The sequence below is a fragment of the Camelus bactrianus genome, chromosome 2 (assembly GCF_048773025.1).
Source record: "Camelus bactrianus isolate YW-2024 breed Bactrian camel chromosome 2, ASM4877302v1, whole genome shotgun sequence".
In the NCBI taxonomy this organism is placed as follows: Eukaryota; Metazoa; Chordata; class Mammalia; order Artiodactyla; family Camelidae; genus Camelus; species Camelus bactrianus.
In genome coordinates, this window is record NC_133540.1 from 96,158,898 (window position 1) to 97,269,727 (window position 1,110,830).

Consider the following 1,110,830-nt stretch of genomic DNA (forward strand, 5'->3'; position numbering starts at 1 on the left):
AAAACTGCTGTAAAAGTATCCAAAGGAAATGAGGTCAGTGTCTCGAAGAGACATCTGCACTCCCATGTTCATTGCAGCATTATTCACAACAGCCAGGATATGGAGATAACGTAGGTCCATCAACAGATGAATAGATAAATAAAGTGAGGCATATATATGCAATAGAATATTATTCAGCCATTAAAAAAAAAAAGCAATCCTACTGTTTGCAACAACATGGGTGAATGGAGAGGACATTATGCTAAGTGAAATAAGCCAGGCACAGAAAGACAAATACTGCATGATCTCACCTGTATGTGGAATCTAAAAACTTCAAACTCACAGAACTAGAGAGTAGAACAGTCATTGCCAGGGCTGGGGTGTGGCTGAAATGGGGAGATGTTGGTCAAGGGTACAAACTTTCAGTAATAAGGTGAGTAAGTTCTGGAAATCTAATGTACAGCATTGGGATTATGGTTAATAATACTGTATTTACTTGAAGTTTGCTAAGAGAGTAGACCTTAAGTGTTCTCACCATGACACACACACATAAAAGGTAACTATGTGAGGTGATGGATATGCTAATTAACTAGATTATGTAGTCATTTTATTATATATGTATATTAAATCACCAAATTGTACAACTTTTAAAAAAATCACATCATACAACTTAATTATATACAATTTTTATTTGTAAACCATACCACAATAAAGCTGGGAAAAAAACAAATGTAAATAGATGAAGCCCCTCTGTTCAAAGACAGATTCATATAATGGTAATAATAATAATAATAATAATAATAATAATAATAATAATAATAATAATAATAATAATAATAATAATAAAAAATCCTATATCATTTTTGTGTCTTTTTTTGTGTTTCCCTTATAAACAGAGTAAAGTTTTTATAGAGCTGCAACATTATTGTCAAAAAATTAAAAAGCAAGTGCAAACACTACTCAGCCATAAAAAATAATAAAATTATGCCATTTGCAGCAACAGGGATAGATCTGGATATTGTCATTCTAAGTGAAGTAAGCCAGAAAGAGAAAGAAAAACACCATATGATATCACTTATATGTGGAATCTTAAAAAGGACAAATGAACTTATTTGCAAAACAGAAACAGACTCACAGACATAGAAAACAAACTTATGGTTACCAGGTGGGGAAGGGAATGGGAAGGGATAAACTATGAGATTGAGATTTGCAGATACTAACGACTAAAAAGATAAACAAGTTTCTACTGTATAGCACAAGGAACTATATTCAGTATCTTGTATTAACCTGCAATGAAAAAGATGGGAAAATGAAAAAAAGAAAAAAAAGCACGTAGCATGCAATGCAACTATGGGTTTATTCTGTATTGTTAAAGATCCAATAAAGATATAACTATTATGAACCATTACACACCAAATAACAGGACAACAAATGTTACATAGCAAAAACTATTACAACCACAGTAAATAATTGATGAAAACATAATCATAGGAAAATCTAGATGACCTTGGATGACTTTTTAGATAAAATACCAAAGGCATGGTCCATGAAAGGAAGACTTTTAAGCTGGACTTCAATAAAGTTTAAAAGTTCTGTCTGCACACAAAATTATAAAGCAACTATACTTCAATTTTTAAAAAAAGTTCTGCTCTGCAGATGACAATGTCAAAAGAATGAGAGGATAAGCAAAAAACTGGGAGAAAATATTTTAAAAAGACACATTTGCTAAAGGACTGTTATCCAAAATATACAAAGAACTCTTAAAATTCAACAGTAAGAAAATAAACACAGTTTAAAAATGGATCAAAGACCTTAACAGACACCTTACCAAATAAGCATACAAAAACACTCCACATCATATGTCATGAGGGAAATGCAAATTAAAACAATGAGATATCACTACACACCTATCAGAACAGCCAAAATCTGGAGCACGGACAGCATCACATGCTGGCAAGGATCACTGCCAGTGGGAATGCAAAATGATACAGCCATCTGGAAGACCGTTTAGTAGTTTCTTACAAAACTAAACGTACTCTTATCACAGAATACAGTAATCACACTCCTTGATAGTTACACAAAGAAGCTGAAAACATATCCACACAAAAACTTGCATATGGATGTTTATAGCAACATTACACATGATTGCCAAAATTTGGAAGCAACCAGGATGTCCTTCAGAAGGTGAATGGATAAACTGTAGTATATCCAGACAACAGAATTTTATTCAGCACTGAAAAGGAATAAGCTATCAAGCCATGAAAAGACATGGGGAAAACTTAAATGTATACTTAAAGTGAAATAAGCCAATCTGAAAAGGCTACATACTGTTTGATTCCAACTAGATGACATTCTGGAAAAGCCAAAACTATGGAGACAGTAGAAAGATTAGTGGTTGCTAGGGGATGGGGAGAGGGAGGGATGAATAGACAGAGCTCAGAGAATTTTTAGGGCAGAGAAACTATTCCGTATGCACTATAATAATGGATATACGTCATTATACATTTGTCCAAACCCATAGAAAACTACAGATTTTAATGTTTTTGTAGCACGTCAGTGCAGGTTCAGCAACTGTAATAAATGAACCACTCTGATCGCAATGATGGTAATAAGAGAAGCTATGCGTATATGGGGGCATAGGTTCTATGGGAACTCTTTTTATTTTCTCCTCAACTTTGTCGTGAACCTAAAACTGATCTAAAACATAAAGACTTTAAATACATAGGAAAGAGCATAAGGGTTGTGAAAATTTTTAACAAATCACTTAGAATCACTTAGATTCACTTATGAAATAGGTAACATACTCAACAGGCTATTTTGACTAGGAGTTACACAGAACAGATCAGCTTTTTTATTCTAGTCTAATTCAGCCCCACTACTGAGGCACTACCTTTCTGGGTATTCTACTCAACACCTCATGTATTACAAGGTTTCTTTACTTTGGATGTTTAAGAACTTTAAAAATTCCCCACACTGTGAAAACATCAAGAATCTTTCCACCTGCTCCTTCCTGGTAATTCTTCCTCCTGCCTCAGGCAGATTCTTCAAATGCTTTGAAGACTCAAGAGCAACACCCTGGAGCTCTCTGGAGCTCTTTCTCTGGGCAGCTCTCTCCTCTCTGGTACTCTGTCTGTGAATTCTATCCACTGTGGCTTCCCCAGATTCTCAGCTTACTCTTTCTGACCTGAGGCAGTCGGCACTGCAGCCTGGAATCGCTCCCTAGGAAGTTCCTGGGGAAACCATAGGACTCACATCAATTGTTTGCCTTCTTCCAAGGACTGCTATTCCTCACTGCCTGTGGTTCAATGCTTGAAATCATTGTTTATAAATTTTGATTGGTTTTCTTATTTCTTTCAAGTGAGTGGGTAAATATGTTTCTGTTGCTCCATCAGGGACAGGAGCAGAAATCCTTTCAAAACAACTTTAACTTAAAAAAAAAATGAAAAAAAGCCAATAACATATATGACTATGCAGAAGTGAAAGGTGAGCTGGCATAATTCAAGGGAGGAATTAAGGATTTAAAATAAATAATTAGAGAAATAAAAACCACATTTGAAACTACAAAAACATGAGAGGTACAGTAACATGGGGGCTGGAATTTGTAAAAATCCTATTAAAAACAAAACTAGAAAATGACAAAAAGACAAATCATTAGAAAGACAATAATATAGAAATTAAGCAATAGCTCCAATCTATGCATAATTGGTCTTCCTGGATTGAGAGAACAAAACAAATGAAAGGGAATATCTCAAAAATATGAAAGTAGAAAAATTTCTAAAATAAATAAAAAATTTAATTTGCTGATTAAATCTGTAAATATTTCCCCCAAAAAACAAAAAAACACACAATTATGCAGAATGATCAACCCAAAGATGTTTCCCTGGAGCAGGATGATTAAAAAAAAAAACAACTCACTAAGCAGGTAACTTTTGGACAGAAAAATCAAGTCATCTGCTAGGGTTGAGAGAAAAAATGTGGGTTTAATCGAACCTCCTACTTCTCCATAGCAACATTTAATGACAGAGGAAGGTGGAGGAATGTTTCCAGAATCCTAAAAACAAGAAAAAAAAAAAAAAAGATTGAGCCAAAAATATTGTGCCCAGCCCATTTGTTTTATGTTTATGGCAACAGAAAGGCATTCTCAATTTTGTACAGATTCTGGGAACAATGAAGCATTAATGAGTTCTTCTTTTTAAAAACAACAAGGAAAAAAACATCAAAACACTGCTTAATAAAAAAAATCTATTCTGAAAGGATTAAAGCAAGAGAAAAAACTCAGGGAAAGGAAATTCATATTTAAAAAGCTGCTGGTAGGGGAGGGTGTACCTCAACGGTAGAGTGCATGCCTAGCATGCACAAGGTCCTGGGTTCAATCCCCAGTACTTCCATTAAAATAAACAAATAAACCTAATTACCTGCCACCAACAAAATTAAAGAATAAATAAAAAATAAATAAAAAGCTACTGGTAATGAGTACTGAATACATCTAAATATATAAAGTCAATGTTATATTTATTATCATGGGAAAAAATGAAAGCTTGTAGACTTTGGCTACATAAAAGTTATTATTAATTTAAAAAGTGTTTATTGGTGGAGAGTATACATTGACTAATCTTTATCTTTCAGAAGAAGAGTCAAAGGCTACTGAAAAAAAATTGATGACTTAACAAAATAATTGCTTGCTTCATTTTAAAAATTGGCAATTGATATTAAAATTTACATTTGTAAATACTTTTGAAGTATCATTCAGACAGAAACCCACCATAGCTCACAGATGCTCTATGACAAGCTGATGAGTAGCCCTTTATGGGTCAGACCAAAGCAGGGAATGGGACCAGAAAGAGTCACAAAATAAAATTAAACCAATATATTTACAAATTTAAAATATCTTACATGAGGAAAAGTTTGGGGAAGCTACTGTAACCAAAGCAGGAAGGGATTAGTTAAGCACATAATCCAAAGGAACAGAACAGATCATCTAGAAATAAACTCACATACACCAGAAGTTGACACAATATTGTAAACTGATTGTACTTCAGTAAAAATATATTAAAAGAAACTCACACATGTACGGTCAATTGATTTTCAACAATGGTGCAAAGATGATGCAATACAGAAAGGATAGTCTTTCCAACTAACAGTGCTGGAACAACTGGATATCCATGGGCAAAAAAGAAATAAAACCCCTCTATCCACACCTCACACCACATACAGAAATTATCTCAAAATGGATTATACACTGAAGTGTAAAACCAGATATTATAAAACTTCTAGAAGAAAATATAGGAGAAAATGTTCATGGCCTTGAGTAAAACAAAGATTTCTTAAATATGATACCAAATGCACAATCCGTAGAAAAAATTCATAAATTGGACTTTATCAAAATTATGAACTTCTGCTGTGAAAGAAATACTGTGAGGATGAAGAGACATTTTTAAAAGAACTTTTAGAATATTATTTATAGCAAAGATTTCAAAGTTGTGATTTAATGATTTAAGAAAGAAAAGTAGGGTTCAGCATCCCCTCAAATCTCTAATCACCTAACCCTTGCCAAGTGGGAAGCCAAGCCAGCCTCTACGCCATTTTTAGCCCACTTAGCTCAGACAAGGGGGCCCAGTCATGTGTTCACATAGCATTTTATGCATATCATTAACACAGCTCTTACCAGACTGTATGATCCACTTCTATTCAAATCTATTGGTTAGTACTATTTCAATTGCGAGGAACAGAAACCCTAACCTAAAATAGATTAATCAAAAGAGAAATTCTTGGTTATTGAAGTCTAGGGGTAGATCTAACTTCAGTTAGTGTTGATTTCCAGGGCTCAAATGATGTCATCAGAACTTGGTCATTCTCCAACTCTTAGGACCCACCTAACACACAATGAATCTGAATCCCTAGGAGTTAGACTCTAGATTCTTAAACAACAACAAAAACAACAACAGTAATAAAACCTTCCCAGATGTGTGCCACACAGCACTCACTGAGTAATTGTTTTATCTGTGTATAGTTTGTCTTTGCAAGCTAATTTACAAGCATCTTGCAGGTAAGGACTACTTCTGCAACTTAATCATATTCAATATGTACTGGAAAGATATAAAGCAGGTATTCTGTAAAGTCTGATAGAGCAGGGAAAACTGTAAGCATCGTCCGTGTTGGTATCAAAAGGCTTTGGAAAAACTTCTGATAACCTTTTGGAAGTCTGAGCTAGTGAAGTAGAATTTTATTCAAAGTGTTTGCATAACTACACCCAATGGTAATAGTGAATAACTTTGAGTTGGTGAAGAGAAAAGCTTCACACAATATCCCAAAGAATTCTATTCTTGGCCCTATATTATTCAAAATTCTTTCGAATGTGGGTAAAGACATATAACTGCATCTGACAAAACCAGAATATGGCAAATTATAAAAATATATCTCACAAAGTTCTTGAATAGCATGGCCACCCAAACATTACCACTAGTTCAATTACAGTATTCTTCCAGTCTTTACATTATGCATATTTTATGTATATATATTGTTGGCTCCATTTTTCCCCTAGCATAAACATTTTGGCTGCCAGTTCGTCTAGACTTACATCCTTACAACTCCAAATCTAGTAGGAAGAAAAGCTTTTCTTTTCCAACAACTGGAAAAAAAAAAAATCTGTCCTGATTTCCAATGGACAGAACCAGCTTCCATTCCTGTTCTTAAATACCATTCACAAATGCCAAGGGAACATGATACTCCAGTCAGCCAAACCTGAGATCCACGCCTTCCACATGGGGGTTCAGAGGTGGTGTCGGCCACATCTCAGGCACTCATGGACTCGGCACAGGAGAGGGTGGTTCCTCAAGAAAATTTGATTTCTATTACAATAAGAAAGGGAAATGGCGACTGGGCTGCTAAACTACAAACGAAATGAGATGGGGTCTCTGCTCTCCAGGAGCTTACAGTCCTACTCAAGAAGATTATACTATGTTAACAGATAGTTTCAATATAAGGGGGTAAATGTTGCAATAAAGGTTTGCAGGGTAGAGGGACAAGTAAATTCAAGGAAGGGAGCTGGGATTTTGGCTAAGGAAGTTTCCAGCAGGAGAGAATGCCTGAGTCTAGAAAGATTCATAAGTCTTTACAAAGTGTAGCAGAGGGCTTGGGGGTGACATAAAGATGTTCCCAGGCATCCTTCTTTGTTTGTTTTGTTTGTGGGGTTTCTTTTTGAGGTATAGTTGATTTAAAACATTTTATTAGTTTTAGGTATAAGTGGCATCCTTGACTCATAAGACTTGATCCCCTTAAAGCTAGGAACCATGTCTTACCTTTGCCTCCCCAGAATTCAACATGGCGCCTGGCATCTAGTGGATACTCCATAAATGGTCAATGAATTTATTAATAGTCTCTCATTATGGCTTCAAAAAAGTTCTGCTGGAATTTGTAAGGCTGGTATTTAACCTCATTATTCAGAGAAGGAAACTGAGAGAGAGAGAGAGAGAGATTAGGTCATCAAAATCACAGTGCCAACTAACAGTAGTGCCAAGATAACTCCCACAGAGGCAGGGACATATCCAAACCAAACTCCAGACATGAAGAAGAATACCACAAATCCTAGCCTTGCGTCATCAGAGCAGCAAAGTGAGAAATAAAGTAAACGTTTTAGTATGGTTAGTTGTTCTTATAAAGCCCTAAACACCAAATTTTCTTCTAACGGTTTCAGATGTCAAATGATAAAATTTACTTTACAATGTTCTTGAATAAATAAGGACTGAGAAAAAAAACTGAGAGGGAAATATGTTTGTTTGGGTGGGTTGCTAAGCAACACCACACATGCCAGAGACTCCTTTTGGATTTCCTTTTGAAGGTGGAATCTGTGGGAACAACGAGTACTTCAGCTTGTGTCTGTTTCATCGGCTCACACTGGAAAATAAAAGCAAGACGGGAAACAAACAGGCAATTCTAATAATACAGAAGTCAGAGGTGTGGCGACTGTGAAGGATTAAATTAGACTAGACTGTTTTTAAAGTGGCCTTTTAAATGGCACTGTCACTCAGAGGTAAGGTTTTACAGCATGTCCCCAGAAGAACCTACCGTACACAGATGACATAAAACCAGATAGTGTCCGGGCTATGCTATCTACCCCACACCGTATTTCAGGCCCTATAGATTCCTGAAATCTGTCATATGGCAATAGGATGTAGCAACCAGATGAAGGAAAATATGAGTTTGTGTATCTCACTTATTTGATAAGAGAATGTCTTATGAGAAATAGGGTTTTAAGATGGGTACTGAAGGAAGGAATTTTGTGGGTAGGGAGTGAAATTTACAGCCTCAGGGTTTCCTTGAGCAAAAGCCAGGAGCTCTAGAGGGGAAAACCATGTCAGGCTGAAAGCAGCAAAGAGAACACTGATAAGCCAGAAAGAATGAATAAGTATTTCAGCAGGAAACATTGGATGGCTGGTAGAGGTTTATGAAGACTAAGTCTGAAATTAGTAGTGAAATGCCTGGAATGTAAGATTTAAAGATACTATGGATCAAATGCTATCCAAGTTACATTACACTAATATTGATGTGCCTTTTGAAAAATCACATTTCTTTCAATGATTTGTGACTAAACTTTCAGGTAAGCACACATCTAATTCTGACTTATGTATGTGTGGACACATTTTCTGTCAACCTGTATTCTTTGAGGGGACAAGTTAGAAAGAATATTTCAGATTTTGTTTTAAATAATTGACACTGTAAACAAAAAAAAGAGGTACATATTGTAATTACTAATTACAGAATGCAGTCTATTCCGTGCATCTGAGGCTTTCCATGATCTGGGTTGTCTACCTTCCCCTTCCATGCCAGCCTGGATAGTCACTCCTCTCAACCCATCCCATGTTGAAAGATTTCACTACTGACTTGATACTAAATTATATTCTCCCACCTATGGTTATTTAGACTCAAGGTATGTATTTCTCCAAGAAGATTATAACTCCCTGAAGGATCTGTCCAAACAGTATTTTGTTTTGTATATTCCGACCAAAATAATAACATTACTTACAATGCACAGCAAATGCACAGAAATTCAACCCAACACTTAGATAACAATGGAATTAGTTTATGTTATTATTTCTTAATATTGTTTTTCCATTCACTGTTCTCCTCTTTAGGTCTCTGGATTCTAGGCCTACTAGCAGAAAATAGTAAGAACAAACAAGAAATGAATAAGCAAACATCTACTGTCTTCTTCTAAACCTTGAACTCTGGAAAAATCAAAACATCCTTGGGGAACAAATATTTCAAAAGGGAAAACAACATTTTGAGCAGTGACTATAATAGAGTCATGTCAGCATAAGCTATTCCAAAGGCCCAAAGATCCCAGAGTAGAAGTGGTGGTGTGCAAAAGTTAAAAAGAGCACTACACGAAGAATTAGGACCCCCACACCCCATCGTCAATGGTCTAGCTGTGTGCCTTAAAATGACTGCTCCTGACTAGATTCATTCATTCCCCCAACAAACCTACGGGGAATGCAAGCTCTTTAAGGGCGAGGCATTTCACCTGTCTGCTTGCACTCTCTCCTGGCGTTGTGCCTGGCACATAGTAGGTGCTCAATAAGTATTTGTTATGTGATCCCCTGTCCTGCATGGAGAGTTCGTCCTCAAGAAGCACATAGTCTGGTTAGGACAAAGATTTCCAAATATGCAATTATAATAGATGAAAATGTTTATCAACGGTAAGAATATGAGCTAATAATGCTAACACTTGGGCATTTACCACGTGCCAGGCAGTGTTATGCATGCCTTACATGTACTAATTCACCTAATCTTCACAACAACCCTATGAGGTAGACACTATTTTTTCCACTTTTCCAGGAGGTCAAGCCACTTGCCGGAGGTCACACAGCTAGGAAGTGGTAGAGTAGGAACTGAATTCGAGATTCAGAATTAGCACTGGGCAGGCACAAGACAGAGTCAGTCTGACTCAAGGACCACTGAAGTTTCTTCTTGGCCTGGGTTTGATGATGGCACCACTGGTGATAATGAAGCAGCAGGGAAATGGGGGAAATGTTTCATGAAACCCCATCCATTTAGAACATCTTGGTGTTTCTCAAACTTAGGATGCTCCAGAATCCTCAGAGAAGATTCAGAATTTCAGGCCTGAAATCTTGGAGATTCTGAATCAATAAGGTTGAAGTGGGGACGTGGAATCTGTATCTTGAACAAGTGCCACATCAAGTGTGATGTTGATCGTCACATTTTGAAAATACCACACTAGACCTGTTGACACTTTGGCTGAGATTCTGCACTCTTTCTTCAGGTCTGGCTTTCCTCTGGCCATGTATCTGTTGGGTATCCTTTGACTGTGCAATCTGGTAGTGTTCTGTCTGGGGCATTGGCATCTTTAGAGGATACTCAGAGGACAGACATCACAACCTAAGACAGTTATTTCTGGTTTATTTGTCTGTCTCCTCTTGCGGTCAGGGGCTGTGTCATCCTCTGCTCTACACGCCCAGCTCCTAATTCAGTGCACAGGAAATGTCTTCAGAAGGAATTGAAAGATGGCATGAACCTGGCCTGTGCTCCAGACCCACCAGCCCTGCCCTTGAGAAGCTCAGTTAAGTTAAGGACACAGATACCTGAATAGACAAACTGCAGGATCCGGTGATAGGTGGCCATGATCACCTAAGTACAAACATCGTGTTATAAGTGCATAGGGGACCAGCAAAGGGTGCTGCAGGTGGACGTACAGGGTGGGAAACCACACTAGAAAAGTAGACTAGGAGCTGTTACGGGCTGACTTGTGTCTGCCTCAAAAATTCATACGTTGAGGTGAAGTCCAACCACCACCTCCCGCCCCCTTCTGCCACCTAGCACCAGAATGTGCTAGTACCTCAGAGTGTGACTATATTTGGAGACAGTGTCTTTTAAAAAAAATTTTTTTAAAGGTTATAGTCCATTTACAGTTATTATAAAATATTGGCTATATTTCCCATGTTGCAAATATATCCTTATGGCCTATCTTACACCCAGAAGTTTGTACCTCCCACTCCCCCACCTCTATATTGCCCCTCCCTACTGGTAACCACTAGTTTGTTCTCTATTAAGAGATTGGGTCTTTTAAAAGGTAAATTAAGTTAACATGAAATCATTAGAGTGAGCCCTAGTCCAATCTGACTGGTGTCCTCATAAGAAAATGAAATTGGGACACAGACAACACACAGAGGGAAGACCAGTGAAGACACAGGGAGAAGATGGCCACTTACAAGCCAAAGAGAGAGACCTCAGAAGAAACCAGTCCTACCAACACCTTGATCTTAGACTTCCAGCCTCTAGAATTGTGAGAAAATAAATGTCTGTCATTTGAGACACCCAGTCTGTGGTAGTTTGTCATGACAGCCCTAGCAAAAAAAAAAAAAAAAAAAAGTGTGTGTATATATATATATATATATATGAAAATTTACGAAACCAAACTACAGAAATAAAATTTTATCCTTTAAGCTGTCAAAAGCCTCCACAGGTGTCTAGCGTCAATGTGACATGTGCAGGTTTGGTTCTGTAATATAATTTAGAAACAGTGGGGACCCTGAGGTGGAGAATGAAGGTGGAATTGACAGATCCATCGTTCCAGTGCAGAATAAAACAGCCATGGGGCCCTGGCCTAAACCACTGACAAAGGGAATGAGTAACAGGGGGCCCATCAGAGAGGCCTTTGTGGGGCAGAAGTAACACAATTTGGGGAAAATGAAGTATGGCAGAAGAGTAGACAGATGAGGCTATCATGATGAAGTGTAGCTTGGGGAGTGAGGATGTCTTACATCTCAGCTGAGGATTCAAGAGGTGAAGCAGGCTTAAATAAACAAAGGAGAAGAAGAAGGGAGAAGACAACAAATTTAGTTCGAGATGGGTGAAGTTTTGGACAATTCCAGAGCATGAGCAGTATGTGCTCCGTAGAGCGGGAATAAAGTTCCGGACCTGGGGCGTGATGTAGGATTCCGTTACTCACAGGTCAGTCCTGGCTCCGGCAGATGAGGGGTGCTGGGAAAGGAGCAGCTGAGCTCATGTGGAGCCCCAGCGATTTGAGAGCCCCACGTTCGAATCCTTGGGGTCTTCACAATGTGTGGAGAGGGGAGCCAAAGACTGAAGAAACCATTAGAAAAGCAGCAGAATCAGGGCCAAGAAGGCCACCAAAGGCCAGGTAAGTCAGGGTTAGTAGTTTTGTTGGTAGTTTTCAAATGAAGGGAAGATTTCTTTGCCCCTGCTGTGGACCAGCTCAGCCTGGATTTCTCCTGTTCACATCATCCCTGCACTTTGGTAAATCGTGGCAGTAGTGGCTGGCGGTTAACGGGGACCCAAGCGTGATTTCAGGGTCGCGGAGGCAGTGACAGCTCCAGAAGCTCATTCCCCGAGGGCAGGTCAGCGACTCCCTCCCCGCCCGAGCCCTTCCACCCGAATGGAATGTGGGTGCCCGCCCCCGGACTCCGGCCACACTTGGAACGCGGGCCTGGGCGCAGCTCGCCGAGCGCGCGGGCCGCGGGGGCGGTTTCCTCGCGCCTACCCCTGCAGCGCGCGGCAGCGCTGGGCGAGGCCAGGCCACCGGGAGGCGGGCCGAGGGGGCGGGCGAGGGACGCGGGGCTGGGGGGAAGGTCGGGGGCGGGGAGCAGGAGGCGGCGGGCCCCGGGAAGAAAAGAACATGGCTCCTGCGGCGGGCAGCGCCGAGCGCGGCACCGGGCGAGGGCGCGCCGGTCGCCAGTGACCGCGATGGTGAACTCGAGCCGGGTGCAGCCGCAGCAGCCCGGGGACACGAAGCGGCCGCCAGCGCCCCGAGCCGCGGGCCCGGGCCGGCTGATGGCTGGCGGCGGGGCCGCGGGCGCCGGCCTCGCCGCTCCGGGCGGCCTCCGCGAGCACAGGGGCCTGGAGATCGAGATGGAGCGCATCCGGCAGGCGGCCGCGCGGGACCCCCCTGCCGGAGCCTCAGCCTCCCCGTCCCCTCCGCTCTCGTCGTGCTCGCGGCAAGCGTGGAGCCGCGACAACCCAGGCTTCGAGGCCGAGGAGGAGGAGGAGGAAGAGGAGGTGGAGGGAGAAGAAGGGGGAATGGTGGTGGAGATGGACGTGGAGTGGCGCCCGGGCAGCAGGAGGTCGGCCGCCTCCTCGGCCGTGAGCTCGGCGGGCGCCCGGGGCCGAGGGCTGGGGGGCTACCACGGCGCCGGCCATCCGAGCGGGCGGCGGCGCCGCCAAGAGGACCAGGGCCCGCCGAGCCCCAGCCCGGCGGGCGGCGGGGACCCGCTGCATCACCACCTCCCCCTGGACGGGCAGCCGCCCCGAGTGGCCTGGGCCGAGAGGCTGGTTCGCGGGCTGCGAGGTAAGAGCGTGACCCGTGGCAGCTGATGCATAAACCAGAACTGCGGGCAGCGCCGGAGCCATCGCCCGCTGAGGGCAGCTTTCCCGGGCTCCACCTCGCATCCCCTTTGCGTCTCCGCGTCCCTTGGAAGCGCCCTTCCTCACCTCTGCTAATTCTGCTCTATTTCCGGTACCCATTGCGGAATTCCACTGCGCCCTTGTTGGTGCAAATGTATTGAATACCCTCTATTTCTAAAAAAAAAGATATGTCATCTTATTTTTAACTTTGAAATTAGTGAAAGCCGTATTAGAGTGAAGGGGTACATCTGGAGATTTTTTTTCTTGTAGGATAAAAAGAGAATACTCTAATTACAACTGATGGTGGTTGCAGCTGCATAGTTGCTACTTCACTGAATAAAAACGAAAATTCTGTGCTGGTACCCATGGTCTTCCAATGGCCTGAATGCCCTATTGCCCTTATCCCGTTCTAAAGGGCAGTACAGTTTCCTAGTAGGAGTGTCATTGGGTACTCATTGCCGTTGTTTTGGTTGATGTGTGTGGTTGTTTGGGGGAGAGGGAGGTGTCCCGAACACCACGAATAGAATAAAGTAATGGCTAGGAAAACAGTTGTTTGGCCTTTTCTAATTCTAGGCATTTTTCTAAAACAGTTGCAAAGAGAATGTTATATTGTTTTAAAAACTTGGAAGTATGTTTTAAAATAACTAATTTAATGTTCTTTGAAATTGCAATGAAACAGTGATGTCATCAGATACCAGCTGTGTGTAAATGTGTCAGAGTTCAGTGCACCCAACTCTCTAAAAGGCAGGAAAGGAATTTGCAAATTTACCAGTGCCTGTTAAGAAGACACAGATTTTCCAAGAGCAGACAGAATCCTGTTTTTGCAAAGTTTTGTCAAAGGCATCCTTGGAAAAGAGTTGCATTTGCTCTTACCGTCCAAATTACTTTAATCTCCACTTTTAAGAATTTTCCATTCTCAGTTCTTTTGAAATTTTCCCTTCCCTTGTCTTCCTGTCAGTTTTGAAAATCTTGCACAAAAAACTATCCAGGTGTTTTTATAGCAATGTAATTAACACCAAGTCAGGCCTATATCCAAATCCCAGTTCTGTAACATGTTGGCTGTGTGACCTTGAGCAAACTGCTTAACCTCTCTGATCCCCAATTTTTTAAAATTGTATTTATAAAGAGATAATCATAATACTTAGTTCTTGACTTGTGAGAATTAAATGAGATGAGACATAAAATGAGTAGCAGGTCTCTGCCATGTTGTGAGTGCTTCATGAATATAAATTATATCATAGATTCTAAAAGAGTATATTTTGGTACACTTTTACACAAGTGCTTATGCTAGTTAATTTGGCTCAGAGCATGGTGGGGAACAAAAGATCCTCTGAATAACCAGTGTGAATAAATTAGTAAAAAAAGAAACTAATCTTTTAAAGCTCAAAACTATATTCAAATAAATGATATATTATTGTACATTGTTTTAATTGTGCTTTTTAAAATAGTCACTCAAGCAAGAAAGAAGTTTCTTTTAAGTTAATAAATAATAGTAAGTCGTGATCCGTTTAACTCAGTTTAAATATTTGATAACACATTTAATGTTCTTTGAATAAACTCAATAATGGAATATAATGAAATGAAATATATGAGTGTATAAATACATTTATTTCTTTTAAGGAAAAATTTCAGAAAATGTACAATGAATAAGCTAGTAGTAAAACTAGTCTGACCTTATCAATGGTCTAATTACTAGGAGAACTGATGCATGAAAATCTTTTTTATAGAAAATTTTAGAATACATTTCATTTTATGAAGAAATATAATTGATATTCTTGTCATTTAATAAATAAGCAACATTTGTTAAATAGCTAGCACGTACTGTGAAAATAGACTGTGCTAGGTGCTGCCAAAACAAAAACAAAAACAAAAACAAAACTAAAATAGCACATCATCATTTCCCTATGGACAGAAAACCCAGAAAGTAAAATGAATAATTGAGGATGAATTGTGATTTTTTTTCCCTCTTGGGATACCAATGATAAAAATCTTATATGCCTTATGTAAGTAGTGCCCAGGATCAGAAGAGAGAGTGACATGGAATTTCTAAAGGTGGGAGAGATTACTCAAGTTTGGAGTGGTCAAGAGCTTCCCTGGAGGTCTTCCAACCTTGTGACTGTATTTAACTCCCTCAAACCTCCTGGCCTCTGTTCCCCAATTACAAAACGGAAGAGTTGAGCCTACTCTTCAAGGTCCCTTCTAGCTTCAGCATACTCTGTTGTTGTGTAATGACATGAATCCAAGTTGGACAATAAATGATTATTTTTCTCCTTGGACACTAAATAGATCTATCTTCTTAGGAGAGTAAGATAACAAAGAAGAAATGTTTGAGGCCTGGTTATGGGAAGCATTGTGTCTAACCAGGGAATTAAGAATTTATCCCTTAGTATTAGGAAGCAGTTGAAAGTTCTCGAGCAGGAGCAGAATATACTGAAAGGGAATATGAGTCGGGCAGTGTGCTATGCAGAAGAGCTTGCAGAGGGAGACGAGGAGACAGGAGGACCAGGTAGGAGGCAGCCAGTGAAGGGGTGATGAAAGCGTGGACCACAGGCAGCAAAGGATGGCTGGAAGACTGAAAGACTGCTCCAAACTTAAAGGTATCCCCAACCCAACAATTTTGTTTACTTTTCTTTAACAAACTCTTTTTAGTGCAGAGGTAAAATTAGACACTCTACATGAGTTATCAAATTTTCTGAATTTCCAAAGTTAAATGTGTTTTATGGATGTATCAATTTGTTAAAGTCATTTTCTGTTTGTTATTTCAGACATATATGCTTGATTGTTTGTGTTTGTTTTCCTGGAGAAATCATAAACTGCTAGTTGTATTGGTCAGAGTGGGCTAAGCTGCTGTAAAAAATAGATACCTCCTTTCCCATTCACCATGTTGTATCATCACTGTCCGTGTCCAGAACTTTTTCATCATTTCAAATAGAAACTCTAACCATTGAATAATAACTCCCCATGTCCCCTCCACTCCCTCCCACAACCTCTATTCTGCTTGTGTTTCTATGAATTTTCCTATTCTAGGTACTTCACGTTAGTGGAATCACACATTATTTGTCCTTTCATGTCTGGCTTATTTCACTTAGCATAATATTTCCAAGGTTTATCTGTGTTGTAGCGTGTAGCCGAACTTCATTCCTTTTGATAACTGAATAGTATTCCATTGTATGTATATACCACATTTTGTTTATCCATTCATCAGTTGATGAACACTTGGGTTGTTTCTACCTTTTGGCTATTATGACTTTCGTTTTTTGTTTTGTTTTGTTTTTTTGAGGGGGGCAGGTAATTAGGTTTTTAAAAAAAATTTTTTTTAATGAAGGTACTAGGGATTGAACCTAAGACCTCGTGCATGCTAAGCACACAGTACCCCTGAGCTATACCCTCCGCCATTGACTTTCCCTTTATTTTTAATCCAAACCTCACTCCATCATTTCTTCTTTTCCCTTTTTATTTGCACTACAATTTTGAACAAATGAGATTTTGTATTTTCATTGCTGTGGGGATTTTTTTGAGGGAGGGTTGCTGCTCTAGGGGGATATGATAAGGCTATGCTAGCAACAGAATTTGTGCAGTCAACAAACACTTATTGAGCATCTCCCTTATGGTAGCTACTAGGGATACAGAGATGACTAATACAAGATCCCAACTCCCAAGGAGCTCAGAGTTGATTTGGGGAATCAGAGGTGTAGGAGGTGTAATTGCAATGCCAGGTCCCAGGTATGGAAGGGACTCAAAGGAGAGAGGGCCAGCTTTACCAGGGTAGATTAGAGGAAGTGAAGCTTGAGTTATATTTTGAAGGATGGAGTGGGGTGGGACTTGAGGAGGGAAAAATAGCAGGAGTAAGACCAAGCAAGCCTGTAGCTCACTGGCACTTTTTCCTGTAGACAGAATCGGTGAGGGCTTCAAGCATGGAGTTGTTCTGATCACATGTCAATCTGATGATTCTAGCAAGAATGTAGAGAATGGGGTGAGGTGAGGTGGGTAGAGCTGGTTGCTGGGAGAATAAGTTAGGAGAAGGCTGACCAAGAGGGGGAGGGTGACGAAGGCTGCAAAGAAGGCATGTAAGCTGGAGTGGAAGAAAGCTGGATTAAAGAGAAAAACCACCAACACTGTGGACCGACTCCATGGGAAGGTTACTAAAAGGGCCTGTTCTAGGATGAAACTCGTATTTCTGGCTTGGTACCATTAACTCAAACAGGCAAGTAGGTTTCCAGAGAAAGAAAGGAAAAGAATCTCAGTTTGGGGCACGTGAGTGTGAGTTGTCTGTGGAATACGCTCGTGGAACTGACCATTAGCTGTAGGACATACTTGTCTGCCGTCCCGGAGAGGGCTGCCTAAGACTTCGAGATTCAAGAGTCAATGTCGTATATGAGGTAGCAGCTGACTGTTCTATGGGAAATGGACCAATAGTAGGAGGAAGTCACTCCCCTTTCTGAGGGTGTCCCTGAAACTCAAATACTAGGAAGGATTGTATTCTTCTTCCTAAACAATGCCCACATGTGTCTGAGCACAACAGGATTCTTCTGTGAAATGAATGTAGTGAGAATTTGGTCAGCCTATTCACAATGACTTCAAAGCCTGTATGGATTTGGGTCTCTACGCCGTTCTGAAATCAGGACCAACTAGGCTTCAGAAGTAGGACATTTCTCAAATTTGGACCTGTTTCTGAAGCTATAAATGGGCCTCTTCCAGCCACTCAGCATGCTGTATATATATATTATTTCAAACTCTCAGAGCAGCCCCACAAAGAAGCACTCTTACCCCATTTCCCAGTGGGGAAGCGGAGGCTTACGGCGTTGGTAAAGTCTCCCAGCTCCTAAGTGCCTGAGCCTTTATCTGAACACAGCTCTGACTCCAGATCCCCACGCTGCACTTTGTCATGATCAGTGAGTCAGAGGGGGTCAGTGTGTTTCCGGTGGGACAGGGTGAATATGAGGCAAAACTTCCACACTGAATCTTTTCTACTATGCAACCCAGATGTTGACAGATGAGATGATATGATTGCTGGGATTAGTTTCAAAATAACTGGGGAGGTATAACACAGGGAACTATGTTCAATATCTTGTAGTAACTTCTGGTGAAAAAGAATATGAAAACAAATACATATATGTTCATGTATGACTGAATCATTATGCTGCACACCAGAAATTGACACCTTGTAAACTGACTATACTTCAGTTAAAAAACATATACAAATGCAAAAAATTGGGGAGGAATGGGTGAGGGTTTCAATAAATCAGTTGGTGTTGAGTTGATAATTGTCGAAGCTAGGTGAGCAATACATGGGAGTTCATTATATCATTCTCTCTTTCTGATATTTCTTATATATTGCAAAATAAAAAGGTTTTGGAAGCATTTGGATAAAATAGTTGCAACATGGCATTTTTTCTAAGTCAGTTACTTATGTTTGAGACATCTTTGGTGTCTTGGGTTACCCATCTGAGGGTTCCCCTGTATTCATATGAATAACACTGTTGAGGTGATGTGGTCTGAATTTAGGCTCTGGCATTAGCTAAGCACCCTCTTATACAGGAAGGAAGTTGGATATTGTCTGGTGTCCCCCATATCACAGTCTCCTAACAGATGGACACGTCCTGTACTGGATGTGAGTGCCTGGAGTGCTGGGAAGGGACCCCCTCCTCAGCTGAGACAGTTGAGAGAAAAGATAACAGTTCCTTTTGAAGAAAGCTGTCATTTTGGACATGAACTCTGCCCTTAAGCATTCTTATTCTATCATCCCTGCTAAACGTGGGAAGGAGTTGGGTATAGAATAGGTATTTCTTCCATTTGTGGATGCAGCTGTTTCTCACCCATCAGAATGTGAAGGGGTCCCTGTGTCCTCCATCCACGTCTAGTGAAGAAACTGGATGACATTTTTAAAGCAATAAATGTTTGAGGAGGTAGCTAGAGCAATTTAGAAAAAGTAAATGTATAGAAGTGTATAAAATATGAATAAGAGGACTTGTTTCTTTTTATTTGAAATGTTTCATTCAAGGGCTAGCGTTAAATTGCCATAGACCGTCGCAAATTTAGCTTGAATAAAATTTGACACGAGTTTGCTTTTTCTATTTATAGGTCAAGCAAATAATATTTATAAATATTAAGAACCATGATTATTCCTTAGTGCATAATTGTTTATAAACCATGAGAAAGAGTGAAATCACTGACCAAGTGAGGCAAGGCAGTAGTCCCTCCTGATGGTAGAAAGATGAGCAATTTCCACTTCTGTGTATATTTTAGGCCTGGCCTCCAAAAGAAAGATACCCAGAGAAATGGTGTGGTTGTGTCCAGGGCTACTGAGCCTAATATTTGGCTGCCTCTCTGTTATTCTGAGTTGTAATTTTCCATGTCATCTAAATTTGTAATAATTCTTTAATATGATAGAGTTTCAGTGAACAAACATTCTGCTTGCTGCATTTCTTCGGAGTGAGTAATTCCCTGACAACTACCAGATCTTGGCAGGAGCAAACCTGGTCATAAGTTAAGCTCCACTTTCAGCGTGGAGAAGCCTAGGATGCGTAACACAGTGTCTTTGAGTGCGGATGCTGGGGAGAAAAAAGAAAACGAAACGAAATACCCCAATTTAGGAGAACTAATGTATTATTATAAGACTCAGAAAGTACGTAAACACTGGTGATGAAGTCATTTCTTCCAAGGGAAAGACCATGTACCATTTTCCCCCTGTTCTCTGTGTGGCTTGATTGTGGCCTAAGTGAAGTTTCCGTGATCGAAGAGGTTAAAGTCTGAGGCAGTTTGCCATTAACAGCCGACCGACCCAATCTCACTGAAAGGATTGAGAGGTTTGTCTTTTTTGGAAAACGTTAAGGCTCTTCCAAGTAACCAGCAATGCGACTTGACCACACCGTCACTGGTGGGGGCTTGGACGGCCACCGTGTCTGTCTGCCGGCCGCGTCCAAAACTGCGGGAACTCTGTCCGGCCAGCTCACCGAGGGTTATGTCATCTTCGCTCAGCCAGCCCAGCACTTTTTCCATCTGCAAAAATACGGAACACGGTTGCTGATTTTACTCTTTCCCCAAAGAGAGAGAGAAGTTGGCTGAGTTGTTGCTTTTAATTTAAAAGACACATGTTAATTGGCACTTTAAAAATCTCTTTAGTGTAGTCAGGCAGCATTGAATTTCTTAAAGGGCAAAAATGGGTACAGAGTAGATTTTACACTCGTGTGTTAGAAGCTTGATAGATGTTTCCATAATGAAATGGTGCTCCAACCAGGACTTCTTTTCATCAAGGGTGACCTAAAAGGTATCATTTGCAATGTAGTTACATCATGTACCAACAAGGATAATTGATTTAGTAATAACGGTAATTCCTCCCACATAGGGAAGAGCACAAGTACTTAACCTGCTCCTGTGGGCTGCCCAGGTTTCCTCTCCTCTTTCTACATTTTTACTAAGGTATTTTCTAATGAGATTGGGAGTTTACACAATGATCAGATCGTTGCCTTGGGACAAGAGAGGCTCATGTATTCCCAAATTAAAAATATTCCTGCTAAAACAATTTCTCAGTTGCATTCAGAGCTTGCTAAGAACAAACAAACAAACCAACAAACAAACAGGAGAATTTCCCTTAAAGATATACTATTTTTAAATGTATTTTCTCTTTGCCATTCATGAGATTTTTCTAAACAAAATGACCTCTTTAATTATTACTTTCAAGGTCTCTGGGGAACAAGACTCATGGAGGAAAGCAGCACTAACCGAGAGAAATACCTTAAAAGTGTCCTACGAGAACTGGCCACGTACCTCCTTTTTCTCATCGTCTTGTGCGTCTGTAAGTAGAACGTCTCCCTCCACTAGAGGAAAAGTTTTGAAAATTTCTCGCTTGTCTAAATCATGATTCAAAGGAATTGTAGATGTACCAGGAGGGGTAATTCAGAAGTTCTCTTCTCTGATATCAATTCTAATTTAGAACTTGGTAAAGCTCTCTTCTCTCCTCTGGTGAACACTGACCAAAATTCAGCATTGTCTGATTGGCCAGTTCGTTGTTGGCTGTGACCATCTGCCCTGTGAGGAGCATGGGGCAACCTGCCAGACCCCAAGAAACCAAGTGAAAGGGTTTTGTATGAGGTTTCTTAACAATACTTACACGGTCACAGTTATCACATCAGTTGATGTAAAGTCTGCACAAGAAGTATTTCCAGTAAAATGGCTTACAAAGTTAACTCTTAGAAAATACAGCTAATGGCACCTGACACTGCTTTTATGGCTGTATATATTGAAAAGCCCCCTCTTTTTGAATTTGGATGTGTTGTGCGATGCCTTCATTCTAATTCATCATTTCTTCCAAATCTTCAATAACTTTGGATTTTCGCTGTACAGGAAACTTAACTACAGAGTCATCTCTTTCTTTTTTCTTTCTTCTTTCACTACGTCCCTGTGTCCTCTGGGAGGGGGGGAAGCCTTAGACAGAAACAAATCTTAGAAACCATTTGCCTCAAAGTCCAGAAAGTCATAGGCAATGCGTTTTTCCCTCGAATCAAAGGGTGTTAGATGATGGAGTTCTGTTGTGTCCAAAGCCCCTTAAGAGAGCAGACAGGAAGCAGATTTATGGCCACCAGGACCCCTAACATATTCCTCGGGGAAAGGAGTTTGTTGTTAACAGCCTTCACTTAGAAACGCTTGCAAATTAGCACCAACCTTGGGAAGAGTCCACTTCTTTGAAAATGGAGGGCATCATGATTTAACCAATACTTTAATAATGCCATTCTTATTATGTTAAAATTGACCACCATGAATTTAATTGACTTAAGTGCTAAATGCTTCCTTTTAAAAAATGGTTTTTTATTTACTAGATTTATAAAAAGAACAAGGAGATGTGAAAGATGAAGGAAACATTTAAGTTTTGGTATTTATAATTTTAAGAAATTGAATATTGATGTATTTAATATCCCCACACTGACTTTTACTAATACAAGTAAGCTCTTAGTGAACTTTAACCGGGCATGACTTCTTTTCACATTTTCTGAGACTTTGCCTAACCAAGTGGGAACTTTAAAAAAAAAAAAAGTTACTTAAGCTAAAAAGTATATATATGTGAGCAACATCCATTTTCTTATTTTTTCCCCTAATTTCCTGTTATTTGTTTAGAAAGGAATCTCATTACTTTAAAAAACATGTTATCTAAGAAATACTGAAAAGCTGGAAATGATCTATTCAGTATGTTAAAAGTTATAAAGAAAGAGATGTGACGTTTTTAACTTTTATGTTTTAAGATGTTAGAGCTTACAATAAATACTGAAGTCAGGTTTGCTCCCAGAATAGAAGTGGTGCTTAAATATTAAACTGCAGTGGCCTGAAATATTAACAGGCAGATTAGAATCATTATTAAGTTTTTTAAGCATGACACATACATTCATACATACATTTTATGCAAAATATAAGTACTCCTATAAGAAGTCTAGAATTCCAGTGTTCTCGAAAGCTGCCTGAACCAGAATCACAAAGAGAATTTTTTTTTTATAATCGCAGTTTGCCCAGATCTACTAAATCAAAGGCTTCCAGACGTGACCAGAGAAGTGAGTTTTCAGGTGCACTGACAAGGTTTGGGAACTAAGCCAGATAAATAAACTGAATAGCTAGAATTTTAGGAAACAAGCTTAAGTGATATAACTAATTCATGTTTTCTTATTTATTTTAGAATTTTTATGCTCTTTGTTCTTTTTCACACATCATGTTTTTTTTCTAACATCAACTACACTTTCTGCATAGGCCAAGTTTTATTTTCAGAATGTTGTAAAATCTCTGAGTAAGAATCTTGGTAGTGATTGATCAAACCTCCACTTTATGCTAAAATCCCCCCTTCAACATTCTTCCCAAATAGTCAGTCATCCTGCCTCTGCTTGAGCAGGAGTTCCAGATTAAGGGACTGACTCTTTTGAAATAGTTCATTTTACTTTTCTATGGCTGTGTTAGAAAGTTCTTCCTTGAGGGGAGGGTATACCTCAGTGGTAGAGTATGTGCTTAACATGCACGAGGTCCTGGGTTCAATCCCCAGTACCTTCACTAAAAAATAAATAAATAAATAAATAAATAAATACATACATACATACATACATACATACATACATACATACGTATGTATAAATGAATCACTATGCTGTACACCAGAAATTAATGCAACATTGTACATTGATTATATGTCAATAAATAAATAAACCTGATTACCCACTCAAAAAAGAATTTTTAAAAATTGAAAAAAAAAAAAGAAAGTTCTTATATGAAGCCAAAGTCTGCCCTCATCTACCTTCCCCTCTTGGTTCGACTCTCCAAGCCCACCTAATACCAAGTACCTTTTCCATGTCTCTCCTCCACTTTCGCCCATCAGAAGCTTAGTGACAGACATTCAGTCTCCCCTACGTCTTCTCTAGGTTAAACCTTTCCATTTCCCTTAACTGTTGCTCGTGTGATGGGAGACACATGAGTAACCCACATGATTGAAACTACAGGTTCTGTTTATCAGAGGTCCTCTGAAAGCCCAGTAGGAGCCTTGCCTTAACAGAGGGGCGAAGTGGGGCCATGAACGTCCTCATTCAGATCCTGCACTGAGGTCCATGCATCCTGCCATCGCCTGGCTCTTCATGTACATGATTCCTGAGTCTCTTTCACCAAAATCTATAAGCCACCGTGTCCCCCAGCTAGTCTTTGAGTACTTTTTTCCTGGAACACAGAGGAGACCTTCCCTTTCAGCTCTGTTAAATTTCAACTCATGAGGATCTGCTCATCATTCCAGTCTGTTGAAACCACCTTGCATCTAGATTCATCCATCTCATATATCAGCTTTCCTTCCCAGCTTTATAGCATCAGCAGAGTTGATATCATCCAAGTCCTTATCCTGGTAAATTAATAAATCAGAAAAGTTTGGTCCAACATCAGCCCATTAGTCAAAGCTCTTTGGGTGGAGTGCACTGAATTATATTATCATCTAGCTCAGACTGTTCATGAAATAGGATAAGAAAGATTTTTGCAAGTGCCTGTCTGAATAACTCCACTGTTCCTCTGATGTAGCAGCTAATCTATCAGCTGTTGACCAAATTAAAAAGGAAGTGAAGATAAGCAAGCATGATTTACTCCTAGCAAAGCCTTACTGGCTCCTAGTGATTGAGTCCTTTCCCTATTGTTCAAAACCATCTTTTTAACTACCAGTTTTAAATCTTACCAGCAATATCAATATCAAATGACTGATAATATCAAACTTATAACTGTAGGTAAGTGAGATAACTGTGCCTTGCATGTTGGAAACTCTTTATATGAAGTAGATGGGGTTCTGGAAGGCAGCCTGACATGGTAGGAAAAGTACAGTTTTTTTTTAGCCTCACAGAGATCTGGGTTCAAATCCCAGCTCCACCACTTACACACTAGGTAAGCTTGAGTGACTTATTTAACCTTTCTGACCCTTTGTTTTCTCATCTGTAGAATACTTATTTTGAAAGATTCTGTGGAGATTAGGAATAATATGTGAAAAGATCCTAGGATGTTCTCTGTCATATAATAGTAATAAGAGCAAAATTTGTCCCGAAGATTGTTGACAGTGGCTGAATTCTTTCATCAGTAGGTTCTAAGACCTGTAGGTCCGATTATTTGGACAGTCATTTGGAGCAGCTGTGTGCCCATCTGGAGCTTATTTCCCATCTTGTCAGTGTTGGTGCTCATCCCTCTGTCTTCAGAATCAGTCTGCTTAACCATGAGGACAGGAATGCCATGGAAACTAAATAATCCCGCTTTCCTGGTGATTAGCATTTATTCTTACTTGAAACTTAAGGTTGCTATGAATTTATCATCAAAGTACTTATATATGAGTTACTGTTATAAATAGTAATGATATTTCTTTGTGTGAGTTAGATGCTGAAGTTAAGGAAAGGAATAAATAGTACTATAGAAGGTCTTTGAAAAAGGCCAAGGAAAGTCTTTGGTGAGTCTATGATAAAAATACACTTGCAACTTCTTGTTTCCTACTCTCTCTATTAATTTTATGCAGTTGTTCAAATCTCCTATATTTAAACATAATAATAGAAATCACACAAAAAAAGTTGAGTCAACATCATAGAAGTGTTATATTTCTATATGTCAAAGAAATGGACAAAATTAAAAGGCAGAAGACACCTGTAAAGAATAGTTATAAGAAATATAACAAAGGATTAAGATTTTAACACATCTATAACCCACAAGTCACTGAGTAAAACGCTAAGACTTTAGTAAATATTTTACAGGGTAGAAAATATAACGTATTTCACACAGTAGAAAATATTATCGATTAGTGTAGGAAAGTCTTTAACCTCAAACTCACTGGTATCCAAAGAAATAATGAAAGTAGAGAAATAAACAACATAATCATAATACAGCATGATATGTCCTAGGACAGGAAGAGCCTTTTTAAGAAGAAGTCTATGAATCTCCATTTTTTTTATTTCTGGAAAAAGGAGACTGCCTGGTATTCTAAAAAGGAAACATGGATAGTATCAAATCAACACATTATATACCTTAAACTTACACCATGTTGTATGTCAATTATCTGTCAATTAAAAAAGAAACGAGTATTTTATTTTACTTGTAAAAATCTCTCAAGGATGATAGCATAGAGATAGTTTTCTTAATTTGTAAGAGAATCCTTGCAGATTAATTGTTGATAACCAGGTCAGTGAAGTCGAAGTGAGTAGGTTAATCATCACACTAGAGGAAGCTGAATCAGTTTCTGGCGACAAACGTTCCATCTTCCCACATAGCTTCCCACACCCAACACGTGCAGTCTTCAGTTCGCAGGCTGCAGTCCGTGGGAAGTAACTACTGAAGACCGACGACGGCTGGAAAGCACTTTGTCCTCTTTGATGAACTGAACAAAAGCTACAGTAACAAGAAATGTGTGTTCATAGATAAATACTACTTTTAACGTGGCCTTTCCTCCAAGTGATAGCTTTCTTTTCTTTATTTCTTTGTGGTAACTTAGTAAATATTGCATCTCCTTTTCTCTTGTTTTAAGAAAAAAAGAAATACTACTTCATAGAGGTGTTCACAAAAGCAGTTACGTTGACAGCCTCTTTCCCTCAAAGATTTCTGTCACAACTTGTCACTTACAGTTTCCTTTGAATTTTAACCCAAACTGGATTAAAATACTTGGGGGTTTTAATAACTTTAATTCATCTCTTCAGTTTATTCTGCAGTCCCCTTTGCCTCCTAGAAAGCCCTCACCAAGGTCACTAGAGACCTCTTAATTGCCAAATTTCATGGACTCTTTTCAGCCTTTCTCTGGCATTTGGTCCCAATGCATTCGGCTTTCTAGAAACTTCCCTCTTTGGTGTCTGTGACTCCCTTTCTTCCTGTGTTCTTCCTTGCTCTGTTCATTTCTTAATTTTTTTCTTTCTGAAACGTGTTTGAACAATATTCTCTGTGGCTGGGTGACTGGCCTTCCCTGTAAGTGACCTTTCCCACAGTTTCAGCTGCTCCTGTGCGCTGGGGACTCGCGAGGCCCTCTAGACCTCTCTCGTGAGCTGCACGCCTCATGCCAGCTTTCACTGGACATCCCCACCGGTGCATCTCACGGGCATGGGCATCTCAGCCTTAACATCCTTCAGCCTCAGCTCATCATCCCGCTCGTCCAGAATGCTTTGCTCATGTTCTCTGTCTGGGCAATGTCAGCATCACCCCTGTGAACCGCTCACCCCAAACCTGGGCGTCGTCCTCAGTGCCTTCCCTCACTCTTCTCATGGGATCGTTCCGTCTGATTCTTCCTCTGTAGCGCCTCTCACATCCGTCTTCTTCATGTGTGGCTGTTGTCGCTATTTCTAACCTTTATCATTTCTATTTTGGATTATTCCTTTATTGATTCAAATGACTGTTCAGGAACTTAATTAAAACATATATAGGCCCTGCCCTTAGACATGGTAAGTGATAAGAAAGAAGACAGTTGGGAAGGAGGGAGCCCTACGGGGAGGGTCTCTCTGAGGCCTGCCGCAAGAGTGGGAGCCGGTCAGATGAAGAAGGAACTGCACGAGTGAAGGTTCTGAGGCAGGAAAGAGCTCGGAACCTTCCGGAAGCTGAGTGCAGATGGTGCCTGGAGAGAGAGCCATCAGATGAGGATGGAAAGGTGGTCAGGGCCCAGACCCTGCAGGTCTGGTAGGCTTTGGTGAGGGGAAGCCAGGGTTTTAAGTAGGGTGGGTGGGGGAGGTGATGAGATGTATTTAAATATTAAGAATTTGGCTCTGAATACCATTGGGATCCAGTGTCTGGACTGTAGGACCCCCAGGCACTGGCTCCAGACTGCTGTCTCTGAAACCAGATTAAACCAGTCAAGGTACGAGCAGGGCCAGCTCCCTCTGAAGCCTGGAGGGGATCCTTCCCTGCCTCTCCGGGCTCTGGTATCCTTGGTATCCTTGGCGTGTACTGCCTCAGGCCTCCACTTCCACAGGGCGTTCCTGTGTCCCTCTCTTCACGTGGCCACCTCTTTATTTTTTATTTATTTATTTTTTCACCACTGGTCCCTGTTTTTTTTAACACCTTTATTGTGGTACGGTTCCTGTACAGTAGGCTGCACATATTTCAGATGAACACTGATGAATTCCGATAGACGTCTACACCAGTGAAACCACTACTGCAGTCAAGATAGCTAACATTTCCATCACTCCCCAGGAGGTGCAATTGTCCAGTCCCCAGTGTACCCCTTCCTGCTCCCTTTAACGCCTGATAATTCACATGGCCATCTCTATAAGGACACCTGCCTGGCTGATTCTTAACTTTAGGGACGTGTGTTGTCTTTGTGGCCTTGAATATTACTAATTCTTAAATATTCCAGGGATATTTGAAAAAGAGTATGAGTGATCTCTGTTGGTGCAGTATTAAGTTTGATGTTTATACATTGTTACATATTCTATTAAAACCCTTAACATCCCTAGATCATTTTTGTCTCCTTTCTCTGATAAAGATTGAGAAACATACATTTAAGTTTCCAACTACAATTGTGGTTTTGGTAAGTCTCCTTATATTACTAGAAGGCATTGCTTTATATATCTTAATACTGTTATTCAATACATAGTAGTTTACTCTAGGTAAATCATTGTGTAAAGTATCATTTCTCAACATAAGATAACCTTTTTCTTTAACTCAGTACTCACTGTATAATCACCTTTGTCAGAGGATTATACCACCACTCAACACCTCTTAAAGAATATTTTATCCTGAATGTATGTCTAATACGTATTTTCTCATTCCTTTATTTTTAGCTTCATTTTGAATGGGTCTCATAAAAACTCTAAAGATGCATTTTTAATTTTTTAACCAATATTTAAGACTTTGCCATATAGTGAGTTTAAACTCTTCACAGTTCATGCCTTTGTCAAATTTCTGCCATCTTATTTTTTCCTCTCTTTTTATGCTTTCCCATTACTTTTCATTTTCCTTTTTCTTTTTGTTATATTGGACATCTCTCCTTTGCTTTTAGTTTCTAGTACTTGAGCCTATAGTTTTTCAACTACATTAAGAATAAAATGGTGTCCATAGTTTATTTTGAAATGAGACCATGTTTATAAGACGGCTTTGGTTAGTTTACATGCTGATTAGTTGGCGATGCTGTGATTTTTTTTTCTTCTGGCTTATTTTATGGAAAACTGAATTTAGGAGTTAAGACAAGGGCTAAATAGCAGAAAAAATATATGCACATAGGATATACGTGTGTCCTTTACCTTATATTTTTAAAAAATATTTCCTCTCCTTCCTGATTGTCATTTGTTTCATGCTGTAGCTTTTTTTCTTTACAATTAAGTTCATTTAAAGGGTGAATATTACCTTTCAAATGGGGTTTTCCCATTAAGGACTGAAAGGAGAACTCATGTAACAGTCTTATATTTCTATTGCATTTAACAGTATGCAAAATACGTGTTTACATACATTTCTCCAGGTGAACTACACAAAAGTCTGAAATGTTATTATCTCCATTTTCTACATAATGAAACTCAAGGTCAAAAAAGTTAAATAGTTGTCCAAGATCCCAAGACACCGAGACCCACAATTATGAACACAGAGGCTGACTTAAGGATGAAGCAAAGCTGAAACTCAAACCCAAATCGTTCTGACTCCAAATCCCAGGGGTCCTTTAGCTACAGCCTAGATGGACTCATGGTGCAGCTGACTCCTGGAGCGTGTGGAGCTGTTATTTGAAGATGTCCCATGGACCAGCCCACTGCCTGGCACAAGGGAGGGACTGAGTTAATGTCTGCTGATTGAATGAATGTGTTAGAATCCACATCCCTTCAATGCCAGATGGCATTGCTTCTCTGGATGTCCAGCAGGTGGCGCTGCATAACCAAGAGGCTGTATCATTTCCCTTTAAGTGAAGCCATTAAATTCCATACAGGTCCTGAGAATTTCAGAAGCAATCAGTATTAAAAATAGAGGACAGTAAAGGAGATATATTTTTAAATCAGTGGCTAAAATACATATATGTATGTGTATATATGTGTATATACATTGCACATTTATAAATCAAAAAATTTAGCTTATCATAATTTTTTAACAAAAAAACCCACAGGTAAAAAATTCGAGAGTATTCTATATTAATCAGTCAATCTAAAGCTAACTCTAGTTTCACTAATGAAAAAAAATCTATTTAGTAATTGTTTAGTCTAGTTTAGGAAGCCTTCAATACTACTCTTTAGCATGGTATTAGCTTTGGATCCGAAGAAGGCTGTTGTGGAGTACATAGTACATGTCCATCCCTCGGTGGGAGCTGGCAGGGAGCACTCCCCCTGGGGATACTATGAGCCCGTCTTCTGGAGGACAGAGATCACATCTTGCTCATCTTCACATCTAGCACCTTGTCCCATAAATGTGACTGGATTAAAAGTCCAAATCCTTAACTCTGGTCCGATACAGTTTTAAAAGGAGGCAAGTCATGTAACACTGGAAGAGTATTCTTGTCCCAGTGAGTGGGTCATAGGGACAGGTGAGGGAGCCTGCCTGAGGGGACTGGAAGACGTCCCTTCCCCTCTAGATGGGGAGCACGAGCCGTGTGGTTGTGTGCATTTATTGCTCCATTGACTGTTCGAGATGAACTCTGAGACACACTAGTGTTTGGATCACTAGTATCCACTCCTCTCTTTTCATCCTAATTCTCTATGATGCCTGGGTGGGGAGGGGACTAGGTGAGGGAAATACTTTGCTAAATAGCATTTAATCCCTGAAGCACTGAATAGGAGGCTTTAAAAATGCATGTTATGATGCCTGCGGATTATTACAGAATCAACTAAATATTAATTGCTTGCTGGGTATTGAGAACTATGGTCAAAAGAAGTATAAAACTTCTGTGGTCAAAGGAAGTGTTAAAGGGAAATGTTTCTTTCCTCTTGAAGCTTTTTGTCAGCTAATAGTAGGAATTATAGTATATTGTTCCTGCAATTATTAGAGTTCAGAGTGAGACAGCACTCTTTAAAATGCTGAAATTTTTAATAGATTTGTTATAGCAATCTGGTTAAGGAGGAAGAATCACCATTACGGGACATTTAACTGTCAGCCACTGTATTGGATAAGTTTTAATTATTTTTATTTAAGCACCCCAAAAAATCCGATAAGGTAGCTAATTATCCCCATCTCATAGAAGAGGAAACTGAAGCTTGGAAAGTTTGGTCAACTTGCCCAGGTCACATAGCAAGTAAGAGGCATGACCCAGACTCAAACCCTGATCTCCTGTGACGTAGTAGGCCTGCAGATTATCTCCCCACTTTTCTCCAGGACCGTTCCTAATGGGCTGGTATGATCAGCAAGTCTCCATGGCCCAGATGTGGCTTGAGTATGGAGCGTGCCATACAAGATTTGATAGGTAGATGGGAGGCAGATGTGTCTGTGTTAGTCCACATCCCAGAAAGAAAGAGATGGGAGACTCAAGGTGGTAATTAAAGGAAGTTTAACGAAGGGACTGTTTAGGGAAGTGTGGCACTGTTACAAGAGCCAACAGGGGACATGGGGCACTGGGGAACGGTTCCCACCTGCAGGTCTGGAGGGACAAAAGGTGGGAATGGCGTGGCATGAACCTGGTATCGGTGGGGTAGAAGAGACTCCCCCAGCAGCCGCATCCAGGAAGTTAGGGGATGGGAGGTTGGGGAACAAATTCACCTCTCCCTTCTTGCGCCCCTAGATCTCCTGTTTGGCCTCCTATTGGCTGAATTCACTGGAAACCAGAAGGCAGGGGAGCCCGATGGTACTGTCTGTGGAAGTCAGCCTCAGGGCACGGAGCAGGGCCAAGAAGAATGGAGAATTGATCTGGGAACGAACCAAGAATGGGTGCCCGAGCTCTTGTAGGGAGAGTGAGCAACAGGGGCACAGCCGAAGGATGAGGAGCTCGGCGTGGCCTCTGGGGGGGGGGGGGGCTTCAGGCTCACTGGCGTGGAGGGTCTGTCCAGGGAGATGGTGGGAGGTGACACTGAAGGGCATGTTGGAAGTCCCAGGTGTCAAGTAGAGGTGTGTGATGGCTTCATTTGATGTTCAGGAATAAGCCAGTCTCGTTTCACATAAGCCAACGTTAATTTATTTCTTTTAAAAGCCAGAGAGCCAGGGAGGTGTCCTGGCAGAAAGGGAAAGGGAAAGAAGGACATTACGCGCGTCCACCAGGAGTGTGTGCGTGAGGCTGCAGCGTCTTGCGGAGTTCACGTGGCTCTGTCTGTCTTCCAGTGACCTACGGGATGATAAGCTCCAGCGTGTACTACTACACCCGGACAATGTCGCAGCTCTTCCTAGACACCCCAGTGTCCAAAACGGAGAAAACTAACTTTAAAACTCTTTCTTCAATGGAAGACTTCTGGAAGGTATTTACAAATGACCTCTTTATCACTAGAAATTGTTCAATGGGCTTCATAATATTCAGGTCAGCGGTATCTACAGGTCCTGCCATGTGCTTAACACTGGGTTGAGATGTTCAAAGTTACGGTGAGTTGTTAGCAATTCCACTGAGACCACGAGGATAGGTGCCTTGCACCGTGCTGAGTGTATCATGTCTTACCTTACTGAACCTCCTTAGTAACCTAATAAGTACCAGTATTATGTGCCAAGTTGTAAATGAAGAAACTAAGATACAGAGTGCTTACACAAGGCTAAAGTGTAAGAAAAATTGGCATTTTTTTCTTGCCTGACAGACTTCCTTGCCCTAGTTGATAATATGCCCTAGTCATTCATAATTCCGTAAATAATCTTCTGAGTATCTCGTAGGATGTAAGCGCCATAAGAGCAGAATTTAATTCTTTTGTCTTGCTTTGTTTTTCGTTTTTGTTTCTTTGTCGATGGTACTGTGTACCCTAGAACAGTGCCTGATACAAGGCAGGCCCAATCTTTCAAAAATCTCTAACATAAAATGCAACCCAGCCCCTCCCCAAATTGTCACAGATTCTAACACAGTGATAGAGGACGAGATATACTATAGGAAAAATATTAAACTGATCTGGAAGACATGCTCAGAATCTAAGAAAACTAGGAAGAAAATTGGAAAGGAAATGATTGCTTCTTCCTGGGGAGATACTTTCTAAAATTCTTATTAAACCCTGGGGTCAGAGCTGTTGATTTTAAAAGTAGAGGAAGTGGATCACAAGAACTAAATACACTAAATAATGCCTAAAAATACTTGGCGTCCAAAACCACCCCTGTGTAATGTGAATCTTTCCCACCTCAGTGGGGTAGGTCATTCCATCTCTATTGGTCGTCTGATAAGGATAAGACACTGAGAAACGACTGGGTCTGTCTTCCCAAGGAGCAAACTAATGAGACACTTCTCACGCTTACACAGTTCCATGATAAGGAAAGCCAGACTCTGAAAATGGAAGGGAGGAAGGAGAGGTGAGGGGTTAGAGAGCTGACCATGTGACAAAATAGGCCAGACAGTTAAAAGGTTGCCTAGAGAGCAGACTGTAATCAGAACTACAGTCTTCTCCTCTCCAGTGGCTATGAACCATGGTTATGTGGGGTGCTGTTTTAATCAGAGAAAATGACAGTGATCGTGGTTGTGCATTTATGCAAGCTCCACCCTCTCCCCAGCCTTCAGTCCTAAAGTAGAAATCAGAGTTGCCATTTACAAAGCATCCACTCTGTGCCAGGTGTGGCCACCAGACAGAAGATAGATATTACAGATGCTCAAGGCCTCACAGCCAGCAAGTAAATGACAGAGCAAGATCCAACCAAATCTGTTCAACGGCAGAACCCACCCTTGTCACTCTCCCGTGTTCGCAGAGTTGCCAGTCTTTTGGTCGTGCAAGCATTCCAGGAAGGAGCAAGGCAGCTGCTGAGCTTGGAGCTTTTCAAAACTGTTGCCTCTGCTTTCAGTTCACAGAAGGCGCCTTACTGGATGGGCTGTACTGGAAGGCGCAGCCCAGCAACAGAACCGAAGCCGACAACCGGAGCTTCATCTACTGCGAGAACCTCCTGTTGGGGGTCCCGCGGATACGGCAGCTCAGAGTCAGAAACGGGTCCTGTTCCATTCCCCAGGACTTGAGAGACGAGATTACCGAGTGCTACGACGTCTACTCTGTCAGCAGTGAAGACAGGGCTCCATTCGGCCCAAGAAATGGAACCGCGTGAGTGTCTGTGGCTCATTCATTCAGTCTCTAACCCCTTCACCAAGGAGAAGATGCCTTCAATGCTTATACTTAAGGCTATGGCCAAACTTCGGTTTCTCAAGTTTTCTCTGCTTTTTACGCCCTTGTAGCTTCTGCATACATGTTTTTCCAAAGACTAAATGGTTGACCATATGACCCATAGGAAAGAAGCTACTTGGACCTTCGGAGGTTTTTCTAAAATACCTGGATCCTGTTTTTATAGATCCAGTAACACGGTTCATTCAGTTGTTACTAGGACATTTTCTGGTACAGAAAATCTTTTTTATTAACTCTTAGGAATAAGTTTTTGTTCAGAGTACAATTAAAGTGTATAGTAAGCTTACACTTGCAGTTTTTCTGTCTGGTTTAAAGCCTCTCCTCAAATGTCTGTTTATGATTTTGAGTACGTATCTCTGTTGTGCATATTTGCAGGGATTTTTAGTGCTCTTTGGTAACAATACTCAAAACATCTTGTGTATTAGGGGAGGACAGTCATTATTTCTAGAATTACTGTGGTTATTATAAAAAATGAGAGGAGCTCACGGACTTTCCCATGGTGGACCTCTTGGGGCACTGGCCATGGGTGAGTCACTGTGATTAGAACTGTCTTTTAAGTTTGATTAAGCTAATTCTGCCAGTTCATCTGGATCCCTTTCTTGGGAAATGAGATACCAGAATCCAGATTAGTTTACACACGATGGAGGCAAACCCCTTTTTCATAACCAGATTCCTTGTCTATCACCCAGCACACACCCTCTTTAGAACTAGGACCCATAACAAACAGTCAGCATCAGATTTAGACTGAATCCCAAAAGACACTTTTTCCAGACTGTCATAGTGTTTGCTCTCTGGTGCTCATTTTTCTGGTTCCTGCAATGCAAAAGCATACAGTTAAACTCTGGTGCCTTGTCTCATATTTTACTTTAACACATGTCATTGATAAGAGAGATTTAAGCAGCCTCTACTTCATGCTAGTTAAGAAGTGAATCCATACATTATCTCATCTGCTTTTCACAGGACCACTCTGAAACAGGTATCATCTTCATTTCATAGAAGGAAAAATGGAGGCTTACTTACCCAAAGATCACCACTAGTAAATGGAACCAAGCTGGGATTTAACCAGCCTGACTCCAAAACCCATGTTCATTCTATGACACCACATTGCTTCTTCCATATTAATGAAGGTGTTAAGGTACCATCTTGCTGTCCTCATCTCCCCATCAGTGCTCAAGCTTCTTGAAGGCAGGGACTCTGTTTTGTTCACTGCTGTATTTCCAAAGCCTTGAGCAGTGCCTGGAAGATACAGATGTCCAGAAAACATTGGTTGGATGCGTGATGAATAAGTGATTTCCACTACAGAGTGGGCTTCTGAAGGGGTCCTTCTTCTGTGTGTCAAAACCGTCCTGGTCCTGCAGAGTCTGAGTTACTCCCATTTCTCCTTCCCTTCAATTCCAAACTTATTAAAAGAATAGTCTTCTCTTTTCCATACCATTGATTCACCCCTTAAAACTTAAGCCCTTGCTTTGGACACCTCTCTTGGAAGCCACCAGTGGGTCTGTCCACTTGGCCAATTCACTGGTTGCCGTCTTCCTCAGCCTCTCTGCAGGATGCAGCTGTGTTGATTGCTTGTTCTTTTGACTTTGGTGAGTGACACTAAACTTTGGTTTCTCCTATTTCTGCATCCCCCTTCTCTCTCATGCCAAGGTTCCATAGTCAGATCTCTCTCTTTTCTTTCTTTATACTCTTTACCTTGATGTTCAGATGGCTTACACTCTCGTCTCTATTTGACGATTCATCATTTCTTCAACAAATACACTGCGCGTTAGCATGTGGGCATGTTCCCAGTAAGGTCTCCCTTTTCTAGAAATGGTGCTGGCCGGAGTGACAACACAGCAGTAAACAAAACAGGTGCAAACCCTCTGTCTTAGCAGAGCTTACGTTCTAGTGATAGAAGACAGGTCTGTCTGCTGCCCATCTGTCCCACCAGCTCCCATAATTCAATATGCCCCAAACCCTCAGTTTTTGCAGGGACAGCTAACCAGCTATATCAGGGGCCCCAGGACCACCCCTAGGTTCAGTAATTTGCTAGAAGGGCTCACATATATATATTTGCTAGAAGGATTCAGCATATATTCATAGCTAAGTTTTATTGCAGAGAAAGGATATGTGCAAGAAGCTACAGAGGGACAGGCACGTGGGGCAAAGCCTGCAGAAAACCAAGTGCCAGCTTCCTAAAGTCTTCTCCCAGCGAGCCACACAGGACGGGCTTCATCCCCCCCAAAACAAGTTGTGACAACATGTAGAAAATGTCCGAGAAGCTCATCAGAGACCAGAGTGTCTACTAGGTGCTGGTCACACAGGCAGCTTCTGCCTAGCACGTCCCCAGATCTCAAACTCCCGGGGGGAAGCAGGCATTTGGCTTAGGCCACTTGGTTTGTACCGACAGCATCTGCACAGTGAGCCGCTCTTTCTACGTACAGGAAGTTTGATATCAGTGTAGGGAGTCATTCATCACTCAAGTTCCAGACGTCAGCCAAGATCCAACCTTGCGAGCAGGCCTTGTGAAGGAAGGGGGGTCTCACACCCGCTGTGTTAACTCTTGCCCGCCCGGGAGCCCGCTGTTTCTTACCACCCCAGCCACCAGAGTAACCCAGTTCTGTGCCTGCCAGAGACCTCCTCTGCCCCTCACCATCTGACCACAGTCTGCCTTTCAGCCTTCTTTTCCTCATCATTTGGGAGCCAACCCAAACCACTGCCGGCTGCCCTGTCCTTCTCTGGCCCTGCCTGGCTCAGGCCTGCAAACACCCTCCCCAGCCACCTGTGTAAGTCTGAATCCTGCTTGCCTTTCACAGCCCGGGTCTAGCACGGCTTCTTCCCAGGCCTTCTCTGCATCACCTGTCCCGTGGCTGGACCTGCAAGGAAGGTCAGCTTTCCTCTGATGGGCCTGAGCAATTTCTCTGTGCATCTCTGTTGGTTCTTGTATCATCTACCTTAAGGTTTATTTTCATCATTTAATTACAACTTTTCTCTCCCTGCTTATCATTTTGGGAGAGAAAAAATCTTGGTTCATCTTTATATCCTCATTAATGCCCGAGAAGCATCTGGTTCCTGAGAGCCTCTGTAGATATTGGTGGATTACGTTCCCAGATGCTGTATGGAGTCGTACTTAGTTCAGTTGCTGACAGTGACTTGATGAACTTGTACCTTTTTTGGCTGCAATTTTTTGGGTGCCTAGAATCATCATAATTCCTAAGTCACCCCAGGAAGGCAAACATCAACTGAGGGCTGAGAGCTCAGGCCTCTGGAGACAGACAGTTCTGGTGTGGGTTCCTGACTCTCCCTTCAAAAGATTTGAGATTGAGTTGACCTAAGCCTCAGGGCCCTTATTCCTAAAGTGGGGATAATAAGTGTGAAAATTATGGAAGAAAGCACTTGCAAAGCATCACGGCAAGCACATTACCCTGCTTGATGAGACTTATATTTATTTATTACACACTGTATCTTACCAGGAACCAACTGTCTTTGTAAGTGCCCCAAATATTCCACTGATTTACCTGTTTGTTTTGTTTTTTGATTAGTTGGATCTACACAAGTGAAAAAGACTTGAATGGGAGCAGCCACTGGGGAATGATTGCAACATATAGTGGAGCTGGCTACTACCTGGATTTGTCAAGGACAAGAGAAGAAACAGCTGCTCAGGTTGCTAACCTCAAGAAAAATGGCTGGCTGGACCGAGGAACCAGGGCAACTTTTATTGATTTTTCAGTGTACAACGCCAACATTAACCTGTTCTGTGTGATCAGGTGTGTACAAGGGGCACTCATCCCCCAACTCCTGTGTGTTTGTATGTACATCCTAGTCTGGAGAAAGGCCAGAAAACCATTGCCTGCAGTTGGCTAAAAGAGAATGTCAAGGATCAGAGCCAATAGCAACAAGGGGTGAAAACCAAAAGCTTATTGGCAGAGGGATATCTTGTGGGAAAGAAGCTGGGATCCTTGAATGTTGAGTTGGGAAGAATCTTAAGTCTGGTTTATCCCAAAGCTGGAACCTTCCCACTGTGTTTCGCTAACCTCTATCCTTTCCCATTATGAGGCTGACCAGTGCTCCATGCTCCATTCCCAAGCCCCTCGGCCATCAAATCTTGACTCATTTCCCTGAATTTCCTACTCTCAGATGATGCCCACGCTATTAGGACACAGGCACAGTAGTCAGGGGCTATGCCTGGGTAAGTAAGATACCCGGTACCTGCTCACGTTCAGGATTTACCAAAGGTGCCTAAAGTTCCTTCTACAGATTCTGTGATGTTACCATTATGACCACTCGTGATAGTGAGGAAACTGACAAAGATCCCACCAGCTTGTCTGGGGCCTTTTGTTCATTCATTCAGGAAACATTTATTGGACACTTAATACATTCCAGGCACTGTTCAAGGCTCCTGGGACACATCAGTGAATAGAATAAAGGTCCCCACCCTTGCAGAGCTTGCGTTCAACCAGGAGGAAATCATAGATGATAAACAATAAATAAAAGAAACAAATTAGTTAAATAGCATGATAGAAGGTGATATGCACTATTAATAAAGTAGAACAAGGCAAGGTGGATCCAGAGTTCACCTGCTTTCTTCCTCCTGGTGAACATGGTGACAACACCCAAACGTTGCCAACATGAATTATTGCACATATATTTACTCACCAAATAAGAAGGATACATTCTTGTAATATCCTTATTTTGTGATTATTTTTGAGGCTAAGCTCAACTCTGCATTACATAGCCCACTGGATTGTCCCAGTTCCTATTTCTAACGACTTTTGCAGAAAATAATATCACATTAAATCAAGTAGTAGTTATTACTAGAAATGAATGAAAATCTATTGCGATTATTAGTGAACTTTTCCTAATGATTCCAGCGAGAACAGGAAGAGATTAAAAGCAGGCTGGCAACTCTGATTGACATTTAAGGAAATACCTGTTTATAGAAAATATAGATGAGTGTGTCTTGCACTTCCTCCCCATACTTTAAGAGTGAATTCTGTCAAGGCAGTTACTTCATTTCTATGTGTTGTCTCAGTCTCTGGAGGGGATGACGATGCAGAACCAGGATGGGTGGAGAGAAATGACTCAGCACAGAAGCCACTTCCTGCCCTCGTGAGTTCACACGGAGGCTGTCACGAGGCTCAGTATTGCTCTTCTGAGTTTGTGGCTCTTGCCCCTACTCTCCAACACATCCAATAGGAAGAAAACAGAAGATTGATAGTGCAGAGGAAGGAAAATGTGTCACGCCTCTTTGCCCAGTACTCATTTGCTGTAGTCCCTGCCTGTACTTGACTATGGCTCATGCTTGAGCCCGAGACACTCAGGTTCTAGGAGTCACTACACATCCTGTGTTGGGAGAGGCAGTTAAGCCTAATCGCTGACTGCAGGTCTTTTAAAAGTCTTGAAATTAAGGATCTAGAGATTAAATTTCTAGTGTGATAGCGAAGTTGTACCTTAAGTGAATCATTTAACTTTCTCAGCATGACAGCTCCAAGTGGGAATTTGGCAAGAAGCAGCTTCACTTCTATTACGGTAAAGTACTAAAGATCAGTGCCAAAAGTATGAATGTTAAAACATACATTTTATTGTTTCAGACAATCAGACATTTACTGAGCACCGATCCACTATAAGGTTCTGGGAAGGGTAGCAATAAGTATCCGCTCGGCAAATTATTTGAAGCTGGTTAAGGGTTATCAAAAACATGAATGAAAAACTCAGTCCCTATCTTTATACGTGTATGAAATAGACATGCTACTTCTCAACCAGACCGTGCATGTTTTGAATGATGACATATCTGTCTGTGTCCTTCATTGCCCATCTAAATGACTTGCATTTAATAGAAGTCCTAGAAAGGCTTATTTGTTGCTTAACTTCTATTTAAAAAAAAAAGTATACAACATTTTGAACTGTATACATACCAGAAAGTTAAACTGGAGACTGAGGAGAAATAATCTCTGGTCTGAGAGGCCTTGGGAAGCATCCTTCCTTTTGTGGCACAAAATTCTACACATATGGAGTCGCTGACTGTGATAAAACAACATTTGCCACTCGTTTGGGGTGATTTGTGGTCCCAGTTGTACTTCCTTTGAGGACAGGGACGGAACAGTCGCTGTCCTTGCCTGGCTGCATCCATGTGTTGTTGTTGTTGTTGTTACTGTTTTCATTGTTCTTATTGCAACACAGGTTATTGGTCGAATTCCCGGCAACAGGCGGTGTGATTCCATCTTGGCAGTTTCAGCCTGTAAAGCTGATCCGATATGTCACGACTTTTGATTTCTTCCTGGCAGCCTGTGAGATCATCTTTTGCTTCTTTATCCTTTACTATGTGGTGGAAGAGATACTGGAAATTCGGATTCACAGGCTACACTATTTCAGGAGTTTCTGGAATTGTCTGGATGTGGTGATCATTGTGGTAGGTTCGAGAACAACACCAAATTCCCTACTCTGTTATTAAAACATGTTAGTTAGTCTTTGCTCTCCTCGGTGTTGTGGGTCTTGATAGTCCTGAAGGGGAATCTGAAGGTTCTCCTTTATGATATCAACTTCAGTGTTACTAATTATTTTCTCATTTTGCATGAATAACTCTTCTGAATATAGAAGTGGGGGGTGGCATTCACAGTAAGCTCTCACTTAGCCACACTAATAACAAGAATAACTTAGGAAATCACGTTTGGCTTGGGCATGCCATTTGAGAAGTGAGGGAGACAACAATGTTCTGTTTATTCTGTTCTTTGCTAATGATACTTTTCTTCAACTGCTAACAAAAATCAGTTTATGTTTTTCTGCACATGTGTAAAGTTATGGCCAAAAAAAAAAAATCCAGAAAATATTGGAGGTGGCAGCTCCCTGCAGTTTAAAATAGAACTATTTGCAGGAAATTTTAAACTGCAGGGAGGTTTCTATATGAGGTACAAGAAACTCATAAAGCAGAGTTATGATCGAGTTAAGACTATGACACCTCGCTGCCTGCCCGTGACTCTATGATAACTTCCAACACCTGTTCAAGACAGTTTCTCTTCAGCATCATCTTAATCATTTCCTCCCAGAGGTCTCAGTGTAAAAATGTGTTTTTGCAAGCTTTTCTACCTTTGGCAATAACACAGAATCTTTTGCATTTAAGCGTATAAGCATATTAGGGGGGGAGGGTGTAGCTCAAGTGGTAGAGCGTGTGCTTAGCATGCATGAGGTCCTGGGTTCAATCCCCAGTACCTCCTCTAAAAATAAATAAACTTAATTACCTTCCCCCACCAAAAAAAATTATGAAGTTGGATAAATTGTAATAGCTTTGTATCCTAAGAGACCATTAATTAGCATGAGTTAATCATTTAAAAAATTAAGCATATAAGCTTATAATGACATGCTTAATTGTTACAGCTTAAAAGTCCACCATCCTTTCCACTGTCCAATGACAGAGCTGCCCCTCTGAAATCTTAGTAAGTGGGGCATTACTCTTTGGGCACTCTGTCTTCTATTATCCTCCTTCTTGACCAATATTCTTTTCCCCCAACCAAAAATTCATTTGGCTTTGTGAAGCACTGACATCAAATCATTATCAAATCATCACTAGAATTGGTTGGTAAAATGTAGAAAACATGTTATTTAATTTGTTTTATATGTTATTAAACATAGAAAATATGTTACTCATAGGTAAGTAAAAGAATAAGAACATAAAAACTATATACATGTATATTGCATGGCAGTAACAATATTAATAGGAGCAGTAATAATAATAATAATGATAGCTAACAATTTAGAAACAATCTTGCTAAGCACAGTTCCAAGTACTTTTCTTATACAGAAGTTCACTGAATCCTCACAATAGCCCTCTTAACTACACTGCCCCTCTAGCCACATCCATGTGTACTTTAGAAATAACTTTTACACAAACGAGCATTCCTATAGAGTACAAGCGGGGACCCCTTCTGGCCCTGGTGCAGTTAGAAGTGCATCCTTCCCTTCACGGTGGCCGTGTAACATCACACAGTTCCTGTAGCTAAACTCTTGATACCCAAATTCTCAATGTGCTAACAGTAGACAGCGTTAAGAAGAATTTCAGTATTTAAGGAGACACTAGAAATCATTTTTCATAATATTTCTGTACTTCATGATGGCAGAATGCAGTCCATATACATTGAAAATTATCCTAGGAAACAATTATTGTTTGGAGCCCTAAGGAAACAAACCCTGCTTTTTTAGTTTACATGGATTTATTTATATGTTGGTCACTGAGAATAGTGGTAAAAAGGTGAGGGTGATATTATGCTAATTAGTAAGTTTTCCCCTTTCTTAAGCAAATACCTTCAGTGTCAACAAAAGACTAGTCAGTGGCATTCAGCTTCTTTGATTACGTACACACATCAGTGAAAACTTTTATGACGCACCCTAATGTATTTTTATTTATAAAGAGTGTGTGTGTGTGTGTGTGTAGTGGTGTAATAGGTACATTTATGAAAACATATCCAACATAGAATTTGAAATATTGGGATAAAAATAAATACAAATAGAATTCTAACAGTTTCTTATCACCTGCCTAGAAGTTTTAATATTTTCTTCCCACACCTCAGTGAATTGCCTTGTACCCACTTTGAAGATCGCTGGAAAAATAGCTGATGGTGTGGAAATTGAGGAAGTTTCTTAGCCCAGCAGCCACAGAATTTTGCAAGTATTTCTTTGAAAACTTGCTTCACTCTGCTACTTTTCTTATTTTTTTTTAACTCTTAGTGCTGCCAAGACAACAATTCAGACAGTCTGCTGTCATCAGAACAAGGAACGGCTACAGGAGTCCCACTTCTCCTCTGAAACCTTCTCTGACCCTGTAGAAATAGGACGTGCTTTCTGCGCATCCCCCCAAATAACCCCAACACTCCACTAGACCTTCAGCCCTGTGAAAAGAACTGAGGCTGAAGTACACCTGAAACTTGAAAAGAAAGTATACCCTAAATATAAATATAACATCTCAGAATCACTTTGCAATTATGGGCTTACTTCACATCAACCATTTGTCCCAAGCAATAGTCTTTCAAAACTAGCAGAGTTATTGAAAAAAGAAGACTGTGAGGAAATCTAAATTCAAATAATTTTGTTGGTTGGTAGATTTCACAGGGTGAAAATGAGTAATTCATTTACCTAACAAATCTTTTCTGAGCACCTACTATGTGCCTGGCATTGTTATAGGCACTGGGGATATAGGGATGAACAAAACAACCAAATCCCTGCCTTCATGAAGCTTATGTCAAGGAAAGAAAGTTCTTTTGTAGATAGGGATGCAAAACCCAAAGGAAACTCAGAGAAGTAACAACCCAAATGCTCAAAAAAATCTCTTTTTTCCTCTCTTCTCTCTCATTCTCTATTTTGAAGGAAAATCCTCGAGGAAAATTTAGTATATTAATATGGTATTGATATTGTATAAATTGACCGTATATTCCATATTTTTATAAACATTTGCCCTGTGCAAAGCAAAAACAAGGGTACCTAATGAGAGTTGGGTAAAGGGTTATTGTTGGATTCAGTCCATCAGCCCTTTTCTCTCAGTGAAGTCCATTAGAAAAACATTTTCAGTATATTCCAGAGAGCTCAAAGGGAATATTCCCACCCCCAGCACAAAAATACAAGGTTAGGTCTGGGAATCCTACACAAAGAAGAAAAGGGAAGTGGTGAGGTTGGCTTTTTCAGCTGTGGTTGGCAGCCAGGCAGGTCTCTGCTCTGACAGTCACCAGGATAGCTATCTCAAGAAGGGCTAATGAAGTGGCCTCTGACCTTCTTCCCTGAGAAGAGAGAGAGGATGGACAGCAAAGGTCACAGCACCTCCCACAGCCCACCTGCTGTGGATTCAGATCCCACATGAGGGCAAGGTGGCTACAGTTAAGCCCTAGCACGTTCCACACATACCTGCTAATCCAGTGGTGACGGATGCAAGTAGCGCCCACGTTCCCCTTGGATCTGGTTTTATAGCCCAGAACCAAAGCAGATGTGAAAGTTATATGGTCATGAATTAAGGGACAGAAGCAAGCAAGAGGGAAAGCCTGGGCTCACATGTTCCCACCGCAAGTCTTCTCGAGCCCTCTGTGCCCAGCGTTCCCACCAGCCTTTCAGACCAAGCTCATCCTTCCCTCTTAGGAGCACTCCTTTTAATACATCTTGTTGCACCCTGCACCTGTGTTGTGCGCTGCCAACTCCTTAGAAGGTTTTTGTATTATTTGTCTTTCTGTGTGTTTATCTGCTCTTGAACCACAGCATAAGTTTTCCGAGGACAAGGTTTGGAGTTTTTACTTCTGTTTTTTCCTCTTGATGTCTAGCACAGTATTGTGTATTTATTGAATAAAGGAAAGAATAGATGGCTAGAAAGTGGGAAAAAAACAAAAACAGAAAGCAAAATGAAGGCTGAGAAAAGCAGAAGGGTGGAAAGTGATTTAAATGAGGGTAGCATTAAAAACAAGGCATTCCTGATTGAGTTTTATTTTGTAACATAGTGACGTCTCTTGAATGTGTGCACACGCACATGTGTACACACGTGCACTCACTGAATATCTGTCTATTCCTAACTCAGGAAGTGCAAGCAATATATTTACAGCAGTGCTCAATGCTTTCCTTCCGTGTAAGTGACTGTTATAAATGCCATTGGTTGAGTAGAATGGTGAGCCCTAGAATGAATACATTGGTGAAGAAAAATAAACTAGTTGTTTTAAGGTAAGTTATATATTTCTAAAATGCTGTAATAATATGTAAACCTTTTGTTTTCCAGCTATCCGTGATAGCTATAGGAATTAACATATATAGAGTATCAAATGTGGAGGTGCTACTGCAGTTTCTAGAAGATCAAAATACTTTCCCCAACTTTGAGAATCTGGCGTACTGGCAAATACAGTTCAACAACATAGCAGCTGTCATAGTATTCTTTGTCTGGATTAAGGTAATTTATGAATCTCATGTTCAGATTTTTTTAATATCTTTTTCGTCTTTTATTAACCTGAGTCACACAAAAGGCTGAAGGACTTGAATTTATTTTTGTGGCCAAATTTAAGGAGCCAGCACAAGCTGCTCCAGGTTTTATAAGTAAAGTAAACCAGCAGGACTCATGTGACTGTTCATCTCACTGAGAATGGGACTCCCTGCTGCCTGCATTCTTGCTAGACCTGTCTTTGCAGGTTTCCTTCAACAGATGCATGAAGAGATCTTTTCAGGGTGTCAGCTGGGCCTGGGGCCCCTGGCTACACTGACACAGAGACAGGTTCGAGTTTCACTGGACATGGGGTGACCAGGTGACGGAAGTGGAACTAAGAGACAGAAGGGAAAGAGAGAGACACTGCACTGGAAACCTTGTCTGGAAGGATTGCCTCTTTTCCAGGTGGAAGCCATAGGGAGGCTTTACCTGGAATTGACATTGGGACAAACAGCTCTTCTGAGCAGTACCTTAATGACTCATTTCCTTCTTTTCCCAAGACGTCATGTGCATTTCCATGTATGTGAAAGCTTAGGTCATTTCATACACAATGAGCCTCAATTCTGGCGATGCAGGAAATTTCAGTAATTCTGAGGCAGCTACCAGCCTGTCCCAAGTTAAGCTCTATGACTGTACCATCCAGATAGTAGCCACGAGCCACAAGTGGCTATTTAGATTTTAATTTGAATGCATTAAAATTACATGCAGTGAAACATTCAGTTCCTCAGCCACTCTGGCCACATTTTAAGTACTCAGTGCCTTACGTGGCCAGTGGCTACTCTATTAGACAGTGGAAATACAGAGCATTTCCATCATCACAGAAAGTTCTGTTGAACAGCACCAGTCTAGAAGGTCCTTTCCGACAGTTATTTATTTTTTGATGTAGTATTCACAGTGGGAAAGCCTGGGATTTATCAGAGGGCATAGACCTCATTCTGTATCTCTCGTGCTGTTTATTCAGTCACACGTTTCTTCAGGAGAAACCATCACTAATGTGCCAAACCTTTATCACAAAACAGTCGTAATAATCAAGATCTTACAGAAATATTGCTAGGAATGGTATTAAGTAATGCGATTACAACAACTGTCAAACACAATTTGTTGTGGGCAGAAACAGTTTAGAAGAGGTCTTTAAGTAAAATTCTGGAGATTTCCTTTCAATGTGTGCCCCAGGCTGGGTGTCTTATTTAGTGCTTCCCTTATAAATATCTTGCCCCCCAAACATCAGGAACCATTAAGTTCTCTTAAGGCAGGGAGGGGAACTCAGCTTATAACACACCTCCCCACGTGCTTCCACCAAGGCTTCTTGCTAGAGCTGTGCAGGTTACGTGCCCTCCGGGCTGGAACTGCAAACCTGGGCAGCCGTCCTCCGTGCCTTGTCTATGGAAGTGCACTCTGTGGCTTTGCAGTCAGACAGAGCGGGGTTCAAATCCCCGCTCCGAGCCCTAGGCTGACTCCTGCAATAGAATACCAGTATTTCAGTCATCACAGTGTACATCAGCCTGGTACATGGTCAAAGCACAATAAATGACAATAATCAGTAATTAATTAATAATATGTAATAAGTATTTTCCTGGAGTTATTTTAAACTAGTTTTCATTTGTGGGGTTTTTTTTCCTCTCTCTTTTATTTTAATCTTTCTTGGGGAAAAATATCTCTAGTCATTTTAATTATAACCAGATCTGTTTTCACTGTATTTTAACTCATCATGTAAAATATAAGTGACAGGAGCAGAAGCTTTGCTCTGTTCCCTGCTGTATTCCCAGCTCCAAGAACAGTGCCTGGTACATGATAGTCCCTCAGCAAATACTTTGTGAATGAGAAAATAGAAGCTGCTGGAGTTGGAAAAAAAAAAGAGATATTTTCCTTTTTTCCTTTTCTGTGTATCCCTTCCCTCTCTTTTACAGCTCTTCAAATTCATCAGCTTTAATAGGACCATGAGTCAGCTCTCCACAACCATGTCTCCACGTGCCAAGTCATTTTTCTCCTCTTTCATTTTCTTTTTGTTGTGAAATATACTTAATAAAATTTGCCATTGTAACCACTTTTAAGTGTATGATTCAGTGGCTTTAAGTCCCTTCACAGTGTTGTGCAACCATCCCCGACTGTGCATTTCCAGAACTTTTTCATCATCCAGCTGCAACCTTTTTATCCATTAAACACTAACTCCCCATTTACCCCTCCCCACAACCCCTGGTAACCTCTGTTCTCCCTTCTGTCTCTGAATTAACCCACGCTGGGTACCTCATATAAGTGGAATCGTGCAATATTTGTCTTTTTGTGTCTGGCTTCTTTAACTTAGCAGTGTGTTCAGGGTTCATTCGTGCTGTAGCATGAGTGAGAATTTCATTCCTTTATAGGCCTGAGTAATGAATGTTTCACCGTGTGTATTTACCACCCTTCATGTGCCCATTCATCTGTGTATCCCTTCCCTCTCTTTCAGCTCTTCAAATTCATCAACTTTAACAGGACCATGAGTCAGCTCTCCACAACCATGTCTCGGTGCGCCAAAGATCTCTTTGGCTTTGCGATCATGTTCTTCATTATTTTCTTAGCGTATGCTCAGTTGGCATACCTTGTCTTTGGCACTCAGGTTGATGACTTCAGTACCTTCCAAGAGTGTATGTAAGTAAACATGAAATTAAGAAGAAAAATTTATCAGATATCACTGCCTTCTAAAGGATAAAGAAATCTTCATAGTTGCTACTTAACTACCAACTGTTTAAAAGTAGTTTTTATAAATGATAATTTTTTTAAACAAGAATTAATTCTCTTTCCCAGAAACATTGACCCACCAATGCAAAGATGACCGTGCATTCTGAAATGCTAATGGTTAAGATACAGCCCTAAAGTAGTAAGATATAGAAGAACAGCTATCATAAACCAACTCTGTTCCAAAGACTGAGGTCTTCTGAGCACCAAATGCAGAGCATTTCAGAGACCATTTGCCTACATTTTTATTCCTATTAAATATTATCACCATATATGTCAAACTTCAGCTTATTTTCTAAGGGGAGAAGAAAAGGTTTCTAATAGTCTGGGAGAAGCTCAAACCAACACAGGAATTTTCAGTCTTTTTCCAGAGTCCTCAAATATGATGTTAAAAACAGGTAAAGTAGTCAGTATCAGACTTCCATGCCCTTCAGAAAGGAGTTAGGAAAGAATCTGATCATCGTAACAGAAATTAATGGGGCTTTGTACACGAGGATCCCTAATTACTGTTGTTGTTTGATTAAAGTCAGGAATGGAAATAATTTTACTGATTAAGACCCAGTTTGGCAACATATAGCATCTCTTGAGCCCACTCTAAGTGCATTGAGAATATTGGTTCTTCACACACATATAGTTTTGGCTGTCCTTAAAAAAAATTTTTTTTGAAGGGGGCAGGTAATTTGGTTTACTTAGTTATTCTTTTTACTGGCGGTACCAGGGATTGAACCCAAGGACCTTGTGCACACTAAGCACACGCTCTACCACTGAGCTATACCCTCCTCCCACCAAAAACTTTTTTAAAGAGGTTTTAAATTCAGACCCAGGATAACCGTTGTGACAGTTTAGAGTTATCATATTTTACCCAGATGATGTATTAAATTTTTATAGCCTATTGCTTTATTAGTCATATAATGATAATAATGTTTTCTTTTTAACCAAATGGAAATAACACATTTAGCATGAAAGCGTATTATTTTTAATTGCTCATATGAGTAGCATAAGTTTTCCAGAGGGATTGACAATTTTCTATTATTTGGCAGCTTTCTACATTGATTAAAAAAGGGTCCAAAAGTATGAAATCATCTTTTAAGAAATGTTATGTCAAAAGAATGCTGGCCATTCTTTGTTTTTGTATTGTAGTGTTGTGTCTTGTTTTGTTTTTATAGCTTCACTCAGTTCCGTATCATTTTGGGTGATATCAACTTCGCAGAGATTGAGGAAGCTAACCGAGTTTTGGGACCAATTTATTTCACTACATTTGTGTTCTTTATGTTCTTCATTCTTTTGGTATGTACACTTTTGTTTACAGTGAGGTGATTTAAACTTGATAAGTCACCGTCATAAGTCATCACCTTTTCTTTTCTCTCTCACTCTGTTCCCTATCATTTTTTTAAAAGACCCAGGAAGTGAAAAATGTAGATAGTAGAAAACATATTTTACTTTTCATTCATTCACAGTTTTAAGTCTTCACCAAGTATCTTTTCTGTGTTCTTTCATTTATATATATGTATTCAATGCAAAAAAAATAATAGATCAAGTGCAGATTTGCAGTTAACCTAAAATAGTGCTTTGCCTGAAAAGTAGAATATGCTCATGTGCTTTTTTTAACACAGACGTCAGCATTTTCGTGGTCATTTGCTTGCATGACTTTACATTTCTCTCCTTCTTCTTTTCTTTTTAAAAAACAGAAACTGACAAAGCAAGCCAGATGCAGGGTGTCAGGTGTAACATTTGAGTGAATTATTGCTTGTCAAAAACAAGATAGTTTGTTTTAACTTACTCATATTTACTGCATCTGGAGACTGCCTACAAAGAATATTCACATTTTAATTTAAATCTAACAATGAATGGAAATTGCTTTAAAGATTATTTTCAAAAATAATTCTTTTATTCTTTGGATTTGGTACAAATGAACATCTTCAATAACATTTTGGCCTTAAAATAATTAAGATTTTTAAAAAGACATTTTGTTCTTTGTCTTAACATTTACACATTTATTTGTCCACTCCACTAAGAAAGCATTAAGTTAGCTTAACCTAGGTGGTGGGTATTTGTCATGTAAACACTAACACTTAAGATTTTCCTTATATTAACCATCATCTTAAAAAGAGAAAACAACATTGTTTCCATTTTTAATAGATTTTATAAAGATCCTTTGTCTAAAGTTAAGTAACTCAGTTGTAAGAGCTCCAGAGTTGGTCCAGGTATTTAGTGGTTAAGTACATGGTACTCACTGACTGAGAATTAGATGTACGTTAATTAGACTGAAGGAGTCAGGAAAGCACATGCAAAAGTCCCTTTATATCCTGCTCTGTGCATGTGTCATGATGGTTTTAAACCTAAGCCTCTTAAAAGTTTCTGGTTCCTGTCATATATTTAAAAATTAGGGAGAAGAGTAAGCCTTTGTTACTCTCCAGCATTGGTAGTACTATGAATGCTGGAGCATCTGAATCCCTGAATCTCTACTAAGAGAACAAAAGCCAGCAACTGAGAGTTCAGTGGACTTCAGGCCACCTGAGTTTCCTTGATTGTCAGTCTGCCAAGTGAGGGACGTGGTCGTGGCAGTTGGAGATGCTCAAATGTGGACTCATTTGAATGTTGTCCCCTAGTAGACAGCACCTCCTAAATTATGCGTCATTTTATCAGATCAATCACTAGAACGTGAAAGCTTTTCGTGTTTGTATACTGAAATATTTTCTTGCTCCACTGCGCAAAAAGGCATTGTTCTCCCTGCATCCTCCAGAGAGAGGGGAGGCTGCTGTCAATATAAATCTTTCTTTTTTTTTCCATAAATGGCAAGCCAAGTGCAGGGTTGGTGACCATTCTGAGATAACTGCCAGGTGTTCATTTATTGCCCCCTTAAGAAGTCACAGTGGTGGTTCAGCTGAGCCAGGAAGCAAAAGCTTGGTCATCAGCAGGGAAGGACACCCATTATGGAGTCCACCCCACAGCTAAGGGAACCTTCCTCTCCCCACGCCTTCAAGAGCTGTTCTCAGCCACTTCCTATTTTCTGAAATCCTTTCAGAGGACACACACTTTAATCCACCTCGGCTAAGACATTTGCAGGCATTAGCTAGCAGTCTTTGGAAACAAATAAAACATGAGATGCCTGCACTGGAAAAAAGGTGGGAGAGGTTCCTTCAACTACAACTCTCTGACCATGGAATCAAGCATTAAGCCAGGAACTGACCTGTATTTTGTATTCTATTCTCATTTCTGCTACAGAATCTTAAACAGTATGTTTCCTTATTTCATAGAGATTTAGTAGCTCATTAAAATAATACAGCTCACTGTAAGTCAATAGTGCTTCAATAAAAGTAAAATAAAATGCACCTCCTAAAATGGTGCTCAAAAGTTTACAGACATCAAATGGCCAGCAAAAGAGAGTGCCAGAGTAAGGCGTTGTAACAGTTTTAAAATTTTGTACAGTATTAAACAATCTATGTAATAGAAAAGTATGAAGAAATTCTGTGGAAGTTAAACAGTTGCCTGAGCAGGGCTTATATATATCTTCATAGTCTGGTTTAAAAATATGGGCCTAACATGGAACAAGAGATAATGGAAGAAATGAAACAGGGATATATTTAGTGTTCAGAAATGTATTATTTAAACCTACAAGAAGCAAAATATCTGTTTCTCAAGTGATTCAAATATGTTATTGTCCGAGTCTTATTTGCCTCCCATAATAAAAATATTTTGTAGTCTTTGAGCTAGAAACTCAAGTCAGAGGGCACTGAACTAAACAAGAGAATGAGATTAGGCTTGGATAACTGAAGAAAAATGTTTTTGGCTGTAATCTCATGTCACCCTTTGAAGCTGGATAAACTCCTGCCCTCTGGAATCTCTGGATAATCTTCATATTAGGATGGACTTTGGTGAAAACTTTAATTTCTCATATGCTTTAAATAAGGAACATCACCAAAGTCTTCAATGGTCTCTAATAAGAAAAACCACTGAGGAAATTTACTGACCTCTTCAATTTATACTTTCCTTCTTAAAGTTAATTGTTTAATAAGTTTAATTATTATCACAAAGTTAAAATATTTATTAATAACTGAAGCTGTGTTTCAATTGAAACAGTTTTACCTTTATGTGAGGAAATAAAGCTCAGTTAATCAAGTTGTAGATTAACAATCTAAAAGTAATCATAATAATTAATAATAATAATAATAGAGCTGTCATTTGTTCATTCATCAATCATTCAGTAAATACTTACTGAGCCACTATATTCCAGGCAGTGTGCTGGGTGCTTGGGATGCAAGTGGTAAGGAAAATAGAAGCCAGCCCTCTCCTCGTGAAGATTCCGGGGACTTACAGGGAAAACAGACATAACCAAATACACAGCTGTATGGTCACAAAACACGTACTCAAAAGGAAACACAAAGGAAGAGCATGTAAAGAAAGGCCTGATCAGTTGGGTGCGGTGCTTCAAGAAAAGCTGTTGGAAACTGGTCTTGGAAATACAAACCATGATAGTGGGGAAGGGAAAAGTCAGGAAAATGAACTAACCATTACTGAATAATAAATAATAATAACTATAAATTATGTAGCACCTGCCATGCATTAGGCCCTGTCCTAAGCATTAAACGTAGACGATCTCATTAATTCTTACGACGGATCTGTAGGGGAGGTACTATTATTTTTCCCATTTCGTAAATGCTAAAACAAACAAATTTTAAAATGAAGAGAAGAGTTACACAATTTAGTCTTGGCATTGCCAAGGCAGGAACTCAAGTTTGCTTGACTCCAAAGTTTGCCTTTTCCACTAAGCTTTTCCTGACTGCCTATTGTGTTTCTGTTTGCAGAGGTCTTTTTAACCCCTTAGAATGTATTCTGTAAATCGCAACTATTATTATGTAACAATATTTGGAATAGGCGTAGAATTCCGCTTGTCTGTGTTAACTATTGAAATCTGAGGAGCTATTTAGAGTTCTGTGACCCTAATAATTTATGTCAGATGAAAAAAATGTAGAGAACATAGATAAGAAAATAATAATCTCACCATTCATAAGTAAATACATTAATATTTTGTTGTATTTCATCTGTTTCTTTTTTTGCAAAATATATCACAATATATGGTTTTGTGAGGAAGAATATACATTGCATTTTCCTTTGCCATGACAGTGGAAAAACTAACTTTCCCAAAGAATATGGTAGCAAAACTATTAAGTGATGACTTCTTAAAATATTCAGATTGTTTAAAAAAAAAAAAGGTACATGTTGAATTTTGGATTGGTGCTTACAAAATACATATTTAGGTTTCTTCTTTAATCTCTACCTTCTTTTGATTTACAAATAGAATATGTTTTTGGCCATCATCAATGATACTTACTCTGAAGTTAAATCTGATTTGGCCCAGCAGAAAGCCGAAATGGAACTCTCAGATCTTATCAGAAAGGTATGACAAACCCTAATTCTCAGAATTGTTTTATTTTCTGCATAAAATGAGCATTGTTTCAGTCAGATTTGCAAATCAACATTGGTCCATTGACGCTGTTTAAAATAAAGAATCGATTGCTGTGTTCCAGGAATAATGTAACTGTTGTCTGCCTTGGAGCTAAGGATGGCTAATACTGCTAGCCTGAACTTAAATTCTGGGAATCCCTTAATGCCCGGGCATGAAATTCTCAATAATCTCTTTTGCCTCTTAAGAGCTGAGCTGCTGGTTTCATCCCCTTTATTTATTTTGACACCTCCTCTAGCTGACTTTCACTTCCAGATCCAGAGTTCAGAATAAACGGGAAGGGAAGATTATATATAAAGACATTTCTACTTCCTCTATCTCAATTACAATTTAAAAAAAGAAAAGAAAAGAAGCTTTAGAGACAAATATTTTGTAGTTTGCTCGTTATCCCTGACCTTCCAGGGGAGTTTTTAAAATAGTCAGAGGAAAGAGTCCCTGAAGCAAGGCCACAGCCGAAGGGCCTGAGAACTTTCACTGAAGCACCTTCTCAGGAAGTGTTTAATTGTTAAGTGGGAGGGCTGGACAGGAAGGTTGGGCAACTTTGTTCTTCTGGAAGTGACTTCTTTATTTGCTTTAAAGCAAAAACTTAAGCAACAACAAATAACTACATCTAAGTAAACAGTTTCTTCCCTAACATGATTCTGCTAAGATACAGTGGCTCCTTGGCCATAATATTTTTCTGTTTGGTTCAAACCATAAGACAGTGTTCTCCGTGTGTCACGTCCTAACAGAGAATGTCCACTTTGTAAAACAAAATCTCTTGAATGATACCTAACCTTAGTGTTGTCCTGAATTTTGCATAACAGTTGATTCCATTCTAGCAAATCCCCATGGTGTATACAAGCAGTCCTCACTTTGCACTTTGGTTCCGATATGCACAAATTTCAATTATTGCCGTTAAGTAAAACCAGCCTCTCAACAGAGTTCAGGTTTCAATGATCACAGTATACTGACGGTAATGGCATAAAGTACAAACTTCACTTTCAGTTACCACAGTGCACTTCAGTTGTTACAGTGTATTAACTGTGAGTAACAGCACGAAGGACAAACTTCACTACTAGCCCTACAGATCATTACATAAATAACAGACGTGCATCAGAATCAGTGACTAACAATGTCACTTTCCAAGTCAAGGTGCGGTCACCAAGCATCTGCTGTTCAGTTTACCCACAAAACGTGTAGTTGTGTTGCCTCCTTATCTCCCAGTGATAAACCCATGTGACTGTTTTACAAGTATGCATAATCGAAAGAGAGAGAGGCCCAGCCAGCGAAGAAGAAAAGAAAGTGTAGCCAAAAAAAAAAAAAAACAAAGAATGAGGGGGAGGGTCTAGCTCAGTGGTAGAGTGCGTGCTTAGCATGCACAAGGTCCTGGGTTCAATCCCCAGTACCTCCACGAATAATAATGATGATGATGATGGTAGAAGTGAGATTCAAAACAGACGTAATGGATTTATAGAAGAAATACGTAGCTGGCCGTGGGAATATTGACATTGCCACCATTAGAGAGCTAGAGAGCAATCAGAGGGACTCAGTGGAGGCAGATTGATCAGCATAAATGAGCAAAGTGACTGTGACAAATAGGATCAAGATGTCTCAGAGGAGATGGCACTGGCCACAAACTTCACACTAAAGGAACTCTTGGAGATATTTCCCCACTTTAAAAGGGCAAAGGATAAAGTGTTTGAAGCTGATCCATATTAAGAAAGGATTATGGTAACTCAGCACGACAGAGAAAAGATACACACTCCGCATCATCAGTCACACAAGAAGACAAGCACTGTTCAAACGTCTCTGGATACGTTTTTTCATGAAGAAATAAAACTTAATCTTCAATGTTTCTACTGTTTAAAATTTCAGTGGACTACATGAACATTCATTTTACTCTTTTAAAAATTTCCCTATAAATTTATAACCAACACCAAGGGAGTTTTCGGTGTTTTGATAAGCAGTTTTAAAGGTCACAGAACAATCAAAATCTTTCTGATTGATTATTAACATCACTCCACACAGTTCGAATTTGCACAGCCCTGCACTGCTGTGCGTAGTGAGCTTTGCCTGCAGTGTATTAGTGAGAAATCTTCATCTCTACGTCACTGAAACTTTTTCACACATGTAAGAAAATTGCTGACTATGAGGTAATATAGAAAATAATAAATCTGTGACTCAGGTTTCTCAGTTTCTTAAGAAGTGTTGCACATTCCTACATATTCAGAGGAGACAGCTGTGAAACATGTGGTGATCTGCATTCCTGTCACCTCAACTTGAATACAGTTATAACCAAAAGGCCCCTAGTTCTTGATTTACTGAAAGACCCTGACTTCCAGTATAACTCTCCCACAAGAGATTCACAGAAAATTTGGGATGTGTTCGTCATTCATTCATTCTTGTTGAGTGGCCCCCTGTGTCAGGCACTGTTCTGGTCACTGGGTTTACAGAAGTTACTACTGTCATTGGAAGGTAAAGCAAGTGCTAAAGGAGGCTAAACTCAGTCAAGTCTTTTCTTTCCAACAGGGCTACCATAAAGCCTTGGTCAAACTAAAGCTGAAGAAAAATAGTGTCGATGACATTTCAGAGAGTCTGCGGCAAGGAGGAGGCAAGTTAAATTTTGATGAACTTCGACAAGATCTCAAAGGGTAAGAATCACACTTTCTGCAGGCCTGGGAAATTCCGTACGTAAAGAAGTTTTTGGTGATCAGCCAAGTACTGGTAGCGACACTTCTTTTTCAGAGGTGGGTGTCTGTCTGGAATGTCCTGTAAGAGGAGGATGGGCCCTGACTCAGCAGTTTCTCCTTTCCTCCTGCACGTTGATGTCTCTGTGTTGGGGCTGGACCATGTGCATGAATGAGTTCATCTGTAACCTCTCAATACTTTCAGGAAGGGCCATACTGATGCAGAAATTGAGGCAATATTCACAAAATATGACCAGGATGGAGACCAAGAACTGACTGAGCATGAGCATCAGCAGATGAGAGACGACTTGGAAAAAGAGAGGGTGGGTCTAGTTTAGGAGAACAAGATGGATTCAGCACCTACGATGTTTCAAATGCCACGCTAAGTAGTGGGCTTCTGAGTCTTTCTCTCTCTCTCTCTCAATTTACATATTAGTACCCTGCTTACTCCAAAAGGATATAAAACACAGCAGTATATTAAAATGCAATATGTTAGCATAAATGTACAAAAACAATAAAGAATGGAGCAAAACAAAAATGAAATATAAAGCTGCACTGTGAATGAAACTAAAAACTGCATTCCACAAAAATGCATATTCTTAATAAGACTGGGCAGCAAATTCGGCCCTAAGCTTTCTGGTAACTTGCTGGAGGAGAAACCTGGGTAGTTACAAACTTAACAGTGTCCGTGACAGTGGGGAAAAAAAGATTTCCTAGAAGATATAAAATTTTAATAAATAATTTTAGTTGCTCTTAAAATTAACATTTATAATAAAATAAAACTAACAGCTGCCTTCCATTTGAATACTTAGTATGAAACTATTAAAAGTAAACTGGAATGGAATTTTATAATCAGAAAAAATAATTTAAAATTTAACATTAACTTAAAAAAAATTGTTAAACCAAAAAATAATGTAAAATTTAACATTAACTTAAAAAAATTGTTAAACTTAAAAAAAAATTGTTAAACAAAAAAATTGTTAAATTAACCAATAATTTAAAATTTAACATTAACTTAAAAAAATTGTTAAACCTAAAAAAACAGTCCATGGTAATTGAGGTACGGAGAATATAAATGAATGTTATACACGTAAGTCAGTTTCCAAAGAGGAGGTAGTATAGAACAGTGGTTTCTAAATGCTGCTCCACAAAACAGTGCCAATAGGTAAAAAAAAACTCCCACCAGTCATAATGAAATATGGACAAGAAGACAATGAGTTTAATCAAAATTCTTATTCTTCCACTCTTACAAGAATTTTGATTAAACATCTTATAAGGGATTATATCTTTCCTACTTTGCAACTGTTAAATGTGTTAACTTTTATGGAAAGATGATAATATATTTCTTCACTTACTGTTTTCTTTGCTTTGATGTGGTTTCAATGCTCTTTCTTGTCCAAAAAAAAGTTAGAAAACTAAGTGCTGGTCATTAAAAATCTGTTTTGAAAACTTGCCAATCCATGAAATTGAAAAGTGTGAGAATCACAGGCTGGTGTTGACCTCACAGAAACCCTAGGTAAATGGCACTCACCTGTTTCCCATTTGCCTGAGCCCTCAGTGAAGCGTCATTGGGGTCTAAGTGTTCCTGCTCGTCACTCAGTGATCCCATGTTCCTCAGGAGGACCTGGACTTGGATCACAGCTCCTTACCACGTCCCATGAGCAGCCGGAGTTTTCCCCGAAGTCTGGATGACTCTGAGGAGGATGATGATGAAGACAGTGGGCACAGCTCCAGAAGGAGGGGAAGCATCTCCAGTGGGGTTTCTTATGAAGAGTTTCAAGTGTAAGTATAAAGGGATTGGCAGAATTTGAGTTGACAGAAGGCCAGCTGAGACCAAGTCGTTTCTCCCACTTCTCTCAATTCAGTCTTTTCCATTACTAATCATCAGTTCTTTTTTTATATAACTTTTACTGGTGTTTTTTCTCTTTATGAAAGTAATATGTTTATTATAGGAAAATTAGCAGATAAAGAAAAACAAAAGAAAACCTTAATTTCTCATATTCCCACAAAACAAAAATGTCAGTTAACATTTTGGTGTTTGTGTCTGCATTACATGTGTTTTTTTTATGTTTTTATGGCCTAACATGTTTGTCACATTTAGGAAGTTGTCAATCATCCTGTCTTCAAATATTTTCCTGCTCCTTTCTCTGCTTTCCTTCTGAGATTCCCATCATGTGTAATTTGGGGCCCTCAGTGGTATCTCGCATTTCTCCTAGGCTCTGTTCGTTATTCTTCATTCTTTTTTCTCTTTTCTCCAGATTGCATAGTTTCTGTCCATCTTCAAGTTTGCTTATTCTTTCTTTTGCTGCTTCGTATCTACTCTTGAGACCCTCTAGTGAATTTTTCATTACATTTATTATTCTTTTCAACTCCAGAATTTCTATCTGGTTCTTTTAAACAATCTATATCTCTTTATTCATATTCTCTATTTGATGAGGCAGTGTCATCATACTGTCCTTTATCTTTATGCATGACTTGACTTGTTTCTTTGAATATACTTATAATAGCTACTTTGACCTCTTTATGAAATCTATCTGGGCCCTCTCAAAGGTGATTTCTGTTGCCTGCTTTTTTCCTGTATATGGGTGACATTTTCCTATTTCTTTGTGTATCTCATAATTTTTTTTAAAAAAACCCTGGAGATGTTAAATAATTTATTGTAGCTATATGTGTGTGTGTGCATATATATATATATATATATATATATATATATATATATATATATATATATATTCCCCTTCGCACCAGAACTTGTTTTTGTTGTCCATCTGTGTGTTTGTTTTTCAGTGAAGTTTATTTCCCCCACATCGTGAAACCTCTGATGTCACTTCTCAGAGGTCACAGCCTTAACCATACACACAGTCATCCTGGGAAGACAGAGGTTTCAGCAAGGTTCTCATTGTCTTCCCCTGATCTCTCTGTTAAGCTTTCTGACTCTGTGGGTATTGCCTCCACCTCTTCAGTTTCACTAATTGTTAGCTGATTGGTCTGTTGTTTTCAGTACTGCCTTAGGATTGAATTAAATTGCCCCACAGTCTGACCCAGGGAAATTCAGGCCCCTTTGCGGGGGTCGTTTCTGAGGCCAGTCTTTAGTTGTCTTCTTGGCTGTTGCTGTCCCTGGTTCTCTCTGGTAAACTAGCTGGCAAACAGTTTAACTTGTTGATCTCATGAGCCACCAGTCTCCTCTTAACTGCTTATCACCCTAGTCTCCATTGTTTTCGAGAGCAGTCTTGGGCTTGAATTTCCCCACACTTTGTTCCAAATAAAGCTAGTACACCTGGGGGAAGCTTTGAGGCTTTCTGTCCTATGTCCTGACTCTCCCCCTGGGCAAAACCTCTGTGCCACTGCTCCAGCGCTAGTGTGGCCCATCTCTCTTACAGGGATGCCCCTGCTTCATGAGTAAGGCACTGGGCTGGGATGGCAGCCTTTAGTGTCTCAGCGTGCCTCTCCTGGCGTGGAGAATCCACCCTACAATTGGAGATGGAGTGGAAGAAGAGAGCGTCATATCTCTCAGCCACTCTTACCTGGATTAGAGCCTCTGCAACGTGGATTTGGAGGGGGAGGCATAGGGATGAGAAATGCTGTCAGCCTGCCCCTCTGTGGAGCTAGCCTCACCCTCCCCTGAGAGCTGGTGGGAGAGGGAGCCCTGTGTTCTCTGCTGCATTCAACCCTCGGGGAGCTCTGTCACCCTGAGCTGCGGGTGGGAGAGAGGGAACAGATGGTAGCTCAGATACCACACACTCTCATTCTTCTTACTGAAATTTAGTGGATTTTCTTAAATAAAATTCTTCATTGGCTGTATGCCCTGAAGAAAACTTCCAGAAATTTAAAAAAATTAATAATATTCAAAAATTATGGTTGTTTCAGTGGGGGGAGGGCCTCCAGAGCCTTTATGCCACCATTCCAGACATTGTCTCCTATTAAATGTTTTTAAAGTATTTATATAACATTTTGTTTATTCAAAAGAATGGGATCATAAGTGAACATAACTTTTCTAACTGCTTTATTTACTTCATCAGTAATATCATTGTATTTCATCATTAGAATGTGAACATCATTCTATTTCATTCTATCACAATATAACTTCTGGTATCTTAGAATTTTATTGTATAGATGAATAATAATATATTTTAAAATCTTCTACTAATTTTTGATGTAACCATTTTCAGTGACCCACTATTAATGGTCAGAACCTTAGTGAATATCCTTATAGCCAAAAATTACACATATACTTATTTCCTTCAGGAATTTTCAAGAAATGGAACCACTGAATGAAAGGATAGGCATACCTTTTTAAGATACAATGTTGGCTTGCAAAAATGTTTTGCCAGGTAGCATTCCCATCAGCAGGGTATGAGAGCTTATGTCTATAGTCTGAGACTGTTAAGAAAGTGTTTTTAGATTATAATATTGTTTCAGAAAAAAAATCTTAGTATTTCCATTTGACAGCCCAACTGGGCTGAAAAGCCAGCAACACAAGGTGGCCTTGCCCCCTTCTCTGTGGTTTCCTGCAGCCTCGTGAGACGGGTGGACCGGATGGAGCACTCCATCGGCAGCATCGTGTCCAAGATTGATGCTGTGATAGTGAAGCTGGAGATCATGGAGCGGGCCAAACTGAAGAGAAGGGAGGTGCTGGGAAGGCTGCTGGATGGAGTGGCTGAGGTCAGTGGTCGTCTGAAGCAGAAACACCCCGATTGTATAAAACATCAGGGTAGTCATAGTTTGTAACCCTTAACCTGAGAGGTTTTTTGCCTCCATACTTGCAGATCAGTGCAGATAATATGGTAATCCGGAGGTGTTCCTTTCTTAATACTCTTCATCCTAATGATCCTGCCTTCACTGGATGACTGATAGAATTAAATAAAATATATATATATATATATTACTCCAGTGATTCTGAGAAGTTGCTGTTAAGAGCTGTAAATCTCCAGCCTTGCCTAATTAAAGTTATTGGGTCCCCAAATTTCCTAAGGCAATTTTTGAGTGCAAGAGTATCCATCACTGTCTCAACATCTTGGTTTCTTTTTCCTTTGTTAGGATGAAAGACTGGGTCGTGACAGTGAAATCCACAGGGAGCAGATGGAACGGCTAGTGCGGGAAGAGTTGGAACGCTGGGAATCCGATGATGCAGCTTCCCAAATAAGTCATGGTTTAGGCACACCCGTGGGACTCAATGGTCAGCCTCGTCCCAGAAGCTCCCGCCCTTCTTCCTCCCAGTCTACAGAAGGAATGGAAGGCGGAGGTGGAAACGGGAGTTCTAATATGCACGTGTAGGACATGTGTTAGTGTGTGTGTCCTTAGTAGGTGAGAAGGTGGCTGTCCCGAATTGCCATAACAAATACACTATTTATATGCCCTGACCACCGTATGATGCTGGTCTTTGTGACCAATCGTTAATTCTTCTGCACTTTAATTTATTTTAGCTAAAACTTTGCCCATGGATCAAAGATTTTTTTTCTTTTTCTCATATAAGAAATCTAGATGTAAATATTGAGTACAGGAAACAAAAAACTTTGTAAAATATATTGAGTGGTATGCCCCCTTCTACGGTGACTGTCTCCTCAGCTGACAATGAAGTAGCCTTTTAAAGCTAGCAAAGAACCGTCAAAAGGCTTCTGAGTTTTATTTCCAATCATAAAAATCAGTATTGTTCTTTTTGCCGAGTGTGAGAAGGGAAAATAGGGGCACTCCTTTCCACTCAGGCTGAGCTTGTGGGCTTAATACATAGCTTTCTTTTAAGAAAGGAGCCTTTTATTTCAACTACCTTCCTGGGGTACATTTTCCTAAAAGATGAGCTGGAAAAGAACCCCAAACCATAGAATGGGTATGTAGTCATTATGCTAGAATTTGTATGAATGGTTACGATAAATGTTGAACAAACAGTATGCTTTTTTGTTATTTTATCATATCTGATGCCTGTGAGTCTAACCATTTCACTTAATTTTTACACAATTTTCACTCTCATTTGACATAAGCTCTATGAAACCACCAAAGATCAATTATGGGTTAAAGTGGCATCTCTGACCAGAACATAGGAGAATTGGAAGGCGCCAAATCACTAAATTTGATTTTTTCTAATAATTAGTTTAGTATAAAGATTTACCCATATATTCTTTTTCCCATGTGGCTCAACTTACTTGCAACTAAATTTAATGTTGTAACTAATCTAGGAAGACCAACTTACTAACATTTTTAGTATGCACTGAAAGTTTTAACTCAGCAAATATGTTCATTTTAAGTAAAATTTTAAGGAAGTTTTGAAATTCATATAAAATATTATAAAACTAAAATTTGAGTTTTAGACTGTTTTAAGAATACAGAATTCAAACTCTTGAGCCTGCATTTCAAAACTAGAAATTATGACCTAAATGGAGCTCCATTTAATGAAAAGGAGTTTTGGGTATTGAAAGTTCAACCATTATCAGAAGGTATCAACCAAAGTTTGAGTTTGCATCAGTTTTGGTTTTGTTTTGTTTTCTTTTTTTTTTTTGGTTTTTTTTTTTGGTTAGGAGAGGGGTTTACCAAATTTATGGGGAACATAATTTTATTTCTCAACAAAAAAATAAAAATCTTATTTCTCAAAACTGTTGAGTAACCTGACCTTTTGAGAGCTAATGGGACAAGCAAGAGAGAAAGCAGTGCGGGTGAATAACTTCCACTTGGAGAACAAGAGAAGAGAGGCCTGTTTCTAATCCTATAGTTTAAACTCTCACAGTTGTTCGTGTAATTGATTAGAACGTCAGTCAAATCTTCAGTGAAAACGTGAGCAAACAAACCCTTCCAAGCTGGCTTCTGCAGAAGTGATATGCATGGGTTTCTGTAACCATTACTGCCCCTGGCTTCATCTCCATCTTTACTTTCTTTTGAATATGCTACATAGAGTTCTTTACTACTCGGTACTGACGTTTGCATTCCAGGGATATTGAGTATACATATTTATGTCTGTGTACCGTGTTGTTACATGTAAACAAACTTCAATTTGAAGTGCAGCCATTATGTGGTATCCATGTGTATTGACCAAGTGCCATATATCAATTATGGTCACTAGAAAGTCTTTTGATGATACTTATACTGTTTTTCATTTCACCTGTAAAATTTTGCCAAATTCTTTCTTTTTACCTGTATGTTACATATTTCTTTTCCTCCGTAGTCATGGAGCATTCCCTCCTCACCCCTCCCCTGTCATCTCCCCCTCTATACTCGTAAAGAGTATCGTCACATATGCAAGTCTCTCAACAATCGAGAACTTCATTAATGTGTAATACTGAGCACTTTACTTCTTAATAAAGACTTGATATAATAACAGATGTAAGAGTTGTCTATTTCTTAAGTAGAAGCAGGTGGGTCATTTGTCTTGTATCATGAGACTAGTAGTAAAGGCTGAGACTTTGAAAAAGGCATCTTCTCTTCATGTTCAAAAACAACGATCGACACATGACTTCTTTTGTGGTATGTACCTCTAGTAAGTTACTCTGATGATTCCATATTATTTCCAAGAGTACAGCCACCACATTGCACTCATACATTCCTGTAGTAAATAGTTGGCGCTAATATTTCTGCTATTTCAAAATCTTTTACATAATTCCCTTGTTGGCTTTTCATGAGTTCCTCAGTGGGTATATAACAAGAGCTGGAGTGCTGAGTCCCAGGTATATATTTAATTTTACCCAGAACTGTCAGGTTGCCCTCCTGAGTAACAGCACCAGTCTATAATTCACCAGTCTATAATTCCACTACATGCAGGAAAGTACTGGTTTTACCCCGACACTCATCAGCATTGGTACATTCTAGCTTCCCAATCTTTCTAATGGGATAGTTTTGAAGTGAGGTCTCATTTTATTTTGCATTTCTCTGATTCCTAATAAGGTTGAACATCATCTCATATAGTTGTTCAACATCTGAGTTTCCCTTTTTGTAAATTGCCTATTCAAATCTTTAAAGTATTACACTGTGATCTAATGGGGGAAACGTATTGCCTATTTTTCCACTAGCTCAAGGTCTTTTTTGTTGATTTGCAGAAGTTCTTTGTATGGCTTAAGTATTAATCCCTTATCCATTTTGGACTCTATTAATGTCTCTCATCCAACTGATAATTTTGTCAATGTTTCCTTAGTCTTCATATAGTAATGGCCATCAATTTTTTTGGCTTTATTGTGTTTGGATGTTTAAAAGAGACCTTTGTAAGGTCACAAACTTTTGTTTATTAAACTTACAGTTTTACTTTCACATTTAATACATCCCAAGAGTAACTTTACATAAGGTCCATAGATATTTTTCTCCGTATAATTAAGCTGGTTTTGTCAACACTGTCTATTAAATAAGTCATTTTTTCCTTACTAGTTATTAGTGTCACTGGTATAGTTCAGGTTCATGTATATTTGTGTCTATTTTTGAACTTTTTGGCCTCTTACACTGATCCATGAGTGTTCCTACACAACAGTTTTTATTATGACTTTGTAGTATGTCTTCCTGTGTGCTAAGGTCTTCGTATAAGTTCTCCTCTTTGGCTTTTTTTTTTTTTTTTTCCCAAAATCGACTAGGCTATTTTTGTGAACCATTATTTCTCCATATAAATGTTAGAACAAGTTTGATGGGTTCCTGGGTGTGAGGGTTGAGGGGCAGAGGAGGGGGAAAAGTCCTGCTGAAATTTAATTGGAATTGCATTGAATTTACTGATTGGTCTGGGCAGAACTGACATCTCTACAACACCAGAAACATAACTGTTTCATTTGTTCAGAGCTGCCTTAATGTCCTTAAGCGTTTCACTAAATTTCCTAAAGATTTTGTCGTTCTTTAATATGGTTTTATTGTTACTATGAATAGTATCTCCCATTATATCTTCTAGTTCATTATGGCTGAGATAAAGGAAAATTACTAATTTTTATAAGTGAATCTTACATATATCACACTTGTTGAACTCCTTTTCTAGCTCTAACAGTTTCTGCATTGATTCTTTGGGTTTTCTATGTGGAAAACCAGATTATTTGTAAATAAGAACAGCACTGTGTTAAGAGACCAGCAGTAATAGTAGACACGCTTGTCTTGTTTCTGGCCTTAATGGGAATATGTTTTAGCTTGTGTTCCTCTAAAAGAAAAGCCAAGGGCTTGAGTTCAGCTGGTTTACTTGGGAGGTGATACTAGGAAACGGGCATAGGAAAGAGTGAGCCAGGGAAGGAGGACATTCCAGGGGACAGGTGTTAGCGCAGGTGCCTCCTGGCAGCAGCAGCTCAGCTCCACCCCCGAGAACACTACGGAATGCCTCCACGATTCCCAGCCTGAAGAACATAAGCCTGGGGGCATTCCCCCCCGCCAGCCTGGATCCCTACTAGGTGAGGGGCGCCCTTGGGGTGTTAACACCCCCTGCACTTTCAGGCTACACTTACACTCAGGCTGAGCCGATTCCTTCAGCTCTGGAGAAGGCCCTACAGCAGAAAAGTGAAGAGGTTTGTGGTGCAGGCTTGAGATGGATGCTGTCAAGATGATCTGAGCACCTGCGGAACTGTCCACCACAGCCAGTGGAACAGAGGTGCAGAGAAGCCAGGACTCAGAGCCCAACAGCATCTACTTTTCCACACCCTGCACCACTCTGATCCACTCATGCCCACGTTGTGTGCACTCTTGACTTTGAGGGAGGCCAGCTGTAATCTCCAGATACAGGAGGGCAGTGGAACTAGCTAGTCCCCGTCGCTGCTGCTGCTCACATCCCCATAATGCCTCTCACCTCTCTCTTCTATCACCCTTTCTAGAGTTCTCGTTCTTGGCCAGAACTTCAGCTGTACCAGGTTGCTTGCCTGGCACAATGATCCACACCTACAGTGCTGAGGGCACAAAGCCCTTGGTTCCCTGGTCCTTTATCAGGCTTCCCATTTTTTATGACCACTAAGCACGGAAACACCAAGCTACCTCCGTGAATTCCCTGCCCCTTATGCAGCTGTCAAATCTTGCCTCTCCTAACAGAGATGACAATGTAATAACTGCTTTTCTTGCCTGCTGTTCCACCACGTGCGGAACTGGAAGTGACTAGTGGCAGACACAGGTTCATGTTCAGTGGACCGTTTGCTGTATTCCCAGGTGAAAATGTACCCCCACTCTTGAGGATCCAGGAACTCTCATTCAGCAGGACCTAAAGCTGCAGAGGCAGGAAGCACGTTCAGCAAATGGGTTAATGGGAATGACATTGAGGCCACCCTTACTTGGCACGTGGACCTGTGTATTCTAACTCGGGAACAGGCACTCTTGGTTTAATGCAGGGGTCTGCAAACTTTCCATAAAGGGCCAGAGAGTGAATATTTTAGGCTTTATGGGCCATAACGGTCTCTTTCGCCCTGATTTTGCCAACATAATGCAGAAGCAGCCACAGACAGTACAAACTTGAATGAGCCTAGCTATGTTCCAATAAAGTTTTATTTATAAAAGGAACAGGCAGTGGGCTGAATCTGGCCTGCAAACCATAGTTTACCCGTCCCTGGTTTAATGTATAAAACACATTCTGGAGGATGGCACTCCAGTCCCTGCTGAGGATGTCACGCATGAACTGGCGCTGGCATGATGCTAATAACCACTGAGATGCCTGAGGGATGTAACAGGAAGCGCTAAAACGTAGTGAGTGCATCCTATGAGCCAGGTACTTTCAGCCACTTTACATGCATTACCTTATTGAGTCTTCATTATCTCCACCAAGGTAGAGGCCAGGAGGATCCCTGTTTTATGGACCAGAAAGATACAAACTAAGCTAAGTTAATCAAGTCCGTGGACCTGGTAAACGAAGGATGACAAAGGAGGAAGAGGGGAAATATTTGCCTGAGTAACTAACTGTAGGGATACAAAGGCCCCGTATTCACCTCCAGGTTCCTAAAACCCTTTTAGGTACAACTCTCTAGCTTCTGTTGAAGCCACTGTCCCTATCCTGGCTTTCTGCACATGTTTCAGAAATGAACCCCACCCAACCCAGACTGGGTACTCGTTCTACAATAGCATGTTCCAGCTCTCAGCAAGGAAACAATGTGTGTGGCCTTTGGCTGGTCACAGTCTCTGAATCTCAAGTTTCCTCACCTGCAAAATGAGACAGAATAGCTTGAGATTTTCCAAGGCAGAAGACTGCCAAGTACTTAATAATTGAGACGATGCGTCAGGTTTACTGCTTGGCAAAGAAAAAAGGCCAAACTGAGAGGCCACATCCTCACTTGGGTCAGAGCAGCACCACGTTCAACTGTCATGATCGGAGACCCATACATGCTGTTCTGTGGGGTTGCCAGGTAAAAGAATGATTCTGAAAGTTTAAAAAGGTTTGAAGATCTGGTGCGCGATGTTAACGAGCTCACTTAGTTCTAAATATAATGATTCTGTATTATGAATAACTGTATGGAACCAAACTGGATAACCTAGAGGAGATGGACAAGTTTCTGGACACATACAGTCCACCAAGACTGAATCAAGAAGAAACTGACCACTTGAACAAACCTATCACTAGAAATGAAATCGAATTAGCAATAAAAAACCTCCCCACAAATAAAAGTCCAGGACCGGATGGCTTCACCGGAGAATTCTACCAAACATACAAAGAAGAACTCATACCAGTCCTCCTCAAACTATTCCAGAAGATTGAAAAAGAGGCAGTACTCCCAAACTCATTCTATGAAGCTACCATCACCCTGATACCAAAACCAGGCAAAGACACCACCAAAAAAGAGAATTACAGACCAATATCACTGATGAACATAGATGCAAAAATCCTTATCAAAACGCTAGCAAATAGAATCCAACAGCACATAAAAAAGATTATACATCGTGATCAAGTGGGGTTCATCCCAGGGACACAAGGATGGTTCAACATACGCAAATCAATCAATGTAATACACCACATCAACAAGAGAAGGGACAAAAACCACATGATCATCTCAATAGATGCAGAAAAAGCTTTTGATAAAATTCAATACCCATTTATGATAAAAAACTCACCAAAGTGGGTATAGAGGCAACATATCTCAACATAATAAAAGCTATATATGACAAACCTACAGCCAGCATAGTACTCAACGGTGAAAAACTCAAAAGCTTCCCACTAAAATCTGGGACAAGACAAGGCTGCCCACTATCACCACTCCTATTCAACATAGTCTTGGAAGTCCTAGCCACAGCAATCAGGCAAGAGAGAGAAATAAAGGGATCCAGATTGGAAAAGAAGAGGTAAAAGTGTCAGTATAAGCAGATGACATGATACTATATACAGAAAACCCTAAAGAGTCCACACAAAAACTACTAGAGCTGATCGAAGAATTCAGCAAGGTAGCAGGTTGCAAGATTAACGTTCAAAAATCAGTTGCATTTCTTTACACTAACGACGAATCAACAGAAAAAGAAAGTAAAGAAACAATCCCCTTTAAAATAGCACCCAAAGTAATAAAATACCTAGGAGTAAATCTAACCAAGGAGGTGAAAGACTTATACATGGAAAACAATAAAACACTGATGAAGAAAATTAAAGAAGACTTTAAAAAATGGAAAGACATCCCATGCTTCTGGATTGGAAGAATCAATATTGTTAAAATGGTCATACTGCCCAAGGCAATCTACAGATTTAATGCAATCCCTATCAAATTACCTAGGACATATTTCACAGAACTAGAACAAATCATAATAAAATTTATATGGAACCACGAAAGACCTGGAATTGCCAAAGCATTACTGAAGAAAAAGAAAGAGGCTGGAGGAATAACTCCCCCAGACTTCAGACAATACTATAGAGCTACAGTAATCAAGACAGCATGGTATTGGTACAAAAACAGACATATAGACCAATGGAACAGAATAGAGAGCCCAGAAATGAACCCACAAACTTTTGGTCAACTAATCTTCGACAAAGGAGGCAAGAATATACAATGGAATAAAGACAGTCTCTTCAGCAAACGGTGTTGGGAAAACTAGACAGCAGCATGTAAATCAATGAAGCTAGAACACTCCCTTACACCATACATAAAAATAAACTCAAAATGTATCAAAGACTTAAACATAAGACAAGATACAATAAACCTCCTAGAAGAAAATATAGGCAAAACATCTAACAATACATCTCAAAAATGTTCTCCTAGAACAGTCTACCCAAGCAATAGAAATAAAAGCAAGAATAAACAAATGGGACCTAATGAAAATTACAAGCTTCTGCACAGCAAAGGAAACCATAAGTAAAACAAAACGACAACCTACGGAATGGGAGAAAATTTTTGCAAATGAAACTGACAAAGGTTTGATCTCCAGAATATAAGCAGCTCACACGATTTAATAAGAAAAAAACAAACAACCCAATCCAAAAATGGACAGAAGACCTAAACAAGCAGTTCTCCAAGGAAGAAATACAAATGATCAATAGGCACATGAAAAAATGCTCAATATCACTAATAATCAGAGAAATGCAAATCAAAACTACAATGAGGTATCACCTCACACCAGTCAGAATGGCCATCATTCAAAAGTCCACAAATGACAAATGCTGGAGAGGCTGTGGAGAAAGGAGAACCCTCCTACACTGCTGGTGGGAATGCAGTTTGGTGCAGCCACTGTGGAAAACAGTATGGAGATTCCTCAAAAGACTAGGAATAGACTTACCATATGACCCAGGAATTCCACTCCTGGGTATATATCCAGAAGGGACCCTACTTCAGGATGACACCTGCACCCCAATGTTCATAGCAGCACTATTTACAATAGCCAAGACATGGAAACAGCCTAAATGTCCATCAACGGATGACTAGATAAGGAAGATGTGGTATATGGAATACTATTCAGCCATAAAAACTGACAACATAATGCCACTTGCAGCAACATGGATGTTCCTGGAGAATGTCATTCTAAGTGAAGTAAGCCAGAAAGAGAAAGAAAAATACCATATGAGATCGCTCATATGTGGAATCTAAAAACAAAAAACAAAAATACAAAACAGAAACAGACTCATACACATAGAATACAAACTTGTGGTTGCCAGGGGGATAGGGGGTGGGAAGGGACTGGGATTTCAAAATGTAGAACAGATAAACAAGATTGTACTGTGCAGCACAGGGACATATATACAGGATCTTGTGGTGGCTCACAGCGAAAGAGAATGTGACAATTAATGTATGTATATTCATGTATAACTGAAAAATTGTGCTCTACACTGGAATTTGACACAACATTGTAAAATGACTATAACTCAATAAAAAAATGTTTATATAAAATAAATAAATAAAAAATTGGTAATAAATAAATAAATAAAATGATTCTGGTACTTATGTGGATACAAAATAGATGCTGAGCATGCACAAGGTGCTTGGTTCAATTCACAGTACCTTCATGTGAAAAAAAAAGAGGGAGAGAGAAGGAAAAAAAAGAAAAAGCAAAAGAAACCAAAATAGATGGCTTTGAACACAACTGTTAAACAGTGGCTGGATCAAGGTCGAATCATAATGAATGTACGTTAAATGGTCTTAACTGTTTATTCCAACCCTCAATCAGTATTTGCCAAAGGATCACCTGGAATTTCCAGGTCTATTCCTCAGAGATTCTAAGTCAACAGGGGACAAAAAACAATAGGTTTCCTTCCTCTTTTCCTCTCTTACATAAGCATCCCAGATGATCTTGATTCCTATCAGGCAAGCTTGGGAAACCCCACCCTAGGTAACATCAAAAAATGTGGAAGTTCACAGTCTAGAAAGTGAGTCTGATTTCGAATGTAAGTATTTTATGTTCATACTGCTTAGAGGGGACAAAAACATTACAAGTCAACATGTGAGTCGACCACTTTTTTTTTTTAATGTGTGTATAAAGAGACAGAAGGCCAGGAGGTATACCAAGACGGTAGCTTTGTTTGGTGGGGTTCCAGGTTTTCTTTTTGGGGGGATCTTCATTCCACTGAGGATAAACAGAAAGCTTTGAGAGTGAGGTGGGGACACTGATTGTCTCCTGCACTGTCTTGGTGAAGATGAGCTATTGCAACTATTCAGGTTAGCTTGACAAATTCCTATGGATGTAGCAGACATCGTTTGAATTAGTCTTTAATCGTCAGGAACAGGTGAATGTTAGCTACTATTTATACTCCTTCAGTTGCTCTTGTGGGGCTTTCAAAGAAGAGTGCGAGAAGACTGTCGCTATGAAGGGCTCCGTGGCGAGGTGGATGAGGCTGAGGGATGGAGGGAGGAAGGAAGGAAGGAAGGAAAAGAAAGGAGGCTATTCATGGGCCCAACAGCTTGGCTTCTTTTATCTTAAACCAAAGTAATTTATTTATCTTCTCCATCATTAATTAGTTCTTCTGACATCCAAGAAGATGACAGCAAAATTCAAAAGAATACAGATCTATTTTGAAGTAAATTTCTATAAACTAAAATTCTCCTTTCTACTTTATAGGACTTACAAGTTTACTTACACTTTTTAAAGTGTTCCTAAACTTAAAAATGGTTAAGATGGTAAATTTTATGTTACTTATTTCTTACCATGATAATTTTAAAAAGAATTATGTATAAAAACAATTGAAATACAAAGGGAGGATAAGTGTGATAAGATATATTTAAATTCTTATATTCTTATTCATTTTAAAAGTAAGTGTTAAGGCTTTATTGTTTCTTAAGTATATTTTGTGTATAAAGGATAAATATATATTCCTCTCTGCATATACACAGAGAACTGTGTAATATATTTCTTTGTGTGTAAGGAAGAGTACATACAGAGAACTATGAGTAAGCCAGGGTTATGTAAAAAGAAGGAACTGTACCAAGAACAGGAAAAACTCATGAACCCTGATGGTCACGAAGTAATCAGGTAGAAAGAGGGTGTGATAATTTGTTACAAGATGAAGCATTAGTCAAATATCATCAAACAAAGGAAGAAGTTCCTTAAAGTCCAAAGATGAAAACAGAACACTATGTCCTTGGATTGATGTTGCAACAAGGCAGGGCACCCACTGACCCTAAATGACATTCCAAGATGACCAGTCACAGCGGGTCTACATTCTGGTTCCTCAGTTCACTCAATTCCTATAATACTGAAAAGTATTTACTTTCAAAAAAGGAATAAATGAAATGGGATCTCCTAAACCATATTCTAGAACAATAAAAGAGCATTAGTGGAAAAGTGAAACCTAAATAAAGTGTACAGTTTAACAGTAATGTAGCCACGTTAATTTCTTAGTTTTGACATGTACCGTGGTACATAAAATACTAACATTGAAGGAAGCTGGGCAAAGGCTATACTTTCCACATGATTTTTGCAACTTTTCTATACATCTAAAATTATTCCAAAATGCATAGTTTATTAAAGGGGGTGGGGAGCTTCATTCAGGATGTACCTACACACATAGGAACACAAAACTGAGCTGTAGGGATGTTCTGACAATAGCAACAGAGGGGAGTATACAAGAGTCATTGCAAACATAACCCAGAGAGAAGGGAGGAAGAAGTGACTGGAAGAGGAGCTGGGGGTGGCGTGCTGGGCGGGCATTCGGGAGGGCAGCACTCATAATGTCCTATTTTTTTTGACCTGGATTGGTGGCTGCACAGGTGTGTCCCTTTTATAATTCACTGGACTGTACTTTTTCCCTACATTACCCTTCAGTAAAAAAGAAGTTTAAATACACTTCACTATTACTGGTAAAGGTTAGAATGAAGAGAAGCTGTGTAAATAAATGAGATGCATATGGAGGGAAGAAAAAACCTGTAAAGGGCCAGTTATAACAATAACTATATAATACGTGTGAGATGTGCAGAGCTGGGAAGGATCTCGGAAATTATCAAATCCTGCCGTGGACAGTTCTTCATGCAGGTAGCCCTGGAGATCCTGATGCTGAGAGGCTCATGGGGCCCAGACGCCTGTATCTGAGCAAAATTCCTCAGGAGATTATGATGCACACCCAGATTACCAGTCCCGGCCCTCTAGACCTGTAGTCCACAGCCCAGCTGAGGCCCCTGTGATACTCTCATTCCCCCAGAGGGAAACCGCAGTGAGGTCGAATAACCTTAAAAGGCTTATCAAAGCTTTTTCTAGCATAATGGCTTTTTAACTCCATAAATAACACTGGGTTTTCCCAACATGGTTTGGATTTCATGCTTTCACAAAAACATCAATACATTTATTAGTATTTATTAAATAATGGCAGATCATTGATTCATATAATATTGAAGCCGGAAGACAACTAACCCACCTATTCTTTTTAAAGGTGAGGAAATCAATGCCAGAGACATGAATAACTTGTCACAAGTTTCTAGAACTCAATTCTTTTTCAGGGCAATAAGTTAAACTAGATTTCTTCCCCATGGTTACTCTCTGACTGGATGAACTAACACTACATAATAGCACTAGTTTATGACCTGGGTTCTTTCGTGTAGAATTTAGTTCATTGTGATTTCTATAAATGTTTCTGTTAAAACTAATTCTTGTTGAACAATAGCATGATGGCAAGTGAAAAGAAGACAACCAACAAAACTTCACTGAATACTGAAGTCAAGGTGCTCCCTTTTTAATGTGGGGTAAATTGTGTAAATCAAAGAGGAATTTAAGAAAATTTTTTTAGAAGTAACAATTTTAGGTAGGCAATTGTAAGGAAGATAACAATCATGCAAGCCAAGGCTACGTGATTCTTCCACAGGCCCCAAGGTGAGAGATCGATGCCCTGGTTTGCCAAAAATTCTTCGCCAGTACATCTGAAATTCAATAGGAAAAGAATATGACTTCATTCTTAGCATCTGTCAAATTTTACTTAATATAGTCACTGTTCCTTAAAGAAGCATATAGGTTACCAAGTCTTAAATAAATATCCCTTTATTTATAATAGGAAACAGTCATTGATACTTACAATTCTGCTAGACACCATGAAGCAACCTGCATATAACAGTTGAGTTAATCCTGAAAATAACCCTATGGGGTGGACATTATACACATTTAAAAGATGAGGAGACTAAGGTTTCCGGAACTTGGCCAAGTTCACAGACTCACACTTTGAACCAAGCTACCAGCCTCTCCAAATTCACTTGTTTTCAAGTCTGCGGTGCTGCTCACGTCAAAGAGCAGAAACATGTATTGAGTAATTTTCACTCAAAATGACAGGGAAAACTGCAGCTTTAGCAAATGAGATCCAAGGCCCTGATAAAGATGATCGGCACTCTTTGTAGAGCTCATTACACACATCAGCCACACAAAAGCACTCAGGCTGAGAATTCGGAAACGAGGCGAAAAGGTGAGTATGGGCTTCCTGCCAGAGCTGCCCTGTCAGCTCTCCCACCAAGCCTGGCATGAGCATCGCAGACACTGGGCCACAGGACGTCACCAGGAGGCCCAGTTGCCAGTTAAGTGTTCGCGGGAGCAGGAGAAGGGCAAGACGGAGCAGCCTCGCCACAGGCCAGAAAAGCAGCTGGTACTAAAAATAAAACCACATTTTATTGCCTGGTATCATTTTTGTGTGACTCTTGGAATTTAGCAGTTCCAAAAAAAAAGGTTGTACCCAGATCAAAAGAAAGGCAGTGGGTGGGATAAAGGAAGCTTCTCTTCACAGAGGTTTTTCTGGCAATACTTCAAAATAGCCATTTGTCCTGTTATATTAAGAATATTCTACTTGAATATTCATGAGATTTAGGATAGTAGCATTTTCTTTTCTCTCATTAATTAATGTATTAAAAATCGCACCATGAACAACAATCACCAAAAAGGAAAATGTTGATTTTAAAACAACACCTCTAATTTTATTATAATCTACATTTTTGTTTTATGGATATTATACCAAAAAAAAAAAAAGGATTTCCTTTTCAGCTTACTGAAATATGTATTTCTCTCTTTAGAGGATACACCCTTTGCTGGGTCAGTTTTGAAAAAAAAAACAACTGTGCAGACTTTGATTTCATGTTTCCTAAATGCAAGAGGAAGAGGCAAGTACCAGGACTGTGGCAGGAAAATGCTCACTCCCTTTCTGTTCCTCTGCCCTTTCAGCTCTTCCTGTGGGCCACGGGTTGGGCTTGCAGGAATCCCTAAGTTCATGGATCCACACCCTTCAAATAATCCATACAGTTCCAATACTGCTAAGGCCTTGCTATGATGTCAAAGCAGCTCATTTCAAACTCAGATGTTCTGAAAAAACAGAAACTCAAACCCACAATCTTAGCAGCAAGAGGATCTTTTAAAAAGGCCCCAAACAAACAAGTAACACAAAAGAAACATTTCTCCAACTAAAATATGATGTTGACCGTAATAGAATACCTCGGAGTTGTAGGACACTTTCATGTGCACAACTCACTTTAGAGATGAGAAAATTTAGGCTCAGAGAAGTCAGTGTCCCTGAAAGGACTCCCCAGCTCTAAGCCTGGTGGGGTTTCTGCATCACATCTCAACAGTAAGCAAACCCACTACGACGATGAACGCAAGAACGCAAACTTACATCGCAAAGCTACAGCTACTGTTTGCTGTTACATTGAGTCCTGGGCAGAAGTTTTGTCCCAGAAATTCATTGTGCTGCAAAGCCTGTAACACAAGGAGGAGCAGGGCAGGGAAAATAGTTTTACATTTCAAAAAGTTTCCAAAGAAGTATCACAACCCCATCCTCTGAATTTAATCTTCATTGTTATTTCTCAAAAATAAAAACCAAGCTTCATGTTCACTGTCTTTGTCACACCAAAGCAGCTAAAATTATTTTCCCTGGCAATCAAGAGGCCCAGGGTTAAGATTTTGGCTTCTAATACAAAGGGAGTTAAGTATTTGGCCAAGAGGGGAGACCTCTGGTTCTGTTCCCCATAGTCCTTTCCTTTTTCTCTCCCCAGTGTGATGACCCCAGAAACACTGTAATTAAAATGATACAGTGGTACTCAATGACAATTGGTAATTTATAGTAAGAATCTTTTGTATTGCTCTTGTTTATTCTCATCAAACCCAGTTCTCACAACATTGTAAAATGATTATAAATCAATAAAAAATGTTAAAAAAAAAAAAAAACCCAGTTCTAATTCTTGGGAGTTAGAGACATTTATACTACATTAAGGCATGGTTTTCTCTGGAGTTGATTAGCTGTCTAAAGCCAATAGTGGCTATGAGAATTACATGGTCTTCGTTTTTCTTCTAATTTTCCTTTCGATTTAAAATACGTATTCTAGGCTCCCATCCTCTCATTAATTTCCTTACTGAACTGAAACACTGTTATTTTTTCACATCAATTAGTCGCTCTTTCTCCTTCACCATGAGTTATCTCCCCACCCATTACCTTCCTCCAATAACCGGGTGACTGGGGAGATGCCCAGTGATTCCCAAGGTGACCCAAGGCTTAATAACATGAAACTCTACTTCATTCTCGGAAAACCTGCACAGCTCGTGGCTGGGGACGTGAGGTGGTTAGTCGTTATTTTGGCCGTTCCCAACACGGGAACAATGAACTGGTCACAGTGACAAGAAGAACGTACCGTATAGCCATATCGAGGAATGCTGAAGTACTGAAGCCACGAGAGCCAAGGTGCAATGGTTCTGAGATTCACCAACAGCCCTGAAAATATCTACAAAAAGCAAATTCCAAGAATCAGAACTGGTGAAGTGATTTCATGAAGAATTCTAGCAAGCACCCTCCTTAAGTCCCCACAGCCTTGTAACCACTTCTGCCAAGGCCAACTCTTTCTTGAAATTCTGTCCACTACCCTGGAGATGTAGCATACCCTCTTGGTATGTGTATACCTCTCGAGAGCTGGGGCTGTTTAAGATTCTAAAGGAGTGACAATATATCTATAATATAAATTTCATTTAATTGGGAGATCTTTAATTGCTGAGGCTTTCACTTTCTCTGTAACTGCACACAATGGAAGGTCAGTATGTACTGACTGTTCCAGTGATACAACCACTGTATGTTCCCACCAGTAAACATACCAGAACATACCCTGAGCATCTCATGCCCCTATTTCCATAACACAGTAATATTTATTTACAAGGGTTTGCACTCTATCTCTGCATGGTGTTAGGAATAATTTGGGGTTCAGAATGCATGCTTAAAATAACCCAAAGCCTGGAACTGATACATAGCATAATGTGGTAAAGCAAAGCATAAAACATGATCAGTATCTTCATTTAAAGCTACAAAAAAGCAGTATTGCGATGGAGATGAAGGATCACTCCAGCAAGAGAAGGCTACATAAGAAGAGGTTCACATAAAACTTTTCCTAACTGGCACAAGGCATGCTGGCATGGGCGTAACAATGACAATATTCCTGGTGTGACTACAGATTTTTAAGCTTGACCCAACCTAGTGCTTAATACATAATGCACAGCATTGCTGAGTAAAGTACAGTCTTATAACTGATTTTTAAAGTTCTACATACAAACCCTTAAATAACAATAAATCAAAGCATCTAATAATATCAAACAAAACATTTTTATATTTGAACAACATCTTATTTATTGAATGACATTATAGAAAATACACATGAAGCTTATCATTTTCTCAATAATGTTTAGATTCGTAGCTTTCAAACTCAGAAATGGAAGAATTAAACTTTGGTAAGAGTCTGTGCTAATTACCTATCAGTTAAATATATGTGATCTTACCCTAGCAGAAAAGGTATGTGTATTAAGTAAATAGGCTACACATTCCTGTTTGCTCAGTGTTGGTGGGAAATGTGGTAGCTGGTTCCCTTCACTTGCAGATTCACTTCTGTGTTCACAAAACTTAGGACCATGTGAGGTTAGGATTAAGTAAATGTTTAAAAAAGGTAAGCAGAAATATATTGATATAAGGGAATGTCAGGAACCCAGAAAGGAGGGGTCCTAGTACTGGAATTTTTCAGTATTTTTTTAAACACTCCTTTTCAAAATACAAGAGAGACCCAAGACAGACCCATGCCATATACTGCTCTATTCTCATGCAGTTTAGCTTCTCCCTTGGAGAGCAGCAGATTCAACCCAACCAGCTGCTGGCGAAACAAGCCAGCAGTCCTCTCACATCAGCACAAAACTCAGACAATGAACCTGTCATTTTAAAACCTGTTTACAATTTGAAAAAGCAAAATTTTTCTGGTTTTTAAAGTTCCAATTTATCAAGCTTTCACGATATGTCACTGAGAGGTATATTTTAAAAGCTCATCTGTAATGACACATTGACTAAGATTATAATAACCATGTTAGAACAGTAGCAAAAAAGGCTGGATAAGATCAAGAAAGAGCTGGTACGTTCCCTAATAATATAAGCTATACTTCAGTATAGGGCTTCCTGACAGCAGGAAACCTCAAAGCAGATTTTACATGACAGGTGAATCTGCAGAAAGGAATGAGGAAAAATAATTACATCTCAGGGAAGCACAGTTCCTACTCACCATCATAAACACAAAACAGATGGTCATGAGAAGTGTTGCTACGGAGACCACGCTCTGACCTGCTGCTATGGCCAGTGCCATAGAACTGGCCGCATACGCCACCATCATCAGGGTAAACATCATGATAAAGAAGGCCTCCACCACTGGTTTCAGTCCTTAGTCAGGAAGAAAAGAGGGGGTTAATCCAACAGCCTAGGTCACTGTCTATCAGGGATTGTTTATTATGTAAATAACACCATAATATTTTGAGAAACCAGTATCAGAATGAAATAAAATTTCATCCTCTATCCAACCAACCTGTGTCACCAATTTCACTGTTTTCCCCGATATAACTGTACCAAGTTATACGGTTTTCTTTTTCACACTCACTGCATAAGCATGGAAGGCTCTGGCTTCTTTGTTTGTAATTAACAACTTCTGAGTGCCTGAGATGGAGAGCTGCAGGCAACACAACTGGACACAATTCTTCTGCCTCCTCTTCTCACGAGGAAACTTGCCAAGAGCACACTCATTTTCCCCAGACATCACCCCATTACTCACTGTTTGCTGTAACTGCGTTACTGAAGATACCGGGAAGGTCAGGACTACCTGACCTCCCAGTGGTTTTAACGTCTGGGGGAGTGTATCCATAATTCAAGTCTCCCAAGACAAATCACCCTACAACTCTGAGATTGAGGATGGGGTTAAATTAAGCTTCATAAAACTGCTTTATAAACTAAAATGGGCTAACATTATGGGTCATACAAAAATTTGCAGATTTTGCAAGAGCCATAAGAATACTATAGAGTAGATAGGAATTTGAGGACCTAGGTTCTATGCCTAATTCTTTATGACACATCTCTTATTTGTAAAATGGAAGTTTAAACTCAATCAGTAATGCTTTGTCAAAAAAACTATATTTTGGGGGGAGTGTGTGTGTGACATATATGGAAATTCTGATGTAATGAGCCTGGGGTATAGCCTCAACATAATGCATAAATCAATCTGTCTACATCTATCAAACAAATACTTTTATTAAACCAGTAAGCTCCAGAAGTCACCATCTTTCACTGTCTTTGTACACATACACAAATAAAAAAGAAATAGATAAGTAATAAATACCCCAGCTCCAGCCTCCTCCAACACAGGGTCAAATAGTTTTATGAATAATTTCCATGTTGTATATGACACACAGTATCCCTATAAAATACAGTTTTATAAACAGTTTTAAAAGCTACTTTGGGAAAAGTCTTGACAAAAATCCCCTCCGAGAACAGTTATTTGAGAGCATACATAATGACTGGATGCTTCCTTTCTCATGGCTTTCTTTACCGTTTTGAGAACCAAAGCCCGCTTGCAAAAAGTCCCCTCATCTCCAAGACTAAAGACACATACCTTCTGTCCCGTGGCTTACCTAACATGAAGTACGTTATACAAGTAAATATGATGCTTGGCAACATCCTCATAGGTAGAAAATCAGACAACAGTTTTCCAAAGAAATAAGATGACACTCTGTAGTATCCACTGATATATTCATGTCTAAAAGCAAAAATTCATATCACACACCCTCCATTAGTTTAAGAAGGCACAGACCAGAAGATTAAACCACCTGCTATACAGACTTCTGCTGCCCCCAGGGGTCTAACAACTACAGCTTCCACATCCACGAGGCCCACCCACCACCCTTCATCCCTGTCGGCATCTTTTTCTTTTTTAATTGAAGTACAGTCAGTTACAGTGTGTCAATTTCTGGTGTACAGCACAATGTCCCAGTCATGCATATACAAACATATATTTGTTTTCATATTCTTTTTCGTTAAAAGTTATTACAAGACATTGAACATAGTTCCCTGTGCTCTACAGCAGAAAGTTTTTTAAAAATCTATTTTTATACATAGTGGCTAACACTTGTAAATCTCAAACTCCCAAATTTATCCCTTCCCATCCCCTTCTTGTCAGCATCTTAAGTGTGCGCCTCCTCTGAGCCCCACAAAGCTCTGGGCAGTGACTCCTCGTCTCACTATCGAACTCCCTCCCGATGCGCCCAGTCTGCATCCTGAACACCCGCTCCAGGTGGGCAGGCTCTGCATCTCCTCCCTGTCCCAGCACCAGCTCTCCTTGAAGGCCAACACTTCTCTAGCTGAGCTTGGTGGGCGGAGGGGCTTTTCTCTCCCTACTTCTAATCATGAAGAAGGTGGCGTTGCTCTTCCCTGAGCCTCAAGTGCAGCTCTGGACCACTGACCTCGTTTTACTTCTCCCACTCTCATGATAAAAAAAAGGAAAATGGCGCTTCTTTCCGTGATCATGACTGCCAACCACGCACCCATCAGCTACCAAATCCTACTCTCTCCCCTCTGAAGTTCTAGATCCCTCCTCTTCCTGAGGGCTTCCTCCTGTAATTTCAAATTATTCCATCAATATCTTCATTCTTTCTCTAAGGATTCCTTTCCTCAACATGTAAATATGTAAGTCTCTTTCAACTTTGAAAAACACAAACAAAACAGCCCATCTTTATTTTAAGGCTGCCTTCTGGCTTCTTCCATTCGCCCTTCCGTCGTGGGCTAACCTTCTTGCTCAACTTTACCTCCTCCTTTGAATTTACTGTTCAATCCGCTCCCTTCTCTCTACCAAGCCCCTTGTGAAGGTCATCATGGCTTCTTATTTGCTAAAAACAAAAGATCCCTTGCAGCCTCTTTACTGCTTGCTTTCTTTGCAGCACTTGGATTTGCAGGCTCTGCTCTAATCTTGAAACTCCTTTTTCCCTTGGTATCAGGCCCCACATGCTCAAGATTTTCCTCCCTGGCTCTGGTTGCTCTTTTTCAATCAACATGGATAATCCCCAGGAACCCAGGCACAGCCTAATTCAGGATGTGACCAGCTTGACCAACAGTGCCCTTCCTGAAACAGAGACCCACTCACATGAAGAGCTTCTTCTCGACCACCAGGAGCTCCACGGCCGACACACTGCTGAAACACTGGTTGGTTGTCAAGAAGAAGAGCACCCCGGCTCTGTGATGAGAGAAGGGGAACAAAGGCATTGCCATCGATTAAACAGTCTTAAATCATCTCTCTACCTGCAAAACTCTTCCCTCAAATGATATCTTAACATATGACACACACAAAAAAATACATGTTCTGGTTAAAATGGAGGGAAATATGAACCCCATTAGGTCTCCCCCAACCCCTGCATCTCCAGAGTAGTACCCTTGGGGCTCCATATATCACAGCTTGAAATTCACAGTCCTGGGTTGCTATGGATTGAACTGGATTCTCTCAAAACTCCTGTGCGGAAGCCCTAACCTTCAATGCAGTGATACTTAGAGATGGTGTCTTTGGGAGGTTGTTAGGTTTAGACGAGGTCACGAGGGTGGGGCCCCACAATGAATTAGTGCCCTTAGAATAGAAGGGAGAGTCACCAGAGCTCTTGCTCTGCCGTCCAAGGACTCAGCAAGGAGGAGCAAATTAGAAGAGGGCCCTCTTCAGAACCCAACCTTGTTGGCAACCTGACCTCCAGAACTGCAGAAGTATATTTCTGTGCTTTAAGCCGCCCAGTCTGTGATTCTCTGGCACAGTCTGTGGACCAAGCTGATGATTAAACAGACCATAAAAATACTATCACCTTGGATTTTAACTAACAAACCTCTAAGTACTGTGCCTAATGTATGAACAGAGAAACAGTGAGCCAAATAAAGCTTGCCAAGGTTAAAAACCTCTGTTAGCCACTTTTTTAAAAGTTGAATAAAGAAGAAACAAAGACAGAAGGAGGCAAGAGAAAGACAGTGGAGGGAAACCTCAACTGACACCTCACTGTACAGATCCACCTCACAACCATCAGAACAGCCTTGGTGTTCTCCTTGAAAACTCATTGCCAACAGGGTTTCTTCCCAGTGGGCTCAAAAAAGAAAACAAAGGAATGCTCATAAAGGAAAAATTAATCTGTGCACCTGTAAGAAAAGGAAGATTATTAATGCTTCTCTCTCAGTAAAATAACTGAAGTTCGAAAAGGAAAAGTACTCAGTTAATCTACACTTTGAGAGAAAAATGATTTCTATGAATGCACGCCAACATTCCTGAAACAGTGTCGGGCTTTCCTTCCTAACCAAACAGTTCAATTGACATTGAGGATGTGAGTTGGAACTGAAAGAGATAAAGTGGCATGTCACTTAAATGACACACATGTAAGAGAATTTAAAAAATGTAAACCCAAAGTGTGTAAATGTCCAAAAGAAGAGTCCATAGATACTTGGTAATTGTATTTAACACTCCCCCAAGTAAAGGAGTTAGGGAACAGGCTGTTTTAAAAGTGAATGTTTATGCAATAATGAATAAATGGAAAACACCCAGGCCTACACACAAGCACCAATGCTACTTTCTGCACACAAATAAGCCTAATATCAATGTGAAAGCTAATTTCAGAAATGTGGGGCAATTCGGCTCAACATGTTAAGTCTTACATCTAACAGTACAATAATGTTCCTAATGATTTTAAACCTGGAGATAGTGAAATTCCCTCTAAATCATAAGATAATTTATTTTATAGTAAAGAGTTTTTATTGATAAAGAATTTGATGTATTCTAGTACTTTCCAAGGTGGTAATTCATGTCGGTAGTGTCTACTTATGGATCATAAAAATTCTTTAAATACCTTTTCTTTTAATAGACGTTAATCTGTTTAACTCTCATCTCCTCAGTTTTATAAGGTGTCGTTAGGTCAAAGAAGCTGTCATTCTACCCATGATTATACAGGTTAGGGAAAGAGCAAAGAAAGCATCTCTCTGGAATAATTCATTCTTCAAAAAGAGAACCAAACCACACTGGCCTCCAGAGCAATTTCAAATGATTTAAAAAAAAAAAATTGGTGGCAAGCTTACGTCAAAAATAAAAATGAAAATAACTCCAATGCTCTATTTCTCCAGAAAACATGTGAAGAAACAGCTCACACTCTTCTTTATTTCTCTGGAGTCTTCTACCAAGAGCTTGGATGAACAGATCTCCAGTTCCTCTCTAAAATTCCAGTTGAGGGCAGGTTTCCCAATAGCTTTTCCCAAATGCTTCCCTCAGCACAGAATACCCACAGCTCTAGATCCTGTGGTACATACTCTGTGATTCAAGAAAATATGGCATCTACAAAGGGTACAATCGGGCAATTCCTAGCAAGTTTGGAATTAAGCCAGAGAGCAACTCTGCCCTCGGGGAAGGTGAAAAGAAAAAGCAATGACATAACTCCGGGGGAAAAAGCCCCAGTAACTGTCTCACCATATGATCCCACACAGGAGATACCTTACTCCACCTGAATGAGAACTGACTTCTATGTTTCCTCTTTCTTTCACAAACAATCCCCCTTTCCAGACAAAATAGATTCAACTTAAGGTGCCACAACTCCACCGAGCAGTGAGATGGGGGGCTAACACCACCCCTACTCTGGCGGGGAGGGTAACCTGAGACCCCAGGTGTACAGCGTGGGGGACACTGCCAGGCCCAGGGCAGTTCTCAATACACAAAGCCAAGGAGAAGTCAGCAGCTCCCACATTGCTCAGCACCTCCGTTCAGAGCATGCTACAGCCATTACAAAGTCTCATCAGGAAACAAGTTTTATGGGCATGGTATGACTGAAACCAGGTAAGGAAAATTAACTTAAGTACTAACCATACAACAGTTAGAAAAAACTGACTCCCAACCACCTCCCCATGTCAAACAAATCAAAAATTAAAAAGGAAATTGACTCACAGGCAACAAAAGAAAAATATAGATAAAATGAGCTATGTCAAATTAAAAATAGATAAACTGGGCTATGTCAAACTTCAAAACTTTTGTGCATCAAAGGACGTTACCAACAGAGTGAAAAAACAATCCACAGAATGGCAGAAAATATTTGCAAATTTATATCTGATAAGGGGTTAATACCTAGAATATATAAAGAAGTTTCACAGCTCAACAATTTTTTTAATCCAATTGGGAAATGAGTAAAGAATTTCAATAGATATTCTTCCAAAGAAGATACACAAATGAACAATATGTACATGAAAAGATGCTCAATGATAATCATTAGGGAAATACAAATCAAAACCACAATGAGATACCACTTCACTCCAATTAGGGTGGCTATTACATACATACATATATATATGTATATATATGAAACAAAAACAGGAAAAACCAGAAAATAATAAGTGTGGCAAGGTTCAGGAGAAACTGAAACCCTGTGCACTTGTGGCAGAAATGCAAAATGGTGCAGCTGCTGTAAAAGATAGGATGGCAGTTCCTCAAAGAATCAACAGAATTACTAAATGATCCAAAAATCCCACTTCTGGGTATATACTCAAAAGAACTGAAAGCAAGGATTCAAACAGGTATTATTTGTGTACTCATGTTCCTAGCAGCATTATTCACAACAGCCAAAAGGTAGAAACAAGTGTCCATAGACAGATAAACTTATGGACAACATGTGGCCTATCCATACAGTGAAATAGTATTCAGCCTTGAAAAATAAAAATTTCTGACACATGCTCCAACATGGATGAACCTTGAAGATACTACGCTAAGGAAAACAAGCCAGTCACCAAAGGACAAATACTCTATGAGTCCACTTATATGAGGTACCTAGAATAGTTAAAACCAGAGACAAAGTATAATGGTGGTTTCCAGGGGCTGGGGAAAGGAGGAATGGGGTGTTGGTGTCCAATGGGTACAGAGATTCAGTTTGGGAAGATGGAAAAAGTTCCAGGGCTGGATGGTGGGGATGGTTGCACAATAATGTGAATGTGATTAATGCCACTGAATTATACACTTAAAGTTGGTTTACAGGGTAAATTTTATGTTCTGTGTATTTTAACCATTGTATATATACACATGAATATGAAAACTAACTCCTCCATTTGGCTTTCAATTCATTTACTTATCCTACTGCTCAATTTACCCTGTGCTTGTCTCAAATTCATATTTTTAATGGATTTTCAAAAGCTTAGAAAAAAAAGTAATAGCACTTTCTCAAAATCAGGACCCAAATTTACTCACCTGTTCTGGATTCCTGTAGGATCATGTTTCAGGTCATAGAAAATGGCACCTATAACCAGTCCCAGGATGGCTGTTACAATGATCTTTTCCAAAAAAAAAAAAAAAAAAGAGAGAGTTTCAATTAAAGGTAAAAACTTAACAAACCATTTAGTATTCAAATGTATCTGGCTCCACAATCAAATCCCTCCACTGATGTAGATATTTTAAATGGCCTTGCCAGAGTCTTTGTGAAAACAGAAAGCAATGCATGTTATTTAGACTGCTTTTTAAATTAAAATAAAACAATTCATCTGTGTGCTGGGAAGACTGACAAGAGAACAAAAGAGAAAAGCCAAGATTCCTCCCAGTGCTTGACCAGGCACCGCCAGTTCATGGTCCAGTTCAGGCTATGGGGACTGGAAAGGCCATATAGTGTCGCAGAACAACACAAGTACCTAGCAAAGTAGTCTGGGGTATAAAATAAAGTCCAAATGGCTCAGAGCTCTGGCCTGAACTCTTAACCTTTGTGCCAGTGAACATGCACAGTTTGATATTTCAAGAGGTTCCAGTAAAAACAGGATATCTTTACTCTTAACATGAAAAATAAATAAAAATTTAAAAAAATTTAAAGCACGCATGAAAAAATTCTAACAATGGAATTTTGCACAATAAGGAAGTAGGGGTAAGCTGGGGCCCACCCATCTGACCTGGGGACAGTCTATGCCTGTGCTGGAAAAGTGCATTGTCACTGTCACCAAAGCATTCAGCCAGCTGTCTCTGAGGACACCCAAGTGCTTCAATTACCAATGCTCCTGTCACTGCCTTTCCAGCAACCTCAGTCCATAGGGCCTACAGTCAACAGCAGAACTTAGCTGCCCATTCTCTGCTACTCTCACCAACCTTCACTCACTCAGTCTCTTTGATGACTCCTAAGAAGACTAGATGAACATCACTTCTGTTTTTAAGACTGATAAAATGTCTCTTAAGAACACTTCTATAAGCGAAGGGTTAAGGGTTATATTATACTTTATTCAAGGAAATTCTACTTATTGTACTTTTAAATTAAATTTTATTAAATATATTAAATATAAATATATAAGAAATGATAATCTTAAAAAAATACAATATCCCACCATGTATCTTGGAATCTCCAAAGTTAAAAAAACAAAACAAAACAAAACAAAACAACAACTCATTACTACAACTGTTCAATAGTATTAAAACTTGTAAAATAACTTATAAAGATACTTTTGGCTGAAGCAAACAAAACTGGAAAACAGGATCATGATCTGTGAAGACTAGTTTGTGAAGATCAGAGTCTGGAAAAAGTATGATTAGAGATGTCCTTAAAAAAATGCCTAAAAAGACAGTCAGATATTTGAAAAAAATCTATTACCCTGGCATATATTAATTAGCTTAAAAATATAAATAATAATGACTCCATCAGCACGCGTGCCTGCACACGTGTACAAGCCCATGCTTTCACACCGTATAACTCTAAGAATATTCAGACTTTTAAAACTGGACACTCCACATGCTTTGTTTCTTTTGCATTCAAACTTGGTAACTTACATTAACAGACTGTCAGGACTATTATTAAGATGCTTCCTAAGGGTTTCAAAGTTCTAAAAGTATCTTCAAAGAAAAATTTTAAACACATTGACAAAATGATCAATCTCACAATTTTGTCATGCTTTTATAAAGTGTGCCTATTTATACCTTCTTGCATTAAGGCAAAGAAAATAAACAGGAAAACTAAACATTGCTCACTGGAGCAAAGACATCCTATCTACAAGTTCTGTGCACTTGGCTTCTTCTGAACAAAAGGGAGAGAAAAAAGAAATTCCCTAAATATGTCATTCTGTCTTTGTTCAAATGTGTTTACCAACATTTTCTCAAGGTGAATTCTGAAGGATGTTTATGGCCATCACTGAAAAAATTAATCCACAGTCAAATGTTAAACGTGCTAATAGAAACAATGAATCTCCAAGAACTATGATAAGGTTTTCCAAATTGATTGTACAGTCAGAAAAACTTTGGCACACTAAATGGACATTAAATCTTCCTATACAGATAATCCATTCATTCCAAGACCTTCCAAAGATAACCTCTGGTTAAATGCATTTTCAGAGGCAAAGTCTGACTTACGTAAATGACTAGTTCAAACCTAATTATGGCTATAAGACTAGCTGTACAAGGCTTGTCAACAGGAAGCCATAAAACATTTTAATAGCTCCACATTTAAACACTTAGAGCAGTAAAAGACACATTCACAAGATTAAAAAACCCTAAATTAAAAGTCACCAAGCTATGGCCCCCAGGCCAAACAGGGCCTCTCCCCTATTTCTGGTCAGCCCATGAGCTAAGAACACTTTTTACCATTTTTTTAATGGTTGGGAAAAAAGCAACAAGAATAATATTTCTTGCCCCATGAAATTTATATACAATTTAAATTTCAGTGTCCATGAATAAAGTTTTATTGGAACACAGCATGTTCCCTTCTTTTAATGTATTATTTTTGGCTGCTTTCTTGCTAAAATGGCAGAAATGACTACCTGAGACAAAGACCACTGACCTACAGAGCCTTGAGTATTTACTCTCTGACCTTTTACAGAAAAGGTTGCCTACCCCTGTCTTAAGCTAACATTCTAGTATTGACATATCTGAAAAAGAGTTTCCCCGCTACAGGCAGATACCCAGGGAGACGTAAGGCTCTGTCCTTGTCCTGTGAGATTGCCACTGCCCTGAACATAGCTGGGATTCCTCTTGAGCTCACTGAGGAGGCAAGTAAGCTGAACACGCAACCTGGAGGCACGAGGCCTGTTTGCATCTGTGAAGGAAGGCTAGCACCGAAAGATGCAGAAAGCTGGTGTCCTGTTAGAAACAGCTCCACATTCTAATCACCCCTGCCTAGAACTACCACATAGACTCGTCCCTTCGTATCCGCAGGTCACTGGTTCCAGGATCCCCACCGATATCGAAATCCACAGATGCTCAAGACCCTTCTATGAACCAAGATGTACAGTCAGTCCTACACATGCATGAGCTCCGCCAACCTCAGTGTGTAAGGAATACACAGATACCGAGGGGGCTGGCTGTACATGACTTGGACAAGACACATCTAAACCATTTTTAGAGGCAAGAGAAATTTATTTTCCAAATAAAAAAAATATAATGCATAACTCACACTAAAGAATCAACTGCATTGTATCATCTCACTGTTGAATGATGGGTACCCATGTTGACCTTTGTTACAGCACTTGTTCCACAATGACATCAAATCTACTCTAAAAGAATAAAACCTTACCTTTGAGTGATGGGACACAAAAGTGCTCATGTTCTGATGGATACACCAAATAACAAGTACAAAACTGGAGCAACTAGCAGTACATCTCAAAGAGGAATATAAGGTCTCGGCATGAAAACTTAGAAGGCAACAGCAGTGAAGTATGAAAACTATGGCACGTGTGGTAAGAAGTCAGTAATATTCCATTAGATCCAACAACATGCCATCTTTTAGTACTCAACAGAAATGCAATAATGCAATAAATGATAATAAAATCAACCACCCACCAAATAACTGGTTAAACTGACTTTCTTAAAAAGGATGGACCAATGAACTGGGAATATGAGGGTTTGGGGTGACAGAGGGCTTAAGAATAACAGAAAAATCATAAAGGAGTCATCATCAACTCCTATCAACCAAAAGAGAAAAAGAACACTAGATCATCTTCATTAAGAGAAAGTTAGTCTGATAGTGAATAGCCTTACCGAACAGAATTCAAGTTGGCTTACTACCTTTGTGTTAATTGCAAACTGTTTTAGGTATCTAGTTCCCTCCTAAGATGAGAACACCTAAATGAAGAAGGCCAGTTATAAGAAACAGCAATTGCACACAGGCTCTTCCTGCAGACAGCAGTTGGCCCTACTGTCTTCAGGGACATTCAGTGACATCCAGCTGAAGGCTTCCCCGGCCACCAGATGCAAAATGCAGACCTACCCCTTTCCTTCCTCTCCCTCCTCCTCCATCTCCTCTCCTTCTCTCTGTCTCTCCTCCTTTCTCCATTTCTCTGCCTAAACCCTTTTCACAGTCTCTTTTACCATCTGGCATGCTATACATTTTACATCTATATGAATTTATCATCTGTCTCTCCTCACAAGAAAGTAAGCTCCATGAAAACAGGGATTTTATTTTTGCCCACTTCGTTCACTGCTGTCCACAAGCTCCAAACTGCAGCATGTGATCAGTGAGAACTTGCTGGATGCATCAGGAAGTGAATGTACACAGCCACCAGAAAACCCCAAATGTGGCCAAACATTTCCTTCACTTCACAATTTTTGAAAAAAAATTTTTTTTCTGCAAAGATTATCCATCACAGCTTGTCTAAATCAACAAAAATCCTGAATTAGGCAGTCCAAAAAAAAAAAAACCCACTGAAAAAAAAAGTCTTCTATAAGCAGAAACTCGATTGTGTTTACTTGTTTCTATATCCCAGATGGAATGGGGATCAATAAATGACAGGGTGTGTTGAAGATAACATAATCCTAAAACAGATTCTATCAGAACCCCCTGTCCCCACGTATTTCACAGCACAATCAGAAGACTCTGCCAGGTTACCTGAGCTATAGAAGCCTGAGGATTACCCAGTAAGTTTTTGAAAGAACGCCTGGAAATCCACTTGAGCTGATGACAAAAGGAGGTAGCATAGGTGATCTCCTTGTAGGCAAGACTCTTCTTCTTTTTCGGACCTACTGAGAACTGATCTAACTCAACTTTGGTTTCTCTGAAGAAGGAGGAGTTGACATAAAACTCAGCTAATTTATCTATGAGTGGGGTATCTTTCTTGGCAGGCGCTTCAGTCTCCTTGGCTTTGGAAGAAAAGTGGATAAAGAAGGGAAACATTATTAACACTTTTTTGAAACCTCTTTCTTAGATTCTTCCCTAGCACCTTAATTCTAAAGCTTGAGTATAAAAAATTATGAGATCTGTCATTGCTTTACAAATGAGAAGAATACAGTAAACTGGCCTACTTCTATAAACTTATGGATACCACTGACCTTTTCTTAACTATAATGTTCGGATCCTAATTCTTTTAAAATAGACTTCTCACCACACAGAGTTATAATTCCTAATAAAAAAAAAAAAACCTGGTTCTTGCTTTTTTCCAATGTGCAAATGCATAAATTGCCAAGTTTCTTATTTCAAAACAGTACACAGTTGGCCCTCTGTATCCACAGATGTGGAACCCAGGGATAGGGAGGGCCTCCTGTAAGGGACTCGAGCACTGTAGTATCTGCAGGGGGTCCTGGAATCAACTCCCCATGGATACCATGTGTAAACAATGGGCTTTTTTTTTAAATGGGAACTCCCCTTAGAGCTGACACTACCATACAAATGCTCATTTATAAATTAAGTCAAAAACACAGCACTCAGAGACAATAAAATCTGTGTTAACTGATGCTATTAGAGATTGAATGTCTGTGTGCCTCCAAAATTCATATGCTGAAACCCAGTTCCCAATGTGATGGTATCTGAAGGCAAGGCCTTTGAGAGATGATTAGGTCATGAGGGTGGAGCCTTCATGAGTGGGATTAGCACCCTTATCAAAGAGACCCCAGAGAGCTCCCCTACAACTTCCACCATGTAAGGAGGCAATGGGAAATGAGATGGTCGCCCATCTATGAACCAGGAAGCAGGGCCTCAACAGAGACCAAATCTGCTGGCATCTTGATCTTGGACTTCCAGCCTCCAAAACTATGAGAAATAAAGGTTTGTTGTTTAAGCCACCTAGTCTACAGTATTTTTGTTACAGCAGCCAAACAAGCTAGGACAACTTGTATCAGAGGATGGCATTAATAGAAATTCACACAGCCACGTTTTAATGAGCTACCACATTGCTAAACTTCAGCCAACTCAATTAGGCAATAATCTGCGACTCTTAACAGATTTGCATACCTTCACCATCTCTGTCCTCTCTGTTTAGCACCACAGCAGAGGAGTCTCCATTAATGACATCCAGGAAGAAGTCTGCAGGGTTATTATAGGGCTCACAATGGTAACCTGCAAAAGAAAGTAACTCAGATACACAAACCTGATAGTCTTAGGAAATAAAGACTTTCAAGGGATGAGGGAGGGACGCCTGGGGAGACAGAATCTAACAATTTCTCCCTCACCTTCCTTCTCTCTTCTCCTCTCATTAATTTACCTTTTCCTTTTATATATTCAATCACACTATATTTCAACAATTCTCTATCCTGGCAAAATAACACACTCCCAACCACTTGGATTCTCAGAAATCTTCTGTTGGTGCTTGGTGCTTACCCATCCTAATTCACGAGACCTGAAACAGCTATCAATATGATCTGGTGCTTATCAGAACTTCTTCAAAAACTTAAATCTAGGTGCAAGGAAAAAAAATAAGTTGAAAAAAAAAAAGCAGTAGCAGAACGAATGCTCTTTATAGCAAGGCAACAAGCAAAGCCAACTAAGGCACAGCAGGACTGTGTTTGGGAGAGGCCTGGGGGTATGTTCTGTTTCCCAGCTCACTTGGGGACTGCCAAAACGCCAGTACCCACCTAGCAATGAATGCTTCTGCCTCTACTAAATTCAGGTACAAGTGGTCACCCGCCATAATTCCAATATAGAGAACCAATCACCAGAGCAGCATTCTCAGAAGAATGTGGCTGGGACAGCACAGCTCACCACTTATCTCAACTTCTTGTAGCATGACCATCTGAACTCAGCCTAGCCTGGAGACTGACTCTTGGGTTCATCTCCTCTAAACTCCCTACACCTATGTGTGCTTCTTAAGTTTAAATGATAAAGTAAACAAAAACATTTTAAAAGATGGCCAACAAATATTTAAAACTACATTTGAAGTCATGGAGCACCATCCAAGTACCTCTAAAGTGAAGAAGATTGCATAAGTCATAAAAAATTAAATATTTCCATTTAAAATAGAACCACACATGTAGAATAGATAAACAAGATTATACTGCATAGCACAGGGAAATATATACAAGATCTTCTGGTAGCTTACGGAGAAAAAAAATATGACAATGAATATATATGTATGTTCATGTATAACTGAAAAATTGTGCTCTACACTGTAATTTGACACAACATTGTAAAATGACTATAACTCATTAAAAAATGTTCTAAAAAAATAAAATAAAATAGAACCAGGCAGTCCAGAACCATCAGAAATGTTGGCACATTGAAGTCAGGCTTAAAACTAACCATTATACTGACAGGTAAGTCACACACATCCTAAATCTGCAACCTAATATTACCAGAAAATTAAGCATCATCTCCGTGAACCCCCACCAACATAGCTCAACATCCCACGCAAGAGGAAAAAATGATGAGCCCTGCTCTGTATTATGGTCAAGAAGACAAACAATCTGGGGACATCAGGCCTTTCCAAAAGTATTCACCAGACAGATAACTGGCTATGAGGCCAATATATTCACTGAACTGTTAGAAAAGGTCACCAGAACTGGGAAGGAGAACAGATACAGACCCAGTAGAAAAACTCATGCACACACACATGTACACACACTCAAACAGGACAGAAAAAGCGAACTAAATAACAAGCTGGTGCTTCAAAGTGAAGAAAAATTCCAGCACCAAACTAACTACAGCTGTTTTGGAGTGGTGGAACCCACGGTACATCTACTCAAAGATCACAGCACTCCCATCAACCCCTTTGACCTCTTATAGGATTCTATTAAGGAAGGATCTTACTGCATGAAAAAGTCAACCATACCGATGGATTCAAAGTACCCCAAGGCCTCCTGAGCAGGCCCGTGGAACATGAGTCTTCCTGAGGCCAACAAGGTGAGGCTGTCAAACAGCTTGAAGATGGAGTAGCGAGGCTGATGAATGGAGAAGATGATTGTCCGTCCTTGCTTAGACATCCTAAGTTAGAAGTGAGAAGATAACGAGTCATTAAACATTGGAAACTTGCATTCCTTGGCAAAATACTTTATTATTCCTACCTTTAGTTCATTTGTTCACTGTTCAACTTGATTTTCTCTTACTAAATTCTCATCTCTCTTTTTTTTTTAATCTATCTGATAGGGAACCAGAGCTGGAATGTTAGTGGACAACAAGGAGCCAGTAAAGGACTGGCAGCAGAGACGTGGACTGGTGTGAGAACTTTGTACATCAGGTGTGGTCTGAGGACCACTGAGCATCAGTATCAGTATTTCCTAATAGCAGTGGAAAATCTTGAACATCACCTCAGAGCCATAGAAATAGAACCTGCATTTTAACAAGACCCAAAATGAACAGTGTACACAGTGGAGCTTGATATGCACTAGGCTTGATATGCACTAGGAGCTGTCCAGCATGTGGAAAGATGCTGTGTGCTAATTAGTCCAAAACATAACATAGTCCAGTATTCTGTATCAATTCATCATTCTCTAATGAACACTGTTAACATGGTGACAGATAATAAAAATACCATCGATGTTCAGTTAGAGAAACTGAACCTGAACCCCAGACCCAATACTTGACATCTTCACTTATATGTGCCATAGACATCTCAAACTTAAAATGTCTAAAATCTTAGACATCTTCCCATTTTCCCCTTTCTTCTTATCCTAGCATAGAGCCTTGCTTACAAGGTCATGGACGTCAGAGGAAGCAAGGTAGTCATAAGGAGGGATGTCATATGATGGTGGTGTGTCTGACAGCTTTTAAAAACTGGACGGAGTGGTGGCTGTCTTAGAGGCAATGGCCAGAGTGACTGGGATATTGGTTACATTCAACAATTACGTTAGGTGACTGAGCAAGTAAGTAAACACACTGAGATGATGGGAGCCGAGTTTCTCACTGTCTGAAATGTCACTTACAAACAGGGAAAGGGCAAAGACTAAAAAGAACATTCAAGTGTTAGATTACAATTGGAAATATTATGAACTCATGGTTTTGCTAATTTTATACGTAATAACAGAGCAATAGTTAGAAATATATTTACATGTATCATTCTATTTGAACTATATATACACACAAAACATATTTATAATAAATACATATTCCCAAATAAAATATAGATATGTATTTCTATGTTATATATACACACATACACATACACATGTATTCCCTAGGTCTATCTGCTAATTGAGTCTAGAAGCATTGACAGTCCTGTAGCAGTGAGCACACTTAAGTATCTGGATCTCGGTTTCTAAATCATAACTACACCAGAAGGAACCAGGGCTCCTTGGAGAAATAAGATGAACCTGGAATATCTTGCTGATGATACAGTGAAAAAAATGCTTGAAAAATGATTAGGGACATGTCAAAAGGACACAAAATCCAGACTGAAGAGGCTTCTACTAGCCAAATCAGGGTGAATTCGGTCATAAAAATGAAAAAGTATAATAGATTATAACCCACTGAATAAAAGAATGTGAGTAAATATAAATGAACAAAGAAGGAAGAAAACATCCTTATAGTAGAAGGTCAACATAGGTAGAAAGAATGATGTAAATAGAAAGTCACCACTGGGCAACCATCACACTAGAAGCTGATACAGGCAGGAGTTGTGGTTCTTTGCTAAAACCGGTGGGTGGAGATTTGATGAGGAACAGGATATTGGCCTAATATATGATTATCTCCCTTGATAAAATACTAATCAATTACAAAGGAAAAAAAATAGTTATTTCATAGCAGATAAACCCAGTAGAAACCAACATGACCACCTGATGAAGGTCAACATCGCCCGTGGTCAGAGAAGTCAAAACCATGCAGCCCCTGACGTTCTGCACCAAGAACACAGTATCATCTCTGTAGTATCCCTGCCAAGGATTCATGGTCTGAGTCTGGTCATGAAGAAACACTGGATGGACCCAGGTTGAGGGCCACCCTGTGAAATGTACTCCCTAATACGTGTGAGGACGTGAGAGGCCAGGAAAGAGCAAAGAACTGCTCAGGGTTATAAAAGATTACCCAAAAAAGAGTGTTTCTGGAGAGAATCCTGAGCCAGAAAGGAAAAAGAGACACTTCTGGGGCAGCTGTTGACGTCTGACTGCAGTCCACAGACTGGATGGTGGCCATGACATCACCACTGACTTCCTGGCTGGGAGGTGTGTGAGGTGGTGACGCAGGAGCCTTGTCCCTGTTTTTTAGTTATAGTCCAGAGTACGTAGGGGTGATGGTACATGGTGGCAGAAAAAGTACAAGGAAGGAGGGATGGAGAAAGAGCAAATGCAGTTAAAAGAATCGTTAGGGAATCGAGGTAAGAAGACATGGAATTTTTTGGTACCACTCTTCAATCTTCTGTAAGATTGAAACTTTTAAAAAATTGATTTTAAAAAAGATGTCCAAAACTCAACTTTTGAAAATTTTCCTATAAACATGTTTCTCCCACCGTCTTCTTTCTTCATAAAAGTAAATGACAGTTTTTATTCCATTCTTTCATTTTTCAGGCCCCAGATCTCAGAAGTCAATAAGCATGTCCCACATCCAATTCATGAGCTAATCCTGTTGGTTCTATCTTCAAAACAGAGAGGATCCACCCCCTTCTTACCAGTGTCTTTGTAAGAAGAGGAGGTTAGGACACAGACACATGGGGGAAAGATGAAGTGAGAACAGAGAGAAGGCAGCTACTACAAGCCAAGGAGAGAGACCTCAGAACAAACAATCCTACCGACTCCCTGATCTCGAACTTCAAGCCTCCAAGAATGTGAAAGACTAAATTTCTGCTATTTAAGCCACCCAATCTGTGGCACTATGTCATGGCAGCCCGAGCAAAGTAATCAATAAGCAGCCCCCATTCCTGATTTAGGGCACCAGGGTCCAGGTCCTCTTTCGTGTTCCAAACACATCGGGCTCACTCTGCCTTAGGGTACCTGGCTGTTCCCTCCAACTAGAAGTCTCTTCTCCCACTCATCCAGGTCTTGCTCACTTGCTCCCAGCTCAAATGTCACCTCACTGAAGTCTTCCCTGACCACCCTGTACATAATACAGCACCTCTACCCACCAGAGCCATCTTTTGCTACTCTCTTAGCCTGCCTCATTTTTCGTGAAACACTTATATTTGCTAATTGACTGTTTCCCTCCAGCAAAGAAGGGAGAAACTTTTATCCGTGTGCTCCTGAATCCCCAGCACCAAGAATAATACCTGGTATATAGCAGGTGTTCAGATATTGGATGAATGAATGAATAACATTCCCATAGCGTTTACCTCTTCAGGAGCAAAAGGACAGCATTTGCTGTGCTTGAGTCTAAGCCAGTCGTGGGCTCATCCAGGAACAAGATGGCTGGATCAGTAATAAGCTCCATGGCAATACTAGTCCTTTTTCTTTCTCCTCCAGACACACCACGGATAAACTGAGTTCCAACCTAAAACACAAATAGTATTGTTATTACCAATCACAACCACAGCCACTATTGTTTGTTGAGCTCCTAATACGTGCCAACCTTACAAGGGGCACTTGGTCTCTTTATCCTCATTTACTGTGAACAAGCAAATAAATGACTACGCAGGAGAAGAGGTAGGTTTCTCTTTAACTCAAAGAATAAACTGAGGCTCAGTTCAGAGCTGGTAAGTGGCTAAGCCTGATACGAAACCCATTAACAGGTCTATATATTTCTTATCAAGTCAAATATTTAGTCTTAAGACAGTTAAGTTAGAACACTAAAAGATATGGCTCTGACATAGTGAAAGCACAGACCAAAAAGGGAGATGAAGATGGGAGAGGAAAACCTAAAGCAACTACAATTTATTAGTCTTCTTACACCCTCCCAATCCCCATTCCCCCATCCCCAAAAAAGTCCTCACTGTGGCTTGGCAGCTAGAAAAATTCACTTTCTACCGCACCACATTAGCACCTCTTAAATCACCATAAGGCTTCCCAAATTGACCCCTCCTATACCTTAACTCACCACAGAACTTCTGACGTCTTCTTTCAGACAAATTCAGAAGGTCAACTATTCTACAAGGCAACTGCTTGAGTCTTTTCAACCAGTCAGTGTCACTGTGCAGGGTGGGAGCAGGAAGGTTTTGAGGGAGGCAGTAGGCAGGAAACAGTTTTTATGTAAAGAGTCTTCAAAGAGATAATAAGCAAGTGCTGCTCATGCCCTTGACTGAATCTTGTAACAACTGAGCTATAACGGACACTTTGGAGATAACTGGGGAAATGTGAATGAATATGGGCAACATGGCTGATATTAAGACACAATTTTATTAGTTGAAAATGGTATTGTGGTAATGTAGGCAAATATCCTTTTTTAAGATGCATAATCAGTATTCAGGAGTGAACTATCATGATATTTATAACTTCCTTTAAAATACTTCAAAAAAAAGTTGAAGCAGTTATGGGGAACTAAGGTAAGTGTTATTAGTAATCATACCATTACATTAATGATAGTACAATCATATCATCACTATGTAACAGAGAAGAACAGACCTGACTCCATACTGAATCTACTTCAGTTCTAACCTTTGTGCTCTGTTTCCTGTGCTTAGTCATACTGGCTCTGCACTTCTTGGAAAGAATGTTGTCTACAGCCTGAAATACACAGGGTAGCCCATTCTCAGTCTCTGACCTTTGAAGGTATAACACTTTTCCATTCATATAGAGATAAAAAGTTGCAGAACAGAGAATAACATTTGTCTTGTTGGAGGTTTATAGGAACATTGTGACCAGATCCACCTGGACAGCTGCAAGAACACAGGAGTCTGGCACCAAGAAGCTTGTAATAACCAATCACACCTCCACCCCTTTTAGTATGAAAGAAGCCTAAATTCTTACTTGGGGATATTGTTTCTTTGGGACACTAATCCATCACCTTCTCTGTCTGCTGGCTTTCCCAATAAAGTCATTATTCTTCGCCCCAACAACTCGTGTCTTGATTTACTAGCTGTACAAGCTTGGACTTGGTAACAACTAAGTAATCAGACTATTCTCTCTACATTTCTGTTATGCTTAAAATTCCATAAAAAGTAAAAAAATTTAAATGTATTAATTAGATAATTAGATAATTAATTAGATAAATTCTAAGTCAACAACTTCATTCAATTTATTTTCCCTAGAAATGCATGCAAGGAACTTAGGGCAATGACTGCCTACTGGTAGAGGGCCTTCACCTAAAGGTAAAGAATGGTAAATACCTTATTGGAAAGATAAAAATCAAATAAACAGAGCCAATGCAAAGGAAACTCAATCACTCATAAAATGAATTTAGTGGGAAATGCTGCCATCTCAGAGCTATTTTTCCAAACAAAATACACTTTACATTAAAGAATGTCAGAAAGTATCATATGAAGTGGCAGTCAGCAGAATACCCCCTCTAACAAAGGTTACAAAGAATGGATAAAGGAGATTCACAGTAAAGGATATCACAGGGGGGTTAAACCATAGCCATCACAGTCTAAAAGCTCATCTTCACCCAAAGCTTCAGATGTCTTCCCAGCAAATTGTTCATACCTGGTCATCGACTGTAAAGTTCACTCATTCATCTCATTTCTTCTTTCTGATCCTGTATAACCCACAAAAGGAGTTACTTTTCCCTCTCCTCCCCACAACCGTTATCTCTAAAAATGAAAAGAGCCCAGTACACAACAAACAGTCTGTAAGTAAACACTGGTAAGAGAAAAAGGGGAGAAGAAGTGGGGAGGAGAGGGGGGGTTGGGAGCCAAAAGTACCAAAAGAAAGGCTCTGGAAAAACAACTTGGATGCTATACAAATTAGATATAAACCCTAATCTGACTGAATATAATTTTGGAAGCCAAATTACAGCAAAGTGAAACATACAGAGCAAGAGCCCTTGGATTTTCAACGTGTATGAATTCCAGAAATATACCTCTGAAAAGCAACGGAACAAAGTCCCCTGGAGGAAGGGAAGAACAGCTAAACAGGGAGAAGAAAACAGGAAGAAGCAAAGTTAGTGTGAAGACACTGAATTGAGACGTGACACACAATCGGGGTGGGAGAGGATCAAGAGCTGTAGTCGCGTGGCAAGGGCCACTGGTTCTCTGCAAGACACTTTCACTTACTAGACCACATTGCCACATTCATTTCCAAGATTCAATCATTCTAGGGTTTTTTCTTTCCCACCTGATTAATTACCATCTTCATATTAGGTAACTAGTCACTTTCCTCATAGTTGCAGAAAGCAGCCACTCTTGACCATACACATGACAGAAAGCTAATAACTGTAAGTTATTATCATCATATAATTTATATAGTTATATAATTATAGTTAGATGTTACATAACTATAAGTGATACTACCCACACAGGTGAGGTCCTATTTGCTGGCAATGATACTATCAGTTTTTTCCACATTACCTTAGAATCTGCCACTTTATCCAGACCTAACTCTTGAATGACCATGTTAATCCGTGCATTTTTTTCCCGGTTTGTCATAGTTGTTGGAAGCCGAAGAGCTGCTGAGAACTGTAAGTTTTCTCTCACTGTCAGAGTTCCCATCACGACATCATCCTTAAAGCAAAAGGGCATTTTAACAAGACGTATCAGGTCTTCTCCAATACCATCACCCTTAGTGTATATAACTTATCCACAAAAACAACACACCCAAGTAAAGTTCTAGCCAGTAATGAACTTGTAATTATACAAGTTACAGTAACTCCATATGTAGATAGCTGCAAACCTAGATGGAATGTTCCATTCCCTATCTGTACACCCAAAGAGAACACAGACTGCTTTACACAAGGAGTTGCCGAGACATGGTTCTAAGCTAGGGGAAGGAGAGAGGTGGAGGTAAGGCAAAAAAGTGAAATAGTAGTGTCTTTTAGAAACAATATGATAACAAGAATTGATATCACTGCCCTTCCGAGGGTCCTATTCTAGATTCTCCCTGCCTTTTCATTTCATACTACTCTGAATCTTATGGGAGATTATGAAAATCTGATGTAAAGTGACGTTGTTTCTATGAGTCTATCATGTAGTCAGTTGGAAGCACACTCAACTATCAGCCAAGGCACTTGCCCACAAAGAAACAGAAGAAATCTAACATGCAAATCCACAAATACTTACTTGTACCACATAACCTGAGTTACATTTAAAATTGGCAGGTCGAGGTGCTCCGTTGATTAAAACATCTCCAGATAATCCATGTGGATCTTTCCTTGCAGCTAAGACATCTAACAACCTATGAAAAGACATATGTTGTTGTTTTTAATTCTTCCAAATTAGGCTTTACCTTTTGATTAATTTGAATCCAAATCCTGCTCAAGTTAGCAAACTAACTTATTAAGAAATTACATAGTTTAACTAAAATTATGTATATATTTTAAATGTCACTTTCCTTTTCTTTTTACTATATGCTACAGTAAAGCCCAAAAACATGAAAGAAAAGCACTGTTGGCTGATCCAGCACAGACCACCCAAACTGCCCTCCAGGCTGTCTCACCTTGGGGGGCCCCAAGGCAGGCAATGTGCTCTTTCGTCTAAGACATAAGCTTTTATTTATGCCTTTGGCTCCAACTCCCCACTTTCAATTTTATCCCCCTCCTTTTCCTCTCCATAGCTCAAATCATAGCTGACAGCTGTGTGCCAGTCACCTTACCACATTCTATTAGTAAAGCTGACCTAGTAAGATTTCCTTGTCCTCAGGACAGAACCACAAGCTAGCACAACTGCACATTATCCACAGCACCTAGAACCAGACTAGATATGCAGAAAATATTCAACAAATACCCACTCACATAAAAGTAATCTTTAAAAAGCACATTAAAACTGAGGGTGGTGAATAGGCAAAGGAGATTAAGAGGTAAAAACCTCCAGGTATAAAATAAATAAGTCACGGGGATGTAATGTACAGCAGGAGGAATATGGTCAATCCTATTGTAATTAACTTGGTATGGGGACAGATGGTTACTAGACTTATCATGGCGATCATTTCATAGTGAATGTAAGTGTCAAATCATTATGTAGCACACCTGAAACTAACATAATATTGTATGTCAACTATAACTCAATTTTAAAAGACCACACATTAAAACTGTAAAGAAAAAGTTTGCTTATACTGTTATACTCACGAAGATTTGCCTCCCCCTGTGGGTCCCAGAATGGCGTTGAGGCCAGGTTTCATGATCCCACTGTAAATGCAGAAATATACCGAGTTATTGGCCCAATATAAAACCAGTTCTCTTAATTTAGGATTTGCATTTAATACCCTCAATGAAGGTTGATGAACTTACAGTGAGGGTGGGGGGGGAAAAAGTACTAATCAACTCTTAAAGGAAAAAGAAACCGAATTGTCAATTAACAGAAATCGAGCATACAAAAAAATGTCAGGACTTACAAGAAGAACAACTCGGGTTCCTCTCAATTCCTTCCACTTATTCTCTAAACCATTTAAATTTTTTGGAACAGGACACAAGAGCTCTCAAGGTTCCTTGATGTAACATGCTCTGGCGAAGCATCTCTGCTCCACGCACTCCTCTTTCACGGGGTAAGGTACGGACCAGGTCTTGAGTAACGAGTGATAACACTTATCCTCATGTCACCTCATCTGCTGCCTAGTCAAGTCCTACACAGTCAGTGAGTCAGTGGACTTTTAGAATCACCAGTAGTAGTGTCCTCACTGCTCAAATCTAGTTCAGACCAAGAAACAATACATCTGAAACAGAAATTCAATGGCTGGAATAAAAGCACCTCAGGGGTTCAAAAGCAAACATCCCCAATTCTTAACCCTCACAAAATTCTTAATCAAATTAGAAAAGTAAAACCTAACACCATCAAGATATATCATTTTCTTCCTTGTAAATTATGAGAGAAGTGGACTGGAAAATTCTCAGTTCAGAAGCGGTGGGCGTCACTTTCTACAAGGGACAACTTTAAAGATACATAGACATCGGTGTACACGCAGCACATTCCAAACAGACTAAACAGATGTTTGAGGGCAGTGACTATTCAGACAGAGAGCAGGAAGGCAGAAAAAAATTAAGGCAGTGTTGACTGTGCTGAGACTCAAGAAGAAGGCAAATATTTTGGATTGTATCCTGTAGGTTGCCAGCAGAAGGGTGAAGGAGGATGGACTGGAGAAAGGAGGATTAAGGGCAGGGCCTCTGCATTCTCCGGGCATGATTCAATGGAGGACTGCGAAGCCATTTCAGAACCCTGGGGACTAAGTCCAATCTTTCTTTGTAACTTGTGGGTAAGATAAAATTTATTCCACAGACAAAACAGTATCTAATCCAAACATAGTAAGTCCAAAGACAAAGGCTATTTCATTCCCAAATATTGTTTTTCACAAAAGCCAATTCTGTGATAACAGAACTGTCGTGAGTGACAAACTTTAAAATGGACTCCAGTGCCTCCTCCCAGGAGGACCTCAGCATCAACTGACCACTGTGCCTGCACCCACCGTCCCAACTGTGAAGTGGCTGGTGCTAGGGTGAAATGCACCTTTCACTCTGCTCGTGAGCTGAGGTGCCTCTCACTGAAACACCAGACAGATAAGTGAGTTAGGTACACCAGCAGCAAGCTGTAAAACACAATAATCTCTTACTCTTTTCGGTGATCTTTCCCCATGGTTGTAAAAAAGACATGCTAATAATTGGGCGCACTTTCAATATGCATTTACCGATAGCTCTTTTTTTTCTTTTTTACTGAAGTATAGTCAGTTTACAATGTCATGTCATCGATAGCTCGTGATGTACCTTCTTTATTAATAGCTACCTAGTAACAGCTTCTAAGATAACGAGAAATAAGCTTGTTACTCACTAAGACTTTGTTGTCAGAAACCCTTTCCAGGTTTTAAAAATATCTCCTCAAATCAAGACCAAGCAATCCAAAATGCTTAATCCAAAACTGAATGTAAATGTTCTAAGTCAAAGAATTTTATAGGTCGCTGAGTTGGGCTTACCTTGGCACTAAGCCCTAGCATTACAGAAAGCAGCAATAAGGTACAATCACAGTTCCAGTTTGGAGCAGTGGCTAATTCTCCTTCCATTCATTCAACACAGTTATCCAGTGTCTATTATGTATAAGAAGGCACCCTTCTAAGACATGGCACAGAACTGAGACTAAAACAAAGTCCTAGCCCTCCTGGAATTGACATTCTAGTCCAGGGATCAGCAAACTACAGCTGCTCACCTGTTTTCTGTTTTGATAAACAGAGTGTTACTGGAACAGAGCTATACTCATTGGTGTAGATGTTGTCTATGGCTGGTTCGTGCTACAATGACAGAGATGAGCAGCTGCAATACAGATGGAAGACCCATGAAGCTGAAGATATTTGCTATCAGGCCCTTTACAGAAAAAGACTGCTGACTCCTGTTCTAGTCTATGGTCTACAATTCTCTTGTTTCCCCATCCTACCCTCTGCCCTCCTAGCACCCCTCAAAACCACTTCCCCACCCTTATTTACTGCTTTACAGCATGTACACGCAGGAACATCTCCCCCACTATACTGTAAAACCTTGCCAACAAGAACTATGTCATCGTGTCTTCCCCCCACCTCACCCCAACAGCATGGAGCACAGTGGTCTACAATGGGTATGAAATACATGAAATGAAACCTAGGTAAAGGATTCACACACCACATGTATTACATTTTAGTGGCTAATCCTTCGGTCTCAGTTTATGAAAGAGTAGTCAATGCCATTACCCCTGCTTGGAGTGTGGCTCCCCCAACCAAACCCTAACTTGCCCTACACATGCACACATGCACATGTGTATGCACACACATAATCTTCACTTTCTCTGCACACTCCTGAACCTCTGGTTTAGGGTTAGGAACATCCATAATGTCTCCTAATCCCTCTATGTGTAGAATGACACAGTGAGGTGTTCTAGCCGCCTGACTCCTCCATTAAAATAGAAAGTGTCTGAGGACAGAGGACATATCCTTGTCACTAGCACCTCACACAATGTCACACAACCTAGTAGACATTCAAAACTTGTTGAATAAATGCGTCTCAACATTTCTATAAAGGACAGTTACTTACAGGAAAATAATGAGAGGATATGCCAAAAGAACAAGTCAAAGAACAAAACAAAACACAGAATCTACCTTGAAAGCCTCGCGCTGACCCCACCAGGAACAATTAGGAGTATCACAATGAACAATGACCATAATGCACTACTATTGAACACGGCTGAATAAAACACAAACCCACGGAACTATACTGACATAACTAAAGGAATGAAGACATGATGAAGCTTTTTCCTTTTATTAGAATGCAAACTAATAATATAGAAGAGATGGATAAAAAAAAGAAAATCACCTTTGGGTAAATATCAAATAACTGACTATCAGATCAGATTGTTACTGCTGATCCAGGTGGGAGTCATCAATGGGAGCTAGAGCTGGTGGGTTAAAAGTTTAATGAGAAATAGGATTTTGGAATAATGTCAGCATATCGCTCCTCACAAAATTTAACAGTTACAAAGGGGAAAATGCTGACACGGTAAAGAAGCCTGGGAGACACCAACATGACCAGGTGATCAAGATTAAGGGGTGGGACAGAAAAATACCAGCTTGGATGAGACTGATGATGTGGTGGTCAGTCAACCACAGGAAGGACAGCCCTGTAGGACCCACCACTGCATTCTTTATGCGGCTACACTTCCCCTGGGCTGCTCCCAGACAGTAACTGAGTGCTTATATAAGAAAAGACCCCTGTATCTTGAAAATATACACTGGAGGAGTTAGTGATAACAGAGCATCAAAGGGACAGCTTGTTCTCAAATGGTTCAGAAAAATATTAATGACAATGGGTACATAAAGAACGCAAAGTGACAAGCAAATGCATTGAAATGCTGACAGGCAGAGAATCTGAGTGAAAGGGTTGTGTTCCCGCAAGGTTTACCTTTGAAATGATCTCAAAATAAATCATTAATTAAAAAAAATCCCCAAACAGTATAATGCATTTCTCTGAAGATTATAAGGCACTCACACATCTACTAGAATGGATCATTCTTTCTATAAATCTTCAGCTTTGGTGAGCAAAAGCTCAAATGTTGGGTCTGGAGACAAACTGAGGTACTAACAGGGAGTATTTTTTTTATAAGGGAGCAGAATCTCACCTTTTTGACTTCTCATAGCCAGATTTGTTTTCGCTTCCTCCCTCACAGATGGAAATGAGATTCTACATTCATTCTACAAATGACATTACAAAATGTCCAAAGGAAAGACAAAAAATCAAGGTACTCATCAGCTTTCTTGGAATAGAGGTACGATTTTGAATGGTGATGGTGCTATCAAACATGAATCGAAAATAAAATAAATGAAAAAAAATAATAAGATAAATGAGAGCACCCTTTCCCCCATCACAGAAACTCTACTTAGTTGAAGCCAGCAGATAGGAGAAAGATAGGAAACATTACTGCCTAAACCAGAAATGTGAGTGAGCAAGAAAAACAACCCCTGGTATCCTTTCAGTTGTAAAATTTGAAAAGGATTACAAGATCTGACTGAGTTTTTATGAACCTAGGAATGCATGTAAGCATGAACCCATCTGTTGCTGAAATGTATACCACTGAACCATAAAAATATGATGAAGCCTTGAGCAGATGACATTTTTAGTGTATCAAGTTACTGATCTACTAGCTTTAAAACATAAGTAAGATAAATGTACCCTCAAGCAGTATATATTTTACATTTATTCAGTCTGCACATATTCAAACCATTTTTTATCAGCACAAAATCTGAAGTGATCCACATTTTTCTTGATTATTATGCTTCAGAAAAAACTCATCAGCTTTTCAGAAAGATCAGTTGATTCTAGTTTAGGCACGTAGCAAAAGATGAAAGCTTTTAATCCACCATACCTCTCCTTATCCTCATATTCAGGATTTCTTAACTACCATGAGAAAGCTTCAGGGAAGTAGGCATGACAGTCTGTACTACTGTGTGGAGAGAGTTCTAGCTAATCCGACATAGTACCTGGCCTCATGGCACCCCAATCAGTCTCGGATCCCCATCCTTTCTTCCCCACCCACCTCCAAAAACTTTCTCCATTTGTCATTTCCTAGACCTCTGGAAGCACTTGGCTGCTAGTAACAGAAAAGACCACAGTCCCATATAACCCACCTAGAAAACACAAGAAACATCCGATTCCATATAGGTTTGTGGAAATATCTGGCCAGAGGGCTCTTATAAAACCTCACTCCTCCGGTCCTGGAAAGCCAGAAAAGTTGCCTGCTTTTGTCTAGGGATAATTACTTCCCCTATCACACACACACAAAATTAACAAAACACATAGGCCTATGCTGTCTAAGCAAACCTAGATTCACTCACCACTCCACAGACAGGAAGAATAAAGCTCAATTCTCTAGAAATCAGAAAAACATTAAAACCCTAAAGGTTATATAATATATGAAACACAGATACCTAGGACCGAGTAAATCCAATATGACTGTTCATTTCTCCCTCCACTCTACTGCCCACTCTACCACCATGTGATAAATTCATTGCTCAATACAGAGAATTCAGAGTAGAAATTAGAGTTTTGCATTAACTCGGATTCTAAAATATAATTACATGTATTAATTTGCAGCGTAAATTCTCTTATCACTTTGGACTTCAACTGCAAAACTTATGCTAAGCTATAGCCATCTTATATTTACATGTATCTAACATGTGATCCAACCACCTCACTGCTAGCTTAGCCAAAGAAATGAAAGCATGTATCTGTACATCTGAACAGACTTGCACACTTTTATTTCCAATAAGTAAAACCTGCAAAGTTCACTGCACGTCAATGAATCTATTTAAATAAAAGTTCATGCACGTACTTGATATTCGTTAGTATTTCTTTCTCAACAGTTTTCCGACAACATAGAAAGCCACTCTTCAGTTTTACGCGATAGCAGATGTTATGAAAACTTAACACAGCTCCTCCAGTAAACGTCTTCAGGTCATTGGAGGTGGTCCCCGGGAGGCCATTGGTGTTTATTTTTGACATTGGGATAGAAACTTGGTATCTACCGGAAGACATCTGGAGCGTTTCTGCCTTTCTGTAGAGGGAAAAGCAACAGCAAGTTGACAGTCCAGGTAAATGAGATTGTAAATAGTAGTTAATGGCACGTAAAACAAGTCTGTTCTGGAACAAACTTCCAGTTGTAAAATAAATAAGTCCTGGGGATTTAATGTACACATGGCGACTACAGCTAATAATATTGTATTGTGTATCTGAAAGTTGCTAACAGATCTTAAAAGTCCTCACCATAAGAAGAAAAAACTTGTGACTTCTGTGTATAATGTGAGTTATGAAGTTAACTAGACTCACTGTGGTGATCATTTCACAATATATACAAATACTAAATCATTATGTTGTACAGTTGGAACTAACATAGTTTTAACATGTCAATTATATTTCAGTTTTTAAAAAATTTTAAATAGACATCAAAAACTTTAATGTAAAATCCCTCATTAGTTATTTTCATATTGATTACATGTTTAAGCAAAAATATTTTGGATACAAATGGATTCAATAAAATATATTAAAAACTTAAAAACAAGTCTATTTTAAACTGCAGTGCAATAAACAGCTCCATTTTCAATGAACAGGCCATATCACGACAATAAGAACAACCTTGGAACCTACGTAAGGGAGACAGACACAACTCAGAATACATAAACGCCAATTAGATGTCAATTAAACATATAAGTAAATAGAGTATGAAAATTACTCAAAACTCGTGAAGCAGGAAAAAGACAAGTAGGTGTTAGATCTGCCTGACTTGAAAAGTTTATCATGATACGACTCAAGATCGGGGAAAGACTGCATGATCATCATTACCCCGTTTTTGTTTGAGTCTATGACAGTTATTACAAAAAGGGAGTTGGGCAGGCGGTCGGTCACAGACAAGGGAAATTTCTTTGAATTTAAAGCTCCAGACTTTACATCCCTGGTTGTTATGCTCCTTCAAGCAGCTAGGAAGTTAAACTCCAAAACTGTTCGGAATGACAAAAATCATTTCCTTAGTGGGCAAACGTATTTAAATTCTAGGAAGGTTTAGAATTATGTATTAAAATGATTAAGAAAATCAAACCAGTGGTTAAGCAGTTAAAGAATTTAAAAACAAAAGGTGAGTATTAATTTGTAAAGAAAGTTTAAACTATTTCATTAAACAAGTTACAAAAGGTTCCTTTAAAGGATTTAGAGTAAGACTTTAAGGTGAACTTAACAGCTTGTGAAATAGGTTTGAAACATGAACCTTCCATGAACCTAGTTTTAGTTTTTTGAAAATCAAAGTAATCCCTGAAGAACCTTTTCTCTGGCTATGGTCCAAAACAATCATCCTCCTAAGAACAATTAACTCTAGAAGAAGATAAAATATAAGATGCAACTCTTTGAAGAGTGCTCTCTGATGAAAGCAACCAAAGCAGCCAGGACTTGAGCAGCCAAAATCCTGGAAAAGAGGGAAGATGTAGGTAAACCCAGCATTTGTGCCCAAGATTCTTCTCAAGGCAAATTGCACAATGGGGCAAAATGCAGAAAAACCAGGCAGAAAGAAACTGCTAGAGGCTAAAAAACAGAGGAAATATCTAATCAGCCGACCACGACCAGGGAGACAAAATTTGGAGCTGCGAGCCCAGTTGGAAACCTCAAGCTTTTGAGATCCCAGAAGGACTATGCCCCAGCAATATGGGCAAACCAAAACAGACTTGGCTCTACTCCAAAGTGATCCATTCATACTTTGCTAGAAGAAACTTAAATCCACTCTGAAAGTTATCATCATGCAAATTTTCAATAAAAAATTACTAAGCACGCCAGAAAATAAGACCTAATGTTCCAAAACAAGAAAACAGAAATAGACCCACAGATAATGCAGACTAGTCATCAGATACTGACTTTAAAATTAACTGAGTAATATGTCTTAAAAAGTAAATGAAAATACAGACTATCACCAAAGAACCAGAATCTACATTTTTTTTTTAAATTAACAGATGGGTTTAACAGCAGTTCAGATACAGAATAGGTAAGAGAATTAGTGAACTGGCAGACTGTATGTAAAAAACATCCAGATTGAAAAGGGTATGAAAATAATCACATGGAAAAGACACAAAAACAAAACAACTCCAGACTGAAAAAATGAAAAAGTAGGCTTTTCTACTACATGAAAGACCTAAGAAACAAATAAGATGTGATGAAAAAGGTCTAGCATACATGGAACTGGAGAGCTGGGAGAGAGAAAAAAATGGAGCAGAATCAGTATCTGAAGAAATACTGGCCGAGCATTTTCCAAAACTGACAAACACAGATTGAAGAAGCCCTAAGTATACCAAAGCAGGATAGGATACACACAAGAAAACCACACCTGAGCGTATCATAGTAGAACCGCCAGAAACCAAAATAATCTGTGAGTAAGTGTTTCTATTCCCCCAAATGGCTCTACTATTATCACACTCAAAACGCTATTCAATTCTGAAAACTGCAAAAGTAGGAAACCACTTAAAAGTAGGCAGCCACTTAGGACTGGCACCCAAGAAATTAAAAGTAAATAGCTTGGTTTTAATCTGTGACCACAACGAACAGTAACAATTAGCTAAAATTCTACTCTCTTACAGCAGTGAAAGAGAAGGCTCAAGGAACGAGTAATCTGTAACCTTACATCTTGACTTCATAAACATCTTAAACCATCTCCATGTCTTCAAAAGCCAAACTATGCCAGTTCTGACACCAGCGACCACTTCTGTCACCATCACCATTTGACGTTCAGGCACTTAGGACACTTTCTAACCCTCTCCCAAGACTCATCAAGAGAATCAAATAACATACCACTTGAATTTACATAGGTCATTAGCTCAAGATAGACATTTGTACAAGATTTTTGTGAGATTTGCTGCCGATAAAAGGCACCCACTGGAACTAAAGCATCCAAGAAAGATCATCTCTGCCCATCCAACCATCCAAGACAGAGAGCTAAAACTTATCAATGCAATCACAGTTTCAAAAGAGTGTGGATACTGAGTTTGCCTTCACTGTGATAGGGTTAAGTTTATAATTCATATTGCCTAGGGAGTGCTTGGTTCCTCACTAGATTCTGATAATCTTCCTCAGGGAGTCAGCAGAGCTTCAGTAATTCATATGTCACAAATCAAAACATGAGACAGGCATAACTGAGGTACAGCATTCAACGGAAGCACCTCACACCAAAAAAAATTATTTCTAACACCAATACGGAACAATATGTTACTCTATGATGAAACAGAAAACATACAGTAATGATTACAAAATAAAGAAAATACAATATCTCAGCACTATATTTACCTCAAAGTATGCAATCTCCAGTTAATACAGTATCCTGGTTTAGATGAGTCACTAAAAGTAACTGCCTCCAAGTAAACATTAATCTCCCCCTATGGTCAAAACGTTCTGAGCAGATGTGTTGCTCCTATTGGATTAGTATTATCTTCTTTCTATATTGAAAAATAACTAAACTATACCTAGATTTCCCAAAAGCCAACTTCCCACCTTGTTGCTGCTTCCTTGCTTCCAGAGCACCTGCTGGGTCACTTTCTGTGTCCTGGACCCACGGAAAGACTCTGAGTCCCTAGATAAAAGAAGCATCCAGATGGTTCCACAACTTACCTGAACCCAGCCTACTCTGTTAACTGGCCTGATTATCTTCTCGCCATGTGGAATAGTCCATCCAAACGTGACTGAGGGGCTTTGAAGATTCTTTCCCCCCTTTCCAGCTATCCCTTTGCTGGTGGTCTCCCATGCCACCTTTCCTTCCTGTTGCCTCCTAACTAGTGAGGCCACATTTTCACTTTTCTGAAAAGTCTGAACAACTGCCTTCCATAGATGCTGGTATATCTATTACAAAAATGATAATTTGCATTGAAATTACCACTCTTCTCTATTTTACCCTTTACCATACTCTTAATCGTATAGTCTACTACAAACAGCGCATAATATAATGGAAACAGCACGTAGGTAATAAAGTACAAAGGTCAGTTCTGAAGTCCCCAGCCAGACACCTGCCCACAGCTGTAAGTACTGCACCAGCTGGCAGAAGCCAGAGCCTGAAGTCAAGAGTTGAGGCCTTCCTCTTATGTTTTTTCCCCCTATGGATAATAATAGCAAACAGAGAATGCACTCTGCCTCGTAGCCATGAGGAGATGCTGTGTAAGCACATGTCCTTCAGCTACTTACTGCAATGCCAAGATCCTGACGAGGAGTTCAGGTTCCCAGGGCACCGTCAGGTGACTGCCACAACTTGTGAACAAACAGAAACAGAAGCAGGAAAGTTTTGAATATTGTTAGAAAAGAGACTCAAAATCTGAATTTTAACTTCTATAAGTTATCCCTGGCATTTAAAAACTCCTGTCGATCAACAGGTTTTCACATCGTCTCTGCTTTGACAGATCACTCTGAAGCATCTGGTGTTAACACTATATTCAGGTCCACAGGCTGCTCAGGACTCTACAGCTGGGGTCAGATGGCTGAAGTCTTCAGGCCAAGGGAACAATCCGAGTCTGGCACTCTAGGTCCCCACCACATCGCAGCAGAGAGATCTGGGGCATGTGGCACGAAGGACAGGTCGGCCAGACACAGAGGAAGAAGCCCCATCGCGGAAGGTCTGTACAGTCAGCAAGAAGCCACTGAGACCTTTTAAGGAGGAAAGGCTCATGATCTTAATTCTGTTTTTGAAAAACCACTCCGGCTGCTGTGTGGTAAGTGTGAAAGCAGAGGCCAGTTAGGAGGTCACTGCAGAAAGCCAGGTGAGACGTGCTTGGACAAAGGGACAGGCTTGGGTAATGACAGATAGGACATCAAAAGTTCAAGGGCTCAGTTCTGACAGGGTAAGTTTTGGGTGCCTGTGAGACATACAAGGGGTACAGAGGAGAGGGTGAGCTTTGGTTAAAAACTGAGACCCATGAACAAAGAGTCTCATGGTTGACAAACCACATCTCCCTCTTGGGGTCTTCATTAGGCAATAATGTAATGCGCTGTGATTTTTAAAAAATGCTACAGACCCACATTCGATTAAGCATCCAACTGTGAACTGCTTTCCAAGAGGCATCAATGGATTTACACTGTCATACACAGTTGTAAAGTTTAGGATTTGGGCAGCTACAGTGAACTTCAAAATCCTAATTGAAGACCTTTGTCCTTGGTTTCCAGCCCCTTGGACTTCTCTCCTGTAAAGACCTTACCCTCCCTACTATCTCAGCCAAGCATGCTCCCAACCTTGGCATTGTGAATAAAGACACAATCTTCTCAGCCACCTAACTTTTCCATCTTTTATCCATCTATCTTTCCAGCCCACTCCCTCTGCTCATCAGAGGCCAACTCCCCTAGGACTTCTTCTGTTCCTACCAAAGTTAACCTTCTACTTACACTCTGCTTTTTATTCCCTCTTGCTTACTCAAGGATACCAACCCAGTATTTTCTACCACCCCTCACTTTTTCTCCCCTGCATCAATTTTTCCTTCTCTACTAAATATAAAATTCTGTAATTCTTCTCCCTTCTCCCCCTCCCCTACTATTAAGATGGTATATAAGCCCGAAATTCTAACAGCCCCTTGGAGTCATATTTTTTCCTAAAAAAAAAAAAAAACAAAAAACAAACCCACAGCGCCTGTCCACTGCCCTCTCCCCACTATTCCCTCTTAAAACCGCTCCAGTCAGGTTCATCCCACCTTGCCCTTACACCAAAACTATTCTTGAGAATATTAGGTAACTGCCAAAGTGACGTAGCCAATGACTTTTCTGATTAAAATATAATTCACTGACCATAAAATCCACCCTTTTAAAGTAGGGCCAATTAAGTGATTCATAGTATATTAATGATTAATTCTTAGTTGTCCCCTTATGCAAACCACCAGCAATACTGAGAGCTGAATAATCTCTCCTAGAAACTCTGATTTCAGGACAAGATCAGGAAGCTCGGTTTAGGACATGTGCCTTTTAGACATTCAAGCAGAGATAAAGCAGATAGTGGGATGCTCACAGGAGAGGTTCTAGAGACACCCACAGGTGGTGTGAAGGCCCTGAAAAGGGGAGTGACTGTTGAATACACAACCGCAGCATAAAAGTTACTTTGAGCTGAATCCATCTGTGTTCCTGATATCCCTTATCTGCCTAAAAGCAGAGCCCCACCACCACCAAATTAATTGTCATAAATCCTATCCCTGGAAGCAACCAGGGAAAACCGACTCACTACTTAAGACAAAGAGAAATCTGCACCTAAACAGACCTGTCAAAAAACTGTCATATTTCCCATCTATTCTCCTAAAGGCCCAGTTATTTTTCCTAAAAGTCATTTGTGTGTTTCCCTAAGTGCCCTTTTCCCTCTCCCCTTCTATTAAGATAGTATTTAAGCCTCATATTCTAACCACCCTTTTGAGTCACATTTTTCTGTGAACTCCCTTTCCACATGATTAAATGTTAACTGATCTTTTCTCTTGTTAATTTATATTTTGGTTTAATTTGCAGGCCCTCCCCCACCAAGAACTGAACCTAAGAGAGCAGAGGAAAAGTTTTTCCTCCCCTCTTCTGCAACTAAGAGGAAATTCAAGCACTGAGTCCTGAGGATATGTTTAAAACAGTGACGATCAGGAAGCACCAGCCAAGAAATACGCAATTTGACAAAGTTAAAAATTACCAACTCCCTTCATTCCTACAAATTACACAACAAATCACTTATTTTATAGATGGTAATCTGGTTCGTGATGTGTAAAAAGGATGTAAATAAGGCCCAAAGAAGTGATTCTCTCATATACTGCAGTTCAAGATAACTGGAGGTCAGATGGAAAAGTACTGATGCTTCTTTCCACATTCTTTAGTAACAAGCAGAGGGAAAATAAAACAGTGCTGGCCACGACCTAGCACTTCAAATGTAGCTGGTGAATCTTCTGTTATTTAATTTATTCACTTAATTTTAAATAGCCACATGTGGCTGATAGTTACCATATTGGACAACATATGTCTAGACTGTTTACTTTTTCAAAATATAGTTAGTCATTCCTGGGTTACTTTATAAATAACCAATTTTATAACCTCATAAAAGATATATATACTTGAACATTTCGAGGCCACCCCAATCACTCCCATATCCATCCCGCATCAAAAAAAAAAAAGATACATATACTTGGTACATGCTGTTATCAAATTCATTTCTGAGTTTTAAAACAGCACAAAACTATATTATATTTACTTCAAAAACATGATAGTGTTATTTATTTCAGGTTGAGAATAACAAATCTATAAAATGATCAGTATACAATGGCTGAAAAAGGCAATGATCAGTTTTTTTAGAACTGTCTTCCGAACAACTGTTTAATTGAATTAGATTACTTTCCTCAAACAAATGAGGTGAATCTCTAAAGAACTGAATCTGATCCCCAAACAGACTTCACATTTTACCAAAACATTTTTGACCATAACACAATATTTCATAACATTTTCATAGTGAATTTCATACTCCTTTATTCAGAATGTCAAATACCAAAGGTGAGCCAATGAAAGAAAAATAATCAATTTAAATAAACTATAACCCTCCCAGCCACACTCCAAGGCTTTCTTATAGCAGTCACAAAGATCTCTCTAACAATGTATGACCAGTATTTAGATCACAGCACACCAAACAAATTAGTATTAACATTTTTTTCTAGCTCCAGCTTTAGTGCAGGAAATTTCTCTCCTACCCTTTTGGCCTTCAGCCATCTCCCAAATTATAAGTAAAAGAATGATATTTAAAGGTAACTCCTTTAGACTTTATTGCAAATCTGCCACTGTCTAAAGCTATATTTGCATCTGAAGACAAAATCTGCCTAGAGGCTATTGTAAAAGCAGGGACTTAACGTCCATTATTTTTGTATCCTTTGGAGCTCATCATATTCTGCTCAGTTATTTCCACTGAATGAAAGACCAAATCACACAGCCCTATATTGAGCAAAGTAGCTTCTTAAAGATATTATAAGCACAAACAAGAGGAAGTCACTAAGCATCATGTTTAGAGAGGTCATCTGGAGAAGTTAAATTCTGGTAGGATCAGTAAACTACATATACAAATTAGGGCATAAATACACACCACAGAAGGTTTCACTTGGGATCTGTGAAAGGCAAGGACAAGTCTTAAGGAATACTACCTAAGAACTCAATATATTAACACAGCTGGAGTTCAGAGAATATATTATTATCCCATTTCAAAGCAGGACATTCTTCCAGCCAGGAATGTCCTTCCCCACCTCTTTGCCTACAACCTCAAATTCACTTGAGAACTGAAAGATTAAAAGACAGTTTCATCCCTCAGAGAGAACATGACCTAGAGGTGGGAGGTGGGGGGTCAAAAGTGGCCTCCTACAGACATTTAAACAAGAAGGTCCTACTGCATAGCACGGGGAACTATATTCAATATCTTATAATAGCCTATAATGAAAAAGAATATGAAAAAGAACATGTATGTATGAGGTGGGAAGCCCCATAAAAAAGACCGGCAGGACCCCCAGGCAGGGCCACTACTCTCCTGCCAGCACCATCCGGTTCCCTGGCCCAGCGGCTCTATCTTACTTTTTGCCTCTGAAATGGCTTACTTCTAGGAAAGTGGACCTTACCCCTAAAATTCTATTGGTTCCCTAAGCCAACTCCTGATTGGTCCATTTGTAGTACTTCATTTGCATGGAGCTCACTCCTGATTGGTTATTTCTCTCCCTCCTGATTGGTTCATTTCTACAAAACTTGTTCCTAATTAATCAACTTTTGTTATACTTTATTTGCATATGATGTTGCAAAGTGTAAACTGGCAGCCTATAAAAGCCTGTGTAAACCTACAGACGGGGTCCAGAGCTTGGAGTGTTAACTCCTCTGGGCCCGCTGGCATAATAAACCTGAGTTCTCCAACTCTCCGAGTGCTGCTTGGTCTCTTGCCCAGATCCAGGTTGCTGTTACAACTGAGCTGTAACACTGAGCTATAACACATTTTTCTGCAACATGTACATATATGACTGAATCGCTCTGCTGTACAACAGAAACTAACACACTGTAAATCAACTGTACTTCGATTAAAAAAAAAAAAGAAGTGGCTTCCTAGAGGAGACTAACCAGATGATGTGAAGAGGGGAAAAGAGAAAGTTGGTCTAGTAAAGGAAAGCAAAAGTCTTAAACTGAAAGAGACTGTTGGGAAACACATGCAGTTTAAAATACTATAGTTTATGTTTCGGGAAGGAGTGAAGTGGGAGGAAAGGGGCAGGGCACAATCACTGAAGGAATGACACAGCCATCAAAGACAGGACAAGCTGGTTAGAACCTAGATGGTGGAAGATTCTACTGCCAGCAGACCTCGAGAGTCATGGCGCACCCACAGGCACCGTGACAGTTCCTAGGCTGCCTTTAAGAGGTCAAAAGTGGGCAGGGAGGATGTTTCCTGGAAATCCTTGCCCCTTCCCCAAAGCAGTTGGAATAATCCTCCCACTTGTTAGCATATGAAATTGCCGAGCCCATAAACCCTAACAACTCCGCACCTTGTGGCCGCTCTCACTCGCTCTGCCACCCTCGCTCTGTTGTGCTCACCTTCTGAGTTGGTCCGCACTCTGTCCACGGAGTATGTATTGACTTTTACTTTAAACACCCCACACCTCTCGGCTTCTCTCCCTCTCACCTTTCTGAGATGGTCTACATTCTGCATATGAAGTGTGTATCGCCTAAGCCATTTTCCCTTCTGAGGGAGACAGACTGCACTCTGTCTATAGAGTATGTATCTCTCTAAATAAAGTTATTTTCACTTTACCATGCCTTGCTCTTGAATTCTTTCCTGCACGAGGCAAGAACCTATTCTGCCCCTCAACAGGGGCAGTAAGAAATTGAGGCTGGAGAGGTAAGCAAAAGCCATCAAAGGGTGACTGTAGGGAGCTAAGACGTGACTCTGGAAGCTCGGCAGGTCCCCTCTCAGCCCTCTCCTCACCTGTCCTAAACATCCTCATCCTTCCAGCTGAGGAGATACTGGCAAGGCCAGCTAGGGATCTATGGGGAAATCAATGACTTGTGGAAAAAAGGTATAGATGACTCCCCAAAAAGGGGAATATTTTGGTAGGTATAACATTCCTTCTAATATACTGCCAACTCTACTCATGAATCAGCCTAATCTTTGTTTCTTGTCATGTTTATTGAAAACATGCCAACCAAAAACAGTGTTGTAAACAGTAAAACGCATCCTCTTTAAGTATAGTTTTTGAACTTTTGAAAATGTAGTCATACAACCACCAAAATCAAGACAGACCATTTCCATCACCCCAAAGAAATCCCCTCCTCCCACCCCAGCCCCTGACAACCATGGATCTGTTTCCTGTCCCTTTAATTTTTCAATTTAGTCTCAATCTTTTTAAATAGATGGAAGTGCACATAAAGTAAATACAGTTGACCCTTTGAAACTGAGCAGGATCCTGTGGGGCCCTCCTGGGTACCAAAGACTTTCTGTGTCCCCCTCTCTGCCCCCTACATACACCTATTTCTTGTTTGTAGGAAAAGGCTTCAGCCTCCTAAACCTTCCCTGAATTCCAAAGGACAGAGTCAAACAGTTACTCTTCAGAGTGAAGGAACGCAAAACAAGGGAAAGGCAGTCAGGAAACAATAGTGCAGCAATGGGGAAGGGTCCTGATTCCTCCTCAAGGGATTTGCGTAGCAATCTGATACATATCCCCGAGTTCTACTGAAGGAACTAAGGCCCCCACCCAGGTGGAGGTTGGTAACTTCAGGCTGAGCACAAGATTCCTGGAACACCGCCCTGGTACCTCACCACCAACCAATCAGAAGAAAGTCATACACCCTGCAGCCCTCACCCAAGATTTTGACTATAGAAACCTCCCAGAAAACCAACAGGGAGTTCAGGTCTTTTGAGCACGAGCCATCTGTTCTTGCTTGGCCCTGCAGTAAACCTTTCTCTGCTCCAAAATCCGACTTTTCCGTTTGCTTGCCTCACCGTGCGTCCTACACATGAACTTGCATTTGGCATCACCTTGAACAACACAGGTCTGAGCTGTGCAGGTCCACTTATATGCAGAGTTCCTTTCAATAAATATATTGGAAAATTATTTTTGAGATTTGCAACAATCTGAAAAAACTTGCAAACTACATAGCCTAGAAATATAAAAAAAATTAAAGTAAGCTATGGCATGAGTGCAGAGAATATATGTAGATGTATATATAACATATACAGTATTGTTGAGGGACACTTGGTGGAGCCTGTGACTCCGGTTGGTAAGAAGAATTTACCAAAGGCAAAGAAAGTTCAAGAACAAAGGAAGGTTTAATAGGTTTGCTGCTACAGGCAACAGTGGGCCACACAGGCAAGAGGTGCCTGTGTGTCCACCAGGTGTGAACGTGAAGGGTCTTTTATTAGGGAAGGGGCTGTGAACACAAAGGGATAGGGTAACAGATTTCTGATTGGCTGTAAGTGAGGTAAGGGGCTTTGGTATAAGGCGGGTAGTAGATTTATGACTCCAGTGAGATGGAGACATGGGCTGACACAGGCAAGGTAGTGGAATTTATGATTCCGATAATGAGGAGAACAAGTCGGCCTGAGCCTCGGTGAGGCTAGTCATTTCCCAGGGCTGTTAATTCTGCTACGGCAAACACGTTAGGAAAGGGTGTACTTTGTTTTTTTCAGGGATTGCAGGTGGACATCTGACAGCCTGGGAATGGGGGTCTCAGGGCCTCGGCAGGCACCAGTCGGCACTGCACACACCATAGGCCACGGCAAGAACTTTGGCTTTGGCTTCAAATGAGACTGGAAGGCACCAAAAAGTTCTGGGTAGAGGAAAGATAAGATCTAACAATGTTTAAAAAGATGACTCTGACTTGGGGGGGGGGGCACTGAGGGAGGAGCAGAGAATAGGGAGACCATGTAGAGGCTACTGTAATCATCCAACAGCCAAGATGGGGACACTGGCCTGCACACCCCTCCCAGCCTACTGTCACAAGTCCCTGGGACACGCCCTGCCAAGTGAGGGTCCTTGGCTTCACACAGGAAAGAATTCAAGAGTGAGCCATAGTTGAGTAAAAGTGGATTTATTTAGAGAGATGGAAACGGGGAGGGGGGCGGGGGAAGTTGTTAAAATAAGGTAGATACACACTCCACAGACAGAGTGCAGGCCCTCTCAAAAGCAAGAGAGAGAGCTCAAGCCCTTGAGGTGCGGTGTTGCTTGTTTTTATATGCTAACAAGTGAGAGGATTATTCCAACTACCTTGGGGAAAGGTCAGGGATTCCCAGGAGCTGGGCCACTGCTCACTCTTTTGATCTTTCATGGTTGTCTTTGGAATTGTCATGGCACCTGTGGGTGTGTCATTCACCATGCTAGTACCTTACAATGAGTATAATGAAGCTTAAGGTCCACTGGAGGTTGAATGTCCCGCCATCTTTGGCCTCCAGATCTACTGGGAGTTGAATCTTCCACCATCTTGGTGCCAACCGCTATGTCATTCCTTTAATGGCTGTGTCCTGCCCACTTCCTTCCTGCCTCACTATGACAGCTGGGTATGCTTTGCCCTAAATACAATACTAGACACAAGACAAGCACTCAGAAACTGTAAGTAGAAACAGTACCTAGATTCTTAGGAAGAGTGGATTCAGATACATACTTTAGGATGCCAGTAGTACACCCTGTCTGCAGCCCTCTTCTTTATCCACAAGAAGGTAAGGCTGGGAGGGCGGGGAGGGCCCAGGACTCCAGCAGGCAGGAGGAGGCGCCTTATTCCCAGAGCAAGGTCACAGCCAATGGAGATTTCATAATGATTCTCTGCTGTCTGACCCATTCCAAAACAACCCCATTTCCCCACCTCCCCCAACTCTGCCCAGTAAGGGAAACACAAGGGCAAGTATAACAACAGTCCAGCTTCAGGATGAAGGGAACTTATTTACATTTACATTTTACATTTACACTCATTTTACACTTACATTCACACTCATTTACATTTAAGAAGGATCTGATAGATGTGGACAGGGAATGTAGCCTGTCATTCCGGTAAACAGGGATCAAGCCATCAGCCACTGCAGTCACACCCCCCCCCAACCCCCTCACCCCATGGCACATGCTGAGGGGAAATCAGGATAGAGAAAAAGCAGCAGCATTATGTGCTTTGGGTGCTGGCCCAAGATAGTTAAAATGCATATCTAACAAACAATTTCAATGAGCCCAGATTCTTGCATCTTCCCATACCTAGAAAAGCACCGAAGTCTTAACTTGAGATGTCTGTTTCTTGTGACTAACAGTAATCTCTGATGTTTGACTAGATTTTTTTTTTTAAGCAAAAAATTCCTATGTATCTTGGCCTCTCCTTTACCTCTTTGGAGCAGTTCCTCAGAGCTACCTGAGAGGCTGCCTCCCGGCTACAGTCCTCAGTAAGATCTTCAAATAAGACTTAACTTGAAACTTTCAGGTTGTGCGTTTTTCTTCAGTTGACCATTCTGGCGAACAGTAAAGGGACCCAGAGCAGACTTCTCCCCTTTGCCTGGGCTCTACGAGGACCTGGAGCCTTGGTACCAGCAGAGGCCTCTTAAGCCTGTCTGCCCTCTCAGACAGACCAGGCAAACTTGGGTGAGTCTCTCCTGGTTCTTGGATCTCCCCTTATTGGCTGATGATCCTAAGTTTTATTTGGTGGTGGATAAACTCCTCTCTGGAAGAGTAGGTTTTCCTTGAACTTAGTTTCAAGAAGAGTTACCTGGGTTACTCAAGATGAAATTACCCAAGATGAAAGATCCTGGGAAGATTTTGCTCAATTGAAAGACACTGAGTGGGCTACCCCAGTTGAGAGACACTAGGAAGATTTTATTATGCATGTACAGAATTTATTCCTACAAGAACTTGCTTACCTGAGAATTAAAGGACATCTCACCCTAAAAATGACCGAATTGGGGTTCTTTTGATATTCCAAAGTTAATTTGTGTGTGTGTATGTGTGTGCATCTAGAAAAAGCCAGCTTGAGAAACCATCTTTTCAGAATTCTGACCTTAAAGGAACAAAGGCCCTTCTAGGAGAAACTTGCATTTCTCGCTGTGTGTCTTTGAGATGTAAATATTCTACCTGATCTTCTTAGGCGCCCCCCCCCCGCCCCCCCCCCCCCCGTGTCTTGAGAGCTTGGTTCTTGGAATCCAGGAAGTACGCATATGATGTATATCTGTCAGCCAGCCAATAATCTGGGATTCTGAGCAGTCTTTGTCTGGTTGTGCCAACTCTTGGAGAATTTTATCATAAGGGGTCCCAGCCCATAAGGGGCTCCTGTCATCTCAATCTTTGTTGCATTTGTCTATACAATGAAGGCCTTCACTTTCTTAGTATTTTAGGGAGTAAACTTTCTAGATCTTGTGAAGGCTGCATCCTCTGCATTCTGTTGTGGGGACACCTTTCTCATCTTACTGGGTTGAGTAGTCTTTAAGATGCTATTCTTCAGTGGCCAGACGATAGATCCTTTAAACTGGAGAAACTCCTGAATTGGTAAATTTTTAAAGAGCTCTCAATATAAACAGCTATTTTATCGGTACCTATGAAAAGACCAAAGTAGAAGGTAGATACAAAAAAATGAAAAAGGCTAACCTTAAGAAATCCCTTAGTTTAAAACAAACAACAGGAAAACATAGGTAGAACACTCGTTGACATAAATCACAGCAATATTTTTTTTGAACGAGCTCCTAGAGTAATGGAAACGAAAGCAAAAATAAACAAATGGGGTCTCATTAAATTTAAGTTTTTGCACAGCTAAGGATACTATCAACAAAATGAAAACACAACCTACAGAATGAGAGAAAATATTTGCAAATGATGTGACTGACAAGGGACTAATTTCCAAAATATACAAACAACTCATACAGCTTAATATCAAAAAAATAAGCAACCCAATCAAAAAATGGGCAGAAGAGCTAAATAGACACCTCTCTAAAGAAGACAGACAGATAGACAACAAGCACATCACTAATTGCTAGAGAAATGCAAATCAAAACTACAATGAGATATCACCTCACAACAGTCAGAATGGCCATTATTAAAAAGTCCATGTATGGTAAATGCTGGAGAGGGTGAGGGGAAAAGGGAACCCTCCTACACTGCTGGTGGGAATGTAAACTGGTTCAGCCACTATGGAGGACAGTACGGAGGTTCCTTAAAAAACTAAAAATAAACTTACCATTTGATCCAGCAATCCTACTCTTGGACATATGTCTGGAGGAAAATATAATTGAAAAAGATACATGCACCCCAGTGTTCACAGCAGCACTATTTCCAATAGCTAAGACATGGAAACAACCCAAATGTCCATCAACAGATGACTGGATAAAGAACATATGGTATATGTACACAATGGAATACTACTAAGCCATAAAAAGAATAAAATAATGCCATTTGCAGCAACATGGATGGACCTGGAGGCTGTCATTCTAAGTGAAGAAAGCCATGAAGAGAAAGAAAAATACCATATGATATCATTTATATGTGGAATCTAAAAAAAGAAAAAAAAAAGACACGAATGAACTTGTTTACAAAACAAAAACAGACTCACAGACGTAAAGAACAAACTTATGGTTACCAGGGGGTAAAGGAGATGGGAAGGGATAAACTGGGAATTCGAAATTTGTACCTCCTGGGGAGTGATGGAAATGTTAGCTCTCTTGATTGTGGTGATGGTTTCCACTGGTGTATACACCTATCAAAATTCATCAAGTTGTACATCTGAAATATGTGTATTTCACTGTACAGGAATCACACCACACTACAGGTGTTAAAAAAAAGGATAAAGATGATAAATAAATAAATAAATAAAAATAAATTTTAAAAACAACAACAAAAATCAGTTTGGGAAGCTGCATTTGTAGTCTGTTTCCCTTCAGTGAAACTTACAGATGCTAATAAAAACAGTAGATTAACTGTTAGTTAGGTGGATTAACAGGGGAACTAGAAAAAACTGATGGGAAAGTCTAGAGACTTCTTCCCAACAAATTTTAAAGGATAAAAATCTTTAGATGGTTAAGAAATGAAATAAATAAAACATGTTAATGGGATTAAAACAAAGGTTTTGGATACAACACTACCTAAGTTTGGAGGGCCAAAGGGACCTCCTTTTGGTCCCTGTGACTGAAAAATACTGCAAGCCGTATCAGTAAACAAAGAATGCTGAAGCCATCAAGTCATCAGCTGCTACCGCCACCCTCCAGTGAAGACAAGCCTGCAGCCCAGCCTCTGCAGCCACTCACAATGGTGCACTCTGAGGGGACTGAGAATAAGAAAGGACAGGATATTGGCCCTAGATAGCTAGATGCTTGTCAAAGGAATGAATTCAATGAGCCCAAATGTTTGCTCCCCCCCATACATAGGAAAGCACTAAATTCTTTAACTTGACACATCCAGTATTCTTCATTTAACAAGTAATCTTTTAATGTTCCGACTACCTGGTCTTTGTTGTAAAATTCCTATATGTCCTAGCTCCTCTCCTACCTCTTCGGAGCAGTTTCTCAGAGTGATCTGAGAAGCTGTTATCCTGGCTTGAGTCCTCTGGCCGATTAAAACATAACTCACAACTTTTAGGCTGTGCATTAACTTCAGTTGACAGTTTTGGTGACCACTAAGAAGGGAGGGACCCAGAGCAGACTTCTCTCCTTCGCCTGAACTCTATGAGGAACTGGAGCCTTGGTACCAGCAGTGGCCCTTTGTGCCCATCTGCCTCCTTGGGGAGTCCAGACAAATTTGGGTGAGTCTCTCCAGGTTCTCAGATCTCCCATATTGGTTGATGATACTGAATTTTATTTGGTGGTGTATCCAGGTACCTGGACCCCCAGTTGAAAGATACTGGGGGGAAATACCCGCCCAGTGGAGACGTGCTGGTGGGGACTGGTTGAAAGATACCAGGGACATACCCACCCTAAGGAGACGTCCCAGGTGGGGTCTAGTTGAAAGATACCAAGGTCTGGACGGAGTGGTTGGGTAAGAGGCTGGTCTAACACTTTCCTCAATTTGGCTACCTCCACTAAATTTGTCGGGATAAAAGTAAAATCTTATGAGAAGCCTTTCAACTCCAAAGATGGGACTCTCTTCCTGGCTGACAATGGCTTGTGCTTTCTCAGGTGACTAAGAAACTTGCAGGAGTGGTGGAGGCAAATATCTCATGCCATGTAGCTGTCCCTGCAGGGAAACCCACTAGCAATTTTATTCTGACAACCCAACCTTAGAATGGGGACTAGAACTTTCAAGACAAAAGAAAAAGAAATGACAGACTGCCAACCTCTAACTAATACCCCGGCCAAGTTCATGTACGTACAAAATTTACTTCAGCTGAGAATTAAAGAAAATCTTACCTTGAAAATAACTAGGTCAGGGCTCTTCCATTGCTTACGCAGTTAAGTTAAAAAAAAAAAGTCGGCCTGATAAAAATATTTTTCTCCGGAATTCTTACCTTACAAAAACAAAAGCCCTTTTAAGAGGAACTTGGATTTTTCTTCCTGTGTCCTTGAAATGTAAAGGTTTTCTTTCTCTGGGCGTTTTGTGTGTATGTATGTATGTATGTGTTTTTTTTTTTTAACAAAAACTTGGACTCTGTCATCTAGAAGGTATAAATATGATGTACATATGGTGGCCAAGCAAATAAATTGGGATTCTGAACAATCCTTTGATTGTACCAATTCTCAGACATTTTGCCACCTTAACCTTTTGTTGCATCAGCCTGGACCGCAAAGGCCTTTTTACATTTTGGGGGAGTAAACTTTTGAATCTTATTTAGGCAGCAACCCACCCCTCCTACTTTCTTGTGGGAAAGCCTATTTGTCTTATCGTTTTAAAATCACTACTAATATATACGTATTTCACTGATGGCCAGATGACAGATCCTTTAAATTGGAAAAACTTCTAAACTGGTAAAACTTTAGAGAGCTCTCATTATAAACCTATAGTTTATAGGTTTTATTGGTACCTATAAAAATCAATCAAGTTTAAAGGTGGAAAAATATATATCTAATGGTTAACCTAAGAACTTAATTTAAAAAAAAAACGGATTTGAAAAGCTGTATTTATGTTTCCCTTTTCCCCTCAATGGGTTTTAGAGATGCTATAAAAACATTAGAATAATTAATGTTAATTAGGTTGAGTACTGGAAAAAGGAATGTAGAAAATGTCTAAAGATTTTTTTTTCTTAACAAGGGAAAAATAAGGGACTTATCCCAAATGGATAAATATTGTTCAGATGGTTATTTAAAATGGGATAAATAAAAGGGATATTTATGGCTTAAGATAGACAAGGTTTTGATACTACACTACGTAAGGTTAAAAAGGCCAAAGGGATCACCTACTGGTCCCCAGCATTAAAGTTCAAACAAGTCTGCTCTATTTACCCTGGTTTAAAATGTATATATTTATAGGGCTGGGGAAAAAATATACACTGAGATACTTGATCAACAACTGGAGCAACAGTTAGACCAATTAATCAAATTTTAAAATCGACAAGGGCCTAAGTCCTTTGGCTCAAACTAAGGATCCCAGAGACTTTTATATAAAATTAGATAAAATGGACAAAAGATTAAAAAAAAAAAAAGGCTTCTAGGACTCCTTCTGGTTTTCTTCAGATAACAAGTGATCTTTTAATGTTCCAACTACCTGGTCTTTGTTGTAAAACTCCAATACATCCTAGCTTCTCCCTTACCCTCTTTGGAGCAGTTTCTCAGAGCCATCTGAGAGGCTGTCATCCCGGTTTGAGTCCTTCCGTTGAATAAAACTCTCAACTTTTAGGCTGTGCATTTATTTCAGTTGACAGTCCTCAACACTGAAGAGCCCTAAACAAGTGCACTCTGTTTATTCCAGTTTAAAATACATATATTTAAAAGGCTGCTAAAAAATTACACTGAGATACCTGACCAGCGATTGCTTGGGGCAACAGTTAGGCCAATTAATTAAGTTCAAAGATTGACGAAAGATCCTGAGTCCCTTGGCTCAATTCCTCACTGGACACCCCAAAGCCATTTATACAAAAATAGATAAAATGGTCAGGGGATAAAAAGAAAGGTTTCTGGGACTCCTTGTAAGATCAAGACTGGCTGATGGGGTCCTAATGGAGGATAAAGTTAAAGGTTAAGAGTTGATAGAATTGAAATGAATGTTTATAAAAATTGATATATTTGAACTGGCTTTCTATAAGGTGGTTACATCTCTTTTGCCTAATCATACTATGCGACAAACAACAGGTCTCACTGGGGAACACTTCCCCCTGCCTGGTATAAGACAGGGCATATAAATATGTTCCTCAGGCAATACTGATTAAACATACTAAAAAAATCCATAGGGTTATCTGCGTCCATACACAATATGAAATAAAACTCAGTGCTAGTATTCAGGGGCTAATATAAAAGCAATAATGGAGAATTTTTGCCCCTAGGGTAAATTGCTCTGGGTTTAATTTGTACACTCTGAAAGAGGGCCTTTATTGAATACCTTGAGCAAACTTTTGAAGGCGTGATAAATTGAACCCTTAAGTTTTAGAACATAGAACTCTTGATTTTCCATGTAGTTGGAAGTCTACTTACTGATAAAAAAAAATCGAATTAAAGAAAATGTAGCTGGGAAAATCAATCTTTTATTATCACTTAGGCAGCAGACCAGTTCTCTGGGGAATTTAAAAGCAACTGTCTTTGTCTTGCAAATCTCTACAAATCAGATATGTAAATACAACCCACAAGGACCTGAGACTGAGCTGAATTAGCTCAATCAGGTAGAACCTGAAGACCCCCACCTCCACCCCCCAAAAAAGGGAAAAGAGCCTTTTTAAACTCAAACAGCTAGAAAGACTCCCTCAACAAATCTAATTCACAGCTTCCTTAAGGATTTATCAAGAACAAATACAAATCTTAAAAGTCTTTTCCACAAATAGAGAAAAGCTTTCGTCATCTGAGCAAATAAATTTAACTTGTTCCAGTTGTTATTTATGAACTAGTAAGTTTATAATGTAATAACCGATTGATGACTAAGTTTTGAAATGAAGCTATGAGATCTGTAGCTATGTTTGTTTTTATGTCTTTCATGGATAATCTAAACATAATTGCAATTTAATAGATATAAATGAGGTAAGAGCTTTTAGGTAAATTATTTAAGAATAATTATGTTTTATGCTGTGTCTACTTAAAAATGGTTTCTCCAGATTTTTGGTGACTTAAAACGTTAGAGTTTTGCTAAGTTAAGTGAAATGATGAAAATTTATTCAATGTATAGATCACTCCCAAATAAAATGAGATACTGAAACAGTTATTACTCAAGAAAGGCTTCCTTTTACAGAGAAACTTTTTAGGTGTATTAACAAAAATGTTTGATGTCGCAATAAAAAATTTTCTATAAAAAAGTCTGTGTTTTAGAAATAAACAGTATTTGTGATTTTGCCAATCTACAGAATAATACTGTGAAAGTTTATAATAATTGCTGACTTCTTAGTTTTCACTAGAAATTAAGGGTTTCAAAAGAATTTTGATTAATACATGTATTTGAGACAACTAAAACTCGTAAGGAAAATATCTTTCTATGAAAGGAAAAAGGGTATAAGAAATGGAAATACATTTCATTAAGGGAAATGAAAGTAATTTTGTCCTGGAGACAAAGAAAGAAAGGAAAAGCATAGGACAAAATCTGAAAATAAGAAGAAAGTTACAGAAGGTCTGTGGAAATGAAACCCTGAGGAAAGCGTTCTGTATATCATCAGGGCTGGCTAAGATTAAAATAAAGTTTAACTGAGTAAATACACCTCAATATTAAAAGTAAGCTAGCATGACTAACATAAATGCAAATCTGAAATTTAACTGAATCTTTTTATCACTGTGAACTCAATCAACAGGCACTAAAATTATAACTAAAATAGAGGGGAAATGTCCAAATTTTCTGGATATTCAGGAGTCCTCTTAGCACACAAAAAAACAAGAGAAATGAAGATCTTGCCTAAAACCCTTTCTTTCAGAATGAGAAAGATTTGCCCCAGGATGGGGTGGATGGAGGTGGGGAGTAGGGGGCTGGGACCTCATAATTTGTACATCTGAAAGATATGACCCACACATAGCTCCCCTTCAACCATCAGTCAGGACATAGTTTAAATAAAATAAGCTAAAAAAAATTCCTACTTTCTTATCAGAGCCTGAATAAATAAAAATTAATGTATTCATTCTGTTTCTTATGTAAGCACTTACAGATCATCATTTGAGAAAAACTGGGAACTTTTAAAATTCTAAACCCTGTCAATTTCATTTCTTTCCCATAAGAGACTGAACCTAAATTGGCAACTACAACTGGGGCCTCTAGAGTGTTTGAAATTAAAGGCATTACTGATCTTTGTAGAGATGCATTTACTAGGTCACAAATCTATTGAACTTAAAAAGCTCAAAGAAACTCCAGCAACATACCTAGTACCCAGATCTTGGTTTCTTGTAACAGTCTCCAAAAAAGGGAACCAAAGTGTCTTGAAGAAATGGCTGATTCCATGGCTGGGGCATGAAAAATATAAAAATGAGCCTGGAGCTTTTGTGATGCCAGAAAGTAAGGAAATGCCTTTTTTAAAAAATGGAGTAGGGAGGTGGTCTGTCAAAAGGGCACAGGAGCCAAGCTGAAAGAAGAGCTCCTAGTGGCCAAAGGTGGGACAATTTGAGCAGCAAACTAAATGATGATGTATTGGATTACAATGCATATAATAAAATAAATATTGATGAGTGTGTACTGATAAAAATAGTTGAATAAATAAATGGTGAAAGAACATCTGTTCCTTACAGAAGCATTCTCATTAATAAACATAGAAGAAATGAGAAAACCAATTTTAAAATCATGATTAGAACAACAGTTTCATGTACATCCAGTTCTACCAATGGATGCTAAAACTAGTGATTAAAAATTTAAGGAAAAACAGGGTATTTACATAGTCCAAGTTTCTCTCCCAAGATATCTACTAAATACAAAGGGAAAAATAGTAACTTTACAAGGGGGACCTGGCAAACAGCACTTCACGAAGGTTTACATCAGTAATAAGACATCATGGACCCCTGATATGATGCACTGGAATTACTTATAGTATCTCTTCCCAAAATACATAACTTCAATCTAAGCATGAGAAAACACTGAGTACTAATTGCAGGACATTCTACAAAATAACTGACCAGCACTCTTCACAAGTGTCCAGGTCAGAAAAAACAACAGAAGGTTGAGGAGCTGCCACAGATTGGAAGAAATTAAGGATATACAACAATCAAATGCAGTTTGCGCTCCTAGGCTGCATTCTGAACAAAAAGAATAGTGAAAAGCTGAGGAAATCCAAATAGTCTATAGTTAATAGCATTTACCAATGTTAATCCATTAGTTTCAACAATTAGTTACATAAGATGTCAGAGGAACTCTCTGAACCATTTTTTTGCAACATTTCAGTCTAAAATTATTTCAAAATAAAAAATTAAAATAATGAAATAACCTCAGTATTTCCCAATGCTTCTAATGCAAGTGTAATATTAGACTTAAAATATCATCTTTATTCTTTAAAACTTCAAGACCTATACCACCTAGCCACAGCTAAATGTATTTTGAAATACATTGACACTTCAAAGGTATCTTTTCCTTGTTTCTCTAACATATTTTAAATTAGCTGAAATTCAAATGATAGGAGAGCTGTGATATCTAAAAACCAAGTGTAGGGGCTATCTTTATCACACTGACAGGGAAGAAAGCAGGAAGTTTACATTTTGTAAACTGCTCTCCAGGAGCAATTTGCACCTCTTCCTTGTTTAGGTGGCAATTACGAAGGGAGAGGAGAATAGCAATTTGATTTCTGTTGAAAAATTAAAACCTCTTGAATTTTTCTCCAGATTGGGTGGCATTCTAGGAGGCAAGATAGAACACACCCATCTAACTGGGAGAGAGTGAAGGTATATACCTAAGCATGAAATCAGAACACAGTGAGTGGTTTGTAGCTCCAGGAAAGAGCAAAGTAGAAAGGATGGATCTATACTGGAGCAACTGGAATGAGTCAACTGGCCATAGGTTGCTAGTTACATCTGGGAGTAAATCTCACTGCATATGTCAAATGGACTCTACTCATACCTTAGATTCCAGATAGAAGCAGTGAACAGTTTAGTATGATAATACTATTACTATTAAGATTTAGGTATGGCTGAAATGATACCCTTTGATTTTTAACTAAAATTAGCTTACTACTTCATGGTTTCTGAAGCACACGTTTTATTTGAGGTAACCATCATATGAGGTATCCTGGGAAGACATCTAACAGTATCCCCATGTTATGAAACAGGAGAAATGGATCAGAAAGATTATGAATCAAAGTAGATGGCAAGTTTGCAGAAACCTTCACTGATGGATCAGGTAAGAATATGAAGTGTTCTCAGCATACCTGACACTCTGTACTACTGTTCTGGCACTTTCAACTAGCCCAGATTCCACTTCTGGACTCAAATACAATCAGACCCCACCCATTCAAACTCATACATTCTCTGGTCCTGTGAAGAAACTGTAGTCCAGAGAGATGAGGAGACTTCATCAAAAGTAGAAAATGAAGAAATGGCACAGTTTATAGAAGCACGTTAGGTCTGGGCCTCCCTCTCCCTGTCAACTCACACACTCTTTCCATGGCCCTGTGAGCTGCTTTGTGAACATGTAAGGAAAATGTGAAACAAATGACCAGGCTAGATCCAAAAAAGAAAAGAAAAGAAAAGAAAAGCAAGGATTGGTGAACTCCAATTAAAGTTCAATATGGTTTTTTTGTTCCAGCTATAAATGACCCTGAGACCTCTCAGCCTCCTCCTCTATAAATACCAAACTCCTAAACCTCCCTGGAAGGTTTAGTGCGAGCATAAACTGAGAACAGATGTAAAAACCACCTGCACACAGCAAGCACTCACCAGTTAATGGCTACCTCCTTTATTACTCTGAGGACCGGATGATCTTGTATTAACACATTCCAAACTAACACGGGATGATTGAGGAAAAGGGGTAAAATGAAACGCTTCCTTCTCCCTTTCTAACTTTTCTGTTGTCCCTCTAACTTTTCTACCCATCCTGTTCCCTAGGGTCCGGTCAGGGTGGAGCCAGGGTCAGGCTGTGCAGAATAGGAAGAGAAGAGGCAGAACTCCTATGTAAAAGTATCTGATGAAGTTTGGATACCGTTCCAGCAGTCTTTCCTCTTTCCTTGTAAGACACTCAGCTCAAGCGTCTTCAGGGGGCAATCACAGGGGTTCTTGTTTTCTGGAGACTTCCATTTTTACACTTCTGGGAAAAACTCAATGCCTATGAAATGACACAGAAATACCTAATGCTACCTGGGCCTATGCACTAATTTCCAGCCAACTCCTCTTCCAAAGACTAACGGGTCTTTTCAGTTGCCAGTCCAAAGGGACTGAGCTAGGGATCAGCATTTTCAACAAGGTTTCTGACCTTGCCAAGATTTCATTCCACTCCTCCTGCTGAAAACAAAACTTCTTATTTGAAATCAGGATGGGGGCAGCATTTTTGCTTAACCCACACCCACCCACCTCAGTTTAAACTACAGTACACTAATTTTCAATGCAATGATTCTCTGAATATTTTCTTTATTTCTATAAACAAGCTAACTCTGTGGGTCAAAAATTAGATATCCACTTTCTTAACAGTCTCCTAGTGAGGTAGAATATCAGCTTCCAAAAAACCAGAGGGGGTGGGGGGGACTATGCTGAGAAGGGGGAGTGAGTGTTAATAGGTTTTTAGGGGAGAGGATGATGAAAACATGATGACTGCACAAACTGTACACTTTAAATAGGTGTGAACTGTATGACATGTGAATTATATTTCACAAAGCTGTTGTTGGGGAAAAAAAATGAGGCCAAAATCTAGACAATTTATCATTATTGGTTCACATCGTGGAGTGAAGTGGGAACTGATTTTTTAAAGGATAAACTTGTACTTCCTGTAGACCCATATATCCTACATCCTATATCCTATAGAGAGGATGGCCACTCAGATTCTTTAAATTGCACTAAAAGATCACAACCCTAACCTATAATCCCAGTAATAAACCTTCCCACTTGAAATAGACTTCAACAGCTGCCAAACTTCTATCAAAAACGCTTGAGAGAAATACAGAGTATCTGAAGGACAACAGGTCTACCTATCCCTCTAAAAAAATCTAGATTCCCAAACAAGCCCTAAGTAGTCAAACAGCAGCATGTGTGACCATAGGGGCTTAGCATCCAACAGGTGTTTCTTATAACACTTACCGTAAGGAAAATCACAACTAGTGCATGTAGTCCTAGAAAACACAGTGGTGCATGTACTATGGGATGAGCCCAAAGGATGCTCTCCCACTGCCATTTTTCAGTCTCCTTTGCATCCTTCTGTGACACAAAACATCTCCCTCAGAAGTAGATGCCGGGAAAAAATCTTCTCCAAGGAGGTCGTATATTTCCTGCCTTTATCCTCATTGAATTGTATGACTGATCAGTCCCTTTTTGTTTTAGCCTCCAGGTTGTAACTTTAATTTCCTGTCCACAACTATTCTAATCTGCTCCCCTAAACTGCTCCCCTATTCTTGGTGTATTTTATTTTCCATTTGTAATACTTATGTTTGCCTCAAATGCTTTATGAGTGCTTAATAAAAATAAATGCAGAAATCCATTTTGGCTGTAAGTGTATTTTAATATCATTTTGATGCAAAAGAATGTGTTTTCTAAGGAAGCTCTTGCTGAGTGCCAGGGTCTGGAATAAAGATGACTAATAAACATTTGTTACTATGAAGTTTTTTTTTTTTTTCTTTTCTGAAATATGGAATGAGCTTTTATATTTCTATTAGGCAAGAAAAATAAAACGTAAGCAATAATACAGGTTTTTTAAAACTGCCAGATTTGCAATATAGTTTTTTCAGTCATGTATTTTCCTGTATTGTTCTAACGTCTTCAGAATTATTTTTATTAAGTATTGTAATAAGCTGGTTAAATTTTTCAAGTTATTAAAAGTCAACTATCCACAGAAAAATTACAAAAGACAGCTCAACAACTCTTTAGCAAACCATCTAAAGTTGTGGACAAACTTTACGTCCTGGGGGAAGAAAAAGACATAGAATATGTTGGTTAATCCCTTTAAAGTAACAAATTTCTCTCTCATCTTGTAGTAACTTCCATACTCAATAAGGTTTTATCCATCCCATACCAACTCTAGTTTCATACATTTGGAGAAAGGTAAAAGTTTTACCAGTGGGCTCTTAACACACACTACCAGACACGGAATTGGTTGCACCAAGACATTGTTTTCTGGAAAAAAAAGTCTAAATTTTCAGTCTATTTCATACTTTCAAATGAAAAGTATGGAGACTGGGAAGAAATAATTAAAACCTAAACATCTCATTTGTACAATTTCTGTTTTCTACCAAATGTTCACGCAATACCCACGAACCTTTCGTGCCACACACATCTCAAACGGCTTTCACAGTTTACTCACTCAGCTTAGTAGCGGTTCAGTTTAACCAGGGGCTTCAATCTCAGGAGCTGCTACGCTCAGAGGCGAAGTACGAACAATCATTTATATATAAACTCTGAGATGAGTCAGCGGGACCTTCCAAACATACCCTACGGAAGCAGCTCCTACTTAACAAAGACATCAAGCATCTGCACTGTGCTTTCTAAATAGTGGAGAGCTTTTCCAAAAACTCCCTGCTTCCTTTCCAGGCTGCCCCCTTCCAGCGTCTCCCCAGACTCTGTCGCACGGCCGAGGACTCCCTCTTCCGTCTCGCGCGCTCTGGACTCAGTCTGGAACGGCGCAGGGCTCAGGACACAGCCCGCGCCGGCAGCAAAACCCGGCCGGGGTCGGCCTTCCGCTACAGATGCTCACAGCCCGGCAGGCAGCCCACCCACCGCGCCCGCGCGCTCCCGGCGAGCCCCAACTCACAGGCGCAGCGGCGGGTCTGGGAAGGCGCTGGCCCCGAGTTATCTTCACGGCCACGGGCGGCGGGCGGCCAGCCAAGCGGTCCGGGCAGCGAGCGGCGAGCGCCAAAAACACCGACGCCGGCTTCACCTTGCACGCTTCGGGCTCCGGGAGTGGAGGGCGCAGGGCGGCGGCCCCTCCCCCGCGCCGCGGCTCCCTCGGGGTCGGTGCCCGCGCGCCAGCGGAAGGCGTGGCGCCGCCTGCCCGGCGGCGATAAGCGAGCGGACCCAGCCAGACGCTGGACCTGTCACCCGCCCGCGGGGCCCGAGTCACGACGATGACTATCCTGGAGCATGCAAGGACAAAGCAGAAAACTCCTGTCTCTAGGGTTTGTAGGAGACGGACAGTGGCGATTAGTCCAGGGAACCGCTAAGCTGATAAATACCCGCGCTGACCTAGATGGATTTGGTCAAAACCGGTGTCCCACACCCCTAAGCACCAGAGGACATTGACACCGATTTTTTTTTTCTGTCATGCACGTTGTCCACCCCAGAGCAAGTAGGCGGTCTCTACTGAATGAGCTTCTGAGAGATCTGGTGCGAGCGGCCCAGGGCCAATAAAATCAGGAACCGAATCTAAGGGTGGGGGGAAGGGGAAACCAAAACATTTTGAATGAAAATATTACAATAAACAGTTTAAATGTGTTCTTTACACTCCTGTAATAAATACTTATGTTCAGTACACTAATCGTGTGGAAAAGCTAGAAAGTGATTGTGCAGATTCAGGAAAAGGGTTCCAAATCTCATCCTAATACTTTCATTGCCATCAAATTCTGTTTGAAAAATTCAGATTAAAGTAGGCATTTCATAAATGTATTGCATTGTAAAGAAATGAGTTATTTCAACGTATAAGGTAGCATTTTATTTTGGGCCAATTATTTTCAAATGTCCTGCTCCCTCTTTTATTGTTTGGTTATTTGAGGTAGTAATAGAATATTAGGGAGGGAGAGGACCTTACTAATTTTACAGTTGAGTCACCTAGTTCAAAGGAGACCATTTAGCACAAGGACAAAACTTAGTAGGATAAGCGGGTGACTCAGTTTCTCAGACCCCACCCTCTGCTCTCCACCTCATCACCTCTCTGAACTGCCCAGTATTTATAGAGCTGGGTTATTGGGACTCCACTGAATGTGTTTTTTGTTTTTTTGTTTTTGCCTTTAACCCTTTATTTTACTTTACTTTGTTGTTTTTTCCCTGAATGTGTTCTTAATCTGGCACTTTTACTTTTTCAATTAACTAAACTTTTTTTATCTCTCTCTCATTACATACCAAGCAAGAAAAAAATTAAAATTGCCTGTAACCCATCAGCCACATACCATCTGCTTTTAGTCTTTTTCTATGCACACATATTTCCTCAAAAAACAAAAATGGGCTTACATACAAAGTACAAGGATGAAAGTCATCATCTCTGGAGTCAGATAGCCTATGTTTGAATCCTGGTTCTCCCCAACCCTGGAGACTTGAACTTGAACTAGTTAGTTTGTCTTTAGGTGGTTATTGGTAATCAGGGGAAACAATCTCTCAGGGTAGAAAAGATGAAATAAGATAATGTGTGTTAAGTACTGAAATGTGTGTAAAGAAGTCATTATCACTGGTTAGCAGTCAATAGATTGGTAGCTATTATTATTTTCTAAAACCGCTATATTGCAAACATGGCTCCCTATGATTCAGTATCTTTTTACAATTTTATATTTAATGGCTGCATGGTATTCAGTCGTTTGTTATGTGCCGTAATTTAACCAATCTTTCTATTATTCACAAAACACCCTTGGAGCTGTTATTGCACATACCCAAATAAATTCCAGACCAGGAATCCTGAGGCAAAAGGTATGCTCATTTTAAAAACTTTAATACACATAACTAATTTCCCACAAAAACTTTCTGCCAAATTCAACCTCCTAACAATTTAAAAGATTGCCTGTTCCCCTAAATTCTGACAAATATTGGATAAGATAATAATTTTAATTTTTTTAATTTGATAGGGAACAAATGGCACATCAGTGTTTTAGTTTATAGTTCTCTGACTTAGCAAGAGTGAGCTTTTTTTAATGTTTCATGATCATTTGTGGTTTAATTGTAAATTTTCCATGTAAGGCTTTTCCCCAACTCTTTCTATTAATTTCTTAGATGGCAGAATAATAAACAGAGTGTGGATCTCTGATGATATCACTGATCTGCTGGACTATCTCCAGGCTGGTTGAAGTCACTGTCATGTTTTATGTGCCTTGCAATCAATTATCAAAATTAGGATTTCTTTAGGATCTTAAACAAAAGCCTTAGGGCCATCTAGGGTCCACACCCTTGATACACACACTAGAGATCTTAAATGGGCACTGGAAGGGGTGAGGTGTCACCATGTGCTTTTGTAGGCAGTGCACATGGACATAACTAGACAAATCAAAAAGATGCCTTCAGGTAAAGGGAGCCAACAGACTCACTCATGAAATCACTTGAGCCTCATTTTTGAAAACTCCAAAAATAACTAGGAGACTTTGGGGGTGGGGGGTGGGAGATGTAATTCTCCTTTCCCAGAACCATACTAGTGAGGGGCTTGCTTGTATGGTTTTCACAGGGGTATCAGTCCTTGATGAAATGTCAGCAACAGATGGTTACAAATTTGTTTAGTGTTAATAAAGGATATGATTTATTATACAGAATGGCAACCAAAGCAAAATCAAAAACAATCTTCTTATTAAAGGAACAAACTTCCTGAGCCTGTAACTCCAACAATCAGGCAACCTACTATCAAAGCTCTCCTATGGACCTAAGAGAAACTCTCTTCATCCTTCTCATAGGATTTTTGATATCCTCCAAGCCTCTCCCAGATGCCCTGAGTTCTCTATTTGCCTGCCTGGCCACCAAGTGCCAGGTAAGGACCGGTAAGGACCCAGTCTGTTCCCTGGCCAATTTCCCCCTGGCAAGTCCAGGTTTCAGGGCAGGGTTTATTATAGGCCTGGAGGCATTTGGGTTATGTATGTAATATCTATATTGGATCCCAGTATACTTATTTTCACTACCACTCCAAGTTGAAGCAAATAAAAAGCAGTGCAAGAGACTGTATGCACCATGATCTCCCACAGCTCTGCTTACAGCTACCAGGGGCCTTTGATCAGCGCAGTGAGAGACTGGTCAGTGGTAATGGCCTGAGCCATTACGAGCACTGACGAGTAAATGAAGGAATGGAAACATAGTACAGACAATTCTTACCAAAGGTCTCCAGGAAGGAGTATACCTAAAGGCTATCTTGGGGTTCAGAGAAAATATTTCTTATTTGGTTTAAATTAGACAGGCCAGAATATGTGTGCATGCCAAGAGGACAAGCCATAAGAAAGGAAAGTGGTTACCTGGTATAATTGAGACAGAAGTGAAGGGAGCAGGGCACAGTTATTCAAGGAATGACAGCAATTAACACCAAAATGGTAGAAGATTCAACTCCCACTAGGCCTTGAAGATTGAGATGGCTGGAGGTTTGACTTCTAGTAGACCTTGAGCTTCATTATATACTCATCTTAACATATTAGCATGATAAATACCATGCCTACAGGCACCATGACAGTCACAAGGCTAGCCACGAAAGGTCAAAGAGTGGGCCGTGGCCCAGTTCCTGGGAATCCCTGCCCCTTTCCCAAGGGTAGTTGGAATAGTCTTCCCATTTGTAGGCATGTGAAGCTACTGAGCCCATAAAAACTGGCAACACCACGCCTCGTGGCCGCCTCATCTCTTTGGAGATGGCCCGCACTCTGTCTATGGAGTGTGTACCTACTTTTACTTTAACCTGAGCACCCAACCCCCACACCTCATGGCCTTTCTCTTGCCTTACACTCTATGTGGTATGTATCTCTCTAAATAAATCTACCTTTACTCAACTGTGGCTCGCTCTTGAATCCTTTCCTGTGCGAAGCCAAGGACCCATATCTGGCAGGGCACATCCCAGGGGCTTCACTGAGACCTGGGACACAGCCCTCATTATGCCCCACATCTGTTTTTCCTGCACCTAAATTGGTAGAGGAAAAGCTTTTCCTCTAACTCTAATAAGGGACCTAGAGAGAAAGACATTGCATGGCAACACCAAGGACCCCTAAGATTGGATTCTATAAATGTGATGGCATCAAAGCCACAAATGGGCATGGTTTTCCCAAACACAAAGAAGTGACGATAGAGAAGGTTAGAAGGATGAATAAATTCTAGGATGTGGTTTTGCTGGGTAGGTAAAGCAATAGAAAAATGGAGCAAGAGATAAGTAGGTGAAGTGATTCATCACAGGAAAGTGAAGCCAGGAAGAGACAGGTAGAAGGGGGGGTTTAGAGGGGTCAGTCACTTGGAGGCTGAAAAGCTGAAACAGGAGCATGAAGTTACTGAACAAGAAACTGGCATTTAATATTGGCATTCCAGGTTTTGACAAGGTCCCATGGTTTGAATGTGACAGTAGGATCATGGAAATGGAAAGAAGGTATATTTGTCTTCTATTGCTGAGTGAAAACTTTCCATCAATTTAGCATCTTAAAACAATACTGATTTCTTTTTTTTTTTTTCTATTTAAGTATAGTCAGTTTACAATGTTGTATCAAACTCATTTCTTATTTCACAATTCTGGAGGTCAGGAATCTAGGTGGGCTAGGCTCTGCTCTGGGTATCACGGCGCCAAATCAAAGTATCAGCCAGTTGGGCTCTTATCTTAAGGCTCTTATCTGAAGAATCTGTTTCCAAGGACACGTTGTTAGCAGAATCCAGTTCCTTGCAGTTTTAGGACTGAGGTCTTTGCAGTTTAGGACTGAGGCTGATGGCCAACCAGCTCCTGAAGGCTGCCCACATTCCTTCTCTGGGATTCCTTCAAAGCAGGTCCTTCTCAAACTTCAAATCTCTCCGACTTCCCCTTCCTCTGTTCAAAGTGTGATTACATCAGGTTCATCTCAATAATCTCACTATTTTGGAGTGAACTCATTTGGGACTTTCATTACAACTGTAAAGTTCCTCAAAGCAGTACCTAGACTAGTGTTTGGTTAAATAATCAGTGGATGAACTGAAATCTTGGGCTCTGAGGAACAAGGGGATGTTTAGAATCTGAATGTTAAGTTGAGAAGATCAAAGAACACAGAAGGATAGGGTGATGGGTTGATCATCTACATAAACACAGACTCTGCCAAGGCAGTGACCACCTTGGAGAGAAGAGAGATACTGAAAACCAGCTGTCAGAGTCTTTTATAGATACAGAGAAAAGAAGAGAAGCTGGCATTAATACAGAGAGAGACAGATAATGTGTGTATGTGTGTGCGTGTGTCTGTGGCAGGGGTGGTGGAGGTGGTTGAGGCCAGATGTGGAGCCAGACCACCTTGATTCATATAATTTTCTTTCTATAGCAGGCAAGACACCAAATAAAGAATTCGTTTGGTTATAAAGTTCACAGAGGCAGTCAAGCTCTAAAAAACGACATAGCAGGGGAAGAATGTATATAATTAGGTACTGATAATTATTCTGCAGACTCATTAAGTGGGGCAGAGGATGTAACATTTGTCCCTGCAAAACAGACTGCAAAGTTAAATGTTGAGTCTACCAAACTAAATGTCACACATCCATAAAGTCTTTTGTTTGAGTAAACTTTTTAATTGAGGTATAATACATACACAGAAGAAGTACAGAAAATCTAAGTAAACTGCCTGATGTATATTTACAAAATAAACACATTTGTATATCTGTCACCCAGATCAAATATATATATAAATATATGTGTGTGTATGTATGTGTGTTTGTTCTATGTCAACTATATCTCAATAAAAACAAACAAGACAGAAAAAAAACCAGACAAAACTCATGTATAGTGATAGAAGTCAGAAGAGTAGTGACCTTTGGAAGGGACAATGACAGGGGTGGAGCATAAGGGAGACTTCTGGGATACTGACAATAAACAAATATATGTAGGTCTGGGTGGCAGATATACGGGTGTGTTCACTTTGTAAATATCCATCAAATTGTTTACTTAGATTTTCTTTACTTTTTCCATATGTATGTTATACTGCAATCTATAAGTTTACTTAAACAAAGGACTTTATGGACATGTGTTACATGGAAAAGAAAGATGGGAAGATACTAGATTAAAACAAGTTGATTAAGTAGGTTTCATCATTGCAAAACATGTATACAACATTTGTTCATGGACCCTCTCCACCAAGAAGCAGCTCAAAGCCTGTATTCTTGATAACATACTAACAGAAATGTGAGAAAACCTTCTAGGGTCAAATTGTGGAGGACTCAAAGGCCAAATCAAGGTGTTTAGACATACCCTGAGAGTGAGAAATCACTGAAAGGTTAGTGTTGGGATGACATTATCAAAGTTGTGTTTTAGAGAGATTAATTTGTTCACGTAAAGAATGGATGGGGGGATGTAGGAAATCTCAAAATGAAAATAATGAAGACTGAACTAGAGCAATGGTGGAAAAAATTTGTGAGGGAAGGGACATGAAGGAAACATGGTAAAGGAAGAATTTACAGTCTTGGTAATGGATAGAACATTGAACGTGAGAGACAAAGAAGCCAGAGCGGACTTTAAGATCTGAAAACTGAGAAGCTGAACACCTTGTGGTGTCATTAATGGGAATTATGTTGCTAGAAAGTATGTCTTTTACCTCCCGTGTATTTCCTTAATGTTGCCTCGCTCAGGGCCTTGAACACAACAGACTCTCGATAAATATTTATCGACCAAGTAATAAAAGTGAGTTTACCTTATTTAATTCCGGGGCTTATCCACCCTTACATGAATCTGCTATGTAAAAATGGAAGAGGGCTTCACCTCTTTCATAAGATACATTACTGACTACTATTAACATTTTATTGCCTGTAGAGATAAGAGTTCATTTGTGGGGTCAGCTGAAGCTAAAGTGTAATGAGCATTAAATGACACATGATTCTTTATATAATGCCTTAGAATTTTTTCTCATCTGGCTGTCACGCTCTATATTATAATAGATGATGTCAACAAAGCCAAAAACTTATAGCTACACCCTCAGTTACATTTTAGTCTTCCCTATGTCATTGCTCATATCAGACCAAGAAACACACATTAATTATTCTATGTGTAACAAAGCTGTAAGCCAATGTAGATGTACCCAACATTCCTCTCACCTCTATAGTTTTTGTTATTTGACCCTTTGGTGCCTCAATTTCCTACCTCAAATTAAGGGTGATAATATCTATGTCACAAGGTTGAATAAAGATAAAAATTAATTACTGTATATTTGGAAAACATAATTTTTATCCAAAGCTAATAATAACGGCGAATATTTCTTGAGTATTTGCTACTTGCCAGGCAGTGTTCTAAGTGCCTTTATGTCCCTTCCCTCACACTCTACTACTGGAAGTCCAATCTCCTGCCATCCTGGGTCTCAAGGCCTACTGGGAGTTGAATTTTCTGCCACTTTGGTGTTAATTGCTGTGTCATCCCTTTAATTATGTCCTGCCCCTTTCCTTCCTGCCTCAAAGGGAGCTCAAACTACATGAAGCTGGGGACTGGAGCCAGACTCTCTGAAATCCAGGGCAGGGATGGGGCTGCCCCCTTATAAAAGGGTGGAGGTAGTGGGAGACAGTGCTGCCCCACTCTGCGTAGGGATGTGTGGCTGTGTGGTGTGGATGGCCATGCTGAGGCAGAGACACAGCACATGGGCCGTGAAGCTCCTCCAGCCCATTGTGCCTCCCTGGTGCCCCTAGAGGCTTCTGGGCTTCCTTGAAGGTGGGCAGTGGACGAGAGCCCCTGGAGTGGACCTCTGGCTGTGAAGTACCTGGTCTCACCTGCTGCCTCTGGAACAGTCTCTAACATTGCTGGATAACCCTGCATTTCCACTGCTCTCTGCTCAGTAACACGGCTTCCCAAATTAGATTGTTTCTAACAAAAGTGTGACATTCAAGCTACAATCCTGGGCATGCCCAACTTCAGCCATTTGTAAGACTGATAATGAAATAAACCATGTTAATTGTAAAATTTTTTTAATTAAAAAAATAAAAGTGCTGCTAAGTTTTGGTGAGGGATGCAGCCAACGGGCTGCTCCATTTGTAGGAAACAGGAAGACACACATACAGTTTGACAGGCCTTCTTCCTGCTCCACCATGCCTCTTAACCCTCCTTACATATTCCCACAGCTTTACCTCCCTATGGCTAGACCTTGGATAGTTTCCTCAGATACATACATCTTCTGGGTCACTCATTCTCTACACAATTATATTAATCTTTCATTTAACCTTCTATCCATTTGAATTCTTAATTTCAGTAAGTTTTTTTTTATTTGTAAAAGTAGTATTTTGTTCTTCAAATTGGCCTCATCATGAGAGTCTCTTATTCTCACTCCTGTTTTCAATGCCCATTTTTACATCTGAAAATATTTCAAGTAGAATTATTTTTTAAATTTTGATAATTAGTTATAAAACCTAAGCTCTCTGTGGTTCTGATTCTGTTATCTCTGACTTGCTTGATTTCTGTTTTATAACTTTTTACTGTAAGTTTCTTGTTGGTTGTCTCTGCGAATTCTTTAAGGCCTGGCTGAGGGTATGCTCCCCTGGGAAAGTCTGTTTTTGCTTCTCCTAGATACCTGGGAATATTACCTATCCTGATACCCTTTAAATTATAGGCTTGTGTTTTTGGATCATGCAAAGAATGTGGACTGGGTCCCAAACTACATGAGATCTGGCCAGTGGCTACAAGTTCTCAGGGGAGGCTTTTTCTTAACTCCTTTTTTTAAATGTCCATTCATAGCCCAGCCCAAGACAGAAATGTGTTCTTATGGTCCACCTTGGCAGGGTGGGTTTCCTTTCAAGTTCACCCTTCCTGAGGGTGCTTCTCTCCTGGGTCCAGGCATTACGCTTCCATTTTATGTGACTTCAGGCTTTGTCCCTGTCCCCTTTGTGCAATGCAGTTCAGAGTCTCAATAAAGATGACTGTAGGCCTCAGGGTTTCCGGCTTTAAAACTTAAGTTTTCCTGCCTAGCCTCTACTCCATTCGGATCTTAGTGGACTCATCAATCATTTAAGAGTGGTTTTAATATTTTATCAAGCATATTTAGATATTATGTAGCTGGGTAGTTTCAGGGTCTCTAATGTTGCAATACTGATGAAAACAGAAGTCCTCAAATACGCCTGTCATTTTCTTCACTTTCTCTTGTTATTATGGGAATTTCCAAACATAAGCAGAAAGAACAGTATGAAGAACACCTCTGTGCTGATCAGTGAGTGGCCAATCTTTGTTTCACTGATACTCCCCCTTTATCCCCCTTGCCCACAGATCATTTTGAAACAAATTTCAGAGAGCAAATAATTTTACTCACAAATATTTTTATATGTATTTCATAAATATTTTCTATGTCCAAAGATATAGATTCTATCTTGATAATTAATTTTCATATTTATCTCATATGTCATCTTTCACAAACTATCAATTTAAGCTGTTTACTTCCTTTTTATGGGACACTTATAATAAGTAAATCAAAGAGTACTCTACAAAGTTTAAACTAAATTTAATTTTAAATGTCACACCTTCCCTAATAATGAAATATACTTATCCTATACCTAATTTCCTTGGAGTCACAGTATTTCTCTATGGGCCTCATCATCAGTGCCAAGTAACGGCAAATATCCTTGACCATGAAAGAAATCAGAACAGATAACCTCTATGAACACTAGGTAGAAAAAAAAACCACTTAACAATAAACTCCAGCTAATTAACAGAGAGAAAAATAAAGAACTGTAGGAAGAAGTAAGTAAAAAGATTGGCAATATGCATTAATACATTTATATAGAAAATAATACTGTGGAAATTATGTTTATAAACATAATGTAAATATTATAAACATAAAAAATTACAAATAATAAAAACTAAGGCGGGTGTTGAAAGGAGGTAGAAAGAAATGTGAGTCATTCTCATCTTTCATAGCAGGAAACCAATTGACACCTTTTAAATGGAAACTAACACCCATGTGGGCAACCTCCACATATTTATTATGGCCTCAAATTAAATCAGAGAGGTTTATTTTTGCCAAACATGAAGCACAAATGTGAATTATTATTATTATCCACTTTTTAAGAATTTCTGCACAGTCTCAATCATTTGAAATGAGAAGTATTATTCTTATGGGAAAAAAAAAGAGAGAAATTTTAAGTAAGTGACATTCCCAAAGTGTTAATTAGCCAATTTAACTTTCTATGTTAAGGATAGTGGTCAGAAAAGATACCCTACTAGATGATGTTTTTGTCTCCCATCTCTGAAAATATGCTGTAAACATCACACAAAAACTTTTTTTCAATTTCGTAGTGGTTTCAAGTAAGGGCAATACATGCCTCCCCAAAGAGGATGTTTGAAAATGTCTGAGGGTTGCTGTTGGCACGCAGTGGTCATAGCGAAGGAGGGGAAGCACACCGTAAAAGAAGCAACAGTGCCGTATCAAAGAAATCATTGCAAATCCATTGTCATACTGCTTTCTCCCTACATTTCTTTCTAAGACTTTCATAATTTTACCTCTCAGGTTTAGGCCTTTTATCCATTTTGAGTTAGTTTTCTGTCTATGGTGTAAATAAAGGTTTCTAAAATCATTCTTTTACATGTAAGTATACAGTTTTCCCAACACCAACATGTTTTTTATGTTTTAAAAAATTTTATTTCTTTAAATTTAAATATAGTTGATATACAACATTATGTTAGTTTCAGGTGTACTACATAGTGATTTGACATTTGCATACATTATGAAATGATCACCACTATAAGCCTAGTAACCATCTGTCCCCATACAAAGTAACTACAATATTATTGACCATACTCCTTATGTGTATACTACATCCCTGTGGCTTATTTATTTTGTAACTGGAGGTTTGTAACCTCTTAATCCCCTTCACCTATTTCTACCCCTGCCTCTGCCAACCACTCCTTTGTTCTCTATGAGTACTTTTTCATTGTTTTGTTTGTTTTTTTTTTTAGATTCCACATGTAAGAGAGATATACAGTATTTGTCTATCTCTGTCTGATTTATTTCATTTAGCCTAATACCCTCTCAATTCATTGATGTTGTTGCAAATGACAAGATTTCTTTTTTTGTGGCTGAGTAATAGTTCCCTGTATATATATATTCCACATCTTCTTTATCTAATCATCTATCGATGAACACTTAGGTTGCTTCCATATCTTCGCTACTGTAAATAATGCCGCTGTGAACATTGGTGTGCATACATCTTTTCAGATTAGTGTTTTTATTTTCTTCAGGTAAATACCTATAAGTGGAATTACTGAATCCTCTGGTAATTCTATTTTTAATTTTTGAGGAACTTCCATATTGTTTTCCATAGCGCCCACATTAATTTACATTGACACTAACAGTGCACAAGGGTTCCCTTTCCTCCACAGCCTCGTCAATACTTATTACTTGTCTTTTTGATGATAGCCATTCTGACAGATAGTATCTCATTGTGATTTTGATTTACATTCCTCATCTGTTGGCCATTTGTACGTCTTTTTTTTTTTTTAAAGTCTATTCGGTTCTCTGCCCATTTTTAATCAGGGTTTTCATTTTGTTGAGATTTTGTTATGCAAAAGCTTTTTAGTTTGATGTGGTCTCATTTGTTTATTTTTACTTTTGTCTCCCAAGCCTGAGGAGACAGATCCAAAAAAATATCGTTAAGACTGATGTCAAAGGGTATATCGTCTATTTTCTTCTAGGAGTTTTATAGTTTCAGGTCTTAAATTTAAACTCTTTAATCTATTTTGAGTTTATTTTTGTATGTGGGATGAGTAAGGAGTCCAGATTAATTCTTTTGCATGTAGCTGTCCAGTTTTCCCAACACCAGTTATTGAAGAGACTGTCTTTTCTTCATTGTATATTCTTGACCCCTTTAATATAGATTAAAAGTGACTATATTTATTTCTGGGTTTATTTCTGGGCTCTCTATTCTTTTCCACTAATCCATGTGTTTGTTTTCTAGCCAGTACCATGCTGATTTGATTATTATAGCTTTACAGTATAGTTTGAAAGCAGGGACCCAATATCATTTCTTGAAAAGACTGTCCTTTTCCCATTGAATGATCTTGGTACTTTTTCTGAAAATCAATTGACCATATATACAAGTGTTTATTCCTGGGATCTGTAGTCCATTTCCATTGGTCTATATGTTGATTCTTATGCTAGTACTGCAATATTTTGGGTTTTTTTTAATTATAAAATGATTTATTTTATTTGGTCCTTTTAGACATTAAGGAAGTAATAGTACATAGATAGTTCCTATATATTTTTAAAAACATTTTTCTTGAAGTATAGTCAACTTACAATATTATATTAGTTTCAGATGTTTGACATGGTAATTTGATATTTTTAGAGATTATGCTCCATACAAAGTTATTATAAAATACTGATGATATTCCCTGTGCTGTACATTACATCCTTGTACTTTATTTATTTTATACCCAGTAGTTTGCACCTCTTAGTCACTTTCACCTATTTGCCCCTCCCTCCACTCCTCTCCCTATGATTGATCATTATATAATGTCCATCTTTGTCTCCTGTTACTATTTTTGGCTTGAAGTCTATTTTGACTGATGTGAGAATGACTACATCTGCTTTCTTTTGGCCGCCATTTGCTTGTAGGGTCATCTTCCAACATTTCACTCTGAGCCTATGTTTGTCTTTAGAGCTGAGATGAGTCTCATAGAGGCAGCATATATTTGGGTCTCATTCTTTCATCCATCTAGCCACTCTATGTCTTTTGATTGGTGAATTCATTCCATTTATATTTAGGGTGATTATTGATATATGCGCACTTATTACTGCCATTTTATCTTTTGTTTTCTGCTTGCTCTATATCTCCATTGTTTCTTTTTCCTTGTTTTTGTCTGCCATTTTACTTTGGTGGCCTTCAGTGATATTTTTCTCAGTTTCCTATTTTTTTTAATGTTTTGTGTCTCTGCTCCAGATTTTTGTTTTGTAGTTACCATGAGTTTTGTATAAAATGTCTCATAGATAAAAGGATCCTTTTCAGCTGATAGCATCTTACCTTCATTTGCCTATACAGATTCCATCTTTTTCTTCTTCCCCTTTTATGTTTTTGTTATCACAAATTATCCTTTTTTATGTTGTGAGTTCATCACCAAATTAAGTAGCTATAGTTATTTTTAATGCTTTTTTCCCCCTTAACCTTTACACTATAGTAAGTGTTAACAACCTACTCTGATACAGAGTTACAATTTTCTGATTTTGTCTATTTATCACCTTACCCAAAGTTTCATGTACCTTTGCCTTTTCAGGTAGAAGTGCTCCTTTTAACATTTGTTGTAAGGCAGGTCTAGTGGTGATAAACTTAGCTTTTGGCTTCATGGTATTATTTTTATATTAAACCATATAACTACTTACAAAATATGTTAGAGTACTTAGCCCTTAATTTTATACCTGCTTACTTATATCATAATGAGATACCAGTTTACACCACTAGAATGGCTATAATCAAAAAGACACAATAACAAGTGTTGGTACGAGAATTTGAAGAAACTGTAGTCCTCACACATTGCTGGTGGGAATGTAAAGTGGTGCAATTACTTTGGAAAACTAGTGTGGCAGTTTCTTTAAAAGTTAAACATAAATCAACCATACCTTAATATAAATAAAGAATGAATGAATGAATAAATAAATAAAAGTTAAACATAAATTTACCATATGACTCAAGAAATTCAGTCCCAGGAATCTAAGAGAAATAATAACAGATATCCACACAAAGGCCTGTACGCAAATGTGGTATTATCCATAATAACGAAAACTTAGCAACAGCATGAATGTGCATCAACTGGGTGAGTAGATAAACAAAGATGGGTATATCCATACAGCTCAACAATACTGTTCAGCAATAAATACTAATAATTCATGCTATATGATGGGCAAACTTCAAAAATATGCTAAGCAAAGGAAGCAGGACAGAAAGACTGTAAGATTCAACTTAATGATGTGCCCAGAGAAAGCAAAGCTACAGAGTCAGAAAGTAGTTTAGTGCTTGAGGTAGGAAAGAGGAATGAATGCAAATAGGCAAGAAGAATTTTTTCTTAACACAACTCTTCCTATAGTGATTCAGCAGTTATCAGTTACAATATTTTGTGTAATTGGCTCAAAAGAGCCCAGCTGTATACTTGAATCAGTCCATAGTCCAATTAGAGATTTGTTTCCACACCCAACATAAATTTTTGACTATGCCAGTGGGGAGGAGGTTCCAGGAACCATGTTGACTTGTGCTCCACTGTCCCTAAGGACTGACAGGTTTGACAACTTTAAGTGCAATCAAGTTCCCAACACACTTCGACCAGTGCATAAATCCTCCAGTTCCAGTTAGAAAAGGAGGAGCCTTAACCCTTGTCCTAGGCTGGCTTCTCCTTGAAAGGAGAAAGGCTAGGTAGGAGATGATGCTGAATGTATTAGGTAAACAACAGTCCAAACTGCACAGATCTCAGCAAGGGGACTTTGGTTCTCTTGGTCCTTCTCCTGTTTCAGCAAAAGGGGCAGCCATGGGGAACTGTGTGATCGCTCCTAGCTCTCCTGCACAACTAGCAGGGCGACCTCATTTGCTAGTCAAGGAAGAAGCCTCTCTAGTCTCATTGGACTTTTGCCCAAACCCATCCTTTGTATCACTTCCCTCCAACTTATGTAGAAACAGTACATTTCACTGTAATTGACTGTCCCTTGTCATCACTTTATCAGTGAGGTCTGCTCCTCTTCCCTAGGGTCTGTTCCATACCTGCTTAGTCCACCAGAGAAGTCTCACCTGTATTTTTTCAAAAGAACATCGTCACCTTATCAGATCCAGAAAAAAAAAAGGGCATTTTAAACCCCATGGAGTCAATCTGTCAAAAGCAGGTGGGGAAAAGTCCTGTGTAGTGTTCACAGCAGTTTTGTGGGAGCTGCAAATGTTCTCTCAGAAACAAAGAAAGTGTGTGAAAGACAGCAGCTCTTTGACTATATACTGTGTAGTGAACCCACTTACATAATTTCAAGTATTGTATCCAGCAAGTGTGCCCTCAATTTTGTTGGGAATTTTATGTCTCCCTTCTGGTAGGCATCCAAGGCCACAGAAAAAGTCATCTGCAACTTGCCAATCAACAAGATATCATTATACAGTGAAAACTCTAGACAGCAGAAGAATTGTCCTCTGACACCCTACGAACATTCCAATTCAAAACATAACACACTTCAATACCAATTATGTACTATGATATCGTACATAAAATGAGTCAGCTCACAGGCCCCTCAAGGACAAAATCACTTAATTTTTATCATTCATTACAAGTTCTACAGCTATATTCAGAGACTCTACAGAAACAGAGATCTCAGGTATTTTTACAAAGGCATTAACACACCAGCCTCCTGACCATCTACTCTTCTCAGCTGGAAGGCCAGGAAATAAGAGGGAGGAGGTGCAGGTGTTCCAATCCACCCACTAAGCATAGGTCTGCTGTGAGCTTTTTGAGGTGATAGAAAGGTTCTAAAATTGGATCAGTAATGCTTACACTGCTCTATAAATTTTCTAAAATTCACTGAATTGTACACTTAAAATGTATGGTATCTAAATGTCAATAAAGCAGTTTTTAAAAATTACAATAGTTCATTTTAAATATATATATGTATTTATTTATTTATTTAAAACATTAAAGAAATTGTATAAAAACATACTTACTACTGTGCCCTCTCATGTACTATCTACCAAATTGAAAGCCTATGTGTTGACTTGTGTCATTTGTATACGTATCTCAGAGTAAATCTTCTCCTGTCATCTGTTTAATAAGAGAAAATCATAAAATTGTAAGATGAACAAAGCAATACAAAAACCTGAAATCATCTCCAATTACTAGTCTGTTAATCAGATTTTTCTCAATACAGTACAACCAAATGCAGAAATTAAATTCATTCCAGAGGGTTTTTGCAACTGTAATAAACCCTTTCCACAACACTTTTCTGTTCTTCAAAAATAGTAGTTTTATTGATTCACTTCCTAACAATTAAATGTATAAATTTTAACATATAAATAATAAATATATTTTTAATACATTGGATTTGTTATTTACTTTTAATTTTAAAAAATGTTTCTGTTTTAAAACAGGAAAAAAAAAAACAACTCTCTTGGGCCACAGGTGGTACAAAAAGATCAAGCTTAACTATATTTTTACAGTTTTTCAGTTTAAAAGAATTTATTTAGTTTATTATTGCTCTCAAGGCTCCCACAAAGGTAGATGAGATTTTATTTAGACAGCAAAGGTTTAACTTTGTAAAACATTTTTAAAAATCAGGTGTTCCATTTCCTCCTTTACCCCACATTTCATAGAAACATAGAGTGCTCTTTCCCACTTCCTTTTTCCCTGTTGGCTGGAAATCCAAGTGTGACTGGCATTCCTGTGGCTATCTTGGACAGCGAGATGACTGGGAATAGAAGCCATGTATGACAAAGCAACAACATAGAAAGAATGAGAGTTCTTGAAACCATGGAATTGTTATACTACCTCTGCAATGCCTACCTCTGGATTTCCTGAACATGAGAGATAAACATCTACATTGTTTTATATCACTATCTTACCACTGAACGTAATTCTAATGAGTATACTGAGATCAGAGTAATGGTACAGAGGGAGCCGTAGACCCAAAGCTCTGAGATTGGAAGTGCTTGGAATCTTCAAGGCACAGCAAGGTAAATTGGCTAAGGTATCAGTAACGGGAGGGAGAATGGAAGGAGATGGGGTGAGCACTAATGGGGAGGCAGATGGTGTAGGGCCTGGTGGCTCATTGATTGGTACTTTGAGCTTTTATTTAGACGTAGAAAGCCAATGGAGGTTTTGAGAAGAAAACTGACTTGACTTGATTTATATTTGAAAAGAATTTCTTTGTAGAGAACAGACTGATGCTAATGTCTAAAAATCCTCACAGTGGGTACATAATTATTTATTACAATATTCTCTATATTTATTTTATATGTTTAAAACACTCTAGTGTTGACCTTAGAAATAAGTCAGTTATTTCATTGGCAAAAATGGGTTTATCTGGGGAATAGCAGAGAATTACAATTCAGGACAAGCAAGCCATGGCAAAAACCATAGGCAAGTCCAACGAGCAAAGCAGAGGAACATTATTTTATACAGAAAACAGGAGTAGTCAGGAGAGGTTCTTTTGAATGAGTCCTTTGGAGAAAAGTCAGAGTTTGGGGTGATGGTGGTTTCTCATTGGCTGAGTTGCTAGGGTAGTGGATTTCTTATAGGCCATGCAATGTATACCTTTTCCTGCTGGAGCCTGTAACTGATGATTCTTTTCTGTTGATGATTCTTCTTTTGGGCTCTGTAACTGACAGTTCTTCCTGTAGTAGATGTGGGGTTGTACTGCACCAGGGCTCCCCACTCTGGCCTCCCAACTTCATTTAGTGAGGTTTCACTTTATTAATTTTTACAATAGGTTATAAAATTTCATGGGTAAATTTTCACAATTACTTTTATTAACTGGCCAAAGCTAAAGCTGAATCATCTGTAACTAGCTTACAGTAACCTATCAGAAAAACGAATATGTTAACACAAAGGATTTGGTCCAGATAAAAACTAAAGAACAGTCCAAGAATTGTTGAGAGTCCATTTGGTGGATGGTGGGCTCAGAGAAGACTGCACTTGAATCCTGCATCTGGGTTTTACTAACTGTGTGATGATCTTGACTAAATCATTTAACCTTCCTAATCTACCAAAGTGTAGTCATCTTTGTCTCTGAAGATTCTGTGAGGATTAAGGGCTTAGCACAGTTCCTGGCACAGAAGAATCACCCCATAAATGGTGTCTTTATTATTACCAGTCACAATTATGAGAGTTTGAGGATATTAACTACACTTTTAACACTGGATCTGGGCAACATGAAACTTCCCGTCCCTAAAGAGTTTTTTCTCTGTTCTGGGTTGAAACAGCTCACACAAGCATTTTCCATTACTTGGATGAAAATGCTCTCAAATATATACTCTGATACCTGGAAGTGCCTGTTTAGGTGACTTGAGTAACTCAGTCATGAAAAGGAATGTCCTGTAACAAAATCAATTAATTATCATTCTGATTCATATCTCAGTTTCTTGACTTCAATTATCATGAATCACCAACTAGAAGCCCAACAGCACAAGTACACTGAAAAGACCAAGTGATCAGGCCCACAAAAGCGAGGCCAGCCTCTTAACACTGTTGATCTTGCCTCATGACTGTTTACTGTGGGGGCCCCAGGGTAAGCTACCCCAAAATATGCCTCAATGGCAAAGTGATTATTTTGAATTAAAGTTATCTGGAAGACAGCTTGTAGGAAAAAAATGATATTGACTTCTTATTACAGAAGACTAAAGGTGACCGTGCTACACTGAAAAATTTCCCTTTGAGAAAATGTATGTTTCTAAAAATTATGAAATTTGCTAATCTAAAGAATGTTAATGTAACAGACAGTTCATAATGGATTACTTCTTAGTTTTCACTAGAAATCAAGGTTTCTAAGGGCTAAAAATTCTAATTAACATATGCAATTAAAGCTACTAAAATAACAGGGAAAACATCTTTGTATACATGGAAAAATTAGATACGTGTTTTGGGGTGAAAGGCTTGAGGTATGGAAATACATTTTGAAAGAAATTAAAGTGATTTTATTCTAAAACAAAGCTGATTATTTCTAAATGGGAAAGAAAACAGGGGCAAACTAAAATGGACATAGGTTTGTAAAAAAAGGAATCTTTGGAATTTTTTGCATGGTTAGGACTAAGACTGGAATGAATTTAATTAAGTAAATAAATTTTAATACCAAAAGTCAGCTGGTACAAAATTAAAATTTGGGTTTTTTCTGTTAAAAAGGACAACTTTTTTTTAAATCATTGGTCTGATTTTAATGAGAAATTATAAACAAAGATTTTCTCTACCTTTAATGTAGTCTGTCTAGAAAAACAAAGATCCTATATTTTGTCTTAATCATCTCTCTGATTACTTAGCAAAAAAAGAAAAGGGAAAGAAAACAAAACAAAAACCTGAGTCTTTTCAGTATTAAAAGAGCTAAGTCCTTTTATAATTATTTAACTTTCTGTATTTGCCTGCAAAATCTTTGTCATGGATAACTAAGTATTATTTCACAGTGATCTATGATCCTACTTGACCAAGTGTTTTAAAACCCTTTTGATATTTTTGACAAACTTACCAAATATCATAATTCTAAATGAAGTCTCTTCTCATAAAAGAGAGATTTAAACTAATTAGGTTTATTTGGTATGTTAAATTATATGGGAAGCACTGTCAAATGATGATATAACCTTCCTAGGTTATACTGTATGGGTAAAAGTTATTAATATAAATGCTCTAAAAATTAAATGGAATTCCTAAAGTTTGGACATATCCCAATGTCATGTTATCAGTCACAATTCTAGTTATCATCTTAAAATGTGTGTCACAAAGATAACCAAATTTCCTTGTCAATTCCACCATACTGAATGAGGTCTTTAATAACGAACATTTTTATCATTTACCAACAGTTATTGTTTTACTCAGATGCTTTTACAAAAGCTTCCTGCAAATGTGTTTCATCTTCAGAGAAATTCATAGAAAGGAAGCTAACAAGTACTCTAGAATACAAGTTTCTGGGGACTTTCAAGTCATACCACTGAATTAGATAAGAATTTACAGAATGGAGAAACTGATAACTTCATAAAATTTCTAACAAAAGATCAAGCAAAATAAGAATTACATAAGACTAAATGAAATGAGGAAGATGGTTATAATTTTTTATGACTTTAAGATTAGAACCAACAATGGATTTTTTAATGTTTGGTGTCTCCAAATTTCAGGAAAAGTTTTTCTCTTTTCTCTCAAGCTAATTCTGATTAAGAACAATTTGGTAAATTATACCTTTATAAGGAGAATTGAAACACTTATCTTTTCCTCCCTGCCTCATCCCTCCAGAATTCAGAAACTCTCAGTGAATATTCTTCTTTTCTTGGCAATATAGTTATTTGCATATGTTCAATAAGAATTTGTTCTCCTTATAAGAGGACACAATTGGAAGCACTGATTGTATTACTAAAGTTTTGACTAGAGTAACATATTTGAGAGAGAGCATACATAGATATGACCAGACAGCTTTGACTTTATGGACCAATAAAGCCCCTTGGAAAACCAGCCTGGTACCTTGCTTACCCAGTTCCCAGTGCCTTACCAAGTGAGTAAGGAAGGTCACTTCCTAGCAAGCCCAGCAACCTCAGAATATTTTAGGGACCTCAAGAAGAGAGGAATTCACTCAAATCTATAGGTGTCGCAGGCCAATTTTGATGACAAATGTTTGACTTGGCTCCTCAGCCTCAAGAGGCTATTAAAAGTTCAATCTGGAAATTCATTATAAAAAGTTCCAGCGAAGTAGATTTAAAAGAGCCTGTGCGGCCAAGAGCTATTCTTGCTGTACTTATGTAAATAACCAGGCCAAGTTGATTGAATCTAGACTCATTCTGCCAACAAATTAGTCTTAATTTGGCTACCTTTGGTAAAAATGAGGGTGATTTTAGACAAAAATCTGTTTCAGTAGAAACTATAATACACACTTGTGGATATTAGATTCTAGGGCTATTAATTTTCTTTGAGGTTTTGTATTTTCTGAAAACTGGACTGGATGCTGAATTTTTCTAGTTTCCTCCAATATTTGACTACAACCCTCCAAGCTAACATTTCTAATTTTCTCCCACTCATTTATCTTGCAATCATTGAGAACTAAAACTGCCCTTTTTCCTGAAGTCCTACATATTGAAGCTGGATGTCTTAATATAAACTTTGGAAAAACACCACATAGCTCATGTTTAGACAATCTTCCTCATGCCTCTTGCTATATGGGCCACTCAGAATGTTTACCTGAACATCTGATGACAACATCAAAGACGTTCAAACCACAAAAGATGCTCCAGCTGTGAAATTTAGAAATTTCAGCTGACCAGCCTCAGAACTCAAAAACTGATCTATAATTTGCCCTAATTATTAACTATTGCTTTTCTGTTGTCTCCATAGAAATGCCTCTTATTAAATACCTGTCTGCACCAGAGGCCTAACTTTGAGAGCCCAACTGCATCACCACCTCCTGAAATGAGTCTACCTGAATTGATGTATCATCAAGATTAAGAGACTTGTTCATTGAAATGGAACAGCTCAATTTTTAATATGCGAAATTTCAAGGGAAGTTTCAGGGGAGGGAACTTTTGGGACCCAGGACAGGCCACTCCAAAATATGCTTCAATGGAATTTCGGTTATTTTAAATTAAAGTTACTTGAGAAAAAGCTGGTGAAAAAAAATTTTTTTTAATCGCTCTGAGTCTCTCTTTCCCTATGAGAGTGGGAAATAAATCCCCCATGTGCAGGTACCCTCCCTACACCAGGAGGGTAGAAAGCATCCTTAACAACAAAGTTAGGGAATTCAAGGCTAAGAAAACTGTATAAATAGAACTTTACCTTCTTTAGTCTGCTACCCCAAACACAGCTCCTTTGTTTTGTTAAATCTTCACAAATAACTGTTTCTTTGTTTAAAAATGATATATAAACAGCCTGCTTTGGTTGCTTCAGGGGTCCCATTGCTATGAGACCTCTGTGCATGCAAATTAAATTTTTTCCTGTTAACCTTTCTTGTATCAATTCAATTATTAGACCAATCAAAAGAACTCAAGAGGGATAAGGGGAAACTTTCCCTTCCCCAACCCTACCAAGTATCAATTATTGCTGCTTGAGCATCAATTAGTCATTTCACAACCAATTCAGCCATAGAAACAAACAAAAAAATGTGTTTGCCATCACTGTTACAGGACAGAAATTGGCATTTAAAACCACTCAGGCAGACTCCCTAATTTCAATCAGACACGTAAGGACCTTGGAAGCCGCCACTCTTTCCTAACAACAAATAAAACAGCTGAATACATTGAAAATCAATAGCTTTTCTTAGATCTGTCAGAGAATTAATGACATGTGGTAAACTGCTTCTCCTAAAATTGGACAGATACAGAAATCACAACTTGATGGAGAAGAAACCCACAAACAAAAACCTCTGTGGGAGCCAGGGCCAGGGTAGGAGAATCTGAACAGGAACTGACGAATTGCCAGAGGCTCAGAGCAGACAAGTTTGTGAATTAATTCCAAAGGGGCTCCTCTCTTTTGTGAGTTTTACCTCCTGGAATTCTGCCATGTTCTCACAGGACAGATCAGACAAAAATCCCCTTGGGCTTCCTGCAGGAAAAGTAACCATTTTGAAACACATCAGAACATTTTGTTCTTAAGAAAGCCCTCAAGAGAAACTCTTTCACCAGAGCCTAAATGACAGAAAAAGGAACTACCCAACTCCAGCCCGCTCCAGGAATCCTGTCTTATCTAAGTAAGGTTTAGGGCACAGGATTGGGGGTGGAGAGAAACTGAGACGCACTTGCAAAGTTCACAGCCCAGAGCACAGGCTCACTTTTAAGGAATGAGACGTAATCATAAGACTATATAGAATGCTTCCCCTCTCCTCACACCTTACCGCTTCTTCACTAATGGCCTATTTATCAGAGTTCTTTTTACCTAGGACATAATGTCTGGCTTTCAGCAAAAAATTACGAGGCATTCAAATAGACAAAAATAAAAAAAAACAGTTTGAAGAGACAGAGCAAGAATCAGAACCAGCCTCAGATATGGCAGGGATTTTGGAATTATCAGATCATGAATTAAAACAACTATGATTAATATGCTGAGGGCTGTAATGGAAAGGGTAGACAATATTCAAGAACAGATGGGCAATGTAAGCAGAGATGGAAATTCTAAGAATCAATAAGACATGCTAGAGAACAAAAACACTAGAATAGAAATAAAGAAAGTCTTTCATAGGCTTATTAGTAGATTGAACACAACTGAGGAAGAATCTCTGAGCCTGAGGATACGTCAATAGAAACTGAAAGTAGAGAGAAAAGACTGGGAAAAAAGGGAACAGAATATCAAAGAACTGTGGTACAACTACAAAAGGTGTAACATACACATAATGGGAGGATCAAAAGAGGGAAAGAAACAAAAGCAATATTTGAAGCAATAATGACTGAGAACTTCCTCCATATTAAGATAAGACAGCATACTACATTCCTTAGTAAGCCTGGGCTGCTGTAACACACTATTATAGACTGGATGACTTAAACAATAAATATTTATTTTTCAGAGTTCTGAAGGCAGAGGCTGAGAAGTACAAGATCAAGGTGCCAGCACATTCAGTTCCAGGGAGGACCTGTGTCTTGGTTTGTAGATGGACATCTTCTTGCTGTATCTTCCCGTGGCAGACAGCAAAGAGAAAGAGAGTAAGTTCTCATGGCTCTTTTTATAAGAACACTAATCCCACTCATGAAGGTTGCACCCTCATGAGTTAATTACTTCTCAAAGACCCTACCTCTTAATACCATCACACATGGGTTAGGACTTCAACATCTGAATTTGGGGGGGACACAAACATTTGGTCCATAACATCACAAAACACAGGAAGCTCAGAGAACACCAAGCAGGATAAATGCCAAATAAACTACACCTAGGCATATCACATTCAAACTGCAGAAAATCAAAGGTAAAGAACAATTCTTGAAAGAAGTCATAGGAAAAAAAGTATCTTACCTATAGAGGAGCAAAAAGTTACATCCCACTGCTCCTCAGAAACTATGCAAGCAAGAAGAAAGTAGAAATATTTAAAATGTTGAGAGGAAAAAACCCACCAACCTATAATTCTGTACCCTCCAAAGAATTATCCTTCAAAAGTGAAGAAGAAATAAAGACTTTCTCAGATGTACACTAAGGGAATTTGTTGCCAGTATATCAGCCTTGCAAGAAATGTTCAAAGAAGTTCTTTAGAGAGAAGGAAATTGATATAGGTCAGAAACTTGGATGTATATAAATTAAAAAAAAGAACATTAAAGAAGGAATAAATAAAAGTAAATAAAACTTTCATCTTTCTTACTCTTAATTAATCTAACAAAGAACAATTTGTTCAAAATAATAATAACAATAATGTATTCAATTTGGTAATGTGGATATATATGCTTATGGATATTTATATGTAAGTGACTGAATGACAACAATGATACAAAGGAAGTTGGGGGCTGGAAATCAGGAATATTTTGTTATTATGAGGTACTTACACAACCCAAGAAATGATATGGTGTTATTTGAAAGTGAACTTGGGTTACCTGTATATTCAATGTATACTGCAAAGGTATGTTACAAATTTGAGGAAAATCACTAAAAAAAGTTTTCAAAAAGTTAAAAAATTGATATGCTAAGAAATGAGAGAAAATTGAATCATGTAAATGCTCATTTAAGACCACAAATGGCAGAAGAAGAATGGGAGACAAAAACAGGAACAAAGAATAAGGGTAATGAATAGAAAACAATAACAAACATGGTAGATATTAATCAAAATATATTAATAATCACTTTAAACATCAATGATATAAATACAACTAAAAGAAATAATCAAAGTGGATCAAAAAACAAGATTCAACTACCTGTTATCGTAAGAACCCTCTTTAACTATAAAGACACATATATATTAAAAAGAAAGAAAGAAAGATATACCATTCTAACATTAGTCAAAAGAAAATAGGAGTACCTATGTTAATTTCAGACAGAGTTGACTTCAAAGCAAGGAAAATTATCAGGGATAAAAAGGTGCATCCCATAATGATAAAGGAGTCAATTCTCCAAGAAGATAAAACAATTTTTAACATGTATATACCCAACAACAGAGCATCAAAACATGTGAGGCAAAGCTGATAGAACTGCAAGGAGAAATAGATAAATCCACAGTAATAGTTCAAGACTTTAACACCCTTCTGTCAGAAATAAACATATCCAGCAGGTAAAAATTAAGTAAAATCATAGCTAAGCTCAACAGCACCATCAATCAACTGGATATAATTGGCATCTATAGACTACTTCCTCCAGTAACAGCAGATCATACATTCTTCTCAAGCTCACATGGAACATTCACCAAGACAGATCACATTCTAAGTCATAAAACATACTTTAAAAAATTTAAAAGAATATAAATCACACAATGTCTCTGCTCAGACCACAATGGATTTAAAAGAAAATCAATAACTGGAAAGACAGCTGGAAAAATCCCCAAATATTTAAAATTTAAACAACACTCTTTTATTTTATCTTATTTATTTTAATTAAAATATAGCTGACATACAATATTATGTTAGTTTCAGGTGTACTACTTAGTGATTTGATATTTGCATACATTATGAAATGATCACCATGATTTAAGTCTAGTAACCATCTGTCCCCACACAGTTATTACAATATTATCGACCATATTTCTTATGTTGTATATTATATCCCTATGGTTTGTTTATTTTATAATTGGAAGTATGTACCTCTTAATCCACTTCACATATTTCTTACCCCTCAGTACCCTCTCTTCTGACAACCATCCATCTGTTCTCTGTATCTATGAGTCTGTTTTTCTTCTGTTTTCTTTTAACAATACACTTAACATATGGGTAAGGGAGAAATCTAAAGAGAAATTAAACAGATGAACTAAATGAAAAAGAAAATACAACTTATCAAAATTTGTGTGATGCAGCAAAAGCAGTGCTTAGAGGAGAATTTATAGCAGTAAATGAATATATTAGCAAGGAATTAAGATCTAAAATCAATCATCTGCCCTTCAACCTTAGGAAACTAGAAAAAGAAAATAAAATTAAATACAAAGTAAGCAGAGGAAAAGAAATAATAACATTCGAGGAGAAATAATAAAATTGAAAACAAAATATCAATAGAGAAAGACAATGAAGGACCAAGCCACATACTGGAAGAAAATATCTACAAAAGACATATCGGATACATGACTGTTATCCAAAATATCCAAAGAACTCTTAAAACTCAACACTAAGAGGACAAATAGCCCAATTAAAAATTGGGCCAAAGACCTGAACAGATACCTTACCAAAGAAGATATACAGATGACAGATAAGCATATGAAAAGATACTCCACATTACATGTCATTATGGAATTGCACATTTAAACAACAATGAGATACCACTACACACCTATTAGAAAGCCCAAACTCTAAAACACTGACAATATCAAATGTTGTCCAGGAATGTTCATTTTTTGCTGGTGGGAATTCAAGTTGTTTCAGCCGCTTTGGAAGACAGTTTCACAATTTCTTACAAAACTAAACATACGCGTCCCATGAGATCTAGTGATCATGTTCCTCTGTATTTACCCAGTGAGTTGAAAACTTAAGTCCTCACCGAAACCTGAACACAGATGTTTATAGCAGATGAATATAACTATATATTCATAGTTGCCAAAGCTTGGAAGCAACCAAGGTGTCTTTCAGTAAGTGAATGGATAAATAAACAATTCCCCCATTCTAGACAATGGAATATTATTCAGTGCTAAAAAGAAATGAGCTATCAAGCCATGAAAAGACTTGGAGGAACCTTAAATGCATCTTCCTAAGTGCAAGAAGCCAGTCTGGAAAGACTGCATATTGTATGATTCCAACTACATGACATGCAGACAGTAAGAAGTCAATGGCTGCCAGGTGGAATGGGAAAGGGAGGTATGTGGAGCCAAGGAGATGTTTACAGCAGGGAAAGTCTTCTCTACAATACTGCAGTGCTGGATACATTTGTCAAAATCCAGAGATCCATAGAATGTATAACACCAAAAATAAACCCTAATGTAAACTGTGGACTTGGGGTGATAATGACGTGCCAATGTAAGTTCATCGATTATAAGAAATGTTCTACTCTGGAGCACTATGTTGATAGCAGGGGAGGCTGTGCTTATAGAGGAGAGAGGGTATGTGGGAACGCTGTGCTCTGTTCAATTTTCTGTGAATCTAAAACTGCTCCAAAAAATATAGTCTATTTAAAAGAAAAAAGAAAACATATGAGCATTTAATGGAGATACGTGTACATGTAAACAATAACACCTAAACCTGTGTGACAGAAATTATTCACCTAGAATGTCAGGCTTTTTAAAAATCTCAGTTCTACTACATAGAACAAACTACATAGTTTGTCACCTTGGCCAAGTTCCTGTTTCCTCATCTGTCACAAAAGGGATCCCTATCTCCTAGATGCTGGGAGACAAGATGAATTAAACCACGTGAAGTGTTTAGAAAAGTGTCTGGCAGTTATTAAGTACACACTATATGTTAGCTATTATTAATATTACAAGAGAAAAATGAACACATTTTGTAAAATGTATCATGCCAGGAGATGGCATGGCTGTCCGTACTGTTCAGTTCATTTTAGGTTATGGATTAGTTGGCCCCATTTGGCAGAGCAAGAGAGCTCCATTTTACTTTATTTGTTCTGTTGCCTACAAATAAAGGGTGTAGTTGAAAGTGTTTTGAAGGAATAAAGGATTTTGGTTGCTTCTGGTGAAAGGAGATTGGTTATTCTCTCCATCAGAGAATGATTTATTGCATTGTTTTGGAGGCACTGGCTGTGGGGATTAGGATGCTAAGAGGAGTATTTGATTTCATAATTTTAGGAGTAGTGAGTTCTGCGTGGAAACAGACTTTAAATCCAGGTCTTAAGCTGCTACAATATTTGTCAGTTAAGTACAAAATATGTTTGCGATCCCATAGAACAGGAAGGCCAGGCTGGCCTGAACAATGCTACCTAGTTTCTTAAGAGTACTGCCAATTCTTTCTTTTGGCTTTGCTTTCTTAAAGCTGCTTCCTCTTTGGCCAAAAGCTCTTCATCCTTTCCTGAAGCACGTCTACCAGTAGGGACACTGGTAGGAAATGGCCAAAAAATCCCTTTAGTTTTATTTTCTTCAATTTCCACTGGCAGAAAACTTGACAGCCTGTCTTTTTTCCTGAAACACAATCACCAAAGCTATTTGTGTCTTGGGCTCTTCTCTACAGAATGTTTGCAAAGTCTTCCAAAGACCCCAGCAGATTGCAATATACCAGCTCATCACTGTGCACATTATCCTGCTACATATGGGGTGCTTGACTCTCTCTTGGTTTATTTGGTAAAACTAAGATTCTAACCTTAAAATACATAAGCATTAAATCCCTTGGGTATGTGTTTCAATTACATTTTGAGTTGCAAAAATTCTTTTCTCTTGGAAAAGTAGGGGTCTAAATTTTCGTTTAACACTACCTAATTTACACACCGATTCTCACTTGATGTAAAGAAGAAAATGAAAACATAAATAACTTCGTGCTAAAAAAGTACTCTCCTCCTTCACTTTCACAAAGGTACTCTTAGCTTTCCTTTGGTTGTGGTGACCAGTCCAACCACATATTCTTTTAAAATGTTTAAGAGATGCATGTCTTTCTATAACCTCTGACCTTATGTTAAATTCAGCCCCTTACTGCTTTATGTCTGGGCTGTCTTCTAACTACTGTATTCTCTACCAACAACGCTCACTTCTTTAATCCAATCTAAACCATCCTACACCTTGTTGTGGGATAATCTTTATTCTAGAACCACCAAACTCTTTCATCGTATTATTGCCTATTGAAAAATCATTCTTTCCCCTCTCAAGAGAGTCAAGTCCAAATCCTGAGCCAGAGAAACACGACCATCACAACCTGGGTGCTAAGAGGTCTGTCCCCACTCTTGTTTTGTAAACAGCTAGGCTGCAGTGCTAGAGGGTCAACGTGCATCTCACAGTCACTTCTCCTATTTTCTCACTTCCATCCCTTTGTGTGCACTCTTGCTTCTCAGGCCTTTCCCTACTCTTCATTTTCAAATCTAATACAGTTTTCAAGGCCAGGACTTTTTAAGCCCAGCTTCTCCATGAAACCTTCTCCTCTGTAGCCCACAGTGGCCTTCCACTCGGAGCTCTTAACACTTACTCTCCCTTCCATTCACTTGGCAGCTTACCACCTACTACCTCTTACATGCCTTCAAAACCACTGCCTCCTATTGTCATTTAACTTTGGGATGTTTACATCTTATTCCCTCACCTAAATCATTAGCTCTTCCATTCATTCATTAGTGTTTACTGGGTTTACTAAGTGCTGGGTACTATGATAGCTATGGGGAGAAAGCCCCTGTTTTCTCCTTATACCACAGTTCTAAAAGCAGAAATTTTTTAATGCGTGACAGGTAGGTTTCAGGCATAATGCTCTAGCAGAAGCTCCTGCCACATTCTTCATCATCCAGTGGGGAAATCTGTCAAGGGCATTATAGAATATCAAAAGGATAATTTTTATTAACTTTTCCTGGATCTTTAACACTATAGAGTTAACAGTTATCACCTGTTTAGTTGGACTCCCTACCTACTGATGCTTTTACAAAAAACGTATTTTAGTATCACCATTAGAAGCAGATTCTATGAGATGGTGTAATGTGGTTAATTATCAAGTGATATAAACAGGGGTGGATCCTAGGTTACTTCCTTTTATCTGAAATCTTAGTGATGCGGGACTGTAGTTGATTTGAACAAATACCCTTCTTTCACTGAGACTAGGAGGACAAGCAATCTGTCACGGGCTGATGAGATATACTAAATTTGACCTTTATTGATCCTCTCAAGGGACTTTTCAGGGGGTGAAAAGCCTATTTAAAAGTTTACTTGGGTTTTAGAAATTAGTATTTGGTGATCAAAGTTATAAATTCAAGACTCTAGTCTTTTTTAAGTCTATAATTCAGTTTACCAATGCTATTGCCCTATTTATATGTCTAGTAAATTTTATGATTCAATTCTAAGAGATCTTTCAATAGTGTTTGGTTTAATCTATAAACTTAGTGAATTTAACACTCCCAAACACTTAAAACTGTATGTAGAAGAAAACTTCAATTTCTTTAGTGTGTTGGGAACCCCCAGACTATGCCCATTTTCAGAGATTCACTGGAAGAATTTACAGTACTCAATGTATAGGTCTAGTCAGAGCTAAGATTTATTATAGCAACATAGCAAGGATACACAGGTAGATCATAAGGGAAAGACAAAGGGAGAGTCTAGAGGACTCTATCTGCAAGCTGCCTTATGCTCTCTTCTTCTCACAAGGGGTCACACAGAACACGCTCTTCCCCCAGCAATGAAAACTCCACATGTGTGCAATATTTTGGCCCAGGGAGACCACTAAAGGCTTAGAGCCCAAGGTTTTTACTGGGAGCTGGGTATGTAGGCATGCTCTGCTGAGCATGTACCAAAATTCCAGACTCTCAGAAGGTGAGCAGGCATTCAGCATAAACTGTTTGCACAGTCTAGACAAAGTGAACCACCCTTAACAGTTAACTGTTGAGTGGGAACACTCTGTGACTCAATCTCCCAGATGCCAACTAAGGGCCAATCTTGAGAGCAGGCCTTTCTAAGGACAGAAGCCTCAGGCCTCCTGTGTTCACTCTTTTCTGCATACTTAAGTACTCCTATTTTCTAATTTAACAAACTAAGCCTCCCCAATTGCTCAAATAACCCATATGAAGGAAATGATTGAAATTATAAATACGGTCAACCCTAATTCTTTAAATGTCCTGTTATTTTTCTACAGACTTAGTAAGATTTCAACTTTAAATCAAAAGCCTAAATCACTTATTTAATTGCACATCTGAAACTGGACTGAAAAAATTTCTGTGATTAATCCCAATTCTTCCTAGAATGAAAGATGCTTTAACACTAAGGAAACTATGCCACGCCTAGCACTGTTGGCAGTTATCTTAGCTGGTGACGAGGTAGCATGACCTAGAACTGGAGACTTCTGCAGAGGCTGATTTCTTGCCCTGACCTTGAATTGTGGTTAACTGGGTAACTTCAAAATGAGTTATTGTGATATCTCTGCATTTAGGTTATATATTAGCTAATTCATCTGATTGCTGACTGAAGTCTGCAGTTCACCCTAGGTGAACCCACTGATAGGATGCTTTTTGTTTTTGTTTTTCTTTAATTGCAGGAGAGGGACCTTAATGTAATTGTCATTTTGGTCTAAATTTAAAGCTTTTGAACTTAATGAAATTCTTCACTCTTTCATATCCGTGCCATCTTTTAGGCTCACACTTTTTTAAGAATATTTATTAGAATAATGGATATGCATTTATAGTTTTACTTTTATGGTCGCAGTTTTCAATGTAATTTTTCCCCTTGTTTTTTTTAAATAAATTTTTAAAGAGCAATTTTAGGTTCACAGCAAAATTGAGGGGAAGGCAGAGATTTTCCATACATCCTCTGCTCACTACCCCAGACAAATTCTTCTCCATTATCAGTACACCTGACCAGAGTGGTGCACTTGTTATAATCAGTGAACTTACATTAACACATCATGATCACCCCAAGTCCACAGTTTACATTAGGGTTTATTCTTGGTGTTGTACATTCTATGGATCTCTGGATTTTGACAAATGTATTCAGCACTGCAGTATCATAGAGAAGACTTTCTCTGCCCTAAACATCTCCTGTGTTCCACATTCCTCCGTTTCCCATTCCACCTGCTACCCATTGACTTCTGTCGGCATGGTTTTGCCTTTTCCTCAACATCCTGTAGTTGGAATTATACAATATGCAGTCTTTCCAGACTGGCTTCTTGCACTTAGGAAGATGCATTTAAGGTTCCTCCAAGTCTTTTCATGGCTTGATAGCTCATTTCTTTTTAGCACTGAATAATATTCCATTGTCTAGAATGGGGGAATTGTTTATTTATCCATTCACTTACTGAAAGACACCTTGGTTGCTTCCAAGCTTTGGCAACTATGAATATATAGTTATATTCATCTGCTATAAACATCTGTGTTCAGGTTTCGGTGAGGACTTAAGTTTTCAACTCACTGGGTAAATACAGAGGAACATGATCACTAGATCTCATGGGACGCGTATGTTTAGTTTTGTAAGAAATTGTGAAACTGTCTTCCAAAGCGGCTGAAACAACTTGAATTCCCACCAGCAAAAAATGAACATTCCTGGACAACATTTGATATTGTCAGTGTTTTAGAGTTTGGGCTTTCTAATAGGTGTGTAGTGGTATCTCATTGTTGTTTAAATGTGCAATTCCATAATGACATGTAATGTGGAGTATCTTTTCATATGCTTATCTGTCATCTGTATATCTTCTTTGGTAAGGTATCTGTTCAGGTCTTTGGCCCAATTTTTAATTGGGCTATTTGTTCTCTTAGTGTTGAGTTTTCAGAGTTCTTTGCATCCTCTGGGTAACAGTCACGTATCAGATACGTCTTTTGTAGATATTTTCTCCCAGTATGTGGCTTGTCTCCTTATTCCGTTGACATTGTCTTTCACAGACTAGAATTTTTCAATTTTAATCAAGTCTAGCTTATAATGATTTCTTTCATGGATCCTCCCTTTGGTTTTGTAGCTAAAAAGTTATCGCCATGTCCAAGATCACCTAGACTTCCTCCTACATTATCTTGGAGTTTTACAGTTTTGTACTTTCCATTTAGGTCTATGACCCACTTCGAATTAATTTTGTGAAGGGAGTTCAGATTTGTGCTTAGATTCTCTCTCTCTTTTTTTTTTTTTTTTGCATGTAGCTGTCCATTTGTTCCAGCACCATTTGTTGAAAACTATCTTTATTCCACTGTATTGCCTTTGCTCCCATGTCAAAGATTAGTGGACTATATTTATGTGGGTCTTTTTCCAAGCTCTCTATTCTGTTCCATGTTCTATTTGCCTGTTCTTTCACCAATCTCATACTGTCTTGAGTACTGTAGCTTTTAGGAAGTCTTGAAGTCAGGTTATCTCAGTCCTCCAACTCTGTACCTCTCCTTCAATAATATGTTGGCTCTACAAGGTCTCTTGCCTCTCCATATAAACTTTAGATTAGTTGGTCAATATCCATAAAATAACTTCCTGGATTTTTTTTTTAATAAGGATTGCATTGAATCTATAGATCAAGCTGGGAAGAACTGACATCTTGACAACATTGAATCTTCTTATTCATGAACATGAAGTATCTCTGCATTTATTTACTCTTAGATTTCTTTCATCAGAGTCTTATAGCTTTCATCATATAGATCTTGTTCATATTTTGTTAGATTTATACCTAAGTATTTCACTTTCGGGGATGTAATGTAAATGGTATTGTGTTTTTAATTTCAAGTTCCACTTGTTCATTGCTAGTATACAGGAAGAGGTTGACTTTTGAATATTACCCTTGTACCCTGCAAACCTGATATATCATTTAATTAGTTCCAGGAGTTTTTGTTGTTGTTATTGCTGTTGTTGCTTGACTTCCTACATAGACAATCATGTCATCTGCAACCAAAAACAGTTTTATTTCTTTTTTCCCAAGTTGCATAATTTTTATATCTTTTTCTTGCCTTACTGCATTGCTAAAAGTTTCAGTGTGATATTGAAAAGTAGTGTTGAGATAGAGTATCCTTGCCTTGTTCCTAATCTTAATGGGAAAGCGTCCAGTCTCTCACTATTAAGTATGATATTGGCCGTAGGCTTTTTGTAGATGATCTTTATCAAGAGGAGGGAGTTCTCCTCTGTTCCTGGTTTGATGAGAGTTTTTATCATGAATGGGTATTGTATTTTATCAAATGCTTTCTAGCATCTATTGATACAATCGTGTGATTTTTCTTCTTTATTCTGTGGATGTGATGGATTACAATAATTTATTTCAAATGTTGAACCAGCCTTGCATACCTGAAATATATGCCATGTTGTGTACAATTTTTGGTGTATAATCTCACATAGTAAATAATTCTTTTCATACACTGTTGGATTCAATTTGCTAATTTTTTTTTGAGGATTTTGTATCTATGTCACAAGAGATATTGGTCTGTAGTTTGTTCCCTTTCCTTGTAATGTCTTTATCCAGTTTTGGTGTTAGGATAATGCTCACAAAGTGAGTTAGGAAATATTCCCTTGACTTCTACCTTCTGAAAGACACTGTAGAGAATTGGTAGAAATTTTCCTTAAATGTTTGGTGGAATTTCCCAGTGAACTCATCTGGGTTTGGTGTTTCTGTCTGGGAAGGTTATTAATTATTGATTCAAACACTTTAAGATATAGGTCTATTCAAATTGTCTATTAGATTTTTTTTTAAAGAAGACACTTTTATTTCTTTGAGTAGTATGAATATGTAGTCTTGCTATCTACTTGCTATCAGGAGGAAATCTTAATATCAATTATACTAAAATTAAAATTGTTATCTAGATATCTAAAAATCTAATTAATTAATTTGTGCCTAGTGACTGAATAATACAGATGTAGTGACTAATTATGGTTAATATGTAGACATTTTAATTTTAAATGTATTCATATGTATTCATTTTGCTGTTCCTTCAGTTTTAAGTTCACTAGGAAGCTACAATGTTTTAAACTATAAGTTAAAATAGAGCTGTTTTAACTCTCTGATTTTAAAGAGCTATTTCCATGGTCCTAGCAGTTAACACAGCCGGCTTCGGAAAAAAAATTGCCAGGTTAAAAATCTCCTAGGATGTGCTCTTTGGCTTTTTTGGTAGGTCTTGAATATAGCCACAGGCACACTAACTAATCTCAAGCTGATGCAACTAGTTACAAAACCATGACAGCTGGCTTAGAATACATCCGAAACATGTTGATGTTTTTCAGAAATACTCTTAAGAAACACAGACAGACACAAACAAGATTCTGATTCAGTAGATAAGAAGCCAGGAATCTAAACTCCAAACAAACATTACAAGGTGGTCCTGACTCTGATGCAAGTAGACTGCACCACACTCAGAAACAATGCGTTTGAGGTTAGACAAGGTAGATTTGATCAATTTGTTTTCCCCCTCTTTTAATATGCTAAAATGGACCCAAAACTTATCCATAAGGAGATACCTGGCTTTGCCTTGTAAAGCCTGGTTACCTTAACATCCATAAAAGGACTTCAACATTAAATGGTGAAGATCTATGGCCTACATAGAGAGAACTTAAATTTCCTCCTTTTTTTAAATTTAATTCTTTTTTAGTGAAGTACAGTCAGTTGTAATGTGTCACTTTCTGGTGTACAGCACAATGTCCCAGTCATGCATATACATACATATATTCATTTTCATTACAGGTTATTACAAGATATTGAACATAGTTCCCTTTGCTATACAGTAGAAAAATTTTTTTTCAGATCTGCTTTTATATATAGTGGCTAACATTTGTAAATCTCAAACTCCCAAATTTATCCCTTCCCACTCCCTTTCCCTGGAAACCATAAGATTATTTACTATGTCTGCAAGTCTGTTTCTGTTTTGTAGATGAGTTCATCACGTCCTTTTTTTTCTTTCTTTTTTTTTTTTTTTTTTAAGATTCCACCTATGAGTGATATAGTATGGTATTTTTCTTTCTCTTTCTGGCTTACTTCATTTAGAATGATGATCTCTAGGTCCATCCACTTTGCTGCAAATGGCATTATTTTATTCTTTTTTATGGCTGAGTAGTATTCCATTGTATAAATATACCACAACTTCTTTATTCAGTCATCTGTCAATGGACATTTAGGTTGCTTCCATGTCTTGTCTATTGTTTAAATTTCCTCTTAACTGGAATGAGTGAAGAGGAAAAAAATCTGTCGATCAGCAAAAAGTAGAAGTGGGAAGGAGAAATAATGCAGCAGGTCATGCTTTAATTTGTACAGAAACGCCAACTGTTATGGTGCTGTAAATGAGTCAGATTCATTTAAGCTTAGTTACCGTGCCTATGGCCAGATCAAAAGACCCAGGTGCAATTTCCCAAAGCATTCACCAGTGTGAAATGAAAATGCATCTGTTGGGACCAGCAATTCTTAAAGTCGAGCCTTTCCAAAGGCATCCTCTAGAGTAGAAACCATTAATGAATGATTGTATTTGATGACTGATGCCAGGTGTTTTGCAGTGATTTTACATAAATTCTAACTATCTTAAGAGGGAAGAAATGCCCCCAAAACATTTTATTTCATTTCCATTATAACTCACTGTTAACTGGGTTGTCTTCTTGATATTCTATGGAAATTATACTCCAGATTAAAGACTGTCTTAATTTAACAAGGTGAAGCCACTGTTCTGAAAAGGAGTACAACTGGTTCTTACAGTCCTTGCCCTAGTCCTCATTTATTCTTTGTGCCCATATGCCCACATACCACTGAACAGTAATCCATTTCAGAATTCTGAGAAGCCAACCTCACCACTTACGTTTCTTGGGCCATGTACCTTTGGCTATTGGTGTAACTCTGAAATTTCTCTAAGAAGCATCCCCTTTGGGGTACAAATGAAGATACAGGAATGGTGATTATTTTAACTTCACTGATTGGTGCCTCTACCTCCATGACACAGAACCTCCAGCTTCCAGATGTTTTCTGGGATCACATTCTGACACAAATCTACAATCATTCTACTGTGGCCCCTTCAACCTCTGATGTCCAGGAAGCACTTGATGATAGTGCCACCTTACTGCAGCTGACTTACACAAAAACATTGACATTCCCTGGTAGAGGTGCTGGTCTTCCACAGCTCCACAATGTGAACGCAATTCAAAGCTGTCTGAAGGAGGCTCCATGCTCTTTAGTTTCTCCTGTGCCAGAATGTTCTCTGTGGCCCAGAGAGTGGAGAGAGAGATCACACCTTGCTTGTTACCCCAACCGAACTGTTTTTATTTACAACCCTTCTGACAGCAAATATGTGGGAATTTTTCCTCACAACAATCAATTCTCCACCTGACTCAGGTCCCAACACCAAATGAGGGTCCTACAACTCAGTTCAATTCTGACACTAACTACTCAGAAGATATGCAGAAAACAACTGTGGGGATTTAGAAAACAGTTTAGACTACTTTCAAATGACCAATATACTTTGGGGAATAGAGCATTTCTCTCACTAGAAGATACAGTCAAACTAGGATTGCACTGAAGGGAAAAATAAGACAGGCAATAAATATAATTAGGGAAGTGGGGTGGGGGGGAAAGTCTTTCTTGATCTTCTCGTCAAGATAAAGGCAAGTTGAGTCATTTTTCTCTTTCTAATCTGTTTGTGTGTCCCAAGTATTTGTAGTGATTTTGGGGAATGAGAGCCTTCAGTGTAGAGCTGGCTCATAATTAAACTGGCTGCGCTCATATTGTGCAGGGCAGGGTGTGAGCCATGTCCCAGTTTGCATACGAAAGTCCCAGTTTACATGTATTGCTCCAAGTAACTATTCATTGTGCCCCCTCTGGCTCTCAAAAGTAAACATGGTTGCCCTAGCTTTAGATGAAAAATAAAAATAATTCCTTGTTAGGCTTCAGTGCCCCTTGTAATTAAAGCATGAAAAGTCATTACAGAAACAAAAGAGTTTTCCTTGAGGTTACAACAGGAAATTTCACATGCTGGTATTGCTTATTCTGAGAGGAGAAACCACTGCAAAGTGTGAATACCCCAAAGTGGATCATCTACTAACTTCCCCCCAAATCTCAACTGCTATCTTTGGACTCCAGGACCCTCTTCCCCTATTTATCAGTACCTGGTACACTGTCACTCTCTCTAACACTACTCCTGTCTTATGTCTTGGTTAATTCAGTATACACATAGGTGATTTTCCCAGCATGCTGGCCTCTGCCTACCTTGAACTGCTCTCCTCCAATGTTTGTGTTCTCCACCCTGCCTCAGCTATGCACTCCCAGGTCACGCCACAGACACTGTCATAAGCAATCTCATTTTATCTGCCTTGCTCTTTGACCACCATATCCCATGTCCCACCTGGCTTCTTCTAGTAACCTAACTCCAACAAAACTCTGACCCCCACAAGGACCTGCAATCATTAACTTTACTAATATATCACTGTGTCTCATTCCATACTGGTCTCTTTAATCTTTATAAGCGCCTGAAATTCCATGATCATTCACTACGATAATATCCTCGCAAAGGCCCTGAACTCTATTGTTCCTCTTTTGCATTTTTGCTTGCTTGGCAAAACCAGAATCTCTAGTTAAATTCAAATCTCTCCCACTCTGTGCCTATATCCCTGCAGCTAAATGTGGGTGGAGAAAAACACCTAAGAATAATGATTTATCTGGCTTTAAATTTATGATCATGAATCTTAACGCTGGGACTCTGAATGGTACCCAGCAACTCAAACTATATTTCCCTAGCCCATTCACCTTTCCATTTTCCTGTTTCAACATGTCGTGATTTCTTTTCTCTTCTGTACCCTCTCCCATAGTCATTCTCAGCTGATAACCCTATTTCCTACCTTACTAAGAAAACTTAAGCAGGAGTGACATGAGAAACATGGCAGAGGGAAAAACTACCTTTGTCTCTCCCCTTTCAATATACAATCAGTAAAATATCCACAACTCAAAGGTGCCTCTGCCCAACACAACAGGACACCAGAGAATTCCACGTGTCTGCACATCTAAGGGTGAATGGACGGAACACACAGAGGAAGCAGAACTGAGGCAACAGCAGTCTGTGTCTGCAATCCCTGTCATCTGACAGTGGCAGCATAGCCCATAGCTTCAGAGGACCTGGTAGTAGGATAGGAAGGGACACACGTGACTCTGGCCTCCCAGTCAAACCAGCGCCCACAGCCACAGGTAGCTAGGCAGCAGCGGGAGTGGGGCCTGGGACCCTGTTCCTCCAGCTGCTGACATGCCCAAGACCCCACCCTTACCCCCCATCTGCAGTAGCAGAGCCCCCAAACCTTACAATACCAGACATGGTAGAGGTGCCTGCATGACCCCAGCTCCCCCTGCACTGTTTCCCTCCCCACACTACAAAGCCTGTGTCTCAGAGGATCCTGGATGCAAGGAAAGAGCCCACCATCCCAGTGACAACAGCAACTCTGGCAGAAGCAAGGCAGCAACCACCCTAGAGAAACAAGAAGTGGCAGTGAAGGCACGGAGGCACACCTCATGTAGATGGGGTGGAGGTTAGAAAGTGTAGAGCCTCAAATATAACCAGAGGCAGCTCAAGTGAGAGTAACCACAAACTTGTGTGATACCACCACCTACTGGAAGACAAAAGAAAGGAACCTAACAGCTAACCTGTCGTTTAATTTCAAATGCAGCAGCAGAGGGATAACTCATCAAGCAACATGAAGAACTGCAGTAACACTGTACCACAAAAAGAAAGTGACAATTCTCCAGAAATCAAACTTAAAATTACAGAATATTGTGATCTAACTGACAGAGAATTCAAAATCACTATCATGAAGAAACTCAGAGAGATACAAGAAAACTCAGAAAGGCAGTTTAATGAGCTTGAAAACAAAATTAATGAACAGGAGTACTTTACCAAAGTAACGGACATCCTTAAAAAGAACCAAACAAATTCTGAAGAACACCATAAACGAGAGGAAGAATGTATTGGAAAGCACTAGAAATAGAGCAGACCACGTGGAAGAGATTTAGTGAGCACAAAGATAGAAATCTGGAAACAACACAAGCAGAAGAGGGAAGAGAAATAAGATGTAAAAATATAAGGAAGTCCTATGAGAGAGATTTGACTCTTTTAGGAAAGGCAGCATTAGGATGAAGGAGGGAAAAGGGAGCAGAGAGATTAAAGAAAGTCCACAAAGTCCAAAAGCTAAGAGAACACCTAATTAGCCCAACTGAAAAGGCCTTCTCCAAGACACATTATATGAAAACTGCCAAAAGGCAATGACAAAAAAAGAATTTAAAAGGTAACCAGGGAAAAAAGGACAGTAAATTACAAAGGAACCCCCAATTAGGCTATCAGCAGATTCCTCAGCCTAAACCCTACGGGCCAGGAGGGAGTGCAGTGACATTCTCAGACACTGAAAGATAAAAACTGTCAGTCAAGAATAGTTCATCCAGCAGTTATCCTTCAGATATGAAGGAGAAATAATTTCCCAGACAAACAAAAGCTGAGGGAGTTCATCACCACTGGACCTGCCTTACAAGAAATGAAAGGAGCTTTTCTACCAGAAACAAAATGGTCAAAATACACAAAACTTTAAGCAAGGTGATAAATAGACAGAACCAGAAAACTGTAATTCTTTATCAGAATAGGTTTTTAAACACTTTATTACAGTATAAAAATTAAAGATCTAAAAAAAGAAAGCAGAAAAATAACTACAGTTATCTCAGTATGGTAACAAACACAATACAAAAAAGATAATTTGAGACAACAAAAACACAAAAGTAAGTGAAGACAAAATGTTATCAGCAAAAAAAAGGAATCTAACAGGAATCTCTTTATCAATGAGATGTTTTATACAAATCCCAGGGTAACCACAAAACATAAACACAGAGCAGAGACACAAAACATAAAAAAAGGAAACTGAGAAAAATACCATTAAAAAACCACCAAACAAAAGTAGCATGCAGAAACACAAGGAAAAAGAAACAATGGAGATACAGAGTGGCCAGATAACAAAAGATTAAATGACAATACTAAGTTCCCATCTATCAATAATCACCCTAAATGTAAATGGACTGAATTCACCAATCAAAAGACACAGAATGCTGGATGGATTAAAAAACAAGCCTCAAGTATATGCTGCCTCCAGGAGACACACCTCAGGTCTAAAGACAGGCTAAAGGTGAAGGGATGGAAGATGATACTCCAAGCAAAAAGCAGCCCAAAGAAAACAGGCATAACCACACTCATCTCAAACAAACTAGACTTCAAGCCAAAAAAGTTAACAAGAGACAATATAAAGGAGACAATTAATCAAGAAGTCATAATAGTGATCATTATATACGTACCTAACATAGGAGCACAAAAATATATTAAATAATTATTAACAGACCTAAAGGGAGAAACCGACAACAACATGATTAAAAGTAGGGGACTTTAACACCCCACTTACATCAGTGGACAGGTCATCCAAACAGCAAGTCAACAAGGAAACAGCAGCCTTAAATGAAAATTTAGGCCAGATGTATTTGACAGACTTGTACAGAATATTCCATCAAAATGTAGTGGAATACACATTCATCCCAAGTGCACATGGACTGTTCTCAAAAACAGCACACACTGGGACACAAAATAAGTCTCAATAAATTCAAGAATATTAAAATTATATCAAGTATCTTTTCTGATCCCAGTGGAATGAAACTAGAAATCAACTACAAGAAGAAAGCTGGAAAAATCACAAATATTTGGTGACTGAGCAACATACTACTGAACAATTACTGGCTCAACAAAGGAATCAAAGGAGAAATAAAAAATTACCTAAAGACAAATAAAAATGAAAATATGACATACCAAAATCTATGGGATATGGCAAAAGTGGTGCTAAGAGGGAAGTTTACAGCAGGACAGATCTACCTCAAGAAACAAGAAAAATTTCAAACAAACCATCTAAACTCACAGGTAAAGAAACTAGAAAATGAAGAACAAATGAAGTCCAAAGTAGCAGAAAAAAGGAAATAATAAAGCTCAGAGCAGACATAAATGAACTAGATACTAAAAAGACAATTAAAAAATCAATGAAACTAAGAGCTGATTCTTTGAAAAGATAAACAAAATTGACAAACCATTATCTGGACTCACTAAGAAAAAAAGAGAGAAGGTTCTGATAAATAAAATCAAAAGTAAAAAAGGGAGAAATGACAACACCACCAGAGAAATACAAAGAGTTATAAAAGAATATTATGAATAGCCACACACCAACGTATTGAACACCCTAGAAGCGGAAATGGAACAAATTCTTAGAATCATATTACTTTCCCAGACTGAATCAGGAAGAAATAGAAAATCTGAGCAGACCGATCACTAGTACAGAGATTGAAACAATGATCAAAAACCTCCCCAAAATGGAAGTCCAGGACCAGGTGGCTTCATGGGTGAATTTTACTAAACATTCAAAGAGATTTAATACCTATCTTTCTCAAACTATTCCTAAAAATTGAAGAGAAGGGAACACTGTTTATGAGGCCATCACCTCGATACCAAAACCAAAGACAACAGAAAAAAGAAAATTAAAAGCTAGTATCTCTGATAAACATAGATGCAACAATCTTCAACAAAACATCAGTAAACCAAATTCAACACTATATCAAAAGGATCATACACCATGAGCAAGTGGGATTTATTCCAGGGACTCAAAGATGGTTCAGCATTTGCAAGTAAATCAGTGTGATATACCACATTAACAAAATGAAGGGTAAAAACCAAATGACTATCTCAAAGATGCTGAAAAAGCTTTTGACAGCTTTTGACAGCTTTTGACAAGATTCAGTATCTATTTATGATTTTAAAAACTCTCAATAAAATTGATATAGAAGGGACATACCTCAACATAATAAAGACCATATGTGACAAACCCATAGCTAACATCATATTCAATGGTGAAAACTTGAAAGTTATCCTTCTAATACCAGAAACAAGATATGAATGCCCACTCCCACTACTTTTACTCAACATAGTATTGGAAGCCACAGCCAGAGCAATTAGGCAAGAAAAAGAAATAAAAGGCATTCAGTTTGGAAAGGAAGAAGTATAACTGTGACTATTTGCAGATAACATAATTATTTTATATATATAAGACCCTAAAAACACAAAAAACTATTAGAAATAATAAATGCAATAAAGTTACAGGATACAAAATCAATATACAGAAATCTGTTGCACTTCTACACACTAACAAGCTAACAGAAAGAGAAATTAAGAAAACAATCCCATTTACAATTGCAACAAAAAGAATAAAATACTTTGGAATAAACTTAACCAAGGAGGTAAAAGACCTATACACTGAAAACTCTAAGACACTTTTGAAAGAAATTGAAGAAGACTCAAATAAATGGAAAGATATTCTGTGATCATTAATTGGAAGGATTAACACAGTCAAAATATCCTTATTACCTAAAGCAAACTACAGAGTCAATGCAATCCCTATCAAAATCCAAAGGACATTTTTCACAGAAATAGAATTTAAAAATTATAAAATGTATATGGAACCACAAAAAAAACCCTAAACAGCCAAAGCAATCCTGAGAAAAAAGAACAAAGCTAGATGTATCACACTCCCTGAGCTCAAACTATACTACAAAGCCATAGTAATCAAAACAGCATGATATTGGGAAAAAAACAGATACACATATCAAAAGAACAGAATTAGGAGCCCAGAAATAAACACATATATGGACAATTAATTTATGACAAACGATTAAAGAAAATACAATGGAGAAAAGATAATCTCTTCAATAAACGGTGTTCTGAAAACTGGACAGCCACATGCAAAAAAATGAAACTAGACTACTGTCTCACACCATACATAAAAATTAACTCAAAATGGATTGAAGACTTGAATGTAAGACCTGAAACCATAAAACGTCTAGAAGAAAGCATAGACAGTATGCTCTTTGACATTAGTCTTAGCAATATTTTTCTAGATTTATCTCCTCAGGCAAGGGAAACAAAAGCAAAAATAAACAAATGGGATTATATGGTAGTTTTATAAAAAAAGCTTCCACAGAGCAAAGGAAACTTTTAATAAAATGAAAAGATAACCTACAAATGGGAGAAGATATTTACAAATGATATATATCCTAAAGGATTAATATCAAAATTATATTAAGAATTCATATAATTCAACAACAACAAAACTTGATTAAAAATGGGCAAAGGAGCTGAACAGACATTTTTCCAAAGAAGACATACACATGGCCAACAGGCAAATGAAAAGATGTTTAAAGTCACTAATTATTAGGGAAATGCAAATCAAACACAATGAGCTATCACCTCACACCTATCAAAATGGCTATTACTAAAAAGACAACAAATAACAAGTTTTAGTAAGGATATGGAGAAAAGGGAACCCTTATACACCGTAGGTGGGAATGTAAACTGGTGCAGTCACTATGGAATACAATATGGAGATTCCTCAAAAAATTAAGAATAGTACTACGATAGGATCCAGCTATCCCATTTCTGTGTATTTATGCAAAGAATATGAAAACAGTAACCTGAAAAGATATCTGCACCCCCAGTCATAGCAGCATTATTTACAATAGCCAAGATATGGAAACAACTAAAGTGCCCGTTAACAGACAAACAGATAAAGAAGATACAGTGTATATCTATCTATCTATCTATCTATCTATCTATCTATCTATCTATCTATCCATCAATCAATATGCAATGGAATACTACTGGGCCATAAAAAAGATGGATCTTGCCATCTGCAACAACATGTATGTACCTAGAGAGTCTTATGCTCAGTAAAATAAGTCAGATGGAGAAAGACAAACACCATATGATTTCCCTCACATGTGGAAGATAAAAAAACTAATATACAAAAACAAGATCAATGAACAAACAAACCAAAACAAACCCATAGATACAGAGAACAGAGCAGTGGTTACCAGAGGGGAAAGGGTGGGAGTGGAGGGTCAAGTGGGTAAACGGGATGAACTGTATGGTGATGGATAGAAACTGGATTTTTGGTGGTGAGCTCATTGCAGTGTATACAGAAGAAGAAATATGATATTGTAGGGGGAAGGTAATAGCTCGGTGGTAGAGCGCATGCTTAGCATGCATGAGGTCCTGGGTTCAATCCCCAGTATCTCCATTAATAAAATTTAAAAAAAAAAAGACAGAGAAATATAATGTTGTACACATGAAACTTATGTTATAAATCAATGTAAACTAAATTTTAAAAAGAAAACTGAAACAATCAAAAGAGACTTCTTGATTCCCTCCACCATATCTGCCCACCCACCAGCATACTCTGCCTTTCCTCCTATTACCCTGGCCTAGATGAACTTTTCACGTTCCTGTCTAAGGCCTAAGGCATCATCTCCACTTTGCAGTAAATACCACCCTCTCTTTCCTAATTCAACAGCTTTTTGGACATTTCCAGAATTTTTTTCTAAATATTTTCAATCTGACATTGGCCGAATCTGACATTGTGCAGAACCACAGATACAGAGGGCTGAGGCTGACTGTATGTTTCTGTTCACGTCCCAGGGCCATGTCCTCTCCCCTGCCAACAAAATACAATTGGGAGGAACCCTGATCATCTTGCTATCCCAGAGGACATCGTGCTGACCTTGCATATTAATGCCATTATGCCAACTGGATCTATTAAGCAGAAAGAAACAAGCAAACAAAAATACCTTACTTACATATATGGTTGCCAAGGTGTGGGACCCAAATTCTATAAAATTTAATAGGTTTACTGTATCAGTGATATTTGCAGAGGCTCTATCATCTGGGGCCTGTTAGGATACCCCTTCTAAAATGAGATACAAGTTGCTGTACCATGTGCTTCCCCTCATAAAGGAAAAAGAACTCCACCTTACTCTGTGGGCCTCTTTCAAATTTGGAGGCAATGTGAGCAATATTTGAGCATGCTGCTCCAACCCATTCATTTGATAGCTTGTAAAGCTACCATTTTTGAAAGCCCTCCAGGCTTCAAAGTAAGTTGCCCTGACACTTGGACCCAAGGACCTAGCAGACCAAATAGTATTAGAAGGATCTGTTGTAGAGAGAGATTCTGTATACAGTTTGAGGCAAATTCCAGTAGGATCATCACAGCACAGACATCTAGGGGCTTGGTAAGGCCATACCTTCCTCTGATGGCAAATATTCTCCCCTTGAAAAGTGGCTATTGGTTTCCTACTGGTCCTAGTGTTTGAGACTGAACACATGACTACATGGCACCAAGTGACTATGCAACCTGAACGTCCCAACAGGAACCAAGATACTGGATGCACACAGCAAGATTTCCATTGTAATATGGAAGCAGTACAAAGGAGACTGGGCCCCAGCAGGTCCAGAAGGCACAAGTATTACGTACGGTCAGTTGGCTCCAACTTCCAAAGAACCTATTCCTACCACTTCTATGCCTTTTCCTCAACCTATACGAGTGTCCTCTTGCAGAATTCCCAATGAGCAGTTCACAGAAGAGAAGAAAGCACAAGTCTAGTTCTCATATGGATCTGCCAATGATGTTACACTGACAAAAGTGGGTGTCCACTGTACTGCAACCCACTCAGGCATGACCACAGAGGACCATGATGAAGGAAACTCTCCAAGTGGACAGAACTTTGAGGGGTATATCTGGCTTTTCATTTCACAGCCTGAGGTACAAAGATTTATAATAACTTATGAGCAGTGGCTACTGGATTGGTTGGCTGGTTGGGGACTTGGAAAGAACTAATTGGAAAATTGGTGACAAGATAGACTATGCATGGACCTCTGGGAGTGGGTACAAAATTGTTAGAATATTTGTGTATCATGTATATATCCAGTGGAGGGTATCCATGATGGTGGAGGCTGTCAAAAGCCAGATGTTCATGAAGATCTATTTTGTGAATGTCAGGAAGCCTCTTTCTCCAGGCATCCCAGTGCTTGCTTAGCGGGTCCATATACAAAGTGGCCGTGGCAGCATAAAAGAAAATGTGAGCTAATAACATGGTTTTCACTTCCCCAAGGCTGGTCTGGCTCTAACTAATGCTAAGTGTCCAATTTGCCAAGAGCAGAAGTCAATACTAAGCCGCTGATATGGCACCACTGTCCAGGATGACAGGTGGCTACTTAGTAACAGAAGATTATGGTGGACTCCTTCCATCATAAGGGAACAGCTCTTTATACTTTCAGGGATGGCTACACACTGTGTAAAAGTGTATTTTTCCTGCTTGTAGAGTTTCTGCCAACACTGCTATCATGAAGTTACAGAATGTCTCATCCATTGCCATGGTACTGACATAACACTGTCTCTGACTACAGGCATATTTATGGTCAAAGAGGTTTGGAAATGGGCGCATGCTCTATAAATTCACTACATATCCCCATCATACAGAAGCAGCTGGCTTGATAGAAAAATTAACTGGCATTTTGAAGGCTTAATTATAGTGCCAGCTGGGACACCATGCAAGGCTGGGATGCATCCTACAGCACGGAGTACATGCCTTAAACCAGCAACCAATATTGCACAGAGCCAGAATGGACAGATGTGGGGACCATGGAGAGGAACAGTGTCTCTGTGCACACTGGCCTCCTAGGTGCTTCTCTAACATGCTAGACATACTCCTGCCCCCGTTTCCTCTACCTAAGTGCTTTCCTCTGCTCTATTTAAAATTGCAAAATCTCCCTTTACCTTCCTGATGACCCTTTCCCTTACCATGCTTTTGTTTCTAGCTCCTCTCACCCTCTAACATACTACACCATACAGATTTAGTTATTGTTTATTATCTATCTTCTCCCACTAGACAGTGAACTTTACAAGGGTAGGATTTTATTTCATTCACTATTCTATCCTCAGTGCCTAAGACAGTGTCTGAAATACAGTAGGTATATTTGAGGTCCCCAGCCCCTACCTTTTCTCCTTCTCTCAGACGGTGTATAAGCCTCGATTGCCTAACTTGTCCTTGGGCCTCATATTCTTATGGAGGCCCTATATGTACATAACTGAATTCGGTTTTTCTCCTGTTGATCTGTCTCATGTCAGTTTAATTCTTAGACCAGCCAGAAGAACAGTAGAGGGAAATTTTTTCACTCCCTAATAGTTGAATAAACTAATGAGAACACCTTAGTGAGAAAAAAAAGAAAAGGCTCCACCTGGAGTTTGTATTAGTAAATGTATTCTGTGGGAGTTTGAAATGTACAATGTTCCAAAGTCAAAGTCAAACTGAAAATTTAACATCTAGAGTATTAGCTGTGATGATGGAGTGACAGGAATTAAGATAAAATCAATCAAACATATTTGTGTAAAATACTTCCCTTCACCGACTTTCCACATGAACTTCCTTCTCAGTCTCCCAATTCCCAGGACTTCAACAGTTCCCTTTTTCCTCTCCGTGTTTCACCCATCATTTACCTGCTCTCCAAGGCTGCTTTCATGCTATGATGCCAGAGTGGAGTAGCTGCCCACAGCCTAAAATATTTCTTATCTAGCCTTTCACAGAAAGAGCTTGCCAACCAGTCTCTTATGTAGATAAAGATACCATAAAACTTACTATTTTTAAGAGTAGAGTTTTGTGACATTAAGTACATTCACATTTTTTTGCAATCATGAGCACCAACACAACTCCAGAACGTTTTTCATTTTCCCAAACTGAAGCTCTATCCCCATTAAAGAATAACTCCTCACCCCTCTCCTCCCCTGGTGGCAACCACCATCCTACTTTCTGTTTCTATGAACTTGACTACTGTAGGTACCTCATACAAGTGGAATCACACAGTATTTGTCCTTTGATGACTGGCATATTTCACTTAACATAATCTCATCAAGGTTCATCCATTTTGTAGCATGTGTCAGAATTTTTAAGGCAGAATACTGTTCTGTTGTATGCATGTACCACACTCTGTGGTATTCCTCTGTTGTGGACACTTGGTTTGCTTCTGCCTTTTGGCTGTTGTGAATAATGCTGCTATGAATACGGGTGTACATATATCTGTCTGAGTGCCCGCTTTCAATTCTTTTGGTATATACCCAGAAGTGGAATTGCTGAATCATATGGGAACTCTGGGTTTAATTTTTTGAGGAACTGCCAAACTCTTTTCCATAGCAGCTACACCATTTTACTTTCCTACTAGCAAAGCACGAAGGTTCCAGTTTCTCCACATCTATGTCAACGCGTGTTATGTTCCTTTTTTTTTTTTAATTAGGGCCATCCTAGTGGGAATGAAGTAATATCTCAGTAATGAAGTAATATCTCAGATTTTGACTTACATTTCTCTAATGATTAGTGATGTTGAACATCTTTCCAAATGTGCTTATTGGCCATTTGTATGTCTTCTTTAGAAAAATGTCTACTCAAGTCCTTTGCCCTTTTTAAATTGGGTTGCTTGGCTTTTGCTGTTGTTGAGCTGCAAGACTTCTTTATATATTCTATATATTAACCCCTTATCATGTAAATGATATGCAAATAGTTTCTACTATCCTGTAGGTTGTCTTTTTACTCTCGTAATAATGTCTTTCGAGGTATAAAATTTTAATTTTAATGAAGTCCAATTTATCTAGTTTTTCTTTTGTTGCCTATGCTTTTGGTTTCATATTCAATAAATGACTGATTCAATGTCATGAGCTTTTCCTCCATGTTTTCACATTTTTAGTTCTTATGTTTAGGTCTTTGATCCATTTTAACTTAATTTTTGTATATGGTGTAAGATAAGGGTCTAACTTAATTCTTTTGTGTGTGGATATCCAGTTTTCCCAGTACCATTATTGAAAAGACTACCTTTTCCCTACTGAATGGTCTTGGTGCCCTTGCAGAAAATCATTCGACCATATACGTGAGAGTTTATTTCTGGGCTCTCTATTCTATTCCATTGGTCTGTATGTATGCCTTTCTTTATGCCAATACCACGGTTCTGATTACTGTAGCTTTGTTGAGGGTAGAGTTTTACAGCAGAGGTCACAACAATTCCACAGAACTAGAGCAGGGAATCAGCAACCATTTTCTGTAAAAAGCCAGACAGTAACTAGTTGGGGCTTCAAAGACCTGTGGTCTCATCACAATTACTCTACTCTGCTACTGGAGCACTAAAGTAACCAAAGAAAATACTTAATCAGATGGGTGTGGTTGTGTTCTAATAAAACTTTATCTATAAAAATAGGTGGCAAGACAAATTTGCTCCAAGAGCAGTACTTTGACATTCCTTGGACTAGATAGAGGTCACAGTTGGGCATTTTCAAAGGTCTTCAGGAAGGCCAGTGTGGTAAGAACAGACGAGAGAGAAGGGAGATAAAGCTGGAGAGACAGGGACCAGATCACACAGACACTTGCAGACCTCAAGGAGGATTCGATTTATTCTCCCTCACCCATTCACTCACCAGACATCCATCAAAGACCTACAAGGAGTTAGGGGCTGGAGTTACACAGGAGTTAGGCTCAGTCCTCAGCCTCCTGGAGCTTTGATGGGGAGAAAAGGAATAAGCTAAGGAGTTTTAATACAGTATCACGTTTCCTTTCTGCATCATGGCATAAGCTCCATTCCATCTCCTGAGCCATGGGATTCCTGCTCTGAGCTTTTACTCTACTGCCTTACTTAGTCTGAGAAGTAGTTTGACTTTATTAATTCTCCCCAGGATGATTGCAACAGTCTATTCAAACAGCTCTCTGCCTCTAGTCTCACCTTCTTCCAAATTTGGCCTCCACAGTGCAGTGGGAGATATTTCTAAAATGCAATTCTGATTGCACTCTCCAGCTTCAAACTATGTTGAAGGCTTTCATCACTGTCAGAGTTAAGTCCAAGCTCTTAAGCTGCTATGTAAAGCCCTGCGTGATCAGGCCCTTGCCAACTTCTCAGCATCATCTGCTCTCTCTCCCCTTGGTGGGAAATGTTAGCTGACAGCCCAGGACATCGACTTATACACACAAAACAACACTTTTAACTCATGATTAAGCCCTGGGGTAACATTTACATCAAAGAAGATTATTTGTTATCTGTGTGAATTCTTTTTGTTAGTGTTTCTATTATAAGAACCATTATGAATTGAGCAAGACTTAGTAATAACAAGAGCAAACACATATAGAGACAATCTGTGCCTGGCACTGTTAAGTCATTTAATCCTCGCAACCATCATATGAGGTAAGTGGTATCACTGTCCCCATTTTACAGATTAGGAAACTGAGGCCTGGATGGGTTAACATCCTCAAGATCACACAGCTTATGTGTGTGCTGGTATCAATATTCAAACCTAGGAATTCTGACTCTATAACCTGTGTTACTAAGCACACAAAGCCTCCTCACTAAACCATAAATATGTTATTTAAAAATACTGACTGAAGCTGTGCCTATAGTCTAAAAGCATGGTCTCTGGATGGTAGCATGCAAATTCTGGGCCCTGACCTACTGAATTAGGTGTCTGGAGTTGGGCCCAGGAATCTGAATTTTTGCAAGCGCCCCAGGTGATTTTTAGTCACAATAGAGTTTGAGAAGCACTACTCTAAAACATTTATTCCTAACGAGTAAAGGCTTTAATGGTTACAAAGCGTATGACAAACACGTGAATAATTTTGACAAAAAAAGTAGAAATAGGATTTTTTGTAATGCACAAAGGTTTCAGATTATGACATAAAAAGAAAACAAACCCTAGTATGGAACAATGTAGTTTGTCATGGGCCTTGAGAGGATGAAGAAAAGTACAGGATAAACCTGAACTTGGAGCCGAAAGGTGAGATCAAACCCAGCACACCCACTAACCAGCTGCATGACTTATCGCCAGTTGCTTAACCAGAGCCTCCGTTTCTTCACTGACAGGTTAAAATAACAATCCCCTTGACCTGTTACCGAGATGGTTGTTTAAAATCTGGCAGAATGATATATGTGACGATGCTTTATGTGGAAGCACAGCTTGGTGATCAAGTTTCATTTTCTGCTGTAACTCTTTACAAAAGAACATATGCATTCTCCCTTCTACTCAAGACATGGATAGGATTTTGCAGTGTCTTAAGAGAACGCTACTTTCCTCAGTGAAGACTGCAGGAGGTACACAGCTGGAATGAGGGGTTGGCTCCAGGCTTGAAAAGACAGGTTAGTGGCTTCATCTAAGAGAATGGGGCCAAAGAGCTGACAGATAGTGGTAGCAATATGATTACATGTCTCTGAACGCATCTGCTGCCTTACAATTTCTCCCCCCGGAAGAGTGAATGAAAATAGGCTGAAGGGAACCCTCCTACACTGTTGGTGGGAATGCAGTTTGGTGCAGCCATTGCGGAAAACAGTATGGAGATTCCTCAAAAGACTAAAAATACACTTACCATATGACCCAGTAATCCCACTCCTAGGTATATATCCAGAAAGAACCCTAATTCAAAAAGACACCTGCACCCCAATGTTCATAGCAGCACTATTTACAATAGCCAAGACATGGAAACAACCTAAATGTCCATTGATAGATGACTGGATAAAGAAGTTGTGATATATTTATACAATGGAATACTATTCAGCCATAAAAATGACAACAAAATGCCATTTGCAGCAACATGGATGCATGCCCCTGGAGAATGTCATTCTAAGTGAAATAACCCAGAAAGAGAAAGAAAAATACCATATGATATCACTCATATGTGAAATCCAAAAAAAAAAAAGAAGAAGAAGAAGAAGAAAAACAAACTTAAATATAAAACAGAAACAGACACACAGACATAGAATACAGACTTGTGGTTGCCGGAGGAAGGGGTGGGGAGGAACAGACTAGGAGTTTGAGATTTGTAGATGCTGACTGGTATATACAGAATAGATAAACAAGTTTATACTGTATAGCACAGGGAAATATATTCAAGATCTTGTAATAGCTCACAGTGAAAAAGAATGTGAAAATGAATATATGTATATTCATGTATGACTGAAAAATTGTGCTGTACATCAGAAAATGACACAACATTATAAACTGCTTATAACTCAATAAAAAAAAGAAAGAAAGAAAAAAAAAACAAAAAAAAGAAAAGAAAATAGGCTGATATTCAGCCCCATGCACTTCTTACTGCCTGTCAGTGGTTTGCTGTCTACAGTAGCTTCTGTTCTGATTGGTCACTGTTTGTGCCACATAGGTTGTTAAATTTTTAAGTAACACCTCTGTTATATTCCATAATAGCAAGGAATGTTATTTAAAGCTTATTTTAAGCAGAAGCAACTCCCCTCTGCCTGGGATGATATAATGGGTTCATACTGGACCTGTCCACATCTCTGACCTTTCATTCTACTAATTGTTCTTAATGCCAAATAGTTTCAGTATGTTCATTAAAACAACATAATTTTAAATTTTCCTATTCTGTCTCGAGCATATTTCTCTAGCTGAGGAAGACACAAACTACTACACTAGAAAAACTCCGACAAATGTGGGGGAAAGAATTCTACTTTCAGGGTGGGGTTTCTTTCATTCATTGTGCAAAGCTGTGACTTCCCTGGTCCCCACTCTCCCTTCTTTCCTCTTTTCTCTCTTGGTTATCGCTTTTGGATTAAAAGTGACTTTCAGATAAACAGGTATCATTTAGGACAGGGAGCTACTCAGCTTAAAGAGGAACATTCTGAGGCCTCTCACAAGGAGATAAAAACGTATTAATTATGTTCTTTACTCGAACTGACTTTAAATCATGTCATAGATTCATAAGCCTTATAATCTTCACCTCCAAATGGTAGGAGGAAGACATCAGTTATTTTTCTAGATGCATAATTTTCATTTGAAGCAGAAATGTTCAAGTGACCACTAGCTACTCCAGCTGAGGCATGATATGGACACTGAATCCCCCAAATTACAAAAATATTTCTGGCTCTGCTCAAAGAAGCCCATGCAATCCAAGGAGTGGCCCAGCATCCCCTCTCGTTTGGGGTGATGTGGTTTACCACATCCAGGAACTACTTAACACAAGCCCCGAAATTTTGCGATAGTCCATCAAAGAGGTAAAACCAGGGCACAGATGGTGTCAAATTTTCCTCGCAGGCTGCTCTACATAAAACATGTGCTCAGCCAGATACTGTCATTCTGCCACCATCTCCCAACCCCTTCCCCTGCCAAAGCCAAAAACCTAGAGGGTTTTTGCCCTTGTTACTCAAGTCATGGTTCATGGACCAGCAGCGCTGAGGTCACCTGGGAATGTGTCAATGCAGAATCTCAGGCCCACTCCAGACCTACTGAATTCTGCTGCTTTTTAACAAGATCTCCAGGCGATTCATATTTAAAGTATGAGTCTGGGTTACTTGTTACAGCACATACCAGTAAAGAATCAAGATTTTCTACTCAGTATGAACACTTTGAAAATAACAAAAACAAGCAACTCACCTCAATTATGATCTGTGAAGTTGGAAAGAAAGCAGCCCAAACCCTGGTGGAGAGGCAGTGGTGACAAGGAGATTTCGATAGCTGTAGGCTTTGTCATAGAGACTTCAACCAAGATCCATGTCTATTAAAGTCCAGGAGCTTCCCTTCCGGCCAGCACTCCAGGTGCAAGAGAAGGATCAGAGAGGAAACTTAGCCCTAGGCCAGGTCCTGCAACTATCAGAACAAGCTAGCCTTGGGGAAAGGTCCAGTTCTCGTTTATTTCCTCGAGTTCCTTTTCCCTCCACCATTAGCGGGTTAATATCCACATTTCCTTCTCGATCACTGGGATTCAAACTGACAGCCTAACGCCTCCAATCAGCCTGGGATCCTTTTCCAGCGTTCCTGGCAAGGGGATGGGAAAAGGAAGAAATTCACGTGTGAGAGAGATATTTTTATATCTTTCTCTTTGTGCAACAGAATCCTGATGGCAGCATCTCCGACACTAACGACAACTTTCGTAAGGATCAAAACCAATTCTAGCAAATAGTTTTGCTCTGTGTAAACTTCCTGTCTTGCTCGATCTGATATAACAGGGGTCTCCTTTCACAAGCTCTGCCTTCTAGCAAAAAAGTACAAGCAGGAAGATAACACAGATTTGGAAAGGAAGTGAAAGAAACCAAGCACAGACAGTGTCAGGTTTCAGTGCAAAAGCCCACAAGAGACAGGAAGAGGAGAGGACTATATTTGGAACATGCTATCCTTCTAATGTTCTCCTTTCTAAACCAAAGTATAACAGGAAGTTAAGGCTGTATTAAATAGCCATTTCATATTCTGAAAACATGAAGGATGTCAAGTGGCAAAACATGACATTTACTAAGAGCTTCTGGCTCCACGCTTTACCAGCCTTGACAAGTTTTTCATCCAAGCCTCCCAACATAAAGTGGTGGTAACAATAATGCCTTCCTTACAGAGCTGGCATGGTAATATCATGAGATACGTGAAACGCCGATGACTGAACCTGCCTTGCTTTATAGTCAAGCCACTGTCCTGATTTCTTCCTCTCTACTGTGCATACCTACGCACAGATCAGGCATTCAATAAATATATATTGAAATGAAAGTTTAAAAAATTTTGACACTGTTAAGAAATTCCATCCATTTATTTTTACCATTTTTTTTATTGCGGTAAAATACATATAACATAAAATTTGCCTTTTTAGCCGTTTTTAAGTGTCTGATTCAATGGCATTAATTACATTCACAATGTTACAAAACCATCACCAGTATCCATTTCCAAAAATTTTTCGTCACCCCGAACAGAAACTCTAATCATTAAGAAAGAACTCCCAGGGTTTTTTTTTAATGTGAAGATCACTTTTTAATTTGGATGGGATTCCTCCTCCCTCATGGTAGTGGGTGTACTTTAAGTCTCCTGAAGAGAAAATATATAATAACAAGATAACAGGTAGCTCTTTTAAATAAATTTGCATTTTAATCATACAACACAACAAATCTTCGCACATTTGAAGTATGTGTGAGATTACTCTTCATTCCAGCTGGCAAAAAGGTTTAGAAGAAACCTTGAAATAAAATGTCTGCCATCTCTGTGGATATATATGAACTTCTTTAACTGTGTTCTCCTTTTTAAATTCATACGACTAATTGTTTCCTTTTGAAGGGAGAGAAGAGGAATGAGCATTGATTGACACCCACTGGGTACCAGCGAGGATTCAAATCTCATCTCATTCTTCATCATGAATAAGTGTGAAGTTATTTACATGATACTACTGTGATCCTGTGTGATAATTTTCTAGTTACTGTACAGTTGACCATTTTGCTGTGACGTAAGCCTGGGCAAAGCAGAGGTATCCGTGTCCTGCCTGGTATCTAACCGAGCAAGGCCTGTGTGTACTATGCTAGCAGTGCAGTTGTCTGTATATAAACACGAGCTGGAGCTAAAAAACAGACGAGTGCAAAATGCCAAACTTAAAAGAAGTGCCGATATATCCACAGAGATGGCTGAAATTTTATCCCAAGGTTTCTTCTAAACCAAATAAAACATACTCGGTAAATATAATTTTAAGGATAATTAAAACATATATTAAAAATAAATAACCATGATTCTAGGGATCAGCTAGACACCTAGGGGAGTAAAAGGAATATAAGACACAGTCCCTGTCCTCCAGGGGCTGACATCAAGGCTGGGTGGACAAGATTGACACACACAAGCTAAGCACAGAGCCGGCTGAATGCCGTGTTGGTGTGGGCTGAGGTAGGTGGAGAAGAGAGAGCCCAGCACAGAAGGAGTGGACTGTGGAGTGGACCTCACTTTCTAAAGATGGTCAACTTGCCTAAGGATTTAGTGAACTCTGAGCTTTGCGAAGGGCTCACTAACTGGGCTCAAGCTCTCAGGATTCAATTTGTCCCAGAACAATAAACATTAGATAAGTCCTTGCTTAACAAGTAACTGAAGCCCCTTTTCCACTGAGGCAAATCCAAGTGAATCCAATTTAGGAAACATACTGCTTTTTTTGACAGAAGGTAACACAAATTTTAATTTTCAAATCTCTTCCTATGTTTCATGTTTCATGTGACATGTAATTTTATGTTACTAAAAGCAATAAGACAATTGTACTTTAATGTAGAAAGGAAAAAAGGAAAGAAAAGGAAGGAAGGGAGGAAGGGAGAGAGGGATGGAGGAAGGAAGGAAGGAATGAAGGAAATTAGAACCTAAATATTTACCAATAGCGTATGATTAAATAAAATGTAGCATATGGATACAATGGAATATCATGCAATAGTTAAAAAGAATGAGATAGAAATATACATACTGTCTTGACAACGAAAGATCTCCAAGACATATTAATTATAAAAAGCAAGTTGCTTATTAACACAGGGCATTTAAGTTCATTTATGTTTAAATGCATAGACAGACACACACACACCCTCACAAAACTATGCATTTTTATACGTACACATCTATGTATGTAATCACATACAAAAATCTTTGGAAAGATATGACCCAAAATGACAACAATGTCTAGGAAGTGTGGGATTAGGAGGTGGGGATACTTTGTGAAAAATACTCATCTCTGTTGTTTAAAGACGTCCCAGCACATACCAATCTCTTTTCCTGCTTCTCTCAGAGTAAAAGCCAAACCTTTACAATCTATACCCCCCCCCCCATCTACTTCTCTGGTCTCATTTTCCCCTTACCAACTGTAATGCAGCCAGACCTATCTCCTCGTTACACCTCAAACAGACACACATTGACCCACCTCACAGCCTATGCCCTAAATGCTCCTTTTGCCTAGAAAGTTCTTCCTCTATTTTTTTTTTTTTAATCTATTTGACTCATTCTTTCACTTCCTTCAAGTTTTCTGGTGAGGCCTACCCTGACTTCCCAACTTAAAATTGCAGTTCCTCCTACTAGTATTCGTGATCTGCCACATCTTACCTTTGTTGACAGCACTTATCACCTTCTAACGTATTATGCAATTTCCTTATTTACTATGCCTGTTTTTCTCTTTCTACTAGAATATAAGCTCTATGAGGGCATGAATTTTTTATTTGCTTTTTTCATTGCTATAGCCTTAGCACCTGTAACTGTGCCTGGTGTACCAGTAGGTACTTGATAAAGTGTATTAATCAATTCACAAATTTTCACAAGAATATATTCATGTATTTTTTGCATATTTTTAAAATCAAAGATATCCACCAATCTCACAAACAAAAAGTCAGAATAAAATGTGTGAGGACCTCTCAGGTTCTATGAAACAAGGTTTTAAAACCTCTGGTTCAAAGCTAGTAAATTAGATAAAACTTATGGGAAGGAAGGTTTTAAATGAAAGCTCTTCTACTGACTTAGGTACACTATCTAACAATGCAGATTATCCTACCCTGGAATTTTTTTTTTTTAAACAACTAGGAATAAACCAACCATTCCCAGGAACTTCTGTGAAATCCCCAGCTTCGTCTTTAAAAAGAGAAAGAACCAGTGAAGATCCCTTATTTCTTATAAGGGAAGCTCTGTGCCAAAGTGAAGAGTTGTAGCATGTCTATTAATTCTTGGGGACCTCCTTTATCTTTCTTATATCCCTAAGAATGTAGATGGAATTTAATCCCCAGTCCTGTTTGAGCAGATATTAAACTCATTGGAACAGGGAAGCGAGAAAGGTTTCAAACAGCCAGCTTCATCCCCTACTTCAAAGAGCAGTGAAGTCTGTTAGCCAAAGAAGACTTTTATCAGAATCGGCAGCATGGAAGTGGGGAGGAAGCCAACCCAAATTAACAAGGCTGGGAGGTTGGGAAGGTGGTCCCCAGGCAAATATTTTGCCACCTGTTCTTCCCCTGGCTTTCACCATCCCTCAGTGCTCTGAGAGGCACTAACAGAGAGCACTTCTTAGCTTAGCCATTTGAAAACGATTGAAGGGCCTTTGATATTATCCCAAACTTGTTTTGTTTTCCATCCTGTGATGATTTATAAGGAAATCTTCAGAATTCTCTACAATGAATCCATGAAAATTTATGATAATCTATTCCTATGTTCCAAGTTATGGAAAAGTTGCTCCAAATTTTCTTTTAGGTTTAGAAGCCAACTGAAGGCTTAGCGATCGTTTACAAAGATCAAAAGTCTATGTTCCATATCTTAGTACCAAGACTCACAACGATTATTTATAAATCCCTCAGCATTCGTAGTTTGGATTTATCACTTTGCCAGTTGTATTATAAATGTCTCAGAGTGAAGGGCCACATCTTAGGCTTTTGCAGTCCCATAGTTTGGTGCTGTTCACATGGTAATCATTCAACCAAGGTTTATAATCAGCACTATAAACCAAATGATACTATAAACTGAGCCTATGAACATTACTTAGAATAAAATCACACTTGTGGTGGAATATGAAATTCCAAATCTGCTTCCATGGCTGTTTTTGAATTTTAAAAGCCAAACACCACAACAGTGACAGATTTTCCTTGTGAACTCTTCATACTTGTTATGTACTGAACTAGTGACACAGGAAGCTCTAGGAGTGGGAACCCCAAATTAAAGCAACCATTTTTACTGGGAAGACCAGCCCCATCTTTCTTTATTGCCTCGCACATTTGTATGGCTATTAATAAATGTTTAGACTTCAAGAAATCCAGGTACAATCGTTTGTGACTGGTGCCTTGGTCAGCTCCATAGAAAAGAGAGACTCTCAGGAGGACAGCAATGCCTGGTTTTCCATTTTTTTTCCATAAGGCTGAAGATCCTGACAACAAATGCAGCAAATTGTATATATTTACATAATTATGCATTTGTATGTTTGTATAGCTTATGTAACAGGGAAGGCAAGGGAAAGTGTCATAAAGCAAGGAGATACTTAAAAGTATTAAAAATCAGACACAACCAAAGTGCCCCACAAAAGGGGAATGTGACAAATGGTGGTATGTGATACCATAGTCATAAAAATTAATAAGTGTGTGGGCTACATTGACACATGGCATATGAACTGTCTGGGGAGGAAAAAATTTTTGTTCTACCCTCTGAGGTTGAGTTAATGTGGACCTGTGAATTTAACTGACAAAAGACAAATTAACAGGAGAAAAAAGCCTTATTCATAAGGAGGTAGCTAGTAGCTAACTAGTTAAAGTTAGAGGCTTATCTACCTAATTTATAGCTTTTGTTTTTTAATCTACCTAATTTAGTAGGGGAAAAAAGGGAGATGGAGAAAAGCCTTATCTGGAAAGAAGAAGAAAGTTTCTCTAGGAAAGATAAATGGATTTTTAGGAGAACAAATGAGATAAGAAAGATTGTGATAATACTTGTTTCTGAGTGTACAAGTGGTCTTTCCCATCTTCTTCACGGCCATGAAACTCCCAGAGGCAGGATTATCATACGTTTACTTTTGACCCCTCTCCTAGGAGTAAACCCATCCTGAAGAGGAAATTTATGACAGCCTTATTTCTCAGAAGTTTCTGCTCTTAGTCAGATAAGGGAAGCACTGAGATGGCTTCTTTCTGCATCTGTTGATTTGCAGTTGCCTACAGTTCAAAATCATCCTTATGTCAAAGGGGGATATTTGGGGCAGGGAGAGGGGTATATTCTGACCCCCTTCAGTATAAAGTTATATTAGGTGAATAAAATCAGAACTAAAACAACAGAATGCATTCACTGATTTTTAAATATAAGAAAGTATGCATGAACATGGCAGAGATCAGAAATTAGCTTGGAGAAAAGAAATTAGGGTTTTAATAATTATTATTAAGTTTCTTATGCTATAAATTTACTAATATTCATAGACATCAGTCATTGTTTAAGTGAGTGAGGGAGAAATATGAGAAGAAGAAGAAATGCAGTCAGGCAGGGAGAGAGATAGTAAAAAGAAGAAAAACAGTAGAAAGGTAGTGGGAGGGGAAAAAAGAGAGAGAAAACATTTACTGAAAAGAAAAATGACACCTAGAGAGACAGGAATTAGTGGCAGGAAAAAGAATATACTACTTTGTACAGTTTGTAAGTTGTGTATTAGCTATTTATGTCTCTCAACAATCCTAAGTGGTATTATCACCCCCATTTTACAAACGATGAAACTGAGTCATTTGTTAAATAACTGGGTGGAATAACTTGCTCAGTGGTTCAGGTAAGGAGGGCAGGATTCAGGCAACTCCACCTTCCACACGCCGAGCACTCTGCCCCGACGCCTCTTAGGCAGACATGTCAACATTTCAGAAGGTTAAGTTTTCATCATCCTCTGAAACAGTGACAAATGATTCAGCAACTTAACATAGATCTTTCTGACATCTAAAACATTTTTTTGCCTTTATTTTGATAAAGTATATTTTTGAAGTAATTATTTCCCCAAGAAATTCTAAAGCTTTCCATCTTTGGAGAAAAGGCAGTGCCCTTCCCTCTCATCTACACCATCCTCAGCACATTCACTCCTCCCTTCGTTTATCCGACAAGCTCAGTGCCCTGTGGCAGGATTGTGACAGGTGCTGTGTGCATGTGTGCATGCGTGCATGCATGCGTGTATGCATGCGGGTGTGTAAAACCACCTGGGCTTCTGTCCTCAAAAACTGCACAGTGGCCTATGGGGTACAGCTTGGGACAATTCCTGCTTTGACATCTAACAAACTGCGTGATCTTGAAAACAAGAGCTTTTACTGTTAGTAAACCTGATGCTACTCTTCTCTGACTTTACGAATTGGAACTTTGGGTCAGGGATTCTCTCTGATGAACCTGGCTTTAGGCTTTGGCTGTAGACAAGCCTCTCACTTCTCTTTGATCCTTAAAAGTAACGTTTAGCATCAGAGAAATAGCACAAAGTAAAGATGTTCTTGGCAGGACCTATGAAGATCATTAGACTTGGATCTTACAACATTATCCATTGTTTCTTATCTCAAGCACCACTGTCATACTTTCTCAGCTGTATGAGCCTAACTTGCTAGAACCAACTGAACAGGATCTTACAGGTGCTGGGTCCACCTAGCCACTTTGTAATTGAAGAAATCTGAGAGTTTCAATTCCTTTAGTAACACTGCGATTTTAACTCTTTCCATGATTCATCATTTTGGAAGGCTGTACTGTCAAGTGTTAAGATAAGACTCGGGAATGCGATAATAACTTCTCTATTTTAAGGATGTCATTCATGCATTCCAAACTTTACTGAACGCCCACTGTGCTGTTAGGATTATCTATCAAAAAGACCTAGTCCCTGCCCTCGAGGAATTCACAGTCTAAAGATGAAGAAGTGGGGGAAACAAACAATTATGCTGTAGGGTAGTAAGTGTTAGTATAAAAGTAAGTATTGAATGACTTAGGAATAAAAGGGAGACTTTTAGACTGGAGGAGCATCAGAATAAACATTCCATGGAAAATAACATCTGAGCTTTGAAGTTCGCCTGGAAAGAAGTGGGGCAGTGTGCTACAGGGAGAGAGGAAAACATACATCAACTGGGATAAAGCTTAAGAAGAAAGATCAGAAGTAGAAAAAATTACACTGGAGTTGTGGTAGGGAATGGACCAAGGTTCTCTTGTGCAATGCTAAAGTTTTACTTTATCTAGGAGGTGAGACTGAAAGAACGCATACATGAGTGTGTGGTGATCACCATGTGGAGAATGGACGAGGGGTGACCCTGAAGGCAGGGAAATGAGTTGGGAAACCATCGTGTTCATTGGATCTAGGGAAACACCAGTGAGGATAGAGCAGAGGAGAAAATTAAAGCTGCGAAGGAGGAAAGGGGTCTGTCTGAGTGGGAGACACTGCCTTTCAACAAGATGGGCAGACTAGAAGGACTGGTTTGGGTGGGAATTCCATTTTGGATATGTTGACTTGTTGCCTACAGGAACTCTGAACAGACATTTCCAGTCCATGTCTGGAGAGTTGAGTGTGGCGCTCAGGAGAGAAATCTGGGCTGGGAGTACAGTTGTTATTAGCATGCAGGTGATGGGTGGAGTCACGAGAATGTATGGGCTCGCACAAGGAGAGTACACAGTGAGAAGAGGGTTGATGGTATACCTGGGAACACCACCAATCAAAGGGCAGGAGACTAAGAAGCAGTTGCTGGATATTTAGACGGAAAAACAGAAAAGTGGTGGCAGGAAACCCTTAAAAGAGGAGACTATTTCAATGGGAGAGAATTAGCCAGGAATGCTGAGTGTAGAAGAGATGTCAAATAAGATAAAAACTAAAAAGAATAACTATACTTATCCAATAGGAGGCCACTATGGGCCTCTGGGAGAGATGTTTCACTGATGTGGTGGAGTCAAGCAGTGGAATGCAATAAATGAGACATGGGCAAGCAGGAGCCTCAAATACAGCCAAGAATGTGGTCTGAGTTTAGTTACCTTTTGTCTTGGTCGTGGTCTTAGTCTTGCTATGCCTTTACTATGTCCTCTCCTTCTTCCCTGACACATTTTTAAATTATTCAGTTCTTCCTGGTTTCTAATGAACAGCTGCAGCGTTCTCAGGGTCCTTCTGGAATTTTTTTCCACCTAATTATTAATGTATAAGTACTTACTAACCTTACCTGACTTTTGCACTGGAAAATAATTAACTTTGGGATGAAGTAGGGCTGGATTTGAATCCCCAGCCAGCACCCTCATGAAGCTGCTTTTTGTACTTTGTTACTTGCTAGAGTTTGGGTCTGTAAAGAAATCCTCTTAAACTAGCCATGGATTTGAATTGAGACTGCTGGGACGAAGGCAGTTCTTCCCTCTACTTCTCCCTGGAGAAATGTCTCCTCCCTGCAAAGTCAACAGTGTGCACCTTATCCAGAAATGGTCACTCCAGTTGACACCATCTCTCAAACCTAGCTCTTCCCATCATAGAGCTATAGAGCCCAGCCATTTCTTATTAATATAGATTTTTAAAGAGAGAATCTGATTGGTTGTGGACTAAGGATTGACTCTTATTCAGGATCCTGTCGTCCAAATAGCAAAAGTGTCCCGTGAGACACATGTGGCCACCAAGGCCGCACATTTTAGCAACAGATACTAACAGGCCATTCCTGGGATTGAGGGTTTGAGCTGGACGGAAACGCCTATAGGATCTCAGACAAATCCCTCCATTTTTTCAGTCTTATCTGCGAAATGGAGTTGATACTTAAGTGGATACTGTGTAGTGCTGCCCAGAACCTACCTCCCAGGACCGAAGGAACCACAGTATCCCTTTGGCTGCGGGGACCCTGCTAGGGGACAGCTCTCATCTGCTCTCCTCTCCAGGAATCTCCCCAGGCAGAAGAGCGCCTCCTGGCCGCCAACGGTCACGTTCGCTTCCCAAAGACAGTCGGCCTCCAAAAACTTGTGGACGTTGGGATGTAAAGGCCAGTTCCGCCAAGCCCAACTGGGCGCGCAGAAGAAGGAAAGGCCGGGAGGAGGCGGGGCGGGCGGGCGAACGGCTCGGCGGGCGCTTCTCTCGCTTTGGTGTCTGAGGCGAGTTTCTGCCCCGGTCCGGCCCGGCCGCCGTGGGGGAAAAGGAAGGGACGAAGGAAGGAATGAGAAAAGAAAATAAACGAGAAAGGGGGACGGGAAGGGCAACTAGCTTTTCGGACCTGTTTTCAGGCGCAGCGAGGGTCTCCGCCAGGCCCTCCAGAGGCGCAGCCGCCAGACCAGTGGAGCCGGGTCGCGGTCCCAGGGCGCGCGGCGGGGGTGGGGCAGGGGATGAGCAGGGCGGGCGATGCGGGGGCGGGGAGGTGCGCGGGGCGGGGAGATGCGCGTGGCGTGGGATCCTGGGACTCAGCTCTGTACCCCTCCCCCACCCCCAGAGCGAGGGGAGCGCCGCCCACCACTTTCCCCATCTCTGCCTGTGGAGCTCTGGCACCAGGCTGCTGGAGGTGTACCTTGTCGGGGAGATAGAAACCCGGAACACCGGGGAGCAGCTGTATTTGCCGCCTGGGGCCAAGCATCACGGTCCGTGGTGTTCAGTGGGAGTGTCCGCGCACTGGTGACAGGACTTAGAAGCACAGTGAAAGTGCTCCCTTCTTTTTTCTGTGCTCTGCATTAACTCTGATAAGAGTATTTTCCCTCTGGTTCTGGGTGCACGACCAGCACAGCGGCACAGGACCCAGCTCTTTGAGGGGCCCTTACTTGGTTTGGTGCTCTGGAGTTGCTGTCTTGAATAAGGGCCTGGCTTTTTCCTTTGGCACAAAATATGTAACTGGCTCTCCTTTTGGCCACCTGCCACCTAAGACATAGATCTCTTGGTCCTTGAAAGAACCTACCCTTGACATGTGACCAAAGGCTTAGGGACCTCAGGGGTTAGATATCTCTTGGCGCCAAACATCTTTGCTTCACCTGTCCACATGAACATGAGATGGGAAGCCCCATGAAAAAGAAGGCAAGGCAGGGCCACTACCCTCCTGCCAGCACCATTCGGTTCTCTGGCCCTACTGCATTATCTCACTTTTTAAACTCTGAAAGGGCTTACTTCTAGGAAAGCAGAACGTATCCCTAAGAATCTATTGGTTCCCTGAGCTAACTCCTGATTGGTCCATTTCCCTCAGTCCTGATTGGTCCATTTCTCTCACTCCTGATTGGTCCATTTCTACAAAGCTTGTTCCAAATTAGTCACCTTTGTTATACCTTATTTGCATATGATGTTACAAATGTTGCAAAGTCTAGACTGGTAGCCTATAAAAGCCTGTGTAAACCTACAGATGGGGTCCAGAGCTTGGAGTGTTAATTCCTCTGGGCCCACTGGTATAATAAACCTGAGTTCTCTAATCCTCCAAGTGCTGTTTGGTCTCCCACCTGGATCCAGGTTGCTATCACAACTGACCTATAACACTGAGCTGTAACACACTTCGCTGCAACATTTCTGGAGGCCCCAGTGAGATTCCAACCACGCAGGCCCCTTGAGCTGCCAGGGAGGCGGAGCAACTGCCTGGAGGTCAGGAACTCCGAAAGCAAACAAGGAGGCGTGCCACCCGACAGTATTCCAGGTCCTCCTTCACGGAGGTGATTCAGTCCTCTGGGTGGCTGTGCCCCAACTGGACTCAGTGGAGGGACGGACCAACTCACCAAGCAACACGGCCGAACAAGATAGGAGCCCCGGGAAGCGTCTATATTTATGTTAGGGTATTCAGGTTCTGTCCAAGTGGACAGAAGGGGAGACTGATCACCTCCTCCAGGCTCCCCGTCTGATGGTATTCTGGATGGGGAGATCAGGTCAGGCTTCCCGTCCAACGGTATTTTGGACAGGAAGATCAGGTTAGATTAGGGACGCCCCGGTGATAGGGAGAGGAATGTGCAAATAATCTCTGTGTTTGTGTGAGTGTGTGTGCGGCCTGAAAAGCATGTGATCAGGTTTGAGTTTGTAGCTCCATGGCATTCTGCTACGGAGTTCGAGTGAGTCCCAACCTGCGGTTCCATGATGATCTCATACAGCTCATGGCAGTATCGGCCCCTAGGGGTATTGATTGGAGTCAGCGGCTTATACTGACCTGCTAAAGCTAAGAGGCACCTTTGTCCCCGTTAGGGGAGCAGCCAGGCAGATGCAGCGAAAACCCGCCCTTTGTCTCATTTGCGACAACGGCACAGGGTGGCTACACAGGGAGGGAAAGGGACATAGAACAGCCTATAAGTAAATGACCCCTGTGCCCTTGGGGACTAAAACGAGACTACTTTAAACAGCTTCAGACACGACCTTGTCACTAGTCCCCTAGAATATCCTGTCAAGATTAATAAACCAGCCTAAATACTACCCCTCTGTCTAAAATTAAAACCAAAAGACCTGAGCCAGAGGGAGCCACCCCAGGACTGGCTGGAGCCCTCTTTTAAGGTCTCCTTTTGCTCCATTTATTCTGCCACTGGCTGGCCATCCCGGCCTCATATTTTGTCAATTCAGGCTATAAAAAGACTCTACACAGGGACCCTTAGACCTTGTCCAGGCCTGGAAGAGCAACAGGGACAGCTGCCTAACATAAAACTATAACTCATTGGCAGCCCTTGCAGCCAAACAGATAGATATAAGGCCCAGTGAAGCAGCAGGCTTTTTGAAAACTCCACTGTTTTTGAGAAGTGGAAAAACAGATACTGGGGTCATAGTCCACAGTGCCAGAAGCAGACCCACGCCTATAGGCCATAAAAATCTGTCAACTGATAATAATGGGAGCCTCAAAATCAAAGCTGACAGTTCTGGACTGCATGATTAAAAATTTCAAAAAGGGTTTCTCAGGAGACTATGGGATTAAATTGTCACCAGGAAAACTGCGCAAGTTGTGCGAGTTAGGATGGCCATCTTTGGAGTGGGATGGCCCTCAGAACGCATACTCGACCTGCCAACTATCCGGGCCGTGTACCTAATAATTACTGGGGCCCCAGGGCACCCCAACCAATTCCCACATATTGACTCTTGGCTAACAATCACCCAAACCTTGCCCCCATTGGTCCAGTTCTGCACAAATGGTCAGGGACAGTGTAGGATCCTCGTGGCCCAGACAGTAAAACTAAAAAAGGAAGGTGCAACGAAGCCAATCCTTCAGGGGGACCCTGAAAAAGAACCAGCAATGCCCCTGCCATATATTCCTCCTTCTTCTATGGCTCCACCACAGCTGCCTCCACCTGCTAGCCCACCTCCATCTGTGTCCCCACTGCCACAACCCCAGGCTCCACGCCACAAACCCATAGGGAGGAGAGTTCGTTCATCTCAACAAGCCAACCAACCAGCGACCGCCCTCCAGATGCCTCTCCGGGAGGCCCAAAGGCCCCAACATTTTAACGATGATAGCTCTGTACAGCCCGGCCACTCCATCCTGTACTACCAGCCTTTCAGTACAACGGACTTCCTGAACTGGTGACACCACACTCCACCGTATTCACAAGAACTCCAGGCCATGATTGACTTCCAAGAGTCCATCTTCCAGATCCACCAGCTGACTTGGGATGACATCCATCAGCTGCTCCTGACACTCTTCAATACTGAAGAAAGAAAGTGTATCATGACAGAAATTTTAAAAATGGCCACAAGAGCAGGCCCCAGAGAGAACCACGGATGCAGAAGGGTGGGCCCTAAATGCAGCCCCAGAAATGAGACCAAACCGGGACTTTAAACCCAAGATGGACGAGAGGCTCTGTGGACATATCAGAGAGCCCTCCTGCATGGGTTGTGAGCCGGGGCGAAGAAACCAACCAACATGTCTAAGACTATTACAGTGGTCCAAAAGCCCAATGAGTCTTCCGTGGACTTCTATGAGAGGCTATGTGAAGCTCTTTGGATCTACACCCCGTTTGACCCTGAAGCCCCTGAAAACCAGCGGATGTTCAATGCTGCTTTCATAACCCAATCTTTCGCTGACATCCGCCAAAAACTTCAAAAACTGGAAAGTTTTGCTGGAATGAATTTCACTCAACTGCTGGAGGTGGCCAACAAAGTCTTCATAAACCGAGATCGCGAAGCCCAACAAGAAGCCGACAGACGGACAAAACAGAAAGCATCCCTGCTGGCAGCGGCACTAGGGAACTCTTACCCAAACCAGCATCCCACCCCATTGCGAAAAGGAGGCCCTGTGCGAGGCACCCCCCGAGACAAGACCAATGTGCATACGGTAAGAAGGTTGGTCACTGGAAAAATGAGTATCCTTATTGCAGAGAAGCAAAAAATCTACCAAACAGAAAACCTCATGTGAGCAAAGAAAAGTACCGACCTGAGCCTCCTCTGAGGAACCGCATCGGATTGGCAGGGTTGGACTCAGATTAGGGGAGACCGGGCTCTCTGCTCCTGGGCCCCCGGGAACCCACGGTCAAGATGTTGGTAGGGGGCCAACTGATGACATTTATGGTGGACACGGGTGCAGAACAATCAGTGGTAACCAAACCTATGGCCCCCTTGACTGAGAAAAAGGCAATTATCACAGGAGCCATGGGGGACCAAGCCACTCACCCGTTTTGCCATCCATGATCATGCCAACTGGGAGGACATTTAGTCACTCATGAGTTTCTCTACCTACTGGAATGTCCCATCCCCCTCTTGGGAGGAGACTTACTTCCTAAACTGGAGGCCCAGATAACATTCTCTCCTGGGAAGCAAACACATCTAACTCTGAGGGGGAAGGAAGCTTTGCTCATGATGGTGACCGTGCTCTGAAAAGAAAAATGACGCCTATACCAAACAGAAAGCGCTCAGACAAATCCTGACTCTCTGTGAGAAGAATTCCCCTCCATCTGGGCAGAAGGGGGACCCCCACCCCGACTGGCCTGAAATCATGCACCATTGGTAATAGACCTACAAGCGGGTGCAACCTCATCCAGGCTGCGACAGTACCCCGTACCCAGAGAATCCCATCTGGGAATTCAGAAGCATATCCAGTGTTTGTGGGATGAGGGAATTCTCATAGAGTGCCAATCTCCGTGGAACACGCCCCTCCTGCCCGTCAAAAAGGCAGACTGCAAGATCTACAAGTAGTTACCAATGCTGTGACCACAATACACCCAGTGGTACCGAATCCTTACACTCTTCTTAGCCTCCTACCAGCCCAAGCCAAATGGTTCACCTGCCTAGACCTCAAAGATGCTTTCTTCTGCCTCAGGCTGGCACCAGTCAGTCAACCAATATTTGCCTTCGAATGGGCAGGAAAACTCAGTTAACCTGGACTCGCTTACCACTGTATTTTAAAAACTCACCCACCCTGTTTGGGGATGCACCGGCCATGGACTTAATTGCTTTCCTGGGAGAAGCTCTAAACTGCACCCTGCTACGGTATGTAGATGACCTGTTATCGGCCAGCCCCAATCAAGGGACTGTTGGAAGGGAACCCAGGCCCTTTTAGCTCCGCTATCGGATGCTGGCTATAAGGTTTCTCAGAAAAAGGCACAAATTTGTAAAAAGACAGTTAAGTATCTCGGGTTCATTGTCTCAGAAGGACACTGAGCTTTGGGCCCAGAGCGAAAACAAGCCATTTGTGCAATACCACGACCAGGCACCAAGAGAGAGATCTGAGAATTCCTGGGGACAGCAGGGTTCTGCCGAATCTGGATCCCTGGTTTCTCAAACATAGCCAAGCCCCTATATGAAGCCACCGCTGGATCTGGCAAAGAACCCTCAGACGGGGACCCAAGCAGGAAGAAGCATTCAACGAGATCAAAAGACTACTTACCAGGGCCCCAGCCCTGGAACTACCATACGTGACAAGAGAATTCATCTTGTTTGTCCATGAGAAGAATCATACAGCCCTAGGGGTTCTCACCCAAGCAATGGGGCCATGGCAGTGGCCCGTGGCCTGTTTGTCAAAGCGTCTGGACCCAGTAGCTTCAGGGTGGCCACCATGCCTATGAGCATTGGCTGCTATAGTAACCCTGGTCAAGGCAGCAGACAAGCTCACCCTTGGACAGACTGTCAATGTGAAGGTTCCACAAGCAGTCACCACCCTGATGAACAGCCAGGGGCATCGATGGCTAACCAAAACTAGAATGACACATTATCAAGGGCTCTTTGGGAAAATCCCAGAATCTGCCTGGAGACGGTGTGAACCTTGAACCCAGCCACCTTCCTGCCCGAGGGAGAGGGCCCACCTGACCACGACTGTCGAGGAAGTCTACTCAAGCAGGCCTGATCTGTCTGAACCCTGAACTTGAACTTTTTACAGACGGAAGTAGCTACATGCAGTATGGACAACGTAAGGCAGGATATGCGGTGACCACAGCACACGAGGTAATAAAGGCCGAACCTCTACCACAGGGCTGCTCAGCACAGAGGGCAGAAATATGGGCACTCATCCAGGCATTACAAGAGGTAAAAGGAAAGCGGGTCAGCATTTACATGGACTCTAAGTATGCCTTTGCTATCCTGCATATACATGGTGCCATATATCAAGAAAGGGGTCTATTAACAGCTGGAGGAAAGGAGATCAAAAATAAAGATGAGACACTACAACTGTTAGAGGCAATTTGGGAGCCTGCAGAGGTGTCAGTCATCCACTGCAAGGGACGCCAAAAGGGAGATGACGCTGTAAGCAGAGGAAACCGACTGGCAGACCAGGCTGCGCAAGAAGCAGCAAGTCAATCGGGCCACACCAGAGATTCTGGGACCATTGCGAATGTTCTGCTAGCACTCGAACTGCCAACACCTCTGGACTACAGCCGAGAGGAAAACTTATGGGCCAAAACTGAAGGGGGACCCAAAGAAAAGGAAGGATGGCGGGTGATGCCTGACAAACGAATATACATACTTGAACAATTAGCCTACAAAGTAGTCCTTCAGCAGCATGAACTCACCCACTTGGGAAAAACTGCCTTAGAGATCCTACTGGATAGATATTATCTGATCGCTTGACTTCCATCCCTCTGTGCCTCAGTCCCACAAGGCTGCCTTGTATGTGCCCAGAACAATGCAAAAGAAGGGCCAACTGGACCAAAGGGAATCCAGCGCTGTGGCCAGGCTCCTTTTGAAGATACGGAAGTAGATTTCACAGAAATAGGGCCTAGCCGAGGATACAAGTACTTACTGGTTTTTGTCTGCACTTTTTCAGGATGGGTGGAAGCATACCCAACACGGACTGAGAGGGCAAAAGAAGTAACAAAGGCCTTACTCAGAGACATTATTCCCGGATTCAGGATGCCATTGACCATAGGGTCAGACAACAGACCTGCATTTGCGGCAGAAATAATACAACAAGTGTTAAAAGCACTAAACATCCACTGGAATCTACATGCGGCCTACAGGCCCCAGAGCTCAGGGAAAGTAGAGCTCATGAACCAAAACCTAAAGCAGGTTATGGCAAAACTCAGTCAGGAAACTCAACTACCTTGGACTGGCACTTTGCCCCTGGCTCTTCTGCGGGTACACTGTGCCCCTCGGTCCAAGACAGGATTCTCCTCTTTTGAAATCCTGTATGGGAGACCCCCTCCTTTAATTAGACTAGGGGAAAATATTAAGGAAGTGGGAAGCTTTAAACTTTATAAGCAAATACAGAGCCTCAGAAAGACTGTGAGAAATCCATAGGTGGGTAACTGACAGAATCCCAGTTTCACTGCGAACAATGTTACACCCATATAAACCTGGGGAACAAGTCTGGGTAAAAGATTGGAAAAGGGAGCCCCTCAAGCCCACTTGGAAGGGCCCCTACCTAGTTATATTAACTACCCCAACAGCTCTTAAAGTTGTAGGTATCACCCTGTGGATTCATCATACCAGAGTAAAGAGAGCAATGCTACCGCGAGATGAGGACATCTGGAGAGTCGACCAGGTCCCTGGAGAGCCACTTGAAATCAGGATCCAGAAACGCCCACCTCACCTGCCAGAGAGCACTGAGCCTTGCTCAAGCCACACCCGGAAGCTGGCTAGTCAATGCAAAGCGGAAGCCTAAGGAACCACCGATCGGGACATAAATGAACTTTCTCTACCACCCCTACTTTTTAAATTAATCAGTATTGTTGCTATATTGCGAGCTGCAGAACTGACAGCCACTGCACCTCAGGATTGGAACATAGGCCAGAGACTAATACTAGCCGTACTCTGTCTCTCTATAATGGAAAGCCTAATGGTCAGTCAGTGTCTACTATAGGAACCATACCTCCCAGTTAAAAAAAAATGAAACCCCAAACCCTTCTGCTACTTGTAAAAACAGTTGCTAACATATCTCTTTCAATGATGGGGGTTCCAATGGGACCCATTAACCAAATTGCATTTGGCAGGGTCCTTCTCCCCAGAAAAAATCCTTGGCCCACATGCTCAGGGCCCTTCTATAGACCGGGTAAGGACTGGGAAAAGAAAAATAGACCAACGCCCATGCCTTATAACCAGGACCCCCAATTAAGTATCTTATTAAGCAAGGTTTATCATCTTCTTAATGCTACTAACCCACAACTAGCAAGTGACTGCTGGCTCTGCCTGGGCCCCAGCCCCCTTCAGCATGTAGCCAGCCCATTAGGTCTCGCAGATCTAACTGAGTTTAATGGCCACTCTGGGTGGTCCCCAGACTCCGCAGATGTAAGCCCCAAGTCAGTTAACGTACAGTTGGCCCATACAGCTTCTGACTGCGTCTAAAACCCGGGGGCAAGACATTCTGTAGGAAATCTGGCCACTGCCCAGTGTGCCCAAACCCGTAACTACACAACTGTTTATGGTTGTATGCCTGTCAAATCTTGGTGCACACCAAGCCCAGGAACCTCTTTAATATGCGGGACACACGCCTACTGGTGCCTGCCAGCCAATTGGACAGGTACTTGCACATTGGCCTTCCTTACCCCTCAGATGGACATACCTAATAACCAGAGCCTTCCCATACTCGATCAAAAAGGGCCATCCAGTTAATACCACTACTCATTGGGCTGGGAATAGCCACTGGTGTGGGAACAGAATAGGAGGAATAGCCTCATCATCCTACTATTACCAGCAGTTATCTGCTGAGATCACTGAAGATTTAAAACAAGTGGCTGAGTCCTTAATGACTCTACAAAACGAGTTGGACTCCCTAGCAGCGCTAGTCCTACAGAACAGGAGGGGTTTAGACTTGCTCACTGCTGAAAAGGGGGGACTCTGTCTCTTCCTATATGAGGAATACTGTTTCTATGTAAATCAATCAGTAATTGTCAGAAATATGGTCCAACAACTACGAGATCAAGCTGAATGCAGAAACCAGGAATTAGCAAATTCCTGGGCACAATGGGATAACCTCTGGAGTTGGGCCTCCTGGCTCCTCCCCCTAGCAGGCCCCCTCCTTATGATCCTTCTAGCACTGCTGTTTGGCTCCTGCATCCTTAATCTCATTACCCATTTTATCAGCTCACTAATAGAGTCACTAAGGCTACAGCTACTGGTTACTCAGTACAGGCCCCTGGACTAGGTAGAGTCCGATGGTAAATAAGGGGCACCACTCTTAAAGTTGATGCTCACTTCAGTTGTTAAAGAGAGCATCAAAAGCAGGGAATGAGGTGGGAAGCCCCATGAAAAAGACAGCAGGACCCCCAGGCAGAGCCACTACCCTCCTGCCAGCACCATTTGATTCCCTGGCCCTGTGGCATTATCTTGCTTTTTAAACTCTGAAACAGCTTACTTCTAGGAAAGCGGAACTTATCCTTAAGAATCTATTGGTTCCCTGAGCTAACTCCTGATTGGTCCATTTCTCTCACTCCTGATTGGTCCATTTCTACAAAGTTTGCAAATTAGTCAACTTTGTTATACCTTATTTGCATATGATGTTACAAAATGTTGCAAAGTCTAGACTGGTAGCCTATAAAAGCCTGTGTAAACCTACAGATGGGGTCCAGAGCTTGGAGTGTTAACTCCTCTGGGCCCACTGGTGTAATAAACCTGAGTTCTCCAATCCTCCAAGTGCTGCTTGGTCTCTTGCCCGGACCCAGGTTGCTGTCACAACTGAGCTGTAACACACTTTGCTACAACAAACACATATTTTTTGTGTGTAATTTACTTTCTCACTTCTCAGTCTCCTAACAAAGTTCTAGGGAGATAATCACCACTAGCCCCAAGCCCTGCTAGACCCACACTAGTGTCATTTACTGACATAAGCAATAGATTCTCAATAAATGCTTATTGTTGGTCAACTGACTTACTGGACTTCCATAAGTGATCCTCTTAACACTATACTGCTTAAGATATTATTTTGTTCACTCATTCACACTTATTCCCCAGTTATTACTCTTTTTGATTGGACATAATTTAGTTCTCTACCCTAGTTTTATGTGACAAATGCTCAGTTACTATCTCTTAGTATGCTCATTCATCCACTAAGTTAGTTTCTTTATCATGTCTCTGTAACTCTTTCATGTCCACCAGAGAGCCTTCTGCAGATGGATGTTAACAGATGATGTTAGATAACAATGAATTGGTTTTGCTTTTGCTAATATATAAAGGAGGTATGGTGAGATAAAAGGAACATAAACTTTGAATTCAAAGGGGTCTGAATTGGAATCTGCCATTACTAGCTACTCAGAGGCTCCAGTTCCTCATCTGTAAAAATGATAATTAGAAAGGCTTCCCTGTTCTGAACCGTATTATACTAACTTATACTTTACAAGGCATAATTGATCATTGTCTAAAGAAACACCAAAAGAGGTGAAATAGTATTCCTTCACCATTAAATACTGTTTGGCTAATATTTTAGATATTTAATGCCCATTTCCCCACTAACATAAAATTAATAAAAGTGTAATTCAGTGCATTAACTCACTCATTCAACAAACATTCATGATTCAACAAACATTTTCTCCTCATTGATAAACATATCAAAAGTGCTAGGTTCGGAGTTTGAACAAAATGAAATAGATCTCTTCTGCCAAGGAGTTTACCAAGTTACCGTTAAGAGCTACTCCAGAAGAGATCTTTGTGACAATAGTTTGAAACTGTGACCTTTTTATTCAATAAATGACAGGACATTAAAAATTGCTTATGTTAAATACATAATGCTGAGTTCTACAGTATCCCTGCCAAACACTTGTTTCTAATTTTTAGCACATGGAGATGCTGCAGTGAAATCTATCACAGGCAAAATACTGTAGAAATCATCACAACTATTTTCTTCTGATGTGCCAACAAATATTTTAGAAGAGGGAAATGAAAGAAACAAATTTTGTTTTATATCAAATCAAAAAGATTTGGAGTTAAGTGTATACACTTTTTTCAAAGATTCTTCACATTAATTTTGCAAACAGCCAGAATTTGGTGCTAAAAAATTCCAACCATTCATTGACTCCTTTTTATCAGTCTTCACAGGGTCATATAATAAATGTTGGAATGTCTGGATGCCAAATAAACACGGTTGGATTTTAAAAAGTGTTTAATGGATGTACTTTATTAAAATGGTGTTTTGAATGCAGAGATATGTGATTTTAGTATGCTTACAGTTACTCTAATACATACACTTAAAACAATGGTCCAAGCAGCAATGACATCAACTCTCTACAGAAGTGCTATGCATTCAATTAGTACTTTGGTAAATTGTAAAACAAATGTACATGAGAGCACTTTGGCAGAAATTAATGTGGGACACAGCAAACTGCAAGATTCTGTACAAGAATTCAGTGGAAGATGAGTCATTCTTGGAGCTGGAACAACACCATGATTTCACAGCCTGCAAGGCTCGATATGACCATCAATGGACTGTCTCAACCAACTAACAGCCAAAGAGAGCTGCCAGAGAGTCAAGCGGTCTCATTCCAAATGCCAGAACCAATAGGCAGATTATCACAGTCTGGCTTGTAAATACATGACTTATTATTTCTGCTGAAGTCATCTAGATAACTGAATCTAATAAACATAATAAAATGTAACCCAACCAAAATTTTATGTCACTTTCCATAGACATGAGTATGTGAACAACTGAGCAACTAAAAGAAAATACAAAGATATGTTTGTGATTAATGGTTCGATGCTGATGCTAAACTTTAACCATCCCTTCCCCTCACCCGCTTTGAAGCATTTTCTTATTACCATTAAATTAACTTCTTGTCCATTCTTAGAAAGGAAACGAAATGTCACGCCTGATACTGAAGAGTTAGCATAGATGAAGAGAGCACTCATTCTCTGCCAAGATTCATAAAAAAACTAAATTCCACTTTGAAAACATAATTAATATTTAAATTACATGCTAATAGTTCTTCAAAGTAAGTTTTTAAATGTTGCAACTTGAGAAATGTCCCCATCATAGAGTACAGAAATTCAAAACTGATTCCTCCAAAACTTTTTTTTTCCAGAAAAAAATGCATAAAACTTTGAAGCACTTAACACAAGGGTCTGTAACAGTTGATGGAAAGCAAGACTGTATTTATATTTGGATACATAAGGTACTTAAGAATTTATACTTGTGAAAAATCACAATGATTTTAAGATTATCTTGCCAAATAAATGTTGGCAAATAAAGTGTGGCAACACATTTCAGAAAGATGATTTATATACTACACATAAATGAAAGGCAAATATAAATACAACTGATTTAAGCTTAATTACATTAATGTAATTTACAGCATACCAATACCCACATGGTGATAACCACATGGCAAATTCACAGTTGTAACTAAAAATTTATATTCAGAAGAGTCCTTTTTTCCCCACTACTATTTGCATAATTCCCAGCAATAGACTTAGAAGCCTAATACAAGTATGCTTCTTTTATGGACTACAATAATCTGTAACTTATACTTCAACATTGTGGCTTGAAAAACAAACACCAGTTAGTCAAGGCTGACTAGTTTCGGGCTTTAAAAACTTTCAGGTGGAGCAGAGGAAAGTCCACCCCTGATCAATGCCTACGTGCCCCACAAATGCCTCTGTCACACCTGGCAATGTTTACAATGCATCAGTGACTCTTAGACCTTTGAACTCAACATTGTTCCACTCTTAGTTTTTAAAGTCACCGAGAGGAATAGCAATGTGAAGAATTCGAAGTAAAAATAAAATCCACAGCTTTAATTAATTATTTTTTGATGGAGGTACCGGGGGTTGAACCCAGAACCTTGTGCATACTAGGCACACGCTCTACCCCTGAGCTATATCCTCCCCCTAAAACCCACAGCTTTAGAAGGCCATTTTGTGCTTTAGTTTCCATTTGCTTGTTAGTTTGGAAATTCTCCATACTCCTAAGTGTAGCTTCCATATTTATGTCCCAAGACCTGACTCAGAAACAGCAAGAAAATTTTCCAGCTTTCTTAGTCTACCTTTGGTTCCTCACTTCCCAGGCAATGAATTGGAGACCATATTCTTTCTTGAAACGTTTTTCTTTCTTTCACTAAACTTTCTTGAAAAAAAAAAAAGCAATTTTTTTTTAACCACTTTTTTCCAAAGGACAGTTCCTGACTAATATAGGCAAGAAAACTCAGGATCTATTTTCTTCCATTCCCAAACAGGTGAGGAGAAAATGGGACTATTTATATTGTGCTCTCTTCTTTCTAATAAAGAAATGAAAATTAAAAAAAGAAAAAAAAAAGCCAACTCTGAAAACTAAGAGTTGAAGGTACATCAATGTTATCTTTCTGTTTTTTCTTTTGTTTCTACAACAAAACTCCATGTCATTCTTAACCCTTGGTATTTTTCTCACATCCTATTATTTTATATGCAGACACTACATAGCAATGTAGCTTCAACATGCTGGTCCTGTTCCTAGGTTTTCCACATAAGTTACCCACCACAGAATATCTCCTACAGCCGTTTTTAATCCATTTCCTCATCTGCCAGTAACCATTGGTTCTCCACAATAAAACTTCCCTCAGTTTATGAAGAGTCCTTAGAGATAAACATATGAATAATTTAAAGCTAACTGGTGAAAGAGCTACATAGGATTGTTCCCTTTAATTTTCTGTTAGTCAAAAATATACATATGTACATACACCTACACATATAACAAATTTACACTGTCTGCAGAAATAAACTGCAGATACAATTCCATACACACATTTAGAGATTCACATTTTAACAGCAAACTTATGCACAGATATAAGGAAATATGGTTTTACATTCCTCAGTTACATAGCAAGCTAAAAAAGAAGTTTTTTTGTTTTTTTTTTAAGATTTAGTCTTTCTTATGAGTCTAGAAAAAGGAGACATAAACCTCAAGATATGTCTGTAGCAATTATCAGTCAATGTAGGGGATTATTTTTACCGACAAATTATCCAACTTGCTTACTCTATAAAAAGCGATATAAACATACTATACACAGAACATAAAACATAGAATTGGAGATAACAAATGGCAACTTTATACAAAATGCTTGATACTAGCAGTATTTGACTTTGTGTAGCTTTGAGCAATGAACTCTCGGCCTGGGCATTCTTTTCTCATATAAAGGAACAGTCATATCTATGTAACATTCTTAGCTACAGAAAAATAGGAATGAATTGAGTAGGGGCAGTGGAGACAGGGCGACACAGCTAAAATACGTAAGTGCACTGTTGTACATATGTATACAGTTTAGCAGTGTCATGTTATCTGAATTGATTTCTTTTGCATTGTTACATTTACCAGTAAGTGATCCAGAATACAAAATATAGTAACAGAGAACTCAGTTTTCGTAATTACTCCTTGGTACAGTTATTTAAAATAAACACTTGCAGATAACACGTTGAGTATTTGTCAGAATATTAACTAGTTTTAAAGAACTTGAAGGCAAGAACCTGGTCAAACGAAAAAAGATCAGACATGATCAAAAGAAACTCATAGCTGCCTTAGAGTTTTAAAAATGAGAATTAGAATGTAATGGGGGCAATGATTAGTGTTTTAGATCAGGGGTTTTAAAAATTAGAACTTTCACACTCAGCAAGTGTATCAAAACCATTTTTCATTTGCTCACTCAACTCAGAGACTCACTCACAATAGCTGAATTACACATATGCTTAAACTGAGTATGTGCAGTTAGTTGAACATAAATATGGTGGGTATTTATGAAAAACTACTATGTAAGTGGTTACTAAGTTCACACTGATTTGTGTACTGGTCTAGTTAGTCCTAGGGCTACCTCGGTATGGTTGACTTTTTAATCTAATCAGTTTCTTGACACACTCAGTGAAAAACTGTTGCACAGAAACTCCAAGTCCCAGTCAGCGATCAGGCCCATCGTCCACTGGTGGCAAAACTTCTGCTGAACGAGAAACTGACTTCAGAGTTCTTGTATTTTCCCCAAGCACCAAAAGGCACTACTACTGCAGTGGTGTTATCTTCAGTACCATACTGTATTGCCTGCAAGGGATGGTAGAAAGGAAGAGAAACACAATGGAAATAAGAGTCTGTACAAAAAGAAATCAAACTTCCTCTGGAAGGCCAAACCAGTTTAACACCTAGTTACTAACACAATTATTTCACAGTGGTTTGTGCTTCTTTCACCGGGTATCGATGCCCACATTTTTCTACATTGCAGATAGAATCACTGATGACCCAAAATAACCATATTATCTGTATGCCACTGTAGCATTTTTGGCAATAGATATACCAGTGGACTAAGGTTCAAGATACGCAGCTCCTGCAGAAGAAAATACACGTAAAGCATTTAGCATAGGGACTAATACAGGATTCATTCGTAAGTGTTAGCTCTGACTTAGCAATTCTGCTTCTAGACATTCAGAATTTATTATGGAGCCAAGTGTAAAATTCATTGTAATACTAAAACTAAAACACAAGATTTCAGAGAAATCTCCAGCCAGTGGTGGCCCCTCCAGGCTGCACGGAGACCTGCACCTGGCTTTGTCCTCCTCTCTTCCTCCTATCTGAGACTTTTTAAGCAGTCTGCTGTGTCACCTGTTCAGTTACTGCATGGGCCGCTTCATTGGGATCATGGCACTGGTTGATGAAGTCACAAATCTCTTGACTGTTCACCATGAAGTTAATTCCATCTGTAGTGAGGACCAGGAAGCTGTCATCAGCATGATGTAGCTGCAATCAGAACCAAAGGCACAGGATTATAAACCAGACTCAGCCTTAGAATAATCTTCATAATTCAAAGATTTTCTCTGTTTGCTGAGTGGTCATCTGTGCTTCTGAGCTTGCAGGCAAACAGTGTAAAAATGGAAGACCTGTATTTAGGGCAAAAATAGCAACACTGAGCATCAACTGCGGAGGACAAACCTAACATTTACTTAGTAATGCCACAGAGGAAGAAACCAGATAGCCAAATGCTGACAGGCAGCATGAGGTAATGACTGTGAGCACTGTTTCTGGAGCCAGGCTTCCTGGGTGTGAAACCTGCCTCTATTTTTCAGCTGGGCAAAAGTAGGTAAGTTGAAATCTACATGCCCTGGATTGGTTTTCTCTGTAAAATGGGGGTAGGAGTAGCTATTTTGACCAGAACACATAGTCACATAGTCACATAGTCAATCCCTGTATAAGTATCTGTTAGACGAAATGAATATTAAGTGGGACATCTGTAAGACAAAATTGTTCAATTAATTAACAATCATTTGCTGCCATTACTTGGAGCCTACACTACAACATGCCAGGTACTCGAGCAGGCTGGGGGTTGTAGAGGGGAAGGATGAGCTCACCCTGGGTGGACACTGGGGGAAGTATAGCATAATGGGGGCTATGATTAGCAGCAGGCAAAAGACGTCACAGAAATACACGTGGGGTGGTTATTTAGCTTGGTGGACAAGGGAAGTCAGGATCGGCTTCCAAGGAAAGGCAACGCTCACGATCATGTGCAGGTCAGGAAACACTGGAGCACCATGCTTCCAGGCAAATTCCACAGCTGGGTGCAAAAAAAAACTGGTCATGTACATTAGGCCAGAAAGGAGTATCTTCTTTTATCTGAAAAGTTTATCTATCCTTCCATAAACCGCTTCTTTATAAAGTCATTTTGGCTTCCGTTGAGGCTTCAAAGTAAGCCCGCAGTTGGAGACAATCCTGCACTCATTTCGTGCCTGAGTATCAAGTGTTTGCAAGTCCCCTCCTACCTTAATCCTCTTTGTTTCAGGTTCTGCTATCACACCACTGGTTTTAAGATCCAAATCTCCAAGACTTCTTGTCATTGCAAGCCTGCCGTTCACGTGAGGCTGTCCCAAACTATTCCAAGCTACAAAACCCCCACATTTCTTGATCCTGGTCAAGAAAAAGTGAAAAGACTATGATGTAACACTCAAAACCAAGGGACGGCTAAACTTCAGCATGAAATCAGTCTAAAACACAAGGTTTCATTTCTATCTTGAACTATATAAATATCATCCTCATAGAAAGATTGATCAGTGGAGGTGGTTGGTACCTTTCTTTTTCATCTTTTCTTTCTGGAGTATGGTCAATGGTCAGCTTCATGGGTTTTCCTTTTCTACACAAAATTGCTCGGCTATCCCCAACACTGGCCACAACCAGTTCAATACCATCTCTCAACAGGGCTACTGTTGCAGTAGTCCCAGAGGTCAGAAGGGTTGCTGCAAACATTATGAAAAAGAATGTAAGTCTGTGATAGTCAAATGACTGGATATGGAATTTTTGTTACAAACGAAAACACAGGTGTGTTAAACTAATGCAAAATGTATCTTTCTAATATAACTAGAGCTATGCAAATAAAATGCAAATGAACTATGTAAGTAATGGCATGCAGAGAAAGAAGTATTTAATTCAGTAACAAGGCTCCATGCAAACAGAAAAAGTTGCTAACAATTTGGTAAAAAAAAAAAAAATGCATCACTGTCTCCAAATGGCTTTTATTTATATAAACTAGAGCTCACCTGAATTTATCATTATGACACCTTTGTGTGTACATCAGTTGTCAAGATTAAAAATATGACATTTTAATTAGATTGGCTAATCTAGGTCTACAGAGCCCATTCAGGCAAGCAGACTTTTCTATAATCTATGCACTTAGGTTCTCTCTTCCATTTCTTTATCCTATCCTGTGAAAGTATGATCAGTTAATAGGCTAAAATATGCCAAGTGCATACCATTTACTCTTCAAGTTCTATATTTTATATTCTTTCCTTCTACAACTGTTTTAATTCTACATATGCTCACCAAAAAAAAAAAAAAATCCTAAAATGGTTAAAGGTTCACATTCTTTTCTTGTTTATCTTATTTCTCTCTAGACATGAAATAAAGTTACAGCCATCATTATATTGGGACAAAGTCTAGAAGGCCAGGAATGAAATTCATTCCAGTTTCCCATAAGCTTGGTGTAGTTCACATTTTTGATTCCAGCAAGATCTAGTACAATTAGTCTGTACCCAAATGCAGGACAGCACTGCCAAGTGCTCCTGCTGTGGTCATGCCCTGGGCCCAGAGCATTCCAAGAATATTCATTTCCTCTGACTAATAACAAAATTACACGTTACTTGGCTTGAGGTCGCCACTGTTTCCCCATCCAACCCAAAGTGCATTTTTCATTTATTTATCCCAAAAATGTCTGTCCTAAGTTCCTTAATATTTGTTAAAAATTTTGAAGGTGCATTGAGCCTTGTCAAAAGTGAAAGAATGCTATGAAATTATGGGCTAAAAAGTAAAGCAAGTTGGAAGAAATTGAAAAAGATAACTTATTTTAAAGCAGGTATTATCTTCAGTAACATGGTTAATTCTTTAAAGCATCTAAGTGAAATATTCAGGTGATCAATTAAAGATGATTCTGACTTCAAAGGTGGATTTAGTAAAAATGAATTGCTGCTGATTTGACCATCTTTCCAATATTTTTAAAGACAATTTAAACAACATCAGCAATGCATTTTGGAAAGATATATATGCATATATTTTCCAATCAGATCATTAAAATGCCTGCTTTAATCAGAAAAATAACGTGGAAAAAATATGAATAAACCCTGTTTAATCTTTTATATCCATGCTGAATTTACTTTATTGAGAAGTAACATTTATAGTTGCACTATCTTCCCATTTATCTCTTGATTTTGGAACTGTTGTGCCAAAGTAGTAATATCTTGGCAATGCTAAAATATATTATATATTGTCATCGTACAACACAAATATTTTAGTGTAAGTATCAGTGATGTTTAAATTACAAATGCCAACTCTTGAGTTTCCTAAAACACTTTGCAAGGGAATCTTCACAGTTTAACCACTGTAATCTTTTTGAATGATTGGAAGAGCCAGGGAAGAAAACACAGGAATTTTACTCAGATGCTACCTGTCTAGGGAGTTTGGTATTCCTCTCATTTGTTTAAACTGTCAACAGTAGCTTTGGTTTTAAAGTAGTTTTTAATTGGCTACATCAAAAAGAGTTAAAATTTCATAAATGAAAACTTCAAGTTTAGCCATTTCGGATTATAATTCATGGCTTTGCTGCCTAGGAATTTAAAAGAGCTTGAGTTTTCACTAACCCAATTTCACAGTTCCAAAATGCCAGGATTAATGGGAAAGTTTTTAAAACTATTGATCCTGGTTTGCTAAGCATCTAAGGATATAAATATTAAATCAGCATTTATTGTCGTTTAACATTGAACATGGAAGTAAAAATTCTCACTTTTTTCCCTAACAACAAAACTATAAAACTAAGACATCTTTCAATAAGTTCTTAACACTCACTGGACATTTTCTACTGCAAGTCATCTCAACTAATGGGACAAAGAGGATGTGGGAACCTTCCCGTAGTCCAGGCTAGGAACCGCTGGACTCCATCACCTGGGACAAAATTAAGCAGATCTCTCTTTCCACTGAAGCCCAGCAAATAGTGTCCACGGGCTCCAGGTCTAGAGCTGCTGACCAGGCACAGTTCTCTGCCACAAATAACACGCACAGAGGCAAATAGGAAATTCACCCAGGAAGTGTGCTCAAACATTACAAACCTGCAACACAGGGGAGGATAGAAAAAGAGCTGCAAAATAAGGGGAAGGGGTTTTATATTGGTGAAAATTTCACTAGCAAATTACATAACATTCCAGGAGATGCCAAATCAACGATTCCAAAACTCAATTTGCCCAAGTTGATGGTATTTTGTAGCTGAGTCTCTTTTTTTCATCACAGAGTAATACTTACTAGTTTTGTGGCTTCTCCAGGTAGGAAAAACTACATACAAATGCATGTGTACCAAGACACATATGTGGTGACACAGACATACATCTACATACTCACACACACACCCATGTTCACATGCACATGACACTCACACTCAGTCTTGAAGAGTAAATCAGTACCTTTACTGAGTTGAAAACAATGCACTGTAAATGTTTGTTTTCAGTATCAGAATTGTCCCAGTAACAAAAGGGAAAATTCATGGGTATAGCAGTGAATAATTCATATCTGACAAGCATATTAGAGAAGACATAAACTACAGTATACCACCAAATTACTGGGATTTAAGTATATATCAGGATGGAATCAAAACACCTCCTATACTGGATACAAGAAGTATCATATTTGTTAATGGTACTTAATGCAGTGATTTAGTATCTAGAAGGCATCTTTTGAGTAGAACAATTAATTTGTTTAAATAAAGGCTAGTAAGGCTCTTGAGCTCTAATGCATGTTTACAATTTTTTATAATTTATAAAACAGATGTTTCTGCAGCTCTTTGTTTCCCCCAGTGTTGCAGGTCGATACATCAAAAGAAAAATGATCAAGATTTTGAATAGCAACATAAAGAGTAAAAGCTGTACTTTTCAAGGTATAATCCCCCCCCAGTAATTATTCAACTGTGTAAACAATAATATGTATGAACCAATACAGTTTCAATACTTATGAAAAATGGGTGTTCTAGACATGTATGAATCATAAACAGTAAATCGAAGTACCGAGTTGAAGCAGTAACAGCACAATAAGAATACCCGCGGTCCCTATTTTTTTACTTTTGGCTGCCTCCAGCCTAAGAAGGGTAATCAAAAACATTGCATTTCTAACACTGGTTATTTTGTAGTTTATTTAATTCTTCCATTAAGAGATCAAGTAATATGAAGAGCATGGAAGTTTCCAATGAGACTCACAATGCTGCCACCAACGTCTCCCACTCTGAACGTCAGAGCAAGTCTTCTCTTTTTGATCCATTTGTCTCTTGGGGAGCTTTGTTGCTTTCAAATCTTAAGCAATCTAGAAACACTTTGAAGAGTTTATAGGATATAATCTAAATTTTCTACCATCTGCTTTGTTTTAAGTGACAATTTGTTCATAAACAATAGACTAATGGGATATCATTTGAACTTACTGGCTGGTTTCATTAACTGTAAAAACACATATGACTGGCATAAAATGAATATAAAATATTCAAAGATGATGATGAAATTAGCTATTTGTACATAAGGATAAACTCAAAATTCATCAACAACAAATCAATTAAAAATAGCCAGCAATTTCTTAAAGGCTGTTTCTTGAAAAGTGGCATTCTGATTTTATTCTCCTCAGACTACCCCCATTTTAAACTGAAATTGTAAATATTTCAAATGCTAATGAGAAATAATTTGAAGTATTTTATGCAGATATAACAGCTTTGGACCAACATCTTGAAAAGATGAGCATGTTTGATTATTTTCACTCTGTTAAGAAAGCTAATACCATATGATGCGAGGCGTTCTTCCCTACCTGAAATTCCACCATTAGTGATTCATTCCTGTGATTTAACCAACCTCTTTTCAGGTTTCCCCAACTGAAAATTCAAATCCTTCCATAAGTGATAACTCATTAACATCTATAAATTATATTAATAATTTGGTTAAGTCAGCTATAGGATGATCAAGGAATAAGCCATAATAACTTTGGTGAGAAAGAGCAGGCAATGGAGATCAGTACAGTGCAAATAATTACTGAATGAGAACCTTCCAGAGTCTCTGCAGGGTGCTGTACTCTGGACAGTCATAAATGAGTAAGCCATGGTCCCTACCCTCAGGCTGTTCACGGGAAGGGTTCAAGGAGGGCAAAGGAGCTGATGCCAAGAGAAGATGAAAGAGATTGGAGAGGGCAAACTACTTACTTCAGTTTTATTTAACTAGCACTGGTCCTATTTATAGCTATGCCAGAAAGAATATTATCCACTCTTACAACACTGATACCACTTCAGTTCTTACTAAAACCTAAAAAAAAGTTTTTAATTTAAATAACTTTGAAATCTTAAGTGGTATACTTTTTTTTTAATCCACCAATTGAAAAGTTAAACAACATATAGCATTCTCTCTTTCGTGACTTTAATATATTTGATAAAATAAGCCCCAAATATCAAGACAATTTTTGCCATCTTTGAAAGCCATGGCAACTTATTAAGAATAAATTTTAAAGCTGTTCTTAAAGTACTCATTTTAAAAAACCACACAGACTAACTGGTCTATAAGAATACATACAAAATAAGACTTAAGAATAACAATGTCATAACAGACCCTTTCCTTTTCTTTTAGTAACATCATCCTGTCGCCTTCCATGATACTTGCAAGCAATTGGCCATTGAATAAAAATTTCTGAATGTCTTATGAAAGTTCTCAGATTATTAACTCAAACTCTATGACAGAACTAAGTTAAATACATCTTCATTTCATTATTAAAAATGAAGTACATTTCTATGATTAATTTCTTTGCACAACTGACTATGTGAGAAAGGTATCTTTAGAAAGTTTCTTTTAAGGTAGGCAAGTTAAGTAAATTCCTTCCCTAAGTTCAAAATTCCCTTTAACTGTAATTTATTACTAAATAAATGAAATAAGTCCTCTCACATTTTATAAGAAATCTATCATTGTTTTAAGCATCTTCGTCAATTAGATCCTTTACAAAAGGGTTGACTGCAACTATGAAGGGGTTAACTTTTTTTTATTATTGGCCACGTTCCTATGATAAACTTGAACATTCTCGTCTGAAAACCTTGCCCAGTAAGCTCTACCTTTTACAGAACAACTGGGGCACACCACCTGCACTACAGCCCATAAACGTTGCGGTGTGAGATACAGCCGACCTGGTTATGGATGAAATAAGAGCATTACCAATATTCAGAGTTATAAAAATAAACCTATAAGAGAGTTTGAATGTCCTCTTTGCCTTCATATGTTTTACCCATTAGGAACAAGAACAGAATCCTATGCTAAACTTTACCCTCTCTCAACCCTTATTTTCGTAAGGTGAGGGGCCAGCCAGAAGGGGAAAAAAATATCCAAAGGCATGAAGAAGAGAAAATGGGCCTGAATAATCTATAAACATGAAAATAAATCCCTGAACAAAGAGAGTGGACTCACTCAAACACTCTTCTGAGAAGTATGATGATGATAAGGTTCTCGAAAAGGGGGAGGAAATACCTCTTAAGATGGCAAATAGAGTCATCTCCCCTCATCATTAAATATGCTCGTGAGAGAGGCCACAGTGGGTGCCAGGAACGTCCTAGCCCTAACTCTGCAACTGACCTTTTACCTCTCTCTGAGTTTCAGTTCTTTATCTGTGAAATGGGGAGAATTTCCATCCCTATGCAATAAGACTGTAAATTATAAAAAAAAAAAAAAAAACATTGCTGTGAGGACACTTTGACCTCCTTTAACAAAAGGATGAACCAAACACAGACTAATTGTATTGCATGATTCATTTTCAAATTAGTTACGAGGTCTATATGCATACATTTAAATGGTGCTGCAGCAGCTTTCAAGATTAAAAGCAATAAATTTGGGGGCCTGCCGACTAGAAAACATGAGCTACATTTTCGTGAAATACTTTTGATAAATTTAGTCAAAATCAGAAACATTTTACTTTCAAAGTTTAAGGACATACAGTACACAAATTCTAAAATTCAGCCCTTGTGTTTAACAAATAAAAACAAAAATATCACTAGTTACCACAGGGAAGCTGCAAGATCAAGCTTTTTTTTAAGAAGTGGAAGAAAAAAATACCTTCCTTCTAATTATACAAAGTAGTACACATTAGCCATTGTCCTTTCCTACTTAGGACCAATTATTGCAATTTTCTTCTTGTCTGGACAATGACCCCTTGGCTAGATGAGATTACCCTGTAGTGTATTTCAGTACTTGCTCATCAGATTCATCTAAAAAAACAAAAGCAATAAACTCTCTCATTGTATAGACCTCTTGTCCATAAAATGAGCAAACAGATTTTTAATTTTTTTTTTACCTTTTTAAAATTGAAATTCAATATCAGAATCATTTTGGAGCTTCGATTTCTAAAAAAGAAAATCTTCAACATATTTCATTTAAAAGTGAGATACTACCATTAGTATTGATTCCAAACAGCATTTAAAGTGATTATTAAAAAAATCATTTTCAATATAAGCGTCCTTACAATAAGCTTATTTTAAAATTCCCACCCCTAAAGGGCTTAATTAAATTGTTTCCTTTTTAACCAAAATTCCCCAGGACCCTAAGGAATGAGATTGTTTTACTTACCATCAGCAGACAGGTGGGCGTGCCTTGCAAAGGCTTTATCTATTTCTAGAAAAGCCAAGGTCAACACAGTTTCCAAATTCTCCTCCTTAGGAAGCAAATCCCTTTGTGGAGAGGAAAAAAGAGCCCCAAACAATTATTTTTACAATAGATTTCTCCCCTTCCTCTTGGTCCCTCCAGCTAGCAAAGTCATTCCATACAATGGACATAGGTGGCCTGCCTTTCAGATGCTTAAAATCCACATATTAATGAACCAAACTGAGAAAGAATCAGGCACAAATATGTCTTTAAAAACAATAAAAAGAAGTCTGAAGGGAGGTGGGGGTATAGCTCAGTGGTAGAATGCATGCTTAGCATGCACAAGGTCATGAGTTCAATCCCCAGTACCTCCAATGAAATAAATATAAATTACCTCCCCCCTAAAAATAAAAATAAATAAATAAATAATTGCCCTTGAACATTCTTTGTTCTTTATTAAAAAAAAAAAAAAAGAAGAAGAAGTCTGAGTGTCCCTCCATCCTTAAAAAATTAATCCTCACTACCACAACCCTGAGAGGTCAAGACTTCCTTCATATTAATTAAGCCACTGAGTTCCCTTGTGGAATAAGGCAAAATATACATAAAGCAACTGATGAACAATATGAATAACTATGCTTGAGAAGAAGAAATAGTCACATGGTCATAACTTACATGTTCTCCCAGTTTTTTTCAAATTTTTGGGCTAGAGGTAATCAGGATTATTTTTTAATGGAGGCATTAAATGCTAGGCATGCACTCTACCACTGAGCTGTTTACCCTCCCCTCCTTGTCCTCTCCATCTTTTAATTCTAGCAGTGTGATCCTCAATAACACATTAATAATAATAATAATTGCGGTAAACAAACTTTTTAAAGAGTGCCAAAACCCCTTCATTAAATGCATTCTTCATATTCTAAAATGAATCATGTAAAGCTATTTTCAACAAGTATTCAAAGATATTCATACCACCTGAAATTACTATTTATTGAAGCACTATATGCCATGCATTGATAGGAGTAAACACTTCTCATAGATTTTCACAGCATATGAGATCGGGTACTTTATTACGTTAATTCACTTGAAATGATCACGAGTCAAGTGCCGTTGATTTTAGTCAATGCTCTCACCAAGGGAGTTGTTAAAACATACATATTTCTGAAATGGTAATAATCATCAGTAATAGACCCCGGGCCTGAGCTACTAAAACAACAGAATCAAAGCACTTAAATAAGTACGTTAAGAGTGAACATCTCAGCCAACATGAAAAGTTTAAACAGAAAGCACAAGGCAAGATGCATAGAGTGAAAGCCATTGTACGTACAGTATGCACTTCTCCATATGGGTGTGACAGAAATCAGCAGCCGCAGGTCCGCCGTGGCCATCGTACACCGCAAAGTACAGGACCTCATCTGTTAGCTGAGCAAAGTCAAACCGGTCTTCATTCTCTTTTCGTTTGCCAGTCTGCGAGGCGCAGCCTACGTTTGCCAAGCTGATTTTGGGAATTGGCTTGCCATACTTGATGCTGGGTGGCAGTAGAATTGGTTCGTCAATGCGGTTATCCCAGATGCCAAAATTATCCCACGTGGATGGTCGCCCGCTACCATCAGGATCAAACCGAGAGCACCTGGGCTCTGAAGTGGAGCTGTGGCACGTAGGCGTCAACCACCTGCCCTCCTGCAGCAGGCGGGAGCAGAGCAGTGCTCTCTTTCTCACCTGGTTCCCACCGCTTCTAACCAAAGTGATTAAGGTAGCTGTTGACATAACTCAACTCCAGGGGACTCGGTAATGAGGGAGAGGTCAATAGCGCAATAATGGACGGTCTTCCAGAAAAATGATGCAACTGAGTAGAAAGAGAGACAGAGAGACTCCATCGGTAATTTCAAATATCATTAGCTATTATCAAAAATGAAGGCTGTAAAGAATGTGGCACCTAACAGCCTACTGCTAAGAATAGTAGATCAAATTCACCTACCCTATTCACGAGTGTTTAAATTCTATAAAAAAAAATTGACAATGTGCACATGTCATATAGAACAAGTGCTTCTCCAACTTTAACCTACAGTCACCTGAAGATTTTGTTAAAACGTAGACTCTGATTCAGTCTGTCTGGGGTCAGGGCTGAGATGCTGTATTTCAAACCAGCTCCCTGGTGATGCCAAACTGCTGGTCTGGCAGGCCCACACTTTGAGTAGCAAGAATTAGAAAACAGATGTAAATAAATACTCTTCCCTTCATTAACTCCATTGCTCTGAAGAAAAGGTAGGGATAGATATTAACAATAACAAAACTTCTTACAAGAGTTAGAAATAAGAAAAAATAACTGGTTGTTAGATATTTATGATCGTTCTGTACTCAAACAGTGCTCAAGTTTAGCAAAGATACAATCTAGGATTGAAGTTCTGTTTGTCTTAAGATTTCCCCACTTATTAACTTTACATACTTTATTACTATGTTGATGTAAACTGGTTCACGCAAACACTCCCAGAGACATAAGGATAAGCCAGTTCTGATGTGTGTGATCTCAGAGATTGGGTGGAACTGCATTTGTGACAAGCAGCACTCATTTATGAGCAACTGGTCTATATATTTACATTAAAAGCTGTAATTCATCAGAAAGCCTCCCCTGGGTGTTAGCAGGGGAAATTCCTACACCCCGGCAGGCTGTGTTTCTGGTAGTTTGCCATACAAATAAAGTTCTAAGCAGAAATTCATTTGCATAATACTTTGTTCTGTTATGAATTAAAAGCTAACTTGAAAAGACAGCACAATGTTAGATTTAATAATCCTGGTGGAGGATATATAGATGTTACATTATTCTCCACTGTGTTTTTTTTATTTCGTATTTTTATTTATCTCAACAAAAGACGAACTTGATAAAAATGTATCCTCTCAAAAAGCATACACACACACACAAAGCCCAGCTTGAGTGCATCTATAAGAAAATACACCTCAGATTCATTTTCAAACAAATTGTCACAAATCAGTCCAGCTGTGTGTAGAAAGGGCAATTCTTTCAGTAAGTAAAGCAGGAGGAAAGGATGAGGTTCTAGAGGAGGCCCTTAGGTATCTAAGCAGCAAAAGGCATCAGAGCCCTGTCTTCACAGCATTTAGAATGAAGATGACTTCTGGAACAATTAATGGATCACGAAAGACTTAGGAGGCCATCCCTTCTTGGCCTTTTAGCTAATATCATGTATTAAAGACTGAAACTCACTTCTTTTGTGACAATATTGGAGGCAGGGAGACATACTCTGGTTATCAAGTATCAAAGGGAAGCAACGCATTCCAGTACAAAAAAAGAAGTGTTTATTCCTCTGCTTCTGTTTGAAAGTTATATTTTGTTCATCAACAAAAATTGTGTCAAGTAGAAGTGAACTTGTGGAGAACTTTCAAACTATAATACAATCTAGCAAGTAAGAGAGCTAAGTGCTAATTACTGATTCGCAAAGCAGCTTTATACCATATTGAAAAGAAAAAAGTTAAATATGTTTATTAGAAAACATTCACATCTGAAGGGTGCACCAGAAATTAGCAAAGTGCTATTCTTTCGGCTTCAATCTCAAAGCATGTATACCATAACTAGCCTTGGGCCATTTTTGCCGTCACACACCTACTTTAAACAAGAGTTCTAGAATTACAAACAAATAAATGTTGAGTAAAGTTTTTCTGCAGCTCTTCTAGGATACGCTTGTCTTTTTTCTCTCTCTCCCTAGCTTCCAAAAGTAAAATAAATAAAACAAAACAGAGCTGCATTCATATCAGGGAATATACAGCCCCTGGAAATATTATTTAAGAGCTAAAAAAATGCAGTTGTGCAGTTTCTCTAAGCCTGCATAAACTAAAATCAGTCTTCAACCTGGCCTCCTTCCTCACTTGTTATCTGCATGATCACCTCAGAAAGTAAGCAGAATAGTCACAGGAAAACATTTACTTTAAGGCATACCATTGACATGGATGAAATTTAACCCAGAGATACAGCTAGTTTACAAAACCAGGTCAGCACCACTTATGCAAGCAGGGGAGTGTCTAAAGAAGTGGTTCCATCCAGCCAACTCTCCAGATGCCCATGGAAATGACTAGGCACTGGTTAGCAGGTAGAATTTATAATGTGGGGGGAAAAAAAGCCTTCAAAAATATCAGTGTTCTTTCTAACAAAGAATAGAGAACAAACTGACAAACAACTAAGAAATATTTTTATCATGTGTCAGTTCAGCAATTAAAAATTAGCATGCGTTTATCATTCTGCAAACCAAAAAAAACGGTTATTCAGGAACTCTTTATGTCAATCTCTCAATCGGAAATCAAGGCTAGCTTATTTTTGTTTTAACGTTTGTATTCAATCTTTGAAAGTCAAAGTAATCCAAAAGAGTCCAAGGGCAGAATTCTGCTTGAAAGCTATTTGAGGACACAAAAATGTCAGAGCAAAAGTTAAATAAAAAAAGAGTGGGAACACATTATGCCTCACATCATATTCTTTTAGCAAAAATAAAATTTAAAAACTATGCTAAGCAAGAAAATAAAGATAAGCAACTTGATTGGAATTTTAGCTACACAGCAGATTATTTATATAAGCAACCTAACTATACTGATAATCACATACCACTAAGGAAAAGAATGGATAATCTTCAACCTCAGCCAAACTGTTTTCCAAATTCCTTTTTATTCCCCAATCAAAACAAAATACATGGATCACAATTAACTTTAATCCCATGAATAGTTTAAAATGTGTGAGTGCAAGCATGTATATATTCTACACACACTGTCAATAAATAAACCCTGAAAACACTTTCCTTATTTTTTGGGGGGGCGGGTAACATTTTAACATTAATCTGTGTGACCAGGCCCCCCCCTCCCTCCTCCTCCTCAGTGCTTTGGTTAATCTGATACTTTATAAAGTTCTGACACAGAACTCTGACTGTTGAACAAAGTTGACTCCTGATTTCAATACTGACTAGCAGAGAGGGAAGTGGGGCAGGATTCCAAGAGGGTTAAATGCTGAGTCCACAGAAGTAGGCATAGATTCCACATGGGAGCTCTAGTGAGAAGCCACATCCTGAGAGTAGGAAATCTCAGGTGAAAAGCATCACAGGAAGGGGGAAAAATGCATTTGATTTGTAGTAAATTTTTGAAGTATATACATGATTTTAAAAAAAAGGAGGGGGATGGTGAGGAAAAGTCACAGGTACACCTACAAGACTGCTATGCCAAGTTTACATTTTCATCTTATTCCAACTTTATAATCCTACAAAGGTTTAAACACCTCAGAGCTGTCCAAATATATTTTTGGAAAAGGGAGGCACTCATGGGTCTCTGGCAGAAGGGTGCACTTGGGATTTGAGTTAAACTGCTCTTCACTGTTGAAAGCAGGTCAGGAGAGCAGTTTATTGCTGTCATGTTAAGCACATGCCAAAATCATTCAGGAGTTTTAAGGATCAGTACTACTGAAACCTGTTTAGATTTATCCCTCCAGCAAAACTATTTAAGTTTCATATAACTATCCGTATCTGTCCTTTATAAATTGGCATTCAGGTATCTTTACATCAGCAACTCCCACAATGGAAACACAGGTAATTTTAATATTCTTAAAATATTTCTTTAATGACTCTACAAAAAACAACCAATGCATCCCAATAAATTCAAACGTGACAGAACCTCCAGGATGTATTTCAGGAAATTTGGACTCCAATATCCTCTTTATTCGTACCCTGCTAGGAGAAAGGGAAAGAAAATGTACTAGTCTACATGAGGGAAAACACAAAAACAACAACAAAGACCTCAAATGACTTCCCTTAGATTTGATGTGAACATATGTTTTAATGTGTGAATAGAGAAAACATGGGAGTAATAAAAAATATTCATTATTCTAATTCCATAAATATCTTTTAAAACATTTCAGTTAATGTGGATACAACTCACAGGCCATATTCCCAATCTTCATTTAAGAAGAATTTTCCCTTACAGTCTATACTACATCACCCGCACTTCTCCCCTCTTCTTTCCTCTTCTCTAAGATTCCTGTCAAGGGAGGTGCCTGTGTCGGTGGTCAATAGAAAGTGACTTAAGGTTGCAAGAAAAAAATCATCAGCGAGAACTCACTTCTGAAAAATTACAACTGAGATATTTTATGACACAGTGGTGCACTCATTTTTTCCCCCTAGAATTCTATGACACCATTTCTGTTTTTCAAGGCCATTATAATTTGTCATTTTAGCTGCTCTTTCTGAAACTGCCGACAACCTCGTTCGTTCCTCCGCCCTGGAGGAGGGTGCAAGGGACTGAAGAGGCCTTGCTGCACATTTCCAGTCTGAAGTTCAGAAAGGCCAGTGGAGCTTTAGAGACTCCAAATTCCCGGGCTATTTCTACCCGGAGTCTCGTTTTTGTCACCTCCTATGAAATCGCTAATCTACAGAAAGCGGTTGCTAAAAAGACAACAGCCAGAGGCCTTGAGATTACGATTGTTCTGGCAAAGCAAAACCCACGTCCTCAGATCGACACCAGCCAGGTCTCTGCATCCTTCTCTATTCCGATCCCCTGAAAAGCTCACCGTTGGACAGTTTGGGATCCTGGGCTGGGTTCGCTAGAGGTGACAGATGAGTGGCCAGTGTGGACCTCGGCAGGAAGCACACCCTCCCGTCCGCACAGAGCGCGGCACTGCAGATGGCTGGGTTCTCCGCAGCACCTTCCGCCGCGCGGTCTCCGCCTCCCAACCACCCTCTCCTCGTAGATTCCGGGTGTCGCCACGTCTCCCTCGGCCCGGGTGCAGCTGCAGCGGCACGAGCCGCTGACCCGCAGCATCCTCGGGTCCGGGGATTGGGGCTTCACTAACGGGAAACGAGAGCGGGCAGCCCCTGCCTCCCGTCCACCGTCCCTTCCATGTTCCCTTCCCTCCTTCCAACCAGGCCCACAGCACTTGCTCGGCACTCGCCTCAAGCCTGCCGTCAAATTCAGGCCGAGCGGAGTCTCCGCTGGAAATGCTCGCAGCCCGTGCTCAGGCAGTGTGGGCCCCGCCCCGCCCTGCTGCTCCAGACCTCAAAAGGGAAGAAAGCGGCGCACAGCGAACTCAGACACTGACCGCCGGGCTAAGACTGGAGGGGCTGGGGAAATTAAACCCACATGTCCCCTCCCCTCCCTGGGGAGGCCTCCTCCGTTCACTCTCCATCCCGCGGACCAGGACTGATGGGATGCGACCGCTCCTGTAAATAATACTATAAACGGTCACCAAATAAATGAAGTGCACTCTCCATGTTCTTACCTCGTGATGGTAATGTCCCTGAAAAAAAAATTAATTAGCTAACGGAGGGCGGGAAAGGGGCTTTCTGTAAATAAGATTGTCTTCTCCTATGTTTCCAGTCTCTGGAACAAGCAGTTAAAACAGCCACTGGCTCGTCTCGGAAATTCTGGAGAATTTTTCGTCTCCAGATAGAAAGGGGAAGTCTGTTCCCGCTGACTGACGGCAGCTCCGGCCATTCTGCGCCTGAGGAGGCGGCGGGCCCGCCGCCCGGACCCTCGATCACAGCCAATCACAGGTTCCGATAGGACCGAGCCTCCCCGCGAGGGCTGTTTGACTTGGCTGACTTTCAGCCGCGCACCGTAGAGCGACGTCGACTTGCACCAGTAGCGGCTCCTGGAGATATCCGCCCTCCCGAAGGCCTTGGCGCGCTGGCCAATGAGAGAGCCCCTCGGCGGTGGACGAGGACTGGAAATTTGGTACCTCGCCAGCCCCTCGAGGAGACGGGGGGTGTGTCGCTCGGGCAATTGGGTGGTAGTTGTGACAACTAGGAAAGCAAGAACGGAATGCCAACACTTTGCCTGGGCAAAGGGATTGAAAGGTATATGGTTTCATTGTTATTCTTTGAAAAACTCGCAGTGCGACGTTCTTCGTGACTGAACAGGCATCTCGTGATCCCTTGAGAATGTTGATTCATTCAGTCAACAGGTATTTCTGTACTTACGGAGGACCTTTTGTATTCCAGGCACTGTGCTAGGCGTTCGAGATACAATCTTGACATAAACAGACTTGATAGCTGCCTCATAAAGCTTCTGTCTAATGAGGAGGAAGAGGAAGAAAACAGGTAAATAAGCAAATAAATATGTACACACACACACACACACACACACACACACACACATACAGAAAAGTGCACATATCCCAAGTGTATACACATCTCAATGAATTTTCACAATCTGAACATGCCTGTGTATCCACCACCCAGATCAAGAAACAAAACATATTAACACCCAGGGATCCCATTATACTGCCGTTCAGTCATTGCCTATCCTGACTTTCAACAACAGAGATTACTTTGGCCTGTCTTTAGACTTGATATATATAGAATCATAAAGTATGCATTCTTTTGTGTTTGGCTTCCTTATTCAACCTTGTATGTGTGAGAGCCTTCCATATTGTTGCATATAGTTGTAGATTATTCATTTTATTTCATTCTTTGAATATACCACAGTTTTAAATTGGACGTCCTTCTGATGGCATTAGGGTAGTTTTCAGTTTGGTGCATTACAGATAGTGCTGCTATGAACATTGTAGTACATGTCTTTTGACAATGGCCTTTTCTTTTGGTGGAACATTTTGGTGGCCGAGTTTTAAATACAATTAAGTTATTTTTAATCTGTTCAATAATGTAGTACCATGTATTGCGATATCTCAAACATTTGGACCAGATAATGAAGGGTTTTGCGCTCACAAATGTGAAAACTTTGGGCAACAAGGAACTGTTGACATGAGAAATTTTAAGTTTGGAAACATTTTGATTATGTTTGGCATTTTGACCTTCTTTTTAAGCAGTTGCAAAAGTGCATGTCCAGGATTTGAGAACATTATGACTTTGCTACATCCTTTTACTATAATAAGACTGTAGTCCACAGTCATATGATAAAGCCAGGTCAGATAGGTTGTCCTGAAGAATATGCATATGTTTGGTGCTAATACAGTCCTTGGACATATATTTGAAAACCATACCGTTCTACATCCTACCACGTTGATGAGGAATAAAACCAGCAGTTTACTTCTTTTGAATTATATACTGCTCTTTGAATCTCTGAAGCATGGCTAAATGTAGTACAAATGTACACATACTCAGCATAAGGGATCACTGCATAATGCCCAAAAGAATCATGTGAATGCAACACTCTATACCTTCATTAAGTTGAGCTCATTTTTCCCCACACTTTATAGTTTAAAGAATTGAACTATTTGATAATAGTGACTATCAAAAAATTATACCTAAGACAGGTCATAAGGCTGTAGGTGGGTAGATGGCAGGGGGCCTTATAAAATACAAAGTGAGGACATAAGCTATTTGAGATTTAGGCTAATGAGCCACTAGAATGGAATGTTACGAGATAAATTGAGGCACATTAAATATTTTCAGAGTTTGAGCAAAAATTGATTGACAGTGGTCAGCACCAAACCAGAGTGGTTAGGAGTGCAGCTGGAGGCAAGATTTTACACAGAAGATGTGAAAACCAAGCAAGAAAATTATTTGATTGGCTACAGCTTAAACAATTACCTTGTTTGGGAAAGTTTATTTGGCTTTGTGGTTGGTTGTCCTTAGGTTTCCATTTCTTAACGTAGGGCACTACAGGCTCAAGTTTAGGTTTGCTTAAGAGAGCTTCTAAGGCATTAAACCATCTAAGTCTAATGGCCTTCTTGTTTAACTGATTTAACACTACGTGTTTTCCTAACGAGTTACTAATGCTCCTGGGAGCCAAATACTGTGTAATAATGAACTGATGATTTTATTAACATTCGCTAATGAATAATCAATTTTTTTCTTGTTAAAACATTAGAGATGGAAATTTTTGTATACTCAGTGAAGTGTACCACAATATGCGACCCCCAAAATACACCTCTTTGGAGTATTTTGAACTAAAGGCAACCGAGAAGCAGGAGGTGCAGGAGGGTACTCCCCCTGCATAAAAATAGAGTATAAATTTCCCCTTTAGTAAAGGAAATTTACATTCACAAAGGAAATTTCCATCTCTAATAGCGGCTCCAGGAAGAGAACTACTCCCAGAGACAACTTTTATCACCTGAGAGAAAACCCTTATTTACTATACATTTCCTCCCTCACATCCCTGCCTCCCCTACTCAGAAGCCCCAAATCCCTTTCCCTTTGTTTAGCCTAATACAGTATATAAACCTCAATCATCTGGTCTCTGAGAGTCTCATTTCTTTGTAAAATTTCCATGCGTACTTATACAGTTAAAACTGTTTTTTTCTCTCTTTAATTTGTCTTTTGTCAATTTAATTTCCAGGGCCCCAGCCAGAGGACCTAGGAGGGTAGAGGGCAACATTTTTTCTTTTCCTGCATCAGATTCAGCAATTTTCCAGGTCAGAACCTGTATGCTACTTTTGACCTTATGCCTAAAACATGGGATATTAGGGTGTATTTTTCCAGTTTAGGCTGTTCTATCCAGAATTTCTAGTCCAGATGTCCGTTCTCTGTGTCACCAGAACAATTGCCAAAACGTTCACACAAAGAATTTTTAAATCTTGTCTTTGGACCCTATAAAATCTTGTAGCATGATTTTACTTTAGAATATAATTTTATATATATATATAAAATAATTATGACTTTCCCCCCACAAATATCCAGTACCACTGTTCTAGAGGTTTAAATTATTTTTCCTTTTCCACCTCTGACTTTCCTATTTGACTTTATTCATATATTTAATTTCATTATGCATCATTCTCATTTGGGCTGTTCTAGGGAAAACTGTATTTTATAAGTGTATATTGCAGGAAAGGTTATCAACAAAACTGTATCTTGTTACTTAAATTGCAGAAGCTCAAAATCAAGGAAATGAAATATGATAGTCATTAGCACCTTTTGCCAAATATTTCCTGCTCACCACTCCTAAGGCAGCTTCTGACCTCCTTGTGGATGATGCTGTGGGAAGGCAAATGCCTGTGACTCATTTAGGTCAATGAATTGTGAATGGAGGTGACAGCATTTCTAAGTTGGAACATTTAATGTTCCTCTGCAACACCCTTCAAAGCTTATTTCCCTCTGCCATTGCAACCAACAAAGTTCCAGATCATGGCTGCTCCTTCAGTCTGAGTTCCTGAATCCTACTGCCAACCCATCATGGCCAGATAGCATAAGGGAAAACAAAACAAAACAAACAAACAAAAAAAACACTGAGTTTGTTTGTTACTGCATCTTAAGCTAACTTAACCTTTCCTATTCCAACCAAAACAGGTAGTAGCTCAAACTTAAGATCATTTGGTTGAGATTTTCTTGGGGCAATTTTAGTCAAAAAGAAATTTTCATTCATTTTTTAATAACTTTTCATGAGATTCCTACTGGGTTTATAGCAATGAACTTCCAATATAAACATCTCTGTTCTCATGAAAATTGAGAGGGGGTAAAGGAGACAGTAGGCATATATCTAAGTATGATGAACGCTATAATTGGAAAAGTATGGCATTCTCTAATATTATCCTAGGAGTCTTGTGGCTCATCTTCCCCTTTCTGGCTGTCTCTCTTTTAAGTTAAGAATTGTTCAGTTGCTGAATATTATGCAAGGCTACCTAGAAAGAGTGAGAAAGAAAAAACAAGTTTCTAACTCTTGAGAAGTTTCTTGGAATCATAGAAAACCTAGCTTGCTTGAGTCTGGAGCCTGAATTTCAACATTGCTTTTGACCAATGTGCAGCCTCGTACAAGTAGCTAGCTTTGCTGTGCCCTTGTTTTATCAGATGTAAAATAGCACTAAATATAACCTGCCCTGGCTGATTCTCATTATTGCTGCAAGAATTAAATTAAACAGAGAATAAAATGTCCCATAAAAATAAACAGTGTCATTATTCTTTGAAGATTCTACTTGAAGTGCATTGGAGGAGCCTATAAATAGCCAGTTTAAAAAAAAAAAAAAGTTTGGTCCACCTATAAAGCAACATATAAACAAATTAAAATTAAAATTGTACCTTTCCAGCTGTACCCTTCCATACAGAATGATACAGACAAAATTACACCTTCAAGAATCTAAAACTCAGTGTGTATTGCCAAGTAGTATCTGCTGATGGACTGCTATTAGGATATAGCTGAAACAGGCCAAAAATTGCCTTGTAATCTTCATAAGAAATATTTAATACTTTCTTGGTCAGTAAAATGAAATGAATGTACGCATAACTAGTTTTATACAAGTAAATAAACAACAGAAGAATTCATGCAGCATTAAGAAAACTGCCATTGTCTTTGAAATCTGTAATTTCCTAAGTGTTTATACTTCTAACCTCTTGGAAATATCTAATTTTCTAAACTCATTCCTCTTTTCTGAGTCTTGTTTAGATTAGAGTTCAGAATCTCAAGGTAACATTGTAAGCAATGATGAAAGGCACATTTGTCAATGTTTGTCAGGCAACCCAAAGCCTCAGTTATTGGCATGGTACAAGGCACCTTATTTTGTACGAAGAGTGGGCGTAGGTGCTGAACTGCTTTTCTATTGGTCAGTTTCCCTTCCAATGGCAGAAGAGGAAGTATATTTTTCCCTAGCTAATTAGCACACTCTGGGAAAGTACCCAAGTATGTTTCTTTCTCTGGCAGTGTTAAATATAGACTTGGAAACCAGCCTTAGCATTTACCATTTATAAATTAGTTTGGCTTTGGGTGATCTAGATTTTATATACAAAAATACTCCAGAAAAAGTTTTGAAAATTCAAAGAAACCAATAGCACATAATGATTATGCTATGAGACGTTAGCAAGAGAGAGATTGGTTTCCTTGAAAATACTTTCATGTAAGAATATAAGAAAATAAGAATCGATGTTCATATTCCCAGACTGAAACCAGGAAAGATATCCCCAGGCCAAAAGGACAACAGAAATGGTGTTCCCTCCCCCAACCCTACCTTAACCTAGACCATAGGGAAGGAACAGGAAGCTGAGACCTGGGAAGAGGGAAGAGTTACAGCAAAGGAAAAAAAGGAAGGAGATAAAGAGAGGGACATCAGCCTGCCTACACAAGGGACGTCAGATGGCTTGAAATATGACCCAATGAAAACAGTATGGAAACAGGTGCTTAGTATTCTTTGAACTGTATGTAACTGCATAATGCAAGGTTATGTAATATCTGCTACATCCTCTGGTTTCTCCCTCCTCCTAACTCCTCCTACACCCACTGTTTTTCATCTTACAGCACTGTTTCACAAGCTTCAGTAGCTCCCCATTACCAATAGGGTAAAAAAAAAAAATCCTAAGCTTCTCAGGCTGGTATTCACATTTTTTCACGGGTTTCTCCTGCCCTTCACCGACCTTCTGACCCACTGCTTCCCTAAACAAACATTCATTCCACCCAAATTCATCATTTCCTACGACTGTCGCCAGGCTTCTTGCCCCCTTGCCCCCTTGCTCTGTTCAAGACAAACCTTAATTTTCTCCTCTCAGTTTTCTTAAATCCTCAGAATCACGAGGATTAAGTGAAACTTTGCCACATGATTATTGATTGCTTGTGGTCTTATAGAAGAACTGGAATAGAGTATCACTTTGTGCTGCAAACAAAAGTAGTAATTGCTAACTGTTTTAGGATTCTCCAGAGAAATAAGAATAGTATATGTGTATGTATGTTGTGTGGAGAGAAAGAGAGAGACAGAGGGAGAAAAAGAAACTGAGACTTAAGCAGTTGGCTCATGTGATGTGGTGGCTGCCAAGTCCAAATCTGAAGGTAGAGAACAGACCATGCATACACTTGGAGAAAAAGTATTCCAGGCAAAGGAAAGGGCAGGCACAAAGGCCCTGCAGCAGAGTGGCAGACTGGAGACCCAGGGAAGAGATAATGCTGTAGCTCAAGTCCCCAGGCAGTCTGGAGGCAGAATCCCTTCTTCTTTAAGGCCTTTAATGCCTGGATGAGGCTCACCCACATTATGGGAGTAATCTGCTTTACTCAACCTACTGATTTAAATGTTAATCCAATCTGAAAATACCTTCACAGAGACATCTAGATTTATGTTTGATCAAACATCTGGGTACCATGGCCTAATCAAACTGACACATAAAATTAACCATCACACTAACCCATACAAATTCTTATTCTGTCCAAGCACGGTACTGAATTCTTTACATGTATCAGCTCATTTAATCTTAACAACCCTATCAGATAGGGTTATTATTATCTTCCCGATTCTAAAGATGAGGCACAGATAGACTAAGTGATTTGCCTGAGGTTGTGTGGCTTGTAAATACTGGCTTGCTGGGACTTGAATCTTTGCAGCCTGGCTTCAGAATTTATGTTCTGAACTCCTATGCTATTTACTTCTCAAGAAAAAGAAAGTGAAACTGAACTCGTTGATACCTTATGTGTTCTTCCCCCTGCCCCCATAAACAGCTTTGCCTGCCATTGACATCTGTTAGGAGTCACCTTTTACAGGAACCTTACACATGTCCACACAGTAGCCCTTTGATGTAGCTAGTGTTATCCCTGTTTTACAGATGAGGAAAATTTGAGGCACAGAGAGTTTAATGATTTGCTCTAGCCACACAGTAATGCGTGGAATAGCAGGAATTTGAACCCAGGACCCTCAGTCTCCAAAGCATATCCCCTTACCACACTGTCTCTCTGTACATAGTTCATCAATGTTAAAGATATTCCTACTCATCTCTATTTTGAAGACTTTAAATGACTTTAACCGGAGTTGGCTTTGCGAATTACTTTAAGAAAAATTGGCTTTCTGTTTTGATGTATTCCACAAGTGAAATAAACTGTACATATGAGCGTAAGTTTCTGACTACTTCATGCACCAGGAAAGAGCATAGATTGTAGCTAAAGTAAATGGAAAGAAGGAAAAAGAGCATTTCCTGTTTTACCAGGTAGGGAGTAGATAGTATCATCTACTGGGGACCTGCTGAGTTTAGAGACAGTGAAAAGGGTGAACACATCACGCTGAAGCCCTGAGAAAATGAGCAGATAGAGTAGAATATAAATTGAAACTGAAGGGTGAAGTTGCCTAAGACTAGTCTGCTTGCAAGAGCTGCATTTGAAAGAAAAACATACAACAGAAATCGCCCATTTTGCTGTGTTGGCTCGCCACACTGGAATTAGGGGAATGTACTTTCAGTCTGTTTTTAAGTGACTGATACAGAAAGTGTTATTCCAGAAGGAGATTTCCACTGGGGCCCCACGAGAAGGGAGAGCGTCCTGTTTACTGTCGATAAGGATCATAATGGAGTCATGTTTGCCACCAGGGACCTTTCACCTTTGTCTTCTTAATTCCCTGACTGCATTTACAGCTTGGGAGAGGTAAGGCCTGTCCAGAAGTCAATATGATCAAAGAATTTTAGAGCTGGGAGGCATCTTTGAACTCGTTTCCTCCTCTTCCTCTCCCCTTCATTTTCCTGAAAATTAAATGCAGATTCTGAGAGGTGACTCTAGACAACCTAGTAAATGTTAGGAATTTTTATGATTCCCTGTCATTGCCTAGAACACCCTCCCTGGTTCTGAGCTTGCTCGTCTCTGACCCTGTCTCTTGCTCACAAAAATGTCTCTCTTCTTTCTCCTCTCCTCTATTAAAACTCTTATTTGTTCAGTAAATGATTGTTCACTCATTCAAATCATATTTATTTCATGCATCCTTCGAGGTACCAGAAACTATTCTAGGAGCTGGGGATACAACGGTGAACTAAACAGACAGAATTTCTGTCCTTGTGGAACATACACTCTAGAGAAAGGAACAGAAGTCAAAACAGATAAAGATACTCTTTGATATCTAGGGCAATGAATGGCCTGTAGAAAAATGATGAATAATGGGATAGAGAGAAGGCAATATATGCTATTTGGGGCGGGGGTGGGGAGCCAGGGAAAGCCTGGCACTTGGGGCCAGGAACCATAATGAAGCGAGGAAACAGACCTGCATATATTTGGAGGAAAAATGTTCCAGGTAGAGAACAGGGCAAGCACAAAGGCCCTGCAGCAGACTGACAAGGAAGGCAGCAGGACTGGAACATAATTTGGGTGAAATGAAGCAGAAATGAGGTCAAAGAGAAGCCAGAGTCTGTAAGACATTATAGACCAAGATAAGAGAAAAGGAAAGGACAGATAAGAAAAGGAATTTGGACTTTAAGACTGGGGTAGAGAGAGTGAGTGAGGGTGGTGGACTGATTGTGATCAAAAAGGATCACTCATGTTGCTGTGCAGAGAATGAACCCTAGGGAGGCAAGAGAAGCAACTTGGACACTAGGTGGAAAGTTGTTAAAATCCTCCAGGTGGAGGTGGAAGAGGATAAAGAGTTTCATCTTGGGGATGTTAAGTTGGTGGTGCCTAGTAAACGTGTCATGAAGCTTTCGTGTAGGCACTTAGATATATTTATCTGTTGTTCCAGGGAGGAGTCAAGGTGAGAGGCACAGATTCAGCAGTCATTAGTGTGTGGATAGAATTTAAAGCCATAAGGATGAGATCATCTAGGGAGTGAGATGGGTGGAGAAGAGAGGAGGCTAGAGGTCAGAGCCCTCATATTTTGCAGAATTTAGAAGTTGGAAAAAAGAAGAGTTTCAGGCGAAGGAGACTAAGAAGGATTAGCAATGAGGTAGGAGGAAAACCTAAAATAAAAAGGGAGAGAAAGGCAATAAAAAGATTTCCAGAAGGAGAGTATAAGTAGTAGTTAGAGATTAAGTAAGATGAGGCCTAAGAATTGATGATTAGACTTGGCCACGTAGAGGTCATTGAAGGCCCAGACAAGAGCAGTGTCAGTGCGAATGGGGGCACATAACCTGACTGGCATGAGTTCAAGAGAGACTGAGGAGTAAGGAAGTAAACAATCTGAAAGCACTTGAGGGGTTTTGTTTTAAGGTGGGACATAGGAATGAGGAAGTAATAAAGGAGCATCTTTTTTTAATGGGAAATACTATAGAATGTATGCATGCTGATGAGGATAATTTATGAAGGGAATGAAAAACTGACTTGCAAAAAAAGGAAAGAAAGGAAGAAGAAAAGGACCAAATCAGTATGTAGTATGGGGGAGGAATTGGAGGACTCAGGTGAGACAGCAGGATGGTTGGACAGCTCTGAGGACGCACTCGAGCTTAGGTTTATGAACTTGGTGTGAGACCAGTTAGCCTGCATTGTCTTTCTCCAGCCATAGTCAGCTCCTAGGGTGCGCATGCAGATCACATGAAGAGTTAGACTTGACCAGGTTAAGATTTCGTTACAAGGGTCATAATAAAGCAGGAGAGGGGCAAGAGAGGTGAGAAACTATAGCAATGGACCCTGGAATCCAAATGCGATAAACAGAGAAGAGACAGCCTGAGTGGTGCCATGGAAATTAAAAAGCTGTCAGGGTCAATGGATTGGGGATACTGGCCATTGTACGAAATCCAAGACAGTGTCTTCTTTCCCAAAACACTCTAAAATGTGAATGACTGATGAACAGCATATAAAGGTAACCCTCCATGCATTTAATGAGAACATAGCTGCTGCTTAACACAAATAAGTTGGAGAATTCTAATGGGAGAATTTCTATTGGGAGAATTCCAGAGGTCTTTGACAGAGTAATGGGGGAATATTGACCAAAGAGTCTCAATAATATTGTTTAAGGACTTTTCCACTTGACTTACATGTAAGGCTGACAGTGCTTCATGGGGTTCAGAATACATGGTGACCCACTGCTTTCTTGGTACCAGAAGAGAGTTATTCATCCACCAGAGGTCTAACAAGATGAAGTGGATATCCACTTGACCTTGAAAGATCAAGACATGTTCCATAAATAATACAGGACTGGAATTTATATTAGGAACTTCTTTATTAATGTATTTTCCAGAAGAAGGATTGTGAGGCAAGGTGGACTGTCTTAAAAATTGACTTCAGTCACCATTTAGCAGCCACAGTGAGTTCTGTGGATAGATATAGATAGGTATTAATATATATAGAAATGTTCTCTGTCTTCGAGGAATTTATAAATCCTAGCTGTGTAGGCAGTGAACATGAATGAACATGAAAAATCATGATATTGATATCTATATAGATATAAATATATAGATATATATAAGTAAAATAAGAAATACCAAAAACGTTAACAAAAGTGCTGACAATAGGAATGGATAGATTAGGATTGAAAAGTCCTGTTAGATAGAAAAGTACATTTACTAGTATAGTCATTACTGAGAAACTAAATACAGTTGCTCCCAGGAGGTAAGATCCATTATGTATTGTGGCAGAGACAGCTAGATGCCCAATTAAATACCCATTCTACCCTTCCTCCTTAGTAATAGACAATGGATTTTTATTTGGGCATACTGATGGCGAAAGTTAAAGATTATTTCCTAGCCTCCCTTATAATTAGTGTGGTTTTGCTGCTAAATTCATGCCATAAGATGTAATTGGAAACATGTGGGGAGGCATGCCCTTCTATTGTTCTCCTTTCCTGGACTATGGACATGATGGCTGGAACTTAAGAATCATCTTGGATCGTGACATGACATGGTACAGATGGCAGAGCAGTAAGATAGGAGGTTGGATCTTTGGTGAACAAGGAGCAACCGTAACAGCCTTGGAATGCCCACCTCTCGACTTCTTTTGTATGAGAGAGAAACCTTAATAGCCTTTCAGTTGCTGTAACTTGGGGTCTTTCTGTTATGAGCTGCCAAATTTTATTCTATTTTTTTTAGGAAGTAATTTTTATTTTGTTTTGGTCTGTTTGGTCTGATTTCGATTTTTAAAATTTATTTTGAATTGAAGTGTAGTCAGTTCACAATGTTGTGTCGGTTTCTGGAGTACAGCATAATGTTTCAGTCATACATGTACATACATATATTCCTTTTCATTATAGGTTACTATAAGATACTGAATATGAGCTATACAGTAGAAACTTGTTGTTTATCTATTTTATTTATAGTAGTTGTATCTGCAGATTTTGAACTCCCAATTTATCCCTTCCCACCCCCTTTTTCCACTGGTAGCCATAAGTTTGTTTTTATGTCTGTGAGTTTGTTTCTGTTTTGTAAATAAGTTCATTTGTGTCATTTTTTTAGATTCCACGTATTGATATGGTATTTTTCTTTCTCTTTCTGGCTTACTTCACTTAGAATGACAATCTCTAGGTCCATCCATGTTGCTGCAAATGGCATTATTTTATAATTTTTTATGGCTGAGTAGTATTCCACTATATATATACCACAAGATCTTTATCTGTCATCTATTGATGGACATTTAGGTTGTTTCCATGTCTTGGCTATTGTAAATAATGCTGCTATGAACATTGGATTGCGTGTATCTTTTCGAATTAGATGGGCTGCCAAATCTGATCATAACAAACACGTATTTATCACTGTAGATACTATGTTCACTGGCATAGTATTTTACGCATATTAGTCACTCAGTAAATATTTGATGAATAAATACTCTCATTTTTGATGATGGTTTTGTTTCTGAAAGTGCTGCTTTTAGTGGAAACTCTAATGATACTTCCCAAAATGTACCCGTTTTTTTTCTACTGCCTTTAACTAAAGGAGCCTCTCAAAGTCACACACACACACACACACACACACACACAGGCATATACAGCTAGAAGCAAATATAAGACATGATATAGATTTTATTCACAAACATTTGCAAATATTTGCTCTTAAAAATTGCCCAATATATCAGTGATTGCTGCATGGCAAGTCACCCTAATACTCATTGGCTTAAAAACCACCATCTTATGTCCTTGCTTCTCCAGGGTGGCTCGGGTTCAGCTGACCTAAGTTTGGCTCAGCTGGGCAGCTTGGCCTCTCACTGCAGGATGGCAGGTTGGCTGGATCAGCTCTGGTCTGAGTGTCTCTCATTCTTGGGCAAGAGGGTACCCAAGGCTTGTTCTTTTCTTGATGATGGCAGAAGCACAAGAAGATGAAACACTCAAGGATTCTTCAGGCTAAGGCTTGGAACTGGCACATGGTCACTGTGGGTTCCATGCCATTGGCCCAAACAGTCATATGGTATAGTAGATTCAACCCAACTATATATTATTTTTACCTCCTCCCATCAAGAGGCAGAGTTTATTTCCCACACATAATCTTTACCTCTTGAAGATGGGCTTGTGACTTGCTTGACTGAGAAAATGTGGTAGAAGTGAAGTTCTATGACTTGTGAGCCTTGGTCTAAAGTGTGCTCACCCTCTTGGAGGGCTGCGGCCAGCACGTTGGGAGGAGGAAGCCCAGCTCAGCTGAGCCTCGTTGTGCATGAAAGCCCATGTGGGGAGAGGCCCTGCCATCCCAGCTGCCCTAGCTCAGCCCCCAGGCTGTCTATCCAACTGAATGTAAGTCCATGAGTAAAGCCAGGTAAGGGCAGCGTAAGAACCCCCTATCCAACCCACAGAGTTGTTACAAAGCTATTTTAGGCCACTAAGTTTGGAAGTAGCTTAGTATGCAACAGTAGATAAATAATACATGTATCTAAGCCCAGAGTCAAAGGTCAGAGAAATATACTCTGCATCAGATAAGTATGTGGAGAACTGAGACCAACAAATCAATCCACTACAGTGTATAATATCTGAATTTTAATTATTTAAAGTAATATAGATTGATCTTTGGTTGTTAGTGGCTTCTGACATTTTAAATCTGTTTTCTGGCTCCCCAACCCATTCTGTCTTTATGATAGTTTATCTCCAATTCTTCCTCTCCTGGACCCACTTGCTATTGCTCTGTCATGAAGTAGCATCTATTTCTGCACACCCTTGAATGTGGGCTGGCCCAGGACTGCTCTGACCAATAAAATACAGGGAAGAACCATGGTGTCAACTCCTAACCTTTTAGAGGGCTGGCAGCTTCCAGGTCCTGCCTCTTGGACGCCTGCCACCTTGTAAGAAGTACAACTACTGAGACGACTCTGCTGTGAGAAATCAAGTTTTTGACATTTGTTGCAGACAAATGATCACTTACACATTTTGTAAGGTTCTATTTTACAATTTCAAGTTTTTAAGATGATAGATACCAGTTTGTTTATTCCCTCGTCAGGTGATAGACAGTTAGGTTGTTTCCACTTTGGGACAATTATGAATAATGCTGCTATGGACATTCATGTGCAAGTTTTTGTGTGCAAGTTTTGTGCAGACACATTATTTTTGGCTTATGTCTATGAGTGGAATTGCTAAGCCATATGGTAGCTGCTACACACCCCTGAATCTTTTTCTAGAAAAATACATATAAAAAAATCTCAGTCTGTGACATAAAATTTAAAGGGCCAGACTTCCTTTGGAAAATGCAAGTCATCTCTTTAAAATACAGCATGTTGGAGGAATTACAAACAGGGTATAACATGATTGGAAAGCTCAAGCTGGTCATATGAAGCATGAAATAAAACAGGAAGCCAGGAATACAAAATGTGTGTGTTCATATAAATGATGTCATCTATGTATTCCTGGCTCCCGGTCTGACCCCATCTTCCCCTCTCCCCAGGGTAGCTATGCTCTGCCACCCTGGCGTCCACGGGAGACAGTCTGAGGGACTACTCTCTCCCTTCATCAGCTCTCTGATCACTCAGCAGAGTATTAGAGGGGCCTTCCCTGATCACCCACCTAAAATAGCTGTCCCTCACCATCTGTCACCCTGCCCAGCCCCATCTTCAGAGCATTTATCAACTCCTCAGATGTTTACTTATTCATCCATTCGTTTCTGTCTGTCATTCCCCAGACTGTTAGCTCTGTGTGAGGTGGATTTTTGTTTAAATTGTAATATCCCTAGCACTGAGAACAGAGCCAGTTACTCCAAATATATTTGTTAAGTGAATGCATGAATGAATGAATAAATCCTTCCTTTCCTTGTAAAGCCTCTGTTGCATTGAGGACTGCTCTGTGGGAACCCGCATCAAGCAAATACCATGTGAAGTTGGCCACTATCAGAAAATTCTAAGGGACATTAGTGAGTTCCTCTCTGAGTCAGGGAAGCAGAAAAGACAATAGAACTTAAAATTAACCTGAATACTTCTGTTCTCACTTCATGACATGGTTTCTGTTCCTTTTCTCTTCAGCAATTTCGGCCAGTTATAACCTTCAGTGTTTGCTGTTCTTTACTTCACACTTTGTGTGGCACAGAACAGTAAGGCTGATAAAAACCCTGAGATCCACTGAAGCCTTAATTGTTGGTGCCAAAAGAGCTCAGCCTGATTATCTCTGCAAGAGTCCTTTTAAAAATTCTAAATCCCTGAGAGCAAATATCTAACTGGTTTTCCCCTCCATGTGTCTTCATCTGACCACTGGTGTCCTTGATCTGTGTTTAAAGTCCTTCTTTCATCTCTCTTCATTTCTTTCACATTTGCCACCCCCCTACCCCTTTTTCTATCTTCTGCCTCTATCTAAACTCAAGGACTGGTGCGGACAGCTGGAGCAGGAGAGATGCCTGTACTTTTGTGTCACTTTATGTTTTCTGCCCTGTCTTTTAGTTACTTCCTTATCTCAGTTTAGTTATATTGAATAAATGTTTGTGGAATAGCTACTGTGCCAGACACTTGCTAGGCTTCAGAGACACCGAAATTGTATCAAACATTTCTCGCTTCTGGTATTTTGCAGTCTTAGCAGTCTCTATCCCACTCATTTGTGTTAGGGTTGTAAGCTTCTTGAAGTTTCTCTATGGGCTTAGAATAGCGTTCAGATAGGTAGTGTTTATTAGTGTGGGAAATGAATTAAATGGAATTGATAACCAACCTAGAATTTGTTTTCTTTCTTCTACTCCTCTTTAATCCATTCTACGACTACCTGTGATACCATAAGAAATACATACTTGGTCTTTGTCCCCAGTTCCTGACACAGAGCTCCTAAATCCCTTGGAATTTCCTGAGCAATAGGAATATCTTCTATCCTAATGAGGTGACTCTTGCCGGGCCCCTAGATTGCTTCAGGAGAGGGGCTGGTTGTCAGAAAGACCAAGATTTGATTATAGGTTTAGAACTTTCGGTCCTATTTCCAACCTCCAGGAATTGAGCTCATCACAAATGACCATGATTTAATCGGTCACGCCTACGTAACAAAACCTCCATGAACACCCCTACACGACGGGGTTCCGGGAGTGTCTGAGTTGGTGAACACATGGAGGTGCTGGGAGGGTGGCACATCCCAGAGGGCACATGGAGGCTCTGCACCCCTTCCCCACTGCCCTACTCTGTGCATCTCTTTCTTCTGTTTGACCATTTCTCCATTCCTGAGTTGTATCCTTATAATAAATCAATAGCAGTAACTAAATTTTTCCTGGGTTCCATGAGTCATTCTAGCAAACTACCAAACCTGGGAGGGTAGGTCAAAGGGACCTCGATTTGTAACTGGTTGATCAGAAGTACAGGTGACAACCTGAGGTGGGGACAGGCTTATGGGACTGTGCTAACTCCAGGTAATTAGTGTCAGAATTGAACTGAGAGGAGGAGGGTATAGCTCAGTGGTGGAGTGTGTGAGTAGCATGCACGAAGTCCTGGGTTCACTTCCCAGTACTTCTGTTAAATAAATAAATAAACCTAAAAAAAAAAAAAAGAAATTGAATTGAATTGTAGGACACCTATTCGGTGTTCAGAGAGTTGAGGAACTGGTTGGTGTGGGGAAAAAAAAAATCCTTACATTTGGTGTTAGGAGTGTTGTGAGAAAAAACTCTCAGGTGTATACCTTGGAGCTGCTGGATCATTTGCATTCAGAATATATAAAGAACTCTTACAACTCAGTAATAAAAGACAACCCAATTTAAGCATGGGCAAAAGGTCCAAATAGATATTTCTCCAAAGAAGATATACTAATAATCTACAAGCACAGGAAAAGATGCCCAACACCATTAGTCATTAGGGAAATGCTAATCAATACCACGATAAGATGCCACTTCCCACCCACTAGGATGGCTATAATAACAAAGATGGACAATAACAAGTGTAGACAAGGATGTAGAAAAATTTGAACCTTCATGCATTGCTGGTGAGAATATAAAATTGTGCAGCCACTATGGAATTTTTTGGCAATTGCTAAAAATATTAAACATAGAGTTACCATTTGACCCAGCAGTTCCTAGATACATACACAAAAGAAATTAAAACACATCCACACAGAACATGTATGTGCATGTACGTAGCAGCATCCTTCATAATAGCCAAAAAGTGGAAATAACCCAAATGTCCATCAACTGATGAGTAGATAAAGAAAATGTGGGACAGCCATACAATGGGGTGTTATTCAGCAGTAAAAAGAAATAGAGCACTGATACATGATATGACATGGATGAACCTCAAAAACATTATGCTAAGTAAAAGAGGCCAGTCTCCAAAGACCATGTGTTGTGTGATTCTATTTATAAGAAATGTCCGGAATAGTCAGATCTATATAGACAGAAAATAGCTTCATGGTTGCTGAAAACTGAGTGGTTTGAGAGTTTGGGGGAACAATCGAGAATGAATGCTAATGGATACAGGGTTTCTTTGGGGATGCTGATAAAAGTGTTCTGAAAGTGATGGCGGTGATGGTTGCACAACTCTGTGAATATATTAAAAAACCACTGAATTGTGCATTTTAAAAGAGTGAATTATATGGTATTGAATTATATCTCAATCAGGCTGCTTAAAAAATGGTATGAGGGAAGGGCAGAGCTCAGTGGTAGAGTGTGTGCTCAGCATGCACAAGGTCCTAGGTTTAATCCCAGGACCTCCTTTAAAAATAAATAAGTAAATAAATAAACCTAATTATCCCCCCCTGCCCAAGAAAAGAATGCTGTGTTAAAAAAAAAAAAAGAATTAAAAAAAAAATGGTACTGGCCTACCCAGGGAACAGGACAAGGTGTGTGAGAGGCACCAGAAGCAGCAGGATCAATCTGACCCTTCTCATTGGTTCATCAACTTTACTAGGAGTTAGTCACTCAATATAAACATGAATCGCTAGTAATCAGAGAAATGCAAACCAAAACATTCATAAGGATATCACTTCACATCTTTCAAGCTGACCAAAAGAAATCAGAAATTTGGATCCTGCCAAGAGAAAAGAGGAATGTGCTCTCCTCCACTGCTGGCGGGCAGCTAACCTGGTGCCGCCGTTCTGGAGAGGACTCTGTCATAATCTAGTCCAGTGAAGAAGACTTATATTCTACGATCCAGCAATCCTCCTCCTGGTATATATATTCCAAAGGAATTTTCACATGGGTCTGTGTGGTTATAGGTGCAAAGATGTTCCTGGCATCACAGCCCAGGGTGAAAGAGAGTTGGAGTCTCTCTGGATGCTCATCCCTGGGCCAGTAGACAGGTAACATGTGATCCATATGATGGAGTCTAATGGCTCTGTGAGGAGCATCAGGTTAGATAGACGTGGGTAAAGCTGCATGGCTGACTCATTTAAATACCAAGTGCTCAGTGAAAAAACATAAACACCCGAAGGAGATATATAATACTGTTTCCATAAATTTAAAATGTACACACATAAAATAATATATTTTGCAATAATACATTCAAATAGTTTTATACCAGGAATGGCCTCTGAATTGTATCAGGTGCTTATTTAGTATCTGTTAATATGATATTTCTTTTTCTTTTTAGCTTGTTGATGCAATGAATTAGGTTGATAAATTTTCTGCTACTGAAATATCCTTGCATTCTGAAATAAAAGCTATTTGATTACAAAAAATAATAGTTATACATTCAGATAAAAAGATAGCCCACTCCAAAAAGATTGGCAGTTATCCCTATGCCTGCAGGCTCCTCCTCCTATGAGTCATTAAAGGTCAGAATTTACAGAGCTAGTAAAGATGAAAAAAATTCACCCATAAGTCTGTAGTAGAGATTTTTGCCTTGAATGGGAGATTGTATCAGATTGTCTAGAGCTAGATAAGCCAAACCTTATCAATAGGATAATGGAGGTTGCAAGATTATTGCCAAATCCTGAGATGAGCTAATTTCTTGACTGTTTCAAGGGTCAGTAGCCAAGGGTGGTTTCCCAAGAACAGGATTTAAATCTTGGCTCCCTGAAATGAAAAATGGTTGGTCTTGCTGTAAACTGAAGTTGAACCATTGATTCCATAATGGCTCTTGGTGGGCGCGCCACCCCCCCAACCCCTGCTTTTCTACTATCCCAGCTGTGTACATGGTCTCCTTAAAGTAAATCTACCCACAACCCCAGCTTTTGCCCCATTCTGCCAGTGGCTCCTGGCATTCCCTTACAGACTGTCCTGCCTAATGTTAAAGTGGACTAAGCCAGGTTCCAGGCCAGATGGACTTGCTTTTCTTTCTTGACTTCACCATTTACAGCTGATTGTTCTTGGTTAAGTCATTTAACTTCTCAGAGCTTCTGTTTTCCCACATAAAATAGAGATAATAATAAAATGTGTCAGCTGTTCTTTCTAATTATTTTCTATGCAACTAAAAATATACCTACTAAAGCTCAAATTTTGTCTTATTATCTATATTCTTCTGTTAACTTTGTTTTTACTATTATATATCTAAGTGCACACACACATATAATGAATTGCTTTCCATGTCAATATTGATAGATTAATAGATAATAGTTGTTATGCATATGGTGGGGCAGGGGGTAAAGGGAAATCTCTGTACCTTCCACTCCATTTTGTGATGCACCAAAATCTGCTATTAATAATAGTCTATTTTTTTAATTTAAAGTTGATTCAACAATATGATTGAGTAATTAAATACATTTGCAAAATACTATTTTCATATTTAGTCTATTCAATGAGAGAAATTATCTTAATATGAATATTTAATACATAATTTTAGATAGTAGCTGTCCATATCAATATATACTTAAAAAAATAGACTACTTTTCAGAGCAGTTTCAGGTTCTTAGCAAAACTGAGTGGGAAATAAGAGTTCTCACCATCTCAGGCTCCCTCACACACCCACAGCCTCCTCTACTATCAACAGCCCCCACTAGAGTGTTACATTTGTTACAATCAGTGAGCCTTTACTGATACATCATTGTCACCAAAGTCCATAGTTTACATTAGGGTTCACGCTTGGTGGTGTACATTCTGTGGGCTTTGATAAATATATACTTGTTAATGGCTTCATGGAGTACCATGGTATGATTTGCCATGAATAGTTTAAACAATTATTTGAGAATAAAGTTCATTTGGAAATTTTTTCTATTATATATAATACAGATGATGCGATGTGTGTTAAAAATCCTTGCTATTTTAACTTATCAATCAACATAAGATCGATGCATAGAAAAATCAACAGAGAGCATGAATAGGCATTTTGTAAAAGAAGAAATATACATGTCCCGTACAAAATGAAAAGTTGCTCAATCTCATTAACAATCAAAGAAATGAGATTTAGAAGAAGGCATCATTTTCAAGGACATAGATTGGTGGAGATGCAAAAGATTGTTTTGTTTTGTTTTTAATTTTTTTATTGAAATACAGTCAGTTAAAATGTGTCAATTTCTGGTGTACAGCTCAATGTCCCAGTCATGCATATACATACATATATGTGCTTTCATATTCTGAAAGAATTGTTAATATCAGGGCTGGCTCTGCTGTAAACGGGGTGAAAAGGTAAATTGTTGCATCCTTCTAAGAGGGAACATTAGCAGTATGTGACAACAGTTACAATGCGCAGATCTTTTGGATTATTTTTAACTTTTTTTAACCTGTGGTAATAGTATTGTTGTTACGTTAAATAGTTCTTATCTTTCAGAGACCAATATTGAAATGTTATGAATGAGATTTTATAATGTAGATTGCTTCAAGATAGTCTGATGAGGGGTGAGGGGAAAGTGGATGAAGGTATAGATGAAGCAAGACTAGCCACGAGTTCTCATATGTTGAAGCTGGTATGACAAATATACACTTGGTCCTTGTACTCGGTTCCCAGTACACAGCTCCTAAGCCCCTTGAGTGATAGGAGCACCTTTTGTTCTAATGAGGCCACTCTTGGTGGCTTCAGGCTGGGGACTGATCACCATAAAGACTAAGGCTTGGTTAGAGGATTGAAACTTTCAGGCCCACACCCTGACCTCATTCCGTCCTTCAGTGGTTTACAGAAGAGAAAGACTCTGGTCAGAACCTAAGATGGTGATAGTGAAAGGGGAGCAGGCAAGTCCTGTTGGAACCTACAGAAAAAAAGAAAGGTCGTAAAAACTCTAGACTGAGAGCTGTACTGGGAGTTATACCATCAGAGTCCCAGACCCCACAGCACCTCATCCTGGAACCGAACACTGTCTGCTCGCTGCTCCTTCTTTCCCTTCAACTGTGGCCTGCTGCGGGCCCACACACAGAGCACCTGGCATTGCTGTGAGGAATTCCTGACATCTCTTCCCAGCAACAGAGACCTTAGGGGAGAAAAAGTTCCCAGGGTAGGGGTTGGTGGGTGGGGTTAAGAGGATGTAATTGTGGAGGCAGGAGAGATGTGGCCCTGGTTCTCTGTTTCGAATAGATGAATGTATTTCTCATAAAAACATTCCTGCCCATGACTCTCTTGGTGCGTTGCAGGGTGGAAAGTTTAGTGGGCTGACCAGAAAACTGATCACCATAACTTCTAATGTTACTTTAAAGCAAAATGCATTCTGAGTTATAAATAACCGACTAACAAAGGCTTTCTTAGAACATAACCATTCGTTCCTTTGACAACTATTCATCAAGAGCCTGTTAGTTTCAAGCACTGTTCTAGGTGCTGGTAACACAGCAGTGAAGAAAATAGAATAAAACCCCATTATTTAAACCTCGGAAATAAAGCAAAAATGTGGGTGGCATATCTTTTCAGTGTCATGGGAGAGTGTTGTTTATCAGGCAGAGCCAAAGAATATTTAATAATCTAGGGGGAATGTACCTTGTTCAAATCACTGTTTACTCTTAAGTAAAGGTCCCAATCTAGTGAAGTGACACGGTTTTTTTTCCCACAAAGATGTAAGTAATTTCTTTTTAAGAGAAAAGATAACCCCAAAGGTTACAATTAATTCCCTGAAAAACATTAACCAGTTTTATATCTAACTTAGCAATCTTATTCTAACATTCTTTCATTAAATAGGAACCAGTCTTACCATCTTGCTAGCTCCCTATTAATTAGTTGAATATAATCTTTGATTTGTGTTCATTACATATTTTTATGAGAATGGTATTTTTAACTTCTTAAAACTTACACTTTGACAATCTCCTCATAAAGTTTATAATCTGGTTACACCTTCTCTCTTTGCTTTCTTTTTCTAGTTTGGGGTTCAGACTAATGAATCAAGGTAGAATAATTCATCCTATTCATTTTTCTCCTTTTCTTGGCCTTTTTGGATAATAAATGAAGGAGACCAGAATATGTCACCCCAAAATATGCCTCTTTGACATAAAAATTATTTTTTGCTTAAGGCAATTAAGTAGTGAACATAGGAAAGCCTCTCCCTACCTGCTCCCCTTTCTGTCTACAGGCAGGTTATAAATTCTTTTTTTCTGGAGATAAACTCTTATGAACCCAGAAATGGCAGCAGAGGAATCTGCAAACAAACCTAACTTCATTAGTTTCCTCCCATATATTTACCTTCCCCCAGTTTGCTGTACTCAAAAGCCTAAAATTACTTTCCTTTGTCCTGTGACTTTTCTACAAATGTATTGTTCTTTGTTGAACATGCTATATAAGCCGGAGTTCTAAGCCACCACTATGAGTTACTCTTCATTTTAAGTTTTCCCCCCACATGATGTGCACTGTATGCATTAATAAATGGTTTTTCTGTTATTAATCTGTCTTTCTGTTAAAGAGCTAGAAACCTAAGATGGGGAGAGATGAAATTTTGCCCCTCCTCCCCACACATAAAGGAACAAATCACTTGCAATGGACTGAATGTTTGTATCCTCCACCCCTACTCTATCCCCTAGACTCATAAGTTGAAACCCTAATCACAATGTGATAGTATTTGGAGGTGGGAAGTAATTATGTCATAAGGGTGGAGCCCTTATAATGAGATTAGTGCCTTTATAAGAAGAGGCCAGAGAGCTGGCTCCCTTCCTGCCATGTGAAGATAGAATGAGAAGTCAACGGTCTGTAACCCAGTAGAGGGTTCTCGCCAGAACCTAACTGTGCTAGCCTGATTGCAGATTTCCAGCCTCCAGAACTGTGAGAAATAAATTTCTGTTGTCGATAATCCACCCAGTCTATGGTAATTTGATGTAGCAGTGTAAACTGACTAAGACCTCACCCTTACTTGTCTCATTTTGACATTGTCCTTGCAATGCAGATCACAAATGATTGTTGAAGTCGGGATCATATAGTCTGGTTGCAGCTGGGCATGCAAGCACTTAGAGTTTGATTTTTATAGATCAAGCCACCGACCAGAAGAGGTGGCTTTAGCAGGTCATGAGTTTTGGGGCTGTAGAAGGAAACACAGGCTTTCCTGGCTCTTAACTTATCATTAAACCATTCCCTGTATGCAGCATCCCTTTCCCCTCACTGTCTTTAAAAAGAACACTCTGACTGAGGTAGGCAGAGTCAAAGTTCCCATGAGGGTTAAATGAAGGATTCAGCAACTCCAAGTACACCTTGTCACCCAGCCACCCAGCCCAGTGGTGAGGACCTGAGGCAACTTAGCAGCATCTTTGTACTTTGTGCCAAATGCATTCCCATTTACTTTTTTGGGATTCTCTTTTTAAATTATTTTGAAATTCATTCAAAAATCTTTATTGAGTGTCTATTCTATATGAAGCACTGTAGCAGATGCCAGGAATTAAATGGGAAGTCAGAACATCGCCTCTCTCATGGAGTTTACAGTGATTTTTTCTCCATAAACAACCACCACCAAAACAACAACAAATACACAGAGAGTGCTTACATTATGCCAGGCAATTTTCTAAGCACTTTACATTTATTAATGAATTCAATCATCATACAACCATAAAGGTTTATTGTTGCCATTTTGTAGAAGAGGAAACTGAGGCATGGAGAATAAGAAATTTGCCCAAAGTCACAAGGCTACAGTGGTGGACCCTGTATCCTATTTGCTACTTTTTTTCTGTATTTACTCTCCTACTGATGTCAATGTCACCTGGGGTATTATCCTGATCCATTCATTTATTCATTCATCCACTCATCACATTGTTTTTAAACATTTTGACGTGCCAGGCATGTGGGCATGGTTCTGACAAGCAAAGAATTAGTTACAGTCTCTGTCACTGAGTAGATCACAGTCTATTGAGAAAAACAGACCCATAAACACATAATTCCAGCACAGTGTGTTAAGTGCAAAGGCAGGGCTATGTACCAAGTGGATGGAAACAGAGAGGAAGCAATGATGAACTTTGCCTATGGTTGCTGAGAAAGACTTCCAAGAAGGGAAAAAAAAAATTTATTAGTGTCTTTAAGGTAAATAGCAACTCATTAGTTAAAGAATAATAGGAAGATCAATCCAGAGAAAGGAGAGGATGCATGGAAAGGCCTGGAGTCATCCCAGTACAAAATGTTTACTGACAGTGATGACATAGGTGGGTAGAAAATAGCAGGATTAAGGATCAGAGGTTGAGCTAAAAGCAAAGAGTGACTACTGACACACTCAAAGGGGTTTAAGCTGGGGAGTAATGCATACAGATCTATATTCTAGAGAATTTCTAGCACCAGTTTGAAGGACATCAAAGCTAAAAGGTCCTGAGGAAAAGAAGAAGTTGGTAGCTATTGCAGCCACCTAAGCAAGAGTCAGTGATTCAGTTAAGGCATCAGAGAGGAAAAAATGGATTTGAGAGACATTTTAAAAGATGGAAAAAAATAAAAGATGGAGCAACAGAACTTGGTGACTGCTTAAGTCTGCGTGACTGGATAGACAGTGGTCACCCAGTTTGGAATAACAGCTCAGATTCTACAGGATTACTTTTGAGCCAGTCTGCTCAGGATACATTAAAAACAGCCTCAATTGGACTATGAAAGCCCAGAAAAACAGTAGCTAATTCATGTATAGCTGTGTAGGTCTTACAGTGGAGTCACCCATTGTTTCAGTTATGGAACAGGATTAATTCAGTTGATCCTGACAACAGCCCCTATATAGTAGGTGCCACCATATCCCCATTTTTACAGATGAGGCCATCAATAAACAGAGATGTACTCTGATTTGCCCAGGGTCATACAGCTAGTAAATGGAGGACTTGGGTTTTTCAGAGGCTTTGGGAATAGAGGTGGAATGCTGGACTGGGCTGGGGCTGAGGGATGCAGCACATTATAAGGCAGACATTCTTACAAATCCTCTTTTTTTTTTTTAACATTTTTTTTTATTGAGTTATAGTCAGTTTACAATGTTGTATCAATTTCCAGTGTAGAGCACAATTTTTCAGTTATACATGAACATACATATATTTATTGTCACATTCTTTTTCACTGTGAGCTGCCACAAGATCTTGTATGTATTTCCCTGTGCTACACAGTATAATCTTGTTTATCTATTCTATGTATACCTGTCAGTATCTACAAATTTCAAACTCTCAGTCTGCCCCTTCCCACCCCTCTTCCCCCTGGAAACCACAAGTTTGTATTTTATGTCTGTAAGTCTGCTTCTGTTTTGTATTTATGTTCTTTTTTTTTTTTTTTTTAAGATTCCACATATGAGCGATCTCATATGGTATTTTTCTTTCTCTTTGTGGCTTACTTCACTTAGAATGACATTCTCCAGGGACATCCATGTTGCTGCAAATAGCATTATGTTGTCATTTTTATGGCTGAATAGTATTCCATTGCTACAGATCCTCTTTAAACATCCTCCCAAAGTTTACACTCACTCCAGCTGCTAATCTCTCTCTCCTCTGTTCCACAGGGCTATTTGTGCCACACCGCTATTCTTGAGAGCTTCCTCCTTCTCCTGCCTGGCGCTGATGCTCCACTTAGCTCTGAGAATGACCCTCTTGGTCTAGTGCCTTCCTAGGGGAAGTAAAATTCCCCCCAGATCTGACTTATTTCTAGAGAGAATCAAGCCCTGTTTTAATTCCAGGGCAAGGTGGGAGGAAGAGGATTCTGGGAATGGGAAGAAGCTAGGAGGCTGGAGTTGCTTTGGGGCTTGTTTTGTATGTGGTGTCTCAAGGATATCTGAAGGGAGATGAGAAAAGAAACCACAGGGAGAGAAAATCAGAGGTTTGAAGTTCTTCTTTTGAAGATTCTTGTCAAATGTTTGGTTTCAGACACATCACCAGAATATTCAAACAGCATCTCCATGGGCATTACTTTCAGAATTTTGGAAAGCAGCCTTTGTACACAGCTAAATATTTTTTTCTAAATAACCTCAAAAAGGAAACGAAACCAATTATGCATCAATGGTCAAGGCCTTGAGGCCTATTTTTTTAATGTAGGATTTTTCTGAAGCTCGTTTATGATCCATATTCTGAAATTTGTCATTTACTCAAGTGTAAAAGCCCACATAGGAACATGTATCATGATATATGTACAAACAATCTGATAAATACATGTATGTATAGGTTGTAATTTTAATTTTTAAAATTTTGCTAATTATGAAAAAAATGCATGTTGACCATAGAAAACATAAAATAAAGAAGTGAAAAAATTCATTTCACTATCATACATAATAAGCACCATGACCATCTTGAAGGTATTCTCTAGCAAACTTCCTTCCCTCTTTTTCTTTTTGATTACTTCACTTTTTTCATTTTGTAGTTACAATTGTTGCTTGTGTTCCATTTCAGACATAGCTATCTCTTTCACATGGTGTGTAAACTGCTAATGAAAAAAAACTTTGTTTAAAAAACTATAAAAATAATACATTCTCATTGTAAAAAATAAAAATAAAGTCATGCAATACAAAAGTACATAGAATCAAACATATAAATTTCCTCTCCTTTCCCTGGACTCATTCCCAGAAGTACTTCAAGCAACAGTTTGATGATATTCACAGGTTCTTCTAAAAGTAAAGCAAATGTTATGGTTAATTTTTTCCTTCATATCTGTAATCTAAATCAATGTAAACATATTTTCTCTTAAGTGTTTTAGTGGGCTTTTTTTCCTAATTGTTTTTCAGACTGCTTTTTTTGTGTAATATTTTTAACAATTATGTATTGTGGAATGTTGCTGAAACATCAGAATGCGGGTTCGCTTTGCTTTGAATGACCAGAAAGAAGATTTTATGCCGAGGGTGTTATTGGTATCATTGGAATGAATTCTTTGAATAGAGTCTAATTATGGACTTCATTCTGTTCCTTCTTGATCTTTCTTAAAAATAAACTTCTTATCTTGGAATAATTTTAGATTTACAGAAAAGTTGCAAAGATAGTGCAGAGAGTTCCTATGTACTCTGTACATTTCACCTGGCTTCCCCTAACATTAGTATCTTAACTAACACACTGTTTGTCAAAGCTAAGAAATTAACGTTGGCACAATACTGTTAACCACAGACCCTATTTGGATTTTACTGGTTTTTCCACTAATATCCTTTTTCTGTTCCAGGACCCAATTCAGGATACCTGATTGCATCTAGTTACTTCACCTTTTTAATTCCATTGTTTCATTTTCTAAGAGAGATTGTGGGCGGGGAAGGGATTTGAGACAGAACACATACTGACACATTCGAGATCATGTTAACAAAATGAGGTTGCAGTCATGGCAGTTTTGGGATTCTTGGTGAAAGTTATTTTACTTAGTCATCCTGCCTCCTTCAAGCAAAGATATTTGAGGAGTGGCTGTACCAAATGTCATCTGTGAGTAGGAATCCTCATAGTGTGCTCTGAGAGACGAGTGATGTCACACATGACTCTGTTCTCAAAAATAGCTCCTACTCAATCAACCACTCTCCTGGAAATTACGGCAACATTCTGGACAGCAGATGCCTCCACATGGTTTCATTAGAAGCACAAATCATCATCTTGATTTATCAGGTCTGTTTCTTCGGTGGGTTGTCAGGCAAGTTGATGTAAGGGAAAAGCTTGGGTAGGTGTGTAAGGGAGGTGCTGAAGGACTGATCTGGGGACAGAGAGCAGAACCTGGAACACATTCAGGTTGTGGTGTTGAGGTGTACTCACAGGAACTGGGTGCCTAGGGGTGTGTGTATGGGGATCATTGGCAGGTAGGAAGCTTGCAGAGGAGGAAAAGTGAAAGTGTAGAGGAGGCGATATAGTTCTGTAAGACATGCTAAGAAAAGACAAATCCAGCCTTCTTTGTAAGCTTTCCTGCAGCAAAGTGGGTGCTGGAAATAGAACTCAAAACACCCAGGAATGTTGTTGATGTTCAGCCAGTTTACATTGGTATTGTCAGACCAGTTCTGAAAATATTGAAACACTTCCATTTTGGTCGGTAAAGCAGTTGCTCCCCCGAACCTCCAAGTGTCCTTTCACTGCCCTAGATGCCCCACCCATTCCCCCAGGACCTGTGTGAGAAGGTTTACAGCTGGCACAGCAGGAGCCTCCAGCAGAATCCGACCCCTGTGCCAGCCGCACCTTCCCATCCTTTTTGATGACTGTGCCCAAGCAGGGAGCAAATATTTGCATAACATTCCTGCTGCTAAAGACCATGTCCCTGATCACTTGCCATGTTTTAAGTGCTGGGAGGATTCCAGCTGTCAAGGATCCCAGACCACAGACCAAATTTCTGGATAGAATCCCTCCACCAATAGGTCTTAAATGACTCTAAAAAAATAAAAGTTTAAATATACAAAACAAAATTTACCATTTAACCATTTTTAAGTGTACAAATTCAGGGGCATTAAGTTATTTTTATAGCCTTATTGCCAAGAGTGCAATTTTTATCCTATTCAGACCATGCTCTAGAAAGGATTCCTGGGTGTCCGAGGGGGTCTGTGCTGTGGCTCACGCTTTTTCCTTCAGTTAGACTGCTTTGCTCTTTCATCTGCCTTTTAAAAGCTGGAATATATCTCTTCATGGCCACCAAATCTTCATCAATCTCTCACGGCTGAGACATTAATCTCACAGCTTGCTTCACTCTTGGCACACACAATTTGAAACTCTTGAATATTTCCACTTCTCCCTTGCATCATTTCGTGTGTGTGTTTATGTGTTAACATCTTCTACACACGTGTTTCTCAAAGTATTGTTCAGAGAGCTCCTGCATTAGAATCACCTGCTTTAAAACATTTAAGATTCTCAGACCCCAGGGCCAAAAATGTATTTAATAAGTCTGGAAGAGGGCCCGGAACCTGCCTTTTAAACAAGTTCCGTAAGGAAACTTAGTCACATTAAACTTAGAAAGCAAAGTTTTTGACAATTTTTCCTAAAGGGTAGGCACTTTGTCTTGCTTATCTTTGCATCATTTGTAGCACCTAGTGTTCAGTACTCAATAAACCTTGAGTTGTTTATACAGCCTGGCTGACCTTTTATCAAAAACATGAATGTGTTTCCTCTTAATCGTTGTAAATTCAACAGCTAGTTTTTGTGTGATCAGTGCTTAGTCTTCCTATTGCTGCAGCACCTCATTTTCCTTGTTTGCTCAGGAGAACTACTCCCTTCAAGTATTACATTGTGTAGTTCAGACGGAGTTAAATCGACTCACTGGTTCCAGCAGTGGAATCGTTAGCCACGCCAGCCTTGCAAGAGTAACAGTTTCCCCTGGGCACAAAGATTTGTTCTGAGGTGTGCATGCAACCCTGATGGGGGGGTCAGTCCTAGCACCTGATTGTGGTAAGCTCTTTTCTCAAGCTGAAAAGGCAAGGAAACTGATTCTCCCCTAGAGCCTCCTGAAAGAAATGCAACTCTGCTTGCAAAAAATTTTTTTTAAATAATAAAATTGAAAAACAAAAAGAAATCAGGGATCACACACAAAAAAATGGTAATTAAGTGAAGGTATGGAAGTGTTAATCAACCTTATTGTGAAAATCATTTTGCAACTTATACAGGTATCAAATCATCATGTTGTATACATTAAACTTACATTATATGTCAATAATATCTCAATAAAACCGGGGGGAAAAATAGAAATTGGGGAAAATTGGGCACTTGACCTATTTAGAGTCTTCAAACAATATTATTACTTAATCTTTTCAAACATCTTGTGTGATAATCATGAAGAATGAGAAACATGAGAAAATAACTGACTTGCTTTACAAGCTCACAGTGAAAAAGTCTTATGCACACTCTGGAAACCAAGTGAAAGGTACAGTGGAAAGTTACAGGATACTGCTCATTTTATGCTGACACATTGCATCTCCAAATGGGCGTTGTTTCAGGTCATAGAGAGTAAATTAAGCTGTGCATGGAAAACAGTTCCTGAAATTTACATTTTGTTTGAATTAGGATATCCCTGTTTGTCAGGAAACTTCTGTAGTCAGGGGGCTTTGGGGAGAGATTGCTACCTGTAATCTGAGATATTAGACATACTCTTACCAGTAATGACTAAAAAATTTACATTTAAATGGACATCAACTATAATAAAAAGACAGTTTACATTGAGAAGACTAAAATTCTTGAGGCCTGGCCTTTTAAAGAAGCACAGAATAGCTAGCACATCTGAATCTCAGGACTGTGTTTCAAAAACTCTCATGTTCTAGCTCTGGCTCTGATTGCTAATCTTACTGCATCTCCATTTCCTGTGAATCAAATGATGGCCTCACGTTCATTGCTGTCTGTGTCCTACGGTTCTCACTGTGAAGAATTTCTGAATAAAAAGTACTATGAAAATGACAAACGGTAACATGAATAGAGACCATTTTTCTCGTGTTTTCAAATAATAATTTGCCCCCTGTCTCAGTCTATGTTTTCTCTTTACTTCAATTGCTATTACTAGAAATCTTACAGGGTGAAGGCTTATTTACCATCTTATTATCACTGACTCCAAGTTGTCGATCAAAATTGCTTAGCACTGTACTCAGAGACAAGGATCTTCCAGTAGAACAGGCATTAATGGATAGGAATACTGTAAAAATTTTTTGTCTTTGAGTGTAAAAATCAGGAATATAATATTGTGCTGTGTTGATAAGATGCAGATGGTAAATATAGAAAGAATTACACTAAGCCTCATTTATCTGGTATGTTTAAGATAATGTGTTGTGGATTATAATTTTAAAACTCTTTTACTGAGGTATAACATATATACATCTACATATGTAAGTATGCATAGCTTGTGTTAATCATAAATATGTAGATCAATGTATTTTTATTATGAATACACCCAGGTAAACCTCCATCCGGATCAAGATGTAGAAAAAATTTCAGTCCTCCATAAGGTACAACTTTTATTGCATTTTAAAATAATATATTTAAATTGTAATTAAAGTAAATGAAACATTTACGTATTTGACATAAAAAATACATACATAAATTTTTAAATAACATGTGATCATTCATTACAGAAAACTCGAGGAATAAGGAGAAGGAAATAGTCATCCATTGTTTTACCACCTTAATAAAACTATTTTAATTTTTGATAATTTCCTTCAAGGCTTTTTTCATATATATATTTTTAAAATTGCAAACATATTATAAAATTTCAAATCCTGCTTTTTTTTTTTACCTAACATTATATCCATTTCCATGTTCTTTCTTGATTCCTTGTATTTATAGTTATTTGATCCTGCATAATATTGTATTGACAAACATACTATAATTTTCTTAACAGTTTCCCAACTGGTAGAAGTGAAGCTTGGTCCAGCATTTTGCTCTTTGCTGTGATGAATATTTTTGTGTATAGGGATTTTCCAGTTTGGTAATGGGTTTTCAAATATCTGTTTTACTGAAAACAAAGAAAACCCACATCTTTCTTTTAGTACCTTTGCCGTGACACTGACTTTACTTGACTTTCTATTCAGCAAATACAGGATCATAGTCCACAAGTCTGAAAGGGACCTTAGAAGTAATTTGGCTCTGCCTAATTTCTATAAAATTCCCAAGAGCTAGTCATCCACCTCTAGTTTGATCACTTCCACTGGTTTTAGAATTGCTACTATGCCATATGATTATGGACACATGAAACTAATGTGTAACTTTTTGAACCAGCCTCTTCTGCTTCCTTATATGAAACCATTGCTACCACCCCACCCCCACCCCAGTAACTTCTATCCAGTCTTTCTCTTAATGCTGCTGTCTTCTGTTCCTCTCCACCCTTCCCCTCCCTGCTTTCTGACCCAAGAGGCTGACCTGAATGGTCTGATTCAGCTCTTGGTTGAAGGGGCCCCCAGCAAGGAGGAAGAGCACAAGGTGAGGATATTTAAGCTTCTGGTTGCCCCCCTGCTGGATCGCTTAAAGCTGGCTGTGTCTCTGTCAGAGACTCCAGCTCCTCTCAAGGTGACCTTCTCCGCAAAACTTTTTTGTGTTCCTCTTTCTGGGTTTTGTTAAGCGTTCTCTCACACATCCCTTCAGGCCCCAGGACAATGCTACCCTTGACCCTTTCCTCTATCTTGTCCACACTTTTATGGAGTCTCTTTAATCGACCTATTTGGACTGCCCTCATTTGAGCAAGCCATCTGTTTCCTGTTTCCTGCTGGGATATGTCTGACTCACTCTGCATACACTCTTCAGAGATGTAACCAGATTTTCACAACACCGCAGTTCTCACAGTTTGCTCTGCGGATACTGATGGTGAACAGTCCAGAAATACTGGCATGGCTCCCCCGACTCACCTCTCTCATCACTGCAATGTTCAGTGACTTTGAAACTCCCCATAAGAATGAGAAAGAAATGTCACCGATGAACTTAGATGGAAACATTCAACCTCAGCGGCTTATGAACTGAAGTTTATTTTGGTTTTTTTTTAAGTTCAGATTTTTATCTCCTGAAAATTCTCATGTTAGAGAAGTATCTGTGCTAGAGCCCTTTCAATAATAGCATGAATACATGACGTAAGGCTTAGATGTGTATTTTTCCTTGGTGTTCAATGCCCAGCAATCTATGGATGAAATAATAGCTCTGGTAGATACAAGTTTAAAGTAAAAAAGAGTCAACCTCTCTGAGTGCTCAAGTTATTCCATATCTATAACACAAGCTCCTGTAGATACTGAAGTAATTTTCCCAAGTTTTGAGAGCATTATTTGGCAGGTTACTTTCTGGCTCTTTTAAAATCTGGGTTTCCATTTTATTAAAAAAATGCTTTTTGAGTATTGAAATACTAAAGGGGTTAAGGCATAATAGAATTGCTAGGTTAACTATTTCCTTTCAGAAGGAATGCTTCAAGCTGGGTAAAAGAAAGCAAGTATGAAAGTGTTCCAAGTGGTAATCCAATATGTCATTTTCTTGTAGTGTTTCTCCTGATTACCAGTTGAACTTATTTTGGTCTTATAGAAGATGAGTTGGGGATCAGTAAGTGAAAAAAATTTTGAAGGGCTGAATCAAGGCCAAGGGAAACTTGGGTTTCCTCACTGCAGTTGGACAATCTCCTCACTCCTCACTTTCCTTACATGATCTCATCCACTTCCATGTCTCCAGTGACCACTTATCACAGATGACTCTCAAATGCGAATCTCTGGCACAGACTTCTCTGAACTCCAACCCACAAATACGACGTTTACTTGACATCACTGAGTAGAGATGTTTCAAAATTCCTCAAATTCATGACCTTTCCTCCACCCAGGTTTTTTTTTTTTTTTAACATTTTTTATTGATTTATAATCATTTTACAATGTTGTGTCAAATTCCAGTGTTCAGCACAATTTTTCAGTTATTCATGGACATATACACACTCATTGTCACGTTTTTTTCTCTGTAAGTTATCATAACATTTTGTGTATATTTCCCTGTGCTATACAGTGTAGTCTATTCTACAATTTTGAAATCCCAGTCTATCCCTTCCCACCCTCCACCCCCCTGGTAACCACAAGTCTGTATTCTCTGTCTGTGAGTCTATTTCTGTCCTTTATTTACGCTTTGTTTTTGTTTGTTTGTTTGTTTTTGTTTTTGTTTTTTAGATTCCACATATGAGCGATCTCATATGGTATTTTTCTTTCTCTTTCTGGCTTACTTCACTTAGAATGACATTCTCCAGGAGCATCCATGTTGCTGCAAATGGCATTATGTTGTCGGTTTTTATGGCTGAATAGTATTCCATTGTATAAATATACCACCTCTTCTTTATCCAGTCACCTGTTGATGGACATTTAGGCTGTTTCCATGTTTTGGCTATTGTAAATAGTGCTGCTATGAACATTGGGGTGCAGGTGTCATCCTGAAGTAGATTTCCTTCTGGATACAAGCCCAGGAGTGGGATTCCTGGGTCATATGGTAAGTCTATTCCTAGTCTTTTGAGGAATCTCCACACTGTTTTCCATAGTGGCTGCACCAAACTGCATTCCCACCAGCAGTGTAGGAGGGTTCCCCTTTCTCCACAGCCTCTCCAGCATTTGTCATTTGTGGATTTTTGAATGACGGCCATTCTGACTGGTGTGAGGTGATACCTTATTGTAGTTTTGATTTGCATTTCTCTGATAATTAGTTATATTGAGCATTTTTTCATGTGCTTTTTGATCATTTGTATTTCTTCTTTGGAGAATTGCTTGTTTAGGTCTTCTGCCCATTTTTGGACTGGGTTGTTTATTTTTTTCTTATTGAGTCATATGAGCTGCTTATATATTTTGGAGATCAAGCCTTTGTCGGTTACACTTGCAAAAATTTTCTCCCATTCCGTAGGTTTTCTTCTTGTTTTATTTCTGGTTTCCTTTGCTGTGCAGAAGCTTGTAAGTTTCATTAGGTCCCATTTGTTTATTCTTGCTTTTATTTCTTCTAGGAGAAAATTTTTTAAATGTATGTCAGATAATGTTTTGCCTATGTTTTCCTCTAGGAGGTTTATTGTATCTTGTCTTATGTTTAAGTCTTTAATCCATTTTGAGTTGATTTTTGTATATGGTGTAAGGGAGTGTTCTAGCTTCATTGTTTTACATGCTGCTGTCCAGTTTTCCCAACACCATTTGCTGAAGAGACTGTCTTTATTCCAATGTATATTCTTGCCTCCTTTGTCAAAGATGAGTTGACCAAAAGTTTGTGGGTTCATTTCTGGGCTCTCTATTCTGTTCCATTGGTCTGTATGTCTGTTTTGGTACCAATACCATGCTGTCTTGATGACTGTAGCTCTATAGTATTGTCTGAAGTCTGGGAGAGTTATTCCTCCAGCCTCTTTCTTTCTCTTCAGTAATGTTTTGGCAATTCTAGGTCTTTGATGGTTCCATATGAATTTTATTATGATTTTTTCTAGTTCTGTGAAATATGTCCTGGGTAATTGGATAGGGATTGCATTAAATCTGTAGATTGCCTTGGGCAGTGTGACCATTTTAACAATATTGATTCTTCCAATCCAAGAGCATGGAATATCTTTCCATTTTTTAAAGTCTTCTTTAATTTCCTTCATCAATGGTTTATAGTTTTCTGTGTATAATTCTTTCACCTCCTTGGTTAGATTTATTCCCAGATATTTTATTACTTTGGGTGCTATTTTAAAGGGGATTGTTTCTTTACTTTCTTCTTCTGTTGATTTATCGTTAGTGTAAAGAAATGCAACTGATTTTTGAACGTTAATTTTGTAACCTGCTACCTTGCTGAATTCTTCAATCAGCTCTAGTAGCTTTTGTGTGGACCTTTTAGGGTTTTCTATATATAGTAGCATGTCATCAGCATATAATGACACTTTTACCTCTTCTTTTCCAATTTGGATCCCTTTTATTTCTTTCTCTTGCCTGACTGCTGTGGCTAGGACTTCCAGGACTATGTTGAATAGGAGTGGTGATCGTGGGCATCCTTGTCTTGTCCCAGATTTTAGTGGGAAGCTTTTCAGTTTTTCACCGTTGAGTACTATGCTGGCTGTAGGTTTGTCATATATAGCTTTTATTATGTTGAGATATGTTCCCTTTATACCCACTTTGGCGAGAGTTTTTATCATAAATGGGTGTTGAATTTTATCAAATGCTTTTTCTGCATCGATTGAGATGATCATGTGGTTTTTGTCCTTTCTCTTGTTGATGTGATGTATTACACTGATTGATTTGCGTATGTTGAACCAGCCTTGTGTCCCTGGGATGAACCCCACTTGGTCATGATGTATAATCTTTTTTATGTGTTGTTGGATTCTATTTGCTAAAATTTTGGTGAGGATTTTGGCGTCTATGTTCATCAGTGATATTGGCCTATAATTCTCTTTTTTTGTAGTGTCTTTGCCTGGTTTTGGTATCAGGGTGATGGTGGCTTCATAGAATGAGTTTGGGAGTATTCCCTCCTTTTCAATCGTCTGGAAGAGTTTGAGAAGGACTGGTATGAGTTCTTCTTTGTATGTTTGGTAGAATTCCCCGGTGAAGCCGTTCGGTCCTGGACTTTTATTTGTAGGGAAGTTTTTAATTGCTATTTCTATTTCCTTTCTAGTGATCGGATTGTTCAAGTGTTCAGATTCTTCTTGATTCAGTTTTGGTGGACAGTATGTTTCCACAAACTTGTCCATCTCCTCTAGGTTATCCAGTTTGGTTCCATATAGTTTTTCATAATATTCTCGTATGATATTCTGTATTTCTATTTTGTTTGTTGTAATTTCTCCATTTTCCTTTCTTATTTTGCTAATTTGTGCTCTCTCTTTTTTCTTCTTTGTGAGTTTGACCAGAGGTTTGTCGATTTTATTTACTTTTTCAAAAAACCAGCTTTTGGTTTGGTTGATTTTTTCTATGGTCTTGTTAATCTCTATTGTATTTAATTCCTCTCTGATCTTTATTATTTCCTTCCTTCTGCTGCTTTTTGGGGCTTTTTGTTCTTCTTTTTCTAATTCATTCAGGTGGTGGGTTAAATTGTTTATTTGAGATTGTTCTTCTTTTTTGAGGAAGGCCTGTATCGCTATAAACTTCCCTCTTAGCACTGCCTTTGCTGTGTCCCATAGGTTTTGAGTGGTTGTGCTTTCATTATCATTTGTCTCAAGGTATTTTTTAATTTCAGCTTTGATTTCCTCATTGATCCATTGTTTTTTCAATAACATATTGTTTAATCTCCATGCTTTCCTTTTTTTCTCTTTTGTTTCTCTGTTGTTGATTTCCAGTTTCATGGCATTGTGGTCAGTAAAGATGCTTGAGATAATTTCTATCTTCTTAAAATTGTTGAGGTTTCTTTTGTGCCCAAGTACATGATTGATCCTGGAAAATGTTCCATGTGCACTTGAAAAGAATGTATATCCTATTTTTGGGGGGTGTAATGTTCTGAAAATATCCACCAAATCTAGTTTTTCTATTGTAGTATTTAATTTCTCTGTTGCCTTGTTTATTTTCTGTCTGGAAGATCTGTCTAGTGATGTTAATGCAGTGTTAAAATCTCCAACTATGATTGTATTCCCATCAATATCCCCCTTTATCTCTGTTAGTAATTCTTGTATGTACTTAGGTGCTCCTATATTGGGGGCATATATATTAACGAGTGTAATATCCTCATCTTGTATCACTCCTTTAATCATTATAAAATGTCCTTCTTTATCTTTCTTTATGGCCTTTGTTTTAAAGTCTATTTTGTCTGAAATCAGTACTGCAACATCTGCTTTTTTGGCTTTTCCATTTGCATGGAATATCCTTTTCCATCCTTTCACTCTCAATCTATATGTGTCCTTCTCCCTAAAGTGGGTTTCTTGTATGCAGCATATTGAAGGTTCTTGCTTTATTATCCAGTCTGCCACTCTGTGTCTTTTGACTGGAGCATTTAGTCCATTAACATTTACAGTAATTAATGATAGATGTGTGTTTATTGCCATTTTGAACTTATCTTTGCAGTTGAATTGGTATATCCTCTTTGTTCCTTTCTTCTTCCTTTTGTGGTTTGGTAATTTTCCTTTGTATTATCATGGATTTTATTTAATTTTTGTGACTCATTTGTAAATTTTTGGCTTGTAGTTACCCTTTTTTGTAAATCTATCAACCCATTACTATAACTGTTTTTATTAAACTGATAGTAACATAATCTCAAACCCATCCTACTGTTAAAAAAATTTAAAAAAGAAAGAAAAAAATATTCTATATTTCCCTGCCTCCCTCTCCCACTCTCAGTAATTTGTATGTCTTCTTTTATAATTTCATGTTTACTTTATTTGTAATTCATGAGTTATCACCTTTCCAGTTGTGTGTTTCTCATTTCTGTAGCATCCTGCTGCTTTTCTATTTAGAATAGCCCTTTCAATATTTCTTTTAGAATGGGTTTAGTGTTGCTAAACTCCTGCAGCTTTTTTTTGTCTGTGAAACTCTTTATTTCTCCTTCTATCCTCAAGGATAGCCTTGCTGGATAAAGGATCCTAGGCTGCATCTTTTTTTCATTCAGGGCTTTGAATATATCTTGCCACTCCCTTCTGGCCTGTAGTGTTTGTGTAGAGAAATCAGCTGAGAGCCTTATGGGGGTTCCCTTGTAACTTACTCTTTGCTTTTCTCTTGCTGCCTTTAGAATCATTTCGTTATCCTTGACTCCGGCCATCTTGATTATGATATGTCTTGGTGTGGGTCTATTTGGGTTCTTCCTGTTTGGGACCCTCTGAGCTTCCTGTACTTGGATATCTGATTCCTTCTTTAAGTTTGGGAAGTTTTCAGTCATGATTTCTTCAAAAACCTTTTCAATCCCCTTTGATCTTTCTTCTCCTTCTGGGACCCCTATTATGCGAAGATTGGGACGCTTTATATTATCCCATAGGTCCCTTATGCTATTTTCATTATTTTTTATTTGCTTCTCTTGTAGTTCTTCTGAATGGGTGCTTTCCACTGCCCTGTCTTCTAGATCACTAATTCGTTCCTCTGCATTATCTAGTCGGCTTTGCACAGCTATTAGATCATTCCTCATCTCTGTCAATGAGTTTACCCATTCTACTTGGCTCTTCTTTATAGCTTCAATTTCATTTTTGACATATTTTATATCTCTAAACACTATCTCTTTCAATTCCTTCAGCAATTCGATCACTCCTTTTTTGAAATCTTGATCTAGTAGGCTATCGATGTCTATTTCGTTGATCTTTCTTTCAGGGGATTTCTCTTGTTCTTTTAATTGGGAAAGGTTTTTCTGCTTCTTCATCTTGCTCATACCTATTTGGCACTGTTGTTTATGGAGTATCAGTTGTTTATTTTGGTCCTTAAGGATTTTATCTATCTGATGCCTATTTAGGAATAGAACTTAGGAAAAAAAGAAAAAAAAATAAGAGAGAGAGAAAGAATTTTAAAAGAAGGGAGAAAGAGGGTTTGAAAACAGTGTATAATGAATAATAGAAGAGTGAGTTGAAGCAGAGTATTAATCGGGTTGAGACGTTCTTTTAAAACCTTTACAAAAAAGGGGGGGGGGAGATGAATAGATGTATTTGAAACCTGTGTCTAATCAATAGCAGGACATCAAAACCCAAGAGAAATAGAAATGAATTAAGAAGTAAAGATTAAGAGAGTAATAGAATATAGAACAGGTAAAAACAGATTTAAAAAAAAAAGGGGGGGGTTGTCAGTGTTCTCCTGGAGTCTGTGTGCTTTTAATGTGAAGTCTTTCTGTCTTCGTCCTGTTTTGGAAGCTCAGCTTGCTGTTTTCAGAGGCCCTCCGTTGGCGCCCTCTTCTGTGCTGCTCCCAGCACCTGTCGGCAAGCAGATCGCGCCTCCTCCTAACACTGGGTCAGGTGCAGCTCTCTGCTGTGGGCGGGCGGGTCGCTGCCCCTCCGGATGCCGCAGTCAGATGTTGCAGACTGGCCAGGTAGGAGGGCGGGTCGTGCCCCCTCCCAGCACCTCTGTCAAGGACTGTGTTCCTGCCCGAAAGGCGGTGTGCCGCTCTCCCTCTACCTGCGCCGCCGTAGCTCCGCTCTCTGTGCGGCTGCGCGCTCCGCCCTGGTCGGCGCTCCTCCGGTGGGCTGGGGGAAGACCGAGGGACAGCCCTGTCCCTGCTCCGAGCCAAAACCCAGCTCCTTGTTTGTCTCTGTGGAGCAAGTTCTCTGAGGGACCAGGATGGAAGGATCCTATCTGTCCCGGGCTGCAGGCCAGTCTCAGTCTGGCCTTTGAGGCTGCTAAGCCCTTCGGTGCGGATGCAGGTTTCGCCCCCGCCCCCGCCTGGGTGCTCAGCGCTGGGGGATATGGCGGCTGTGCCTGAGCCCCACCTCTCTTCCCCTGAAAACTTTCCGCGGGTGTTCAGAGATGGGGGTGTGCACCCTTCCCCCGAGAGCACATCAACCTTGCTGTTTTATGGAGGGCCCAGGTTGTTCTGCCCTGTGCACCCACAGCCACGGCGCGCAGCCCCTTGCGTTCCCCCGGGGCTGCCTCCGTGCAGCCACTTCCATCCTCCGCCCGGCTTGTGCAGCCTGGCCCTGCCCGCCGCTGCCGGCCCGCGTCTCAGGCTGGGTGTCGGGGGGACGCTCTGTGCCCGTTTAACTTAGTTCTGTTAGTCAAGGGGTGCTCTGTACAGATCCGAGCCTCGGAAGCTCCCCCTCCATCCCGCTGGCCTCTCAGTTGGAGAGGGGAGACCCAGCGAGCGAGCGCCAGTCCTCCTTTGCCGCTCCCTCCCCGCGGGACCCGTCCCGCGCTGCTTTGCCTTTTGTTCTTTCTTTTTTCCTTTTCTCCTACCAGATTTTTGGCGTCTTTATCTTTTGAAGAGGGCGATGTTCTGTCGGAGTTCCGCAGATGCTCTGGTTGGCTGAGTGGGTCTGTAGATGTGGGTCTTGGTGTATTTGTGGGAGAGGGTGACCTGCAAGCGTCCTTCTACTCCGCCATCTTCTCCGTCTCTCCTCCACCCAGGTTTGCTCCTCTTCCTGTGTTCTCTGTATCAGAGGATGAAACTATCATCTACCCAGTTACACAAGCCAGTCACCTAGGGATCATCCTTGACACATCATTCTTCTCATGTCCTCATCACTCCTCATCCACTTTCTCTCCAAAATGTATCTCAAACACATGCACTCTGTCCTTCTCCAGAGCCAGCTCCCTAGTCTTGCTACCATCACCTCTTGCTTTTGCCTGGACAATAGCCACTCCTTTCTAACTGGTTTCTCAGTATCCACTCTTCCCATCCTTTCAGCTCATGCTCCAGTTCAAGCGATTGTTTTGAAAGGCAAAGATGTTCATGTTAAAACACACACACACACACACACACACACATACACACACGCACACACACACACACAAAACAGCACTTTCCTCCATTAACAGCTCAGTAACTTCCTTTTTCTCTTACAAAAATAAAAATTTAACAAAGCCTATGAACTACTGCATGTTCTGGTCCTATCCTACCTCTCCAAACTCATCTTATTTCCACTCTACCACTTACTGACTCTAACCTCGGATAGGTTACTTCTCTGTGCCTTAGTTTTTCCATCTGTGAAATGGGAATAATAATAGCATCTTCCACTTAGGATTGTTGTGAGGATCAGTGTAAAGTACTTAATCTTACTAGTAGTACACAACATTGTAAATCAACTAAACTTCAGCAAAAAAGAAAGAAGATAGAAAAAAACCTTACTAGTAGTTACTGTACAGTTAGCTCTCATTAGTGTGTCTTAGCTCTTTCAATTGCTCTGATGTTTTTTTCTCAAAGGTGTCATAGTTCCTTCCATCATAGGACCTCTGTATGGCCTGCAAAGCCTAAAATACTTACTCTCTGGCCCTATACTTGGCCCTTCAGTGTACAGAAGTTTACTGACACCTGACCTAGGCAATTGATTTACTTTTCTTATTACTATTAAGTGAATAGGTAACTATTAGAAAATACATATATTTTAGGGTTGGAGTGGGAAAAAAATCAATACCTAAGAAATTTGATAATTTAAGGCCATACTGGAAAAGTACATGTATTGACTATTCTCTCAGTATAAAAATAACTTTGATGTTCAGATTTTAATCATTATCAGCATAGGGATAATGTGTAGGGTGGTGAGAGGACACGTTCCGTGGACAGGCTGCAGTTAGGAAAAAAGACCTCTGTTTCTTTAACCATAAGACTAAGGACGGAAACCTTAGAGTCAAGTTCAGCTTACTCCTTCCTTCTTCATGTCTACCCTGCCCACGGTGTCTTTAGCTGCCAGAGGACGGCCAGGCAACCAGCTGCTACTTTGCACACTAGGCTAAAATAAGCAGGGACTTAATGTGAGAAGGAGGGTTAAAAAGTGTCAGTGAGCAAACTGACTGACTTATGACTAATACTTGGCAGAATCAGCAAGAGGATACTGGACTGCGGATGGATTACCTCAGCCCTGAACAGAAAGGCATGCATGATAATGGAGCCAGGCAAAATGTCAAAGAAAAAAAAATATTTTTTAACAGCTAAACAACAAAGAAATAAGGAATTTTCCCTAGTGTCTCTAGAGTTGGACATTGTGATTAAAGTTGCCCTTCACCAAAGAAAGCAAATAACTTAGGATTTTGCAGGAAGTTAAGAATTTCAAGAGGAAGGAAAACTGTACAGGAAGACTAGCCAACAGGTCAAGGAAGGCAGCTGTGAGAATTTTCACATTTTGGACACTGCTATTTTTGTTTAAGCGAGAAGAGAAACTTCTTTGCTCACTGTTAGTAACAGTGAAGCCCTAGACCCGAAAAGAGAACAATCCTCTTTCCCTGTGCACCATGCATTCTGCTGGATCTGTTCAGTCAGCGGTCAGGTAGGGATGGGGTGCCGGTTCTCACCGAGGCACTGGGCATCCTCTGTAGCAAAGTAGACAGAAATCCTGCCTTCATGGAGCATGCAGTTGGGCAGGAGAAGAGGACATCATAAACCCTGGAAATCAGTATATTCTGTAATACTCAGAGGCTGAGAGATGCGATGGAAAAAACAGAGCAGAGAGGGAGTGGTGGTGAAGGGGTGAGTCTAACCTTAAATCATGTGGTCAGGAGAGGCCACTCGGAGAACGTGGCACATGAAGAAAGACTTGAAGGAGGTGAGACTTAAGCCCCGTGCATGTCAGGGATGAGGACTCCAGGCAGAGGGACCGAGAGCGCAAAGGTTCTGAGATGATGGGTGCCTGGCATTCTGAAGAGACTGTAAGGAGTCCCGGTGGGTCCAGGAGAACAAGCAAGGAAGCATTTAGGAATGAGATTGGAGCGTCGAGGGGCTGCTGCCTAGATTGTAGAGCCTCATAGGCTTTGGCTTTTACTTTGGGTGAAATGGGTAAAATCCTCTTCTTTAAAGTGGAGATTTGAGATCTAAGCTCTGAAATCCACTCTGAAGCCTCCACATCTTCTGCCACTCTGTTTTGCCCCTGATCATCCCCACCTCCTCCGGAATATCACTGTAACACCAGGGCCAAGATTAGGGTTGAGAGAAGCTTGTGCCTCCCCTGTGAAATTTAAGAGGCGCCCAAACTCTTAGCAGTTACTGATTTTCCTTTTGCCTCAGTCTCTGATGTGGTACAGAGCACCACTGTTACTGATCCCATCTTTATGTAAATTTTGCTATTTCGTGCATCATGGGTTTGGGGCATTAATTTTGATTTCTAAAGATACTGCATTAAAATATGATTTGATTGGCTGAGTGTTTTGGGCACCCCTTCCCCTTAAATGTTGTGCCCAAGGCGAGTGCCCCACTTACCTCATCCTAATCCCCACCCTGACGCTTTCTCTTCTCCCAGTCTCCCCGGCATCGGTCTGCAGTGGCCGGACAGTAAAGACTGCAGCCTTTTCAGGCAGTAGCCTCTGTCGCACTCTGTCCCTGGGATACAAAAGCAGCCATAGACAGCAAACAAGTGAGACTGACGATGTTGCAGCAAATCTTTATTAATAGACACTGAAGTTTGAATTTCATATAATTTCCATGTGTCATGAAATATTATTCTTCCTTAGATTTTTCTTTCCCCCAATCATTTGAAAATGTACAATGATTCTCTCAGCTCACAGGCTATACAAACACGGGGCAGACCAGGTGGGAAGCCTTGATCAGAAGGGTCGATGGCCTGAGGACACTCTTTCAGAAGTACTGTTCTCTCACCCCTTGTGGTTGCTAAGATGGCTCCAGGTTACTACATCCCAGACAAATGTTCAGGGCCTCTCTGTTTGGCCCATGTTTTCTATTGAATCTTCCTCTCCTCCCCCAATACACACTCTGTGTGGGACCAGACTCACTGTTCTCTAAACACACTGGGTTCATTGTTTGCTACCGGCTTTTGACTGTTGCTTTTTGTGTCTCAGATCAGCCCTCCCTTCTCTCTCCAGCATCCCTGCAAGGTCACATTTCTTTTCTGACTCCAGCAACCAGGAGTGGCATCCTTTCTTCCTCTGAACTCTGTCCACAGTTGTCGTATGTGTGCGTATTGTGTTCCAGATGAAATTCCTCATTCTCTGTAAATCCTTCGGAGTGCCTAGTCCGGAGCTGAGAATATGGTGGAGGCTTGGTACTCAGGAACTTATCTCCTCTTAAAATCAACCTTCAAATAGTCAATGGGACTGCTGACATTCTTAGGACGTGCCCTCTGAATCTGAGGGGGAGGGTAATCATTTTGATGCAAAGATAATGATCTATGCTCTCTTGCTCCTTTGCCTTGTGATTTGCGGCATTTGGGGGTCATGCGATTTCTAAGATTATTATCCAAGTGCCTTTGAATGTACTTCCATCATACCTCCTACTTTTTCCTGATTCACCAATTTACTGAATGAAACCCTCGGGGTAAATGGAGACCTGTTTGACTGCTTTCAGTTAATAGAAGAGGAGAAACGTACAGTCATTTATTAAACACCTACTTAAATTGTAAGTGGTCTGCTAGGGATTCTGCATAAGGCAGGAATGTTCTTCCCGATTTTCAGATGAGGAGGTGGAGGTTCAGAAAAGTTCAGTAACTCATATGAGTCCAAGTGGTGGGAATAAAATGAAACACTCAGGAGGTAACTGTGAAGGAATTTATAGAAGTTTAACCTCACTGGTTAGACTGAGGCATCACCTGTCTTTCTGTACTTGCCTCATCTCTGTATCGCAGCCTTTCACCCTCGCTCCTACCAAACTCTCTAATATTCACGATGCATTTGTGAGATAACGTGTAAAGCTCATGGCAGAGTCTACACATGACACTCACTCCAAAGGTGTTCTGTTTTCTTCCTCTCTAAACCCCTTCCACTTCTATCCCCCAACCTCTACAGACCTCTTTAAAATTGAATGGCTATTTAAATTGTAATTTGTACTATGATTTACCAAATTACGTTAAGGTGGAAAATCAGAAGCATAAACATTTAAATGTATGAGCTCCAAAGCATGTAACCTAGGACCCAATATTTGTGGTAGATGTTCTGCAAATTCTTGTTGAGCTAAACTGGCATGGGAGAAGCTTCTTTAGATGTATATATAAGATAATCAGGTCCCACATTTGACTGAAATTCTGGTGCTCCTGTGTTTCATTCTTTTCAGTGGTTCCCCATCGCTTAATAGAATTCATTTTGAGGGGCCTGGCCTCCTAAACCTACCATGGCCTCCTATCTTCCCATCTGGTTATCTTTTCTTCCATATCCATTCCAGGCCCCAAGCAGATTGGCCTAGTCAACCTCCTCTGACAGAAAGGTTTAAAGATCTTTTGCATTTTGTCTTTAAAACATGAATATTATTTACAAAACCACGTTGTGCATCTCACATTACCTGTGCTTCTTTGCTCATGCCAATTCTCCATCTCAGATTCCTTTGCATCCCTTTCTGTAAGCTGAAATTCCCCACATTCTTTATGGTACTCTGCAGTGGCAACATCCTCCGTGAAACTCACCCTGCTCTCCTTGGCCAAAATGATTCTTTCTCTGAGTGCCTGTAACACTTTGTGTCCTCCCAACCTTGAGACTCTTCACAGGTAGCCTTTACGGTAACTGCTAGTGTATGTATCTCATCTGATCCGTGAGATTTAATCATCTTGAGGCAGAAATTCCATGCAGTTTCTCAAGTGGTGCCTTGTATAAGTGTGGTACTCAGTAAATGAAAATTAAGTGAATGAATGGAAAGTGAACACAAAAAGTGTAGGGAGTCACTTTCCCCTTTTAGGGAAAGGATTTTGAACTACTCTATCAACTATTTATAGGAATACTTCCTTAAATAGAGAGTGGGTTTTTTTTTTTTCCCCTCATTCTCCAGGAAACAATTTCTTTTTGATAGAGTGTGAAATTTGGAAGGAAATATTTTAAAATTCTACTTGGGAGATGAGAAAATGAGAAAAAGTGTCAACATGTTCATTACTGGAAGTGTTAGGATAAAGCAAAGTTACACTATTGTATTGTCAGCTCACCTACCACAAGAATATTTTAGTTAGTAACATGACACCTAGAAGAGAAGAAAGTGATGAGTAAGTAATAATGAGGCCCCTGCTTCAAACGTGTGAGTCTTAGAAGAAATAATTCTCAGCTTCTAATATAACAACCTAGGGAGGCACAAATCTACTTCTTTTTTCTTTTTTCTTTTTTCTTTTTTCTTTTTTCTTTTTTCTTTTTCTACAAACCTAAAAATTTAAAGTAAACTGAACTCTGATCACAAGATGGGCAGCAGTGGGTTTATATATATATATATATTTTTTTTAATTTACTTATTTATTTTTTTCCAGTTTTATGGAGATACAGTTGACATATAGCACTGCATAAATTGAACATATATTGCATAATGATTTGACTTATATACATCATGAGGTGATTATCAGAATAAGTTAAGGTTAGTGAGCATCCATCATTGCATATAGACAAAAAATTAAAGAAATTTAATTTTAGATTATATACAAAATTTGGAAATTTAATTTTGGCCTCCCCTAAATTTTTTTTCTTGTGCTTAAGCTCTTAGGATTTATTCCATTAAGAGTTTTCAAATATAACATACTGCACTGTTAATTATATTTAACACATTGTACATGTTGTAAATAAGTACATATCTAGTACTTATTTATCTGATAACTGGAAGTTTGTACCCTTTGACTGCCTTCCTCCAGTTCTCCCTTGCCCACTCACTGCCTCTGATAACTACAAATCTGACCTCTTTTTTTCATGAGTTTGTCTATTTGTTTGTTTTTGAAGTACAACTGACCTACACCACTGTTAGTTCCTGTTATACAACATAGTGACTCAATGTTTCTATACATTTCAAACTGATCACCACAATAAGACTAGTTAGAATATGTCACCATATAAAGATATTACATAGTTTTTGACTATAGTCCCCACACTGCACATTTCATACCAGTGACTCATTTATTTTGCAACTGAAAGTTTGTACCTCTTCATCTCTGTCATCTATTTCTTTCCTCCTCATCCTTCACCTCTGGTAACCATCTGTTTGTTCTCTGTATCTATAACTCTATTTCTGTTTTATGTTTGTCCATTTGTTTTGTTTTTTTAGACTTCACATGTAAGTGAAACCATACGGTATTTTTCTTTATCTCTCTGATTTATTTCATGTAGTGTAATACCCTCTAGGTCCATCTGTATAGTCATAAATGGCAAGATTTCATTCTTTTTTATGGTTGAGTAAATATTCCATTGTATTCCAATATACCACATCTTCTTTATCCACTCATCTACTGATGAGTACTTTGGTTGCCTCCACATGTTGGCTATTGCAAATCATGCTGCAGTGAACAGAGAAGTGCATATATCTTTTTAAATTAGTAATTTTGTTTTCTTCAGAAAAATACCCAGGAGTGGATTGGTTGGATCACTTGGTAGTTCTAGTTTTCATTCTTTGCGATACCACCATACTGTTTTCCATAGTGGCTGTGCCAATTTACATTCCCGCCAACAGTGCACAGGGGTTCCCTTCTTTCCACATTCTTACTAGCACTTGCTATTTGTTGTCTTTTGGATAATAACCATTCTGATAGGCGTGAGGTGATATCTCATTGTGGTTTAGTTTGCATTTTCCTGATAATTAGTGACATTGAGCATCTTTTCATGTGCCTATAAGTCATCTGTATGTCTTCCTTGGGAAATGTCTATTCAGATCCTCTGCCCATTTTTTAATTGGGTTGTTTGGTTCTTTTTTTGATGTTGAGTTGCATGTGTATATTTTGGATATTAACCCTGTATCAGATATATTATTTGCAAATATCTTCTCCCATTCACTAGGTTGTCTTTTTGTTTTGTAGATGTGCAAGCTTTAGGGTTTAATTAGGTCCCACTTGCTTATTTTTGCTTTTGTTTCCTTTGCCTTAGGGGATGGATTCAAAAAAATATTGCTACAATTTATGTCAAAGAATATTCTGCCTATGTTTTTCTCTAAGAGTTTTACACTTACGCAGTCTCACATCGAGATCTTTAATCAACTTTGAATCTATTTTTGCATATGGTGTTAGAGAATGTTCTAATTTCATTCTTTCACAAGTAGCTGTCCAGTTTCCCCAGCACCATTTATTGAAGAGACTGTCTTTCCTCCATCATACATTCTTGCCTCCTTTGTCATAGATTAATTGACTATAAATGTGTGGGTTTATTTCTGGGCTCTCTATCCAGCTCTATTGACCTATGTGTCTGTTTTTGTGCCAATATCACACTGTTTGGATTACTATAGCTTTATAGTATAGTCTGAAGTCGGGGAGTGTGATTCCCTCAGCTCTGTTCTTTCTCACAATTGTTTTGCCTATTCAGGGTCTGTGTTTCCATACAAATTTTAAAATTATTTGTTCTAGTTTGTGAAAAATACCATTAACATTTTGATAGAGATTGCATTGAATCTGTAGATTGCTTTGGGTAGTATGGTCATTTTAGCAATATTAACTCTTCCAGTTCATGAACACAGTGTATCTTTTCATCTGTTTGTGTTGTCTTCAGTTTCTTTCATCAGTATCTTATAGTTTTCCGAGTACAGGTCTTCTACCACCTTAGTTAGATTTATTCTTAGATATTTTATTCTTTTTGATGCACTGGTAAATGGGATTGTTTTCTTAATTCCTCTTTCTGATAGTTCATTATTAGTGTATAGAAATGCAACTAATTTCTGTATATTAATTTTGCATCCTGCAACTTTACCAGATTGCTTGATGAACTCTAGTAGTTTTTTGGTGGTGGTGTTAGGGTTTTCTATTTATAGAATCATGCCATCTGCAAGCAGTGATAGTTTTTTTCTTCCTTTTCATTGTGGATGCCTTTTATTTCTTTTTCTTTTTTTGATTGCTGTGGCTTGGACTTCCAAAGCTATGTTGAATAAAAGTGGCCAGAGTGGGCATCCTTGTCTTGTTCCTGATCTTGGAGGAAATGCTTTCAGCTTTTCACTATTAAATATGTTGTTCACTGTGGGCTTGTCATGTATGGCCTTTATTATAATGAGGTGTGTTCCCTCTATACCCACTTTGTTGAAAGTTTTTTTTATCATATATGGATGTTGAATTTTGTCAAAAGGTTTTTCTGCATCTATTGAGATGATGATATGATTTTTATTTTTCAATGTGTTAATGTGTTATATCACATTGATTAATTTGCAGATACTGCACCGTCCTTAAATAGGTTAAATTCCACTTGATCAAGGTGTATAATCCCTTTAATGTATTGTTTTTGTTAAGGACCTTTGCTTCTATGTTCATCAGTGTTATTGGCCTGTAATTTTCTTTTCTTTCTTTCTTTCTTTTTTTTCTTTTTTCTTTTTTTTTTTTTTTTTTTTTGGTGGTATCTTTGTCTGGTTTTAGTATCAGGGTGATGCTGGCCTCATAAAATGAGTTTGGAAGTATTCCTTCTTCTGCAATTTTTGAAATAGTTTGAAAAAGTTTGTTAACACTTCTAAAAATGTTTGATAGAATTCAGCATGAAGCCATCTGGTCCTGGACTTTTGTTTGTTGGGAGTATATTAAATTATGGACCAGTTGCATTGCTGGTAATTGGTCTTTTTATATTTTCTATTTCTTCCTGGTTCAGTCTTTAAAGACTGTACATTTCTAGCAATTTGTCCATTTCTTCCAGGTTATCCATTTTATTGGCATATAATTGGTCATAATAATTTATTATGATCCTTTGTATTTCTATGATGTTAGTTCTAACTCCTCTTTTTCATTTCTGATTTTATTGATTTGGGTCCTCTCTCTTTTTTTCTTGATGATTCTAGCTAAATGTTTATCAGTTTTGTTTATCTTTTCAAAGAACCAGTTCTTAGTTTCATTGGTTTTTCCTATTTTTTAAAAATCTCCATTTCATTTATGATCTTTATGTTTTCTTTCCTTCTACTGTCTTTGGGTTTTGTGTGTTCTTTTTCTAGTCTTTAGGTGTAAGGTTAGGTTGTTATTTGAGATTTTTCTTGTTTCCTGAGGTACACCTATGTCACTACAAACTTCCCTCTTAGGACTGCTTTTGCTGCATCCCATGGAATAAACATGTATCCTTTCCATTTGTCTCCAGGCATTTTGATTTCTTCTTTGATTTTGTCAGTGACCCATTGGTTGTTTCATAGCTTATTGCTTAGTCTCCACATGTTTGTGTTCTTTCAAGTTTTTTTCTTGTAGGTGATTTCTAGTCTCATATCCTTGTGGTCAAAAAAGATGCTTGATAATATTTCAGTTTCCTTAAATTTACTGAGGCTTGTTTTGTGGCCTAGCATGTGATCTGTCCTGGAAAACGTTCCCTGTGTACTTGAAAAGAATATGTATTCTGTTTTTGGATGGAATGTCTTATATGTCAATGAAGTCCATTTGGTCTAATGTATCATGTAAGGCCAGTGTTTCCTTATTGATTTTCTGTCTGGATGGTCTGTCCATTGATGAAAGTGGGATATTAAAATTCTCTACTGTTATTATGTTACAGTCAATTTCTCCCTCTATGTCTGTTAACATTTGCTTTATGAATTTAGGTGCTCCTATGTTAGGTGCTTGTGTATTTATAATTGTTGTATTTCTTCTTGGATTGTTCCCTTGATCGTTACGTAATGTTCTTATTTGTCTCTTATAACACCCTTTGTTTTAAAGTCTTTCTTGTCTGATATAAATATTGCTACCCTGATTTTCTTTTGATTTCCGTTTGCATGGAATACATTTTTCTTCACTTTCAGTCCCTGTGTGTCTTTAGATCTGAAGTGAGTCTCTTGTAGGCAGCATATTTGTGGGTCTTGTTTTTGTATCCATTCAGCCACTCTGTGTCTTTTGACTGGAGTGTTTAGTCCATTTACACTTAAGGTAATTGATATGTATGTACTTACTGACATTTTGTTAATTATTTTTGTAGTTCTTTTTTGTTCCTATCTTCTTCTTTTGTTCTCTTATCTTGTGATTTGATATTTATCTTTAGTGTTATGTTTGGATTCCTCTCTTTGTGTGTGTCTGTGTGTGTATCTATTATAGATTTTTGTTTTGTGGTTACCCTGAGGTTTATATATAGCAGTCTATATTTATATGTGATTATTTTAAGTTGCTGATTTCTTAATTTCTAACTCATTTTCACAACCCTGCATTTTTACTCTCCTCCCCTCATGATTACTGTTCTTGACACCATATTTTACTGAATTTCTATATTCTGATTTGACTTTTCCTTCCTATTATAAACTAGTGATGGTTAAGAACACAAGAATGAAAAAAATTCTTATAAAACTTCATGACACAGTGATGAACTCTCCTGGTGAACTCTATAATGGGAACAGCCTTCTATTTTGACTTGAATACCTTGCTTTGTCCTTCTCCTCCAACTTTTCATTGTAGTTCCCATATTGGCACAGGGCTATGGAGAGTGGCAAGGAAGAAAATGTCTGAGAAATGGAGTATTCACCAGAAAAGCAACAGTTGAAAGGAGAGATGGAGATGGTTAAATGATAAACTTAAGATCTCTGCTCACTCACTAGCACAGAGGCTAGAGAATAAGTTTAGATAAGTTCTAGAAAATAAATGTTTTTGCATAGTCTGAGTTATTAAAGCCTGCCATCAGTGCCAGCATCATAATTTGGTGGGCCCAGTGCAAAATGAAAATTCAGAGCCACTTGTTTGAAAAGTATAAAAAAGAGTAGTTAAAGGTACTAAAATATAAAGCTTTTCTTTTCTTCCACATTCCCTTCCCCCCCATCTTTTCTTTTCAAGGGAAAAAAAAATTTTTGAGGAACTTCATACTGCACATTTTCAGAGAGAATCACATAAGAAAGTAAAATATTATTCTCCCTTCATCCTGAAAATAAATAAGAAAGGCATACATTTTTTTAAAAAATCATGACACTCAGAAGTTTACCACCAGCATCCAAAATGAACAAAAGAGCAAAAAAAAAAAAAAAAAAAAAAAAAGCGTTTACTATGTAGTTTAGATTTCTTTGGCTGAGGAGGGGTCTCCCCATATGGTATTAATATTTCTTCTTTCAATTCATATTACCAAAACAGTAAAAACCAGGAAAAAATATAAACCTAGTGGTTGCTGTAACTGGGGAGGTTGCTCTCTTGTTCTGTGCAGGCACTCCTGGGATGTCAGCTTGCTGGGAAAAATTTGCTGACATTTTCTTTTTGTAGTTGTTTGTTTTGTAAAGAATAATAGTAAACATTCTAATGTTCACATGCTGGTAATTAGCCTTCTAATTTATTGCTTAGATGCTTGTTTGGTGTGAGTAAGGTCATCTTCCACCATCTCTTTTTCAATTTGTAATGGTGTTTTTATTTGCTATTTAATGTTGTTTTAAGTAAAAAATAGAATTTTAAATTACTAGCATGAATTTTACCATTCATCTTTACATTGTGCAATACTGGTATTAAATACAAATAGAAGCATTTAATTTGTGTGCAGAAATCATCTGAATTACACAATTTCTATTTTGTAGCTCTTATATGCCTGTGTATTTCATCCTTATCAGAACAGTGGAAACACTGCCAGAACTAACTCAACTGTTTTATTCCACTTCTTGATTCCTGCATGTTCTACCAACATTCTAATTTTGGTGTAATTACAAGGAAAGACTGAAAGGAAAAGGAATTATGGGTTGCCCTATCTTTCTTTTTCTTTCTATATGGTCATGCTCAGCGTAAGTGGTTGCCTAACACTCAGAACTAACGGGAGTAAGAAATGATATGGTAGGGTTTCTTGCTCCTTTGTGTTTCTTAGAATGCCACTGCCTTCTTTCTGTGCTGGAAGCCAACTTCTGGTTCAGACAGGAAGTATGGCCTCTAGGGGCTGTCAGTGTCCTGCTTACTCAGTTGTAGAGGTAACCTGCATACCTTATACTAGCTTTGAGGCTCATTGAAGTCCCACACATCATGGATCCAATGGGATTTTGTACTCATGGGGCACCTTGAACAGGTTGGCAAGAAATAGACATATGGCATGTATCTCCCCTGTTCACACCCATACTGCAGTGTTAACGTCAGACTTCACTTACAAAACACAAGATAAAGTTAAGAATTTTAAGACAGAACATTAAACGAGATGTAGGGCCTTCTGAGAACAGGACACTGTGCAACCGACTACACTGGTCACACACCCACGAAGCTGCCCTGCTTGCCATGTATGTTGGGACCAGACATCTTAAATTCTTTGCTGGTTGTGGAGAGACTGCTCGTTGCCACTTAATAATCCCCCCTCCACACTGCTTCCTTGGTAATAGAATGCAAATTTTATTTGGAGTTAGGAAGGTGCTCAGCTAAAAACTACATTTTCTAGCATCTTATGCAGCTGCCTATAAACAGATTTTAGTTAATCAGATGTATGCAGAAGTGTTGAATGGGATTTAAGGGATAGCAGCTTCATTCCTCCTTTTTAGCTGCTTGGAATAGAGTTGTCATAGCTAGAACTCCAGCAGTCATCTTGGATCATGAGGTGACCTTGAAGATGGAAGTCAGGTTCTCAAATGAAACACAGAGAAGGTGACTGAGTCCCTGAAAAACCATGGAGCTGCCACACGAGCCCTTGGCAGCTTATCTCAGGACTTTTTCTGTGTGACAGAAATAAACTTGTATCTTGTTAAATCATTATTATTTGGCAGTTTTATTATATGCAGGCAAAACTAATCCTAACTTACAGGGAAAGCTTCATTAGTTCAGATAGGTTAACAAATTAAGTTAAGCAGTGTTTTTTTTTTATATTAAAAATTATTTTAATTCTTCGGTTTTTATGTTCACTTTAACTTACACTTTTTTGTTCTGGTCCATATGTGTTCTTTTTTTTTTTTAAGTATAGTCAGTTTATAATGTTTTAATTTCTGGCATACAGCATAGTGATTCAGCTATACATATATTTTCCTTTTCATTATAGGCTATTGCAAGGTATTGAATATAGTTCTCTGTGCTATATAGTAAGACCTTGTCATTTGTCTATTTTATATATAAAGTCAAGCAGTGTTTAAATACAAACCTTGGGCAGTCCTCAGTTTGTTGCTGGATAACATGTTTAGAAGCCCTTGCTTTGAGTGGCAACCATTTCTAAGATTCAGAAGCACTTTTCCTCTTTCTTCCCAGTTGAGGACCATGTTCTGGAGCTCTGAGAGTGCAGGTAAACTCCAGATAAATGCAGTGTTATCATGTAATGTGTTATGACAGTGGTACAGCAATATTATAATGTCAGTGTATCATTTTGTAATTTTCCTAAGTAATTTAAATACCAATATGAGCATGGGAAAAAAATCATAAACGTCCATGTGGATAATTATAAGATTACCTATAGAAAAGAGATGTCAACCATTAATCAGTCGTCCATAGAAAACAGATCAAGTTGTTGCTGAAAAGTAGCGAGATCAGGTTGGCTAATACTGCCATCTAGAGTTAAAATTCCAAACTACCACTTCTTGTCTCCAAGGAGCCTGAAGGTGGAGGTGTGAGCAGGTGGCTGCTCCTCCCACTGACTTGTACTGGCCACCCTAACTGTCTTGTCCATTTATGAAGAGTCACTAGATGACATCTGCCAGGGATCCTCCTGGAGGCATCAGGGATGGAAGCTGTGGTGTAATCATAAACCAAGCTAATACAGGGAGTGTGGTCCCTTTTCCATTTGTCGGATCTAAGGGCTGCCCTGGCTGGCTAAGTAGCACGGAGATGGGTTTGAACTCAGAAGCATGGAGGTTAAGCAGAAGCAGGTCTAGGAAGAGGATGGCAGAGGAAAGCAATGGAAATGCAAACGCCCCCCCTTCTCAGATGTCTTTCCCGTTGATCCTCAAGGATTGACCTCAGACCCGTTTCCTCTCCTCCTAACTGGTTTATTCTGCTTTGCTCAGCCCCATGTGCTCCATGACGACCTTTGTAAGCTCATCCTCTCTCTCTCACCCCCTTTCTAACATCCGATCTCGCCTCGCTTGGAGTCAGTGCTGTTTGGTGGAAAGAAGGTAGAGAAGGAGGCACAGTTTGAATCCAGTCTCCCGTTTATCTTATTGTTTATCTTGAGCAAGTCACTACGATTTGAGACTTCAGTTATTCATATCTCTATGGGATACATAATATGGACCTTACAGGGTAGCTGCCAAGCTTAAATGGGGAAATGTATTGTGAAAGAAACTGGCGTGTGGTAGGTAGTTAGGAAATTTTATTTTCTTTGCCTTTTGTCATTCCCACGTCCTCCATAAAGCACTGTTAGGGAAAGTTAGTTAAAAAAAAAAAAAAAGAAAGAAAGAAAAATAGGCTATTAGTATGAGATATAAGGTATAAATAATTTTCAAAGTTTGATTTTTAAAGATACAGTGACAATCAATGTCTATTGCTTTTGTTTTGTAACCTGTATGTTCTTTGAGAAAGGGAAGTGCATCAGATATGGCTGTATCGGTGGAAAGAAAAACCATGGGCTCTTCTACTTACTGATCTGTAATTCAAGACCAGTCACTGTCACCTCTCTGAGCCTAAATTCTTCCCCCGTGGGACAGGGACAGTGTTCCTCTCCCGCCTCCTTACTCTGTGCTTACGAGGACACGGCAGGTAAAACAGCTGGAAGGATTTTGTAAAGTCAAAGGAAATACTAATGTAAATAATAATTATTACATTTCGTTGGCTCCTTGTTATACCCATAGTGGACATTCAGTAAATATTTTAAAAAGAATTAACCATGAATTTTCCCTAATTAATTCACGTTATAGTCATGGAGGGCCTGTTAAGTGTCAGCCGCTGTATTTAGCATGTATTGTGTGACAGACACTTTGCTAGGATTTGGTGAGACTGCAAAGATGATTAAGGTTCCTCCTGGAACTGGTTGGTCAAAGATGAAATAATGTAGCAACACAGAGTAAAATGTGTTCCCTGTTGGGGAGTGTCTGTGTACTAAGGGCATCATTTGTTGTAGGAACCCAGGAAAGAGTAACACCGTGGAGTCCAAGAAGCACTTCACGGAGATGAGGCGCTTGAGGCATACGTATTTTTGTAAATAGAAATAGAAATGGAGAAAAAGAAATTCCTCTTCTCAGAATGACACAGAATGAACCAAGGTATGGATTTGGGGGAAAAAAATAGGAAAAAGTTGTTTTTATGACAGACTGTGTGTGTGTGTGTGTGTGTGTGTGTAAGAGAAGGAGAGAGATGCTTGTAATTGTTGGTGAGATGCAGCTGGAAACATCAGTTACAAGCAGATCATAGAGGGCCTTAAATTATACACAAATGATTTTGTGTTTATATTTTCTGTAGCAATAGGCCTACAACCATTAAAAAAGCAAGTGATGTAACCAGAACTGTGTTTTGTGCAGTTTACTCTTAGGAGAGCATAAAAGATTGATTAGAGATGCCAGACATTAGAGATATAGACATAAGAGATGTTATTGCAAAAGAACTGAACTAGGTTAGGAGTGGCAAAGATATAAAGTGGATAGCAAATGAGATGTTGCTGATATGAGCTTACATCCTTCAGCAACTAATTGATTAGGGGAGAATTTTGCAATGGGGGCGGAATATACGATGAATTGGAATTTTCTAGATGGAAGGGTTGTGAGGATGTGCCCATAGAGGGCACAAGAGCAGAGATCAGGGACTAAAAAGTGTGTAAAAAATTAATAAACAGAAACAATGGAGTTGGAAGACCAGAAGGGGGAGCTCTCAGAGCCCAATAGGAAGGGGAAAAGACTCCTTTCCTGGCAAGATCTTAGCCAATGAAAAGCCCTGGACTCTGTTTACTGTAGTCCTCCCAAACCCCTTTCCCTCTCTACAGAAATGTTCTCCTTCCCTTGCAGTGGGAGAACTTGCAAGTGGCTCACCGTGGTTGCAGACCCCGAACTGCTATTCTTCACTGATCCCAAGCAAAACCATCTTTGCTGAAGAAATATCTGGCAGTCTATTTGTTTCAGGTCAACAAGTATGTTATCGTAGAAACTGAATAGATTTTCTAGTCAAATTGGCCAGTGTTACGATCCTGCCACTGACATGCATGTAACTCTAAGCAAGTTAACCAAAACTCCCTGAGACTTGATTTCTTACCTACAAAACGGGAATAATAATAATACTTATTTTACATGATGGATGTACAGGATCCTTGGTACTTAGCTCTTTAGCATCCATCCCCCATTTCCTCCAGCAACATGCCCAGCTTTCATTTTGGAATCTGCCTATTCCTCACTCTTAGGACACATCCTTGGGTAAGATTCTTGGAGGCAGATCTGATTGGCCCAGGGGTGGACATGTGACCCATATCGGACCATTGAGAGCGTCATGGCTAAACACCAGGGTTACTGTTTGTGAGCAGATTCTCCACAGGCTGTGAAGCTGAGAGCTGGGTATAAAGTTTAGAGCTGCTGCTGTACCCTCTTGCCACCTCAGAGGAGAGTCTGGAACTGTGGAGTACACTGCTTGGAGCAAGAGGCACAGTGACAAGATACAGAGAAATAGAGTCACTAGGACATTAGTCCTTGTAGGACATTAGCACGTCCTGAAATCAGCCATGCTGATGGACTTTTATGTGACTGTCAGAAGAGGCTAAGTTATGCTATCTGTGCAATAACAAATACCTCCCCAAAGCTCAGGAGTTTGCAACAACAAAGATTCATTTCTCATTTATGCTACATAGATTAGCTGCAACTTTGCTAGACTGTTGTTTTGATCTGAGACCCAGGCCACACAGCAATCTCTATTTGGAAAATCACCAGTGGTTGTAACAGAGGAAAAAGAGAGTAGGGAAAATAAGTACTGGCTCTTAAACCACCTGCCTGCTTGCATGTCATTGGCCAGAACAAATTCACACGCTCAAGCTTGACGCCATAGGGTGGAGAGGGGCAGCCAATATTTTTGAATAATATTAATGCAATCTACCAGTAGATTCCCTTTCTGCTTAAAGCAAGCTTAGGTTGTATTTTCTGGCACTGGCAACCAAAAGAACCTTAGCTGAGAAAAGCTAATGAAAGAATTAAATTAGTTTCTATAAAATAGTCAACATCTGGAAACATTCATAAATGGGGGCTACTATTTCCAAGCGTGTGAACACAGATGAATTGAGAATTATATCTTTGTCAATTTTTCTCAATTTAATTTATCCACTATCTCACAAACAGTTATTGAGTTCTTTTTATGTGGCACACTCTGTGGTGGGGACACAAGAGTAGTACAATACATTTAGTTTACTTCTCCAGTAGATTTTTTTTTAAAGAAATAACTTAATATAAGGGCTTGGTGTCTTATGCTGATAGTGTCAACGGGGCTCACCGCCGCCTGCGGGCAGTCCTGTCGGTTTCGTTTCCTGGACGCGCCTCGGGTTTGTTTCCAGGAGTTTTATCTTTAGAAGGAAACTGAAAGCCGAACTAAACTGGACCGCGTACCTCTGTACAGAGGTGCCTTTCATGACCAGTCCTTAACTATAAGAATCTATCTGGAACAGGGTGACCTTCCAAACGTGGTTTGTGGTTTGGTCACCTGTAACTCCCTCAGAAATACCCTTGGGCGTCTTTTTCCTTAAAGTTAAAAAAAAAAAAAAAAATATATATATATATATATATATATATATATATATATATATATATATATATATATATAATTTTTTAACATTTTTCCTATTACTGATTATTGTAGAAACACAGGGAAAGAAATCGCCTATTATTCTAACACCGAAAGACAACTAATATTTTGATGCATTTCTTTTTTGCCTTTTTTCTATTATATAGTTAACCTTGATAAAATCATGTCATTATACAGTTTGTATATGCAGAATTTACACAACTCTGTAAACTGAGTTTTCACCAAACATAGTATCATGAATATATTGCCCCTTTATTATATATTTTTTGAAAATAAATTTTAAATTGTGTAATGTTCTAGGCTCTGAGAATACAATTTAATTTTCCTTTTGTGGAATTAAGTTTTTTTCTCATTAGGGGCTTTTATAAATAATACTATGATTGACATATTGTAAGTAAATATTTGACCAAATTTCTGATTACTTATTTAGAATAAATTCCAAGAGTTGTGTCTGGGAGGAAAAACTTTTCCTCTACCCTCTTAGTTCTTGTCATGAGGGCCTGTGAACTAAACTGACAAAGACAGATTAACAAGAAAAAAACTTACAATTTTATTAATATTTTATGTGCACAGGAATTCACAGAAAAGAAGTGAAACTCAAGAAGTGGTTAGACTTAGGAGCTTATCTGCTATTTTAACAAAAAACAGGGGATTTGGATTTTGAGGGATGATCAATTGTGGGGAAGTGGCTTTGAAATAAACGGGGGAAACTAATGGACGATAAGGGGTTATTTTGCTAAGAGCTGTTTATGCAGACTCATCTCAGTGACATCTCTGGTGATAATGGTGATAAGAGTCACTCTTCTCTTCCTGGTATGGAAGGGGGAAGGTCTTTACAAGTGGAATTTATGCCACCTTCACAAATCTATGCTTTTAAATTGGCAAGAGGAAGGCAGAGAACTCTTCCTGCATCTGTTGATTCTCAGTTGCCTTCAGTTCAAAATAATCCTTATGCCAAAGTGGCATGTGTGGGGTGGCATATCCTTCTCTTCCTCAGGTGGAAATGACGGACAACATGGTTCTTAATGCCAAATTGTTCTCCAGGAAGAAGGTACCAGTTTCTACCTCCATGAGTGTATGAATCTTTGGGAATTTTTTTCTTGTTACATAGTTTGAGGAGTAAATCATTGAAAAGGATAAGATCGCAAGATTAAAAAATAAAAAGAAACTTAAGTACTAACAAAAACTTTACTGGTAATGATGCACTTAACTCCAAACCTCTAATAATTCAGAGACAAACACGTTGGGAGAACAGTTTATATTGTCTTGTAGGAAAATGTGATCAGGTTTTAATTTGTGGACATACTTGACCCATCCTCAGGCGTATTACTGCACTCTTCATTGTAAGAGGGTCTGGCATTTGCCTCTCACACACAGGCAGGCTCCCTGCCTGTTTCTTCCTGAGCAAAGGATTCACTGTTCTCACTGGTCAGGGCTGGGAGTTGAGAGGAGTGGAGGAGAGGTGATCCCATCTTCTCCCTGGCTCCCTTTATCTGCCTGCATTTTGCCTCCACTGTCATAGAGAAATGTTAGGCCAAGTATCAAGGCCTTGCAGGTTCCCCTCCTACACGTGCCCACCCTTTTGAATAGCAGCTTTGTTTTCATAAAGACAGTGTCACACACTGAGCCTATTTCTTTCACACCTTTGGGGTAAACTTTAGGCCTTGATTTAAGAGTCATTGGAATCTTAAAAAAAAAAAAAAAGACACAATTTCTATTTACAAACCAAAAACAGACTCATGGACATAGGAAACAAACTGTGGTCACCAAAGGGGAAAGGTCGGGGAGGGATAAATTAGGGGCTGGGGACTGACAGACACACATTACTATGTATAAAGTAGGTAAACAAGAACCTACTGTATAGCACAGGGAACTGTATTCAGTTTCTTGTAATAACTAACAGATAATGGAAAAGAATCTGAAAAGAAAAAAAATGTGTATATATATATAACTGAATCGCTTTACTGTACACCTGAAACTAACATTGTAGATCAACTATACTTCAATAATTTTTTTTAAAAAAGTCATTGCAAGGGATGAGAAATCCCAGTGACCCTTCTCTTTGAAGAAAAGTACTTTCTTGAACTTGGTATTAAATTAACAATCTTGGGGGGGGGGCGGTTATTTTGTTTTCTTTCCTAAAGAACCAATTCCAGCGTTGGAAACTCTTCATGTTGCTCTTGTGAGCTGTGGAAAGGAGCACTCCCTGGCTGTCTGTCGTAAAGGAAGGGTCTTCGCATGGGGAGCTGGTTCTGATGGACAGCTGGGAACTGGAGAATTTAAGGAAATAAATTTCATCCCTAAGTAAGTATCTTAATTCATTTAGTGTTTTTGAGTTTCTGTGCCAGGCACCATACAAGATGCCAGGGGACAAAAATGACTATGACAGACACAGTCCCTAACCTCAAGGGTTACAGTGTAGTGAGAGAAGGAGGCTGGAAAAAACATGTAACACTAATTATTAGTTAATTGGAGTCCTGTGAAGGAGAAGGACAGGTTGAAGTGAGAACTTGTGACCCTTTGATCTTACTCTTATGTACTGGAAATAACCGTGGGCCCACTTGGTGGTGTAAAGATTATTTTAAAGTGAAAATATTTGAGTTTCAGAAGATGCACCGAGACCTCTTATCTGACCAAAACAGAGTCTCCTGAAAATACACCTGCTGTTAATCCTCTTTGGAGGGAGTTTCCTCTGAATTCAGCTGTTGTGAAGACAGGCTGCCCAATCAGCATCAAAAAAGCCCAATAGAGGTGGGAAGGGACAGACTGGGAGTTTAAAATTTGTAGATACTGACAGGCATATGCAGAACAAATAAACAAGATAATACTGTATAGCACAGGGAAATATATACAAGTTCTTGTGGTAGCTCACAGCGAAAAAAAATGTGACAATGAATATGTGTATGTTCATGTATAACTGAAAAATTGTAGGCTACACTGGAATTTGATACAACATTGTAAAATGACTATAACTCAATAAAAAAAGTTAAAAAAAAAAAAAAAACGCCAATAGAGCCTTCCATACGCTTCCATTGAAACCCTAAATCCCCACTCCTTTTCCTCAGTTGATATATATAAACCTTTACTCAGGCTATGACACAAATTTTCCATTCCTTGGAGTGCCCATCCGTACGTATAAATAAACTTTTGTCTTTTTTCCTGTTAGTCTATTGTCAGTTAATTTGCAGGTCCCCAGTCATTGGGCACAAGTTGGAAGAGGAAAGGTTTTCCTCCCAACATAACCTTTTGCCTTGTCATAAGCTGCTGGATCCTAATACTTTACTTAGTAAAATCCGGGGGAAAATCATATCCTCACACACAGCTTCTTAGGCCAAATTATATAACAGGCAGTCTGAATTGTGTGTTCATGGATTATGTACATTGGGAATTTTCAAAAGCATGTTTTTTTAATAGTAGGAAGTTATCTCTCGTTAATTTCTCTGGCCATTAAATTGTATAAGAGATCACTGTGGCTTGGAGGAAAGAGCATTGAACTTGGGATGAAAAGACTAAGATTTAAGTCTAGTTCTACAGCCTGATACCAATTGACCCCTTTGAGTTCTCCTAGGTTCAACCATATGAAATTGCTGATAGTTATGTTTTTGATGCACAAATATGGCAATTTAATAGGAATCAACCTAATGGTTTCTTTAATGGTTTCTTTATCTCACAGGGCTCAGGTTAGGTGATGCAGGTGACAGTGCTCTATAAATTCTAAAGCCCTGTGCTGTATGTGTATGAAGAAATTTCTCTTTTTTTAGGCTGATAAGGATAGGATAAAAGTTAGTACATTATAGAATGCATTACAAGTCTAATAAAAATCACTTTTGCATTATATATTGCTTTGGGTTCTGCCCTGTACCTTTGTACATGTTGATGTCATGTTAAAAACAGTTTGAGGGCTTTGGAATAATTGTATTGTAGAAATACAAGAAAATAAAAAATTTCCCCTATACACGTGGGATAGTTTTGACATATTGGTGACCAACTGTAAAGAAGGATTAATAGAGTTTGTATCATTTTTATTATAGGAAGATAAAAACTCTGACTGGTATAAAAATTATACAAGTTTCCTGTGGACACTACCACTCCCTGGCATTATCAGAAGGTAAAAATGGCTTCTTGGATCTCCTAAGTGTCATTAGGAAGTGATTTTTTGAGTACTAATGGTACATGTTGATTTTTAATGCTTTGGGGTTCATTTTGATGCATTTAGAGTTAAAAAGAAAACTTAGGTATAATAACATAAAAGTCTGAGATGTGCTGGCATTTCTCTGGGTAAATAATTAAGCATTAGAGGGGGAAGGAGGGTATAGCTTAGTGGTAGAGTGCATGCCTAGCATGCATGAGGTCCTGGGTTCAATCCCCAGGACTGCCATTAAAAAATAAATAAATAAATAAACCTGATTACTTTCTCCCCCTTAAAAAAAATAATTAATCATTAGATGAGCCTGATTTTTGACCTCATGTAAATTATCCATCTCTGGTCAAATTCAACGTAAAGTATTGTTGGTTTTTTCCCTCCCCAGAGTATTTATTGAATGCTTACAATGTTTCCAGCAAAGAGGAGATAGCAGTGAATAAACCCAGGACCCTACTTTCATGGAGCTTATATTCTGGGGGGATGTAGGGGAAGTGTGCCTTAAACACACAGCCAAGTATCTGTGAGGAATAACAGGTAAGGGCATGGAGAGAAGTGAGGAACAAAGAGGCGATGTGAATAGAGACCGAAAAGAAAGGAGAGAGAGAGAGAGACATGATGCTGAGCCCGTGGTCCAGCGAAGAATGATCCAGATGCATGGCCATGCCCAGCGGGATGCTCAGGAGCAGCAGAGGGACCTGGAGAAGGAGCCAGGGGAGATAAGGTCTGAGGAGTGGTTGTGGGGATACTGGTGACGTGAGGCTTCTGACCTGTTGTGAGAAGAGGCCTTTTATTGGGAATGCAAGCTCCTAAGGGTTCCATCTGACTTATATTTTTCAAAGAGCACTCTGGCTGCTCTTTGGAGAAGAAAGAGCTTTGCTGGGAGCAAAGATGGAATCTGGGAGCCCAGTGAGATGCTGTTAAAATTTTCCAGGAGAGAAGTGATGGCAACCAGGGAACTAAGGTGGGAACAGTAGGGAGGTGAGAAGTGGTTGGATCCCAGATAGATTTTGAAGAGAGAGGCTCTAGTATTTGCTGGGTTGAAGGGTGTAAAAGAAAGAGAAGAGTCAACGCTGGCTCCAAGATTTTTGGCCTGTGCAGCTGAAAGGTCATGGTGACCCTTAGCTGAGAGGGAGAAGAAGGGTGGAGAAGAAGGGACTTTTAAAGGTAACCTTGACCATCCTCTTGCCTTTAGTGAGAATATTTTAACTTCCTTTATCACTGTTTTATTCTTTAAAGACTTTTAGAATTAGGGTGGTAGTTTCTCCTTGAATTTGGCATTCCAGTGTGTTTGCTATTCTGAATTTGTCTTCCTTATTTTTTGTAGATGGTCAGGTGTTTTCATGGGGAAAGAACATCGATGGGCAGCTGGGCCTGGGATCGGAGTTCCCCTCCCAAGCCAGCCCGCAGAGGGTGAGGTCCCTGGAGGGGATCCCGCTGACGCAGGTGGCTGCAGGAGGGGCCCACAGCTTTGCCCTGTCTCTCTCTGGGACTTCATTTGGCTGGGGAAGCAACAGTGCAGGGCAGCTCGCCCTCCGCAGGAGTAAAGTCCCAGGTAACGAGATAGTCTTGAATTTGTAGTCAGTCATGCTTTCTTTCTAGTTGGAAGACCAGCTCAGCAAAGGGTACTCTCAAAGGTTTAAACAGTGGTTCTCAAACTTTGTGACACATTAGAATCACCTTGGGAGCTATATCAACTTTGATTCCTGCTGTAGCAAATGACCACAAACTTAGTGGTTTAAAACAACGTAAATTTATTATCTCCTAGTTCTGATGGTGAAAAGTCTAATGTAGGTCTCACTGGGTTAAAGATCAAAGTGTCTGCAGGGCTGCATTCCTTTCTGGAGGCTGGAGGGGGATGGACTATTTTCTTGCCTTTGCCAGCTTCTAGAAGCACCCTCATTCTTGACTCATAGCTCCCTTTCTTCTCTAAAGCGAGCAGTGGCTGGTTAAGTCTTCTTCAAGTCACATTACTCTGACGTTGACTCTTCTGCCTCCCTTTTCCTCAGTTAAAGGACCCTTGTGACTACCTTGGGCCCACCTGGATAATCCAGGCTGAAGTCAACTGATTAGCAACCTTAATTCTATCTGCTTCCTTATCGCCCCTTTGCCACATAACCTAACATGTTCACGGGCTCTGGGAAAAGAACATGGGCATCTTTGGAACGCCATTATTCTGTCTACTTTAAGAATGTTTAAAAATCCCAATGCCCAGGTTGGACCCCAGACCAATTAAATCAGAATGTCTGGGGATGCAGGCATCAGTCACCACTAAAGGCCCCACAGGGGATTCCAATGTACAGCCAAGTTGGGGAACCACTATTTTAGAAGACTGCTAGCAGGAGGGGAAACAACCAGTTTCTCTGGCAACCTTTCAACAAAACTCCCCGTGAAGTCTTCCCCATGAATGCCTCTGTTAATTTCTTCACATTTGGCTCACATGTATTTAGTGCCTGCTATGTGCCAGTACCAGGCTGAACTCTTACATCTCATTGCATTTAACATTATCAATGTACTGTATAGCACAGGGGAAAATATACAAGATCTTGTGGTAGCTCATAGAGAAAAAAAAATGTGACAGTGAATATATATATGTTCATGTATGACAGAAAAATTGTGCTCTACACTAGAATTTGACACAATATTGTAAAATAACTATTACTCAATTTAAAAATCTAAAAAAAAGTGTATATATAACATTATCAATGTAAATAAGTCCTCTTAATTTTTCCATTATTTTTGCATATTTGCAGAACATTTATTATGTGATAGAAATGAATACAACATAATGGAAATATGATTGGGAAGGAAGGTCTTAAAGCTTAGCTTTCTAGGCCAATAGCCTTAGTCATTTCAGAAGGTTAAACAGCTTTCAGAAATAAATGCTGAAGGACTGCTTTTCTTTTCTTTTCTTTTCTTATCTTTTCTTTTCTTTTCTTTTCTTTCTTTTCTTTTCTTTTCTTTTCTTTTCTTTTCTTTTCTTTTCTTTTCTTTTCTTTTCTTTTCTTTTCTTTTCTTTTCCAAAAGCAGGGCTTTCCCTCTGTTTTATAATACTTCTGATTGTTCACTTTTTAACTTATGTTAATGAATTATAGGATGATAAATATCTTAAAAGATAGAAAACCACGAAATTTGAGTCTGTTTCTTACATGCTAGAGATTTTGCTTTCTTTCAACAGCACAAAGCTACAGGCCTCGTTCAGTGGGAGCACTGAAGAGTCTTGGTGTGACTTATATCAGCTGCGGTTATGAGCACACTGCAGTGCTTACCCAGGTAATCCACAATGTCTTGGTATTTTTTTAAATCCCAGAGCAATGTTACCACAAGGTGCACGTACTGATTATTGTGGAAAGCAGTATGTGTATTGATATCTCAACATATCCATTCAGTACACAGATCTCTGAAGAGAAGTTAACCAAATATAAACCATGAAGATGTTAAGATCCTATATAGCAAAAGCTAATTGCAGTTTTAGAAAATACCTTTAGATACTTACTAAATTAGAAATATAGGAGCTAATCCTTTTAGCAGTTATTCATTTGTAATGTAGTTCTACACATGAAAAATATTATAAAAGCAACCAAGCAATCTTTACAGGTTTCAGTGGCCCACACTGCAGACTGGAACATTCTTTGTTCCACTTCTTGCTTAGCGCAGTTATGAGTCAGCTCCTGAATGTTTTTCCCTCTCCTTGCGCTGGCCATATGATACATCCCAATGGGATGGATTCCCTCCATAACTGTAACAAGTAGACTTGAAGTCTGTGTGGTTGAAATGTTTATTTAAAAACTAAATATCTAAAATAATTTGTGTTATTTGCTTTAAAAGCATGTTTGGATTATACTATTCTTAGTTGGCAGGAGAGATCTAGAATTGTTTTCATCTAGAATCATCTTTTGAAAAGAGATTTATTTTCAGAAAAATGCTCAAATAAATAAAGCAACCCTATACTTAAATGTTAGTGTTACCCTTGAACCAGTTAATTTGTCCATCCATTCATTCTACAGACACGTATTAAGTGCCTAGTTCTTAAGGGAATGCCAGTGAGTTTTTTCAAGTTTGATGTGTTAACTTTTCGTTCACTATTAGAAATAATAAATGTAGGACCCGTTCTCTTTGTATAGAGCTTTTATTTCCCACAGTGCTCTCATGTAACTCTCGTATGATGCTTAATCTTTTGGGTTTTAGTTACTTTTTTTTTTAACCAGAAATGAGTCTGATCCCTCCTTTTTTCAACAGGATGGGAAAGTGTTCACGTTTGGGGACAACAGCTATGGACAGCTGGGACACAGCCCCACTGCCGAGAAGCGAGGGCCGCAACTGGTGGAAAGAATTGAAGGCCTAGTTTCACAGATAGAATGTGGAAGGTAAACGGTTTGGCTCTTTTTTTAAGCATGAGTAGAAAAGTGTCATATTTTATTGCTTAGAAATGACTCATGTGGAGTGTTATCAAATCTTAAGACCCTAAAATACGTGATTTTTCTTTTTATACATCATTTTCCTTTCCTTCTTACAAATATAGTTTAACTTTTCTATTTGTTCTTCTTTATCCTAGACATTTCATTATTTAATAAGAATTTATTGGAAATCTACTGTGTATGGGCCACTTTACTAGGTGCTGGGGGGCAGGGGAGTTGGTTTATAAGAAAAACAGTGGTGCTTGCATACTTGTGTTGATCAGACAAAATTAGAGTGATCTCATGCGAGTAGAAGATGATGCATATTTGCATGTGTTTTCAGAGTTCTGCGTAACCTAAGTTATGAGGGCACTTTAAATGTTACCTACCCAATTCAAACAAAAAAACTTACATTTAAAACACAAATGAGGGGGAGAGTATAGCTCAGTGGTAGAGCGCACGCTTAGCATGCAAGAGGTCCTGGGTTCAATCCCTAGTACCTCAAATAAAACCTAATTATCCACCCCACCCCCGCCAAAAAAAAAAAAAAAAAAGAAAAAGAAAAAACAAACAAATAAAGCTAAAACACAAATGGTAGAAACCATTGTAAAGACCCATCAATAGTATTTTGCCTTTAAGTTTAGTAATAAGTTAATATTCACCTACCATTTGTTTAGCCACATGATTTAGTATCCTCCCACCCTGACATTGTGATGCAGGACCTGGTTACTTAATATAAGATAAATTTGTCATTTTCTGTTGAGACATCATCTTTCTCAGAAAACCTGACTCATATTGAGTCTTCATTATAATATACTCTCTCTTCCACAGTTATCACACCCTTGCGTATGTCTACACCACTGGCCAGGTGGTGTCTTTTGGTCGTGGACCAAGTTGCACAAGCCACTCGCCTCATCCAGGGACTCCGGCAGAGAACTTTGACATTAGCTGCCTGATTTCTGCTGATGGTATGAATGGTCCCACCAATTCGTGATTTTGTGTTAATCCATGCCACTAGAGGAGAAATATTATTCAGTTTCCTTTCAAAGGAGCACATAGAACTGTGGTTCTCTTAGTACTGTTATTTTCCATTTGTATTATATGCATTTTTTTCTTATGCAGTGCTTCCTGGAGTATTTGGTAATCTTTTCTAAAGATTAAGGCATTACAAAAGAAGACCCCAAACCAGTTACTTAAGCATCAGAACAGTATATTTTAAAATATTTAGTCAAACCTATTGTAAAGCATGACAGCCTGGTTTCATTATGCAAGTGCATGAAAAATTAAATGTTAAGCTGAGTGAATATACAAGTAATCAGATAAAAATTAATCTTTTATGCTGTTTGTAGTCAAAATCCATTGCCAATAAATAAGTAAATTTAGCTTGGTAATACATTAGATTTTTTAAAAGACTACTTTTTAGAGCAGTTTTAGATTTACAATAAAAAATTTATTTTTTTTAAATAAGCATGGATTTATGACTTTCTTCTAGACCTTGTGGATGTTCAAGTCAAACACATTTTTGCTGGAACATATGCCGACTTTGTGACAACTTACCAGGTATCTATCACACTCTCTGTTTCTTTTAAAAATTATTTTTTCAGCAATATTTGAAACATTGTATCACTTGTACATATTCAAAAGATCCTCTTTTTGAATATTTCTTAAAAAATATGATGTAATTCTCACTTCTTCATTTGGCTTCCTACCAGATACTAACCACGATAGTACCCATGAGTCAGCGATCAAAGTACTCCAAGTGGGTCAACCCATTTAGTCCTCATGTCAGCTCCAGTTGGCATTATTCCCCGCATTTTACACATGGAAACAACTGAGAGGTGGACTTATTCAGTTACACTGCCGAGAAGTGGCAGAGCTGGGCTCAAACTCAAGCAGCTCAGCTCCAAAGCTTACACTGTTACCCACCGTGCCGTGGTGCCCTCCTACTTGTCAACGGAGAGGATTTTATTCTTCTTCTTCCGAGCGAGTTCTGAAATGTTTGGAGACAAAAGTATATGTAGTTATTTTCATAATTTGTACTTTTTTCTATTATTGAGAATGTTTAAAACTTGACGTCCATATAGACTCTTACTGTATACCTTGGGACAGAAAATGGTCAGGGGTAAAGGTTTCTGTGCTGCTGGGGATGGTCAGGAGATTGAGCGTAGTTGCTCTATTACAGCCACCCGGTCCGCCAGTCGACAAAGGCCTCGTGCCTGAGGCTCTGTTCTGGGGGCTTGGGGTAAAGTGAATAATACAAACAGGGTTGTCCCTTTGGATTCCACAGGGAAGGACAGACAAGAAACACTTAAATGCAAAGTAAATACAGTTGTGTTAGAGAGTGAAAAGTCCTCTAAAGAAAATAAGACCTTTGAGACTGGTGGGGTGGGCTCCTTTAGAAATGTCAGCTAGCGAAGGCCTTGCAGAGCCTGTGACATGTGAGCAGAGATCGTAGCCAAACTTAGATCCAGAGAGCGTTCCAGGTTGAGGGTATTGCTCACAGAAAGGCCCTGGGGCAAGAAGTGTAGCATGTGCGAGGGGCAGAAAGGAAGCCCGGCAGGCAGAGCACAACAGGAGAGGATGAAAAGCTGTGTGAGGTGGGGTCCGGTGTGTGAGATGGGTCAGTTCGAAATGTCCTTGGAGAGGAGACCCAGAGCCTTGGTTGGATGTCCAAATCTGGGTCTCAGGGAGGATGCTAGCGCTGGAATATAAACATGAGAGTTATTAAACTCTAGATGGTATTTAAAGTCGTGGCCTGGATAAAAGCTCACATGGAGAGTAGAAATGAGAAGAGAAGGAGTCCAGACCTGAGGGACTTCTCCATTTAGAGGTCAGGCAGTGAGGAGGACCTGGAAGAACTGAGCAGGACCAGTTTCTGAGGCAGAGGAAAACCAGGAAAGGGTGGCCCATCTAGACAAGAGAAGAAAGTATTTCGAGAAGGAGGAAGTGCCAAACCTGTGACATACTGCTGAGAGGTCAAGGAAGATGAACACAGAATTTGTTTTTGCTTTGTCAAGACTCAGTCGTCCCAGGAACAGAGGATGAAAGCGGACTGAGTGGGATGGGCAGAGAATAGATGGGGATAAGTGGAAACAAAGACTGTGATGGTTCTGAGAAGTTTTGTTGCGAAAGGGAGTAGAGGGCAGTGGGAGGGTTTCATTGTTGTTTAGAGAAGTGATAGTAAGGTCTGTTTGTTGGCCAGGGAGAATGATCCAGTTCCGTAGGAGAAAGTGTCGAAGCGTGAGAAAGACTGAGTAATTGCAAAGGTCACGTCCCAGAATAGGATGGAGGAAGCAGGGTCCAGTGCAGAATGTAGGGCTTTGGGCAGTTTTTATGCCATTCTGAGGAGGAACAGCGGAGATGAGGGTAGGTTGCTGGTGGGAAGGTGATTAGTTCCTGCCCAGTTGCTTCAGTTTTCTCAGTGTTGCACAAAGCACGGTCCTCATCTGAGACTTAATGAAGTGGAGGACCGCTACAGGTTTAGGAATAAAAGGAAGGTGTGCAGGAGTGTCTCAGAGTGAGAAAGCGCCCATCGTGGGAGGTTACTAGACAGTGTAGAGTGCCCACGTGAAATCTGTGGTAGTAGATTTAAGGTGAAATCACTCAGCACGGTTGTTTGTTTTTCTCCATTGATGTTGAGTTGCTTGGATTCCTTTGGATAATCCAGAGTTGAGGTTAACTACAGATGGACTTTTTCTAGGTAAGTACAACAGAAAAGGGACAGAAGACTTGGAGGTATTTGCAAAGGACGATTAAAGTGCTAACCATAGAATCTGAGCTGGGTAAGAAAAACGTGAGAAGGGTGATGGATAATGAACAAACCGTAGGGTCAGTGGATTGGAGAGCCCAGTGGCCTCAAATAATGTTAAAGTGGGCTCCACTCTAAAGTAAGTGCCTTAGTCTGCTCAGGCTGCTGTAACAAAACACCATTGATTGGGTGGTTTATAAACAGAAATCTATTTCTCACAGTTTTGGAGGCTGGGAAGTCCAGGATTAAGATTCTGGCACTTTTGATGTCTGATGAGGGTCTGCTTTCTGGTTTATGGCTGGCTCTCTTCTCAGTGGATCCTCAAGTGGCAGAAAGAGTTCTCCGTGATCTGTTATAAGGGCTCTAGTCCCATTCATGAGGGCTCCACCCTCATGACCCAGTTGCCTCCCAAAGACGCCACCTCCTAAGGCCATCACATTGGAGCTTAGGATTCCAATGTATGAATTTCCGGCGGGGCAGAAACACTCAGTCCACAACATTCTTTCACTGCCTCCCCCAATTCATGTCCTTCTTGCATGCAAAATATATCCCATCCCAATAGCCCCAAAGTCTTAATTCATTCCAGCATCATAGAAGTTAGACTGGAGTCCCACTCTGAAGTAAGTGAATTAGGATAGTGTATGACGATCAGAGAGGAGAATGTTTCCAATACAGAAGATGGAACAGTTATTGATGACTATAAAGTACAGAATGTCACCTGTGTCTGGGGCAGTACTTTTCAACTAGGAGTGATTTTGCCCCTCAGGAAACATTTGGCACTGTCTGAGGTCATTTTAGGTTGTCGTAACTGAGGAGGGGGCATGTGTGTTAGGGTGACTGCTACTGCCATCTAGTGTCTAGGAATGCTGCTAACGTCCCACAATGCACAAGACAGCCAGCCCCTCACCGCAAAGAATTACCTGACACAAAATGTCAATTGCATCAGTTTAGAAACCCTGATCCGGGATATGGGTGACTGAGGTGGATCAGGGAAAAGAGAGGAGACAAGATCAAGAATTGAGAGATCAAGGTGGGAAATAGATCGTGTTTACTAACTTTGAATTTGCCAAGAATGACGGGAAGAATGGTGACAGGCATGGTTGTGCTGAGGAAGACAGTCAGCAAGGTGCTGACGTTTTCAACAACTGAAGCGCAGTGACTACGTCTTTGGGAAGCGGTTATAGAAGAAGGGGAGGAAGACGATATAGTCTGATGTCATGCACTTCAGAGGAGACGGGATTCTGAAGAAGAAAGTAGAAGAAATGGCATGGAAATGCCAACAGGGAGCGCTCATTGTCCTGAGGTTCCTGGGATGTCGGAGGGAAAACAGCTTCCTCCTGATTGAACTCCAGGGGACACCCAGGACTCAGATCAAGAAGGTGAAGGGAACTTAGGGAGTCATGGTTACACATCTTTTTCAAGAGGTCTTTATTTAAGCATTAAACAAAAGTGATGCAGAATTTCCTGATTCATTACAAGTTCATCGGAGGCAGAGGTATAATACGGAGCAGAGCACTGATGTCTTTGGAAGACTATATCAGAGACAAACTTTTCTTTCCAGACATTGATTTTTGACACCTCTGGCTGTCTTATTTATTACTTAGTGTATGTATGTTTTCCTGATTATTCTTTTTTTTTAAATTGAAGTATAGTTGATTAACAATGTGTTAGTTTCTGGTGTACAGCATAGTGATTCAATTATACACATATATATATGTATTCTTTTTCATTATAGGCTATTACAAGGTATTGAATACAGTTCCCTGTACTGTACAGTAGGACCTGATTGTTTATCTGTTCTGTATATAGTAGTTCTTAGTAGAAGTAAGCTGAATAGTAGTCAGTATCTGCTAATCCCAAACTCCTAGTTTATCCCTCCCCCTTTCCCCTTTGGTAATCATAAGTTTGTTTTCTATGTCTGTGAGTCTGTTTCTGTTTTATAAATAAGTTCATTGTGTTATTTTTTAGATTCCACATATAAGTGATATATGATACTTGTCTTCCTTTGACTTACTTCGCTTAGTATGATAATCTTTAGGTCCATCCATGTTGCTGCAAATGGCATTATTTTATTCTTTTTGTATGGCTGAGTAGTATTCCATTGTACGTGTGTGTGTGTGTGTGTGTGTGTGTGTGTGTGTGTGTGTGTGTGTATACAGATATACCACATCTTTATTCAGTCCTCTGTCGATAGACACTTCCAGGTCTTGGCTATTGTAAATAATGCTGCTATGAACATTGGAGTGCATGTATCTTTTTTTTTTTCTTTAAACATCTTTATTGTGGTATGATTCCTGCACAGTAAACTACACATATTTCAGATATACAATTTGATGAATTTTGATAGATGTATACACCCATGAAATCACCACCACAATCAAGATAGATAACATTTCTATCACTCCCCAAGGGGTGCAATTTTTGAATTCCCAGTTTATCCCTTCCCACCCCCTTTACCTGCTACACTGACCTGTTTTTTTTTCTTTCTTCCTAGAAGGATACTAGTTCCACCAGTGTTTCCAGGAAAATCCTGCCAGAAATAAGCCGAATTAACCAGTCCCTGATAGAAAAATGGAAGGCAGTGGCAAGACGAAGTACAGAATATGAAGTGGCTGAGAGGTGGCTCTGTCTGATAAATTAGAAACCATTTTTATTTGATTCTGGAAGGCTTGGTATTTTATCCTAGACATAAGAAAGAGGGTTTGGTTTTATTATGAAGGCATTTGCATTTTAACCATGATTCTCTTCTACCATCTCTTAGTTTGAAGAAGTCATTGATGTATTCATTCATTCATCATTTATTTATTTAACAGAGATTTATTGAGGATGTACAGTATCCCAGGCACTTTGATAGGTGAGGGAGAGGCAGGAGTGAATCAAAAATGCTTTGTCCTACACAGCCTTCACTAAGGTGACTGTTATTATAGCTTCATAGTTTATTCTCTGGAGCTCCAGAAGTTTCTGTTTTCAGAAGGATGGGTTTTACTTAAATCCAGATGTCTTGATCAAACCAACTGTGAAGAGTTTTGGTGAGAGTGAGCAGTAACATGCACAAGGTATACCCAGAATTTGGAAGACTCTTAAGGGAGTAGTTATTTTCATTAATTAGGACTCTGCATCACCCGTTATATATTCAGTAAGCTAAAAGGGACAAGCTTTTAGTATGCTGTGACTTACCCCTATCTTATTACTTTTGCAGTGAAATTAGAGTGATATTTTCATCTCCTGCTTGTCTGACTGCAAGTTTCTTAAAGAAAAGGTAATATTTACATGAGATTTTACATTTATTTAAAATGCTGGTGAGTACTTGAAATGTTTCAACTTAGTCATTTTAATTTGAGAATTTTGTTGTCTCTGAACAAAAAATCCGTCATAAACAACTCCATAGGTTGTTACAGAATTTTTCTATTTTGTAAAGTAATTTCCACTTGGTTTTGTGGAAGGCATTTGGATTTTAACCATGATTCTCTTCTACCATCTCTTAGTTTGAAGAAGTCATTGATGTATTCATTCATTCATCATTTATTTATTTAACAGAGATTTATTGAGTACTTGGACCACTGCAAGTTGTAATTTCTAATTTACATTCTTTGCTTCCTTTGCCCTGCCTTCCTCTGTTATCTGATTGGCAGGAATGGTGTGTTTTCAGGATCTTTGTATCTCAGAGTAATCAGTTCATTCTAACATTGCTTTAGTACTTCAAGGCCAAGGCTGTACTTTGCAGTTCTTAGGATGAAATCAGTAAGGAAAGCAAATCCTATTTATTTTATCTTTAACTAGCCTGACTACCACAGAGGAAAACCTTAACTGCTCTCCTATTTGGTTTGACCCTTGGTCTGATCCAGTAGTTTAAACAGTTCCTCTGTGAAATGCTCAATGTTTGGTCTTGTTCCTTCCCCTCCCTATTTGCTCTCCCATTACTGTGCCTGGGAACTGTGAAAAGATAAAGTGAGGCATATTAAAAATTTTAGGAGTTTATCTGAGTGAACATCCATTGGAATCATGTAGCATCAAGTTCGAAGTGGTTGAATGTTCCACTGGCAGGAGCTCCGGAGAGACATATAGAAAAGGTGCAGAAAAAAAGAAAGGAAATTATTTGATTGGCTGTAGCTTAAAGACTCATTGGCTGTTTGTGGTTGGTCACCCTTAGGTTTTTTGGGGTTTAAAAAAATTTTTTTTGGTTTATTTATTTACTTTAATTCCAGTGCTGAGGATTGAACCCAGGACCTCGTGCACTCTACCACTGAGCTATACCCTTCCCCAGTTGCCCTTAGGTTTTGATTTCGTAACTTTGAGGCAAGTACTAGCTTGGATTTTGGTTTGCTTGCGTAGGCCACCATGGCATTAGAGTGTTATGGCCTCCTTGCTTAATTAATTTAGTAGTATTTAAGGGAGGCGAGGGGGGATAGCAGCATAAAGAGGCCCTTAGGTTGCCCTCTGTCTTCTCTGGAGGCTGGTGCCCTGCAGGTCTGACTGCAGCTGGTGTAAATCATCCCAGTTCAACTTTGCTAGTTCGGGTCCTGTCCCTCCCTTGTTGACTTGGCTTCCGGTTGGCTCGCTGGTTTAGAAGATAGCTGTACACATCTTGTACCCCATCCTGGCCACTAGGTGGTACTCGCTTAACCCCTGTTGCAGGTATTTCTTTCCCGTATGGAATCCCTTGGGTTCTTAAGCCAGCTGCATCTTCAGTCACTTCTTAGGAAGACTCAAGGAACTGTTGGGTCCAAAAGCCGCCCCTGGGAACCAGAGACGCTCAGGGAGGCTGAATGTTATGTCTTCCTCCTGGCAGCTCATCAGGCAGTTATCTTTCTCAAGTCCAAAAAGGCACCCCTGTTCATCTCTGCATATCCTGGCCAAGGGCAGAAGAAAAACCAAGACACTGCTTACCTCCGCCTTGATTTCTCTCCCATTTGTCTTTCTCTTCTTGACGTCCTCCTAGACTGGAAAGAGGGGAGTCTACCATTCAATGTATCCTCTTTCTTCCCCACTGTAGCCACAAACTAATTCTCATTACGTAGGAGAATCATTTCTACACTAAAAATATTATCTTTCTAAAGTGTCAAAGTGTCCTTGCCCCCTTCCCAGGAGTGATAAACCTCAAGATTTGATCTTAGGATGCCAAAGGATGCAAGGAGAATTTATTTCAAAGGGAAATTTACAATACTTTTAGTACCTGCATAAATGTTTTAGCCCTAGTATTGCAATTGTTTGGTTAATCCAGTAAGCATGAAATATTTCTTAATAGTACATTATGAAAAAAATTGCTTGACAGAAGGCGGGCTCTTCAAATATTACCAACACAACCCAGTGAAACACCACACCTAGGCAAAGCCTTGGTATTTCTGAGAGGAATGGCCAGGTCTGAATTTTTTTAAATGGGTTTAGATTAAGGCAGGTGCTTCAGTGTGGGAAGGGGAGGTTGGGAGCTTGATTAGGATTGGGGAAGGATTCCACAATTCAAGACACAGGAAAACAGCAAGGCAAGGATTTTGAGGCAAGAAATTCAAAGAATTTAAGGGCATAAACTGTTGATTGCTTTCCTTGGAAGAGTTAATGGATCTTTTCAGGAAGCTCCTATAATGAACAATCAAGACATTTGCCTGGGCAAGAGTGCCTTGGAATAGTAAAGTCATGCTAATGAAACAGTGGAATCCCTAAGTCATGTAAATATAGATGGTAAATTGTGTGGGGGTTAGGGAGTTTCAGCTCTCAGTGTGCAGGCTGAGTGTGAGGGTAAATGGTTTCAGTTCTCAGATACAGCATGTAAACTTTTGCTAAAGCTGCAGCCCAAACTTGAGATAATAAATTGTTACCTACTCTCTTTTCGGAGAATATAAATTTTATAATTTTTTGTGCCAATTGATTATTTCAAAAGGAGGCAAGCTTTAAGGAAAAAGATTATATCTGATGTGTAGTAAAATAAAATGATGCATAATGATATATGAAGTTAGAAATATTCCTTTCCATCTGCTTATGTGTGTGTGTGTTTTTTTTTTTGTTTGTTTGTTGTTTTTTTTTTTTTTTTGCATTTCTTGCATCCAAAGAGAATCTAGGGAAACGATTTCCGGTGATGTGGACTTACAAATGGCAAGAGATGCCTTCGAGAAATTAACAACAGAGGAATGGATTTCTTCTTTGGTAATAACCAATATGTACTTGAGAAATAGAGCAATAGAATTTCCTTACAAGAACCAATATGAATGCAGTTCCATTGTACTGGGAGGGAGTGAAATGGAATTGTGATGGGGAGGGGACTAGTGTTTATTATGAGGTTACTGTGTACCAGCTACTATATTAGATACTGGCATTTATATTCTTACTGAACTCTTGAACATATAGTAGGTACAGTATTTTTTTCAATGTGAGAAAGCCAATGCTTGAGAAGTATAACTTATGAAAAGAACACTAGTTTGGGAAGCAGGGTACCCTTATCTGGACTGGGAGGCTGAAAAGCCCGTTTTCTGTTTTGAGATGAATCTCAAATCTAGTTGAGATGAATCTGCTACTGATTCATCCCTTATTCTCCTTGGGCCATGTTTTTTTTAACCTATAAATTGAGTTTACCTTTAAGGTCCATTTTAATTTCATGTTCTGTGATTCTGGGTTGTGTTGGGAGGAGAACTTCCCCTCTACCAGTTTAGGTTCATATATTTGAGGACCTATCAGCTAACAATAGACAGATTAACAGGGTAAAAGTTACTCATGCAGAGTAGCTAGGGATGAGGGTTAATATACCAACTTTAGGGAAGGAGGAGGAAGGGCTTCTGTGGGAAAACAAATGGACTTTTCAGGGAGACAGATGGGCTTTTAGGGGGACAAATGGAAGCTAGGATAGCTTGTGATAGTTCGTTGATGTCATTTCTCATCCAAGTGCAGATGTATGGTCTTCCTGGCCGAGAAGCTTGCTTGCCCGCCCACTCGGGAGGGAATTTATAGCTGCTTCACACTCTGCCTTCAGTCAAATGAGGAGAGCTCGGTAGGCTCCTTTGTGCATCAGGTGTATCTCAAATGTCTCCAGTTTAAAGTCCCCTTCATACCGTTTAGGTCCCTACATTTGGAAGGGAAAGGGGGAAGAGGGTTCCTTAATATGCGATAGAAACTGTTTTTATGTTCAACATAAAAAAGTAAGAATAGTAAGTGTTATCAACTATATTTGGAGCAGGTATAGCTCAGTGGTAGAGTGCGTGCTTAGCATGCAGGAGGTCCTGGGTTCAATCCCCAGTACCACCATTAAAAAACCCCCAAAACTAATTACCTCCACCTCCCCCCAAAAAATCCCCACAAACAAACAAACAAACAAAATTAAGGATATTTTAAAAATAACTATTTAGGGGGTGTGGGAGATGACTTCAGGTGCTCTTCCCAGTGTGAGTCCTAAGAAACATTAGTGTCACAGAATGCTCCATGAAAAAGGGTTAGCAGCTTTGGGAACATTATGGAGTCGTGATGCATAAAAGTAAATCAAAGATTCTATGATGTCACACACCAAAAGAAATTAGCTTTTTTGACACTATTTTTTTCAAAGTTATCTGACTCTGTGACACTATTTTCTCATTTACGCCTACTAGCGTTCCACAGATGTCGACATATGAAAAAACAAATTGTAAGAACTTTAATGTAATAATAGTCATATCCAGTACTCCCGGTTGATTGTTGCATGTATCATCTTACTTAACCTTTACGACATGTTGAGGTAGATACTCACAGTTAAGAGTACCCAAGATCTGTTAGAAAGAATTAATATGCCATTGGTTCAAAAACTGGCCCTCTTGATGAAATATTGGCCCCCGTCCCTGACGAGCCAAATAACTCAGAGACAAGGTCTTAGGGCTTAGAAGAAAAGAGGCAGCTTTATTGCTTTGCCGGGCAAAGGGGACTCACAGCAGGCTAGTGCCTTCAAAACTATGAACCGTCTTGGGGTTGGGGCTTAGTAATTATATAGATGAACAGGTTGAGGCATGAAAGGTGATAACAGCAGGTGGGAGCATAAAAGGAGGTAATCAACAAGGGTCACTGATGAAACTTCCTCCTAAGTCTTGATGAGTCTGTCTGATTTCATGGGACTTCCCGGTGATCTGGAAGGTCATCAACCCATGACCTTCTATATCTGGTCAGACTCATCCGGTGCTACGGAGGAACTCTGGGGGGTCTGGTCATTCTCCTGCGGTGATCGTCCTGTGGCTCCCTTCCTGGGGAATGACTCAAACACCAAACATGATTGTAATTATCAGAGTAAGGTAAAATCGAACAGTAGTATCAACAACTTTTGCTTTATCGGTGGGCCTGGGGCTGGGCAGTCAGGTTTGTTGATTGTTCTAAAAGCAAGCAGTAAGCATAAAGCCACGAATTTGTTAGCCTAAGTGTGGCCATTTTATTATTTCTCCTTCAGTCCCTGTGCTCAGAGGACAAGCGAAGATTGAAGAAAGAGGCAGGCCACTCCAGATTAGAAGGTGGCAGTTTTAATAAGCAAGGGAGCTTACTTACGAGGCTTGTCTTGGGTGGCCACAAGATGAGTAGATCTCTGCGCCCAGCCACCAGAATCTTGAAGTTTATATAGTGGCATTAACTGCTGGGTTCAGTCACGTATACTGTCCAGATGGTCTCAGCAACAGCTTACTCTCTCAAGGCTGCATCCTTGGAACAGCTCCCACGGTGGGAACAGTGGACAGACGGTACATTCCAAACACAGGGGAGTGGGTGAGGAGCCTTTGATCGCCCAGGTCCAGCGTGAGGGTTAGTGGGCAATCACATCCTCTTGATTACCTCCTCCAACGTAAGCTGTTATAACTAACAACATCCAAATCTCCATGGCTTATTAACCCAATGAAGATTTTTTTCTCGCACCATAGTCCAATGAGGGTTGAGATAGGAGGCACTTGTAGGGAAGGAAAAAAAATATTTTTCCTCTCATCTTAGTTTCATTGGCTGAGGCCCTGAAAAAACACAGAGAAAAGGCAGCTTCACAAGAGAAAAACAAACAAGTTTATTAATAGGTGCATCCCACAAATACACAGAAGTGCTCAGTGGTGAGTACCTTAAAGGAGTGGCTAGAATTTGGGCTTCTATAACATCTCAGCGAAGAACAATAATTTTGTAGAGAAGTGAGAGGCCAAAGGAAAAGGATTTTGAGCTTTTGGGTGGCAAACTATGGGAAGAAAGTAACGGTGGAGAAGGGCTAATTAGGCAGGTTTGTCATGTAGAGTCTTACTCAGTGCCAGCTCATTTCAGCTTATAAGGGTGTCGCTATGCCCTTCCAGGTACAGGAAGTTGGGGACAGGAGGGCACCTTCACAAGGGGAATTTATGTTCTGCTTTTAGGTGGATGAGGGAGGCCAGAGAGCTTGTTCTATGTCGGCCTTTTTCTCACTTGCCTTCAGCTCAAAATAATCTGGGTGTCAGAGCAGCATATTTTGGGGGTGGCAGATTCCACTACCCTTCCCACTATTGCCCAGATTCATCCAGGGGTGACTCATGCTCCTTCTCTCTGGAGTTCTAGGCCCCAAGGCCATGAAATTCTCCACAAGATCTTTTGTGTTTGGCTGGCAGATGAGGAAAGAGGATATGGAAGGGGCATCCATCACCTTTACTCACATTCCATAGCTAGAAACACCATCTTCCTGTGAGCCCAGAAGGAGGATTGACAGCATTGGTGAGGTGAACAGGTGGCATTTTCTCTGCCACGGTGGATTTTAGGTCAGATAGAGCTGGGTATGGATGCCTTCTAATCGAGCAGCCTTCACGATTTTATTCAGTATGTCCATGCATCTGATTTCACTTTTTTTCCCTTCATTCACCCCAATATAAAATAAGGACGATAGTTCTCACTTATGGCTTCAGGGGCATTTGAGATACAAGGAATGATGGAGTTTGAACAGCAGGTGTCGGGAAAACTAAATGATTATTTCATTTGGAACATGGTGGAATGAAACCTCTGGTCCAATAGCTTGTTTCTTACATTACTCTGGGTCTTTCCCTGATACTGTTTCAACCACAGATAACTACATATCTCAAGGATAATCTGCTCAGAGCTCTTCCATCTCGTTCTCCACACGAAGAAGCATTATCAGTTTTCCTTCTGCTCCCAGAGTGTCCTGTGATGCATGATCCGAGGAACTGGATGACTCTGGTGGTTCCATTTGCAGAGACTGTTTATATCATGATGGGCCAGCCTTTACAAGTCCTGAGTAAGTTTGATCGTTTTTGTGTCACGTTTTCTGCACTCTCAATAGAGAGTCACTGTCTGAAGCAGAATCTGTAGCAAATTTTAGATAGAAGATTTCAAAATACCACACAGATGTTTGAGTATGTGGTATGTGCATTATTGAAAATATTAACCTAAAATTGTCAAATCCAAGTTTGTGTGCCTGACACACAGCGAGGCCAAACAAACCAAAACATCAGAGTTTGAGGCAGAGAAATGTTTATTGCAAGGGCCAAGCAAGGAGAATGGGTGGTTTATGCTCAAAAGACCCGAACTCCCTGATGGATTTCAGGGAAGAGTTTTTAAAGGCAAATTTGTATTTGCCTTTAACAGGGTGGTATTCCAGGAATCTCAATCATCAGCTTTCTGGTTGTGACCAGTCTGGGGTCCAAGTGCTTGTGCTCAGCCCAAAGTTACCATCCTCCACCTGCATGGGGGTCTTAGTTCCTGTAGAAGAACTCTGAGACTTGTGTCAGATTGTTACGTAAATCCCTTGAGGAGGAACCAGGACCCTGCGCCATTGCTGCGCTATTTTTTCTTGACTGCCTTTCCTTTGTTCCTGCATTTTCTCACTTCCCTAATTAGTAACTGTTTGAGTCTGCCCTTTGGAATGCAGGGAAGGTCTAGAGGCTGAAGCCTTTTCCCTGCAAATAAGAATTGGGGGACAGGGAAAGGCTTTGGTACCCAGAGGGCCCCACAGGGTCCTGCTTGGTTTCAAAGCTGTTACAATCATATTCTTATCATTACAAAGCATATGTAATTCTTGACTTGGACATGGCTTTGACATCAGAGCTTAATAACCAAAGAGTATCCAGTCAAGATAAATCCATACTTTAAAACTTTTTGTTTATATTGTTTTAAAACTTAAGACATTTTGACCAGAGGTGAGGGGGAAATGTTTAACTTTGCCTTCTTGTTTTTTATTTTATTCAATACTATGGGATGTCCTTCTATAACTTTGAGCTAATGTTGAAGGTCCAAAGCTTTAAAAGGTACAAAGGTGAAATATACAGTGAAATTTAAGCCACCCAGTTCCCCTCCCAGAAAGCAGTTACAGAATAGAGTTTCTTGTGTAACCTTTGAAAGACATTCTCTCTATATAAAAACATATAGAAATGTATTCTTTTTTTAAATGATAGCATACCATTCACATTCTTTGGCAACTTGCTTTTTTTCACTAAACACTTATATCATGGAGATCGTTATGTTACAGAATCTGTAGAACTGCCTTCTTCTGTTTAATGGCTGAATAGTATTCCTTTGGGAGAATATACATGAATAGTTGTTTCTAAATTTTTGCTATTATAACAGTTCTAACATTCATTTCTTCCTGTATATATATAAATTTACACAGGCAGGGAAGTTTCCAGAAAGCACAATTACTGGGTCAAATTGTAATTGCATTTTAAATTTTGAAAGATTTTGCCAAATGACAGAAGTCAGGGCCACCATGTTGCCCAACTTTAAGTAGTCACCATTTGCATTGTCATCCATGGCAGCCCTGACAAAAGATGTACCAGTTTACACTTCATCAACAAATATGAGAGGCATCGACCCACACACTTTTCCATAGTGTTAACCAAGGTTTGGTCTTTTACCATTTCAAAAAGAAGACTCTCTTAGTCTGAATTTCAGTTTTCTCATTATGAGTGAAGTTGTGCTGTTTTTCCTATGTCTCAGTCCATTTTTCCATTTGTTGTTGGTATTTTTCTTTTTTATTTAGGAACTTCGAATCTACTAAGACAATTAGTTCTTTATCAATAATATGAGTTGCAATTTCTTTCCTTTAGGTTATTAAAATTTTTTTTACTTTGTGGTACTATTGCCATGCATAATTATTTATAAACATTCTTAGGCAGCCTTCTATATTAGCATTTTCTTTTATGATTTCTAAGTTTGGGTCATACCTCAGAAAGTTTTCCTCATGCTGAAATTTAAAAATTTCCCATGCTCCTACTAAAACTTTTATCATTTTGTTTTTATGTTTAAGTCTTTGATCTCTATGGAGTTTATCCTGATTAAACTTCATTTTTCCTTGGATCAGTTTCCAACTGTCACACATTTATTAAATAATCTATTTCACTATCCACTAATATACAATGCCACCTTCATCATATACTAGAGTCATGTGTATTTGGGTCCATTTATGAAGCCTCTTATATGTTAATCTACTTTTCATGCATCTGAGTCATACTATTTTAATTATATTGGCTTGAAAATATATTTTAACATCTGATATGTTTGTTTCCTGAGAATTGTCTTTTAAAGGACAAAAACTCAGTTTGTAATCTCAGTGATATTAAAATATTGTTATTGAGCTAATTAAAAATATGTCCATTTATACCAGGTATTCATAAAGTCTGAAAACATATATAATATTATTTTGCTTTTTACAGATTGAAAATATCCTTGATGCCATTATATGTCTTGTATGTATGCGTACATTCACTCAATGTATGTTTTCAGACCTTATAGATACCCTATGGAATTTTCAGTTTGAAAATCATGAAATTAATCAAGTAATCAAACACAAATATGGATGATCAACAAGTTCCTTCAGAAACCTCAATTTGAGCTTTTAATTCCAATGATACTTAATCAGGAAAAACACTTCTTTTTTCCATACCTGTGAGTAGTCAATGTTGCCCAGGATGTTATCTTTAGAAAAAATATTTTATGGGTTATGCCATCAGAACTGGGAAATATGATCTCTTTCTTACATTAAAGAACTTAGTAAAAGCTGAGGGAGTGTTTTGGGAGGTGCATATTTATCATGGCTGATTTTACCCCCCTCAGAGCAGTGTTGGGCATCTTTGCAAGAATCCTCTCTCAACACACTGGTCCAGATGCTTAAAACTGCCGTTGTCTCTCAAATGTATCATTGGACTGAAACCATTCAGAGTCACAACAATGTTAAAGTTCTTCTAGAAATGATGAAAGAAGTGTATAAGGTAAGGGTTTATCTAAAGGAATGTATATACCATTTTACTAAATCAAGATCCCTTAGTTCTTAGCCAGATGGAGCCTTATTTTGCTTTATTTTCCACAATAGAATGATAATATTTTATTTAGCCCTTAATAATTCAGGATTTTGCTTGTTTTGCTAAATGGATAGACTCTGGAGGATATATAATATATTAGAGGCACAAATACTCAGATGTGAGAATGATTCAGCATTTTCATTAGCGTACGTAACACAATCCAGAAGTAACCTAAAATTAGGCTACTAATAAATCTAATGATTATTTGGGGGTAGGGAAGAGACAAAGCATTTAAAATAAAATAACAGAATTAAACTGATACTGTTCGAGGGAAAGACAATTAGCTAAAATAAGATGCTTTTATAATATAAATTGTTAAATTGACAATCAAAGCAAATTTCATCATAAAATATCAATTTCAATAGGAGAAAATATTATGTATAAAAGTTAGTGCTTTTCAGAAGTAATAATGCACTGATATTTCTAAAGTAGTATATATCTTCCCCTCATCTTTATTGAGATTATAATTGACATAGAACATTGTGTAAGTTTAAGGTGTACAGTGTGTTGATTTGATACACTTACATATTACAAAACACTTATTTATTATAAAATGATTACCACCATAGCTCTAGCTGATACCTCCATCACATCCCATAATTTCCATTTCTTTATTGTGAGAACACTTCATATCTACTCTCTTAGCAACCCTCAACTGTGTAGTATAGTGTTGTTAATTATAATCACCATGCTAAACATTAGACTCCCCAGAACTTATTCATCTTATAACTAGAAGTTTGACCAATATCTATTTCCCCCACCCCCCAGCTTCAGGAAACTACCATTCTACTCTGTTCTATAAGTTTGTCTTTTTTAGATTCCACATATAAGTGGTATCATACTATATTTGTCTTTCTCTGTCTGACTTATTTCACTTAGCATAATGTCCTCATGGTCTGTCCATGTTGTCATAAATGGCGGAATTTCTATGTTTCTCATGGCTGAATAATATTCCATTATATATATACACTACATCTTCTTTATCCATTCATCTGTCCATGAACATTTAGGTTGTTTCTCTGTCTTGGCTGTTCTGAAATAATGCTGCAATGAACATGGGACTGCAGATACCTCTTCGAGAGAGTTATTTCATATCATGGGTATATACCTAGAAGTGGGATTACTGGATCATATGGTGGTTCTATTTTTAATCTTTTAGGAATCTCCATACTGTTTTCCATGGTAGCTACACCAATTTACATTCTCACTAACAGTGCATAAAGGTTCCTTTTTTTCCACATCCTTGCCAACATTATTTGTGTTCTTTTTGATGACAGCCATTCTAACAGGTATGAAGCGATACTGCATTGTGGTGTTGATTTGCATTTCCTTGATCATTAGTGATGTTGAGCAACTTTTCATGTACCTGTTGGCCATCTGTATGACTTCTTTGGAACAGTGTCCAGTTCCTCTGCCCATTTTTAAATGGGATTGTTTGACTTTTTTCTTTTTTTGCTCCATTATGTGACATCTGTATATATTTTGGATATTAATTCCTTATCAGATATATGGTTTGCAAATATTTTCTCTCATTCCATAGATCGCCGTTTCATTTTGTTGGTTATTTCTTGCTATGCAGAAGCTTTTCAGTTTGATGTAGTTTCATTTATTTATTATTACTTTTGTTGCTTGTGCTTTTGGTGTCATACCCCAAAAAAATCATTGCCAAGACCAATGTCAAGGAGCTTTTCCCTGATGTTTTCTTCTAAGAGTTTTACGATTTAGGTCTTCTGTTTAATTCATTAATCCATTTCAAGTTAATTTTTTTGAGTGGTGTAAAATTGGGGTTCAGTTTCATTCTTCTGCATGTGGTTATTCAGTTGTCCCAACTGCATTTATTGAAGAGATTATTCTTTCCCCAATGATTATTCTTGGCTCCACTGTCAAATATAAATTGACCAAATATGTGAGGGTTTCTTTCTGGGCTCTTGTTTCTGTTCCATTAGTCTATGTGTCTGTTTTTATGCCAGTACCATATACTGTTTTGATTACTATAGCTTTGTAGTATAGTTGTAAATCAGGACGTGTGATACTTCCAATTTTTTTCTTCTTTTCAGAATTGATTTGACTATTCAAGGCCTTTTGTTGTTCCATACAAATTTTAGAATTGTTTTTTCTATTTCATGAAAAGTGTCATTGGAATTTTAAGAGGGATTACATTGAGTCTACAGACAACTTTAGGTAGTATGAACATTTAACAATATTTTTCCAGTCTATGAACATGGGATATCTTTTCATTTCTTTGTGTTTTCTTTAATTTCTTTCATCATGATCTTTCAAAGTATAGATCTTTCATCTTCCTGGCTAAAAGTTTTTCCTAAGTATTTTATTGTTTTTGGTGTTATTGTGCATGGCCCGAGTTTTAAGAACACAAATAAGAATCATGAGGAGTCAAATATTTTTCAAAGTAATCTATAAAAGGGAAATGTTTGACATAAAATAATTGGGGATTTAAAAAATAAGAAAATGTATGAGGGCTTAAAAAGATGTTGGGTAATAGACTCCTTTCATTAGGAAAAAGTATGCATCACAATCTGTAGTTTCATCACATTTTTCATTCCTGATATTGGTTATTTACCTTTTTTCCTAGATTAGTCTTACAAGGAAGTTGTGGGGTCTTTTTCCATAAGATGCAACCTTTTAATTTGTTGATCTTCTATCCTGTATGTCTGCTTTTTATTTCCTTAATTTAAGTTCTTAGATTTCTTTTTTCCTGGTTTCTAACTCTTGGATTAATTTAGATTAATTGGATGTGATGGAGGCTTACTTAGATCATTGCTTTTCCAGCATTGCTTCTTCTGGGAAGCCTTCTTTTGAACCCTGTTAAGTCCTTCTACAATCAAAACTGTATCCTGTGTGCCTAATTACTTGCTGTTTTTACCTACTAGACCATGGGTTGGCAATCTGTGCCCATGGACAGCCTCTTGTTTTTACAAATAAAGTTTTATTGGGACACATCCACACTCACTTATTTACATACTGTCTATGGTTGTTTTGTGCTACAGCCATGAAAGGGTTGAATAGTTGCACTAGAAACTATATAGTCCCAAGCTCAAAATATTTACCACCTGGATTTAAGAAAGAGTTTGTTGACTGCTCTACTAGACAGTAACCTATGTGTAAGCCAGGACAGTTTTCAGCTTATGCTATGTCTCATGCCTGACAAATAGTGTGTGCTAAATTAATATTCACTAATTCACAGAGAAAGGCTTGAATTTGTCGAAAGTACATTGGATTTTTTTTGTTTTTGCTGCTTTTATTCTCAAGATCTAGAAACTGTTTCCAGTGAAACTGTGCCCTAAGAATTGGTTTACTAATGTCTGCTGTAAACATTTTATACCTTTTACAATATGTATGAAAATTGGAGACATTACAGATCAAAAAATGGAAGTTTTATAGAACTCTACTTCATCGTTGACAAATGCATGGGGTTTATAGAGGTTTATTCTAATTATCTATATACTAGCCATATATAAAATAGATTAAATCATTTATTGATAGAAAATAAAATTCACAGGTCCTATTATCTTTAAGGTAAACAAAGCTAACCGTCGACTATCAGAAAATGCTTTCAACATAAGTGAACTCTCCACTTGTTTGAACTTTTATCAAGAGAGAACAAGAGTGATCTTTAGGAATAACAACCTGGTAAGAATAACATTTCTACTTTCTGAAATTTTTCATACTTTCAAGGGAGACAAATTAGTAGCTATGTAGGTGTCTCATTGATAAATTAAGATTTGAAAATTTTCTCACTGCAATGCTTAATTTGCTAAAGCAGAAAACTGAAACATCTTTCAGTCGCAAAACAAATGGATTTTCTTAGGAATTTGTTTCTGGGTAACTTGTATTCTTAAAAGCAGATTCTGAAAACTATGGAGGGAAATAATTTAAGGTGATGAGATAAAGGAATGAAGTATTTTTTTCTTTTGATTATCAAAACTGTTACCTCTTTTTAATTTTTAGATGTTTGAAGAAAACCTCAGTCCCACTATTTTCAGTGATTATCCATTTATCTTTAATTTGCTCTCCAAAATTAGATTATTACAAGCTGATTCCCATATAAAAATGCTGGTATGTATGTCTTACTTTTTATTATGCAAAATTTTCATACATATACAAAATAGAGATAATGGTATATTGAACCCCAGCACAAAGCGTTATAAGTCATTGACGTTTTGCCATACTTTCTTCATCTGTCATTTTTGTTGTTTTTGTATTTGTTGTTATTTTTGTTAAAGTACGTAAAGCAAATCCCAGGCCCAACTTCTTTTCACCTCTCCATACTCAGTGCATTATTTCTGGTTGTTTCACATTTGTTCATGCTGAGATCATCACTGGGTTCAGGTGGTGACCACTTGGTTCTTCCATGGTAATGCTTCCCATCAAACTCTTTTTTTTTTAAATTGAAGTATAGTCACTGTACAATATTATGTAGATTACAGATGTATAATATAGTGATTCACAATTTTTTTATTTTATACTTCATTTATAGTTGTTATAAAATATTGGCTATATCCCCATGTTGTAAAATATATCCTTTTAGCTTATTTTATACCTAATAATTTGTACCTCTTACTTTCCTACCCCTGTATTGCCCCTCCCTTCTTCCCTCTCCCCACTGGTAACCACTAGTTTGTTCTCTATATCTGTGAGTTTGCTGCTTTTTTGTTTTATTCACTAGTGTGTTATATTTTAGATTCCATATATTAGTGATATCATACAGTATTTGTCTTTCTCTGTCTCACATAACTGCATTTAGCATGAAGCCCTCCAAATCCATCCATGTTGCTGCAAATGGCAAAATTTTCTTTTTTATGGCTGAGTAGTATTGCATTGTATGGATATACTATATCTTCTTTTCCATTCATCTGCTGATGGACACTTAGGTTGCTTCCATATCCATAGGTAGAATGATGCTTAATGTTTTTTCTTTAATAATTAAATGTTGCCAAATTACTGTACATAGAGGTTGCATCAATTTATGTTAATTCTAGCAATGTATGAAATGCCTCTTTCATACACTCTCACCAATGTAGTGTTAACTAAGCTTTGTGATCTTTTCCAATTTGATGTGTTAATCGTGACATTTAAGTTTAAGTTTAATTGTGTTTCTTATTATTATATAATGTCTGAGTCCTCATACTCTTTAGATAATATTCATTGTTCTATTATCAGCAATACTGAAATTATCTAGTAATTGTTCTTTCTCTCCTTCTTCCTTCTCTTCCTCAATCCAGTTTTAGTTACTATTATGTTCTTAGTGGTAGTCTTTAGATTTTCATATTTGCTAAAGAGTCTTGGAGCTTGATTTATAAGCCACAGCTGATAGCTTTTATTACCAGATTATGCCTATGAGTCATTCACTGAGTTTATTCTGCTTTCTACCTAGCCTCCCTTCTGCTTCTTTTCTAGTAGTTGCATTATTCCCACACAACATTTATGTGCTATTTTGTCTCTGTTACCACCATCAGACTTAGTATTTATAATGCTCACCGTACCCCTCACCCCCAGACATTATGCTAAAGATTTTCCAAACATTCTCTGATTGCTGAGATTTGTTTTGTAGGCCATTTCTCAGGAAAGGTTTGTATCTGTTTATCTGTGATATTTATATTTTAAAGACTCGCAAGAATCAGAAATCATGCCTATTACTTTCATTAATAATTCAAAGGATCTAGGCCATCTAGGTGAAACATGGAGAAGCCTAGGACATCATATGCAGAAAAGGAGCCTTTTCAGTTATCAAATATTTCCTTTATAAACTCTATTGATTATAAAGTTTACATGGCATTTTCCAGTGAGCCATGGCCTCATAAATTTATACATCCACAGTTTATTTGTAATAAGCAACCTAGATGGATAAGGTACATTCTGCTAAAAGCATTCTGTAGATAAGGACTCTTCCTCTAGTTCCTATTGTTAGTATCTGTTGTCTGCATATTTACAAGAAAATTTGACTGAATCATCTCTTCTTTTGTTTCCCAACTACTCCTTAAAAATTTTTTCCCTAACATCCCTGGTTACAGGAGAAAATAAATTAAATCCTTCCCTGTATGGTATTTTCTTCAACAGCAGTGCTCTGTCTAACCTGTCTACTCTGTTAGTGAGGGTTGAGTGGACAGTGGACCCAGGCAGGTTGCATACCATGAAGCACTAGGAGAGGTTTGAGGACAAGAAAGCTCTAGTTGTAGTTGTCAAGGGTGAAGTCAGAAAGCAGCCTGCAGAATCCTGTTCTCCAAAGGAGAGATGATGAACATAGTCAAAACTGTAAGCTCCAAACTGCATTACTGATACAAATACATCCATGCAGGAAGGGGAAACCAATCCACGGAGAAGGGGAGTAGAGACACTGGGAAATAAGATAAGCTGTAGGTTTCTAGTCCAATTCTCGGTTAGGTGAGAGAAGGGTTGGCCCACAATAGGCCACATACACTTCTTGCGACAATCAGTGGAGGACACTGCTGGCCAGTCCTTGTCACTCAGAGCCACGGGACATGTTGCCCAGCAGTCGGTCTCGCTGAAGCGTCCCAGAGCTGCAGACTCCAGGGCCACAGGAAGAGATGACCCACCACCAGGAAGGACCAGACATGGCACTTGTTCTATTTCTCTACAAATCTGGAATTTCTTTACAATAAACATCTTAAGGAAAAAGCAGAAGAATCTAGTGGCATCACATATAAACTTCCTAGGACTTAGTGCGGCAGAAATCTGGGACAGGGCTTTCCCAAGCCTGCAGCCACATGCACACTTCTCTGAGATGCTTGTAAAGAGCTTAACTGGACAACCACATTCAGCCTGGGAACCTGAAGTAGGATAGCTAGTGTCCACTGTCACTGTTGCAGGACAGGCCCCAAGAGAGTTGTATACACAACTCCTAGGTTTCTCAGTTTCACAGCTCCTATGATCTCTTTATCTTCCATAGTGTATATACAGTGCTCTTTTCCTTAAATAATTACAATATGAGTACATATAGCAATGGTAGGCATAAATGAATGCTTTATAAAATATGTTCATTTGAAATATTAAACAATTCCTAGTATCCCTATGAGAATTCCTAAAATATTTCTTTTTCTAGGAATCAGAAGGAAAAAAATTTTGGCAAATGATTCTTTCAGGAGAAGCTGAATTCCCTCCACCACTTCCATTTACACTTAGAGTCAGACGAAGTCACCTAGTTGAAGATGCTCTGCGTCAGTTAAGCCAAGCTGAAACCACTGACCTCCGGAAAGTATTAGTGGTACAGTAAAAAGTCTCATTGGACATTTTTACTAATATGGGAGGAAAACACTGATATAATATAGCAGAGAAGAGCCTGCATTTGCAACTACAGTTTGCAAGCCTAACGGGTGCCAGGATTCCTTGCTTACCCTTCAGAGAAAAGCTATGGGATGTTTAATTGAACATTGGGGTTATGAGTTAACTATTAGTTACTGATGGCTACAGAAATGCTGCGTAATGAACCATCCCAAAGCGTAATGACTTAAAATAGCAATAATTTTACAAACCTGCAGTTTGGCTGAGGGTCTGGTTGATGTAGGTTGAATTCATCTGGGTGGCTTTGCAGATTTCATCTGTACTTGTTCACCTGGTTGGGAGTTGTTTAGGGATTAGCTGATCTAGCCTAGCCTGGCTGGGGCAGTCTGGCCCTGCTTCCTATGTTTTCCATCTTCTTCCTGAGACCCTCAAGCATGTTCTTCTTACAGCAGTGTCAGAGGTACAAGACAGCAAGCCCAGTCACTCGACAAACGATGCTGTAATCAAAGCAAGTCACATACCTGAGCCCAAACTGAGGACTGGCAAAATACTCTCAGCCTCTTTAATGGGAGGAACTGCAAAGTCACATGCAAAAGACACGGATCAGCGAGGGGTAAAGAACTGGGGCTTTGAAGGCAAACAACAAGCAGCAGGTGGAACAGATACTTTTCCTACATTGTGTCTCTAGTTTTAGTCATAGACTTTCTACTATATTGGTTCCAATTCTAGCCATCCTTCACTTCATCTTTTGTGGACACCTGTAGGGTTTTACTGTGTGGTACCTCAGATGGCTTGCCCACAGAATAATGAGTAACTTTGTAGATTAGAGCTGGAGTCTGCCCAGAAGGGAGTGGCTTTTCTCCGTATCGGTCATGAGGGAAGAGTCAGTCTCTCAGAGAAGAAGTGAGAACCGAAGGTTAGGGCTCAGAGAGGAGAGGTATGTTTCCCAGCCTGCAGCTCTAATGGGTAACAAGGCAACTACTTTATGAGCCAGACTTGCTAGTTGTTGTCTCCTTCTGTACCTATTTTGCTTTAAGTCTTGATTATGAGGAAATCCATAGAAGATGATTCCTCCTACAGGAGATGACAAAGAGGTAAGAAGTAAACTTCAAGACAGATCCAATCAAAATACAGACTCTGAACAAGGTAAGGTTGTCAAGGCCCTTTCTGAGCAGGTCCTGACCATGGTGAAGGCAGACTTGCTAGTGTAAATGAGCAGAAATAAGAAAATCGGAAGTAAGTTTAATTTATTGGGATATCCAGATGGAATGTGAGGCAGGCCCTTGGAAATGATGGACTGTGGCCAAGGAGTCAGTTGATCAAAGTGGCAGTAAATAAGGTCTTCTAGGCAAAGAGAAGAGAAAGAGAACTTGTAGTGAAGCTTAGGGATACGATATTAGAAAGATACAAAGAAATAGGCAGGAGAAGTATAGAAGCGTTAGTCAGAGAGGTAGGAGGAAGCCAGGCTAGCACTCAACTACAAAGTCCAAAGGTAGACTTCAGAAAAGAGGGACTGGTTCTTAATGATTCCCACACGAGGGCTCTGGGCAGTCAGATCTGAAGGTTCCTACAAAGGTGCCGGGCCCAGTCTGACTGAGAGATGTGTTTGTCAGCAGTCCTGATGAGGGGAGAGGCAGGAGAAACCAAGTAAGTATTGACTGGAGCCCAAGTTGTAAAGCCTAAATGATGAGATAAAGAGAGGTCAGATAGAAGAACTGAGGAATTTAGTGGCCCAGGGGTTTGAGGCACATTAAAATTTAGTTCAGGACGCTGGTCAATGTAACTGGCGAATGCTAAGTCTTGCTGGAATCCCACCTCACTTGGTTCTTGTGGCCGTGTGGGGACCCAGGCACTCTCTATACTGTAATCTGACAGTAAACAGGTTCATGGCATCTGCTTCTTAGAAAGCAAACTGAGGGAGAACAGAGTGCAGTGAGGTCAGGAGAGTGGACTCTGGGAACTCTGGTGCCTGCAGGAGGTTTGAAACTTTTCCTTAAAAGTAAAGGCATTATGTTTTGAAACTGGACCTAGGAGTGTGTTTTCTTTTCTCAGGTTGAATTTATTAAAGAAATTCGTTCTGTGGGGGAAGGGGTGAAGTCCGAATTCTTCCACTGTATATTTGAAGAGATGACCAAGAAAGAATATGGAATGTTCATATATCCTGAAGAGGGTTCCTGCATGTGGTTTCCTACCAATGTGAGTCTTTTATTTATTTTCTTATGGTTTATCAGAACAGAAAATGTATACCGTGTCCTATAACATGAAAACCATGCTAATGTAAAATTGGGTCATGTCGAGCCTTGCTACTCAAAATACGGTCCATGGAGCAGAAGCTCCAGCGTTAGAAGAGCAGAACCTTGGGCCCAGGTCAGAATGTGTATTTTATAAGATTCCCCAGGTGATTCGTATGCTCATCAAAGTTTTAAACAGTTTGAATAAAGTATACTTGAGATATAATAAATGGCACATAAAGTGTCTAATTTGATAAACTTTTATATACATCTATACCTGTGGAACTATCACCACAATCAAGATAATGAACATACCCATTCCCCAGGGTTTCCTACATCCCTTTTTTTTTTTTTTTAATTCTTTTTTTTTAATGGAGGTACTGGGGATTGAACTCAGGACCTTGTGCATGCTAAGCATGTGCTCTACCACTAAGCTGTTACCCTCCTCGACATACCCCTTTCTGATCCTACTCCTCCCTGCTCCTACTCCTTGCTGCAGGCCCAGGCAACCACTGATCTGACTTCTATCACTATAGGTTAGTCTGAATTTCCTGGAATTTTACATAAATGGAATTACAAGTAGCCTTTGTGTCTATCTTTCACTCAGCATAATGACATTGAGACTCAGGCATGTTGTTATATGTATCCATAGTTCATTCCCTTTGATTGCTGAGTAATATTCCATTGTTTAGATGTACTGCACTTCATTTATGTAGTCGCCTACTGATGGATATTTGGGTGGTTTCCTACATTTTAAGAGGCAGTAATCTAGTGTTTCAAATTAGAGGAGAAATTGTTAGTAGAATCCTAGAGATAATTGCTAATTCTAACAAGGTAATTCATTTCTGCAAGGATTATATTTTTACAAAGATCCTCAAAATGTAAACATTTTCTTGAAGTAACACCAAAAAAAGTGTCTTCATTTCTGTGTTAGTAACACAGAGCAAATAATTCTAAAGAGAATCACATGTCGAACTTCCTATTTATCCATTCCCTTACCCATAAACTTCCAAATGTTCTTCCAAATGATGTGGTAGAATTTGGAGTCCAGGAAAAGACAGGGGGCAGGAGAAGACAAAGTACTGAAAAAGTACTGAAAGGTGTTCTGTATCTTTTTGAGAAGGAATGAACCCCTAAAAGTGGTCAAGGAGTGCCAGTGTTCAGAGTTTTTACCAATCAACAAGTTTTTATTGACTGTTTCTTGAAGTTCCCACATTGTATTAAATATTATAGAAGATTCAGATTAGTATACAACACAATCTCTTTCCTCTCAAAACTTTTTGTATATGTAGATGGAGCCAAAAGACTGAAATACCAGCAACTTTAGCAATTTTTTGAAATTATGGACTGCCAACTTCAAGTGTTATAACAGTCGCTGGGAACATGGTGGGGGAGGTGGGGTGGGAAGGGAGCTCTCATGTGGGATTAAAAGCGCAGACTTACAGTCTTGAGTGATGTTGAGTGTGTCATTTAGCCCCTCTGAGTTTCCAGTTTCCTCACCTAAAAAATGGCTGCTGTAATTTCTGTTCTGCCTGCTTTGTGGAGCTGTTGTGAGAATAAAACAAGATAAAGAACGTCAAAGTGTGACAGTACCATGAAAACTTCAGGGCACTGTACAAATATAAGAGATTCTTTATTAGGAGGAAAAGAAATCGGGGGGACTGAAGTGATTGGAAAAACTGTCTTAGAAAAATGGAGACCTGAGGTTGATATTGAAGGATAAGGACTAAACATATCAAAGAGATGCAGGTGGGGAATGGAGAAGAGGAAAATAAACCTTATGTCAACCCTCAGATGGAGGTGGTTTGTCCCCATTTTACAGATGAAGAAACTGAGTCTCAGAGAGATTAAATAAACTGTCCAAGGACATTCAGCTTGCAAGTGACCAAGCTAAGAGATGAATTCAGGGCTTAAAGCCTTATACTATAGTGCTGGATAAAAAACACAGAGACAAAAGTCTGATTTGTGTATGGCTCAGTGAAGAGGCACAATCAACTAGACCAGGGGACACCTTACAAATACAGGAAATAAGACTGATTAGGTTAGAGGAGGTCACCTTTGGCGAGTACTCATATTGAACTTTTTAAAACTCGTTTTCAAAATTCAGATGCATTTTTAACATAGGGCAAGTAGACTGAGGCACAGACTAGTATGTGGGTGGCCTAAAATCATGCACCTGCTAATGGCAAGGCTGACACTGGAACTGGAATCTCAGAATTTTTAAGCTAGTGATCTCTTGGTTGGGCTGCAGCGATGGCTTGGCCAGACGTGGCCAGTGTCTTCCCTCATCTGGGACTACAAAGGGCAGAGAGGAGAATGAAGCCAGTTTCATCAGGACTCTTTCCTTCCTCCTTCCACCGACCCTCACGGTCAGCAGCACCAGTCACCTTTCCTGGCCCGTATGCTTGTCCATAAGCATACCTGGGTCCAGGGCTGCATTGTTGAAGGGGACGGCACTCCTCTGCACTACACCTGACATGCCTGGTGCCCACTACAAGTGTAGATAAAGTGTACCCTTCCTTCCCTAGTGTCGTTTTTCTACACAAACTTGAAGGCAGACTGTAAAATTAAACAGTGAAAACCTTGGTTTATAAAGCTATCTGAGCATATTTTTTCGTAGTCCAGATGTGCTGTTAGGAACAAAAAGCAAATTCATTTATTTAACATTTGTATTTTGACCAATGGAAGAAATTTAAATTGCATTATAGTTTGTGTAAGAATCTCAAATTTTGATTTTCCTGAAGCCCATTTTGTTTCTAATTTGTGACTTTTAGAAAAGGGAACCAAACCACTTTTTTTAAACTAATATACTTATCCCTTTGGACTATTGATTATTTATAATACATTAAGGATTTTTTTCTTCTCCTTTTCCAGCCTAAATTTGAGAAGAAGAGATATTTCCTCTTTGGGATGCTGTGTGGACTCTCCCTTTACAACTTAAATGTTGCTAACCTTCCTTTCCCACTGGCTCTGTTTAAGAAACTTCTGGACCAAAAGCCATCACTGGAAGATTTAAAAGAACTCAATCCTGTTTTGGGGAAGTAAGTAACCATAATGGCTTTTCCAGGACCGTGTATCTAGTCAGTCTCAGTTAGTCAGGCAAAAATAATGTTACACACACAGATATGCAGACACATAGAGACACACACAGACACACAGACTTCAGTTTCAATAAATGCATATGTTCTTTAGATGAATTTGAATTTTAGCATGACTTATAATCCAGTAAATGTTCAAAAATGGAGAAAAGCCAAATGCTTCTCTAGTTATCAGCCAGTACAATAAACAGTACAACAAATTGGTCTCTTGAATTTATCCAGATGGAAACAGTTGTTTGGGACAGTATGATATTCTTAATGAGAATCATGCAGGCTATGTTTATTTTAATAAATCATATTTAATTTATTTTAATAAATCAGCATGTTATCAACTTTATTTTTTAAGGATTGAGAAATACATGTTCTAAGTTAAAAGGCAAACTATAGCCTGTGAGGAAAATACTGGCAACACATGATAGACAAAGCATTAATATTTCTGATGCATAAATATATATGGCTATATATGTGTATATATAATCAAAAAAATGAAGATATGCTCAACCTTACTAGTGATCAAGAAAGTGCAGACAAAAATGAGATACCATTTTTCTGCTTACAGATTGATGACTATTTAAAGGTTTTCATAAAATATAGAGTTGGCAACAGATGGGGGAAAAGGATTCTGACAGTCCAGAGCAGGGTTTCTCAACCTTGGCAATCCTGACATTTTGGGCTGTGGAAGGCTGACCTGGACGTTGTAGGCATGTTTAGCAGCACTTGGGGTTGCTATCTGCTAGATGCCGGTAGCAGCTCTCCCTTTAATTGTGACAACCAAAGATGTCTCCAGATTTTGCCAGATGTCTTCTAGGGGGCAAAAATCACCCCTGTTTGAGAATCACTGGTCTGGAGGAAGGGGCTTCTTTTTATAATTCCACCAAGACACAGCAGTGTCTATGTGTTAGCAGTGGTTCGACCAATCAAACTGTAAATAGGGGTTAAGTCTAGGAAGAAGGAGTGGGAAGGTGGAGAAGAAATTTACACAGCATTTTATACATTTCTATATTTTCCACTGAACATTTATTTCTTTTGAAATTTTACAAGATCAATAAATATAACTTTTAAATCAAAATTTTCATTAGGAATTTGCAAGAAGTTCTAAACGATGAAGCCGATGACATTAAAGAAGTACTTGGCATATGTTTTTCTGTGAGTACTAGTGAAAGCCGGATTATAGTTGAATGTTTTTTAAAAATATTTTTCATCATGTCTTAAATATGCGATTCCTTTTTTGAAAGGTATTTCACTTCTGTACTGTAAGACTTTTCCTCCACTTGCTCCTCATTTGATACCTTGTATCTATATACTCTCAAATAAAGTGAAAAGACAGCAATTATTCCATCAGTGTGAACAGTGTAAACAACTAAATGGGATGATATATGCTTAAAAGCAATATGCAATATATACTAGGATATGTTTTTATTTTTATATATATTTAAAAGGCTGAACTACATAAGCATTTAATTCCTAGTTATTTAAAATTATATAGGGAAGAATGTACTAGCAGTCCTAGTATTATGGCTGATTATTCAATCTTTCTTTCATGTTTCGTACCTGAAATATATTTTGGCTACAGATACACTGGGACCAAAACAATGCTGATTTAATTCCAGATGGGAGCTCTATATTTGTAGACCAAAGCAACAAGTAAGTACTGAGACCTAGTATATCTGCTTTGAATACACATGTTTACATCACTATGCTTTATAAATGTATTTTGTCTTCTCAGATGATCATCTTAGCTCCTGATCTTTTAAGAAAGATAAAAGTTTACAGGGAAGAGACGGGGAGAAAGGAATCAGGATTAAATATTTCCTTGGCAGCACTTTTCACTACTCGTTTAACAATTATTTTTGAGCCTCTACTCTATACCAGACCCTATTCCAGGTGCCAGAGATACAGCAGTGCAACAGACAGACAAAATCTGGAGCTTAAATTCCAGTGAGGCAGAAAGTCGGTACACAAATAAATTATTATCTGACAAGATGTCAGATAAGGATGAGCTCTCTGAAGAAAATTAAAACCAATTAAAGAACTAGAGAGTGACAGGTAGTGGTATGCTGGAGCTTGTGAGAGCTGATTGTAAAAGTTTCAAAAATGTTGAGGGTTTACTATTAAAAGTGTTAATAGCTTAAAATGAGCTGTGGTGGGAAGTTACACAACAGAAGTTGGCAAATGCTGCAAATGAGGGTTCCCTCTTTTTCTCTCTCCGTTTACGAGAGCTGGTTGTAGACCACTTAATAGCACACGGCTGCTTACCGGGGAGCGCAGAGGGGGTTTATTTCTATGGGATAGTCCACAAAGGATGCTCAAAGGGTAGGAGACTGGCATGTTTCTGGTGGCTCTCTGGTGGAAAACCTCTCTGGTAGCAAACCTGCCATCAGGAAATTCATTCCGTAGTGGAGAAGATGGCCTTTGCAGAATTAAGTTTCACACAGTGATGTGTTGTGAGAGGAGAGAGAGAGGAATAGAGGACCAACCAGAGAAAGCCCTGTTCGTGTTGAATTCTGATGAGTGATGGAAGCTGCCAGGTGAAGAGGAAACCCTGCCTGCTGGGGCCTGACCGTAAGAGAGACAGTGAGGCCAGAAATGCCCATCCAAGTGGGAGGAGGCTGCTGAGTCGGGCAAGGGTCAGAGCACCGAGGCCTTTTTGATCCCGCTAGAGAGGTTGGAATTTACCCTAAAGGCAATGAGAAGCCTTTGAAAGATTTTAAGTGGGAGAATGACATTTTCAGATTAGTGTATTTGAAATATCCGTCTGCCCCTAGGGAAATGGGAGCAAAACAAAGTCTTCATCTGCTGTATTCTCTCAGTTTCCTCCATCTAGCTGACCAGATGTTCTCATATCCCTGAGTCGTGTAGGGTGGTGTGCAATGCAGAAGTAATTTACTTTTCTTTTTCAATAGAAGTGGTAAAAAGGGCAAAGTAGAGAATATTTTAGTCACGGGTAAAATATGTTATTGGCCTTTTTTTCCTTCCCCCAAGGAAAGACTATGTTTCTAAGTACGTTGATTACATTTTCAACACCTCTGTTATGGCAGTTTATGAGGAATTTCAGAGAGGATTTCATAAAGTCTGTGACAAGGAGATACTTAAATATTTCCAGCCTGAAGAACTAATGACAGCGATGGTTGGAAATACTGATTATGACTGGGAACAGTTTGAACAGGTAGGCGATAACCAAAGTGCCCCCAATCCTTCCACACAACTTCTATGTATTCCCCCCTGAAAACCATTTTTCTCCTTTTTTCCCCAAGAATTCAAGCTATATTCCAGGATACCATAAATCACATCATACTATACTGATGTTTTGGAAAGCTTTCCACAAATTAACTTTGGATGAAAAGATAAAATTCCTCTGTAAGTATTACAGTAATAGATGGATCTATAATTATATATCTTTTAAAGAATCTTACTTGAGATAAAGTCATTATTAATGATGCATCACAAATGTTAATGGCAAAGCAAGGGTTAGAACCCAGTTTCCCACCTTCTAGACCAGTGTTCTTCCTCTTACACGAGCCTGTTTCTCATTTTAAGAAAATGATAGTAATAAAGATACTGCTATTTTACTATCTTGTCTATACTGACTCTAATTCTACCTCCAATGTCAGTTTGTGTCCTCTTTCTTCACTCTAGTGAAGAAAGTTGGCTCCTAATGGAGCCTTTTATATCACATTCCTTCCATTATTTAATTATGTAAAGTCCTATGGAATTAGGACAATGGAAGCTGTCTCAAAAATTATTTTAGAAATAATAATAGTAGCAATGACCACTGATGATGATGATAATAACAACAACTGCGTTTTTATTGTGTGCTTATTCTATGCCAGGCATTGTACTGATCACTGTATATCTGTTACCTCCCTTTATCCTCATAGCAGTCTTGTGAAGCAGGTACTTTTATTTTTCCCCATTTCAGATATGAGGAAAAAGAGGCTTGAGGCATTCAGCAGCTTTCCTATGTTCAGATAGCTGGTGAGTCTCAGAACGAGAGTTTGAGCCCAGCAGTCTAGTTCAAAGCCCAGGCTCTGGACCACTAAGCTCTGTGGCCTTGTGGTGTAAGCATTACTTTTCTTGGTGGAAACCCTAGGGTTTCCCTAGGACAGACTTAATGACTTACTGTCTTACCTTCTCATCTCATTTCTCAGTTCTTCCTGAGATACACATCTTTCTTCTTGCTGTTTTTGTTGTTCCTGAGGATTTCTGAGGACAATTCCAACTTCTCCATAAACCTAACCTACTTCTCCGCAAGCCCAAGCTACCTTACCAATCTTCTCTCTTAACGGGAGACTTTTGCTTCAGCCTAGAGGACCCACTGTCTGTACCTTCAGTGAGTTCACTTACATCTTCCTACCTCTGGCTTTTTCTTGGGCTTTTTTCTGCTGCCTTGAAAGGTCACCCAGCTCCTCTCCTTGAGAACTGACCAGCCAGATGTGACCTCTAAAGTTGCCCTAGCACCTCTGACCCTGCCTTGAGTCTCAGCTTCACCTCACACCTCCTAGTTTAGCTACTCAACTTCCTTGTATCTTGGTAGTCTCTTTTCCTGTATGTAATTTCCCCACAACTAGATCATGAACTCACTGAGGATAAAGACCAAATGTCATTATTTTTCTTCACTCCACATGGTCCCATGTAGTTCTCTTTGCACAAGAGGACCCAATAACTATTTATCGAATGAAGTGATTAATTTCTTCCTTTTCATTATACGTTTTGCTCTTTCTATGAAATATCTTAACCAAATTTTATTCCTTTTTAGTTTTTCTTACAGGAAATGACAGACTGCATGTAAGAGGCATACAGAAAATGGGTATTGTATTTCGCTGTCCCGAAACTTTCAGTGAAAGAAATTTCCCAAGATCACTGACCTGTCATAATATTCTGGACCTCCCTAAATATTCTACAATGGAAAGAATGGAAGAAGCACTTCAAATAGCCATCAACAGCAACAAAGGATTTGTCTCACCCATGGTCACAGGGTGATGGTGACCCCTGGGAGTCTCAGATCTCAGGTCCTCTCACCCTTCCATCCTTTTCTTCTTTAGGTCTACTTAGTGCAAAGCATTGATGGATTTTAGTTAGAATTAGCTGACAAAGGTTGGGATAAACAATAAAGTAGTGAGTCAAGGATAACATTTTTAGTGAATCAACATTTCCTGATCCCTAAACTTGCTTTTAGAATGATTGCTTCTTTACTGAATTATTTCCTGAGCAGTAATTATTTTTAAATATACTGAATATGAAAAGCTAACAGATATTGTAAAAATCTTATACATCTAATAAACACTGTCTGAAAATATAAAAGACATGCTGAAGTTTGAATAAAAACTATAAATTAATTCAACATGTTTTTGAGGCTTGTAGGTATATATTTTCATATTCTCCAAAGTTTTGATTTTAGCCAGACAATCTATTTGAAAAATCAGAATGTTAAGGGATTCATTAACTTATTGAATAATGACTTAAGCTCAATGCTATATTCCAAGAATCATTCTAAATGCAGATATCATTATTTTGGTAAAGTGTTGAGCCCAGCCAGGAACTCCTGTCTAATTATAATTGGGAAAAATGAAGAACGTGAAACATATTTCAGCATCATGGCTATAGAAGGAATTAAAGGAGAGACATAAGTATGTCGGAAATGAATTTTGTGGATCAATTCCATCTCATATTAAATTTTTTTTCTAATTCTCGTATTTTGAGGCTTTTTCTTTTATTTTGTGCTAGTTGTATTCTCTTATAATAAAACAGCAAGTCACTGAATTTTTTTTTTAAGTTGAAGTATAGTTGATTTACAATGTTGGGTTTGTTTCAGGTGTACAGCAAAGAGATTCAGTTATGCACATAAACATATATATGTATTCTTTTTCAGGTTCTTTTTCAATTATAGGTTATTATAGGATATTAAATATTCATATTGGTGTAGTTCCCTGTGTTATACAGTAAGCCCTTGTTAGTTATCTGTTTTATATATGTTAATCTCAAACTCCTAATTTATCCACCCTCTCTTTTCTCTTTGGTAACTGTAAGTTGGTTTTCTATGTCTGTGAGTCTATTTCTGTTCTGTAAATAAGTTCATTTGTATCGTTTTTTTTCCCCCACATGTAAGTGACATCATGTGATATTTGTTTTTCCTCTGACTTCACTTAGTGTGATGTGATAATCTCTAGGTCCGTCCATGTTGCTGCAAATGGCATTATTACATTCCTTTTTATGGCTGAATCTCATAATAAATTTTAAACTCTAAGCTATTTTATAAATGCCTGTTGTCATCCCAAACCATACACAGAAGCCTTGTGTCCGGGGTACTCTGGGCAAGGAGACTATGAAGCCCACACTGGGGTGCTGATAGGGAGAGAGTGCAGGCATCTGAGGATGGACAGAACAGACACAGAGAATTCACCAAGGACACTAGAATGTGAAGTGGTCAGCAGAAACATAAGCCCCCAGTGAATCCTCATAGTTATTTGGGACATACCTGATTTCTACAGTAAATGGAATAAAGGCCCAGATATATTCTATTTGAATTTTGAGGGAAAAGGTTTTTACCTGTAAATCCTGGGGATCCTTAGGCACCTGACTTCTGGGTTGTGTTTTTCAGGTCTTTCAATGCCAAAATTACTTTTTCTATGCAAATGGGTGAACTGTACTAAACATTTTAAGAAGAGATAGTACCAATTCTTTACAGACTTTCAGAAAATACGGAAGAGGGAACACTGCCAGCACTGTCCTAATATCAAAACCAAATAAAGACATTACAGGAGAAGAAAACTACATATATCTCTCATGAACACAGACACAAAACTCTTCTACAAAATTTTAACATATCAAACATCCAACAAAATATAAAAAGGATAATACCTTGTGACCAACTGGGATATAGTCCAGAAACGCATTTGAAAATCCATTATACTTCACTATAGTAGACCCAAAAAATCATGTAATTACCTCAATAGAGGTAGAAGAAAAATGGACAAAATTCAATAGCCGCTCATCAATACTCTTAGTAAACTAGGAACATCCTCAAGCTGATAGAGTCTACACACAGCTGACATACTTAATGCTGAAAGACCGAAAACTTTCCGTCTAAAACTGGGAACAAGGCAAAGATGTCTCTCATCTGTTCTATTCAACATTTTACTAGAGGTACCCCTTACAATTGGGCAAACTGAAAAAAGAAGATATAATGATTACAAAGGAAAGAGTGAAACTATCTTATTTACAGACTACATGGTTATCTGTAGGAGATTCAAAGGGACCTCTGAAAAACTACTAGAACTATTAAGTAAATACAGAAAGGTGTCAGGATTCAAGGTCAAGCTATAAAAATTAATTGTATTTATATATACTCACAACAATCACACACTGAAATTTTTTGAAGTACCATTTGCAATATCATCAAAAAAGTAATAGTTAAGGATAAATTTTTAAAAATACGTTTGTTCACTGAAAACTAAAAAATACTGCTGGAAGAGATTAAAGAAGCTTTAAATTAATGGACAGAGATATGCTCATGGACAGAAGAATCAATATTATCAGCATATTAGTTCTTCACAAATTGATCTAATTTAGTGCAGTTTCAAAATCCTTGCAGTCTGTCTTGTAGAAATTGATAAACTAATCCTAAAATATATATGGAAATGCAAAGGACCTAAAATAGCCCACTGAAGAAGGACACTGAAGAAGGACAATTTTGAGACATAGTTAGAATCCACAGTAATCGAGGTAGTGTGGTTCTGGAATAAAAAATGAACATACCGATCAGTGGAACACAATAAAAAGTCCAGAAATAAATCCAATCACATGTAGCCAACAGAGTTTTGATGAAGACACCAAAACATTTCAATGAGTAAAGGCAAACTGAAACAGCTGGAAATCCATAAGAAAAAAAATGGGCCTCTTCCCTTACCTCACAGCAGAAAGAATAATTCATCTGAAACATAACAAAGCCCTAAAGCTATAAAACTTCTGGAAGATAACATATAAGAAAATCTTTACTTTGGGTTAAGCAAACATTTCTTAAGTAAGACAAAAAAAGGCATAAACTATGTAAAAGGAAAAAAATGGATAAAGAAAAAACAATTGCATCAAAATTTAAACTTTAGCCTTCAAATGACATTTTTAATAAAAGGCAAGCAAGTCACAGACTGGTAGAAAACATTTCAAAACTTATCTAATAAAGGACTTGCTATATAACAAAGAACTCTAAAATATATTAAAAAAACTTTAATTAATTAATAAATGGGCAAAAGATGTGAACACTTCGCCAAAGAAGAGAGAGAGATCAGCACTAATAAGCACCTGAAAAAATGCTTAACATCATTAACATTAGGGAAATGGAAATTAAAACAGCAATAAGATAGTGGACATTGCAATTATTTAAATTAAAAAGACTGACAACACCAAATGCTGGCAAGGATACAGAGGGACTGGAACTCCCATAAATTGCTGGAGGGAATGCAAAGTAGTTTAGTATTTTGGAAAAGTGTGGCAGTTTCTTATAATGATATTCCTATACTTAGCATTTGATACAGCAACTCCGTTTTTAGGTATTTACGCCAAAGAAATGAAAACATTTATTCACTGGAAGACTTGTTCACAAATATTCATAGCACCTCTATTCATTGTAGCCCCAAACTGGAAAGGAATGAAATACCCTCCTATTGGTAAATGGATACAGAAATTGTGGTTATTTCCATATAATGGAATATGATTCAACAACAAGAAAGAGGGAACTACTGATGAAACCATCAGGACGAATCTCTAAAGCCTTATGCTAAGTGAAAAAAGGCAGACACACAAGACTGCAGACGTTTGATTCTACTTGTAAGAAATCCTAGAAAAGGGAAAAATAATACATTGACCCAAAGCAGATCACTGGTCTCAGGCACCTCAGTGTGGGCTGTGGGACTAACTGCTAGTTCTCTTCGTCACTTTCATCGCGATCCTGTGGCAGAGTCTGGAACAGAATGCTCAACAAACTTTAGCTTTCCTTGCCACGATAGTTTCTGGAAATTCTGCAAGTCCGTCTGTGTCAGGGCTCCTCCTAGCGGAATTGTAGTGTTTCCTCGAAAGCCATTTGGTTCAGGAATTCAGGTGGCCACTGCCTGCCCGGGACACTTTCTTAGCCCTGTCCACTCACCTCTTAATCTGCCAGCATCCTGTTTACTTTGGCAGCCTTCCAGCCCAGTCTTGAATCGATCGAGTTTCCCTTTCTCTTTCCTTTTCAATGCCGTCCCCTTAAAAAAAAAAAAATCAGTTTCATTTCTCCCTGAACGGCCGGCTCCGCCCCCAAACAGCACGTTGGAAGCCCGGCGTCTGGGCAGGGGCGGGGTAGGGAGGCTGCGGTTCCCCGACGCCGCAGAGCGCTCCGCCAGCTCGGGCTCAGCACCGCGACGTCCGGGGTCGGTGGACGCTCTCAGGCCTTGGCCGTCTCCCTCTCTCCTCTTGCCTCGGGTCAGGTTGGCCCTTGGTCTCCTCCGAAGGTCCGGAGAGAGGAGGCGCGGCCGTGGAGCCCGGGAAAGCGGCGATGGAGCAGAGGTCACAGAAGAGTTCGCGGGGCGGCGCGGGTTCGACGCCCGGGCGGGTCCCCGCGTCTAGGCCCCCCGCATCCTGGACGCTCGCGTCCCGTCCCGCACAGCCGCGGGGCTCGAGGCTCTGGCTCTTCCCCAGTGCCGCCGGACTCCGCAGCGCGCTGTCCCGGAGGACCGAGGCGACACGCCAGATGTGCTGCACGCACGGGCGTCTGGCGGTGCTGGAGCGTGGCGGGGCCGGCATCGAGGTCCACCAGCTGCTGGCGGAGAGCGACGGCGCCAGGAAGCCGAGTGAGTGCGGCCGGGCAGCGTCGGCTCGGCCCTTCCGCCTCGGGCTTGGGGGTGTGAGTGAGGTGGGCGGCCGGGGTCCGCGCCTGCGGGTCGGGGTCGCGGCCGACGCGGACGCTTCTCTCCCGAGTGGCCTGACTTGTGGGTGTACGGTCCTTCTGCAAACGGCAAGGGAGACTCAAAAGGGGACACGACGCCGCAGGAGTCCGCGGGGACGTCAGAAAGGCGACCGGCCCAGGTGTTTTTCGTGTTTGGCGCGTGCAGCATCCCTGAGCTCCCCTAGTCCTGCTCCCAGTGGACTTGGAGTTGGGCAGGGTGCTGGCGAGAAGTCCGCCGTACGGAGGGAGGGAGTCTCATCTTAGCCAGGCAGCATCTCATTTTAGCCAGGCTGCCTCTTTCATTGGTTTCTGTTCAGCGTGTTTTTCACTTCTTTTTAGAACACACCCGCTCCGATTTTGGGAGAACCTTGTTTACGTTATCTTGTTCTCAGTGATTATGCTATTTGCAAACGATTTAAAGAGCGCTTTCAGTTGCGCTTCTCTGTGGTAATCTCTGTACAGATTAGGTCAGATACTGTGGCTTCGATTTTACGGAGGTGGAGCAGATCGCCACACTCTTAATCTTGGAAAATTTGCCCGTCTGAGAGAAGAAAATATTTTACTTTTTGTTCGTTTTGCTTTCAACTTGAGCGAAGTCGAGGATCTTTTTTCTGTTGGTCATTTGCATTTTTGACGGGGTGAACTGTCTCATTAATATTTTTGCCTTGCTTTAAAAAAATTGAGTTGTTAATCTTTTAAGTATTTTTTGGAAGAGTTTTTGAATGTTGAGTATGAGTAACTATATGTCGGTCATATATGTTGTAAAATTTTTCCCAGCCTGCCTTTAATGTTATTTTTTGGCCTACGTCAGTTTTTTATTTTAAGGAGGCTTATGGATTTTGTGTCATGTTAGAAAGCTGTTCACAGTCCAAGTTTTTTTTTTTTAATTTTCTTTTTTTTTTTTAATGGAGATACTGGGAATTGAATCTAGGACCTCGTACATCCTAAGCGTGCGCTCTACCACTAGGCAATTTCCCTCCCTTCAAGGTTTTTTTTTTTTTTTTTTTTTTTAATGTTCTCATCTTTATAGTAATTTTAAGCTTTTACTTTTAAACTTAAAATTTTTGATGGACTTGGAAATTATTTTAATATGAGTAGTGACGTAGGGGGATCTAGATTAATTTGTTTCTCCAAAATGGCTAACCCAGTGTCCCAATACCCCTTCTTTTTTTTTTTTTTTGTAACTGGTTTGAAATGCTGCGTCTCTAAACGACTTTAATCTGTTGGGCCATTTTTCTTTATTGCCAACCTGTTTCGGTTCTTTTAGCATTTGTATTATGAAGTGGTTTGTGCTTTGCTATTTTTACATGAATAGATTTTATTTCGTTGGAACTGAAAAGTGAGAAAATGGTCCCAAACCTTTCCTACTTTTTTTGGCGAACAAGTAAGAGTACGTGGTAACTAGTGGACGGTTTTAAATCTTTAACTTTTAGAAAGTGCTAAATAGACTCTAATGCCAATAAAAATTCTTTTAACAACATCCTTTTAAAGTATAATTTCCCAAAGACAATTCTTCCTTTTAAGACTATAGGTCTTGGCTTCTATATGGAGCTGTCAGGAGGGGCTATTGTTATTTGCTTTGTTTTTTTTGGAAAGAGGGTATCTCAGAATGCACAATATATTTACTCCTAAAATGAGCTATGTTGTTATATTTTTTGCAGACTTCTTCATTTCTGTCCCTTCAAATTTAATTTCTCTCTCTCAACTTATTAAACAGAAATCTAAAAGCAAATATTTAATTAGCTATTTTAAAGGTATATTTATTCAATTTAAAACAAAGTATGAATCAATGCTTTCCCAAATTAAAAAATCCGTTGTCAAGGCACCAGTTATTGCTCATTTGTCTGCTTTCCATTCTTGAATTTTCTTTAATGAGAAGTTCATGTTAAGTCAAGAGTTGTCTAGGTGAAATTTTTTTCCAGGTGTTTTAAGTGTATTGTAATGAAATTAATAATAATAGTGGGCAACAGTCAGAGTGATGATAGTTCCTGGTTGGATTTGCTCTGCAGAGTGCATTAAGTTAGGAAAAAAGATGAAGATACATTCCATGGACCAAGGAGTGGAGCACATGCTGATTCTGTCCTCAGACGGAAAACCATTTGAGTACAACTATAGCATGGAACACGCAAGGTAGGAAAAATTTTTTTCTTTCATTGAAAGTTATTTAAACTTTACTCAAAGGCAATCATAATTTTTGTAGGAAAATTATGATTTTTGTCCCCTGCTTTATATAGTGGCATCTTAAGTCATCAGTGAATTCTGAACTAATCTGTGAATTCTATCAGTAAACTGTAAATCAACTTATGTCTCCTAGCGCACATACCATGTGTTACTTTGGCATTTAACGGAAATGATTGATTAGTCCATGTAGCCCCAGATTGGACTTTCAAATTCATTAACTCAATCAACCCTCACACTAATGCCACGTTAGATTGACAGAAATAGTTTTCAGACTAGTAAAAAATGTATTATCACGGAATGATTTGTGAGACTTTTTCCTGGTAGATTATGTGAATTAGACCTTACATCTTGTATTATTCCTGTATCATAAAATTATTGTTTGTGAGTCTTAGAATCCTCATACTATAGTTTTATAACGCATGTTATTTGCCTTTTAAACTAATTAAAATGTATATTATTTTTATAATGAATTTAGATGGCTGAATGTGAAGCAGTAAATTTGACATTTTTCTTGAGCTTCAATCCTAATTAAATATAGTTAGTAATTCTTACATCAATGTTGTGACTTTCATTATGTGATCGACATAAAATATATTTTCTTTGATCAGGTTTCAGTGCATTTTACAAGAAAAAAGTATAATTCAGATCACATGTGGAGACTATCATTCTCTTGCACTCGCAAAAGGTACTTTTCTGAAATATGAATTGTTTTTTAGAGCAAAGAAATGTGTGTGCATAGAAAACTAGTAGAATGTATGCGTTTCACTTTGTAACAACAGAAATACGGTTTTGAATTTGATATGATCCAGAGCACTTCTAAAAGAGACACAAAATTAGAGATATTTCTCGGACCTAGAAAACCTTCAGGTCTCCATAATTCCTATGCCTACATTTTGTTCTGTCTAATGACAAAATGAAAACAATTCAGTACTTTATTTAAGGGAGAGCGACCCATGGCTTGAGAGTGTACTATGCTCACAAGCAGTGGAGGATTCTTCCTGAGGGGTTTTGGGCGAGGGTGAGTTTCACAGAGTATTAGAAGCTTCATCAGCAGGGCATGATCGGCTGAGGTGGCATATCTGACCTTATTTAGAAAGATCAAGGAATGAAGAAGTAGAGCCCAGGGTGGCCTTGGTGTTCGGGTCTTGCAGACTGGGTCTGTGCTGCGTTTTGGTCAGCGGGAGCATCAGAGGGCGGTTTGCTGACATGGCCGGGACGGCTCCACCTTGAGCCTGGAGATTTATTTCGACAGTTCCATGTGTTTTATTTTTCAAACAGGAAACAATGAAAATATTCAGAATAATCAAAATCATCCTCTGTGGAGTCAGGACCAGAAGGGTCCTTTTCCACACTTCTTTCCCTTTTCCTAGTGCTCTTCCGGCTCCATGGTGGAGCTCACAGTCCCTCGGGTCTGCTTTTATGGCCAGTTCGCTTGCCCCTGACGTGCTTTAACATTACTTTTTGCATTCGGGGATTCTCCCCAGCCCTTTGTTACTTCTTATGTCTTATCAGACACTGTAATGGTGGAAAAGGGAAGTGGTGAATGTGGATTATTTCCTGAAGAAACTTGACCATGGAGGACTAAGACAGGAAGGTGCTAGAAGGGAATTCAGGGTCCAGGAATTTTTTTTTAAAATATATAGCACAGATATAAACATAAACTGAATGGAAGCTGGGGTTCAAGTGAAGTAAATCATCAAGTATTTGACCTGTATTGAAGGCCCTGTTAAGGTCTGAGTGTGTAAACTTGGAAAAAACTGGTTGTTTGCCTTCACCCATTTGTGAACAGATATTTCATTTTGAGTATCTCCCATGCCCAGGTTGTGAAGGTGAAATAGACACACTCTGCCTTCAAGAAGCCCAGGATCTAGTGATGTGGGGGGAAGGGGTTGTTCAGGGTTTATTATCAGTAAATCACAGTCTAGGGAGAATGAAAGTTGGGAAAGCAAGAAAGGGAACTGATCCTGCTCATCATTAAATTCTTGGTGGCTGGTAGGCACGAGATAATTATGTTTGAAGGAAAATCTCTGCCTCCCACCAGGTCCTGCACAGAATCTTGCAAAGCGGTGCTCAGTAATTGTTAATTTTCTGATAGGCTTTTTCAGACTCCAGTAGATACTACCCTCTCTGTTAGATAACATCTGAGAACTTTTCTTATGTTTCATATATTCAATTAAATGGAAGATGATGCTGACTTTTTCAAGATACTGTGCTGTCGTTTCAATTTTTTTTTTTTTTTTTGGCAGGGGGAGGGTTTTTTTGGGGGGTAATTAGGTTTATTTATTTTTTTGATGGAGGTACTGGGGATTGAACCTAGGATCTCATGTGTGCTAAGTATGCGTTCTACCATGTGCTATACTCATCCCCCTGTTTCAAGTGTATTTTTAAATTGTTTATTTAGCATCTTCAGGCACTTGGCAGGGGAGAAAAAGAAAACAGTAGTTTTAGGTCTTATTTTCCCAAATGTAGAATGTTACTGTCTTTCATAGGCCCATCCTGTGGATTTTTAAAAATAAGTATTTCTTGAATTTTATTATAATATGTTCAGATAGCTTTTTTCTATCTGTCTTTGTTCATTTGGCTGCTGGAACAAAAATAGACTGTGTGGCTTAAACAGCAGACATTTATTTCTCACAGTTCTGAAAGTGGAATTCCAGTTCAGGGTTCCAGCAGATTCAGTGTCTAGTGAGGGCCAGTCTTACAGATGGAGAAGTCCAGCGAGAGCTCTCTGGGGTCCCTTTTATAAGAGCATTAATCCCATTCACGAAGGCTCCACCCTCCTGACCCCATCTAATCCTCGTCACCTCCCAAAGGCCCCACCTCCTAATATCATCACACTGAGGGTTAGGAGTTCAACATAGGAGTTTTGGGGGGACACACATTCAGTTCATAGCACTACCCTTTGAGTAGGCGGTAAGGAAGTGTAACTGTTACTGCTAAAGGGAAGGTTCTCCTAGTTTTTCTGACTGAGACACAGGAGATCTGAGAAGTCCTGTCAGTTTGAATGGAAGAGATTGTGATGGTATAGCATGGATAGCATATATAATGTCCTAGGGTGACGTCTGCTGCATTTTAAACTTACTAAGACAGCATTTTCTTTGTTTATGTCAAGGTGGTGAGCTTTATGCTTGGGGCCAGAACTTACACGGCCAGCTAGGAGTTGGAAGTGAATGTACCTCAACCCCCACACCGCAGATTGTGGAGCACCTGTCGGGAGTCCCCTTGGTTCAGATTTCTGCGGGAGAAGCCCACAGCCTGGCCTTATCCATGTCCGGAAACGTTTACTCATGGGGAAGAAATGATTTTGGACAGCTGGGCCTGGGCCACACCGACAGTATGGAAACATTTTCAAATTTATATTATCAACACATGTATTTGTTAGATAAGAGATGGATTTAACCCAGACCTCCCTATCAAAAATGGTTCAGATCCCCAGTCTCATTTGCACTGTTCTTCCTGGTTATCCCTCTATTTTCAGGGCAGAATTGGTCTCAAAGACATGCACGATGTGGGGGTCATGGCTGTAATTGAGACACGTGTCAGGGCCGAGTGGGAGAAAGGAGAGAGCGTTGGACTGGGGGTCGGAATGCCTGGGGTCTGATTCCCACTCCAAAGTTAACTAACTGCAGGGCCTACCCGAGTCACTGCACTTTTCTCTAGGTCTTACTTTCTTTTTTTGTGATGAGTTTGGATGAAATGACCGTCAAGGTACCTGTGCACTTAAATGTCTGTTAATAAAATTATGTCATGACAAAAGGATACTAAAAGTCTATTTAAAAACTCATCTATTCTAACTTTATTCTATAAGGCATGACTTATATCTGTACACACACACGAAAAAACAAGTAATTCGCATTATTGAGCTACCTCCACAAAGCAGGTGGCAATGTTTCTGATGCTCCCACTTTATTAATAGAGTTTTCAGGTGTGGTGATGTACACATTACCTCCTGGGTTTCTGATCAAACTCTGCGTTTCTGCCTGACATGGCCCAATGCTAGTTACGTGGCCCAATGCTAGTTACTCAGGAGAACCTGTAAGTCAGTGTTAGAACAGTATTCGAAGGAGGAAAATGACTAAAAGACACTTGAACTTATTTTTGCTGAATCTCTTAAGTGCTTGGACAAGAAAATAATCATGAAAGAAAAAAAGGTAGTGTGAGTCAAGGACCCTGTAGTTGAGAATTTGAAAGAAACAAAGAATCTTTATGTTCACGAAAAGGGTGATTCTCTGTGGGAACTGGAAATAACCAGAAATACTGCAGGGAAAGCTAATTAAGTCAGGTTAAAAAGAGAAGAATGGGCTCTGGGAAGTGGCTTGACACTTTTATTGGTGAGGCCCCAGTGTGGCTCTACCTCCACTTGGAGACTTAAACATAACGGACAGGGTAGAGCCTTCCTTGTCAGAGTGTGCTGGGGGCTGCGGTGCTGGGCTGAGAGGAGGTCGCCCAGGTACTTATCAGTGGCAGGACTCCGGTGTGAAGTTCGGCATTTCCTTTGGTCACGTGAACTCTCCTTCCCTTGCACAGATAAAGATTATCCTGCCCTCATTGAAGCACTGGACAATCAGACAATTGAATTTCTCGCTTGTGGCGGCTCTCACAGTGCCCTGCTCACGAAGGTGCGTGTACCCTTGTCCCATTGACTGTAATTCCGGAAGGATGCCTTGTGGTGGGGAAAGCACTGGAACATGGAGATGTGGGCAGTTAGTGTTTCCTAGGGAGGAAGGGTTGCCACTTCCTACATGCAGCACTGGCCTCCTGGTAATTGGAGGTCTTTGCTTTTGACGGTGCTTTTATTAATTATTCACAGATACCTTTGCATTGGTGAATGTTACTTCTGTGTCCTGTTTCTCTAGAATCTGATATGAAGTTCCCTTTCTTTAGGATGGGCTGGTGTTCACTTTCGGTGCTGGAAAATATGGGCAACTCGGTCACAATTCAACACAGAATGAGTTAAAACCCTGTTTGGTGACTGGGCTCGTTGGGAATAGAGTGACCCAGATAGCATGTGGAAGGTAAGTTGCAAACTGTCAGTGAAAATTGATGAAATATATACAATAAATTTAGATAGGTAGTTTAATAAAATTTCGATCAGTTTCTTTGATTGAGATAAAAGTATCGAACATTTTTAGATAGGTAAAGATGCTTAATTTACATTATTAGATAATCATAATAAATCTTTATTTTAGTATATATATTTGTTTTCATTGATTTTTTTTTTATGAGCAGATATGTTTACTTTCTTTTGCTCCTTTAGTGAAATACCTTTGTAACAGTTCAGATGCATTTTGTCTTTAAGAAAAATAAGTTATCACTTATTGGGGAAAAAATAGACAGACGTATTAGAAAGGATTGTTCAGTGATGTAATCACTCTTTCTCACACACCCCTCCAGGGCCAACATTCCATGATTCTTTCAGAGTGGTCACAGTATAAGACAAAGTCAGTGGTGGTTTGAATAGAATGTTTTTTAAAGTTTGATTTTCACAGGTCTTGTTTTTAAAACAAAAGTAAAAAAATTCACTCAAACACTTTGATTTACTTAACAGTTTTCTTCTTTGAACATCAGCCCACTTCTCACCAGTGGGATGATGGGTCTGGGTGTGGTTAAGAAATAGTCACACAGATAAATTTATTCCTCTTTTGGGTAATTTTCTCCTGACTGAACACAAGCAAATTCATACTGTATCTGAATGTTGGGTTCATTTGTTTGTTTACAAACCTTTACAATAAAAAACTGGTGTATGTACTTTCAGTCTATAGGCATATTCTCTTAAGATCTTGGAGTAAAATTATATAAATAGATATTCTTAAGGTAGACTAGCTTATTGGGATGGTATGATTCCCTGCATTCAGTATCTCTGCATTAATCAAAGGAACATTGTCACCACTTTGGATTTATCATAACACACATTCCTCTGAGTTGCATGTGTTACAGGAGGAGCCATCACTTTAGGGATGTCTTAATGCAAACCAGGGCAGTACCCCTGCTAAGAGAGGAGCATTCACTGGAAAGACACAAAACTCACTGGAAGCTATTATACTGATGGTCATTTTTATTGTAAGAAGAGGACATAAAGTAGAACCATTCAAAGGAAAAGATGCATTGGACAGAGACTAGAAGGAGTCCATATGAGGAGATTCTGGTGTCCTCTCCTGTTCAACCCATGGACATTGTCACCTCCTCCCAGCCTGATACATGGCTGTGAAGAGTACTGCCAAACAGGGAAGCTCACCCAAGTCCAGGATCGTTACTGGGGTTTCATTGCTTCCTTGTGATTGATTGAGTCATTGCCCATATGGTTGAACTCAGTCTCCAGCCTCATCTGCCCAGAGGTTGGGCTTATGTACAGCTGGAGGGGCCTTCCATGACCCCCTGGGTAAACTATTAGGTGTGGCCTTATTGGCCTACAGTGAATAACAAAGACACTTCTGTCCCTTGGGAAATTCTAAGAGTTTAGACATTACCTCCCAGGAACTGAGGACAAAGTTTGCCAGACCTCTGAGTGAGGCCAAATTCTTCACTTACACATCTGTGTAGTGGGAGCAGCCATCAGGCAAATCAGTAAGATAAACGTCTTTGGGAAATAGAGTGTGGGTTCAGAGAGGATCACCTAATTCCATCTTCTAGGATGGGGAGAGGATGGACTCAGAGATGGCTTGTAGGAGGTGGTGACTCAAGCCAAGGCTTAAAAAAGGAGTCGAAGACAAGAGGAGGTGTTTGTTCTGACAAAGGGAACATCATTTGCCAAGGTGCAGCATGGTGGTCTTGAGAGGACTTAAGGGTTCCCAAATCGTCTCAGCCACACATAGTGATTTCTTAGTTTCCAGGTGGCTAATTTCACCCACTGGGAGTTGGTGAATTAGTTTTACTCACTGGGTCTCCTAATTTCTGCCGTTACCTATGTAGCTGCGTGCTCTCATCACTGTGGATCATTGAGAATTGACTGTATGTGCTTTTATTTAACAGGCGGCACACACTTGCCTTTGTTTCTGATTTGGGGAAGGTCTTTTCTTTTGGTTCTGGAAAAGAAGGACAACTGGGAAACGGTGGGACACACAATCAGCTGATACCACTTCCCATGAAATTGTCATCAAATGAAGAGCTCAAATTTGGTAAATCCTGTAGGAGCACAGGATTTGGCATAAATACCTTTGTTGAGAAACTGATTTTTCCAAGTGTGTAATGTGCAAGAAAAAAGATGTATGACTACGGAGGGAGTTTTTCTAGGCATTGGCTCATTTTTGTACTTGTAAACAACTTGAAAATATTCAATCTGATTCCTTAAGTCAAAATGACCATTCGTTTTCTCTTAGCCCTTCAGAGTAAGATTAATGTGGACTTAAAATGATACAATATAAAACAGACTGTGTGGGTCCAGGGGCCCTTGCAGCCTCTGGTTCCAGCGTGCGAGGGACCCTGTTAATCCCACGGCGATACAGACCCCTCCGCGTGCCGAGCAGCTGCCGTACGCCGGGCACTGGAACTGTACTGCGTACTTGCGTGTGTTGTCTCACCTGTCCTTAAACAGTTCTGGGAAGTGTGTGCTCTCAGTCCTGTTTTACTGGAGGGTACAGAGACCTGGAGAGTTCGGGATTAGCCCCTGCCTGGTGCTTTGGCTCGATTTGAACTGTGCCCTGTGTAACTTGAGCTCTTGGCTGTGAAACATTCCACTATTCAAGTGCCTCTGAGCACTGTGATTGCTTGTTTCTGAAAGCTTAGTGGTAACCCGGAGTATCAAACTCTCAGTTCTTTTGGAGAAATGAATAGTAGGGTTATTTCCTTAAGCAGTTCATATATTATATTTGGTTTCTTATAACCACTTACATGGACTTTTGAAGTACTTACATTCTTCACAGCCAATAGTCATTGATTAAATCTTGAGTTGTAGAATAGGGTTTTTAGTAACAGGAGCTGAATTAAACCAGGGAAGAGTTAACTAGTCAAATACTTGTTTGACTGTGTTTTATATAGATAAGCATTTATATTAATTATGTGTATTAAACTGATACCACATGTCAACCTTACAAATCACCTGTTTACCAACTAGACTTCACCCTAAAGTAGATACATATTTCTGCTTTATGGATGTGAACTGAGTCTTTGTCAGAAAGATAAAAGGACTAAATTTAAGAAGCATCTGAAATTATTTAGATTGGGTGTATATATTTGTGCCAAATGAGTTTCTAAACTCTTATTTTTTGTAAATCCCTTTCAGAAAGCCGCACCTCAGAAAAGGAGTTAATAATGATTGCTGGAGGGAATCAAAGCATTTTGCTTTGGATGGAAAAAGAGGTAAAAATAGATCTTTAGAAATTTCATAATGTATTTTAAGCAAAACAGAAGGTTCCAGAATCTAGATTTGGTGAACTTCAAAATCATCAGGTTACTAGGCTGACTTCTGGGGGATGGCTAGACATTCTTGACCCTTTGTTGTCTAAACTACATACATAACTACTCATGAAAGTCAGCAGATTTGCCCTCAGTGTGTGTCAGATAAGTGTGATTTCCTTAGACTCTGCTTACCTTTTGGGAGGCTCCTTGCCAATGGCATTTTGGTCAGGGTTCTAGTGAGCCAGTAGGTTGGCATTCTGAAGTGACTTTGCAGCTAGTACTAAAAACAGACGCAAGATTCATAGGCTTTTGAATAAACAGTACATAACCTCCTCATCCTACTTCACCAAGGCAAACTGAATTCCTCCTACTTCTGTACCCAGTCCTTTTAGAATCTTCCCACTCAAAGCTGTCTCATGTTCGGTTTAATCTGATTATACCTGTATAAAGTGAGTATTGGGGCATTCAGAGAAATTTACTTTGAATCTAAGCCTCCTTGGGCAAGAAATTGGCAACCAGGCAAATGATTGATTGCACCTTGGTAGAATCTTCCTTCATGATTTTCCAGAGCTATATTATCCAACTTGTGAGTATCACTCTCCTTAGAAGGTGCCTGAAAGTTGGATACCTATTTCTGTTGTGTCTAAATTACTATATTTTACTTTTTTGTTTAGAATTCCTATGTTAATCTGAGGAGGAAAATTCCTACCTTGAATGAAGGCACTGTGAAGAGATGGATTGCTGATGTGGGGACTAAACGGTGGCAAAATACAAAAAGGTACACTCCATGTGTCTGACGGTCTGCTCATATAGCTCTCTAGAGCATTGTTTCCCTAGCTGGTTCTGCACACTGCAGAGATGCAAGATTTTAGTGGTCCATTAGTTAGAGATCTCCAGAGAAACAGAATCAGTTGTGTGTGTGTGTGTGTGTGTGTGTGTGTGTGTGTGTGTGTAGAGAGAGAGAGAATGAGATTTTAAGGAATTGCTCATGCAGTGGTAGGGGCTGGCAGTGAGTACAAAATCTGTAAGGCAGGACAGCAGGCTGGAGACCCAGAGAAGAGTTGATATTGCAGCTTGAGTCCCAAGGCAGTCTGGAGGCAGAATTCCCTCTTTCTCTGGAGACCTTAGACTTTTTCTCTTAAGGCCTTCAACTGATTGGATGAGGCTCACCCACGTTATGGAGAATAATCTGCTTTGCTCAGAGTCTACTGATTTAAATGTTAATCTCATCTAAAAAACACCTTCACAGCAACATCTAGATTGATGGTTGATCAAATCTCTAGGTACCACGGACTGGCCAAGTTGACACATACAATTAACCGTCACAACTAGCATGTAAGCTCCATGAGGGCAGCTTTCTTTACTGCAGGACTTCTCTGGGCCTTTGATGTGTTTGCGTAATTGTGACTTTGAGCAGGAAATAGAGCCTACAGTTTTCCAGCCCTGTTTGATTTTGGAACTTCTTGTTTGTTGAGCTAATATTTACAGGTGGACAGCTTGGGCAACCTTGCTCTAAATGAGAGAATTCCTACCACCTGTAAAGGTTATTCTCATTTTTACAGGTCTTTCCTTTTAGAGACATTTTTAGGTATCACTTTCTATTTCTGGAATGTGGTTATAAGAAATGCCTGCATCATAACTTGCAGAGCACAAATGATAGAGAACTATTGATGCAGGTACTTCTAAGGTGGCCCTGAGTGTACCTCCCTCCGTTTTGTTTCTGATAATTTTTTTTATTTCCACCTAAGTGGAATAGAAATAAATAGGGCTTGGAAAGCCAGGTGGGTTGGGAATGTTTTATTTGTCCAAGAAAACACTGACCCTCGGTCAAGCCTTCTTTCTTTTCTTTCCCTGTGGTTTCTCTGAGTACATATCTTTTTATTCCCCATGTTTGCCTCTGAAATTTTGATATTTAGCAAATGAAATAGACTTTCAGATGCCCATGGCAATATGCAAATAAATCAGAGATAGAGGAAGAATTTTGAATGACAATTATAAGATGTTTTATTATCCTGTTTCCTGCTGTAAGGAGTCATACTCTGATTTGTTTTAACCACCATTTTATTCCTGATCTAGGGAAATCAGAGAGATATTTTCATCTACTGCGTGTCTGACTGGAAGTTTTTTAAGGGAAAGGTAATATATATAGTAAAGTTAAAATTCTGTTAAAAACACTATGTATAGATAGCATGGTGACAGTGGTTAATAATACTATATTGTATATTTGAAAGTTGCTAAGAGAATAGATCTTAAAAGTTCTCATCACAAGGAAAAAAAACTTATAACTGTGTGGCGATCATTTCACAATATATACTATGCATACATCAATGCGTTATGTTGTACACACCTGAAACTAGATTATGTTATATGTCAGTTATATCCCAATTTTTAAAAAAATGTTTAAAAAAAAAGGTTTGATGGTAAAATAATTATCTATGTCTTTATCTGTTTTTAAAAATTACTTTTTTTTAACAAAAGCACACATATGCTTGCTGTAGAAAATATCAAAAATACAGATATGAAACAAAAAGAAAATGAAAATCAGCCAGAATTCACCACTTAAGTGTAATAGCTAGCATGTATATATATGTATATTTTTCTATGCAAATGTGTTCTTTTACAAAAATGGGGTTATATTGTTTTATACATGGCTTTACACTTAATATATTTGCCCATTTTCCATTTTATTCAATTTCCATATTGTTCAGTATTTTCCTGTAACATTATTTTAATGGCTGCGTGGTATTCCATGGGAAGGATGTACCTTAATTTGATTATTTCCTTATTGTAAGATACTAAGGTTTCTTTGAATTTTTAACTATTATGAAAGAATGGTTTTGTACTTCTTTTCCTAAATATTGGTATAATATTTATTTAAAAGAATTTTTCTACTTCTAGACACTGAATATATGTATTATTTTACGAATAATGTGTCTATTTTTAGACAGTATATTCAGTATAGTATAGATATGATTCTTGGCTTAAGATACTTAGATATTTCATTAGTAATTTTTTTATTGGAATACTAAGAATTTACTGCTCTGAAACCCCTTTTTTGGTCCCCGCTTATATAGTTCGTGTAACTGGGAGAAATGATCATTTTTTTCAGAAGCGAGAAAAACTTACCTTTTTTTCATTGGAAAATAAATATTTATTGATTACTCATTTAAGTTAAGACAACATGTGAGTTAAAGTCAGATAGCAAACATATTGTTAATGAAGCCTTGATATTTTTTGACATTTTAGAAATAATCATATGTTGTCAGCTACATTTTCAATTGTTTTCATATTCAGCCAAATTTTTTTAGTTATTGTAAAGCTGAGAAAAATAATTTTTTAAGATGAAGTAAGCTTTAGAAAAAACTTTTCATCTGGATAGATAATCTAATAAAATATTTAATTTTGAAGTATCCTTTTTCATTTACTTATTCATCTCGTTTTCATTTATCTTCCTTCCACAGAATAGCTGGAGAAATGGTGTCTATTCATTTGGACTTAAATATAGCAAGAAACATCTTTAAGAAGTTAACCCAAAAGGACTGGATTACTAACACGGTGGTATTCCCTGGATTGTTATTTAGAAAAGGAAAATACATTGAAACATTTTTATAAGAACTCAAAATTTCAGAAGAAATACTGTGTTTTGAGAGATTCTCTGAGACCCTGTGGCGTATCCAGGTTCAGTTAAGCTCCGATAGCATTCAGGGCTTGCCCACTTAGGGTGGAGTAGTTGATATGGTTGGCACGTGGGCTACAAGCAGTCTACAGAGCTCATCTGTACACGCACACGCATACACGTGTGTGCACGCTCCTGGAAGGAGTGTTTCCAACTCGGCTTTAGGAAGGTGATGAAAACATTTGTTGAGACTGGTCCACTAGGATAAGAACATTTTATTTGCAATTATTTTAATATAAGTGTAGAAATGAGAACACTTTTTCTGATGTGAATGTCCCCCTCACCAAGGGCTGCCGGATTCTTCCCTGTGATTTGCTGCATCGCACTCCTTTTCTGTGGCTTCCAGAACGATCTTCATTCTGGGATTGTTGCTTCTTTGTTTCAGCACTGTTACTACCGTCTTTGGGCTTCCCACTTGGAGATGCCTCAGACATGCTTCCTTTGTTAATGCAGCCCTTTCTGATGCAGCCTTTATTAATTTATTTTCCTGTTCTACTGTACTGATTGGTCTGGGGGATGATACTTTCCATGTTATCCTCTCAGTCTGTTTCTAGGTCTTGCTCTGGTTCTTTTTTTCTCTCTCCTTCACTTCTCTTCCCTCCCCTGCCCCCTCTCCCCCTCCCTCATCATTTGGTCTTCCCTTCTGCTTCTGGGTCTCCCTCTCTCTCCCTCTCCTCTCACGCTGGCTCTCTCCCTGCTCTCGGCGCCCTCACCTGCCCCCACTGCCCTCTTACTCTGTCTGTCACAGGCAGCATCTGTATCTCAGCTGCAACTTCTCTCTCTTACACACACTCTTTTCTCTCAAGGGAAGTTGGAAAGTTTAGTTATGTTAACTTTGGCAGAACCACTGCCCAATTAGGAGTCAGAGGTAAAGTGGATCCCTAATTATACACCTTTATCAGGGCTCTGCAGCACTCAGTGGAAAGATCACCAAAAACAGGCCATTTCTGCATCCGTGAAGGAAGAGGTTGGACCAGTTCATCAGTAGGGCTGATTGTACCTTGGTGGTGCTGGAGCAGTGTCATATAAGGTGCAAGTGACATAATTGTAGAGCAGTCCCCCGTTGTTTCAGACGGGGTAGTTGGATCAGAAGACCTGTAATGTTTCTTTCTATTTTGAGATGTCTGTGATATGGATTCACGGACTTCGGGCATTCCTTCATTTATTCAGCAAGCGTCCGAATCCTTGCTGTGTGTAGGGCCCCGAGATGAGACTCCTGATGAAGCAGGAGAGAGGCAGGCTCCCGTTCCTTAGAGGCTCATGGTTTGGTAAGGGAGGCAGGTACCTCCGTGCGGGTGTCAGCGTGAAGACTGGGTGTGTTTCACACTCCGCTGTCTCCCCTAGAGCCTAGCTTAGAACCTAGTGGGTCAAAATAAATTTTTGGGGGGTGAATAAATGTAGTCATTACTAGGGTAGGGAGTGGTCAGCTCCACTTAAGAGTACTCAAAACAAGGTGCCCAGGGCAAGTGGGAGTTTACCAGGTGCCTCCAGGGAAGGACATTCCAGGCAGTAATGGAGGTGTGCACCAGGGCCCAGGGTGTGACGCAGGGTAACTGGCTGGAGAGAACTGCAGTGGTTCTGAAGGGTGGGGAGGTGCGGGGATGTGGATGAAGAAGAGCAAAGAGGAAGGAGGGGTGTCTGCCATTGGGATGGGTTCTGGTGGAGTTGTCAGGTATGCATAACTCTGAAGACTGAGCCTTGTAGTGGCAGCCCAACATAATGTTCTGATATAAAAACAAATAACAAGAATTTTAACTAGTATCTCATAATTTAGTGATTGAGTTTGAGCTTTGGAGTCAGAAAGACCCAGGAGAGAGTCTCACTCAGCTCTATGACCCTGAGTTCATTAATTTCTCTGACGTGCAGAGTTCTCATTTATAAATTTGGGTTAACAATACCATCTCTGTTAAGGATAAGTGACCTAATATATGTGACTTACTTAGCACAGTGTCTGACAAATAAGATGTGCTGTGTAAACACTAGTTTATCTCAGTGGGCTTTTAGGCAAATTATTAGTTATCTGAGCCCACGTAACAAATACAAATTCAGAATTCCATTTGAATTTTTTTTCGTGAACACTTGCATTTTGAATTGGGGAAACTATAAGGAGAGTGGAAGGGCTGGAAACTAGGGTTTGGTGGAGAGAGTCTGTGACGAGACAGCTGATTCTGTGAGAAGATAATAGGAGACCATGTTAGTTTTCATTGTTGCTTTTTGTTTGGTTTTGGTTTTTATATTGTGCTTTTTTGGGTTCTGACACATTTTTCCTCTTTAAAAATTGGGGTGTGAAAGTGGAATTGGAGGGTAGAATGTGTAATATTATTGGGAGGTCTGCTTTTAGTTCTGAATCTGTTGTTCATCCAACAGAATCTTGCACATGTGATTTCTTGATTTCCTTCATGGACCCCAATAATTAGATGGGAAAATACTTGTCACATACCTACACCTTAGGTATTTGGGAGGCTGGGTAGGATGGGCTGTAAACATGGGTTTTAGAAAAACTATAAATGGCTGTTCCAGTTTCATGGGTGGAATGAAAGTCCAGGTTCTACGCTTCATTTTATTACAGTAAGTTGCACCCAGTTCCTGCTGTGTTTTGAGTGTCTTTTCCCTGATCCTTTTTGACCACAGATAACCACGTGTCTCAGGGAAAATCTGATCAAAAGTCTTCCATTTCATTCTCCACACCAAGAAGCTTTAGCAGTTTTCTTCCTTCTCCCAGAATGTCCCGTGATGCATGATTATAACAACTGGGAGAGCCTGGTGGTTCCGTTTGCTGAGGCTGTTTGTAAAATGAGTGGTCAGTCATCAAGGGTTCTGGGTAAGACTGATGATTTACATTTGAATATACATGAATGTCCTCAATGGAAACGCAGGCCAAATAAAGTTATGGCAAAACTTAGGTAGATAATTGCAAACACATTCATGCTTTGTAGTTCATATTCTAGCATATTCTGAACATGCTGTAATGGTTACTGTGGTCATCCAAGGTAGACTGTGCTAGTACCTCTTTAGTGTTCTTGAAATGATACATGTGGGGCTTGGTCATGAGGTCCTTTGTCCCCTGCTTTTCATTAGGAAAAACTTCATGTACAGACGTTGAAAGACAAGTACAGTGGATCTCAGACATTCTCTGCCTGAGAGTCAGCAGCAGTTAACATTGCTGTTACGTGTGTGTACTTCCTCTCTCTGTACAGATTACAGATAGTACAGGTTTTATTTTGGCTGAATTATTTGAAAGTGAGTTGGAGACATCATGACATTTCACCCATAATAATTCTGCATGCATTCCATTGACGTTATCACATCTAATGAAATTAGCCATAATTCAGAAATATTACCTATTATCTAGGTCATATTCAAATTTCTGCACTTGTCTTCAAAAGTATATTACAACCTTCTTTAAAAAAAAAAAAAAAAGAGCCCAGGTCAGTTGTCCTGTACAGTGTCCCACATCTAGATTTGTCTGTCTGTTTCCCCTTTTCCAGGTATTTCCAACACTGGAAGATGGGTCTAGAGGCTTGATTAGATTTTAATGAGAGTTTTTTTTTTTTTTTTACACAAATAGCATATTCAGCCCAAGGAAGTCCATTCTTTCTTACGTTTTATTAAGTTTAGATAACAGTGTTAAGTGATAAAAAGCCAGTTTAAAGTAGTTTTTGTTATTTAACAATGCTGAAATAAGGTTTATAAATTTTTTTTCTTTTTGTTTTTCTGATGGAGATACCGGGGGTTGAACCCAGGACCTCGTGTATGCTGAACATGTGCTCTACCACTGAGCTATACCCTCCCTCAGAAATACAGTTTTTAAGAGTTGAAAATACGGTTTTTAAGAGTTAGAAACTCATGGTGGGAGTGCAGAAAAAGAGTCATGTAATCACAAGTAGTTCTTAATCTGGCTTTTAATACTGTATGCTATTTCATCCAGGCAAAGAAAGTGACTAATTTTGTCTGTTTTCCCCTCCACGAATTAATTAGACCAAGTTTGTGGTTCTATTACTGTTAAGGAATTTTTTCAAGGACATTAAATTCTAAACTTTTAATTGCAGTTGTATTCACTGAAATTTTTATTATAAATATGCCTTTTTAACTGTGATATATATGAAAATATTCTATCAGTTTTAGAAAATATTGACCACTTTTTACGTTTAAGAATCCAAGAGACATTACATGCTAACAATTGTTTACCTTTGTATCCCTCAGAGGAATATTGGGCTTCTCTGCAAGAATCTACTTTCATCACACTGGTCCAGATGTTTAAAAACGCCATCGTTGCTCAACTGCATTATTGGAATGAAAGTGCTGAGAATAACTGTCACATTAAAGCTCTGCTAGAAATGTTAAAAAAGCTGCACAGGGTAAGGGTTCTTTTAGAAACCCATATATTTTTATTTTCCTTGATTTCACCTGGCTTGAATCTTAAGCAGACGCTTATAAAACATTAAGTTTATATCACTATTTTTAAAATTGTGGTTTTTGTGAAGTAAGTCATGCATATAAAGGATTGTGTATAGTAGCTATGTATGGCTTAAAGAAAAGTGGTAAAACAAGTATCAGTGTAATTAGCACCCACGTTAAAAAGAAAACGTCCTCTCACAGATTGTGTCCCCTCACCTTGAGGAGGTTGCTGGGTCCTGGATTTTGGATGAATCATTTCCTTGCTCTTCTCTATTATTTTATGACTTTATATGTCTCTAGGTACTATGCTGTTTAATTTTGCTGTTTTCAAAATATAATATGAATGGAATACATGCTGCTTACACAACATTTTGTTGTTATAGATTCATCCAGATTAATACTTATGCCTGTGTTTATTTTGTTTTCACGTTTGTGTCCTAGTCCACAGTGTGAATCTACCACAGTTATCCATTCCAGTACTGATGGATGTACAGTATGTGCTGTTTGCGATTCTTTTTTAGGGGAGGCTTCCTCTATGAGAAAACATGCTGCTGTCAGCATTTTTGTACATACCTCTTGGTGTTCACATGTCAAGAGTTAGTTTTCAATTCCCACACCTAATTTTAGGACTGATGGGTTGGAGGATGTGCCTGTGTTGTTCTTTATTGGTAGTGACTAACTGTCTTCCAAAGTGGTTGGACCAGTTGAAATCCTCTCCAGGAGATGATAAGAATTCTACTGCTCCATCTCTGACTTTAAAATTTGGAAAATATTTTTGGTACCATATTGAAATGGTGCCAAATTATGATTTTATTTGTATTTCCCTGGTTCTAATGCATTAGAGCATATTTTCATGTTTGTAATTGTAGTGTTTATTTCCTCTTCTGTAAAATGCCTGTCCTTTTGCCCATTTTAAATGTATTCAGCTTTTTTTTAATCAATTATAGGAGTTCTTTTTATTTTGAATACTAGTCCTTTGTCAGTTGTATGTGTTGCAAATATCAAGTCCCAGTCTGTAGCTTGTCTTGGTATTTTTTGATGAACTCACGTTCTTAATTTTAATATGAATTTGTCAGTCCATTCCTTTATAATCTTTACTCCATGTGTTTTGTTTTAAACCTTTTTTTCCCTTTAAGGTTTTAAATTACCACCCTAAATCAGGGATCAGCAGGGCTTCTTTTTGGAAAGGACCAGATGGTAAATATTTTAGGCTTTGTGAGGCACATGGTTTCTGCCACCAAGTGCAGCTGTTGCACTCGGGGTAGTACATGAAAATGAATGGGCGTGGCTGTGTCCAGTAAGACTTTACAAATAAGCAGAGGGCCTGATTTGGCCCCAGAAGCTGCCCTAGATAGTCTTCTAACAGATGATAGCCAGGACCAGAGGAAGAGTACAAACAGAGGCCCATAAACTGCATGTCTAAAGGTTAGAAATCTAGCTGACAGCCTGTTGAATGAAATGAAATATGCTATCCTTCCACCTTGACAAATAAACCTTCCTAATGACAAGGGAGGCCAGGTTTGAATTTAGAAATCTTGAGTCTTTACAGAGTCCTGCACTGAATGCTGAGGCTCAGCTGCACTGCCCTTCTTTTCCTGCCTTGGTTTTATCCTACACCAGGGGCGTCACGTGCTCAGTTGTGGGCACCTCAGTCCATGTGTCTTTTTTCTGTCCCCACCTCCTGCAACAGCCGCCCCTTAGCCAATCTTGGAGCCTTGGGGTGCGCTCACCTATGACACGGCCGCTCCCCAGAGAGCCAGTGGCCGGAGAGGCCTGTGCAGGTCCTGGAGCTGACTTGGAGACATCTGGGTAGGGATTTCCAGGTTTTGGGTTCTGGAGCTCAGTCTCGAAGGGGATGTGTGGGCTGCATGTAGACAGGTCTCCTTGACCCTGCAGACCCCTTTTGGGAAGGGGGTTGGCTGGAGGAAGGCCAGAGCAAGGACCTTTACATCATAGACACAGGGCAGGAAGGCTTTGCTGGTCCGTTTTTGCTGTCTTGTTTCTGCTGACTCTTGCTCACTGCTCCTTCATTATCATATGTTTTGTGACTCTGCATGTGCGTGCGTGTGTGTGTGAGTGCTTGTGTGCTGCTCATTTTCCTTGGAACTTATATCTTTTGGAATTCTTTCAGGGCTGGGTCTCTTTAGGGAGAATTGCTTCTGCCAGGCTCCTGGGAGACATCACCAGTTTGGTACTATTAAATTAGTCTTTAATTTAAAGATTAGCATTTAATTGAAAGATTAAAACTTTGGCTTGAAGCTTTTTAGATCTCCAGGTGGTATGAATCTGGAGTGTGAATTTTCCGGAGAGCACTTTTGTAATTATCCTGTAGGCGACATTTTTTTCCCAACTCAGCACCATTGTAAGTACAGTTTGCCTCAGGGTCTTGGAGTCAAGGTGGAGACAGGTTGATGCAGGAGTGAAGGAAACAGCTTGTTCATTTCTAGTTTTGCTCTGATGGTTTAGTTTTGACGAGGTGAGGTTCCCTTACTTGAGCAGAAACTGAGCTTTGTCTCCTTTCCTGAAAGCCCCAGCTATTGGAAACGGAAGTTCAAGTTCACCAGGTTTGGCAAATACTCTCAAGGCCACTTTTACTTAGTTTTTAACTATTTAACTTTTAACTTAGTTATTAAATATCTACTTACAAAATCAGTATTGCACCAAAAAATGTTGGTTTACAGTGTATCCCATGTTTATGGTTGTTTTCAGTAAATCAAAGTGCCTGATCCATCATACTTCTTAAAAAAAAAGTCTGACCTACTGCTAAAAAGTGACGCCTGCTCTTGGCTATCTTTAAACGTTTTGTACAAAAATGACAGATTAATCAAAAAATAATTCAGGTATTGAAAAATTGAGAAATTTACTGAAGAACTCAGGGAAAGTGTATTGTAATGAGCTTGCCACTTATGAAGAGAATTCCTAGAAATACTGAACCAGCGACAGAAGAAATCTTGAAGGGGTCCTGTTTTGTCCTTTGACTCTAATAGGCGAAGTTAGAATATTTGTCAAGGCCCCCCCCATTTCAAGAAGAATACATGAAGATGAAGTGCCCTCTTTCTTAATGACTCTGGGGATACTGAGTTTGTTTGCAGTTCAGGGCTGAGATCAGCAGGGTCCAGAGGACCATAGTCAGAGGAGTGAAACAGCTTCCCCATGCAGTCCTATGAGGCCTGGATCATTGGGGTCTGGGCCAGAGTCAGAAAGAATATTCCAGATGAATGGTCTTACACAGCCAAGAGGGGTCTTCAGAAGACCTCCAGAGAATGAGTCATTTAGGCCAGAACTGTGCCCACCAGGCCAGATACTGATGGTTACTCATGTCCAGAGCATCCAGTATCTTTATCAGTGTCTTCACTGACCGATGATTAGCATGGTGCCAGGGTGTTCATTCCATGCATGTCATAAAAGCCCTGCTCATCCTGGGGATGGAAGGCTGGGAAATTCCCCCACAGTTTAGCGGGGGAATGTTCCAAATGTGCCTTGCTGGGGAAACATCTATAAATGGTACATTGTTAAGCTCTGAAGAACACGGCATGAAATACCGGGCCCCAGAGTAGTTTGGATTCATAGTACACTGTTAATTTTCTTTGGACTTAAGTTTCTTTAAAACTTCTCTAGGAATTAAAAGTAACTAGAAGTTTATCATCATACCATCAATTTCTACTATTAAATCTTAGGTATTCTCTATGTTTCTGAAAGTTTGGGGCTTTGGTGGTGGAGAAATTGGATAGAACTTATTAATTCTGGTCATTAAAAGTGTATTTAATTTGCTATTTATTCTGATAGTCTTATAGCCATTAAGCAAAATTGTCTTTATATATAGAACTTTCTCACAGGTCCTATTTTATTTAAGGTAAACCAGACTAAATATCAATTGCCTGAAAATATCTTCAAAGTAAATGAACTCACGCACTGGCTTGATTTTTATGCAGACGCATGTAAAAGGTCATCTTGGAAAATGAACTCAGTAAGTATGATTTATCTAAAGGGGGTATTGACCATCAGCAAGTTAACACAGCATTTATGACATTGTAAATCAACTATACTTCAGTTTAAAAAAAAGAAAAAATACAGGCATTTGTGCTATAACTTTGCACGAGAGTTCCTCCCAATTTTTGCAGTCTGCAGAATTGCCCAATAGAAATAGCAGGGCTTATGAGAAAAGCAGGAGAGACCCCTCAAAACCTGTGCAGTTTTGTAGCCAGAGCATTGAGAGAAAAGTGGTTGCCACTGGGAGGGATAGCTTGGACCAACCAGGCAAGCAGCCCGTGGAGAGTGCCACGAGGAGATGAAAAACGCACAAAAACCGAAGGGTAGCCATCTGTCCGAGCTCTAAGCAGTGATGGGTGATCCTGAGAAATACAGCTGGGAGTGGAGCTCCGCTTTACAGGTGGGCATAGGAGGCAGGGTGACTCACCAGGAGCCAGCAGTATAAGGGAGGCTGTAGCTTTGGGGAGGGTTGCCTGGATGTAAGTACTTTTATTTTCTTAAAATAAAGCTAAAGGGCTGTTGATGCCAGTTCAGCAGCTAACCTGAGATTTTAAAATTTCTTTTCTCTGAAGGTTGTAATTCTCCTCCTAGCACATCAACGTTTGCCTGACAAAAATCACATATGAGCTAACCAGCTATCTACTAATGATTCCATTCCCTGTTGACCAAATGCATCTGAACTAACTCACATTTCACAAGTGCAGGTGGCAACAGAGCAGGCTCTTTGGGAATGTGTCCAGAGTTTATAATTAATGGCTGAATTAAATGAGCACTGAACATACTGTTTATATACCATTCATTGATACACAGAAAACATTTTCTTAGAATTTTATGTGTATCAGTACTGCTGACCAGCATTTTGGGTTGCCTTGGCTATAGGTACTAAGACCTTAAACCATCAGGGATTTGAGGCTAAGAGTTAAGGCGTTAAGATTTCTCTGTCCTTTCATTTATCAGAACTGTTGTCATTTCCATTTTTAGGACACTTCAGTAGACATCCAGTCTCCTGTCATATTCAGTCATTTTCCATTTATCTTTAACATTCTGTCGAAAATTAAACTACTGTATGCAGACTCGCTTTTAAAAATACAGGTATGCATGCTCTATTTTGTCTTCATTAGCAAGTCAAATGACAAGGACCTTTTTCAGGGTATAGTATTTGGCGGGTATTAAGGGAGCCACCCACTGGTGAAACCAATGGTCATAACCTTCATGGAACTCGTACTCTAATGAAGAAGGTAAGAGCGACTGTCATAATTTGGGTTGGCCTTGAGGCGTACTTGGGCTTCAGTAGCAAAGGGCAGAGCTTGGGCAGCTGGCCTGGTTGTAGGGCTTTTCCCTTGAGGTTGGTGCCTGTAGTCTTGTGAATGGTGCTCAGAGAGGAACAGCAGACCTGGGCTTGTTGGAATTAGCACCAGTATTTAAGGAGGTCCAATCTAGTGGGAAAACATAGTAGTGGGAATAGAGGTGACAGAAGATTCTTGAAACTCAGACCCAAATAAATGGCTGGTACTCTGTGATGGTGCCACAATAAATGTTCGTAAAAAGTGTTTCCTTTTGGGTGTGCTTACTGTCAGCATCTGAGTTAGTTCTGTTTGTCAGCTTATCCTGCAAAGTGGTTTTGAACTTAAGGTTGTACAGTTAAAAATGCCTCAGGAAATGGACCTCAACACATTGTTGTAAGGATTAAATTTGTTACATAAGTAAAGCACTTGGAACAGTGCCTCATACAAAGTAAGTGCCCAACAGTGTTAGCTCTTGTTATCACTTCACTCTCTTTTCATGTAGATATGCACGGATAATATTCAAATAGATGTAATAAAAGTAGACATTTTCACATAGTGCAGTTACCATAATAAAACAAAATAGGAAATTGATGATTTCTAAGTATGACCATTAATGAAATATTTAACAAAGGACAATGGAAGGAAAAAAGATAGAAGAACTCTATCTTGCTTCAACTCTTGTAACTATTCTCTCCTGATTTTAAACAAGCTTCCAGTAATTATTTTGCAGAATTTGATTGCTCCTTATTTTGCTAAGAGATACAAATGATCCCAAATTGCCATTTGTTTTCAGATGGACAGTTTGCGTGTGTCTCTCTCTTATATTAACTTCCTAGATTATCTGTCCCCTGAAATCTCTTGTCTGGGTTTTCCTCCTAGCAAAGAATATCTTTAGAGAGGCCTCTCCTTCTGCACTTCCCTGCACTCGGCTGCTTTTCTAAACTTCTCGGCTTCTCTTCCTGATGAGCGTGTTAGTGTCAGGCTCTGCTTCATTGTTCACTAATAGTCTCAAGGCCACTGATGAGCATAGTGATTGATGATGACTGAAGTGGTTGTAGTTGTGTCTACGGGATAAAGTGGTCCAGTGGGGTCTGCAGTTGGTCACCATCCTGCTCACCCAAGTTGGCTCCACAGAGCTTTTCATTCCCCAGGTCCCGTGTTTCCTCTGTTTGCTGGGAGGTGGCGGGGTGGGGGATATTGAATATATAGCGTATCTCCAGTGGTGTATATAGGGCCCTTTGCATAAATGTTTGTGACGTGTGCTTAAAATAAACTGAACCAGTTTTTCCACTTTGTAAATTTCTACTTAGAGCAAATGGTGAAATGAAGTGAAATGTTTCTCTTTTCCCAGGAGAAGAAATTACGCATGTGTATGAGGTTGGCTGGCATTATGGGACGAGAAGGGTCCCCACTGGCCTTGCTGCCCACCTTTAACCTAACAGTCAGAAGGAATCACTTGATTGAGGATGCTTTGAATCAGCTAAATCAGTTCGAGAATGAAGATCTGAGGAGGGAGTTACTGGTAAAGTACAATTCCCACTTAACATTTTGGCTGCTGGGAGAAGGAAGACGTAAAAGAATGTAACAGTGGGCCTTACAGAGGGGAATTGGCTCCGTTTTCTGCTGGGGTGTCCATGTTGGAGATCCCCTAATTCCCCAGGTGCCTGTGAATTCCAGGTGAGAGCTGGAGGCACTCGGTACACGCTGACTAAGGAGGAGCAGGTGAAACGGTTGTGTTCCCCCAGCCTGGTCAGGTAGCTCGCCCACCACTAGCCCTGAGGTCCAGTCCCTCCTGAGGCCTGGCTGATCACTACCTTTTAAGGGTTCCAGTGACATGTGGATGACACAGAGGAGAACTGAGGGTTTGTTTCTGCTCTCGTGCCGGAACCCAGATTGCTTTGTCGAAGAAAGAACTTACTGACTATGTAGTGTTTTGAGGGTATAATTGTAGATAATCCCCATGTCCTGAACATTCATTAATGGTCTTTGGTTTAATTACTGTCTAAGCTGTCTTACTAATGGATATTTGACACAGAATAACAGTACTGACTGGAGGACCTAATGAATGCCTTCCTTGCGCCAGGAACTGTAGTAAATGTTTTACACCTACTTGTATAACTCTTTCAACCACACTGTAGAAGGTTCTGTTTTTACCTCTTTTTACAGATGGGGAAACTGAGGTACAGAACTGTTAGGTTTCTTATCCCAGGGTGACACAACTGATAAGTATCAGAGCCCAGCTCTCAGGCTCTAGACTTTGCACTTAATCAAGACCAGTAAAGATTTTCCTGATAATATTTATTAGAGTGTGTTATGGGAAGCATTAGTTTATCACTTGTCCTGTTCAGATTAAAGAATGATTGACTTGACTAAAGCTAAAAGTATGTTGCACTGAGGTTTACAGTTAGAGTTGGCGTTTCCACATATTTTTGCACATACATAATTTAAAAATCTTACGAACTCATTAAGTGATTCTAACCTTTGTCAGCCAGCCAGTCCACTCAGTTATTTTAGTTCCACTTTTATATTTCATTCATTCATTTAAAAAATGTAGGTAACATTTGATAAGCAGTTACCATTTTCTAGACTATGTGAAGCATTTTACCTGTGTTATCCCATTTAATCTTTCTGATGATCTTGTGGGAAAACTGAGGCTTTGTGAGATTAAAGAGCTTGCCCAAATGAAGGGGCAGGGTAAGGGTTTGACGCTTGGTCTTATGATAAAGATTTTAAATAACTCACTGAGGTTTGAAACTTGCATCTCTGCAAAGTAGAAGAGGCTTTCAATCCAAATAACCCAGTAAAAAGAGCTTTCGGGAGTGCTGTCGGAATATTCCAGATGGAAATGCTGAGCAGACCTTTGGAATGAGCGTGTGTCAGTCAGGAGAGAAGACAGAATGGATAGGAGGGTTAAACCTGTGCACGTGATGAATGAAATTTAAAGAAAAAATGAGCATTCGTGGAGAGAGCAGAGAGAGGACAGCAGTGCGGGCACAGAGCTGCAGGGATTTCTGTTACTAAAGCAGCACGAGAAAGAAGAGAGAAACAAAAACCTCAACAGTGCTTCATGAGAGAAGGCAGGGGGAGGAGAGTGAGGAAAGAGGAGGTGACCAGCAGTGGAAAATGAGTTGGTGAAATCAAGGAGATGGGGCATGAGAAAAAGTCCCTGGAAGTGGGGAGTCCAAGGCTCCTGGTCCCCATGGAGAGAAGCATTTATAAGTAGAGAAAAGGGTTTGGAAGTTGGTGTTAGAGGAGAGGAAGCCAGTATTGTCTGTATTGGAAACAATAGTGTTGAGATTTTTTTTTTTCTTGTAAGAATAAGGGAGGGCTTATTAACACATTTGTAAACTGATGTGAAGGATTCCAGGAAGGAAGGCAGGAAGGAAGAGAGCGAGTAATTAAAGGAGCAGAGATGGGTTATGAGAGAATTATCTTGAGGAGGGATTGGTGTCAACAGGTGGGAGGCTGCCTTCTCATGGAATCAGCAGCCAAGCCAGTAAGTGCTTTATGTGTGCTTTGGTTTTTCTGTTTTTTGAAAATCTTAACATTTATGATTTCTTTATGTTTATTTCCATTATGCTTAATATAGCTTATGACTATAAAAATGATGCCAGTTGAGGTCAAGTTAATGTAAAGACATCAGACTCTTGGGTTTGGCAGACAGAGGATTAAGTCTTAGCAGCTGTGTAACCTTGGGAAAGTTGGTCAAGTTCTTGAAGCCTCTCCACCCTCATAGGATTAATAGGAAAATTAAATATAACATGAGTAACTTGCTTACCACAGTGCCTACCAAACACTTGGGTCCACAAATAATTATTAAATGAGATTGAATACAGCAATACAGAGTTCTGCAAGTGATGCATCATTTACTCTGTTTCCTTAGGTTTCATTTAGTGGAGAAATTGGATATGACTTTGGAGGTGTCAGGGCAGAGTTTTTCCACTGTCTGTTTAAAGAAATGACCCGACCAGAGTACGGCTTGTTCACATATCCTGAAGAGGCTTCCTGCATGTGGTTTCCTGTCAAGGTAAGTCCTCTTTTTCTTTGCTTATGCTATTTCCTGATAGAAAAGGCATATCATGCACCATAGAAAATTAGGTTCTGTAGACTGTTCTATATAAATAGGAGAGGAATTAGTGATATAATTATGGAGATAAATTTTAATTCTAAAAATGTGTTATTTTCTCTAACATGCAGACCTCTCCCTGAGTTTCCATGTCCACATGGAGAACTTAAGCCATATATATACATATGTGTGTGTGTTTTTGACCATTTATACAATGTGTAGATTAAAATGAACCCTTCCTTTCTCAGGCATTCATTCTTTTAGTTCTGTTTTGCCCCAATGAATTTAAAGACAAAGGCTATGAAAAGAAATTATGAAACCTTTAGTTTATAAGGACTACGAGCCTCATGTGTTTGTATTCCTGTTAATACTTTTATTTTTTATTGAAATATATTTGACTTATAAGATTATGTAAATTTAAGTTGTATAACATGTTGATTTGATACATTTATATTATAATATGGTTGCCATTTTAGTGATAATTAACACCACTGTCACATCACTTGTTTCTTTTTAGTGGTTGGAATGATTAAGGTCTGGTATCTCAGCAAGTTTGATGACTGTGATAGGGTATTGTTGTCCCTCTTCACTCTACTGTGCATTTGATTTCTAGGACTAATTTGCTACTCATTGCAGTTTTTTCCCACTCAGCAGCAGCTCTCCTATACCCTCACCCCATCCTGTTAACGCATTTAGTAACCAAAACTGTGGCAAGGATTTAAATTGACTTACTGATTGAATATAAACTCTAAATATTCTTACCTCAAATTTTTTGGTTTTAATTTGTGATTTGATTTTGTGAAAAGGTTTACTTAATATAAATACTCCATTGTACTGCTAAAAATTCATCGTATATTAAGTTTTTTTTTCTTTTTAGCCTCTATTTGAGAAGAAGAGTTACTTCTTCTTTGGGGTTCTGTGTGGACTTTGTCTGTTCAATTGCAATGTTGCCAACATCCCTTTCCCACTGGCTCTGTTTAAGAAACTTTTGGACCAAACACCATCATTAGAAGACTTGAAAGAACTCAGTCCTGTTTTGGGAAAGTAAGTTAACATAACTGTTTTTTTCAGAACTCTGTATAACATATATTTAGATAAATATTTAAACACACACACACCCCTGTAGTGTTTTCACATTCAACAGTAGCATTCTAGATACTTTAAACCAGTTTTAACTTTGGCAAGAATTGTTAGATAAGAATTTGACTTTCTAAAATTAAGAAAAGTTGGTTTTTTGTATTAGTCCTCACTGCTTGCATTAACCTTTGGACTTTATTTGTGTAGAGACAGTCGTGACAGAGCACAAGTTACACTTCAGTGCACAGCCTGCAAGTGACGTTTATTTTAAAAGTTGTTTCACATCATCACCTTTAAAATGAAAACTTACTTCTAAGTTAAAAGACAAGCCACCACCTTGAAAATATATTGGTAACACATAATAGAAAGGGTTAATATCCCTACTCTGTAAAGCGTTCCTGTAAGAAACGTTGTCAGAGTATACAAGAAGGCAACTCACAGAAGAAGCAATAGAAATGGCTCATAAAATAAAAGACGGTCAATCTCACTAGTGATCGTGGAATGCATACTAAAATAAGAGGCTAATATGCATTTCAAGTTGACAGTGGTTGGAAATGCTGGTGATGGTCGTGTCAGCAAGGGTGTGGGAACCCTCTAATTTGAGGAATTGTGAGTGGAAGTGTAAACTGGTAACTTGTTTTCAGCACACAGGGTGGCTATATAGCGGTACCCCCTTACCTGTGGGAGATGTGTTCCAGCACCCCCAGTGGATGCCTGAGACCATGGGTAGTGTTGAACCCTGTATCTACCATGTTTTCCTCTAGACATGACATAACTATGATAAAACTTAGTGTATACAGTCAGCACAGTATGAGATTAATAATGACTAACAATGAAGTAGAACAATTATAACAATACAGTGTAATAAAAGTTATGTGAATGTGGTCTCTCTCTCTCTCCAAATACCTTACTGTACAAACCTAATGCCTTTTCCATCCTAACTGAGCACTTGTCATGCACCTTGCCTGTAACTTTTACAGTTGAGGCGCAACAGCATGAGTTTCTTTTTCTTTCTTCAGTTTCACAGATGGAAGATTCTTTTCTTACTGGAGGTCCTAGCAATCTCAGCGTATGATTTTTTTTCTTTTCTTTCCTTATTAACTCAAGAACTTCTGCCTTTTCACTTAAAGGATACTCTTCATGCTTCCCTCTGGCACATCTGAATTGCCAGCATCACTGCTCTTGCGCTTTGGGCCCAATATTAAGTAAAATAAGGGTCACTAGAACACAAGCACTTCGATGCTGCAGGGGTCACAAGACAGCTTCTAGGTGACTAGGGATCTGCTGGAGAAAGGGATGACTCATGTACCGGACAGACAGAGTGGGAGGGCCTGAGATTTCATCCTGCTTCATGGAACGGCATAAAGCAAAACCGTGGATAAGGGGGGACTACTGTACTTAGCATCAAAACACGTTTGCTCCTTTGACCTTTAGACATTTCCCACTCAGAAACACACAGTCACGCAAAGATCTGTGTAACACTGATGCGCATGTCTAGTTCCTCAGTAAGGGAATTAGTATTTTTGGTATATTTACACAGTGGAATACTGTGGAGATTTTTAAAAGAATGAGAACAGGAGTATGATCCTATTATTCCTATTTTACAGATTAGGAAACTGAAACGCACACAAGTGAGGTAGCTTGCCCCAGACCCCACAGTGACAGAACCATGATTTGAATATAGGCAGTCTGGCTCCAGAATCCCATTATTAACCAATATACTAACTATACTTATAAGGAAAAAAATATTGAGAGGTTTAGAAAGCAGGAGATAATTTTTTTTAACTGAAAACATTGAAAGCTTATGCATAAGAAGACTTAATAAACCAAATATACATAAACTCAGTAAAGGTAAAGATCATTAAATATGTATTAGCATTACTCAAACTTTTATGTCTTAAGACTCTCTTAAAAATTAAGAGAGGACCCCGGAGAGCTTTTATGTATATCTTACATTGTTTACATTTGTTGGTATTTACAGTATTGGAAGTTAAAAGTGATACATATTTTAAATACAGAAATACACACTCATCTGTTAGCTTTCATATAGCCCCTAGAAAATTCTGCCTTGTACTCAGAACAGAATGTGAAGGAGGTAACATCTTAGTATTAAGAAAACAGTTTTGACTTTGTGGACCCCTATAAAGGCCTTAGGGATTCCCACAAGTTGTTGGTCTGGGTCACACTTGGAGAATCACTGATCTCTATATTCATTGCGACTCCTATTTTAATCCTAGCAGGTTTAAAAAAGAAAAAAAAACAAAAACTTGACATGCTGATTTAAAATTTATATAGATGAACAAAGGGCCAGGAATAGCCAGAAATAATTTGTAAGGTGAATAAGGATGGGGAACCTAGCCAACCAGGTATCAAGGGTCATTAGAAAGCTGCATTAGTTAGGGCAGTATGGTATTGATGCAGGCTTTCTAGTGGGACAGGAGAGCACAGAAACTGACCCTACACACATGGCACTTTGTTAGAGGTAGTAGATTAAATCAGTGGGAATAGAAGTACTAGTCAGTTAATGCATCCAGGGAAAAAATGAGGGCAGGCACCTTAGGGCATACAAAAAAAATCAACTCTGTATGGATAAAGGACTTAAATATTGAATGCAAAAATGATGAAAATATGGACACATACCTTTCTCACCGTTGGGACTTCTCAAGCAAGACATAAAAAGTTAATGTTGGTACATTAAAGGAAGGATTGATAAATTTAATTGCAGTAAGATGAAGGAAGTTCCCTGTTCATCAAGAGATACTTTGATGAAAAGATCCTCTTCAAATCGTAAATATTTGTGTAACATTTAGGGGGTGGTAGAAAAATAAGATAAGGGAGGTACCCCTGATAGGTAGGTATAAGATGTTGGCAATGTTTTAGTTCTTGTTTGGGGATGCAGGTTCACAGATGTTCTTCATAAACACACCCATAAATAAGCAAATAAACTGTAGATGGACATATAATGACAGAGTATCATGAACCAAGTATTACGATGAATCCAAATTTGTCAGCCAAGTTCCCATTACTCTCCCTCACCCCCCAAAAAACACAATGAATAAAATACAGTCTATTTTTATCCTGATCCCATAATAAAAGACCCAGCATCTTATCACAGTATGGTAATAAAAAAAATCCATCAAGGGAGAAAGTCAACTTGGATTCCACCTTCTCCCAGAGGCCTTCCCCAGTGACATAAATCCCTTCAGAAAGAGTTAAGCACGCTCTCCCAAATTGTACCTTTATATTGTTTTTGGCTGCACATACCTGATAGCACTGTAGGTAAGACTTTCATCAACCCTACTATTCTCAGGGCTTATTGATAATAATTTATGTCTCAACTTTATATCCCTTATGCCTGCCATATCAAGTACTTAGTGTTTGTTGAATGAATAAATGAGTGAAGGACCACATACTATAATAAGCGATGTATTACTTTAAAAGAAATTTTATAAAGTACCATTAGAACAACAGAAGATGGAAATATAAAAAGACTGACCTCCATGCTGATATAACCTCTGTTCTCACAGATGCCTTGAGACAATTAAGGCAGTGAAATTTCTTGTCTGTCTTAAGCTTGAGGATATTGGGACAGGAGATAGAGAGAAGGTCTTTTGACCCACCTATTCCTCAAAAATTTTAAGAGATAACTTGATAATTAAAAGGACATCTATTATTCTGTAAGTAAAATTTAAAAGCTCAAGGAAAGGTGACACCAGTTTGAGTTTCTGTATCAGTGAGTGTGTTAGCGATCCTTTTCAGAACAGATGCCTACAGTCACGGGGTAAAAGAAGTTGGGGTGGAGGGAAGAGAGCTGGGAATTAGGTGGAGAGCCTACAGAATTGCAAATAAACCTCCATTCTCACACCTTGGGTGAGGTCTGGCCCTAGTTAGACTCTTAATACACAGAAACAGGTGCTGTGAACTGACCCTGACCCCCCACCTTGAGAACAGGCATGCTCTTGACGTTTATTTTAGTGTAGCTGTCGTGATTATTGATTTCTTAAACACAAAATCATTTGTTCCTTAGGAGTTTGCAAACACTTCTGGATGATGAAGGCAATGACTTTGGGGAAGTATTTCACGTCTGTTTTAATGTGAGTAACAATAATGAAATTGCAGATCATATTTAAACTGATTAACCTTTGTATACGTACCTTTAGTAAAAAACCAAACTGAACCAAGCTAGTACAAAAGGTGCTTTTGTTTTGTTTTGTTTTCATTTTTCATGAGCAGGGTGTATCAGTTAGCTTTTACTATTTAGCAGCCAACATCTAAACTTAGTGGCTTAAAGCAAGAAACGTGATTCTATGGGTTTCCGGACAGGGCTGACTTGGCCGGGCTGCACGGTCCACAGTGGCCTTGCTCACATACCTGGTCATTGGCAGGCTGGTCAGTTTATGGGGTGTCCTCTGGAACAGCTGTCTCTGTGCTAGTGGTCTCTTGTCCTCCAGGCTCTGAGGCGTCTTCACAGAGTGGTCTCAGGGTTACACAGAGTGGAAAGAGATGGCAGGCCCCAACACCTCAGCTTCTTTTCAAGGTTTTGCTCCTGCCATACCCTGTTGGCCAGAGTACTTCACATGGCCTCACCCAGATACACGGGCCAAAGAAATAGACTCCCCCCTTGATGGGAGGTGGGTCACATTGCAGAGGGGCAAGAATACCGGGATGGGAGGAACTGGTGGCCTTTTTTTTTTTTTTTTTTGCTAATCTACCACACTGGGTCTGTACTGTATAAAGTGAATACTGAGGTGGCAATTTTCCAATTAATTTTTTTAGTATGATCAGCTGAAATAGATAATTCAAGTTTTTGTAAAAAATTCATTTTCCATTCTGCATGATAAAGGTGGTAATTTTTTATTTATACATTTCTCGCTCATTTTTATGACAAAAAAGTACATTTCTACAAATTTTTGAGGAAAAGAGGTGTGCTCCAAAGTGTTTTTGTTGATAGTAGATGTTTATGATTACTTGGGAGATACTATATGAGTTCATTTGTGGTTACAGGTGCACTGGGACAAAAATGATGTAGACTTAATTCCTGATGGAAGTCACGTAATTGTCAGCCAGACTAACAAGTAGGTACAAAGAAATGAAATGTTTGGGTTTTTTATACACTATATTTATTTCACTGGACTCTGAAAATTCCTTGTAATTATCATTTTCCTGTCTTAAGTAATCACTTTTCAATAAGGCAGAGAGTTGGTGCATATTGTGTATATGAGTGTGTCTCCTGGACTTTGTATTCTGGCTGAGAAGGAAATGGCTTTCTTGGGGAGGCCTTCCTTTATCTTCTTGTCTAGAATGATACCACTGACTTCTCTCTTTATCCCCTTGCCCTGCTTTACTTTTTCTTTTCATGTCACACATTACCTACCTTTTGGATTTTTTGCTTCTTTACTTATCAGTGTTTCCCCCAGCTCTAAGGAGCTGCGTGATGGCAGGGACTTGGTCTGCGTTGCTCACCACTGTACTATATCCAGTACCTAGAGTGGTCCACAGCGGTGCCCGGTCCCTAGCAGGCACTTAGTTTTGTTAATATTATTAGAGGTTGCTGTGGTATCTTGATTTCCTGGTACCTAATGGGATGCCATTTAAAGCCATAGAGTTTGGGATCATAGAATGAATGTTCCCTTGATAACTGGGCAGAGTAGCAAAGAGATGTCTAGTGAGCCTGCTAGCCTAAGCCAAATGTTTTTCTTTGATTTTTTTTAAATCTTTATTTTAAAAACCTTTGTATTGTAGCATAACATACAGAAAAGTATACAAATTATAAGTTTGCAGATCAAGAAACAGAACACTTCTAGCTCTTGGGTACATTTTATGGATAAGCCCCAATTTATCCATAGTATGACTGACTGCCTCTGGCCCCTTTCCGTAAAAGAATTAGCAAACGTGCCCAAAGGAAGAAACTGCAAGTCGAGTGCTGGGCTCACCTCAGAGAGTTCCCTTCTCTCTTAGTCCAGAGGCTTCTTGAGTCTTGACTCAGATTCGGAAGCCTGGAGCTAGATGTGCTTTGGTGTGTTACCCGGCTCTTTCCAGTTCTTCCGGCCGGGAACATTTGCTGCCAGCTGCTCATCATAGCTAGATGCATAAATCCCCTTTTTGTTTGTGTCTAACCACAAATAATATTACTCACTTTGACAAATTCATACAGTACAGAAGAGTGTAAGATAAAATATGAAAAGTTTCCTCCATCTCCCCAGCCCATTCCCCAGAGCTGATCACCGATAACAGGTCAGGTTTTATTCTTCCAAACTTCCTCTTTTCTAATCTGACAATTCTCCTAACTGCGTGACCTTGAGCATCATGTACCTTCACTGTGGCTCAGTTTCCTCTTCACCAAAATGCCCCAAGAACCTGCCTCAGAGAATTTTATGAAGATTAAATTAGATAATATGTGAAACACAGCTCTAAGTTCATGGCACCGGTTGTTAGGTGTTCTAGCTCTTTATTTTTATCATTCTTTTCACCCCCTCCCCTACTTTTGTTCAGGATATTACAATAAGCTGAAATCATTTTTTGTTTCGTTAAAGGAGAGACTATGTTTCTAAGTATGTCAATTACATCTTCAACATCTCTGTAAAGGCAGTTTATGAAGAGTTTCAAAGAGGATTTTATAAAGTGTGTGACAAGGAGATTATTGAATTTTTCCATCCTGAAGAACTCAAGGATGTGATTATTGGAAATACAGATTACGACTGGGAAACATTTGAAAAGGTACTTCATACAGGCCAAGAAGTTTAAATTAAAATTTTGTTTGTTTGATTCTTGAATTTTTTTTTTTTTTGCATTTTTCTGTAGAATGCACATTATGCACAAGGATACGACAATTCACATCCCACCATAGTGATGTTTTGGAAGGCTTTACACAAATTGACTTTGGAGGAAAAGAAAAAATTCCTTGGTAAGTATTACATCAGGAGTAGTTCTATAGAATCATGGCTTTTTGTGAGATAAGGAAGTCTTGTTTGTCAGAGGCACCATTTACAATGAGTCACAGTGTAAGAGCCACTCCTAGTCCAGTTGATGTCCTCTATGCCAGGCTGTCCCAACATCAAAAACCAAATGTTAATATAGGTCTTTTTCCTTTGATTTTCAACTCTGCCTGTTCTTTTCTTTGAGCTAAATATTGAGCCTTCTTTCTGTCACTGTGTCATCATTCAGTCACCCAGGCTCTGTGGGATTAACCAAGCTGTATAGTCACTTGTCTCCAGTTTTCTGCCTCACCTTTAGATTTTGATCTCAGTTTTATGCCGACTTGGTGGTTTTCCTGAGACTTGTTTAATGACTTTCTCTCTCATTTTCTTACTCAGTTTCTGTACTTATTTTTGAGAAACATTTGTCTTCTTATTCTTATTTTTATGGATAACATGTATGTTGGAAGATACTCAGACTTCTTCAGAAGCCCAACCTAACTTTCCAATCTCAACTCTTAGAGGAAATCTTTGTTCTGGCCAAGTAGTTCTCTTGTCCGTACAAGGGACAAGGTGTCCAGAGCTCACCCTGTGCCTCCCACCTCCAGCTTTCTCAGAAGATCCATCCCTGCCTTGACCCTTCACCTCCCTCCTTGTTGCCCCTCTAAACCTTTCCCTCTTTAAAGGTTCAACTTAATTCCCAACTGTCAGAAGTCTCCCTGGTCATCCCAGCCTGATTCTCCCTGCTCTGAAGTACAGCATTTACACTCAGGAGGGACTTAGATCCATGGCACCTTGCTGGGCTGCCTTACACCCTTCTTTTTTTCTCTTGCTGTTTGTCTTTTCCTATACAATCTAATATTCCCAGCCAGACTGTAAGCTGCTTGAGAGTAGTGGCTCTGTGTCAGACTTTGTCCTAATAATGGTCTCCAGCGCAGCTCAGTGTAGGACTCTGCACGTGTGTGTTGAATAAACACATTTTCTCCCTATAAATTTTGGTCTCAGTGAAACAGATCACTCATTTTTATTCTTCCTTTTAGTATTTCTTACAGGAACCGACAGAATTCAAGTAAAAGGTTTACAGAACATGAAAATAACATTTTGCTGTCCTGAAAATTTGAATGAGAGAGATCCCATAAGAGCACAGACATGTTTTAGTGTCCTCTACCTCCCTAAATACTCTACAATGGAAAGGGTGGAAGAAGCACTTCAGGTAGCCATCAACAACAACAGGGGCTTCGGCTGACCCTGCCCCGCACTCCTTACCCCTTTGGGGAAATGCTTTCAAAAATAAAATTAACTCAAAAATTAACATTGAAGTCTTGCTGACTGTTCAGTGTGTTTATCTGCCTTTTGAGAACTGCTCTTTTTACACGTAAGATGTATTAATAATGATATAGATTAGGCTGTTAAAACAAGGTGATCCTGAAACATGAAACGAGATAGAAGTTTTTCTTTTCCCTCATAAACGTCTGGGTAGTTTGTCCAGGGCTGAAATGGTTCTTCTCCCTCTCAAACTGCTCTAATAAAAGTCATAGGTGACTTTCTGTTTGTAAATTTCAGTAGAAAATTGCCCATTTCCATCTCAAATATATGTATGGCCTTGGAAACCTCTGACTACTTTCTCCTCCAAGCTCTCAGGAACTGCACGGCTTGCCTTCTCTTGGCTACCTTCCCATGTCCTTTGCCTCCTTTTCTGCCTGCTTCTCTCACTCCCTGGACCTAACGTGGTGTAGTTGTCTTTCTCACTTTGCACTCCTTCTCAATGCCACGACGTCAGCTGTTCCTTCTGTGCTGCTGATACCTAGCTCTCTCTCTCTGACCCACAGGAACTGATCTACTCCAGCATCACAGCCATTTTTTCTGAGTAGTCCATGTCTCTACCTGCATGCCAGAAATCTAGATCTGCAAGGCAGAGTGAGCTGGACCCCTGCTGCAGATAAAGTTTAGTTTTTGGAGTGAGAAAACTTTCATGGGTAGTAGTGGGAGAAAAAGGGAGTCTAGGGCTGTGCTGTCCAATATGTGGCTATTTAATTAAAATTAAATGAAATGTAAAATTCAGGTCCTGTCACACTAGCCACATTTCAAATGCTCAGTATCTATATGTGACTGGTGGCTAATATATTAGTACAAATATAAGGACTTGCCACCAAAGGGGTCCATGACACACAAAACCCCTGCAATTTTGCATGTGCTTTTTCCCTCCTTTTTTGTGAAGGAGAGCCAGTGTTTATCAGCTGCATATACCAAAACAATTTTAAAGCGATAAAGTCCATTTGCTGCATTAACGCTGTTATTACAGCTCCCGAATCCTTCCTGATGTGCCCCCTGCCCAGCTCCAGCCTGGTCTCCCACCACTGCCCTGCACACATGGTGTGCCACATTCTAGTCAGCTGTAACCACCTCCGTTTCCTGAACGGGCCACAGTCTCTTTCCTGCGTTTTCACACAGTCTGTCTTTTGCCTGGAACCCTCTTCTCACCCACCCCTACCCTTCCTGCTTCCTCACCTTATGTCTTCAGTTCCACCTCCCCCATCCAGGTTGTTTCTCAGGATTCCCTGTGGAGATCATGGCTATCTAGTGGATGCCATGAGAATGAATTAGTGTTTGTGGAATACGGCTACCTAGCTCTGCATTTCCCATGTGTAGTCTCTGGTTCCTCCTGCTTGCTTAGCTACCAGGGGTCCCGTAAGTTAGCCAGAAGTGCCACCTAGTGGCATGTGTGGAAGACAGCAGTCACCTCCAAATGGACTGTTTCACTAAGAGAGACAGAACTTAGAAAAGGGGACAGGCCTTTCCCTCCTCGACTATGTGCACTAGTGAGAATTTACTGTGGCTCTTGGCTGTAGCAGGTAACTTCATATTTCCTACCTCACTTAAAATGCCCACCAGCTCTGGAAGTAGGTATCATCATTTCCATGTTACTGATGCAGAGTCTGAAGTTCAAAGAGACTTCGTTAAAAGCCCCTCTGCAAGAATGGAAGAAAATGCAGAGGGAGAGTAGGTCATAGCAAGGCCTTTTTTATATCCTCAGAGTGAAAAATTCCCACTTAAAAAGCTGGTGGGAAGGCTCTCATTAACAAGGTGGTTAAATACGATCCCTGTCAGTGATGCGGATGAGGACACTAGGGAAGATAATCTTAAGAGGCTCTGAGGGGGCAAGAGGTCCCATGCCACTGTGTCAGTTGATGGTTGAGGAGGAAGAGTCCCAATTAGTGATAGAATCAGTGGGTTTACAGTGCACTGGGAGGTGGTGCGGTCAATGTGATGGTGCGTGTGGCATGAGTTCTGAAATGGGAAGCTAGTGAAGGAGTCCCCATAAAGGACAGGCTGTGCTGTGAGGAACTTAGGAAAGGAACCCACTAGAAAACCGATGGAGAATTCCCAAGAAAGGGTGTCACATCTGAGACGGTTACTAGAAGTAGCAGAATGTAGTGGACAAAATATAGAAGGCTTAAGACTTGATTGGTTGATGTTGAGGTAACGGGGCTGTCAACACTATTAATCCCTAGGCACCAGAAAGTCTGGGGACTACGTGGGCACAATCATCAAGTAGTTAATTTCTTCCCTTTGGTGGTGGTATTTGGCATCTGCAAAACTCAGGAAATATACATGAAATACTGTTAACTGGGTACTCAGAGAGGAGCTGCAGCAGAGGATCTGGGGGAGGGGTCTGCCCATGGGAGACCCTACAGGGTCCTGCTCGGTTACATGACCATAGTGAGATTTAGGGTAAATTAAAAAGAATAATGCCATCTCAGGAAATGATGGGAACCTCTATAGTCTTCTGGGTTATTTGCATATTGCCATAGGGTAATTTTAAAAACAACTTGTACTACAGTATACACATTGAATTAATGCAATAGAAAATACATCTTACCTCATGTTTTAATTTTCTTTTGAAGGGGAAGAATCACTGTCTACAGCTTCTGTTAAACTAAGATTCTATTAAAAATCAATTAAGTTTATATTCAGTTCTTAGGTTTCTTTAGCGTAACTACTGAAACATTTATGTTATACCTCTGAGACAGTTACTGTACTGATCAGTCTTGTTAAAATTCAGGAAAATCAGTAACTTTTAATGTGTCAAATGCTCATTCCCTCAGTAGTGCTAAATAGGTCTTCTATGGCAGGAAATGTGGCTCAAAACATAGCCCTAAATCAATAGGACATAATCAGCTATTTGCAAGTCTTTCAACCCCACCTCTAACCCCCAGAGGCATATACTTTCCTGGGAAATCACTCTAGTTTGGCTATTAAGTGCCTCTCTAAACACAGCTTACAGTTTAAAATTTAGAATATTTTGTATTTTCTCTTCCTTAGAATCACAGTCTTGTGACCAAAAGAAAAAAAAAAAAAGCCTGCAAATTGTTTTATGGAAAATTTCAATGTCTTATTTTATTATTGTTAATATAAGCATCTGATGCTAAAAAGACAAAGGTAATTTTACAAACTCAGAATTTTTGCAAGTTCGTGAAATTTCCATTTTATTTTAGTTTTATATGACATTAGTTCAAATGCATTTCTCTACAGGGAAATCCTCTGGAATTATTTTAGTCATTCTTAACATGTGATTTTACCAAAGACTCTGAATCTAAAACAAACATAAAACTTCAAATTAGTAACTTTTAGATGAATGGGATAAGAAATAAAGTCAGCAGATGATGGCTGGGGCTATTAATTTCCAACAAGACACTTTGTTGAAATGTTTCTTCTGAAACACCAGGTATAATTCACCTTCAAAAAACAAGTGCAGAACCCAAGTACAATAAAGAAACCTCTGCAGCTTAAGCCTCCCATAGTCCTAAACCTCTGAGGAGCTAGGCAAAACCTCTTTCTCGCAAATTAAGTGGGTTTCCAGTATTTCCACGTGGTTGAGCTTTCAGAGACAAACATTCAGGCATATCATTAGTATAGACCACCTTGGCTCCAGCTGCATCAGTTATGCCTGAAGAGTTTAATACCCATCCAAGTCCAAAGGTGGAAGAACACATAAACGGGGATGGTGATCGGCAAGAGCAGACTGTAAAAGCACAGGCTGGCTGTGCTCGTGCAGCCCTGTGGGAAGTTTTCTTCCACAGAGGCTGAGTATAACAGTCCTGCTAATGACACCAAGGGAATAAGGACAGTCAGTGTAGGGAGAGACAAAAACATTCTTCTCCCCGACTTATTTCCCACCACCCTGTTTTTTTGTTTTTTTTTTTTAAGTAGGTGGTATTTCAGAAAATTTAGTTCTGTGTTGTTTCTAAGGATGATCTAATGCCGCTCCGTTTCTTCTTGCTTCTTATTCTGATGTGTCATCCTAGCTGCCTGTGGTATCATATTAGGAATCCCATCAATAACTGGATAGGCTATTCCTAACTCTTCATTAATCAATTCATTTGTCGATGCTTCATATCTGAGGGGAAAGCAAAACAAAATGAATCATGGAAAACAAAATGCTTGGAAGACCTTGATGTTCAGTGAACAGTAACATGTGTCCAATTCTTGACATTGAGTCAATCCCTATTTATCCGAAAGATTCTAGGTTAAAGGTTAAGAAGGCCTTTACAAAAATCGGCTAGTCCAGAACCAAAAGCCAAAGGGCAGCACACGTAGCTTACATGCTTAGAATCGTACATGGCATTTTCACAAGAATGCGGAAGCTACTACAATATTGTCCATCATCTTGGCTTAAAAATCGTAATGCCTTGGACTAGTCCTGAATCCCAAGAGTTCATAAACCTGGCTGTACAAAAGTATTACTTAGGGTCCTTTTAAGAAAATATCTAATCGCTCAGGGCCTCACTCAGACCTACAGACTTGGCCCGCCTGGGGTGGTGCCTGGAAATCTGCATTTTTAAAAAAGGTCCCCTGGCGATTCTAATGCGCAGCCAGTGGCGAACCTATCTATAGAAACTCTTCGATCCAAGCCTACGAGTCGGCGCTTTGACTCGGAGGTTTAGAGCTCGGGTCCCTTCCGGCCTCCTCTCGCCCTTCCTGCGAGCTGGCGGGCCCGGGTCCAAACAATGGCAGCGAAGAATACCCGGAGTGACCTAAAAAGCTCCCCAGTGGCTGTAAACGGCCATGCGGCCCACTTGTCCCCTCCCCGCGACCGGAGGCCACCCGCAGCGGGAGAATCTCACCTGAGCGGCTTCTTGGAGAGCGGGCACACCAGGAACTCCAGCAGCGCCGGGTCGAAGGCCTGGGGCGGCTTCCTCGTCCTCTCGCTTTTCTCGGCGGACGACAGCGACCCTGACGCGTGCAGGCACCTCCGGGCGACGGCGGATGGCGGCGCGAGTGTCCCCCGCAGCGCTGAGGCGAGCCGGCCGCACGCTCCGCTCAGCATGGTCCGGCAGCCCGGGACTGACAGCCCGGGTCCAGGCCTCTCCAGCCGAAAGTTCTCAGTCCAACTCCGTCGGCCAGGCCCCGCCCCCCGGTGCTCTGGAAAGGCCGCCCCCGACAGGTGGCGGCTAGCTCTTTGGTTCCGGATGCGCTCCGGACCCGACTGCTTTTCCCGATGCACCGCTCGGAGATTGAGCGCTCAGCCTGCCGCCGGGACCTCTTACGGCTGTTCCAGCGCGTTTACACATTGCAAACAAAATGAGCGCTTAAGTGAGAAATGTCTTGAGTTTTCAGCAGGGCCTATCGCAAGGGTGCCAGGAAGCCAGTGGCCGGACCTCACAGTCACACAGTGGTACGCTGGGACCTACGTGGTTATCACCAAAATGAGGTTTCAAACCCACTGTCATATTGGGTATGTGAAAAGCATTACTTTGTTTTATGTCTTTACCACAGTTCCTGTCACGTCGTTTGGCTTTTTTTTTTTTTATTCTTTAATTTAAAAGAATTTAAGACCCTGAAAAGAACGGCTTAGTCTTCTTAACCTCTAAGATGTCCAGATTCTTACCCTGCGGAACTCATCGTGAATTCAATCGCATAATAATAGCACAACTAATTTGTTTCTGTAAGTGAGCTTGGAAACAGCAAGGAGTCTAAGTAGCTGTGTCCTTAAGCTAAATGGGTGATCTATTCAGTGGGCTTTTCGCCCCACGTTTGCCTCTGACTCTCCAAGGAAATGATGCTGGTTTGATCTATTTCTTATTAGTGTACTGGATAAGTATTTGGGCTCTGGGGCCTGACAGCTTGGTTCCAGGTAAATAGTTTACTAGTTGTAGGACTCCAGCAAATGACCTAACTACTCAGTTTCCTTATCTGTATAATGAGATTAATAGTTGTTCCTACCTCATGAAATTCCCTCCTGGGGATTAAAATATGGTACTTTATGCAAAGAGCATTCGGAAGAGTCCCTGGGACAAATTAATGCTCAATTCATGTTATCTATTTTTATTTTAATTTTCTCCATTCTTTCCAGTTCATTATACTAGAAGATTCTTTGTTAGTGGTCAATTTTTTCCCTTTGTTTTGCTAAGTATTGACTTGAACCTTTTGCATCTTTGGGCTTTATCATTTTACACTTTGAGCTCCTGGGAAGTAGGGTTGGGAGTGAGGGATATATAGATGCAAATACAAGATTATATGTTCAGATTTCTCTTCCATTCAGCAGTGTAAAAGTAGAGAAACTTTTATATTGTTTGTTTGCTCAGAAAAAAAAAAACCTACTACGTTATTTGATGGTCTTTGTTCACTAATGCTCAGAAGATTTCAGCATAGGGCAGTTGTCAGGGATGTACCCTTAAGAGGGCCTATTGTAAAGTTCCAGTGTTACCTTCACATTATTTCCTACTAGGGCAGTGGTAGGAATTAATTTTTCAGGTACAGTTAGTTGATACTTTGGGCCCTAGGGAAAGAGTGAACTATGGGAAAGATACATTTCAGCGAGGTATGGGGATGTAGAGCTTGACTTCTGTCAGCACAGAGAGGGCCCTGGGCAGGCCAGAACCTTGGCCCCTGTAGGTTTGGGGCACGCACCCATGCTTAAGACCAGCTTCATTAGCCTCATCTCACCTCCCCGGGCTGAGAGATCCCTATCAACTGGGTTTTCTAACCAGTTATAAATAAATTAGTTTCAGTTTGCGTCCACATAGAAGGTTTGAAGCAGATCAATTTAATTTAAATTAGTATTGAGGAAATGGAGAGTAACAGCAGAATATTGAAAATATTTTCAAATTTATAGCACCCCAAATCAACATCTAATATTTAAGAAACATCTGAGTGTGTGAAGCATTGGTCTAAACCATGTAAATATTTAGTTGCAAAATGTCCCTAAACAGCCCTCACTAATTAAGGAATCTAACTCATTTCTGCATGTAGTACACTAAACTGAATGTAGGTGACAGCATAGAATTATAAAATCATTAGTCCTTTTTTTTTTTTTTTTTTTTTTTTTTTTTTACTATTGGCATGACTCTGATCTTTCCCATCACAGAGCTCTGGGCTCAGGGACCATATTAGCTGTGTGATCTTGGGAAAGTTTCTTAAACTCTCTACGTCAATCTTCTCATCTGTAAAAATAGTATAATAGTACTACCTACCTTATTAGAGTTGTTGAGGGGATTAAACAAAATGATACTAATAAAGCAGTTAGCATAGGGGCTGGTCCAGCCTACACATTTAATGAATGTTATCAGAGCAGCAAAATTCCTTATTGCGGTGAAGCTGGAGAAAATTCTGATGAAAAAGGAAAGCACAATGTACCAATGGGAACCTGACGTGAAATTTTTATGGTTTTCAATGTGGATAATATTGAAACACAACTCTTGGGTTATCATACACATTAAATGAGATAGAAACCTCCAGGTAGAGAAGAGGCTAGGATATATATTTTAATAAAGTTCCATAAATACCAAATTTGGGACATTGAAATTTGGGAATCTCTGGTTCAGAGAGAGAAGTTAAAATTACTTTTCCACTAGATGGCGTCATCCAGTATTTGAACTCACATTTATTCCTGCTTGTACTTTTCTTTCTGTGATTATAAAGATTTGATTTTATTTTGCCAATTGTTTCCTTAATTTGATGACATCTATTTTAGGAACAAAAGTCACAAAAAATTTGTTAATAAATTACAATTATAACGGGTTCATTAAAATCAAGGATCCAACAGATAAATGCACAAAAAGTATGAAAAAAATCACAAAAGAGAAAAATACAGTTGATCAATAAATGCATAAAAATATTCATCCTCAACAATAGAGTAATGCAAGTTTCAAACATCAAAGAACTTTCCATTTCTCACCTATAAAAATTATAAATATTTTAGAAGTGTAATTCTTAATTCTTTATATTTGCCATTCACTTATTAATTTACTGATTGCCTGCTATGTGGCAGGTACTGTCTAGATTTATCAGAGTTCTCCAGGGAAACAGAATTAATTGTGTGTGTGTGTGTGTGTGTGTATGTGTGTGTGTGTGTATGTATGGAAGGGTTTATTATGAGGAATTGGCTCACATGATTATAGAAGCTGAGAAGTCCTAAGATCTTTCTGAAAGCAGGAGACCTAGGAAAGCCAGTGGTGTAAATCCAATATGGATCTGAAGGCCTGAGAGCCAGAGAAGTAGGTGGTATAAATCCTAGTCCAAGGGCAAGAGACGACAGATGTCGCAGCTCAGGCAGCCAGGTAGGAAGCAAAAGGCATGAATTCCTTCTTCCTCCACCTTTTTGTTCATTCTGACCTATGATGGATTGGATTATGCCCAACCACTTTGCAGTGGGCTGTCTATTTTACTGAGTCCACTGATTCAAATGCTAATCTCATCTGTCCCTCACAGACACACCCAGAAATAATATTTAATCTGGGCACCCCTTGGCACGGGCAAGTTGACACAAAAAGTTAACATCACACTGTCCTAGAAGCTGGAGCTGTCCTCTGGATATACCATTATACAGTGTTAAAAACTCATCACAACAATACCAAAATGCTTATTAAATATAATAAGTGAAAAAAAGCAGGACACAAATTTTATGCACAAGTACAATTATTTTTTAAATCAAGAACTTAGGAATAGAAAAAAAAATGAATAAAAACCAAATGTTGGTTGTGTTTAGGTGGTTAGAATATTAGTGAATTGTTCTTTAACTGTTTCTCCCTCTTAAATTTTTCTTTAATTAAGTAGTTTAAAAATGTAAATATTACCAGTTAATATTTGAGGTTAATAATTGATAAATGTGTATTTTATTTCAAAACCATTGATTCAGTTAAATGAATATTTATTGAGAACTTCCTGTATTCTCAGTATTATAACAGGAGGTAAAAAGAACGGGTATAAAAGTGTGAAAGATACGATCTCAATTTTCAAGAAGTTCATAGTGGAGTAAACAGCATAGGATAAAGTTAACTAAAAATCCTAGTTTATATATGATGCATTTCTTTGTGTATTTATTCAACACTTGTTGAGTTTACATTGTACATCAGATACACAAAGGAGGGAGGGAAACCTGTACCTGTACCACAAAGGGTTGGGGAAGTGTCAGTAAAGAATGGGTCAGCTAGCACTATCAGATTATTTACTTAAGTCTCAGGCATCACCCATTTTATCCCCTTTTATAAGCTCTTTTAATCCATGAAAACAAATTTGAATTTTGCAATGGGGACATAGACACTTGCTAGCAGAGATGAGTATGATGAACCATCCAGACTATATAGCAGCTCAGATAAGAGTAAATAATGCAGGTTTGAGTGGATATTGAAGGGCTGCATGTTAATACACATTTTAAATGGCTTCTGTATATAAGTGTCAGATTTCAAAACTGATCACAAAAATGGCCAGGTTTGATCTTCAGCTTAAAAGTTCAACATAATTAGATTGTGAACATGTGAAAAGAGGAATGGTATTTCTTAAAAAGCCTCATTACCACTATTTTGTTCTTTAAAATAGCCTTTTCATATGTATTTTGAAATACTTCAAAAATAAGAAAAGAGGTCACTAAAACTATAAGTGTATCAAAGAGGAAGTATCTGAATAAGCAACTCCCCATTTAGAATAAAGGAAATCAAGGAAAAATGGCAGGAAGTTCTTTGCAACTTGGCTTGGAATAGGAATAGTAATAGTACCCATCTGTACCGGCTGGTTTGGCCCTCTCAGCCTCCATCTCACCCTCCTCCTATCTGCAGAAGTTGGAAAGCTAAAAGTACATGTTCCAGACTCTCCTGCAGCTAGGGATGTGAATGTGCAGTAAGTTCGCACTCATGAGATGTGAAAGGGAGACAGAGTCCAGCATCCCGCAGCAGGAGAGCTGACAGGCAGGCTCTGACAGACACGAGGTTTGTGTGGCTTGGATCTGTGTGGCCCTCTGGACACATCTGCTCTGACATGAGGCAGCTGTGGCAGCAACAGCAGTGGTCACAGCAGTAGCTGCCTGCCCTCTGGATGAACTTAGAGCCCAAACTCCAGAGCAAGCCCACTATTTCTGCTCTTCCAGTGAATTTATAAGCATATACTTTGTCTATTAAATTCTTTTATACTGGAAATACCTAGAATAATTTATGTTTTCCTATCCTGAACCTTGAGTGATAAACTACCCCAGTGTGTTGATGTGAGATTAAAATGTAATAATATATGTAAATCACTTAGAATAGTACCTGACACTTTGTACTCAATACATGCTACTTATTTAAATTTTTGTTAGAGAGATGAGTTCAAGCTGAAAAGAATGAACTAGGCCTTAGGTTGAAAACGATGGCTTGAAGGCCAGATGGAGCCCACCACCTGTTTTATAAATAAAGTTTTATTGGAACACAGCCACTACCATTTGTTTACACACTGTCTGTGGCTGCTTTCATTCTTGAAGGTTACAGTTGCAACAGAAACAGAACAGACTACCAAGCCTAAAATATTTACTATCTGGCCCTTTAACAGAAATAAATTTGCCTACCCCGATCTGAACTATCAAAAAGGAGGAGAAGCCTGAGGATTGGGAAGCATTCCTGAAAACAATCATCCTCTTGACAGAGTTGTCATATTTAGGAAAAATAGTTTGGGAAGTTTTCTTTCTGCAAGAATTCAAAGTAGAGCATTGAGGAGGGGAAGATACTACACAGGCAAAATTATTTTTTTTTATTCAAATATAATCAGTTTACAATGTATCAATTTCTGGTGTACATATACATACATATATTTGTTTCATATTCTTTGCAAAATTCTGATATAAGTAAAATTGGAGGGATAAAAGGAGGTAGAACTGACATCACCTGAGGCCTCAGCAAGTAATTTGCCATTCCCCAAGGTTTTTGTCTGGATCATGCAGCCCAGCTTGGAAAGTGACCATGTAGGAAGCAACCTACCCAGTCTGTGCTACCTGTTTCACAGCCAGCTAGTTGCCAGTTCTTACAATCTCCTTCTTCATAAATCCCCTGGCGTTCACCCACTTTGATCTTCATAGTCACTGTTCTAGTCTATGCCTTAGTAATTTAAACCTGTGGTTAACTGAGTATACTCCTAAGTTCCCTGTCTTTACATTTTTTTCTCCTTTAAAATTCCACTTTAAAAAGTTTCTCCTTTTCTTTCTCATTGGCAACTTTGTAAAAAATTTCACAGAAAGAAAAATTATTTGTGCTTGATTTATGGTTTATTATTTTTCAAAAGAGTCATTAACACATTATAATCACCCTTAGGGTTCATTCTTGGTGTTGGACAGTCTCTGGGTTTGGACAAATGTATAATGGCATGTATCTACCAGTATGGTATCATACAGAGTATTTCCACTGCCCTAAAATCTTCTATGCTCCACCTACTTTTATGTTTGATTTTACAGTTCTATATGTGTTTTCAATTTTGACTAAGTTTCTTAGCTTTTATCTCTTTTTTTGTTCACTCCCTTTTCTTTTTGCACACCCTGCCTCCCCCTTCTTCCCCACTTCCTTCCTGCTGCTGGATAAATATGATCTGCATAATCTGACAGTGCTTTTCAAACTTGAATGTGCATATGAGTCACCTGAGAATCTTGTTAAAATGCAAATTTTGATTGAGTATGACTGAGATCACAGTGAATAGCTGGCTTGTACGCCTCATTTCTTAAAAGCTTCCAGGTGATGCTGCTGAGTTTCGGACCATACTTTCAGTAGCAAGACTAGAACAGTGATTCTCAGACTGGGATGATTTTGGCCTCAGGGGACACTTGACAACGTTGTGGAGACATTTTTGATTGTTACAGTTGGGGTGGTGCTATTGGGTAGAGGCCAGGAATGCTGCTAAACATCTTATTGTGCACAGGACAGCCCCTCACAACAAAAAATTATCTTAAATATTATAAGTACCTGGTGTGTATCTTCTATGACTCTAACAGGATTTGGTTATTGTTGTTTTAGTAGGAAAAAGCTTTCCAGGTTGCTCCCAGTGAGGCCTGGGAAGTTCCCTCTTCTTAACCATTTCCTGTGACTGAAAGGGTTTCTTACATGATACTAGGAAGAACTTTTTTTTCTTCAAAATGTCTATACTAGCCCTCAAGCCATATCCTCTTCCAATTTACTAGGTGAAAATTATGAATGGAATTTTTCATGGTGTTAATATGATTTTAAAAGCCTCATAATCCTAGAAAAGGTTAAATAATTAAGGCAGCAAGTTTGTAGGCTTGAAATGTGTGATCTTAATGACTGTTGTATTAATTATCCATATTTAGGCCAGTGCTTTATGAGGTCTTAGAAAACAACTGAAGCAATTCTCAAAATGATAATCAATAGATGTTTTACTCTGTGTACGTTTCCAGTGAATCTTGAGATTGTATCAAGCAGTCCATAGTGTAAGAGTTAATGAACTTTGAAAGAAGGCTTTCCCTGTATTCAGGTGAGGAAGACAGGGACAATCTCTAAGGGTTCTTCACTCTCACTGTAGGAAGCTGTGTGTTCCATGTTGAAGAGATTCAGGATTTTGATAATTCTAACTTGATTTGACTTTTCAGTGATGTAGCCTGCACCAAAGAATTGTTGCCAATGACAAATATGATGACTACCAAAATCATGATTAAGTGAAAGTAAAAATAAAAGTATATTTATTTAAACTACGGTTGCAATTCCAGGGTTTTGAGAGCCTGCTTTTCCTAATTTTCACAGCCTGTCGGGCATCTGTGGCTGACTCAGAGTCCAGCACTGACTTCCTGGCCTGCCAGGCACTGACTGCCAGGCCTGCCAGCACCTGGGGCAGAGCCCTGGGATTCATTCTGCCCTGGTTTCTTCTTGATTTCCTTCCAAAGGGAAATAATAACCAATTTCAAAACAGTGTTTGGTCTTGTCACTGAGGCTGTTTTCTTTTAATGTGATGATCTCATTGAAACATAATTTATTCACCAACTTATAGCACTCATAAACTGAACAATGTTATATAAGGTGATCAAATCAGACAGAATGACCCTCTTAAACTTATTAGCTCATCCCCCCCACCCCCGCCAACTCTCCCTCCTCTTTACTAAACCATCCACCGAATGATACCGCCATCCACTGAGTCACCTGGGCCCCAGAACTGAAGTCATCCTGTACTGCTCCCCTCCTCTCACTTCCCACACGCAGTCAGTCATCAGGTCCTGCCATATCCATCCCTTAATCTAGGTCCTATTTTTCATCAATAGGCTTTTAACAGGTCATGCCTCCAGTCTTTTTCCACTTCATCCCCCACACTGTTGCCAAAATATTCTTTTAATGTAAAAATTAATCACAAAACTTACTGAGTAAAAACCTTTGCTTAAAATGTAATTGCTGGCAGGGGTAGGATATAGCTCAAGCACTAGAGCACATGCTTAGCATGCACAAGGTCCTGGGTTCAATCCCCAGCACCTCCTTTAAAAATAAATAAATAAACCTAATTACCTCCCCCCTTTAAATAAATAAATAAATAAATAAATAAATAAATAAATAAATAAATAAATAAATAAATAAATAAAATGAGTTAGTAATACGTGTACCAAAAATGAATAAAGCTTGGAAAAAACCTAGTGGTAAGTAATTTTAAAAAAAGTTAACATTGTAAACTGACTATACTTCAATTAAAAAAATATATGTATATATATAATTGCTGAACTCCTGAATGTGATTGCTCTAGGGGAATTTCTGGCTTTCGTCCTCCTGATGGCCTCTGAATTTTTATATATTTTATATGTAAATTGTATATGAATATCTGTATTTAATAAGTAGACTTAACTTTTAGAGCTATTTTAGGTTCACAACAAAATTGAGTGGTAGGTACAGAGAGTTCCTACATATTCCCTCCCCCACAAACACACACAGCCTCCCCCACTGTCAACATCCCCCATCAGAGTAGCACATTTTTTAGAGTTAGTGAACCTACATTGACACATCATCATCACCCCAAATCTGTAGTTTCCATTAGGATTCACTTTTGGTGTTGTACATTCCATAGGTGTGCACAAGGGTATAACGACAAGCATCCACCATTATAGTATCATACAGAGTATTTTCACTGCCCTAAAAATTCCCTGTGCTCCATTTGCTCATCCCTACCCCAAACACCCTGGCAAACACTGATTTTTTTTAATGTCTCCATAGTTTTGTCTTTTTCTGAATGCCATATATTTGGAATCACACCGTGTGTAGCCTTTTCAGATTGACTTCTTTCACTTAGCAATATGCATTGAAGGTTTTATTTTCATGATTGACAGCTCATTTCTTTTCACTGTTGAGTAATATTTCGTTGTTTGGATGCATCATAATTTGTTGATCCATTCATCTATTGGAGGTTATCTTGGTGGTTTCCAAGTTCTGGCAATTACGAATAAAGCTGCTATAAACATTCTTGTGCAAGTTTTCGTGTGGACATAAGTTTTTAACTCATTTGGGTAAATACCAAGGAATGTGATTGCTGAATCATATGGTAAGAATATATTTAGTTTTCTAAGAAACTGCCAAACTTCTTCCAAAGTGGGTGTATCACTTTGCATTCCTACCAGCAATGAATGAGATTCCCATTATTCTACATCCCTGTCAGCATCTGGTGTTGTCCATGTGTTTTAATTTTTGCCATTCTGATTGGTATGTAGTTATATCTCATTATTTTAATTTGCAATTCCCTCATGATGTATGAAGTTGAGCATCTTCTCATATGCTTTTTTTCCATCTGTATATCACCTTTGGTGAGGTGTTTATTCAGATCTTTTGCCCATTTTTAAAATTGGGTTGTTCATTTTCTTGTTGTTGAGCTTTAAGCGTTCTTTGAACATTTTAGGTAACAGTCTCTTATCACATATGTCTTTTGTAAATATTTCCTCCCAGTCTGTGGCCCATCTTCTCATTCTTTTTGTATGTATTTTTTCATATGGGAATAAATAAAAATTCAGAATCATGAGACAGATATAAATTAGAAATATTTTTTCATTAAAGACCTTTTACTTTTACTCAAAATAATCTTCCGTATCCAATGTCTATTTCCTGCCCTCATTCCTCAGTTTTCTGATTGCAGCGTTTCTCTTCTTCACTGCTAAACTCTTTCAAAGATGTGAGCAGGGATTTTTGACCCCTTGTCACTCTGATTTATGAGAAGCAAAAAACAAAGACGTGCACCCAAGGTCAAGCAGTGTTGCCTTGACTGAGCCACTATTTCTCTGTCAAAATAATTGACATTGATGACATTTGATTATAACTTGAATTTTCTCATTTGGCACATTGAGAGTGAATCCTCACCGGTCTCTTATAATGATAGAGCGAAGGAGAAAGAATGGAGATCTTTCTCTTGTCATGGAGTAAGATATAAAAAAAAATCACAGAACATCCCATTCTCAGTTCCATTCCCTTATTATGATGAACACAAATCATCTCCTGGGCATGCAGTGACCTACTTCAAGGTACCTTGCTTTCTTTGCCTCTGATCGTTTAACAAGTTAGTTATTCACAGATGCAGACAAATGCCAAGAACTCCCAACTCCACTTCCATAGGACTGTGCAGAGTTTCCTAGCACAGTGGCATATGAGCCCTCAAGGAACTGGCCTCTGCCTCTCTCTAGCATCTCTTACTGTGGCCACTCCCCATCTTGGAATCAGCCATTCTGAATTATTTTCTGCCTGACAAATACTCTAGGCTGTTTCATACTTCATTATCCTTCGCTCATGCCATTCCTCCTGCCCCAAATACCCTTCCCTCTGTTTGTCCATCTAAACCCCTATTTGTCTTTTCAGACCCAGTTTTAACACAGTGTCTTTCAGGAAGATTGTTCTAACTCTCTCCTTTTCCCGGATCCCTGGGAACTGGCCAGTCTATCCTTTGTGTACAATGATTGATTACACACACACTCACACACACCCCTCACCTATACACCTATACTGCTTCACTGCATTCATTCACTTATATGTCTGTCTCCCCTGCTAATCTGTAAGATCTTTTGGGTCACATGCCATGTATGTTTTTTTCTTTGTCCCTGCAGCTAGCACAGTGACTAACACATAGCAGGTTTTAAATAAATGCTTGTAAAATGAATGTAACATGTCCAGTACCAAATGTTTGGTTGTTCCTCTTAACTTGCCCAAGGAAAAAATTACTATGCAGTTATAGAACATGCCAGGAACATAGCTACTGGCAAAAAAGGAACAGCACAATTAACTTTTGTCTTTCAATTTAGAGAAATTCTAAACATGTAAATTCTTTTCCAGTCCAGCTATAATTTTGAGCAACATAAGTTAGGGTGGCAGTACTGGAAGGAGTACTGTATTAGATCTGTCTTCTGAATTCTTTTTTGTTTGAGGTTATATATATATTTTAAATTTATATAAAAGTTATAAAAATAGAACAAAGAATTCTTATATACTCTCAGTAAAGTAAATAGCTTTCCATAGCTAGATTAAAAAAAAAAAACTGAGAGTAACATGCAGACCTGAGGTATAAACACTTCAAAACAAAAACAAAACAAGATTTGCATTTCTCTGATAATTAGTGATATTGAGCATTTTTTCATGTGCTTTTTAATCATTTGTATGTCTTCCTTGGAGAATTGCTTGTTTAGGTCTTCTGCCCATTTTTGGACTGGGTTGTTTATTTTTTTCTTATTGAGTCGTATGAGCTGCTTATATATTCTGGAGATCAAGCCTTTGTCGGTTTCACTTGCAAAAATTTTCTCCCATTCCGTAGGTTTTCTTCTTGTTTTATTTCTGGTTTCCTTTGCTGTGCAGAAGCTTGTAAGTTTCATTAGGTCCCATTTGTTTATTCTTGCCACACCAGTCAGAATGGCCGTCATTCAAAAATCCACAAATGACAAATGCTGGAGAGGCTGTGGAGAAAGGGGAACCCTCCTACACTACTGGTGGGAATGCAGTTTGGTGCAGCCACTATGGAAAACAGTGTGGAGATTCCTCAAAAGACTAGGAATAGACTTACCATATGACCCAGGAATCCCACTCCTGGGCTTGTATCCAGAAGGAAATCTACTTCAGGATGACACCTGCACCCCAATGTTCATAGCAGCACTATTTACAATAGCCAAAACATGGAAACAGCCTAAATGTCCATCAACAGGTGACTGGATAAAGAAGAGGTGGTATATTTATACAATGGAATACTACTCAGCCATAAAAACCAACAACATAATGCCATTTGCAGCAACATGGATGCTCCTGGAGAATGTCATTCTAAGTGAAGTAAGCCAGAAAGAGAAAGAAAAATACCATATGAGATCGCTCATATGTGGAATCTAAAAAACAAAAACAAAAACAAACAAACAAACAAAAACAAAGCGTAAATAAAGGACAGAAATAGACTCACAGACAGAGAATACAGACTTGTGGTTACCAGGGGGGTGGAGGGTGGGAAGGGATAGACTGGGATTTCAAAATTGTAGAATAGACTACACTGTATAGCACAGGGAAATATACACAAAATGTTATGATAACTCACAGAGAAAAAAACGTGACAATGAGTGTGTATATGTCCATGAATAACTGAAAAATTGTGCTGAACACTGGAATTTGACACAACATTGTAAAATGATTATAAATCAATAAATCAACATTAGCTTAAAAAAAAAAAGAAAACAAGAGATATTATATTATCAGAGTATAATTACCAAAATCAGGACATTGATATTGATACAGTGTTATTGTATAACGGTCAGATTTCAGTTTGATCAGTCATCCCATTAATGTTCTTTTATAGCAGAAGAAAAAACATTTCTGGTTCAGGATCTAACCTCGGATCAAACATTGCATTTAGATATCATGTCTCATTTGTCTGTTTTAATATGAAATAGTTCCTTCATTTTTTTTTTTTTTTTGTCTTTCATGATCTTGCCATTTTGAAGCATTCAAGCCAGTTACTTTACAGCAAGTTCATTCCTTGATTTGATTTTGTTTTTTAAATTGAAGTGTAGTCAGTTACAATGTGTCAGTTTCTGGTATACAGCATGATATTCCAGTCATGCATATATATATACATATATTCACTTCATTAAAAGTTATTACAAGATATTGAATATAATTCCCTGTGACATACAGAAGAAATTTGTTTTTTTAAACCTATTTATATATATATTGGTTAACATTTACAAATCTCAAACTCCCAAATTTATCCCTTCACATCCCCTTTCCCTCGGTAACCATAAGATTGTTTACTATGTCTGCTAGTCTGTTTCTGTTTTGTAAATGAGTTCATTAGTGTCCTCTTTTTTCCTTTTTCTTTTTTGGATTCCACATAAGAGTGATATCGTATGATATTTTTCTTTCTCTTTTTGGCTTACTTCACTTAGAATGACGATCTCCAGGTCCATCCATGTTGCTGCAAGTGGCATTATTTTATTCTTTTTTATGGCCGAGTAGTATTCCATTGTATAAATATACCACAGCTTCTTTATCCAGTCATCTTTCACTGGACATTTAGGTTGTTTCCATGTCTTGGCTATTGTATATAGTGCTGCTGTGAACATTGGGGTGCATGTATCTTTTTGAATTAGAGTTCCTTCCAGACATATGTCCAGGAGTGGGGTTACTGGCTTGATTTGAGAGTCAGGTTATACATTTTGCCAGGAATACCACAGAATGATGCTGTGTCCTTCTCAGTGCATCAGTCAACCAAGTAGCATTACCAGTGATACTAACTCTAAACATTTTATTAAGGTGGTGCCTGCAAGTTATCTCTGCTGTAAATCACTATTTTTCTCTATGTAGTTAATAAGTATCTTATGCGGATGAGGTTATATTTAAAGCTAAATAAAAAGGAGAGAGTGTAAGTTTTCCTAAGAGATCTAATGGGAAATTGTTTAGCTCTGTTATTTGACCTTCCTCAAGATTACATATTTAAACTAGAAGACTGTTTGAAAATGACAATCTTCTCATATTTTGAGTGCTTCAGCCACAAAATTATTTATGGAAGCAAGATGTACCTTGGAATTCTGTAGAGCTAAATATTAAAGCCTTAAGTAAATGGGAGTCCTGCATTCAGCAGCTCCTCAAGCGGATGAAGCTATTGTTTCTACAATGCTCTATGCATTTGGCTCACTGTTGGCTCACTTTTGAAGAACTTCTGACAGGAAGATAATGTCCTATGCTATTAGTCATACTTTACAATCAAAAGAACAGGTTTATGTTGGTATTAAAGCAATGAGTCTAACTTTCAGTCTCTTTGTTCAACCCACATATTCTTTGAGAACTGTGCTGAAATTGTACAGGTGATTTGATCCATGTTTACTTGTTTTCCAGAGTTATAAATCTAGCACAATAAATAGAATGCTTTTAAACTTCTCTTTCCAATGGTTCTGTCATGGTAAAGGAATCGTGGGTATTTTTATGCTTGTTAATTTTTTGAGGTATGATTGACAAAAAATTGCATGTATTTAAGGTGTCAATGTGATGATATTCTGATATACATATACACTGAAATGATTATCATGATTAAGCTAATTAACTTATCTATTACCTCACATAGTTGGGTATGTAGTGAGAACATTTATGGTTTACTTTCTTACTATCAAAATATATAGGGCATTTTTCACAGAAGTAGAACAAAAAATTTTTAAATTTGTATGGAAAAATAAAAGACCCCAGATAGCCAAAACAATCTTGAGATTGAAGTAGAATGGAGCTGGGAGGCATCACTTTCCCTGACTTAGACTTTACCACAGAGCTACAATAATGAAAACAGTATGGGACTCGCACAAAACAGACACATAGATCAATGGAACAGGATAGAGAGTCTAGAAATAAATCGATGCATTTATGGTCAAGTAATCTATGACAAAGGAGGCAAGAATATACAATGGAGAAAAGATAGTCTTTTCAATTAGTGATGCTTGGAAAACTGGACAGCTACATGTAAAAGAATGAAATTAGAACATTCTCTAATACCATATACAAAAAAGCTCAAAATGGATTAAAGGCCTAAATATAAGACTGTAAACCATAAAACTAGAGGAAAGCATAGAACACTCTTTGACATAAATCATAGCAATATTTTTTTGGATCTGTCTCCTAAAGCAAAAAAAAAAAAAAATCACAAAAGCAAAAAATAAACAAATAGGACCTAATTAATCTTAAAAGCTTTTGCATAGCAAAGGATTCCCTCAACAAACAAAAAGACAACCTACAAAATGGGAGATGATAAGGAGTTAATATTCAAAATATATAAATAGCTCAAATAACTCAACATCAAAAACAAGCAACCAATTAGAAAAATCGGCTTTTTAAAATTTGCATTTTTTAAATTGAAGTATAGTCAGGTTACAATGTTATGCCAATTTCTGGTGTACAGCATAATGTTTCAGTCTTACATATACATAATATATTCATTTTCATATTCTTTTTCATTATGGAGTACCACAAGATACTGAATACATTACTTTGTACAAGGGTTCCCTTTTCTCCACATCCTCACCAACATTTGTTATTTGTGCTCTTTTTGATGATAGCCATTCTGACAGGTGTGAGGTGATACCACATTGTGTGTTTAATTTGCATTTCTCTGATGATTAAGTATATTGAACATCTTCTCATGTGCGTTTAGTAGTTTTAATTGTTCATTTTTTTTTACTAGATTCCTTAGGATTTTCTATATATAAGGTTATAATATCTGCATATAGAGATAGTTTTGCTTCTTCATTTACACTCTAGATGCCTTTTATTTTATTTTATTGTCTAATTGCTCTTCTAGAACCTCCATCATGATGTTGAATAGAAATGGCAAGAGCAGACATCTTTGCCTTATTCCTGATCTTAGGAGGAAAACATTGTCTTTCACTATTAAGTATTATGTTGACTATGGGCTTTTTGTAGGTGGTGTAATGATCTTTGAAAGAATTTATAATGGTTACATTTCTCTCTGACACAGTTGCATTACCTAAATACAATAGCATGATAGAATTTGACAAAATTGGGATTAATATGAAGCAAGGAATAGGGTTATATCTTGTTGTTTTATCTGTAACTACCAGCCACCTTCATCTTTGTGCTTGCCCTGCCCATAACCTCCACCAAAGGAACTGATCCACCATTGGACCCTGCTGCCTTAGGAGCCATACGTGGTACTGTGATGGTATCTTCCTTCTTCCCCATCCTTCAACTCCATTTATTGGACTGGATTAACTATCTGACCCAAGAATCCTCAGGCGAGACAGTAATCTTCACCCTGTAAGGCCAGATTCAAAAAGATTAATTTGACTAAATGAATTCTCTTTCTCATGAATTGGACCTAAGGAATAAAGCAAAAAATTATCAGTTACTGGTGGAAGCTTTCACCAAAAATTTATGAGACGGAATCAGGACTTGGGAGGCCATAATGGACCATCTATGAGCTAAAATTTTGGGGAAGTGGAAATTAAAAATAAGCAGAAGCAGTTATTAAAGCAAGATAGAAAGAATTAGATTCATAGAATAGAACTGAGTAACACTAACTGCAGAGTAGTAGAGGAACGATTCTTGAATTTCTGCATCTAAGGTATCTAGAATGAGCTTGAATCCAAAACAGATTTCCAGCTTTAGTTCTTGGATTTCCATGAAATCCTAGGTTCCTTATTCCTCCACATGAGTTAACTTAAAAGGGTCTTTTTGCTTTTAAATAAATGAAATAACTAAAAACATTCAGAATGAACTTGTCATATTTGACAATAACTTTTTTTCTCAAGTGTCTTGAACTCTAAAGAGAAAGACATGGGAAAAGAGTATGGAAATTATTTTGGGGGTAGTAAAGGATACAACCTATGTTGCTTAATGTTGTTATTAGTTGTTATAAATATGATCAGTGTTGACTAAATAATTCCTATTGAGGAGAGATGTTTGGTAAGGTTCTAATAATAATATTGTTAAAATGACAATATTGTGCATGATAAATTCTTCAAGGATAAGGCATTTGGGAAGAAACCTTGTCAATGGGGAACATCCCCTAAGGATTTAAAATGGTTTGATGGTGGCACCAGTTATAGATAATACAAATGGCAAGAGGCTCTGTCTTGGCAGCTGGCACATGATTTCAGATGAAGAGTAAATTGTGAAGATGAGGTAAGTAAAATGATTGAGATTAGTTAGAGTTGGGCTTTATACAATAATGGCTGCTATTTAGTGAGGTGTAGAGTACAATTTTTCCCATCTGACTTTGATTAAGGCTGCTCAGCTGCCAACAAGGACTTTGTTAATGGAAGACAGAAAGAACTAATGATGGGAAGAGTTAGCATGTAATTGAGATTCACTGCAATTTTTGACATGTTAGAAGAGCACATGAGAAGCTAGTGGGATACCTTGACATTTAACTGGGAGAGATAAGGACTCCTCGGGTAGTCAGAATTGTGGTAACTGAGTTTACTACATTCATTAATTGGTTAGTAATCATGCTTTGTTAATTATAGCAAATATAGTAAAATGTGATGCTGCTTTTGTTGATTTTTGGATAATAAATTTGGGTAGGGTGTTAATTTCCAGGCTTAATCAAGCTAATGTTCATGGAGAGCCAAACATAAGATCTAGAATTAAAATAAATAAAACAATTATCACCCTGGTGAACTTTAGTATAGAAATGATATGGTATAAGCCAACATTTTGAGTGTGGATTCAACAATTTAATTAATTGACTTCACCTAAACGTAGTGGAGTGTAAGCATGAAAGTTTTGCATTCTCTTATACAGGTGTGAGTCCTAAAATTTATTCCTTCAAAGTAACTCTTACTCATTTTTATGATTGCGTATTAATCAGGATTTTCCAGAGAAACAAAGCCAGTGGCGTATATATATATATATATATATATATATATATATATATATATATAGATGTATAAGAGGAGATTTGTTGTAGAAATTGGCTCAGGTGAACATGGAGGCCAGGAAGTTCCATGCTCTGCCATCTGTAAGCTGGAGAACCAGGAAGGGCTGGTGGTATAATTCCGTCTAAGTCTGAATGCCTGAGAACCTGGAGCACAGATGTCCCAGCACAAGTAGAGAGCATGTAATCCCTTCCTCCACCTTTATATTTTATTTAGTTCCTCAGTGGATTGGATGACTCCCACCCACATTGCTGACGGGGATCTTCTTCACTCCTGATTTACTACCTATTCAAGTGCTAATCTCTTCTTGAAACACCCTTACAGACGCACCCAGAAATAATGCTATACCAGCTTTCTGGGCATCTCTTAGCCTAGTCAAGTTGGCAGATAAAATTCACTGTCACACATATGCATGTTATTGTGAGGCAGCTTGAGATATGTTTAAAACACATGGTTGTTTAAGGTGGAGAGAATTTGTTCACAAGAGACTATGGGGTATACCAGAAGTAGAGATTTAATTAAACTCATCGAGTTATGGTATATGTTTTTATATGGCTAATTTTTGGTAATTGTGATAGACTTTGATATAAAATCCTCTTGAAAAAAATGGTATTTAGCATATTTATTGAAAATTACATTGCCATGTTCTACTAATAAAACCTTTCCAGTGGGTGTGAAGAATTTTTATATCACCTGAAATAAATTTAAATTTACTTATAGTTCTGGTATGATTATGGTTGCTTAAATAAGGATGTGGATAAATCCTACGATTATCAGAGATTGAGCAGGAATATTATATTCCTTAGTTAAATTTGACATCATGATGGTAACAAAAAATAATTAATAGTCTAAGAAAAAAATGGAAATTTTATTTGAGACAACCTGAGGATTATAACTCAGGAGACTGTCACTCAGAGAGCTCTGTGAACTGTTCTGAAGAGATAAAGGGGGAGGCCAGTATATATGTGATTTTGGCCAAGGGGGTACGTGCCATCAAGCACACATCTCAGTAGAAGGTGGCTGCTAGTCATGAGGAACAGACATCTTAGTTAATGGTTTTAGAGTTTTTCTAAGTGTGGGAAGATGGAAGAATCCGGGCTCATAAAAATTTTCTCCTGAAAATATCTAACTATTGGAGGGTCAGGGTCAGTTCTGTCAGTTTTCCCAGAGCACAAAATGTCTCATCCTGATCTTCACCCTGAATTCCTTTCAGGGTGTATTGTAGGTCAGTGACTGCAGTGGCTAATGACTTGATTCTTGTAGAACTGGGTGCAACCTTCTTTACAGTCCCTCAGGGAATGAACATTCAATTTCAATAAAGTGTGGGAAGTGCTAAAAATGGGGAAGTTAAGAATGCGATAGGAGCACATAGCAGGGCTCTTAAATTATTCTGGGGTAAAACAAAGAAAGTTTTCATGATGAAGTGACATTTATGTCAAGACTGTAAAGATGAGGAATTAAGCATTGGGAGGGGGAGGAGGAGAAAAGTGTTTCAAGCAAAATCTACAGTCACATGAAGGTCTGAGGGTCAGAGAGAACATATTAATGATGATTCTTGTAAAGAGCATAGCAAGTTATTTCATATTATATATATCTTACTTATTCAATTAGAGTATAACTAATGTCATGAACACAGCTATATACATATAGAATGCTTTCTTTTCAGTGAATTTAATTGTGAATCATCATGTGCTCCTTTCACTTTTCACACCTTTCTTTTTCTGTCATCTCAGTGAAACTTCTCAGTGACAGCCAGTGGTTCAAGGTCCCTCAGTTCAGGGTTGATTGTATTAAAACTTTATTTCCTGAGCACAATGCACTCTGCCTATGTTATCTCATATAATTCTCCCAACAACCTTGCCAGCAAGTATTAGTATCTCCAACTTATACACGGGGAAACTGAGCCTCACATAAATAATATGTCCAAGGTCACAGATGGTGAGGATGCCAACTCCTGTCTGTCTGCCTCCCTAGTCCATTCTTTTTGCACTTGGTTTTACTGCCTGTAAATTACAGAGTGGATTGTGAGAGGCCATGTTTCAGAAAATGAATTAAGCTTTTTGACATTGAAAGCCTGTCATGATACTCTTTTCTATTCACCCCTCATTCTAAAAATTCTTCACTCTGAAAATAAATAACAAAGGAAAAAAAAAACAACTTTACTCCATTCTCCCATCCACACTACTGCCTTTGAAAAACTCATCTGTACTAAACGAAACTAGAGATTCCTTAAGTTCCAAATTCCTTGGTTTACCTGCTTTAATATTTGAAAATGTGTTCATCAGGAACACATTCCTGTTCATCAGGAAATGTGCTCCTTTATAGAAATTCATTCCTTTATGCTTCGGTTTAAACCAAACGTCTCACTGATGTACTCCACGGCAGGGAGAGGACGGAGAGGAAAGGGAAGCAATATTCAGAGGCCCGATGCCAGGACCTGTGCTAGACCCTCGAAAGACATTAGCTTATTTCATCCTCAGCATGGACTGTAGCGTGGAGCTTATAATTCTCCTTTGACAAGGAAGGAAACATGGACACAGCTACCTGAGCTGCAGAGCTGGGATTTGAACTCTTGCTGGTAAGTATTCAAAGTCCACGGTTTCTCTACTACCCTGTGCTGACTATTCGTTTATTTCTTCCAAATTTTTCATTGAGAGAATCTGCGTGATATCATTGAGAATATTAAGATGATAATTTAGCTCAGTTATTTAACAAGACCCTTGTTTTCTAATTGGCTCTGTATTGCTGTTGGGCCTGGTGTGTAATAAAATTCTGAATATTTAATACATTACATGCTCATTTAAGTTTTCACCCCAGAATCTGGCTGCTTGTCACCATGTATATATGCAGTTTCTATCGTTTAACTTTTCTTCCTAAGTATACTGCTTTGAATTCATTCTTATTGTTTATTTTCCCGCATTGCGTCCGATGCACTGTCATATATCCGTGTACCTATGGAAGTCACTGTGTATGCCCTGAACCTTGATGTTTTGCTCTCCAGGCCGCGCACATCTATTCTCCCAGCTCTGTGGGTTTGGCCAGAAGGACCTTGAAATTTGTGGGCCTGGCCTCAATCCCCAGCATCCCGGTTGCCCGCCTTTGGAGAATGGACAGCTCCTGGTATGTAGGGCTGCGCATGCGTCTAGGACTGAGGCCCCTTGAAGCGGGAAGTAGCGAGGAACTGGAGAATTCAGCTCCTCTCTGATTCCTCTGTCAGTTATAATGCTTCTCCCCTAATTTAATTCTGTGTCCAGTATAGTGCCCACTTCTCCCTATTTTGTTATTTAAACAGTTACCTCGCCACATCACACCTTGCTAGAGTGGTGTGGAGAGGCAGGGGAACGGAGGCAAAGACGAAGTCTGAACAGGTGGTTGAGAACACTGAGGGCTTCTTTCTTTTTCCGTGGAGCTACTGGCATTCTTAAAGGGTTTCACTCCATGCATGGTGCGGGGCGTAGATGTAGAAATAGCCAGTTTAAAAATTTCAAATTATTTAAAGCGGGATACTATACAGAGTTATTGTTGTTTTTAAGAACAACAACAACAGAAAGAAAGGAAAGAAAGAAAGGAAAGAGAAAGAAAGGAAGAAAGGAAGGAAGGAAGGAAGGAAAGAAAGAAAGAAAGAAAGAAAGAAAGAAAGAAAGAAAGAAAGAAAGAAAGAAAGAAAGAAAGAAAGAAAAAAGAAAAGAAAGCAGACAGACATAAATTCTGAGAAACAGCCCTGACAAGTATGGATTTAAGGGAAGTATTTCATGAACTCGTGAAATAAAAAATATTTTTTTAAGTAAAGGAGCAGTCCCTTAAAGTCACAGGTCTACTATCTTGTAGACATTCTTTAAAAATGCACTAACAAATTTCTTACATTGAAAAAACTTAATTTATGTAGAGAGTGATCACTTCTCCCTCCTACCTCCTCTTGTTTTTGTTTGGATGATCCCCAAATCAGATCCAGGTTAATTCTTTCATCCATTGACTACCTTGCCTCTTGTCTCCCAGGAACTGGGTACATAGTCATTAGTGGTCCAGCTATGGTTCCTGTCCTCATGGAGGCTAACGATGTTGGCTAATATTTATTACATGTTTACTTTGTGCCAGACATTTAATACCATCATCTTATTTTATTCTCACATCAACCCTCTGAGGTCGGTACTGTTGTTATCTCTATGTTAGAGATGAGGCTAAGGAGGCTTAGGGAAATGAAGTATCACAGCTGGTAAGCAAGTCATCTGTGGGAATTAACAGATAATAAACAAATTAGTGGTGGGAACGTCCCTAAAGGTAAGTGGGATCATCCATACTTTAGAGCAATGGTAGCCTCTGTGGACTTTGAATGATCATGGCTCGCAACTAAGTAGGAAAATACAATTATCTTGGTTTGAAAATATTTTCCAAAATTTCTTCTGAGTTCTCCTTAACTCTTGTTTTTTTTCCAGGTCTTAGAAGGATGAACTTGGTGTGCAGACTGGAGGGCTCAGGTACAAAGTCTCAAGTATATCTAACCAAAGCTTGTACTCATGCAAGTGTTTGATTTCCATTATACTTGGACTCTATTATTCCTGATAGGCCTTTGATATCCTCAGACTTGTGAGATTTGTTGGTCTAAAAATCTTCTGTCTTTAGTAATAACATTTAGGAGTCTCTAAACAACTTATGCTTGTGCTGTAATGTGACTCCAGTTTAAATATAATTTATATAGAATTTTTCTGTATAGGAATGGTTATCTGGTACTACTTTATTCCACCTAAGCCAAGTGAAAAACAAGGGAAGTCTGTGAGTTGGTGTTGTTAAAATTAAATACTAAGTGGAGACTGGGCTTGAAAACTCCCTGGGAGACAAAACCATTTAAGCCACATAAGCAAAACTAAATCTAACTTATTTCATGAACATAAGTAAAAATTAGGTTATTTCTTGTAAATGCCGCTGATAATCGTAAAGGAAACTTATCTTCCTAAAAATGGTATAAGACAATCACTTTTAACCAACCCCCTACTGTCTGGAAACCCCCACTGAAATAACCAATCACTGTAAAGGTTAAACAACTTCCTCATTTTCACTTTATAAGCCATCCTGTAAGATCACATCCTTGAGCTTCATATCAGTTTTAAATTTGAAAGCTCTCAGTTCTCGACCTGTTCTTATATGCACATAAACTCTTACTAAGTTCAGTGTATTGATCTAGTGGTTTTAGTTTTGCTATTTTTTGGATTTTTGACAGTGTTCTGGTCTGCATTGTGTCCCTCCAAAATTCATATGTTGAAGCCCTAACCCCTAGTACCTCAGAATGTGACTATATTAGGATCTTTAAGGAGGCAAGCTAGTTAAAATAAGGTCATTAGAGTGGGTCCTAATCCAGTCTGACTGGTGTCCCTATAAGAATAGGAAACTAGGACAGAGATGCATATGTAGGGAGACCATGTGAAAATACGGGAAGAGGATGGCCACCTACAAGCTGAGAAGAGAGGCCTCAGAAGAAACCAGTGCTGCCAACACTTTGAGCTCAGGCTTCTAACCTCCAGAACTGTAAGAAAACACATTTTCGTTGTTTAAGCCGCTCAGTCTGCAGTGCTTTGTATGGCAACCCTAGCAAGCTAATACAATTGGCTTCTAAGTATGTGCTGAAAGGTTGTGAATTTCCAGTTAGACACATTCAATTTAGATAATACAGTACAGCATCAAAGAAGAAATCCTCCAAAATAAGTGATTTTTAACAATGTAGTTTTCCTGATAATATCAGTTATACTCTACTAAGGAATGAACACTCAGAAATTCAGGGTTATGGCCCATGTCCAATTGGTGGTGGTTCATGAAGTGTATGTGCTCTTAAGCCATTTTCTAACCAAAAATTCATTTATCAATGTGTAAAATTACAGTCTTTTCCTTCATGAAATCTATAATTAAAGTTACGTCAATGGGGAAATTTTAATCATAAACTCTGTAATCAAAATAAAGTCTGTAATTTGATACGGTTTTGTGAAAAAGTATATTTTGGCAATACTTCTTCCTGGGTATCAGATGCAAAAAGTATGGGGCAAGACCAAGGAGAAAAAGAACAGGAAAAGCATTCACCTGGTTTTAATGGGAACATTGCTTGTTGAGTATTGCACTTGACAAGAGTGAAAGATATGTCTGTATTATAAAAACTAATTTAAGACTGCTTTTTGCTCACAAAGAGAAACAGCTGGATTTTAGCATTTGTGTGTATTCAAGATCAGTGTTCACTGAGAAAAAGAAAATCTATAGCCATTTGGAGAAGAAAATGAAAATTTAGCTTACTCATCAGTCATTAGAAAACATTCTTTATGTGCACATGGAACATAAAGCTCGTCAGATTTATAATCCAGCCGCTTTCAGTTCTTAGAAAGCTTAATCTCTTGATTAGATGCATTTTTAGTTGAATATTTTAAACTGGAAATTAGAAATTTATACAGTATGACCATTTATTCACACTGCTACCAGGCACTATCACTAAAGACCCGTGAACCATGGACTATGCACTTACTCTGACTTCTGGAATTCTAGGAAATTCTGGGATAGGAGGATAGAATGGTGACCCAAAGAGTGCAGAGCTTCCCTTCATCCCTGCATCTTTGCAATGATTTAAAATCAAATTCTAACAACTGTGAGTACCTGAAAAAAGGGAAGTCCTCATTACAGATTTATTGATCACCCCCAAGGAGATTCTTGTGCCTTAATCTACCCTTTTTAAAACAAATCAGCAGGAGTAAAGAGAAAGTAATGATTTTAAAGGACACCTGACTTGCAGCCCTGACAGCCTTTGCCAGCTGTCAGTGAAAACACCTGTGATGGTCCAGAAACAATGAAAACCTCAGACTCCTGTCAGCCCGGAGAGGCTGGAGAGGGATTTGAGGAGGTGAGCTGCCCAACTAGAAGAAGGCGCGAGGAGCCGACATGGAGCAAAACAGCACTTTACTGCAGTACAGGCAGGTGGCGCCCGCTCAGGTGTATGCACTTGTCCTTTTATAATGCCCGCGCATATGTATTGTTCATAATGCGGACTCATGCTATGGGCGCATGCCTGTTGTTCATAATGCGGACTCATGCTATGGGCGCATGCCTGTTGTTCATAATGCGGACTCATGCTATGGGCGCATGCCTGTTGTTCATAATGCGGACTCATGCTATGGGCGCATGCCTGTTGTTCATAATGCGGACTCATGCCACTAGTGCATGTGTACATTTACTTCTTACCTCATACACATGCAAGTTATTATGAACCTTGACCTGGGTCCCACGACCTGCTCACTTAAGACTGCCGACACTCCCCCTGCAAAAATGGTAGGATTTCTGTCTACCCATCATCCACCATAAAGGATTTTCGCCATCCATGAAGCAGCAAAACAGAATGGAAGATTGAAAATAATTGACAGGCCACCTACATTATGCTGCCAGAACAGGAATGATCCTTCCTAATTGAAAGTAGATATAAAGACACTTGTCTTCCTTCTTACCATGCCTGGAATGTGCAGGCACTATCTTCTGAGGCAGCTAGATTGCAGGCTCCCCACTCCTACCCACTTCCACCCCCTAAATTAGTCAATATCCACCTAAGAATTGCAGCTCCCTGAAAGCAACAGGGGAGGATTTGGGAAGGAATCAAAAGTAGCCCATTGCATTCTGGGATGTATGAATCCCACCACACCCCCAGCTCCAGAGACTACAAGAAGGGAAAGAATAAGAAGCTTTGTGGCCACTGGGGTTGCAGCTTTGTATACATTCCATCTTTTCAGAGTATTAGGGCTCTGGAAGGTGAAGGAAAGCGAATATACCATCTTTTTCCTTCAGAGTTGCATTCAGTGAAATTTTGCTGGTTACTAGAAATGAGTCTAGGTCAGGATTCTCAACCTGTTCGCTATTGATACTTGGGGCCAGGTAATTCTTTGTTGTGGGGTGCTGGCACGTGTATGTTTAGCAGCATCCCTGGATCTCTGAGATCTCAGGATTTTTTGCAGTGCCTCCAACCTCTACTTATTAGAAGCCAGTACCTCTCACCCCAAAATAACAACCAACAGTGTCTCCAGACAATGCCAAATGTCCCTCAGGGCAGAATCACTATTGGTTGAGAACCATTGGAAGAAGACAACCAAAGACATAACTGAAGAATAGATTGTTGAGTACAAAAAAAAGACCTAGGTATGTAGATCAATGCAGATCACTGAGCTCTAGGCAAAAATCTATAGTTACTGTTATTTATTGGGGGCACATTTTATGCCAGGTGCTGCTCTAAGTGCTTTACCACATTATCTCACTTAACCACAGCATACGCTATGAGGTGGTCACGATTATCATCTCCATTTTACAACCAAAGAAATGGAGACACAGAAAGGTACGGCAGGAGTCTGCCTTTAAGTCAAATTGAACGAAATCGGATTCAATCCCAGGCAACCTGATTCCAGAGGCAGCTTCTTATCACTAAGGTATAAACAGGTATACCTGGATAGCCCTTTGTAAATTGCAGGGCATTTTCCCAGTTCAGTCCTGCCTCTTTCCCTAATTTACCTACATTCCATGATGGTTTCTTCTTATGGGTTTAACGTCAGACAGGTGAAGAGTCTATTTGGACTAAGGCAGCAGTATAGTTGCAGCACCAGACCTATTGGCTGGGGGCCTGGCATTCATTTTAACGCTTTTAGGCTTCCTCTCCTTCCCTTCACTTTGGCCTCTACCCCTGGCTTCTGCCTCATTTTCTTCAGTATTTTGGATAACCTGAATCCAATCTACTTGGCTGAGCCCTCGGGCAATCAGGAAACACCTGCCCCAGTGGTTGTTTTCTATTCCCAGGCCCCCAGTGATATCTGAGGGTGTACTCTTGAGGTATTGTTTCCCTTGTGGGACTTACCCACTGTAGACAGGACACTGACCTACACCAAGCCTGAAATTGTTATGCCCTTTGGTCCACAGTGTCTGGGGTTAATACTGCTTTCCCTTCAGGGTCAAGCCCTGTACTACAGCCAGTTCCTCTGGATCTGGTCCCTTCCAGTCCGGGCTTCCACCCACCTCCCCCAGCACTTCCTCTAAAAGTCCATGCTTGACTTCTCACCAGTCAAGGTAGGAAGGCCATTAGCCTTTTATTTTGGTTCTTGTTGTTTGTTTGTTTGTTTGTGTTAAAATGTTATTTTGATCTTCCAAACAACATATGTAGCAAGGAGGTGGAAAACAACTTACGTAGCAAGCAGGGTATATATGTAAATCCCATTTGAGCAAAGCAGAGCGGTGACTTTACTTCATGCCACAGTGCTACTTAAGTGGCACGGCCAGAGCTTACACCCAGGTCATGAAACCATAGGTGTTTAGGGCTCGAAAGGCCTTTAAAAGTCATCTGATCCAACCAAGTAAACGAAACTTGGCTCTCCTGCATACCATCTCTGCCAACTAGTTAACTAGCCTGTGTTTGAACGCCTTCCCTCACAGGACAGCTCAGTTTCATCTTCAGTTCTGACAGTCATTTGTTTAATCCTTCTCACACTCTTTAATTCATTAAATAAGTATTTCAGGGCCTAACATGTGCACCACCAGGTGCTATGTGGCTATTGAGGTAATTTCTGGAAGTCACTTTACTTAACAATAGAAAGTAGAAAGTTTTACAGCACTTATTATTTATTCTACTGATAAAGTGCAGTGGAAACAAACCACTGGCAAGTTCGTCTTTCTACTGATCCAAAAACTTTTTGTGTAGCTTCCAGAATTTGGTCTTAATTTAGCCTCTTCTTCCCAGACATGAAGAAATGCATTACCTCTTTTTGTTACAGCTAGTGTGTCATCCTTCAGTTGCTTCTCATAAAGGGTTTCTCAGAACCTTTTTCTCTCCTGAGTACTTCTTCCTGGACCCATTTCAGTTTGTCTGTGTTTCTCTGAAAGGGTTTCCCTAGAGCTGCATAGAACGTGATGTGGACTGGTCCAAAGAGAAGAGAAGTGAACTACTATTTTCTCATTCTAGATAAAATAATTCTGTAGGGCATTAACATTATTTGGTGACCAAACTCATCCATTATTATTTCAAACTGATCTTACCATTAACTAAGACCCATGGTGCCAGGTGTTCAAAAGATAATACTGTGACTAGGCTCCCACTCTTAAATGTCTTATCCTGCCAGAGTATTATACTGTTGCTCATATGGCAGACCACTTAACGAGTTAAAGTTCATTAATTAATATTATTTTTAATTGTGGCAAAATACACATAAAATAAAATTTATCATTTTAACATGTACAGTTTAGTAGTGTTAAATATATTCACTTTATTGTACAACCATCACCACCATCCATCTCCAGAACTTTTTCATCTTCCCAATTGAAATTGTTCCTATTAAACTAACTCCCCATTTCCGCCTGCCCCAGCCTCTAGCAGTGATCATTCTACTTTCTGTCTCCATGAATTTGACTACCATAAGTACCTCATATACATGGATCATAAAATAGTTGATTTTTTTGTGTGTGACTGGCTTATTTCACCTACCTTAATGTATTCAGAATTCATCTGTGTTGTAGTATGTGTCAGAATTTCCTTCATTTTCAATGCTGTGTAATACTCCATTGTTCATATATACCACATTTTGTTTATTCATTCATCCGTTGATGGATACTTGGGTTACTGCTAGATTTCAGCTATTGAAAATAGTGCTGCTGTGAACATGAGTGTACAAATATCTTTTTTATGATTTTTTTATTGAAGTATAGTCAGTTACAATGTGTCAGTGTCTGGTGTACAGCACAATGTCCCAGTCATGCATATACATATATATATTCATTTTCATTAAAGGTTATTATAAGATATTGAATATACTTCTCTGTGCTATACAGAATAAAAAATTTTTTTAGTACAAATATCTTTTTGAGACCTTGCTTTCAGTTCTTCTGGGTATATACCCAGAAGTGAAATTACTAGATTGTAAGGAATAAATAATTATTTTTAATCCTTTCAGAATATTTTTAAAAAGGTATTGCTTGGCTATCCTGGAGCATTTTTTGTTTTTTTACTTATTTGTTTTTGTTTTAGCTCTCACTTAGACAAGGTCTGGATTAATTTAACCGAGTTTGAAATCTTCCTTATCAAATCTGATATTCAGTGATAGCTAGTGCCAATTTTTGAAAAGCCTTAGAATAGTAAGGACACTAGAAGCCAATTACCTATTGAAAAGTATTAAAGATACTAGATACCTTTTGATGGAACACCAGTGAAGATACGCTTTTGTATCCTTTTGTATAGGATTTCTCCTTTTCACGCAATGAATAGTCCATATTCTAGTAGAGTTGGGACATGCAAATAGCATGTCAAGGTGATTATGCTAAACACCATGTTGCCCTCAGAGTTTAAAAGCTGAATACTGATTTGGTCTCAATGTCATTTGAGGGCTCCTCTTTAGCCTGTCAGATCTGACAAGCATCAACAGCTGTCACGAAGGTGATGTCACTTGCCCTCTTGTTTGCTAGTAGTACAAGGCTGCAGTGCCATTAATAGTCAATTTTCTAAAACAACAGAATTTAAGAGCTTCAAGTAAAATAAAAAGCCCTCATCTATAATGAAGTTCTTAGGACTTTTTCCTTCCTGAAGTATGTTTATAGCATCAGGCTTACTTTACATCAGACATTCTGTAAACAAAAATGTCCCTTACTTTACAAAAGACTCATATATGTAGAAGACATCACCACTATCACTTCATACATAAATTTGAAATGTGAATCTTCTAACTGTATCCCGTGTCTGTTTAATAGTTCATTTAAATGTACTGAATCCCCTTTCATAAGCAGTGAATCATCAGAATGTTACAGGCTTGTCATCCAACCCAGTTTAGTTAGTACTCGCTGCGTCAGGCAGTGTGCTAGGTGCTAGTATATACTGGAAAGCAAAGTTTAAACACAGATGCTCCCTCAAGGATCTTATACCTTTAGAGGGACACTCTTCATTGACATTCTAAAACCTGGTCGTCTCTCAATCTTCTTCACCTTAGTAAAGGGCATTACTGCTGTCTAACCAGCTGCTGAAGCCAGAAATCTAGGACTTTTCTTTGTTTTTTTCTCTTCCAACCCTCCAGCTCCCTTCTTTTCTACCTCCAAAATAGATCTTGCCTACATCTACTTCTTTTCATCTCTACTGCTATTGTCTGAACCCAAGCCACTGCTATCTCTAGTCCGGATTACTGTAATCACCTCAATCACCTCCTAACGGGTCTGTCTAATTCTTCTGTTGTGCCCCTTCCATCCCTTGCCATTCATTCAGGAACCAGCGATCTGTTCAGAACCTCCCAGTGGCTTCTCATTGCACTTATAATAAAATCAAAACCCCTAGAAAGCTCTGCATGATATGTCCCTGCCTCTTTCTCTGAAGTCATCACATGCCACTCCCTTCTCCACTCACTCTGTCCCAGCCACACGGGCAACCTGGCAGTCCTTTCAGTGCCTTAACAGTCGCAAGCTCTTCTCAGCCTCAAAACTTTCACACATGCTGTTCCCCCTGCCACAGGTGCTCTTACCCTGCCTGGCATTTCCTTACATTCATAAGACTTAACTTTACAGGTTTTCTGTTCAGGAAGGAATGCCCAGAAAATGCTAGATAGGTCTCTCCGTTAATATGTGTCTGTGTATGGGGGGTGGGCTGGGGTGGAGTAGGGAGACGATGTAGAGATCAGTTTGTCAAGAGTGAACAATGCTGGGCCACAGTATGCTGGGGTCAGGGTCTTGGAATGAATGTGGAGAATAGGATGAAGAACCAAGATTTGATGACTATTTATTTTGAGTTACTACTAAATCTTAAGTGAGTAATTACTTCTATGAGTATATGCACCATTTTTGTGGTGACAACGTGTTAAGTTTCATCAGGTTCTGAAAAGGATAGAAGATCAAAAAAGAAAGTTAGGAATCATGCTCTAATGGTAGCAAGAGGAAGCAAAAAGGGCAAGACACGGAAACTCCACACTCATTCTTTTGCTGAAGCTCAGTACTGCTAATTCCTGATTCTCTCTTTTTGGGGGGAGGGGCAGGGGAGGTAATTAGGTTTATTTATTTGTTTAATGGAGGTACTGGGGATTGAACCCCAGGACGCTGTGTACGCTAGGCATGCACTCTATGGCTGAGCTGCACCCTCCTCCCTAATTTCTGACTCTCTTTTCCCTTACTAGACTCATTTCAGGGCTTCTTGTGTTTCTAGAACTAGCTTGCAAAGAGGCTGCAGAGTTCTTTTGTTCTGTTGTGAGTTATTTTATTTGCTGACAATATGTTCTTTAAAAGATTCTGTTTTGGTGTTTTACAGAATATTTTGTCTATGTTTCTTAGGTGAGTTTTCTAAATATTACAAATACAGTATCTCCATAAAGTGGATATTAAAATAACTCAATAAATATTTATCATTGGCAATCTATTTTTAAATTATAGATGAGACATAGAAAGCTTAGGTAGCTTTTAATTAGCCGGAACTATTTTTTTCCAGTGAAATAAATAATCAAGTATTGCCTAGTTGATTCTCTAAGGAAAATATTTCTGTAGTTAACTCTCAAATATAGCCTATATTTCACATAGCCAAGTCCATTGAATGTTTAGGGGCTGACCTGGGGTCAGAATCTCTTTCCTAAGCAATTTATTTAGGTAACTGGTTTTCCTTCTCCATACAGACCAAAATAAAGTTTCCATTTTGTTTTGCAATATAATGTTGACTTAAAAAAATAAAGATTATTAATGCCCAGATTTCCTCTTAATAATATAAAGTTGTGGACTAGGTTTGTACTTGATGGAGTTTCTTATAGTTAAGATTGATTTTCCTGAGTCCTCTCCATAGACGTGAAGTTTCACTTTAACATTTATAGTCTTGCTTTACGGTATAAATATTAATTCAGTAAAAGAGTAAAATAAATTTAATTATTTTTTGTTCCTACTATTATAGTCAAATCATATTGCTCTGCTGCAGTATCAAGGAAAACATAATGATTTGTCTTTGAAATGACTGGAATTTCATCAAAGTCAAGGCTTATATAAGTTCAATTTTCTACAATTTACATGCTTTCTGAATGAAACTGATATGGAGTTGTGATTTGACTGATATTATAACAAAATATCAGGTGGAGAGAGGCACTCTTTAAAACAGATTCGGCTAACATGCATTTGCTTGCAAGGGGATGTCAATGCTTGTTGGAAAGATCTAGCCGGGGAGTTCAGCTCCCCGTATATCCTGACTAAGAATAGACTTTGTCAGTTTGGAAATGTCATTCTTTTTGATTGAGTTGACACTTTGGGAAGAACACACATGGAACTCTCAGAGGAAGGGAACTCTGGACTAAGATGCCAGATCACTCAGTCAATCCTGGCAGTCAGCCTGGTGACAGATGCCACAGCTAGACTGCATTAAAAGCCTATTTAATATAGATGCTTTTTGTAGCAACCTGCTTACCTCTGTACCACAAACTGGGTGGCTTAAAACAACAGAAATGTATTATCTCACAATTCTAGAGGCTAAAGTTAGAAATCAAGGTGTTGGCAGTTGGTTCCTCCTGGAAGCTCTGGGGGAGAATCTATTCTCAAGGCCTTTCCCCTCACTTCTGATGGTTGGTTGGCATTCCTTGGCTTGTAGACATGTCGCTCCAGTCTCTGTCTCCACCTTCACATGGTGTTTTCCCTGCGTGTCTCTTTGTGTTCAAAGGGCCTTCTTATGAGGACACCAGGTGTTGGATTTCAGGCCCTCCTAATCTGACATGACCATATCTTAATGAAATTGTTTATATCTGTAATGACCTGATTCCAAATAAATTCACATTCTGAAGTTCCAGGTAGACATGAATTTTGTAGAGAAACTATTTAATCCACTACATTCTCCAAACCATTTATCCTCAGAAACATCAGTACAATTCATCAGAACATAATGCTAATAAGGCCCAGGGTACATGTTTCATTCTAGGTACTGGGCAGGTCATTTTAACTGGTTCTAGGCTGACATTTATATACGTACTTTAAAATTTTAGCCAGTTAATTAAGAAGGGAACCGGGCAAGAACTTGGATGGAATAGTACAAATCCACCCCTAAAGGCCACAGAAGAACTCAAAGTACGTGCCCACCTAATGGTTGGTCAGTAAGGACATTTTCTTCAGCAATGCCTGGGACTTACTGGTACCCAAAACAAGGTGATTCATGGCAAAGGTGATTGGACCACAATGGATGTTATAAATCATTATGCTGTTTTCTTTTCAAGAAATGGACAATAAAATGCCTTCTCTGGCTACCATTCTGCTCCTGGATGACACAAATTCCGACACCTAGTCTATTTTTTAGTTTGCTGTGAGACTTGATAAACCATCAGCTCACTGTTATTGGCTTGTGTATGTGTACTGAAGATGAAAATGATTAACAACAGTTTGAGTTTGTACAGAACTTCCTTTCTGGAATCTTTTATTTTTGGCAGGTGTGTGGGAGGACTGGGGGAAATCACATGATATCAAATAGAATTTCAGCAAAGGACATACAACCCCAGTCATACATTTTTATGCACGTAGGTAATTTTTGATATGAATATTTAGAAACATCTTGGCTAAGCTAATTTTTAGATGTGCACCACATGGCTTTTTATTTTACTAGAAGATTTTTTGTTTTATTTATTTATGTCCCACATGCTCTAGTTGAGGCTTAAGGTGGTTTACAAAATTAGCACACACACAAAAAAGCTAAAATGAAAACCAGGACAAAACAACCTCACTTGCCAGCAAGGGGATTGGACAAAGGCCACTTAGACATTGTGTGTGTATTTAGTTGGTGTCATCATTTGTTAGGGAAAATTGGCAATACACTACACAGCCTTAAAGAGTCTGCATTCTGCCTAACCCAGCAATTCCACTTTTAGGAATTTATCTTAAGGAAATAATCAAGAGTGAGAGCAAATGTTTAGCAGTGTTTACTATGTGTAACTATGTCACTCTATTGTCTATGATGGCAATGGATTAAAAATAATTTAAACGTGCAACAAGTGGGAAATTGGTTAATTTATATACATGCATGGGGAAATGACAAAATATTAGAACTAAAAATGGGTGGTGAAATACCAGATCATTTTTCTTTTCTTTTTTCTTACATGTATTTTACACATCTTATATAGTGATATTTAATGCATTTACCGTGGAGAGAAAAACAGGTTTTTTTTTTTTTTTTTAAGTAGGCAAGAAAATGCATACAATGGGACAATGACAGAGCAAAGTTAAAATGAACCTTGAAATGAAGTTACTTCTCAAAATGCATGCAATAAGATTCTGTACAGATGGGACATACATTTTGCTTTAGGCTTCAAAAGCCATTGGAAAAAGGGAAACAGAATCAGCTGTAGGTATCTACAAGGTAAGATACTATAGTATCTTAAGTATAAAGTAAGAACAGTTTGTTGGTCAACAACTTAAAAATAAATATAATGGCTGATTTCACTGGGCTTTTACCTACACATAGGATGAAAACAAAATGCCAAAGGCCAACAGAATGTTAAATACCAGTTATAACTTCCCTTTTATACATAAAAGGTAGCCATAAAGTTTGGAAACACAAACAATGCTATTTTTTTTTACAGATTTATAATAAATAAATTATAGTATATATCAATTTTACAGATACAACTCCTTTGATTATTTACTTCTTCTGGAGTATGCTAAAAGTATAGGTTTATTTAGTGAAAATGAGAGGGAGGAATCGACCTAGGCAATGCACTGCAGACGCCTCTGCTAGGAATAAGGAAAAAGCTGTGTTAGGGCACCACACTCTTTGTAACATGAACTATGCATTGCTACAAAGCTCTGCTGCGTACAATCTTCAGGGACAAATCAAAGCTCACCCTAAAGGCTTTCTTAGGAAATGCTCAGTGATCCAATCTTGTTAATGTTAATTAATTTCAACCCACATGACACTGGTGAGTTTCTTATATTTAAGGTAAGGTGCTTGTGTCTCATCCAAATGCCTTGATAAGAAAAAAAAAAGCAAACTTAAACTATGAATAGTTTCAAGAAAACAAAGGAATAGTCATAAGGGCTGTAAGATCTTTGTAGTCAGGAATGATACTTCTTGCACAGCAACACTACAGATAGAAAACATTCAATAAATACTTAATAATTATTTGATTGATGGCAATATTGATTTACCATATCTTTCTTACAAGTTATTTTTTCACATTAATAAATTAATGCTGTATATTATAGGACAGTTTTCAATAAGCTTAGATAATTTAGTCTGGGAATATTTAGGCCTCTTGGATAAGCTATTAAACAACCAAAAACAGTGAAAAAAATGTGAAAAATGTTTCACAACCAATTTTTCCCTTGAGTATTGACTTGACTGACAAAATAAGTATTTTGCTGGGGGTTTGGGGGAACCAAGAAACACTGTTGTGATTGTGTAGCTTTACAGGGTACCCACTTGTCAATAATCAGTGCTTTCCCTTCCTAGAGATGAAGACACTTCTTCAGAAGTACACCTGTGAGACAGAATGTTGTAGCTGACCTGGTTTTTCCCCCACATGTTTAATCTGAGATACCAGGAGTCTGTTTCTTTCCAAGTTTACCAAGTGAATGTTTGTCTGCAGAGTAAGTAAGTAAACACATTGAACAATCATTATTAAACAGTATTCCTAATGTAATGAAAATTGAAAGAAATCCAAACTAGGCATATGCATTTCAAGAAGTGAGTTGTGCCGAACGGATCAAATCGACATCTGTTCAGGAGGAGGTGCAGCAGCCCTGGGAATCATCAGCCCCTGTCACTGGGGATTCCTCATCTGCTCAGCGCTGGAACTGGACGACACAGTTAGAATTTATTACGCTATTTGTTTATTTACGGTTTTCTAACATTTTTTAATGTGAACTTTTCAAACACACAGAAAAGTTGGAAATAATGTATAGTGAACAAGCCATCTACCCACCACATAGAATCTACAATTAACATTTTGTTATACTGGGTTTATCACAGATCTATCCATCTATCCATGTTTGTCCATCCTTCAATCCAGCTTTTAAAATACACATTTCAAAATAAGTTGCTGACATCAGACACTTCTTCCTAAATACTTCAGCATACATAGCATTTAACTGGATCTCAGTGTTGTTTAGTTCTTGTTGGGGTTAAATCTTTTATAATATGAATGTTTTTCTTTAATAAAATTTATCCTGCTCAGCAACTATATAGTCCTTTGTATGGATATTTGGTTAATGCTTGCCTCCCCATCCATTGTAACAGGGACTGTGCCATTTTGCTCACCAGCGTATCCACAGGGTCTGGTATTACAGCAGATGCTCAATACACAGTATATTTGTTAGGGAACATGTGGGAAGTTGGAAAGAAAGGGATGGAGGACTGAGCTTTAGAAATGGAAGGAAGAAGTAAACCATGGCCTCTTCAAGTCAGTTTAAATACCTCCTATTATGACTACTGTTGTGGCTAGGGCCTTTTAAAGCCATTTTGGTAAATGGAGTAGGACATGTTTGCTGAGGAAACTGCCATTTTATGTTGGTTCAATTAAGAAAATAAAATGAAGTACTGTGGGTACCTTCATTGATTGTTCTACATCTGAGTGGGTCCCCAGGGTTCTGGTTGTTGTTTTATTTGGTAAGGAAGCCTATAGTACCTCAGTCTGTAATTTAGACATCACTCCTATCTCAACTCCAGACTTGAATCTTTGATGACCAACTTTTCCTCAAGATAAAATTTCATATGAAAAACATTTGTGCCATGGACTAGAGATACTGACCTAAATGCTGATTGATTACAAACCTCATATTTGACACATGAAAACAAAACCTCACTCTCTCCTTCTCAAGCATAGGGAACCCTCCTTCCCACCAGGTCTCCTCTTTGGCCATTCCTTCAGTCTCTGAACTGGGATTATGTCTCTGTGAGACGCCTGGACTTTTGTGAAACTGCCACACCTCTGGAGCATAAGGGAATTGTGTTAATCTGGTCCCCAGTGTTTCTAAAGTGTGTCCAGTGTGATTCAGACTTCAAAGGTTGGAATTATTTTCTTAGATGATGTTAGCTACCTGGTAACTGAGATTTTGCTTTCTTATCTTGTCTCTGGACAAGATTTGACAACTTGTCTTATGTCACTGAGAATACATATGCCAGCCAACAGTGCCCTGTCCCCAGGATATATATATACTGCATACTCTCCCAGACTTCTTTTCAGCTTGGTCAATCTGGTAAATTCTTAGAGAAGGTAATTGCAGACCCGACCTGATTTGAACGTCCTTGGGAAGAATCTGGCCTCAAAGGATCTTCCCAGTTCAAATGGCAGGTTACAGAAATTCTTCCACTAGTAAAGTCATTCCTTTGGATTAATGTAGTACTTTCCCCGTGTTCTGCTTCTGTGTTGCAAATTTATGGGGGGAGAGGAGGGCGGTGGACTCTTGAAGTCACCTTTGTGAGAATGTTTTCTTTAAAACATCATCTATGGATCAGACAGGGACTAGGGGAACTCGGTAAGCTCTGTGACCTTGGGGAGGTAGGGGAAAGCTGTGATATTCAGTGCCAGGGAAAGCAGGGGACAAACTTCTTTATACATTACTGGGTTTTATGCCACATGGTCTCTCCAAGACGAGAAGATTTAAGATCTCCCGTTCAGTGACTTGTTTCCATGCTCTCCCAGCCACCACCCTCCAATCTTCCCCAAGCCCCCCTTGCGTCTGCAGCACCGCTCTCCTCTTCCACCCCCAACTCTCTACGAGGTTCCTGGGCGAGCGCCGACCTCCTTCCCGCCTCTCCCGTCGCGCAGCCCAGCTTTCGGCTCGGCGCCTTCTCCAGTCCTCCAAAGGCGAGTGACACAAGACTCCTCCACCGTGGATGGAATAAGACGCTAAATAAATCACCTTCAGTTGTCACCCTCTAGCTTTTCCCCCTGTGCCCAAGGCTTTTGGTCACCTCTGCACAAATAAGATTCGGAGCCCAGAACCTGAAAAACCAACCGCTGTTCAGTTCTTTTCGCTTCACCGCCAGTGAAAAGCAATCCTATTTTAGCGCTAACGCTCTGTGTCTTGCAGCCGGATCTTGGCCGACACACACTCGCGCCGCTGTCCCCTCGCCGGGCCCGCAGGTCCTGTCACCTCCGGCCGCCCCCGCCTCCCTCCCGGGCCTGGGCCTCTCCCCGCCTCCCGCCGCCGGACCTCGCCGCTCCGCCTCCCGCCCGCTGGGGCCGACTTTGGTGTGGGCCCGCCCCAGAAGGGCGCCCATTGGCCGGGTGGGCCGTCCTTCACCCGGCGCATTCCGCCGCCCTCAGGCTTGCGGGGAAACTTCCTTATTATTGTGACGCCGAAATCGGAGAAACCCCGCGCCAGACCAGTGGAGCTGTCACAGTCGGAATCCCAAGCAGCGGTTCGGTGGCCGCCACGGTGCGCGGGGCGGGGGCCTGGGTTCTAGGAAGGAGGGTATCGCGGAGCTGCAGACGCACAGCCGCCGCGTTCCGCGGCGCACGGCTGTCAGCGCGCGGCTCCGGGAGGGGCGGCTGCGGCTGCGGCTACCGAGCGCTTCCCGCGACGACCTGGGGCCGGGCGCGCGGGGAGGTCGGGGCGCGGCGCCTGCAGTGGCTGCCGGGCGCGGGCGGCGGGGCCGCGCCGGGGCCAGGCGCGCGGGGTGCCTGTCGGCCTTTCGTGCGCCTCCCTGGCGCTCTTGGGGCTCTCCCTCTAACCTAAAGAACCTCGCGCCCAGAGAGGCCGGAAGCCGCTTTAAAAACGGGAGCGCCCTCCACCCCAACTCGGCTGCCAGCCGACCGGGAGGAATTGCGACGCAGAAAGTCAAAAGGAGGATCCTCCCCTTCCTCCTCGCCGACCCCTATTTAAATTCCGGGGCTCCGGTGACACCGTTGCGGTGAGGGGCGCGGACGCTTCCTCGCGAAATGCGAGCCGGCGAGGCCTCCACGTTTTGGGGAACCCTGGCGGCGGCCGGGAGTTTGCGCTGAGGACTGAGGGCTCGGCGGCCGCGGTGACAGTGCCGGTGGGGCCGCGGTTCTGGGCACTACCCACCTCGCGGAGGCCGTGCCCGGCTGGCCTCGTCGGAGTCCGCCTCCTGGGCGGAGCCGGGGCGAGGGTGTGTGTGGACACGTGTGTGTGCCGACACGTAAGTGCGCGGACGGGCGCGGAGGTGTCAGGAACTGGGACGTTCGGAGGTAGGTGGCACTTTGAGTCATTTGTGAATGTGTGGATTTGGCAAACCCGGACAACTGAAACAGACGAGCGCGGAGCGCGGTAGAGACCGCACCTGAAGCAACTATGCCTTGATTCTGGGTATGCGCTGTGGGCTCCGGGAAATGTGTATTTGAAATTTGCTTTTGGTGTGCCGGTGTTTTTATTTGTTTTGTGATTCCGTTTTACTTTAGCTTTTCAATCAGGCCCCATTAGGAAGTACCTTAAATTCAGAGCTAAGCCTTCCAGGATTTTGCTTGCATTCGTTACGCACGGAATGCTTTAGGAAAGACGATTCAAGAGCTGTCTTTCATTTTTTGTGTCTCCTGGCTCTTTCCACAAATAGGAAGCTATTTCTAGAACCTTTCATCTGATGATTTGATAACATCAAGTGAGCTGCTTTTTTAACTGCAGACTGAGGAGAAAGAAAAGTGAAATAAAATGAGGATTAACATCCTTTTTAAATGCAGTGACTCTGGAGAGAGATGCCTTCTGGTTTTAGTTGCAGATTACTGTGAAGCTCTCCGTACTTTACGCTGGGGGCAGGTGGATGGAATTATAAATCACAAAAAGAGAGTAATATATTTCACCTGTTTTAAAGCAAAATAGATGAATTACACATCATTGACCACATCGAGGCTAGGAACCTTCTGGAGAAAGGATGCAGGAATCAAGGAGGAAGATTTGAAATCTCTTTGGCAGAACTCCTCCTTTGGCATGAAAAGAAGAAACACAGTTGGTTAAGCAGGCAGTTTTACTTTTTCAGTAAGTAGTTGGGTTTTTATTTTTGAAAAAGGAAACAGAGATTCCAAAATGTTCCAAATGGTGTGGTTGGAGCCATTGGTTATAGCATTTCATTCTAAGTAACAAATCTAAATTTCTTAAGGTTTGCATAATAATTTATAAAAACTTTTTTTATATGTTAGAGTTGCACCCGGACTGGAGATACAAGATAGTTTTGCTTCAGTTTCAGAAATAAAAATATTCTCCAAATTGAATGGAAGTTTCTTACATTACATAGAAATAAAGTTATGATGAAAATATCTTAAAATCATGCAGGACTTGTTCTTTTAAGAGACCTAAAGTGCCTCTCAGATAGTACCATCTTGTTTTGCATGAAAGAGGATGTGGTGTTGAGAAAGAAGGAAAGATAGAAGAAAGACTTCAAAACAGGTGTGGTAAAATAAGCTATAATGTGTGCGGTACATGGAAAAAAGGAAGGAGAAAATTGAATTATTTTTCAAAAATTTATTTTTTTAACCTAAATGGGGAATTTAAAAATAATTTTATTTTTACTTTTACATCTACTACAAATGCCAGGAATTTTTGAAGGTGCTCTTTACATCTCTAAGTTCACTTTTAGAAGTGACAGCTTCGTAGTTGATTAGCAGTTATCTTATTGGTATTTTAACCAGATTTTTGAGATACAATGTTTGGGGAATATTCAAGCTTGCGTGATTTAAAGATATTTTATTTTCAGAAGTTTACTTTCCCTTTTGTTTTCAATAACATGAAAGTACTTTGTAGAGTTCTATACAAATATTAATTATTATTTAACTTGCAGATCTGCCAGGTGAGGTGGAACCATTCTGGCTTGTGGTACAGATGCCAAGTGTGTGACCTGTGGTGAGTTACTTAATTTCTCTGAACCTCGGTTTCCTCATCTTGTACGTGGGGATAATATGTAACTCACAGAATTGATAAGAAGATTAAATGGGAGAATCTACGTAAAGGACTCAAGATAGCTGCCTAGAGAGAGATCTTAACAAATCCTTACTGACTTCCTTCTGCTGTGATGTAGTGAGAACAAGGTGAGCCCAGGAAGTAGGAGACCTAGTTTCTAGTCTCCACTTCAATTAGTTACTTCTCAGAGGACCAAAGTTAGCTTCAGCTGCTATTAAATGAGGTTAGAACTGGAACTCTCTGTCTTAGAGGTTGGATCAAATGGACTTGTAAGGTCTCTCTAATAAGATGATCCCTTTGATGATATAACTCTGCCTCTTTACACATTTACTACATTTAGAAACAGGACTTGCAGGTGTCGGGGGCATGTGTTTCTATGTGTGAATCAGTAAGTGAACTAGTTTTATTGTTAAGTCAGGGTGGATGTGGAGGAAAGTCTGGCTAACTGTTGAGATTGCCTCACCCATCCCTCCTGTCTCTGGCTAACGTAGGTTCCAGTTGCCTGTAAACATGGCCAGTGATTCAGCTAATATGAGCTCACTACTGCAACATCTTTTAACATTTGTTTTCAGAGTTGGAGTAGGAATGTAGCTTGGCTTTGTTTTATTTCAGTGATAGTGTAGCATCCTGTTTAAGAGCATGGACTTTGGAGTCAGGTAAGATTTGAGTCCTGCCTTTGCCACTTAAACTAAGTTTCTACCACAGCTGGTACTTACTTACACATTCTTGGGCAAATGACTTCACCTTGCTCAGTCTTGAGGTTATTGTAAAGGGCAAATTAAATGATCTAAGTAAAGTTTTCAGCACAGACTCAGACACACTGTAGGCTTGCAGTAATAGTAACTATTTCTTTGTCTTTATTCAACAACTATTTATTGAGTCCCTACTTTGTGCCAGACACTATTCTAGTCTCTGGGGGTAGAGACATGAACGAAAGAGGCTCAGTTCTTCACAGAGCTTCACACAGCTTCCATTCCCCTACTCTAGCACTGAGAAACACCAAGTGGATGACAGCTTGGGTTGTAAAAGGTGTTCTACTTTCAGAGCTGCTAAAATGTGGTGAGAGGAGAGTCCATTTTGGAATGGAGGAAATACATTGTTGTTGTTGGGTTTTTGTTATTGTTGTTATTGCATTGGGATGTTTACCTCACATTACCTGGCAAGCAGAACTGTTAACAAATTTAGATTGTGGGAGTTCTGGTTTTCTCAGATTTAGATTCAGTCCTCTAGGCACTTAGGAAGCATCTCTGAGCTCCTGCCTGTATTGTGCTGGGAAGGGGAAATAGAGAGATGATGAAAACCTGGTTCTCATCGTGGAGAAGCGCTCAGTCCGCACATGGGCGGGGAATTGGTGGGTAAGATGCAGGAAGCAGTGATCCTACCTCAATAGTACTTCTCATTTTTTCTTTATTGTGAAGTATCTGTGAGTGTGAAGCAATATGTGTGGTAGATATGCTGAGAAACAGCAGTAAAAGGGCCGGTCAGCTGAGCTACTGAAGCTCCCATTGTGCTCCTTGTGGGTTGTACCCTCCAGCTCTACACATACAAAGATCTCTCTTAATCTTTGTATTGATCTCTTTTTTGCTTTTCTTCATGGCTTTACCACCACTAATATTTTTATCTCTAAATACCTGTTATACTTGTGTTTGGACTTTGCAAAAATGCCTCACACTCTGCATTCTTCTGTGACTCCCCCCGACCCAACACTGTTTTTAAGATTTAGCTACACTGTTGTTTGTAGATGGAATTCATTTATTTTTCACTGCTGTTCAGTGTTCTGTTTTATCATGTGCTGTAGTTTATCCATTTTCTTACAGATGGACATTTGGGTCGTTTTTGTTCTGTGTATTTCAAACAATCCTGAAATGAAGATTCTTGCGCATATATCTTGGGGTACAGATTCATGAATTTCTTGCTGTATTGTACAGTAAGATAGCCACTGCCATATGTGACTACTTGAATTAAAATAATTAAAATTAAATAACATTAAAATTCAGTTCTTCAGTCACATTAGCCACATTTCAGGTACTCAGTAGCCACATGTGGCTAGTGGCTACCATGTTGGACAGTACAGATGTGTAACATTTCCATCATCACAGGAAGATCTCAGTTGCCAGATTTTACCCATCTGTGTATCTCCAGCTCTCAGCGTAGTGAAGGAGCATCACGGATACCGGGTAGTTTGGACAGTGCTGGTCATATACCTAGGAATGAAATGACTGCTGTGGGGTGGTTACATCTTCACCTTCACTAGGTGATGCCCACTTATTTTCCACAGTGATTCTGCCAGTTTACACTCCCATCAGCTGTGGGTAAGTGTCCTGGTTGCTCTATATCGTTGACTTAACACTGTCAGACTTTTTAATTCTTGCCAGTCTGGTCAAGTGTCTTTTGAAGGCAGCCCGAAGCTTATGCAGGCAATGGAGTGCTCATTCTCATAGTTTTACAAAGCGCAGCACCGGGCAGTAAAGAAGGCCCCACCTGTGCAGGGCTCATCAGGGAGGGGTAGGAATGTTTCCTGTGTTGGTAAAAGGGCCTGAGGACCAAAGTCCAGCTGAAGTGAAGGCGAGGGAGGAAACAGCAAGGAGTGGGTTCACGTTGTTGAAAACTTCTCTCTGCCTTCGGTGCCATTTCTGCCTATGGTAGTAAACTTTTTGACAATGAAACATGTCATTAGAATAAATCTTTTTGTTACTGGAGTTAATTCTGCATTTGAGTTTGGGCTACAAATTTCTTTAAAGCTTGGGTTTGGGGAGTGTCTGCAGAGCCCTGAAGCCTTGGACATTCCCTTTTCCTGCTGTTGAAGGAAACCCTCCCTTCCCATACACCAGTCAGGCGATGGCTTCTGAGCTTATTTGAAAGGAAGCTTATCCCTGTTAACACATGAGATGAGAAGTCCTGCCTGAGTGTTATTTAGGTGTCAGTGACATTCAAACAAAGAAAATAAGAATCAGTTGTTAGGCTGATGTTTGCATAGTCTGATTAACAAGACAAAGTTTAGGAATCCCAGCTTGTCTTTTAGCATTCAGCTCACTAAGATGATAAAAGATTTATCTCCCCTCCCCCTACCACCCCTTTGTCCTCCCCAGAGTGTAAAAGAAAATGCGTTGAAAAAACTTTGTCCTAGCAACCTCGGATGTCCTTTGTGAGCGTTATGACTGATGGAGGTAGTGCTGCTTTGCCATCGTGCAAATTTGGTGGAACAGCAGATGCCAACCACAGGGGAAAGGAGTCACTCCCCTAGCCTGTTTTGGGGCTCCCCTGTTTGCTGAGGTCCCAGAAAGAGCACCGGGAGTGGGAGTAGCAGTGTCTACAGCAGCTGACTTCATTGACCACTTACACTGTATGCCCTCTTTACGGACATTCTGTCGTTAGTCCTCATGACAACCCTGTCACTCTCCTTGCCACTTTGGCAACAGGAAACAGGCTTAGAGTGTTTAAATATCTTTCCCAAGTCTTCGCAGCTAGCATGTGGTTAATTCTGGGGCTTGAACTTTAGTCCTTTGGACCCTTAAGCCCTACTAAGATTATCCTGAATCTTTTACCAAAAATAGATGAGGAGAAGGACTGGGAAAAGTACCAGGTGTGACATGCAGGGGATGGACCGCCCAACTTTCTTCCTTTTCTTTTGTGTTGGGGAGATAAGAGGCAGGAAAGGGGTGGGCTGGATTGAAGCACCTGGGACAGCTGAGGTGGTGTAGATGCTGAGTGCTGTCCTGTGTTCTTCTGTCGCACCTTTTGTAACTGTGTGTCTTGAAGGGAAATAAAAGATTCTACTTCAGTAGAAGCAAGGGAGAGATGGTGAGTGAGGAAAAATGGGTGGGAGGACACAGGAGATCAGAATGCCAACTGATAAAAACATCGCTGGAGCTAGACCTTTGAATTCGCGGACACCAGTAGCTACGAGGTTCGGGATTCCACCAGAGTGTGCTCTCTTAATGGCTGGCTTCTCTTCCATGAACTGAACCTCTCTCTTGAGAGCTAGATGATTTTAGCGCCTGCTGCTCTAGTTTTGGCAGAGCATTGTGATGAGCCAGACTGTATTTGCAATTAGGGTTAATAATCCATTCATAGAAATTACATCTTCTCTGTGGTTGCAGTTTAGTTACCTCCAATTAGTTTTCATTTGACTGCTTGAAGATTGCATTGCTCAGGTGGGAAGGGTTTTAACAATAGTTCTATTTATATTTCTTTACAAATAATTTCTATTAGTTAATCAGGGATAAGGCCATACTTCAGGCTGCTTATCCAGGCTTGTAGTTGGCCAAAGTACTCAGAGTTCAGCTGACGCTTAAGGACTGACTCATCCTAAACAAACTTACAAGATGCTGATAGATGCAGGATGCCAAATTAATGGTGAGAAGTAGAAATGCCAAGAAGGCTGAGATGCTTTGGTCACTGGGTCACGGTATGCTTTGCCAGTAGTGGGATCTACCTTGGAAACCAAGTTATTTAAGGTTGCTTATTAATCATGAACTCTCAGCAGGGCAAGTAGCTGGGTGAGTTTAGTGACTAATGTTATGGAGTCTAATCTGCCCATCTGTACTCTTGGGCAATAATTACTTAGCAGATGAAATAGTCGGGGTGACTGGTTATGATACCCTTTCTCTCTGGATGGTGCTGGAGGTATTGACAAGTCCTGACTATTTGGCTGTCCATTTCCTAGACTCCTTACACAGCAAACTAGTCAAGCGTACATATTCTGGGCTTAAATCCTATCTCTGCCACTACCCAGTTGTGCAGCTTAGCTAAGTACTTCAACACTTTCTGTCTCATTTTATTTTCTTTTTCTTCATTTTTTTAAAATTTTACTTTCTTCATCTGCGAATTAGAGATGATAATAGCCGTACTTACCTCATGGAAGAATAAATGATTTAAAATCTGTAAATCATGTAGAAAAGTGCCAGATGCAGTGTAAGCTCAGATGTAGTCTTACCTGCTATTATTGTTAAAAAGTCATCTTATCAGCCAGGAGTTTTTAATTTCAAGTGACAGAGATCCAGTTCAAACAGTCTTAAACAGACAAGGGAACTATCAGGCTGTATAGAGTTGATTCTTATCATTCGTGGTAAGTAAGTTCTATGAAGTTGCTGTGAACCCAAATTAGTAAAGACTGAGCCATTGCTCCCAGGGAACCACGGGGTTAGTTAGCTTCCTGTCAAAAGCCTCCATCAACAGATCAATACATAACCTTGTTTTGTGTGTGCTTAAGTGTGTTGCTGTTTAGATGCCTTATTTGATATTTATTTCTTACAAATGATTAATTCTGTACAATATTTCTTTGTAATAAAACACTAGTCAGGAAGCATTTTTAGCATTTTCCTGACCCTGGCTAATGTGATGGTAAATTTCTTTGGCTTTCAGCCTTACAACGTGCTGTCCACTCCGTGCTGTAATCAGTCATCAGTCCCGAATCCACAGATTCAGTTGCTCTTCCGTCTTTTCTGTAGCTTCATTATGAGCTCACTGTAGCTGTTACTTTGGCACTTTCCAGTGGCCCCATGTACAGATCAGTGAATTTCCTCTTTTTTCGTTAGCATTGATCTCACAGCCAACAGCGCTGGAACTTAGGCATGAATGAAGCTCATTAATCACATGTGTTTTCTTTGCAAGGCACATCACGGCCTTCTTGTACTTAGGAACACTAGACAGTACTTCAGCGTTATGCTTGGGGGCCATTTTAAACAGTGAAATCACCACCAAAAAACGTGAAAGAATGAAAAATATGGTCATAAGCAGATGAAAAAAGAGCACTTGCTTTCAGTATGCGAGTTGAAACAAGAAGGTAGAACATTGTCTTGTTTGACTCCAGCTGGGACATGCACACAGGGTGGCTCAAATTTTTCACCTCTTTTCACACTCTTGCACATTCTTCTGGGAATGACTGCAGAAATACTCTGAGCATTGATTTTGAGGTTACAAATCAATTTCAGTGAGTAGGCAAACTCACTAGGATGGGATAATGAAACTCAAGTATACTCAGGAAGGTGGTGGTGCTGGCTCCAGGTAAGAGAAGATCCAAGGCTCAATCAGTGTCCCTGAGACCCTTGCTGTCTCTTGTCTTTGAACCTCTCTGGCTGGTAGCTTCATAATGTGTTACAGGTATCCTCTGTGGCAGGGGAGGTAGCTTCCAGCAGCTTTAGTTACCCTTTAGAGGCAAAAGGCAGGCTTCTATCAGTGCTGAATGGAACTTAATGGGGAAGAACTCTGGCCACGTGGGTGCGTGAACCTATCCCTGCACCAATCACAATGGCTTAGGGGTGGCCTTTGATTGGCTTGGCCAGGGGTAGAGTTTGTTCCCAGATAAAGAGGGACTTGGGGAGAGAGATTAGAAGACAAAAAAAACAGGCAATAACACCCTTGAGGAAGTTATTTTAAACTAACCTTCATTCTTCAGAAAGGATGCACCACATTAGTTACGGCTTTCTTTTACATTAAGTGCGTTTCAGTCATGGCCTCTCTCCCCGCTCCACCCCCATTTTAATGGATGAATAGTGTTCCATTGTTTTTTTATTGATGAGTACTATCCAGGTTGATGGACATTTGGGTTGTTGCCATTTTTATTTAGTATAATAAAACTACTGTGAGCATTGTTTATAGAGCTTTGTGTATGTAGGTGTGCAATTATAGCTTTTTTTTTTTTTATTAAAGTGTAGTCAGTTTACAGTATTGTCTCAGTTCTGGTGTACAGCATAATGTTTCTGTCATACATACATATATTCATTTTCCTATTGTTTTTCATTATAGGCTACCAAAAGGTATTGAATATAGTTTCCTGTACTGTACAGTAGAAACTTGTTGTTTATCTATTTTATATATAGTAGTTAGTATCTGCAAATCTTGAACTCCCAATTTATCCTTTCCCAACCTCGGTAACCATAAGTTTGTTCGTTTTTTATGTCTGTGAGTCTGTTTCTGTTTTGTAGGTAAGTTCACTTGTCTTTTTTTTTTTTTTTATATTCCACACATGAGTGATATCATATGGAATTTTTCTTTCTCTTTCTGGCTTACTTCACTTAGAATGACGATCCCCAGGTCCATCCATGTTGCTGCAAATGACATTATTTTATTCTTTTTTATGGCTGAGTAGTATTCCATTGCATAAATATACCACAACTTCTTTATCCATTCATCTGTCGATGGACATTTAGGTTATTTCCTTGTCTTGACTATTGTATATAGTGTTGCTATGAACATTGAGGTGCATGTATCTTTTCTAATTAGAGTTCCCTCTGGATATCAATCATAGCTTCTTGATACCATATTTCTAAACACACTGTACTTGGCTGGTTAAGGGGATGGCTTAATGGTACAGCTGCCTAATCTCATTCATTATCTCTTAATTCTGACTACTTTCACTCTCAGGGGCAGCTTTATTTTCAAGTTTCTAAGATATCCAGTGTTGTGTGCTGACTACAGTTTAGTCATTCTACATGTTTTTGTGTGTGTTCTTGCTCCTGTAGGTGACATGGAAATCTGTGGGTGGCAGTGTAGCCCAGCGGGGAGTGTGGACGTTGGCAGCAGGCCTGGATTCATAGCCAGGTGCTGTTCCTTCCAGCTTTGTGACCTTGGGCATGCTTCTTAATCTCTCTGAGCCTTGCTTTATCTGAAAATGATGCCAAAAATAGTACTGAGGGCACAGGGTTGTTGTGAAGATGAAATGAGATAATGATATAACATGCTTATTAGCACAGTGACTGTGGCACGATAAGCGCTGTGATACTGTTCATAGCATTATTGATAGGAGAGATAAGACAAACAGCAGTTGAGCAAATTGAGAAAATTAAATTGACTAGATTATGTGATCTTGCTGCTCTTTTTAAATGTCTATCCTCCCTCCCCCTGCCCGCCCCACACCCAGTTTGCATTTTCTCTCCTTCCCTCCTTCCAGTCATTGCATTTAACTCAAAGAATAACATTTAAGCTGAATATTTTATTTTAGTTTTAGAATCTACCTTGGAATAAAAACCACAAGCAGAACTTTCTGATTAAGACAGTAAATTGACATTCAGCTTTATATTTTACTTTGGGCCTTCTTATGCCTTTCCTGAAAGATTCCAGAGTTCAAAGAGTTGATCAGATAGTATTTATCATAGGTAGTCAAGTAGCATTCCATTGTTTGGAAACACCACACTTTATTTCCTCAATTGATGGGCATTTGAGTTATTTCTGCTTTTTGGTATTATAAACAATGCTGCTGTGAACATTCATGTATGTTTTTTGTGGACATATGTTTATAATTCTCTTGGGTATACTATACACATAGGCGTGAAACTGCTGGATCCCAAGGTAACTGTGTTTAGCCTTTTGAGGAACTGTCAGTCTGTTTTCCTTTTTCATTCCCACCAGCAGTGTAAGCTCCAATTTCTCCACATCCTCCCCAGCACTTGTTATTATCTGTTTTTTCTGACTGTAACCATCCTAGTGGGTGTGAACTGGTAGAGCGAGATGAACTTTTGTTTTAGTATGAAAGAGAAGGATGAAATTTTAAACGATAGTGAAACTTTGGTCTAGAGTCAGCCATAATCAATCAGCCAAAAGTCTATTGAGCACCTGCTAAATCAAAGAGGTATAGGTTGTGCTGTGGTCTCCGTCTAAGGCAATTAAAATCTGGCTAAGGAGTTAAGTTATAAGAGACAGAGAAAGTTTCCGGTAAAGGCAATATAGTAGATGTGTCAGATGGATTCAGGCTGACTGTGGCTGGAATGGTCCCCAGAGGCTCTCAGGTAGAAAGTGAAGCTTGACTCAGGTCCCAAAGGATGTGTAAGAGGAAATGGCAGAGAAGATAACATTTTCTTTCCATTCCTCTGTTTTGAGTGGTGAATTACTACTATGCATGCTAACAATAGGCTACCTAGAGAAGTTAATTAGTTCAAGAATTTTTAAAAAATTGGGCATAAAATTAAAAGGAAAGGTGCAAGGAGAAAGGACAAGGTGAAATCATGAGAATAATTTCAAAACAGTGATCACCATAATGGTCTGCAAAGATTGTTTCAACAAGTCTCCCATTCTTAGAATTCTTCATCAATGATCTGAAAACCACATTCTGCGTTCACTGTTCCTTTAGACAAACAAAATTTGTTTAGAAATGATTTTTAAATTCCTACTAAAGCACAAAACAGCATTATTATTGCAACTACTTTCAGCAATATCAGTATGTTTTATTTTGAGATACAAGGTATCTGAGGAATATTAAGGAGAAAGTTATTTTCTGAATTCATTACATTTACTCCTTAAAGTGATTTTTTTCTGATTTTTCCCCCCACCCTTTTTTACCAAGCTCTCTCTAGGCTACATGACTCCCTGAAGGACCAGAACAATGTTATGTTGGGGATATTGGTCTCTGGGCCAACCTGGGATCAGCACCAACCTGCAGGGGATTGTGGCCGAGCCACAGGTGTGTGGCTTCATATCCGACAGAAGCGTCAAGGAGGTGGCCTGTGGAGGAAACCACTCCGTGTTCCTCCTGGAGGATGGGGAAGTTTACACGTGTGGTTTGAACACCAAGGGGCAGCTGGGCCACGAGAGGGAAGGAAACAAGCCAGGTGAGTGCACCTTGTCGGCCTTGATGAGACGTGAGACAGGCTGAGGACCAGGAGGGCTGGTCCAAGGTTTCCTCACCAACTGGTGATCTTTCAGGGAGGCTCTCCTTTTGGTGAGAAGTGACGAGGTTGGGTCTGCAATTGTGACCGTGTAGATTTTGTTACACTAGCGTGGACATGTGCTGCTTTCTTTGTTACTGTCTTTTTTAGTTCAATCTGAATCAAATTAAGATATAGGACCTTCATTAAAGAAGAGCCTTGCTGTTTCTTTTTTTTCTGGATGATTTTACTCTATTATATTCACTTAGGAAACTCAATTTGGTACCAGGATGAGTATTTTTCCCCCCTGTGACTGCCTGCCTCTTTTCTCATATTTGTTCCCTCGCATAACATGTGGCTGTATTCCATAGTTCCCCTGCCCAAACGGCAGTATTAATTTTGTATATTTAATTATTAATTTTTATATTGACCCTTGGATAAAGGGCTGCCTGGCTGGTCTTGAGGATAAATTGTGAAGTATTATTTGTGGGCTGTTTCCCCATTCTTTGCCTCCAGGTTTCCTCATTGGAGCCTCTCTAAGATACCCCATCAGGCCTGCCTACCTGGAGCAATACCCAGTATTCTAGCCAGGGGCTCCTAATCTGTGGGCCCTGGACTTTGGGGATTTCAAGGAAGGGCTTTGTAGCGTGGGCTGTACGTATGTGCAACTTTAAATGTACAGTGCACCTGATACCACCTGTTTTCAAATGTAAGTAGATCCTAAAATAAAAATTCAATTAACAGTGCCACCAGTTTATAAACTGAGTTAGTAAATCCTAATCATCATGCGTTTAACCAATTAATATACACAAGTATAGTAGTTATGGGGGTGGCAGGAAGGTTTTTGGCTTTTAAAAATGATTTTCATGTTGGAAACAAGGTCTTCTTTCTCCTCCTCCTATTAAAACTCACGTGTGTCTTACGTGAAGCTCCCACGCTTGCTGTGCTTCCCCAGGTGAGTCCCGGTATCTAACACCTGCTGCCTGCAGGGGGGTTGCTGGCAGGTTCCAGCCCATCAGTGTGCTCCTTCCTGGGGGAATGTCTACATTTAAGATCCACTTTAAGAGACACTTAAGGCCCACATTTCACCTGACCCTTGGAGGACTTGTACCCACCCTGGCCAGCCTTTGAAGGGAGTGTTTTGGGGACGAGGAGGAGATCTGTCTGGTACTCCTGCAGAGACAACATGGCAGGGTGAGCTCTGGAGTCAGACAAACCTAGTGGAGGTGTTACCTGTCTCTGACTCTGTATTTCTGGGCCTCCGTTCCTTTCCTGTAAAAGAAGCCTTCTTGCTGACCTGTAGCTCTTGATGAAGTAGATTCAAATGGTAAAGAGGTCTCCACAAAGTTACCTATAGCTGCAAAGGCCGCCATCCTCCACCCCCCAACCCCGGTCCTGTCTTCTCTGTGACTCCGCCTTCTGTCGGACAGCCTCCTGCCATGTCCCACTGCGCACCTTCGTCCTGGACCCTGGGGTGAGAGGATTCCACCTGGGGTGGACAGGTGAAAAAGGAAATAAAACCTCACAGGCCAGCGACAGCGAGGATCTGTGGATGGCACCACGGTGAATGCATCTGAGTGTAATCTGACATTCTCCCAGGGAGCCTCCTGCCACAGCCCTGGGGGGGTGCTGGTGGTGGGCGGTTCCTGGGCCCCTGGGAGTGAGTGAGCAGTGGCGAAGCAGTCAGTCGGCTTCTGCCCGCACACGGCCAGCCTGCAGCCGCTCCCTGTAGGCAGAGCTGCGTGATTGCAAGAGACTGGCGCTAGAGGTGTGCCAAGAGGCTTTCAGATTCAACCACGGAATCCAGCCCATGCTTGTAATCTATATTTGGAATAAGCAAGACTCTAGTGTAAATTACAATGGATTCCAGAAATTTCTGTTGCTGGTTAAGTTCGTCTGTTAATTATAAACTCCATAGCAGCTGTGAAATAGTGCCTCTTTGAATGAAAAGATTATGTGGGTGGGTGCCTCCCTCTCTTTAATTTTTTCATTGGTAGATGTGTTCTAAGTCTGGGTACCATTGGATTTATTTTTAATCAGTGGGAAAAAGAGAATGAGCTTGTGTTGTGTGTGTGTTTATTGAGAACTGTGACCTGGAGTGCTGCTAGGCACAGAGGGGAAGCCAGTGACAGAGGGACCCTGTGTTGGGCGGTCTGTGCTGCCCTGGCCCCCAGGAACGCCATCCCCAGGGAACCCCTGCGGTCTTGGGGGAGGGAGCTCGCTAGAAGGCCGCCTCCCCAGGGAGCCTGCTCTGGGGGCAGTGGGTAGGTCTTTGATTCCAGGTCAACATCATTGCCCAGGCCAAAGGATTTCACGGGAGGGAGGATTAAAAAAAAGTGAGGGGTAGGAAAGGTGGGAGAAGGTGGTGACGTTGGGGATGTGCCAGGACTAAACTCTTCAGTTTGAACTTGTGCCTTGAGTCTGGCCAGCTGGCTGTGAAATGTCAGTTTCTATACTTTGTCTCTAACAGCTGCAAGGTACTTGAATTCTTTTTTTTTTTTTTTTTTTTTTTCGGGAGGACTCCTGTACTTGCCACAGAGCAGTGGTATAAAGCCCTTCACAGTGATTTAAAGGGTTTATTTTTTTCCTCCTTGAGATCACCTAATAGTTTCCTGTTGCTTTTGCGGCTTCTGAGGCTGCTGTGCCTTCCTTGGACTCTGACTTCTTTGCTTCTCCACGCTGCCCTTATGTGACCAATGTTGTGCCTGTCTCTGTGTGGCTCGAGGAGGGTGTTTTGAGGGCATAGCAGGTACTGAAACTCCTGGTTGTGCTGGCCCTGATGTTTTCCCAGTGTGTCAGGCAGCTTAGGGTTCTAGCTTAGGTGTGTCCATGACTCATTCATTTGGGCTTCAGCCAAAGGCAAAGAGGCCTGTGATTCCCAGAAGCATTTTTAGTGGGCAGAATATCAGAGCCCTTTCTAAACTCAATGTCTAGCTTTTTTTAAAAAAAGTGTTGGATTATTACTGTTGTGCATACTCCTTTCCCAGAGGACTTTTTTCTCCTTCATTTTCACCCTCAGTTGTGGTATCAACCTTGTCTCCTCCCCTAGATCAGGGATAGTTTCAGTGCTTAGGACAATCTAGGATCATTACTAATTTCCTCATGTCTTGGCCCATGAAGTCATCTCACAATTTCCCAAGACGTACGGTTACAGAGCTGCATTACAGGAAGATGGGTGTGCCTCCTTTTTTTTTTTAAATAAAGCCAGCAAACAGCAAGTTTTCTTCTAAATGATGCTTTTTAAAAAACAACTGATAAATCTATAACTGAACGTTAATCAAATCTTGAAATATTTTATTAAATTAAAATAGAAACTGGTCACCCATAGAAAAACATTCAATAATTTTACCTCAGTTTACCATGCTTTGCTTACTCCTGCCCATCCTCAGTGTCAACACTACTCTTCAGCTGTACGGACCGCTCTCCTTTTCCCATACATACTCTGACTCCCTATATTGGGATTTTAGCATCAGCTAATCCTTGTGTTATCAGGGATGTCTGAATTTATGTAAACCTCCTCTAACCTTTCTTCCTGTCTTGAGTAGGCGAGAACTGTGGTAGGTGCAATTACTTAATCTCATTTGACTATGTTAAATTTTAAAAATTCTGCATGGACATCCCAGGAAACCTTTCCATAGCAAACCCCACGGGTAACCATTTATAAACAGACTTTTAACATTTCTGTGCCACGCTGTTTGATTCATATCTGTGGTTGGTTCCTTTTACCTCCTCCTGAGTTAGTTTCTCTCTTTTTTGCAGGTAATTTAACCCAATTCACATTCACACTTTGTATTCAATCTAGGCATTTCCATAATGCCCATCACCATATGTAACAGCTCTCCCGCCGCTTGATAAATGAGGTTTATAAAGCGGAACACCTCAAAAGCCTCAATTCCCAGGGCTGTGGATGCTGCTAACCCTGGTAGAAGAAACACTCTTAACTAGCTTATCAGGTTGTTCTCGGGCATCTGAAGGACGCAGTAACTCTGCCATGTTAATCAGCTTTTGCCGAAAAGCAAACTAGCTGAGCTGAAGGAAAGGGAAGAAACGCTATAATGACTTCCTCACTTTGAGGTGCATGTTTCCATGGCCGTAACTCTGATATAAGAGGCAGAAGGTGCCAAAGCAAATGCTCAGATGTCAACATCGCACTTGTTAGGGGCCCATCCCTTCCTCATTAGGGAGGCTGCACGGCTTTTTTTTTTTTTTTTTTTTTTTTTTTTTTTAGGGAGAGGGAGATAATTAGGTTTATTTATTAGTTTTTTTTTTTTTAAATCAAGGTACTGGGGATTGAACCCAGGACCTTGTGCATGCTAAGTACGCACTCCGCCACTGAGCTATGGCCTCCCCTCCAGCACAGCCCTTTCTGATGACGATGATGACAGTAGTAATCAGACCCCATGGGGTGTGTTGTTGCTTTGATAGCTCAGTGGACAGCCTTCTGGTCCAGAGGCCTAGGGATCCGGAGCAAATGCCATTTAATAATTTTATTTTCTGGTATGGCTAATTGAAAGTTACTTTTTTCAGCCTATAGTACTCAGCCTACTTTCTTTAAAGACATTTGAATGTTTTAGAAAATATATCCTTGTTAGTGAGCATGTTCTTCACTGAGATGTTTTTGTTTTAAAAATTTGCAGTTTACTTGTAAGTAATTAACACAGTGGTTTGCATTGTGATACAAGGGTCTCAGTTGATTTGTTAATTGTAAAAGTGGTTAACTATATATATTACAAGCTCTTTTCATCTCGATGTGCTTAGCATTTTTAAGCTGATTAATCCTCATGATAGTCCTGTTAAAGTAGGTCAGAATTATTATCCCACATATATGTAAAGGAGAAGAGGAAAGAAAGTTGAGTTTGAGTCTTGGGTACTGACAGACAGTTTGGTTTTAAGAATCCTAGAATTTTGTCCACGGACATCTTTTTAACTTCAGGCTGGTTGGAAAAGCTCAATAGAGTTTTATTTTCAAGCTGTTTTTTTGTTTACATTTAATTTCCACTCAGTCCTTATAAAAGAAACAAAAAAGATGTAAACTTGGCCTCCAAGTAGCTTGTATTCTTTAATTTACCTGTTAAAGACTACATATGATCGAAGTGCTTTGATTAAAAGTACAGAGAGACAATCTCTTTCCTCTTTAAAATCATTAGATGACTGTTTGTCAGCCTGTTCTTTTATGCTCCTTAGAGTGCCGGATAATCTGGGGAGAAAGAACACATGATAATTCACATCTCGGGAGGATACGTTTTGCCTCGCAATTTACTCTTGTTGTTCCTTTATTTCCTTGAATTATTTGCGTCTTATTCAGTGATTGATTCAGCAGATATTTACGAAGTGATTAGACTACTGGATTCCTCATTTGTTCTAGATGCTGTCAGAACACCACATGTTTAGCACAGAGCTACCCTCTGGGAGTTTATAGGGAATAAGGCATATTCCTGTGAAGATTACATAATGCCGTTCGCCATGTGCCCAGCAAGAGATAAAGGTCCTAAGTGTGTCAGAATGAGGATTATAATGAAGAGTTAGGTCTATGTCAGCTCACCAACAGTGCTGACTTTTGATTTCTCAGAATGTCATCTTTTCCACCCACATACATATAAAGTTCAAGTTTATCTTAAGTTTGTGAGCTTGCAGGAGGAGTGAACTCTAGAAATTCAGAGAAGGGGCAGCTTTGGTGATGATGTCAGTGCTGCAGGGATGTTCCATGATTTTAGTAAGTCCACCCTTGAATTTTTGTGTTGCAGTCTGAATTTCATAGTTTGGTGGCTTTGATGAACTCTTGTCTAGCTTGGTGATCTGTGATCTTGACAGGTCTAGGATAAGTAAAGTGTTTCTAAATTTATCAGTCTGAATGGGGTATGTGTAGTCAGCTGCTACTTCATAGTGATTCAGGAGCTACGGAAATGTTTGTCTTTCTGAGTACACGCCCTTTGACAGCATGTAATGTTGAAATATGGGGTAACTCTCCGCAACAGATACGGTCTCATATCCTTTCAGGCTTCAAATCATTTTTTTCTCTCACTATTCAGACATGTTTTGCAGTTTCTATTTTATGTAGTTATTAAATAACTCATAGCAACTGGAATCGTTATTGTAAATGATTTTAATTTAGAGTGTTAACTAATTATGTAGGCAGTGCAATGAATAAGAGCATGGACTCTGGAGCCAGACTTAATAGTTTGGAATCCTGGCTCTGCCACTCACTGGCTGTGTGACTCTGGGAAAGTTGCTTAACCTCTCTGTATGTCAGTTCTCTTAATTGTAAAATGTGGATAATGTTAATATCTACCTATTAGGGTTGTTAGAGGATTTAGAAAGTTGTATGTCAGGTGTTTGGAATAATGCCTGGCCCAAAGTAAGCACTAAATTAGTGCTAGCTATTATTACTAGTAGTGGTAGTAGTAATTTGTCTTAACACCTTCCATTACAACTTTTTATTCTACTATTCCAGCATATTAACAAATAGATAAATTCATTACATATATATTGTATTTATACATAGATAAATAATTGAGTTAATCATCTTTATAGGTTCCCTTAACGCTGCAGGATCTGATGAGTGGTATATACCTCCAGGGGAGGAAGATGATGTAAGCTAGGGTCGTTAAGAGAGACTTCACACATTATGCTTATTTTTGTATTTTGAATTTTAGAGGACCGTCTGTTTTCTATTTTTTGGTCCTTTATCTTATTGGTCCCAAGAAAAGTACCTTGCATATATTGGGAACTCTGTAAAAATGGATTATCCATATATGGACATGCATACATTTATCTTATCTCAACACCGTGGTTAACACTGCCTCAGCATTCTGGTCCAAAATTGCAAAGATAAGGGAAGCAAATGAGGCCGCTGGGGATGTTATGGCACACAAAGGGCTATTTTGTGATGCTCCTAGAAGATTTGGCAACACTTGGCCAGGTGACTTGATCTCGCCACAGGTTCGAAATTAGACTGCAATCCATTGATGCTTGAGCCCCACTGAGCTCTGTGGGCAGTTACTTTAGGCTTCCGTTTAGCTTTGATAGGGGTGGATCTTTGGACAGGGATATACATGACCTGAAAGAAGGTAAGTGGTCTCCTTCCTGCATTCTGCACTTGCCTAAGAAGAGATCATTTTGGAATCTGAACCTGTCTGATCCTTTTTTTTTTTTTTTAAATGGGCCTGTATAAGTCAGGATGCTTTCAGCTGCAAGTAACAGAATACTAAACTAAATGTGGCATGAACAACAAGTAAAATATCTGATCTCACATTGAAAGTCCATAGAGAGATGTTTCTAGGATTGGTTAAGTCAAGGGCATACTGACACCGTCAAGTACCTGGGTGCTTCCCATCTTTCTATTCTGCCATCTTCAGTTTGTTGACTTTCTTCCTTGGGCTTGTCCCCTCATGGTCACCAGGTGCCTGTCGCAGCTCCAGGCATCACATCTTCACTGTGTTCAAAGGCAAACAAGAAGGGGAGTTACTTGCATCACCTTTCAAAATGGGGCAGATCTTTCCCAGGAACTCCTAACATCTTCTTTACTCTCATTGGCCAGGCCTGGGTTACATGCTTACCCTAGACCAGTCACTGGCATGCCTGATTAGTGAAATAAGAATCATCTGATTGGCATAGTCAGGACTCATCTCCTGGGCCTCAGGAGGGGCCCAGCGGCCCTGAGGGTTCTGGTGCAAGGAAGCAGTGGGTGATAGCTGACCGGCAAGCAAAGCATGGTGTCTGATTTCATACTGTGTGCAAACTTGTGTCTTTGACACCCTAAAGTGAAACCACGAGTCTATATTTTGCTCCATATTATGATCAGTGGTTCCTTTTACGAAGTCAACACCTTCGCGTCTGCTTTTAGAACAAAACTAATGGTTGTCGTCATGAGGCAATGCTTTCTCTGTAGTGTTTATTATATGATATATGATGTGGAATAGTGTATTTCTTAAGAGTTACTCTCTTACCTTTATATCTTAGAGATAAGCATAATGTGGTAGGCACATAGTGTAGGAAATGTGTTAAATGAAATGTCTTGTGGGTTTTATTATTTTGTTAATTTGCCATGTTCTATATGAGCCCTGGGAAATTGCTGCGGGCTCAGCCAACAAAGATTAGAGTGATCTGTGTTTAAAGAAAATCGTTGGATTTTAAGGATGAAGGATAAAAGAGTGACTTGACTGGTAAAGATTTCCATTTATTAGGCTTCACAGAACTAAAAGTGGATTTGGTGCCACACAGCAGAACAACTCCAAAGGGAGCTGTAGTAGACTTAGCCACTTCAGCTCAGTAAACCTTACCAATTTTACCCATTTTTAGAAAGATGGCAAAGATTTTGAAAGTGGTCTGAGAACATTTTCTTTAACAAGTAGTATCACCTGGTCCACGAAGCAGGCATTCATATATTAGTGATCCCTCCTCATTTAATTGTCAAACTAATTAAAATCACGAAATGAAACAGACTTTAAAGTACACACTTTAGGATGCCTCCCATCCCCACTACCACACCTTTCTCGGCAATAAGTAAATTTCCGGGGGAGTATGAATGTCTGTTGATATGACTGATACACGTCTTCCAGTGATGAGATGATTTATTTGTTTGGCAGAATGTACGGGTATGAGTTTAGGTATGAATCAGTGATGGATGGATGGGAGTGGAGTTTCGTAGTAATGCGAAGATTCATCCTTCCTGCCCAATCTCCAGCCCGCTGATGTGGTTGTAAGATTTGCTGGGCCCCGTTTAATGCCTGCATTTGTCCCTCAAGTGCTTTACCAACAAGGGTCAGCTCTGCCACTCTGTGGTGCTTTTTTTTGGACGTGAGAATTGTCCCATTATATTTAAAGTGTTATTTTCTCCCTCGTGATATTTTTCTCCTTTGCTGCTGTCAGCTGTTAAAATGGAAACATGTGCAGTGGACTCAGATACTCTCAAAAGGAATATGATTTACCTCATTAAAAATCTGTGTCTGAGAACTTTCTGTGCGGTCTAGTCACAATAGCGTCTCATCTCAGCCTGTTAACTTTTTTTGGGGAGTTGTTCTTTCTGTGAAGAAGAGTGTTATAAGGCTCTTTCCCTTGTTTCAAGGTCATTAGCTTGAGGAGAGTCCCTGCCAATTGAAAAAAACCTGTTTCCCACTTCAGATAGAGTTGTGTACTTTATCATGTGAAAGCAATCTTTTATTTATTGGTTTGGAATTGGCCTCTTGCTGTACGGAGAGTACTGATCCTGGGAAAATAGATTGTGCTGACTGAGATAGTGAGTTCGACATTCTGCCCGTGGTCCGAGGCTGTTTGGGTACCAGGTCAAAATAGGGCCTGTATGGGGGTGGGGCCCTTATGCCCTTAGGCAGCAAGTCGTCTGGCTTCCTTCTTGGAAGTGGAGGCAGGTGGTCTAGACCCAGCTGAAAGCAAGAATGTTGGTAACAAGGAGGAGAGAAGGGCAAGTTGGAAGAATGAAGAACGGCACTCACTCTGAGCTCACTGGCAGGCACAAGTTGAACACTGTCCCCTTTGCTTGAGGGAAAGAAGGCTTAAGTAATGCGGAGTGTTTTTATTTACTGTGAGGGGGCATGTGACAGGGAGCCCTCAAACCAGCTAGTCATGAATGAGGAGTTGGAAGTTTCTGTGATATCCTTATGATGTGAGCCCATGTTTTACCCATCCTTCTGTTTTTCATTCTTCACTGAAAGCAGCGTTCAAGGTAGAAATGCTTTGCCTTTAGTCTCTACAGTGTAGAGATGCTAGTGATGAACAGTATATAATCATTCTAACTATTTCGTGCTCTCCCACTGGTCACTGAGGGTATAATTCAGATTACCTGGATACCTGTCGCCTTTTTTTTTTTTTTACTATTCTCATTCATCAGAAGGTATCTCAAAGGGTGGGGAATTCATCTTTAGGTTTTATACAGGTTTTGTAAATAGCTGCTTTTTATATATCTAAACTGACAAAATGTGATTAGGAGTGGGAAGGGGAGCGGTATTTCTCTCTCCCCACCCCTTTTCTCCATTTGCCTCTCTCCCTCTCTCTCTCTCTCTCTCTCTCTCTCTCTCTCTCTCTCTCTCTCTCTCTCTCTCTCTCTCTCTCTCTCTCTCATACACACATCACCAGACATAGGCTGAGTTGGGGGAGAGGACCAGTACCTTTTATCCAGGGTTAGGCAGGACCCCCTGACTTACAGAATTTCTTTTCCTTATCATTTTATGAGCTTGAGAAAAATCGAATTCTTATTCCATCTCCTTAAAGCCATCCCTTTGTTAAATCACTTTATGAATACCATTTTACTACCTTGACTTAGATATTTTGGGCACTAACACCATTTCAAGTTTGTCCACAGTTTAAATGAACCTTTAATTTTGGCAGTGAGGAGAAGACACATCTCTTGTGGCCAAAGCTGTCTAGAGACCTTCTTAGGACTGGCCGGGGGAGCCTCAGGCTTTAGTGCATGTGGATGGAACCAACCAGTTGGTTTGTGACGGGAGAGACTGGGGAGGGAACCCAAGACTTTTCTTAAGGATTTAGTTTAAGTACCTTTACTCTGTCTCTAGCTCTGAATGGTGAGACCAGAGCCACAAGTCAAGAAGAAGCCATGCTTCTTTCACTTGTACTGTTGTTCCTCTTCCCTCAGTGCATTCTTGACTCTCAATTTTATATGTCACTGCTCAGTGTAATTTCCATATTTATATAAAGTACTTGGGCACTTTGACTTTCCTTAGGCTTTTATGCAGAATTTTTTTCTGGTCAAGGTTGCATGGCTGCACAGGTAAGTCAGGCATATGATAACAGGCACTTACTACACGGAAAGAATGGTTTACTTAATAAATGCCATTGATATAATTGACTGTTCACCTCCAAACGCACCTAGACTCCCTAGCTCACTCCATATTCAAAAGTAACTTCCAAATAAACACACAAATGTACAAAGTAAAACTACAGAAAAAAGGGGCATGTGTTTAAAACCTTGGGGCTTCTAACGTGAGACAGGTGGTCCAGAAGCCATAAAGTAAATGATTGGCAAATTTGCACAAACAGAATTTTTTCTGTGATACAAGACATGCATAAATGAAGCCAATAATGAGTCATAGACTGGGAGAAATAATTGCTGCAAACTACCAGGTAGAGGTTTCATATTTCTAATGTATCAGAGCAGCTTCAAATTGATAAGAAAAAGATAAGCAACTCTGTAATAAAATGGACATTCTACAGAGGAGTGCTTGCCACTGGCCAATGAATAAATGCAAATATGCTCAGGGAATTTTTAATTAAAACAAGATACCATTTTTTCATCCATTTAATTGGAAAAAAATTTTAGAGTACTATCCTCTTCTCACTGGTATTGGAAAATGGGTACTGTCATGTCTTGATTGAGGAGGTGTGCACTGCTGTGGTCTTTGTAAATCAGCTGGCTGTTTTTAGTAAAATTTAAAATGGTCAAACTTTTGAATCAGCAGTTCCATTTTTAGGAAGCTCCCTTACTCAAATGAAAATGGTACCATATAGCATAAGGAAGTATTTCTGTGGATGCTTATTGCAGCAGTGTTTTTAATGGCAAAGTAACAAACTGCTTACTCATCCTCTGGGGGATAGGTTGAATAAATATAACAGAGAAAGCTTTAAGTACCATCTTTATAATGTTTATTCACACAGTATTTCCAGCCTCAACTTCACTGAATTCCAGGCTTGATTTCCACTTGAAATCTCCACTTGGATGTGTAATTGGCATCTTAAATTTAACGTATCCAAAGTCAAACTGATTCTCTCCCTTAAGCCTTTTCCTCACTCTGTTCTTCCATTTTTGTAAAAGGCAGTTCCGTTCTTCAGGTCAAACGCTTTAAAGTCATCTTGGATTCCCTGCTTCTTCCCACTCCTTTCCTTTTGTTGCAGGAAAACGTGTTACAGCTCGCTGTTGTGACAGCAACCTGGATCCGAGCGAGAGACCAAGCAGCACCCGGAGAGTTGGAGAACTCAGGTTTATTATGCCAGTGGGCCCATAGGAGTTAACACTCCAATCTCTGGACCCCCGTCTGTAGGTTTACACAGGCTTTTATAGGCTGCCAGTTTACACTTTGCAACATCATATGCAAATAAAGTATAACAAAAGTTGACTAATTAGGAACAGGCTTTGTAGAAATGGACCAATTGCGTGGGGGAGAAATAACCAATCAGGAGTGAGGGAAATGGACCAATCAGGAGGGAGAGAAATAACCAATCAGGAGTGAGGGAAATGGACCAATCAGGAGTGAGCCCACTTTCCTGGAAGTTAGCTGGTTCAGAGGCAAAAAGAGAGATAAAGCCGTTGGGCCAGGGAACCAGATGGTGCTGGTAGGAGAGTAGTGGCCCTGCCTGGGGGTCCTGCCGGTCTTTTTTATGGGATTTCCCACCTCACTTTTACTACCCTGTGAATTTCGTACCCTCTGCCCAGCACCTCTTTATTTCTAGTCCCTGCTTTGTTTTTCTTCATAGTTTATCCCTATCTGATGCCCTACATGCACCTTCATTCATATCTCCTCTTCCTCCCTCTCTCATATTTATTTATGCTCCATGAAGATCGGGGCTTTGTTTTATATCCTCAGTACCTAGAATGGTATATTGCACGTAGCAGTGCCACCTTCAGTAATTATTTTTGAATAAATGATACTGTGAAAAGAGACAAAAAAGTTTCTAACTAAGGACTATAGAATCCCCTTTTTTGTACAAATAAAACCAAGTCAAAACTTTGTTTTAATAAACTACATTCCTTTCATTTTTCCTCCCCGTGGTTGCTCTGTGGAGTTCATTTCTAGACAGGCTCGCACAGCTTCAAGTGTCAGGCATTTGCCTGGTGGCTGTAATGCTCTGCATGTGTACAGGTGTGAAACTGCTGACACAGGAGGGGCAACCATAGAAATCCTGTCTGCTGTCCTGTATTAGGTTTGCCTGATTTGCTTGTGGGGGTCTGAAGTATTTGTGAGTCAGCTGCAAATATATTGTTGGTGCTAGGGACCTAAATATATGGAGCATGGACATCCTACAGTGTGTGATTTCCATGACCCAAATATGTATGAAGTTCTTTTTTAATCCTAAAACTAAGTATTCCAGAGTGGGAAGCCGTGTGATTACATCTGCAGTAAATAATGGCAGGCGTGTTGCTATGGCAGCTGACAACCTGCTGCCTAAAGTTTGGACCCATCCTTCACCCTGAGATGTATTTGCTTTTTCATAATAGCTTTATTGAGGTATAATTCACATATTGTACAATTTACCCACTTAAGGTGTACAGTTCAGTGGTTTTTTTGTTATATTCACCCCATACCCATTAGCAGGAACACAGCTCTTTCCCCTAGCTCTAGGCCGTTTGTTTTCTGTCTCTGTAGATTTGCCTCTTCTGCTTTTTCATGTAAACAGAATCATATAACATGTGGTCTTTTGTGATTGGCTTCTTTTAACTTAGCATAATGTTATCTTAGCATAAAGTTCATCAGTGTTGTAGCATGTATCAGGGCTTCATTCCTTTTTATTGCCAAACAATATTCTATTGTATAAATATACCACATTTTGTTTATACGTTCATCAGTTGGTTGATACTGTGGACATTGGTGGACAAGTTTTAGTGTTGATACATGTCTTCCTTTCTCTTAGATATTTATCTAGGAGTGGAATTGTTGAGTTACAGGATAACTCTAAGTTTAACCTTTTAAGGAGCTGCCAACTCTTTTTCCAAAAGTAGTTGCACCATTTCCATTCTTGCTAGTAGGGTCTGAGGGTGTGAGAGTTTTTTTTAATGCACCTCTGTTCACAAGAGTGCCTACTTCATAGGGTTGTTGTGGGGATTAAATGAGGTAAAACATAAAGCTCTTAAAACAGTTCCTGACACATGGGAAGCAGTCAGTAAGTGCTGGCTATTTTACTATTATTGATGAAGTGGGTAGTCCATGTGTATAGCCAGTTCAGAATCAATGTAGTGTTTCCTTTTTATTATTGTGGTAAAGCATATGTAACAGAAAGTTTACCATCTTAGCCATTTTTAAGTGTACAGTTCAGTAGTAGTAAATGTTGTGTTACCATCACCACCGTCTATTTCTAAATCTCTTTTCATCTTGTAAAACTGAAACAATAGCTCCCCGTTTCCTTTTCTCCCAGTCCCTAGCAGCCAGCACTCTGCTTCCTGTCTCTATGAATTTGACTACTTTAGCTACACACTTAGTATAATCCATGTTGTAGCATGTGTCAGAAGTCCTTTTTTAAGGCTGAATAATAGTCCATTCTGTGATATACTGCATTTTCTTTATCCATTCATTTGTCAGTGGACATTTGGGTTGCTTCCTCTTTTTAGCTACGGTGAGTAATACCTCCAAGAGCAGGTGTAAACAAATATCTCTTTGAGACCCTGCTTTCATTTCTCTTGGGTATATACCCAGAAGTGAAGCTGGCAGATTTTTAATTTTTTGAGGTGTCTCCTACTGTTTTCCATAGGGGCTGTACCATGTTACATTCTCACCAACTGTGTGCAAGGATTTCAGTTGCTCCACACCCTCACCAACACTTGTTATGTTCTGGTTTTTTTCATAGCAGCCATCCTGATGGATGTGAAGTGCTATCTCATTGTAGTTTTGGTTTGCATTTCCCTAATAATTAGTGACGTTGAGAGTCTTTTCATGTGCTTATTGGACATTTATATATGTTCTTTGAAGAAATTTCTATGTCCTTTGCCCTTTTTTGAATTGGGTTGTTTGCTTTTTGTTGAGTTTTAGGAGTTTATATATACTGGATATTATTCCCTTATCAGATATGTGAGTTGAAAATATTTTCTCCCATTCTGTGGGGTGCCTTTTTACTCTGTTGGTAGTATCTTTTGATGCTGAAAATGTTTAAATTTTCATGAAGTCCAGTTTGTCTCTTTTTTCGCCTGTGCCTTTGGTGTCCTATCCAAGAAATCATTACCAAATCCAGTGCTGTGAAGCTTTTCAAGGCAGTTTCTTAATATTCAGAATCACCTGGGCAACTTTTAAAAAAGTACAGATGTCTGCAATGAGAAATTATTAATCAAACATAGGAGTGAAAGAAACAACAGAGGGGAGCTCAGGAGTCAGGAATGAGAAAAAGTTATAGATATCTGGTCTTCCCTAAATGTTCTGATTCTGGAGGCTGGGATGGACCCAGGTATATGTGTTTAGAGAAAGTTTCCTTAGGGCTTCTGCTGCTTATTTTCTGTCGTGAGTCACTGCTTTAGAGACTCCTCTCTGCGTACTCCTAGGAAGCTTCCCGCAGGCCTCCTCAGGCTGGTTTTATTTCTCATCCTTTGTCCTCTCATAATGTGCTGTACACATTTTTGTCATTGGATTTACTTCATTATAATGTAATTTTTAAAAATTGAAATACAGTCAACTACAATGTGTCTTTCTCTGGTGTACAGCACAATAATGCAGTCATGCATGTGCATACATATATTCATTTTCATTTTTTTCCATTAAAATTTATTATAAGATACTGAACATAGTTCCCTGTGCTATACAAAAGAAACTTTAAAAAAAATCTATTTTTATATATAGTGGCTAATATTTGTAAATCTCAAACTTCCAAATTTATCCCCTGCATCCCCTTTCCCTGGTAACCATAAGATTGTTTACTATGTCTGTGAGTCTCTTTCTGTTTTGAAGATGAGTTCAAGTGTCTCCCCTACCCCTTTTTTTCTTCAGATACCACAAATGTGTGATATCATATGGTATTTTTCTTTCTCCTTCTGGCTTACTTCACGTAGAATGATGATCTCTAGGTCCATCCATATTGCTGCAAATGGCATTATTTATTCTTTTTTATGGCAGAGTAGTATTCCATTGTATAAATATACTACAACTTCTTTATCCACTCATCTGTCGATGGACCTTTAAGTTGTTGCCATGTTTTGGCTATTGTATATAGTGCTGCTGTGAACATTGGGGTGCATGTATCTTTTTGTCATTATAATGTAATCTTTAAATCTGCTGTTAAAGACTTTGGGTCACTTTTTTTTTTTTTCCTTTTGAATGGGGGTTGGGGAGGTAATTAGATTTATTTATTTATTTTTTAGTGGAAGTGATGGGGATTAAACCTAGGAACTCCTGCATGCTAGGCATGCACTGTACCACTGAGCTATACCCTTGCTGATTTTGGATGGATGGATGAATGAATGTGGGAATAATTAGCTCTTTATCACTCAGGACGCAGGTTGGTTGTTGCCTCTTCCAAGGAGCCTTTCCTGACTCTGTCTCCCCTCCACCGCAGGCTGGATTAGATGCCTCTCAAGTAGGCTGTCTTCAGCAGTAGCATGTGTCTCTGCCATAATGCTGTGCTATAACGTCAGCTCATCTGCCTTGCTTGCCTGGTCAGTCAGAGTGAGCTTGAGTGGAGAACCAATCTTATTTATCTTTTGACTGAAATATCTATAAAAAATTTTGTATATGATAAACTTGTACTTTGTCTGATGTGTGTACTATATTTTAATATCTCTATTGAGATATAATTTATATACAATAGGATTTATCAATTTTAAGTGTGCAACATAGTGAGTTTTGACAGTTGTAGGCAGTCAGGTAACTACCACTGCAGTCACAATAGAGGACATTTCTTTTATTCCTCCAGACTTTTATGCCCTTTGTAGTCTATTCCATCTCCATACCAACTGCTTTTACCCTGTATCTACTTTTTGTCACCATAGTTTTGACTCCTAGAATTTTATATAAATGGAATCGTGTTAAGTAGTCTTTTTGTCTGGCTTCTTGGAATAATGCTTTTGAGATTGTTTTTACAGTTGCATCAGTAGTTTCTTTTTGTTTGCTGAGTTTTTGTCCATCTTATGGATTTATCACATTGTTTATCCATTAACCAATTGATGGGGAATTGGGTTTTTTTCCCCGATTTGGGTTATTTTGAGTAAAATTGCTATGAATATTTGAGTACAAGTATTGTGTAGACATATGTTTTCATTTTTCTTGAGTAAATTCCTGGAGCTGGGATTGCTGGTTCATATGGTAAGTGTGTGTTTATAAGAAACTGCCAGATTTCTAGTGACTGTTTCATTTTACATTTATACCAGCAGTTTATAAGAGTTTTAGTTGCTCCCCATTCTCACCATAACTTGGTATTGTCAGTTTTTTTTTTTAACTTTAGCCATTCAAATTGATATATAATGGAATCTCATTGTGGTTTTTATATGTATTTCATCAATGACTAATGATCATGAGCAACTTTTCATGTGCTTATTTTTAGCTATTTGTATATCTTATTTTTGGCAAATATATGTTCAAATATTTTGCCTATTAAAAATCAAATTGGAGGGGGAGGATATAGCTTAGTGGTAGAGTGCATGCTTAGTATGCATGAGATCCTGGGTTCGATCCCCAGTATCTCCATTAAATAAATAAACAAAAATAAACCTAATTGTCTCCCCCCAAAACCAAACAAACAAATAAAAAAAGCAAAAAAAAATTAGAAAATCAAATTGGTTGTCTTATTTTTGAGATGTAATAGTTCTTTATATATTCAGTACACAAATCTTTTATCAGTGATACATTTTGCAGATATTTTCTTTCGATCAGTGATTTTCCTTTTCATTTTCTTAACTGTCTTTTGAAGAGCAAAACTTTTTATTTTGATGAAATCTAATTATCAGTTTTAATTTTTATGATTCATGCTTTCTGTGTCCTAAGAATTTTACCTAACTCAAGATTATAGTCATTTTTCTCCTGACTTTTCTTCTTCGAATTTTATAGTTTAGCTCTTTCATTTACGCCTAGGATTCATTCCAAGTTAATGATTTATGTGTGTGTGAGATAATGGTCAGAGTTCATTTTTTGCGTATGGATGTTCAGTTTTTAGTTCCATTGTTGAAAAGACTATCCCCCACTGCATTACCTTGGCGCATTTGAAAATTAATTGGCTGTGTGTGTGCTGGTTTATCTCTAGGCATTCTATTCTGTTAATCTGCGTGTTCATCCTTAGTTCTACACTATGTTGATTACTGTAGCTTTATAGTGAATCTTCAAAAAGTATGTAGTACAAATAGTGTAAATTCTCTAACTTTGTTCTTTTTCAGAATTGTTTTGGCTGTTCTAGCTCGTTGGCTTTTGCATATAAATTTGAGAATCAGCTTTTCAGTTTTTATCAAAAAACCTGCTGGGATTTTCATTAAGATTGCATTGGATCTATAGAGCAATCTGGGGAGAATAGATATCTTAACAATATTGAGTCTTATGATTTGTGAACATGGTGTATGTCTCTATTTTGGGGGTCGTCTTTAATTTTTCTTTGCAATGTTTTGTACTTAGTGTACAGGTCTTGCACATGTTTTGTTCCTAAATTTTTAATATTTTTGATGTTATTACATACGGTATTTTAAAATAATTTCTATTTTTAATAGTTTATAGAAATAAGGTTAATTTTTTGTGTATTGATCTTGAATAACCTTGCTAAATTCTCTTAATAGTTCTCGTTATGTTTTTTTGTAGACTCCTTAGGAATTTCTCCATAAATGGTAGTGTCTATAAATCAATTCAGTTTTATTTCTTCCTTCCCAGTCTGTATGTCTTTTATTTTATTTTCTTGCCTTATTTTACCAAATGAACTCTAGTGCAGTGATGAATAGAGGTAGTAAAAAAGGACATCCTTTCTGTGTTCCTGATTTTAGAGGGAAGGAATTAGTTTTCACCGTTAAGTGTGATGTTAGCAGTGTTTTTTTTCTTGGATGTGTTTTATCAAGTTGAGGAAGTTCTCTGGTATTTACTGATTTTTAAAAAAGTCATGAGTGATGAATTTTGTTAAATGTTATTCTGAACCTATTCAAGAGATTGCATTGTGTCTCATTTTTAGTGTTAAGGTGATGAATTATATTGATTATTTTTGAATATTAAGCCAATCTTGCACTCAGAATAAATCTAAGTAATTTTTATATATTGCTGCTTTTGATTTCTAAAAATTTGACAAGGATTTGTACATTTATGTTCATAAGGATGATTGGTTTCCTTTTCTTGTAGTGCCTTTGGTTTTGTTATGTGGGTAATGCTGGACTCATAAAATGAGTTTGGAAGTATTTCCTCTTCTGTTTTCTGGAAGAGTTTGTCTATATTAATATAGATTTATTATAGGTTATTATTTTTTACTTAAATGGTTGGTAGAATCACCAGTAAAGCCATCTGAGCCTACGGGTTTTTTTGTGGGGATTTTTTTAGTTATAATTTCAATTTTTAAAGAAGATATAGGATTAGATTATCTGTTTTATATTAGGTGCGTTTTCGTAGTTTGTGTCTTTCAAGGAATTTGTCTACTTCACCTAAGTTGTCAAATTTATTGGCGGAAATAGTTCATAATATTCCCTTATTATCCTTTTCATGTCTGTAAGATCTTTTTTTCTGATGTAGGTAATTTGTGTCCTCTGTTTTCCAATTAGATTGGCTAGAGGTTAATCTATTTTACCAATATTTTCAAAGAAAAAATTTTGATTTCAATGATTTTTAAAAAATCTTTTTTAGTTTTCTTTGTTTGACTGATTTGTACTCTTATGTTTATTGCTTCCTTTTGTTTATTTTGTACTTAATTTACTATATTTTTTTCTAGTTTCTTAATGTAGAAATTTAAATCACTGATTTACTCCTATTTTAGTAAGCATTTCAGGCTAAAATTTTCATTAAGGCATCACTTTAGCTATATTCCACAGGTTTTAGTTGGATGTATTTTTACTTTTATTCAGTTAAAAATATCTTGTAATAATTTCCCTTGTGATTTCTTCTTTGACCCATGCGTTATTTAGAAGTGTGTAGTTTTTTATGCAAGTATATAGGGATTTTACTGAGATTTTTCAGTTAATGATTCTAGTTTAATACTCTGTTTTCAGAGTACATTTTTTGTATGATTTTGGGCCTCTTACATTTATTCAGATTTGTTTTATGGCCCAGAATATGATCTGTCTTGGTGAGTAATCTGTGTACAATTGAAAGAGTGATGTATTTTGCTGTTGATGGATAGAATATTTTAAAAGTACCAATTAAATCAAGTTGGGTGATAGTGTTGTTCAGATCTTTTATATATTTATTGATTTTGCTTTTACTTGTTAAATTAGTTGCTGAGAGAATAGTGTTGAAATCTTTCACTATCATTGCTGATTTGCTTATTTCTTCTGGCTCTTTTAAGTATTGCTCTATGTATTTTAAAGCTCTGTTATTAGGTATGTACACATTTTAGATTGTTAGGTCTTCTTGATGAGTTGTTCCTTTTAACATCATTAAATGTCTTTCTTTATCCCTGATAATATTCATTGTTTTGAAATCTACCTTGCCTGATATGAATATAGCAATTGTAGCTTTCTTTTGATTAGTGTTAGCATGGTATATCTCTTTCTTTCCATTTATTTTTTATTTTCCTGTGTGTTTGCATTTAAATATTATATATTTTTAAAGACTACATATAGTTGGGTCCTGCACATCAATCCAAGCAGATTATCTTTGTATTCTGATTGGAGTTTTTATATACACGTTTCTAAGAGAAAATGGATAGATGACTACAATTCCATAGTAGTAAGTAGATAAAGTAAGTGGATCTCAATACAGGGATGTTTTGCCTGCAATGGTAAAATTTTACCCAAATGTATAAAAATCAAGTAGGATTAACTATTTTTAGGAAACCCTTCTGGAAGCATCTCATCTTGCATTATTATTGTGCAGTGGTACTGTTTATTAGGTAGCATATAGTCTAAAATAGTCATAAACAATCTGCTATCTTAGAACTAATTTCCTGTTACATTGCATTGAATGAAAAAGATTTGAGTTGTTGAAAAAAGTTGTGGGTAGGAGAGGGAAGTGGTAAGAAATCTTTTTTAAAAAGCTTAAAAAATGTCCATAGTACAAAAGTAAAACATGTGTATTGCTCACAGGTTAAATACCCATAAACAAAAAGAAGCAAATAAAAGTTTTACTTTTTAGTTTTACCATCTTGAACAAAAGACATTGTTATTAGTTTGAAATACATCCTTCCATTATTTTTTAAATATCAGTGTAATTTTTAAGTGGAGTCACATCATACTTCTTTATAACTTTCTTTTCCATTTACTATCTAATGAATGTTTTTCTGTGATGATGTTCATAATGATCTATATCAGTCTTTTTAATGACTGCATATTTCAATTTATAGTGTATAATTCCAATTTCTAATTTTTTATGTTAATAGCAATGCAGTTTATAGCATTTCTTTAGCATATATTTGTAGAAATTTGACTGTTGGATCAATGAACATGCAAAATTCTAAAGCTACTGGAATATTGTCAAAATGCCTGCCTTAAAGTTTGTGCTAATGGGTGGTATAATAACATAAGGTGTCTACTGTTTACTTTTTTCAGAGATATAGATTGGATTTGTGTCAAAACTTCAATTTTTGTGTCCTTCATTTTCTTCTAAAAAACTAATCAGCTTATTATCTCTAATTTTTGATTTAGGTATTTTTAAAATTGAAGTACAGTTGATTTAGAATATTGTGTTAGTTTCTGGTGTACAGCAAAGTGATTCAGTTATACACATTTATATTCTTTTTCATATTTCCCATTAAGCTTATTACAAGATATTGAGTATGGTTCCCTGTGCTTATACAGTAGATCCTTGTTTATTTTATATAATCAAAGATAATTTTTACTTTACCACAGTTTAAATGGTAAGTAAAAAATAGAGACTTTTAACACAACTTCTTTGAAGATAAGCGGAGAGGTAAGTATTTTGTGATTGCACAGTTACAACACGTCAGCTACTCGGTATATTTTGTGACTTAAAGAGGGCTTTTTATTCTCTTTTGGGTCAGTCCATGGGTTTTGGCTGCCTTCTAGGGAGGCCAAAGTTGACATATTTGAGCAGTGAGGAAGTAGAATTGTTCTAGTGTTAAGTGTAGGATGTGGTGGAAATTGGAAGGGGTAGGTTTTTACTTTGGGTGACAATAAATGTTGATGAGAAAATAGGGGATATATGTATATTGGTCTCTTCCTTCTCTTCTCCCCTAATCTGGTTCCTACACACAGAGCTCCTAAAACCTTTATAAATTCTTAAGTGATAAGGGTACCAGGAGCATCTTTTGTTTTAATGAAGTGACTCTGGGTGGGCTCCTGGTTGGGAGCTGGTCATCAAAGACCCAGCCATGATTAGAAGCTTGGAAATTTTCAGCCTCCCTCCCCTTCTCCAAAGAAGGGAGAAGGGCTGGAAATGGAGGTCATAACTGACCAGCCCTATGTGAAGAAGCCTCATGTAAAGAGATATACTGGTGGGGGAAAATTGAATTTTCGTAATAATGTTCTATTTATATTAGTGGATCTTGCACAGATTAATTTATTTTCTAAATGGATCTGTTTTGGTTCTGTCACTTCTCTGATTCATGTATCTTTTGAAAATGTTTTAGTTTCTTGATTCCCCCTGAAGGGTGAGGATCCTTTGAAATACCCCTGAACTCTCCCAGTGATTTTGAAATAACCAGTTCGTTTTCCCCTCCTTTAATAGGAATTACAGTGCCATAATTTGTCTGTAATTTTTTTGGCAGCCATTTGAGACATCTTAAAGCCTGACCTTTGCATTTTGATGTTAAAAACTGCATGTATTGAACAGGTGTTCACTAGCATTTCTTCAATGTGAGGCAGTCTTCCTGGAGCTTACACTAGTTCATGCAGGTACCCAAGCAGGTGCACTGGTGCTGGTGCTGTCATGGTACAGAAAACAAAAGCTTTGTGAAGGAGAAAGCATCCATGGTAACCTGTGAGCTGAACTTCGAGGGACTTAGTATTTTGTGCCAAGGATTAAGATTTCCGTCTTTTTGAATTATCAACTGGAGGATTTAGGCATTTAATGATACAAAGTTACATACACGACTGTATCACCACAGCAGTGGTTCCTTTTGCTTTTAAGATTCCCTCTACCAGATCTGTCAGGTAGTTTTCTCATTTACAATCTTTCTCTATTAAAATCCTTTAAAAAATGTTAGATTATGCCATGGTTGGCAATTCTGAGCTCCTGAACGTAACTGAGTCACTGCAGCTGGTCTTATTCTGAGCAGTGAACTGCTAATGACTCAGAAGCACAAAGTCTCCCCTCCCGTTCCCTGTGACAGACCTCCAAGTGTTTTTATTGACTTAGTCAGTGAATTTGGCTTATTGCATCTGAAACCATACATGGTAAATTTATACTTATGGCTTTAAAAAGAAAATATTCTTAAACATTTTTCATAGTGTTTGTTTTTGGGCTTTGTATGTGAACATTAAAACCCAATATTAAAGTCACCTGGCCGTGAACTGAGACCTACTACTCTGAACTCTATCATAGCTAGTCTTTCTTTCTGATTCTTTAATTGAAAATATTTGGTTTAATGATTGTTTAAACTTGGGAAGTCGTACATACGATTAGGCAGATAGGTATTTGATACTCAGATAAGTTAAATGAAGCATCAGCTGCTCAGAGATACTGCCGCCTCCAGGAATCCAGCCCTTCACTGTATAGGAAGGTTAAATACAGTTGTAGTTAGAGCATTTGTAGGAGAGCTGTACCTTTGTTTTATTTTTGTTTTTGTTTTTGTAAATTTAGCCAAGTGGAACAAAGACAGTTTGTGGACTTTTTCCAGTTAAAATAAACAAACGTAGCAGAAAACAATGTTATTTTAAAAGTCAGACTCTGGGTTTCCAGTTCCAGGGGGGGACAGAGTAAGCACATTCCTTCCCGTCTCTCTTACTGAATGCAGTTATAAAACCTGGACAGAATGTGTGGAGCAGCTGTTTGAAGACTCTGAAAAGCAAATAATGGCAGGTGGATTGGGAAGAAAGACCACAATTCAGAGTACCACTGAACTGGCAATGAGTTTACCATTTTCCCGCCCTGGTCCTCTTACCATTTGGCCCAGAGGCATGTGCAGCTGTGGAAGTACAGTATGTAGGCTGGAGAGCTAAAAAGGGAGCCCCATGAAACCTGAAAGTATCTGAGAGATCTCAGAGAATAAGGAACATGGGAGAGCAACTCCATATAGTTACCTATCAACTCTTGGACTCACCCCTGAGCTGTGTATGTGTGGATCAAATTCTTCTTAGCATATAAATGACTTTGAAAACTTAACTAACAAATAGACCACCACTCAGGTCCAGAGTGGCCACTATGTGGTGCGTGGAGGACACAAATCCAAATAGCACTGCAAAGGCTTTGAAAACTAAAACAAAATTGTTAACATTCTCCAGAAGATTTAATAAGACCCAGAATCTTATAATATTCAAAGTGTTCACGATACACTTTGAATTACTCAGCATATGGAAACCCAGGAAAATGTCTACTAGCAGGAGGAGAGACAACAGATGCCAGTGCTGGAATGACATAGATATTGGGATTATCTGATGAAGACTTTAAAGCAGCTATTACACAAATGTTCCAATAAGCTGGCTCAAACTGTTGTGAAGCAAATGGAAAAATGAAATTCTTTGCAAAGAAATAGATGGTATAAAGAAGAACTAACACAGAAATTAAAATGAGAAACTCACTGGATAATTTCAGTAGCAGATGGAAATGACAGAGGAAAGACTCTGAAATTGAAAATAGATTAATAGAAATTATGCAGTCTGAATAACAGAGATTAAAAAAAGACTGAGAAAAAATTAACAGGATTTCAGGGGCTCGTGGGACAAGAACAAAAGGCCTAACGTTCATGTCATTGGAGTCGTAGTAGGAGAGGAGAAAGAATGTGGTGCTGAAAATGATAATGGCTGAAAAACTTCCAAATTTGGCAAAAGACATAAATACACAGATTCAAGAAGTCCAGTGGATCAAGTGAGATAAATCCAAAGAAATCCACACCGAGACAGATCATAATCAAACTTCTGAAAACTAAAGACAAAGAGAATGCGTGAAAGCTACCAAAGAAAAACAACATATTACCTACAGGGGAATAATGATGCAAATGACTGTGGATTTCAGCCCAGAAAGTAAGGAGGCCATAAGTGGCACAGTGTTTTTAAAGTGCTGAAAGAAAAGAAGTCAATCCAGAATTCTGTATTAAGCAAAAAAATAGCCTTCATAAATGAAGATGAAACAAAGTCATTTTCAGATGGAGGAAAAGGCAGAAAATTCATGGCTAGCAGACCTGTATTGATCAATAATTAAAGGAAGTTCTTTGGACGGAGGGGAAATGATACCAGAAGGAATATTGGAACTGAAGGAAGAGCAACAGAAACAGTAGATATCTGGATGAATATAATAGACTATTCTCTTCTTAAGTTCTTTACAATATTTTCATGATTGAAAGCAAAAATTACAATATTGTGATAGAATTTTCAATGTATGTAGATGTAATATTTAAGTTACTGTAACCTAAAGAGAAAGGGGTAAAGGGGACCTTTTTGGTGGTACAGTTTCTGCATTCCACTTGAAATGGTAAAGCACTGATTCTAAGTATGCTTTGAAAGCTAAATATTTATATTGTAATCCCCAGAGCAGTCACTCAAGTAACTATACAAAGAGAGTAAAAAACACAATAAATTAAAATGGAACACTAGTGCAAAAGAAGGCAGGAATGAAGAAAAAGAGCAATGAAAAACACAGGGAAGAAACAGAAAACAAATAATAAAAAAAGTAGGCCATCCATCCAAACATATTAATAATTATATTCAATATAAATAGTCTAAATAAAACTATAAATGCAGAGATGATTATATTAGATTTTTACAAATAACTCACCTGTATAGGAAGATTACATTACTCATTCCTGGGTATTTACTCCAGAGAAATGAAAACTTATACTCACACAATAACCCGTACATGAATGTTTATACATCTCTATTTATAATCACTGAAAACTGGAAACATTGCTTTGTGGTACATCCAAAATACCATGGAATACTACTCACTAATAGAAAGGAACAAACTATTGATACAGGTGACAATTTGGATGAGTCTCAGAGGCATTATATTGGGTGAAAGAATCCAGTTTCAAAAGGTTAGATACTATATGATTCCATTTATATGACGGTATTGAAAATACAAAACTGTGGTGATAGGAGCAGATCAGTAGTCACTAGGGCTGAGGAGAGTGTGACTGAGGGTAACACACGGGACTTTTTTGGGGGTGATGGAACTGTTCTGTGTCTTGATTGTGGGACTGGTTACTTGTACTTAAATTAATAGAATTGTACACTAAAGGGTCAGTTCTACTGTATGAGAATTAAAAAAAAATTTTTTTTAAAGCTGACCCTGGTTCCAGTGCTTTGGGTCAGGAACAAGGTAGAATTCTTTCAATGGACGTAACTCTCGGGAGGGGGCGGTCACTTTAAAGTCAGTTGTGTTAAAGGGTTGAGATACCACCAAGCATAGTCCAGATCCCCCGGAATGTTTAGATGAAGATAAGAAAGTAGTTGGAATATGGCTTAGGAATAGGACCTTTCAGACACAGAAGCAAAGAAAATGAGGGAGATTTTCACCATGTGGTGGGAGGCCAGGTAATCCCAGAAGGAAAGTTGGGTGCTAGGAAATTCTCTTTGTTGGGATCTGCAGGGAAACTTGGGTTATATTCTGTTTTCAGTGGTTTGCTGAGCTCAAGTTTATTTCCATCACCTCAAACCTTTAGTAAAAGTCTGCTGTACCCCTCAGACTAGATTGATAGTACTTTAGAGAAAACCTGCCTGGGGAGAGCAGAGTGTAACAGTAGGAGGTGACATGTAAACTAGGGTGGGATTCAATGGGAAATGAAAGTCAGGGTTGATATGAACGTGAGGATGTGGAATCCACAGAATGGCAGCGCAAAGCGCTGAATTTCCTGCAGTATGGCTCTGTCTTTTGTTTTCTACTATTAAAAATAAAAGAGTAATCTTAGAGTAGACAATTTGGGGAAGCTCAGAAAGGAGTCATCTGAGTGATGAAAGTTTAATCTTTTGTCATACTAACCACTGACATTTCATTTGCTTTATTTTAGTCTTATTAAGAATTTAGTACCAAATATTGATCACTAACTTTGTTTATTTGGTGTATTTTCCACCCAGCTGCTCTTGTTGTTAACTGCAAACTATTGGGTATGTTTCTCATCTGAACAGACAGTAAGAGGAAAGAGTCCATTTCCATTATCCGTAACTAAACTCCTCACTTGGTGGTTCTTTTTACCAGTTTAAGATCTGCCTAGTCCTTTTCCACGAGGGGAGATGACACAGCCTTGTGTGTATAATGGGCTTTGAAGTCAGAAATACCTAGGCTTCAGTCCTAGCTCCACTGCTCACTAGTGGTGAGCCTTGGCCAAATTACATACTTTTTCTCTGCTGGGGCTTATTCTAGAGCTGTTACCTTATAGGGTTGTTGCGAGGATTAGGTTCATATCGGCCACATCCATCTTCCCTCCTGTCTCATCCTTCTCTGCTACCACCCTGGGGTGGTTTAATGCCCAGCTCACTATTAACTTGAAAATACATAAAAAAAATTATGATGGGCTTAAAAGCCACATAGCAGTGACCCTAATAATGTAAGTGCAATTGAACTGCTGACTTGCTCTAAGCAGCATTCCACATTTGCCACTGTTCTGCCCTATTACCTTGGCTCATTCAAAGTTGATAATGAGCTTTGAATTATCAAGACTAAGACTTCTAAAGATCTTAAAGTGTTGCTGTGAGAGACTCAGAGAGAAATTATACTTTTATCCTCAAAAAAACCCCCAAATATTTCCCCAGTGTTTAATTATTTTAATGCGTGGGTTGAGGTTCTGTCATAATCTGCAAAATACAGTGTGTAGTCTTGACAGAATGAATCAGCAGAGACTGCCTGTGAAAATGTACACTGCAGCCTGAATGTTCCCAGCTGGGCAGGGGTGTGTTCAGGGAGAGGTGTCAATGAAGCATTCCTTAGCTCATTGGCCCTCCCTCAGGGAGTAGATTCTTGAAGGGGGATTAAAATTTCCCTGTAACAGATCCCTAGTTGAATCAGATGAGCTCAGTTTTCTGGCTGGAAGAAATGAGATTAAGTTGGACTTGGGACAACCGTTGGTTTAATTTTCCACAAATCTCATCATTACTGAAAAGTACCTCTGCCTTCCGGGCTGCGAGTTGTGATGTGGTGGTGATGGTGGTTCCATGTCTATTCTGGTGGCTGGTATGTGATGGGACAGGAATTGGTTTGCCTAGGTCTTGACCATACTGGGGGTAGATGGTAACTGGGGATCTAGACATGCCCTTTTGACACCACTTAGCTGTGGTAAACGAGGTCAAGAGGGAAGCTATTGACAGATTTTGAGGTAAGGATCAGATAGTGTCCTATGAAACCGCGGAGGAACTTACTAGTGTCACGTGAGGCTGTACACTGACATCGAGGCAGGAAAGGCTTATGGTTGGCATAGGAGGTCAGGTATTGGGGGGCAGGTCTCAGTCCTGGCTGAGGTCTCGGGCTAGGCACCAGGCCCAGGAGAACATAGAAGCTGCCCAAGTCCGAGAATGACGGTACAAGGTGGAAATTTGATCAGAGGAGTAAAAGTCGGTTTTACCTGAGCACCTTTGGCAGGTGTTCCTTAGTTTTTCCATAAGGACAGGACTGTTCTTAGAGTGTGGGGCAAAGCTGAGTTGGGAGTCCGGCTCTAATGGCGAGTAGAGGTTAAAGGAGCCCTTTAACATGGGGACGGCAGGAGTTACAGCATCATCTAGGAGATTTCTCTGACATGAGCATATTTTCAGCTGCTTACGTTTTAAAAAGTTTTTTTTCCTTTTTAGTGATAGTTATCAAACTGTTTAAATCAAATAGCAATTCCCTGCCTCACCTGGCCCCATTCTTGAGTCTCACCTGCAGAGGCCATCACTTTGAATTCTTTAGTTCTTTCTTTTGGTGTTTACCTTTGTATTTCTACATGACAAGCTTATAATGCTATTTCTTGATTTTTTTCAATATTGAACATAACCTGGAGACTTCACACCGGGGAAGACGAGCATGCTGTTACATTCTCCACCCACATTTTGCTCTTCCTCCCCTCCAGATGCTCAGTTTTCTCCAAGTAGTTTCTTTATAAATCAATTAACAATTAAGTTTTAACCATGTAAATTATATTTACTTGGGTATTATGACTTTATATACCATGACTGCTCTTATTTCCTACAAAACATTTAGTGTTTCCTGAAGTTAATTGCTTCACTTTTTTCACTTGCATAGTAATCCCTATTCTCTGGCAGAACTGTGAAACTCATAATAATGTAAACTCATCAGACTGTATTCCATTTTTCACTTTGGAGACATCCCTCCAATTTGCTTCATAAGGCTGCTCCACAGCTGCCTTGGAAATATTCTTCACCTCTTCCTGTGTAAGATTCCTGTTTCCTGGATCCTGATCTTCCTTTGTTTTGGAGGCATGAGCTTAAGTGACTGACTGAGAAAGACAGCATGGGAGGTAAAATATTTTGAGAGCCTTATATCCCTGAAAATTGTTCTTTTTCCCCCCTCTCCTCTCGTTTGATTCATGGTTGGCTTGATATGGAATTCTTGGTTGGATGTCACTGTCCTTCAAAATTGTGAAGGCACTGGTCCATTGTCTTCTAGTTTGCAGTGCTGCTTCTGAGAAATATGATGCCATTCTGATCTCTGTTCTGTTGTATATAAACTGATTTTTCCTTTCTAGAAACTATTAGAATCTTTTTTGATGCTCTGAAATTTCAAGCTGAGGTGCTCTGAAGTAGGTTTTTAATCTGTCATTATTCTAAGCTTTTAATAGTTCCTTTCAATGTGAAACTCTTGTCCTTTAGTTATGAGAAATGTTCTTGTTTTTCTTGTTTGAAATTTTCTACTTTGTGTGTTTTCCCTTCTCTTTTTGGAGTTACTATTTTTTTCATTGTTAGGCCTCTTGGAATAATTCCCTCATTACTTTCTCTTTTTTCTCCTCTGTTTTGCTCTTTGCCTTTTTTTGTTCTGTTTCTTAGAAAATTGTAATTCTTATTTCCTCTATGCTTTTGAATGTTTTTCCTTTAAATTTATGCTGTCATGTTTTCATTTTCCAAGATAATTTTGTTCATTTTCTGAATGTTTGTTTCTTGTCTTATTTTATTCCCCTAATAACTTAAATTCTTTTTTTTTCTGTTTCCTGCATGATCGTTTCCTTCAGAGATCCTTTTCTTCCATTTGTTTTGCTCTTTTATGTTAAAGTTTCCTCACATATCTGATGACCCTTGGCCAGCCTTCTATATTTAAGAGCGAAGCACTGAAATGTGAGTGGAGCTGTGTGTGGGCAAGTCTTGTTAATTAGCGGGAAGCTGGACATTCATTGGGGGACCCACAAATGTTAGCAGCTATGAGTCTTTTCTTTTGGGCCAGTTTTCTCAGAGCTGTGTCCTGAGTCTGAGGGGAGAATGGCATTTTTCTGGATTGGGGAGGGAGGACTTTGGAAGGCAGAATTTCACTCAGTCCCACTGCTTTAGTAATACACCTCACTCCCACTCCCACTCCCATTTGGGCCTCTCTGGTTCCACATCTCCAAATAGTGAACCTTCAGGCTTCTCTTGGGAGAGAAGCACCAGGCACGCGAGGAACGTCGGGTTGTGTGCGCTGCTGCAGGTGTCTTTGCTACCCGGTGCAGCTGGCATCTAAACTGGTAACTTTTAGAAACATATAAAATTTATAATCTCTATAAATATACATTTATAGTGGTTTGCTTTGGAAAAACTAAACTGCCTAGGAAGCTAATTCTGTGTATGTCTTGTTTCTGGGCTTTCATTTTCCTCCTTTTTTTTTTTTCCTTCCCAGAGCAAATTGGAGCTTTGGCAGATCAACACATCGTGCATGTGGCGTGTGGCGAGTCCCACAACCTGGCCCTCAGTGACCGGGGCCAGCTGTTTTCTTGGGGTGCGGGGAGTGACGGCCAACTAGGGCTCATGACCACCGAGGACTCTGTAGCAGTGCCCAGGTGAGAGTGTCAGTTACTGTAATTGTTATTTCCTGCTAGTTTCTTCGCCAGACTCCTTGTTTTGGGTTCTGCTCTCTTATTTAATTGCTGTTGCCATCGTGTCCCTGCCCTGCCTTCTGCTGTTATAACACTTGTCACAAAAATTTTAATTATTTATAGAAGTGTCTTTCTCCAGTTAAAAACTATGCGTAGTTCAGGAACTGCACTTTATTTATTCAAGCCACCTAGTTTCTAATAGAGTGCTTGGAACTCAGTAAATGTTAGAATAAAAAAATATTCTTTCACATGCGGGACTTGTTAACCTATAACCTAAAATCGTAAGCCTAAATCAGTTACTCGTTAAGAACTTTAAACTAGGATCACAAGGCTGACCTGTTATAGGCCAAATTATCTTAAACAATAGTACCAACAGCTAAAATACTCAATATACATAAGTTCTTTAACACAAAAGGACTAATACAATGATTTTTAATCTCTTAATTAATTCCAAATCTTAGATGATTTGGCTAAATATCAAACAGATATTTACTGTTACTAAATATCTATACAGAGATGTAGTAGATGGTTAGCTTCATCACTAAGAAAATGTCTAAAATATGGAAGTTACTTTTAAGTGGATTTTTTGGGATGACATCTCTGTTTGTTGAGGGCCCTTAATGATCAAAGAGGCCACTGGCTTACTTCCTTCATTTAGTTCCTGTTCCTTTTTACTACAAATGTACAGCATTTCCCTATTGCAGTACTTGTCACATTCTTTGTAATTGTTTATTGAATAAATATCTTTGGTACAAAGCTGGGAGCTCCTGATGCCAGGAGACCTGGATTACTCATCTTAGCATCACCATTGCTAAGAGTGTCCCAGCACATGCACTGCTCAGTACCAGTCTGCTGAATAAATGGCCTCTCCTCCCCCACCCAATTCTTGTCCCTTTCAAAGGACAGTACTTTCTTTTTCCTCTTCATTTCTGTCCTTCTTAGATTTTTGTCTCTTTAATCAAACGTTGTTTTAAGGAAAAGAGGAACATGGAGGTAAGAGTGATTTGGTTCATTTCCTGGTTTAGAACAGGTAATGTCTTGGATTCATTACTTCCAAAAGTTAATTTAATTTTGGGGAAGAGGGAGAGCGGAAATTAAAAGGAAGAAGGGAGATGCTGTATATTAATGAAATTGTGTGTAATATTAAGGAAAAGATTTATAACATTAATGACAAAAGCATTTCATTTGTTGATGACCGAAGACTCAAGTAAAGCTTTTTAGTAGCATTTCATTTCTAAAAATGAAGTAATCTGTGTTAGAGTAGCAGTTTATAATTATTTTCATTAGTCATGTCTAAATTATGGGTGACTTCTGAGGTTTTAGTTTGTATATAATTTTATATTATAATTTAATTGAAATAAATTCAGTAATTCATACCTTAATACTGTGGAAAGTAACATAGCTTTGAAGTCATGCAGCCTCAGATTCCAATACTATTACTTAGTAGATGAGTGACCTTGGGCAAATTGTTTAACTTATCTAAACCTTGGTTTCCTAACTTAAAAATGGAGTTATGTAGTACTATGAACCTTTACAGAGTTTTTGGGAGGATGGATGGGTAGGTAAAACACAGTATATGCTTGTGCTGTATATATATGTATCTCCCCTTTTCTCCACCTCAAGGGTTTAATTTCTTATTATTTATCTTGTCCTTTTGACCTGCTTCCTTTTTATAACTGTGATGGTGAAGGTTGTGACAAGAGTAGTAGTGACCCATGAAGGGAGAATTGTGGGGAATTTGAGTGGAATCTGGCCAGGAAAAAGGACATTCGTCCAAATTGCTGCATCAAGGTTCTGAAACATTGGTCCCTAAGGCAGTATTACATGTTCCAATTAAAAAAAATAGTGGGTTCTATTAGCTATTGATACATGCAGCAGTTTGGACGAATGTCCAGGGAATTATTCTGAGTGAAAAAGAAGCCAATCCTAAACAATTACCTCCTATATCATTCCATTTATATAACATTCTTGAAATGACAAAATTTTGGAAATGGAGGATAGGTTAGTGGTTGCCAGGGGCTATGAATGGGGGTGGGGAGGAGTGGTTGTAAAAGTACAGCATGAGGAATCCTTGTGCTGTTGGAACCATAGAGTGTCTTGACTGTGGTGGTGGCTACATGAACCTATACACGTGATAAAAAACAATACATACACAGAAATGAGTACAAATAAAACTGAGGAAATATGAATAATATTGGTAGGTTGTACTAATGTCATATCCTTGTTATAATATTATACTATAGTTTTGCAAATGTCATCATTGGGGGAAACTGGACAAAGTATACAAGAGATCTCTGTTATTTTTCCTTAACTGCGTTTGAATCTACAATTATCTAAAAAAATTAGTTGGGCTCTATTTGGTACTAAATGCACATGTGAACTCTATTTTATAAACATTTTATATCTGAGAAAATAAACCATAACAAAAGCAACATCTGCCTATCACTCTAAATAACCCTTCTTCCCCTCTTGGACGTCTGTTTTCTAAAATGCCCCTCTCCCTGGAGCCGGCCTATCTGACCCTTTGATCTCATGGCATACACTTAATGAAGAGGAACACGGCAGCTTGTGAATTGTTAAAACAGGGAGCAGGAGATATTCGCAGGCTGTCCAGCTCTGCTGGGCTGCGCCAAGCGTGGATTTTTTTCATTTTATTCTCACCACAACCCTATGAATAGGTACTGGTCTTATCTCTGTCTTTCACATGAACAAGCAGAGCAGCAGGATTTGAAAAGTTATAATCTGATCGTCCTCTTTACCATCCTAGGGAATCAGAGGTTTGGAGGCATTGCCGTTAATAATTTTTTAAAATGTTGGTAAAATACTCATAGCATTTACCATCTAAACCATTTTTAAGTGTACTGTTCAGTAATGTTAAGTATACTCTCACTGTTGTGTAACCAATCTCCAGAAGCTTTTTATCTTGCAGAAATTTAACTCTGAACTCATTTAAGGACAACTGCCCATTTCTCCTCTCAATGTGGGTGTACACATATCTCTTTGGGACCCTGCTTGCAGTTCTTTTGGATTTATACCCAGAAGTGGGGTTACTGGATCGTGGCATTGCCCTCATTTGAAAGCCATTTAGACACCGGCTATGTTCTTAGTCGTCTCTTTTCTGTAGCTCACTCCTTTTGTCCTAGAATTGGAGATGGTAAGGTGGTAATTAACAGAGGGTTGTGGCAATGCTGATGGTTTTAAGTGCAGAATAAGTTGTTTATTATTTAGTTTGAAAAAACAGTAACTACCTAAGAAGCAGGAGGTCATTGAAAGACCTAATAGAATTATATCATGCAAGATTATATATTTGATTTTCAAAAGTCTTTTGTGAAAGATGTGCTTTATTACAACTGTGTTATTTGGTTGGGAATATTTCTGATCATTGTTTGTGAATGCCCTTCTTAAGAGGAAAGCCTTTTCTGTTTTAGGTTAATACAAAAGCTGAACCAGCAGACAATATTACAAGTTTCCTGTGGCAACTGGCATTGCTTGGCTCTTGCAGCTGGTAATGTAATGTTAAAACATATGTTAATGTTATGTTAATTTGGAAATCATTTCTCTTTGCATTTTTGTGTGATGTTATCTAACTGGATACCTTTGACTAACTAGTTAGGGTCTGTGCATTGCTGTTAGGCAGCGGCAGTTCTCAGACAGTCTTTATGTAGCTCATACTTTCCTCAGGGTGTGGATGGTGATGGAGGTGGTCATTATTGCTGCTCCACCTTTCTGTTGGGGGGATGAGCGGAGGCAGGACTGTAGTTCAATGTTCTTGAGCAGAAAATTGGTTTTTGTTAGCTACAGCTCACTATCGAGTTATATTCCACCATGAAGCTCCCAAATAAAAAAAGGAGGAGTAAGAAAAACCTAAGACAGCAGATAATGCTGTATTCTGGCAGATTGTATCTGAGAGAAAGTCAGCACAAACGTGTCCTGCTTGATTCTCTGTGGGGTGGTCCAGGTCATGGCTGGATCCCATCAAGTCCTGGGGCTCTCGTGGTCTTGGTGTGGTCAGAACTAGTTCACCTTGCTCAGTGGATATCTAAGCCTGGTAATTGGCGTATTCAAAACTGAACTGACTTTAGCATTTAATTTTTTATTTACATAAATGTTCACAGCCTTTGAAGGGTGATAAACCGCAGCTTGTCTCTCTGTCGTCCTGACAGTGGGACTTCTAGTTGTGGGAGTCTTCCAGCGTGACGTGTGTCTGCTCCCTTGCTTTGGGTGGTGGGTGTATGTGTGTTGGGGGCTGAGCAACTAGCGGATGTGCCTGCTGAGTGACTCTAAAATAACAAGGTTATTCTTGTGGGTGGAAAATGTATGTTTTTGGTAATACCAGTTATCCTGTTCTCATTTCAGATGGTCAGTTCTTCACATGGGGGAAGAACAGCCATGGGCAGCTGGGCCTGGGAAAGGAGTTCCCCTCCCAGGCCAGCCCGCAGAGGGTGAGGTCCCTGGAGGGGATCCCGCTGGCGCAGGTGGCTGCAGGAGGGGCCCACAGCTTTGCCCTGTCTCTCTCAGGAGCTGTTTTTGGCTGGGGGATGAATAATGCAGGACAGCTAGGGCTCAGTGATGAGGAAGGTAGGTAAACTCTTCATGTGTACTAATTTTTCTTTAAAAATTTATTGTTGGGAGGGAGGTAGTTAGGTTTATATATTTATTTTATTTTAGTATTTTTTTTAATGGAGGTACTGGGTCTGAACCCCAGACCTAGCTCATGCTAAGCATGGGCTCTACTGCTGAGCTATGCCCAGTCCCTTCTATATTTATTTATTTTTTAAATGGAAGTACTAGGGATTGAACCCAGGACCTTGTGCATGCTAAGCATGCACTCTACCACTGAACTATACCCTCCCTCAAGTGTACCTCTTAACTTCATTTGTTTAATATACGTGCTTCTTGAAGATCTTTTATGTGCTGGCCCCGTGTTGGCACTAAGGGTGCAGAAAGGACCAAAACAGATAATACCCTTGGCTTAGTGAAGATTGCATGCTAGCAAGCAGAAGCAAACAGGAAGCCAGTAAGTATACAGTATGTCGGGGGCTTGAGAGGAAAGTTTCCTGTTTTACTTAAGGTGGCCACGGAGAAGAAGTTTGAGCAGAACCCTGTAGGAAGTCAGATCGGAGAGGAGATTTCTATGTTGATAGAAATATGGGTGAAGAATGTTCTAGTCAAAGGGAACAGGGTGTGCAAAGGCTCTGATGCAGTAGGATATGGGATGTGGGATGAACAGGAGAAAAGCAGCAGAGCTGGAGGTCAGAGAGGTTGGGAGGCCCAGTTACGTGGGACCATGAAGGGCAGAGTGAGATGTCAGCTTCTCTCGGTGAAGGAGCAAGACCTGAAGGTTTGTGGAGAAGAGTGATCTAATTTGGCTTTGCCTAAAGTGGGTTCAGGGGGAAGCTGGAAGACTAGTTTGGAGGCAATGGCAATAAAGATGGATTTCAAATATATTTTGATGGTGGGGCCAGTTGATTTTGCTCATTGTTGAATGTGTAGATTGAAATAAAGAGAGGAAAAGCTGAGAGGATAAAGTTGCATTTATGAAATGAGGGAAACTTTGTATGTATCTGGGTTTGGGGGCGGGGGGTGAGTGGACAGAGTTGGGGAGTATGGGGAATCCATGAGTTAGGTTTTAAATATATTAAAAATGAGATGTCTATTAGACATCCAAGTGGAGGTTCAGTCACGAAGCTGAATATGTGAGTCAGGAATCCCAGGGGGACCTAAAATTTAGGCTCTGATAGCTGTGTATGTTTCATCTCGAAGGCAAATGGTACTGACATGCTAGTATTTCTCTTATTCTAGATCGAGAGTCTCCTTGCCATGTGAAGCTTCTACGAACACAAAAAGTTGTCTATATTAGTTGTGGAGAAGAGCATACAGCAGTTCTCACAAAGGTAAGGGACTCAGAGTGTTCTGGTTTGTTCTGTGGCACTTTGGTGCTGGGTATGATGTGGGTGATTATTGCTTGATTATTTTTGATAGTGTCTTTTAGAGAGAGTAGTGATAGTGTTTAAAAATAGTTCAAAATCTATAACCTTAAAAATATAGTATATATAGCAATATTCTGTGTTCCTTTAAAACAAGCCATTTAAATATATAAAAGAAAGAGCAATATAATGTTTTAAAATTATCAACCTATTTATTTGCTATCCATAGAGAATGAAAATGTATTTTCATGTCAAAAATACTATTATAGATTCACTTTAATAAAATACGTTAGCATTTGTTCAATTTCAGCTGCTAAAAAAATCTTACCAAGGAGTCTGGAGCATTTAGTTTCTTTCTTTTTTTTTTTTTTTTAACATTTTTTATTGATTTATAATCATTTTACAATGTTGTGTCAAATTCCAGTGTAGAGCACAATTTTTCAATTATACATGAACATATATATATTCATTGTCACATTCCTTTCTCTGTGAGCTACCATAAGATCTTTTTTCTTTTATTTTTTCTTTTTATTTTTTTAAACTTTTTTATTGATTTATAATCATTTTACAATGTTGTGTCAAATTCCAGTGTTCAGCACAATTTTTCAGTATACATGGACATATACACACACTCATTGTCACATTTTTTTCTTTGTGAGCTACCATAACATTTTGTGTATATTTCCCTGTGCTATACAGTATAATCTTGTTTATCTATTCTACAATTTTGAAATCCCAGTCTTATCTCTTCCCACCCCCCACCCCCTTGGCAACCACAAGTCTGTATTCTATGTCTATGAGTCTATTTCTGTTATGTATTTATGCTTTTTTTTAAAATTTAGTTTCCTATGTATGAATGATCATGAAAAATTAATCTCATTTCACCTATCTTTTTCTCCTTTTTTTGTGTTACTTCTTAACACATCACTGTGTTTTTAAATAATTTTCTGCATTTATAGATGGCATACATCCCCTTGACCTATCTTTGTTCCATAAAGATGTAGCCTTAAGTTCTTTTCTGTTATTTTTTTATTTAACAAACATTCCAAAGAAGTGATTTGGCTAAGTATCAGGTGAGTGTAGTGTGATATAAATTTTGTATATGGAGGGTTTCGGAGGAGTGTACCCAAACTCAGAGGTACAGTGCAGTCATGTGATATTTGTTCTTTGTTAGAGTGGAGGTGTGTTTACCTTTGGTGCTGGTTCCTGCGGGCAGCTTGGACACGACTCCATGAATGATGAGGTTAATCCGAGAAGAGTTCTGGAGCTGATGGGCAGTGAAGTAACGCAGATTGCTTGTGGCAGGTGAGTGCTCCTAAGAGCTTCCTCATATCTACCGAGACCCAGAAAGGGGTCTTTGCAGTAACGGAGAATGCGGTTAGACGCAACCACCATCATTTTAAGACATCCCAATTGCATGCGCACCTTCGGCGACGGTTTGGAGAGTCAGATCTGAGCAGGGTGTGGCAAGGAAGGGTTTTAGAGAAGCAGAGTAACATGGGGCTGGTACGCCTGTTTGGGGATAAAGAGTAGCATGATGTTGGGGAGACATGCAAAGGAAAGTGACAGCGCCTCAAAGCACTTCTTGGAAATTTTACTGGTCCACCCTGCTTCTTCCCACACACCCCAAATGCAGCAGGCCCTTCAGCTCTTTCCCAGTCTCGCCATCCTACCGGTGAACTAGGGTGTCAGAGAAAGATGGGGTTCTACTGCAGAAATAGCCAGGGTGTATATTCGTTCATGTCAGTAGAAATGATGCTGATGAGTTAACTAACTTACATAATTTTTCCCCAGACAACATACCCTAGCCTTCGTGCCTTCTTCTGGACTCATCTATGCATTTGGTTGTGGAGCGAGAGGTCAATTAGGAACTGGACACACTTGTAATGTCAAGTGCCCATCTCCCGTGAAAGGTTACTGGGCTGCCCATAGTGGCCAGCTTTCAGCCAGGGCTGGTAAGAGTGATTTTCATTGGAATTTAATGGTATTTTAAGTGCTACAAACAATTGTTTATAGAACATGTATTTTTTACCTTGAGGTCTTTTGGAGGGAATGAGTGAGATATTTTCTTTTAACATCAATAAAAAAGTATGGGAGTACTTACTCTGCATGAGACTCTATAGTTGAGATCCTAGAGAACAAAGCAAAAAATGTAATTTTGGCCCTAACGACCTCGATAGTGGTGTATGCATTTTATTTATTATTATTATTGCTGATAATGAGAGTCAATGTTTATTCAATGCTTAACTAAGTTCCAATATTATGCTAAGCACTGAGAACAACCTTAAGAACTAATGGTTATTATCTCTATTTTGGAGATGAGGAAATTGAGTCTTAAGGAGGTTAACTTGCCCAAGATGATATAGATTCTGGGGCCAGGATTTAAACCCAGGTCTGCCTCATTTTAAAACTTATGCTCTTTTTTTTAAAAAATTAAAACTATTTAATATAATTTTTAAAGGTCACACTCCATTTACAGTTATTACAAAGTATTAGTTATATTCTCCATTGTTGTAAATACATCTTTGTAGCCTACCTTACCCCAGGAGTTTGTATCTCACGGTAACCACTGGTTTGTTCTCTGTATCCGTGAGTCTCAAGCCTGTGCTCTTAATGCTTGCACATTGCTGTTTTGGTCACAACATGACATGATTTCTTTTCATGCTGCTTTTTTTTCTCTTAAAAAAAAAAACAGTTAAATAGCACAGTGTTCATTTCATTGGAAATCAAAATAAGGCAGTCATTCAGTAAGAGTAACTTGACATAATAAATCCAGAGGCTAAAATGGAGCGGTAGAGGCATTAAAAAGAAGTGTGATTTAATAATTAATTTTGATTTTGAAGACCATAGAGTGACATACTTACAGCTTGATCAGAATTTTGTTTTAACAATAACAATCATCCATATCTCTGGATTATAAACTTAAGTAAAGGGATTGAGTCTTTTTCTCTTTATAAACCTGGCATATAGCACAGGACCAGACACAAACTTCTCACTCAATAAATATTTATAATGAACAAATAAGCATCTAAAATGTAGTGGAACTTGAAATATAAAATAAACAAGATTTTGTTTTGCTGATGTTCCACAAAATGAAAGAATGGCTTGGTGTTCTCTTGTCTATTTGTAAATTTCTTTTTCTCCAAGGCATTGTACTCATGTTAGGAATGTGTATAATTAAGAAGTACACCAATTTAAAAAGCTCAAGTATTTTATAGCTTAATTTGAAACTACAAATTTTTGAAGTTTAATTACAGCATAACTGATGTGATCATAGATTTGTGCTTTGATGTTTGTCAATGTGATTTTATACCTTAAGTAGGTAAATTTCAATTTATTATGTAAATACTGTGGTTTTAGGAACCTTCTTGGTAATGTGGGAGCACAGAGGAAGGCATCAAGGAGTATTCCGTTTAGACGAAGTTTGAGCTGTGTCTTAAAGGATGATTTGGAGTTAGCCAGGTAGAGGACTATGAGGGAGTGGGCAGTGGTGAGTACCATAGAATTGCTCAGTTCCAGGAGCACCTTCCCAGTTATGCTCTAGGAGGCGCCATTCTCAGAGAATACAGTGTGCACTGGGGTTGGTGGATGGAAAAGGCTTGGACATAGGGATGGTGTGGTGTATTAGAAATGAAAGCGGTGTGAGAGTGTCACCACAGACATGGTGTGATGGAGACGGACAGGGAGTGTGACATGGAGGTCCTTCTGTGGCAGGCTTCATCCTGAAGGGGCTAAGGACCACCACACTCAGATGCTGGATGATTTCTTAGCGTATGTTCTGGTTTATAGTAGTGACTGTTTTAAATTCCAGGTCAGTGGAATGGCATGGTAGAGTTAGAATGAAAAATAGGAACAAGGTCAGGACTAGCTGGCAGTCGGGGGGAGGGAGGGAGAGAGGGTTGGAGTGGAAGGTACCATGTTATATATTTAGTTTTAATTGAAGTAGAAACAGTCCTGGGAGGAGAGCCAGGAAAGAAGGTTTCTGACTTCTCTGAAATAATTAAATGGATAGGAAACCACTCTGAAGTATATTTTGGAATATTAAGAAAGGGGATCAAGGAAAAACTTTAATTGTTGAAAAATATGCTCTTGAAAATTTTTTTGACAGATCGCTTTAAATATCACATTGTTAAGCAGATTTTCTCTGGAGGAGACCAAACTTTTGTACTTTGCTCCAAATATGAGGTAAAATTTTCTTTTGACTATTATTTTGGGGGTGGAATAATGGTGAACCAATATTTACTTTAATTTATTTAATTACATGAGAGCAATGTTACGCTTTGTTTCCACCAATTTTATCTTATTAAAATAAGCCAATTAAACCTTGAGTTTCTCTCCATTTTATTCCCTTGAAGTGCCAATAATTTTCTTGGTATTTTAATCACAGGGTTCTAATTTATAATTTTAAATGACTTATTTATATCTGTATTTGTCCCAAAAGAGACTTAAGGAGGCATTACTTACTTAGTTTGGGATTATTTGACTTGCCATTCTTTCCTTTCCCGTTAAGTAGCAATAAATGCTAGGTATTTAAGAACTTGCTGGGCTCGTTTGATGTAACTGAGTATATCCTAAATATGAGATGCCGTGCTATTCAGATATCCTTTATTATTTATCATCTGCTCATAGCAGCATGCTGAAATTTCCCTCAGATTGTCTCCTGCACCACTGTGATGGGTAAATCAGGAATGATGTTCCGGTGTCTTTCAGGGTTGAAGGTGGAAGAGAATGTGGGCCAGGTATCTGTGACAGAGCTTTAATTTATTCCTCCCTTCCTGGACAAGAGGAATCAGTCTGAAATTAGCACCACAGATTTGTCTTCTGCCTCCCCGTCTGCCACCCAGTCCCCTGCTCTTGTGTTTCCTCTCATCCCCCTCTCCCCAACTTTTATTCAACAAGCACTTAGGGAGGACCAGCCATATGTAGTGCATTCATCCTCATCCTCCCCTGGAGGAGCAGGCAAGGGGCATTGGTGATGACAGAAGAATCAGAATAGGTTGGGAAGAAAATGAGGGTCTGTGGACACAAGGGGCCCTTTCAGTGCTGGAAACTCTCCCATTACTCTGATACTTTGTCTTCTTTAAATATTACAGTGTTCTTGCCTTCTAGTCAGTATCATTCTATGATTTTGGTAGAAAAGGTTGTGGTGGAGCCCGAGGCTGCAGGTTGGACAGCTGAAACTGACAGTGAGATATCTTCCAGGTCAGGAACCAGGAGAAGGTTCTGTTTAGTGCAACCATCTGGGGTGACTTGGAACTGTTGCTTTACACCTATTTTAGGCCCAGCCTCAGTGCTTCACAGAGAAACCTTGGGAAAAGCTGAGACTATTCTTTGTTTCTTCAAGATGCCAGTAAAGCGAAATATAAAAAGCACCGAATCTCTGCAGAGTAATAACTTTGTGTCCACAAGTAGTAGAGTTTGAAGTATTCATTTCCCTAAGAAACTGGCTTGATGAACCAACTATAAATTTCCTGTGAAATTCAACATAAAATTTAGTTTCATTCCTTTTGTAAATATGGTATCTGATACATGTAGTTGGATTTTAAATTTATTGTAATTAACACTGTCGGGACTGGTGAACAAAACTGATGAAAAGGAAGTTAAGTGACATGTTGTTGAAGAAACAGGGCAGGTTCAAGTTTAAACAACTGGTAAGAGTGACTTGCATTAAAATGTAAGATACAAAGAAGAAAGAATATGACTTAGGAAAGTATTGCTCTATGTTTTAAAAGCTGAAACCTCTATACTTAAGCTATTAAGTATTTGTGTTTAGATACAGAGCTGGATCAAGATATTTGTTTAATCTGTTACCATGACACTTGAAGAATCTCTTAAAGACCCAAGAAAAAGCATCTGTGTGTGACAGGCTCGATTTTTGTAAAACTCAGATTCATTCATTCATGCCAGGCCGGAGGTGGAAGAAGAGGGGAGGCACGCTATTTGGATACTCCTTCGCTGCGTTTGATTCTAGGTCTTTACAATTTATTGAGTGCAAACCATAGCCTCTCCTCTTCCTTTCCTCTTGTTCCCTGGTTAGGATTGAAGGAGTGTGGTTGAGATTGTGTGTATGTGTGTGTGGTGTGTCTGCCTGCCTGCCAACTTGCCTGACTCAAAACCTGCTAAAGTGACATTATCCTCTTTTCCTGGAACAGTTATCCTCAACCTTGGTGGCCCATTGAAATCACCTATGGGCTTTATTTTATTTCCTTCCAGTTTTATTGAAATGTAATTGACATACAGCACTATATAGTGTAATGCTTTGACTTAAATACATCATGAAATGGTCGCCACCATAAGTTTAGTGGACATTCATTATCTCATATGGATACCAAATTAAAGAAATAGAATAAGTGTTTTTTCCTTGTGATGAGAGTTCTTAGGATATACTCTTTTAACAACTTTCATAACACATACAGCAGTGTTGTATTTATCAGGTTGTACGTTATGTCTTTAGTACTTATTTAAAACTCAAAATCTGTAGCTTTGACTACCTTCCTCCAATTCCCCCTTCCCCTTATCCACTGCCTCTGGTAACCACAAATATGATCTCTTTTTCTATGAGTGAGTTTGTTTTTGAAGTATAGTTAACCTCCAACATTATATTAGTTCCTGGTACACAACATAATGATTCAATATTTCTATAATTTCAAAATGAGCACTACAATAGGTCCAGTTACTGTTTGTCACCATACAAAGATATTATGTAATTATTGACTGTATTCCCCACACTTATGACTTGTTTATTTTGTAATTGGAAATTTGTACCTCTTAATCTCCCTCATCTGTTTCTCTCCATCCCCACCAACCACCAGCAATCCTCTGTTTATTGTCTGTATCTATGACTCTCTTTGTTTTTTAATATTTGTTATTTGTTTTGCTTTTTAGATTCCACATATAAATGAGGTCTTACAGTATTTGTCTTTCTCAGTCTGACTTATTTTACTTAGCATAATACCTTTTAGGCTCATCCATATTGTTGCAAATGGCAAGATTTCATTCTTTATTATGGCTGAGTAATATTCCATTATATATACATATATACCACATCTTCTTTATCCATCCGTTGGTGGACATTTAGGTTGCTTCCATATCTTGGCTATTGTACATAATGCTACTATGAACATAGGAGTGCATGTATATCTTCAAAATAGTGTTTTTGTTTTCTTCAGGTTAATTCCTGGATCATATAGTGGTTCTATTTTTAGTGTTTTGAGTGTCTCTATACTGTTTTTCATAGTGGCTGCACCAATTTACATTCCCACCAACAGTGCACAAGTGTTCTGCATCTTCCACATTCTCGGCAACACTTGTTACTGTCTTTCTGATAATAGATATTCTGACAGGTATGAGGTCATATCTCATTGTGATTTTTATTTGCATTTCTCTGATGATTAGTGACGCTGAGCATCTTTTCATCTGCCTGTTGGCCATCTGTATGTCTTTGGAAAGATGTCTTTTCAGTTCCTCTGCCCAATTTTAAGTCAGATATTTTTTCTTTCTGTTGAGTTTTATGAGTTCTTTGTATATTTTGGATATTAACACCTTATTAGATATATCATTTGCAAATATCTTCTCCCATTCAATAGGTGGCTCCTTTGCTGTACAGAAGCTTTTTAGTTTGATGTAGTTCCATTTGTCTATTTGTTCTTTTGTTTCTCTGCCTGAGGAGACATACCAAAAAATATTACCAAGACCAGCATCAAAGATAGTACTGCCTATGTTTTCTTCCAGAAGTTTTATGGTTTCAAGTCTCATATTTAAGTCTTTAATCCATTTTGAATTTATTTTTGTGCATGGTGTGAGAGAGTAGTCCAGTTTGATTCTTTTACATGTAGCTGTCTAGTTTTCCCAACATCATTTATTGAAGAGGCTGTCTTTTCCCCATTGTATATTCTTGCCTCCTTATCATAGATTAATTGCCCATATAAATATGGGTTCATTTCTGGGCTCTCTATTCTACACTATTAATCCTGTCTTTATTTTTTTTTTAATGACAGCTTCATACTGTTTGGAAGACTGTAGCTTTGTAGTATAGTTTGAAATCAAAGCACATGATACCTCTGGCTTTGTTCTTCTTTCTCAAGATTATTTCGACTATTTGGGGTCTTTTGTGTTTGCATACAAATTTTAGAATTATTTGTTCAAATTCTGTGAAATGTGCCTTTAGTATTTTGATTGCATTTGCATTAAATCTGTAGATTGCCTTGGGTAGTATGGTCATTTTAACAATATTAATTCTTCCAATCCATGACACTGTATATCTTCCCATTTGTGTCACCTTTAATTTCTTTAATCAATGTCTTATTGTTTTCCTAGTATAGATCTTTTACCTCCTTAGTTAGATTTATTCCTAGGTATTTTATTCTTTTTGATATGGTAAATGGGATTATTTTCTTAATTTCTCTTTCTAATAGTTTGTTGTTAGTATGTAGAAATGCAACAGATTTCTGTTAATTTTGTATCCTGCAGCTTTACGGAGTTCACTGATGAGTTCAGGTAGTTTTTAGTGGCATCTTTAGGATTTTCTATGTATAGTATCATGTCATCTGCAAACAATGACATTTTACTTTTCATTTCCAATTTGGATTCCTTTTATTTCTTTTTCTTGTTTGATTGCTGTGGCTAGGACTTCTAATACTATGTTAAATAAAAGTGGTGAGAGTGGGCATCCTTGTCTTGCTCCTGATCTTAGAGGAAATGCTTTCATCTTTTCACTGTTGAGTATAATATTAGCTATGGGCTTGTCATATATGGCCTTTATTATATTGAGGTATGTTCCCTCTATACCCACTTTATGGAGAGTTTTTATCATAGATGGATGTTGAATTTGGTCAAAAGTTTTTTCTGCATCTATTGAGATGATCATATGGTTTTTATTCTTCAATTTGATAATGTGATGCATCACACTGATTGATTTGCAGATACTGAAAAACCCTTGCATCCTGGGATAAGTCTTACTTGATCATGATGTATGATCCTTTTAATGTATTGTTGAATTTGGCTTGCTAATATTTTGTCAAAGGTTTTTGCATCTGTGTTCATCAGTGATATTGGCCTTTAATTTGTGTGTGTGTGTGTATGTGTATGGTAGCTCTGGTTTTGGTGTCTGAGCTATACCCATCCCTCTATTTCTGATTTTATTGTTTTGGCCTCTGTTTCTTTTTGATTAGTCTGGCTTAAAGTTTATCGGTTTAGTTTATCTTTTCAAAGAACCAGCTCTTAGTTTCAGTGATCTTTTCCTAATGTTTTTTTTAGTCTCTGTTTCATTTATTTCTGCTCTGATCTTTGATTTTTTTTCTTTCTACTGAATTTGGACTTTGTTCTAGTTCCTTTTGGTGTAGGGTTAGGTTGACCTAGGGTTTTTTTAAAACCAAAAAAACACTGCAGCTGCTATAGAGTGTGACTTGGCCGTTGGGGTTTTGAAAGCTCTGAAATCCAGAGTGCGGCTAGGGTTGAGAGACACTGGCCTAGACCAGTTTTTTCTTTTGGGATATATGTAATTCGAAGGCGTGGAAAATTTGATGCTTTTTCTTGGGTCTTTATGTGATTCTGAGATTGTACTTCATCTAAGTCATCTGTGGTTTATTGGACTTGCAATGAAGAATGAGAAAAAAGTCCCATGTTTATATTTTATCATAAGTATGTGTTAGTGTCTGTGTTCCACTACACCTTTGAATGAGGAAAGTAATTAAAATTTACATAACAACAGTGGTTTTAAGACCACAGTGGAGAGGTGATCTTGTTTGTATGTTCTCAAGTGTCCAGTTTGTCTTATGGTTTTTCTCTATGTGATTCAAGATGACTTTTGTCCTCTCAGTAGTTATCTGTGGCCATTTTAGTAAAATAATTATCAAGAACCAGATGTTAATAAACTTTGGCATCTCTGATTTGTTACTTGTCCTCCTCCTTTTCCCTTATAATGATATCCTAACTCATAACTCTGAGAAAATAACCAAGAAAATTTACTTTGAAAGTTGTATTTTTGTGCACAGATACAAAGGAGAAAAAAATTATCATCTGGCTAATGCTTTAATATCACTTTTTTCCTCATTTCTAGTGACAAGTACAGGAGGCATAAGGCACTTTCAGCTTCTTCTTAGTTCTAGGTCAAGAACAGGATTTGGGGAAATAAGTTGAAAAAGCAATTTTAGGAAATAAAAGTGTTTTATTTTTAACAACCTCACTAAATGAAGGATGTACAGTACAGGGTGGGCAGCAGTGAGGATTTTCAAGGCCATTATTGACGTGTCCTTTTTGTTACCTTTCTTACAAATTTGCAGCTCTATACCTTGAGCAAGAAATTAAGAGGCATTAAATTTTCATCGATTATTTGCAATGTAGATGATAACTGAACTCCGACTTTTTATAATATATTTTCCTGAGGTTTGGCGAACAGCTATGGCAATTGGTTAGTCATCTAAAACCCTTGATGTTACGGTGATTCAAGCAGAGGGGAAAGAAATCTGAAAAAGTCATATTGGTTTGGTTTCTCTGGGAAACAGACTCTGAGCCTGAGAATTGGGGCAGGGGGTGTGTGTGCTCTAGAACAACACTTCCTGAGAGATGAAGGAGGTAGGATTGGACAGGAGGGGAAGCTGAACTTCAGGTCAGTGTGGCAGGGGCCTTGGCTGGTCCCACGGGGGCTCTGAAGCTGGGATGGTCCTTCAGCCAGTCCTGAGTGGAGGCAAGGGGACTGGGCCCAGTGCCACAGCTCCACCTGCTGCCAGATGGGAAAGGAGTGAAGCGGTAGCGCCGGCAGTTCCCGGAGGGCAGCCCTGCTGGGAGCTGTCAGGAGCCTACACTGCCAGCCTGGGGGCACTGAGTGCCTCCCTCTGAAGGAGGGCCCTGTCCATAAGTGAAACACAAAATGGGGACCACATGAGGAGAGGGAGAGGAGAAAAGATCCATGCTATCACATAATTTCTCTTTTTTACTCTTATATTTGATCCTTCAGAATTCTTCTCCTGCTGTTGACTTCAGGACGATGAACCAAGCACATTACACCAGTTTAATAAATGATGAAACCATAGCAGTTTGGAGACAAAAACTCTCAGAACACAACAATGCAAATACCATCAAGTACGTGTTGCTTGTATTTGTATTTGAAAGTATTGGAACTTTCTAGCTTAGGGACTTTCCCTACTATTAAGTTTGTGAATTTAAATGGAGTTTTACATTTTAGGAACTTTTTTTTTTTTTTTTTTTTTTTTTTGCACACATTGTTCAGGGTTTGGTGCCCTTAGCCCTAAAGAACATGATAGATTGTTCTCCCATTTTTATATAGAGCGTATTCCTCAACCTCCCTTGTTCGGATCTTAAAAATCCTGACTGATGAAGGCCTGATCTGGCCTTTCTGCTTTGAAAGCTCAGTGTTACTGTTGTTTAACCCTGAGAGTTTCTTCGATGCCTATTCCAAAGCATCCCAAGTCCAGGACAGCTGTTGTTTTACCTAATCTGAATACTTCTAGCATTTTCACATTCAAAATGATAAGCTGAGATAGTAATTCAGTGTCAAGTAGAAAAAAAAAAGTACAATTAAAGGATTGAGACCGTTCAGCAAGTTTATTTTATTCTTAAAAGAGAATTTTTTTTTTAACTTTGTTACACATTTTATTGGCTTTCCTCAGCTTTTCCATTTTTCTGCAGCGTCTAATTCTTGGGAATGAATGAATCATGCTGTGTTTCCTAGATGGTGGTCATGCCCAGAAAAGTGTAAAAAAACATCTTGCCTTATGATGTAAATTGTAGTGGGGCAAAGCCCAGGGCCTTAAACTTTGGGCACACCAGGTAGCAACTTTTGAAGCAGGTGATCATTTGGAATGCCTTAGAGCACCTCCACGGCAGTCCTCAGAATCCCCGTAACCCCTGAGAGGCTCTGCCAGGGAGTTAAAGCTGGAAGGTGGCAGGGAAGGGGATGAGGGGCTAGACTCACCGTGGGCCCGGTGGGGGGACTGCAGACTCCCTTTGCTGGGACCTTGGCACTTTTAATTCTCAGTTTTCTTATTTACAAAATAAAGGGATGCAAGAAATGATCTCCTAAGATCTTTCCTGACTCAGATTCTTTGATCAACAGCAGTTACTGTGATCTTCTCCTCAACCATATATATTTTTTATTCCTCCCCTTTTCCTTACACTAAAGAAGAGGGTCCGGGGTTCCTGACCTGTGGTTTCACTCTGGTTCCTCAGAAACTAGCTATTTTCCCAGAAGCTGTGTAATCTCAGTAATAGGAATAAACACTTGTTTCACTTATTTTTAGTTTTTCTCAGATGGGCAACAAAATAAAAGTGTTCAGTTATGAATTTGCAAAGATACTTTCTGTGTTTGGTAAATAACAGCTCAGCCTCTCTTTTTTGGGTTTATTTTGTGTTCATGTTTGGAGGTGAGATGTGGATAGTGTCTTAGATCGTTGGTAGGAGAGGAATGTTCAAGGTCATTATTAGGCCCAAGAATTTTCTTTTGGTAGCTTTGATACTTTTTAAAAATTTTAACATGACTTATGTAAAACTTAAGTTCTTGTCCATTTTGAGATGTGACACAATGTTTCTCTAAAGCAAATGTACATCTTCCAAAGCTTCACCTGGGTAAGAAAGAGCAGCTATTAATGAAACCCTGGAATAGGTGATTAACCTGTTGCTGACACTTAAATAACCATTTATTTGTAATTATTAAAGGCTTCCCTCCCTTTTTCTTTCTGAGCAGTGGTGTTGTTCAGATATTGTCTTCTGCAGCCTGTTGGAATGGAAGTTTTCTTGAAAAAAAGTAAGTGACTTAGAGTCTTAAAAAATACCCACGTGTGATCAAATGCTTACTCAGCATAGGCCGCCAAAGACTTCTGTTCTCTTTGATGGTGGTTGGCCTTAATTCAGTGGATAAGCTGATGATTTGTGCAAAAATCAGCATACCTAATGACGATGAATGAGAGGACATCAGGAAGGGCAGTGCTGACTCTCGCCTGGTTGGCAGAGAGGCAGAGGACCAAAGAGAGAGACGGCATCTCAGAAAGGGTTGGTGTAATCAAAAGTAAGATTTTTCAGGGTGTTCCAAGATGTTACTCCCACCATGTGTACAGTATTTGTTCTTAAATTCTTAGTTCTTTAAATAATCTCTTTGGTTTCTTTGGTTTGCTTTCCCATAGTTGTTTCTTTCCTCAAAAAGAGTAAATTTAGGGAAATTTCCAAGGGGACTTCAGGATTCCTTGGACTCAGGTCCAGCCCAGCTCACCAGGAAATTATGTTTGGCCTGAACTCTCCGATAGTAAATGTTTCTTTGCTTGGCCTTAATCCCTTCTGCAAATAACCCCCTCAGGAACTTACTACAGCGGGACGGTCCTGTCATGGGTTTTGATCTTTGGTAATCCCAAGTCCTGAGCATCTCTCCATTCTTTTCCTTCCAGAGATAAGGCTAATGAAATCCCAGGAAGACTTTTGTTCTGTGTGTGAACCCTACTCCTCCCTGCCCTCCTCTCCCTTACAAATTCTGTCCCTAGCTGGGTTGCAAGAGGTTGCTTCAGAAACTCCATTCAGTTATAGTAAAAGATTGCAAAGTCGTTTATTTGTATCATTAGGGCAACTGAAATGAGCTCATCCAATTCATTTTGGAGTCAATTCTTAGCCTTTTCTTCCAGGGAAAAATATTCTTTATTATGCTAATGTTGGTCTGTTAGAACAGTGATTCTCAACCAGGCTGATTTTGCTTCTCAGGGGACATTCAGCAATGACTGGTGACATTTTTGGTTGTACAGTGGGGGAGTGTATACTCCTGGCATCTAGAAAGCAAAGGCCAAGTATCTCACAATCCCTACAAAGAATTGTCTGACCCCAAAAGTCAAAAGTACTAAGGCTGAGAAACCTTGCTCTAAAAGGACAACTTGTATGAAAGTTGGGAATGGCTCTTGGCCAGGTTTGTAAGGTTATCTGTTCTTAGTATCATGGATTCTGTAGATGTGTGGGTCAAGCCTTTTGTTCTCTTTTAATGGACTTCTGTGCTATTTCAGGAGTTCTGTCCCCCCAGCTTTATGCATCATAGGAAACCAGTGAAAATGAAGACCAGTTTAATGAAGCATAAATACATGTAGATAAAGTATTTTCTTAAAAGGCTTCTTAAGAGCATAGCAGAAGGTACTTGTAAGCATGTGGAAGGTTACATATGGGACATCAGAATTAATTTCTGTGTTTTGGGCAGATTTATATTTAGACTGACAGCAACAGAAGACCCCACAAACAAAGCCCAAACAGCTTCTCTTGATTTGACCAGTTAGGTTCCAGTACATATAATTATGATTTTTTTTCAAATGTTAGAAGTTCTACTTATGTTTTTATAAATTATAGCATTGCTGTCAGGTGGTTTTAAAACTATCTGAATGTGTCTGTTATGCATAAACAGAGGCCTGTTTTGCAAATAGATAGTTCTTTTGTAATTAATAGATGTGGTATGTTCAAGAGTGGGAATTTAAAAGAGACATTCTCTTAAGTCTCTAAAATGCTAAGACTTTATTTAAGGGTAGAAAATAATTAGTTGCTAGGAAGTTAAAAACAGTAGCTGTGAAATTAGTCCTTGAGTGAATATAATTGTATCCTTTCCGTTAACTAAGAAAGACGTTAACTTTGCATTTGTTGTAGATCTGATTAAAAAAAAAATACTTGCTTTAAGCTTGCCGTTAGCTGCTGAGTGGGCCAGTTTGCACTAGGGGTGGTTTTTTTTGTTTGTTTGTTTGTTTCTTTGTTTTTGCATTTAGGCACAGCCTCTATGTCTGGTTTAATGTACCACAATTACAGAAAGAGGCAAAAACACAAGAGTAAATCCGGGAGATAATACTCTGCATATAAACAGCCTCAAACTGAAATGATGATCCTTGTCCTTTAACTTGAGAGAAAAAAGACTTGACAATTTTAAGATCATCTTGAAAAAGGGATTCTAGAGAGATTTATTCCGTCGGGTTTCCCCAAAGTATAATGTTTCCGTGCATCTTGTCTGCGAGGTCAAATTTAAGTCTGATTAGTTACATACAAGCTTTTTCATTTACCTGTTTATAATTTTTATCAGAGTGTTTACTTTTCTTCTGTTACACTTTTTTTTGTTTGTTTGTTTAGAATTGATGAGCATTTTAAAACAAGTCCCAAAATCCCTGGGATTGACCTGAACTCAACTAGAGTGTTATTTGAGAAGTTAATGAGCTCTCAGCACTCCATGATTCTAGAGCAGGTAGGTTTTTTACATTTACAGAATGCATGCTTAAAAATGCATTTTTACATTGAAATAAGACAACTTTCAAGAGAAAAACAGTTAAGTTGAAAAGGTAAAAAAGTCTTGTGTAAATCTTAACTCTGTAATCCCTTTGGGAATTTGATCTCCCTTTAGCTTTCTATTTGGCTCAAGTTTTCTAAGGAAGTGCCCCTCCGGAGTGTAAGGTCTGCATGGGCAGGGATCTTTGGCTCTTCTTTTCACTGATGTTTCCTGGGTGCCCAGACCGGTGCCTGGACCATAGTGGGTCCTGGGTACATACTGAATGAATGAGAGTTGAGAGTCTCTCAAATAGTTTGTGAGTTGGACTAGATCTCAGGTGTGTTTGAATTTCTCAGTGCTCTTCTCTCTCCTACAGATCCTGAATAGCTTTGAAAGTTGCCTGATTCCTCAGTTGTCGAGTTCACCACCAGATGTTGAAGCAATGAGAATCTACTTAATACTACCTGAGTTTCCCCTGCTTCAGGATTCCAAGTACTACATAACGTTGACTATCCCCCTGGCGATGGCCATTCTGCGGCTGGATACAAACCCCAGCAAAGTCTTAGGTGAATTTGCTACATTTTGTGTAGGTTTTTGTGCTTTTTATTTTATTGGTGTGACCATTGGCTCTCGGTGGATTGAGATCCAAGAATCAGTTTGTTGCCATTTAATATCCTTAACATTTAAACTTTTCTTTCTTTGATATTAATTTCTAATTAGCCATATTTGTAAATTAACCATTATTTAGAAACGGAACCATTATTTAAGGTTATTTGAAATGATTCTCGCCAGACTAATCTTGATTTTTAAATATTCACAATGTTAGATAATTCAACTGTATTTTTTTCTCCTCCTACACTTACTAGTTGTTAATAGTGCTTCAAAAATGAGTGTCCATCTGTTGTTCTTTCTCCTATACCTAACTTAGGGGGTGGGAGTGAAATGAACAGTTTTGGTGTGATACACAGGTCTCCAGAAAAGGAGAGGAAGAAAATGACCTGGTGGAGACTTACCAAATGTTTGTTTTGTTTTTCTTTTTTAGGACAGTTGAGTCCACACTGATTTTTGCAGGCTACGGACACTTTGCTGAGATAAGAACCTTCCGTTCCTCAGTGAATTGGAGAGTGTCTCTCATGGGAGTAGCACCTGAGATGTTTTTATTAATCAAATGCAGAAAGTCTGTCACCTGGCTTTTCCCTTTTTTTTTTTTTTTTTTGCCTTGGTAAATTTTTTTTTAGGTATTCACTGCAGCTCAGTAACTTCTGCGTTCCATATGGACTAGGATGTTACTTGAGTGTGATTTCCCCATGAATAAAGAGACCTGTATTGCTGAGGATGGAATACTGGCTTTTCCATATTGCTTCCACCTTTGAAGAAGATATACAAACAGAAATAATCAGGAAAGCACTAGTACTATATTAGTCCTTAATGTTTTTTAGGATTAAAAGCCCTTGGGGCGTATTTTCCCAGGTGTTCTAATAGACTGTGAGATAGAGATGGCAATCTCTGAATATTTTACCTGTATTACCTGACTTTTAAGTTTGGGGGTTTTTAATTTTACTTTCTCCAGGTAGGATTATAAAGAGATCAAAATTGTTCAGTTTTACACTTAATTCGTTTTTAACTTCTAATTATAGAAATTTAAATTAAAAGAATCCCCCAAAGTAGAACACTGCAGATAGCCATCACACAAATTCCTGATAATCAGTATTTTGCCCCTTTTCCCCCTCCGTTCTCCCTACCACCGCCTTTTTATTTTTTCTGGAATGTATTTTAAAAATCTCAGACATTGTATCATTTCATCCTATAAATATGTTAGTATGACCGAGTTTGTTTCTGACAAAGTAGAAACCAATGGTATAGTCTTCTTGTCTGGTTATCAGAAAGCATTGTTTACTAAGAAACAGAAATAGTAGTTTTTCAAACTAATGTTGCTTCTTGAAAGGAGTGACCAGTTGCCGTATGGGTGCTGCTTCTGAGGCGTGTGGTCCTCGGCATCCGTGGTGCTGGACTTAGGTGGTGGCTGAGCAGAGGGCTGAGAGGACTGGGATATGTGAATGCTCCGGCCCCAGATCTGTGCCTTAGCATCTTGTTCATGTGTACCCTTGGGACTGAACTTCTGGATCAGCCTTTTGAAGGAGTCCTCAAGGGAGGAGAAAAATCAGATCCAGCTTTATGAAAAAGCTCTGGGGTTCTTGTACAGCTGCTGCTTTCTCCAGAAATGCTTTAATGGACTCTTTTTTAACTCAGTTTTGGGAAGCATGTGTTTTAGACTAATGTTTATTTTCTAGCTGCAGCAGTTTTTAGCTAGTAGGCAGAAGACATTAATACTTGATCAAGATTACAGGTTGAAATGTGTTTTTCCTTTCTTTCTAAAGATAACTGGTGGTCTCAGGTATGCCCGAAATATTTCATGAAGCTGGTAAACCTCTATAAAGGTGCAGTCGTTTATCTCCTGAGAGGAAGAAAGACATTCTTAATTCCCGTACTGTTTAACAATTATGTTACAGCAGCTCTGAAGCTCTTGGAGAAGTTATACAAGGTGAGCACAGAAAAGAGCCAGTGGGGAGAGGGGTGAGGAGACAGTAGGGTAAAATGATCTAATGAGATGTTCTATGGGGACCACTTTCCAGTTGCCTGGGTTTTAATTGTCCTTGTTTTGTTCTTCATCAGGTAAATCTTAAAGTGAAGCATGTGGAATATGATACATTTTACATTCCTGAGATTTCCAATCTCGTGGACATTCAGGAAGACTACCTCATGTGGTTCTTGCATCAAGCAGGCATGGTAAGAATTCATGGCAAGTATATCTTAAAGCTTTCATCTTTTCTCAGAGTACAAATAAGGGCAAAAAAAGCACATCTGGGGTCTAAAATTTGTCCTTCACTTTGATGTTAGCACCATACCTGTGTTTTACCGGCTGACTTGCGCATTCTTGAAATATTGAAGTGCTTTGAGTGGCCATAAATGGTCAGAAGCAGTCCTAAATGGGTGGTCACCCACAATGTTATAAATTTTAATTAGTTGCCAACATTAAAAAAAAAAATCAAGTTATGTGAAGTAGTCAAATTCAAAGAAACAAAAAGTAGAATGGTGGTTGCCCAGGTCTGGGGAGAGATGGGGAGTTGTTTAATGGGTATAGAGTTTCAGTTTTGCAGGATAAAAAAGTTCTGGAGATCCATTGCACAATAATATGAATATAGTTAACACTAATGACCTAACTATACACTTAAAAATGGTAAATTGGTGCACTTTATGTGTCTTTTGCCACAGTTTAAAACAGTCAAGCAAGACATGTAAAATGAATTTTTGGCTTTTCTTGAAACTTGGAAGGTCTGGCAACATGACCTGTCTTCCCAGATGGTGCCAGTTGGCTAGGGTTCAATGGGGGCTCTTTGAACGAGGCTTATATGTGCCCAAGTCACCACTGTAGCTTGATTTTGACATTGAGGAAAGGATCACTTGCTAATTATCATCTAACTGCCAGCCTGTGTTAGTCGTCTTATGTCAGCTGCCTGAACCCTACGGGCCACCTCTGATTCAGGATTACGTGTGTGAAAATGTCACCCATCCCTGGCCTTGTTCTCCCTGTGTATTAGAACGGCGGGCTCTTGCCTGCCACCTTTGCCTTTTCTCCTCAGTTTGATTGCAGACTGGCTTGGGGTATATGCATGGCTTTTTAGGATCCCCCATCTGTGGATTATGTGTAAATTTGAGTGATGTCAGAAAACCGAGTGTTAATTTGGTTATTGTGTCTAGTGAAGCCATGCACAGCAGATACATTGGAGGTGAGTCCTTGCCAGTTTAACAGATTAATCACTGACATTTAGGTGATATTTCCCTGCAGGGCTTTTGTAGGGCTTTTGGAGGTCAGCAGTGATTTCTAAAAGCAAGGTGTATTTAAATAAGTTTATTTAACTCAGCAAGATTGTCACATAATAGATAATCAATGCTAGACACATACTGGGTTTTTAATAAGGTTTTTAATTACCTCGAAAAAACAAAATATTTTTCAAAAAAATGGATGAGTCTTCTAAACATTAGGTTTATATGCCAAGTTTAAAATGGTGGCTAACAATGAACTCTGTTTTCACCTGATTTAGAAATTCTAAAAAGATAGACTTTTCTGTTTTATCAGTTTGTGAATAATTATTCACTGAATTATAAAATGTTAAGAGCTGAAGTAAGCCTTATGAGTTATTTAGCCAACTGCTTTGTTTCTAGGTGAGAAAACAGAGGCCTGGAGAAGTTACACAATTTTTCCACCAATTCCATTAGCTATAAAAGCCAGTTTTTCTGACTTCTATCCTTTCTGTGATTTGCTGCTGAATAAAATGATTCTAAAGAGCCCTAATTCTTTTTGACTCTGAAAAAGAAGTTGCTGGTGTTAAAATATATGTTATCATGACTGTGGTCTCTGAATGGAGGTGCTTAAGTGAGCAACTTTCTATAACTTTTTTATAGTTCCTTCCTCTTAATATTTGATAAGCAAATATGATACCATCTTGAATACCAGATGCTCATCTCCTCTTCAGTAGTTAAGGGAGTTATTATAGAAAATTAGGTGAAATTACTGTGTGACCTTTTATGACTTCTGTGGAAGTTTTTCTGTTTTATACAATACTAGTAGAAATAAAAGTTCAAATTTTTTGATCTCTTGGATTTTAACCTAAAATGCTAAAACTATTTCATACACTAATTTGTTTTTCTGACTACTTTTTTTAGATATAATTGACACGTATAACATATTAGTTTCCAGTGTATAACATAGTGACTTGATATTCACATACCCTGTGAAATGATCACCATAGTAAGTCTAGTTACTTTCTGTTACCATACATAGTTAAAAATTTTTTTTTCTTGTAATGAGAACTTTTAAGATTTACTCTCTTTGCAACTTTAGCAGCTAAAATATGCGATACAGTTTTATTAACTGTAGTTACCATGTTGTGTGTTATATCACTGTGACTCATTTATTTCATAACTGGAAGTTTGTACCTTTGACCCATTTCGCCCACCTGCCATCCCCTCTCCCCTGTGGCAGCCACTAAACTGTCTCTTACCTGGGAGCTTGTTGTGTTGTTTTGATTTGATTTATTTGTTTAGATTCCAAATATAAGTGAGATCAGACAGTATTTGTCTTTCTCTTTCTGACTTATTTCACTTAGCATGATGCCCGCAAGGTCCATTCATGTTGTCAAAAATGGCAAGATTCCATTCTTTTTTATGTCTGAGTGTTACCTAACCAAACTTGGGTCCTCTCACCTGCCTGCAGTAAAGCCAATCTACTAACACTGGGTTGGGTGAAAAAAAAAAAGTGCAGCATTTATTGCGGGGCACAAGGTAAAGAGTTGAGGGCAGCTAGTACTCAAAAGACTCCCCGATGGGTTTCAGGAAAACGTTTTTAAAGGCCAGGTGAGGGAAGGGAGTTGCAGGGTTTTGTGATCAGCTTGTGCACAGTTCTCTGACTGGTTGCTGGTGAAGTAACAGTGCACCGTCACATTATCAGTCCTCAGGCTCCAGGAGGTCTGGGTGCTACATGCTCATGGTCATAAAGTAGTTAGTTTCTTCCATTTGGTGGAGGTTTTCACATCTGCAAAACAACTCAGGAAGTGTGCATCAGATACTGCTATCCAGGGACTTCAGAGAGGAGCTGAAGCAGAGGCTATAGGGGAGTGGTCTGTCCCAGGAAGGCCCCATTAGGGTCCCGCTTGGTTACAAGAGTATTATTCCATTGTGTGCATGTACACCTCATCTTCTTTATCCATTCATCCATCTGTGGCCACTTAGGTTGTTTCCATATCTTGGCTACTGTAAATAAGGCTGCAATGGGGGTACATATATCTTTTTAAATTAGTGTTTTTGTATTCTTTGGATAAATACCCAGAAGTGGAATGGCTGGATCATATGGTAGTTCTATTTTTAATTTTTTGAGGTGTCTCCATACTGTTTTCCATAGTGGCTGCACCAATTTACATTCCCACCAACAGTGCATGAGGGTTCCCTTTTCTCTATGTCCTTGCCCACAGTTGTTATTTTTTTGTCTTTTTGATGATAGCCATTCTGACAGGTGTGAGGTGGTATCTCATAGTGGTTTTAATTTGCATTTCCCTGATGATTAGTGATGTTGAGCATCTTTCATGCGCCTGTTGCCATCTGTGTGTCGTTTTTGGAGAAATGTCTGTTCAGGTTCTCTGCCCAGTTTTTAGTAGGGTTGTTTGTTTTCTTTCTATTGAGTTTTGTAAGTTCTTTGTATATTTTAGTTGTTAACCACTTATCAGATCTTAGTTTGATGTAGTTCCATTTGTTTATTTTTGCTTTTGTTGCCTTTGATTTTGAAGTCAGATCCAAAAAATCATTGCCAAGAATGATGGCAAGTTGCTTACTACCTGTGTTTTCTTCTAGGAGTTTTATGGTTTCAGATCTTACATTCAAGTCTTCAATCCATTTTGAGTTAATTTTTATGTATGATAAGTAACATGATGATCCAATTTCATTCCTTTGTGTGCCTGTCCAGTTTTCCCAGCACCATTTATTGAAAAGACCATCCTTTTCCCATTGTATGATCTTGCCTCCTTTATCATAACTTAATTGGCCATATGTGCATGGGTTTATTTCTACACTTAACCACTTTTCAATGATAGTAATAAACAATAGGTGAATTTTTTCCCCAGCTTTATTGAGGGATAATCAACAAATTCTGTATATTTAAATGTACAGCGTGATGATTTAATATGCATGTACATTGTGAAATGACTACAGAGACCAAGTTAATGAACACATCCATCACCTGACATAGTTAACTTTTCTGTGTGTGTCTTGAGAATGCTTAAGATGTGCTCTCAGCAAATTTCCAGTATATGATACTGTGTTATTAATTTTAGTCACCATGCTGTAAATTAGCTCCTTAGGACTTATAACTGAAAGGATCATACCCTACATCTCTCCGTCTCCTCCCCTCTTCCCACCAACCCCTATCCCAATCCCTGGCAACTACCATTCTTCTGTTCCTATGACATCGGCTTTCTTTCTTTTTCTTTTTTCTTTTTGCGGATTCCACATATAAGTGATATCATACATTATTTGTCTTTGTCTAGCTTATTTCACTTAGCATAATGCCCTTCAATTTCACCTATGTTGTTGCAGGTGGCAGGACTTCCTTTTTATGGCTGAATAGTATTCCATTGTGTGTGTATCTTACAATAAATGGGCTTTTATGTGTTAAATTCTTTAGCTTGGTAGTAGTGAAGTCAGTATAGCATACGGATTAGAGAATGTGCTTTAGTCAAAAGGAACTGGGTTCAGGCCTCACCTCTGGCCTACTACCCATGTAACCTTAGGCAAGTGTCCTCATTTATAAATAAGAGAAAGCATGGAAAGGCCTTCCTTGCCAGAGTACCTAGTGCCTGGCATATAATAAGTTCTCAGTATATAATTATTATTATACAATAAATATAATAATATTTTTTGGTAAGCAGTCTTGGGCACCTAATGACTGTCACATGCCTGCTAGTCCCTAGGGATGGAGGCAAGTACAGGACGTGGTGGCTTCTTCTGGGGGTGTTCTGTGCAGTGAAAAAGGAATGACAAGGGGACGTAACACATGTATGCAAAGGGCTATGGAGCACAAAAGGAAAATTCTAAAGTGGCTGATTTTTGCTTATTTTAAAGAAGAGGTGGTAGTGGCTTATTTATTTCAGTTAATAAGCTGCCAGTTGAAAACCAGAGCAGGTAGAATGAGTGGCTTTGGGCTCTCATAGAAGGCAGCACAAGTGAGAAAGTCAGTGATGCAAAGGAAATGCTTCAGAAATAAAGACTAGAGTCAACGTGACACCGTGATGTCGACTGTGTGTGTCATACAGGGCAGTGTTTTGGTTCCAGGAACCAGAATTGTGCCTGGGTGAGGTGTGCAGCTGTGTTTGCCTCAGCATTTGGTGTTGCTGGGAGCCAGAGTTGCCCACTGAGGGGACAGGAACACATGGTGGCAGGCTGGCCTTAAGGCAAAGGCTCCTGTGTTTCCTTCCTGGCACCCCAGGTGTTTGTGCGATGCCTCTTGTCCCCGGACGCCGCCATATTTAGGAAACATTGATTTGAAATTAAAAAAAAAAAAAAAGAAAAAGATACTCTCAATTCTCTAGTTTTGTACCATGTACTTACTCATTGCTTCTATTTCATACATTTCAAAAAAAAATGAACTAAGGTTATAGCCCCATTTTAAGCAGGAAAACTTGAAATGTGGTCCACCAGTAGTACAAAGTTAGTTTTAGGTTTGTAAGTCTCACTTGTGGAATGGATGGCCCAGGACAAGCTGTGTCTCAGCTGGGGAATCTCATATCTTATCAGTGCATGCACGTCCTTCCAGCTTGGGGAGAGCAGCCAGGAAGCAGAATCATAATACGGCTATTTCAGGGTTTATTTCATGTAACGTGGATATACCAGTCCTAATACCATTTCTGAAATATTTGGCATCTACAGACTAAAAATCAGTGAAATTAAATTATTTTATTTCAAATACAAAAACTCATAGACTTATAAAAAGTTTGTAGACATGTCAATAGACCTTCATATAGGTCTGTTGCTCCTTTTAACGGAGTACCCTTCCCTCCTTCACATTCCTGAGAGCTGACAGCTCGGGGGTCGGAGGCTGGGGAAGGTCTCCTGGACCACCAGCTCTCTGGCCTTGGCTCTGGTTCCCAACTCAGCAGTTTTGGATTTCTTTCCAACTAACCTACCCACTGAGAGCACGGTGACCCTGCCCTCAGCTTGACTCCTCCTTCTCCAGAAGACAGATCAGCCAGCCCCAAACTGGGCTCCTTTGGGGGGTGGGTAGGGATCAGGCAAGGGGCTATGGGACAGACTGGGAGCTGCAGAAGATGGGCATTAAAGGGGTCTGGGAGGGCTTGTGGTGGGGGTGGCAGGGTGAGGGTGGCAGGAGAGTTGAACTGGAGTGGGACTGGAGAGAACCAAGAAATACAGGCAGAGCTGCTGACTGATGTCTGAAATAACAGTATCACACCAACAAAAATGCCAGTGTTTGAAACTACTAGTACACTTGTCCCTCAGTATCGTATAGGGGGTTGGTTCCAGGAGCCTCAGCCCCATACCCAGATTCTCCATGCTCAGGCCCCTTGTATAGATACACGGTATATTATTTGCATATAACCTAAGCACATCCTCCCATATACTTTAAATTTTCTCTTGATTACTTTAATACCTAATATGGTGTAAATGCTCTATAAATGTAAATAGAATGTAAATGCTATGTAAAAAGTTGCTGGTGCACGGCAAATGCAAGTTTTGCTTTCTGGAACCTTCTGGAATTGTCTTTTTCCCCCCCAAGTATTTCAATGTGAGGTTGAGCGAGTCTGTAGTCGTGGAACGCGTGGAGGAGGGCCGACTGTACACTGGGAGGCGGAAGTGCCAACAGCTGTTTCTGTAGTCACTGTTATCGTTTCTCCCATTGACACGTTCACAGTTGAAGTGCTCAGAACTTTATCTAGCTTTATAGACCAACACACGTATAAAATTTTTCTTTTCCCTGGGGATAGGCAAATAATGCTTAGAATAAACTCTCTTCTGAGGAAGATTAGAAAATCCTGAATGTTGGCACCAATTTTAAACACACTCCCTCAGGATACTGTACCTTTTGTAGGTACCTACGGTAGAAGGTAACTTGGTAGAATGCTGCTTTTTTGGCGTGCATGTGTTTATTTCAGTGATTTAAATTCCGAAGTTCGCAGCAATCAGATAAATTGGAATGAGAAAGAGTCTAGTCACTCTGGGTTCTTCGTGCAGGATTCCACACCTTGTCTCCCTGGACTGGAATCCTCTCTCCCATTAGTGTTTTCAATCTAGGGAAATGTTCCAAGGTCCCTGAAGAAACCTGCTTCTAAAGGATAAACGGTGAATTTTAATCAAAATCGCCTTTAAATAATCTCATTGAGAAATGCACAAAGACTAAAGGAGGTAGGTATACACTCCTTATTCCTATAGCGTTTGAACATTAGGAAACCAGGCTAAATGTACAATAACTAACAAAAGTCTAAAATCAGTAAAGCACAGATTAGCCTCACTGCTTTATATGTGATGAGCAAGAATGCCTTACTGCAAGCAAACCCCGCTTGCACTGTGACGAGGACGTTCTGCGGCCTGGCCTGGCCACCCTGGGGTGACTCAGCTCTCTTTTGTCCTTTCACCTGCTGTTGAACCTTCATGCATGCAGTGCAGTGGGCCAGGACTGCCCTGGCCTTTTCCTGGGCACGAAAGCATCACTTACAAAGGAAGACTGCTTTTCTTCTTTCCCTACTACCCTGGACTGTTTAGTATAACATGGTACCAGTGCAGGCATTAGAATGAATGCACATTATATGGTAACACACCATTATAAGGAGGTCATTCATAATGTGCTTTTATTTTGTTTAGGACATCATTTTTTAAAAACACCACAAAATCAAAAAATTTCATAGAGTTATCTCATCTCTGAGAAGAAATCCATGGTTTTCTGTCTGAGAAATATTGCTGCCTGTCAACATGGTCTATACCATTGATTTTTTGTTTCTACTAGGTTATGTAGCAAACATTATTCATTAACTTAACAAAAACTTTCAGAAGAGATTTCCTTTTTTCTCCTGATAAATGAAACTAACACACCTCTTGGATATCTGTTTGCAACACACCTCTTAGATATGTTTGTGGTGGTTTTTATTTATAGGCATATCTCGGAGTTATTATATTGTGGGTTTGGTTCCAGACCACCACAGTAAATTAAGTCACACAAATTTTTTGTTTCCCAGTTATGTTTACACTATACTGTAGTCTGTTAAGTGTGCAATAGCATTATATTAAAAAATGTACAAACCTTGATTAAAAATACTTTATTGCTAAAAAGTGCTACCATCATCTTAGCCTTCAGCAAGTCATAATCTTTTTGCAGTAGTAACATCAAAGATCACTGATCACAGGTCACCATATATACAAGGGTAGTAATACTGAAAAAACTTGAAATATTGCGAGAGTTCCCAAAATGTAACATAGAGACAAAAAGTGAGCAAATGGTGTTGGAAAAATGGAGCTGATGGTCTTGCAAGACATAGGTTTGTCACAAAACTTCAATTTGTCTTAAAAAAAAAAAAAAGACTATAAGCACATATAAGAATGAAGCACAATAATGTGAAACGCAGTAAAGCAAGATGTGCCTGTGCTGTTATTCCTTCCTCAAAAGTTTAATCAGACTTCATTCACATATTGATAGAGTGTCTTCGGTAGGACAAGCATTAGTGTAAGTGCCAAGTCAGGGACAGCTTTCTAAATATTTTCTCCCAAGAGTAACAGCGCATGTGTGTGGGTGTGTGTAAAAGGAAACTTAACCTGCTGACACATAAATGACATTTGCATTATCCACTTTACCCAACAAAATTAGTCTCTGAAGTCATGGTTGTAAAGCTCCTGTTTTAGAATTAGATTTCTTATAAACGAGAATTAATGCTGTGAATTGTGGAGTTGTTGAAATGGCTTGAAAAGGTCCTCTTTAAAATTAAAAAAAAAATTGTTCTTAGTGTTTTTCTCAGCCTGTGTCCTTCAAAACATCTGGTGTATTCTATCAAAATTCAGGTCAGCCATTCAAATGGTGTTAATTCTGTGGCCAAATGGTCAGATTATGTGTTTTGTTTTTTGTGGGGGGTAAAAAGTTCACATTTTGCAATCCAACTAAAAGACTTTTTATTTTTCTTTACACAGAAGGCTAGACCATCTATAATACAGGTAAATGATCCTTTAAATCTTTATTTAATGTATTTTTCTAGCAGTATTCTCTGTGAAATGCTATAATGTTGCCACTAATGTGTTTTATTCCAGGATGCTGTTACACTTTGTTCCTACCCTTTTATCTTTGATGCCCAAGCCAAGACCAAAATGCTGCAGACTGATGCTGAATTGCAGATGCAGGTAACCTATTTTAAAAGTCATTTCCTCTTCTTACTGGGTTTCTTTCATCTTATACATCCAGTTGTAATTTTTCCTAATAGAAAGTTTATTTGGGATGATGTTCCATGATAACCTTTAGAACTATTAGAAATATTTTCAGCAATATTATATTGAATATAACACATACACATGAATGCACATTTACATAAACTGGGGGTCGGCAAGTGTTTTCATAAAGGGTCACATAGTAAATATTTGTCTTTGTGCACCATACAGTCTATCTCAACATTTCACCTCTGTCATAGCAGGAGATTTGAATTTTGTATAATTTTTGCATGAAATATTCTTCTTTTTATTTTTTTTCAACTATTTAAAAAGGTAAAACCATTGTTGGCTAAATAGCTGTACAAAAACATGGAGCAGGCTGGATTTGGCTGTGGGCTGTTGTCTGCCAGCCCCTGATCGATAATTAAATAGAGCTGGTGATTCCTTATTGAACAGAAATACAAGTTATGGAGATTTGTTTAACTTATTTTAAATATGCATTTTTGTTGTAAAATATAATTGGTTTTGACAGCCCTACAAAGATATTTGTGAATTAGCAATTGAAATCTCCCAGTTTCTACTGTTGGTGGATACATAACTTCATTCATCTTCCTCTCCCTGTCTTTCTGTGTCTCTGTAGCTCCTATCTCTCTCTCTCTCTATATATATATACATATATATATGTTTTCACAGTGATATATCCATGACAATGACAACTTCAAAGTTCTCCAGAGGAAATGGACATTTTTCAAAGAATAAAAACCACTTAGCAAATGGTTGCAAGGTTTCTTTGCCTGCCGCTTTGAAAGTGCTGGCTTTTACCCACTCTCCATCCTCACTTTCTTCCACAGCACTGTTATTCCACTCTTAATCAGCTTAGTCTAAATCATTTTCCTGGAACGAGTTATGGATCATATGGTTTATAAAGTGCTTCAGTTAATCTCTTTGGGTTCAGATTAGAAAGATTTGTATGTTTTGTAATCATGAGTAACTTACAAAATCTACTGGAAAAGTTAGGAGGGAAACAAAGAACAAAATGGAGATGCAGTCAGCTCGCCCCCACCCCCCCACCCCACCCCCGCCCGGGTCCAGAGGCACGGCTGCTGCTGTCCTTGCTCCCAGGTGCACTCAGAATGGTAATTGTGTTCTTGGATGTGCTGTTCCAGGTGGCGGTCAATGGAGCCAACCTGCAGAATGTCTTTATGCTTCTCACCTTGGAGCCTCTGCTGGCCAGAAGCCCCTTCCTGGTCCTTCACGTTCGCAGGAACAACCTTGTCGGAGATGCCCTAAGAGAGCTGAGCATTCATTCTGATATTGATTTGAAAAAGCCTCTCAAAGTGAGCCCTTCCATATATTCCTCTAAGTGCCTTCCTAGGTTTGTTTTTGTGTTTTTTTTTGTGTGCGTGTGAGATAATTAGCGTTTGTATCTGTCTGTCTGTCTGTCTGTCTATCTATCTGTCTATCTATCTATCTATCTAATGGAGTTTCTGGGGATTGAACCCAGGACCTCGCATGCTAATCGCTAATCGCATGCACTACCACTGAGCTGTACCCTCCCCCTTCCTAGGTCTTCTTTAAACAGTGTTGATGAAGCAGCGAAGATCTTATTTACATCGTGGAGTGCAGCCATTCATTATTTTTTAAATTCATTTTACAAGAATTTAATTACCTCCTTCTGTCAAATCACCAAACAGAACATCTCAACATAACAGCAAATAAAAATGCCAGTGGATTACTTGAGGGATGATAGGGTCTTTGCTGTCTTCAGTGTACCTGCTCCAGCTCTACCAAAAACAAGCAAACAACAGCACAACTAAAACTCCAACTAGGTAAAACTGTCAAGCCAGCATCTAGGACGTCTTTGGATGTCAAAGATTTAAGAGAAAGAAGGTTCAAAAAAAAAAAGAGAACATAAAGGTAGTGAAATCGTCTGGGTAGCCGGTGGCCTGTGACGATAGGCACTCTTAGTACTCTGAAATTGCTGAATTAAGAAATTGTCTTTCCTCATAGTGCATGTTTGTGTATTCCTGGGGCTCAGCACAATGCTTGGAACACAGTAAATGTTCAATATAGTGAATTATTTGAAGTTTTAAGTCATTTACCTTTCCCTTCAGAAGGCTTTCGTTACTCTATTTCCAATTCTGTTGTAAACTCCAGTTTCTGAAACATAATAGGCGAGAAACTGATGTTCTCTGTGATATTGTCGCCCTTTGCAAGATGTCCGGTAGTTCTCATCCATCCCATCAATCTGCCTGAGAGTTCTCCCTAGAACTTCTGGGTTAGACTTTCGATATTACAAAAAGAGGGGCTCTCTCTGCCCCTGTTTTCAATCACTAAATCAGCGGAGGCAGTTCTTGCTTTGTGCCTGTCTGAGTAAAGCCATCCGCTTGCCTTTTTATCAGATGCTTCCTCTCGTCCTGCTCTAGGCAACCTTGAACAGAGCCACCAGGATAAGCTTTCTCAAATGCTGTTTTTAGCTCTGGGTCTGAGCCCTTCCCTGTAAAATGGGGGTAATGATAGTAATCCCTATGCACAAGATCGTTCTGAGGATTAGGGTAATAGTTGGTGCTGGCTGGCGTGGAGTAAATGCTCAGTGAGTCTCGTCTGTTGGTTTGCTGTAGTCGTCACCGTGATGACTGTTACGGGTCCAGAGTACCTGGTGTGGGTCTGCTGAGGGGTCTGTGTATATCCTCTCCTGGGGCCCCATCAGTGCCTGCTGAGAATGCTCTCCTCCCTTTCAGTTAGTTCAGTGACCCACTGAGAGAGATTTCTTCTTTTACTCTGGTTAATCACAGTGTTTCTCTGTGTGCCAGAATCTTTATGTCTCAGTGTATCTGACTCCTTGAAGATAAAATGTATTCTTGAATTGGTTCTTGTATGTTTGCCTTCCTGCCCTAAATAGATGGTAAACTTTCTGGGGACATATGGTAAACTTACGACTTTCTTTGTATGCCTTGAAGTGCCTAGTAAAAATGTTGTACCTTTGCAAGTGCCTTGTTAATAATCAGTAGCCACACCTTGTAGTTTTCATTGCATCATTGTATTCTCTGTTATATTTTCCTTTCTTAGTCCTGACTTTGGAAACAATTTGCTTAAAAAAAATGCCAGCGATTTCCCTGAAATATTAATTCTAAGTTCGTTATTTTAAGGTCATTTTTGATGGTGAAGAAGCAGTGGATGCTGGTGGTGTCACAAAAGAGTTCTTTCTTTTACTGTTAAAAGAACTGTTGAATCCCATCTATGGAATGTTTACCTACTATCCAGATTCAAATCTCTTGTGGTTTTCAGATACGGTAAGTTACTGGTGTCACCATTAAACAGAAGGATTGAATTAAACTTCCTTTTTTGTTTTCAGACCAATCCCTAGACTTCTGAATTTTACAGAGGGGAACATAACAAAGATAATAATTTAAAATGTCCATATAATATATCCAGTCTTCATATTTCACCTGTGGCTCATAGTGCATCTTGTCCCCCATCAGCCCCTTTTCCATTCCTAGTAGGTAAGCTCCAAGTTTTGGAATCCTTGAAGGGTAGAAAGAACATGGTAGGATAAAGAAATTAGTTTTATGACATGTAAAATGTAATAGTCAAATATGCCTTATTTTGATAACAGTGATAGTATGTGTATGAATACTCATACAGATATACACAAGTTCATACTTTATTTTTGAAAATTCAGTAATAGAGGAAAAATTTTTTTTGCCCTGTCCCTCCACAGGGGAGCTGAGTTTTAAAAGGCAATTATAATGTTAAGCAGACTATAGTTTAGTTCTTTTTCTACCAGAGTTTGCTCCTTAGATCTGCACTGTCCTGAAAGACGGCCACTCACATCATGTGGCTTTTGAAATTTGAATTCTATTTAATTAAAGTTAAATCATACTGGAGTCATTTCTTCAGTAGTACCAGCCAACATTCACAGGACCCATGTAGCTGGTGGCTGCCACCTGGGATGGTGCAGAATAGAATGTTTCCATCACTATAGACAGTTCTGTTGGACAGCATTGTTCTCAGTGAGGATACGCTGGTCTGTGTATCACAGAAGAGCTAGAAATGCTTACTTTTGTCTACATTGTGTCTTTTGGGGATAATCAAACTTTTGTCAAGGGTGTTTCTCTGCTTCAGAAGGTAACTCAGTGAGATCCTCATTCTTTCATACAGAAAATATTTTAAGGTAAATGGCTGATGGTTTTGAGGGCCACCAACACTGCATTTCTTTTTCATATGTTTGCACACATGCTGACAGTGTTTTGTAGAGCACAACTGGTTTCACTTGATTGGCATAACCTGTGGCCTCGCCATCTACAACTCCACCGTGGTCGACCTGCACTTCCCGCTGGCGCTTTATAAGAAGCTGCTGAACGTGAAGCCTGGCCTGGAAGACTTGAAGGAGCTGTCACCCACGGAAGGAAGGTACAACGCGGGAGACGGGGCACTGGCATGGGAAATGGCTCTGGCTGCCTCTGCCCTGGGATTAAAGGTCGAAACGCTGCATGTATGAGTTAGAGTTCATCGTTAGACTGCGTGTTGTGTGCCTCGTCGTAAGACATAGCTCCGCAGCTGCTTGGTTGAAGCTCTGCCTGCGTCATCTGGGGGCAGGCAGGTTCATGTCGTGGTCCGTACATACAGGGGAGAAAGTACTGAAGCGGGAACCTGTGTTAAAAAACCCTGCAGGTCTCCCCGTCTTTCTGTGTTTCTCCTCTCTGTGTCTCCTTGACTTTCACACTACGACCACACTCATAGCACTTCTGGTCACTGGCTGTGTGGGAGGCTTTCCTCCACACCACCAAGTAATTTTCCATGATGCCAGCTGGGTGGCCTACAAATTTAGCTCAATTATGACACATCTACCCGGAGATAGATCTCACGGGTTAAGGGCTCCATCCCACAAGACTGCTCCCACCCTACCTCAGATGCCAGCCGCAGATTGTAGGTCCCCAGGTTCCCCACAACTTCTGTCCCATGGGCTACAAATCAGAGGTTCCCACGACCCCTTCCTCAGGTTTCACTAAGTTCCTAGAGCAGCTCACAGAATTCGGGGAAACAGTTAGGTCCACCAGTTTATTAAAGGATACGATAAAGGATATAGATGAACGGCCAGATGAAGAGGTACGTAGGGTGAGGTCTGGAGGGGTCCTGAGCGCAGGAGCAGCTCCTGACCTCGTGGAGTTGGGGTGTGGCGCCCTCCGGGTGTGGATGTGCTCACCAACCTGGAAGCTCCGGAGCCCCCTACTGTGGGGATTTGATAGAGGCTTCCTCACAATGGCGTGATCAGTTATGACCTCCATTTCCAGCCCCTCGCCCGTCTCTGGAGAATGGGCTGAAAATTCTAAGTTTCTAATCATGGCTGGGTCTTTCTGATCCCCAGCCCCCAGCCAGGACCCACCCAGAGTCACTGCATTAGAACAAAAGACACTCCTAGTACCCTTCTCACTTAGGGATTTACAGGGGTTTGGGGAGCTCTGTACCAAGGAACTGGGGGCAGAGAAGAATATATGTATGTTCTGTTCTCTTACAGAGCTTTTTTTAGAAACTAGTTTAATTGAGATGTAATTCACATACCACACAGTTCACCCACTCAAAGTATGTAATTCAGTGTCTTATAGTACATTCATGGAGTCGTTCAGCTTTGCCACAGTCAATTTTAGAATATTTTCATCACCCGAAAAAGAAGCCTGGTGCTCCTTAGTCAACACCCCCAGTTTCCTCGTCCCGAAGCCCTCAGCAGCCACCAGTCTACTTTCTTGTCTCTATAGACTGGTTTATTCTGGATTTTCACATAAATGGAGTTATACAACATGTGCTTTCTTGTGTTTGGCTTCTTTCACACAGCATGCTTTCAGGGTTCCACTAAGTTGTGGCTTGTATCAGCATTTCATTCCTTTTATTGCCAATAACATTTCATCGTATGGTTATGCCACATTATGTTTGTCCCCTCGTCAGTTGGTGGACGTTTGACTGGTTTCTACCTTCTGGTTATTATGGACTCGTGCCTCTGTGGGTGTTCTTGCATCCTTTTTGTGTAGGCATGAGTTTTCATTTCTCTTGGATGAGTACTCAGGAGTGGGATTGCTTGGTCAGATGGTAGCTCTATGTTTAGCCTTTTGAGGAACCTGTAGACTGTTTTCCGAAGTAGTAGAGCCATGTTTTTAGGTTATTTTCTTTCTGGCTCTTAAAAGCTCCTTTATCCTGAGTTTATCTGTATTGATTTTAGGTAGCGTATGATGAAGTACATAAAAAGACACCATATTCTTTTGACTTTAACAGGCAGGAACATACCTTTTTATGGAGAAAGAATACCAATTTTCAGATGGCAATAGAGGAGGAGTGGTCTCTAAGGTGCCCTCTGGAAATGAGACTGTCACACCACCAGTATCGGACACCAATAGGGAGAAATTGTAAAGGCTGGGCGGAGTGGGGGCCCAGAGAGAGGAAAAGAAAATTTAGAAAGAGTATAAAAAAATGGCAGAGGAGACCCAGGCAAAGGTTCCTTTTTTGGTAACTGAGACAGAAATGTGTGCTGTTTTCTTTGCCAACCTGGCTGGGAATGATGTATTTCAAGTAATGATCTTGGCTGGTTAACTGGAAGCAGATTTAAATTCCACACTAAGAATTTTCCTCCTAGGCAACTCTTTATGGAACCACCAGACTCGGAGCTCACTCAGGAAGAAAGTGAGAATGAGGTCTGGTTACAGGAATGTGTTCTCGTGAGGGCCACAACATGACCTTCACTGGCGTAAACGTGTTTCAGTGTTCTTTAGTATGGCTGATTAAATAGAGTGCTTTACCATAGAGTCCCTTGCATTAACAAGTAAGCCATTAAGATTCCTAAGTGGATGGAGTGACTTTGTAGCTTTTTTGATGACGAAAGGGCTATTCTGCTAGTGCATGTGGATAAAGCCAGACTAGAGGACCATTGCAGTACCATCTCCTCATACATCTGCTTCCAAGGAATACCAGGGTTCACACAAGTGGATCAGGGGGAAACCCATCTGAATTCTTTCATAAATGCAGTAAGATTTGTCAGTAGGAACAGAGAGCCATGAATGAATGTCTTATAAGTCAACTGCCATATTTTTTCAAGATATAGTTAACATCATTTTCTGTCAGTCTGGGTTTATATTTGTTCTAGAATCTTCTTTTACAGCTTTTCATTGTAAACAGTCTGGACGTGTGACGGAGATTCAGACACTGTTGCCATGTCTGATTTGCCTCTTTTCCTTTCTCTGTCGTTCTGTGATTAGGAGTCTTCAAGAACTTTTAGATTACCCTGGGGAAGATATTGAGGAGACTTTCTGCCTCAACTTTACGGTAAGGATTTCCACAGTTTACTTATGATCGTAGCTGTCTCTTTCATCATGTTTACAAGTCATAATTAACACTAATTTTTCTCCAAATCAAAGAATAAACTCATGATTGAGAGGGGAAAAATGTTTTAAGTTCGGGTGGCCCTTTGAGGCAGTGAGGAAGAAAATCTTCCTGGGTTCTGGGAGCATTTCAATCCTGATTACATCCCCTTGATACTCAGTAAATAATAAAAGCAAAAATAAAATAGTTCAAAATCCAAACAAAAACAAAAAACAAACAAAAGAATAAATTCAGACTTCCCTAAGCGAACTTACTTTAGTCACAGTGTCTTTTCTTAAATTGAAGTATAATTGCTGTACAATATATGTTACAGGTGTACAAAATAATGATTCACAATTATTAAAGGCTATACTCTATTTATGGTTATTATAAAATATTTGCTATATTCTCTGTGTTGTACAATATATCTTTGTAGCTTATGTTATACATAATAATTTGTACCTCTTAATTCCTTACCCCTATTTGCCCTTTCTTCCCTCTCCCCACTGCTAACCACTAGTTTGTTCTCTAGATCTCTGAGTCTGCTCCTTTTTTTAATATTCACTAGTCTGTTGTGTTTTTTAGATTCCACAGGTAAGTGATATCATTACAATATTTGGCTTTCTCTGACTTATTTCACTTAGCATAATGCCCTCCAAGTCTATCCATGTTGCTGCAAATGGCAAAGTTTCATTCTTTTTTATGGCTGAGTAGTATTCCACTGTATATATACACACCAAATCTTCTTTATCTATTCATCTCTTGATGGGCACTTAGGTTGCTTCTGTATCTTGGTGATTGTAAACAACGCTGCTATGAACACTGGGGTACGTGTATCATTTTGAATTAGTGTTTTTGTTTTTTTCAGATGTATATCCAGGAGTGGAATTGGTGGGTCATAGGGTAGTCATAGTGTCTTGAATATTACGGGAGTTCAGTAAATGTGTTGAATAAGTGAATGAATGATTAATCTATGCACTTAAGAAAATTACTAAAGCATGAATCCTCTTTACTCCTATACATAAAATTTCTTTTCTAGAGCTCATGTCATTTTCCCTTTGATTGCACTTATTGGCAACTCCATGTCTTAAAACAGAAGATGTCTTTCAGGGTGCCAGTGTTTTCTCATTCAGTTTCTCTTTCTCCTCCCGAGGATGTTCTGTGGTAATCAGTCGTCATTAAGCTACATTTGTTCTCAAGGCTTCTGTCAGTCATGTGGGGTCTAGAAAGATAAGTTGTAAACAAACTGAAAGTTTTTTTCTTCCTTCTCAAATATAGATTTGTCGAGAAAGCTATGGAGTGATTGAACAGAAGCAGCTGATACCTGGGGGAGACAAGGTGACCGTGTGCAAGGATAACAGGTTAGTCCTCACCCTGGACTGCAGACCTCTCTACTTCATTTCTCTGCACTTTTACTTTTAAGACCAAGACTGAAGTTGAATTTTAATCCCTTCTTCAGCGGAAATAAGGGTGGTAGAGCCAGAACTTGCAGGCCTAATAGGAGAAGAAGCACCAGACCTGGATTGAGGAGAGAACTGTTTTAGTTTTAGATCTCCATCTTCCTGGCTTTGACCCTGAGCAAACCAGGTAGACTGTCTGCTCTCAGTTTCTCATCTGTAAAATGGGGGTTATGGCAACTGTCCTGCCTACCTCATGGGATGGTTGTGACACTAAAGTGAGATAATTGATAGGAAAACATTCTGGAATGAATGAACGCCCAGCGTCTAGCACAAGATTTCCCGCATCCAGCAGAGTGCCTGGCACAAAGATACTCAAAAAAAATATGTGTTGAGTAAGTGAATGTTATAAAGATGCTTTCTATTATTGTGGTTTTATTGCTGAAGAGTTTGTAATATAAGTTTTTAATTAAATTCTTTCTGCCTCATGAAAATTAATTCAAGTATATCTGATTTTTTTCAGGATAATTTTCTCTGTGTTCTCTCTTTGGAGGAGCAAGAAAATTCTGTTTTGTTTACTTTGTATTATAAGTGTGCTTGTTGGCCATCTGCATATTAATTAATTTAGTTTACAAACCCTGAGTGTCTGCTATATGTCAGGCATGTTGCTGGGTGTAGGAAATGAGTAACTTTTATCCTCAAGACTACCTGGGGAGAGTCATTGTAATAAATGATTGCAGTGGATTATGGCATGTGTGATAGGAAAGTGACAGGCCAGGTGCCACCCAATCAGGATGTGAGGCCACAACACTTTTACCAGACATTGAAGAGTGCGAGTGGGAGAAACATGTAGACAGAGGGAATAATGTGAGTCGGATTCTCAAACTTAACACATGGTAGAGACTGATGAGTACTTGTGCGGTGGAGCTTGTCAAGGCCTTAAATGGGTTTGGATGGGACGTGGTTGATCTCTGTTTTAGAAAGTTAACTGGTGGCCATGTAGAAGTCGGCCACATGCGAGGAGACCCATTAGGAGGCTGTTGAGGTAGCTCAGGTAGCAGGTGGTGAGGGCTGAGACGAAGGTAGCAGGGATGCGAAGTTGGCTGCGTGTTGGTTATGCAGTCGGCAGGAGCTGGTGTCTGATTATATGTGGATGGTCCTAGAGAGACATGTATTAATAACAGCCCTGAGGTTTCTAACTTGGACAGCTGATCAACAGCAAACAGGATCTGTAGAGCAGCGTAGAAGGGGAAAAGAGTTTCATTTCATGGATATTGATTTTGACATGTCTGTGTGATACCCAGGTGATTATGTTTAGAGCTGGAAATTTTTATATATCTCAAAGGAAAGGTGTCTTTTTTAAAAAATAAATTCATATTTTTAATAGGATTTTTTTGCATGTAAATTTTTTGTACAGGTTTAAAAAGTTACTTTGCATTTGCAGTTATTACAAAATATTGGCTATATTCCCCGTGTTGTACAATATATCCTTGAGCCTGTTACGCTCAGTAGGTTGTATATCTCTGTATTGCCCCTCCTCCCCCCAACTGGTAACCACTAGTTTGTTCTGTCTGTGAGTCTGCTTCTTTTCTGTTGTATTCACTAGTTTGTTGTATTAGGAGAGACGCCTTATATCAGTAGTTTGTTTAGTTACTTATGCCAACTTTAATCACCAGTGAACTTGAGGTCGCCTACAATGAGTACCAGGAAGAAAAAAGTTGTGAAATAAATAAAAAACAAAGACAGCAAAAATGTACATTCTTGGAGGAGCTTTAGATTATTAGAATAGAAGGTAGACTCTTGAGCTGAGGATTTAGGGACCACTAGCACACTGGCCAGAGACAAAGCTTCTTGGCTTAAAGAAATGGTAAGGGTAGGGAAAGGTGAATGGCAGTCTCTGCCTGGGAGGGTCATGAGGAGGGAAGCCTTCACAGAGGAAAGCAGGGGTTCAGTTAGAACTGTGGGAAAGTTACAGATGTAGGGAGGTTGAATGCTGTTTTAAGAATATGGGGAAATTGAAGCCAATTCACTCTGCCTTTAGTTGACTTCTTTCTGTAAATCGTTGCAAAGATGTGAACAGAGATCCTATGAAATTCACTGTATCCAAGTGATCCACCTTGGCTTCCTCCCATAAATCTTCCCTTTTAAAACTAGGAATGATAGAAAAACTAACAAGTCTCTTCTTTTATTCGTCTACATTTTTAAAGATCTCTAGAGACCAATATTGTCTAATTTAACATTGGGTAATCTTTTCTTTTTGATGTAAACCTTTCAGACTATCCAGGAAGCCTCAGCTTTGGGGAAGGTGTGAGCTATAATATCAGAGTTTAGTGAAATGATGCAGAAGTTGCCACATACCCAACAAAAATGGCTTCAGATGATGAAATTATCTTGACTCTGGAAACCTAATATAGTGGCTAGTCTGGTCTCAAGTAGGTGTTTCAATCAAAACTCTTACTTGATAAGAATCTCTTGGAGCTGAAAGCAATGTCCTTTATCTATATAATGTTGGTACTTTCACTAACAGCAAATGATTTCTTTAATAAGAACAGTCATATTATTCCATGGAGTCTGATAATGTTTTTAGATTGGGAAAATGATAGCAGCTCATAAAGTGGATTTGTTGGCCCAGGTGACTTCTCTTCCCTCCTGATTTTGATGACCGCTTTATAACATATGTATGTGTGTCTGTGCATCTAGTGCGTCTATCGCCTTCAGTCTTTCAAAGGGCGTCTGAGCTTTTGCATCAGGTTTCAGACAAGGTAATGTGTGCATTGTGTTAGGAGCTAACTGTGGGCTAGGTACACAGCCTGAGGAAGGACACACAAAGAATCTCTTCAAATTCTGGTGAGTCATCCTAATGCGCTATATGTTGAATCCACTGGGTGGGGAAAGAGTGATCTCGCGCAGACGTAGGCAGTTTGTGACGTAGTCTGCAGATGAGGCAGATGTGGGGACTTAAGCCTCCTTTTCATATCTTTATAAAAGTATTTCTCTTCAAGTACTTTTTGTCTCTGCCCTGTTGCTCTCTGTCTCTTTCTGGGTCTGAGTTTTTCTCTTTCTGTCTCTCCGCTTCTCTCTCCCTGTCACTCTCACTGTCTCTCCTTATTCAGTAGACATTTCTTTGAATCATCAGTTGAATCGACTTAATAGTTGAGAGGCAGTCTGTGCAGGAATACTGAAATACAACACAGTTTGTTTAGGGTGATACACAGTTCTCATATGCAACCCTAAATGAAATATGAAGACAAAATTGAGTAATTGAATTTGAAGGAGTTCAGAGAAATCCATAGGATGGATGCATCTGGGAGGACAGATACAAGATAGGGCTGAGCTGGGAAGCCCACTAAGATTTGGGTACTAGAAAGCAGAGGCAAGGACATAATCAGAAGTGCAAGTTGCGCTGTCAAGTGACGGCTAAACCCTGGTGGCTATTTCAGGCCGAAAATAGCGCGTGAGTAGGTCTGAGTGCTGGATGGGGCCATTGCTGCGGGAAGCTTCATTTGGATGATCCCACACCAGCTAGCTGGGGGATTAGATTGTAGAAATCTTTGAAAATTTGAGATATTTAGAGTTCATTCAACAGGTGATACAAAGCCATTTTTGGTTTGTGAGCAAACGAGTTGTATGATAGAGGTGGGTCCGTGGCACACTTTCTTTCTTCATCTGCCTTTTTTCTTTCTCCACCATTTAAATAAGTTGCTGACTGTTGGGCTGCACCCCACAGGCCTACAAGTCCTGTACTTGCCCAGCCTCAAGACCAAAGGAAGAGCCTATAGTCAGCAACAGAGACATCAGTGGTTTAACGCATAGGGGGATCTCACATGTCTGGAGTGACCCTCCACCGTGTGCGGCAGACAGCGGGCAGGACATGGGGGCAGTCTTTGCTACAGAGGGGGTTGACTTCAGGTTGACTCATCAGTTACCAGGGAAACCAGCAGAGGGGCATGCCCTTCATCACCCCTATGAAAAGCTAACACAGAGATCTAAAGTTAGAGCAATCATTAGCCAGGACCTGGGGCAAGTATGTAGGAAGGTCAGTCATGTGAGTAGGGTGTAGGTGAAGCAGGCACAGGTCAGGCAGGGCATGTCCAGAGAGCAAAGAACAGCCACCTTGAGTGGCCTGGCCACACACTGACACATGCACACTCCTGGACATTGCTGATCCCATGGGTGGTCCTCAGAGTCAGTGTGGTCAGAGAGCATGCCTTTGTTGAAACACATGAGGGTTCCTTTTCTCTTTCTTTGCAGTTATTTGCTCCTAATTGACTTAAGGGCTGCTTCTAGAAAACATTTTCCATAAGGATGTTCTGATGACATAGAGGTTCCTTAGAAGAAAGACAGTATATAAATTAAGGGAGTGATTAAGGAACTTACATTGTTCTTTTACTTGTACTATAGAACTCCATCATTCTGTTACCGTGACTTTCTAAAAAATAGCTTCAAAAGTTTACAAATTTTTGTGCATAAGAAGTGCTGTGGTTTTAAGTATTGCCAGGCAGAAGGGAGGATTCCTGTTTTTATGGCAGGACACTGTGTTTGCCATTAAAATATGGAAAAGCTTCTATGTTAGGGAGAAGTGTGGGGTTTGGCTTCTCTGGGTCACGGGCACTCACTGAGTACACAGTGCTCTCAGCCACACTGTTTTGTCTGTGAGTCTGTACTTGGCGACGGGGGCAGACCCCCTGCTGTCACAGTTACCTGGTGGGCAGGCTTCTGAAAACCTCATGTGGTTACTGCCACATTACTTAGTATTGCTGTCATAGTTAGGGACAGCCGGAAAAAGACAGGTGAAATTTTTTTCCTTTTTCTTTTATATTGCAAAAAGCAGGAACCTTATCAGCAAAGCTTGTTGAGCTCCTGGTAAGAAAGGTTATATATGACGGTAAAAGATTAATCATTGCAGCTGTTATTCCCCTTTGACTGTTACACGCCGTCATCTCATCACTGGGGCTCCTTTCTGGGTATTTCTTAGATCAGTCTAAGAAAAGTAAATGAGAGAACTAAAAGAATAATACCTGCTGGATTTTTAACTTGGGCTTTTGTGAATACAGATACTGCTAGCATTGAAGGTGCTTTGTTGAGTTAACAGTAAGATATTTGCTGTCACTGCTGCCCTGGAGGAAAATGTCAGAAGGGTACCAATTCTGTATCCATAATTTATTACACTCCATTTGGTCTTAAAATTGCTTTCTCTCCTTGGACAAGAGCTGCAGACAGACAAATGATTTATAAGCATCCAGGTAAAAGAACATCCGTGGGTGACTGCTGTTGGCCATATCTTAGCTAAATCTTGCCACAGCTGGTAGTCACATCTGGATAATATCGTATTACGTGAGTATTCATGGTTAAGTATTTCTCACACTCTGTAGCGTGGTGTTATTACATTAATGAAAAACCCACATATCATTCTAGATTACCCCCAATTTACCTCAGTTTAATCAAATCGAATGCAATCTATATTCTTTCACCATTTCTTCCATATTAAAAAAAGGGTGAGGAGAGGGAATACACAGTGAGAAATACCACGCTTAAGGTAAGTGCTCCAAAGGGCACTTATATTCTATAGAGAGAACCTGAAAATAAAACCCATACATGACAAATACTTCTAGCTCCTTAAGATCTATTGAAGTTAGGGCTGCTGACTCCAGGTGATCTCTTGACATTGTCTGTGAGAGGTATAATCTTTAAGATCTGCCTTGGACTTGCACTGGGCTGTTCCAGGAACAGCAGATAGTTAAGTATTCAGTAACAATTCTTGAGTGCTTACCATGTCAGACATTATTCTAAGTCCTTCACATTTAATCCTCCCCACTTTACAGCTAAAAGAAATGAGGCAGAGAGAGGCATAGGTCACTTGGTCAAGATTACACAGCCAGAAGTCCAGGTTTCAAAACCAGACCCCGGATTCAAAGCCATTTTGTTTGAGTGAGAGCCTGTGCTCCATGAATGGTCAGCACCCTGCCTCTTAGAGGACAAGACCAGGGCTCCAGAGTCCTGTGTCCCCCTGCCCCCTGGAGATGAATGACTTTGAAGAATTTGCTGTTTTCCTTTCAGACTATGCAATTAAAAAAAAAGACAGATTTAGCATAGTTAAAAATGTACTATATAATATAAACTTCTATGTCCGAATTTTTAAACTTGAAATAGTGCTTGTATCTATCTATAATGTTACTACAAAGCCCTCATGGACACCTTAGTAATGGCTGCACAGTGTATTTTCTGTTGTTTTGCTTTGGGGTATTTGACTTGTTTCTGTGTTTTATTTCCCCTTTTCCGTTTCTCTTCCCTCTCCATTTTTAAAGACTGTATCAAACGTCTTATGTATAAAGCTTTGTTTATCTTTAAAATTGCTTTTTATTGAAAAGGTTCCAAGGCTGAAATTGAATTAGTATATATCATTTTGAATCTTTTGATATTCTTGCTAAATTTATTTTAAAAATGAATTATACCAGCTTATACATTATCATCAGTATATGAGAGTACCCATTTCACCTAATCCTTACAAATACTGAGTATTCTTCTTTAAAAAAACTGATCTCATGAGAAATTTGATCTCACCTGTAGAATTTTGTATTTCCTCCGTACATAGGCTACTTTGCATATTCTACACAGCATTGATCCATTTTACTGATGTTTACCTCTAAAATATTTTTGTTAAAAAGAATTGAATTAGATACAAATGATCCTTGCACACTACTGTTAGTGTATTAAATGCCATGGAATTGTTCATTTAAAATGGCTACTTATGTTTTGTGAAATTCACCTCAATAAAAAAAATGTGTTCGTGTATGTGTGCGCACTGGCAATGTGTCTGTGTGCTTGGATGTGAACTCTCAGGCAGAGGAGCCGCTGTGTGTGCCTTGCTCGGGCAGTGAGCTTTGGCAGGCTGTAGCCTTCTGTGTGATGCTCTTAGAGAACTGACTTGAATGCGTAATGCATGTTGCCTTTCTTTCTGCCGGTTATGTTGTGTCTTGCTTACTAATTTGGGCCTATAATGGACTAAGAATGGCTTACGAACTAGAATGTTTGACCTGCCTTGAAGGGAGGGTATCCTGCTAGATGTTAACAGGCAAGTTTTATGGCTGCCTGAGGAACTATCAAATAAGCAGTGCAGGAAGCAGAGGGGAAAGATCAACCCAGTGAGGAAATGGTGGAAATTGTTGACATTATGAAGTGCATCATTTATGTGCCTGTATCCTGAGAAAAGTGGCCAACAGTGGTGTGACTGGTAGCTAGAAAACCCCACAGCTAAAGTCTCACTGGAAGTGAAGGAAAGATTGTTGGCCAGAGCACCCAGCTGGGACATGTGTGTTCCAGACCTTGCTGAAGGCCTGGTCCACTTCGTGCTGCCCTCTCAGGGTGGGTCTTTGTCCAAAACAGGCCTGCAGTATTTCCCCTTTTTAAAGTAGTCTGCTGATATCCTTTACATATTTTCTTATTAAGACTAAGTGATTTTTAGTCTTGAACTAAATAAAAGCTTGAACCTCTATCAAACTTAAGAGTCTACTGATTCTTAAGCTTGAAGGTATCATCAACCTAGTTTGACAGCAGCTTGCTACTTGTTTTTTGTAGATACTATGTCTTTTGACTGAACCATACTTTAAAAATTTTTTTTAAATAGAACTGGTATATCTAAGTCACTGATACTAAGACATATGGAAGTCAGTGTAAATACTTTTTATTATATTTAGCGTTTTTTTCCCTCAGAGATCCAAAGGTACTTTTACATATATAACTAAAATATGTTTGTATATACATGTAGGTATTATAGACAGTAAAAAGAATAACCAAAATAATGAAGACAGTACTGTATTAAATATAATTTAGAGGTAGAAATATCAGTGTTGGTTTCCAAGCACAGACTGTACCACAAAGTAAGAATCAGCAAATTTTGAAAAATTTTTAAAATTATTTTTTTAAATATACCATAAGCATTTGTATTTTAAGTTTATAAGCATAATAAATTCTAGGAACCCATAAAAAAAGACTAAATGATTTTCATATGATTTGTATGAACTCTTTATTATATTAAAACTACCAACCCTTTGCCACCTGTATTTACTGCAGATTTTATTCCCAGTTTGCTGTTTACTTTTAAGAATGTGGAGTGTGTTTAAATCTTTATAATTTCATTTTTGTGTTCTCATGTCTGTTGATTATTTCTTTTGGTCTTAAATCATTCTAAACTTAAGCCTTTCCTGTCCAGTAATTGATAAATACTCAATAATGTATTTTCTTCAGTCAAAAAAATTTTTTGAGTCTGTAGTCTAAGGTAAAAATCTTGTTTCCATATTCTTAGAGGTGAAGATTAAGGTCATTATATGGTTCCAGGTCCAGTTTGGGTTTTGATTTGAAGTTAGATAAATTAAAAGTTAATTTGGGAAGAATTGACACTTTTGTGATACTCAGTATTACCATCCAAAGGCCTCTAGTACATTTCTTTGTGATAATGTTTTTTCTTTTCATAGGTTATACACAATTTTTAGTAGAGGTTTTTATAAATATTTTGATTTATTTCTGCTGTAAAGAAATTTTGTATACATCTTTATCATTATTAGTGTCTAGAAATAGTTATTGGTTTTTAATATATTTATCTGGTAACTGGTCAATTCCTCAAACTTATTGAATGTGATAGCTTTCAGTTCATTCTCTTGGGTTTTCCATATATAATCACATGCCAGCAAAAAGATGTTTCCCTACTAATTATACACCTTTTTTGTTTCATTCATTTTTGCCTTTTTGCTGGACCTAGAAAAATATTAAATGAGTCTCTTATTCCTAGAGGTAAGAAATTAATACTCAATTTTATTACTTTTTTTTTTTTTTTACTCCTATTTAGGATAAACATATAATTAAGGTAATCACTGTCGTCTTATGTAGTACATTATTTTGACTTTCTCTTTTTGTTGGCCTGGCCTTAAGGAAGATTAATACTACCTTAAGGTTTTACTCAACTATTGCCATTAGCAACAGGTCAGAGCTTCCTTCCATTCCCTAAGGTAAAACAGTCTCATTTTGCTTCTAAGTAATTTTAACCCTCAAGGGAAATGGAGGAAAACACATCTGTGTTTAAAAAAATTTTGGAGTCTTTAATTTTATACTTCATTTAGAATGCCCAAATGTAAAGTTGAACTAACCTTTTTTATATATTCAGAATGTCACACTAAAGTCTTATCCTTTCTGGGAGGAAATGAACCCCTGATTTTTATACTGAGGAAACCAAAACAAGACAGTTTATTGAATTTCGTGTGTTTATGAATTAAAGGCCATATTCTTTTCTAACAATAAAAATTATAAACTTAAGAATATAATGATGTGCATTTTCTCCCCTTTTGTAACTTAGGAGGATTGAACTTCAAATTGTCTTTATCTTTCATGTAATAATAATAATAGCTAAAATTTCTTGAGCACTTAGTGTCAAGACACTGTTCTGTGGGCTTTGTGTAAATGAAATTTGTTCTCCCTAATAATCTGTGAGGAAGGGGCTGTTACTATCTCCTTTTATAGGTAAAGAGAAACTGAGCAGATTAACTAAATTGCCCCAAGTTCACTGTTAAAAGGAGGCAGAGCTGGGATTTGATTCCAGGTAGGCAGAGTACTGAGTCCTTTTGTTTTTTGAAAATACTATTTTATTAACACCACAGTGGTAAACAACTTTATGCTTATATTTCTTTATAGATCACTGAGTCACACAATTCAAAACCCACAAAGAAGCAAAGAGTCTTTACGTTAAATGTGTCCTCCTGAAAATTCTTTTTCTGTAGGCCATTCTGTTCTCAAGCAGTAAAATCTGATTATGCACCATTTTATATTTAATATGTCACATTTACATAGCAAAATAATGAAGGCACAGCTAACACAAGCAAACTTAAATCCTTTCTACTTCTGAACTGGGGGTGGGGACACACAGTTGGATTGGTTCTTCAAGTATATATTTTTTCCAAACATTAGCTTCAGTGAAGAGTTCTGATGATTTTCACAGCTACATTCTAAAAGCTACAAGACAGAAAGACGTCACAAGGATCAAAGTACATAACATTGGATACACATGCTTTACAGAATTTACTAGATTCTACATCTTTTCATGTAAATTAATATTTCTAAAATACTAGGTAAAGGGATTTAAACTTAAACATTTGGGTTTTTTTTATACCTTTGTAGACACTACCAAGAAAACACAGAAGCACGAGACTGTAAATAATGAACACATATGGTGACAATATTGTACAGGTTATACACCCTCCTTCTCAGAACCATGCTGTTTCTCTAAATTCAAATAGTCAGAACAGTCTTTATAATTTGAAGTGGCAGTTTTCTGGACCTCATTAACAGTACTGTCATGATCTCCAGCACCGGCTCCCTCCATTCCATCACTCTTCTCTGAAGTGTAAAGCTGATGTCTGGGTTACAAAAGCAAAGTCTTAAAGATGAGATTTGAGATTTGTCATGGGTTCACCTTCTTCTGCGCTGAAAACTGCATGATTAAAGAAATTGAAGAATCAAGCATTGAGAAAATGTTCGGTCCTGGCTTAGGTGTTCCGTGCGTAGTGTAATGATAATGTGATGAAAGGGTTTCAAAGTGACGTTCTTTACTTCACATCTACTTGACACCCTTAGTAAGTCTCATCTCCAGTCCTCGCAGAAGAGATCATGAAAAAATCATTTTAAATTTAACTCGTTTTCAACACCTTTTTGATACATTTACTGTGTTCAAATTGCAAATCAAATTTGAAACGGGCTCGCCAAAATCAGATTGCTTCGATTTTATTATTATTTTAGGAATGTCAGAATTGATTCACGTTGTTATTTTGGTCCAAAACCTGAGCCTTTTCAAGTCCACCAGTATTAAAAAAGAAAAAGAAAGAGGGGGGCGTTATCTGCGTCGTCATTCTCCTCTGCAATCTCTGCCCCCGCTTACTTGGCGTCATCAGGCGCTGCGGAGTGGGGACCCTCATCTTTGGCGGCAGCTGCCGCCTCCGCCGCAGCCTCTGCCGCAGGCTCTTCCTCCTCTTCCTCCTCCTCCTCACCCTCCTCCTCATCCTCATACTCTTCATCATCGTCTTCATCCTCCTCGCCCTCTAAGGTCCATGCACACCCCTCCATCTCACCGGTGAGCTCCTGGATCTTGGCAAGTAAGGGCTTATAGATGTCGTTATACTTTTTCTCCAGAGCCTGAAATTCCTTATCAAATTTGGCTTCTATCTTATCGCATCGCTTCTGCAGCTTTTTGAGGGCCAGGACTCGGCATTTCACCGAGTTAGGCAGGCTCTCGATAAAGTCATTCCTAGGCTTTGGTGCATTCTCTGCAGGGGTCTGGGGCTCCTCCGCCGTCTGACCGGCCGCGCCGTCGGAGTCGCCGGCCGCGCTGTCAGAATCGCCCCCCTGCGCACCGCCTTCCGCCATTACCTCCTCTGCCGCCGCGGCCGCCTCCGCTGCTGCCGCCGCCGCCTGGCTTGGCTCCGCAGGGCCCTGGTTCTCCGAGTCGGCCATGTTCGAGAAGCGCGGAGGTCTAGGCTGGCTCCTGCAGAGACCTGCACCCGACTGCACCACAGCGGTCCTGCGGCTGCGGCAAGCGGCAAGCGGCGCTGACGTCGGCCGCGGCAGTGACGTGGGCGCGGCCCCGCCCTTTCGCCCGCGGGCCCTTGACTGGCTCCCCAGCATCAGCTGATGGTCGGGCCCTCGAACGGCGCCAGCCTCCTCCTGTTGCTACCCGGCCGGCTCCCCCGCACTGCGGGCGACGTCAGTCCCCGTCTCTTAGATACCCTCCCCCGTCCGCCCACGCACCCCTCCCCCCCGAAAGCGGGGGTGGGGAATGGCAGCGGGGGTCCGCGGCAGTTTTCCGGAAGCTGCGTGGACGGTCTCAGCCTGTTCGCTCCTCAAGCCCACGCAGGTGCTTACATCTGGCAGTGCATCTGGCTTGGCGTTTGTCGCCATCTCCCCGTAGCTGGCATTTGGTAGGCCTTGGTAGGGAGTCTCTCTGGCTTACTCGGCTTTGATCACCTCAGATTCCACTGAATTTTTTCCCAGAAAGTAGAGGTGCGGAAGAGCTGACTCCATTCCACCCACTTTGGGACCTGTGTGCGTGGTGGGGGCGCAGGGGATAATGTAGCTTGCATGCCCTTCCCCCCACCCTCGCCCCCCCTTCTTGGCCCTTTATCAGCCTAGCGGCATGAATACCGGTGGCAGGGTCTCTTCCCAGCAGGATGGACCCTGAAACGTTTGGATCGGGAATCTCAGGAACCCGGGTATCATGGAATGTTCTAGAAGGTTCTTAAGAATCTGTATCCTGTGAGGAGGAATAAAGCTGGAGGAGGGCCAAAGAAAGCAATACTATCTGACACCTGTGGCCCAGGGGACGGCCCCCGCCCCCATCTTATCCGGTTTGAAGCATGTGTTTAGTACTGCTGTTAATGGGGACACACACGCACCCCCACACAAACACACACACGTTTACCCACAGACATTGTTTCCAAGTCACGCCGCAGTTAAGCCTCTGTTCTGTGCGTCTTGCTGGTGATTTGTATCTGAGAACACAAATAAAGGTGTTAAATACCGAACTCTTGTTTTCTAATAGTCAGATGAGTAGACATTTTAATTCTTTATTAAGCCAAAAAACGATAGCTTCTTGAAGGATGAGGGCGCATATTTTAGGTGTGGAAGACAAACGATCCTTCAGGAGTGTTTTCTAACTCAGCATTACTGATATAAATGCTTTTCTTATGTTGGAACTTGCTGAAGTTTTTCCATGAAACGTATGAATGTTAAGAATATTACTTCCCAAAGTACATTTTGTGCTTTTTGTTCTTGGGAGTATTAAATTAGTTAATATGTTTAGCTTTTATTGCTGACGCTTAGCAAGCATTTGATAAGTGTTTTGTTTACAAAATAATTAAATTGCATGTATTAAAATGCAGAGATAAAGTGCAATAATATTCTCTTTTAGAAAAGGACATCTTTGTGCCCTTCCCCAAATAAAGTAACTATTTACAAAAGGCCCAATATATTGCCATTAGCCAATATCCTAGGTTTTTTGGTACTTGTGAATCCTGTTATTTATTTTACTTTCTTAATTCTGTTCCATATAATTTACTTTCAGTTTCCTTATTGCCATTTGTAATGACCGAGTTTTGTTAAAGTTGAAATTTTAATCTTAACCCTAACTGAATTTGCTAAAATAATATATCTATATTTAGTTAACTGATACTACACATGTTCTATATGTCACTCACATGTTCCATGTATCACCTCTTGAGGTTTGGAATGCTTTTTCTCATTTTTTAAAATAAGGAACTTAGAAGCAGAAAAATAAAGTGAAATAAATATTCTCTTACTTTATATATCACCTGATGGGCAGAATCAGGGGCAGAAACCAGGCCTTCTAACTCCTATAGTATAGAAGCTGTGACACAGTTTAAAAACACCAAACAAAACTCAAAACTTTAATCAAATCCATTTAACTTAACTTGCTTGAGACAGACAAGGTGTGCCCATCTTTTAGAATTTTTATTTTTCCCTCTTTAAAAAATCTTTAAACTTAGTGATAAGCTAGGCTACTCTTTTTTTAGAGTCTGTATTGAGATATAAATTATGTACTATAAATTTTAGGCTCTTCAGGATAATGTGACAAAAACACTACGGTAATCAAATTGTTGAACAATAACCTTATTCCCCCGTCCAAATTCCCTCATAGTCCTTTCCTTACTGCCAGCCCTGGCAGCCGCTGATCTGTTATCTGTCACTGTAATTGTTTTGTTTTGTTTTCCATGGAATGTCATATAAATGGAATCATATGCGTGTAGCCTTTTGAGCCTGGTCTTTTTCATTCAGCATAATACATTTGAGATTCATCGGTGGTGTTGCATATAGTAGTGTTTGTTCCTCTTTATTAATGAGTAATATTCCCATTTGAGGTTTTTTTTGGTGTGATTATGAATAATGCTGCTTAGAATGTTCATCGGCAGATTTCTGTGTAAACAAAGGTTTTCATTTCTCTTGGGTAAATACCTAGAAGTGGAATTGCTGGGTCAGATGGTAAACGTCGGTTTAGCTTTATAAGAAACTTCCACATTGTTTTTCAAAGTGGCTGTACCATTTTGCTTTCATACTAGCAATGTATGAGAGCTGTAGTTGCTCCACATCTTCCTGAGCATTTAGTATTACTTGGTTTTTTTGTCCCTTAGTCTAAGGGCTGTGTCTGGTGTCCATAATAACTAATGATACTATCTTCCAATGTGCTTATGTGTCATTCATATATCTCTTTTGTTAAAATGTCTGTTAAGATCTTTTCCTCATTTTCTAAACTGTATTTTTTACTCTCATTAACTGTTTTAATGTTTTTATATATTCTGGGTACAGGTCCTGTGTGTGATATGTGTTTTGTAAATATGTTCTTCCAGCCTGTGGCTTGCCTTTCATTTTTGTAATAGTGTCTTCAAAAAGCAGACATTTTAAATTTTGATAAATCCATTTTATTAATTTTTTCTTTATAGATTATGCTTTTGGTGTCATAGTTAAGAAATCTTTGCCAAATTCAAAGCCATAAAGATTTGGTCTTACATTTCCTTCTAGAAGTTTTATAATTTAAAGTTTCACATTTAGACTCTGATCCATATTGAGTTAGCTATCTTTCATAAAGGCATGAGGTATAGGAATATATACCTTTTGCATATGGATAGTCTGTTGATACAGTACCATTTATTGAAAACACTGTCCTTTCTCCACTGAATTGCTCATTTAAATTTGTTGAAAACTAATTGACTGTATACATGTGGATCCATTTCTGGACTTTCTGTTCTGTTGCACTGATTTGTGTGTCTGTCCCTTTCACCAATACCACACTTGATAACCGAAGCTTTATAATAGTAAGTCATGAAGTTAGGTAATGAGAGTCCTCTTAGTTCTTTTCCAAAATTGTATTGCTCCTCTAGTTCTTCCACCTTTTTTTCTTTTGTGTGTGTGTGTGTTTGTTTATTTATTGAAGTATAGTCAGTTTACAGTGTTGTGTCAATTTCTGGTTTGTTTTCTATGTGAGTCTGTTCTTGTTCTATAAGTAAGTTTGTCTTTTTAAAATTTTTATTTATTTTTTATTGAAGTATAGTCAGTTTACAATGTTATGTCAGTTTCTGGTGTACAGCACAATGCTTCAGTCATACATGAATATACATATATTCGTTTTCATATTGTTTTTCACTGTAAGCTATTACAAGATACCAAATATAGTTCCCTGTGCTATGCAGTATAAACTTGTTTATCTATTTTATATATACCAGTCAGTATATGCAAATCTCATGCATCTAATTTGTCCCTTCCCGTTTCCTTTCCCCCTGGTAACCATAGATTTGTCTTCTATGACTGTGAGTCTGTTTCTGTTTTGTAAATAAATTTGTCTTTTTTTTTTTTTTTTAGATTCCACATATGAGTGATATCATATGATAGTTTTCTTTCTCTTTCTAGCTTACTTCACTTAGAATAACAGTCTCCAAGACCATCCATGTTGCTGCAAATGCATTATTTTATTATTTTTTATGGCTGAGTAATATTACATTATATAAATATACCACAACTTCTTTATCCAGTCTTCTGTTGATGGACATTTAGGTTACCACCATGTCTTGGCTATTGTAAATAGTGCTGCTATGAACATTAGGGTGCATGCATCTTTTTGAATTAAGGTTCCCTTTGTATGTATGCCCAGGAGTGGGATTGCTGGATCATATGATAAATCTATTTTCAGTCTTTTGAGGAATCTCCATATTGTCCTCTGTAGTGGCCACACCAAACTACATTTCCACCAACAGTGTAGGGAGGGTTCCCTTTTCAAAACACCCTCTCCAGCATTTATCGTTTGCAGACTTTTTTGAATGATGGCCATTCTGACTTGTGTGAGGTGATACCTCGTTGTAGTTATGATTTACATGTCTCTGATAATTAGCGATATTGAGCAGAGATTAACATTTGATTCAGGAAACTGAGTAAAGCAGATTGCCCTTCTGGTGTGCATGGGTCTCATCTAATCAACTGAAGGCCTGAATAGAACAAAAAGGCTGAATAAGAGGTAATCCTTCTGCCTGACTGCCTTTGGGCTGGGGCAGCCATTTTCTCCTGCCTTCGGACTCTAATGGAAGCATCAGCCCTTCCAGGGTCTTGAGCCTGCCTGCTTTTGGGCTAGAACTACATCATTGGCTCTCTGGGTCTCCAGCTTACTGACTAGAGATCTTGGGACTTGTGAGCCTTCATTATTGCATGAACTAATTCTTTATAATCTCCCTGTATATATATATGTATATGTATGTGTGTATGTGTGTGTATATATACACATATACACACACACACACACCGGTGCACATGCACAATCACTCCCTATTTGTTCTGTTTCTCTGGATAATCCGGGCTAATATATCATGTAAATATCATTAAAATCAGGTATGGGTGAGACTTGAGGTTTGATTCACACTGAGGCAAAATTCTTCTATAGCCTGTGAACCTGTGAAACTAGACAAATTTTTTGCTTCCAGTTACAATGGTGGGATAGGCATTGGAAAGACATTCCCATTCTAAAAGGGTGACATCAGGAAGGGGAAGGGGGTCACAGGCCCCAAGCAAATCATAAACCTAGCAGGGCAAATTTCATTAGATTTTAAGGCTTGGAGATTAATCCTCTTCAGTTCCGTGCTCTGTCCTCTGGCCCCCTGGGGTGTTAGTCCTGCCTTATAAGGTTGTGGAGGTCTGGTCCTGGTTCCTGGACCTACGCCCATGTTGGCAGTGATAGTCCCACTGGACTCTGATCTGCCTTTGGGATCATTCTTCCTCTTTCTTGAAAGATAACACCTGTTTGCAGCCAGTTAGCTCCACTGGCTCATTTCACACCTGTGGAATCCCGACAGCCTTCTTTCATTTTGTCCCATCTCTACCCCTCAATACAAGCTGGCAGTGTTTCTGCCAGTATAAAATTCTCATAAACCCTGTTGGCCTCCCAGGCATTTCATGGTGGTCCAAGTCATCAGACAAGAGGGTCCTCCACAGATCTTTCCTGGATAGCCAGCCACATCTCTGTTCCTGGCCTCTGCTGTGATGGTTGATTGGATCCATGAGTCACATGCCTGATCTCTTTAGTAAATCAGTGTTCAGCCACACCCTTGGCATTGCTTCCAGAGCATGCTATCTGGATAGGTTAAGAATTTTCCTAACCTTGAAGTTCTAGTCCTTTTTGCTTAACAATTCCCTCTTCAATTTATCTCTTTCCTCTTGCATTTTACTATAAGCAGCAAGAAACCAGACCACACCTTCAATACTTTGCTCAGAAATCTCCTCCACAAAATAACCAAGTTTATCAAGTTTTACTTTCTGCAAGACACTAGAACGTAATTCAGCCAAGTTCTCTGCCACTTTATAACAAGATTGCCTTTCTCCAATTTTCAAAAAATAACGTGTTCTTCATTTCCATCTGAGATTTCACCAGAGTATTTTAACATTCATAATTGTAGCAATATGCTGTTTATGATTTATATTTATTTTCCACACAGCAGCTTTCTCTACAGTTTTCTTCTTTCTGAGCTCTCACCAGAATCTCTTTTAATGTGTATATTTCTATCAACAGTCTCTTCAAGGCAGTCTAGGCTTTCTCTATCACTGCCATAAAACCCTTCCAGCCTCTACCTATACCCAGTTTCAAAGGCACTTTTACATTTTAGATATTTGCTATTATAGTACCCTACTTCCTGTTACCCAAGTCTGTCTTAGGGTTCTCCAAACAGAACCAGTAATACACACACACACACACACACACACACACACACACACACACACACACACACACACACACACACACACACACAGACACACAGACACACAGACACATAAAAAGAGAGACTGACTTTAAGAAATCTGCTCATGTGATTTTTGGGACTGGCAAGTCAGAAATCTTTGGAGCAGGATGGCAAGCTGCAAATTCTGGCAGGAGCTGATGTTGCAGTCTTGAGTCAGAAGGCAGTCTGAAGGCCAAATTCCTTCTTTGGAAGACCTTAGTTTTTTAAAGCCTTTAACTGATTGGGTGAGGCCCACCACATTATGAAGACTAATCTGCTTTACTCAAAGTCTACTGATTTAAATGTTAATCACATCTAAAAAATTCCTTCACAGCATCATCTTGAGTGATGTTTGACTAAACAGCTGGGCACCATAGCCTAGCCAGATTGATACATAAAATTAACCATCACAGTCCATAATAAAAAATCATGCTGATGGTGCTTCTCTTAGGCAGTTGTACCAAAAAGTGTTACTGGCTGTTGACGGAATTAAAAAATGCACAACATGAGAGCTGTGAGTTTCAGTTTTATTCAGGGAATTTACTGAGGACTATAGCTCTGTCTCAGATAGCTCTGAGGAATTGCTCTATAGAAGAAGGGGATGGAGCAATATATATGAACTTTTTGGCTGGGAAATACATTTAGTCAAGCATACATCTTGATAAAAGTTTACTGCTAATCTCAAAAAAAGTTAAAAGGTTTCAGTGCTTGTCAGTATATGGGAAGATGTAAGAATCCGGGATCATTGAAATTCCTCCTTAGATACGTATCTTAACTATCGAGGGGCCCACATATCTAAAACACAGAATTCTTCATTTTGTTTTTTGTCCCGAATTCCTTTCAGGGTGGACTATAGGTCAGTGATTGCAGAAGCTAATGACTTGATCCTTGTAGAACTGAATGGCGGCCAACATTCTTTGTTTTACAGCTCCCTCCCTTTTGATCATAAATTCAACTAAGATTTGGGAATTATTTCGTGACCAGTTTGTCCCACGGTGCTAAGAAGACTTATTCCTAGGGCAGGATCTTGTTAATAGGCCACTCAAAGTGCTACTTCTGTATTAGGCCCTGTTAATAACTTAAAAATTCTCTGGATCATCTGTCTTACTAGTCTATTATGATCGAGGAAATATTTTTCCCTGTTCCTTTTGCCATATCTAGAGTTGTCCTCTTACAGTTGATCTTTGGGGCTATAAATGTGATCAAGGGCCTCAAAATATTGAGCCGTCATTAATTTTGTCAGAGACCTGTTTACACATTGAGTAATGCAAGAAACAACAGTCTTAGACAGGATGCAAGTAATACAGCTAGTAAAATTAATAAGGTCATAAGTAGAGATTTAAGCATAAGCTTCCAGAACCAAATCAGCTCCTTAAAGGATGACCAAGACTAGAAAGTGTATCACTTAAGGCAGAAATCAGATTTTTCATATGTGTCATTAAATGTGTTCTATCAGAGGATTCATCTGGTATGAGAATGCAGCATTCAGTTTGAATTACGGCATAGGTGCCTGTCTCCTTCAGATGCTATAAAGATACTGAAGGCCGTATGTTTTGTAATACTGCTTTTTCTCATCACAGACACCTCAGAATTCAGTAGGCTAATACCCTGATTATTACCGTTTCAGGCCTGTTGGGTGAATTTTGTCAAGGCTTCAGTGTGGGCAGTTACAACGTCCAATCCTGCTGAAGGCACAAAAATGGTTGCAAAATGGTTCTACCAGTGAAATGCAGATCTCTTGATCCATCAGGCTTGTCTTAATGGTAAATTTATTGGAGTCATCTCTAAATTGGCACACTAGTGGCCTTGAGCCCAAGGGAATCCTAGGGTACATTTTCCTATCCATGCTGGCAGAAGCCAGGGCCACAAATTGGTGCCACAAAGACATTGAGTTCCATTAGGTGCAACTCAGTATATTCCTGGTCACCTGACCCAGTTTGCTCCATCAATTGCTATCTTTAAGGGAAATGAAATGTTGGCATTTTCCCTAAGGCTGAATTTTCTAGTGTTATTTGGCTGATTATCTTTAGTATGATTTGATTGTTCCCAACATAGGAGGGCCTTTAAACTTAAATGACCATAGCCTAGTGTTAGCCATATAAATCAATCCCATAACTGAGGGAGGGTTCCTTCTAATAATTGGGAAATTATGTTCTTTGACTGAAATTTAGCTTGTTCCTCTGATTGAGCTTGAGTAATTTTAAAAGAGAATTCATGTTTATGGTCGGTCAGAGAAAGTATGATTGATTGGCTGAGTGAGGGATTCCCATCTAGTAATAACCAGTAGTGGACCTACAGCTTCTTTCTTCTAAAATAAATTTTCAAAGGCCCATTCAGTTAGAGTCTTGGAGATAAGAAATCCACCAGGGTAAACCAGAAGTACTAGATGTACATAATTGGATTGATTTCTGAAATCTATATAGGATTGTGCTCATGATAGAAGAACATTTGATTCATATGCAGAAGTCCAAGGAATCAGGAAAACACTACAAATAATCATACAGGTCAGGTCTGGAGTCTTAGTATAGCTGTCTACTTCTGATATGTTCTCATCCTGGTGTGGGTGTAGTTTCTCCTCTGAGTGTTGTTTCAAGGTGATTTTGAGGTCAGCAGTCCTCTCTATAGAACAGTATGGTGCAGGGGCCCTTCGTAAGGGGGAAATGGGAGCCCAAGAATGATTTCCTTTTAGTCTCCTGTGCATGAACTAGTTATGAGCACTTGGTAAGTGCCCTCCATCTAGGAGTCTTTAAACGATGCCTTTCCAGTATACATAATCTCCTGGTTGCAGGTAATGGGGCATATGATCTCCATTCAAAGACAGATTACTGTGATAAGCTTTAGAGACAAATTTAGAATGTCCTTTTAATAATTCAGTTAAATCTTGCAACAATGCAACATTGTAAGAAGAAGCCATCTAGGAAGTGAGTCTTCAGTAGTAAATACAAACCACAAAGACAGTTAACAACACTAGAACTTAATATTCACTGAAACAATTTTTTTCTCTCTAAAATCACCTTCATTTCTACCAAATACAGCCAAATTAAAGTCACATAGGCTCTTTGAAATTGGCTTTGCTGAAATTTTTCATAAGGAATCTCAGATTGAACTTTTAAAAGGCCTCTCAAGGCCAGAAAAGCCATGCCCAAGACTTCCTCAAATCAAAGAGGAAGTTCTCTCTCTGTTAAGAGGATAAAGTTTCTTGGAATATTAATCTGATTTTGATAACAGATTGTGAAGTTTCTTTACTTTTTAAGTAATCTGTTGTAACCTTCCATATTTGCCTTTGAAATCTTTTATTGTCACTTTGGTTAAGTAAATAAGTATTGTTTCACAGTGACCTATGTTCCTGTTTGACCAAGTGTTTTAAAACCTCTTGATATCTTTGACCAACAAACTTTAACTAACTTTGGTACTATTTCATGGGAACCTGAAATTCATCTGGGTTAGTTTCTTTTATATTTCTGAGACTTTATGTAAGTGCTTAATTTCCTTAAAGCTAATTATAATAGAGCTCATTTACAAATTAATTTGGCAATACCATTCGGAAGTAGATATATATATATATATATCTAATTATATATATATATATATAATGAACACACAGACGTAGATATAATCAGAGATCTCATAGCTTCATTTTAAAACTTAGTCATAAATCAGGTATTGCAATGTAAAATTCACTGGTTTATAAATAACAGTTGGAATAAGTTAAGTTTACTTGCTTGAGTTTGAAAGGCCTCTTTTCCCCTTTTTTGCCTCAGTCCCAGGAATTAGAGATGGTCTAGATAAGATACAGATAAGGATTCCTGAGAGCCCTGGTGGAACATTATTATCTCAAAGATGCAGGGAGGAAAATGCAGGCTCCTCTTAGGAGGCCTTTGTCCCCTTAGGGTCAGAATTTTGAAAAGATGTTTTATCAAGCGGGCTTTCTCTGACTGCTTATGCAGAACCAGTTTTGGATCTGGTTTTGTCTAACTGCTTATGCACAGACCAGTTTTGGAATGTCAAAAAGAGCCCCATCTGGGCCATTTCAGGGAGGATTTCCTTAGTTCCTAATTAAGTAAGTGCTTGCAAGTGTAAGTTCTGTACATATATAAACCCATCTGGATTATTGGGGTTATCTGGCACCCCCTTTTTCTTCTGTTTGGGAGACTATTTCTCATTTTAAAATTGGCTTGTCATAACAGAATCACTGTTGAAAACAGTAGGGGCCGGTGGGCTGTTTGTGAGTTTAGTTCTTCCAGGTGTTGCCCTGGAGTGGTTTCAGCTCTTTTGCGCATCTTGTTTTCTCCTACCAGTAGTCTAAAACTGCCATGGGTGCTCTGAGCAGTGGGTGGCCAATTCTTTTAATGAGTTTTTCAATTAATGGGTGAGTTTCCCTATGGGACTGCTGCACAGTATGAGGACTCACCTCCACAATTTCCATAAATTTCTTGGTTGCCTGAGAAAGCCATAACCAGCCAACAGGAGCCATGTCCCTTATCTTTGGAGCTGAAAGCTCCCATGTGGTATCTTTGAGGCAGGAAAACGGATGTGGGCCGTGAGGAGGGCCGAGTCCCAGGTCTCAGTTGAGCCCCTAGGACGTGTCCTGCCAAGTGTGGGTCCTTGGCTTCGCACAGCAAAGAATTCAAGTGTGAGCCACCGTTGAGTAAAGGTAGATTTATTTAGAGAGATACATACTGCATAGAATGTAAGGCAAGAGAAAGGTAAGGAAAGAGGTGTGGGAATTGGGTGCTCAGGTTAAAGTAAAAGTAGGTACACACTCCACAGACAGAGTGTGGGCCGTCTCCAAAGGGGAGAGAGAGCGCAAAGGGCCACTAGGTGTGGTGGTGTCACTTTTTATGGTCTCAGTAGCTTCACATGCCCACAGGTGGGATCAATCCAACTGCCCTGGGGAAGGGGCTGGCATTCCCAAGAATTGGGCCACCACCCATTCTTTGGCCTTTTGTGGTTAGCCTCAGGGCTATCATGGCGCCTGCGGGCATGTTATTTGATCATGCTGTTACAGTGAGCATATAATGAAGCTCAAGGTCTACTGGAAGTCAAACCTCTTAATCCTCAAGGCCAACTAGGAGGGGACTCTTCCACAATTATGGTTGCTGTCATTCCTTGAGTGGCTGTGCCCTGCCCCCTTCCCTCCTGTCTCATCTTCACTTATAGTTCAACCAATTCTGTTGATCTAGATGATTTGGGGCAAGATGTCAGGTCAGCTTCCTACCTAATCATGTAGTCTGAAGCTTCCCAGTGTCTTTCAGCTGAACAAAATCTTCCCATCCTCTTGCATTTGGGCACTTTCTCAGAACCTTACAACTGAACACTTTCTCAGTATCTTAAAAATGAGAAGTCAGGTACCTTTTTTATCCACCACTGAATAAAACTCAGGATTGTTAGCCAAGACAGGAGATCTGAGACCAGGAAAGACTCAGCCAAATTCATCTGGGCCCTTGCTGTTACCAAGGTCCAGATCCTTGGAGGGTTCATGTGAAGAAGAGAAGTTGGCTCTGGGTCCCTTCATGGTTGCCAGAACTGTCAGCTGAAATAAAAAGCACACATGAGAGCTGTGATTTTTGGGTTTATTCAGGGGCCTTACTGATGACTATACAGCCTGGGAGACAGCCTCTCAGGTAGCTCTGAGGAACTGCGCCAAAGATGCAGGGGAAGAGCCAATCTATATTAATTTTTTTTTTTTGGCCTGGGAAATACATGTAGTCAAGCATATATCTTGATAAAAGATAACTGCTAATCACACACACAAAAAAACAGATATCTCAAGTTAATGATTTTAGTGCTTATTTGTGTATGGGAGGATGCAAGGATCTGAGGTCATTGAAATTCCTCCTTAGATATATGCATCCTAGATAGTTATGTAGGGGCCCACATATCCAAAACACAGAACGCTTCATCCTGTTTTTCATCCCAAATTCCTTTCAGGGTGGACTATAGGTCAGTGACTGCAGTGGCTAATGACTTACAGAACTGCATGGCGGGCAACATTCTTTGTTTTACAGGCTTTGTCTCATGGGTAAAGCAGTACATTATCTGCAGTGTGAGAAACTTTTAGCATCTATGGTTAAGATGTACAATCATCTTTTTACATTAGTAGCTTTTATTTAAAAAACCTGAACATTTACCCCATTTTAAAGATGAGAAAAGAGAGGCTTAGTCATTAGCATACAGGACATGGCAGAGCCTGGATCTGAGGCTCTACCCCACTTATCCACTGTTATTACATTGCCTGTTGTTTAGTGTTTTGTGCTGGTCTCAACCTATCAATAACCAGTGTTGTGGTTCTGATTAGGATTGCAAGATGCCCTTCAGCAATAACCATCAGGATACTTTGAAAAAAATTAAGGTTTATTATTTACAAGACCTGGAAATTACATGGCACACTGGGGGAACACAGTGAGGTTGGTGGGGTTAGGGGTGGAGCAGAGAGAGTAAGGGAGTTGAGAGTGAGCTTCTGGGGTTCTGTTTTTATTGGGGTTGAGGGGGTGGGCCTAGGATGTTATGGGCTCATTCTTAATTGGTAAACTTAAAACATAAGAGCAGCAATTCAATGCATGGGAAGAGGGGAAAAAAAAAAACAAGTGGCCCAAATGGTCAGTTATCAGAGTCAACCAAGATCTCTCAAACAAGGGAGCTTCAGCCTGGCTCTTCATGTGGTCTAACCGTCTGGCTGGCCGTCTGTTTATTCCTGATGGCTGTCTTTGAAGTGGATGCCTCCTCAATCAAAGCTTAAGTCAGGACTTGTATGGCAAAAAAAGGAGAACAAAACTGTCAGGGCTCACACTAGTTAGTTATTGGTATACCTTGGTAAGTTATTGGTGACGGTGTCTGCTTAGAGGAAATGGAAGATATTCAAACTGTAGAAGTGCAGTATATTACAGAGAAGCATAAGTGGAAAGCATTTTCATAATGTCAGATTTTTTTTAATTTTTAGAAAAAAATTAAATACAGAAAAGCAAAAAACTACTATGACCAACAGCTTTGTATCTATGATCCAGAATAAACAGATAGTGTTTGCTTTAGATATTTTAATGAAAGAATTACTGATACCAGTGAAATTCTTTCATCCCTTTAATTCTGTTCCTCTCTTCTCACCCTCCTTTCCTACACAGATAGAACTCTTATGAATGTTATGCATATTCTTTCATGTTTTTATTTTTATATTAAGACAAAGATCTTCTTACATTAATGTTTTTATTAAATAAGCATTTCATAGATACATCATATACATAATTTCACACTCATAAACCAATCCTGTAGCCATAAGCAGTATAATAATAATCACTAACACCTACAAGGCAGCCTTGGTTCTAAGAACTTTACATCTGTTAACGCATTTAATTTTTATAATAGTCCTGTAAGTTATGTATTCTCATTCTCCCCATTTTATAGATGAACAGATTGAGGCACAGAGAGATTAAATAACTTGCCCAAGGGTCATAAGCCATAAGTGGCAGAGCCACTGCCTCTTATAGATGGCACTGTTTTAAGTGTGAAAAAACAACTTACATAAATGCTATCATATTGTACTTAAGATTCAAAAACTTGGCTTTTACTCAGCATTGTTCTTGAGATTCTATTCCTTTGGATAAATGTAGATCTAGTTAGTTCCATTAAAGCGCTGGGCTTTTTGTTCTTCATCATGTGACTTTACTGTCTTCTTGTACGTTCATGTGAGTCCCTCTGGGTCACCACCTGGTAGGAGAGCGGCTGGGTCAAAGGGTATTTTCATTTTCAGCTTTTCTAGATATTGGCAACTTTTTCTCCGAGGTGTTCGTATCTCAGTTCACATTCCCACTAGTGAGTCTCAAATATGCATACAGACAATGGCCAGACCCCATGTGAAAAGAGAACACTGACCTGCAGCCTGCAGAAACCTGCCCAGGAAGCCAGCTTGCTAGAAGTCTGGCTTGCAGGAAACTGTTGTCTTAATTAGCACTTGACTGATCATTGGTGAAGTGGAACCATTGTATAAGACACTTCTTTCCAGAGGTGATTAAGAGATTTATAGAAAGGAATTAGGAAATTATACTTTTTCAAATAGATGAGGATACAAATATCAGCTGGCTTCAGTTTTTTTCATTTCTGAAGAAAAAGGAAGTAGCCTCAAACCATTATCTTAGACTTTTTCTTTTAAGCAGAAAAAGTATTTTCTTCTGAACTAAATTAAGTCGGACCATAAACAAGATGAAAACTGGAATGCCTCAGGGGAAATAAAGTCAGTAGTACGGCTTTGCCTATCTGGCCCCCTCCCCTTCTTTCTTGCATCTCTGCCTCCAGATCACCTGAGACTCCTTGGTGGAATCCTGGGGCTGGAACCTACAAGATTCCATAGGATGCCTTCTGGTGTGAGAATTTGATGAGATTTTTTTCTTTCTCTCTCAACTTCAGTGTAGAAGGGGAACTTGAGAAATTCTACAAGACTTTGGGCTAACTGTGTTCTATTTCTTTGGTCTCCTGGCAGGCAGGAATTTGTGGAAGCTTATGTGAATTATGTCTTCCAAATCTCAGTTCACGAATGGTACACAGCCTTCTCCAGCGGCTTCCTAAAGGTGTGTGGTGGCAAAGTGCTTGAGCTCTTCCAGCCTTCAGAACTGAGGGCCATGATGGTGGGGAACAGCAACTACAACTGGGAGGAACTGGAAGAGGTAAGCCTGAAAGACATGGTCTTTTAACTCTGAGGGAGGAGCAGTGGCCTGGGTGGGAATGCCCAGAGCCTGGCCTCTTTCCAAATGTTGTGTGACTGAGTAGGATCTGGAGGTCTGCTGTATCTCAGCGGTTACATCTTTTTTTTTTTTTTAAATTGAAGTATAGTTGATTTACAATGTTAGTTTCAGGTGTACAGCAAAATGATTCAGTTATACATACATATATATATATTCCTTTTCAGATTCTTTTCCATTGTAGGTTATTATAAGATACTGAATATGGTTCCCTGTGCTATAAAGTAGATTTTGTAGGTTTTTTTTTTTAGTGGAAGTACTGGGGATTGAACCCAGGACCTCATGCATGCTAAGCATGCGCTCTACCGCTAAGCTATTACCCTCCCCCAACACAGCAGTTATTTCCTCTCCAGTGCATATGTCCACTGTAATATTTTTCTTAAGATGATTTTTTTTCTTTTTTGGGCAGACTGCCATCTACAGGGGTGATTACTCAGCCGCACATCCCACTGTGAGACTATTTTGGGAAACATTTCATGAGTTCCCACTGGAAAAGAAGAAGAAGTTTCTCTGTAAGTATTAGTAATGTCAGTATGGTATATGTCCACATTTCAGTTTTGCATATGGTATAGGATGGCATACTCTATGGGTAAAGTTCAACTCTTAAATGGTAAAGAGTAAGTAAGGAAATATATTTACACTGTTGTCTTATGATATCAGGCACAGAGGGTGTTATTCCTTAGTTGCTGCCTAATAGAATGGACTGCATGAAAGGAAGAAAAAAGCATTTCACTGATTTTTTAATTGCTCTAAAAATACTAGTTTTATATGTGACTCCTTTAAGTATTACATTAATGAAATCAAACTGTTTGGATTAACCTCCCTTATCTCTCTAGCCTTTTGAAAATATTAGTGTTCATGGCAGATTTAACTGGGGAGATGTGATTTATAATAGCTTTGTTGAGATTTAATTCACATGCACATACTAGACAACTCAGCCATTTAAAATGTACATTTCATTGGTTTTCAGTATACTCCACAGTGTGCGGCTGTCAACTTCAGAACATGTTCATCACCTTAAGCAGCAGCCCTGTGCCCATTAGCAGTCTTTCCCTGTTTTCTCCCAACCTCCTATCCCTTTACCAGTCTGCTTTCTCTCTGGCGTCGCCTGTTGTGGACATTTCATATAAATGGAGTCATACAATAAGTGGTCCTTTGTGACTGGCTGGATGACATTTGAGAACGGTAATTAATACATTTGGAAAGGAGAATGAAGTCTAGTTTACATGAACAAACTGAGCCTTTTAAAAAAATAGTAGGAATCTTTGTGTCATTGTATAATCACGTTGATAATTTATCTGTATAAAATTTTTTTAAAAACTAGGATTTGAGAGGCAGTCTCTTTTGCTTTATAAGAAAGAGCATATGTTAGTATTAATGCAAGATTTATCCCTGGATTCTACTGCTCATGTGCAAGAATGAGAGGCAGCAGAGAGCTTACAGAAGAATTCCTAAAGAGAGCCCTGTTTCTCCTCTGCCCCGTTACACGGGCTCTTGAGAAGCCGTGGCATGTGAGTCAAGTGATGGGGTGAGGTTTGCCAGCAGAGCTTGTAAAGCAGTGACATCAGGCGGAGCCTGCTCCTGGTCCAGGGATTATCCTTAAAAGAAGACATTTTTCTGTTCAGAGATTTACGTAAGTTTTATTAACTCTACAGACTTTGATAAGAATGTGTATCTATTTCAGCCTCAGGTAGTGGCCCGTTATTTGAAAGTGCTCCTTAACTAAGGATTTCACTGTAGTAATTTTTCCAGCAATTGAACAAAGAAGGTTCTCGAGTGCTAGAAAACAGGAAAAGACAGCTGGGTTGGTCTCTCCTTTTTCCCCCAAGTCCCAGTGTGTCACAAGAGTGAAACGTCTCATGTAATGTCAGCGTCAGCTCTTCTGGTTTAAGAAAAATGGAGAGACAGGCAAAGGCAAGCAAACATCCCAAATGGAAATTCACCAGCCGGGGGTATAAGCACAGACATCTGAGGGGAGAGGAGGCCTCTAGTCAGACTCAGGTCATCTTCCTGCTTTCCCCGAGGTCAGCAGTTCCCTTCAATGAAAAGTATAGACTTTTTATCCACATAAAACCAACAACCAGGATTTGAAAGGCAATCTCTCTCGCTCTGTAAGAGTGAGCTTATATTAGTATTAATGCAGTATGTATGTATCGTAATGACACATGAAAGTGGTTGCACTTCTCATAGGAGCCACAGGGTGTCATCCTTTCCCTTCTGTTCCTCCCAGGCCGCCAACACCAGTCCCCCCCTATTTGTGTAGTTGGTAATTCCCATTCCCTCTCTCCACAGTGTTCCTGACGGGTAGTGATCGGATTCCCATCTACGGCATGGCCAGCCTGCAGATCGTCATCCAGTCCACAGCCAGCGGGGAGGAGTACTTGCCTGTGGCCCACACTTGCTACAACCTTCTTGACCTCCCCAAATACAGCAGCAAAGAGGTCCTGAGTGCACGGCTGACCCAGGCCCTGGACAACTACGAGGGGTTCAGCTTGGCCTGAGGCTCCCCAGCTTGCCCCAGATTTCCCTTCCTTCCTCAGCGTCCACCTTGAGGCCCATATAGAAAATCATGGGCGTGAGTTCTATTTTTCTATTGCATAAGTGGGTTGGGACTTGTGACTCCTGAACCTGGTTGATGGTTTTCTGGGGTGGTAAGCAGGAACCTTTTTGAAAAATCAGGGGCTGGGGATGGGGTGAAAAATTGGCTCTTGTGTGGGAGGGGTTTTTGTTTTTAAACCAAATTAGCCCGTATTCCTTGCACTTGTGGCTGTGTTGCACTCTGCTGGATAAAATGGCAGTGGATTTTTAAACTCACATTTCCCCAGTGTCTCTCTCAGCCCTGATCTTTCCTCACGATGCTTCCTTGTCCTTCGTCTAACTTCTCATTCCTCTGCAAGAATGATTTGATTATCCGTCCTTTCTCACCTGCACATGCAGAATGTCTCCTTTCTCTGCAGCCTTGGAAATGCTCCTGGCTTGTTGCAGCCCTGCCCTAAGGACAAAGGAAAGAAAGGACTACTTCAGAAATTGTTAAGTCCAACAAGCTGAATCTGGGTCCATTACTTTGGTGGAACTCTGGAGAACTGATGGGAGCCCTCTGATAAACACGCCTTGCTTAAAAAAAAACTTCTCGAGGGACAAGCCATCTCCCTATGGCTCTGCCTATTCCTGGCCCTCCTTAAAGGTGTGCAGAGCTTCGCAGCTGAGCTGAATTTTGTTTGGTTGCTCCGCCAAGTCCTTCTGACGATAAGATGAGGTGGCAGGCCCCCAACCCTTCCATTATTTTGCTTTGAAGCAAGTTGCATTAATTTTTTAAGGAATATTTTCTCCCAGAAAAGTAGAAATAATACATTTCTTGTCCCCTTTCCCTATCACTTTATGTCTCTACTACTTCGTCTCCCCACTGCCCTCTTCACTCCGTCCCCATCTTTGTGACCTGACTTCATGCTCCCCTCCTCTCCATCTAGTGGATGCATGTGGTCTGTTTTTTTATTTCTATTTAAACTGCAAAGTTTCTACTCAGATTTTTTTTTCCCCTTTTCCCTAACTGCTAAGACTTAAGGACATTCTTCATTATGGAACTTTTGTTTATTGCATTTGAAATGTTTGTTTACAATGGGATTTCAGGGGGTTGTGTTTAAAGCAAATATGTGTATCTCCGAAATCATGACATGCTCAACCTTCATCCGGGGTAAGGAAATTCTACATGAGCAAAGAATCCATGTCAGCCTAATTTTAAATTCCTAGTCACTAGAGAAAAAAACTTATTTATATAAAATGAAGTATTTATGAACCGTGAGTCAGCATCAAATCTCAATGAAGGACTGTAGATTTTTGCTTTTTCTTTTGGTTTTTAAAATTTATTCCAATTGCTAAATTGGTAGTTTTTCAGTCTTTATAATACAAGATTAAAAAAGATATACAGTTATATGAAATGTTTATTTTCTATGTGTGTGCATATAGTTCAATATTATGCAATAAATTTGGTGTTTTAATGTAACCAGAACTGTTTCTTCTTGTACCTGCTAAATAGGTAGTTTGCTTTCAGTAGAAGAATTACATCATCTACCCAAGTAAACTAATAGAAGATCAAATTTCGTTCCTGCCACGAGAAAGGAGAACTGCCGGGGAAATGAAGAGGAAAGCAGGGTAGAGGAGCAGGTGGCATTAAGAATGGATAGGATTCCAGAAGCTTGTGACAGGTGACAAGGCATTTCCCGTGGAGGGGCAGGCCTTAGCAAGGGCTTGAAGTGGGAGCGTATTTAGAGAAAGGCCAGGAACAATTTGAAGGGAGCATCAGAGGAAACAGAATAATGGTAAGTATGACTGGGGCGAAAGAAGGCAGGTTTGGGGCTGAGGAACCAGGCTAAGGCCTTGAAACGTCCAAATGTTCAGAACCTCGGGGTAGAGGAAGGAGGCAGTGATATGACTTGAGCCTGGTTTTAAGACGGAAACGTGGATGGGGGATACATGTGGAGGAATTGGAATGAGGAGGACAGAGCAGAAAGACAGCAACTGAGAGCAGTGTAAACAGATGTGTGGACAGGAGAAAGGGGAGGGGGCGACGAGAGCCTTAAGGGAAAAGGAGAAATTAAAGTTGAATCCAAGACTTACTAATCTAACAGCTGATGCTTACCTCACTTGTTCACAGCAAAAAACTTTTTTTCAAAAAAATTTAAAAATAATTACTATATACTGTACTGTAATGTACTGTTAGTAATGGAAAGCTACTGTTCTCTTTACCACCTTTAAACCATTAAGTTCCGTTCAACAAACACTTAATAGCATATATATGTGCTAAAAGTTTGAGGGACAAAAAAGCCTGTTCCATTTAAATTTCTAGGCCTCCAGAATCCTCATCCATGAAATAAGGAGTTTGGACCAGATAATTTCTAAGGTCCCTTTGAGCTCTGAAATTCTAAAATCTCATCACCAAAAGCAGTGCCTGCACATAGATATGCTCAATAAATTCTTCCAGATATTTGTTGCATGAGTGAAGTTTTCTAAAAATGATTTTTTTCTGGCATATTTTCCTCTTTTCCCTTCATCACTTAGTTTTGGAAGATTCTAGATAGGCATTTCTAGATTTACTTACCTTCCTCGCCTGCAGACGTTTGGAAGTTTCTCCACTGTATTCATAAATGTACCAGTTTAATGAAAAAATAATTTCATTAAAATAAGGCAGTAGGTGGGATTCAATGAAAGTGTAACCAGGCAATGTAGCCAATTCTGATAGCTCCATTTCCATGTGAAAGCTTTTTGATGACTAGACTAGTTCTGTATTAATACCCTTGGAGAGCTGGGGTTGGCAAACTATAGCCCATGAGCTAAAATAGGTTTTATATTTTTAAAATATAAAAAAAGAAAAAAGAGATACATGACAGCAGTTGTCTGGCCTACACAGCCTAACATATTAATACGTGGCCCTTAATGGAGAAAGATTTGCCCCAACTCTTTGAGATCAGACTTGCAGGAATCATAACAATAGAGCTGGTAACTTACTGAAGTCTTAGGAGGAACGTGGTCATAGCTGACACTGAACCAGAGAGAACAAATGTGTGGGCCTTTCTGCCACAGGGGTGAGAAGAATCAAGCTGTGTCTAAGATTAAAGCACAGAAATAGGCACCAAGGTTTTAACTGTCATAATCACCACCAGGTACTGACTGTGCGCTGGACCCTGCGCTGAGCATTATCTATGCACTAATCAGTTTAACTGCCACCTCTGCCCTCCTGGCTCGACCACTTACCAGCTGTGTGGCCTTGGGCAGGTTACTTAACCTCTTGCACCTCATTTTCTTCCTATTGAAAATGGGAATAGAAATAGTGCCTACCTCATGGAGTTGTTAATGAGAATTAAGTTAATTAATTAAGGGAAAGCATGTGGGACAGTGCCTAGCATGTAACAAACTCTCAGTAACTAAAATTACTATTCTTACCCTAATTTTTCACATGAAAAAATGAATGTTTAGAGAAAATTTGTTCACTGTCAGAGTGGTGGGACATGGACCATTAATCTGTACTGTGCCAAGCTGCTAGAGGTGGGCAGCAAATTTGACTAGAAATGGGTCACTAGAGATGAGGTTGCCTAGTGGCCAAATGAAAGAGACATCATGATGTAGCAGGTCACTTCCTTGACCACCCATCTGCAGAGACGCTGCAGGGAGCTTTGTTTTCCTGCCACTGTACAGTTCAGTAAGGCAGTTCTATGACTGTGGGACTAAAATACGGATCAGGTGTGCTGTTCCTGTAGCATCCGCAGTAGGTCTCATTGGAGCTGTTGTCATTGAGTACGGGGTCTCTGTTGGCATTCAGTGGTCAGCTAAGTATCTGTTAACTTCTCCCAGACCATAGTTTGGAAGTGATGGCCTAACAGTAGCTTCCAGGTTGGAGAATGTGTGGAGGTACTGGGAGCGTGGTGTGCCTGAAGAGGGCATCACAGCTCCATGCCCTTTCCCGCATACCTTCCATCTGGCTGCTCCTGAGTTGCAGGACTGGAGGTGACATCATCAAAATGGCAACGTAGGATACCCAGCCTCCATCACCCTACAAAGATCGACAATTAGACAGCTATATATAAACAGAGCACCGGAGTGCACTTAAGAAACTTCAGCACTGCAGTGGAACCAAAAATCCCTGAGACTAACCATACAAAAAGGGGAAGGCAGCTTCATTCTGCCTGCATCATCCTGTCCCCAAAACTAGCATTGCTCAGCACCAAGAGGGAGCTCCCAGCTAGATAGAGGACCCTTCACTAGGAAAGGGGGAGTGGGGTGAGTGACTAGCTTCCCCAGCCTTTTGGGGCACCACATGAAGGTGCCACTTCAGATTTACCCCACCCAGAGACTGGCAAAGCTGAGACACACAGAGATGGAACAAGGAAGAAAAGTGGGAGCTACCAGAAGCAGGCACACAGCAGAAGCTACTATGGTTTCTAGACACCTGCTCTAAGACATATCCAGCAGCTTTCACCACTGAAGAAAACGAGAGACAGCACAGCCATCATGGACTCCCTGCAGATTTCACCAGCTTTCACCCACAGTTATTTGCATTCGCTGGCATCAGCCACCTGAGTCCTGCCTACTTTCTCCCTGCCCTGATCTGGCCCCTGCTAGAGCCCAGGTATTGCACCAACAGCCAGCCCAGGCCTCTTTGTGAATATAAGACATGAACCTAGATGCCCCATCGCCATGTGTGCATTTGGGGCAAGCCCCTTCAGCTGTGCACTTGCACACTGCCAGCCTGACACCTGTCACTGGCTCCCACTGCTGTGTGCACACCTAGGGGGAGACCGCAGCCACAGGAGAGCATGCAGATAGCTAGGGGCTCTTGTAGCTGCCAGGGTGCCTGCAGCTGGCCCTGGCCTTTGCTGCCTGCCCTGGCACCCACCACTAGGTGCATGCCTGCAACTGGCCCCAGCCACTACATAGGTACGTATAGCTGACCCCTGTAGCTGAGTTGTGTACACACCACAGGCATCGGCCACCACCACTGCCTGTTCCAGTCACTGGATCTAGAGGTGCTGCTCAGAACCCCAACAGCCACTGTAGCCTTTGCAGACTCCCTGCAGCATTCATCAAGGACCACACAGTTGATGCTGTAGACCCCAGCAACCTGAGCCAAAGAGAGACCATGCCTCTTGGACCCCTTGCTGCCACATGCCCCCACACTTGGTACCCTGCACCACTAGACCTGGGTCACAGCATGTTGCAGTGTGCCCACTCCCTCTCCAACCCTTGTAGGTGTGAAAGTCTTTACTTACCAAAGTCAGTCCATAATGTCTGTAAGAGATGACTGCTTCTTGAAATGCAGACACTCATGCAAGGCTACAGGGATCATGAAGAATCAGGGAGACCTCTCCATCAAAGGAATACAGTCAACCTCCAGTAACTGGCCCTAAAGAAACAGAGATCCAGGATTGCCTGATAGTTTAAGAAAATTGTCTAAAGATGCTCTGAGAACTACAAGAGAACAAACAATTTAATCATATCTGGAAAATAGGACAAGAACAAATAAGACGTACATCAAAGAGACAGAAAATCTAAAAAAGAAATTTTGGAGCTGAAGAATACAATGACTGAATTGAAAAATTCAGTAGAGAGCTTCAACATCAGACTTGAAGATGAAGAAGAAAGATTCAGTGAGTCAGATCAACTGAAATTATCCAGAGGAGCAAAAAGAATGAAAAGGACTGAAGAACACCTATAGGACTTAGGAGACCCTGTTAAGAGAAACAATGTACATATTATTGGAGTTACAAAAGGAGAAGAGACAGAGAAAGAGGTAGAAAGCTTATTTAAAGAAATAATGGCTGAGAATTTCTCAAACCTGGGAGAAATATGGACTTCCAAGTTCATGAAATTAATAGCTTACTCCAAAATTTCATTCTAAAATGATCTTTTCTCATAAGGCTATCAGCAGATTTCCCAGTAGAGACCTTGCATCCAGGAGAGAATGGAGTGATATATTCAAGTACTGAAAGAAAGAAAAAAAACCTGCCAACCAAGAACCCAGCAAAGCTGTCCTTCAGAAATGAAGGTGAGATAAAAGACTTTCCCTAACAAACAAAAACTGAGAGCGTTCATTACTAGACTTTATATAAAAATGCTGAAAGGAGTTCTTCAAGCTGAAGGGAAAGGACACCAATTAGTAACGTGAAAACATATGAAAATACACAACACACTGGTTAAGGTAAGTATACAGTTAGATTCCTAATACTCTACTACTGTAATATGGTGGTGTGTTAATCACTTAACTTTAGTATAAAGGTTAAAGGACAAAAGTATTTTTAAAAAAGCTTTAGCTACAATAATTTGCTAGTGAATACATAATATAAAAATGTATTTTGTGTATGTATGTAAATTGTGACATTAAAAACATAAGAGGGAAAGCAAAAGAGTAGAATTTTTATATACAATCAAAGTTAAATTATCAGCCTAAAATATACTATTATATCTATAAGATGTTTTATGTAAGTCTCCTAGTAATAAAGCAAAAACAGTAGATTCGCAGAAGATAAAGACAAGGAAATTAAGACGTATCACTATGGAAAATCATCAACTCATAAATGTGGGCAGCAAGAGAGGAAGACAGCAACAAAGGGACTACAAAATAGCCAGAAAACAGTAAGATGGCATTAGTAAGTCTTTATCATTAGTTACTTTAAATTTAAATGAACTGAATTCTCAAATAAAAGACAAAGAGTGGCTAAATTGATTAAAAAACCCAAAACTCAACTATATATTGCCTGCAAGAGACTCACTTCAGCTTTAAGGACACACATAAGCTCAAAGTGAAGGTGTAGAAAAAGATATTCATGCAAATGAAAGCCACAAGAAAGCAGGGATAGCTATACTTATATCAGACATAATAAACTTTAAGCCAAAAGTGGTAACAAGAGAAAAAGAAGGTCATATAATGACAAAGGGGTCAATTTATCAAGAAGTTATAACAGTTGTAAATATATATATGCACCTAGCATTGGAGCTAAATATAGTAACCTAAATATATTAAGAAAATACTAACAGATCTGAAGGAATAAACACACAACAATATAATAGAGACTTTAATATTCCACTTTTAACAATGGATAGATCCTTCAGACAGAAAATCAACAAAGAAACATTGGACTTGAACCATACTTGAGACCAAATGAGTCAAACAGATATATACAGAACATTCCCTCCAACAATACACATTCTTCTCAAATGTACATGGAATGGTATCCATGATAGGTTATCTAATAGGTCACAAAACAAGTCTTAACAAATTTAAGAAGACTGAAATCATACCAAGTATCTTTTCAAACCCCAATGGTATGAAATCAGAAGTCATTAACAAGAAGAAAGCTAAAAAATTCACCAATATGTGTAAATTAAACAACACACTTCTGAACAAACAATGTGTCAAAGAAGAAATCAAAAGGAAAATTTTAAAAATCTTGAATCCAACAAAAATGGAAACTCAACATACAAAAACCTATGGGATGCAGGAAAAGCAGTTTTAAGAGAATTTTCTATCAATAACTGTCCAATCAAGAAAAAAAAAAGATCTCAAACAACCTAATTTTACCCCTCAAACAACTAGAAAAGAAAGAACTAAGCCTAAAATTAGCAAAAGCAACGAGATAATAAAGATGAGAACATAAATAAATGAAATAGAGACCTGAAAAACTATAGAAAAGATCAATGAAATTAAGAGCTGGTTTTTTGAAAGATAAACATAATTGGCAAACTTTTAGCTAAATTAAGAAAAAAAAAGACTCAAATAAATAACATTATAAATGAAAGAGGAGACATTATAGTGGATACAGAATACAAAGGATCGTAAGAGATTATCATGAACAACAAATTGGGAAACCTAGCAGAAACTGATAAATCCTTAGAAACAAACAACCTACCGAGACTGAATCATGACACAACTAAAACTCCAAACCAATAATGAGGAAGGAGATGGAAACAATAATCAAAAACGCTCCCAATAAGAAAAGCCCTAGACCAGATGGTTTCACTGGTGGATTCTACCAAACATTTAAAGAAGAATTAATGCCAACCTTTTTAAAACTCTTTCAAAAAATGAAAGTGGAGGGAACACTCCCAAACTCATTTTATGAGGCCAGGATAACCCTGGTACCAAAGCCAGATAAGGATACTACAAGGATAGAAAACTACAGACCAATATCTCTGATGAATACTGATGCAAAAATTCACAACAAAATAGTAGCAAACTGAATTCAAAGGCACATTAAAACAATCGTATATCATGGTTAAGCAGCATTTATCCCTGGAATACAAGAATGGGTCAATGAATGCAAATCAGTAAATGTGATATACCACATTAATAGAATGAAAAATAAATCATATCCTTTCAACAGAAGCAGAAAAACATTTGACAAAAGAACATCCTTTCATGATAAAAACTCAACAAGTTGGGAAGAGGGAACATACTTCAACATAATATATGGTAAGTTCACAGCTAACATTATACTCAGTGGTCCAAAGTTGAAAACTTTTCCTCTAAGATCAGAAACAGGTCAAGGGTGATGACTCTTACCCCTCTTATTCAACATAGTACTGGAAATCCTAAACAAAGAAATCAGACAAGAAAAAGAAAGACATCTAAGTCAGAAAGGAAGAAGTAAAATTGTCTTTATTTGCAGATGATATGATTTTACATATAAACATTCCTAATGACTCCAACAAGAAAAGCTAAAGCTAATCAATAAATTCAGTAATATTATAGGATAGAAAATTAATGTACAGAGATCAGTTGTATTTCTGTATACTGACAAGTATCTGAAAAAGAAAAAAAATCCCCTTCATAATAACATGAAAACAATATTTAGATTCTACATATAAATGATACCATACAGTATTTGTCTTCATCTGATTTACTTCACTTATTATGGTATCACTTACATGTGGAATCTAAAATATACAAATGGACTTATTTACAAAACAGAAACAGACTCACAGATACAGAAAACAAACTTACCACTACCAAAGGGGAAGTGGGGGGAGGATAAATTAGGCTATTTGAGATAAGCAGATACAAACTACTACATATAAAATAGATAAACAACAAAGGGCCTACAAGGAACTTTATTCAGTATCTTGTAATAACCTATAGTGGAAAAGAATATGAAAAAGAATATATATACACATATACACACACACTTGAATGTATATATGTAACTGAATCACTTTGAGGTACACCATAAACTAACACAACATTGTAAATTAATTATACTTCAATAAAAAAAAATTTAGGAATAAACTTAACCAAGGAGGTGAAAGATCTTTACACTATAAACTACAAGACTTTGATTTGAAAAATTGAAGACACAAAGAAATGGAAAGACATCCTATGTTCATGAATTGGAAAAGTTAATATTGTTAAAATGTCCATACCAACCAAAGCCATCTGTAGATTCAGTGTGATCCCTATCAGAATCCCAATGGCATTTTTCACAGAAATAGAAAAAATAATCCTAAAATTTGTATGGAAACACAAAAGATCCCAAATAGTCAAAGCAATCCTGAGAAAATGAATACATTGGAGGCATCATACTTCCTGTTTCATACTATACTACAAAGCTACAGTAATTAACATAGTATGGTGCTGACATAGAAATAGACAAATAGACTAGTGCAATGGAATCAAGCGCCTAGAAATAAACAGTTGGATATATGGGTAAGTAATATTTGACAGGGAGCCAAGAATACGCATTGGGGAAAGAATAATCTCTTTAATAAATGGTGTTGGTAAAACTGGATAACCAAATGCAGAATAATAAATTTGGACCCCTATCTTATACTACTCAAAAAAATTAACTCAAGATAGATGAAAGACTTGAACACAAGACCTGAAACTAAAAGTCTTAGAAGAAAACACAGGGAAAAGACTTCTTGACATTGGCCTTTGCAATGATTTTTTGGATATGACACCAAAAGCTCTAGCAACAAAACAAAAACTGGTTAAGTGGGATAACATCAAACTAAAAAGCTTCTGCACAGCAAAAGAAACAATCAACAGATAAAAATGCAACCTATGGAATGGGAGAAAATATCTGCAAATCATATATCTGATAAGGAGTTAAAATCCAAAATACATAAAGAACTCATAAAACTCAATAACAAAAATAACTAAACAATCTGATTTAAAATGGGCAGAGGACTCAATAGATACTTTTTCAAATAAGATACACAGTCAACAGGTACATGAAGAGGTACTTGACATCACTGAACATCAGGGAAATGCAAATCAAAACCACAAGGAGATGATCATCTCACACCTGTTAGAAAGGTTATTATCAAAAAGACAAGAGGTAAGTATTGGTGAGGATGTGGAGAAAGCAGAACCCTCATGAGCTGTTGATGGGAATGTAAATTAATGCAGCCACTATGGAAAACATGAAGTTTCCTCAAAAAATTAAAAACAGAACTGATTCAGCAACCCTACTTCTGGGTATATATCTGAAGGAAATAAAAATAGGATCTTGAAGAGAACATACACTCCCATCTTCACTGCAGCATTATTTACAATAGCCAAGATGGAAACAACGGGTCTGTCAATGGATGAATGGATAAAGAAATTGTGGTGTGTATGTATGTTATGTATGTGCGACACAATGGAATATTAGTCATAAGAAGGAAATCCTGCTGTTTGAGACAACATAGATGGACTCTGAAAGTAACATGCTAAGTGAACTAAGTCAGACAGTGAAAGACAAATACTATATGATTTCACTTATTATATGGAATCTAAAAAGCCTACCTCATAGCGACAGAGTAGAATGGTAGTTGCCAGGGGCTGGGGAGTGGTGGAAGTGCGGAGATGTGGGTCAAAGGATACAAACTTCCAGTTATAAGATGAATATATTCTATGGATCTAATGAACAGCATGGTAATTACAGTTAATATATTACAAATTTAAATGTTGCTGAGAGTAGTTCTTAAATGTTCTAACTACAGAAAAGAAATGATAATTATGTGATGTGACGGAGGTGTTAGCTGATGCTATGATGGGACTCGCATTACATTATATTATATTAGTAGATCAAACCAACATGTTGCACATCTTAAATGTACAGTGTTACATGTCAACCATATCTCTGTAAAACTGGAAAAGGAAAATACAGCCAAATCACAGTTCATTGGATGATGGAGATAAAGGTGGAATGAAGGAGGGCATACAGCAGGAACCAGTACAGATCTGAGGTGTAACTCAGAATATTTTGTGTTAGGGTCAAGCATGGAAGAGAAAGTCAATAAAATCAAGGCTAATCTGCAGAATTTTATCATTTCCTTTTTAAAAAGAAATGTAAATATTGGTTGTCTCCAGTTTTCCTTGGCTCCTAGAAATGGAGGCAAGCAGATTTTAAACCAAGAACATGGTTTGTTAAGTCTCTAGAATATCCAAGAACATGGTGCCTGTCTTGCCTTTGTACTACTTTGTTAGTAGTCAAGGTTGCTTCAGTTATGAGTCTTCTGGTTTGTGAATGTCTTGATTTTTAAGGAACACTTTTGGGGAGCATTGATAGGTGCCATTGGCAGGCTCCATCTGCAGACTTACCTGCAGGAACAGTATCTCACAAAGCTGAGGAGGGGCTTGTGACAAGGAAGAGAGTAGGTCCTCTTGGCTTCAGAAATTCTCCTGTGGATTAGATCGAGGGAATTCTCCAGTCAGATGTGACACAGAAACTACCACCATGCCTTTCCAACCCAGGTAAAAGAGGGATTAGCTCACCTGAGAGCAGAGCCCTGCGAAGAGTGTGGCAGATGTCAGTCTCTGACTACAGCTCTTTTCTTTGGGATGCTAACCCAGATGGACTCAAACACAGGCAGGGCTGCTCGCCCACACCGAATCAGGTGTGGGTTTGGGCGTCCATCTGAAACAACTTTCACTTGTGTAGTGAGAAACTGGGACAGGCAACAGAACAGGTGCTGGAGGAGGGGCCCACCGCACTGTGGGCAGACTCTTTGCATCTGTATTAATAGCGGCCTCTCCCACAGATTAGCTAATCCAGGCTTTGGTGCTTTATTTCCTTCTAAAACTAATGGCATGTGTCCTCCTGAGCTGTGTGTGGCATGGAGAAAATTAGTTCAGATGTCAGCTTTTCTTTTTTGTTTTTCTTGCAAGAATGGCAGGATGCTTGGCAGGAGGCACAATCACATGGTCTTCATATCTTTTGAAAGCAGATTTTCTGGGGCCTAATCCCAGGGGAGTTGGATACAATCTCTGGTAATTATTGATTCAGCTCCCATTGGTGTTGAACTTCCTGAGGAATTAAATAAGAACACACACACACTCCTCAGATGAAGGAAAATGTTAAACCAGAAGTCTTTCCCAGTCACTGTTTCGTTAGGATTAGGAGAAAAAGAAAGCCAAAGAGCAGATTCAGAAATGACACCCCATTCCCCACGGTGTCATAAGAAGCTGGAGCTCTTGAGGGCCAAGGTCAACAGCAAGTGCCAACTAGGTACTGGCTTGTGGTCCCAGCAGGACCAGCCTGCCACTGCCAGAGGCTTCTTGTTAAAAATGGGTCTCCTGACCTTTCCTGCCTGGGCGCTCCCAGGAGCTCGGATGTTTGTGTAGTAGACTCAAGGACTCTCAAGTTCAAGTCACTGGCAGATTGTATGGAGATGAGACCTGGAGTTTCTGTTGCCGAGGTGATGGGGGGCAGCACCTCACTCAATGCTAGCGTCAGATCATCTGAACCCAAAACTTGCCCTGTTGCCGGCTGAGCAGTGGCACGTCCACTTTGCCCCTCTGGGGCTGATGAGGGCCTGGGGGAGGACCCCAGACCCCACCCAGTCTCTGCCTTGCCCACAGGCTTGATGAAATGTAGCACACTAATTAGGAGCTTCCAAAATCAGCAAGTCTCCTCCCTAGGGTACGCCTAGTTTTTAGGGGTTTAAAAATACACCCTGAGACAGAGATTTCAAGACACCAAACGACCTAGAAATCAGTTCAAAGGTTATTCTGTTCCTTCCCTCCACAGAACTTGGCATTCCCATGTTGGTTTCAGCTGCCATCTCAGTTAATTCTTCTTACGTGTCTGAGCAGATATGGACCTCCCAAAATGTTTCAGGGAGTAGACTTAAGAGGAGTCTTTCCTGCTCTGTGAGGGAGGGAATTTAGCCAGCAAAGATCTTTTGGAGAAAGCTGCACACAGGTTTTGATGCAAATTGCTTTGAGAATAGTCAGAATTTTACTTTTCAGACCAAGAGAATGGGTCAGTGTTTCCATAAAATCATGCTTACCAGTTAGTACTGATTTGTAAAGGGCTGGAGATGCCCGCTGTTTCTGACTTATACAAACAAGGGATCACAGGGTGAGGGGAGTTGTGGTGAGGGAAATACAATTCCTTTTCTGTAGCAATACAAAATGTCTTGTTGGATTTCCACGTAAGAGCGTATCTTTGTCTCAATGCTGATGATAATAGCCCACCACCATTATTGACTGAAGATTTAGAGTGTGATCCCTTTATGTTCATCCAGGTAAGTTCCCATACTAACCTTGGTGAGGCAGCTACGACAATTATTCCCATTTTTCAGATGGAGAAACGGAGACAGGGAGGGTAAGGAGTGTGTCTGGTCACAGAGCTAAGCCATCTGTCTATAGTCTGGATCTTAAGCATCAAGCAGCATTTGGCCTCCACTGGTGTTGGCAAGTATGCCGATCGCTGTCAATTTTGGATTTTGAATTGACTGAAGCTGCTTATTTCCACAAACACCCAGGATGCAGTCTGCACCCTCTACTTAAACGAGGGACTTGGGATCAGCAGCATCAAAGCCCCTGGAAGCTTATCAGAAACACAGGTTGTTAGGCACCCATGGGACAACTGTACTATTCGACCCCTAGCCAGTATTCCAGCTCAAGAAACCCTGCTCTCTGATATCAGAGAGAAACAGATTCTTCACTGTCTCCCTCCCTGCCTTCCCTCCTCTTTGTCTAATCTTGTCCTGTCATTTTAAGTTCTTCAAAATTAACAGAAAGTTACAGACAAAACACAAAATATCTTACCAGGAAGCACTGAAAGCCGTAGAACCAAAAGCATGACAGGATTTCTTAGCATCTTTGAATTGCTTTTGAAAGAAACTCACATGTAAAAGACTGTGAGTTTCAAATCACAGTAACAGACATGGAAAACAGGCTTGTGGTTACCAGCGGGGAAGGGAATGGGAAGGGAAAAACTGAGAGTTCGAGATTTGTAGATGCTGACTAGCACATATAAAATAGATAACAAGTTTATACTGCATAGCACAGGGAACTGTATACAATATCTTACAGTAGCTTATGGTGAAAAAGAATATGAAAACAAATATATGTATATTCATGTATGACTGAAGCATTGTGCTGTACACCAGAAATTGACACAACATTGTAAACTCACCATACCTCATTAAAAAAAAAAGTCACAGTAACAGAATTCATACACACAGAGAACCAGCTGAGACATGGAGGTTCTTAGTCCATTTTGCATTGGGGTGCATTCCCTGGGGCAGATGCTGCACAACTCAGAGCCCCTCTCTGGTATAAGCCTTGTTGATGGAGAAGAAAACTAAGAAGCTGTCAACAAGCCAGTTCCTGCCAAATCCCATTTGTTGGCCTGCCAACCAGCATTCTAAAAATGCACTTGGGAATTTTGACTTTTGGCTTTTACTGAATATGAAATTCAACGGTGTATTTATAGCCTTGATAAGCTGACCCAGCTCAGGGAGAACTCTGATACATTTTGTCTTACAAGATTCAGAATCCACTTCTAGAGGAGGTAGTAAGGAGACCATCGAAAGATTAAAGTGGGGAGGGTATAGCTCAAGTGGTAGAGCGCATGCTTAGCATGCACAAGGCCCTGGGTTCAATCCCCAGTACCTCCTCTAAAGATAAATAAGCCTAATTAACCCCCCCAAAATAAAAAACAATAATACAATAATAAATAAATACTTTAAAAAATTAAAAAAAAAAAAGATGGAGTTTAAAAAAAAAGATTGAAAAGGACCTCTCCCTCAACCTCCTGCAGTCTGTCTGAAATTCCCCTTCAGGCTGTCCACTTCCCAGGGGGCAAGGGTGGGGCTTGGGGCTTGGAGGACCCTCGGTCTTTGCACCAGGCTATAGAAGCCGGTGTACTAGGGCCAGCATCACTGTCTGGTCCCGCATCACTGTCTAGTCCCCCTAGTCGCCCGTAGGGGCAACAACGAAATAGGATTTAAGAAAACGGAGGATCAATACCTACTGCCTATTACTTTGGACCCAGTATTTCAAAAATCAAACTATTCAGGGAGAGCTTCAGTTTTGGCAGAAAGCATGCAATTGTGCTGTTAGCAGTGCTGTACCTTCGTGCTCCCGAGTCAGCCATATCTCGGGTTGAATCCTGGTGTCAGGACTGGGACAAGGTCTTTACTCCAATCCTTCATTTTTTAAAAAAATTTCATGTTTACTATATTTTGAATGTCTATTTGAGTCACTTAGAGAACACCTGCAGACCTGACCTCCCCCCAGGGGCGAGGCACTCACCTCACACAACTGAAATGCGCCATCACAGTTTTCTGGTGGCTTCATTAGCTTCAAAGTAGAGAATGGTTCGCGTGTTTACCTATGATGGCCTCCTAGACTTTGGAAATGTACTTAAACAATTGTTTTTCTTAATGTTTTTCTTTCTGCATCCCTCCAGCCTCTTCCATGAATTGTTTCAAAGGCAGCTGAGCACAGAGCACCAGCCTGTTCTTCAACCCAGCATCACAGGCACATCCAGCTTGCGCCCAGTTAGTTTCACCTTCGGGTGCCCTCCCTGGAGACAGAACAACAAATCTTAATCCTCATGAGGCTTCTGAGGAGCTCGGGGAGCAGCGTGATTCCTTACCGAAGGGAAGGGTCAGAGGCCACAGGGTGGTTCCATCACACATTCTGGAGGCTGTCAAAAATTTCAGAACGTTCACAGTTAAAAATATTTTATTGAAGTTTATACAAAATACAGTCATGTACAAAAATGTACATAACAGTTTTTTAAAATTCGGTTTACATTTATAAAAGGAACAACCGTCATTTCAAATAACGTTCTGCTTCCGTGTCATGTAAACATTGCTCTGGGCCCATGTTATTTTACTAAAATTGTATCCACCCTTGGAGATGTCATGATCGTGTGGATGCCTTCAGATTGAGAATTCGATCTGACACACGGATTTCTCGAGCTGCGCATGTGACCACAACTGGCTGGATTCCAGGCAAAATGAGATCCCCTAGAGACATAAGTGCAGTTTCATAGCAGTACGGACTTGCAGCTGTGCGGGTTTCATGCGGCTGCACACCTGCGTAGACCTGTAAGCCTCAGCCTGTCTACACACACCTATTATGAAGGACTGTGGTGGGAGAGCGCAAATACCCACGAGGACGCAGTCCCTACCCGGAAAAGTAGCCAGCGCCACAGTGCGCGCACGTCACCCGGCTCTGGAGCCTGCGGGGGCGGCCACGCTGAGACGTCAGCATACACAATTTCAGTACACACAGATCTGAAAATACGCTTAGCCTATCTTTTGACAAAATGTCGTTTACAGTAGATTTTGAAGGTCGTGTGGGGAAAAAATAAAAAGCAAGGGGATTAATGAAAGGAGAGCACATTCTGGCTTCTGCTAAACCCACGGGCTTCCAAGGAAACACTGCTTCAACGTTTTAGTCCAGTTTTACCCTCCCTGTTGGTTTAACCAAACGGATACTATGAAGAATATCACAAAGGTGTGGGTTTTGGCGCAGAAACCGCCTCTCCTAACCCAGGGAGAAACCCCCTCAGGAAGCAGTGTGTCAGGAAGCCCCACCTTGAAAGCAAAACTGATTTAGACTACAACCAGATTTGCACAAAGCAAAGAGTTATGGCATTCAACTATAAATGTACCAATGGTAGAAAATGATATACCTTTAAGAAAAATTGCATCTTTGTGATCAGATTAAGAATCTCTTAAAAAACTAATAAACTAAATTTTGATTTTCCTTGCAGATCTGTGATCAGTTCTGGATACACGACCCAATTCTGTTTACTGAGAACTAGGCAGCCCCAGAAAGAACCAACTTACCTGGTACCATGGCTGCCCCTTGATTCTGATAATAAACCTTAATATTCACCTTATGAGGAATTCTAAGCTCAACCACATCCATGAAGGCCCATCCCTCAGGACATCTCAGTGCTATACTTATGACACAAGCACAGCCCTGAGGCATTTGTCCTGGGCTAGACATGCCACACCTGGGAACAGGCGCATCCTGTTAACAGCTCTTCCACCACCATGCAACTGTTGCATCAGAATGAGACAAAGCAAAAATCACACTGATACTACAAACAGAGGCACTGCTGATCCTTCCGTTGGCAATGAATAATAATCTTTTGACTTCCAACTGGCAACCAAAAGGAAGAAATCTAATTATTAGCTCCTAATGAATTAGGTAGCAATTAAAAGAAAATTGGTCCTCCAGTTTGAAATATGATTTGGTCTTTCATGGAAATTTCCCCTGAACTGGAGATCACTGACACTGTGTGAGCTTTCTCCTACCAGCACAAGACACAATTTCAGCTGTCTTGAAAAACTTCTCAGCAGGCCCTTGGCCTAAACCTTGCACATACATGTCTAAAAAGTGAACTCCAAATGCAGTGCTTCAAAGATAAAACAATAATGCTACCGTACTTAATATAAACAGCTCTTGCAAGGTTTACTCCAGACAAAAACACAATAAAAGCAAACGCCTGGGAAAGTGACAAGCCCCTGCTATCTCTGATTCTTACAATCATACACTCAAGTTTATTACGCTTTACTTTTACTTATCATTGTTATTAAATAACCCTTGACATTTATTTTGTTGGCATGTCCTAATACACACACACACACACACACACACACTCTCCCCCCCCCCCCCCCCAAGAGAGCAAAGGACAAACCGCAGTCCTGAGTGTTCTGTGTGAAGCCAATTAAGACACTGCTTCTAGGGCTCTGAGACTCAGGGCTGCAGAAATGGTTGCTGTGGAAATAAATTTGCCTCCGCATTTCTGGCGGAGCCGGAACCCACCGACTAACATGTCTTCAGATAGAATCCAGCATAAACAGGGCTCCTCCCCTTCATTTGTTCTTCATTTATTCTAGGAAATATATTGATGATTAGAAACTACAAAAGAAAACACGACATTCCATACACTATTTATTTTACTATAACTTGGTGTCTTCTTTTATTCAATCATACAAATTTGAGTGGGGGGGTTTCCTGAATAAATCTTTTACTTAATTTACCTTTGGCAGAGACAATAGATTTCAAAACATTTAGTAGCTTCTCATTTATATAGATTTTCCTCTTTTCAAGTTCTGTAGCATATCAGTATTTTCAAAACAATACTCAAACAAATGTGCTTTGAAAGTCAACTGGTAATGATTTGATTTATATTATAGCTTATTTAAGAGAATAACTACTCAGAAAGGACAAACTAGACATGTATTTGTTTTAAAAAATACAATTTTTGGTCATGTGAATGATTCATGTTCCGATTTCAAAAATAGAAAACGTCCTAAAGTGCATCATTTTATTTATAATATAACTCCTTGAAATTATAGCAATCTGCAATGTAAACAGCAGAGCCAAGAATACCAAACTATATATATATATATATATATAGTAGGATTACGTACCATCTTTAGATGTGTAGATTAAACCAGGGCACTTCCAACACATAGCTCATGCTTTTATATAATTTTCTTTAAGAGCAAACTTAAAGGTATTCTTTTCCCCCTACTCCTGATGGAAAGGATTTTCATCTGATAGACAGCTGCTACCTCATTTCAACTATGGAAAATGCTGCTATGAATCCAATCTGACCGGACGGTTTCTCAAGAACCCACTTCGGAAACTGGTAACTGGTCAGAAAGAGTTTTCTCATTATTATTATTAAACAAAACAAAATGGTACCCCTTTGTCGTCCTGTTCATTCTGCACCATTATCTGCCAAAGGCAGAGCCCACCAAAACACTTTCTCTGGGCAGCCTGAGGCTGGTGTGCAGAACCCTGTGCTCAACCTCACAAAGCACAAAGGGGCTGGGCTGGACAGGCAGAGCCAGAACCCACTTTCCTCAGTGTAGACACAGAAGGTCAGAAGGTAACAACAAGTCAAAAGATGGCGTCAGCACACTGAAGAGATGAATGATTTGGTGTCTTCAACTCCCTGGTCCCTCCAAAATGTCTAATGTAGACAGCTTTGTGACACAGTCCTTGAAGAAAGTATAATCATAACTGGCTACACAACATTATTTTTTCTCTTTACATGTGATCTTGAAAATAGTGTGATTTAGATTCTGCCTTAGGCTGAGCTCTGAGGGCTACACTTACCCCTCAGTTAGAAGATTTTTAGTGCAGGTTTACTTTAAAAGAAAAAAATTAAACGCTGGTTAAGTACTCAGGAGGCTGAGAATACAAGCTCTTTCTCTCTCATGATCCTCTACCCTTGAGCTAAGAATGAAGCAAGACCCTTCTGTTTGGCTAGAGCCAAAACGAAACCAAAACCCAAACAGGCTTCCATGGCATGATGGCCTTGCTTAGCATTTGATGTTAAGATTTGAGGCTGACAAGTGCAGTCAGCGTTTGGGAGAGAATTCCCCAGCTCTTCACTCCTGCCTAACTGAACAATCTGCATGGACATAGCTACTGCTATATCCCCCCACCCCCCGTCCTCTGCAGGTGGTCCAGCCCCACCCAGTCAGGGAACACAGGTCTCTGTTGCTGAGGACGTCGTGAAGAAACAAGGTCAGACAGAGGACCGCCCTGCCGCAGGGGGCAGACGTGGCTCCCGTCTACCCGAGAGCTGAGCAGGGAGAGGCGCAGCTCTGGGGAAAGGTCGCGATAATGGCCAAGGCAGCAAACAGGGCTCCAGTGCATCTTCCCACTTTGCTGGGTCCGAAGAGGACACAGAGGTGCCTAGCCAGCTCGCTCTTCGGAGTCAAGTCCTGAGCTGGTCTTTGTCACAGTTAGACAGAGAATGGTCTGTTTCTCAGTTATCCAGGGAAGGGCAGGGGACATTCTCTGCAGATAAGTGTGTCTCAATGTAGTGATTCATCGCTGCAGTGTCAGCGTCTGCGTGTGTCTGTGTGCACCGGGGTGCGTGGCGACTGTGACTTTCCCTTACAGAAGCCCTGCGTGAGGCGGGCTGCCTCCTTCCATCTAGGTGGCTTCTGAGGCAGCCAATGGAAACTGGAGTTGACCCCAGTGGCCTTGAGGCAGCAGGGCTACATGCCTTGTAGGTCCAGCTCTGAGGCTGACTTCAGTTTCTGCGGAGCTGCTATTCGCCAAGGGAGGCGGGGTGGGGGGGAAGGCCTCTGCCCCCCTGCACCCCAGCCCCCTCTGCTCAGATGGGGCTGCCTCCTCACATGGACTTGGAGTCAGTGTCTCTCTTGCTGATGAGCACCTCCAAGAGCCTTAGTTTTGCCTTAATGTGCTTATACTCATTGTATTCTTCAGCCATAGGAGTGCGGTCTTCCTTCTGCACGTTTCTAATGGAAACAAAGGGAAAAGGGGCGGATGATCATTTGCTGTCTCTCCTAGAGGATACTGTTCATCAGGTGAATTATCATCATGTGGAAATTTGCAGTTTATCACCCTGTAGAATCAGCGTTGCCAGGTGTCACTTGCTATCAAGACTGGAGCTGGCTTTAGGGTAAGCGGTGAAAGACAGCGTTCCCCAGAAGGCACCATGCAACTGGGCTGTTAGAGTTAACCTGGCATCTTGCAGAATGATGTGAAGGACTAAGACATGCAGACACTTTCTCTCTCTGCTGCTGCTATGTATGCATTCACATTCAGGGTCTCCATACACTGCAAGTCTTTATTTACCCTGAATGCTTACTCACTTTTACATATTTCATCTGATGGACCATTAAATTTCTAATTAGCAACTGGTATAACCATAATTTACAGGGTTTTTTTCAAAAACAGAGTTAATACTCCTACTTCTTACGAAAATTAGTCTCAGAATTCAGCAACTGGATCACAGAATACTAATGAGCCTGTACAGTTAACTGAGTAATTTTATATGCATACTTTTCATATGCACAAGTATTAATTGAGAGCTGATTATAGGGCAAGCACTGTGCTAAGTACTTGAGATCTGAGATACAACACTACCCTCAGGAGAGCTGGATGAAGCGGTGCCGTTACTCACATTCTCCCCCATCATGCAGTGTGGTCCTGCTTCACATTTTGCTTAGAAATGCACACATCAAACATGCAAACACCAGGCTTCCTTTTCTTCTTATTAATAAGCAAACATGGGAAAGGGGATAGCTTGGGGCTTATTTAACTGTGTGCAACGAACTGATTTTATCCCTGCTCTGCCTGTTCAAGGAAAGGATCCTGGATGGCTCCTAGCAGAGGGCAGCAAGGAGAAGAGGGCATCTGACCCCAGCCCCGGCCGGGTCCCGTGAGGGGCTTCACTCGCCTCAGATGCGAAGTGATGGACCTGGATTCTGTGATAGTTGAAGTCCCTCACAGTCCTTAACTTGTATGGTGATTACTGATTTCCATCAATTGTATTTTCTTAAAACTTGTGAAGGTTATAGAATTATAGGATATCTGCGCATAATGTGAATATAAACATATGGGGAAAATGAACAGATAAAGCAAAAATATGCTTGGGAAGAAGACCACAATGAAACACATCAAAACATTAATCCTGGTTTGTCTTTGAGTATTATGATTAGTGTTATTTGGGGTATTATTTTCTTTAACCGTTTATCATATTTTCTAAACATCCTACAATTCACAGAGAAAGAAAAGCAAATACTTAAATATAAAAATTAATAAATCTTGAGAAAATCATAATAGGACAGATCCAAATCAGAGATCCTAAAAATAAATGTATACAGTCACTGAAATAAACTGGAATACAGCACATTTTAAAGGCCAAAGTTAATTGTTACGATACTTTTATTCCCCAATACTTTTGAGAAGTATGAAAGAGGACTCAGAGAAACTGTACTTATGTTGTTTAAATAATTTGGATTAAAATAAAATCACTTCGTAATGATAAAACTTAATCCAACATAAGAGATAGAAATCTATCTCGTTCTATGCTTGTCTCATGCTGTGATTTAAGACACCCTGTGTGCAGTCACTTGTAAACACGGAAGGCTCTTCCTCAGCATAATGCTACACGATGATGATTACATCACGCCTTAAGACGCATTAGTGAAGGGTACCCTGTCAGTCACAAGCGCTCGCTGCTTTTGTGTATTGTGCATTCGACTTGACAACTATCATCTTCGCTTTTAAAATGAGCTTAAAAACCAGTAAGATTTAGAGTGCCACTTTCCTTATTTCTCCTTAAAGTTTATTAAGATGAAAAAACAAAACCAAAAATCAAAACCAGTGCTGTCAGCTAGAAACTTAGCTTTAAGCTGCTCATTTTAGATTAGAATTTGATGTGACAGATTAGTTTTACAAACATTAGCTGACTCTGCATCAGTCTTGGATACGCTCCAAGGAGCATTTCTTCTTGAAGGACCACACAAACCTCACCATCTCACAGGAAACCTCGAAGGGGTCCTGGGCACAGACCCAAGGTTACAGGAAGGAGGCGGGGCAGTTTCCACATGGGAGGCAATGCACAGATCTGACAGAGAAAAGAGACAGATGGGGTGGGGGAGGAAAACACACGCACTTACCTTCCATTTTGTCTGAAAAAATTGTCTTCAAAGTCACGAAGTTTCTTTCGAATCCTTTTCTTTTCTTCTCTCATTTCCTGAAGGTGTTCCAAGAGTTCTGGTCTAAGGGGGGCAGAGGAATTTCAAGCAAACTGAGTTAAATCTGAATTGTTATAAATGTTATGAATGTGCAGCTTGACAGGGTTGTGGAGAAAGCGGAAAGCACATGAATACAGGAACTGTCAGGGAGTTCAGGGTCAGCAGGAAGGGATGTTTCCTACCCGCTGGAAGCCAGAGCATGCTGACAATAGACACGGTTTCCGGGGCTCCTGCAAGGCTCCTGTTACTAATGAGTTCTTTGGGCTTGTGAAATCCCATGGCGCTTTGTCGAATTTTGCTTTGAAGGAAAGAGATGACACCTATCTGTGCTCAGTGTGTGTTAAATGGTGAGCTGTGGAGACCAGAACCACACAATGCCATCACAGAGACCTTCTGACTGTTTACGCAAGATCTCAGATGCTCCCTCAAATAACAGGGGATGAAGCTTATAAAAACACTGAGCCAGAAGTTTAAAAACAAACACACACTGTTTTATCTGCATGGATGCACCCCAGGTAAGTCACTCATGTTTTGTCAGCCAATTTAGTTAAGTACAAAGGCTAAAATAATATTTTAGAAAGTTATTTTCACCAAAACATTCCAATACTACCCCCCAAATAACATACATTGAAGCAGCATGGAGATTTGAAAGCCCGGTGTCCTGGCTGCATTTTGATGGTATTTTCTCATCCATTGGGGAAATAAATCCGTCAGCATCATCTTCAAATTGGTCCAGAAAGCAACGGGCACTGAATTCGGTTTTCAGGGTGACTGTGAAGTCTGGCTTTGTGTTATCATCCTCCGAACCCTCCTCTTCTTCCTGGAGATACAGAGCAACCACAATAAAAATCTGGTTACTTTTTCTGGCCCTCTTGCATTACGAGAATCACTTAACGGTCATTTAATTACCCAGACACCATATAGTTTCTTCTTTAAATCTATGTTTAGCAACACATGTGCACATGATGTATATGTTACTGAATATCTGTATGTTCACAGTAAATAAGACAAACACTGAACACAGCTACTCAACAGGGAAAAAAATTATAAAAAAATTTCATATACAGCACAATTAACAGCTGTCAAGGCCGAGGGCAGATCTTCAATCTCCTTGCTTGGTCTATGGAAGCAAATGCTTCATTATTAATTTTTTAAAAATTAAACTCCCTTTAAAATTTACAGAGTAAAAGTGGCTTTTCAGTTAATAGTTTAAAGTTTCTCTTTTGTGTCAGAGGAAGTAGCAAGTCCCATCCATGCAGTTTTTATAAGAAGTGAGATAACGCATGTCAAGTACCTGATCAGGTACCCCTGGGGCACAGGCAGCTCAGCTCAGCCGCTCAGCCTTGCCCCAATCCCCTCCCTTCCCTCCCCCGCAAGGAGGAAGAGCAGGTGGAATCACCTGCTGTGAACTCCATGGAGGGAGAGATTGGGCCTCTCTGTTCACTGCTGCCCCCACAGATCAGCCCATGTCTGCCTACATTTGGTGCTCAATAAATGTCTTGTTAGTCAAGTAATTCAGTTTTAAAAGAGAAATCCAAATTACTATTAAGAGCATATTAAAGCCCGAGACAGTTAAGAAATGAAGCCAGCGGTCTCAGCCTCATCAATTATACCCCGAGCTCCTGACAGAACTTAAAAATGTGAGATCGTGTCTTGTAGATATTGATAACTCAGTGTTTTTTTTACAATGAAGCTAAGCAAAACTGTTCTCAGTAAGCTGTGAAAATCACAGGAAAAAGAAACAGCACAGCAGATCTTCAGATTATAAGACCATCAGGTTGCTGTGGATACTGAGTAGATTCTAGACGGAATCAATATATAGATAACATAGGAGTAATTAGAAACAATCAGTCAACAGTGACTAGCACTGGCTCCTTGAAAACAAATCACAAAAACTAACCATTCTTCCTTTTGTCATAGGAATAGCAAAATATCTGGATTTCAATAAAGAATGAGGTGTGTTGATCTGTGGCAGGAGAGCTGGCTGTGAAGGCTTACGCAGGGGGCTGCTGCACTGCTGCTGTGGACGCGGAGGGAGGGCTCTGGCAGGCTCTTTACCTGACCGACATTCACCAACATTCACCAGTCACTTGGATAAGGCGCCAGAGGGATATTCACAAAACGTGCAGATAATACAGTGGGTAGGGATATCTGGTGTGTTGGAATACAAAATCTAGATTTAGTCTATGTCGTAAGGCTGGAATAGAAGTATAAAAAGTTAACCAACCCGAAAAACTCAAGGTCCTATAATTAGATGAGAAAAAGACACATGGACACTAAGCAGCCCTTGGAAAAGGAAGCTGGGGTTGGTATAAATCAGAAGCGAGGTGAGGCCACAAGACCTGGTTCTCATCTGAGGGCAGGTATGCCTCCAGGGGACGTCTGGCAATGTCTGGAGGCACTTTTAGTTGTCACACTGGGGCGGGGGTGGTTGGAGTGCACTGCTCGCACCCAGTGGGTGGAGGCCAGCCCCCCACAACAGAGTTATCTGGCTCCAAATGTCTGCAGACTGAGGTCGAGGCATCCTGCCCCAGAAAGACTCAGATGAACTCAAAGTTCACTGACAGTCACGCAGGCATAGACTTGTAGAACTGACTCCGGATCAAGGTCAGGACTAGTCCTTGGTCCACTGTCCTTCTGCTTAAATCGTATCTAGAATAATGTTCAGTTCTGGGTGTCAGTACTTAAGAGGGATACAGAGAGACTGGTGTGGGCGTACAGAGCCGAGCCACTAGTCTGCTGGAAGGTCTGGAGCCCGTATCATGCGAGAAACAGTGAGAAGAACCTGGAGGAAAAACAGTTCACAGGGGTGGGGAGGCGTAGGCAGAGCCGGTGACTGTAAACAGACGCAGTGCCCTCAGGGAAGCAGCAGGATCCAATTCCAGGTTGTACCACAGGCAAAACTAAGCCTATTATGTAGGAAGTCATCCAATACAAATAGTAGTAACTCCAAATATTATGATTTAATTCTTTTCATTAATTGTAATATTTTATAGTTATTAAACCTATCCATTCTGAAATTACATATTATATAATGACTATATTGTAGTCAATAATTTTTAAAATGATAATCATAAAACTAATAATTAACTAATAACACTGATGCTAAGCCCAAGTAATGAGTGACCTTACTCTCTTCATCACTGCAAACTTTTCAAGCGTGAGGATGGAAGCACTTCTCAGGGACAATGTCTCTATTCTGCCAGAGAAGTTTCAGAGAGAATTCTTAGCTGCATAGAACTGACTAGCTGATCTGCAGGATTTGGGGGTTGGAGGACCTAGAGCTTCAGAACTTGAGCTGACTCTCTCCAACAGCTGGGGCCTTCCCACAAGCATTTATAGCCAGGGACGGTTTTCAAAGAAACCATTTAGATGCAATCTTTTCATCTGCACACACACACACACCAAATTCTAAATTGTATCACAATTGCTGAGAAGTAATACAATCCAATTACATGCTGATAAGCTTGGCCAACTGGAACAAAATGAACTAAAAGGCAACACTGTTTACAAAAGCAAAGTAATCATTGTAAAATTATCTGAAATTTTGACCACCATGAGGACCAGGAGAAGAACCATGGCCAAAATATACTTGTGAAAAAAATAAACTAAGCTAAAAGATAAGATTGGGAAGAACATCCTCTTTTCAAAAGAGCATCATTCATGTAGCTTCATTTGTTTCATGAGGCAATTAGTAAGTGTCATATGTGGGATGTGTTCAAGAACACATTTTTATCCAGGAACAGTTTTATCGCATACTTCTAAGAGAAATATGCTAATTTTCATTCACACAATTGCCCAAATTTCTTCAATTACAGTGATTTAATTCTGGTGTAAAATTACCAGCAAGACAATATTTGTCTTCTTTTATCAACATCAAGTCTTATTGCAAAAAAAAAGTAGCTCTAATTTTTAAGATACAATGTAAGATATTTGCCTAAATTTCACAGAGCATTTTTTATAAAACAAGTTCTAGTTAAGTTAATATGAAGAGTGAACACAATCACTGCCTGACACTTGAATGTGAGGTCTATGAAGTAGTTGAGACCCTTGAGAGGTAAGAAAAGGAACAGAGTTAACAGAAGAGGGGACCTTGCAGCCTCTGCTTCCTTACCTCAGTTACGAGGAGACTCAGGCAAGAAAATGGAGCAGTTCTCAACTGGTGTCCCCCCGTGCAAATGGGGCCCCCATATTTTGAAATAATCATTCCTAACTACACTAAATAAATGCCACCCCAGACTTGGGATTGCCACAGAAATATGACAAGTGAAACTCTTAAAACTCACTTCTGTTTGGGGTTTTTGTCCCCCTTCCGACTTAACTGCTGGAAAAAACAATCACTGATTTTAAAAAATGATTGACTTTGACGTTTCATCTCTGGAGCCCTGTGTAAGGCAGTCAGCGTGTTCAGCTGTCTAGAAACAAAAACATGAAAGAGGCTGATCTTAGTCCAGGCCAATTAGGTCTGTACAGAGCCGTGGACACAGTCTGTCCCCTCTACGCTAGCAAAAGCAGCCACTGAGGACAAGGATTATCTGTATACACTCCAGTATTACCACTGGGGGAAAACCAGAGTGTGTGTCCCAGTGACTGCTGGTCAGAGCACAGAGGACTAAATGTGCCAGGGGGAAGGCCACAGGAAGGGAGGGTGGGTGAGACTGAAAATCTGTCAAAGACAACTAAGAGATTTGTCTATAAAATAATTTTTTTTTTTACTGTGTGCTATATATATTGCCTTTGTTGATTTTGGTTTTTCTATAAACTCAGCAAATGAGATCTTTTTAAAAAAAGTTACGCGATGAGCTAATTTAACAAAATTTTAGAGTACAGAAAATCCATTCCCCAAATAGAGGGAAAAAAATACCCAAAACAAAAAACATCGTGAAAACAAAACAAAAATCCCAGCAAGCAAAATAAAAACCAAACAATAACAAACAAAACAAAATGAAAAGCGGGGGAATCAAATGAAACTAAGGAGATCAGCTGGTCTATAACGTAAATCAAAGAGGATTGTTTAAAGTTGGTCAGAAGCAGCTACGGATTTTTAGGGAACGCTGCAGGAAGCTGTCAACAAAGGACCCGATCACAGCCCCTTTCTATCCACTGGAGAGAGGGAGGCGCGGGGTCAGGGAGGGAGGGCACCGAGGACGGGATGGTCGTGGGTGTAGCAGGCGGTAAGCAGCAGGAGGTCTTCACCTTTATCTCCTTGAAGAAGGAAGCAGTTTCGCCCTCGATAATTGGCTGCAGCAAAGGGCTTCTTCGCTTGCTGGAAGGGGAACCCTGCGACAGGCGTTAAGAGGCAGGTTACATGGCGAACCCTGTTCCCTTCCCCTCTGACTCACCACTATTTATTTCTGCCTTTTAACTCCAGACCCTGACCCCTCCCCACCAAGGACTCCCAGGAAATCCAGGAAGAAACAGCCCAAGTTCTTGCCCAAGTTGCTGCTTCACTTCAGAGCCCCTCACCCCCACAACCACGGGGGTCACAGGAGAGCAAGGACAGCACAAGAGAGTCAACCAAGCATGCAGAACCACCTGAGGAGAAGCCCCTGCCTCCCCACTTCCCTCCCAATCACAGTAACTTCAAGAACAACTGTAATAGCACAAGCTCTTGCGATGCAAAGGTCATCGAGGACAGCGAGGCTGTCCATTCACGTATTTAGGGACACCAAGGACTTCCGACTGGAGAATGAAAATGGTTCCTTAGCTTTAATCCTTTTGTTGGTTAGTTTACTGATTTATTCTGCAGGACATTTCTAGAAAAGTAAACATAAACACACCTGCCTGAGGTCTCTGGACCCTGCCCCGTTCATAGGAACAAATACACTGTTTAAAAGACAGGCAGAGACCACATCTTGGGCCTAGAAATAAACGGGGAGATTTGAAGCAAGACTCAATCGGAGAGCAGCAGCTAAGGAGAATGCACACGCCAGCACCAACATAAAAGCGAGGCTGTGTCTGCTCATTGCAGAGCCCAAAAGCCACCAGGGGAAGCCCCGGGGTCCCCTGGGAGGAGAGCGCTGAAATGGAGGCACAGGACGCAGGAGATGGACGGGGTGGGGACACTGCCCTTGTGGCTGGGCTGGCCAAGCCCAGGCTGAGATTGGGGAGGGGAGCCAGCTGGCCGGGGCCTGGAAGGCCTTCCCAGAGCTCAGGGCCAGTCACTGTTTCCTACTCTTGACAAAATCCAAATTGAGGGGCCGAAAGCAGCCAAGTCCAAGGATGGCCGCCACTGAGCACGGTTCACAGTTGTCAGCTGCCCCTCCCGTCCTTCCACCTCACACTTCCTACGTCCTCCAAAAAGAGGGAGGCTCCCTCACTGGAGCTCCTCAGAGGACTTCTCCCTTGGTATGATTCCAGAGGGGCTGACCCTAATCCTGGAGGTGGAGAGAAGATCATGAACAGAGGACCCTTAAGACCAGAGAGGCACCCTCTAGAGTGGGGGCCCTGGAGACAGCACGGCCCTGTCCCCTCAGTGCTCTGTCTCTGAGGAAAGGGTTGGGGAGCTGGCCCAGCACATGTCAGATGGGTGTATTCAGTCAAAGCATCTCCCCCAGAGGGAAAAACATTCAGTCAGCTTCAGATCTGCTCATTTTTGACAAACGTAGCCTCAGAAGTCTTTGATAAATTCTTCATCCCTCAAGCTTAGCGGCCACTGATACTAAGGGCAGGTTCAACTATGAAAGACTGTTCTTTCATCAGCAGGCAAGTTAGGGCCCTATTAATACAGCAGGGCCCGCTCAGCCGGGACACTGACTGGAGTGCGGGGCGTACTCACGATGCTGGGGATGGAGCTGGCTCGGGACAGGATCTGTTTGACCAGGCGGTACCTGTCGTACAGTGGCTTCATGACCTGGCGTTCATTCTTGCTCACCTGAAATGCAAGAACAGCAGAGCTGAGGAGCTGGCTCCTGGTGGCTGGGAGACTTGCATACTCGGGGCAGAGAGAAAGCACAGGTGAGTCAGCGGATGTCCCACCATTCTTGCAAAATTTATTTCAACTGATAATATTAGTCAGTGGCCATGTAAAATATCTACTTTAGCGGCAGATCATTGGAAGTCACTCCATCAGCCATACTGCTTTTCCTCAATCAAAACTATGATCATTATTAGTCATTAGTTCCCTATTTAAAACCCCTGGGGGTTCAGAGTTTCCAGATGATTTACTATTTTCCAGGTCCAGGGAAGAAGAAGGCATGTATTTCTGTTACGCTGCTTACCAGGCAGTTCTGTAATCATTAAAAAAAAAAAAAAAGTCTCTCTTCCCTATGGAATTGTTGTGTTTTTAAGGACAAATTCTGGCAAACAGTAGGTATTCAAGGAACATATGCTGATAGGATACATGGGCTGATTCATCTCTGTATCCCTAAAATCAGGCACAGGGCTCAAAATGTTTGAAGTCCTGACTCCACAGGCAGAGGGGAGAAATCAAGCCCAGCCCCCTGGTGCACCACCTGCCGCTTCTCCTCCTCCCACCGACTCCAGCGCCAGAGAGCAACGAGGTTATGTCATACCTCCTCGTCTGTCTCCCTCTGTCCTGGAATGGCCTCCTCTCTGCTCCTTGGTTTGAGAAAGTCCAGACCAAGAGTCCCCGCCCTCCCCCGTGCAGCCGTCTGCTGACCTCCCCCTCTCTGGAAGACCTGCTCATTCTCTCCTGGTGTCACCTACTGCAACCTGTGTGCACCTTGTAACTCACCTATGCTCTTCTATAGACAGAATGTTCGGGTCCCCCTCCTGTACCAAATTCATATGTTGAAAACGAATCCCCAGTGTGATGGCATTTGGAGGCGGGGCCTTGGGGAGGCGATTAGGTCACGAGGGTGGAGCCCTCATGAGTGGGATTAGTGCCCCCTGTAAAAGAGACCCCAGGGAGCTCCCTATGTGAGGACAGCAAAAAGACAGCTGTTTATGAAGCGGAAGGTGGGCCCTCACCAGACCCTGGCACTTTGATCTTGGACTTCCCAGCCTCCAGAACTGTGAGAGGTAAATTTCAACTGTTTATAAACCACCTGGTCTACAGTATTTTGTCATAGCCACCCCAAAGGCTGACACATTTATATTCTGCAGTAACTATTTGTTGACACGTCTGTCTTCTCTTTGGACTGTAAGCCCCTCGAGAGCAGGAGTTTGTGCTTCTGTATCCCTGGCAACTATTTCAGTGCCTGACATGAAAACTATATTCCACAAATATCTGCAAAAGAGGAGAATGGACATTTCAAATGTAAACAGGTATGCCACATTCACATGTATACGTTTGCTTACTTAAACGGAGCAAGAGATGAAGTAACTGTGCTTCAAGTTTGCTGTTGGTCGTCTGCATTTTCTTTCTATCATACACATAAGGCAAGAGTGACAGAGGCGAGGAAGGGCAAATAGTATCAGCTTTGATCATTTCTCTTACAGGCCTTCAACTTTGAAGGCGACTCTGGATTAGGCATGAATGGATTATACTTTGTTGCCTTTTTTATTTGCCTTTCTCAAAGTGGTCAACAATAAGCGAACTCTGGCTAAACTTCACAAGCTAGACATTATGCAAAAACATCCTGATTTATTTTCTATCACCAGCAGTAATAATAATAACCATTTCTTTCTGTCTCTTCCTGTTACCACAATTCAAGAGGCAGGCGGTATTTTTTTCTGGCTTTTACCATCTACCACATCAAAAGGAGTTTTTAAATTGGTATTTCATGAAAGATGACTGTCAAAACTGGAAGGGAACACACAAATTAATTTCTACAAAAAGAGTGAGGATTGACCCACAGGTGTTAGTAACTACATACCTACCACAACGGCTAAAACAAAGTACAGTGTCAAGTGTCAGAAAGAATGCTGAGCAGCTGGGACTCTCTCACTGCTGCAGGGGTGGGACGTGTTGGGAACCTGTTTGGCAGTATCTCCTAAAGCTAAACATATGACTCATCAATTCCATTCTTAAGTACACACCAAACAAACGTGGCCATAAGACATATAAATGTCACCAAAAGACATATATTATAAGAATGTTCATAGAAGCACTTTTATAACAACCCCAAACTGGAAACCATCCAGATGCCCAACAGCAGTAGAATAAATAAGGTGGGTTTCCAAAATTGAATACATGCCATGAGAATGAATGAGTCACAGCTATAAGCAACATCACTGCATCACGGATCAGTCTCACAAAAATAAAGCCAAGGAAAACAAGCTAGACACCTAAGAATGTATACTGTAAGATTAAGTTTAAAAATAAGCAAGTCAAATCTATAGTGTTCTAAGTCAGGATTATTGTTTTTGTTGCTGGGTGGAAGGTGATAGTATTGACTGGAAGGGGACAGGATAAGGGCTTCCAGAGAAGGTTGGCAACATTTTATTTCTTGACCTGGATGTTGGTTACCTGGACTTGTCTACTTTATGAAAATTTATCAATATTCATATTTATAATTTGGGCTCTTTTCTGTATTTAATAGCCACAAAGAAATGTAAGGAATAGAAATGAGTGACTTGTACCATCTCACATGTAAAATGACAAAATTTAGGAACACATGGAATACTTTTTTTTAACATAAGATGTATCCATTAAATGTGTTTGCAGATGAGATTAAGGCACATCCTAACTGTCAACACATGACTTGTGGTGAAAAATTATTGTGAAAGATAAACAACAGATGGTTTAGTGACCAAAAGACATACAGAAAATAAAAATAATAAGGAGCCAGCATTCCCCACTGCAGACTAGCATCCTGCTACTACATCTGACCCTTGAACAACGTGGGTTTGAAATGCACAGGTCCACTTATATGTGGACTTTTGTCAATGGTAAATACTACATTACTACACGGTCTGCGGTTGGTTGAATTCATGGATTCTGAACCTTGGATGTGGAGGGACTGTGGATACAGAGAGCTGGCTCTAAGCTATAGTCAGATTTTCAATTATGCTGAGAGTTGAACAAGGCCTAACCTCTGCCATCGGTCAATGGTCAACTGTGGTTGCTTGGCAGAAACATCTTTGGATTGTAAAAGGATACACTGGATTTTGGAAGGAGACTTAGTGGTAAAATTACCAGATATGGCAAATTTGAAAGAAACCAATTTCCTTTCTAATTCTTTGTTTGAAAACCAGATATTCTAGTTAGAGTAGATCAAGAGGATAGCTGGCTTATATTTGGCTTATGACACTGATATTTAGATTTTCTATGAATTGTTCATTTATAAAATTAATGACCCTTAGAATTAATCACCTGTGAGTGATCTGATAAAATCCAGTTTTTGACTAGGGAGAGTCAAAACTCCTCATCATTCCACCAAAGTTAACACTGACATTTGCTAGAAGTATTGAAACATGGAAAGTATCAGTGATCTTTAAGTCTGAGGTGGTGGAAAGAATCCTACTTGATTTACACAAGAATTATTTCCATGATATATGTCTGAAGCCAAAGGCTTGGTGATACCAATAGTCAATATGACTTTCCCCCATCATAAAGCCACTTCTCATGCAGTTATCAGTGCTGGATTTGCGAGCAGAGCCAAAATCTAACCAAGAGTAAAGAAACAAAGCAGCACCTTGTGAACTATTAAAAAGGGGCTGCTGATATTAAATAGACTGTGGGAAAACTGGAAGCTGACAATCTTATTCTCAGGTCATAAGCTGCTCAGGGACTCCACCACTAACCACGAATGGGCCTGTGAACGAGCCAGTGACGTTCTCAGAGCCTCTGCAGAATTCAGATTAGAAAATCTTTATGATCCATAATTATTTGAAAGTGACTTTAGGCTAAGCATCTATTGTCTTTTCAACATACTTTCACTCCTTTTGCTTCAAACCTTTAGTTTTCATTTAAGTGGCAGCACTGAGTGGCTTTCAATGTGTAGGAATAGGGTTAAGATGAAGATGTATTTTTGCACACAGAGCAAGACAACACGTAAATCTAGATATGAAGATCTGATGGGTGAAGGTAGCGCCTTCCACTCCATCTTTGTTTTTGATGAAAAGAAATCTTCATCAACTGGTCTCTTTCTACCTAAATCTCAGAGAATATGTCAAAGTACAGAGGGAACACCAGCCAGTATTGTCCACATTTAAGCAGAGGCAAGTCTCAAACGGCAGTCACAAAGGCCTGATTAGAGGAAAGCATTTGTTTTTTGTGATGGTGTTTGTCTTAGCCTCAAATAAAGCTTCTCTACAGAAACATCAACTTGGTTGTTGTTATCTGGACAGTGCAGCAAAGGTGAAAGAGACAATGACTGATGTTTTTAACTTGAAAAAAAGAGATGACACTGGAACCATGGGATGTTAAAGCTAGAAGAGCCTTGTTTTTTAATGTGGTAAAGCTGAGCACCCAAGAGGAACTGATCTGCCCAAGGCAACAGAGCCGAGTCCAGAACCCAGGTGCACTAACTCCCTGTCCAGTTTTCTTTCCGTCTACAAATAAGCAAGACATGAAGTGAAGCAGGATCTTAACACAGGGACCTAAAGACGTATTAAAAATGTCACAAGATAGCATTTTCCTCTGATAGGGTTTGACCAAGTTATCATCTTAATGTAAAGAATTCCACCTCCAAGCTGAAAGTTCTGCCTGTATTGAGTTCACAAAGATTTCTAGTTCTGAACAGTAGCAAAGAGGCCCCACTTTGGGAGAGATTATGCCCCAGACAGATGACAAGAAATGACACTGCCCCCAAATCTCATCAGTACAACAAAAAGTGGTCTGAATTTGTGTGGGGAGGGGTACCTCTGAATTAAAGGACTGCTAGTGAGAGAAGACAAATGAGATGGATTCTTATAATTGCTGATTTAGAAAATGACTCTCTTTTCTGTTTTATTGGGTAAAAACAAGTAGGCTGACAGTGCAAAGATCAGATAATCCCAAACAGCAGGTAACTAAACGATAGTATTTATATAAATCTGCTTTAGAATTTGTATTTAAATTTGAACATGGTATGTTTAGTGTCATGTTAGTTCCTGGGCTTTAAAACCCAAGACTAAAATACATCAGTGAGGACCCAGAAGCTCTGAGCAAGCCACCCAGTCTCCCATTTACACCAACATCGAGGTCTGAAAAGGTTATGTGGTGAGCTGCACTGGTTCTGTGATGCGGTGTTCTGATGAGACCCTAAAATGTTGAAAAGGACACCCTTTAATAATAATTCCTAGGGCAGGTATGTAAATGAGCATGTCAGTTTTCCATACATGTCCCTGTCTGTAGGATATCCTGTTAAAGCAAACAGCCTTGTTAAAAAAGTGTACAGAAGTAGCAGATAATTGTTTTGGCCTGTGATTAGGACTGTTAGTGTCCTTTTAAACCAGAATCTGCAGACTCAGGAAAAACCATCAGGCTCTAAGCATCTGCTTTTCTAGAAAAACTTGGGGTTTGGAATGACACTTTATCTCTGGAAGTTTATGTACTTTTCTTTTAAGAGGAGTGTTGCCCAAATGGTATTTACAAGTCCAGGGTCCATGGTGACACCACAGATCTAAGAATGGAAATTCCACTCCTTGATTTTCAGACTGGCCAGATATCAAGTGAACTCTGCTTTTCCTGAGGAGGCTGGAGTATCATGTTTCAGAGAGAGGCAGAGAGTCTGAGCTGGGCCCAGGAATAAATGACACTCAGACTTTGTAGCGCACTGGTCCCCTGCCCTAAGAGATGCTAAACTCCAGAGCCCAAAAGTGTTCTTCCTTCATCTGAAAGAATGATGAAAGAAAGGGCTGAGAATTAATATTTCATATTTCTAATGATAAGAGTGCTAAAAAATGCACACTTCTCCTGATTCAATCATTTAATAAGTAGGCAGCAGAGGGCAGAACATAGAATTGTAACAGAAGCGAAACCTGTCATTCACTGAGGAATCCCCTAAAGCCACTCTGCCCTACTTTCTCAGTGCCAGACAGCCTACAGGTAAATGTGTGTGTGTGTGTAATGTCATCTAGTCTCCATGACAACCTACAGCAGACATCTATCACACAGACAAAGCACTGACGCTCGGACAGTTACCTAAGCAGCCCAAAGTCACAGAGCTAGTCTTAGCAGGGCTGAGGTTTGAGTCCAGGTTGGGCTCTCCCAGGGCCTGCACACTGCCACACCCCAGGCAGAACGAGAGCCTCTGTGCCCTCCTCAGAGCAACAAATACCCCGCCACACAAACCCCTGAACTGGCAGTAAGGTGAAGACTAGAATGCAGTTGAGGGATCCCAGGGGCCACAGGCCAGCGAGTCTTTCAAGGATTCATAACCTGAATCCACACAGTGAAAAGAAGGAAGACACATAAGTCCCTCCTCCGTCACCGAGGCCGGCCTGGTGTCAGTGAGGAGATCTACACTTACAGGCTCAGCCTGCCGTGGGGAAGGGGTTCCCTCTGCTAGAAGAGTTCAGTTCTATCGCTCCAAGTTCTGAATACCCCAGAAGAGAAGGACAAAGTTTCACAATACGTGTGAGCTCCAGTGCAGTTCCTGTTTGGTCCAATGCCTTTAAAAAGAAATCCAAACAAAACTTGGATTGAAATATGACCATTATCCCAGAGTGCCAGTGTTTTTCCACTGCAGGGATGGGCCAGCAAAATCAATCAGCAAAGCTCTAGCTGTTTATTTTTAAATTTAAACCTCACACATTCAGAACCAAAATACCATGGAGGATTAATGGACAGAGAGTTTACTGGGCACATACTATGTGTCGGGTCTTGGGCTAGACACTGAGGGTCAGGTTTATCATCATGTAAACAAAACCCAGAATCCCTGCCATCACAGTCGAGTGCATTATTCTGGAAGCTTCCTTACTTAAAAGAGCATATTTTTGATGAAAAGACTATCTCGATTATACAGCTATGGCTGAGACTGGAAAAGAGACCTAGGCATTTTGGCGATATGAAAAACCCACCTGTGAACATAAATTCATGGTTCTTTATACCTGCTCTTAAGAACGTGTGTTCCTAACAGAGGTTACTAAGAGTCACTGACAAGGCTCTCTGATTACACGTTCCCTGAGGACTGGAGCACAAGCCTGTTCTACTACTGCCTCCCCCAGGACTGACAACAAGCACTCAATAAACGCACTTGCTGAAAAACAAACTGTTTCAAATGTTCCCTGCTGTTATAAAAAGGCAAAGCCGTATTTTGGATTCCTCACACTTTTTGGTTCTCGACGGCAGCTGGAATATCTCTATAGACAGACACTGGCTGCAAACTGCACTACAAGGAAACTGAATGTGAGGGCAAATCATTTTAGTTTAGCACCTTCTTTTTATGGATCAGAACGCCTAGAGCCAGTGACAATTTACAGGGGTAGACTGAGGGACAAGCAAGTGTCCTCACTCTAAGGCTCTATGGACCAATTCACACCCCCCTCCACCATTTTCCCCTTAAAGCAGAACACTAGTGACTACATTTTATTTGCCAGCTAATTTTCCTTTGGAGTGTAATTAAATTCAGCACCTGTGAGATAGGCGGAACTCTTATCATAGGTTTAGCCTTCAGAAAGCTGAGTTCTGGTGAATGTATACAGTAATTTAAACATCAGGGAACTTCATCTGCAAAATATTGAACATAGAAGATCCATTTCTAAAGCCAGGTAATTGACCCCCACAGAAAATTCAGCGCACTCACATACCGGCCGTCCATGAATGCTTTCGTAATACAGCAGAGCTTTCTGCAGGGCTACTTTCTCATTAGCAATCTGGTCTTTGGTCATATCCTGTATGAACACAAGGATAGAGAAATGAGAGAGGGGAAAACACTTATGAACAGCCCAACTTTTGTTATACAAATTTTCCGAAGTTAAAAAGAATCTTAGATAACTGCTCTCCCTAGCTCTACCCAAAGCTCACTATAGGCATGAGCTATTCCTGACCTCTTGCTAGAAATATAGCTTTGCAGAAGCATCGCCTACTGGTACTCACCTCCCAAGAGACAGCAAAGGCATGCTGAATACTCAGGTAAGCCAGGCTGTGAGGCACACAGGGCTTAGCCTAATGGCTGAAGCAATGACTACAGTTGCAGGAAACACATTCCCAAAGGTTTGTCTATAATCCTCCCACCTCAGAGAGTCACCAGTCTTTTAACCTAAACAAGTCCATTCTGCAACCTGTATGATAGGGTTTTCTGCTTTCACTGTAGTGGGTAGTCAAAACCCAAAGTGCTTACAGTTAACACTCTCTGGGGTTGTTTCATTTGCATCTCAGGACATCACGGAGTGTGGAAGATGAGGGGGTGGGAGGTCTAAAAAGGCACTGCTCTATCGCCCTTCCCACTGGGATCCTGGGGCATGCCCTGAATTTCCACCAGGCTGACTGGAATGCTTGAGGATTAGCAGTTAGCTTGGGGCCTTCAGAGAATCACACCTTAATATCCTCAGGACGGCTGGTTTCCACCCGCTTCTCCTGGAGCTTCCTCTGAATAGATTCCAGCGTGGCCTCCACACTAGGCTTTATTGCTTTATCTACCAGCTCTTGCTTCTTCTCATCCTCTTTCTCAAGCTGGGAACCAAAACTCTTGGGGAGCGTGTTGCTTCGCTGCCGCATCCTGGGGGTTAGGTCCTCTTCTGATATCTTCAGTTTTGACTCTAGCCGGAAAGAGTTAGGGGTGGAGACATATGGGAATTGATGTCTGCTGAACCCAGACTGTTTTTCTGTGGTGTTAACAACTACTTAGCCCTGACTTTTTTCCCCCCAGAAAGTATCTAATTATAATATTAGTAGAAATCCCTGGGTTATTATGTAAAACCCAAGAAAATGATCATGTCTTCCTGGATTATCTGGAATGTTTTCCTAACCCTAATTCCTGAGAAAGCTTTAGCTCTTTAGCATCCAGGCTTTAGCCACCCCAACCTGTTCACTGTTCTCAGAATGTGGCGGATGTCCTCCTATACTGATTCCCTTGCCATCCACAGGTATTTACAGATTGAGTGCCCAAGTATTGGCCAACTTTGTATGGCTTATAAACCTCATTTTGGAATGATTTTCACTTTATGTTCTGTTTAGTTGTTTGCATGGCTCTATCTCCGAAAAGACAGCAAGTTCTTTGAGGGACAGGGACCAAACCCTTTTCATTTTCATCAGTGTCAATATGTCTTCTCCTAACTCCATGGCAAATACATACAGCCTTGTTAAACAAGTACCTAGTAAGTGCTGAGTTGAAACCATCATCATTATGCTGGAGATTTAGGGAAATAAAAAAATGCTGCAGATTTTGCATCTTAGCTGATCTGGGTTCCCCTGCGATTACAGCCATGGGAAGACATGGGGGGAAGTCTCTCCTGAATATGGAGAGCCCTGGGAAGCAACTTCAGGGAACTTATCTTTCTTGGAATATTTTAGTGGTGAGTGGCACTTAACATGCACTGAGATGGTGGCTTCTGCACCTGGCTTGTTGTCTGGAGACCATGCCATCGGTCTAGAACTTTACCTACCTTTAAGTTGTTTCCGGAATTTAGCCAGGTCATTTGTCCATTTCAGAACCTCCGGATTGGCTGCCTTGTCGCTATGGGAAGGCTGAGAAAAGGAAATCTAGAGTAAGTGTTTTGGAATTGTGGCAGGAAAAAGAAGAGTTTGACCATGAGTTTGCTTACAGGAAGGAAAAGTTGAGTCCCAGTGGAATAATAAATGAACCATAATCAATCAGAGCAACTTCACAGGTGTAATTCCATTATCCTTCTTTACATTTGGTTATTTTTGATTCTTTCCAAGAATTTCTCAGAGGCAAAATGTGAAATTTTCATGATCATGGACTTCTATATGGTCCATGGTCCCTTTTCCGTGATTTGGACTGTTCAGGCTAACAGAACAGAAAGCAGAGAGGTATGCGATATTTCACATTACAGTAATCAAGAAAAATGCCTTTTTGCCACTCTTGTGGGAAATGCTAGAGAGAGTAGAATGAGGTTCGTACTAATAAAATTTTAGAAGATAATCTTGAATTAAGATTTTAGCCAAACAAAAGACTCCATTAAATGATTTCTCCTATCCCTGCTCACGAATTAATTTGTTAAACATTGACGAAAGCATTCAATTCACTTGCTAAGGATACACTTGGGCGAGGAAAATGCTGATCCATGATGTCTGGGGTTTATCAGGTTTATTCCCCAGTTTGTACTGCCTTTCTGTTGTGAGATTCCCTGGAAATCTCCCTTCACCGTTATCACTTCTCTGAGCTGTTGATGCACTGGCCCCGCGTGTCAGGGGAGGGCGGGGACAAAGAGAACCCGAGGGGAGGTGCTTACCCTGTACTTCCTCTCTTCTTCGAATCTGTCTTCAAACTTTCGGATCTTCTTTTTAAGGCTCTGAATCCTTCGCGTGAGCTGGACAGGTGTCAGGTCCTCTTGCTCATCGTCGTAGGAGCCCAGGGAGGAGCTGCGGCGCCTGTGAGGGCACAACGTGGGTCAGCTTCCCACTAGCGTGCGCGGCCGCCTGGAGGGGCTCTGAGGATGAGGGGTGCGGCAAGGCGGGGGCGGGGGATCCAAACGGGGTCCGTCTTCTCAAATAAAGGAAAGCTGACGGCCAATTCATTTTGTGACCTTGACCTCTGTATGTCCTCCCTATTAAATAGGTCCAATCTTCTCCAGCGCACTTTTTACACTTGGGAAACCTAGGACTGAAATGTGCACAATGGGCTCAAAGTTAAATCTGAGAGCGCTTTGGAAAGGAGGTGCTCATGGAAATTCAGTCTGTGATGCTGTAGCTGGGCCACAGGTCAAGTGGAAGATTACAACCGAGCCTGTGTACTAGGACGGAGGCTTTCAAGTCTGTTCCTCCCTATACTTACAACTCAATGAAAAAAAAAATTACTGGCCATCAGCAACAGTCCTATTCTTCCTCCTGTTACAGGGACGATGCATTTGCGAATCAGCAACATAAAGAAACGTACCTCATGAAGGAATGGGAATTGGGGGGAGAAGGAGGCACTTCAGTGTCGTCCAGGTATTGCCGGCTCTGCCCGTAGGCATAGAAGCGGGGAGACAGCATGGGGTCGCTGTCCTCATCCAGGAGCTGCCGAATCAGGCGCCCCGCCTGCGGGGAGAGGCGCGCTTCGTCAGCGTCCACGTTCTCCTGGGGCCACGAGGAGAAAGCCGGGATGGGCTCTGGAAATAACAAGGGTAAGAGGGCAACATTGTTCTTTAAAGCACAGTTGTTGCCTAAGTTTTCCGAGTGCATTGGGAGGCACTGAGTTTAGGGGGCATTGAACGGTTTTACATGGTAGATTTAAGGCTCAGACTCCGGAGGCTGTGCCCTGACCAGAATCACCAAATCTACCTGACAGACATCATCTACCTTCTATCTCCATCCTCACTTGCTTTCAAAAGAGAATTCACTAGGGCTGCACTGAGGAACAGCCTTGGAAAAGGACAGCCAGTGGTGTGTGCTTCCAACCTCCCCTGCAGATCACTGACAAGAACTCCTCCAGGTGAGGGCGTTATGGAACAGAAATGCATGTGTGTCAGGGAGGGAGGGGTCTGGCATCATGGCTGTACATCCTTCACTGAAACAACTAAGAAATCAGGCTAAGGAATCACATTAATCTTGCGAAAGCCCATTTATTTAGGAGTTTGCACCCTCTGTGGAGGTCATTCAGTAAGCTGTTTTGTGTGCTTCTGCTTAGCGGGTTGGGATTTAGCATGTATAAAATGCATGCTCTGTACTTGAAACCTGAGAAACTACTTCAGACTGCAGCTAAAGTAAGATATATACACAAATCAGTCAAAAAAGAAAAAAAATGCCTTACAAGGACAAACCAGTATGAATTATTTTAGACAAACTTTAAGAAAAAAACCCAGCACAAAATCCTGATGTGTCATGTCAGAAAGGAATGCGTTGATATTTTTTTCTTTTTACTACAAGACCTACCTCAATGTATTCCTTTCCTCATTAAAAAAATCCTATCTAACATAGTTTAAGGACAGATTTCAGATGATATAGGGTATTTCATTTGTAACACTCTTTTCATTAAAATAAGTTATGCTTTAAATGCACTTGTGGATACTGTGATTTACACAGGGCTGGAATTTGACCATGATCTTAAATTCTGGGATTCCTACAGTTTGAATCATGGAACAATCTTCAAGTATTTATAAAATCTATAAAATTATCTAAAACAAGTGCTTACTGAATATTTCATTTAAAGAGATCATACTGAGATCAGAGAACATTAAAGCTGGTTAAAACTTCATACATCACCTAATCTAATGATTTTCCAACCCTGGCTGCATGTTAGGATCACGGAGGGAAATATAAACAACTCTTAATGTACAGGTCCTCACACCACCCAGTTAGACAGAATTTTGAGGTGAGGGTCCAGATATGTAACACACACACACACACACACTTTGAAAAGCTTCCCAAGTGATCCAAAATGCAGTCAAGTCTGAGAACCACTGATTTCAACCCAACAGATTACAGATAAGGAAACTGAAACCTAAGGAAGACAAGAGCAAACACCTAATCAACGACAAGCACTGGGTCTGGACACTCAGCCTCCTGCCCTCCAGGACACTGCTTCAGCTTAGGATGTGCCAGGCGCTTCAAGAACAAGGGCGATCGTCTCAAACTGTTTTAAGACCCCGCAGTGTAGGAGGAGAGTTAAGCACTTTAATTTAAAAAAATGTTAACTGCATGTGATATGATGTCCACAGGTTCTCAAAAGTGAAAGACAATCAAATCATCTGGGAACACAGATGATAATATAAATACTCTGAAAAATGAAAGCAGTGTGAAAGACAGAGTCTTCCCTATTGGGTCTCAAAAAGCAGCCAAGAGCATGCTTATAGGTAGACCTGGCTAAAACGAGAGATGAAGAGTTGTTCATCGTTTGTGCGAACGCGATCGGCTGGCTTCTCCTAAGTGGCAGGGCTCAAATATGAAGAGCTCAGACTGGAACTGCCAAAAGGAAAAGTGCAGGTGGGCTGAGGGGCGAGGGGAGATGAGGGAAGGAGAGGCTGAGTGGAAAGTGATCCCCGGAAAAACAGTAAAAATGTAGTCTTCAGCTGCAGAAAGTGGAAGTATTAAACTAACAAGATGACACCTTCTCTTTCATGGTATTTCATAAGACAGCAGTAATTTTCTGTAAGAACTAAAATCAGTGGAGCCAGGACAGGGAAAGGGTTAAGATGGCTGGAATAACAATGCAGCAGGCAGCCCTCTCACTGCAGGGCAAAGCAGCAGAACCCCCGGGAAGGGCTCGGTGGTTGGTGGGGGACAAAGTCTGATGTTGACATTGGCGTGTGAGTGTGCTGGCTAGTTTGACATTTCTACTCATCAAACCTTAGTTTGAAAAAGTGTTCTTTAGATCATGAAGCCCTTTAATCTGTCTGAATCTAGCAGAAGAGCTCTTAAAAACTACCACAATTAACCTGTGCTTTAAACTGTTTAACTATGTGATCTCAGTGTACCAAAATTTTTGCAAATACAGTATATGTTTGTGACTACTAACTAAATATATCTCAGTAAAAAAAAAAAAACACTTCTGATCCTGAATTAATTATAAAATACTAATCCTGCAACTGAATTGTGCTTACCTGATGCTTCAAGGCTAACATCCCACTGATTTCTTTTTTGTTAACACAGCTGTCTTTGTGGCTCCATTCCTGACCCAACACTTCACTGACAAGAAGACCAAATGTGCCCTTTTCCTAGTGTCACCAGTGGTATCTATGAAGTACATGACTGAAGAAATTCTAGCTTATGGGTGACACTGTCTCTTAAATTCACTTATGTAAAAATGAGAAATATGAGACCATTATGAATTTCAACCTCAACAAAATAAAAAGATACGTTTCATCATTAGCTGCAGGTAGAACAGAGGTGAAGTTTCTCACCTATGCGACGTGAAATGCTTATATTTCTCTCTCCTTTTTCTCTCTGTCCTTTTATTCTACACAGCCTGATCATTTAAGGCTCCTATTCAAAAGAGTTATAGAATTACATGTAATACATAGTTCAACAAAACTACAGAATTAGTAAGACCAGCTATTCCTCTGTTTTAGTTTGAAATGATCTAAGAATACAAGGCTATCTCAACTCAAAGAGAATGACATAAACAAACCAAAAACAACAGTGTGGTCCAGGATAGCATGTCCACCTGCGTAGAGACCCAGTTTGAGGATGTATTGACTAAACCATTCCCAAGTGCTGGCTTGGGAAATACGTTATATTTTAATCAGTAGTTCTGGAGCAATGAAACCAAAAAGGGAACTGCAAGAAAATGATTCAAAAGGCAAACAGAAAAGATCTGAGGCTTCGAACTGGATTTTCATCTTAAAGGACCACATAAAACAAATGTGTTTTCGCATCTGGACCAGAATTCCCCGGGTACGGTCGTCACAAAGGACTCTGGACGTAAGTATGGCATGTCTATTAAAAATTAATCCACCCAGGTTAGCTGACATCACAGCAGGTCAGAAGTAACAGAGATAAAAGCTGGATGCTTTTATTACCTTAGTAATAAAAAATAATAGGTCCCGAGGGAGTTCCAGTTCAGACACTACAGCACACATGGAAATAAAGGAGTGTCACTGTGGGAAGAGGGACCGCGGCTCTGACTAATGCTAATGTGATCACAGGGACACCGCTCCTCTCTGCTTAGCCGGCTGGATCCATTTACTACACAAAAGAAAATTGGCTACTGAGATGATTTATTTCTAAGAAATCTGTACGGAACTAAGGGAGCTGATGTTTTCCCCTCTCATCTCCATCTCTGTTTATGTCCTTTAGAGTCATTGCCACTTGGCACACTGCCACACGGTCTTTCAAGGAGGCTACTCAGTAGCGCTGGAGGTTCTTCCACAGCCCAGATACAGAAACACGTAAGCCCCATGGGGTGGGGGAGGGCCCTTCCTGGGGGAATCCTTCCATCAAATCTTCCTTAGGGTCCCAAAATTTAACCTTAGAACAATGGCTGTCCTATTACATTGTTCCAATAGTCTTGCCCAACTATCAGTGTCAGAGGGAACCTTAGTAGCCAGCTTTATCAATCCAAATTTAATCCTTAAATTCCATAAATCTGCTGTGCCTCTATTTGTCACATTTAATAAGCCGGCCCTCAGTGCTCCATTTGAGTCACCAAAGTGTGTGGAGTCGGGAGGGCTGAGGACTTGACTAATGAGAGCTCCCCAGTTCGTGCTGATTTGGACCCAGGAATCTGCACGTTGACGTGTAGGTTCCTCATCAGTTACTAATTCCCTCTCCTCCCGACCGCCTTCCACCCCTCCTGTGTCTGTGACAAGCTATCACAAGTCCCCGGCAAGACCCCGCTGAGCCTTTTCAAATGCACAACCTCCCTGATCTAGAGTTGGAAAAAAAAAAAGACAGAAAGAAAGGAGGTTGGCATGACATAATTAGTCCTTGGTAGAGCTGAGATGGACCTAGTGATTACCGATTTTTCTCATGTGTTCAGAGAGCCATCCATACTCACTAGGTAGAACTGGGCTCTGGTTTCAAAAAGGCAAACTTTGTCTGTTTTTTTCCCTGAAACTATACTTGGACACATTGATGGAAGATAGTAATAACATCAAATAACACTCACATAGTGCCTATCACGTGGCTGTGCTGAGCACTCTGCATACGGTAGCTCATTTAATCCTTGCAACAGACTTGCTAAGTAGATGCTACTATAGCCATTATGCCCTATTACGTACTGTTACACCTATTTAAATACGGGCTAGCTGAGGCCCAGACTGATACATGCTGACTTACTCGTCCACAAAGCTATTAAGCAGGAGAGCCAGGATTTGAATCCAGCATGTGTCCGGCTCTTAACCATCACCATCCACTTAACTGGCCTTGCTTAGAAGGAGGCATCTGGGTGGAAGTCAGGAGACTCTGTTATCTCTTGAATCATCATTTTGCTTTTTTGGACCTGAACTTTCTGATGTCTATAATGGGAAGGTTCCATTGGGAGATCTTTTTAAGATCCTTTGCTTCTCTGTCATTTTTAAAGAGAATTTCCTTTCCGAAGTTGTTTTCAATAAGCAGTAAGTAATGAGAAAGACATCTGAAGTATTTTATGCTCTTTAAAAAATGTTCTTTTAAACTTATTTTCACCAGGACAAATCTAATAGTTAGCTGAGTGCTTAAATCTCAGTACTTCCACAAATGGTATCCCCAAATCAACATGAACTGGCTCATTAGGAACATTCTAATTATGCAATGTTCAAGGGCTTTAAATAACAAAGACCAGTACATTTGAGTTGTGTATTCATTTAATTTTGCAGAGTTGAAACCCTAACTATCATCATCACATGGACAGGTCAAATAACGTGCTCTAATACACGGCTACGCTAGATGAAAAAAGGATAAGGCATGTAGAACTGATCTGTCAATCAGCATGATTAGTCTCTGATCCTGCGTTCAGTTTGAGAGGGTTCCACTCTATGTAGCCTATGGAATCTATTACTAGTTCCATTTCTCTTTTTGTTTCCTTGATACAATATGCCCCAGAAGCTAGAAAACATCATTTCTACGTGGGAATATACACAGCAGAGGTCAGTACCAGCATATTGCTCATTAAGTCCTGTCTCAACTAATATTCTACAATTCTGCGAGAATCAGAGAGTATGAACTATGGCTTGGGATGGAGAACAAACAAGCAAACCAAAAAGAGGGGGTTATACCATATGGTGGTCTGGAGACCAGTGATGGAGAATTACAGATGGATACTGGCTCATATGGTTTTGGTAATTATTACTTTGTTTATATAATCTGTTGCATTGGTTTCACATTCACAGTTTAAATTGGTGCAAAGTTCCTTCCTTGCTGGAAAGCCACCATTTTGTTTCTCACTGAAGCAACAGAAAAAGGTGGTATTTTAATTATTGAACTTACTGCTTTCATCTTAACTACTCTTTAGGAAAAAATTCCTTTTTCTTGACTATACTGACAGCTATATTACTGCTGTAATGTAACTTGGACATTTAAAATAAACAAGTAAATAAAAATATACTGAAAGCAGTAACCAAATGATCAAAACAGCCTTGAAATGAATCCACGTAGATTTCTGAGACACACAAGTGCAATGATAAATGCAGCAATTGGCCCCCCAAAAAGTTAAAGCAAGTCATTTCAGAAATTACACGGATAACACAATTCACATTCCCAAGCCTATTAAAATGTAGTTTTTCTTCCTATAAGCTTTAAAAATTTCATCAAGTTTCTCAATAAAAAATACATGTTGGTTCCGTCATATCATTATTTTTTTCTCTGGCAAAAAGTTCTTTAAGTAGTGAAATAGTTTTAAGGAAACTCTAAGTTAGCTATCAACCACTCTGGAGAGAATTCAGCTTTATACCTAGCCTCTCTCAGTGTGCTGCAAGAGACTACATTTATGATTAACCAAGATAAAAATAATCAAGCACCTGAGTCCATCTCAATAGGAGGAGGAAGAATCTACCTGCCCCTTTTCTGAGTAAATCATCAAGATAATGTGGCTAGTTTGAATTCGGACCAAAAATCCTAGTTCTTATCTAGAGCTTTATGTTAAGATTTGAAGAGGCCTTATTATTGAAACCCAAATATAGCATTTGCTTGCTATTCTTCTTTTTTTTTTTTTAAATTTGGGTGACAGTGGCTACCAGGGACTTTTCTGAGGAGAGGGGTAAGGTTGTTTTTAATGTATGAAATAAAAGCACATCTGATTATTTCAAAGTACACAAAAGAACAACAACAAACACTACCCAGGAAGATCACTTAAAAACAAAACAACAAAAACCCTGAATTTTTTCCCAGTGGACATATTATGAGCTGGGAAGATCTGACTACATCTCAGACCCATTGCCTAATTATATGAAAAGAAATGGAACATGTTCTTAGATTGCAAAGAGGGAGAATTAGAATAAAAAACAGTTTGTTTTCACTTCACTAAGCCCTGGATGCAAGGCGCATAATGGGGCTACTATTTTTCACCTTGAAGTCTTTTTTAGATCATCTTTTGGTCTTTCATCTAAGATCATTAACATAATGAAGACTTTCTGGTTAAAAAAAGGCGGCGGCAGAAGACAGGGAAACCCAAGCGATTTTTTAAAAGATCGATTTTTTTTTTTTAATGGTTGTGATTCTCTCTGCTAAGTCGTTAAATCAGGCTGCTATCGTGAATTCAGAAGCACAATTTCTCCCTCTCTGGAGTCTTCAAACATACATACAGTCTAGAGGCAGATGGGCATTTATTTTGGATACACACTGATATATGTGTGGATGCAGACACATGCATAATGAAAGAATAGCAGCTTGACGGAGCTGCTGCAGGAGCCTGCCTGAAATACAGTTCTGACAAGATCAGGACACCCTTTTCTTCCTCAGAAGTGAATTTCTAACGTTTTTGTGAAAAAAAAAATCTCTAGAAAAACCAGTCTCAAACATGGTATGACAGGCTTTCAATAAGAAGCGCTTTGTTATTCTGTGTTCTCTTTGATAAGCAAACCCCTTATGTTTGCTAACCTGGATTTTAAAAACGTATCCATAAAAACAGACACAGAAGCAAAGCAAATCAAAATATTTCTTTTGAAAAACGGGAAGGAGAGTTACTGAAGGACGTAGGTGGTTAACATGTATGGGGGGGAAGATTAGTTACACTGAGAGCAAATCCTAAATGCACACCAGTTAGTTCCTCATCACTCTGTCGGCACTCCTAGAGGGAAAAGGCACTCACATGTCAGCACTCGGGGTGAGTCAAACACAGAAAAAAAAGGACTGCAAGGTGACACTATGATAAAGGGCAAGCACATTTTCTTCCTTAGATTGCAATTACTCTTGGCAACATTTAACGTGATACATTCCTCTGCCAGGGGAGGGACTTTTGATCATTTAGAAATGCAGTTACTTCTGCACACGTAGCTCTCGCTCCCACCCATACATCCACGCGGTTACATGCTTTTCATTTCAGCTAATTTATGTATGCTTTTCCAATAGCAAATCATCCAAATATCAGATGACCCTACCTTCCCAGCTCTTCTCATCACACAATGCAGTCAGGTCCAGCTCAGGCACTTCGGCGACAAAGCTCTCCTGCTGGCCATCGGCATCGGGACTCCTCTGCAGCTTGGTGTCAGGTAGGCTGGGATGCTCCTGGATCTTCATGGTCGGGCTCTGCAACAAAAGCACAACGTTCCCAAATCTCTACCGCTCACCAAAACCCAGGAATGTCTGCAGCAGTTCCTCTCCTGCTGGGTGAAACCTCCCCAGCCACAGCTGCTGATGTCCTCAGCACGGAAACCAGAATCATAGCTGGGTGCCCCCTGGATGCTAGATGGCCACTGGCATGCAAAAAGCGACTGCCCATCTGCGCTCCTTCAACTTTTCTTCTGTGACAGAGACAAGATGATTTCCGAGGGCTGTTCTTCCTGATAACTGCAGGCAGCTGACAGTCTGGATGAGTACTGACTGGGGCCAGGAAGGAGGGAAAAGGAGTTTGTGTTTCTCTAAAGGAGTATGGCTCTCCAGACTGTAAACAACAACAAAAAAAACCCCAGCTACTGCTGTTGCTAGGGCTGTGGAAGCAACATGGTGTCTTCTGCACGCAGACTTCCGTGCCCCTTAGGTAAACAGCCCTGTAGGGCCCGGAGCAGAAGCTGTGTACACGCGTGCTCTCCTGCTGGTTCTGCAGGCTTAGATCAATTAAGCGGGGCTAGCTGCACATTCCCAGATTTCCTGTGGTTGTTTTCACCCCGAGTGTGGGGAGAACAGACTATTTATGGAGGAGCTCTGGGCATTAAAGCATTGTTGCACAAATTCAAACAGCACAGGGGTTTGGTGTCTCAGCTAGCAGCTAGCAGCTAGCAGCTAGCAGTGAGGAATACGGACTCTGGAAGTGAGCCAAAATTACACAGGGAGCGTGACTTTCTTTTTTTTTTTTTTTTTTTTAAGTAAAAAGCCAAGAGCTGGCAAGTCAGTGATGCATAATTTATAATCTTACAAACATGCAACTGTCACTTGTTTCCCTACTACTCATCCACTCTGAATACTAAATACTCAGCTACACTTGATTTTGCTTACCGGTGGTACCCACACGAGGCTAGAATGTCTAGGGGATGGGAAAACCCTCCCCCAAAGGCTGCTATTTTAACTAAGTGATTTTATATTAACAAAATAAACTGCATTGAAATTAAATCTTTTTTAACCTTGCTCTTTTGGCATCTGGTAAACCTAACCACTGTCACACTCCTCTCTCAAAACGATAAACAACAGTGTTGAGTCACAAGTACATTTCTCAAGGGGCCCAGATCTGTACAAAAGATTTCCTTTGAGAATGACTAGAAATTTATTTTAGTAAATATACTATCATTAAATGAAAAAAACCAAACATCTGGAAATCATAAGTGACTCCATTTATGTATGAGAAATGTTCTTACGCTTAAAATAAAGCACTACAGAGACTTCCAGCTACTTTTAATAGCTATTCAGCCCACTTTGGTATCACTGGGGAAACAGACGGGACTTTTACTACTACATCTCCATGGAACAAAGCATGAGGACTTGTATTTTCTTCACATTTGGGATAAACTGAAATATCATCAATCAGTTCACGATGAGCTACTAAAGTCAGGTGGAAATGCCAAGTAAATCTGGGGCTTTAAGCCATCTTAAAAATCCTCCTTGTCTGTTGTGGGGAAGAAACAGATTATGCATTTATACCACAAAAATCATTTGTTCCTTGAGCTGGATCCTAAGTGGACCAGGGTTGAATGACCAAATCTAGTGCTCAGCTTTTTAAAAGTTACAGGGCCAATTAGTCACCAATCATTTGTGTGCGTGTGTTAGAACCTCATGTAGGAAATCAATGTTTTCTCAATACAGATTTCTAATACTTGCTACATGTAGAGACCTAAAAAAGGGAAGAAGATAAGAAATACGATTCTATCTTGTAGATACGGCATTTTCTTCATGAGGAGCATCTATCAAGCCATTGACACCGTACTGCAGTGGAACAGATGTGAACTTTCCTTACGGACAGACTTGGGTGTGAAGTGTGACTGGCATTTACTAGCGTGGCGCCCTAGCCGAGCTCTTTCACTCCTCTGAGCCTCCATTTCCTAGTCGATAAAATGTCATTGTAACACCAATCTTGAGAGGTTCCTTTGAAGATCGGAGAGAAGGTATGGAAGGTATGCCTCTAGCATGGTCCCTCGTGCAGATGAGACACATGGATGGAATCTACCCTTCTTAGTATTATTAGGCTCCTATGAAGATGAGTAAAATGATGCCACACCCCAAAATGCTTGAGAGGGGAGTTGGGGACGAGGCATGGACAACTGCAATTTCAGGTGGAACGTGCTACAACAGAGGGTGGGCCAGAGTCTGAGGCGCACTAGGAAAAAAAATATTAAAGAGCCACTGATGTTTCTGTCATGGACCAACAACAGCACATGTGACTTGGGGGCTGTGCGGGTCAGAGGGGTGGCGGGGAGGGCACTTCAGACAGAAAGGAGGAGAGGAAGAGGAGCGAGTGCAGAGGCCAGTGGGGGATGCTGATCACAGCAGAAGAGGCTCCAGGTACCATGAGCTCAGATGATGCGAGTGTCAAATAAGCAGACACTGGGCTGACCAAGGCCTCATAAGCTGGTCTAGGTTTGGATTTTATCCTGTGGGAGATAATAGAAAGCTACAGAAGGATTTAAAAACCAGACAAATAATGCAGAAATGTTGTTTTCCAGGCTGATGCCTTACACGTGGGAATGCACGCGCTGGGAAGACTCACAGGCAGCCTGCGTCCTCTCCCTACGCCAGTCACGGGCTCTGCTCCCTGTGGTACCTGTGTCCCCTCCTTAGGGTGCTCAAGAGTCCTGCACGTGACACATGTAAAAATCCCCAAATTCCACATACACACATACTACTTCAAAATGTGTACCTCTTAAAAAAAAACAAACTGAAAAAGGTTTTCTTCTTACGATTCATCTGAATTAGCACCAATTTCAAAGTCAAAATTAAAATCAGAAAATTTTTCCGTTTTTTTTTTTTCTCCAAAATGTATGGATTTATTCATTTCTTCAACAACACGGTTTGGTGCACCCACTCTGTGCTGGGCTCTGTGAGACGGGCAAGCTCCCTGCACTAAGGGGGCTGAGATCGAGTGGAACAGGCTCAGCCCTGCTCGGCGGAGCTCTGAGGGCCGAGAATCCTGCTGCAACACTGGACCACGTGGTGAATCTGTACGTTCAAAGAAGTCTGGGAGTTAGGGATGCAGGAGAGGGAGAGTGCTGCCCTGGGTGGGATGGGGGCATAGATAAGATTCTATTCTTCTAACACAGAGAATCACGTCAACATTTTACTAGCTTATTCAATAATGATATATGTCACATATTATATACATGTAATAGGGCTGTCTATTCTACGTCAGGTGCTAAAGGTACTGGAAAAATTTCAGCAGACAAAATAAAGTATCTGCCCTAATGAATCTTACATGAGGGGCAGTTAATAAAGAAGAAACAAAGTCAGGTAGTGATATGGACTATAGAGAAAAATAACACAGGGTAAGGAGGATGATGGAGGTAGGGGCTGAGGACTGCTATTTTATACTGGGTGGCCAGGGAGGTCCTTTCCAATAAGGTGACATAAGCAGAGACATGAAGGAGATGGGGAAGTGAGCCTTCTGTGGGAAGAGGATTCCAGGAAGAAGAAGAGCAAGTGCAAAGGCCCTGAGGCATGGTAATCTTGTATATATCTACCTGAGGAAGAGCCAAAGAGGTCACTGCATCTGGAGTCAAGCAGAGGCCAGTCAAGGCTGCCATATACGGGTGTTTAGAATGAGCACTGTGCCATGTATAACCGGGCATCATCCACACTGTAGACTTATGTTAACTTACATGAGCTTCTGGACTTCCTGGCTGATCTCCTGCACAGCAGTGGAGATGCATCCTACTTCAACCCACACCAGCCTGCACAGCCATGGACATACGTGGCTTGGTTTACTCACCAGAGCATCCACATGTTTGGCCCTACTCTGCTGTGCTCTGATCAGTCCCCGAAGCTGCTCTTCTGCTGGCCTGCTGCATCTGGAGGCCTGATTCCCAATTTCTGGGCCCGCTGATCTCTGAACCTGACACGGTTGCCCTGCCTGTGGTTGCAGAGTGGGCTGCTGGTGTGGGCCCAGGGTTTACGTGCATATGGAGCTAAGGATGCTGTTCAGTGGCTGTTTGAAACAACAAACCACTCTTCCTCCAAACATTCATCAGCCTTGTCTGGGTGAGACACCTTTCTGGGTTGTTCCACGCCCTCTAACAGTGCTGATCATACAGTCCCGTACCTGTCTACTTGTCTGTTTCTCCTACTTGGTCACTAATGTTAAAATGTCAAGGACATTCTTACATACCAAGATATTTTTGGTTTCAACTTTTGTTGTTTATGCAAATTATATCTGCAGTTAAATCAGAGAGTAAATACATTAACTTCACAATTTTCAATTCAGAGATCCTTATGCTGTGACGTCACACACCAAATCCTCACCAAAAATGTTGTACCATATGAAAACACACTAAATGTTCAGGTCATGAAATAAACCGAGTGTCTGGCTCTCAGGAGAGACAATGTGGTATGGCAGATGTGGTTTTAGAGTCAAAGACTGAGTTTAAATACCAGGGGGCCATCTGCAAGATCTTTAATGAATAAACTTCTTTGTATTTGAGCTTCTTTTTTGTTCATCCATAAAGTTGTGAAGATCAAGTGAAAAATATGTAGCATAAAAACAACTGGCCAGTAATAACAGTAAAAGAAATACTAATTCCATTTATATACTACCTTCCTTTCCCATTCACTCATTTGGCAAGTGTTTGTTTTTTTAATTTTATTATTTTTAAAAATTTTATTTATTTTAATTTTATTTGGAGGGGGGAGGTAATTAGGTTTATTTATTTAGTTATATTTAGAGGAGGGTACTGGGGATTGAATTCAGGACCTTGTGCATGGTAAGCATGCACTTTACCACTTGAGCTATACCCTCTCTGGCAAGTGTTTATAGAACACATACTATGTCCTAGGTATTGGAATTTCAGGAATTAACAAAACAGGGGATTTAATGTGGAAGGGCCAAGTCACATGCCTGTTATAAAAAGAAAACACAGGGTGCTAGGGAGCAAATAAGAGAGCTCACCTTGCCTGGGGCTGCAGGTAATAGTCCATGTTCAGGTCCAGGAGCCATTAACTACTAGTCCGTCCACCTGATCCTTGTTACCACTGGACCCTGTCTGGCTGGGCCTGGTTTTTCCCATCCCGACTTTATTGACCTGCCCCTTCTCTGGCTTCAAATCACTGGTGCATTTCTGCTCCATCCCTTCCCCCTTCCTGCACAGGATATGGCTAAGCAGCCGCACCACTAGCTCCCTGGAGCAGGACAACCATATCTCAGAGAGCCCTGTGGAGCACAGGGTGCACAGGAAGGGGCCTCACAGAGTTAACAGAAGAGCCGCAGGGAAGTATAAACATTTACTGTTTGGCCTGACAATAAAGGAAAATGAACAAAACAAAGCCCCCAAACTCATGTGAATTGAAAAGCTTCCATAGCCTTTCAAGACTGGATGGAACTGGAAGTGAATCTAAACAAAGAGCTTTTTAAGCATTTCTGGATCTAATATTAAACCAGCAACAAAACCCTAAAGCTTCTGTGAAATGCAGTGAAGTTGAAGTAACAGAGTCATCCATTTCATAAATGCTTGTTGATGGGGATGGTTCAGAATTTATCTCCAGCCTCCTCAAGGCAAATGAAAGCCTGCACTTAAGCTCTTGTGATAATTAATATTAATTCTCACGCTTGATTAGAACGTCTTATCTTCTCTTCCCCTTGCTTCTCTAGTTTTTTGAAGCAGGATAAGAAAAAGGGAAATAGCCTTTTGTTTATTATGAATGTCTTGTTTGTTATCAAAGGTATGCTTCTAAGCTCTTCTTAGTAGTAGGCTTAGAAAGCAGAAAGAACAGAAAAATATCTTCAAAGAATTTTAACACTTCATTAACCTTATACTTCTGACCATGATGACCTCTCTCAGATAATGTAATACCCTTCCATGTAGGTAATAACTTTTTACCTATTTTGCTTTTTTGACAAAAAGATTAAGTATAAAGTTATAACTGTAATATTCTCGATCTTATATGGAAGTATTAAATATTTCCACAATAGAAAGTAACTTATCAGAAGGAATCAAACTGAAATGTAAAGTATAAACTACATTATAAACAGAACTCTGAAAATCTGTATTTCCAGTGTTTTCTTTCAGAATCTAGAAATTGCCAGTTTTTTTTTTTTTAAGTAATAAAATGTTTTTTGTGGGGGGAGGTAGTTAAGTTTACTTATTTATTTATTTTAGAGGAGGCACTGGGGATTGAACCCAGGACCTTGTGTATGCTGAGCACATGCTCTACCCGAGCCCTAGAAATCTACCACCCTCGCCCTAGAAATTGCTAGTTTTAAGGATGACCTCTGTCCTGGATACTTCCAGTTGTCAAGTGAGTTTGAGAACAAGAGAACAGACTCTGAACTCCACATGCTCAGGGAATAGGGTACAAGGCTCTTGCATACGTCATATGTCACCCAGCCCAAACAGGATATTTTAGTAAAATGTCAGCCTTGCCAAAACTTACCTGAAGAAATCATACTCAAAGTTTTGGCATTTTGAAGTGACGTTAACTTTTTTTTCCCATTGCCAATGTGTCACTAAACAAATTTTACTACAAACCACATAAGACTCAGATGAAACAGAAATGAGTAACTCTCAATGACTGTCAGAGATCTCAGCAGACTCTTTTTGGATCAGATTAATTGCATAATTAAAAGAAATTAAAAAGACATGCAACAAAGGATAGGCCCCTGCTTACTTTTCAACGTATGCATTCAAACAAAAACACACTCGAGGCTGCAAAATGATTATGTAAAAAGTAAAGCCCCAGTTGTGTTTGTATTTGCCTTTGAGCCGCAGACTCTAAGACCAGCCTCCCTCTGCCTGTGGATCCCTCTGGGGAGCATTTCTGAGGCTGAAAGTTAATGCTCCTTATTCTAATGAAAATACTAGTCAAACAAGAAAGACAAACCACCTTTCTCCAATGGCTGTCATTTGCTGTGTTATATGAATCTGGGAGTTTACAAGGAAAAATTTAAAGGGCAATATTAATGAGGACAAAATCTGCCTTAGTGGAAAATAAAGTTAGAAACATTATCATATCCATTCACGGTGGGCATATGAATTTTAGCATCTCAATCTGATGTAGGAGACTTGAAATAAAATACCAGTTAAATACCTAGAATACCAGAATTCTAGGAGGGGTAACCAAAGTCTAGACTTACTTTCCATCTCTGAAATTCAGGAATTACTGTGGTATTATCAGAAAACCAGATTAAGTACTTGGGTTGTTTAAGTTCTAGAAAGTGTAATATATATATATACATAAAATATATATATTTATATATTATATAATACAGTGTATATATAGGATATATATATGTAGGAAATTATAATACACTGGAAACAAGGGAAAGAGCTTTAAAAATGGAAAACAGAACTTTTCACAGTCCATTAATAGTAAAATGTATTTCTTTCAGTGAAAGAAACACATGCCTTCATGAGCAGAAACAATCCTCATCTTGCAGAGTGATGGCTTTTTCCCCTCCTTTGGAGCAGTTGTGAAAGAACGATGACACGGGGAGCTTAGTCCAGGTTTTAACTCACTGCCTAATTTTATCTCCTAGCTGAAGCGATCACGATGACAATGAGTATTAATAGCGCGGGCTTTAGGATCACCAGCAGTGGGCCGGGTGCTGACTGGTAAACGCGTGTGGGCGACACATGCAAGAACAGGTCCTGGCCCGTGGAAGAAAGATTTGAGATTCTTTCCCCGTGATGCATCCACAGCCCCGGGAGCTGTCCACAAAAACACCAAGACACACCGAGTTCAGCACAGATTCGGTTTGGGTGCCACTCGGAATGTACGAGTTCATGTTGCGAAGTTCACCCACAAAGGTTGCTCTATACGCTTTTATCTCAGAAAGGATAAAGAGGCATAAAAGGGAAGGAGTGAGAAGAGCTCTCTGGGAGGCTGGCAAAGCCATTTTCTTTACAACAGTGTTCAACGGTATGGTTGATGAGCAGGTGCTCACTGTGTGCGGAGGGAGAGAGCAGAGAAAGGATGAAACAGCAGGAAAGTCAAACCACACCATCATGGGGAAACTGTGCTCTGAAAAAAGGTGCCTAGAGACAAGGAAAGAACATCCGCTTGTTGCCTGGGTCCCCAGGAAGGGAGCAGAAAGGTGCTGGAAATCAGAGATGAAAGAGCGTCTTAGGAGCAGTGAAGTCCAAAAGAGGAAGTCTGTCCCTCCTCTCGTCTGGCTGGGTTAATGAAGGAATACACACGACCAACTGCACACAGGAAATATGAGGAGTCTAGAGCACGGGGGGTGGAGCGAGTGTCAGGTGGCCATTCATTTCCAGCAATGTCACGCCAAATTTTACAAGTGTGTGTTTTTCCAAGAAGGGGGTCCAGCGCTTTCAGGTTCTTAATCTGCTAGACTGGGAACTTCATGGAGGCAGGGCCTGCAGCTGTTACGAAATCCCAGCTGCCAGCACAGGAGCTGTACACAGTAGGCAGGACTCAACATATATTATTGAATAAACACATCAGTCAGTTGGGTTAGTGCCCAACCAAGATGAGGAATCACTGGGTAGGGGGCAGTTCTATGTATAATTAACAGATCAAGAGTCAAAATCCAAGAGGTTGAGAAAAGCTTGAATTCTTGCCAAAAAGAAAACTGATAATGAGATTGAAAGTGGAGCTGGGAGCTTCTGGAAGCGATGGGTTACACACATGGGCATGAAATGAAGCCGAGCACCCTGATGGAAACTGGCGCTGGGAGCAAAGGAAACCAAACACTTGGGTCAGAGTGCCGATGCCCTCAGAGGCCCAGGGAGCCAGGAGAGCCACCAAAACTTTAAGATACAGGCAACATAAGGGAGTTAGAATTTTTTTTTTCTCTGTTGTTTACTTAAAACGAGACACAAAACTTAGAAAATGAATTGGATTTAGTAACTTGAACTGATTTTATGTTAATTTGAAAGTTAATGAGATAATCTCTATGACAAATCCACTAAGACTCACTATCTGTTTCAATCATGTATAAACGCAGAGAATCACGGAAAATCAAACCAGTAGCTCTGGCTTCTTGTTTTGTCTTGTTTTACGGAAAATCTAAGGAGAAGTCTCCATGCTTTTACGGCTTATCTTCACAAGCAAAATAAAAGAATTTCACAAGCAAAAGAATGGTGTTCTTATGATTTCTCAAGGAATCTTTAGGTCTTGGTATCTGCCTTTCTTACCAGTCACAGTCCTGCCACTTACTGATAAGCTAATGATGCTTCACAGGTACTCTCGAGAGTGGTGAACAGCCCTGTCACAATCACAGTCTTACTTGTTAGCGACTCACCTCAAAATGCTGGGCGTGCCTGCCATCCTCTTCATTTTCTTTGCTACAAACAACAGCAACAACAAAATGTCATAAGATGTCATTCTGTTTTATAGCATTGCTTTTCATCCACTGAAATTATGATTTCATTTATTTTAAAAGTAGGCTCAGTAGCACAAAAAAGACCTTATGAAATTCAAAAACAAAAGAAAAATTAATCAAAATAAAATAAAACTAGAAACACAAAACATGAACACGGTTATTTGCCTTTAATAGCTCCATGGTAAGAGTTTCCATTCTAAGCATTTTCCTTGCTATAAAATACTGCTGGTAAATATGTAGTCCTTTAATTCCATTCTTTTTCGTTCTTATAACACACACTGCATGGAGTGAAAAAAAAAATCTATTCACATTCTTGTAAACAATGTTAGGAGAAAACTCTAAAATTACCTTTCATCGGACATCAGTTCAACACTGTCAGGTCCAGTCCTTTCATAAGATGGTGAGGTCCTGAGATTTTCCATATTCTGGAACAAAACAAACCATTGGTTGCTCAGTCGGAACGGTAAGAAATATGCAACACAGACCCTCCTTTCTTTAAAATAGAAAAATCAGATAATATGCAGATATTAATTAATTCTAGTCCTCAGATCCCTATCTTTGTTAAAACCAGTAAAATTATGACAGTTCATTATATGCTCTTTGCATAAAACCTTATGTTGAACTTTATCATCCCATTAACAAAAATACCTGATGGCATTACAGAAATGGTCGTCGTGCTCTATAATGTCCTTCTTAGGTATGATCCACGTTTTGTAGCTAAACACAGCAAAACCCAGATGGCAGAATATCAGGGTGGCATTAGAACCAGACTGGAGGAATCGGACTTGGAATCCAATGAGAAGTCATTGTAACATTTACTGCGTATTTAACATCTTTTCAGTATATATTACCAATATGATCTGGGGTAATATGCAGCTTATATCTAAGCTGTAAACTATCCATAAAAAGAAATCGAGTTAACTTATTAAGAACTTCTCTTTCTGTGATATTTAATATTAATCTTTATATTAGCCAAGATGGAAAAAATATAAACAGGAAACTTACTTTAAACAGCATGTATTTCAGCCTGACCGAGAGGGCGTAATGCTTATCAGGTGGCAGACGTGTAAGGTTTTTTGACTGCCTCTGTGAAAATGGGCAACGGTTTCTAAGTACAACTGTACAACTCAGGTGAGTGAGCACAGAGTAAGCAAGCCGTGTCCATGCAAGATTACAAATATGCAAACAAGAGCACGTTTACATTCAGTAGACTCAAACATATAGCTGCCTTGGCGATCTGGACTCCAATTTCGTTGAACTCAAAGATTCACATCTGCATTAAAAGACCACCAGGCACAATCCACATATTCTGTGTTACTGAAATAAAGAGCACAAACTGAAGCAATGCGTGTTCATCTATATATTTATAATCTCCCTTTATGAAAAGCCTGTTGGAAAGTAAATCTGATTAAAGTTCACAATAATCCCATGAAATTGACATATATAAAAATCTACACAAAATAAGCATATAATTAGAGTAGATAATTAATTTTTGCCTCGGTAGATGGCTTACCACTACAATGGAAATTACTTTCCATTTATGGTGGTGTGGCCAACTTGTCTGTGATTCTTAAAGTTAAAACCGTAGGCCCCACCAAAGAATAAAAACAAAGCAAGACAGCACAGCATGATAGCTGTAATGGCAGCTCTGAAGTCAGAATGTTCAGATTTGAATGCTAGCTCCATCACTTCACCAACTGGATGAACTACTCGACCTTCAAGTGTGCTCATTTGGAAAATGAGGACAGCAACAAGATTTCACACAGGCTGGTCACGAGAATTCAATGAGATAAAACATGTAAAGCACTAGAATAATTCCTGGTACATTTAATGAATATTATCTGTTATTGTTGATGATATTATTTCTTCTAAGGCTGTGAAATCCCCAAGGAGATGTCTTATGATTATTTGTCCACAGTTCAGATGACATCCCAGAAACTGTAAAGAAAATGTTTGTGTCTGTCAACACTGCACACCAATTTACACACTAAGATGATTTACACAGATAATTTTAGAATGGATCTGAGAAATTAAAAAAAACTGTAACGTTCAATTATATTTATATTTTATACCTCTGAAGTTTGAGTTAGAGACCTCTCTAAAATGGCTTTCATTAAGCCAAAGCATAGTTGCTCTTATTACCTGAATGTAATCTTTCTGATAAAGAGCGCGATATCTATGACAAAGAATCTTTGTTCATTCTCACTGGTAATCTTCAATAGATTATCGAAATCCTTAGTGTAAGATCTAGTGCAACAGTATTAGGTTTTCCTGAAGCTCTGAAACACACATTCCTAGGGAAAGCCCAACCCTCTACCTTCAGGTCATTTTAATACAGTGTCAGGGAAATACATTTGTAATTATACATAAATGACTACTTCAGAAGAAATAAAAATCTTCAGATTAAGGCAAAGAAATATTCAGAAAGAGAGAACAGGAAACAGACTATAATAGTATTATATAAATTTAAAGATACTTCAGTTAGAAGAGTGTTAGAAGATTGATTTTTTTCCTAAACAGAAGGAAGACATAATCAATGTAGGTTTTGAGAATTACAGGAAAAAAGATAGTTATATTATACAATAGAAAGCTTTGTAAAAAGCAGTTGTGAGCTGTGAGAAAGTTTAGCTGATCTCCAGGGTTAAAAAAAAAAACAGTGACTTCAACTTTCTTCCCCACCCCACTTTTTAAAAAACGTTTGATCCATATGTTTAAGAAGTCTCCAAGGAGCTAAGTTTTCAATAGATGCAAGTTTTCAATATTGTTCAATATTCCTCTCTAAAGCTTTTATAACAATTCCAGTTTCCATGTTGTCCCCCACACATTTGAGACTACTGAATATTCACAGTCTGCTTTCACCAGTGTGCGAGGACATGGTGTTCCTTTGCTAGGAGAGCTGTGTTACCCCTACACCTTTTGGAAACAGGAGCATGTGAAGAATGTGTTACAATTGGCAACCTACCCTCATTTTTTCAGAATGAAACTAACAAGGGTAGTAAAGGTCTAGGAGTACAGTAAGGGAAGTACCATGCCTGCAAAACGTTTTCTAGATTCTTCCATCCTTTGCCTAAGGGCTTAGGGAGGGAGGATGAAGAAATAAATAGATCAGCAATTCCTCCACTTCACTGAGATGGGGAGATGAGGAAAATGGAATGTACAGGTCAAAATAACCCTTGAAATGCAGAAAGCTTCCACGGTGGGAGAAGTATGCTACTGGACTTTCAAATGCTCTGTAGTTGTTAATAGTGCTGGTCTTATGAGGAAATACTGACTCCATGCCTTTTGAAGGCTTTGAACTGTTTTAGGTCCCAAACACTCCTCTATGTGTGGTAAAAGAGTAGTTCATTAATGTTTCCATTTATTGGAGGCTGAAGTAATAGAATTCTTATAAAAATGTTTTATTGCATTAACTTTAATTAGTCTTCTAAAGTTAGGATCTTTTAAAGGTAATAGGTGATTTTAAGAAATAGCAAAGAACAGATTGTCTTTAAGTATAATTTGATTAAACTGCTTTTTGAATTGCATTAAAATAAACAGATAAAACCTAGTTGATAATCCATAAAGTTCCACCTCACAGAATCCCCACCACTGACTTTCAAAACACACAGACTTTGCTATAATTTATTTGGACCATTTCTGGGCATCAGAAGAAACTGAATTTTAAGATCCATCCTCCTCGATTATAAAAATGACGACCTCAAATCTATAAAGAGCAAAAGCCTTGAAAAAATTAGCTTTCGACTGTGGAATTTATTTTCAGTTCTGCCTCCCCCACCCCCTCTCTATTTTTGGTATTGACAGCTAGGCTCAAAATCTGTTTGACCACTGAAGCACTTGAAAACACTCGGAGCAAAAACAAATTTGTCTTCTAAAACTGTAAAATGCTGACAAAGCCTTTACAGAGGACACTGAAAACAAGCCTTCTCTCAGTACACAAACAGCTCAGTCTGGAGGCTGCATACTGCTAGTCACAACAGGTGCATTATTCTAACCTTGAGCTCTAACAGAAGGTGAATATTTGATATATTCTCAGTAACAAAGGATTAATGGCAAATTTGAATTTCTTTTTGTACTCTTCAGTACATTTTATGTCTTACTGCTTAAAATTATATACATTAATCTGTATTCAAACAGAATTCCTGGTACTGTCAGAGGACGTTTATGGAAGAGCTTGCTGGCTGTCCACCCAAATCCATTCTACCTTCTCTGCACAGGAATGAAGGGCCATGTGCCCCAGCCTGTCTTGCAGTTAGACAGGCCATGTGATTAAGCTCTCTCCAACAGGATGCAAGAAGTGTTGTGTGTGGCTTCCAGGCCTGTCCGATAACTTATCTGCCTCACCAGGTACATGCTCGACACTCATTCTCTTCTTGTGAACTGGAATAGAGATGGAAACCACCCTAGGGCCCTGGAAGCCACTTGCTGAAGATGGCAGAGGGACAACTGGCCTGGGTCCCTGAAACACTGCATGGAGCAAATCTTCTACTCCTGAGCCCTAAGATCCTGCTTTAGATGGTGACGGGAGAAAGGACTTTTACAATGCTCAAGACATTGCATTTTGGGTCTTTTGTTACTCTAAACAATATGGCAACCATCCATTCACTTTTTTTTTTTTTAAGTGAAGTATAGTCAGTTACAAGGTATCAATTTCTGGTGTACAGCACAATGATTTAGTCATCCATATACATGCATATATTCATTTTCATATTCTTTTTCATTATAGGTTACTACAAGGTATTGAATATAGTTCCCTGTGCTATACAGAAGAAACTTTTAATCTATTTTATATATAGTAGTTAGTAACCGCAAATCTCAAACTCCCAATTTATTCCTTCCCACCCTTCTTAACCCTGGTAACCATAAATTTGTTTTCTATGTCTGTGAGTCTGTTACTGTTTTGTAAATAAGTTCATTTGTGTCTTTAAAAAAAATATTCCACGTATCAGTGATATCATATGGTATTTTTTTTTTTCCTCTTTTCTGGCTTACTTCACTTAGAATCCAGGTTCATCCATGTTGCAGCAGATGCCATTATTTTATTATTTTTAATGGCTAAGTAGTAGTTCATTATATAAATATACCCTAACCTCTTTATTCATTAAAGTTTTTAAACACATTTTGTGGGTGCTGAACGATGCTGGGCACTGGGGTACAATGGTGGATGGAGAACCGGACAGACACAGGTCCTTGCCCTCGTTACTTTGTATTTTGGTTACTGCTCCAACTGCAGTTTGTGACATGGTTAATGTTATCTTCATTTCTAAGCTAGGTTCTCTCTGAATAGCCCTCACCACCCTTGGGCTATTAACCCAGTTGATGGAGTCATCCTTTCAAAAGGCACTTCAGAAAATGACTCTCTTCCCTTTAATCCTCTGATGGCTCCTCATCTCACTGAAGGTAAATGCTGAAGATCTAAAAACGGTTACAAAGCCGTATTGCTACATCTCTGATCTCATCTCCTGTGATGCCCCCCCCCGACCTCTGCTCCAACCACAGTAGCCTGCTGCTTATCCTCAAAAGCCTAAGGCTGTTGCTCCCTCCTCCTGGAGTCTCTCCTGAGATCCTGATAGCTCACTCCCTCACCATCTTCAGGTCCCTGCACAAGTGCCATTCTCAGCGAGTCCTGACCTGAGGACCTCCATCTGGGAGACACCAGTCCTCAACCTCTCACCTCCCACCCACTTCCCAGCTTCATTTCTCTGCACAGCACGTACTGACATCTGACCATGTATTTGTTTCTTATCTGTCTTGAGTATATAAACTTCAGGAGGGCAGGGAGTGTGTCTGTTTTGATCACCATTTGTCCTTAGTGCCTAAAATTGTGCTTGTCATAGTTAATTGTTGTATCACTGAAAGAACGAATAATTTTAAACCAATGGCTCCTAATGGTAGGCCCTTTTTCGTTAATCTGATGCCATTCAGGTAATCACCATCATGCAGTTTTTGACCAGAGTTCTTGCTGAGTTATACTGCATTAAAAACAAGAGTTAAAAGCTTCTAAATTAGGTAAACGATTGTTTTCCAGCAGCAGGTAAAATGGTTTGGAGAGGGGACAGGGAGAGAGTGGAGGCATGAGGACACATTAGGTGGCTGTTTTCATATTCCAGACTAGCTATAGAAAGGGCCTCAGCTATGCAATGGCAACACAAAGGGAAGAGGGCGGCAGGCATATTCTTAGAGTAGAGACACCTTAATTTGTTATATGATTGAGAAGTTTGAAGAAGGACTGGGAATAAGGAAAAGGAAAGGACTTAGAAAATGACTAAGATGATGATCTGATGAAATCAGATGGGTATACTCAGTGAAAAATAGACCGAGGAGAAGATGATGAGTGTGATTTTAACATACTGACTTTGAGGTATGATCTAAGGAGCACTGCAGTTAAATGTTGATCTGGAAATCATCTGTAGGGAGGTGACATCCGACACCATGAAGTAGAGAAGCTCTCACTTGAAATGCTGAGGGAAAAGAGACATGAGACAACAATCTGCATATCATTTACATCTAAGCATGCTTTGTGGAAGATTAGCCAGTGAAGGACACAGCAAAGAACACAGTCATTGTGCTAAGGGGACAAAGAGAGGTCAACATCACAGAGGCCAAGGGAGAAAGAGTTCTGAGAAAAAAGGATGGAGTATCAAGTGCCACAAGGACTTAAGGAGGTCAAGGACCAAGCAGACAATAGCACAGTGGTCTTGAAAGGCCAGTTCCAACCCCATGTCCACCCACCAACACGGAGACAGCAGTTTCTTCAGGGAAGTGGGGTAGGATCCGGATTACAGGGGTTGATGAGCAAGTGTGAAAAGACCTGGAAATGCAGACTTGTTCAAAATTTTTGATGGCACAAAACAAAGGGGAGAGATTGGACATCAGAGCAGAGGGAGCAGAGAGGAATTTAAACACATGCTGTTTTCAGTTTTTCCTGTTCTTTAGCACATTTCATTGCATTTAAATCTCACCAAAAAAAAAAAACCCACATAGAGATATTAATGTTTCCATGTCACAGATAAATTAACTGAAGCTAAGTAACATGTTCACATGACATACCTATTAGGTGATAAAGTTGGAAATGAAATTCAGGTCTGATTAGAAGACCTATACTCCTTCTTTGAACCCTGTGATTTTGGAGGGTGTACATGACAGTAAGTAGATGCTGTTTATGATTAAGAGAGGTACTAGACTATGTTTTTATTTTTATACATTAAATGTAATGCTTATTATAGAATTAGTATAATTTCCCACATATTCTTTGGAGTAACAATTACCTCTAACACTACTACCACCATCATAATATAATCATACAATCACTTTTAGGTATATTTCCTTTGACTTTTTCCCAAGGAATGAACATTTAAATGTATATCTTTACACATACATATATATACATGCATGCACCATATACATTGCATCATAACTTACTTTTAACATTGAGGGAGAGTATCATGAAATCCCAACTCCACCACTTACGTGTGATCTTGGACAGCTGTTTAACCTCCTGTGCCTCATTTCCTCATGTTTAGACTGAGAATATTAATAATAACTACCTTATGGATTATTGGGAGGGTTAAAGTTGATAATATATGCAAAGCACTTAAAAAACACCTTGCCATACATTTTTCATTTTACTAAATAGTCTTCAGAACCATAATTTTAATTCATTGCATAACACTATGTTGAATTGACATACAAATATTAGTTATCTGGTCTCCTACTTTTGAACACTTAAATTGCTTCTAATTTCTCATGATTATAGATAACCACGTGGTGAGCAAATTAATACTTACTGTCTTTTCCATAGTTAAGATTGTGCCTCTAGAGCAGAGTGGCGGAGGAAGGATTATTGGATAAATTGCGTGACTGAGTCATGGCTTTTGATTCAAGCTGTTAAATTGTGCCCTAGAGAGAACGTTTTTAGAGATAGAAGCTTTTTCTAGGCCAACAGAAACGTGCCAATGGAGAGGAAGCAATGAAAAGTGTACATGTGTGTGAGCGTCTGTGTATATGTTTGTACATATGGGTGGGGAGATGGATGGAGAAAATAGAATTTCCAAAGATGCTTAACCTCTTAGGTTAACCTCCGAATTTAGAAAAACCACTTTTATCATTTGAGCAGGTGAGAAAATAAAATAGGTGAAGAGCTAGAGAAATTTTGAAGCAGGTGTGAGGGGAGTTGCTAAAACACAAGCTGGCTGTCTTAGCTCTTGAAAATAAATCAGGGGATGAGGTTTTCTTCTGAGAGAGACCGAAGAGCACAGGTGGGAGCTAGCAGTGTAAGGCGAGGGGAAATGGTTGGGACCACAGCAATAATTGCAGATGAGGCAGGACACACCGAATGCCAGCCACTACCATTCATTTCTATTCTATTTTCTAATGATCTGTAGTCTCTTGGTCTCTGCTGGTCATGACAGCCTCAAGAGGTAAAAGATCTAAAGAGGAAGCACTCAGTCCCCACTTTAGACTCCAAATCTGCAAGATGCCTTTTCAGGTCTGCAGCCTATTCCCCTCTTGAGCTGAGTTGTGAGCTGATGCAATCCCTGTGAAATGACTACTTATGTTCTTCAGTTCCTCTCCTTTGATTTTCTCTGGAAAATGGTTTTGCTCATGTCTCTCCACCAAAATTGTTCTTATTAAGTAATCTCCAGCTTTCTAATTTCAGTGGTCAGGCTCTCAGGCTTCTACTTGGCTAACCATTTCACCCTCTTTCCAGCTCGAGATACTTAACTTCCAAGACACCAAACACATCTCGTTTTTCTTCTCCTTTGCTGGTTGCTCCTTCTTAAGTTTCTTCGCCAGGTACCTTCTCATCTTCCCGCCCCCTTCATGCTGTTATGCATCAGGACTCACGGTCCCTGAGGTCTCTTCTCTTTTCTGTCCACACTCGCTCCCTCTTGTCTCATCCAGCATACTGGCTTTAAATATCCTGTATCTGCTGATGACTTCCACACTGTTATCTCCAGCAAGGATATCGATATTCCCCCTAAACTCTCTGCCCAGAAATCTGGTCTCCATCCTGATATCTCCCATTAGATATTTGATAGGCAGCTCGATCTTAACATGCCTAACACTGAACCATGATATCATCACCCAGACTTCTGTCATCTCCATCTCAGTAAACTGGCAACACGAATCTTCTCATTGCTCAGCCCAAGAGCCATGGGGCTTCTGTTACTTCCATACCCCACTGGTGATGTCAGGAAATTCTGTCAATTCTACCTTCAAAATATATCCCGAATCCATCCATTACCTCATGACTACTGCAATACATACTTGAGGAGGACCCATTCGCATTTCAGTCGATGTGCACGACGCCCCACTGAGTTGTGCATTGTAGCCTGCAAGGCAACGTGTGCTGGCCTAAGGTGTGGTATCACCTCAGTTCAAACTACCATCAGTGCAAATCTAGATGACGGCAATAGTTTTGTAACTGGTTTCCCTGCTTCTGCCTTTGCCTGTTTACTGTCTGTTCTCAACACAGTAGTCAAACCAGTGTTCAGGAGGTCACATCACTGCTCTACCTAGAACCCTCGAGCAGATTCTCATCTCACCCGGAGTCAAGGGAAGGTCCTTACAATGATTCTATGAGGCCTGGCTGCATCTGCCCTCGCCCTTCCATTACCTCTTTCACTTTGCTCATTCTCTTTCAACCCTAACAGTATTCTTGTGGTTTCTGGAACATTCCAGATAAATGATTGTCTTGGGCTCTCTGTACCTGCTACGATAGAATGGCTTCCTTCCTTACTTCCTCTATGTCTTTATACTCAAATGTCAAATTCTAGGGTAGTCTTCCCTGATCACTCTACCTATTTATTTTTATTGAATTACAGTCAGTGTACAATGTTGTGTCAATTTCTGGAGTACAGCATAATAGTTCAGTCATACATGAACATATATATATTCCTTTACATATTGTTTTTAATTATAAGGCACTACAAGATATTGAATATAGTTCCCCATGCTATACAGTATAAACTTGTTGTCTGTCTATTTTATATATAGTAGTTAGTACTTGTAAATCTTGAACTCCCAATGTATCCCTTCCCACTCTATTTAAAATTGTATCCTCTGCCCTCTCACCATTCCTATCCCTATTTCTTGCTTTATTTTTCTTCCTAATAGTCATCACTATCCAATCTATTTCATGTTGTACTTTTCCATCTTGATTATTATCTGTTTCCCTTACTAGAATGTAAGCTCTAAGAGGGCAGTGATTTTTGCCTGTTTTTCTCACAGCTGTATCCCCAGGGTTTGAAAGATATTTCCTAGCACACAGAAGGCATATAATTATTTTTCTGGCTACAGAAACAAAAGCTCAGTTGGCATATAAAGAACTTGAAATGGAGTGGGAAAAGGTTTTGGAGAAGAGTGGGAAAAATAAAAATTCAGATGCACAAGTTCACTGTCAGGACATAGTCTAAATCCTAGCCATTGTTCTGTTCCCCGACTCTTTGCTTTGTGGTTACCTGTGAAGGTGAGATTTAAAATTCATGGGATATGAGTCAGAAAAGATCTTAGAGAATACCCTCACTTTACAGATGAGGAAGTTTTTCTTCTAAGTTGGCAGGGTTTTACATTATTCATTGCAGTAAAGACATGGTCCACTAAGCTCACATGATAAACATGTGCCCTGCACAATCCTGGAATGTGGAAACTGGCAGCTAAGGTGGGGGCAAATCCTGCCGCAGACAAAAGACCAGAATGGAATTAGGCTCTCTCATCCAAATGTTTTTAAACAAAGACTATGTCCATATGTTTACCAATCAAACATATATTCTAAGGAATAAAGGTACACATCCACTTTTATTAGCTACTATCACCTAGCTAATTTAAGATACTATTCCTGGTGAAAAAAAAAATTGATGGGTTAAGTTCATTTTAAAAGGGATCCAAACAGAGAAGTCTATTCTTTTCAAAGAAGCCAAGTGTCAGACTTTGAGTTATTTCTCTTCCACAGATTAGGAAATCGTGGGCCAAATAAAGAGCTAATGGAATTAGCATCATTTAATTTACTATAAAATGTACTTTTCCCACCAAATAAGAATTACACTGACTGTATAATGGTTCCAAAGCTCACATTCTTTATTTGGAGAACTGTGTCAGCCATGGGTCTCAGGTGGGTGATTACCTTGTTCGTCCTAAGTGATCAGTTTATTTCTCGAAACAGGGTATCAAGACATTTGGGGGAAGATGGAATAAACATGTTTTCCCTAGATTTGCATTTATGTTTATTTTATTTAGGGCAAAATTGGGAATCTTCTCTGATCACATGCAGAAATTGACAATGGGAAAATAGGTGGCCCGTAAGTTTTACTAAATTTATGGAAAACCCAGCATGGAGCTAAAAACCTGCTCAGAGATAAAGTACAACAGAGGCTTTATACCCTGGGAGAATGGATATTACCTATTTTTATTAGGGACTCCATGTTATATTAGAAAATTTATCTTCAGGTTTTTTAAAAAATTTTTTTTGGTTTAATTTCTTAAAACTAAAGAGAATTAGAAGACAGACTTTGGTTCTCACTTTTCAGAGAAACTGAAGTGTATATAAAAAAGGATTATGCATATTTATAGTTTAACTGAATAAATATTTAGTTATTGACTAAAACCACTTGTAACAACTTACATATCAAATTAATGATCCAGAGTTCAGGTCTGGGGTAACTGTGTAGGAGATTAATTTTTTTGTTTCTCATCAATATAGGAAAAAATACTATAGAGTATAGTTATGAAATTAAATTTCTGAACACCAAGAAAATTTCTGAACACAAAGAGTTGATCCTCTTTTCCTATGTATTTTTTTTTACCTCACTTTAAGTTCACTCATTAAATTTTCTTTTTACATATTCATATAGACAAGAAAAAATGCTCTATCAATAATTTTATTTCAAAAATAAAGTTTAAAGACACTCAAAAAGATGAGATAAAAATCAGACCAATCTCAATAACATGGAAATCAGAGAGTGTGGTGTTCCTGGTTCCTTTGGCAAAATGTAATCTTTCTTGAACTTGGTTTTTACTTTTGCTAAAAAAATAAAAGTGTGCATATTTAGTAGTTCTAAAGTCTCTTTCAAAACTCTTGTTCTATAATTCTGTGAAACCCAAGACTGAAATTATTTTTTACAAAGCAAGGAAAAGAGATGTGATATTTCCTTACTGGCTACAAGTAAAAATTTTATAGAATTATTCACTTACCACAAGATCATCTTGATTTTCACTGGGCTCAGAAAGTCTGGAGCTGGATTTCTGACGTTTAGGCTTGCCCCTTTCTCCAGCGTAACCAGAAGAATTTTCATGTAATTTTTCCACTTCCTGAGCATTCAAAATACATTCATCAAGGTTGTTGAATCCAGAAGGAATATTTTCTTTGTTGATAAGTCCCCTTGAATTCAAAAAAATTTTTAACTTAATTTTACTTTAAAAGGTAAAAGGGATATTTTAATGACTCTGCTACTGTATCACACAGTCAGAAGGTGCCTAGAAATTCCAGGCTGCATCTTTGATCAAAATCTGAGCAGAGTGCTACTCCTGAGACTGCCTGGTGCCAAATATATCACATTAAAAGAGAAATTATTCCTAGAGGCAAACTGGCAAGGGCTGTGTTTCTACCAACGAACAGCTTTTGTATTTGTACCAAAAGTAATTTGTATTCAAACCAGGAGAACAGTGTAAGCTTACAAAGGTTTTTTCCCATTATTCACAGATTTTTATACACACACACACATCTCATAAATCAATACAACATATGATGAAAAATCTGAAAAGTAAATATGATGTCATTTTTTTCTAGAATGGGACGTACTGATTTTCCCAATTAATAAAGACACATAAGCAGAGTGGAAATGCTTTCCTATACCTAAATCTGACAGCATTAGATAATCTTGATAGAAGTAGTATAATAAACACCATGGAATCTAAAGCATTTTAATTGAAATATGGATTCATTACTTCCCAGCATAAGATGTTTCAGGATGTGAGCTTATAACTGGAGGTCCCTAATGACTTAGTTTTAGAAGTAGATATCAATGTCATAATTACAGAATTTGATTCATCTAATGCTCCTGAAATAGTTTTCCTTAAGTATTTTAACATTCCCTTTTAAGAGGTTTTCAGAAAATTACATTACTTTGGCAACATGTTTGTCTTCTACTATATCACAGAGCAAATCAAACCATCAGGGCAGCACTGCGGCTTGGTCAGGAACAAACGAATGACATTTTACACTCCCTCCTGGTATGACCCTAAAGATACCTCTCTCTCAACACTGAAAGCTGTATCTTGAAATAAATGAGCTCTAAAGAGTGAAAATAGGTGACTATATTTTACTATCAATTCAATCATATTCTTAAGTGAAAGAAAATGTTAAGTATTTACTCTGCAATTTAAATTCATATCCTTAGATAGGTTATCATGGAGGCAAAATTATGAATACAATACCATAATATTTTCAAAGTTATACTAACTTTGGAGATTTTTAACACTCCATTTTTAATTCAGTCTTATCTTACATAACTTTTAATGTATAAGTATACAGATTTAGTAAAATTATATAAAAGATATATGCAACATTTATAAGAAATGTAGTAAGTATAAAATAATTGAAGACATAAAGAAAAGTTGATAGGGACTGACAGATATATACACAGCACATATACACTTTTTTTTTTAAATTGAAGTATAGTCAGTTTACAATGTTGTGTCAGCTTCTGGTGTACAGCATAATGTTTCAGTCATACATACACATATATATTCCTTTTCATTATAGGTTACTACAAGATATTGAATACAGTTCCCTGTGCTATATGGTAGAAACTTGTTCATCTATTTTATATATAGCAGTTAATATCTGAAATCTCGAACTCCCAAATTATCTCTTCTCCCCTCTATGCATGGAGAGCAGTGCCTTCTGTAGATGGCTGGATGAGTTTGGTCTCAAATTCACAATTCTTTGTTTTACTACTTAAATTCTGTCATTACTCTTCCTATTTTCCCTAAGTCCTGGGGTATACATTCAATTATAATTTTTTAATAGAGGAGTTTTTAGGTTTGAAAGCTGTTATGAACTAATTGTGCCTGCCCTCTGCCCTCAATTCACATTCTGAAGCTCTAACCTCCAACATGACTGTTTTTGGAGATAGGGCCTTTGAAGAGGCAATTAATGTTACATGAGACTGTAAAGGTGGGGACTTAATCCAAGAGGTCTAGTGTCTTTAGAAGAAATGGCAGAGACACCAGGAGAGCATGCACACCAAGGAGAGGCCATGTGAGGACACACTCACTGAGCAGGCACCGTCTGCAAGTCAAACAGAGGTCTCAACCCAAACCAACCCTGCCAGCACCTTGATCTTGGACTCTCAGCCCCTCTGAACTGCGAGAAAATAGATTTCTGTTGTTTAAGCCCACCAGTCCATGGTACTTGTTATGGTAACCCCAGAAGACTAACGCAAAAGCTACAATATTTTTAGAAATTAAAAGACCAAGTTTATTTTCTAATCTTTTTGAATAGTGAATGAATGAGTGGAATAAATCCTGTCCAAATAAACACATGAAAATCTGATTGTGCAGTTGTCACGTGGAAATCCTGTTGTCCTCAAAGGAAGCTCTCTGCTCTTGTGTGAGTCAGTGCCTCTCAGCCACGGTACCCATGTGACTGTGAGAAGCATGGGGTACATGATCCTTTCCTACAACATTCTGACAGCTTTCAATCATACCTGACATCACTGTGACTTGACGTGAACTTAGGTCTCGGTCGCCTCCCACTTTTACTATCGAGATTTTATTTTTAGTTTTTCTTTCATTCAGAGTTTCCTCCTCACCCCTATACATATGTAATGTTCTAGCAGTACTGAACTATTATTCTCCTAAGATAGCATGCTTTTCTTTTTCCCTTTGCAGTAGGAATTTAATATAATATTGATATAACAAAAATATGCGTAATTTTCCAGTTCATTGTGTTTTGTAAGATTGAAACCATTTTCACTTAAGTCATGGTTTGCCTTTTTAAAAAAATAAGTTATTATGAAATTTTCAGACATACAGAAAAACAGAGGGACTATCACAATGAACTTCCCTGTATTCATCACCAAGATTCAACATCATTTACATGCTCCTGACAGATGGTCAATTTTTTAATAAGAATTAAACTGAACCCTTTTGCATAATGAATATGTCCTTAAACTTTTACATTTTTATTGTAACAAATAATGATATAAGCCTGATAATGTTTCCTTATGGATTTAGACAAATAAGAAATTATGGGTAAATACTAAAATGAAGTGTTTGTAGTCTTAGCCTGTCTTCTACATTGCTTACTTAAAAATCTGCCATGATGATGTTAGTACAGACTTTATTGACTCTTTAATCTCACCTTGAGATATGGGAACATTTATTTAAAGGATTTTTTTTTTAATGGTTGCAGCTCTAAGCTGTTGAAGGCAAAATAATCGATCATACTACACTGGGTTTTTATTTTTCAAGACATTTTTTAACCATTCCATAGGGCTAATGGTTTTGCATAAGGTCTAGCTTTCCTCTTTCCTTATTTTTTAAGCAAAATCTGATGAAAATCTTAAACATGAATCAATTATGTATAAGCAAATACTGAGAAAAACATACTTACTATAGGCTATCATAAAGATTTTAAACCTTCTTACAATGGATGTCAGGTTAGTGTATCTCCTGGGGCCATACTGGGGGGGGGGACCTTCCTGGGGGCAAAAATAGCAGGTCCGGAGCCCTAACAGATAAGGGCCTCGCTCCTCCAAAGTCGTGGAGAGCTCAGAGCAGCTCAGTAGGGCCTGAGAGTTGGAGACAAACTATCAAGACCCGATAGCGACCAGTGTGTCAGGTTAGGAGGGGGCCTTATGACCAGGAGGGTGAGGCCAACAAGGAGCAGGTGAAGAGGACCCCTGAATGCCCAGAGCACACACCAAGCAAAAGAGTAAGGTGGGTGAGACTGTAAGCTATTTTGGCTATCAACCCCAAGTTTGCACCCCAGGATTCTCTGACACAATGCACAGCTGTGGTTTGACCACAATGAGCAGTGAAAGGGATATCAGAGAAGAAACATGAAGTGGAAAGGCTGGATCTTCATGGGATGGATCTTCATGATCCACCTTGAGATGATTATCAGTCTCCACTGTTCATTCCATCTCCTTTTGTTCCCCGATGTTGACAGTAAAAAACAATCAAGGTAACTTATACTAGCAACATCCTCGGACATGGAAAACTATATTCAAATTCTGCCAGAGAGGTTTACACTGGGTTTCGTATTTCTCTCCCTGTCAAGCCCCTGTTCACTTGTGACCTTACCCCTGCCATGCCCCTCCCTGCCTGCTACCATGCGCCCACCATCAGCACCACCACGGCTGTATTGATTGCATCCTGCTCACTGCCACTTCCAACCTCTGCTTCTATCCCTCTGTCCAAACAGAGGGTGGAAACACGACGTCATGACACACTCAGGATTTTGCAACTGCAAAGTGTTACATACTCTTTGGCAAAAAATGAGGCAGAGGATTAAGAACAGAGTTAAATGAATAATTGGTACTTGCTGTATAACACAATATAGGCAGTACACAAACTAATTATACTCCTAAACACTTTCTATAAAGCTTAGTCAGTAGCTGACTTTAAATGTTAATATCTCCTGTACTATAATTTTCCTATTTTCTAAAGGAAATACTACAGCACTCCCTCGTATCCACCAGTTCCAAGACAAATGTTTTTTTAAAAGTGTTGCTTATACCACTTGAAAAGTTGGTGGGTTATATTATTGATACTGTTTTAATTCTAAAATAACATTTGTTAATACAGCTATTAAAATCTCAATAATGTGCAGGATAGAATTTACTTAATACTATTTATCTTACACATCTTCCTTTAAGCAAAGAAAAGATTGTTTTTTCTTTTCCATAAATATTTTGATGAAGATTATGAGTCCAGGTGAAAAAGAATGCGGGGAACTAGGGTCTGGTTTAAACTTTGACATTTAGTAAGGACTTTAAAGTGATAACTTTATAGAGATTAAATGCTATAGTAGATAAAAATAAAACTTTCAGGAAAAATATGGGAACATGGCCTGTAACACATAAATTTATTTTCCTTGACTATTTAAATCATGATTGTTCAACAATGTGAATGGTAACTATCCATTTGTATTTTATCAAATCTTTTAACGCAAAATGAAGTTCATTGTAATACTATTCTTGAAATTCATGCTGAGAGAATTAATATTAAAATTAGTCATTCTAATACTAAAGAACTCAAGCATTTCCTCTTTTGTTAGACTTCAGCTCAACCTTTCTTGTACTAAAACATAATCAACTGTCAGGGCTTTACAGTGATAGTCTAGTATTCAATCAGGTCAAAATAGTGGGAAATCCGCTGGTTCATAAGCAAGTCCAACAGCCAACTAAATGTTGTCTAACAAGGAGAAAACCACCTCTGGGCAGGCAGAGGGTGACCTTCTCTTCCGATGGTTCAGGATCCCTCAAAATAAGATACCCATAAGGAAGCCACGAGATGTACCACATCAGCAGTGGTGTCCCACAACATACCACACCTCTAGATGAAACAGAAATATGTATTAAATCATCCTTGAATTTCCAAATGTGAACTAGGTTTAGAAGGGTCAAAATGAAAACTTTCAAAGTTTTAACCTAAATACTGAAATGAGGGTGACTATAATACGGTCATTAGTTCGGGTGTGTATTTTTAAAAGAAGAAGGGAAACTACAAACAAGAAGCACCAGTGCCAACTCACACATCTCTGCCCTGTCGAACTCCATCCTGCTCCTTGGACTGGCGTCGGCGCTGTTTGGTAGATGTGGACGAAGATGCGGATGATGCCCCAGATTCCGAGTCCTCTGAACTTTGGCTTCCTGAGCTGTTAACATCAAAAAGATGCTGCTCTACAGCTGACCGGATGGTTCTTTCCAAGAGTCTGGTAAAAAAAAAAAAAAAAAATACAGAGTCAATCAGGTAATCAAACTTATCAATGACTGCCTTTAAAAACGTGTTCCCATGATTTTGGAAATAACAGCATTTCCACTGGAATATCTACTACAGCTTCATGAGCACGGACAGAATACGAGGCATTAATCCCCAGTATTTGTACTGTGTGTCAAAAGCAAAAGTAAACTGAATAAATTCCACCAATACAACAATGGTGCATGTCATTTTTGTGAGTCCAGGATTACTGAAGTGATCAGAGCAGGTCTAGCAACAGTTACAGGAGGCATTCAGGAAATAGGGAATGAGGAAAGTTTTTTTTTCCTCATAGAATAATAATGAACTTATTCTTACAAAGGCAAGTTTCCTCCAAATTTCATACCAGTTCTGTAGAGGAAAACAGTATGACTTACAAAGCAAACTGGCACAAATAATTTTATGATGCCTGTTATCTATTTGGAGTACCTTTAGGATAAAATCATATAGGAAATAAGGCTATTAAAAAAGAACACCTCCCAGAACCATTACTACTCATAACAGAATGGCGAAAATCTTTCTGAACCTCCATTCAATTAAATTGTGATATATATATAAATAATTGAAGCTGCAGTCATGCAAACACCCCAATATATATTACTGAAGATGAAAGGATATTTATTTTATTCAACCTAGGGTAAGCACAGGAGCTGGGAAGAGTGCAGGATAAGATAGATAAGGGATCATTTTTAAAGCTATATAATCTTTCAGTGTGTCTAAGCCCTCTTTTATCACCTCACTATTTCTGAAGAAGCAGACGTGGAAAAATTCTACACCGATAGTCCTCAAAGCACATTTTCCTTCACTTAAAAAAGAATCACATCCAAACTCATTAAATTTGTGTACATTAAATATGTGTGTAGTTTTTTGTATATCAATTATACCTCAATAAAGCTGTTAAAGTTTTTTTTTTTTTAAAAAACCACACACAATTTTTTAAATGGTCAGGTTGGAAAAACACATTCAGTTAAATAAAATGGGTTTTGAAAATTTAAGAATTTTGGGGAGGGCTCAGTGGTAGGATGTGTGCTTAACATGTACGAGGTCCTGGGTTCAATCCCCAGTACCTCCATTAAAAAAATAAATTAAATAAAGCTAATTTCCTCTCCCCCCACCAAAAAACTTAAGAATGTTAGTCTTCCAAATGTAGTTTTATAATAGACTCATAGTAATTTCATTAAAACTATTTTAAGACAATGAGCAAGTACAGTCTGACTTGGGCTTTAAACTCTACATCCCAGTGATTGGAGATTCCCTAATAACAGCACACGGGAATGTGAATTCATTAATATATACGTACATACCAAATTCACACCTTTTCCAAATGTTACACAAGACATGTAAGAAGTAAAGGTTGTTAGGAAATAAACAGGCAAGAACACGTCAGTCTTGGTATAATTGTGGAATCTCTTTAAAATTCACAAAGATAAAGAAAGGTCACACCTGCCCTCTTGATTGCCTCCTCACCTAACAAAGAGGAGGAAAAGAATCCCAATTCATCCTGTGGAAAAGATCCACATTCATACCAACTGGTGCTTCTTCTAATTCTTCTCTCTTCCTCCTCATTCACACCACATCTTCCCTCCTCTCCCACCTGATCCCTGCTGATGGAAGATGTCCCAAAAAAGCCCATTCCGGTCCCAGCAAGAATGGAAGAAGAGAGGTGGGTGCAAGGGACAATCTTTGAGCAACAAACTATACACAAATGCTTCTTTAGTGCCTAAAATATGCCAGGCACTCTTCTAGGTCTTAGGGCTACAGTTACAAATGGGACAGACAAGGTCCCTGTGTTTGTGAAGCTTATGTTGCTATGAGTCAAGATAAACAAAGAACATGAAACATGCAATTGCAGATAGGGATACATTTTCTAGAAACTAGAGGACAGGGTTGGAGACTGACTGTGGACAGTCAGGGATGGTGTGACATTTGAACAATGAGGTTAAATATAAGAAAGTAAATGGCCAGGCAGATAGACAGCCAGTATGAGAGCTCAGAGACAGATATGTTTGTCATTTTCCAAAAACAGAAAAACAGGTCATGAGGTTAAAGCACAGTGAGCAATCTGGTCAGAGAGGTAGGCAGGGGCGGCTACCTAGAGTTCAGATTTTATTAGTAGTCTTAGGATGAAAAAGATGATCTGGACATAACAGAGCAGTGCCACTGCCCTGTGGGAAAAGGACCCAATGCCATCACTAATTTCCTTCTTTTTCTGGGTCCCTATCAGACTGTCAAATCCCCAAAGGCAGAGCCCAAGGCTTATTTGACATTAGACACCTAGCACTGTGCTTGGTATATTGCAGGCGCTCGATGAATGGAGGCTGATTAAAATGAACGAAGGAAGAAGTAAAAGACACAGTTCATACTTGAACCTTTGATGGCCTTCGCTGCAAGACACCTCCCAAAGCACAGACTGCTGCGTGTCTGAATTGACTCTGACCTGATTTTGACTGAAATAAACAAAAATCTCATATGTTCAGATGGCTGAGCGGTCTCTAGTCACACAGCCACAAAGAAGCTTAAACAGAAATACTTCTTATTTCATCCTCTCTTCTGGGTAGTTTTAAAAGGTCGCCATCATTGGTTGCTTATTGTATTAATCTTTCCATGCACGTCAGAATAGCCTTTTTTTTTGCTTAATAAATGAAAGGAAGGGAAAAAAGCCCAATCCAGGTCACTTACTCTCCAGTGGTCGACACACTGCTGACTTGGGATACGTGGGCGCTGGGGAAAAAGAAGGGAAGTCAGATTAGACTGAGCATCAGAAACTGCGAACCAAACATGTGAGGGGACCCCGAGCTGGAAGTATCAGCCAGGGCCCTGAGCGGCACTTGCATGACACTTAATTATCCACTGAGAGGTGCTGATTTTCGCTTGTTTCTAGAGGAGAGGTTGCCCTGGGTGTTTATTCTGGAATGGTGTTTTCCCCTTCCATTTAAAAGATGTCCAAGGCAGTTTCAAAAGTGCCCTCTGAAATCATCTCTCCCTCTCATCCTACTGCCAGCCCTAGTTTGGGGTCTTTCTATTTTCTCCAAATGTTAATGCACCTGCCCCTGACTGCCCTCCCACTACCAGCTCCCACCCCTTCCCGGCCTTCCCCCCCCCAAGTCCGTCTTCTCCTGGCCCACTCCCTCCAGACCTGCGGTGGTCAGAAGCATCTTTCTAAAACTGCCCTGAACATGCAGTGGGGGCCACAGGGGATAGATAATAAAGAATCAACACTGTTTTCTCCACGACTCTATCTAAGCCACTTTTCTTCCTAAGTTCCTCCAGAAACTTAGGAAAATACCTCAAAGCTCTAGAATGTTTCATTTTTACACCTAAATTATAGCCCTTTTATTGAACATTTATAAACTTCGTCTACTTTCCCATTTTCTCCAAAGCCTGAATTCCTCAAAAGTATTAGAAAGTACTCAGTAAAAAAAAAATGTAGTCAGTATAAAACGAAATGGTGAAATAAGAGGACGCTATCTGATTAGCATGCTTCAGAACTCCGTCCCTCTTGCTCCCACACTTCGTTCACGTAAACACAGTGAGGGTGGAGGCTGGCAGCTCTTTTAATTGTATCAGTATCAGCACATTCTGCCCTCTAGTGCTTAGTGGGCTTCTAACTCAAGATTCAGAAGTATCTATGTCTAAAAGAGACTTTAAAAAAAATCTTTCGTGCATGTCAAACTACAGTTTTGCCTAATAGATCTAATAGTTCTCTACTCTTCCTTCCTTCTTTGTAGAAGATACCTGAAGCAACTAAAAGCTGTGAATGACCAGTATTGATGGTTGCCTTCCAATCACTCCATCCTCGTTTGTACTATACTACAGTACCGACAGCACATGAACCTGTTGCTTTGGAACCATCTGTTGGGCTTTACTTTCACGTACATGCATAGCTCATCCCTTTCCATTCAGAATCTAAGTGCCTCCAGGGATTGTCGGCTATTTCTCATTTTCTTTCATGACACTCCCTACTACCACCACGACCCTCATCATACCCAACATAGTAAGCATTATCCCCGAAGTGATCGATCCTCACTTTTTAGCCCCAATTTCCTTTAGCTAAAGCTATAGCTCCTTGTCATGGCCACACACCACAGCCAAATCCCAGAAAAACTGCATGAAAGAATGCCTTTGTTCTTAAGGGAAACTGATGAGAAGAACCTTCATTAATCAATGAATGAATAAAGGAACACACAAGTAAACACACCCTAATACTTACTGAGGGCTCGCTATGTTTCAGACACTGTGCTAAGATTTTATTTCCTGTTTACTATAACCTCTCGAGCCTCTTCATTTGAAAACAGAGAAAAGAAAACAATTGTACCTACTTCATGGAGTTAAGTAACTCGCTCACAGTCATAGAGCCAAAAAGTAGATCAGCTGGGATTTGAACCAAGAAAGTTTAAGCTTAGAGTCTAAGCTCTTAATCACTACACTCGACTTTCAATCTATCACTTACTAGAAGAAACACTCACTAGAGTCATCTTCGTGCACGGACGCCTGGACTTAGGTATTTAACTTTGCTTTTAATTACAACCATTTCTGCCTCACAATGCCTGTTATTCATAGAGGTTCCCCAGTTACATAACCAACAATAAATCCTTTGCTTCTCTCTGTCCTTAGCTGGAACAGGCTGTCCCTGCTTTTGATGCTTTGTGGCTCACCCTCTGTAAATTCAACACTGTATAATTAACTCCTGTATGCCACTTCTCAATACAGTTACACAACCTTGGTTTTGGGAGCAGGGGCCAATGTGAATAACGACTCTGGGAGAACCTACCTAGAAGAGGGCAAAGAATACAGGTCTGTAAAAGATACTAAAAACATGCCAAAGACATAGAAGTATAATTAGCCCATCGTTCCCCGTGCCATCTCAGAATGAAGAGACGTATTTCCTCCTCTCCTCCCTTCTTTTGACACACACTTTTGACCCAAACTTCTTTTTTCTTACTAAAGCACACATTGATATTTTTATGTTCCTTTTTGGGGGGTAGGAGAGAGGATGAAAAAAAGCGAGGAAGAAAGAGACAAGGAAATGACAACAAATGGGACCAGGTTCTGAGATGCCTAACTCTCTAAGTAAGTGCTTCTCAGACTCTAACGTGCGTCAGAGTCCCCTGGGATCTTGTTCAAACACAGATTCTGATACAGTAGATGTAGGTTTAGGGAAGGGGAAGCAGGGAATCTGCATTTCTAACAAATTCCCTAGTGATTCTGATGCTGGTGGTCTTTGGAAGACACTGATTAGCAAGGCTCCAACTGCTTGCAACTAAAATTCTTTAATATTTCAAAGACTTACATATCACAATTGTCATTTTAAAACATTCTAAGTTATGAAGGTATGATTTGGAAAGCTTATGCTAAGCTGAGTTAAAAGACAATACATAAAAATTTCCCTCAGAGCTTAAAAAAAAATGACCTAAGCTATTTAAATCAGTCTAAGAGGGCCTTTCTCAGGATGCAAAATAAGTGAATAAATCAATAATACTAAGTAATTAAATCATATATTTTTTTGCTAATACATTGATCTTGGATCAAATTTGTGATATTTATTTTTTTTTTGTGCTTAATAGTTCCTTTGGAATTTGTGGTATTAATGTGTCCATACTGACAAGCTTTTAAAATACAATTTTTCTAAAGAGTGTATTCTGAGAAGAGAACGTTTTCCATTGGGAATCAGAAAAGAGAAGTTCTGGTCTTAGCTCTATAGTTAACTAGCTACAATCATAGTCAGATTGTTGGTTAGCTTGGCTGCTTTGGGTTGGTTTCTTCATGCAGAAAATGAAAGCCTTGGCTAGTGATCTCTGTGATTTTCTTCTAGCTCTAAAAGTTTATAAGACTATCTCAGATTCAAGTTTATTGTCCTAAAGTTTAAATCATTACAAAAGGTTATAACTGCATATTTAGTTTAATGACAGTGTCACTCATAATTAGGGCTTTTCAGATACCAAAATGGCTTTGGTCAAGTATCTAATCACCTCCATAGTTCCTGTGGGATGGCTTAACAATTCATCCAGAACAAGATTTCTAAGAATGTTTAATGTCAGAAATAGGGACTGCTTCCATTGCTACAACTGGCTTATGAAGGTAACTCTAAGACACTAACAAAAAGGTAATAAGCAAATAAGCCAAAGTTAAAGATACTGATTTTCTTCATCTACATGTAGCTTGTTTTTTATCCCCTGCAGAGAGCTAAGAATAGTGAATTTTTTCAGAGCCCTTGACTGATCTGTGAAGAAAACTTCTTACTTACACAATATAAACACTTAAATATGGAAGAGTTCACTTCCTAATGTTGATAAAGATTCAAAACTAAGAAGCCCATGTGCAGACTCCAGCACTACGGTCAACTTCATTACCCAAGCCTACTTAAGTGATAGTGCAACTGAATTTTCTACTGGAATGGTCATTCAAAAATATATTCTAAGCCTACTTAGAAATATAGTCTATGACATAGTTAAATATATTTAGTCTTTATTTCTATTAGCAAAACATGTCCATAAGGTGATTATGCTCAGCAATATTACTCTATAAAATTTGCATGTGATAAGATGCACAGAATGCCTGTTGACAAGTTATTTTTTAATTAGATCTCTTGATGTGAAATACAGAAATCTTGCAAATCTACTGAAACCAGATGTCTTGAAGAGGCATGTGTTCTCCTTTTCTGTCTATTCTCTTACTTCAGTTTATTCTCTTTTCTGTGATGTATAAAATCCTTCCTGTAAAATATTGTTTTAATAGGAACCATTAGGACTAAGAGAATTAGCCTCTTTCTCCAGAAGATAATATTTACATTTTCTCTATTTTTTAATGAGTAAGGATTTAAAAGACAATTATGTGATGTTTGTTTAAGACAAGGAAAGAAGATCATGTAAGTAACTTCAAAACATAATAAAACTCTTAAATTTTCTATTTAGTAGAATATGGTATTTTTAGTATCTTCTTAAATCACTAAAAGTTGATACACAGTGTTAACATTATAAGATGACTCTAATATCATTTCCTTGTAATTGTATAACGAATTTCTAAATTAAACTATTTCCATGATTTTAGTTTAGTTCTCCACAGTATCTTATATTAAAACAAATACATGCAATCCTCATTATTTATTAACTTTGCTTTAACTTTTAGTTATGATTATATGTAGAAATTTAATGGAGCATTTATGGGTATTTAGACTTTGATAAAAATTGCATCACTGTTTTGTGGTGGTGTTTAGATCGTTAGGATTTAAGAAAATCCTCACATTTTTATTTTAAATTATGTACTATGCATATAATACAGAACATAAATTGAAAACACACTACAAGGATATGACTCAGTAGGAGGAAAATATTTATCCTCATACTTTATTGAAACTCACACTCCTATTCCTTTAAAATAAGGATTGATTTTAAGAAAAAATTATTTTAATTCTTCACTCCTGCATTTAATACTCTATTAAATATTTTCTAACAAATTAAATAGATCCCATCAAAATGTCAAAATACCTTTTGTACACCTTCATTCAGGCCCTAATTATTGGAGTTTTCAGTATTACATATTTAGCATGTTTTACATAAAAAGAAATTCAGAGTTTTTAAATTTCTAGGCCAAGGTCTTCATAAAGCAAAATTAGATGAAATAAGAGTTCACTATAGATAGTATGCATTTACAGATGAGGAAATTGAGGTTCAGAGAGGTTTAGTATCTCACTCAAGTTTACTCAGCTCTGATTCTATCTCATGTAATGTGGCTTCAGAGTTATGTCCTTAATAAAAAACATCATCCTTATCCTCAAATAATGCTGCTATTCATGTAAATCTTTGGCTATACATGTATTTATTATTTTAGGATTAGAACAGATTACAGTAGTATTTTTTGCATTCAAGTGAAATTTTCTTCTCAAAGTTTATGCATTTCAGAAATTTTAATTTCATCTAGATTTTCATGTTTTTCAGTAAAAATTGCACAAAGTACTCTATAAAACTACTATTCCCCTCACAGCAAACTTTGGTTCTGATTATTAGCACTGTTCCTCTCTTTTCTTAAGTTTACCAGAGGTTTTTTTATTCTTTTCATTTTCACTCCCAAAGAACAAGCTCCTGGATTCAAACATCAGTTCTGCTCTTTTTCTGTTTTCTTTTATTATTACTAAATTCTTTTAGGTTTCCAAGAGGTTGCTCTTCTCCTTTTTAGAACTTCTTGTTCTTCACAACATTGTAAACTGATTAGACTTCAATAAATTTTTTTTTTAAAAAAAGAGATTCTTATTCTTAATGTGTAGCTTATTTATTTTCAATCTTTTTAAGAAGGCGAAGCTACCTCTTAAAAACAGCTTAGATCTCATTCCACAAATTTTGATATGTATTTTTTCCCTTTTTCTTCTGTACTTGAAGTTTTTATTTCCTGTTTGAATTTCTTCCTCCCTTTAGGAGAGTTTTCATTGATTGATTGAAACTTTTTTGTTATTAATCACACTGTGGTCAGAAAATGTGACTGCTAATATTTCTACTCTTCCAGAACTTTTAGAGATAGCCAAGTAAGTTTTTGAAAGTAATAGGAATGCTTAAGCCTTATTTGTAGGTTGCAAAGTTTAGTATATGTAATGACTCTTTATTTTAAATTGTATTAATTTTATCTAATTCTCAGTGCTATTTTATAAATTTTACTTGTTATAGACATATAGATGTATATATGTTATATACTTCAAATGTGTTCACATGTTTTTCTTTGTTAACTGAAGAGTTTAAATTTATATGATTTAATGCAATGCTATTTTATACACACTTATTATTTATAACCTTTATATCTTTAGTATGGATTCTGCCTAATAAAGTAAGAATAGATTTGTCCTGTTTAATGGATTTGGCTTTGAACTCTAGATGTTCTGGTATTGATATTGCTATCTTTGCTTTCTTTTTGTTCACATGTATCAGAGATAAATCCTGAATTAATCTTTCTGTGCCATTTTGGTCTAGGTATAGCTCTTCTGAGCAAAAGATAGTTCAAGAAGTCATTTTTTAAAAAGCCATTTTTAGCTTTTATCAAAGAATTTAACCCATTTACACTTATTGTCATAGCTGCTACATTTGTTCTAGTTTTTGGTTTTTGCTTAATGTTTTGTAATTTTGGAGCTTCCTTTTCCTTTAATTTCTGTCTTTGTGTGTATCTTCTGAGGTTATTTGGGATACAGGAATCCTATGCACAATTCTTGTCTCTCACACCCTATATCTGTAACTATTAAAACTGAAACAAAACCCCCCAAAACAACCAAAGAAAACAAACAAACAAACAAAACAAATCCTTGAAACTCTTGCTTCCTGCTTCTACTCTCCTACCTCCTATACAATATAAGAGATTTAGAATTTCATTATTTCTTTGCCCCTCCACTAATGATTATAACCAGGTTTATACTGCTTAATTAAAAATATGTTTTGGGATTTACCTCTCAATTAGCTGGGCATATATTAGTGTTGATTTCCACTTCTACTTCTATCAGTATGGTTTATTCTTTAGAATCATAATTTTCAGGTTGGCTTTCTGCTCTCTGACCTTCATAGCTAATATTATTTCTCTCAGTTTTTCTTTATTCTTTTCTTTTTCGTTTTGGAAAAGCTTCTCAAGTTTTGCTTTCATCACGTACTTGTTTTACTTTAAATCACTGCTCTTTACTGCTTTCCAAAGTTTTAAAAATCTCTGCATTTCTAGGCTCCCCTTTCCCTCATTTCAGCTGTTTTTCTGTGTCTCTAGACTTTTAATTCTAAACTTACTCTCCCCTTACAGGTTCCTACTCATAGTTCAAAAGGTTGTTTACATCCCCAAGCATTTTGGAGAAGATTGACAATATTACTTTCCAAGTTTTCATGTGAATCATACCAAAAAACAGTTGTCTCAAATCTGTTTCTACTCTGAGTCCTCAGGGCAAGTCATCCTTTCCCTTAGTTTGTAATTTCTCTTTATGGATTCCCAAAGAGTTCTCGTGTTTAGTGGTTCATAAGGGGGGACCATCAATTCAGGCAGAATCATTATCAAAAACTTGGCTGGGTAAAGTTTGTTCTGAATTTATTTCATTGTCCCTTGGCTATGGGCAGATGCCCCCTCTTGGATTTAGACTCTAAAAGCCAGAATATGAGCCTGTCCTGGAACAATCTATAATGTATACTTGAATGGACTTGCTGTTTGGTCCAATTTTATGATTTAAGCTGAAGAATTTGAAACAAATTTGTAGTTGTCTTTGCGCAGTGTACACTTGAAAGCATGCATTAAATTCAATAATCTCCTTGCCTTTATCCCTTTCTCAAATGTTTTTGCTAGGTAACTGAGCGTCCCAGGGGGTTGACCCCTCCTCTCTATTGTTCTGTGTACTTAACATTCTAGTTTCTAAATGGGAGGTGACAAAGAATATACAACTCAGCTCTGGATGGTTCAGAAAATAAGTTTCTGCTCAGCTGAGGGAATATCACTTGATTTTCTGGTCAGTGCAGTAGACACTGGAAGGAATCCAAGTCAGTTTTTTTTGTTTTTTCCCCTTCCTTTTATCCTTGTGGTCACTGTATTGTTTAGATGGTGAAACATGAAGCCAGCAAGGCAAAAATATGTTTCTCCAATCATCCTTATTGATGATGTGACCTCTGACATATGGTTTTCTTCTTTATCATTGCTATAAAACTGTCTCTAGTTTTCATCTTTCGTATCATAATTAGAATTTAAATGGGAAGCTGGAAGTATTTACATCAGGCAAAGCTACTCTGCTACCCAGAGGTTTACATTTCATTAAAATCTTAAGTTCTTATAAACAGAAGTCTATAGCGAGGCAGGAGACTGAAAAATGAAGCAGCAAGAAATCTAGACAGAATGGCTACAAAGGTATCATTTTCTACAAGTTAAATATTTCCTTTGCTTTTTCAAGCTGAGAGGAGATATGAAGAGAAGCATAAAAATATAAACATTTATATAAGTTATCTTTGTTTCTTAGTATAGCCTAAATATATGTTTAATATCTTAATTAACATTGATAGAATTAAATCAAGAATTTCTACTTATTGGTTACTATGCAAGAAATATGACTAATGATCCTCAGATGTCAAGAACTCAATAATGAATCCCTGAACAATGGTACCATAAACAGTAGTAAAGTTTATAACCATTCTTCAGTATAAAATAATTACATGGTTGGCCTGGTTCAGTGGTTTTTAGCTAGGGATATACATCAAAATCTCCTATGACGCTTTTTCCTTCAAATTATTTTTGCTGTGGTAAAATACACATAATATAAAATTTACCATCTTAATCTTAACCATTTTTAAGTGTACATCCTGGGGCATCAAGTACATTCACATTACTATGCAACCATCACTATCATACATCTCCAGAACTCTTCTCATCCTGTAAAGCTGAAATTCTGTATTCATTAAACAGTAACTCCTGATTCTCTCCTTCCTCTCAGCCCCTGGCAACCACTCTTCTATTTTATGGATCTATAAATTTGACTACATTAGGTACCTCATATAAGTGGAATCATGTAGTATTTGTCTTTTTGTTATTGGCTTATTTCACTCAGTATAAATGTCCTCAAGGTTCATCTATGTTGTGTACTTGTCAAAAGTTCCTTCCTTTTTAAAGGCTGAATAATAAATGTATAAACTGCATTTTATCAGTGCATCCAGTGATGGACATCTGGGTTGCTTCCACCTTTTGGCTATTGGGAATAATGCTACTATGAAATGGGTGTAAAAACATCTCTTTCGGACCCTATTTTCAATTCTTTTGAGTATATACACAAAAGTAGAATTCCTGGATCGTGTGGTAATTCTAAGTTTAATTTTTTGAGGAACTGCCGTTACTATTTTCTCTAGTGGCTGCACCATTTTACATTTCAACCAGGAATGCACAAGTGTTCCAATTTCTTTCATCTTTGCCAGTACTTGTTATTTGCTGTGTGTGTGTGTGTGTGTTTTTTTTAAATATCAGCCATCCTAATCGGTATGAGGAAGTATCTCATTGTAGTTTTGATTTGCATTTCCCTGATGACAAGAGATGTTGAGCATCTTTTCATGTGCTTACTGGCCATCTGTATATTGTTCTTTGGAGAAATGCCTACTCAAGTCCTTTGTCCATTTTTGAATTGTGATGTTTGTTTTGCATTGTAGAGTTTTAGGAGTTCTCTATCTCTTCTAGATATGAATCTATTATCAGATACATGGTTTGCAAATATTTCCCAACCATTTTGTGAGTTGCCTTTTCACTCTGTTGATAGTTTTTTTTTTTTGATGCACAAAATTAAAAAAATTCAACCAGTCCAATTTGTCTATTTTTTCCTTTAGTTTTCTGTGCCCTTGGTGTCATACCTAAGAAATCACTGCCAAATCCAATGTCATGTAACTTTTGCCCAGTGTTTTCTCTGGGAGTTTTATGGTTTTAGCTCTTATATGTAGATCTTTGAACCATTTTGAGTTAATTTTTTGTATATGGTGTTAGGTAAGTGTTCCACTATATGCTTTTGCATGTGGATATCCAATTTTCCCTGCACTGTTTGTTGAAAAGTTTGTTCTATGACACTTTTTGGAAATATGGACAGCCAGCCCTCTTGAGACTCAGAATCTTGGCTAGTGAGACCCAGGTATCTTTAATGAGTGCCACATATTTTACATCATAAAGACAGTATTATAAATAACCAGAAAATGACACATGTTGACAAGAATGTAGAGAAACCGGACACTTACGCATTATTAATGGAAATGTACTTAAAATGGTTAAGATGGTAAGTTTTATATATGTGTATTTTATAACAATTAAAAATAATTTAAAATGGTTAAAACAGCAAATTTTATTTTATTTATATTTAACCACCACCTAAAAAAACCCAAAAGAGCTCCATAAACAGAAATCATGTACTTCCTCTGTTTAGAAATGCTATTCTAGTCAAAAGAGATAAGGAAAAAACAATTTTAAATATATATTTATCTGTGTCTAAAAACACTTGAAACATCTAGCTGACTTTATCATCTTGGGAAAAAAATCAAGTAGATAATTAAATAAACAGCCTGCTTGTTTATTCTACATTTTAGTCAGTAGCCCGAAACGGGCTTATGAACAAATATAATGTCTGGTAACTATCCCAACTGATACTAAGAGCTTTTAACCTCAAAATGATAATTTAGATAATTAAGCATACATTATGCTTAAGGAGAAAAATAAACTATTAAAAACTTAATAAATATTACCAAAAAAAAATCACAAACATACAAATTCTAGCACAAATTCATCCAGGAAAGGTAGTCCTCAAAAAGCCATCCAAAGATGAGTTAGAAAGAATTTTTCTACATATCAAGATAGAAGTAGTATAATTTCCAAATCCCATCAAATGTCTATTTTAATCTGAATTTATCCAAAGCTTAATTTTTCCTTCAACATACATTCTTCAGTTAGAAGACTTTCATTAAATTGATGCTTCCTAGATTCTAGAAGAAAAATTAACAAAATCCTAAAGAATGAATTTGTGTGCCAAACAGCTAACTTAGAAATAAATCTAATTGATGTTCCTAATTCAAGAAAATTAGAAAACATATGAAATACTGAAATTGAAATCTGCTAAAATAGTAACAGCTTCAATCAGCATCATGAATTTAAAAATTTGGGCTGAAATTGATAAACACTATTGATTTCAGGGTTTCAATGAGGCATACAATAAGAAAGGGAAAAAGAGGAGGAGACTCAGTGCAGAAGCTAGAAGACAAGTGTTAGGTAAGCAAGGAGTCACCATTCAGAGGCCAGGTGAGCTGTTTAGAGCCCAGTGAGTAAGACTGGTTACAGGTATGCAACCCCTGAAGCACACATTCAGGATTCTGATAAAGCATAGGCAAGGACGGGTTCTAGGTATCCAGCCTACATGTATAGTCCAGGAATTTATAAAGAAGGAATTCAAGGGTCGAAATCAGATGTGATGGGATGAGGACAGGACCTGATCCTGGCCATAAGGAACGTTAAGGTATTGCAGGGGTGAAGGGAAGCAGGTAGAGATGAGGAGGAACAGAAAGTGGAGATCAAGAACCCTAGTTCCAGTGGAAATAACAACAGAAATCACGACCTGGGCTTGCAGACACTGAAGACTCAGACAAACAGAAGGAGAACTAGCAATGGATCCCAATCAGATCTGACTGGGTGCCAGGCAGAAGAACACCTATGGCAAGTTGCTGTCACGCTAATCTGAGCAACTGACGTGGGGCACCTTTTCTGGGATTTCAGCCTAGACTATCAAAGAGGCCAGGGTACAGGCAACTTTGCCAAGCATGTTCTTCACCTTAGGTATGCAGGTTCATGCTTATATAGTGGCAATCTCACGGAGGGTTTGGCATAACCTGTCCTTCCCGTTCATTACCTTAATCACTTCAACAGGGCGGGTCATCACTAATGAGCACCTAGGGAACAATGACACCTACTGTTTGAGCTACTGTAGCTGCAATAAACTTGCCACATGGGATGGCGGCAGGTATAGATTTGTGGCTACGATTTCTTTACTTTGCGAAAAAGGACAACTGCCTCGGTGGTGAGTTAGGTTAGGTTGGATGACGACTGAAATTAAGGAAGCCAGAGTTCTTATCACAGAAGATCACTTATCTAGAATGAGAATATCTGAGTGCAGGTTTATTTATAAGAGCCCTACCTTATTACAGAAAGGATGGAAGGCAGTTGGAGTGTACAGGAGACTACCATGTGGTTCAGCCATGACTGTTAAAAGGGAATAGCAATCACAAAAAATGAAATTCTACAAGGTGAGAGGTGAAGCAAGGGAATGACTGAAACAGCCCCCTGTGTTCTCTGTTCCTGCATCTCAGGCTCCTTCCCCTGGCCTCAGGAAGTCCTGGAACCTCCACCAGTGCACTGCAGCCTCTTTATGTTCTCCATCTCTAACCCAGACACAGACCCCTCCATGTCGTTATAAACAATGCACCTTATCTCCCTTCTGATGGCTAGATGCCTGTCTGAGCTTCTGTTTCTGAGTTCCTTTATGGACCCTCTATTCTCCTTCCTCTGAACCTGGAGGCCTGCTTTGCCCTCATCTTATCTCTGTTTTGATCTGGTCTACCTGAAGATTGCTCACTCCCAAACTTGCAGACACTGAGCTATGCCATTCTACCTTATGTTGGACCCCTCAGGATAAACCGCCAAACTGAATACCCCACCACTGAATACCCCATCCCCTCTGCCTGGCTTCTTGTGGCTGAATCTACTCTGGCGAGTATCCATCTCAGCTGACAGGTCTTATCTCCTGATTGGGCCTTTCCTCTTCCGAAAAAATCTGACCAATCAGCACTGCCAATGTATAATATTTAGCATTCAATATTCCTAAGCCAGGGAAGATACCATTTTGCAACAACCAATCATTTTTTACTTTTCCAAGGCACAGTAAAAATTATTTTGGATTTAAAAGAGCCAATTTAGTTTTTTCATCATGTTAACAAATCATTATGAAATTTATTAGTCTTGCAGTAACTCCCCTTACTAACAGTGCAGCAAAGGAATTGTAATCAAATGGGATGGAAAGGGATGGAAGGCAAGGACTTTACAGAAATGTAGTTAAATATATTTAAAACATTTAAGCATTCATTTGCTATTAGAGGTAGTGCAAAAAACAGTGTACTGATACATAAATTAAATTTTCCATGGACATATTAATGTTCCTAATCCAAAAAATATAGAACTGAATCATAATTAACAATCATGTTTTCTTTCTTCTACTTAAATTCTGTATAGAACAGGCTAGTAAAAGTTAATCTCAAGCCAGCCATGCAAATGATTTGGAAAAAAAGTTTCATGTTTTATCAATAGATTCTCCCTGCTTCATGTCAAGTGGGTAAAAAAAGAAAGCTAAAGTAATTCATACGAACCTAATTCTTACATAATTTCTATGATTATCAACTATGTTATTCAGAAAAAGAAACTACATTTGAAATTTTAAATTTCAGGCCAAAGAATTACTAGTTTTGCATTTACAAAATACGTCCACTTAGTTTAAATTTCCCTTATATGAAAAGAATGCTTCCCAGTAACTTTTCCTCTTTCTGCAACTTTACCTCTACTGCAAACGCAAACTAGTATGCACATTTATTTTTCCCCCTACTTTGATCACATTTTAGTTTTAATGACTCTGAACACTAAAAGGTCAAATAGCTTCCATCGAGAGTTCAGTAGTGATTTTCTTTACACTCTTTTACGTTCATTTTGGAAGTACAGAATTTCTTTTTCCAGAGTACATTCTTAGTCTAGATAATTACAAAATGTATCATATTCTAAAACACAATTATGTGCTTTTGAGGACTCAATGACTTATAAGCCCATTTAAAACCCTATCCATTTTTTAAAACAGTGGTAAAAAAAAAATTCAATACTAGATAAGACATAGACTGATGTTATCCAGAGTAGTAAAAATAAGATACTCAGAGAATAGTTCTCACTAGTTGTCATGATCTGGTGCTATAGTCTTCCATACTATGTAAAACTTAATTTCCATTAATATATGATAATCATTTGTTTGCTATTACTGTGTGCATCCACATAACGAACACTGGAGTCACCGTGCACCCAGCAACAGCCCCTCATGTGTTGACAGTGGCTGCACCGTTGATAAGAGCCTATGAACCAGAAGATGCTGATGTGGTTGGCAGGACACCAGGATGAATCAAACGGACCACCGTGTTGTCTCAAACTGAAACCTCAAATGTTCCCTCTCTTGCCACAAAGTGATTATGCAACATGCTTCAAGTCGCTAAAGGGCAGAACACTACTGCAAAGCGGTTCCTTGGCCAAGTCTGAAGTCCTATGACACACTTCTGAACTATGGTGGCTGAATTAAAATCTAAATCTAACTCTGAGACTATTGCAACAAACCAGACTCAAAAACAGACAAGCAACAAACAAAATATGTACCTCTTATCTTGACACTGCTTTTTAAAAAGTGGATTTCAAAGTTGAGGTAGGTTAAAAAAAAAACTTCAGCAATTTTAACTGTAATTTATGTGATCATATTCTTTTCAAATATATTTTCTAAGCCTTTAAAGTGGGTAGATAGTAAGGAAAGAAATGCAGTAAGTAAGAAAAACCTGGCTCAAGGTTGTGACCTAAGGGGGACGGTTCACAGAAAATCACATCAATACAACAACTTTTTAGTCTGGAGAGAAGTGATCTCATCTAACATCTACTTTGAATTCTGTAAACTTCCCTGTTTTAAGAGTTGTCATTCTGGCTTTATAAACTTTAGACAACAATCCACGAACTTGCTAAATGTTAGTTTCTCACACCACTGCTATATAGAAGATGATCTAAGATAACCCACAACTTCTTCAGCAAGTGAGCCTTGTGCTCAAAGCCCTCCTCTATCTGTATACAGATTTTAAAATTTAGGTTACAGCCTCATCATCAGGCCGTTTTGGAAATTAAAATGACTACCTTGACATTTCTGAATTTAAACCCAAGTATCCTATTTTAGTCTTTTCAACTATATTAAAATTCGTTTTCAAGATTTTTTTAAACAAAAGAGAAGAAAAATATAGCATGAACATTACGATGAGGGGTTCTAATAAGCGTGGTCTGGCCACAGGATAGAATATTCTACTGAAAAGAATTAACATGGGAAAATGAACCCAAAGAAGCCTTAACCCTCCTCCGTTCCCCATAATAGATCAATAAAAATCAAATAAATACCTCAAGTAGAAAGGTGACATGGGTCTTTCATCTTCCTGGGAACTAAAAGGAAAATAAAATTTGAATTAATAGAATTTCTGTTAATACCATAGCATGTCAATTTTACCACAACTCTGTTCTACCTGTCACAAATTTTGTTTCCATGCATCAGAGCTAATCTTACAATGGAGTGGGGTTAGTAAAGCACACTCTACCTTGGAAGGTCAATTACTCCTTCAAGGGAGACCATCAAGAGAAGTTTCTTTGAAGATTAGCCTGAGGCCAAAGTAATTCATATCACACTTGCAAGGGGAAGCTTTTTACTATTTTATTCTACAAGCCCCATCCAAGTATTCATACATTACACATAAACCTTTAAAACGATCACATAATTATCTCAGTAAAGCTAATCACAGCTCATTAACATGATGATGAAAGTAAGAGACAGCCAACTGTTTCAACAAGTGTTAACAACACACTGTTAAGTGTGAGCCACTTCAGGAATGATGCCCTAGCAGCGAAAAGCACAGCAGTAAACACTCGTGTTCTTTGTAGTCACGGGAAGTATTAATGAGGGTAGATAACATGAAAGGACATAAATGAAATTATAAACATAGTTTAAGTTCCTCAAACAACACAGAAGCAATAGGAAGCTTCACATAAAAGTATTTAACTAAGAAATGTAAAACATGTACTACAATAAAACATTTTTCCTTTCTTTAACATGTTTTTTCCTTCTGATAAAGGACCTCAAACAGTCTCTCCCTTTTAGTGTCTACTGGAGTGGACTTTGAACGTTTTTGACTATTTACTCACATAAAATTTGCTTTTAAGCAGCCACTTAGTCAATATATGACTAAGTATCCGTCTATGTTTTATTATGTGCATTATTAAACAGACAAAAGTAGAAATGTAAATTATTAGATAAAATTAAGAAGAAGCTCTAGTAATTTCCTCTTGTGCGGGTGGGGTACACCACAAGCATCACTGATGAAAAGAGGAAAGTTTGCTTTAGTTGGTAATATTACCCTGGCAATCACCAAAAATCTTATTACAAGTGATAGTGTCACACACACATACATCTGTCCTGGAAGTAGGAAAGGTCTTAACAATTTAGTTGGAAGGAGGAAGATGAAATATGACACTTTCATTCTCTCATGATTTTGGTTACCAATTTCAATATCACTTAGCTACTCTCATGTTTATGTTGCCAAAGATTTTAAAGTTTGTAAGTGACTGTGCCATTCTTCCCAAGTGAAGGGTAAGTGATAGATCAACTTTATTACTGACTCTAATGTTGACGGGCTGAGGACAAAGCTTGGAGAGTTAGAGGCGATGACACCTGGGAAACGTCCAGGTGTCTTGGGAAGAAACCACCTGGGACGCAGCGCTCTTATGGGAGTGAGTACTGTAAGCCAAACTGATACAGGGAGCTGATACATTTGACTTCAAAACAGCCCTTGAAAACACTAAACCAATCATAAAAATGTTAGAATTGGGTTTGCGCCCTAATCAGTGATTCCGTGTCAAAAAGTATTAATTTTGACCAACACTATGCAAAAAGACTGCAACTAAAAACCATAATGATTATTGTTACAGGGAAATTGCCTCCATGTGTTATAAAATGGGCACTGCATTACTTTTTTTTTTTCCCCCAAACTCTAACATGTAACAAATTATAATGCAAATTAACAAGGGTACTTTAGTGAACATTCAGTTAGCAATATGGTTGGTTTTCTTAGAATTCAGAAGCGCTTTGGGAAGATGATTTAAATGGTGCAGGGTTCTGAACACAACTGTTCATGTGCTTCAGCTAATACTGTGTGTGTGTGTTTATGTGTGTGTGTGTGTGTGTGTGTGTGTGTGTGTGAGAGAGAGAGAGAGAGAGAGAGAGGGAGAGAGGGAGAGAAAATTTCTTTGTAGCCAACAGAGGCAATCAAAATCAAGCTTTCTTTCCTTTACACTTTCTCTCCCTCACACATTTATTCATCAGCCAGGTACTATCAGGTGCTTGACATCATATCTCATGTAAATCCTCACCAAAACCCTCCCTGGTCCTTGCCCCTCACTTGAGAACAGCACACTCAGAGCAGGCACATAACTTCTCCAGGTCACACAGCTAGTGATGTGCAAATGACTGTATTCTGTGTCCACTTTTGTTGCTTACTGCCTTGCCTTCGATTTTAACTTATCAAAATTTGATGGGATGAATAACCCCCATTCCAGCAGCCCTTAACAAGCTCTTGTGGACTTTATAAGCTCCCTGGCATTCTTCTGAATATAACAACTCTACATCGACCTTAGTCAAAATCCACTCAATGCATTATGCCTGATAGCACGTATAAGATGATTAATTTATTAAAATGTACTGGCAGCGTGTCAAGAATGTCTCTGGACAGCAACATGAGGTTTTAATCACGAGCAAATATTTTTCAGGCTGCATCTGCACAAAGTAAACTTGTCAATGAAAGACAAAATCAGATATTCTTGATTTGGATGTGTCCCTGAATTTTGAGCAGTTCTAAGTGTTCCAAGAAAGAAAATGTAGGCACTACAGTTTAAACAAAATGAAACAGACCCAGTATTAGATTTACTTAGTCAGTAGCAGTCAATAGGGCATCAATCCATGTCCAGTGCCCAAGAACTACAGTAAAATTTGAAAAGAAAATGAAGATAATTAATTTTGATAGTTAATTACCTTATTTCTTTTTTCCCTTTCATAAAAGTACCCTTGCATAGGGTTTAGTAACGTAATCTTGACAATGGTATAAATCCTGCAACAGCTAAAGAACTGACTTCAAATTAATTAAGTCAATTAATTCTAAAAATCAATTTTATGCACTGATTTTTAAACAGAATTTTCAGAAAAAATGGCCAAGGACAGTGAAAATAAACTTTTCCACAAAATGTACACATCAGAATGCAAAACACTTGAAAAGATCACCGTTTCTACACCTGTGCAAAATGAATACTGTATTACTATCACATGCCCCCACTTATTTATAGAGCTTATTTATGCCTGTTCCTAGTTTTATGTCAACCTCAGGCATGTCCAATGATATTAAATGAGTCATAATTTTTTGCCAAAGTTTGAAATAGAGAATTCAGATTCACTTTCAATTTTTAAAAATAAGCACATGTACTGGGAATGAAAAGGGGAGTGTGTGTCACGAAACGAAGCCAATGACAAACTGTAACAACTTGGAATTTGTTCAATTTCCTCCTTGGTTACTAGTATAAACCCATGTTTTAATTATTTCCTGTTTGCTGACTCTGAATAATTGCCAACCTTAAGCAGCCAATTAATCTGCTTTTTTTTTTTTCACAAAAAAAAATCAAGTACATGGAGTGATTTGGGCAATCACTTCATGTATGTCAGGCCATCGGGTGCTTAAGGTCTTCAGACACATGATGTTATAGTCTCTCAAAACAGCTGCCTGTGGGAAGAACATTTATCAAATAGACTCAGGTGACAGTCCAAATCTAAGGAGCTATAACTGAGAAGGGCAATAACAAAGACATGAGGGTTTGGGGGGGGAGAGGTGCCATCTAACTTATTTCTTTATGTGGCTCAACATTGGCAAATGCACAGAAATGAATGACCCCCCCAGGCTTACAGTCTCTTTATGAGCTGCACTCATTCCTAAACTGAGGCCACAGAAATTTAATTACAGAGCAAGCTAACTGGAATTGTGAACAGCATGGCATCTTCTCTGTCTAAGAAAAATCAAATACGGCTGGGAAAATTCCCAGAGTGAGGGATTCAGAATGGACCCTCAATTACTGGATCAAACCACCATTCCATTCAATGCCCTTTTGAACTGTCCTGATAAATGTTCCAATTAGTCCAACTTTCTAATTGGTTAATGTGGCTGGCTACCCTCAAAATTAACATAATCTGCATATTTAGCTACACACTTTAACTACATTTTCAAGTGATTTGAGCTAGAAGAAACAGTTGGTAAGTATTCCCTGAGCACTGAAAAGTACAGAAAAATGGGTAAATGCTAAGGATTAGGTTTCATTTATAGATAAAACTAAAGAACCATCTACTGGGGCTTAAAAAAAAAAACCAAAGAGCAAAGGGGAGAGAGGAAGTGAGGGACACGTGAAAGGACAAAATTGTAAGTATTAAGTAAACACTGTCTCTGGAATTCAGGTTTCCCCCTCATGTTGCAACAGAATGTGCTAAGTGGAAGAATTTTCTTAGAGAATGATTAGGTGAGTGAAATTAGCATGTTTTCTTTCCTTCCTTCCTCTGCAAAACATAAGGTACCACACTTGAGCATTTTTGATTTATCCACAGTCTCAGGCATTGACATATACTACCCTCCATTTATAGCATTTCTGTGCATCCATCTGAGGTGTGATGTAGCAGCTGATGTTCTGCAGCTTGGATTTTTGGTTCGGCCCCACTCAGGAATATTGCAAAAAAACAATCACCCTCTTCCTTTTGGAAAACAAATGTAAACGTGTGCAGATCAGCTCATAGCTAAGTGCTTGGAGTGTAATTTTGGGGGGATATTTTTGTAGATGTATGTATAATTCTTTACTGTTAACCCAAGCAGCTTTGTTTATAGTCTTATTATTTGCATGTTGTAACTAAGAATGCAACACCTAGCCAGTAGAAATGAAAACAAATTACTGACATTTAGGAGCAAACAGATTTTCCTGACCAATGGGTAAATGCAAAGAGCTGAAGCTGTCAATGTTCGCAGGACAAGAAATTTTAGCCAACGTGAAGAGGTATTGTTTTGGAAGCAAAACAAACAAAACAAAAAGACTTGCAAAAATGTAGAACCCTTCTCCCCAGTAAGACAGGAAAATATTTCTACCATTTTCTTAATTGTTTAGTAGAAATCTGAAATATATTGTTATGGGCTGAACTGTATCCCCTTGAAAAGATGTGTTGAAGCCCAACCTCTAGAAACTCAGAATGTGACCTTATTTGAAAACACAGTCCTGACTGAGGTGACCAAGTTAACATGACACCACTGGAGTGGGCCCTAATTCAGTATTACCGGCACCCTAATAAAAAGGGGAAACTGGGAGTGAGATGTACACACAGGGGGAACACCACGTACAGACTGGAGTTGTGCTGCCCGAGCCAAGGAACCACTGGATGCGAGGAGAGAGACCTGGAACAACTCGTTCTCCAGTGTCCTTAGAGGGAGCACAGCCCCGCCAACAGGTTACTTTGGGACCTCTGGCCCCGAGAACGCTGAGACCATACGTCTCTGCACCATGAACCAATGTCCTTCAATCTTTTAGCAAATTGCAAAGCCAAGTCATTGAAGAGAGAAACTCCCAGTGCCTTTCATCAGTAACTAACACAGGATGTGGCTGGGGTCAGTGGGCTGCCCTGTTTGTGGTACTTTATTACAGCTGTGTTAGGAAACACATACAATTACTAAAAAAAAATTTTTTTTCCAAATCCAGAATTAAGAACCAGCTTAACAAGTATCTCCATCTCACAAAAAGGTTGTGCTCTGAAAGTTCATTTGTAGGGACGCTAAGACTAGAATCGACTTTCCATACTGACATGGGGTTTTAATTTCCAGGCCTGTACTAACCTCTCATTCAAATAAACTATTTTCAATAAGCAGTCCAGATACAGTGTTCTGGGAAATTTCAGGTCACGATCCAGTTAGGAACACATTTTATACCATGGTAGTATACAGACACATAAGAGGGACAAAAATGTCATGAAAGTACTCTGACTTTGGATATTTTCTATTTTGTTACACTTCACTTACATAAAATTAAATGAAATACTGGTCACAACCTGCTAAATTGGTTTTATGACCCACAGGTGAAAAACGCTGTGCTAAAAACACATCTCCCTTGCTTGATGTGTAATCAATACCCAATGAATGCTGCTGAGTTAAGATCTATGTTCTCATAGAACAGAGAGAAACCACTCTTTCCCTCTTTACCTCACTGCCAGAATCAGCTCTGGGCCAAAGTAGTACAGAGAAAATCAGAGAGGAAGCGGGTCCAGATATGCCCAGCAGTGGGCATGAGAAATGTCGTTCTAGAAGCTCATGGGAGCTGACAGAGAATCTCCAGGTCTCTGTAAAACATCCTTGACCTGCTTGTCCCACAGGATGGTGTCAAGGAGGAAACTCAGGGACACATGGTCTCTTCTGATTCCTCTGTACTTTATGACCATGGCATTGTTTGTAACCTACATTCTGTCTTTTTCATTCAAAGAACTTTTATACTTGGAGGGAACTCGGAAGCATCTCATTCTATTTCAATCTCTCTACCCAGCTAGTTCCAGCTGATGAACACCTTTCTGTCTCTGGGAGATTAGAGGGGGAGAGGGTACTTGCTTGTCAGGGAAGAGGAGTAAAGGTTTTAAGCAGGGAGGGGTGGGGTTGCTTTAGCATCTGTCTCTCTTGCATCTCTCCCTACAGTGAGAGGGTCAAAAGTGAACCAGGACTGCCTGTGGACTGGTCGACACAGCTTAGAGTCTCATGCTGCACATTACAGGGGATTCTGGCTGGGGATGTGCTTAGAAGTCACAGGACAGAATTCTTATTCCTGTTGTAATACTAAAGTTGCATTAACAAGCCAACTGCTCTCAAAGTTTATCCCTTACTCCGACATGGGATCAATTACCGAGTTGCACTGATTCTATCTCAGAAAGATACAAGTTTTCTGAATCTCATCCTTCCTTTCCATTTCTACTGTCTTCGTCTTTCATAGGGGCAATACTCTCTGTTTCCCTGCCACCCAGACCAGTTTATCCTTGATTCTCCCACAAGATTTGTCCTCCTAACCTAACAGCCTCTCCAGCTTCCCCTTTTGTCTTTGGGGTAAAATCCAGATGTCTAAACCTGGCACACACGAGTCCTCCTGATCTCAGGGCAGCATGTCTCCGTCAACCTCTCACTGCACTTTCATAACTCTGTTTGTACATGCTGTTCCCTCTCTCTCTCTTAAATATTTCCTCCATCTCTCTCCACCTGGTAAATACTTCATCTCTCAGCTCAAATGTCATCTAATCTGGGAAGCCATCTCTATCACCCTGGAGAGGGAGCTTCAGACTCCGAGAAGCTCTGTTCACAGCCATGAGCCAGCGCTCAGCACAAGACACTAAAATTCCTGAGTCCAGACGCTGGCTCAGCCTCCTGGATCTGTCTTTATCTTTGTCCCACCAGCAGTGAGCAAGGTTCCTAGAATAGTCTGGGTGCTCAGTGAGTGGCTGTTGAATAAAATCAGCAACATCAAGGCCATGCTGAGTGCTAACACTACCATTTGATTAAATATTTTAAGAATTTAAATTGTTTATAATTTGCAAAATTAATTTTGCCAGCTAAGAAGGTCTCTCAGATATCTGTATGCTGATTATTTTCATTTATCTCATTCCCGTCCATTCAAAACTTCATGGAATTGCAACTGTGCCATGGGTTTTCCCCCACCCTTCCTTAGAAAATTTATTTTCTCCAGCGGCACAGTCAGAGGCAGGAGTTCCGCCACTGCGCCAGTAATGTAAACACTGTACTTTCTGCGGTGTACAGTGAACCCAGGAGAGGATATGCCCAGGCAAGGCAGTGTTTGAACATGGCCCTGCCACACACTGGATCTGTTTGTTCTAGCTTGAGAGCAGGAAAAGAAAATTATTTCACTTCATTGCAAACCCAAAGGTTTGTGTGGGGCTTAAAGAAATGTTTGGTTTAGTCACAAAACTATTTTCAAGGCAGCCGGAAGCTTTCATTTGTCTTTGAGGTTCTTGTTCAGAAAAGTGATGTTTATCATTATTATAGACATGGAAAGACTGCCTTAGGGAGGCAGTAATTCAGAATGTAAAATACAGTAACTTTCTTTTGGGGGGTGTTGGTATCAGTGGATAAGAGAATATTTTTAGAACATTAATAAATAAGTTAACATGTTTTCTAATCTTTAGTTACTGCAACAAGATCAAAAGAATATGGGAATACCCGCAGAAGGGAAGAAGGAAACAGTAAACTATTTCTACTAACTTCTTTCAATAATTACTTTTATTATAACATTCTTAAGGGCTTGTTAAAATAGATATATAATTTCCCAAATTGTTAACTAATTCTGAATGTGGATTTCCTGAGGTATACAAAACTGCAGGAAGCCATGCAAATTATCTCATTTTCTTCCCGCTAGCAAGCCCTCCCTCTGACAGAGGACTCTGCACAGAAAGATGAGTCAAGGATCTGTTCCTACACTGTCATGATTTTCCTTTACCACATTTGTCCCCACTATTTCCCACTAACATAGCTTTTTTATCCAAGAAATAAAGACCTCCCAAAGGTCCCACCTCCAAATACCACCACACTGGGGATTAGAGACTCAACAACTGAATTTGTAGGGGAGACAGACATTCAGCTCACAGAAAGGCATGACAGCTACAGAATGCAGGGCTTCTTTTGGGGTTATGAAAATACTCTAAAACTGATGGCAGTGTTGGTTGCATAACCTTGTGTATATACTAAAAGTCACTGAATTGTATACGCTAAGTAGGTGAACTGCATGGTATGTGAGTTACATCTCAGTACGGCTATTACCAAAGAAGTCATTTCTGGCTTTTCTTAAGGGAAGAATACATAGAGCTTTGAAGAGGTTTTATATAGTATAAACCAATTCTTTGGCAATTCATTCTGATAATCACACAGATATATAAGTATCATAGGAAAAAACAGGGTAAAAAGTTTTGAGAGTTTCAAGAAATTTGATTCTATGGTGTTTTCAGTGGCATTTCCCACAAATCATGCTTTAGGTCACTTTCTAAAATTCATCCAATGAAATTCAATGCAGTGATAGAGCCTTATCTTAACTGTGTTAAGCACTCCTACTTCTAGGAATTGAAAGATATTGCAAGTGTAAGAATAAACAAAAGAAAAGCAAACTGCTATTACTCATGACATTTGAATAGTTTCATCATTTACAAAAAACTACCATGTTCTTTTAACTATAAAATTCCCCCTGTAAGTAAGTATGCTGGGTATTATCATCCCATTTTATAGATAAGGAAAACGACCTGCCCAAATTCACACAGCTACTTGGCTGTCAGTGTCTGGATATGCTTTTTTTTTTTTTTTTTTAAATTGAAGTATAGTCAGTTTACAATGTTGTGTTAATTTTTGGTGTGCAGCATAGTGATTTGGATGTTTTTTGATGGCAAGTTTACTATCTTTCCATTGCTTTCCCCACTGTTTTGTGTTGACTCCCTAACATCTCTACTATTTTCAATGGTTTAGAGAGGGTGATATCTGTAAAATTTAAGAATATCCTCACCTTAGTGCATACCAGCTTCTTTACTGAAATAATCAGCACACTTTTAAGCTCCAGAGGCACTGCAATCATCACGTGAGACAGGAGCCCACCGAGATCTTATTTGTTCTCACCAAACATAGACCATATTGATGATGAAGTCAGCCACTCAAACCTAGAAGGGTTAACCCAGACTTGAAGTGAGGCAGCTGTTAACTCAGTCAGGCTGTTTGCGGAGGGGGAGAGTGGGGAGCACAGGGAGTACCTTCAAAGTGCCAACAGGTTTGGAATAATTTGGGTTCACAGATAAATGAGCTGAAGGTGTCACCACCACAAGCAGTAGAGGGCTCTCTAACACCACACAGACGATCCACAAGCAGAGCCATCATTACCTGGGTTGTTCCCTGCTTGACTCCCGTCTCATCCCCATGTTTCCAATGACTACTTGTTTGCAAAAGGATATTCTAAAGACCAATAATTAGGAAGACTAGATGAATTCTGCTGGTAAGAAGTTTCAGTGAAATTTTCCCAGGCTGGATCGCTAATACATGTTAATTAACCCTGTGCCATAAATCTTCCCAAAGAGCCATTACAATTTGGAATTATGATGTGTTTCACCATCATAATGTGCTAGATGAAGTAATGAAAAAGAGAGTTACAGACATCATTAATCTCATTTTCCCACTTTGATAAAACCAAGAGAAAAAATGACGCTAAACATGTGGAAAGCAGATGCCAACGCACTAAAACCAGAGGAATCTAGAATAATCTTGAGTGCTCTTAACTTCATCTTCCATTATTAGCCCTTGTGGATATAAAATGAGTTAGTGACTATTTGAAAGCTAATCAAGCAAATCAAAATACTACTGTAAAGTTGAAAGTTCTGTCATAGACATATGAGTGAGTTAAGATTTTATTTTTCAGCCTATTGAAGTCTTTCTCTACATAAAATAGAGATCCTTACCCACGGATCCATAATATCTAAGGAAAAATAATCCAATGGGCTATAAATCATGCAAAGAAACTAAAGAATAAGTAAAGCCTGGAATCTGATAAAAACATACTATCTCTCTAGTGACATAAGGTAAATTTAGAACCCGAGAAAAGAAAACTTTAATTTCAGTTCTTAATATAGTTTCTCTACTTATTTGTGACATTATTTTCTCTGGGGGAACTTTTCCAGTTGGCAAGAATACCCATACAATGCCACGGAATGTGCTGAGTTTTATCATTAAACATAAAAATCACATGTAAATATTTTGGTATTTTTAAAAATAATTGGGCTAATTTAACCATCCCAATAGATATAATCATTAATTTGAGCCATTTGAAGTGAACTTTAAGAACTGAATTCTTCATTCTACAGAGGGTCACATTTTAAACATTCAGCCCCTGTAGTTTTTTCCTAAAGATCATGGGTTTCTATATAGTCACTTCCATTCTGGAAAGTCTGCTAATTACATTAAGTAATAAACAGATAGCAAAATGCATTAAAGGGAACCAAAGTGTTTCATTTCATTCTTAGCCTTCAACCTCATCTGTTATTCTCATCTTAGTTACAGATTAGCAGTAAGAAATTTATCTTCTACCTACTTTCACATTATGCTAAGAAAGGCTAAAAAGTCACAATTGGAAATTATAAACTAAGTAGGCGTTGGGGTACAAACGTGCCCTCTAATAAGATCAGATGCGTAAATGAGGTTAAATAAAACATAGGGTAACATTATCCATGCAGGCATCTCTATTATTATGCTAATTATACTGTCCATCACTGCATTCACCACATGTATTGTAATTGTCTGGTAATGTGTCTGCATCCTCACTAGCATGTGACCTCTGTGAAGCAGTTTGCGTCTTCATTCCCTTAATATCACTGGTAGTACAGAGTGGTGTTCAGTCAGAAAGAAAACATATTAAAAAAACATTGTTAGTATACTTTGTTTTAATAGGTAACACTGACCATCTAGTAAATGAAAGCGTCAGTTAAGAAAAAAGCACCTAGGATCCTGATATTAAGCATGTTATTTGGGGTTGCTGAGCAGTAGAGTGGTAGAATCTTACATGTCCCTGCTGTCAAGGGCTTTATGCAAGCGATAATCATTAACCATAGTTTAGATCAGTGCTTCTCTGAGTGTGTGCCCCATTTGTACCAGATTTGCTTTCCGGAAGCTTGTTAAAATGTTGACACTTTCCCTGTCACACCCAGATTCAGATTCAATAAGTCCAGGGAAGGAGGGCAGCAGGAAGGAGCTGATTTTAAAAATAAGTCCCCAGGTAATTCTCATGCTCCTGAAGTATGAGAAGTACTGGCCTCTCTGCTCAATACAGATGGTGAGCATGAGTTTCTTTAACTGGTATTCAAAGCTATCATTTCACTCACCCACCTTTAATTCAGTTTCTAGCCCTTTAGTGCTGTTAAACAGAATGGAGCAAAGCCCTCATCCCATCAGCTGGCACGCAGACCACAGGGCTCTGCAACTTTCCTGCTCCGGGCAGGATAACAGTGGGGGCAGTTGGTCACGGTCATCTTTACCAGAGTCACAGAAATCCTCAGCTAAAGATACTGAACTGGGACTGGAAGAGCAATCTTATAGAGAAACAAGAAAGTTTTCTGCATAAGCACTTAAATTCACAAGAGATACTTAACGAAGAGAACCACACAAACCTAGCCCTTGCCTTCCAGAGGTTTATAATCAAAGGCAGGCACAGGCCAGAAGTGAAGACTGCAGGGTCATCAATCAAATTACACTCTCAGGGATGGGGAAACACTGAAGGCACCCATCAGCATTCTTGAATACACAAATTATTCCTCTTATATAGGCTTATTGATAAGGACTCACAATGCAGAATAATTCTGGAGGAAATTATACTGATTCTATTTTGCTTTCATCAGTTTAACTCTGTAAACAATATTTTAGCAGTATAAAAATCTATTTTCTACTTAACAGTTATTATATCATTGAGTAGTTTATTACAGAGTGCAGTAACAGCTTACATGCTTATCTAGAAAGGACTTGCTTGAGACACTTAAGAACTGATACCAGAAAAAAATAAGTCCCCAACTTTAAAGCTGGAAACCAACTCAAGATTCCAAAAAAGGTACACCAGTGTTTAGTCTCTTGCAAGTTTCAAGCACATGGACCTTGCCACTGAATTAATACAGAAAGATTTCAGATCTATCCATAAATCACTTTCTGTTCCCTTGGGTTATTAATTTTAGAGAAGGAATTCTAGGGACAGCCCCTCAAGTTCCTATTACAGTGCACTTGTCATTACAGTGAAGGAAGAACAACCACACTGTTTCATCTCACAGTGTACATCTGCAGGAACCATTTTGCAAACAAACATTAAACTTTCATTTACCTTATTTTCATTGTTAAAACCTCAAAATTCAGTAAAAGACTGGTGGCATGGTTTTTAAAAACGAAACTCATTTTTGTCTAGGTTTTTCCAATCTTACAGGTAAACCATATTTACTATCTGGCTTTTAAAATCACTTTCACTAGTAAAGCCCTCTAGAGTTTTCTTCAAGGAAGCAGGTACATGGAATCAAATGCCACTGCATGTAAGGCAGTTGCAGTTGAAAGAGGATAATATGACTGGCAAAAGTAAATTTAAAAATAATCAAACATGACCATGGGCAACTCTGACTTCCTCCAAGCCTCAGCTTTCCTGTTGTGAAATGAGAGGACTGGACTCCGTCACCACCGAGGCGACTTCCAGCTTCAAAAGTCCAGGACACTTTATTCACTTATTAGTTCACCAGCAGTGCTCTTTTTAAGCCCTTTGCTTAAATTCACCTCTTTCTGCTTTGGTATAACTCCTCCACCCCACCCTCTGCAGTCTACGTTACAATCATTAAGGAGCAAGACAGAGCCTTGTGCTCCACCATTCTTACATAGTAATTTTCTTTAAAGATGTCATTTGTGTAATAAATCTATCAAGAATTATTTACGGGGAAATAATGCCCTTAATGTTTATGCCCACATATTAATAAAGTACTTATTGATGGAAAATCCTTGCCTAGATCTGAACTCCAGCAGAGAGGAGTCCTGAGATGGCATTTTTAAAAAGGTCCTCAGCCTACTGACATCCTTCAAAGTGACCTTAGCGCTTACCACAGCTTCACAACATCGCTAAGAAGCTGACTCAGTTTTATTTTAAATCTGCTCAATATATTCTTCAGTTTCTGTTTTTCTTCAGATGTCAAAGCTACTTTCTTACATGTATTTTCATTCAAGGAAGGAAATAACTGAACAGACTCACCAAGTGAAAAAGATAAAAGTTGGGCATAAATGTCAGGAAAAGCAGCAACAGAATACATATTTCTGGTCTCAGGGAAGAACAGTTATGTCCAATGGACTCTACACAGTTTGCAGCACATTACTGACAGATGCCAAGCAGCGGCAAAGTGATACGGTTTTATACCACTCAGAAAATAAAGGAAAGGACAAAACAAAACAAATGGGAAAGAATACTACCTTTGCAGAGGCATGATCTCACAAGCCATCCTTGCCTGTAAATTTGCAAGGAAATCCTCACAACTGTCCCTTCCGCGCCCAGCTGGGTCGCCTGTATGGTGAACGGCTGCTGGCTTCTGGAGGCAACGGAGCCGGGCTTGGGGCGTGAGGCTGCACCTCACAGCTGGAGAAGCAACTTGCTCTGCAGTCAGCCAGCGTACTGCTGTTCTCAGCCTCCAAACTTCTTCCAGCAATGCTATTTGATCGCTGTCTCTCTACATTTACACTGCAGTCCACTTTGACCTTTGTTCCAGGGAAGCAGCTGAACCACCCAGCCAATCAGAGGAGCAACTGCCGCAGGGCTTAAAGGCGCTGGCTGCTGCTTGCGCTGCTGCCGCCGCCGCCGCCGCCGCCCCTCCTCCGGCTCCTCTGAGGGCTTGCCTAATTCTGGTAACTCGAAACTTTCCTCCCAGCCAGTCCACAGACAAACGTGTCAGTCTGGGGAAAGCAACCAATAACCGCAGCAAGAGCAAAGGGTCTCTTGCTTCCCAAGGTTACGGAGGCTGCCAACAAGGAAATCCATTTGTCAAGGAAAGACACTGCCTCTGAAACTAAGGGGTTTTGTGGCAGAAGGCAGAAGAATGGTATAAAACCACCCCCTTTCTTCCTTAAAAAAAAAAAAAAAAAAAGAAAGAAAAAAGAAAAGAAAAGAAAAGAAAAATCAAACCACTAGCGTTGGAAGGCGTGATACTTTTGTAGAAGGAAGGCATACTTCTGAGACCCCTGCCGTACCCGTATTTCTTTCCTGCTGATGTTTGTTTACATTGCGGTGGTTACTAGTCACTGGTGACATCTCCCAAGGCACGTAGCTCCCATTTCTGGGGAGAACACACGTCCAAGACTGACTGTGTTCTCAAGGGACCAAAGTGGCTACTCCCATGGAAACTATTTCCACGTATTATTTCTGCATTTTATCCTTAGAAAATTGAATGTGTTTATTTATGTAGTCATTTTTCTCTAAGAACATCACCAGCCTATTTTGGTTGGTTATTTATTGATCTATTTTTAACAGGTAACACCAAATCAATTTCTCATAAGGTCTGCTAAATGCTTGTTAATTATCCAGCTTTCCCTTATAATTTCCTCTTCAGTGTAGAACACTAAAGTATTATTTTAGGAACACATTTGTTAATCCATAGGTTTTATACACAGCAAGAACGGTAGAAATATATTTTAATAAGAATTCTTTCATAGTATGAGACTTGCTGAGAGTTACAACAAAGCCCAGAGCATTACTTTTAGTAGAAGAAAGGGCAGAAAGCCAGAGATTATGATGTTCACAAACAGAGGGGGCTTGTATGACCAAAAGGTATCCTTCTCCCCTGTAGCTTCTCCCAGGTTTTTTTTTTTAGCAGACTGTTCATAATTCTGAATTTAGAACACAAAGTCCTACTGGAAGCATCTACTGCCTTTGCTGTACCTGTTAATAAAAACACTTCACTGTCTGACTAAATCCTCTATCATATTTATAAAAATGAATTAGTCATCCTGAAACTTATGTTCAAACATTATGATGGACTATCAGTAACTTAAAATCAGCCTTTTAAAACAATGGAAGTTGACTTAAGTCCAGAACTTACTTTAATTGAAATTATCAGTATTGTCTTCGTTTTGATTCTAGATTTGGAAATTCTAATTTGATTCTCCAGTAACAATAACTTAGTTCTATACATTTGCTTAGGTTTTTCATGTTTCAAAAATGCCTTCACATTTTGCTTAACACTTCGATTAACTTCTTGAGTTAGGAGATCACTATATTTTATATCATAATCTCTATCTTACTGCTAAGTAAACTTGGTACTAGAAAATTAAGCAGTTTGTTCAAATTCACATGGAAAGTTAGTGGCAGAAAAGAAATTGGATTCAGAACTTCTGAGGCCTGCTCCAGAACTCTGCCATTCATCATAGTGCCTACTTTATTCTACGTGCATTTTTGAAATATCTCATATGATAACAAATATTTTTAGAAATAGTTAAAATTCAAATGACAGAAATAATATTTTGTCTTTTCTGATTTTAATGTCACATCAATACTTTATGGCTAAAATAGACACAGGAGTTCAATAATAAAGGACCCAACACTACAAAAATATATTAAATTGAACTACAATTTACATTCAACATATCCTAGACGTAAAATACTGGTGAATAGGAGCATTCAAATGTTAACATCTGATTCCACATATATTTCCTGATAAATTAAGTCTTCCTATCAACATTTCTCTAACATGCCATATTAGTAGGGAGATGTCAGCAGTTCTTTTTTAAAAACAGGCACATTCCTGGCTCTCCTCAGCATTCAGTTATTTCTAGAACAGGTTCACTAGCATCCTCCTCTGCTTCTTCACCCTTTATAAATCGTGCCAGCTGGGGGCTCTACTGCCAGACTGCTAAACACTGCAAAAGAAAGTCACAGAACCCTAGCCACGAGCTAGACTAAAAATTCATGCTATTTAATCTCGGCATGAACCTCAGTACCGTGTGGCAACCTTTGTAGTTGCCTTTGACTATTTTTCACTGCATTCCCACAGAAACTGTGGCCCATCTCCAGCGCCACAAATCTGCCTCTCTCAGTCACTAATTACCTTGCCTCCTGAATATACTAAGAAAGTCAAGCTCATCAAGTAGGACTGAGTGCCTCTAATCTTCTTGGCTTTAAGAGTTGAAGTACACCCCCCGCCCCCTGCAAACACACACACACACACATCTTGCCTGTTCTTCTTGACTTCCTAGTCCATGAGAACGAACAAGTCCCTACTCATAGGACTCAAACCTCTTATCCATGTATTGGATCTCATCGTTTTCTCTCTCTGGAAGAAGCCTGATCTCTCCCCTTTTCCCCCGACTCCAACACTTTTCCTCAGAAGTCCTCCCCTCCCCTCTGGTGACACAGCGCCATTTCCCTCTCCTCTCCACCAACAGGCTCCTTCAAAGCCCACCTCTGCTGCTCCCACATCCTCAGAAATTTCTCCTCCACCCCACACCAAGGGACTTCAAACACCACCAGGTTTCTCAAACTGCTTTTAAGGCCACCGATGCTCTTTGGACCACTAGATCTAAATGCTCTGTCTCAGATCTCTCCCCACGCTTAACTTTTCAGAAACACCCACCTTCGATTTTCTGAAAGCCTTTGGCTCCCTGTGATCATTCCTGGGGATTCTCCAAGTGTCCCTGATCACTCAGTCCTCCTTTTATTTCACCTGTCTTTCCTCCTCTCTTATGCCCTTCCCGCCTCACCTCCCAGCCCCACATCTTTCAATATGGGCATTTTATTAGGGCTTAATAAACTGCGCTCTGGAATTATGCTCCAAGGGACTGGATCCCGACTCTACCGCAGACAGGCTGTGTAAACTTGGACCAGTGGTTTAAAAGCTCTGAAGCTGCTCTGAGGAATAAATGAGATCATGCGTGTAAAACATGTAGAACAGTGCCTGGCAAATAAGTGCTCAATAATTAGTAATATTATCCCCCTAATCAACATGTTCAAAGCCTTATGTGATCTGATTCCTCCAATTCTCCTCCTCCTGGCCCCTCTTGTTAATGACGATATTCTTCTCTTTATGAATCACATTCAAAGCATGAGTCATCTTTACTCCTCCCTTTCCTGAACCAAATCTGTTGATTGTCCTGTCAGGTCTGTTTCGTCAGTCCATTTGCCAATGTTTGGTCTTTGGCAGTATCATGATAACCTTCAAAGTGATCTTTCTGCTTCCATTCACCCTTTCTCCAAAGCATCCATTTCACTATTAGAGTGAATTTCCTACTGTGATGGTGATCTGCTCACTCACTCCTCTTCTCAAAAGCTTCAAAAGCTCCCAACTACCTCTTCAATGAACCCCAATTCTTTTAATATGATGATGATGAAGACCCTCCACCGATGAACCCCAATTTACCCTTCCGGTTTAACTCAACTGCTTAGATCTCCTAAGGAAACCACTCCAGAGGGACCTGGACACTGTCTTCAAATCTGCTCTGGGCTTCTCTACCCCAAACGTTTGATCGCACTATTCCCTCTGTCTGGAATATTTTCCCACTCCATCTCCTCCTGGCAAAATGCTGTGCATACTCAGGTTTAGGCCAATGGAACAAATCTTTTGCCCCTTTTAACTCATACAGTCCTTTGCATCTCTTATGATGTCTCTCCTTTTTTCCCCACATAGTTTTATTAGTATCTGAATCTACATATTATCTCCCTATTGGACTGTTAGCTCTCCAGGACAAAGCTCTATCTTCACTGCAGTCATTAAACAGAACACTCAGTATGGGCTGAATGAATGAACTGACAGATCAAACACTCTTCACCAGAGACTGATATATAGCTCCTTTGATTAGACTTTAACTTATCAAGAAATATTGCTACCTACTTTTTAACATTTCCCCTTGTAGGCCTACACTTAAGATAAAGCAGACGCCTCCTATAGGTTCAAATGAAGGATAGTGATAACCAACACCTGACTAAAGAAAGAAACCGCCGGGGTTACACGCTGATGTGCAATCACAGAGTTGTACAAAGTAAGGTTCTATCCAAAACTTTCCAAATCCTTTAAGCATTTTACATTATTTCTCCTCGGTTGTCTGTTTCCTTTTCTACACTTCAGCTGGCTTGCAGACTTCTAATTTTCTTACATAACTTCTTTAGCAGATTCCAAGAGTTTGGTAATAATGTGTGTTTGCACTTGTGCTATCAAGAGCAACAATTGCTCCAAAAATGATGTGGCTTCATTTGTTTTAATTTCAACATCAATTTGAAGCAACCGAAGAACCAAGAACATTTCGTGGCCACACTAATTTGTTTTCATATACTGTTTTAATAGCAGATCGATTTGTTTCCTGAGACAAAATGATATATTAAAATAATTTCTGTCTTACAAGTTTGGTCATAAGGTGCTTCTCAGGCAAGGTTTCTTCCTCATATTTTTGTCAATCTTTAAAAACTGCACTAAGGAGCAATACCTCCCACAAGACACTCACATAGTATTCATAAATGGTGATGGCTCAATCTGATAGGGGTTTTCATAATTATGAAGCCAGGATTTTTAGGGAGTGTATAATTTAGATATTCTGGTATTGCTGCATGGGTCCTGATTAAACTTGCTCTCTGGCAATCTGTGTTAGAACACGAGTGAATTTCAGGCCTCATCAGAGGATATGATTATCATCAACAAAAAATATCAAAAATAAGAGGAGGGGGAGAAGGAAGCGAAGCGGTGGAATATATAAGGCAACCAGACTTTACTGAGAGGCTAGGCTGTCCTTATTCTAATAGATGTGGAAATGAAGCTAATTAACTTGAGCACTCAGCTCATAAGTGACTGACATGAAGCCAGCATTGGAATGCCATAGCATCTCCATCATACAAAAGCTTTTCGCGATTACGCAGTATCATACTTACTCACTGATAATACACATTATCAGCTGGCTTTAGGAAATAGAGAATCCTTTCTTTCGGTCTGAGGCTTATATTCAGATGACTGCATGTATAGTAAATAAGGCCTATACAGCCTTATAATGGCTGTCTGAACCAAAGACATACTGTGGATAAGAACAAACCTCTTCTGCTGCTCTTAAGGGGGGTGTGTGTGTGTGTGTGTGTGTGTGTGTGTGTGTGTGTGTGTGTGTGTGTGTGTGTGTGTGTGTGTGTGTGTGTGTGTGTTGTGTAATGGTAGAAGCCAGCTGTAGCTGCAGTGGGGAAAGGAAGTGGTTTACACAGTGCAGAGGGAAAGAGGAAGAAAGAAAAAAAGATGGAAAATCAAAGTTTTAAATTGTATTCTTAATTGTATTCCTCTTACTAAGAAATTAATATATGGAAATGACAGGAAGACTGTCAGTTGTTTTTATGTAAAAAAAAAAACTCTATAGTATTTCTTAACTCAAAGAACGAGTATAAAACCTCATATAAGATTTATGTGAGGAAGCAAACCAGTGGCATTCAGAACAGGTTCATGCTCAGAGGAATAAGGAATTTCTAGTTAAACTGTTTTTCTTTAGTAACAGCAGAAACAAATACACTTGCTTTACATAAGGTAGAGGTAAAAAATAACTAATGAACATAATTAAAATGTTTCCTCACTTATTTCCGAGACTTATTTAATCTTTATTAGAAGATTGCTGGGGGGGAAAAATCCCTTGGGGATGGATATTATATAATTATTTTTCTGAAGACACACCTCTTTAATTCTAATTGCTTTTAAAACTGTGCATGGGGTGATTTCAATGTATCTGATCAGCCTTAGTGGACTCTTCAAAGGCTCACAGGGTTCTCCTACTCAGGTTTTAAAATCTCGTGGAGCTGCCATGGAGCAGAGGAGAAGGCTGCACACAGTGGGGCAAGGCAGACAGGCGCCCACAGCAGGAGAGGTACGTCTCAGGCTTCTCTCCACTCCACTGACACTTGGATTTGACCAACCGGTTCCAGCCTTCCCAATATAAATGTCAAAACATTCACCAGAAAGACTGAGTAACGATTTCTTATCAAAAGACAAGTAATTATAATACATACCTGCTTGTGGGGAATATAGCCAATATCTTATAAAAAACTGTGAATGGAATATAACCTTTAAAAATTATATAAAAAATAAAAATTAAATAAAGAAATAAATTATAATTTATGGTACGTAAATATACAGTGAAATACAAATTCATACAGATGCTCTATTTTTTCTTAAAAAAAGTGAATTTCTTCTAATAATTAAGGGACTGCAATTTCTTCATAAAAAGTGGTTAAAAATAAATTCTATGAGACAACTTACATAATTGTTCTCCAACTTTCTGGGACGGGGAAAAATCCACATTTTTGCCAGATGGAATCTCAGTTAGTGATCACTGCCAATAAATAAGTGCTCGAGCACATTTTCCTGGAATGGGACTCCCTGGGCATGACTTTCTCTAAACCTCCCTTGGGAGTCCAGATAATAGTGTTTCTGTTCTCACAAAATAAGTCATGTCCCACACAACAGCTGCTACCACACCTGAGATCAGCTGCCTTAAGACTGTCCCAGTGACCTTTCACCCTGTTAAACGATATTTCCTGGCAGAGGAGAAACAGGCTTCAGTAGGGTTTCCTTAGAGAAATGTCAAAATTGTTTAGTGTGATATGGTAACCGACTGGTAATCATAACTGATTCTGTATCCCTAAAACACAAGACAAACTCTTCAAAAACTCTTCGTATTTCCAAGACATGAAACACTGGGCATGAACACCAAATCTCTCACTGTTGCTACACTGGCTAGGAAAATTTATTTACTTTAAAACAATGTGGCCTGCTTTGCTTTGAACTAACCCAATGAGTAAATAAGTGAAAATACACTAAGAAGGGGAAAATAAGAGGAAATAGTGATTATTTGTATTACCAAGAACAGGTCACACTAAAAAACAAACAAATAAAACAAATAAAACAAATTAATATAACAAAACAGAAACACCTCACAGATATAGAGAACAAATTAATGGTCACCATTGGGATGAGGTAAGGAGGGAGGGGCAAGATGCGGTAGGAGGTTAAGAGACACAAACTGCTATGCATAAATTAAGCTACAAGAATATACTGTATACAGCACAGAGAACATAGCCACTATTTTACAATAACTTTAAGTGGAATATAATCTATAAAAATCTTGAATTGCTATGTTGTACATCTGAAACTAGTACAATGTTGTAATCAACTATACCTCAATTAACAAAAATTTTAAAAAATCACAGTAGGTGTGCCTTAAATCTCCAACATCTCTAGAGCATTTTAAATGATTTGATTTACAAAACAATGAAGTATCACCTCATACTGGTCAGAATGGTCACCATTAAAAAGTCCATAAACAATAAATGCTAGAGAGAGTGTGGAGAAAAGAGACCCTCCTATACTGTTGGTGGGAATGTAGTTTGGTGTAGCCGTTATGGAAAACAGTATGGAGATTCCTCAAAAACTAAAAATAGACTTACCATATGATTCAGCAATCTTACTCCTGGGCATAAAACTGGAGAAAACTCTAATTTGAAAAGATACATGCACTCCAATGTTCATAGCAACACTATTTACAATAGCCAAGACATGAAGAACCTAAATGTCCATCAACAGATGACTGGATAAAGAAGATGTGGTATATTTATACAATGGAATACTATTCAACCATAAAAAATAATGAAATAATGCCACTTGCAGTAACATGGATGAACCCAGAGATTATCATACTAAGTGAAGTAAGTCAGTTAAAGACAAATATCATATGATATCACTTACATGTGGACCCTAAAAAAATGACACAAATGTCATTCACAGAAATAAACAAAATTATGGTTATCAAAGAGAAAAAAGGAGGAAGAGGGATAAATTAGGAGTTTGGGATTAGCAGATACAAACTACTACATATAAAATAGATAAACAACAAGGTCCTACTGTATAGCATAGGGAACTGAATTCAAAAGCTTGTAATAACCAATAATGAAAAAGAATATATATATATGTATAACTGAATCACTATGTTTCTGATATACAGACCAGAAACTAACACAATGCTGTAAATCAGCTCTACTTCAATAATAAAAAAGAATGATCTGATTAGAAAAAAACTTTTAAATTCAATGTCTCAGAGAATTGGACCCATTGCATTATAGCTGAGCATGTGTTATATCTTCTCTTTTAAGTGCTATTCATATCTAGAGCGTTCTTAGAAATCATAATGAATCCAAAAAGGTTTTTCTCATTGAATTTTAGTGAAGAGGTATACCAGTTGGACAAAGAAATTTCAAGTAAGTTAAGAAATAAACTGAACTTATAAATAAATACATAATTAATAAAACCAGTGGTCCCCCCCTCAAAAGGCAATGCAATTTATTATTTAAATAGATTAAAAAATGCTTTGAAAATTGAATCATGATTCCATAACAACTTTTGAAACTATTACTTCAGGAAGATAACTCTGAAATATAAATCAATCCAATCTGAAGAGTCTGGAAACAACCTAGTGAAACATCCTTGAACAAATATGAGTGCTTTTGAAAATAACATCATCCTAGACTTCAAATCGCTCTATATGAAACAGATAAATGGTATAGAATTTGGCCGAACTAAGCCATCATAAAATGGATACTCTGTTACTAAGGCGGTTTAAATGAGAGAATATTGCCTCTCTCATTCTACCTGAGTTCACTACCACCACCTACATTTTTCTATTTCCCTCATCCCTCCCTTCAATTAAAACTTTTATTACTTCAACTCTGAGAACATCTCTCATAATAGGTTTTACTGAGTTTGGTCTTTCCTACCGTAAGTCCAGATTGTACGGAACAGATCTTCCCCAAACACTGCTTTGTCAAAAAGCTCTGGTTGCTCTTCAGAGCTTAACAAAGTAAAGCCCAAATTCTCTACACACACACAGCAGGGCCCTTCTACTCCTCCATATCCGCACACATTATTGCTCTCTCCTTCACATGCACTGGGGCTCCAGGCAGGCTGAACTGCGCCTGCCCACTGTTGTGCTCTACTTTCCCCGTTTTTTTCTGTTCAGGCATTTCTCCTAGCAGAGCTCTCCCCCTCCTGACCCCATTCCCACTCACCCAGGCAAAACTTAGTCTCTCTGGGCTTCTCATATGCTGCCCTTTCTGATTTCCCATTCAGGGGATTTTATCCTCTTGAATGAGTAAAGCCATAATTGTCAAGTCCGAAAGCAGTTCAGTTACCACTCGACGTGATTTCTCTAAATCTGACAATTACTGCGTCTTCCTTGAAGCATTTGTCATCCTTTATTTAAAAGACAACAAAAAGCTTTTTCTTATTACAAATTATACAATCTACGCTCACATAGAAAATCTAGAAAATACAAAGAAGAATGTAAAAGTCAAACACGATCCCATCACTTACAAAACTAGTGTTACTATCAGTATGATTATATATTCTTCCATTTTTTCTATTTATATATAATGTATATAATTATATACAAAGATGGTACAATAAGAAGGTACTTAATGTCACTGAACCATATACTTAAAAATGACTGAAATGGTAAATCTTCTGTTAAGTACATTTTACCACAATAAAAAACACAGGATTATGCAGTGTGTACTATTTTACAACATTTTCATTTAATAATCAGGAACATATTTCTGGGTCATTTCTAATCCTCAAAAAAATTTTATGCTTATCATATTTTTATCCATGATGATAAGTTTAATCATTTGGTTTAAGTAGTGATTTCTAGGTTTCTCCATTGTAAAAAAAACCTTTTTTCTTTTTAATGAAAAATTACCTGTGAAATGATAATTCAAGACTGTGAAAGTTTAGATTCCAGATGTTTGAGCATATATTTTGAAGGTAGAGCCCAAAGGACTTGTTGATGGATTGGTTGAAAAAGTAGAAAAATCACAGATTCTTGGCATGAGTAACTGGGTGAATGGTACAAATTATTGAGATGGGGGAAAACCTGGGTAGAAATAGGATTGTCTTTTTTTAGACAGGAGTGTAAATTAGGGGTTCTGTTTTATATACATTGAGTATGACATGCTCATTAAATATCCAGGTGTACTTGTCAGGGAGCCAATAGGCAGGGCTGGCCTCGGGGTCATATGAAATGTGTAGTTCCACAGAACCTACACTCAGAAAGCCCCATATTTGGTTTAATGCTCTGCTGTTGCCATCTTGAAATTCTCAATAGTTTTTAACAGAGGGCTCCACATTTTCACTTTGCATTGGTGGGCCACCCCAAAGTTAAATAGCTTGTCCTGCCAGGAAGATATAACAATTTGCAGTGCAAAGGAGAGGTTGGAGCTGAAGGTATGATTTTGGAGGTCACAGGAATAAAATGGTATTCAAAAATGTGGGCCTGGATGAAAGCACCCAAGATTGACCACAGCTTGAGAAGAGGTCATAGGACTGAGCCTGGTGGTGCTCCAACCTTGAGAGTTCTGGAAAAGACAAATTTTACAAACAGGACTAATAAATGGTGTCCAATAAGACCAGAACGAAAGTAGGAGAGTGTGGTACTACAGAAACAAAGTGAAGAGAGTGCTTCAAAGTGGCATCATTAGTTGGTCAAATGCTGCTGATGGAGTAAGATGGGACTGACCTTTGGATCTGGCAAGATGGAGACTGTTGGTATCCTTGTCAAAAACAATTTTAGCAGTGTGTGGGTTGAAGAAAGAATGGGAGGAAAGGCTATGAAGACATTAAGTACGTATGATCCTTTAGCAGAGGTGTGCTCTAAAGAGACGAGGGATACTGTTTTTCGGGAGGGATTAAAAAATGTTGAGAGCTATTATAAAGTGCTTCTATGCTGATGGGAAGAATCTTGAAGGGCGAAATTGATGTTATAGAGGAAGGAAGTGATTATCTTAACTTAGTCCTTGAGTGAGTATGAGAGAATGGGGTTCAGAGGACAAGCACGAGTGCTGACCCCAGAGAGTTACAAGCCCAGACCACCCACTGTGACAGGAGAGAAGGCAGAGGAGTGTAAGGGTCCAGCATGGATGTTCTGGTAGCTTTGGGAAGCAGGAGGATGACAGCGGTCTTCCCTGACTGCTGTGTGAAACTGGATAAAATCTTTGCATTGTGCTGTCATATTTTATAAATCTAAGCCATGCTTATTTCTCTACTAAACTGAAGTTCCTGTTTTTAGAAAACAAAGGTGATGAGAGAACAGCTAAGATGCTTTGCTTTGGGTTTTTTTCTAAAATCAAACTCAGATGTTTGATGAGGCAACCAAAAAGACAGTTCGATGGGAAAAGAATAGTCTTTCCAGCAAATGGTGCTGGGACAAGTGAATATCCATATGCAAAAGAATTAAGTTGGATCTTTACCTCACAGCATATATAAAAATTAACTCAAAATGGATGAAATACCTAAATAGGAGAGCGAAACTATAAAGCTCTTAGAAGAAAACATAGATGTAAATCTTCATGACCCTGGATCAGACAATGGTTTCTTAGATAGGATATAAAGTCATAAACAAAAAACCCAGATTAATTGGACTTCATAAAAATAAAACTTTTGTGCTTCAAATGACATTATCAAAAAAGTAAAAAGACAACCCACAGAATGAGAAAATATTTGGAAATCATGTATCTGATAGTTAGTAACCAGAATATATAAAGAACTCTTCTAACTGAATAATAAAATGACAAATAATCTAATTTTGAAAAATTGACAAAGGATTTGAATTGACATTCCTCCAAAGAAGATATATGGATGGTTAATAAACACATGAAAAGATGCTCAACAGCATCAGTCATTAGGGAAACACAAATCAAAACCACAATAAGAGACCATTCTACACCCAAGCAGGATGATCACAATAAAAAAGACAGTAACAGGTCTTGGTCAGGATGTGGAGAAACTGGAAACATCATACATTGCTGGTGGGATGCAAAATGAAGTAGCTGCTTTCATAAACAGTTCATCAGTTCTTCAAAAAGTTAAACATAGAGTTACTATATGATCCAGCAATTCCACCCTTAGGCATATACTCAAGAGCACAGAAAACATATGTCTATAGGAAGACTTGTACATAAATGTTCATAGTAGCATTATTCATAATAGTCCAAAAGTAAAAGCAACCCAAATGTCCATCAATAAAAAAATGTAATGTATATAGACAATGGAATATTACTCAGTCATAACAAGGAATGAAATACGATATGGATGAATCTTCAAAACATATGCTAAGTGAAAGGCAGCAGACCCAAAAGGATATATATTCTGTGATTTCATTTATTTGAAATGACAAGAGTTAGTGGGAGCTTCCTAGAGAAGATGAAAACTGACCACTGACAAAGTGGAACAAGGACATTCCAGATAATGGGAACATGTCAGTGAAGACACAGAGGGATATCTGAACAGTGTGGTTGCAATGTACCCTGGTTATAGGATGAAAACCTGTGGAAGAAAAAGCCAGGAAGATAGGAGGAGCCAGATTTTTTAAAGGCCTTGAATGACTTGAAATTTACTCATTGATTAGCCCTCTTTGCTTTTATGGAACATCTATGTGCCACTCTTAACTTCCTGCATTTTATATGATTGTTAACTACACATAAGTTTGTCTCATTTAATGGACTGGAAGACCCCTAAACATTAGAGACCAAGCCTTAGTTCCCCTGGACTTCTCAGAGCCCAGTGCAACACGTGCAGTACAAAGAACGTGTCCAATAAGAGTTTGTTGACTTTGAATTATTAAAATAAATTCAGGTAAGTCCACAGCAGTCCAGATATACTCTGGTGATTTACATGCCACTAGAAATGATCTGCAAACATGATAGGAAGTTTCTTTACCGTTACTTACCTCCTCTTTCACCAACCACTCATTACCAAAGAATTTAGAGAAAAAATTAAAATTAAATTTGCATTCCAGTGAAATGCCAAAATTTGAATAGAGCAATTGCACCAAATGGCAGATCTTGGTGAATGGGTAAACTATTTGTTTTTTTAAAAATCAAAATAATTAGAGAAATATCAGAGATTCTCATTTTAAATTACAGGAATAAAAGGAGATTGAAATCAAACATAGGAAAGTATATTTAATAATTACTCAGCTTATAGGAAATAATTTACCTAAGATGACCTTGGAGTATTTATCATGGGAGCTACTGGTGGTTAAGAACAGATTAGAAAACTATCTGTGGAAGTAGAGTTGGATATTTTTTCTAATCCAGTCTGGGACCTTGGGGACTTTTTCAAGTGTTCTTTTCTATGAATCTCCGTTATGAAGGCCAGAGAGTGGGCACAGCTCAGAAAATGGCAGCTCCGTAGGTGAACGGTGTGGTCAGGCTCACCTCTCTGCTTTCCCCAAAGCGGTTTTACACTCTCCTTCCCTTACAGGGGAGTGGCTGCAGGAAAGCTTGCAGCTTCAGCAGCACATTTATATTGGGTCACTTTTCAAATTATATTGTACATGATATGGTTAATAAGTCCTGTAGCCAAGAATCCTAACTTCATTTCAGCTTCACCAGCCAGTTAAAAAGTCTGAAACTTTCCCCCAAGCAACAGAGAGTGAAACACTATAGGAAACAAACACATGCTCAGGAAGTAACTGGCGTGCCCTTTATGAAGTACAAACACAGGATAATTATGACTGCTTTCTGTTGTTGGCCGGGCTTCAGAAGTGAGGAAAGTCGTATTTAATAGCCAGAGTTAATAGATTAGATATCTTGAAGGACAATGGGTATGGTTAATACTGCTGAACACTGATTCATTATTTATATCTTTGGAAGCCTGAATCTTATGAAATGTACCATTGTAACATGTGACTGAAACATGAAGTGTTGTTTGGCAAACATCACAACACACTTTCTGCCACAAGGGTGGGGAGTCGCACGGAGATGTTATGAGCCTCATAAAGCATTGGATTTCTCCTACATGAATAAACAGCACATTACTGATAGAAATGCAACATTGGGCCAGAGCCCTCGTGAGGAGATGGTACAGATTAAGTAGGGATGATGAGAGGGCACAGCTGGGGGGACTCTGTGGCATCTCCAAGGGCAGGCTGTACAGGGATCCCTTGGGTAAGCACTTTCCAAGGACCACAAGAAACAGAATTGACACATTAAAGTTCTACTATTTTGAATCAGACCTCAACCTCTGAAAGGTTTAGGTCAGCTGAGATGAAGACTAGAATCTAAATTCAAACTGAGCACATGTAATAATGTCACAAGAATAACAACTATGGCAGTAACAGCTAAGTATATGCCTACTAGGTACTGTAATGGATGCAAAAAAAAACCAAAAACCCAACAAAACCCACATAAGACACAGTCCCTCTACTTCAGGAATTCACAGTCAGGTTGAAGAGAGAAGTATAAGGACATGAAAGGGTGAAGTAAGTCAAGGTAGAGGATTGGCAAGAAATAACTGTAAAATATCAGAAGACATATATTAATCTCAGCCTGTCAACTAACTATGTGATGTTGGATAATTCACCTAACTCAATAAATATCTGTGAAATGAATAACTTTTTCAGAATCATAGTTTCTTTGCCCAACATTACTTTTCAGATCTGGAAATCTTTACAGGATTACCTGACAAAACTGTGATACAGACAAAAACGTTACATGTAGGGTTATTATAACTTTACCAGCATTACTGAGGGATAATGGACAAATACAAATCATATATATTTAATGTGATGATTTGATACATGTATACATTGTAAAATGATTATCATAATCAGGCAAATTAATACCTCCATCATCTCACAGGCACAGTTTTTTTTTTCTGGTGAGACCAATTAAGATCAACTTTCTTAGCAAAATTTAAGTATACAGCACAGTACTGTTACCTATAGTCATCATGCAGAACATTAGGTCCCCAGAACTTACTCATCCTGTAACTGAAAATTTTTACTCTTCGACCAACATCTCTCCTTTTCCTCAACACCTCAAATCCCTGGCAAACACTGTTCTACTCTCTGCTTTTATGAGTTCAACTTTTTTACATTTCACATATAAGTGAAATCACACATTATCTGTCTTTCTGTGTCTGACTTATTGCACTTAGCATAATGTCTGCCAGGTCCATCCAAGTTGTCTCAAGTGGAAGGATTTCCTTTGTGTGTGTGTATGTGTATATACACACAAGAAACGTACAAGAAATGTATATACACACAATGGAATATTATTTATACCATGTTTTATTTATCCATTCATCCACTGTCAGACACTTAGGTGGTTCTATATCTTGTCTTGGCTACTATAAATAATGCTACAGTGAACAAGGGAGTGCATATATCTATTAGAGATACTGATTTCATTTCCTTTGGATATAAACTCAGAAGTGGGATTGCTAGATCACCTGGTAATTCTTTTCCTTCCTTCCTTCCTTCCTTGCTTCCTTGCTTCCTTCCTTGCTTCCTTGCTTCCTCCCTCCCTTCCCTCCCTTCTTCCTTCCTTTCATCTATCTAATTGAAGTATAGTTGATTTACAATGTTGTGTTACTTTATAGTAAAGTGATTCAGATACACATACATGCACACGTACAAACAGGCCAGGGTAATTCTGGCCTTATTTTTAGAATCTTTTTTTTTTTTTTTGAGGATGCATGACACTATTTTCCATAGTGGCTATGCCAATTTACATTCCCACCATCAATGCACAAGGGTTCCCTTTCCTCCACATCCTCACCAATGCTTGTTATCTCTAGTCTTTGATGACAGACATCCCTAACAGGTGTGAGGTAATATCCCATTGTGGTTTTGGTTTGAAATTGCATTTCCCTGATGATTAGTGATGTTCAGTACCTTTTCATATACTGGCTGCCATTCCTATGTATTCATTGAAAAATGCCTATTCAAGTCCTTTGCCCAATTTAATTGGGTTATTTGCTTTTTGCTACTGAGTTGTAAGAGTTTCTTACATAGTTTGGAAACTAACTCCTTATCAGGTATATAGGTTGCAAGTATTTTCTCCATGGTTTACCTTTTCATTTTGTTGATGGTTTCTTTGGTTGTGTAGGAGCTTTTCAGTTTGTTGTAGGCCCAGTTGCTAATTTTTGTTTTCATTGCCTGTGCCTTTAGTGTCATATAAATAAAGATCATTGCCAAGACCAAGGTCAAGGAGCTTTTCCTCAACGTTTTCCTCTAACGGTTTTAAAACTTCATGTCTTACATTTAGGTCTTTAATCCATTTTGAGCTAATTTTACTTGTGGTATAAAAGGAGTCTGGTTTCCTTCTTCTGCATGTGGATATCCAGTTTTCCCAACATCATTTACTAAAGAGACTATCCTTTCCCAATGTACTGTATTATTGACATCCTTGTCAAAGATTAGTTGACCGTATATGCTTACGTTTACTTCTGGGCTCTCTATGCTGGTCCATTGGTATGTGTCTGTTTTCATATCAAAAGCATACTGTTTTGATTACTATTGCTTTGTAACACAGTTTAAAATCAGGAAGTGTGATGCCTCTAGCTTCGCTCTTCTTTCTTAAGATTGTTTTAGCTATCTGGGGTCTTTTGTGGTTCCAAATGAATTTTAGGACTTTTCTATCTACAAAAAAAATGCCATTGGAATTTTGATAGTAACTATATCAAATCTGTAGATCTCTTTGACGAGTATAAACATTTTAACAATATTAATTCTTTCAATCCATGAACACAGGTTATCTTTCCATTTAGTTGTGTCATCTTTAATTTGTTTTTTCAATGTCTTATAGTTTTCAGCTCTTTCAAATTTTTGGTCAAACTGATTCCAAATTTATTTGGTGGAGTGTAGAGTTTTCTACATAGAAGATCATAGCATCTGAAAACGGAAACCATTTTACCTCTTCCTTTCCAATTTGGATGCCTTTAATTTCTTTTTCTTGCCTCATTGCTCTGCTGGAACTTCCAGTACTACGTTGAAAAGAAGCAGTGAGAATGGGCTCACTTGTCTTATTCCTCATCTCAGAGGAAAAGGGTTTAGCCCTTCATCAGTGATTATATGTAGCTATGGCTTACTACATATGGCCTTTATTAAGTTGGGGTTCATTCCTTCTATACCTAATTTGTTGTAACCTTTTACTCATGAAAGGATATTCAATTTTCTCACATCCTTTCTTTGCATCTATTAAGATGAACATATAGTTTTTTATCCTTCATTCAGTTAATGTGGTACATCATATTGATTGATTTGATTATGTTGAACCATCCTTGCATCTTAGGGTAAATCCCACTTGGTCACGGTATATGGTCTTCTTAATATCCTGTTGAATTTGGTTTGCTAGACATCTGTTGAAAATTTTTGCATCTATGTTTATTAGGGACATGGGCCTATAAAGTCCTTTTCTGGCTTTGGTATCAAGGTAATACTGGCCTCATACAATGAGTATGGAACTCTTCCCTCGTCTTTAAGTTTTTGGAAGAGTTTGCGAAGGACTGGCATTAATTCTTCTAAATGTCTGACAGAATTCACCCAAGATATCATCTGGTCCTTGCCTTTTCTTCATTGAAAAGTTTCTGATTACTGCTTCAATCTCCTTACCTGTTATTGGTCTGTTCAGATATTCAGTTTCTTCATGATTCAGTCATGGTAGAGTGTATGTTTCTAGGAATTTATACAGCTTTTCTAGTCATCCAATGCGTTGGTAAAATATTTATATTAGTCTCTTGAAAGCCTTTGTGTATCTGTGTGTCAGGTATTCTCTCCTCTTTCCTTCATAATTTTGAGTCCTATCTTTCTTTTCCTCAGTTAACAAAAAGGCTTGTCATTTTTGCCTTTTCAAAAAAAAAAAACAACTCAGTTTTATTGATCTTTGATATTTGTCTTTCTAGTTTGTTTTTTTTTCCCCATCTATTTCTGCTCTACTCATTATTTCCCTCTTTCTGCTAATTTGGAGCTTCGTTTTTTCTAGTCCCTCAAGGATGGAAAGTTAGACTGATACCTTTCTGTTTTCTTAATTTAGGCATTTACCACTATAAACTTCCCCTTAAGAACTGCTTTTGTCATTTCCCATGTGTTTTGGTATGTTGTGTTTCCACTTTCATTTGTCTCAAGGTACTTTGATATGCCTTGATTTCTTTGACTTACTGGTTTTCAAGAGTATGTTAATTTCCATGTATTTATGAATTTTCTAGATTTCCTTCTGTTACTGATTCATAACTTCATACCACTGTGGTCAGAAAAGATACATAATATAATTTCAATATTCTTAAATTTGGTAAGATTTGCTTTGTGGCTTAACATGTGATCTATCCTGGAGAATGCTCAGTGTGCATTTGAGAAGAAAGTATTTTCTGTTGCTGTTGGATAAAATGTTCTGGATATGTCTATTATGTCCATTAGGTCTATAGTGTTATACATGTCTGCTCTTCCTTTGTTGATTCTCTGTCTGGATGATTGATTCATTGTTGAAATTGTTGTACTGCTGTCTGTTTCTCCCTTTAGTTCTGTAAATATCTGGCTTAATATTTAGGTGCTTTGATGTTAGGTACACATATATTTATAACTGGTCTATCATCTTGATCAACTGACCTCTTTGTCATTATATAATGACCTTCTTTTTGTTTTGTGACAGATTTTGACTGAAAGTCTATTTTGTCTGATGTAAGAGCGCCATTCCTGCTCTTTTGTTTACATTTGCATAAAATATTTTTTCCATTTCTTCTCTTTAAGCCTATGTGTTCTTAGTTAAAATGAGTCTCTTATAAGCAGCATATGGTTATAAACTTGTTTTTTAAAAAAATCTATTCGGATACTGTGTCTGTTGACTGGAGAATTTAATCAATTTGCATTTAAAGTAATTATTGGTAGGTAATAACTTGTGATTGCCATTTTGTTAACTGTTTCATGTTTTGCAGTAGTTTTGTTCTTCCCTTCCTATCTCTCTTTACAATTTTTTGGTATTTTCTTGTAGTAGTATACATTGATCCCTGTCTCTTTATCTTTTGTGTATCTACTAGAGGTTTCTGTGGTTACCATGCAGTCTACATAAAACATCTTATAATTATACCAGTCTATTTTAATCTAATAATGACTTAATTTTAATTGCATACAAAATTTTTACAATTTTACTTCTCCCTCTCAACACTTTCTGCTATTAATATCACATTTTACATTTTTATATTATTTTTATATTGTATATCCATTAAAAAATTTTTGTAGCTACAGTTTTTTTTTAATATTTTTGCCTTTTAACTTTTATATAAGAATTAAAAGTGATTTACACACCACTATTACAGTATTAGAGTATTCTAAATTTGGCTATATATTTACCTCTACTAGTGAGTTTTATACTTCATATGTTTTCATGTGGCTAATTAGCTTCCTTTTGTTTCAACTTGAGTAACACCTTAAACCTTTCTTGTAAGGCAGGTCTAGTGGTGATGTATTTCCTGAGGTTCTGTTTGTCTGGAAATGTCTTCATCTTCCCCTCATTTCTGAAGGACAGTTTTGCTAGATATAGTATTCTTGGTTGGCAGTTTTTTTCTTTCACACTTTGAATATATCATCCTACCTGCTACTGGCCTACAAGGGTGCTGATGAAAACTCTACTGATAGCCTTATGGCAGTTGCCTTATATGTGATGAGTTGCTTTTCTCTTACTGCTTTCAAAAGCCTCTTTTGGCCTTTGACTTTTGACAATTGTATAATGTGACTCAGAGTAATCTTGTTTGGGGTCCTTTGAGCTTCATGCTCCTGGATGTCCATATCCCTTTTAAGATTCAGGAAGTTTTCAGCCATTATTCATTTAAATATGCCTTCTCCTCCTTTGTCTCTTTTGTCTACTGAGGGGACTCTTAAGCTGTGTACATTCATTCATTTAATGGTGTCCTCTAGGTCCTGCATGCTTTTGTCATCTCTTTTCATTCTTCTTTCTTTTTGTTCCTCTAGCTAATTTTAAATTACCAATATTCAAGTTTGCTGATTCTTTCTTCTTCATAATTGAGCCTGCTGTTGAAACTCCCTCTAGAGCTTGTAGTTCCGTTGCTGGATTTTTCAGCTCTGGGATTTCTGTTTGGTTCTTTTTTAGGCACTTTTGTGTATAAATGGCTGCCAAGTTACTGCTGCTGTGGGGGAATATGAGTGAGGGACCTCCTCTATCATTTTGCTCTATAATTTTTAAAGTAAATATCAAGACAAAATCTGACACAGATCTCATCTTGAAGAGACTATATCTGAAGCCAAAATAGTCATGGAAAGTATGGGTTATATGGTTGCTGTAGGTATGAGAAAAAGGCAGCCATAGAGGAGGGAGAAAGGGCTGGAAAGACTGGCAGAGGACTGAGCAAGAATTATCTTCTACATTGGGCACATGGAAGCCACTAAATAGTTCTGAGCAGGAGTATGATTTGTTTAAACATCTGTGTTTGCAGAGGTGGTATGGAGAGGGTAGTAATGAGGCAAAATAAAGACAGTGAGATTGCTGAAGAGCATTCTGGGATTGGCTGGCTATGGATGGATGATGGGGGTAGGGGGCAAGGGAAGGGTTGTGGTATCTGATGGATTAGGTTGATATGTCTGCTAGTAAGAGTGATATACAACACAGCAGAGTATTGGGAGATATAGAAGACATTGTATAGAGTTAGGAGTTGAAAACAGAGGCATAGGACCAACTTGTTTGAAGAAAATGAATCCAGCAGGTTAGTGAGCTGCAGAAAATGTAGTAATTATCTAACCACAAGGTGATGTAAGCCTAAATTAGTTGAGATCATGGGGGAGAAAATGGGGAAAGGGACATTGAAGATAACTGAAAAGGAAATACTGACAAGGTTTGGTGACCAATTATATAAAAGGTTTGAATCTAGTGGTTGAGAGACTGCAACACATAGCAAAATTCAGAGGAAAAGTGAGAACATGAGTTCTGTTTGGGTGGAGTGAGTTTATAGTAAAGGCTGGAGTGGAGATGGCTGGCAGGCGTCAGAAACTTCAAATTGAGTTCAGGTCCATCCATGTTGATGCAAATGGTATCATTTCATTCTTTTTACGGCTGAATAATATTCCATCTTCTTCATCCAATAATCTGTCAATGGACATTTAGGTTGCTTCCATCTCTTGGCTATTGTAAATAGTGTTGCTATGAACACTGGGGTGCATGTATCTTTTCAAATTAGAGTCTTCTCTAGATATATGCCCAGGAGTGGGATTGCTGGATCATATGGTAACTCTATTTTCAGTTTTTTAAGGAATCTTCACTCTATTCTCCATAGTGGCTGCAACAGCTTACATTCCCATCAACAGTGCAAGAGACTTCCCTTTTCTCCACACCCTCTCCAGAATTTATCATTTGTGGACTTTTGAAGATGGCCAGTCTGACGAGTGTGTGGTGATACCTCACTGTAGTTTTGATTTGCATTTCTCTAATAATTATTGATATACAGCATCTTTTCATGTGCCTGTTGGCCATCTGTATGTCTTCTTTGGAGAAATGTCTATTTAGGTCTTCTGCCAATTTTTTCATTGGGTTGTTTGTTTTTTTGATATTGAACTTATGATCTGTTTGTATATTTTGGAAATTAATCCCTTGTTGGTCACACTTTTTAAATCTATTTAAAATTTATGAACTAATCAACAACATTTACTGCAAATGAAACAGCTTCATAAGCTCATTTTTGAAATAAAAATTGGCATAATACCTATTCTGTTACTTCAAAGACATAGAAAGGATTTAAAATTTATTTTTAATTAAATTAATTTTGATTATTTCCAGCTGTCTTTTGACAATTTATTTCACAATCTATTGAGGTATATAAAAAAAAGGAAAAATATCTGCACAGGCACTACAGACTCATGGACAGAGACAAGATGTTGAATGAGTTTCTGCATAATGGTGGGTAGCAAGGCTTGACACCAATGGTATCCTATCTAAACTTTTAAGCTTGCACAGTGGGAAGGAGTCAGTTCTTTAAGGCTGTACGTAAAAAAAAAAAATTGGAAAGTATAAAAGAAGTTTTAAAATCCTAATATGCATTTGTTTTAACTGGAGGTATGCTGACCAGAAGAACAAACAGAGGCTAGAGCCATGTTAGCTGTGCCTTCTCTCACTTCCTGATTTGTACCTCAGAAACACAAATTCATTCTCCTAACAGGAAGCTCTTTTCTCCTTGCCTTTAGAAGAAAGAAACATTTATTTTCTTTTATTTTCTGAGTGGATGAATAACAATAATGACATAAATAACATTGGAATTTTCTCTTCTTCATTTCACTTAAGGCCTAATTTTTCACACAGTCATCTGGGAAGATAACATGTACTCTAGTTCTTGCCACCTGCCACGGGTCACCCAGGTATGTGGACCTTGCTTTTTAAAATAGAGAAGAAAATTTTTCAAAGATGTGGGTTTTTTTTATCTGTGCCTCTTATTCTTTCCTGGATGCTTCCTTGTGAACGAAGGCTGGTTTCGCGGCCCCCACACCCCACCATCACACCCTGACCCTCCGTGGGGAAGACTGTGCACTGTGGATGTGGGAGTCGGGCAGTTGCATGAACCCAAATGTGATGGGTGCACGTGGTACCTAGCCTGCTTTAGTCAGGGCGTCACTACCCAGTATTTGGATTCCCTCCTAGAGGTCCCTGTTTTTATCTCCTGTTTTGAAACATCAGCTGCTTTCTCTCCCTGGACTGTATCCGTCACTCATACAAACCTGCCTACATTAAAATACTATAATGTCCTCAATGAAGCAAAACACACAAACCAAAACCAAAAAAACCTTAACCCTTTCTGGACCAAGTCAACAGCCTATTCTCTCGCTCTCCTTCGAGGCACAGAGACCTGTCTGCACCTCCTGGTCCTCAGTGACTGGAGGCTCTCAGTTTGCACAGGATCAGCTGTACAGCCTCCTTGCTGGTTTCCCAGCACCTCTTACTGTTCCCTTTAATCTTTCCTTCTGCAGAGTTGCCGCAGGATCTCTTATAAAATGCAAGTTGGTTTATATCATTTTCCTGCTTATATTCCTGTAATCACTTTCCCCCATTTTCAAGAGAAAAGCCAAACTCCTTAATCTGGCACAGAGTTTTTCACCATCTGACCTATTACTCTTAGTCTCTTCCTCCACCGTTAGCCTCTCCTCCTTTTCTCCGCTCCAGATGTCCTGACTCCCTGCTGCACTTGCACTTCTCCTCCAAGTTGTCCTCATTGTCCTGCACGTCCTTGGACGTGTGGTTTTTTTCCTTCCAGGAGCACCCTAATCTGAATTCCCTGTCCTGTACTTCCACATATCCTACCAGCCTTAATTCAAAAGTCACCCTCTTCCTGAAACCTCAGATTCTCATTTCCCCACATGGTCTGTGACCTTCCTCTGTCCTGACACAGCAACCGGCAGACAGTTTTTAAAGTGTCTTAAGAAGAGAACTTGAATCTGATGTATGATTTTATCACCAGCTCATTTCACCATGCCTGGTACAAAACAGGCACTTAGTAATATGTATACTTAATGATAATTTTTGAATTTTTATTCCTTTAATCTCTGTCTCTCCCCAAGTGTGGGACTTAAGTCTCTCATCCACTGAATCCCCAGCACCCAGCGGGTCAATGTCACATAACTAGATCTCAGTCAAGATAAGTAACTGCTGAAGGAACCACCACTGTACTGGCCTCCAAGCTCTCCTCTTCTAATCAATCCTGCATGCTGATGGAAGATTACTTTTCCTAACGTACCGAATTACATGGTTCCCATCCCTTACTGCTACCCAGCTGGAACTGTCTCTGGCTTCCCGTTCTTTACATGTGGGAGGAAGCCAAGCTTCCCTACCTCAGTTCTTCTATGCAGAAATGATCTTTCCTTGATCTTCACAGGCTCTCTCCAGACTCCCCCCCATTCTTGTCTCAATTCAGGCTTCCGTACCTTCACAAACTAAAATGGTCTTTTAAGTCAGTCTATTACGTTAACTTGTTGTTTCTCAATATCCTCATTTATTACAGCTGAAATAATCTTCTTCACAGGCTTTTTTTTTTTTTTTTTTTCCTTGTGTCCTGCCACTGCCTCCCTCACTGGACCATGAGGTCCATAAACATCAGGGCCTGGTTGGCTTTGTTCACTGCTGCATCCTCTGTCCTAAAGCATTTCCTGTTTGGAACCACAGCTCAAGGGCTGAACATCTGTTCAATGGAGGCAAGACTGAATGCAACACAACTTCAGGCTGGCATTCAAGGTCCCTGATGGTTTGGCCCCTCCACCTTCCCAGCCATTTCTTCCATCAGTTCCTCCTCACATGACCCCTGTTTGCTGTTTCTCAAATACCTACTCTGCCTCCTACCTGGACCCATCTGCAAGAGCCTTGTCTTCTTTTTCTCCCTATTTAAATTATTTTCATTTTTAAAATCCAGCTCAAACTCTATCTCTTCTATAAGGCAATCCATTGTGGTAAGCTCTTGAACTGTATTATTTATATAACGTCTTAAAAATCCTTCCACTCTTTAGAGCTCTCTGTCTTATATTTGCAATGGTATTTTTTTTTTAATTTAGAAATAGGTTTTAAGTTATAATAGAGGATAAAAATTTTCAAGAGGAAAAATTCCATATGCTAGGAATAAATAAGACTCAGACCCTATTTTAAGAAAATTGTATGCCTTTTTCTCCAAGTACACCAAAGAAGTTTGGTTTCAGGTATAATGCACCACATAATGTTAAAAGGCAACATTCAAATTTTGTTAGAGTTGGTTCTAGTAACAATTATGATGTCCTCTTTAATTGCAGATAATATTGGCCACTGAACATACTATGAAAAGGCATCCAAAAACACTCTTCCAACTTTTAACTATGACCCTAGCACAGTCCAGCTGATTACATAATTTGTTTTAACCCAGAAAATAAAATATAACAAACCAGAAACACTTCTGTGATAAAGAACTATTAGTCAGAAAATTTTCAAAACTTAGAATGAATTGTAAATAGTTTTCCCAATCTGCATCCTGTTGACCCCAGTGGTGGGTACACGTGGACACACCTCCACGAGCGAGCCTACACATCAGCCTAGACCATGCAATACGTAATGCGTAAACAAAAGAAACATGCCAACCTGGAGAGTAACTTGGTAGCAGTAGCATCCTCAGCTGAATTTGTATCATCCCAGCAGGGTTTTCTACGACTGATCCGCAGGCTGACCTGAGGAACGCCATCAGATAGCTCTGGTTGGGGAACCCTGCGGTTCTGAATAGATCCCTCACTCCTGGATTTGGGGATCTAAAAAATGAAAGAGAAGAATTTTAAAAACCTTTACAACTACGTTACTGAAGATAATTTCTTCTACTTTATTAATATTCTAATGTATTAATCACACTGCAGGAAAATATCAACCTTAAGCATGGAATTTAAAATGCATATAAAAATTCGTATATAGCAAAGGGCATAGTGAAGGGGAGATATCGGTATTTCTAAGGGGAACTTTCAAACCATATACAGCCTACACCCCTCTCCTGAGTCCTTGTACAAATCTTTTGCAGGCCTACCCTTAGGATAATTATTCTATGTAATGAGAGATTATGACAGTCTATCAGGCTGCAACCTGGAGTGAAGGAAAGAAGAAATAGAAAAAGGCAGAAAAAATGTTGGAGAACCAGTGAAATTAAGAACACCAGTGTCAGAAAGTTGTTTACTACCAACAAGCAAAATATATGCTTGTTAGTTTCTTTTGCAATCCTCTTTTGTAGGGCAAAGAATGGTCTAAAATTTTTTTTAATTAGGGAAATAAATAGGAAAAACACAACATTTTAACTTCTATCTCTGGAAGCACGGACAACACAAGTGCCAAATGAATAATGAGTATGTTGGCTTCTCATATCTGAGGTCCCTCCAACCCCAGAAATACCCTCATGCTCTCTTATTTTAGATCAGAAAGAATGTGAATATAACCAATATTCTTTTCCTAAAAATGTGCAAAAACATGTCAGAATTGCAGGAAAATTTCGAACCCTTGGGTCACCTGTATCTGTCACACGGGAAGCTTTCTCTCATCTCTAGGACTTTCTTCCTGCTTGTCCTTTCACCAAGAATGCCATCTGTTCATCACTGGCCAATCACCACGCAAACCAAATCCCAACCTCCTTCGAGGCTGAGGTGCCCACAGAGCTTCACTAACTGCCCTCAGGTCTCACTAACCTTTCTCAACTCTGAGTTCCTGTAACTTACCACCATACAATCTACACTTGATTACCTTATCTGAAACCGTAATCTAACTTGTCTCAAGTTTCTAAGTCATATAACCTCAACCAGATCTCCTCTTCTACCCTTTCTCTCTCTCTTCTTCATTTTTAAACATTTTATTTATTTCATTTGTTTATTTTTACTTATTTATTTTTTAATGGAGGTATTGGGGAGTGAACCCAGGACCTTGTGCACACTAAGTATGTGCTCTGCCACTGAGCTATTTCCCTCCCTTCTTTCTTTATTATTATTTTTAACATTTTTACCAAAAAGTCTAGCAAAGTTTTAAACCCACTAATAAATAATGTCAGACAACACACTTTAAGATATTCCCAAGATACTGACTAACCAAGAGGCTAGGATAATGGACAATTAAAAAAAGTAATTCAGGGACAATTATGAACATAAATACTTAATAAATTCATACCACTATGAGGATTACATAAAAACAATGTAGCAAAGAGTTACATTCAACACAAAATAAAAACCAAATAAAAGCTAGCTTTTATTAATATTGCGCACAATTTGACCAAATCTGATGATTACCAATTAATTGTTCAGTTGTATTTCTCTGTAGAGCATTCATAAGCTCATGAAAACCAAAGGAAAATTTTTTAAGAATTATGAACTAACTATAGTTCATAGATATACTTGCCAAGAATACATCTAAAAGAAGTACTCAGATAAACAGCAAGAGACCATGAAAAGTATAAATATATAATTTTATATATTTCATAAAGGGGCTCCTTTTGCATGTGATCTTTCATAAGAACAGACATAAAAAATCAATAGAAAAACACTGAAAAAGTAATAATATTTCCAACTATTTAGCTAACATCTAGACTTAATTTTCCCTCAATATTAAAACTAAATAGAAGAGCAGTTGTTTGGCAATGTTTCATGGTGTTAAGATAAGGACATGACATTTTAGGTTTAGTGATAATTTTGGATTCTAAATTTGTTTCAACGATTTATGTAAAAAATATTCCAAAGTAAAAAAAAGGTAATACACAGCTTATTCCATCTTGCCAGTTTACATTACGATAGATTGCATAACGCCGTAATAGACTTCAGATGCCAACCACATCAGCTACACTTAGAATCAAAGTGTTTTTACTGATGATTTAATTTCTATAGAAATAACATAGATAAGATTGTCATTAATCATAGACTTTAAAATATCAACTCATTACTTATATCAAAGGAGTACAAAGAATTGAGCTTGTGCACAGAACATGAAAATACTATGTGAAGTTTATGAGAGAACAAAATTGTTACAAAAAGGAGCTTAGTAACTCTGAGATGACTAGAACTACGGAATACATACACACATTTTAAAAGGAATGCACATTTTTAAAGGTGATTAATGATCTTCTTGAAGATGTACCTTGAAGACCGTTCATTTTCAACACAGAAATGATGACTATAAGAAAAATGAATACAGAGATAAGATTTTAAAACCTGCTGTTTTACTGATATAATTCATTTTACTACTACTGTATTAACTTTGAGAAAAAGGAAGGCATCACTTTCTCTACTTTAGTTGGAACTGAGCTTTTTAGGAACCCAGGGTTTGGGCCTTGGCCTTGTAATGCTGGTAGAGGAGTCGTTTCATTTTTATGCCTCTAGGTGTCCTTTCAGACAGCACGGAGTTCAGTGGTGGACTCTGAGAGGGAGCCCAAAGCCCCTTTCATCACAGAACTCCCTGAGAAGTATGACACCAGTTGGCCAAGGCCAAGGATACAAGGGACATGCTGTTACAGTGTGGCCTTAGAGCAGCGGTTCTCACCCAGGGCCAATTTTGTCCGGAGACACTGTTGGTTATCATGACCAGGTAAGTGTGAGGGAATCCAGTGGGTAGAGGCCAGAGCTATGGCTGACAGACACTCTACAATGTGCTGGACAGCCTGCCATGACAAAAAGCTACCTGGTCCGAAGTGTCCTGCAGAGGGAATGGGGAGAGGAAATCGCCATGCAGGCAGTGCATCTCTCCATGCACTTCTCTTCCGGCTCCATCTTCCCTTTCTGCCATTGGCTTGTTAAGACAGAAGGGGCCAAGATCAGCTCTGAGCTTAGCAGGGATGGGTCAAGGAGGCCACACAGGCCTGCCTTGTCTACACAAGGGGCGCTAGTGACTCTGAGGTTCAGCCCAGCTCTGTGGGGCAGGCACTTACAGAAATAAAGATAAAAGCCTTAATTGAGACAAACAGAGTGAATGTGCTTGCAGAGATCCACCTGCCGCCTCCTCACACGGCGTGGCTACTGTGGGGAACTGGCCAAGGGTTTGGGACACTGGCTGGCGTGGACAGCTCTCTCTTTCCACTGGAGATATCCAGTAGCTCACACCACACTGTGCTCCTTCATTTTAGTGATTTCTTTGAGATAACTTTTGTACTTGAAGGCGAAAACTGTGAAAGCCCTCAAATCATCTACGAAAAACATTTTGCTGAGAATTCTGCCATTGGCTGTTTGAGATAAAGATCTAGGCACATGCGGTGTGATTTATGTGTACAACTAAAATACAAACAACTCTAGGAATCTTAAAGAAAGCACATTCCATGCATGTATTTGCAGGTATGAAATAGTCTTAAGGAGTAATGTGAGCTGCCTTAGTATTTAAGATGCCAGAGGAGTACAAACAAAAGAAAAATCTGAAAATGTAAAATTAAGATATATTCTCTTAGATGCCGTGGCTGTTACTGGTATAAACAAACACTAAGTGAGCAATGACTCTGTGCTAGGCACACTGCCGAGAGATTTACATAAATTAACCCATTTAATTCTCACAACAACCCAAAGAGGCAAGGGATTTTATTACCACCATTTCACAGCTGGGGAAACTGAGGCACAGTTGGAGTTACCTGTCCAGGGAGGAAGTGGCAAAGCCACAGCTACAACCCAGACAGCTGGGTGTCAGGACTGTGCTCACCACCACTCTCTTATGTAGTCATATGTTAAACACGAGAACTGCAAGAAGAAAGGGCATTTTTGGATAAAAGCCACTTTATATCTGATAATGCAACCCATTTTCTTCTTTTTTAGGGGGCATTAGTAGTTAAAACTTTCCTTAAGTTTATCCCTCTGGAACCCACTGAACCATTCTAGAAATACAGTCTTTGGAAGAATAATCAGATATGAAGAAATGACGTGGAAAATGTGTTCATTAGATTTTTATTTTTAACAGGCCAAAATATAACCATTCTAAATCACCAAATTACTATAACAGATAATTGCTACATCTAGATAGTGAAAGATTATTCAGCCATTAAAATATCTACAAAGTTTTTAATGAGACTGTGAAATAATTTTGTTATGATATATAATACGGTGTGAGCTCAGTTAGCAAATGAAAATGCATAGAGATAGTTATGTATCTCCAGTAAGGCTTGGAGCATCAGCATGCTTAAAATATACAAGAAGAGATTTCAAAAAGAATATGAAAACGAATATATGTATGTTCATGTATGAATGAAGAACTAGCTGTACAACAGAAATTGACACAATATTGTAAACTGACTAACTTAAATAAAAAATATACATATACAAAAAAAAGAAATAGATGCATTCCTAGAAAAAAAGGAGTAAATTTCAGAGGCCAAAAAACAAATTTTGCCATAGTCAGCACTACAAATGTTTTAAGATGATCTCATCTTTAAAAACTGAACAAAGAATCTAGCACCAAAAAAACCTCTGTGATATTAGGCTCTGATTTACCCTGATACACTGATGTGACTAAAAATAAAAGACATAGGAAAAACGAATTAGTGCCTTAACCTAATATTTATCCATATTAATTTGTCACTGAGGGTACAACAGTGTCCGCAGTCCCATGAGCGAGTGTGGGGCAGGAACTGTCTGCCCTGCAGGGCTGAAACGAGGGAAAGGCAGGTGAATCAGAAGCAGTTTACTGGATGGGACCTGTCTCTGCAGTTCATAGCTCCCTTTCCTTTGTGTAGGGGAAGAGTGTTTCCTGATTATTTTAAGTTTCTTCCCAGAAAAGCGATGTGCATGTGAGTCAACTGCAGGAAAACTTACAATGTAGCACACTATTATGAAATAATATTAGCAATACATAATGTTTAAAAGTTTAGCATAATAAACTTTAATGTCTGGAGTCATCTTAAGCACTGGTCAGTTACAAAAATTTTAAGTCTGCTCTTTCCATCATCAAGTACTTTGAAGATTAGAACAGGGCAGAGAAGTACATTCAAGGCTCAGAGATAAAAGAAGATTGTGAAAAAAAGGATGAAAGCAGAAAAGTTCATTTTTAACATTAAGACTTTCTAAATAAAGTTCATTACACGTCTTTAATATCCTTGACTTTTTCTGTCCTCCACTTGTCATTTGTATGAAGGAGGACAAAGCCTCTTGCTTTTCCCTCACACTCATTAAACTCATCATCTTCCTAAGAAGAAACCCAAAGTAACTACCAGAAAGGACATGCTTAGCTCTGATTCTTTTTTTTTTTAAAGATAAGAATATCTAGCTTAAAAAATTTTTAAAAACCCCTAAATTAGCAAAAAGAAAAAAAAAACTTTGTTTTTGTGCAAAAAAGTTAAACTTTTGCTTTTCAAAACTGGAGTTTGCTTACTAAATGGCAGCAATTTTCCTTATAATTTGATCTCTTATGTGTCAGCTATAGTGTGAACTAATTAATATTCCAGGGTTTTTTGTTGTTGTTCTTAGTCAACCAATTTAAGAAATGATAAATTTTATTACCAAGATTATAATCTTTTTTAAAAAGCTAAATTATAATTGATTTACAATATTGTGTCAGTTTCAGGTGTATAGCAAAATGATTCAATTTTATATATATGTGTGTGTATATGTACATATATATATTCTTTTTCATTATAGGTTATTACAAGAAACTGAGTATAGTTCCCTGTGCTATACCATAGGTCTTTGTTGTTTATCTGTCTTACATATAGTAGTGTATACATGATAATACCAAACTCCTAATTTATCCCTCCTCCACCCTTTTCCCTTTTGGTAACCATAAGTTTGTTTTCTATGTCTGTGAGTCTATTTCTTCACAGTCTTATTTCGTAAATAAGTTCATTTGTATCATTTTTTTAGATTCTACATATAAGTGATATCATATATTTGTCTTTCTCTGTCTGACTTCACTTAGTATGATAATCTCTAGGTTCTTCCATGTTGCTGCAAATGGCATTATTTCATTATTTTTTTATGGCTAAGTAGTATTTCATTGTGTATGTATGTATATATTTATACGCACACTACTTCTTCTTTACCCATTAATCTGTTGATGCACGTTTAGGTTGCTTGTATGTCTTGGCTATTGTAAATAGTGCTGCAATGAAAAATGGGGTGGATGTATCTTTTCAAATTTAGTTTTCTCCAGATATATGTCCAGGAGTGGGATTCTGGGTGAAATGGTAAGTCCATCTTCAGTTTTTAAAGGAACCTCCATACACTGTTCTCAATAGTGGCTGCACCAATTTGCATTCCCACCAACAGTGTAGGAGGGTTCCTTTATCTTCACACCCTTTCTAGCATTAATTATTTGTAGACTTTTGGTGATGGCCATTCTGAGTGGTGTGAAGTGATACCTCATTGTAGATTCGATTTGCATTTCTCTAATAGTTAGTGATGCTGACTGTGCCTGTTGGCTATCTGTATGTCTTCTTTGGAGAAATGTCTATTTATATCTTCTGCCCATTTTTTGACTGGGTTGTTTGTTTTTCTGTAACTGAGCTATATGAGCTATTTGTATATTTTGAAAATTAATCCCCTGTCAGCACATCATTTTCAAATATTTTCCCCCATTCTATAGGTTGTCTTTTAGGGGGTAGGGGGAGAGGTAATTTATTAACTTTAGAGGAGGTACCAGGGATTGAACCCATGACCTCCTGCATGCTAAGTATGTGCTCTACCACTTGAGCTATACCCTCACTCCAGGTTGTCTTTTTGTTTTGTTTATGGTGTCTTTTTGCTGTGTAAAAGCTCTTAAGTTTAATTAAGTCTCATTTGTTTATTTTTGTTTTTATTTCCATTACCCTAAGAGATGGACCCCAAAAAATATTGTTGTGATTTAAGTCAGAGATTTACATAAATTAACCCATTTAATTCTCACAACAACACAAAGAGGCAGGGGATTTTATTACTACTATTTCACAGCTGGAGAAACTGAGGCACAGTTGGAGTTACCTGTCCAGTGAAGAAGTGGGAGAGCTCTTGGTCCCAGTGCACGTGATATTTTGTGTGTGCCATTTAAGAGTGAAATCTCTATTTCCCCCAGAAATTATAGCCGCTCCACAGGACTGGGGGAAATAGAGATGTCATTTTTCTGAGAAAACTATCAACATGTTTTAGGGAATTTTATGGGGTTAGTTTCTGCACATACCATTCTCTCTTTTTTTTTTTTTTTCTGTAAAACTGGATCAATGTTAAAGTTATAACTAATTAAAATCTCACCCTGATCTAAATTTTAGAGTAAATCTGTACTTTAGGATACAATTGTTTTACCTTAGTTTGTTAGAAAAATTACTCGCATGTGAAAAGTCAAAAATTTCACAAATGAAAAAGAGTTCATCTTGAAATATAAGAGATCAGATTGATTACAGATTCACAGTGTGGCCCAAACAAGTAACAAACCTCTTAGCACACTGATGAAAAATTGAAGCAAATACAAGTAAAAGGAAAGATATGCTCATGGGTAGGAAGAATTAATATTGTTAAAATATCCATAATACCCAAGGCAATGTACAGATCCAATGCAATCTATATCAAAATTTCAATGACATATTTCACAGAAATAGAAAAAAAAATCCTAGAATGTGTATGAAACCACAAAGACCCTGAAACAGCCAAAGCAATCTTGAGAAAGAAGAACAAAGCTGGAGGCATCACACTTTCTGATCTCAAATTATATTATAAAACCACAGTAATCAAAACAATATATTATCGGCATAAAAACAGACACATAGATCAATGGAACAGAAAAGAAAGCTCAGAAATAAACTCATTTTTACCTGGTCAATTAATTTCTGACAAAGGACACAAGAATATACAATGGGAATAGAACAGTATCTTAAATAAACAGTGTTGGGAAAACTGGACAACCACATGGAAAAGAATGACACTGGACCACTATCTTACACCATACACAAAAATAAATTCAAAACAGATCAGAGACTTGAACGTAAGACCTGAAACCATAAAACTCCTTGAAGAAAACATTAGCGGTAAGCTGCTTTCCATCAGTCTTAAAAATCATTTTTGGATTTGACACCAAAAGCAAAGGCAACAGAAGCAAAAATAGACAAGTAGGACTACATCAAACTAAAAAACTTCTGTACAGCACAGGAAATCTATAAAATGAAAAGGTAACCTACTGAATAGGAAAAAATATTTGCAAATCATGTAACTGATAAAGGGTGAATATCCAAAATATATAAAAATCCAGTTAGAAAATGAGCAGAGGAACTGAACTTTTCCACAGACAGACAGATGGCCAACAGGTATATGGAAAGGTACTCAACTGATCATCAAGGAAATAAAAATCAAAACTGCAAGTGAGCTATCACGTCATATCTGTTAGACTGCTATTGCCAAAAGACAAGAAATAATTGTTGCCAAGGATGTGGAGAAAAGGGAACCCTCGTGCACTGTTGGGGAAATGTAAATTGGTGCAGCCATTATGGAAAACATTACGGAGGTTCCTCAAAAAATTAAAAATAGAACTACCGTAGGATCCAGCAATTGCACTGCTGGATATTTATCCAAAGAAAATAAAATCACGATCTTAAAAAAGATACCTGCAAACCCATGTTCATTGTAGCATTATTTACAATGGTTAAAACATGGAAACAGAAGTGTCCACGGACAGAAAAATGCATAAATAAAATGATTATATATACACACATATAAGCACACACAACGAAATGTTATTCAGCCATAAAAAAGGAAGTCCTGTTGGTGCAGATGGATTGACCTTGAAAACATCATGCTAAGTGAAATAAGTCAGAGAAAGACAAATACTGCATGATCTCATTTACATGCGGAATCTTAAAAAAACAATGAATCCATAAGATATAGAGAACAGACCGGTAGTTGCCAGAGGCAGAGGGTAGGAGGTGGGCAAATTAGGTAAAATGGGTGAAGTGGTCAAAATTAGAAACTTCCAGGTATACAATAAGTCCCAAGGCTGTAATGTACAGCCTGGTGACTATAGTTAACAATACTGTGTTGTATGTTTGAATGGTGCTAAAAAAGGTAGATCCTAAAAGTTCTCATCAGAAATTAAAAAAAAAATGTAACTATGTATGGTGATGGACATTAACTAAATTTACTGTGGTAATCATTTCACAACATACAAGTTATCCCTTGAACAACATGGGGTCAGGAATGCCAATGAAAATTTGTATTTAACTTTGTAGGGTGCGCTCCATATCTGTGGTTCCACGTTGGTGATTCAATCCATCGTGGATTATGTGGTCCTGTACCATGTACTTGGAAAAAAAGATCCACACATAAGTGACCCAAGCAGTTCAAATCTGTGTTGTTCAAGGGTCAACTGCATATATCTCAAATCACTATGTTGCACACCTAAAATGAATACAATATTATATGTCAATTATATCTCAATAATAAAAAGATAGAGCGAGATACCAGCTTAGGTTTGTGGGTCTCTCCAGTTTGGTTCAGATGCTGGAGTAGACAAGCAGTGAGTAGCCTGCTGGTTTTAGAGACGGTTGGGATTTAAGGCAGCAGATATTAGCTTCTTTATTCCTGTATTGTCATTGCTTGTTCAGCCTCATGAGACTGAGTGATGCCCAAGAGTATGTCTTTGTTATTGTTGTCTCCTTTGCCTATAACTCTTTGGCATAAAAGGTGATTAATGAGCATTCAATATCATATTTTCTTTATGAAAACATTTATAAATTACTTTGTTGGCTATTCTCCCTCCTCAAAACATAGAGCTGATGTAATCAGATTTACTTATAAATTATGTATTATAAAACTATGATCAGTTTTCCCCTACAAGTTCTTTATATTTAAATGCAACAAAATAAAATTTTCAGAAAGTAATTATATTCCCTTTTCTGAGAACTAATCACGAGTTCATCAAAGTACTATTCAGACGTGAAAACGTCTTTTGGTAACATCATGAGTGAGTTCTTAAAAAGATTATCTTACTCTTCAAAGCATAGCTATGAGGGGTTAGTGTAACACACTCTAGGTTTCTCCAAAAATCAGAGTTAACTCCTCGTGGAAAGAGAAGTTATTCACAGGCTTCTGGGCTGTAAGACTTCACATACTGTTCAGCAGCAGCTGAACTTCTTCCTCTGGAAAACTCTTAGAAATCATTATTTCTTCTATGTCTGTGAACAGTACGACTACACTACCTGGTGATCTGTTTGCATTTCTATCCTAAGTCCATAAATAAAGGTATAGCTTTCAGGGGAAGGAAAAGCTGCTCTCACATCAAAAACAGCGAAGGGATATTGCCTTTAAAGCTCTCTCTGGAGGCGCTGTTTTGGTGAGCAGGGCAGCACATTTCTATCTGCATGTATTTGTCAATGTGTGTTGTGAGCATGACTGCCAAAAAATGATTAAAGGAATAAAAAAAAATGCTATTTGTAGTCCAAGCTTTCTTTTAATGCAATCCTTACTGTAAAGAAAGAAAGCTGATGGAATGTTTTGTATTCCTTTTGCCAAACTCTGAAACTAATGAACCCTCGTCCACAAAGCCACCTGGGAATTACAAGGCCCAGAGTCAGTGGGGTCTCTGTGAAAGCAGTCTCCACTGGGGTACTGCTCAGTGTAACCAAACTATGAGGCGTCAAGAGTTATTTAGTTTTAGTAAAACACCCATTCTCGAAGGGTTAAAAACAATTTCCATGGTCATAAATATAAGTGAGTATTTTTATAACATATTAATTTATGGGGGAGAAACTGGCTTTGACTCTATGTATTTCTCCTGTTGCTAGCTGCATGATTTTAGGCAAGTCCCCTAACTTCTCTAAAGCTGTATTGCCTCATCTGTGTAATTAAAAACCTACACCTCATAAGACGAGATGGAAATTAAATGAGATAATTTGTGTTCCATTAGTGCCGGGAAGAGAGTAAGCACATAATAAAAGACAGAAGTGAGAGCTATTAATTTTAGTAATTAACAAACACAATAAAGGACTTCAGAACTTGGGAAAACATGTCACTATTACCAAATTAACCTAGTGATTTAATCTTAGACAGCATTCTTCAAATTTGACAACAATGCAATTTAATAAGCATTTATTAACAATTATGACATGCTGGGCCTCAGGCTAGGCCCTGGCACCATTAATGATGCTGGCTGCAGTCTTCAAGAAGCAGGCTGTCTAGCAGGGAGACAGACACACAGACTCTTGCCTCCAGGAACAAAGCACAAGTGCAGTAACAGCTAACTGCTGGGTGCTTACTAAATAGGAGGCACAATGTTTAAGCATGGCATGTATATTTTATCATTCTCCATTAAAAATAACTACGAAATAGGTACTATTATTTCCATTTTATTGACAGGAGAATCGAGATAGAGAAGAAACTTGCCCAAGGTCACCCCACTAGTAAGTGATGAATCTAGTACTTGAATTTCTGGCAATCTGATGAAAGAGTCAGCAACCTTAACTGTTACACCGCCCTGCCTCTTGTATTTTTAAAAACGTTCCATGGCAACAGACATTTACTGAGCACTTACCACCTATAAGGCACTAAACATACAAGGGAGAATAAATCAGACCTGATTTTTGCACCCTGGAGCTTGCAGTATAGTAGGGAAGACAAATATTAATCATATAACTGCATGAATATATACACATGAACTATGCCAAGCACTGGGAATAAGACAGAAGTGTTAAGTAAGGAATGTATAATGTGTACACTGTTATCTGAGCATCTAATCAAGGCATATGATTAATTCTGCCTAGACAGTGGTGAGGGGGGAAGGCCTTTCAGATAATAACAGGAACAAAGGTACAAAATAAGAAACCTGAAATGACTGGGCACAGAGGGGAACAGAGATGTGGGGGCAAGAGCTGAGGCTGAAGGACTGCTCTGAAGTCTGACTGTTCAAAGCACGTGTACCGTGCTGAATGGTCTGACTTTTATTCAGTATTCAGTGGTGAAGGAAGCACTTTATAATAGCTATTCTGGCCATGTTGAGGACAAAAGACTAGGGTGATACTAATATATTTTTGGATTGAAACTCCCTCAAACACTAACCTTTACTGATAATATAAGGCCCTAGATTACATTCACACTTTTTTCATCTTCTAACTTTAATATTCATTAAACAGAGTGTGTGGAATAGAAAATTTGGGGTTGCCTTCTCAGTGCTCATACCCTTCCTTCTTCTCTGCCAAAGTCCCTGATTTCTAGTGGTGTGCCATGGGGTTCCCAAGAAGGTGGCTCTGGGGTGGATCATGTGAACAGACTAAGCCAATTAGTGCACGCCTATCTCCAAGCCACAGTCAAAGGTTCTCTCTTGTTTGACTGAACATGGTAGAGATGGGAGAGAATTCTTTAAAGGTCTCTTATGTTTCTGTGGGTCTTAAGCAGAGGCATTGACTGCCTTTGTTCTGAATTATCTTTCCAAGGTGTTTGTATAATGAACAGCCTTGGAAGACTAGATAGACTCTGCATCTGAAGTAGAGGCTGGTTTCCTTACAGCCTTGGAAGACAGAGATAGCATCTCCTTCTGGAGCAAAGGGCAGTCATGCTCACTGCCCATTATAAAAGATTCAGGTTCCCTGAATTCAGAATACCTCTCCAGTAACACAACTGACTGCTAAGATACCACTCTGTGGGAAGTGGGATTTGGGTAATCAGCATAAGAAATGCTGGCTATTGCTACTGCTCAGAGTAACAAAGTGTCCTTCATCTCAGACCTAGGAGTCTCATGTCTTCTAGTAGCATCCATGAAACTGGCAGATTAACTTGTCAGCTTGTAAATAGGGTAAAATCGCAGACCCTTCACACCTCTCAATTGGTAGCACATAGCCCTCAAAGCCACTGGCAGCCATCTTGGGGCTGTAAGAGGGGTTGGTCCTTGTAACATGAAGCTGATACCATGTAATTCAAAAAGATGGAAAGCAGCGAGGTCCTTGGTAAACGTTATTAAGCTATGTGGTAAAGCTTTGTCAGAACTCACGGTATTTCTAGGACTTTTGGTACCAAGTCAATAAATTCCCTTTGTTGCTTAACTAAGTTGGAATTGTGTTTGTCTGTTGTTTGAAACCAAAGGTATTCTTACTGGTTCCATCTGAATTATATTCTTAATTTGAAAATATGTCTGATTTAAATGCAAGCCAAATTAACTCTGGAATAATCACATGGTAATTCTAAAGCTTTCAGCAGCAAAGTATGAACATAAAGTCTATTGATTCATCTGTGTGTTTGGCAGAATTGGTATTGACAAGATCACTTTCTGTAGAAGCTCTACAGTAAAAAGGACTCACACAAGTTTTTTAGGATGTGAAACACTACTAGTTAAAAGTAGCTTTTTTTTTTTTTTAAATATTGAACTCTGCTATCCTGTTTTCAATTGTTTAGCAAATCCAGCAGTAGATAAGAATCCCGTTTAAGCAGTTTGGTTAGATCTAAGGTTTGCTAGGCTAGTTACCAGTCTTTATCATTCCACACAACATAACATGGTCACAAAGAGCTACTTCTGACTGGGGACATGATGGGCATAAATAACTGTTTTTTTTTTTTTTCTTTTTCTTTTTCTCTTCTCTCACTTAGGAAAAAAATGATAGGATAAAGGGATGTGAGACCCCTATCAACAGGATGAGTAAGTAAAGGCCTGGTATCAGGGTAAGCTTCTGATGAAAGAGTTTTAACATGAAATAGAGAACAAGTACAAATTTTCATGATGTTCTCAGATCTCAAAGTGCGAATGTGAAGAAGAGAACCAACTAGGGTTGTATTTAAGATCAAAAAGTAAACAAAAAATTGGAATAAATTGTGAGAACAGAATCAGAGAGGAAGAATAAATCATTCATTCAAACAAGAAACATTTATTGAATATCTATACCAGGCAGTATGTCAGACTCTATGTACACAAGGATGAACAGCATAGAACCTTGTTCTGAAAAGAGCTTATATTCCACTGAAATGCAGACAGAGTAGGAGTCAAAAAAATGCCATATTGACATGGGCCACAATGGGTGCGATCATCTCCATCAGAGAGAAGGATGCCGGGAAAGGCTGCAAAGAAGGGTCATTCGCAAGACGAGTTAGCATTTATTTGATGGGCAGAAGTGGATGCTGGTAGAGGTTCAGATACATTTCTTTAGTCTTTCCCCTGAATCACACCTTTGCTTGGGAGTTACTAGATCAAGGTAACTGCCAAAACTGCCTTGTTGTGATATTTTAACAAGGAGTTACCTATGTTTATATACAAATTCTGATTTCCTTTATAAAAAGCATTGCTGTGGGTTTTTTTTTAAGTGCTAAATAGAAAAAAATGGAAATGTCTCTTTCTGTCATTCACAGCTGTAACTAAATAATCAAACTGAAAGGTGGTAACCGCTAAAAGTCCAGATGTAAAACCTATGAGGAAATACATAATATACTCTCCCAAATATTTCTAGCTATTCCATGACAGGAGAACATCACAGGGTATATTTCAAAGAAGTAATCAACAACTTGTGATTAACATCAGAAAAAAATTTCATGTATACCCATCTAGAGAGAAAAATAAAATACCTATGAAGAGATAATGGTTGAGTTCTGGGGGTCATATCAATACGTAGCAGCCTGACATATTGCCTTGGTATAGAAGCCCAACAGATGCTTGGTGAAAGAATGAATGAACAGGCGGAGGGTATAGGTTAAGTGGTAGAGCACATGCTTAGCATGCACAGGGTCCTGGTTCAATCCCTGGTACCACCTCTAAAAATTAAATTAAATTAACAAACAAACAAATCTAATCTCCACAAATTTTTTTTACATAAATGATTTACTCTCCTCTAGTTGTGTTATCACGATGTATTTCAAATTTTGTTTACTTCTTGATGTTAAAAACAACCTCATTTGATTCTCTTCTTCAGATTCACACTTTAGGATCTGAGAATATCATGAAGAGTTGAACTTGCTCTCTGCTTTATGTTAAAACTCTTTAATTGGATGCTTACCTTGACTTCAGCAAATGTAAGTCAGAAATAAAGTAAAAGCAGGAGAAACATGATCAAGATTATAATAAGTTTTTGAAAATGTATTTCCCTTATCCATGTTGTCTATTATTATTTTTGCCTTAGCCACTATCTCAGTAGAAGCCAGAGAAACAGTTCACTCTAAAAGTGACTCATGAGACGGAAGGTTAAAGGAGAAACCAGTGTGATTTCCTAATTATTGGAATTAGAAGAGTAGTGTTGTTCGGTTAGGCACAATTATTTTAAAAAATGGGATGGGATGTGATTTTAAAGTAAAAAAGTAAGTTCACCTGCTTGCAGCTAATAAATAATTTATACCTTACAGTGATTATGTAAGTTTTTAAATGACAATATAGTTGTTAAATAGCCCAATGGAATACAAAACAATTTCAACCATATAAATTCTGAGTTTTATCTGGTATGGTAACAGCAAATGAGGAAAGTGATTAGCAGTAACTCAGGTGTTTACCTTGATTTAGAGCAATTATGCTTCTATGCTAGGAGTTGGTGAACTTTTTCTATAAAAGGCCAGACAGTAAATATTTATCGCTTTATGGGTTGTGTTGAAACTACTCAACTCCATTGTTGTAAAACAATTTGAAAGCCGCCATGACAATATGTGAAGAGCATGGCTGTGTTCCAATAAAACTTTACTTAGAAAAACAGGTAGTGGACTGGAGTTGGCCTGAAGGCCATAATTTGTTGGCCCATGTTCTGTATCACTCATTTCTTTCAGCTTTTTCTTTTGTCTCTATTCACAACCATCAAAGGGTCAATATTGTACATACAATTTTATATTGAATTATTTGAAATTACTGAATTGATACAATTATTTAAACATAATTAACCTTCAAAATATAATTATGAACAATCCAGAATACATAAAACTTTCTCCATCCCACTGGATATCAGGAAAATGACATTTTATGTTCCAATCAGAGAGATTAAGACTGATAATGTCTCATGCTCGCCAGCTGGTAGAGAATTGGAACTCCCATATACTCTTGGTGGAAATACCAATTAGTACAACGATCTTAAAGAGTAATAGGGCAACTCTAGTCTTACTAAAAATGTGTAGACACCTTAGTTTCCCTATGAGCTACATATCCTGATGAATATATTAATATAAAATGTTTCTGTAGCATTTTTTTATAATTAAAAAGTTGAAAATAACATAAACCTAAGACAATGGATAAATAAAACATAGATATACAACAGAGTATCACAAAACAGTTAAATATACAGCTGGTTCTCATGATTTGTGCTAGTTACCTTTTGTACAGTTGCTGTGAACACTGAATTAGTGAATACTGAATCACTGTTCCTAGAAAAAATACAGGGTTAGGTTCCCATGGGCTTCTGATCACATTTTTGTCAACTGATCAATATAGAATAGTGTTTTATATTTGTTTATTTTAAAGATACCTTATTTAATATATTTGTTGATTAACATTGAACTCACAACCAACAGCACTATAACTTATGTACAAACAATGCTCATGAATACACATATTCTCTGCAGGAGACATCATAGCCCTTATGTGCTCAGAAGCACTGAGAGCTTGGAGATTTTCTTTACCAAATATAACAAAATCAAACGAATTACTAAATTTGGCTGTATAAAATTGTTATTCACAACAGTCAGGACATAATAATAAATTATTAGACATGTACAGAAACAGGAAAACTGTTTCTCATATACAAGAAAAAGGAAACCAAAGAACTCTGCACTGCAATTATCCAGATAAAGGATTTAGCTAACAAAGAATTTTCAGCAGCTAGTATAACTGCAAAAGCTCAAGGACTTAAAGGAAAATATGCTTATAATCATTATGTTCAAACAGGAAGTACCAGTAGGGAAAACAGAATCTATAAAATAAAACTACCAAATAGTTTCTATAAATAAATTTAAGAAACAGTATCTGACAGAAAAATTCACAAGATAGGCTTCCAACAGATTCGAGATGACAGAAGAGTCATTAAACTTTAAGACAAAACATTAGGTGATATGCAATCAGAAGAACAGAAAAAAGTATTTAACAGTACCTGTGGGACAATATCATAAGGTCTAACATAAAGCTACTAAGAACCCCAAAAGGAGGTAAGAGAGATTGAGACAGAAAAAAATACTTTAAAAGAAATAATAGTTTAAAACATCCTAAATTTGTTAAAGACAAAATTTACAGTTAAAAAATTGCAGTAAATCTCAAGCAGGATAAAAGAAAATCCACTTAAACACATCAGAAAACACTGCAGAAAACCAAAGATAAAGTGAAATATTTAAAGCAGCCAGAGACAAATGATAGTTTATGTATACAGAAACAATGACACAATGGTTCCAAACTTACCAGAAAAAATGAAACAAAAAGAGACTGGAAGACAATGGAATGACAGTTTTAAAGGGCTGAAAGGAAAAAAAGAACAACAAACAACTGTAAACACAGACCTCTCTATATGTCAAAGAGTATTCTTCAAGATTGAAAGTTAAATGAAGTCATCTTTAGATAAACAAAACTAGTATTTCATTACCAGCAGATCAGCACTGTAAAAAATGCTAAAGGAAATTCTGTTGCACAGAAATGGTAACAGAAACGGACAGCTGCAGGAAGGAACGAAGAGCACCAGAAATGGTAACCAGCTATGTGTGGAAATGTAAAACCTGTGTTTCTCTTGATTTATTTGAAATACATATGACTCTTTAAAGCAAGAATTTCAACACTGTTCTGTGGAGTTATAAAAATATAATACCTCTGACAACTACAGCATAAAGACCTGAGGCTTTTCTCTGTTTACTTTCATTCCCTATCTGTCACTTTGGTTTAGGCCTTTCCCATAGCTCATTTGGACCATAACTTCCTCATGAGTCTCCCCCTTTTCAATCCACTCTGTTGATAGGGGTGATCTGATCTTATTCCCTGATTAAAATAGTTCAATGGCTTTCCACTTTCCATAGTCTATAATCCACACTCTTTAGCATCCCATAAATTCCACCAGACTATTTCTGCAAGTTCACTTCCTGCCACTCTCTAAGACCAAGATTTTTGCAAGTCTCTAAATACATACACTTTCCTTATCTCCTTCCCTTTGTACCTGCTGTTCCCTCTGCAACACACACCCTCCTACAATGCAAGTTCTATCTTGGCTACTCAGTGTGTCCATAATCTCTCAACGACTTCAACACAGGCATAGTAGTAATCACCTGCCTTTCCTTAGTTCTCATATTATAATACAGAAAAGATTAGGACTCTTCATTTATGCACCAAATGCCATCAATATGCTAATGATTCTTAAATTTGCATCTTTGTCCAGACCTCTCTTCTACATTCAAACATGATCTTCAGTTAACATCTACATTTAGAGGATAGTGAAACTAAATAAGAGAGCTTACAGAGCACACAGCAGGGCCAGAGTTCAAACCATCACGTACATGGTCTCCAACCACCTCATTTCCCAGACCAGGGACCTGAGAGTCACCTTTGGCATGTCCCTTTCTTTCACCTCTTACACCAAATCCATGACCAAGTTCTAATTCTGTCATTCAGAAAAATCCCAAGTAAGTCTACTTCTCTTCATCTCTATCCATTCCAGGCTTCCTACGTTGTTGCTGGACAACTGCAAAGACTTCCTGATCGGTCTTCCTACTTGAACTTTTGTTCTCTCTGGACTGTATTCACCAAATAGGAGCCAGATTTATATCTTCTAAACATAAACATTGTTATAATTTTCCTTATTTAAAGTTTATCAATGGTTTCTCATTTCATTTCGGCAAAATGGCCAAATGCTTAACAGCCTGCAAAGCCCTGCTCCAGCCTCACGTGGAGGTCCTCTCCACTTTTCTCCCCAGGCTTCAGCCTCCTCCCAGCGGCCTCTGCTCAGTAATCCAGCCCCAGGCCCTTCTCACGTGTTGTTACAACGCTGGGAAATCTTCTCCCCTCCGCCCTGTCCTTCCCTCACCTATTCTCACTCATCTTCCTTCCAGAAAAGAAATAGAACTTCCTTCAAGAATTCCTCCCTGGATGTATGAGTTTAAATCAGATGCCATTGTTATAAGTTGTCAGGGCATTCTATTTTCCTTCCTAACAATTAACCCAATTTGCAACTAAATATTTGAGGGTTAGTCTGTGTTCCCCACTGGATTGAAAACTCTGTGTGTCAAGTCGAATATCTAAGCACTTAGCTTTTAGTGCAAGGCCTGTCATATGGTAGGCAACTAGTATTTTGAGAAAATAAATAACTAATGCAGGCTAAATGCCTGGTCAGGCAGAGAGGAGAAACAATCACAACAGACATGACTCAGCACGAAACGACCAAAAGGACTAACATCAGAAGCTGCACAAAATTCAGAATACGTAAGCAAAATCGCTGCTTGCAATAATATGCATAATTCATATATTTACATTCTAATTATGCCAATTTTCAAAACCCAAGATTAACTCTAAACTGAGACTTTGGCAGTCTAAATTTACATTTCTGTCCTGAGCCTGTGAGCTAAGGCAAATTACTTCTCTGTGCCTCTTCCTTCCCTAAGGACACTAAATATTTCTGTTGTGAAAATGAGCTGTAATGATGAAAATTTAAAGTTAAGGGGATAACAGTTTGAAAAGTGGAGTACTATAATTCTGTGGTATGAACGAGATGGAGGAATAAAAAACAACTCTGCTCACAGGCAATGATTAAATCATAATACCTAATGCCGACGAGGCTGGATGGAAATGGCACTCTCATATTTTCCAGTGGCTGTGTAAATTTTTATAACTCTTTAGTAAAAATTTAACTTAGCAAGAGGCTTGAAGGGCCATAAAAATATTTATACCTTTCGAACTGGTAAATCCACTTTCAGCAATCAGTCCTGAGGAAATAACTCTAGCTGAGAAACAAATCTTATGCTGGAAAATGTTTAACCATGCAGTATTTATAAAATTGAATATTACATTACTGAAAATCTGACATATAATAATATGAGAACGATCATCATTGTTATTATGAAGTCTGTACTAACACAGACAATGCTTATAATAAATACATGAAGGGAAAACAGAAGAAAGTAAAATTGCTTGTAAAATACGAATGTATCTTTCAAATACATCCACAGACATGCAGGAAAACAGGCAAAAAAAATTACACATCAAAATTCTAACAGTGATCATAATAAAGGTAGAAAAGAGGGGAGCTGGATTTTTGCCTTTTTCCTTTACTGTCTTTTTTCAGTGTTATTTGACTTTTATAAGAGTTAACAACAACAAAAGTCTTCAGTGGTTCTGCACTGTCTATTTAATAAGGTTTAAATTTGTGAGTACAAATCTCCTATTCAAGGTCCTCCTCAGTTTACCTCCACTTTCCCTTCTATCTTATCTTACACTTCTTACTTCTTATACTGTATCCATCCCTTACAAAGACCCCTCAGTGGGACCAGTGGTGGGGCTCACCCCGAGTTTACTTAGCTGAATAAACAAATCTTTTCTCTTTTTGAACATTTGCTGACCCACTCCCTGATGAAGGGTTATATATTTTAGTTAAAGCAATTTGGTACTTTTAAGAGAAATTACATTTCCATAAAAAGACTGCTTATAAAAGCAGTCATCTATTTAATTTGGAAATAGGAATTAGATAAAGACAACGGGGGACACACTATACCAGTAATTTTTTTCTTTTGTAGACACATATTGATTAACTTTATTTTATGTACCATATTCTGTCTTAAAATAGAAAGTATAGTTGCTTCAGAAAATCAATTTAAAGGAGTCAGTTATACTCCACATCTAGAATTTTCTTCTCTTACTTAAAATTCACTCCATGAACATTTGAGATGCAAAGTAAACAAACATTTTCTCAATATTGGTTTTCAACATAATTACTAAGGAAAGCTAATGATCGAGGATTTTAAGAATCATGGCAGTATTCAGTGGTGGCTTTAAGAATCTTCTTTAGCATTTATAAAGCTATTTAATGTCTGTAAATTCTGAGTATGAGAGCCCTTAACAAACAAGTAGTTCTACATCTGCATCTGATGGTGTGGGACAATGAATAAACAGTTATTACAATGAGGGAAAAGTCCAAACTCCGTGGCCCGATGACATGAGATTTAACCTACAGATTTCCACGGCAATAGCTAAGTTATCGGTTAGGCATCAGATTCCTAGGATGCCCTGCTAAAGCCTAGTTAGCTTATCACAATTGAGAGTTTGAGAGGCTAGCCTGGCAGGGTCCAGCATCACAAAAGCTTAGCTGATACATAAAATGGTTTTCAGAATGGCTGATGAGAATAAGAAGTTGTGTGTAACCGGATGACTTGACACACAAAACACGTCTAATGCTGGTAACTGAGAAGGGCTGCTGTCATCACAGAGAAAACACACAGTCACGTAAAAACAGTTCAGAGCTTTTGCACTTCAAGACACTGAGTTACGGGTTAAGAAGTAAAAGAAGAAAATAGCTAACTTCACTAGGCCTTGTATGCTTACTCCATCCCCAGGCGGTGTACCACTTACTTATATACATATTACCTTTAATTCTCACAACTTATCTGCAGAGGAGGGAGTGTAACCCAACATGGCATGTAGGACTACAGAGATGTGAGGCACTACGAGGGTCAAGAGATTGAGCTTCAGGATCAAATATACTGGGCACTTATGGGAAAATTAACTAGGTTCTCTAAGGCTCCATTTTCTCAGTTGGAAAGAAAGAAGGAAAATGAAGGCATTGGCAAATATTGGGCAGGTTTCTTCCAGGCACATCATAGGGTTGTATTCCCTATTTCCATTGTGGCTGGGTGGGACATTATGATTAGTTCTGAACTAATGAGTTAAGACCAGAAGTGATGGAGTTACTTCCAGGCCAAGGCATTCAATTGTCAATGCAAGATCCTACAGAACTCTTTCTTTGTCCTCTGGCACAGTAACTGGCCACATCAGAGATGGGCGCTGTCTGAACAGGTTCTCAGGCGAGCAGCATAAGCAGAGCTCCCTTGTCAATCTAAACCGGATGGGTTGCATGAGCAAGAAACAAATGTACCACTAAGATTCTGAGATTGCTTTATTATTGAAGTGTAATCAAGGCAATATGGACTGAGAAAAGTTATTCTATCTAAAAGTTATTTCTATAGTGTTGTGAGGATTTAATAAAGTAATATTAGAAGTATTTTTCACAGAGTCTAGAAAACAGTAAATACTCAATAAGTGACACTTAAAACGACTATTATTATGTTACTAACTTTTATAAATTAGAATACTGAGACTGCAGAATATTCTGCAATGTGCCTAAGGACACACAACTTTTAAGTGACAGAGTTGCTTCTGTAAGACTGGGAAGTCAAAGATCTGTTCATTAAAGTCATCCTTCTTTAGTCACCTGACTTGGCCAAAAAGAAAAAAACCTCTAAGAATTACCATCTTTTTGTTCATATATGTGCCTTCTTTTGTTGCTATTCTAAACCCCCTTCTCTATTGCACAAAAACCCTTTCTCTGTTGCACAAAAATTAATTTTCTTTTATGCTTTACATTTGTTCCTGTTTGCTGTTTATTTTCATAACTTTTGTCACACAGCACGGCAATCTTTATGCAAGATTTAACAATCACACCCCTCTGCAATTTGGCTGCAGCCTGTCTTTCAGAGTTTATCTCTTACTACTTCCCTTCATAAATCTTCCGTCTTAAACTGTTTCACAGATTAGAAAACACTCTCCTCAATTGATTTCACTAGGCTCTATAACTTTTATACCAAAAGTAGATAAAACAAAACGTATTTAAAAACCTAGATGCAAAAATACTAAACAAAATATCAACTGTCCAAAACTTGCAAGGTATTTAAAAATATGTATCAAGGCCAGGTTCAGAACTGGTTTATTCTAGTGATGCAGTGTTGGTTTAAGGTTAGACAATCTGTAACTCCCCATGATAAAGGAATAAGGAAGAAAAACCATGTAATTATCTTATCAGATGCAAAAGAAAACATTCACTAAAATTTTTCACTCAAGATAAAAATTCTGAGCAAAGCATAAATATAAGGGAACCTCCTTAGGTGTATAAAATAAATCTACCAAACATCTACAGCAAATATTGTAAACCTAATAAGTGTACATGTGAAGAAAAACATATGAACACTAACTACTTTTATGTGAGACAAAATAAGCAATTAAATATCTGTTCATCTTCAAGCCTTTTTTGAAGGTCTGCTATGTGCCTGGCATTGTCAAAGAAATACCAAAAAAAAAAAAAAAAAAAAAAAAGAGAGAGAGAGAGAAAGAAAAAGAAATACGCCATGATAATACTTAAAAGTCAAAAGTAGAAACTTTCCCTTAAAATCAGGAAGCAACTCAAGAAAGCATGCTATCACCATTTCTATTTAAACTTTTACTGGGAATCCTAGAACATATTATGAGAAAAAAGAAATTAAATGATAAAAGACTTCAGAAGGAATAAACAATCAATCCTCATTATTTCCAGATGATATGACTGTGTACAAAGGAAGTCAAAGAGAATTGCTCAACAAAATATTAGAACGAATAAGAATTTGGCAAGGTTTCCAGATACACTGTCAACAATAAAAATCAGTTTAAACACTAAATATCAGCAACAAAGTTTGAAGACAGTAAGTATTCCATCTATAACATTTGCAAAATGTGAGCTATCCAGGAGATTTAAGAAGAAAATTAAATATATATTTTTAAAATCAAAAGACATTAAAGAGGACCTGAGTAAGTGGAAAGTTATATGACAGTCATGGATTGAAGACCAATTCTCATAAAATTGATCTACCAATTCAATTTGAGTTCTAACGAAAATTTCTCATGAAACTTGACAATATTCAACTGCAAAAGCCAAAGTTCAAGAATGGCCAAGATAATTTTTAAGAAGAACAAAGTTGAAGAGACTTATCCTACCAGATAGCACTAATTAAGACACTGTGGTAATGACATAGGATACACAGATAAAACAACAAATAATATAGTCCAGAAAAAGACATAAAAACATTTGATATATAATGGAAATGATATTTCAAAAAGTGGGAGAAAGATGAACTACTGAACAAATGCTGACTGATTTAATAAATAAAATTATATCCCTACTTTGTCTTTACACAAAACTTAATTTCAAATGGATTGAGACCCGTACACATGCAAAGCAACAGTTAAAACTTTTGGAAAACAATTTAAAAAACTTTCTTCGTGACCTCAAAGTAGACGAGGATTTCTTAAGCAAGATGTAAAAAAGCACAAAAACTAAACATTGATGAATCTGACTACACTGAAATAAAAAGCTTTCATGCATTAAAAGACACTATGTTCAATGTGAAAAGAAAACCAAAAAACTGAGTCAAAGTATTTGGAACACATATAACTAACAATAGCTAACAAACTCTTATAAATCTTTAAGAAAAAGACAAACAACCCAGTAGCAAAATTTGCTGCGTTGGGGGAAAACAGTACACAGATTAATAATCACAGATATGACCTAAGTCTAATGAACACAGGAAAACATAAACACACGAAATACACACTGCCTGCATGGTGGACTGCATTACATTACAGTGAAGCTACGGACTAAGTCAGAGATCTCAGTGGCTTAACAGAACAGGTTTACTTCTCAGTCACGACACAGAGCCAATCCAAGCTGACAGGTGGCTCTGCTCCACAGAAGTCACCAGAGGACCCAGGTTCCACTGTCTAGTTGATGGACTGGTAGAAAGGGCTGGAGAAGTTGTGCACAAATTTTGAATCTCTGCCCTTGAAGTGACACTTGTCACTTCTGCTCACAGCCTATTGGCCCAAAGTAGTTGGCTGGCCTCACCTACCTGCAGTGGAGCTGGGAAACGTCGGAGAAACACGTGGATATTCAATGAAATATAAATGTCTCTGTGACAATCAGAAATCAGAGAAATCCAAATTCAAGCAAAAGCAAGATGCATCCCACACTCATCAGACTGGGGGGAACAACAGCAAAGACTCTGATATTACCAAGGATTTGTGAGGATGTGAAACATGGAAACAGTCACACACTGTTGAGCACTGTTGAGCTGCTGAGCACGTAAACTGGCATATTTTAAGAGTGCACATGTAATACGTGGACAGAGCGGTCCCCACTTACGACCCTACTACTGCAGGTACGTAAAAGGTGTCATATGAAAACACTCACTTAAAATTGGTTTGTAATAGCGAAATATTGAAAATTATCTAAACATTGGAAACAACTCAAGTATCAGAAAAACGTGGAATAATACCTAAATAAACAATATTCTTACTGAAAGTGAATATTGATAGAGCGCATTGGACAAAGATAGCTGCAGAAGGTGACATGCTGTATACTTTTATATATAAAGTTGTAAAACCTGCAAAAACATAATATATATTGTGTGTAAATATATGGGTACGCACTTAGGCTATAATAACATGCATAGAAGTGATTATTTCAAAATAGGGTGGAGAGATGGTACATTAGGGTACATTAGTCATAAAACAATTCATATCTGTTAATTCTACTATAGGTAATAAAAGCTAAGGAAATAATACTCTAACAGTCAAGTCATTCTTTGTTAACACTTCCCTAGTAGTGCTTTCTATATAAATGATGGAGGCAGTTCCATATATTCAAATAGCTAAATATGGTGTGGCAACAGATGAAACATTATGATCGTTACAGAACATATTAAGTAGTTAGTACAGAGTCTGGCACTCGATCCATGTTAGCTGTCACAGTCGTCACTGTTACTGCTGCTACCACCGCTATTACTTTCATTATTAAAGGAATAAGCACGCAAAGCAGGTTTATTTGTGAAAACACAAAGTGAAATGATACCAACTGGAAAAAGCAGAATACTAATTAGAATGTACACATTAATTTAAGCAACATAAAATATATGCACATCCATTAGCAGTGATTTTAAAATGACTTGGAGTCTTAGTAAAATTTAATGCTTATTAAATTACTCTTTCTATTGATTTCCATATTGAAAATTAAATTACATTGACACTAGAGTTTCTCAAAACCCTACATTATTTTAAGTTCCTAGTTTACTTTGCTAATAGGTATAAGCATTTCTAAAGACATTTAGGAAAATACAACTGTGATAATCTCATCAGTGAAGAAAATCTTCATAAATGATGCATGGTTCCTGAAGCCATTAACCTTTGAAAAGACAAACAACTTAACAGTTGCTTCTACCACATAACTATTTATTCGTCCTCATACAATGACCTGAACTTGAGCTTTTTTTAACTGAGGTCAAGAACATAGCAAGTGCAGTGGGAAGTCTAGGGCATACCCTAAGGAAAGAAAGAAGGAAGACAGTTTTCTTGCCTGAGTTCCTGGACCCTCTTCAGGTTTTTACTGTGACCAATGAATATGGGTTGAGGCTTATTTAGAGACATTAGCACCTGTATTTGGTAGAAAAAAAGACTGTCTCCTTTCCTCTAGTCATGATTATACAAGGATCAGTGTCTTTGTATGTTCTACATCTCTTGAAAAATCTATTTGATGTTCCCTTCTGTATCACCTGTTCCAATTATCTGTTTGCATACATGGTTTACACAGTATTGGGCATGAAATGGTTATACGAATATGTTCTTGAGCTGGCAGGGCTGGTGATCATTGCTCATCCAGAAAGTGTCATGGTGCTGTGTAAAGGAGGTATCATACTTTTTTTTCCAACTTGGACTCAGATTAAGAAGTGGTTTCCTATCTAAGAGAGAGAAATATAATCATCCCCACTGCCTAAGAGCAGAGACAACCGCTAGCAGAGGGAACACAGGTGGGGACAGACGGCTTAGACTAGAAAGACATCTCCAGAGTCAATGGACACATGCCATCCCTGGACTATTTTATATCTCTAGCCATATAGGGATCAGAAATACTTAGCTGTCCAAGGCAGATATAGCTGTAACCAGAGATGTCTCAGAAAGGCAGCTATGGAGGCCAAATGGAGTAACATCAGTACTAAGGACACACATCATTCTCATAGCTCACTAAGTCACTTTAGAAAGGACGCACCAACCACGCTTTGTTTGTTTGTTTGTTTTTTACACCAACTATATTTTGAAGGTGTTCTCAGCTTCAGCTTTCAAATATCTACTGGAGGAAAAAAGATCTTAAGATAAAATCTTGGTAGTTTGTGCCTTATAATCTCTTCCAGCTCACATGCTCTGCCTTATTTCTGGGATTTGAAATTACAAAGATTTTAATCACCCCTAGAGTAAGCAGGGCAAGCAGTGCTTAGTTTGCTCATGTAGATTTGAACTTGCTCATGTAAGACCACAAAAACCTGAAGTTACAAATGAAGGATTAACCAGTGAAGTAATTTCTCTATTGAATTAGCTTCATCATGAACCATAAAGTGAGACTGATAGAGGATAAATAATGCACGTTAACCACTGATTCTCTATACCCTGAAATATTCCAAATGGGATTAAGTTCATAAGAATAATAGAATCCCCTCAAACAATTTCTATGCCAAGTTTCAAGATTATCTTTCATTTAGGAAGTGATTTATCTAAGGTCTTTTCACCCAGAAGTAGTTACGCCAATAAAAATGGAATTAATAAGCAAATGTTACCTAAAAGTGTTCTTCAAATCCTACATTTTTTTAGAGCATTTGTTTGGTGAGTATATTTTTGACAATAAATTTTTTATTGATTCACAGAAAATAAGATTTCTACTATGCATTTGAATTAGGTGTATGTAAGTTTACATACACAAATATTTCAGTGAAAAAGATGCAAAAAATAGTTTGACTCTGGAAAAGAAAGCATAGTAGTTTAAGATAATTTTCCAGAAAAATCATCAAGGTGGAATAATTTTATTTAAAAAGTTGTTTCTATTTCTTTTAAAAATAAACCACAGACTCTTACCATAAATAAGATGCTAATGACTCAATACATCACTTGATTTGCCTCTAAAAATAAAGCCTCAATTATTTTTATAATAACCAGCAATTAAAACCAGAGACCAGAATTCTTTTAAATGTTGCCTACAATGGACTCAAGAAAGTTTGAAAAACATTTTGCCTTAGAATTGGGAAAAAAAAAAAAGTAGCTCTACAAATGTCATAGTGACCAGTTAGGGATATTATATACATCTAGTAAATAGGAGAAGTTCTACTCAAAAGAAAAGATTAAAGATTTCCAAAGGGGTTCTAAAATTAACACAATCACTTTTTTGGTTGGACAAATTATTAAATAAATTCTCATGATATATGTTGGGTTAAAGGAGTTTTTCTTTTCACTGGCAAAACAATTTATGTGCATTTTGGAAGTTTCTCAATAAGGAGGACAGAATTTTACACATTAGACCCTTTATCCTGTCATATGTATGATAGTTCTTTTTTTTCTTGTTAAAATGTGCTTAAATACTTTTCATTGATTATGTGCTATTTTTATCATCCGACAAGAATCAATAAAGTGATTTCTATTTGGCAAAAGAAAAATTACAGTTGCACACTTTATTTCACCTGCCAGAAGTAACCTTCCATTACATCTGAGTGTTTCCTATGTTGTAGGGAATACAATGGAAACGATTCTGATTGAGAAGTTAAACTGTCTACTAAAAAAAGTCACTGTCTGTTACAGAATAGGAGTGGCCAGAGAATTTTTGGATGACTATAACCCTCAATTAAATATACTAAATAAAAAGAGCTTTTTGGACCATCCAGTCCAAAGACAAACAAACAAAAGGCTGAGGAGAATGCAAGCAACAGAGCATGTGAAATACAAGACCATGAAGAACCTTACTAAACCTTTCACACAGTAGCCTAAGGAGCAGACATAACCTACCTTGGTTTTTGGAGATGGCTTTCGCTTGTCTCTTTCGATGTCTTTTGTGAGAAGGATGGGTAAGGATTTCTTACAGTTGGCCTCCTATTAAAAAAAAAAAAAAGTATAAAAGAAACATTAGAGACTGCAGAACATTACCCTAAACAGAAATTACAATGCAGTGAAAAGCAATTTGTAAGGGAGCAAAGGCATTTCTGGATTAATTTGTTCACATCAGAAGCTAGTGAGGTTGTAGCAACGAGTCAAAACATTTCATTTCTTCTTCTTCACATACAGCAGTGAAGTAATGTAAGATGGTGATGGAGTAGATGTGGGACATATGGGACATATACACTCAGAGACGATTATGAAAAAATCTCATCTACACTATCATGCCACTTACATAACCACAGACACTTCACCTCTTCTTTGGAGAATTAAATAATTTTCCAAGATATCAAACACCAAACTTGGAGTTTCCAACTCTCCCCAGGTACTTGACAAATGAGTTCTGATTCTGTAAATGTTTTATCACAAATTCTTTCATCTAGTTTAGCAAACTGCTATTGAATAGTGGTAGTTTCATACCAATATCCTGAGAAAAAATATCTGAGTATCTGTTTCCAAAATTATTAAGTTTCTAAATCCTTGGTTCACACCAAAATGGTACATGTAAATATAACAGCAGAGATTACAAGGTAGCAGATTACTTGGGGTTGGATAGATTTATTATTTATTTCTACATGATAAATAAAAACAACAATAACCTTGGTTTTTTAAAAAATAATGTAGGGTCTCACTTCTGAATAACCATTAACTTGAATAAATTTTCTGTGGGCGATTCGAACTCCAGATTAAGATAGAACAAAAATACATAAGACGAAGATTATAGTCAACAACAAAGCTAAGGAGAAAATAAGTCAGATTTCTTTCACCTGCTCTATAATTTTCACCTCTGTATCCCATTTCTTCCCCTTCCATGCCTACCACTCATTCATCTAAATAGTAAGGTTTTTTTCTCCCTATTTGACTTTAGGGTGAAGTAATCATCTTTTAAACAAAATTGTAGTCTACATACTTTATAATATTACTAAAATTTGCTGGAGTTACATTCATTTATTTCTAAAGGGAACAGTATATTATTAGGATAAAATGTCCCTAAAAAATAACAATGCTACTTATGACTAATAACTAATTACCAGGTTACAGGTTGTATCAGGCACTGTGCTACAGACTTTACCTTCATACTGCCATTTCCACCCCCAACGGCCCGATGAGCTCGGTATTATCGTCATCACATTCCCCTCTGAAGTATCACACAGTGAAAGCTTACAGACGTTAAATAAACCACCCGGGACTCAAAGATGGTTGAGTTACTTTAGCCTGAGCTCTTGTCATCTTTATATATGACTTATCATCCAATATACTTGACATCTTAAATGACTAGGTTGTAGAACCACAGCATTTTCAAGCCAAGAGAGTTTTTAAACATAAGCTGGTCTACCCTCCCCCTAATTTTACAGATGAGGGATGTGGATTCTGAGGGGATGCATCCAACATCACACAGAGAGGGGTAGAGCTGAGACTCAGATCAGGACCACAGAGTTATACAAGGCACCTGTTCTCCGCTCTGTGCCAGGAAACAATATTTCCAGACTGAGGTGGGGGATCAAGAGCATCTTCTGAGCTAGGGGGTGGCTGCAGGGCTTCCAACACCCTCAGCTGCCTGTGGCCGCACGCCCAGTCCTATGTAAGGATCCAGGGTACATTTCTGAGATCTCCAAATAAGTGCGCATTCCAGCCCTAGCCTTTCCCACCAGTCACAACACCTGCTGGTGGTAAGCCCTTTACTGGAAATAGTGAATGAACCCATTCCTGCTTCTGACTCACTGTGAAAGGGATAAACTAAATCCAGCATGACATTTAAAAGATCCAAGCGATTAACTGCATAATCTGTTGCGTAATTTGGCTACACTTGGATAATATTATTATGCATAATCTTTATACCTCCTTTTAAACTACTGGTTAAGTGAATGTTAGACTGTGATGAGAAGAAAGGCTGGCTCTTACGGGAAGTTAATAGGAATAGCTGACCTTTGTTTATGTCTGTCTTGAGTAAATTTACAAACACCTATAATTCTTTCCTCCTCCTTGATGCACAAACTAAAAGTAACAGTATTTCTTTATTGCTCCTATTTTGCCTCCCTGTCCCTGTGCATTAATAAGTCTAAGGCTGACAGTCAGCTTTTCCCTCTAAGACTCTGAAAGCATTTTCTGTAATCTTTTAACTGAAAATGCCATCTACATGAATTACGGGTTTTTTTGTTTGTTTGTTTTATGACTTTAAATTCAGCCAACCAAGTCAAAGTGATGTTTGGCAGTCAAAGCACTGAATTCAGAGTCAAGAGACCTGGCTTCTCCTCCTGGTTCTCTAACTAACCAGCTCGAGGAACTCAGGCGAGCATTTTAACCTCCTGACCTCTCCCTCAGTTCAAAGATCTTGAAAACAAAAGGACTGGATTAGATGAGCTCCGAGAATTCTTAAATTCCAGACTTGTATGATTTTATGATTCTTCTGGGAAGCAATATTTATTGACAAAAAGGTAAGCCACTTCCTGTTCAGAGTCATATTCCCCATGCCCCATCAGAAAGCTCTGAAATACTGCCCGCCCCCCAACCCCAATGCAGTGGCCATGGAAGGGGCCCCAGAGTTGCAGAACCCGAGCAGCATCTCCTGCAGGGCCAGTGTCACTCAGATTTCTGGAGAAAAAGTAATTCAACCAGAAGCTTAAATAAGGAACTGGTATTAACTTAATGTATTGTTTTAAAAGAGATATATTATGGAGTTAAGTGAGAAACACTTTAAAGGTAAAACCTTTTCAAAGTTGTGCCATTAAAAAGACATTTATACTTGTAGCTATATACATGAGAATTAAAAACATATGTCCACACAAAAACTGATACATGAATGCTCATAGCAGCATTATTTATAATTGCTAAAAAATGGAAATAATCCAAATGTCTATCAATGGATGAATGGATAAACAAAATAATGGTGTATACACACGACGGAATAATAGTCAGCAATGTAATACCTGCTAAACACATAGATTAATCTTGAAAACATGATGCTAAGTGAAAGAAGTCAAACACAGAACGACATATGTTGTGTGACTTCATGTACATGAAATGTTCAGAAGAGGCAAAGAGTGACAGGAAGTAGACTCATGATTGCCAGGGGCCAGGAGAAGGAGGGATTGTATAGTGACTTCTAATAGCTCCAGTCTGTATGGGTTTCTCTTGATAAAAATGTTCTGGATTTAGATAATGGTAATGGTTATACAACTTTGTGAACATACTAAACCCTAATGAGCTGTATGCTTTAGACAGGTGAATCTTAGGGGATGTGAATTACATCTATGTGAAAAAAGCCTTTTTTTTAAAAAAACTGAAGTATAGTCAGCTACAATGTGTCAACTTCTGGTGTACAGCACAATGTTCCAGTCATGCATATACATACATATATTCATTTTCATATTCTTTTTCTTTAAAGGTAATTAAAAGATATTGAATATAGTTCCCTGTGCTACACAGAAATTTTACAAAATCTATTTTTATATATAGTGGCTAGCATTTGCAAATCTCAAACTCCCAAATTTATCCCTTCCCACCCACTTTCCCCCAGTAACCATAAGATTGTTTACTATGTCTGTGGCTATCTTTCTGTTTTGTAGGTAAGTTCATCTTTTTCCCTTTTTTAGACTCCACATACAAGTGATATCATAAGGTATTTTTCATTCTCTTTCTGGCTTACTTCACTTAGAAAGATAATCTCTACGTCCATCCATGTTGCTGCAAACCATTATTTTATTCTTTTTTATGGCTGAGTAGTATTTCATTTTATAAATACATCACAACTTCTTTATCATCTGTCGATGGACATTTAGGTTGCTTCTATGTTTGGCTATTGTAAATAGTGCTGTTATGAACATTGGGGTGCATGTATCTTTTCAAATGAGAGTTCCCTCCTAATATACGCCCAGGAGTGGGATTGCTGGATTGTATGATAAGTCCATTTTTAGTCTTTTGAGGAATCTCCATACTGTTTTCCATAATGGCTGCAACAAACTACATTCCCACCAACAGTGTAGGAAGCTTCCATTTCTCCACACCCTCTCCAGAATTTATCATTTGTGGACTTTTGAATGATGGCTGTTCTGACTGGTGTGAGGTGATACTTCACTGTAGTTTGGATTTGCATTTCTCTGATAATTAACAATATTGAGCATTTTTTCATGTGCCTATTGGCCATTTGTATGTCCTCACTGGAGAACTGCTTGTTTAGGTCTTCCACCCATTTTTGGATTGGGTTTTTTTTTTTTTTTTTTTTTTTTTGTTATTAAGTTCTACAAGCTGTTTATATATTCTGGAAATTAAACCTTTGTCAGTTGCATCATTTGCAAATTTGTCATTCTGTTTTGCTTATGGTTTCCTTTGCTGTGCAAAAGCTTATAAGTTTCATTAGGTCCTGTTTGTTAATTTTTGCTTTTATTTCTGTTGCCTGGGTAGACCTCTCTAGGAGAATAATGCCAAGATTTATGTCAGAGAATGTTTTGCCTATGTTTTCTTCTAGGAGGTTTATCATGTCTTGACTTCTATTTAACTCTTTAAGTCATTTTGAGTTTATTTTTGCATATGGTGAGAGAGTGTTCTAAAAAAACCCTTTTACAGCATGGGAGTCCCCACACTCCCAGGACAAAGGGAAGAGACCTCAGGTTTGTGTTTGAACTCTTCCCTTAGAAGAACTTTGCAGAGGTTTCAAGGAAGGGATTTCTGCATTTGTAAGTATTAAACTGTATGTAGCCATGGAAATTCACTCAAATATTAAGTGAACCCTACTAGGTGTGGTATTTCAATGCTAGTCATTGGAATGATAAATTAGACATGAATATATTCTATATGGTATATTTACATTTATTTGGAATGTTTGGTCTATTTGAATGAGACTTCTGACTGAGCTGACTGCTCACTCTAATGCCTTTTGTGCAACCACCAATTGCTTAAACTCGCTGTGTTACTTCACTATAATGAAAACACCATTTAAACAAACAATAGGGCAGGAAAAAACACCTTGTTTATCATGGCTTTGTTGGCCTTACTGTTCAATCACTAATGACATTTGAAAAACAGAACAGCACTTGCTGTTCCCTCAGCCGAGCACACTGCTCCCAGCTGTTCACAGGTTTGTGCCCTTACGTCACCCAAGTCTCTGCTGAGTTTCACTAGAGAGGGTTCCCTTCCTGGGGCACCTCATCCAAATCGCCACTGCTCTCCCCACCCACTGGATGCTCTCTCTCTATTCTTCATAGTGCTCAGCTATATCTGACTTTAACAGTACTGGTTTTAATTCTTTATTGTCCATCTCACCCCACTCTGTGAGAAGACTTGATCAGTCTTGCCCACAAACATATCCACAGGGCCCAGAACAGTGTTTGGAACACAGACGCTCAGTTGTCGTAGTGAATGCGTAAACCAAATGAATGAACAATATCACTTCTCTAACCTTTCACAATCCCTCCTGTTCTTAATTCCCCCTTAATCAGCTTACACTTCATGACCTTTCATTCCTTTGCTAATGCCCTTCACTTCCTTCCTCTGGTCTTCAATCATGGCATTCATCTCCCAGAAGTACAACCTTAGATGAATCTGGCTATATGCCTTCTCTGTGCTGGGAATGGAGCAACTCAAAGTGGTTACAAAAAATTATAGAATTGGTTGACTATATTAAGTTTATTACCATAACATCTTGAATGAAACCTCTCTAATGCACAGAAATCCTGCTACACATCTTTAGTAATGTGCTTTTTCCACTCTCTGAGATGGTATTTCATGCCTTCTCCTCTCTTCTCAAACCCCTTTCCTTCCATTCTCACTTCACTGGCAAAAAAGCGGCATCAGAGAAGCTACTCAATATCCCATTATCAAATTTACAAACCACTCTGAGTCCCTCCTGTTATAATGGAAGATTCTGATCCTATTAAACAGCCATTCCTTCCACATCACCTTGGATCTTTCTCCTCTCACCTTCTCAAGGACATCATTCAAGTCTCCCTCCCACTTCCTCACCACTACATCATTCCCATTAATCACAGGCATGCTCTGTAATTATCTCTTTTTTTGTTGTTGTTGTTTTTAAAACACTTCCTTAATCTCACTTCTCCCATTAGCTGTGGTTGGTTCTATGTTTTCTGCTTTCCTTTGTATCAAGCAAACTCCTCCATACAGCTGTCTTCCCTATCTCTACTTCTTCATCATCAATGCCCCCAAATCGGGTGTTTTTTTTTTTTTTTTTTTGGTCACTACTCCACAGAAAGTGCTAAAAACAGTCACAGCTTGGTCTCCATCTTACTGGGGTTCTGGGCAACATCTGACCCAGGTGACTCCTTCTATTTGCTGCTACAGCACCACTGATAGGAAAAAAAAAAAAACTGCCTACTTCAATGACCAATTCCACATGGTCTCCTTGGCTGCTGCTTCTCCTCTATACAATAAAGTTACAAGTCTATTGGTATTGGTTTGCTTTGAGTATCCTCTAGTAAACAGAAGTTCTTTGAAGGCAAATAATTGGAATACCCTTAACACATTACTAAAACTACAATGCCAATAAAAAGTGCCTGATACAGCAGGAGCTCAGTAAATATGTGCTGAATGAATGATTGAATGAAACTGCAGCAATTCAAGGGCTGATGCAGAGGTCTTCTTTTTCCAAATGATGCAATGATCTCATACCATTTTCATCACGAGGTTTGGATAAAATATTTTATAGTTATAATAACCCATTTTAAGTTGTTGACAATTTAACTTCCATCACATACAATAACTCTACACTTTTACCACGGTACACACACTTTGTCTCCCTGTAGTTAGAGTTTGCTTCTTTAAAACTGTATACATTAACAAATGTTTATCTTCTAACTTGTATATTAGGGTTAAAATAATTTATACATCACTATTACAGTATAACATTATTCTCTATTTGTCTATATTCTTATCCTTACCAGTAAGATTTATGCTTTCACCTTGTGGTCTACCATGTTGTTTGTTTTGATTTGAAGAACTTCCTTAAGCATTTTTTGCAAGGCAGGGCTAGTGGTGATAAACTCCCTTGGTTTTTGTTTGTCTGACCTCAGTTTTTGTTTTGTTTATCAATCAGTCTATTTTCCTCTCCTTTATTCTTAAAGAATAATTTTTTTCAGCTAAAATGTTCTTGGTTTGTAGATTTTTTTTTTTCTTTCAGTATTTTGAATACATCATTCCACTCTCTCCTGACCTGCAAGGTTTCTGCGTAGAATTCTGCAGATAGTCTTATGGTGGGGGGGGGGGGGGCGGTTGCCACATTTCCTATATATGATGCATTATTTTTTTTTTCCCTTCATACTTGGAAAATTTTTTCTCCTTGACTTTTGACAATTTGATTACAATGTGTCTCAGTGTAGATATTCTCTTTCTCTCCCCCTCTCCCTCCTGAGACTCCCATAATGCATATATTGGTTCACCTGATGTCTCATAAATCCTATAGGCTTTTATTCTTTAATCTCTTCTGATTGGGTAATTTCAAATAACCTATCTTTGAGTTTGCTGATTCCTTCTTTGGCTTGATTTAGTCTGCTGTTTCTATTACATTTTTAAAAAATTCATTTGTTGCATTCTTTTGCTCCAGAATTTCTGTGTGTTTTTTAAAAATGATTTCTATCTTTTTGTTGCTTTCCTGATTATGTTAAGCTGTCTATTTGTGTTTTCTTGTAGCTTGCTGAGCTTCTTTAAGACAATTATTTTGAATTGTTTGCCAGGCAATTCATTTCTACATTCTGGGGAAGTCAGTTACTAGGAATTTATTGTGTTCCTTTTGTGGTGTCATATTTCCTTGATTTTTCATATTACTTGTTGCCTTGCATTGGTGTCTGCACTCAGCTGTTGTAAGCATTAGTGAAGATTATGCAGGTCATTGGTGGTGAAGGTTGTTGGGGGCGTCCCTGGTGGCAGTAAGGACTGCTAAGGTCCTTTTGTCCTCCTTTGCCTCCACAGGAAAAAGTCAGCCAACATGATCCCTCTTGGTGCCAACCTGTGCTGCCCTGTGGAATGGGAGGTGTAGGTAAGATGCTTCCTACACTTATAACATGTGGCCTTCCTTGGTTTCTGCACTCCACTGGGTTGCTGGACCTTCTTAATTGTACTCTAGAGCTTTCTCAGAGCTATTAACACCCATTAGCAATGGTCAGATTGTTGTTTTTGTGCGGGGATGAAAGTTGGAACCTCTTAGTCTGCCATCCTGCTGATGTGTTCAGCTTTGCTCTCCATTCTGTAAAGTACCCTATGTGACTCCAAAAAATTCTTTTACTTTATCTTTTCTTTCTTATTTTTTTGGTCTAATTTTAGCCAGAGTTGCTTTTTGTTTTTTAACTAAAGTACTTTAAATTACACAAATATTTACTATAGTATCACTTATAGTATGGTCACTCAGTAGAAAACTGTGGAATTAAATTTACAATGATGATGATAATTATAATCAAAATAATAATACTGGCTTTCACTTATATAGCACTTAATGCATGTGTAGCATTTTTCTAAGTGCTTATTATACTTTTATTCACTTGATCCTCACAATAACCCTCTGTAAGATATGTATTTTTCCATGTAAATCTATTATACATGGACATTGAGGCACAGAAAGTATAAGTAGCCTGTTCAAGGTCACACACCTGATAAGAGGCAGAGCTGAAAACTGAAACCAGGCAATCTGTCTCCAGAGTCCTGCTCTTAATTCTACAAAATAATGCCTCTCTAGAAGAAGCCTTCCTGTTTAATTAGATCAGGAAATATTGCAGGTTAGGTGGCCTCCAAAGTAAACGTAAATAAGAAATCGTTAAAAAAAAAAAAGGATACATAGAAATAACACATACTTAGATTTTTTTTTTTTTTTTTTTTTTTTTTACTTTAAAACTCTTACATGTTCATTTATTTCCCTGTCTTTTGATGTGGGCCTTTGGTTGGAAATGGCCAATATCTTGGAATTCCAGACTTTCTTCCCTGTATAAACCATAATCATAATGTATCACCTATGTGAAGACTGTAATCTTTATTGAGCCTTTCCAATGTATTAAACTTAGCTTTTGCAGAAAAGATAATTCTTTGTGAACATGATACAATCTCCTCATGTCCTTTATGTCCTCTCTCCAGGCACCACAAAGACTATGCTTTCAGTCTCCCTTTCAGTTAGATGGGGAGTCATTTGACTGAATCTGCTCATTGAAATGTGAGAAGTATTATAAGTCACGTCCAGGTGTAGTTATAAGACTATTGCATATTATTTTTCAACCTCTTCTTTTCCTACTGAGGCAACCTAGGAGGGCAGTTGGGACAACATGGAGGAGGGCTGCTCAACGCACTGGACTGTGGAGTGAGTGAGAAACGTCAATTGTGTTAGCCACAAAGACTTCAGAGTCTGTTACAGAAGGTTCTATTAACTATGCTAACACCATTTTCCTAAAAATAGCTTAAATGTTGCATTCAATTTGCATTTGTTAAAGTATACAGGTACCATAAAAAGTCTGGCATAAATAGTTTTGGAAATAAATACAACTGATTCTTAGTTAGCATATAGCAAAACTGGTAATGAACAAGTCTATAAGAGAATAGCCTGTTAGCCACAAGCGTTCAGTGTTGCCATGGACAGCAGTCAGTGTGCTTTACAAACAAATGCAGTAAATGGACTAATCTAGCAAATTAGTTAGGTGAAGTTCTGTTAAGCAAACTTTTATTCTGTACTCTAGAAATGTGGACAATTATTAATGTCCAGAATACTTACTATGACTTCCCTGAAATAAATTTGAGTCAACTTTTATTTAGACATACATGGTACAATTCAATGGACATTTTTGAGTAAGTGTAAGAAACTAGAATGAGTGCTTCGGAAGATGCAAGAATGTACGAGCTATTCTCCAACTTTTAGAGAAAACTCAATGTATATGTAAATATGAGATATTTTTCTTAACTTTGGAGAATATATAAAGTCATATAAGAGAAAAAAGCAACTCTCCAGAGGCAAAATATGAGACTTGTTCTCATAAAAGGATAAAAAGAGCACCCTGGGACAACAGAGGAGAAGGGGATTAACTATACCGGAGGATGAGAGAGTTTCACAGAGGGAGAATTCGAGATGTTCTGGTTGGACCCGCACCCACCCAATCAGAAGCACACCCTGCAACAAGGATTGTGAGCAAGTAGCTTATCTGGGTAGTTCAGCAGGGGAATGGGTCAATAGTGGAAGGAGAAGGCAGTCAGTAAGGGTGTCATTATTAAGCTACTGTAGCTATTTCAGTGGTTTTGAAGCTTCAACTCGGGGGTGGGGGAAGCTCTGAAAAACACCATAAAATACACATCCCAGAATTATTCCAACCAAAGAGTAAGGAGCTGGGAATTTATACCTCCGTACTCCTCAGTCACTTGTTAAGGGCTGCCCCTGGAAGGACACTATTGTCTAGGTACTTCCATCCCTGGGAGACCAACTAAAGAAAACAGCAGAAACTCAGTTCTAAAGCAAATACAAGTAATCTTCGAAATCTTCAAATATTCACTGGCTATTTACTGAGTGTCCCTATTTGCCAAACACACACTATATAATGATTTAAAGTAGGCAACTTTTGAGGTGTCAGTGCCAAAGTCTTGCTAACTCACTATAAGCAGTTTAAAGGTTACACAGCATAACAATGTTTTCATAAGCAAAAGTAATTTAGTCTACCTTCTGTTAAACATTCCTCATAATAGGAAAGAAAGAATTTAACATCTGGCACATATATACCTAATCTATTCCAACGACTCCTGAGCAGACATGACCTTCTAGTGTTTATCTGTACGCATTCTACGAAACAAGATGTCTGGGGAGAAGAAATTAACAGTAATCTGAATTGTAAATATGTGACTATGATTTAAAAACTGGAGCCATAAAAGTACCCAGAGCTAAGCAATAACTTTGAAAACTACTTTTATTACTTGATGCTTTATACTGATTGATAATCTAATCAGTCTCCACTATTAGAGAATATCCATTTGCATCATGCAAGCAAACAGTATTTTATCTTTGCTTTTCTTAAACATCACTAAATATTTTTTAACCTTCAAACTTGGAACCAATCTAAAAGGCATAGCTCACAATCTAAAGAACGATTTGATCTGAAGAAATGAGCAAATGATTTTGCTGCTACCTCTGAGTTCCTAGGTTCTCAAAATGATAACCTATAGATTTGGGTGGGTACAAATTAGTCATTTGCCCAATGTAAGTTCACCCACACAAAGATACAAAACTGCCAAATCACAAGGTATCAAACAACAACAGAAAAACCAAAGCATTTTTTGTTTCCTATTATGACTTCACTGTTACCTAGTTTGGAGTATTCTTGAAGGCTACAGAAAAGACTAGGAGTAGTAAAAACAAGTAGGACTAGAGTCAGAAGAACATAATTCAAGTACTTCCCTGATACTGAATTGCTTTAATACATACCGAATGAATAAATGTATAAATGTTCATGGCACTGATGTTCCAATTTAAAACTATAATTTTGGTTATTTTTATAGTAGGTCTGTAAACGGTCCTTTGAGTTCAAAATCCAGCTGTCATTTGCTGCTATTGACCTTGAATAATTGACTCTGTAGACTTCCTTATCCACAAAATACAATTAAGATCATTTACTTTCCAGGGTTCTTTTGAGAAGTAAATGAGATAATAGGTATAGAAGAACTTAATACAGTATCTGGCATAAAGTCCCCCTTTCCTTTTTTGCCCCTCTGTACCTGCACTGATTTTGTTTGTGTGTTGCAGACTATAAATTCTCTTAGAGACAGAGACATGTCTCATTTATTTTCTGAAGAGGCCCAGCATTTAGTCCAGATCTTTGCACCAAGTAGGCAATAAATAAGAAAAAAGTGAACAAACATATGTTGAAGTTAATTTTAGATTATATCCCTAAATAAAAAATGGAGACATATGCAATGTTTTTGAGCATGAAACAGACATGGGAAGTGTTTTAGGAAGCTCATATGCTATATCAGCTTATGTGGTAAATGACTCAATAGGAACCCTGGATTCAAACTTGCCAAAACACCTACTGATAAGTGAGCATGTCCCTCAAACTAATTGCTGCAGAAGGCTATTCTAAGATTTTTTTCCTTTTGCCCAGAATATTTTAAAGTAACTGTCTTGAGAGTTTCTATATGAGTCACACAGAAAAATCAGCATAATTATTTTATAGCCAGACTTCAACTTTAAAACCAAAAGTTAATATTTAATCACTACTCCCCAACTTAGTGATCTGCTGTGGCTCAAAATGACTACTGACTACTTTCCATAATCAAATAAAACATTAACATACAAGGATCTCCCAGTCCAATCATATATGAAAAAATGTGATAAATGAATGACATATAGCTGGAGATAATTTCAAAATAAATCCCCAACAATATAACAAGCAATAGCAACACTGTCTAGTAAAGACAGTCTCACAAGATGTTTATTTGGAATAGAATGAGACTTGTCTAGATACTTCTAGATAGATATTTAGTAACATATTAATCACATTATTTTCTGTAGGTACACATATATATGAGGTTCTACATTAACTCTATACATACTGATAATTTGTGCACAAAGTATATAAATAATATGCATCTACTAGGCAGACCAGGCTCACAGTCTTCCTGTCCGCCTCTGAATCTGCCACCCTCCTGGGTAAATTCAGGGTCAATATGGATAAACCACCATCTTTGTCATCCCTTAACCATCTTCCGTCCGATGATTTTCTCTTTTCCACCACTTCAGTTACTCATTCTCATCAACACAACTTAAATGTTATCATCGCTGCAGGGGGCTCTACCTCCAAAATGACTAACACAGACATCCCATTCTCTGTTCACAGCCCCTGCTTTTCTAGCTTGCTCACCTACTCTCATTGCAAACATTCTCCAGTGCCTCCCACGGTGTTGCTCTCTCATACCCTAACTTACCTTTCTACTCATCTCACCACCTGCACTACCACTACCTGGGTCCAAGCCACCATTGTTCCTTTGTTCCTTAATGTAACGATTGTGATAAGCTCCCGGTGGGTCTCCCTGTGCTTCTACCTGTCCCTCTCAACAGTCTATTCTCTATAGCAGATAGAGCAACCCTTGGAATAGGTAAGTCAGATCATGGCACTCTCTTGTTCAGTACTGTCTAATAAAGCACCATCAGAATAAAAGTCAAAGTCCCAACAATGACCTGCAAGAGCACACATGATCTGGGCCCTTCCTGCCTCTGTGACATCACTACTTTTCACTTCCCCCTTGTTGACTGTAATCCAACCGCATCAGTCTTCTCGTCTCCACTCTCACACAGAGCAGGTGGACGTCCCTCTCAGGCCTTTGTACTGCTCTTCTCCCTGCCGGTAGTCCTCTCCTCAAGTGTCTTTACGGCTTGCTCCTTCACCACCTTCAAGTCTCGGCTAAAATGTCCCTCGTCAAGGAAACATTGTGACCATCTGATTTAAACGAGCAAATGACATTCCCCTACCTCACCAGCACCACTTCTCTCCTTCCCTGCTTTTTCTCTACAGAACACATCACCATCTGACAAACTCTGTATTTCCTTAATTCTTTGTTTACTGCCCATTGTTTATTGTATCCTCATTAGAATAGAAGTGTCACAAGAGCAGAAGCTTGCTTCTATCACTGATGAGTCTCCTGTTCCTAGGTAGGCATCAGATGATTATTTAATGAATGCAGCGAACATTTGATAATCCATTATTTCAACCATATTTCTGCCACCAAATTGTGTATATAAATATCTAGGTGATTAAGTTAATTCTTGAGTGCATATAAGGGAAAAGCTTCACTAAAGTGGGATTAAATCATCTTATGAAAGCAACTCTAAAATTAGTCTGAAGCTGGAGAAATTAAACTATGGCTATTATACGCCTACTTGAAAGATGTGATTCTCTTAGCCCAGTTACTCAGACATAGAGCTTTGGCCTTCCAGTTTGGCAAAATAAAGGCACTTCTACTTACGCTCCTCACTGAAACCTACAACAAACAAAAATAATGAAAAAGAGAAAAGAAAGCTTCACCTTAAGAAACCGGCCATAACTGTAGACAAACAACTATGAATACTACCTGTTAAACTCAACAAAATGTGGAACAAAAGGCCAACAGCCAACATATACAGTCTCAGACCTCCAGCAGACTACAGATTTTCTCCAAATGTCACAGTCTTACGAGGACTACCCAAAATTCCTTTGATTGAAGTAACTAGATCTGGTGGACATGGCCAAACCATTGCAAAATCTGGAAAAACCTTGTAGGACCTGAGGTTCACTCCTGCAGAATGGTGGGGAAAATAGAGGTGAAGAAGGAGGCATGCAGGCAGACCTTTTCCCTTATCTTTGCCTTGGCCACCTGGTAGAGGAAGCCTGTGTGGAAGGGAGGCTGATGAACACGCTGCAGAAGCCAGTTTTGCAGCTCTGACCACAGTCAGTTGAGGAGAAATAGATATCCAACTACTGCCCTGACTGCCTGTTATAAAAATGCTTCACTGAGTCACGTTAACTTCCTGCTCAAAAGGGATAAAGTAAAAAAATCTAAATTACAGCTTAAACCAAATCCATCCTGTTCTTAAAACCTCATCATTCTCCCATTCCTATAAGTTTTAACTACCTCGTTAAACTCCACATTTATTTGACTCTAATCTCTAGCTTTCTCCTGCTACTTCCTGTGGTCTAGCCAGAAATGTCTGGTCACCACTACATGAACACTCCATGTCCTTTAGCATCCCTTCCTACCAAGAAAGTTTTCTGTTCCTCACCTACCTACCTCCCTCTCCCTACCACCTTGTTGAAATCCCAGTCACTTTTCAGAGCCACTTAATATCCGATTCTTACATAAAACTCCCACTTAAAAGAGTTTTATGGTTTATTAAATAATTCATTTTTAAAAAGCAGATCTGGATAGATACACTAAATACTAAAATACACTCTTTAGTTCATCAAGAATGCAATCAGATTCTTGCTTTCCAAAGACAAAAGGATAATTTAACCATACTGAGAAAACGAAAATACTGAATAGTAAGAAATGTCTAGAAGAAGTAACTTCTGTCATGAGTAACACATCTGATCAACAACTGTATTTTTCTCCTTTAGACTCTGTCTTCCTTCTATTATCAAGTCTGATTTCCTTTAAGGTAAAGTGAAGAAAGGTCATATCATAAAGTTGGTATGACCCCAATATCTTTATTTTAAAGCTAAAACTTATTGAAAACTTGCTATGATTACCTAATTTAATTATAACAAACAACAGCCAAATTAGTTACAGATATTTTTCCTACTTTACAGATGAGGAAACCAAGGTTGAAGCAGAGACTGAGCAATTTGCCCAGAGTCACACAAATTGTAAGTTCTACGTCAATCTGATTCCAGAACTGGAATTCTTAACTCTATGCTCTAAGCTTATTAATGTATCTACTGAAATATCTCTGACCACCCCGTTTCAAAGTAGGCCAATGGCTTCATCAGTTACTCTTCATCCTGTATTATCTCCAAGCTTCCCCCAACCCCAATGCGATACTTTACATGTATTCTGTAACACTTAACTGGCCTTGAAAATACTTTCACAAGCATTAATGGTTTAAATTCCACAAAAAAAATCTATAGGATTTTCACCATTCTGTACAGCAAGGAAGAGGAACACAGATATTATAAATTACCCAGTCACATTGCTGAGTACCTAGGTTATAGATATAAGCCTTCTGAATCTAAAGTCAGTGCTTTTTCCAGAAAAGCAGAAGGCTTTAGAAGCTTCTAATACCTTCTCTTGGATATGGTGGCAGTCATGAAATATTCAGTGAACTGTCATGTTTCCCAGTTTCATTCAATTAACTTGAAGACATTCATTCTTATTTCTTTCATAATATGTAGAAATTATGATCATAGACATTATTTTCAGTAAAAATAATGTAATATAATGAGTCCAGCCACTGATCAAGGGATTTTCAATGCCAGGCACTGTGCTCATCAGCTTGATAGGCATGAGGCCTGAATGACATGGTCTCTCCAGTTTCATCCATCAGTGACTGCTGGCACACAACATGTACGGGCAGGAGTGGTAGGAAGGATGTGTGAATAGCCAGGGTGGTTTCAAATCATGAAAAGCATTGTATGTCAGGCTGAGATTTCAATGCATAAAGTAGGGATAGGTGAAGAGGAACCAGTGAAGAATTCTGATATGGGAAGTAGTATTTTTATATTTGCATGATGGAAAGTAACTTAAGCAGCACAAGAGGGAAAATGGTGCCAAGGGGCAGAGCAGAGTCGGGGAAACCAGTGAAAGGCTACTGCAGCAGTCTCCCACAGATTGGCTAGTTTCCAAGTTTGGCTGATCCTTAAAACTGCCAAGGAAGCCCTTTAAAACACAGGTCTTGTGCTATACAGCCGGGCCTTGTTGTTGATCTCTTCTGTATGGAGTAGTGTGTTTCTGCTAATCCCAAGCTCCTAATTTATCCCTTCCTCCCTCCTTCCCCTCTGATGACCATAAGTTTGTTCTCTGTGTCTGTCCACTTGTGTCATTTTTTAGATTCAACATTTAAGTGATATATATTTGTCTTTCTGTCTGACTTACTTCACTTAGTATGATAATCACTATGCTGTACACCAGAAACTAACACAACATTGTAAATCAACTATACTTCAATTAAAAAAAAAAACAAAAAAACCACGTTTTGAAGGCCTGCCATGAGTTTTCTGATTCAGTCTGGGTCACCAGGTGAACGTGATAATGAGCCAGGAGTAGAATTCTCCTGCCTAGATGAGAGGCACTGAGGAAGCACCAGTGAGGGCAGGAGAGATGGATGAGACACACAAGCAGTAGAATTAACAGGTTTTAGTGATGGATGGACATCAACCTGGAGTGACTGTGTGGACAGATGGGCAATTTGCTAAACCTCAATGAACTCAGATGAAGCATTCGGATCTTCAGGGGAAAGGAAAGATGATGAGACAGTCCACGGAACACGCAGGCACAGGTGAGCACTAGGCAGTTAGACATAGATGTAGGTTTGCCAGGGAGAGCTGTGGACTGAAGGCCCAAGAATGAGCCCACTTAATAACACTGTGTAATTCTGACTGAGAAGGAAGGGTCCTCAAAGAAGATGGAAGACAGGCCAGAGAAATAGGAAGGGAAGAACTATTCAATGTGCATTCAAGCATTTAATGGGGAGAGCTGGGTTTGGGGACAGAGTATAAGGGGCCTAAATTCCAAGTAAAGAAGTCTTGATTGTATATTATCAGCAAATGGAAGTGGGGACAGGGGGAGGCCACACAATGACCGCTAAGGGTTTCTTTACTTAAGTCAGGACTACGTTATGATCAGGTTTGTTCGGGGGAACATCATTCCATCACTGGTAGAAAAGAGATGGGGACAGGGTGAGTCTAGAGGTGGGAGAAGAGTCTGAAATTGTGTGGCTATGATAAAGGCCTCGTCTAAAGCAGTGGTGGGGGTGGACACAAGACACCCACTTCAAGAGAGAGTATGAGTCCCAGCAGGAACGACAGAGGAGGAGGAGGAGTCCGGGGCAGATGAAGGCTTCCAGCGTGGCAGGCTGGTGGCTGGTAAACTGAGTTTGGAGAGGGCAGAACACAAAGTTTTGGAGGTGATGTTGTGGGTAGGAGAAATTTGAGGTGCCCCATGGTTTTTTATGGGTAGTGAAAATATGGCTCTATGGCTCTTCTGATAGGCTGAGGCTAGAGCTACGATTTAGTTGTCAGCAGTAGGGTAACTGAAGTAAAAGACAGTCACCCAGGCAAACACATACTTAGCGAGAGTAAATGGTGATCAGCAGTGATTGTCAGGAGAGTGAATGTGGGACTCAGAATCAGATCTAATACTACAGCTACTGCCTGATCTACACCAAGTGCAGAGAGACATACATTCTTTATTTGATTATTGCTATACTCAGTGCATGAATCTGTGGGGTTTGTCTTTTTGGTGATCACATCACACTGACATCTCATATTGTGCTAGAAGTTAACTAAAATCCATGTATAATTTTCTTTCCTTTTTAAAATATATTTTTATTGAAGTATAGTCAGTTTACAATGTGTCCATTTCTGGTGTACAGCACAATACTTCAGTCATATAGGAACATACATATATTAGTTTTCATATTCTTCTTCACCGTAAGTTACTACAAGATACTGAATGTGGTTCCCTGTGCCATGCATGATTATCAATTGAACTGTCACTAATTTTGGTCTCCTCTTATCTATGAACCTAAGTATAGGACTTTCCTACTATACTAATTACATCACATTTGATGCTTTTGTTGCAAGAAACAGAATACTGAACTAAAAGCAGTTTGTCCTATGGGGACGTTTATTCCCCCCATGTAACTAAAAGTCCAGAGGTTATGTGTGTTCAGGGTTGGTTCAGCAGAGGAGCGATGATGAGGAACTGAGACTTTTTCCGCCTTTAGCTGCCAACCCCAGTGTGTCGCTGGTACACTCATCAAGGGCAAAAGGTGGTGGCAGCAGTGCCATGCATCCTGCCTTCACACAAGGACATCTGAAAGCAGGATGGGAGATGGGGCATCTTGACACAGAGGACTACTATTTTCCTTTTTTTAATTAAAGTTAAAAAAAATTTATATATAGTAAAAATGCATAAATCTTAGGTGTACAGTTAAATGAGTTTTGACAAATGCATACACCCATAAAACCCACTTCCTTATTGAGAACATTTTCATTACCCATGAGGGCTCCCTCGGGTACTTTCCTAGTCAATCATCATCACTGCCGCCACTCCCAACTCTACCCACAGACAACCACAGCTCTGATCTCTTAAATCATTCTCTTTTCTGTAATTAGGGATGAAAATATTTCCCCAGAGCCCTCTGCCCACAGCACACCTCCCCTTACATCTCTCTGGTCCAAACTGTGTCACTGGGGACCTTTAAGTCAATCACTAACTCAAGAGGATACCATTATAGACCATTTTCATGATTCATTTACCTGTCAGGGCTGAGGGAAGGGCCCGTCTGACCTCAGCACATTACTACAGGCCCAACTAAAACAGGTGTTTTGCTTTTTTTGTTTTAAAGCAAGGAAGAGTAGGGAGAGATCCGTATGTGTACACACACACACACACACACACACACACACACACACACACACACACACACACACCCATTCTGTTGGTCTACGGATTCAGCCATCCAGTATCTGACCTATTCTTCCAGCTTTATTTCACTTGCAGAAGTGCTAAGTATGCACTCGAGCAAGTCAATGATTAAAATACTGCAAATGACACAGACAAATGACCTTCCCTGACGTGAACAGTAATACATTCCAACACTCTGATCAAAGTTCTTCACCCAGGTCCAAATAAAACCAAATTTACATTTGTCTGGGCCTCAAACTTTCATTGATCCCACAAAGATACACGAGAACGTCACCCACCACTTTGTTTACACAGAAGTGTGTCACTGGATATGTTTAGTACTTTCCGCCTTTCCTCCGGCTCAGTCCTTTTCATGAGCCTTCACTTATTCTCAGCTCAGATATTTCATGTCTCTGTCACTCTAGTGTATTTACCACCTGTTCTGTGCCTATTTCCTCTTTCTGTGTACTTCCTTCTAAAAGATGAGCTCATGAGAATGATACTTTATTTTTTAAGTTGCCGTTCCATTTTTTCCTGTTTTTCAGTATGTTAATGATATCGTTGTGAGCTTCCCAATACCTTTTTAATTCAGCTTCCTTTGGCTTATATCTAATGTTTCTATTATCTTAGGAATCAAAAAAAAAAAAAACCTAAAAAACAAAACTGCTTTCTAAACCATATGCAGGTTTACATATCTAATAGCGGCAAGCACATTCTTATCATGGACTCCCAAGTGACGCTGGCATAGCCCATTCAACTAATTTCCGTAACTTCCAGTCCATCCTCATTGGCTATAATTAAGTCTAGAAAATCACACTGCCTTGTTGCATCGTTTACCGTCACAGAGAGAAGACTATCAGCAGGGTCAGTAAGAAATGCATTAAATATTCTGCTTTAGCAGAATGATGCTTCAGAGTATAGACATGGAGTTTCCAGTTATGGCATTTATCTGCCTCTAGGCCAGATCTGAAACTTGCATTAGCAGGGAGTCATATTCATCTACCTAAGAGATCTGCATTTGGCTCCCACAGTATTATCGGTTTGTGTATCTTGTACTCACAGGATGTTCCCCACCATGCTTAAACCTAGCAGCTCAAGGACTTCCAAGCAGGGCACTCTTCCAAAGATCTCAACAGGTGTTATTTCATTTACACAGCATGTGAGCTTCCCTCGGTGTATTCTAGTGATTATCTGTTATCTCAGCAAGTTAGTTTTGCCTAGGAGATCATATTTCTCTATTTTAATTCTATTTTAGGTTTACCTTATTATCTTATCAGCCCTAGCTAAAACGTATGTGTGTTAAAAAGTGTTTATCAGAGATACGTAGCTGAGACAAAGTCAATCAATTTTTAATATTTTAAAAAGAGACTGTCTGCAAAGTACTATAGGAACCAGAGAAACACATTTAAGGTAGATTTTTTTTTCTATTTAAAAATTATTTAAATGCTTTGTGGCAAAACTGATACAAGGCTGTTGGTGTTTTTGTTTTTGTTTTTTTTTTTCCTGACATTTTCTCAGCTACCATGTTACCTCAACCTTAGGCCACATTTGACACTCTCCAAAGTAGCTCATTTTATCATTTTATCTGAGCACTTTTCTTCCCTTCCATCAAATTTCAGTTTAAAGGGCTCTTTATCAGGTTGGCAAGATTCCTGTTAAATGCATTTCTCTCAGAAGTACTCCATCCATTACAGGGAGTCTCTCGTATTCACATATAAGCCCTAGTTAAGAAAACCTCATTTTGGTTGGGTCCTACATGATTCCCCTTAACTTTCATTTCTTCAAATTCACACCTCAGCTGGAAGAAACAAAAACACGCCTTCAAGGCCCAAACCAAGTGCCTCTGGTTTTTATCACTCATTGCCATATAAGTCAACAAGAACACAGTGTGGTCTGTAAATATGATAAGTCTCAGGAAACCTCCTGAGGGTACCTCTCATATCAGTTCCATATCAAGATTTACCTCAATATAAATGGGAAATAAATAAGATGACCTCCCTCTCGACCCATATCTGAAGGATCTGGTTTGGATGTTCATCCTCTGACTCTCAACGGTAAATCTTTAGAGACCTACACACACTTACCTACTGTGTAAAAAATATGTTATAAATTATTAGTCAATGTACAAAAAGATTTAGATAGTATATGTTATTGGTTCCTTTACAGGTTTTAAAAATACTCTCCTTTACAGGTGATAGTTACCAAGGACCACATATATGGGACATACAATCCGAGGTTGAACTTGAAGTGTGCCAGACACAAGAGAGACCACTAGACATGGTCATGCTGTCTTCAGGAATCTGTAGTCTACTCAGTAAGCTAGCACTCCTGGACACAGACTTAAGCATGTATCCCGGCTGTAACACCAGGCTTCCATAAAAGGTGGTACGCCCAACTGACCACAGCACTGGGTTCACGTAAGTGCTTTTGAGATGAGTCTACAGCAGCCAAGGAAATATCAATTCACAATCATTCCCCAGTCTTAGAATATATATCACTTTAACAAACACTTGATACAGAGAGTAGATTTCATAAAAAGAATTCAACAAACAGAACTAATAATCTGAAGTTATATCCACACAGAATTTTTAAATAAAAATCATTTAAATAAAATATCTTCCATTCAGGATACAGCAATATTGAAAATTAAATACCGAAGTTACTTACTTTTACCATGATAAGCCTCGCCAGGTTTTCACACCTCTGGTTATCATTTTCCATATACTCTACTTCAAACAGGGTATTATAATTTTCTAGTATTTTAGCCATTATCTTGTTGCAAAGGTCTTGTTCTTTCATGCCTTCAAGCCCAGGTGGCACACTAGAAAGAAGGAAAATATTAAGAGAATTACTTTGTAAAAACAAAATGCCAGCACAGCTGACTTGGGCTTATACTTTTGACATTTCCTGAATGATCGATCAGTCTTCTTATGAGGACATATGAGATGTCCCATAAGCTCTATACTGACACAGAGAATGCTGCTGGGACAATTAGAAAATTCCCAAGATCTGAATAGCTTGTGCTGAATAAGAAAAGTACACTTTGTTCCAGGAAGAAGGTATAGGTTAACATGGGTGCATTAATACTTTGTATACCTTAGAAACTGCTACATATATATACACATTTATAAAAATTTAAAAGCAAGAAAGAATAAATGTTATGACAAAAAGAATTAGTGTTTTATCAGGACAGAAATACTCAGCCACACAAATAATAGCAGCACAGTCTTTATTTAAGGATTTCTTAGATGCTGCATGAAAGGTACAAAACTTAAAGGAAAAGATGAAAACCTCTGGGGAAAATGCTGATAATTGTTGAAGCTGAGTGATGTGTACGTGGAAGATTTATTATACTATTCTCTCTTCTTTTGGGTATGTTTAAAATGTTCCGTAATCTTAAAAAGAGGTATAAAAAGCTTTTGAATGCTGAAGACACCATATATAAGGTAGAGAAACAAGCAACAGACTGGAAGAAGAGAAATATCTCTTCAGTAACATGGACAACTGACATAGGATTAGTAATCAGACTATCTAAAGAATTCTTACTAATCAATAAGAAAGTGAGTAATTTTTTAAAAATGGAAAAGGAAGACAAATTGAAAAATTCATAGAAGAAAACACCTGGACAGTTAAGAATCTTATGAAAAGATACTTAACCTCAATGAGTAACAGGAAATGTTTAAATGCTACTTTAAAAAGTAGCACTGAAGTATTAATTAATACTCATCAGTATTAGTTTCCTATGGCTGCTGCAACAAAACTATGGCAAACTGGGTGGCTTGAAACAATTATTCCCTCACAGTTCTGGAAGTCAGAAGAGTAACACTGGTATCACTGGACAGAAATTCAAGCATGAGCAGGGCCATATGCTCTACAGAGACTCAAGGGGGACAATCTGGCTGGCAGCATTCCTTGCTGTGGCTACATCACTTTCAACTACAGTCAAGGCCAACATCTTCAAATTTCTCTCTACTCCATCTTCATGTGGCCTTCTCTCTGCTGCCCATGTCCAAGCTCCCTCCACCCGTTTCTTATGAGGATACATGTGATTGCATTTAGTGCCCACCCAGAGAATCCAGGATAATCCCTTTGTCTGAAGATCTCTATCTTAATTACAACTGCAAATCCTCTTCTTTTCCCCAAATAAGGTAACATTTCCAGTTTCCAAGGACTATCACCTGATATCTTTGGGGTACATTTCTCAGCCTACTACACCATCTTTGGGGTACATACCCTAAGGTGACTCCCAATGACTCACACTCTTGTACTCCCTTCGGGTGTACGCAGAAACTGTGACTTGTGTCTGATCAAGAGAATATGGGAAAGGTTCTGTGATGCCGCTCCCATGACTATGTTACATTGTGTAAGACTCGATCTTAGCAGACTGGAGTGAGGATTCTGCTGCTAGCCTTAAAGAAATAAGCTGCCTCAGTCAGAGAGGGCCTGTGAGAGAGCCACATGGCAGGGGACTGATGTGGACCTGCGGCCTCTAGCTCACAGCCAGTAAGAAGCCAGGGTCCTCATCATGCTGCTGCAATAAGTGAGTCTATCAACAGTTCTAATGAGCTTGAAAGCAGATTCTCTCCCAAACTAGAGCCTCTTTATGAAAGCTCAGCTGATAATCTGATTTCAGCTTTGTGAAACTAAAAGCAGGGGACCCAGCTAAGTTGTGCCTGGACATCTAAGCTACGGAAAGTGTGAGACAGCAAATTTTTATTGTTTTAAGCAACTAAATTTGTGGTGATCTGTTACACAACAATCAAAAACTAATACTGAGTTTGGTACTTGGAAGTGGGTTGCTGCTGTAACAGGTATCTAAAATGGGGGAGTGGCTTTGGAACTGGATGGTGAGAGGAGACTGGAAGAATCTGGGTAGCATGACAGAGAAAGCCTAAAATGCCTTCAGCAGATTATTAGGAGAAATCTGGACTTTTAAGGACACTGCTGGTGAGAGTTTAGAATTGTCAGCCAGACTTTAGTAAGAAAGCGATAGGGTCAAAGGAGAGTATGTTACATCTTACAGAAGTAAAATAACAGGCAATGAGGGAAGCTGTAAGGCATGCTGGACAAACTCAGGCTGAGCCCCAGAGCGTGAATTTCAAAACCCTTTCATGTTCCCTGTACTGATGACTGGGGGAAAGATGAATTATGGCCTCCTAGGTCTTCATGTGAAAATAAACAATAGGTCTCAGTAAATAATGATTTTAAATAGAATAAAGAATGCAGGAACAAATGACTGTCATCAGGCAGTAGAAGTAACCACAGCAAAGACAATAAATCAGTCATAAGACTCCCAGTTGGGTTTCAAAGGTAAAAATCAGCCTGAAGCACATTCCTGAGCTGTTCTGCAGGATCCAAATCCCCTTAAGCAATCAGCCACCAGATTAACTGGAGTCTAAGGAATGATGATGCTGACCCTTGCTGGCTCTCATGACTTCACTCAACTAGGTGCCTGGATTTTATCAACCTAGAGTGACCTCTGCCTTATTTTAATGCTAAAATCTCTACTCCAAGGGTGCATTCTGCCACCATTTTTGAACAAGCAACTTATGTTTGAGTATGTTGACGACTGTGTAAGCGCATCTACAACTCCACCTCTCCATGGAGGATCACACTCACCCTTTTATGAACATGCATGCACCCCATAGCTTAAAACTTCCCTGATCTTGCTGCTCAGGGAGACAGTGTTTTGAGAGCTATCTCCCCGTCTCCTTACTTGTCACAAGTAATAAATGTTTCTGCTTTAATCAAAAGTACTTGGTCTGTTCATTCGCTAAGCACCTCAAGTGATGGACCCATTGCCTCCAGTAACAGAAGAAAACAAGAAACACGTTATTGAAAACCGGAGGAAGGGAGATCCTTGCTTTGTTGGCAAGTTTAGTGAAATTGTATCATGCAGTTACGTGGGAAACAGCATTTGTAAGCAACAAGTTGTATAAACAGTCTAAGAAATTTCCAAGCAATGTTTTGAAAGCACCACCTGGTTTCTCCTTGCCACTTATAGTAACATAGAACTTGATTTTAAAGTTGACTCTACAGATGGCAAAGGACACTGAAACTAACAGATTCACCACCGGGAAAGCCACCTTGACAGAAAAGGTTGAGACTGTGACCATATAACCTTATGCTAAAGCCTCAGTAAGTTCAAAAGTCCAGATTATTGTTAGAAAAATTTCAGATGATTAAGGGTATATCTCACAGACCCTTTCAATCAAACCAGAGGGCCTCTAGGAATTTAAAGGCATTGCCCCTCAGTCATCTTAGCATGCACTTGAAATACAGAAAGGATCATTTTGGAAAGATCTGTGAATATGTCTTTTTTCTAATGGAGTGAATCCCAGTGAAATCCACCGTAAACTTCTGTTTTTGAGAAATTTATTTCAGCAGAAACACTGCCAAGTTGGAATGAAAGGGACAGATAGGGTACAAAATGAAAGGAGGCTGCTAGATTTCCAAAATTCTATTGGCAGGAGTCAGGCTGATAAAATTACTAAGCTGCAAACATTTTATCAACCTAGAGTGACCTCTGCCTTATTTTAATGCAAACATGTGCTGACTTTCATCAAAAATGAAGGATGACTCAGAGGGCAGAGCCAAGAACCAGGAGGGTGAAGTTGAAAACCATGGAGCAGTATTCCCAGATCTTGAAACCTAGTCAATAGATTCCCAGAATTTGCTGGGCTGGATATCAGAAATATCATAAGCCAGTGAATTTTTAAAACAATCTTTCATTTCCTCCTGTTTGAACTAGAACATCTAGAGCTGTTATCCTATGCTTGTTCCATCATTATATGTTAGGTGTGTTGGGGCAAATAACTTCTCTCTTTAGTTTCATCCTTTGAGGATACCTTTTTCAACCAGAAAGTCACAACCAGTTTTGAGATGTGTTTATTGCAAGTTATCAGTAGGAAGAAGAAAGAATCAGTGAACATGAAGCTAGTACAATGGAAATTACTGAGTCTGAGGAACAGGAAGAAAAAATATCAAAGAAAAGTAAATAGAGCCTAATGGACTTATGAAACACCAGCAAGTGAAGCAACATACGTATTGTGGAAGTTTTAGGAAAAAACAGAGAGGCGCAGACAGCATATTTGAAGAAATCATGGCTGAAAACTTCAAGATGTAAGATTTGAGTATAAATATTCAAGAAGCTCAAAGGGCTCAAAGACCCACCCTGAGACATACTACCAACTTTCAAAAGACAAAGAGAGAATCTCGAGAGCAGCAAGAGAGAAGTGAATCATATACAAAGAATCCTCAATCAGATTATCAACAGATTTCTTACCAAAAACTTTGGGGCAGAGACTGATATATTCAAAATCCTAAAATAAAGAAACTGTCAACCAATAATCATACATGTGGCAAAAGTGTTCTTCAAAAGTGAAGGAGAAATTAAGATATTCCCAGATAAGCAAAAGCTGAGGGAGTTAGTGACCAACAGATCTACCCTGTAATAAATGCTCAAGGGGGTCCTGCACAGTGAAATGAAAGGACACTAGACAGTAAACTGAAGCTGTATGGAGAAATCAATATTTCAAAAAAGGTAAATACATGGGCAATTATAAAAGCTTGTGTTACTGTAACAATGGTCAGTAACTGCACTGTTTTCTACATAATTTAAGAGACTACTATACTTAAAGTTCAAAAAACTTATTACTGTAAAAGCTAGTAATACTGTAACTTTGGCTTGTCACTCCAAATCTAAGAGACTAGTGATTTAAAAGAATTATTAGTTAACCTGATATCATAACCAGACAAGAACACTAAAAGATAAGAAAATCACAGGCCAATATTCCTAATGAACAAAGACACAAAATCCTCAACAAAATATTAGCGAGCTGAATTCAATAATACATTAAAAGGACCACACACTATGATCAAGTGGGACTTATTCCAAGGATGCAAAGATGGTTCAACACTTGCAAATCAATATGATAATCACATTAACAAAGTGAAAAGACAAGAATTATATGATCATTTCAATAGCTACAGAAAAAGCATCTAAGTTCAACATTCATTTATGATTAAAAACTTGCAACAAAGTAGGTGTAGAGGGAATGTACCTCAATATAAGAAAGACTATGGGTGATAAGCTCACAGCTAACAACATATTCAATGGTGCAAAGCTGAAAGATTTTCCTCTAATATCAGAAACAAAACAAGGATGTCTACTTTCACCATGTTTATTCAGCACAGTATTGGAACCCATAGCCAGAGCAATTAGGCAAGAAAAAGGATTAAAATACATTCAGAGTGGAGAGGAAAAAATTAAAATGTCACTCTTTGCAGATGACATAATATTATATATATATAAAACCCCAAGGGCTTCACCAAAACATTATTAGAACTAATCTGTGAATTCAGTAAAGTTGCAGGATAAACAAAAAATACACAAAAATCAGTTGTGTTTCTATACACTAATAACAAACTATCAGAAAGAGAAATAAAGAAAACAATCCCACTTACAATTATATCAAAAAGAATAAAAGACCTAGGAATAAATTTAAACAGGAAGTAAAAGACCTATATGCTGAAATCTGTAAGACACTGATGAAAGAAACTGAAGAAAATACAAATAAATGGAAAGATATCCTGTGCTTGTGGACAGGAAGAATTAATATTGTTACAATATCCATAATACCCAAAGCAATTTATAGGCTCAATAAAATCTCTATCAAAATTCCAAAGACATATTTCACAGAAATAGAAAAAAAAATCCTAAAATGTGTATGAAACCACAAAAGACAATGAAATAGCCAAAGCAATCTTGAGAAAGAACAAAGCTGGAGGCGTCACACTTTCTGATCTCAAACTATATTACAAAGCCACAGTAATCAAAACAATATATTATTGGCATAAAAACAGGCAAACAGATCAATGGAACAGAATTGAGAACACAGAAATAAAACCATGCATGTATGGTCAATTTATAACATGGGAGCTAAGAATATACAGTGGAGAAAGAACAGTATCTTCAATAAATGGTGTTGGGAAAAACTGGACAGCCACAAGCAAAAGAATAAAATCAGACCACTATCCCACAGGGAATTAAAGACTTGAGTGTAAGATCTGAAACCATAAAACTCATAGAAAAAGACATAGAAGGCAAGCTTTTTGACATACATCTTGGTGGTTTTCCTTTTTTAATGAGACTATAGTTGATCATTATGTTGTACGCTTGAAACTAATATAATGTTATATGTCAAGTACATTTCAATGATAAAAAGAGAAGTATGTTAAAATATAAAAAAAGGAATTACTAGTTTATGTCTTGGGGCACACAATGTATTAAAGATATAATTTTTGACATCAACAACCAAAAGGGGTGGGAATGGAGCTGTAAAGGTGCAGTTTTTGTATGTTACTGATCCTAAAAAACTGACATTTATTAAAGCTGATATTTATACAAATTAGAATATTAAAACTCCAGGATAGTAAATATAATTCTCATGGTAATCAAAAAGAAAACAACCATAGAATGTATACAAAAGGAATGAGAAAGGAACTAAACCTTTCAGTACAAAAAATGAACACAAAAGAAAATACTAATTAGGAAATAAGCTACAAAAAAGCTGTTAAGGCTTTCAACTATAAGTACTAGCAAAGTAATATACAACAACAATCATGATAAATAATTAACACTGCTCTATGTTATATATGAAAATTTTTAACACAATAAATCCTAAGAGTTCTTATCACAAGGAAAAAGTTCTTTTTCTTTTCTTTTGTATCCATATGAGATGATGGATTAACACTAAACTTATTGCAGTAATCACTTCCTTATATAAATAAGTCAAATCATTATGATGTAGACCTTAGACTTATACAGTGTTGTGTGTCAATTATACCTCAGTAAAACTGAAAGGAAAAAAAGCTGTAAGGCATATAGAAAACAGATACTATACTACAGTAACAGAATTGCTTTAAATGTAAATGGACTGAACTCTTTAACAAAAGACAGAGACCTGCAGAATGGATAAAGATACATGATCCAACTATATGCTGTCTACAAGAAACTTGAGATCCAAAGACACAAACAGGTTAGAAGTAAAAGGATGGAAAAAGATATTCCATGCACATAGTAAGCAAAAGAGTGCAAAGGTGGTTATTCTAATATCAGACATAATAGACTTTAAGTCAAAAAGGTTACAAGAGATAAGGAAGGTCATTATATATTCATAAAAATTTCAATACAACAAGATAACTATTACAAACATTATGCATCTAATGACAGAGCAACAAAATACATAAAGGAAAAATGGACAGAATTGAAGGGAGAAACAGACTGCTCTAAAAAGTAATTGGAGAGATTTCAATGCCCCACGCAGAACAACAGATAGAACAACCAGACAGAAGATAAATGAGGAAACAGAGGACTCAGAGAACAACAAATCAACTAGACCCATCAATATACCCAGAATGTTCTACCCAGTAACAACAGAATGTACACTCTTCCCAAGTGTACATGTGACATTTTCCAGGACAAACCATGTGTTAATGCCACAAATTAGGTCACAATACATTTAAAAAGACAGACAGTGGAAATTGATGGGAATACAATCATTGTCGGAGATTTTAATACCACATTAACATCACTAGACAGATCTTCCAGACACAAAATAAATGAGGCAACAGAGAAATTAAATGATACAATAGAAAAATTGGAGTTGGTGGATATTTTCAGAGCACTACACCCCCCCAAAATAGGACATACATTCTTTTCAAGTGCACATGGAACATTTTCTAGGATTGATCATGTACTTGGGCACAAAAGAAGCCTCAACAATTTTAAGGAGATAGAAATTATCTCAAGCATCTTTAGTGACCACAATGCCATGAAAATGGAAATCAACCACAGAGAAACAAAGGAGAAAAAAAGGAAACAATGGAGATTAAACAACATGCTATTAAAAAACCAATAGGTCAAGGATGAAATCAAAGTTGAAATTAAGAAATACCTTGAGACAAATGAAAATGAAAACACAACCACACAAAATTTATGGGACACAGCAAAGGCAGTGCTAAGAGGGAAGTTTATAGCGATAAAGGCCTTCCTCAAAAAAGAACAATCTCAAATAAACAATCTAACCCACCAGCTAAAAGAATTAGAAAAAGAAGAGCAAAAAAACCCAAAGTCAGCAGAAGGAAGAAAATAATAAAGACCAGGGAGGAAATAAATAAAATAGATTAAAAAGACCATAGAAAGAAATCAATCAAACCAAAAGCTGGTTTTTTGAAAGAGTAAATAAAATCGACAAACCTCTGGCCAAACTCACAGAGAAGAAAAAAGAGTGAGCCAAATAAGCAAAATAAGAAAGGATAATGGAGAAATTACAACAAATAATATAGAAATACAGAGTATCATACAAGACTATTATGAAAAACTATATGGAACCAAAATGGATAACCTAGAGGAGACGGACAAGTTTCTGGAAACATACAGTCCACCAAGACTGAATCAAGAAGAAACTGACCACTTGAACAAACTGATCACTAGAAATGGAATCAAATTAGCAATAAAAAACCTCCCTACAAATAAAAGTCCAGGACCGGACAGCTTCACTGGGGAATTCTACCAAACATACAAAAAAGAACTCATACCAGTCCTTCTCAAACTTTTCCAGAAGATTAAAAAGGACGGAATACTCCCAAACTTACTCTATGAAGCCACCATCACCCTGATACCAAAACCAGGCAAAGACACTACCAAAAAAGAGAATTACAGACCAATATCACTGATGAACATAGACACCAAAATCCTCACCAAAATATTAGCAAATAGAATCCAACAGCACATAAAGATTATACATCATAATCAAGTGGGGTTCATCCCAGGGACACAAGGGTGGTTCAACATATGCAAATCAATTAATGTAATACATCACATCAACAAGAGAAAGGACAAAAATAACATCATCATCTCAATAGATGCAGAAAAAGCATTTGATAAAATTCAACACCCATTTATGATAAAAACTCTCACCAAAGTGGGTATAGAGAGATCATATCTCAACATAATAAAAGCTATATATTACAAACCTACAGCCAGCATAGTACTCAACGGTGAAAAACTCAAAAGCTTCCCACTAAAATCTGGGACAAGACAAGGCTGCCCACTATCATCACAACTATCCAATGTAGTCTTGGAAGTCCTAGCCATAGCAATTAGGCAAGAGAGAGAAATAAAAGGGATCCAAATTGGAAAAGAAGAGATAAAAGTGTCACTATATGCAGATGACATGATACTATATATAGAAAACCCTAAAAGCTCCACACAAAAACTACCAGAAATAATTGAAGAATTCAGCAAGGTAGTAGGTTACAAGATTAACGTTCAAAAATCAGTTGCATTTCTTTACACTAACGATAAATCAACAGAAAAAGAAAGTAAAGAAACAATCCCCTTTAAAATAGCACCCAAAGTAATGAAATACCTAGGAGTAAATCTAACCAAGGAAGTGAAAGACATTTACATGGAGAACTACAAAACACTGATTAAGGAAATTAAAGAAGACTTTAAAAAATGGAAAGATAACCCCTGCTCCTGGATTGAAAGAATCACTACTGTTAAAATGGTCACATTGCCCAAGGCAATCAACAGATTTAATGCAATCCCTATCAAATTACCCAGGACATATTTCACAGAACTAGAACAAATCATAATAAAATTTATATGGAACCACAAAAGACCTAAGAGTGCCAAAACATTACTGAAGAAAAAGAAAGAGGCTGGAGGAATAACTCTCCCAGACTTCAAACAATACTACAGAGCTACAGTAATAAAAACAGCATGGTACTGTACAAAAACAGACATATGGACCAATGGAACAGAATAGAGAGCCCAGAAATGAACCCACAAACTTTTGGTCAACTAATCTTCGACAAAGGAGGCAAGAACATACAATGGAATAAAGACAGGCTCTTCAGCAAATGGTGTTGGGAAAACTGGACAGCAGCATGTAAACCAATGAAGCTAGAACACGCCCATACACCATACACAAAAATAAACTCAAAATGGATCAAAGACTTAAACATAAGACAAGATACGATAAACCTCCTAGAAGAAGATATAGGCAAAACATTCTCTGACATACATCTCAAAAATGTTCTCCTAGGGTAGTCTATCCAAGCAATAGAAATAAAAGCAAGAATAAACAAATGCGATCTAATTAAACTTACAAGCTTCTGCATAGCAAAGGAAACCATAAGCAAAACAAAACGACAACCTACGGAATGGGAGAACATTTTTGCAAATGAAACCGACAAAGGCCTGATCTCCAGAATATATAAGCAGTTCATACGACTTAATAAGAAAAAACCAAACAACCCAATCAAAAAATGTGCACAGACCTGAACAAGCAATTCTCCAAGGAAGAAATACAAATGATCAATAGGTACATGAAAAATGCTCAATATCAGTAATTATCAGAGAAATGCAAATCAAAACTACGATGAGGTATCACCTCACAGCAGTCAGAATGGCCAGCATTCAAAAGTCCACAAATGACAAATGCTGGAGAGGCTGTGGAGAAAAGGGAACCCTCCTACACTGCTGCTGGGAATGCAGTTTGGTGCAGCCACTGTGGAAAACAGGATGGAGATTCCTCAAAAGACTAGGAATAAACTTACCATATGACCCAGTCATCCTGCTCCTGGGCATATATCCAGAAGGAACCCTACTTCAAAATGACACCTGCACCCCAATGTTCATAGCAGCACTATTTACAATAACCAAGACATGGAGACAGCCTAAATGTCCATCACCAGATGGCTGGAAAAAGAAGCTGTGGTATATTCATACAATGGAACACTACTCAGCCATAAAAACCGACAACGTAACGCCATTTGCAGCAACATGGATGTCCCTGGAGAATGTCATTCTAAGTGAAGTAAGCCAGAAAGAGAAAGAAAAATACCGTATGAGTTCACTCATATGTGGAATGCAAAAGAAAAAAAAAGAAAAAGAAAACCATAAATACAAAACAGAAAGAGACTCACAGACATAGAATACAAACTTGTGGTTGCCAAGTGGGTGGGGGTTGGGAAGGGACAGACTGGGATTTCAAAACGTAGAATAGATAAACAAGATTATAGTGTATAGCACAGGGAAATATATACAAGATCTTGTGGTATTTCACAGCAGAAAAAAATGTGACAATGAATATATGTATGTTTATGTATAATTGAAAAATTGTGCTCTACACTGGAATTTGACACAACATTGTAAAATGACTACAACTCAATAAGAAATGTTAAAAAATAAAATAAAATAAAAAGACAGATAGCATACAATGTATCTTTTCTTACCATAATAGGATGAGGTTAGAAATCCATAACAAAGAAAATTGGAAAGTTCACAAATCTGTGGACTTAAATGACACATAAACAATCAATGGTTCAAAGAAAAAAAATCTCAAGGATAATTAGGAAATACTGAGAGATGAATGAAAACAAAACCACAACAAACCAAAACTTACAGGATGCAGCAAAGTAGAGCTAAGGAGGAAGTTAACACCTATGAACACATAAATTTTTTGAAAAGAATACAAATCTAAAACCTAACTCTACAACTTAAGGAACTAGAAAAGGAATTTTTAAAAAGTCCAAAGCTAGCAGAAGGAAGGAAATAATCAAGGTTAGAGCAGAGATAAATAACAACAGAAAAATAGAGGCAACTAATGAAACCAAAAACTGGTTCTTTGAAATTGACAAATATTTAGCTAGATGGATTAAGAAAAAAGAGACAAGGCTCAAATTGTTAAAATCAGAAATGAAAGTGAAGCTATTACTATCAATTCTACAGAAATAAAAAGGATCATAAGAGAGTACTATAAATATTTACACATCAAATTGGAAAACCTAGATTGAATGGACAAAATTCTAGAAACACAAAACCTACCAACACTAAATTATGAAGAAATAGAAAATATGAATATCTCTGTAACTAGTAAGAAGGTTGAATCAGTAATCAAAAAATCTACAAAGAAAAGCCCTGTACCTGATGGCTTCACTGGTAAATTCCACTAAACATTTAAAGAAGAACCAATGCTAATTTTTTCTCAAAATTTTCTAAAAAACTCAAGAGGAAAGAATACTGCCTAACTCATTCTATGTGACCCAATTTCATTGATTCCAAGGCCAGACAGACACTACAATAAAACTGCAGACCAAAATCCCTTATAAACACTGATGATAAATTCTCAACAAAATACTAGCATATTAAAATAATTATATACCATGATCAGGTAGTATTTATTCCTGTAATATATAGATGCTGCAACATACAATAATCAGTATAATATGCCACATGAACAGAATGAAGGAAAAAAGATGCATGACCATCTCATTTGATGCAGAAAAAAAGCATCTGACAAAATTCAACACACTTTCATGATAAACTCAACAAACTAGAGAGAGAAGGTAACTACCTCAACACAATAAAAGTCACATATGAAAACTCCACAGCAAATATCATACTCAATGGTGAAAAACTGAAGATTTTTCTCTAAAATCAGTTACAAGGCAAGGGGATACCCGTTTTCATCACTTTCATTCAACACAGTACTGGAAGTTCTAGCCAGAGCAATTACACAAGAAGAAATAAAAAGCATCCCAACCGGAAAGGAAGAAGTAAAAGTATCTCTTGTTTGCAGAAAACATGATCTTAACTAAAAATAGAACTACCATATGATCCAGCAATTTAACTCCTGGGTATATAAATGAAATGAAAACACTAATTCAAAAAGATATATGCATCCCAATGTTGACAGCAGCACTATTTACAAAACCCTAGACATGGAAGCAATCCAAGTGCCCATCAACAGACAACTGGATTAAGAAGACATGGTGTGTATACATACACAATTGAATATTACTCGCCATAAAGAGATTAAAGTACTGCCACTTGCAGCAGTGTGGATGGACCTGGAGAATATTATGCTTAGTGAAATAAGTCAGACAGAGAGAGACAAATACTGTATTCCACTTATATTTGGAATCTAAAGAAATAATACAAATGAATGTATATGCAAAACAGAAACAAACTCACAAATACAGAAAACAAATTTGTGGTTATCAAAGGGGGAGAGACAAATTAGGAGTACGAGATTAACAGATACAAACTACTATATATAAAAATAGACAAGCAATAAGAATATACTGTATAGCATAGGGAATTATACTCATTATCTTGTAATAACTTATAATGGAGTATAACTTTCAAAAATACTGAAATCATTATGCTGTACATCTGAAACTAACACAGTAATGTAAATCAACTACACTTCAATAAAAAATATACATAAGAAAATTAAAGAAAACACAAAAAAACATGTTAGAAATAATAACTGAGTTCAGCAAAGTAGCAGATACAAAGTAAACACACAAAATTCAATTGTATTTCTAAACACAACAAACAATCTGAAAAGGAAATTACAAAAACAACTCCATTTACAATAGCATCATAAAGAACAAAACACTTAAGAATGAATTTACCAAGGAGGTGAAAGACTTATACAATGAAAACTACAAAACACTGGAGAGAGAAATTAAAGAAGACATAAGTAAATGAAAGCATATCAAATGTTCATGGATTGGAAGACTTAATATTGTTGAAATGTGAATAATACCCAAAACAGTCTACAGATTTGATGCAATTCCTGTAAAAATTTCAATGGCATTTTCCACAGAAATAGAAAAACCCATCTTAAAATTCATATGGAATCTTAAGGGACCCCTAATAGCTAAAACAAACTCAAAAAAAAAAAAAAAGAAAGAAAGAAAAAAAGAAATACAGAAGACACATTTCCTGATGCTGAAACTTACTACAAAGCTACAGTAATCAAAACAGTATGCTACAGACATAAAGACAGACATATAGACCAACAGAATAGAACAGAAAGCTAAAAATGAACCCTATCATACATGGTCAAATGATTTTTGGCAAGGACACTAACACCAATGGGAAATGGACAGTGTTTTCAACAAATGGTACTGAGAAAACTGGATATTCACATGCAAGAGAATGAAGTTGGCCCTGGCCTAGCACCATATACAAAAATTAACTCAAAATGGATCAAGGATCTAAAGTGATAAAAATTTTGGAAGAAAACAAAGGACAAATCTTCATGACATTGGATTTGGCAATGATTTCTTGGATATGACACCAAAGACACAGACAAAAGAAAACAGACAAATTGGACTCAATAAAAATTAAAATTTTTTGTGCATCAAAAGCCACTATCAACAGAGTAAAAAGACAACCCACAGTAGTAGAAAATATTTGTAAATCATGTATATAACAAGGGTCTGATATCCAGAATACATAGAGAACTCCTACAACGCAACAATAACAACAACAACAAAAAAACACCTGATTCAAAAGTGAGCAAAGGATTTAAATAGACATTTCTCCAAATAAGATATATTAATGGCCAATAACCACATGAAAGATGCTCAACATCATTAATCATTAGGGAAACGGAAATCAAAACTGCAACAAGATACCCTCTCACACTAATTAGGATGGCTACTATATAAAAAAAAACACACACACACAACAATAATAAGTGTAGGTGATGATGCAGAGAAATTGAAACTGTTGTACGTTGTTGGTTAGAATGTAAACTGGTACAGCCCCTATGTGAAACAATATGGCAGTGCCTCAAAAAACTAAAAATAAAATTACCATATGATCCACCAATTCCACTTCTGAGTATGTACCCAAAAGAATTAAAAGCAGGGTCTAGAAGAGATATTTGTATACCAATATTTATAGCAGCATTATTCACAATTGTTAAAAAGTGGAAACAACACAAATGCCCATGGACAGATGAATGGATAAGCAAAATGTGGTCCAGTTGACCCTTGAACAATGAAAGGGGTAGGGGTGCAGATCCCTGTATACTTAAAAATCTTCATGTAACTTTATAGTCAGCCCTCTATATCCATGGTTCCACATTCGTGGATTCAACCAGCCTCATGTGGTGTAATACTACAGCATTTGTTGAAAAATTTCATATAAGTGGACCTGCACAGTTCAAATAGATGTTGTTCAAGGATCAACTATATATATATTTATATAATATATATATAATACACACATATATACATATATGCATATATACATATACACACAATGTAATATTATTCAGCCTTAAAACCAATTTAAATTCTACTATAATGCTATAACATAGGTGAACTTTTAGGACATTAAGTAAAATAAGCCAGGCATAAAAAGACAAATATTGCATGATTCCACTTACATAAAGTACTTAATAAAATAGTCAAAATCATAAGGACAGAAAGGATAATGATGGTGACGGGGGGAGAGTGGGAGTCAATGTTTAAGGGATATAGTTGCAGTTTTACAAGATAAAGAGAGTAATGGGGATGGATGTTGCTGAAGTTTTCACAACAACGTGAATGTGTTTAAAACCTTTGAATTGTACACTTAAAATCATTAAGACTGAAGATTACATGTTATGCATATTTTAGCATAATAAAATACAGTAAAAAAAATAAGGAATGCATCTTCCTCTATACACAGGACACTGACATCTGGTTATTATGATTCTTCAGTTATGACTGCCTGATGGAAGGCAGATAAAGTGATGAAGCAAGATACATTTGCAATAGTCATATTCACATTAACTACATGTTAAAGCTATATATTATATGCATCGCAGCACTCAATAAAAATAAGATCTATTAAAAGTTAGGTGAAAAATGCTTTGCAAAGCTGTGGGGTCAGAGAATGATCAGTGGTTACCAATGGCTTCGGTAAAGGGAAGGGTTGACTAAAGGGAACATGAGCAAACTGTGTGGAATGACAGAAATGGCCCACATCTTAATTGCCGTGGTGGTGACATAACTGTATGACTTTACGGAAACTTAGAACACTATACTAAAATGAAAGCATTTTACACTACATATACTGTATCTCAGTAACCCCAACTTTAAAAAAAAGTGCTTTGCAAACTATAAGTATTCATACAAATGTTTTTTATTATGCAGAGTAAGATTCTAGCTTTCGAAGTAACACTGTTGGTCTACACTGAACTTACAGTTGGCTAGAATTCTCTAGACTTTTTCATAGGGGTTGCTATTAAACTAGGTCTTTCTAGTCCTGATCTCTCTTGAAAATCAAAGTTTAAGACTGAACATTTACCATATGACCCAGAAATCCTACTTCTGGGCATGTATCCAGAAGGAACCCTACTTCAAAATGACACCTGCACCCCAATGTTCATAGTAGCACTATTTACAATAGCCAAGACATGGAAAGAGCCTAAATGTCCATCAACAGATGACTGGATAAAGAAGATGTGGTATATTTATACAATGGAATACTACTCAGCCATAAAAACCGACAACATAACGTCATTTGCAGCAACATGGATGCTCCTGAAGAATGTCATTCTAAGTGAAGTAAGCCAGAAAGAGAAAGAAAAATACCATATGAGCTCGCTCATATGTGGAATCTAAAAAAAAAAGTGTAAATACAAAACAGAAATAGACTCACAGACATAGAATACAAACTTGTGGTTGCCAAGGGGGTGGGGCATGGGAAGAGATAGACTAGGATTTCAAAATTGTAGAACAGATAAACAAGATTATACTGTATAGCACAGGGAAATATATACAAGATCTTATGGTAGCTCACAGAGAAAAAAATGTGACAATGAATATATATATGTTCATGTACAACTGAAAAATTGTGCTTTTACACTGGAATTTGACACAACATTGTAAAATGATTATAAATCAATAAAAAATGTTTAAAAAAAAAGACTGAACATTTACTCACTGTAAATTAAACATCAGTCTTCTAAGTCTCCACTTATTTTTTCTACCTATGATAGGATAAAAAGAAACAACTAACATTTTGGTAGTGGTCTTCAATCTTTTATTTCAAACCTTGCTATTCTATGTATTAGTTATCCTTCACAGCTCTGTTTCATTGACTACTTTCATCTGCATAAAATTTTCTATATCTTAATCTAAGTCACTAATAAAAGGTGTCAGTAGGTACAGAGTGATGAAACACTTCATCTGCAAACTCTCTTTGGACTGTCATCATTTAATACATCCTTACACTTAGAATATGATTGTTCACCCAGGCCTGAATGTACCTAATTGTGTTATCATTAGGTCACATTGCCCAATCTTGTCCATGTACATTAAGTGCAAATATTTTGTCCTTAACTAATTATTTTGCAATTAAAAAATGAGGACATGCTGGGACATTCCCCCTTAGGTAGTTCTTCACAAAATTAAAAAAAATTCTATTACTGAAAGCAATCACTGGAGGCCAGGTTTAATAACTATTTTAAAGGGTATGAAAGTTTCCAAATACATACTGTCCTGTCTGTGAATCTACTGTGTTCAATCTATATTCATTTATCTGTTATAAATAAAGATTTAGTACAAATGAGAAGCTGGAAGATTGTTTCAAAAGATAACATCTAGTAATAAAGCTCTTAATGATCCTTGGAATTGAGGCAGTGGGAAAATTTTTCCAGAACTGTTTTTGTATCCTGACCTGCCCCTCCTCCTTAGCAATGCTCCCCCTTTTAAGAACTAAGATGTTGGTGTTTCTAGGTATTCAATTTACATTATGCATCTTAGTTTCCATTTTCCCCCTCAAGTTGCAGATTTTATAAACAGTGTCACTCACTAGTAACCAATTGATGAGTTAGTCTTTTCCACTCAAAAGCACTAATAGAACGTAAAACTTCTTTAATGAAAGTCCTTGACTACTATATCAACAATTACCCAACCAGGTCAATATAATAGGTGTATTTTTATTAAGGGCATTAAAGATGATCTAAAGAAATGGAAAGATATCCCATGCTCTTGGATTGGAAGAACCAATACTGTTAAAATGGCCATACTATCCAAAGCAATCTACATATTTAATGCAATCCCTATCAAATTACACAGGACATTTTTCACAGAACTAGAACAAATACTCCTAAAATTTATATGGACTCACAAAGACCAAAAATTGTGAAAGCAACACTGAAGAAAAAGAATGAGTCTAGAAGAATAATGCTCCCAAACTTCAGACAACACAACAGAACTACAGTAATCAAAACAGCATGGTATAGGGTTGGCACAAAAACAAATATATCAATCAACAAAACAGAATAGAGAGCCCGAAATAAACCTATAGACCTACCGTCAATTAATCTTTGACAAAGGAGGCAAGAACATACAATGGAGAAAACACAGTCTCTTCAGTAAATAGTGTTGTGAAACTGGACAGCCACATGTAAATCAATGAAATTAGAACATTCTCTTACATCATACACAAAAATAAACTCAAGATGGCTTAAAGACTTAAGCATAAGACCGGACACTATAAACCACCTAGAAGAAAACATAGGCAAAACACCCTCTGACATAAATCTTAGCAATGTTCTTATAGGGCAGTTTACCCAGGCAATAGAAATTAAAGCAAAAATAAACAAATGGGACCTATTAAACTTACAAGTTTTTGCACAGCAAAAGAAACCATAAGCAAAACAAAATGACAACCTATGGAATGGGAAAAAATATTTGCAACTGATGCGACTGACAAGGGTTTAAGTTCCAGAATACATAAACAGCTCATACAACTTAACAAAAAAACAAACAACCCAATCCAAAAATGGGCAGAAGACCTAAACAAGCAAGTCTCCAATGAAGACATACAAATGGCCAATAGGCACATGAAAAATGTTCAATACCACAGTAATTATCAGAGAAATGCAAATCAAGACTACAATGAGGTATCACCTCACACCAGTCAGAATGGTCATCACTAAAGGGTCCACAAATGATAAATGCTAGAGAGGGTATGGAGAAAAGGAAACCCTCCTACACTGTTAGTGGGAATGTAGTTTGGTGCAGCCATTATGGAAAACAGTATGAAGATTACTCAAAAAACTAAAAATAAGACTTACCACATGATCCAGCAATCCCACTCCTGGGCATATATCTGGAGGGAAATCTAATTCGAGAAGATACATGCATCCCAGTGTTCACAGTAGCACTATTTACAATAGCCAAGACATGGAATCAACCTAAATGTCCATTGACAGATGACTGGATAAAGAAGTTGTGGTGTATATGTATATGTATATATACACACCCACATACACACAGTGGAATACTACTCAACCATAAAAATAATAAAATAACGCCACTTGCAGCAACATGGATGGACCTGGAGACTGTTATTCTAAGTGAAATAAGCCAGAAAGAGACAGAAAAAAAAAAAAAAAGCCACATACCACTCATATGTGGAATCTGAAAGAAAAAAAAAAAAAAAAAAGACACACAAATGAACTTATTCACAAACCAGAAACAGATTCACAGATATAGAAAGCAAACTCATGGTTACCAGGGGGGAAAGAGGGTGGGAAGGGATAAAATGAGAGTTTGAGATTTGCAGATACTAACAACTATATATAAAATAAACAGGGAGAAGCAAGATGGCAGAGTAGAAGGACACTTGTAGCTCACCCTCTCCCACAAAGACACCAAAACTCACATCTACGGACCCATTCAGCCAACCAGAGCACCTGCCGAACTCTGACAGAACATTGCCTTCTTCGAAAGACAAAGATGCCAAAAATCTGGTAGGAAAAAAGAAAGAAGAAAAAGCAAAACAGTGCAGGACCGATCCTGCAGGGAGGGAGCGGCAAAGGAGGACTGGCGCTCGTTTGCTGGGTCTCCCCTCCCCAACGGAGAGGCCAGTGGGACAGAGGGGGGATTTCCCAGGCTCAGATCTGCCCTGAGCACCCCTTGACTGATAGAACTGAGTTAAATGGGCACAAAGGGTCCCCATGACACTCAGCCCGAGACGCGAGCCGATAGCTGGCGCCGGGGCAGGCGGCCCGAGCAGGGCAGAGGACTGGGGCAGCTGCCCTCAGGCAGCCCCAGGGGACTTCAGGGGGCTGCGTGCCGTGGCTGGGAGGGGATACAGAGCAGAACCACCTCAGTTCCCCATAAATTGCGAAAAAAGCAAAGCAACATGGCTGGTGTGCCCCAGGGGGAGGGGCGCAATAGCATTTGTCTCCTGAGACCTGCACCACCATTACTGGCACTTCTCGCGAAAAGAGAGGCGGGGCGCAGCCACAGCCGCCATGTTCTCCTGTGTGCAGTGCCCGGGTGGGGGTGGGGCTGAGACCTGAATCCGCACCCAGGGGCTCCACAACCTCCTAGGCAGGACTGAGACTTATTTACAGCTAGAGGCAGATAGGATGTTTCTGCCCTGGCACCTCAGAGAACTTGTGCCGCCAAGACAAACAAGGAGCTGAGATTTGGCACAGAGCAGAGGCGGGGCCATTCCACGGTCTTCCCCAAGCCTGTCTTCAGAGCGCTGACTGGAGGCGGAGCTGGCAGCTGCACAGAGCAGCAGAGCGACCGGCGCCGGGCAAGAGCGGGCGGCAACCCACTTTCCTAGCAGGAACGCAGCACCTGACCACGGTGCTGGGAGGGGATGTGATCTGCCCACCTGCCTCCCCTGAGCACATCAGGACTGCGGCATCAGGAGCGGAAGTGACCCGCCCACCCACCAGATAAGAGCTCAACCCCTGACCCAGTGTTGGGAGGGGGCACAATCTGCTAGCCAACAGCCACTGGGAGCAGCACAGAAGGGCCTCTGGAAACAGCAAGCTGAGTTTGCAAAACAGGGCGAAGACACAAAGACCTCGCGATAAAATCATTAAGAGTACAGCGTCTCCAGAAGAACTAGATAACTAATACTCCTTAAGCCACAGTGCCAAAGTGATATGAGCAATATGAAGAAGCAGAAGAACCACTCCCAATTAAAAGATCAAGAGAAATCCCCTGAAAGCACGATCAAGGAAATAGACATCGATGGCCTACTAGATCAAGATTTCAAAAAAGGAGTGATCAAAGTACTGAAGGAACTGAAAGAAATAGTGTTTAGAGATATAAAATATGTCAAAAATGAAACAGAAGTTATAAAGAACCAAGTAGAATTAGTAAACTCATTTGCTGAGATGAGAGCCAACCTAAAGGCTGTACAAAGCAGGCTAGACAATGCAGAGGAACGAGTAAGTGACCCAGAAGACAGGACAACAGAAAGCGCCCAATCAGAACAGCTGAAAGAAAAACAAATAAAAAACAATGAAAACAATATAAGGGACCTATGGGATAATATAAAGCATGCCAATCTATGCATAATAGCGATTCCAGAAGGGGAAGAAAGAACAAAGGGAATTGAAAAGGTATTTGAAGAAATGACTGAAAACTTCCTAAACCTAAAGGAATCAGATATCCAAGTACAGGAGGCTCAGAGGGTCCCAAACAGGAACAACCCAAACAGACCCACACCAAGACATATTATAATCAAGATGGCCAGAGTCAAGGATAAAGAAATGATCCTAAAGGCCGAAAGAGAAAATCAAAGAGTTACAAGGGAACCCCCATAAGGCTCTCAGCTGATTTCTCTACACAAACACTACAGGCCAGAAGGGAGTGGCAAGATATATTCAAAGTCCTGAATGAAAAAAAGATGCAGCCTAGGATACTCTATCCAGCAAGGCTATCCTTTAGAATAGGAGAGATAAAGAACTTCACAGACAAGCAAAAACTAAGAGTTTAGCAACACTAAACCCATGCTAAAAGAAATACTGACAGGTCTACTCTAAATAGAAAAGAAGCAGGATGCTACAAAAATGAGAAACTCATAACTGGAAAGGAGATAACTGCCATGAATTACAAAAAGAATAAACACAAAATTGTAAAAGACATCTAAATCATTAAGAATGGGAGAGGGAAGCAAGAAAAGCCATTGTGGAAAACAGTATGGAAATTCCTCAAAAGACTAGGAATAGACTTACCATATGACCCAGGAATCCCGCTCCTGGGCATAAATCCAGAAGGAATCCTACTTCAAAATGACACCTGCACCCCAATGTTCATAGCAGCACTATTTACAATAGCCAAGACATGGAAACAGCTTAAATGTCCATCAGCAGAGGACTGAGTGAAGAAGATGTGGTATATTTATATGATGGAATACTATTCAGCCATAAAAACCGACAACATAACGCCATTTGCAGCAACATGGATGTTCCTGGAGAATGTCATTCTAAGTGCAGTAAGCCAGAAAGAGAAAGAAAAATACCATATGAGATCACTCATATGAGGAATCTAAAAACAAAACAAAACATAAATACAAAACAGAAACAGACTCATAGACATAGAATACAAACTTGTGGTTGCCAAGGGGGTGGGGATTGGGATGGGACAGAGTGGGATTTTAAAATGCAGAATAGATAAACAAGATTATACTGTATAGCACAGGGAAATATACACAAGATCTTGTGGTAGCCCATAGTGAAAAAAAAAATGTGACAATGAATATGTGCTCATATATAACTGAGAAATTGTGCTCTACACTAGAATTTGACAATGTTGTAAAGTGACTATTACTCAATAAAAAATGTTAAAATAAAAATAAATAAATAAAATAAACAGCAAATTTATACTATATAGCACAGGTGACGATATTCAATATCTTGTGGTAATCTATAATGAAAATGAATATGAAAAGAAATATATGTGTGTATATGTATGACTGAAACATTATGCTGTACACCAGAAATTGACACAACATTGTAAACTGACTATATTCAATTAAAAAAGTTAATCAATGTTTTTGATAAATTGGAAAATTTTACATGACTTGTTTAGATATTTTAAAATATCCAGATGTTTGACATCGAGTTACCAATCATATGGGTGGATAAATAAGTTTTCAAAATTTATACTGGATAACTAGACATGTTTCAAACTATTTTAGATACATAGTTTCAAACAAAATAGTGAAAAAGTAGTAACTGATTGTTAATCTTTAAGGATAGTTATCTTTAAACTTCCAATGATAAAACTCAGATAAAAGTTGATATACTTAAGATTAGGAAATTATTATTGTCATTTTCAAGAGCTCTCAAAAAATTTCCGTGTCATATTACAACAAAATATCTCCTCAAGTATCTTAGAGAAAAGCTGTCCATAGTGTACAGGCAAGAAGAATACTGAGGTAAAGGTAAAGGGGTAAATGGGATTTTTCCAAACCACAACCAGAATTGAAAGATTTAAGGGTCGCTGTCTCAAAGATATATACTGTCTGTCTGAGAAGGTCACAGCGAGAAAGGATCTAACAGATCTTGGGTGAAGAAGAGGGCCCCAATTTAAAATCGGAGATAAATTTTCCAGGACTCCCATTCTTATACAAGGGTGTGGCTGGTGTCAAAGCAGCAGATTAACAGTGATGGGTTAAGAACTCTATTCAGCTCTTGCTAAACTGTAAGATCCAGAAGCAGTCAGAGTGTATCTACGGCATTTCAGACAACCTGCATTACACAGAACAGCTACAGCATGACAAGAAAAGACACACAGAGAGGGGTGGGGCTCACATACAGAGGTTCATCTGCTGGTGCAGGCCGGCAGGAGCCCCCGGCTCAGAGCTGGAGCAACCGTGCTCCCATGCAGCTTCTGCCTTTACACTTGTCACCCAGGCACTGAACCTCTCTGGAAACCTCATTTTCAAAATCTGAGTTTTGTCCTGAACAGTATTCTTGGATCTCTCCCATTTCTGTAATTTTAGTTTTCTGAAGAAATACACTGATGAGGTGTGGTGAGTGTAGATTCTTGATGACTTTAAGGTGACTGAATACAAGGGAGGTGACTGCATGTACAATGAGTTCTACCAACATTAACATAGGGATTTTCTAGAAACTCAACTTTAGGACAACTTCTCATTTTAAATATCTAATGTTTCATTTAAAGGATTAATTTCAAGGCCTTACCTAGAGAAACTTCTCAGTCATTGTTAGAAGGGAATATCACCCTCAGTTCTGAGCTTGGTGATAAATTTTATACCCACCAAAAGTGATTAGGATCAGATTATTACCAGTTTGAATGCCTCAAGTCACTTTTTCCCCACCATTTTCTCCCCTGCACTTCAGGGTCTGGTGACGTAACAACAGATTTGCAACCTCAGAGCTTCTACTCCTGATGCACGTTGTTTCCTGGAAAGTCTTCCCTCTCCTTCATCACTTGGTAAAATCTATTTATCTTCCGAGGTTCGACTAAGTTGTGCCCCATCCCAACCTCCAACATATTAACTGCTTCTTCCTTATTCTCACAGAGTGCATTTAATCTCGTATGATAGTATTTCTAAGTGTCTGTTTTGTGTCATAATTTACTGTGAAGGTATTTCTTTCCGTATCACTCTAAATATCTTAAGGGCAAGGAGTCTATCTAAATTATCTCAAATCTCCAACAGAGCCTATTCCTACATATACTAAGAACCAAAAATGTACATACTCTTAGAAGCAGAAATTATCTTTATAGTTCCTTTTAAATTTAATTAAAAATTTACTTTCCACTTTCAGTTATAAGAGGAATACATTCCGGGGATGTGTTGTACAGCATGGTGATTATAGTTCAAAATACTGTATTATATACTTGAAAGTCACTAAGAAAGCAGATCTTAAATTTTTTTCACCACAAAAATGAAATGGTAATTATGTGACATGATGGAGGTGTTAACTAACGCTATGGTGGTGATCATTTTACAACACATCAAATCAACACATTGTATACCTCAAGTTTACAAATTCTATATGCCAACTATATCCCAATAAAGCTGGGAAAAAATAAGGTTAATGATACAAAAAAGAAGTGAATTTCCTCTTTGTACATCAATGTATCATATGCTTGTAGTGTATAGTATAAAATATAAAGAATATACCCAATGTTCTTATGTCAGAATCAGAATAGCATTTATGACACATTTCATCTCCAAAAGGAAGAAATACTCCCCAAATCAGCAAGTTATAGGCAAAACTAGTCATCTTTGATCTAAATAATGCTTGAGATGGAACAATGGAATGCTTCCAAACAGGTTAAAGAAACACTGACAAGGCCTTCAGGGTAATAAATACCAAGAAACACAAGGTCTTTACCAAGAGCTCATTCTGTACTGTTACCAAAAGTAAAAGGAAAACATGAATCCTTCATTGCTGTAGTATCAATCCATTTTCAGGTCCTAGGAGGAGTGCCTAACAGAGGTTATCAAAACTAGAAAGCATCTCAGTCTGAAAATCTGAAAGAAACTGTTTTGACACCATGCCCAGCTTCATCGTATCTGGCAGCGGTCTAGCCATAAAGTGGCACGAGTCTCATGAATCTTAGTTAAAACATGGTGAAGGTGTAAAGGAAAAGATAATCATACTCGTGCTTTATTTCATGCTGTGAATAGATACCTGTGTTTAATTCTAAATCTCAGCCCATGGAATACTTCAGAAAAGTTTCTTCATTCAAGTAGCAAACTTGACTAACTCAGATTTCAGCTCCTCACTTCTCTTTTTATTGTGGTAAACACACATAACCTAAGATTTACTATCTTAACCATTTTTAAGTGTGGAGGTTCAGTGTAAGTATATGCACATTATTGTCAAACAGGTCTCCAAAACGTTTTCACCATGCAAAACTCTACAGCCACTAAACATCAACTCCCCTTTTTTGTTCCCTCCAGCCCCTGGCAACCAACATTCTACTTTCTATCTCTATGAACAGAAATTTGACTATTTGAAATGCCTCATATAAGGGTAATGTCTTTTTGTGGGCTTGTTTCACTCAGTATAATGACCTTCAGCTTCACCCATGTTGTCAAAATTGACATAACAGCCTTCTTTTCTAAGGCTGAATAACCCTTGTATGGATATGCCATATTTTATTTATCCATTCATCCATCAATGGATATCTGGGTGGTTTCCACCTCTTGGCTACTGTGCCTTGCCTCTTTTTATACAGAAGTGTTAAACAGCAACTAAGCATTTAAAGGGCAGGACAAGAAAGAATAAGAACAACACACAGATTCTGAAGTCCGCCTTTAACCAAATAAAATGAGACAAAATGCTCGGACATGACACATTTAGCGAGGCTGTCTACTTCTTTAAAAAATTAAAGAAAAAAGTTAGACTTCTTGAGTTTAGTTGGTCTAGCTACAGCTAAGCCAACGTGGATCTTGAGAGAATCCAAAGTAAGGCAACTTAATTTGTACAACACACAAAACCTTATGAGGTACCATGTATTTCTGTATTCTTCAGCCAAAGGGCATTTTATAAATTTTTAGAAAAGCTAAACACTTTATCAGTAGCAAAAATGAAAACTGATTCAGTATAATGAACTCCCTTTACCTGTTTCTTTAGGGCAGACCATAGGCGCACTGGAAAATGCTGTTGTCTGAGAAGCATTAAAGCATTTTTCTAAGCACTGAACTATCAGCTATTCACCCATAAATCCAACCATTCATCCATCCACCAACCAAAGTATCAGCTAGGCATGTCACTGACACTTCTAAGATGGATAAATCAGATTCCTGCCCTAAAGAAGTTTACAAGTGGGGTCAAGGGGAGGAGTCAGGAAAAAGGAAATGTCAATAGGCTTAACAACTATGCAAAAGATGACAGGGTTGCAAAACAGAAGTACGTTCAAAGTCCTATGACAACTCCAAGAATAATAGTTGTTATTTGTTCTTCCAACCACTACCATTTTCTTCTTCTCTGGCTCTTACTTTCTTGATTCTAACATCAGGATATCACTGCCAGTCAAAATTAAAGAAACTCCAAAGTGCGTCTTTCAATACCCCCTCAGAGATCAGTAACCTTCACAAAGATTTTCTTATGATTGGATGCTGCTTACCCTTTCTATTCCCTGTCAGTTTGGGTGGTAGCAGAGCACCAGGTAAAAGATCTCCCAACTTCCAAGTAAGTTCAGAATGCAAATATAATCAATCAGAATACAGGCAGTACCCAAGTAGTAAACAACTGTGCCCTAAAAATTTGTGTTTTAAGTCAGTCACCTAGAATACAGAACATATTCTCTCATAAGGAAAAAAATGTAAGCAAGATGTTTAGGTTCTTATGCCACTCCCCCAAGATCAATTTAAATCAATTAAAATCAATCAAGTAAAGATTTACTTTACTCACGACAAAAATATGACTAGAAGAGTGACACAACAGTAGCACTGTGTGTTAAAACTGTGTGTTAAAATATATTTTTGTGAACTTGTTCAGGAACCTGAATAAAGTAACAAAAAGAATAAGTAATAGTAGTACTAGAGAAAGAACATTTACTGAACCCTTACTATGTGTTGGACACTACGCAAAACACTTTGAATTCACTGATTTAACCCTCACAACAATCCTAGAAGGAGGGTATTGCGAGAACCTCTTTTAGACATAAAGGAACACTATGCAAAATGAAAAAAGGTTAGTGGCTGCCTGGAGACTGGGTTAACTGTAAAGTGGGCATGGGAGCTGTAACCGGGAAGAGTTAAAAGAAAATGTTCCAAAACTGATTTGGTGGCAGCTATACCACTCAGCAAAGTTACTAAGAATCATTCAATTGTACACTGAAATCGAATTTTGTGACATAAAAATATACCTCAATAAAGCTGTTTAAAAAAAAAGATGAAGAAACACAGGTTTAAAGTTTAAGTAACTTACCTAAGGTAAGTATATTAGTTTCCTGTTGCTACTAACAAATTATCACAAACTTAGTGGTTTAAAACAACACAAATTCACTATCTTCCAGTTCTGGAGGCCGTAAGTCCAACATGGGTCTCACTGGGCTAAAATCAAGTTGTTGCCAGGGCTGCATTCCTTACAGGGTGGAAGCAGTTTCCTCTCCTGTCTAGCTTTCAGAGGCCACCCGCATCCCTCAGTTGATGGCTCTTGCACTCCTTTGACCTCGCCTTCCGTCAGGACATCTCCTTCTCTGACCATCAACCTCCCTCTTCTAAGGGCCTCTGTGGCAGAACTGGGCCCACTCGGACAACCCAGGCAAGTCTTCGCATTTTAAGGTCTTTTTCTTAATCACCTCTGCAAAGTCTCTTTCCCCATATGAAGTGACATATTCACAGGTTCCAGGATTAGCATATGGACATCTTTGGGGGCCAGTTCTTTTGCCCACTGCAGTCACTCCTCTAGGCAGGTTTAAAACCAAATCCCAGCCCTGGCAGTCTGAGTACCTTCTTGCTTGAGCATCACGTTTTTACCCCTACTGTGTACAGGTGAAGCGGCCAGGCCCACAGCAAGAAGGCCCTGGGACAGCTCTGAAAACGTCTTCTCAAAATACACTGGACACTCAGAAAGAAAGGATTTTGGGGTTTTAGAAACACATCTCACTCCCCAGAGTTCCAGGGGCAGCCAGTTCAAATTCAAAGTGATTGGCAATTCACGTGCATGGAAATACACTAAGACAAGAGCAATCTCCCATCTCTCTGCAATACATAAATGAAAATGCTGTAGGAAATCCTGCAGGAAAATAAGCTGTCAGTTATTGCCTCCCTGCCTCTCTCTTGTTCGCTTGTTTACATTTTTTTTAAATAAACAATGCAATCTTCAACATCCCAAGGCCTATTTGATTTTTCAGTGAAAAAGACAGTTTAATAATTTTTATCCTAATTCTGAAAAGTGTAACTGAAGAGATTAAAAAAAAAAAGATGATTATGTTCAACTATGAAACAACAGAGAAAACCAAACGGATATAAGACAGAGCAAACCAAACGGATATAAGCCAGCCTGCCCAAATAATCAGAAACAATCCCTTGGGTCTGCTCCCTCAATATCATCTGCTTCAAACGACAAGCAAATACACAAAAGAGTAAAACGATAAACTGAATTTTTTTTCCCTACAACAGAAGTATTAGAATGACTCATTGAGCACTCTCATGAAGAGAAGAGAAAGGAAGGAAGGAAACAGCAGGTACGAAGAAACCTATAGCGGTGTCCCCAATACCCTTTTTATTTTTATTTATTTACTTATTTAATAAATATCTTTTTTATTTTATTTATTATTGTATTATTTAATTATTTAATTTTGGTGGGGGAGGGGAGGTAATTAGGTTTATTTATTTTTAGAGGTACTGGGGATTGAACCCAGGACCTCATGTATACTAAGCATGCACTCTACCACTTAAGCTATACCCTCCCCACTCCCAATACCCTTTTAAATTTTATTTTCTTTAACAGTAACTTCTTTATCATGATTATTAGAATATTAAACTTTAAAACCAGAATACTCATCTTGATATATCATCTTATTCTTTAATCAGTTGCCTAGCCAGACCTTTCTATAATACTATCAGTTGATTTTCTGAAATTTTTTTCAACATGGCTTTCCCAATTCCCTTTTTAGACTACAACCCAAATGCAGAGTTTCTTTCTATGTGTAGGCATTGCCTCTTGCAAACTGTTTCCTGAAAAAATTTACAGGATTATTGCTGAACACACACATTAACAATTTATATTTGCAAAGCAAAAGTTTTGTGGAAGTTGTAGCACAAGGAATGGTTACTAATTAAAAAAACACAAATGCTAGTGAGAGGAAATTCAACAACACTGTACTTCTTACAGAAATTGATGAACTGCCTCATTCAGTAGCAGAAAAATTACATCTGTACTAATTATTAACACTTCTTTAAGAAGGCCCCCCTCCCTTACAGCTGGATTCCAAAGTTCATTTTAAGTCAGGTTTAGAACTCAGAATACACTTTCTGATTAACACAATGATTAAATGATTTAACTCCAAGTTTGCCCTGAGCAACCAAAATAACCCCAAAAAGTTTTGAAGCACCATACATTTGAAATGGAAAAAATCCCCCCAAAAGAAAACTATATCTGGAATGAAAACTTTAAAACAAAACACCCATTTTAAAAACGACAGAGTAATAAGTTATGTTTTACCTAAAATTCACTCATTCATTTAACGAGTAGTACCTACATCAGCCAAGAATGGGGAAACATCAAAATAAGTTACTGCCTTTGTGGAACTTACTTTTAGTGTATGGGGTGGGCAGTGTAGGACATATGAATAAGTGACTATATGATAAATCAAGTATTGAATGTATCTCAAATATGGGTCCTTGAAGGACTAATTCAAATGGATTCGGTCCATTTGAAGGGCTATAAAAATAGCTTTTTATTTTGATGCTGCTTAATTCTACTGAAGAATTTACGGAATCTTTTTCTCTTACACATAGTACATGTTTTATCAAATCATGGAAAGTAGCGGGCAGGGTGGGAAGAGGATGTTAAAGAAAGGGGAGGATAGAGGAGGGAGACAGAAGTCAGAGAGGCAGGCAAAGGAGGTGGCTAGTAAGAGTCAGCAGAGGGGAGGAAGCGATGAGAGATACTAAGATTCTGAACAAGCATTTGTATGACAAAGGGTTTTCTAAAGGAGAACAAACCAATTCTTGTTCTGTGAAAATGGATGAGTCAGAGGAAGAATTCAGCATTTGCACAATTTTCCAGAACGAAAAGAAAAGAGGTGGGAGAAACAGGGAATCAGTTTCCAAGATAAGGGAGTTTAAACACAATCTGAGTAAGGAGTCAGCTGCTGCAGGGAGGCTCCAGAGTGGTGGGAACAAGGGGTTACTAGGTTGTATCAACAAGGAATTGTTACTGTTTCAGTGTATATAGGCGTGTGTGTATGTACATTTATATATATATGTCTATATATGTGTCAATCATGAAACAGTCATTTAAAAACTATGTAGATTTTAATATTATGACCTAACTAGAAGTCAGTGAAATATTTATGGGATGTGCACCATTCACTTGGAGTAACCGACCTTTCTGGCCACTGAAATAGTGAGGGGACACTATTCTAAAACTGACAACCATCTAAATATTCATCAAGAGAGAATAAAGCAAATTATAAAGCATAGAGGAATACTATAAAAACCCTTACAACTGGCATAAACTAATGTTTGCTGACACAGAAAAATGTTCATGGCATGTTATTTAGATGATAAACCTGGTAATAGGATAGCAAGTATGAAGAGTCTTTCATGTAAAATGCATTTAAATTTCTGAGTAGAGATTTCTAAAAGGATGTTCAGGAAAATGTGAGGAGCAATGGGTCACTGGGTAACTTTTACTTTTTCATTTTACACTTTTTGGTATTATTTTAGTTACTTAACAAGGAGGGAGTATCATTTTAATGGAATAATGTTACTTAAAAACATTTAAAAGTGATGAGAGTATATGCTTCTGTGAAGCTTAGCCGTCTGATAACAGTATCATGACCTCACCCAGACCAAACAAACCACATTTAATAAGATGTTCCCTTATTCCACAGCAACAGGTTGGCCACCCAGAGAGAGGTTACTAACACTCCAGCAGTTTCATCTGAAAACTTCTTCAGGGTGAGATCATTTCACCTCAGTGTTACCTCTAGAAAAACAATTTTCATTAGTAAAAAGGCATTACGAATCATCAAACTATATACTTTACATAAATAATTACTATGAAAAGGTAAACCCAAGACATACTATATGAAGAAAGCCTCTTCTACCTGGGAATAACACGTGGCATTCCTGGAGGTGACTCTTTGGGAAGATATTTAACCAGTATACTCCTAGGTCAACTAAATTAAAATCAGTTCCCTGATAGTCCTGAGAATTAATTTTATACCAAAGTTTCACTGTACATTATATTTAATCTTTTTTAAAATTTTATTTATTTATTTTGGAGGGGACATAATTTTTATTTAATTTATTAATTTTTAAATGGAGTTTCTGGGGATTGAACCCAGGACCTTGTGCATGCTAAGTACACACTGTACCACTGAGCTGTACCCTCCACAATATGTTTAATCTTAAACAAATATGCCTCTACTGAATAAGTAATGTTGACAGGTGAATGTATTCTTTCTACCTCCATAGGATGATAGCAAATTTCCATAGAAAAGTAAGACGACCAGAGTTTCTTTTCAAAAGTTTTTATAAAAACATAATTATATTTCATAGGTCCTTGTTTATATGTTCGAGGGACCAGACAGCCTCGTTAGTTGGTGCTAAAACTTATAAATAATATGTCAGGCTACCAGTATCATTTGAAACACGCCGTCCTGGCATTAATGAGCTTGCAGGCATCCACATTTACTTACTAGGTACGAGCGGTAGATGAGTTGCCTGATGGCGAGCCAATTAATAAAGGAATGTTCAGTGTAAACTGTTTGCTGTACGGTACACTCCTCAGGCAGGTCCCACTGAACAACAGAACCGATGCAGAAGAGAGGCTGTAAACAACTTCCCGTTCGCCAAAAAACTCAATAGGTTTGACTCCCATTCAACACAAACAAAAACTTCCTGAACAGTCAACAAGGAATGAAAGTAGCTGGAATCTCCCTACCTAGGTTAGGCAACAGGATGCAGTGATAGACGGGGCTCGCATATCTTTCCTATGACTGAGAATGACCAGAACAGTTAATTGAATGAATGTGTAAACAGTCAGCTCAGTTCAAGCCAACAAATATTTACTAAGCACTTACTGTTTTCTTTGTTGGTGGGAAGTACTTCAGACAACACCAAGATTAACAGCAAGATAGCCCCTGCCCTAAAGGAGCTTATATAGTGAGGTGAAGGGAAGAAAAGTACGTAAGTATCATAATTAATGGAACATTCCCATAAGAAAGGTACAAACTAGTGCAGGATAGTCACAAGAATTAAGAACAATGTGTTTTTAGGCGGTGGTTTGTTTGTTTAGGGGTTAAAAAGAATTAGTATCAGGAAAGGTCTCCTAGGGGAGGTAGCATTTGACATACGACTTCAAGACTGGGTCACATACTTAATACAACTCCATTCACCTGGAATCTCTTTCACAGAGAGCGCCAACTGGTAAGCACCGTAGATCACAAAAGTAACATATACATCCCAAAGATGTATTTGCATGCTGGTATCAGTATTTTAAAAATGTTTTTGCAGTATAGTTGATTTACAATGCTGTGTTAGTTTCTGATGTACAGCACAGTGATTCAGTTATGTGTATATTATATGTATATAATATAGATCTTTTTCATTATAGGTTACTGTTACTGGTTTTCGTACTGCCTCCTCTAACATGAAGGGAGAACATGCACATAGGACAACTCAGCATCTTCTACATCTCCCTTCCTTTTGTAATTAAGCTGACAATACTAGGGGTGCATGAGACCTGGCCTTACATCATAAATGCTGTCATCTGAGCAGCTGCAGCATTTCTGTTCATCCATGGGATAAGCAATCGGTCACTGTTCACCTTCAGTGGGAAAAACAGTGCCTTTCACTAAGGGAGAATCATAAAAAGGAGAGACATTTTGGATTATCCATGAATCACAAGGTGATCCAAAGTAGACTCTGAGTTGGCTCTGTGTGCACCCTCCCCACCCCCAGACACACCCCACACACACAGTGCTTCTAACCCTAGAACATCCCTCTATCAACAACAGACAGTAGATTTCTCTCTCAAACAGAATGTCCTTCTCTGTACTACAAATGTCAGATATCGGGGCAGAATGGAAAGTAAACAGCAATCCACTTAGAACACTATGAAAGAAGAAAAAAATGTTCAAATGTTGTGGCTACCTAAAACACCCAAAAGGAAGCTGAATACAGGCAAAACTAACCTATGTAAAGACCTTTAAAAAATTGTGGTAAAAAACCCACATCACATAAAATTTACCATCTTAACACTACACTTAAAAATGGTTTGGGTGTGTTAAGTGTATTTCCATCCTTGCGAAGCAGTTCTCCAGAACACTCATCCTGTGCAACTTCACATTAAACAGTAACACTCCTCCTCCTCCCCACCCAGCCCCTGGCCGCCACCATTCCACCTGTTGCTTCCATGAATTTAAATAGACACCTCATAATAGCAGAATCATACAGCACTTGTCTTTCTGTGATTAGCCTATTTCTCTTAGCATGATGTCCTCCAAGTTCATGTTGAAGCTTGTGACAGGATTCCCTTCCTTTATAAGGCTGAACCATACATACTCCCTTTATATATATACCGCATACCATGGACAGACACGTGTTGTTTCCCTCTTGGCTATTGTGAATAATGCTCTAGACATGGGTGTGCAAATCTTTCTCTGATACTCTGCTTTCAGTTCTGTTAGATAAATACCCAGGAAATAGGATTGCTGGATCATATGACAGCTCTATTTTTAATTTTTTTGAAATTAAATTTTAAAATTTCTGTACACTTTTGGACAAATAATGTGGTTTCCATACTGTACTCCTATTTATTAAATTTGAATGACCTAGAGTATTAGTATAGTTTAGGTTAATTCTGGGTAATTGCTTTTCTCGAAATAATTAAACGTTAAAATGTGGGCTCCATCCCCTCCCTCCTTTACCCTGAGTACTAGAAACAAATTTATCCTTCATATTCATTCATTCAACAAATACACACTGAAGGCCTACTATGAGTTGGGCATTTTGTGTTAGGCATTGGCACCAAACAAAACAAAAGTGAAGTTTTTCACCTGTTCCTCTCACATCTGGCCTTTTCCCTGCTATAATCGAAGGATTACAGCATTAGGGGGACTATGATTAATCCTTCTGCTTAGATGCTGGGCTGTATCTTAATATGCCCAACAAAAAGCTATTTATTTCATTTTTCTAACTTATTATCAACTTTATTATTAATTATAGGACATAGGTTCAACTAAAGTTGAATCCCTGATATTGTTACAATATTCGTTATTCGTAGTCTATCCTGACTTCTGGTATTCTATGTTAAAAGGAATCACATTAGTGCTTCTTCCAATGGACTACAAAGAAAAAAAATGCTTATAAAGTTACTCAGAAATGTTACATTGAATTAAGCACCACTGGCCTGCCTGCATCTAATATATGCAAAACAAAATAATGCAGTCACAGAAATAGAATCCAAACTTTTAACCCACTAGAAAATTATCATCCAGAATTTCTCTTTCGTATTCTCTAACTCAGCACCTTGTTTTTCAATTGAGGGCCCTTGTTATGTTTTGTAATTATAGCACAGAAGTTGAGAATTCAGACTCTGAGCCTTGTATCCAGGTTTAAATCTTGGCTCTTTTTATCACTAGCTGCAGGATACTGTGTAAGTTACTTAACTTGAATGTGTCTATTTCTTCATTTGTAAATTTGGGATAACATTATCTAATTTATGGGGTTGTTAGGATTAAATGGATACATTTAATTTGGTTAGAACAGTGCCTAACATCTAATAAACACTGTGTTACCTGTGATTGTTACTGTAATTATTGTTATTTGTATAGTGTTTTTGTTTGTCTCCTTCCACAAAAACATAAGCTCCCTGTGGGTAGGCAGCATGTCTCTCTGGTTCATCCACTGTGTATCTGATGCACAGTACGGTACCCATGACAGAGGATGTGCCCAATAAAACTCACTGAATAATCTCATTCTCTTCCAAAATCTACTCTTTAGTGATTTCTTATGGTCACTTTCTCCAGCACCACCAGTATTTCATATACAACCATCTCCAGCTTAGACAGGATGTACCAAATTCCTTTATTAGAGCTTTTATTACTAAATTCTATGTTCAACATTTTAATTATTCTAGACTGTCAGGGATCAATAATAGCGCAAGACCCCTGTGAGACAATGCCTACTTGGTATGTCTTGTCTCTGTGCATTACAGAAACGAGACATTTCCATCTGACTTACAAAGTGGGAAAGAAAAACCAGTGGGACAAGCATTGTGCCAATGTCATTTTAGGAAAAGCAAACCAAACCTCAGTCACCAATCAGTTATTCCCACCATGGGCAGGAGGTGCGTGATGGTGGGGTGGGGAGGAACACTCTTTTGGAGACTGTCAATCAGTTGATACTCGGTTGTTATCAGTTTATGTGCCACATGGAAGGGGCTGGCTGAGTGACAAGAGTCCGTGGTGGTGGATGTGTTTGCACACCACAATTAAGTCCACTGCATGTTGACTCTTCCTGTTTATTCCTTTCCACAAAGGACCTGCCATTATGCCTGTACTTCTTGACTAAAGGTTTGTTGATCCAAGGTGGGAGGCTGTCTGGGTCCAATGGCCAAGAAGGGCAGATAATAAGAACTATCTCTATTATCTCTGATACAATACACATACAGGACACACCTTTCCAACGTTTCAACTTCATACCACTTCTGCTCTAAACAATCGGGAAGTAGGGAGCAGGCAACCACATAATAAGTATAAAAATACTAGGATCAGTAGCAATGTAAAATTGATGCAGTGAAAAGGCTTTCACATTTTCTCTTGGCCCTGACCTGGAATCAAGCTGTGATGAAGTGAGGACACAGCAATTACTTATCCCACAATGAGACATTTTGTTGTGAGTTTAGAATACTTGGCAGTTCTCAATCTTTTCTGCTCTACATGTGTGAAAGGAAATACACTGTTCTTTCTTAATAGCAGGTGAATCACTGACTTAATTTGCAAAAGTATTTTGGAGGTTTTTATCCTGTCCCCATCTTTTCCTAATTTCCTTTTTTTCATATTTCTTGCTTCACGTCCCTGCCCTTCTCACCTTACCCAGCACAAAGGGCATTTAAGTTCCAAGATATCGGAGCTAAATAACTGCCTTAATATTTTCAAAGAATCAAGTGGCATTTATTTCACCTCTGCATCTTCTGATCACTATTCAACAGAAATTCCTGTAACACTGTTAGAAGCTTTAGGGATACATAAAGAAGTACAACCAAGCCTCCTCCATCAAAGAAGCATACATTGTAACTAAGAGGACATGAAATATTTGTGAGGAAGTTAAATAATAATGTCATCAATATAAAAGATGTTCCAAGGAGGTCACATAATTGAATGTTCTCAGTTATCAGTGACAGCAGTAACATTTAAAGACCCATCATTTCCACATTAGCTCATTAGATTTTATCCTAATGACAAGTCTGTGTGATAATTTTCAACATTTCTATGTTGAGTACAGGAAACTGCAGGTTAGAAAAGTTATATGACTTACCCAGATGGCATGGTTTTTAAGTTAAAGATGGGTCTCCACCCCAGGCTTAATTCCAGGCTTCGGATTGCTTTCTGACACAGGATGGAGAGCTCGTGGGTAGGCATGGCCAGGAGACACTTCCTGGATGAAGCTGGGGAACAACTTGGCTACCTGGTAAACTCATGGGAAGGTTCAGGTAGAAGGTTGGGATGGGAAAATAAGGGGGCCCCTGATTTAAAGGAAGGTGTAAACAATATATATAAGTAGGAACATAACAGGACAGTTTACACTGAGCTGAGGTTTCAAGTCAGGAACAGAGGGACACATACTGGTAGAAGCCAAGCCTGATGGAGAAAAGCCTTACCCACCAGAGTTGTATTTTTTCTTAGGCAGTATCAGGCTTTGACTAAAAGAAGTGATAAGACAAAATTTGCATTCTAAGCAGATGAAGCCTCCTATTCCTATAAGGTAAATACTAATAATTAAGCCCATTTTACAGATGGGGAAACCGAGACTCAGAAAAGTTAAGGAAACTGTATGAGGGCCTACAGTTAGTAAACGGCAGAGCTTAGACCTGAATCCAGCCAGTCTGGTACTGGAGTTTAGGCTTTGAAGTACTTTCTAACTGCTCAGGCTTCTTTTCTTCACTGGGCTGACTTCTCCTACTTTAGATCTCCATGTAAATGTCACCTCTACAGAATGGCCATCTCTGACTTTCCAATCCAAAGCAGTCATCCAGTCCCTTGCTATTCTATCACCCTCTCCTCAGCCATAAAACAGTTCATATCTCAGAGCAGGCATTCAACAAATGTTCGGTGAATGAATGAGGATTAAGAAAAGTTTTTTTTTATAATGACTAGAATTCTGGAGCTATAAGACACCTTGGAAATAATATATTGCAACATCCTTTTTTATATCTAAGGAGAGCTGCTAAAGACATATAGTGAATTGCCTAAAGAAATTAGCCATGCAGTGGGAAAGCAAGGACTTGAATGTAGTGTTCCTAACAAGCAGTTCTCCATTTGTTAATCTTACTATGTTGCTTCCAAATTTAAGGGACTTTTGATAGTATATCTACAATCAAATTTTGATGATCAAAGCCGTATTTTATGCTTAATTAAGGAAGCAACTTAAGAAACTAAACCCCATGAATACAGAAAAACTGCCCATTTTATGTGCAGGTTTATGTTTTGGAGGGAAACTGATAACATAAATGACTGAATGACTAAAATGGCTAAGAGACTGACTAGTATTTTACTCTTCTTTGAAGTCATTTTCAAAAGAGAAAAGTTGCTATGTTGCAAAAATAGTAACTCTTTGTTCCTCTATTTTAATATTTACTTCATTTAACTTAAATGTCAGTCTTTAAACGCCCAGTCGGCCTGATGTTCCCGTCGTCCAGATTGTACAGCTAAGCAAAACTCAAGCTAAACCTTGCAGACCAAGCCTCACGCCTCCAAGATTATCAGTATATTTCTCTAATTTAATCTGCCCCCCACCCCGCCATGTCTCAGGGTGCATGTGAACTCTCCTAATAACGAAAGCACTATTGCTGCCTTTACTTTCTTTCGGCACTGTTTTTATAGAGCGAGAACTCGAATGTCGAGAACCCGACCGACTACACAGCATACAGAAGGGTGAAGTCAGGGCAGAGCTGAACATGAACTACGATTTAACTGAGCCATCTTGGTTTCTTATAAAATTTGAAACAGGGCCATTGTTTCCATTAAATGGATAAAAATAAGTAGCCTAGGGCTGATGAGATTTCAGCAAACAACAAAAATGTTTGCGATCTCATGATTCCAAACTCCAAACAAAACAAAACAAAGCAAACACCCAAACAAAATGTATTAATTATTCAATTACAGCTCAACAAAAATCAATTTTTAAAATAAATTATAATGGTACAGGTTGTGGTTATATTTCAATATGTTTGATGTGATATGGTGCGGGGCTGTCAATAGTAGAGAGTTTAAAAGGCCTAGGAAAGTCTTTGGAAAATTGAAAACAAAAAAAGGTCTAGAAAAGCAATACACTGAAGTAAATGCAAGGACTATCTGCCGTGTAGATTTAAAAGCACACCCACAAGCAAGATTAATTCCCTAAATTAATCCATGCACATGGAAATTATATTGGTTTATATAAAAAAATAAGTATCATAAGAAATGAATATCATAATTGTATCTAGGGAATAACAGTGCCTAACCTTTTACATGTCCCTAGACATCTCTATTCTAAGACATATGCTTGTTTCCTCTTTCAAGGACAAATTTGCTGTTACAACACTCTCAACTGACTTGAAGCCTTGTGATGGGGAAATTTACAAACTGAAAAGAATCTGCTTTTCTAGAAAATCACTCAACTGTCAGTACATATGATATTAGTAAGTTCCAGGAGCTATTCTAAGCTTCGTAGATACTATTTAAAGGTCTGTACTAATATATATTTATATATATACATCCATACATATATACTCATAACTACTGACAACCACTATGTAAGATAGCTAATATTATTATCCCTGCTCTGTAAGTGAAGAAATGAGAGGTTAAATAACTTGTCCAAAATCCTACTTTTAGAAAATAATGAAGCCAAGTTTAAACCCAGACAGTCTGGCTATATTGCCTTTTTATATAAAATTATACAAAACATGTGACATGTCTTATTATATCTTGATTTATCACAAAATAATTCCCACGACCCATCAAGGGAATTCTCTAGGTTCATTAGGGGGACAAATTTTTGCTTGTTAGCCACATCAAGGAGAACAAGATATCATATGGCCAGTCTGCCTTTAAATAGTCTATTAGTCTTTAATTATGGAGTTTCTATTATTTCTAATTGTAATAGTTAAATCTTTAAAAACCAAAGTGATTTAGCTTTCTTCCTGAGCCCAATCTAACACAAAAATATTCCAATCAACTCTGTGTGTGTATGTATGTGTATATATATATCTAACATGTTCTTCAATCACAGATTCTAAAGAATTCACCAAAAATTAAGTTCTCCATCATTTACATTCTACTTTGAGAGCATAAACCAGAAAACAAACCTACTTGCATTTTCTCCCTTTAGTTCTCCAACAGAAAATTTAGAGGCATGACAAATTTAACAAAGACTGTATGTGATGGTAAAAAGTTGAGAACTTCAAGTTTAAAAATTGAGTCAGCCACAATTTATATTAATACCTCTTAAAGTGAATACTCATTCTAGAAACAGAGAGTTTTCTCCTAATCCCAGAGGTAGAGTTAATTTTTCCCATGTAACATTATGCTTCTCATAATATTCTCTTAATAAGTGTTATTCAGAAGAATGTTCTTTTGGAAACAGTATAAAGTGTCATTATGTGTCTGCAATTAATGATTCAAATAATCTCTATATCTCCAAATCCAGGATACTTTTCTCAGTTCTCTTCTCCTTCATCCCTCTCTGCAGTTCATTCTTCCTTCAAATTCCATTTTCTTTGGCTTTGGTGATGCTACACTAGCTTATATTCCTCTGATCTCTCCAACTGGTTCTTCTCATCACTTATCTATAGACATTTCCCAGGATGCCACCATTCTTGGAGAGTTCGTTCATTTTGTCTTGATGCAATAAACTGGAAAGAATTGACTCCTAAACTCTAGCTCATCCAGATATTCCTCTCATCTAATTACAGTTGTCTATCTCTCGGTACCTTATGGATAGCTCTTGGGAAGTAGTAGAAGAAGTGAGGCTACACAAGAAATTACGGACCAAGTCAATAAAAGACTCTGAATGTCATGATGGAGAAGAGAAATATCCTTGATTAAAAGTCTTGGAAGGAAGTGAGAGATGATCTCATTTATATTTTAAATAGGCAATCTAGGGACAGTGCGGATTTGGACTGAAATGGGTGAGAGCAAAAAAGGAAAACTAGTTAATAAGTTATCAAAATCAGCCAAAGAAGAGATGAAGTGAACTTGTGGGATGCCAAGTACATTCATTAAAAGGGAGGTGGAACTCTGAGTCAGCTAAGTTTGAATGAATCACAAGCCATTTCTCTGGCATACACACTAATATATTCACATGATCAGGATCTCTATTATAAACCCCACTGCAACATGTACAACCGTAATTCAGTAATTACTTAAGGAGTCTCCCTCTTCCCCCAGAGAGTATGAGCTCCCTGAGGGTACGGACCATGTTGTCTGGCCAATGGCTGGCACACCTCTTCTGGCACATAGTACGTACTCAAAAAATAAAATAAAAACTACAGAAAAGTAAAATTTCACAACAAAATCTTAATGCTGAAAAGAAATTCATATACCATCTAGTTTCTTAAAGTCACAAAGCCTGTTAGTAAATTCTACTCCTCCAAGACTAGAAGAAAATAAAAGAAACCACCTATGTGGAAGGCAGATAGGACGGTGTATAAGATACTAACTCTGAAGATTATTACCTGAGTGTATGTACATCTGCCCACATACAATGCTGAGAATATAAATCTGTCACTGGATTTTGTCAACAGCTAGGAAACATGCCTCAATATATATATTTATATATTTTTTCATGTATACCTAAATTTACCTCTTGTCATTACTGGATCTTGATGCTGAAAGTTGAAAAGTCATTCTCAAAATTACTCATGAACAAGACACATGGCACTAGCTTTCACCTGAAGTCTTACAGACAGCAGCCATTGCGTTAGTCAACTGATCTTGCTTTCACTTGAATTTTCTTTTAGAGGTATGAAAAATGAGAAAGCAAAATTATCAGATTTTGCATTTGCTTTTTCTTCCTCAAAAGAAAGAATATTTATTCTAAATGCTTTCTTCAATTTTAAAGTTACATTTAAAAACTGACTGACTATACACATATGGGTCACATCAAGGCAAACGATCCAATGAAGGTTATTAAAAAATCTCACAAATAACCCATGACTGGTGAGATGAAATACAGTGCAGTTACTAACGGCATCTATAGCTGAGACAACATGTGATGTAGTGGAAAACACAGCAGGCCAGTAGTGGGAAGGACATCCTCTTCTTTGTCTTCCTGCCTACAAGTTACATAACTTGAAGCCAATCATTGACACCTAGCCACCAACCACCCAATGGAGCCTCATTAACTCTTGTGAAACAAAATCAACTGGCCTTCTCTCTTCTTAAGACCCAGATAAGGAATAAACAAGGTCATGAATGTAGAAGTCCTTTGAAAGTACGGTTGAAGGGAAACATGCAATTTCATTTTTTAAAGCAGTATTTAGCAGAGTAGCGTTGATTACTTCTGGCTGGACATTTCTCTTCAATAAATAACCAGCTGACTTTAAGGACCGTGGATTTACCCTGGACCATATATTTTCCCAGCTGATCATTAACTGTCAGGCAGATATTACTGCTTAATCATTGCATTTCCACCGAGACCGAAGCACTCAAGGGATTGTTTTTAAAAGGATGAGAAATTTTTTACTCTGGCCACAATCAGTAATGTTCAACTCCTAAGGCTGGTTATTCTCCAAAGAAGTATAGTCCAGAGAAGGAGTCACACATTTTAAAAACATTGCATCACACTGATGGGGTAAAAAACCCTGCAAACCATCTCCTTCATCCTTTCTCACATCAGCACTGACCTAAAATGTACCTACCTAAGAGTACTACAGAAAAAAAATCTCTGCCCCTTGCAATGTAAAAGTAAATCCTTATTTCACATAAGAAAAAAATGTTTATTATCCTGAACGTTTTTCAATACTATCAGTTGCTTACCTCAAATACTACAAATAAGCAATCTATTTCTATTTTTGCAACCACTTGCAGGTTTCAGGTTAGTCTATTACCATCTCTTGAGTGAGACCAAGGTCTAATTATTTTTGTTTTAAAAAATATCAAGGCTTACCACATCATTATTACCATTAACCAGAGTTATAAACTTTACTTTCACACAAAATATCGAGAGGAACACTATGTATGGGTCATATAAAATTATGAACCATCATGAGTCCGGGAAAAAAATAAGTGAACGTCTAGTGTAGAATTTGTAGTATCACTTTCAATATGTGTATCTGTTTTCCTATGTGTTTCAAACTCGTGTTTTCAGCTGACAATAAAAGGAATAGTAATAAACTAGAGCTTGATATTAGAGTACATGTAATTGCAATATTTGGCCATTTTGAACTAGAAAACTGGAAGTTTTATATGGTTCAACCTGTATTTCTATTCATGTGATCAAGGGACAATGACAATGTACAAATCTCTCTGCGCCAATGTTGATTTTTTTTCCTTTCTGAAAACCAATTGATTATTCTCCTGCCTAGTTTAGAGTTTCAATTGGAAAAGACCAAAATAAATGCTATCAGTTCTATTTTAGCTCTGTAATCCTAAAAATTGACACCTTGTACACTTCAGCTTTTTATCCATAAAAGTATAAGAGTACCAATTATGCTTACAGATTCACCATGAAAAAAGATGACTGAAGAATATACTTTTTGTATACACACAGAATCCAATATATACAAGTCTGTCATCTTCTGTGTAAAAGATCTTTGCTATAAGCAAATAAAAAACAAACTATTTAAATGACATGGGAAACATTTATAACTTAATGTTTTGTAACAAAAAAAGTAGGATTAAAAAGGTATGTAAAATATCAAACTGATAAAATTTTATAAAGGAATATACACATGGAAAAAAGCTAGAAGAAAATAGCTAAAACATTTAAAGTTAGTATTTCTGAGTATTATCTAGGATTAGTACATGATTTTTACTGTATATTTTACAACTTTTTTTTCAAGCTTCTACAATTTTAGAAAAAATACATAAGTAAAAGCTGAACTAAATGAATGACTCAACATTAAATATTTCAACTAATCTGATTAAACCTGAAATTCAACGGGAATTTTTAAATCTATAAAAATATTCTGAACTTCTTTCAGAATATATGCTCATAGTTATTCAGAAAAATCCTGAAAAAGAAGAATTAAGTGAAGAATATCACTCATGACGTTAAAATACAGAGGGCATGACACTAGTACCCGAGAAGCAGATTCATTAGCACAGAAGAAAGCTCGGAGAAGGCCAAAGGTGCTTAAAACTTTGAACTAGAAATAACAAAAGTGACATTTTGAATCACTTGGCAAAGCGTGAATTACTCTTTAGAGATGTTGTTTGGTTAGCAGGCTAATTATTTCAGTGAAAAATTACATTCTTAAATTGTACCTTACTGAAAGTAAATTTCACAAGAATTCAGTAATATTTAAAAAATTACAAGTATCCTGCAAAATGTAAATCCCATATCAGGTCTTTTCTAATATCCACGTATATTCAAGATTTAAATATAAAAATATGAAACTGCAAAAACATTGAAGACAATGTAAGTAAATATTCTGCTAACCTTGAGGTAGGCCTTTTATGGATAACATGAAACCCAAAATAACACAAACTAAAACGTGGGATTAATAAAAATCTTAAACTTCTTTGTGGTGAAAAGAATTATGAGGTTCAAATTTGAATTACAAGCTGCAGGGAGTATTTCTAATATACAAAAATAGATTAATAGTTGTACTACAAAAAGGAAGTTTTTCAAACCAATTACCAAAAAAAAAAAAAAAAAAAAAATTCCCACCAGTTTAGAAAAACTGAAAAAGTAAAAAGGTCATTTACAAAAGAAAAACTACATGGGAAAATAAGCTTTTAAATATGTTAAATCTCACAAAACCCAAAATTTTCTGAAAGAAATAATATTCACTTATATTGGCAAATATGAAAAAGAGTAATAACATCAGTACCGGAGAAGGTGTGGGAGAGAGGACACGTTCAGAGATTGCTGCTTACAGTATGAACTGGTCCAACCTTTCAATGAACAAAAATTTTGATAATACAAATAGTCTTTGACTAGGCAGGCCTACTTCTAAAAGTACAGCCAAAGAAAATAATTAGTGAAGTGTGAAAAATGTACGTTCAAGAATAGTCTCTGTGATGCTGTTTATAGAGAAACAGTTACAGAGTGGTGACTAAGAGCTTGGAGCCGAGGAGCCAGGCTGTCTGGATGCAGACTCCTGATGCTAACTTCTCCCAAGCCATGTGACCTTCAGCAAGTTAAATCTTCCGTGCTTCAGTTTCTTCATGGGTAAAGGAGAGATAATAATAGTATTTGCCTCATAGGGTTTTAAGGATAAAATAAGCAAATAGATGAAGAGCACCTAGAACATTACAAGGAACTTAGTAAGCACTCAATAAATATTATCTATTACTATTACCGCTGAGAAAAAAAATTGTAGAATGCCATTTATAGGGATTGCTTAAGTAAAGGATATTGATCAGAAGATCGGAACACTATGCGGTCATTAGAAATGAAGATGCAGAATTATATTTATAAGCATGGGAAAAATGCCATGGTAGATGACATTAAGTTTTTAAATAAAAGTTATAAAGTGGTATTATTTTACTACCCCATCTTTACTCAAACAAATAGAAATATACATGTGAGCATGCAGAGAAAAGAACATGGAAGCACATAAACCAAAGTATGAACAGTGACTGAATCTGGCTGTAGAATTATGGATAAGTCTCATTTTCATCCTTATACTTGCGGTTTTTTGGTATAAAAAATTTTTTTTTACAATTAACATGTTATTTTTATAATTAAAAAAACCTTATACCTATTTTGAAAACAATAAAAAACGCAACTGGAAAGTCAATTACCATAATTAGAAGTGATGGGGGATTGATAACATAGGAGTACAGGCAATGAAGTAACCACAGGAAAGGGCTCGTACAGGTTTCAGCAGAGAAAAAGACCAAACTTTCTAATCACCCATTCTTTAATTACCAAAGACGTGTTTATAGAGGATGATGATAATATATACAAGCGTGCTAAAAATTAAATGAACAACTTGCATTTTATAAACAGATGCTCACAGGTTATAAACACATGAATATGTGAGACTAGGGCTTGGCCTTAATCTTTAAAAAGATCAACCATCTACATTTTTCAATCCAAATGACTAATTTTCCAAAAGTAACATTTGGGCTGCAAACCAAACAAAGCTGCTTAGCAGCAGTTAGCAGATAAGATGATGGCAACATTGTAGGCTTATCTGGTTACACATCCTGTTTATGACTACAAATTTAGCTGATCTCATCTAATATTAACTGATGATGTCCAAATACCTAATTACACACACATACATCACAGAACCACAGGTTATGACTTAGTGACTTGGTACCATTAACTTAGTGTGTTATTTTTCTGCAAGATTTGAAGGACACCAATAGCAGCTTTAAAACGGCTTTTATACTGTCACTAAGCAAAAATGTAACATCTCAGAAAGAAGCACACGTGGCAGGCCTTATCATTCAAAATGTAAAACTGATTTATCTCTTTAAGCTTCAGAAATATCTATAATATTACTGATTGCCTTATTAACAATGAAACATTTGTTTCAAGGGATAGGATTAATTTATAGATCTATAGACCAAAGGCAAAGGAAGTGGAGATGAAACAGAATTTGATCAAAATGGCTTACTCATCAGTAGTAACTGGCAGATTTGTTTTAATTACTGGAGATTAAATTCTCTTATTTTTGATGTTATTAAATGATGGAAACTAAGTGTATACAATGGGTTTAATGCAAAGTGTAAAGAATACTAATAAACAACCAAAAAACAAATCTCAGCTAAAGAATCATTAGGGGGTCTTTAGTCTCTTCACCAATGTCTAGTTAACAAATTGTTTAAAAATTAACTAACAGAAATGCAAATGTTTAGGTTTTCCTAATATTATTCCCAGCTTCAAATACCTTTTCTCAAAGGAAATATCACATTCAAAGGAGTCATATAATAATATTGGGGAAGTAAAACATTTACAGTGGAGTTGCTGTTTATGAGGAACCTAGGTTCTCCATGGGAGGGTGAAAGAAGGGCTCTACCTCGTTTCCTCCTAGCTCCTGTTTCCCATTGCTACGGTTCACTCAGAGGGACAGAACTGTGCTGGGCTTCCAGGTTACCTTATCTGGCCCCTCTGGCAGCCCGTCAGGAATTCAGATTCTAGTCCATGGCCCAAAAGTGATGGGGGAAGCGCTGGGCAGGTGGCTGGTTGGCCCAGCTGCAAGGCAGCAGCCAAGGAGAAGGATCCAGCACTCCCCAAGACAGGTGAAAGGTTAATCCCTGGTGGCAGATTACCTAGGAGGTGGGCAGTGCCAAGGCAATCTGAGGTCATAAGATGCGTGTCTGATACAAGTACTAAGATGAATAAGTTGATTTGTATTTAGAAGTTTTATTGGATAAGAAAAACATTTTCTTTAAATATTAAAAATCATGCTCAACACTGTAAGATGATCATAATATATCTAAGAAGAAAGTGAAAACTAGATAACTTAGGTAAGAAGAATCATGGTTCCCATTTCATGTTTCTAAGGAACTCACTTCAGTAAGTGGTATAATGGGGAAAAAGTACGAAACCTGATCTTTCCCTTAACACAACTGTAAGTGCGTTCAGTTAAACGTCTATGTGTTCCAACACCACTTTACCAGCTGTCTACTATGCACCAGGACTTCTCTAATGGTCTTGCTTAATTAAGCATCAGAGCAAACTCTGTAGGTCCCATTTTACAGAAAACTTAACAGAAAAATAAATAATGCAGAGGGTCAAACCTACCAAATAGCAGACATGGACTAAAATAACTTTCTTTTATTATCCCATGTTATCCAAGCCACTGAAAATCCAGTACCCATTTTAATGATAATCAAAACTTGGGGAAAGCAATTCTTGCTAATCTCTAAGAATAATATTCTTGTACTTTTATCACTTTGTCTTAGAAACTGCAATATTAGTGGTTTCTTTAAAAAATCATATTTTATATATATAGATAACTTACAGTCTAAATTTTGCCAAATTTTTCATAGAAAAATATTACTGTACCACAGTATATTATAAAAACATTATTATAACATTATTATACAAATGTAGTGGCCTCTGTGGGGTGCTACTCTCATATGCCCCTTCACACTAGAAGCAGTCATTACTCAGGTGCTCAGAGTGTTGCCTACTTATGGCTCATAGCTGAGTCCCTCCCCTAAGATTACATCACCTCCCTGAATGATGCAGGCACAGCTCCCCTCCAATGACTGATGGAGATGAGGTAAATGGACCAACCTCCTTGACTCAATTTAGGATATCCCTCACAGGCCATTCCAACTTCTAAGTAACCCAGGGACTGAGTGAGGCCTTTGTTACAACTGTATAGCAGTTCAGCTTCTGCCTAATTCTACTTCCCTCAACTCCTTACAGGTGTGGTTCTAAAAAGCACTACCCAATAAAACTCTGCCTGAACCCTCAGCTTCAGGGTTTAGAACCTGAACAATCCAGCCCTATGACAAGAAGAGATACAATAATATTCAAAGTGATATGACAAAATGATAGAGAGGAAATTAGAGTTTTAACTGTGTTTATACTAGGGGAAAAAAAGAGACCATAAATAAATAAATACCCAACTAGAGGGGAAAAAACAACCCTGAGGGCCTGACAGGAAAATGAACAAAAGACACAAACACATAGAGAGAAAGATACACAAATGGCCCTTAAACGTAAGTAAAGATGCTCAACTTCATTTATAATAAAATAAATGCAAATTAAAACTATGTTAGCAACAGTCATGAGCAATCTGAAAATAAAATTAAGAAAACAGATTCAGAATGCCATCCAAAAGAATATACACTTAAGAATAGATTTAACAAAAGAAATATGAAACTTGTACTTGGAATATTATAAAACAGTTTTGAAAGAAATTAAAGAAGATGTAAGTAAACAGAAAGACATCCCATGTTCATAGATTGGAAGACTGAATACTGTTAAGCTGGCAGTACTCTTCAAACTGATCTACAGATTCAACAGAATTCCTGTCAAAATACCAACTGGCTCTTTTTGCAGAAATTTACAAGATGATCTGACATCTTGAAAAAGAAGAGCAAAGTTGAAAGACGGACACTTTGATTTCAAAATTTACTAAAAAGCCACAGGAATCATGACAGTGTGGTAATGCCAAAAGGACACACATACAATAGATCAAAGCAATGAAACTGAGAGTCCAGAAATAAACCCTAAAAATACAGTTAACTGATTTTTGACAGGAGTGCTAAGACAATTCAATGGGGAAAAATAGTATTTTCAACAAACGGTACTAGAACAATTGGACATCCACACGCAAAGGAGCAGAGCTGGACTCTTTCCTTACACCACACAAAAATTAACTCCAGAGACTTAAATGTAAGAGTTAAAATAATAAAGCTCTTTTTAAAAAAATCTTCATGGGTTATGCAAAACCTTCTTAGATACAACACCAACATAGTAACTGACAAAAGAAAAAATATACTGGATTTTATCAAAATTAAAAATTTTGTGCTTGAAAGGACACAATCAAGAAAATGAAAAAGTAACTCACAGAATAGGAAAAAATATATGGAAATCCTAAACCTGATCCTAAATATTTAAAGCACTCTTAAAACTCAATAACAAAGACAAATAATTCAATTAAAAATGGGCAGAGGATCTGAATAGACATTTTTTCCAAAGATATACAAATGGCCAATAAGCACAGGAAAAGACACTCAATGTCTTTAGTCACCAGGGAAGTGCAACAAAGCCACAATGAGGTACCTACTGACCACGGAGACTCCAAAATTCCTCTGAAAGAGAAAATGTAACAGAAAAACCGAAGAGAACAGGAAGGAGGCATACAAACACCAGAAACAAATTCATGTACATGTGGGAGTTAATATGTGGTAAGAGTTGGCATGGTAAACTAGAAGGAAGATGTAGTATGCAATGAGTGATTTGGTAACAATTAGATATCTGCTTGAAGAAAAACCAAACTGCATCCATATGTGACATATACAAAAACAAACTCTAGATAAAGTAAAAAGCTAATCATAAAAAAGCTATAAATACGACAAAAGAAAAAATATGTGTAATAATACCTTTATGGTATTATTGCTAAGGAAGACAACATTATTAAGAAATATTAGTAAGACCTAAATCTCCATAAACAGAAAGAGGAAGAATTGACACATTAAGTAAATTAAAATTAACAAAATTTAATAAAGCACCATAAATAAAGCTAAAAGGTAAACAACAGGAGAAAATGTTTGTAATCTTTATAACAGACAAAACATTATTTTTGAGAAGACCTAAGGAACCCCCATAAAGCAGTAAGACAGATGTACATCAAGAGTCAGGAAGTTCACTGCACCTTTGTGTTAATATCAAAAAATTGACAGCAACCTCAGTGCTCATCAACTGAGGGGTACTTAAGTTAGAGCAAATCCACACTATTTAATAGTTAAAAGAAAAAGATAAATATTTTGACATTAAAAGTTCTAATAAAACAAAACCATAAAAACAATCAAGCTTCACTTGCATCTTGATCCCATTTATATTTAAAATAGATTTATGGCTGTGTTCAAAAAGAAGGACACATACCTACTGGTTACTGATTTTTATCTCTAGGGAGGAGAGGTTAGAATGGGGGGAACTAATTTTTAGTCTATATACCTCTGTATTGTTTGAATATTTTATAACAATAATATAACCCAATCATCTAAATTTAATAACCCCTAACTGGAAGTACATGTTGAAAACCCATTAATTAAGAGTCACCTGGAACACCAATCATATATTACTGGTGTATTTCCTTCTATTTCTATGATTGGATATTTCATAGCCAATATCATTTTGTATATAAAACTTACAGCCTTTAAAAAATTAATATTATTTCATGAGGATTTCCCCTTATTAGGAAAAAATCTTCCTCATCTACTGACCATACAGTGTATTCACCTAAGTTATGGAGGAAAGTATTTCCTGTCTTTCAGCGGTTCATGGTAAGAGAATTGTCCTTAAATGGCAGGCTTTCTACTGATGGTCTTTACAACATTTATGGACTAACTGTGGTCACTGACCTAGCTGTGGTCACAGGAATGGATTATCTAATTTTTTCTTGACTAAATAGGGGAACTTCAATTTCAAAATAAACCACCCCTGCCTCTTTGAAATCAATCAGATAAATGAGTATGTAGTAAGTGCTCAATCAACACCACCTATTATAAGTACTATTCTATTTCAGTGAGAAAAGTACCTAGCAGTGACTTCTACATCCCTAAGTTTAGAAATACACATCAATTAGTAGATCGCAACAATGTGAAGGTACTTAATGCCATTGAACTGCATACTAAAAATGGTAAACTTTATTTTATCACAATAAAATTTTTTGAAAAGCTAAACTAATTAATAGAGCATATAATAAAAACCCATTTCTTATTTGATATCTTAATGGACTAATTGAAGCAGGTTACCAGAAATTCTAGACCAAGCCCAACCCAACAAAAGTCAGCAATGAGGTATGGATCCTTATGTTATTACGTAAGTTTCTATTTGCAAACTCACTTTCACCTCTTCTAGAATCTAGGGTTTCAAAATTACTGAATTGTCTTCTACTTACCTTTATTTCTTACATGTAGGTAACTCAAGGCTTACTTGGCAGACAGGTGTAAAAAGAACAATTACAGTCTTTTTACTACCAGAGAGCTGGGGAATAAGGTGTCAGTGGAGCCTGTATTTGAGACCCAAGACCCCAGCATAGCCTATGCAATGACATTATTTAAAATGTAAATCTCTAAGGTTACCAGGGCGAGAGTTACTCGGGGTAGAACTTCTCTCTACCGCGGGCTGCGCGTGTGTCCCGGAACGCTGCAGTCACTACAGTCTAAGCCAGGGTGTATATTTAGAGTCGTTCTGAGGACTGTAACATTATTAGTTCCAGGCAGCTGAATGAGTCTGTAGATTAATGGAGTGGATAAGCAGATATACAATTAAAAAAAAAATTGCTGAGAATTTCTGAGAGCTTTTAATGTGTGAGTGTTCTTTCTTTCTCTCTCCTTATAAGCAGAAGGAACATATTTGATATCAGAGGTGTTAACAGGAGACTTAAAAGCAAAGTCTCTGGTTTGCAAGGTCATGTTCACATATCAACAATTAAATAGCTTTAAGGAATAGCAGAGAAAATATAAAGCTTTACAAAAGTGACTGTGATACAGCCCCACATAGGAGACTAGTTTATTTCTAGTCTAGTTATTCCTAGAAAATAAATCAAGTGTAGTTGAGGTTACATTTTTCTCTCACTGATATATTCTGCTTATCATTTTCTATTTATTAGCAATGATCTAAACTTTATTGCTATTAAAAAATTACACACTACATCAGACTCCTTTCCCTTTTTGCTCATCAGTGTTTAAGATTAAATTTTTTAAATATCCTTTTTAGTGGAAGCAAAACTCATTTCCAGAATTTTAAATAAGGTTGTTTGAAACATTACAAATTATGGTTTCACAAAAAGGCTCATCTCCTGTCCTCAAAATTAGGATGAAAAAAAGGCTAAAATGCCCAAAACCAAGATGGAACTTCTCTGACATAACCTGGTTGATTTTTCAGTCTGAAATATATATCAGCTTCTATATCCCAGTGATTTCAGGCAGCTGTAAAGGAAAAGGGGTATGTGATTATAGAAACAGCAAAACGTCACTAACTTACTGAAAGCAATTTGGCCCAAATACAGTGGCGAGATTGTGAACATTCATGCGGTTCTGCACATGGTGCTTGGCTACTTTTGTCAAGAATTGGCAAAGGTACTTGAGGAGGCAGTAGTGGGTGTCTGGCAGCTCTTTTATTAAGTCTCTTAAGCTACTCTCCTGAGCATCGTTTCTGTCATCTGGAAAGAAAAAGAACAAAAAATGTTCTCAGGCACATTTTACAGCAACCATAACAAAGGCACACGGGTACAACACATTCTAACACTGAACTCAGAAAATTATTCCCACAAACTGAGATGTGCCTTAAAAAGAGGCATTTGTGCTTTTCATTGATCTCTTATGTTTGACTTCTTTAACGTTGAAGAATTACTCACGTATTCAAGGCATTTGAAAATCACAAGCTTTTTATTTGGTGCATAAAATAGGTCTGTATTTCAATTTTGTGTTTTCTTGTCACAAATTAAGATAATGGTTGGGTATTTGTCCATAGTGGAATCGTCCATTTGATTTTTCTCTTCAAGTTTGTTAAAAACAAGAATCTCTTGGTTGAATAAAATTTGATACATGAGACCTTCCTGGGTCATGATGATCGACAGCAAACTTAGTCATCAGCAATCTGTGCACAAAGGAGATCGAAGGAAAACTAAATTTTTACATCGCTTTTTTAATCTCCCACGTCACAGAGTTAAGATTTGATATGTGCCTTGTACAAAAGCCTAGTAATCTTGTATAAAATCAAAAATATCCAACAATGTGCCAAAATTTACAGGCAGATGTCTAAAAAGTTTCCTTCAATTCTCAAAGATTTGTTCTGTCAATATTTAAATACAGTAAAGTTGCTATCTTAAGTAAATTTGTATACTACTTTCTATCAGGGGAAAATATAAACCTTTTATACCAAATACTTTAGGGGAGTAATGACAACTCATCCTTTGAGAGAATGAAAATTTAATCCAGTCATATGTCACACACACTGGATTCTTCAATTAAAAAAGGGCCAGCTACTCTAGCCAGTCAAGAGTATAAGAAAAGGAAAAGTGAGGCAAAAAATGATGCAAAGGAAGAGGATTCAACAGAGTTACAGGATACATGGGTAGTACGCCACTGCAGGAAGTGAAAACACAGAACACACACAGAAAGTCACACCAAGTGCCACTGAGTGGCTGCAGGGCACTAGGTAAGAATGCAGGGTCGGGAGTCACTTCCTGGGTCAGAATCTTGGTTCAGCCGCCTATTACCCATGGGACCTTGGACTCCTCACTAAATTCTTTCCTTACTTGTGAATGGTAATGTTCACTGTCCCATAGGGTTGTGATGAGGATTAAATGAAGTGACAGCTGTAAAGTACTTAAAACAGACTGGCTGACACATACTACGTGCTACATTAGGTATTTGTTAGAAAAACAGAATAACTTCTTTTGCTTTACCTTCGTTAATTTGGTTTTATAGTCACACTGAGGTTTTAATGAAATGTCTTTTAACATGAACCAATTTCACCTCTACGAACGTTAGACTAAGTGATGCTGTCAAAAATAGCAATGCCAAAAATGTGCAGATTTCGATCTTTGGTAGAATGGTACTGAAGAACATTCTATTTAAGATTAGAATGATTAATTCTTACTGATCACAAAAATCTGATACAATAGACTATAATTTTTAGGGCAAAATAGATTTCTTGATTCTAGAAGCTTTTCATATTAGTTTATGTTTAAAAAAGAAAGAAACTCTATTCAAACACTTTGATAATACACAAAAACATGTGGCATATTGTTTATGGCAGCATAAGTTTCCACTGTACTATGATCTTGCCTAACAAGAATACATGAGAAATGGAAATAATTAAGTTTGGCATGATTAAGAATGAACTGAAGACTACCCATTTCTCATAACTTTATAAAGATAGATAAATCTGAACTAAGAGAAAGTGGACTTCTATTCACCTTGTTCTTTTTTTATGGTGACTGGATTTTCATGGGTGTGTGCTCTCTTTTTAAATTGTAGTTTAATTCCCAGCATTTCAAGATACAAGCAACAGCATTCCAACAGCCCTGCCAACAGACCTCTGGCCTTCTGGCTCTGAAATGAAACCTCAAACCCTATGGCAGGCAATGTGTGATGACACCAGATCAAATAAAACAAATATTCAAAACAGTTCTGAATTTTTAACATCTTTAGAAAAGAAGCAGTACTTTGGTCACTTACTTTCAATACTTTGAAATACAATGAATAATTTTCCCAGGAAATAAAACCGACAGAAAATGGGAGGGGAGACACATTCAGAGAATCTCTAACTTAAAATAACAGGAGATCCTTAATGGCATGAATGAAAGAATCACTAAATATGTTCTCAAAAAGCAAAAGTAAATATGAGGGGAAAATATATGTATCTCCTTATACCCAAAAGCATTTCTGCTTCCTCCAATGGAAGACAGTCATTGGTTCCCTCACTGCCTGAAGGCAGGAGTGTTCTCCACCCCAGTGGCTATGACAGAAGCATATCACATCTGAACCTTAAACAATCATAACTTAGACCCTGAATCTTTGTTTCAGCATTTTGACAGTGCAGTAAAGACCTTCCTTTATTAGCATGACATGTCTTCTCACCCTGATTAATTACATGCTACCGTCATACTGAGAATCTGCAATCTGCACTGTATTTCCAGAGATACCTGGTAAATATCACCATTATTGCCTGCCTGCAGCCATCCTGCATGTAAGATTAATAACTGCTCCACACCCTTTGAGGGGGCCTGGGGAAGAATGCCCTGTGTAGCACTGAGTGGGGGAGTGTGAGTGCCCATGGGCCTAAGATGCCCTTTTGATGTTTTCTAGAAACAAAGTTCATAATTACTTTATTATTGCTTACGTATTTTTAGATTTCCTGATACCTAAATATGTTAAACACCGCCATCTTCATTCATGTTCTTGCATTTGTATTGGTTATGACAATGTCTCCCTCAAGGTCTCACATCATAAATAAGAGCCAGCGGTGCTTCTATCTCAGGCGCATTTATTCATAATGTATACTTACCACACAGTATGTGTGATACTTATCACCTGCTTTCTTTGTGCTGGACACTAAACTAGGGATATAGCACTGAACCGAACTAACCTCATGCTTTTATCAAGCGTTCTCTTTGGGAGGAGACAGAAAATAATAAATTCCTAAGACATATGTGAAGTGGTAACATCAGCGCTGTGAGGAAACACAAAGCAGGAGAAGAGGGATGTCGGAGAAAGCCTCTTAATAAGGTACTTATCGTGTCGACCTTGTGAAGGTCAGGAAGGCCTCTCTGCTGAGGGACAACTGAGCAGAGCCGAAGGAAAGCGGGAAGTGCATGCTGGGCAGTGGAAACAGCAGGTGCTAGGGTCCTAAGTAAGTCTGGGGCCAAGTGGTGGTGGGGGAGAGTGGCCGGAAATGAAATCAGGAGACAGTGGGGCGGGGGGAACAGGGCAGATCATTACAGTCTTACAAGCCTTGGTTTCCCACACTCTCCAACCAATTAAGGGTTTTGAGCGGTGGGGAGACTTGAAAGGACCACTCTGGCTGTTGCACTGAATCCAGACTATGGGAGGCACGGTTGAAAGCAGGGAGATTATAGGTGGGGGACCACTGAAACAGTCCCAGAAGAGACAGGCCAGTTGACCTAGACCAAGTTGACAGCAGTGAGATGGTGACACATGGGCAGATTCTGGATAGAATTTGAATGTATCTTGTTTGTTTTACATATGAAGAATTTGTGCGTGGAATATTCATTCAATCATTCCACACGTAGTTACTGAGTGACTACTCTACGCCAGGCACAGCTCTAAGCACTAAGGATACATCACTAAACAGAACAGAAATCCCTGCCTTAGTGGAGCTTGTATTTTAGTGGGTGAGACATTAAACAATAAATACAGTAACAGAGGTAGAGGAAATTGGGAGCACTAGCCAGGGTGAGGGGTGGTGATTGCAATTATAAGTAAGACTTGTCAAGAAGGCCTCATTGAAAATGCATTTGGGGGAGGGAATAGCTCAGTGGTAGAGCACATGCTTGGCATTCACGAGGTCCTGGGTTCAATCCCCAGAACCTCCATCAAAAAATTAATAAGTAAACCTAATTAACATCCTCCCACACCAAAAAAATTTTAAAAAAAGGAAATAAAAAGAGAAGGCATTGGATGTTTGGAGGCAGTTAAAGTTTAAAAACAAAATCCGCAAACTGGCCAATGTAAGCTCTTTCAGAGTTAGAGGTTGAGTTTTAAACATCTTTTAAATCCCCTCAATGCCTTGCATATAAAAAATGATCAAGGAATAGTTTTAACAGTTTGATACACAATTAAGACACTTTTAAGACACCAAGATAGACATAAGAGTATAGGAATAAAGAGACATCTGTATCTCAAATACATCTGAAAGTACTGTGGAATAATTTATTCCATTTACAGAACTAGCTGGGTCAGAGTGTTATGTAGGAACTGGATTACAGAGAGCATTTAAATAAGAAAATGGATATTTAGTGATCAGAGAGGAAGGATACTCAGAATAAAATTCCACAGAAAGGCCTCAGAACCAGAAGTGAAATGCACCTCTCCAGATGTACTGAAATATTTTAACTGTTACAAACTTGCAGTTATTTCTAGAATTAAACTAGAATAAAAATTAGAATATGTATAATTCATCAGTCCAAAAGGCTTAAGCAAACTTTGAGGATGAACAATGGTTAATAATTGAGATAGTCATCATTTTCTTTAACATCAATCTTTTCCTAGGACAAGAATGAACTTTCTCCATTACTGAAAAGCGCCACTTCAAATTATTCAAGTTTCTTGAAAGATTTCATTCATTGTTAGCTAAATTCGACCCATTTTTCAAGCTAAAATGCAAACCAACAACTAGCACACACTATGCGTGGTCTACAGGTAAACCTGTTCAGCAGTTGGAGAAGATTATACCATAAAAACGTTTGTTCCAGATGAGGTAACAAATACTGAACCATGCAACAAGTATTTGCCCTCATTAAAAAGAGATTGTGATTGTAATCAGCCCGGCTGGCCCTGTATCACAGGATGGCACCTAATTCTAACCTGGACATTTATCCCAGTGCTTTGACTTTTCAGTGCCATAAAGTTATACTGTACGACTACATACAATCTTAGCCTCAGGGAGAAAAAAAATAAAGCAACTGGCCAAATGCTAATCTCTATGACTATCTCTCTCAGGGCCACGAGAAGGTCAGTCATTAAAAGAACCAAAATATTTAGCTTCATGGCGCCAGATTTATTGAAGTCATTTTTTATTTCCTCATGAAGCCTCACACAAGGGTTTATGAAAATTTGCTAATCTATCCGATGGAACTGTGAGCTGCTGCTGACTCTGAAAATGGAGAGAGGTCACAAGCCTGAGAACGTGGACAGCCTCCAGAAGCTGATAAGCCAACAGGGAGACAAAGGACCATGGCCCCACAACCACATGGAACTGAAACCAATGACCTGAATGAGACTAGAGGCAGCAAAAACCCAGGCGAATGGACACCGGGGTTTTGACCTTGTAAGACCTGAAGGAGACAAAACAGCCGAGCTACACACCTCTCCCAGAGCAATGAAATAGTGTGTGTATGTGATGTTTTAAGCCACTAAATTTGTGGTCATCTGTCATAGCAGCAATAGGAATCTAATGCATCCCCAGTTAGAGATGACTAGGCTGAAACAGACTAATTAACTAACTTGTCCATGTTCACACAGCCTCCAAGGAGCCGAACTGCAACACAAATGTGGGCAGTCTGACCTCAGAGCAGGTGATTTTGATCAGTGTTCTCCAACAAAGTTAGCTGTTATTAATATCATTATTACACAGCACCTAGCACACTGCCTCAGACATGTAAATACTTAAGAAACGTTGCCTGAATCAACAAATAAACCAGCAAAATCAGTGAATAGTAGGGGGTGGGAACCTTCATTCATTTATAATAAGGTCCTGGGGTGTATGTGGGGAACAACATTTTAATAAAAGCCTACAAGAATGTTTGGGCACAAAAAGGTTTTATCAAATATGTAGTAATAATCAAAATATGAGTTATAATTCTTTCTAAATATACATTAGCAGAAGAATGGAAAAAGTAATCATAAAATGCCAGCTACCCTGGGTTACACTAGGATTTACCCTCTGCATTTCATTCCCCAGGAGGGGAACCACTTTAGAGTGACGAGCAGCTCACGTACATAATTACATCTTATGATTCATAGAATTGGCAGTTTTCCATGTAAAAGGAAAGCTTCTGTTTTTACAGCTCTCACAACCCTTGCCCATGACAAAGTTCTCAAAGGCCTCGAACAAATTTCTCAAAGGGCAGGATGATAAAGTGACTAATAAAATTTAATAAATGACAGTCTATTCTAAAATGTTATTGGTAAAACTACAAATCTTATCATTGTGATTAGCTTCTTCAAGATGCAGGGGTGTGTTTACTGCTAAATTAGCCAGTATCTACACAGACACTCCCGCTCCCAGAATGAACCTGCACGTTAGAGAAAAAGCAAAGGCAAAGGCCACCAGGAGAACAAAGACTTAGGTCATACTTTACACATTTCAGTCCTATAGCAAAAAGCTAACTCCAGATGATACCTAAATACGAGGTCAGCAAATCTCTTCTGTGGGCATTCACTGAGTGCTAAGTGCTCATCAGTGGGGACAAAGACACAGATAAACATATAAAAAAACACACAAAATAGTCTATCTAAATATCAAAACTGGGAGCTCACAGCTAGGATAATACTAGACACAGGCATGTAACAGGTGAAGAACCTGTTTATAATCTGGCAATGTCCGTACACAGGAGAATGGGGAAAACCATCACAGCATAAAGGAGAGGGAACCTCCCACAACGATGTTAATTTTCAACGATATTGGCAATAGCTCAGCTAATAAAACTTGTCTTTCTCCACAAATCTAGTGCTCTATTAAGTGGGCAAAGTACATAGGTATGTTGTCTCCATGGAAATTATATTACTAATAGTCTACCTGCCCCCCACTACTGGTTCAGCTGACACTACTGTTCAGCTCTGAGGTGACTGGACTGAGTCGGTGTCCTATGACTTAAACTATTAAGCCCAGAGTTAAAGACTGTTTGGGGTGTCTCTTCTTATGCCTTAAGTCTTCAGATTATTTATGGACTCAGTGTAAAAGCTGATTATGTCCATGGGCTCAGCAAAGCAGGTGTTCAGAACACAGCTTCAGAGTTCAGGTAGAGCTGCAGGTGGCTAGCAAACTCATCATTTGGCATCCCTTCAAACGGATATTCTTTAAACAAATTTTCAAAATTTATTTTATGTGAGTTGATTCTATTGATATAAGTTGTTTTACTTTTTTTTAAAATAACTCATTTGTTGGCTGTTCTCTCTTTTCCTCTTTCAGCTTAATCTAAACAAGACTCTCCTCACATAAAAGCATTAGTGAAAAATAGGGAATTTACTGAGGATTTCACTCAGTTCACAACAATTAATTCCCCCAAATCCCCAACAGATATTATCTTCTTTGCCTTTGAGCTGCTGGGTCTCTCTTTTTCCTCTTCAAGCCTATAATCTTCCTTCTATTACAAACCTCTATTGCCTGTACCATGAGGATAATGAAAATAAAAAACACAGACAAAAATGCAGAGAAATAAAAATTTCCATTCATTGCTGATGAGAACATAAAATAGTACAGTTACTTTTAAAAACTGTTCCTTAAAAATGTTAAAGTCACCATTTGACCCAGCAATTCCACTCCTAAGTAGATACCCAAGAGAAATTAACACATATGTCCATAAAAGAACTTGTACATAAATGTTCACAGCAGCATTATTCACAACAGTCAACAAGTGAAAACAACCCAGATGTCCATCAATGGATGAGTGGATAAATACAATGTAGTCCAGTCATACAATAAAATATTAACCAGCCATAAAAGGGGGATGAAGTACTGATACATGTCCCAACATGGATGAACCTTGAAACTTAAGCTAAGTAAAAGAAGTCACAGAAGTGACATGCTGTGTGATTCCATTTATAAGAAATGTCACTAACAGGCAAATCTATAGACAGGAAGTAGGTTAGTGTTTGCCTAGGGCTGGGAGGAGTGAAGACGGAGGTGGGGGAGAAAAGGGGAGTGTATGCTAATGGGCTTGGAGTTTCTTTTTGGAGCGATAAAAATGTTCTAAAACCGGATAGTGGGTATGGTTGCCCTCTGGGAATATACTAAAAACCATTGAATTGTGCACTTGAAAAGGGTCAATTTTATGATGTGTAAATTACATCTCAATAAAACTGTTACAAGGAAATTCGGTTGGCTTTCAAATCAAGTATGGGAAAAAGCCAGAAGAGAACTTTCAGTTAAAGATGAGTTTATCTACTTTTCCTCTTAATATCGCACTAAATGAGAGGAATTTTTGAAAGGTAAGGGATAAAGAGAACACAGCTGAAAAGACAACAGCAGATGAAGGATTTCAGCCAATTTACACACACACACACACACACACACACACACACACACACACACACACACACACACATACCTCAAGACTAGCTGTTCTAATGCAGAATAACTTGCTCAGCCATGGCGTCTCTTTCAAATTTGTCATCCCACTCACTACTTAATATTGTCTCACAGTGTCAAAGGCCAGTGTGAGGAAAATATTTTTATGGGTACTCAGCAAACAAAAGATCACCTAGTTATCAGGATCTACAATGTTAGAGATCATGGGGAATTTTAAACACAAATGGGGTTTTCTCCTGCCACGTGGATCTGGATGGACACAGAATCGACTGGAATATCATCAAAATGTATCAAGTTTTGTGTAGACGCCTTGGTTTCCTGGCACCACATTTCCAGTGTATTCCAGGGAGGTTTCACACATCTGAGTGACTGGCAGCTTGGGCAGATATGCAGATGGCAATCCTTTAATTATATATATTAATATAATTATAATTAATTGTTTAATTCTTTTAATTCTGAATAATTCATATATTTGGCCTTGCTTATAGAAACCCTAAAAGGCACATACTGAAAACAGAAAGGGCTAAAACTTGGAGTTTAATGTAATGATTCTGTTTCTCATAGAAATCTGCGAGGGTTGAATACTTGCAAAAGTAAAGGAACTTCTCAATAAGGAAATATATCATCCGCTTCCTATGGAGCTCATCCTATCCAGGGAGTGATGACTTATAATAACCAGTATTATAACCAGCCAGCATCTGCACTGTACTTTAAAATGTGCAAGGCAAGACCACTTAGCTAACGTCAAACAATGCAGGTGGTTAAAAAACAGCCTTAATTCAAACTTACCTGGTGAACTCCTCACATAATGAAGAAAAATAGCACAAGGCTCAAGCCCAAGTCAGTATATTAAATTAGATTTCTTTACAAGTAGGCATTGTACTGATTAAAATGGTCCCATTATTAGGCTGGTTTCTTAAGAAAAACAGTTGCTGTCTAAATTATCAAATGCTCATAAGGTGAAATTCACAGGCACTTAACTCGCATAGTGTTTGCACAGCTGCTATCATAAATTTCTGTTCCATTTAAAATCAAGTATGGGGTGGGGGGTGGGGCAGAAGACAAAGGAAAATGTCCATTTAAAGAGACAGACTGATCACATATTCTTCCCCAGATCCCAGTAAAATGGCAGTAAAATCATGTTTAAAAAGTATCAGCACCTCAGGGCAAAAAAAAAGAACAGCAGAGAAGACAGAAGGAGATGGAATTTCAAAGTCATTTGGAAGTGGATGGAAGTGACTGAAAACAGACTGTTTGAAAGCCGGTCCGCTCCAGGGCGAACCAGGCGAGAGCGCAGGCAGGTGGGCAGGCAGGCAAGCGTGCGGAGCAGCCGTCTCTGAGTAGCATCAGTGGATGCTTGCAATCTGACCTAGCTAAGGGCCAGAGTAAGGAACACAGTTGAAAATGTGAAGATTAGCGAAAATGTGCTAAGAAATAACGGGGCCATTAGCATACTTCCCACCTCCCTCCCACTCCTGTCTTGAGGGACTCCACAGCTGGAGAGAAAAATATTGACATTTTGTGTACCCAAATGAAACAGCTAGATTCCCCTCTATCCCCACTACCTCATTCTCCTAAAGTGAAGTACAGTAGACAAGCCCTCTGGTCCACATACAAAATGTCATTCTTAAATAACAGCAGCCAAAGATCCTCATGTGTTTAAGTAAAGAGAGACAAAAAGATCCCACGAACAGGAATATAGGGAGAAGAAAACAAAACAAAAAAAAACCATGCTCAAAAGCCTTATTTGTCTCTCAGAAAGATAAGAGTAAGACTGGAATGCTATAAAACAAAACAACATACTTTGAAAAAGGAAGAGCATGAATATACTGGATATTAAACTTGGAAAGCTACCATTTTAAACACAAACAAGGTTGGAAAATAAAGTTGATTAAATTTCACACCCAAAAAAATAGAATTAAAAGACAACGATCAAACATCTCAAGGAACAACAAAAGAAAGATAACACAGGTACATTTCCAAGACCAAAAGACAATATTTTCCAGGTTGAAGGGACCTGCTGAGTATCCAGCACAATAGATGAAAAGAGATGGCAGGAAACGGCGGGTCCAGGAAGACTGGAGGAGGAGGCTTGAGTGACGTCTACTACCGCGGCTCAGGTGGGAAAAGAAGTGAAAGGGCCAACAGGAATCCCCGCAGAAATAAAGAATTAATAAATTATTTGATATTTTTGGGAAAAAAAGGTACACGTGGATTTGTTGGAGCAATTTGGAAAAACAAAACAAACTGCAGACAGGCTTATAGAAAATTATGTGAGCGACAACCTAAGACACATATTAACTCCAGACAACAGATCTCACACACGTCACACCCCCACACAGTCGTAACAAGGCAAACAGCTATGAATTCAGCTAAAACTGTGACGTGACAATACTGGAATAAGTAGCAATGTAAAGAGCTAATTCTGCATATTTCATAAGCAGAAGCAATGAGAGACTGTTTGCAAGTGAGAAATCAAGCTTAACATTACATTATCAAATGGAAGCCAATATCAAAAGAACAGTGAAACTAATCTCCTCTGGGAAAGAAAATAAGGGCTGCCAGAGGGTGAGTAGGGGTTTTCCATGTAAATCGTTCAATTTTATTTGATTTTTTAAATAAAACCATATGGATGTATTAGTCTGACAAAAATATTTCTTTAAACAAAGGAAAATACATCAAAGGCAAGATGATGAATTTTACTGTGGGTAATAAAATTACTTAAGAACAAGCACTTAAATCCTGATGAATGGTATATAAAATTCGCTTGTTGTCATCTGTTTACAGCTACAATATTGTCCAAACATAAGGATGCTCACTCAGGATACTATGTAAGAACACTGATAAGTCTACAAAGACGACTATGAAGTTCACATCTTCAACCTTGATACCCCTCTACTAAGCACTGATGGTCATTTTATTCATTTAAAATGAGCTCCTCATCTTGGCCCCACAATCTTCCCCTCTTGACTTCCATGATTTTTATTAATGGATCCATAATCAAGATGCCACATCAGGGTCTCTCTTCTTTCTTCAGTAAATAGTTAGATCTCTGAGATAGACAATTAATAAAGCCCCCACAAGGAGATCATCAGATCCTACCAAGCTAAGAGCATCTGAGCATTTGGGCTAAGTCCCAAATTCACCTGGAGGTAAAGAAGGAGCATTAGTCAGTCACAGAAGGTTCCTAGAAAGTTGAAGATTGTGCTTCTTCATTTCAGGACAAAAGATCAAGTATGACAGGCTGAAGTGTTTTATAAAATATCAAGACCCACCCTAGGTACAGACAGAAGAGATCTGAATTACTGAAGACAAAAGAACATTAGTTGCATCAAGCCTTGACAAAGCACAGGAGTTGGCAGGGAGCTCTCCCTGGTGCTACTTCAACCTTGCCTAAAGTTATTACCTTTAAAAATGAAGATTCATTTAAAATCACTTCATAATACAATCAATGTGATATACCACATTAACAAACTGAATAAAAATTGTATGATCAACTCAGTAGATGCAGAAAAAGCTTCTGATGAAATTCAAACATCCATTTATGATAAAACTCTCCACAAAGTCGTCCCAGGAGAAACGAATCTCAGCATAACAAAGACTATACAGGATAAGCCCAACTAACATCACACTCAGCAGGGAAAGCTGAAAGCATCTCCTCCGAGATCAGGAACAAGATAAGGATGCCCACTTTCACGACTTTCACTCAATGTAGTATTAGAAGTCCTAGCCACAGCAACCAGTCCATCAGTCAAGAAAAAGAAATAAAAGGAATCCAAACTGGAAAGGAGGAAGTAAAGCTGTCACTATGTGCAGATGACTTGATGCTATACATAGAAAATCCTAAAGACATCACCAAAAATTTTACAAGAGCTCATCAATGGATCTCGTAAAGTTGCAGAATACAAAATTAATATACAGAAATCTGTTATATTTTATATCCTCCAATTGATTAAAGATCTAAATGTAAAACTCCTAGAATAAAACATAGGCAAAACACCGACATAAATTGCAGGTTATTTTTTGAATGTCTCTTAAGGCAAAAGAAACAAAAGCAAAAATAAACAAATGAGACCTAATTAAACTTAAAAGCTTTTTGCACATTAAAGAAAACCACTGACAAAATGAAATGACAGCCTACTAAATGGGAGAAAATACTTGCAAATAACTGATAAGGGCTTAATATCCCAAATATATAAACAGCTTATATAACTCAGAGTCAAACAAATGAACAAACTGATTAAAAAATGGGCAAAAGATCTGAGAAGACATTTTTCCAAAGAAGACATATGGATGGCCTACAGACATCACTCAACATTACTAATCATTAGAGAAATGCAAATGAAAAACACAATCAGATACTGCCTAACACCTGTCAGAATGGCTATTTGTCAAAAAGAACACAAATAGGGACATTGTGCTGTACACCAGAGACTGACACGTTATAACTGTACGTCAATGAAAAAAGAACACAAATAACAATACTCCTAAAATTTGTATAGAATCACAAAAGACCATGCAATTCTGAAGAAAAAGAATGAAGCTGGAGGAATAATGTTCCCAGACTTCAGACAATACTACCTAGATACAGTAATCAAAACAGCATGGTACTGGCATAAAAATAGGCATACGGATCAATGGAACAGAATAGAGAGCCCAGAAATAAACAGATCTATGGTCAATTAATCTTTGCCAAAGGAGGAAAGAATATACTAATGGAGAAAAAATAGTCCCTTTAGCAACTGGTGTTGGGAAAACTGGACAACCACATGTAAGTCAATGAAGTTAGAACACTCCCTTCACATCATATCCCAAAATAAACTCAAAATGGCTTAAAGACTTAAATATAAGACAAGACATGATAAACTTCTTAGATGAAAACATAGGCAAAACATTCTCTGACATAAATCCTAGCAATGTTCTCCTAGGGCAGTCTACCCAGGCAATAGAAATAAGAGCAAAAATAAACAAACGGGACTTAATTCAACTTATAAGCTTTTTGTACAGCAAAGGAAATCATAAGCAAAACAAAATGACAATCTAAAGAATGGGAGAAAATATTTGCAACTGATGCAACTGACAAAGGTTTAATTTCCAGGATATGTAAACAGCTCGTACAACTTAATTAAAAAAAAAAAAAAACCCAATCCAAAAATGTGCAGAAGACCTAAACAAGCAATTCTCCAATGAAGACATGCAAATGGCCAACAGGCACATGAAAAATGTTCAATATTGCTAATTATCAGAGAAATGCAAATCAAAACTATGATGAGGTATTATCTCACACCAGTCAAAACGGCCATCATTAAAAACTCCACAAACGATAAGTGCTGGAGAGGCTGTGGAGAAAAGGGAACCCTCCTACACTGCTGGTGGGAATGCAGTTTGGTGCAGCCATTATGGAAAACAGTATGGAGATTCTTCAAAAAACTAAAGATAGACTTACCATATGATCCAGCAATCCCACTCCTTGGCATATATACGGAGGGAACTCTAATTCAAAAAGATACATGCACCCCAATGTTCACAGCAGCACTATATATGATAGCCAAGATATGGAAGCAACTTAAAAGTCCATTGACAGATGAATGGATTAAAGAAGTTGTGGTATATTTATACAATGGAATACTACTCGGCCATTAAAAAGAATAAAATAATGCCATTCACAGCAACATGATGGACCTGGAGATCATCATCCTAAGTGAAGTAAGCCAGAAAGAGAATGAAAACTATCATATGGTATCATTCATATGTGGAATCTTAAAAAAAGAAAAAAAAGGAGACACTAATGAACTCATCTACAAAATAAACAGACTCACAGACACAGTAAACAATCTTATGCTTATGGAGGGGATAGGGATAGGAAGGGATAAATTTGGGAGTTTGAGATTTATAAGTGGTAGCCACTATATATAAAAATGGATTAAAAAAACAAATTTCTTCTGTATAGCACAGGGAACTATATTCAGTATCTTGCAATAACCTTTAATGAAAAAGAATATGAAAACAAGTATGTACATATATGCATGACTGGAACATTGTGCTGTACACCAGAAATTGACACATTGTAACTGACTATTCTTCAATAATAACAACAACGACAAAAAAAACCCCACAAATAACAAATGTTGGTGAGGATGTGGAGAAAAGGAAACCCTTCTACAATGTTGATGGGAATGCAAATTGATGCAGCCACTATGGAAAACAGTATGAAAGTTTCTCAAAAAATTAAAACTTAGAACTACCATATGATCTAGCAATTCCACTCTTGGATATATATCTGAAGAAGATGAAAACATTAATTCAAAAAGATACATACACTCCAATGTTCACAGTGGCATTATTTACAATTGCCAAGACATGGAAGTAACCTAAGTGTCCACCAAAAGATGAATGGATAAAGAAGATGTGTGTGTGTGTGTGTGTAAGAGAGATGGGGAGAGAGAGAGAGAGAGAGAGAGAGAGAGAGAGAGAGAGAGAGAGAGAGAGAGAGAGAGGGAGAGAGAGAGAGAGAGAGAGAGAGAGAGAAAGAGATGGAATATTACTCAGCCACAAAAAAGAATGAAAATTTGCCATTTGCAACAGTGTGGACAGACCTGGAGGGTATTATGCTTAATGAAATATGTCAGAGGATGTGTCTTGTCACCTATATGTGGAATCTAAAAAAAAAAATAAAACAAATGAGTATCTACAATAAAAAAAAACAGACTCAGATTTAGAGAACATACTAGTGGTTATCAGTGAGGATAAGGGAGAGAAGGGGTAAGAGAGGTAAGGGTAGGGGGTTAAGAAGTACAAACTATTATGTATAAAATAAATAAACTACAAGGATATATTGTACAGCACAGAGAACACAGCCAATATTTTGATACCTTTAAATGGCATATACTATATAAACATTCTGAATCACTATGGTTTACACCTGAAACTAATATAATGTTGCAATCAACTATACCTCAATGGAAAAAAGATGTTTAAGGACCTTTAAAAATCAGCTTTTAACTTTAATTATGTAAAACGAGTACTATTTTAGGACTCAGTCTTGCTTATAAGAAAAGGAAAGCACACCAGTGACTTTTCAGTCTCAAAGGTCACTAACCAAACACAATTCAGTTAATTAATATTTCCTACATAGAATGTAATGCCTTATTGTTAGTACTTCTATGGTAGCCAGAAAAGATTTTCTCTGGCCCAAAAGCATCAGGGCTTTTCAATATTAGTTATGTACACATTCATATACCAACAGTCTAAGAAATTACATTTAATAATGGTATTTCATAATAGTTTAGTATTATTTTAGGGTAGAAGATGAGGACCTGGAGTAAAACAGCAAGATGGTGGTTATGCAGAAAGCGCAAATATTTCAAAGCTTGGTTTTAGTTGAGGAGTAAAACTGCTTTGATTCCTGGCAGGAGCCACTGCACTCACCCTGAAAGAGCTGGATGAGCCGAGGCTGGAGCGCGGCGGGGATCACGCTCTCGGGCAGCTCCCTCAGGAAGAGCTTCAGCAGGCTGGCGGCAGAGCACACGTCGCCGTCCGTCCCCAGCTGCACCGGCACTCCGCTCTCAAACTTCCCTCGGAGCTGCTCCACCACCTTCACGTTGCCGTTCACCCTGAACAGGCCTTCCTGGGTGAGCCCTGGAACAGCGAAGAAGGCGCACCGAAAATAACCCAGGTCTCTCACAGACAGATCCAAACTCTAAAGGACAGTCACCAAAATCCATAAATCTCAGGACAGGATTCTCCGAATAATTATCAAGCACTGGAGGACTTTCACAATTTATGAAGAGTGTTTTCTTAGAATAATAAATTTTCACATCTACTATGTATCCACTAAAAAGACTGTATGATTGTTATAAAAGCTGACCTCTAAAAATAAGGTTAGGACACATATCAACGTAGAACAGACATTACAGAAACTTACTCTGGGCTCCAAGAGCAGTTTAGCATTTTGAGAACAACTATTTAAAAAAAATAACATATATATAAGAAACTCCTTAATTACATGTGATTACCTTTGTAATAATTTGATAAAGAAGTAACAGTTCTTTAGTAATCGATAAATTCAAAGTATAAGACTCAGAGACTATAAAGTAGTGTAAGATAAAATCCTTGTCTTTAGCCAACAGATTTATGAATATTCATGTTGGCTGGGGTCAGCAGAGATGGCTGCATCATCCTTGGCTAAAGCGTAGGCAAGACCGAAAGGCTGGGGCTGATGTACTGTGAAGCTAATGCAGTGTAAACTTCAGGGCCCCTTCCAGTGCTCTGTCCCTAATTCTGTATTCTTCACTTTGTGTTCTTTTTCTCAAAGAGGGCCCCCAAAGGATTAAGCATCAGGACTCACAAAACCTTGATCTACCCCTTACAAAGAGAAACAAATACATGAATTGAGAAGCAGAGACTGGACGGCACAAAAATATGAAGGCAGATGAAAATATGGAGTGTTGAAGGTCAAAGAGTGATCTTTGGAAGAAATGGTAAGTAAAGGGCCATGCATGTCAAGGCAAAGAGTGAAAACTTTATCATTATTTATCATTGGAGCATTAAGGGTATGTGTGTGGGGTGGGGGTGGTGGGGAGACACAATATAATTGAGGTTTAAGGAAGACCTAGCTAGCTAAGAAGTCAAGAAAGGAGAGGGCAGAGAGCTTGCCTTAGGGGGACTGCAATCTACTATAAGGCAATTAGACAGGTTACGGTGGGAAGTGAAAAGGAGAGAATCAAGATGAGTTGGTAACTTAGTACCAAAGGGAAATAAGGGAAGAAGGGTTGAAAGGTAACTCTGATGCCTAGAAAACTAGGAACCCAAGAAAAAGCACTGTAAGTGACAAGGCAAAGGAGGCACGGGGCAGGCGGAAGGGGGACTGGTTTAGGGTAGAGATGATTTCCAGCCCACTGTGCTGGGTTTGAGGAGACAGAGCATCACGTGAGTGGAGGAACCTTGACAGTGTGAGAAACAATCTAAGGGAATAGTAACCCAAGCACTCGACCCGCCCCTCCCCTATTGAGATCCTAATGGTGAACTTGAGGGTGACGGAAGTACTGAAGCCTATTAGACTTATTTAGACGGGATGTGTCTGTTCGTATCAGCCTTTGCTCCTTTCTCTTTCCTCCTAATTGTATTGCTCTTTCTAAAGAAAAAAGGGAGCTGATTCATTTTACTTTGTAATTTGATAAAACATTTTATGAACCCTTTAATTCAACAAATATTTAGTGAGTACCTAGTATTATGTTAGGTCCTAAAACAAAAAAATCAACCATGAGAAAAAACTTCAAACACTAGGATCCTCACAGAGTTTGTAGTCTGGTAAGATGTTCATGTTCTTCTACATACACGTATTAGTTGGTTATGAAGAATACGAGTAACAAAAATTGACATGAATTTTAGCTCCAATTTTGACAACATTTTGTGAAACCAGAGATGATATTAAAAAATATTTAACAACCAGTATGGCCACGGCATCATGTAACCAGAGGAGACACCAGTCAGTATGTGTGCTAGGCAGCTTCTCAACTGGCCCCAATGATCCACATCCCTCTGTATCCACACCCATGTGTAATCCCCTCCCCCTTTGAGTGTGAGCTGGACCTAGTGACTTGCTTCCAAGCAAGAGAATATGGTGAAATGATGTGATTAGGTTCTAATCTCACTTTTGGATTAGGTTATAAAAGACTGTGACATCCACTCTGCTCGCTTCTGTGTTCTCTTTCTCACTCTCGCTCTTCTTGCTTGCTCACTCTGATGAATCAGCTGTTTTGTCAGCTACCTGATAAAAAGGTCCACGTGGCAAGGAACTGAGAGTGGGATCTGGACAACAGCCAGTGAATAACTGAGACCTTCAGGTCAACAGCCCACAAGGAACTGAATGCTGCAGACAACCAGGGGCATGAGCCAGTCAAGTGCTGATACGACTGCAGCCTTAAAAAGAGACCTTATAACAGAAGACGTAACTAAGCTGTGCCCAGATTCTTGACCCACAGAAGCTGTGAGATAGTAAGCTGTCTTAATCTACTGTGTTTTGGGGTCATCTGTTATCCAGCAACAGATAACTAACACGATAAGCCATTCCCTTTAATACTGCAGAGTATCACCTACTACTGGGAGGCTTCAGCTTAGTCATTTTTAAAGCTTTCAAGGTGTCTCCTCTACTCTACAAAGCTTCATCTGTAACTTCAGAAACACATACTGGCATCAAGCGGAGAGCGCCCAATAAAAGAGAATCCCATTCCTGGCCAAGGCCCAAATCCTGCAGATTTAGAGTTTTACATCATAGCCTTGTATCTACCCAGCTCCCAAGTCTGCTTTTGGCCCAGCAAATGCCCCTGGATCTGGTTTCACTGTGTTTTTCTAGCTTTGACCTGAGGTTCCCTCTTCCAATAAGGTTTTTTGACCCTTCCCTCAAATAAATATACTTCCAGTTATTCAAAAATAACTCCCCAGCTCCAAGAGCTGGCTTTGGTCTTCAAGGCTCCTGATCCCCCTGGACTTTACTAGAGGAAGAGAAGCTATAAATAGAAGTCACTGAAATCAGTGCTTCTCAACCATGTTTTTCTGCTCCTGTTCCCATTTATTTGCACAACTCTCTTCCCTTAGGAGTATCTCGCCAAAGCAACATTTAGGACGCTTAGTAATTTTAAATCAGGAGAACTTAACCCCCGGACATGGCTCTATTACCCTCTGGGAAAAAGAATCCGTACAGTTTTTAAAAGCTCATTATGAACTTATAATAGTACAATACCCACATGAGGCTTACCAGAGTATATGACCTCTAAATTTTTAGGGAATGATTATAACAGAAATGTTCAGAGGGGTGAGATATTTAAAAGGCTTTATGGAGTTACTCTCATACATTTCTGAGATTCTGTTATATTTCTCTTCAGGAGATACAGGTTAATTGTCATGAACAGCAACTTAATACTGGTTCAGCAATGACAAAAATAACATCTACATTGACAGCTACGTTTTTGTACAGTTGAAATATTTATTTCAAAATTTGATGAATACGTGTATAAGTGTGTGAATATATCAATAGAAACTAAACATGCCAGAAGTCAGAATTTTTCTTATTGGCACACTGGCCCAAAAAGGAGTGACAATGTGTAAGCATATTCTGCCATCTGGTGGTGAGTGGAGAATCCTACACTATGTAAAGATCCCACAGGATCTTCATGCTAAGCTAGAAGGAACCCAGTAACACTGTCAGCAGACTGTTTTAAAATAACTAGTAACTTAGAAGATTATTCTTTGAATAGAAAAAATATACACACATATTGGTTTTCAAAGAAAAAAGTCCGAAATCCATTTAAAAGGCATTAATATAGGCCTTTATAAACCCTTTCTGTCTTACAATTCCTTTATAATAAAAGGTTTCCCTCACATCAAGTTGTTAACTATCTACATATACATTAAATAGCCAAGTGTGACCACAATACCTACCTGCAGTTAATTATATAACCAATCATCCCTATATTCCATACCTGGCAGAGTGCCTCCTGCATTGTAGGTACACAATACACATTTGTCGTATGCATACTGTATCACAGGCACACGATAAATATTTGTGGACTTGAACTAAAAAACATATAAAACTAACTGAAGTATCTTGCTTTCAAACTTCATACCACTCTCCCAACTTACACAGGCCCTCTGGTTTATTACCATGATAGTTTCAAATACAGGAAGGGGCTGCTGGTTGTTCACAGGGTAATTAACCACATAGTCTTTTAAAATATAGGGCCGGTCCCCTACCCTAGACTGCCTTGTCAAGATTCTGATTCAGTGAATATGGGGCACCACCAACGTGCGGTATTCTGTAAGGATTCCACTAGTGTCTGTTTCACATCCCTGGTTAAGAATGGCTGATTTATTCCACTAAAACATTTAGTTTTACATTACCTGAATACATCCTATCAAAGCATAACTAAGGTGTGCTAAGGAGGGGTAGAAGAAAAGCATCCTCTAATTCAGATGTTAAAAGGGGGAAAAGAACATATCGGTGTATGCTTATATACTCATCAAATATCTTTGTAAGAACATACTAGAAACTAGTGTAATAATATTATCCCCGGGAGGGGATGAATGGTCAGGGGACAGGGTTTCAAGGGAGAGACTTTTCACTGAACACCCCTCTGAATTTTGAACCACATAAATATATTATTTAATAATTTTAAAATTAAAAATGAAAATGAAAATTATTTTATGTAAGAGTAACCTCAAGAGGCTACTATGCAATCATTGTTGGCTGAAGGGTCAGAATATTGATTAAGTCAAAACCAAAATGTTATTTTAGGTGGTCACACTTTGGCATCCAAATGAATAATTCTTAACAACCCTATTTAAGCTATTAAAGGAATTACCTACAGATCTGTGTGTATCTCAGTCTACAGGATCCAGTTTTCCTCCATACTGAGTGTGTAAATGAGTCCTGTCAAAGCTCTAACTCAGTAACATCTGGCCTCAGGATCCTGTAGGCCAAGGGCCCATCCTCCTGCCATGAGACATATAACACCTTCGTGTTTAGACTGTTTCTTCAAGTATTTGAACAAATCCAGAGCTGTCCTCTGGAACCTCACCCTCCCGCTGCTGTCTTCCTCCAAAAACAAGAGTGCACCTACAAGATGAGGTAAGAATGCAAACCTGGCTCTTCAGTTTTCACGACAAAGCATCATTTTGCCATCTACATACCTAATAACCTGAGCGAGAGCTGTTTTTCAGTGAAAACACCTGACGGGCTTCTGTGGTCTGAAGTGTCTGCCATACAGTCCCTGTCACAAGCAGCCACGCCCCTGCAGGGAACAGAGGTGCTATGCTTGGGGGCACGACCGACACCGCGTTCCTCCCAGTGCAGGGAACAGACGTGGAATCGTGGGAAGATTTGGGGCTGGAAGCCAACTGCACAAAGCACAGAATTTCTTCCAAGTCACAAGTTTTACATTTAAGAATGCCCCCAAATTTTATATTCTACTCTGCGATGAGTCTTGTTTTAGTAGAGAAATGTTTCAGTATAGAAAATGTAAATTCCAAGCTCTTCTCTCTGAATATTTCCTTCCCAAATCTCTTAAAATTTATTGATATTTATTATATAGTTTGCAGTTCTCCCATCATACCACCCTAGTTAAAAACCTGGATAATTTGAGAATGATGCTTTTAAGTCCTATTTTAAATAAAATCACAAAAAAGCTGTAAAACATAGTTCTCAGTAACTAAGAGATAATTTATCTTTTTATCATGCAATGTACTGTGGTACACTACAATTGTTTTACACAATTAATTTTATCATTCCAAAAGTAAATGACTTTCCTCCGTGTGCGCGTGCACACACACACACACACTGCCCACAGTAGGTTATAAATCATAGTTTTTGTGGTACCTCACTGACCCTGGAGTACATCAAGGTATTCAATAAGTTGATGACTGATCTCAAGCTAAAAGAGATACTCAAAAAGTATTCTAATACATTAAAAATTATTGATTATCAGTTGGAATTTAATGAATCAAGAGAACTCACTATTAATATTAGAACAGAGGATTTCAGCACTTAAAATTAGGAATCATTCCAGATCATTAGGCACAGAAAAAATGTTCAATATCACTAATTACCAGAGAAATGCAAATCAAAACTACAATGAGGTATCACCTCACACCAGTCAGAATGGCCATCATTCAAAAGTCCACAAATGACAAATGCTGGAGAGGCTGTGGAGAAAAGGGAACCCTCCTACACTGCTGCTGGGAATGCAGTTTGGTGCAGCCACTGTGGAAAACAGTATGGAGAGTCCTCAAAAGACTAGGAATAGATTTACCATATGACCCAGTCATCCTGCTCCTGGGCATATATCCAGAAGAAACCCTACTTCAAAAAGACACCTGCACCCCAATGTTCATAGCAGCACTATTTACAATAGTCAAGACATGGAAAGAGCCTAAATGCCCAACAACAGATGGCTGGATAAAGAAGATGTGGTATATTTATACAATGGAATACTATTCAGCCATAAAAATGACAACATAACGCCATTTGCAGCAACATGGATGTCCCTGGAGAATGTCATTCTAAGTGAAGTAAGCCAGAAAGAGAAAGAAAAATACTATATGAGATCGTTCATATGTGGAATTAAAAAAAAAAAAAGAACATAAATACAAAATAGAAACAGACTCATAGACATAGAATACAAACTTGTAGTTGCCAAGGGGGCTGGAGGTGGGAAGGGACAGGCTGGGATTTCAAAATTTGTAGATACTGACAGGCATATGCAGATTAGATAAACAAGATTATACTGTATAGCACAGGGAAATATATACAAGATCTTGTGGTAGCTCACAGCAAAAAAGAATGTGACAATGAATATATGTATATTCATGTATAACTGAAAAATTGTGCTCTACACTAGAAATTAACACAACATTGTAAACTGACTATAACTCAATAAAAAAAAATGTTAAAAAAAATGGGCAGAAGAAAAAAACAAACAAAAAAACCCAAAAAAACTAGGAATCATTCCAAACTAGAAACCTCAGTAATTAAAGTGATAGCTCCATGACAAATTCATTTAATATTGTCAAAATAATGGTAAGCCGCCATAATGCTCTTAATGTCTTTTTATAAGGGCAAAATACATTACACCATAATTTGATGTTCTAATTAAGGTGTTTTAGGGTATATGCTAGTAACATGTTATGACGTTATTCACACAAAAACCTTCTTCTGTAAAAACAATGGAATTAAAATACGACCGGACTCACCGTGCTTGGTCAAGTACTCGACTATGCTCCCCACTATAGCTGGGATGCCATTCTCAGTGAGGCCCTGCTGATGAAGGTCTTGGAGACTGACGCCAAATAACTTTTTGTAGGTGGAACTCTTCTGCTCGTTTTGTGGCACCGCTGCTATCTTTTTCATGTCTTCCTTCAGCCGAACTGCAGCTTTACTTTGCTTAAAACAGCGTAAGCAGAAAGAGCAGTCAGTCATATTAACCACAGGAGGTTGCATGGTTACAACAGAATCACCTGAATTAAAGTATAAGCATTTGGAGACAGAGAGCAGTGGTCTTGACTTATTTTTACTTCAACTCAAATCAAAATCCCTCATCTCTCTCTCAGGTTGCTCAGTGCTGAGAATGGCACACGCTGATATACTGGTTAAAAGGAGTGAAAAATAATGAGAAACCTAAAGCCACACTTAACCACACTTAAGCGTAGCTAAGAGAGGGAGCAATACACTGCAGTATCTTAGATATATTACTACAGTAACTGGGGGTGTGACTCACAACCTGGTTAACAGGAAAATAAAACATTTATAAGCACATTGAAACCCCATGCAGATCCTGAAAGAGTAAGATGTTTCCCAACATAAAAATTTATCTAGATGCCATTTTAAGGTAGCTTTAATTTGAAGGGTTAGAAAAAATATATATATGTAGGGTGAACATTTATTTCTGACTTGATTATATCTGAATATCTCAATAAGATTTTGGCACATAAAATCAACTTAATTCTCATTGTAGTTCAAAATGTTATCTGTGAAATAGCAATGTTTCAGGTAATCACAATTTTTAAAACTTCAACATATAATAAATAAAAAAATACAATTTACATTCAACTAATTCAAGTTATCACCACAGTGAAACCTCTATACAAATCTGTTTCTTCCGTTTAATAGAAAAATTTTCCCCAAGGAAGTATTTTAAAAGATAAATTTTAATATGGTTCAATATAACTAAATAGGGATTTCTTTTTTAAAAAAGTGTATGTCCTATATAAAAGTGTATATCTTTAAATACTAAAAAGATGGCAAAATGTGAACAACTTTATTTGGGGAGAGAGGAAGCAGATTGGGGGAAATGTTCACTAATTAAAAAGTGTCAATATTATAAGTGCAGGCTCATGCAGCTGTTAAACAATCTAAAAGCAGGATCATTACCTTCATTGTATAGCTGAGGAAACAAAGATCAAAGAGTTAAGAAGTAATCTGGTAAAAGTCATGGAACTGGTCAGAAGACAGTCTCATCTGACCCTAAGTCTGTGTTTCTCTCCTTAATTTAGATTTATATTAAAGTGCAGTTTGTGTATAATTATAGTAACAAACTATGATAAATATTGTATGTGACACATGACAATTACACAAAGATAATTCTATAATCTTGATTTTTAGTAAGGTCCCCATAATTTCAATTTGACCTTGAATTTTATAATCTACATAATCAGACCAACTTTTATAGACATATTTGCAGATTTTAATAGGTCATATTTGAAAGCCATATTTCCCTAGTGAGGATTCAGCAATGTAAAGTTAAAACATAGATTTAGTAACCCATTAATACTACTAATAAGGCACAGTGTTAGCTACTACAGAGCAGTAGGGGCTAGAATTATCATCTCTGTCACCAAGGAAGTCAAGTCAAACTTGTAACAACTACTATTTTTGTGTGTGAGTTTAAAAATCTATCCATCTCCTTCAAATGAACGAACATATGGGAAGTTTCAGTCAACCAGGTCTGTGGTGAGTAAGCAGCCAAAAAGCAACCTGTAATAATGAAACTGAAAATGGTCTCAAGTGTGGCATTAAAGCCAGCTGACAGTATGAGGTTAAATTATACAAATTGTATCTTTTATTTCACCTTCTTACAGACACAATAGAGCACAGTGGTTTAGAGCATGGACTGTGGAACCAGACTCCCTGTTTCAAATCCCATTCTGATCTTATTAGCTGTGTAACCCTGGACAAGTCACTTACACTCCGTGTGCCTCTGTTACCCCATCTACAAAATGGGGATACCAGAGGTTCCTATCTCATATGAATATATGAGGCTGAAATGAGCTCGTACACATAACAAGAATGAGACGAGTGTCTGGAATACTCAGTAAGTACTGTTATCCTCATCACCATCCTTCTTCTAGGAAATTATTCCGATTTCTTCTCAAAAAATTGAGAGATACTCAACCACTCCTGTACTTAATGTCTGTGAGGACTAACCTGATGACTAATTATTCTCCATAGACCTCTAAATCTAAAATATTTAGGTATGACTTTTGAAAGATAAAGATAAAATCATTTTGCACATTAGTATCAGAATTTCTCGAGTTTTTACTAGAAATTTTCAAGACTTTCTCAGAATTCTGTCTAAATGTCAGTTTAAAACCTAAATTAACAATCTCTCTGCTGCTAGCCCTGTTCCTAATTTTGCCCTTCACTCGAGTACAGTCAATATGCTGTGTCTCCTGTTAACAGTGTAAATAAACACTCCTGGCATTATGGTTCAGTATTTTCAAGTCTGAGACATGTCATTAACCTCATACATCTTGAACTGATTGCAAATTAAACTACCTGTTTACTCAGCATAGAGCCATATTACATAGACAAGTTTATATGTAATCATAGTAATAAAGGAACATCTGATTATTGCTTTTAATTGGTAATCTAATTTAGGTTTACACTTTTTAAAAAGTAAATACTGTTTTAAAACAACCACAATGAAACAGACAGCTTTATTTTCAGACATCCAAATCAATTCTTCAGTGACGGGCTTAGAACAAATATAAAATATCCTTTATGGTAAGTACTAAGAAATATTCAATAGTTCCTTACTCATGAAAAAATAAAACTAAGGACATGAAAAGCCATTTATGACAAATTCCATTTAAGCTGAAATTACTTTCTACCTTTATTCAATGTTAGATCATTCTCTTTATAAACGTCAATGTCTGTAGAATTTCAGCTTCCCTTCAAACACACACTTAACTTTTCTTGATCTAATATAAGCTGAAAAATAAGTTACTAATTGAGGTATTCTGAGTCAATCTTAACTTTGCATATATTCCCATTCATCACTTGAGTTTGAAAACTGGACTCTGCATCTGTAAAAGCAATTTAGGTTCCCACATTAAAAGGCAGACAGGGAACCTTGGGAACAATCTGTAGGGGTCATTTAGTGCTTAAAGTATCACTTGAGGAAAGGAAACCAGGACCCAAAAAGTTGCGGTGAACTCAGTGAGAAAGGGCTCAGCCCATGTCGCCTAATTTTATACCAATATTCATTTTCATAATTAATGGTGACCTTGTTTTTCTATGCTTTTATTTATGATCAAAAATACTTAACTAGCTCACAAAATGCGCACACCAGGACAGTAGTGGATATTTGTTGATTGGGGGCCACCTAGCCTCTATTTCTCCTTTTTCCTAGTGACAAATCCTGCCTGCCTTTGGGGGAATGACCGCACCCTCGGTGTGCACAGCTCTGATGAGGCGACCACTCCAACCGCTGCCCTGCCTTTAGGAAGGGCTGGGCTAGGGCACCCTAGCCGATCAGACCCTTCCTCCTGCAGACCACTGAAGCCTGAGTGGACTGTCACAAGGACAGAAACATGGTTGGAGCTAATTTATTCCAGCCGCAGTGCTCTCACTGGATGGTTAGATTAACTAACCAGTAGACTAACTCTTGCCAGCTGCATCCCCAGAGCTGCTATGTGTGGTCCTTTGGCTGCCCTCTCTGACACTGGTCCTCCAGCTGTTCCTTCCACATGGTGAGCTACTCCATAGCTTTCCAGTAAAGTTTCTTTGGGCTTAAGTTAGCCAGAATCATCCATTTCTGTTTGGTAGCAACACACACACACACACCACCCCCCTCCAATTGATAAAAGTGCCCTGGAAAAAGAAAAAAGAAATAATAATCAAGAGCAGAGAGGAAACCAGGGTTTTAGAAAATAAGAGAAAATCAGAATGATAATGACAACTAACTTTTATGGAATGTTCACTGACTATATCAGTCACTTTAGATGGCTTCACTCATTAAATCCTAATAAAGATACATTGGGAAGGAAGATACGTTTGTGAACTCTGTTTCACAGAGCAGCCAAGTAATGTGTTCCAGGTGCTGTCAAAGATGTGATGTGGCCAGCAGTGACACGGGCAATCTGAGTCCAGAGGACACATGCTTAATGCTGTCTCCAAAAAGAAAGTGTTGAGAATCAACCACTATATATACAAAGATAAAAAACAAATTTCTTTTGTATAGCACAGTGAACTATATTCAATATCTTGTAATAACCTTTAATGAAAAAGAATATGAAAACAAACATACGTATATATGCATGACTGGGACATTACGCTGTACACCAGAAATCCATACATTGTAACTGACTATATTTCAATTAAAAAAAGCATATACTGGGAAAGCTCACTTGCTAAAGATAAAACAAAATTATTATTCTTATAGTAGAGGAAAATAGGATTATTTATATGTTTCTTGGTCTCCTTAAGATATGCTCAGAAGCAACATCACTATTTTTGATATTAGAATCCGCACAGAGAAGGCTTTTATCAGTAGGACGCATTTCAGAAGTCTTGAGTTTTTATAATAGCCAACATTTACTGAGTGCTGATTTTGTGCCAGACTCTACTGTAAGTGCTTTAAAATTAAAACCTCAAAATTCCAAAACAAATTTATCAGTAGGTACTTTTACTATTCCAATCTGGACAAGAAAATTAAGGTACGAAGAAAAAGAAACTTGTCTCATACAGTTGGAGAGCCAGAATATAATACCCCGCTGCTCTGGCTCTAACATGTGAGCTCAGAACCCTGAAAGACTTTAGTATTTACAGAAACTTTAATGTAAGTGGTTCTGTGAAGCCCCGAGGGGGACAATACTACATACAGCACTCTATTTACAGAGCTTAATACAAAAATCGATTTTAGACTACTGAATTCAACTGCCTGTTTTTCCTTAAGGCAATCCTCCAAGAATTTAAGTACCACAAGGTTAAGGCACTTTGAAGGACAATCAGGCTACACTGCTGGTTAAATTCAGACCTGTGCACTTGAAAACTCTTTGCAAATGGGGCTAGGACTAATACAGCTAAGCAGGATGTGGAAGCAGAACAGATAATCCATACCAAATAAAAGGGGTGCAAGGAAAGTACAAGATAAGCCCGAGACATCTTGCTCTAGAAGGCAAGGAAATGCTTAAGGACTAATGGGGTGTGTCAAAAAGACCTGTGGGCCAGCTGACACAGTTCCTATCGGCCAAGTTTAGGTCAGCTGGAGCACCACGAGTAAGAACTGTAAATGATTACCACATCCGGTATAAACACAAATCCCTGAATCAACAGTGATCCTAGGAAGAGTGAGGGAAATGGGTTAAAAAAGTAAAAGTCCTCTTTACAGAACATGCTGCAGCTAAATACAGAAGGAATAACAGAATTAGAAAATGAGCATTTTCAACTAATCATTTAACAAATAATTTTGCCAAGGATTGTCGGTGGATGCTAAAGCAGGTGAAAAGTTGTTGGAGAACAGGATTTTCAGAGTCTCAAAGATCACACAGTATTTGCAAAGGGAAAAAAAAATTTACCTTTACACTTGATATCTCTGAGGACTCGGCTTAACTCAAAAGATTAAATTTATCGTCACTCATCATGATGAGTTGACATTATGTGCTCCTGATGTGATGCAACATGCAGAAAACATCATTTATAAAATATTCTTGCCAAAAATGTTTAAGCTGATGCTCATCTAGCCTCTAAATCTAACAGTTTACATGAAGTTCAGGAGCTAAAAGAACAAGTTAAATGACAGTGAGGAAACAGACAAATTAGGAATCAGGGCCATTCTAACAGACAGCTAGCCTGGAATTTTTGAAACATTAATGTTATGAGGAAAAGACTAATTCTAGATTTCAAAGAAAATACACAAGCTTCAAATGTAATATATGAATATTGACTGGTTCCTGGCTGAAAAATAGAAGAAAAAAGTAGCCAATTTTCCATGGGACAACTACGGAAATTTGAATATGTGTTGTACATTAGATGGAATTACTATAAAGGTGGATTCTGCAGCAGCAGAGTTTGTGGCTGGGCACTTATGGAGGAGAGGCTGACACCTAAGCCAATTGTTGGTGCTCCCACAGCAGGTGTAGCTTTGACGAGCTTTGAGGGCATGCACTTTGGGAGTACACACGAGCCAGAGGTGGAACTGAGGCCGAGCAGTTTATTGGTGCTCCCACAGCAGAGGCGGGTAGGGTAACAGCTACAGCAGCAGTGATTTTCATGAGCCCCGCACACCAAGTGGTGTGTGGCATCACGGTCTCATGACCTGCTAACAGCTCCTAGGAAGAACACACAGCAACCCCTTTTCCAGAGAAGTCTTCCAGTCCTGCCCACCTCACGTCGCTGCTTAGAACCACATGATGACACCTACTACAACAACTGGAGGGCAGACGCTGCCCCCAACAGGACTGTGACAACCACATAGCAAAGAGAAGGCCCCATTCAACATCCAGCACAGGCTCTGGTCACCATTACACCAAACACACCCTATCAAGAGAACAACAGCCAGCACACTGAGGGAAGATGCGGCAGGCATCCATAACAAAAACAGCCCTCACACCAAAAATATTGGACTCACACAGTGCACAGGGATGCTCCCACATAAAACCAGCCCTTCAAGACCAAAGTAGGTAATTGTTTCTCCTAAATTCATAGAGCCAGAGAAATATAGGAAAAATGAAAAAGCAGAGGAATTACTCCCAGTTAAAAGAATGAGAGAAATCCCCTGAAAGAACAATGAAACAGATCTCTCTGGTCTCCCAGGCCCCAACTTCAAAAAGGAGGTAATAAAAATGCTAAAGGAATTAAGAAAGATGATCTATAGAAATGCAGATCACTGTAATAAGGAACTAGAAACTATAAAGAGAAACCAATTAATGCACAAGATGAAAAAGTGATCTGGAAGATGGAGTAATGGAAATAACCCACTCAGAACAGCAGAGAAAATGACAAATGAAAAAAATGGAAAGAAAGCAACACATGAGACCTATGAGATAATATGCATAGATTGTCATGCTTTATAGGGATTCCAGAAGGAGAAGGGAAAAGAAGATCAAAAATGTATTTGAAGAAATTATGGCTGAAAACTTTCCAAACCTAAAGAAGGAAACAGATAACCAGGTACAGGAAGCACAAAGGGCCCAAACAAGATGAACCCAAACAGACCTATACCAAGGCGTATCATAATTAAAGTGGCAAAAGTTAAAGATAAAGAGAGGATTTTAAAGGCAGCAAGAGAAAAAGTCATTTACAAGGGAACCCCCATAAGGCTATCAGCTTGTATCTCTGCAGAATCTTTGCAGGACAGAAGGGAATGGCCATGATATATTCAAATTCCTGAAAGGAAAAAACCTGCAACCTAGAATAATTTACCCAGCAAGATTATCATTTAGAATAGAAGGAGAGGTAAAGAATTTCTCACATGAGCAAAAACTAAAAGAATTAAGTAATACTAAATTTACCCTAAGAGAATACTGGAAGATCTTCTTTACAAAGAAAAGCAGCAAGAATCTATAGAAAAGGGAAAGTCATAATAGGAAATGCAAACATATAAAAGGATTGAAATCACTTAAAAAGCCAGCATGCAGATTAAAAATAAAAAATGTAAAAGCAATTATAACCACAGTAAATAAAAAGTGTAAGCATGAAGATGTAAAATAAGACATTAAAATGACAAAATGTGGAAGGAGGGGAGTATAAAAATGTAGATCTTTTAGAATGTATTTGAATTTTTATGACTATCAGTTTAAAGAAAGTAGATATAGTTATGGGTCAACATACTTGAACTCCATGGTAACCACAAATCAAAACCATAACACAGATTCACAAAACCCAAAAAGAAAGGAACTCAAGAACACTACAAAAGTAAATCAAACCACAAAAGGAAAAGCACAAAGAAGAAATGAAGAAAAAGTACAAAGACAATTGTGAAACAATGATTAAAATGGCAATAAGTACATTTCTATCAATAATTATTTTAAATGTCAATGGACTAAATGCATGGATCAAAAGACAATGGCAGACTGGATTAAAAAAACAAGAACCTGCAGTATGCTGCCTATGAGAGACTCAGTTCAGCATAAAAGACACAGACTGGAGTAAGGAGATGGAAAAAGATATTTCATGCAAATGGAAAAAAACAAGAAAGTGGGGAAAGAAATACTCTTATCAGACAAAAGAGACTAAGACAAAGGTCATAAGACAAAGAAGGGCAATATATAATGATAAGGGGATCAATCCAAGATGAGGATATTACACATGTTATCATACACTCAACCAATACAGGAGCATCTAAATATATAAAGCAAATACTAACAGACATAAAGTGAGAAACTGACAATAATACAATAAATAGTAGGAGATCGTAACACCTCATTGACATCAATGGACAGATCATCAGTAACACAACAAAGGTCCTAAATGACACAACAGGCCAATTGGACTTCATTGGTATCTACAGGACACGACCTCCAAAAAATACATATTCTTTTCAAGCACACATGGAACATTCTCTAGGACAGACTACATACTAGGTCACAAAACAAACCTCAACAAATTTAAGTAGAAATTATTTCAAACATTTTTTCTGACCACAATAGTGTAAAACTAGAAAACAACAACAGGAAAAAAAAAATGGGAAGAGAACAGACACATGGAGACTAAACAGCATGCTACTAAAAAACCAATAAGTCAAAAAAGAATCCTGAAAATACCTTGATACAAACAACAATGAAAACAGAACTTTACAAAATCTATGACACAGCAAAAGCAGTTCTAAGAGGGAAGTTCATAGCAATATAGGCTTTCCTCAAACAAGAAAAATCTCAAATAAACAACTTAACCTATCACCTAAAAGAATTAGAAAAAGAACAAAAAACTCAGAGTCAGCATAAAGAAGGAAATAAAGATTAGAGAAGAAATGGAGATTTAAAAACAGAAAAAAAGCAATAATACCAAGAGCAGGCTTTCCCAAAAGATAAACAAAATCAACAAGCCTTTAGCTGGGCTCATCAAGAAGAAAAGAGGACCCAAATAAATAAGAAGTGAAAGAGAAGACATAACAACCAACACACACACACAAATCCTAAGAGAATACCATGAACAGTTATACACCGACAAATTGGACAACCTAGAAGAAATGGACAAGTTTCTAGAAACATACAGCCTGACAAGAATGAGTCAAGAAGAAACAGATAGTTTAAACAGACCAATCACTGAAAGTGAAACAGAATCGCTAATTGGAAAAAAAAAAAAAATATCCCTGGAAACAAAAGTCCAGGACTGGATGGCTTCACTGGGGATTCCTACCAAACATACAAAGAATTTGTACCTATCCTTCTCAAACTCTTCCAAAAAGATTGAAGAGAAAGGAACATTCCCAAAATCATTCAGTGAAGCCACCATCACCTTGATAACAAAATATAAAAAAGTAAAATTATAGGCCAGTATCTTTGATGAATACAGATGTAAATATTCTCAACAAAATACCAGCAAACTGAACTGAACAATACAAAAAGGATGATACACCATGGTCAAGTTGGATTCATTCCAGGGTCACAAGGATGGTTCAACATAGGCAAATTAAAGTGATATATCACATTTTAAAAAAGGAAAGACAGAAACCACATGATCATCTCAACCAACAGAGAAAAAGCATTTGACAAAATTCAACACTTATTCGGGATAAAAAGTCACCAAAGTAGGTGTAGAGGAACACCTCAAGATGATAAAGGCCATTTACAGCAAACCCACAGCCAAACATAATACTCAGTGATGAAAAACTAAAAGCCTTACTGCTAAATTCAGGCACAAGACAAGGATGCCTACTTTCACCACTTCTTTTCAACACAGTATTGGAAGTCTTAGCCAAGGCAATCAGACAAGAAAAGTAAAAGGAATCCAAATTTAAAAGGAAGGGGTAAAACTGTCACTATTTGCAGATGACATGATATTCTATATTAAGAACCCTAAAGCCTCCACATAGAAACTGCTAGAACTAATAATCCAGCAAGGTAGCAGGATACAGGATTAATATACATAAATTTAGTGTGTTTCCTTACACTAAGAATAAAACATCAAGAAGACAGTCTCTTCAGCAAGTTGTATTGGGAAAATTAGATGGCCACATATAAATCAATGAAGTTAGAATACTCCCTTCACAGCATACACAAAAATAAACTCAAAATGTCTTAAAGACTTAAATACAAGACATGACACCATGAAACTCCTAGAAGAGAACATAGGCAAAACATTCACATAAATCGAAGCAATATTTTCTCAGCAATATTTCCTTAGATCAGTCTCCCAAGGCAAAAGAAATAAAAGCAAAAATAAACAAATGGGACCTAATCAAACTTATAAGCTTTTGCACAGCAAAGGAAACCATAAACAAACAAACAAAAAAACCCTATAGACTGGGAGAAAATATTTGCAAACAATGTGACTAACAAGGGCCTAATTTCTAAAATATATACACAGTTCATACATCTCAACATCAAACAAACAATCCAGTATGAACTTGTTGTTTATCTGTTATATATATATTAGTATCTGAAAAAGAATATGAAATGAATATATGCATGTTCATATATGACTGAAGCATTATGTTGTACACCAGAAACTGACACAACATTGTAAACTGACTACGCTTCAATAAAAAAAAAATCATACAATGGAAAAAAAAAAACAGTTCAATCAAAAAATGAACTGACGACCTAAATAGACATTTCTCCAAAAAAGATACCCAGGTGGACAAAAGGCACAAGAAAAGATGCTCAGCATCTCTAATTACCAGAAAAACGCAAACAAAAACTTCACATCTGTCAGAATGTCCATCATCAAAAAGTCTACTAATAATAAATGCTGGAGAGGGTGTGGAGAAAAGGAATCCTTGTACACTGTTGAGGGGAATGTAAATTGGTACAGCCACTATGGAAAACAGCATGAGATTCCTTAAAAAACTAAGAAGAGAGCTACCATGTTATCCAGCAATTCCACTCCTGGGCATATAGCCAGAAAAAATAAAAACTCTAATTAAAAAAGATACATGTACCCCAATGTTCACAGCAGCACTGTAATAGCCAAGATACGGAAACAATCCAAGTGCCCATCCAAAGATAACTGGCTAAAGAAGGTGTGATAAACATACACACACAATGACTGGATTACTCAGTCACAAAAAAGAATGAAATATTGCCATCTGTAGCAACATATTTGGACCTAGAGAGTATTATGCTTAGTAAAGTAAGTCAGACAGAGAAAGACAAATGTATCACTTATACATGGTATCTAAAAAATAATACAATGACTCTATATATAAAACAGACTCACAGACATAGAAAACAAATTTATGGTTACCAAAGAGGGAGGGAGGAACAAATTAGGAGTATGAGGTTAACAGATACGAACTACTATACATAACATAGATGAGGAACAGGGGTTTACTGTATAGCACAGGAATTATATTCAATATCTTGTAACAATCTATAATGGAATATAATCTGTAAAAACCTAAATCACTATGCTGTACACCTAAAATTAACACAATATTGTCAATCAGCTATACTTTAATAAAAAACACTTTTTTAAATGATGAAGAAATAGAGACCTCCCAAAGAGATTCCTTGCTAACAAAGAGCAACATCATTTTTCACAATTAGGAGGGAAAGGAATATGTTCTCTTCAAACTACAATTAGAAAATTAACAATAACAGTTGTAGGGTTATTCTTACAGAGATGTGGACAACTCCGTTAACCTGGATAGGGCTGCAGCACTGGGAAAGCACTCCATTGGAAAACAGGGTACCTGGGCTTGAACCCTGGTTTTCCTACTGACTTGGACATTTTCACAAGGAATGTCATTCTCTTTGGTCAAGTGTGAAGCTTAGGAAAGGGGCAAACGCAACCCTGGACAACATATGTTCTTTGTCCAGCCACACAGCTAAGTCAAGCTTATGCATCACCAGGAGGACAATACTGCAGTCAGGGACCCTCACATTCAACCTGCTGACCTTAGAGAAGTTTTCATCTATACCAACACTGGGTCCTTGTCATTTAAAATGCAATAGTACCACCTACTTTAAAGTGTTATGAGAGTTTAAACATTATTTAAAATAATGTAGAAGGTATGAGATTTTAAAATAACGTAGAAAGTATGTAAAAGCATCTATCACAGAATCAGAAGACACTTTATGCTGAAAAATGATTAAGAATTTATTTGCGGTAACAAATTCTTTCCAAGGACACTGTGGAAGAGTTGGCAGTTGCCTAGCAATGGGTAATTTTCCTCTTCTCTCTTAACAACAGAACTCTGATTTTGTTGGAGGGTCAGGAGCAAAGTCCCGAGTTGAAATATACCCACCTCCCCTGTAGCATCATATCCTTGAAGATACGGGTGACTACGTATCTAAATTTGGTCAATGAGATGTAAGCAGAAGTTGTTAACAGGACCACCAGAAATATTGCTTTAAAAAGAGGCCAACTCATTTTTTTTCCTATATTCCTGTTTTCTGCTTAGATCACAGCTGTAATGCCTGGGAGCCAGCCTGTGACTACGTAACGGTCCAGAAGCTAGAAGCTAAGCTCTAAGGACAGTAAAATAGAGGGGAAAAAAGGTGGGAGACTCACAACCTGATAACATCACAGAATCAGCCTGGAATACCCATCTATGGACTTCTTTTATATGAGAGAAAAAAAAATCGGTTTCAAATAATGCTCTGTTAGAAAGTCAGCAATTATTTATTGAACATACTGTTAGGTCAAGAAAATCACAAGTTTCCTATAAATCAGTTTTTCCAAATCTAGCTCATTAACTTAAAAAACCCAAAGCACTTTTTGGATATCTTATTCGTTGCCCTTACACAGATTATCAATGTGCATTGTAGAGCTAAACAACAGTTCTTAACCTGGAATCCACAGATCAGGAATCCTTAAAATACATGAAACATCAAATTTTTAGAAATCATATTCTCAAGAGGTCTATGATCTGAAAAATTAAGATCTAAGAATCTTTAGACATCAATAGAAAAGTTAGGTTTAATTAAAATTTTAAAAAAATAACTCATTTCTCTATCCAAACACTTAAAATACCTCGAATCACTGTGTATCTCATGTCAACTAATTTCCACCACTTAGACTAGAAAAGATTAAAGAATCCTTATTACCTAGTATTATTGGAATGTTAAAGAAACTATTAAGAACAAACCCAATAAGAATCTTCTGAATTTTCTCACTTCTCTTTCTGAAACCACACAGATTAAGATGAATAAAAGTCAATCAACAGAACGCAGAAAAGTTATAGACTCCAGTTGTGTATGACTGCTGCGAAAGGTAAAGACAGGGCAGAAAACATAGAGCAGACATCACACCAGCACTATGGGGAGTCTGGAGAGGACCAGCAGGAGTCCAGACATGCAAGCTCTTTAAAAGCACCTACAAATATTTATTACTTTAAAGACAGAGCACATGGTGAGAGGGAGCTCAACAAGGCTCACCTGCTTAGAGGAAGAGGTGAAAGATGACACACAAAGTACCCACAGGGATCCCAACAGGTGGCTACCAGGAAGCACAAGAAAAATATGCCCCCAATAGTGAGTGCATCACCTTGGAGGGCAATTTTGTGAAGAAAAGGCAGCAGAGCTCTCCTGACCCAGGTTAGTTTCAGAGAGGTGAAGGAGAGATGGGCGAACACAAGGGCCACATTTAAGGAAACAGTCCTTTGGCAGCAAGAGAGGAGGCAGTCCCAGGGCTGTAAAACTTGAAAAGCTACCTTGGCCTCTCATCACTATACCCCACAGGAACCTCTTGATACTGGTATCACAAACACCAATCTCACTGAAATGTGAGGAAGAAAAATGGAACACGGCCAGCAACTAAACAGAGACAGTATTTTTTAAAAAGTATAAAAGATCATCGTGACTTTCTTGAAATAACTCATCAGAAAAATGTTGCCAAGAAACAGATGAAAACCGTAACCTAACAAAAACAACAAAAGTTAACAAGGAAATGATACCAAGAGCACATGCAACAATGACAAAGATAAACTGGATTTCATTAAAATGAAAACCTTTTGTGCATCCAAAAACATTAACAAGAGTGAAAAGACAATCACAGAACAGGAAAAAGTATTTGCAAATCATCTATCTGATACAGGTTTAATATCCAGAATATGTTTAAGAACACCTACAACTCAGTAACTACAACAACAAACCCATTTCAAAAAATGGGTAAATGACTTAGAGACTTCTCCAAAGAAGACACACAAGTAGTTAATAAGCAAATAAAAAGATGCTCAATTTCAGTAGTCATTAGGGATACGCAAATCAAAACCAAAATTAGATACACTTCACATTCATTAAGATAGTTATTATCAAAAAAAAAAAAAAATCCAGAAAGTGAGTGCTGGATGGGATGTGGAAAAACTGAAACCCTTATGCATTGCTGGTGATGATGTAAAATGATACAGCACCAAGGCAAACAGGTGGTTCCTCAAAAAGTTAAATATAGGATTACCACATGATCCATCAATTACACGTCTGAGTATGTGCCCTAAAATCAGAAACTCAGATACCTGTATACCAACGTTCACAGCAGCACTATTCACAACAGCCAAAAGTAGAAAATAACCCAAATGCCCATCAACAGATGAAAACAAAATGTGGTGTATATACACAATGGAATATTGTTCAGTCTTATAAAGGAATGAAATTCTCATAACATGATATAACATAGATGAACTCTGAAAATGTTATGCAAAGTGAAATAAGCCAGACACACAAAAAACCCAAAACTGTATGATTCTACTTGTACAAGGGACCTAGAATAGGCAAATTCATAAACAGAAAGTAGGAGAATGGTTCCAGGGGCTGGGGTGGGGAGGGAGGACAGGGAGTTACTGTTTAGCGGGTACAGAGTTGGAGATGATGAAAAGGTTTTAGAAATGGAAAATGGTAACAGTCACACAATACTGTGAATGTACTAAAGTCACTGAATTATAAACCTAAAAATAGTTAAAATGGTAAATTTTATGTCACATACATTTTACCACAATTTTTTTAAAGTTAATCAATTGATCACAATGATGAAAGGATACCACAAAACAGAAATACAAAAATTTAGGGAAGAGATAATCAGTCAAAAAGAGAATGTGAAATGGAGATCGGCAGAAATTAGCAAAGGAAGGAAAGGAGAAGACACAAACATTTCAGAAGTAAAGACTAAATTCTGATGAGCACAAAGGAGAAGAGAAACCACTGACAGCCCAGTAAGGGACATGGAAGACATAAATGAGGAAAGTAAACATAGTGAAACATTTAAAAAAATCTCAAGGATCTGATAGCTACAAAAAGCAGTTAAATAAACTCCAAAATATGGGTTACTGAAGTCCCCAAAGAAGAAAACCAAATAATATCTTGGAGTAGAATAGTTAATGAAGTAGAATATTTAATAAATTAGAATATTTAAAGATGTAATTCACAAAAACTTTGTTTAAATAGAAGCCCTGAATCTATGAATTGAAATGGCACATCATACCCAGAACAGTCCAACAAGGTAGTTAAGGAAAGAAAACACGAGCCAAAATGTAATAACCAATCAAGTTGTCCATCAACTATAAAAGCTACCGTTTGAATATACAAAGGCTAAAAGAATACTGTGCCCGTGACCCTTCCTTCCTTGAGAAAACCACCAGAGCACAAACTTTAACCAATTAATAAATGACTGGGGAGACTTTGATGAAAAGACTGGCAAAGACATTTGAAAAGGAAATTTTAAAAAGAAATTAAAATTTTTTATTTCAAAAAATTAAGAAATAAAAATAAAAGTAAAAAATTTAAAGTATATCCATGTTATGTGAAGAAGGAATGAAGAAACTAAAACAATTACACTCAAAAGGGAAGGCTTCGGTTAAAACACTTCCAGGTTTTAGAAAAGCTGCCCTTTGGTTCAGAGGACAAAATCAAAGTGAATGGCCATTACCTGGAGATAGATTTGAAGATACGTAAAGAAGAAATAGTTACTTCAAACAACAGTAGATTTTTGCGGGAGTTGGTGAAGTTCCTAGTAATCAAAGATAGGCAAAAACAATAATGATAGTATTTGTCATCCTTTCTACTTTTGGAGTGTTTTTTTTTTTTTTTTTAAAGAAAAGTAAATATTGGTAAGAAGAAAAGAGGTAGGATATAAAGTCGTTCACATTTCTGGAGGGCAATTTGGCAACACCCAAGAAAAACTGGGGCTTCTGTCCCGGCCATCCTCTGAGCACAGAAGGGCAAGGAACAGTGAAGAAGACGCCTATCTTATGCAAATTGGAACCAAGATAGTTATAATATATTGTTAATTGGGGAAAAAAAAGAATGCTGCAAAACTAAGGTCAGGTATAAACTGTTTTTATAACTATACATACTCATAGAAAAAACTATAGGACCCTAAGCAAATATAGTACAGATTTGTTTTAGGGTTGTGGAATCATAGACGATTCTTATTTTCTTCTTTTTAATTACTTGTATATCCTAAATTTTATATAACAGAAATGTATTAACTATTATACCAAGAAAACTTAAAAAGTTTTTATAAAAAGTTATATTCTCTATATAAAAAAGAAAGTCAGGACCAACTGCAGACTTCCAGTGATGATAGAGTAAAAGGGTCTGCAAATCTTCTCCTTAAAAAACAATACAAAACTGGGCAAAACTGTCAAAACAACCATTTCAGAGCTCTGGAAACTGACAGAAGGCAAAAAAAAAAAAAAAAAAAAAAAAAAAAAACCCACCAAAAAAAACAAAAACAAAAACAACTTGAACACTTATTCATGAAAAACTGATGAAGTTTAGTTTAGAACAGTGGGAGTTTTGGCATGCTTGCCTGGAACTGCTCCCAACCCCTCTGCCCTCAGACTGGGGAGGCACAGCAGTGCTAACACAGGGGGCCAACTGTGAAATCCAGCAGTACTGGTTTGGGCTGAATTGATTTAGAAGACTGGACAAAACCCTACACCCAGTGGATCATTTATCTGATAATGGACTTATATAAAAAGAACCCCTACAACTCAACAAGAACAAACAGCCCGATAAAGGAATAGGCAAAAGACATGAACAGACATTTAACCAGACGATATACAACAGGTAATGTGCACATGAAGATAAGCCCACCATCATTAGTCATTAAGAAACTGAGACAGCGCTACAAAGTCACTAGATTGGCTACAATAAGGAGAGTCCGATAGCACCATATGCTGGTGAGCATATGGAGAACCTGGAACTCTCATACACTGATAACAGAAGTGTCAAATGGTGCAACCATTTTGGACAACACTGGCAGTTTCTAAAAATGTTAAACATAAATTTACTCTGTGATGCAGCAATTCCACTCCTAGGTACCAACTTAACAGAAATGAAAATACATGTAGACACAAAGACCTGAATATGCATGTTCAGAGCAGCATTATTTTCAACAGCCAAAACTGAAAACAATCCAAATGTCTATCAACTAGTGAATGGGCAAACAACATGTGACATGAGAGAAAATTATTCTGTTATAATAAAAAGGAAGAAAACTGAGACCTACAACAGGGATGAACTTCAAAAATATTATGCTAGTAAAGAAGCCAGTCACAAAAGAACATATATTTTATGATTCCATTTATATCAAATGTCCAAAAAAGGCAAATATACAGAAATATCAAGTAAATTAGTGGTTGTCTGAAGTTGGGGGTGGTGGTGGGAATGTGAACTAACTGTAAATGGGCACAAGGGAACTTACTGAAGTGATGAAGTGTTCTAAAACTACACAGTGGTGCTGTCTGCACAATCAGTAAATTTACTAAAAATCATATTGTACATTTTCAATGAGTATGTTTTAAGATATGTAAATTACACCTCAAAAGACCAGTTTAAAAAAATAGAAAGCAGGTGCTTGGTAATGTCCTGCCAAAATAAGACTGTCAGTAGAAGGAATATACTGAATATTAATTTGCTTTTAGAAACACCCCACATTCTTCATGATAATTGCACACTTTATCCATCTACAATAATTCTAGATGAAATCAGTAAATTCTGGGGTAGCTGCCTTTGAAGTGACTGCTGCTATACCAACGTATAAAAAACCTGAAAGCACAGAAACATTCCTGTGCTTAGAATTCCTTGGTTATTTTGGAAAAGGGGCACAAGCTCTTAAAGTCACTAATTTTAAACCTTCTGTTCATCATTGCTGACAGTCTTAATAGAGCCAAATAGGATTTAAACAGAAGAGAGGTTGCTATCAGTCAAATTTGAAAAATACTCTTGGAAAAGCTATACTTGCCATTGGTTCTCGGCAAGTTTAGCAGAATGTAAAGTCAGAAACAGAAGAATGTTTTTTAAAAAGTTACAGAAACTCATTTCAGTTTAAGATCTAGCATAGTAAGAAGAGCCACATTGCTGAAACAAAAGATTCTAAAATATATACCTTCAGAAAAGCCAAATGTACTTAAAACTAATGATGCATGGAAGTACTTGAAAGCTTACACGATTTATCTACAGTGTAAACCACAGAAATAAAAATTTCTACATGAGATCATTTACATTTTAACTAAAACGAATTTCTTAAATATTAAAGGAGTTTCTGAATATTAAGACCAAAATTAAATTGATAAAAGACAATTTTATATCAACATTCTTCTTGAACAAGTCTTTTTTTTTCTTCCAGGATATCTTTTCCGCTGCTACTCTCTAAAAACATTTTTCCTAGAATGAACCATTTGGCAGAGTTCTATTGTATAATTTTAAGTGATTTATACATTTTTTCATACAGTGAAATGGAGTAAAATTTAGCAAGCCTATAATAATATTCTCTAATTCCTTTATTTTAAAAAAATTTGCTTTTTCCAGCTAAAAAGACTTTATTCACCAATTCAAATGTTAGCACCCTCTCCCATGCCCCCCAGGGACCTAGCTTTATTATTAAGATCATGGCATACTGCCTCCAGCTTTACCTAATCATCCCACTCCTCATGAAGAGGAAGCCCTAGTGAAGGGAGTACAGGAGGAAAAAAGGGCATGTATGTGTTAAATTTCCAACAGTCTAACAAATGAAAGCGTCTAATTGGCTGAGAACTACAAATTCTGGGAACATACGCAAGGGCTCACAGAACACTAGAACGTTTTGAGGGCATCTCACCTTACTAACTCTAATTCCACAACAGAATGCCTGTGACAAGTCAACCCATGACCACTCAGCTTTCCCTTTCTCACTTTTTTTTTAAAACATTTTTTATTGATTTATAATCATTTTACAATGTTGTGTCAAATTCCAGTGTTCAGCACAATTTTTCAGTTATACGTGAACATATATATATATTCACTGTCACATTTTTTTTCTCTGTGAGCTACCGTAAGATTTTCCCTGTGCTATACAGTATAATCTTGTTTATCTATTCCTTTCTCACTTTAGCATTGGAACACTGACCACCTCATAAGGCAACCAGCTCAATGTTTAAACACTAGAATCTTTAGATACTTCTTTCTACTGGGTTGACACTGCCTCCCAGCTCTAGGACTGCTTTATGAAATTTACAGGGAAAGTATGCCTCCTTTTATGTATCAGGCAATTTCAAATAATATATTTCAATATATATCTATAATAGTACCATACACACTCAAAAATTTAATATTCATTGCCTTTATGATTGTAAACTAATCTATTTCTTTCAGACAGAGCTATCATTCCCTGTTTTTTAAGCAGTTTTTTATTTTAATAATTTAAATTTAATAAAAGTAATACATGCGCTTGTTCAAAACTCAAACACCACACACAAGTTTAAACTGAAAAGTCTTCCTATCCCAGGCCCAACAGATTAAGTGGGTAGAATCATTGGCTCAGGAATGTCACCACTACTTTGCATTTATTGATAAATTAAGTTACCTTTAGGCTGCCTTCCCTCTTGGTCCAGTGATTAGACGTCTGCTAGCAGCACCCAGGGTATCTAAGTCCTTGCTTACGTTCAGTAGGGGAATGGGAGACAGACTGCTATCCCAATCATGGAACATATGTTCTTTGTTTGGTTTGAGCAATTTTGGTTATGGCCAGAGAGAATGTTTACACATTCCATAAGATGTTTCTCTACATTTCCCAAGTACCTTTGCATTTAAGTGGGAACATGTGGCTAGTTCTCAGCAATGAACTACGAGAAGAGAAATGAGTCACTTCCAGAATGAGGCAGATAAAAGCATGTGTGCCTCCTCCATCTCTTTTTTCTTTCCCTGACATAACCTAGGGGATATATGGTCACATGTTAAAATAGCAAATATGTGACAGAATGGAGGAAGCTTGGATACCAGCGCCACCAGATGGAAGATTTTGTCAACTTGTATCAGACTCTGAGTGTCCACAAATTAATTTTTGTCTCCCTGAGCTACTGAGATTTTGTCTATTGGGATATCCAGCATTAATTACCTTGATCTATGCAGATTGCATGCCCACCTGAGGAAAAGCTATGCACTGGCCAGACTAAACATCATCTGAGATGGAATGGATGGACAGTCTTCTGATTACAAGCAACTTTATAGTAAGAATTCCTGCGTTCTCAGTTGGTGACTCAAAAGATTAAAGGTACAAAATACTTAACAATTATCCTGCTAATTCTTGCTAAATGGAAAATTGTGCCATTTTCACAAAAAGCACTACTAAAAAGACAGAATGCTTTTGCAGACATACCTTTAGATTCTTGAGGCTTCAAAAGACCCTTTGAAAAATAAAATACACTTAGGTGAAGCTGCAAAACCTAGGGCATGACTTATCTGTTCTATGCAAACATTTATGGAACAACTACAACTGCCTAGTCCTGAGCAAAAGGCAAATAATGCAAATAAGATATGACCCTTTCTGTCCAAACTGTTGCCTACTGAAGACAGATAAATTACAGTAAGACATTGAACAGATGGTCAAATATTCCTTCAGTTCTACTATCAAGATAGCACATTGCTCAATAATGTCTAAGATCAGAGGATAGTAAGTAACGTAACTATGAAATTAAGCTCAGGTACACCAGGCTCCAAACAAAGCCCAAGTTTTTCTAAAACCCCAAATAAAAAATGGGTTTAAAAAAATTGAGAAAGCCATCATGACATTTAAGAAACCTAAATGTAGCCTGTGTAGGAGAAACTTGGTATTGACATCCAACTAGAAACTACAAAGAGGATAACTGTGATGGCTTTGAAATTTCACCTTACATAATATTTGATTATTATTTAAGAAAATTTGGCTCAGCTAAATTGAGAACAAGAGAAACAATAAAAGAGAAAAGATAAAACTATTAACAATATGTAAGGACATAGGATACCTTGGTAGACATATTTAATACAGATAGTTAAGTAAAGATGAGAGAACCAAGGGAAGCAGCCAACATTTATGAGACACCAAACATTCATGTCTTTAATGAGTCATCCATTGATCACACCTATTCTGGCCCCATGTGCTCTCTGCCTGAGATATGCACATAAAAACCCATAACTGTTCAGTAGCGTATCAGCAAGTTACTATTATACCACAGCACGCTCGCCCCTGCTGACGGGGCAAGCTGTGCTGGCTCCAGATACATTCCATCTGCTGAGCCTGCTCACACTCAGTAGTATTCTTCAAAAACACACCATGATCAGGGATGGCTGATGTGGCCAAAAAGGCGACAAAGACAGGAAAGATGAATATTAGTAACAGAGGAATCAGAGTGTGGTCCTTTGGTTGCACTTAAATCCTTTCTAAGTGGGTAAACCTACCCATCTTTTGCCCCTTGCTTCATGCCGTGCTTTAAGTTGATTCAATAAACCTGCAACGAGAGTATCTTGACTTTGCTCTGTGATCCTTTCTGTACTGTGACCTGCCTGCACTATGGGATATGTGTAGGGGAGCTAATAGTACCAGCTGGTAAGGCTACAGGAGTGGAGGTGCCCAAGTTAGGGACAAAGGCTACAAAGCCTGGGATACCTTTAGAATCGCTGCCAGGACCAGCAAGAGCTGCAGCTCAGCCAGGACAGGCGGACAGCCGCACCCTGACAATACCAGAACGGACCCACAAATTCAGTCACAGAATTGATACTCGAACTTCCCCACACAGCAGAACATGCAGAGTATAAGAACCTACACATTTGCACTCTAGGCCCCCTTTTCTCAACCACTAGAACATGCAAACTCCCTATTCTCAGCCCACCTCTCCTCACAATGCCCAGACACCACCCTGGACAGAACAGCCCAAGGGGCAGGGAATCTGAAAGACTCAGGATTCACCTGAGAGCTTGAGTCATCCAGAAGTGTGTTTAAAACGAGAAGAGACTAAGATATCACCAACTGGCAAATACACTTTCCTGTTTGCCTGGGGGTGATTTACTGAGGAGAAATCAGACGTTATAGTAAAGCACCTACTCGTTTCTGTAATGTGATATAAGTAAATTTGTGAGCCCATTACAGTTTTACTAACAGCACAGGCAATCGGGGAAAGAGAAAAACAAAAAAGAAATGAGGAAGAGAAAGTTGGTTAGTCAACGGATGTAGGAACAGAGTATCTTTAAACCAGCCTGTGTCCCACTTCAAGAATCCATCAACTCACATACACACTCTACAGATGTCTGTTGCACTACTACCTTGTCTGCAGGACTATCTTCAGTAGTAAGATTCTTCACAAGTTGCTGCATGTGTGTCAAAGTAGAGAAGTCTCAAACTAAAAAAAAGTGTACGAGCCCACATGCATGCATTTATGTGAGACTTAGTTCTCTCTTTTCTGCCATGAAGCATTTTGTTCTTCAATGGCCCTTTTCCCAGAAATACTATGTACAATTCCTAAAAACCTAAATGTTTCCTCCTATGGTAAGACTGGGACACAGCACAACCAAAGGCCAAACTGAAGTTGAAAGGTGGGAATGACTGAGAATTACTCATTCACTGGAGTGAATAATCCCTTAAATGGTATAATTTTTACATCAATCTTAAATGAAGTTTTGTACATGTTCTGGGTATAAATTAAGGAAAAATATGGAATGTCATACATACGTCAGTCTACATTTTAGTCAAGGTTGAGATCAATATATACAGGCCAAGGGCAAGTAGTCATGATCCAATCAAACAGATGTCTGAAAATCTCAGGACAAACAGATCAATCTCTGCTTCACTCTATCCATTTCCAGCTCTAAATTATTTCTTTCGTAAACCTGGGGAAATGCAGACCTGTGTCTGTAGTAAAATCAAAGCTCAGTATTCTCCACATATAAAAATCAGATTTTGAAGGAAACTTTTTGGAGTGATAAAAAGACCACCAGCTGGACACCTGGATACTATAAGCATGGGGGCTGAATGTAAAAGTCAGGAAGACCAGCACCCAGGATGCTGAGAAGATTCAGTCTGTGGACCAGTCCACCATCTGGTGGCCGCTCAGGGCCTATGTGTCAAAAATTACCCAGATTACTTACAGATAGTTTAGGATACCATCAGGTCCTACAACAAAATGCAGCTCTTTCTGAAACTTAAAAAAAAATATATGATCTGACCTAAATGTGATGAAATACAAGGGAGTAGTTAAGGTGATAATACAGAATAAGCTATTTCTCATTTAGTATCTCCAGGGGCAAATAAAACACCCTTTGGAATACAATACCAACTTGAGATTAAAATATGTACATTTGTACATTTTCTATATATCAAAATAAAAATTTTAATTACAGCATTCTGTGTAATGTGTGAAAATATATTTGGTTATTGCAAAAGGTTACATATGTAAGCACCAACCGAACTTTTTTGAAATTAATGAATTTCAGCCCTAGAAATACACATCTTTTCCCACAGATTTTATATCAGTGCTATTTATTGCTGCCACTGCTTTATAACTGGAGGTTTCTACAGCTGATTAAGGATTCACACACTTTATCAATTTTAGTTCTTTCACCGTCACCTTTAGCAACAAAAACTCTGGAATTACTAAACGAAAACAAGAATGTGAAATAGAGAAAGGTTATATACATCCACGGAGGCAAATAAATTAATGGTTGCTTTAATTCTTTCTCAATCTGGGCACAACACATTTCCAGTAACTATAATTAAGCATTCATACTTAACTCTTTTAGAACAAGAAAGTCTAACACCCTTGAGAGCACTCTGCATTTAATCGGGTTGTCTTAACCAAGTAAACTCAGCAGGCATCTTCCTCCACATTTTTTGGAAAAGGAAAGCGGACAAAAATGCTGAATGCCACCCAAAATATTGCTTCATGTCCATTTGAATAGATGGGAATTTAAGTAACGTATCTTTCCCCACCTCCAAGGAAGGAAAAAACAAAGTCACACGGACATCTCATCAGGACCGGGAGGGCTGAGGCCTCACCCGGCCCCGCGGCGCCGGCGGAGAGGCGGCCTGTACTCACACAGATGGCGAGAGCTCCTGCCCCCATTCTCGCAGGGAGCGCCGGGCAGAACTGATGAAGCCGAGGCGAAAACGTCAGAAGGGCAGCACGGCGCTCAAATTCCATGCAGTCGATACACTGGGATGTGGGACACAAGCTCCGGACCCAGAGGCCGACGGCACGCTAAGGGCAGCTCCCAACATTTTCCCAAGTGTGGCTCTGCTTCTCTTTTGGCCAGACCCACATGGCTGGCAGGACCGCCTGGAGTTGAAACCCGACCCTGGGCGTCTAGTCCTGGCGGTGGAGGGAGTCACGTGACCCGGGGCTTCAGGCGCTGACATCTTTCTCTTAAACCTGACTTGCCAGATGCCGCACACACTGGCTGCTTCCGTTCAGAAAACACTGGTCACCTGGCGGTCTTCACCAACAGGACCAAGGACAGAAAGCGAAAACACACACTTGCTTCCCGTCGCCGCATCTTTACACTCAGGTTTAAATCTGCAAACTCCTCACTTTCCCGAGGCCGACTCAATTCTATGGCCCCCCCAGAAATCAGTTAAACTCTGTCAAAGTTTCCTTCCCTTTACTTTTTTTTTCCTGTCAGAATTGTTCTAAATGAAAATGCTGTTTTATGTAGCTGTTCCGTACTGCTTCTAATAATTACTCTCAAATTACCTTACTCACATAAACACTGTGATAAACATAGAACAACATCCACAATTCCACGTGTGTGCCTTACAGTCTGGAAAATGAGCCTCCAGCTGATCTTTCAAGAACTTCCTACTCCATACGCTGTGCCAGTAGAAAAATCTGATTTTACAGTTTCCAAATATTTGAACAGGTAGCTAAAATATCTACTTCATATAAGCCAGAAGGAAACTGTCCTGTTTTTTTTTTTTTTTTCCATTACCACTTTTCTGCCAAATCTTTTTTACTGGCATGGCACATTTAAGACAACGCTGATAAAGGTTACATGGAAAGTTTCACTTGACCCCAACTTTGAAAGACTTAAATTGCTCCCAGTAACAAAACATTAATAGAGTTATATCTTAAGAAGAGAAGGTGGGAGGCAAAGGGAAAACTGAAATCAGATCCCATTTCAATACTTTTCTTCAAATCTAGTATTCTTTGTGTATCTATATAGCCAACCAAGGCTACCTGTAGCAGAGCCAAAAAGATAACAAACTGTTGAGCAAGCCACAGGACACAACAGAGCACATTTTATTTCTGTCTGTGCACACAAAACACTGCACAGACTTATTTCCACATGGCAGGAAAACAATCCCAAGGCCATACAAGGGAATGGGTGTGGGAAAATGGACAGACTCTTCTCCATCACAAAAAGAAATATTTTCTACTTCTACCTTAATCTAGAGTTTATCATTTCTGCTTCCCATTCACCCAATAGACACAATTGGGCTGATTAGCAAAGAAAATGACCATAAAATAAACTTGTTCTAATACTTTTAAAATTTGTTTGTTTGTTTTTCTGATTATACAAATGTTGCTGGTCCACGGTGAAAAATAAAAGCTTAAAGACTAGGTCACCTCGAGGACCATCACTCAACATCACCCAGTCAGTACGTATTGCCTATACCAAGCCAGGCACTATGCTATGTAACTTACTGACAATGTGTGGTACTTTCTCTCATGGATCATCTAGTGGAGGGAGGGAGGATTAAGTAAATAAACCATTCTGATTAATAAATGTGGAGATGCTAATAAAGAAGCAAAGATGTAGTAAGAGAGTAACAGAGGACACCCAGAAACATTTAACAAATCTACTTGCAGTATCTTTTCTATGATTTTTAAAAAAACATCAGGTAAATCTAATTTCTGATAATTTTATGTCCTAATTTTTATCACTTAACATTGTATCAGAGGCATGCTCCATACTTTTAACACTAAAGTATTTTAGTATTGTGTAATATTGCATTCTGTATATACAACAATTTAGTCATTCTCCCATTTTTTGACAGTTATATGGTTCCTGATTTTATGTGTGTGATTTTAAGTAATGCCTTCTCCTCATTCTGACTGTTTTCTAGTAAAGGCTCCTAAAAGTGAAATTTCTGGATCACAGAGAACATGAACACATGCTAAAGATCTTGACATACATTGGCTCTGGCAGTTTATACTCTGCAACATGCCTTACCCAAGTCTGAATATTTTGTAAAATATTTCCTAAATTAGTAAGTGAAAATGATTTCTCATTTTAAAACCTGTATTTCTTTTTACTATCGTAACATTAAAAATATGAAAAATCCTCAGTCATTTGTATTTTCTGTTCTGTGAACTATCTTTGATCATTTTCTTCATCCATTTAGCAACTGGAGTCTTATCAGTTAACAGTCTCTTTTATAGGGTCACTGTAAGGATCAAATGATATAATCCCATAAAAAGCACTTATTTTTATTACCATTTGCCAAGTGCTGTAACTAACTGTTTTGGATGCTCATCATGTGGTTTCAGTATATATCTATTTGGAATATCAAAATATATTAGAAGATGAAGATCTAAATTGATTTGATTTTTATTTTTCATATAACTACTGGCCCAGGATGTTAACTCTCTTAGTATGTAATCTCTCCTTCTTATAATATTAGAGCTCTTTCTCCGTAGTTGTGGCTGAGCACATGGTTATCCAGCTAAAGACCACGTTCCTCAAGCTTCCACACAGGTGCATAGGGCCATGTGACTACTCACATATTAATAGAAGGGGTGCAAATACGACCTGTGCAACTTCTGTGTCATGTGCTTAGTATAAAATCCCTTGCTCCACATTTACTCTCCTTGCCCTTCATGACATGCCAGAATGAGGGTGCACCAGAAACCTAGCTTCAGCCATGCAGAAGATGGACCACGTCTCAGGGGATGACAGAGTAACTAGATGGAAGGGACCTGGACTTCAGAATGCCCTTGAGGAATACAAGGGCCTTACAAGCTGAGGCCAAGGGGAACTTTTACATGAGAATGAAATAAAACTCACATTATGCTACTGTATTTGAAGGTCTTACATATGTGTGTATATGAAACAAGTTTGTCTTTACCCTAACTGATATACTAAGGAATCTGCCCCTAAAAATTTACAGCAAATTTTTCATTTCCCACTTTTCCTATACTTAACCGTACTATATATTAAATTCATATATACACACATACACACACATGCACATATAGGGGATTTTTCAGGCTAACATTCTATTTTTTCTAGTTTTATATCACTTTCATGACATTTAAATAATGATATCTTTATAATTCATTTAAATATCTAATAAAGATAGCCTTCTCTCATTATCCATTTCTTTAAAAATTGTATTGCCCTTCTTTCCAATCAGTTCTTCATGATGAATTTCAAAAACATTCAGTTATGTTAGAACAAGCTAGAGAACCAAAGAATTATACTTCTTGTTATTGTTTATCTAATAGGCAATTCCATTTTGGATATTACTACATAAGGACAACATGGGAGGAAAAAAAACTAGTCCTAATTTTCATTACTTCTTATATACCACTATGAAGTAAAATTAGTGTGGTGACTAATTTTCATCCTTATTTTTCTCTGTCATGACTGAATTTCACTTGCAAAGAGAATCCCTGAACAGGCCATTTAACAAGCACCAGAAGATACTCTTCACTGTAAAGTTTGTTTCTCCATGGGCTATATCTGTAACTAGAGTATGAAATGTTTTCTCCTGACCCCAAATGGATGAAAGTGATAGACTCCAATTGATTCCAGAAAGTTCTCTGAGCTATCATGCATGTATATTCCTGAGTATCGATTTACAAAGAACTTTAAGATATACAAGCCACAACCAAGAGATTTGCTGATATGAGTTATTGCTTCTCCCCCAGAAAGGATAAAGTTTTTAAAAGTGCTTTTCTGAATAGCCCACTAAGGTGGGCTAATTCCATGACCACTTCCAGAAATGCTGAAATACCATGGCAAGACAAAGGATGCCCTATTCTCAAGAAGAACCCTGGGCACCCTGGAGGAAGGCGTCAAAATTACTTCATAACGAATGGTCAGGCCCCTAGGATGCTATCATTCAAACCACCCTTTGACCTGGGGAAGCTTGATGGAGGAAGCTTAAAAGGCCAGGTTATCCTCTAGCCTCCAAAAAAGCTAAAAATGCTTCAAAGCCAAGCCTTCTGATGTTAGCTGGAAGACACACCAATTTTCAAAGGATAAAATCTCTGCTACTAGAGTTGACATAAGAGGTACCAAAAGAGCAGTAGCCCAGAGACAGGATGTCAGCCGTGTAGCAGGGACCAGCAGGTATTGGGGCATGGGGGTGGGGGGGTTGGTGGTGGTGGTGGCAACTACAGCATGAACCACCTGAGGCCCATCAGAAGTGGGACAGTGGAGGCTCTTTTTGTCTAAACTCAGTCTCTGCTCAAGCTCTGGCTCTGTCCCAGCTATTTCTCAATAAGTATCCCAACTTGACCCAAAATCAATGACATCCAACCAGACAGGAAATCAGAAATCAGCCAGTCAGCGACTATTTAGCATTTATATACTCTCTTTCAACCAGAAGGGTTTAGATACTTCAGTGTTTGAATCCATGACAGTAGATGTACCTGAAAGATGACTTGATCTAGGCCAGGGGTCAGCAAACTAGCCTGTGTGCCAAGTCAGCTACCCTAGACCAAATCTGGTCACACCCTTCTGTTTCCAGAATGTCTCTGGCTAATTTGGCAGTACTGTGACAGAACTCAGTAGTTGCAAGAGATTGGGCCCAGAAAGTCTAAAATATTTACCATTTGACCCTTTATAATAAAATTTGCTGACCCTTGCTCTAGAACATTCAGTAACATTATTGGGCATTAGATTCCTCATATACTCATAGAAAGACTAGCCTGTGTGCTTCAGTTCCTTGGAAAAGAGCAGTAAATAGGTCTTTTTTGGCTTTGTTAATCTGTGTTGTTAAAACTGCCCTATCACCTGGGGTTGGGCCTACTCTTACCTTCTCCTAATTATTTTTCTGAAAGATTTCCATAAAAAAGGTCCAGTTTAAATCTGAGTATCTCATCTTCATTCTGAATTCTAGATGTATTCCCATCCCAATTCAGGAAGGGGAAGAAAAAATGACTACAGTCCTAGGGAAAGATGGAGTGCTCTGCAACCATGGAAACCAATAGCCAACTTGACTAATTTAAACCTGTTCAATCAGTTGGCAACTTGCCTTGGTAAACCAATTGATTTTGCAAGCCAATCCATCACCGAAAACCCATGACTTCTGGCCAGTGAAGAATGCTCATTTTAATAAACATGTCTTTGAGTGCCAAACAATCCATTTGAATAACCACTCTCTTTCAGATAATGCCAACAAACCCCTGAAAACCTCCCAATCCTAATTCCACGCTTCCCAAAAGCCCTATATAGAATAGGAGTCTGCTCTGCTCAGAAAGACTGCCTGACCAGCCGAGCTTTCCCTTACCACAGGAGTGAATAAATTCAGCTGTCTTTTTATCTCAGGTGCTGAGTACTGGTCTCATCACTCTTTAATACAACCCACAGTTTAGACACTCCAGATTCATGGGGCATTCTGTAAGCTCCATTGTCTGACCTGCATGTCTATTACTTTCTCACTAGCTTCCCTACGGCCCCTTCTTCTAGACCTATTTATAGCCCCACCTTAACTCTTAACACGCCCCTTCCCTGAGGGCAGACCCCTGGATATCATCCCCTATCCCCTGGAAACCAAAGCAGATCCACCACATCAGCCTCCACAGCAGGAGGGTCAGGACCCAGCCCACTATCAAGTGGGCAAGAGGGCTGACTTAGGGACAGGAAGCACTGTATATCCATGATGATCCGAAACCTACACCCGGGAAACAAGACATAGCTAGATTTTTTTTAAATTGAGGTACAGTTGGTTCACAACATTAGATAAGTTTTAGGTGTACAACAGTGATTCACAATTTTTAAAGGTTATATACTCCGTTTATAATTATTAAAATACGGCTACATTCCCTGTGTTGCACAATGTATCCTTGTAGCTTATTTTATAGTAGATTCTTTTGAGAACAGTTTTAGTTATTTTCCCAATAAGCTTGCTAAAGCCATAACTGAACTTTTAAATTTCATAAGCACTTATACAATGCACAAGGTGTACTTATTACTATTCCAGGAATTATGGTTAAGGAGAGGTATGGGAAATGGTGTATCACTGGAACTATGCAGTATATGTAAAAAATATTTAGGACATAAATTGCATACCTTGTGAAGGTATTCTGTTTAGCCATTTTGTCTCACCTGCATAGTGATTTCAAAGGCCATGCACCTGTACCTGGGTGGAAATGACTATTGCTAGCAATCAACACAAACACTTAATGCCTGTTGTTCATCATTCTGACAGCTTCACAGTGTATAATTACCTCATGGCGCCTGAAGGCACTTGAGTCTTAATCCATCAACTAGCAAATACAACAAATTGTATAATCAAATTTAAAATGTGTGCCCTTAGTATTTCAGAAAATTCTAAAATTCGAATACACGAAATGAAAGTGGCTGGAGGCATATGTTGAGCTGACTTACACAGATGTCACTGGCTAGAATGGCCGAGGAAGGAGAGGGTGTTCTAACGTGGTCTGTGTGATGAGCACACAGGCCGGCATCGGCACAAAAAAGCAAGGAGTTGGAAACAGCAAAGAAACCTAGGCTCGACCTCATCAACAATCGGGAACTACTGTAGGTTCTTAAACAGAATGAACAGCTTGACAAAACTAGGGCCAGATTAATCTGGAAGGCTGACTAAGAGGTGCTAGGATAGGAAGGAGACTCATTATAGATAAGTGGACCCTGTTCATAATAACTCAGCTGAGATGAACTTGTCTCGAATTTAGATAGTGAAGGATAAATCACATAAATTTGCAGAAAAAAACTCGCAAGACTGATAACTGGGGGTGAGGGTATAGCTCAGTGGTAGAGCACACACTTAGCATTCATGAGGTCAAGGGTTCAATCCCCAGTACCTCCATTAAGTAAAAAATGAACAATAATAAATAAATTAACCTAATTATCCTCCCCCCAAAAAACTGATAACTGACTTTACAAAAGAGGCAAACAAGGTGCCATGCTAGTCAAGATAAGAGAGGCATGAAGAAAGGAGAGGCATAAAGTTTTGTTTTCCAGGACACCGGAGCAGTGCCTAATAACTCGGGTACTTTAAACTCCAGTCTGCCTGGGAAAGTTTCGAATTATGCTTGTTGGCTCAATGGAATTATTAATAGAGTCCCCTTTCACGTTTAAAAGTGTTCTAGGGAAGCTGAGGCTAGGGGAGGTACCAACAAAGGCTACTGCCAGGGGATCGAAAAACCCTCTCCACCAGGATCCTAAGAACCCAAAATCACCGAAAAGTATGTCTTACATTTTAAAGATCTTTCTCTCCCCTCCACACTAACTCCAATGCAAGGTCCTCTGTGGACCAGGTCATGAGATGGGGACCTGAGGAGGCCTATGTGGACCACCCTGAAACATTCCACCAGGGGATTTTCTAGACCACCTTATCCTTAAGTAGCAGTAAGAAATGTCTGTTCACCAAGGGGGTTTCTTGTCAGGTCCTGACTTTTCTTTCACCATCCCTATATCCTGAAAGTAACACTGCGATACCACCAGTGTTGATTCAGTCTTCAAACAAATTTGCTGTATAAATCCAGAACCAGAAGAAACTTGACGCTTTTTGTCTCTCTTCACAAGTAATTCTGAATTCTTTCTTACCTCTGGTTTAAGAAACTATATTACCTAAGTCATAATATCTTTGGCAACAGAACTTCAGAGAAACACAATTTTTAGCTTAGTGTTTTATAAGTAAGTTTGATTTAAATATTTTTAAATGGTTCTAAAAAAATCACTGACCTATGCTGGGACTACAGTTTTATATGGTTGCCCTACCAACAGAAGAAGTTTAATCAGTTGGCAAACAACATGTTTGAGCAGAAAGTTGCACTTGGTTTCAGGTAGACTCTAGAAATCATGTCATGAAGTGGGAGGAAATTTCAGTAGGAAGTATGCATTATGATCATTTTCATAGACATCTCAAAGGCTGCTGCAGCCTCCTCTGGCTTCCTTAATCCCTCCTTAGAAAATTGTCACAGCATGTTTATTCTACCTCTTGAAAGTTTTCAAGTCAATTTCTTCTCTGTTCTCACAGCCATTTTTAAAATGTAAACATTTTAAATGTGGACCCCATCAGCATCCCTTCAGTACAACTACACCCGTACATTTCTGAAACTGGTTTGGCTATATTCCTTTCCTGCTTGTTCTCCTTCTCTTTAGGGCTAAGGGCTCCATAGATGGGGTTCAAGGCACCTGTGATCACCCATGTAATTGTATTTGGATTCTGAGTATGTGCACACTGAAGTGAGCATCCATCATAATATTTTTAACCTTTTAAAAGAATAAAAACTGTAGGCCTATAGACGAAATTCCAAACTCCTTAGCATGGCTTCAAGGCTTTTCAAAATCAAATTCCCTATTAGCCTTATCTCCATTATATATCTTAAACTCTTACCTCTTGCTGGTGGTAGGCTGGATAATAATCTCATCCAAATGTGCCCACATCCTAATGCCCAGAACTTGTGAATATGTCACCTTGCATGGCAAAAGGATTTTGCAGGTGTAATTAAATTAAGGACCTTGCGATGGGGACGATTATTCTGGATAACCTAACCTCAGTGTGGCCCAATCACATGAGTCCTTATAAGAAGGCAGGAAGAGGTCGGAGTCAGGGGAGCTGTGATGATGTAGTCAGCGACTGTGTCAGAGAGATCTGAAGGTACAAGGTATTGGCTTGAAGAGAGAGGAAGTGGCCACAGCCAAGGAATGAAAGTGGCCTCTAATGATACACATCCTATTTACAAACCAAAAACAGACTCACGGACACAGAAAACAAATAATGCTACCAAAGGGGAAAGAGCAGGGAGGGATAAATTAGGGGTTGGGGATTAACAGACACACTTTACTATATATAAAGTAGATAAACAACAAGGACCTAGTGTATAGCACAGGGAACCATAATCAATTTCCTGTAGTAACATATAATGGAAAGAATCTGAAAAGAAAAAAATATGTGTATATATATGTATAACCAAGTCACTTTGCTGTACACTTGAAAGTAACATTGTAAAACAAGTACACTTCAATAAAAATTTTTTTTTAAAGTGGCCTTTAGAGGGACAAGACAGACCTTGATTTTGACCCAGTGAAACTGACTACAGACTTCTGACCTACTGAACAGTAAATAAAGTTGTTTTAAGTCACTAAATTGGTGATAATTTGTTACAGCAGCAGTAGAAAAGTAGTACGTTATCATTCTTCAAATTAAATAAGGCTTATGCTTTCCCACTTCAGAACTTTTGTTTATGACCTGGTATTTGCCAGAAATGCCCCTGTCTCCTTTCTCACTTTAATACAGAGCTTTACACACTTCAATACCCAGCACCAATGTCATCAGCATTGTTGACTAAAGTTGTCTCTTTGTGCACATGTGTCTGGTTTAAACAACTAGTATAATACTTACACACGGCATTGCTAGTGTTAACAAACCTATCCTTCTAGATTGTGAACTCCTTGAGGGACAGGGCAATATCTTATTGTTTCCTTGTAAGCTTCGTAACAAATATTTGCACAATTAATGTGTGGTGCAAACATCTTGGGTTGCTCCTGGAAGCACTTTGGGACTCATTTAAAAGTTAGGAGAAGAAATAGGATTCCATGAGTGTCATCAGACAAAAGAACTGAAAAGAGTAAGCGTGAATATAATTTCTAAGGGATTTCAGAGAAAAAAGTTCAGGGATCCGAAAAAGAAAAAAGAATCAAGGACAATAAATACAGGATGAGGGAAACCGGTGAAGGTGGTCAAAAAATAACAAACTTCCAGTTGTAAAATAATTCCTGCGGATGTAATGTACAGTATGGCGACTATAGTTAATACTCTGTTGTATATTTGAAAGCTGCTAAGAGTAGATCTTAAAAGTTCTCATCACAAGAAAAAAAAAACCTCTGTGATGGATGTTAATTAAACTTACTGTCGTAATCATTTCACAATATACACGTATATCAAATCATCATGTTGTACACTTTAAACTCATACAGTGTTATATGCCACCTATATCTCAAGGAAACTGGGAGAAAAAATAACAAATATTTATATTTTGTATGAAATTAAAATATCACATTATATTCCATAATTATATTCTGCAAGAATATAAAATCTGTAAGACAGAAGAAACAAGCAGGAATATAGTGCTCACGGGAACATATGTCTGTGGCCTTTAATAACTGAGTTCTTCATTTTCAACCTGTTTATCAGGAAGATTCCACTGAAATTTTTTCAAATCTTACCTCTGATTAAAGGATAAGTTAAAATTCTTGAAGCAATTACTTTTGATTTTTTAATGATAGTCCAATTTGTTAAACTTTGTATTAAAAAATTGTTTTAAACATATGACCTGTGGCTAGGACAGTGCCTGACCCACTGTGAGACTGTAAAAAAAGTAACATGGCTTATATTCTTTTTAAAAAATCTGGAAAAGTTAAAGTCGTGAACAAATAAGAAAATATTCATATTAAGTGAATAACCATTCCTGGAACTATAATTAAAGAGGTGTTTTAACTTGTGAAGGGGTATAGGAAACAATCACCAAGTCTCCCACACATACTCTCATTTAGTTATCACAACCATTCCGGCGGTATAGGTATAATTCATGTTTATCAAGTGAGAGACTGAGGCTCAAGAAAGGTTCAGACTTGCACAGCCAATAATGGACAAAGCCAGGTTTCAAACGCAGGCTTCTCTGACTGAGACCTATGTTCTCACAAATGCATTAAGTTGAGTAAATCCCTCTTTTTGGAACACACCTGATTTCCAACTGTGGCAAGGCTAAGAGCAAAGATGTTGCCAATTACAAGGTATGAATAGTAAACCAATATTCCAATTGAGAAATATTAGAGCAGAAGAAATATTTTTAAAAAATATTATTAAGCACTTTTACCTGTATTCTCAATCAACATAAAAAAAAAGCTAGGATGTAAATGCCATCATTCCCATTTTATAATGAAAAAATATTTGAAACTCAGAAATCAAATTACTTGCTCAACCATTGCTAGAAAGACGTACAAACAGAATAGAAACTCAAGATGCCACTTATTTATTCATTTAACAATCAAGTGTTTACTAAGAGAAAACCACATGCTATATATATGTACTATACAAATGGAGGATTTTTTATGGATATAATTTATAATCACAAAAGCATTCATGAGTCATACATAATATGCTAGGCTACCATGGAATGTTAACAAAGATGGAGGGACCACTACTGTAGGGTTCTTGTGCATTCCTGTGGCAGCTAACTGTCTAATAACAGTATCTGTAATAGGGAAAAACAAATCTGACTCCACATTAGACATTTCTTTTACTTTAACCTTTGTATTCTATTGCTTTTGCTGTAAGAATGTTGCTTATAGCCTGAAATACACAGGGTAGCCCATTCTCAAGGCTCTGACCTTTAAAGGTATAACACTTTTCCATTCATAGAGAGATAAAAAAAATTGCAGAAGAGAGTAACATTTGTCTTGATGGAGGTTTACAGGAACATCGTAACCTGACCTAAGTGGTCAGCTACAAGAACATAGGATTCTGACACCAAAAGTCTGTAACAATGAACCACCCACCTCCCTTTTCAGTATAAAAGAAGTCTGAATTCTGACTTGGGTGAGATGGTTCTTTGGGACACTGGCCCACCATCTTCTTGGTCTGCTGGCTTTCTGAATAAAGTCGCTGCTTGCCCCAGCACCTCGTCTGTCAATTTATTGGCCTGTTATATGGTAAGCAGTAGGAGCCTGGACCCTGTAACATATCTCATTACATAGCTGTAATAGTTTAATCATTATTTACATATATGAGTTGCTGTTAAATCCCCGTTCTATATAGAACAATGTTTGTCCTCCTACATTGGAGCATGGTAAAATGTCCAGTGGTCAAGCAATTAACCACTGCAGATTGAGAGAAATCAAGTTCATAGCCAAGTACATCAAAGAGTCTTAAAGTATGCAAAAGGGAGAGAATCCTTCAACTCAGAAGTAAAAACTTAAAAATGCAAGGAAGAATGGAAGGAAGGAAAGAAGGAAGGTAGGTTAAAGTTCCAATACTGCATGTTAAAGATTTATCAGAAAAAACTAAACACTTTTCCTTCTGTGACTATAGCAATGATAAATTAATTAAAACCATCTATTGGTTAAAAAAATATTCCACAATTTAGGAACAAATGAGGTCAGTACAAAATTAATTCCTGTGTTGTAGTAACAGATATTGTTAAATAAATCAGCCTGTTTGTTTCTTGGAAACAAACCACCAACTGAAGTGAGAGATTTTAAAAGTCCATTCAGCATCAAAATGATGGATTTTATAATGCCATAAATTTCTCCTAAACAAGCAATCATGTAATTTCACATCAATTTCAGCACACTGTTCACTGGGACTTTCCAAATTGTTAGCTAGTTCCACTATTACATCCCCGAAAGAAAAGAACACAATGTAGAAGGAAGAGGGGGGAAACAGAAATTTGTGAGAACTACAAGCTTAAGTATAGAGAGAAAGGGTTGGGAAAAATATGCATATATACATACATAATGTATAAAATGATATATGTGTATATATATTCATTCATATCTATCTATCTATATATCATGTGTATATATATATCTATATCATATATCTATATAGATATAGATAGATAGATAAATGAAATAAAGAGGGAAAAATATGAAAAGCCGGGAAAAAAAATAATTATCACCTACCACCACCTCTCAGAATTTCAGTGTCAGGGTTTACATTGAGAGATGCAATAAATACAAACAGGAAAGGCAGAGTTAGACCTCCCCCACTCCATTTTTTATTCTCTCCAACTTGCATTTTTAAACCTTTTAAAGGAGAACAAAGATAATAAATTAAAGCATATTTCAAACATATTTCCAAAATGATGACTACTTGATGTCTGTTAATTGCATCATACCTTCATTTTATATCTTCACCATCCCCCTTCAGATACCTAAAATCAGGCTAAAAATCTGCCAAAAACATAGTATATGTAATATGCTATGATTCAGGATTAAAGCAAGGAAAGAAAATGTGCAATTGTTTTGGATTAATGGAACAAGAATTTTCAATAGATAATCCTGAGGTTGTTTTGTGAATCCTCTTATAATGACAACTGTAGGTATATAATGCACTCTTGCAAATACAATATCATTACATATGTATGAATTTGGCCTTTAGCACTATTGCTGTCTTTTAGCGCCTTTCAACGTCTCCTTTCTTAAGAAGTTGAGAAAATACAAGTATTTCCTGCTAGAAAAAAGATGTAGGAAAAATACAATCACAGCTAGTATTTATGTAGTACAGAGTGTGGTACTTTGCAAAGCAGTTTCTATTTCAGTTCATTGTTACAACAAAACCAAAACTGGTATAATTTTTATTCCCATTTTCCATATGTGAAGGGTTCTGTATAACCAGTTGGAGATTCCATGTCTGGTAGGTGGTAATCAGATGTACAAACTGGAGACTACGCTTCTAGAACCTATAAAGTTTATTAGTAAGATGTACTGCCTGGCTGGTCTCTTAATTTTACTGCTTACATGCTTCTAAAACAATAGTTGAAATAACTATAATATAAAAAGAATAGTTACCATTAAAACATTAAAATTTAAAAACACAATCAATGAATAAGAAAAAGAAAAGTACTAGAAATTCAAAATGAGTTAGCTACAGCAATTCGGCACAAATCTAAGGTCACAGATTTGTGCAAGTCAGTGCTAAAATAAAATGGACATACCTAGTTCTTGTGTCAGGTGAAAGGAAAGCAAAATTCAACTGGAAACCAGTTTTTCCCTCTGACATTAAAGATAGCCAGGATTTATCACATGAATCCTTAAGGAAAGTGACAGTGTATCATGAGAAACATTTTCAACAGTATCACAGAAAAAGATACTCCTCAGAAGGTTCTTTCTTATGTCTCCCCTCTAGGAAAGCCAGTGGAGAAAAATTAAGATGGAACATTTAACACTTAACATTGTAACTCTGTTACGACTTAATGAAAAACCGAGCTAAGAATCTGAATAGACATTGCTCCAAAAGAAATATGCTAATGGTAAATAATCATACAAAGTGATGCTCCCCTTAGCCATGAGGGAAATGCAAGGCAAAACCACAATGGGTATGAAAGGGTACCACTTTGTACCCATTGGGATGGCTACAAGTAAAAAAAAGACATAACAGCAAGTGCTGGTGAGGATGTGGAGAAATTGGAGCTTGCTATGATCTGAACGTTTGTGTCCCTTCAAAATTCATACATTGAAATCCTGATGTCCAGTGTGATGGCCTGACGTGGTGGAGCCTTTGGGAGGTGCTTAAGTATTGAGGGTGGAGCCTTCATTAATAAAATTCGTGTTCCTATAAAAGAGACTTGCAGAGATTCCTTCCACCACGTGGGGACACAGCGAGAAGGCATTTATGATCCAAGGAGTGGGTCTTAACCAGTCATCACACAGAATCTGCTTACAGATTTACATGGTCTTACACTTCTCGGCCTCGGGAACTGTGAGAAATAAATTTGTTGTTTACAAGCCACCCAGTCTGCGGTATTTTGTTATAGCAGCCTGAATAAGGCAGAGTCCTCACACACTGTAAGACTGTAAAGTGCTTTAGAAAATAGCTCCTCAAAAAAGATTAAACATGGAGTTACCACATGAACTAGCAACTCCAATCTGGTGTGTACCTCAGAGAAATGGAAACATACATCCACAAAAACTTGTACATGAATGTTCTTAGCAGCATTATTCGTAATAGCCAAAACAGCAGAAACAACCTAACTGTCCATCAATGGATGAATGGATAAATACAGTATATTCATGTAACAATTATTTAGCAATAAAAGGAAACAGTGCACTGATGCATGCTACAACATGACCCTCTCAAACATTATGTTAAATGAAAGAAGCCAGTCACAAAGGACACATATTGTGAGTCCATGTATATGAAACATCCAGCATAGGCAAATCCGTAAAGAGGAGTGGTTGCCCAGAGCTGGGGAAGAGAGAGAGTTAGAAGGAACGGGGCGTGGCTGCCAATGGTACAGGATTTCGGGGATGATGAAACGTCTAGAATTGATCAAGACTGAGTTTGAGAAATACTATCATGAGGCCTTTCTAGTCTAGAAGCATTGAAGCAGGTGTTAATAATGTTGTCTTCAAGCATGAGCCTCAATAGAGCTGCCTCATGATATAATTACCCAGTTGCATTAAGGGTAGCTTCACAGCTGAATGGGCTAATTTATCAACGATTATTACCTACACCTTTTTGGAGCCTGGACCCTTTGGGTATGTATTGAAAGCCTTGAACAAGGTAGGCATGATATTACCCTGAGGAATCTAAACAATTTCACAGACATCAGAGGAGGACTCTCCATGACTGTGGTGAAACAAGACAAAAACAAGGTTACCCTCTACTCCTGCCAGAACAGAAATTTAACCAGGAGGGAGGGTAAAGGCCCTGCCACCACAAGAGTGACCAAACACCCCCCTCTCCTGGCTAGCAGGAGTGACTGCTGCTGCTTCTCCAGTGGTAACTCTAGCCGGCTCCTCTAGCTTCCTAGATCAAAACTAAGACGCCCAATAGCTAAACTGTCCCTGCTTTCTGACAGCACCCAATCCAGGTCTCCCCACTTCAACCCCCGCTAAAATCATCTTACCCAAATCCTATAATAAACTCCACCTGACCCTCCTCTTTTTGAGGGGCTCCATAGTTTTCCATGGGTATCCCGTGCTGCAGTATTACGCTGAATTTTGGCAAGAAATGCGTTCCTGGTGGTATTTGGCTGATGAGAATCAACAGTATCACAAAATATTTATAAGGTGTTTTTGATAAGAGCACGTGTAGAATTTTACGTATGTTATAACTTCATGTTCTCATTAAAACGTGTGTATGTCGATATCACACATAGTACATATATGATAAGTATACTGGTAAGAGATGGCTACGGACCGAAATGTTAAGAGTAGTTATCTCTGAATGTTGGTATGATTGGGTTTTTTTCCTACTTTTCTGTATTTCATATTTTCCTTCAAAGATTGCATACAATTTAAGAAGTGGGGAGGGGAGAAAGAAGAAAAAATTTCTTCCAGAAGAATATGAGAGAGGAATCTCATATTCAAGATGGTTGTCAGTAGATAAGGTTTTCCATCTTTAGCATATTGGAGTCACTTGGGATGCGTGCTGAAAATAAAGATTCCTGGGCTTCATCCCTGGAGTGGGCCCTGGAACCTGCATGTTGGACCCCAGGCGGTTTTCTCACCCACAGGACATGAGGAATCTTGAAAAATGCAGCTCTGGGGACAAACTAGAACTTGAAGGATGTACACAGTAACAGAGGCAGGAGAGGACTTTACAAGGCTAAAGGAGAAGCAGGAAGAGCCTAAAAGCATGAGCTGCAGTTGCAGGGTTGGGGTGGGAGATGGGACGGGGAGAGGGAGGGGACGGGGAGAGGAAGGGGTGGATGCACTCCCCGCTCTCAGCAAACCTAATTTGACCAACCTGATGCAACCCTGGGCTCCTTTAGAAAACAGTTGGAAACCCAGCAGGTTTGGAAAGGTAAAGTGGGGGGTATATAAATTCACTCAAGTTTTCCACCCGCATTGTTGACATCAATCAGCAATTCACTGGTTTCTTCAATTTACAGCCACATGTTTTTTCAGGAATCAAGTCTAATTTTCCCTTAAACGTTTCCACCAGTAACTGTCCTTCTTCTGACCCTATTAAATCTTTTCTACGCTCCCAGGCAGTGTTTTTCTTATTTTGCCTATGCTGCCAGTCAACTGGAAATCTATGGCAAGCCAAAAAAGAAACACAGAAAACTAAATTAAGTTTAAAAGCCCTCTACTGAGCATCCATATGACAGAAAAGTGTAAGTCATCACTATCCTTCATTATCATGTGGTTTTTTTTTTTTTTAAGAAAAGGGACTTTCCAATGAGCAATCTGATCTCTTATTTGTGTCCAGATATTTAAGTGGGAAAGTGTTCCTACCTTTAACCATGAATGATTTCAGCTTCTACCTATAATCCAGAGTAAAATGACTTTACAGCTGAGAGAGACTTCAAAGTACAAACTTTCATTTTACTGATGACTTTTTCACGTTGTTTGCTCTAAAACACACCCTCCAATTACATTTTAACTGAAAAATCCCCTCAGTATTTTATATCCCTTAAAATGGGGAACAGTAAATTTTTTGTGAAAACCATTAATTGTCTTTCATTTTTTAAAAATTTACAATGCTATATTAGTTTCTGATCATTGAAAACTTTACTGCTAATTGAAAATCAATTATTAACAGAAATACTATTTACTATTAAATCAATTTAATACATACGGGCTAATGTTATCCTTTTCTCATCCTAAGCTTATTGGAGTAGCTAATTCAGGTTATCAAACAAAAATCTTCAAGTAAATGAAGGTCAATGATAAACTAAATGGAACCCAAGAGGAGATAAATAGTTCCTTAAAAATTAAGAATTTATCCTACCTAGAGGTGTCCTATTCTATTACAAAACTTTTATGCATAAAGAATACTACCACAAACGAGGCCACATAAGGCATTTGCATTGACATCACCTCAGCAGAAAAGGAACTTTAGAGCTGGTAATGACACATAAGCTACTTTCAGGTGATCTGGAGTAGTTTTCAGAAAACCCACATTCCAATAAACCAAATGCTATGTCTGATGAACACAGCTGCAGACTTAAATCTGCTTTCACAACTAAAATACCTCTTTGGAAGGTTAATGTAAAAAATTCCATTATAATAAATGACAAGTTTGATTTTGCAAAAATAATCACAATATACTTCCTTCTTTTCATGTCTTTGAGTTAAATACTTCGATTGTCACAGTGTGGGAAGAACATGTTGTTTTAAAGCCAGATAAATCTCCATTCTCCAATATACATTGGATAGATTTTTAGCCTTCACTTTCTTGTGCATAAAACAGAGGTAGCATCAACCTCACAGTGCTGGCATAATGATTAAGAGAGATTGTATATACGTAGAAGGAAAGAAATACTGGTGGCAGAATTCCCCAAAGAGTGAAATGTCTTTTGATTAGAGAATAAATCACAGTAAGGGACAGTGGGAAAAAAGATACAGAATACAAAATTGCTCAGCATAATAAAGGACAAAGAATCTGAGGATTTCACCAGTAGCTGAGAGGGAAGGAGAGAGGGGGCCCTGAGACAGAAATAACGCTGGAGAGAGAAAGGAGAAAACATAACATAAGGAGATGGGGACAAGGCTGCGACCCGAAGAGAAGAGCTGGCAACAAGAAGTTCCCTGTGGCCAGCCAGGCTTTTCATAAAATCAAGCTGACAGACACTATTTTCAGGTCTCCCCAAGCACCACTCTTGTACCCTAAAGTAAATCTGCTACAGTTAGCGACTCCTCCCCACAAAAAGGAAAAAATCTGTTAGATGAAACCATCTTGGGTAAAGTCTTATTAAAAGTTGCTAAACACAACTGCCTCCTATGAAGTGGTGCTTTTAGGAGATCAAGGAATGTGGGCTGTGCTTCGGATGTGAACTTACACAAGGTGACGCAAAGGGAACAGCTTTAAGAGATAAGATAATTCAGCAGAAACAGAGAAATGATACAAGTGGTGTATGAAAGGAAATTAACTCCCAGAGACAGTAGGGCAGGGGTAAGAGGCAGAGTTCATTTTACTTAAATACCGTGGGACCGAGGGACCCCAGCAGGCTGGGCGGGTGAGGGGGGAAAACCAGGCTGCTAACTTCTGACTACACGCTGGGTCTTTTGATTGGCAGTCAGTAAATGTCAGCTTTCTTCTCTTATGAGGAATGAATAAGGTTTCGTCCGTCACATACAACTGTTTTCACGCTTCTTACAACTATCAGAGAAAAGAGACTAACTTTAAAAAATGATATTAAGCTAGCATGAAGTTGCACTTTGCCCAAAATAGTCAACCAAGACTGACTGATGGGGGATGGGGGAGGTGAGATCTACCTTCAGGAAAAGCAAACATTTGTAAAAAATCATTTCAAACTTCACAGTTTAACTAGAAGATCAAAGATTTTCCATCACGTCAGAAAGCTGTGATTTTGAGTAAGGCAATCGAACGGTTTGGGCGAGGGAGTCGGAAGCCTTAGAACCAACATCATGTTTTCTGCAGTAAGAGTGCTCAGGTCAGTTCCTTTTGAAACATTCTAGCAACAATATGGCCTTTGCAAACAAACGACAAATTACTACGCTACCTTATGTTAACCAAAAAGGTTAGACATTTATTCTCAGATATTAGAGGAATGTAATTGAAGACTCTTCCATTTTTCGAAGTACACAGAAAAGAAAGAAATGAAGAAAAGCCTGAAAGCATTTCCTCCGTAAACAGGTGCTGCAGATGAAGGCGCAGCCGCTCGCTCCCTTCTCCAGGGAAGGCTCCGAGGGCCCCGCGGGGAAGCGACTCCCGGGACGCCGAGAAGGCGCGGTTCTCCGTAGCGGTTACTAGTGCACAGATGCCCGCATTCGCGCCATTTAAAATGCCAAAATAGAAACGTACTGTATCTCGGTTTGAAAGAAATCAAGGGAGTCTTTGTCAAACTGCAATTTCCTTACTACTACCTAGAGCAGGGGGAGTAAAGAGTAAAGGGGCTGCGAAATCCACGAGGGAGCCTCCCACAGGCTCACGCGTCTCCCAGGTGCAGTGAGCTTTGCAGAGAGACGCCTCTATCGCGACTTCTGTGACTTAAACCTCGAGCGGCCCGCCAGGGAGGAGAGACCTGATACCCAGTTTGACCACCCCCCGCTGCGCCCCACCTGCCCAGGGCTTGTTGAGATGGGTGTTGCAGCGTGTAAGCCCCAGGTCCTCTCCCGAACCCTGTCGCCTCGGGGAGCCCGCCTCTGCCTTCCGCCAGCAGTCGCGTCCGCTGGCTCCTACCTTAGCTCGTAATCCTCGCTCCGGCTCGTCCCGTCCCCGCCGGCAGACTGGGCATTCCCGGGAGTCGGCGTTGGGAGGAGCGGACGCCGGGGCCGCTATTTGTAAACACGCTCCACGTGCGCTCGCCCTGCCCCATTCGCTCCAGGCACCTGAGGATGCGCAGCTTTCTCGCGAGCCCTCAGAGGGTGCGACTATTACTCCACCTGAGGATGGAGGAAGCCTCGCCCGAGCTGGGACACTGGGAAAAGGGCTAAGACAGGGTGAGCTTGTCCCGCCCCCTGCTGGCGGGCGAGGCAGTCTGCAGCCTGGAGCAGACGGGCCCTTAGCCGAACCCACGCGGCTCCCGGAGACGCCGCAGCTGCTGGGCCCGTCCTCTCCCGCCCGCTCGCGGAAGACCCCGCCCCCGTGCCGCGCGCGCTCGCAAGCGCAGGCCCCGCCCCCTCGGCGACACAACGTTCCTGCGGGGGCGCGCGCGTGCACCCTAATCCCCCGCCTTCCGGCTCCGGCCGCGACGCTCGCCGCTCGCCGCCGCCGCGCCGCCAGTGTCAGCCTCCCTCTGGAGACTCCATTTGCCCTCAGGGCGGTCTGGCCCCCGCGAAGGCAGGCGGAGAGCGATGCCCCCGGCCCGCGGACGGGCGTCCCTTGTGCCCAGCGCCCGCTCGCTCGCTGGCTGGCCGCGGCGGTGACAGCCTGGTCGCCAGCGTCCACGGAGGAATCCGGGCTCCCTCCCCGGGAGCAAAGACGTCCCGCGTTCCGGAGCTCGTCCTGCGGGGAGAGGCCCTCGCTAACACGGCTTCTCTCTGACCTCTTAATTTCAGGAGGTAGGCGATTCAGGTCCCGCTCCCTGACACTCTAGATAATGCCTAAAAGCAGCATTTGTCGTATTTGGCCATCACATTAATAGGAGGCGTTAAATTTCTCAACATAGTTGCAGGATAGATGTGGGTAATGCCACAGACCCTGATATTGAAAGAAAAATGTTTTTGGTATTTTCCTTTAGGTTTCCGAGGCTCCGAGTGCCTATACAGCCCCCGACAGGAACTACTTCTGTTGGCCCATCGAGGATCATCTTTCACCAGGATTTTTGTAACATCTTCACTGAGCCTTCCACCCCATACCCTCTACCATGAGCCCTGATTTCTGCCAATGAAGTTTTTTGGTGCTTTAACCACGTGACACCATTTCTTGTCCACCTTTTTCCCTTTTCAGTTGCCAAATACATTAGGTAGAAGTTCGTGTCGTGTTAAAGTACAAAGTTTTGCCTGTCCACTTTCAGCTTATTTGCACCGCTTACCTCTGTCCAGCTTGCCATACCTTGCTTGCCTGTGATTTCCATAACCACTCACTTGCGTAACCTATAGCAGTCCTTGCCTGGAGGGGCAGCATTCCATACAGCGCACTGCCTGACAAGGACAGCAGTTAGGGGGTGGGTGAGTTCTTCCATTCTAGTTCCCTGTCTGTCAAGGCTGCAAGTCCTGTCTGAAACTATTTACTCCCTAGCACGTTTCCCCTAATACTCTCCCCTGAGTCTCAGTTCCTTCAGCATAGAACCTTGCCCGTAATGACGGCAGGAAGAATTAGGTATGCAGTAGGGCTGTCTTAGAGACTTTGCTGGTCTGGCATTGGTTGCCATCTCTGTTGAAATTGCAGTTCACGAAATGATCTTAAACTCAGTGGGAAAGAAGCAAGCTAGAAGATAGGAGTAATTGGAGCTAGTCCTTATTGAAAGAACTTTGAAAGTTTTAAAGCAGCCAAGCGAAGAGAGTCACATAAGCCTTGCCTAGAAATTGGCCAGCACACTTGTCCATCTAGATTCAAAGGGTGAGGAAAGGGATCTTAAAACACCATTTTCTAGTCTCATTGTGCTCAAATCTACGTTGTTAAATATCTTGTTCTAGTAATCGCCTAAAATATTACACCCTTAAGATGTTGGGGAAACGTAAGCGTGTGGTGTTGACAATTAAGGACAAGCTTGACATTATTAAGAAACTTGAGGAAGGCATCTCTTTCAAAAAACTTTCTGTGGTGTATGGAATTGGTGAATCCACAGTTCGTGATATTAAAAAGAACAAGGAAAGGATAATAAACTATGCAAACAGTTCAGATCCTACAAGTGGGGTTTCCAAACGTAAATCTATGAAGTCATCAACATATGAGGAACTCGACAGAGTTATGATAGAGTGGTTTAACCAACAGAAAACAGATGGGATTCCAGTGTCCGGAACGATTTGTGCGAAACAAGCCAAGTTCTTTTTTGACGCGCTGGGGATGGAAGGTGATTTTAATGCATCTTCTGGCTGGCTAACTCGATTTAAGCAGCGCCACGGTATTCCAAAGGCTGCTGGTAAAGGAACAAAATTGAAAGGAGATGAAACTGCTGCCAGTGAGTTTTGTGGTAACTTTCAGGAATTTGTTGAGAGAGAGAATCTACAACCAGAGCAAATTTATGGTGCTGATCAAACTGGATTGTTCTGGAAATGTCTGCCATCAAGGACATTAGCTCTTGAAACTGAGCAGAGTACCTCTGGTTATCGGTCAAGCAGGGAGAGAATCATTATTATGTGTTGCGCCAATGCCACAGGTTTACACAAACTTAATCTGTGTGTTGTGGGAAAAGCAAAAAAACCCCGTGCGTTCAAGGGTGCTGACCTTTCAAACCTTCCTGTCACTTACTTCAGTCAAAAAAGCGCATGGATAGAACATTCTGTTTTCAGGCAGTGGTTTGAAAAATACTTTGTGCCACAGGTACAGAAGCATTTGAAATCCAAGGGTCTTCTAGAAAAAGCAGTGCTTCTTTTGGATTTCCCCCCGGCACATCCAAATGAAGAATTGTTGAGTTCAGATGATGGCAGAATAATTGTGAAATATTTACCACCAAACGTCACAAGTCTAATTCAACCTATGAGCCAAGGAGTTCTAGCCACAGTAAAAAGATACTACCGAGCAGGACTTCTTCAGAAATACATGGACGAAGGAATTGACCCAAAAATGTTCTGGAAGAACTTGACAGTGTTGGATGCCATTTATGAAGTGTCAAGAGCTTGGAATATGGTAAAATCAAGTACTATAACCAAAGCATGGAAAAAACTTTTCCCTGGCAATGAAGAGAATTCAGGCATGAATATTGATGAAGGAGCCATTTTAGCAGCTAACTTAGCAACCGTTTTACACAACACAGAAGACTGTGAGCATGTTGACATCGAGAATATTGATCAGTGGTTTGACTCCCGGAGTAACGACTCTAGCTGTCAGGTGCTAACTGACAGTGAAGGTGCGGAGGACCAGGCCAAGCCTGCTGAACACAAGCCTTTCAGTAAGACTAGGAAAACAGAACTGAATCCAGAGAAGCATATTAGCCATAAAGCTGCCCTTGAATGGACCGAAAATTTACTCGACTACCTTGAACAACAAGATGACATGCTTCTGTCTGACAAACTGGTATTGCGGAGGCTTCGAACGATAATAAGAAGAAAACAGAAGATCCAGAATAGCAAAAGTCATTAATAATGCTCTTAAGGGCTTCAGTGGATTTGCATCGTTGTGACTTTATCTGCAGTGGAACTTAATTATCTTGTTTGAAATGCTGTGGATTTCAAGGCCAAATACATTTTATAAATGACTGTAGGATTAGATGCCGTTTTGGATTACTTAAATCACTGCGCTTTCATGTCGATTCTAGGAAGTGAGCCTTGACCTGTACCTTGTCCGTCCCGTTTCTAATCTGTATTATACTAATTAGATCATAAGGTACCTGAGGCCAGGGATTTTGTGTCTGTTTTGTGCCTGAATTTCATTATGTCTAATAGAGGACCATGCACACTGTAGGCAATCAATAAATCTGACTTAAATTGAATTTTTATGACTTTCTCTGAACTTCACTTTCCAAATTGAAATGTACGGGGGTTAAGTTTCCATTTCTACAATTTTTCTGCCTGCTGAAAATTTTAGAACTCAGCAGAAGTTATGCTCGAAGTACATGTATTTCACTGTGAAAGCAGAGAACTGAAGGAAAATAGTCTAAAGCTTTAAATATGGCATTCTGTACCAACAGTATTTGGACAATCAGCAGTTCAGATGGGCTGTCTCTGAGTATAATGAAGGAAAAAGAAATAAGGTTAAAGCATCTCCAGGGAAAGGGTTTGCACTTCACTTTTATTTCATCTGACAGTAGGGAGAGTTCCTTCAGAGTTGTGGAAAGACTGCCATCCCTGTTCCAGAAACATAGATTTCATTTTCCAAATCATTGCTATTAGAAGAGTTAAGGGTTAAATTATATTTATTATCTGTCATATTGATCCTTTATTAGTATAGATAATGTCAGTGGTTCTTCTCTTTAGTAAGGTCTTTAATGTAACATTTTAAAGTTCAGAGTATGTCATTTGCTTTCATACAGCATGTTTTTTGGTGAGAACTAATACTGGGAACATAAGCACATAGAATTTATGGAACCGTCACACAAACAATGGACTGACATTAATCAAACATGAGAAGGCACTATAGAGCAGCGTGGGCTGCTGTGTGACCTTGGGCAAGTTCCTTAACCCATCTGTAAAACAGGAATAATACCTGCCTTCCAGAGTTTTTGTAAGGAATAAATAAGTTAATATATAGATTTTAAGTAACACAGGCTTAGAACAGGACCTGGCTCAGAATTAGTCCTCTTGAGTGTTAGTTGCTGTTACTGAGTTGCCAAAATGATGAGTTTCAGAAGTATGCTCAACAGATCAGTGTGTGACTCAACCCTGACGTTGCTGCATTGGGAAAACCCTTTAAGAGGGAAGTGAGATAAAAAGAGATGCAAGTGACTCAATTCAGCTGAAATGCAATAACAATTTATTTCAGTGAAAACTGGAAGGTTAATCCAATTTAGAAATCATTTCCTGACCATCTCCTGCTAGGCACAGTGAGATATGCAGGCACGGTTAAGACATCTTAGGTTGAAAAAGGAAATGGGGATGGAATTGTAATCTCTTTGCTCCAGGCCTGCTAATAAAATACATAAATGTTGGCTTTGTTCATAGAATCTGTTCCCAATATTGGCATAATTCACTGATGTAATAAAATACCTTTAAAGCAGATAACAGCAGGACACTTGAAATATCAAACACAGGATCAGTAGAAAATTAGAGCAAAAGAAATGTCACAGGAGACTGGTTAGACTGGTTATAACCATTAGGTCCAGGCAGAGATAGATAGGGAGCTTTGTTGTGATTGATTTGAGGAGATTTTAGAAGCTCTGACACTCCATGAAGCTACAGTTAGAGCTCAAAATTCTGCCTTTTGACAAAGCAGAGGCTTTGAGTTCGAGAAAAGCCTTTTCAGAAAACCTCTAAGAATCTACTTTCTTTGGGAGAATTTATATATTATTATTAACACACTTTACTCAGTTTACACAACTGAACTTACTAGAAAGGTCTATGGAAATGAAGTTTTGCACAGATAAATCCTGAAGCTGTTTAATTTCTTGGAGGCAAAGGGATTCTGAAGCCTAAAAAGGGTGATGACATATTTGAATACTGCTCTGCATTTTTCACGGAGCTTTTTGCTAACAAAAACTTTTCAAACTTCCTTCAGTCATGACATTGAAATGGTTTAATCCTGTGTTTTATCATAAACACACATAAACTGTATTCTAATTCCATAATGAATTGTAATACAAAAATCTTTTCCTTTTCCAGGTATTGTTACACTAATGATATCCTCTAGGAAGATGCACCGTGTTATCTTGGTTAACCACATGCTCCTTGTATGGATCCTAGTTTGAGAAGCACAGAAATGATGTGCTCTCATTTGACTTTGTGCCCCTTAAAGAAAATATCTGCAAATGTTTAAATAAACATATTTTTTTAGAGGATTTGATAGACTAACAGAACTCAGACCAAATGGAAAGTGTTTGGCAACTGAGAGTATATTTTTAAAAAATTATGTAGTGGGAGTATCTACTATTTCATAATTCAATCACAGAGAGTAATCTAGGGGTTGACGGGAAAACTTTGAGTGCCCAGTAAACATAATATAGTTGGCAGGGCCAGATCAGTAGCCACAGTCAATTCCAGCAAAATTACATGATTATAATGGTGCTCTTGTCCTGGGATTCTTTCTATTTTCATTCTTTCTTCAGACTGAGCTCTGCGGTCACTTCATTATGAATTTTCTGGATTTAGGGAGGATCATGGTGGACTAAATGGCACAGCTGACATGAAGCAGGTCATGGCTACTTAAGTCATGGTCTCAGAGACACGCTGCCTCCAGTGACGTGGCCAGAGCCACACGAAGTATTACAGTCAAAGCCAGGATGTGCACTTCACACTGAGCCCTCCCTCAGGAGGGCTGTGTCCACTTACTAGTATCTTCATGAAGTTGACCTTTCCTTAGACATAAAGTTAAGGTACTTTATCTATAGCCTAAGCAAAATCACAGGTCTTATGTGCCAGCTGTGTTCTCTTTCTAGCTCAAGTTAAAGTAAATATAAAATAATTTTGTTTTTATAATGACCATCTATAGCGCAAAATTATCTTGCATACCTCCTTGGCACACTTTGTGGAACTCTGGCCCAGCAGAAGGAGTTGGGTTGTGGAAGAGTGATGGATTGGAGGACAAATACCAGCTTCTCCGCTTTCTCCCTAGATAACCTCGACAGCTTTCTAGACCTCTCTGAACCTCAGTTTTCTTCATATGTGAAAAGGTAGCAGGTTAAACAGGCACCCTCCAGGTGTTCATAAACACCAACTAGCAAGCAACCCTGTGGCTGTTCATTGAGAACTGGTCTGCAGGCTTGGCTGGGAAAATGAGTCACAGCCCTTCTCTCACAGTGCCCCTGTGCAGACCTCCGGGAGGCCTGGGCACCCTTGTTGAGGTCGGGCACTGCCTCATCCCTGGGAATGCTGGCTGGGGTGTCTGCATAGGTGGGAGGGCGGTGCTCAGTCTCCTAGGCCCTTAAGACTACAGCGTGTGCTGTCAATCACCGCAGGGTCCTATCAGTTTGGAAAAAAAAAAAAAAAAATACAGTGAGGCCTCCTCTAGCTGTGGTCCAGGGCAACAGGGCTCAAGGAGAAATGGATTCTTCCAAACAGCTGAAGGCATTTTTGTGAGATGACGAGCTCATACACTGAAAGCGGAAATGCAAACTGCCCGTGCAAGGGCAGGGGGACCTGGAGGAGCAGACCTGCACCCAGTCAGGAAGCAGCACCAGCAGCGTCAGCACTGTCCCCCATCTGACTGATGAGGCCGGGGGCCCTGGGCCTGGTATGCCCAGCAATGTCCTGGTTGACGCTGGTCATCCCAGAGTAAGCGTTCCACTGCCCTTTTTACTCTCAAGTGTCCCAGCTCAGAACAGAAATTAGTTTCCCCCATCAGTGACCTAGAGAAGGGAGTTGATCTGCCCAAGGTCACACAGTTGCTGGGACCAAGAAGTTGCTTCCCAAGAAGTAGAAGTTGCTTCTCTCAGCTCTAGGCAGTGTGGCCTCGTGGCCAATGGATGGGCTCCCTACAGAGAGAGTGCCTCCAAGGGCGGGGCTGCAATCCTGATCCCACTTCACCTTGGAGCCCAGCACAGCGCCTGCCTCCTCAAATCAGGTGGGAAGTCCTTTAGTGAGATCCCGTCTCTCCTGGAGGGCGAGGCGTGCTCCCAGTCCACATGCCATGTCTGCTGTGAGCCAGACACAATGCTGGGTGTCCACAAATCAATGTCTATGCTGCGATCCTCAACACCAATTGTGTGAAGTATAATACTTCACCTGCCTCAGAGGGAGCCCAGAGGGAGCTGGCAGAGACCCCACCAAACATTCCTGTCTGAGACAAGGATGGAGATCACAGCCCTTGCAGGAAACTGCCGTCCTCTGTTCCCCACCCCGGGCATCCAGGCTGCAGGGATCCATGAGACCCTCAGCCAAGGCCTTCCTTAAAACCACTTTAGTTGGGTGTAATTCCAGAGAATGCTTCCACCAGCACTATTCCCCAGGCAGCTGAGTATCATTGTCAATCCATCAGGTTCAGAAAATCCTCCAGTGAAGCTCCATGCAGCTGACAGTTACAGTCATCATGAGGGCATCTTCTAAATTTTCTTCTGATCAAAAGATCAGGCCTGGGGCTGGAAGGTAAATCCAGCGGTGTCTCCACAGGTCACTGCAGCAGCCAATATCCCTTCCACGTTGAAGTCCCTGGTTGGGGCAGGGGTGCCGAAGCCCATCCTTGTTCCTGGCTCCTCACTGTTCCTCCTAGTGAAGGTGGACTCAGGCCCCAAGCCTGTCTGCCTTGGGGACCCATGTCGAGAACATACTTGCTTAGTATAATTTGCCAGAAAGCCAGAAACAAAAAGTGTTATAAATGTGTAATGAAATGTGTAAGGCATACTGTCTTCCACATTTTTTGGCCAACCTAAAGGTGGATACGAAAATGTTTAGTGTAGTTCCTTTATAGAAATTTAGGTGTGATTTATGAATATCCCTAGAACTTCAAGGATAGACATTTGGGGTTTTCTGTGTTCATAGTGACTCTGTAATGATATTATTAGCTATTACCACTGTAACTGATTAAGTCACCAGGGGAGATACTACCTTAGAGTTACTATACAGATATTAAAGAAATCAGTGAGATTTTGGAACACTTAACTTTTTTTCCCTTAAAGTAGAAGAGAAAAATTGACTGTAGGACTCAGCCTCATTAAAATATGAAGTAACCTCTACCAAAAGTGCTTTTGTAAACTTGTAACCAAATCACATCTAAGTTCTTCTAAGGCCAACAAAAATGATACCCAGTTCTTTCCTGCATTTCAGAATATGGTGATCATCTGAAACTTACTTACAAAGGAAATAAAATTACCTTTCAGCCTAAAAAAAGACAAAGTAAACTTAAGGAGAACAGTTTTTCTCATCTACTGAAGCAATTGATTTTTTTTTTAAAAAGTAATATCACAGAATAAAGTTTTAAAGATACTATTTTTCCTTAATGAGAAATGTCTGAGAGCATACACATAAACTTGGTATGTTAATTTAAGATGACAGAGAACCTAGATTTTTTTAAATCCCTTTTTGGCTTTAAAACTATAACTTAAAAGTTGAATTCAATAGGAGTCTTGATAATCTATGTGATCTAAATCAATCTTATATATTTTAAGCTATTTCAATATGATAATCATAACAATTTGACTCACAAAGTATGGCTGTATTTTTAAAAATTGTCATTGAGGGACAGTATGTAGGGATAACATTTCCATGTTCTATTAATCAGCTTTTGGGGGCCATTTGCTGATTTACTTTAATATTTGGGGGAATTTGTGTCCCCTTAGTGTGTTAATAAGGTATTTCAACCATTGCACATAAATTACCTAAATTATTTTTTTATAAAAACTAGAGAATGAAGGGTTTTGTTCCTGCACTGTACAAATATTCAGTACTGTAAATTAGACCCATCAGTTACATTGGCACAATACATAATAAAAATGTCTCCACCATTAGAAAAACTACTGTTACTTCATTGATTCCAAAGATACACATTTTAATACCTGTGAAATTGATATACTTCTTGTGATCAATAACACCTTGCAGTTATAGTTGACAGCATTTTTGTCTTTCTTAATGGTATGTAAAATAATGATATCTTTTAGGTTCTATGAAATATAAAAATTTTAGTGTAAATCTTGCCTTTCTTTTGAAAACAGAACTAGAAGTAATGATGTACATAAAAATTTTCCATTTAGTATATATATATTTATAAAAACAGTTCTAAATATATATAAAATTATAAATATATAATAAAAATTGCAATGTAATAACATGAATATACAAAATTTAGATATTGAAAAGATAATCTTAGTTCAGGTATAATATTTTTTAACATTTTTTACTAATTTATAATCATTTTACAATGTTGTGTCAAATTCCAGTGTAGAGCACAATTTTTCAGTTATACATGAACATATATATATATATATATATATATATATATATATATATATATATATATGTTCATTGTCACATTTTTTTCTCTGTGAGCTACCATAAGATCTTGTATATATTTCCCTGTGCTATACAGTATAATCTTGTTTATCTATTCTACAATTTTGAAATCCTAGTCTGTCTCTTCCCACTCCCCGCCCCCTTGGCAACCACAAGTTTGTATTCTATGTCTGTGAGTCTCTTTCTGTTTTGTATTTTTTTTGTTTTTTGTTTGTTTGTTTGTTTTAGATTCCACATACGAGCACTCTCATATGGTATTTTTCTTTCTTTCTTTTTTTTTTAACATTTTTTATTGATTTATAATCATTTTACAATGTTCTGTCAAATTCCAGTGTTCAGCACAATTTTTCAGTTATTCATGGACATATACACACTCATTGTCACATTTTTTTCTCTGAGAGTTATCATAACATTTTGTGTATATTTCCCTGTGCTATACAGTGTAGTCTATTCTACAATTTTGAAATCCCAGTCTATCCCTTCCCACTCTCCACCCCCCTGGTAACCACAAGGCTGTATTCTCTGTCTGTGAGTCTATTTCTGTCCTTTATTTATGCTTTGTTTTTGTTTGTTTGTTTGTTTTTGTTTTTGTTTTTTAGATTCCACATATGAGTGATCTCATATGGTATTTTTCTTTCTCTTTCTGGCTTACTTCACTTCGAATGGCATTCTCCAGGAGCATCCATGTTGCTGCAAATGGCATTATGTTGTCGGTTTTTATGGCTGAGTAGTATTCCATTGTATAAATATACCACCTCTTCTTTATCCAGTCACCTGTTGATGGACATTTAGGCTGTTTCCATGTTTTGGCTATTGTAAATAGTGCTGCTATGAACATTGGGGTGCAGGTGTCATCCTGAAGTAGATTTCCTTCTGGATACAAGCCCAGCAGTGGGATTCCTGGGTCATAGAGTAAGTCTATTCCTAGTCTTTTGAGGAATCTCCATACCGTTTTCCAAAGTGGCTGCACCAAACTGCATTCCCACCAGCAGTGTAGGAGGGTTCCCCTTTCTCCACAGCCTCTCCAGCATTTGTCATTTGTGGATTTTTGAATGATGGCCATTCTGACTGGTGTGAGGTGATACCTCATTGTAGTTTTGATTTGCATTTCTCTGATAATTAGTGATATTGAGCATTTTTTCATGTGTCTATTGATCGTTTGTATGTCTTCCTTGGAGAATTGCTTGTTTAGGTCTTCTGCCCATTTTTGGATTGGGTTGTTTATTTTTTTCTTATTGAGTCGTATGAGCTGCTTATATATTCTGGAGATCAAGCCTTTGTCAGTTTCACTTGCAAAAATTTTCTCCCATTCCGTAGGTTTTCTTCTTGTTTTATTTCTGGTTTCCTTTGCTGTGCAGAAGCTTGTAAGTTTCATTAGGTCCCATTTGTTTATTCTTGCTTTTATTTCTTCTAGGAGAAAATTTTTGAGATGTATGTCAGATAATGTTTTGCCTATGTTTTCCTCTAGGAGGTTTATTGTATCTTGTCTTATGTTTAAGTCTTTGATCCATTTTGAGTTTATTTTTGTGTATGGTGTAAGGGAGTGTTCTAGCTTCATTGTTTTACATGCTGCTGTCCAGTTTTCCCAACACCATTTGCTGAAGAGACTGTCTTTATTCCATTGTATATTCTTGCCTCCTTTGTCGAAGATGAGTTGACCAAAAGTTTGTGGGTTCATTTCTGGGCTCTCTATTCTGTTCCATTGGTCTATATGTCTGTTTTGGTACCAATACCATGCTGTCTTGATGACTGTAGCTCTATAGTATTGTCTGAAGTCTGGGAGAGTTATTCGTCCAGCCTCTTTCTTTCTCTTCAGTAATGCTTTGGCAATTCTAGGTTTTTGATGGTTCCATATGAATTTTATTATGATTTGTTCTAGTTCTGTGAAACATGTCCTGGGTAATTGGATAGGGATTGCATTAAATCTGTAGATTGCCTTGGGCAGTGTGACCATTTTAACAATATTGATTCTTCCAATCCAAGAGCATGGAATATCTTTCCATTTTTTAAAGTCTTCTTTAATTTCCTTCATCAATGGTTTATAGTTTTCTGTGTATAATTCTTTCACCTCCTTGGTTAGATTTATTCCCAGATATTTTATTACTTTGGGTGCTATTTTAAAGGGGATTGTTTCTTTACTTTCTTCTTCTGTTGATTTATCGTTAGTGTAAAGAAATGCAACTGATTTTTGAACGTTAATTTTGTAACCTGCTACCTTGCTGAATTCTTCAATCAGCTCTAGTAGCTTTTGTGTGGACCTTTTAGGGTTTTCTATATATAGTAGCATGTCATCAGCATATAATGACACTTTTACCTCTTCTTTTCCAATTTGGATCCCTTTTATTTCTTTCTCTTGCCTGACTGCTGTGGCTAGGACTTCCAGGACTATGTTGAATAGGAGTGGTGATAGTGGGCGTCCTTGTCTTCTCCCAGATTTTAGTGGGAAGCTTTTCAGTTTTTCACCGTTGAGTACTATGCTGGCTGTAGGTTTGTCATATATAGCTTTTATTATGTTGAGATATGTTCCCTCTATACCCACTTTGGCGAGAGTTTTTATCATAAATGGGTGTTGAATTTTATCAAATGCTTTTTCTGCATCGATTGAGATGATCATGTGGTTTTTGTCCTTTCTCTTGTTGATGTGATGTATTACACTGATTGATTTGTGTATGTTGAACCAGCCTTGTGTCCCTGGGATGAACCCCACTTGGTCATGATGTATGATCTTTTTTATGTGTTGTTGGATTCTATTTGCTAAAATTTTGGTGAGGATTTTGGCATCTATGTTCATCAGTGATATTGGCCTATAATTCTCTTTTTTTGTAGTGTCTTTGCCTGGTTTTGGTATCAGGGTGATGGTGGCTTCATAGAATGAGTTTGGGAGTATTCCCTCCTTTTCAATCATCTGGAGGAGTTTGAGAAGGACTGGTATGAGTTCTTCTTTGTATGTTTGGTAGAATTCCCCAGTGAAGCTGTCCGGTCCTGGACTTTTATTTGTAGGGAGGTTTTTAATTGCTATTTCTATTTCCTTTCTAGTGATCGGATTGTTCAAGTGTTCAGATTCTTCTTGATTCAGTTTTGGTGGACAGTATGTTTCCAGAAACTTGTCCATCTCCTCTAGGTTATCCAGTTTGGTTCCATATAGTTTTTCATAATATTCTCGTATGATATTCTGTATTTCTATTTTGTTTGTTGTAATTTCTCCATTATCCTTTCTTATTTTGCTAATTTGTGCTCTCTCTTTTTTCTTCTTTGTGAGTTTGGCCAGAGGTTTTTCGATTTTATTTACTTTTTCAAAAAACCAGCTTTTGGTTTAGTTGATTTTTTCTATGGTCTTGTTAATCTCTACTGTATTTAATTCCTCTCTGATCTTTATTATTTCCTTCCTTCTGCTGTTTTTTGGGGCTTTTTGTTCTTCTTTTTCTAATTCATTCAGGTGGTGGGTTAAATTGTTTATTTGAGATTGTTCTTCTTTTTTGAGGAAGGCCTGTATCGCTATAAACTTCCCTCTTAGCACTGTCGTTGCTGTGTCCCATAGGTTTTGAGTGGTTGTGCTTTCATTACCATTTGTCTCAAGGTATTTTTTAATTTCAGCTTTGACTTCCTCATTGATCCATTCTTTTTTCAATAACATATTGTTTAATCTCCATGCTTTCCTTTTTTTCTCCTTTGTTTCTCCTTTGTTGATTTCCAGTTTCATGGCATTGTGGTCAGTAAAGATGCTTGACATAATTTCTACCTTCTTAAAATTGTTGAGGTTTCTTTTGTGCCCAAGTACATGATCGATCCTGGAAAATGTTCCGTGTGCACTTGAAAAGAATGTATATCCTATTTTTTGGGGGTGTAATGCTCTGAAAATATCCACCAAATCTAGTTTTTCTATTGTAGTATTTAATTTCTCTGTTGCCTTGTTTATTTTCTGTCTGGAAGATCTGTCTAGTGATGTTAATGCAGTGTTGAAATCTCCAACTATGATTGTATTCCCATCAATATCCCCCTTTATCTCTGTTAGTAATTCTTGTATGTACTTAGGTGCTCCTATATTGGGTGCATATATATTAACGAGTGTAATATCCTCATCTTGTATCACTCCTTTAATCATTATAAAATGTCTTTCTTTATCTTTCTTTATGGCCTTTGTTTTAAAGTCTATTTTGTCTGAAATCAGTACTGCAACACCTGCTTTTTTGGATTTTCCATTTGCATGGAATATCCTTTTCCATCCTTTCACTCTCAATCTATATGTGTCCTTCTCCCTAAAGTGGGTCTCTTGTATGCAGCATATTGAAGGTTCTTGCTTTATTATCCAGTCTGCCACTCTGTGTCTTTTGACTGGAGCATTTAGTCCATTAACATTTACAGTAATTAATGATAGATGTGTGTTTATTGCCATTTTGAACTTATCTTTGCAGTTGAATTGGTATATCCTCTTTGTTCCTTTCTTCTTCCTTTTGTGGTTTGGTAATTTTCCTTTGTATTATCATGGATTTTATTTAATTTTTGTGACTCCTTTGTAAATTTTTGGCTTGTGGTTACCCTTTTTTGTAAATCTATCAACCCATTACTGTAACTGTTTTTATTAAACTGATAGTAACATGATCTCAAACCCATCCTACTGTTAAAAAAATTTAAAAAAGAAAGAAAAAGATATTCTATATTTCCCTGCCTCCCTCTCCCACTCTCAGTGATTTGTATGTCTTCTTTTATAATTTCATGTTTACTTTATTTGTAATTCATGAGTTATCACCTTTCCAGTTGTGTGTTTCTCATTTCTGTATAATCCTGTTGCTTTTCTGTTTAGAATAGCCCTTTCAATATTTCTTTTAGCATGGGTTTAGTGTTGCTAAACTCCTGCAGCTTTTTTTTTCTCTGTGAAACTCTTTATTTCTCCTTCTATCCTCAAGGATAGCCTTGCTGGATAAAGGATCCTAGGCTGCATCTTTTTTTCATTCAGGGCTTTGAATATATCTTGCCACTCCCTTCTGGCCTGTAGTGTTTGTGTAGAGAAATCAGCTGAGAGCCTTATGGGGGTTCCCTTGTAACTTACTCTTTGCTTTTCTCTTGCTGCCTTTAGAATCATTTCTTTATCCTTGACTCCGGCCATCTTGATTATGATATGTCTTGGTGTGGGTCTATTTGGGTTCTTCCTGTTTGGGACCCTCTGAGCTTCCTGTACTTGGATATCTGATTCCTTCTTTAAGTTTGGGAAGTTTTCAGTCATGATTTCTTCAAAAACCTTTTCAATCCCCTTTGATCTTTCTTCTCCTTCTGGGACCCCTATTATGCGAACATTGGGACGCTTTATATTATCCCATAGGTCCCTTATGCTATTTTCATTATTTTTTATTTGCTTCTCTTGTAGTTCTTCTGAATGGGTGCTTTCCACTGCCCTGTCGTCTAGATCACTAATTCGTTCCTCTGCATTATCTAGTCGGCTTTGCACAGCTATTAGATCATTCCTCATCTCTGTCAATGAGTTAACCCATTCTACTTGGCTCTTCTTTATAGCTTCAATTTCATTTTTGACATATTTTGTATCTCTAAACACTATCTCTTTCAATTCCTTCAGCAATTCGATCACTCCTTTTTTGAAATCTAGTAGGCTATCGATGTCTATTTCGTTGATCTTTCTTTCAGGGGATTTCTCTTGTTCTTTTAATTGGGAAAGGTTTTTCTGCTTCTTCATCTTGCTCATACCTATTTGGCACTGTTGTTTATGGAGTATCAGTTGTTTATTTTGGTCCTTAAAGATTTTATCTATCTGATGCCTATTTAGGAATAGAACTTAGGAAAAAAAGAAAAAAAAATAAGACAGAAAGAATTTTAAAAGAAGGGAGAAAGAGGGTTTGAAAACAGTGTATAATGAATAATAGAAGAGTGAGTTGAGGCAGAGTATTAATCAGGTTGAGACGTCCTTTTAAAACCTTTACAAAAAAAGGGGGGGGGGGAGATGAATAGATGTATTTGAAACCTGTGTCTAATCAGTAGCAGGACATCAAAACCCAAGAGAAATAGAAATGAATTAAGAAGTAAAGATTAAGAGAGTAATAGAAAATAGAACAGGTAAAAACAGATTTAAAAAGAAGGGGGGGGGTGGTTGTCAGTGTTCTCCTGGAGTCTGTGTGCTTTTAATGTGAAGTCTTTCTGTCTTTGTCCTGTTTTGGAAGCTCAGCTTGCTGTTTTCAGAGGCCCTCCGTTGGCGCCCTCTTCTGTGCTGCTCCCAGCACCTGTCGGCAAGCAGATCGCGCCTCCTCCTAACACTGGGTCAGGTGCAGCTCTCTGCTGTGGGCGTGCGGGTCGCTGCCCCTCCGGATGCCGCAGTCAGATGTTGCAGACTGGCCGGGTAGGAGGGCGGGTCGTGCCCCCTCCCAGCACCTCAGTCAGGGGCTGTGTTCCTGCCCGAAAGGCGGGGGGCCGCTCTCCCTCTACCTGCGCTGCCGCTGGTAGCTCCGCTGCTCTGTGCGGCTGCACGCTCCGCGCCCTGGTCGGCGCTCCACCCTGGTCGGCGCTCCGCGGGTGGGCTCGGGGAAGACCGAGGGACAGCCCTGTCCCTGCTCCGAGCCAAAACCCAGCTCCTTGTTTGTCTTTGTGGAGCAAGTTCTCTGAGGGACCAGGATGGAAGGATCCTATCTGCCCCGGGCTGCAGGCCAGTCTCAGTCTGGCCTTTGAGGCTGCTAAGCCCTTCGGTGCGGATGCAGGTTTCGCCCCCGCCCCCGCCTCCGCCTGAGTGCTAAGCGCGGAGGCTATGGCGGCTGTGCCTGAGCCCCACCTCTCTTCCCCCGAAAACTTTCCGCGGGTTTTCAGAGATGGGGGTGTGCACCCTTCCCCCGAGAGCACATCAACCTTGCTGTTTTATGGAGGGCCCAGGTTGTTCTGCCCTGTGCACCCAAAGCCACGGCGCGCAACCCCTTGCGTTCCCCCGGGGCTGCCTCCGTGCAGCCACTTCCGTCCTCTGCCCGGCTTGTGCAGCCTGGCCCTGCCCGTGGCTGCCAGCCCGCGTCTCAGGCTGGGTGTCGGGGGGAAGCTCTGTGCCCGTTTAACTTAGTTCTGTTAGTCAAGGGCTGCTCTGTACAGATCCGAGCCTCAGAGGCTCCCCCTCCATCCTGCTGACCTCTCAGTTGGAGAGGGGAGACCCAGCGAGCGAGCGCCAGTCCTCCTTTGCTGCTCCCTCCCCGCGGGACCCGTCCCGCGCTGCTTTGCCTTTTGTTCTTTCTTTTTTCCTTTTCTCCTACCAGATTTTTGGCATCTTTATCTTTTGAAGAGGGCGATGTTCTGTCGGAGTTCCACAGGTGCTCTGGTTGGTTGAGTGGGTCTGTAGATGTGGGTCTTGGTGTATTTGTGGGAGAGGGTGACCTGCGAGTGTCCTTCTACTCCGCCATCTTCTCCGTCTCCCTGGTATTTTTCTTTCTCTTTCTGGCTTACTTCACTTAGAATGACATTCTCCAGGAGCATCCATGTTGCTGCAAATGGCATTATGTTGTTGGTTTTTATGGCTGAATAGTATTCCATTGTATAAATATACCACCTCTTCTTTATCCAGTCATCTGTTGATGGACATTTAGGCTGTTTCCATGTCTTGGCTATTGTAAATAGTGCTGCTATGAACATTGGGGTGCAGGTGTCATTTTGAAGTAAGGCTCCTTCTGGATATAAGTCCAGGAGCAGGATTCCTGGGTCATACGGTAAGTCTATTCCTAGTCTTTTGAGGAATCTCCATACCGTTTTCCACAGTGGCTGCACCAAACTGCATTCCCACCAGCAGTGTAGGAGGGTTCCCCTTTCTCCACAGCCTCTCCAGCATTTGTCATTTGTGGATTTTTGAATGATGGCCATTCTGACTGGTGTGAGGTGATACCTCATTGTAGTTTTGATTTGCATTTCTCTGATAATTAGTGATATTGAGCATTTTTTCATGTGTCTATTGATCGTTTGTATGTCTTCCTTGGAGAATTGCTTGTTTAGGTCTTCTGCCCATTTTTGGATTGGGTTGTTTATTTTTTTCTTATTGAGTCGTATGAGCTGCTTATATATTCTGGAGATCAAGCCTTTGTCAGTTTCACTTGCAAAAATTTTCTCCCATTCCGTAGGTTTTCTTCTTGTTTTATTTCTGGTTTCCTTTGCTGTGCAGAAGCTTGTAAGTTTCATTAGGTCCCATTTGTTTATTCTTGCTTTTATTTCTTCTAGGAGAAAATTTTTGAGATGTATGTCAGATAATGTTTTGCCTATGTTTTCCTCTAGGAGGTTTATTGTATCTTGTCTTATGTTTAAGTCTTTGATCCATTTTGAGTTTATTTTTGTGTATGGTGTAAGGGAGTGTTCTAGCTTCATTGTTTTACATGCTGCTGTCCAGTTTTCCCAACACCATTTGCTGAAGAGACTGTCTTTATTCCATTGTATATTCTTGCCTCCTTTGTCGAAGATGAGTTGACCAAAAGTTTGTGGGTTCATTTCTGGGCTCTCTATTCTGTTCCATTGGTCTATATGTCTGTTTTGGTACCAATACCATGCTGTCTTGATGACTGTAGCTCTATAGTATTGTCTGAAGTCTGGGAGAGTTATTCGTCCAGCCTCTTTCTTTCTCTTCAGTAATGCTTTGGCAATTCTAGGTTTTTGATGGTTCCATATGAATTTTATTATGATTTGTTCTAGTTCTGTGAAACATGTCCTGGGTAATTGGATAGGGATTGCATTAAATCTGTAGATTGCCTTGGGCAGTGTGACCATTTTAACAATATTGATTCTTCCAATCCAAGAGCATGGAATATCTTTCCATTTTTTAAAGTCTTCTTTAATTTCCTTCATCAATGGTTTATAGTTTTCTGTGTATAATTCTTTCACCTCCTTGGTTAGATTTATTCCCAGATATTTTATTACTTTGGGTGCTATTTTAAAGGGGATTGTTTCTTTACTTTCTTCTTCTGTTGATTTATCGTTAGTGTAAAGAAATGCAACTGATTTTTGAACGTTAATTTTGTAACCTGCTACCTTGCTGAATTCTTCAATCAGCTCTAGTAGCTTTTGTGTGGACCTTTTAGGGTTTTCTATATATAGTAGCATGTCATCAGCATATAATGACACTTTTACCTCTTCTTTTCCAATTTGGATCCCTTTTATTTCTTTCTCTTGCCTGACTGCTGTGGCTAGGACTTCCAGGACTATGTTGAATAGGAGTGGTGATAGTGGGCGTCCTTGTCTTCTCCCAGATTTTAGTGGGAAGCTTTTCAGTTTTTCACCGTTGAGTACTATGCTGGCTGTAGGTTTGTCATATATAGCTTTTATTATGTTGAGATATGTTCCCTCTATACCCACTTTGGCGAGAGTTTTTATCATAAATGGGTGTTGAATTTTATCAAATGCTTTTTCTGCATCGATTGAGATGATCATGTGGTTTTTGTCCTTTCTCTTGTTGATGTGATGTATTACACTGATTGATTTGTGTATGTTGAACCAGCCTTGTGTCCCTGGGATGAACCCCACTTGGTCATGATGTATGATCTTTTTTATGTGTTGTTGGATTCTATTTGCTAAAATTTTGGTGAGGATTTTGGCATCTATGTTCATCAGTGATATTGGCCTATAATTCTCTTTTTTTGTAGTGTCTTTGCCTGGTTTTGGTATCAGGGTGATGGTGGCTTCATAGAATGAGTTTGGGAGTATTCCCTCCTTTTCAATCATCTGGAGGAGTTTGAGAAGGACTGGTATGAGTTCTTCTTTGTATGTTTGGTAGAATTCCCCAGTGAAGCTGTCCGGTCCTGGACTTTTATTTGTAGGGAGGTTTTTAATTGCTATTTCTATTTCCTTTCTAGTGATCGGATTGTTCAAGTGTTCAGATTCTTCTTGATTCAGTTTTGGTGGACAGTATGTTTCCAGAAACTTGTCCATCTCCTCTAGGTTATCCAGTTTGGTTCCATATAGTTTTTCATAATATTCTCGTATGATATTCTGTATTTCTATTTTGTTTGTTGTAATTTCTCCATTATCCTTTCTTATTTTGCTAATTTGTGCTCTCTCTTTTTTCTTCTTTGTGAGTTTGGCCAGAGGTTTTTCGATTTTATTTACTTTTTCAAAAAACCAGCTTTTGGTTTAGTTGATTTTTTCTATGGTCTTGTTAATCTCTACTGTATTTAATTCCTCTCTGATCTTTATTATTTCCTTCCTTCTGCTGTTTTTTGGGGCTTTTTGTTCTTCTTTTTCTAATTCATTCAGGTGGTGGGTTAAATTGTTTATTTGAGATTGTTCTTCTTTTTTGAGGAAGGCCTGTATCGCTATAAACTTCCCTCTTAGCACTGTCGTTGCTGTGTCCCATAGGTTTTGAGTGGTTGTGCTTTCATTACCATTTGTCTCAAGGTATTTTTTAATTTCAGCTTTGACTTCCTCATTGATCCATTCTTTTTTCAATAACATATTGTTTAATCTCCATGCTTTCCTTTTTTTCTCCTTTGTTTCTCCTTTGTTGATTTCCAGTTTCATGGCATTGTGGTCAGTAAAGATGCTTGACATAATTTCTACCTTCTTAAAATTGTTGAGGTTTCTTTTGTGCCCAAGTACATGATCGATCCTGGAAAATGTTCCGTGTGCACTTGAAAAGAATGTATATCCTATTTTTTGGGGGTGTAATGCTCTGAAAATATCCACCAAATCTAGTTTTTCTATTGTAGTATTTAATTTCTCTGTTGCCTTGTTTATTTTCTGTCTGGAAGATCTGTCTAGTGATGTTAATGCAGTGTTGAAATCTCCAACTATGATTGTATTCCCATCAATATCCCCCTTTATCTCTGTTAGTAATTCTTGTATGTACTTAGGTGCTCCTATATTGGGTGCATATATATTAACGAGTGTAATATCCTCATCTTGTATCACTCCTTTAATCATTATAAAATGTCTTTCTTTATCTTTCTTTATGGCCTTTGTTTTAAAGTCTATTTTGTCTGAAATCAGTACTGCAACACCTGCTTTTTTGGATTTTCCATTTGCATGGAATATCCTTTTCCATCCTTTCACTCTCAATCTATATGTGTCCTTCTCCCTAAAGTGGGTCTCTTGTATGCAGCATATTGAAGGTTCTTGCTTTATTATCCAGTCTGCCACTCTGTGTCTTTTGACTGGAGCATTTAGTCCATTAACATTTACAGTAATTAATGATAGATGTGTGTTTATTGCCATTTTGAACTTATCTTTGCAGTTGAATTGGTATATCCTCTTTGTTCCTTTCTTCTTCCTTTTGTGGTTTGGTAATTTTCCTTTGTATTATCATGGATTTTATTTAATTTTTGTGACTCCTTTGTAAATTTTTGGCTTGTGGTTACCCTTTTTTGTAAATCTATCAACCCATTACTGTAACTGTTTTTATTAAACTGATAGTAACATGATCTCAAACCCATCCTACTGTTAAAAAAATTTAAAAAAGAAAGAAAAAGATATTCTATATTTCCCTGCCTCCCTCTCCCACTCTCAGTGATTTGTATGTCTTCTTTTATAATTTCATGTTTACTTTATTTGTAATTCATGAGTTATCACCTTTCCAGTTGTGTGTTTCTCATTTCTGTATAATCCTGTTGCTTTTCTGTTTAGAATAGCCCTTTCAATATTTCTTTTAGCATGGGTTTAGTGTTGCTAAACTCCTGCAGCTTTTTTTTTCTCTGTGAAACTCTTTATTTCTCCTTCTATCCTCAAGGATAGCCTTGCTGGATAAAGGATCCTAGGCTGCATCTTTTTTTCATTCAGGGCTTTGAATATATCTTGCCACTCCCTTCTGGCCTGTAGTGTTTGTGTAGAGAAATCAGCTGAGAGCCTTATGGGGGTTCCCTTGTAACTTACTCTTTGCTTTTCTCTTGCTGCCTTTAGAATCATTTCTTTATCCTTGACTCCGGCCATCTTGATTATGATATGTCTTGGTGTGGGTCTATTTGGGTTCTTCCTGTTTGGGACCCTCTGAGCTTCCTGTACTTGGATATCTGATTCCTTCTTTAAGTTTGGGAAGTTTTCAGTCATGATTTCTTCAAAAACCTTTTCAATCCCCTTTGATCTTTCTTCTCCTTCTGGGACCCCTATTATGCGAACATTGGGACGCTTTATATTATCCCATAGGTCCCTTATGCTATTTTCATTATTTTTTATTTGCTTCTCTTGTAGTTCTTCTGAATGGGTGCTTTCCACTGCCCTGTCGTCTAGATCACTAATTCGTTCCTCTGCATTATCTAGTCGGCTTTGCACAGCTATTAGATCATTCCTCATCTCTGTCAATGAGTTAACCCATTCTACTTGGCTCTTCTTTATAGCTTCAATTTCATTTTTGACATATTTTGTATCTCTAAACACTATCTCTTTCAATTCCTTCAGCAATTCGATCACTCCTTTTTTGAAATCTAGTAGGCTATCGATGTCTATTTCGTTGATCTTTCTTTCAGGGGATTTCTCTTGTTCTTTTAATTGGGAAAGGTTTTTCTGCTTCTTCATCTTGCTCATACCTATTTGGCACTGTTGTTTATGGAGTATCAGTTGTTTATTTTGGTCCTTAAAGATTTTATCTATCTGATGCCTATTTAGGAATAGAACTTAGGAAAAAAAGAAAAAAAAATAAGACAGAAAGAATTTTAAAAGAAGGGAGAAAGAGGGTTTGAAAACAGTGTATAATGAATAATAGAAGAGTGAGTTGAGGCAGAGTATTAATCAGGTTGAGACGTCCTTTTAAAACCTTTACAAAAAAAGGGGGGGGGGAGATGAATAGATGTATTTGAAACCTGTGTCTAATCAGTAGCAGGACATCAAAACCCAAGAGAAATAGAAATGAATTAAGAAGTAAAGATTAAGAGAGTAATAGAAAATAGAACAGGTAAAAACAGATTTAAAAAGAAGGGGGGGGGTGGTTGTCAGTGTTCTCCTGGAGTCTGTGTGCTTTTAATGTGAAGTCTTTCTGTCTTTGTCCTGTTTTGGAAGCTCAGCTTGCTGTTTTCAGAGGCCCTCCGTTGGCGCCCTCTTCTGTGCTGCTCCCAGCACCTGTCGGCAAGCAGATCGCGCCTCCTCCTAACACTGGGTCAGGTGCAGCTCTCTGCTGTGGGCGTGCGGGTCGCTGCCCCTCCGGATGCCGCAGTCAGATGTTGCAGACTGGCCGGGTAGGAGGGCGGGTCGTGCCCCCTCCCAGCACCTCAGTCAGGGGCTGTGTTCCTGCCCGAAAGGCGGGGGGCCGCTCTCCCTCTACCTGCGCTGCCGCTGGTAGCTCCGCTGCTCTGTGCGGCTGCACGCTCCGCGCCCTGGTCGGCGCTCCACCCTGGTCGGCGCTCCGCGGGTGGGCTCGGGGAAGACCGAGGGACAGCCCTGTCCCTGCTCCGAGCCAAAACCCAGCTCCTTGTTTGTCTTTGTGGAGCAAGTTCTCTGAGGGACCAGGATGGAAGGATCCTATCTGCCCCGGGCTGCAGGCCAGTCTCAGTCTGGCCTTTGAGGCTGCTAAGCCCTTCGGTGCGGATGCAGGTTTCGCCCCCGCCCCCGCCTCCGCCTGAGTGCTAAGCGCGGAGGCTATGGCGGCTGTGCCTGAGCCCCACCTCTCTTCCCCCGAAAACTTTCCGCGGGTTTTCAGAGATGGGGGTGTGCACCCTTCCCCCGAGAGCACATCAACCTTGCTGTTTTATGGAGGGCCCAGGTTGTTCTGCCCTGTGCACCCAAAGCCACGGCGCGCAACCCCTTGCGTTCCCCCGGGGCTGCCTCCGTGCAGCCACTTCCGTCCTCTGCCCGGCTTGTGCAGCCTGGCCCTGCCCGTGGCTGCCAGCCCGCGTCTCAGGCTGGGTGTCGGGGGGAAGCTCTGTGCCCGTTTAACTTAGTTCTGTTAGTCAAGGGCTGCTCTGTACAGATCCGAGCCTCAGAGGCTCCCCCTCCATCCTGCTGACCTCTCAGTTGGAGAGGGGAGACCCAGCGAGCGAGCGCCAGTCCTCCTTTGCTGCTCCCTCCCCGCGGGACCCGTCCCGCGCTGCTTTGCCTTTTGTTCTTTCTTTTTTCCTTTTCTCCTACCAGATTTTTGGCATCTTTATCTTTTGAAGAGGGCGATGTTCTGTCGGAGTTCCACAGGTGCTCTGGTTGGTTGAGTGGGTCTGTAGATGTGGGTCTTGGTGTATTTGTGGGAGAGGGTGACCTGCGAGTGTCCTTCTACTCCGCCATCTTCTCCGTCTCCCTGGTATTTTTCTTTCTCTTTCTGGCTTACTTCACTTAGAATGACATTCTCCAGGAGCATCCATGTTGCTGCAAATGGCATTATGTTGTTGGTTTTTATGGCTGAATAGTATTCCATTGTATAAATATACCACCTCTTCTTTATCCAGTCACCTGTTGATGGACATTTAGGCTGTTTCCATGTTTTGGCTATTGTAAATAGTGCTGCTATGAACATTGGGGTGCAGGTGTCATCCTGAAGTAGATTTCCTTCTGGATACAAGCCCAGCAGTGGGATTCCTGGGTCATAGAGTAAGTCTATTCCTAGTCTTTTGAGGAATCTCCATACCGTTTTCCAAAGTGGCTGCACCAAACTGCATTCCCACCAGCAGTGTAGGAGGGTTCCCCTTTCTCCACAGCCTCTCCAGCATTTGTCATTTGTGGATTTTTGAATGATGGCCATTCTGACTGGTGTGAGGTGATACCTCATTGTAGTTTTGATTTGCATTTCTCTGATAATTAGTGATATTGAGCATTTTTTCATGTGTCTATTGATCGTTTGTATGTCTTCCTTGGAGAATTGCTTGTTTAGGTCTTCTGCCCATTTTTGGATTGGGTTGTTTATTTTTTTCTTATTGAGTCGTATGAGCTGCTTATATATTCTGGAGATCAAGCCTTTGTCAGTTTCACTTGCAAAAATTTTCTCCCATTCCGTAGGTTTTCTTCTTGTTTTATTTCTGGTTTCCTTTGCTGTGCAGAAGCTTGTAAGTTTCATTAGGTCCCATTTGTTTATTCTTGCTTTTATTTCTTCTAGGAGAAAATTTTTGAGATGTATGTCAGATAATGTTTTGCCTATGTTTTCCTCTAGGAGGTTTATTGTATCTTGTCTTATGTTTAAGTCTTTGATCCATTTTGAGTTTATTTTTGTGTATGGTGTAAGGGAGTGTTCTAGCTTCATTGTTTTACATGCTGCTGTCCAGTTTTCCCAACACCATTTGCTGAAGAGACTGTCTTTATTCCATTGTATATTCTTGCCTCCTTTGTCGAAGATGAGTTGACCAAAAGTTTGTGGGTTCATTTCTGGGCTCTCTATTCTGTTCCATTGGTCTATATGTCTGTTTTGGTACCAATACCATGCTGTCTTGATGACTGTAGCTCTATAGTATTGTCTGAAGTCTGGGAGAGTTATTCGTCCAGCCTCTTTCTTTCTCTTCAGTAATGCTTTGGCAATTCTAGGTTTTTGATGGTTCCATATGAATTTTATTATGATTTGTTCTAGTTCTGTGAAACATGTCCTGGGTAATTGGATAGGGATTGCATTAAATCTGTAGATTGCCTTGGGCAGTGTGACCATTTTAACAATATTGATTCTTCCAATCCAAGAGCATGGGATATCTTTCCATTTTTTAAAGTTTTCTTTCATCATTCCTTCATCAGTGGTTTATAGTTTTCTGTGTATAATTCTTTCACCTCCTTGGTTAGATTTATTCCTAGGTATTTTATTACTTTGGGTGCTATTTTAAAGGGGATTGTTTCTTTACTTTCTTTTTCTGTTGATTCATCATTAGTGTAAAGAAATGCCACTGATTTTTGAACGTTAATCTTGTAACCTGCTACCTTGCTGAATTCTTCAATCAACTCTAGTAGTTTTTGTGTGGACCTTTTAGGGTTTTCTATATATAGTAACATGTCGGCATATAGTGACACTTTTACGTCTTCTTTTCCAATTTGGATCCCTTTTATTTCTCTCTCTTGTCTGATTGCTGTGGCTAGGACTTCCAGGACTATGTTGAATAGGAGTGGTGATAGTGGGCATCCTTGTCTTGTCCCAGATTTTTAGTGGGAAGCTTTTCAGTTTTTCACCGTTGAGTACTATGCTGGCTGTAGGTTTGTCATATATAGCTTTTATTATGTTGAGATATGTTCCCTCTATACCCACTTTGGTGAGAGTTTTTATCATTAATGGGTGTTGAATTTTATCAAATGCTTTTTCTGCATCGATTGAGATGATCATGTGGTTTTTGTCCTTTCTCTTTTTGATGTGATTACACTGATTGATCTGCGTATGTTGAACCACTCTTGTGTCCCTGGGATGAACCCCACTTGGTCATGATGTATAATCTTTTTTATGTGTTGTTGGATTCTATTTGCTAATATTTTGGTGAGGATTTTGGTGTCTATGTTCATCAGTGATATTGGCCTGTAATTCTCTTTTTTGGTAGTGTCTTTGCCTGGTTTTGGTATCAGGGTGATGGTGGCTTAACAGAATGAGTTTGGGAGTATTCCCTCCTTTTCAATCTTCTGGAAGAGTTTGAGAAGGACTGGTATGAGTTCTTTGTATGTTTGGTAGAATTCCCCGGTGAAGCTGTCCGGTCTTGGACTTTTATTTGTAGGGAGGTTTTTTATTGCTATTCAATTTTCTTTCTAGTGATTGGTTTGTTCAAGTGGTCAGTTTCCTCTTGACTCAGTCTTGGTGGACAGTATGTTTCCAGAAACTTGTCCATCTCCTCTAGGTTATCCAGTTATATAGTTTTTCATAATATTCTCGTATGATATTCTGTATTTCTATTTTGTTTGTTGTAATTTCTCCATTATCCTTTCTTATTTTGCTAATTTGTGCTCTCTCTTTTTTCTTCTTTGTGAATTTGGCCAGAAGTTTGTCAATTTTACTTTTTCAAAAAACCAGCTTTTGGTTTGATTGATTTTTAATATGGTCTTTTTAATCTCTATTTTATTTATTTCCTCCCTAATCTTTATAATTTCCTTCCTTCTGCTGCCTTTTGGGGTTTTTTGTTCTTCTTTTTCTAGTTCATTCAGCTGGTGGGTTAAATTGTTTATTTGAGATTGTTCTTTTTTGAAGAAGGCCTGTATCTCTATAAACTCCCCTCTTAGCACTGCCTTTGCTGTGTCCCATAAGTTTTGTGTGGTTGTGCTTTCATTTTCATTTGTCTCATTGTATTTTTTAATTTCAGCTTTGATTTCCTCATTGACCCATTGGTTTTTTTAATAACAAATTGTTTAATCTCCATGCTTTAGATAATCTTACTTCAGAAGTCTTATTTCATGATGCTATTAATTGCCAATACAGACACAATTATGTTTTACTAATTTAGGAGTAAAGATAGGGTAATCCTTTAACTACTAGATGTTTTTTTAAAGACATGCTGCTTTATTTCATTTAAATATATAAAATAAATATAGACCCATCAAAGTGTAGTCAAATAGTGGTTTTACTGGCCATATCTGTAATGATTTGTATGTGAATTAATCTTGTTAGGAAGTTTCTAGATAGTTCAAGCATCTTGTGTTTTCCTTGTTTATGTGTTCTATCCATGTAATGTACCATAATAGGTTTTTGTTTGCTTTTGTGTAATTGATTCATATTTCCTTAGTTTTAACCTAGTATCTTTGTCTGTTCCAGGACCCCATCCAGTAGACCACATTACACTTAATTTTCATATCTCCTTTGGCTTCTCTTGGCTGTAACAGTTTCTCAAGATGTACTTGTTTTTGATGATCTTGACAGTTTCGAGGAGTACCAGTCAGGAATTCTGTAGAATGTCCCTGTACCATGCACCTATACCATAATTTGTTTTTGTTGTTCTTTGTGCATTCCTTGTGTACTGTATCACAGAGCAGATTGTGAAAGTGCCATGATTAAAGATACCTTATAAGACATAAAAGTATGAAGGAGAGAAAGATAAACTATGATGAGAATCTGGGACAGCCTCTCGCCCTTGAGGCAATTAGTTGGGTCTGTGGTGGGATGAGGGAATGAGTCTGAGGAAGGCAGGTCATCGTCTAGTAACAAGCTAATATGATTTCAACACGACATTTATTAAAGGTGTAATTACAAGTATTGGTGTCAAGTTTGGTGGGGGCCTGATGGGTTTTCTCCCCTCCTGACCTCAATATTCACAGGTCTTTCCCAACACTTCAACTCTCTGACACCAGTTAGGTGTGACTACTATTCTGACACTAACTGCCCAGAGTTAGACCCTGCAGGTTTGAGGGCTCAGTTCCACAACGTGGCCCTCACTTCAGATGTTAGTTGCAGGTATCAGGTCCTCAGGTCACCCTCACTTCTGTCTGCCTTGGCTACAAACCCGGGGTTTCCCACAACCCTCCAATTACTATTACAGTTTATTGTAAAGGGTACAGATGGACAGTCAGATGTAGTGACACATGGGGTGAGGTCCAGAAGTGTCCCGAGCACAAGAGTCCTTCCCTGTGGAGTTGGGTGGGTCACCCTCCTGGCACATGGATATGTTTGCCAACTTGGAAGCTTCCTGAACCCTGTTGTTTTGGGGCTTTTTACGGAGGATTTATCCTATAGTTAGGGTTGGTTAAATCACTGACCATTGATGATTAACTCAATCTCCAGCCCCTTCCTTTACCCCAAGATTGGGAAGTGAGGCTGACAATTCTAAGCTTGTAATCAAGGCAAGCAGCCCCCCTCCTGAAACTATCTAGAGATCCCCACAGAGTCATCTCTTTAGAATAATTATCACTCAGAAAACTCCAAAATAACCCGGAGAAAAAAAATAGAGAATGAGAAGACATATGAAAGTGGAGAATTAAAAGTGTAAGTGTTTGAAGAAGTTAAGACTAAAAAAGGGGGACTGAAGTGCACAGAGAGATGAGCAGGTCCCTGTCCTTAGAGGGAGCAGCGTGGAGAAGGAGGAGGTACCCCTCAGGGTCACTGTCGTTATTTTATTTGCCAGTGCTCTTAAATGACATATGTACACATAGCAAGATATTCAAGAGCCCTACAAGTGTTGCTGGGAGATTGTTTAGCTTTCTATTTCTGGACTTTTCTACTCCAGTTAAGCTGGTTTATGCTCATCTTAGGCCCTCCCTGACACTCTGAACCTAGACTTGGTTTCAGAATGCCTCAGGCAGCTAACTTTAACTCTCTTGGTCCTTTTTTGCCACTGCTTCTGTAACTTTAACCTCACCCTCTTTTGTGGCTGACATTTCTCTCTTTTCTTCCTTCCTCTTGCTACACATCATTGGATCATTCATTTGTTTTCACTAATACCTTTTTGAACACCTATAATGTACCCTAACAAATTTAAGCTCCAGGACAGCAGGGACCATAAATGCCCTGGCAATTTTTATGTATCCAGAACACAGAATAGTCCTGGCACAAATGTGTTCAATAAAAATTGGTTGATAGAATGAATTGGTACCATATGGAGCACTGCATTTGTGATTAAGTAAAAGATCTATCTCAAGCACTTTACAAGAAACGAGTGGGAAATCATCATTTACTCAAATAATTACAGTGAAGAATTATTTAATAGAAGCCAGAGAGATAGGAGAAAAATCTCCCATAAAGTTGCGATCATAAAAGACTTACATCTTCAGTGAAAGGGACTTAGAAATAAACTTGTAACACAGGAGAGGCAGCAAGAAAACTCCTGTCCTGACCCTGGCATTGAGTGAGAAGAAGAGAAATATCTTTCCTGAGAATTTGTAAACGTGAGCCTGAATTGATAATGGTTTGTAATAAAAATTGACTCTATCCCCACACCATCCAGCTGAAGATTTAAGATGGTTGTGATTGCAGGAGATTGGTAGGAATAAACACAAATCCTCTCTGAAGGAATACAACTTCAACAGAGTCCTCAAAAAATTTCCACAGATGAAGTTCCAAAGGACAAGAGCCCACAAGGCAGCATGAGTAACAGCTAGCAGAAACCGCTGAGAGCAGTATCAGACCCACTCAGACCACCTGATGCAATTACTACAGAAGGCAAACATAGCAAAGTTTAGTTTGCACAGAGAGGCTTTATGATATGAGCAAGGAATAGGAGACTTAAACAGAGATCAAGCAGATTTGAAAAGGAACTAAATAGAACTTTGAAAAATAAAACATAGTTATCATAGTTATATAGTTATAATAATGACAGTTAAGTCACTGCGACCCTTATCAGAGCAGGGTCATTGAGGGATGGGGGCAGAATCCAGTAACAGTCAATTGAAGAGTTAACGGTAGTAAACTGTGCATATATGTTATGTGATTTTCTGTATGCGTGTGATATTTTACAGTTTAAAAATATTAAATAAATGATAATGAGAGATGAAAAAATAGGAAAAGTGCAAAATCATTCTAATAACTTTCAGTGGTGACAAAACAGTGATGGTGATCAGGAAAGAGAGGGAGTGTCTCCCTCCATCAGTGTATCTCATTACTCCCAGATGCCAATGCTACTTCCTTCTCTTTCACTAAAGGAAAATGAGAGATGGTGAAAAGGGAGGGAAAGTGGGAAGACAGATGAAGGGAAGGGAAAAAAGAATAGGAATAAGAACAAAAGGGAATTGAGAGGGATAAGGAGGGAAGGAATCCCATATGGCTACATTGAATGAGCCCCTCATCCCTGTGCTGGATTTGATGGCAGTGGAGAAAAACAAAGTTGTGAGAGAGAAATGGGGAACATGTGAAGCCCATTCTAAATTAGTCACCTTGAAAATTAACATTATATTAAGACAATTTTTTTTCACTTTTAGTGAAACCATAAATTTCACTTAAAAATGAACAGTAACCAAATCCTCTCTAATTTCATTTTCAACGAACGGAAATGGACTTGAACTGAACCAAAAGTGACAAGCTCCATTCTGCAAACCTTGAAACATCACTACCTCTTAAAAGTAAAAAGCATAAAGTGGGACATTCGGTTGTCAGCTTGAATTACTTTTCCTTTTTTGAAAAGCATAGTTCAGGCCTCTCAGAAGACCAAGCCTGGGGCAAGAGAAAGGAGAGGAAGCCCACTGCCAGAGTTCATAGATCTGTAGAAACAGAATTCACCTTCTTAATTTTGTAGGCAAAGGATTAAAATAAACATTTATTCTATCCAACTACTTTGAATGTAGTTTAAAGTCAGGTAATGTTGAAAAAGCAAAATATAATTTTGAGGCAAATCAAACAGGTATGTCCATTTCAATTCTTTTCAAAACATCAAGTCAAAGCATTTTCAGATTAAAAAAAAAAAAGCATAATTATATAATGAGGAGCAATTTTTCTCAATTCTAGCGCTCATTCCCCCACTTTACAAAGTACTTTAGAATGACCAGCCTATTTTCTCCATATCATGCTTCTGCTTGAAATGTAGCCTGACTTGGGAGGTCATATTCATTATGATTCTTTACAATGCAAATGTCATAGTTCAACCCATGCAAGTTTAAAAGGAGGAATGTAATAGGTGATTGAGCACCAGACTCAAAAGTCCCAAGGGAAGCCTGCTTCAGGTATAGCTTGATTGAGGACTCTAACCATGTTCGTACGGTCTATCTGTGGGGGCAGCATTCCCTGTACCTCAGCTTCATGACTCAGGCTGGCTTCTCTCATCACAGAAAAGTATTGCTGAGCTCCGAGACCAGTGTTCTCACAGCATCAAATCTACCTCCAGTAGATACCTCCTCATCCCTTTTTGTCTCTGTTAACCTACATGTGTGCCTAGGTCTGAACTGGGGCCAGTGGGATGGGTCCCACGGCCTGGCTCACCCCAGTCAGAGCCCACAGCTCTTCAGCTTAGGGCAGGGACTGTCCTGCCCCTTCTAAGTAGCATTGCTAAGTCTGGGAGAGAGGTGGTCTTCAAATAAAACTGGAGCTACAGTTACCTGATATTTTATGAGGAGGAATGGCTGCTTGGCAGCAAAAAACTGATGATTGGGACAAGTAGTGGTCAAAGTTGGCTCTAGAAAAACCTTGAAGTAGTAAAATTTGGTATTTTCCCTCATTTTGAGATCTTCCACTTTCATACCCTTTCCCCCTATTTTCAGTTATTATTTGACTCTTGGATAGCGAGACCCTTGCTCTCTAAACAAGGGTCACTGTTAGTGTATATTTGGCTTCAACCTACAATGGCTAATATATTGTCAGTCAGTGAAAAATCAGTAAGCACCAAGGACTGGGTTCTCACTTTGACATGTTAGTTTATATTGACCCTGAAATTTTAGAAAAACAAATAGCATTTTTTTTAACGTAAAGTCTAGGTAGAGTAATACCGACTGAAGTAAATAAAACATTACTTAATATAAAATGTTAGAGAACAAAAAAGCTTTCATCATTCATCAATTGTCATGGACTTATATGATCTTTTCATGTTCACTCCTGTCCCATGGAGATGAGACATCTGAAATCTAATGTTACCAACAAGAATTTTATTTTTATATAAATCAGTTTAAATGATGAATATAATATAAGGATACAAGCATATTATACTTGTGTATTTTGATCAGTACATATTTCTCCTCGCTTCCCTGTTTTAGGAGTCAGGGATATAAGATTAATGCTTTATTATGTCACACACAGTGGAATCCCAACCATATACCCACAGTAGAAGTAATATTGGTTTGATGGATTGTAATTAAAGGGGAACCATATATATGTAAATGAATATAAAATTATTTTTCATTTCCGGGGTAGCAAGGATAATATTCTGGCTTCCAGGAGGAAGAACTAATTTAATTTAGACACATAAAATCTCAGTCTGAAAAGAAAGTTTCTCTGTTTGGGACTAGAATTGTGCTCAAGGTTTTCTCCATCACCATGCTCCACCCCTAGTGGAGGCTGCTCAAACCATAGTTGACAGAAAGAGGTTATGGAGCATCTGACCAGGGTTTTCCTAAAATGTGAAACAGGTCTGCAATTTAAGGAAAAAAGAATTCTAACTCTGTTTCTATTCACTGTTCAAGCTTAACTGTTAAAAATTAAAATTTACATATGTGAAACCATCTTTTATTAATATAAACGAGAAGACAAATATACAAAAAGATGTCTAGAAGCCTTGTTGTTCCAGGTGCAGCAAAACAACATCTGATTGGCAAGTGGCTATTTTGGCCAGAATCCTAAATTTAGTTTTCACAGCGTTCTTTTCCCTGTGTTGTAGACAGGCAGGTGAGGAAAATGACTGCGGGTTCTGCCTGCCTGGGTTGGAATTCTTACTCGGCCACATGCTGCCTGTGTGATCTTACTCTGCACCTCTGCTTCCTCATCTGGAAAATGAGGATAAAACAGAATCTATCTCAGGATTGCTATGAGGATTAACTGACTAAATATGTGTACAGTGCTTAGAACCATGCCTGGCACACAGTAAATAGTATGTGTTTGGTTAAATAAATACACACACACACATACACTAATTTCTCACATTTTGTGTTGTCAAACTGAGATTATGACTTTATGATGCCCTTATATAACTACAAAGGAGTATTTTGTTATCGGACTTAGCTTATTCACTGAGGGCTATTAAAACTTAAAGGATAAGACTGGATATCTAACATATAAGTGACTTTTTGTAACTCTTCCATTTAAGATGTCTATCAGAACCACTAAGTGTATTTATATTTAATAGATGACTTATAATTTCATAGTTATGTGTGTTCCTCAACAAATCCACAATGGTATAAAAATCCACAGGTAGAATAAAAATAAAAGGGAATAAAAAGGCCTCACTTCTAGTTACATCTTCCCAGTGGTGTTCGTTGTTCATTTCTGAACACACACTGGCAATGGGAATATAAAGACCAGAAGGAAGCTCTTCCACTTAGCTTCTAGAACGGCCATCGCAGACTTAGGGGATTAAGGAATGAAAGCAGAAGAATTTCATGAGACATCTGGGACTCTTGTTCTTCATCATTTCCTCCTAATACATGACCTTCTGATACATGTGTTATTTCTTAACCAGGGCAGTACTGTTTTCCTAGAAGGCATTTAAGAAAGTGCAGATATTGTAAACTTATACAGTGTTATTGTCAATTGTATCTCAGTAAAGCTGGGGGTAAAAAAGGAATGTGCAGATGCTTCTGGCATTTAATGGGCTTGGAATAGAAGTGTTAAATGTCTTGCAAAGAATGGGTGAGTCCTGCAAAATAAAAATGGAAATGTTCAAAATGCCAGTAGCACCTGGTCTTCCTGCACTGATGCTCACAAAGAATGCTGCAAGAGAAACAACTCTGGCCTGGAACCTCGGAGACCTATATTGTGGACCTGCTTCAAACCCAACTAGCTACATGACCTTATGGGAGTCCTGGAATTTCTCTCAATTTCATCCTCTCTTATAAATAGTAGAAGTCCATTTCACTGCTATTTCTTTGACTTAAGAGTCTAAAGATAATTACTTTGCTTTCTTGCTTAGCAATAATTTTATTTCTCAGCAGTATCCTCTCCAAGTGACAGAATGACAGTGATGTCAATCCATTTGAAGCCACAACTGTGTGCAGACATTATCCTGTAAATATTCCAAGTCTTTAACAAAAATATTTAGTTTTAATTGGAGTAAAAAAAAATCAACAAACTTGAGTTCAATTTTTAATGTGAAAATATTACTATTCTCTTATTTGATAGATCTTGTATTATATTTCATTTGTTCCTATTCAAGGCCAAAATATAAAGCTGATTCCAGAAAAGTGAGAGTACATAACAGTTTAGTTATAATTAATATTATCATATTTCTTCTTTTCATAAATATACCTTAAATAAATCACTCAATAAAAAAGGCCTACTTAACAAGCAAAGCTTGCTGATCTCCTTTATAATTTATCAGTAAATTCTGAACATAATTACAGTTGATCAATTTTAGTATTTGTATCCTTAACATAATAATTATAACTCATGCAAAGTTATGTCAAATCTGTAACTTCTAATAAATAGCATATCTTTACATTTACACTGTGAGCACCTCAAGTTTAGTTCTTCCATTTTTATTATATAACTATTTATTTTTATTGTATAACTAGACTCTTATTCTATATAAAGTGAACATCTATTAAATATTGATGTTACGGTAATGAAAAAGAAATCCAATACAATATACTCTACTTTTGCTTTGCTGAAACCCAAGGATGAAAAGCTTTCCACATAATATTTTTCCTCTTAATAAAATAAGTGTTGTCAATACTATGCAATCTTCTGTGTGAAAATGGGGTTGAAATATGCTTCTGAGACCAGCTTCCTTGGGAAAACATCTGATCCATTTTGAGTCAAGAGAGGTGCTGTAAGTACTCTGCACACAGGCATTCAATCTGTTTGTTCTGACAGAGTCACTAATCCGTCCTGGCTTTGCAGTTTCATTTTGTGACCCAGAGTAAAACGTATGCAAGCCATTACTGGATAACAATCGGCAAACTCTGATCTGAGATAGATTTCTTAAAAAGTCTCTAAATTGTTGAGCTTCTGATTGGTACTACTGCAACAAAGTAAGTTTTTGAGGTAAATGAATCCAAATAAGTGAAATCATTTCTTCATCCTCTGGTGGCCTTTTAAATCCATGTTACTGTTTAAATATACACTTAACGTAAGAGATAAAAGGATACATGGAAGGGTTTTTCATTTGTTTTAATTTATGGAAAAATAAATTACTTTTTGTTATAAATAAAATGTCTCTTCTTTCAAATCTTGCAAAACTCTAACTTCTAAATACTTGTTCGTCTTATATCAATAGTTACTGCTAACAACTGATAATGTCAGTCATATCCTTGGCTTGAAAGATTATGTGACTTTATTTTTTTAATCTTCTCTCAAGAAACATAAACATACATATTCTAGTAATATGTAGCTATCTCAGTTTTTAAAATACCTTTTATATGACAGATATGAACATGACTGTTAATTTATATCATGAACTGAATTCATTTTGAAAAGTTAAAAATCATGTATTTTTTAAATGGTTAATTTTTTCCATTATAAAATGATTTCATGCTTATTATAAAACCTTGGATAATAATGAAGGTAAAAATTAAGGAAAAAAAACTTAGCCTCTTAAATAAAATCATAGGTAACATTGTGGGATATATACATGTAATATTTTAAAATTTTTATTCATGTAAATTAATTAACATGTATTTATGCAAAGTAAAACATGGATATGGCCTTAACATCAAAAAGTACTACAAGATTTATAACAGCAATCCTCTCCCTTTCTTATCCCTGGGTCCCTAGCCCCAGTTCAACAATTATATTCAACACTTTTTAGGTGGTTTCCAGTATTGTCTCCACGTTTAAAGACATCCACATCCTAATTCCTTGCATCTGTGTATATGTTACCTTACGTGGTAAAGACTTGCAGATGTAAGTTAAGGCTCTTGAGATGGGGTAATTGTTCTGGGTTATCTGGATGGGCCCAATGCTATAATCACAAGGGTCCTTAAAAGGGAGAGGTAGGGGGATCAGAGTCAGTACTAGGGAAGGTATGATAGAAGCAAGAATGTGGGGTGATGCAAGGAAGGGGTCATGAGCCAAAGAAAGCAATGGCCTTCAGAAAGTGAAAAAGGCAAAGAAATGGATTCTACCCACAGAGCGTCCAGGAAGATTCAGCCCTGATGATGCCTTGACTTTAGGCCAGTCAGGCTGATTTTGGACTTCTTACCTCCAGAACTATAAGATAATACATTTGTGTTTTTAGCCACTAAGTGTGTGATAATTTGTTATAGCAGCAATAGGAAACTAATGTAGCCTATTATTTTTTCATAGAAATTTGTTCTTTTTTTTAAAGTGTGCAGATCCTTATCTCTCTGAGGATTTTTTTAATAAATTAAGTTACTTCTTATTCTGCACATTGTCTGATTTTGGGGGGTCTTCTTTTCTGGTTTGTTTTTCTCATTTTGTTTTATTATCTTTGGATAGCCATTTATATTTAAGAGTGAAATTCTAAAAAAACTATGAGGAAGCATTGCCTAAAGGAGCAGGTTTATCCCTAGGAGAACATTGCTAAACATAGGGTAATTCGTGGGCATATGCCTGTTTCACTGAAAGCTCCCTGTTCATGTTACTGTTGCTTCATAATAAGTTACCTAAAATTTTATGGGTTAAAATGATTATTTTATTTTGCTTAGTACTCTTTTGTGTCAAGAATTCAGGATAGGCTCAGCTAGGCAGTTCTCAAATAAGGTATTTCATGTATTTACAGTCAGAAATCAGCTGGAGTTGTAGTTACAATCTGACTCATTTGGGCTGAAATCCAAAATAGCTCCTCCTCTGGCTGACAGTTAATGCTGGCCATTGACTGGGTGGACCCAGATGGACTTTCACCTGGATCACCTACGTATGGCTGTTAGGACATGATAGTCTCAAGCAGTCGAACTTCTTACATGGTTACGGGCCTCCTCTAGATCCCAGAGCAAGAATCCCAGGAGAACTAGGTGGATGCTTCATGACCTTTTCCAACCAACCTTCAGAAGTTGCACAATGTTATTCCCCTTCATTCTATAGGGTGAGGAGGTCAGATGCTCATCCAAATTCAGGGGGACTGGATATAGATCCACAGTTCAATTAGAGGAGCGTACAGAATTTAGAACTTGAATTTTTTTTTCTGTTTCATTAATCTGTCTATCTTGATACCAACACTGTAGCTTTATGATAAATCTTGGCATCAGGGAGTGCTAGTTCCCTAAATTTATTCTTATTTTTCAAAATTGATTTGGCTATTGTAGGTCCTTTGTATTTTCATATATATTTTAGAATCAGTCTGCCAACTTCTAAACAAAAGCTTACTGAGATTTTGATTTGGATTGCATTGGCTCTATAGATCATCCTGGGGAGAACTGACACTTTAGCAATATTGAGTCTTCTGACCCATGAGTATAGCATATCTCTCCATTAATTTAGGTCCTCTAATTTTACTCTGCAGTGTTTGTACTTTTCAGTGTCCTGGTCTTTCATGTCTTTTGTCAATTTATTCTTAACTATTTTACTTTTTAGGCTATTGATTTTGTATATTGATCTTGTATTCTACAAACCTTGATAAAGCCATTTTTTAGTACTCTTAGCTTTTTTGTAAGTTCTATTGGATTTTCCACATAGACAACCATGTCATTTGTGAATAAAGACAGTTTTACTTCTTCCTCTCCAATCTGGACGCCTTTTATTTATTTTCCTTGCCTGACTGCACTGGCTAAAACCTTCAGCACAATGTTGAATAGGAATGGTGAGAATGGACATTTTGGGCTTATTTCTGAGCTTAGAGGGAAAGCAATCTGTCTTTTACCATTAAGGTATGATATTAGCTGTAGGATTCTATAAGAAGCCTTTATCAGATTAGAGGAATTTCCTCTCTCTCCTAGATTGCTAAGAATTTTTTTTTTAAATCAGGAATGAATGTTAGATTTTGTCAAGTGGTTTTACTGAGTCTTTTGAGATTATCATATGGCTTCTGTTTTCCAATTTATGTATATGGTGATTTATAGCGAAGGATTTCAAACATGAAAACAACCTAGCATTTTTGAGGTCAACCCCATTTGGTCATAATGTATTATCCTTTTTGTATATTGTTCTCTTTGATTTGTTAAGGTTTTGCTTAGAATTTTTGCATCTGTGTTCATGAGGAACATTAGTCCACAATTTTGTTTTCTTCAAATGTCTTTGTCTGGTTTTTATATCAGGTCAATGCTGGCCTCATAGAAAGGGTTGGAAAATATTCCCTACTTTTCAATTTTCTGGAAGAGTTTGTGTAGAGTTGGTTTTACTTCCTTTAAAAACATTTTGTAGGATTCACTGAAGAAGCCATTTTGGCATGGGATTTTCTTTGTAGGAAAGTTTTTAACTAGAAATTTAATTAAAAAATGGATATGTGGCTGTTTTCTTTTTGACTGCATTTTGCAATTTATGTCTTGCCAGGAGTTGTATCTAATGTATTAAATTTACTGGCTTCAAGTTGTTAATATTATTCTCTCATTTTCCTTTTAATATCTGTAAAATCTCTATGTCACTCCTCCCATTCCTGATACTGCCAATTTGTGTTTTCTTTCTTTCTTTTTATCCTTATCCTTCTGGTTAGAGATTTTAGATTTTATTGATCTTCTGAAGGAAATAGCTTTTAGTCTTACTGATTTGTTTTCTGTTGTTTTTCTATTTTCTACTTCATTGATTTCCACTTTGATCTTTATTTTCTTTTTTCTAGTTTCTAGGGGCTTAATTTGCTCTTATTTTTCTATTTTCTTAATGTGGAAGCTAAGGTTATTGATTTGAGAGCTTTTTTTCTAATATAAGCATTTAGCACCGCACATGCTTCCCTGTGGGCACCACTTTAGTGGCATCCCAGAGATTTTGATATTTTCGATTTTCATTCCATTTAAAATACTTTCTAGTTTCATTTTTGATTTTTCCCTTGATCCATGAGTTATTTAGGAGTGTATTACTTAGTTTCCAAATATTTAGTGATTTTGCAGAGATCTTTGTTATTGACTTCTGATTTAATTCTATTTTGTTCAAAAAAAATTACATCGTATAAATTAACTCAGCTTAACCTTATTGAGACTTGCTTTCTGGCACAGAATATGGTCTATCTTGGTAAATGTTCTGTGTGTACTACAAAATAATGTATATTCTGTGGTAGGGTAGAGTGTTTTATAAATATCAGTTATGTTGTTTGATAGTATTGTTCACATTTTCTATAACTTTATTGAAATTTATTTTTTCTCTCTACTTGTCTTATCAATAATTGAAATAGACATACTGAAACCTCCCACAATAATTTTGGATTTGTTGATTTATCTTTTTAGTTCTGTCAGTTTTTGCTTCATGTGTATTAAAGTTCTGTACTTAGGTACATAAATGTTTAGATTCTTATGTCATTTTAATAAATCCCATTATTCATAGGAAATGAATTTTTTATCCCTGGTATTATTCTCTGCTCCCAAATATGTTCTCTGATATTAATATAACCACTCCAACTTTCTTTTGATTAGCATTAGCAGCGTATGTCTTTTTACAAACTTTTGCTTTTAACCTATGTGTGTCTTTGTATTTGGAGTGGGTTTCTTCTATGTAGCATATAATTGGGTCTTATTTTTTAAACCAGTCTATCTCTGTTTTTTTAATTGGGATATCTGGATCATTTCCATTTAATGTATTTATTAAGATGGTTAAGTTTAAATGTATAATCTTATTATTTGTTCTCTAACAGGAGGCAGCCTGTTTTTTATTTACCTTTTCTGCTTTTCCTGACATTTTTTGGGTTAGAGGTTTTCTGATTCTATTTTAGCTCATTGGTTGCTTATTAGCTCTTACTCTTTTTTTTTAGTTGTTGCTTTAAAAGGGTGTATATATATATATTTTTTAATTTATCGCAGTCTATCTTCAAATAATATACCACCTCACGTATAGAACTTTTCAATGATTTACTTCCATTTCTCCCTTTTCTACCTTTGCATTTATTGTTGTAATGCATTTTACTTTCACATATGTTCTAAACCACATGCCACTTGTCATTCGTTTTGTAGAAATACAGGTTTAACAGTAAGAAATTGAAATTAAAAGAAAAAAATCTTATACTTCTAACCACTTCTAATACTCTTTGTTTATTTGTGTGGATTCATATTTCCATCGTTTTCCTTCTGTCCAAAGAACTTCCTTTACCATTTCTTATAATGTGGGCCTGATGAAATTCTTTGGCTTTTATGTGTCTGAAAAGTATTTTGTCTTCATTTTTAAAAGATGTTTTGGGAGCTATAGTACTTGAGGTTGACAGCTTTTTCTTTCACTACTTTAAAGATTTTACTCTACCCTCTTCTCACCTGTATTGTTTCTGATGAGAAATCTAATGCCATCCGTACCTTTGTTCCTCTGTACATAACAAGCTTTTTTGTCTGGTTGCTAGGATCTTTTCTTTATCACTGGTTTGGGGAAGTTTGATGAAAATACGCCTTGATATAATTTTGTTCATGTTTCTTGGGCTTGGATTTGGTGAGTTTCTTGGATCTAAAGTTATTACAACATACTGCTTTCATCAGAGAGAGATACTAATGTCAAAAACCCTTATAAATGAAATGAAAAAGTTTCTAAATGATGATACAAAATGGTTAACTTTATTAAATAAAGATCAGCTCACTCCAGGATGTTTTAAAATTGTGTTATCATTTGGATGAGAGTCACATAAACCTCCTGTTATATATAATAATCTTGCGGCTACACAGAGGAAGAGTTTGCAATGTGTTTTAGCTAACAGGTGAATTACAGGAGGATTTCAAGGAGCAGTAGGCCAGATTTTGTCAGGTGTTTTGAAGAAGGCTACTAGCGACAGCAACTAGCTACTTAGCAGGCATTTTTCATCACGTGAACTAGTTGAAAAAGTATCCACCAGAACCTGGAGGAAGTAGTTTGACTTCAATTGACAGGATTCTTTGATGTATAAGAATCTGAATCTTTGAGAAAATTATACTGCAACAGGAAACCTTGAAATTTTGTCACTGCTGCTTGGGCTTGAGACTAAAGAAGGTTATTAGCAAGACTTAAGCTTTGCTGAAACCACCTCGAAGAACCACAGAACAAAATGTAACAGTATTTTCTCTTTCTTTCAACACAAGGGTGAGAGATCCTTTCTCTGAACCTTCTGCTCAGCCTGAGAACTTGACTTTGAGAGAAGAACAAGAGCTTTGTGGGCGGCAGTGTGATCGTGCAGTCGAGATGGGGCTTACTGATCTGCCCCCAGACCAGATCTGGATTTCTGGGAGGAGAGAGTACCTGCCATTCAGAGGAAAGCAGCGAACATTTCGTTGCAGTTTTCTACTCGTTACATATGTGAGCAAGCTTTGACTTGCTAACAATCATCATGAGCAAGGATGAAAATCAGCTCATTTTAGTTGAAAATGAAATCCATGTGTGTCCATCTCAAGTTTGATCCAAAATTGAGTAACTGTGCATTAGAAAAACAAGCATGTTTCAATTCATTTTTGAGTTTCAAAAATAGCAATTTTTATGCATAAAGAGGCATATAAAAGAGATTTTTAAAAGTCAACATCTAGGTATAGTAATTCCAAAACTGTTTGGGCCTATAGGCCTGATAATGTTAGGAAGAAAATGATTTTTCAAAGCTTTGTATAAAAAATTATCTTAAGGTATACTTTTATTCATATTCTGTTGGCTTATGGTTTAGTAGCTATAATGATTGTATTGTCACTAATTTTCATGTTGTAAATAACATTAACTAAATCAATTTATAACTTTTATTTAAATTGAATTAACCAAGCCTACCTTTAGAGAAAGTGAATTTTTTGACATAAATTGCTATTTAAGAGAAATTTATTATGTTTGCTTTATGTTTTAAACTTTATTTTTTATTAAAAAATTTTTTTAGTTTAAGTATAGTTAGCTTACAATGTTGTGTCAGTTTCTGATGTACATTATAATGTTTCAGTCAGACATATACATATGTATATTTCTTTTCATATTCTTTTTTCATTATAGGTTACTATAAGATATTGAATATAGTTCCCAGCTCTATACAGTATGAACTTGTTGCTTATCTATTTTATATATAGTAGTTAGTATCCGAAAATCTTGGACTCCCAATTTATCCCTTCCCACCCACTTTCCCTCCTGGGCAACCATAAGTTTGTCTTCTATGTCTCTGAGTCTGTTTCTGTTTTGTGAATAAATTTGTGTTTTTTTTTTTTAGATTCCACACATAAGTGATATCATACAGTATTTTTCTTTCTCTTTCTGGCTTACTTCACTTAGAATGACGATCTCCAGGTCCATCCATGTTGTCGCAAATGGCCTTATTTTATTCTTTTTTATGGCTGAGTAGTATTCCACTGGATATGTTTGGGGTGTTTTTTTTAAGCTAATTTATGAAAAGGAAAGTAAGGTGTTAATTTCAAGGTAAACCTAACTTCTTTTTCAAGAAAGTTTGGGTAAGCAGTCATTTTAGTTGTAAGTAAGGGGAAAAAACCCACAGAGATTCCCTCATTAGCTACTGATAGAGTAGACATTTAGGATAACGCTTTGGGCCCGTATATGTGTGGTGGCCGTGAGCGCGAGCGCTGCAGACCTCCAGCTGCCAGGACGAACCCGATCACGGGCCCCGCTGCTGTGCTCTGAACCCCAGGCTGTGCTGGGGCTGAGGCTGCACCTGCCATGAACCGCTCCCAGCCGGTGACTGAGGGCGGCAGGAGTGTGGGAGCAGGCCTGTACCTGGAGGTCGGCAGTCTCTTTTTGGTTCCAAGACTCCCTGACAGAACTGCTGACCCTTCCTCAGATTTCACCACGACATAGAACATGCCCACCTCACCTCCCTTCCTCTCTGCTTCACGTGGAGTCATATGTGCTTCACCGTCTGGTGGCTTTCCCAGTCTTCCCAGGCTTCCCAGCCTTCCCAGTCTCTTTCTTTCAAAGGCGTTTCCCTAATAAAATCCTTGCATGTTTAATCCTGTCTTGGTGTCTTGGAGGACTTGGACTAACACACCGGATACAGTTAAAAAATCAAGTAGGAAATAAACATAAAAAGGAGAGCTAAATTTTCTCTGCCTACACTACCAACTCATGTTAGAGTTGGGGTCTTTGTGGGGAGAGAGATACATACTTAGGCTAATAAATTATCTGCAGTATTCACAGAAAAAAATCATTTTCTTCTGTGACAATTATTGACAATTGTTATTGGATTATAATATCTATAACTTAGTGATCACATTAACATTCTGTGATTTGTAGATACAAGAATATTTATGTAGGAATTCATTGGGACTTGAAAATTATTTCCAGAATTCCTCTAGGGTAAAAAGATGAAAAATGAGTACTCTAGGCTATTTCTGACATGCTTCAACTTAATCTCGTTTCATTTCTTGATCCTCTGGGTGTTGTACTTCGTGTTGAAGCAGAAATGTTTTGCTCCCACTTTGCAGTTCAAAGTAGCTGAGTCCAGTTCTTGCCAACACAGAAGCCCATCCTAAAAGCCACTTCCTGTCTGTTTCCTCTCATTTTATGTGATTTATGGGGTCTCTGACAGACTCTAGCTGGGCCGCAGAGTTAAAAGGCTAGATTCTAGTCCTACAGGGATTATGAAATTTTACAAGGTTATTAAGACAAAATTTATATACAAGGGCATTACAGGACTAGAGTTCACAGATTTAGGGAAGGAAAAACAAGTCAAAATTTGGGTATTAAACATGACAAAAATCCCAACTGCTATAATTGACACTCAAGATCAGGTCTAGGAGAGAGTAAAGTGAGAATTTAAGAGTATCCTCTTTGGACTCAGTCTGCTTGAAACTTTGCTCTGTCACTGACTAACTGATGTTTGGCAAGTCATGTTATCTCTCTAGTTGACTTATCTACAAAAACAGGAATGATAACAACTGCTTAGAAGAATTAAATGCAATAATATAGGTAAAGTGCTTAGCACTATGCCTGGCGCAATGTAACCCCTCAATAAAGGGTGATATTTTTCATTAGCAAGGATGATTTGGTGTAATTTTCCATCTGAGTGCTATACTACATAGTCACTTTGCATCTTTCATTGGGATCAAGTTCTTTTCATAGACTCATTTTTATCATTACCAAAGAAATCCTGGAAAATATGGAAGGAAAAAAAAAAAACAACGGTCCTGAGGTCCCCACAGTTCAGCATGTCCATTTTCATTCAGCGCCCATGCTTGAAGTCTGTCATCTCACTCCAGCTCTCCATGGTGTCCTTAAGCCTGGAGCTTCTCCACTAATCTTCTCCAGAGAATAAATGTTGGAAGGGAGAGGAAGGGATAGGAGTTGCTGGGAGGAACTAGGGGAGCTGCTGCCTTGCTTGGGTAGGAGAGGGGCTCTGGCCAGCTAAGCATTTTCGATGCTTTCAGTCGGACTTCCACTTTCAGATCCTGACTTCACACCCTTCTGAAGTAGTCGCTGCTTCCACTTGTGCAAGGTGGATGCACTCACTTTCCATCTTGGGCAATCCCTTCTGCAGATTTTCAGGTTGTCACTTCTTCTACTCTGCTACATTTGTTACTGCTCCTCCATCTACTTTCTGTCTTCTAAGAATTTGTTGAAATATACTGTTTTTGGTGCTTTCCCCTACCATTCTTTTTGTCCTTGAGAGTTAATACTTAAAAAAAAATTTTTTTTCCCTGTCATTTCTGGAAGATTTGAAAGATTGGGAGAGGATAAACACGTGTGATCAATCACTATTTTTAAACTTGAAGTACATGCCAGATTCTAATATCAGCTCATAGGATGAAAGCTGCATTTAGAAAAAATTAATCTTGAACTTGTATAGTATGGAAAGAAAAGTGTGTTTAAATATTAGAATCCCAGTCAGCCTAGTGAGATGCTTCTGCTGTGAGAGGCAGATGGGACCTTAGGCACAAGAGTAGTGTAGACTCCCATCTCCCAATTTATATGCCTCTTAGAACATAATTTCATACATAGGCATGGCAAGTGGAATTGTCCATACTATTTTTTTAATGCTAGTACTTTTCTTTAACTTCTAAGTCTTTGCATAAATAAAATGTGTACAAGATGATAAAATGTAACCCTGCTACAGATTCTCAAACCCCTCTTTAAAAGACAGTTTGGCATAAGAGAATCTAAGCCAAATATATAAGCAAGATTAAACAGTCTTGACATAGAGATGGTGAGTTGATAGGTGCCAGCTAAGGACAATTGCTAAAAAGTGATACCACCTGAATTGGAACCATGGCCTCTTTCTACTCTGCGGACTCAACATCAGAGTTAAGAATCAGATTGAAATTGTGGAAAGACTTTGAGCAAGGGCTGTTTTGATTTTCCAGTGCATGCCTAATAATGCAAATGAATCATACTTTGAATTTTTATTGATATAATTTGAAATAAAATAACATTAAAAATGAGATAATATGTTGTATAAGTACTTTATGCTTGGATTGATTCAGTTTCTTTACCTCATTTAATCCTCTCAATAATTCAGTAAAATAAATATTGTTATTATCCTAATTTTACTGATGAGTAAACTAGGGCTTAAAGGGACTGAATACTTTCTTCAGGTCATACAGTGGCAGGACAGGATTTTGCGATTTTTTAAAAATCACTGCTGTATTCTGAATCGGGGGGATTCTCTGTTTGTTAAACTCAAACACTTAACAGAATATGATCACAACAGCCAACACTTAAATAGCTTCAACTGCCTCTGAAATTAAGTTCATAGTTCTTGGAATAGACACAATGTTAGGGGCAACAAGGGGAGGAACTGGAGAGAAGCATGTTTTGGACTTGCTACTGATTCATCAAAAATAGGCCATTATGATGGCAGTCAGCTCCCAAAGTTTTCTGAACATCAGGGTAAATTGTTCTCAAAATATATCTGGACTCAAAGTCACACTGATCTGATAGTGCTGTTTTCTAGATTGAAACTTAAAGAAGTAGTTCTTAGAGTTACTTTTCTTAAAGTGTCCAGTTTTATTTCAGCTTTATATATTCAGATTGACCTGTACTAATGAAAACCTTTCTGCATATTGACAATCTATTCTAAAACTACGTATATAAAAATGCTAAATCTACCAATAATGGTAATAGTATTATTAATTAATTTCCTCACTTCAAAAATAGCCTCTCCTCCCTCCCCCCGCCTCAGGTTTATTTCAGTTTGTATTTTCAGACTACATCTGCTATCAGATATAGAGAAATGAAAGACCCAAAACCTCAGGTGATATCCAGACCAGCTATCATATATAAAGAACACATCTTTATAGGCTAGCCTTTTTATATTTCTGGCTGACAAAAACTGTTTTATGAACAAAAGCATCAATAATTTTAAAATATTTTTAATCTACATAAAGGCTTGAATAATAAGCCTTTAATGTGATTACCTCATGTCTTTAACATTAATGAAAAGAGAAAGATTTTTCCTGACATAAAATAGAACAGTATTTGTTTGGGATCAAGTATAAACCAATGTTACCTCATATTTATTTTTAATTAGCATCCTTTTATAAAATAATGATCTTTTAATATATTTGATATAAAAAGCTGGTCAGACTTAATTTCTTAATAAGATTTGCTCACAGAACTATAAGGAGTGGAGTCTATTACTAAATGTAGCAGTCCAACCTTTTAAAAGACAACCTTTTTTGTCCTTCACTTTTCCTGTTTTACATTTTGATCTCTGATATGCACAAAAGACTATAGCAGACCCTTGGTCAACATGGGTTTGAACAATGCAGATTCACTTATATGCAGATTTTTTCCCCAATAAATATGTACTACAAGACAAGGCAATCTGCAGTTCGTTGAATCCACTGATGAGGACCAATGGATAGGAGGGCCAACTGTAGATTTATACTCAGATTTTCAACTACGTGTGGGGTAGGCATCCTTAACCCTGTATTGTTCAAGGGTCAAGTGTATTTGTTTTTAAGTCATTTCATGGTGATATGTCTTGCTTCTCTGCTAAAGTATAAATGTGGGGACCATTCATAGTGATTAACAGCACTCCTGCAGCCAGACTCCTTAGTTCAAATCCTAGTTTTCCCACTTTTGGTTGTGTGGCTTTGATCAAGTTACTTAATCTCTTTGTGCCTCAATTTTCTCAACCACAAAATGGGCATAATAATAATAATTCTTACCTTGTAGGGTTATAGAAGGGATTAAATGTGCTAATACAGGCCAAACATTTTAAAATGTCTGGAAACCAGAAAGATTAAAAAAAAAATCCAAGCTATTATAAATATGAAAAATTTATTCCTACAATATTTTATTGCTAAGATACTGTCTCAGCCAGCTGGGCAACACTGCATCTCAGCCAGTATCTCTGCATCTACTGATGGTTTTGGTAAGCTCTGTCTTGTATATTCATGTGATAAAAGTCCTTGGGGCATTTCTTTCAGTTCATGGTCATTGACAAAACTTTATATCTTGTATACTCACTAAGGTTTTTTTCTTGCAGGAGAGTATATATTGTTGTGGGCTGAATTTTGTCCTCGTCAAAAGATACATTGAAGTTCTAACACCAGTACCTCAGAGTATTGCCCTACTTGGAAATAGGGTCTTTGCAAGTTGAACCAGGTTAAGATTAGTTCATGAAGGTGGGCCCTAATTCAGTATGACTGGTGTCCTTGTAAAACGGGGAAATCTGGACACAGACACACAGAAGGAAGAAGATGTGAAGATGGCCACGGGACTGGAGGGGTGTATCGGAATGCCAAAGATTGTTGGAAAACACGACAAGCTAGGAAGTGGCAAGGAAGGATTTTTTCCTAGAGACGTCAGAGAGAACGCGGCCCTGGGACATCCTGATTTTGACTTTCTAGCCTCCAGAACAGTGAGACAATAAACTTCTGTTGTTTTAAGCCACCCAGCTTTTGGTACTTTTATAGCAGCCCTAGGAGTGAATACAGGTGTCATATAGATTTATCTACTTTCTGGTTACTTGTCTTCACATCTAGAAACTGCAGAGGCTATAATTAACCATTCCCCCTCCCCCTCTTTTTTTTTTTTTTTTGTCTTGAGCATCCTGTACTATGGATTTGAAGAAATAAATACTTAATTTCTAGGTATAAATGAATTAATGAGATTATTTTTGATCAGTGAGTGAAAAACAAGCTGGTGAATGACTTACCAGTGTCTCAGCGAGGTGCTTGGGCCTAGTTTTTTTTTTTGTTTTTTTTTTTTTTTTCATTTTGTACTGATACACTTTTCAAGGATTATCTTTGTTAATAATTAAAAAAAAATAAAACTACCACTGCTATCTTCTGAAATGACCTACTTTTATATTCTGGGAGACAAATGTACTTGTAAAGTAAACTGTCTTTGGCTCCTTAAGTGCTCATCACAATCATAAAACCACACAGTGGCTGATTTAGCAGGGAATTAACAGATCAGGTAGTTCAACTGCTTTATTTCTCAGCGGAGAAAGCTGAGGTCAAGAGAGGTCAGGTCACTCAGACTTCTGATGCGCAAGCTGAAGACTGAACTTCTTATCACTTTTTCTCTGCATCATGTCACAAGGGACTTAAACACAATCTATCATATTTAAAAGATCAGATTTTCTGGATCTTTTTAATATTATCTTCATTGCTTATAGCACAGTAGCCTACTAAGGAGGAAGTGATAGCTGTTTACTGCTTATCTTGAATCCGTAAACAAACTTGCCATTACTAGTTATACAGAATGTGTTGTGTATGATTTGCCTGTCCTTGTGATAGGTAACACACCTTGAAGCCAGTGCATGTGAAGTCGACACTGTTTTCTAAGGGGAGGAGCCTTCTTTAGGGTGGCTAAGTCAGTAGGAATATTTCTAAATGAGGCATCAAGTGAGACTGGTCCTGAGTTTCAGAAGCACATAGACATTTTTAGTACGACCTCAGATCCCATCATAGCTGACTTTGGAAGCAACACAGATGAGGAGGTCATGAGAAAGATCAACAAAGCAAAATAAAAGAGAATCTAAGAAAAACTACCAAGAGTAAAAAAAAGAGAAAAGGCATAACATCTTTAATAAATGACTTTGTCTAGAACTATTAGTCAATTCAGAGCTCGAAGATTCAACCTGGAGGTTAACAGTTTAATTAATATCTACTTGCCTACAGTTACTTAAGGATCTCTCCTTATCTTCAAATAATATTTGCTTCAAATAATATTATTGAACCTACTTTCTGCCAGAAATCATGCTAATTACAGATTGTCTTTTTCAACGCAACATACTGTAAGAAACCACAAATGTTGCCTTCATTTTACGGTAACGAAAATGAAGCTTAGAGAGTTTTAACAACTCACCTAATGTTGCATTGCTGGCTGATGATTGGGCCAAGATTTAGACTTAGATCTAACTCCAATGACATTTCCATTCATTATCTAATCACAGGGTTGATAGAATCCCTGACTGGGCATCTTTCAGGTCTCCCTCCTGTTAGGTAACATATGGGCCCTCCTGCTGGTTAAGCACTTGGGTCATCCTCTCCCTTGGAGGTCAGTTTTCAATATAATCCTTTCTTCTTTCAGGTGCTAGAGATTTGGACTGCTAATTTTTCTTTTTTCCAGCTGTCACTACTAATTCTCCCTCCTGTTATTCATCTCCTACTGGAATTCTAGAATAGAATACAGATTCCCTTTCCCCCTCTTTCTGTTATTTCTGACTTTAAAAAAAGTTTCAAACTTTTAATGAAAATCTCACTAGCAACTTCAAGTTGTAATATCATGATATTAACAATTACTGTTAATTTTGTGTGTGTATTAAATACAACAATCCTGAATGAATTAATAATTTTCATAGATTCATTTTTTTCCCGTTGTCCCTTTTTGAGGGAAAGAGCAAAAATGCCCCTCCCCCATAACCCAAAAAACAAAACTGGCATTGACTTCAGAACTAAATTATTTTGTTTAACAGACAGATTTATGTACCTGTGTTTAGTAAACTATGCATAGTTCTTTTAATAGAATGGCTCTATAGTCTCAGGAAGACTTTTTCTAAAGGAGCAATTAAAACAAAGATTATTATCCAAAAATAGCCTGTTCATTTTACAGTATTTTTACAGAGGGAAATATAGTATGATTTCTTACCTTGAGCAATTATAGTCTTATGGATTAGCTGGACAAGTATGTAAACACTATACAATGTGAATTTTGCCATGATGATATTAAGCTCAACAGGCCAGGAGGTGGGGTACATAGCTCAGTGGTAACACGTGTATTTTGCATTTACAAGGTCCTGGGTTCAATCTCCAGTACCTCTGTTAGAAAAAAAAAAACTAAAAAAAAAAAAAAAAGAAAAACTTTAAAAAATATACTAAACAAAGAAGATATTGGCTGTGCCTGGAGGAACTGAGGAATACCTCATAGGAGGTGCTAGTGAGTAATTTCATTAAAAAGCCATTTTTTAAGGATGTGCGATACCGACATGAAATAAAAGGCTTGGTCTTTCTTGATGTCTGTATAAGTGGATTAGGGAATGACCCAGATTCTGAGGCACTACATCCCCCCAACACTGCAGCCTGCCCTTGTAAGTATATGTCCACTGAATACTATTCTAAAGCCATACACTGGATTTTAGGGCTATAACTTGGCCTAGTGTACAGTTTTCTTGGGGGAAAATGCTGGGTTAATGATAAGCACTGCTGTGACCCACGGGATGATAGACATGAAGTGATTAAACAGTAAAAGACTGCGTCTGCGCCCTCCCAAGTGCCTGCTGCTGGGCTGTGATTAATGGTGCAGCACGGAGAATGTCAGAATGTCCGAGGGCTGCAGAGTGGCTGGCTCCATTCTCAACGTGACTCTTCTAGGTTTTTAAATGCCCCTCCGAACACCACAGCTGGGGAGAATGCAGATCATGCCCCAGAGAATGCTTCACTCGAAGAATAAGAGAATGCCATGGTCAGGCTGAGCATACCCAGCATCATGGTCTCTGTGAACTTCCAGCATGGAATTCCTGGGACCGGAGCGATAGGGCACATGGGGAATCCCGGAGTGGGGGGTGAGACTTCCCTGCGCATGAGAGTGCATATGACCCACATAAATACATCTCACTAAACCCAAACTAAATATAGCCCCTACTCAGCTTTTGCTTAGCAGGGTCTCCAATGCCTAGGCATTCTAAAAGCAATGAACATGAGGGGAGGTAGGAATTGAAAGAGACACAGGTCTTAATTGATTGTGGTTTAAATTTCTCATTTTGTAAATTTTACAAAACTATTATAAAAACACGTGAAACCATTGCCAGGTCTCCTTAGAACTGTGAAAGCGAAGTACAGCCATCCCTCTGTATCGGACGGGATGGGTTCCAGGACTCCTGGCAGATGCCAAAATCCTCAGATACTCAAGTCACTTATATAAAATGGTGTAGTATTTGCATATAACCTGCACACATCTTCCCGTAAACTTTAAATCATCTCTAGATGACTTATAATACCTAATGCAATACAAATGCTATGTAAATCTTTGCAAATAGAATGTAAATAGTTGCCAGAGTATGGCAAATTCAAGTTTTGCTTTTTGAAACTTCCTGAAAAAACAATTGTTTCCAAATATTTTCCATCCACTGTTGGCTAAATCTGTAGATGCGGACCCTGCGGATATGGAGGAGGGCTGACTGTACATAGAAACTTAAGCTTCTTTAGGTGTGTGGTCAAGCTGCCTCTGGGCCATGCTGTATTATGATTAACTGTGAAGTCCCAAGGTCACCACCCTGCTGAGCATAGTTATTAGCATGAGTTCATCTCTTATTAAATGTTTGTTGAGGAAAGAACAAAATAAAGGGGAGAGAGAAAGAGCGTGAGGGAGAGAAAAGAGGGAGGAGGGAAAAGGTAGGGAAGGAAGAAAGAAGAAAGGAAGATAGCAAAGAAAAAGGAAGGGAGGAAAGGAGGAAGGAAAGAGAGAGAGACTCAGAGGAGAGAAATGTACAAGGTTATTGAATGAAAGGCCAATCTTGGACCAGAATCCAAGTAATCTAGTCAGTCCCTTAAGAAATCAAATAAAACTGTGTACGTATTTTGTAGACCAATACTTTAATCCATGGGTATAAAAATATTAGAAAAATCCTATATTATATAAATGTTCATTATAGCATGCTGTAGAAAAATAATATTTGTGAAAGAAAAATAGTATTTTGTTCTTTAAAAATATCTTATTCAAAGAAGATTTTTATGAATTTGTGGATCTCAATGAAGATTTATTTTTGAAAGTTGCAATGTCTAATATTTCCTTGTTTAGTGATCAAATGTAAACTATATTAAGGGTCAGGAATGATTAACTTGGGGTCTCTGGATCCCAAGGGGCCCATGGCTAGAACTCAGGTGGCTGGTCAACTTGGACAGGGAAAAATAACAATTTTTCCAATAATATCTAGTTGTACTTTAGCCTTTCCTTTAAGTATGAATATAGGCAACAAACCACAATGGCCTTAGCCTGTGACACACATTTTTTTTTAATCATATCACATGTTGTCAATATCCCAAATAAGTTCACACTAATTACTAATTTAAGATCATAGTATTTATTAGACTCACCACTAGATTTTGTTACTTAATGTGTTAATTAAGAAGCATACATATTACTCTATTACACATTTGTTACTTTAAATCTTTTGGTAACTGTATTTCAATATAGTTTCTAATCCTAATATTTTACTTCATACATTAAAAAACATTATTATGAAAAGAGGTCCATGGGTTGCCAGAGTCCCACGAGCACAAAAGGGATTAAGGAACCTTGCCTTTTGCAAAGACAAAATATCTTTCCTTTCATCGCAGTATTTTTTTCCGATTAGTATTCTAGAGATGCACATGGAAAATAGTAGTGCTTGGAGGCACAGTACACAAGGTGGCAGCACATCGCAGTTTAATTTCCCCAAATCGAATTCCCTCATCTTGGCCATATCTGGATGCAAAGTGCAAACTGTAAGGTAATTAGAGTATAGGACATTTTCAAAACACAGCTTTTGACAATTTTCAGCCTGCTTATATATATTACCATGCTCTTTTCTGTGAGATGTATAGCACACATAAAAAAAGTTTCTGAGTTTGAGAAACACAGTAAGAAACTACATTAAATTATTTTCAGAACTTTGTCTAGATATGATTCCTAAAAAACCAAAAATAAAACCCCCAAAACCTAAAGAACTAAAAATTAAACTATCCTTACGAGGAAAGACTTTTTTTCTTACTATAGGGCACCATGGTCTCATTTACACCAGTATGGTCTGTGTGCCGAAAGGGTAGCTGGTGAATTACATAAAACTTTTTTTTACCAGCATAATCCATTTTTAATTACATGTCCTCTCTAATTTAAACTTGTGATTTTTTTTAAGTGGAAAAAAAAATGGAGCAGGGAGGTGGAGTTAGTAAGATGATCTTTGGTGGAGTAGGTTGCAAAATGGCTATGATGCCTCATTCCTCCCATGACACCACTAGTGTTCCCTTTTGCTGTCTGTTTCCAGGACTGGGGACTGGGCTCTGCTCACCTCTGCCCCTCATGGAAGAACATGCCTGGAAGAGCCTGCAGGAAAGATGTGAGAAACACGGAGAACGAGACCTAGAAAGCAGAGCTGAGTTGTTCCAGCCAGATAAATCCCAGAAAAATGAGACCCCAGCCAACAGCCAGTCTACTCCCAGACAAACAAGAGAGGCCAGGAGAATCACACAGCCAAAGTCTCTGACCTGCATCTGACTCCTGTTGTATGAGCAATAAATGCTTATTGTTTTTAGCCACTGAGATTTGGGGTAGTGTTTTATGCAACACTGTTTGCTGTTTGTAGAATAGGTAACTGTAACCAACTGTTCTTTATTACTAACTGGACACAAGCCCGTGACCAGTCCAGATGATATCTTTTAACAAAATGTGGAAACTGTGAAGAACCTAGCCTCCTATGGCATCAGGTATTTTGGTCTGTGTGACATTTACTGAGAATTTCTAGGCATTTTGTAAATCTAGTTGTGACTTTAGGGATAGGAAGCGGGGGTAAAAGAAGAAATTGAGTGTGGGCATGGGGAGGAATATGCTATATATGAACGTTTGTGTCCTCCTCCCCTAATTCATATGTTGAAACCCTACCCTCCAGTGTGTGCATTTGGAGATGACGCTTCTAAGGAATCAGTTAAGGCTACATGGTGTCGTAAGGGTGGTGCTCTGATAGGATTAATGTCTTTATAAGAAGAAAAGAAGAAGCACCAGAGAGCTATCTCTTTCTCTCAACCCCTGTGCACACACAAAGGAGAGGTCTTGGGTGCACACACAAGATGGCAGCTGCCTGTGAGGCAACAGAAGACGCCTCAGAATGAAACCGATTTTACTGGCACTTTGATCTTAGACTTCTCAGCCTCCAGAACTGTGAGAAATAAATGTCTAGTGTTAAAGCACACAGTCTGTGGTATTTGTGTTACGATGGCTGAGTTGACTAATCCAGAGCAGAGAGGCAAAATAGAGGGCAAATAATGATAATGACTAATTACAGTTTCCCAGCATTCTAGGGACTCAACAAATATACTTTTATTTATAAAATTACACAACAACCCACTGGAGTGGATGCTGATACCAGCATCTGCATTTTATTTTGGATCAGATAACTAAGACAAAGAAGGGCTAATGAACATGACCAAGCTCTCGCAGGTAATAAGCTGCAAAGTTGGCATTGGAATCAAGATGTCTGTCTCTAGAAGCTGTGTTCTTAGGGGTTACCTTATGCTGCTAAGAAGGAATGAGCAGTGGCAAGTGAAGGCAGGGAGAGAAAGAGCCAAGAGAAGATGTTTTCCACGATGAGCTCAGGGCTGGTGATCAGAATCTGTTGTCTCCCAGGTCAGCTTTCCCTGACTCAGCACCTGCTCCTCAGGGGCACATCTCAGAGTTTGGGGTCTCTGGAGGCCCAGCCCTGTGTGAGATCTTGGCTACAGAGATCTGCACAGGACTTTTCAACATGTCTTCCATTCTTCTCTTCCACTGTTTTCATAGACTGAATTGCTAATTTTTTTCAGGACCCCGTGGGCTCTCAACTCCAAGAGCTGCCTTTGGCTAGAAATAGGGTCATATCAGCCTTGCTAGAACAGATGATAAATGCTTATGGTCTGGGACATGACCCACGGCCACATATTGCATGCTGTTTTGTTGAAGATATGAAGAGGCATGCTTTACTATAGTAAAACAAAATTCTCTGTACACTTGTAGGCATGAATAAGAAGGTCTTTAAAAGCACTTATCTAGCATTGCTCCAGACTGAATACACACAGGAGGGATTTACAAAGTGCTCATGTTGGTAATTCTACCTAAAAGGTAGACGATTAAGTTGTTGATGATTAAGTCTCCCATATTTAATTGGCTATACAGAGCATCTGAAATATCAAAAAAAGTTTTCTCAGGCTTTCTCTTGGCCAGAGAAGGAGTTGCTTCTGTCCTCATATAAGCAAGAAGGTATTATAAAATTCTGCAGCACTCTGACAGACTAGTTGGAGAAGCTAGGATCACTGAGCTTCTCATTTAGTCATCTCTCTAGTGCCCCTCAGTTCCAGAGCATGCAGGAGAGAAGATGGACAATTTCCAAGCTCTTTGGGATGTGTGAGGAAGGTCTGAGAATTGAGACCCACTGTGCCTGCTGGAGGGTCTCCAGTTTAGGGAGAGAGTGGATGCTGTTTTGAGGCTGTGGGGTGACATGATACGATGCTAAAGTTTCAGTAGATAAGCAGCGCTAGTGTGTGAGTCAAGGGCAAGAGCAAGGAGGGGGTAATGCGGAAAGTGGGGAGACCATGAACTGACTGTGCAAGAGAATAGTCTTCTCCAGTTACGCCAGCCTTGGGTACTTCAGCGGCCAGTGCAGTAAGAACGGAGAATGTCCCAAGATGAGGTTGGCCAAGCTGCAGCCAGTAAATATGAGAGCGCAACGCACAGATCACACAGGCGCCTTCACCAGCATTTCAAGACATTACATAAGCTTCTTCCTGGATCCAGCCCCTCTTTTGGGGTGAATGAGGGAAAGGGAAGAGGAGAACATGTGGGAGGGGCTGCTGTCCAGAAAGGAAGTTTGGAATTTGAAGAGACTAACTGAATTCACAAGAGACCAGGAGTTACACAGGAAGTGATTACGTTGCTTTTAACTGGTTACTGTCACTAAGTCTCATTTCCTGTGTCCCCTCCCCACGTCCAACTAAGTGAAATAAGGAATGTGAGAACAAACTGAGATTATCGACTAGAGATTCCTGCCGTCAGATCTGACTTTAAAAATAAAGCTGCTCTATGTCCAAAACAGAAGCTACTTTCTTACCAAGAAGCCAGCCTGCTACATGTGAGTATTATATGCATATGCTGCCACACATCTCTGTTGCTACAGATTCTCTCTGCTATCCACATTACACAATACCGACCGAGATTCTGGTCATAGGAAACAGAGTGAAAATAATTGCTTGCACATCTAAATCAACATTTTGAAAAGGTACTAACACACATTATAGACATGAAAAAGTATTTTTCTAAAATACAATTGGAAGATATTAAATATTTAATACATTTGTACTAGTTATCTATTGCTACACGACAAATCACTCAAAACTAAGGGGGTTAAAACAAAAAGTATATGTATGACTGAAACATTATGCTGTTCCCTAGAAATTGACACAACATTGTAAGCTGACTATACGTCAATAAAAAAATAAATTAAAAAACCCCAACATTTACTATCACACACTTTCTGTGGGTCAAGAATTCAGTAAGGGCACAGCTGGTGTGGCTGGCCCCTGCTCTGCAATGTCGGGGGCCCTGGGTAAACGACTTGCAGCAGAAGGGCTGGAATCATTGAAAACCTGACTGGAGCTGGAGGATGTCCTTCCAAGGTGGCTCTCACATGGTGTCGAGGTGGTGTGGGCCAGCTGGTTCCTCCACGGGCTGTGTGAGTGCCTTGTGACACAGCAGCTGTCCTTCCTTACAGTGGACTACGCACGAGTTTAAAGAAGTTGTGTTCGTTTTGAGAACCTATCTTCAGCATCTGGTCTCACCCCATCACTTCTGCCACATTCTACTGCTCACTCACACAAGTCAGCCCGGTTGCATGCGGGAGGAAACCGTCCAGGATACCGTATTGTAGTTATGTAATGCAGTGTTACGAATCACCCTGAAAATTAGCCACTTAAAGCAACAAACATTTATTATTCAAAGTTTCTGTAGGTTGGAAATCCAGAAACAGCCTAGCTGGGTGGTTCTGGCTCAGAGACTCTCATGAGGTTGCAATCAAATGATCAGCTGGGCTGCAGTCCGCTCAGGTTCGACCAGGGCAGAAGCACCTGCTTTCCAGCTCACTGGCTTGTCAGTCGGCTTCAGTTCCTTGTGGAGCGGGCCTCTCCTGAGGCTGGAGGGATGTCCTTATGACAGTGCACTACCTTCCCTCAGAGTGAGCCATGCAAGACAGACAAAGAGCCTGAGATAGAAGCCACAGTCTTTTATGACCCCAATCTTGGGAGTGACATACTGGTTAGTTTTCTACTGTTGTTGTGACAAATAACCACAAACTTAGTGGCTTCAACAATGCAAATTTACTATCTTACAGTTCCGGACACCAGAATTCCAAAATGAGTTTCTTTGAGCTAAAATCAAGGTGTTGACAGGTCTGTGTCCCTTTTGGAACCCGTAGGAGAGATTCATTTCCTTGCCTTTTTCTAACTTTTAGAAGCTGTCTGCATTCTTTAGCTTAAGATCTTTTCCTTTATCTTCAAAATTGTCAGTGAAACATCCTCAAATCTCTGATTCTGACTTCCTTCCATCGTTTAAGAATCTTTTTGATTACATTGGACCCATCCAGATAATCCAGGATAATCTCTCATTTGTGAGATTTTTAATTTAATCACATCTGCAAAGTCCCTTTTGCCATGTAAGGTAATTTATTCAACATATTCATAGGTTTAGAATGTGGAGATTAGGATGTGGACATATTTTGGGAACCATGATCCTGCCTACCACACATAACATCACTTTTGCTATATTGTACTGTTCACATAGACCAGCTCTGGCACCACGCAGGAGGGGATTACTCATGGGTGTGACCATCAGGAGGTTGGGCTCATTGGGGACTGGCTACCATGACATTCTTATACAACTTATGTAACTCTGAAAAAGTGTTCATTATTGCCTCAAAATACAATCCTGAAATAAAAATCTTATAGACTTATTAATGTTTTGTTTTTATTAGACTGAGAATAATAATAATGACGATGATAGAAGAACAACAGTGACTATTATTTGTTGAGGGTCTAATTTGAGCTGGGCACTGTAATAAGCATCTAACATGACATCTCTAAGTTATGTGACATCTTGAAATGTGAGATGAATGCTTTTTCATTTACAGTGGTACATATAAAAATATAAAGAAACTGGTTCAGAGAAGCTCAATGCCTTAAGTTCACACAGAGTATTGGTGGAGAGAAGGTTTGAATCGAGTTTGATCGGGTGTGAGAATATGTGAGTTCCAGTCCCTCTTTGCCACTAACTACCCGTTATCCTGTGTAAGTGACATCCAATAACCAAGTTTTCCTTGCTGTCATTAATTTGACTACAACTACTATATGATCCTGAAAGGCTAAAGAATCACAGATAATTATGCAATTTTTTGTCAACCTACAGATGGCACTTTTGTGTTATTAGAAGCTCAACACATGTATAGAAGTTCAATTCTGGAACTTAGGCCAGAGACAATTTTATATCAGAAAATTAAGTCCCCGCACATGAGAACAGCATGCCATTGTTCTCGGCTATATCAAAGTGAAATCTCATGTAAAGATTTTCTAAATGAATCCTAATCTGGTCATAAAAGCCACCCACTGAGATGACTTTAAAAAAGAACCTTGCACTGCGTACTCTCAGTTTACCAAACATCTAGAAAAATCCATTTTGTGCCACACCAAGTTCTATCCAAGAACAAGACATAGGAGTCCTTCCTGCTACGTTCCCCCTCCTCTTTCCTTTCTCCCTGTTTATGTACAGTCTTTTCGGTAACAAATATTCACCCTATTTTCCTTAATTGGCTGTCTTGAATTGCTCACTTAGGAGAACACTTCTGGAGACTTATTACATTTTAAATGGCTCTGTTACATCCTCATACATGATCCCATGGCTAAAGCAGTACCAGTGTTGGGGGGATGTAGTTGGAAGTGTCCTGGGAGAATTATTACAGAGGAAGTGTGCCCAGAGTTAACAATTTCAACTTGAACATAATCAATGAAGGGCACCTGCATCACCGTGGGAGGAATTCATGCGACATCTAAAGGGCCCTTTAAGCAATGAATCGTTTACTCCTGTGTCCTTGTGTTACTAGAAGAGGGAGGACCCTGGCCAGCACCTTGAAAAGAAAACTTCACAGGCAGTCTGTTCTCTTTACTCCCTTGAGTTTTGCTGATCACTGAACAGATAATGGCTTTAAAGGATCAATATTTCACTTTTGTCCAGTTTTTCTTTTTCACTCATCACTTTCAGGCACAGACTCTAAGCTTTGTACATTTTTTACTCGTTCACTCAAGAAATACAGATTGAAGGGCTTGATTAGCTATTGGTGCAAGTACAGGGCTTCAAAGGTGAATTTAGCATAATTCCCCTCCCTCACATGGCCATCACAGGATGACAGTCATCCTTGTGACGAAAGTGCCATCTCTGCGTTTACCCTTTGTGCCTGTGGCAACACTGGACCACAGAATCTTTCCAATGATTTCAGAATCCTTAATATAGCACTCACAGCAGCTACTACCAGGAAGAGTTTTGCAGAGGACGAGATTGGAATATTCAGATATTGACCATCTGATAGTGCTACCAACACCATCCTGTCTTGCAGAAAAAATACAAGCCTCATCTCCAGAGACCTTATGGCTCAATGAGAGAATCACAGTTCCTGCCCTTGAAGAGTAGGAGTTCCCAGGGAGATGAGATATAACATGCTCACAGGTAAGAGAAGCCTCCAGAACACTGAGACAGAGACAGACACATGCAAATGAATTAAATGCTAGATTTGTTTCACACTCAGCAGAAGAAATAAGAAAGGTAGTTAATAACCAATGGGTGCCAGCACTATGCTAAATTTTGGACATATATTATATCCCTTCATCCTCTTGACAACTGCGTGAAGCAGGTATTAATGACTCTTAAACGGGTTATGTAGGTTGCCCCTATCACACATTCGACCAGAGACGGCGGTTGGATTTCAGACCTAGTCCTGTGCAACTGCCAAAGCCCATCTCTTCGCACTGCACTACACAGTCACGTTAATCAGGTAACTTTTCTACTTATACGATGGGAGAAACACAAATTACATTGGAAAAACAAAATGTAGATATACCATGAATATGTTTGCCCAGTACTGGAGAAGCAACGTTTCAACATTAACGCTTTTTCAGCTACGTCCTCAGTGGAGAAATGGGTATCCAAGACCTAGCCCAGCTCTACTGGTTTCCTTTCAGCTCAAATTTACAGAACAAATGATTCCAGCTCAAAAATGTCTATAATTTACAACAAATCTAGTCCTTGACTAAAAAGAGGCACAATTTAAACTTCTCTAAAATCTTAAAGAGATGGAGGTTAGTTTAATGGGGGAAAGTGTAAGGATATTGAAATCAGGTAAATTTTCCCTTAAACTACTTGATAACTGGGACCTTAAACAAATCATTTAATATATTTGGAAAAAAAGAATAAATAATACCTGGATTTTCTTCCCACCTATGAAGATATGTTCATGCTTCTTCTTTATTTGAAACTGGGGAAGGAGGAAGTTTGAGCTGATGCCTAAGGGAAAGGAAAGGAAAAAAACCAAATGTTCATTGATTTACTCACATGCTCATTTGTTCATTGCACAGATACTTCTGAAGCTCTAATAATGTGCCAGCCACTGTGATAACTGCTTTCACATGTTGTTTAATTCTTAAAAGAAAGCCATGGGAAAGTTATTTTTATCCTCATTTTATATACAAGAAGACAGAGGAGCTAAATGTTTAAATGATAGTGGGACCAAAAATAAACTGGATTAGAGATCAAGAAACTTGGGTAGTAGATCCACCTCTGTTACTGATTAACTATGGGATCTGGGGAAAACTTTATAGTCTCTGTGACTGGTTTCTCTTTTAGAGAAAAAGAGGCCTGAAACATAATCCTGAAGGCAACACAGGTCTTTTTCTACTGCTTGAGTTGTAAATTCAACTTCTACATTTGTCTCTTGCTTGGCTTTTTAATTTACATTTAATTCCCTTCTCCCCCCCCCCCATTTTATTTTACTATTATCATTGCTACTAGATTAATCTATTCTCCTTTTTCTGTAATTCTATTTTTAAAAATTGAAGTATAGTTGATTTACAATATTATATTAGTTTCAGGTGTATAGCATAGGGATTCAATATTTTTATAGATTACACTCCATTAAAATTTGTGACAAAATAATGGCTGCAATTCCCAGTGCTGTACACTATATCCTTGTTGTTTATCTAGTGTATACATAGTAGTCTGTATCTCTAAATCCATACTCCTGTCATGCCCTGCCTCCCTTCCCTCTCCCCTTTGGTAACCACTAGTTTGTTTTCTGTGTCTGTGAGTCTGCTTCTGTTTTGCACAGACAGATGTTTGTTTTATTTTTTAGATTCCACATATAAATGATATCATACAGTATTTGTCTTTCTCTGTCTGACATTTCGCTAAGCATGATATTCTCTAGGTGCATCTATGTTACTGCAAATGGCAGAATTTCATTCTTTTTTATGGCTGAGTAACATTCCATATAGATAGATAGATACATAGTTAGATAGATAGATAGATAGACAGACAGACAGATAGAGATATACAGATATATAGATACACCACATCTTCATTCATTCGTTATGTTGATGGGCTCTTGGGTTGCTCCCACAGAATCTCCATTTTTAGGGTAAGGAATCTATGGTATTTGGTTCAGAAAGGGTCTCATTAGCTTGGACCAGAAAGTAAACATGTGCAGGCAGAAACATGCCTCACGCTGAGCTTCAGGTACTCCTGTGATATTATGCTCTTCTTGCTGCTGGTACTAAACTTAGGCAGAACTATGCCTGATGGGAAATTCCAAATTAGTCTAGTTTAGGAAACAATTCTTTTTCTTATAGAAGTTACTAGATTGACAATAGGAAACAAATGGAGAGTAATTAATAGTATTTCAGAAACTGGTATTGAGAATAGCCTTATTTAGTATATAAATTTTTATGACAGCTTTATTGAGATACAAGTTACAGATCATAAAATTCACACTTTAAAAGTGTATGATTCAGTGTTTTTAAGTACATTCACACAGTTTTGCAACCATCATCATTGTTTAATTTTAGAACACGTTCATTAATACCCCACCTCTCAAAAAAATACTCATTAGCCATCACTGATTCCTCTTCCTCCCTAGTCCCTGGCAACCACTGAAGCACTATCTTATGGACTTGCCTAACATGGACCTTTCCTATAAATGAAATCATACGTCTTGTGATTTTTGGACTTGTTTCTTTCATTTAACATAACGTTTTCAAGATTCACACATGATGCAGCATCATTTCATTTTTATTGTCAAAAATACTCAATTGTATGGATATATCATATTGAATTTATCCATTCATCAGTTGATAGACATTTGGGTTGTTTTTACTAAATGGTTATTCTGAATAATGCTACTATGAACAATTGTGCACAGGTTTTGTGGTCTGTATGTACAGACATTTAAATTATCTTGGACATATACCCAGGAATGGAATTGCTGGGCTTATGGTGTCCTTTGTTTAGCTTTTTGAGGAACTGGTAAACTCTTCCAAGGTGGCTGTAACATTTTACATTCCTACCAGCAAAGTATAAGACTTCCAATGTCCTTGTATCCTCACCAAGACTTGTTACTGTGTGTCTTTATTTCAGCCATCCTAGGGGTGTGAAGCAGTATGTCATTGTGCTTTTGATTTGCATTTCCCCAGCGGCTAATGATGTTGAGCATTTTTTCATGTACTTATCGACCATCTGTATATTTACTTTGGAGAAATGTCTATTCTGTTTTTTTTTCTTTTTTTGCCCACTTTCTGATTTATTTGTCTTTTCAATATTGTGTTTTAAATGTTCTTAATATATTCTGAATTCAAGTTCCTTATCAGATATACAACATGACAGTATTTTATTTCATTCTATGGATTGTCTTTTCACTTTCTTGATGTCCTTCTTAATTTAATCTTTAAACAAATAACTTGGAGGTAACGGAAATTACCAAATTTATACGTGGTATCAAAATTTATGAGCAGTGACCCAACTCAATACTATGTAGGGTATATCTAGAAGCTAAGATAAAAAGTGAAAATAATAGTTATTGAGTAGAAGACCCAGGACTCCATCCCACTGAATCTTCAGATTCAGGGATGGTTGTTGGTGGTATTTCTGTGCCCACCTCCTGGTCTAAATGGATATTTTTGCTCTTTAAAAAATGAGGATGCTTCAGTATGGAAAGATGAAGGCAGAGAGAAACTATGATCACATGTATAAAACCCTGAAAAATGAGATTACAGTAAATCTGTAATTGCTTAAAAAAATTCTAGAATATAGGCATTTGGAGTTCCTTAATGGTGAAGAAGATAGTTTAAATACAAGTAAAATAAATCATATATCTCTATAGCTATGTCTATGTATGCTGTTAATAAGGATATAGAATTTGTTACCACCAGAGCTTATAGACACTAGAACTAAAATATAATATACACATATTTTTAGACACATTTATATAGATTCCTAGATGATAGATTTTTAATGTGCTGTAGTATCTCCAATCTCTGAGGACAGTGTTATATAACAGAGGTACTAAATATCCTTTGGAGCTACTGTCACAGGCAAAATTAAAGGACAGATGGGTCACTGATTGTCCAATTCCACCAGGTACTTCTTATGTTTTAATAAATAGGTGAGGTATGTATCAATTCATTTCAAGTCAGACTCTTGCCTATTTTTCTTTAATTAATAATAGCTTATCTTCATTCTAGTTAACTTTTCTTGTTTCTTGTAAAGAAGAAAGCTAGGGGGAAAGGGTAGTTAATATGGTCAATATAGCCAAAACCTTTAAAGGCTTGTCTTAGTCTCATGAAAGATGGTATTTGTGGATTGCTTTACATTCTAAATTTTAAGGTAATATTGTAAATCATATTGTCTTTCTTATTTTTGGTTCGATACTTTCCCTGCCCCCACGTGGGAAGGTCAACTAGTTAAGCAGGAAATAAATTTGTAAAATGACCTTGAAAAGGCCATTGAGTTTGGAATCTGAGTACTTGTGTCCTTTAAAGTCACTATAAACCCTGTAAAATGCCTTTGGCCCAGTGACTTTGTTTTCATATTTTTCAACTGAGGATGGAAAACTTACCTCAAAGTGTTGCTTAAAGAATGCAATGGCCTAAAGTCTATAAAAGTGCACTATGACTGGGAAAGTTATTAGTCTAGACTATGGTAGGTACAGGCAGAGTGTTAATTAACCTGTTTCAGTTGCCTGTCATAGCACAGTATTCCTCTCTCCCTGCATGATTCCTGTGTCTGTCTCTCAGTTGGTTCCAATACCCCAATAAACGACGACATGAGCTCACATTGAACTAACAGTGGTACCAACTTTAGGATAGCAAGACCAATGCATTTAATTTAATTTACTATATTATAATAGATGATGATTAAACATATCTAGGACGATTATGATAACTTAGGTATATTTAAAGATACATAGTTATATGTAATTATTGCAGGCTGTTGCAATGTAGAAAATCTATATTGGCCAAGCAGATTTGAGAACAGATATATTCTCAATAGAGCTACCAAAGGACACTCTTATGGAGCTCAAAGTTAAGAAAAGATTGAAGTTGCTTTTTAAAATTTAATTTCTTTTTTTTTTTAGTTCTGCTATCTGCAGAGATGCCCTACCCTAAGAGACGATTTCTACCTACATTATTGAAAGATTTAGGAATAAATAGTCCTGTGAAGCTGAAGGCCACAGCCTGGACCCATAGTTACCAAAGAGCTTTCTTTCCCCTGTGAGCAGAAACGATATTTAAAATACCAGCCTGGCGTTGTACTGACCAACGCAAATGGAATCGTGGACCGATTTCAGAGTCCCAGTGCAGCCCCGCCTGTGAAGATGTGAACTGTTTGTGACTATTGGTGAGTACTGACGTCAAGCATTCAACTGGCCTCTTTTGACATTAGGTTTTTTAAATCACTACAAATCTTTTTTTACAGATTGTGTAAGAGTCACAAAGAAAACCAACATTGGCATGTTCTAACTCCAGTAAGTGGCTGCTAGAGAGGTACAGGCCCTATTGTCTTGAATATTTCTAACCTACACTAAAAACAAACAAAAAAGCTCTGAGAAATAATACTCTTCTGTATCATTATGTAAAAATGCATAGCAACTGGAAACTCTAATATTAAAATGAAGCTGATAAGCTCAAATCCATAGGAATGGAGGATAATGTGCTAAATAATTTTATTATTGTTTTTTCACTTTTGAATTTTACTATGAAGGTCGATAGTGGAATTTCAGGGTACCACTGTTATTTCATAAATTACTAAACTAGCAACTTTTTCTTGAATGTTATTATGTGCATTGTTCCATCTTTTTCTCTTTTGTGTCTATATATACTATTTAAGTTACACAACACTGAATTATGAACAAAACTAAACTTTGAAAACAAAGGAAATTGGGGATGGTACTTAACATAGTACACAGTATACACCATACTAATATTCTTATTGTTCAAACTCTTTTTCATATTGTTATATGTCCAATTTGGCCTTTTGTGCTATTTGGTATGTAATTTTACTGCAAATATGTAACTAATATGTCTATTTTGTTACCTTGGAGGAAGGAGGGTCTTTCTAACTATGATTCACAATATAGAACCATAAAATAAAAGATTTAGAAAATTAACTACAAAAAAACAAATATGGGAACCCTCCTACACTGTTGTTGGGAATGTAGATTGGTGCAGCCACTACGGAGGACAGTATGGATGTTCCTTAAAAACCAAAAATAGACTTACCATGTGATCCAGCAATCCTACTCCTGGGCATATATCCAGAGAAAAATAAAATTCAAAAAGACACATGCACCCCAGTTTTCACAGCAGCACTATTTACAATAGCCAAGACATGGAAAAAACCCAAATGTCCATCAACAGATGACTGGATAAAGAAGATGTGGTACATATATACAATAGAACACTACTCAGCCATAAAAAAGAATAAAATATGCCATTTGCAGCAATATGGATGGACCTGAAGACTGTCATTCAAAGTGAAGTGGGCCGGAAAGAGAAAGAAAAATGCCACATGACATCATTTATATAAAGAATCTAAAACATAATACAACAATAATGACACGAATGAACTAATTATTATTTTGATTTCTTAAATATGTGTAAACACATTTGACTGTCCTTTATGACTGGATTATTGCATTCTGTTGATTCTCATTTTGTACTTGGCTTTATTCCTTTGATAGTTATGCAAGTTTAAAAAGCTAAAGATCTAATCTGTTCTTAGAAACAATAATTAGTACATATATGAAAACTAAAAAAGTACAATATACTGTTTACATGTATTTATTTACATGCAATATAATGTGTATGTGTAGTTGAACTGTAATAATTCTATACAATAAAACCAGAAAAAAAAATAAATGTGTATGAGAAAATATCATAAGCAGAATCAAAAACCAAAGGGTGACAAATAAAAGCATATGTAATTCACAAAGCAGATGGTTAATTTCCCTAATAGACACAGAAATTCTGGAAATAGATGAGAAGACCAAAATCCAATAAAAATGAACAAAAGATTTAAAGATAATAGAATTTACAGGAAAATTAACACAAGCAACTTTTAAGCAAATAAAATATGCTCAACTTCATTTACTCACAATAAGAGAAATGCAAATTAAAACAAACTGACACTGTCTTCCCATTTATTAGATTGTTACAAATACGAACGTTTAATAACACATTGTTACCGGCCACACTAAGGGCAATTTGGAGGTTATATCTAAATTATAAATGTAATCCTTTGATCCAGGGATTTGACATCTAGCAATATACCTGTCACATATATTTGCACACATTCAAAAAGACGTATGCAAGATTATTCATTGCAGAGAGTTTGTAAAGGCAAAAGATTGGGAATACCCTAAATGTCCGTCAGTAGGACACTACCTAAATAAATTATGGTAGCTACGTAATGAAGCTTCAAAAGAGAACGTTCAAGCCCCTTGAATGTTGAAAAGAAAAGAATCTAAGGTAATACACTGTGCATTGTATGTTACCTTTTATATAAAAAGGTAGAAATATGAATATAGATTTGTATTTTCTTGCTTATGCATAAGGAAGTTCTGAAAACATAAAGAATAAATTATTTACAGAGGTAACTGATTAGGTGGATGTAGACAAGGACTGGAGGGCGATTTTTCACTGTTTATTACTTATAATGTATTTTTTAAAGTATATGTATATAGTCTGAGTGTTAATTCAAGATTTTCTTATTTTCCAGACTTAGTTCACTGTAAATGTAATCTTTAGTTGCATCGTCTAGACTCTGTGGCATGAAAGGAGGCAGGAGTAATAGCATAGATATCTAACAAGCCAATCCCAGGATAACGACAGAAACGCCAGAGGAAAAACATCACTACTTACCAACTCTTCTTCTCAGAATCATTTCCTGAATTTAGCAGGCAGAACCTCTGATTTAAAAATCCACAGACTTACAAAATTGAACTGAATCCACAGGGGCTCACCCCCATTACAGTCAGAGACAGAAGCGAGAAGATCCTGCGGGGGGGTGTTATGATGGTCATATTTGTGACATTCGAGGATACGATCATATCTTACATTTGAAAGAATTAGGATTATAACTGTCCTCATGCCTTTTTCTGAGCCTTTTTCTCCTGACACATTTACTATTAAGTTCGTAAGTATAGCTGAGGAGAATTCAAGAGAAATAACCCTAGACATAGCAAAATTGCTTCCTTTTATAACAGACATATATAACAAAAAATGGGGACAGAAAATCAACTTTTGTTACCTTCCAAAACCTAATGACGAATTTTGGAATGACCTAGTAACATGAAATACATACTTTCTATCTCCTTCTGGAGCCTTTGTCTCGTCTAGAAACTTGGCCAGTAGGAACTCTTTGATATAACAAGTCCACTCTCAAACTGATGGTTTCAAACTGCTCCTTTGTTCTTGAAACTGGCAATTATTTTGTCCCTGTGTGCTTGAGGTTTGGGTGGGAATGACTTCTGCAAACTATCAAGCACCACATGAATGAACCGGGGACTTCGTTTACTGGAAATAGACAGGAAGTGTGGGAATCTCGGCTGCACCTACTTCAGTGTTGTCCTACATAACGGGGTTTCTTTTTATCTGCAAGTGGTTTATAAATGTTAACACCACCCCAAAACAAACAGCCTGGTTCATAACAACATTTTGGGTGGTGTTTCAGTTTGTAATTTTCAGGGCCAAGCTTAATGTCTTCTGCTTGTGTTTCAAGTAAATGTTTAATTAAAGCTCAAACAAGGGTCTTCAGGGCCTTAACAGCAAACTATTATGTTAGAAAACTAGGTAATGAATTTTTAAAAATTAATCAAGCATGGCCTCCTTATGTCAAATGAAAGTCTGTGAAACTTTGCCTGATACTATGGATCTTCCATTCTGAAAATCTTGTGTAAGTACTGATGGAAAATCATATGTTATGAATTATATTGCCTATTTACTTATTTATTCCATTAACAGCAGATAACCCTAGGTGGGGGTCCCAGTGCTGCCACTTAGAAGCTACTTGACGTCTCTGAGCCTGGGTTTCTTCAACTGGAAAAGCGGGACATCACTTAGCTCCTGGTGTTGATGTGGAGTTTGAGAGAACATGTGGAAAACAGTGCACAGCACAGGTGAGATGTGATGAATCCTCCGTGTCCTTTCTCCTCCCATTCCAGTGCCACACTCACACTCACCAGACATCACACAGGTGTTCTTAGAAGCCAAGGGACTGGGCAAGAAAAAGTGTGCCTTAGGGGAGCAAGTGTCTTTCCTTCAGTGCCTGCATTTTCTACACAGGCTAAATCCAACTGGCAGGAAGTGGTTAATTATTCAGTTAAACAGAAGAGCCCTTAGTTCCCATGGCTCTTGAAGCTGCCCCTGAATATCTATAATACCCAGAAGAGACTGAACTTTCAACATGATTTTCTGTAATTCTTTAATCTGATCATCTTATTTAGCAAAGTGTGAAAACTTGCCAATTCACATTTTCAGTTCTCCCCTCAGAAAGGGGACATTGCTGGGTGAGGAAAGGACACATTTTACTATGGAATTCCCTTTTTTATAGGCCTAAGATTTTATTAGACTACATTTTACTTGAGGCAGGATCATGTGCTGTGCAGCAAAAAGCTTTGGAATCAGGTTTATATTTGAATCTTACACCCTCACGTGGTACTTGTGTGGTTACTATAAGCAAAAGATAGTCTGTGAGCATTGGTTTTTCATTTGGAAGATGGGCTGCCCACCTCATGGTGTTGTGAGGATTAGATGAGACAGTAAATGTAAAACTTCATCTCATTGACTTTGAATAGTAAGTACTCAAAGAAGTGAGCTGTTATTATCCTAAAGTATTCCAGACATTAGTTTCAGTCAGAATTTCCAGTTGTTGGCTATTCTTTGCCAGTGTTTAGCTTCCAACTAAAGCAAGAAGACCATTTAGTGAACGTTAAAATGTGAGAAGTCTGAAGGATGAAAGAGAAATAAAATAAAAAATTTATTTTTCAATAAAAACATAAAAAATTATAGAGATGCAGGAGAAATTATCCAGCTTGTACATGAATGTTCTCAATAGGACCAACACAACACAAAGGTGCTTATCACCAGCTTATCTAAACAAACACATTCCATTTCCAGACCATCCCAAGGTCAAGTTCAGAAAGTCAGCAGTGGGAGGTTGAGGTTGCAAGCTACATGTGAACATCAAGGATAAATCAAGTGCACTCACCTTTCTGAAAGCAGGCAGAGAAGTACAAGAGGTCTTTGTTAATCAGACAGGAAAATCATAGCCTGAAAATGCTGACAATGACATTTCAAAAGTCTCAATTACTTAGTAATAGGCAAGAACGGGTGAAGAAGGAGGGGAAAAAAGGCTCCCTGAAGTTTTAAAAAAGCCAAAAAGGATCAGATATCTGTTGTACGTGAGAACTTTATCCGGCGAGGTTACTTCAGTTCACATTTCCTAAATGAGGACACCTCTGCAGAGGGAACACAAGGCTCCTCTTGTGAGGTGCTGTGCTGGTAATTTGTGACAATGACAAATGCCATCTGATTGATGGCCCCGCCCATCCCACTTTAGGCAGTCAGAGACGCACTGAAGACAGAAAGTCATCCAGAGCCAAGTTCACTTATAAAACACCAAAGGGAACAGAACCTCCCATGCCCTCCAGCCCTCCTCTGCCTGGTGCTGGGCCCAGGGGAGAAGCATCTGCTCCCCTGGGCCCGGCTCAGCGATGGGAGACAGAGGGGCACCAGCGAGCTCCCCAGGCACCTCCCAGATGCAGAAGCAGATGGGACCACTGGCCTCGAGTAGTGATGTGGTGCCCTCTATCCCCACCCCACCTCCTTCTTTTTGAGCAGTCACATCTTCATTTTCCTACATCTGTGCACAAATAACTGAGTCCTTTGCCCTGAGAAATTCCTCCCATTTATCCACTGACCCTTTTTCCCAACCTCCCCACCCCTCCCCAACCTAGCCCCTTCCAGTGTCTCTCTGTCATTTTGGCATCTGGGGATTCAAACGTTTTAATACCACCTAAACTTAAACTGTGACCTCTTCAGACGATCAACATAAACTCCACTGTTCCAGTCATAATAAACCAGACTGTCAGAAAGGAGCATCAGATCTGTGGTCTTCAGTCTTAGAAAATGGGGGAAGTGATCAGGGAGTCCACCGGGGGATTTTGTCTCTCCCTGTTACAGTTGCCATAGACCTGCCATTGCTGCTGTTCCCATCTTTGTTTACTGCTGAAGGACTGGAGACATCTCCGCGCTGAGAAAAGGAGCAGGCACCTTCCCGCATCACTCACCCGACCCAGGCAAGAACACGGGGTCAACATAAGGAAGAACATGGCAGATGGCCCAGAAATGACTGTGAACTAGGGGGCAACAACCTTAGCATCACAAAGGATACATGCAGGGAGGAGCGACGACGTAGAGGTACGCAGGGAACTGGCACAGAAATGAACTTGGATCACGCAATGAAAAGAAAAAAAGAGGTAATCGTCTCAAGTTAAAAGCTCTTCTTTCTTTTGTTAAATTAAAAATCACAACTAAAAGCATGAAGGATTTATGGGCTTTTGTTTAAGGAAACTATCTTTTTTCCTTTAATGAGACAGTACCTTTACAGATGAATAGGACTGCAAATGAATTTTTTTTAAACCCAGAAGAGGCATTAAAAAAATCAGGAAGCAGTGTAAACATAAGTATTTTTGTCCAGTCATTTAAAATGTTTCAGCAAATGAATAAAGTGACCTTTAAGCTACTGTAATACAGCCAGAAAGGATCATTTTAGCAAAGGAAGGAGACTTACTGAGCTCCATGCAGATAATAAAAGTGTTTTAGAAATAGATACAGTTGTATCCACTTACAATAAAAATTGCTCTATGAATTGGGATGCACCTTGCCCAGAAAGTGCCATGGAGTTCTGGAACAAAGCTTCAGCTGGCAGTGGTCCTGGCTTAGCATCTCAGTGACTCTGAGAGAGCTGTTGAACCTCTCTGGGCTTCAGGCCCTCGTCAGTGAAAGGAGGGGGCCTGGGGCTTAGGTAGTGTCAAGGCCCTTCCTGCTCTAGAACTATGTCATTGTCAAGATTCATAGAGAAAGCATAGTTGGCCTAAAGTTTGGGCATTTATCCTGTCCCTTCACACAAAAGGATTCGTTGGCCCCTTTCTTAAAGATTACCAGCAAAACTTGTTAGTGGAGTTGGTACACTGTGGGCTTTGGATAGAGCGGGACCTGGGATGGGTCTCATCTCTGTCACCCACCAGCAGGGTAATAATGGACAAAGCACCATGCCTTTCTGAGCCTGTTTCCTCCTCAGTTACATATAGTCTTATCTCATAGGGTTAATGGGAAAAAAAGGCCATTAATCACATACAGAGCTTAGCATAGCACCAGGCACCAAATGAGAATGTAAGTGACATATTATAAACTGTATGTGGAAAATGTGCTGGAGAGATCAAATATGAAAAGTAGCTGACAGTCAGTGTGCTTTACAGGTAAGTGCATGTGCTCTGGGCTCTGGAGCCAGACTTCTTGGGTTCAAATTCCCCTCTGTCATTTCTTGTGGACTTGGGCAGATGACTTAAAATACCAGGGGCTCAATATTTCATTTGTAAACTGGGGATCATGATAGCAGTATTTAGCAAACTGGGTTGCTGGGAGGTGTAAATGAGTTAATGTTAAAATACTTAGAACAGCATCTAGCTCAGGGGAGATGCTAAATAAAATACTCAGATCAACTTTTAATTAGAGGCTGGAGCCCAGAATATATTTAAAGAAACAAAAAAAATTTTTAATTAGCAACTTACAGTGTAACTATGTTAGATGCCTCCTGCTTAAGCCCTTTCGCACAGGCATCAGGATTGTGGATGGGGACAGAGGTCTCTCCTTAGATATTTCATCCTCTAACGGAGTCAGTGGTACCTGGCTCTGAACTCCTGGCTGGTGAATTTTATCTCTGATTAGTATACATTCCTTCCAGCATGACATTAGAGACCATGAGATGAAATTAGCTGTCTTTGTGTTGCTCAAATAATAACTGAAATGTAATAGCAAATGAATTTCATGACATTTCACATATAGTCTTTGGGCTCAGGGCTTTTCTAATCAAGCTCTGCCCTTTCCCTTCTGTAGCTCTTCAGAAATGGCGTTTGATTTTCCATTTACTGGAAAATATGTGACTCACACAAGCCAGCAGAATGCTAGACCTCATTATCTGATCTTGTTTTATGGTTGAGTTAGAACAATGTGTTAGGTCTATTTCAGTACAATACAAGGCTCTTGGTGAAGAACATTAAATTCAAGTATCACTGATTAGTGAAATAAAAGAGATTTTAACTGTGATTTCAGGGAGATGGAGATTCACAGTATTGATTAAAAAGTTGAGTATCTTTTGTGCTATAACTTACTTGAATGCACTCATCCAAAGTTGTAGAAAGTGATATCAGACTCGTGAAAAATAGTTTCCAGTTAATGGACCAGGAAATGATGAGGTTTCATTTCTTGAATTGCAGGAGTATCCTGAAATCCACTGCTTTATGCCCCAAAGCAGATTTTACTCTGATAGTAATAAATGGGCAAAAATGCACTTTGCTAATGTATGCTCACAGTGTGTTTTCACAAGGGAAGACTGTCAATCATAATCAGTTACTTGATCTCAAAAGTTTTTTTTATCTGTAAGATTCTGACTCTGACTTTGAAACTCATACCATGTAAGGCACTGTACCCAATATTGGCTTTTATAGCAAATGTTGAAAGAGGCTCTGGAATTTCCCCCAGGGATCTTCCTCTACGCGAGAACGTACACACTCCCCCATCACTGGAGTATTCTCCGGGTAACCCCTTGTGCCTCCAAAGACGCATGACTCTTCTATTATGGAGTTGCTGCTGAAATTAAGATTTCTTGAGATGCTCAACTGCCAATCCTCCTAACACTCACAGATCTTGGGAGAGCCTCTTTCACTGAATCCTTTTCTTGTACCTACTTTATTATCAACCATCTAAAAATTCAGAAAGGTCCTGACATCATTCAGACTGTCAGATACAGGAAGTAGCTTGGTGGTTATTTTAAGAAGTATGAACCTTACCATGCTTGGCTCAGTAGTGCTCACAGAATAGTATTTGAGTGAGTACGTTAAAGTTTGACAGACCTAGGAATGAGTTTAGTAACAGGAGAAAAAAAATTACTGGACTAGGTCAAAGGGACCACTTGAGATACTATAGGAGGAGTATTCACAGCTAATGGTTGCCATGAAAGATACTCTTCAAATCAGACACATTTTAATAAAGAGGTTGTAGTTAATGTATATCCTAATTCTGCATAATTAGGTAAAAGGTGTTGAAAGTGAAAGTAGATGCTTTTGCTTTATAGATAAATGGGAGATTTTCATACGAATTTTGTATCCTTCATACATAAATCTTTGGGCTCAGTGTTTCTGAAAAGAAGCATACATCTGTTTTATTTCTAGAGAACATCTTAATTTTCACTCATATGAAATGCCCAGGATATTGTACTTTCTGGGATCCAAGGTGCAGTGACCATATTTCCATGATATCTGCTCAACAGAAGCTGAAATTCTAGGAATATTTCAAGAAGATTTTTGTTTTCTATTGATCAGCTATCCAAATTAAAAAAAAAAAAAGATAAACATGCAAATAGAATGGCAGTATTGCTTTCCCAGGCTTCCGCTCAGCACTATGTCTACAGTGCTACACCGAGGGCACAGTGCAGTCCCAAGGAGAGACTAAGAGCTCCAGCGGCAGCAGACGTCATAGCTGCGGATTTGGCCCAGCCATGTTGTAGGAGGCCTGGGTGTGTTAACTAACCATCCTGGGCCTCCACTTCTGTCTTCATAAATAGGAATAATACTTATATTATAGGGTTCTTTTACATGTTACCTAGCATACAGTAGTTTTTTTTTTTTTAAGATTTATTTATTCAGTGGAGGTTCTGAGGACTGAACTCAGGACCTCGTGCATGCTAGGCATGCACTTTATCACTGAGCTATTCCCCACTCCCCTGTGGTAGAATTTTAAAAACTTATTATTTTGAACTTATTTTAGACTTATAGAAAAATTGTCTAAATAGTACAGAGAGTTACCGTGTAAGTAGGTTTTTAACAAGTGTTAATTTCCTTCTCTTCCTATAGAACATAAATTTGGTCTATGTTTTCCTATTTTGAAAACAAAGTAAGAGCTTCATATATTTCCTTTCTTTGGTTTGGTCTCTCCAATAATCAAATATATACATTTTTTTTAAATCAATAGAATTTAGTTTTTAGGGCAGTTTTAGGTTCATAGCAAAATTGAGCAGAAAGTACAGAAAGTTCCCATATATTCCTGTCCCCACATATGCACAGCCTCTCCCAGTATCAATTCTCCCACCAGAGTGGTACGTTTGTTATAATCGATGAACCTACGCTGATAACATCATTATCACCCAAAGTCCGTAGTTTACATCAGGGTTCACTCTTGGTGTTGTGCGTTCTATGAGTTTTCACACGTATCTAATTATAGTATCAGACAGAGTAGTTCTGCTGCCCTAAAAATCTTTGTGCTCCACCTATTTATTCTTCTTTCCTCCCTACCCCTGGAAACCAGTGAACTTTTTTTTACTGCATCCATAGTTTTGCCTTTTTCAGAATGCCATATAGCTGCAATCATATATTACATACTCTTTTCAGATTTGCTTCCTTCACTTATTAATATGAATTTAAGGGCATCTTGGTTGTTTCCAAGTTTTGGCAATTACAAACAAAGCTGCTATAAACATCCATGCACAAATTTTTGTGGACATAAAAATTTTCAACTCGTTTGGGTAACTACCAAGGAGTATGATTCCTAGATTGTGTGATAAAAGTATGTTTAGTTTTGTAAGAATCTGCCAAAATGTCTTCCAAAGTGGCTGCACCATTTTGAATTCCCACCAGCAATGAATGAGAGTTCCTGTTGCTCCACATTCTTGCCAGCATATAGTGGTGTCATTGTTTTGGATTTTCAGTATAGTGGTGTCTCATTGTTTCAAACCTATATTGTGTTAAGTGCTTGAACTCTTGAGATGTCAGAGTTAAAGTCTTTTTTCTCCTGGAGGCCCCTGGGCTCTTACATAAATCACTGGCTCAAACTGATAAATTAAGGAGAGACCAAGGTTTCACTTAATGTTACTCAACAGAGTCACCTGAATACCAGATTCTGCTGGCCAAGAAAATCGGCTCCATAATGAACATCAACAACTGTCTCCTTCTAAAACCTAGTGTTTTAGAGTTAAGCTTAGCTACATAATATCTGATGGACTAGTTGCTTCTATGAGTATAATGCCATTTAAAAGCATGTGTGTGTTTATATGTCTTTTTTGTAGGGACAGTGATGTATTGTTAATGAATAATGGCAGCATAATTGTTTATCCATTTGGAGGAAAGTAAAATTAGACTCATATTTCCTACCATATACAAAAGTAAACACCAGATCAATTAAAAACTTAAATGGGAAAAAATAAGAGAATAAAAATCTTACAAGAAAATTTATGAGATTATATGTGTAATGCACAGGTTGAAAAGGAATTTTAAATCCAAGATAGGAAAATGAAACATGTATGACTATATAATAATAATTAAGAACTTTTGTACAGTGAGGATACAGTAACTGTTGAGGAAATACATTTGTAATTTACATCACAGGTAAAAGTTTTTATAATATACTATGAGCTCTTATGAATTAATAAGAAAAAGATAATAACTAAATTGAATAATGGACAAAAGATATATAAAATAGTTAGTTGAAGAAAAAATCCAAATGACCAAAAAACACATGTAAAGATGCTAAACTTCCTAAGTTGCAGGGAAATGGAAATTATAATAACAGTGTGGGAAGAGAGGCAAATAGGAGATGGAAGCTCAGAGAAAACCTGATCTTTCTATTACAGCCTTTAGTGAAAAACCCTGGTGATCCCAGGACAGAAGTGGATGATATTTACTTGGGCAATGCTAAAGTATTTTCTTAAGGGCATTTACTATATCCAGAAACTACATATGAACTTTGGAACCACTTCAGAGATCTGAGTTTGAATTCTTACTCCTCCTTTTATAAATACTGCAGCAAACAAGTTAATTAAATTCTCTAAACTATTTTGTCATTTAAAAATCAGAGCAAGTGTAGCTACTTCATGAGATTATACGAGTAAGTTCATAGGCTTAGGGTAGTATAAATGCTTACTGTATTTTTGATAATAATTTTCTTCTTATTAGTTAAAACTTACGAAAATTTATGAAATATTTATCAGAAATCTTGGTATGCAATTTATTTTGGTTTTTGCAGGACAGTTTTATGGGACATATGTACTGTTCTTGAATGTGTTGGGTTACTTTTCAAAATGTTCTGGAATATTAGAAATTTCATCTCAAACTTAAATAGAAGCAATTTCAGTTAAAATTGGGCTAGTGCAGGGATCAAACTAAATGGCTGGATGCTACAATGTAAGGCAACACAGTAGATAACAGCCTTGGTTGTGGTTCAATACACAGTCCATAAGCTAAGTCCAGCAGCCAGAAAGTGATTTAAAAATTTCCAAGATTGTATAGAAAGTACAGTTTGGGAAAAAATCAGCATAATCGTATTAACTTAACATTATGATGATATATCTACTCAGTTTTATGTCTCTTTCAACAACCTCCCCAATATGCTTAAAAGATTACACAATATGAAGGTAGAAAATTCTTTACCTAGTTTTAAATTTCTACATTAAAGCAAAATATATACTATTTCACGTGATGGGAAAACAAAGTTTGACTTAAGGGAGTTGGGTGACTGTGTCAATGATGTTTTCTTTTGGAGAAAAAGGAGCAACTAATATTTCCTGGATTCTTATTCTATAGAGACTTTCTCTGCCTCGAGAGTAATTTGGTTTTGAAACCCCCTTAATAGGACACAATATTATAAGTTAAAACCTTAATTACTTAATTAAAAAGTTACTATAAAATTTTTTCAATGCAATTCTGAGTCCCTAAACCAAAACCATTTATACTAGAAACACTATATTCCATGAAAGTGGAAAGAGGACACAGGGAAAGGTGGGGCAACCTTGAGGAACTGCAGGAGGCTGCTATTAACTGGAGGGTTGGAGGACGTTGGGAAGAGGTGTTTTACCGGCATGCAGCCCAGCAGCCTTAGCAGCTGGAACCCAGAGGAGATCTTACTGGAACGGTCACCTCCCTTTTTCTCCTCCTCTCACCTTTTAATCTGCCTTTACTGCCTTTCGGAGCCTGAAGAAGCCAGTTGGCAAGGGAGTCTGGGAAATAGCAGGGGTTAGGTTTCTGTGATGCAGAGCAGAGCTGGGGAGGGAAGGCAAATGGACCTGAGAGCAAATAGGTATGACTAGCATAGTCACAGAACAAAGCAGTTTCCCAGTTGAAACACATGAATTACACAATAGTCTGTCTCTTTAAACTTGACTCCCCCCCCCCCCCGGATTCCACATACAAGTGATACCATGCAGTATTTGTCTTTCTCTCTCTGGCTTATTTCACTTAACAGAATGCCTTCAAGACCCATCCATGCCATCACAAATGGCAGGATTTCCCTCTTTCTCATGGCTGAATAGTATTCCGTTGTGTATACCACAGCTTCTTTTTCCAGTAATCTTTTGATAGGAGGACATTTAGGTTGTTTCTGTACCCTGGCTATTGTGAATAACTTTGCACATGAGAGTGCAGATATCTCTGGATATCCTATTTTCATTACCTGTGGCTATATATATCCAGAAGTGGGATTGCTAGATCATATGGTAGAGTGGGGGAAATAGGGAGACGTTGGTAAAAGGGTACAAACTTTCAGCTATAAGATAAATAAGATCTGAGGATTCAATGTAAAACATGGTGACTATAGTTGGTAACACTGTACTGTCTAATTGAAATTTGCTGAGTGTAGAACTTAAACGCTCTTTCACACATACAAAAAATAAATGTGAGGTGAAGAATGTGTTAATAAACTAGACAAAGGGGATCCTTTCACAATGTATACATACATCAAATCATCACAGTGTGCACCTTAAGTATCTTACAATGTATTTGTCAATTAGACCTCAATAAAGCTGAAAAAATACAATAGTTCTCATAAATGGGAAAAAATGCTTACTAAGCCAGAGTAGGGGTATTCAGTGAAATACTTCATGAAGCAGAATTATCATAGCCCAACTGAGTATCTTCCAGGATTTTACTGTGTCAGATATCGAGTTGATTATATCTGCTAATTCTTTTAATCTCAGCAAGGATTTAGCCACTATTATTCATATAAAACAGAAAGTGTAAGGATCAGAAAGAATAAATAATTTTCCTGAAATTATTTAGTTAATTAAATGACAGAACTGAGATTTGAACCAGGCTCTCCCAGGCTCTCACACTCTTTTCACTACAGTAGCTATAAAAAAATTAAATAACCATTAAATAAATGAAATATGCCAATCAACATAAATAGGGGGCTATGAATTTATATATATAGTATACATATAATATATTTTGTATGTATACTAAATAATGAGTATTTGGGCGTTATCACTTTAAAGTGATAATTTGCTTAATCTAAACTAGACAAAACCAATATAAATTCATGTTTGCTCTCAAGTTCATGGTTTTTTACTGAACCACTATGTCTCAGCATGTTCTCTGAATCATTTGGGGACTTTGTTATGAAGTTAGCCAGACCTCACCTTAGTAAGGTTCTCTGGGAGCAACACCTGGAATCTGCATCTGAAACAAGCTCCGTAGTGGGTTCTTTGGCACACTGACCTTCGACAGTCCCATTAATAAGTCTGATTTGATAATACTAACTGTTATGAAGCATTATTTTACTCTCCCATGTAGGCCGCTTATAATTTCAGCACAGCTGAGGAGAGAGAGAGAATTTCTAGATGAGAGTCACAACTAGACTATTTCAGAAAAAGAAATCAAACAGCTTTGGAGGTGGGGTCGATAAAGTGAACTTTGAGAAACAGGAATGACAGATGCAAAGAAATAATCATCCCAACAATAGGCATTAGGGTCTGTGAACAAGAGTCATGAGAAGAAGAGGATTAGCAAAGCTCTGCAGAACAGTAAAAAACCAAAACCAATACCAAAACCCGACGACAGCAACTGTGTCTGTATATCTGGATCTGGATCCACCTCTGCATCCATGTCTACAACAGAGTCAGACACAGACAGAAACACATCTCTGTCCTAACCTTGGTCTCCAAGGATTCCTTCAGCATATGTATGATACAAGGTTAGAAATTAATAGGAGAACTACACTATATTCTTCGTGCTTTGTGTATATAATCTTTATAATGTAGGTATTATATATCCAAGGTTAACATAATATTTAGTTGCATAAAAGTCATGGCCATTGCAGCAGTTATTGGCTAATGGCCATTCTCATCTAATTTTTTTGTTTGTTTTTATAGTAACTTGAGTTAAAGAATGTCAGACTAATTAATGATAAACATTGGCTCTGGCTGGAGCTAACTGAATGTGGCAGGCCTACAAGCCGTGTTTACTGTTGGTGTATTAAGTACTTTATAAGCATTGACTTAAAGAAAATTTAGAGTGAATTCTCTCAATCTAAGCATCCAACACAACAAACAGCATCAACAAAACCCCTAAACTCCTTTCGTTACTGAGTCCAAACTCATTCTGCTCGCTGCACGGCAGGCTGATAAATGGGGAGACGAGGTGTTGGGGCTGGGAATAACGACTTTATTTGGAAAGCTGGCAGACTAATGTCCTGGAGAATAATCTTCCTCAAGTCAAAATTCATTCTCCTTTTATACTAAAAAGGGGAGGAGGAGTGATTGGTTGTTGCAAACTTCTTGGTGTCAGAATCCTTTGTTCTTGCAGCTGTCCAGGTAGGTCAGGGCATGGTGTCCCTCCAAACCTCCCACAAGATAAATGTTATTTTCTATTCTGCAACTTTTTATCTTTATAGGAATGGGAAAGTTTTATACCCTTGAAAGTCAGAGCCTTGAGAATGGGCTCTCCTGTATATTTCAGGCTGTAGGCAACATTGTTTTACAAAAGGTGCAGAACCAGCATGACTAAGCACCCAAAACAGAGCACAGGGTTAGAGCTAAAGGAACAGATCTAATATGGAGTCAGATTTCTTCTTCTCTATTACACTTTCTCAAAGGGTAGATTATTTTTAATTCCTTTCTTGGCATATACTTAGGCTTTAGCCCAAGAGTAGTCTTGAAAGCAAGTGAGCTCTTGTTAACATTTTGTACTTAGTTTCCATCTGTGAGAATGCTAAAGCAAGATCAGAATTTAAAAGATGCTGTGGAAGTTTGCTAGGCACTTTGGTGTAAGGGCTGCATGGTATCAGCAGGAACAATTTGATCTTCTGGATGGGTCTGACACAGCAACTCTTGGAATATATAATGAGAATTTCTGGGAAGTTTGTAAGCAACGCCTTGTAAATTATCTATGTTAACAATTTCAGTCTTGGCTCCAATCAGGAGCAGCCACTGAAATGATGACTCTTCTCCAGCGCCACCTGGAACTTCAGCAGCCTCAGCAGAGTCACAGGAGAAGGAATTTTCCTGCTTAGACAGGAACCCAATTTAGAGAAAGGAATGACAGCCAATAAACAGCATAAATTTATGTTATGTTATTACAAATAAACAGAAAATTCAAAGAGTAGGGGTCCACTTTTCTTTCTAGTCTTTACCTTTTTTAATAGATAAAGTCATTAAGTTTTATTCTAGCCTTGTCAAAAGATGAGTACTGATGAATTAAATAAGAAATAAAAGAAACAGCTACCACAAGCCTGGAATCATTCCATATCTTTTTCTCTCTGTGTGAATAAACAAAATCCTCGCTTATTGCCTAGTGCCCGAATAAACAAAATCCTCGCTTATTGCCTAGTGCCCAGTTAAGTATAACTTTGAACGCAATTCTGCCTCCATTCTGGCCAACCGTGCATTGACCTTTGGCAAAAGACAACTTTTCTGGTACTCCTTTTAGCAGCTAAAATGAATTTACAGCACAATCCTTTGACACTGAGTTGATGGTTTTAAAAGTGCTCAAGTTTTAGGGAAAATTGTGTTATATACATTTTATATTGTCAGGTTGTTCTTTGACAAAATATTATTTGGGGTAGACTCTTTTTGGAAATCATACTGAGTGCAAATACATTTTAGGAAAAATAAAACTGTATTAAGAAACTATAGTTTAAATCTTATGGTTACCGGGGAAAGGGGGTGAGAATGTTTGAGATTTACAAATGTTAGCCACTATATATAATAATTGGTTTTAAAAAAGTTTCTGCTGTATAACACAGGGAACTATGTTCAATATCTTGTAATAACTTTTAATGAAAAAGAATATGAAAACAAATATATCTATGTATATGCATGACTGGGACATTGTGCTGTACACCAGAAATTGACACATTGTAACTGACTGTACATCAATTAAAAAAAAGAAAAGAAACTATAGCTTACTTGTTACTGAATTGGTAAATGTGTATTGAGGACCTTCCAGGAGCTGAGCATGTTATTAGATACACCACTGTATTCAAACAATTATATGAGGTTTCTGCTAAAGAGGTGTATCTGTGGTGGTTAATAAAATGGGTTCTAAAATCGGGTGGATCTGGTTTTTAACTCAGGCTTCATCAGTTACCAGCTGTATATCCTAGAGCAGGACACAAACTGTTTAAGCCTCGCTTTGCTCATTTGTAAAGTGAGAATTAAAACTGCACTTGTCTCATCTGGTTATTGTGAGTCTTTGATGAGATAATACACGTGGCACAAAGATAGTAATTTAGATTTTATTTTCCTTATGGTAGAGAAATCAGCAGGAATGGGACTGTTACTGTTTTATTTCCTTCCTTTCTTCCTCCTCGCCTCCCCTTCCCCTTTCTCTTACCCTTTCTTCTTCTTCCTCTGCAAGGCAGCCTGAATCAAATTCCTCCATTTCATGGAGAGGGTGGGATGGGATTTGAGGACAATTTCCTTTTACGGTGACAGGGCTCAGAACATGCTGCCCCTAAATGTGGCACCTTGGCAGATTGAATATTTTAAGCTGAAAGAATTTGAGAGAAAGTCAGGTCATTCTAAATTCTCTCCAGCCCTTCTCCCCAGAAACAGGTCAGAGAACCCTCCTGTGAGAGGTACCCTTCCTGTACCTGGAGGAAGGTGCATCCTTATCTCCGAAGACAAAGGGATGCCAAGAAGAATCCGAACTAACAGGCCTTGCTAAGTTTCCCTCAGTTACTACACTTACTTCCTTAACTTTGCATACTCCTCCATGACCATCCACTCTTCATCAAACCCAGCACACTATATTCAGGTCTGACTGTTTCTCTGGGTCTTCATTTCCTTAGGAAGGCTCCCGTGTCAGGCAAAACGTATATTCAATAAATGTGTATGCTTTTCTCCTATTAATCTGTATTTGGCTTTTTTGTGTCTGTGTCAGCTTGAGCTCATTGCTGGAAATATACTAGAGGAAGGGAAAGAAGAGGAAGCAGGAAGGAGGAGAGAGTTTTTCCCAGGCTTGGAAGGGTCCCAGGAGGAGCAGGAACCTGAGCCCAGACCCACGGCTGTGGCCATGACCTTGATCAGCACTTCCATGGTGCTCCTTGTAGGCTGGACACAGGCACCCAGATTCCCAACCTGGAAACATCCTCACAACCACGCTGGCACAGAAGTGTTCAGACTGCCTGTTCAGCAATTTTAGGAGTGTATACATTAGCTGCAATAAAGGTAGACCAACGGACTGAGAGACTGTTTCCCATTTTCTGGAAATCACATAAACCTCACGTGCTTTGGGGGTGACCTCAGGCAAGTAATAATGATGGAGACAGAATTTCCTAGTGAGTTTGGCAGCATTGGATTTGGTCTATAATTTAATTTGATTTTAAGACTATAAAGGTGTATAACTTTTTAATACCAGGTTCATATATAGAGAGCATTCCACACAGTGCCCAGCAAATGGTAAGCACTCAGTAGGTGATACCTACTCTTATGGCATCTTTCATTTCTGTAGAAAACATTCTTACTACTTCAATCCTTCTAAAGAATTAGCTGTTTGGAAAGCTTGCTAAGCTTTCCGTGTGACACTAACTACCGATACCTGAGTGGTTTGTGTACTTTGATGTATTGCACAATGGATGTAATATCAAGGTTTAGCACAGCAGAAATGTACATTAAGACATGGGATGGGAATTGTCAAATATCCGGAGCTATCACCTCATTGTCAGCTAAGATTCCCGTTCACGTGCTGATGTTAAAGAGTCAAAATTCTTCAGAAACTTTCAGGGCAAAGCAGTTACGTGACCTGTATTTTTCCTGTCTCTCTGTCCATATAATTGAGCTTTGGGGCCCGATACTGAAACAAGTTATTATCTGGGGCAATGGAATCAATTCCCAGGGGTTCTAACCAAGTGCAGGTCTCACTGAGCTGCAGGAAGCTCACTTGCAGATCTTTGCATTAGCGTCTGACAAGCTCTTCCTCCCCGAGAACTGTGCTGTCAGCGCTCATCTGCCCCAGGTAGCCAAGAAACAGAAGCACAGAAGTGGAATGAAGTGGCTCCGGCGCTGCTGACATGGAATCGCCAACAGTTCAAACACCCAAATTCTCAAAAAGAAAAACTTAAAAGTTCTGTTCCCATTATTATTCAAATTACTATCTTTGAATAGTTTTTTCATCCCTTTATTGGACTTGATTAAAGTATACTAAGAAATGTTACTTTGCCAAGTGTTTCAAAATTAGTAAGTGTTCTGAAATGAACATTCAAAAAGCTTCACATTAAACTGAAATCTCCTCTTTCTGCCATAGAACTGCTCTTTAATTTAAGAAAGTCCAGCGTGGACAAATCTGAACTGAACAAACAGGTGGGAAAACACATGGAGGTAAGTCACTTGCCCGAGGTCATACGGTTAAGCCCTGCAAAGCTCACTGACTCCAAGCAGTCTTCTCTAGTGGACAGAGGATGATGAGGATGTGGAACTTTGTAGAAAGAAACCCAATCTTAGGAAGATCTATAGGAGACTAGAGGAGCATCAGCAGCTTGGTGGCTTGCCCTTGTCAGTTTACATTGCAGGGTTCCCTTTGATGAGGTTCAGGGTACGCCACCCCAAAATATGGCAACTTGACATGTCAAATATTTTAAGCTGAAGGAGTTAGAGAAAACAGCAGGAGCAGGAAGGTCACTCTGATCGGGCCCCCACCCTCTTCCCTGAAACGGATCATAAAACCCTTAATTACGTGAGAGGTACCCTCCCTAAATCTGAAGGAAAGGAACAGCCTTTGAAGACAAAAGGATGCCAAGAAGAATCTGAACAAACAGGCCTGGCAACTTTCCCCCAGTCTGCCTTACTCACTCATAATCCTTAACCTGTCATATTCCATGACCATCCACTCTTCATCAAAGCTAGCGTAAAAAACTCAGGTATAATTATTTCTTTGAGTTTACAATTCCTCATGAAGGCTCCCGAATCACCTAAAACTTGTAAGTGAATGTGTGTGCTTCTCTCCTGTTAATCTGTTTTTGTCAGTTTAATTTTCAGACGCAGCCAGAGACCCTTCTTAGGTCAAGGAAAACTTTTTCCTCCTCTCCACCGTGAGATCCTCCACACCTAAGCAGAGCTTTCTGAACTTGAAACTCCCCTAAGAGAAACAGCTCCTTCAACCCCTCCCCTTATCAAGAAAGACTGCTTCATCCAAACGAGCAGTGAGGGTACAGGCTTCATCCATGCTCCTCCCCTCTTTCCAAAGACACCATCAAAGGCAAGCGGACTGAGGGGAAGGGGGTGTTCTATTGTACTACCTTAGGCAGCTAAGTCAAAGTGATATCTGCAGGGGGAAAAAAGTATTTTCTTCTGTTTCTGTTATGCATCAGACTAAATCTTTTCCTATCAAGAATGAAGCTTGTCTTTGTGAAAACAGGATTCTTGCAATATAGCTAAGCTGGTGTGACCTTCAATGATCTGCCAGTGGATGTTTGTCTCATTTAACAAATTACTTGGCCTGAAGGCAAATATGTTACAGTATTATCCGCTCATGCTGGAAAGCAAATATAAAATGGGTGTCTCTGCATATGAAAAGAGAATAAAGGGAGGCTTTGACAAGGCAACTACTTTATCAAGCATTCAGTGCCACCTACCTATTTTGCATTTTTAGATGTAGAAATCTGGGTTACTATGGCTTCCAATAGCGTTAATAAAATATAAATTCTTGACGCATGTTTGCTTATAATAAAATAGAAATACTTATGCATATTTGCTTTAAGCACATTTGGAGTCAGGAGATCTTTCTATTTAGGTTCTGCTAACACTTGCAAACAGTAGCCCCCAAAATGCAACAAACTTCCCAGGCAGCTTGGCAAGATGGCTGGAAAATGGACATCCCTTCTCTGTTCACATCTTCTTGTTTCCTGTACCATTTTTGTGCTTCCTCATACGAACTTTGATTTTTCTAACTCAAATCGGGATTAAGGTTCTGACAAGATGCCAGCCTATGATGGACATTGCTGCACTAAAACTTCCCTGGAAATATAATGAAATAGAGAAAATGATATTCATCATACTCATCAGAATGATTCTTGCGGAGTGTTCTGTAAGCAACTGGAAGGAAAACTCTGCTATTGCACTCTCCAGGAGCCCTGCAGAGTTGCAGTGGCCAGGCTGCCTTTCAGAAAGGTGGTCCTGGTTGCATGCAGGATTTTATTGTGCCCAGTGAGGTGTGTTAGCTCGGGGCCAGAGTGGAATAGGTAAAGGTAATAAGAGAAAGGCCAGTCTGCAGCAGTGGTGCATTGCCACCTGTGCTCCATGTAGCATTTAGCATCACCTCGGCATGACTATCAATGACTATGAAAAACATATATACAACACAATAGAAATATGGGAAGAAGATACTGGATTGGCAGATCACAGGGAAACCAAATGGCAAATAAACATATGAAAAGATGGTCAGTTTCACTGGTCCTCAGAGAAGTGCCAACTATAACAAGAGATCATTATATCATCAAAAAGCTAAAAGCCCAATAAAATCAGGACACACAGAGGACATTATGTTCTTCTCTATAATTTGTGGTTTGTAAACTATTTCAACATAAATGGACTTGAAAAAAAAAAAAAAAGAACATTGATTTGAAGGAATTCCTGTGCTGTGTGCCAGCCTGGCTGCATGAACGCCGTGTCATCTGGCCTCACATCGCGTCACGAGAAACCCTCTGCCATGGCAGTTCTCTCCCAGAAACACTCCTGCTGAAACTCCTTCAGGCCCTGGCGTTTTAGGTTCCAGACATTTTGTAAGGAGCTGGGGGACTTTAGGCCGAAGATGCAGGTGCCAGAAATGGAAGGAAGCTCCCTATGTGGAACTAAATGCTTTCTTATTTTCTGTGAAATTTTAAAATGGAAAGTTAGAGATTTTATGTTGGGCTACCCATCTTCGTGATCCTTAATAATGAGGCCAGAATTGTTAGGAAATGTGCTTTGGACTTAAGTGACAAGCTAACTAGCCATATATTAAAGACCCAGGTAGGAAATTACTGCAGAGACAGCTCTATGTGTTCCCCTAATCATCTTGTTCTCCGTGTACACAGAGGACCACACTGTCAGCCTTCTCGCTCCTCCTTGTGAGCATGTGCCTGCGTTCTGGCTAAAGCAAAGTAAATGCAAGTGACTTTCACTACTTCACCTGGATAGCAGACGTCCTGTGCCATCTTCTACTCTGTCTGTCCCTGCCCGTATGTCTGGAAATGAAGGACTGTGAGATGGCAGAACAACGTCCACAACAAAAAGAATATTGATTGGAAGGGATTCCCCCAAGGCCCAGGGGTCTCTGTCTGGCTCTGCATCATGAGAGAATTCTGCATCTCCGAGTCATCACGTCGGGTGGAGCCTCCCAGGAAAGCCAGATGACGAGGAATGTCTGCACGGGGCCTATGTGTGAGTATAAGAAACACATCTCTTTGTGTTAAGCCACTGAGATTTTGGAGCTACCTTGGTCACAGACATTGGTCTATTTTGAGTTACCCAGTAATCTCTTAGAGTAAGATATATTTTCTTAAATGTCCCAGGAAGTCCTTCAAACATGCCAGCAGAGCTACCGTCTAACTTAGAATTACTTATTATCTAGACATTTAAAATACACGGCTTTGAAACAACCCAGTCTCTTTTCCTCTTGCCACTGTCACATAGGGGAGAGGCAATGCCGGGAATATGACGTGCTTTATGAAGCAGTGACAGAGAAGCTGGAGAGGAAACTAGATTTCTGAACTCCGCGGTGTACATCTCGGCTTTGATGTTAGTACAAGTGTCCTGTTTCCTTTCCTGCGTCCCGCACGGAGGATTCATTTCCAGCGGCAGGCAGGGCCCCGAGCCTGCTCTTTCTAGCAGGGTAGCTCCCCCAGATGCGTTCATTTGCCGAGCTGACCGGTGTGACTGCTTAGTCTTTATTGGTGTTTGGTCTTGGTCTACAGCTGTGACTAAGAGTTTGGGGTTTTAGTTGTGATTTATGTTGGAGGGTTTTTATTTTTCAAGAGGAGTAATACATAAGATTTGAGACATAGTGAGTTTTTGAGGACAGATGTGAGCAAATCATCCCCAAATTGAGACACTGAATGGAGCACAGGCCCCTTGAGACCAGACAGGACCGTGGCGTCTCCTACATGCTGAAGCCATGACTCACATGCCAGCTCCCTCCTCAGCCTCTCCCCACGAAGGCTCAAGAGTTATCTCAGAAGTTCCAAGTTCAAACAGGGTATCGGGCTCCCCTCCCACACCCTAGGAGAGGGTCACTCCATCCACCCCAACCTCATCCTTCACTCTTCTCTTTTCCTTCAGATCCAGTCTGTCAGAATAGTTCTGTGCTCCTTCTTTCAAAATAGATCCTCAATCCATTTTCTCTCCTGGATTACTTCATCATTTATGGACTGTTCCGCCCATTTCTGCCTTTGCTCTTGGTTTCGTGTGTCACTGGGATAAAGCCAACTCCTTGAGACGGCATCCAGGTTTGACGTTCCCTGTGCTTTTCTCTCCCCTCCACTGTCTCCTACCTCATCACCCATCCCTCACCCGAGCACTCATTTGTTCCAGCCACACCGACTTCCTTGATGTTTCTAGAATGGATCAGATGTGACCTACCTCAGGGCCTTGCATTTGCTGTTCCCTCTACTTGGAACACTTTTCCCTCATTTATCCATGTGGATTAAGTGTCATTCAAATGTCAGTGAGGACTTCCCTGACCAACTGCACCTAGCAAGTCTTTTCCTCCAAGGCCGCATCCTCTGCACCACAGGCTTCCTCCACCTCCCAGCGGAGGCTTCCAGGCTCTTCCTACAAGCTTTATTTTCCTCTGTAGCACTTACCACCATCAGATATTGTTATTTTTTGTCTCTTTTTGATTACCATCTTAACCACTTTTAAGTGGTTTCAGTAGTGTTAGGTAGATTCACATTGTTGTTACCACAGACACAGAAAAACAGAAAAGTTGTCTAGAACTTTTTCATTTTACAAAACTGAAACTCAATCCTCACTAAACATTACTTCCCCTCCCTCCAGCCCTTGGCAGCTACCCTTCTACTTTCCGCTTCGATGATTTTTGACTACTATAGATACTTCATATGAGTGAAATGATACAGTATTTGTCTGCTGTGACTATATTTTTATGCTTAGTGTAATGTCTTTGAGGTACATTCATGTTGTTACATGTGACAGGATTTCTTCCTTTTTAAAGGCTGCATGATATTCCATAGTATGTGGGCTGCTATCACGAAATATTATAGACTGGGGCTTGTAAATGACAGACATTTAGTTCTCATAGTTCTGGAGGCAGAAAGTCCAAGAAAAGCTGGCAGGCTTGATCTGGTGAGGGCCTGCTTCTTACGGCCTCCTGGTTCACATATAGCTAGCTGTCCTCTCGCTGTGTCCTCACACAGCAGAAGGGACAAGGGAGCTCTCTGGGGCCTGCTGCCATTCGTGAGGGCTCTGTCCTCATGACCTAGTCACCGCCCCAAGGCCCCACCTCCAAATACCATTACACTGAGGTTAGGATTTTAACATATGAATTTTGTGGGTCACATTCAGCCCACTGCAATCATTTTGGCAGGAATATTACCTAATTGGTATTGCATCTTTGGAGCATCCCATGAGGAGCACATAATGTTAGTTTGTTCTGAATTTAAAAATTAAATTAACCCCAGGCTCAGCAGGCACTCTGTAGGCACACATTTTGTCTATGTACACATTTTGCTAATGATGTACATATGATCAATTTTTAAAATTACATTTTAGGTAGCATATTTAACAAATAGATCTTTTCTCTCAGGAAAAAAAATAAGGTTGATTGTTTTCCTTCCCCGTCTGGTGAAGGAGAAGTGGAAAAGTTTGCCAAGCAGACCCTGTGAATGTTGGCTAAAAGAATTATAAATTTGAGATTCTGAACACTGCACCAATTCTTGCCATTTTTTGTCCTTGGACAAGTTATTTAGTTCTTGGTCACCTTGTTTCATCTTCAAAATAATGGAAAATCATGCTTGCTGCTCACCTAATCTCTCTCCCAAAGGCACTGATAGTCTAGGCCAACCAAAGGCTTCAAGGGATTACTGATTTTATAATTTAAATGAAAGACACACAGAGAGGCAACCCTCTAGCGTTATGCAGACTGTTTTCATAATGAGCTTAACAGCATTCCTTGGCAGCTGTCATTTCAACACATTGTACATTTACTGAAAAGTCAACAACAGATGAGACTAGAACAGGCGTATCCTCAAAGGAAGATGAAACAGTTATCTCCAAAATCTCCCCTACAATGAAAAACCTGCCATCTTAAATACAAGCTTGTAGTTGAAATGAAGCCCCTTTTTTATTAAGAAAAATTAATGAATCTTTTGGAAGACAATGGTTTATAAGATGAATAAATCCAAGTCTATTAAAGTAGATGGTCTCATAGTCAAGGCTTCAGGGGAAGGGTGGCATTGTAATTATTACAGTGGTATCAGTGTAGAAAACAGATACCATGTAGCTGAACAAAATCAACCATGTTTCAGCCAGTTACTTTTTAAAAAAAAATTTATTTTGGTTGGGGGTAATTAGGTCAGTCTGTCTGTCTGTCTATCTGTCTATCTATCTGAAGGTACTGGGGATTGAACCCAGGACCTCGTGCATGCTAAGCATGCACTCTACCACTGAGCTATACCCTCCCTGACTTAGCAAGTTACCTTTTGAGATGAGACCTATACATGTTTAAAAAATACACATAATTATTACAGTGCCCTTCCTCGGCCATCATCTTGTCTAGACTTTAGTTCCTGACAGAGCAGGCTCTACCACTGTGATGGCAGTGGCTGCAGCACTGCTGTTCCACTTCAAAGAGCAAAGCAAAGAACAAAAAGCATCAACAAAACTCGAGTGTCTTCATCTCTGCTTTCCCACCAGACCATCAGCCTCTCTTAGCCATCTGCCTTCCCAAGTCCATCTGCAGCTCACAGTTGATCATGAGAAACAATCTTTCACCTACACCTTTATTTGCTTGGCACACTTTTCTCCTGCTGTGCCCTCTCAGCAAAACCTCAACTCCAGAGAAATTCAGCAATCCATTTTTTCCACTCCTACAACAGCATGGCTGAGTACTGCAGGAGACAGTCACACCATTTGTCTGACTAATACCAGCAAATAGTCAGATTTCCATTCTCAAGTAGGCTGTTAGCATCTCCTGGAAGTTCTGGGTCAGAACCTCCTTGATCACCTCAACAATCTTTTCCAAATTCACCTGTTTCTACATGTTCTCTACTTAGCCTTTATCCCAATCTTAGCAGAAACTTAATTTCTTTTCAGAAAAACAAGAACCAAAAAAAAAAAAAAAAAAAAAAAAAAAAACCCAAAAAAACAAACAACAAAACCCAACTCTAGACAGAATCTCCCTCTAACTTCCTTTATAAAATTTTGGATAGTACTCAAGACAGACATGAGGTAGAAAAGCTGATTTTTCCCCTTTACATTTTCTCCTTTGTTTTTCTGAACTAAATTACAAATTAAGCTTGCGATTGAGTCCCCACTCATCAGAGTTGTGAGAAATTCAATTTCCTCCTTGTTGTGAAGTTGTACAAGGATCCAGGAAGCTTGTGTGGGGCCTGATATATGGAGAAAAGGCCTCTAGACTCCCTTATCTTATGAGACAATGTTGATACTAGGTTTCAAACCCGCGGGCCCACCCAAAGACTGGCAGTTTGACTATTTCGTGCCTGTCTTCTGCTTGTTCTTTCGGAGGTGGGGGGGTACCTCTCTGCCTGGTGTTCAGTGTACCTGTATGGCCCACATCTAATTCCTCTCTGAGTTTCCTCTCTAATTCCTCTCTTTGAGATGCTTTCAGAGATTGGAGACCCTGGTCTCTGCTTTTCCCAGGACTTGTCCAAATCTCCATGCCTTCCTGGTTGAAGGAAATTTTCTATCTTTTCTTCTCTATTTCAGTTTTTCGTCTTAAAGTTATTCAGCTCTTACCACACTCCCCAAAGGGATGACCTAGCGTAACTCCCTCAATGACTTTCAGCTTTCAAACACAAAAACCTGGGGAAGTCTGCCTTCAAGAAACTTCTGCTTGACAACCTATAAGAAATGGATAAATTCCTAGAAACGTACAATCTACCAAGACCATAAAGAAACAGACAATCTGAACAGACTAATTATTAATAAGGAAATGGAATCATTAATCAAAACCTCCCAACAAGTAGAAATCTAGGACTAGGTGACTTCACTAGTGAATTTTACCAAACATTCAGAAAAGAATTAATACCAATCCTTCTCAGACTCTTCCAAAAAATAAGAGGGAACACCTCCAAAGTTATTTACAAGGCCAATATTACCCTGATGCTAAAACCAGCCAAGGATACCACAAGAAAAGAAAATTACAGGCCAATATCCCTGATGAACATAGATGCAAAAATCCTCAACAAAATATTAGCAAACCAAATTCAGCAGTACATTAAAAGGATTGTATATCATGTTTAAATGGAATTTGTTTCAGGGATGCAAGGATGGTTTAAATTCACAGATCAATATCTATGACATTAACAAAATGAAGGATAAAAATCATAAAATCATCTGAATAGATGCAGAAAAATCATTTGACAAAGCTCAACGTCTGTTCATGATAAAAAACTCTCAACAAAGTGGGTATAAAGGGAATACACCTCAATGTAATAAAGGCCACTTATGACAAGCCCAAAGCTAACATCATATTCAGTGATGAAAAGCTGAAAGCTTTTCCTATAAGATCAAGAACAAGACAACAATGATGCCCACTCTTGCCACTTTATTCAACATAGTATTGGAAGTTCCAATGAGAGCAATTAGGGAAAAAAGAAAAAAAGAAATAAAAGGCATCTGAATTGGTATTTCCTCTTTGTTCCTTTCTTCTTCCTTTTGTGGTTTGGTAATCTTCCTTTGTATTATCATGGATTTTATTTAGTTTTTGTGACTCCCTTGTAAGTTTTTGGCTTGTGGTTACCCTTTTCTGTAAGTCTATTAGCCCATTACTATATCTCAAACTCATCCTACCGAAAACAAAAAATTTTAAAAAAAGAAAGAAAGAAAGAAAAATACTCTATACTGGAATTTGACACAACATTGTAAAATGATTATAAATCAATAAAAACTGTTTAAAAAAAAAGGCATCTGAATTGGAAAGGAAGAAATAAAACTATTACTATTTACAGATATTATATAAAGAAAAATCTTGAAAACTCCACCAAAAAAATATTAGAACTAATAAACATATTCAGTTAAGTTGCAGAATACAAAATCAACACACAAAAATCTGTTGTGATTTTATACACTAATAACAAACTGCCAGAAAGAGAAATTAAGAAAACAATCCCATTTACAATTGCATTAAAAGAATAAAACACCTAGTAATAAATTTAACCAAGGAGGTGGAAGGCTTGTACACTGAAAAGTATAAGAGATTGATGAAAGAAATTGAAGAAAACACAAATCAATGGAAAGACATTTCATGCTCATGGACTGGAAGAATCAATACTGTTAAAATGTCTGTACTACCCTCAGATATCTGTGGGTTCAGGGCAATACTGTTGGGCTGCATCCCAGAGGCCTATAAGCCCTATACTCACTTAGCTTCAAGACTGAAGAAAGATCCTGGAGTCAGGGACAGAGACATCAGTGGTTTAATGGATGGGGGAGCTTACTTGTCTGAAGCAAGGTCCTGGGGTGACTCTCCACTGTGTGCGGCTGAGATCGGGCAGGATGTGGTGGCAGTCGCTCCAGGGGCGGGGGAGGTTAGCAGTTACAGGGGAATTGATTTCAGGTTTGCTCATTGGTTATCAGGGAAACCAGCAGAGGGGCACACCCCTCACTGCCCCTTTGATAGGAACAATCACTAGCTGTGGCCTGAGACAAGTGTGTAGGAAGGTCAGTCTCATGAGTAGGGTGAAGGCGAAACAGGTGCTGGTTGAGCAGGAGATGTATAGGGAGCAAGAGAACAGCCATCTTGGGTGCTCTGAATTCCAATGGCATTTTCCTCAGAAATAGAAAAAACAATCCTAAAATTGATATAGAACCACAAAAGACCCCAAGTAGTGAAAGCAATCCTGAGAAAGCAAAACAAAGCTGTAGGCATTACACTTCCTGATTTCAAACTCTATTACGAAGCTACAGTAATCAAAACAGTATTGCATTGGCATTAAAATAAGACAAATAGATCAATGGAACAGAATAGAGAGCCCAGAAATAAACTCACATGTATATGGTCAATTAATTTATAACAAAGGAGCCAAGAATATACAATGGGGAAAGGACTGTCTTTTTAACAGACAGTGTTGGGAAAACTGGACAGCCACATGGAAAAAAATGAAACTGGACCACTATCTTACACTGTACACAAAAATTAACTAGAAATGGATTAAAGACTTACTATCAGACCTGAAACTGTAAAACTCCTAGAAGAAAACATAGGCTCCTTGACATTGGTCTTGACAATAATTTTCTAAATTTGACACCAAAAGCAAAGGCAACAAAAGCAAAAATAAACAAGTAGGATTATATCAAACCAAAATGCTTCTGCCCAGCAAAGGAAACCATCAACAAAAAGAAAAGGCAACCTACCAAATGGAAGAAAATATTTATAAATCTTATATCTGATAAGGACTTAATATCCAAAATATATAAAGAACTCATACAACTCAATGGAAAAAAAATACAATTAAAAACTGGGTGGTTGATCTGAATAGACATTTATCCAAAGAAGACATACAGATGGCCAACAGGCACATAAAAAGATGCTCAACATCACTATCATTATTATTGATAAAGAAGATGTGATATATATATTTACACACACACATGTACATACACAATGGAAATTTATTTAGCCGTAAGTAAGAAGGAAATCTTTTCATTTGCAACAACATGGATGGATCTTGAGGGCACTACTCTTGAAATAAGTGAGAGAAAGACAGATACCATATTATCTCACATTTGTGTGGGGAAAAAAACCCCAAAACAAAACCCGAACTCCTAAATACAAAGACCAGGTTGGTGTTGCCAGAGGCAGGGGGTAGGGAGTGGGTGAAATGGGTGAAGCGGGCAAAAGGTACAAACTTCCAGTTATAAAATAACTAAGACCTGGGGATGTAATGTACACCATGGTGACTATAGCTAATAATACTATATTGAATATTTAAAAGTTGCTTAGAGAAGAGATCTTAAAAGTTCTCATCATAAGAAAAAACATTTGTGACTATGTGCAGTAGTAGATGTTAACTAGACTTAATATGGTGATCATTTCACACATACAAATACTGGAACATTATGTTGTACACCTGAAACTAATATAATATTATATGCCAGTTATATCTCAATAAAAAAAGAAAGAGGGTTAGTGTGCCAGCTAGTTTGAGCTTCTCCACTTTAAGGCCTTTTTATGATCACATCTTAGCCCAAACCCTGACTAATCTATGTCATCCATTTATATGAATTATGTTTTAATAATTATAAGAGTTTAACTTACGAGCATTAGAAAAATACATTGTTGTCTATTCTTAGTTGCAAACTCATTGTGAGGCCACAAATTTATATTCCACTGTTATTCACCACATTGCACTGCTTTCTTAACAAGAATATTTCAAATTTCAAAATTATGAGAATTTCAGGAACAAAATAAATTATTTTCAAAGGGGAAAAATATATATACATAAAATTTCTGCTCTCTGCTTCCACTAAGCAAATGCCCCCAAGAAAGGGGACACGGATGCCTGGCCACCTCATTGGAAAGGAGAAACATTTAATAAGAACAAAACACAAACTTATAACTTATTGTTTATTTTGTCACTCTTAATTGTGTCTACATCCATCCTCCCTTTCTTTAGGTTTAAGGTAATTCCTTAACCCTGACTTTTATATCTTCCTTTTTTTCTCCTCTGATACCCTGATCAGGAATGACCTTTCTTCTTTAAAGAACCTCAACACCTCTCTCTCTTTCTTACTCAACTTAGAAACGTGCTTCCGTCTCTCATCTGCAAATTGCCCTGCAACCCGTGTCCCTCTTAGGTAGTGTCCATTTCTCTCCTTTCATAGCCAAACACCCTCAGAGTTAGTCTTCTTTGTCTTCTGTCCACTCCTCAAGCCCCAGCTAGTCATCTTCTGACCGAAATTTATTGAAAGCGCAGTTGCTAAGGTCACTTGTGACTTGCAGTTGTTAACGCCAGTGAAAAGATTTTAATTCTGATTTAATTAGACCACCTCACTGCATTTAACATTGTGAGTTAGCACTCTCTCTGGAAATAGTCTGTACTGTTTCTACTTATACCCACAACCTTCCTCTGACTCCTTTGAAGGCTTGTCTTCTTCTGGGGACCCTGAACATGTTGGTGCTTCCCAGGGACTGACCAGGAATCACCACTTTTCTTGTTGTACCTACCCTTCCTGGGTGATTTCATCCATCTTCATATTTCTTTTGAAATAGGTAAAAAAAAAAAAAAAAAAGTCTTAAAAATTTGTATCTGGTGTCTCCTAAATTAAAAGTTCCAACTCTGAGGTTTTTGCAAAGGCTCAGACTTTCATATCTCATGGTCTCCTGGGCATTTGTGCTGGGTAAGGAACAAACTCACTCTCAGTCTACATATATGGCAGATTCCTAGTGCCTTGTGATGATATTCATGTGTTGCTTCAAATATTGTCTCATAGATAGTGTGGAAGTCTACATGGGCTGAATATTTTAGACCTACACCAAACTTGCATAAACAGAGTACATGAGTTTAATGAACCCTATAAATTGTAACTTTTGGGACAGTGTCCTAAACTTAGTTCCTAAAGTGTCCCATGGGTCTCATGCATTCCAGATTCTTTGACACCATGTATTAAAAAAAAATGGTCAGTCAAACCTTATCTCTGGAAAAATATTACACTTGCCTCAGGTGAAGCTTTTTTATGAAGAGTACTTTTGGAGCAACAAAAAGGACAAAAGAGCCGAGACCTCATCATTCTTTTTTTTTTTTTTTAATTGAAATAAAGTTAATTTACATACAATGTTGTGTTAGTTTTGAGTGTACAGCAAAATGATTCAGTTTTACATATATATATATATTCTTTTTCAGATTCTTTTCCATTATAAGTTATTAGAAGATACTGAATATAGTTCCCTGTGCTATACAGCAGATGATTGTTATTTATCTATTTTATATATAGTAGTTTGTATCTGCTAATCCCAAGCCCCTAATTTATCCACCCCCTGCTCCCACTTTGGTAACCCTGGCTTGTTTTTATGCCTGTGAGTCTATTTCTGGTTTGTAAATAAGTTAATTTGTATCATTTTTTTAGATTCCACATGTAAGTGCTAACATATGGTATTTGTCTTTCTCTGTCTGAGTTAACACTATTTACAAAAGCCAAGACATAGTAGCAACCTAAATGTCCATTGACAGATGACTAGAAAAAGAAGATGTGGTATATATATACATATGTGAATATTACTAAGCCATAAAAAAGAATGAGATAATGGTATTGGCAGCAACATGGATGGACCTAGAGTTTATCATAGTAAGTGGAGTGAGACCTCATCATTCTTAAGGAACAGGTTGCATGACTGTTGTGCCGCTTTGCTCCTTGTGGCGGGTTGTATATTTCCCACAGAAAACTAAATGATCTTCTACCATGTGACCTTATCACCCTCCCATCAAGTTATGCGAGCTTGTTTCTTCTTCCTCTTGCATTTGGACAAGCCCTGTGGCTGCACTGCAGATAGAGTGTAGCAGAAATGACTCTGCCAGCCCTGGGAATGGCCCTTCACTGCCCTGATTCCAGCTGTCCTGCTGTGGGAAGCCCAGGCACAGAAAGAGGACATGCTCAGGTGATACAGCCCCAGCTGAGCTCCCAATCAAGAACCTATGAGTTGTACGTGACCAAAGTGACTTGGGGAGATGAGGCATTTTCCCCAGTACTAACAGGGCAAGAATTTCAAAGCTCAGGACCCAGATATTAGGCCTATGAAATGTGGTTTGTGGAATAGCAGAATTGTAGCTTCAAATGTTGCCATACGTTACTGGGTGCTGACATGGCTGAGTATAAGTCAGTCAGCCCATAGATCTGTCATTGTTTGGACCTGGTGGACAAATTGTTCACATACATTGCTAAGACTGCATTTACAATGTATCTCCTTAAGATAAAAGGGAGACAATGAGGAACTATGTCAGCCTTTTGCATCCCTATCTTTGCATTGCTTCTTTGCTGCCTCAGGAACAAGCCAAAGCAAAAGCAACCTTGAATGAGTCCAAATCCATATTCTCATCCATCCTGAAACCTGGACCGGGTGGCCCGGTACAGTATCTCCATCCCAAAGCCCCACAGGCATCTCAGATGCATTGTTTTCCTCGCTGAGCAGACGGTATTTCCTCCTGAACCTACCGCCTTTACCATCTTCTCTGTCTCCTCAGGTGTTAACCTCCATGCACCTGTTCACCGTATTTCTCCTCCCTCTTTCACCACACTCAGACAGCATCTGAGGCAGCTAATATGACTTCCCAGACGGGGTTTAGGAACCTTTTCCTAAAGCCATTTCAAGATTCTGGCCTTAATCACGTGTCATTTTGATGAACTGATTCGCCTCCCGGCCTCTAGTCCTGTCTGCCTAAAACCCCCCTTTACTCAGCTGGCAGAGAAAGCGAGCTGGAGGTAAATCTGACCGTGTCATTTCTTTGCCTCAAATCTGTTATTCTGAAAGCCACACGTGGCTCCCTTGCTCACCTCTGGTCTCATCTCCCATCACTGAAAGCCTTCTCACAAATCCAGAATGCTTGTCATACACCAAGCTCTTTCTTGCCCCAGTGCCTTTGCTCATGCGACTCTCTGCTTAACATACCTTCTCTCTGTGTCTGTCCCCACTTCCCAGTCCTCAGACTGGCTGATGTCTCCTCATTCTTTAGAACAGGAGAGCTTGAAAGAGTCCCTATCCCCAGGCAACACCCCAGGCCAATTACAACAGAATTTATGTGAGTGGCTCCCAGAAACGGCTTTTTTTTTTTTTTAAAGCTGCCCAGGTGATTTCCATGGTAGATAAGGCTGAGGACACTGCTTTAGAGTCATGGTGCTCCTCTTCCCTCCAGATTCCAATGCTTTTATGATTCCATAATGTTCTGTAACGTCTCTATTATTACACAGCCCGCAGTGCATTATAATGAGCTGCTTAAACGTTGGTCTCTCTGGAGCAAATGACTCCTTCAGGATAAGAACTGCAGTTTTTTTGTTTTTTTTTTTTTCAAATTTGTACTTTCAGTATTTAGCTTAGTGGCTGGTAGGTACGAGACAATCAATCACCCTTTATGAAAGAAAGAATGAATGAGAAAACAATTTAACTTATGCTAATAAACATTTTCAGAATATTCACATAAAAAGGAAGTGAAATGTCACCCTAATTTGCTCCAGCACTATTCATTTTTTGTTAAGTCCCGAAGCATACAGGCATGAGCAGGGTGGGAATACAGACAGTTTGCTTTATGATTTGACATGAGGATATTAAGAAACCAGGGCAAGCACTGCAGATTTTGAGGGGACAGGCCCAGGAATGTGACACGGGCTACTGAGCTGGCTATGAGATGTAAAGTCTTGCTACAGAGAGAAACAGAAAAGGGAAGCATTTAGGGCTTACTCAGTAACTTCACAGGAAAAAAAGAAAACCGTTTCTCCTTCATAAGAAACTCCAGTAGGTTGGGATAGGTAGAACATAAATGTGTACTTTTGAGAACTGAAAACACTGTAAAGAGGGAAATGAAAATTTTGAGCAGAATACTGAGTTATAGGAGAATGTTTGTCAACATTCTGGAACCACTTCAATTCACTAACCTGTTTCTGAGCATCCACATTTCAAGTCACTGTGAACTTGAACAACAGAGTCCCTGATACCAAGAAACTTGGTCTAATAATAATGGTAATGGGGCTAACAGTATAAATACATATTTTGAGCATCCACTGTGTGCCAGGCTTTGTCCAAAGGTCTTTATGCAGATAATGCCATCTAATCTATGGTTAACTTACTATTCTCACTTTTTTAGATGAAGAAACTGAGGCTTAGGGAAATGAAGTCATTTGCCCCAGGTTGATAAAGCTAGGATTTAAACTCGTATCTTTTGGGTTCTAACCCATTCTCTGCTTTCTTAATAGGGGAGATGAAACATGTGCACCAGGGATAAAAGTTCGAATGTGGTATGTTATAAGCAAACAGAAGGCCATAAGAGAATGACATACAAAGTTTTACTTCTCACTGGGAGCAGGTAAAAGCAGACATCGTAGGGAAGATACCTGAACCAGCTCTGATGTGAAGGGTAGAATTTTGTTGTTCTAAGTTTAGTAACTCTCCTTAATTTTTTTTTCAGTGGTTTTATTATAAAATGTATTTGGATTTCCAGAAGAGTTGCAAAGATATCACAGAGTTCCCCGTACCCTTCACCCAGCTTCCCCTCTGGTTAACATCTGACATACCCTTGGCACAATGATCAAAACTAGTAAATTAACACTGATACAAGACTATTCACTAAATGACAGGTTTTATTCAGAATTTCCCCACTGATGTCCTTTCTCTGTTCCAGCCTCAAGTAATAGAATTTTTATCAGGAGAAAATTGAAGAAGACGATATTCCAGAAAAGGGGAGGTCCCTGAACAGTGAAAACTAATTCTAAGTCCAGGGTACTTCTGTTAAGATGATCAGTGATGTTCACTGCATCTAAATTAGCCTATTAGCAAGTGGAGAATTCACCACTGCTGTTGACTTTCCTGTCAGTCAGCTCCGCCTGGTTGAACGTAAAGTGATAAATAAGAAGGGAAATCATTTGTGTGACTCCCTTGTTGCTCTGCCCTATTTCCCTTTTGCCTCAACAGGAACAGAAAATTAGGCTGTGTGCATTTCGGTGTTAATGCACTCTCAACGGCTTTGCTGTCTTGGTCTGACAGTTCTGGCCTCATTGCAACATACCACAGATCTGAGAAAAATATGCCAGTCTATGCTGTTTCCCCAAGTAAGTTTTTTCATTTTTCAGGGTAGAACCTTCTCTACCAAAAAGGATAAATAAAGCCTAGGTCTTCTTCTAAAAGGCTCTCAGAACAGGCATATTTAAAAGAACAACCACCATAAATCCCATAGAGCAATAATACACTAGGCATAAATTTCAAGAGTATGTTGCCATTAAAAACAACTGTCACAGAAACATTCACCTGAGTCTCTGGGGAAATATGAATGATAGGAAATCTTGAACCTTGCCAAGTGCTATGTGAAGAACCAAAAGAAAACTTTCTCAGAGGAATAGCAACAATGTCTCCAAGTTAATTTTCCTTTACTTTTCTTACTGGATTCGATGCATTTCAGCCACGTTTACCTACTTTTCCATCTTGCCCTGTAGATGGGTCACATTCATATATTATTTTATTTTCATACATCATTTTAAAGGTGTATCAAGAAAAGCTGTTGGATTTCTTTTCTTTCTTCCTTTTTTTTTTTTTTAAATAAAAGAGCTAATATCAACTTCCTTTCTTTGACTTTAAGATAAAACATGTGACATATTCTGGCTGATCCAGTGCAGAGGCAGGGCTGCAAGCTGGCTGTGCCCACATTATCATGGACGTGACTCAAAGGTCACCAGTCGTCAGTATTTCCTGTTGTTGATAGGACGGCAAAGTGGCACATTTTTAGTCACATTACTCATAACCACACTTTGGTTGTTTAAATTAGAAGGAATAATAATGAGAGTAATTTGTGGGCAATTAAGCCTCTCCTTTCTACCTGTCAGTTATGCAAACTAGAAGGAGATTAACAGCACAGTCATGTGTTGCTTCATTTAAGAACAATTTCATGGGGACTTTGAATAATGTGGGTAGTCTATTAAAATGTTAGAGGAAAAAGTTGAAATCTGCTATGCTTTAAAAAAGTTTTATTGAGATATATTTTACAGATTACAGAATTTATCCACTTTAAGTGTACAAGACAGTGAATTTTAGTCTATTAACAAAGTTACACAATCATCTACCGGAATTTAATTTTAAAACATCTCCATCGCTCTAAAAAGAAATTTACGCCCCTTTAGTCACTCTCTATTCCCACCTCCAGCCCTAGGCAACTACTCATTTTCTTTTTCTCTCTATATATTTGTCTTTTAGGTCATTTCATATAAATGGATCATACAATAGGTGTTCTGTGTCTGGCTTCTTTCACTGAGCACGTTTTTGAGGCTCATCCATGTTGTAGCCTGTATCAGTACTGCATTCCTTTTCATTGCTGAATAGTTATCCATTCCATGGACATACATTTTATTTACCTTTTCACCAGTTGATGGACATTGAGCTATTTTCACCTTTCGGGCTATAGTGTACAATGCTGCTATGATCATTTGCATTCACACTTCTGTGTGGGCATATATTTTTATTTCTCTTGGGCAAATACCTAAGAGTGGAATTTCTAGGTCACATGGTAAGTCTGTTTAACTTTTTAAAGCAACTGCCAAGCTGTTTTCCAATGTGGCTGCATCATTTTACATTCTCACCAGCGGTGAGAGTTCTGGTCTCTGCACATCTTTGGCAACACTTGTTATTATTTGCCTATTTTCTATACCCATTTTAGTCAGTAAGAAATGGTATCTCATTGTGGTTTTGATATACACTTCCCTAGTGAGTAATGATGTTGAGTATCTTTTCATGTTCCTGCTGGCTTATCGGTACTATTTATTGGCATTCGTTCTTTGGATAAATGTCTATTCACATCTTTTGTCCTTTTCTAATTGGGTTACTTGCTTCTTCTAGCTCCCTGTCTCCTGGAGGAAAGTATTTTCTCCAATTTTGGGGCCATTATTCCCTTGCACTAAAAAAATTGTTTTTATAATGTAGTGCATTAAAAAAATATTTTATCATGTATTCCTAAACAAAACATCATTTTGCTTCTTCTTGAGCTTTACAAAAATGGATTTATATTGTATGTGGTCTGCATCAATAGAATCTTGAATATTCTGAAAAATTTAATTTTCTTGTTGGGTAAAATCAATTGTTTTCCAACAGATCAAATCTTTAAGATTTAAAAAAAGCATATAAATGAGAACATGCTGCTGATGAGTCTAGTCTTTTGGAAAATTTAATGCAGTTTTGTAAATGGTGTATAAGGGTAACAAAAAGATGCCCTCAGAATTTATGAACATCAGTTTTCACACTAATCTGATATTAGAATGTAGAGCTATTTGCCTCTAAGTAATCCTATCCTGGGAATTTTTCAGTTTGTGAGACTAATTTGTATAACTTTCCTGTCTCTTCTTTTCTCTGAATCTGATAATTACATCTTTTATTTCTTTTACTGCTTTCAACAGGCTATTTTCTCTGGCAAAGATTTAGAAAACTGATAATCCTGAACTGTCATTAGAATTAGAGTGAATATTTACGTCCTGATTAAGGGCCTGAGGGATTCTTTTGGAGATGAGTTAATAAACTTTAGTGCATGGATTATGTGAAATGTATCTCAGTTGCAGAGGCCTTTTTTTTGTTTCCTTGTTTTTAGCTTTTTCTGAGCGGAGATGTAAGAGTGTGGGTTTGAAGACAGACAGATTTGGTGTTGAACCCTTGCTTTGCCACTTTATTGGCTATGAACAAAATACTCTGTATTACTTAGTCTCTAAATGGGGGGTAGGAATGCATTTATCACATACATAGTATGATATTACAAAGTAAGATGATCTCTCCAAAGCACCTAGCATCTCAATAATTTGTGGGTATTGTCTTTTTATAATATATAAAGAGGCTTATCAATATCAAGCTCTCAAATTGCTCTTTGGTGACATCCAAGAAGGGGAAAAATAAAAGCAGTGTAGTCACAAAGACTGTACTTCATAGATAAGGTACATAATGCTTGCTAGGATAAGAGAGGAAAGAATGGAGGACAAGTATGGGATGTGGGGGTGGGCGGTAGCGGTGGGAATGGTGTCAGGGAGAAAGCACCCAGGAAAGGCAGGTAAGAAGAGCCCCCACATTCCTAGCGGGACAAGTTGACGCCAGCAGGGCCGGACCATCAAGAAAGTCCTGAAAGGGGCCCTCAGCAGCACTCAGCTGAGCTCTCAAATTTTATCACCACTTAGATTTTCTTTCATTACTTTTTTCCCTCCACTGACTCCAGAGTTAATCTGTTGTTCACCAAGAGGTCTGATGTGCCAGCGAATTAACGAATGTGTGGGAGAACAGAGTCTGGAGAGGAGAAGGATTTCCCCCTCTTCTCCTCTCCAGAGAATGAAGAGGGGACAGGGTGGGGTTTCAGAGACTGTAAGACTGTGGTTGAGAGCAGGTGGACTCTTCCCTACCTCTCTATTGGGCTAGGGTACATGGCTCTGCCTGGGCTTTATACAAAGAAGCTCTTCTCCCTCCTTGTGTGCTGAGCCTTGCTTAGTCTAAGTGCAGTAAAAACTACAGGGGACATGAGCTTGTCAGCAACCCAAGGTCCTACAGCACTGGAAAGTCAAGGAGACAACTTCATGAGCTTGGCAGACATCCCTTGACAGAGTCTGCAACCAACGTGGTGGTATTTACAATCTTAGATGAATTTGCAGACAACAGACATCATCTAGTTGATAAGAGGGCAAAAATAGGATTTCACTGGTTTGTTGCATTTGTGTAACTCCCCAGGTATTTTCAGAAGTAACTATGGGAGAAATGATTAAGGAAATAGCTGATAGTTAGATCATGGTGATGAATCAGACAATTTTGGCTTAAATGGGCATGTAAAGTCATTTAAATCCACAGAGAGATGAGGTCTCAAGATTTTTGGATTATGTAAACAATAATTTACAAATTAAAACAAAAATAACCAAGTGTATTAATTTAGGAAAAAAATAATAATTGTTATAATTATATATTTTTTACTAATAATTATATAATGACAATAAAAGTCTTTAGAAATGTGATGTTTTAGCTAGCATTTGCATTTTCCTTCCTGCATAGGGTCCTTGCAGTTCATAGATCCTTTTCATGACATTCTAGAATCTCTAGGGATCTAGGGACCGTAAATTGGGAATGGTTCATCTTTTTTCCCATTCAGATAGGGGTAAATGGGGCCCGGAGTGACAAAGTTAGTATTAGAACTCAGCTCTCTTTTCTATCTGAGTGTTTGTCTATTCTTACCCTCTGTTCCTTCCGGTAACTTTTGATATCCATAGCCCATAGGCATGTGTTACAGGAAGGGAAATTAACAAACATACAGAGCACTGAATGACGTGTAGGGCTGTCAGATATGCTGGTAGCCCATTTCACCCATTTCACTCTAGAGATAAAGTACCTTGGTGTGTTGGGTGGAACCGGGGAGAGAAAGATGTCTCAGGCTTGTGGCAGAATGTCACCTTGGTTAATAATTGGGGAAAGCAAAAATACGAGGCTTATTTATTTAGCACTCCTTAAGAAGCCACAGTACGGACCTCAGGAGAAGAAAGAACAGCCTGGCAGCAAGTTGGAGCAGGAAGAGGAGAGGCGATAGCAACTGGCCTAGACTTTTGTGAGCTTAGGTGTCAAGAGGGAGAGTGGAGGGCAGCTGGCGTCTGGGTCCTACCGAGTCTCAGGGAGGCTGGTCATCTCAGCCTTTCCAGCAGAGGGCACTCACAGCTTGGTTTTTCTCAGGCCATCCACGCTTTCCCTCCCTGGGTTTCCCTGTCAGATCTGAGCTAACTTGGGGTCCCAAGCACAGGGTAGGGCAGCTTCCTCTCTTCTGCAGGGGAACCTTCTCCAGTCTATGGAAAGGGAAAGGGACTTCACTGAGGTCTCAAAATCTAGAGAGGACCTCGGTGGAAATCTCGCTACATTTCCCATGCAGGGTCCAGAACTGAGGGTCCAGCCACATGGATTTCCTTTCTGCTTCCCTGCTCCCAAATTTGATTAGCTGTCTCCTCAGAATATGTCTGTTCAGAATTCAATACGTTTTATACAAAGTCTTGACTAAAGTTATCATTGCTTAATTAAAAGTTTCTTGCAAGAGAGAAAATACATAGATGATTGAAGGTGGAAAAGCTAAAGTATTTAACAGATTGAAGAAATGTAAGAAGAAAAAATCCCCACCTAGTTAAGGGACTCAAACACTTGGAAGGCGGGTCCTTATATTCAAGGCATTATTATGCTAGTGATTCTTGGTAGTGAAGGGTAGTAGAACATGCCGCCTCAGAATGTGCCCTTTAGGAGGTGGATTGTTTTGAACTGTAGGCACCTGAAAAACAGCAAATGCAGGGAAAGGCTTTCTCTGAACTCCCCTTATCTGCCTAAAGACAGAGCCTCCAAAAGGAACTCAATTGTCATAAATCCCCTCCCCCAGGAGTTTCATTACAGAAGAGACTGTCTGACACACCTAAACTTTGTCACAAACTCTCGTAACTCCAGTCTGTTCTTCTAAGGGACCATTCTTCTTTTCTAAAAGTCATTTATTCTCCCCTAAAAGGTCTACATTCCCTTTCCCTTTTCCCTGTGAAGACGACTTAAGCCTGATTTCTAAGCCACGTCAGAGAGCTGCACGTCTTTCCCTGGGCTTCTCCTGTGTGTACATGAGGTATCCATGGGAATAAACCTCTACTCGTTTTCTCTTGTTAATCCATTTTTAGGGGTCTAGCTAAGGACTCAGAAAGGTAGAGGGAAGTTATTTTTCCTCCCCTATAATAATTTATTCAAATCCATGGTCTACAACTCTTTGTTAATTAACTCTGTATTTAAAAATTGAAAAATGGAATGCTATGCTATTCTTACTAACAACCAAGTCTTAGGTCATTATGTGGTGTAAATGATTTAAATTAATTGCTGTTTCTTTCTCTTCTTTTATTCAAATCTAGAATTCACAGTGTACTTTAGCCAAATTATTCAAACTATTTTTCTGTTCCTACAGGGAAGTTAATTCAATCCTTATCCAAGTAGCTTATCATAAAGTTTTACCTATTGCATTCTTTTTCTAAATTGAAGTATAGTTGATTAACAATGTTGTGTTACCTACTGCATTATTAATTGCATATAATTTTGCCGTACTTTCATGATGGATTTAAAGTTACTAGTACTAGGTAACTCCTTGGTTTCCAATTGTAATATAACTCAGTTTCAACATCTAATTCGTGTGTGTGTGTGTGTGTGTGTGTGTGTGTTGGTGAAGGGGTGTTTCCCAAGACCACCAAATAATTCTGGGACCCCAGCTGGTGACCTACAATTCAACTCAATTCTGACACTATTTATTGGAGATAGTGTCAGATCTCATAGGTTAAGGGCTTAAGGGCTGGGCCCTACAAGACTGCCTTACCCCCCACTTCAGGCACCAATTGCAAATTCAGATTGGCACCTGTGCTTCTGACCAAGTGGCTGTGGGTCAGAGGTTCCAATGACCCCTTCCTTGGGTTTGATTAATTTGCTAACATTATGCAAACAATAATTTGCTAACAAATACTAAGCAACATTTTACTTACTAGATTGCTTATTTATTATAAAGTGATATAACTCAGGAATAGCCAGATGGAAGAGATGCATAGGGCAAGGTATTAGGGAAAGGGTAAGAAGCTTCAATAACCGCTCTAATGCATTAATCTCCTTGAAAATCCATATAATCACCAACCTGGAAGCTCTCTGACTCTTACCTTTTTGGGTTTTATGGGAGCTTCATTACATAGGCATGACTGATTAAATCACTGGCTATTGGCCATTGATCTAGCTTCTGCCCCCTCTTGCTTCCCCTGAGAGAACCTCTAATCACGCAGTTAGCTCCCCTGGAAACCAGTCCCCATCCTTAGGTTTTGTCCAAAAGTCACCTCAGTTAGCATAACAAAAGACATCTAGCTCCCATCACTTAGGAAATTCTAACGCTATTATCTCTGTGCCAGAAACAGCATGAAGCCCAAATATAACTTCTTATTGTAGATCACAGTAATCCAATTAGAAACTTGAGTTCACAACCTACCTCCTAACTCTGACAATTCCTGACTCTAACAATTTCTTGGTTTAGAGATTCCCACTGATGGATTTATTTGGCAGAAACAAGTTTAAATACTTCCAGCTGGATATGAATATACAAATTTTCATTTTTTTAGAGGAAACATTTTGTTCATTCTTGAGAGAGTAAGTGAAATTATTTTCTGTACCCTTGAGCAGGAGAGAAAGGCCATTTTATTTCTAAGGACTGGGCCCTCCTTACCTTGGAAGGAAGGTGTGACAGGCTGAAGAATACATGCTCTAAAAATGGCTGCATCGATAACATTCATTCAACCCTGCATGCTTATCTTACAAGATGACTGACACTCCTCTCCTTGGAATTTATGTTCTTTCCCTGAAATCTGGGTTTTGACTAATGGAGTATCTCAGAAGTGATGCTATGTGATTTCTAATGCTAAGTCAACCAAAGATGCAGTTTCTGCCTCTTTCTCTCATCCTGGAGGAACACAGGGCTGTGTGCCCAGATGTCAGGGCACTGAGGGAGGAGTGGTGTTGATAGCTACACCCTCCCACATTTTTGAGGTGCCAACTTATACTAAAGGGCTCAGAGGCCTTGGATATTAATCCTAGTTATGTTATGGGAGCAGAAACTCTCTGAAATCTATAGATTGAATAATAGTCAAGAATGAAAAGAGGTTTGCTTCTCCCTCACCCTTTCAAACCAAACTGCGAGTTTTCATTTCAAAGACTCTCTAGTATCCCAAGAGTGGAAGTAGAGGCTGAGAAAGAAAAATGAACCCAGGCCACTACGTAGCCTTGCCTTTCTCCGTGACTAAGACATGCTGCACCAGGTGAGGTAAGCACCATGAGAGAGACCTGTGTAAGCTCTGACCGCTGAGTTCAAGGCTAGAAAGCAACTGTTGCCTTTCAACTTGAAAGGATAGGTTAGAGAGGTTTTGATGAATGGCATCACTTTTGATTTACTCCTGTTGCTTCTTGGCATCTCATTTTGACATTCATCAACAGGCAAGATGTGGACAGAGAGGAGCCCTGTGGTCTGAACCGGCTGCTAACAGGCACAGGTGTCTTCTATTACATGAGCACCGCCATTGAATGCTTCACACTGAGGTCCTGATGGCTGTGTGGGGATGCCCTGTCCCCCCACCCCCACCCCGGACTGTAATCCCTAGGGGCAGTCTGAGCACCTCAGGGTGAATTACAAACCGAGCACAGTGCGTTGTAGACATTCCTGTTTCACATAGTTTTGTGCTGACCCACATGACTTCTCCACTCTAGAATATCATGAGATTTATTGTTCTGTTAACAAACACTGAGCACTTGTAGACCATTTTTGTATCCTGCGCTGACATTTGGTACTCTTTGCTATGCTCGTGTTCCAGAGATCATAAACAATTTGATAACAGTGAATGGAAACAACGGGTCTCATATGTTTTATAGAAAAAAAAAGTATAATCTTAAAATTTATTTTGGGCCAGATGTACTTCCCTTAATTACTGGTTCCAAACATGATTTAGGGATTTTGGATAAAGGAGGTTCATTTCTATGTATCATGTCTCATCATATATCTCCTCATATTTTATATAATATACCATTTTTCTTTTCAATGTTCATTTACACAATTATTTTTCATGATACTCTCCACTTAAACCTGTTACATCTCACAAATTAATGGATGACTGAAATATGTACATTAAAATTTGCCAATATGGTGATATATGTCTAGTGACAAATAATTTGTGACATTATAATCCAAGATGCTATAAATATGCAGGGGTGCAAAATATACATTGTGACAGTCTATGCACTGTGTTTTCCTGTTTCCATCTTTTAACTGCCAGCTTGAACTCTGTAGGCAGGGTCAGAGTTTCATCTTCTAGGCTCCTATAGTAGCTGATAATACTCCATTGTGGCCCCTTTGCTATTGCTGTGTTTTGTGGTTTACATATCCGGGAACCTCTGAAGGGTTAGAGCTGGGGTCGTTCACATTTCTGACACCTGCATTGTCATATTTGTGCTTGCTGCAGGTGCTTAATTTATGTCTACCAAGTGAAAGAATGGTTCTTGGGATGTCATTTTGTTTACATCTATTATGGATTCTTGGATTAAGATTCTGGTTGACTTTTGACCTGGTGTAGACAAATTCTCCCAATTACAGTCAGAGCTGGTTATTATGCCCTGGAAAGTTCTCGGAAGGAGATATGATCTGTTCCTGACTTTTTAAAATTGAGAATTTATCTGCCAAGTCATCTGTGTCTGTGCTGATCTCTTGAGCATTTCTAATATTATTCTCAGAGAGGAAGTATTAATATACTGTGTCTGTATCTTCCTTTCCTTCTTTATCCACATCAGAAATGTTGATGGTTTCTGTTCTGTCACAGTATACCTCCTTGGAAGATAAGCCAAAAACCTTCTCAAAGTGAAATGATTATATCCCTTATGAATTCATAATTACTTTAAATGTCTCAGTCATCTTTAAATGAGCATTTCACCTTCAAGGAAAACAAGCAGCTGTACCAGGCCTTGGTTCTTCCACAAAGGAGGCAACCAATAAAAACTGACCCCTTCCAATAATTTTATTAATTATTTTAAAATATGCTCAAGGCTTGCTCATTTATTTTATGAGTTACATTTATAAAGTTCATAAATATTTAACTTAATAATGAATTATTAAAACATGCAAGAAGGTAGAAAGCGATCTCATTTGCTACGAGACAAGAAATAATTTTTAGTCAATTTGTATAACTACTTCAGACTGCACATAAAATAATGCCACCCAGATCTTTTATTTTCTGTCCAGAAAATGGTAAGTAGTTTTACATAGTTTCATTGAGTATTCTCCTTTTTTTTTTTGCAGTCTTTGCATAAAATTACTTCTTGTTACTGTGATTTGCATAGACTATGAATGGACATTTTGATACTTTAACCTGTTTTTTTCTTTCCTCCCATTATCCACACTATTTAGAGGAAATACACTTGAGTAAACCTTATTTTCTTCCAGAAGTAATGGTTCTTTTTTTTTTTTTTTTTTTTTGTATTCCACCCCGGGTTTGAGATTTATTACCTTATTAGTAATGCATTAAATAACTCTTTAGAAGCCTGAGTTACAAAAATTTTTTAAGGGCTAATAGAAAAATGAGTTAGGTCATAATGAGAAAACATTAGGTTTTAGTGAAGTAGTATCTGACATCTTGATAATCCCCCCCTTTTTTCTGTCACCAGCATTTTGTGTACAGTAAGGCATCTGTAGTGAACTATTCAGGTAAGCAGATGACAGCACTGAGCTCATGTGGGTTTTTCTTGGTGCTACCATTAACTAGCTATATGCACTTAACCTTGCTGCATTTTATTGCATCTCTAAATTGCATTTCAGTTTTCATATGTAAAGTGGGAAGGATAATAATAATACATCGTAGAGTTATGTTGAAGAGTAATGAGGTAAGTGAATGGGAAACGCAGAATAATGGCTGGTATGTAGTAAACATTCAGTATACGTGAGCTACTATGATTAATAGTGCCAGCCTAGAAAAAATACTAAAATAATCATTTAAATAAATATACATTTAATTTTGAGCAAAGGACAAATAAAACTGATTGTCCCATTTTGTGAATGGAGAAGGTGAGGCATATAATTTCGTTAAATGTTTATCTTAAGCGCCCTGGGATAGGCACTAGTACCTGAAGACACCATATAACCGAGTGCCTATTTCACACCAGGAGGCTTCACCGTGATTGAAAACGACATTTTATCATACAGTAAAGAAACTCTTACGGTTACTAAAGGGGAAAGGGAGGGCACGGATAAACTAGGAATTTGGGATTTGCAGATACAAACTACTATATATAAAATAGATGAACAACAAGGTCCTATTGTACAGCACAGGGAACCATATTCAATACTTGTAATAAACTATAATGAAAAGAAATATAAAAAAGAATGTATATATAAATGTGTAACTGAATCACTATGTTGTACACCACAAACTAACACAACGTTGTATATCAATGACACTTCAATTAAAAAAAAGAAACTCTTACATGCATATGATCGACATTGTTTACAGCAACAAATAGCTTTCAAATTTTATGCAGTACTATCCCTAAAGGGAGATGAGAATGATAAACAAATAATACTGGAAGGCGAAGGGGCATAGCTGGAGGCAGCCAGCCAAAAGATAGAAATTTATCTGAAGTCCTGTGTTCTATCATCTAAGAATGGAGACTTTGTCCTTTGACTCCTCTGTAGGTCAAATTCTGGTAGGAAACAGATGGCATTTTCAAACTGGGTAAGTGAGGAGAATTTTATAAAGAGATCTACAAAGATGTAGGCAGGTTTTAGGGCAATCACAAAGCAGTAGTGTAGTACCATGGGTCTAGTGATGAGCTGGGGTCCAGGACATGACTCTCAGGCCTGAGAAGCCAAGGACCGGAGGACTAGCCAGGACCCAGCCTAATGAAGAAGCAGGGGTTCCGGTTCAAATAAGGGTGACACAGCCAACACAAGCCCCCCAGCGTGGCTGATAGGGGAAATAAATGCCTCGACCTTACTCTCTCTCCTCCGTGCCGCCCACCTCCAGCCAGCACGCGGAGAGGCTGAAAGCAGGTGGTGGCAGCATGGCAAGGGGGCCTGTGATCCCCGTCTATACAAATCAGCCTCCAAGTGCACCAAGCAGGATGAGCAAGGTGAAGAATGGACCGAGAATAGCCGACGGGAGACAGATACAACCACACACATCCATGTTCCCTTCAATATTAAAGCGACTCACGTACTTCCCATTAAAACTACCACCAGGTGTTTCAGGAAGATTGGCACTTTAGCGTGGAAGGGTTCCTGCACCCTGGTTTGGGTGGCACAGAAATCAGTAAATCCTTGACTGCACAGTGGATCTTTGGCAACTTCAAATCCCAAACTGAGGGGTGTATTAGTTTTCTATCGCTACACAACAAGTTACCAGAGACTGAGCAACATCAAACAGTACACATTTGTTACCTTATGGTTTCTGTAGGTCGGAAGTAAAAGTTCAGCGTATCCGGTTTCTCCTCCAGGCCCCGCCTGGCTGAAATCAAGGTGTTGGTCAGGGCGGCAGTTCTCACCTGAGTTTGGGGGTCCTCTTTTAAGCTCGCTGGTTGTTGGCAGAGTTCATTTCCCTGCAGTCATAGGGCTGAGTCGCTGTTTTCCTTCTAGTCTTCAGCTGGAGCCTTCTCTCCGTCCCTGGAGGATGTCCGCAGTCCCTGCCACGTGGATTCCACTCCTGGTTCAAAAGTAGATGCTTGCTTTCTCTCGGGCCAGATAGAGTGGGTTTCGCTGACTTCTGGAACCAGCTGGAGAAAAGTCTAGCTTTCAAAGGGCTCACATGATTAGGTCTGGCTCACACAGATAATCTGTCTGGTTCAAGGTCAACTGATTTGTGACCTGAATAATATTTATGAAATCACCTCACAGCAGTGATTGATTAAAGAACTGAGGAAACGTGTGTGTGTACCAGAGGCCGGGAATCTTCCTCAGAATTCTGCCTACCACGGTGGGGCTGCATAAATCAAAGTGGAATCACCTGGGACTCTCCCTCCACAAGCTGTAGAAGCTCTGATGTTGACGCTGACCTTCAAAAACTGTGGGAGCTTTGGGGCTTCTGGACTAGCAGCAGCCACAAATGCAGATGTTTTCAGGGGCCAAGCAGGTAGCATGGCTCTGTCACATGAACTTCCAGTATTTTCTGTCCACACAAAGCTTTATGTCAGGTGGCAAAGTCGTCACTAGTGACAGAGTCTATTTCAGTTTTGGGACCCCCCCCCCCCGATTCAGCAGGAAAGGCATTCAACTTGCAAATGCAATCTCAATTCAAATTTAAAATGCTTGGTCTCATGGAATAATCATTATTCTGCTTATACCTGAAAATTCTCTCCTTATCAGTCCCACAGACCCCCATGAAGAAGGGGGTTGTGATTTAGATTCTTGTTGCTTTCCACCCCTTAGAGATTCTATTTCTGCCAAATAATCTGGTTGAAGACCAGGGAGAGAGAGGAACGGAGATCAGGAAAGTATGTCAGTTGCTCTCTCTGACAAGGGTTTGTATCTAACCTGCTCTCAGGGACGTTCTGTGGATTCTTTAGGAAACCCTCCATCTACAGTCCTTCCGCCTGCCTTACGTGGACACGTGAACAGCTTCTGGGCATGCGTGCGGGTGGGTGTGTGCATGCGACATGCGCGCGCACGCACTCACACACTGATTCTCTGTGTCCCTCCCACACACACATCACCAGGGATCTCCAACTTGCAGGCCTTATAGTGCAGGTGAAGTACTCTCTTCCATCTCTTGGACGTAAAACTCCTAACTCAGCCCGCATGAATCTGGAAGGCCGCCTGCAACGGCATTCAGGCGTGGGGGATGGAGGTCTGTTAGTGGAGCTGAGCATATGTTCACATATTTATGACGCTTGCTTATACAGTTTGACAAACCTGTTTTCATCTTTTTGTAACTGATTTGTAGGTGTTCTTCCTATTTTTTCTAGATTCTAATATTTAGTCAGTTATATCACCTCCCTTTTAATTTGCATCTGGACTCATATCTAAGTTTTAAGTATTAGTGCAGTTAAAGTTACCAGATGTTTCCCTTTTTTCCCTCCTTTTTTGAATTGATCATTTTTAATTAGCATTTAACTTGATATTTAAAAAATCATATTTGAGGTGACAAAATTAAAAATCCGAATCTTTTCTTAATTCTTAAAGATCTGGTAACTAAGTGAATGTGTCATCCTTATGTTTTAAACAAAAAGGGAAATATGTTTAAAGTCACAATTTAGGTACATCATAGTCAGATTTAAAACATTCTTACTACTTTTCTAGATTTATTAAAAGTTTACTAAAGAGAAGAAAATGGCAAAATGCCAGTTTGGTTATAATAGAATGGTAAAATTCAAGCAAAGAACACAAAAATCAAAGGAGTAAGGGAAGGAACTAACATTTGTATTGCCTGTGTCATTTAATCCTCACAATTTTGCAAAAATTTATCCTCAATTTATGGATGAAAGCACTAATCCTCAAAATGATTAAGTGACTGGGCCATGGAATTATCTTTAATGCTGAAATTTGAACCCAGGTTTCTTTGGTTCTGAGCCTGGGTAATTACCACTATTTCTTTTTGAACATCCAGTTCATATGTTTCAAGTATCTACCACTGAGAAAAAAATCAACTGAAAAAAAATGTGCATTTATATATACCTCCCAAGGTTGAGACACTTATTGAAGTGCCCAGCAGAATGTCTAGCCTTTGGCCATTACCCTTTGGATTGACTTTAGGCAAAAAGAACACAGATAATAAGCAAATACTTTCCAACCCTTTAAGAAGTCTTATCTTGCTTCTAAACACCTGGGATATCTTTGACAATGACATTCTGCTTAGGTTTTGTTTTTTGTTTTTTGTTTTTTGTTTTTTAATGACAGACCAAGGTTCCCGTGCAGTTTGATTGAGATGTGTCAAGTGGAACTTAAAAAAAAAAACATCTGTAGGCATCCCTGAGATGCCAAAACTCCCACCAGAAATCTCTCTGAGCACTTTCAGCTTCCATTCTGATAATAAGAATGTCCACAATCTTAGTCCTCTATATTTAGAAAAACAGGCTATAGAACATTAAGATAATTCAAAGGGTCTAAAGAATTTAGAACTCTGTAACTTAGCTCACTGAGAGTCTAGAATAGTGTTGAGAAACATTAAACAACGTTGGTATTCATGAATTCATTAAAAACATGTGGTAGATCCAAAGTGATCCTATGTGGTTGACAAAAGGCAGGCCCTTCCCAAGAAATAAGAGGTATTTTGAGTTCACAATCAGTCCAGAGAAGCCGAATTACGATCAGGCTGCTCTTGCGTTTACTACTCAACATTAAAGACATAGGTGAGTGAGAAGAGTTGGCTGGAAGAGGCACCTAATGAGCTGAACGCCTGCTGGTGGGACATAAACAGCTGCAGGAGTAAGTCAAGCATCTCTGCCCTCTGGGGACCCGGGCATGACCTACCTTCTCGAACAGCATTTATATCTTTGGAAATGCGTGAAGCTTAATTTTGCCAAGAGTGAATGTCGAAGTATACAAGAGTTAGATCATGACAGCCCTTGGACATCATTTTAGGCTGAAATAGTGTGTATTTATATACACAGAATTGGTTGAGGGAGAGCATGGCCCTTGGATGTTTTGAAACAATCACTGTGTAAAGTTCATGAAAAATTCATCAAGTCATTTTTTGAAGATTTTGGGGTTCATAGATTTTATATCTATCCAACTCTACAGCTTTTTTGATGAATTGAACACAAATTCAAGAAGGCAAAAAGGACCTAATTATAGTGTTAGCTTTATTAATGGTTAAGCTGGATCAGAGGCCATAGCTGGCTCTTCCACCTTCTTTTAGGAACCTGTGACTTGTGTACCCAGGAATGGACAGACGAAGAAGCTGGTGCCACAGTGCAGCTCAGCTGGATGGCTGCAGGCAGAGGCAGCTAAGCCTGGGCATGAGACAATATAAGCTTGAATATAAGCGTCCACACTATCACAGAGATGTGCTCCATACCCCACCCCTTCCTGTATATCCATGAATGCCAACCTCTCATCACTATCACCAAGCAAAAGCAAAAGCAAAAGTTCACACTTGTACACACACACACACACACACACATATACACACCCCGCTGTGCCACCAACAGCAGGAAAAACCACTACCTCCGATGCCCTGCAGGCTTTGTTGATGCTATGGGAATTCTATTTCAATTAAAGGGAAAAACCCTTTCATTGTATATACTTTCAGCTCTTCTTGTAGATACCTGGCAAAAGTCTGTCACACTGAAATCAACCGATTCTAAGCATCTAGGGCTAAGAGAACAATTTTGTGGCAAACACAGTAACAACAAAAAACGAACACTGTAACTTTTCATCTGTATCACGTTTATTATGGAAAGTGAAATGCAAAAAAATTGTACTTAAAAGTTTTTCAAGGGTAAAACTAGATCATCAGTTGAATTTCGTTCATTCATCCATTCAGATATCAAATCCACAATGAGGATGGAAGTGTACATAATTTCCAAATCTTGATCTATCCTCATATAAATCATAATAGTTCATCCTTTATCTAGGAAATGAAATTTTATTGGCAGGTCGATTTCTGGAAGATGAGGACTTTCTTAAATAAATCATTTAATGACCTTTGTATATATACAACATGAAAAGACATAACTTTAGATTCTAATATTGATACATTCATAAATGGAATTTCATTTTAAATACTACCATTTCTTCAGTGATTTAACATCACACTACAGTTTTGCTCTTTCTCTGTTGAGTACTTACACACACAAATGATTCTTACATTGACATCTATAATTTTTCTGGATGGCATTTAAATTAATATGCATCTCTCAAAATAATTACATAAATCTGTCTTTTAAGCAACAGTAAATATTGACATCAAGATTTCATGTGTACTGCTCTTATAAAGAGTTTGTTTTTAGTCGTTAAAAAACACAGCTAGCTCTAGTTGTAATTGTAGCGTTCTTATGGTTGGTTAATCTTTTTATCTAAAATACAAAGATGGCACATTCAGTCTTTAAAACATGAATATGTATTAAATGGTATTACTAACTTTCTACTGAGAAGTGGTTATATTTGTACCTTGCCACACAGAATTCTCTATTAATTGGCAATTCTGGTATTTCCATTCATATCTTCAACCTAATATCCAGCCAACGTAATTTTCAGCGTCAAAGAATTGAGGTCAAATCATGTTAGGTTCTAGGAACCACATCACAGACTTTTTGATCGCTAACAGAGTATTTCCTTTTAAAAGAAATGAGAGAAACTAAAACAATGTCAACTCACCGATTGGAACTGTGGTAAGTTGACGTACCCAACGTTAGCATTCCCTGGCCAATGACTCTAATCTTATCTAGTCCCCACTGCAGCACCTGGCGTCAACATCGTAGTTTATGAGTCTATCTTAAGGAAATCCCAATTGCTATTACCCTATTCTTCTACCAGTGTAGCCTGTCATTTTAAAAAAAAATTTGCCTCTTTGACGTCTCTTTGGTGTTGCTAAACATTGTTTTGCTGATCTCAAGAGAAGAATTCCTGCAATCAGGTTTCACTTTGAGTGACTATATACTGTTTTGAAATTTAGAGCTATGTCTTTGAAAGAAAATGTAGGGCTTTTATCAGCCTGTGCAAATAAACATACTAATAAATGTACAAATGGAGTCTATAAAACATAATTGGTTTTCCCCAGTGTTTGTCATGTCCAGATAGAAAATTAGGTGCTAAAAGAACAGCATTAAGCCTTTGAAGATGCTCAGGTACCAGTCCGTGCCTCAGTAAGACACCAACTAGCTATGCATGGTCCAGTGGGCTGGGCTTTCTAAGCACCAAATCTGCTACCAGGGAGTAACACCATTTAATATGGAGCATCTGATCTGATATTACTATACATAAAACAGAACAGTCATGGAAGGATGCAGCTTTCAATTAGTTGTTTTAATTTGTGATTTATTTAAATATACCAGTATGAATAAAATGCATCTATGTGTGCATGTATAGGTGGGTAAGCTATTTACAATTATGTCATGTATACATTTTTATGTGTAGAAAATGAAAATACACATTGATTAGCCCTTCTGAGGCTTTTGAACAACTCTTTCTTTCTTTCCTGCAACTGCTTTGAAGATTTAGATAATTCATACAAGGTATGTACACAATCACACCCATAGTATGTACATCCTAGTCACACACTTAACACGGAGAAGATGTGTGAGGAATGTAAATCAACCCAGTGGTCAAAGAACTGACCTTACCTGTGACTAAGGACGTGGGGGATTAGCCCTGGCATATTTAGTAACATGCCCGTGTACTGACTAATGTGTTCAGCCTTTGTGATAATTATGTGATCTACTCTCAGAGAGGCTTAAAAAAAAAAACAACAAAACAGCCCTTTCTGACCTTCAAAAATGAAAGGACAAATTCTGTTACTGAACACGCACACACACGTCTGTTGGTTTTATTCACTTTCGAACATGCAGCCTCCTGATGACAGAACCTGGCCTTAAAATGGGATACAGCATGGTATTTTTTTCTACACATAAAAACAGAAAACCAGCCACTCACAGACATTACACACTTACAGGATGTACTGACATACCACGACCAGCTACAGTGTTACGCACGACATACTGTTCACACGTTAGTACAGCGAGATAAATACATTTAGAAATTTAGTAATTGTTACTGTATTTCCTTCTTGAGTTTTCAGGCCCTGTTGACCTCTCTCAACCTCAGAAAAAGGTATTTCCAGACGCCCTTAACACAAGAATTAGGCTCTCCTCCCTGCTAGAGATTGAGGAGCATGACTATTAATACTGTAATCTCCCGATGACCAACATCATCATAAGACATGCCAGAAAGCATTAATGAAGAATAATCTACTCAAAGATGTGGTTAAAATAAATGCTAAGACTACTGAAATCATTAAGAGACACGGATACACATGGATTAGCCCCTTCCGCGCATTTCTGTTTTGCTCTATACAGAATCTTTACATGATATTAAAAGCAATATGAACCAGAAAAATGTTGTTTAACTGCTTAAAAGTTCTGCCGAAGAATAGACAGTTTAATTTTTAAAGGAACAAAGAGTAACACTAGCAGCAATGCCAAAAAGCAAGCTCTCATTTTCACCCCAAAATAAGCAGATGACATCCCCCCATTTTAAGAGTTCAAGAAAGAAGTTAGTGTTTCACCCCCCACTGAGTTCTCTTTAACTCACTGAAATCCCTAGGGTATCTCTCATCATAACTATCTCCATGCTGGTCGATCATCAGTATCTTTTTTTGAAGTGTAAAATATGTCATTTTTATTCCAGCCAATCGATTTTGAGCTTGAACCCAAAAGGATACTTGAGGAAGAATTGGTTTTCAGAAACACCCATTGAGAACATCATTTTCAGTAAGGCATTATTTGAGGCCCGCTTTCAGATGAGTACTCACATTTTAGTTATTTTGCATTTGAGAACCCTTTTTTTTTTTCATAGCTAAGGCTGGTAATCCTCCAGGCAAAGTTACCTGAATTGCTTTCCTACAAGTGAGTGTCCAGGAATAGTAATTACCATACATTTAATCCTTCATTTCAACTAAGTTTCCGGTGTTGTCTTGAGTTTTAACTCAGTGACTCCTTTGGTCTTGGCTAGTGTTAAAACAGAGACGTTAACCATAAAATCTAACGCTCACTACTGCTGGACCTCTCAATGGCGCTCCTAAACAAGTTTTTCCAGCAAGAAAGCATAAAGTATGCCTTTGCTTATTTTAGCCTGTGGGTTACAGTCAGTCTTTATGGAGCAAGCCATAATTATACAATGGTGTGCCCATTACAGACGCACTTGCTGGTATAACTGCCTCTTTTTGGCACATTATTGCTTGGCTTTAATTTCATTATCAACAGTCTTTATTCTCATCGTGAGTATCTGAGATATCTGGGTCTTAAAAAAAAAAAACCACACACACGAAACTTGTGGATAACATCTTGGTGCATCATTCTGGCCTCCACAGTCATTTCACCCCCAGGCCCAAGGTTATTTAAATGTCCCTTGTAATGATCATCACTTTGATTTACCTAATAGCCAACAGTAATTTTTCAGGGTTTTTTGTTGTTTCTATCCACACATGTATACAGATGCATTGGATTTACTTTGAGAGAGGTTATTTGGTTGTGGCAAGTGAGTAGTTTAGCTGGTGAATGTTCACAGTTAAAAGTAGCCGTAATGACCTCTGGCAGATGTCACGGATTGTGAGACATGAGTTTTCCACTTCAATCCATCTTCATTTATGTCCTTGGTCACTGTAAAGCAAATTGATTTTATTTCTGTAGCCAAGATTTTTTTTTCTCCCAAGAGTAGGATGACGTTCATGGAAATCTTTTTCAGTATTTACAAGACTTTTTTCTCATTTGCAAAAATGTCTAAAATCTCGTTGACATCCGTAAGCCCAAGTGTCTGCACAGATGCCATTTATAATTACTTAGCTGGCTGCAGAATTTTGTTAAGAAGGATACAGTTACAAGGATGGACAGGAGATTCAGCACATCACCTGTTATTTGCCAGGTGGTAGCAGCTGACCCACACTGGGACAGATTCAACCGAAAGGGCCACATGTGGATTCAAAGGACGTCACTAACAGAAAACAAAATCCTCAAATAGGAACATAAAGTAGCAAGCACTGAGGCAGATGTGGGCAAGACTTCTGATTCACTATGGAGACAAAATGGGGGTGGGGACAAGATGGTCAGCTCATTTATCTAAGCTCCTGCTGAGTTCACTGTATTCTTATCACAAAGGGAAATTCACAGGCTTCATTTCTCAAATACCACTTAGGACCAAGCTGGAGAGTAAACAGCATCATCTCCATGGCAGCACTGTAGACAATTGGTAAGTCAGACAGGTAGAGGCCTGCACCAGGCTGCAGGTGCCCAATTTTCAGTAAAAACACATATACAAACCTTATCCTAATGTATGGTTTTTCTTTCGACTGAGTCTTAAAAAGTAGACAAGGGGTGTGGTGAGTTACATTTTTTAACACTTGCACAACATGTAGGAGGAAGAGAAGACAGCTTCTCACATTTTGGCAGCAAAACAGTAACGAAGCGGATACAGCAAAGGCCAAACAATTTACATCAACAGCATACTCATAGATGTCCTCTGTAAACAAACTGTAAAGTCACATCATAGTCTATTCTTCACGTGGTGTAGACAGGTATTCCCAGAATGATAGGAACTCCCAGAGATGAGAGGAAGAAGAGTAGAGTCAGCTAGGAACGATAAAACCTTACAACTCTGGGATGCAACCCAAAGTCGTTTTCCTCTTCTGCCTTCGACTTGAAGATGACGAGCTCTTATTAAGAATTTGGTTCCAAAATTCAATCTCTAGGGTATATGTTACACATGCATATTCAGTCCAATTTATTTTATGATATTTAACCTATAACATGGAGAATAATGGTACCCAAAATAATAAATATTAGACAATTCTTAAGATTCAAAAATCATCAAAAATCAAATAATATTCAATATAGCTGAACTTGCTATGGTAGGAAAACACAGCAGTATTTTTTACAAATATTTCATATTGGATGCAAACAAAAAGTTTTCTGGTTAACTTTGATCTAAAACAACGTTCAACTTCTGCCACTGATCCAAGACACAAAGGTTAATTAGGATTTCACTGTATGTGAAGTAGTTGGTCTGTGGCAACAAGGCCAAGAATCCAGAAAGACATCATTAGAAAAGCACTGAAGGTAAATATATGACAGCCGAAGTGATCACATTTTTCTTGCAGTCATAAAAAGTAGAAAAATCAATATTTAAATTGAAACTTCTAGTGTTAACTGGGTAAGCCGTATCACATCTTCACATTTTAAACATTTAGATGTTCTAACTTGTTTCTCTTTTGCTACTGGTTTAAAAAATATCTTATATATATATATCTACTTAATATAATATTTCCTCCACTTATTTCAACAACTAAAATGCATTAAAAAGGACCCAAACATAACTAAAAGAAGTCAAGGACAAAAACAAACAGCTTTCAACCCCGTGTGTGCCATGCAGGTAAGGAACAGCAGAGCAAGTTCAAAGAGTCTGCCAAGAATATTGTTTTGCAACGTCAGTTGCTAGATGAACCTAAGGAATGACAATGCTGTCCCGAATGTGTACGCTGGGTCACAGATCGAAGTGAAGGAACATTTTCACATCAAGGTTTTATCGTGAGAGTACTGAGGGTATCATAATGCAAAACACTGCCGTCTTGATTAGGCTCCTGTCTTATTTATCCATGTGATGAGCTATTTCTGTGACTGTTCTTAAAAGCTGTTCCTTCTATAAGATTCCGTAAGTGAGAAGGAAGCTTTTGTAAAGACGGATGTTAAAAGATCAAAGGTGTAAAAGTAAAGGTTAGTTCCAGTACCAAAGAAAACCAGTTAAGGTTACTACATCGAGCATTAAGTTTTAATTTGAGAGGCACAACTAGAACACCAAATTCAGGTTTAATTTATTTCATTTCATTAATTAATTTATTTTTAATGGGTAACGGAGGCCCACAGCTCTGTGGCCTCTGCTTCCTTTCACTATTTATAAACCACGTGGTTACTCCCAACTCATGACAACAAATATTATTACCAGACGCTGAATTCTTCCTTTTTTCCCATTTTAATGCAGGAACAGCCTGTTCTAGCCAGTTCAGAGCAGAGGATTACCTGGGGCCCACCCGCCTGGAGTGGGTACCGCTGACAGCTGCTACTGTGTACACAGGATATTCTCCATGTGTACACAGCACGTACGCCAGCGTGGGAGGGAGACAGCCAGTGGGCGAGAGACAGGAGGGAGATTACATCGTGGCAAAGGCATTTCCTACAGAAGTGGCACGGACACTACCACAAATGGGTATTTAAGGCCAAGGGGAGCGTTTTGGACTAAATTCATTAATAATAATTTGATTGCTCATTGGATGGTCATTTCTGCTTTAGATAGCATCCTTGACGGAGGCCCAATGGTAAGACGTGGAAACATGGGCTTTACTAAACTGCTCATTCTAAGTTCCAAGTATAACAAGTGTACTTGCCATTCAGAGCATGCTTGCTCTGAGAGTGCTGTGACCATGGCCCACGTATGCAGGCGTCACAGACAGTCCAACGGCTTTGAAAGAAATCAATGGCTCTTTACTAATTTAGGTTATGTCCAGTGTACTTGTGGTGTTAAAGTTTAGGTATGATTCCTCCCCTCCATAATGTTCAGAATCTGCAATAGAGAATTAAAATGAAAAAGCAAAAAAGCCAAAAGAGAAACTGTGAATTTACTGCCCAAATGGCATTTCTGAATCTCTGGAGAGAGAACACACAGCCAGATACTCTTTTCTGGCTCATCGAGGGCAATGAGATTAGAGAAAGCAACCAGCGCCCCTCCAACCAACAGTGACTCTCTAAATGCGAGGTGGAAACCAGCAACCTCCCTACCACGAGTCCAGGAGGGGAAGCCCTTTCGGGCCCTCACTCTCTCCCCTCTTGTCCGTCACCCCAACTCAAGCCACTCTTGGTCGTTCCAGCCCAGTGCCCTGCAGGACACTCATAAGCCCTAGGAATACACTCCTCTTAAGGAGACAGGTGAGGGCTCAGCTCAGACAGGTGCCTATGTTCTCAAGGACCAAGCCCACCCAAAGCTCAAAAACGTGTTTCAGTAAAGGTGGCTTCTTTTACTGGGTTTGAAGGGTGGTATTTTATGACGTTTTTCTCTTAAATCAATAGTCTTACAGAGGTTACCATTTTATCATAGATTAGACTCAAGCAATAAGATGATATTAGTCTACGTACAAAAACAGCGAGGAAGCTCATGTTCTAATCGGTGTGGACCACACTTTCTACTAGAAGCTACTGAACCAAGTCAAACAAAAACACAAACTCCATCCTGGTTACAGGAGTCTCATATGTGTTGTTTTGTTATTCAGGAGGCTTTCTTTTCTTTTTCTTTAACACCTAAAAATAGAGTGTTTGGTAATTGGCTATTTATAATTCCTTACCCGAACCGTGACGCTCTCAGTAGAATGTCATTGGAGAACACCTGTACAACATAAAATTGAGTATTATCAATAACCTGATGACTCTCTCCAAGAATTCAGTCACATGTACTTTCTCTAGGGTAAGGAAATATGAATTTAGTCTAGTCACAATCACAGAGATGAAACTTGCCTTCAGGGCAGGAAAAGGTGCATATATAAATTCATGTTTTATGTGGGCAATATTCATAGTCAAATGCTTCACTAATTTTTTTCCTAATATAACTTTCTTATATTAACAGGTATAACAAGGTTTATAAAAAGGGTTATCTGCAGATGTTTACAAATATGACTTCATATTTGGTATTTTATGCATTTAAATGCTTTTACTTATTATCTTCTGGCCTAAGGAGTCAAATTTGTTTCAATTTTTTATATGATAGTTCTTATCAACTACTTAAATTTTGTGGGGTAACAGCATTCTCACTGCAATGGACCAAAAAGTGTAACAGTATTTTTGCTATTTTTAATATAAAGCTGAGATTTTAATGGAAATACCATAGTGTGATAAATTGAGGCAGTTATACAAAATGATACATATGTAATGATAATGATAGTTCTGTAAGCAACAGCATATTAAAAAAACAGTGAATACTATTTCCTCTTAATTACAGTTGTAAACCTTCAGTGAAGCGTGCTTGTTTTCTTTCTTTCCAATTGAAATGATGTGTTTTTGTTTTTTTTTTTTAATGAAGACTCCAGCAAGGGACCCCACTAGCCTTCACAGCAATTTCCTGGAGTTAACACTTGCTTTCTCTTCCTGGTCTCTCAGGAAAAAAACAAGTAAGCTTTGACAGACGGACACCTATGAAGACCCCATGCAAGGGCTCCCTGCAGCTGTTTTCCTTTTCAGTCTAACACAGAGGAAGGGGCGGGGCGGACGCAGCAGTTGGGGCGTCGAAAGTTCTGCAGCAGGGACTGGAAAACACTGTGCTGCCTGCCTTTGAGCTTTTTATTGGAAGAAGTATCTGAAGAGATGGATCTCCGGGTCTGGCTGCTTTGAGCTTTGATTAATTTCTCGTGTTCCCTGATTTGTCTTTGTAGGTGGTTCTGGATGGCGATGCCCAGGGATTCCGGGTCCAGGGAAGCGCCGTACACCTCCCAGGTCATGCCCTGCTCGTCCCACACGACGTCCCTGACACGCTTGGACTGTTTCAACTGGAGCTTGGAGTCAGCACTGAGCTGCTTTTTCTTCTCTCCTGGAGTGAGTCCCACCTGAGCGGCGGCTGCTGTCACGTTCAGCTCCTTGAGGAACTCACTGACCCGGCTGGCCCGGCGGGGGCTGGCTTTGACCGAGCGAGAAGGGGTCCTCTTGCCAGAACCCGGACTGGACTCCCCCAGGGAATCGGAGGGCAGGCTTAGGCTGGTGGCTGTCTTGGTCTGTCTGTTTTCTTCTCCGGTGCCCTCCTGACTCTTTCTGACTGGAGAGGGGGTGGGACTGGCGGCTGATGCTGTGCCTCCACTTTCTTGAGATTTCGGGTTGAGAAGTAGGCTTTTGGCTTCTGCCCTTCCCTTTGCATCCAGAATATCAATGCCAGAGGATTCCTGCTCTTCCACGACGTGAGGAGACACACGCTTCCTCTCTCTTGCATTCCCTTGGTTGGTGAGATCTAAGCTCCCAGACTGGTCATCTTTGCTGGTGGGGCCACAAGAGCTGGAGAGTTGGTAATCCGGGTCTGCTCTGTGGCCATCTGTGGTTTCCACAGCAAACTCAGATGGCTGCATTTCACATGCCCCTAACCCATGGCTTGTTCCAGCTGGACGTCCTGTGCTGACAGAGGTCTGGTCACTGGGGCCAGCTTTCAGGGAGGTAGAACTAGCACCTGAAAGCTGCTTAGAGGAGAGCCCTTCCCTTGCTAGGGTCTTTCCTGCTGACCTCCCATTTTCTTTACACGTATCCTGAGCGTTACTGGATGCCACGTTGACTGCTGGGGTCATAAGGACTTCGCCTGGTGGGTTCACTGATTCCCTTTCCCCTTGGGAAGCTGTAGAAACTGCTGCAGCCGCCTGGATGTGCACCTCTGGCGTGATGCCCAGGCTCTGAGCCACCTGCTGGGGCCCATGGGTGTGGTCAGTCAGCTCCCACGTGTGGCTCACGCGGCCGCTGCCATGGGAGATGACACACAGCTGCTCTGGTTCGAACTGCTCCTGAGCAGGGGCTTCCTTTAAGAACGCAGTGAGGATGCTGGGGCTGGTGGACACGGCTCTGCTCTCGACACTGGCCACTGCCTGCACCTCGGCATCTTGCTGAGCCCTGGGGGGAGCTTCCTCGACCTCCTTTTCAGCCTGGCTGGTCATCGTGCCCACTTCTTTGAACCTTGACACCAGAGCATGTGCTGGCAGTGGCACCTTCTCCGGATCTGAAGGAAACGTTGACCCTTTGCTAGGGAGGTGGGATGGTTGAGGTGTCCCTGAAGTCACAGCCTGGGTGTCTGAGGTGGAGGCAGACTGTAGTATGTTCCCGGAACATCCATCATCTCTCGCAGGAGAGTCACAGGACCTTGTCTGGGAATCGCAAACAGCTTGCTGCCTTTCCCCTTCAGGTCCACCTACAGAAGTGGATGTGTTACCGAACACTCTGGCTGCTGTGTCTGCAGCTTGCACCATTCCCTGGGTTGTTTCTCGAGATGGAAAATCACAGGACACTTGATCTTTATTGCCACCACAGGTGTCCCCCACAGGACAACTTGACTTCTCGGGTGGCTCTACATCTGAAGTTCTCTGTGATTTCACCAGGGTATCTTCAGGTCCTGAGTAGAGGCCAGCATTGGGCTGGTCGCCTGGGATGGCCGGGTGGGCGTGCTGATTAGCTGGCATGGTAAATGTTGCGTGTGTAAGATCCTTTTCTGCTGCAGAACATGGGGCTGGTGCTGTGGGCTCCCTGCTCCCCGGCAGCTGGGTATCACCAGGAGAGTTGAGTGTGGGAGATGTTTTCCCCACTTCACGGACAACGCCAGGAGAAGACATGGCGGGCTGGGTGGTCTCATGCTCACCAGCCTGCATCAGGGCCTCAGCTGCTGTCCTGGGGCCGAAGGCTGGCTCTGCAGGAGTGCTGGAAAGGCCATTGGTGTTCTCACACAGGAGGGCTGGTCGAGGCTGAGGTGAGGCCGCCCGCACCTCTCCTAAATCCTCTTCTTTTCCAGAAGCTTCAATCAGGGAAGTTTTAGCTGATCTCAGAGGGTCAGGTACAGTCCCCATGGAATTTCCCTTTAGGAAAACCTCAGAGCGCTCCCCTGAGCAGTGCTTCCACTGGGATGCAGTTGTAGCTCAGAGTGAAGACGCCGTCAAGGACAATTCCGCTGCAGGGCCAACCTGGGAATCAAGGAAACAGCACCATTAATAGAGAACAGAATTTGAGGATGTGAAACTTGTTGTCACCTGTTTAAGATCTCATAAGAACATCAAACCTTTTCTTCCCATAGAAATAGATCTTGGGAAGAAAAATTTTGGAAAAATTCTTTTGATTATACAAGTACATTTTGATATATTAGTTCCGTTTGCATCCCATTGCTGTCCAGCAGATAGGTTTTTAATGTGTTTACCTACACACTCGATAACTGCCTCAAAAATCATTTGGGTAATCAGATTTACCAGATATCAGAAAGTCCTATCAAGCTACTGTAATCAAATCAGTAAGTACTGAAATAGGCCTAAACAGATATGTGGAATAGAATATCTAGAAACAGATCCAGATATAAATGAGGATTTACTATATGACAAAAGAGGCATTTCAGTGTAGTGGCAAAAGGATGAATTCTTTAATATAAGGGGTTGGCAAACTATCTATTCATCCAGAAGAAAAGAAAACTAGATCTTTATCTTACACCAATTTGAAAAATCAAATTCAGATGGATTTAGAGAGATTAAAGGTTAAACTGTAAAACAAATAATTAAGTTAAAAATCCTGTTAAGAAAATCTAGGATCATAAATATAATCTAGGAGCAGAGTGGGTAAGGTTTTTTTGGGGGCAAAGCAGAAAATACAAAAACTATAAGAGAAAAAACATCAACATAGATGACTAGAAAAATTACAAAACTTTTGCATGGCAAAAGATAATATGAACAAATACAAATGACTGGAAAAAATGTTTGCATCCCTATAGGACATAACTGTAACACAGCAGAAGCTCTTAAAAATTTACAAGGAGACAAAATAATCCATTGGAAAAATGGATAAAGAATATGAAAGCATAGTTTGCAAAAGAGGAAATCCAACAGCCAACAACCTTATGAAAAGATGATCAAATTCATTTGTAGTCAAAGAAATGCAAATAAAGTACCAATGAGATTTTACTCTATACCAATAGCACTTGCAAAAACTTTAAAAAAAAAAGTTATAACACCATGGTCTGGGGAAACCTAGTGAAAGGAAGTATTTTTAATTCTATGTGCAAATGTGTATAGTTGTAGCTTTCTTAGGGAAGTAGGTTAGCTTCTAAAACTAAAAATACATATGTCCTTGACCCAGTGATCTTATCAATAGAAATAAAATAGCAGCATATGTAGATACATGTTTATTGAAGTACTATTTGGAGACTTAAAACAAACTGCTCTATAAATAGGGGAATGGCAGAATAAATCATGATATAGCTCCCCTGTGAAGCATTATGCAACAATTAAAATAATTAAAACCACAGTGAGATATTGCCTCATACCTGTCAGAATGGCTATCACCAAGAAGAACACAAATAGCAAATGTTGGTGAGGATGTGGAGAAAAGGGACACCTCATACACTGTCGGTACAAATGTAAATTGGTGCAGCCACTATGGAAAACAGTATGGAGGTTCCTCAAAAAACTAAAAATAGATTTACCAAATGATCCAGCAATTCTCCTACTGGGTAGGTATCTGCAAAAACAAAACCACTAATTCAAAAAAGATACACACACCCCAGTGTTCATAGCAGCATTATTTACAACTGCCAAGATATGGAAGCAACCTAAGTGTTCATCGAAAGATGAATGCATAAAGATGTGGTATATCTATACAATGGAATACTACTCAGCATAAAAAAGAACGGAATTTTTCCATACACAGCAACATGGATGGGCTTGGAGGGCATTATGCTAAGTGAAGTAAGTCAGACAGAGAAAGACAAATACTATGTATCACTTACACGTGGAATCTAAAAAATATAACAAACTAGTGATATAACAAAAAAGGGGCAGATTCAGATATAGAAAACAAACTAGTGGTTGGTTACCAGTGGGGAGTGAGGGAGGGGCCATATAGGGGTGGGGGAGTGGGAGGTACAAACATTGGGTGTGAGACAGGCTTCAAGGACATATTGTATAACATGGGGAATGTAGCCAATATTTTGTACTAATTGTAAATGGAACATAACCTTGAAAAATTGTATTAAAAAATTAAAAACAAAACAAAGTAAAAACCCAATTAAGTAGGCTAGAACTTTTCACTTGGGAGAAATTTCCCCAAGGTATTGCTGGGAGAATAAATCAAGGAACAGAAAAGAATATATATGTTTTTATTTTTGTAAAACAATGATCTAAAACACTACATATGTGTTATGTGTGTGCGTGTGTAAAGATATGCTTGTGTGTGAGTATATAAATTCTAAAAATATATATAATGACACATAGCGGGTGGTAAATGGAGGGAGTGTAAGGACTCGGAACTATGGAAAAAGAGATAGAAGTTTCCAAAGGTATGAAAATTTTGAATTTTAAAAACTATATCTGAATTTTTTAAAGTATATATGAAAATTTACTTATATGTGTTTATACATAAACATTTTTTAGACAGGATAACCAGACTTTATGTGATATGGATCAAACAATGATTCAGAAATTAGTAGATGACTATTTTAATTTCACCTCTATTGCTCATAGACTCTCTGACCTTATGCTAATCATTTAATCTTTCTGCACCCCACATTAACTTACTGGCAAAATAAATTATATGATTTCTAAGGACCATTCCAGCTCCAAAATTCAAAGATCCTATTTCTTTGCATGTGATAGATAATAAGTCAAACAGCACCATCTTAACTCTGGCTTAAGGGTCAAAATTGTAGACAAAGGCAAATGTGGTTGGGCCAAGATTTTGAAAGAAAGAATTTGATATTTTGGTTCAATGTTATTTGGTTGATCTATATCATAAGAAATCTAACAATAAATCCAACTTATCTTCTTCCCTGAACCAGCTCTTCCTTCTAACTTCATTATTCATATTAATGGGTTAAATTTTTTCCCATCCTGGGTTTTGACTGCTTTTTGTTCATACAAATCATTCCCCAGGTTTATGTTCCATTTCTTCTTTTCTGGAGTCTTCTGTTGCAATCATTTGTTGTGCCCAAGCCCATCTTTCCTCTCCCTCTTTTGCCTCTGTCTCTATAATACCTTTAGTGCCACCCTCTGCCCTCCTCACCCTCAAAAAGCCTACCCATTCTTCAAAGCCCCACTTAAACCCCGTATCCTTCCTGAAGGCCTTCTAAGGCCTTTCAGGTCATAAAGTCTCTCTCTCTCTTTAAAATCCTACAGCTATGGTCCTCTGTGTCCCTTGAATTGTGCTTTTTATGTACGGTTGCTACTTGTGTTAATGCCTGATTTCTCCAAAAGTACTTCAGCCCCAGGAGGGAAGGGGACAAGCTTATTGATTCTTTTTTGTTCACTCTGCAGGACACAGTGCAGGGTCTTGTGCATAAAAAGGTGTTAATTGATCCCATTTCCCTCCAAAAATGGCCATTATTAAGCCCTGCCAAACTTCAAAATAATACAAAATTTCAACCTATGACATGAAATATTATTGAAAACACAATTTAAAAGAGTGCTATTTTTGGAAGTAAGTAAATGATTGTATCTCATTTATGAGACTTTATGTATCTGTAATCCAGATTTAGACCATTGAAAACAAGCACATTGGACATCTGCTACAAAAAAGGTGGAAGGTCTCATAAATTCAGGAGTAAAGAACATCTCTGTGTTATATGGCTGGAGCCAAGAAATCTGGCTTTCTAGAAAGGACTGTAAAACATGAACAACTCAAAGTTCAGCAACCGAAAGTTGAAAGACTTAGAAAAGCTGAGGGACTTCATAAAACTCTCAGAAGTCAGAATTTATCTCCATTTCCCACAGAGAGCTGATGGTACTAGTTCACCTTTGAAAGGATGTTTTCTTTTGTTTGCTTTGTTAACAGAGGATAAATTATCCATCAATTCAAGAATCAAGAAGAAAAGCCCTGATTGCTTGGATACGCTTGTAATTCAAAATCTCTTGATTCATGGGTAGACAGAAAATCAACACTACTCTGAAAAGATCTGCTATTGTAATTGTCACAGCATTTCCACGAGCCCAGGAGAGACTGCCTAAGCTCAGAAACAACCCTCCTCCCCGATTACCCCTACTCTTCTCCAACCAAATAATGGAAATCCATAGTCTCTAATAGGTTAGACAAATAGGTCATTTAAAAAATGTAATTACTTGATGGTTTAGAGTGAGGAGTAAAAATCTTTAAAATCAACAGGAGTCCATTGTGGTAAGATTTAATAACCTCTGAAAGTGAGGTTGCAAACAAGTGGTCCACAGACTGAATGAATTCCTTCTGCAGGTGTGTGTGTGTGTCCTGTGTGGTTTTTCCCTTCTCTGCTCTCCTTTCCCTTTCTCTTTCCCCCTCTCTTCTTCTCTTTCCCCTCTTCCCTCTCTTTTCTTTCCTTGTCCTTTGAATTAAAAAGATCTTTCGTAAAAATCCAGATTTCTCTTGCTTCTCTTAAAAAAAAAAAAAAAAACACCTCAGAAAGTATCCATTTCCAGATGGCAACATTACATGGTGCTGATAAGGGCCATCCCTCTAGAAGACAGGGACACTCCAGAACCCAGAACCCCCAGCCCTCACTTACCCTCCTTGTTTACCTTACTCACTTGGGTTCCTATGGGCAGCTAAGTTTGAGAGCTTTATTCTAAGAGTGCTGACACAGTAGACTTCTCAACCTAACTTTTAGTTTGCTGAGGGCAGTTCAGCACTGTGTTTAAGAACATGGACCCTGGGGCAACCCAGGACATATTTCACGGAACTAGAGCAAATCATAATAAAATTTATATGGAACCATCAAAGACCTAGAATTGCCAAAGCATTACTGAAGAGAAAGAAAGAGGCTGGACGAATAACTCTCCCAGACTTCAGACAATACTATAGAGCTACAGTCATCAAGACAGCATGGTATTGGTACAAAAACAGACATATAGACTAATGGAACAGAATAGAGAGCCCAGAAATGAACCCACAAACTTTTGGTCAACTCATCTTCGACAAAGGAGGCAAGAATATACAATGGAATAAAGACAGTCTCTTCAGCAAATGGTATTGGGAAAACTGGACAGCGGCATGTAAAACAATGAAGCTAGAACACTCCCTTACACCATACACAAAAATAAACTCAAAATGGATCAAAGACTTAAACATAAGACAAGATACAATAAACCTCCTAGAGGAAAATATAGGCAAAACATTATCTGACATACATCTCAAAAATTTTCTCCTAGAAGAAATAAAAGCAAGAATAAACAAATGGGACCTAGTGAAACTTACCAGCTTCTGCACAGCAAAGGAAACCATAAGTAAAACAAAAAGACAACTTACAGAATGGGAGAAAATTTTTGCAAATAAAACTGACAAAGGCTTGATCTCCAGAATATATAAGCAGCTCATACGACTCAATAAGAAAAAAATAAACAACCCAATCCAAAAATGGACAGAAGACCTAAACAAGCAATTCTCCAAGGAAGACATACAAATGATCAATAGACACATGAAAAAATGCTCAATATCACTAAATATCAGAGAAATGCAAATCAAAACTACAATGAGGTATCACCTCACACCAGTCAGAATGGCCGTCATTCAAAAATCCACAAATGACAAATGCCGGAGAGGCTGTGAAGAAAAGGGAACCCTCCTTCACTGCTGGTGGGAATGCAGTTTGGTGCAGCCACTGTGGAAAACAGTATGGAGATTCCTCAAAAGACTAGGAATACACTTACCATATGACCCAGGAATCCCACTCCTGGGCATATATCCAGAAGGAACCCTACTCCAAAATGACACCTGCACCCTAATGTTCATAGCAGCATTATTTACAATATCCAAGACATGGAAAGAGCCTAAATGTCCATCAACAGATGACTGGATAAAGAAGCGGTGGTATATTTATACAATGGAATACTACTCAACCATAAAAACCGACAACATAACGCCATTTGCAGCAACATGGATGCTCCTGGAGAATGTCATTCTAAGTGAAGTAAGCCAGAAAGAGAAAGAAAAATACCATATGAGATTGCTCATATGTGGAATCTAAAAAACAAACAAACAAACAAAGCATAAATACAAAACAGAAATAGACTCACAGACATAGAATACAAACTTGTGGTTGCCAAGGGGGCAGGGGGTGGGAAGAGATAGACTGGGATTTCAAAATTGTAGACTAGATAAACAAGATTATACTGTATAGCATGGGGAAATATATACAAGATCTTATGGTAGCTCACAGAGAAAAAAATGTGACAATGAATATATATATGGTCATGTATAACAGAAAAATTGTGCTGTACACTGGAATTTGACACAACATTGTAAAATGATTATAAATCAATAAAAAAATGTTAAAAAAAAAAAAAAAAAGAACATGGACCCTGGGGCAAGAATCCCTGGATTAGAATATGAGTTTCACTACCTAGCTCTAGGTTTGTGTGCTTAGGCAAGTAAGTTAACCTCTCAAAGCCCCAGTTTAATACATAAATTGAGGATAATAGTAACAGTACACAGCCTCATTGGGATGCTGTGAGGAACAGACTTAGCATTTAGAACAAATAGTGCCTCGGCACCTGTTAAACACCATATAAGTGTTAGCCTCTTTAAAAGAACCTCAATTTTAAATTTTGATCTGTGTTGGAGAAAAAAATTATTCTGACACTTGTTAAAATGATAAGGAAGACTTTATTCAGGACTATTGCAATAGGTGTCAATCCTATGGCAGGAGGAGAGAGAGACCGAGCTCAGCCCCAAATTCAACAAGAACAAGTGGGATTTATAAGCAAGGAGTGGGTTTGTAGGGGGAGGGGTGGTCAGTGGATGCAGAATTATTAAGAAGAGATGGCATGGATGGGGGAGTGTTGCTGAAGGTAGGTCAGGTGATCAGGTATTAACTGGGAGACGGTGAAGGATGAAGAATTTGATTGGAAACTGAGAATGATCAGATACCATGGGTGGGAATATTCTCTCTAAACTGGCTTAGTAGGATTCTTGCTAAAACTGGACTCTGCAAGGACAGACACGGAAGCCCAGGACTGAGGCCTAATTAAGAAGTGGGCTCAGAAGAGCCCGATTAAAGTTTGGTCAAGGAAGGAGTCCTTATCATCTCATCAGCACCAGCAAATACGGGTTTTCTTATAAGACTCTCTGGAGCATTTTGACTTCTTTCTGAAGCGGGCATGAATCACACAGAAGCTAATGGCATCTCTAGGTGAGTCTGTCTTTAAGTCTGATGGGAACTGGACTCATGATAGCAGGTCCCCTTGGTGCTCTGCCCTTAAAATTGAACTAAGATTTAAAGCCTTGTTCCAGCCATACAGCAAATCTGCAGGGAAGACCTTACTGACATTTTACAATGAAGGAAACTGAGGTCCAGAGACTAAGTAACTTACTCAAGGCTGAGTACATTGAATTCCTGTTGAACTGAATTGTAATGAATGGGAATGCCTGGGCCCCTTCTATGCCGCTTCCTTTTATCTGTAACTCTGGAAAAAAAAATGGAAAGAAAGAAAGAGAAAGTATCTATCTATCTATTGATCAATCTATCCATCTATCTTCAGAGGAGAGGGAAACTTCTTTTCGTAAATGGTTTGCAACTAAGCAGCAGCCTGGATGGTACTAACACCGACTACAATGACATTCACCACTGGTCACTTTATGAAAAGCCTGGCTTGCTGAAAGCTGCCACTGCCACCACTCATTCTGAAAAGAGTGGGTTCCACTGCTCTGCCAAACACTGCCTATTTTCATAACAGACACCCACGCTTAATAAGACAAGCAGCAGGGAATCTCAGCCCTTTGTGGCTCCAAAGCTGCTCTGGTGGGAAGAGCATTAGACGGAAGAATGGAGAGACCTGGCAGTCCTGGACCAGGAAGGTGCCGATATCCTGCTGGTCATGGCGATCATTCTGTGGGCAGCAATGACCTCTGCCCACTTCAGAACGGCCGCACGGCTAGAACAAGGGCTCCAGGAGGCCATCAAATCTCTTTAGTGACATTAGGAAAATGTTATAGGGACCTTGGCGTCCCTGCCTCCACCCATCTGACAGCAGCTTTCAGCCTTCAGAGGGAGATAAAAAGACCCTTAGAGGACAGGTAGGTGAGAGGTAAAGAGACTATTTCATCCTCACGCAAAGGATAAAGAAAAAAATGTCAGCTGGCATCTTATTCAATCCGATTTTATTTGCTCGCTTTAATCGGGAACCTTTGCCTAGATCATTTGCATTCTGAACCCTGCAGAGCCTGCCAGTGCACATTTTTAAGGAGCGGTGATTCAATCCCAGGAAACACCCACAGGCTAGGAAGAGCAGAGCCTTCTTTTCTTTAAAAAAAAATCATACCCTCTCACTAACAGCTGCCTCAAATGCACTCTTCAAAGGTACCAGCTGAAAAATTGGTTCTTCCCTTCGAACTGCGTCTAAAGCAAATCAGAAGGGCTGTGTTGCTTGGTGACACCAACCATGACAGGTGGACCTTCAGGTATAACGGCTCCTTTAATAAAGGCTCATGAGAAATGAGCGACATCTCTACCCTCTTCAGTTCGTCTTGTGTTCCACAGCGTTTTAGAAAAACATATGCATGGCTTGTTATCTCATTGAATTCCATGGTAAGCAGGGCGGGGCAAAAACTAAGAAGTATAAAAGGGCTTTAAGAAGCACGACGACCCCCAATATATCTTCCCTCTTTTGTCAAATACAATTTGAACAGATGGCTTCTAAATTCACACCCGATTAGAATCCTACAGTACAGCAAGCACTTACGTATCGCTTTCAATATTCCAAACACTGTGTGAACTTATTTTTTGTGTGAGCTTATTTAACCCTCAGAACAACTCTAGGAGGTTGGTCCTACTCTGAGTTCCACTTTGCAGAGCTGGAAACTGAGGCAAGTTCATGCAAGCAGTAAGTGGGAGAGACCAGGTTTCAATCCAGACCATCTGGCTCAGAGTCCACGTTGTTAACTAACTTTACACAGGCGAGAGATGAGCATTTTTTCTGGAGGCAAACCCAACGACCTGGGCAAGAAGCATCATCAGACAATAAGAGAAACAAGAGGAAACTCAGAAAACATAGTCTCGAAACCACTGTCCTAGTTCAAGCTAACAGAGGTAGACTAGGCAACACAGAAGTTCCTACTCTTCTTAACGATTAATCCAACTTACCAGCTTCTGAGAAGCTGGTAAAAACTGCGGACTCTCTAGAAACACACAACGTACACACACACATGCCTGTCTGCAGATAATTTTAGGGGGGTCGTGTCTGGAAACCCTTCCAGGACTGCTCATTAATGTCCTCTTGTCTAAGGCATCGGAAAAATGTCACAAAATGGAATTTACCTACCTCAAAGAGTTGTTACAGAGTTTAAGTGAAATACCCTGCGTGGTTTGTGGAGGATAACAGATACACCACCATGAATTATTATTATTACTTTAAAAATATTATTTTGGCATCATTTGCCTAAGAAGGCAAAAACTATGCAATCTATTTATAGAAAGTCTACCTTAAATGGTCCAACACTTGAAAAGTTGACTATATTTTCTCCCAAACCCCTGCCCAAAGACTATCATTTGAAGAGGAAAGTTTGATCCAACTTGAAAATAAACACAATAATGAGCTCTATTCTTTTTCGATAATGTTGAAAGGGGGCAGGACCCTGTCCCCACACCCACCCTCAACCCCTACCTCTTGTTTATAGAAAAGCTGAAGTCTCCAGGCCTCCCTGAGTCCTAGAAGATCAGGTTAAAACAGGTGATTAGGACAAGCCTGCAGGCACTGGGGGATGGCAACGACTCTGACCACCTATCTCAACAATTAACTGAGATTATTCCTTCATTTCCCTTTAAAACTTTCATGGCTGAACAGAATCCTTGGAGGCCTTTTTTAGGGGGGATGCTAGGTCCACCAGACTGCTGGCATTCTGATTAAAAGCAACCATCGTTTTTGTTACCAAGGCTGTTGCCCCCAGAATCACACCTCTGCCTCTCCCTCAAATAGAAACCAATTATTTTTATCTGAGTCTCAGGAGGCAATTGCAGAGAAGAAATAAGAGCTGGTTAGAACCCAGTCCAAGATGGTGGAGGAGGTGACTTCCAGTGGACCCTGAGCCTCGTGATATGCTCACTGTAATGTATTAACATGCTAAGTGACACACCCAACAGGGCCATGGCAGTTGACGACTACCAGGAGAACGACTGGGAAAGTCCATACAAGGACTGAAAGATTCCAACAAGGGCTGATTGGCTCCAGCACAGTGATGAAGGACATGATGGCAGAAGCCTTCCGCAGAAGTCTACGTGGCCCGACCCGGGCCGGAGCTGTCCCTACAGCCCATCTTGGCTGACGGCTCCCTGCTTGAGCGCCTCTTCCATGCTCGAGCGCTTTTCTTTCCTTCTCCTTGCTCCAGCACTTTCCTTCCCTTTCCTCTTTTGAGAAATAAAAGCAGTTTCTGCTCTGTCCCTCTGCCTCAGCTGTGAATTCTTCCCAGCCAGCAGGCAAGGAGCCACACTTTGGTGGGCCTCCCAATTTAGGGGTCTCACTATCGCCTAACAAGGTGGGAAATGTGAACTTTTGGGTTCTGTCTCAGCAAAATCAAGACTCAGGTCTTAGTAACCTTCAAAAATTAACACTTCAACAGCTCCACTTTCCTGCCTGTGGAGATAATTCATAGCTAAATATCAAACTGGCTGTTTAAAAAAATGCCTTAAAATGTATGTTTTTAAACTTGAACACTTCAAGGGAAAAGATGATTAAAATTTTTAAGTTTCGTTTTCTTTTTTTACCTTCCCTCATCAAGCTGTCTCTTACCATTTACTTGGTTTGCCTGATAGATGCTCAGATCTGAATGTTTTCCTCTTGCAACTTGGCTTTGAAGGACTTCAACTGCAAGTTTATTTTAATTGCAAAGAGAAGGCAACAGGGATCTCAGGGCTAAATGGTAGTTAAACAACCAGCTATTAGAAATCAACCTAGCAGTTCCGCATTTGCATTTTTTTGCATTTGCATTTTAAACTCCTGTTAGATAGGATCAAAGCTGCCCCACGTCCCAATTTTCTGCAAGATATATTTAGCGCCACTCAGCCTTACAAACAAGTTTTCTTGTCCTTGCCTAGTTCTCCCTGACCTTGCTGATCCAATGCCTCTCCCCATCCTCTCGCTGAGAACTTCCCCGACCCACACCAGGGGCCTCTCCTAAAACCCAGCCTCTGCTCCACCTGCTTCCTTTTGGCACAGTGCCTCCCCCATGTGTGTGGGTCTAAAGTGGGCGCTAAGCGGAGACCCATTAAAGCTGACTAGTGATTTCTGCTTTTAGCTCAGGTCAGACACTGGGAGGAGTCTCTCCTCTGGCCCCGACCCTGCGGCCTTCAATCCTGGTGAACCATGCGGAGGTGTCTGGTGGCAGCGTTTGCGGTGATGGACACAGATGTGAAAACGGGAGTGTGCACGGAGCTGGTCAGCCTGGCTCTGGACCCCTAGAGAACCCAGGCAGCGGGAGACCCGATTTAGCAAGGAGATCCATCTCTCAGGGCCCGGCACCTGGCCGTTCTGCTGTGCCTAAAGACCCCAGTGTCAGAGAGCATCTTTGAATAGTTTCTCTGCTGAGGTCAGAACGTGCTCTGGGTGTGCTCTGAGTGTGCTCTGAGTTGTAATTAAAGAAAAGAGAAAGGAAATCAAACAACCTGTCACTCTCCTGCTCTATAGTCTGTAAAGTGCTAAGTCAGGCCTCACGAGATCCTTAAAGTTTTAATGATTTTTGCCCCTAAGGAGATTTCAATCCATTTGAGGAGACAAGACAGATTCAATCAGAAGCTATAAATGAGCAAGACAGTATATAATTCAGTGACAAACGCTGTGGTAATAAAGTACACTTTCTGTAAGTTTAAGTCAGGGGGATGGCCCATGTTTCTTGTCCAATTGACACTTCCTGGTACAGTTCTTCTGTAGGCTAGAAAAAAATACCTAAGTCAAAAGAAAACTGGACATTTGAAATTAAGAGAAAGGTGGAGCAAGTAAGAGTGGAAAAAAAAAAAGGTCTGTAATTAAAAATAATCCCTTAAGTCACACTGAGACAATCAGAAAGTACTCTTAACATCCACTCATTCATTTAATAAGCTGAGTGTCTTCTTTGCACCAGATATTCAGGATACAAATAAAAATAAGGTACATTCATGTCTTTGAGGAGCTCACAGTTCCTATAAATCATTAATTTTAATATAATATAAATGTAAAAGAAACAAAAACCAAGAGTACCGTGGAACCATGGCGCACTCGTTATTTTACTTGGCTTTGACCTGAGATCACAGAGTCAAGGACACGTGGCTTTGTAAGATGTATGTATTATGACTGAGAGGAGGTAGACACAGGGTGGATTTTCTCCCCTCTGCACTGTGGACATTTTGGACCAGATAACTCTCTGTGGAGAGAGAAAGAGGGAGGGACCATCCTGTGCACATCAGGTTTTGCAGTATCTCAGACGTCTACCCACGACATTCCAGCAACACCTCTACCTCCCAGTGGTGATGATAAAAAAATGTCTCCAGGCATTGCCAAATGTCTCTGGAAGGCAAAACTGTCCCCAGGTGAGAACCACTAATCTGGGAGATGAACATATTCACCTTAAATAGAAAGAAACTTCTTTAGAACGACTACCTGTGACTTGATGTGAGAGACTCTGAACTTACTCCAGCTATATACGATAGTGCTTCAATACAATGGTATATTAACAGCCAAATCTAGTAATAATGAAACTCTTCATGTATTGATACGGAAGAGTCTCCAAAATATACTGGTAAGTAAAATGACAAAAAAAAGCAAGCAAAACACATTGATAGTTTAAAAAAACCCCAAGATCTAGAGCAGTATGTTTACTATGTTACTGATGCAGGAAAACAGATGTGGGGCACGAGAAGGGCCATGTCCCAGGCTTCAGTTGAGCCCCTGGGATGTGCCCAACAAGTGTGGGTCCTTGGCTTCGTGCAGGGAAGAATTCAAGAGCGAGCCACAGTTGAGTAAAGGTAGATTTATTCAGAGAGATATATGGAAAGGCAAGAGAAAGGCCACTAGGTGTTGGGGTTGGGTGCTCAGATTAAAAGTAGGTACACATTCCATAGATAGAATGTGGGCAGCCTCCGAAGAGAAAGAGAGAGAGAGAGAGAGAGAGAGAGAGCGCGCGAGAGCGAGAGCGAGCCTCGAGGTGCCTAGTTTTGTTGCTAGTTTTTATGGGCTTGGTGGCTTCATATGCTAATAAGTGGAAGGACCAGGCTAAGTAGCCTGGGGAAGGGGCTGGGATTCCCAGGAAATTGGCCATTTCCCACTCTTTGACCTTTTGTGGCTAGCCTTGGGACTGCCATGGTGCCTCTGGGTGTGTTATTTACCACGTTAATACATTACAATGAGAGTACAATGACGCTCAAGATCTACTAGAAGCTAAGTCTCTCATCACCTTGAGCCTCAAGGCCTGTTTCACCATTTTGATGTTAATTGCTGTAGCATTCCTTGAATGGCTGTGCCCTGCCTGCTTTCATCCTGTCTCACTGCCAATTATACTAAAAAGGGAAAAACAAATATCTTTACTTGTATGTACATAAAATATCTCTGCAAGGATAAGTACAAAATTACTATCAGAGGAGTGGACCTGGGTGCCTGGGGGATATGATGGGTAGAAGATTTTTCATTCTATATCCTTTCGTACTTTTTGAATTTTAAACTATATGGATGTATTACCTATTCAAAAATAATTAAATATTTAAAAGCTGGTGCTCCCCACCTAGGCAGAACTGAACAGGCCTGCACCCTGGTGCTTTTCTGTCAGTGATGATAGATTTACGCTGATCTGTCTTTCCACACTCTTTCTATCTGCTCTTTGCTCCGCGGGGAGATCAGCCCGGAATGCAACCAGTTAAAACAAAACCATCATTTCCTTATCCCTCCTGGTTATCTACAGGCTCCAAGCTAGGCGATGTGATTATTTCTCAAAGTCAACAGCTGAGAAATGCTTTTTAAAGTGATGTCTGTTGGGCCACAAAATAAAGTTTACTTAAGTTCCTTTTCCCAGACTCTCTGACTCCTGTTTATCAGTTGATTTTTTTCCCCCTTCCTTTCCTATTCCTGGTAGCGCTAGCAGTTGGTCCTCAAGTCATATATCCCTCAAACAATAAATCCATGATGACCTGAAGCCAAACTGTAGGAAACTGGGTCAAAACATCGAAGAAAATGATTAAGAAACATTTATTTATTTTGTTTATACTTTGAGAATTGACTAAATGTTAAGATATAAAATTTAGAAAATGTATTTTCATTGCCAGTTATCAAATCCACCTCTTCTGTTACTACCAGGCTTAACTGAATTTATCATCTCACAACAGTGCGATATCATATTACCTTGTCTCATTTAGCCAATTCTGAAACTGTACCCTCCACTTGCTGCTAATGTTATCTTTCTAAAACAAACATACTCTAAATCACTGTTCTGCACAAAATAATTTAATGGTTCTCCATTACCTACAAAATAAGATACCTGCTCCTTAGCACAGTTTAAAAAATATCCTTCACTATCTGATCCATTTCTCTTTAAACTGTGGTATCTTCTCTCATCATTTGTCAAACCTTATATGTTACTTAACTTGTTCTTCCAACAAACCTCAAAAAAGGATTACGGTCTTTGTTTTACAGATGAGAAAACTAGGGCTCAGAGAAATCCAACTCACCAAAGTGGCACATTCAGTAAGTTGGAATTCAAATCCAGGTGAGTCTGATTCTAAACTCTACCACCTCCAAGAGCACAAAGTGGAAGACAGAAGTGACTTCATGATGTATGCACGAGAAATGGAAGACAGCAAGAGGGGTAAATGTGCAAACCAATTTGGAAATATCATTTCTCCCTAAGACCTTGTCTGGTCCCATCAACCAGAAGCAATGGTCCCAGCTCTCGTCTCCTGTAGCTGTTTGTTCACTGTTTTACCAGTGACACTTTGCCCCTTTTACCTCATCCTTGGCTCTCCAGGCAGAGGGCACAACTAGTGCAAAGGCATGAGCCTGAGGGGAAGAGGGAAGAGCTAAGCAGGGCAGCTGGAGCTGAGTGGGAGGGGAGGAGAGTGAAATCAGGCGGAGGGATCTCACAGGGCTTCTGCAGGTCTTTGCCCACGTGTCACCTGCACAATGAGGTCCCTCCAGGCCAGCCTATTGTTAAGCTGCAAGTCCTCTGACTTCCACTCTCTGTCACTTCTGAAGTCCTACTAAGCTTCCTTATAATTCTACTTCTGGGAACCGAGCCTCAGGCAGTAAATAAAATGACTCGCAAGTGTTTGTGAACAATGAAGTTCACTGTCGGGTTATATGGTGAAAGCTCTCTAAATAACCTTCACCCAGCTCCCGAGCTTTCCCGTCTCAGTGTAGGAGGTACTGGTGAGGCCTGTGACTCCTGGAACCTTAGCAGCTGGTAGACCCCTCTCTGGCAGGCCCACCCGGTTCTGCTCCTGTCACTTACAGTCTATGATGACCTGGAACCAGCAGCTCTTCCTTAACTTGCTCAGGCCAGTTGCCCTCATTCTTGGCACCACATCATTTAACTACATCACAAAAAAGATATAACTTGAGTGCAAAAGTGTTTTTGTTTCTTGGAAACTAAGTTGAATGCTTTGGTAAGACTGGACAAAGGTGGGTTGCTGAAAAAAAAAAGGAGCTTTTAAATTAGGAATGGGTGAGACAGCTGTAAAAGGGGAAAATAATTGTAAACACTTAACATTCTTATTTTTAATTAGGAATGCTTTGCTTCACTCTAACAAAACTGAAGTAGAATATTGAGTCCACTAAGAGTTCATACAAGAAAGAAGATACAGAACTAGTGATTCTGTACTCAAAGAAAACATCTACCCTGTATCAAAAAGCTAGTGAATGATGCAAATTCAAATGTTTTACACTGGAAGGAAAATCTTAGGAACATACATATCATTTTCATATTTCCTCATTTTCTCTACTTTTTGATCAGTTTTATCAATAAGTTGTGATGCTATAGGCAGCAAGAAATTTATATCTAATATAATATGTAGAGAAAATACATAGGTAGAAAAAATTTTAGAAGGAAATGCAAAAAAATATTAGTGAGTGAATATATGGTAGGATTAAGGGTGATCTTTAAAACTCTACTCTGTTGTACTTTTAAAACCCTGGAAATGTAGTCTTATTTCAACTGTGTAAAATGTAGCAAAAAATGTAAGGAAGAATAAGAATGGAGAAACATGATTACTGCCAAGCTGAACTCCATAGTCCTGAGGTTTCCTATTTCATAACCCATGTGAAAAACTTGGGTTCCCCATTGCTAAGAATATTCATGGTATAAAAATGGGAAGGCTGTTTCTCTCTAACGCTGCACTTCTAGACCTTGTTCTATCTCAATGCACACTCGGGGTTTTTAGTTATTACACTAGCTCTTTACCAGCTCAGAACATGAGTCCCAAGTATATAATTAGACTCCACTAGGCACCTAGGAAGGAATCTGGGGACAAACCTGCCCAGTTGAAGTAGTCTTCTATGTTGCTGCCTTAGAAGGTTTGCAGTCACCCTGACATCGAGGCATGTGATGGCTATGGTTCCACAACATTAACACGCCTGTGCCAGGAGTTGCTTATCACCACCCGTCACTGGCCATTGACATTCCTTCCTCTCTGGGCTCCAGTCAGTCTCTGGCTTCCAGTCTAAGCCATTTCGATGCCACGGCTCTTACTTCTTGTTTTAAGAAGTATTACCTCTTCTTTCTGTTTTTTAATGCCTATAAGTGCTACATGAATTTGAGTCAGACCTTGAATGACTGGGAAGATTTCAACTGTACAAAGGGGAGGAATTCAGAGGAATCCACAAAAAGAAAGACACAGACTTGGGAAAATATACTAGTTATTCAAAGAAGAGTGGGTTGTCCTGTGAAGTTAAACCTACTGAACTTACATGCAGGGTATCACTAAAAATGCGTATCAGGTAGTACAGGCCTGCAGGTGCCTGGCTTACCAGATGGGGTGCTATTTGGAAAACAACCAATACTGGTATGTAGTTACACAAAACTGGCTATTGAGATGTTAGATCGGGTGAGGCCAGAAAGCCTTAATGGCTTTGTTAACGAATTTGGTTTTTTTTCCGGTAGGCAATAGGAAGCTACAAGAGTTTTTCCAACAAGCCAGTGAGACAACTTGTCAATTGGTTTACAAAGGACACAGATTTCAAATTGCACTGACTAGCGGAAAAGGATCCATACGTAGGGAGATCAAGTACAGGGTTACTGGCACACAAAGGCAGGGAGGAGTCCATCAACGCTGTCAACATAAAGACTACAGAGAGAACAGGGATGTGCAAACCATGGCACAGGTGGCACTGGCAGCATTTAATGACCAGTGCCATGTGGAAAGCAAGGCCAGGGAGGGAATTAAGAATGACTCCAAGATTTCGTATCACAGCGATGGGGTGGATGTTGGGAAGGTTGACAAGATGATTAAAGACCAGGGACCAAGGTTGGACTGGAAGACTTTTCATGGGTGGCTGTGCCAAGGGTGGGTGAATGGCATGAATTGGGGAGCTGTAGCTACTCCTCCACTGCCGTCTATGCCCTTCACTCACTCCAAACAAACATTTCATCATTAATTAACATCTCATGTTAATACACAGCCTCCCTTTCCAAATCCACAGGTCCTGCAACTCCCTTTTATATAGAAAATCCGGAGCCACTAGTGAGGCACATAAGTGGTGACAGAAGGGATAGCAGGTCTACAACCAGCAGTGTGCGGGAGCTGCCGCACACAGCTGACCTCCGTACTCGGTAACTCTGCAATCAGCAACAGCACAGAGCTTGCCATGGGGGCCCGTGGTGGGACTACTGACACCACAGAACCAGCAAACTACAAATCCGGGGGATGCTTTTCTCCCAGAGAGACAGTGGTTAAATATTTATACCTCTTGTGAGAAACAGGCTATGTCAGTAAGAAAATCAGTGAAGTCTGATACAAGCTCTTGGATGACTGTAAGGCAGAGCTGAAGGATATGGGTCGGAAGGAGGGAAGGGGTGAAGCATGTTTGAGGTTTGCTTTATATACATGCTATCACGGTTCAAGGAAGGTGGGATGGCAAAATTTATTTCCACCTGGAAGGACCCTCTACACCTTTCTAAGTTAGTAATTGGTTCCTTGAAGGGAACATTTCTTCTGATTTTTAAGACAATATTTAATACTCTGGTACAAATGATACTTGTCAGAGATGACCACCATAGGTGGTTCCTACTTCTCACCCTTCCTGCTGGGTTTCCTCTACAAATTTAGTTAATTATTCTACTGAGCAATAATGATTTTTTTTCCAGTAGACTAGCATGCTTCATGTGTGAAGCAGTTATTAAAAAGAGGGCAATTCACTAATAGTGTATCACTAAACATCTCTTTCAGGGCACGTTTCTGGAAGTAGGTCTGTATTAAAAAGTCTACCCCATCCCTCCACAACCCTATCTGCCTGGTCTTGCTCTTCCTTCCCCCAAAAGGCTAGTGCACTTTGTATCCACTCTTCTTATAGTGAATCATTTCTAAGGCTTAATCTCTCAACTAGGAAATTTATCACAGAAATTGTTAACCACAGCAGGCACGATACAAGAGGTGATTGTATCTAAATGAAATTTTGGTTGGATTATGGTCAAGATACCCATTACTTAGAACCATATTCTCCCATACAGGACAAAACACAGTTCTTCAAGCCTACTCAAGTGTTGAAAAAAACAAACAAACAAACTACAGATTGAACAACAGCAATTCCCGTTTCATTTTCAAGAAAATGATTAGACACTACCAAAGAATCCAATCTCTTATTATGTGGTCTGACACATAATTAGTGCTCAAAAATGTCTGTGGAGAGACAGGAATATTTTTCTGTAGCAGTAGGGTTCTCATTGCACTAAGCTTTAAGTCAAGTATTTGAGGAACCAAGACAATACATGTCCTTTTCACTTAAAATCTTGTGTTAGAACTGTCAGCTTAATTTAACCAATTGACAGCATGGAAATCTTGAGTATTTATTTATTCTTAGTCAGCTTGGGTATCTCTCATTCTCATTTGGGGAGAAATATTACCTGAAACCTGTTGATTAATTACTATTTCAAAGTTACCAAAGCAGAAGACATAGTGACACAAAAAAGTATAAAGGAAGTGAGGAAAGAGATGTGGTAAATTTATTTACCATAAAAAGGACAAAAGGAGTGGGAGAAACAGGGATACAGGGCTTCCCTTTATCTGATGGCCTTAGTACAGCTCCTCAGGGATGAAGAAGGTGGCTTCGCATTGCTAACCTCTGGGGTCAATATAAAATCTGGTGAGTAAGTCAGCCTCCCTGTAATTTGCTTTGACGCTAAGTAAACAAAGATCAGTTCATTATAATCAAATTAACTTATCAAAGTTGCCAGACAAATGTAGACCTCACTGTTTGGAAATACAAATGGTTCATCTATTTCTTAATCTTCCAAACATATTTTTTCTTATGTGTGTTGTACCACGTTTGGCATTTTTACTTTTTCATTTGCTATGACACCTGTTCTATAAATCTCATGCATCAAGATACACCTTGGAGAAACAATAATTAATCACATATACTGCTAAGGGCCGAGCGAATGACAGAAAACAAGATGCAGAAGCTGGACTGTGATGCAGCAGAGAAGGAGACGAATGCATTGTAAAAGTGGCGATTGAGGGAGAAGGCAAACATTCCCAGTGCTCAAGGAGAGGTGCAGTGCTGAGCCTGGGAATCAGGAGGCTGTGACAACACAAACACAGTCTGTCAGGCTAAGGAAAGTTGAGTATTGTTCTGAAGAATGTACATGCTGCCATAGAAGTTAACGATGTGCTATGATGTGGAAACATATTTTATTGAGCACCTACTATGCTCTAGTGTTCTTACGTCCTAAAGACTGCCGAAACATCACCTCATTTCAAACCTGCAATAACCCTATGAGGTAGTGCTCATTTAACTCACATTTTAGGGCTGATGAAACTGAAGCTCAGCAAATTTAATGAACTCACCCAACGTCAATAAATAGCTAATAAGCAATACTGCTGACTTACAGAGCTCAATTTTTTTTTTCAGCTCATCAAAGTGCTAGAAATAGGAATGAGGCACACTGGGTAGCAATGGCAGCATCAAAGACCAGTCGGCAGTACACGGGATATGTGGGGTATGCTGCAGGGAGTGCAGGAGACAGGATGGACAGGTGCTGAAAAGAGCAGTCTGGAGAGGCAGTGAGAAGGGAAGTGAAAAGAGGAAGACTTGGATGCAATACACCTTTTGAAGGAAGAATTTCCAGGACTTGAACTCTAACTGCTTAGAGAGGATGATGGAGAAAACAAGGACCTAGAGACTGGGTCTGCATGTTGGTGAGAAGGCTGTAAAAATTAGGTTTTTAACATGAGACTGCAGGAAGCAGGTGGAAAGGGGAAGGCAGTGAAGTCACAAAATGGCAACAGCTGGTGTTGGCATATTGAGACGGGTCATGCTTTACCACACTGCACATACCTCTGCCAATCATATAAGGAACCTCCTCTCAGAGTGTTACGGTCAGTCCTACCACTACGGTAGTCGCGATTGTCACAGCACTTACTACTTTAAGAGTTAGAAAAATAAAATCTTCTTTTCACGTTTTCAATTAGTCTTCGGGCGTTCAACTCAAACTTCCATTTCCCCTGATTTTGTTTGGTACTTTACCGATGGCATGTTTCTAATTGTTTTAAAACAATTGTGGTAAATGGGTTTTTTGCTTCAGTGGGAAAATTAAGATATCACTGAATTTCTCTGTCAATGTATTAGCTATACCAGTGGATTTCAAGCTGTTTTGACCCGATCCAGTGTAAAAAAATAATTACCTCACAACCCAGTACGCACATTTGTATTCAACTGTTTATCTAGTCCACTAACATAAAATGGTAGTAAAAACAATACTTTTGATATTTCTATTTAATTCCATTCCACTTAAAAATGCTGACTAAAACCTACCAAGTTGGTATCTATAGTGATCCAAAGATTGACAGAGAGCTTAACTTGGAATTCCAAATAAGAGGTAGCCACGTGTTCCACTTGGGCCTCTGGTGTCCAACACAGAATCCAACACGTAGAGCTTTAGAAATGTTGAAAATAAGACAGAGGGAGGGAATCACATCTTTTTGGTGGATCATTTATTTTTCTTAATGAGAAAGATTTGGTAAATTCACTACATGTCTCTGCAAGTTTAGTAAATTTGTTCCCAAGTCCCAGATAGTCCCGGTTATAGCATTAATCCAATAGCCATGACAAACTGGGCTTTAAATCTCCTGAAGATCATGAGGACAGGCATGGGAGCTGTAGATGTGGCCAGAGGAGCTTCAGCCTCTCTGACAAGCACCGTGTCCTGGTGGCTTCTACATTTTCCAGTAAGGGGCCAGGCAAATTGTGTGCGTGTGTGTGTGCTCACACGTGCATGTGTAGTGTACACGTGGGGGTGGCGGGGAGGAAAGCAACTAACCTAAGAGTAAAGCAGTGCCTTTGTCTGAGAAGAGAGCGCACATAGCAGGCAGGTCTGGCCCTGCAATTTGAGGATCAGAACAAAAGCTGCATACCTACTTTTCAATTTTTACCAGTGATGCCTACCTTTTACTATTCAAGATCTTCTCACCCATAATAAAGTAATAGCATCCTCCCTGCCCAGAGCCAGCATCCACTCAGTGCTGTATGGGGTTAGTATTTTCTTTGACCTTAGGTTGTATTTGAGTACCTTGGAATCAACAGAAAAAAAAGGAATTCAGAGATAAAAGACAAAAGGGTAGCTCTCCTCCCTTCTTCGGAACAGATTCGGATTTGCGGACAGTTGGATAAGATCCGCTCTGGCAGCTCTGTTGCCTGGGCTGACATGGGGATAATTGTGTCCACTCCTGAAGGAGGAGGCAAATGCAGCCCTCCTTCCTCCTCACTCATTTCCTGCCAGCCCTGCAAAGAGCTGCAGAAAAAAATGATTGTGCAACCCCTTCCTCGGCTGTTATTTATTTCTTCCTTAATGAAACAGACCTTTGTTTGCCTCCTTGTCCACGTCACCAGTAGTGACGGACTGTAATGTCGTCACCGTAATGCAATCTGGGATCCTAATCACTGGTTAATATTTGCCAACACATTTCATAAAGAAAAAAAGAAAAACAAACCCCCGATCTGCCTAACTGATCTTAACAGTGGGTCAGCTTCATGTGGCGCTCTCAGTTCCATAACAAGTAATGTCTACAAGTAACCTAGGCCAGGCAGACTTAATTTCAAGGGAAGGATCTGTGAGCCTTACCTGTCTTAAGAGACCTCAAATTCCAGGAAATTCTGACTTAAATTAGTAGAACAGGGATAAACAGGATGACCTGTCTCAAGCTATCTTGTCCATCTGCCATATAACAAGTAATAGAGTTTTTTTGGGATACTAACAATGAATTACCAACATTCTTTCATATATATTTAGTGATCATCTACTATGCACCAGGCATAATCATGTGTAATTGTATTTTATGTAATTTTTACTACCCTTATTTATTCTACCAACTGTGTATACACTGATCTTTTAAAAAATCAATTGATTTTATTGCCATATAGTTGACTTACAATATTGTATTAGTTTCAGGAATACAACAGTGATTTGATCATTTTTATAGCTTACACACCATACAAAGTTATTGCAATATTATTGGCTACATTCTCTGTGCTGTACATTACATTGCTATGACTTATTTATTTTAGAACTGGTAGTTTGAACCTCTTAATTCTCTTCACCTATTCCACCCATCCCCTGACCGCCTCTCCCCTAAGAGGGCAGCCACCACTTTGTTCTCTGTATTTGTCTGTTTCTTTTTGTTACATTTGTTTTGTCTTTTAGATTCCACATATAAGTGCAAATATGCACTGATCTTTAGGTCCCTTTCAGAATATTTAACTAAATTATTACAGTTTTACTAATGACATTCTAAGTCAATTTTTAATACAATCTTTCTTAATTATAGATCCCTTTCATTAATTACTATTGCACTAGTCATTTATTATTGCCTAGAATTTGGCTTTCCCTTTCCTTACTATTTACACATGTAGAGAGACTAGTTGAAAAAGATACCATCAGTATTTTGTTTCTTTAAAAAAAAATTATACAATAGAAATAGATATATTGATATAGTATCCTTTCTATAAGAACATATAAAAATGGAATGAGGGCCATGGTGGCCCATGAGAAGAAGGAAAGAAGTGGTGTAGAAAGATAAAGAGAAGTTAATTAATTACTTAATTAACTAAACAAGATGGGGTCCTTTACAGGCTAATGCTCATCAACTGAGTTGAGAAATACGATTAACTCAAACATCAACAATACAATATACAATATTCTAAGTTTTAGAATACAAAAAATTTAAAGAAGCTTTAAAAAATTCCTAATCTCACTCCAGAAGCACTATTAATCTTTATTCTAAATTAAGCCTTTATTTTTAAGAGCAGTTTAACATTTACAGCAAAAGTGATAGGAAGATATACAGATTTTTCATATCTCCCTGTCCCCAGACATGCACAGCCTCCCCCACTACCCACATCCCCCACCAGAATGGTACATTTGTTATAACAGATGAACCTACAGGAACACATCATTATCACCCAATGTCCATAGTTTACATTAGGGTTCATTCTTGGTGCTGTACATTCTATGGGTTTGGATAAACGTATAATGACAATGTATCCATCATTAGGTACCATTCAGAGTATTTTGTGTCCTATTTCACTCTGTGCTCCACCTAATCATTCCTTCTCTCCCTGCCCTTTTAACCCCTGGAAAACACTGATCTTTTTACTGTCTCCATAGTTCTATTTCCCAGAAAGTCATATGATTGGAATTATACAGTATGTAGCCTTTTCAGACTGGCTTATTTTATTTAGTAATATTCATTTAAGGTTCTTCCATGTCATTTCATTTCTTCTTAGCTCTAAATAATATTCCATTGTCTGGATATACCATAGCTTAGCTATACAATTATCTACTGAAAGACATCTTGGTTGCTTCCAGGTTTTGGTAATTATGAATAAAGCTGCTATAAACATGCATGTACAGGTTTTTGTATGAATATAAGTTTTCAGTTTATTTGGGTAAATACCAAGGAGTGCAACTGCTGGATTATACATTAAGATTATGTTTAGTTTCTTAAGAAATTGCCAAACTATCTTCCAAAGTATTTGTACTATTTTGCATTCCCACCAGCAATGAATGAGCGTTTCTGTTGCTCCACATCCTCATTAGCATTTGGTGTTATTATTTTGGATTTTGGTCATTCTAACTGGTGTGTTGTGGTATCTTGTTGTTGTTTTAATTTGCATTTTTCTGACAACATATGATGTGGAGCATCTTCTCATATGCTTATCTGCCATCTGTATATCTTCTTTGGTGAAGTGTCTGTTAAGATTTTTGGCCATTTTTAAAAATTTTATTTATTTTTTTAATTGAAGTATAGTCGATTTACAATGCTGTGTTAGTTTCTGGTGTACAGCATACTGACTCAGTTATAAACATATATATATTCTTTTTCATATTCTTTTCCATTATAGGTCATTACAAGGTATTGAATATAGTTTCCTGTGCTATACAGTCAAACCTTGTTGTTTATCTATTTTATATATAGTAGTTAGTATCTAAAATTCCAGACTCCCAATTTATACATCCCCACTCCCCTTCCCCTTTGGTAACCAAAAGTTTGCTTTTTATGTCTGTGAGTCTCTTTCTGTTTTATAAATATATTCATTTGTATCATATTTTAGATCCACATGTAAGTGATACTATATGATATTTGTCTTTCTCTTTCTGATTTAACTTTAGTTAGTAGGTCCATCCATGTTACTGCAAATGGCATTATTTCATTCTTTTTTATGGCTCAGTAGTATTCCATTGTGTGTATATATTCTACATCTTCTTTATCCATTCATCTGTCAATGGACATTTAGGTTGCTTCCATACCTTGGCTATCGTAAATAAGTCTATTCTATGAACACCAGGGTACATGTATCTTTATGAATTAGAGTTTTCTCCAGGTATATGCCCAGGAGTGGGATTGCTGGATCATATAGTAACTTTATTTTTAGTTTTTTTAGGAACCTCTATAATGTTCTCCATTGTGGCTGTACCAATTTGCACTCCCATCAACAGTGTAGGAGAGTTTCCTTTTGGCCATTTTTTAATCAGGTTGTTTTCTTACTGAGTTTTAAGAGTTTTTTTATGTTTTGAATAACTCCTTTTTTAGGTGTGTCTTTTGAAAATATTTTCTCCCATATTGTAGTTGGTCTTCTTATTCTCTTGATGTTGTTTTTCATAGAGCAGAAGTTTTTTATTTTGATGAAATCCAGCTTATCAATTCTTTCTTTCATGGATTATGCCTTTGGGGTTGTATCTAAAGGTCATCTTGGTTTTCTTCTATGTGATCTTCTAGGAGTTTCATAGTTTTGCATTTTACATTTAGGTCTATGATCCATCTTGAATTAATTTTTGTGAAGGGTGTAAGCTCTGTGTCTAGATTCATATTTTTGCATGTGTATGTCTAGTTGTTCCAGCACCATTTGTTGAAAAAGACTATCTTTGCTCCATTGCATTGCCTTTGCTCTTTTGTTGATGATCACTTGACTATATTTATGTGGGCCTATTTCTGGACTCTGATGACACATCAATGTTCCATTGATCTATTTGTCTATTCTTCACCAATACCAGACTGTCTTGACTACTATAACTTTATAGTAAGCTTTGAAGTTTGGTAGCATCAGTCCTTCAACTTTGTTCTCCTTTAATATTATGTTGGCTATTCTAGGACTTTTGCCTGTCCAAATAAACTATAGAATCAGTTTGTCAAGATCACAAATAAACTTGCTGGGATTTTAATTGGTATTGCATTAAATTTATAGATCAAGTTGGGAAGAACTGATATTTTGCTATTACTGAGGATTACTGAGTCTTCCTATCCATGAACATGGAGTATCTCTCCATTTATTTAGTTCTTTGATTTCATTTACCAGAGTCTTGTAGATTTCCTCACAGAACTTGTATGTATTTTGTTAGATAGATTTATACCTAAATATTTCACTTGGGGGATGTTAACATAAATGATGGTTAGTTTCTTTTGAAAAATCAGACATTGCTCTTATATTTCTCTATAGAAACAACAGGTAATCTGTTGTTACACAAGAGAAGTATATCCTCCCCTCACTCACCCCAAAGCCTCCAAAAGTAAAAAGAGAAGAAACACAAATGTATTAGAAGATAAGGTGAGTGCACTGCAATCTGTAAAGAAACAGGGGAAAAAATAGTTTTGGATTATTATTATTGTCCAGCATACTGGCACTGTTTCCCAGCCTCTTCCCTATCACCCCCATGATGGGAATTCAAAGGTCATGGTATCATATCTCCACCTCTCATTTGTAGAGTGGATATATGGCTGGGTGATGCTCTGCCTGCCAAGAATCCAGCAGCTTTAGTCTGAACTCATAATTAATATTCCCATGGTGAGGGGAGGGAGGAAATATACATGAAATGATAGCTTATAAGAATATGTGTCAAATATGCTTGTTTGGAAAGATCTAAATTTTAACAATTTTTAATGTCTTTTTTTTTTTCCTTTTCAACAGTTCATCCTGATACAAGAGCTCCTTAAACATTTTGGCAGGGGCCTTTAGCCCAAACAAAATTTTCTCCTAGAACCATTAAAGTGGGGGGGGGGGGGGTGTCATGACCTCAGAAGAGTCCGTTCGCCATCACAGTGGCTTTTGGGGCCACAGCTGAGTTCTCAAAAGTGTTCCCTCTATTTGTGGGCTAACCTCTCGGGAAAAGTGGTAGATTCTTTCTTTGTGGGGCTTATGTCTAGGTGGGAGGCAAGATGATCCCAGGAGAAGGCATGAGAGACCTGCAAGAGCAGAACATCTATCCCCAAGGGGCAGTCCACAAACTGGGGCATGCCAGCAGAGGGACCAGGAGCCCCAGGGACACAGGCAGAACTTCTTCCTACTTCAAACTACTGTGCTTTCTTGTGCTGACCCAGATGTTGCTCTGCATGGCTGACTGTCCATTATCTCTCCACTTGTCAGATCTACAACTTGACTTTGCCCCTTTTGTCCTGGGACCTTGGAGACTTAGTCCACAGTGCTGACCACCTGCCTGGCCTTAGTCATTCCAAACTCCTTTTTTTCCATCCTCTGCCCTTGGGTGTCTGAGGGATATATTGTCTTTTCACTAGCTGCTCATTATTTAACTCATAAAGCTCATGCAGCTTTCATCACTGCATTCCACCCAGCCTCATGCTATAATCACCATGACCTTGATGTGGATGAATCCCAAAGACTTTCTGCCTTCATCTGAGTTGACCTCTTAGGCACATTCAACACATGAATGTTTCTTCTTTGAAATATATGCCTCTCTCAGCCTCCATGACCCACAGTCTATTCATTTTCTTCTGTCTTTCTGTCCAGTCCAGCTTGGGTAGCTTTTCTTCCTTAGCTCTAAATGCCAGAGTTTGTTAGATTTATTCCTCAGCCTTTTTCACTATCCCCTTTTTATCCTTAAAAGGGGGAACTCATCTAATCCCATACATATTTATAACCCATCTTATCAGTTGTTTTTTGCTGCAATATTGCTATGTAACAAACTACCCCAGAATTCAATGTCAGACAGCAGTGAGCATTTTCTGTGTGAGGAAATTGAGACTCAGTGAGAAACATTACCTTCTTAGAGGGGACATAAGTGACATAGCCTCCAAATCTGATTCATGGGTCACTGCATTTTCCACTGTATTGTGAACTTAGAAAGAAAGGAATTATCATATCCACCTCATTTCTATCAACAGCCAATGTAGAGTTATCACATTTCAAAATGTTTTTTAAAAAATTCTCCCGTATTTTAGTTCTCTGAAATTCTGTACAAACATGCCATTAATGTCTCTTGTTAAGCTCCTTTATTTGATACTTGAATGAGAGCTTTCATCCATTTGCCACAACTATCCTAGCATATTCAAATTCTCCTTCTCTCTCCAAACCATTATAAATGGTCAGTCCCTATGAAAGTATTAATTACATCTAGACTTTCAGGTTCAATATAATAAAATGTTACTCATTTGGAATGAAGGAGGTATCCATCAGGATTCTTTGGTGGCACATAACAACAAATGATTCTAGCTAACTTACAGAGAGGGGGAGTTTACACAAATGAGAAATGCTGGAGAGGCTGTGGAGGAAAGGAAACCCTCCTTCACTGCTGGTGGGAATGCAGTTTGGTGCAGCCACTGTGGAAAACAGTATGGAGATTCCTCAAAAGACTAGGAATAAACTTACCGTATGACCCAGGAATCCCGCTCCTGGGCATATATCCAGAAGGAACCCTACTCCAAAATGACACCTGCACCCTAATGTTCATAGCAGCATTATTTACAATATCCAAGACATGGAAAGAGCCTAAATGTCCATCAACAGATGACTGGATAAAGAAGCGGTGGTATATTTATACAATGGAATACTACTCAACCATAAAAACCGACAACATAACGCCATTTGCAGCAACATGGATGCTCCTGGAGAATGTCATTCTAAGTGAAGTAAGCCAGAAAGAGAAAGAAAAATACCATATGAGATCACTTGTATGCGGAATCTAAAACAAACAAACAAACAAAAAATACAAAACAGAAACAGACTCATAGACATAGAATACAAACTTGTGGTTGCCAGGGGGACAGGAGGTGGGAAGGGACTGGGATTTCAAAATGTAAAATAGATAAACAAGATTGCATTGTGTAGCACAGGGAAATATATACAGGATCTTGTGGTGGCTCACAGGGAAAGAGAATGTGACAATGAATGTATGTATGTTCATGTATAACTGAAAAATTGTGCTCTACACTGGAATTTGACACAAAATTGTAAAATGACTATAACTCAATAAAAAATGCTTATATAAGAAATTTTTAAGAAAAGCAGGCATAGAAGGGGAGTTTATTGGAATAATAAACACCTGTAGCACTTACTTGGAGTAGGCACCACTCTAAGCATTAAATCCATTCATTCCTATTGAACCCTGTAGGTAGGCACCATTACTCATCCCACAAATGTGGAAATCAAGGCACAGAGAAGTGAAGCAGTAACTTGCTCCAGATCACCCAGTTAGGACGTGGCCAAACCTGGATTTGACCCCAAGCCATTCAGCTCAGAGTCTTTGGCACTCCAGCCTATCCAAGGATATGGGGTAGTCACAGAATTGAAGGGAAGGCTATAGAAGCAGGTTTAGAATAGGGCAGCAACCAGGGCATGGTAAACAACTGTCACTGGGATATATTATCTCTAACCACCCCCTGCCCACCCCCCAAACCCTTGTATCAGTCAAAGGCTCCAGATTCAAAGCCCTAGGAGAGTGGCTCAATTGGCCCTTGCCTATGAGAGGACAGGACACCTTGTCTGATGGGTCTACTGAGGTTGCACACATAGAGGAAGAATCAGTTCCCCAAGAGGAAATGGGAGTATTGTTTTAAAGGAAAGGGACTAGATTTGGGAAAGGTAGCCAGCAAAAACTGTCCATTCCGTGGAGAATGAGGGAAAGATTTTTACTCATACTAACAAGCTGTTCCCAATGGCAACCGTATGAGAAACCTTTCAATTGCCTGAAGAACATGTCCTCATAGGCACATTTATCTGGAAGAGATGTCCCTACACTTTTTGTAGCTTCCACCTCTGCCCCAAGGCCAGGCTGTAGAACTCACATTTTCCTACTTGAGTTGGACCACAGCATGCTCAAATCTCCATCATCAGGGAAAAACACTTCCCTTACCCCACATAGCTATTGATTGTAATAGATCTCTGATTCCCTCACAATCCAACTTCTTGAAAAGACAGTCTCCAATCCCTAAGTGCCTCCCTTTCTGCACGGCCACTCCCAAATCTACTGTCATCTTGTCTCTTCCTCTGTCATTCCTGTCATTCCACTGTAACTGCCCTTGCTAAAGCCACCAATTGATTGGATTTTGCCAAAACACTTTTCTCTCCTTATCTTTGCTCCCTTCTCCAAAGCAGCTGCCTTTCTGAGCACTCCTTCCTTCTGAAAATTCTCTTATCTGTGATACACTCACTGGGTTTTCCTCCTTCCTCTACAGAAGTCTCCTTAGTGCATTCTTTGGTTCTTTTTCCCTCAGTTAATTTCCTAAATGTTGGCACTTCCCAGACCTTCTGCTCTTCTCACTTTACACACTCCACTTGGGGGACACAATTACTTAGATGCTCATGAATCTCAAATCTCAAGCCAGAACTATCTATCCATCTCCTGAATAGCAGCTCTCCACTTAGAAGTGTTATTGATACCTCGAATTAGATAGGTCCAAAAACTCATCCACCTTTATCTCTAAGCATGTTCCTCCTTCTTAATTATCTCAGCAAATGTCACCTCCATCACCTCATGTAAGCCAGAAACTTCAAAGCCATCCTTGTCTCTCTCTTCTCATTCCTCACACCTAACTAGCCACCACATCTTGTAGCTCCTTCTTTTAAAAAGATCTCCTCTATCGACCACCTCCTCTCTAGTCTCCCTACTGCTGATGTAATGTAGGCGCGTATCATTTCTTGCCAGAATTATTTCAGGGACTTCCTATATAATCTCTCTGCTTCCAATCTGTACCTTCAATTCTCCACACTGTTGCCAGAGAGATTTTTCGAAAACGCAAATATGATCATGTAACTTCCAGAATTAAAATCCTATGACACCCACACATTTCATGAGGAAATTCAAATTCCTGAACTTGGCACACAAGACTCTGTGATGGGCCTCCTATTACTTCTTAGGCCTCATAACTTGTTAAGATCCCCAGAGCCTTTCAGTCCAACCATTAACAAGCATCCATGGTTGCTCATAGACATCAAGGTCTCCACGTGGCTTCATCCATGCTGCTTCCTGTTTCTTGAATGCCCTCTGTACTGGTTGAATACTGTCCCCTAAAATTCAGGTCCAACCAGAACCTGCGAATGTGAGCTTAACCCACAACTAGGTTCTTCATAAATATACTCAAGTTAGGATGAGGTCATACTGGGTTAGGATAGGCCCTAAATCCAACATGACTGGTGTCATAAGAGGCAGGAAATACGGACACAGACACAAATACAAGGGAGAAGGTCCCATGAGGAGACAGGAGCAGAGATTGGAGGGATGTGTTTACACACCAAGGATTGTTGGCAAACTCCAGAAGCTAGGAGAGGGCCATGGAACAGACTGTCCCTCAGAACCACTGAAGGGAACCAACCCTGCTGACACCTTGATCTCGGGCTCTAGCTTACAGAGCAGGGAGAGAATAGGTCCTGTGGTTTTAAGCCACCCAGTTTGTGGTATTTTGTTACGACAGATCTAGGAAACTCGTACTTGCTTCTAAACCTTTATTCCCATGTCAACCTCAATTCAGCTCAGCATCTCCTCTTCTGGGAAGCCTTCTTGGAACTTTCCCACTCCTAAGCCTTTCCCAACCCCTGATTTAGACACCTCCCCTCTGCTCTCTCACTGCATCTGTGCATGTCTCTATAATAATGCATTGCTGTGCTGTCAATCACTGGGGGTGTTTTCCTTTGTTTTTCTTTTTTAGATGGTAAGCTCTGAGAGAGTACAGAGAGGGGGCCTACCTGGCAGCCCCAGTATCCTGCATTGCCCTGGCAAGGGGGAAAAAGAAACATGTGCAGTTAACATGGGTGAATGTTAACACGCTTAAGAAGAAGTGTGATTTTATTTCCTTCAAATGAAATGTTATAAATTATCAAGTAGACTGGATATAAGTTAACGGGAAAAATAAGATCTCACATTAGACCAACAATGTGCAATGTATCGCCAACAAAATTGACATAAAAGAAGAGCTGCTTCCATTACTGAAGTTAATTTTATTTGTCTCTTATGTCCATGCTGTCTCAAACCATGAATTGTTTGCTCTGCATTTCTTTTTCCTGCTTTGACTAGCAGTTTGTAACAAAAATAAATAGCATATGAATATTTAGGTAATAGAAATACCCTTTTTAAATAAAATAAACAGCAGCCAGGAAAGTTTACATCATGCCTTGTCAGCCTGACTGTTGAGCATTTGCGATCTCTGTCTTGTTTCAGTAGTGTGTGTCCTTTATTGGGATAAACCCACAGGTTTATAAGAGTTCATTAAGAGAGGATCAATCCAAAGCGTGTAGGATGTTAGCCTGAGAAATTACTTGTCAGAAGTGTCAGCACTTTATTCATTAAAAAATGACCTCTTCGTGGCCTGAAGTGGCTTAGTGAGCTATTCCCACTTAGTTATCATGGGAATTATGAATTTACGTCAAAGACCTCACCAATCTGTAAAAATTTGCCTAATAAAGATGTAACAAGCTGGACTTGTTTACTTTAAAGAATGCATTAATCTGATTATTTGCCATACATGCAATTATACGACCCTCAGATGGTAATGGAGGCCATTTTTTTCTGAAAGTGATAAGAACATCATCCACATCTGTTCAGGCCTAAGAAGGCCACCTGTTACTAAGATTAACAAAGCTTGCCAAGCCTTGGTGTTGTGCTTGTAAAACCGCTTGCTTAATTGAAGGTTGTGAGATGAGATTAAAGCAGGGCCTTCACAGTGATTATCTTTTGTACTCACTCAGCTCTTACACAGCTAAATAAAGGGTCTGAAGTATTACACATGAAATACATGACTTTTTTTTTTTAGTTATCCCAAATTATTTAACATATACTAATGCTAGGCTTGTGTTAGGTACTAGAGAAACACAAAAATGAGCAAGACTCTATCCCTGCCTATAGAGGCTGGCATCTGCTGGGGAGAGAGGCAATTTCAGTGCCAGATTTCAACAGTAACTCAAGAGGAGAAAGACTCATTCCAATATGTGCAATCAAGGAAGGCTTCCTTGGAACCATTGGAGATTTGCTGCAATGCTGGGAAGCAAAAAGCATCAGAAACAGTATAAATAGCCACACAGATCATGGCACACACAAGGTGGACTCTATGAACAGCTCCAAGTTTAATGAGGAGTGAAGAGGAAAGAGAAATAGTAAAGCATCAGGCATGAAAGGTGGAAATAATGTTATTTATATGTATTTATATATGTGACATTAAAACATGTATATTAACTCATTAATTCATTCATCAAAGATTTATTGAGCTTTTGCTATGTCTCAGGTACTGAGAATAACATGATAAGTATACCAGTCCTTACCTTTAGGAAGTTCCTCTCTAGTGGGGGAGGCAGAAACATAAAGGGATGGTTGGAATACAAGGTAGTGAGCCCCTTTAAAGAGTGAGGCACAGGGCATCAGGGCAGCACACTGTTGGTGCAACTGAGAGAGTGGTTGCCCCCTAGGGATTCCGAGTGTACATGACAGCAAAACTGCCTTGAAAGTCAAGCAGGAATTCTGAACAAAATTATTAGCAAACTGAATCCAACAATATATGAAAAAGATCATACACCATAATCAAGATGGATTCATTCCAGGGATGCAAGGATAGTTCAATATTTGTAAATCAACCAGTGTGATATACCACATTAACAAAAGGAAGGGAAAAAAGTCCCATGAGCATCTTAATAGACACAGAAAAGGCATTTGATAAAATTCAACATTCATTCATGATAAAAGCTATCGTCAAAGTGGGTATAGAGGGAACATAACTCAACATAGTAAAGGCTGTATATAATAAGCCCACAACTAATGTCACACTCCACATTGAAAAGCTAAAAGTCTTTCCTTTAAATTCAGGAACAAGACAAGGATGCCCACTTTTGCGACTTCAATTTAACACAGTATTGGCAGTCCTAGTCACAGCAATTAGAAAGAAAATGAAATAAAAGTAATAATAAAAAAAATAAAATTTGGGTAAATTGGAAGGGGAGAAGTAAAACTGTTACTCTTTGCAGATGACATGATACTTTTTTTAGGAAACCCTAAAGTCTCCACCCAAAACTATTAGAACTAATAAATAAATTCAGCAAAGTTGCATGATACAAGATTAATATGCAGAGTCTGCAACTTTTCTATACACTATTAATGAACTATCAGAGAGAAAGTAAAAAAAAAAAAATCCTGTTTAAAATCACATAAAAAATAATAAAATACCTAGGAATGAACTTAACCAAGGAGGTAAAAGATCTATACTCTGAAAACTATAAAACACTGATGAAGGAAATTGAATATGATACAAAGAAATGGAAAGATTTCCTGTGCTCTTAGATTGGAAAAATTAGTATTGTTAAAATGTCCACACAACTCAGAGAAATCTAGAAATGTCATGCAATCCTTTTCAAAATACCCATATTTTTCACAGAACTAGAACAAATAATCCTAAAACTCACGTGGAACCACGGAAGACTGAATTGCCAAAGCAATCTTGAGAAAAAAGAAAGAAGATGGAGGTACCATGCTTTCAGATGTCAGCCTATACTACAAAGCTACAGAAGTCTGAACAGCATATTGCTGGCATAAAAACAGACACGTAGATCAATGGAACAGAATAAAGAGTCCAGAAATAAACCCACACACCTATGGTCAATTAATCTATGACAAAGGAGGCAAGAATATACCACAGAGGAAAGACAGGCTCTTCAATAAATGGTGTTGGGTAAACTGGACAGCTATATGTAAAACAATGAAATTAGAACATTTTCTCACACTATATACAAAAATAAACTCAAAATGGACTAAAGATCTAAATGTAAGACCAGAAACTATAAAACTCCTAAAAAAGAACAGAAGCAGAACACTCTTTAGCATAAATCACAGTAATTTATTTTTGGTTCTGTCTCTCCAAGGCTAAATAAATAAAAGCAAAAATAAACAAATGGGACCTAATTAAGCTTAAAAGTTTTTGCACAACAAAGGAAACTATCAACAAAACAAAAAGACAACCTATAGAATGGGACAAAATATTTGCCAATGATATTACCCATAAGAGGTTAATATGCAAATTGCATAAATAGTTCATACAATTCAATATCAAAAGAACCAAACAATCCAATGAAAAAATAGGCAGAAGACCTCAAAAGACATTTTTCCAAAGAAGACATATAGATGACTAAGAGGCACATGAAAAGGTGTTCAACATCACTAATTATCAGAGAAATGCAAACCAAAACCACAATGAGGCATCACCTCATGTCAGAAAGTCTACATCATCAAAAAGTCAACAAAAAACAAATGTTGGTGAAGATGTGGAGAAAAGGGAACTCTTGTGCACTATTGGTGGGAATGTAAATTGATGCAGCAATCATAGGAAAACAGTACGGAGGTTCCTCAGAAAACTAAAATAGAGCTACCATATGATCCTCCAATTCCACCCTGGGTATGTATCTCTAAAAAACAAAAACACAAATTCAAAAAGATATATGCACCCCAATGTTCACAGCAGCACTAGTTATAATAGTGAAGATATGGAAGCAACCCAAGTATTCATCAACAGATGATTGGATAAAGAAAACATGGTGTGTATGTATATATATATATATATATATATATATATATATATATATATATATATATATATATAATGGAACACTATTCAGCCATAAAAAGGAATGGAATTTTGCCATTTGTAGCAACGTGGATGAACTTAGAGAATATTATGCTGAGTGCAATAAGTCAGATAGAAAAAGACAAATACTGTATGACACCACATTTATGTGGAATCTAAAAAAATAAAACAAACTAATGTGAGTAGCAAAACAGAAACAGACGTACAGATATGGAAAACAAATGGGCAACCAGAAGGCAGAGGAAAGGGAGGAGGGTAAATTAGGGGTATGGGATTGAGACACAAACTATTATGTATAAAATAGATAAGCAGCAAGGATATATTGTACAGCACAGGGAATTATAGCCATTATCTTACAATAACTTTCAATGGAGTATAATCTGTAACAATACTGAATCATTATGCCATATACCTGAAACTAATACAATACTGTAAATCAACTATATTTCAATAAAAAAAAAAAAAGTTGAGCAGGAGTTACCAGTGAAGGGGAGATGGCATTTCATGTGCACGTGAACAACATGTGGACAGATGTACAGAAGTGAGAGACAGCTGGCTGGGAGAAGTGGTTGAGGGTGGGGCGGGGCTGGAACAACTGTAGTTGAGCGCAGCTGGAGCTCCAGGTGCAAGGCCGATAGTATAAAGCAGCCATCTGTCAAGAGATGACGCCAAACAGAGAGAAAGCAAGACTGCGCTGAGCCTGGTATGGCCCTTCCCCAGGTCACAGGCAGTCAGTAAGGGCTTGACCGGGTAGGTGTGTGGAGACTGGAGGCAGAAGGACCTCTCAGAAGGTGACTACAGGAGGTTCTGAGAGAACCAGGGCAGTGGTCACAGAAATAGAGAGGAAGGGATGAATCTAGAAATACTGGAGAGGTGAGATCTCCTATGCACCACGACTGACTGGATGTGCAGGATGAGATAGCGGGAGCATCCCAGGTTTCAAGAGGAGGCAGAAAGGTAACTGGATGCTATGGTAAATGTGATGATGGATGTACTCACAGGGTACCACAGAAGTCCGTGAGGGAAGGGACCCCACCCACCTTGAAGAGAGTTCTGGAAAGCTTTGCTAAGCAGGATGACTTCTGAGCTGAGACCTGAAAGATGACGAGTTAGCCATGTGAAGGAAATAACAGATGGAAAGAGGTCACACAAGGCAAAGGAAACAGCATGCGCAGAGGCAGGAGACTGGAAACGACACATCAGAGAACCACCAGCAGTTCAGAGGCACTATGTCCCTTGCCTTTGGGAAACATTTCTCTGTGTGAGGGGTTATATTAACCTGGTTGTGAAGACTGTGTTTCTAGAGTCAGAAGATTTTGATTCAAACCCAGTTGCCAGTTATGAACGGTGTGGCCTCAGGTAAATTACTTTAACTCTACAGTGCCTGAAGCTAATAACACAGAACACAGGGCTGGGAAGAGCATCCACCACAGGGGGCTTAGCCCTTAGAAGTGAGCTTGGCACACAGTGTCAGCAGCAGCCGCAGAGGTGGCACTAGTTAGTAACAGCAGAATGACGTGTACTTTCTGGCTAGTATAACACTCACTGCCAGGTGCCCTTCCAAGTCCACTGCGCCTTTCCTCCATCCACTCCGTAATCACAGAATAACCACAAGATCATGGTCCATAACTGGACATTGAAATTCTGAAAATGTGATGGCAACCTCAGGCTGCACTGCAAAGATCTCCGTTATTTACCCTGCCATCCCCAATTCACTTCTTTTTGCTTTTCTCAAATCTCACTATGTCCTTTCTCCACAACTATTCCTCAAAGAAATTACTCAAGATTCACCTGTACATAAACTGATGGGGAAAAGGCACATGAAGTAAATCAGTGTATCCAAGACCCGGCAGAGGACCAGGTATTTGGGCAGGAATCACTGTGAACAAGTGGCTTGCTAGAAGGTCCACTCTTCGCCTAAATCTATAACTCTGCTGCTCTAACTGTGTAATTTATCCTCAGTGGAAAAAAGGAATCATACGCTAGTTTTCCACGTAGACTAATCATTTTTCTAGCTTGACTTCAGCAAGTTGCTTATATTTTCAGTTCTCGCCCATTTTTTTTTTGCAAAGCATCTTTTTTCTTAACTTCTAGACATTTTCCTTTTTGTAGAGCTTGCTCATTCACACTAATTCTTTTTGAACAGAAGTAATACATTTTCCTTATGTATAAATACATAAAAATTAAGAGGACACAGTGCTTGAGTAGCTGTCATATTCTCTGAATGTTCTAACAAGCGCAGTGAAGGAAGGAAGTCAGGAAGAACATCAATTTGCAAAATATAAAAATGTTCATTTCAAAAGCCCAATGTGCTTCAACAAAAGTATGCCTTTTGATGACCACCTTGTTAAAGCTGTACAGATGATAGCATCAGGTCAGTGATGCTCATTGTAACTGCTGTATAATGATGATCCCCAACTTTTTGATTCCTCATGTTCTGTCTGGGGCTGGCCTCAGAGCAGCTTTGATAGTTCTCATTCAGGCAAATTCACCTTCCATTGGTGCCTTCCCATATTCTGTCTTTATCACATCAGATGTACTTTCTTTTCATCTGACAATCTACCTTATATTCGGAAAGCTGACTCGAAAAAAATACTATAGGTCTTTTGCCTTTTTTTCATGTTTTAAAAATGTGACTCCATTTTCAATGTATTTCCATTTCCTATGTACATCTCTTCTTATACATTAATTTCCTATATTTATTTTATTGCTTGTCATTGGTTCTGGGATTTCAGAATGAGAAGAAAACAAAAACCTCAAGGAAAAAATATCACCAAGTACTGACAAGGAAAGATGTGCTTTATCTCACTAATGAAAGATACCTTAAATATGATAAATATCTTCGATACAGTAAAGTCACTTTTAAAAAAAATCCAACTGTTAATCTTACAAGGATTTAAAAGGTAGAACCGTATCACAAAAATATGTACAAAACAAATGATTTTTCAAGATCTACTACTCAGTCTCAAATTCCTGAAGAATTCAGCACTGAACTCAATGCAAAACTGAACTGAATTCAATAAACATTTATTGAGGATTCCTATGTGTAGAGCACCATGCTAAGTTTTGAAGGGGCTTTATAAAGATATTAAAAAGCTGGCTGATATGATCCAAAATTAGAACATTTTAGGGCAGTTTACCCTAAAATCAGCGCTTGTGCTAGGCATGTAGAGTACTATGGAGCACAGGAGGGCAAAGTCCAGTGAACGTGAGAGTGAACTTCGAAGGCTCTTTGGAAGTGTTGGTAAAGATTTTTAAAAATACATACAATGTTATTTCCTTAAGCCTTGACGTTTTGGGGTTATACGTTATTAGAAGTTAGTCTACTGTGGCTAATACATCTAAACTGACTAAATTGGACTGTGTACTATCTCAAGCAGAGAGTAAAGATTTGAGTTGGGCTTTTAAAGCTCAAATTTGGGGGCAGAGCATAAGAAGGTTCAAAGATAGGAATTGGGGGAGGGTATAGATCAGCGGTAGAGGGCGTGCTTAGCATGCACGAGGTCCTGGGTCCAATCCCCAGTACCTCTGTTACAGAAAACAAATTTAAAAGAATAAACCTAGTTACACCCCTCCCCTCCAATTTTTTTAATTAAAAAAAAAAAAAAAAGACAGGAAATTATAGACCTACTGCAGTCCATTGTGCCTGGACCTTAAGAGTCTATGAAGGAGGAGAGCTGTGAGTGGTGTGTAAACGGGGTATGGGTTTGGAATATTCACTAGGAAACATAGCTCTAGGCCCAAGTCTATTATGCCAGGTTAAGAAATTAAATTTTATTCTAGAAATTATTTCAAAGTTCTATACTTGGAAAGAAGTTAAAAAAAAAAAGATTCCATTAACTAAAATGTGGAATGAAAGAGAAGAAAGAAATGCATGTGTTTAGAAATGTTCTTGAATATTAAGAAAATCACAACAAATCCTAAAGTTAAGAAAGACTAATGGGCTGATTATATGATAATACTGATTTTTGCTGATTACTAGAAATACAGAAGATAATTTGCTTTGGTTTCAGTGTTGGGTCAGTAAAATTATATCAAATGATGACCAGAAAAAGGTATTATCAATTCCCTTGAGAGTCCCCACAATTTTTTTAAATTAACATATAGTTGACATACAATATTATGTTAGTTCCAGGTGTACGACACAGGGATTTGACATTTGCATACACTATAAAATGATCAGAAGTCTACTAACCATCTGTTCCCAAAGTTATTACAATATTATTGACCATATTTCTTATGCTGTGTATTACATCCCTGTGGCTCATTTATTTTATAGCTGGAGGTTTGTACCTTTTAATCCCTTTAGCCTATTTCACACCCGTCAACCCCTCCCCTCTAGAGACCACCCATTTGTTCTCTGTATCTATGAGTCTGTTTTCATTTTGTTTTATTTGTTTGTTTTGGTTTTTAGAATCCCACATATAACGGAGATCATATGGTACTGGTCTTTCTCTGACTTTTTTCACTTAGCATAATACCCTCTAGATCTATCAATGTTGTTGAAAATGGCAATATCTCATTTTTCATAGCTGACTAATATTCCATTGTATATTCAGTTGACTCTTGAACAACATGGGTTTGAACTGCTTGAATTCACTTACATGCAGATTTTTTTCACTAAAAAGAGTACTACACAATCTGGGAAGGACCTCTGTGATTGGATATTCCTCCCATTTGTGGGTTGTAAGTCCAGGGATATGAGTCCTGACTGCACTGTGTGTCCACCCCTTCTACCTGAATTGCTATGGTTCTTTCTTTGTGTCTTTAGTTGTGAAAAAAACTTTTCTGTTAGTCTTCAGGTTGTTTTCATACACAGTTACTCTATAAGTAGCTGTAACTTTGGTGTGACCATGGGAAGAGGTGAGTTCAGGGTCTTCCAATTCTGCCATAACACATGGAATAATGTGCCGTTGAATATCAGACACACAGGAGATCACAGAATCCTGCTCCTTGCCATGGATGGTTTTCCCCAAAGTAACTGCAGATGTCCCTAAGCCTTTTCTGCTTTCTCACTATGTCTCCTTAATTGCATACATTTTCAAAGTGGCTGATTTGAGATGAGACACAAGATGTGATTCTGGAAGAGACGGGGGTTTTTTTGTTTTGTTTTTTTGTTTTATTTCTGTTTGAAAAGCAAACTGGCTTTCACCTGAATCAAAGCAGAGATGCTCAGCCTCTTAGATAAAAATTTAAAAAATCATCAATGTGGCACAAATAGACTTGATGATTGTTCTGTGCTGTCCTGGTTGTTTATTCAGAAGACAGTGTAAAAGTGTGCATATCAAACCAATATTCTTTTAATTTTTTCCCCTTCACTACTGATTTTCTGGGTCAACTAAGTTTATATTTTCACCGTCAGGACTGAGATTTAGGATTAATTCCATATAAAAGATATGTTCCACATTAGGACAGAGGGAAACAGATGAGCAAGGTCTTCTTACCCTGTGTACCTTTGCTGTGATTTAACCTCGGCAGGGATGGGAGAAATTTGTTCTTTTTTCACGCAGTACTGTCACGAGAGTTACTGAAAAACAATATGCTCCTGTCAGAATAGTACAGAGCTCTTCTTAAACTGGGATGGAACTATGTTTTACCCTTTAAAGGGAGACGTTACACAGCAAATTTAGCCTGTGATTTACTTTTTTCCAAAAGGAACATCATATACATACAAAAATCACGAGGTCTGAGTTACATTTTTAAAAATTCCCAAAGGATACTGAAAATGAGAATTAATTTCCCATAACAATACTAATAATATCTCCTATTTTAAAGCCTATGATGTCTAAGATATTGCACGAGGTACTGTCTCTTGTTTATTCTCCACAAGCCAGCAAGGAAGGTATACTTTTCTCAATTTTAAAATGAGGAAACTGAATTTTATTCCTCATCTGCCTTGAACTCCTGGGCATGGTTTTCACCACTGACCCCGTCTGCCTGACACTCTTCCTTGTCGACCATGTCCTTGGAAATCTCTTTGACACTTAGGATATCTAATGGTGCTGATCTAATGGCTGTATTTCAGGCACCACTTCCCCCTCACGTTCCTGTCCTCCTCCATTTTATAACTGTGGACCTGCACGTCATGCCAGTATCCCAAACTCAACATCCAACCCAGGATTCAACATCATTCTGCCAACACGAACTTTCCCGCCTGACAACTGTTTCTGTTCATGGCACCAATGGTCCCCCAGCCACGTTTGGCTTAAAGTCCTGGAGTGACTCTTGACAGCTTCTGCTCCCTCATTCCCTCTAATCATACAGTCAATTCCTGTCACATCTCTGCCAGGAATATTTGCAGCTTTCTTTCTGATAACTGAGATTCAAATAACAATACTTCTCACACTTACGCAGCTGTTTTAAGATATACAAAGCTTCCACAGATATTCTTTCTTATAATTTCCAAATTAACCTCATGGATACAAAGACTGAGGCTTCAGAAACTTAAGTGATTTGTCCCACAGCTTAGAAGCAGAGTTAGGATTTGATCCCAGGGCTTCTGACCCTTGCTTTCCAGGTCTGATCTTCCAACCACTGCCTTCTCCCAGTCATGCCTGAGCTGGCACAGGTGCCTCAGGCACGGTCTCTCTGCTTTGCTCCAACACCGCTTATATAATCACTAATGGTCCCTGTCTCATGATTACTGTCAAGTGACATCATTTTAAAACACAGACTGATCACATCACTCTCAGCTCAAAATCCTTCAGTGGCTTCCTCTCCTGAAAAATGTTCAAATTACTTAACGTGGCACTGAAGAACACCTCCAGTTTGATTTCAACAGAATTTTGGAACATTGCTTCCCACAAGCCCCCTAAACTCTAGCCAAACTGAACAACTCAGTTTCTCAAACATGCTTAAGCATTTGCCTGCCTTCCTGTGCTCAGACCACGTCTCCCTGCAGTGTGTTCTCTGCCTTTGAAAATAGTCTATCTTTTCTTTCTTTTGCTAATTATTTCCAAAACAAGGATGCATCAATATGTATCAGGGACAAGACGAGAGATGGGGGAAAACCAGTCTGTAAGACAGAAAGAATGAATTTCTCAGAGCTTAGGAACTAAGAATCTTAAAGTTCAGGACAAATGCCACAGTCTTCGCAAAATAAACCTTTCCTGATGTTCCTGGCAGGAAGTGATAGCTTCCGCCTCTCAGCAGTCATAGTACAGTGAGAAAACCTCTATTATAGGATTTATCATAATCTGATTGAGTTACCGTCATTGAGTCACATGTCCTATCTCTCACCCGACGTTGTAAGCTCCATTTCTGACAGAGACTCTAAGTAGCTCAACATTAGCACTCACAGCACGTAGTACAGTGCTTCTCATGTTATAAGACCTCAACAATATTGCAGTAAACAATTACTTTCACAGTCTGTGAACATGAGATCAGGGAGGGAAGGCGGCCCACCCCACTCACACACAGACAGTAGACGGCACAGCAAACTCACACTACCCTCACATACATCCACCATTGGTTAAAACAACATCATTTTAGGAGACAGAATTGTCAGATGATATTCAGGGTCCCGTGATACTTGCCTCTATCCATTTAAAGAGAGTTTTGAGATCTAAACTAACCCAAGATTTCTGGACAACGGAGCACAAATCTGTTCAGTTTGCACATTTTTCTGTGTCAATAAACAGAGAATAGGATTAGCATCTTCTCCATATGGCCTGCTTTTCTCATCTCGGAGCCAGGAGGATGCTAAACTCTGGACCATGATTCAAAGCTAAATTTATTTTTTAAGAATTAAAAAAATTCACATACAGTAATATTTACTTTTTTTGGTATACAGTTCTATGAGTTCTGACAAATGTATAGTCATATCACCACCACCACAATCAAGATGCAAAACAGCCCTGTCATCCCCTAAAGAAGTTCCTTGGGAATTGGCTATTCTTTTATAGCCAAACTCTCCCCCCCACTCTTAACCACTCCTGGTTTTGCTTTCTCCAGAGTATCATGTAAAGATAAAAGCACAGCGCTGTTTCGGGCTGGTTTCTTTACTTGACATAATATATTTGAAATTCATCTGCATCGTTGTGTGTATCGATCATTTGTTCCTTTCCACGGTTGGGTAGTATTCTATTGTGCAGGTATGCCACAGTTTGCTCATTCATTTTCTAGTCGAGGGATATTTTTGGTATCTCCTGTTTTTAGTGGTTATAAATAAAGCCACTCTAAATGGGTCTTTGTGTTACCATAGGTTTTTATTTCACTTAAGTAAATAGGAGTGGAATTGCCAGGTCATATGGTAAGTGGATGTTTAACTTAATAAGTACCTGCCAAAATACTTTTCCATAGTACCTGTACATTTTGTATTCCCAATGACACCATATGAGACATCCAGTTGCTTCACATCCTCGTCAACACTTATTATTGTCAGCTTTTTATTTTTGTTTTGTCTTTGTCATTCTAGATGTATAGTGTAGAAGAGAATTTTAAAATTCACCTTTTTAGAACCATAATATTATTAAGCCCACATTCAACACTTCCTCCTCTCTCTTCACTTGGATCTGTTTTCTCTCTCCCACTAGATTACAGGTTCATTTGTGAGTAGATATGTAAATCTTAGCCATCTTTGTATATATGATGCATGGTCACCCAACCCAAGTGCAGAGATTTGCAACAACAGGCAAATAACACATGCTGCTGAAATAAATGTGTCTATATCATCAGCTTAGATCAACACACACAATGATACAACTAATGCATCCAAAACTTAATAGAGTATTGCCTAATTTCATCAGTTGTTGTATACCAAAGGAATTTTAATGCATTTTCCTCCCTTTTCATGGATATTTCCATTTTTATTTACTTTTGTGGGTATTTGTGTAAATTATAGATTTCTGTTTTCTTGCTTTATTAAGCAGTAAATTAGAGAATATGGTCGGGATGGTAAAATATAGTCGAAATATAGCTGAGATAGATTGAGTCACAGATTTCTTGTGCCCATATGAAGACAAGATTTTTCTTCTCAGTACTTAAGAGATAATGGATTATTTACTTATACTGTATTTTATAAAGTCGATCACTTCCTTGCATTTTAATGTGCTTTTTTTGGGTAAAAGAGAAAAAGTTGGAATGAAAAGGGGGACCCACCTGTAAACATTATTTACCAAGTGAGTTGGGGCAAAAAAAGAGGTTGCGAGTCACTGATAAAGACTCAAAGAATCTCAAAAATGGAGTGAGACTCGGAAGCTCTGTGGGCAAATCTCCCAGTCTCTGCAGGAATTCTGGCTACAGCAGCTGGTTGACTGCTTCCACCATGAATAAGTTCACCACTTCATATGCATACATCCTTACAAGCAAAAGTATCTCAAAACAAAACAAAAAATAAGTAAGTAAAAGAAACATCAGGAAGGCAGCTCCTGTCTAAATGAATTTTTTGCTTTTCTGTACCATTACATTATACGAATCTTCTGGAGCACCTACGGAAATCTAAAAATGGAGTTTGGAATCTATTGTGGCAGAAAATATGTTCATTGTTACATCACCCAGCCATGTGCCGAGTTAATCTCATTAACTTTTATATTGCAAGATGATATATATATATACTGAAGAGACGAGCTCAGTGGCTTGAATGACATGAATCTTGGAACTTTTCAATAGATACTCCTTTAGAAGCTTTAGTTTTTGAGTAGAAATCAACCAACGACTTATAGTTGAATATAGAAGAAAATTTGTATAAATCTATAGCAGGAAACATCTTAAACATAATCCATGATCAGACTGGATTCTGAGCCCTTCAGCAGAAAGGATTCTTGCAGAACTCAAAAACAAGGGACTATCTGATCCTAGACATTTCTCTTTCTGTTGGGCAGTTCCTGCAATGGCTTTGTACTGTCAATTTAGCACAGGCGGATATCCATTCCCAGAATTCCCTTCTCCAAATGGTTCCTCATTACAGTTGGCTACAAGGGAAATCCAGGTGAGGACTGGAAGACGGAAATGAAGCAGCAGTGTTACGATGACCGGAAGGGCTTTGGGTGCTGGTCTCCCTGCTCACCCTGGTGATGTCAGGCAGCAGAAAGGCTGTGGTCCTTTGCCTCCCACCAGATTCCCTCCCATCTTCACCTTCTAGGCCAGGTGCACGAACAGCTTTACGGTGCAGAGAGCCAGCTCCCTCCACGGTTCTCCCAGGTCGCTGAGGTTGGAGGAGACAGGAATCCAGCGGTCTCGCAGGTTCCAGTCTGTCCTGGCTTGGCTCCACTTCACATCCAGCTTTTCTTTCCACTGCCAGCTCTGCTAACCTATGATGACTTCAAATTCAATACCAGATGCAAAAGCAACCACTTCTCATGAACTTTTTTATAAGCTCCCACAATTATGTAAGGTCTAAAATTTATAATAAATCCATTATTCCATATCACCATAGTGGTTCTGTTTTCCTAACTGATGTAGTTTCCATTAAATCATTTCTATTCAGAATATATACTTAGTTGCAAGTGTTCTTTTTGTGCATGGCTTTCTTTTTTTTTGAAATTTATGATAGTGTCAAATGCAAAAGTATTGATTTATTAAGCCTACATACATCATTTTATTTTACCTTGTCTTTGAGAAAGGGACTTGGAATATGCTGTTTTGCCCAATTCCTCTCAAAATTCCTGGGCTGGGGAATTAGGAATTTAGTCCATCACCAGAGAATACAGAAAAGCTAACAAAATTAATTTGAACTTTGGTGCAATTACTAAAGTGAAAAGCCATCTGTGCTAACTAGCTGTTTCTTCAAAATATGTTTCAATGTGACACTTGGAAAGTTCTATCTATCATGGTAAAACATAAACATTAAAATTTGGGAAACAATTTCAATTAATCCATTTTTATCACAATGCATATGCACTGAAAGTAGAAAATACTACCATGAGTGCTTCAACTTTCTTACTGTTTCTTCTCACTAAGACTTTACAGTCTTTAAAGGCAAGGATGCATTTTTCATCTTTATATCCTCCCACAGTGATTGCACACAGAGATGTCCTTACCAAACACCAATCAAACTGAATAAAGGACAAACTTCAGCTTCCTGTTTTTTACAGAAAAGAAAAGAGCAGAGTGCATGAACAAACAGCCACAACCAACTGCATCCTCTGCTGCTTCTCTCACTATTACATAGAAACTCCCACAGGAAACCACAGCTATATCCTTTTTACTAGTATAAGAAAATCTTATGAATTGCTGGCAAGCATAAAAGAGCTCCACTGACATTACACGGATGCTTGTGACAGTTTCTCCTCACCACACTCAGGTGCTTTACAACATTTTCCGGACATTTCTCAAGGACAAATTCCCCAAGAAAAATTATCATAATAATGGTTACACCTTAACCATGTGTGTGGGGGGGGGGTAAATTATATAGAAAACCAATAAACACCATTGAAACTTAATTCCTCCCTCAACGTAACTGTTAAAAATAAAAACCAAAAAAATTCTGATGTGTTAAAATTCCTCATCTCATTCAGACCTGAAAAATTTCTAACTGACCAACTGCATTGCCCTCGACTCAAAAATCGTGAAAGTACTATTTTTTCTCCCTTTGTGTTCAAAATGGCCTAAGCTTTAGACCGTTCTAGCTATGAAATGTAGAAAGCCTTTTTGTCCATTCCTTTTTATCCATTATTTGTATAATCCCATTCAGGATTTGCACAACACATGTTTTAAATTTGTAATATGAGCCTTGATAATGTGTTTTTATCAATGAAGGGACTTTCCATTGAGGATCTCTCAGCCATTCAGGAAGCACAAAAAAAAAAAAAAAAGATCATGGCAGAAGTCCAGGGCTTTCAAGGGCTTTAACTTCAATGGGAATCAAAGACACGGACTCATTGAAAACGGAAGTCAGAGGTATAGAATTCTGTTGCTTTCTTGCGTGCCCACATTACCTAGTGTGTAAGTTCTCCATAGAATGTTTGTTTCACGAACACATGCGGAAATAATGAGTGTTTGGAGGCGATGGCGGGGAGGCGGGGTTAAGAAGGGGATCTCTAAGTTCCAGAAAAGCCTGAAGAGATCTAAAATTCAGAAAACAGGCTCAAGAAAAAACAAATGGCAAGGCTGTTAAAAATAAAATTGGACATCAGAGCTAGAATTGATCTTAGGGTTTTCTGGACTGGCCTTCTCATTTCTAGAGAGAACCTCAGGTGCCTTGGGCAATGACATGATTTCCTGTACACTTTCACAGACTATGACACCTGTGAACCTCTTCCCTGATTTTTGCCTTATCTACTTTTCTAAACTACTTTTCACTTAATGTTTCTCATTCAACTGACTATACTGGATGCACTAGTTAAAAATATTAGCCTAGCCCTAAGAAATGATATCTGTAAAAATCACAGGCTTGATGCGCCAGTGACATATTTTTCATGTAGCATATTTTAAAATATATACTTTAAAATTTAAGTATTTTTATATTAAAATAAATTCATAACTATTAAATAAAGAGTAAAGCTGTATACTACCTCAGATCATCTTACAGGTCACTGACCGAACTCTCCTGCACTTTGAAAAGCTGTGTCTTCTACTGTGCCACCCCCTGGAACACAGAGTTTGGATTCTGAATCAATACAAAGTGCTGAAGACATTCCAGATTGATGACAAGAGGCCAGTAATAAGACTATTGCCTGTAGGGGACTGCTTTTATTTTATTTTTAACTGGAAAAAAGTCAATTGCTTATTAAGGAACTTTAAAAAATTAAGGCAGAAGTCATGACTTTAAAACAATCAGTGGATTTTCATGTTCAAAATGGACAAATACATGTATATTCATCCTTCTGTCAAGCACCATTAGTTTATTAGCAATAGGGTTTTTTTGTTTTAAATTGAAGTAGTCAGTTTACAATGTTGTGTCAATTTCTGGTGTACAGGATAATAGTTCAGTCATACACATACATATATTCGTTTTCAGAAATAGAGTTTTAAGAAGGAACTTTTCTCAAATGGGCCTCCTGTACATTGATTACCTTTTGTTCGGCCTTCAAGTTGCAAGCAGAACACTTAGCTGCAAGCTATAATAAGGAATTGCTCACTTTCATAAGTAAATGAATGTCTATGATTAAAACATCAATCACGGAAACACTAGTTCTATAAATAGCTCCTAGGTCCAAAGTCCATAGGTAAGGCTAACCGCAGACGCAGGCCTGGTTTTTCTCGTTACATGTGGTGTGTGTGCACGTGTGCGTACACGTGACTGTGAAATGTGTTCGGTTTTTCTTTCCAGAAACAAAGACATGTTGTTTGTAGAACATACGTGTCACCTGGATATTTTGAGAAAAAGTTTTGTTTTGAAATTTTACCACCTATACAAGGATTTATAACGTTTTAACCCGAAATGTTTGCCCTTGAACTCACCCTATTTGCTTAAAGGATGACTTATCACTGATTTAGAAGCTTTTCACACTTGCTTTTTAAACAACACAGAATGAAATCTGAGTTAGGAGAACACAGTCTGTAAATCCTGCCTATTCTTCATCTTTTGACCCAGTGTTCATGGGATTAATGTTACTAATGTGCACACACTGCAGTGTATGCAGCACAATGGTGAGGCGTGAAGCTTTTAACGTTAGACAGACAACTCTGGACTCTGACACAGCTCAGTCAATTACTACCAGAGGGACTTTGGGCAAGTTATCTGTTTCTTCCTCCTTAAAATGGGGGAAAATAATAGTACAAACCTCATAGATTTGTTTAAAGGAGAAATGAGTTTGGCAGAGAAGTCTAGAGAATGAAGTTTCCAAAAGAGTTGGAGGTCATTAATGATACAGATCTGTAGTTAACCCGCGTCTCGTCCTCACAGGGGAAAGCAGATGGAAAAAGAGCAACATTTTAGGTTCTCTCATGCCCTGGAACCAAGATGGCGAAGTGGCCTGAGTGGGTCCTTTGGTCTCTTGCTCCCATTTACCTTGCTTTACTTTCTCCTCCCTCATGTGTCTGGCTGATCTTTCCACTCATCATCATTAGTTCTGTAGTCCAGGTACCACTCCCCTGCCCCTTCTCCTATTTCCCCGGGGCCACTACCCTCTGGACAGCAAGGCTAGGAAGTTCTCCTCCCGGTGGGGGTACACAGAGATGGAATCATTCACTAGGCTTTGCAGAGACAAGAATCATCACCCGAACTTTCAGGGTCCTAACCCTGGAGAGGGAAACCAGGAAAAAGAGATGAGTGCCACCTTAGGGGGAAAAAGACAGCACACAGACATGGGGCATTTCACCGAGCAGCTATGAAAACAGCGGGGTATTTTCAACACCCTGAAATGGGTGCATCCCCCAATAATGATCTGATTCAAGATCATTCCCGCAGGGTACACGTGATCCCTGAGAGTCTAAGCAATAGTCTAAAACCATGACCTTTAAACAGGCTTAAAATACACTAGTGCATCACAAACTGTTTATGAGCAATGATAAAGTTCCAATGACAGCAAATGATTTATTAAAAGAATAATTTAGAGTAGTTTTCTCTAATGTCAGCTATGCTAGTCTTGCTAATAAAGTCATTTCTATGATAATGTCACTCTCAGTCATCTCACTTGCATTTGTAGATATTTTCTTGAATAGAAAAAAAGAGGGGGGAGGAAGTTACACTGAGTTTCTGCTATACTCACGTGGAGGAAATTTCGTCTAGTATTCAGACTGGCCAGCAGCAGAAACTTCGATTTCTGAATCTTATATCTGCCCCTTCTTGGTTACTCTTGCTACCCTCTGTTTCCTAGTTGTTTTTAGCTGAATAAAGGTGAAAATACATGTGTCTATGTTTTTATTTTTGATGGCATGAAGGAGGGGTAGAGTGGGAAAGCCCCATCTAGTTCTCAGGGTGGCCTGGCTGGGAAAGAAGCAATCCAGGTGTGGCAAGCAGGTGGTGAAGCTGTGAAGAGGGATGGAAATTGAGCTGAATCTCTAGGGCCTAAGGAAGGACGAGGGAGGCATGGGGGTGCTTGGCTGGGATGAGAAAGGAGCCTGGTTGTTAGCTGCTGGGGGAATTCCCCGAGACCCTGCTCAGGAAGAGAGCCTGCTGTAACTTTGCTGAGCCTCATTTATGAATAAATTTATCTAGTCCAGTCATCTGGGAATTATTTGAGAGTTCAGACTATGTTTTATTCAACATTGAATCCATAGCACATAGCACAGGGTCCAACATATATATTAACTACTCAACACCAATTTATTAAATGATCCAAGCATCCATCTTCCTTAAATCAGGGCCTTCTGCCAACCCTCTCTCACATTCTATACTTCATCTCCTAAATAAAATCCTGCTTCCAGTTGGAGGATGTTTTTCTGTGATTCACAGAGCAGAAGTTCTCCACCCAGTGCAGCTCAGATTGTTAACTTTTATCTTGGACGCACCACTCGAAAGCCACAAACCCCAGGGGGATGATCTTTAAAAACCCATCATTATCATTTTAAACATCACAACAACCACCAGGGGAAAAGGAGAATAGTTTCATAAAAGAGCATACAAGTTTCAGTGTAACTAAATTTAAGTTACTTAAAATGACGAAGAAAAAGTTAACTATATCCCTAAAGAATCTTAACACTTCTGGTCTTTTATATAGTATTAGTCCATTTCAGGTGACATGACACCTACTCCTTAAACACTTGGACATTATTCTATAAGGAAATACACTCTGTCGCAAGAAAGCCCGGCGTCGCTGCAGCACCGTGTCCTCTGTTGGCTTCCTATACTATTCTCAGCGCTGTCTTCTTGGAGTGAATCTGCTAAAGCACTGACACTTTAGGATTAATAATTAGGTGCGAGGATGTTTTTAGAAGTGAGGTGGGAGGCACGATGTGGGGGTGGCAGGCAGTGAGGTGTGCACGAGGAACGAGAGCGGCAGCGGGAGTTGGGGAAGTTTGAGAGATTCCAGAGAGCTGGTAAGAGCTTTCTCTACTTTAGAGACTTGCCTCTAAAGAGATTTTGGAGATTTCATCATCTCCAAAGGGCATTTGTCTTTATTTACAACAGGAATAAATCCGCTCTGACAGTCACCTCATTGTTAGCCATATGAACAGAGCAGTTGCAGTTGCGCACAAGCCAGCGGCCAGGCTGCGCGGCGAGCTGGCTGTGTGCAGCGACGGGCTGGAGGCACAGCCAGCTCCATCACGAGATGCGCCTTTCTCAGCTCTGCAGACACAGCCACAGACTGGGACATGAGTTGGTACCACTCCTGATGGTTTATCCTCCACTGCCAGGCCTCCCAAATAGAATGCACCATCGGTTGAAAGATCGAGATATGCTTTGGGCTTTCAGGAGGCTCTGCAAGTTTGGTGCTTATGTAAAGAGCTGTACATCAAATAAAGATATGGTGCATGTAAAAATATGTAAAGCAACCCAACGTAGAAATGTAGTTATTGGTCAAGTTAAAGAATAAATAAAGTTGTTAAAACTTTTTGTTTGTTTTATTTTTTTTGCAACGTGTGGTACAGGATAAAGCAAGCAAGCAAACAAAACTTCTCACTATCCTCTTATTAACAGACCAGGTCAACTAAGTTTGTATTCATTACCCTTTCACAGAGTCTACATATTTTGATGGTGAAAACTTTTTCGACTGTCACTGTAGTTTACGGGGGTTACCGACATTCAGAATGATGATCTCTCTAATTTGCAGAGTCACACCAACTTCATGAGGACACTCAGAACACTGCAGAGCTCAGTGGTACTGAGAAAACACCCAGTCCAGGCTTCGTGAACTCAGTATTTATGGCTTTTAGGAGGCGAACACAATTAAGTGAGGCTGCTGGAGTACAAGGGACTTACATGAAGTCTCATGTCAGAGAGACAATAGGGAGTAGTGGGGACTGAAGTGTAATAAAGAGGAAGAATATACTGTTATTCAGCTCTGGCTTAGAGAACGTGGGTTGGTGTTTCATTTTTTTATAATCCATCTTCTGATTTTTAAATATTGGCTTAATTAAAAATAAATACCTGCAGGCCAAATAAAACATGATTTTCCTGCTGGGCGCACAGACTGCCAGTTTTCAATTTCTGACCTGGTACATACATCCTGAAACCTGTCTGGGCAGTTTAAGTGACATGCACCGGGGCCCACTGATGCTCATGGCAAAGGATTCTTCTGCTCTGGGAATCTACATATGTAGACAAGAAATCATCCCCCATGCAAAAGGAGAATTCACAGGCATTTTTCACTCACTCACTCAGAGCTTCACCTCTGACCCTGACAGTGACAGGTTTTTGCTGACTGCTTTCAGAACTTGTTCAACGTGAAAACAAGACCAATCCTCCACACCCATTTGTCATAAGCAATTTTTACTCATTCAAGGATGCAGTGGGAAATGTACATCCTTTTATTAACCTTAGCTCTGATTAAAATTCTCATTAGCATTAAAATTCTAGTCACTTCAATTTTGCCTGCATATTTCAAGGAGAAATAATTTATAGGATTCAAAGAAAAAGGTATGCTTAGAGAACAACATAACGAGGGATAAATTAAAAATTCATGCCATGGATAAAACAGTAATTAGAAACAGGCTTTAAAAAGCATGGAGAATTTGCTGAAATAATTGAACTTTAAGCCATGTTTTGAGAAGATTGGGAAACTAATTTCAGATGAAGAAATAAGCATTCCAAAATGATGTAATGGCAAAGGCAAAGACCAAAGTCCAACAAAGTGGAACCCACAATGAATTAAATAGCTTTTGCATTTTTTGGAACAACAACCAATTTTTAAGGGTGAGACAGCACATTCACATCAGGGTGAAAAAAAACCACTTAAAATTTTTATATTATATTCAGCAGCCCTGTCCCACAGCTGTAATTCATAATAAAAACCCGGAGGCAATGCAAAATTCTGTATCCTGATGATACTTGCCATCTTGTCCTTATTAAGGCAGACACATAGGCAAAGGCTATTAGATTTTAGAAAAACTATCAACAAGAAACAAAAAGATGCTCTGATTATGCAGAAAATATACTGAACACAAACACTTAACTCCCTCAAGCATTTCATTTACCCAAAGTTTTACATTATGAAGAGAGAGGAGAGTCTCCTATAAACACAGTATGGTTATTTTAATTTGAGGCTACTTAGAAATCAATATTCTGAAAAAGCAATCAAGAATCTATCCACATAAAGCACCCTGACTATTCTGCCTAAACCAGATCTCCCACTTTGTTGGACCAGTTGCAATTTGGGCTTAAAAAAGGGATTCTCTGCCATGCCTTTCCCTCCAGAAAATTCATAGACGCAAATGGGATTTTTTCAGGAGCTCAGGAGCTCTCTGTCCAGCTGTCCGTTACTGAATTAGCAACAGCACCGAGGTCCCTCGAGGAGCCTGTGACTGGATTTTTACTCTCTAGCCTCGAGTTCTTTTCAGAGTTTGCTTGGTTCTGTAAGTGTCACTGGCTGTGACTACTGACTAAAGCAATCTTCTTAGGATTGGCTTGGGTATCCACTGGGTTTAGGACCCAAGAATTAATATTTTAAAATTGAATCCAGTGTGTAAGGCCAAGAAAGTGCCTGGCCTCAGATCACACAGCTGATCCCCACAATTTTTCTGCCACATCAGACCCTTGGGATGGAGATCACTGCATTGTCATTTAGAAAGGCTTACTGCATGGACTCCCAATTCTGGAAGAAGAACTGCAGGAGGAATTTGATTTCCCTGCCCCAACTGACCACTTAGGAGCTCTTCAGACCCTCACTTCAGGTCTGGCTCCTTCTCCCCTTAGTGGAGAATTAGGAAGAAGAGATCTAGATTTTCGCCCCAGTTCTGACAGCAATTTAGGACAATTTATTAACTTGTCTGGGGCTCATCTGTAATCTTCCTACTTCCCTGTAAATAAAGGCAGGACTAAACAGTGGTGTCCAAACCTGGCTCTTGAAATCCTTTTGGGACCATTAGAGAATGGAGGTTTCTCAGCCCCACCTACAAATTCAGATTCAGATTCAATAGGTCACAGCATTTAACCCCCCAGCGGAAGGTCAGTTATTATTGACTGGAAATAATAATTCGGGTCCTCAATTATGCTGCTAGCTTCAAAGCCCACACTCTAATTACAAACATGAAAAATTAGAAAGCTGTTACTGTATTGCCAACTCCAATACGCCCAGAGAAAAAGCTGTGACCATTTTTCTCACTGGCATTCAAGACAGTAAGTAATCTGAATCGTAAGAGTATATACGTTTTCCCCCAAGAAATTCAACAAACGTCTTTTCAATTCAAATGCAGCCTCTAAATGGTTTTATTATTCCAGACTTGACTCATGCAAAACAGTTAGATTATCACCAATTTACACATTCTGATGTGGACAAAGAAGATGAAAGAGGAGTCCAGGACCTCTTTACAAAAAAGTTAATTTCCATATTTGATTGCACTCTAAATCAACTAACTGAAGCACATGAGTCTCTATTTTAACTGGCATTGGTTCTTCTGGTTAAAGACCTAGCTTTATTCAAGGGGGTATCAATATCATAACATTGTGTTATTGCTTAGGAAAGACAGCAAGAGCTAAAAGAAGGTCACCAAGTTTTCAGACACACAAGTAAAGACTTTCTTCTCTGATTCTATCTCTTCAAAATAACTATCTAGCTACAGAAAAATACTCAGATGTTAATTTCTCAAAATGCATACCCACATATTTAAATATTTACCTAAAACGATGTGCAAGTCATAAAGCAACTGAAACAAAATCTGGCAGGCTCTGCCCTTCCTTTTGGGGTTATGAGTGCCAAGTGGTCCGATTCATCTCCACAGAGCCGCCATTGCCTAGCCCAGGGCTTTGCACCTACCCGGCGCTCAAGAAAGGAGACTTGTTGAAGAGAATAAAAGACTTTGCTCCATTGATGACAATCACTTGGTTACCCTCGCCCCTCTGTGCCAATGACTATACTTGTGTTCCAAATGAAACAATCATGCTACAATGTGGTATATCACCTAATTTCAACAGTTTAACCACTAAATTCATTTGAAACAAGGCTTAGCCAGGAAATCATCATAACAGAGATAAAAAGACAGCAGGAAATAACAGATTAGTGACTGACTGACGTTATGACCATTCTGCCTAGATTTTCTTAAAGTTACAGGATTAGGGAAGGAAATCTTAGATATGAAATAAATAACAATCTTGAGTAACATTTTAGTCTAAACAGAAATTCTGCTGTAATTCTCTTCCAACTTAATGTTCATTTTTTTTTCTTTTTTAAATGATTCTTAAAGAACTTCCTTACTTCACCTCCTTCTTTACTTCCTCCGTCTATATCACCACCCCTTCCTCACTGCCCCCCAGATCCATCCATCTTTTATAAACAAGCTCAAGTCCCACCTCCACTTTGACCTTTTTCTAGACTAATTCAGTCCCCAAGAATCTCCCTCTCCTCTGACTTTACCATCATAAACTTACTGGTAAGTGATCATGTCCTGCCTTTCTCAAGGAACTTGTGCTATTCAGAATATTGTGCAAATGCTGTGTACTAGATCTCTAGTTGACTGTCGGGGGCTGCAAACTGGGGCATCTCTTCTTTATATCACTTAAAGCAGTAGCCTTCAGACTTTCTGAAACATGATGCATAATAAGATATACTTATCATAATAGTCCAGTGTGCCTACACATATAAATATATATTTAAAAGTTCCAAGAACAGTACTTATTTACCCTTCTATTCTATTTTGTTCTATTTTATTTTTAAAATATAAAAGTGCTATCAGGCCCAGGAAACGGACCTCACAACGGGTGGTGACCAGTTCTGGATGGTCACGTGTTGATTACTTTGGGATTGCTGTATGCATTTCTCTCACTTAAAAAAAATAATTTTATAATTATCTGTGATCTTTGGGCTCTGACTTTTTCTGAGTTACTTTCTTCGCTTTTTGGAATCATCTGGGATAATTCAGTGTTTCGAATAGACAGAATTTCCATGCTTTTACCCTGAGTACTGCTGTCATAAAAATAAGATTTGCAACAAGTCAAAAGACTCAAATCTCCATTCCCTCGTTCTCTTTTATTTTCACAATACGCAGAGTAGGTGGTAGAGATTTTGTGGATGAAGAAATTGAGGGCCAGAGAATTATGACTTTCTCAAGGACACACCTCCCTTTTCATCGGGCGTTTGTAATTTAAGGTAAACATGGTTTTGGAAATATCTGAAAAATACAAACTTGGGTAATGTAAACAACATGGAGCCTCAACATGAATGTATTTACCTAACGTATCTGGATCAAATGGTTTATGGACCAGATGTGCTAGCAGCTCTTCTGGACTTCAGTTTGAGGATGGATCGACTTCCTTTTTGGCCCCTACCTTTCCATCTTTATCTCCTCACAGGTTTTCAACCACCTGGAGCTACTTGTTCTTCCTGAGCCTCTGTATATTTTGGTCCCTATACCAGGAATGCCCTTCTCTCTCCTCTTGATCAGACTCGTTCCTCACCAGTTCCCAGGGACCTCCCTGTCCTCTCCTCTCCTCCCCTACAACCTGGCTTCCCCGGAACCCTGTGCACTCCCCGTCAGAGCACTTAACCTGCTCTTCCTCCCTCCCTCCCAAGTTTTTCAGGCTATGACTCTCCTATTCCACAGTCTAGGACCATGTAGAGTTCAGGATAAAAATATGTTGATGGCATAAAGGAATCAATAAGTGAGTGCATGAAGGGCAGAAACAGCTGCCCCTGAAAAAGTGTGTGTGATCTGGGACTAGAATTGTGTGTCCTGACTCTCTGTAGCCAAGCTTTCATGATATTGTGATTCTGTGACCAATATTTTAGTGCTTCCCCGAAGGCTGCAGATTTTGTGACTGGAAATTCACAGCAAAGGATAGCTGCATCTAATACATTCTTTTCCATTTACTTGAGGCACAAGCAAGGATATGTTGCAGGGACAAATAATTAAGTGTATTAGGCAAGCGTACTGATGCAATTAAAAAAACACCTAGGTTTTAAAACTGCTTGTTGGAACCCAACCTGACCGCCAGATGAGACAGTTCTGGTTCACATCATGCCTCAGTCCTCTGTTTCCCATATGAAGCTATGCACTTGCCATTTTGACCTCATCATTTCAGAGACAACAGTTAGTGATTAGGTGAAGCCTCACCACACCAAAGCACACTCTACAAGGATCTCCATGAGTTCCTCTGCACTGTTTCCAAAATAAATTCCACTGATAGAACATCTAGACTTGCAATGGCCATTATCATTTTTTTCCTGTTTATGAATCAACAACCTATTCCGCCCCCCCATTAATGCACAAAAAAATCTTGAATGATTTTCTCCATGATTCTATTTCAAAAGACTATTCTCTCATACAAACTCCTGCCATTTGCAGATAGCAACAGAGAAGATTTCCTTCTTTCTGCTGTGACTCATGGATCTTTATTCCCACAGTTGTTACAGAGGGCAGGCCAATGGCGAACACAACGGAAAAGAAAGAATAGTTTATAACTGGAAAATAAGCACATTCGGGAGAAGTACACTCAAAGCATTATCGAAGTAAAATATGCAGCAGCACCAACAAGAGCAAACAAAAGCCCACGCAAGAGACGTGTAAATATTTCATGAAACTGAAGCCTTAATCAACTCTCTCTCCAAATCTTGCTGGTGTTGTAAACACTTCAGTTTCTTCCAGTCCCACCATGACCCAGATTTTTTGCAAAAACAAAATGAAAACATGGACCAATGGATCTTTAACAAACGTGCTGTGAAAAATCTTTAGATGGAGCATATCCAAGGTACTGCTTTAACAGGAAGAGGACACCTAATAAAAGGTGGTTGCTGCTTGGGGACCTTCAGAGCTCCGCTTCTCCCCTCCCCCTCCAAACCGTGGCCTTTTCCCCACTGCCTATGCTGCTCTCTGGACATTCACATCATCTTAACCTTGAACTACCTACATCCTAAGCGGAGATTTCTCCCAATACCCCCTCCAAAAAGCCCTTTAAACCTGACAGGGCTTTGCTGCCTTCCCACCAGGCAAAATTCACTTTCTGGTGTTGGAAGTACCTCTCTTTCTTCACCTTTTTTCACTGTCCATTGTTGCGTCTGAAATTTTGCCTGTATCTTGTAGGTCTGCCTGGATAGCATGAAGACCTGTGATGTGTATTGGTTGACAGTGTTCTTCAGTGATTTCTTTTCTAAAATCCATCTCCAAAGAACCGTTTATAGCCTCTAGTCTCTACCTGATATAATGTGGTTCCAAAGTTCACCTCTAGATACTGAACAGGTATTCCCTTTATCAACCTCTGCCTGCCCTTCTCTCTCCGCCCATCTCCTGAAAAAAAAAAACTATATATGTAAACATGTGTATACACACATGCACACAAACGCATGTATATTATATATTCCGATGGTGTTCTGACCTTAAAGGGAATGAGTGTAGGAAAATGAGAAAAATGCCGGTGTAGTATTGCCAACACACACACACACACACACACACACACACACACACACACACACCCTATTTGGGTATTCATAGTGTGCAGACCCCATTGATTATAAATCCCCCCGCCCAAGAACAGCAGGCGTCTTCTCCCGTTTACCTGCCAAGCCAGAGCCTAAGGGAGCAATGACCTTGTCGAGAAATTCATCACCTGTGAGAAAGACAGTCCCTCCTGGAGCGCAGGCTGGGTTGGGGACAAGAGCAACAGGCAAAAAGGGTCACCCGGCAAAATATGGGACCGAATCCATCCCCCATCAGTACCGAGCACACCGCAAAGCCCGGCTCCCCCAGAGGTGGGACGCCGCGCAGCGGTGGCGCCGGGGGCGTCTCCTGCCGCGGCCGCCGGTCGCCTACCTGCTGTTGCCCGGTTCTCCCCGGCGCGGCGCGGCCACTGCCTGCGCTGTGGCGGGGGCTTCCCGTCGCATATCCCGAGCAGCGGCTCTCGGCGCCACACCGATGGCTCAGGCGGGCTCGTAGCGGCGGTCCTTTTCAGACCTGTTCCGGGAGCGAGCCGGGTGCCAGCAGGAACTGAAATTACTATGCAAAGAGCAGAGGCGGCGCGCAGGAGCCGGGCGGAGACAGCGGGGGCCGCCCCCACCGCGGGGCTGCCGCCGCCGCCACCGGGCTCGGAGCCAAATTGGAGGTGGGAGTTCACGTGCCCGACTGCTCACTCGTCAGGCCGGGAATGCGCCCATCTGTCCTCGCGGGCAACGCTGCCCCGCCGGAGCATCCGAGGAAGGGGGCGGCAGAATCGCAGGCGGCGGCGGCGGCGGCGGCGGCAGCAGCGGCAGCAGCAGAGGCGGCGGGACGCCGAGCTCCGCCCCCATCGCGCCCCCGCCCAGCCTCCGCGTCCCGCGGGAAGGGGTTGCTGCGCCGCTGCCGCGAGCCGGTGGGGCAGCTGGGCAGGGGCTGGCGGTTCGCGGTTCTGCAGCAAGGAGACCGGCCGCAGATGGAAAGTTAAGAAGGGTCTTAAGGTAGGGCTGGCACCGACAGCGACTCAGCAGGAATTCTGGCCTTTGCTCCCTCCCACAGGTCACCAGACTCCATGGCTGTGTCTAGACTTCAGCAGACGGTTTCTAATAAAGCCGCGTGCAGTCCAGATCTGAAAGCAAGGAGATCACCCCACGTTTCCTACATGTTGCAAAATGTACTGTACCTACGTATTTGGAGATGGCATTGCTGACAGTGTTCCTGCCCCCTCCCCTCCATGGGCGTGGATAGCTTTGGAAATCGTCCACGCAGAGCGGCTCCGGCAATACTGAATGGATGCGTAGTATGGTTAGCAGCTGTAGATGGTGCAAATGATACAATGAAAAGAACTCTTAGTAACTGAGTATTTGTTAGCAAGCACTGTGCAAAATGCCTTATATGCAGCCTCTGCAATTCTCATAACAACCCAGTGAGGTGGGTATTATTCTCCACTTTATTGATTGAGAAAACTGAGACTTCGATGATTTAAACACCTTGCTTGAGTGCAGTAGTAACCTGCACAAGTAGGTTTCAAAATACTGCAGAATATATCCTCTCACCTAGCACACGGGACTCACCCAGGGATCTTGTTAAAATGTAGATTCTGACCCAGTAGGCCTGGGGTGGGCCTGAGGATCTGCATTTCTAACAAGTTCCCAGGTGGTGCCCATGCTGCTGGTCAAAGTCGGGGACTTGAAGTAAGTTTCTTCTTTCCTGCCAGCTCTAGGTGATAGACAGCAACTTCCTGAAGGCGAGTTAAGAAGGGTTCTAAGGCTGTCTTCGCTCCTGGGCAAAGAATGCTGCCATTCATCAGCCATATCAATCTGGTTGATGGAAGGAAGTTTGTAACAAGTGTGCCAGATGGCCATTCCCACAGGAGGCCATCTCTGAAATAACATGTTTGCTACTGGGGTGGTTATGCTGTAATATTTAAGGATGGATATCCTCACTCCAGTCCTCATCCTTATTAAGAAAACCCTAAGTCAAAGTTTTACACCTAACATTTGTATAACACAAAACAGTTTACAAAGCACTCACATGAGTAATTTTGTCTGCCTTCATAACAACACGGGAAGGCAAGTGTAATTTAACTTTACAGGGAAAGAAACCAAGATAGAGTGATGTTCTTGAGATCACTCAGTCAATAAGCATGTAATGGGGGCTGAGTGTGTGTCAGATCTCTAGCTCAGGGCTGTTTTTATTAGACCACTGTATTAGTTTCCTACTGCTGCTATAACAAATTACCATAAATTTAGTAGCCTAATACCACACAAATTTATTATTCTATAGTTTTCAAGGTCCAAAGTCTGAAAATACGCCTTATAGGGCTAAAATCAAAGGGTCATCAGGGCTATGCATTCCTTCTAGAGGCTCTGAGGGGAGAATCTCTTCCTTCCTTTTCTCTTCCAGCTCCTAGAGGCAGTCTGCATTTCTTAGCTTGTGACTACATCCCTCAGAACTCTATTTCTGTCCTCTGCTCTGACTCTGACCTCCTACATCCCTCTTATAAAGACTCTTGTGATTACATTGGGTCAACCCAGATAATCCAGAACAATCTCCCCATCTCAAAATGCTTAGTTTGTTCACATCTGCAAAGACTCTTCTGCATTACAAGGTAAAATATTCCTAGGTCCCAGAGATTAGGATATAGATATTTCACGAGGGTCATTATGTCCACCAAAACTTCACTTAGTACTTATCCTATAGTTTCTGCTATGTTTGACTCATCCTACTCTTCTGCTTGACTTCTCACACTGCTGGGAAGTTCTTTCAATGGAAAAATTCACTTGAAAGTCATTCAAGAGACAATATCAAGTAGGTATAGGCAAGAAATACCCCAAGGTCATGACAAAACCATGACAATGCCCAGTATTGTGGTCATGAAAAAGACATGTAGGATTAGGAGATGCTTATTGGTCTGAATGGCAGTGAGATAATCCTTAGGGGAAATCCTAACCACAGGTAAAGTCTCACTTTAGCAATAGAGAAATTTTTAAAGATTCTGCTTCTCAAAGGTACATGATTAATAAGGCAATTCAAAACTCGTACAAAAAACAGCAAATTCCAAAACTATCAGAGTGACGGTACGCATTAAACTAGTACGTCAAGCAAAGCCAATATATATTATTGAACACCTCAAGGAACTTATAGAAAGACCCTGACATACACAAGTTTAACATTTCACTGGGGACACAGAATTTATGGGGAATGAAAATAAGAAAGGATTTCAGCAAAAGAAACAATAGGAGAAGCAACGTGAGATGGTACATGATTAATTGCCAAGTGAATTAGACAAAGTGAAAGTTTTATTTGGAAGTTAGGTTTATGCACAGAAGTGGAGATAAAACTGGAAATGTAGGTTGGAAGGTTGTGTTGTGAATGATCTTAAATGTCAGGCTATGGGGATGATACTCAATCCGCAATAATAACAATGATAATAATAATGCCTTGTGTTCACATAGTGCCCAGTAATTTATCAAGGGCTTTTTCAGTCATTTGACTTCTTCCCCTCTCCCCCAGAGAAGCCGGCCAATGTGCTCACAAACAAACACAGGCACACCTCACGCAGCATGGAGAAGGAAATGCCAGCTTCTTACCAAAGAGGTGTTCTTAACCACTCTAGAGAGAATAGCAGCTCCGTCCCCTCTTACCTGCCATTTTTCTATCCTTCTTCCCCTGCTTTATGTTTTTCCATCAGACTTCCTACTGCATCCTGATAGAGTATATAGTGGTTTTCTGTCTACTGTCTATGAGGGCAAGGACTTTGTCTCTTGTTCGCTGTTGAATCCCTATCGTCTAAAATAGTGTGCACCATTTATGAAGGGCTCAGTAAGTTGAATGAATCATTATCCCCAATTTAGAAGTCAGGAATCAAAACCCCAGGTGTTTAAGTAACATTTGTGACGAATGAAGTAACATATAAGTGCCTCAAGACTGAAGTCTAGTGTCCAGCCTGATGCTTTTCTGGTAATCTGTTCTCTTCTGAGTGAAAGCTCTTCCTGGTGTTTAAACGGGGGCAGCACTGTATTTTAAAAATATAAGATTTTGACACTAGAATCTTCTTTAAATGTCAGATCTTTCCTATAAACGTCATCAGTTTAGCTGGATTGGCAAGAAGCATTGGTGGGATTGAGTCCCCAACAGGAGGTTCTGGAGGACTGCCACCAGTGCTGCACCAGTTGGCACTGAGTAATGCTGTAAGCTGTTTTGTAATTGTTCTCCAGTTAAGTCATGTGCCCATGTCTTGACACTTTGTATTACAGGCTTTTGGGCTCAGGGACTATAACTTCTACTTCTTGTATATCCACGCATTCTGCTCAGTGCTGGACTCTCAATAGATTTTATCACTGCATGGTTACAAGATGGCTTCCATTGCTTTAAAAATCATATCCTTACAAAACCACATTTAAGACAGTGTAGGGGATCCAATTATGCCACCATAAAATACGCCACTTTGGCATAAGGATTATTTTGAACTGGAGGCAACTGAGAATCAACAAATGCAAGAAGCAGCTTTCTTGGAGTTTCCCTTATCTGACTAAAAGCAGAAACTTCTGAGAAATGAGGATTACCCTAAATCCCCTCTCCTGGGGAAGTTTTGTGGTCATGAAGAAGACGGAAAGTCAGCACCAAGATAGGTCTGCAAACAAACCTTATTAAAATAATTCTTATCTTCCATTAGGTTTCCCCTATATATTTGCCTTCCCACAGTTCGCTGCCCCTAAAAGCCTAAACTCCTTTTTCCTTTGTCTTATCATTTCTATACAAGTTTATTTTTCTTTGTGAAGATGCTGTGTAAGCTCAAGTTCTAACCGCCCCTTTGAGTTACTCATCACTGAGTTTCTTCGGCATCTATGCCTGCTGTACGTGTCAATAAACTTTCTTTTTCTCTTGTTAATCTGTATTTTGACTGTCAGCAGAGCCCCAGTTAGAGAACCTAGGAGGAGAGAGGAATGAGATTTTTTTCCCTCCTCTATAACAGAAGAAAAGAATTCCAGTGGAAAAGGGAATCTCTTTTTTTTATGGAAGAAAAAAATATTTGCCAGAACCCACTCTCTTATTCCCAAGTCATTGGTCAGGATTCAGTCACCAAATCACCCAAGGAGGCTGTGCAAGTGAGCGCCTGCCTAGCCAAGAGGAACAGGCTGGCTTCAGTTTTTCTAGGCTAAATGTCCTAGTGCCCCAATCAAAACTGAGGTTCTGTTAGTAAGAGAGAAGGAAGGTAGGCTGTAGGTTCATCCCTTAGCAGTGTCTTTCACAGAGAATCAGTGTAGAAACTCACATTTAGGTACATTTGATGTCACCTGACTGCCTTTGGATTTCCGGAAGACTGGGGCAACCACATGTCAGCGTCCTACACATTTTCTTCCCTCTCTCCCTCCCTTCTCTCCTTCTCTCTCTCAATCTCTCTCTTGCCTGCCCTTCCTCTTTCTTTCATTTTCTTCTTTTTCTTTTCTTTTCTCTTCTCTCCTCTTCTCTTTCTTTCTCTCTCTTTTTCTTTCTTCTCTTTCCTTCCTTCCATCCTGTCCTCTTTCCTTCTCCTTCCCTCTCCTCTCTTCTGATACTAAACAGCCTTCTGCAGCATCATTTTTGGTCACATTTAGTATTCTGCTGTTTATTTAATCAATATCCTATTGTCAAATGCTTAGATTATTTCCATTTGAAATATTCTTATGATAGACTTGTTTAAATTGATAAAGAAACACTCAAATCACTGCCTGTTTTACCAGAGTCATCTCTTGCCACTCCCTAAACTCATTTTCCCTTCCTGCAATAGTAGTTTGTAAAACACACTAGTACACTGTTCCACGACTTTTCTTTGATTTGTGTCCTCCCGTCACTCCCGAAATGCCCTTTCCTCATAGACACTTACCAAATTCCTAGTCATTTGTGACAAAATCTAGTTATCTCCTCCTCCAGGAACCCTTGCTCAAACCACCCATTCCCTTATTTAATTGCTTCTTCCTCTGTGATACATCTATACCTGGTGTCAATCTTTGTTGTAGTTAAAACACTGTACATACTTTGTGTTTGTATTTGTTTTTCTCCTTTAATAAATGCTGTGTTCCCTGAGGACCAAGTCTTCGTATTATATGATTTTCTATTATCAGTCTTGGTACATTGCCCATTGATTGTTAATGTTTGTAGAATTTCAGGCCAATTTGAATTTTTAAAAGGGCTTATTCTGGTCTAATTGATGTGTTAGGCATTTTAAAATTCATTATTCAGTTTAATTAGAGTTAGAAAAGATGGAATGATCGTTTTATAACAAAAGATATCCAGGTAACTTTAAGATGAGGGAGGAGTCCTAAATTACTTTGGGCTCTGAAAACTGGTTGTGTCTAAACTGTCTTCATGGGTATGCAGCATGGCAGTGTTTGGTCTTTACTCTTGGCCATTTTAGCCCAGTACTCTTATAGATAACATCACCTTCTATTTAAAATTGCATGCCATATGTGTGAAAATCTACTTCATATAAGATCAATTTTCAAATACTTATTTTTTTCCAGGAAATGTTAGGCTATGAGGAGCAAAAAAAAAGAAAGAAAATAGAAAAAAAAAGTGCTGAGTTGTCATCAGCTACTGAGAATTTGTTTGAAAGACACAGGGAGGTAAGGACACACAGGGACCCATTTATGGAAGAGAGCTGCTGTTTCTGATTTCTAAGCTTCCATTTACCGCTTGCTGATGGTGACTGCATCTCAGTTTTCCATTGAGGAACCACAGCTCAGTCTATGTGATTAGGTGGGGCTACCCTTGATCCGCATGAACGGATGACCTAGGATAGAGCAATAGGAGAACCACTGTCCTTGGCCACAGTGATTGGTTCATGGATGGATTCAAGACTCAAAGTATTGCTTGGAACTCTTTTTAAAAATGGAGTCTTCTGACTAGTAGAATGTAGAACTGGGGCAGCTAGTGGAGACCCCTTGGAAGAAGTCTACATGAGGGAGGCATGAAGACAAAGGAAAAGAAAGTAGGGCTGGAAAGAGTTAGAAAGAGAGAAGGAGTGGAGCTCTATTTCTGGTGATATTTAAACCACTACATTCAGCCATCCTTGAATTCATTTCAAATTCTGATAGAATTTTACATTGTTCAATCATTTTCAAGGTGGGTTCGTTTCTTGCAATGAAGAGTTCTTATAGGTTCTTATAACAGCTGCACAGAAAGACTTCATATGTCACCCAGAATAGAGCAGCAGACCCAGTGATTGACAATGATGCTTCTGGTTCAACAAGAACCTCTCAGGTGAATTGGTCACCCTATTCCTTTAGAAGTAGCCATCTGCTATTGCTTCTTTTCCTGAAGCCTCCAAAGGACCTCGTAACTGTGTTTCTTTCTGCTTCTCTGCTGACACTCCTATTACTTGAACTCTTCTTTTTCTTTGCATGACTTGCATTCAAACTGCCCAGGAAAGAGAATCTGATTGACTGTTGGATACATTCCTTTAACTGTATGGAGTACTTTCTTGTAGGTTGTTCCTTCTGGCATGATTTCCTGCCCCATGTCTGTCCCCTCTTTTTGGCTAATGCCTGTGTATATCTGAAGTCTCAGGTAAAGCCTAAGACTATCTGCGATGCTGGGATTGGGGTCAGTCCTTCTCCTCTGTTTTCCTATAGCACTTGCCTGTTCATCACGTGGTGTTTCATTCCCTGTTTACCTGTCGGTCTTTTTACCACCACACCTAGACTGTAATTTCTTTGAGGACAGGAGTTTTTTTTTTCTTGGTTTATGCGTCACACTTGGCACAGGACCTAACGCATAGTAGATACAAAAAAATTAATGCAGGTTAACTACTGAATAAAATCATTATTGATGAGATTATGGTTGTAGCCCTAGTGTCTATCAAAAATAACATTGATCAAAACAGCAAGGGGTCTCCAGAGTTAGTTCACTCAGCGTGTTCAGGGTGTAACATCAGAGGAAAGGGGCTGGAATATAACTAATGTAAAGAAAACTGTGGAGTGTTGAAAATTCATATGCCCATTTAACTTATGTAACTATAAATACATAGTATTGGAGAGGGGTGGGGGAGAGATAACAATTCATATGGTACAGGAATTTGGACATGACCTTCCACCATGTAGCATCTGACCCAGGGTTAGCATGCAATAAGAACCAAAAACCTGCTGTTCCCTCTGTAGGGCTCTCATAGCAGGGTTCTCTGGACAGACTGGGGATGATTCTGGTGTTTAAAGATATTTTTTCCTCATAAAATGGAGCCCCTAAACGCAGTCAACCACCTCATTTGGTATTAGACCAAAGGTTCAGAAATCCGTTCCAAGCCCAGAAGAAAGGGTTCAAAAGAGGACTTAGTACTTTCTTCTAATGAGAAAAGTTGATAGATGATTGATAGACAGGTAGATAGATAAGCTAATGCTGAATACATCTTTTGATTGGAGAGGTTTGGAAGTCCCTGCCTTTCTCTTGCTCCATGTTGCTACAGAACTCAGGTTTTTAACCACATATGCTCAAGACTTTCAGTCCAAAGCCAATTCTGACCAAGACAAGCAGTAGATTAGCATCCTTCAGCTGGTGGAATATGGAAATAGTCTCACTGAATTTCCACATTTGAGTGTGGAATGACTGAGGTGGGCTCTCAGCCACTATGTCTGCAATGGTGATCAACCTTCATCTCTGTTCTCCACCATGTCTTCCTGGTTCATATGGTCCCAGGAATGCTTCATCTACTGGTATTTCATCCAGCCTGTTTAAGATCCTGACCCTTCTTATCCCTTGCCCATCTGTTTTTCTCCAAGGGCTAACGGTACCCAGGTGCAACTTTCTCCAGAGACTGGGTAAAGTTCAGCTTTAAATTGGATGGACCTCCTGGAAAGAGAATGCAATTGGCACACGGCTTCAAGCATAACCACTATCTAGAGACTGGCTGCCTTGCCTAAAACTGCTCTACCTTCTGAGGGAAGCAGACTTTGAAGACTGCTCCACCTTTCCCCCACCTTAAAGATGTTAGCTGTATGTCATAACATTTGCTATGTTCTTTCAGACACTATTACTTTTTTTTCCTGTGTCATGTTCATAAACCAAATTAGTTTCCATAGTCCAAATTTCCCTGGTTCTCCATCCTGTTGAGATCACCAGCATTTTCCATAAAAATATGAAAATTGTTCAACAATGTCCATCAACTGATAAATGGATACATAAAATGTGGTATATCCATACAATATTATTTGTCAATGAAAAGGATGAAATATTCATACGTGCTCCAATTAAAAAGCGGGCAAGAGATCTTAATAGACATTTCTCCAAAGATATACAGTCCATAAGCACATGAAAAGATGTTCAGTATCCTTAGCCATTAGGGGAATGCAAATCAAAAGCACAATGAGATGCTACCTCACACCCATTAGGTTGTCTACTAACAAGCAACAGAAAATAACAAGTGCTGGTGAGGTTGTGGAGGAAATAGAATGCTCACAATTACTGATGGGAATTGAATACGGTGCAGCTCCTTTGGAAAAGAGCTCATCAGTTCGCCCAAAAGTAAAACACAGAGTTATCATATGACCCAGCAATCCCATCCTAAGTATATACCCAAGAGAAAATGAAACATATGTCCACACAAAAGCTTGTATGTGAATGTTCACAGCAGCATTATTCATGGCAGCCAAAAAACAGTAACAACCCAGATAGCTATCAACTGAGGAAAGAATAAATAAAATGTAATGTATCCATAAAATATAATTTTATTCAGAAATAAAAAGTAACAAAGTATTGATACATCTTACAGCATGGATAAACCTAGAAAACATTATGCTAATTGAAAGAAACCAGCCACACAAGACCACATATTGTTGTGCACTATTGATAAAATGTCCAGGAAATGCAAATCTATAGAGACAGAAAGTAGATTAGTTGTTGCCGCAGGCCTAGGGCTGAGGGGAGGAGGGAGTGGGGAGTGACTGGTAATGGGTATGGGATTTCTTTTTGAGATAATGGAAATTTCTAAAATTAGGAGTGAATATACTAAAAAAAATTCAATAGTACCCTTTAAAAGGGTGAATTGTATGGCATGTGAATGATATCTCAATAAAATTGTTTTAAAATATTACTTTAACAACTAGTTTAACCCAATAGAATACATCTTGAGAATTCTTAACTCCCATTATTCTAAGGCTGAGCACACAAGCAACAGTTTCATCTCTAGTTCAGTTTCCTCAGTGCATTATCCTGATCCGTGTTACTTACCCTGCCAAGCTTGTTAACCTATGCAAATAAATTGATACTGTGGTTTGCATGCCTGTCTCTTGTGAGTTTTTCCAGTCCAAATAATCTCCCCAGAGTTTAATTCCACTTGGGATGAACTGATAGAATTGATTTTAGCAAACTGCGAAGCTAAACACCTGGCCTGTGTTAGCCTCACAAGTACTGAATCCCCAAGAGATCCTGCTTAAAATAGTTAGTCAACCAGCTGGCCTCTTGCTTTTTTCTTTTTGACAGGCTTAACCTACAATAAATTAGATGGAACATTGGTTTTCAATGCAGAATATAAAAATTCTTCTTGGAAATGTGCAGTATCACATCACAAAAGAAAAATTAACCAGAAATAAATGAAAAACAAGATATAGTTCCTGATTTTGTTTTCTGTAATGGATGTGAAACCATAGCAAGGATAAACAGTGATGTGGCATTCAGCATCACCACATCAGTCATTAAGAAGAACTGAATTAATAAATGAATAAACTCATGTCATAAGCAGGTTGTTTGCAGGTTGATGAATGTATTCCATTTGCTCCAGACTGGTTAAGTGTATCTAGTTATCATGAAATTGCATGACTCAAGGAGTTCAGCTTAACTTTGCTATATGTAAATGGTGTTTTCTGGATTTACATAAAGTGGAAAATCTGATTTATTTCATAGAATGGTAGGGAAACCTGGAACCTCAAAGAAAAAAAAAAATAGACTCCTCATAGTCTACCTTTCTTCTCACTTCACCCAAGGGCAGAGCTGTACCCGCTATCTCACTTTACTTTCTGAAACCTGAAGTCACCACGGCTATCATTATTGATGAGTCAGTGGGGTTGATGCCTACCTAGAGAAAATTAGGCTCTATTTTGTTTCTATGGTCTTACAGACTCACGTGCGTTCGTAACTATATTAATACTGTGGTACCCAGTTGGCTCCATTTTCTATGGCTGGTATTCACCATCATCATGGTAGCTGAGACATTACTGATGTTCAGGTGAGGATCCAAATAGAAATGGGACAAAGGCATTTTGTAAACACACATCCAGTTTGGCTGCCGTGTCTTAAGCCTGCTTTTTGGCATAGGTGAAGACAGAAGCCAACCTCTAATCAGTCCATGAAGTGCAAGTAACATAGTGGAACAGAAATTCTAAGACTTGATTCCCTACCCTGGAAGGCATGGCTATTAACCATGCCAAATGTGAAGATCTATTTGTGTGTGTATCACAGAAAATATATACATGCACATAAAATACATGATACACAAAGTCTAGATACATAGATAATGTTTTTTTTTTTTTATAGATTGAAGGTATCTCCGACAAGATTACATTTTTCTAAACATTACCAGATTTTCTGGAAGCTTTTTATATGAAAAATGAATGCAAAAACAACTTCCTAATTAAGAAAAGTACTTGATTTTCCTGATCACCTAATGGATTATTGTTTCTATTTATCATTTCGAGGATTAACTTGCTTCACTAATTATCCATGTACTATACAGAGTCTCCACATTTCTCTATAAGACATTCCTAGAAGTTATATCATAAAGCACCTCAGCGTGAGGTGTATCTTTTTTTTTCCTGGAGAAACAATGTTACTATTAGGCCTGGCTTCTCTGATCATGAATTCAACAACAAAATGATTCAGAGTTAAAAACTAACAAATACTAAAATCTCTACAGTCATTTAAAATAACATTATGTTCTTAATTCTGTAGAATGACATAAATAGAATGTGTATATCAATTATTCAAGGGATCTCAAGGTATTACAATGTTCATGTATAAGACAACTATTACAACTGTACTGTATCGTAATGACCTATTTAAAACAAGTAATCCAGCTCTAATAATCATTGCATTAATTACATATGATTCAAGGAACAGTTTTGTTTGCATTCTTACAGTTCAGAAGAAGCTGGGAGGAATAATGTTTTGCCAAATTCTTATTAAAACTGCTTAAGGAAGTTTGAGTGGATGAAATTTTTTTCTATTGATAAGTTTTCCTGCAGCAAGAAGTCTTCAAAATTATTGAAGAGTTCTGACTAGTGGACATTTGTTAAGATTCTCCCAGATGCCAGATATTATAGTAAGCAACGAAGACACAGAGTTAAATAATACACAGCCCTGCCCGGGAGGAATTCATTGTTCTGCAGAGGAGACAGACATGTGATTAGTTGATTTGTATACAGGCACAAGTTGTGCATGAGGCACTTTGGAGCACAGCGTAGCTAGATTTTTGGGTAAAGAGAGGATCCTTGAAATGAGTTAAACTCAAGATGGATAGGAATTAGTGGGATGATGAAGTGGAAGGAACAGGAGATATTTGTGAGAGATGGTATCCTGGGTTGGGCTCAAAATGGGTCATTAGAAAAACCAAGCCATTGCAGTATTTATGTATTTGAAGTCTTTATTAAGAAACATAGCTTGTTCAATAAAATGCTTACTGAGTTTTATCATACATTGGGCAATGTTCTAGGTGCTGCAAATACAGCAATTAACAAAACAGACAAAGGTCTCTAACTTTCAGGAGCTCACATTCTAATGAGAAAAACAGAAAAATGAAATGAACAAATAAATATATGTTATAATGTCAGATAGTGATGAATTACATAAAAAAAAAGCAGGGTAAGGGACTAGAGAGTGACAGGGTGTTATTTTAGATGGGGGTAGGTGTCAGGGAAATCCTCTCTGAAGAGGTGGTTGTGAGCAGAATGAAGTTAGAGGGAAAGCAGTGTGAATATCTAGTGGGAACAGCATTTCAGATACTAGGAACAGCCTGTACAAAGGTTCTGAGACAAGACCTTGACTTAGTGTATTTAAAGATTAATAAGGAGGCCAAAAAGGCTGGAGCACAGAAAATAAAGGGAAGGAAGCTAGGAAACGAGTTGGCAGAAGTGGCCAGAGGCCAGCTTACATAGAACACTTATTTTTATCAAAGTTGTTTTCTCTGTTTCCTACTTACAGAGCCACACTGAATTTCCCAGAATTCCTTGCCGTTGGGCACATGTAGCCATGTGAAAGAGTTCTGACCCCTGGGATGCGATAAAGATGCTGTATACCAGTTACAGGCTTGCATAAACATTCTGCATGATTTTCTCTTCTCTCTGATTTCTGGTCTCATGGAGGACCCCAAGGCCTTGAGCAGTCCTGGGTCTCAAACTTAGCATATGGAAGACCGTTCATTGACTAGGAACATTTGCTTTGTACTTTGTACAAACATAAAATACAGTTAGCTATGCTCAGCCACAAGATTTGGAATTATTCTCTTCCATCCTCTTCTCTCTTGTCCTTGGAAATCTTTCACATTTATGATGTCTGTCTAATAGTGTTGACCCTAATGGATGTAATTCCAGGCATTGCCAGCAGCCAGTGACTCTTAACAAAGCTTTTAGTTGGTGGGGGTTTGAAAAGAGGCATCTATTGATTCAATATTTGAGTTTATTTTCTTTTCTTCATTCTTTATTCTGTATCTCACCACCCCTCTTTGCGCCCCCCCCCATTAGAAGAACTTTAAAAAATCAAAGTGGTCATAGGTGATCAATATGAAGGCTTTTGTTTTAAAGAGAAGAAGGACAGCCACCTTTATCTTAGTGATGCTGAAAGGTAAGGACATGAACTTCGAGGCTTGTAGGAATCATCATCTTCAGCTTCCTCCCCACAGCAACCCCAACTGATTCATGATTCCCCAATTCTTTCCCTGCCCAGTTCCAAGAAGAATAGCAGGTGTGATCAGAAGTGCAGAAAAAGAAAAATATATAGTTATTTTCTAAGCAGAACTGAAGTTTGGACCGTCTCATTCATAAATTACATGAGAAAGATTACATGAGGAAAAAACACTTGCATATTGGAGAATTTGGCTGAATAATTTAAAAACTCACTTTATAATTTATATCATAATTCTCTCGTACATGCATCTTTTGGGTATAAACATGGCAAAGGTATAGTTGTTTTTATATTATAGTTTCCAACAGAATTTCTGAGCATTGTTTTCTCACCATAGAAATGTTCCTCTAAGCTTACTTTTAGTTCTCCTATTTTTGTGGAGTCACATGGTACCATTATGAACATTCGTAGTTTCATTATGTTTTTATTGAGCATATACTCTGTTTCTAGCACTGTTCTAAGTGTTAGGATATAAAACTTCCTGCTTTCATGGAGCACAGGGGAAAAAAAGATAAATTTGATTGTAACTTAGCTTGGTTTTACTTTTGGTGTTGGTTTCCATTTGCCATGGTAAGAAAGTACCACAAATTTAGTGGCTTAAAATCATACAAATTTATCTTCTTCCAGTTCTGCACTTCAGAGTTCTGAAATGAGACTTCTGGGGCTGAAATTAAGGTGTTGGCAGGGCTGGTTCTTTCTGGAGGCTGTGAGAGAGAATCTGTTCCTTGACTCTTCCAGCTTCTAGAGGTTGCCGGCATTCCCTGGCTTGTGGTCAAATCACTCCACCCTCTGCTTCTATCATCACACTTTCTTCTCTGTCTGATCTGCCTATGTCCTTCTTTTTACAACCCTTGTAATTTTATTGGGCCTACAAGCATAATCCAGGATAATCTCATCATCACAAGATCATGAATTTAATCACATCTACAACGTCTCTTTTGCCACATAAGGTACCATATTCACAGGTTCTGGGGATTAGGACATGAGTATCTTTGGGGGAGTGGGGAGCACACTTTTCACCCTGGCATACTCTTTTAATATGTAAGACCAAAGAACTTATTTCCAAGCTTCAGTTGGAGTGTCATAGAAGCTGTTTTTTATAAAAGAACGATTTCATTTGCTTTCTCACAATTTGAGGTAGGCTGCCATAACAAGGCACATGTGAGTTCTGTTTTACTTGTGAGCAGGGTGTTCAGAGACTTGGCCCCACCACTTTCTAGCCTGTGATCTTGAGCAAATTCCCCAGCCTCTGTGATCCTTATTATCTTCATCTCTCTAAAATGGTGATAATAGGAACTTTGTCAACTGTTGTCATCTGTTGTCTGAGGACCATCTGAGATAACTATGAAAGGCGTTTGGCTTATTGTAGGCAGTGTTTCTCAACTTCTGGTACACAGGCTTCTAGGGGATCCACAGATAAGATTCAGTGAATGTTTCATCCTCTGGATTTATATACAAAATTTTGTTTGTATAAACACACGTTTTGGGGGGAGGAATCTTATCTCTATTTTTCATTACACTTTCTAAGGGTCTATAAACTTGTTAAACACTAAAACCCATTGTGCTAGCTAATCATAATGGTATTTCCCTTTTTCTTCCAGTTTCTCCAGGAGTGGGATTGGTTCACTCCCTTCATCAAAACGACAAACTTGACATGTAGGCAAACTTCGGAGTGAATGCTCAGACGGGATGGCAGCACCAGTGGTGCCTCCTTTTCTCTTTTTATAATGGTGGTTCCTGGTACACAGAGCTCGTCCTGTTTAAAGTAGATGATATGCTGACCTATCATAAGGCAATACCTTTTCCTCTTAAAGGAATACGCATGGCTCCAGCTGCTAATAACAATTTAGCCTTGATCTGTCTGAATTTTTAAATCACCATTCCATCTACATGATTCAAAACTCGTTGAGCACTCCTATCTTCACTTTGCCCACACTCACTGGCAACTTGTCCAGCTTGCCCCTTTCAGCCCAGCTCACTGAACCATGAGCATGTTGTGTGGACAAATGTGATTTGAATGGAGGTCTTTTACTGAGCCCAGGTACATGGCTTCCTTATTTCAGGACACGGGACTTCCCTGAAGTTGTGGCTCCGTGAAATGATCTTATTGTATGATTGACTGTGAGTTTCTTGAGAGCAGAGCTCATATTTTGTCCATTTCCTTATCCCTTCTACATAATACCCCACCTAGATTATAGTAAGTGCTCAGGAAGTATTTGTCATATTAAAGCGAATGTTTATTAATACCCAACTCATTTTTTTCCATGAAATCTATCTTCCTTTCTATTTCCTTCTCTATTAATGGTATCAGTATGAAAACTGTGATTATATCAGGGGTCAGTCTATAGCCCTCAGGCCAAGTCCGGCTGCCACCTATTTTTGTAAATTGGAAGTTTAACTGGAACATGGCAGAGTTAAGTAGCTGTAAAAGACTGTAGACCACAAAGCCTGAAGATTTGCCATCTTACCCTTTACAGAAAATGTTTGCCAACTGCAGACTTAGGCAAAGATGCCCAGCAAAGTTCTCTCATGGGATAGAAAAGATTTCTGTCCATATTGCTTTCTTAAATATGGACTTTTCTCATTGATTCTTCTGCAACTCATCCTTAATCTCCACTTATGCTAAGGGCCACCTCATTGTTGAGCTCTTCATAAGTCAGGAATAATATGACCTCTGGAGGGTAGGAATTGCATCAAATCTATCTTGCATCCTTGACTGAACTCAGTAACTGTTGCTTGTGTGAAGTGTGATCTTCTCCAAATATGTGAGCAAATATCTCACTGTTTGTGACCATTTCTAGGCTTTCTTGTTGGTTTTTACATAGAGTATAAAGTTCTTTAGAAGAGGTTCACCTATTGCCTTTGATAATAAATGTGCCACTCCTACTGGGGTAGGTAAAGATGAGAGATTACTTCATCGCTAGAGTAGGAGAAAGGCGCTGGATTCAGGAATACTATTTTTGCACAAATTGAATATATAAACCAACTCAGTCATTAGTCTCACTGAAAACATGAAGCCTAAGCCTTCTTAGGCAATATCTCAATGTTACAAGCTTGTCAAATAGCTCTGGACAAGATTTAACTTTTATTTTAAGGGTAGGTCAATTTTTATTGCTGGGGGAGTCAACACAATTATGTAATATTTTACTAAAGTTAAGAGACAGTAATAAATCTCTGATCCTTTGAGTCTCTGTATATACCTTGTTCTGATCTAGAAACGACTCCTCTGCCAGCTCACGTTTAAATCTTATTAGGTATACACTTTAAATTATGCCAAAACTCCACCCCTGCCAACCACACTATCACCCGCATCACCTCCTACATTCCTTCTATCTTACTTAGTATTTCGAAAACCTTTTTAATCTTATTGTTTCCTTCTCCCACTCTGTCCCATAGTTAGTACTTATTTTTGCTCCACTTTTTTGGATTTGAATATTATTCTGATTAAGAAGTGTCAAGCTTCAATCTCCAAATTTTCCTTTGCTCAAACATCTCCTTCAACCCACTCAAATGCTTCTCTCACCAGGGTCCTCACATGCCCTGCTGAGTTGGAGAGTCTAGTAATGTGGATTTCGCTGTATTTCCTTATTTCCTATTGAAAATGGAGACCAAAATTTAAGTTAAAAGCACAACTGAAAGCAATGGTCTCATCTGGGGCTTCCCCAGTTCCTCTTTGTTCCTGAGACCTTAACCATGGAAAGCGAGCACGCCAGAGCAGGGGCAGTCTCCTGGAGTTTGGGCATCATTCCAAACCTTCAGTTTAGGTGTAATACAGCTAGAGGATGAAGATGGTAGACTAGAATGAAGTTAGACAAGAAGAAGGATTTGTAAAAAACACCTGAATCAGCTGAGACATAAGGGGGAAAATCTCTGTCCTTAACTTACCTGTTGGGAAGATTCTGGGCTTCTCAGACTTATCGCTGCAAAGGGAGCTTCGTAAGATCTATCTTGTATGTTGATCACGAGAATGGGGACAATGTATTTATTTAAGTGGGTAGCCCAGTACCTAACACATAAGTGGAACCCATTTACTGGCAGTTTTTGTTATTATTCTTCATTCCAGAGACAGCAGGGCTGGTAAATGAATTAAGAAAGAGTTAACATTTTCAAAGCCATGGTGGCAAACACACACACTTCTCCTGGAATAGCAAATAAATATGAGAGCGAGTCTAAAGGACTTGCCTGTGACAAGATTTGCCTTCACCCAATTAGAAAGTCATCCCTAATAAACCCACTCAATGCTTTCCTCACCAAGGTCCCAAATGACCTGCCAAGTCCGAGAGTCTAGCAATGTGATTTCAGTTCTTCCCTTTGAAAACGTAGACGATCAATATCTTAACTGCCATATCAATATGGCAGTTTTTGCTGTCATAACGAAAATACACCGTCCCTGATTTTACAATGGTTCACCTTGTAATTTTTTGACCTTAAGATAGTGGGAAAGCAGTATGCATTCAGTAGAAATTGTTCTCCAAATGTTGAATTTTGACCTTTTTCCCGGGCTAGCATTATGCAGTACGATATTCTGCAATACTGGGCAGTGGCCATGAGACCCAGCTCCCAGTCAGCCACACCATCATAAGGGTAAATGGCCAATACACTTACAATCATTCTGGACCCGCACAACCATTCTGTTTTTCACTTTCAGTAGTGTTCAATAAATTATATGAGAAATTCAACACTTTATTATAAAATATGCTTTGTGTTAGATGATTCTGCCCAACAATAGGCTAATGTAACTGTTCTGAGCACATTTGAGGTAGGCTAGGCTAAGCTATGATGTTCTGTAGACTAGGTGTATTAGATGCAGCTTTGACTTAATGATATTTTCAACTTACAACAGGTTTATCAGGACATAATCCCATCATAAGTGGAGAAAGATCTGTACCACAGACTAGCTGGCATGGACAACAAACATTTATTTCCCATAGTTCTGGAGGCTGGGAAGTCCAAGATTAACGTGCCAGCATATTTGATGTCTAGTGAGAGCCTGCTTCCTGGTTCACAGACAGTTGTCTTCTTGCTGTGTCCCCACATGGTGGAAAGAAGGCATGAGAGCTCTCTAGGGCCCCTTGCATTAGGGCACTAATCTTGTTTGTGAGGATGACCCAATTATTTTCCAAAGGCACCACTCAGTACCATCCCCTTGGGGTTAGGGTTTCAGCATCTGCCTCTTAGAGGGGAAACAAACATTCAATACATTGCAATATGTTAAGTAAAATGTGCAACTAAAAGCAATAGTCTCCTTTCATTCTATTAAGCACTACCCCTCCCCAAGACCTGTTCTCTCTTTTTTAGCTAAAAAGCGACATATTGGATCTATGATCTAATGGCACCTGATAATCTCTATTGACTGTTGGAGGACCCAGAATGTAATTATGATGTTCAGCCCCCAATTAGGATGGAAGATGGCTCTGTTCTTGATGCACAGCAAGAAGGAGAAGTGCAAGGCAGGTTAATGTGCTTCCTTTCAAAGGCCAGTTGCATGGCATCATTAACCTAAGGAATTTAGGAATGTCTTGAGGATCATCATTATTTCAGCCTTTGAAGTAGGTTTACTAACTCCATTTAGAGCAAGTCACTTACACAGGACTCATCTATGAGAGACAAAGAGTTAAAAGAGCCATTGAGGTCCCAGGAACTGGCTTTACTTTTCCAGGTCCCACTACAGAGAGCGTGTTGACATAAGGTGGTAGTGGGGGCCAGGGTTCTGACAATGCATATGACCTCAGACAAATGACAGTCTCTCTGGGTCTCATATTTTTATCTAGAAAATATGGGAGTTGGATGAGATGACTACATTCCTTTGGCCTTAATATCACATCAACATCATTATTTTGATTACTGTTCTGAGCTTTCGCATCCTCCAGGGACCCTGAATGCAGGAAATAAAAAATGAACAGGAAGTTAGAAGCCCTGCTGTCTTAATGGCTAGTGAGTGAGAATGGTCACTACTCTCTGGGCCTCAGCTTCCTCATCTGTAATGGGGTTCAGTGATGAGCAAACCAGGCATGTTCCTTGCACAGAGAGCAGAGCTGTGGGGTGGGAAAGACAGCACGGAGCAGGCGACATCAAGGTTCTTCCCACCTCTTAGGTTCATCTTAGCCACTGTCCACCATCACTAAAGCAAAGCTGAAATTGGAGGAGTCATGGAATCTAAATTACTGATTTTTGTTTTATATATATATACACACACACATATATATATGTAAAAAGACTGACTAGTAAGGAGACGAAAACAATTGCTAAAAATAATTTAAAAGTCCAGTCTTCTGAAACATAGAAGGACTTCTCATAAACTCAGGAATCAAAATAATTCATAGAAAAGCAGGATTTCACAAAATCGCTTTTTGAGTGTGTAGAGTGCATGAGTTTAATGAGCAATAATGGCTTAATATTAAACTCGTGCCCTTATGTATTAAGAAAAACAAACAGTAGGAAAATCCACATTGTGTTACTGTATATCATTAACCTTACATATTGCTATTTCTGAGAATTACAAAGATTAATCTTAATGATCAAAGAAAGGGAGTGCCTCACTCTTTATCATTGGGTAACTTGTCTGAGTGCAATTAACTGCCCTTCCCAGCTCAGAGAATCCTGGAGGTTAGAAAGGACACACCATTGTTTTTTTTTTGTTTAGTAGATGTAGATTGGTAAACCAGAAATCAGATTATTTTATGTTCACATTTCAATTAAGCAGCAAGGAAGATAAACAAATAAAACTAAATATAGCATTACAGGAAAAAAAAACTCTTTCCAGTTGTCTTCTTTAAAATTTCCCAAGCTCAGATGACCATAAGAAATAGGCCAGAATATTACTAGAATAGAAATATACTAGAATACTTTCTTCCAAGTTGTGTATATTGAGAGGCCAATGGCTCCCACTTTATAGATTACCCAGGATCAGTCAACTGAGTCATTAATGGATAAAGGCACTGTAGCTGCGTATGGGCAAATGAGTGAAAGAATACATAGATGAAACTTCCACGCTAGACTTTTAAAAATATAGTATTTCTTCCTTATGATTTCTCAACACAAGTTAAGCACAGACCCTAATGAATCCTTGCTGCTATCACTATGGTTATTTTCTTGGTTGACTTATGTAATATCAAAGTCCAAATAACTAGAAGTGTCTTTAAACAGTGTTTGGGTATTTTTAAAAAGTTAAATGAATAATTCAAATATTCAGGATTTTTTTCAAATATAGGATGATCTTTCCTACAACGTAACATTTCATATTAAGAGTATAATCCCAGAACATTATAAGAAATACAGACAAGACAAGAATGATTTCCTTGAGAGAGAAAGCTGGCTGGGATGCTTTAGTTATAAATGCTACTTTCCTTGACTGAAGAAAAGGATATGTTGCTTAAGATTTCCCCTTTATAAGATTCGTTTCTTTCTCTTGCGTGCTACCTTCAGAGATTCATGACTAAGTAATGCCTTGATTAATTCTCTTCGGAAGACACCAGAAGTCAGGTAAACAGAGAGGTGGAAGGAACGCCCTGCCAGGACCTAGGCTTCCTATTCATTGTCAGATCACAAGTGAGTTGTAAGTTTGGGACCTTGGTGTTTGGCCACGGCAGCATGAAAACATTACTAATCGACTTGTGAACCTTGAATAAGGGACCTTGAGAGAGCCTCCAAGGTGTCATCCCAAAGGCAGCAACATCCTTGAAAAAGCAGGCATGAGCTCATTTAGAATATCCTGAGCAGGTTCTGGAAAAATCAACTCGTGTGCACAGTAGCCCGTGTACTGCCAGACTGGAGCCCCGGGGCCACCGAGGTCTTGTGTGGTCACTGCAGTAGTGTTTCCTCGATTTCCCCATCCCCTTGCCGGAGCTCTCCCAGGAGCCCCGGCCCTCTGTCTTCCCTCCCTCACCTCACGGGTTCTGGGGGCATCACATTCTCCCGCAGCGGCCGCTGCGACCACCCGGCTGCGACCACCCACCTGGAAGTGCTGCTGCAGCGGCGGCTGCTCTTGCTCAGCCCTCTTGCTGCTCCTGCTCCCTAACGTTACCTTCCCTGGGTGTGAAAACCCCCGCTGTGTGTAACAGTGATGGAGAGAAGTCCCTGTCTCACCCACCAGCGCTTTCCCGGCCGGGATGACACAGTGAGGCCCGTGCTCCGTGAGCCTAGGATCTCTGCCTTCTCGTATGTTCTGTTTCAGAGGCCTCTCCTCCTACCCTCCCTCTCTGGGCGTGGGAAGGTGAGGCCCAGGCTTTCCTCCCCTCAAAACCCAGGAGACTCTGATAATAGATCTTTCGGTGTCACGGCCTGATTCCCTCGACTCTCCAAGGCAAACAGAGTGATCACAATCCAGGCTCATTTTCTACTGCTGCTCTAACAAATGACCACAAATGTAGTAACTTAAAACGACACGCATTTATTATCTTACAGTTTGCAGGTCCGAAGTCTGGTGTGAGTGTCAGCAGGCCAAAGTCAAGGTGCCAGCAGGCACCGACTTACTCAGGGTGTTGGCAGAATTCAGCTCCTTGGGGTTGTGTGAAGGAAAAGCTGGGCTGGTCTAACAAGATAACTCACAGGTCTAGGAATGTGAAGGAAAAGCTGGGCTGGGCTAACAAGATAACTCACAAGTCAAAATATTGGAATACTGATCTGAGTTCTGCTGGACTAACTTGTAAATCTAAGTTAATTAGTGTTGGTTTGCTGTTTATGTTTTTTTGCTAGCCAGCTGGATTTTCAAAGATACATATCTGGCTTTGGAATGTTGGTTTGCTGCCTCCCCGCCTCCACTTTTGTGATGATAATGCTGCTAAAGCTGTTCCATGCCTATTGGCCGAATACCCCAAGCTTGTACTTTACCCTATAAAATCTCATGCGCACGTCTTGGAGGTGCTCAGAGCTTCGGAGCAGAAGCCCCTCTGAGCCCGCCGGCGTAATACATCTGAGTACTCCAACCCTCCGAATGGTGCTTGTTTCTTGACTGGCCTGTCGTTTCCCTAACAGTTGTAGGGCTGAGGTCCTTGTTTTCTTGCTGCTTTCTGGGGGTCATTTCCAGCTTCTAGAGAACACTACTTTCTCTGGCTCACAGCCTGCTCTCTCCATCTTCCAAGCTAACAATGGCAGGTGGAGTCCTTTTCAGCTTAGATTCCTTCCTTATTCTCTTTCCATCTCATTTCTTGACCTTTCTTCTGCCTCCCTCATCTGCTTTTAAGATCTCACATGATTAGATCACGCCATCTAATCTCAAGGCCCTTATCTTTAATCACATCTGCAAAGATATTTTTTCTCGTAAGATAACATATTTTCAGGTTCTGGGAATTAGGATACATGTATCTTTATGGGAGGGGTTGTCATTATTTTGCTTACCATAGAATCTGCTCATTAATTCTTACTGTCTTAGTGTTTTCAAAACATGAGGAGCATCTAATATAAATTTACAGACTGAAATTATACTCTGTTAGGCTTCTTTTGATTGAATTAGGAAATTACACTAGAGGAGTGGGGGGGGAGATATTCATTAAATGATTAGATGAAGAAGTTCAGATGGCTTCAGGCACAAATGCATCCAAGAATTTCCCTTTCTTCCTCACATGACACTTCACTCCTCTGTGCAACTGCAAATTCAGGCAGGTTGTTTCTTTGTCTCTAGGCTTGTGCCTTATCATTCTAGCAAGGTCAGTAAAAAGAAATGTTCTTTCCCAAGAGTTCCAACAAAAGTTTGGAGGACAATTCTTGTTTACCCTGCTTAGTCATGTGATCATCTTAAAACCAGACACCCTGAAGTCTGGGTGACCCAGTGCTTTGATTGGATAGGCATGACTCATATGCCTAGCTCTGGAGTCAGGTGATGAGGTCAGGCCCCCCTTAATCACATGGACTGAAAGTGGATAGAGGTACTGTTACTTGAAGGAGGTGTGAAAGCTGAGCAGACAAAAACAACAGATATCTACCATTACTTCTCAGAATTTTGGGAAAATACTACAGAGAGATTTAATATCTAAAGATAAAAATGTAAGTTGCAAGAGTAAGGGAAACAGAAATAGATATAGCTTTTCTATAATGCACAATACAAAATATTCGTGTGAATAAATCAAAGTGACTTTTGTCTTTCATGCAAATATTGCACATTTGTGTGCATTCGTCCATTTATGTGTGATTTTAAGCAAATTACTTAATATGAAGTTTCTCATATGTGAAATAAAATAATAGTCCTTACCTTTCAGAGTTGTTGCTGGGACTAGAGATAATGCATGTGGAGAAACCACCATGGTGTCTGGCGTATGGCTGATGCTCAATGAAGGACAGACATCGTCATCATCATCATTATCATTATTTTAGTAAATCTCAACCTGGCTCACTGTTGGAAAAACAGTTTAAGTTACAGCACTTCTACATCAAAGTTTTCCTTGCTGGCAAGCAAGCTACTTGTAATGCTCTGCTTTAAATGTCAGGCATGAAATGAAATTTTGATCAATTTGTTCTGAAGCCATTAGGCCTTTTTATTGATTCTGCTCTGAGGAAAACCCCAATCGTTTTAAACATATTGATGCTGGCTGAAGTTAACTTTAATTTAACATAAACCAAAGGCGAAGTGAGGTCAGAATAGCAATGTGGCTAACAAGAAAACTGCATCCTTCCAAGCTGTTCTTTCCTTGCTGCTCTCCATTAAATCAAGTTTCATTTTATTAGCCAAGATGGATATATTCCTGGACCCATATCGCTCATCTCAATGCCTTTCTTCTCATAGAGGGTATGTCCTACTAGTAAGTAGGGTTCACTGCAAGCTCCTTAAGGACAAGGAATGTTTCTTATTCACTTGTCCAGAAGCCCTGTGCCCAGCCTACAATTGGATGCTAAGAACTTCTTGGATTGGTACTTGTTTAGAAATCAAGATGCCGAATATGTACGTATGTTTGTTTGTGGTTAAATTGTTACAAAATTGGCAGGAAGTATAAGTGACTGGGTTGGGAGAAAAGCATAAGAAAAATTAGAGAATAATAAAAAAGAAAATTCTCTTTAACTGACAACCAGGAATTCACTTGGAGTCCCTGGTCAGTTTCAGGGGTGACGTGAACCTCCTGAGATTCTCTGCAAAATTTCGAGCACAGGTTTGTATGTGTGTTTTCTGGGAGTGATTTTCATGAATGTCTAAGGAGGCTCCTATCCAGGAGGTGTTATTTTTCCAGTGTTATTGGGCAGAGTGCAAGAATTTTAGGTCAGAGAATCATCTTTACAAGTGTACTTCAGAGAATTTGTACTGTTATCCGGAATTTTTTTAAAGGTTAAAAGATGGAATGAAATTCTCCTGCACATCTAACGACCCTTCTCCCCCATTGATTCTAAAAAGGATAGATAATCCAGTGCTCCCTAAGGCTTGTAGGGATGTCCCAGCCCATGCTACCATCAGGAACCTAGAGCCATTAAGAGTTTACACTTTGACAATCAAACCCTGGGCTCAAGTTTCCAAACCTGAGAATTCAGATCAGTTCTGTTGTCCAGGCTCAGTCTTGTTAATGAGGAGCCTGGGGGAGCACATTACCTAAATCAGATGTATGGGCAGGCGGTGAACACAGGTGTTTGCCATAGATAGAAACTGGGTGTGGCTGAGCTGAGCAGACCCGGTGGGGGGGGGGGGGGGTCGGGGGTTGGGGGTGGAGGGAGCTGCGTGTGCAGGGAGAGAATTAATCTGATCCTACAAGCTGCAGCTGGGAAAAGGGGGTTGTTGAAAAATGCAAAACACAGAGCAAAGTTAGAACAATCACACTGGAAAAGATTGAAGGACATATTGAAGGACATATCCCAGAGATAAAACATGCAAACTATAGAAATTCCAGAAGAAAAAAGAAATACATGGAATGGTATAACTAACTGAGAAGTAGAGGAAAGTTTACCTAATCAAAAAAGAATTAAATGGGATTTAATTACTAAATATGATTGGCACAATTGACCTGCCACCTAAAAGATAACAGGTTTGGGGCTTTATCACATATGAAGCTCAAAACTGGATACCAGTTGAAATAAAGGTTAAAATGTAGGGGATTCCACATGTAAATGAGGAGGGGTAGGCAGAGAAGAGGAAACTTCCAAGGGGCAGGTGATAATAATAGCTAATATCTTGTGCAAGCTTATTATGAATTATACACAGTCATAAGAATTTTACATGTTCTGTCCATGTAATCCTTCCAAAGCTTTGTCTGGTAGGTTCTATTAATTCCCTATTTTGCAGTCAGGAGACTGAGGGCTGAGGGATTAAGTAATGTGCTCGAGGTCTCACAGCCAGCAGGCAGCAAGGTAGGACTTCAGCCCAGGCGGAGGGGCTCCATTGCCCACCCCCATCAGGACTACACGACCTACCTCAGTACCCACCTTGCCCAGCTCTAGCCCCTTCCCACAGCCGGCAGAAAGGGCCAAACACCAAACGTTTCAGCCTCTCTTGTGCCCCAAGTCAACAAAACCCAGCAATGAAGATGTAATTAACTTCCTTCTCTCTTGTTAATAAAGCCTGAAATGTCTGCTGTTCTCTCAAGCCACCCCACCAATCACACTGGAGGAACTTCATTTACCTGGTTCCCAGGTGAGTGTAGGCTGTGGCTTCACTCTGCTCCAGGTCCTATTGCAGATGGCTTTCTGCTGTTTTCCCTTCTGCCTTTGTTCTTTGCTTTTCTGTGGCTGAGTCCCTGTCCTAGACTCCACCTCCGTTAGCTGGGACTCTAAAACTCACCTCCTCCCTACTTAGCATCTTAACACTCCCTTCTCTGACGAAGTGATAATTTCTTATTGTGTAGCCTTAAAATACATCGCCCAAGACCTCACTGCATGATTGGCTAGAAGTCTCTGCAGATGTTCTGAGTCAGACTGCCTGGGCTCAAGCCCCAGCTGCGTAGCGTTAGTCAAAGTAATGATGCTCGTGAAGCCTCGGTTTTCTCACTTGTAAAATGAGGGTAATAAAATACCTCCTCATAGGCATTGCCATAAAGATTAAATAAGATAATGCATGGAAAGTCGCCACACAAACGGAGCACTCAAGGCAACTTTAGCTATTATTTATGTCCTTCTGCTAGACTAGATTTTTTTTTAAGTTTTAAAATTTTTATTGAAGTACAGTCAGTTACAATGTGTCAATTTCCCACTTACAGCGCAATGTCCCAGTCGTGCACATCTATACATATAGTCGTAGACTAGATCTTAAGAAGTTGCTCTCAGCCTTGTGGCTTAGGAAAGGATTTAGCATCTCTATTCTGCTTTGCTAAGACCCTGCTCTGTGTCAGCGTGTGGCCCTCCTTGCCGGGGTTGGGGGGGGTGCTGGGTTGGCACAAGTTACGGGTAGTCACGGTTCTGGAGCCTTGGTCAAGACAGGACCAGTAGGAGTCCAGATAGGAGCTCAGTATTCGGAAGAGGCCCACACAGATGGGGGAAGGAGGAGTGGATTGGAAGAGATGTGGCTTCAAGGGCCACAAAATCGCCATGTTGCTCCCCAGGGAGCCATTTATTGGGTCAGATTGATAGCACGATTTAATTCATGTTCCAATGGAGAGTGGAATGGAGAATTTTGGTACGTTTCTGGGCCTTCCCATGACGTTTTTAGGACCAGGGAAGAGCTTGGGCGTGCAGGGTATACTGCAGTATACACTGACTGTTCACTTCCTATTACTGCTGTAACAGACCACCACAAATTTAGTGGCTTAAAACAACACAAGTTCATCATCTTAAAGTTCAGGAGGTCAGTGTCTAAAACGGTCAGCAGGGCTATTTTCCTTCTGGAGGCTCTAGGGGAAAATCCACTTCCATGCTTTTTCCAGCTGTGTTCTTTGGCCCGTGGCCCCTTCCCTCATCTTCACAGTCAGCTGCGGAGCCTTTCCCTTTTTTAAATGATGCCTGTCTACTAGAAAAGGGGACTTCGTGTTGCATAAAACTTGCGAAATATAAAAAAATGAGTTAACCCTTTTTCTGTTTTTTGATATATAAAACATGTGCCTACCTTCAAATGCTAACAACTCTGGCACAAAAACGAAGTGTTGATATTTTATATAACAAACACACATACACACACTTATTTTTTAATAAAAATGATAGGGAAAAAATCCATCTCATATATAGACTCAGCAATTTAGTTCAAAGGTAGAAATACTAAATTCCCAGAGAAACATTACATTTCCAGAGAAAGGAAGATAAACCACAGAGAAAGACTAATTTGTACACAGAAATTGTCACTAGTCTCCAGGATCCACAGTGTGTGCTTAAGACCCCCAACAGGCGTCATCAGGGGTGTAGGCCCCATATTTTTAGGGTATTTCCCCTTAAAAAAAAGGCCCTTCGATGCCCAGAGGGGATGGGGAGATATGGGGAAAAACGTGGAAGAGATGGTATCAGAGGTGCGATGCTATTAGAAAACCTTTCATGAATGTCACGGTCATTTGTGAGCATAAAGAGAAACTTCTTCTCCACCCAGACCCCGGTTTAGGGCTGCGTGAGTTTGCTAAGGCCGCCTTAACAAAATACCAGACTGGGGTCTTGATCGACAGAGCTTTATTGGCTCACAGTTCTGGAGGCTGGAGGTCCCAGACCAAGGTATTAAAGTGTTAGTTTCTTCTGGTTGATTCACAGACAGAAGCCTTCTCACTGTGTCCTCCTGTTGTTCCTTCTGTCTATGTTGTCTGTGTCCCTATCTCCTCTTTTTGTAAGAACACCAGTCAGATTGGATTAGGGCCCACCATATGCCTTCATTTTAACCTAATTTACCTCTTTAAAGACCCTGGCTCCAAATGCATATTGTCTCCAAAGTCACATTGTAAGGCACTAGTGGTAGGACTTCAACATATGAATTTGGGGGATGCAATTTAGTCCATAACAAGGATCAACCGAATTTATTCCTTTCCATTATCTTTTGATGGAGTAGCTTGTTCCAGCTTCCTCTATCACTCTTTCTGGTGAGAGAAGGGTTAACACAGGGGTAAGCTTAATGGCCAGTCACCAGGTGATGTTTCCAAACCTGGCAGAATCACCAGTGTCACACTGAAACCAAAACAGGAGAAACCCATTCTGGGTCCAGGTCTCTGTCAAAATCCTCCAGAACCGTAGGGATTTCAAGGTTACCACAGAAAGTTATTTAAAACTATCCTTGCCATTATCTGTTGCTTTTTTTATTTCATATTAACTCACAATCTTTTTAGGACAGAGGGTTAAATTCCTTGACTTCTCTCTGTTTCAGTCATTTTCTTTTCATATGGAGTAGGGGTTATATAGAAAATCACCGCTTAGAAATGCAGAAATGTAATTTTATTTTCTGTAACTGAACTCAACTGGCATTGAAACCCTCAGTTTTGGTTAGAAATGGGGAAGAACTTTAAGTTGCTCATTCGAGACTTTTTTAGTCACTTTCAGTTTAAATCTTCCCCTTTTCCAGAATATGTCAGTGTTTCTGCCCCCTTCCCTGCCCCCAGGATGAGATCTCAATTCCTGGGAAAGGTCACAGGTCCCTGCTCTGTCATCCTGTCCTCCTTGGTCTTGCCTGAAGTATCTCATATGCAGAGTTGGATTTACTGTACTGTTACTAAAGCTTAAACTTTGGGGTTTCTTCTGAACCTTTGAAGGGGCAGCAGTGATGGGTCTACATGGTCATAGATTTTTTAACATTTACAGAAGTAAAATATTTTAGTAGCAGTTGATTAAGACCACTGTTGTTTGCCATTTGATTTCCACTCCACCAAAATTTCCCTCATATGAAGCCGCTTTGGGGTAGCTGTAGGAATTTGGGGGGATATGAGAAGGGGAAGTTGAGATGCGGATACATTCAGTTTGTATTTAGTGGGATTTATTTATGTGGTTTACAGTCACTTCCATGAATAGTTAAGTTGTAGGCTGGTGAACCTTGGGTAGAAATGGGTCCTAGAAATCGTCTGTCACCCGCTACAGCAGTGCAGAATTGTGGAGGGCTGGGGGCATATCTGGAAATAGTGCCTGGGATGCCTGGCACTAGCAGCATGTGGGGAGTGGAGGAGAAAAGGCTTGGGGAGAAGCCTATGATTCTTCCAGTTACCAGAGGGGTAACATTGTCAGCAGAAAATTTTGTTCTCACTGAAACCTGACGTAGGGATTTTTTAGGCCAGGTATACGCTCAACAATGCAGCATATGCAATTATAAGTGATACTTATATATATTTTTCTGATGGAAATGATGCAATAGAACTTACAATTCCTGTGTTTGCAGGGCACAGGCACTGACAGCTGATACATCTATTGTGAGGCCACATCATTTATGTTTTCTAACGATCAGTTATAAAAAAAAAAAGTAAATGTCAATCAATGATCCTTGAGGAAAACCTGAATTATCCAACTTTTTATTCTCTCTATAGAAAATATTACAAACAATTACCATATGAATAAATGATCAAAGGTTGTGCAGCCCAAAATCTATGAAAAATGCCTTATAGCAGTATAAACAAATAATTCTCCTTTTGCTCCTTGAGCTGAGAGCAGGGCTGATGTGTTGGGGGGCTGGACTCCAGCCCCAGTGCAGCAACTCTATGCTCTCCTTGTCCAGACCTCAGTGGTCTGCCAGATCTACGTTCCCTGAACAAGTGCATTTCAGCACACCTCACCCCGTTTCTGAACTCCAGGAGCACTTAATGCCCCAGTGACATTCAGGGCACCCCACTGGCATGCAGGAGCATGTAGGACAAGCGAAGCAAAGGGCCTGCTGCTGCAAGTCCTGCTTCTGAACAAATGCTCCACGCCAGTGTGTCTGCTGCTCCAGGACTGGTGTGTGTGTGTGGCAGGGGTGGGGATGGGAGTGGGGACCCTCTGTGAGGCCATTTTTACATAGCTTCCTTTGCTTTAGAATTTCAAAATCTGACTGGAGCTTTTGTTTATCTGCCCCCTCCAAGTGTTTGGGTTTCAGATCTTTCTTACCGATACTCTCCAAGCACCTCCTCCCAAGCCCAGGACCTGCTTTTACAGCACCACGGTGCAGTAGTTAAGAGCATAGACCAGAGCCAAATCACACAGGATCAAATATCAGGGCCATCAATTGTAAGCCTTGTAAGCTTGGATAAGTTACTTAACATCTCTGAGCATCAATTTCCTTATCTCTACAAATGTTGTAATGAGGATGAGTGAGTTAACGTGTCTAAAGGACTTGGAATACAAAATGCAGCTGTGTCAGCTGTTATACTCTCCTCGCTATATGTAGAGTAGGCACTTGTGCCGTATCCTGCACCTTTCCGGGTCTGTGGAGTATAGTAAAAACATGCTCTGGCAGTCAAGTTTGGTTCCTTGATATTTAAAGATAAGCTTTTGGATTTAGAACACATTTTTTTTTTTTTTAAATCACAAAGGCCCAGAATTACAAGGAAAATCCTGGGTTTCAGGACTATTGCTTCAGAGATGCACTTCTAATGCCTATTTTGCAAGTGAAGAAATGAACATAAATGTTTGTTTATGTTGCATCTCAGCTATAAAGATACCAAATTTCTTGGAAGCAATGAACACTTCTGGCCAATAAGGAGAAAAACATGAAAAAATATTTTTAAAAGTACAAATATTAAAGTAATAACATATTTTAGAATGCTATTATATACATATCAGTAAAGGAGAATCAACACTTTGAATTTCCTTTAATGGTGCCAGGTCCCAGGCCATGAAATTTATATATAGTGCATAATCTTTACAACAGCCTCTTATATAGATAGTTTTATTTCCATTTTACTCATGGGTAAACTGAGGTTTGCAAAATTTCAAGTTACTTGCCCAAACTATTTAGTGTATTAAGGGGTGAGCTATGATTCAAATTGACATTTTGCTTCCAAAAGACATGCTCTTCCCACTCGTTGCCCTTGGTGGCCCACTCGTGACTCCCTAGAACTTAATTCTCTGAAAGAAAAGCATCTGACTGGAAAAGAGCATTTTTCTGTAAAGGAGAGGTTTCCAACACCACCAGAGGCTTGTCAACTGTGGAGGGCATCTTCCTGAATCTTTAGAGCCTTCTTCCCATCAGAAGGATACCCTCAACTTAATAAAATAATCTAGGATACAGGTTCCATCTGCAAGTGTGACATCCATTATGAAAGTATAGCTCAGTGTGATGTGTAATCAATTCTAATTAACTCTCCTCTGCCAGTAAATTCTGCCAATACATTGATTCTATTAAAAAAAAAAAAAACTCGACCTGTCCTTGTGGAAAAAGCTCATTTCATCTCTCTCAGTTATTTGTTGCTTTGACTCTAAGCTTCATCTTTATTCTCATCACAAATTCCTTAGAAAAACTGTTCCTCTCATTCCCATAATAAATTAAATGGATAATGCTTAAGATAGTGACAAAGAAGTTTTGCTCTGAATTCAGAATAGGAATACAGAACAAATTTGTTACTCTGGCTAACACTGAAACTTAGCATTGTACAATTTGTCATATGTGTTTTCAGGTTTCAAGTTGATCCTAAGTGAAATCACGAGGAAGATAAAATTTGCTTTATGGGATCCATTTACTCCTTTCTTAGCAATTGCCACCTTGCCTTTATATCCCCCTCACAACACTGTATCTAATGGTTTCATTTCTTCTTTAAGATTAAAAGACCATCTTCTGAATTTTATTTTATTTTTTATTGAAGTATAATTTGACTTACAATATATTAGCTTCAAGTGTGCAACAATGATTGATATTTTTATAGATTACATACCATACAAAGTTATTACAATATTACTGACCACGTGATGCTGTGCATTACATCCCTGTGACACTGATTTTACAACTGGTAGTTTGTACCTCTTAGTTCACTTCACCCATTTTGCCCAACCCCACACCCTCCTCTCCTCTGGCAACCACTATTCTCTGTATTTGTGAATCTGTTTCTGTTTTGTTATGTTTGTTTACTTGTTTTGTTTTTTAGATTTCACTCATAAGTGAAAACATACAGGGTATGTCTTTCTCTGTGTGATGTATTTCATTTAGCATAATACCCTCTAGGCCAACCCATGTTGTCGAAAATGGCAAGATTTCATTCTTTTTTATGGCTGAGTACTATTCCTAGTGTGTGTGTGTGTGTGTGTGTGTGTGTGTTACCGCACATGTGTGTGTACACATCTTCTTTGTCATTCATCTATTGATGGGTACTTAGATTGGTTCCATATCTCAACTAATGTAACTAATGCTGCAATCAACATAGGGGTGCCTATATCTTTTTGAATTAGTGTTTTCATTTTTTAAATATATACCCAGTATTGGAATTGCTGGATTACATGGTAGTTCTATTTTTAATTTTTTGAAGAACCGCCATACTGTTTTCGATAGTCTCTGTACCAGTTTAGATTCCCACCAACAGTGCATGACAGTTTTTCTCTACATCCTCACCAGCACTTGTTATTTCTTGTCTTTTTGATAATAGCCATTCTGACAGGTGGTATCTCAATGAGGCGATATCTCATTGTGATTTTGATTTGCATTTCCCTGAATTATAGTGATGTTTAGCATCTTTTCACGTGCCTGTTTGTTCATCTGTTTGTCTTCTTTGGAAAATGCCTGTACAGGACCTTTGCCCACTTTTTGCTTAGATTTTTTTATGTTGAGTTGTATTTTTTTTAACATATTTTGGATATTAAACCCTTATCAGACATGAAATCTACAAGTATCTTTGCTCATTCAGTAATTTGCCTTTTTGTTTTGTTGATGATTTCCTTCACTATGCAAAAGCTTTTTAGTTCAATGTGTTCCCAATTGTCTATTTTTGCTTTTGTTGTCCTTGCCTGAAGAGACAGATCCAAAAAAATATTGCCAAGATCAATGTCTAAAAGCTTACTGCCAATGTTTTCTTCTCAGAGTTTTATGGTTTCAGGTCTTACATTTGAATTATTAATCCATTTTGAGTTTCATTCCAGTTTCATTCTTTTACATGTCGCTGTCCAGTGTTCCCAATACCACTTATTGAAGAGACTTTATTTTTTCTATTGTATATTCTTGCCTCCTTTGTCTTAGATTAAATGACAATATGTGCACGAGTTTATTTCTGAGCTCTCTACTTCCCATTGATCTGTATGTCTCTTTTTGTGGCAGTAACATATTGTTTTGATTGCTATAGCTTTGTAGTATAGTTTGAAGTCAGGGAGAATGATACCTCCTGCTTTTTTTTTTTTTAATTTATTTTATTTTTATTTTTAATAGACTTAATTTTTTTAGAGCAGTTTCAGGTTTACAGCAGAAATGAGCAGAAAATAGAGTTCCCACATAGCCCTCCCCACCCACACATTTATACTTCCCTACTCTCAACATTCCTCATCAGTGTGACATATTTGGTACAATTGATGAACCAACATGGACACATTTTATTAACCAAAGTCCATGGTTTACATTAGGGTTCACTCTTGATGTTGTACATTCTACAGGCTTTGACAAATGCATAATGACATGTAGCCACCACTATAGTATCATACAGAATAATTTCATTGCCCTAAAAATCCCTTGTGCTCCATCTACTCATTCTTCCCTCCCTCCCTCCCTCTCCCCAAACCCCTGGAAACCATGATTTTTTTATTCTTTCTGTAGCTGTGTCTTTTCCAGAATGTCATTTGGTTGGAATTGTACAATTTGTAGCCTTTTCAGACTGACTTCTTTCGTTTAGTAATATATCTTTTAAGTTTCTTCCATGTCTTTCATGGCTTGATAGCTCATTTTTTTTCACTGCACATATATTTTTAATTTACATATATGTACTGTTCATTGTTTCTAAGAATGTTCAGAGCTTTAGCTTTTTACCTCCTGCTTTGTTCTTTCTCAGGATTGCTTTGACTGTTCAGGATCTTTGTGGTTCTGTACAAATTTTAGAATTATTTGTTATCATTCTGTGAAAAAATTCCATGGGTGTTTAGATAGGGATCGTATTAAGTCTGCAGATTCCTTTGAATAGTGGGTAAATTTTAACAATATTAATTCTCCTAATCCATGAGCATGGTATATCTTTCCATTTATTTGTGTTGTTTACAGCTTCTTCCATCAATGTCTTATAGTTTTCAGAGTGCATTTCTTTTTACTTCCTTGATTAGTTTTATTTCTAGGTATTTTATTATTTTTGGTGTGATTGTAAGTGGGATTTTTTTTCTTCTGATAGTTTATTATTAGTGTATAGATGTAACAGATTTCTGTATATTAATTTTGTATCCTCAACTTATTTATTAGTTCTGATAGGCTTTTAAATTTTTAATTTTTTCTAATAGAGTCTTTAGGGTTTTCTATATATAGTATCATGTCATTTGTAAAAAGGGACAGTTTTACCTCTTCCTTTCCAATTTAGATGTTTTTTATTTATTTATTTTTTGTCTGATTGCTGTGGCTAGGACTACCAATACTATGATAAATGAGAGGGACAAGAGTGGGTATCCTTGTCTTGTTTCTGATCTTAGAGAAAAAGCTTTCATCTTTTGTTAGCTATGGGTTTGTCATAAATAGCTTATACCACTATAGCTCTATGCCACTTTTTGAGACTTTTTTTTATCATGGATAGATGTTGAATTCTGTCAAATGCTTTTTCTACTTCTATTAAAGGTTATCATGTGATTTTTATCCTTTTATTAATGTGATGTATCACATTGACTGGTTTGCAGACATTGAAATGATTTTGCATCCCTGGAATAAATCCTACTTGATCATGATTTATGGTCTTTTTAATGTATTGTTTAATTAGATTTGCTAATATTTTGTTGAAAATTTTTGTGTCTATGTCCATCATGGATATTGACCTATAACATCCTATTTTGTGGTATCTTTATCTGGTTTTTGTATTAGGGTGATGTTGGTCTTGTAGAATGAGTTGAACATGTTCCTTTCTCTTCAAATTTTTAGAATAGTTTGAGCAGGATAGGCATTAAATATTCTTTAAATATTTGATAGATTTCAATCATGAAGCCATCTGACCCTGGAGTTTTACTTGTTGGGATTTTTCAGATTATTGATTCAATTTCTATTTTCTATCTATTTCTATTGTTTGGAATTCTCTGTGATTCCTGAACCTGGATATCTGTTTCCTTCCCTAGGTTGGGCAAATTTTCTGCCATTGTTTTATCAAATAAATTTTCTGCTATTTTCTCTCTCTCTTCTCCTTCTGGGATCCCTATAATGTGAATATTAATATACTTGTCATTGTCTAATAGGTTCCTAATCTATTCTAATTTTTAAAAAATTCTTGTTTCTTTTTGCCTTTCTGATAGGTGATTTCCACTATTCTATCTTCTGGTTTAATTATGCATTCTTCTTATCACCTAATCTGCTATTAAGTCCTTCTAGTGTATTTTTCATTTTAGTTATTGTATCACTCAACTCTGAGTTGAACTCTAAAGTTAAACAAACAAACAAACAAACAAAAAAACTGAGAAAACCAAGTTTGGTGAAGATACGATACCACCAGTTTGGAAACCTGGCAGGTACTAAAGGATCATACAATACCCAAAGGCTCTGCAATCCTTCTCCTAGACATGAGAAATGTGTACATCTTTACAAAAGACTGGAATAAACATGTTAATAGAAGCCCCCTTTTAATAGCCAAAAACAATAGCAGCAGCAACAAAAAACCCCAAAATAATAACTAGAAATGAGTCAATTGTCCATCAACAGCAGAATGAAGACTATACCATGGGTAAACGAGAGTCTCTTCGAAATATGGTGTTGGGAAAACTGGATACACACATGCAAAAGAATGAAATCGGAGCCCTATATCACACCATTCACAAAAATCAGCTCAAAATGGACTAAAGACTTAAATGTAAGACCTGAAATAATAAAATTACTAAGAGAAACTATAGAGAAAAATCTTCATGACATTGGTCTTGGTAATTATTTCTTGAATATGACTTCAAAAGTACAGGCCACAAAAGCAAAAATAGATAAGTGGAACTATATCAAACTAAAAATCTTCTGCAAAGTAAAGAAAACAATCAACATAATGAAAAGGCAACCTTCTGAATAGGAGAAAATATTTGTAAACCACACATCTGATAAGGGTTTAATATCTGTAATATATAAAGAACTCCTACAACTCAATAGTAAAAAACAAATAACCCAATTAAAAAATGCGCAAAGGATTCTAATAGGCATGTTTCCACAGAAGACATACAAATGGCTAATAGGTAAATGAAAAGGGTGCTCAATATCACTAATCATCAGGAAATGTAAATCAAAACCACAATGACATATCCCCTCACACCTATTAGAATGGCAATCATCAAAAACAAACTAAAAATTACAAGTGTTGGTGATGATATGGAGAAATTGGCACCTTTGTGCAGTATTTGTGAGAATGTGAAATAGTGCAGCTGCTATGGAAAACAGTATGGGGGTACCTCAAAAAGTTAAAAATAGAAGTATCACATAGTCCAGAAATTCTAGTTCTAGGTATTTACCCAAAAGAATCAAAATCAGGATCTTGAAGAGATATGCACTCTTATGTTTACTGTAACAAGATTTGTAATAGCCAAGATGTGGAAGCAAACTAAATACCCATCAATGGATGAGTGGATAAAGAAAATTTAAATACACACAGTGGAATATTATTCAGACTTAAAAAATAAAGAAATCCTGTCTCATGCAACAACATGGATGAATCTTGAAGATGCAAGTTATGTAAAGTAAAGTAAGTCATTTACAAAAGGACAGATACTGCATGATTGCACTTATATGAGTTATCTAAAGTAATCAAACTCATACAAACAGGAAGTAAATGGTGGGTGCCATGAATTGCAGTTTGGAGGAAGTGCGTAATTGTTTTTCAATGTGTACAAAATTTTAGTTATGCAAGGTGAAAAATTTTTAGAAATTGGCTGCACAACATTGCGCTTTAGTTAACAATAATGTATCGTATACATAAAAATTGGCGAAGAGGATAGATTTCATGTTAGGTATTTTTAAACCACAATTTTAAAAATCCAGTAGAATGAATAATTAGTAACAGAAGATTATACATTACTCTACAGTAATGAAAACAAGTGAATTATTGCCACATGGTATGCATCAAGGATTACACAAGCACAATGTTGAGTGAATGAAACCAGACACAAAATTACATGTTTTATCATACTATTTGTACAGAGTTAAAATTAAGCAAAACCAACCTATGCTGATCAAAGTCAGAGTTGTGGTTCCCTTGGTGGGGATGGATAATGGGAGGGGCCACAGAGGAGGAGATTTTTAGAGTGCTGGGGAGGTTCTGTTCCCTACTTTTGATCTGGGCGGATATGCAGTTGTGTCTCACTATGAGAAGCCTCATCGAGTTGTACACTTATGAACTGTACACTTTATGTAGGTTATGCCTCAGTATAAGGTTTTCTTAGTGACAGTAATTAATAGCTGTCATTTATTGAACGTATTCGTTTTCAGACACTTCACATGTATTAGCTCACTTAACCTTCCCAGTTCTCTTCTGCAGTAGGTATTGTATTCTCTTTATTTTATAAGTGAGGAAACTGGAACACTGTGCAGTCAGGTAACTTGCCCAGTGTCACACGGCTGACATATCAGGGAGTGACTAGGAATTCCATGGCAGGAGGATTGGCTTCCCAGCTCACTTTCTAACTACTATGCACAGACAGTCTAATATATTAGAGGAGGCACCAAGGGCTGTGCTTTCAATGATTAAATTTACCTGAGTGGAAAAATTCATAGACAGCTTCTGGGGATAGCTGATGGTTAAACAGGCTTGAAGGAAGGGCAGGTATTTTCCATGCACTGAAGGAAAGGAGGTATCCCAGGTTGAACACATAGCATATGCAAAGGTGACAGGCGTTGAACTTGAAAATGCCAGTAGTTTTGTGTGGCTCAAAAATAGTGTGAGTGAAGGCTTTCTAAGAGCCTGGGCATAGACAAGGAGCTTTCGATTTTATTCCTGATGAGAATGAAACTATTTTAAGCAGAATAATTATAGGATTACATTTAAAAATAGCATCCTGTGGGCAGTCTAGGGGATGGTTGGGAGGGGAGAAATCTGAGCCAGTGTGACCATTTCAGAGGTGACGTACTGGTAATGGTGAGGGGAAGAGGCTGAGGCAATCACCACTAAATACCTGGTTGGAAGGAAAAATGTTTCTCTCTCCTCAGAATTATGAAGAAAAATTCCTCGATTTTGGTCAGCAAAATGCTGCAATGGCCTTCATGTTTCTAAGAGACAGCAGCTTTCAGATGGTGACACCCAAATAAATATGCAGATAACCTTATTATAGTCCTTATTAGAAACATGTATGACTTTTGTAGTAGCAGGAGGAGTAATAATCCTAATAACTGAAGTCATTTTAATAGCAATGAATAATCTAGCTCTATCCCATTCATCCTTTGTCCTCTTATTCGGGACAAGGCGCATCTTTGATGGTCCTTGGACATAAAGGAAACTCCTTTGTTTATGGAAGGTTGAAACACCCAGGTTAGAAAGAATGGGTAGAAATGGGTCTAGGAATCTGTCTCAGCATCACCGTTGAATCAGCAGTCTGAAGTTATTTCTCAAGTATAGGAATTCCAGACTCCCAGCCCTTGGTATTACAGCTCCTTTTCCCTGATGCAGCAATCAAGGTCTGGGGTGACGGAGGGAAGTGAGGGGTGTGAATAGTTCCTTCTTTCCAAGGGAGCTGGGCTGTCTTCTGTCTGGCCTTGGTCCAGGTCCCCAGTGGATACCATGGGATGGTAGCTTCTCTGGGCCCCATCTCACCCCACTTCTCAGGCCCGTGCTTCCCTGGCTGTGGGCAGCAGATTTCTTCTGTTTGCACTGGTTCCATTTTAAGTTTGATAGCGGGCAGCTTGGACCCTTGACCCGATTGGCAATTAAGAAATGCTGCTGTCCAGCCTGTCCTACAGGTGTAAACAATATGCCACAGTTCAGCCTGGCCATCTGCCTGTGGTATCCAGATCTAGTTGTCACACAGGAAACTTGCCAACCCCTCCTGAAGCCATATGCTCAGGGCCACATCTTTTTAGACCACATCTTGTGAAAGTGTGTGGAATTCTGCAGTGAACCCCACGCTCAGCCCTCTCTATTTTCTTGGAGGCAGAAAGCCAGCTTTGAATTTCTGCCATCACAGTTGTAAAATGAAATGGGTACAGTTAGAAAGGAAGGTGATCCTTGACTGCATGTGCAAAATGGCTTTTTGTTGTGTCTCCCTTCAGTCATAAAATGGTCAGAAAAGTCAGCTGGAGTATTGCCAAGAAGGACCAAGTAGGAAGTAGTTTACTTTGTGTGTTGCTGAAAGAGAGGTGCAAGAGCCAGACTCAAAGACCTGAAACCATGAGACGTGAGACTTGCAGTGTCTCAAGGAGAAAGAAGAGCTTAAGCGCTATGACCACTGTTATCAGAATTGTGAACGGAACCCGAGCAAGGATTGAAGGCTGGAGTGGAATGGATGAGAAGGGGGGGGGGGGGGGAATGTGTCGGATGTTGCTTTAGTGGGATGCCTGCTTCATGCATCAGGTCAGGCTGAACCCAACTGCCATCAAACATATATCCTTCCTGTGCACACATGCTGTTTCTCTGTCTCTGTTTCTGTCTCTTGCTTTTAAAGGAGGATTTGAAAATCTCCATCAGAGATCCAGTTCTAGTCAAGGGTCCAGTTTTCTGGATCAAGTACCTTCACCAGTTTCCTGCTGTTTGCCTTCAATGGTGAGCTGGGTTGGTAATCCTAAAAAACTCTTAACTCTTTTCTTTCTTTGTTTTTAATTCTTATTTTTTTCTAATTGAAATGTAGTCGATTTGCAATGTTAGTTTCAGATGTACAGCAAAGAAATTCAGTTATACATATACATACATATATATTTTTTCAGCTTCTTTTCCATTATGGCTCATTACAAGAAGTTGAATATAATTCCCTGTGATATATAGTAGGTCCTTGTTGTTCATCTACTTTATATATAGTAATGTGTATTTGTTAATCCCAACTCTTATTTTCAACCTGGAATGATTACTGAAACAGTGATCTGTAGGCCACTTACATCTGAATCATCTGGGGTCATTGCTGAATACGAACTCTTTGTTCCATTCAAGACCCCCGAATCAGTATCTCTCAGGAGTAAGTTCTAAGGATCTGTATTTTAAATGAGTGCTCTTGGTAATCCTTAAGAATTCTAAACTAATGAGGAACTCTCCTAAGTGTTCTTTCTCAGCTCTTTTCTCCTCTCTTTATGTCTCTAGAGCTAAACATATTTTCTGGGGAAAGATACACCACTAACAAGAAAAGCCAAATAACAAATATGATCTTCTTAAAAATGTCAGACTGTGTTACTTTCAGGCTTTAAAACGTTCAGTGGCTTGCCAATGAGCTGGGAATAGGATATTTCCATGGCTGCATGCCCTTCCTGTCTGCTCTCATCCCCCGCTCCCTCATTCCTCCTGGCTCGCTAGCCTTTGGTTATGCTGGCATAAGTTCTGATTCTTGAGCTTGCCAAGGTTGTCTCTATCTGGGAGCCTTTGTGGTTACTCCCTCTCAGCAAGGAAAACATGTCCCGTGTCTTCCCATCCTTGACTGCGTCTCATCGTTGGGACCTCAGCCTCTGCTTTACCACCTCGAGAAGTTCTCCCTGGTTTCCCTGCCTAATGTGTGCACGCTCCCCACCTGCCACCTTTAGCACATCAACTTACTCCAGTTAAACTTTACTCTCTAGCATTGGTCACCCTCTGAAATCAGCCAATCCATTAATTAATCTTTCTCCTCTTCTTTGTTTTTACTTATCTGTCTCCCTTCCCTCCACCCTAATTGAATGGAAGAAGAATCTTCCTCTGTGTTAATCATTGCTTTATTTTCAGCGCCTACAACTATGCTTGGCATGTGGTGAATATTCAATAATTATTTAGTGAATAGTGAATTAAAAACACCAAAAGTGCAAGATATAAAAGATTTTAAAGTCCTCAAATCAACTCTTCAAATCCATGATGGCCTCAATTCTCCTAATGTTAAATTGCTTTTTTTCCTACCCAAGGAGCTACCTCCAGCATAACGATACCTGCGCCTAATTGTGTATGAGGGCAGAGCAAGGACAAAAACTTAGGTAATATAAGTTGTGATTCCTCTGCAGATGGGACCTTACTCTGTAGTATGAAAGCTAAAAGGCAAATCATCTTGGTTTCATTTTTTACATATAAAGTAAAAATATTGATCTTTTATTAAAGATATTGAGATCAATATTGAAGATATTAAAGATCAATATTGAACTAATTAATTAAATCCTCCAACAAGCATTTATTGCTATCCTAGGTACGTGGAGTATGTCAGTAAGCAAACCAATGATCCCTGCCCTCTGGGGCTTACTCATATTCCTACCTGCTACCTACGCCATTGGGTTCACTCAGGAGAATCTTCAAGATGTGGAGAGCTTGTCTCCATCCTGAATCATCATCTTCTTCGTTTGTAAAATAATAACAATAGGTTTAGAAACCTCAGCTCATCTGAAATATGCAAAAAAGCTGTTCTGAAACACGTATTTCTAAACGTCTTCAAAATATCATACATTATAAATTAAGTACATACCAATGTAGTTTCCGACAGGAAATCCTCTGTATAATAAGAAAGCTAAGAAAGTAGATGTGTTCAGGAGTGGATGACAGGGATTATTCGTTTAGAAACTACAAACATTTCTTTCTCCCAAAAGAGATGCCATTCAGTTACTAGGTCATTATTGTGTTTTCCTTGAAAATATCAACCTGCTCAACATTAATGTGAGAAAAAAATTACTAGAGCAAAACTCAAAATTTAACTTGCATTCCACAGAGAGGTATTTATGTACATAAAATGATCTTTTGAAAATTTATCTGAATTCTATATTGTTTTTTTTAACATTTTTTATTGATTTATAATCATTTTACAATGTTGTGTCAAATTCCAGTGTAGAGCACAATTTTTCAGTTATACATGAGTATATATATATTCATTGTCACATTTTTTTCTCTGTGAGTTACCACAAGATCTTGTATATATTTCCCTGTGCTATACAGTATAATCTTGTTTATCTATTCTACATTTTGAAATCCCAGTCTGTCCTTAATTCTATATTGTTTTTAAATCTGAGTAATTAGTTTAAAAAAAACCCTGAGATCATTCAAGATTAAAGATTTATTAAATAATTTTATCAGTATATCCAAGTACAGATAAAATAGTGATTTGAAATAAGCCAAAGCACCTTTCTTTTATACTTAAAGACACAATAAAGCTGTCACTACTTCTCTATTTAGAAGAAAGGACCACCCTTCTTCTTGCCGTCCTGTGTGTTCTCAGGAGACTCAAATATTGTCTTCATTCTGTTATAAAAAGGAGCATGCAAATGTGAACAGGCCCAACGTGTAGAAAAGTGGAAAATGTCACTGCTTCTTTTCCTAGGCACTGATGACTGAGTAGTTCACAGCTGTGTTCTTTCTATGAGGAACCCAGGATCTGGGGAGAGAGGTCACCAGGACTGACATAAAGCAGCATAAAGCCCGGTTTTATTGTGTGGGGGGACCGTGCTGACTGAGTCACACTTAAGAGGCTGCATTTCTTCCTCAACGTGGGTGCAGATGCTACTCTGCAAGAATGAATGCTTCTCTGTGGAAGAGCTGTTTAAGTCTGATTAAACTGATGTTCCTAGAAGACCAGAAAAACCTGGATTCCTCACTTTCCACTCAAGTGCACCAAAGCCCTTAGACTGTCTGCAACCTCCTCTTCTCAGCCTGGGGTTTACTTCATCTGCACTGAATAATCATGGTGCTGGGAGCTGTGTTGCCGGGGGATATCTGTCCTCTGATGGCACGGGCATTTTAAAAAGCAAGATCGACCTTGGGATAGGGAGCGTTTTCAGTGGTTTAGACACTCGCATGTAATCTGACCTTCTCTCTAATGCCGCACCTGAGGGTGGGGGAGCATGACTAGAGACTTACGCCAAAGAGCTAACTTAAAAGGCCAACTTTTTTCGAAGCTTATTTCTTTGACAACTAAAAAAAGATTGTACTCACATGAATAGTTAAAATTCTTTCCCTTTCAGGATTTGTAGATAATAGCTACTATATATAAAATAAACAACAAGGTCAGGGAATTATATTCAATACCTTGTAATTCAATATCTTGTAATTATATTCAATACCTTGTAAGGTCCTACTGTATAGCACAGGGAATTATATTCAATATCTATAATGAAAAAGAATATGAAAAGGAATATATATATATAACTGAATCACTATGCTGTACACCAGAAATTAACACAGTATTATAAACTGACTATACTTCAATTAAAAAAAAAACAAAAAAACCCCCAAAATCAACGTATTTATCTTAATCCTTCAGTGACTTCTGATACACCATTAACCTCTGCTGGTGATATAGAGGATGAAGGGACATGTCAGTAACCAACAGTGAGGCGCATCTCATATTTACCTCTCTACTGAAGTCCAGGCAGATCTCTTTATAGCCCAGGATTCAAGGCAGGCCCATCGGAGAATGATCTATGGTCCCAAATTGGTAAAAGAGGTGCTTGTGATCAGAGCATGTGATATGAATGAGCAGCTAGCTGGCAGAAAAACGGTTCAGGAACAAATATCAGGCACACCTCTTCCTTCCCCAGTTAAAGTAGAACAGAGTAACAATGGAAGAGAGAGGAGACTGATGGGCAGATCCCAGTTCAATGGAGGGAAAGAAAAAAGCTTCGAATTAAGACCTTTTAAGTCTAATACATTTTTAGTCTTTTCCAAAATTTGTGACTTTCTAGAATTGGATATCTTTTCTCATTTATCATGTTTTCACTTAAGACTAGCGGTAAGTGTTCAATCACATTAAGAGTGTTGTGCTAGGAAAAGGATCAATATTGATGCTCTGTAACAAAGGAGACAAGGAAGGTAGTACTTACTGTCACTCCAAGTGAAGTATGGCTGCCAGAGTAGTCAGTAAAAGAAAAGAACAGCAAAATAACAATTGACAGGGTGTCTCATGCAATAGCATGTAGTCTATTCAGAGGAATAATTATTATTGGTACAGTGGGTAAATTAGTAATATCATGCATGGCCAGTTCATTCTGAATTTTCCTAGAGTGTATTAAATGTGAGGGGTTTGATAACAGATTGATTTAATCTTGAATAGATCCCACTGCTCCAAAGGCAGTAGACACAATACAGAAAAGATGAAAAGAAATAATGCAACTTGGAGTCTGGAAGCTACGAAAGACAGTGGTTACAGAAGCAAGGAAGGCCTAGAACCAGACTGCCTGGGTTTGAATTCCAACGTCACCTAATCTCTCTAAGGTTAGTGTTCTTGTCCATAAAATGAGGATGAAATTTGTAACTACCACAAGAGGTTATTTTGAGTAAGACATTCACTTAAAAGTTATATTGCAAGTGTTTAATAATATTTTGAGATTATTAATATTAACACAGAAGGCATTTATTTGCCAGGATAAGGGTATCCAAGGAAAGAAAAATAAGAAGTGAATTCTCTATTAGAGTCACAAGGCCAAACCAAACGAACTCCTACTGCTTCATTAAAATTCTCCTACATTTTCTTCTCCCACTAGTCTTCTGCTAAAATCCTCTGCATAGGCAAAGCTAAATGAAATTAAGTATGTGTTCTAGTTTGTTAGGGTGGCCATAACAAAATACCAAAAATAGGGTGGCTTAAACTACAGACATTAATTGTCTCACAGTTCTGGAGACTAGAAGTCCAAGATCAAGGTGTCGGCGGCGTTGGTTTCTTCTGAGACCTCTCTCCTTGGCTTGTAGATGGTGCCTTCTCACTGTGACCTCACATGTCTTTCCTCAGGGCACATGCATCCCTGAAGTCTCTTCCTCTTCTCATAAGGACGCCACTCATACTGGCTTAAGGCCCCTACCTAATGGCCTCATTTTAGCTTAATCACCTCTTTAAAGATCTTATCTCCAAATATAGTTATATCCATTCTAAAGTGCTGAGAACTGGGGATTCAAAATATGAATTTTTGAGGGACCCAATTCAGCCCACAACAACAAGAATTTGTTTGTTACAGATAATCAAAGCATGAAATTTCTATTTGAACATTTTGTAAATTTTAATTACAAAGTAATTTGAAGTCATACATTCACATTGTAAAAAAGAGAAGCATACATGTAGAGTAAAACATTAAAGTTCCTTTTACTATTTGCCCTTTCACCCTTCTTGATCAGGGCATCTCTTGTGGCAATAGTTTGGTATGTTTCCCGAGAGAACTTTCCTAGATATCCATATGTGTATGTAATACATTATAAAATATACATGTATGTCATTGTCATGGCTGTATCATACAATTATATTACACGTATAATATAATTAAATTCTGTTATTCTTTTCTTAAGTTATAGAATTAGCCTAAATGAATTGTTCTATGATGTGCTTTTTTATTTTATTTTATTTGCTTTCTTCTTGATGACATTTGCATTTCATTACACATATACATAGCTCATTACTTTTACAAATAAGTTAGTTTATACATATAATTATATATATTTATGTATTTGCACTGTATAACTTAGTGTGGGTACTCTATCTCATCATATCCCTATTGGTGGGTATTCTGGATACTTATGAGTTTTCTTTATTTTAAACAATAATGCATACATAGCTTTGCATTTATGTGGGAAAACTGTTCTTGAACTATGCAAGGTTTGTGCAGTTTTAGTTTTGAAAAACCTTGCCAAATTACCACCCAGTTTTTGAGTCCCAACAATGACATAAGAAAGTATTTTTTCACACTCTGGCCAGCAGGCATGTGATGAGCAGTTTAAATTCTTTCAATCTAGTGTTGCTTTATTTTGGAGCATTTTCTTCTTTATTTTCTGGCCCTCTGTGTTTCTTTTTTCACAAATTGCCTCTTCATGTGCTTTACTTTTTTATTATATCATCCTTTTCTTTTAGAGGTGAAACTCTTTATATTCTGAAAGTTAATCTTTTTAAAAGATACATGTTGCAGATATTTTCTCCCAGGACCTATTTGTATTTTATTTGTAAGCTTGTGATGCTGTTTGCCGTTAGGACTTTTGGTTATTATGTCTTATTTAAGGAGGCCTACCCAACCCAATATTGGAAATTAGCTCTTATATTTTATTTCAGTATTTTGAACAGACAAAAGAAAGGTTTAGTTTAAATTTTTGGTTCTGCCATTTATTAGCTGTGTGACTTTGGGAAAGATGCTAAAATTTTTCAAAGTATTAATAATTTTATAATATCTTGCATTAACCTGTATTTAGACTTAATTACAAGTTTTACTGATTCATTTGTTCACTGTTTTAAAAATAAACTCAGTATTTGTTGAATTAATTATAAAATGCTTGACTATTATGAAACTTTTAAACATACAGAAAAATAAGGAGAAAAATGGAAAGCAGACTTGGGTAATGGTATACCAGTTTTATCAGATCTTAACACTTTGCTGTATTTTCTACACATATGAAAAAAAACTGCAGACACAGTTGAATCCTTCTGTGTACCCTACCCAGGTCTTAACACTTACTTCTCTCACTACTATGACTTATGAAATGGTGTTCATTATTCCCATGAATTTTAAACATTTGAATACACACACATCTACAGGTAAATATAATGGGTTTTTTTACTACATATATACAATTTTGCAGCTTGCTTTCTTTTGAGATTTCTTTATGTCCATACAAGTAGATCTGTTACCGAGTCCAAAACTCATTCTGCTTGCCGCACGACAGGCCAGTAAATTGGAAGACGAGAAGTCGGGGCAAGGAATAGCAACTTTATTCAGAAGGCCGGCAGACTGAGGAGAGAGCAAGACGAATGTTCTGGAGAGCTATCTTCCCCAAGTCAGAATTCAGGCTCCTGTAATACTAGAAAGGGGAAGGGGGTATGTTTACTTGTTGCAAGCTTCTTGGTATAGGAATTCTTTGTTCTTGGAATCCTTTGTTCTTGCAGCTGTCCACGTGGGTCACATCATGGTGTCCCTGTAAACCTTCAACAAAACAAATGTTATTTTCTGTTCTGCAACCTGTTATCTTTATATGAGTAGAAAAGTCTTGAGAATAGGCTCTCCTGTATATTTCAGGCTATAGGCAACATTCTTTTATAAAAGGTGCATAGCTAGCAAGACTATGCCTAGAAAACAGGGCACAAGGTTAAAGCCAAAGGAACAGATTTAAAGTGGAGTCAGATTTGTTCTTTTCTGTTACAGCTCTGGTTTATTTTTATACTTACTATCTGGTATTTCATTGATTATATTATAATTTATGAATATACCACAATTTCTTTATTCTCCTATTGATTGATGTTTATATTTTCTAATTTAATTTCATTTTATTTAGTTTTATTTTCTATATTTTGTTTGCTATTTAAATAACCCTGTGATGTGTTTTTGAGAATATGTGTTGGTTTTTCTGAAGTATATATCTAGACATAGAATTGCTGGATCTTAGGATATGCACACCTTCAACTTTATTGCTAGATATTAATAGATATGGCCAGATTGCTCTCCAAAGTGGTGGAGCCAATTCCACTCAAACCATGAGTGTATGGACCTTCCATTTTTTATATCCTCATTAACAAATATTTTCCATACAAGTTTACAGTTTTCATTTTCACATTTAGGTCTTTAATCCCCATGGGAATGATTTTATCTTTGTAAGAAATGAGCTAGAAGTCCTATTCCCATATGGCTAAAGAATGGTCCCGGCACTGTTTGCTGAGCATCCCGTTCTTCCTCCACTAATTGTCAGCACTTCAGATATATACAAAGTTTTGCTAAAGGTATCATTGTTTCTGGGCTCTCTACTAGCTTCCATAGCACTGTTTGTCTTTCCCTGTCCTAGACCACACTGTCTTAATTACTCTGGCTTATTATGTCTTGCTATCTGAGAAGGCAAGCCCTCCTCTTTTGTTTGTCTACAAAATTGTCTTGGTCCTTTGCTCTTTCGTGCAAATTTTGGGATCAATTTGACTCACTCTATTGACCAGAGTTGGTGCAATCATTCAAACTATACTCTAAAGTATTATTATGAAGAATAAGGCATTGAGTGTATATTTTTATTTCTCCCTATTTTCCTTTCCCCCTTCTCTGTCTGTGATTTCTGTACTTCTGCACAGAAACCCTTGGTCAATGGATGTTGGAATTCACAGATCTATATATATCTCTGTGCCTCATCTCTTAACGCTTCCCTCATACTTTTGATCAGTTAGCGTTTATTTGCATGGCATTCTGGGAAAGTATCTAGGATTGATTTTTCAGCTGCATTTCATTTTCTGTTCATCTCACTTATTGATCATGTTAGTAATTTCTTTCTTTTAGCAGCCTCATCCTTAATGGATGAGTTATCCTTTTGAATCTTTCAAAGGTTCCTACTTGTGCTTGTTTTCCAATGTTCCTTGGTTCCTCAGGGCATTAATTCTTTTGTTTATAGATTTCATTAGCTTTCCTTTATGTTGATTTTCCTCAAATGGTTACTGAATATTCATTGTCTGTTATATCTATAGTTGATATTTGAGATTGCTCTTGGCATCAGGAGAATATGTCAGTGTTCAAATGAAAGTTTATGTTGTCTTGGCAGGGAATATAGATTCAGACAATGAGACCTCACTCCTTGTTTGTGTGCATGTGTGTGAGTGTGTGTGCATGTAGCAAGAACATGGCCAGGCTGGCTTCCTTTTAGGGAATGCTCATTATGTATTTTCTATATTCTAGGGCTTTGTGTCCTTCATGGCTGCCCGAGATCACCTAGTGCACCTGCTTTTCTGTCCCCAGGCTCCCATTTTTAAAGGACTCTACTCATGGAAGGCAGTTGTTCAGAGTCAGCTTCTGAAAGCAAGGGACTAGAACAGCCAGCAAGGAGAACCATAGCTCACTTTTGTTCTAGGCTCCATTGCCTCTGAACTTAGTGTTACTTCATGATTCAGCTCTGTTGCATTTTTCCATCAGTTCATTCTCATCAGATATGCCTTTCTGTTCTGCTGTGCTGATGATACATTTTCTGGCTTGACAGAATTGCTGAGGATTTGTTTTTAATGTCATTTCAATGTGGTTTTTTGAAGGAAGAAAGATAAAGCCAGACATCTTGAACCAGAAGTGTTGAGTTAACAATTTGGAACTGAGGGATACATCATTTATGTTGTGTTGTGTGCTCTGATTAGAAGCGAAAAAAAAAAAAAAAGGATGCAAATGAAATTATTTACAAAACAGAGACAGTCTGAGAGACATAGAAAACAAATTTGTGGTTACCAGTGAGGAAAGGAGGTGGGGAGGGATAAATTGGGAGCTTGGGCTTTGCAAATAGTAACTAACATATAAAACAGATAAATAACAAGGACCTACTGTATAACACAGGGACTATATTCAATACTTTGTAATAGCCTGTAATGAAAAAAATATGAAAAGGAATATATATATATGTATGTGTATACATAACTGAATCACTATGCTGTACATCAGAAATTAACACAACATTGTACACTGACTATATGTCAATAAAAAAAGAAGCACATGAGAGAATAAGTTCTCTGCATTGAAAAATCATGTCATATATTTAACTGTATTTTCCATAGTAATTAGAACAGTAAATATTTTTACTATTGAATGATTAAGGCCACTTTTTCTCAAAATCAAATTCATTCCTCTAAAGTATCTAGGTAAATGTTCCTCAAATTTCCACTTATTCTTTTAAATTTACTTATATGGTGCTACTTTTTTTCTGAAATTCTCCATATAACATCTCTTTATTTCCCAAACTAAACGAAGAAAATATTTTCAGCTTTTTAATTTTAACGCAATATTTTTGCTATCCTCTTCTTTGAATGTCTAATGCCCATAGGGTAGACCAATTGTTATGCACTATATGATTGTGTCCCACCCAAACTCCTGTGATGAAACCCTAATTCCCAACGTGATGATACTTGGAGAATCTTTGGGTGGTAATTATGTTTAGATAAAGTCATGGGTGTAGAGGCCCCATAATGGGATTAGTGTATTTATAAGAAGAGGAAAAGACAGGAGAACGTCCTCTCTCCACTGTGTGAGGAGGCAGCAAGAAGACAGTTGCCCACAAGCCAAGAGAAAAGGCCTCAGAATGAAGCCAATCCTACTAGCACCTTTATCTTGGACTTTCCAGCCTCCAGAACTGTAAAAAAATACACTTCTGGTATTTCAGCCAACCAAACTATGGTATTTTGTATGGCAGCCCCTGCAGACTAAGACATCATAAACACAGAGAGTTCCTGGACTAGGATGTCCATAGTGGTACCTCGAGTATAAAGCTTCAAATGGAGACTTGGAGGTGATTAGTTCCATCAGCCTATAGTCAGCCCTTCCTCTCCTATTTTATTTGTAGTTTTGTGCTCCCGTAGGACAACAGACATGCCTTTATTCTAGAACCTCTTATTTCTCTTGTATTTAGACATGTGAGTACCTCATGGTGTTATGTGTCCATCCTTAATACTATAAGTAGAACAATTTCTGAGAAATAGCAGTTGCTCAATAATGTTCTCTAACTGAATGAATCATTTTTTAAAAAACATTTCTCTGCTCTATCAAATATAAAGGGCTCAAGAAAAAGGAAATTTTTTTAATCATTTTGAATCCAAACAAAAATTTAAACAGATCTAATAGCTTAGTATTCACATAGGAAGAATCTCTATTTCTGACAACTAAAAGTCTTGCTTAGGGGCTGGTGGTTAGCTAATTAACTCGACCTAATCGCATTAGTGAATTGTGTTTTCAGAACAAATCTCTGCCTCAGAGAATATTTTAATATGTTATTTTCTATTTTGACATGTATATTGAGCTTTGAGAAAATGCATTGGTTTTTTCTTTGCATTTTTTTGAATTGAAATAATAACAAGCAATTAAAATTTATGGCTGTGAGTGATGGAGAACTGGGAAAGCCTCCCTTTATTATATTTTCTTCCTAAGTATAAATCATTATAATTGCCTTGAAATAAACACAAATATGACTCAGCAGTCTTATCAACGATTGCTTCAACCCCAAAGATTTACAGCATGGCCCAATGAGAACCATAAGTAGCTAAGGAACTCACTTAAGAAATGACGACAACAAAATAACCTTTTGTGTCCCAGTGACATGGGCCTTGCTGTAGTTATTACAGAAAGCTATAGCAACTGCATTTGGATGGTGAATGCACTTCATTTATGCAAGCATTCTTTTATATAAGTCTTTGACAGAATTACTAGGGTTTAATTTTGTTTGAAATTTACTCATCAGATAATGGATGCTGTGGCTTGGCTGAGGTGGGCAGGAGTGACATTGCAGTTGCTTCCTGGTGGCTGCTGCAAACAGCATTGAGAAGTCTCTATTAGGGAAATGAGTCTCTACTGACAGCACTTAAAATTAGTATATAACTAGGGGGACATTTGTTTGAAGTGAAAAGGTCTCCAGGATATGATGATTTGTGAATCAACATTCTTGATAAGTATAAACTTTATGAATGGCTTTTTACACTTTTTATTTCTATCACCCTCCTTTCCTCCCACCTGTATCCCCCTCCCCACCAATAAGGCACGGCACGCCTTTGTGCTTGATACAGTTATTTCTCGTTGAATTGCAAGTACATCTTGGTGAGGAGGATTTTAGTCCCTTCCCAATTAAATGGGGACAGAAACACGTGGAGGAAGTCCAGTGATGATTTGCGTTTATATCCAATCTTAAATGTCAAAACTTCCCAGTAACATTGCACCTATTTTTTGTGATTTTCTCTCCAGCAAGCGATGCATGGTTCTATAAATTGCACTTCATCCAAGTAATGAGATGTGAATATAGACTAAGAATGCATCTTAAATCTATGATATTCCCATGATGCCCTATTTTCTCCACTTTAAGATAATAAGGACATTCATCATTTTTATTCTGTTATTCTGGTTTGCATTAGATAAAATTTCATACTTTCTCAGAACATCTTGATTTTATTTTATTTATTGCCAAGTGACAGGTTTACTTTCAGGAGCCTCCAGATGTGCTCTCTGAAAACTGGTGAATTAAAATTCTTGCCATTCTTTCCTGTGACTTTATCATTTTGGTGAGCCCTTGAAATTGGCAAGTCAGTAAACCAAACTCCCTTCTCTCCAAGCAAAGAATGCTTGTGCTACATAGAAAATCTGCAGACACAGATTCTAATCACAGCCCCACTTAATACTCACTAAGCTGTGTTTGTAAGTCATTAAACTACAGTATAGCTTCATTTATTAAATGGATTACTTCCTGACCTCAATGTGTTCTCTCTAAAATAAACCTGAGGTACTTTGTGCTTTGCAAGTAACATAACATGTTTGGCAATAAAACAGCACCATGCAAAAGAACTCCATTAAAATTGTATTACTAGAGGCAAATAATCAAAATTTTATAATTGTAGAAGAAGAAAAGTACTGAAAAATGGTATTGACTGATACTAAATGCTAAAGATTTGAAAACAAATGTGATAAAAGTTATGAAAAAAACCAAATTCAGGGTTCCATTTGTACTTTTTAATAAAATAATCCAGGTGTACTTAGAGATGCACACATTATATCCATTTTTGTAAGTGCACACATTCATAAGGTTGGAAGGGACTTCTGAAATGAATCCAAATTTCTCTGTCCCACTCTCACTGGATACTTGAATCCTTTTCCATGTTACCTTGACAAGAGATTATTTAGTATTAACTGAAATACTTCTCATGACACACTCACTGACTACATTTAGCTCCTTGAAAGTTCTCCCAAAGCCTGCTTTCTTAGAATTTCTACCCATTAATCTCTGTTTTGCTCTCTGAGGAAAGGGGAAGAAACCCAAACAAATCAAATCAAAACAATACAACTATATCTTTTTCATTAATGGCCTTCAAATATTTAATAATTATCCAAGTCCCAAATGTCTAATTTCTCAAGATTTTCCTATTCTTTGTGGCACCCCATGGCATCATTCTGTCTTTCCTCAGCCCTCACTGCTACCCAGGATCAGTTTTGCAGATATCCTTCTGAAAGTCTCCTGTCAGATTAACTTGGACTCCAGGAATGGTGGGAGTGGTTTAACGTGAGCAGAATTAGCCAATATCCTCCAGGCTTCATTATATTATGAACCAACAGGACTCCATCTGCCAAGACATAGGATGAAACAAAGGATGAAATTATCATCCTTTAATGTGTCTCTTTCATTCATTTATTCATTCATTCAAGAACTACATTTTGAGCATATACTAATTTTCAGGCATTTTCCTATGTGTTGGGGATAACAGAGTTGACATTTTCCCTTATGGAATATGTAGTCTAGAAGAAGAGAGAGGGGGAAAAAATGTTCCAATCTGGGACTTGCTAAGTAAAAAGTCAGATGCCAAAATAATTGGATTGTAGTAAAGGGAGAAATGTTCATTAAATTAGGTATCCACAAAGTCCTCTTTCGGGAGATGCCATTTCAGCTCAGTCCTAATGGGTGAGAAGAAGCAAGTCATTAACCAGGTATTTAGAGCTGCCCTGCCCCCCTTCACTTTGCAACTCCGCTGCCCTGTTGGTTGTGTTTTTGCCCCAGTGTGGCTGTCCACACCGGCAGGCCATCTCCTCTGGACCAACCAGAAGGGCTGCTGGCTTGCTCAGGCAATCTTCTACAGTAGGGGGCCTGTCTGCACTGCCCAAGCTCCAGCGGGGCTTCCTACCCAGGAGTAAAAAGTTTTCTCTACACTCTGTATTAGTTGTCTAGGGTTGCCATCATAAATTGCCACAAACTTGGATGATTTAAAGCAACATAATATATTGTCTCACGGTTCTAAAGGCTAGAGGCTCAAACTCAAGGTATCAGTAGGTCTGCGCTCTCTCTGAAGGCCCTAGGGAAAAATCATCCTTGACTCTCAGCTTCCAGGGATTGCTGGCCATCACCTTCCTTGTCTTATAGATGCATCACTCTTATCTCTGTCTCTATAGTCACAGGGTATTCTCTGTGTCTGTGTCCATATTGTCCCCTTCTTGGAAGGGCATCAGCCATCGGGTTTAGTACCCATCCTAATCCAGTACGATCTCAAATCGGTTACATCTGCAAAGACTCTATTTCCAAATAAGATCACACTCGTAGGTATGGAGGGTCAGGACTCAGACATATCTTTTTCGGGAGGGGGGACACAATTTAGCCCACAGCACACTGAAGTCTCCAAATGCATTTGAGTCTGCTCTTGTAGAGCTTCTTGCTGACCACCTATGTATGGGTCTTCTTTGTTCAACTAACTTTTCTTCCCCAAGTAGGGAAAACTTTCCCTTATTATGTTTAGGGAAGCACCTCCCAAACTAAACAAACAAACAAATAAACAAACTGAAGCCTTGCTTGGGCCACTAGTGATAGAACTATTTCTTTCATTGTTTTAACCACAATTCTTTTCTTCCCAAAGAGCAAATTCCCCCAGGACTCAGAAGTAGGGAGTGATGAAAGTAAGCCTCATGAGCACCCAAATCATCATTTCCTCCCGATTTCTAGCCCACAATATTAACATTTTATTTATTTATTTATTTATTTATTTATTTATTTATTTATTTATTTAGGTGATTTCTCTTTTAGTAACTCCTGTGTTTCTCCTGCTTTGCTCTCTTTCTCCCTGCGTTCATAGATCAGATACACTGTTCTATGTCTGCTCCCTGGAGGGTGGCATTTTTATTGTACAGGTCTCCTAAACCACACACAAATTTTTAGTTTTTTAGCAATGAAGGAAACTTGTGTTCCAAGAGAAGGAAGTGGACAGCTGGGGGGCATGGTATCAATTCCTGGTCTATTTAAGATACTTTGTTATATCTATAACACCAAGAATCTCTTGAGAGTGATATGAAAGATGAAAAACATCAAGACTAGGCACAGGGCTAGCTGTCCTCTCTGCTGAACTTGGTGACAGAGTGGGAATTTAGCTAATAAGCCAGAACAGCTTTAAGAAAGGACATATACAAAGACAAATGGTGGAGTGGACCATTGAATTAGGGCCTCAACAGGCTATTGAACTAAGCGAGGAAGAAAGAAAATTGATTTTTAAAATCTATCCTCAAATTTTTAGAACACTTTATATTGTGATATAAATATATACATATATGGGCAGATTAATGAGTCCAAACTCCTTCTGCTTGTCACATGACAGGCCAATAAATTGGGAGATGAGGTGTTGGGGCGAGGAATAGCAACTTTATTTGTAAGGCCAGCAGACTGAGAAGATGGGGGACTAATGCCCTAGAGAACCATCTTACCCAAGTCAAAATTCAGCCTCCTTTTATAATAAAAAGGGGAGAGGGTGTGGTTAGCTGTTGCAAACTTCTTGTTGTCAGAATCCTTTGTTCTTGCAGCTGTCCACATAGGTTGGGTCATGAAGTTCCTGTAAACTTCCAACAAGATAAATGTTAATTCTCTGTTCTGCAACAATTTATTTCTATATGAGTGGGAAAGTGTTATACCCTTAAAGGTCAGAGCCTTACGAATGGGCTATCCTGTACATTTCAGGCTGTAGGCAACATTCTTTTACAAAAGGTGCAGAACCGGCATGACTAAGCACAGAAAACAGAGCGCAGGGTTAGAGCTAAAGGAACAGATCTAATGTGGAGTCAGATTTGTTCTTCCATATTACAGGCATACATTTAAGTGTGTGTGTGTGTGTGTGTATATATGAAATTTATAGTGGATGCAAATTTTCTGATTATTGGGAAGATAAATTGCAGAGTGGAGCAGCAATTAGTCAAGAGGCTCAACTCTAGATTAATTTTTGCTCACTAAGAAGTTTTTCTACTACTAGTGTACATCATCAGTTATAAGATGTACACTTTAGTTATATTTTAATATCTCTAAATTCAGGATGTGTCTTGTAAATAATTGTGTCTTCCAACTATTACTGGTGGGGCCAGTGAGGACCTGATTGTCTTTGCCTTTAAATGCAGGAATGCGGAAATAGCTTTACGCATTTCACAGCCACTTAGTTATGTGCGTTATTAGTATCATGTATGTTGATTTTAATTGCTGTTTCAATCGCTTCAGAAAGAATCCAATATACTTTTACTTTACATTGAAAATTTATTGTGTATGAGGAAAAATAAAATAACTCAAAAATCATGTTTAAATAATGCTGAAAAGACTCTTTCAATAAGTGTGAGACAAATTTTCTACAAAAGGAAGCCTTGTGTCATAGTTTAATTGGGAACATTTTTTCCCTAGTAGTACTGTACATAAAATAATGTACATCTTCAATAAATGACATATTAGAGTCAAGGAAATGAAGTAATTTATTCCCTCAGGTGCAGAGAAACATGAAATATTCAAAACCTGGTTTTCCATAACTGTTTGGCTTCTAGACTAATTATACACTTACATCAGTATAACTCAGGAAAATAAACCTTTTGGTAGCAAATAAACAGCATCAGAGGACCCAGGGAAAAATCTAAAGATTGCTTTATGAATCCCATTACTACTATCCTGGTCCAAACCCCCATCATCTCCCATTAGAACTATTTCAACAGCTCCTTCAATGGCCTCCCTGCAAACTCTTTAGTGACTTCCCATTGAATTTAGAAGAAAATCTAAATTCTTTAGTGGTGCCTGCAAGTTCCACCTTCTTGAACTGCACTGGCCTTGCCCACCTCGCCTTTCTGCTACTCTGCCTTGCCAGGCATCTTCCCATTTTACTGCCTTCAGCTGGCTCTTGTCTCATCCTGCAATAGCCTCCTCCCAGTTCTGACTTACTGCCTCTTGTCATTCAACTCAAAGGTCACTGTCTCAGAGAGACCTTCCTTAGCCAGTCAATCTACCAGTCCTTTAACTGTTATCATAGCACATTGGTTTATTTTGTTTTTATGGCAAACATCACTCTCGGAAACTATCTTGTTTGTTCACTTCTTAGTTAACTGTCTTTCTCTTACTAAGATGTAACTGCACTAGAAAGAGGGCAGCAGGGGCTGGTGGGTCTGTTCAGTGTTATTTATTTCCTAACACTGTAACATTACTAACCATTTGCTGAATGAGTGAATGAATGAATAAACAAATTGTAATTGGCCCATCTGGTAGGAAGGAAAAAGTGCTTTAATGAGCTGGGGAGATCTGCAAAAGTCTGCTGACATATAAACATATATATGTATAAATGTGAAAATGTGACCAGATAAAACTCTATTTACATAAAAATGGACAAGTATTTCAGAAAGTATCAGAAGCTTAAAAACCAGAAAATGGAGCACGTGAAGAGGTGGAAGAAGCAAGGAGTGACAGACTCTGGCCATGATGGTAGTGACTTAGGCACAGATTAGAACCGGCCGTGGTGATGATGTGTAACAAATACTGATGATGGAGAGAAGAGACAGACAGCAGAGCAGCTTGAAAGTCTTGAGGTGGGGAGAGTGCACATGCTCCACCACAAAGCCCTTGTGGGAGTTCATGTGTTCCATAGCACGCTGCCAAGCAGCTGAGCTCAGTGGTCTCGGGCCGGGAGGTGGCATTAACTCTGTAGGGTGCTGTGGTTTTAATGAAACTCTACAAGACCAAAGTATTCCCAGCAAAGTTAAATACTTGTGAGGATCAGGGTAAGTCGTAGGAGAAGCAGGCGGTGGGCGAAGCTCGTACCCACTAAGAGGGCCAGCTGCTGACCCGTGGGAACGTGAGCCCAGCATCCTGAGATCTTTGGACTTTTCTAGCAGGCCAGATATCTGGATTTTTATATGAAATTTCCTAACACGTTGAAGTTGGCAACAAATCTACTTACAAAAACACACCGTGAGCCAAACAAACAGATCTGTAGTCTAAATCTAACCCATAGCTAACCAGGCTGCAGCCTCTTGTTTATAAGGATTTTCTCAGTATTATCCTTTTAGAAATGTCCAAGAATCTTATGAAAAGAATAGGTGGAAATTCAAAAGTTTTGATTATGGAATGAGCACATTCTTCTTTTAAAATAATTTGAAAGTAGAGGAAAGCAAAACATTTAGAAACAAGAAAGTCTATTGAGGCTCTTGTGTTCCTACATTAGAAAACATTCTAGTGTATTTTTTTCCTGCAGTTGGGACAAATGATCACTAATAAAATGCACGCCTATATGCACACACACACACACACACACTACCTACATATGCATAGGTAGCTAGGTAGCTTTAAGTCTCGCTGTTTCTTTCAATATCAGATTATAAATATAAAGCATTTTCTTGTTATTAAATATCTCATGAATATTATTTTAAAGGCTGTACACTACTCCATTGTAATTATGGATGATTATTTACTTGAAGTTTTTTTAATTTTAGATGTTCACATTACTTTACTTCCATTTTTTTTTTAACTCTGACAAGTAACCTAATAATGAACAACTTTATACCTAAATATTGGCTTGTATTTCACCTTATTTCATTAGATGTGATTGCTAGAAGTAGAACAGATGTTGCTGGTGAATGAAACCAAATTAATTTTTTAAATTTTGCCAAAAAATCACTTCCAAGAGCAATTTTGAAGGTATATAACGTATTCCTTTCTATCATTAAAAAAGGACAGAAAGGAGCTTAATTTCCACTTGATGCAAGTTTAATTACTACTAAGACTGATTATATTTTATATGACAATTAGCTTCTGTACCTATTGTTTCTTTTGAGTTATCTCATTTTCTTCTTTGGTTATTCTTTGAAAGTTGAGTCTACTAAATATATTAATCTTACTTCTCTTGTATAGGAAATATGACACTATTTTCCTGTTGGTGTTTTAATTCTGGTATGGTTCGGGGGACAGAAGCAGTTAGTGGCCTGCCAGTGACCTTTGGTGGAAAGAGGGATGCTCAGGGGCTTCAGGGCCATGTGATGACTTGGGAGGCTAGGTGGTCCCTTAGTGTGGCAATTCTAGTAAGAACTCCAAGGAGGCACTGGAGATGAGGAAGGATCCAAGTGGTTTGGTTAGTGGTCTGAGAGTGGTAAATTAGGGGGTAGCACTCACCTGAATATGACCAGCAAGCTATCAACCAAAGAAAGCAACTGAGAAAGAAAAAGTGCCATGACAAAGTCAGGGATGGGGGTCTCTCCAACATAATCAGTGTTGCAGCTAAGTGGGCTGGAGCCAGCCTGATTTTTGTGCCTTGTAGATAGACATTTCCCTCAGCTTGGTTGGGTGATTATTAACTTCTTTCTTCATCCCTGTAATTAAAGTAGCCAAAATATATCTATTTTTAAATCAATTTTCCATGAAACACGATGAAACCTTTCATTGTACCTTCTGATGCTTTTGTTCAGTTTAGCAAAAATTTGCTCTGTTTATAATTGTTGCATTTCCATTTACTCATATTTGTAGGTTGGCTCTCTATCTCTCTATTTTTTTCTCTCATCACCTTCTTTTCTCTATTAAGTTGATTCTTAGCATCATTTATTCAGTTAACCACAATTAACATTTGGTTTTCTGATTGACACCAATACAGATTTTAAATTTGCTGTTGTATTTGGAGATTTTTGTGTTTTTTAAAAATTTTATTCAATTCCTTTTTTGCCATTGTCTTCAATTTAAGCCTTTCTTTCCCTATGGATTCCATCTTCTTTCCATCCTCTCATCTCCCTCTGAATGCATTAAACACATGCTTCCTAAAAGCAATTGCATTTTACGGCTAATCTGGTTTTATGTCTCTGTCCTTTTAATGTGGGTAATTGTGTCTGAGAGAACGGAATACAAAGCACGCAGGCCCTGCACCACAAGACCATATTTCTGCTCACAGGAAACATGTTTTTCTCTCTTTTTCATTTCCAACATTTTCATCTCTTTTCATTTCCACAGTTTCTGTGTCAGTTCAGGAACTTTGGGAAGCAGATGCTGAGATGGAGTTAGGAATACAAGAGATTTGTAAGAGGTAATGCCTGTGAAAGGCAAAGAGGAGAGGGCGCAGGCGTAATGGCTGCAGATGGCAATCCAGGTCTAAATCCTGTGAAAGGAGAAGGCTCAGGGAAGAGGATGGGATGGAAAAGGTTCAGACTGAAGTCCAGGAGTGAGAGCGTCTTGGCCAGTCCTGTGAAGACTGCTCATTAGAGAAGGGCGACACAGAGTAGAAACAGCTGATCTCCGGTGTCCCCACTGTGAGTGTAATTGGCTAGGGATTGTCTGGGGAGAGAGTGGCCTCTGCAATGAACACTGAAGGCACAGCAGAAGGAGAAAAACTTGCAGCAGGTTCTCAAAGGAAGTTCCAAGGAAGTACCACCATGGCCGCAGCCAAAGGTAATACGAGAATCAATACTCTTCATTCTAAAAACATGTCCTTTTCTGACCTCAAGGTGTCATAGTTTCTAAAGATGTTTTTCTGGTTCTCATCTGGAAGGACTATTTCTTCTTATATAAAGAAACAGGAGTGTGTGATGGTCAGTACATTTGATAGGACTCAGCAGGCTCTATACTCTGTTGACAGTCCATTCTCTTCCCTGAACACTACACATTTTTGCATAAGCATGTCTGTTCCATGAAACTGTCCTTTCACTTGATTTGGGCCACTCTATTTCAGCTAATTCTTGAACCCTTTCTACTGTTGTTTTTGCACAACCTGCCAGCTCCCTGTTTTAATTTCCTCTTCTTCCAGGGTCTGCATTGACCTGAAACGGAGTACTGATTGCTGAGTATGTCCTCCTTTTGTGCTGTCTTCCTCCGAAGAGTTTAGCAGTTTCAAATCACACCAACTTACTCCTGGTTTAATGCCCTCCAATGGCACCCCAGTGCCTTTAAAATAGCCCCCGAACTTCTTACCATGGTCTATAGGATCTTGTGTGATCTTCTGCCAACCTCCTGACCTCATCTCCCATGGCTGTTTGCCCTTGATCACCATATTCTAAACACACTGACTTTCTTACAGTTCCCTGAATACCTGACACTCTATTTGGGCTCAGACTCTTCCCTCTGCTATTGCACCATGAAGTTCCTGCTCAAGTACCGGTGTTTCAGAAGCCTTCCTTGACTGCCCTACTTAGAGTACAACCACCCCAGTCACTCTCTAGTCCCTTCCCACACTTTCCCCTGTCGCTAACAATGCTGTCGTAAATCAGTTTTGCCCTGCATCTTACTGCTGCGTGGTGTCAGCATTTTCTTAGGCTTGGCATGTATACTCAGGATATTTGTGTATTGTTAGATGAGATGAGACTTAATCCATGCTACAGCCAGCGGGGAGACCTCAAGGCTTCTAGGGAATACAAAACAATGTTAGCCATTCTGGGCTGTGCCCAGGCCTTCACTATCTGGCTCCAACTCTCTACCCCACTGTTTGTCTGGAATTATATCATTTGCATGTTGTCTTATTTAATATCTATCTTCCCCAACTAGAAATAATTTTCCAGGATATCAAGGGTTTTGTTAGATACATAAATTCCTGTATGCCCTACCCTAGAACAGTGCCCGTAACACTGTGGGCTTTCCAATTTATATGTGTTCAGTAAAGGAGGGAGTGAGTGAATTCATGGATGACAGAAAGTCTTTCTGTGCAGAAACTATAATTTATATTCTCAGCACAGCTTCTCTGATCTCAACTCTGTGCATGATGGCTGTACTAGCCTGGGTTCTCCAGAGAAACAGAACCAATGGGAGATAGATAGATAGATAGATAGATAGATAGATAGATAGATAGATAGATAGAAGAGATTTATTATAAGGATTGGCTCACATGGTTATGGAGGCCAGAGTCCACAATCAGCTCTATGCAAGCTGGAGAGCTAGGAAAGGCAGTGTTGTGATTCAGTTTGAGTCCAAAGGCCAATGAACTGGTGGGCCAGTGCTGTAAGTCCTAGTCTGAGACCAGAAGCTGGAGAACCAGGAAGGCAGATGTGTAAGGGCAGGAGAAGATGCATGTCCTGGTTCAAGCCAAATTCACTCTTCCTCCATCTTTTTGTTCTATTCAGGCTGCATTGGTGAAGGCAGCCTCTACTCAGTCTGCAGATTCAAATGCTGCTATCCTCTGGTGGCACCCTCTTGGACACACCTAGAATTAATGTTTCACCAGCTATCTGGGTATTTCTTGGCCCAGTCAGGTTGACACATAAAATTAACCATCACAGTGACCATAAAAACTTTGACAGGGAGGACTTTGGGAAATATTCTGGAGGGTCTTGTGAGGTAAGGAATATCAGAACATGTATTGCCAAGTGAGGAATATCACCAACATCACTTCATATTAAGGAAGATAGACTAGGCATTCCATCAAGTAGCTAAGGCAGCTTGTCACCCTGCAGCCACATCTACAGATTTAGGAGCTGATCCTCCCAGGGCTGCTTATTTCCAGTCCCCTTCTCTGGCTCCCTGTAGCCTCAGGCCCTGTAGCCTGCCCTTTCTTTCCACCTTCACTATCTGACCTTTGGAGGAACAATTTTCTTCCTCTTGTTGGGACTCTGGCTCTGACTCTTTCTGTCTCCTGACTAAAAATGCCAGTTGGACTAAAGCTCACACTCTAGCATCTGTTTTGCTACCCCATGCAATTTGGAATTTTTAAAGCAACTGTTGTGGGTTTTTTATTTTTTATTTTTAATGCTGAGGACTTTTCAGAACCAACAGAATCAACATGCAGTTGATATCGGATTGACTTGTTCTCAGCACCACCACCTCTCAAAGCATACCTCTCACATTTGCTTTAAAACAGAGACAGCTTTGGTAATTTGTTTCTTATGAATTTCCCTCAAACATTATAAGCCTCTTAGAGAAGATGGGGGCATTTTTCTCTCACCATTTAAGAATATTTTCAACCCTGATGGTAATGTGCAATTCACTTCTGGTTACTCTGTGATGGGACATGATGCACGTGTATGGTTTATTTCTTGGGAATTTCATATTTGGAGATATTTAAAGAAGAAGAGCAGAAAGCCTGGAGATCATAGGTGGATTAGAAAAAAGTGCTGATTATTATCCTATTTAAAAGCTCTGTCACTGTAGGAAAATCTGATGGAGGGAGCACACTTATAGGTCTGTAATGACCCACGTCACAGAGGCCTGGCTCTGGTGCCCTCTCCACCGACTGGTGTGTCCAGATTACTTTCTGTCCAAGTGTGTAGGTAACACACTGCAAGCCGAGGGGATAGGACAGTGTAACATTGGCTAATCAGAGTCTGGAATTACAGGCATTTTGAAAACATGATTTGCAATTTTCACCCTGATACTGAGGGCTCTTCAATTTTTACAGAATCAAAATGAGCTTTATTATCCTACAGCTGCTCTGATTGAAGAACCTTCTCTTGTCTCTATTTCTGCTCTCTAATAAATTACCTCTGATTAATCTTGCAGATTTTTATATGAGCAGAAAAAATTGTGTTATCACAAAACAAGAAATCAGTTGTGAGTTGTTCATATTAATTGATTAAGCCACCCTATGTCCTTTTTGGAATCATAAGAAGGTAAATATTATAATTTGATGATTACATTGCCATTCTAGAGCTGTCAGGAAGTATTTTTTAACTGTAGAAATTTGTGGAACAAAGGTAATAATGTTTGCTTTACAGATAAGAAAAAAATAGCAGAAGTTATTCCACACAGTAGGAAAACGAAAGGAGTTACATGGCTTCGAAGGATAACAATGCTTTCTTCGATGTTGTTGGTAATAAGCGCAAGATACCTGATGCTTCATGCTCCAAAGCCTAGCCAGCGGCGGTGCCAGCCTTCCCAGTGAGCCTCTGGCAAATTACAAGGACAGCAGACAGACAGGCTTGTGGGGGCAGTGGGCTTAATCACTCCGGCATATATGAACTATAGTAATAGCATTTCTTGGTTCTTAAAAATGTAAAACCTGCTTGCTATATTTAGCCAAACATCTTTTGACTGATATCGTAATGAATATTTTGAGGAAAACTGTATTAGTATCTTTTAATGAAGATATATTTGGAGGCATTAGATTTGGTCTGATGGAGACTCCTTGTTTTGGAATTCTTTAGCTCATCTGAATTGTGCTGAATTGTAAAAAGAGGATAATAAAAGGTAACAACGCAAGGTTGTGTGAATTAAGTGATCTGAAGTATGTAAACTTCTTGGTTCAGTGTCTAGAATATAGAAAGCAATGAATTCACTCAACAGTGTTTACTGGGGACTTATTACGTACAGTCATTGTTCCAGACCTGAACTGTCTAATATGGTAGCCACTGACCACATGTGGCTATTGAGCACTTGAAAGCCGGCTAGTCCAAACTGAAGTGCGTTGGAAGTAAAAACATACATGCTGGATGTCGAAGCTTTGAAACAAATAAACAAACAAAAGAATGTAAACTATCAAGTTAATATTTTCATATTGATTAGACGTTTAAATAATATTTTGGATATATAAAAACAAACAATAACCAGAAAAAGCCTTCTCTATTATAGAGCTTAGGTATTAAGAAAAGGAGATAGATAATACAAAGTGAACAAATAAATATGATTGACCTTCATTATTCAAAGTTCTCTATTTGTGAGTTTGCCTACTTGCTAAAATGTATTTGTAAGCCCTGAAATCGATTGTTGCAGCACTTTTGCAATCATTCACAGACATATACTGTATAGCAGAAAATTTGAGTCGCCTTTTGTGCATGTTCTCAGCTGAAGTCCAACAAGGTGATGATCTTGTTTCTACTCTGATTCTGTAAACACATGTCCTTTTCATGGCCTACTTAATGCCATGGTTTTTACAATTTTTATGTGTTTTGAGGGGAGTGATTTTGCTATTTCCAGTGGCCCCAAGGGTAGTACTGGAATACTGTCTAGTTTTCCTAAGCTTAAGAAAGCTACGATGTGCCTGATGGAGAAAATATGCTTGTTAGATCAGCTTCATTCAGGCGTGAGCTATAGTGCTGTTGGCTGTGAGTTCAATGTTAACAAATCAACAGTTTGTATTAAATAAGGTGTCTTTGAACAGAAACACACATAAAACAACGTTCTATATTGATAGGTGATAAAAATGTGTCCTGAGGCTCACAGGAACCTAACCCAAAGTTTCCTTTAGGAGCAATGGTTCTGTCTTTGCTAATTCAGCAGTCACAGAGAATTTATAGAGCATAGCTGCCATAAATAACAAGTCATGCAGTGATAAGTGCTGTGTAGACTATAAGGATAGAGAAGGGTAAATGTGATGGGAGTGGAAGAATCGCTAATTTGGAGAGGACTGTTTCAGGCTATAGAATTTGAGAACAGCAGCAGAAGCTGAACTTGGAGGCATCTGGAAGCCAGATCCTACATGCCTGAGGCCATGGGAAAGACTTGAGATTCTATCCCATGTGTGATTGGAAGGCTTTGGAGGATTTCAAAGTGATGATAAGGTCCTATTACATTTTTTTATTAATTAATTAATTTTTTTGGAGTACATTTTAAAAGGTCACTTAGGCTTCTGTGAGGAGAATAAGTTGTCAGGGGGAGAAAAAGAGACACATGAGGTAAATAAAGCTGTAGTTCAAGTGAGAGGTGGTGTGGTGCCTTGGAGCCCAAACTGGCACTTATCACACTTCAACTCATTGCCTGTCATATTTGCACAGAGTTTAAGGCATATTTTGTCTCTTGGTTTCCTGTTGATCCTTTGTCTTAAGTTTTAATACTCTGTGAAGAACCGTTGTGCAGTTACTTGGCTGGAAGTGATCCCGCGTAGTCGGAGTGAGGCACAGGGACAGTGAGACAGGGTGGAAAGTACAGCCATGCCAGGTGTATCACTGGGCTGGTTCCTGCTATGAGTGACTGGCGCTCAGGCACCCTGGGGCCCTCCATGGAACCCTGAGAACGAGCCTTGGGGTTGCAGCTCCTTACCATAGGAGGCTGGGGCAGCCTCCATCCCAACTGACTCAGGACTGTCCTTGGGGACATTAACTTTGGGCTGCCCTGAGCAGGCTGAGTGAGCTCCTGGGGCTTCAGGGAAAGCCCCTGGGCCGCACAGTGGAGAGACGCAGTGAGCACATGAGACGGGATACTGGCAGCAAGTGTGGGGACTGGTCATCTCAGCACAGCTCAAATTTTAAGTGGGTCAAGGGGGGGGCCAAGGGACAAACAAACCTCTGTTCCACCCTCCAATTTCTTGAATTGAACCTTGGCATGCATAGGTCACCTTGGAAACCCATTTAGTACTTTCACTCCCGGGAAACTGGGTTCTGTACCAGATAAACCCCCAAGACCCTGATACCATCCTCACCCTGCTGCAGTGTGAGCACTGCTTCTTCCAAGACACTCACTTACGTATTTGCTACCATAGCTGACCCTGGTTGGGCATAATGATTTTAACTGCAGGCCAGCTTCTTTGTGCACCAGACCTATTGCTAGGGTAGTTCACATGCCAATACTTGCTAGATGCTGACATTGTGAGAGCCACATAATCTCTCTAAACCTCATTCTCTTTAATTAAAAAAAGGAATGAAAATAGGACGTCCGTTATAATATTGTTGTGGGAATTAAATGAAGTGATGGAAATAAAGGTCTTAGCTCAGCACCTGGTACGTAGTAAGGCTCAGTGCATGTTAGTGGCTATTGTTATCTCGAATGCCCCTACCTTTTTCCATTACCATGTTCCACTGAGTTTTTCTCTCCACTGGCCATGTTGTAAAGTTCTGAGTGCTTGCCAATTCTGGGAGTGGTACTACACTTGGATTTGCAAGTCTCTAAGGTGAGGATTCTGCTCCTAGTTTCTTCCTGACCAAGAATGTTAATCTTCAAGGACCCTCACCTATGATGCTCTCTCATGAATAAATCCTGAACTAAATTTCATTTGCCAGTCAGGATGTAGTCTATTTTATTTATAGATTTCTAATTCACATAAAGGATTTTGTCAGATTCTTATTGGTGATTTTTTTAATCAAGTTGGAGTGGTCGTTGCTATAGTCATTACTTCTACTGTTTCACATTTTAATTTTAATGAACAGTTTGTTTTGTCTTTGATCTTTTTCTTTAAAAGGGACAAGGAATAGCAGAGAAGGGACTAGTTCGGAGGATAAATAATGGGAGACTGGGTGCCTTCTATACTCTGATTATCTCTGCATAGGTCTTTCTACAAACCTAACAGAGATTGTCTCAGTCCTCAGTGGAGCCTTGCTCCAAAATTTACTTACTTAGGAAAGATTGATAGAGCAAGTAAAGCTTGTATCAGGATAATTTTGGAGACTCAGGCTATATTCCTTCTGCAAGAGAGCCATGATACTAGTTCTAATGAGAATCTGAGAGTATTCCTGGAAAAAAAGCCATGCTTTCTGTGCTAGCTTTGAGAATGTTTCAGGCTTTTAGGGGATGATTTCCTTGCTGAACTCTTTGACTTCCCTCTGTGGTGAAGCATGCCTAGCATTTGAATGAAAGGAGAGGGGCGCAAAGATGCATAAAATACAGCTTCTGCTCTCAAGAGGCTTTCAAACTAGAGGGGACAGTTAAGATAAATAGAATGTGGGGTGTTCTGAAAAGGTACAAAATATAATGGAGATATTTTTATTTCTGCTATTAGTAGAAGCGGTCATGGGAGAAGTCTCATTTGAGCAGTCTTTGTGGTTGGGTGGGATTTTGGTATAAGAAGTTACATAAAGTGAAAGGAGACCCATGGGCATTAGAGGGTGAAGAAATAGTCTGAGCAAAAGCAAAGGTATCAGAGGATATTGTGAGTTCAGAAAATGGCGAATAGACTAACTGCACTGAAATATAAACTGCCTGGGGGTATCATCTTGAAATTTCTTCCCTTCCATCTTCATGATATCTTTATTTATTGGAAAAGAAGTGTTAAATATCCTATAGTCCTAAAAAAATAAGCAAAGCATACACTTTATTCTTCAATGTAGATGGCAAAGAAGCATGCTATCACCTAATTTAAAGTACATTTTCAAGGGGGGAAGGATATAGCTGAGTGGAAGAGTGTGTGCTTAGCATGCATGAGGTCCTGGGTTCAATCCCCAGTACCTCTGTTTAAATAAACAAATAAACCTGACTACCCCCCCCAAAATAAAACAAAAGAAAATTAAAGTATGTTTTCTATTTATATATTCCCTTGACCCTTGTATTTTGCAGGTTGGGCAGAATTTTTTTCATGTATTTGGCCTTTCTGAAATTTTTAATAATATTCGTGGTGTGCTTTCATTGAATGGAAGGGTAGGAATGATTAATATTAAAGCTAAGTTCTATAAATGGCTTCTGAAATGAAAAATCACAGGCAATTGATTGATTAATGATCTACTTATTCTTCAATTTCCTACCCAAATTTATTGAGACACATTCTCATTAGTAACATTGCAGTATGAAAATTCAATCAGCTTGGATTAAATTCTACCTCTGCTATTCACCAGATGTATAACCTTGGCCACATTTCTCAACTGCTCTGCGCCTCTATTTATTTATGTGTAAAATGGGGATGACAAATACAGGGACATGGCAAGAGTTCAGTAGAATCTATTGAATGTTGCTACTCAGCTGTAAGTCAAATTCAAAACCACTAGGTGGCTTCCTTTTTGATCAGTTGTGCAAATACTTTAACGTCCCACTGAAAAAGAGACGCATTTTGCCGTGAGGAGACTAGTACAGATGCCCCTGGGTATGAACATAAGGCAGGGGAGCCTGGCTCCATGGGGCGCTCTGAATGCACTGGGTGGCGCTGTTCCTGATTGCCTTGACCCCGGCATTCTTAAAGCCGACTCACTGATACCCCTCCAAACACGTCGAAGTGCGTTCTTACCGTACATCTTAGTCCTCTCTGACTTTTTTGGTTTTTAATATAGTTTCCCCATCTCAGAGTCCTCACTGTTGCAGCAACCAATACCCGCTGCTTCCCATGCTTGATGTTGTCTGTTGTTCTACCTGGTGGTAACTTTTCTGCTTACAGCAGAGCAGGAAGCAGATGTGGTTGCAATAGATACAGCTCATTATCTGGCTCAAAATTTGACTTGGCAGCCATTCATCCTGGAGTTGCCAAGTCAAATGTACTACAGTGTATGTGATCTGATTAAATTAAATACCGAGTTTCCTTTGGCTGACCAGATTTCCTCATTTGGGGCAGCTGGGGCTCCAGGAGACTATGTGGGGCAGCAGAGACATCAGCATGATCACAGCAGAAGTCTTTTCAGAGTCTCTGTCCCTGCCCTCCAGCTGTCTCCTTCTCAAGTCCGCCTGAAGTTGCTCAGTTAGCCTGTTCCACACCAAACTCTTCATTTCCTCCTATAGGCTGTGGCTCCTCTCGTTTCTAGCTCTCACCAATAGTCCTCCACCCACAGTTTTAAATCAGAATCTTTGAAGTCACTCTTGATCCCTCCATCTTCTTTTTTTCTAAATATAATTTGCCACCAAGTTTAGTCTGTCTACTTTCAAAGTCATTCTCCCGTTTCCTCAACTATCGCTCCAGTCCCAGTCATAATCAGCTCTTACCTGGATACTAAAATCACCCCCTAACTGTCCTCCCTATGGTCCTTCTTAACCATCTGTCTCTATCTCCAACCCATTTGACACACCACATTGAGTGATCTTTAAAAAACTCAGTCCTGAGGTGAAGGTATAGCTCAGTGGTAGAGTGCATGCTTAGCATGTACGAGGTCCTGGGTTCAATCCCCAGTGCCTCCACTAATAAATCAATGAACAAATAAATAAATAAATCTAATAACCCCCCAAATTAAAAAAAAAACTTTAAAAAAGTTTAAAAAATCAGTCTTATCTGGTTCTTCTCCTGCTAAAAGCCCTTTAATAGCTTCACAGTGCATTTAGAATAAAACCCAAATTTCTTACCCTGCAAAACCCTGTATTACCACCACCTGCCTGTTCCTCCAGTTTCCTCTCCTCCCACTCCCCCCATTGCTCTCCGTCCCAGCCGTTCATGTGGTATCTCCTGCAGTTCCTTTAGCTCAGATCTTCCTTGTCCCCCACCGACCATAAGGTTCTTCCTCCACCTTGAAATAGATGGCTTCTCTGTATCATTCAGGTCTCAGATTAAACATAATCCGTCATGACTTATTTCACAGTAACCTGTGTTCCCTGTCGTCATTTTTTTCATAGCACCATAGTTCCCCCCCCCTTTCTTAGTATTTGTTTGTAATTTTATACACACACACACACACAATTATTTTTGCAGTTTACTTGTTTAATAGCTATATCCCATACCAGAGGGTAAAGCCCTTGAGAGCAAGTACAGAGCCCCTAGGACCGTGCACACATAGGTGCCTTGAGCATTTATTTTCAGTTGAGGAATGGATTGGATAGCAATGGGGAGCACTGAATTTTGAACAGGCGTGGAGCTAGAGGAATGCTCCGCCTCTATTTCACCACACACAGACATCACATTGATCTTTTCTTTGAATCCTTTTGTTTCATTTAACTGAAGCTTTCTGTCAGTAACAGGAGGGTGAGAGTATTTTCATTTTCACAGTCTTTAAGGAGCAGCATTGCTCCACAGAACTAGCTTAGTGGGGAGGATTGTCTCCAATGCCGGGATCTGAGTCTACCACTCTCCACATACCACTCAATCAGGAACAAGTGTCTTTGTCCTCTTGAGAATCACATAGTCGGTGAGCCAAAGTCCTTCCTTAATGTCTCAGCAATTACTGGGCCCCAATCCTGGGCTCCCCACTGGTGACTTTAGGGTCATAACTTTAGGGCGTCTCAGTACATAAGCTGGTCCTATCCAACTGATTTGAGAACTTTTTCCTGTTGGGAGCTCAGGAGAACCTTTTGTTTAGTTTAAGCAGGGACACCCTAAATTTAATAAGATTTAGTTTATAGAGTTTTGGCACATAATCTGAATTAATCATCTGAGCCACAGGGACTTAGTTCATAGGATGCTTTAAGTACTCATTTTCCTGCGTCCAATGGACAATAAGTGGATACTGGATTGTGCCCAAGAGCAGAAGCAGAGTCTGATACAACATATTTACTTGTCACCTGTCCAGGGCTAGTGTCGCTCATCTATTAAGAATTATACAGTAAATCACCCAAGCTTCTTGATCTAGGTGTCCTGAGAAACCTGAGAGATTGTTCTCAAAGTGGCCATATTCTGGAAGTTATTCTTGTCAAAAAGATAGAAACACAGGTACCAATGATGCAAAGAGAGCAGAACTGAGGGAAAGCCAGACACAAGCTCAATCAATTCAAAGAAGCCAAAGAAATGGAGTCATGCAAATATTTAAAAAAAAAAAACTATCCCATGGCCGAAAGTTGCTAATGGAGAGGATGAGTATGTAGTAGCTTAAAAAAATTTTTTTGACTGTTGAATGCAAAAATTATTGCATTCCTAGGTAGGAAATGCAACAATTTTTAAGGCAATATTTACCTGTAGTGTGAATGAACTTTTCCCTTCCCTTCCCTTCCCTTCCTTTCCCTTCCCTTCCCTTCCATTACTTTCCCTTTCCTTCCTTCCCTTTTCTTTCTTTTCTCCACCCTGAACCCCTCCTTCGCAAAATAGCTGGGCTCAACCTACTGGGTTAATTTCTTGACATTTTGATGGGTGTTAACTTGCAGTTACCAAAACAAACAAACAAAAAAACATGAAAGAAAAAAAAGAAGCAACCTACCAGTAAACAAACAACCTTTGCTGTGGAACGCGCTGGAGGGTAACGGAGCCTCCCTCACAGTGTAATTGACAATGGTTCTGAACTTAAAGTGAACTTTGAGCAAGCACATCAGCAAAGACTTAGAATTTCCTGCAAGTAGTTCTAAGTGTCCTGAGGCAGGGAGTCTGAATGGTGTGAGAAGAGAGCAGTGTGGATCGCACATTAAGGGATTAATAGTGAACACAATAAGGAAGAAAAATGTATTGCACCAGAGCAAGTAGATGAGTGTAAATATCTTCCTTGGTGAGGAGTTAATATCAGAAGCCCATTTATTCTTTTGTTTGCTAATTCGACCAATTTTTTGAAAGGTTTTGACCCTAGGTGGGAACAAGACACACGTCGTGCCTCTAAGGAATTTATAGTGAATGTATTATTTGTGGTTTGATATATATGATATGACAATTAATATATAATAGTATGTAATATAACAATGGGCTGGAAGAAAGAAAAGCACATATAATTCATGTTCTACGTTCTAGCTTTTGTTGTTTTCAGTTAACCCTTCTTATTAGATGGTTTGAGTCCAGAGACAGAAGTGCTTCTTCAGGTGTTGTATGTAGATATTTAGATGACGTGGACACCAAGTCACAATTGTAGTCAAGATGCTGGTAGTTAAGAGTGGAGAGCTCTAGTAAATAAAACCTTTAAAGTAAGGTTAATTTAAAAGTAAATTTCTTTTTTGGAGTATTATGTATTCTGCTTGCACATATTAAATACATAATTTTAAAAGACAGTTTTCCTATAAGCTTTTCATACTAGTGTTGAGTTTTACAACACTGTTCAATTTAGAAATCTGTTAGACATTGCCTTTTATTGATTTTCAATTTGGTCAGTGTCTTGCCTACCCCCAACTAATTACGATCTCTTTAAAGATAGGATTTTATTTTCACTTTTTACATATTTCTTAAATGAGTTTGGGACACACAACAAACATTAAATAAAATGGTGGGCTCATCAACTGATTACTGTGGAAAATTGTTCCCCTTCCAGAGGTGAGCCAAGATCTGCATGAACGTAGGGTTAAGAAAATTCCATTTCTTCCTATGACAAATAGTTTCTTTGTTTTCTAAATAATCTGTACCTTGTTACTGGTTGTTGTTTCTGGTGCCGGAACGTACCCTCCAGTTGCTGTAGCTCCCTAGCAGCTGAAGTAGCAAAGAGTGTATGAAGTCTATGGTGTGAGGGCTTTAGAGCTGCCATCGTAAGTTACCACAAACTATGTGCCTTCAACAGTGCACATTTATTTTCTCACAGTTCTAAAAGCTAGCAGTCTGAAACCAAGCTGTCAGCCGAGTTGGCTTCCTCCGAGGGCAGTGAAGAAGAAATGACTCCCTTCCTGCCTCTTAGCTTCTAGGGGTTCTGTCAGTCTTTGGTGTTCCTTGGCTTGTGGGTGGCCCTCTTCTCCCTGTGTCTTCATATCATCTTCCCTCTCTGCACGTTTGTCTTTGTGTCCAAATTTCCCCTATTTGTAAGGACACAATCTTATCGGGTTAGGGTCCACCCTAACAACCTCATCTTACCTTGATCATCTATAAATAAGATCATATTCACAGTATGGGGTTAGGACTTCAACATCTTTTGTGGGGCACGAAATAGCCATTTTGAAGAGTCACATGATAAACAATTTCTGAGCAGTGCTGCATGCCCCTTGGGATTTTGTGGCCATACGGTACATTCAAACTCGGTAAGTGTGTGTTTTCTCCTGTTTGGTTGCAGGTTGAGACTTAATGGCTTAGTTGATTTTAATTAAAACTGGGATTTTGCCAAAGTAGGATGATACAGAGAGAAAAGAGAGAAATAGCATTTGGCAATAAATTATTTTCATGGTGGACCATGAACTCTTAAGTTCCAGCTAAAGAGGGAAGGGAGCACAGGAGGGAGGGTAATAGTGAAAAAGCTGTAGAATCTGTGGCCTGGGAGCTTTGATGGGGTAGAGTAGTTGAGGAGGGCTGCTAAATAGGAATACTGATAAAAAGGAAGTAGTTGGGCATTTTTTCATCTCTTTGCTGCATAATATTGAAATAAAACATCTGAGATACTGTGTGATCCTTTTCCTGTCAATATGGGAAAATAAGACATCTGGAGATGAGTTACCTGGCTAGGCATGTACATGACTAAAATTTTTTAATAATCCAGTAAGACATAATTTAAGATATCAATGCATTTTGGAGTGACAGACCTTTAAGAAGTGTGGGAAGCATTTTTCATTTTAATTTCCAGCCTGCAACCAAAACTCCTCATCAGCCATTCAGTTACACCTGAAATTTGGCCTTCTCCCAACTCTTGGGTTCTCTCTGTTAAGAATAGGAATAGAAAATCTTTTCAGCTGAAAAGATTCACAAACACTAAGTTTAAGTTTTGTCCCACACTGTTTTTCATATTGATTATAAGATTAGCATAAACATGAAGCCAAAAATACAGAAGGAGAAGTTTCTATCAGGAGCCTTGCCAGTATCATATGATGCAATTCAGTATTGTACTGTTACTTTCCCTCTTGGACTTACCTTGATTCAGAGTCTTTTGTCAGAAAGGGCACATTTTTATACAGACTGAGCTGAAATCAAGCTCTTTTTTAGTGCAAGGGTTAATATTATTCTCAGAGAGGACAGCCTTGGTAACCAGGAAACCCTCTGTTCTCAATGGATAAGTAGCTTCTCTATTATTTCTTCCATGGCTTTTAATAGAGCAGGAGGGAACTAGAATATGGCCAATCTGTCACCCAATGCCATATATTTCCAGAAAAACTGAACTCATTAAAAGTTATATCAAATCATAACTTAAAATGTAGATACAATTTTTTTGACTTTTTTAAAAGTCAGATTAACTCAAAAAAGTTTCTTAGAGGAAAAAAATTGAGAAGTGAAAATCTGGCAAGAGTCGTTTCTTCATGTGTCAGTCACTGGTAGACAAATTATTTTCCTTATTCTGCTGATTGTGAAAACCCAAGGCACAATCTCTATTTCTGGGCTGGTAACTTGAGAGCCAGATAGATTAGTTTCTCTGAACTTACATGGAGATTTCACACCAGCATGATATTATGAAGGAGTAATTGCATTTTCTACAGTGCTGGTGTTGAAGTCATTGAGCATGATGACTTCATAAATAATATTATCTCATATAAAGTGCTTCTTTGAGTTTTCCCATGTAAAGGAGAAGCTGCCTCATCAGACTATTTTCTTTTTCTATTTGCTTTAGCTTCCAAGAAATTTGAAGATTTTGATGTTTATCATTTCTAATTTCCCTAGTAAATTTGGGTCTCCCACCCTGATCCTGAAATTTTATGTTGTATCGGATATTTATATTTAATTTAAAAATGTAAACCATAAAACACCATTTTAGAAAATAGAATTGGAATTTCAGAATGTTAACGCTGACAAAAACTGAGAGCACAGTGTACTCTCCCTATATGTGTAAAGTAGGAAAGTGGGTTCCGAGATGTTGTGTAGATTATACAGCAAGCGGTTGGCAGAGTTAGTACTAGAAATAAGGGTTTCTCAATCTAAGTTTAGTGTCAAGTTTTGCTGTCTGTTTTAAACTTAGTGTTATTGCCTCTGAATTATTCCTTATGACTCCAAGCTCTTCTAGGGTAGGCCCTCTTTGGTCTTCCAATATTCAGTAAATGCTTAAATAAATAACAGGCTGGAACTGGTTTTTTTTCAATCAATTATTTATTATCAATGATAATATCCACCTTATTACTTTCCCTGGAATATGTTAGGCTTACCCTATTCTGAAATTCTAGAAATATTTGGAATTCTACGTGGTACTTTTAAACCACAAAATTATATTACTCTGCTTAATTGAAAACAGCACAGTATGGAGATTCCTCAAAAAACTAAAAATAGACTTACCATATGATCCAGCAATCCCACTCCTGGGCATATAGCCAGGGGGAACTCTAATTCAAAAAGATACATGCACCCCAATGTTCATAGTAGCACTATATATAATAGCCAAGACGTGGAAACAACTTAAATGTCCATCAACAGATGACTGGGTAAAGAAGCTGTGGTATTTTTATACAATGGAATACTACTCAGCCATAAAAAAAGAATAAAATAATGCCATTTACCACAACATGGATGGACCTGGAGATTGTCGTTTTAAGTGAAGTAAGCCAGAAAGAGAAAGAAAAATACCATATATCACTCATATGTGGAATCTAAAAAAATAAAAAAGAAACACTAATGAACTCATCTACAAAACAGAAACAGAATCACAGACGTAGTAAACAATCTTATGATTACTGGGGGAAAGTGGGTGGGAAGGGATAAATTTGGGAGCTTGAGATTTACAAATATTAACTACTATATATAAAAATAGATAAAAAGAAATTTCTTCTGTATAGCACAGGAAACTATGTTCAATATCTTGTAATAACCTTTAATGAAAAAGAATATGAAAACAAATATATGTATGTAGATGTGTGACTGGGACATTATACTGTACACCAGAAATTGACACATTATAACTGACTATACTTCAATTACAAAAAAAAAAAGAACACATTTCTTGTGCTCTAGCCCACCTGCCAAGTTCTCTGGCTCACACCAGCTACAGCTGTCCTCTCAAGGCAGTCCCAGTGAGGAGATCCCTGGGCCCCCCACCTGCAAATCACGATGTTGTACACCTGAAGTTAATATAATATTGTATGTCAATTGTACTTCAATAAAAAAGGAAACAAATACAAAACCCAGCACATTTGGTATTTACTCATAGATGCTATATAAAAACGACAAATTCTTTCCCTACCCCAACCTTGAAGTATATGCCCACACCACGGCATACACACATACACTGAACACAAAGTTTTAGCATGTAAAAGGTCTGAAGCCTAACTGGGATGATTGAAGATGTGGGAATTGTGTTCCTTGTGACACTCAGATTTTCTTATGCTAATTTGCCTGATGGCCTGTGGTGTTAGGATTTCTACTCTGCTGGATGGAAGGTCATTGCCTGTGCCCTGTTCAGCCTTTTCTTACAAATCATTTCTGTGATTTCCACCCTGCTATGTGACGCATTTCTGCTCCATTGCTCTATTGCAGTTATTTTTCTCGACAGTTAGAGCACCCTTTATTATATAGTGTTTTAAAGTGATCTTGTTAATACCTAAAATAGACTGCGTCATGTTCACTACTTTTCATTCTTTGCTCCTCAGTGCAGTAGGTGCTAATGGGAAGTGAAATAATGGTGAAGAACAAGCAGCAGGAATGAGGAAAATAAGGGAAAGATGTAGCTGAAGTAGAAACTGGATAATTGCCTCTTAACATGTAGTTCTTTTCTTGTCCGTTGTCCTAGTGAGTGAGAGGAAATAACCTTGGGTGATGAGGGGTGTGGTGGTGGCACAGTCTAGGGCTGAGTCTGCTGGCAACCAGAGACACCCTTCATTCAGCACTGGGCATAGTCTGAAAGGGTTTTAACGCATGTGCAGGAGATTTAAGGCTGGTGACAGGATGATAGTTAATTCAAGGCAAGCAAATGAAAGGCAATGAGAACAAATTGCAGTGGATTAGGGAAAGAAAAGAAGCAATTTACCTATATCATCCCATCTGATATGGAAAAACTCTCAGCTTAAGTTTTACTAGCTCCAGTTTACAGAAGATAAGACAGAGACATCAGTCAAATATAAGCCTAGTATTTGGTTTCAAAGCCATATTCATTCTCCTGTATGACAAGGCAGAAAGCCCAGGGTCATAGATTCAGAAGTCAAGACCAGAACATAATTTCAGCTAATGAAATCAAGAAGTATGGGATTAAGTATGAGGCAGTTCTGCAAATTTTAATCACAGTTTATAAATCTGCATTTTATGAATTCAATGTAGTCTGCCTCCTTTGGGTTTTGACTTTTAAGAGTCGTGCAGCATTAACATATGCAAAACTTTCAAATAGCTTCTATTTGACTTACTAGTGCTGTGTCTAATATTTTAGATATTAACAGTACTTTCAACAAAACAAAAACACAAATATGAGGGTTATATTTCTCCTCCATTCTCTGAGAAAGAGACAACTCAGAATAAAAGGAAAAGTAACAAATCCTCTATTTGGCTCAGTAGGGTAACTGCTGGCCTCACGAGTCTGTTGAGCACTTCAGGTGTGCCTAGTCCAAACTGACATGTAATTAAGTGTAAAATACACACCAGATTTTGAAGGTTTAGTTTGCAAAAAATATAAAATATCTCATTAATAATTTTGTTACTGCTTACATTCTGAAGTGTAATAATTTGGATATGTTCAGCTAAATCAATATCTCATTAAAATTAATGTACTTGTTTCTCTTTACATTTTTAGTGTGGCTACTAGAAAATTTAAAATGATGCATGTAGTTTGCATTTGTGGCTTGCATCATATTTCTATCGGATGGTATTGGTTTATATTGTCCCCAACTCTATTCCTCCAGGGCCATATTCCGTAATATATTCCAGCTTTCTAGGTATTTCCCAGTTCAGGAAATGCCTTGTTATGTATTATACACATAATATATTCCATGCTTTTCTCTCTCAAGATATACCTCAGCCTTTCATGTATTTCCCAGTCTAAGGAATGCCCAATTATGTCCAGTTATGCATCTCTATAGACTCCAATGTGATAATATCTGATACTTCCTGGCAAATTTACAAATAGTCTCCAAATTTTGAAGAGGAATTTTAATAAGAATATAGGTAAACAAAATAAGTCAAACAAGGCCAGTTGCTCCATGTAGGTAGATAATATTTTAACTTGATGGAAATTTTGTCTGGTGTTAATTTAGTCCTCTCTTCACTCATTCATTTATTCCACAGATGTTAATGAGGGCTTCCTGGGGAAGAAGCTTGTTATGTGAGACTGTCCCAGACCACAGGGGCTGAAGTTCAAGGAATGCAGGACACACTGTCAGCTATGGAAAATGTTTTGACATAGATTACTTATTATATTTAATCACTCTCAGCATAGACTTTGAGCATTCATTTATGTATTTGTTGAAATAAAGAAATGCCTGATTTTTTAATGTATCTTTATACAGGCTAGCAGATCTCTTAAAGAAGGAAATAGACCCTGGATTTAATTTTTCCATAAAGGGAAATGTTCCCTAGGCTTTAGAACAACAACAACAACAAAACTCCCTGCAATATTTTTGGCTCTGTTAAGGGTTCTGTAATATCTAAAAGGGATTGTTGCTGTTCATTCTAATGTTATATTGGGCTTCACTGTACCTTTGAAGCTCATCATCATAAATGATACATCAAGTAATAAGCTGAGATTGTCATAAATATAGATGATCTCTAATACCACACCAGGTTCTTTTACTGGATTAGGTTTCTGCCTATTCTCATGTTTGTATTCCCTCAATCTATTTAATAAGATAGTTTTTAAGTATTGTTTTGAAAAGAAGAGTAAAAAACTATTAAGTATGATGAAATGGGTAGAAAAAAAAATCCATGTGCCTAAATTCACTGTTGAGAAATAGTAAATTATTTTCTTTTAAAGGTTTGTTGTCAGAAAAATTTCAGGCCACCGTCCAAAATAATCAAAGCACAAATCAGTTAATACTAGTCATCCAAACATGACTAAAAATATACATATGTGATGCTTTCTTTGTATAGAGGAATAGATCCATTATGGGAAAATTTCCCTTGTCTTCATGGGCAACATTTTCAAGCACCCTGACCTCAGCCATGGTGGATGTCAAAGAAAATACTTCAAGACTAGAATGCCTACACAAGACACTCTGTTTTATTCTTCTTTCAGTGGCAGAAACATGTAATCAACACAAATTGTTCCATAACATTTGGACATGTAGATATATTTTTCTAAATAAAATTAAATCTAATACTGGCTCTATCTTTCTGGCCTTTGGAATTACTCAGGCACAGGCCTTCCTTCCTTCCTTCCTTCCTTCCTCCTATCCTTCCTTCTTTTCTTCTTCCCTTTCTTTCTCTCTTTCGTTCTCTTTTTTGTGGGGGATAAGTTACCCTCAAGTACTTATAAAAACCCCAGGGCCTCTTGAATTCAATAGGGTAAATGTTAGGCTAAAGTAATAAAAGACCTATAAATTCAGTGCCTTACACACACTAAAAACGTTTCTTTCTCACATAAAAGTCTGGGTAGATGACCAAGATTTGGTAGGATTGCCTTCTGCATTGTTGATTTGCTTTTTTTGACTCAGGGTGTTCAATTCTTGATCTAAAATGGTGTAATGCCCCTGTTCCAGCTAAGGGAAAATAAGAGGAGCGATCTGGACCTCTCCTTTTATGGGTCTGACCTTAAGATTGTACACATTATTTCTTCCTCAATGGCCAGAAGGTGGTCACAGGGCCATATCTAGCTGCACATGAACTTAGTAGTGACAGATGCTGATAGGGTGACCATGTTCCTCACTAAAAATTCTATCACCATGGGAATAGAGGGAACATAGAGGATAGTCAGAAGTTCCTGACACTTTTGTATTGAGAAAATTAGAAACTGGTCTCTAGACTGAAGCCCAGATTGGTCCCCACTGAAACAATTGTGGTTCTGATCTATCCATACAGTCAGCTCAGTTGTCTCCTGAAAATAATATGGTTCTAAGGCCAATAGAAGGGCTTTAGGCTCTGCCATTTGGAAACTTGCCTCCCCTGTGTCTCTCCATCTGGAGGAACAATGCATTTCTGGGTTTGTGCCACTTTCTTCTCTAAATCCTTCAAATTCCAACTTTTGTACCCTTGCATCATGATACAGTGCCATTCTATTCTTCATAAGCCCCTGAACTCTTAAAGAATAGCCACTGTTTCTTAACATTTTTTTCAGGAAATTTTTTTTAAAATGAATATTTAGTTCCGCCTAGAATTAAGATAATTACAGTCATTAAACTGGATGTCACAAACTGGCTGCTGTGGACAGACTAAGTCCACTAATGTGTTTTGTTTGGTTTGCAGGGTTTTTTGGTTTTTTTTGTTTGTTTGTTTGTTTTGTTTTCCAGTGAGGGGGGAGTGTTGTTGTAAATTGAATTACTTACCAATACTAAAGAAAAAAAAATATAATCCAGCAATCTCCATGATCCAGTAATCCCATTTCTGGGTATATATTCAAAGAAAATGAAAATAAGATAACAAAGAGATATCTGCACTATCATGTTCAATTGCAGCATTATTCACAGTAACCAAGATATAGAGACACCCTAAGTGTCCATCAATGCACAAGTGGATAAAGATGTGATCTATATCGATCTATATCTGTATCTATCACACACTGATAGATATCTATCTCATGGCATATTACTCAGCCATGAGAAAGAAGGAAATCCTGCCATTCATGACCACATGGATGGACCTCCTTGAGGGCATTATGCTAAGTGAAATAAGCCAGACAGAGATAGACAAATACTGCGTGGTATCACATTCATGTGGAGTCTGAAAAAAAAAGTCAAACTCATAGAAATAGTGAGTAGAAGTGTAGAAAAGGGGTTGGCGGGATAGGGGAAATAGAGTAATTTGGTAAAAAGGGACAAACTTCCAGCTATAAGATGAGGTCTGAGGATCTAATGAAAAAAATAGTGACTATAGTTGATAACACTGTGTTCTATCACTGAAACTTGCTAGGAGGGTAGAACTTAAATGTTCTCATCAAAAAAAAAAGATAAGTGAGGATATGTGAGGTGATGGATGTGTTAATTAACTAGTTGGGGGAATCCTGTCACAGTGTATGCATGTATCAAATTACCATGGTGTACACTTTAAATATCTTTTAATTTTAAATGACAATTATATCTCGATAAAGTTGAAATTATAAAACAAAAACAAACCCAAAGCTATTTCTGGCCCATCATGGAAAACTGGAAGATGTGGAATGTGGAAACTGGGCTAGATTCCTGCAGAGCTGGAACTGAAAAGCAGACATCCTGTTTAGAAAGAACGTGCCATTTCACTACTCAAGACACCTCTTCCACACTGTTCAGTTACACTGCCTGTCTAGCCATCATGAGCATTTTCTTTGATATACTGCTTAGAACAAAGAGAACTGGCTCTTGTGAAAAGGGAGGGGAAAAATCATTTTTATTTTCTCTCGAGTGCCTATAAAGCAAATATCAAGGTATGAATGAATAGCTCCCACATCCCCCACCAAAACACACACACACACACACACACACACACACACACAAACAAAAATCGACTTCAATAATATTTTGCTAATATTGTGGAAGTATATAAGAGATGTTAATATATAAAAAGCAAAAGAACAGTACAATAATCCAAGTATGATGAGAAGCTGCACCTCCCAGTCTAAGAAAACACTGCTACAAGAGACTAAAATTGAGAGATTGAACAAGACATCATTTTGTTTTCTGTTTGCTGAAAAATCAAAGGCCAGCAAGTAAAATTCCTATAAAATGCTGATTTTAATAATAGGGAAACATATAGAAAGAAGTTATTTTAAATTTTCACTTAGTAATAATGCAGAAGGAAAGTCTGCTATGGTTTACTCCTTATTTCTCGTAAGTGGAATCTCAGCAGGCTCTTCGCAACCAGGTGTCTGTTCTACCACTTCAGTTCTCTGTGATTTTATCATTATGTAAAGCAATAAGAAATATATATTGGAATCAATCCTTCTTACCACTTATCCCAAAAAATTATTTAACGTCTATGCCAGGCATGTTGTTTTGTTCTAGATATTCAGAGATGAATAAGACAAACAGCCTGAAGTTGTTCATATGGGTCAGTGAGTAACCCCCACCAAAAAAATCTTAAAAATTACAATACCATGGGATGTTTAATCTCTTATGTTCTGTCAACTGGGTATTGATAAGCTACCCATCAACAACGCCAAAAATCAAGAACAAATAAAGTAATTTGAGTTTTTAAAATTAACCTTTTAGCCATGGGAGACTCCAAGGTAGAAAATAGCTTACAATATGAAGAATCATGGATAAATTGGGCCAGAAGCAATCACAAATTGCAGAGGAGGATGTAACACGAAGTTTAAATGTTTGAGTGCTGGGAGTGTTTAGAGTTATAGAATGTTCTAGATGGGGAGGGGAAGTCAGGGTGTCACCAGGAAGAATTTCTATGTAAGCATTTCTGGTAAATTGCCTTAAAGAAATGTTAGAATATAAAGGTCTGAGTCTTCTAACATTTTCTTAGAGAGCCCAGTTCCTCCCCTCATTATACTAGTTTCAGGCCCTACAAAACCTGAACTTGCCCTGCATTATGGGCATCACAATTAGACTGGGATTAATGGAAAAGATCTAAATGTACAATTAGAGGAAATAAAAGTACATTAGAGGAAATTGTGTGTATGTTTGTTTAATGGGAAAGAACACAGAAACTTTGTGTGGAGATTTCCATACAAATTAAAAGAAATACATTGTCTTTTCTGGTGGAGATCAGCTTCCCAGGCTTCCTCAGGGTCCTGATCTGGGACACAGGTGCTGATGTGCAGTGAAGATATGTCAGGTAGCAGAATATGCCACCCTCAGATATGCCTCTTTGGCATTAGGATTATTTTGAGCAACAGCAGACAAAGGATAAGCTCTGGGGGAAAAAAGTAGAAGTTCCCTTTTTGTAAAGAAAATTTATATTTATAAAGGAAACCCCCATTTGTAAGGGTGTTTCCCTCTGTGTATCAGGAAGGGAAGGATGACTAAATCATGAGAGAATCTTATTAATGGAGAAGGCTCCAACTTAAATCTGCATAATAAACCTGACACTTATTTACTGGTGCTTTTCCTGGTAAACTCTTCATAACTGGCCTCTCCCAACACCTCTCTCTTTTTGTTTTTATTTGAAGATGGTGTTTAAGCTGGAGTTCCAAGCTACTTTGGAGGGTTACTCATTTTTCCCTGGGTATCTTTCATGTATACCTGAGGTACACATGTTAATAAACTTCTGTTTGTTTTTCTCTATGTTAATATCTCTTTTTATTATAGGAGTCTCAGTCAAGAATTCAGAAATAATTTCCCCCTTCCCTTGAGAAGACTCTCCTTTGCCATTTTCAGTCCCCAATTCATTGTTTCAGAGGACTCTGGTGAAGGGTCTGCCTGCTGGCCAGGTCCAAGCATAGAGAAAAACCCAGGGCATAGCTGAGTGCTCCTTCTGGAGCTAGGGGTGTGGGAAGTCCATTCTCAGGTATCCTGGATGTTCTACCATAACTGGGTGCCACATGTCTCTGAAGATCTGTGTCCTCAATCAATCCTAGGTGGTTTGGATTCTGAGATTTGTCTGAGGACCATACTAAAGAAGAAATTCTCTGCATTTTTTTCAGATGTAGTAAGACTGTTGTGCTGGAGATGAAGTTTTTTGAATACTTTAATGAGACCAGAAAAGGTGTTATTTTAAAACTACAAGCTGAATGGTAGCCTGTATGCTTATCTGTGATCTTTCTTCCTTCTCAGCTCCCTGCTTGGCTGACTTAAGGCTGGTTTAGTAGTGGAGCTGAAGCTGAGTTTAATTTCCTTAGCATCCTGAAGAGAAGAAATATATGTTGGGTCAAATTGTTTATATGATTAAAGAGACAATGGGAGTCCCTGAACTTTAGAGGAGACTTGCCTTTCCAGCAGAATCTGGGGGAAGGACTAGTAACATTCCAGAGGGGCCATCTAGCAAATGGGTGGCTTAATTCACTTCTGAAGCCAGAACAGAATTATTACTCTATAGAGTCATTCCTGGGGAAGGCCTAATAATCCTGGAGATGCTGGCAGCTTTACAGGGGCAATTGCATTGTTAAGTTAAACTGATCTTCTTTCATAGGATTACATGATAACTCATCCTTCATACCCAGAGTAACTTGAACATCACCTTCACACCTCAAGAGAGACCTCAGTTTGCCTACTTGTCTTTCCAATGGAAAATAAACTTTTACTTTAACTGCATTACCTGCAAATCCATTTCTGGATTCTTCACAGGTGTTGAAGTAACCATGTGCCCTGACATAATGAGGCAAAGAAATGGCCCAGATTTCTTAAGAGGCTAAATAACTTAATGGGGGAAGAGCAAACACACTATCAGGATAGAGGGCTGATACTAAAGCAGAATTAACAGGTTAAAGAAGCACACTGAGCTAAAGAAAGGGAAATTCTAAAGGAGGTAAGATTTCTGAGAGGAAACAAAAAGAACTTTTTGCAATTACAAAAACATAATGTCTTCACTTGACTTCTACGAAATCACACTCTCTTATTTATCCTTCTACTTTATTAACTTCTTTTTGTCTTTTTTGATGGATTCCTCTCTTCTCCCAGAGCTCAAACCTTTGTCTTATCCATCTAAACTTACTCTGCTATGTGACTCATCTATATTCCCTCTACTCTCAAATTTATATCCTCAGCCTAAACCTCGCTCCTGAATCCCAGATATATAAATAGTAAGATATATTCTGTAAGCAGAATAATGCCCTCCCAAAGATGTCCATGCCTTAATCTCAAGAACCTGTAAATATACTGCCTTACACAGCGAGAGGAACTTTGTGGATGTAATTAAGGTTAAGAACCTTCAGATGAGGAGATTATCCTGGATTGTCCAGGTGGGTTCAATGTAATTGCATGACTCCTTAGAAGTTTAAGAGGAAGGCAGAGGAAATATGTCAGAGAGACGAAGCGAAAGAAGGAAGAGGAAAGATTTCAGGAGTGGGAAGGACTCAACCCACCCTTGCTGGCTTTGAAGATGGAAGGAGGGAGAGATAACCCAAGGACTGTGACTGGCCTCTAGAAGTTGGAAATGACCCTCAGAAGACAGCCAGCAAGTAGACAGGAATTTCACTCCTACAACTGCAAGGAGCTGAATTCTGCCTACAACAAATCAGCAGAAAGCAGATTTTCACCTAGAGCCTCCAGAAAGAAAGACAGCCCTGCCAGTACCCTGATGTTAACCCTAGAAGACCCATGCTGGACTTCTGAGCTACAGAACTGTAAGAAAATATGTATGTGTTGTTTTAAACTACTAAGTTGTGGTAATTTGTTACAGCAGTGATAGAAGACTAGCATAATATTCAATTGCCAACTTGACATCTCCATTTAGATATTCAGTAGGCATTTTAAACTCAGTATGTCTAAAATTGAATTCTTGTTCTTCCCTAAAATGTATGCAGACTTTCACATCTTAGTTAACAACAACTTCATTTTTCTAATTGTTCAGGCCAAAAATCTTGGAGTCCTACCTGACTCCTCTCTTTCTCTCATACACTCCACAGTCAGTCTGCCAGGGCTTTGTGTGGGTTTTGTCTTTAGAATATATCCATGTCTCACCTTCGCCAGTGGTCCCAGTTCCCATCTTCTTTCATCCAAATTACTGAAATACCCTTCCTATGGGTCTCCCGCTTTCAATACCTGACTCCTTTTCCCTTTTCAACAGGGTAGACGGAGTGAGCCTGTTAAACACGTCATGTCATATGAGCCCTCCACTCAAAATCCTGCAATATCTTCCTGTTTCACTGAGAATAGAAGCCACCAGAGAGGGCTACAAGGTCTCAGATAATACACGACACTATCCACTATTCTTTTCTCCATTTTTTTCTAATTTCATTTCTTGTTACACTTCCCATTGCTTATTCTGCTCCAACCATATTGGAACCCACACTAGACACTGTCCCATCTTAAGTTCAAAGTCAGTTTACCTTTGTTCTCTTTGCCTACAAAGCTCTCCCCTGATATCAGTGTAGCTAACTACCTTACCTCCTTCACATCACTGCTCAACTATCACTCTCTCAATGAGGCCACTCTGCTTATTAAAAGAGCCATCTGCTCCCAGCTTCCTGCATTCATAACCTCCCTTACCCTACTTTATGCTTCCTTCTCTTCTATTGCATTTATCACTTTCTAATATGTTATATAATTAATTATTTTGTGTACTATTGATGTCAGTCTCTCCTCACTAAATTATAACCTCTGCATAGGTAGGGAGAGTTATCTGTTTTATGTCATTCATTCATAGGCCCCAAGGGCCTAGACTAGTGCCAGGACCACTATACATACTTAATACCTGCTGAATGCATATGTGATTAAAAAACAACAGAGAAAATCAAAAGAGAATGGACCTCGCTGAGGTGAAGTAATAATCTAGAAGATCAAATTGATGTACAACCTCATAATAGGGAGCAAAAATACCAAGAAATGGGAATCATGTTTAAAAGATAAAAGGTAGCTGGATTCCAGCATTTAATATGCAAACAGTAAGTTTAAAGGGAGAAAAAAGGGAACAGATGGAGGGGAAGCAATAACTCAAAAAAACAGCAGGAAGAAAAAAAATTCTGAGCTGAAAAAGTTTTGCATTTTTAGATCAAATGAGCTTAACAAGTACTTTTTATCTTTTGGGAGAATTTGAGAAACCAAATTCAATAGCCAAAGAATACATAAACATGTGTAGGAGAGGAAAAAATTTTCCTCAACCCCATTAGGGTTTCTGGCTAGGTCTGCAAATTAAACTGACAGAGATAGATTAACAGGAAAAGATGATATATATGTATTTAACATAAGTTTTATGTGACACATGAAGACCTAAAGAAACAGTTAGGTCTGGATATTTTTGTGCAAGATTTCATGAGGAGCAGGAGGTCATGTATGGAAACAACCTAAATGTCCATTGACAGATGACTAGATAAAGAGGTTGTGGTATATTTACACATTGGAATACTACTCGGCCATAAAAAAAAGAATGAGATAATGCCATTTGCAGCAACATGGATGGACCTGGAGATCATCATACTAAGTGAACTAAGTCAGACAGAGAAAAACAAATATCATATGATATCACTTGTATGTGGAATCTAAAAAAAATGGTACAAGTGAACTTATTTACAAAATGGAAATAGACTCACAGCCATAGGAAACAAACTTATGGTTACCAAACAGGAAAGGGAGGAGGGATAAATGAAGAGTTTGGAATAAGCAGATACTAACTACTATATATAAAATAGACAACAGGGACCTACTGTATAGCACAGGGAACTATATTCAATAACTTATGATAACCTATAACAAAAAAGCATATGAAAAAGAATTATAATGTATAGCTGAATCAGTATGCTGTACACCAGAAACTAACACATTGTAAATCAACTATACTTAAATTTTAAAAAGAGTAGAAGGTTATGGAGGAGTATGAGAGGTTAAGGAATGTGAGATAAGTGTGGTAAACTGGGGAAACTTAGCAAGGCCTGTTTGTGTGCATTCTTCTTGGCAGACCCCTGTCTTTGGAGATAAGGATGCTTCTTTCCTCTGGGTACAAGGAGGGCATCTCTCACATGACGATTTATGATCTGTGTCAGAGGAGAAGGGGTGAGTGGGTTGAGGGGGGAAGTCAGAGTAACCTTCCTGCTTCTGCTGTTTTCTCAAATCCCTTCAGCTTAAAATATTCAATATGCCACGATGCTGCATTTTAATCCCATCACCTATAAAGAATTTGAATACTAAAATGAACAGATTAATTATCCATATCCATGTCTATTTCTATACATGACAAACAGAGACTACAGGTTCTTTATGGCTTTTATGGCTTTGGGACATTTACAAAAATTACTCATGTCCTTGAAAACTACTAGAAGACTTTAATGAGGTGCTGGGGTAGTGGCCTGGGGTGGGGGGGAGCAGACATAGGAGTTGTGTCCTGGCTTGGGTCTGTCACTTTTGCTCACTTGCTATATAAACTCCTCCTCTCTAAGCCTTGGTTGATTGTGAAAATGGGATAAGACCTACTTGGCAGAAATGCTGCATGTGATAACGAGGAAATGCTTTATGCAAGACCTAGCATGATGCCCAGCACATTTTGGCATTTAGCAAATCGTAGTTACTGTTACTAATAACTGAGAATTGGGATAATATGGAACTTAGATAACGTGCAAGGAGATAGACTATAAAGCCTTTCTAGATTTCTCCTTCTATTGAGATAAACTTGCAAATAAATTCTACAGGTTCACAATGGAAGGCAGCAATGAAAGATGGTAAACAAGACCTAAGAAAGAGTATTTGAACTCATTAAAATAGTTAAGAACCATCACTGATGAGACAAACTTTAAAATACATGTTTTCTTGCACAGCATGCATTTCAAAATTACCTATCACTGACACGTTAGAATGTTTTATAAATGTATTAATTTCACATTATTGACACATTAGTGGCATTAGAAGATCGAATATTCTTCTCTAATAACTAACTGTCTGGCAGGAAGTGATTTGGGTGATGGGAAAACTCAGGTTGAAACTGTCTTTAAGAGTATTAAATATCCTTAGTTAAAGTACTTGAAGCTATATTAAATTGTTTCATAATTATTTAATAGTTCTAATCTGCTTTTTTTTAAATGGGTGAGTTTTAGTGCAGCTTATTGAAGTGAATTCTCAGTAATTAACACAGAGACAAAAGGTAAGATGGCTGAACAAGTCAGAGGATTTCAGGGAGACTGTGGCATCACAGTCATCCTCTTCTCTTTGTCCTAAGCAGTGAATCACCAGCACAGTCTGCTCGTTTTGGGGAAGGCAGGAAAAGCAGGGTAGGGTGGACGAGTTTATTGCTTTGCTTCCTTTGATATCTCCAGCACCAAGCACTGAATGAAGCACATTGTGGACGTGTTAGCGAAATACCTGCTAAAGGCATGAATAAATACAAGGACAAAGACTAGGCAAATCCTAAGGACACAGCTCCTAAGGTCGTGTCAGTAAACACGGAGCCCCTTCTCCACCTCTCTTCCCTTTTCCCATCAGCCAGGGGTTGAAGGTCCTCCTGCTGAATCTCACATCTCCATCAGCTGGGTCTCTGAAACTTGCTTCATAACTATTGTGATGCAAATTTTCTGTCCTCTTGCCACAAAAGTTTTTTTTTTCCCCTTGATCTTTACTCCAGACCTTTTCCCTGTTCTCTGCTGTTTGAGCTTCCCACGCAGAGAAAGTACCATCAGCATTTCAAACAGAGATATCAATATTAACCCAAAAGGGAGAATTACAGGATTTCTGTTTCCACATAGGATCGTTCAGGATCCTTAAGCAAGCTGCTGTACTAAGAAACTGAGAAGGCTGCCTTGCTAAAAATCACTCCTCCGTTGGTCACATTATTTGTTTATGGCG

The 1,110,830-nt window shown here is 38.9% G+C and overlaps 12 protein-coding genes, 2 long non-coding RNA genes and 3 other non-coding genes across 44 annotated transcripts; 9 read left to right on the forward strand and 8 right to left on the reverse strand.

Annotated features, from left to right (window-relative positions):
• The first annotated feature begins 12,590 nt into the window (after positions 1 to 12,590).
• On the forward strand, positions 12,591 to 63,060 carry PKD2 (polycystin 2, transient receptor potential cation channel). 2 transcript variants are annotated; one of them, XM_074347053.1, is made up of 15 exons: positions 12,591 to 13,300; positions 21,038 to 21,151; positions 32,029 to 32,162; positions 33,667 to 33,917; positions 37,517 to 37,741; positions 40,155 to 40,383; positions 44,713 to 44,880; positions 47,354 to 47,535; positions 48,789 to 48,909; positions 52,922 to 53,020; positions 55,598 to 55,719; positions 55,961 to 56,078; positions 57,377 to 57,537; positions 60,270 to 60,417; positions 60,793 to 63,060. In XM_074347053.1, exons 1-15 carry the CDS (start codon positions 12,700 to 12,702, stop codon positions 61,027 to 61,029), a joined length of 2,910 nt encoding a protein of 969 aa, XP_074203154.1. In that variant the 5' UTR covers positions 12,591 to 12,699; the 3' UTR covers positions 61,030 to 63,060. The 2 variants fall into 2 exon arrangements, with proteins under 2 accessions (XP_074203154.1, XP_010964441.3); XM_010966139.3 differs by having other exon boundaries at positions 12,592 to 13,300; positions 57,374 to 57,537.
• Positions 23,311 to 23,382, forward strand: TRNAV-AAC (transfer RNA valine (anticodon AAC)). Its single transcript has one exon. It is a non-coding gene; the product is annotated as a tRNA-Val (tRNA).
• LOC141574035 (uncharacterized) lies at positions 40,390 to 42,485 on the forward strand. The gene is made up of 2 exons (XR_012500581.1): positions 40,390 to 40,806; positions 40,867 to 42,485. It is a non-coding gene; the product is annotated as an uncharacterized LOC141574035 (long non-coding RNA).
• A 10,153-nt stretch (positions 63,061 to 73,213) lies between the features above and the next one.
• ABCG2 (ATP binding cassette subfamily G member 2 (JR blood group)) lies at positions 73,214 to 197,333 on the reverse strand. Of its 8 annotated transcripts, none has more exons than XM_074347075.1 (17): positions 196,997 to 197,333; positions 187,399 to 187,779; positions 106,739 to 106,960; positions 101,032 to 101,091; positions 100,028 to 100,142; positions 99,320 to 99,472; positions 96,212 to 96,369; positions 92,789 to 92,940; positions 90,976 to 91,080; positions 89,638 to 89,888; positions 85,041 to 85,123; positions 80,946 to 81,035; positions 79,441 to 79,565; positions 78,048 to 78,202; positions 76,155 to 76,244; positions 75,143 to 75,225; positions 73,214 to 73,418 (listed from the first exon to the last, which is right to left on the reverse strand). In XM_074347075.1, the coding sequence occupies exons 3-17, from the start codon at positions 106,939 to 106,941 to the stop codon at positions 73,271 to 73,273; spliced, it is 1,971 nt and encodes a 656-aa protein (XP_074203176.1). In that variant the 5' UTR covers positions 106,942 to 106,960; positions 187,399 to 187,779; positions 196,997 to 197,333; the 3' UTR covers positions 73,214 to 73,270. The 8 variants fall into 8 exon arrangements, with proteins under 8 accessions (XP_074203176.1, XP_074203189.1, XP_010964439.1 ...); XM_074347088.1 differs by lacking the exons at positions 187,399 to 187,779; positions 196,997 to 197,333 and adding exons at positions 111,109 to 111,171; positions 133,806 to 134,228; XM_010966137.3 differs by lacking the exons at positions 187,399 to 187,779; positions 196,997 to 197,333 and adding exons at positions 111,109 to 111,171; positions 133,359 to 133,641.
• An 11,240-nt stretch (positions 197,334 to 208,573) lies between these two features.
• On the reverse strand, positions 208,574 to 228,928 carry PPM1K (protein phosphatase, Mg2+/Mn2+ dependent 1K). 2 transcript variants are annotated; one of them, XM_010966134.3, is made up of 7 exons: positions 228,789 to 228,928; positions 222,858 to 223,376; positions 221,522 to 221,622; positions 214,489 to 214,654; positions 214,184 to 214,328; positions 213,033 to 213,167; positions 208,574 to 212,477 (listed from the first exon to the last, which is right to left on the reverse strand). In XM_010966134.3, exons 2-7 carry the CDS (start codon positions 223,295 to 223,297, stop codon positions 212,346 to 212,348), a joined length of 1,119 nt encoding a protein of 372 aa, XP_010964436.1. In that variant the 5' UTR covers positions 223,298 to 223,376; positions 228,789 to 228,928; the 3' UTR covers positions 208,574 to 212,345. The 2 variants fall into 2 exon arrangements, with proteins under 2 accessions (XP_010964436.1, XP_010964437.1); XM_010966135.3 differs by lacking the exon at positions 228,789 to 228,928 and adding an exon at positions 228,081 to 228,604.
• On the reverse strand, positions 210,233 to 210,305 carry TRNAT-AGU (transfer RNA threonine (anticodon AGU)). Its single transcript has one exon. It is a non-coding gene; the product is annotated as a tRNA-Thr (tRNA).
• A 60,172-nt stretch (positions 228,929 to 289,100) lies between the features above and the next one.
• On the forward strand, positions 289,101 to 331,344 carry HERC6 (HECT and RLD domain containing E3 ubiquitin protein ligase family member 6; the record flags this gene model as incomplete). Its single annotated transcript, XM_074352827.1, has 22 exons — positions 289,101 to 289,291; positions 291,019 to 291,095; positions 292,456 to 292,683; positions 294,307 to 294,401; positions 295,368 to 295,495; positions 296,357 to 296,493; positions 297,018 to 297,085; positions 301,768 to 301,892; positions 302,473 to 302,532; positions 305,318 to 305,411; positions 309,267 to 309,456; positions 312,270 to 312,424; positions 316,049 to 316,162; positions 316,481 to 316,588; positions 319,593 to 319,754; positions 321,824 to 321,967; positions 324,877 to 325,043; positions 326,180 to 326,246; positions 326,674 to 326,744; positions 328,083 to 328,266; positions 328,355 to 328,457; positions 329,857 to 331,344. Coding segments are annotated over 22 exons (2,892 nt in total), but the record flags the coding sequence as incomplete, so codon positions are not given.
• Positions 331,345 to 334,405: 3,061 nt separating this feature from the next.
• On the forward strand, positions 334,406 to 372,257 carry HERC5 (HECT and RLD domain containing E3 ubiquitin protein ligase 5). 2 transcript variants are annotated; one of them, XM_010966131.3, is made up of 23 exons: positions 334,406 to 334,921; positions 337,026 to 337,146; positions 337,806 to 337,882; positions 340,310 to 340,531; positions 341,725 to 341,816; positions 342,082 to 342,212; positions 344,167 to 344,312; positions 345,416 to 345,492; positions 346,206 to 346,309; positions 347,608 to 347,667; positions 348,993 to 349,086; positions 351,839 to 352,028; positions 353,411 to 353,565; positions 357,459 to 357,572; positions 358,577 to 358,687; positions 360,233 to 360,403; positions 362,765 to 362,908; positions 363,825 to 363,991; positions 368,052 to 368,118; positions 369,029 to 369,099; positions 370,558 to 370,741; positions 370,826 to 370,928; positions 371,979 to 372,257. In XM_010966131.3, exons 1-23 carry the CDS (start codon positions 334,627 to 334,629, stop codon positions 372,182 to 372,184), a joined length of 3,102 nt encoding a protein of 1,033 aa, XP_010964433.2. In that variant the 5' UTR covers positions 334,406 to 334,626; the 3' UTR covers positions 372,185 to 372,257. The 2 variants fall into 2 exon arrangements, with proteins under 2 accessions (XP_010964433.2, XP_010964434.2); XM_010966132.3 differs by lacking the exon at positions 358,577 to 358,687.
• Positions 372,258 to 375,398: 3,141 nt separating this feature from the next.
• On the reverse strand, positions 375,399 to 376,092 carry PIGY (phosphatidylinositol glycan anchor biosynthesis class Y). Its single transcript, XM_010966128.3, has one exon. It carries the CDS (start codon positions 376,090 to 376,092, stop codon positions 375,877 to 375,879), a length of 216 nt encoding a protein of 71 aa, XP_010964430.1. The 3' UTR covers positions 375,399 to 375,876.
• An 85-nt stretch (positions 376,093 to 376,177) lies between these two features.
• On the reverse strand, positions 376,178 to 377,367 carry PYURF (PIGY upstream open reading frame). The gene is made up of 2 exons (XM_010966130.3): positions 377,064 to 377,367; positions 376,178 to 376,336 (listed from the first exon to the last, which is right to left on the reverse strand). The coding sequence occupies exons 1-2, from the start codon at positions 377,264 to 377,266 to the stop codon at positions 376,195 to 376,197; spliced, it is 345 nt and encodes a 114-aa protein (XP_010964432.1). The 5' UTR covers positions 377,267 to 377,367; the 3' UTR covers positions 376,178 to 376,194.
• A 44-nt stretch (positions 377,368 to 377,411) lies between these two features.
• Positions 377,412 to 413,190, forward strand: LOC123620001 (uncharacterized). Of its 2 annotated transcripts, none has more exons than XR_006728712.2 (6): positions 377,412 to 377,674; positions 397,430 to 397,622; positions 398,046 to 398,164; positions 399,478 to 399,519; positions 411,190 to 411,368; positions 412,461 to 413,190. It is a non-coding gene; the product is annotated as an uncharacterized LOC123620001 (long non-coding RNA). The 2 variants fall into 2 exon arrangements; XR_006728711.2 differs by having other exon boundaries at positions 377,428 to 377,674; positions 411,193 to 411,368.
• A 2,049-nt stretch (positions 413,191 to 415,239) lies between these two features.
• On the forward strand, positions 415,240 to 545,267 carry HERC3 (HECT and RLD domain containing E3 ubiquitin protein ligase 3). 11 transcript variants are annotated; one of them, XR_012500607.1, is made up of 28 exons: positions 415,240 to 415,390; positions 417,744 to 417,805; positions 427,143 to 427,407; positions 458,121 to 458,280; positions 461,745 to 461,821; positions 462,673 to 462,894; positions 464,119 to 464,210; positions 465,418 to 465,548; positions 466,038 to 466,198; positions 468,352 to 468,428; positions 475,198 to 475,322; positions 476,944 to 477,003; positions 479,334 to 479,445; positions 479,843 to 480,032; positions 481,845 to 482,008; positions 482,140 to 482,253; positions 491,203 to 491,226; positions 491,320 to 491,409; positions 492,600 to 492,770; positions 494,583 to 494,726; positions 495,680 to 495,846; positions 498,678 to 498,744; positions 500,059 to 500,141; positions 526,455 to 526,638; positions 527,123 to 527,225; positions 529,006 to 529,288; positions 530,747 to 535,402; positions 544,887 to 545,267. XR_012500607.1 is itself a non-coding variant. In XM_074347162.1 (27 exons), the coding sequence occupies exons 4-27, from the start codon at positions 427,182 to 427,184 to the stop codon at positions 529,212 to 529,214; spliced, it is 3,153 nt and encodes a 1,050-aa protein (XP_074203263.1). In that variant the 5' UTR covers positions 415,250 to 415,390; positions 416,781 to 416,944; positions 417,744 to 417,805; positions 427,143 to 427,181; the 3' UTR covers positions 529,215 to 530,713. The 11 variants fall into 11 exon arrangements, 9 of the variants coding, with proteins under 9 accessions (XP_074203255.1, XP_074203289.1, XP_074203263.1 ...); XM_074347162.1 differs by lacking the exons at positions 530,747 to 535,402; positions 544,887 to 545,267 and adding an exon at positions 416,781 to 416,944 and having other exon boundaries at positions 415,250 to 415,390; positions 529,006 to 530,713; XM_074347166.1 differs by lacking the exons at positions 415,240 to 415,390; positions 530,747 to 535,402; positions 544,887 to 545,267 and adding exons at positions 415,456 to 416,163; positions 416,781 to 416,944 and having other exon boundaries at positions 529,006 to 530,713.
• On the forward strand, positions 444,716 to 444,788 carry TRNAT-AGU (transfer RNA threonine (anticodon AGU)). Its single transcript has one exon. It is a non-coding gene; the product is annotated as a tRNA-Thr (tRNA).
• NAP1L5 (nucleosome assembly protein 1 like 5) lies at positions 509,787 to 512,316 on the reverse strand. The gene has a single exon (XM_010966121.3). It carries the CDS (start codon positions 511,839 to 511,841, stop codon positions 511,095 to 511,097), a length of 747 nt encoding a protein of 248 aa, XP_010964423.2. The 5' UTR covers positions 511,842 to 512,316; the 3' UTR covers positions 509,787 to 511,094.
• A 2,113-nt stretch (positions 545,268 to 547,380) lies between the features above and the next one.
• FAM13A (family with sequence similarity 13 member A) lies at positions 547,381 to 833,841 on the reverse strand. Of its 7 annotated transcripts, none has more exons than XM_074347120.1 (25): positions 833,495 to 833,841; positions 789,067 to 789,256; positions 781,750 to 781,959; positions 765,808 to 765,985; positions 713,130 to 713,283; positions 691,254 to 691,337; positions 662,208 to 662,371; positions 623,055 to 623,096; positions 608,058 to 608,099; positions 605,155 to 605,334; positions 599,586 to 599,772; positions 588,402 to 588,482; positions 587,745 to 587,821; positions 587,316 to 587,358; positions 577,861 to 578,008; positions 569,805 to 570,018; positions 569,161 to 569,299; positions 568,351 to 568,432; positions 567,284 to 567,504; positions 566,554 to 566,637; positions 558,752 to 558,847; positions 557,170 to 557,253; positions 552,600 to 552,793; positions 551,896 to 551,997; positions 547,381 to 549,726 (listed from the first exon to the last, which is right to left on the reverse strand). In XM_074347120.1, the coding sequence occupies exons 2-25, from the start codon at positions 789,221 to 789,223 to the stop codon at positions 549,600 to 549,602; spliced, it is 3,090 nt and encodes a 1,029-aa protein (XP_074203221.1). In that variant the 5' UTR covers positions 789,224 to 789,256; positions 833,495 to 833,841; the 3' UTR covers positions 547,381 to 549,599. The 7 variants fall into 7 exon arrangements, with proteins under 7 accessions (XP_074203221.1, XP_074203209.1, XP_074203243.1 ...); XM_074347108.1 differs by lacking the exon at positions 833,495 to 833,841 and adding an exon at positions 813,519 to 813,766; XM_074347142.1 differs by lacking the exons at positions 781,750 to 781,959; positions 833,495 to 833,841 and adding an exon at positions 813,519 to 813,766.
• Positions 833,842 to 833,999: 158 nt separating this feature from the next.
• Positions 834,000 to 837,347, forward strand: TIGD2 (tigger transposable element derived 2). The gene is made up of 2 exons (XM_010966116.3): positions 834,000 to 834,315; positions 834,495 to 837,347. Exon 2 carries the CDS (start codon positions 835,421 to 835,423, stop codon positions 836,996 to 836,998), a length of 1,578 nt encoding a protein of 525 aa, XP_010964418.3. The 5' UTR covers positions 834,000 to 834,315; positions 834,495 to 835,420; the 3' UTR covers positions 836,999 to 837,347.
• A 113,477-nt stretch (positions 837,348 to 950,824) lies between these two features.
• On the reverse strand, positions 950,825 to 1,021,462 carry GPRIN3 (GPRIN family member 3). Its single transcript, XM_045524981.2, has 2 exons — positions 1,021,051 to 1,021,462; positions 950,825 to 961,849 (listed from the first exon to the last, which is right to left on the reverse strand). Exon 2 carries the CDS (start codon positions 961,733 to 961,735, stop codon positions 959,387 to 959,389), a length of 2,349 nt encoding a protein of 782 aa, XP_045380937.2. The 5' UTR covers positions 961,736 to 961,849; positions 1,021,051 to 1,021,462; the 3' UTR covers positions 950,825 to 959,386.
• Between the last annotated feature and the right edge of the window lie 89,368 nt (positions 1,021,463 to 1,110,830).

What these genes read in the sequence shown, in the direction of transcription:
- PKD2 (XM_010966139.3), top strand. Translation starts at nt 12,700, where the DNA reads ATGGTGAACTCGAGCCGGGTGCAGCCGCAGCAGCCCGGGGACACGAAG. An exon ending in TGGATGTGGTGATCATTGTG is followed by an intron (nt 40,384 to 44,712) that starts GTAGGTTCGAGA and finishes TTTGTTTTCCAG; the next exon opens with CTATCCGTGATAGCTATAGG. An exon ending in TATTCTTTGTCTGGATTAAG is followed by an intron (nt 44,881 to 47,353) that starts GTAATTTATGAA and finishes CCTCTCTTTCAG; the next exon opens with CTCTTCAAATTCATCAACTT.
- HERC5 (XM_010966131.3), top strand. Translation starts at nt 334,627, where the DNA reads ATGGAGCAGAGGTCACAGAAGAGTTCGCGGGGCGGCGCGGGTTCGACG. An exon ending in CGACGGCGCCAGGAAGCCGA is followed by an intron (nt 334,922 to 337,025) that starts GTGAGTGCGGCC and finishes TTTGCTCTGCAG; the next exon opens with AGTGCATTAAGTTAGGAAAA. An exon ending in CATCTTGGAAAATGAACTCA is followed by an intron (nt 357,573 to 358,576) that starts GTAAGTATGATT and finishes TTCCATTTTTAG; the next exon opens with GACACTTCAGTAGACATCCA.
- NAP1L5 (XM_010966121.3), bottom strand. Translation starts at nt 511,841, where the DNA reads ATGCTGGGGAGCCAGTCAAGGGCCCGCGGGCGAAAGGGCGGGGCCGCG.
- ABCG2 (XM_074347075.1), bottom strand. Translation starts at nt 106,941, where the DNA reads ATGTCTTCCGGTAGATACCAAGTTTCTATCCCAATGTCAAAAATAAAC. An exon ending in ATAAAGTGGCAGATTCTAAG is followed by an intron (nt 96,370 to 99,319) that starts GTAATGTGGAAA and finishes TTTGTGTTTTAG; the next exon opens with GTTGGAACTCAGTTTATCCG. An exon ending in CCTACAGGAATCCAGAACAG is followed by an intron (nt 81,036 to 85,040) that starts GTGAGTAAATTT and finishes CTCTCATCACAG; the next exon opens with AGCCGGGGTGCTCTTCTTCT.
- FAM13A (XM_074347108.1), bottom strand. Translation starts at nt 813,623, where the DNA reads ATGGAATTTGAGCGCCGTGCTGCCCTTCTGACGTTTTCGCCTCGGCTT. An exon ending in CGAGGCTTATCATGGTAAAA is followed by an intron (nt 691,338 to 713,129) that starts GTAAGTAACTTC and finishes TTTTTTTAATAG; the next exon opens with GAGGCCAACTGTAAGAAATC. An exon ending in TGAAATACATGCTGTTTAAA is followed by an intron (nt 587,822 to 588,401) that starts GTAAGTTTCCTG and finishes GTTTTGTTCCAG; the next exon opens with AATATGGAAAATCTCAGGAC.
- PIGY (XM_010966128.3), bottom strand. Translation starts at nt 376,092, where the DNA reads ATGTTTTTGTCTCTCCCTACACTGACTGTCCTTATTCCCTTGGTGTCA.
- TIGD2 (XM_010966116.3), top strand. Translation starts at nt 835,421, where the DNA reads ATGTTGGGGAAACGTAAGCGTGTGGTGTTGACAATTAAGGACAAGCTT.
- GPRIN3 (XM_045524981.2), bottom strand. Translation starts at nt 961,735, where the DNA reads ATGGGGACTGTACCTGACCCTCTGAGATCAGCTAAAACTTCCCTGATT.
- PPM1K (XM_010966134.3), bottom strand. Translation starts at nt 223,297, where the DNA reads ATGTCAACAGCTACCTTAATCACTTTGGTTAGAAGCGGTGGGAACCAG. An exon ending in CTGAAACAAAGAGGATTAAG is followed by an intron (nt 213,168 to 214,183) that starts GTAGGAGGGGAC and finishes TTCTGATTGCAG; the next exon opens with CTACATCATGCTGATGACAG. An exon ending in CCCATGCAGTAACTGAACAG is followed by an intron (nt 212,478 to 213,032) that starts GTGACACAGCAG and finishes CATCCCTTGCAG; the next exon opens with GCAATACAGTATGGTACTGA.
- HERC3 (XM_074347154.1), top strand. Translation starts at nt 427,182, where the DNA reads ATGTTATGTTGGGGATATTGGTCTCTGGGCCAACCTGGGATCAGCACC. An exon ending in GACTCTGTAGCAGTGCCCAG is followed by an intron (nt 458,281 to 461,744) that starts GTGAGAGTGTCA and finishes TTTCTGTTTTAG; the next exon opens with GTTAATACAAAAGCTGAACC. An exon ending in ATGCTGAATTGCAGATGCAG is followed by an intron (nt 491,410 to 492,599) that starts GTAACCTATTTT and finishes GTGCTGTTCCAG; the next exon opens with GTGGCGGTCAATGGAGCCAA.
- PYURF (XM_010966130.3), bottom strand. Translation starts at nt 377,266, where the DNA reads ATGCTGAGCGGAGCGTGCGGCCGGCTCGCCTCAGCGCTGCGGGGGACA. An exon ending in CTCTCCAAGAAGCCGCTCAG is followed by an intron (nt 376,337 to 377,063) that starts GTGAGATTCTCC and finishes CTTTCCCCTCAG; the next exon opens with ATATGAAGCATCGACAAATG.